General features: G+C 45.5%; 18 protein-coding genes and 4 long non-coding RNA genes across 47 annotated transcripts; 9 read left to right on the forward strand and 13 right to left on the reverse strand.

Annotated features, from left to right (window-relative positions):
* Window positions 1-7,246: 7,246 nt before the first annotated feature.
* Window positions 7,247-10,151, reverse strand: LOC310850894. The gene is made up of 3 exons (XR_014567446.1): window positions 9,919-10,151; window positions 8,114-8,147; window positions 7,247-7,520 (listed from the first exon to the last, which is right to left on the reverse strand). It is a non-coding gene; the product is annotated as an uncharacterized lncRNA (long non-coding RNA).
* A 26-nt stretch (window positions 10,152-10,177) lies between these two features.
* On the forward strand, window positions 10,178-450,718 carry PRDM16 (PR/SET domain 16). Of its 6 annotated transcripts, none has more exons than XM_083752460.1 (17): window positions 10,178-10,398; window positions 177,043-177,392; window positions 253,018-253,068; window positions 391,876-392,010; window positions 407,775-407,877; window positions 414,943-415,141; window positions 415,346-415,493; window positions 416,448-416,601; window positions 419,798-421,202; window positions 424,923-425,010; window positions 430,296-430,465; window positions 431,750-431,827; window positions 439,886-440,055; window positions 440,312-440,486; window positions 444,370-444,600; window positions 446,110-446,284; window positions 450,059-450,444. In XM_083752460.1, exons 1-17 carry the CDS (start codon window positions 10,362-10,364, stop codon window positions 450,191-450,193), a joined length of 3,804 nt encoding a protein of 1,267 aa, XP_083608586.1. In that variant the 5' UTR covers window positions 10,178-10,361; the 3' UTR covers window positions 450,194-450,444. The 6 variants fall into 6 exon arrangements, with proteins under 6 accessions (XP_083608586.1, XP_083608587.1, XP_083608589.1 ...); XM_083752461.1 differs by having other exon boundaries at window positions 424,926-425,010; XM_083752463.1 differs by lacking the exon at window positions 446,110-446,284 and having other exon boundaries at window positions 10,179-10,398; window positions 424,926-425,010; window positions 450,059-450,718.
* Window positions 450,719-458,003: 7,285 nt separating this feature from the next.
* On the forward strand, window positions 458,004-462,126 carry LOC310851029. The gene is made up of 2 exons (XR_014567546.1): window positions 458,004-458,774; window positions 459,044-462,126. It is a non-coding gene; the product is annotated as an uncharacterized lncRNA (long non-coding RNA).
* Window positions 462,127-467,492: 5,366 nt separating this feature from the next.
* ARHGEF16 (Rho guanine nucleotide exchange factor 16) lies at window positions 467,493-504,476 on the forward strand. Its single transcript, XM_083752608.1, has 15 exons — window positions 467,493-467,763; window positions 474,544-475,135; window positions 482,845-482,896; window positions 484,103-484,278; window positions 487,181-487,237; window positions 488,767-488,927; window positions 489,273-489,425; window positions 489,837-489,966; window positions 490,771-490,845; window positions 491,928-492,020; window positions 492,493-492,650; window positions 495,691-495,891; window positions 497,708-497,781; window positions 501,999-502,100; window positions 503,016-504,476. The coding sequence occupies exons 2-15, from the start codon at window positions 474,572-474,574 to the stop codon at window positions 503,153-503,155; spliced, it is 2,136 nt and encodes a 711-aa protein (XP_083608734.1). The 5' UTR covers window positions 467,493-467,763; window positions 474,544-474,571; the 3' UTR covers window positions 503,156-504,476.
* Window positions 504,477-506,834: 2,358 nt separating this feature from the next.
* On the reverse strand, window positions 506,835-718,439 carry MEGF6 (multiple EGF like domains 6). 5 transcript variants are annotated; one of them, XM_083752388.1, is made up of 39 exons: window positions 718,408-718,439; window positions 705,076-705,210; window positions 695,589-695,698; window positions 677,182-677,286; window positions 635,780-635,902; window positions 591,297-591,419; window positions 569,055-569,180; window positions 566,119-566,241; window positions 563,007-563,129; window positions 562,030-562,167; window positions 557,166-557,288; window positions 555,447-555,569; window positions 554,392-554,559; window positions 553,597-553,728; window positions 551,806-551,934; window positions 547,550-547,678; window positions 547,271-547,405; window positions 546,552-546,686; window positions 543,144-543,269; window positions 542,028-542,159; window positions 539,907-540,035; window positions 539,690-539,821; window positions 536,882-537,010; window positions 535,280-535,408; window positions 535,050-535,178; window positions 533,585-533,713; window positions 530,879-531,007; window positions 526,438-526,566; window positions 524,080-524,208; window positions 522,641-522,772; window positions 521,605-521,733; window positions 520,665-520,793; window positions 518,930-519,058; window positions 517,258-517,386; window positions 516,448-516,576; window positions 514,397-514,525; window positions 513,114-513,245; window positions 510,666-510,713; window positions 506,835-509,205 (listed from the first exon to the last, which is right to left on the reverse strand). In XM_083752388.1, the coding sequence occupies exons 1-39, from the start codon at window positions 718,422-718,424 to the stop codon at window positions 509,141-509,143; spliced, it is 4,770 nt and encodes a 1,589-aa protein (XP_083608514.1). In that variant the 5' UTR covers window positions 718,425-718,439; the 3' UTR covers window positions 506,835-509,140. The 5 variants fall into 5 exon arrangements, with proteins under 5 accessions (XP_083608514.1, XP_083608513.1, XP_083608515.1 ...); XM_083752387.1 differs by lacking the exon at window positions 718,408-718,439 and adding an exon at window positions 713,055-714,136; XM_083752389.1 differs by lacking the exons at window positions 677,182-677,286; window positions 718,408-718,439 and adding an exon at window positions 713,055-713,813.
* On the forward strand, window positions 664,862-899,065 carry MRPS16 (mitochondrial ribosomal protein S16). 3 transcript variants are annotated; one of them, XM_083752902.1, is made up of 4 exons: window positions 664,862-664,865; window positions 895,370-895,394; window positions 896,916-897,176; window positions 898,245-899,065. In XM_083752902.1, the coding sequence occupies exons 2-4, from the start codon at window positions 895,382-895,384 to the stop codon at window positions 898,367-898,369; spliced, it is 399 nt and encodes a 132-aa protein (XP_083609028.1). In that variant the 5' UTR covers window positions 664,862-664,865; window positions 895,370-895,381; the 3' UTR covers window positions 898,370-899,065. The 3 variants fall into 3 exon arrangements, with proteins under 3 accessions (XP_083609028.1, XP_083609027.1, XP_083609026.1); XM_083752901.1 differs by lacking the exon at window positions 664,862-664,865 and adding an exon at window positions 894,304-894,435; XM_083752900.1 differs by lacking the exon at window positions 664,862-664,865 and adding an exon at window positions 894,433-894,544.
* Window positions 725,787-730,749, forward strand: TPRG1L (tumor protein p63 regulated 1 like). Its single transcript, XM_083752836.1, has 5 exons — window positions 725,787-726,162; window positions 726,956-727,047; window positions 727,851-728,027; window positions 728,356-728,509; window positions 729,310-730,749. The coding sequence occupies exons 1-5, from the start codon at window positions 725,920-725,922 to the stop codon at window positions 729,502-729,504; spliced, it is 861 nt and encodes a 286-aa protein (XP_083608962.1). The 5' UTR covers window positions 725,787-725,919; the 3' UTR covers window positions 729,505-730,749.
* On the reverse strand, window positions 730,960-754,621 carry WRAP73 (WD repeat containing, antisense to TP73). 2 transcript variants are annotated; one of them, XM_083752711.1, is made up of 12 exons: window positions 753,346-754,621; window positions 751,527-751,679; window positions 750,080-750,196; window positions 741,820-741,892; window positions 739,930-740,033; window positions 738,602-738,688; window positions 737,905-738,039; window positions 737,716-737,793; window positions 736,841-736,946; window positions 735,448-735,573; window positions 733,466-733,716; window positions 730,960-731,035 (listed from the first exon to the last, which is right to left on the reverse strand). In XM_083752711.1, the coding sequence occupies exons 1-11, from the start codon at window positions 753,412-753,414 to the stop codon at window positions 733,505-733,507; spliced, it is 1,260 nt and encodes a 419-aa protein (XP_083608837.1). In that variant the 5' UTR covers window positions 753,415-754,621; the 3' UTR covers window positions 730,960-731,035; window positions 733,466-733,504. The 2 variants fall into 2 exon arrangements, with proteins under 2 accessions (XP_083608837.1, XP_083608836.1); XM_083752710.1 differs by lacking the exon at window positions 730,960-731,035 and adding an exon at window positions 731,382-732,318 and having other exon boundaries at window positions 733,525-733,716.
* TP73 (tumor protein p73) lies at window positions 777,661-858,820 on the forward strand. Of its 3 annotated transcripts, XM_083752642.1 has the most exons (14): window positions 777,661-777,756; window positions 785,329-785,424; window positions 787,349-787,472; window positions 807,972-808,217; window positions 841,234-841,420; window positions 841,961-842,076; window positions 844,868-844,977; window positions 846,232-846,374; window positions 847,133-847,221; window positions 847,668-847,792; window positions 848,185-848,339; window positions 849,964-850,096; window positions 850,931-851,024; window positions 854,369-858,820. In XM_083752642.1, the coding sequence occupies exons 2-14, from the start codon at window positions 785,366-785,368 to the stop codon at window positions 854,687-854,689; spliced, it is 1,902 nt and encodes a 633-aa protein (XP_083608768.1). In that variant the 5' UTR covers window positions 777,661-777,756; window positions 785,329-785,365; the 3' UTR covers window positions 854,690-858,820. The 3 variants fall into 3 exon arrangements, with proteins under 3 accessions (XP_083608768.1, XP_083608770.1, XP_083608769.1); XM_083752643.1 differs by lacking the exons at window positions 777,661-777,756; window positions 785,329-785,424; window positions 787,349-787,472 and adding an exon at window positions 797,806-798,098; XM_083752644.1 differs by lacking the exons at window positions 777,661-777,756; window positions 785,329-785,424; window positions 849,964-850,096; window positions 850,931-851,024.
* On the reverse strand, window positions 860,692-877,542 carry LOC310850750 (uncharacterized protein). Of its 2 annotated transcripts, none has more exons than XM_083752649.1 (13): window positions 877,244-877,542; window positions 876,374-876,511; window positions 873,908-874,094; window positions 872,080-872,327; window positions 870,489-870,663; window positions 868,427-868,527; window positions 867,369-867,440; window positions 866,606-866,734; window positions 865,450-865,572; window positions 864,291-864,455; window positions 862,712-862,879; window positions 861,819-861,979; window positions 860,692-861,284 (listed from the first exon to the last, which is right to left on the reverse strand). In XM_083752649.1, the coding sequence occupies exons 1-13, from the start codon at window positions 877,308-877,310 to the stop codon at window positions 861,219-861,221; spliced, it is 1,800 nt and encodes a 599-aa protein (XP_083608775.1). In that variant the 5' UTR covers window positions 877,311-877,542; the 3' UTR covers window positions 860,692-861,218. The 2 variants fall into 2 exon arrangements, with proteins under 2 accessions (XP_083608775.1, XP_083608774.1); XM_083752648.1 differs by having other exon boundaries at window positions 867,354-867,440; window positions 877,244-877,538.
* Window positions 879,570-894,240, reverse strand: CCDC27 (coiled-coil domain containing 27). 2 transcript variants are annotated; one of them, XM_083752622.1, is made up of 14 exons: window positions 894,126-894,240; window positions 893,452-893,552; window positions 892,446-892,667; window positions 892,145-892,274; window positions 890,777-890,908; window positions 890,197-890,342; window positions 888,750-888,929; window positions 887,248-887,478; window positions 885,851-886,046; window positions 885,199-885,329; window positions 883,435-883,512; window positions 882,189-882,401; window positions 879,931-880,035; window positions 879,570-879,810 (listed from the first exon to the last, which is right to left on the reverse strand). In XM_083752622.1, the coding sequence occupies exons 3-14, from the start codon at window positions 892,617-892,619 to the stop codon at window positions 879,682-879,684; spliced, it is 1,845 nt and encodes a 614-aa protein (XP_083608748.1). In that variant the 5' UTR covers window positions 892,620-892,667; window positions 893,452-893,552; window positions 894,126-894,240; the 3' UTR covers window positions 879,570-879,681. The 2 variants fall into 2 exon arrangements, with proteins under 2 accessions (XP_083608748.1, XP_083608747.1); XM_083752621.1 differs by having other exon boundaries at window positions 879,570-880,035; window positions 894,126-894,238.
* A 2,930-nt stretch (window positions 899,066-901,995) lies between the features above and the next one.
* LOC310850772 (putative oxidoreductase YteT) lies at window positions 901,996-920,603 on the reverse strand. 3 transcript variants are annotated; one of them, XM_083752694.1, is made up of 15 exons: window positions 920,499-920,599; window positions 917,956-918,105; window positions 916,886-916,996; window positions 915,897-915,981; window positions 914,510-914,583; window positions 913,154-913,213; window positions 911,155-911,262; window positions 909,360-909,416; window positions 907,784-907,914; window positions 907,119-907,173; window positions 906,295-906,387; window positions 905,033-905,167; window positions 903,231-903,332; window positions 902,748-902,912; window positions 901,996-902,264 (listed from the first exon to the last, which is right to left on the reverse strand). In XM_083752694.1, exons 2-15 carry the CDS (start codon window positions 918,049-918,051, stop codon window positions 902,148-902,150), a joined length of 1,389 nt encoding a protein of 462 aa, XP_083608820.1. In that variant the 5' UTR covers window positions 918,052-918,105; window positions 920,499-920,599; the 3' UTR covers window positions 901,996-902,147. The 3 variants fall into 3 exon arrangements, with proteins under 3 accessions (XP_083608820.1, XP_083608821.1, XP_083608822.1); XM_083752695.1 differs by lacking the exon at window positions 917,956-918,105 and having other exon boundaries at window positions 920,499-920,603; XM_083752696.1 differs by lacking the exon at window positions 911,155-911,262.
* A 3,779-nt stretch (window positions 920,604-924,382) lies between these two features.
* SLC45A1 (solute carrier family 45 member 1) lies at window positions 924,383-936,474 on the reverse strand. Of its 2 annotated transcripts, none has more exons than XM_083752584.1 (9): window positions 936,402-936,474; window positions 933,004-933,412; window positions 931,780-931,872; window positions 931,104-931,328; window positions 928,960-929,699; window positions 928,214-928,367; window positions 926,898-927,074; window positions 925,019-925,224; window positions 924,383-924,795 (listed from the first exon to the last, which is right to left on the reverse strand). In XM_083752584.1, exons 2-9 carry the CDS (start codon window positions 933,398-933,400, stop codon window positions 924,529-924,531), a joined length of 2,259 nt encoding a protein of 752 aa, XP_083608710.1. In that variant the 5' UTR covers window positions 933,401-933,412; window positions 936,402-936,474; the 3' UTR covers window positions 924,383-924,528. The 2 variants fall into 2 exon arrangements, with proteins under 2 accessions (XP_083608710.1, XP_083608709.1); XM_083752583.1 differs by having other exon boundaries at window positions 936,339-936,440.
* On the forward strand, window positions 925,911-948,541 carry LOC310850857 (claudin-16-like). 3 transcript variants are annotated; one of them, XM_083752871.1, is made up of 5 exons: window positions 925,911-926,000; window positions 941,973-942,108; window positions 942,775-942,939; window positions 946,730-946,794; window positions 947,986-948,540. In XM_083752871.1, exons 1-5 carry the CDS (start codon window positions 925,971-925,973, stop codon window positions 948,178-948,180), a joined length of 591 nt encoding a protein of 196 aa, XP_083608997.1. In that variant the 5' UTR covers window positions 925,911-925,970; the 3' UTR covers window positions 948,181-948,540. The 3 variants fall into 3 exon arrangements, with proteins under 3 accessions (XP_083608997.1, XP_083608995.1, XP_083608996.1); XM_083752869.1 differs by lacking the exon at window positions 925,911-926,000 and adding an exon at window positions 938,981-939,414 and having other exon boundaries at window positions 947,986-948,537; XM_083752870.1 differs by lacking the exon at window positions 925,911-926,000 and adding an exon at window positions 940,694-940,868 and having other exon boundaries at window positions 947,986-948,541.
* Window positions 948,542-949,727: 1,186 nt separating this feature from the next.
* LOC310850862 (claudin-16-like) lies at window positions 949,728-958,157 on the reverse strand. Its single transcript, XM_083752878.1, has 6 exons — window positions 958,031-958,157; window positions 955,349-955,480; window positions 953,745-953,847; window positions 951,732-951,896; window positions 951,046-951,240; window positions 949,728-949,866 (listed from the first exon to the last, which is right to left on the reverse strand). Exons 2-6 carry the CDS (start codon window positions 955,460-955,462, stop codon window positions 949,778-949,780), a joined length of 666 nt encoding a protein of 221 aa, XP_083609004.1. The 5' UTR covers window positions 955,463-955,480; window positions 958,031-958,157; the 3' UTR covers window positions 949,728-949,777.
* A 4,979-nt stretch (window positions 958,158-963,136) lies between these two features.
* CLDN19 (claudin 19) lies at window positions 963,137-973,372 on the reverse strand. Of its 2 annotated transcripts, none has more exons than XM_083752858.1 (5): window positions 972,990-973,372; window positions 968,090-968,254; window positions 966,140-966,224; window positions 963,903-964,049; window positions 963,137-963,723 (listed from the first exon to the last, which is right to left on the reverse strand). In XM_083752858.1, exons 1-5 carry the CDS (start codon window positions 973,210-973,212, stop codon window positions 963,645-963,647), a joined length of 699 nt encoding a protein of 232 aa, XP_083608984.1. In that variant the 5' UTR covers window positions 973,213-973,372; the 3' UTR covers window positions 963,137-963,644. The 2 variants fall into 2 exon arrangements, with proteins under 2 accessions (XP_083608984.1, XP_083608985.1); XM_083752859.1 differs by having other exon boundaries at window positions 963,137-963,538; window positions 972,990-973,370.
* A 7,543-nt stretch (window positions 973,373-980,915) lies between these two features.
* Window positions 980,916-1,009,600, reverse strand: P3H1 (prolyl 3-hydroxylase 1). Its single transcript, XM_083752562.1, has 15 exons — window positions 1,009,037-1,009,600; window positions 1,002,971-1,003,123; window positions 1,001,400-1,001,589; window positions 1,000,504-1,000,635; window positions 999,607-999,746; window positions 997,175-997,264; window positions 996,796-996,848; window positions 995,853-995,974; window positions 995,184-995,311; window positions 993,721-993,816; window positions 990,849-990,999; window positions 990,429-990,546; window positions 988,455-988,530; window positions 986,332-986,472; window positions 980,916-981,808 (listed from the first exon to the last, which is right to left on the reverse strand). Exons 1-15 carry the CDS (start codon window positions 1,009,526-1,009,528, stop codon window positions 981,494-981,496), a joined length of 2,397 nt encoding a protein of 798 aa, XP_083608688.1. The 5' UTR covers window positions 1,009,529-1,009,600; the 3' UTR covers window positions 980,916-981,493.
* Window positions 1,009,601-1,010,597: 997 nt separating this feature from the next.
* LOC310850869 (uncharacterized protein C1orf50 homolog) lies at window positions 1,010,598-1,015,536 on the forward strand. Its single transcript, XM_083752891.1, has 4 exons — window positions 1,010,598-1,010,793; window positions 1,011,989-1,012,075; window positions 1,012,931-1,013,062; window positions 1,014,257-1,015,536. Exons 1-4 carry the CDS (start codon window positions 1,010,629-1,010,631, stop codon window positions 1,014,440-1,014,442), a joined length of 570 nt encoding a protein of 189 aa, XP_083609017.1. The 5' UTR covers window positions 1,010,598-1,010,628; the 3' UTR covers window positions 1,014,443-1,015,536.
* Window positions 1,015,537-1,018,188: 2,652 nt separating this feature from the next.
* CDC42 (cell division cycle 42) lies at window positions 1,018,189-1,039,883 on the forward strand. 3 transcript variants are annotated; one of them, XM_083752885.1, is made up of 6 exons: window positions 1,018,189-1,018,314; window positions 1,028,263-1,028,404; window positions 1,031,971-1,032,043; window positions 1,033,412-1,033,521; window positions 1,033,634-1,033,831; window positions 1,036,986-1,039,883. In XM_083752885.1, exons 2-6 carry the CDS (start codon window positions 1,028,300-1,028,302, stop codon window positions 1,037,073-1,037,075), a joined length of 576 nt encoding a protein of 191 aa, XP_083609011.1. In that variant the 5' UTR covers window positions 1,018,189-1,018,314; window positions 1,028,263-1,028,299; the 3' UTR covers window positions 1,037,076-1,039,883. The 3 variants fall into 3 exon arrangements, with proteins under 3 accessions (XP_083609011.1, XP_083609009.1, XP_083609010.1); XM_083752883.1 differs by having other exon boundaries at window positions 1,038,487-1,039,883; XM_083752884.1 differs by having other exon boundaries at window positions 1,018,262-1,018,356; window positions 1,038,487-1,039,883.
* On the reverse strand, window positions 1,039,223-1,042,360 carry LOC310850901. The gene is made up of 2 exons (XR_014567453.1): window positions 1,041,623-1,042,360; window positions 1,039,223-1,041,554 (listed from the first exon to the last, which is right to left on the reverse strand). It is a non-coding gene; the product is annotated as an uncharacterized lncRNA (long non-coding RNA).
* Window positions 1,042,361-1,066,235: 23,875 nt separating this feature from the next.
* On the reverse strand, window positions 1,066,236-1,120,184 carry WNT4 (Wnt family member 4). 2 transcript variants are annotated; one of them, XM_083752787.1, is made up of 5 exons: window positions 1,119,903-1,120,184; window positions 1,078,264-1,078,499; window positions 1,071,263-1,071,394; window positions 1,069,690-1,069,832; window positions 1,066,236-1,067,308 (listed from the first exon to the last, which is right to left on the reverse strand). In XM_083752787.1, exons 1-5 carry the CDS (start codon window positions 1,119,977-1,119,979, stop codon window positions 1,066,841-1,066,843), a joined length of 1,056 nt encoding a protein of 351 aa, XP_083608913.1. In that variant the 5' UTR covers window positions 1,119,980-1,120,184; the 3' UTR covers window positions 1,066,236-1,066,840. The 2 variants fall into 2 exon arrangements, with proteins under 2 accessions (XP_083608913.1, XP_083608914.1); XM_083752788.1 differs by lacking the exon at window positions 1,119,903-1,120,184 and adding an exon at window positions 1,118,055-1,118,073.
* LOC310850941 lies at window positions 1,109,539-1,112,115 on the reverse strand. The gene is made up of 2 exons (XR_014567497.1): window positions 1,111,958-1,112,115; window positions 1,109,539-1,109,847 (listed from the first exon to the last, which is right to left on the reverse strand). It is a non-coding gene; the product is annotated as an uncharacterized lncRNA (long non-coding RNA).
* Window positions 1,120,185-1,153,433: the final 33,249 nt, after the last annotated feature.

Consider the following 1,153,433-nt stretch of genomic DNA (forward strand, 5'->3'; position numbering starts at 1 on the left):
CCAATTAAGTGTGCCTGGGATTGGAGTACTCCCAAAAGTGCAAGTTTACTCCGAAGTAAAATTAACTGAATTCAGTGGGACTTACTTCCAAGTAAATGGGCAGAGAGGCAGCCTTGGTTTCTTTGCTTGGTCCTTCCCGCTATTATAAGTAGCTGTAGGAACAGAAAGCTGGTGAGAAACATTGAAGGAAGCAAGCGTTGATATTTCAGCCGATTGGGAAGGCAAACATTTTACCCTGTGTATATATTTAATATATAATATTGATTGCCAACAAGTATTCTTTAGGCGCGACAGGAATAGGGATGGTCAGAATCGGGAGAACGAAATTTACGATATCAATTGTTGCTGCTCCAAAGCCTTATTGTTATCAGATGTAGTGCTGTTGATTTGCATCAGCGTGAGTCCTGCTCAGAGTAGACCTACTAAAATGAACGGGCACGACTAACTTAGACTCGTTTATGTCTATGGGCCTGTGCTGAGTAAAGTTAACAGGATAATTGTTCTAGTCAAAGTTAGACCCCTTGAAGTAAATAGACCTGATTGACTTGGGTCCACGAGTCTACACTGAGTAAAACTAAGTTGGATACTAAGTTGCTGCTATTACCACACTAATAACACGGTTGAGATTCATGGCATTGCACAGAGTACCATATACCTTTATTTACAATACTTATGTTTGCGATTTGTCTTTACAATGGGGTGGGGGAATAGGTGTCTGAGCCGGGAAACCCAAATACACCCCTCCATTAGGAGTAGGCGGCCAAAGGAGCTGGTTGCCTGCGCGATCCTTTTCGGGAGAGAGATGGAGGATCCAGCTTGCCATTTTCTCCTTCAGCCGGTGGCTGTGGGTGGTACTGCGATTTCCCACCCTCCTGTCTCTAGCTGCCCCCTTGCGCTTGCAAGATGAGCTTCGGGGAAACGAGGTGTGTGTGTGCGTGTGGACAAGCGTGCCTCCTATCTACACACACCATTGAAATCCCTTGGCAAGGAAGCGTTCCCACTTATAAAAAGAAGATAACATACGTTTCCTCCTTGGTCGATAATAATAATAATAATAATAATAATAATAATAATAATAATAATAATAATAGCAGCGACCAGTTCTCACAGTGCCCCCTCCCCAGGCGCCCATGTCGGGCAGCGCGCAAGCAAGCAAGACCTGAGTGCAAGAGCGTTCCCCCCCCCCCAGCCAGGAGTGGCACGTGGTGGGGGCAACCTGAATGGACACGCCCCCCCTTAAAAACGTAATTAAGCCCTTGCCTAATGCCCTCTCCCTGCAGAACTGGGTACGGTAAGAATCAAGCGCTTATGCCATCAAATCCTCCGGGGGCGGAGGGGGGGAGGAGATTTATTTATTTTTTAATCATGAACTCAGGGCCTCCTGATCTGTCCATAAAACCCCAAGTATTTTAAGCTGTGCTAATTCTACGGAACTCTGAGGCCAGAGGCAGCCGGAGACACACAGCGCCCCCGCCCGCTCCTCCCGCAATTATTTATTTTTATATAACTTCTTAACGTATACAGTAAGTGTTTCATTCCTTTGGTCCACCCAACATATATATTTCTCTCTCGGGTAAATCCCCATTTCCTAGGCTCCCCCGTCCCCCGACCCCGACAGCAGTCAGTAGCACTGATGGCATTTAATAGGCTTTACTTCCGAGTAAGTGCGAGCAACGGAATTGTAGCTGGTATAGATTTGGAGTCCGGTTTTTGGAGGACCCTGGAACAACCCGCTCTGAAAATCTGACTCGCGAGGAAGCCGGGGAGGGGGTCAAGAGTTTACGGTACTTCCTTGAAATGGGTCCCGCATTTGACACTGCTCAGGTGTATGTTGTTTTTAAGGCGGGGACACCTCCATCCAAATAAAAAATCCAGCCCGATCCTGTGTTTGTTTCCTGGGAAGTGATTTCCACATGATTCACTGGAAAAAGGCTACGTAGCCACCATGCCTTTAAGGCGTACATCGAAGCCTGGAAACCGTAGTTTACCCATAAATCCTAGCGCATACGAGCTACAGTTCCCATCGTTCTTTTTTTGGGGGGGGGAGGTGCTCCAAATGTAGGCGCAGACCCTATGCAGGTGTACATCAAGCCCCCTTGATCTCGTTGGGAGAGCTTTTCGCCCATTCACAGCCAAGACAAGTGCTTAAGAATTAAGATGCATATTGATGGAGCCACACATGCATTATTGTGGAGAGACGTGGAGTCCGAACCGACGCGCTGTCAAAGGTGAAACTCGACGCCCTCCACTGTGAGAGGCGATATTACTAGGCATCGCCTCTCTGCGAATTGTTATGAATTGCCCCCCTTTTTTGGGTAGTGGGAAGAATATCGATCGGGAAAAGCAGGCAGGGAGGAAGGTCGTCTGGGCAGCGTTAGCGCAGAAGAATCATTCTAGGGCTGGTAGACTTGTCTCCCTCGATGGAAAACCACTTCATCCGCGTTATGATCTCCACACACCCCAGCCCTGACTTTATTTTTATTTATTTACAAGAGTGGGGCAGAGTAAATACCCCCAAGGGGAGTGAGGCTAACCCCTTTCCCTTGCCTTCCATAAAAATCCAAGCTAACCTAAAGAAAACGGGAGGGTAGTAACATTTTAGTCTTCAAGACTAAATCGATAAAGGTTTCTAGTCCACAATATATATGTGCGTGCGTGCGTGTGTTGAGGGCTAGATATTTGAATATGGAGGGATTCTTAAGGAGAAGCAGATGCATGCACAGCGAAATCTAATTAATAATGGCATTCTCGACCTGAAAGGACAGAGGAGAACAAAACGGGTTGAAAGGGACACTCTAACCAAAGGTGTCCATCCAAGTGCAGTGTTTTTAAAACCTCCCTTTAGGTCACCCACATTCTGCCTCGTCTTGTGGTCAAAGGAGTAAAAAAAAAAAAAAATCTACCAAGCGCAAAAATCGGCGGAAATGGATATAAATCATTTGGGGGAGAAGGAAAGGACACCGTTACCTGTGAACAGGCCTTATTGAACATTGGGGGTGGGGGTGTTACTTTGGAGTAACCAAGCACAGACTCGAGTTCTGCAGACACCTTGGAAATAGAGAGCAGCGACCACATACAAGGAATCCCTTTGCTCCTCCAGGTTGATCTAAACTCCCTCTTCAGTTTCTGGAACAAGGAAGACCGAATTTTTTTTGGGGGGGGTCGTTGTATTTGTTTCCCCCCTAGTTTTGCCAGGACTGGTCTATCTGGTTTTCCATATTAAAAGGCAGCTAGGAACACCCCAGTGATAAATGTGTTTGTGTGCATTTTAGATGTAAACAGGGCGGTGGCAAGGGGCGGATTAAGAAGCGGCGCAGTTCCTCCCCAATCCGGTGATAGCTCTGATCCTGCTCCTAATTCGGTTCGCAATTCGTAATCCGAACCAGCCGCGCAGAATTAATTGCTTTCGCTTTGCTTTTTAGTGTGCGCGTTTCAAAGAACAAAAACCTAAAGTTTAAATTCGCGACTTCTGAGGAGTGCGGTTGTGCGCAAGAAACAAAAGCTTGCGGACAAGCGTCGCTCCTGTATGTGTGTGGCTTGGCCTTCAGCTGTGATCCGCAACGCAATTAAGTTTAGACCGAAACAATTCAAAGATGGAACGTCATGGCAATGCGCCGAGATGGGGTGACGGATGCCTCTGGCACCGAATTGACTTCGGTTTAAGAATCCGGTTGTGCAGCCTAAGGTACCTCGCAGGGTTGTTGTGAAGATTAAATGGGGAGGAGGAGAACTATGCAGTTATCTTGCAGGAAAGGTGGAATAATAATAATAATAATAACAGTAGTAGTAGTTAATTATATGAAAAACTGCGATTGTGTTTATTGGCATCATCGAGGTGACTACAGAGCTGCTTTGAGAATAAATTCCATTGGACTCATTAAAATCTTACTCCTGAGCAAACATGCCGGCCTGTGTATCCACGTGGGGGTACATTCGTCCGAACCCGGTTGGGACTGCGAGTTTATTATAATCTGATTAATGACCACAGGTGCTGTTTTTCAAAACGCTGCGTTTCATCCAATGCGCTGCCAGTCACCAACTTTTCATCTGGAGAAAGCCTATTCTTGTAAAATCCCTTCTTCTAGTAACGCCCCCCCCATCCCTCCCCCTTAAATAAGTACCCCCCTCCTTTGAACTGACAAAAAAGCCAACCCAAAATCCCGTGCCCTATTCTAAAATTGATTTCTAGATTATCGGGAAAGGACGTGACTGGACTTTGAGGGAGAGAAATTAATTCATCATGCAGATGAGGGATTTTCTAATTCCTCTACCATCTCCTGCCCGTTTCTTGACTGCTAATAAAGTAGATCATTGATTGTATAAAAATAATGTATGGGGGGGTGGGCAATCTGCAGGAAATATGGAGTTGAGATGATAGACAGGGGGAAGGGGATACACACACACACCGAGAGAGAGAGAGAATATAACTCACACACAACCGAAGAAATACTTCGATTAATCGCAATCTGCCATGTAGACACAAACACCTGCCTTTAAATTTGCTGTGTGACCTCTTTTAAATGGCTTCTCAGCAAATCTTTCAAAGCATCTCATTTCAGTGACGCGCACCTATTCTTCGAAGGCTCCCCCCTCTTCTCCACTGAATCCCCAATTAATCCTAATTATTTGGTGTCACTTTGGTTTGGTTTTGTTTTTTTTAAAAAAACCAAACCAGCCCTTGGAGGGTGGTCATCCAACACAATCCCCGCTTCCCGTTTCTCCCTGAATTTTCAAAACCTGTTTCTTTAACAAGCGCGATCCTCTGCCTCTGTATCGGAACGGGCCGCTTGAGGCTGCCAACCTTATCCGCACGCTGGCGGTAGTCAAAACTCGTTGAAGTTCACTCAAAGGGATTTACTTCTGACTTGGCGCGCGTAAGCACCGCGATTACGACACTTCCGGGACCACCATTCTGAACCTTTTCAAAAGGTTGGAGGGAGGGAGGGAGGGCACCAATCAAAGGGGGAACCTAGCAGAGGAAGTTCGGTTTATGTTTACCCCGAAGCGAACCTCCTAAATTTATTAAGTTCCATTTATTAAGTCGGTGTTAATTATTATCAATAAATGATAGTACATAATAAGAGTCATCCGTGTTCAAAAGAACTATACTTCCCATTATCCTGTTGCTATTCTTGCCACAGCCCTCTAAGAAAAAGCAGTAGGAATTGTCCCAACTTGGTTTATTCGGGAAGCAAGTCCCATTGGAGACCTGCCACGCAAGTCCATCATTGCAAGCTAGTCACCGCCGGATTGTCTCCCTAGTGAGTTTAGATGGCCAATGCGGATCCGAAGCGCAGGGCCTTTGATTCAGGACCCACCTTAGCCACTGGTCTCTGGGCTATAAATGTCGCTTTGTGAGCGAACTCCGGGAAAGGTGAAACTTAAAGCGACAGGGTGGTTTGCTTTGCGCGTTGCGCAATTGACTTCACTTTTGATACTCTTTTGAAAGGAATTAAAAGGGCGGATTTTGAGATGGCCCCAAAAAGCCAAATCGCTCCATTTCTGCCCTGGTCATCTCTTGGAAGCTGCCAGAGACGTTGCTGACTTCTCCTCCCTCCTAACCCTCACCGGGCCATGCTCGGTCGCTTTGCCAGACCCACACACCTGAGATCAACCTGCCCTATAAATATTAAGGGGAGGTAGTGGAAAGAGAGATTTTTGCAAATTGGAAACAAGCGGGGGTCAGGGACACAAGGAGCGTGATGTGGTTATTCTGCAAACAGTCACTTGACCTTTAAAGGGGGCAATAAGGCCTAGTGGCCAGAGCGCTGCAGCTTTGACACCCAAGTTCAATTCCGCTTCCCCACCCTCTTAGGCAGCTCCTTGGGGGGGGGGGGTCACTCCAGGCCAACCCCCAGCAGCCCTCAGCCCAAACTCGCCACAAGGGTAAAACTTTCAGATCATGTGCCAATCATTCCTCACACTTTTTAGCCCTGAAAAGTTCGGTTCGTAAACCGTAGGGTGCAATCTAGGGGGGGGGGAATCCGGGGGTGTTGTTGCTTTTAAATCTTACTGGTGGCGGGCGTGGGTGGGAAGGGAATTTCCTTCAGAGTGCAGCAACATCTACAGGATCGGGTTCCAACTTTCAAGGGACACCAACTGCGATCCTAAACAGTAGGACATCATACCGGATCCAGCCGGACGCACTCTCCCTGGCAGATGGGGGGGTAGAGAGTAATTGTCTATATGGATGGCGCCCCCGCCTCTCTTCCTGTTCACTAGACTTTTTGGATCTGCTGGTGTTCAATGGAAAAAATCGTTTAGGGCCTGCTTAAGAGACACACTTGGCACAGCCTACAGTTGTTGTTTACGCGGAAGTAAGTCCCATTTAGCGTTTCAGCCTTGCTGTCAATCCCCACGAGCGACGCCCCCCGCCTTGAAATATTTAATTCCAGTTGGGTTGGATACAGCTGAATATTTCTAAAACAATCTTGGGGAGTTTCCTAAAGCATTTCCTTCCTTTTTTTTTTTTTAAAAAAAACTCCTAGCTGGATTTTTCACCCCTCGAGTTCCTCACCCGGTATTGATCTTGGAGTGGATTGCGAATTCCGCGGGGCAGAGAACCTGTCTGCTGTTCTATGTTATGTTGTGGAGAAACAACCGCCACAAAAAAACCAAAAAACCGAGAAGGAAGTCATTCTCATTCAAGGGCCCGATGTATCCATGCTTGCTTTTACACGGAAGTAAATCCCATTGGGTACGGCGAGACTGACTCTTGAATTAACCTATTTGGGGTTAGGGGGCCCTCAAATCAATGTAGGGCAGCAATTAACTGAAGAAACAGCGTAGACTGCGTTTAGTAGGTTTACTCAGGAGTAAGCACACTCATGCAGAATATATATATATATATATATGCGCGAAAAACACGCGGAAAAAGAGTGCGAATTAAGAACACGTGTTCGTTTACACGCACAGGTGCAACGCAAGGATGTTTTCGCATTTGGAGAGAAAAAAAGTCAATCTGCTTTTAGCTGGGAAGGGGCAGCTATTGGTTTCCCCACTTTGAAAACATTGACTCGGAAGTTCTCTTCCATTCTTATTATTTTTAAAAAAATCCAATGTACTCTCACAATCCTTATCATCAGAATCCAGATTCAAACGCATTTATAAATAATTCTGGTTAAATAACTCTCCCACCCCCACCCAACGCCGTGCTTTGAGAGCCTACATTTAAAACCAATTCCATTTTATGAATTACTTGATAAATAAGCAACGCTTTTTAAAAAATAATAATAATTCGGCAGGCTTTGTTTTATTATTTGAATGGCTTTTAAAATTACCAGCTTTATTACAAGTTTGTGGAAACAGAACGCGGTGGGCGGACGGGCGGGGGAATCCCAGAACCTGATTGAGTTAAATCGCGAGGGGTTGGAGTAACTGAACCTCGAGCACAAAATGAAGAAAAGGAGACCAGGGGACTTGATTTGTTACCTTTCTCTTCCGTCCCCGTCCCACACTTGGAAATATAACAAATATTTTCAGACCTCCTTTTCCCTGACCACAACAGGATTAATATAAATCTAGATACAAAAAAGAGAAAATCTTCTATAATCTTAATAATAATAATTTATTCCATTGTACTTCGTTCTAGTAATAAAGTATGCAGTTTTCAACCTCAAACTTTATTCTCTCCTCATATCTCCCACCTGCCGGTCGGCTGCTAAGCTGCTTTTTTATTTTTCTGGGGGTGGGGTGTGAACGCCCCTTGTCCTGTTTCTTCTCTCCCCCCCTCCGACCCGCATTAAAAAAAAAAATCTGGTTTATTTTCTTGAAGGCTTCTTGACATTCCCTTTCCCTTTATATTAAACACGCCACGCAATGTATTCTTTCCAGTCAGCATCTCTCCCGGGCCCTTGAATTCCCAAAGGGAGTAATTAATTAATACTGATCCAGCCAGGCTATTTACTCGGGGGGGGGGGGGTAGTGTCCTCCACACACTTTCCCATTTCCGGGGATTCCTGAAAAATTCAGGAATCCAAAGATCCAGCTTCCTCCATTTCCATCCATTGCCCTGGAGAATAGGGTCGTTTCTATAAAGGACAACCAAGCATTTTAAATAGATAATGATTATAATATATATATATTAATTAAAGGACCTGAAAATGATACTTACCACCTTGATCCCTTCTAAAGCAACACCCCCGGACCTGTAAAAAGCAGAGTCCAACATTCAAGTGGAAAGGCTGTTATAATAAAAATTAGTTGGAAGAAAGGAGGAGGAAGAATAGAGAATAGCGTGTAAATACATATATATGTATGAACAGGAAGCGCCCTAGAGCAGGTGAACTTGCTTAGATCAGAACCCCATGTTTTTTTTTGTTTTTGAGCAGGACACATTCATCGCTGTGGCAAAATAGGTAAGTCAGAGATCAGAGAGAGAAAGAGCTGGTGCCCAGGCTGCCTGAGTGGCTGAGCTCTTCCATCCTGCCCATACTTACTTGTGAATTAGCAGCTTGCCACATTTGAGTTCATTGAGGGTTACTCCCAAGTAAGCTTGCATAGGAATGCGGCCCAATGGGTAAAAAACAAACAAATATGTAATGTCTTCCGTGTCAAGCTGCCCGTGGGATCGGCCAGCCTAACTCCATTTAACTAGGCGTTAAAGGAGCCCCTTACTCCTTACTTCCGAGTAAGGCCACAGCGATTCATTGGGAACGTTTCCTGGGGGCTGACAAGGTTCCTGGGAAGTCGTATTGCGAAGTTCTGGTCTGAAGTGATTCGACCCTGAAGGCTGCTTTGCAATGCTAGCCCGCTGGGGAGCCAAGACCCATTCAGCTTGGCGGAAGCTTACTTCAGAGTAAGCCCAGGCTTCAGCAGCGGGTCGCAGCCCAGATGCTTCCCTACACACACACATCTCGAGGACCCACGACCAGGTTTTAGCGTGTTTTAAACAAGCACCACGATGGAGACAGAATCGTTTAAACCGGCTGGTGGGGGGGGGGGCTGGGAGGAGAGAGAACCGAAAGCCCCCAACCCACCCAATTTTTTATTGTAAATGGATTGGGGACAGGGTGGGAAAGAATGCGCCGATCGTTAGGAAAACGAAAGTCGTTTGGGTGTGCAGGGGGAGTTTTCCTTTTGCCCGCCAGATTGGCTTAAATGCACTGGAGTGGAAGGGGATGCACGTTTTTCGGTAACGGCGCAAAACTGGGAGAAAGACATAGTAAAAGGTAGAAGAAGTCTGTGCACCTAAACATTGTCTGTGCACCCTGGTAATTCTATAAGCCCCCGCCGAGTAGGGAAACGGCCACAGCTTCTGCAGTCAACCTCAGCCGCGGCTGCGATCTTCCTCAACCTGCCTACCTGGAGGTAAATCCCGCTGTAATCAATAAAAGAAACTTCCGAGTAAACCTGGCCTTAGGGAAGGGTGGGAGAGATCAAACATCCAGATATTCACAATTGCCCGGAATGGGGGAGGGGGAGAAGAGTAAGCCCCTGTGGAAGAAGGTGGGACGTTTACTCGCGAGTAAGCATGCTGCGGATCATGCGAGAAGAAAGCGTGTGTGTGTGTGTGTATAGTCATAATATATCATGATATATCATATATATAATATATCAGGCGTGGGGGGAAAGAGCCCATCGCGACTGCCCCATTGATGAGAATAGTTCCTAATAGCCAAATAATAGCAAAATCATTAGATCTGTAAAGTGCAGCGTGCAGTTGGCTGGTTGAAAGAGACGGCTAACTAGTGACCAGAAAATAATAACAGATCTGCAAAAGGGCAGCGTGCAATTGACCAGCTGCAACGGACCGGTTGCTAGGAAAAGAATAATTAGACTTGTAAAGTACAGCATGCAATGGACTAGTTACGCCCCCCCCCAAAAAAACCCCAGCCACATACACCCCCCAACCCTCCCCGTCCCACCCCAGCATAGCATAGAAACCATCGTCCGAATAAAAAAAAAGGGCAAAGTCACCTCTTCCTGGATGTTACCTTCCATCTTTAAATATTGTCCACTGGGGAAGGGCAGCATGTAAAGGGTTAGGGAGAGAGAGAAAGGTCGCTTTTTCTTAAAGGGGCAGATCAGGGGAAGTGGCGGGGGGGGGAGGAGGAGGAAAGGCTGGGATGGTGCTGCGCTCCGAGGAGGTGGGGGCAGAGATAAGTGATCTGAAGAAGAGGATAGGACCACGGAAGAGAAGGGGGGAGGTTAAAAAAAAAAAAGCCACACACACATACACACACCAACCCCAACCCTGATGGTGATGAATACATTGGAAAGTTTTTTTGGCCCCGGAGAGGGTGTCAGATTGAATGCTCTGTGCGCATGTGCGAAGGTGTCCAAACTGACAATGCTTGGGAGATGAAGATAGCGCGGCAGAGCTGTTGCGGGTTCAAGGAGGGATCCGCTCCGCCGTCAAGATGAGATCCAAGGCGCGAGCGAGGAAACTGCCCAAAAGTAGGTCCCCTTTCTCCCGCGAGGGGGAGATCCCCGGCGAGATCTGGCGAGGGGGGTGAGAGAGAGAGGGAGAGAGAGGGGGGGTGCGCGCTGAGCAGGGGTGGGGGGGAGCCATGGGTGTCTGGCTGGTCGGCCCTGGGGTGAGGGGACGACAACGATGAAGACGAGCCGATCGCCTCCTCCTCGGCCGCCCTGGCCTCGCCGCGGCCGGATGCGCGCAGCTGGGCGAGCCGGGAGCGAGCTCCGCGCCGCCACAGCCGCCGTCGCCGGTCTCTGCGCGACGATCGGGGCAGCCTGGCCAAGGCTCCCCCCGCCTCTCCTTGCGCTCCGAGAGTTGTGCTTCGCACCCCGCGATTGGTGGGGTTCACCCGTCTGAGGATCTCGAGGCGATCAAGGATGGCAAGGAGGAGGAAGGAGGGGGGATCGGTTTTTTTTTAAATGAAAAGTAGGGGGGACACAGGGAGAGCTAACGAGAGCGAAGCGAAAGTTAGCTACAAAGTTGAAGCCTGCAACTTTTTTTCTCTCCCTTTCCCTCCTCCTCTCTCCTCTTCGCCGAGTCGTTTCCAAGTTCTTGTGAAATCTTTTTTTTTTTTTTTTTTTTGCTTAGTTCCCAGCTTTTGAAATATAGTGGGCGCTAGAGATTCGCGGCTGGGAAGGCAAAGCGAGGTTTCCCGAGTAGATGGGGAGCTAGAGAGAGAGAGAGAGAGAGAGAGAGCGAAGACCGTGAAAAAGAGAGAAGGGGAGGGAGAGAAAAAGGGAGGCAAGGGGGGAAGAGAGAGAGAGAGAAATATATATATTTATAAAACCAACCAGGCGAAGAGAGAGAGAGAGATTTTCATGGAAAGAGGCAGAGAAACTGGAACCCCAAATACAGCTTGGCGTTATAGATATATGTGTGTGTGTGTGTGTGTGTGTGTGTGTGTGTGTGTGTGTGTGTGTGTGTGTGTATCTATCTAGATATACGCAGTGAAACTGACACGAGGTGAAATGGACTAGTTTCTGGAGCTCTGGCGGTTGTCGTGTTTTGAAAGTGAGCGATGGTGGGGTTCCTGCATGCGCCCTGTTGCAGGAGCAGTTTCTGTCCCCGATTCTCGCGCGCACGCTTGGAAAGGGGAGGGGGATGTGGAAAGTTTGCAAATATATTCGTGTCTCCTTCCTCTCCCCCCCCCCCAATTTCTCGATCCCTCGTTGCCGGGGGGCGGGGAGGGGGGAGTGGAGGAGGAGAGAGAACCCTCATCCTTCTCCAACGCTTGTCATCGGTTACCAATGAAATATTAAAAGATGGCAATGAGAAAAGAGGGTGGGCGGATGAGAAAGAGGGGGGGGCAAGTTGTTTGCTGCGCGATCTAAGATACTTTAGCTGTCAAATGACGATAGATCTTCCCCCCGCCCCATCTCCCACTTTCAGGATTTTTGTAGCAAAAATAATATAAGTTGTTTCTGCGTTGTTCCTGCTCTTTTAAACTCCGAAGTTAACACCGCGTGCATTTCATTCTGGCAGATATTTTTTCATTGTTTTGTCTGGAAAGCGGGAGGGTCTATTTTGTGTTTTTACAATCGCTGTTGTCTGTCTTGATTTTTTTGTTTTAATCTTAATTATCATTTGGAAACGCTCTGTTTTGTTTTGTTTCCCGGCCTCTCGTTGAGTTCCATGCTGAAACCGGACGCGAGATTGTGGCTGGTTGAGGTGGAAGCGCGCGCGCGGGTGGCTGGAGGAGAGGGGGGGGGGGGGAGGAATGCCGTAAAGCTGTAAAAATAAAATACCTGTAAATATATTTGCAAATATAAGGTGACGGAAAGCTATCCAGGGGAAGTTGGGAGCTGGCGCTTTAATCCTGAATACGTTTAAATACTTTTAAAAAGGGGGAAGGGAGTCTGTCTCTCTACTCCGAAATACATTTACTCGGTAGTGAAAGTTCTAATGTATTTTCAAGCATGAACAGTTTGCGCCAGGAGATTTCGAAAGCTCACCTAAGTTTTGATTCTCGAGAGAGAGCGAGGATCTGAAACTCCTGCCTTTAAGTCTTTGTGCGTGCGTGTTAGCTGTGTTGCCGATCGTTACAAAACTCCAGCGGATTTCTACCGCCGTCCCCGAGACAAGTTAAGAACCCGCGGCTCTCTCCTGCCTTAACGATTCAAGTCCCGGATTCCGGACACCCCCTCCAGACTCAGTTCAAGGTCAAGGCCGTTCTGAATCCTTCCTCCTTCCAGTCCCCTGCATGCTCGTCTCCAGATCACCCCGAAGGAAACAAGTGGAGATAGAGATTTGCAACGCTGAATGTCTCACACTTAATGCAACTCCAATAAGTGAGATCGCAGCCCTAATGGACAGAAGCACGTTTCCTGCGGTTTTAATGGAGCGGTCCCCTCCTCTCCAGGCAGGATCTGTCCAACACCAACTTTCAAACTCCCTTGATTTAGTCTCTACTTTTTCGGAAGGGCGAGAGTTCAAAAAAGAGAGAGAGAGAGAGAAAAGAAAAGAAAAGGCAGCGGTCTTCCTCCTGCTGCTTTAACGTAATCAATAGTTGGATAATTTTTCAAGGCGCAAAAGGAACAAGCGCGCAGGGCGTGCAGGCAGCCGCTTGTCCTCCTTGACAGGCCCCGTAATTTTAACAGGAACAAATTCCTGTTTTCACAGCTCTCTCTCCCCGGACCGCTCCCCTCCCCCCCCAGCCCGCTTTTCCACTACTGGGTAGAATCTAGGAAGGGAAGAAAAATTGATCTCCAAGCAGGACCTCGTTCCGCCTCGTGTCTTTTTACCGCTGTATCAAACTTGGGAAACGGCTGGACTTTGGTACAGCAACTTCTTTGTAATTAATACTACAATTTTTCAATAAACAGAAATATCGGCTCCCTTCCATATATATCTGCCTCTGCTGCATTAAAAACAATCACATCCCGAATGCCTCAGGTGATATATGTAAATTCTCTCTCTCTCTCTCTCTCCCTCTCTCTCTCTCTCTCTCTCTCTCTCTCTCTCTCTCTCTGTGTGTCTTTTAAAATTAAAATTTGTCCATTTCATCAGGTCGGAGTGGAAATGTCGCTGTCATTTTCTCCTTATGAGGTGAAATGGACGAGACCTCAGGTGTGCTTGAATGCTTCCCTTGGATAATTTCAGTCTTAAAAGCAGCTGTTCTGCGCCCACTTACTCGGGAATAAGCCTCACTGAAATAAAAAGCGACTTGCTTCTGAGTAGACTTTCCCAACCTTGCGCTGCAAATGTGTGCTGGAGAGTTTAGTTCACCCCCCCCCCCCAGGAGGGCAGTTCCACTCTCTGTGTTTTGGGGTTCTGGATGTACATGGGGAGGGGGAGGTGATTTTTTAAAAAATGTAAATGGTTTTCAAAAACTTTTTTTTTTTTTTGAGCCGCGCAAGGAGAATTTCTTTCTGCCCCCGCCGTTTACCACTTGATCCAACCTGGAAGTGTCTGTTATGAAAGTCCTGATTAAATTCAGCTGTTTTGATACCAACCCCAGACTCAACAGTTTACAGCGCGTGGAAGGAGAAGGGGGGGCAAGCCCTTTGAAGCTGAGGATACTTTTAAGGTTCTCTCCCCCCCCCTCTAAATACAGTAGTCCGGGTTTCCAGATCCCTGGGGCTTTCTGCACGGAAAACGTTCGGTCCTGATTTGCAAGCGATCGTTGCTTTCGCATTTATCTCCGGATCAATCGCGCCCTCAAATAACCATTCCTCTCCAACACGGGCCTAATGCGTTCGCTTTCCTCCTCCTTGCCCTGAAATGCCTGTCAAGTTTTGTTTGTGTTTTGAAATGCTGATCGGGTATCTTAGACAAAATAAAAAATGAAAATCATCCCCGCTTCCTTGTGACTGATGCAGCCGAGGAGGTAAAGGCGAATCAACGTCTGCCTGAATGTGCTGTAGTAGGATTTGGTTTTCGGTGGGCAATATTTCCAGCAGATGGAAAGGGGCCTCTCCGGAGACTCCCGGTTCCACGACATGTTTTCACTACGAGGAATGTGATGTGTGAATGCGTGTGGGTTTCGTTTCTTGAATGGAGCCCTTCACCGCGGAACCTATGTGAAGATGAAATTTTAATTTCTCCAGACAGCTGTCCCTTGGCATGAACTGGGATGGCCTGTGTGTGTGTGTGTGTGTGAGCAAGTTAAATGACACCCCCCCCCCAAACACACACAGCTGAATAAATTCATCTTGGGCCCTGCAATCCTATTCTCGCTTAGCCCCATTGAACTCAGAACCCAGTCGACGCGTACAGAACTGCCGACCTACACGCGCGCTGAGCTGAGAGAGCAACTTGTGGCTTCTTCCTCCCGAGTAGGGCTGCATCTCTGGATTAAAGAACTCCAGAACAAATGCAATTATAAAATGTTGTGTTTTTTTTTTTAAATGAAAAAAAATATTATTTAAAGGCAGGCGCAATGAGACCAAGAGGGAGCAGAGGCTTGAGGCCGGGGAGGTGATACCTGATTTTTGTACCATGATCACTTCCCTGGATTCTGTTCTGCTTAAATAAATAAATAAATACACAAATAACAAAAACCGCTCCTGCAGTTGAGTCCCATTTACAGCAAAGGGTATGGGCTGCGTGCGTTGCAGGAGAAAACGTGGTGATATTTGGGAGATGCCTTTACACTGGAAGAGACAGGGAAATAAATAAATAAATTAAATAAAGTCTTAGATAGCGGTGCTAGCCTCTGCGTGTCTACTTGCAAGTAAAGCCCATAGAGCCCGGCTGCACTCATAAACCCACTTTACCCAGGAGCAAGCCCCATCGGATTAAATAGGGCTTGATTCTGAGGAAGCACGGCCAGGCCGGCAGCCATGATCCTGGCTTTAACTCTTAGCAAAAAAGAAAGAAAGACGTGTGTGTGTGTATACATACATACATATATATATACATATATACATGCATTCCTGTACCCGTGAAAATCTACGAAAGCAAATATCATATATATATATATATATATATATATATATATATATATAGGATTGCAGCCCGAGTGACTTCCTTAACCGTCGAGAGCCAGATTATGGAATAAAACCTTGAGGCAAGCCGTTTGAGGCTGTATGTGAAAAAGAAAGTAAGAGGAGAAGAAAGGGAGAAGTTAAGGAGCGAGGAAGGGAACGATTGAGACCGGCTTCCCCAGGAACCGAACCTGGAGCGGCTGGGCCCAGGCTGCGCCGTTTCAGATTCTCCAGTCCCGGGAAGGAAAGGCTGGGGAGATTATCCTCAGAGTGGCCCGCCCGATGTACGCGAAAAGCTCTTCGACCTTGCTCTTCCCCCTCTCGCCGTTTCTTAGCACCAGGTCCTTTGCAACGCAGTCTGAACCGCGTCTGCTCGGAAGCAAGTCCAATTGGATTCATCGGGGCTTGCTCCCGGGCAGGCGAGTTTAGGGTCGCAGCCTTAAACCGTCTTTGAAACGCAAAGGGGGGGGGGAACCTTTTTTTTTGGCGTTAGTTTTTTGAGGCAATGCCCTCTTTCGCTGGCTTGGCCTGGTGCTGCGGGCGGGTGTGTGTGTGTGTGTGTGCGGGCGACTAAAAGGGGTGCAATCTCCCACCTGGATCGGGGAGCTACGTCATTTTCTTGCAAAAAAATAAATAAATTAAAATTAAATTAAAATGCAGAGGAAACGCTCTGCCCTCATCAGATGGCTGATTTCAACAGGTTTGGAGAACTTTTTAAAACGCGAGCTTGCTTTTTAAAGGAGACGTTAAAGGCACCCCCCTCTACACAAATTAGGAATTCCGCTTTCACAGATGCAGTTCAAGCAAGAACACTTTGCTTCTATTCCCCCTTTGGGAGGGTGAAAAAAGCATTCATATATAGTTCAGATGTGTCCAAAATATATAAACAATTTTCTCTTTCTGCAGGGGTAGGGGGCACTGGATCGAGGCCTCTACAAGGCTGCGAATACATACACCCCCCCTTCCTAGTTATTCCCTTTAAACTAAGAACAGTATAGTATATATTCTTTCAACATCAACTCGGTGCTTTCCTTCAAACAGGCAGCTAGAGTTCTGTCTAGCAAGCTGAAGACAAGAGACGGTCCACGGGCTACTCATCTCTCTTCTCGGGTACCCCTCCCCCCAAAAAAACCCCTCCACCCTTCCTGCTTCTGGCTGGGATGGCGAGATTCTGAAGAGCTAGGGAGACTAAGTGGAGATGCTGTATGTGTGTGTAATAAGGCAGTTGTGGGATGGTGTCTAAGCTGGGCAGATCTGTAGGAGGAGCGATAGCTCTGAGAATTGTTCAGCCTCTGACCTGGCACTCCCCATAAGTCAGGATCGCCTGCCTGCCTGCCTGCCTGCCTGCCTGCCTGGGTAAAACGGAAGCCCATTTAGTGAGTCCTTCATTCTTCTCTCAGCAAATTCCTTCTCCCCACTCCCCCATCCTGAAGGACCGCCACTAGAGCTCAAAAACGACACATGGCCTTGCATACTGTCTCTGACTGTGGAAGGCAGCTTAGAAGTTCCCTCACTGCCGATAGCCCTGCCTTTCTGCACTAAAATGCTCCTGTTTCCTCCCTCTCACGTCATCTAAGGTTGCATGCAGTCCTAGGTTTCTGGACTCCAATGCCATACTTCCTCACCATGTGCTTCTCCAACCATCCTTTTTGTTGCACGTTCATGACAATTTGCGCTCAGGGTGCTATCAGGGCAGTTGCACCGTGATTATGCTTTCAGTACTGTTAGTGCCAGCAAAAGTTTTGGAGTGGACACATGGGGGGGGCAGGGAGGGACAGCTGCCCCCCAATCAATAAAATTCAATAAAAATACATTGCAAACTGAGGTTTTGCCCACCCTAGCAAAAGGCCTGCCCCCCCCAAATCCTGGCTATGCCCCGATTCGTTTCCAATCGGTGTCTATCCTGTCACTTTCTGCTGAAATTCTGTCACTTTCCATACCCCCAGTGTTCAGGGGTGTGTATGGGTTTTTTTGTTTTCTCTTTTGCTGCTCTTCCATTTTTGTTGTGCTGCAGCTCCTCTGGAAACCTATTATATGATAGCATTGGGAAAGTATCAAATAATAAACCAAAGAGGAATAAATCACTTTACTGTGAACATGTTTCAGAATAAATCCCAATAAAACATCAGTCTGGAGAGAAGCTGTGTGGAGAGAGAGAGAGAAAGAGAGAAAGAGAAAAAAATTGTCTTCCATAGCAATGACTTTACAGTCATGATGTTTCATTTCCATATTCAAAGTCATCTCTCCCCCCCCCCCAAGCCAAACAGCATCCCCCCACAGTTTTTCATTTTGGCTGCTGATTTCTCCACCCTTTTTTGGGGGGGGATAATAGAATTGTAGAGTTGGGACCCAAGTTTAAAATGCAATTGTTACTTAAGATTTGTTTGCATGTCACCACTGAGCACAAAATGTCTCTGCACGTGTGCAGGAGAAAACAAGCTTGCTCCATCTTCCGTGTGACAGCCCTTCAGGTATTTGAAGATGGCTCTCAGATAACCTCTCAGTCTTCTCTTCTCCAGGCTAAACATACCCTGCTCCCTCAACCATTCTTCATAAGACTTGGTTTCCAGACCTTTTATCCTCTTGGCTGCCCTCCTCTGCACACATTCCAGCTTGTCAATATCCTTCTTCATTCAACGTTCTTAGACCTTCCAGTTCTAGAGCAGCCTTTTCCAGATGGGGTGTCCAGAACTGCACACAGTCTTCCAAATGGAGCCGTGCCTCGATGTCTATAAGAATTTTCCCTTTTCTTTGTTCCCCAGGCTTACATTTAAAAAAATCATGCGCCAAAGGTTAATATATCACTCACCAGCTGCATGTATTTTTCACACGCCTAAAAAGTTCTTTCTTTTGCGTTAGTAACATGCAGGAACATTATCTGTGCTGGGAATCACAATCTGTCCCCTGTCATCTTTATAAGTTTGTTTTTCGCACACACTGCTTGTTTGCACCATGATACTGATGCAGGGCAAAATGCAAATGAAAAAGTGTTCTGAGTTTTACGCAGCTCAACACAGACCTGAGGACCACCTTTCTGTATATGCAAGAGCTGCTAGAGGGTGGTGACTTGAAGGTAGTTCGGGCAACAAGTGTGTTTGTTCCCCTCTTAAATTCTTGGTTTGGGGGTATGTCTATTTATGTTTGCGGTGATGATGGTGAATGCAGACGATAACGTGGAAAAGAGGATTTGTAGTGCAAATCAGCTTTCTAACCTTTTAAGAGTTTGTTTTGCTTTTTTTTTGCAAACTCTAATAAAATCAGGGACGTGGATGGCACTGTGGGTTAAACCACAGAGCCTAGGACTTGCCGATCAGAAGGTCAGCGGTTCAAATCCCTGCGACGGGGTGAGCTCCTGTTGCTCAGTCCCTGCTTCTGCCCACCTAGCAGTTTGAAAGCATGTCAAAGTGCAAGTAGATAAATAGGTACCACTCTGGCGGGAAGGTGAACGGCGTTTCCGTGCGCTGCTCTGGTTCGCCAGAAGCGGCTTAGTCATGCTGGCCACATGACCCGGAAGCTGTATGCCGGCTCCCTCGGCCAATAAAGCAAGATGAGCGCCACAACCCCAGAGTTGGCCATGACTGGTCCTAATGGTCAGGGATCCCTTTACCTTAATAATCTAAAAGAGACACATTTACAACGGGGGGGGGGGGAGCTCAGGCTCTGGGGGCCAAATCTCTCTCTCTAGGCCTCTCTTGTATGGCCCTCAAAACTCTCTGCAGCCAAATCCTGCCCTGTGCCCCCATTTCCCCAGTTTCTGGCTGGTTGGAATATGTGCTCAAGCTCTAGTATAGCCTCCTGCTAGAGGAAGGAGAGGTGTATCTCTGTGTGTCAAGAAGTTTGGCTGCTGGGGAAAGGCAAAATTTACATTCATTGCCCCATTCACTTTTGCTTTCGTAAAAGATTGCTTCGAGGGCACAAACTGAATTGGGGGATGTATCAGGTTAAAATCTCACCCAGGTTAATGATGCAGTTGGTGTACTTAGGCAAAACACTAATTTCTTCATTCCCGTGTACAGCACAGGGTGATGATATGGACCCACTTTGCAAGGCAAAACTCTCCCCCCACCCCTGAGTTACTGAGAGAAGGTATGATGAAATACTGTGAATTCTTTCTAGCCACCCATCTCTCTCCAGGCATCACCTGAGCAGGTAGAGGGTGTTCCATTGCCACTGATGCTCTCATAGCAACCAGTGCTAATTCAGGGAGCAACTGAACTTACAAAAGCATAGAGAGAAAAGGTTATTTGACTTGCCACCCCTAAATATATATTTTCCTCTCCTCCCGTTCTTGATAAGATGTATACATCAAAGTTCCATAAGTTAAATGAACAGGCTGGGATTCACCAGCCCTTCTAGGGCTAGACACAGTGGATATGTTCCACCACTGTTGGAGACAGTGTGCCTATGAATACCAATTGGCTGCTATGAGAACAGGATACTGGACTAGATGGGCATCTGGCTTGGTCTAGCAGAGCTCTTATGTCTGAGCAGAATTGATCTTGAGATTGTGAGGTTATTCCATTGCACCTTCCACCCATCAGTCATTGTGGTCAAGGAATATGATGTTGTTGTTGTGTTTAAGCACAAAAAATAGGCGGAGTTTCCCCAGCAGGTGTGAGTATCATGTCTAACTGAGATAGTGGAAGAGCTCCTGATATAAGCAAACTCCCATCTTCTCCCAGTCGTAAGGACTGGATAGCAAAAGTGGAGAGGAAATAACTTGTCATAGGAAGAACACAAATGTAGGAAACTGCCTTTATACTGAGTCAGATCACTGGTCCATCTAGCTCAGTATTGTCTTCTCTGATTGGCAGCTGATCTCCAGGGTTTCAGACCAGGACATTTTTACCTGGAGATGCCAGGAATCAAACCTGGGACCTTCTGCATGCAAGGTTGATGCTCTGCCACTGAGCTATAGTCCTTCATAAGCATATGTGTCTGGCTTGGGAGGCCAGGACTCTGAAGAGTTGACAGTCTTTTCACCAGGCCCAGTTCTCCCCCAAAGAAACAGAAAACACACTGAGATGCACAAGTATTTGTGAACCAAGTTTAAGAAGGTGTTCAGCTGCCATCTTGTTCTAACTTCAAAGCAGAAGAGAGAAGGAAGGTTGCATCCTTTGGCAGCCTCATGTGCCTGCAGTTGCTGAGGACAGTGTATGTGCTAAGGCTTCCCAGTCTGACTTCCTGCCAGAGGTGCCATTTCTAAGACCCCTAAGAATCCTATAGGGCTGGTGGAGATAATTGTTGGCCTGACCACCTTTTTCATATCATTCATGGTTCCATCAGACTGCATCCTGATGAACTTGGAAAGCTACAAGAGCTAAGAAGAAGGAGGAAGGAGTGGAACAAACTACAGCAGCCCTGAATCGCAGACACTACTTCCTCTGCAGATGCATGCCTTCCTCCATTCTAGGGAAGGGTTCTCTTCCATGCCCACCCTCCATGGGGACCAGTGTCCTGAAATAGATTCTCTGCTGCTTCCCAGCCACCACAGAGGATGTAGTTCAAGGTGGCAGCACTCTGGAGTCTTAAAATCTTATCAAGAGAAAGCAAACCATTGGTGGGTGGAATCTTTAGCCCTCCAGATGTTGTCGAACTACAATTCCCATTATCTGTAGTCATTGGTCATGCTTGATGAGGCTGATGGGAATCATATTTCAGCAGCTTTTGGAGTACCACAGCCCCCCCATTTGTTTTAGGATGTATCTTTCTGATTGGAGAAGCTTCTCCCATGCCATCAATGATTGTTTTCTCAAACTTACATTACATGCCAATAAACTGTAATTATTTTTTTTTTAAACCAAACATTTTTATACCCCAAGTCAGGGTTAGAGAACCTGTCTTTCTCCAGATATTTGCAGGTCTACAATTCCCATCATCCCTACTAATTGATCATGCTGGCTGGGGCTGATGGGAGTTGGAGTCCTGCAAATATCTGGAGGGTCGCAAGCCCTGCCATAGGTTTTACACCCGAGTTGCTTGTGATTTGAAATGTATATTTAATGAAACTGAATAAATAGAATAGGCTGTATCCAACTAAGACTTTCTCAAAGTAGACCACCTGGAATTAATGGAGTTAACTTAGCAATGCCCATTAACTTCAATGGGTCTCCTCTGTATGACTAGCATTGTTTACAACCCAATGCTTCTTTTAAAAAAGGGAGCGGGGAACGATGTCTGAACTTGCCTTGCAAATGGGAGGACCGGCTTATTTAGAAATGTGAAAAGAATGATAGCATTGATTTCGTACTTTGCACTGTTCAAAGTGCATCACATGTATGATCTTGGTGATCCTTACAAAGATCCCATAAGGTAGGCATGTAAGGCTAGCCTCCATTGTGCACACAAAACACATGAAGCTTGAGAGATAGTGAGTTTAAGGCTGAAATCACCTGTTTGCACCATGGGCTTCCTGGTTCAAAGTTCAGTCCTTTAACCGCTACGTGATATTAGCTCTGCTGGTGAGGAAATGGAACAGCATTACGTTTATCAAGAAAATAGTAATAACAATCAGAGGTAATATGAACCTGCACCAAATGATTTCATTCTGACTCTGGAAAAAATACCAGTGCTAGGGTTAGGGCTGTCTACACACCATACATTTAGGGCATATTTTAAGTCAGTCTGGTGCAGAGGTTAGAGTGCTGGACTAGGACCTGTGAGACCTGGATTCAATGCCCTGCTCAGCCATGAAGCTTACTGGGTGGACTTGGGCCAGTTGCTGTCTCTCAGTTTAGCCCTACCTCACAGGGTTGTTGTGAGGCTAAAATGGGGGAGAGGCTCCCCATATACAATGCCTTGAGCCCCTTGGAGGAAAGGTAGGCTATTAATACTACTATTACTACTAATAATAGAAATAATGCAGATTTAAGGCACATCCTCCCACCAAATAGGATGTTAAGGGTTTTGGTAAGTGGGCTGAAAATTTTATTTTTGTTCTTGGAATTCTTTGATGGAAGGTGAAATGGGCTTCAAATGTATGGTGTATTTGCAAAAGTTAAGCAGAATGCAAGTGATCAAAGCTACAGTTGGCTTAAGGGGCAGTGAGAAGCACACACCCCATCCCTCCACTAGAGATGGTTTCTTCAAACCAGGGTGTTTTTGTGGGAAGGGAGGCAAAGAGGGAAGTTGTGGTGACTTAAAAACAATTCTGGGATTTGATGAAGGGATGGTCCTATATGCATTATGCTACATTTGCAGTGACCTGGGTGGGTCTGCAGCAGAAGTGCAAGTTGTAAGTGGGTACTTGGTGGCCTAAAGCCCTGTTCATGTGATCATTTCCATGAATAGCAACCTGCAAAAGCAGGGACATGGCTCACCAGCCACATCTCTACACCTCCCTACATTGATGCTCATGAGAAGGTTGGGACAGAGCCTGCTCAGGCTGCAAGAAGAGCTTTTGGATGAACAAATCACATTTTCCTCCTGCTCAGATCAGTCTGCTTTATTTCAGCAGTTGCTTGATTGTCTTCAAAAGCCTGTATGATTTCATGGAATTTTCTTCTGAAATGCACATTTTGTTTTGCCTAATGTATTCATTTTTTTTGCCATCCAGCTCTCCCGGCATGTATTTGCACATTAGTGAAAATACACATTTCCACATGCACTTTCCTCTAATACATGTGCATACATAGGAAAATGTCTTTTGCCTTTTCCATCCAACTCAGCATTGCCTACACTGACTGGCAGCGGCTCTCCAGGATTTCAGGCAGGGTTTTCCAGCCCCACCTGGAAATGCAAAGGACTGTATTTGAGACCTTTTGCAGCCCTTCCTCCTGCTTTTCCTCTGGTTGGAGAACTGCATCACGAAATTCGGAGAAGTGCAAATTTTAATAAATAGCTGTGTTATGCATTGCTGTTTTAGGGTACTTTGGAAATATGTGTGTATTGGGCACAAATGTGGCCCCTGGGAAGAGGGACTGATTGTTGCCCCACTCTGGGCATCAGTGAGGTCTCCTAAAAACTCTCAGCATCCTTAAGAAAAGCTTGCTACCAGAATTTTCCCAGGGAAATCATGACTGTCAAATGGTATGATACGGCTTTAAATGTATATTGTAGATGTAACCTAAGATAGGCATTTGACTGGAGTGTATGTAGTGTCCCCCCCCCCCCGTTACGATATATTGGGAAGTATCAGTGCTCTGAAGAAGAAAGCAAAGACCAGCCAGGATCAGGATCATTCCCCAGGTTGTAAACTCTTCTGGGCATGCATTTGTAATGTTCCCCCTTCTTTTTCTTTTCTGCAAATGCCATTGAGGTCACCTTACTTCTGGCATAAAGAGCTCTTTGTCCCCTGGGCTTTCAGAGCGCTCTCTCTCTCTCCCTTCCAAAATGTACAGGGAGGCCTAGGAAATAGAGAAGGATGAAGGAAAACTCTTATTCTCTGTGGGTGGCTCCCCACCCAGAAAATAATCTCTCACCTCTTCTGCTAATCCACCCTAAAGTTCTTGGCAGCTTCAGAACAACCTCGACATAGCCAGCTAGTAGATGAACCTCTCTGGGGCACTTAACGTACCATTAGGGGCCTGTTCTCCCCACTCAGTGCCATGGATTGGCAATGGCATATAGGGCATAGCAAGCAAAGAGTGTCTCTGGGCATGCACAGAAAACCTCCCCCTTAAAGGTAAAGGGACCCCTGACCATTAGGTCCAGTTGTGGCCGACTCAGGGGTTGTGGCACTCATCTCGCTTTATTGGCCGAGGGAGCCGGCGTACAGCTTCTAGGTCATGTGGCCAGCATGACTAAACCGCTTCTGGTGAACCAGAGCAGTGCACAGAAATGCCAGAGTGGTACCTATTTATCTACTTGCACTTTGATGTTCTTTCGAACTGCTAGGTTGGCAGGAGCAGGGACCGAGCAATGGGAGCTCACCCCGTTGCGGGGATTCGAACCACCGACCTTCTGATCGGCAAGCCCTAGGCTCTGTAGTTTAGACCCATCTCATCCAGCCCTACATGCATCTCATGCAGCGCTGTTTCTGTTTTGCTGCAGTTTGTTCGCTAAAACTGTGTCTTTGGCCTCTCTGTCTGCTGTGGTGAAATTATATAATTTATGTAATTTACGTTGTTGTTGTGTTATTGCGTCCCTTTAATTTCGATGCAAAGGAAACACAATGTGAATGGAGAGGCCAGGAAACATAACTAATTACGGGTCGTTTGCAGACCGAAATCAACAACAACAGATTTCCTTTTTTTGGACATAGGAGGAATAAGAAAACGTGGGTTCCCATTTCGGTTTTTTCTCCCATTTCTGTTTGCACAGGAATTATCCAACAGGTTACCCCTTACTGCTCACAAGCATACCTAGAAGCAGAGCAGACCCTATTATATTTGGTGACCTTTAGCCGAGAGATTTAGGGCATCCTGACTTCTGATGGTTCCTGGGCCCGTTTGTTGCCACTAAGGAGAGCCTGAGAACTCCGGAATCCCATTGCTTGAATTTCAGGGAATTTAAGTGGGCGATGCACTGGCTCAGAGCCATGCATCTGGGTGACGTGAAACTGCTTCCCAGAGGGTGCCCTTTGCCTTCTCCAGCACAGACCACAGAGCCAGCAGAATTGAATGGGAGAGGCTGAAGGGTTCTGCAAAATGCCGACAAGATGAATCCTGGCTGAAGACCATTTAGTGAAGGAGTCACTATAAGAGACTGTGCACCAGTTCCTAGGGGTAATCTCTTCATGTGAGGCTGGGAAGTCACAGTGCAACCCTAACCATGCTTGCTCAGAAGTAAGTTGGAGGTAGCAATGCTTCTGAATATCAGTTTCTGGAAACCATAGGAGGCAAGAGTGGCCTTGTGCTTGGGTCCCGCTTGTGGGTTTCCTGCAGGCATCTGGTTGGCCACTGTGAGAACAGCATGCTGGGATTAGATGGGCTACTGGCTCTTCTCATGTTCCTATTTAATTCAGTGGCATTTACTACCAGGAAAGTGGGGTTAAGATTGTAGCCTTACTTGTGAGAGTTCCATGATCTCCAGAGTGCCCAAGTAAATTGTTGTGGGTTGTTCTGTCCTCTTACATCTGGGGTGGGTGGGGGACCTGTATTTCTCCAGATGTTGCTGGACTACAATGCCCATTTTCCTGACCATTAGCCATGCTGACCAGGGGTCAATGAGAGCTGGAGTCCCAACAACATCTGGAGGCCCACAGATCCTGTTGTTCTTCTCTGAGTGATGAGGGAAAGCAGGCAAATGGCCGTTCCCAAGGACGTAGAATCTGAGTTGAGCCACCTGCCCAGGCCTGAACATCAGCGTGGCAAGGGATGAAGTCAACTATATGTGTTAAGTAGGGACCTGGAAAACTATAGCTTTGTATTGAGCTGGGAAGATGCTGGACTAATTGACAAGGCAAATCTGTGTGCTTGCTTCTGAATCCCTCTTACCACCTGATCAAGCAGTACACATACAAATTGAAATGTTTTTGGAAGTCTTTAGGGATCTCTTCTCTGAGGGGAACCCACGCCAGAAAACGTCCCTGACATCTCCCATTATTTGGAGTCGTTTCTTTTCAGCAGGACTCTTGGGGATGTTAACATCACCTTGGACAAGGCTTAAAATCAAATTTCTCCTCAGGTCAGGTGTGGGGGACCTTTCGCAGCCTGCAGGCCACAATTCTCTCCTGGAAAGCCTTCCAGGGACCCCATGCCAGTGGGCAGAACAACAAACCTAGGTGTGTGTTTACTTCTGCACAGCAGGCTACACACTTCCTATGCTTGCAATGTTCCTTCCAGACAAGCAAGAGATATCAACAGAACCAGGCAAAAGCACCCGAGGACGGAGTGATGCAGTGCTGGTGAGGGGTGTGGCTCCGGAGGGGTTGTGGCCTGGGGAGGAAAGTACCAACAGAGGTGGAATTAGGGCAGCATGACTGGTTCTGCTGCACTGAGCACTGAGTCTAGGGGGCGCTGCAGGGCATGGCAGCTATGACATAGTAAATTGAGCAGAATGGAAGGCGAGAGATTGGGTGTGTGTGTGCTGAATTTTGGCCTTGCACAGGGCGCTGCTGAAATTTGAAAGACCAAAGTCTGCCCCCGGTCCCAAGAGCTAGATAGGGAGTCCTGGAGGACCATACTTGCCTCCTGAGACTCCCTATTCCTGGACTTATTAGATGCTCATATATGAATGCCCTTATTTTGTAGTCTGATTGCAGATTAGGCAGGTCTCTCTACAGGATTCATTCCCTGCAGGTCTTGCTCCCCGTGTAACTTACTTTAGTGCCACAGGAGATAACAAAAAATCAGGAGCTGACCATTCTCATTCCAGCCCTCCTGCCTGCCTACTTTCCTTCATGAAACACCCACCCACATCCAACTCCTATTCCCCCACATCACAATCAACTTCTTTGAAGGAAAGTTTGCTACTAGCTGTTCTCTCCCCCCCCCCCCACCAAAAAAACCACAATTTATTTCAATTAGGCAATTAGAAATACTTAGGGGGTTCTGATCTGGTAATTGAAGTGATGTATAATTACAGTCTGAATCCAAATTATCCAGGATTAAAAAATCTTTATTTTTAAATGAAGTGCTCCCCCCTCCCCAATTTCCCCTCGCACCCTGATGCTGAAATAGTCTTTGATGTGATTCATCAGGTGTCTCCAGGGGAGGAAATGGGGGGTGGGGGAGAGAGAATGAGAGAGTGGGGAGGCAAAGGCATTGGCAAACAAAGAATTAGCTTTCCTGAGAAACAAACACTTTGAAGGGGACTTTGGTTTGAACCCTGATAAGGTGGTTGGCGTTAGATCAGGCTTGACCTAGGGGTGGGGGGGAGCCTTTTGTTCAGCTCGGGGGCCACATTCCATTCGAACAGCCGTCTTGGGGCCAAAGAGAAAACTAGACAGAGCAAATAACATAGGGTCTCTCTCTGTGTGTACATTTTGTACATTAGGCTCCTTTCTGCATATCCTCCTTTCTGCCCTCCATCCCTGTGAGCGAGAGTTCAAGGACACATTCCAGCCGGGCTAAAAACATTCAAGGAGAGTGCTTAACACAGCCAGCAAGTGGTGTGTCACTGAGGAGAGGGGCCTGTCCGGAGGAGAGAGGGTGTTGCCTGGGGAGAGTCCCAAGGGAGGGTGAGAGAGGGCAGGAGAACCATTTAAATATAATTGGAAGTGAGGTAGGAGAAAATCTGTCTGCCAGCTCCCTGAGTGGAGTGTCCAGTTCTTTTTTGAAGTCAAAAGGCCGGATAAAAACAGACCTGTGAGTTTCTTTCCTCCCTATTTTGACAGACACACACTCATTCTTGTCAACTGTTTCACACAGACACTATGCCCTGGTAACGAGGATTAGAGACAATTTAGCCACCATTATTAGATAATGCATGGAAGGCTGGAGCAGGGGAATATTTGTCTAATAGTTAACTGTCTGCTATTTTTTCTTTTTAAAAAGTGTTGGGTGGGGGAGAGAAATGCCAGGATTGGTGCGGGTTTGGTGGGGGAGAGAGGTGTGCATGTCAGTCTCTGTTGAATGCTCTGCTTATTCTATCTCAATGCTAACTCTTTCTGTCCACGAAAATTGGCTTAATTATATCAATGGAATGTTTCTTTTTCAATTCTGCATGCAATTAGTCCATCTTTCTGGCTGCAATTTATTTTAATAAAAAAGTAAACCAGTGGCGTGTACGACTCTTCGTCCCCCGGGGACAAATGCGATTGGTGTGTTTAATTTCATTAACGACAATGCAGCCTACTGGAAAAAAAAAATGGATAAAAATCAGCTTTCTATGGCTTAAACACCAGCGTTTGAAACAAATCATTACTGCATTAGCTGTCACACCAGTAATTCTAGAATCCGAGACAAAAATATTATCGCTGTTTTTATAAGGCGGTTGCAAATGTACTGTTAAGATAATTTGTAATAATTTATTATTACTATTATTTTACTTTTTTATAAAAAAAATTATGCCTGGCTTGTTGCTTTTCAGTTAAATACATTTTTATCACCCCCCAAAGAAAGCTATTCATTTTCAGAATCCTGTTTTGTGGACTGATTCATAGTGGATTTCCTTTAGAGGTTTGAGTTTATCCTTCAGCCTCCAGAGGAGAGTATCAATTATTATTACCAGCCAAACAAATGTAATGCTTACAACTCCACCCTCTGGCTCACACGCTGTTGCCTCCTAATCCAAGACGTGTGGTGAAGAAAACGCACTCGGCACATGCTCAAAAGCCAATCTTATTACGCCACCTTTTCTGGAGCTGAGTCCTGTAAATGCATTCCAAGATGGAGCCCAACATTTCTGGGGGTAAATCTACAAATTCATATAGGGCAAGTATGTTGGTGCCACAGACCCCAGGTAGTTGTGGCAGCTATGGCAGGTATCACACACATTGCTCCTCCTCTACCACAAATCAGAGAATATACACTTTTCCTATGGTTAAGGATGAATGTAGTGCTGAGGTCTACTCCACAGTGTTAAGACAGATTGTGGAACGAATCAATTGGAGGTCTCTTTGTCTAGTATGACCTCTGCAAAAGAGGCCAGAATGCAGTGCTGGATTAAACCCTGTGGTGGCCCCTAGGCAATCAAAAAAAATTTTTTTTTGGGGGGGGGGTTGCCTTGCAAATAATCTCCTATTGCAATTTCCTTTCATGATCAAATCAATATAATTTTGATCTGTTGCCTCAGGGTCTCTAAAAGGCATGGGACCCATAGGCTGGTGCCTACTCCGTCTATTTGGTAATCCGGCACTGCCGGAATGGCTTCTGCACATGCACCGTGAGGTCTACCATGAGGTCTCTTAAACTTTGCCACTGAAATCCCAAACGCTTGTTTGGTTGGTGAGTTCCACCAATCCAAATTTCCGGGTGGACTAAAGCTTGTTGCAATGGCCAACAGCTAGAGAACCAAAGTCTCCCAGGCTTCTTGGATGTTCCTGCTGGGCTGGAATGTGTCCTTGAACTCTGATAATGCTCCTCACTTATCTGGATGGAGGACTGAGAGCGGTGGGTGAGCATGTGTAGAAACCAGCCTACTGTACAAAGTTAAAGTTTACATTGGTTGCTCTGCCCAGTTTTCTTTTGGCTCCACATGTGGCCTCTGGAGGTTTGCACAGAAGGGAATGTGGCCCCCAGGCTGTGACAGGCTTCTCATTCCTGCTCTAAGGCACACAGGTGCCCTCCTTTGTTGTCTTCTGCCTTCCCTCCATGTTATCATCACAACAATCGTGTTAGGTAGGTTAGGTGAGTTGCAGTGATAGTGGCTGGGAATTGTGGCTGCTCAGGGACTTGAATTTAGCTGTGATTCCTGCATTGCAGCCGGCTGAAATAGATGACCCTAGAGATCCCTTCCAACTCTACAGTTCTGTGATTCTATGAAACTGTTGGAATCTGGAACGTGTAACTAGATTGTCCATAGTCCAGGAATGATCAGCTGATGAAAGGTGGCCAAATCAGTCAGCTGCTAGCATTGCCAATCTAGAAATGCTGCTTTGCTTCTGGGTCATTTTGCCTCTACACTTCCTCCTCTGCCCCAGCCATTTTAAAACCTTTGTGTATAATCTGAACTCTTGTTTATACTACCTGATGAGGAAGCCATCAGGTCTCAGTAAAGTGTGTTCCATGCCAAGATGATACCTTCACAATTGCTGTGTTGTAGATGCTATGCCCATAAAGCATGAGCTCTCTCTCTCTCTCTCTCTCTCTCTCTCTCTCTCTCTCTCTCTCTCACACACACACACACACACACACGCACACCAAAGGTGGATCTAGGGGTGCACAACCAATTCAGTCACACCAGAGGTTGAACTTCTGAAGTGCTGCAACTATGACGTCCAATGGAAGGCGAAAGGTGGGTGGGAACTGGATTTTGGCGTTGCACAAGGCACCGCTGAAATTTGAGATGCCAAGATCCATCACTGCACTCACTCACTCACTCACTTCCTGTTTAGAGGTAAACACTACGTCCATGTTATGCTCCATAGCAGCATCCTGCACTAAGGAAACACACACATTAAGCAAATGATCAGAGCTCCCTGTGTTTGATCAAGTAGAAATAAAATGGACCTTTAAAGCTGAACATGGCAGAACTATCTTTTAAAATAGCTGGCTTTTAAAATAACTATCTTTTTATAGCGTAGATGATGAGTTGTGGAGAACTTTGCTAAGTCTGCTATGCAAAAAGTTTTGCCAAGGGAACGATAACCCTTTTCTGTGCGTTGGAGATGCATTCTTCCGCCTCTCTAGAGAGCAACCACTGGGCCGCATCCAACACTAGTTCCACTTGGAGCAGACTCACTGATGAGAATGGACATGCCAAACTTGGGTTTGTTAATTTTAATGGGCCTACTCTAAGTAGGACTGAGACTTTATGAGGCACAATTGAAGGAGTGGGTATGTTCAGCCTTGAAAAGAGAAGTCTGAGAGCCATCTTCAAATATCCGTAGGGCTGTCAGATGGAAGATGAAGCAAGCTTTTCCCCTCTTTTCCTCTGGAGGGTACAAACCAAACCAATGGATTCAAATTAAAAGGAAGGAAATTATGACTAAATATTAGTAAGACCTTTCTGACAGGAAGAGCTGGTTGGCAGTGGAATAGACTTCTTCAGAAGGTGGTGGACCTTCATTGGAGGTTTTCAGACAAAGGTTGGATGGCCATCCATCAGGGATGCTTTAGCTGAGTTGCATTGCAAGGAGCTGGACTACATGACCTTTGGGATTCCTTCCAACTCTACAATTCCACGGATCTATTAATATAACCCACTGCCAGCTGAGGGCAAAAGTGGGGTGAGCAAGAATAACTCTCCAGTTTTGCAATTTGAAGGGCTGCCTGGTCCAAATCCAATTTACAGATCACCCTGAGAAGGAGGATACTGGGGCAGGGTTTAAACGTCCCATCAAGAGTAAGAACCTGGACAGCAGCAGACTAAGCAGCTAGCTAAAAAAAATGTCACCTAAATATAGTCTTTCCTACTAGAGCAGCGGTTCTCAACCTGTGGGTCTCCAGATGTTGTTGGACTACAACTCCCATCATCCCTGAGCTCTGGCCTTGCTAGCTAGGGGTGATGGAAGTTGTAGTTCAACAACATCTGGGGACCCACAGGTTGAGAAAGGCTGTACTAGAGTGAGATGGACTGCATTTTTATTTGAATGAGTGTAATTATTTCCAAATCTGCATTTATGCATATAAATTATCCCATACATTTTTCTTCCCATCTGTGGCCATCTCTTGACATCTCTTTACAGTGATGCATCAGTGGTCAATTTAGATAGGGGTCTTACAAGCATATAGGTAGCGGCCTTATAATGAATCAGTTCATAGGTCCTGGGTTGCCATATTCTGAAGAGCAAAAAAGAGGACACATTTGCCGACTTATGCATTTAACCATGGATTGCTGTTATGATTCTCTCTGTGAAAAAGAGGACATGTCCTGGAAAAAGAGGGCACATGACTACTAGCCATCATAGTCTACACCAGGCATAGGCAAACGCAGCCCTCCAGATGTTTTGGGACTACAACTCCCATCACCCCTAGCTAACTGGACCAGTGGTCAGGGATGATGGGAGTTGCAGTCCCAAAACATCTGGAGGGCTGAGTTTGCCTATGCCTGGTCTACACTGACTGGCAGTGGTTCTGTAAGGCTCCCTCCCAGGCCTACCTGAGGATGCTGGGAATTTAAGCTGGAGCCTTTTGCATGGCATTCAGACCAGATGCTCTACCACTGAGCTACTGGCCTAATTATGGGTTGTATGCAATGCTTGCCTACTCTGAGCAGGACACCATCCCTAGATTTTATCACTGCCTTTCCTCCTGTCTCACTTCAAAATAGCGCCACGTAAAATTCTAAAACAATTCCCCTCCCCCAAATACTTCCATTAAATGAAATAATCAATTCATCCTTCTCCTCTAATCTGATTTCATGGAAAGGAAAAGAACCATCATCTTCATTGCTCTTTAGGGGAATGTGCTGTAGCCTTCAGAACGCTCATAAATAAACATGGGCTTTGCTATAATGTTTTCTTTTTTCCTTAAGTGCTATTAACACATCTAAAACCTATCAAAACAAATGTGGCAAGGGAATGAGTTTGCGTCCAATGGCAGGGCTTTGGCATCGGCAAAGTTAACGAAACCTGCTCGTTTTGACTTGAAAGGCATAATTAATGGCAAGTGGTAAACAGCACTTAGGAGCGGAGGGCGACGCTCCTCAGCCTTAACATTCGCCTGTCTTTTTGGAAACCTTGGACCACGGCAATGTCAAATATGAGGCTTACGCCACAGCCTCATTCCCAGATTTCCTTGCCTCACCTGCCCACCCTAATTCACTGAGGTCAGAATTCACTTCTGTCCCCATTCAGCACAAATTTCTTTGCCCTTGACTTAAATCAAGGGTGAGGAATTTTTATCAATCAGAGGGCCACATTCCCTTCTGGGAATCATCTTGGGGCCACATGGCATTGGTGGGTGGGGCCAGAGAAAATATGGGTAGAGCAATGAATGCAACTGTTACCTTTGTGCAGGATAAATCAGAGGTTTATACCAGGGCTTCCCAAACTTGGGTCTCCAGCTGTTGTTGGACCACAACTCCCATCATCCTTAGCTTGCAGGACCAGTGCTCAGGGATCATGGGAACTGTAGTCCAAAATCAACGGGAGACCCAAGTTTGGAAAATCCTGGATTACAAAAAGGTTGTGCATGGACTGACCTAACAGGGATCTCCTTGTGTTCGTATATTCTTATATGGATTCTAAAATGAAAAAGCTACTATGCAAGGATTCCTATTCTATAAATAAAAAGTTTGCAAAAAACCCAAAAGGCTGCTGGATTTCTCTCCAATAAAAGGGCAAAGGAAAAGGAAGTCTGTTTTGCTCACGCCTGTGTCTTGAAGCTCACATTAGGGTGGGTAGGGAATAGATGTTCTAGGGGGGAAATTACAAAATAATCCTTGCAGTGTCAGGTTCCAAGATAATGATGTGTCTCTGTGTGAAAATATTAAATTGCAATAATGTGTAGTGGCAGGATGTTTCTGAACGGGAGAGTCGGTTAACAGCTTGGACCTCACATCCATCTAGTGAGTGACAGGGTACGAATGGTGCCTTGGAATATCGGGGGAAGAATTTCGGATCTCTAGAGTTTTTGCTCTGTGCGATACCTCTCCACTCTCCTTCTCTCTTTCCCATCCATCTTCTTTTAATGAAACAGTTATACAAGTTTAATGATGGTGTATTAATTTCAGAGATCTGAAAACAGCATAGAGACAACTGCTTCGTCTGCTACTTCAGCACTTGCAACTTAGGATGCGAGGATATGTCCGTTTCAGTTTCTTTCAATTTGCAAAAATTGATTTCTTCATATTTCCGCATCAGTTTGTGTGTTGTTGTTGCTTTAAGGTGCTCATGAAAATTCACCCACATTTTAGTATGATTTTCTCCTAATGTTAACATTTTTGCATTTAGTATAATGCATTTTTTTGTATTTCTTTTCACTAATGTATGCATATAAATGCACACTTTGCTCTAATGTAGGCATTGCAAAATTCAGGAACTGCATTGCAGAATTCAGTGTGAATGTCAAAGGTTGACTGCATTTCAGTTTGCATATTGTTTCAGAAACGGTGAATTAGGTAAGTCCTGACTTTTCAACGTGAGCTGAATCAATTTCTCCCTTACCTTTATTTGCAAGTATGGACTAGCCCAACTAGATGGGAGAGAAATTAGGTTTGGTTTGCATTTCAATGCAAACTCGCCAAATTCAATAGAGTTGGAAGAGACCACAAGGGCCATCGAGTCCAACCCCCTGCCAAGCAGGAAACACCATTAGAGCACTCCTGACATATGGTTGTCAAGCCTCTGCTTAAAGACCTCCAAAGAAGGAGACTCCACCACACTCCTTGGCAGCAAATTCCATTGGCAGCAAGGCCATTCTCCAACCAAATAACACATTCAAAAATCCTTATCAAGAATCTATACACAGGCACTGCAATAAAAGTGATGGCAAAGATGGACAACTGTCAGGTGAAATGCAGTCAACAGATGGTGTAAAACAAGGCTCTTTTCTGTTTAATATTTATGCTAAGGATATTATTGCACAATTGTCTGATGAATCTATTTTTTCCAGTATACAAAAATGTGGATATTAGGGGAAAGTGTACATTAAAATGCATTCTGTTTTTTGGGGGGTGGAGTTATTTGCAAAATTGTGCATATTAGTGTAATTAAACTGGCAACTTTTATTTTGAACAGCAACCACCACCACAACCAAGAACAGTCTTTTAGCTTGTGTGGTGTAGTGGTTAGAGTATCAGACTAGGACTTGGGAGACCGGAGTTCACATCCCCACTTTGGCTATGAAACCCACTGGGGGACCTTGGACCAGTCACTACCTCTCAGCCAAACCAACCTCATGGGGTTGTGGTGAGAATTATTGAGGAGGGGGAGAACCACAGACGCTAGTTGCATTGCCTTCCTGCTGCTAATTCCCCTGCAAAGGTGCTGTTTACAAGGAAGAGCACTTTCTGAGGGTGAATATGAGTGGATGGAGGTAATTTTAGCAGGAAACTGGAACCAAGGGCCCAGATCTGTGTCTAATTTGGGAATAAAAGCAGCCAGTTGTTAAGTAGACATTTTTTAAAAAATAAAAATTGAGTGAATGATTCTGGAGTTCTGCCCTAAATCTGGGGAGGAGGCATGTCAGCAGCTGGGTGTATAAATGCACTTGGATGAACACTTAAGGCCACATGTAGCCTGTTGTTGCTCATAAAAAAAACTGTAATATTTTATTTTATTTTATTTATTGTCAACCAATTTGTATATCTAAGGCTAAAGTGGCAAATTTTGGGCCCGGTCATCCAATGTGACCCTCCAGGCCTCATGATCTGGCTGTGGGGACTCTCTCCAAAGCCACAGCTCCTTCTCTGACAATATCCTTTCTCCTGGTCACACCTCTCCCTGGCCTCCAAGTGTAAACTTCGATTTTGTGTATAGGATCAGAGGGGCAACATCTTCACAACTGTTAGCTTCACCTCCGTAAGATTCCAGAAAGGCCAAGCGAAATGATAGGGGTTGATTTAGGCCGGTGGTTCCCAAAGTGGGCTGTATTGCCCTCGGGGGGGGGGGGGTTACTGTGGGTGGGAAATCAAGGGGCAGCTGAGGGCACTGGGGTTGGAAAAGCTGGCATCAGGCATCACTGGACCAAGTCCATCTGTTTTGCTGAATTAATTAAACGAAATAGTTCAGGTTGGGTTTTGAATAATTGTGTTGATTAATTGCTACTGTTTTGAACGTCATTCTGTTATTATCTTCCACAGTGGGTCATGCAAGCTGCTATTCTGAATAATGCTTTTTGTAGGGTAAGGGCCACACAGGATGTGTTCCATTGAACCAAGGGGGGCGGGGCAGTACCTTGAAAAAGCTTGGAAACTACTGATTTAGATGAGCATTGATCAAGCTGTGACCATGAAGCAATGGGAAGCTCAGACCCTTCAAGTGTCCCAGTTTTCCAGGGAGGTCCCTGATTTAGAGAATCCATCCTAGTTTCTGATTTGATCCTATAATGTCCTGCTTTTGCTTAAAGGTAAAGGTAAAGAGACCCCTGACTGTTAGGTCATGGCCCACTCTGGGGTTGCGGCACTCATCTCACTTTATTGGCTGAGGGAGCCGGCATACAGCTCCCCGGACATGTGGCCAGCATGACTAAGCCGCTTCTGGAAAACCAAAGCAGCGCACGGAAACGCCGTTTACCTTCCTGCCGGAGCAGTACCTATTTATCTACTTGCACTTTGACGTGCTTTCGAACTGCTAGGTTGGCAGGAGCAGGGACCAAGCAACGGGAGCTCACCCCATTGTGGGGATTCGAACCGCTGACCTTCTGATTGGCAAGTCCTAGACTGTGGTTTAACCCACAGGGCCACCCGCGTCCCTTGCTTTTCCTTAGGATGCCTCTATTTTCATTGAAGAAATATTGGAGGGTATGGAGTTATCTGACCTACGAGCCATCTGAAGGCAGATCTGTATACATTTTTTAAAAATGTTTTATGTTTTATTATGTTTTTATATATGTTGGGAGCTGCCCAGAGTGCTAGGGCAACCCAATAAGATGTGTGGGGTATAAATAATCAACTTATCATTATGGAATGGGACATCCCTATTGTCATCAGAGAAATGTTGGAGGGTCTGGAATCTTTAGGGAATGTTAGCAGTGGTGACTGTTGCTCAGGGCAGACTGAGGTTGGTGGGGCCAGGGCCGGATTTAGGTTTGATGAGGCCCTAAGATATTGAAGGTAATGGGGCCCTTTATATGTCCAGCTGTCCTTTGTCAACAACAGATTGTCGCTGTTTTTTGTGTTGAATATATGCTATATGGTAATTTATGGACCTGATATTTTGAAAAATGTACATCCAGTCCCCCCCCCCCTTTAATTTTTTGGGGGCCCCCTAGAGAGTGGGGCCCTAAACTATAGCTTCTTTAGCTTATATGTAAATCCGGCACTGGGTGGGGCAGTGCCCCATTTGCCCTCCTGGACCAGTCTCTGCTGCTTTTTAGGAGCCACCCCATAGCCTATATGTCAGGCTGTGTTCCTTTTCCTTCTTATAGAGCGCTGAGACGCAAGATCTTCCTCCTCCAGGCCCAGCCTCCAGCCACTTGGTCCAGTCAACTGAAGCTGAGAACTCTCATGTTTCATTCCAAGGAATTCCAGGGTAGACGAGCCAAATGGAGTTCCCTTTCTCCCCTCCCTCCTAGGTGTTAATCTTCCCCCTTTAAGAAAAAGAAGTGGTCAGACTGATACTTTTTTTTTTAAAGGCCTTTGTTAGTTATAGAATATCATCTTCTAATAATGGGGTAAGTAAGGCATTGAAGGGCATCCTGACCGCACCAGTGGGGTCATCTCCATTGGCAGCCTTGATAACGGATCATTCTTCCCTCTTTACCTCACAGTCTCCCTTTACCAGGGGTTTTAAATTGCTTTTCCCCGACAGACTACCCTCGTTCAAAGGGAAACGGGAAAGAGGTTGACAGGAGCGTTGGGTATTAGGAATCCATTACCAAAGGCCTGGATTCTGCCGGGGTCTCGGGGGATGTGCCCCTCACCGGCCCACCAAACAGTGTATTACATTGTGAAGGGAAAGTGTGTGGTGGTGGTGGAAGACACAAGGATAAAGAAATTTGACTTCGCTTTCCCTCTCCCCTCTGTCAAAGAATTCTCACTGTGTTTATTCGGCCAAAAACAGAATTACTTCGAGATGCTTTAGCTAGTTCTCTGTCTTTTGGCTCGTTTTGCTTTTGCCTAAAGAAGCCCCCGTCCCTCCCACTTAAATGGCTCTTAAGCTAATGAGCCGAGATGCAAATAAAAGTTGGCATACTTTGTTATTTGGGTGAGGTGCCCACAGAGATGAGGAGCCTCATAGGGTTATGAGCTTCATGGAGACAGAAAATGCTTGCCATCCGCTGAACACTGGATTATTTCCCATTTGGCGCTGATCTGGTAGCAATGAACAACTGTCCCATTTCAGAGCCCAGAGTGGGGATCCTCAGGCCTGTGGTCTGAACAAGGGCCTTGGGTCTCTCTTACCTGGCCCTCAGAACTCTCATCAGGCCGCACCCCTCGCTGGTTCTGTTTTGCACCCCAATGGAACATGTCCTTAACCCTGACCACACATCTTGCTTGTTGGGGGCAGAAAGGGGCATGTTTAGAAACTTGTCTGCTGAACAAAAAGATAAGTTGTTTTCATTGCTCTACCCACTTTTGACTTCAGCCCCTGCTGGAATGTGGGAGGATAGGTATACACGACAGAATGTGCCTCTTGGGCTGAGATTGAGAAGTGTTTTTCTTTTCCGGTGTAAAGTCGAAATTTGCCAGGTGCCAGGCACGTTTTGCACCTGGCTATGAGCCACTTAGGGACGCAGGTGGCACTGTGGGTTAAACCACAGAGTCTAGGACTTGCTGATCAGAAGGTCGGCGGTTCAAATCCCCATGGTGGGGTGAGCTCCCGTTGCTCGGTCCCTGCTCCTGCCCACCTAGCAGTTCAAAAGCACGTCAAAGTGCAACTAGATAAATAGGTACCACTCTGGCGGGAAGGAAACAGAGTTTCCATGTGCTGCTCTGGTTCACCAGAAGCAGCTTAGTCATGCTGGCCACATGACCTGGAAGCTGTACGCCGGCTCCCTCAGCCAATAAAACTAGATGAGCGCCGCAACTCCAGGGTCGGCCACGACTGGACCTAATGGTCAGGGGTCCCTTTACCTTTATGAGCCACTTGCGACCAAACTCCACCATCAGGAGGTATATACCTGGAGATTGTTGGAGCTAGACTGTTTTCACATACTAACAACACATCCTGTAGAATTCTATCCATTATATCTTGACCTGCAAGAGAATGAATTTCAGGAACCCAAAAGTCATATTGAAAAATACAACTTTTGAACCGCCTGGCCCCCAAATGGCAGCTAGGCATTTCATTTTAGTGAAGGTAACCCTGGTTTAGGGAGCCCTTTGGTGCCTAACTTATATATCTGAGTTTCTGACACTGGTCAGAAGGACACCCTTCCTCTTTATCAGACCCCCACCAAATCAAAATTTGCCCATACTGCAAGGGGCAGGTGGGTGGGCGTTGCAAGAAAAAGAGGGAGGAGTGTGGGGTGGAGCTGAATTAAATCAGTGCTTTTTTCTGGGGGGACGCATACCCCTAAACATTTTGTGAATCTTTGTACTTTTGTCCATTTACTGTATTTATTTTTCCCAATTTGAACTATAAAATGGAGATTTTCTTGAGTCAAAATGAGAGTACCTCTAAACATTTTTTTTAGAAAAAAGCACTGGATTAAATAGCCTGGACTTCGCCTCTTCCTTATTGAGGTGGGGGAAGCCCACGTGGTAAGCCATGCCCCCCCTCCAAACCAACTCTTCTCTCCTTTTCAAGGGAGGATAGTGTTGCCATATTCCAAAAAGTTGTGTGTTGGGCTTTTTCCTTGCCAAAGTTGTTGAGGTTTTTATTTTGCAAAATCTCAAAAAAGAACAATGACCCGAGTTTTTAAGCTATTTTTCTTTTTAATGAAATTTGCCAAAAATTCACTTCTGACATGGGCTGCCATATGTCTGGATTATCCTGGATATTTAAGCAATTTCCACTTGGGCACTTCTTTTTGACGACCAAGTCCCAGCTATGTCCGGGAAATTCCGGACATATAGGAACCCTAGGGGAGGAGGTTGTGGCAAACTCCCCTCAGCTTTGTAATAGGGACAAACAGCCTTATGGAGGAATTTAAAGTTGGACAGAATGAGCCCCAGCAATGGGTCCCATGGTCTTAAGCTGTGGTTCACCTGGGGCTGGTACCAGAACTCTCCCAAGTAAATAAACCTGTTGCAGTGTCTGCTTTTACAGCCGGCATGTGGAAGTGTGTGGATTTTGTCATTGTCATTTCTGTAGGCCATTTTTCTTTCTCTTTTTTAATGATCCCAGAGCCATGGGTAGCCCCTTACCTGAAGCACATATCTTCTGAGGTTTACCCACTTTCATGCTGGGTGAGTTTCCAGTTTGATTAAACAACTGCTCTTCTGCTTAATTTGTCTACGCCAGCCGTTCATATGAAATATGCAGTTAATTAGGGTAGCGGAGTACAGAAACTTGTTTATCCCTGCGACTTAGGCAAGAGAGAGAGAGAGAGAGAGAGAGAGAGAGAGAGAGAGAGAGAGAGAAACCCCCCCTTGAAATTTCCAGTAGTGAAGCAATTAAGTAATGGAATTCGGCAGTATAAACATAGTATAATTCAGCTATAAAAATGATGCCTAAGTAATGTTAATGAGTTGACTGCAAGCCACAGCTGCAAGGAGAATCCAGTTCAGGCAGAGTCATGCTTAGGAGAAAGGAGAGGGGAGAGAGGAGAACTTACCCCTGATCTCCTATCACTGATCAGTTGCATGAAAAACTGCCCAAATTTCACTTGGGACTTTCCCCCCAAAACTGTCCACCTTGGCTTTTGTGCTGGAATCCAGAACTTCTCCCAGATTGGATACATAATGCACAACTGAGAACTACAAGCATGTAAGAAGAGTAGTAGAATCATAGAATCGTAAAGGTGGAGGAGACCTCAAGGACAATCTAGTCCAACCCTCTGCAATCCAGTCCTGCTGGATCAGGCCAAAGGCCTATCTGGTCCAGCATCTTGTTCTCAAAGAGGCCAACCAGATGTCTCTGGGAAGCTGGCAAGGAAGATCTGAGAACAATAGTGGCTCTCCCCACTACTGTTCCCAGGAACTCATATCAAGGTAGGAAAGGAGAGAATTGAGAAGGCTTTTTTGTTTTCTTAGGGAAAAAAAAGTTTATCTGTCCCAGTGGGCATGCTGCTAACAACTTATTATTTTAAATGCTTATTAAAGTATAATGTAAGTGTCACTTCCATATAGACATGCACATTCCATATGTTTTCAGTGCTTGGTTATCCCATAATTTCCCAGGGCTTGATTGCACAAAGGATGGTCCTTTTCTCACTTGAGGTAGAAAGACCCAATGGTTTGACTCAGTATAAGGTAGCTTCCCATATTAACTGGCAACAACAGCCATAGTTCTGGGGCAGAATATATGCTTTGGATGCAGAAGGTTCCAGGTTCAGTCTGTGGCATCTCCAGCCAGGGCTGGGAAGGGTCTGAAAGCCTGGAGAGCTGGTGGCAGTGTAGACAAGCTAGATGGACAAATACTCACCATTTTCTTCTGCAACTTGTTTGGCACAAAGACTTCCCCCTTGTCCTCTATCATCTCTCCTGAGGCTTCCATGATGCACAGTCCAGAAGCCCACTCAGGCATGGATAGATATTCTCCTCTGATGAACACAGAAGAATGGTCTGAATCAGAGCGAGCATCAACTGGGGAAGATTCATAGCTGAATGAAAGAATTGGAACAAGGCAGGTCCCCATGTTCCAATACTATGTGAAAATATGCGCTCAGCACAGGGGTACTGCATGTTCATCCTCAGTGCATTCAATCTTCTGAAACTTATCCCACTTCTGCCACACCTGGGGGCAAGGCTAGCTGTCCAGCTGTTGGAACAAGCCAAGTTTTATATGCCCCCCGTAATCTCTGCAGCAATGTAGTGATGTGTTCTTAGCTTATTTTAGTCTCTAGCTCAGAGGTCGGCAAGGCTTACTGGGCATGGGCCAGATCACTCCTGCAGAGATCCTCTGTGGGCCGGGGCAGTGCAGCGCGACACCAGAAATTGCGTCTGAGCATGTCCGTGGTGCTGGAAATCGCTTCTGTGCTTGCCTAGATGCTGAAAATTGCTTCTGCGCAGAAGCGATTTTCGGTGTCTGGGCATGCACAGAAATGATTTCCAGTGCTGCGGACATACACATATGTGATTTTCAGTGTCTGGGCATGTGCAGAAGCAATTTCTGGAGCCGTGGAAGAAAGTCTCCATGCCGTGCTGCACCAGTGTAGCTCAGCGCGTGGGGACTCGCCAAGTGGGTGGCTCGGTTTGGGGGCGGCTTATGGGCTGGTTAAATGGCCTCCGTGGGCTGCTTTCAGCCCATGGGCCTTAGGTTGCCAACCCCTGCTCTAGCTTAATTGTCTTATGAATGCGCGCATGCACACACACACTTTCTAGATGACCATGTGTATTTACTTTGGAAGGTGGTAAGTTGACCCTGCTCTGCTTGGGGGTTGCTTTAGGCTAAGCTATCAATTAGGCACCTGCAGGAACACATGGACCCGTAGACGCCTCCCCTGGCAGTCATAGATTCCCCTCCCACCACTGAAATTAGGCCTGAAATGAGCATTCTGCTGTAGCCAATGTAACCGGTTGTGGCACACACTTGTGGTGTGTGTGTGTGCGTGCTTGACTATGAATTGGCTGCAAGGGTTTAAAAGAGAACAAGATGTGGCCTTCTTCCTTATATACCCAGTAGGTCACTGGGATCTTTGGGGGAGCTTCTCCATCAGCCTGGATAGCTCAGTTGGTTAGAGTGTGGTGCTGATAATGCCAAGGTTGCAGGATCAATCCCCACATGGGATAGCTGCATATGGCAGGAAGTTGGACTAGATGTTCCGCAGGGTGCCTTCCAACTCTATGATTCTATGACCTTCTACTGCTTGAGCACCACATATACAGTGATACTTCGGGTTACATACGCTTCAGGTTACAGACTCTGCTAACCCAGAAATAGTACCTCGGGTTAAGAACTTTGCTTCAGCATGAGAACAGAAATCATGCTCTGGCGATGCGGCAGAAGCGGGAGGCCCCATTAGCTAAAGTGGTGCTTCAGGTTAAGAACAGTTTCAGGTTAAGAACGGACCTCCAGAATGAATTAAGTACTTAACCTGAGGTACCACTGTACAAGTGTGATGTTCGCAAAGATCTCAGACGCCTACTCCTTAAGTTTCTTAGTGTAGCTTCCCCTGTTCTGTGGAACAGCATGCTGTCCCTCCGTTTTCTGGAAACAACAGAAGACAGTTTTGCTCAGACTGGCTTTCCAAGCTGGGTAAATGGGTATTTGCTATGAATGTATATTTAGTAGCTCTTATTTTCTGTGTTGTTTTAAACCTTTAAAAGCTGTTTCTATTGAATTTTGTGCATTGCCTTGAGTTGTTGGTGAAAGGCAATGAAACAGCAGCAGCAACATTCTTATTCTTATTCTTATTATTCTTATTATTTATTTGGCTATTAAACCAGCTGGCCTTAGGCCTGACCCAGAAAGGAGAAAGCACGATTGAAATGAATGGAAGTCATTGAGAATGTCTGTATCGGGGAGAGCTTCTCAGACTTTCAGTAGAGTATATGCCACTTAATGGTCTCTCGTGGCAGAGCATCTACAAAGCATTTCAGGGTTTAAAACCTTGGATGTCAGCTTTGTACCAGTGCCTCAGGGTGAAGTTTCGAGCAGGATTTATTTTAAACGAGCCTCCCTTTTGCCTACCTGGTGCTTCTAATGGAAATGTTTTATAGACCCTTAACGAGAACTGAGAGCACCAGGCTTCCATCATAAAAGAACAAGTTTATAATATCCAGAATGTTAACTTTTTCTTTTTTGTTTTTAATTGAGCCCTGCCACTACCCCTTGGCTGTCACTGCTAATTCGGACTTTAAGAGTGTGTGTGTGTGTGTGTGTGTGTGTGTGTGTGTGTGTGTGTAAAAGCTTTGGAATGCTTCTCTCCAACATATTTAAAAACAGTATTGACTAAGCAATTTGCAAGTAAGGGGCAGGGCTGCCGACGACATCAAAACAAATAATTCTGTGAGCGGCAGCCAGGAGGAGAGTAATAGGACTTTTACAAGTTGCATTTCATTCAAGCCAGATCCTCTGGGATCTTTCTGCTTTCTGCCACTTTTGGTGTGCGCAAGGCATTTATTTTTACATCTCTCCCCTTCCACTTCACAATGTTGTCCCTGTCACTTAAGCAAACATGATAAACTCGTTGAAGCAGGGCATGAGGCAAGGTGAAGCGACTGCCTCAAGCAGCGTGATCCACTAGGACAGCAGATTCCAGTATGGACATTTCTTTCCCCCTTGTTCCCCATGTAGATCTTCCCTCACCTCTTCTTCCCTGGTGGGGAGGAGGGCATCATTTTGAGGTCCGCCTCAGGTGCTCAGATGTATTGGGCCATTCCTGCACTGGAGATTGTAAAGGTTGGGATGTGTTTATCTCATGATCTGGGGAAGGCCAGCCAGATGGGCGGGGTATAAATAATAAATAATAAATAATAAATAATAAATAATAAATAATAAATAATAAATAATAAATAATAAATAATAAATAATAAATAATAAATAATAAATAATAAATAATAAATAAATTATTATTATTATTATTATTATTATTATTATTATTATTATTATTATTATTATTATTATTGCAAGAAGTGAGGTTACAGGGAACCAGGCAGAGGGCCTTCTTGGTAGTGGCACCCACCTTGTTGAACGCCCTCCCATCAGACGTCAAGGAAATAAACAACTACAGTAGTACCTCTGGTTACGTACTTAATTCGTTCTGGAGGTCTGTTCTTAACATGAAACTGTTCTTAACCTGAAGCACCACTTTAGCTAATGGGGCCTCCCACTGCCGCCGCGCCACCTGAGCACGATTTCTGTTCTCATCCTGAAGCAAAGTTCTTAACCCGAGGTACTATTTCTGGGTTAGCAGAGTCTGTAACCTGAAGCGTCTGTTACCTTAAGCGTCTGTAACCCAAGGTACCACTGTAGATGTTTTGAACTGTCCCCCCCCAAATAATACTATTATTCTATTATTTTTAAAAACTGCTTTGTTTGTTTGTTTGTTTGTTTGTTTTACAATCAAGCCATGTATAGTTTTTTATGTAATGAATAAATAAACTAATGTAGTATCTCGCAAACTGATGTGAGAAAAATGTGGAGCACATTCCCAGCCCCCTTAAGAATCTACAGTTTCCAGGATCATTTGGTGTGTGTCTGTGCACTTTAGATGTATATATTGTGTACACTGCCTCAATTCTGCCTCAATAAATGCTCATTCAACAGAATTGTTTGAGACAGTTGCAACGGGCTGCTGGAGAGAGCAGATCTTGCAAAAAACAGCATGTCTGTTTCTATGCTTTTTTATTTTGTTTTTTTAAAGGTACCCACACGGCCCTGCACCCCCATAATTGCACACTAATTAAAAACCTAATAAAAGGAAACTTGAAATATGTCCGTTACTCCCCCCCCACTATGTTGCTAAGGTAAATTTAAAAAAAATGGAAAAAGAAACAAAAACGGCTCATACATTTTGGGGTCGTTAGAAGCGCATTGTTAAATTGGAGCACGCTGCAGAATTTCCAAATTAAAAAACTGCAGAGAGCCACATCTGGAACAGGACATGAGAGCTGATCGCTGTTAACTTCATCCGGGAGTCAGTCTATAGTTCATTTGTTGCTTCTGGTAAGTACTATGGCTGAGAAGCCCCAGCAATCCACAGCTCCTGGAACCATACCTTGCAAAATTTCCTTTTTACAACATCTCCCGTGGTCAACCATAACCCCTCACAGCTTTACCCTCAGGCTTTGGAGCTCTGAACTCCATATGCCGTCTGCTGCTTGAGCTATAATATGCCTTTTAATATGTCGAAAACAGAAACAGCTTGGAATATTAACTTAGCTCGACTTTTCCCGCTGCCACGGGTATAATGATGAAAAGTAGACAAGCTGTCAGGGTTGGCAATTAAGCAAACTAACCCTTTTCTGAATGTGTGTGTGCGCGTGTTTTTAAATGCCAAGTACAGTAGTGATTTCCTAACTGTTCAGACGTCTCAGGTCAAGATACCTCAAGGACAAACCCTGGTTGGGTTGGTTATTTTGGTGGACCATCTCAGTTAGTATTATTTTTTTTAATGAACAACCACATTTGATTTGAGTTGCACCATAATGGTTTCCAAGAGAAATGACTTTGCTTCCTGAATTGTTAATATGTCTACAGAGGGGGTCACTAGAGAGTAGAGTTATCAGGTGTTTGCCCACTAGGACCAACATGATGTTTTGAAACATTGTGGCATGTCCATTTTGACCTTCTGTGGTAGTTTTCTTCTTCCCTCTCTTCCTCCTCCTCTCCTCTCTCTCTCTCTTCCATCCCATCTCCATTTATGTTCCTGTGCTCCATAACAAGGAAATATTGGCCTTGATCGCTCTTCAGTCACCATGTTAGGTAGCCTTGGGCTTTCTATCTGTAAAATGGGGTCAAGGATAACATACTTCCCAAACTTCCCAAGAATAAAATACTTCCCAAACATACCTGAAGGAGTGTCTCCACCCCCATCGTTCTGCCCAGTCACTGAGGTCTAGCGCCAAGGACCTTCTGGCGGTTCCCTCACTGCGAGAAGCCAAGTTACAGGGAACCAGGCAGAGGGCCTTCTCGGTAGTGGCACCCGCCCTGTGGAACGCCCTCCCACCAGATGTCAAAGAGAAGAACAATTACCAGACTTTTAGAAGACATCTGAAGGCAGTCCTGTTTAGGGAAGCTTTTAATATTTAACAGACTACTGTATTTTAATACTTTGTTGGAAGCCACCCAGAGTGGCTGGGGAAACCCAGCCAGATGGGCGGGGTATAAATGATAAAATTGTTGTTGTTGTTGTTGTGAACTAACAATGCCTAGCAGATGATCATCATCATGGTCGTATCCAAACTAAACCCTACTCAGAGTACACCATTTGAAATCAAAGAACATAAGTTGGTAATGTCCATTGATTCCAAGGGGTCGACTCTGAGTAGGACTTTGCCAGCCATCTTCTCCCCCCCCTTTCCCTTTAATCTGAACTCCTTCACACTGGATAAAGCTGCTGTTGATAAACTGGGGACAGGAGGAGGCCTCCCTCTTGTACCACTTTCCCCCTTCTGAGAAATATATATATAACATCTGATTTAGGTTTACTGAAATAACAACAGATGTTTATCTTGTATTGTGTGGCACATGGTGCTGGAGCCCATAAACCCCTCCTGGAGATTGAACCGCTCGCCTTAGACACTTAGGGGCTTTGTTCCCTTTTTCTGATTCCTTCTCCCCCTCTCCCCTCCCAGCTTTCTCTTGGTGTTTTTATTTCTTAGCCATTTAATCTGCTACCAAAGAATGTATAAGCATCACATTATAGAGCGTGAAACAAGGGGATAGTGAGGGGATTTTCAATACTTCCTTCCACTGAGCTGGAGACTCTCGATGCGGTAACCTTACCTGCCGTTTTGGATCAGGAAATAATGACAGGGGCATTCCATAACTTCCTGAAAAGCTTTAGGCTGTGGTCCAATAGGAGTCCAATAGGAATGACCCCTGTGGAGATGAATAGAAGTTACTGTGGTACAGCTTCTGTTTGCTTTAGGCCAGCATGGAGGGTCTTAATGGATCGCGACCATGGTGATGGCTGGGAAGGGCTGTGGCTCAGGGCAACAGCTTCTGCCTGGCATGCAGAACGTCCCAGGTTCAATCCCCAGCACTGCCAGGTACGACTGGGAGGGATTCCCATCCTGGAGAGACGCTGCCAGTCAGTGTAGGCCACAGTGAGCTTAGATGGGGTCAGGGGGTCTGACTCTGTTTAAGGCTGCACTGCTCTATTAAACAATGTAGTCTGTGTTATGTACTGAGTTGAATAGGATGCAGCAGTCTGATTGGTCCTAGAACAATTGGATTCAGAATGCAACAGTCTGATTGGACCGCAGGAGCCACCCAATCCAACTCCAGGTGGAGGTGAATCCGCAATCTGATTGGCCTACAGGAGAATCCCAGAATTAGCCAATCACGTGGGGCCCATTGTGTAAATAATGTATATAAAGCAGACATTTTGGGGGAACTTCCATTCCTCACTACTATGAGCTGAATCAATCGGGTCAGAGCGGAGCTCTGGAAAAATGACAGAGAGGGTGGCTGCAGCCCTGTCTGCCAATCCTATTTACAGAACATGGCATCAGTTTCAGAAAACCTTATTCCTGACCCATTCTCATTTATGAAGACCTGCTTTAAAATCTCACTTGAGTTGGGATGGAATGGCCAGTCCGTTTTTGTTTTATTCCCACCCCTACATCTTCATTTCTGCACCACTTTGTCCAGGGGTCAGCAACCTTTTTCAGCCGTGGGCCAGTCCACTGTCCCTCAGACAATGTGGGGGGGCGGACTATATTTTTTGGGGGGGAATGAATGAATTCCTATACCCCACAAATAACCCAGAGATGCATTTTAAATAAAAGCACACATTCTACTCATGTAGAAACACCAGGCAGGCCCCACAAATAACCTAGAGATGCATTTTAAAGAAAAGGACACATTCTACTCATGTAAAAACATGCTGATTCCCAGACCATCCGCAGGCCGGATTAAGAAGGCAATTGGGCCGCATCCGGCCCATGAGCCTTGGGTTGCCTACTCCAGACTTCGTCATTTATGTATTTATTTTAATGCCCTGATGAAAGCTCATCAGGGCATTTTAAGTGCACATTTCATATTTTAAATATATGTATTTTGAATATATATATTTCGCATATTTCGTATTTTAAACACACACACACTTTTGTATACCATTTGGACTAATGGATGGATATTTGTAAGCAATTTATCCTAATAATAAGCATTTCTGTATGCCATTTTCAGTCATATAGGCATTTTGATGGAGATCATTGTATGCCTTCTTTAGTTGGAAACTGCATTTCAAAATTCAGAAAATGGTGAATTTGAAAAGGTAGTGGTGTTTCGGTTCCTGTATTGCACCAGGAGGTGTGGATTAGGGAATTTGACAGCAAACAATGAACCAAACCAAATTTATCCCTCATCCCTATTGGAGCTTCCAGCACTATCACCTCCGAGGACTCTCCTTCCACCTCCGGTATTTTGGTGGGGGCAGTGTTTGCAATAAATTAAATAAAACATACACTGCCAGTGTCTTATTGCACTTAGAATAATTTAGTAAGATGACCAGGAATGTTCCAGTCCACCGGGAAAAAGAACTAGGATTGAACAGTACACTTTAGAATCTACAACAAAATAATCTTCATTTCCTGCTTAAATTTCAGGAGGGTGTTGAGTTAAGTGGGATTTGCTTTTTTGGATAAACGTGTCTGGTGTGTTTTGGGTTGTTTTATTCCTGTTTTTGTGCTTCTGTTTTAATGTTTTTTGGAAGCACTTTGAGTATTTTTTCTGGATAAATGTTGTTGTTGTTGTTTGTTGTAATGCTGGAGGAGAATGCTCAGGTTGAAAGAGGACAGCCGAAAGCTCAGGTTGAAAGAGGACAACCAAAAGTTCCCAAATGGGATAGATGGTTCCTCATTGTTCCTTCCAATGGCTCTGTATGAAATTGGTGCCTTGACCAGATCTTTCGTACAATAATAAAAACCCATTGGGTTGTATCCAGCAATATTCCTATTCAGAGAAGACCCACTGAAATGAGCAGACTTGAATACCTCAAGTTCATGAATTTAAATAGGACTTCATTAGCTACAACGCTACATTAGCAGACACCTCTTCATTTTATTTTACTCTTCCTTGTGTTGTGTATTGTGTCGAACAATAGCGCTTCAGGGTAAGCACCCCTTCCCATTTTACATGTAAAGACCCAATGTGGACAGTGAATTGCTTTTGCTCAAAATCCAAACAAGGAACCCAATCTGCAGTTGTTTGTTTTTTTAATTACGCCCATTAATTTAATCCACAAAAATGTAACTTATTGATCTACTTAAGGTTAGCCAAGTGGCCAAATAGCCTTATATTCATTTTATATGCTTCATCACTTTCTGTGTGAGATAAATGCAGCAGTAGCTGGTGCTCTTTGGGGCTGGTAGAGTTAGGAACCCCAACTCCTCCCTAATCATTTGATTAGTTGTAAGTTAGCAGGCAGGCTGAGATCAGGCCGAGGCTGATGGGTCAGTGCCCCCTTTGCCTCGATGAACCAGCCAGGGCCAGATTAAGACCTTTAGAGGTCCTAAGCACTTAAAAGATTTGGATGTCCCCATATATATCTAATTCAAAATATAAACCATATTTCATAGGAGCCAACTCCTAGGGGCCAAGGGGTCTTTGGTTCCCCCAATAAAATATTTGAAGGGGTTGCCCCCCAAATTTGATGGGCATTCCCATTCAAATGGTGTACATGCACCACATCATGTGATCAATTATGTGGGGTGGGGCTTACCTCGCCCCCCAATATTTTATTCAAGTTGACACCCCTGATGACAGCATTACATTTTTATGTATATAGGAAGATAGAGAGATATTGCATCCTTACAGAACATTACAAAGGTTGATTATTTTCCCTTGAATTAGGTTTTGTTTAGTTTTCGTGTGTTCCTATATAATATGTGATCTTGCCATTCATAGCTGAATCCCATATCCTGAATAAAATGCAATCAGATGGAGCGGGGTGGGGGACAGGATTTTTTATTTTCTCACATGGAGCTACTGAGATAATTGTAGCTGAAGAAGTGTGCATGCACACGAAAGCTCATACCAAGAACTGACTTAGTTGGTCTTTAAGGTGCTACTGGAAGGAATTTTTTTTTGTTTTGACTGTAGCTGTGAATTCATTGATAACCACCTCACCATAAATTCTTTCTACACACCCCTTCAACTAATTCCAAAGGAGCTTTCAAAGCGTCCTCTGGAATCTTATATCCTGTGATTTGCTAGGGTGTAAAATAAAATAGAGAGAGGTGCCCCACATTGGTGCTGTTGAGTTTGTGGCTTTCCACCTGTTCAGCATTGACTGTGGCATTATGACAGAAAGAGGAAAATGATATCACTTAGAATTCAGGATAATCCATGAATCTAGTTTCAGGAATTAAGGGAAAGATACCCCTGGAAGGAGAAAAGAAACACAAATAATCTCATCCAGCCTTTTGTCAATTTCTGACAAGTTCCCCTCTTCTCTTCAGAATAACACAAAAGTGGGTGTGGTTTGGGCAGTTGGGGGCGGGGTAACCTCAAATCCTTTAATCTGTGTTTGGCATTTTGCAAAGCTGAGGTTGATTTGGATTGTGCTTGACAGGTAGTTCCCCTCCCTTCTTCTCCCTCAACTGTGAAAATTTAGCAGGGTTTCTCTCTTAAGGAAGTTTGTGTCACTGTGGACCAGGTTCCACACATCATACAGACAAAGGCAAACCCTTGTTTGGCACTGGACAAATGCTAATCAGGAAGTTCAGCAGTGTATCAAGGTGAGAGAGATCTGCTGCCAGATGTTGCTAGACTACAGCTCCCATCATCCCTGATATTGGCCATGCTAGCTGAGACTAATAGGTGAAGTCTAGCAACACACAGAGGGACCCAGATTCCCCATCCCTGTTCTACATAGTATCTGTCCTTTCTAGTTCTGTTTCCTTCATGGTGATAGGGGGCAGCTGCCCTACAGGATTTCCATGTGACTTTCAGATACAGTGGTACCTCAGGTTACAGATGCTTCAGGTTACAGACTCCGCTAACCCAGAAATAGTACCCCAGGTTAAGAACTTTGCTTCAGGATGAGAACAGAAATCATGCAGCGGTGGCAGCAGGAGGCCCCATTAGCTAAAGTGGTACCTCAGGTTAAGAACAGTTTCAGGTTAAGAACGGACCTCCAGAACGAATTAAGTTCTTAACCAGAGGTACCACTGTATAATATAGTAGAGCTGACAGGTTTTAGAATAGAGTTGTAGCCCACTGATATGTATGCACATGTCTAATGTAGGTCCATCAGTTTCAATAGGTCTACTCTAGGTTGGACGTAGTTGGGTGAAATCCATAATCTGATGGTATGGTTGCTCAGGGGCTTTGCAAGATTAGCAGGCAAGATACCATTGCAGACACTTCAAACTGGCCCATGCCTGCAGCCTAACACTGCACAGCACATTCAACTGGTAATGGAACAGAAAACTGGAGTGTTGTCATGTGACACAAGGTGATAGCAACTAGCAGATCCCCCCCCCTTCTTTTTTGGCATAATGCTACTTGAGCAACTATGGGAACTCTAAATTTCAGTGTGGTCCAACAGCTGTTCATTACACATGGAGATGTCAGAAGGGATGAATGATGAACTAACTGGGTGCCTTCCATAAGTGTGATATTGATTAGCTATGGCTGTGGCATCTGCCCATCAGGACAGCCCAGGATTCAATGCACCACATATCAAGAGTAAGGAACCTCTGGTCTGGGGATCAAAAACTGCCCTCCAGACCCCCCACACCTCACCCTTGAAAAGGCCACACCCTTCACCAGCCTCATTTGAACTTTAAGCATGTGGGGGGTTTTGTCAGGCTTGATTGCATTATTGAACTCTGGTCATATCACTTGCTTGCCTGGTTGGAAGACAGAGGGGTGTGTGTGTGTGTGTAGATACTTTGTATAGCACTGCACAGGTTAAAATTTGCTCTACCCCAGCAGATAGCTCTTGGAACATTGTCCAGAAGGGAGTAGGAATATAGGAATCTGTCTTATGCTGAATCAGACCATTGTTTCATGTTGCTTTGTATTGTCTACATTCAGTGGTGGCTGGTGGGGTGGAAGGCGGGGAGCCCAACAGTAGGTGGCGCCAGAGCCAATGACAGAAAGAGCTGCAGCCAATGACAGGCAGAGCCAGCTAATTCTAGTTTTGTCCCCATCCCTTTCCCTGTTGAGTTGTGCAATGGCAACACTGATACTAAGGCGGAGGAAGCTGACAGGTGGGGACACCCTCTGTACATGTTTTAAGTAAGTAAGTAAGTAAGTAGGCAGGGGACTGACTGAGGGCAGACCGAAGTTGGTGGGGCAGTGCCCCACTTGTTCTAATGAACCAGCCCCCTCTGTCTATACTGACCAGGAGCAGCAGTCCATGGGGTTCAGGTAGAGGTATCTCTCAGCCATACCTGGAGATGCTGGGGATTGAACCTTGAACCTTCTGCATGCAAAGCAGATGCTCTGTCACTGAGCTATGACTTTTTCTGCAAGACATGGGAATGTTCAGCCTTATGCAGGATGAAAAGGGTCCTCCACTTCTGCCGTAGATAGAAAGCATATAACGTCCTCAGTATGACTCACCTTCTACAGGTCAAGACCAAGTTGGGTTCTTGGAAGTCTCTCTTAGATGGGTCTGAATCTCCCCCTCCTCTTCCCTCTTTCTTCTCCTCTTCCTCCCACCTCCTGCCCTCCCTCCGTAGGCCTTGACAGAGCCGCAAACACTCTTAAATGAGAGATAGTGGCTTCCATCCAATGAAGTAGCTGCTTAATCACCGACCATCGTGGGAAAAGCACAAGATGAGGCCCGAGAAACAGCCCATTGTCTGGGCAAGATTAAAGCTGCAAAGGCCGTATTGTCTAGCCAGCGGATAAATCTTCCTACTGTCACTCAAACACTGAATTAAATTCCCCTTCATTTCTAAAGGGGCTTATCTGTCTTGAATGGGCTGTTACGCCACAAGCGTAAGGGAACATTTTTTTAAGTGAGCTCCTGTCTTGGGCACCTTCACAAATAAAAATGTCGGGGGGGGAGAGGAAGGGACGAGGAGTCCTTCTAGATGCCAGTGTGGTAGTCTCTGCATGCGCCTTTGGCATGGCTCGGAAGGAGGACAGAAAAGGCCCGGTGTGTGTCTGTGTGCATGGTGGATGCAGCATCCATTGCATGGGAAGCTATCTTATACTGAATCCGGCTATTGGTCCACCTGGTTCAGCATTGTCTCCAGTGACTGCCAGCAGTTCTCCTGTGTTTCAGGCAGGAGGCAATTCCCAGCGCTACATGGAAACGCCAACGATTGAGCCTTGGACCGTCTGCCTGCAAAACAAAAGCGCTGCTGCTGAGCTGTGGCTATTCGCCAATGATGCCAGCTCTGCTTCAGGCACATATCTCCATTCATCTGCCTTCATCAGAGGAGCATGACTGGGGTTCTAGATTGCACATGAAGGAAGCTGGGAATTGCAGCTGTGTGAGGAATAAGCCACTGTTCCCAGGATTCATTGGGGGAAGCAATGCACTTTAAATGGACGGGTGTGGAGGTGACCCGTGCCTTCATTTTTATTTTATTTTTTACTAGATATTTCTGTTGTGACTCATTTAGGCCAGCCTTTAACCCAGGAGCCAATGGGTCCTGACCAGGTGTGTGTATGTGTGTGTGTGTGTGCATGCACATGGGCCCTTGACCTCATTTTTGGCAGTCCTCAAATCCTCTTTAGCTCCCGATTCTTCCATCCCATCAGAATTCCTGTTCATTTCCTACTTATTTCCCCCGGCTTTCTAAAGTGCTTCCTTTTTCTTTCTATGTCGTTTCAGAACAATTGGAAGGGGGAGTATTCTCTTTGATCTTTAAAAATAGCAAAAAAAATTGCCTGTTTTAGGGTCACTGCTCTGCTCTGTAGAGTATGGAGCCCGAAATAAAAAATAAAAATACCCCAAATGACTTAAGTGATCTTACAGGTCTACGCAGGTCAATTCAGGTAACTGAAGGCATAAATAAAATAGGATATCAATACAGTCACTAAATTAAGGAAAGCCTGTTGGGTTAGACCGAATATCTACCCAGTCCAGCATCTTGTTCTCAGCGTGACCAACCAGATGCCAAGGGGAAGTGCACAAGCAAGACTAGAGTGCAACAGCCACTCTCATAAGAACATCAGAAGAACCTCCTGGATCTAGTCCAGCATCCCGTTCTCTCAGTGGCCAACCAGATGCCTGTCAGAAACCAGAAGCATAATTCAAGCACGAGAGCCTTCTCTCTTCCTGTGATTTCCAGCAATTTTTTTTTTGGAAGCACTGCTACCTCCCAACTGTGGAGGCACAGTGTAGCCATCATGGCTAGAAGCCATTGATAGCCTTCTCCTACAGGACTGTGTCTAGTCCTCTTACCCATCCAAGCTGGTGGCCACCACTGCCTCCCCACTTGGAACTCCCAGCAAATGATATTCAGAAGGATAAAGGTAAATGGATCCCTGACCATTAGGTCATCGCAGACGACTCTGGGGTTGCGGTGCTCATCTTGCTTTACTGGCCGAGGGAGCCAGCGTACAGCTTCCGGGTCATGTGGCCAGCATGACTAAGCCACTTCTGGCGAACCAGAGCAGCACACAGAAACACTGTTTACCTTTCCGCCGGAGTGGTGCCTATTTATCTACTTGCACTTTGATGTGCTTTCGAACTGCTAGGTTGGCAGGAGCTGGGACCGGGCAACGGGAGCTCACCCCGTCGCGGGGTTTCGAACCGCCGACCTTCTGATCGGCAAGTCCTAGGCTCTGTGGTTTAACCCACAGCTCCACCCGCATCCCTGTTCAGAAGGATATTGCCTTTTAAAGTGGAGGGAGAAGATAGCCATTGTGGCCAGTAGGTACTGAAAGTCTTCCCTTCCATTAATTTCTCCAATATTTACCCTCCAAAGTATGGAGGGTGGTGGGGCCAGGTGACAGCATGGTGGCAGAGGGTACAGGAAAATAACATCTGCAGAGGGGCTGAGTCTTAACCCAAAGTAATATCTAGACTACAAGTCTTTTGCATGTGTTTGTTGGGATGAGGAAGCAAATACTGCTACCATGCTAGCTAGTAAACAACATGGCCATCTGTGGAGATGTTCTGCTTGGAAAACCTCTAGAGTTATTGGCCTTCTTAAAACGATTGATTCCATTACCACAGTAGTGGAGAACCTCAGGCCTGGGGGCCAAATCTAGCCCTTTGGGCTTCTCTGCCTGGCCCATGGGTCAACTTCAACGTGGCTGGCTGCAACCCTATGTCTCCCTGTCTGTTTATTCTGAACTGAGAATTATGCAAAGGCAATATTCCTCACCAAATTCTACTTAACAGATATTCACACAAACTGAAGGCCGCTGTGCCCCATTGGTCAGTAAGGGTTCACATCACTCTTTATTAAGACCATTTTTATACCACTTAGTACATGAAATATATCTGAGTGATGTCCAGCAATTAACCCCCCCAACACAAATTGTTGTTGTTGTTGTTTAGTCATTTAGTCGTGTCTGACTCTTTGTGACCCCATGGACCACAGCACGCCAGGCACTCCTCTCTTCCACTGCCTCCCACAGTTTGGTCAAACTCATGCTGGTAGCTTTGAGAACACTGTCCAGCCATCTCATCCTCTGCCATCCCCTTCTCCTTGTGCCCTCCATCTTTCCCAGCATCAGGGTCTTTTCCAGGGAGTCTTCTCTTCTCATGAGGTGGCCAAAGTATTGGAGCCTCAGCTTCAGGATCTGTCCTTCCAGAGAGCACTCAGGGCTGATTTCCTTCAGAATGGATAGGTTTGATCTTCTTGCAGTCCATGGGACTCTCAAGAGTCTCCTCCAGCACCATAATTCAAAAGCATCAATACTGATATCTGCACTGTGCTGGAGTACTGATGGTAACCCCTTCATCTCACAGGGCTCAATACCTCTCAAGCTCCTGGCTGTCGCCCCAAGGACCTAAACCCAGCTCCCATGTCACTCTAAAATTTCTCACAACAAAGTGCACCCCCTCAACTTGCTGATCACATATGGGTCCCTTATTCTGCAGTTTGCTGGTAGGGACCTAGGTCTGATGAAGCTTCTTTAAGATGCCCACTTAAGATGTCCCATTTCACAATCAATCCACTGCACTCAGGGCCAGTCCTCCAATGAGGAAGGGTGAATCAGCCACCTTGGGTGGCAGAAACCCCCATGGGTGGTGCCTCCATGGGCTCCCAACTCCCCCCACTGCCTCTGGCACCAGCAGAGAAGTGTCACCAGCATTGCCACTAATTTCCAGAGAGATCTCTTGGGAACCTTCCACTGTGTTACCTAAGTAAGGGATGCTTCAGCGGAGCAGATGGGGGCAGCATGATGGGGCAGCACTTCCTGTTTCACCTCAAACGGTGAAATGGGACATGCTGGCGCAGGGTACAGTCCACACTCATGGGTTTTGTAGGAGCAATTGAAGTGCATTCTGGACCTTTTTGGTTTGAGGCAATTAACGTGCATTAAAGTGCTCTATCCACTTAAGAAAGAAAGAGACTGTCTTTTTGCAGTAAGGAAAGTAACAGGGAAATGCATTGAAACGTGCGGGATGATCAGACGATTAATGGGAAAGCAAACAAATGTCTTGCAAGAAAATGAGGATGTTTATTGTTGTATAAGAGCCCCCCACAGCTAACAAACAACTCAGAATAAATGCTCAATATGGACTGGATATAGTCCATCCTATTTGTAAAGAAATAAGGAGAAATACTCACTAAATACGGTAGGTCACTGGGAGTCATTGTTATTTTATATTTAAAGGTCTAATCCTTGCAAGATTTTGCTAATTGACGTTCAGGTTGGTGTTCAATATATGTTTCTCCACGGCACTGAATGTGGGCTTTTTGTGGGGAAATCCCCAATGAACAGGCTGAGTTTTTCAAATATTTTTTGAACAGCACCAAATGTCAACGGTGGTGCACCTGCAAATTCTGTTTAAGGCACCGAGAGCTTTCTATGCAGCCTTTGCTAAACACCATGCGGAAAATGGCACGGAAGGTATTGTTTAGGCAAGGACACACCTTGGGGTGTTAGCATTAGGAAACCTGCTGGTTATACTTTTCCTAGGGCTCGAGTGTATTGGATTAAGTGGACTCCATTTTTTAGGACTTGGTAGATTTTCCGAAGGGTGAAATAGGATTCTTTACATCCTGTAGGAGGGACCCCTTTGTCGTTGGGGTTTAAGGATCTCCTCCCCCCCCCCCCAAGATCAGCCTTTGTAAAGGTCTCTCCGCAACCAAAAACCATTGTTTTTAACAAGTGTGCTTACACCTGTTTAGCAGCTTGGTTTAATTATCTGGAAATAGACTGAAAAGAGCTGGCAGGAAAACAATAGCCAATTAAATAATACATTGGTTCTCCCCATCCTATTTCATTTTCTCCTCTGCAGTGATTGCCAATGTGAAGCCCTAGAGATGATGCTGGACCACAAGTCCCATCTTCCCTGCCCCCTGCTTGATGACACTGATGGGATATGTAGTTCAGCAACATCTGGAGGTCGCCAATTTGATGTTTCAGTGGAAACTGTCTAGAAAGAGGTTTATCTATCATTGTCATCCCCTAATTTGAGGCTGGGTTTTCATGCATCTAACCATGGGTGGATGAATCTATCCATTTCAGATTTTCTCATTTTTCCACTCTTAAGTACATTTCTCCAAATTTCTGCACCAGTTTGTGATTTTTTTTAAAAAAGGTCTCATGAGAATTTGCCATCATTTTACTGCACATTGAGTCAATTTTTGTATGTGATTTTGCCTGATACACACATATATTCCAGCAATTTCTCCTAATATATTGCATTTTACTACGTTATTTTCACTATTAACGTACATTTTATACTCACTGTCTCCCAATAAAGATATTTTTTTGGGGTACACATTATTTTGTCAGTTAACAGCATCACTAAATCCTTGAAAGTGCAGAATTTGAAGGACAGCTGGCTTTCAGGCTGAATATCGTTTTGGGAAATGAATTGGGAAGATTTGCATTGAAGCCACCAGTGCCTCGCCATTAGGATGGAAGTCAACAGAAGAATATGCATTAAATCAACACCAAACTTAGCCCTAGCAGGTTGTGGGCTCACACAGAACTGACTAAAAGGCAAGTAAGAGGTGACATGATTTAAGTTTGTAAAACGATACATTGCATGGATGGAGAGTGTGGATAGAGAATTTTTTTTATCCGCCTCTCATAACACTAGAATGCACCCAAGGAAACTGAATGTTGGAAGACTGAAGGCAGATGGAAAAAGTCTTCGTAATGCAGCACATAGCTGAAGTGTGGAACTCACTTGTACAAGAGACAGTGATGGCCACCAACTTGGATGGTTTTAAAGCAGGATTGGGCAAATTTTTAGAGGCAGCAATGCCTCTGAATACCAATTTGCTGGTATACCAGTTGCCCTTGTGCTTGGATCCTGTTTACAGATTTCCCACAGGGATCTGTTTGGCCGGTGTGAGAACAGGATGCTAGACTATCATAAGCCTTTGGCCTCATCCTTTTCTTATATTCTTAGGACTCACCCACCCCCCTTCCCGGTACAAAAATACAAGCAATATTCATGGCTGCAGTTGTTCACTTAAAATGAACTCAGCCAGGCTTGATTTTTCTTTTCTTTTTCCTTTTTCTTATCTCTTTTTCTTGATTTTTCATTTCACACAAACAAACAAAATACAGTAACATTCAACAGTCATCTACCCACATTCTTCCCCAACACTCTGCCGAGCACTGACTTCCCTCCCTCCCTTCAACAGGTTTTCTTACTTCAGTCTCCTTTCCGCAGTTTCTTATTATATTCAGTCCACGTCGTAAGATTTATTTCAGTCCTGCTAGAGTCTTCAAATTTCTACAGTTATTATTTATATAATCCATAATTTTACTCCAATCTCTTTGGAATTTTGTTTCCTCCTGGTTTAGGATCCTGCAGTTCAGTTTTGCTAATTCTGCAAAATCCACCATCTTTGTCTGCAACTGTTGGTAAATCTGGTACTTTCCATTTTGGGGCTAACAAAGTTCTAGCAGGAGTCTTAGCATATATAAATAACCTTTGATCTGCTTTTCCTATTTCCTCTCCCATCAAGCCTAACAGAAAAGCTTCCGGCTTTTTGGGGAAAGTATATTTGAACCAGGATTGCTTTTCATTGGGAATGTATAGGATTGCGCTGGAAATATGTTGTTAACGCCTCTGAGAACACACATGTTGTCTTTCAAATAAACCGCTATATATTGTGAACAGTAGTTTATCCCTCACAGAGTCACAATTCCAAGCACCCCTCACAAACTACAGCTCCCAGGATTTTTATTTTATATGAAGGGGGTGCATATTTAATGTATTGGGTGTGCACACATGAGGTGTAGATGGCATTGGATCTTTTTTTTATCTAGAAAAAGTACCCTTAAATCATCCTATCATTTCCAGACTGACTGGAAAACTTTCTTCCCTCAACTTGAAATAATAAGGTAGTTCCTTTCTATTCTTTTCCCATTCCAAGTAGCTGGGCGAGGCTTGCTTCTGGGTTAAAAATTTGAAATATCTTGGAAGAGGAACAGGAAAACACTTTGAAAAATAAAAAAAAAATCATGCCACGCTACTTTTAAAGTCAATTTTATTTAAAAATCAAATAAGAAGCAAACAACCTGGCAAGCCCACGGGACGTTTATGTCCTGCGGCTTAATGGCAAGAGTCTTTATACATCAAAATGCAGCAGCTTTCAATAACAAAGGATGAAATTCACCAAACAAATTGCCTCTCTCTCCTCATAAGTCGTGCACTCCTATGCCAGAAGGAAAGATGTGTTGATAACATTAAAATCATTTGGTCCTCAATGAACTGTTAATTCCCACCGAGTCTCTGACCTGCTGCGTCTGTAGTGAACAGCATGGTGCGGGTCGCAAAATGCTTTGTGATTGGTGTATTTTATTGCACTCCTTCTCTCCCTCTCTTTCCCTCCCTCTCTCTTTTTAAAAAAGGGGGTAACAAGCAAATGCCACTGTCAAATTTTTTGGTAGGCAGCTCCAAGAGCTGTGAGGAAATTATTCAGGGTGATTTAATGAACATCTTTTAAGAGCAGTAGCATCCCTTGGTGATGTCGGACAAGGCGGCGACATGATGTTGATGTTTAAATGGCTTGTGGGGAGGGGAAAGGTGGCTAAAGTTGCTGTAGTTCAAAACAGGGACAAGAGTTGTGCCTCAGTCGGTGCTGTGGAAACACCTTCGTCAAGAAGGCAAACACAGGTCTCGCGTAAAGTGCTTTCTGGGGCGTGATTCCTGTGATTGGTGGGTTAGTGGAAGCTTATCGATCAGGGAAGACTGGTGGTACCTGGATCTGGTGGGGAACCTGGGCGGAGCTAAGGAAGTCACATGGGCAGGGCTGCTTGTGAAGTCTCCAACCTCTTCCCTTGCAAATAGAGAGTGGACACTTCAGCAATGGCTTGGCATCTAAAAACATCTAATTTTGGTTCAGAAGGACATAAAGGTAAAGGTAAAGGGACCCCTGACCATTAGGTCCAGTCATGGCCGACCTTGGGGTTGCGGTGCTCATCTCGCTTTACTGGCCGAGGGAGCCGGCGTACAGCTTCCGGGTCATGTGGCCAGCATGACTAAGCTGCTTTTGGCGAACCAGAGCAGCGCATGGAAACGCCGTTTACCTCCCCCCCCAGAGCGGTACCTATTTATCTACTTGCACTTTGACGTGCTTTTGAACTGCTAGGTGGGCAGAAGCAGGGACTGAGCAACGGGAGCTCACCCTGTCATGGGGATTCTTACTGCCGACCTTCTGATCGGCAAGTCCTAGGCTCTGTAGTTTAACCCACATTTCTCTGATGAGAATAGGGGCGCCTTATTCCTTATGTGTTTGTTTGTTTGTACCCCACCCATCTGACTGGGTTGCCCTAGCCACTTTTGGCGGCTTCTAACGTATATGAAAACATAATAAAACATTAAACATTTTCAAACTTCCCTATACAGGGCTGCCCTCAGATGTTCTTCTAAAGGTTGTATCCTTGGCTTGGGGGGGGGGGCACATAACTCCATACCGTCCAACATTTCCCCAAAGAAAATAGGGATGTCCTAAGGAAAAGTGGGGACGTGGGTGGCGCTGTGGGTTAAACCACAGAGCCTAGGACTTGCTGATCCAAAGGTTGGCGGTTCGAATCCCTGCAGTGGGGTGGGCTCCCGTCGTTTGGTCCCTGCTCCTGCCCACCTAGCAGTTCGAAAGCACCCCTAAGTGCAAGTAGATAAATAGGGACCACTTTCTAGCAGGAAGGTAAACGGCATTTCCGTGTGTGGCGCTGGTGCTGGCTCGCCAGATGCAGCTTCGTCACGCTGGCCACGTGACCCGGAAGTGTCTTCGGACAGCGCCAGCTCCCGGCCTCTTGAGCGAGATGAGCGCGCAACCCTAGAGTCACGACTGGCCCTGACGGGCAGGGGTACCTTTACCTTTAAGGAAAAGTGAGACAGTCTGGGATCAAATGAGCTGGATGGAAGCAGCTTCCGATGATTCTTAACAATAGGGTTGTCAACAAGCTAGAACGGAGGCCCAGAACATACTGATCTCCTGCCCTTTTAACAGAGATTTGGCATGGAGACATCAGCAGGTGCAACTTTTCATGGTATGAAGCTAAATTGTTATCACCTGCTAATAGCTGCCGGATCAAAGTGCTCCTTTAAAGGTTGGCAAACTCTGCTTATCAGGGAGATGTATGGAGCAGAGATAGTTGCTGGAAAAAGGGCAAAGAGGAACACCACTTATAGCAAGGCCTTGGAAAGGTAAGTTTCTACCCTACAGAATATTCTGTTCCTTGTTTCCCCGATGAATTAATTGTAGAACAAACACACAGGTGCCAGTCTATTGCTGTTTGCTTACGACCAGGTCTGGGAGGTTTAAATTCACATTTGCAATGGTAGAAATGGTGCCATGCTAAAATCATTCTAGATTAATTAACCTGGAGTCTGTGGCTGCATATCTGAGTTCTTTTCACCTGCCTAGTCACAGAGCAAGGCTCCTGTTTATCAAGGAGAACTCCCCATTCCTTGATACTTATCTCTGGAGAGGGAGGAAATGTACTTTTTTGGTGACATAGTAGCAAATTTAAGGATTAGTTGCTGACCACTCTTCTGCTCCTTCGGCTGTACTTGGTGCATGGGTGGAGCTAGAAAGGTGAATGGCTAGTGTGCCCAACTTTTTGTTCTTTCCATTCATTCTGAGAAGCACTTCAGTAATGACCAAAGGGGAGAGAAAATTCTGGTGAAATCCATGTGTGTGAGTGTGAAATTCATGCTCCTGCTGCCAGTGCTATCTGGTGCCATCCAACTATTCCTGCTTTTCTAACATCATGGAGTTTATCTGATATAGCAGAGGGTAGGGACTCTCTTTTCCCTTTGGACCATATCCTTAGATCCTCCATGAGCATCAACTCCAATATCAGCTGATGCCACAATAGTGCCAGGTGATTGGCAGGCAGGTTGTCCCACCCACCTGTCAGCGTTGGCCTGTGTGGAAAGGAGACAGCTGGACCAAGCAAAAGCTTCAGCACTCCATCCCATAAGCTGATGGGTGGAGGGTTCAATCCTGCTTTGTGTAAGCACAGGGAACTCGTATGGCTGAGCCGAGCAGGACTGAACTCTTCACCTGATAGACAGGTGGGCGTGGTTTTGGAAAAATAATCTCCCAGGCCAAATTGGAACCTCTGGTGGGTCAGTGTTTTGGCTCGGAGGCTGATGGGGGGCATTGTAACATAGCATCCTATTTCCAAAGGAAAGACAGGTAGGTAGCTTTGGGAAACCTTCAGCATAGTATATATGGTGTAGTGGTTAGGGTGTTGGAACAGGACCTGAGAGACCAGGCTTCAAACCCCCACTAACTTGGTGACCTTGAGCCAGTCACTGTCTCCTAGCCTAGCTCACAGGGTTGTTGTGTGGATAAAACAGGGAAGGGAAATACCATGTATGCCACCTTGAGCTCCTTGGAAGAAAGGAGGGATAGAGCCCAGGTAGATCAACAAGGTAGATTAACTGTCCCATCGGTTTGTCCCCTCGGCAACTTCTTTCCAGGGTTATGCTGCTTTCCAACACGGAGGCACCTTTTAACTTTTTTTTTATTGCGGCTGCTAATTGTTCTCTCTTCCATGGGTGTGTCTTAACAGAGCAACCCTGTGTGTGTCTGCTTGGAAGTAAGTTCGGTGACACTTATTGCTGGGGACGTGGATAGATGATCACTGCTGAATCCACAATTGTGACTGTCACCTCAAACTTCCCTTTCAACTTCAAACTCGGAGGAGGAGGAGGAAAACCCCATCACCAAATCTAGATCCAAAGCTCTTTACTCAAGTTAGAGAATTTGAGTTGGACCCCCAAAGGATTAACAAACAAACTGCTTTTGAGCTGCTTTGTTCCCTGGTGATCTAATCAGATGTTAACCTGAAGTTTATATCCAAGCAATCCTTGCCTTATGATAGTGATTAGACTAACCCTCCGAATGAATAGACCACAAAAAGATCCCTATGGTAACCCTTCACATTGCATTCCTCAGGCGGGCTCTGCCTACTCTCTCTAATGACATTCTTAACTCGTCTAACAAACGGCATGCTAATTAGCTGCTTAACCAGCCACGGCTCCTTATTAGCAGGGTGGGGGAGCCTTGAATGGGGTGACCTGGGGAGAGGGGGAATATGCACATCGCTTTTCTTTTCTTCTTTTTTTGGAGTGGGGTGGGGAGCCCTGAAATAATATTCATAACAATAAAAAGGTTGATTTGCCCAAGATGGATGGTGTTTCGTAATTACACTTGACATTTCCTTCCACTTCTTCTTCGCTTTTGCATCCTTGTAGGATGCAAAACTGTCAGGGTTTTTGGAGGGGGCAGGCAAGAAAACTTGGCTCGACAGAAGTCAAGTCTGTTTCAGAGTGATGGGTTGTGCCCAGTGATAGTTATACTGGGAGTAGACCCATCCACATGAATAGCCAGGAGTTTGACTTGCTCAAGGCTGCCATTAAACCCAGCTATGTCATCTAAAAGCAAAGAAAGCATGTTGTCTTGCTTTGGTGCCATTGTTTTTTTTTTACCCCATGCAACTGTGTGCTTGTTTAACCAACCAATTAATCAACTAAAATCCATATACTTAATCAACTGAGATTTCTTTAATCAGGTGACTGGCCTGAGCCAAAATGACCATTAACTTTAAGGTAAAGGGACCCCTGACCACTGCGTTCAGTTGCGGACGACTCTGGGGTTGCAGCACTCATCTCACTTTATTGGCTGAGGGAGCCAGCGTACAGCTTCCGGGTCATGTGGCCAGCATGACTAAGCCGCTTCTGGCGAACCAGAGCAGCCATGTAAACGCAGTTTACCTTCCCGCCAGAGCAGTACCTATTTATCTACTTGCACTTTGATGTGCTTTTGAACTGCTAGGTTGGCAGGAGCAGGGACCGAGCAACGGGAGCTCACCCCGTCGCGGGGATTCGAACCACCAACCTTCTGATCGGCAAGTCCTAGGCTCTGTGGTTTTACCCACAGCGCCACCCGCGTCCCATAGGTGAGATATAAACATAACTAATAAACAAAGTTCATGGCACTATTACAATAGCAAAAGGGAACCAGCACGTACGACAAAAGGGGAATCTTTTTGTTGTTTGAGGGCAGCATGCTGGCTCTGGATAGGGACAAAGGTAGTGGGGAGCAGGGGGAAGACAGCTTTTCTCCCCCATTTCATTCTTCCCATCCAGTTGATATGTCAGCAGAGGGCAGGTCACTTGTGCCAGACATCTGAACTGAACGATAGCAGGTAGGAATTGCAAAGTTTGTCATTTTCAATTTCTCCTTGTTCCTCATTTTTCCAACTTTAACTCCAGTTCTCCATGTTTCTGCATGAGTTTGTTTTAAAAAGACCCCACAGAATTTGCCAGTAATCAGATGAATATGCCTGTTTTCGGGTATGCAATTTTGCCCACTCCTACCCACCTTTGCACACAATTTTGCTTTATAAAACATGTTTTTTTGGATTGTTGTTTTCACCAATGAATGCATTTTAAATATGTGATTATCTTGTATGCAAGCATTCTTTGTCTGGGGAACCATATCGCAAAATTCAGAGGACAGCTACATGTTGATTTGCTTCTTGTATTGGAAACTGCAGGTTAGGAAGGTTGGCATTAAGAACCAATGGAAATGTCTCCTGTCTCTCTACAGGCAGAGGACTTTTTGCAATGAGGCCTACCTGTGGTGTAGAGGCAGTTAACCTCTGAATATTTGGACAATCAAGGGAGAGCCGTTTGGGGAAAGGGATGTAGCTCGTTGTTAGAGACATGCATGCTGAAGGTCCCAGGTTCAATCCCCAGCATCTCCAGGTAGGGTTGGGAGACATTCCCTGACTGAAAACCTGGAGAACCTAGGCAGTACTGACCTAGATGGACCAGTGAGTCTGATTCAGTATAAGGCAGCTTCCTATATACCAAATTTTGTGCAGGTGAATTTTCCAGCAGCATCTGATTGGTTGTTTTGGAAACCAAATGCTGAGCTAGATAGACCTTTCTCTAATTTAGGAAAGTGAGTCTCATATATATATATATATATATATATATATATGGAAGTTAGGAGTTAGGAAGACACTGAAGATGTTGAAATGCTCTTATGCATTTGATAATACTATCTGAATTGTAGCTGCCGGCAAGTTTTCATAAGACTATTTTAAAATGGCAAATTGCTGCAAAACTGTGGAGAACAGAATTTAAGATCGGGAAAATGGGGTGTGGGGAAAAAACCCTGGAGAAACTGACAGATTCGTCCATCACTAGTAGAGCCTTGCATGCAGCAGGTCACAGATTCAATTCCAGACATCTCCAGATAGGCACTTGAAGCTGTTCTTTGCCTTAAACCCTGGAGAACTGCTGCCAGTCGGTGTGGACATTACTGAGCCTAGAAAGACCAGCAGTATCTTCCAACATAGTTACTGCCAGTCAGAAGATACTGTACTAGATGAGATGGACCACTGTCTGACCCAGCGCAGGTGGGGGGGAGCTTTATATGCATGGTGTGGTGTCTCTGGGAAGGTTAGGCCAGCCACTGGGTTGCAGTGAAAAAGAGCATCCAGTTTCAACTAGGAGACCATGTTGATGGGGGCATGAGGCTCTTCAAGGGCTTCCGCTCAAGGAGAAGCCTTGCTACCCCTCTTGGGTTGGGGAGGATGAAGATTCAGCAATGACTTTGCCCAATCTCTGCCTTCCCACCCTTAGAAAGCCTCACCTGGGGGCAGCCCCAAACAGGAAGTGCTGCTGTGCTCTGCCACTCTGCTCACCCATTCAGATCGGACTGAAATCTTGGGAGGTCTTGGTGGGAGTTGGTGTCAATCCTAGCACCGGTTCTCAGGTGCTGGTGGTGGTAAAGGTTGGGGGCAGGTGGGGCACCCAAAGGAATGCCACCTTCGGGGGCGTCCACCACATGAGGGGCAGCTGCCTCTACATCACTGCACCTGCTCTGCCTTGGAGGAAGGATAGGATAGGCATCTCAGAAATACAGTGGTACCTCGGGTTACATACACTTCAGGTTACATACACTTCAGGTTACAGACTCTGCTAACCAAGAAATAGTATCTCGGGTTAAGAACTTTGCTTCAGGATGAGAACAGAATTCATGCTCCAGTGGCGCGGTGGCAGCAGGAGGCCCCATTAGCTAAAATGGTGCTTCAGGTTAAGAACAGTTTCAGGTTAAGAACGGACCTCCGGAACGAATTAAGTTCTTAACCCGAGGTACCACTATATTACCTGGTGGTGGTCCCTCTCCAAAAAAACCCGCCAGTCTTTGGAAGAAGGAACACCACTCTCACTCACACAATGAAGGTCTCTGCAGAAGGTCCAAGAGTCAGTCCCAGGCGTCTCCGCATAGGGCTGGGAGTGTGCAAAACCCAGCAGAGCTGCTACCACCCAGTTTAAGTCAGACGGACCGATGTGTAAGACAGCATCCTGTGTTCCTTTGATTCCCCTTGGACATTTTTATCATCTGGTCAAGTTTAGGCTGCTCATCACAACCAAGGCCCTGCACAAGTGCCTCCACAAGGAGGTAACAGTTCTATCTGCGCTGCTGCTGCCGCCGACCCCCTGATTTGCTTACTGCTTGAATCAATAGAGAATGCTTTTGATTCATTCAGGTGCTAGGATGCTTTGGATTTAACTTCCCCCCACCTTTAGTTCGGAACAGGTCCCAGTTTTGAGGTCTCGGTTTTTAGTAAAATCAGGATTTTATTCATCACATCTGTTTCCCTCTCTTGAAGCACTGAGAGAAGTATATGTTGGGTAGTCATTTCTTTTTTAATTTCCCAAGAGCCTTGTAGATTTTCAAAAAAAAGGGGGGGAATACTTGTTGGGGCGGAGCCATCTAGGTCAGGGGGAGGAGCAAGGAGCCAGGTCAGAGTTCAGCAATTGTCAGGCTTTGGGACTGTTCGTGCTGTTCATGGTTGCTCTATAAGAAAAGTATTCTGTTTTATGTGGACTCTCCTTCACTGGAGGTTTTAAAACAGAGCTTGGATAGCCATCTCTCTGGGATTCTTTAGCTGTGATTCCTGCATTGCAGGGGGTTGGGCTAGATGACCCTTTGGGTCCCTTCCAACTCTACATTTCTATGGTTCTGTGTTGTACAGCAACAAAGGCAGAGCACATAACCATTATTACCTCTTGCTCTTTTGAGCCCTGGCCCCAAAAATCAAATCAAATTTAAATTTCCAGACCTTTTATTCCCCCCTGGCGGTTTGAAATACAGTAGTACCTCAGTTTATGAACTTAATCCGTTCCAGAAGTCCATTCTTAAACCGAAACCATTCTTAAACCAAGGCATGCTTTCCCTAATGAGGCCTCCTGTTCAGATTCCGTTCTTAGACCGAGGGAGAGTTCTCAAACCAGGACACTACTTCCGGTTTTGCGAGTTTGTAAACTGAATTGTTCTTATAACCGAGGTACCACTGTACTCTGCAGGGCAGGGTTGCCAACTAACCTGAGGAAAACCAGCCCATTCTGCTCTTCTGCATTTAACAACAGCTTAGTGGGCTATCACAGCAGCATGAAGACAAGCATTATTACTTTGCTAATGCCTGCATCTCACAGCTGCACTCATCAGTTAAGAAGTTTGGCTACAGTATAAATGTTTTTGTTTTTTAAAAATGACAACAGAATATTGGCTCATCTCCATTTTGCAGATGAAGTTTTTCCCATGAGGCCAGATGTGTGTGTGAGCTGCACAGGTTGTTGTTAAAGGCAGAGTAGCCAGACTCAAAGGAAGAAGGGACTCCTATATTTTAAACACTTCCATAGGAATCAAAATTTCAGCTGATACAGCTTCTAGCTTTAAAGCAGTTAATGTTTTACCTTTTTAAAAAGTCATTGGTCCTTTCACTGCCTTTACTACACCTTCTTCCTAAGTTAGTTGCATTCTCTCTTTTTTAAAAAAATGCAAGCTAAGATAATAGCGGATGTGTATGATATATTTCTCAGTCAGAGGGTTTTTTTTGGGGGGGGAATGCTCATCCCTAGTGAAACCAAATCTTCAGGACGCATGCCAAGCAACAGATATATTTAGCATGACATAAATCGGGGGGGAAAAAGAAAAGAGAAAAATAATACACTCTGTTCACTACCCAAATATGTACTCCTCATTTAATCACTCCTTGGCTAATTGTCTGGCAGGGACCCTGTACTAATAGTCTGTGGTTCACGAAGAGTTTTACCCCCAGGGAACAAAGAACACTGGCCACTTACAAGGTTATTAAAAGATGTTTGACTTCTTGAAACTTTGCAAAAGCAAAGCGTTTTAACATCTGTCAAGAGGGCTGTTGTGAGCTCAGCTTTGCCCCTCATGAAGGAGGGAATGAATATGCAATTGAAGAAAATGGTTTTTTTAAAAAACAAAAAATATGATTAAAGCATAGTTGTTCGTTGTTGGTTCTACAAATGGGGGGCAGGGGGGGCATAAGAACAGTTTGCAGGATCAGGCCTAAGGTCCCTCTAGTGGAATAAAGGTAAAGGTAAAGGGACCCCTGACCATTAGGTCCAGTCGTGACCGACTTTGGGGTTGCGGCACTCATCTCGCTTTACTGGCTGAGGGAGCCGGCGTACAGCTTCCGGGTCATGTGGCCAGCATCACTAAGCCACTTCTGGCGAACCAGAGCAGCGCACGGAAATGCCGTTTACCTTCCCACCAGAACGGTACCTATTTATCTACTTGCACTTGACATGCTTTCGAACTGCTAGGTTGGCAGGAGCAGGGACCGAGCAACGGGAGCTCACCCCGACCTTCTGATCGGCAAGTCCTAGACTCTGTGGTTTAACCCACAGTGCCACCTGCATCCCTTTTCTAGTGGAATACTCTCTTCCAATTGCAAGTGAAGTCTTGCTACCTCTGATTTCCCCCTTTCTAGCAACCCCACATGGGGAGAGCACTGCAGCGTCTGGGTCTTCCTTGTGGCAGAGACATCTGGCTGACCACAGTGAGGACTGCATGCTGGACTTATATGGCTCTTTGGCCAGATCCAAAAAGGCAATGCTTACGTTAATATAAGATGCCTTGGAGGCAGTGCAGGATTAAATTCCTGCATTTCAGGGGGTTGGACTAGATGACCCTCGGGTCCCTTACAACTCTACAATTCTATGATTCTAAACCTTGTGGAGGCCCCATGGCTGCCGCCCTCGCAAATAATCTCCGAATATGCTCTTGATTTTGCCGACCAACAATTTTAATAAACCAATTTTATTTCAAGATGAAATCAATATATATATTTTTTGATCCATTGTCGTGGGGCCCATAGACAATCTGGCACTGCTTGGAGGTGACCGCCACATGCTGACTAACCCACTAGGCATCGGCCTCTGCGAAATAAGTGAGATGATTTCCTGTTCAATTTCATTGGAGAATCCTATTCGGTCAGTCTCTGTTCCAAATAAAATGATGATGGTGACGAAGTGATGAAAGTTAAGAGTCATGTAGTCTGAGCTTAGAGCAACCTGCTTAGACCTCACACATTGAGCTTCTCAGGTAGACTGGAGAAAAAAGGCTTGATGACCTAGTTCCTCCCAAGGTGAGCTAAGCCTGGCAGGACAGCTTACTCTATGGTTTAACCCCTTCATGTATGAATTAGACCAGGCATAGGCAAACTTGGCCCTCCAGATGTTTTGGGACTACAAATCCCATGATCCCTAGCTAACAGGACCAGTGGTCAGGGATGATGGAAATTGTAATCCCAAAACATCTGGAGGGCTGAGTTTGCCTATGCCTGAATTAGACTTAACCATGTCAGGTATCTGAGGCTGGTTATCCCACATAGACCTCTCTATCTGGCCCACCAGACTCTTCCTCCCTAGCCCCGATTCACAATCTCCTTGAGTGTTTCTTGCCCAGTTTGAATGTGTCCTTGAACTCTGGTAATGTGTTTTGCTCTCCTGAATAGAGGATACAGAAGGGGTGTCAGTGTGTGGGTGTATGTGTGCAAAAACTGAAAAAAAGAGGTAAACCTGCCCAAGTCTTCCCACCCCTGATCTAGGTCCAGAGGAAGGGGTTAAGTGCTGGCCAACTGGCACCTCTAGTTAGGGGGCATATATTGAGAGCACATCTTCCCTGGTGAATCACTTCCTGGCTTGTGTTTCTCAAAGCCCAGCGTTCCTAAAACTTTGTCTTGTTGAAGCATCTTCCTGGCTTGCTCAGTTGTGTGAACCAGGTTGGTGGGGGGAGAGAGAGAAGGCAGGGAGAATGTGGAAAACGCAACTTGGGAGGCCCTCTGTGAAGGCATCTTATTATCCTACCCCAGATGGCACCAGCTGGACTCTTGGGCTAACACTCAGTGACTGGAGCTTGCGCCAAATATGTGTTGGAGTGGGCCGTGCCTGCAAGGCTCCTTAAATCTATATATTTAACAATTACAGCTTGAACATGAAACGATATGGAATGAACCTCATGGCAAAGCTAAACAGGAGCCTACATGGGTGCAAACAGGACAGCGACGGATATTAATATACACACACACACACACACATATTTTTGGGGCCCACACTTTGCGTGCAAACGGATTTCTGGCCTTTTTAATGTTTTGCCCGTTGCTAATTCTCAGTTATGCTAATGGGAAGGCGACACAGACAGGCCGGATTCTGAGGGGGTTAAAGGCTGCCCTACTGATATCATGTAAATGCGAGGGAAGGGGGTGGAGGTTAGGGTCAGTGGCTAGCCTTGTAAACACCACCTGATCTGGAAGGACATGGAGCTCGGCTCTATTCAGGTATTCGGGCCTTTGTCTGCTGATATAACACTTGCCTGTCAGCCCCGCGGTCAGAGGTTTAATCTTTTCTTCTTCGCGGGCTGAAAAGGTCCCAGCGCCACATCGGGACGACACACTGGCTTCTCATTCTCCTTCCCTCTGGAACGCAATCACCGGACAACTCTGCTATAATTCACTCCCTGGCCAGCCCTTTGAAAAGGTGGGCTGCCTCAGCACTGTTAGCCCAGCAAGATAAATCGTGTAGTCGAAATTAACTTCCATTGAAAGGAAGGGGTGGATAAAATGCCGGCTGGTCAGGCGGAGCTTGCTAAAGAAAAGATGACTAGAGTTGATAAATGTCACGGTGGATAATTTGGGGGCTGCGATTAAGATCTTATCTAGGTAGGAAGTAAATAGAAAAGACGTAATAATTATATATATATATATATATATATATATATATATATATATATATATATCCTGCCCAGGGAATCTGGGCTTTATGAACTTGTGATTTTTTTTCTCTTCCCCTCCTTCCAAAAAAAAATATAAAAAAAATTTGCCCCAAATATTTATTATTATTGTTATTATTGTTGATGGCTAATTTTTAAAAAAATGCCCCAAAGGTGTGTGTGAGAGAGGTGATGTGTGTGTGTGTGTTTTATATATATAAAAAACATGTATTCTGAATTTCACCTTGAAAAATAGCACACACAACCTCACATTTTGAGTAGCAAAGAGAATATTTTTTCTTCTTCTTCTTATTTCTTTTTAAAAAGGGATTATAGGTTGTATCCAATGCTGGACCAGCTGAAATTAATGAAGATGGCTCACTTACGTCCATTCACTTCAATGAATGTATTCTGAATCAAAGTTAGTTAGACACGACCCTTACTATCTGGCCCCCAAAATGGAATTCCATACCGATGTGGCAAATTGATTGATGAGAATTCCTGAGTTGCAGTCGTGTGTGTGTGTTTGTGTGTTTTAGAGAATTGGCTTTGCTGCCGCAAAGTTTTCTGCAAATAAAACGTAACCTTATCCCTTCTACATAAAGGAAAGAACATGGTGTCCTGTATGTCCATGAAGACTAACCATACTCATGGAAAAGGGATACACTCATTCCTCTTTCTTTCTCTCTTTATTGTTGCAAGCAAACTGCTTTTACTGTTGTTTAGGGTTAAGGAGATATTGCAACCCATTCCATCTTGCAAGAAACCCACAGAGCAGGCCAACTCGAAAACTTGGTTAACATCTGTGCGGTTGAAATGACCAAGATCTGGAGTCCGGTGTGAATTTTCCATTGCGAGTAACTCCCACCCACCCCCTTTTGTCTTCCCACTCTCCCCACTCACTCCTGATTTGCTGACGGAGCCCTGCATACGACACAAAATGAGTGCAGACAATCCTTAACAGCTGTACAGCTGTTTTCTGTGTATAGACTTCTGTTAGTTAATGAGAGTGTTTAAAATTTTATTGGGGAGTGTATCCTGTGATGTATTACCTCCCTAATCCAAACCTCTCTGTGATATTGAACAGCAAGAGGTCTTCGGCACCCCATCACGTTTGCCCTGAACGATCCGATTTCTTGGGTTTTCCTGCAACCACTTCTCACAGTAAACAGCAGGCCCTGCTGCGGCATCTCATAAGTGCATTTCTGTGACCCACAGGACCAGATTCCGAGTTCTTTTTGATAGTCTGTTCTAGGGAGGATGTTTGCTGTTAGGATGGGGGAAATTAGGCTTAACTGATTTATAATATTACTGTATTTGGACTTTGTATTCTGGTCCTCAAAATTGCCGGCCTTTCTGGGCCTCTGGGAACATTTGCAAACCAGAGAATCATAGAATTGTGCCGTTGGAAGGGAATTGTTCTCAATTCTGCAATTCCACACACACACACACACACACACACACACACACACACACACACTTTTATTGATTTTTTTAACATATCAGTTCCAACAGTCATACAACATGACTTCTCAGCTTATACAATATTTTAGACTTCCGTCAACACCTCTGATGATTTACTGTTCTTTATCACTTATTCTGCATTTCTCAATTTCTGTATTACATTTAATTATCCTTAACTAATAATTCTCTTCATACTCTTTCTTGCAAGATTTCAAATAATCCACCTTATAAAACTTCTTGCAGTCCTACTAGCGTAATCTGTTCATCACAATTACTTTTCAAATAGTTCATATATTTACTCCAGTCTTCTAAGAATCTCTGATCCCGCAGGTTTCGAATCCTTCCTGTTAATTTATCTAATTCTGCATAGTCCATCAACTTCATCCTCCATTCTTCTTTCGTTGGTAGTTCTTCCTCAATTCTGCAATTCCACCCATTTATTGAGAGGGGAAATTTGCTACACCCCTCCTCCCCTCCCCTCTCTCTGTAGAAGAACGTTATGGCACAAGGGTGATTTCGCCTAATGGGGACAGGCTACTTAAGCATGCTCTTCCCTGTACTCTCCCTGAGTAGTATTTTTTTTGGGGGGGGGGGTGAAGACTCTAATTTGCTGTGGGTCTTTTCTATCTCACCTATTCAACACTGTTGGGTGATGTTTGTCTGTTGGAGTAGCATTCCTTCAACACTGTGATTGGTGGGCAGTCTGGGCAGGTGAGATTTCAGAAATAGTGGCACACTTACCTGAGTCAGTGTTGGGTTGTGGACATCCCTTAGTCACTGTTTTCAGGTATGGCCTGTGGGTGCTGGGTGGGGAGGCGGTGCCCTTTGGTTTGACGGACACATCAGGGTGAATGTTGGCCAATGGGGAGAGAGGAATCTCATGAAACTTTGCTGCATGCACAACTGTGTGCAGCTGCATTTTGGACCTGTTGAAGGTTTCTGAATTATTGTGGAGGGCAGCCCCATTTTGGGGGGAGGGTGGCGCTACAATGTCCATTCCCATAGGATATGAAATTATCTTCAGTTTTCATAGCAAATTCTCATTTTATTTAACACAATGTTTTGAGTCTTAACAGTCTTCTTGCTTTTTGATGTGACCTTGGATGACGTGAGCAAACCACGAGCTCCAGTGGCTTTGGGTTGTATCTGGCGCAAAGCCAACTGAAATGAATGAACCTAACTTACATATCCTCATTTTCAGTGGGCCTACTCTGAGTAGCACCAGCACTTGGCTGCAAACAGGGCCATCTTTCTCTCCAGTTTCCAGTTTCCCATTGTCATGAGAGAATTTTGCCCCCGCTGCAGCTGAGCAGACAGCCACATCTAAAAATATCCAGATTCCTCTGGAATCCTATTGGCATATCATAATCTCTTTTTATTAATGACTTGGGCGAGGGGGGGACCTTGGCTCCAATAAACTCTGTATCGGGAGGGGAAGGGAAAAAAAAAAGATACAGCGAGAACTGGAAAGTGACAGATAAAGCGAATGTCTTGCTCCTAAACAAACACAGCAGGACAGGCCTGGGTGACAAATGATGAGATTGTGTCAGCTTGAAAACAGATTGGACTAATGGAACGCTGGACTTTGCTCGCCAGGAGATCAATACTCTTTCAGGCCAGAGAGCTGGAGACCTTGTGAATAGCGTTCGGTGAGACAAAAGGGAGATTTCTGCTGATAGGCCTGAGTGCAGCTTGCAAGAGTGTCATCTCCCCCACCACAATAAAACGGCGCCTTAATAAAGGCAGGCTGGGTGCGGGAAGAACTTTCGATTCCAGGCAACGCTCTCTGTTGCTGGTGTGTTTTGCTTTCTCTCTTTCAAACTTTCCTAACATCGGGAAACCCTTTCCAAGTTGCCAGGGTAAAAACAGATCTTCTGAAGAAGTTCTGCACACCACAGGGAGGTTTCTCAGGTGCAGGGCTGGTGCCGGGGGGTGGCAGAGATGGGCAAGTGTACAGCCCTGCAGGGGCCCCACTTAAGAGAAATTTTAGAGAGGCCATTTTGCACATTATGTGTCACACAGTGTTAGCGGTCCCAGGTTCAGTCTTGGCCACTGGGTAGGGCTGGGAGAGGCCCCTACATGGGAATCCTGGGAAACTCAGTATACACAGTACTGAACTAGATCATAAATGGACCAATAGCCATACTTGATATAAGGAAGCTTCCCATGTCCCTATTTTATAGATGGAGAAATTGTGTGGTGGGTGGACAGGGATTTGCCAAATGTTCCCTGAGCAGGGAAGGTCAATTCTTCAACCATTTTGGGCTGACCAGGAAATTAAAATCTAATTACAGTGGTACCTTGGGTTACAGATGCTTCAGGTTACAGACTCCGCTAACCCAGAAATAGTACCTCAGGTTAAGAACTTTGCTTCAGGATGAGAACAGAAATCGCGCGGCGGCAGCAGGAAGCCCCATTAGCTAAAGTGGTACCTCAGGTTAAGAACAGTTTCAGGTTAAGAATGGACCTCCAGAATGAATTAAGTTCTAAACCCCGAGGTACCACTGTATGTTTCCTTCTTTTAATACTGAATGAAACACATTGTGTCCCAGGTATTGTAGTTTAGTAAGTGTTCTGTACATGGTAGCTCTGTGATGGGAGGGAAACTACAGTTCCCAGGATTTTTTTGGGGGGTGGGTGGGAAGCCATGTGCTTTAAATATGTGTTGAATATTTTTTCAATGTATAGCGTGCCTTTATTGTTTTCCTCGCATTCTGTACACTAATATAATCTGAATATGGATCCATATGTAGTCAAAACAGCAGCTTCCATGCATAAGAGGAAAGTTTCAACAGCCTTTAGAAAAAATATGGCAACTTGAACAAAATATTGTTCCATATTCAGCTCTTCAGAGTGTACCTTCCTCTGCCACAGACAACTGGGTACAGCCCAGCCCTTCTCGAATGCCCTCTAGCCTCTCCTCCACCGTGTGCAAGAAGTTTCTGACTGCTCAAACAAAGGGATGGAGAGAGGCACCAACTTACAGAAAATATTGTGAGGGGCCTAAATATTTTATTGGGGGATGAAGGGACCCAGGCCTCATAGAGTTGGCTCCTGTGGGAGAAAGCCAGGTCTTGCGAAAGTTGAGAAATTTAGGCTAATGGCAAGAACCCCCAAAGAGAGATCAGGAGAAATTCAGATCAGTTTGCACATAATGATGACCCTCTCATTTGAGCTTCCTGAAACAATCTGTGAATCCTGTTATCTTTCAGTTTCTGCACTTCTCTGAATATTGAAAGGCAGTTCTCCAACCAAGTCATGGTTACAACAGCGCGAATATTCGGGAAAGTGTCTGTAACAATGTGTACGTTGTGGAACTTACAGACATTGCATTAGGTGAAACTGACTGCAAGAATGTGTGTGTAGGATGATTGCTGCTGAATTTTCACAAAGACCTGAAAAAGGAAAGAGAGGGGTTTTTTTTGGGTTTTTTTGCAAATTGATGAGGCAAAGTAGAGATTAAGATTCGGAAAACGAGACACTGGCATGGACAGATTTGCCCAACCCAAACAGCCCTGTGTGGACTAAATATGCTCCATAGGCACAGAATGTTGATTATCTCTTTGGCTGGCAGTGGGCTAGCGATGGGCTTGAATGGAGCGTCCTGGGGAAAAACCCCATGACTGGCTGGCTGAAACCTTGAAGAAGAGCATTCCGCCACACAATCATTTGTTGCAGGAACCACTTCCCCCCAATATTTCCTTGTGATCATTCTCATTTAACCCTATATGTTATTAACCGGTTTTAATAAGGAATGATTACAAACCGATTTAAAGTAATCATATCAACAAAGCAATTTCCAAGTGCACAGTTCACATCCATTGACTAGGAACACAATAAAGGATTTGTCAAGCTGCATACTTGGACAATGACTGTTTTTTTTCCCCTTTAATGGAATCAAATTCCAAGAAATGAAATATTGTTACACAATGCAATTCAGCTGGGGCTGATTGCTTTTACCAGGGAGTGTCTTATAGGCATGTGTGTAAATAAACTAACCAACCAGCCAACCAGCCAACCAGCCAACCAGCCAACCAACCAACCAACCAACCAACCAACCATAGGTTAGATTGAATCCTGCCTTGTTCTATTACTTTAACCACTCCTTATTTACAGTAAAGAATGTGATGTGTGCACCAGCAGTGGTTAAAGGAAAGGGTTCGCAAAGCCGTGCATGTTTTAAGGTGCTACTGCGGGTTAAACCACAGAGCCTAGGACTTGCCGATCAGAAGGTTGGCAGTTCGAATCCCCGCTACGGGGTGAGCTCCCATTGCTCGGTCCCTGTTCCTGCCAACCTAGCATGTCAAAGTGCAAGTAGATAAATAGGTACCGCTCCGGTGGGAAGGTAAACAGCGTTTCCATGTGCTGCTCTGGTTCGCCAGAAGCAGCTTAGTCATGTTGGTCACATGACCCAGAAGCTGTACGCCGGCTCCCTCGGCCAATAAAGCGAGATGAGTGCCGCAACCCCAGAGTCAGCCATGACTGGACCTAATGGTCAGGGGTCCCTTTACCTTTACCTTTAGTTGACACAGTATCCTCTAGATATTTTGGACTACAGTTCCCATCAGTCCTATTGAACATTGCCAGTGGTCAGCGATGATAGGAGCTGTAGTCCAGCAACATCCATAGGGTCTTAGGCTTCCTATCCTGGGAAGAGGGAGATGTGAGCAGATGTCTGGTCGCCAGGGCTCCCCTCCCCCTTAGGAGGAATTCGCTGGAACTCAGTTCCGGCGGCTCTCAAGTGGGCGCCGTTGTCATTCTAAGAGAATGAGGGAGGTGTTCATGGTGAGTTCTGGCACCTCTTTTTCTAGAAAAATAGCACTGCCGGTCACTCTCAACGGGGGGAAGTAGTAGGGCCAAGAGATGTCTGGGGCAGGCTTATCAGTGGATCCGCTGATGTGACGTGGGCCTCAGCAAGTGCCTGGCAATGCCAGCTGCTGGTGCTTTGCATGCTTCTAGCACGGAAGGCTGCAGCAACTGGTTCCCTTAGCAGTTGGTTGCTCATGCAGAAAGCTTGCATGGGTTGTGTCTGACAAGAAAAAATGCATTGAGTCTGCCACAGTCATTTGTCTTTATTGGTGGCCTAATTGGAAAGAAAGCAGCTGCTAATAGAGGTGTAAGGTGGTGGGTTACTGTGTGTGTGTGTGTGTGTGTGTGTGTGTGTGTGTGTGAGAGAGAGAGAGAGAGATTTCCCTGCGACATACTGATGTGCAATAATAATAATAAAGTTTATGTACTTCCACAAGAGTCAGAAAACTGAAACTTGGTACTTAAAACCCATTTTCTAGGAAAACATTACCTTACAGCTATAACAATAATAATACAGTTTTAAAATGTTATTTTAAATAATATTAAATACAGCTATTCTTTGAATAATTATTGTTTGTACACCGCTTGGAGAGCTTTTCAAGCAGTTGATACATCTAATTGAACAATATATAATTTCATATTGTACCATCAGTGTGCAATGGGACTTTGCAAAGTGTAGGAGGCCGGGAAGGAGAAGAAATTGGATTAGGCAAACCCACTTATTTTGTATTTTCCAAACCAAGTACGTGAACCGAAACACAGTCACCCTTTGACATTTGCAAACGTCTGGATCTTGCAATGCAGTTCTCCAGCCAAGTAATGTGTTTAAAAAAGTGCGTATGCTAGGGGAAAATCTTCATTTAATGGTAACAAGATACAAAAAAATGCTTTATATTCGAGGAATTGCTTTGCCAAAGCATGTATATTAGGCAAAATTGCATAGATAAATGCGCATGTTAAAGAAAAGTCTCTAGTAAAATGCTGGCAAATTATCAGGAGGACTTGAAGAGAACAATTCCAAACGGATATGGAAATGTGGAGAGCTGAACTTAATGCTAGAAAAATGAGTGAAAGTGAAATTACTTGCCCCCCCTTCCCATCTCTAATAAGAGTACAGGTAGCTATCCTGAGGGGATTTTAATCTAAAATTTGACACAGAAGAAGAAGTGGAGGCAGAGATAGACAAGAGAAGAACTAGTTTCTGTTAGTCACTTTGAGTTCACTTTTCTGGAGAAAAGGAAATCAATAAATATATTTAATAAATATATTCAATGAAAAGAATATTTTTCCCCCCAGTTGCTTTTGGGCTTCTTAGAGGCACTGTTGTCAAGAGGTTAACCCACAGCAGGATCTGTGAGGGGCATTTTGTGGAAGGATGTGCAAAACACAAGATTTTGTCCTTTTCACATGATTTTTAACAATGCTTAAATTGGGAAAGGGATGAAATCTCCTCACTTCTCTCACTCACTTGTTCACTCTCACACACAAACACACACACACCGCCAGTAGGGTGGCAGGGTATCCATAGACCTAACTCTCACTTCACAAACCAATACTCAGACTCTCCTTCAAACCTCCCACTTCTCCCAAACTTTGCAATTATTCTTCAGTTCATTACCCGCCTCTCACCAGCAGGTCCTAGGGCAGGTTAGAACAATTTAATTTTGCAAACAGTTAAGACAGATTACCGTCACAGGAATAGGGTAGGCCCTGGCAATGCATATCTCAGGTGTCAAATACCAGGGCAAAGAAGTGTGTCGTCAGCATTCTCTGGAAGAAGAAGAAGAAGAAGAAGAAGAAGAAGAAGAAGAAGAAGAAGAAGAAGAAGAAGTAGTTATTTTTACCCTCCCATTGGGCTGGGTTTCCCCAGCCACCCTGGGCGGCTCCCAACAGAATATTAAATACACATTAAAACATCAAACATTAAAAACTTCCCTAAACAGGGCAGCCTTCAGATGTCTTCTACAAGTCAGGTAGTTGTTTATCTCCCTAACATCTGATGGGAGGGTGTTCCACAGGGTGCTACCACCAAGAAGGCCCTCTGCCTGGTTCCCTGTAACCTTACTTCTCGCAGTGAGGGAACCACCAGAAGACCCTCGGAGCTGGACCTCAGCATTCGGGCTGAATGATGGGGGTGGAGACACAAGAATTAGCTCTGTGGGGAGAGAACAGAATCATTTTTAGGGAGGTACAACCAGTATGGTTGCACAGGGAGCCACACTGCAGGGGGTGCCCAAACAATGCTGTAGAACAGAGCGTGAGAGGCAGAGGGTGCTAGACTTTAGAGTCACATGGGGCGCCACTGAAATTTGAGAGCCCAGAGCCCACCACTGGAGGAAACTCCACATATTGGGGGCTTCCACAGAAAATGTCCTCTCCTGGGCCACGCTGCCCACAACCTTGAACTTCTGAGGGAGGTGGAACTACCAAGAGGTGCCCCTCTGATTATCTTAACCCCCAGGAGGGTTGGTTGGAAATGCAGCTCTCCAAGCAAAGTGCTTTCAGACATCTGTGCATGAGGCAAAATGGTGTGCAAAAAAAGAACACATTCAGAGTCATTTGCATGAAGACGTGTACCCGTTTTTGTGAGGACTTGAAAATTGCAAGCTGATGCAGAAGTGGGGCAAGCTGGGCTAGAGGTTGAGAAAATGCAAAAATGGGGGGAAGCTAAAATGGATAGAAATGCCATATGTTTTGTTTTTAATCACTACCCTCAGATTAGGGTGGGGTAGGGGGACTGAATTTTAAGTGGCAACCTGAACTGGTTTATGGCTGCACACTGCAATGTATATTTACATGTGTGTCTGTCAGCTTATATCTATTATCTGAAATTTACTCTATGATATGGACTTGCAGATGTTTTCCTAAATATCCATGGAATTTAACAGCCTCTTTTAGCGTCTCTACATTCTTGCCAGAGGAGGTTGTGCTCCTTCATCTCTCATCTCTCTGCAGTTCCTCTTTTGTGCTTGTGTGTGTGTGAGTGTGTGTGACTGCTGCTGTTCTTCCTCTCCTGCCCTCCCGAGCAAAAGTTCCTCCACGAATTCATCTAGAAATATATTGATTCCATGCTGCGCTGCAGTTGGACAGTGTGAAGGAGTTCTTGCTGTTTCCCTTTTCATGGAGCAGTCCCAGGCTGCGTCTGTCAGAGCTCCTCCGTGCCATAATAGGTCTTCCTTGCGATTTCGCAATATGAGCTGTACATCAAGGCAAGATAGACATTTTAAATAAAGTGCCATCAAGCCTTCTGGCCCTCACAGTGGTGGGCTATTGTGTTTGCCATACGGGAGAGCCAGTGATGGTCTGGTCCCCTCGGAATCCTTCTTAATTACCTTTAACATTCTCCCGACTTGATGTTTCAATTGCAAAAGAGAAGAGAGAGAGAAAGAGAAAAAGAAAAGGCATCCATGTACTTGTTTTTGGGAAACGTGTGTGTCTTTGTGTTGTTGTGTGCAGCAAATCAAAAATTGCCTGCTTGATCGGGGCAAGGAGGTTAAAATATACCATCAGCTGGCCTCTGGGAAGCATTAATGACAAGGGAAACCATGAACAGGGAAGGACCATAGTTTGGTGATGGAGAATCTGCTTTGCATGCAGAATTTCCCAGTTCAATCCATGGCATCTCCAGGTAGGGCTGGGAGAAAACCTTTCTGGAAATCCAAAGGCTGCTGCCATTCAGTGTAGATGATCCTGATCTTGATGAGTCAATGGTCTGACTTAGTGTGAGGCAGTTTCCTCGCTTATGCCCCAGAGCTGCAAAGAGGATAGCTAGCCACTTTCCCCAGAAGCTGATATCACCATGAGACTCTCCCCACCCCAAATATCAAGTCTCTAGTCCCTGGTGAGAAAACAATTATGCTGAACTTCCCCCCCCTCTTAGGAATATCTAGTCCTCAGTGAGGTAGGTGTGTGGGGGAGAACCCAACTATTATACCTGTTACCTGTCTGGCAAGAAGCCTTACTCCACCAGCACTTGAACAGGAGATGCTGACTTTCTGAAACCAGATATTTGAGCTCAGGTAGCATCATGCAGGATGAGCCAAGAGAGGAACTGAAGATGACTTATCCGTCTCTGAAACTGAGATTAACTGGGATGGGTCATGTGACCATCTTCCACCCCAAAAGGGTGGTTTGGGTTTCCCTTGGCTTTTTGGTCCAAGCTAGCAAAGATTTTCTCCATTTCCCATCCCTGTCGCTGCAAGTGCCATCGCCCTGCCCCTGCAGCCTATGTCCTCCTCCAGATATTTTGTAAGGAGGTCTTGTTTTTGGCCCATACAACACTGTTTCCATTCTGCTGCAGTTCACCTTCCACCCAAAACTGTGATGTCCCCCCTTCCCCCCACTGTCTGCTGTGGTGAGTTTACAAAATTTACGCAGTTAACTACGTAAATTACATTGGCAGTTCCCACTCCTGTTTCTCTTCTTTCTCAGAACACTCTGACTTCCCTTCTTCCAGATGGCCTATTTATCGGGCATTCATAGAACCATAGAATTGTAGAGTTGGAAGGGACACGCCGAGCATCATCTAGTCTAACCCTCTGCAATGCAGGAATCTCAACTAAAGGTTAGACTAATTCTGGGCTTCATTGAGCATTCATTCTGATTTACTTGCAGGGAGTTTTTATGACAATGAACTTGCAGATATAAAATTTGCTATTTAGAATTCTGGTTTAGAATTTGCTTGTGGTGGCATTCACACATCTTCCCGTTCTTCCTTACATTTTGCAATGCATTTGTCTCTCGTTTTTCCCAAACAGCAAAAATTACCTTTTTTGAAGCAAATGGATTTGTTTTCCCAGAGTACTGGAGCTCTGTACTCCTCTTTAGCTGCACAAACAAAAATTTCCAATATGTGCTTGAATGCGTATTCCATACAAAATAGCAGTATGGAGGCACATGAGAATCCTGTGTTGCACCTTCCAGTCTTAATAATAATTAATAATAATTTATTATTTATACCCCACCCATCTGGCTGGGTTTCCCCAGCCACTCTGGGCAGCTTCCAACAGAACACTAAAATACAACAACCTATTAAACATTAACCCGGAAGCTGTACGCCAGCTCCCTCGGCCAATAAAGCGAGATGAGCACCGCAACCCCAGAGTCGGTCACGACTGGACCTAATGGTCAGGGGTCCCTTTACCTTTAAACAATATATAACCAATATATCATCACATAGGGTTCCTTTATCACACATATCCAATGAAACGGACTCTCATCCACAAAAGCTCCTTTGAAGGTGTCATGAGATTTGTTGCTCTCATTGCTGTGGCAGACTTGGCACTGCTGTCCCTCTGGAAGGCCATGCTTGAGAAGGACTTGAGCCACCCATTAAAAAAAGCCCTGCTGGATGCAGACTTAAGGACCAATCTAGTTTAGCATTCTTTTCCCTCTTTGACTTGCCAACCAGATGCCTCTGGGAAGTCCACAAACAGGACTAGAGGGCAGTAGCCTTCTCCTATTGTTATTCCCCAGGATCTTGCAATTCAGAGGCAGGCTCTTTCTGGAGGATCAGAGAATGCTGTATAAATGTTAAGTATCGTAACCTGCACCCCCCACCCCCTCTGCCCGCAAAATACTTAATGTTCAAATTGCTATGAGCCTGTAAGAACAGAGCAGCAGCAGACTGTGCCAAATAATTTCGGTGATGGCTTCAGTCTGCCAGAGACGAGCGTGTCTTAGCCAATATTGTTCCATTTCATAGGGATCAAATTCCCCTCCCTCCTTAGCATCCTCAGTTCCCTCTCCCTCCACCCCACCCCGAGAAGCAAGCCTGCCACTGGGTGATGTATATTGCCGAAACCTCATTAATGTCACTGGTTGCTCACTTATGGGGCCTTAATTGCCAGAAAACAAGCCCAAAGTAAACAAATTCAAGCGGGTCTTTAAAATTCTGTAGCGTTGAAAACAGAGGTGGGGGACCAGCCTTACAGCCAACAAACTGTTTGGGGTAGATGGGAGGCTGCACACACAGGGTTTGGATGTGTTAAAAAAATTGATGGGGAGGAGATAGCTCTCTGGTTTAAGACACAGAGGGCTTGCTGCCAAGTCAAAACTGAGTACCTCTTTCCTGCCCTCTGGTATGCTGGCAAAGCCAAAATAGAACAATATTTTGAGAATATAATATTACAATAATGTACAAAAAAGTTGTGGGATGCTGGTGGTGGCTGAATAATATATGCATTTGCATTGACAGTTGACGGGTGGCCTGGCTTGGATGATGCTCTTACTTAGGGAAGTGGGGAATTGCTGATGGAAATGGGGATGAGAATTACTCTAGTGCAACTTCCTCAACCTCAGCCCTCCAGATGTTTTTGGCCTACAACTCCCATGATCCCTAGCTAGCAGGACCAGTGCTCAGGGATGATGGGAACTGCAGTCTCAAAACATCTGGAGGACCGAGGTTGAGGAAGCCTGCTCTAGTGGATGGGCTTGGTATTCACTGTTGTGAATTCACTATGTAATTGGTTAGGCTCTCCCACAGTGGAATTATATAAAAAGACAATTAATTATATAAGTTACATAAATTTACCACTGTGGGCAATGAACCTGAGTAATATAGTTTTTGACAAAGGATGAACTGCAGTGGAAGGGAAACAGTGTTGTGCACGTTGGATGGAGGGCAGGATGTCAAGTGAGGCTGCCTTGCACCCCTGTTTCTGCTTCCCTGCTGACCGAATGAGTGCACACAGATTCTCCTTTTCCAGAATGCTTGACTCTGCCATTCTTTCCCACACATATGGGGACCATGCAGTTGCAATCTATTGAGTAAAATAACAGAACAACCGTGTGATGTCTACACATGTAGGCTTGAATTGGATGGCCTATCCCTGTGTATAAAGATGGGGGAAGGAAGGCAGAGGCTGGGACAGCATGGTGAGGTGGAGAGGAGCTGTGATGATAGAAGTGTATAATATTATGCATAGTATGGAGAAACAAGACCGTGGGACCATTGGATGAAGCTGGAGGTTGGAAGAGTGTACTCCTTCACACACCACTATGAAATTTACTCCGATAAGATGCCGTGTTGGCCACAACTTGGATGGCTTTAAAAGAGGGTGAGAAAGATTCGTGGAGGATAAAGGCTATGTTCTACCTCCACCAGGGGCACCAACGTGCTCCCCACATTGAGGGGTGTGTGATCATGTGATGTGTCACATGATGTATCACGTGATGCCACCTGGAGGTCCAGAGGGTGATCTCCATGCTTGATTGTCCCAGCCACAGCCCAACTCCTGGGCAGAGGCTGGGACGAGCAAGCACAGTCATCTAATCCAGCTCTCAAAAGATGGTCATCTAGCCTCCAATGAAAGAGAACCTACCACCTGCCAAGGTAGACCATTCCACTGCTGAACAGCTCTTACTGTCAGAAAGTTCTTCCTAATGTTCAGTCAGAATTTCCTTCTTGTGATTTGAATCCATCAGTTTGCATCCTACCCTCTGGAGGAGCAGAAAACAAACTTGCTCCATCTTCCATCTGACAGCCCTTCAGATATTTGAAAATGCCTCTCATAGCACCTCTCAGTCTTCTCTTCCCCAGGCTAAACATACCCAACTCCCTCAACTGTTCCTCATAAGACCTTTTATCATCTTGATCACATTCCTCTCCACACGTTCCAGCTTTTTAATATCCCCCATAAAATGTGGTGCCCATAACTTTTCAGTTGGCTTTCTGTAAGACAGTGGGGCTGTAGCAATGTTTGCACTTATTTGGGTAAGTCCCACTAGCCCTGAAAGGAGAGCTAAAATAAAATGAAATTTACAAAAACTTGTCTGTCTCTTGATTTATTTATTTTTAAGTTCCAGATGAAAGGCAGGAATGTGAAAAAGCATTTTAGAAATAGAAGACCAGAAATCTTGAGTGCTTTAAGTCTATGTAAAGCCTGCTAAGACCCACTGGTTTGGACAGAATATACTTTGAAATAAGTGTGTTTGGTACTGAAAATGGTGCGTCCAATCCTTTATATTCTTACTGAATTCAATGGGAAGGGTTCAAATGACTGCAGTCCGGTTTAATAATATGGATATGGAGAATAATGTGGAAGCAATTTTTTTTATTGTATCTATAATTGTTGCAAATGGATTTGATGGTTTTGTTTTTTTTTAAAAAATGAAATTGCAGTATACAAATATATTTTATACATAAACACTTCTTGCTTCTGAGTGGTTTCTATCATTAGACCATCGCAAAGCAAAGTTTCACAGCATAAAAGTAACATGAAACAGAAGTTATACAAACCTGACTGAATAAGAGTTTGTAAAAACCAGCGGCAGCTTAAGCAGTGTCATTCTATAGGAAGGCATGCATAGGATTGCCGTGTTGTTTCTGTTTTCGTTTGCGGATTGCCGTAGGGGAGTCTTTGATCCACATATAGAGAAGGATTATGGTTGCGCTTATTGGTGCGGGACAAGTAAATGCACATAAAACCGATTGCTTCGCTGACGCTGTTCTGTGTGAGGAATTTTGTCCCATGTGCAATAAGCAGCGAGATCTCTGACCTGCTCCCTGCCGAAATGATCTTGGCTGGGGAGCAATGCAAAGCAGGGGTGATTCAGAAACCAGTAAGCTCGTAAGAATGAGCCTGTCGTCCGCCGAGTTCTTTTTAGATATAGCGGTTATAAAAGTACATGTTTTGTTGACTTTTATGTTCTTAGCCCTTTAAAATTAAGGTTGTAAAACAGAACAGAAATCCTGATGAAACACATGCAAGGAGGCCAGGCCTGCTCCAGACACTCGGAGATGATGAACATCAACTGTAGACACTTTTAAGTGCATTTTGAAGGACTCGTAGCAAGGGGGGCCGGATGGTGGTGGAGAGAGAAATAAGTTGCAAATAAGGAACAGCAACAAGCGGCGAGGGGAGAGAGAGAGAGAGAGAGAGAGAGAGAGAGAGAGAGAGAGAGAGAGAGAGACAAAACAATCTCCCAGCATAAACTTCCCCCAAACCTCTTAACTTTACATTATTTATGATGCTGGAACCGTATCAGGATGTCTGCCAACAAAATCGAATAAAATCACCCAGACTTTTTTTGACTCAGTGCGCAGCCAAACATAATGAACATGGCCGTGAGTTTATTTCTCTTTCTGAAGTTTTTAAGTCGTAGCAATCACTTTTAGGAGTTTTATTCCACTTTTCCGAAAGAGAGCCCGTCCTTTTAAAAGGGGGTTTTGTTTTTTAAGTCAGGAGCGGGGTATAATAAAGTTGTCGACATGTCAAAACCTTGCCTCGGGAAAATGCGCAAGGGGCTGTTGTTCTTTGCATCAGTCGCTGCTGTCGTGCTATTAAACACACACACACACACACAACACCACAGGGCAAAACCCTGCAATTATCATCTTGGGTATAACAGCAGAAATGCGTGGACACGGAGAGAGACCTCCGAGGTCCACGAAGGAACGTTGGAACAAGTGCAGCTTGCAAATTTGCAGGACCAAAGGCCAGCGAGGAAGTTGCCTTCCTTGGTTGTTCCTCTGCTCATGATAAGTCATGAGAAGACCTCCTTCTTTCTTTGTCCACCCACCATACCACCCACCTGATTCATCCACAAATGAATGGAACGCTCATGTAGGGCAATGGTGGGGAACCTTGGGTCCAAAATGGGCCCCTCCAGACCTCTTGAATTTTCCCTCCAGGGAATTTCCTTCCAGCCACAGGCTCTTACAGAAGGCTTCCAGCTGCTATGATCTAAAACACAGCTGGGGAACCTCAGGAGCCATGCGTGGCCCTCTGGGACTCTCTGTTTGGCCCCCAGGGCTCTTTCCTCATGCCACACCACCTCCCAGAAGCCGCACCCTTTTTGAATGCTTTTGCCTGGTTGGACGGCATCCCTGTAATGCCTCTTGCTTGCACATATAGAGAGGGTGTGTGTGTGTGAATGCATGGAGACGGATTTCACCTACTGTACTGCAGAGCAAGAAATGTGAGTAGGCTAGTTTCTTCACCCTCGTGCATCCATCTGGGGAATGAGAAGCATCATCAGAGTTCAAGGCCAGAAGGAAAACGCTGGAGGAAAGGGTGCCAAGCAGTGTTGGGGGGGTGTCTTGGGAGGGAGTGTGTTAAGAGGCAGGAGTTACTTTTCCATTGTTATTATTTAAATTGCTGAATTCTGGACTTTGTGGCACAGAATTCCAGATACAGTACTTTGAGTGTGCCGGGTTTCATGAAGTCTTCTTTTACATATCTATACAGTGGTACCTCGAGTTACAAACGCCTCAGGTTACAAACGCCTCAGGTTACAAACCCCGCTAACCTGGAAGAATTACCTCGAGTTGAGAACTATGCCCCAGGATGAGAACGGAAATTGTGTGCCAGCGGTGCAGCGGCAACAAGAGGCCCCATTAGCAAAAGCACGCTTCTAGTTAAGAACAGTTTTAGATTAAGAACAGACCTCCAGAATGAATTAAGTTTGTAACTAGAGGTACCACTGTATAACCATGAAGTCGGTAGTTGAGAACAATATTAACTTTTTTTTAGAAAACCCCAAAACGATGGCTATGTTATTGCATACGTTCTAATATTGGACTCTTGTGAAGAAGTTTTATTGCTTGCTTTTACTGACTGTTGACAAGCCAGAAGATGATATAAGAGGGAAATTTCCAAACGGGGCTGTTTCTTTGTTTTCATCTTTAAAAATATGGTCTAAAAATTCTGTATTGGGAAGATATGGGGTTCAAGCCTTCGGGGGAATCTTGAGTCAGATCCATAATGACAGAAAAGTTTCCTTGAAAAATAGTTTGCTTAACTACTCATGTATATGCGACATAAGTTGTTCTGGTTCTGCTCAGGGGTAGACCCATTAAAAATGATGGCTATGGCTGCTAGACTGCTAATTTGCATGGGTTGTATCTGATGCTAGTACTACTCAAAGTAAACTTGCTGAAGTTGATGGACAACTTCAGTGTGGTGTAGTGGTTAGGGTGCTTGAGGAAGACCTGGGAGGTAAAGGTAAAGGTAAAGGTACCCCTGCCCGTACGGGCCAGTCTTGACAGACTCTGGGGTTGTGCGCCCATCTCACTTAAGAGGCCAGGGGCCAGCGCTGTCCGGAGACACTTCCGGGTCACGTGGCCAGCGTGACATCGCTGCTCTGGCGAGCCAGAGCCGCACACGGAAATGCCGTTTACCTTCCCGCTGGTAAGCGGTCCCTATTTATCTACTTGCACCCGGAGGTGCTTTCGAACTGCTAGGTTGGCAGGCGCTGGGACCGAGCAGCGGGAGCGCACCCCGCCGCAGGGATTCGAACCGCCGACCTTTCGATCGGCAAGTCCTAGGCGCTGAGGCTTTAACCCACAGCGCGACCTGGGAGACCAGAGTTCAAATCCCCACATGGCTGCAAAGCTGTCTGGGTGACTTTGGGGACCAATCACACTGTCTTCCTCAGCCTAACATACCTCACAAGATTGGTCTGAGGATGTCAGGGACTGGACTGAAGAGGAACGGTGGAGACCGCCTCCTCCTCCTCCTCAACCTTCCAGAGAAGAGGAAAACAGTATAGATGTACAACAGTGGTTTGCAGAAGGTCACAACTCAGAGACAGAAGATGGGCAAAGCTGAGAGATAATGGGAGGAGAGGAGGGGGAAGAAGCAGAGCCCGAGCAGCTGGCTGACACATTATCACTAGAAAGCATTTCAGATCCCCTTCTCCCAGAACCTGGCGAGTAGTGAAAACAGGAGAGCAAAGAGCTAAGAGGCAATTGGCCTTAAGCAGCCACCGTAAGGGGTGGTGGTGCTGTTGACGACTGACAAGGGAAGGCAGGTAGAGCTTACTCGGAGCAACACCATTACTCCTAGAGGCAGCATTTCTAAGCCTCTCTCTGTGAATATTGAATAAACAACTTGGTAAGAGCTTCTTGTCTATAGTACTGGCAGCCTGCCGTGAGTGTGTGTAGGGGGGAGGATCAGGTTCCCTGAAGCCTGACAGAGGATAACACAGGGAGGCAGAGAACTATGTATGCCACCTTGAGCTCTTTGGAGAAAAGGTGGGGTATAAATGTAAAAATAAACATTAAAAAACAGACACCTTAGGTCCATTAATTTTAGTGGGTCTGTTCAGAGGACTTAGTTGGATTCAGTCCAATGTGTTTGGTTGCTACCACTAACCAGGTTGGCAGCTCCTCAACTGGTACAGCAGCAGCAGCCAAGTTGGTGCCCCTCAGATGCAACAATGTAGGTCTCCTGTGAGTCTAGCTTTTTGGATATTGCATAACTGCTGGCTTTTGTTTCTCCTGGTGGAACTCCAGCATCAGAAGCAAAGTTGACCTGGTGGTTAAAACAACAACAACAACAGGTGAAAACAGTGGTTTCAGGTCGAAATACATGGTTGGGCAAAAGGTTCTCTCCATCTGCAACTACCCCTTTTTATCTAGATTTGGTATGTCCCAATTTAGGTCTCCCACCGTCCCGCCTCATTGTCTCCATGGCTATTCAATTTCCCCACGAGTCCAGTAATCCAGCCTTCTAACTCAGATCATGCAATCCAGGGTTCCGCCACATGCATGTTTAATATAAAACTGACGTTTTGATATATGCACCTTTCACAATTTTCTGCTTTTTAAAAATAAAAACCCCCAAAAGTCTTTTGTTCTGTAGAGATTACGCTAGGATTTGGCTTTTCATTCGCCATAATATTTCACTCTATACATCACAACCGTCCGTGGAGCCTTAATGAGGGTCCACCTTTTGCTCCACACCAGCTCTTGGAACTTGAAAGCGTACCCAAGCCCTCCCTCCCCTCCCCTCCCCTGCCCAGTGCAATCTTCCACGAACAAAGTTTGAAAAGTGCTGTTAATATTACAAATATTAGATGCATATAAATATCCCCCAACCCCTTCAACTTTGGGGCAAGCAACTTTAAAATGAAGTCGGCAAAGTAACCTGTGGCTTAAATCCACACGTTGAGATGGGCTCTCTCCCTTCCTCTTCTGAAGACTCACATCTGTTTTTCTGCATTTTGAAACAGCGTTCATTTTTCACCACTGCCCGTTTGTCCCGCACATTCAAGCTCTCGGCAAGGGCTTTGTCTCACTTATTCAATAAGCAAGAAGCACAGCAGAGAGATTTCGGACAAAGCTCGGAACTTCCAGATGAACTGAAAACTTTTGTTTCTGCCTGCCTTATATGCTCGCTTCCTGCCAAGGGCCTTGTGCCAGCGTATCCAGAAAATGGAATAAATATTTTATTTCCATGATAATTGATCAATATATATACGTACAGTGTAATTCTACATATGTTTAAGGCCCACAGTGTCCACCTGGGATTTCAGAGAAGTCTGCATTGGGTCAGTCTTTGGCCACTGCCTTTCAAGGTGCCTCTTTTCATATTTAGACAGTGTGGCATAGCGGTTCTTGTGTTTGATTAGGACCTGGGATGCGAGAGCTCAAATCCCCATTCAGCCATGAAGCTCACTTGGGTGTCTTTGCCTAACCTACCTCACAGGGTTGTTGAGGGTGTATGATGTGAATGGGCGAGCAATATATGCCACCTTCGAGGACAAATGGGCTACAATTGCAAATATTATTATTCTTACCCTTATTACTGCTGTTGTTAACTAGTCTGCTATGAATCCCTTCCACATTGCAGAGATTTCTGGGACATATTTAATGGCAGGCAGTATATTTAAGGGCAGACTTGGGGGGGGGGGGCTGGCTAAGCTTAAGGTCTAATTGACACCTTATTTAAATACTAGGCTAGGGAGCCTGTAGACAGAGGTGTGTGAATCTGTTTATTTCAGTGTCTCTGTTTCCCCCAAGCTTAAGTTCACTTCTCCACATTTTCACATTACTTCACAATATTTTTAAAAGGTCCTCACGAGAATTCATCATCATTTTAGAGTTATTCTTCTGCTCATATATAAAGGTCTGTGTACAATTTCCCACAACATACAATAAATGCAAAAAGTTTTTTCTGCAACGTAATGCATCTAAGATGTGTGTTTAACCCCAGTATGTGCATTTTTGGGAACGTAATGTGGCTGGGGACGTGGGTGGCGCTGCGGATAAAACCTCAGTGCCTAGGACTTACCGATCGCATGGTCGGCGGTTCGAATCCCTGTGACAGGGTGAGCTCCCGTCTTTCAGTCCCAGCTCCTGCCCACCTAGCAGTTCGAAAGCACCCCTAAGTGCAAGTAGATAAATAGGTACCACTTTATAGCGGGAAGGTAAACGGCGTTTCCGTGTGCTGTGCTGGTGCTGGCTTGCCAGAGCAGCTTCGTCACGCTGGCCACGTCACCCGGAAGTGTCTCTGGACAGCGCTGGCTCCCGGCCTCTTAAGTGAGATGAGCGCACAACCCTAGAGTCGGACACGACTGGCCTGTACAGGCAGGGGTACCTTTACCTTTAATGTGGCTGGCAAATTGCATTGCACAGTTCAGAGAAGTGCAAATTAAGAAGAATGGCTATGTTTCAGTTCTCCTATTGTGCAAATTAGGTAGATGCACCCATCTACATGAAGCCACTGGGAGAGACGGTGAAGGTCCTAAGTGAGTGTCTAGAGGTGGTTGGCGGATGGATGGTGGCTAACAGATTGAGGTTGAATCCTGACAAGACAGAAGTACAGTGGTACCTCGGGTTACATACGCTTCAGGTTACAGATTCCGCTAACCCAGAAATAGTGCTTCAGGTTAAGAACTTTGCTTCAGGATGAGAACAGAAATCGTGTTCTGGCGGCGTGGCAGCAGCAGGAGACCCCATTAGCTAAAGTGGTGCTTCAGGTTAAGAACAGTTTCAGGTTAAGTACGGACCTCCGGAACAAATTAAGTACTTAACCCAAGGTACCACTGTACTGTTTTGGGGGGACAGGGGGCTGCCTGGTGTGGAGGACTCTCTGATCCTGAATGGGGTAATTGTACCCCTGAAGGACCAGGTGCGTAGTCTGGGAGTCATTTTGGACTCACCGCTGTCCATGGAGGTGCAGGTCAATTCTGTGTCCAGGGCAGCTATCTACCAGCTCCATCTGGTACGCAGGATGAGACGCTACCTGCCCGCAGACTGTCTCGCCAGAGTAGTACATGCGCTGGTTATCTCCCGCTTGGACTACTGCAATGTGCTCTACGTGGGGCTACCTTTGAAGGTGACTGGAAAGTATAACTAATCCAGAATGTGGCAGCTAGACTGGTGACTGGGAGTGGCTGCTGCGACCATATAACACCAGTCCTAAAGGATCTTCACTGACTCCCAGTACATTTCCGAGCACAATTCAAAGTGTTGGTTCTGACCTTTAAAGCCCTAAACGGCCTTGACCCAGTATACCTAATGGAGTGTCTCCACCCCCATCGCTCAGCCCAGAGGTCTTTCTCTGAGGTCTTTCTCTGAGGGCCTTCTGGCAGCTCCCTCACTGCAAGAGGCAAAGTTACAGGGAACAAAGCAGAGGGCCTTCTCGGTAGTGGCACCCTCCCTGTGGAATGCCCTCCCCTCAGATATCAAGGGGATAAAGGATTATACAACTTTTAGAAGACATCTGAAGACAGCCCTGTATTGGGAGGTTTTTAACGACTGATGTTTTCTTTTTATATATATGCTGTAAGCTGCCCAGAGTGGCTGGGGAAACCCAGCCAGATGGGCGGAATATAAATAATAAAATTGTTGTTGTTGTTGAACCGAAATTTCTTCCCCCTCTGTACCTGTGACCCTGTTTAACCCAGGGATGGGGAATCTGTGACGCTCCAGATGTTGGATTACAACTCCCATCATCCCTGACCTTTGGCCAATGCTGGCTGTGGCTGATGGGATTTGGAGTTGAACAACATCTGGAGGACCACTGGCTCCCCCCCCCCCATGGTGTAAAACATGGTTGGGGATGGGGGGAGTGCAGCTGCCCTCTTCCCTCCTGCCTGAATGGGTTTCCAGTCTTTGCTGATGGTGATGCATCTTAGGTCCCTTCTGATCTGTCACTACCTCCCTGAGCAACCTTTCTCTTGAGCTTGTCGCACCACATTTGCCTTCCAAGGAAGATGGACTGGGTGAAAAGGCAAAATGATTAGGACTGGCAGCCTCTGAAATTTCACCTCAGCTGAAATTTAAAACACATTTGGACATCCCTTCTCAGGAAACTGCTCGAGAGGGAAGCCAGGAGAATATATACACATATACAGCAAGGGAGATTTCTCAGAAAGGGCATAGCTCGGTGGTTAAGCATCTGTTTTGCATGCAGAAGGTCCCAGGTTCTATCCCCGGCATCTCCAGATAGGACTGGGCGAGGGTTCCTGCCTGAACTGATGGAGAGCCGCTGCTAGTCAGAGTAGACAATACTGACCTAAATGGACCAGTGCTCTGACTCAGGTTGCTCCCTATGCTTTATTGGGAGGTTCTGCAGGTCAGCAGTAGATCATCTACTTTGCATCTCCAAGTAGGGCTGGGAAAGACCCCTGCCTGGAACCCTGGAGAGCAACTTCTAGGCCAGAGCAAGATGGGCCAATGGGTTGACTTAGTATAAAGAAGATTAAGGTTTTGCCTATCACTCAGTAGAATTCCAATCTCTCCATGTAATGCCCTTTGGAATTCCTTAGTGGGTCCATGCTGTCATTTTAGACTTGGGGGATCTCATCCAAAGTATGATAAGATCTCCCACCATCCCTGATTGGGCATGCACCATTGGGGCTGATTGGAGCTGTAGGGTGCCATGTTGGGCAAAAGCCATTCTCAACATTCTGGGTCCAGGATACCCTAAAGATTGCCTTCCCCCATACATGTTCACTTAGGTCAACAGGACTTTCTCAGTGATAGTGCCTGAGCTGGGGAACATCCTTCCAAGTGAGACTTATCTCACTCATTCTACAATACATTTTATCTGGAAGTCCATTTGAAGCTACATATATTCTATAGGGAATTTGAGGTTATATACACACTACACAAATGGAAATCATCATCATCATCATCATCATCCTGTTGAAATATGGATTGCTCTTGATTAGGGTTCAAGTCAGCCAGCTGATGCCCTCTTACATAATACTCCATTATGCCCCCTGTTTTCTCCCTCTCCTCCCATTCCAATGCTTAGTCCCTACTGGACTGTTGGCTGGTTTTTTAAGAGGGTTGCCCACAGTGATTTTTTTCCTGGGGGGACTTAGGGGTACGCAGACCCCTAAACATTTTGTGAATCTAAGTTTGGCCTCAATGAGGGGAAGTATTACAATATGAGTAGGAATATGAGAGTACTTTTTTTTTTTAAAGCACTGGTTGCCCAACTCACTGGGGGTGAGGAATGTGTGATCCAAAGATTATCTTTTTGTTGTTGTTGGTACTTTTGCAAACTTTGGGATTCCCTTGATCCTGCTACTACCTCGCTGTTGTGTGTGTGGGTAATGTCATTTGGGTTAGATTAGTGGCAATACTCAGCCCCAAACCTTGAGAATTGAGGGAAGGATGTCTTATCTGGTTCTCTTTGTGCTATATACTGTGCTGTATGGTTTTTGAAGCATTGCTTTTCTTTTCTTTTTAACTGTATTGTTTCTACATGGTCATTAAACTGTGGATACCAAGGAATCCACAGGTTGCGGGAGACATAAATAAACAATGCCTGTATTTTGTTTTGGTTCTTGTGCCATCGTCGGTCACCTCTAGAAAATAACATCCCTTTTTAGGGTTGCTTGTTCGACCAATTTGACAAGCTGAATACCAGAGCTGGCAGTCGAAACGGTTAGAATACGCAGAATTAGCAAGGATGACAGAAAAATTAAGGGACCACACAGAACAAATGTTTATGAGAGAATGGGACATGTGTAGAAAATATCTCAGGGAGCGTTGTAAAAACCTGAACTCGTTGGCAGGTCTGGAGTGACCTCTGTAGGAAAGTAGAAAATTTGGGGAATTCAAGAGAATTGAGATTTGTTTTCACTGATAAAGATAAGTGTGATATGCTAAAACTACTTAGGACCCACAATGTGGGTGATTGGAAGTCCCTATAGAAGCTATGTATGATGAAAATATTTTATCTTTGGGTAATGTGTGTTGTTATTTTGTTGACTGTTTTCTTTTTGGGTTCAATAAAGCATTATTATTATTTTTTAAGGACAAGCTGAATATTAGTAGCTGAAAACTGTAGTAAGCGAGAGTTGCTCTTGTGCTTGGGTCCTGCTTGTGAAATTTTCACAGGCATGTGGTTGACCACTGTGAGATCAGGACGCTGGACTGGCTGAGTCACTGGCTCTTCTTAAGTTCTTAAATGTATATCCCACCTTTCATTTGAGTTCAGGAAGCTAGCAGTTTTAAGATACAAGAGCACAGCTATAAGAGCAATATTTTATTTTTATTTTTTTAAAAACAACCACACAAATATGACAACCATATTTATTTATTTTTTTAAAAAAACCTCCATAAATTGTAATAGAAATGTTAAAAGCCAGCATCAGGAGATTTAAAACTTTTTTAAAAAAACATTTAAATGAGCAAATAAACCCCAAACAAACCATCACACGGATTACATTTAACTTGCTCCCTTGTGAACCCATGTAGGAAGTTTGAGACAAGGAATAGACAAAACTGTCAGTTTCCCAGTTTCCCCTCTTAAATTCAGTTCTTTTTGCTTCCACATAAATGTTCAATTTTTTTAAAGTCCTCATACAAATTCGTTAGTATTTTTGTTCAAACTTCTCCCAGTCTACATGTTTTGGTATGTCGTTTTGACCAGTATAAGAATTCTCCCACACACACCATTTCTCCTGTTATTTGTTTATGTTACTTTCACTAATGTATGCATTTTTAAAATGCAGTCTCACTACTAATATCAGCACATTTCTGTATAGATTGCTTGGGTGGAGAACTGCATTGTGAAATTCTGAGAAGTGCAAATTTCAAAGGTTAAATGTGCTTCGCTTCACGATTTGATTCAAATTAGATAGTTTCCCATTAAAATGCAAACCAAAATCAAATTTCTTCCCCTTTGCTGCCCCTCTTGCATTTTTGCCACTGAGATATGCTCAATTAGTAGACCTTTTATTATTGTTATTATTATTATGGCACACAGATTATGGAACTTCTTTCCCTACTCGGGTTTGTCGTTTTCCATGGTTAAGCGAGCGATTAAGACTGTATTGTTTCAGTGGACTTTTAAAAAAAGTTACAAACTTTTAGAATTTGTTGTCTTTTGTCTACTCTTCATTGTTCTAAGAATAACAGTTTATTATATTGTTTTACTTAGCTGTAAAGCACCTTGTATCTACTCTGTAGAGAAAGGCAGGCTATATCAGAGACAAAAAAATAAAATTAAACTGTGAAAAATGTCTCTGGCTGACAAAAGAGGCCTCTTGTAAGAATCATACTGGGGACAGGTTTGAAGGCTGGGGTAGAAATCTATACAGTAAATAATAAGCAAATAATAAAAAATATGAGACCAGTAATCTCTACACAGCAGGACAGTTTGTTCTTTTCTTTTTAAAAATTAAAATTAAATCAGGCGTTCATGAAAAGCAGAAACGTTTGGGGCTCATCCTGTCTGGGTCTGAGATCCACCTCTTGGCAAGTCAGTGATTTCTGCCATTACTTCAGGGCTAAAACAGCATAAACAAAACTTGAGTGTCTGAAAGGAGAAGCAGATCATTATAGAAAGAGGGGAGCGGAGAAGGGAGAGATTTTTTTTTTCCTTTCTAAAAAATCCCATCCCGCAAATGGCAAAATCCTATCTTTTACCAGATGCTGTGTGCCTGGTGAGGAAAAGAAATCAGATTTAAGGGAAAGTGGGTGGCAGGGGGTGAGGGGGAGAGAGACGATTTTTCAGCTTCGTTTTGTAAAAATAATTTAATAAAGAACGTCTTCCCCACCTCCACCCCTTTCGGAGTTCCCCTGCTTTGATTTGTGCCTGAATCCTTCCTGTAAGTCGGTAGGAACATGGTTTTCCTCCTTTCAGTGCCGAAAGGCCAAATTCAAACCAGGGGCTTACACAAGTTAGACTGTGAAGAATTAGAGGCTGCCTTCCTTCAGTCCCCCCCCCCTCCTTAAGAGCCGACAAAGAGCTAGCATCCCAACGCAGGGAGCTGATGTCGAGATTAAGCATGACCGATTTGGACAGGAAGGAGTTTTCTATCAATCTTGCTAGCCATGCCGGTTCTTGTAAATCAACATATCTTAATTAATTACATTCTTTTCATACCGAGACTATTTAAATTGATGCGGGTGTGCTGTGGTGTATTTATTGCTCGTTAGCTCCTTGGACGCTGCTAAGGCCCTATAACACTTGTCCCAGACAACTGAATACACCTCGGCCCATTGTGGGTATCCAGTTATGCATTTGCCGCTGAAAGTTCTGGTTTGAAGCTGCTTGCTCAAGTTGTCGTCTGGGAAAGGGCTTACTGTCTCTTTTACAGTTGCTGTTACTTACGATGGACCAAAGCTATTTCTTAACGTAAGGCATCAATCCAGGTGACTCTAGCATGGGGTGGTTAGGATCTGTAAGTTGTAGTTCATTCTTTTTCCACATTTCTGCAACACTGCATTTTTGAAAAAATAAAAATGAAAATTCACCAGCATTGCAGTGCACATTTTTTAATTAATTTATACATTTAGGAGCAATTGCTTTCCCACAATTGAATGCATTTTCGCATGTTATTTTCTCGTGGCTTTCCCCATATGCATTATTGTTTTGTGTGCACGTGACTTAGTTGTCTATTTGCATTGCAAAGTTCGGAGAAGTGCAAATTTTGAAAGATAGCTGTATTTCTGTTCCTGTGCTGTTTCAGATGACGTGTGAATTAGTTGGTTTTGCTTTTAAAAAGCAAATCAAACTGAATTTCTCCTCATCCCTGTCCCAGCAAAGGGTCTCCACATTGCTTGTGACGCAGAGCTGACGAGTCCAAAACATTCTCTCGAATATTTGTGATGTACCGAAACAAATGCTTCAGGCAAAAGGTTACAGCAGAAAACATAAAGTACTTATTGTATAATAATTAAAACATAACAGGATGAAAACCAAATATAATAGGAAACAATTGCCATGGTCAAAGGACAGAAATTAAAGCTTTCAATCATGTCTCAGCAGTTTAGTTATTTTTTGTTTTTGACAACTGATCTGCTCAGCTTATCCTCTATAAATTATGAGTATGAATATTCTGTTTCCCAAATGCTCAGATATTTGCTGAATATTTTCCACTTATTTGGTATCTGTATTGAACATCCACTGACATTTGATTTTCATATTTCACAGCTAACCAATGCCCTTCAGATGTTTTGGTCTCCAAAGTCCCAACATACCCAGCCATTGGGCAGGGCTGATGGGAGTCATGGCCTACAACATATGGAGGGCACCACATTGGCCACCTCTGCAATATTTGATCTGTGACACTGCTGAATATATTACGCAATTTCATGCCAGCATATGACAGTTGGCATGCAATAATAGTTTTACAAACACAAAAGCTTGCTCACTATTTTGTACCACTTTTAGCTGGTCCTGATCAAACAGGGTGGCTTGAAAGTTCCTTTTCATAATGAACCAACACAGTTGCATACAATGTTTGACTGCATTTGACTCTTGGCATGCATACGGTGATATTTGGTATTTCGGCAAGTAACACAAGGTTTTGTATTGGCACTAACCAAAACTGAGATAGTGATAAGCATTTCCTTATTAAATGTTTACCCCGTCTTTTATGCAACCAGGCAAGCCAAACCAGCTAACAACACTAAAGATATCATCAGTACAATGTAAATATAATACAATTGTATTAAGGTCCTGTTTGGAGGACTGGATTGACCAGAGTTCAAATTGACTGGGAGACCAGGGTTCAAATCTCCACTCTCGACAATATGAAGGGGTGGGGAACACGTATGCTACCTTGAGCTCCTTGAAGGGAAAAGAGGGATATAAAAGAATGGTAAATAAATAAAGGGGGGGGGGTACCACAATTAAATCAACATAATTTTTTTAAAAAATTGAGAGATTTTATTTTTTATGAAAAAATACAACAGAGCAAATAAAAAGCCTCACCACAAAAATAGCAGCAGCAGTCGAAAGTTACCTGAGCAGGTCAAAGGCCTGTTGAAAGAGGAAGGACTTCAACCCAGCAATGGAAGGACAGCAGAAAAGGGGTAGCTAAGCTGGCCTGGAAGGCAAACTGCAGCATTTGGGCACTGCCTAAAGTGCTCGCTTGCACATTGCCAAGATTTGCATGAAAATTGCAGATCCTAATTTATACGAATAGATGCAGATTTAGAAAGAGATGCTATAACAGAATTTCCAGCACATCTCAGCATCAGCTACAGTTCCCAGTAGTACTTGGGGGATAAGAGGGTGACCAGTTTACCTGTGTGCCTGCTCAATCTGCTGTCCGGGTATTGATTGGCTTTCATCTATATAGGATTGTAGTCTCTAAAGTAGAGCACTTGGCCACCCCTACCCAACCCTGTAACATAGCACAGGAACATAATAAGGTGACTTATACCAAGGCAAACCACAGAGTCCATCTAGTTCAATACTATCTACAAGGAAGGGCAACAGCTCTCCATGGTTTCAGACAGGGAGATTCTCCCAGCCCTGCCTGGAGAAGTTGGGAACTGAACCTTATGGGACCTTATGGGTGCAAAGGATGTGCTGAGCTATAGTCCTTCCCCAGAGCAGGGGTTTGACCCAGTGCTCGTTCTATTCAGGGTAGGTTATTGCAATTAATGCCCATGAGTAACTTGGGTTGATGCAACCCCATAACTTGCTGTGCCCATTAGTTAAATTTATTGCTATGAATGAGGCTTAAGGCAGAACAAACTTGTGACATTGATTTTAATAGAACCTAAGTTCTAACAAAGCTCTCTGGATCCAACTTCTTTATACCCTCTGCACTGAATCAAGTGGAAGGAACGGCACAGGCTGAACAAGCTTCTGGGGTAGCTCAGTCGGTAGAGCATGAGACTCTTGATCTCAGGGTCATGGGTTCGAGCGTCACCTTGGGCAAAAAACTCCTGCATTGCAGGGGTTGGACTAGATGACCCACATGGTCCCTTCCAACTCTGCAGTTCTGTGATTCTGTGTGTGCCTGTTTAGCTGTTCCTAGATGAAGAAAAATAACATTGCATCAATTAATGCAATGAGACCTGTGGATATAGGGCAGTATAGTGGTACCTCGGGTTAAGTACTTATTTCGTTCCGGAGGTCCGTTCTTAACCTGAAACTGTTCTTAACCTGAAGCACCACTAATGGGGCCTGCTGCCGCCGCCGCACCACCGGAGCCCAATTTCTGTTCTTATCCTGAAGCAAAGTTCTTAACCTGAAGCACTATTTCTGGGTTAGTGGAGTGTGTAACCAGAAGCGTATGTAACCTGAAGCGTATGTAACCCAAGGTACCACTGTATGCAAATTTAATTCATCGGCATCATAGGAGGCAACTCCTAGGGGCCATGAGGGATTTAGCCCCCACAATAAAATATTTGAGGGGGCTGGGCCCCCACAAAGTTGACGGGCATTCCCATTCAAATGGTGTGTGTGCACTGTGTCCTGGGATTGTTTGTGCGGGGCAAGGCTTACCTGGGCCCCCACAATATTTTATTCAAGTTGGTACCCCCGATAAAGATAATAATTAATGGTCAGTCCCTTAACATGCTGCCCCCCAAATGTGGAGGAGATTAGAGGAGATAACATGAAGTAAATCCTATTAACAACCCCCCCCAGTGTTTTTACTGCAGGAAAAGCTTTACTGCTCTATTCTTCTGTACTGGGCATTTTTGTAGGAGTTGTGGTCTAATGTGTGGCTGTGCACGCTCACATGCACCACTTGGTCCTCCCCCCAAATGTGCCATGTCTCTGACACTACCTTCTTTCCTCCTTTCTTCTGTGAGACTAATCTATGACAGGCAGACAAGACTTCTCACTCATCAGTTTTGCCAGTGGGAATTTATTTTGGACTAATGGAGAGAGGAAGCTGGAGTGGTTCAACTTGAGCCACATGTTTTCTTACCGTCCTGCATCAGTGGAGGAGAGGTGAAAGGGGGGGGGGCGACACGCAAAAGGGGCACACAAACATTTTGTTTACTCTCCGCTTGGCCAGACTGCACACATGGATTTTCCAGTGTGTGTGATTTACCCTCAGACCTTGCGGAATATAGCTGCCGTTCCTCAGAGTGATAATATTCAGGAATGATATCTCCAGAAAACTACAATCTAGAAAACATATCAAAAAATTCCAAGAAGACTCAGGCCACATGCCCCCCTATAAAGCAGCATGATACCAGTTTAATTGTCACGGCTTTTCCTAAAGAATCCTGGGAATTGTAGTTTGTTAATGGTGCTGAGAGCAACTAGGAGGAACCCCCCAACATTCCCATCACAGAGTTACAATTTCCAGAGTTCCCTAGAAAGGAGGATGGATTGTTAAACCACTCTGGTATTTTTGTTTAGCTCTATAAAGGAAATAGAAGGTGCACGCCTTATTTCTATGATTGTAGATTGTTTTAAACTGTTCTTAGTGTTGTGTTTTAATTGTGGTAGCTCACCCTGAGACCTTATGGTGAAGGGCAGATTAAAAACAACAACAACCAATCAACTAGTGTACAGTTTGTGTGTCCAACATTTTGTCCTGCTTGAGTAGACCTGCCAAAATTTATGCACAAGATCCACTTAGGCCCTCTGATTTCAGTAGGCTCACTCTGAGTAAAACTTAGTTTGTGATGACCCTGTGTTTACAAATACTTGACATCTATTCATGGGTAGTATTCAACAGCTATACAACCTGTGTCCCAGTGTGCGCAATTGTTCAGCTGTACAAATCAACAAGTTTCACACGCACACACACAAATACTTGGACACGTGCAGAGGCACCTTGTGCTCAGTGGTGACATGCGAACAAGTCTTAGGTAACTTTTGTATAGCAAGTTTGTTTTCTGCTGTTCCAGAGGGTAGGACTTGAATCAATGGATTAAAATTACAGTGCTACCTCGGTTTATGAACTTAATCTGTTCCGGAAGTCCGTTCTTAAACTGAAACCGTTCTTAAACCAAGGTGTGCTTTCCCTAATGAGGCCTCCCGCTGCCAGTGCCATGTTCGGCTTCCGTTCTTAGACTGAGGCAAAGTTCGCAAACCAGGACACTACTTCTTGTTTTGCAGAGTTCGTAAAGCAAATAGTTCATAAACAGAGCTGTTCTTAATCCGAGGTACCACTGTACAAGAAAGGAGATTCCAACTAAACATTAGGAAGACCTGTTCAACATTGGAATGGACTATTTCGGAAGGTGGTGGACTCTCCTGAATTAGAGATTTTTAAAGAAAGGTTGGTTGGTTGGATGGCTGTCTGTCAGGGATTTTTTTTTTTAGCTGTGATTCCTTCATTGCAGGTGGCTGGACTGCATGACCCCTGAGGTCCCTTCCAGCTCTCCAGTTCTTTGGTTCCCAGTTAGCCCATTTCAAAGCCAGAGCAAACAGAGCTTCCTAACTTTATTCCATATTACAATGAAGACTTTTATTGCCTGTTCTGGCAGGTGCTTTTGCCTTGATAAATCATTTCCTCTCTCCCCCACCACCCTGTTGCATTATTATTATTATTATTATTATTATTATTATTATGCTGGAAATGGTGAGGAAATTTCGCTAACCCCCCACAAAAAAAAAGAAAGGGAAAAAAGGGGGGGGGAGAGATCCGTGCGTAAGGCAAGATGCCAGTGGCCAGTTAAAAGCACCAGCATTAACCTAATTTATTAAGTGTCAGATGCCCTCTTTGTTTGCATGTGCTTGAAACCCTATTGATGTCAAGCAGGCGGTTAAAAAGCATAATGACATGGCATTAGAGACCCTGAGAGCAATTAACAGGCTGCTTAATTAGCAAAAGGAATTAGAATTTGAGTGGCTGATCTTTGCTTAAAGACGTGTCTTGTGCTTGTGTGTGTGTGTGTGTAAGACAGAGCAGTTATCTGATTATGCATTGATCAAACAGGCTAACCCAGTCTGTAGGTAATTCTTTTCCCGCTTCCATCATTGTAATCTTTGAATATACAACTGTTTAAATATTCCAAACTGTCTCAATAAACAAGAAAAGAGAACGCTTTGTATTGCGAGGTGGGATGTGAGTGGAGGGGGATAGGAGAAGCCTTCTCCCCCTGGAAAAAGCTTTCTTTTCCTGTTTGTTGAGGGGGGTGGGGGTTGGTATTTGGTGCAAGGTTTGATGGAACAAGTACCAAAGATTCATTTGTTTGTGGGTAGCCTTCCTATTTAGAGGGGGAGGATGAAGGATTGGTTAGTGCAGGCATAGGCAAACTCCGGCCCTCCAGATGTTTGGGACTACAACTCCCATCATCTCTAGCTAACAGGACCAGTGGTCAGGGATGATGGGAATTGTAGTCCTGAGCATCTGGAGGGCCAGAGTTTGTCTAAGCCTGGGCTAGTTGATCTGGTGAGGGCATCCCAACGTCTAGCTTTTTTCAGAAGTTACACAACTTTGCTTGCATACAATCCTTCCTGCAATACATTAAAAAAAAAATGTGGATCGTTAAGGATGGTGGAGAATTTTTTTTCCAGTTTGTATTTAAAGACGAACTGGGCAAATTTGCACTTCCTGAAATGATACGAGAGCCAAAAATGTGTCTGTGAAATTAAGGAGTTGCTGGATGGTGGAACAGGCTACCTTGGAAAGTTGGCAGACTCTTCATCATTGGAGATGTCAGGTGGCCACCTGTTAGGAACTGTGTAGCCATTTGCATGGGGTTGGACTAAATGACCCTTCGGATCCCTTCCAACTTTGTGATTCTGTGAAACGCACGCGTCCTTTGAAACCGATACTTCTCTGAATTTTGCAGTGAAGTTCCTCAGCCAAGTAATGTGTACAAAAAAATTAACATACTTGGGCAAAGTGTGTTTAGAAAAATGTATATAATGTTTATTTATTTGTTTAATAAAATGTAAACACTGTTTGACTACATCTATATAGTCTATATATATAGAGAGAGAGAGAGAGAGAGAGGTAGTATATATATAGATATAGTCCCTCAAAGAGGTTTGTAAAGACGAAAGAACATAACATGCAAAAAAGGCACCACACATTGAAAAGATGCAGGCAAATGTACTATCCACAAGTGACACGACAGTGGATGGTACTTGGTTTTGACTGATAAACGTACACAACACTATAGAGCAATGCATGGAAAAACAAAACAAAACATATATACTTTTGATTCTGAATGGTTCATGTTTATTTCTTTTATTAAGTTTCACCCAGGACAACCTAGCCACCCCCTGTAATTCCTTAATCTTCTTGGCTTGGTTATTTAACATGAACATGCCGCTCTTGTTTTCTGCCTTATACACATCATGGTTACTTTGTACCTGGTGAGCAATACCCAGTATTCGTTTTTTGCATTGTTTCATGTTTTTCTTAATAAAAATTATATATTTTTATATTCTTAATAAAAATTAAATGCACCATGAGGGACCGAGCAATGGGAGCTCACCCCATCACGGGGATTCGAACAGCCGACCTTCTGATTGGCAAGTCCTAGGCTCTGTGGTTGAACCCACAGCGCCACCCGCATCCCACTTCCTCATGTAGTGCAGAGTTAAACTGTGGAACTCCCTCCCACAGGAGGTCACTGACTTAGACGACTGTAAAAGAGGACTGGACACATCTACAGAGGAGAGGTCAGAGGCAGTTATGCTTCTGAATACCATTTACTGGAAAACACAGGAGAGGAGAGTTTCTCTGGCGCTTGGGTCCTGCTCGCAGGTTTCCCACAGGCATCGGTTTGGCTACTGCGAGAACAGGATGCTGGGCTAGATGGATCTTTGGCCTGATCCAGCAGTGCTCTTGTGCTCTAACGGATGAGAGAGGCAGGCTCTTTCGTTCAGGCTTCCCATGTGGGCTTCTTGGAAGAATCTGTTTGGCGCATATGAGAATAGGATGCTGGACTATTTGGGCCATTGCTCTGATCCTGCAGGCTCTTTTAACATTCTTCAGTTCTTACATTTATTGCTACACACATTTTTGCCTCTGGCTGTGCCTAACACTGGCATGTGGCCATCTGAAGGTTGCCCAGAAGTGACTATGGTTCTCAATCTGAAAGTTCACCATCTCAAGCTTCCACAGTTATCTTCACCTACCTTTTCTTCAAACTCACATTCAATAGCTACCCCACTGCAATATCAGTGTTGGTATGGAGAGGTGGAGTTGCCCAATTTAGTAAATTCCCACCACTGGTATGTTTGTTTAGTGGGGGACATACCGCATACCCTCCAACACTTCTCTGATGAAAATAGGGGTGTCCTATTTCATCATCATCATCACCTTCTTCCTCCCCTTCTTTTTCCTCCCCTTCTATTTCCTCCCTGCTCATCTGATTGGGTTGCCCCAGCCACTCTGGGCAGCTTTCAACATATATAGGTAAAGGGCCCCCTGACCATTAGGTCCAGTCGTGGCCGACTCTGGGGTTGCGGCACTCATCTCACTTTATTGGCCAAGGGAGCCGGCATACAGCTTCTGGGTCATGTGGCCAGCATGACTAAGCCGCTTCTGGTGAACCAGAGCAGCACACGGAAACGGTGTCTACCTTCCCACTGGAGTGGTACCTATTTATCTACTTGCACTTTGACGTGTTTTCGAACTGCTAGGTTGGCAGGAGGAGGGACTGAGCAACGGGAGCCCACCCCGTGGAGGGGATTTGAACCGCTGACCTTCTGATCAGCAAGTCCTAGGCTCTGTGGTTTAACCCACAGCGCCACCTGCATCCCATTTCACATATATAAAAACATAAAAACACATTTAAAAAACCTTCCCTGTACAGGGCTGCCTTCGGATGTCTTCTAAAGGTTGCATAGTTACTTATCTTCTTGGCTCAGGGGTCGCTTAACTCCAAGTTCAACATTTCTCCAATGAAAATAGGGATGTCCTAAGGAAAAATGGGACATTCTGGGATCAAATCAGAAACTGGGACAGCTTTTGTAAATTTGGGACTGTCCCTGGAAAATAGGGATGCTTGGAGGGTCTTATACCAGTGTAAGCTTTTTATCCCGGAGGGCAATGCAAGCCTGCCATCTGACATAAGGAAGTCGACTAGGGAAAACCAGGATGTGGCACTGCTAGTTAGCCAAGGGAACAAGTGCTGACAGACCTCTGCCTGTCAACACTGCCTTTGATTAGTCAGCCAACCTTGAATGATTGGTTCACCCTTGGCCCCGATCCGTTTCTTGGGAGGAATTTCCACCTCTGTTTGCGAAGCAACGAAGTTGTGTTGGAAGGAGACCCGTTTGCGAGGAGTCAGTGCTGACCCTGGAAAGCAAGGGGGGGGGGAATGATGGAGGTGATTCAGATTTAGACATTTTCACTGGGCCAACTTGAGCTTTGCTGCTGCCCAGCTTCTCACCCTACCGGCTTCCTCCTGGTGATTTAGTTTAATTTAAAGGCAGCCGTGTTTACAGAGCTGCCGAGTAAACACTTTCATAACCTCAACCTCTAATCAACACAATGCTTCCACTCTGGAGATTCAGGAAATACAGCCTCCTTTACATATTGGCAAACTCTCTCCACCCCCAGTGCACTTAACTGTTTAAGGAGACTTGGAACCAAATCACCGAGAGTGAGATAACTTTGAAGGGGCATGAAGGCAGCACAGTATTCAGATGTTCTGTCTCCACTGCAAAGCTCTAGGGCAATATTAACCTTAAAGGTAACAGGACAGTCCTAGCCCCAGAGTTAAGATTAGCATTACTCATACCCTCCAACATTTCTCTGATGACAATAGGGACACCCTATTCAATAATAATAATAATAATAATAATAATAATAATAATAATAATAATAATTTTATTCATACCCTGCCCATCTGACTGGTTTGTCCTAGCCACTCTGGGCAGATTCCAACATATATAAAAACACAATAAAACATTTTTTAAAAAACTTCCCTATATAGGGCTGCCTTCAGAAGGTTGCATAGTTGCCTATCTCCTTGACTCATGGGTCGCATAGCTCCATACCCTCCAACATTTCTCCAATGAAAATTTGTTGTTGTTTAGTCATTTAGTCGTGTCCGACTCTTCGTGACCCCATGGACCAGAGCACGCCAGGCACTCCTGTCTTCCACTGCCTCCCACAGTTTGGTCAAACTCATGCTGGTAGCTTCGAGAACACTGTCCAACCATCTCGTCCTCTGTCGTCCCCTTCTCCTTGTTTCCTCCATCTTTCCCAACATCAGGGTCTTTTCCAGGGAGTCTTCTCTTCTCATGAGTTGGCCAAAGTATTGGAGCCTCAGCTTCACGATCTGTCCTTCCAGTGAGCACTCAGGGTTGATTTCCTTAAGAATGGATGGGTTTGATCTTCTTGAAGTCCATGGGACTCTCAAGAGTCTCCTCCAGCACCATAATTCAAAAGCATCAATTCTTCGGCGATCAGCCTTCTTTATGGTCCAGCTCTCACTTCCATACATCACTACTGGGAAAACCATAGCTTTAACTATATGGACCTTTGTTGGCAAGGTGATGTCTCTGCTTTTTAAGATGCTGAATGAATGAAAGGCTGAATGAATGAATCCCCCAATGAAAACAAGGAGATCCTAAGGAATCAAATCAGAACTAGGACGTTTTCTGTAAATGTGGGCCAGTGGAAAATAGGGGCACTTGGAGGGTCTACATTACTAAGAACTGTTGAGATCTCTGTTGATTTGCTTGTTAGCAATATTTTCCCACCCATCTGTGATCCTCTAGCTCAGTCCTTTCACCTTAGGGTTGCCATATTCCCAAAAGCAAAATTCCAGATAAAGTTATTGGGAGCTCCCCACCCCAAAGTCATTGAGCTTTATTTAGGAACATCTCTGCCCAAAAATTAAGTTTTGGGGCTTTTTTGGATTTTTTTGTGTATTTGTTTTTTTAATAAAAAAAAGTTACCCCCCTTGCCATATGCTTGGGTTTCCCCGGACATTTTCCCGATTTAGCGAAAATCCGCCTGGATATCATTCTACAGCCCAATTCCTGGACATGTCCAGGAAAATCCGGATGTATGTCAGTCCTGTTCCACCTACTGCTAACCAACCAAGCTATTCAAAGAAGGTTTTCACTGAAGCATGAGTGCTTAGCAGTTTTCCAGAGGGCACAATGATTTGAGTGAAATCAGTGGATTGAGGAGTGAGGAAGAACTGTTGTCAGGATTCGCTGCTCATAATGGATGTAGCAAAGGGCCTAGGAGCCATGAAACAAATCAGGATATCAGTGCAGACTCTCCTGGGTTCTTTCCGTACCTGTGCTGGAGAGAAGGAAGGAACCTATAGAAAATCAGAGGGTGGGGAAGATCACTTCCTATCAAAGAAGGGATCGAACAGCACTCATGTTGCTAAACTGGTTGTTGTTGTTGTTCAATTGAGATACTGCCCTTCATCAAAAGATTTCAGGGCGGTTCACAGAATAAAATACAAGGTTAAACACAAGTAAATAATTAAACCAAAACAACAAAACAATAACCTCTCTTGTTTCCTCCCTTGTTGTGCTGATCACCCCATTCCATCCCTGTTCCACCCTTTTAGTGACATTTCAGTAACATCTTTATGACATTTCCAGGTCACTTCTAGGTTTAGCATGATGCGCGGTCATGCACATAAATGGGGGTCTGCCTGTAATTGTGCATCCCTTTTGAGAGTTTAGTCTTACCGGCGTACCCTTTCTTGGGTGAAGATAGTTTGCAGTTCATCTCAATACAGTGGTACCTTGGTTCTCAAACTTAATCTGTTCCGGAAGTCCATTCCAAAACCAAAGCATTCCAAAACCAAGGCGCGCTTTCCCATAGATAGTAATTGCAAAACGGATTAATCTGTTCCAGACCTTTAAAAACAACCCCTAAAACAGCAATTTAACATGAATTTTACTATCTAACGAGACCACTGATCCATAAAATGAAAGCAATAAACAATGTACTGCAGTCACACAATCAATCAATCAGTACCTGAACTGGGTTCCACACAGTCACAAAAACAAAACAAAAAAAGAGCCGCAAAAACAAAAACGCTAAATAAATAACAAAAACAGACAGACCTCAGTGTAACACTCAAAACGGAGGACGTTCGTCTTCCAAAAAAAGTTTGCAAACTGGAACACTTACTTCCGGGTTTGCAGTGTTTGGGTTCCAGGTTGTTTGAGTACCAAAGTGTTTGAGAACCAAAGTACAAGTGTAATAATACTTTATAATGGAGCAAATACAATATATGACATTACTTTGTCGATACGTAATGAAAATTGTGCTGTAATCTGTGTAGCCTAATAATTTATGGACTTTGGCTCTTGTGGGTGGGTGGGGAATGCATATAAACTGTGTCTTTCCAGGGGGTGTGGTGGATCCAAAATATTTTTTTGTCATCTGGTGGGAATTTATTTCCCATGCTTCCTACTTAGACACTTGAACACTCACCATCCATGCCAGATAAGGAAATACGGAAGTACTGATTTATATTGGTGTGCCACGATTTCCTTTTCCTGCCTCTATTGTTTGTTTGCTTTGTATATGGTAGGATGCAATATCCTGCTACTGCACTTTGGGGTTGTTAATAAAGGTTAATATTGTGTGTGTGTGTGTGTGTGTATTCACAACACACATACTTCAACACACACACACACACACACACACACGCACACACATACTGTAACATAAAATTAATAATTCTGCCCTGAAAGCTTTGAAATGCTTCTGTGCGTTTTGTAAGCACTGGTCTACGCGGAGCAAAAGAATATTGACATGAGGCCCAGCGGTGATGGAGAAAAATAATAAAGGCGAAAGAGAAATCTGGGGCAGGCTTGAAAACTTTGAGGAAATCTTAACCTAATTCGTTTCATTAGTGAAACACGGACCCGTCCGGGGCATCTGTACCCAACTTTTTAATTTGTGTGTGTGTGTGTGTGTGTTGAAGGAAAGATTAAGTTTAAAGAGATTAGACAATCCCAGCCACCCCTGTTCCTGCAAGACATTAGCTGTTCAAAAATGACAAAAATGTCCTTAAGCCTCTCCAGAGGAAGGGCGACCAAATAGGCAGGCTTTTGTTTCACCCTAATTCTTGCCCGCAAAGACACTGAGAGGTGGTGTCCGGTCACCATGTGAGGGATGCTGGAACATGACTTATCTGTCGCCAAGAAAGCAAATCAGGCAGCAGCGTTTGCGGGAGGATTAGAAGTCAGAGTCCCTAGCAGAGAGGGAAATTGTCCGGCCACCCACAAGGTGCAGCAGAGCTCCAAGTCAGCAGAAGGTTCTTGCAACTGGCGGCAGAAATGATGCAGCTTTTCTTTCTCCATACAAGCAACCTTTCCCCCTGGAGGGACTCAAGACAGCTTGCAGATGAAGACAAGAAGCCCTGAAAGCATTGAAAAAATCGATGGTTTAAAATGCAGTTGAACAACAACAATAATATTTATATGCCACCCATCTGACTGTGTTGCCCTAGCCACTCTGGGCAGCTTCTAACAAATTAAGACGTCAGATTAATAGAATTAAACTATATACATAGAATAACTTGTAAAATTTGTTTAAGAAATAAAATCTGTTTATTATTAATAATAATACAGTGGTACCTCGGGTTACAGGTGCTTCAGGTTACAGACGCTTCAGGTTACAGACTCCGCTAACCCAGAAATAGTAGCTTGGGTTAAGAACTTTGCTTTGGGATGAGAACAGAAATTGCGTGGCAGCAGTGGGAGGCCCCATTAGCTAAAGTGGCACCTCAGGTTAAGAACAGTTTCAGGTTAAGAATGGACCTCCAGAACGAAGTAAGTTCTTAACCCGAGGTACAACTGTAATAATAATAATATTTACAATCGAGCTTAATGGTTTCTGCCATATTTTTATGAGTTGTTTGTGGAATATGGTGCTGTAAGTTGTGGTAATGGTAACTTACATCCTAAGACAGTTTTGTTTTATTGCATTTATATATCCAACCTTCTCTTCCAAGGAGCTCAAAGTGGCATACATGGTTCTCCCCCTCCTCATTTAATCCGCACAACTACCCAGTGAGGTAGGTTAGGCCAGGAGGCAGTGGCAGACCCAAGGTCACCCAGTGAGCTTCATCACCAAGCAGGGATTCAAACCCTGATCTCCCAGGTCTTAGTCCAACACTCTAACCACTACACTGTACCAGCTCTCATGGTGATAGCACTTTAAACAATGGGTAGGCAAACTAAGGCCCGGGGGCCGGATTTGGCCCAATCGCCTTCTAAATCCGGCCCACAGACGGTCCAGGAATCAGTGTGTTTTTACATGAGTAGAATATGTCTTTTTATTTAAAATGCATCTCTGGGTTATTTGTGGGGCATAAGAATTCATTCATATATTTTTTTCAAAATATAGTCCCCCCCCCAAGGTCTGAGGGACAGTGGACCAGCCCGCTGCTGAAGAAGTTTGCTGACCCCTGCTTTAAACAGTCATGACTTCCCCGCAAAGAATTTGGGGAACTGTAGCTTGTTAAGAGTGCTGAGAGCTGTTCAGAGACCTCCATTCTCCTTCCACAGTCGTCTGTTTGGCCACTGTGAGAACAAGATGCAGGACTAGATGGTTTGACCCAGTAGGCTAGTCTGTTGCTCTTATGTCTAATGCAATGAAGGGAATGTTTATTGACCGGTTGGAAAATGACGCCTCACCTAACTGGCTAGCTGAATGCTTTTTTAAATACCACGACTGAGGGCTGAGCTGATGAATTTGGTCTTTATGTATGCTTTAAGAAGCAAGTTGGAGTTGGCCCGGCCAACCCTCCAAGAGGTCTGGTGGTTTGAAGAGGTGGTAACAGAACACTTCCATGTTCCCGTGGATGGAGTTCAAAATGCAAGCGTGTTGGCTGCTAAGGTTTGCTCAAGTGGTGGATTAGTGGCTTGTGGTTTGGGGCGTGCTAATTCCCATCTAGGGGGTTCCCTTCAGATGCTGGCAGAGCAGTGGGATAGTGCTGTGAGGGAGGGACATTTCCAAATTTTATTTTTGAAAGAATGAGGAGGTTAGTAGGGAGAAAAGGATGGCATAATAACAAATTGAACATAGCTCTCCACTCACATTCCTTCCATCATCCCTAGAGGTGTTTTCCCCAAATGTACTCGTCATCAAGCGTGCAAAAACCTAGAAGTCTTGATGCCTTGTCCAAATATTTCCCTTCAGTGTAGAGATGGATGGATGGATGGATCAATCAATCAATCAATCAATCAATCAACCAACCAGTGGCTGGTTCATGTCACTGATACCCTGATTTATTCCTCAGTCTATTCCATTCCTTTTTTGGTTGGATTTTGCAAGTTTTTTAAAAATTTAATTTAAAAACAAACAAACAGTACCAGTAATGTTTTTCCTCCCCAAGTCCATTTACTATTTTCAAGATCCATTCCCATTTTATTTGGTATTGATCTATTAACGATTCCAAATTAGTTAGAGTTTCATACATAAAAGTTAAAAGTTCCCTTTGATTGTGCAAGATTAGTATTCCATACTTTGCAGAGCCCCTCAATAAACCAGGTATTGTGATCAGCAGAGTAATTTGGTTGAATCCAACCAGTGCTTTCCCCCCCTTAAAAAAATGTTTAGGGGTACTCTCATTTTGACTCAAGAAAACCACTATTTTATAGTTCATATCTAGAAAGATAAATACAGTAAATGGACAGAAGTACAAAGATTCACAAAATGTTTAGAGGTATGCATATCCCTGCGTCCCCCTAGAAAAAAAAGCACCGAATCCAACTAAATTTAACTCAGAGTAGACTCACTGGGTTGTATTCAATGCTAGAGAACTGCTTCCAGTCAGGGTAGACAATACTGAACTTAATGGGCCAATGATCTGAACTGGCATAAGGCATACATCCCCCTCTTCTTATATGTTCTTGTTTTCCTTCATCCTGAACTTCCAGTATATAACAGCTCCTTCATTTTCACAGCGCACAGGGGGTAAAAAACAGAAAAGCAAAGCAAAGCAAGAAAATATATGGACCTGTCTGTTTGCTTGTCAGGTAGGCCTGTCTGTCACACCCTCTGGGCAAATATAACTCTTATGATCATTTTCTGACAGGCGCAGCTCGGGAGGTCCTGACCTATGTCACTTGCCTGCCTATTCTTCCAGCAGGCCTTTTCACACCGGCCTGTTTTAATGCCACTCTCGGCTGACCTGCAACTTCTGTTTCTAATACCTGGGAAACCCAGACTAGTCAGCTGTGGGCTTCCTTCCCACACACCCCCCCTCAGACTCCGCTGTCGGGGCTCGTGGTCTGAACAGTGATTGTTACATTTCCACACACCCCGACCTTTTGAAATAAGATTGCATTGAAGAATGCCGAGTCTTCCAGGTATGCTGAAACAGAAGGTGCTGTACGGACAATAGAGGAGTGGTCTTACAGCAGCCCTGCACATTAAGACTGCAATTGTTATCCCCGAGCTCAGTGGCAGAGCATCATCTCTGGGGCTCCCCTTGAGGAAGCCATGTCTACTGTGCCCTTGCTGCAATGGTAGATTCCCGAAATGTTCAAACTGACTCTGGCGCAGGGTTGAGGGACATCAAGCCCTGGGGCTGGCTGTGCCCCTCCTGCAATCTTTACATGGCTGCCGGAACTCTCCTCAGCCACACCCCTCTCCTTGTTTTCCATGCCCTCCTCAAATGTTTTCTTGCCTCGCTCAGATATGGCCTTGAATTCTGATATCACTTCTTTGTTCCCTGGTTGGAGGCTATAGACTTTCAGGGCTCCCCCCCCCCAGCTACAACTCACCAGAACTCAGTTCCGGCACCTCTCAGGTGGGCGCCATCGCCATTCTAAGAGAACAAGGGGGTCGTTCATGGTGAGTTCTGGCACCTCTTTTTTAAAAGAAAAATAGCACTGGAAATGTGTGTGTGTGTGAAGGTGTAGAAACCAGCCTACTGTACAAAGGTAACATTCACATCTTTTGTATCCTCCATTTTAGCCTCTGGTTCACCTCACCACTGCCATGTGGCCCCCCGGGTAGTGGCTCAGATGGGAGTGTGGACCTCAGTCAGAAAAGGTTCCTTACTTTCCCCACATCATTTCAGACTACAAAGATAATATGTAGGGCTGGGATCACATTTGATGGATTTCTGTGCAAAGTCCCTGCTGATGGCTTTCTCCACACTTTCCTGGTGGGCCCCCAAAAGTTACCAGGGGCTGGATGGAGACAGGAAGCAGAAGTCAGCAGCAGGGACCAGTGGCGAAGCTGATAGCAGTGTGGCTCCAAGTGTCCAACGCTGTGGAAAAATGCTCGGTATGGCAGCTATGTCACCCTCCCTCCTTCCTGTCTTTCAGTGCCTCTGGGCCCATCGGGGCAGGACCCAGGGGCATTGGAGATAAGGAAGACCACATCTGGAATACTGTATCCAATTCTGGGACACCATGATGTAAGAAGGATGGCAATAAGCTGGAACGTGTACAGAGGAGGGCAACCAATAGTAATAATAATGATAATAGTATTTTATTTATATCCCGCTCTCCCCATCCGAAGCTCAGAGCGGCTAACAACAGTAAAAGTAACACAGTTTACATAAAATCACTATCAATAAATTAAAATACATTCTAAAATCAATTCATTCTAAAATCAATTCATTCTAAAATCAATTCAGAATCAAATTAATGGCAACCATTGGGCTAGAGTTCTATGAGGATTACCAAAGGAGGGGGGGTCAGACTGTGCCTTGGCCAAAGGCCTGGTGGAACAGCTCTGTCTTGCAGATGATCAAGGGTCTGGAACCCAAGCCTTATGAGGAACAGTTGAGGGAATTGGGTATGTTTAGCCTGGAAAAGAGGAGAATATATGAGCCGTGATAGCCACCTTTGAATAGCCCAAGGGTTGTCGCATGGAAGATGGAGCAAGTTTGTTTTCCCCTGCTCTGGAGGGTAGAACTTGAACCAGTGCCTTCGAGTTACAAGAAAGGAGATTTCGACTAAATGTCAGGAAGAACTTTCTGACAGGAAGAGCTGTTCGACAGTGGAACGGTCTCCCTCAGGAGGTTGTGGACTCTCCTTCTCTGGAGGTTTTTAAGCAGAGGTTGTGTGACCCTCTGTCATACATGCTTTAGCTGAGATTCCTACATTGCAGGGGGTTGGAGTAGATGACCTTTGAGGTTACTTCCAACTCTACGATTCTACTGGCAACAGTTGTAACTGCCTTGAGCCCAGAAGGCCTCTTTAAAAGCGATGGGTCTGCAGCAGCTTACAGCCACTGTCATCCTCTTCTCCAAAGCCTCTGAATTTAGAAAACAGTTTGACACCCTCTAATTGCTTCTCTGTATAAAGTTTGAGAGGGCTGAGTTGGGAAAGGCGAGCGGACAAGTGTAAGCAGCCAGAATCTCCCACCACCCAATCTCAAGTGATGGTTGTGGTCCTCTGACATCTCTGGGCACAGAGCAGGCAGGTTCTGCCCCCCCCCCCCCGCAAAGCATCTCTCTCCCCATTGGCGTTGACAGCTTCAACCTCCCGTGACCTCTGTGAGTGCATCGGGCAGACACCAGCCATGTGAGGTGGGTCATAAGAAACAGATTTAGATACAAACCCGTATCATCCTACTGGAGGAATGCAAAGTCGCTCCCGATCCCCTTCCACAAAGCCGCATCATGTGTATGAGATAAATCCCAGGGACACAGAGAGGTTTGCCAGCGAATTTGTAGAGGACAATAGCTTTTGCGATTGCGGCACAGACAGACAAAGGCTGCCCAGCGACACTGGACATTTTGATCTTAAAGGGCCAGTGGCCTCTGCCCACAACCCTGGAGACAAAGCAAGAGAACCACAAGGGCATCACCCTCAGGCACAGTGACAGAGGCCTTTTCCAGAGGTCCTTGCATTGTGTATTCTCGCTGACTTGTGCTCATGATGCTATTTGGGCAGTTACATGCAATGTTTCCCCCCTGACTTCCAGTGTATTAAGTCTCATGGCGATCCCAACCTATCAGGGACCAAAACAGCATTGCGCAGCTGAACCGATTTAGCAGGAGGCAATTAAGGGCAAGAGCAAGTGAGGGCCATAGCAAGTGAGGGCAAATACATTAGTAAGTGCTCAAGGAGTGCAAAAGAAAGAAATCATAGGGTTCTCCAAAGAGTTTTGATAAACCTGTAATTTTAAGCCATTAAACAATAGGATCAGTGTTTAATCCACTAAAAAAAGTGCCCCCTTTCTCCCTCTAAAAATATAAGCTTCTGAATTATGTCACATTTGTGCATTAAATGATATGAGAGCTTTCAACCAGTCTGACTTGTGCTGTATTTGAACATAGTGCCACAGGAATAGCCAATGTATTGTCCTCTGGATATTTTTGGACTGCAACTCCCATCATCCTGGACCCCTGGCAATGCTAGCTAGGCCTGATGGGAATTGTTGTCCAACAACATCTAGAGGGCACCATGTTGGCTAACCTGCCAGTACCAGTTGAGGAGGTGTGAGCCCCGTCAGTGGTAGCAGTCAGACAAACAGGAACCAAAAACTCACCCATCTTACAGTAAAGATACTATAGGTTGTACCCAATGCTAGTCCTCCTTAGAGTAGACCCATTAAGGTTAACGAACATAATTTAGGTTCGTTAATTCAAGTCGGTCTACTCTGAGTAGAATAGGACACAATATGCAAGGAGTGGAGAGGACAGGGAAGTCCCATTGCATGAGCAGAATGCTACTTACACAGGGTCGGATGCAACCCTCTTTATTAATCTATGTGCCACTGTTACTCAAAGTAGACCCACTGAAGTTAAGGGCCATGACTAACTTAGCTCCATTAATTTCAGAGGGTCTCCTCTGAGTAGGGTTTAGTTGGCGACAACCAAATGTTTTTGGAGGGTGTCTCCAAAGCTTTGGTAACATGCTACTGTTCCAGAGCCACAGAAGCAAAGGGGAAGAGGAGATGAACTGTATTTTTTTCCCCTTGCACAATTGAAACCTGATTAAATTGATGTGTTAAATAAAAGAAGGGTGTCTCCCCGCCTCCCCCCCCCACTCTTGGTTTCATTTCACTTCCTAATTGTCAGCTCTTTCTCGAGCGATCTTCCAACAGCTGGCTCCTGGTTCCTTAATATTTAGACTTATGGCCCAATTTCAGAAATATTTTCTTTCTTTGCTTTTGATTAATGCTCCCAAGAAACAATGTCATCGCAAGCCATCTACCTACCTTGTCAGCTGGGCATCCATCTGGCTGTGCAGTGCTGGTAATTTATGACCCTTTCTGACAATTTGCAAACCTAATGCAAGAATTCGAGGGAGGAAAGCGGAGGATGGAGGTGGTGTGTGTGTGTGTGTGTGTGTGTGTTGCAGGGTGTGTGTGTGTGTGTGTGTGTGTGTGTGTGTGTGTGGAATGCCAGGAGGTTGGGAGATCTTGACTGCCTCTCACTGACTCGGTACGTCGCCCCCATTAGTAAAACAAATGGCACGAGAGGTGGGGGGGTTGGACATCATCTCCGAGCCTCGATAAATATTTTATCAGCCATAATGGAAATTGTCAAATTGATCTAATTGTACAATACGTTATCAACAAAGATATCAAAGTAGGATGTGGCCTTTGGCCTCGTTGTCTCATTTCAAGGCCTCCCCCTCCTCCCCCCCTGCCTTCGATTGCTACTCCCTAGGAGAAAAGCAGAAAAGAGTGAGGTTCATTATCAAGTTGTGTAAATAATATGCCAAGAGGGTGGGGGGGGATATCCCTCCAGAAGATGAATTCCAGAGGAGTAATTAAGTCAGTCATCATAGCTTTGCTCTGGGGGTAAAGGAGGGCTCAAGGAAGGTCTAGCTATAAAACGCTGTACGTGTTGTTTAAGCCGAACCGGTGAAATTGCTAGCAGAAACTCATTTGTGAGTGGACAAATTCATGCAGCTGGAGTCAAGTTCATCCAAAGTTTTGATTTCGTTTAAGTGCATTTTAATTCTGCATTATTTGCTCTATTCCTTTGGTATTTTCCCCACAAAAATATCTCAAAGTGATGTGCAGTGGTACCTTGGTTTATGAACTTAATCCATTCTGGAAGTCCATTCTTAAACCAAAGTGTTCTTAAACCAAGGTGTGCCTTCCCATAGCAGCGGAGGATTCAATTCACAAATGGAACACACTCAACAGGAAGCGAAACATGTTCTGCTTCCAAGGCAAAGTTCACAAACCAAAACACCTACTTCTGGGTTTGCAGCGTTCTTAATCCAAGTTGTTCATAAACTAAGCTGTTCTTAAACCAAGGTACCACTGTACAATGTGCAAAACAAATTGAAATGAAACATCTTTGCATCATATGGGATGGGCAACAGACTTCCACTTGTGGGATGGTAGTTTCCCTTCCCTTCCTCGCCACTTCTCTATAGCCCCTCCCTGGACACCCTCAAAATCTGCTCCAGGAGGACCCTTCTGAGCACATTTGGAGGGTACACAGTGAAAGGAAGTCCCATTTCATGAGCAGAACTCTATGTGCACAGAGCTGGCTATAACCCATTAGAACTACTTTTAAGAGCAAGATTACTATAAGCACCAAATATGTCAATCTATAAATATGTATATTAGGTTGGGCAGTTCCAACCCAACTTTTCTCACTGTAACAAAGTGCACTAAAAGAGACCACAGCCATGCCTTAAATACCCTACAAATCAGGGTCGAAAACATGGGCAACAGGGCGGTTCATAAAATAGCTGTTTACTTAGCTGTTTTCCTATGTCGTAAAGGCTGAAATTTCAATTCAGTGGAGCAGGGTTAAGATATTAACTGATATGCATGAAATTTCAGATATAGCTATACTCTAGTGTAGTATGATAAGACCTTTGGAGCAGGCATTTTTTTAAAAAAAAAGTTTTTTTATGAACCGCCCTAGTGGGCAAGTGAAAATGTGAAATGGGGAGCCACCCCTGAGGAGGTCAGTTTCTTCTGTGGCCAACCTCTGCACCTTCCTTGGAGGGGGCATGCGGAAAAGGGCTTCAGATGAGCTGAGGGATTGCATTGGTTCACATTGAGAGAGGTGGTCCTTGAGGTACTGGGGTCTTCAGCTGCATGAGGCTTTATAGGTTGCTATCAAAAAATTTCCCTCATACTGAAATTCAAAACAAAGGTTCTATCTTGGTCAAAACATCTGAATGGAACTGAGTTTCCATAAGATTAATGAGTTCCACCCACAAGTCTCTGTCACCCCAGCCTCCTTATTTTAATTAGTGATGGGTGAAACTGACCCCATCATGATTCTTAACTTGCTGATGAACTGAGCCATATAAAATGTAATTTCATAATTTTGAAGCATCTTCACATTTATTTATTTTTAGCATGGCTGTCACCCAAGCAGGAATGTGCTATGCTTATAGATTCCTTAAATCTGAGGGAGCCAGAGGGGCGTAATGTAATGTAATGTTCTCTGAAGTACTTTAAGGGATGGGAAATAAATTAATTTTGGTTCTCATTTTAATGCAAACCTACCTAATTCACACTTTATGAAACGATCTGCAAATTAAAATGCAGCTCTTCTTCAAAATTTGCACTTCTGGAAATGTAGTTCTCCATTCAAATCATGTGTACAAAAATGCATGTATTAGGACAAAGAAGTGTCTGGAAATGCAGGCATCAGTGTTAGTAACAATAAAAATGCATTGCATTAAGGAAAACTATGTGTGTATATTAGGCAAAGTTGCACACATAGGAGAAATGCACACCATAAAATACAGATGAATTTACGCAGAACTTTTGTACTGTTGGAAAACGTACTATTGGAAAACTGAGGAACTAAGGGAAACCAAAACTGATAGATCCATCTGTTCCTGCTTTGATGTAGAAGCAATTGCATGGGGCGGACATACATCAAGCTATTTGTCATGCCAGTAACATCATAGCTCATGCCTGCTTTGTCCCTGGTAAGTAGCTTGAGAATACCAGTAGCGCTTTTCCAGTCAGAGAATCTTAAAACATTGTTTTGGACAGAGCCCTCAAGCAATGGTTTTCATTAGATCTTGCGGAGGTTTCGAACGAGAAGTCTGCATTCGGTGTTTTTGGTTTCCTGTCATTTCAAATCAAAATAAGAATAAGGGAATGTGGTATCTTAATAAGAACCTTGAGCTGAAGTGGCTTTAGGTAGTAGCATCGTTTCTAGAGGAAATAAAAGCGAACACGCTGCAAACTTTCTGCAACGATGCTTTGTCGTCCACTTGTCATCTCCAGTGGCAGATTTATGTATAAGCTAGACAAGCTATAGCTTAGGGCCCCACTCTTTTGGGGGCCCCAAAAAAAATTAAAGGAAGGAAAACAACTGGTTGTACATTTCCAAAATATAAGATAAAAAACACATAAAATAAAACCTACATGCAGCAAGTGTGTTTTGTGTTGTGTAGGCTCCTATGATGTAAGTAATGGGCCCCGCCTGCTAACCTGCTCCCTAAAATATCACTGGTTTGCTCATTTCTATATATATAGGGTGCCTACATTCTGCATGGACTGGTTGCATGGCAACATGTCCAAATGGTTTTAGATACCTATTAGGTCCATTAATTACCATATAGCATATATTCAACACAAAACAGCGACAATTTGTTGTTGACAAAGGACAGCATGACATATAAAGGGCCCCATTACCTTCAGTAGCTTAGGGCCTCATCAAACCCAAATACAGCCCTGGTCATTCCCCCCTCCCCCATTAAAACGTTTGCCACTTTGTCCCATGCTGCAAATGAGAAAGGAAAAGAAAAGTGCATGGCTTGTAACCAATTTACAGAAAGTAACTTGTGACTTCGAATCAGATCATAATAGCCTTTAATTTAACTAGAGGTGAACTGGTTCAATCCCCCACTTCTTTAAACCAGTTAAGTGAAATGAAGGAAAACTAGAGGCTGATGTTAAAGGTCCATGCAGTTCACAGCCTCAGGGCTAGTGATTTGGGAAAGGCTTTCAGACATAAGGAATATGCTGAAGTCCTCCTTAAAATGTTTGATCTTGCTTTCTTTATTGCTTGCTTGCTTCCTCCTTCCCCCAATCTCTCTAATGTACACATACTCACTTTGGTGCATCAGACTAAACTATACAAATTAAGCGATCATGTTTTTCAACACACACATACACACAAACTCTGGCACTGTCCATGAGGACATCAGAAGAACCTGGCTGCTGGATCAGATCAAAGGTCCATTAAAGCCCAGCACCCTATTCTTACAGTGGCCAAAGAGAAGCCCCTGGGAAGTATTCTTGCCACTTGTGCTTTCCAACAACTTGCATTCACAAAGTGAAGGTTGAAGATAGCCATCATGGCTAGAAGCCATGACTTCACAACCCTCAATTTAATTAATATAATTTAATAATTTATATCCATCTGACTGGGTTGCCCGAGCCACTCTGGGCTGCTTCCAACACATATAAAAACAAAATAAAACATCAAACATTAAAAACCTCCTGATACAGAGCTGTCTTCAGGTGTCTTCTAAAAGTTGTATAGGTATTCATTTCCTTGACATCTGATGGGAGAGCATTCCACAGGGGTGGCGTCATTGCTGAGAAGGTCCTCTTAATGGTTCCCTGTAACTTCTCTTCTTACAGTGAGGGAACCACCAGAAGGCCCTCAGAACTGGACCTCAGGAGTGGAGACACTCCTTCGTTTTTTATTTCCTAAAAATAAATATTTTAAAACTCAGAGTCTAGGAAAGCTTGGGCAAATATCTATATTTTAAAGAGAAATCCATGGGTCATTAATGTTTCTGCCTCCTGAATTACCTGAAGGAGACCATTCCAGAGGGTGGGTGATATCACCAAGAAGTCCCTTTTTCACATTGTCACCAAGTGTCAACTCTCTGACTGTGGCATGACCAGCAGGGTCTCGCTGGAATGTCTTTTTAAAAAATAAATAGCTTCGGTTGTACCAGGAGAGGCAGTCAGTCTGCTAGGTATCCTGGCCCGAATTGGTAAAGTCTTTAAATGTGAAGACCAGAAGGTCATACTTGGCTCTGTAACTAATAGAATACCAGTGAAGAGCACTGGTGTTATATCTGTGAAGCTGGGAGTCCTAGTAAGCTGGGAGTAGGAAACATCTGGTCCTCCAGATGTTGCAGAACTACATCATCTCCAGCAGTTGACCATGCTTGGTGGGGCTGATGGGGGTTGGAGTTCAGCAATGGTGGCATAACAAAAAGCTCCCATCCATGCACACAATAAGCACACGAGCAGTTGCATTTTGCACTAGCTGCAGCTTCTGAACTGCGCCCAAAGGTAGCCCCATATACAGTGCATTGCAGTAGTCTAATTGTGAGGTTAAGAACACATTGATCACAGTGTCCAGGAACGGAATAATCCCAGGCCCAACCTACATGCATTACATGAATTCCATGAATAGGCACTCCCATTTACTTTTAATTGAAAAGCAGCCTCAGGGGAATAATTTGTACTTAGTCAAAATAAGGAGCAGAGAACAGTCGGGGCAGAGCTTAGTTGCTTGCAGTGATTCTGTGAGTGGGGCTCAGCAGTTGAGGACAGGCCTGAGGAAGAGCTCCTTCCCAAACCGTCCTGTTCACCTAAAAAGGACAACTTGGGAGGCGAGTGTCACAGAATTTTGTTTTCTGGCAAGTGACCCAAAAGCAAACAAACAGATATTTCATGTTCTGCTCCAGAGTGGCGAACAGCAACAATTCCATTAATAACAAATATCAAAATAATATAACAATACAGGAGGCTGGTTTCAAACACTTGTGCCATTAGTGGAAACCAGAACAAAGACTCCGGTTGTAGCAACTAGGCGTTCCCCACTCTCTCCCCACTATGTGCCCCTGTCACTTCCCAAAATCTGTTCTGGAGGGTTGGGAATACCCCCAGAACATCATGCCTGAGGAGGAAAGGGGAGAGTGCTTCATTGGGCAAGGAGAAATGTTTTCATTGACCTAATGATCTCCTGAATGCTACCCTGAATTCTATCTGGAGCATATATCAAAACAGAGCAAATCAAAGATGCATTCGTGGAAAAACCATTCTGCAATAAATGTGTTAAATTTGTAAGAATTGTTTCAGTAACAGCCAATCCTCCTCCCAGCCCACGCTTATCTCCTCATACAGTAGTTCCCTTCATTGGCATGAAGATGGGAGCTGCCTCTCCATGAGATGATTTCGTGAAGATCCCACTATTAATTCAACCACACAATGAACTTCTGCATCTTCATACACATGTTAGCTGACACAGATGGAAGCTGACTGAGTTTGCTCACTAGGACACTCTAGAACAGGCCTATGGAACTTGGGTTCCTCCAGATGTTGGAGTCCAACTCCCATCAGACCCAGCCAGCACAGCCAATGGTCAAATATGGTGGCAGCTGGAGGTCCCCAACAACATTTAGAAACCCGCAGCCCCTGCCCCATACCTGTTGTACATTTGTACACAGGAGGCATTGAATAGCAAGGATGACCTGTCAATGAACCTTATGTTCAAACTGGGCTCCCATTGATTTCCAACAATGGTGGTAATCTGTGGTTCTCCAGATGTTGCTGGACTATAACTCCCATCAGCCCCTGCCAGCATGGCTGGCAGTCAGGGATGATGGGACATGGAGTCCTTCAATGTTTATTTTTTATTTCTTAATTCTGGTTGGTTCGCAAAAAATCTCTATGTAAGATGCCTTTCCCACTGAATGTGCTTCCCTCATCCCTGCATGGCTTTTGCGCACTCTGCCCACCCCCACCCCAATGATTTCAAACCTGATTTCCATCAGCAGATGCTTTTAGTAGCCCAGAGAAGGCCCTGGTGGTGATGATGGGGTGGGATGGGGGGAGCCAGGGGAATTCAACATCTCCCCCCACCACGAAAAGCTTCGTTTTTGAGGCCAAGAATAACCCTGGCCGAGACGAGCGACTCCTTTCTAGTTTCCTCGGGAGGCCGTAGCGTCTCGGGCTACACAGACAGTGAGGTCATTCCGAGCGCTATTGTTTCCTGATAACCCAATTAGGAAAGTGCAATTTATCTAGCCTGTTTCCATTTAATTATCTAATTTGTCTGACTGAGCCGGACTAGCTATCTCTATCCCTGGCACTTCAGGAACCGCTATCACACTGACGGCTTGTTCCTGCTTCAGGGGTCCCCAGGTGCTTTTCATTCATTTGACCCTTTAGTCATAAACACTTATAAATCAGGAAGGTGGGAGAAAGGAACGATTACACTGCATTCCCGTATTTTATCATCATCGGGGAAAATAGATCTAAGCTGGGCACTGAAGTACTATTCTCCTTTAGCTTGCCAGAAAATGGGGGTGGGGGGGAGAGAGAGGAGCTATATTCTTTCTTTTAAAAGAAAGGAAAAAGAGGTTTTGATTTTTATTTTTTGTTAAAACCAGCCCCTGCCCCATTATCTTTCAATCCTCCCTTTGAAATGTGCAGTGAAATCTTACCATTGTATTGTTGCTCTCCAGCTAGCTGACCTGTGTGTGTGTGTGTGTGTGTGTGTGTGTGTGTGTGTGGTCTCCTAAGGCTTAGGAGAGTCTATGTGGTGTGTGTTTGCATGTGTGATCTTTTCTGACTCATTGGAGAGGTCTTGGAGCCAGGGGTGGAGCCTAATACCATCTCTGTAAGCTGCTTTGAAACACTTCAAATTTGAATCAATTTATTCATCGAATAAATGCCAGCGCTGTTGAGGCCTGGCTTCGCCTGGGCTTGAGTCTGGACAAGGATCCAGAACCTTCTGATTTTGATTCCATTCATGATATCCAATCACGTAGCATTGTCAGGGTTTGGGTTACTGACATAGGCTCTGGGTTACAATTTGCATCTTGGGCGGTTCCGACAGCCAATCCCGTTGAGAGTGGGAGTGGCCCAGCCTTCAGAAATACATATAAACAGTTGCTTTGCCCCTGTTTGACTGTTCTGTTTTGTTAGCCATCGGCTCAATAAAGTCTCTTGCTGTTATCGCTGCGTCTCGCCTCGTAGAAAACCCACATACAACTTCAACTGCTGCCTGCTGACCATTATCATTATTAGCAATAATAATGTGACACAGACTGGCCACCTCTGGTGGCTTCCAAGCCTGAGATTCTCCACTTTTGCCCCACAGTCTATCAGTCCACCCACCCCAGTGTTCCTTGCTCTGACTGGCAACAGCTCTCCAAGATTTCCAGAAAAGTCCTTCCCAGGCCCACTCCCTGAGATCCTCCTCTTTCCCCTCCTCCCCAGAGTTGTCAGGACTGAACACAAGAACTTCCTGCATGCAAAATGCAGGCGAGCCCTGGACCCTCCCTCTTTTGAAGATCTGGGGTTTTTTTGTTAAAAAGGGGGGGCAAAGGGTAGGACACACCTACCCTCTTGAATAGCCCCTACAGAAGTACCTGTTTACCTTTGTTCAGGTGGCTTGCAGCCACAGAAATGTACATGACACAGCTTCAGAACTTCCCTGGCACGAAGTGTCAAGTTTTCACCTCTTCTCCGTCAACGAGTGCGTTGACTTTTTGAGCTGTGCATCCATTTATCTTGCTGACATTGTTTTCCTGGCAACTCTGGATACTTTGGTGTGCGTCCTGCCTTGCCTAAGGTGTCCTTTAGTAAACGTTTGCTTTTGATCTGTCAGGTCCCATTTCTGAAGAGTCTGCATTCATCCTCGGCGCACACAAACAGTGCTACCTGAAATTAACCGTGACTTTAGCTATCTGTTGATGGCTGTACTATTTTATTTGCTCAGCTACAGCCCTGGATGATGTGAGCAGGTGGACAAATATCAGTGAATGAGTGAATGGGTGGGGCTTGTTATCATCTCCTGTCTCGCATTGTCCCTCTCGCCTCGGTATTGCAGACAAATCTCTGTACTAGGACTTGTCACGCCAGATCATGTTTGTGTTTATTTGGGGGGAGCAGTTTCTCTAAAATCCCAGCAGCAAAAACAAATTTGAAGAAGAGGAAGAAAACACTGAATGCTTTAGAAGAACAATAATCTTTTATCTAAGCAAGCTAACTCAGACCCCCCAAGTGTCCCTATTTTCCAGGGACATTTCCGGATTTACAGAAGGCGTCCCGGTTTCTGATTTGATCCCAGGATGCCCCATTTCCCCTTAGGACATCCCTATTTTCATCAGAGAAATGTTGGAGGGTATGGAGTTATGCAACCCCTAAGCCAAGGAGATAAGTAGCTACACAATCTTTAGAAGACATTTGAAGGGAGCCCTGTATAGGGAAGTTTTTTAAAATATAATGTTTAATGTTTCATTATTATTTTATATATGTTGGAAGCTGTCCAGAGTGTCTGGGGCAACCCAGTCAGATAGGTGGGATACAAATAATAAAATTATATTAGTATTATTATGGAATAGGACGTCCCTGTTTTCATCGGAGAAATGTTGGAGGGCATGCCAACTTGTAATCTTTTGCAAGACGTGAGGTTCCAGTTCATCCATTTTTGCATTGCTGCTGCTGTTACCCTTCTTAAGAACTTCATTCCCTCTAATTCCAAACTTCAGTTGTTACCAGCAGTGGTGGACTTGCTCCCCCCGCCAACGTCCAAGGCACTGTCCCTGAATACCAGCTTTTGGGACTCCCAATTTGGGAAATCATGATTGCACTCTGGGTCTTCCTTTTGGGCTTCCCGGAGGCATCTGGTTGGCCACAGTGAGAATAGGGACTCTGGACTAGATGAGCCACTGGCCTGAACTAGCAGGAAGGCTCTTCCTATGTTCTTCTTTATCATAATCTCTTTTGATGACTTTAGAAGGGGAGTAGAGAAGTTCAACGCTATTAATGGCCACAAGCCCTGATGGCTATATTCCTCCTCCACTGTTGGAGGCAGTCCGTCTCTGACCACAGGAAGTCACAAGGGGGGAGAGAGTTGGTATTGTACTCAGGTCCTGTTTGCAGGCTTCTGTGAGAACAGAATGCTGGATTAGATGGGCTTTTGACCTAATCCAACATCTTCTTATGTTCAGGGTTGAGTGCAGATCTTTATGTAGCTGAAAGAGCAACATCTGTGCAGAAGAAGAGGTGAATCTGCAAAGATTTACAGAAGTACAAATATTTAAAATCCATCATTGCATATGTGAAAATTGTCTTTGGTGGGAGCCAGGTAAGTCCTGGCTGAAGTTTTAGCATCTGGCAAACCTGTAAGCAGAGGATATTTGTGGTTGTATCCAACTAAGTTATCCTTTATTATTACAGTCCAAAGACCTACAAAAAACTGTTTCAGAAGCAAAATACAGTAGAAATACAGGGAAAAGTTATCCTCCAGGTAAACTGCACTGGAATGAATGAAGCTAAGTTGATTGTGCCCATTAGATTCCATAGCTCTACTTTGAGTAAGGCTGGCATTAAATACAACAGTTATCTTTGAAAATTCCCAGTGGAACAGGCCCAACCGCAGTTCCTGGACTAACATGCAGTTCTGAGTTTATTTCACACTGTCACAGTTCTTATTAAAACAACAACACCTTATTTCAGAATTGTGCTTATGGTTTATTGCTAGTTATTCTGCACAAAGTCACAGGGCAAATTGGGTATTTTGAGAGAAAATACGTATATAAAAGCACATTTTTGAGCACTTCAGAAAATGATAATAATGGAAAATTCTGATGTATTGGACTTATGGTTTAACACTTGCAAAAGTGATACAGGTGACAACTAGCTCAATTCATCTGTCCCTACCTTGCTTCCCATTGCGGCATCTCATTGACTTCTGTGAGACCAGGATGTTGGACCTGATGGGTCTTGGCCTGATCCTGCTGGGCTCTTCCAATATCCTTATGTTCTACCTGTAAATGGCCCTTTCTCCCCCACAAAGCAAAATTGACATGTGACCTATGTGCCTTACCAATATAGGAACGTAGGAAGCCACCTTATACCAAATCAGACAGTTGGTCCATCTATCTCAGCCATGTCCATGGCAGCATCTCTCCAAGGTTTTGGACAGATGCATCTACCTGGAGATGCTGAAGATGGAACCTGGGGCCTTCTGCATGCAAAGCAATGCTATAGACTGCCCACACCATGACCCCATGGAGGAAAAAACACGGGCCACTTTATAGTTGTGAGTTACCAAAAGAAAAACCCTGCCAAGTATGTAGTGTGGACTCTGTGAGCCAAGTCTTACCTCTCTCCCACGCTTTTGGATGAGCGCCTGAAGCACTGGAAAAGCAGGAGAGAAATCTGACTGTCGCCTTGCCAGTGCTAATAGAAGCAACGTTCTTCATTTGCTTGTTCAGGATAATTTTTGACTCGTCAGGGAAAATGTAGCGATTCTGCTTTGCTCCTCAGGGGCAGAGGTAGCCTGTGGTCGAGGAACCTGGTACAACTGGTGGGACACGGTCTGTGATCTCTCGGTCGCAGGAGAACCACAGTTGCGTTCCATCAAATGGGGCAAAGCCCCAGAGGGAAACAAGGTTGGGCATTTGCCAGGGGCTCACAGAAGGACCACCACCCTAACAGCGCTAATGATACCAACTTCCTGCAGAGTATCCCAAGACTGAGGTTGTATCTCCTGCCTCTTCCAGGTTTTGGGGACCCATTGAGTATGCTAAGCTCAAGCTCATCTAGTCTCCCCCCCAAAAAATAATTCCAATACCAGCATTGCAGCTGATGCCAGCAGAAAGCCCTAGATGACCCACCTTGGGTATTCAATTTATACACAAAGTGAGACATATTTCTGATCCTCACTATCACAAAGCATGAGTGCTCCGCAGGGCAGTAGAATTTGTTTTTTCTGGGAAAACCACACGATGCAAGCCAAGAAGGCAGTTGCTTAATTTGTGCAGATCCGCTGTTACACTCCACATGCCGGTGGTGACTTTATTTTCTTTCTCTTCTTCTTCTTGCATAAACGCTGAGCAGTGTTTATTTTTTAAAGCCCCCGTTTTTCTTTCATATATATATATATATATATATATATATATATATATATATATGGAGTTGAAATGGTCTCTCTTTCCATCTGAGTAACATTTCTATTTTTAAAAGCTATCTAAATCTTACACGTATTCTTTTTTTAAAAAAAAAAAATATCTGTGATTTATTATTATCGTTTTTTTGTTGTATTGCAATAAGCAACCCTGGGAATACTTAGAAGTGTGGAATAGAAATCTTTAAAATAAATTAGTGAACCGAAGGCATATTTCATCTTCAGAACACATATCTAGAAAAGCAGACATGCAAGCTTTCTGAGGTCAGGATTTTCAATAACTGCATGTTGGTTGAGATCTCTTGTTCCTCATTCAGGGGCATAGAGACTGGTTAACTATTGTGCATCTTTTCCGGTTCAGCCAATCAATGCCCGTCAAAGTTTCCCATTTGATTGCTCTCCAAGCTTGCTGTTTCACATTCTTTCGCCATCCTGTGCAATAGGTTTTCTTGTACAATGGGTTTTTCTCTTGTCTCTCTGATTCTCCTCTGGAGCTGCAAGAAATCTTTGAAAACCTGCATTTGGGATACTTTTCTTTTTGCAGCATTGACGGTACATAGTTTTCATAACTAGAAATTAAAACGATTAATACAAGCAGGATCTGCAACAAAACGTTTCCGTCTGGAATGTTCCAGGCAGTCAGCCTTGCCCTTCTCCAATGTGCTTCATTCTATGTCCCCTCCCACCCACACCTCCATTTCCCCCAATGCTCAATCCACATTCCGTGCCAGCTGAACATGCTCAGTTCTCACCAGTTCCCACAGGAAGCTTCACACACAGGAAGTTTATGATATGGGTGAGCATTGTACTATGTACCAGTGATGCATTGTACTATGACAGTGGTGGCCAAACCTGGCCCTCCAGCTGTTTTGGGACTACAATTCCCATCATCCCTGACCACTGGTCCTGTTGGCTAGGGATGATGGGAGCTGTAGTCCAAAAACAGCTGGAGGGCCAAGTTTGGCCACCACTGTACTATGAGCTACTTTGCATGGAGAAAGTCCCAGGTTTGGTCCCCAACATCTCCAGGTAAGGCTAGGAGAAAACCTTGTCTCAAATGTTGGAGCATCACTCCTTGTCAGGGTAGACAATGCTGAGCTAGATGGATCAAGGATCTGATTCTATAAGGCAGATTTCCTGTTTGCCATCTTTGTCCTCTCAGTTTCATGTATGTTCATTCAAGTCCATTTGGTCCTTTATGACATGAATTTTGCGAATTTTTTTTATTTAAGGAAAGAAAGCCCACATAGAAAATTGCATTTAAATAGTATTGAAGTAATTTGCCCAGCTTGTAATTAATTTGTGGAGTTTGCTGTCACCAGACTGGATAATGCCCACTGATTGTGATGTCCTTGCCATGAATTTATTGATCTTTCCCACTCCTCAAATTTATTGGCAGCTGTTGAGAGACACTGGTAGCCAAATGGAGTCTCCAGATTAAGAGGCAGTCTATGTGTGTGTGTGGATTCACACATGTGTGTGCATGAGTACTGTGGCCTTTATGCTTTCCTTGTGGATTTCCCAGCACTATCTGATTGGACATTGCAGGAAATAGGATGTCAGATGTGATGAGCCTTTGGTGTGATCTGTGCAGTTGTGATGTTCTTAGATTGCAACTCTATACCAAGCTTAAGAGCTTGTTGAACCATGCCTGATCTGGCCTCCAAGGGCCTTTCTGGTAAATCAGACCCCTTTGCCCACACCCACCCCATTTTAGGACTTCGCAATTCGTAGAAACAAACCACTGGTGAGCCTGCAAAAAGAAAAAACCAAGGGCTGCATCCAAATAAGTTCTATTTAGAGTAGATGCATTCAGATGAATGAACCTACGCTCATCATTTCCATTCATTTTCATGGGTCTGCTCAGAGTGGGACTAGCATTAGGCACAACCCAAAGTGAGTGGCGAGATTATGTGTGTGTTTGGGTGGGCCGTGTTTTCTTGAGGCTGAGCCTAGCGAAATTTGCTAGACGAGGGTTTAGTTGTCTTCTCTAACACCCGAGCAATTGTTCTTTGACCTTTTCAGAGGGCATTTATGGTGATATGTGTATATACGAGAACTTTAATATAGCACACGAAGCCCTGAGATCCTGAATCCATTTCTGCCGCATAAAAGAAAGACAAAACAGCCAAATTAAATTGGAGGCAATCTCCTCTCTACACAAGGCCGCACATTCTGAGATTCTCAAAACAAGAGGAGAGGACAGAAGCCAATCGCTGTGATGGGAAGGAGCAGTTACTCTCCCTTAACTCAGAGGTGAAATATTTTAACTCTTCCGGTGCTGGCGAAATCTCCTGCTTGTATAGGTTGCGAACCTGGATGATTGGGAGAAACGGCTGGTGTTTTAGAAGGAAATGTATCTGTAAATCCTGCCCTCCTTAGGATGGCTGGGGAGGCTTTTCAGCCAAAGAATGAGGAATGGGAAGGGGGGGATGGGGATAATGAGTTTGCGACTTGGCAGGGTGGGAAAAGCAGAGGAAATCCAAAGCCTCTTCTAGCACTCAAGTTTTTAAACATCTTTGAAAGGCTAAGTTCGCATTTGTTATGGTTAAGTTGGCCATTGACCCGCTGGCATCAAGCACCGTCTTGCGCTCAGACTTGTTGTTCGATTTTTATTTTATTTTTATTGTGTGAAGGGGGGGGAGAGAGAGAGAGAATGGAGGAGCTGGAAAGCTAAACCGATCAGGTATCTTGCCTCATCCAATTTAATTATTTCAAGGGGTAACTGGAGGGGTTTTTTTTTGCAGGGGGAGGCGGAAAATGAAGGGGGGGGAGAGAAAAATGAGAATTCCTTGGATCCTGAGTCACAACATCATTGCGGCCAGTTCAAATTCCCTTGACCATTGGGAAAATGCCAATGCATCTGGGTAGAATCTGGTCTTCTGAAGCAGACATTCTACCTGATTCGGGGCCTGTGTAAGATTTTGGGTTGCTATCAGCTGCATGGGGGAGGAGAAGGAGGGACAAAATTCTGAGACATTGCATGAAGAAATAGCTTTGCTCTTATCTAGAGAAGAAAAGGGAGATTCTTTTGTAAGGCTCTCCCATGAAGGCATAGGACGTTGCCTTATACCAAGCCCATCTAGCTCAATATTGTCTGGCAACAACCGTCCAGGATTTTAGATGGGGGACATGCCAGGGACTGAAGCTAAGACCTTCTGCATGCAAGGTAGATGGTGTACCACAGAGCTACAGCCTCTCCATAAGCTGTTCAGGCCTTGTCAGAGTCAGCCAAATAGATTTTCCTGGCTGTGGTCAAGTGCAAGAAGGAGCCCTCCACTCCAAGTACAGAGGCTGACCCATTGGGGAAGCATCAAGATTGAGCAGCGACTCTTAACTGCTCAGACTGGAATCGGGGATACAATTTAGAAGCTGTTGTACGGTGTCATTGCTCTAGCCCAGTGTTCCCCAACCTTGGTCCTCCAGCTGTTTTTGGACTACAATTCCCATCATCCTTGACCACTGGTCTTGCTAGCAAGGGATGATGGGAGTTGTAGTCCAAAAACAGCTGGACGCCCAAGGTTGGGGAACACTGCTCTAGCCCATTGGGATAAGGAAGCTTACTTGGTTGGTCTAGCAGTTGGAACCCAGGCTTGAGTTGTCTCTCCAGTTACGAATTTGAGCTCCACCTTGGGCACAAGTCCAGACTAGGGATGGGGGAGACGTTTGGTTATATTTGCATTTCATGGCAAACCTCCTTAAGTTGCACCTTCCAAAGCAACGTGTAAACTGAAATACCGCCATCTGTCAAAATTCGCACTTCTGCGAATTTTGCAATGAAGTTTTGCAGCCAAGAAATGTGCGCAGAAATGCATATACAGTTGTACCTCGGGTTACATACACTTCAGGTTACATACGCTACAGGTTCAGACTCTGCTAACACAGAAATAGTACCTCGGGTTAAGAACTTTGCTTCAGGATGAGAACAGAAATTGTGCTCCGACGGCGTGGTGGCAGCAGCAGAAGGCCCCATTGGCTAAAGTGGTGCTTCAGGTTAAGAACAGTTTCAGGTTAAATATAGACCTCTGGAACAAATTAAGTACTTAACCCGAGGTAGCAATGTACTGGTGTCAAGTGTTTGTAAAAATGCATATGTAAGTGAAGATAACATAAAAATAAGAAGGTGCTTTGCAAAAATGAAAAGGAAAGAGTATGCATGAGGAGAAATTTGCACTAGAATGCAAAATTTTTAAAAAAGTGATTTGGGAGTGAGGGGAAAAACAACTACCAAGAGCCAGTGGGGTCCAGTTAAATTTACACAGAGTTCCCCTTCTTTCAAGCAAATGACCCTTTACTTGCACAATGTAATCACATCCATCAAACACAGCATTTGGGGCTCCTGATTGGAGGTCCCGATTTTTTGGAAAGATCATTTCTGCAGAATTCAGACTGAAAGCACAGCAGTTGTGTGTAGGGATGGAGCAATGGATTCCATCTTCCTCCACCCACATTCATCAGGTTATGTGTAAAAAAGAGGGGGAAACCTAAAGTTTCCTGGCTTACCTTGTTACAAGACAGACAAGGGGAACACTTGAAAATGCCAAGAGGGTTTGCTGGGTTCCTCTTCTTTTTATAATAGGCTCCCAATCCTTTTTTGTTTTTGATCATGCTCTCCTCCTGACTGATAAATTACACCTTTACTTAAATGTCAATGTACAAATGGGGAGATAATAGAGACAAAGGAGAGGGACCTTCTTGTGTTACATAAGTGGCTTCCCTCAGGTAAAGCGATTCAGTTGTTCATAAATTGACCTCTTGACCTTTCTTAATTGCCAGCAAATTATCCAGGCCTTTCATCTGCAATCTTCATTATGCACTGTTATGAAACAGACTAATTACCCTTTTTATTGGGGACAGCACTGCTGAAATGTTGCTGAGAACTCGGGGGGGGGGGAGGGAGGGAGGGAGAGAGAAGCTTTTATACCTTGCATTCAGCTATTCCCCTGTGTCCTATTCACCTGGCTATGAGGACCTGGATTACTCACATCCTGTGTCATTGTTTCCTTTTTTGTGGCATTTGGCAATTCCCTGTCTCTCAGCCTTTGTTCTCATCTGTAAAATGGGAACAGTAGTGACCTACCACAAAGTTCTGACCTGAGAGAAAACTCAATGGACGCAATCTAGCCTAGGTTGAGCACTTTTTAAACTACCGTTAATTTCCAACTAGAGGCTGCAGTGTTTGACATTGCGATCTCATATTCAGACATAGCATTTTTTATCTAGTCCTTCCTCCAATTAGCTCAAGGCAGCATACATGGCCCTTGCCCCTTTTATCTCCACAATAACCCTGAGAGGTAAGCTAGGCTGGTAGCAATGGCCACAAGATCACATATATAGCTTCGTGGCTGAGTTGGGACCTGGACCAGGAACTGCACAGTCTACATGATGTGCTACTGACTAAACCATAAACCTGCCTTACAGGATGTCTTGGGGAGAAGCAAAGAAATTGTGAGAAAGGGGAATTGTTCAATAGGCTTGTGAAGCATCATTGCTATCTAATTGGCACAGTAATCTTTCCAACCTGTAAGGTAGTATTAAACGTAAACTTGGAAAATTAGACCAGTTTGGAGCTGGAGCTGGGGCAGGGAGGAACCCAGCTAAAGGTCACCTAGCAAGATGAGACTTGAACTGGGGTCTTTTTACAGCTCACAATCCAACTCCAAAGTGAAGCCCGCCAAAGCTCATTGATTTCAGACATCAGCAGAGGTGGTCCTCCATGTTTGGGCCACACCATGACTAAATCTTTGTGACAGACAAGGCAGGGGAAAGCGCTGCCCCCTCTCCCATGACTTCCTGGCCTACAAAGAACGCAAGTGCCGTAGATTCAGTTTTAAGTCACTCAGAAGACAAGGGGGCAGGAAAAAGTCTATGCCTAAAACAACACTGATAAAGTCGTTGTGTCTTCCCTTTAGCAGCCCTTTGTGAGAAACTGTGCCAGCTCTGCTAACGGAATTGGCTGACTTGTTGTTGAAGCAATTGGGGAGGGGGGCAGGATTTTGAGGTTTGTGTTGGCAAATTCTGAGGGCATTTCCCCCCCATCTCTTCTCTGACATTGTTCAGATTCCTTCTCAGGAAAAGCTTACTCCTTTTACAGATCTATTGGAGGTGTGCAAACCAGGGTTGGTTTAGTTGATTGACTGGTTATAGTAATTGGTTTAAAACCTGTTTGGTTGGCAAATAGGGCAGCAGTGGTAGTTTGTGGGTTGCTTTTAAAAAAAACACTACTTATCTATAATATAAGAATTTGCAAACATCATAGCTGGCAGCTGCTGTCTTGGAAGACATAGAACAGCTTCTCTAAGATGGTACAAACAAATGCGCCTCTCCACCACAACACTCTTGTTTTATTCAAATGGAAATTCATGTAGATTTAACTGATGGATTGATCAAAACAGATGCAATTGATTTCTTTGCTCTGCAAACAAGCCTTCATGGGAATTTATGTTTGTCTGACATCTTTTGACTTTGCTTTGATTCCTCAGAGGTTCTGTCTGCAGAGAATCTTCTGACTCTGTGTTTGCTTGTTGCTTTATGCGAGATCCATCAACAATGTTGGGACATGTGCACGTGCATACACACCACACCACACCACACAACACAACACAACACAACAAAGTGTTGCAAGTCATCCTACAGTTCCACAAAAAATTTCCGAATACTGCAACACATTTCTCCAACCCAAAAATGCATTTTTCAGGAGAATGTTTTTTAAAACTGTATGTTACTCAATCTAGAATGGAAAAATGCATTATATTGCAGGAAGTTGCTTTCAAAAACTGCTTATTTAGCACACAAAAGTATGTATTTTGGGAGATATATGCATTAAAATGCTGTGCATTTTCACAAAGACATTTTTAAAAAGATATGTAAACTGATGAAGAAATGTAGCAAGCTGGACATTAGATTAGAGAAACTGAGAAAAAAGTTAAATTTATAGATTTGTCCACCTGATATAGCTTTCAGTAAATCAGGCATGTCCAAAATGTCCAAAGTCCATTTGGGGGGGCTAATCCAGCCTCCTGGCCTCCTAAAAAAATGTTCACTTCATCAAATCTGGCCCTCTTTGAAAAAAGGTTGGGCACCCCTGCATCTATCATATCTCTAGTCCATGAGCAAGACAGCTCATGACAGCCCCATGGAAAAAATAATAATCAAACTATGCTGATTTCCAGCCATGTTAGTTCATTATGAATCAATTATGCGAAAGTTGTGAGTCCAGATGCCTCGAGTTAATGCTTAGTTGTGATGTATGCATGTCAAGCATACAATGCTTAGTTGTGATGTATGCATGTCATGCATGTTCAATTTCTGCATTACTCTGCATATGCATGAAAAATTCACAGGCATGTAAATAGGTATTTTTGACTGTAGTTTTTCACAAAGTACACATTTCTAAACCCATTTTTCTCTTTGACTTTATTTACTTTTTTTTAGCTGAGAACTATTAATGTCTGGCAGCTTTAATCTTTTTAACTGTTTATATTGATTATTTTTAAATCCTTTTAATTGTTTTATTGATAACTTTAATATTTCTTGTAAACAACTTAGAGGTTTTACGACAATCAAGTGATCAATAATAATAATAATAATAATAATAATAATAATTGTGCTAAAATGTCAAGGAGCTGCAGTATTTGATGAATAGTTACCTTCCCGATCTGCACATTTGTTCTGGCCAATGTTAAAGTGTTTAGGTAAAAAAAGTCCCTGTGTGACATTTTTCTTACTCAAACAGATCAAGGAAAGCAGATGGATGCCCATTTTCTGACATAATGCTCATGGTTTCATTCTTACGGAATTTTTTACTATCCCAAAATCCCCCCCCCCCATTACTTCCCCCAAATTTCCAATGAATTGGTTTGGAGTACTAAAATTAACCCCACTACCCACCCAAAGTTCTCATGCTGTTCCTCCTCCAGACAAAATGTTTATTGACATTTCTGATTTGCTTACACAAATCTCACACAGTGGTTAGACTATGTCCGGCCTTTACTATTCTGATTCATTTGTGCAGAAGTTATAAGACAGTGAGCACTGATTCTGGCTTGTTTGTGTGGTGTTTATACATCTTCACCTTTTCCATTTGCTCATCCCACACTTTTCAGTGAATTTCCCCATTGCTTTATTAACTTCAAAAGGACATTTTCCTTTTTTAAAAGTGGATTTGTTGCCCCAGGGTGACAGAGGGCCTTATCCCCCTTTATTTGTGCAAACTTATATTTCCAATATTCTTTTGAATTGGGCGAACTCAGTGTCTTTGCTTGGCCACCATTTGATGCTAAATGCAACATACACAAACACAAGATAGAATAGCTTAGGTAGAATAGCTTTCACACACACACACACACACACCCCACACACACCCTCATCTAGTGTTTTAGGCAAATCGAATGTGAATAGTTGCCAGCAAATTAAATTAATCATATCGAACTGGCACATTGGACAGAGTACCTGCTGGCACTGGGCATTTTCAGCTCTGACTGAGCTCTTTTCCCTTCTTCTCCTGGTAGTGGATTTATAACAATAATTTTCAAAGGGGGACCAAGAGAGAGAGGGGGGAAAAAAACCCCAGCACACACCAACCCTTAGAGTCTTGGCTTTGCATCATGCGATCAATAGAAAGCACGACTGCCGATTACCATCTCTCCTTACAGAAAGTGGCTGTGCTCTGGGTTCACAGAATTATTTTGCTTTTCAGCTTTGTTGTCTGGGCTCGCATTGTGTACAGATTTTCGCAGGCGCTTTCTGTTGTTCCGAAGCCAAAGGAACCTGTTTTATTGTTGGCCAATGCACTTGTTCCAATTCTGTGCCCTTCCCATCTGTTTTCCTTTTTCCTTCCTCTCTCGATACAAGCCGCGTTTCCTCTCGGGGAGCGAGGTGCAGCACAAGCCCCGAGAAACAGCTCATTACGCTGGAGATCAGAGCACAAGATTTCTGAATAAAGAAAGGGGGGGGGGAAATCCAGTCTCTTCAAACCTTGGGGGAAAACAAACAGAACTGGAGCATTAAAAGGGGGCAAGCATGGGAGAGAGGAAGATGCAGTTTAGGAACATGAGAAGCAGGCTTACAGCAGGTCATCAGGCTACTTGTTCATCTAGCACTCGATAATGTCCTCTCCTTGATCTCAAGCAGAGAGAGGTCTTTCATGTTACTTGCTCTCTTGGATCGAACCAGGGACTCTCTGCATTTGGAAAACATAGCTGTACCCCTTAGCTGTGACGTGGGTGGCGCTGTGGTCTAAACCACTGAGCCTAGGACTTGCCGATCGGAAGGTCAGCGATTCCAATCCCTGCGACAGGATGAGCTCCTGTTGCTCAGCTCCTGCCCACCTAGCAGTTCGAAAGCACACCAGTGCAAGTAGATAAATAGGTACCACTGTGGTGGGAAGGTAAACGGCATTTCCGTGCACTGCTCTGGTTTCGCCAGAAGCGGCTAAATCAGGCTGGCCACATGATCTGGAGAAACTGTCTGTGGACAAACGCCAGCTCCCTTGGTCAGTAAAGCGACATGAGCGCTGCAACCCCAGAGTCGTTCGTGACTGGACTTAACTGTCAGGGGTCACTTTACCTTTACCCCTTAGCTATGCTTTCTTCCAAGATTTTAGCCTATTGTGGAACTTTGAGGGAGAGGGAATGAATAAGGCAGTTCATGCATTCCTGCACCTGCATCAGATCTTGCAGTCTCTGGGTCTCTCTGCTTTCAAATCCTTATCTGCACCCTGAATATCAGCCTGGAATTGTGTCTTAGATGAGATGCAACTGGCTAGATCAGTTGGCCTGCGCTAGAGGCAAAGCTTCTGCAAAGCAATCTGGAGTCATGATGAGGTTTTGAGCCAGAAACCTCTGAATCAGGACCTCTAGACACCTTTGAGGAGTTGACTCCCCACCCTCCATGCCAGGCCTCTGCATCCAAAATGACCTAACTGGGAGGGAGAGTGCTGGATTCCCATCAAGACACCATCCCCTTTCCGGACTTCCACTCTTCAAGAAAGGAGTGGATCTGGCATGAAAAGCTGCATGCCAATCTTAAACTTCATGGGAGCAGGCCATCTTTAGGCTAAGGTATTTGCATCCAGAGACATTCTGCCTCTGAGTCTGCAAATATCTTTGGGGGAACAGAGTAATAGGGCATCTGCTTTACATTCAGAAGGTCCCAGGTTCAATCCCTGGCATCTCCAGCTAGAGCTGGGAGAGACTCAGGTTTGAATTACTGGAGACCTGTTGCCGCCCATGTAGACAATATGGAGCTAGATGCATTGATGATCTAACTTTGTATAAGACTGCATCCTATGCTCCTAAGTAACATATAGATATCATGATTGGTAGTCACTGGTAACCTTATCCTCCATGATTCTTTTTTTCTAATTGGCTTTAACCAAGCTGGTACAATAATAATAATAATAATTTATTATTTATACCTCACCCATCTGGCTGGGCTTCCCCAGCCACTCTGGGTGGCTTCCAACAAAATATTAAAATACAGTAATACATCAAACATTAAAAGCTTCCCTAAACAGGGCTGCCTTCAGATGTCTTCTAAAAGTCTGGTAGTTGTTTTTCTCTTTGCCATCTGGTGGGAGGGCGTTCCACAGGGCGGGTGCCACTACCGAGAAGGCCCCCTGCCTGGTTCCCTGTAACTTGGCTTCTCGCAGCGAGGGAACCACCAGAAGGCCCTCGGAGCTGGAACTCAGTGTCTGGGTAGAACGATGGGGATGGAGATGCTCCTTCAGATATACTGGACCAAGGCCATTACTACACCTTGTCCCCACCCCGTTTATATTTTATTAAATTTCAAATATTTCACATACACACAGCAAAATATCACCACCAACACCATCATTCTGTTATTCAACTTATACACCACCCTATACCCGGAGGTCTCAGGACAGTTCACAACAAGACCACAACATATAAAATCAAACAAAAAGCAATAACCCAATAACCCCCCCCCCAAGCCATATTCTAAAAGGGTGTTGGATGTTGATAAGATCAACCAAAGGCCTGGTTAAAAAGGAATGTTTTTGCCTAGCACCGAAAGGTGTATAATGAAGGCGCCAGGCACACTTCCCTGGGAAGAGCAGTCCACAGACAGGGAGCCAGTGCAGAAAAGGCCCCGTTCTCATGTTGCCATGCTCCGGACCGCTTTCATTTTATCGACTTCTCCTCCTGTTTTCCATAGTGTTTGTTACTTCTCCCCCTTGCTGCACCCTGCCATCTCTCTCTTAAATTGTAGCCACCATACAATGATCTCTAATTCCTTCTGCTTCTCATAGTTCAAATCCTGCTTGCAAATTCATCGTATGATAATATTTCTTTAAATATTCCATTGCTACAGCTTGCAATGGTGTATTTCGTAGTTTAGCCACACACTCTGTGAAGAGTGCATGCTTCATGTTATCTGTTTTGAATTCCCCACCCTTTACATTCATTCGACGACTCTTAGGTTTGTGTATTGTGAAAGAGGGAGAAGTCCCTGTCCACTTTTTCAAGGCCATGTGTAATTTTATATGCCTCTGTCATGTCCTCCCCTTACTCAATCCCCACCCCATAACTAACTTATAAAGCTCCAAACATTGTACCCCTTTCTTCATTGGAGACGGGGGGAAATTCAGTTCACTTCTCAATTAAAGATGAATCTGCCAAACTTGCACCTCCTGAAACAATACACAAAGCTAAACACAAGCAGCTTTCAAAATCTGCGGTTCTCCGAATTTTGCAATGCAGGTCTTCAACCAAATAATGTGTAGGGGAGAGGGGAATTCATATACTAGGGAATGTGGGAAGGAAAGCGCATACATTAATACATCTTTATTAGTGGAAATTTCCCGCAAAAGTGTCTATGTTAGGAGCTATTTGCACTACAATGCTACTGACAAAGTTTCATGAGGATTTAAAAAGAAGAATTTGCAAACTGAGATGGAAATGTGGAGAACTAAAGGGAAGATTGGAAAAATGAGAAGCTGACAGTAACCCATCCATATTCCTCGTTAAGGAGCTGCCCCATCCCCTTGATCATTTTGGTTTTCCTTTTCTGGGCTGGAGCTAAAAGTGAATTAAATTGGTTCAGCTTCTTTTCTGTTCCATTGCTATTTCGAGTTTGGCAAAAACAAACAAGCAAGAGAAAACCATGTTTTAAGTTACTTTGCAGGGAAATGGCTGAGCAAAGACCTCCCTTCCCTCTTGGCATTTGCAGCAATTAAATTATCAGCAAAAGCAAATGGAACCACAACCGAGCACCCCTTGCTTACAGTGTATGTGTGTGTGTTTTTAGCTTCGCCCCTTTGCCAGAAGTCTGCCGAGATCCTGATGGAAGCTGTTCCAGCCTTGTCTTTTAAAAGCAATGGCTATTTCGAGGATCCACATTCTATCATAGCTCAAAGTGGGCTCTCAAAATAAATGGGAAAGGGAAAATCAATGAGATATATTAGCCGCGTGGCATATTTTTCACCTCCTTCTTTCCTACCTTCCCAAAGAATATTGGTGATGAATTTGCAAATGCCTCTGGATTATGACAGACTCCCCACTCCTGCCTCTTCATTATTTATCCCCAGGCTGAACACCTCTATTAGAGACTACAGTGACAAATGCATGAATAAAAGGCAAAAAAACCACAATATTTTAGCACGGCAGCGTAAATCTCCTTTTACGCATTATTAATTTAAAGAAATCCATTATGCCGGGCGGCATTGGGGAGGGAGACAAGGTTACATAAAGATGGTTATAGGCGCTTGAGGGTCACAGGAAGATGGAAAATCCAGGCCCATCACTTTCAGGTGCCTTATTTTTGGTAATACTTCTATAATTCTATTGCTCAAGTGCAGAATACTAGTTCATACCATTGTGTGTGTGTGTGTGTGTGTGTGTGTGTAGATACATAAATATGTGCATTGTTTGTCTGTAGCCTATGCATCTGAACCACCTAAGACATCATACCTAAATTTTACACGGTGGTTCCTGAGATCGAGGAGCAGGTTTTTGTCTTTTTGAATACAGTTGGGTGCCATTTTGAATGAAATGGCAGGTGGGACTTTTAAAAACTGCATTGATTCTCAGCACTCATTTCAAAATTGTGCTGATTTTTCTTTTTTTTTAGGAGGGGGTGTTCCCAAGAAGTGCTGTGTGTGTGTGTGTTTCTGTGTTTGTACACAACCCATTCAGTAACAGTGAAGTGAGAAATTCAAGGAACACACTATGGAAGCTGTAAGGGGGGCCCACAGAATGCAGACTCCACATGGAGCCTCTTCAGGCATGGACCACCTGATTTCTACACTATGGGAAAAGGCTGTTGCTCAGTGCTAGAACACATGGCTTGTATGCAGCAGGTCCCAGATACTGTCTACAGAATCAGGGGCACAGTGGGTGGGGGGTTACAGTTTTTGAAGGGGCACAAACAAGGCAACCCTACAAACAAGGTGACCCCAGTGTGGCCCAAACCCAATACTCCTCTCCTCTCCACTTGCTAAGGGCTGCATTGGCCAGCCGGGCTCCCCACCCTGTGTGTATTGGTGCTGACATTATGCTGCTGTGCAGAAACTCCAATCAGGAAATGATCAGGTAGCCCAGATGTGGGGAACCTTTTGGCCCTCCAGATATAGTTAGACTCCAACACCCATTGGTCCCAGCAAGCCTAGTCAGCTGTCAGAGGCGATGGGGGTTGCAGTCCAGCAGCATATGGAGGGCACCAGGTTGGGAACTAGTATATAGGGAGGCTGCATAACATCCGCAAAACAATTCGACAATTCCTTTACTCGTGGCATTTGCTTCAATTTATTTCCTGTCGGTTTTGATAGATGAATGCATGTCCCCAATGAGAACAGGAAACTGGTTTATACAGAGTCAAGGCTGTTGGTCCTTCTAACCCATTGATAAGGCTAGCAGCCATCATGACCGTGTTCTACTTTCGCTGTTGGAGGTGGTATGTTTCTCAACACCAGTTGCTGGCAATTGTAAGCGGGGAGAGCTTTTGCACTCATGTCCTGCTTGCAGGCATCCCACAGGCATCTGGTTGGCCACTGTGGGAACCAGATGCTGGACCAGATAGGCCTAAGCAAGCAAGCAAGCTTTTCTTACATTTTGTCTCTGTTGATTCACAGCAGAGGTGCCAACTTGAATAAAATACTGTGGGGGGGGGGAGAGCTAAGCCCCACCCCACATAATCGATCAAATTTTGTGGCACATGCACACCATTTGAAAGGAAATGTCCATCAATCTTGAAAGGGGGCAGCCCTCTCAAATATTTAATTTGGGGCCCCCCGAAGAGCCCTTGGCCCCAAGGATTTGGCTCCTATGATTCACAGTGGCTGCGCGTGATCTTGGGCAGAAGAGTCCTACAAACTTGAGGTTCCATAACTGGAAGGAATGAACCCACATCCATCAGGGATGTGGTCTACCAGTGAGTTACACTCAGGATCCTGGATATTTTTGTTTGGTTTGTGTTTTTTCCAGTGAGCCAACCTAACACAGCCACCTCATCTTCCTGATTTTTTGTTCTTTAATATTCTTCAGTGCAACTGAAATGCAAATTTTCATGCACTGTGTGTGTGTGTGTGTGTGTGTGAGAGAGAGAGAGAGAGAGAGAGAGAGAGAGAGAGTAATCAGAGTATAGGGATAAAACATATTACAACAACAACAACAACAACAACAACAATCTTTATTACGGTCCCAAACAAATTGTTACAAAGCAATGCACATAAAACATATTAAACTTTCATAGACTGGAAGTAGGCTTCTCTGTTCACCCTTACTACAATCTCTGTGTTTTGTTGCAAACAGGGGGTTCTCCTAGGGATGGGGGAGAAATTAAATCCAGTTTGCATTTAAATAAAAACTTCCCTAGTTTGCACTTTCCAAAACAAACTGAAGCATACTCTTACGTAGAAATTTGCAATTCTCTGAATTTTGCAATGCAGTTCTCCGACCGGATAACGTGTGCCAAGGTATACTGTGCAAAGTGACGCCCGTGTCTTTGAAAATAACATACAAAAGTACATTTTTATTTGGGGAAATTGCTTGCAAAAGAATTGTGTATATTAGGTTGAATTTGCACTTAAATGCTGTTGAATTTTCACAAGGGTTTTGTTTTTTTAAAAAAATGCAAACTGATGTGGAAACATGGAGAACTGGACTTCAGATGGGAAAAATAAGAAACCGGAACTGACCGATTTCCCCATCTCTTCAGTGCTTGGGGTTGGAGAGGACATCTCCTTGGTCACGTACAGTGCTGCAATGGCTTTTGTCCAGTAATATAGAAGATGGAAGTGTGGGCATGCTATTTGGCACCCCATAATTTTGGCAGGGCCTGCACAGTCTCCCAGGGGTATGGATTCCATTGTCCTGCTCTATATCACTTATGTGGCTGAGCTGGAGTAATATTGGAACCAGTAACTAGAGCAAAACCCCCAGAAAGAATGTAGTAGCACTCAGAGGAAAGGGCAGCAGGGAGGGAAGGGATGAAATATATCATAAGATAATAAGAAAATAAACCATTAAATGGCTCTGCTTTCTATTATCATGTGGTTTTATGTTAATGAAGTTGTTCCAGACCCGCTTAAGTTTAACTCAGGCAGGGGAATATCTGGTAATGTGAAAAATGTGTGGGGGACGGAGACCCTAAGTTGAAAAGTCTGTGTAACATTTTCATGTTTTCGTTTTACATGCACTGCTGGGCAAAAATACAAAGGGAGCCAGTAAGTGGTAAGGGGGAGGGGGAGGGGGGAGAATGATTGAAGGAAGTGGGGTGGAAGAAAAACATGTAGGACCCGATTTTCAGTGGCTCACAAATCAGTTTAAGTGGTAATCCTGTATCTCTGGGTGTGCAAACACACACCGGCAGATATGCGGGGGAGAAAAACAGGTTACTTGGCGAGCAATTTTAGAGTGCAAAGCTGTATGCGCAGGTGTTTCCCAGGGCCCAGAAAGACCTGTGGAACCCCAGTCTTATGAAGGCCGTGCAGGAACCTGCACCACTCCAAAGGCAACTGAGGAAACCCCATCTCAGATATGCTTTGTCCTCCACCCACCCACCACCACTTCTGAGCTGCACCCTAATCTCTATATTACTCCCCCCATCATTCTCCAGGTCTCAGGAGCAAAGGTGGCAGGTAACCAGAAAGGAAGCACCTATTTGGCTTCCAAACAGCACTATCAGCCCAGAAAGGGTATACAGTGGTACCTCGGGTAAAGAACTTCATTCTGGAGGTCCGTTCTTAACCTGAAACTCGTCTTAACATGAGGTACCACTTTAGCTAATGGGGCCTCCCACTGCCACCACGCAATTTTTGTTTTCATCCTGAAGCAAAGTTCTTAACCTGAGGTACTATTTTAGCGGCGTCTGTAACCTCAAGCATCTGTAACCCGAGGTACCACTGTATCCATTATGCAGACTTGTGTAAGGAACGTTCATGTTTGGAAACATCCCCCACAACTGTCCCTAATCACCAGGGACTTGTTACTGGCACAACACTGCCCTGATTCTGCCCAAGCTTGTGTGGGTGCTTTGGGGTGGGAGATGTGGAGGAGGGGAAGAGTGCATTAAAAAAAACAGTATGTGTATGTGTCTGCTCTTATTTCCTTGGGTTTTCCCCTCCTCTCTTGATTCCTTCATATTAAATCTCTGGGTTGTATCCGGTGTCAGTCCTGCTTAGAAGAGACCCGTTGAAATGAACGGACATGGCAAGCTCTGTGATTTCAGTGGGTCTACTCTAAGCAAGTTTAAATTGGCAACAACCTTCTGAAAGGGGCTGGATGTATCTTGAGTGCATTGCACACGGATGCAATGTTTACTATGTTTTATATGTTCTGTAAGCCGCCCAGAGTGGCTGGGGAAACCCAGCCAGGTGGACGATAAAATTATTAAATTATTATGATGGCACATGCCTGCTCCTTTGTCCTTTCCTTTCCCTTGCCTATCTAGATAAGAGTACAGACATAGTAGAATGTCTTTCTCCTGGCTCCCACCTTGGCTCTTTTGAATGCTATTGCACTTGGGGAACAGGCATGGGCTCAGCCAGCCCCATCTTGCAAGAGTGCCCAGGTTGCACACAAGACTTTGTGAACTTCCCATACGCAAACTGGGCTACTTCCAGTAGAGAAGTGCCCTGCCACTAACTGATGGCCCTGGAGGACCATGTGATTCCTTAAAAGGGCCACTTGTGTATGTGTCCCCTGTGCCACCATGGCAATATTCCTTCTCTCACCACCTGAGACAGTGAGGATGTGCAATGGGTGGGGTGCTGTTGAGCTGTGGTCAACTTGCTTCCATTTCCCAGCATGCGTCTGCACAGGAAGTCTGTGTTCAGGGTGCTGGCAGTGCGCCTGCAGGCCATGCCCCCAACCTTCCTCCCCTGCCTATTCAGTCCCATACTCCTCCCAAGCTGATAAGGGAATGTCTGAAGGAGGGTTCTGAATGGGTGCAAGCAAGCATGGGTGCAAGCTTCATTCAGGCCCTGCTCAGCACACAAAGGGATGGAACAGGGAGTGTGGGGTAAGGAGTGCTGGGAGGCACAGGGGGCGGAGCCAACGTACATGACCCTGTGTCTCCTCTATGTGGTGTCACACATGGAACATGGAGCAATCTTGTTTTCTGGACCTGCAGACAGCAGAATTCGAACCAGTTGCGAGAATGGGAATTCTGACTCAACATTAGGAGGGACTTTCTGATGGTAAAAGCAGCTCGGCAGTGGAATGGAGTACCTTGGGTGGTGGTGGACTCTTCTAATTTTTTTAAAGCAGAGGTTGGATCACCATCTATCAAGGATTATTTGGCTGTGATTCCTGCATTGCAGGGGGCTGGACTAGACATACCTTTGGGTCTCTTCCAACTCTACAATTCTGTGATTCTAACATTTCCCATTTGGACCCATAAGAGTGGAACATGAGGTTGTGCACCCATTAACAGGCTTCAGTTCATCACCCTCTAACTTCAATGGGTCTACCTTGAGTAATGTCGGAGACAACCCAGAGCCTCTAAGACAGCCTTTCTCAACCTGTGGGTCCCCAGATGTTGTTGAACTACAACTCCCATCACCCCTAGCTAGCACGGCCAGAGCTCAGGGATGATGGCAGTTGTAGTCCAACAACATATGGGGACCCACAGGTTGAGAACCGCTGCTCTAAGAAGTACTATTCTGAAATGAAGCATTCTATTAAATGCCCTTTGTTTACGTCTTCCTTTTTTAGAGCAAGCTACTATGGTCAGTTTAACGTACTGTGGGCAGAGAGCAGTACAGTGGTACCTCGGAAGTTGAATGGAATCTGTTCCGGAAGTCCATTCAACTTCCAAAGCATTTGGAAACCAAGGCGTGGCTTCCGATTGGCTGCAGGAAGCTCCTGCAGCCAATCAGAAGTGGCGGAAGCCTCGTTGGATGTTCAGGTTCCAAAGAACGTTCACAAACTGGACACTCACTTCTGGGTTTGCGGTGTCCGGGAGCCAAAATGTCCGAGTACCAAGGCGTTCATCAACCAAGGTACGACTGTAATGTTCAACTGGGAGAAGGGACAATCCTCCTGCAGGGAGAGAGTTGTAGCTTAGTGGTACAACACCAGGTTTGCCTGCAGAAAGTTTCAGGTTCAATCCCTGGCTTCTCCAAACAGAGCTGAGAATGTTCCCTGTCCGGAATTCTCGAGAGCTACTGCCAGTCAGTGCAGACAGTACTGCGCTACATAGACCAATGATCTGACTCTGCAGCTTCCTAAGTCCCAATGAATCCTTGGGTTTACGAGTCTACGAATCCTTGTGTGTTCTCTAAACACACAAGACATGTCCCTATTGAAATCTCTGAACGGTGGAAGGTATCAAGTGTTGCTGAGAATGCAAGCCTGGGGCAAATGTTTCAAGGTGGGCACATGCGGTGAACAGTCCCCCCCCCACTCTGCCAATTCATTTCAATGGGGTTTGCACAGCAACAGGTTCCCCAGTGGGGCTGTGTCCAAAACCTGCTTTAAACCCCTGCTTATTGCTATATATTAAGTAACAGCATTAAAGGAGAATATCACTTTGCCTCCTGTTTGGCTGATTCAAGTTAGCTGACAGGAAATCATGGATTTCCGAACCTAACTTCCCTTGCAGCGCCGGCTTTCTCCCCTCCCCTCCTTTTTCTTTCTTTTTTCCTTTTTTTTTAAAAAAAGGAGAATTAAACCGATAAAAGCAAGTAACTAGAAACAGATCAGAAAATTATTCTGTAGAGCAAAAGAAAATATGCTTGACCTGATCAAATCCTGTGGCGGAGTGCAAGAGGGTTGAAGAACTGCTGCTTTCCCTCCTAACAAAGTCTCCTTTAGCTGCATGGAAGGCAGAAGTTCAACGGGTGATGCCCTCCACCAACGTTGCACCTTCACCGAAAGTGAAGCTGTGGGTTTTTGGCTGCCTGCAGGTCTTAAAAATCAGGAGTTGCCAACGTGGTGCCCTCCTGATGACATGAGGGATATGTGAGCAGATAGATGCATGAATTTGTCAATTTCGGCTTCTCATCTTTATGCGATTTTGATCCAGTTCCCCACGTTTCGGCAGCAATTTGCAATCCTTATGAGAATTAGCCAGCATTTTGGCGCAAATATCCTCTTAGTACACACCCTTCTGTATGCAGTTTTGACTAATAGGCAGATTTTTTTTTGTAACAAAGTTTTCCCCAAAATATAACATGTTGTGGTGTGCATGTCTTGTTTGCTACCGTATGCATTTTTAAATGCACACTTTCCCTTAGGATGATGTGATTTATACATGTTGGTTGGTTGCAGAACTGCTGCATAAAATTCTGAGAAAAGCAGATTTCAAGGGCAATTGTGTTTCCATTCATGTATTCGCTCGGGAATTAAGTGCATTTTCTCCTTAGAATGCAAGCAAAATTGAATTCCTCCTCCCGGCTTGGCCTTTGTGTGCATAAAGTTATAGGTTCAGAATGCTTGGCAGATAAAAAGCTGCCTTATTTACTTGAGGTATTTTGGCTCCTATATCCCTACCTTTCCTCTCCAGGTTATCACAATGTCCCTGCAAGGTAGTTTAGGCAGAGAGATGGCAACTGGCTTGAGGTCGCCCAGTGAGCACAATTCAAAACATACCTTTTAAGTTCCATATGGAACTTCCTGCCTCTATTTGCCTATGTTCTGCATTTGGGGGACACTTCCCCTCCTAGCCCCCCACTTCTGGGACTGCCTACACCATCCGCCATCTGAGGCAAGGTGGTTGGCAGCCAAGATGCGCGGGTGGCACATCATATAAGGACCCGCCTGTCACCCAGTTTTGTTTTGCTTTTGTTTTGCTTCTTATCACCAGTCAAAGAGAGCCAGTGTGGTGCAGTGGTTAAGAGCAGTAGTCTCGTAATCTGGGGAACTGGGTTCGCGTCTCCGCTCCTCCACATGCAGCTGCTGGGTGACCTTGGGCCAGTCACACTTCTTTGAAGTCTCTCAGCCCCACTCATCTCACAGAGTGCTTGTTATGGGGGAGGAAGGGAAAGGAGAATGTTAGCCACTTTGAGACTCCTTAAAGGGAGTGAAAGGTGGGATATCAAATCCAAACTACTTTTCTTCTTCTTCTTCTTCTTCTTCTTCTTCTTCTTCTTCTTCTTCTTCTTCTTCTTCTTCTTCTTCTTCTTCTTCTTCCACCTGCTCTTCATTGCACCTTTCCAGTGGTGGTTTGATTTGATCTTCCACACAGACAATTTCATCGCTGCCTGCGTTTTGCCAAGAACCGTTTGGCTGAAAACATGTGAAATAAGCTGGGAACAGACAGACAAGAGGGCAAGCAAGCAAACAAAAAAACCTCATCTTTGCTAGGCCGTTAAAACAGGGAACTTTATTTATTTTTATTGAAAACTGTGATTCTGAGAAAGCCAAATCTTGCACCCAGTGCTGCTTCCTGTAGTCCCTTGGAAGTGAAGCAGGGACACAACCCTGTCTTGTGAGAGAGCAGCCTTTGCCAATCTTTCACCAAGGTTGCAGAGGTTCTGCATTGCAAAGGGACGAAGCCATAGGAATCCGCCCAACGCACTTTCTGTTATGACCTTTGTAGCAATCTCATGGCAGGTGCATCACTTCCGTTTGCTGCTTTCTTGCTGATTTTACTTTTTTTATAAAAAAAGCAAAACCAACTAAACGAATGAAATAAATTCCTTTGCCTCCATAATTTGGGGGGGGGAGAGAGGGGGGGAATCCCTTTCTTTCCTAGGCTTCTGCACACTCCCCTCTTACGGCTTGCGTCCCAGAGCTGCGCTCGGGTCAGCAGCCAGCTAACGCTTTTGTCAGCGTGATTAATAGTGCTGTGGATTGTCGTTAATTCACTAGCTAATGACTGCAACTCCGTCTGCTCTCAGAGTAATCGGGTGATGTATGGACGGAGCGCGCACCTCATGGCAGAGGTGAAAAATCATTTCGACAAGTCAAATATTGTCACAGGGAACAAATGGCTCTCCCTGTTAATAAAAATTAATGAATTTTTTTTCCTCCCCCCCCCCACCTTTAAACGCCGGCCTGCTAAATGAAGCCGTCGAACGGCCTGAGCGGATGGGGGGGGGGACAAGCTCTATGGAATTAAGCACTTTATTTGATGGTTAAAACTATAAACATCTTTATTACTGTTGCAATAGAATGTGGCATGTGCAAGGGAATTTGGTTTGAGCTATTTTCTCAAATGTGCTGGTGTTCTTTAAATGGGGGAAAGGAAAGCAGGGGGGAATCTAGAAAGCTGAAAAGGTTTGAAATATGAGAGAGGGAGAGGTGTGGGTTTGGGGGAAGGGGAAAGGGGAGGGAGAGAGAGAGAGCAATATCAGGCTGTTGCTTTCAAATGCCTCGCATCTCGCAGGTGCCATCGCACCCAACTTTGATGCAGTCCCTGCCCCAACTCTGTAAATAACCAGAGAGCAGTTCATTAGCTGGCTGAACTGATCCCGTTCAAAGAAGATCTTGAAGATTTGGATCATGCAAATTGACTCGAAAACATGCAGTTTAAGGGAATGGCAACAGTGCAGATTTAAAGCCAGGAACTGTTGTGGCTTCGCTGAAATAGTCCTGGGAATTACAGTTTTAATTCAGGCACAGGTATCTTGCTGCAGACCACTGTCCCCGTTGTAGAGCAGCCATTTCTAAAACTTCCACAATTTGAGGCCTGGCTATTAAATCAACCTGAAACATGTTTAGATTTGTAGCACAGACATATCCCAGGTTGCTTTCCCCACCACAAACAGCTTCTCTGTGTGTTGTACACGCAGAGGTGTGGATAGTTATTGAGATGGCAAGAGTTACGGAAGTGAGAAATGCAAACATTGTAAAATGACATATTTTAAAGTAGTTTTCTTTGGGGAGGAGTGTGGGAGTTTTGAGCATCGTCGACCCCCTTATCTGGTTCTCTTGTGCCACCAGAAGTTAATCCAGTGTTGGCCACTATACAATGATCCGTAGGTCTTCAACAAATGTTAGAAACTAAAAATACCTGTAGTCTGGTCTAAGGATGAGGGGCAGAGGCATGGAAACACACTTTCCAACCAATATAATAACAGAAACACAACTATCCTGCAAACTCACACTCTTTTGTGATGCTTCTCTCTTTCCAAAATTGTGTACAAAAGGGGAAAGTTCAGATAGCAATGTGTGTGTGTGTGTGCGTGTGTGTGTGTGTGCATGTGTGCGATTGTAAATCACTCCAAGGCACTATTGTGTGTAAAGCTACCAACCAAACAAAAAAATAATGCAAAATGCATCATTTTAGGCAAAACTGCTTGCAAAGCTGTACATTTTAAGTGGAATTATGTTCCCAAATGTGTATGCCAGGAGAAATGTGCATTTGAATATTTAAGTCAACTTTATTTATTTATTTAAAATGCAAATTGATGCAAGAAAGTGGGTGAAGTGAGCTGGAGATAGTAAATATGAGTGAGGAACTGATCTTGGCATATCTGTCTAGCCCTAGTTGGCCTTTTGCCTGATCCAGCAGGATTCATCTTATTTTCGCATGTATGGCTTGTACAAAATCTCCCGCTTTGTTTTTGTAAAGCGTGTTCTCACTAAAAGGAGAGCACGGGTTGCGGATGGGGCTATACAAGGCACCCCATGATTGCTAGGCAAGTTAAAGCCAGGGCTTGTTTAGATGGGAGGATCTGGTTATCTGGGGAAAGTTGATGTTGCAAACTTAGGGGTGGGGTCAGTGGCTATTTAAGCAAGGTCCACAGCTTTCTCTTTCTCTTTTGCTGTGGACATCGGATCTCCCGCCCGCCCTCCCTTGTTGGGCTTCGCTTGACCTTGCTATGCCTGTCATGGGGTCGTTCGCCTTGGTGCGGGGGCCCAGTAGGAATTTACCTCTTGGCTGATTAGTGTGTGCCAATTGGGTTTTGCCTACTGCGTAGCAAATCGTCACAACTTGTAAGGTTGGCGGTTAGGCATTGGTTAAAATTGGTTGGTGGAGGGGTATGGATAGGCTGGGCCTGCCCCTCCAATGCTGCACGGGTATTCCGTTAAAGGAATTCTGGAACTTACCATCCCCTTCGTCCAAACCCTTGGTGCAGGGTGCGGGCCGTGTAAGTTCCAAGGAGCATGCGGGGATTAGCTGAGGGTCTGTTTCGCAGCTCCAGTTGACCCTGATCTTGCTCTTCCGCACTGACTACGGAGTCAGGGCTGTCCCCAAGGCGGGGAGGACAGATAGTCTAACCAATGCCTAAGCAACCACTCACAATTTGTATTGATAATAAAGTTGTGGCCAAAATTATGCCAAAAAACCTTAAACAAAAATAATGTGTGAAGTTTGAGTTATTGGGTTTGGGGTGTCTTGGGGACCTCAGCACGCAAATATTGTCACCTCTCCAAACACTTGTGAGCATTTGAAACACTTGTTGCGCCTCATTGTGGTGAATCGCATGGAACCAGATTAATTGCAAATCGTTCCCCGCTCAGAACTATGTACCTGCTCTCCTGAACAACCTTCGACTAACATCCTATTCATGGGTAAAATCCCACAAGATCTGCCTGGGAATATCACTGCTTTCTCTCACTTTGACAGGATTAAACAAAGGGGGTGGGTCCTGTCTAAATAAGCCCCTCCCCTCAACCTCACAAGAAGCTTAATCACACCTCGGAGGCAGGAAAGGAATAGACTTGCACTAGATCATAGCAAAGGGACACATCTAAATAAGTAACTGCTCTATTACTTCCTACGCCAGAGCCAAAAATCCTTCTTTTCAAATATTACTTATATATTTTCCCCATTTTATTAGGAGGCATCTTCTTAACACAGCTAACTAAAATAGTCCTTGCTCTCTCTTGTGGCCCCATTCCCTTCTTGAAGCATAGCTTCTTCTTCTTCTTCTTCTTCTTCTTCTTCTTCTTCTTCTTCTTCTTCTTCTTCTTCTTCTTCTTCTTCTTCTTCTTCATTTCCTCTTCCATTCATGGAGCTCTGCAGTTCATTTGCCAGTCCTGGTTCTGCTTCTAAATATTAGGTTGTATCCAATGCTATGGGTGACTTAGAGCCATGAATTTAAACGGTCTACTCTGAATAAAACTGAGTTGGAGACGACCGACTGAAATGTACTAGGTGCTCCTTTTTGGGTATGTGTCAGATGAGGTGTACCACCAGACTTGACAAGGAGCTTGGACAAGTGACGCCACTAAGAGCTGATATTTGCTTTCTCAGTGGCTTCACTTACCTCGTGCGTTCCTGCCTTTTCTTCAACATTTCATATTCCACTTGCTCTTTCCATCTCAGTATTTTTACAATGGATTATTTTAGAGGGGGGGCAGACTTTAGTATCTATCAGACATGCCTCCCTGGGCAGCTTTGAAAAGAAGACTCTGTAGATTGTGTCCAGTTCTAGGGTACTCAGTGAGTGGAGAACCATTGGAATGAATGAAGCTGACTAACTTAGGTCCATTAATTTCAGTAGGTCTGTTCTGAGTACGGTCTAGCTGGATACAACTCTACACACCCTTTCCATGATAGGATCAACAAGGCAGACATTGCAGCCAGTCTGCTATTCTTTAGTCCAGGGTGCGGTGGGTGTCTACCAATTGCAGCGTCCCATAAAGGTATCTATTTTTCCACCTATTCCAGTTCTTCACATCCTCCATACTAGAGATCTGCAGCAACTTTGCCAGGTTATATTTGCAGCGGTTTGTGTTGGCTCCTTGGAGTGGCATATGCCCTCCTTTGAATGCTAGTCAGTTTCCCAGCCAGACCTTCACTTTCTAGTTTTCACAGGGTACGTTGCCTTCATCCCATCTTTACCAAAGAACTTGTCCAATTTGTTTTACTATTTATTAATTAAAGCAGTTATAACCTGCACTTCCATTTAAAGAAAAAGTATGACATGGTGGCATGCAATGTGCAGGGTTATAATGAAACATCGGCAAATACTGGTTGGTTCAAAAGAGAAAATTCATATTGCGAAGGCCTATGTTTCCTACTAAGTTTCTCAAAGACATCTGAAAGAAGGGGCACATGGTTTCTGCCAAACCTCTATTGTGATTTCTGCAGGACAGAGTCTGCTCAGTCCCTACTGAAGGCAAAATGGACCTTCAAGGGACTACCAGAAGTACTGAGGGTCTTGGCAATCAAGGTGGATGTTCTTTGCAGTACATTGAGCTCCAGTTGTTTAGGGCTTTGTGAATTAACACAAGTACCTTGAAAATGGCCCAGTGGCAAATCAGCAAGAGGCATGGCAATCTCAGACCCTCCAAGTGTCCCTATTTTCCAGGGACAGTCTCCGATTTACAGAAGCCATCCCAGTTTCTGATTTGATCCCAGAATGTCCCACTTTCCCTTAGGACGTCCCTATTTTCATCAGAGAAATGTTGAAGGGTATGGAGTTATGCGACCCCCAAGCCAAGGAGATAAGTAACTATACAACTTTTAGAAGACATCTGAAGGCAGCCTTATTTAGGGAAGTTCTTTTTAAAAAATGTTTTATGTTTTAATATATGTTGAATGCCACCTAGAGTGGCTGGGGCACCCCAGTCAGATGGGTGGGGTATAAATAATAAAAGTATTATTATTATTAGTAGTAGTAGTAGTAATTTTCATCAGATAAATGTTGGAGGGTACTCCCAGGTATTAGGCAGTTTCCTATGAGTTGTGTCCAGCTATGTCCTACTTATAAGAGACTCACTGAAATGAATGAACCTAAGTTAGTCATCCCCATTAATTTCAGTGGGTCTACTCTGAGTAAGGACTAGCATGGTTTTCTATCTTTGTGTGCTCACTTATTCCATTTGGAGCAGGGGAGGGGAGGGTAGTCCATTGTTGAAGAGTTAAAGGTGAAATCAAATCTCAAGTTCCTACTGTCAGCTTAGGTGGTGCTCAGCCATGAGTTGAGGAAAGAAGTCGGTTAAGATTTAGGGTGGTGGTGGTGGTGGGAGGAGTGTGTGTGTGTGTGTGTCAGGAAGGGTATGGGGGGGGGTGGAGCATAGAGATTTCAGCCATTCCATGGAATACCTTTCCTAGCCCCAGGGCGACTGGAAGTAGTATATTAACCAAGCAACAGAGGGAAAGAGGGAAAAGGCCAAATCACATTTCTTTGAAACAAAGAGCCTCTTTTCTCCCCCCACCCTCCCCCCACCCCAAGGAACATGCTCTGATCAAAATTACGGCGTCTTTGCTAGCCATTTCATCCCACCCAGCCCGAGGCAATATTAAAGCAATGAGGAAATAGGGGGATGCAGTAGGCCCTGAAGAGTCCCTGGAGCCTTTTGCATATAAATAATCCTTTTTAGAATAATGCACTAGTTTTAAACAGAGCCAGCTTCTCCGGGTACCTCCTAACAGTGGATGGCGATGGTATCGTTATCGCTATTATTATTGCTAGCGTTAGGCATGTTATTTATCATTTTTATTTATTTGAATATTTATGATCCACACTGTTGTACCAAGGTGGCTTACAAGATAACTTACAATTAAATAAATCAATTAATATATTTAAAACTTTTTTCTTCTACAAAATCAACAAAACAGCAAGGGGGAAAATGTAGGGGGAAATGAGCAATACGTACCAGTTGTTTACAAGCAAAAACAAAAAAAAGGATTGTGTCTAAAAAGTAGATTTTACGAGACATCTAAAAGAAGGCAGGGGTGGTTCTTGCCTAACGTCTACAGGCAGGGAGTTCCATAGATCACAGCCCATTACACTAAAGGTTTGCTGCCTAGTGAAGGTCAACCAAACATTGGATGAATGTCCTAACCTTGGCCACATACACCAGATGTGTCCCATCAGAAGATGTAGGTCATGGACTTAAAACTACTCTGCATTCCAGTTAAGATTGTGTGAAACCACCAGAGAACCTTTGCTAGACTTGTCAAATTGTGTGGTGGTGGGAGAGCTTAGATTTTCTCAAAAGTCATTCACACATGCTGTCTAGGAAAGGACCTCCAAACTTAGTTCAAGTGTCATTTTCAGTGCAGAATTTAAAATCCTCCCATGGCTCCCCCACCCACCCACCCAATGAGCTTCAAATTGATCTTGAATTTTCCATACTCAACTCTCAGATTCAATGCCTGGCTTCTCCTCCAGCACTACTGCCAGCCAGTGGCAGCTTTCTATGTCTGCTTTAGGCAGACTTGGTGACAAAAGCCAGTCTTTGGTTCTAAAGGCAAGAACATAGGGAGCCCTCTTCGAAAGACAACATCCATAGAGAAAACGTTTGGTGGCATTATCACTGAAATATACTCAGAGTCAAGAGTGGATTTCATGCTCTTTATTCAGCTCATAGTGGTGAGGAGGAATGGAAGTTCCACCAGAATGTCTGCTTTATATACATTATTTACACAATGAGCCGGGATTCTCCTGTAGGACAATCAGATTGCGGATTCACTTCCACCTGGAGCTGGATTGGGTGGCTCCTGTGGACGAATCGGACTGCTGCATTCTGGATCCTATTGTTCTAGGACCAATCAGACTGCCGCATTCTGAATCCTATTGTTCTAGGACCAATCAGACTGCTGCCTTTTGGATCCTATTCAACTCAGTATATAACAATCACATTTTCACTGTCCTCTCTGCCAGCCTTCCTCAACCTGGTCCTTTCTAAATGTTGCCGGACTCCATCTCCTACCACCCCACACTTCTGTTGGCCACCCTAGCTGGTCCAATGACATATTGGGGTGGGCAGCAGGTTGGAAAAGGCTGAACTATAAAACAAAACTTGGTGGGGGTGTTTCTAGGGTTTTCTGCACGCGAAGTATTGATGAGGATCTGGAAAAGAACTCTTAGAAACAGGTGGGTGCTTTGGTTTTCTTGGCCTCCACACTTCCCTTCCCCCGGGAAAGCTAATAAAAACTAAATTGATTCGAAATAGGAGGGAAGAGAATGTGCCCATGTCAGTTTACCCTGTGTACCCACTGGTCACCTTGCAATCACAGTTTCATGTGGCCCTGAGCCTGGTTTTTAGGCACAGCCTTCTCCGTTCAGAATAGGCTCCCAACCCTCAGTGGAGCATTTTGGTGGGAATTGAGGGAGGCTGCTGTAGGGACTGGGAAGTCAGTTTCCTAGAGCTCTCTATGGCCTTATCCAGTCTCGACATTGAAAGTGGTATCATACCACTTTGAAAGCGGTGTCATACCACTTTAAACAGACATGGCTTCTCCCAAAGGATTCTGGGAATTGCAGTTTGTTAGGGAACCCCTATTCACAGAGCTACCATTCTGAGTGGTGTAACAGGCAACTCCACTTTCCAGGGAATTATAGCTGGAAAGGGTCTTCCTAACAACTTTCAGCACCCTTAAACGGACTACAGTTCCCAAGATTCTCAGTTCCTTGGGGGAAACCGTGTCTGCGTAAAGTGGTATGATACTGGTTTAGATGCACAGTGCAGATGGGGCCTTAGATGTGCTTATCTCTAGATGCAGTCTACTGAATCAGGACAGAACGGGAGCCCATTGACTTGCCAGGGTATGACAAGAGGTCAGCTCATGCAGAGAGCCAGAAGGATGGATGGGGGAGATGGGCTGGCCCTTCATTTATAGCTCCGTCCAGACTCCATCTGTGTATATAGAGCTCCTGCTAAACAGAGCAGTCTTCTTAATTGATCCACTTCGCTGGAAGGGGCATTTCCAACATTTTGTTGTTGTTTAGTTGTTTAGTCATGTCCGACTTTTCGTGACCCCATGGACCAGAGCACACCAGGCCTTCCTGTTTTTCACTGCCTCCCGCAGTTTGGTCAAACTCATGCTGGTAGCTTCAAGAACACTATCCAACTACCTCGTCCTCTGCTGTCCCCTTCTCCTTGTGCCCTCCATCTTTCCCAACATCAGGGTCTTTTCCAGGGAGTCTTGTCTTCTCATGAGGTGGCCAAAGTATTGGAGTCTCAGCTTCAGGATCTGTCCTTCCAGTGAGCACTCAGGGCTGATTTCCTTAAGAATAGATATGTTTGATCTACTTGCAGTCCATGGGACTCTCAAGAGTCTCCTCCAGCACCATAATTCAAAAGCATCAGTTCTTTGGTGATCAGCCTTCTTTATGGTCCAGCTCTCACTTCCATACATCACTACTGGGAAAACCATAGCTTTAACTATATGGACCTTTGCTGGCAAGGTGATGTCTCTGCTTTTTAAGATTTCCAACATACCTCCCCCCATTTGCAAGTGCCCAGCTGCCCCTTGTATTGATACAGATAAGTCAAGCCTTGTGCATGGAAAAGGGAGTTTAGCATGGGCCCTGGAGTCTCTTCACCTATGAGAAATCAGCAGCAGCAGCAGCAGCAGTATTTACTGTATTAGTCATTCAACTATGAGAGAAAATAGTTTCAGTGCAACTTAGCAACACAATAAAACCATTTTAAAAGTTTAAAAAGACATGCATAGCTCAGTTGTTTGGAGCGTGATGCTGACAGTGCCAAGGTTGCAGGTTCAGTCCCCATAAGGGACAGCTGCATATTCCTGCATTGCAGAGGGTTAGACTAGCCGATCCTCAGGGTCCCTTCCAACTCTATGGCTCTATGAGATGAAATGCCCAAATTCTGATTCAGCAATACAGTGAAAAGGAGAAGCCCTGCCCCTCCCCATTAAAAGATGAGCGCCACAGCCTATGTTGACTAAACCACCAGAATAAAAGAAAGTCTCAGTCTGGCACCTAAACACAGTGTTGGCACCAGGCATGTTCCCCCTGGGAAGAGCAGATCATGCACATGGGGGCACCACTGGCAAAGCCCGCTCTCGTCCAGCTACCCTGCACATTTTAATTTCGGCCAAAATAAGACTGAATTAAGGGTCTGAACTCATTCCCAATTCATCCAGGACTAAGCGTTATTTTACGCGTACCGGCTTCCTTCTGAGTCAACCCGTGTAGCATTGTGTCAACTGATAAGGCTGCAATCCTGAGTCCATTTACCTAAGCCCCATTGGATGCAGTGGGACTTACTTCTGAGTAGACATGGCTAGGCTTGTTCTGTAAGATAACAGAGCTTGAAAATTCACCCGGATAGTTTCAGACATAATTTGGTTTTGTTTTTTTGTTAAGTCATGATCTGATCCTGACATCTGGGTTTCCCCTGTTTTTCTCAGTGGTGAACATCTGAAGGGCAGACATGGAACATAGAAGCCTGCTTTACACCAGGTCAGACTTTTTGTCCCACTAGCCTGCCATTCTCTATTCTGACTTGTGGCGGCTGCTCAGCATCTTGAGGCAGAGAGAATTCCTTTCCCATGCCCTGCCACCTACCAATGGTGGAGCTTGGTTTATTAGGGCAAATTGGGCCCTGCCCATCTCACCCTGTCCTAACCTGTGTTGCTTTCTTCCTTACAACCAGTCAAGGAATGGCACTGCCTGCCATCTTCCTCCCGCTTAGCCCCAGTCTTGCCTCTTGTAGAACTCCACAGGGAATTACTTGGCTATGCCTGCCATTGGCTATGGCGCCACCTACTGTTGACCTCCCTCCTTTCCATCGCACCAGTCCTAATGGACAAGGCAAGCAAAGATCAAAGTGGGTGTCTCTCCCACCGAGCTCTGATCCCTCCCCACATGGCACACGTCGCACAGTTAAAAATATAGAAAAAGTTAGAAATTCAGCGGCTTTGCATAATTTCTGAATTCCCTCCCCAAAAGAAATATATTGGTTTGGGGATTAGGTCACAAAGATGTTTTAAAAGAAAACCACCACTGCAACTCGGCTCTTGGCAATTCATTTTAGAGCAATCAACTTGCTACAGTCAATAAATGTCTTGCTTTTCTTCTTCTAAAACTCCCAAATCCAGCAATATCCCTAATTGAAAATGCTTTGTGGTAAGAGGTTTTATTTTGGGGTGGGGAGCGGCGGCAGAGTAGGTAGGAGATGAATTAGGAGAATATAAATGAGAATTTTTTGCAAATAACCGTGAGCTTTGAGAAATGCTTCCCTTGCGAACGCATTTTGGTGTCAAAGCTCTGTGATAATTTGGGCCCAGAAACTCCCACTGAAGCTAATGTCAGGGATGAAGCGAGTTAGCAGTGGGTGAAAGTATCAAACACTGTGTGTGTGTGTGTGTGTGTGTGTGAGAGAGAGAGAGAGAGAGAGAGAGAGAGAGAGAAGAAATGGCCTCAAATTTATTTTACACAGCCCTCTAAGACATGGTGTGTGTGTCTCTGTGTTTGTGTGTGTGTAATTGTAAAGTAGGAACAAGCAGGGGTGGGTGGTTGATCTGGGAAGGGAAAAAAAATCTGTCCCACATTGTTAGGTTAAAATGCATCCCTTCCCTCTTGTAAAAGAGTTCTGCTTTTGACATCCACCTCACGGCTCAGCCCTCTGTCCAGCATTTATCCTCCCAGCTCCCCTTTTATCCTGCACTGCCTCTGGCTGCTGGGGTCCGTTTTGATATCTCCGCTAACTCCCCTTCTCTCACCTAGTGCCAGGGGGTATGTTTGTGCAGGGCCCTCTAGGAGATATAAGTTGCTATCGATTATTTTTAATATTTAGCATGTTTGTGAACATGCCTTAGCCCCCTCTCCAGCCCACCCTATTAATCTACTATGTTAATAGCGCCAAGACTCCTGCTCTGGACCCCGGGGAACCACAAGTGAGGAGAATGACAATGAGGCAATGACAACAGAGGCGATGCCTGTGCTTGGCAGGGATGCGAATTCCCAATGCAGGCTTTCTTTGGGGAGAGTTTCAAATTCTTTATTCTTCTTTCTTTTTTCCTGGAGTTTTGAGGGCCAGGATTCAAAGGCATACTTTACACTATCTGCCATTTTCCTTCCTTTCTTCTTCCTTTCTTTGGAAGGCCAAAGGGGAGACAAATCTAATTTGCTCAGCATCTTTCATCTAATATTTCGAAAGCCTTCACATTCCATCCCTTTGGGAATATTTTCCAAATTTTAGCTAGGTTGCATCTTTTCTCTCCCTCCCCCTTTCCCGGCTCCATCCTCCCCTCCCCCGCCCTGTTTCTTTCTCTTTTCTTTCCCGTTTCTATTATTTTCGTACATTTCCACCTGAAAGAACTTCTCGCTGAACTGGAAACTTTGTCCATGCTTTTATCAAAGCTGACATGGCAGCGTTTCCAAAGAAAATAGCACAATTTCTCTGTGTCTTTTCTCCCTCTTCTTCTTCATATGTGTATGCTCACCCACCCCCAGTGCGTTTTCTGAAACTTTTTTTGTGCTTCCTCCAAATTGCTAATGAACGTTTCTATGAGAAAGCTCCAGAATTTATTACGTAGCATCCCTTTTCATCATGGTGTAAGGGTTGATTGAGGGTGAGTTCCCACTTCAGACATCTCTCTCTGCTTATCTGTCTTCAGCCACTGTTCAGAAGTCAGTCTTTTTGACAGTCCACTAGTGGCCCTTTGCTAGCAAGGCTATGTGAATTGTATGTTTGTGTATCGTTTGTGGGATGGTGAAATCGGACAATCTTTTAGTGTCTCATATCTCTAATCTTAAGTTCTCTACATTTCCACATCAGTTTGTTGTTGTTGTTGTTGTTTTAATTATGAAAATTCATCAGCATTTTAGTGTGAATCCCTCCTGATAGCTAGATTTTCGCAAAGCAATCTCCCCTAACATAATGCATTTTTGGTATGTTACTTTCAAGAACACATGCCTTGTTATGCAAGCTATACCCTGATATATGCATTTTTTTTGTACACAACATTTGCATAGCAGAATTCAGAAAAGTGCGAATTTTGAAGGATCGTTGTGTTTTAGTTCAAGTATTGTGTTGGAAAGCATGAATTAGGTAGGTTCATCTTTAAATGAGAAGCCAATCAACTTTCTTCCCCATTGTGGGCATCTATATCTGCCAATATATGTGCCTGTGTCCCTGTAGCAATTTTAACAAATACAGTAACATAGTTTTATATTTTCCTTCCTCAAAAAGAAGCAGGAGAAGGCATTCAGTCTTTAAAAGAAGGTGATATTCCGGGAGGGGGGGGGAATTTCCCCTACATTTATTTCAGACCTGCAATCTAGACCTGAGCTGCAATTTCCCAGGAAAAGAATTTTCTGGGGAACATCTCTAGACTTTCTCTGAACTAGTAACATTTTTTTCTTTCCATATGATCTGAGCTGAAATTTCTCTGAAGGGAGTTTTCTGACAGTTTTGTTTTGACACATATAATCCATGACGCTGCTTGAATTTATATAGGTATTATAATTCAATTTTCATTTTTGAAAAATCTGGTGAGGAGAAATTATAATATGCACTGCATCCGACTGTTCAACCTCCTTGCATGCAGTATTTGAACAGAAGAAGAGCCATGGGGCTGGATCAGGCCAAAGACACATCAAGTTCAGGATTCTCAAAGTAGCCACCCTCTGCTGAGAACAGGGATGGATTAATCTGCCAATTTTGGTTCCTCTCCGTTTCTCATTTTCCCAATCATTTATTTTTTATTTCAGGCATTTATATACTGCTTAACACCCAAATTTTCTAAGCAGTGTTATATTCAAATCTATACGTTTCCACATCAAATTGCAATATTTTTTAAAAAGGAATCCTCCTGAAAATTCACCAGCATTTTAGTACACAACATACAAATTTGCTTTTGCAAAGGAATTTTCTCTAATGCAATGCATTTTTTCGACATGTCGTTTTCATTAATATATGCATTTACATGCACACTAGGATATTCATCATACACACGCCTTGAAGTCCAGATTTCGATGGATAGCTGTGTTTTTGGTTTACACCGTTATTTCAGGAAGCACGAATTAAGTAGGTTTGCCTTTAAATGTGACAGGAAATGAAGTTTTCCCCCATCCCTGGTTAGGAAGCCCATGAGTAGGACTTGAGTGCAACAGCAGCTGATCTTCAGAGGCATATTGAGCATTACGGTGTCCAGGCGGGAAACTAGACAGGACTCCTGTGCTTGTAATAATTGTGCCAAAGACAATGGATTACCCACTGCTTAGGACATATCTCATGTAACTCCATGCACATGGTGTTCTAGAAGAAAGTTCTCCTGAGTCTGAATGCATTTACTCCCATGTAAGTATGCAGAGAATGGTGGCCTTGCCGTGCAGTCCTCTGCATGTCTGCTTGGAAGTCAGTCCCATTGAACACAGGGAGGTTTACTTCCAGGAAAGTAGTAGTAGTAGTAATAATAATAATAATAATAATAATAATAATAATAATAATAATTTATTATTTGTACCCGGCCCATCTGGCTGGGCCTCCCCAGCCACTCTGGGTGGCTTCCAACAAAGAATAAAAATACATTAAAATGTCACACCTTAAAAATTTCCCTGCGGTCCAAGAATAAAAATGCAAAATGATCTTTTAATAATCTCAGAGCCCTCAAAAAAAATTGCTCTGTACTCAAAGCATCCAAATTGGCTATATTTTAAAAAGCAACCCATCCATCTATCCAACAGAAGTCATGCATCCTAATTTATGTTGTTGCTGTTGCTGCTGTTTACTAATCAACTTGCAGTGCTCCTTAATTTCCCGCAGTAATAGTCACACACACGCTTTCCCTTCTTCTTGAGTTGTAAAGCAAATAGCTTGCAATTCCCTTCAGCTGAAATCCCAGCAGACTTCACCTGGAGGACTCCACCTGTCCGTGTTTACTCAGAATCAAAGCAAAAAATAAATAACAGAATGCTGTTGTGTCCTAACCATGCTTCCACCAAACTAAATTCCACTGCATTCAGTGGGACTCACATGCATGCCTGTGTGCGTACGGTTGCAGCATATTTGTCCTGTTAATAGTTTTGCCAAACTGCATTCAGATCCAAGGTTTTATCGGAGCCTGTTATCATGATTAAATGATCTAAATTAAGGGCACTTCTAGACAACCTATTTATTGAGCATTCATCCTGATCTGTTTGCAGGGCGATTAGACGACATTGGCTCTTTGATTAGCATTAATTCTGTTTGTTTTCCACACTCTCCCACCACTTTTCTTATTACAAAAAAAAAAGCCTCATCTCTTGGGGGAGTGGGTTTGCTGCACGGCACTATAATTGCACAAACTGAATTTGGCGGTAAGTGATTGAATCCTATCTGAAAATAGCAACAATCTGGAGTCACCCTAAATGTCCTCTGTTATTTTCCAGAATCAGGTGGGTGGGGAAAGAGAGTTATGCTGAATTTCCAATCCTATCGGGTTTTGACACATCTTGCATGTCTACGACCTGAATATCGAGAGAAGGTTAAGCAAGTGAAAAGGTAATGCTTAGCTCTGGACAGCAGCCTCTGGTTAATGATTCTAATAAGACTTCTGTGCGGAAATATATTTTATGCCTGGCTGAACTCAACTTTCACAAGAAATATAATACTGGCATTTAGAAGAGAAGTATTTGGACACTTTCCCTGCTGCTTTTACTAGGGGAAAATGTGCATTTAAAAACACTTTGAAATATTGTTACAGGCTTTAGTCTCCATTCCACCAGCAGAAATCCTTTTAATAAAAGAAAATACCTTAATTTAATCTTTAGAAAGCGAAGGCACGTGGAGCCTCCCCTCTCCTTGCTTCTCGAAGTCTCCCCCCCCCCCCGTCTCATTTAAATCCATACGACCCACTTTTACATAACATTGTGGAGAAATTTTATACTGTAAATGGATTTCAGAGTAAAAAAACTTTTCTTCTGCACTTATTTTCCTTGTGGTCTTGTGTGTCCAAAACCCTTTCTCAAGACAATTCTATTCTAAGCCAGGGGATGGTGGAATCTGAACAAAGTTTAGGAGTTTGTATTTTATTTTTATTTTATTTTTAAAATAATGTTTTTCAATTAAGTTTCTGATGCCATTCTGGTTTGAATTCACTTTCAATTCACTTGCCTTCCTTTGGATTTTATCTTCCTTCCACTATGGATTTCAATGGAGACCCTTCCTGCTTACTTCGGCGTGTAGCTCTGTCTGTTTCCATCCAATTGACATGAAATTGGTAGGCATTCTGTTACTTCAGCAGTGCATCAAACCAGCCAGATTCTCACATGCACTCCAGCTCTCGCCGTTGACCAACTCTCCACCACTGCTTTTGTTTTGCTGTTACACTCGGGTGCCTCTTGAGAGGAGTGGAAGTGAGACTGTTCAGTCAAATGGGGCATTTGCCCCACCAGCCTTAGTCTGCCCTGAGCCAGACCCTACCAGCCTGCCTTCCTGTTTATCATTAGGGTCCTAGAGCTGGCCTGGGCTGGCAGCTTTCTCCTTTTTAGCCTCAGTGTTGCCCTTGTGGATCACAGCATGGAAGAGAATGGGCACAAAACTACAAGGAGGGGGCTCTATCTGTCATTGGCTCTGGCGCCACCTACTGTTGGTCTCCCTGCCTTCCTATCAGTCCCAATAGGCACCACCCACAATCCCATGTTGGTTTCTAATAGTCATCTGGTTGGCCAATGTAAAAACAGGATGTTGGCAATTGATCTCATCCAGCAGGGTTCTTCTCCATCCTACAGAGCAGGACTGAGGAACCTGCAACCCCCTGGGTGCTTATGGATTCCCATCTCCTATAACCACCACTGCCAGCATGGTCAATGGTCAGAGACTATGTGAGTTGCTGTGGAGCAACATCTGGAGGACCACAGGTCCTCCACCCCTTGTGCAGGAGATGAAACTGACAATGGCTATAAGCCAGGCTTCCTCAACCTTCAGCCGTCCAGATGTTTTGAGACTACAACTCCCATCATCCCTGACCACTGGTCCTGCTAGCTAAGGATCATGGGAGTTGTGGGCCAAAAACATCTGGAGGGCCAAGGTTGAGGAAACCTGGCTATAAGCTATGATGTCTATGTTCTCCCTCCACTGATTAGGCAACATGCCTCTGAACATTTGTTCCTGGGAGGATACTAGTGCACTTGGGTCCTGCTTCTGGGCTTACCAATGGTGTCTGGTTCACCATTGTGAAAACTGGATGCTGGACTAGATGGACCTTTGACCTGATCCAAAGGTCCCCAGATTTGTCATTGGATTCGTCCTTTGTTTCTTTTCTTTTTCTTTTTTGCTAATGAATGCTGCTAGCATTTTTGTTCTTCAGGGTCCCAGTCCCTTTTCACAGGATATTTGAAGTTAAGTCTCCAAGCGTGCAAATGGGTACACACCATCCCTAGCAGACATCCATGTAAATGCAGACACATTACCGCTAAGTGATCACACAGTGCACACAGAGGAAGGTCTGTGGCTCAGTGGTCAAGTGGCTCAGTGGTCAAGTGTGTGTGTCACATTTTCATAATAACCTTCAAATCAAATACATTGTTTCATAACTTGACTTTCCACCCTCACCTGCACAGTGTTCTTATTCCAACATATATAAAAGTTTTTTTTAACGTATCTTTTTCAACAGTAATTAAACATACTTTTACATCTTATTCAAATTTTTGACTTCCGTCAATCCTGTCCAACATTTTCTACTGCGTTGTATGTTTACCTATTGCAGAAAAATAATTGCAATAATTTTATCCTTTTTCTTCCACTGCTTTTATCTCAAAACCTACCCGCAATTTCATTTGGCTGCAATTATAATAATAACAACAATAATAACATCAACAGTAATATAGTTCTTGAAAAGCCTCCATTCTTCCATAAAATATATCCGTCATTCTGATCTCATAACTTTGCTGTCAGTTTTGCCATTTCTGCATAGTCCATTGCTTTCAGAAGCCACTCTTTTTTTCACTGGCACCTTCTCTTCTTTCCATTTCTGTGCATTTAATGTTATACTTGCTGTTGTCACATACAGCCAAGCATCCTCATTTAATCCCCAGAACAACCCTACAAGGTAGGTGAGGCTCAGAGGCTGTGACTAGCCCAAGGTCACCCCATGGCATTCAAAAACAAGATACCCAAAGCTGTAAAAAAATAATCAGATAAATGATTCAGAGTCTGTGGAATCACACAGTTGTGTTTAATTCTGGCATAATGAGCATGGATTGCAGAATAAAGAATTTCTCATTGCAGAATTTTGGTTTCCTTTGTTCAGATTTTCTTACTTAAGCAGCATGCTCACAGCACTGCCTACAGCTGCATGTAGTTTCTTCTAGAGAGAAGGGGAAAGCAGTTTGGATGTTAATGCGATGCGACCTAATTTTCATTTTCCAAAGCTGTTCTTGAACTGAAACACAGCTATCCCTGGAAAGTCACGATTCTCTGGGCTTCACAGAGCAGTTTTCTGATCAAGCAATGTGTTCAAGAAGAAAATGCATGTGTATTAGTGGAAAGGGTGTGTAAACGTGCCAACGTGCATTCACGAAAATGCATACAAAAATGAATTATAGTAAGGAGAATTGCTTATGTGGGGGGAAAGTGTGCGTATTATGGAAAATATGGGCTAAAATGCTGGCAAATTTTCACAAGGACTTTGAACAACAATTAGATGCAGCAATGTCGAGAGCTGAACTTAATATTGGAAAAACGAGAAAGTGAAAACAAGCCTCGCTGAAATTGACAGATTTGAGCAAGTCTCTGCTCTTCCCTTAAGTCTATTCCCCAAATATGTTCTCTTTATGGTTTTGTGCGGCACTGAACCAGGTTTCCCTCCCTGCCTGGAAGCATTTTGGAGTGATTGCTTAGACAGAAGCAGCAGCCTGCTGCAACCCTCTGCCCCACTTGGAAACCAAGAACAGGACACAAGTCACTATTTCCCCCACTGTTTTGCAAAAGGTGTGAAATGTTCCGTGCTTTTTTCTTTCTTTTTTCTGGTGTGCTCAGCCCTCATCCAAAATGATTTGTGTCCAAGCGAGGGAGAAGTCTATGACCCCTGACTTTGGGTTTGTTCCATTAAGTTACAAAGGAAAGAATTTACATCCCTGAAAGCCGTAAAAAAATATCCAGTGCTTCTCCTAGATCAGCGGTCCACCTGAATATTGCTAAGGGTCTTGCTGGACCACTTACTGACTTTTGTAACAATTGTAATTTGCTTTGCTAAACACTGTCGTTTTTCTTTCTGCTGTGGCTTTCGTTTCCCTGCACTGACCTCTTTTACAGGATAAATGCCACGTCCAAAATTGTAAGGGTTAGACATAAAAGAAGAAGAAGAAGCTTTTTGAGATTTCTCAATCATGTGCAACTTCTCAGCTGCCTTCAGAAGCAACATTATTATTAATACTTGCATGGATAGATTAGATAGATGATAGATAGATGATAGATAGATAGATAGATAGATAGATAGATAGATAGATAGATGATAGATAGATATAGATGATAGATATAGATAGATAGATAGATAGATAGATAGATGATAGATAGATAGATAGATAGATAGATAGATAGATGATAGATAGATAGATAGGTAGATAGATGATAGATAGATTAGATAGATAGATAGATAGATAGATAGATAGATGATAGATAGATAGATAGATGATAGATGATAGATAGACAGATAGACAGATAGATAGATAGATGATAGACAGACAGATAGATAGATAGATGATAGATAGATAGATATAGATAGATAGATAGATATAGATAGATAGATAGATAGATAGATAGATGATAGATAGATAGATGATGATAGATAGATGATAGATGATAGATGATAGATGATAGATGATAGATGATAAGATATAGATATAGATAGATAGATGATACACAGATGATAGATATAGATAGATAGATATCAGTGTCATAGCTGTCAACTTTTCCCTTTTCTTGCGAGGAATCCTATTCGGAATAAAGGAATTTCCCTTAAAAAAAGGGAAACATTGACAGCTATGATCAGTGATCATGTTGATGTTGTTATCACAAATGTTGCTAGCAGCTGTCCATTTGGGCTGTAATCATTCAGTTCAAATATATGGAGCAGGGAGCGTGATGGGTAAAAGATGGCAACCCTTCAGCAATGTTGAGTTGAATTGTCTTTGGGTGGGTGCAGATGAGTGAAACTCACTGCTATGCCTCCCAGTCTTACCTGCCTCTATTATGTACTGTTTCTTTTCAGATGTTCACTTCCTTAGTCCAAAATGTTACACTTTGCCTTTCATAACCAAGAAACAGCAATCCTTCTCTCTGCCTCTACAGGCTGTCTGTACTCCCCACACCTTCTCTCTATCTCCCCACCTCCCTCCATACGATTCCTAAGCCAACAACCTCCCCCACCCCGGGGAATCCTCTTCCTGCCTGTCAGGGTTGTGCAGCCCAGAGAGTTGGTTGCTACTTTATGGCCAAGTAAAAATGACCCGTTTTCCCTTTCTCTTTCCCCCCCTGCTCCCCTTCTTTTCCTCTTTTTCTTTCTTTCTTGTGAACATCCAGTTCTCCAGCTGTCTGCCAAATCTGAGCCTTGGAGGGCTGCCATGTGTCAGGCAAAACACATAATGTGACGGAATTTCACAAAACTGCTACAGGCCAGATCCTAAGCTGTTGGTGGCATGACCCCAAAATGCAATCATCCGCAGTCATCATACTTAGCCTTTAGTGCAAAGCATCACCATTATTTAATTGATATGCCACTTAACATGCCGAAAATGGCTTATCGGTGTTTTATGAGTATAAAAATCAATGATTAAATATCCACACATAATTAAAATACATTGTGCCAAAGCATGGCATCAGGCTCCTACAGACTGCTGTTGCATTCTGCAACATGTCACGGTTGCAAGCAAAAGGGCATTTGTGGTGGATTTATACTGGACCGTCCACATATCAATATACTCTATGAGTTGTTTTGTGATGCTTCTCTAGTGTCCCTGCATTAATGCCATCTGGAGCAGCACTCTTGCACCATAAGTGGGATAAAAAGCAAACAAACACCAGAACATTTGCAGGATGAAAAGTTGCAGAATTTCAACAGGAAGTTATAGGACACCCACTGATAGACTTTTCTTGACACCATCAGTATTGAAAGTGGAATTGCATATAACTGTCCCCAAACCATCGTGAGCAAACTCATCGTGGATACAAAATGAAAACGATGTCTGGAGGGCCCTTTATTTAAGTGACCCATAATAAGAACATAATAAGAGTCTGCTAAATCAGGTCGATGGCCCATATAGTCCAACATCCTCTACTCATAGTGGCCAATGACTGCCACTCACGTCTCATTGTTACTGATACTGATACTGACTCTCTCTCTCAGCCAAATTTGCAATGCTATCCAGAGATCGAGAGCAAAGGAAAGATGGAGGGCAGATCTTCCATTAAGCAGAGTGAAATGATGGATGCTGGTGTGAAGTGAGGGCAATGGTTCCCCTCTGCTGGAGGACAGATCTGTGAGTGCCAAGCAGCCCTCTATTTGCACCTTTCAGATACCTTGCTGGTTTAAGAGCATCTAAAAATCCCTGTTGGATCAGGCCAGTGGCCCATCTAGTCCAGCATCCTGTCCTCACAGTGACCAACTATATGCCTTTGGGAAGCCCATGAGCAGGACCTGAGTGGAACAGCAACTCTCCCTACCTGCAATTCCAAGCAACCGGGATACTGCCTCCAACAGCAGAGGTAGACCGTAGGCAACATTATAACCATTGATAGCCTTATTCTCAGTGACTTTGCCTAATCTTCTTTTGAAGCCATCCAAGTTGGTGACCATCGCTACATTCGGTTGGAGGGAAATCCATATGTGAAGAAGTGCTTCCTTTTGTCTGCTCTTTGTCTCTTGCTATTCAGGTTCGTTGTATAGCCCCATTGGGTCCTAGTATTCTCCCTATCCAATATCTCTACACCATGCATCATTTTACACACCTCAACGAGAAGAGGCTTCAGGTGTGATGGAGGATGCCATCCTGTCACCAGTGTTTGGACCAGACTAGTCCTGCACATGCCATAGGAGTAGTGGTGCCCTCTCCTCAGGCCACAAAGTGTCTTGGGCTCACCTTGGAGGCAACAGAGAGAAGGAAGAGCAGGACCAAATGGCTTTGGAGGCTGGCAGTGGAAAAAGCCCATAGCTCAGTGGTAGAGAACCTCATTTGCATGCAGAAGGTCCCAAATTCAAGGTAGGGCTGGGACTATTCATGGCGTAAAACCCAGGAGCATCTAGGCAGTAGTGAGCTAGATAGACCAGTGGTCTGACTTGGTATAAGGTAAAAGGTAAAGGGACCCCTGACCGTTAGGTCCAGTCGTGGCCAACTCTGGGGTTCCAGCGCTCATCTCGCTTTATTGGCCGAGGGAGCTGGTGTACAGCTTCCGAGTCATGTGGCCAGCATGATTAAGCAGCTTCTGGCGAACCAGAGCAGCGCACGGAAATGCCGTTTACCTTCCCGCCGGAGCTGTACCTATTTAACTACTTGCACTTTGACATGCTTTCAAACTGCTAGGTTGGCAGGAGCAGGGACCGAGCAACGGGAGCTCACCCCGTCGTGGGGATTCGAACCGCCGACCTTCTGATCGGCAAGTCCTAAGCTCTGTGGTTTAACCCACAGCGCCACCCGCGTCCCTTGGTATAAGGTAGATACCTCTATTTCCCTGACAGGGTGTGGATGTCAGCAGACGGCCAATGATGCCAACCCCTGATTCCAACTCTGAAAGCAGATTACACTTGGGACAGAAGTTGACACCACGTGAAATGTTAAGGTCAGAGAAGCAGGTGGAGCTGTTGGCTTTTGTCATCGCTGTAGAGGTTTGGTTTTGAGAAGTGATATTTCTCAGGCAGGTTGCCGCACAACCCTCTAGGCGCCCTTAAGTACAGAGGGAACAGCGACAAAAAGAACCCTCGATACTGCTCAGGAGCTGGGCAGCTTGTCATGTCAAGTTCCCCTTCGATGGTCTCACTCTGCTCTTAAACTCAGCCTTCCCTCCTCAGCCTGGTTGGAATCCCTGTTTCATAAGTGCAAAGGGGGCTAATCATAGAGTGGAAAATAATTTGACTTGCTAATACCCAGAGGAGAAACATTTACTGCAACCACAAGTATTTTCGGGATTATGGTGTATAATGCTTCTGAAAGGCTTGTTTCTGGGGGCATGTTTGCGTAAGCAAGATTGCCCTCTCTCTCCCCCCCTCCCTCTCACTCTCTTTCTCTTTTTCTCTCTCGCTGAAGGAAATGTTCATAAGCGATAGATGCATTCGCCCCGGAATGCACGCAACAAAAAAATCCTCCTTCCTATCCCTTTAGTGATCCAAAGCAATGATTTTCAGAATAAGCGTTTATGAGGCCTCAAAAGAAAAGGAGGGGAATATTTCTCAGAGGCCAGAGGCCCCGTTTTGAGAATATAAAAGGGATGAAAGATTCATTCCTTAAAAGTCGAGCCCTGCTGTTATAACTGCTCTGCTCCTATTCGGCAGCACAAAAAATGCCTTTCCACGCTGAAGTGAAAACTGCAATTTCGGTCGGGTGCTATTTCCCTCCCTCCCCTTCCCCGATTACATCAGAGGTCAGCCATTAATATTCTCGCTAGGAGTCCCGCACATTGCTCCAGAGTCCACAATGAGGCAGTTGTTGGATTGTTATTCTGGGGAGGGGGGTGCGGGGAGCGAGGAGGGAAATATGGCCCAAAGAAAGCAGGGAGCCTGCAGCTGATGGCTGGGCTGGGGAAAGGTAAATTTGTTCTCCCCCCCACCCTCCCCACCCCCCCAAAAAAAAGTGAGAAAGGGGAGGGAAACAACCCAGCCGATTGCCACATATGAAAGGGTTTTATTTATTTATTTAAAAGCTTAACATATACTGTTGGTCCGGGTCTTGTAGCCCTACCTGTACCTTTCTACATTGCCAGGCTCTTAGAGAAACATGCTATCTCAGAGCCATAGCTCAGTGGTAGAGCATCCACTTTTTGCATACGAGGTTCAATCCCTGGTAACCTCTCCGCCTAGGACAGCTCTCAGAATGGTTTGAAAGCCAAGTCGTCTTCCCAGGGAATTCTAGGAGTTGTAGTGCTGTGAAGGAGAACAGGAGTCTCCTGATGTCTCTCAGCACCATTAACAAGCTACAGTTCCCAGGGTTCTTCTACCACCATTCAAAGTGGCACCAGAGTGCTTTAAAGGTATTGTGCAGTTTGGAGCCACTGTCTTGAGTAGCAGAAATGGCCTGTCTGTGTCAACAGGGGTAGAGGTAGGCGATGGAGTTCTAGCACTTTGTATCCAATGTTAGTCCTATAACAGACACAGGTCCATTAATTTCAGTGGGTTTGCTCTGTGTAAAACTTAGTTGCAGACAACCCAGCATCTTCGAGAATCCGACAGAACGCAGAAATCTAGCTAGAGACATTTAGCGGTTTCCACTGTATTGTTATTTTTAACTTTTCTTCAGAAGCTCATCGAACAGGTTGCTCCCCCCCCCCCTATGCATTTTAGCAAAACAAACAAACAAGCAAGCGAAAGAGCAGAAAGGGGATGTAACGGGTGACTGCGGAATTACAGCCTTCCTTTGCAACCCAGTTTTAAGTGTCGCAATTTGCAGCCTGCTAAAATAATCACACTAATTTCCTAATTGCTCTTGGGGTTGGGCGGAGGGAGAACGACTTTGCAAGATTAAGGGTATTTAGCCTGTGTGTGCGTGTGTTTAAAAGTAACAACAGAGGACACAGTGAACGGTTCATTCCTGTATGATGCTGAGCGTCTTCCATCTGTGCTACAGTTCCCTTGCAACCAAGGGTGCCGTGCTCCCTCCTGACCGGACGCATTGTTGGTTCCTTGATGTGGTCACTTACTCTGACTAATTCAGCTAATTGCTCTCCCTTGCAATTTTACGTTTGTTCTGCATATGTCCTATTTGAATGTTTTCTGGGGGTGTTTTCTCTCTCTCCCTCTGCTCCCAAACAACATAGAACTTTAGTGCATGAGGGAAACAGCTGCGGCTCTTTGCTGCTTTTGTGAGCGGAAGGCACAAATCAGTGGAAGAAGAAATAAAAGACACCCCTACCCACTTGTAGGCTCATAATTACTCTTCTGAATGCTCCTAAATTAAATAAGTGTTTTAGCCACATGACTTTTAAAGGTTTGGGTCTTTTTGTTTTCTCTGCAGAGAATAGATCTGAAATAGTTCCTGAAGGGCTCTGTTTGTAAGCGGATTATGAATCTATTTTTCTGCAGCCATTAAACCGAGAAGCACATTTCCACCACCCTGCCGTAACCCAGGATTCAATCACAGGCAAACCTTCTTCCTGATGTGAAGGGTTTTGTTTTTTTTAATCGAGTAATATGTACACTGCAGTGGAGAGACGAGTTTAACTTCAGTCGTATATCTAGCTAGCTAGCTCCCGGTTTCTTTTTGACAAATTCCTATCCATCAGCTTATTAACCCAACCTGCTGTATTGAATGAAATTAGATTCATGGTCAAAAAGCCAATTTTCATTGAACTCAGTACCTTTCCATGACAGTTCTGCAGCCCAGATCCTTTACCAACCCTTTGACTTACCTACTCAGTTTCTACGTTAGCAGTCGAACCGCCACATTCAGGACTAGTTGCAACTTCTGGGTTAGCTTCAAGGGCAGTCCCACATAGAGCACATTGCAGCAATGCTTGCAAAAATGCATATACCAGGGTAACGTGTGTACATAAATACATATGTTGGTGAAGATTACATACCAGAATGCATTATATTAGTGCAAATTGCTTTGTGAAACTGTGTATATTTGGCAAAATTGCTACCTACCTACCTACCTATCTGTGTTTTCACACTAAAATTCTGATGAATTTTCACAAGGACGTTTCATTAAAAAACACACACACACTGATGTGGAGATGTGGAGAAATGAGCTTATAATTAGAACAATAAGTAACTGAGATAAACTAAAACAGAAACGTTCACCTATCCCTACATCTGAGTACAGTTGTGCATATGCTGGTGATGCTGTTGTGTTCAAGGAGAAACTGTTCTCTATGGCTTGCCGAGCAGGGCATAAAAGCGAGAGGCATGGTTTCAAGGGCAGGTTGGCTGCTCACCTCCTTTTGAGTAACTCACTGAACCAGATCCAGACATGGATTTTGAATGGCGTCTGTGGCCAAGCCTGAACTGCGGGTGGCATGGTTATACTACAGGAACATGGTAGGACTATAACATTGTTGGGGGGGGGCGGAGAGAGAGAGAGAGGGAGGCATATTTTTTTTAACAACTTTCCTCAATAAAGGAATATGTACGGTACTTTTCCCAGTAAGTTTGCAAAGATGAGCTGCTTGTGACTCAGGAATTGCCCTTGCTTGCAAAAAATAAACATGGCTTTACATAGTTCATTCAGATGCACACATCTTGGCCTGCGAAGCTGATATATGCATGGCTTTTGCTTTGCTAAAATACATAGAAATATTAGAGAGAAATAGTAAATGTAGCACACTGTCCCCATGTGTTCCTTGCTCAAATTCATCCCTAGCCTTACCCTTATTCTCAGACCCTTGGTCTACACTGACTGGCAGAGGCTCTCCAGGGGTTCAGGAAGGGGACATTCTCATCCTTACTTGGAGATGATGGGACCTTCCACATGCAAAGCTTGGTCCTTTCCATCTCTTTAAACAATGTCAGTGGTTGATAGAGTCAACAGAATCTTCAACTAGCATTTTTAAAATCATTATTTAGTGAATTTATATACTGCCCTATACCCACAGGTCTCAGGGCAGTTCACAGGATAAAATATAAAAGCACAAAAAACATAACACAAGAGTTGCCATTTTTCAAAAAATAAAAAATCAGGACACCCCAAAATTTGTTGAGCTTTTTGTTTAGGAAGATCCCCAAGTTCTTTTTAACAAAAATGCCAAAAATACACAATTTTCCCATTGACTTGCCTAAGATTCAGGGCAAAGCGCCACCTTTTAGAAATCCCCCCCCCCAGTCAATTCCGCCTTTGGAATCCTGGTCATGTCCGGGGAAATACAGACGTATGGTGGCTCTAAAATAACAATAACACCCCCCAACACATATTAAAAGGGCATAAGAAGCAGTATTCTCTGCTGGGCAGCAGCAGTCCTTATGAAGCCTGTCAGGTCCTCCCCTGGTTCCAAAAAGGCCTGTTTCTGAGGCTAATCTCACTGCCTTGGTACCCAGGGAGTGCTTGACTATTCCCTTTGCCCAAGAGAAGAGGATCTCACCGCTTATCCCTTTCTGTTTGTGTGTGTGTTTTCAAGGTGACAACGAGATTGTGAACAACATGTATGAAACCGAGGCAGACCTCCTAGCAGGCGAGAGCGGGGAGGAGGAGACCGAGGACAGCATCATGTCCCCCATCCCCGTGGGGCCGCCATCCCCTTTCCCCGCCGGAGAGGACTTCAACCCCAAGGAAGGCTCTCCGTATGAAGCTCCCGTCTACATCCCCGATGACATTCCAATCCCGCCCGACTTTGAGCTGAGGGAGTCTTCCATTCCAGGGGCAGGGCTGGGCATCTGGACCAAAAAGAAGATTGAAATTGGGGAAAGATTCGGGCCTTACATGACCTTTCCAAGGACGACGTTGAAAGAAGCAAACTTTGGATGGGAGGTAAGAAGGCTTTTGACTAATACGATGGTGATTGGTTTGGCTTTGGAGGAAGGTGCAGCCTTTGTTTTTGGATGACCTCCAGGACCGGGAAGAAGAGTGGCTTTGTTGATTTCATGTCTTCGTGGATATTCTGATTTTTATTGTGCAATGATTATTTATTGTTATGAATGATTCGGTTTCAGTCCCACAAACATACTTTTTGGAAGTTCCACAGCCATTCTTTATAGGGTCCATGGCCTCATAAGATTGAATTCTTGAGAAATGGCTTTTTTTAAGGGCTTTGTGGGAAATTCAAAGTTCAGCACTGATGGGAATGCTGGTTTAAAAGGAGGGTAGTGGTCAGGGGTTGGGCTTGCTGGCATTTGGGGGTGGGGAAGCAAATGTCCACTTGCTAGCATCAGACCCTTGAGAACCTCCCCCTTTTAGTTGTTTGAGAGCCAGTGTGGTATAGTGGTTAAGAGCGGTAGACTCGTAATCTGGTGAACCGGGTTCGATTCCCTGCTCCTCCACATGCAGCTGCTGGGTGACCTTGGGCTAGTCACACTTCTCTGAAGTCTCTCAGCCCCACTCACCTCACAGAGTGTTTGTTATGGAGGAGGAAGGGAAAGGAGAATGTTAGCCACTTTGAGACTCCTTCAGGTAGTGATAAAGCAGGATATCAAATCCAAACTCTTCTTCTTCTTCTTTACTGTTTTGCATCTCTATCCCACCATTTCTCCTAGGTTGCTACGTGGTTCTGCCCCTCCCCATCACAACAACCCTGTGAGGTAGATTAAGCAGAGGGACTGTGGCTGGCCCATGGTCACCCCAGTGAGATTCATGGCTGAGCAGGGATTTGAACCCTAGTTCCCCAGGTCCTGTGCTGACATTCTAAGTACTCTGTACTGATGCATAGAATCTGAATATACTTGGAACAGAATTGTGTGGGTGTCTTAAGAACAGCAACACTGCATAGAATGCTCTGCCCGCAGACCTAGTTATATGTTCAGTTTCTGACAGCAAAGCTTTTAAAACCTGATTTTGTAAACAGTCTTCATATAGTTATTGAACTCACTGCTAAATATCTCTAGCGGTATGAGAAGTCCTGCCCCCCTCTCCTCACAAAATATAAACATGATGGACAATTTTCTCTTAACTTTGAGAGGAAAACTGGAACTAGAAAAGAAGCAGCTCACTTTCTAGGAACATATTTGAGAGCTCCTTTTTTGGGGGGGGGGGGTCAGGCAATAAATGGAACTGCTGGTGTTTTTGCTTCCTGTCCTGGGTGAGAGTCAAGGCAAACACGTGATGTAGCTGCTTGACAGGTTGCATTTGCTTCCCACTAAACCTGGCGGAAAGGCACTGCTAGTTTTAGGAACTTCTTCTCTCAACAGGCAGGGAAGCCGTCCAAAAGCAAAACTGACTGGGACCTGTGTTAACCTCAAAAAACACACAAAAAAACCAAAACTCACAGAGCAGGGCTTTCTTAAGCAGGGGACTCTTGTCACCATGCTGAGACCTCTGTATCCTGGCCATTCTGCATGGATAAGTACAGTGGTACCTTGGGTTACATACGCTTCAGGTTACAGACTCCGCTAATCCAGAAATAGTATCTCGGGTTAAGAACTTTGCTTCAGGATGAGAACAGAAATCGTGCTCCAGCAGTGCAGCGGCAGCAGGAGGCCCCATTAGCTAAAGTGGTGCTTCAGGTTAAGAACAATTTCAGGTTAAGAACGAATTAAGTACTTAACCCGAGGTACCACTGTAATCACCCTTAGCCCAATGACTGAGAGTAGACTAGCACTGTACCACTGTACATTCTTAGCTAGGTATGGGAATCTATGGGAAGCTACCACTTTCTCACCCCCCAAAAAAACTCTGTTGGGCTGCTTCATAGAAAACACTTTTTAAAGCAAAGGTAGGAAACCTGCCTGGGGACGCAGGTGGCGCTGTGGGTTAAACCACAGAGCCTAGGACTTGCCGATCAGAAGGTCAGCGGTTCGAATCCCTGCGACGGGGTGAGCTCCCGTTGCTCGGTCTCTGCTCCTGCCAACCTAGCAGTTCGAAAGCACGTCAGATAAATAGGTACCGCTACAGCAGGAAGGTAAACAGCGTTTCCGTGCGCTGCTCTGGTTCGCCAGAAGTGGCATAGTCATGTTGGCCACATGACCCGGAAGCTGTACGGTGGCTCCCTCGGCCAATAAAGTGAGATGAGTGCCGCAACACCAGAGTCAGTCACGACTGGACCTAATGGTCAGGGGCCCCTTTACTTTTACTTTAGGAAACCTGCAGCCAACTAGATGTTATTGGACTCTAACCCACATCAGCCCTGGCCAGCATGACCAGGGATGATGGGAATTGTAGGGCCACAGCTTCACCACCACCCCATTTTAAAGCATCGGCTGACGCACTCTTGCAGCCCAGTTCCTCCTGACCCCTTTTTCCCCAAGGGGGGTGTACTTCAGAGAGGGAGAGAAGGAAGAAGGAACAGAGCAGGCAGCACCATTCAGCTCCTGCATTTCCTGGGCTGAATGGAGCAGTCCTTTACAGGTGGGAGTTGTGAGGCTGGTAGACCCCTTGATAGAAGTGCAAGCTGTGGTTCGAGTCTCTGCAAGTTCAACAGGTGGTCTGTGCCTACCTTGGATGAGGCCACCTCTTCATCGAGCATGGATGCTCACATTTTTGAGCACCTCTGTTTTGAATAGTGATTCCATATATCCACAGGAAGCTGGTCCATTAGAGCACAGTGGCAACTGCCCCAGCAACGCCAGTCTGCTCTCATCTCAGCCAGGTCCTCTCATCTCATGCGAAAGGTTAGAATCCACATGATCTTCCATGGAGGGCTTGCAAACTTGCATGGGCTGGGAGGAAGCAATGGTTTTGTCCATCATTGGCTCTGGCTCCCCCTACTGTTGAGCTCCCTGCCTTCCAGCCTATCAGTCCCAGTGAGCACCAGCCACCATTGCATGTATCTACTGCTGACTGTCATTGGTGATGTCTTTGTATATAGTACTTGATCTGCAAGGATAGACATCTTCCCGCTTGGCCCTTGTGGTGGTCCTCTTCACCTGCGATGATAAATAATTTTCCTGGCAATCACCGGATGCTGCTCTTCTCCTAATCTGAGCATTGTTAAAAGAATCTGGCTAGAAACCAGATCATCTCCCAACCTTCCTTCCTCTTACATGTGTGACTTTCCGTGTTCTTAGGCTGGCATTCCTGTTGCCATTGTACATCTCCCCTCCCTCCTCCCTTGTACCCCAAAGGTGTTGGGAGGGTGGAGGATTTCCTCTGCACAAGGCAAAAGTGTGATGCTTTCCATGGGGACAGATTCCAGAAGAGCGGCCTTGTTAGCGAGGTGCCGGTGGAAAAGGCATTGAGAGCTGTGGCATGTAAAAGATCTGGCTGATTTATTGTCAAGCCAAGTGTCAGATGCATGAAGTGGCAAGGGTTTTTCACATCCTGAATGCGATGCATAAACAGTTTACTTTGGACACTTCCAGAGGCATCTGGCTGTGGCGTGGCCCCAGTCTCATGCCTGGAAAAAGGACGGGGCAGCCAAGTCTTAAGGCTCCTGTGCCACTGGCTGAGGAATTCATGGAGGGGAGAAAGAAGGCAGAGAAAAGCATTTCTCCCTGTTTGATATAACTCATGGGCATCCAGTGAAGCTGGGCATTGGAAGGTTCAGGACAAGCATAAAACGACAGAATTTTGCATGGTTAAGCTACTGTCACAAAAGGGAGTGACAGACACCAGCTTGGGTGGGTCTGAAAGCGTATTAGGCAAATTCCCAGAGGATAAAGCTATCAGTGGCTACTTTCCACGTTAGGTGTGTTAAACCACCACTATCAGAGGTAGCAGTCCTCTGAAGACCAGTTGCTGGGAATCGCAGGTGAGGGGAGAGCATTTCATTTATTTCGTATTTATTTCATAAAATTAATATACCACGAACACAAAACAACAACCGCAAGGTGGTTTGCAAAAAGGTTAAAACCACATATCAGTGAAAAAGAGTTTGGAACAGCAATTCAAAACATTTAAAACTGCTGCGCTCAAGTCCTGCTGTCAGGCTTTCCCATAATGGGCATCTGGTTGGCCACTGTGAGAAAAGGCTGCTGGACCAGATGGGCTTTTGACCTGATGCAGCTGCAGGGCTCTCCTTACGCTCTTATCTACTTGTGAATTGGAGTGGGTTTGTGATAATCCACCTGTGCTTTGGAATGCGAGACAGGACCCCAACAGGTGAGTTCCCCTAAGGCCAAGTCACCTGAAGGTTTAAGTACTTCCTGCTCTACTATACTTGCCCAGTGGCAAAGGGGGAGGTTAGGAGAAGTGCTTGGGTTGGGGAGCAGCCTTTAAGGCAGTGGTTCTCAACCTGTGGGTTCCCAGATGTTGTTGGACTACAACTCCCATCACTCCTAGCCAGCATGACCAGTGGTCAGGGATGATGGGAGTTGTAGTCCAACAACATCTGGGGACCCACAGGTTGAGAACCACTGCTTTAAGGGCTCACACTCTTCAGGTGGGTGGGAGGGCATGATAAAGCCTTTGTTGGAGCAAGTTGCTCACCTGGAGCTTTCCATAGTCCTGCAGCCCCTCACCCACTGCATCACTTGGCCCTTTGAGTGCCTGTTGTGGATGGATCAGGACATGGGATACTGAACTGGGTGAATGTTTGTTCAAGCAAAGCAAATGTCCCATCATTTCACGCTGAAGCCTGCCCACCCCAATATACAAAACCATGCATGTCTAATTCAACAACAAATCAGCTCCTTACCCATTCTCCACTACTACCACTTATGACTCCATCAAATACTCAACACAAATGGAAATCCATTCAGTGGTTGTTGCGCCTTCAGTTCCCACCATTTATGAGTATGGGCCATGCTGGCTGGGGCTGACGGGAGATGAAGTCTGAGAGGGCCACAGGCTTCCCATCAGTCATTTAATCAGATGAGAGGTTTAACTGGGTTCGTATCCAATATAATCCTACTCAGAGTGAGCCTGTTGAAATTAATAGGCATGGTTAACTTAGGTCCATTCATTCCAGCCAGTTTCCTCTAAGTAGAACTTAGATGGCTGCAATCTCTGGAATTTTACACACCATCCCTAACCTTCCCACCATCTGTCAATGAATCAGGACTTCTGCTCAGGTTGCCCAAGAAGAACCAATCACACGCAACACAATGGATTATTGAATGGAGGACTAAATATGATTAACCTATCAAAACTACCTCCTCCCACTCCCCCCCCCCAAAAAAAAAATGGTTGGGGGAAAAAAGGATCCTTTGCCAAATCTCTCAACAGCTTTCCACTGCATTTAACAAAGGTGCCTCAGAAGATCTTCCTGCCCTGGGATACTTCAACCGTGAATCTCATAACTTTCGGAATGTTTGATTAGCACCACCTTACGGAGTTGCTTGCAGAAACATCCTCCTTCCCACCTCCTCTTTTTTTTTTCAGCCTTGGAAATATCAGGCCATTCCAAGCAGGGTGTGGACATGAAGGCAGGCCTGGATTTGCACACATTAAAATATACATTTTATGAGCTAAACGGAAACACCTTGTGAATGAAGGAAAACATTCCTTAAGGAGCGCAGCACGTCAGTTGTATGTGTGTGGGGGGGAGAGTGTTGGTTGGCTGCTAAACAGAGGCAACTTCTGAAGGCCGCATATACAACCCCTTTAGAGACTTACTGTAGCTTTAGTCCAGCTTTCCCCTTTGGTAGACTAAATCACCCACCATTCCCAGCCAGCATTGGCAGTGGTCAGGGACCATAGCAGTAATAGTCCAACAACATCTAGGGATTCAAGGCTGGGAAAAGATATTCTAGGCTGCTCATTGTTCAGAGGGTTTCATGTGGAGTCAGATACCTGGTGCATATTTTTTTTTTAAAAAAGTTCTTCTCCCTAAAACTCCTGGCTGTCACTCAGTTTCGGATGGAGAATTTCATATATATATATATATATATATATATATAAACATATTAGTTATCATTCATACAACAGAACTTCACATCTTATACAATCTTTTTGGACTTCCATCAGCCCCTCTGATGGTTTTCCGTTCTTATCACTTATTCTGCATTTCTTAAATTCCTATTGCCTTTAATTATCTTAACTAACAGTCCCCCTCATTACCTTTTTTTTTTGCAATATTTCAAATAGCCCACCTTACAAAACTTCTCGCAAACCTACAAGCGTAATATGATCATCACAATTACTCTCCAAATAGTCCGTAAATTTATGCCAGTCTTCTGTGGATCTCTGGTCCTGCAGATTTCGAATTCTTCCTGTTAATTTTATCTAATTCTGCATAGTCCATCAGTTTCATCCTCCATTCTTCTTTTGTCAGTAATTCTTCTTGTTTCCAGAAACTTAAAATGGGATGGAGAATTTCTCAACCTCATGGTTCTAAAGCAGAGGTGGGTAGCCCGCCCACCCCCAGCCCTGGGGTAGAGGCTGACCTGTCTCCCCAAGCAATTTTTCTGCCCCCATCTTCATAAAACCCCACTGATTTTGGTGGTAGTAGATATAGATAGATAGATAGATAGATAGATAGATAGATAGATAGATAGATGATAGATAGATAGATAGATAGATAGATAGATAGATAGATAAGCAAGCATTGGTGTTGCCCTTCTAGAGCTGAAGAGTAGGTTGGGGACAAAAGAGAGGAGGTTGGGGACAAAATTAGAATGAGTGGCTCTGCCTGTCGTTGGCCCTGGCTCAACCTCTCTGTTGTTCTGCCCTGCCAGTCGCAGTGGGCACCAGCAGCTGCTGTGATAACCCCTCCCTCAACTGATCTGCATGGATCAGATGAGGAGGCAGGCACTGTTCACCTGTGGATACCTGTATGTGTGTGTACTGCGTTTCTGGCCTACTGTTCGATCTGGCCTCTTTTGCTCGTTCTCTGGTCCTGCCCAATTGCTCTCTAGTCCCGAATCCTAGTTCCCAGCCTTCTGACTTCGGCTCCAGACTGCTTCCCACGGCCCAGCCCTGGCAGATACTTCTAAAAATGTAAATCATTAAATTGTCCCTGATGGATGTTGAGGCAATAAATAGTATCCATTGTGTACATGCATTTCTGACATCCCTGGGTTGCATCCAGGCTAGGTTAGCCTGGTCTTCAAAACAAATGGAACTTCCGTCATGACTAATTTGTCCTCCTGGTTTCAGCGGGACCTAAATTAGTCCTTACTCTGCCCTCTAAATCCACCAGTAAACATTAAATTGTATATACACATAAACCTTTTTTAAAAATGCTTTTCAATGGAACATTCCAAAGTTCCAAGAAAATAACAGCAGCAATGTAGTGTTGTAGCCCACACTACTCCTACTCAGAGTAGACATATTAAAATTCACGGACATGTCTATTTAGGTCCATTTATTTCAATGGGTCTAGGCTGAGTAGGACTAACTTTGGATACAACATTTGAGGGTTGTTGTTTTTAATGGAAAGAGACCATAATTTATTAGGGTAACACATGTTTCGCATGTAGAAGGTCCCATGTTTGGGGCTTGGTACCTCTGGTTAAAAGGACGAGACAACAGGTGGTGTACAAGTCTCTTCTCCATCTGATACCCTGGAAAGCTGCTGCCAGTTAGAGCAGAGCAGGAATAGTTAATGTGGTGTCCTCCAGATGTTGCTGGACTCCAACTCCCATTGCTCCAAGCCTCCATCATCTGAAGGAAGCTATGTTGCCTATCCCTGGAACGGACAGCACTGGGCACTGTCTGACTGTTGTGCCTTCATTGCCAAGCTGGTGGGCTTCTGAAAGCATATGGCGGCCACTGTGGAAAACAAGTGGTTGGACTAGGTCAGGAGTGGGGAACTGCAAGCCCAGGACCAAATGCATCCCACAGGTCTATCTATATCAAGCATGGCCAAACTTGGCCCTCTGGCTGTTTTGGGACTACAATTCCCATCATCCCTAGCTAACAGGACCAGTGGATGATGGGAATTGTAGTCCCAAAACAGCTGGAGGGCCAGGTTTGGCCAGTCCTGATCTATATGGTCCTCAGGATTGTCACCAGGTCACACTCCTCACTGGTCCTCCTTTGCAGCCTGAGTGTTTTTCCTGAGTGGTGTACGTCCCTGGACTCGACTCACTTGCTTGCCTGGCTAAAGGATATAGAGGTGTGATTGCTGAAACTAGCCTACTATATAAAGGTCACATTTCTAGTTGTTTCTCTCTTCACTTTTGCCCCTGGCCACACCCACCATTGGCATGTGACCTTCTTCACTGCCTGCCACAAGGTAGACCAGAAAGGAATGTGGACTTTGGGTTGAAAAAGGATCTGTTGCAACTGGACAAGGCTGAGCTTCAGTCATAATTCAGCTGAGCTCTTTCTGGGCTCTTGGGCTGACTTAGCAGGTTGTCTGGAATAAGCATATATGGACAGGATTCAAGGAAGCACAGCTACTTCCCATTGATTTCAATGGAAAAAGTTAGTTACAATTATGTTTGCAAATGGGTAAGGTCATGTTGTATAAGGTTCTCAACCCATTCCCTCTTTGGGACATCTGCCATAGCAAATATATGTGGTTTTGTGTCAAGGTTGCAAAATCCTGGAAGTTTGAGATTCCCTAAATTGCTCTTAATTCTTGGAAGTTCCATACAAGCTAACAAGAGCCTATATTACTTCTCCATAACCTTGCAGCAAACTTTTGTCCTTTTCTTCTTCTGATAAAAGTCTTTGTTTATTTTCACATACTCGGTAATGCTTCATATCTCCTTTCTTTCCTGAACGCCAGACTCGGTACAAGCCCTTTCTATTATCTGTCATAAATGTTGTTGACTTTCCAATGCTATTAATTTTTATTTTTCGCAGTGGACGTGAGAGAACACACACTTTCCTAGGAGCACCTCACATTTCTTCAAAGCTCCTTTGTTTCTTCGGCTACTACAGAAAGCAACAAATCTTTGTCTCCTAACACAAACAATTCTCAGCTACCCAAAAAAACCCATTGGACTTCCATCTTCCGTTCTCCTCATTAGCAGTGATCATTACTGGGGCTCCACCAAACGTTCACCAAATTTTATTCGCTGTTTTAACAATATGTGTTGTTTGTTCACTAATGCTGCTGCTTGAATTAAGAATCACTTAGAACAGCACAACCTATCAGGGACCACATACTGAACAGGCTGATGTCATGACACTATACCTGGCATGACAACAGTAAATATAACCAAATGGGTTGACATAACCAAATCATAATTTGGCTACATGATGCTATCACTGAGGGTAGGTGAGGGCAGTGTTTTGAACAAATGTGCACATGTTCTTTGCACAGTATTGCACATGTTCATCCAGACATCCATTCCATCCATTTCTGAGAATCTGTGATTTATTTATTTTTTCATCTGAACAAAATCCACTTTCATATTTAAATACAATAAGATTAATGGTCATGGCTAAATCAGCACTGTTGATTTCAGGTGGACCTACTCAGAACAAGACATACAGTGGTACCTCAGGTTACAGACGCTTCAGGTTACAGACCCTTCAGGTTACAGACTCCGCTAACCCAGAAATAGTACCTCGGGATGAACTTTACCTCAGGATGAGAACAGAAATTGTGTGGTAGCGGCGCGGCGGTAGCGGGAGGCCCCATTAGCTAAAGTGGTACCTCAGGTTAAGAACAGTTTCAGGTTAAGAACGGACCTCCAGAACGAATTAAGTTCTTAACCCAAGGTACCACTGTAGTTGGTTACAACCCAGATTTTATATGGCATTTTATGTTAAAATACACCTTCTAAAACGTATGTCTATTTTTATTTTATTTTGTCGTCACTGAGGAATGTGTTGGGGAAAGTGTGAAAGCTGATAATTAACTCCACTTCCAGTCTGCATACTAGGAAGACTTGTGGAATTTGATTTTTGCAAATTCCATTAAACAAACATGATCTGCAACTCCTGGACTGGGGTAGACAATGCAATGTCCTTCCAATGATATTGAACTTCAGTCCCAGATGATGTGATCTGTGGTCCAATATCACCATGTTACCTACCCTTGTTCCAGGAGTGGCATGGTTTATACAGGTATTTGCAAACTGTCCCTACCTGTGAGTAATGCCTGATTTGGCTCAAAAAGCGGCATGCATTAATGTGAGCCGATTTGGATCCCTACATTGGCCTATCTTTTTCCTTGCGAAGAAAACTCAGTCCAAAATGTAGAATGCGCTCGGTTATGCTGCACAATGGGATTGCATTTTACACCCTCCTCCCTCAAGCTTATTATTCCCTTGCTTGCTGACACAGAACGTCCAAGTCACGGCACCCTGAAATAAATCACACTGTGTTTTCCCTTTATTACCCCTGGGTCCTTTGAAAACAAAACCTGGAGCAGAGGCGGCGGGGGGGGGGGGGACGACACATGCATGCACAATGATCTAGATCATTTATTGAGTAAATAATGACATTAATCACAGCATTGTTTATTTTGCTAATGAAGAGCAGGCTGAGAAGTGACATCCTGGAGAGTAATATTGGCCACAAAATCATGGAAGGCTTTGCATTACTAAAAGCCTGGAGGAAGCTGAGCATGTGATCCTCTTTGCAGAGAACATGGCTTTTGCCATCATAGAGATCAGCGGGATTCACCTACTTTTAATATGTGTGCAGGATTACACCACCAGAGTGTAACTGTCTTAGGAGTCTTGCTTCCTTGGATATATTTTTTTAAAAAATACAATAATTGGATCCTTTATGGGGGGGGTTTCCAAGTAACTTGATTTTCTTTTTTTTCTTTTATCTTTTTGTAAATCCATACATTTTTAAAATTGGGGTGAGGGTGGTGCTATGGTCTAAACCACAGAGCCTAGGGCTTGCTGATCGGAAGGTCGGCGGTTCAAATCCCCGCGACAGGGTGAGCTCCCATTGTTCGGTCCCAGCTCCTGCCAACCTAGCAGATCAAAAGCATGTCAAGTGCAAGTAGATAAATAGGTACCGCTGTGGCAGGAAGGTAAACGGCATTTCCGTGTGCTGCTCTGGTTTCGCCAGAAGCAGCTTAGTCATGCTGGCCACATGACCCGGAAAAACTGTCTGCGGACAAACACCGGTTTCCTTGGCCAGTACAGCGAGATGAGTGCCGCAACCCCAGAGTCATTCACAACTGGACAGGGTTCATTTACCTTTATGTTTTTACATTTTTAAAATGCAGGTGTTGTATAATGGAAAGTGCTGTTTATTATCTATGCTGCCTTAAATGGCACTGTCCACAGATACCCTTTGTTATCTCATTGCATGATCTGAGATCCACGTATGGGTGATGTTTAGTGAGTCAAGACTCAAAGAGAAGCACCACCTTTGACCTTTCAAAAGTGACATTGGTAGAGATCCTTAGCCAAGCGGCACTGTCTAGGGTTTATTTTAAGAGACCGGTCCTGCTTGTATCAACTCCTGATGTAATCTGTGGTTTGTCTCCCATTGCCCAAAGGAATGCTGGAAGCTGCCTTACACAGTCAGCATAGTATTGTCTGTTTTGCTTGGGACTGAACCCAGAGGAGATGCCCTACTGCACAGGAATGCAGGGCACTGCCTATTCCAGGTTGGATCATTTGTCCATCCATCTCACTATTGTCTCTAGTGGATGGCAGTGTTTCAGACTTAGAGATGCTGAGGCCTTCTGCATGCAAGGCAGATGCTGTACCACTAAGTTATGGCCCTTCCCGACTCATTTCAAGAGAACTAGGTCTTCATCCTAGAAATGGCTATGAAATGTCCAAACTGCTGAAAGCAAATGTCTTTCCAGCTGCCTCTGCCTCTCTCTCTCTCTCTCTCTCTCTCTCTCTCTCTCTCTCTCTCTCTCTCTGATGCTCAACCCGTGGATGACATCAGAAGCAGGCTAAGAGGTCACTCTCGGCCCCCGTGTGCCAAGAAATCCGGGACTGTGCTTGGAATGAGTTGGAAACATGGGTATATAAGGAATAAGAGGGGAAGCAAGAGACAGACAGACAGGGAGGGGGGAGGATGTGTGCACACCCAATGAAAGAATGACTAAGAATACCTCTGTGATATTTCTCCATTTATTTCCATAAGGGGTAATAACTCATCGGTAATCCGACAGAGGGCATTTTCCTTAAAATAGAACACTCTGATTCACAAGCAGAAATAGGAAATAAATGTTTTCTTTTCATCTTTGAGAGACATCTATGAATACCAGCCTCTGAACCTGGTATTTTATCATCTCTATTAAAAACAAAATTGAGAACGAGTGAGAGAACCAAGAATAGCCCATTTGTGACCATGGGGCTTGAAAAATAGCCTTTTTCCCTTGTCAGGGAAAGCTTGCAAGAATATAGGGCCCTGTTTTCTTTTCACTGGAATGTTATCCTTTCTACAAATGCAGTCTTCTGCACAATCTGGATTTCTTCCCCTTGGAAAGTCCGGTCAGGAAAGAACGTTGAAGTACAGAAGGGTATTTTGCCATCACGCCCTTAAAGAAGACTCAGGGCACAAACTTATGGAATAAAGGTTCTATTTATTGAAATCGAGCGTCTCAGAGGCTCTGCAAAATAAGTAATCCATTTTAACCAAGTTAAAATATAGTCTGGGCAGAGAAGCTGCCTAATGCAAGAGCTATAGAATCATAAAATTGTAGAGCTGGAAGGGACCTTGAGGATCATCTAGTTCAACATCCCGTAATGCAGGAATATGCAGCTGTCCCATATGGGGATCAAACCAGTGACCTTGGTGTTATCAGCACCACTATTTGTCATTTCTCAGTTCTCCTCATTTCCATATCACTTTGTGATTCTTCTTCTTATTATTATTAATCAGCATTTTAATGTGGATTTCTCACAACATACACATTTCTGTATGCATGTTTGTTTCATATGCACACTTTGGTAATAGAATGCATTTTTGTTCCCCTTGCCTAATTTACACCTTCTGAAACAGCACATGAACACAGCCATCTTTTGAAATTAGCCCTTCTCTGGATTTAGTAGTGCAACTTTCCAGCCAAGAAATGTATGCAAAAATGCATGCGACAGGATGCGTAAAATGCACATATGAATGAAAATGACCTGAAAAATGCATTTTATTGGAGAAATTTGTGTGTAAATTTGGCAAAATTGCAATCAAAAATTTGTATATTAGGATAAATTTGCATTAACGTGCCAATCAATTTACATGGCTTTTTTTAAAAGGAAAAGGAAAATTGCACGTAGATGTGTCAACGTCGGGAAATGAATTTAAGATTGGAAAAAATGAGAAACTGAAAGAAACTGATATGAAGACATAGTGGTGTTTGCACCATTTTGATGAGCTGAAGAGGTTGGCTCTCCCATTTACCAAAACATGGCAATTTTTTCCATCCTTGACAGGTTTTCCTCCCACCCCACCCCCACAGCCTCCATATCTAGTCTTTCCTGTAAGCTAAAAGCTTCCATGCTGTCCTAATTCTGGGATGGGATTCAGTCACATATTGGCAAATTCATGTCGTGCAACTTAATTTGATGGGGTGCTCTTGCACAATGCAATCTATTGTGGGGGTTTTTGTGATAAGGAAAGTGAGGGGGTCAGTACACTGAGAAGTGTACTGCTTGCTTCGTGCAATATCATGTAACTTAATCTGTCCAAAAAATCAGAATGAGCCCCAAATAAATAGCCAGATTCATCTCACTCCTTCCCTCCAAAGACATCAGGATGAATGCTCAAAAGGCAGGTCGTCTGGAAGCAACCTGTGTCAATGTTGCAGGTGTTCATTCATTCTATGCCATTTCCTCATCAACCAGTTTATCTCAAACAAAAACAACAACTCCTGTAGCTAAATTTTTATTTTATCATTCAGTGCACATGTATTTTTGATGTATGCATGTGTGAATTAATTTCATCATAAAATGTGTATTTTAATGCATTTGGTATATGCTTTGAGCAGAGAACTGTTATCACAATGCAAAATTCAATGCATGATTACATCCCGATTTGTCTATTAGTTCAGGGGGTGTGAATTAGGTTCTGCTGGTTTGAAAATCTGGGCAAAACAAAATTCTTCCTCATCCCAACTAAAAAACCCACAGATTCATTCGCGCAGCTCTTCGTTCTTTTTCTTCCCTTAAACCCTCTACAAAGCAAACAGATAAGAGGTTCCTGTTCAGACCATGAGGTTAGAAGTGGATGCTGGTTAGACTTAATTAAGATCCAGACTGATAACCATTAAATTGGTTCACAATGAGTGAGGAAATGCAGGTTCAAGTGGAAAGGGTAAAAAGCAAAAAAAAAAAAAGCAGGGGCACCTCTCTGAAGAGCCCATTCCCTCACAACTCATTTCCCCCCTCCCCAATCTGTCTGGACTATGTTACTTGCCCCAATGTTTTTGAAATTCAAAGTGTCTTTGGAGAAAGGAGAACATCTCTCTTCAAAAACGTCCCCTCATTCTCCTCCAGACCTGGAATTTGCTTGGCCTTGTGCCCGTGAGTTATTTCTAATTTGAAATTTGGAATGGCAGGACTCTCCTGTGAAATATTGCTAGGTTTATTGAAGCAGAGTTTTTTTTTGGGGGGGGGGGCTTACCACAATATTTATCTGGCATTTTACTTGAGCAGAAACCTCCAGATTCGCTTCAAAATTTCTCTCCTGCAGAATTGACGGGCAACTGATTTTGAAAATTCATCTGTGGCCCCTTCCTGCTTTGTGAAAGAGCACAGATTTATGATGAATGACAACGGTGTTTGTAAGTACTTGAGAGAAGGCCTTTGTGCTGCCTGCGGTTCTTATGTCCTGCCTCGCAATAAGCTTATACGGAGGGCAGCTCATTCTGTGAAGAGAGGGAGGTTGGATTTCTTCCTACCTTTCTTTATCTGATTAGCCAGCGGTATATTTCTTCCCTTTGAGATAATGCCCAGGAAAAAAGAAATCTTTGGTTTAATTGCACATCTTATTGTGTCATCCCTGTTCAATCATGTTAGAAAAATACCGGCCTTTCCCCCCCAAACTCACACCCACCTCCCCTTTTTCCCATTTAGATCTTACTAAAGTCCATTCTACCTTATCAGCACAGTAATTTCGCGAGCAGAGCTTAAGTTTTCTGCCATTTAGGTCTTGCCCATTGTCTGTCGCAGCTGCAGTCAAGATAAACCCTCACCCAGAACAAAGTTGGAATGACCTTTTACAAGCTGAATCTGCCTTGTTTCCCTCTAGACTAATTTATCAGCCTTCATTTCAAGCCTAGATTCTCAGCAGAGGCCTGAAAGAACATTACGGAGAGCATGAATGAACAGGGGGATTAAGATGCTTGGCGTCTCCCCCTCTCTTTTCTTTTTCTTCTTCTCCTTCTTGCCCCTTTCCATCAGACACCTTCTGGATTTACTGAGATGGATGTAAGCTGTAAACGACCATAAGTTGTGAACTGCCTTAAACTTGGGATAACAGCCACTGATGACATAAGAAACACTAGACACATGTTTCGGGACAAATGTGTAAAGGAGAAGCTAACCCTCTTCTCCCCACAGCTCGGTCACCTATGCACCAAAGCATTTGAAAGAGCCAAGTTTCTCCTTATCTCATAGCGGCTCCTGACTGTTAGGCCTGAGGCAGGCTTGCACATCGTAACAAACTGCAATGGCAGGTGCATCTCTTGCAAGAGGCATAGCACATTTTTATAGCATGCAAACCCTGAAACAGATACCTGTTTGCCATTTCCCTTACAGACACATGCAACACCTCCCCATACTAAAGCCAGCTCACTCTTGCATCGTTCACACAATTGGCTATCTACTATGGCCACTCTTTTACAGATTGCCGTGCTTCCCTGGTTTGGGTGGCGTTACGGCTGAATGTTGTGTGCAGTCTGTCGAGCCTGGAAGGTGATGTATATTCTGAACTCTGATCTCCCAGGTGAAGGTCCAGCGTGCTGTCAATTCAGCCTAGAGACTACAGGGCAAAGCACAGAGTGTGGGACTGAGCAGGGGTGCCAACTTGAACAAAATATTGGGGGGTCTAGGTAAACCCCACCCCACCGAATCAAATGAATGATGTGGTGCATGCACACCTATTGAATGGCAATGCCCATCAACTTGGGGGGCTGGGGGCTGGCTCGCTCAAATATTTTATTGGGGGGAAAGAAGACCCCTCATCCCCTAGGAGTTGGCTTCTATGGTACGGAGTTGTATAAAATTTAGGTTCTCAAGGATCTCAGCTTGCCATATGTGTGTGTGTGTGTGTGTGTGTGTGTGTGTGTGTGTGTGTGTGTATGTATAGTGGTACCTCAGGTTAAGTACTTAATTCGTTCTGGAGGTCTGTTCTTAACCTGAAACTCTTCTTAACCTGAAGCACCACTTTAGCTAATGGAGCCACCTGCTGCCACCGTGCTGCAGGAGTACGATTTCTGTTCCCATCCTGAAGCAAAGTTCTTAACTTGAAGCACTTTTTCTGGGTTAGCGGAGTCTGTAACCTGAAGCGTATGTAACCTGAAGCGTATGTAACCCGAGGTACCACTGTAAAAGCAATTTCTAGAACTTAAGGTGGAAAAGTTAGGGTTCAAAGTGTGTAGGCAATGCTAGCTGAACTCTCAGAAGCCAATGAGGTGGTTGACTAAGATCTCCATTGGCTGGAGGAAAGGCTTCAGTCCACAAGCAGTCGTGGATAAAAGAAAGATAAATGAGGGAGATTTGCTGCACTTGCATAATGCCTTACAAGGCTCAGAGTTCAGCTGCTCACCATGGTTTGTCAGAATTGAAACAAGCAATGAGCTTAAGCATTTTTTTCTTCCCTACTCCCCTTCTCATTTGCCCAGCTTCAGAAGAGTCCTTGCAGTTTGTTTGAACTACAGTTACCTCTGATGTCCCAACTGGGAAACTGTGGCTTAAGCACTCCCTATAAACCAGGCTGGCAAATGGTGATTCCAGAACTCATCATCCCTCACTCCTGCAAACCATGGTTGTTGAGCAGGGAGTGTTACAGCTGAGCCAAGCCTCCTCTCTCCAAGGTCATTGCAATTGAAAAGCTGGTAGGGTTGGCATCTTACACACAAGGAGAAAAGTTTGTAATTGATGCATCAGTGGGATAAATGCGAGTGTGATAATTGTGTGGAAGGGAAATGTTAAAAGGAAGGCCATTCCTTTGATAGGCTTCTTTTTCCAAGGTTTCTGCAGCTAGCTTTTTCCTCCTTTCATAAAACAACTCACAGAACCAAAATGTTCTGCCCCAAGGAGCTTGCAGAGTATCTAGAATCTCTGGGACCCTCGATGCTGTTTTTTTTCGTTAAAATCCTGTGTGCTCATTAAAATCTATGCACAGCTGCAGTGCCCTCGAAAGCTAAGCTCCTCTCTGTTTGTTTCCCAGGAAACTGGACCCCAGCCAAAGATAACCTGTCCTTTTTAGTGTATCTGTCTTTTGCCCAAAATCTTTTCTGTGACAGCCCTCTCTTTCCCCTCCTCCCCTCCCCTCTGGATTTGGATTCAGCTTTTTTTTGGGGGGGGGAGACCTGTCAGGAGCAGAAATTCTTGGATGGCGTAGAAATAGTGTTTCTTCTTTTCTTTTTAACGGATTATGGTCTTTCCTTCTCTATAATACTCTGGACAAATGGGGCACTGCCCCACCAACTTCAGCCTGCTCTCAGCCAGACCTCACCTGCCTATCTTCTTACAACCAATTCAGGAGGTAGAGCTGTCTGTCAGTTTTCTCTTCTTCAGTATGGAGGACAATGGGGAAAACATTAGACTGAGTTGACTCTGTCTTTCTTTGGCTTTGGTTCCAATGGGCGCCAGCCACCACTTCCATAATATTTCCAGTACTGTAGAAATCCCTCCCCTTTGAAGATGCACCTCTTTTCCTTGCCCTCTGAAAGGTGTACTATGTACTGTACCCCTACATACCATTTGTTTGTTGATGTATAAATTTTGTATAGTATTTTGGACTGGGGTTGTGTTGTTTGGTTGTTGTTGGAAGTCTGGGTGCAATTATGCAGAACAGGGGTTTGCACGGGTTTAAGACGGAGTGAGGAGTAACCATATTCTCAGACTATCCCTGTACCTTTGAGCTGTCAGCTTACTTCTCTACCTCCTTCTTGTTTTGACCAATGCATCTTAGCTTGCATCCTGTTTACAACCTCCTCCTCCTCTTCCTCTTCCTGCCATTTCTCCCTTGGACCTCAAGATGAGAGGCCATCTTTAACTATTCCTTGGAGGCCCTTGTGGATTCTGCCTCCTGAAGCAATTACCTCACCTTACCTCATGTGTGGGCCGGCCCTGTGTCCGAGTTCTGCATTTCCTACAGTAACCAATTGTATTATTTTCTAACCTACAAGCATTTCTCTGTTGTGTGTGATCGCATAGATCTCTGCATTTCCAGTCCCTGTTTCTTATGGTATATGTTAACTCATATTAAGTCCATCACATTCCATTTCTGGATTAACTTGTGGTTGTTTTAAAAAGTTGCGTGAAACTTTGCATTTCAACACACGTTTTGTTTGTTTGTTTTAAAGAGTGTTCAAACTGCTTAATAAATAATCTCTAAGCAGTATACAAAAGTAACACAAAGACTAGAAATAAGGGCACTTGCAGAAATGCATTTTTGGGTCATTGAGTTGTGATTTTTTAAGGGTAAGTGTGTCACAGGTAAAAAAATAATAATCCTGAAATGATCTAAGTGATCTTACAGGTCTTCACAGGGGCAGGTGGTTCTTCAGACAACCTGGCCACAAGTTGTTTGTAGTTTTATACATTATTAAGAAGGCCTTGAGCATAGCCTGGTGAATTATGTGTTTTTATGTTTGCTTTGCCTTAAAACACATTTCCAAATGCATTTTCTCTCCAAATAGGCATTTTGAAATATATTTTGATTTTTTTCTCAATGAGCTGAGAACTGCATCAGAACACTTGAGAAGTACAAACTTTGGTTAAGAACAAGGTTATGACCCACAGATTAGATGTGGAGGTGTTGATCAAGTCAATTTGTCTTGGGATTCACAAACACTTTCCAATATGCCTTCTAATGATAGCTCTGGCCTTTGACTCTGGGGCTGCCAGGTTCCACCAACTTTCCCCTGACACACGTTTATAAGCTCCTTGATTATATATATATATATATATATATATATATATATATATATATATGCAAGTTTTTATTCTTTTCATTTTTAATGATTTAATTTTGAAACTACATGTGAATTTTCTCTCCAATGACGCAACATCTGAAAAGGTAACTTGTCAATTCAAGAATATTCACCTCTCCTTCTCCTTTAGATCCATTGGTCTGAGCAGATGAATTTAATCCCATGCAGAGCCCTGCAGATTTTCATTTTATATTGGTTCATTTCATTTTGGTCTTGTTTATAACAATGGATATGTTCTTAATTTATAATCAGTAAAACTGCAGATGGAGTTCAGGGGATAATGTGCCTTTTAGTTTATTACCTGTATTATCACTGTTACATTTTCCACCCTGTTCCTTTATCCTTCATGATTTGTGTTTTCTCTAGACCGACATTTTCCTCCTCTGATGAATTAACTGTCAATTGAAGTTAGCGAGATAAATCAAAACAAATGGATACTATGCACCATATTGACTTTCTTACTGACTGATTTTGAAAAACCACTTTCGGAAAACTACACCAATATTATGTTCACTTGGTCCTGAGCCAATTTGCACATGAGGGCTGGGGGTTGGGGTTTTGAGGGGCGGGCAGGCTGTCCTTTATATATTTCTGCCATCCTGTTCGACTTTTGTTCTTATTATGTCTGGGGAGAGATTTGGCTTGAATGTAGGGATTTCAAGACAATAAAATGCATGCTTAATGTTGGTTACAAGAGGTTAATTTAATGGTGTGCTGCTGTACTGGCTTATTTTCCCCTTTTTTATTTAAACAATTTATATTCCACTTAACTACAATTATCTCTAAGCAGTGCATGAGAAATACAATACAGAAAAGGTAAGACAAAATGGATTAAAATTGTAAAACCAGCGTTCAATTAAAATTCTGCTATGGGTGGGAGGGGAGTACTCTTCAATAGGTGCCAGTGGTTCAACAGGGAGGGGGCTCATCAAATCTGAACTGGAAGGGAGTTTCACAAAATCGGGCCCACGGTACTGATCATATGAGGATATAGCCAATAAAGGCTGTGCATTGAAGCCATAGGGGACCACTAACAGTGACTCCCTGCCCTCCAGACCTCAGGAATCAAGGAGGGATATAAGGAATTAGACAGTACTTGAGGTATCCTGGACCCAAATTTTTTAGAGCCCTGTAAATTAATTTTAAAAAACTGAGTCGGGCCTAGCAGTGTATGGGCACCCAATACAAGCTGCTGAGCACAGGAGTTGTATAGGCTACTTAGGATGTGAATGCGGCTCAAAGCACACCCTGCTTCTAATTTTGTATGGGGATTTTTAAAAACAGCAACAGCAAAGATTTGGGTTTCTGCATGCCATCATTGCACATTTTTATGGACTGGCTGGATGCAGAGGAGTGGCAGGAGGTACCAGCTGGGCAACCCCCAAGGGGAGAAGGCTAGAGCCAGGGGATTTGTGGTGGGATGACGATGAGTGGTCAGAGGGAGAAGAGGGGGGAAACTGGGAGAAGGAGGTGTCGGAAGCTGGAGAGGTAATAGGGTTTGGCGAACAGGAAAAGTCTGTGGCAGAGAGCAGTCCAGAAGCAGAGGCTGGAGAGGAGGGGGCCAAGATCAGGCAGGCTGCTGACGAATCCAGGGGGAGTCCCCATTCTGCTGTGACCAGCTTCCCCTCCCCCCTTGGTCTCCCAGAACCTGAAGAGGTATGGAAACGGTGGAGCAAAGATTGGCATGATGCAGAAGTCTCAGATTGCTTCAGAAGGTCCCAGGAGAGGAGGAGACTTAAGCAACAGTGGGAAGGCGGGGACCTTCAGTCCCCACAGCTGCCTCATACAAGATCTACCAGGATGAGTGGCTGTGCTCACTAGGTCACCTGGTTAAATTCACTGAGGCCATGTGTCAGGGATGCAGCGGGAGCGCAGGGAGGGGAGGAGATGGAGAGCGAGGGGGAGCAATCCGAGGGGAGCGTAGGAGAAGAGGACAGTAGCCCGAGAGATTCCATGAGCCTCTCCAGCGAATCGGAAGATTCACAGAAGGGGGCGCCGATGGCCAGGGCAAGGGGGGCCCCAAGGGGGACACCCCAGAAGCAAGGGGCCAGCGGGGACTCCCAGAGCAGCAGTTGGAAATCAGGACCAGCTTCCCCACCAGAGCGTAGTGGGGGGGAAGAGTCCCAGGTATCAGGGCCAGCGTATTCTCCACCAGCGAGAGATGATGAGTCAGGGTTGACCACGCCTCCATCGGAGAGCAAGGGAACAGTCGAGAGGAAGGTTACCGGCTACGCGCGCGCGCCAAGTTCAAATGTACAGGCGAGCGGCACAGCAGGTAGCCCGGATAGGGAACCAGGTCCTAAAGCCCGCCGGAAGGAGAGGCAAGAATCAGGGGGGTCAGCGTCAGAAGAGTCCAGAAAGGATGAAACCCCAGCGGGCAGGAGGGCCCAGAGGAGGAAGGAGCTAAGGAAGAGGTGGAGCAAGGCTAGGGTCTTAAACTGGTGTCAGGGGGGAGGAGACTCAGACGGAACTTCGCCGGTCTAGACTTTAAGACGTAGAGCAGCACGCTCCGGCTTTGAAATGGAAACTGAACTTCAGTAAAGACTTTTGTAAATAACTACAGCCGGGCGTTGGTCCTTTGTGAGCTGGGACCTAGGGGCGGCTCTGACACCATGCAATTTATCTCTGACCTGCTCCTGACTCCCACTCCTGACACAGATTGACTGCTTGTGCATCTTCTGTTTTGGCCAAGCTGGACCCCCACAAAGGCTCAAAGCCTGGAAGGTACTTGGGGCTCAACAGAAATTGCCCAGGGCTAGATGCAGGAAGCCAGTTCCAGGTAGTCTGTAAAACAGGGGCAGCTAACCTGTAGGCTTGAAGATGTTGTTGGACTACAGCACCCACCATCCCTGACCATGGAACATTATGACTGGGGCTGGTGGGAGTTGGAGTGCCAGCAACATCAAGTTAGCTACCCCAGCTGTAAAAGGAGGAGTAGGACCAGGCTTTTCAGAACCTGGGAGAGCTCCCATACAGGACTGATATTGATGTGATGGAGTTGGAAGCACAGGTGTGCCTTTCTGTCTCCGGGCAGGGCCTGTTAACCAAGGAGTGAGCCCCAGCTCCACCCCTGGAGCAATAGGTTGTCCTGGCAACTTGTTGCACAACAAGTTGGCTAGGTAGGCTCAGGTCCTGTCTCCAAAGATGTACTGTTGGGTAAGCAGACCTAACCCACTTCTGGGAGTGCCTGCTTGCTTGTCCAACACATGGGATGAAAACCACCCAAATGTCTGTGCCCACCTTGCTCTTCAAAAAGGGAGGCCAGGGGGTAAATCTGGTATCATGTACCATAGAGTCCTGCTTCTGAATTTCTGAGCCATGCAACCTGTAGCCTAATCTATGTTTAAACTATGCAGAAACTTCTGGAATAAAGCCTAGGGGAAATAGTCGAGTTGAGAGTCTGAGTACTGTGTCTGAGAGTGGGAGCCGGGATGCAAGGAGGCAGAGTTCAACTAAAGATTAGGAGAAATGTCTTAATGGCATGGATGGTTTGATGGTGGAATGGGCTGCCTTGGGTGATGGCTGGACTGCCATCTGTCAAGGATGCTATGGTTGCTGTGTCGGGGTTGACTAGATGCTCTCCCAACTCTGTGATTCTGTGAATTGCCTGAACTGAATAAACTTTGTTCTGGAAGTGATGTGGAATAACGAGAACATTATCTGTGTTAGGTGAGCGGTGTCTTATTCATGCATGTAAGCCCTCGCGCCTGAGTGTGACACAGAGAGAGCCACATGCAAGCTGCCCCAAGCATCTCGAAGCAAGAGCTAGGCAAAAGTTGAATGAACAAATTGAAACGCACAGTTTCACACCATTAGGAGTGCTGTTGGGAATCCTTTAACCAAGCCGCTGGCTGATGGGCACTCCCATTATTTTGGGAGGTTGGGACTACAGAGCAAAATGTGTCTAAAAATAGTTCAGCACTCGTCTCTGTCTTGATCTGTTCTTTCAAAGTTACTTTGCTTTCCTGACTTGATTTTACATAAGACAGTGGTGGTTTTCAGAGCATTGCTTGTTTTGGAAACTATGGAACATTTTGTGATCATGACTCCAACAACTGTTTTATGCTGAGGTTTCCACTAAGGACTGGGAGTTCAGCTGGCACCATAAATTGACAGAACAAGCTCCCCATGAGAAAGAGAAATTTCCATTATTTCTCAAGGAAGAGTTTTTAGACCTTTGTGCCATGATCTGTTTTCTGGCATTGTTTCAGAATTAGTTTCTTCAGAATTATTCTGAAAACATTTTTTTAGTGGTGCGTTATCCATAAGTTGGGGAGTGGGCATGTTTATTTCAGAAAAAAGAGAATCTTGTAGCCTGTTTTTTGTTAAAAAAATAAAAATTAATAAAATGAGTTATTGGTACCTATACTTTGCTAAAATATAAAATGTCTCTCCCACCCCACTCCTCTACTGAATTTTGGCTTACAATTTGGTTTGAAAAAAAATCCAAGCTGGCTGCAACTTTCCATAAGGAAGCTTCTCCTCCCCAGGTCTTCAAACATCCTCTCGCCCTGCCCCACACACCTTTAGAGTGGCTGTAATGCGGTGGCCTAACTGTTCCAAGCAACATGGGAGAGGGTGATTTTTTTAAAAGAAGGATGCTGTCATAGTTTGGGCAAGAGGTCTATGCTGGCAAGCAAAACATTGTTGTTAAGAGTTAAAAGCTGGTGAGGACCCTCCCAATGCCTCTGGGGTGAAAGAAGTCTAAAGCAGGGCTTCCTCACTGCAGACTTGCCAAGTTGTGATGCTCTCTCTGTGTGTCTATGTGTATAAAATGAGATGTTGGTGCTCTGTACCAACACAAAATAATCAGATGGAAAGCAGAGCTTGTAGCAACCCAAAGACTAAGAAATGTATTGGCATAACTTTTTGTGGGCATTTCTCAGATGTGTGAAGTGGCATCCTAGGTGGTTAGGGAAGAGGACATGGGGGGGGGGTTGTGTGGAGAGAGTCTCCTCCTTTAAATTCCTGGGAGTTTACCTTAGTGAAGACCTCACTTGGAAAAACAATGTAACTCAGGTGCTTAGGAAGGCCCAACAGAGACTCCGTTTCCTCAGGGTCTTGCGAAAGAACAATGTTAAACAACAATTGATGACCTCCTTCTACCTGTCCACAATAGAAAGTGTCCTCTCATATTGTATCACAGTGTGGTACGCTGGCTTGACAGCTATGGACAGAAAGTCTTTACAGAGGATGGTGAACATAGCACATGATATCATGGGCTGTCCCCTGAGCCCGCTAGATGACATCGCAAGGGATCGATGCCTTAGGAGAGAGAGCAAGAAAAATTATTAGGGATGATTCACACCCCAGCCAGCACCTCTTTAATCTTCTACCCTCAGGCAGGAGATACAGAAGTATAATAAGTAGTACTAACAGGCTAAAAAACAGTTTCTATCCATACGCTGTTAGGCTGCTGAACGGAAAATAATATAGTGCAACTTACTTTCGGGGATGGTGTGTTGTGCGACAAGCACACAGAGTGCAATGAGATTGAGTGGTTTTTTTGGGGGGGGGGAGGCTCGGTTAATTTCATTGTACACAGGTTGTACATTGACAATAAAGGTATTATTATTAAAGGGGAGTAGATAGTGTGATTGGGGTTTTGTTTTGTTTTTAAGCCAAGCAATACAAGAGGTAGATGTGCCACACTCTTAGGCAGAACTCAAATAGCTACCAGAATCAATCAAAATAGATTAATCCAGTGTTGCCAGCATAGGGTTGTATCCAATGATGCCCCACTCAGAGTAGACCCATTGAAATTAATGGACCAAAGTTAATGATACTCATTAATTACAGTGGGTCTACTCTGAGTAGGACTAGCATTACATACATCCATAGAATTTATTTATTATCCCGTTCTTCCTCCCAAAGTAGCCCAGGACAATCTGTATCAACCAATCTATATGTTCTAGCTCAAGTAGTAAGCAGTTGGACAAAATGCATAAAGGCTTAGGACCTGAGTGTATGTTAAGCACAGGTCAAGTCTTCCAAGATTAAGTATGCTGGACAGTTCTCTTTACAGCATTCAGGCCTTTGTGGCCAACAGGTAGTCAAGGACCTGCGGAAGAGGATGCATGCACTAGAGCTCAGAGGAAATGGAAATTCGACAACGCCTCACACCTACGACTGCATGCAATGCTAGCCCTACTCAGAGCAGCCCCCAAGAAATTAATTGACATGGCTATCGTAGACCAAATAATTCCAGCGGGGATCCTCTGAGTTGGCTGCAACCCCATTCTCTCACCTGGAAAGATGAGCAAAATGCTTAATCAAAGCGATCTCTAATTATTGTACAACTAAATTGGTAAACAAAACACAGCTAAAATCCATACCTTTATTTTTAGAAAAAGAAACTAATACAGTTGAAATAATAATTATTAAAGCAGGAAAAAACAAATCAGTAAAACTTTGCAAATGACTATAGGTAACTGAGTAGGCTTGCTGAAATAGATATGTTAAGGTTTCAGCAGGTGTTTAAAAGAACATAGTGTTGGCATCAGTAGCATATGGGAGCCAATGTGGTGTAGTGGTTAAGAGCTGTGGACTCGTAATCTGGCGAACCGGGTTCGATTCCCCACTCCTCCACATGCAGCTGCTGGGTGACCTTGGGCTAGTCACACTTCTCTGAAGTCTCTCAGCCTCACTCACCTCACAGAGCGTTTATTGTGGGGGAGGAAGGGGGAATGTTAGCTGCTTTGAGACTCCTTCAGGTAGTGATAAAGTGGGATATCAAATCCAAACTCTTCTTCTTCATTGTTGGGCAGCAACCAATCACTCAACCTCCTTTTGGCTGAGCTGCTGCTGTGTGCCAGGATGGGGTGGAGGGGGAGGCAGTGGCAAATGCAAACGTGCTGTCAGAAGCACCAGATGGGCTTTGCCAGTGCATTTGCAGCATGCCCACCATGCCAGTCACCTCACCTCTCCGCCTCTCCATTCTAGTATGCACCAGGGACTCAGATGGTGGGAGTACAGTTGAGCGGCTCACTACTGGAGGGTTCCTGCCTGGTATGAGTAGGCAAGGAGCAGAAAAGCACAGGTGCTGGCACACTAAAAAAACCCCCAAAACCCAACTCCTTGCTAATGCAGTGCAAACATCACATAGCACTTGTAAACGCGTACGTTCCACAGATCCAAGTAGCCAAACAGTATTTTATTCATGGAGAAGAGGGATATCAGCCATGATGGCTCACCTTTTCATCCACAGTTGAGGCAGTGATGCTTCTGAATACCAGTTGCTGGAAACCACAGGAGGAGAGAACGCTCTGGTGCTCGAATCCTGCTTGCTGGTCTCTGATTGGCCCCTGGAGAGGACAGGGTTGCTGGGCTAGGTGGGCCTTTGGCCTGATCCAGCAGGCTCTCCTGCTGTTCTTATGAGACAAAACTACCCCTCAAGTCCCAGTTCACACTCAGTGCATTGCAATATCTGGTGCATTGCTGTAAATTTGTGCCGGCCTGTGGGAACAAGTGTCTGTCTTGGCGTGCGATTTAGCCGTTGCTCATCTTCATATATGTGCCCGTGTCAGGGGGTTGTGCCAGGGGTGAAGGGAATGGGAAGGGATCTTGTAGAGTTGAAAAGGTTTTTTTAAAAAGAGGAAGGGGGTGGGGAGAAGAGTGCGCTGGAATGGGCAAAGGAGAGAGAGGTAAAGCCGTCTCAGCAGTAGGTTAATTGGAGAGCGGAATAGGAGCACAGATAGGAGCATGCAGCTCCCACGGACAATGCGCTAAAGAAGCTGGAGCTGAGAAGAACCAGCCGGGATTGTTAGTGAATTAACTGAAGTCAGAAACCCCTGAATGGAGCAGAGACGTAAAGGGGAAATGAAGGTTAGGGTATAATTCAGTCTAAATTAGGTGGGCCATTCACAATGCATAAAGGGGACGCTGAGCTTCCTTTCTTGGGGGAAAATGGGCAGGGAAGCTTACTTTGTTTGAATTTGGAGCTAGTGGCTGATTTAAAGGATGTACTTACCTACAGCCAGGAGCGCTGAAAGCGCATTATCCCAGATGGATTTCGAAGAAGCATTGACAGCAATCTCCCTCCGTGTCATGAACTTGCACAGCAGACTTTAGAAGGCAGAAATTAATTCTGTGGTGCAATGAAAGTCTGTAATTCCCTCCCCTTTGCAACCCAGTATAAAATTATTTGGCAACAAGCCTCTTCCTCTGCATTTAGAACTACTCAGATGCATGTCAGGGGCTCTGGAGTTTGAAAGGGGAAATTTTGTGCTCTCAGGCTGCGTTCCTGCATTGCAATTTACTTGAGACTAAGGGGTGCTTGAGGAATTCAATCTGTGTGCATTTTAATGGGGGAGAGATTTGATTCAGTTCACACTTGAAGGCGAACCTGCATAGTTCACCCTTTCAGAAACAAAAATGCAAATCGAAATGTAGCTGTCCTTCAAAATTAGCACTTCTTGGAGTTTTGCAGGGCAGTTCTCCAGTAAACTAATACTTACAAAAATGCACATATTTGTGAAAATTACATACAAAATGCATTGCATTAAAGAAAATTGCTTTGTAAAAATGTGGACGTTAGACAAAATTGCATGCAAGTATGTGTATATTAGAACTTGGCTACTTGTTCGTGAGGAGTTTTTCTTTTTCTTTAAAGGGGTTCACAAACCCATGTTGAAATGTGGAGAACTAATATGGGGGGGGGGGGAATGAGAAATAGAGAGAAACCAAAATTGACAGATTCACTCATTCCTAATTCATGTATGGCTTAAATTATTGGATTCTAAGGGATGAAAGCAGGGATTGTTGTCAAAACAATGCAACAAGGCGTTTGTTGCAGGTAGGGTCTCTGCTTTGGGAAACAAAATGCCTCATTGGCCTCCACTTTGGAGTGTTTTCCAGACTTTTGGGGTGGAGATCTGTCCTGCAGAAATGCTGATACTTATAAGCAGTGCAAACTTTTGTTGTTGTTCAGTCAGTTGACAAAACTGGCTCTAGGAAATGACTCCAGTTGCCACTATCAAGATTTGCTAAGAACTGGCATGGGGAGCCTCTGGCTCACAGGCCCAGTTGGCTTTGCTAGGCTTCCCGTGAGACCATCTTGGCCAAACCATGCTCACCTGCCCTACACCTGATGTCAGGTGGAGGGCAGGCGAAGGCATGTCTGGACCAAAAGGGGTTATTCAAGACATTGGTGGTCAGTAGGTTGGTAGGTTGCCAGCAAAGCCCTGTGTTAAGACCCTGCAAAGTGCTTTAAAAAACCCAACGATCAGCTGATGGTTGGATCTCACAAAGCACAAGGCTATGTGTCTATGTTGACACGGTTTGGTTTCAAGCCATATGGGTAAAAATCGAGTCCTCTGACATCATTGCAATGACGGGTCTTGACAAGTGTCTTGCCCACCTTTCCAGTATTGCCCATGGGTGTGGGAGGATCGGGAAACATAGAATCTGATTCATGAGTTTCACTGCCACGGTTTTTGGCATCTGCTACTGTATTAACTGACATGGGCCTCTTCCCACGGGACTTGCTTGGGGGTTTCGTTCAACTCATAAATGCGGACTGCACATGATGCATTCACACACACAGAGAGAGAGACACACACAACTCAAATCTTTATCCATTTCAAAGGGTTGCGTTAGAGCTGTTCATTTGCAACAAGGTTCAGAGAAGTAAGGAGTCGCTCGGTGACATTGTTTGAGAAATCGCTCAGAGCAGCCTTGCAGGTTGCAAAGTCTGTAAATGTAAGTTCTGCTTTCATTTCAAGCTAGCAAATGTGACAGGAGTGAGAGACGGGGAAAGTCAAAACAGCAGGAAGGGGAGGAAGGAGGAGGCAGATCCTTTGATGAGATTAAAATGCCAGCAGTTTGAAGTGGTGAGCAGGTAGAAGCTTCTGGATGCCTCCCAGTACTCAGAGAGTACTTGAAAGTTTACAAAAGCAAATATACAGAGCAGCTTGATCAGGCATTCTTTTTTCTTCAAAAAAAGTTGCTGCATGCAGGATCTTTGCAGGGTCTAAATTGGAATCGCACAAGAACAGCTCCTTCTGTGTCTGATGACACTGGAAATGACAGTAAAGAAAAAATGATGCACTCTCCCTCATTCATTATCAGGAATGATTGGGAAGAATTAGCACAGGGAGGCAGAACTTCAGACTTAGGGGCCAAATGCAGCCCTCCGGGTCTCTCCGTGTGACCCACATCCCTCACCAGCCCTGTGAGGGCTGCATCCTCCTGAAGTGGTTTTGCCTGGCTGGAATAGGTCCTTGAATTCTGATCATTGCCTGGTTAGAACAGAGAGAGAGGTGCGTCTCAGCCTGGGTAGAAACTAGCCTAGCACACAAGTTTTCCTCTGGCCTTGCCCATCACAGGCATGTGGCCCTAAGAAGGTTGCGCAGCAGGGATTGGGCTACTCCTGTGTTAAGGGAAATAGACTTAGAGGGAGATGGAGAGTTATTTTCTAACATACCAGGGGGGAAAGGGTCGGCCTGGAGATGGGACAGCTGGTCCTTGGAACCTTCTGCAAGCAATGGATGTGCTGTGACACTAAGACACAGATGCTCTCCAGATGCTGAGACAGAGTAATGAATGCAAATGCATAGATGAACGATAGATAGCTAGAGATAGATGATAGATAGATGATAGATAGATAGATGATAGATAGATAGATTAGATAGATTAGATAGATAGATAGATGATAGATAGATAGATAGATAGATAGATAGATAGATAGATGATAGATAGATAGATGATAGATAGATAGATAGAGAGATAGATTAGATAGATTAGATAGATAGATGATAGATAGATAGATAGATAGATAGATAGATAGATAGATAGATAGATAGATAGATGATAGATAGATAGATAGATAGATGATAGATAGATAGATAGATAGAGTGATAGATAGATAGATAGATAGATAGATAGATAGATAGATGATAGATAGATAGATGATAGACAGATAGATGATAGACAGATATAGATAGATGAGAGAGAGAGAGAGAGAGAGAGAGATGATAGATAGATAGATAGATAGATAGATAGATAGATAGATAGATAGATATAGATAGATAGATAGATAGATAGATAGATAGATAGATAGATGATAGATGATAGATAGATAGATAGATAGATAGATAGATAGATAGATGATAGATAGATAGATAGATAGATAGATAGATAGATAGATGATAGATAGATAGATAGATGATAGATAGATATAGATAGATAGATGATAGATAGATGATAGATAGATAGATAGATAGATAGACAGACAGATAGATAGATAGATGATAGATAGATAGATGATAGATAGATAGATAGATAGATAGATAGATAGATAGATAGATAGATGATAGATAGATATAGATGATAGATGATGATAGGTAGATAGATAGATAGATAGATAGATGATAGATAGATAGATGATAGATAGATAGATAGATAGATAGATAGATAGATAGATAGATAGATGATAGATAGATAGATAGATAGATAGATAGATGATAGATAGATAGATATAGAGATACATGAGTTACAGTCTGGAATGAAAAATCACTACCCATTTTTGTTCTGAGGAAAGGAAACCTATATTAATGTTACATTAACAAAAATTGTTGATTTAATATATATTAGCATATGATCTATCCCCACTCTTTCAGTCCCAAATTCTCTTTTAATATATAGCAATCCCAGATTCCAGCTTTTCAATCTTTCTTTATAATGTCCACATTTTAAAAAGTTATTGTCAGTAGAAAAATTGCCATCCATTACCATAAGTTTCTAACTACATCTATGGTTTCCAGCTACTTTCCCAGGTTTTTTGAGCACATGATTCTTGTGAAGGTTAGGATATGCAGCACCTGAAAATGATAACTTATTTGGAAACTTAGATCTTTCGCATTGCTCAGTATGCACAACAATCAGTCTGAAAGCAGATATTTCATGTATGATTTATGTTACCATATTCCACAAGTTTCTAGCCTCCCAGCATTTCCACCATACATGTATACAGCCCCCTTCCTTTCTTCACAAAACCAACATTTGCCATTGTCTTTCCTTCTTACCAGTTCAGAAATGGGCAACAAAAATCATCAATGGGATGGAGTGACTCCTCTATAAGGAAATGTTGCAAAGTTTGGGACTGCTTAGTTTAGAGGAATGGGGGAGTAATAGGTGACATGATTGGCACATAAAACGATGCATGGCATGGAGAGAAAAATAATATCTCTCTCTCTCTCTCTCTCTCTCTCTCTCTCTCTCTCTCTCATGACACTAGGACTTGGGGTCCTCCAATGCAAAGTATTTCTTCACACTGTGCATAGTTAAAACTGTGGAATTCACTCTCCCAAGAGGCAGTGAAGAAAAGCAACTTGGATATCTTTGAAAGGGAGTTAGACAGGTTCATGGAAGAGAATTCCTACCAGGGTCTGCTAACCTACAGGTGAAACTCGGAAAATTAGAATATTGTGGAAAAGTCAGCATCCCCATAAAGCTTGTCTGCAGAAGGAAGCATGAAGTGCTCCAAAATCTCCTGGTAGATAGCTGTGTTGACCCTGGACTTAATGAAGCAGAGTGGACCAACACCAGCTGATGACATGGCTCCCCAAATCTCTTTTCTGATGAGAGCAGCTTTTCCATCTCATTTGGAAACCAAGGACCCAGAGTCTGGAGGAAGAATGGGGAGGCACACAATGCCAGATGCTTGAAGTCCAGTGTGAAGTTTCCACAGTCTGTGTTGATTTGGGGATTTCATTTAAAATCTTGACATATCTCGCTTTGCATGTCATGAGTCTATCTCATATATTAGTTTCACCTTTTAAGTTGAATTACTAAAATAAATTAACTTTTCCACGATATTCTATTTTTCCGAGTTTCACCTGTAGATGGTTACATTCTGCCTCCACTGTCAGAGGCAGGGTTCTGAATTCCAGTTGCTTGACAATGCAAGTTAAGAAAGCACATTTGCACTCAGCTTCCCCACAAACATCTGGCTGGCCTCTGTGAGAAAAGGATGCTGGACTAAATTGGCCTTTAGCCTGATCCAGAAGGCACTTTTTATGCTCTTCTTATGACCTCTGTCAATGGATTCAACCATTTTCACATCCCTTCTCCTGTGTCCTGTGTATATATGGCAGCTCCTCTCATGCAGGGTACAAATTTTTCACCGGAAAAGCCCTTTGCTTTGTCTTTGCCTCCTTTGAGACCCATTCCACATCCTACCCCACTGCATTCCATAAGTTGAAGACATTCTACATATTTAGTGACTGTCTTTTTTGACTGTCCAAAGCCTACTGCTATTCCATCTGATTGAGGGATACCAACGTTCAGAGTTAGGCAAGATGGTAATATGAAGGGACCTGCGTTTCCCCTTCTTTCGTAGACAAAGCAAACGTTGTTGCCTGTGAGAGGGCCATAGCCCAGTGGGAGAGTACATGCTTTGGAAAGTCCAAGGTTCAGCTGCTGCCATTGTGACAAACACCATCACTTAGAATGGGTGCTGGGTAACGTGTCTGCTGGATAGGGTGTGTTATTTGTTAACTCCTCCCTACATTGTCACAACGTAGGTTCTGGTATTAACTGGTTGTGGTAGCGTTCTTATTTACCAGCAACAAGGTATGACCACTACTCCTGAGTGAGGATGAGGCACTTGCAAAACAGAACAGGAACTTTATTTGTTTACACTCAAAGAAACTGTAGCTTAGTGACTATTTTTGCGAGGCACAATACAAAGGGTGCCAACTTGAATAAAATAGGGGGGGCAGGTAAGCTATGTTTCACATAAATGATCAAATGATGTGGTGCATACACACCATTTGAATGGCAATGTCCATCAACTTTGGGGGTGGGGAGTGGCCAAAAGATTGGGGGGGCCTCCTAGGCATTAGACAATTTTAACAGTGTTGTTTAATAACTGTCTTAACCAGGGCTTTTTTTTTCTTCAACTGGAACTTGCTAAAACTCAGTTCCGACACCTCTCAGGTGGGCACCATTGCCATTATAAGAGAACAAGGGAGGCGTTCTTTTTCTAGAAAAATAGCACTGGTCTTAACTCAATACTTTCAAGCTGTCCCTATTCCAGGATGGCTATTGTTTAACCCTATCTGTAAAACACTTCCAGCTGCTCTCCTAGCCTTTCCGTCAGGTAGATGGTACCTTACCTGGCTACAAACAATTGCCAGTACTGATGGAGAGCCACTTCACAATCTATTTTCCCTAACAGATTAATACCTAAGTCTGCTAAGATATGCAGAGACTCCTTCTGCCCACCCAGAGAGCAAGTCCTTAAATCTAAAACCCAGGTCCCTGTCCAACACACAGGCAATTCTTGCCTGCTCTGTCAGACAGTCCCAGGCCCTGTCTCACTGTTAACTGTCAGGTTCCAACTCTCCCTCTCTCCTGATTGGTTGATCTACATGCCAGTCCCTGCTGTTTGTTGGTCACAAAGTGGCAAAGACCAAGTCCTGTTGGGAAATACTGCTGCCGGAAACCTTGGAGGGTCACCACCTCTTAACATATACCAGAGATGGAGGACCTATGCTCCTTCAATGGTGGACAGACTATAAGTCCCATCACTCCCAGCTGGCTGGGACGAATGAAAGCCAGAGTCCACCAGTATCCGGATGTCCACAGGTTCTCCATCCCTGGAGTAGGAAGACAAACAAATGCTCCTTCCTGCCTTTGTTGTGCTTGCCATTAGACAGGTATGAAATGATACACCCTGGGTGGGGTAATTTCCCGAGGGAAATTGAATTATATAGCACAGACAATAATTATGCAGATGAGGATCCCTTCCGTCCGTGGTTGGAGTCTTGTAGGCACGGGTAGCTAAGGGGGTACTTGTGTGGCGCATGTAAGCTCCTCATCCACCGATCCATTCTTCACTAAAAGCTTCCCTGCAGTGGGCAAAATGCATGGAATATTGTAGGAAAAGGAGAAGAGAAGGGGGGTGGAGGGAAAGACATACAATAGTGTGTGTTTTTTATAAAAAAGGGAAAGAAAAAAAGAAAGAAACCTTTGCTCAGCTAAAGGAAAGAGGAAAGTCCGTTAGGTTTTTTATTAATCCTTATTTCCCTTTTTGGACTGTCAGGTCTGGAGTGACAGTGAAAAAGCTCGTCACGACGTTGGCTAATTTGCGCTCCATTCAGTTTCTCCTCAAAACCCATCAGGAGGACTGAAGGGTTGCTCGGCAGTTGACCTTATTGAATGGCAGAGTGATATACTGGGAAACAAGCCAGTTTCCACAATGCCCAAAAGAGCAAATTGGACGGAATCTTTGTTCTAATCTTACACACACACACACACACACACACACACACACACACACACACGTCCCTTCCCTTCTTTCTATGCCAGGCCGTGCTGTAGTTAAGCTCCAGCGTTTGTTCCCTCAATCGCGTTGGGGCTCAGATCCTCCCTGGGGTGCCATTGCAAGAGGATAGCTGGAGGCCTGGCATTGGAAACAGAAGGTGGCTGCCTCAGAAGGACCCAATTGGGGAGAGAATGGGACTTAAGGGGGTTTGAAGACTTTGTCACGATGAGAAAGGACTGCCATCAAGCCATCACAGAGGTTCCAAACAACCAATGGGGAAGAGTCCTTGGGGACAAAAGATTTACAGAAGTAGAAGGGGGAGAAAAGCCTTGCTCCGATAGTCCTGATGAGGCAAGGCCATAATTGCAAGCCGCAGCACCCACATCCAGACCTGGCGTCTTTGCTCTCCTCCGCAGTCCTTAAGGTTCTTTGGGTCAAGCTTGCTTCATGGGGATGGGGGAAAGTTTTCAGCACTGGGGCCACATTCCCTTCTGGGCAACTTTCCAGGGGCCACAAGCCTGGGGCCACACACACACACACACACTCCAACATTTCTCTGATGAAAATAGGGACATTATTATTATTATTATTATTATTATTATTATTATTATTATATCCTGCCCATCTGACTGGGTTGCCCCAGCCACCCTGATTGACTTCCAACATATATAAAAACATAATACAGCATTAAACATTAAACAAACCTTCCAATGCAGGGCTGCCTTCAGATGTCTTCTAAAGGTTGTATAGTTATTTATGTCCTTGGCTCGGTGGGTCACATAACTCCCTACCCTCCAGCATATCTACAATGAAAATAGGGACATCCTAAGGAAAAGCGGGACATTCTGGGATCAAATCAGAAATCGGGATGGCTTCTGTAAATCCAAGACCCTTGGAGGCTCTGCACATACCCACACACCCCTCTCTATTTTCCACTCAGGCAAACGTAAAGCATTATCAGAACTCAAGGACAAATCCTAGCCAGGCAAAATCTTGTCATAGGATGGGGGAATGGGTCAGTGAGGGGTGTGGCCTGGGAAGAGGAGACGTGACCTCAGAAGAGTTCCAAGTCTCAGAGGATCTCTAGCAAGAGAACACAATGCACATGCCTAAGAGCTTGGAGGACTGTAGCCTGAGGCCTGTTGTTAGTCTGGGTTAAGCCAGTGTCAGAGTTCAGGAAATAAACCCTGATGCATTAGTTGTCTTGTCTCAGCTGCTGCTTTCTGACCCTTTTTGTTGCATTTATATCTCACTTTTGCATTATTATTTTTTAAAATAAAATTTTAACGCCACACAAATGCACCTTAATTGCTCTTCTCCCCCTGCCCAAGTTAATACATGATGTTGCAAGCGGCCACAGACTCCCACATGCCACACCAAGATGCTCTTGGCGCACAGTGAGTACTGGGGAAGTTAAAAAGCTGATTCTGGGGGAGGAGATAGTGTTACCTCATCCACACCCTCATCTCCACTGGGATATCTCTCAGACAACTGAAGGAAGTGAGGACACGTTTAAAAAGAGAGATTTCTATCCCTGCTCTTAGAAACAATACAAAACAATACAAAAATGCTATTTCAACTTTTCAAAATAGTCCCTTTAAACAGGGTAGGACAGAAACCACAGTCATCATAGCATGGTCAGAAAATGTTATATAAACAAATTTTAGAAGATCAGTTAAGAGCTGTCCATAATCATGATCCTGAGATTAAGCGTCTCATCCTCAACCGACTGAGCTATCCAGTGTTACGTAGTTATGGAAATGTGTGGGGATACAAGTAAATGAATTTAGCATACAGAAGCATTAATCTCTCATTCAGTTCAATTCAAGCTCTGCTATAGCAGTGTGGATTGGTCAAAGTATGCAGCGGGGGGGGGGGGGAGCAATGAGGGTGCATTTGTGTGGCATTAAAATTTGTGAATCAAATGAAGGAACTTTTTGCCTTAGCTGGAATTTAGAAGGCCTCATCCTTCAGAAATGTCGTGCCTCTTGGATGGCAAACACAGAAGGTAGCAGCAGTTGTAGAGCAGCTGTGCCTCTCTTTGAACTCTAAGGGGAACACTTATGGGATGTGTGTGGAATTGCCTATAAAATGGGGGCCTTTCCGACAACCTGTTGGCAATCTGACAGGTCCGATACCTTGAATGGGCATGTAATCATCTGAAAATCACATGCCACTTGGTCGTAGATTACAGAAGTTACAGGCAGCAGAATTCTGCTTCGGTTTCCCATCGAAAGCAGAGGGAAGCAAAACAGTGCGGGAATAATGAAAACAAATGAACTGGTTTTGATTCAGTTATGAAAGCAAATGAAAAATAAGCGAATGAGCCATGAAACAACTGACACTTTCAATAATGAAAACAAATGAAGTCACTAAATTGCTATTGTTACTATTATTCTGGCACGTGTCTATTGCACATCCCTGAGCTTAAATAAAGCATCAAAGTATGCACAGAGGCAACCCCTGTTAGCTTACCAAACAAAGTCCTAGCCTTGGCCTGTGCAGGTCCCAATTCAGTCTTTACTGGGCTGTAATGCATACCCTGAGCTCCGCACAAACAGGGGCTCTAACTTCAGTTTCAGTACGGAGCTTCATCTGCATCTCAACTGTAAGCAAGAAGCTTCTCTTTCGAATGAATGAATGAATGAATGAATGAATGAATGAATGAAGTCCTCAGTACGATAGAGCTCTATGTGTGCATTAGAGCTGATGGATGGATATTTTTTGAGTCATTGCTATGTCTGATTTATCTTCTAAAGAAGCAAGAGAGATGGCAGGCTATGGGCTTGATCTGCCCATAGAGCAGTTTTTCTTGCTAGAAATTGAGGTTGTGGGATAAATTTTGAAGGCGAATTTGCCTAGTTTGCACCGACCAAAACAACCAAACACAGCTGTCCTTCAAAATTCAAAGTTCTCTGAATTTTCCGGTGTAGTTCTCCACCCCCATAAATGCATTTATTATGGGGAAATGTGCAACGCAATGTACATATATTTGTGAAAAGTGCCTTCTATTAGGCAGAATTGCAAGCAAACATGCGCATATTAAGGAAGATGCACATTAAGTGCATTTCTGCGAGTTCTTTCTTGTGTAGTAGTAGTGATCACAATTAATAATAACAAGTAACTAATGGAGAAATGTGGAGAAGTGAACTTGAGTGGGGAAATGAGAATCGTGAGAGGAAACAAAGTGAAGAGATTGTACATCGCTGCCTACAATTGTTTTGTCAAGCTTTGATCAAGGTGTGGTGTGGAAGTCCGTTTCCAAAGGGTGTTTGTGCATAACAGAGAGATCCCTCACCTTGATGTTCTGTGCTTCTCCTAGTTCTGCCTATTGTGTCCCTGTGACACCAAAGCACAGGTGCTCCAGAAGTAAACAGGTAATGCCCCCCCCAAAAAAATGAAGGGAAAAACAACAACAACACAACAGCTTCTCCTCAAACGAAAAGGACCAAATAAATTTTGGAGAACTAAAGACTTGTGCCATTAGCTAAGCTTTCTCTCACATTTAGTAAGCTGGCCACCAGTTTTCACATAAAGTGAAATCCTAGCCAGATTTTGAACCCGCCTGACAGAATTATCAAGATTTTGGGTCTGTGGGGCATAGATTATTGTATTTTGTAAGGGGAAATTTATATAGTCCCATTTCTATAGTCCTTGCTGCTATGATTCCCCGGGTGTATTGCAGCTATTTCCATGGGCGAGTGAATATCTCTATTTTGTCTGCTTTCACATTTCAAAGAATCATAGGGTCTTATGTTCACCAGTAAGTCGATTCCATTTCTTCATTAATTGATGGTTTGCATGTTTGTTTGTTTTAAAAAAATCTTCACAGACATTTATATTTATTTTCCAGTGTTCTCTCCAATTACACATTGCTATTTTAACACCATATTTCTTGAGCCAGGAGCTGTGTCAAAATATTCAAGAAGTGGGAAAACCAAAGGATAACTTAAGTTACAACTGTCTATTAGTCTGGGAAGTGCAGGCAAAAACATGTGCGCATGCCCTGCTTGTGGACTTCCCCTCGGCATCTTAGGTGGGAAGAGAATTCAGGACTCTTTATATGTTCTTAGATCGGCTTCCTCAAGAATCGTTAGCTAATTCTGTTTTCCCAGATGCTCATCCCATATTTTCAGCTTACTTATCAGCAAAAGATTATATAGGCAGTCCTTTCAATGACATATTCTTAGCCTCTCTTTTTTTGCAATTGCTGTTGTGCCTCATGATGCACATCAGAGGCATGTTTGGCTCAATCACCCATGATTCCCCTGCCTTCAGAAATGTGGACCTGGCTTTATTTTGTTGTGTTCCTCATTCAAAAGCCCAGATGAATGCCAGCCTAAATGGTGGCTGCACAACTGCCTAGATTGTGCATCATCTAATGCAGACATGTCCAACAGGTAGATCGTGATCTACCGGTAGATCACTGGACATCTGTGGTAGATCACTGGTAGATCACTGGCTCCCCCCGAAGAAGCTCAGTGACATAGGCTCCCCTAAAAAAAGCTCAAGAACTTTGACCTGAACCCCTAAAAAAGTTTTGAATCACTGTCATTTTTTAACTCTGTGAGTAGATTGCAATCTCTTGGGAGTTGGCCGCCCTTGATTACAGTGGTACCTCGGGTTAAGTACTTAATTCATTCTGGAGGTCCGTTCTTTACCTGAAACTGTTCTTAACCTGAAGCACATTAGCTAATGGGGCCTCCTGCTGCTGCCGCGCCGCCAGAGCACGATTTCTGTTCTCATCCTGAAGCAAAGTTCTTAACCTGAGGTACTATTTCTGGGTTAGCAGAGTCTGTAACCTGAAGTGTCTGTAACCTGAAGCATCTGTAACCCGAGGTACCACTGTATTCTAATGCATGGAATCACCACTTCCCCTTTGCCCCAGATCTCAGCAGGGATGGGGACGACAACACACAGACACCAAACCCTTGCTAGCTTGCAGTGTGGTTGGTAGGCTTACCTATAAAATCAAGTACAGTGGTACCTCATGTTACAAACACTTCAGGTTACATACTCCACTAATCCAGAAATAGTACCTCAGCTTAAGAACTTTGCTTCAAGATGAGAACAGAAATCACACGGCGGCGGCAGTGGGAGGCCCCATTAGCTAAAGTGGTACCTCAGGTTAGGAACAGTTTCAGGTTAAGAGCGGACCTCCGGAACGAATTAAGTTCTTAACCCGAGGTACCACTGTACACGGTTTTCATTTTGGGAGCAGATATTTACAACATCTCTCTTCTGAACCCTGGAATACTAAATGGAGAGAGCAGTGACCTCTCAGGGATAAATACCACTCCTGCTGCGAAGTAACATCTTCAGGGCTGTGGCAACCTTGTAGGGTGGAAGACAGAGCTGGGTGACCCTCGCTTCCCCCCCTTTTTGCCGTGCCTTTGCAATGAAGCTGGCACAGTTCTGGCACCCCGCTGTCACCTCCTTGTCTTCCTCCTTCTGGTGCCCCCAGGTCCTCTTAATTTCCCCCTTCCCTCTCTCACATTCTGCCCATGTCCGCACCCTCATTAATCAACGTCAACTAGCAGAGAGGACAACAAGGGCGGTATTCTTCAGCTGCCCCCTCAGTCTTCATACATCCCATTGTTCCGGAGGGCGGAGAAGAAGGGGGAAAAAACCTGATTCAAATGCCCCAAAACAGCCAATGCAGCACTTAAAAGGGATGAGACAAAAATGGAAAGAATTGAAAGTGTGTGTGTGCGCACGCGGGGAGAATTATAAAATAAATAACTAAAATTAAAAAGAGAGCAGGCATTTCCCCACCCCGATCTCTCGAATAAATAACTCTGGCAATGATAATTTAAATTATTCATACATTTCTGAAAACATCCATTGAAACGGGAAGTCTATGATGCTCTTTGTCTTTCCCCTCTCTTGTCTCTTGTTTGCGATTAACCTTTACTGTAACTTGGGCAGGCTGTGGCGTTTTCACAAAGGCCGGCCTTTTCCTTCCATGGGAAAATATGTTTTGTCGGATTGAAATGAAAGAAGGGAGGGGAGCAACCGTTTTGAGTGGAGGTATTTTGTGCTGATGCGGCTGATTCTTAGAGATGAGCCTTTGATTGGTCTGTTGCCAAAGGCCAAGATCTGCCTGTACGAGGCCGGCCAGAGGCGTACAAAGCACGCTTGCAAGCTCTTCACGTTGTCCATGCTTGGCACAAGGAATGACTCAGGCGCCAAGAGCCTTGACAGCACTTGCTAGCCAGCTGGGGTTTGCTCTGCTTAAGTGAGAATAGATTCATATGCTTAGTGAAGAGCGCATGTGGGCTCACATGGAGGAGAGGGAGTTAAACTCAGCATCTTTTAAACCAGGGCCTCCCAAACTTGAGCCTCTAGCTCAGCGGTTCTCAACCTGTGGGTCCCCAGATGTTATTGGACTACAACTCCCATCATCCCTAGGCCAGAGCTCAAGGATGATGGGAGTTGTAGTCCAACAACACCTGGGGACCCACAGGTTGAGAACCGCTGCTCCAGCTGGTGTTTTGGGACTACAATTCCCATCACCACTGGTCCTGCTAGCTAGGAATGATGGGAGTTGTAGTCCAAATCCAATCCAAATTTGGGAAACCCTGGTTTAAACTCAGCATCTTCTACCTTTTGGACTGCTTTTCTCTTTAGTCTTTGTGTTCTTCTGTCCGCCTTGCATTTTTTCCCCAAAGGAGGTCTAAGGCCAGACAGGGAGGGCCACAGTTCAGCCACAAAAACATCTGTTTTGCCTAGGTTCAGTAATAAAAAATCTGAAAAGAGTCTGCTGGATCAGGCCAATGGTCCATCTATCCCTGCATCCTGTTCCCACAATGGCCTGTGGGAAATCTACAAGCAGGATTCAAGCATAATAATAATTATTATTATTTCATTTGTATGCCACACATCAGAATGGGTTGCCCAAGCCACTCTTCTCTCCTGTGGCCTCAGCAACTAGTATTCAGAAGCATTGCTACCTCCTACTGCTGAGGCAGAACATCCATTGACAAGCCTTCTCCATGAATTCATCTAGTCCTCTTTTAAAGCCTAGGTTTGTGTCCCTCCCTGCCTCCTGTAGGAGTGATTTCCATAGTTTAACTATGTGGTGCATGAAGAAGTACTTTCTGAAGAAGACCCCTGGCATCTCCAGGTGGTCCAAAGCCCAGGAGATCCACTGCCAGTCAGTGTGGGCAACAATGAGCTGCCCACTAATCTAGTTTTGGACCCTGCCCATACAGTGTGCTTCACAGCCCTAAATGCCTGATCCTCCCAGTCCATTCAGTGGGGTCATTTGGAGAAGTCCTTTACTTTTCCACTCCCCCTTGCAGTGAAGGATGGTCCATTAGGGTGAACAGGGCCCTGCCAACCTCAGCCTGCTCTCCACCAGCTCCCACCTGCCTGCCTGCCTTCTTATATACCACTGGTCCAGGGAGGGGCACGGCCTGCCAGCTTCCTCCTTGTCAGCCCCAGAGTTGCCTCTTGTAGAACTCAGCAGAGAGAAGGATGGGGGCAACACTATAGCTGTCTCCTCTTGTTATTGGCTGTAATGGCACTTTCTCTTGGCATCTACCACCATTGCTCACCTCCATCCAAGGCATTCTCAATGCCTGCACCTCTGAAACTCTTTGCCCTAGGAAATCCATTCTGGCTCCTCCTTGATGACATCCCATCACCACTGGAAAATCTTTCTTTCTTTCTTTCTTTCTTTCTTTCTTTCTTTCTTTCTTTCTCTCTCTCTCTCTCTCTCTCTCTCTCTCTCTCTCTCATCTATCTTTATCTGTCTATCATCTATCTGTCTATCATCTATATCTATCTATATCTATCTATCTATCTATCTATCTATCTATCTATCTATCTATCATCTATCTATCTATCTATCTATCATCTATCTATCATCTCTCATCTATCTATCTATATCTATCTATCTATCTATCTATCTAATCTATCATCTATCATCTATCATCTATCATCTATCATCTATCTATCTATCTATCTATATCTATCTATCTATCATCTATCATGTGTATCTATCATCTATCTAGGCACTTAGCATACCAATTGTTTAATTACACCCTTTCATTGTAAAAGAATGAATCTCCCTGCCCCCAAATCCTCATTTGTTCTCAAAACCTACATAGCATACCAATGACAAAAACAACAACAAAAGCGTACTACTTTAGTCTTCATTACACCCTACTAACTCCTGTGGACATCAACACCAATGGGAAAGACAGTTTCCTAGAAGCGCTGGGAAATGTAGTTTCCTTGGTCACCTACGCGCCATGCCTTCCAAGCCACCTTATCCTACTCCAGCAACCATTGATTCCTCCAAAAGGCCTGGGAAGCATAGTTTGCTAAGGGTGCTGAGAGCTGATAGGAGACTCCACACAGAGGGACAGTTTCCAGCACCTTTAACAAGCTGCAGTCCCCATAATTCTTTGCAGGAAGCAGGGCTTTTTTCTAGCCAGAGTTCACCAGAGCTCAGCTCCAGCACCTCTCAGGTTGGCACTATTGCCATCCTAAGTGAACAAGGGAGAAGTTTGTGGTGACCTCAGGGACCTATTTTTAGAAAAACAGCACTGGGGAAGCCACAACAACTAAAGTGGGATGAGAGCCCTTTAAATGCATGGTGTAGATATGACAATGACAAAGGTCTGTATCGTTAAAGCTATGGTTTTCCCAGTAGTGATGTATGGAAGTGAGAGATGGACCATAAAGAAGGCTGATGCCGAAGAATTGATGCTATTGAATTATGGTGCTGGAGGAGACTCTTGAAAGTCCCATGGACTGCAAGAAGATCAAACCTCTCCATTCTGAAGGAAATCAGCCCTGAGTGCTCACTGGAAGGACAGATCCTGAAGCTGAGACTCTAATACTTTGACCACCTCATGAGAAGAGAAGACTCCCTGGAAAAGACCCTAATGTTGGGAAAGATGGAGGGCACAAGGAGAAGAGGATGACAGAAGATGAGATGGTTGGACGGTGTTCTCGAGGCTACCAACATGAGTTTGACCAAGCTGTGGGAGGCGGTGGAGGACAGGGGTACCTGGCGTGCTCTGGTCCATGGGGTCACGAAGAGTCGGACATGACTAAACAACTAAACAACAACAACAAAGATAGGAAGAACCAAGGTGCCCTAGAGAACTTTGTTTCTGGATAGTCTTGGTGCCCTCAAAGAATGCAGCAGCAACCCTCCCCCCTTTTTTTACAAAGAAATGGAAAGGGGGCCAATTTCAGGCAGACCCCAAATTTTGGATAGGATTGGGTTCAGCTTGAAATGAGCACAGTAGTTGCGAACAGAAAAAGTGCATACTCCAATTTCTCACTTCAGCTGCTTCGCTCTGTGAAACAGATTGGCATCAGGCACCCACCCACCCAAACACACACTGTGGTGTTCTGCCACCTTGTGAATCTGAACTCACGTTTTGTTATCATGGAGCTGTTTGTTCATAATTCAGCTTTTTTTTCAGTTGAACCTACATTGCAGGCAACAGTGTTTATTTAACCAAATGTGCTTCAGGCAAGCTGGAAGAGCATATGTTGAAAAATGGAAAGGGCAGTAAATATCCCTAAATCATATTCCTGGCAATATGATATTTGGCTGCATGTTACTACTATTTTTTTTATTTAAAAATTGGCTGTGAACACAAACTCTCTCTCTCTCTCTCTCTCTCTCTCACACACACACACACACACACACACACACACTTAGAAGTTTTCTGGATCTTCCCTTGGCTCACGGTTTCGGATTAGTGGTAATCCAGGCTAATTTTATGTATAGTTTATATGAAGTAATGGGCAGACTTCAGAAGGCTTGGGGGATTAATTTGAGTGCATATTAATATCCTGATTTTCTGAGGTTGTTTGCGTAAGATGCTTGCCAGGCTACTGCTTTCTGTGCTTCCTATTGGTTTGGCACAGAGAGGTTTCGTGCATGTTTACCATATTATGCTGAGAATGTTTACCCATAAGTAACTTTAAGTAAGTCTCACTCCATACTATTATTCTCACCGGGGAAGTTTGAAGCATTTGATCTTTTCCTTCATTGCAATCTTTTCATTGCATCTTTTCCTGCAGTGCAAATCCACACCTCCTGAACTAAGGTGTATCAGAACTGCAGTTTTTTTTTAAAAAAAAACTCAGTGGGTCTTACATCTGAGTAGATATGCATAAGATTATAGAATTGTAGAGTTGGAAGGGACCAAAGGGGTCCTCTAGTCCACCCCCTGCAATTGCACAGTTAATTACTCAGCAGCTTTCACACTTCCCAAATCTTACAGTGCAGTAAAGGTAAAGGACCCCTGACAGTTAAGTCCAGTCGCAAACGACTCTGGGGTTGTGGCGCTCATCTCGCTTTACTGGCCGAGGGAGCCAATGTTTGTCCGCAGACCGTTTTTCCAGGTCATGTGGCCAGCATGACTAAGCCGCTTCTGGTGAAACCGGAGCAGCACACGGAAACGCCATTTACCTTACCGCCGCAGCAGTACCTATTCATCTACTTGCACTTTGATGTGCTTTCAAACTGCTAGGTTGGCAGGAGCAGGGACCGAGCAACGGGAGCTCACCCCGTCGCAGGGATTCGAACCGCCGACCTTCTGATTGGCAAGCCCTAGGCTCAGTGGTTTAGACCACAGCGCCACCATACATTATTTGGAAAGGAAACACATTTAGAAACTTTCAAGAGAAATTTTGAGAGAAGAATAGCCTTAGAAAAATGTGTTCAAGTATGATTTCCTTTCTTGTTGCTGCTGTTTTGATGCAGGATAAAACAAACTTGAGAGTAGGGATATCAAAGAATTCAGACAAAAGTGGTAATAATAGCAGAAATCACTGCTGTTCACTTATTTGTACATTTCCGGAAAGGAAATCAAGCTCTTTTTCTTGTTTGTCAACCAGCAAACAATCGACCCATTTAAATTGTGTTTCCTTTCCATTGAAATAATTTTGTCATTAATTACATTTAATTAATCAATTGTGCAATTGATAACATAAATTATGTTAAATAGTGGACAGTGAGACAAATAATATAGTGCTTGGTGGAAACTGAACTGCAGCAGAACAGAAACAGTGCTAATTGTGAAGAAGGCAGGGCAGAGCAGGCCAATGGCCCATCTAGTCCAACCTGCTGTTTTCACAGAAGCCAACCAGATGCCTATGAAAAACCAGGCAGTGGGACTTGACACCACTCTCCCCACTTGTGATTCCCAGCAACTGGGTACGGCCATTGATTTCTGAGTAAATTTTTTCCAGTTTTGCCAGTCTTCAGTTCAGCTATCTATCCACATTTCTGCATCAGTTTGCTTTTTAAAAACAACCCTCATGAAAATTTACCAGCATTTTAGTGCAAGTTTATTCTAAAGTGCACATTTCCCCCCATAATAAAACTTTGCATGTTATTTTAATCAATAGATGCATTCGAATGCACACTTTACGCTAATGCATACATGTTTGTGCATGTTATAGAACAACACTGCAAAATTCAGAAGAATTGCAGAAGATGACACGGATTTCATTTGCGTGCTTCAGAAAATTCAGATTAGGTTGTTTTGCCATTCGGTGCAAACTAGGGGATCATAAGGAGCAACAGTTGGAACAGGGTGGAAGCGAAAAATATTCGCAAACTGGAACACTTACTTCCAGGTTTGCAGTATTTGGGTTCCAAGTTGTTTGAGTACCAAGGCGTTTGAGAACCAAGGTACCACTGTACTTTAACCAAACGCTGCATTGGTGATGAACTCAAGCATGTCCCAACATGGCCGGAACGTCCAGGCACTTTTCTGAACGTAACACCAAGATGGCAACATGCGAAGGAAACATATTGCGCCATCTGCTGGCTGGAGGTGCTCCGTAGAGACCCAAACGTTCCGTTTGAAGGCTCCAGATAAAACCAGAACATTAGCTATTTCTTTTTAGGTACTTAGTTTTTGTTGTGGTTCATGATGCCATCTGGGCCGGTCTGAGTGTCCTTCCGGCATCTCTGGGATGTCTCTGAGTCATCAGAGCAGTGCTGCTACTGCTGCTTTTTTACTCCGCTGCCCTTTCTTCTCCCCCTTCTCCCCACCCACCATCCCTTCAGTTTGCCCATACAAGGTAAATATCAAGATTGCTTCAGTTATGGAGTCGCCTCTGCCCACTGCTCTCCCTCCTACCCAGAGCCACCAAAGCGAAGGTCTGGGATGGCAGCCAAATGCCACAGAGGACACTGGACTCATAAATCATCCCTTTTCCAACATCTGCAGGCCCCCAAAGGCCTACCCTGATCTTCCCCTCCTCTCTCTCTCTCTCTCGCACACAACCCATTGCCCACTTTCTGGCTTTTTTTTATTCTATCCCTCTCAGACAAAACACCTATTGTCGCAAGTCTCAGTGAAGAAGACTCCCTTTCCTCCCTACCCCCCTCACAAAGCGACCTTCTGAAGCCGCCATCAAAGATGCCTGCATCACGGCAGGGAGCCTGTATCTCACTCTTTATTTTCTTCCTCCCTCTCGTACGTAGTTTTTTTAATTTTTTCTTTCCTTTCCCCCTCGCTCGTGGGGGTGAGGCCAGGGCTTTTCATTCCAGCTTCATATTCGCATAAAGACATCAAGTTTAAAAAAGGGGAGGGGGAGAGAAGGGGAACTCACCAGAAAGAATTATTAGGCATGGCTGTCAAATGCTTTTATCGGAAGGTGGGGGTGGGTGGGTGGGGGGGTGGGTTGTGGGGGATTCAGTGCACTCCATGTCCTTGCATTGTTTCCAGAGCCAATGTACTTTTGCCTCGGCCCGGTGTGCCAGCCCTCCTTAACGAATTCCGGAAGGAGGGAAATTAAATAAAATAAGAATAAAAAACCCCTTCATGTTGATTGTCCGAAATGACTTGTCCGGTTTGCAAGTATGTTATTGTATGGGATGTTTACTGAAGAAGGGGACTTTATTTAAAGGAAAAAATTGTGTGCCAGTGCTCAATGGTGCTGAGCAATTTATGGAGCAGGTTAGTCAGTAGCGCACAAGGATCTTAATCTCAGAATTATGGGTTCAAGCCTTGCATTGGGGAAAAGATTCCTGCATTGCAGTGGGTTGGACTAGATGGCCCTTGTGGTGCCTTCCTAGTCTAGTCTAGTCTAGTCTATGAAACAAAAATATTCCCAGCTAACTATTGTTTTGTCCCCTCCTTTGTGGGGAAAACAGTACATGAATTGCCACTGAAACATCATCAAATATTATATTTGAAGCGAATGTGAGGCTATCTCACTCCATAGCTGAAACGTCTGACATATTTCGAGGAGGGACTGCATTTCTTCACCTCTCACCGCTCAAATAAAGCCCAGCTCAGTGCAGTGGCATAGCGTGGGGGGTGCAGGGGGGGGCCAGCCGCACCGGGCACAACATCTGGGGGTTAGGGTTAAGGGGCGCAAATCCACGGGTTAGGAGGCGCAAATCCATGGGTTAGGGGGCGCAAATTACTTGCCTTGCCCCGGGTGCTGACAACCCACGCTACGCCACTGGCTCAGTGGCAAATCCAGGTTTGCATCCAGTGTTTGGACAGCAAGTATTGTAGCTCAGTAGCAGAGTATCTGCTTTGCATGCAGAAGGTTCTGGCTTTAACCACCAGCATCTCTGGGTAGGTTTGGCAATGTCCCCTGCCTGAAATCTTGGAGAGCTACCGCCGGTCAGCATCTCCAGGTAGGCTGGGGAGAGAACTCTGCCTGAAACTCTCAAGAGCCTCTGCCAGTCAGTGCAGACAACAGGGAACTAGATGGGCCTAGTTACCTAACTTAAAATATTTTGCAGTTGGCCTGAAAATCTAAATCAGGATCTATGTTAGTTTGTAAGCTTTAGTAGGCCTCAAAGCTGTGGCTTGGAATGACAGCTGAACTAAGACCCAGAGTTCTACCTTTTGCTCAGATGTTTTCCCCCCTCCCCTGAGGAAAAAGAAACCTATTGAAGAATTTCACCTCCCTCCCCCAAGGAAATTTGACAAAATGACTCCTCTCCCAATTTCCCACCAATAATAATCGTAGTAATAATTGAGTTTATCAATCTGTTTCCAAGCACATGCGTCAGGGTGATGTATAAAATGCAACACGGCACCTAAAACAGTTAAAAACAGCACAGAAAATAACAACAGATTTAAAAATGCAAAAATAAATAAATAAGCGCACCGATGGCAGAGACGCATTTCTCGAGCTGAAAAGGGCTGTCAAAACAAAAAGGGCTGTCTCCAATTGGTTCTTGGAAAGTGTAGGTAAGTGGTGCCCGTCGTACCTTGACCGGTGTGCTATTCCACAGTACAGGGGCAGTCACCACAAAGGTCCTGTCCCTAGCCACTGTGGGCGGCTTCCAACACAATATTAAAATACAGCAATACATCAAACAATAAAAGCTTCCCTAAACAGGGCTGCCTTCAGATGTCTTCTAAAAGTCTGGTAGTTGTTGTTCTCTTTGACATCTGGTGGGAGGGTGTTCCACAGGGTGGGCGCCACCACCGAGAAGGCCCTCTGCCTGGTTCTCTGTAACTTGGCTTCTTGCAGTGAGGGAACCACCAGAAGGCCCCCAGGGCTGGACCTCAGTGCCCGGGTATAACAATGGGGGTGGAGACGCTCCCCCTAAATGTAAAGGTAAAGGACCCCTGGATGGTTAAGTCCAGTCAAAGGCGACTATGGGGGTTGCGACACTCATCTCGCTTTCAGGCCAAGGGAGCTGCCATTTGTCCACAGACAGCTTTCCAGGTCATGTGGCCAGCATGACTAAGCCGCCTCTAGCGCACCGTGACGGAAGCCAGAGCGCACAGAAACTCTGTTTACCTTCCCGCCGCAGCAGTACCTATTTATCTACTTGCACTGGCGTGCTTTCGAACTGCTAGGTTGGCAGGAGCTGAGACAGAGCAAAGGGAGCTCACCCCGTCATGGGGATTCGAACTGCCAGCCTTCTGATCGGCAAGCCCAAGAGGCTCAGTGGTTTAGACCACAGCACCACCTGTATCCCTACTCTGGAGACCTGCTGCCAGTCATCACACATAATGCTAGGTTAGATGGCCCCACAGTCTGACTCAGCAAAAGTAGCTTTCCATGTTCCCAATTGAAAGGGAAACAGTGATGCTAGGTGAGATTTTCAAAGTGGGATTTCCCCGCAATCTATCCGCTTGGGGAAGGTGGAACTTTGATCACGCTGTAAGTGCCAGTTTCTATCCAGAAACCAAAGCATAAGAATGTTCAGCGCCATAGCAAGCTTTCTCCTTGGATAATCTTGTTGTGTTTTTAAAAAATAATATTTATTAAATTTCCATTTCATATTATTAAGATATAACCACATTTACCCACAATATTTGTTCTAATAAAATATCGACCTCCTTCCCTCTCATCTCACAGTTACCTTAGTTCTTTTTTATATCATAGCATTTGTACATCTTCCTCCTTACATTATATCCCATCATATATCAAAGCTATAACCAATATGCAAAAAGGTGTGTGTGTGTGTGTGTGTGTGTGTATATATATAAATTATAAGTCTTATTAATTGAGCCCTGCCAATGTTGTCAGTTGCTTGCAATTGTCCTTCAAATTTTGTATAAATTTACTCCAGTCTTTCTGGAACGTTTGATCACACTGATTACTGAGTTTCCCTGTCAGCTTTGCCAGTTCAGCATATTCTATCATCTTCATCTGCCATTCTTGTATCATTGTTATCTCCTGATGCTTCCATTTTTGAGCTAGTAAAATCCTTGCTGCAGTTGTTGCATACTTAAACAGCTTTTGGTCTTTTTTTTGGGGGGGGGGGATTTCTTCGTCTATTATTCCTAGTAAAAATGCTTCTGGTTTTTTAACAAACATACTTTTGTACATTTTCTTTAACTCGTTATATATCATATCCCAGTAAGCACCATGGAGAATCTTGTGGTCTTGTTAGTTTATGCCAATACCATATGTGCAGATCCCCAGCAGTCCTCCCTAAAGTGATCAGCGCTCTCCCATTCCTGCTTCTGCAGACTGTTCACAGCAAAGTGTGTGTGCATGTGAGGGGGGGAAATCAATAGAAATTTTAAGAAGCCCCCAGTGGCTTTTAGAAGCTAGAGATAAATGAAGAACTATAGCTAATAGGAACTGGAGATAAATGAAGAACTATAGCTAATCTTTTGGGAGGCTGATGCCGTGAACGTTTTAACAGTACGCTGTTAAAATGTGTGTCTCAGGGAATAAACACATGACTCTGGAAAACAATAGCATGTTAAAAAAATTAATATAATATAATCTCAAACCAAAGTGCAAAGCCATTGACCTCCTCCTGCATTTCCCCCCTCCTTTTCCAAATTCACCCCTTTGCAAAACATTTTTATTTCCAATTAGGAAAAGAAAAATTGCTAATTTGCTGCAGTTGGACAGGGCTGATGTCTCAATCTGCAAAGTGTCAGCGCTGTGAAAGGAAATGTTTCACACTGTGCTGGAGAGACAGAGCCGTTCTAAAGAGGGTCAGGGCACCGGGCCCAGAAACCACATTGACTGGCCACAGCGCTAAATTACTCACACAAGACATACATTGTCTGCGGTGCCAGCGATGATGGTGGACTCACTTTCGCATTCTCCCTCTGTGCTTCCTCGGTGTGTGTCGGCGAGGGGGGAGGCGAGGAGGAGGAGGAGGAGGAGGAAGGGACAGTCCGAGTGAAAGGGTGAGCAGGGGACAAAAAAAGCTCCAGAACCCCTTTCATGCAATTCTTACTGTAGTTTGAATTTTAAGAAAACAAAACAGCAAAACCTAAGCTGCCTGGTTAAAGGTTATCAGAGATAAGGTGTGAAATGGCCAGACGAGAGGCACATCTTAGAAGAACAAAGCACCCAGCCCAATTTGCACAGCAGTCTTTGGGCTCAAAAGTGCGTGTGTGTGTCCGTGTGTGTTTTAATTTGGCTCTGAGTTTTTGAATCTTAGCATTCTGGTCACATTTCGAACTCTTCACTGACAAGCCCATGGATTTTATTTTTTAAAAAAGAAGCTATCCCCGCCCCCTCCTGAAATCATGGGCATCATTTTAGAGTTGGCCACATGGAGAAGCACAATAAGATTCCTTGCTCTTGGACATAACCATAGGAAAAATGCATTAAAAAAACCTCCAGCTCCCCCCCCCCCATTTTGTTTGCATAACAGCATCTTCAGCTGGTGAGTGTTAACAGGGTTGTTGTCAACATGGGACCAGTGAGGAACAAGAGAGAAGCATGAGTGGGGTTGGGGGAGACCCAAGATTTTCAGAAGGCAAAAAAAACCTTTATTTTGAGCAGGGGGACGAAATCTAAAAGGGCAGAAAAAAAACCAAACATCCCAATGAGAACTATGCATGCCTAGTGGGCACAGAATGTCGAGTGTCTATTGGCTGGGAACATAGAAAGCTAACTTTTATTGGTCTATCTTGCTTAGCATTGTCTACACTGACTGGCAGCAGCCCTCCCAGGTTGCAGACAGGAGCTTGCTCCCTGCCCTGCCTGGAGGTGTGGGAATTGAATCTGAAACAGTCTACCTGCAGAGCAAATGCTCTGGCACTGAGCTATGGGCCTTCCAGGTGTGGGGAGGGTAATTTCGAGTCTCAAGCAGAGAAAGGTCTTTCCCATCTCTTGGGTCACAAACACGGTGCCCGTGGGCACTGATGTTTCCTCAGAGGTTCTCCTTGGCAGCCCCAGGGTCTCATCAGTCACCCTTGCCTCCCTGCACTTAGACTTTGGGAAGCTGAGTCTTGCTTCCCCAACTGATGGAAGATCAGACTCCCAATAAGCTTGAGAAAAGTGGTGATGCTTTTTCAGGAGTAAGTGTGGATGGATGTGCATAGTCAGGGGGCATACATGTGCAGCTGAAGCATCAGTTTTTCCAGTTTACCCAACAACTCAATGATCCAGGTGCTACCTAATCGTTTTAACTGGATATGACATAACAGTAGCGATAGACAAATCTACTGTGGGTTTTTTTATTTCTACCAGTTTCTCATTTTTCCATTCTTAAGTTCTGTTTTCCACATTTTCAAATCAGCTGGGTCCCCCCCCCCAAGTTCTCATTAAAATTCATTATTTGCATTTATGTGCAATTTTCTCCTAACGTGCGCATTTTCTATGCAGTTTTCCCCTAGTGCGCACTTTTCCTGCAAATCAATTGGCCTTAATATTTGTTATTCTTCGCACATAATGTAAATTCTTTTTGTGCACGCTTTACTTTGGTTTGTGCATTTTTGTACACAAAACTTGGCCAGAGAGCTGCATTGCAAAATTCAGATAAGTGGCGTGTTGCAAAGGATGGCTGCGCTTTAGTATGCATATTGCTTCGGAAAGTGAGAATTACATAAACAGGCCTTTAAATGTGAACTGAATTGGATTTCTACCCCATCCCTAGCCTAGGAATTGAAACTCTCATCTTTACAGCTGAACTATATAGTCTCTCCATAAGGGCCGAATTGGGGGGAGGGGGAGGCTTTCGGAGAAATTTATTGTACTTAATGCCAGCTGCTGCCTATATCTCTCTTTAAAGAGAGATGGATTGCAAATGTTCAGCTATCTTTTTCTTTTCTTTTTCTTTTAAGCTGTGTCTAGATAGCAGTCCTGCCATATGAGAGGGTTGAAGTGTTCCATTCCATTGGAGAGAGAACAAGGATAGGTATCTGTTCTGTTTAATGCACAGGAAGCTATGAGCCATCTGAAAAGAACTCAGCTGAGGGCTGAGGGTGTAAGGGAGACCTTAATGTGTTTGGATTGTGCAGAAGGAATTCAAGATTATCAGGAAAACAAGAGGTCCTGAGGGGACTATCAGTGGAAAGTAACCCAGAACTCTGCCATGCAAGAAGGTGGAGGGGGTGGAGGGAAAGGTTTCTCAATAGACGTACAAAATTATTCCATATCCAGGTGGCAATCTCAAGTAATTGCTGTAGACAGTGAAATGGCTTTGCTCCCCCCCCCTTTATAAAAACACAATATAGTTTCCGTGTCGCCATAGCTGTTTTACCAACAAGGTTATTTGTTAGTTACTACATTGTTACACCCATCCCATCGCTGACATCCAGTGAGCAATGGATAAATAAAATACAATTTTAAAGTATAGTGGTACCTCAGGTTACAGACGCTTCAGGTTACAGACTCCACTAACCCAGAAATAGTACCTCGAGTTAAGGACTTTGCTTCAGGATGAGAACAGAAATCATGCAGCTGTGGTGCAGCGGCAGCAGTGGGAGGTCCCATTAGCTAAAGTGGTGCTTCAGGTTAAGAACAGTTTCAGGCTAAGAACGGACCTCCGGAACGAATTAAGTTCTTAACCCGAGGTACCACTGTATGTTGAATTATTTTAATCAACGTATGCCTGTCCCACCTCCACAAAACAGTGCATCAAGTGAAGATAAGCATTGTGGTACTAAAGAAATAAAAAAATTCAAAACATCCAATACATAATATGCTTTTAAAAAAGTAATTAAATGAATAAGCAAGCAGGCAAGCTCCTGGTCATCCTCTCTTAATTTGGTTGTACACAACTTCCAATGTTTTTTTTTTTTGCGCCTTTTAAAAAAACAAAGCATCATCTAATTAACGGAATTGCACACAAAAACACAAAGATGGTTTCTGAGCATAAATAAAAATAATAAAGCATGCAGAAAAGCCAGCACAAAAACCCTCCCAGCATTAATGGAAAGCCTGAACTGCAAATAGACATGGAGTCATCAGAGGATGAACCAAACACCACAAAAGGTTCAGGACCTTGAGGAACTGGCAGGGTCCAACCTAGAACCAGCATGGAGGAGACTTGCTGAAGAAGCCATGGAGATGTCAGAAGAGGTGGTGGAGCCACTTCTCTATCTTCATGAAGGCCAGAAAGAAAAGGTCCCAAGGGTGACATAGCATGCCTCTACTGAGCCACAGTCATCGTGTGGCTTGGGAAAAAGCAATCCCTGAAATTCGTTCCCTACCAGTCGGGGTGGTCTAGGAGGCCAGAGTAGATTCCTCTTAAAGCTGTGCTGTTGCTGGAAGTGAAATAGGTTTCTGGCTCCTTGTTCTGGTTCCTCCTCCCTGCAGTGCTGCACATTGCCTGAACATCCTGTAATATTGAACTCTGGGCTGCTTCCTGACCTTTTCTTTGAATCATGTTTTGGACCTAAGTAGTTCCCTGTGACTGACCTTGCTGCACCTGCAATGTTTTGCTAAGGGGCTTACACCTCCTGAGACTGGGCCTTTGAGGGCACCCAGTCAGGAGCGCGGTGGGTAGAACAGGTCGGTGTAAGGAGGAACTTCACCTCCTCACCTCCTGTGGCATCGAGTGGCTTCCATGTCGCTGCCGCAGTTCTTTAGCTTTGATTTCTGTCGCGTCATGTTCAGCAGATTCGTGATCAGCTGAATCGTTTTCACCGTTGTGTGGCTCACGGTTGCATTGTGTTGCTGACAAAGAGGCTGTTGGCTTTGTCCGTTTTGCAGTCAATTGTTCTGCAGTCCATGAACTCCTTTGTCTGAAATTAAGAAAACGACAGCGCAGTGTTGAGTCAGAGCTCACTACAGCTCAATATTTATGTTACGGTGAACTTGTCGGGGGAAGCCTGGGATGTTCTGCTGCCTGAGGCCAAATGCAAGATGGTGTTCCCATCTTCAAAAATCAGAAGGGCTATCATATGGAAGCAAGCTTGCTTTCCACTGTTCCAAAGTGGAGGACCTGATCAAATGGATTCAAACTACAAGAAATGAGCTTTTGACTAAACGTTAGGAAGAACTTTCTGCAGGTACCAGCTGTTCAACACTGAAAAGAACTAGCTTAAAAGGTGGTAGACTCTCCTTTATTGGAGGTTTTCAAACAGAGGTTGGATGGCCACGTGCCAGGCATTCTTTAGCCTGCATTGAAGGCAGTGGACTAGGTGGCCCTTGTGGTCCTTTCCATCTCTACAATGGTATGGTTTTATGATTCAATCTTAGCAGGTGTACAAAGCTCTTTTCAGGTGGCACACACTACCACTGGCCCCCACCCAAACCACATTAACCACTACCAGAGGTGACTGTTTCACTTTGCCTAATGGTGGGGCCGGCCCTATGCTCACTGAGGCAGAGAAACTATGCTTGGGCTGCACACTCACAGGCTTGCAGATTGGGAAACGTGAGGCTGAATGCTCCTCTATCCAGACAAAACAATCCCTTGACCGTAGAAAAATCATCCATGACAGGGATCCTAACCCACCCTGCTCTGTGATCTGATGGCTTGCACCGATGAATGATACTCTTTCTTCCTCCCTGCGCAAAGGAGCCAACTCCTAAGGGCTGAGGTTACTTCAGCTCCCCCCCTAAAATATTTGAGGGGGCTGGGCCCCCCAAAGTCTATGGGCATTGCCATTCAAATGGGGTGAGTGTGCCATGTCTTGTGATGGATTATGCGGGGTGGGGCTTATCTGCCTCCCCCATATTTTATTCAAGTTGCCCCCCCCGCGTCCTTGCTCCAGAAGGTACAAGGTCACAATATGCCTTGCATACCTTTCCCTGGTGTAGCTTTCTATGTTCTGCACCCAACCACCGAGACTTGCAGGTCACCCTATGAAATTGATAAATGCCAACACAAACTCTGAGAGGATTCTGTTTGGATCTTTTTTAACAAGCTCACAAAACTGCATACATTAAGGAGAAAAAGATGCCTTAGACATTAAGACCTCTAAAAGCATTGTAGGCTGGGCGGCTACATTGTCAAATAGTTGCCCACCTCTTTACGCTTAACAATATGCATGCACACAACACCAGAAACAGAGACAATTTTATTATTTCCTAAGATATGGGCCATACGATGCTGGAATCCCTTTTGTAAAATAACATAATAATAAAAAAAGACCCTGAATTAATAGAAAAATCTAATCAAAGCCTCTTTATCTTTCCAAGGAGCTGGTGTGAATTCAGAGGGGCAGCTGTATATTATGGGCCTGTGTCTCTCAAATAGATAATCAATTTCCATGAAGGCATCAATAATCATAGCCTGACGTTTATGACCCTCTGGATGGTTTATCTTTGGGGCTAAGAGGGACAGCAGGGGCAATGACAAATGCCAAGGCTGTCACGGAAGACAATTAAATGGCACAGGGGTAAAGGATTTAATATTATAGAAATATATATGAAGCAATCCAGTCCATTCATAATTGAACAAGATAGTATAAAGTATATAGGGATATAAATATGACATTTGCCTGCTTGAATAAACGCTGTCGGTTTAGCCAGGGGGATAGGCGGAGGGGAGGCGGGCCTGGAAATCTGCTCTGTGCTTGCCTTTCAGACTTGGAGTGAACTTCAGCTATCATGGTTATGGAGAAATGCTTGAACACGCATGAGTAGCGTCTGCCAGAGATTCAGGACTCGGCACACTCGAGCCGGCGCACAAGTGGAAATGGATTTAGGGCTGTGGAATTGAAAGCATATGCAGGCTGGAGCTGAAAGAAAAATGAGAGTGGGGGATTTTCATGCTCTTGGCCAGAATGAGCTTGTTTTAAAGTTTGATTTTATCAGTCGTATCTTATGCATAGTTTGTCTAGTTTTATGTGCACTCTTGGAGGTTTTTGCTAGTTAAGTAGTAATCCGGGCAGGTAGGATTGTATCCAACTGAGTTAATACTCTGAGCCGCATCCATTGACGCAATCGAAGCCGAGTTAGCCATGCCCATTCATCTCAATGGTGTCTACGCCGAGTAGGGCTAGCATACAACCCAGTGGAATTGAGGGATCCAAGTTGGCCATGCCTGTCATTTTCAAGGAGTCTTCTCTGAGGAGCACTAACGCCATAAGCTTTGCTTTTTTAAAAAAAAAACAACTAACATTCTAAAGCATTTTTCTTTCCTTCCAATATTCCCAATTAATTGGCGAGTTTATAGTTAAGGATTTGGCAACAGAGCACAGGAAGTGGAGAATCACTGTACATAGCTAGTTACTACTTCACATCATTGACTCTCGTTCATCCTTAAGAATTTTTTTAAGTATCCCCTGGACTCTGGTTACAAAAATGTCCTTTAAAAATTGTGATTCCAAAGGGTTTTTTTTTTGTGTGTGTGTGTGTGTGTGTGTTCATGAATTCTGGAATTTTTTTTCTGCGGTGCACATGGTAGCAGCATTTCATCCCAGCTCCAAAGCAAGTTACGTAGAGAGAGAAGAGAGAAGGCAGTGGCACTTCTGGTAGAAGGTGACTTGGTCTGCATCTCCTGGACTATGTGCAGGAGACTTAGTTGTCCGCAGCCTTTCCCATTCCCCTAATGATCTAATGCAGTTTTCAGCTCAAGCAGCATATCATATTATCTGTACTGTTGTTGGGTGGATGAGATCTGGATGAGCAAAAAGGTCGCAGGCAGGGGGAATGTGTCAGAAAATGAGCAGAGAAAGACCTAAAAAGAAACAAGGTCATGGGAAGCTTTTGAAGGTGAAGGCAAGAAGCTAAGGCAGGTGCGGAGGACAGAACTGGCAGCTTCTGGGAACTACAGGCAAGGAGAGTTGCTGTTGCATTGACCTATGTGAAAGCATCACAGGTTGGCACAGGCTTGGTTGTTCTCTGTAGCTGTAAGCCGCCTTGGGTACACACACACACACACACACACACACATATATATATATATATATATATATATATATATAATATACAAGTGGAACACAAACCTAGACAGCATCTTAAAAAGCAGAGACATCACTTTCCGAACAAAGGTCCGTATAGTTAAAGCTATGGTTTTCCCGTAGTGATGTATGTAAGTGAGAGCTGGACCATAAAGAAGGCTGATCGCCAAAGATTTGATGCTTTTGAATTATGTTGCTGGAGGAGACTCTTGAGAGTCCCATGGACTGAAAGAAGATCAAACCTATCCATTCTTAAGGAAATCAGCCCTCAGTGCTCACTGGAAGGACAGATCCTGAAGCTGAGGCTCCAATATTTTGGCCACCTAATGAGAAGAGAAGACTCCCTGGAAAAGACCCTGATGTTGGGAAAGATGGAGGGCACAAGGAGAAGGGGACGACAGAGGACGAGATGGTTGGACGGTGTTCTCGAAGCTACCAGCATGAGTTTGAACAAACTGTGGGAGGCAATGGAAGACAGGAGTGCCTGGCGTGCTCTGGTCCATGGGGTCATGAAGAGTCGGACACGACTAAACAACTAAACAACAACAACAGATTGTCATTTTTCAGAGGTCCCCCTGGGCTTAAATTTGGAATGGTGGTCTTTAGAAGTCTAAGTATGCCCACATTAAAGTTGTTGTATTTCTCTTTTTGACACCCCCTTTCTCTCTGTCTTTCAATCCCTTCTCCCCTTTTATCTCATTATGTCACACCTGATTGCTCTCTCTCTCCCTCTCCCTCTTTGACACCCCTTTTCTTTCTGACACCTCCTTCTCTCTCCCAAATGGCTCACTCGCAGAGAGCTCTTGATATTAGGCTGAAGGTCACACACAGATCTCTGGCAGCAGGTTGCCCATCTCTGCATTAGGATGTCAAACACAGAGATCGAATATTCAGGAGACATGCAGCAAATGTAATATTGGACCCAAAGCTGTCCATGTGCTCTTGGAAAAGTTATCCAACGTAGAGGGAAAGCTTTGTGGGATAAAGGCAAGCTCATTGGTAGGGCACACGACTTTGTATGTTCTTGGGCTTCCAAAGGCATCTTAGTTGGTGCCAGTTGGAAACAAAAGTTCTGGATTATGAGGATGTTGGTCTCTTCTAGCAAGACACACATTAAATCCTTATTACTTTATGTTCATTGTGGAACATCTTCTACTTGGACACATGCCAGTGTTCAGATCCAAGCATACTATTGTTGTTTTCCTGTTGGATGCAACTCTTTCCAGATGAAAATTAACCTCCAGTACAATGGCTGAAAATCTCGATCAAGGGCTACAAGGTCTTCCCAGTTTGTTTGCACATTCATTCAGAGGTGCCCATCTTTCAGCGCCTTGATTAAGGCTATTCACAATCCTGGAAAAGTAGCTGAATGTCTGTGGTTCTGCTATGTTCCTTGAATGCAGCTTTGCAGAAAATTCAACGCTGAGTTTTTATTTCAGTGCCTTTCTGACTTTGCTTCCTTCTATTATGCCAAAAGGAACATTGATGGTAAGAGATGCATCTCTCTTTCTGTCTGCGCAGCGTTGCCAAAAGGCACTTCTGTTTATGTCTTATAACTATGACCAATATTTCATGGACACCACAAATGTTCATAATGCAGCCAGACGCTAGAGAGGAAATTTCTTTACGCTGTTGAAGAGGGTTTATTAAAGTACATTTTTTTGGATTGAGGCATCCAAAATAAATAATCATTTATCTGAAGGCAGCCAAATTCTATGAATGGCCAAAAACTTTGGACGCACCACCAAGGAAATTCTTGCTAATATAGAGCTCAAAGCATAATAAAGTACTTGTGAATTTGGCAGTCTCCCAGCCCCACAGCCAAAATCTTTGCCGGCGGCAACAGCGGAAAGCAAATCCATATAAAGGAAAACCTTCTCCAAGTCTTTTCAGTAGTGCTGAACCTAAAATGGGGGGGGGAGAGATTTTATGGAAATATGTGCCAAAATCTAACCATCTTCTTTTTGAGCTGCACATACACTCCAGTTTCATCTAGAAGCAATGGAGGCTAAATACTTGTTTTTTTCTACCATAGTTATACGCAGTCTAGATGTATTACTTTTTTTGCTCTGAAAACGCTTCCTAGAATTAGAGAAAATTGTAGAGCTTGAAGGAACCCCAAGGGCCATCTGGTCCCACCTCCTGCAATGCTGGCATTGCAGTTCTTGAGAAACCCGTTTCGTTGCAAAAATAAAAGCACACTGTAGAGGAGTCTGCATCACCCGGCAGCGGGTCCATTTGAAAACAGATGTAAGCAGTCCCAGCAATAGGGGCTGTATCCACACCTGCCCATTGACATATCCCTTGAGGTTAGCAAGATCTACAATCAATCTAGCTTGAAAGCACTATGTTGAGGACAAGTACTAGGAATTCTGGATTGGGGCAGGTGTGCCATTGCATTTTGCACTACAGACAGGTTGGTGTGCATGCAGCCTTTTGGTCACTTTTCAGAGATAATTGCAAAATAACTTTAAAAACAGAGTGCTAGAATAATCCCTGGCTGACTAGGATCACTCATGTAGTGAGCTTCATTCATCACCTGGTGCCTTTATGCAGTCTTGCAGATTCCTAGGTGGTATTAATCACACCAACATGATCGCAGTTTCTCCACTGTATCTTGACGCTGCATTCAGGGCTTCCCCCAAAAAATGTGCCCTAGCAAACCCACCAATGTGTAAAACTGACCTATGGCTGGTTAAAATAACCACCACAAGGACATCAAACTTCAGGAACCTGCATCTCATAAGCAGAGATGCAGATTGATGATGGAATTGGCACAATGCATACGAGCAAATGTTCAGAATCTTCTACGCGGTTCCTAGCATAGGGCAAACAGCGTCTTGTTTTTATTTTGTGACTTTGGCTCGGTCTGGGTCAGCGGATCTTCATTATGCCTCACTTAGCTCAGCAGGGAAAGCAGGTTAAAAGAATGTGGCATCATGTGCTGAAGCTCACTCTCTGAACAGAGACATTCTTCAAGGAAAAGTGAAGGGGGGAAAGGGAGATTGAAACATGGGCATGCTCGTTACTACATTAATCGGTCTTCCCTTCCAGTCCTATGATCTATCACCATCTTTGGGCTGTTGCATCAAAACCCGGCCAGGGACACCTTGACCACAGTAGTCCATAACAGACAATCTCAAGGCTGGATTACTGCAATGTGCTCTATGTGCGGACTTGAGCCTGGTTAGCACGTTCGGCTAGTATAGTGGGCCCTCTGGAAATGAATTTAATTCATTCTGGGGGTCCGTGCACACCCCAAATAATTCGTACCCAGGGGCGCCCTTCTATGCATGCGCGCAGCACGATTGAGCGCTTTTCTGCATGCGCACGCGGCAAAACCCAGAAGTACACACTTCTGGGTTTGCCACGTTTGCAACTCGAGGATTATGTTACTCGAAGTTAACGTAACCCAAGGGTCCACTGTACAGAATACTGTGGCTAGATTGGTGGTGTGGGCAGAGTAACATCTACATGTGACACCAGAGAGAGAAAACCTAGACTGCCTTTCCATCTGGTACTGGGCTGGATGAAAGATTTTTGCGCCAGTGTGCAGAGCCCTGAATGACTTGGGCTGACCTTACCCAGGTATGGACCACCTTACTCAGTATGTCCCAACCTGATATCTGAGGAAGCACTACTGGTGGTCCCCCATAGTCTCGGGTTAACAATGCCTTCATTGTATTGGGCCCAACTCAATCCAGTTCCCTTCTACTGGGAATCAGGCAGGCACAGTCCCTACTAAGTTTCAGAGACCGTGGTGGGTGCCTAGACATTGCATTGTGGTGACTGTAACCTGGTCTTAAGGCTCCATGTGGCACCTAGTTTATATATCTGAGTTCCTAGCACTGGATATATCCAGGATTACCATATTTTTCCATGTATAAGACTCCCCCATGTATAAGACGATCCCTATTTTTTTTTAACCCAACATTAAGAAATTAAGTTGTTTAGCTTTTTTGGGCGGTGGGGGAGGTCATTTCTGCCAATTGCTCATCCGCCTGCCCGCCACTGCCAATCGTTTGCCACAGCCACTGCCAATCGCACACCTTGCCGCAGCCGCCAATTGTCTGCCCACTTGCCACAGCCACCAATCACCCGCCCAATTGCCGCAGCCACAGCCAATCATCAGTAGACCATGTCACAGCACCAATCACCCGCCCAATTGCCGCTGCCAATCTCCTGCTTGCTGCTGTCATTTATCACACATCCCCCCCCCTCTGCATTCACTATCCATGTATAAGACGACCCCCAATTTTTGCCTATTTTTAATAGCAAAAAGCATCGTCTTATACACGGAAAAATACGGTAGTCCTCCTCAGATTAGATCCACTGAAATTCATGAATCTAAGGTAGCTATGTCCATTAATTCCACTCTTACTCTGAGTAAGATAGCATTGGATACAACCCATGTCCTTAGTGGTTAGTCACACTTAACTTTCCGCTGCAGTTTTGAGACATGGTCCATGCTTTAAAGCTTTGTTTCTAAACGTTTGTGGGGGGGTTTGCCCTGGAACTTTCCCTGCAAAAATGTATTCCTTACTACTTAATCAGAACAAATGGCAATGCACAGAAAATGCAAATTGTCATCTGTTGTGCTTCAGCCTTAAACAGTGGGTTTTCATGGGGAAAGTTCTGGGACAAAAATGAGAGAGCTCAGATGCAGAGCTTTAAGGCGTTCATCTGTGCATAGGATGTGTGGGGCAAAAGGTAAGGGTGGATATGCTCTTATTTTGAACTGCAATACCTTAACAAAACAGAGTTCTGGAGAGGGGTATTCCACAATGAGCACAGATTGTATGTAACATTTTAATGGCTCCAGAACACATTAATTCCCACCCATGGAAGGCATTGTCATCCCTTACAGAACTGGTCTCCCGGAATTCCTGTCTCAAGAAAAAGCGACGAAATTACCACCCACTCTCCGTCGTCTGGCGGATGAAATAAAATATTGGGTCTTTCCAAACATAATATTATCATTCCAAGCATAATATTATCAAATTGTGCCCAAGATTGTTTCAACAGCTCTTAAAAGTGAACTCACCTGGTACCCCCATCTGTTCAGATAAAACAACATTGTGCACTTTCTTAAAAATAGGAAAGCGATTATATGCTTATGACGAAAGTTAATCCACGGAATTGCTGTGTTAACCTTTCTCTGGAGTGAATATCAATGGCCCACTATTAGTTCAGAAGAAAGGAAGAAATGGGGCTCTGTTTAATTCCCTCTATTGTTTCTTTCCCCTGTTCAAAACGATTACTGCCAGCAGTCATTCTCTCCCAAGTTAACATGTGTTTATATATATATCCTGTTTTTGAGCAGCAGAAGTCTTTACGATGTTGTGGCAAAACAATACCACAATTTGCCTCTAGAAAAAAAAAATGGCACTGAACATTAGCTTATGCAGGAATGCTGCATATATTTTCACGTACCTCTTAATAATTTGAGTTTTCCATGGGATTAAGCCTGAAGCCCTAAGCATGCAGCAGCCTAGTTCTCTGCAAATTCATCCAGAAAAGAAGTATTCTCTCCTCCTCTCATAATATTAAAACCTGAAAGTCGTCCAGTGAAGCTAAATGTGGGAAGATTAAAAACAGATACCACGATGCACCTAGTTAAACCATAGGCCAAACTGCACCACATATTTAAAACAGTATCATGACACTATAAACAGTCATGCTTTCTCCCTAAAAAGTCCTGGGTATCACAGAATCATAGAGTTGGAAGAGACCATGAGGGTCATCTAGTGCGGCCCCCTAGGCAGGCATCCCCAACCTTTGGCCCTCCAGATGTTTTGGCCTACAATTCCCATGATCCCTAGCTAACAGGACCAGTGGTCAGGGATGATGGGAATTGTAGTCCAAAACATCTGGAGGGCCAAAAGTTGGGGATGCCTGCCCCTGGGGCTTGAAACCCACAACTCTGAGAGCAAGAGTCTCATGGTTTCCTAACTGAATTTGTTAAGAGTTCTGGGAGTTGTTAGGAGACTCTTATTCCCACCATGGAGCTACGATTCAATGGAGCTTTCAATGGAAGTCTAGAAATCATAGCTCTCTAAGACAAAGCTTTTTAAGTCTCAGCTTTTTTAAACAAGCTACAGCTCCCAGAATTCTTTGGGGGAAGCCATGACTTCTTAGAGTGGTCTAATACTGCGTGAAATGTACATTGCACAATATGCTCTCTCAAGATAGAATGATGTTTTATAGATGGTACTTAACACCTGCCAAAATAGCGAAAATATATAAAACAAAAGCAAACCTGTGTTGGAGGTGCAGTAAAGCACAAGGGACACTTGTACATATCTGGTGGACCTGTGAAAAAAATCAAAAGCTTCTGGGATATAGTATATGATGAACTTTAAAAAATGTTTAAATATAACTTTGTGAAAAATACAGAAGCTCTCCTATTAGGAATAACAGACACAGGTATAACAAAAGAAGATTGGAAAATATTCCTTTATGCCACAGGTGCGGCGAGGACCCTTAATTGCCAGAAATTGGAAAAAAGGATTTGTGCCAACAAAAACAGAATGGCAGAGACAATTAGGGGTCAACCCAGACAAGAATTTCGAAAAGAATGGGGAAAATGCAGAGAATACTTTACCAAACAGTGCCCCAATATATATACCTGGACTTGTTTCGATTAATTTCTACAGGAGACTTTGTGGTTTTTTTAAGTCATAACTAGGAAAAATTGTAATAATCACATATAAAAGAAACAGTATACAAGAAGTAAATAAGGAGGCCATTTACAGGATAAAGGAAGTCTTTTATTTTTATGTTTGTTTTCTTTATGTAAGGGGATAGGAGTTTAATTTCAATAATTAAATTGTCAATGGTGGTGGGTTTGTTTGTATGTATATATGAGTTGTTGTGGACTATGCTGTAAATAAATTATTAATTTTTTAAAAAAGATAGAGTGGTGGTCATCACATTGGACAGGTTTAGGACGGGATTAGACAAATTCATGAATGGTAAGGCAATCACTGGTTACTCCTGTATCAGAGGCAATATGTCTCTGAATTCTATTTGCCAGAAAACACGAGTAGGTCTGTGCTACTGCATTCATGCTTGTGGGTTTCCCATACACATCTAGTTGGCCCCGTGAGGCAAAAATTCAAGTCTACACCAGGACTTTTAAGTTCTTAAGGAAGTTCTGCTTTATTGAAAACCCTCCCCACCCCTTAGCCTTAGTCGGAAGCAAACCCCATTCCACTCAATGGGCTTTGCTTCTGTTTGGCCATTTCCCCCCACCACTGTGTTTGAAACTGTAAGAGACACTCTCCGTTAATATACCAGGTACAGATCTTCATTTTCACCTTGCTGGGATGTCTCAACATGACAGATGCTGAGTACCTGTCACCCTGTTCCAATTCAGCGTGGGGTTTGTGGGTGGTTTTTTTTTTTTCTACTTCACCTTTCAGGATGCAACTTTATTTTCTTCCACGGCACTAATGGGGGTCATTTTTCTCCATCTAACAGGCAGACTGACTAAGACCCTGTCATGTTAAAGTGACATTTGGCTCGGTGGCTGGTGGGTCTCAAACTGACATATCCCATCCTTTCTGTCAGGGTACCAGGAAGGGTTATGTTCCCAGACAGTGTAGGAAAAATAACCAGCTTTCCCCCTGGACTCTAGCAGTGTTTAAAAAGGCGGATGTTTCATGTGTCTTTTCACCACATAGGTGGCTGACTTAAGTGGCGAGATTGGGGGGGGCGGGCGTGGAATACCTTCTCCATAGCATTAGCACAAAGCAAAGTAGCATAGCAATCCTGCACACATTTTACTTATGAGTTACTCAACACAGCAGGACTAATGTCTCAGGAAAATTGCATAGGATTGGGCTGTAAAGTGCTAGCATTACTACACTCCGTAAGAAGAGAGAAGGTTTAGCCACCATAGAAACTTAGAAAATGTCCTTTGGCTAGGGAGGCTTCCCCTGTGAATCTGTTACTGGCTTTATCAAAAACCACCTTTATCGGGCGCTGGGTCCCCCACCCTTCACTTTGAGTTGAATTAAAGGTAAGACCCAGTATCAAAGCATCCCCCCCCCTTTCAGAAATTTTGCTAGCCATCTCAGCTCCTCACAAAATTCTGACATCTTGTGTAAGACTCATGGAGAGCCTTTCAGGTCTACCAGTGTCCTAAAGAAATAAACAAGCTAAGTGGGTCAGTTGAATTATTATTCCAGCCACAATACAAATTGGGCCCACACTGACAGGGGAGCATTTTCAAGGTCCCTTTGGAAACCCCCAGTTTTGAGAGTAAAGTGTACATATCTCATTTGAAGAAATAACTGCCAAACCCAGCCAAATGGGCGGGGTATAAATAAATTATTGTTGTTGTTATTGTTATTGTTATTGTTGTTGTTGTTGTTATTATTATTATTATTATTATTATTATTATTATTATTATTAACATTTCATTAACTTCAGGGCAGTGAAGCCCCTCTTCCCCATTCAACACTCCTTGTGAGTGAAGAATGAAAGCTGAACGCTACCTTTTAGCAAGATATATCTAACCTGGATTTGCCAATTATCGCTGTCTCCCTCACTCCCTGCGCATTACCATTACAGAAGATATATGGGCAGCCCTTATTTACTTATGATTATTACAGATCATCTTAACAAACAGCTTATCAATAACCAAAGCACTGGACAAATTCATTCCCTTTTATCACTTTGTCAATAACGAGGTCAGTTCTATAACGAAAAAGGATTGCATGAAATGAAGAGATGGATCATATGTGCACAGGCAAAACCTACCCATGATTTATTGTGCCTACTTTGTTTTCTTGAAGTGAGGCTTTGAACCCCTCCCCCCAATATTAAAGAGGGACCCCCTCCAAAGAACAAAAAATAATGTTAGTTTCTTCTGAAAATTGTACAGTACAACTTTGTTATATTTGTTTGGATTGGGGGGGGGTGAGTTTAAAAATATGAGAATGCCGTGAATAAGTCTATAGAGATCTGGGTATTCCAAAATGTGATGCTTCATGAGTCAAGGCAAAGCTGACCTGCTGCTGTCACTGAGCCTGATTTGAGTCCAATCGGTTGATGGCAATCCAACATTTCTCCGATGAAAATAGCCATCCTATTTAATAATAATAATAATAGATGTTGTTACCGTATTGACCTGATTATAAACTGCACTTTCCCCCCCAAATTCCGACAGTGAAAAGTTAAAGTGCATCTTAAATGTGCAACCTTACAAAAATTGGCTTATTTGTGGGTGTGGCTTATATTTGGGGCAATACGGTATGATTATTATTACAGTTGTACCTTGGTTTTTGAACAGCTTAGTTCTCAAACGTTCTGGCTCCCGAAGGCCGCAAATCCAGAAGTGATTGTTCTGGTTTGCAAACTATTTTTGGAAGCTGAACGTCTGATGGGGCTTCTGCAGTCAATTAGTAGCCTTGCTTTGGTTTTCAAATGTTTTGGAAGTCGAACGGACTTGCAGAACGGATTTAGTTCAACTTCCAAGGTACTACTGTATCGTTATTCTATTTAAACCACATCCATTTGACTGGGTTGCCTCAGCCACTTTAGCATATATAAAAACATAATAAAACATCAAACATTTTAAAACTTCCCTATAGAGAGCTGCTTTCAGATGGCTCGGGGGTCGCTTAACTCCATACCCTCCAACAGAATATCTGATGGAAATAGGGATGTCCTAAGGAAAAGCGGGACTTTCATGGATCAAAACAGAAACTGAGGCAGCTTCTGTAAATCCGGGACTGTCCCTGGAAAATAGGGACACTTGGAGGGCCTGACATAATAAATAAATGAAATGTCCAAGAAGAGGGAGATTGCTACATGAAAGGAAAAGAATACACCTCATAATTAGATTTCTATTTCTTCTACACACAGAAACACATGTAATGAGCTTACAGTATTTATTTCCCCCCTTTTCTCCTTGAGGGGGGGAAACCTTGCCAAAGCTTGAAGTACATTTCATCAGCTCACAAACACTGGACTTTTAAAGCCTGATAAGGACGCCATATAAAAACCAAATAGGCCCTGAAGACTGTGGGATTGTACTTAACATCCTCCTATCACCATCCTCCAATTACTTGGCAAAGGGAAAGGTGCCATTCTGCAATCTCTACCTTGACTTCTGTTTGTCTTGGCCAAAAGTATTAAGTCCTCTGCATACTGAACTTCTTACAAATCATCCCCATTAGACGGTGTGTTTAACTTCCTGATATTTATCGTGGGATATGATCACACCAAAGCCGACGGGGGGAGGTTATTACTTCTTGCTGTGTGTGTGTGTGTGTGTGTGTGTGTGTGTGTTTAAGCCAGGAGTTTTGATATATTTTTCAGTTTCATCTTGGTTTCATCTCTCAACAAAGTCAACAATTGCTTTTAATATGTGCCGTTCATAGAGAAAGAACAAATCTAAAGCTTCAATGGTAAAGGTGAACCTGGTTGTGAAGCTGCACAAAACTTTCGAACTTTCAACTTTTCCCCTTTCAGTTGCATTTCACTGGTGTTGCCCATTCCTTATGGAACAACCTTGCAAAAACAGTTGTCTAATGGGATATGCATGTTACTTGCATATCTTTGACCCTTTCCCCATTAAATACTGTCTGTGTTTAAGAGAACAGCTTACCTAATTGCCCTGTGCTGCTCTGAAACATAGATTTTTATTTTTTGTATTTTAATTTCATTTGTGATATTGCTAGGATATCAGAGGCTTCTTTAAAGTATGAAATTGTATATAAATGACCAAAATGATGATCTATCTATCTATCTATCTATCGACTCACCCTATGCTCTTGATTGTAATTGTTTTAACTGATTTTAATATTTTTTTTATAAGTTGTTGTAACCTGCCCTGGAATCTCACGTTGAAGGTTGGGTAGGAAATCTAATAAACAGATAAAGGATGATAATTATTGATCGAACATTGGTCATTGATCAAGGCTGGTTCTGTGGAGTCAGGTGCTATGGAGTCAGACATCTCTACTCGCCCTGCCATTAGTTCATTTTAACCATGTTATCATCATTATATATGAACTTTCCCACACCTGGGAGTTATCACAGCTGGGCTCTTGGGTGTGGCCTCTCTCCACAGTATCTGCCTGGTGCCATAGCCCAGAGTGACAAAATGATTAATCATGGCTGTGTTTGAGGACCGTCTGGAGGGATTAGGGTGAAGAGTGCAACTCTGCATACTGGGGAGACAACAGACACTCAGCTTGGAGGTGAATGCTAGTGCAGAAAAGCATCTGATCTGCGGTTAAATATTAAGCCAGCTCCCCACCACCACCCTCTCTGTTTCATATTCAAATAACATCAAACACATCCTGATCAAACGCCTCATCTTCAGCCCATCAAAGGCCCTCGCCGGGTCTTTGAGAGCTGGCATAGTGCAAAGTGCTGAGACCATGCACACATGCCATGAAGCTTGCTGAGTGATCTTGCGGCAGCTGCCTGATAGTTGTCTATCGGGGGTGTTGTGGGGATATACAATCTGTGGTGGTTTTCTTTTGTGGGGGATGTATATCTCCCTTGGCTCCTTGGAGTACAAAACTGTTTAACCATTCCAGGACAACTTGCGCAGATTTGGCAAGCCCTTATGGTCACCCCAAGACCATCAGCCTAGAACAGGCATAGGCAAACTCGGCCCTCCAGATGTTTTTTGAGACTACAATTCCCATCATCCCTGACCACTGGTCCTGTTAGCTAGGGATGATGGGAGTTGTAGTCCCAAAACATCTGGAGGGCTGAGTTTGCCTATGCCTGGCCTAGAAGGATAAACACCTGCTGTCCATTGTGCAGTCGTCTGAGGACCTAATCATCCTTGCGGCAATTGAACGTGCTTCTTATGCATGGCAACTTCACATTGGATTCATGTGCCTAAATTAAAAATGGGTGCATGGGTGGTTATTGCATCTTAATGTGAGCTTATGGTTGGGTTCTACCCCTTCCTTCCTTCCTTCCTTCCTTCCTTCCTTCCTTCCTTCCTTCCTTCCTTTTTTTAAAGAGTGGGGGGGTATGTATCTGTCTATGCATTCCAAGGACCAATACAGGATTTTTAATTAGAGAGGAATAAGTCCCTTGACTTATTGACTCATCCTTTGCCAACCTGGTGCCATACAGATGTATTGGACTACAACTCTCATCAACCCTAGCCAACACAGAGAGATCACCCATATATTTCTGGACCAGTGGGGACCAAGACCCCATTGGCCAATGTCAGGGACGCACCCAGCAGAGAGGAGTCTCCAGAAGAAAAGGAATTTGCTGAACCTGAGTCTCCACCTCCAGAGGAAATCAACAGACCTGGGTTTCTCATGTTTGTTGACTTCAGTAGGTCTACTCTGAGTAGGCCTAGCACTTGGTGCAACCCATTATCTGTCTTCAGGCTTAATTCTATTGGAAAGATTTTGGAAAAGGAAAGAAAAACTCTCGATGCCATATGCAATCTTGAGCACAGCAAAACAGCAGTTTGGCCAAATAGATTCCGTAACTATATATCCAATATATTCATCCATATATCCATCCATTTTGCATGCCTGTGTGCTTTAATTTCACACACACACACATGAACGCGCACGCACACACACACACACACTCACACACGAAATAACCATTTATCCAAGCACATGGGATGAATGGATAATATTACTATTTACATAAGCTCATTGTGATCCGTCCGGGGAATGTAATCAAATTAGGGCTAAGCACAGATGGCGCATGCCAACTTGTAAACTGTTTTTGAAAAAGATTCACATGGCGTCTCCTGACATGTTTGGTTGTAGAAAGTGGGGAGGAGTTGCACAAACCCCAATGCGCCAGCAACAAAACCTCTCCCATCTCCCAACTCCAGGAAGGAAAATCTAGGGACAGGATTCCTTCCCCACCGCTGCCAGCCCTAGAGCAACTGCTAATGCAAAGCTGTCCTTCAGCAGTGGCTGCTGAAATGTTGTTATGCTTGTATGATAGAGCGCATGTGTGTGTGTGTGTGTGTGTGTGTGTGTGTGTGTGTTCAAACTCCTTTGGAAATTTTTATTTGTCTCTATGTTCATCCAGGAACAAGGAGTGGATTTTTGCGGGAGTTGTCAATGCTGGGATAAAGGGTAGCATTCTGCTCAGTCCTGCTCAGAGGAAACACACTTAAATTAATGAACCTAAATTAGCCATGTCCACTAACACCATTGGGTCTGTTCTATGTAGGACTGTGCTGAATACCACTCAGAATTTTTCAAATTTGATATTTCACATCTTGGGGACTTTCTCTTCAGTTCTTCATTGGCAGTTCCATTGTGGTCTTGGTCTCTCTATCAGCAAATGTTGCATTGTTTGGAGCTTCTAAGTTTAGAGAAAAGGGGAGTAATAGGTGATATGATTGGTACATATAAAATGACACATGGCATGGAGACAGAAATAATCTCTCTCTCTCTCTCTCTGAAATTCAGTCTGGTGGTTCACATTTTAATGCAAAACTACCTAATTAGTACTACCTGAAATGATTTGCAAGCTGAAACACAGCCATCCTTCAAAATGTCATGGGGCATTTACCTAACCAAGTAACTGGATATATCAGGGGGGAAGTGTGTATGAAAATGCATTTGATTGCAAAAATAACACACCAAAAATGCATTGCATTGGGGAAATTTGCTTGCAAACTTGTGCATACGGTGGTACCTCGGGTTACAGACACTTCAGGTTACAGAAGCTTCAGGTTACAGACTCTGCTAACCCAGAAATAGTACCCCGGGTTAAGAACTTTGCTTCAGGATGAGAACAGAAATCGTGCAATGGCAGCAGTGGGAGGCCCCATTAGCTAAAGTGGCACCTCAGATTAAGAACAGTTTCAGGTTAAGAATGGACCTGCAGAATGAATTAAGTTCTTAACCCGAGGTACCACTGTATTAGGAAGTAGAATGCTAATGAATTTCCAGGAGGAGTTTTTCTGCAATGCAAATGTATGCAGAAAAGTGGAGAACTGAATTAAGATTGGGGGAGCGGGTGAGAAACTGATATTGACAGTTTCGTACATTCCTGGTTCTCAGACAATATGGATGCTTGCCCCTTCAGCCTAGTGGGAACTCCAAAGAGAGACTCATTCAGGATCAAAATTGGCTTTGTTATCTTAGTGTATATTGCGCTAGGTAGCTAAATCCTCCTTTAGACTGTAAATTTCCGTATATCCTGATTGGGCTGACAAGCTGAGTGTGGGCTGCTGGCCTTGCCCAGAAGGACTGTCCTTTCCCTTTAAAACCCCAGCTCGGTTCTGCTCCATCGAACCAGCCCCGTCTGCTCGCATTGGGGCATGCAAAACTATTTAGCATGCAGCCTGGAGTGCTGATTTTCCCCCGACAAACTTTGCTTTGTTCCTCCGGCGCTCACCTTTCGCTCCTGTTTGCTTTTCGCAGCTTTCCAAAACCACAATTTTTGGTGTCTATTAAAAGAAACGTAAAACATCGGAGGGGTTAGAAAACCCTTCATATTTAAAATCTGACACTTTGTTGTCACAGCTGAGCTCGGGGAAAAGCCCTGCCAACATATTTGAACTTAGGAAATTGGGTGGCCTTACCCAGGCCGGGTCATGCAAACACAGAGATGGAGCCAGACCCACTCAGCTGGCACATTTATTGGGCAGAACGTGTAGGACTTCTGTAGCTCACAGTTCCACCCTGGAAAACGGGGGTGGGAGAGAGAGACAGAGAGAGAGAGAGAGAGAGAGAGAGAGAGAGAGAGAGAGAAGAAATAGCTGGAGTAGTCTGTGAGTTCCAAATTAGCTACTACGACTCCAGAAAGACATCTTGGAACCATTGCAGGAGCTTCCCAGAAAACAGCTGTGCAAATGTGTCCAAAAGGAAAGAGAATATTGAGGGTTATTAGGGAAGGAACAGAAAGAAAGAAAAATACAGCGAATATATTTAGGTCTGAAATCCTGACGATGATAATGAGTGATTACTGTTAATATTAAGAAACCAGGGAAATGTCTACACGTGGGCCCTGTGTATGGCAATGATCTATAGGATAGGAGGGGCACAGGGATCCGTGTTGGTGGAGGCTGGACCACCCATGATTAGGTGTAGGGAGTAGATTTGCTCCACCACAACTTTTCCGTTGATTGAAGACCTTTATCGGCCCCATGGAAATAAATGGCAGACATTTATGTGCAAGAGAGTAAGTAAATAGATGTCTGAAGGGCGCTGTGAAAGCATGAAAGGGTTGTAGCCATTGCTAGTCCAATTCAGAGTAGACCCTTTTGAGTTAATAGACACGGCTAACTTAGGTTCATTAATTTACATGGGTTTGTTCTGAGGAGAACTTAGTTGGATGCAACCCGAGTTCTGCTGGATCAGGCCAGTGTGCCATCTAAACTAACATACTTTTTTGGGTTTCCCACAAACATCTGCTTGGCCACTGTGAGAACAGGATACTCAACTAATTGTTCCTGGTCCAAAGGGCTCTTATGTTCTTGTCGGGTTCTCACATTACCCAGCCAGAGGCTGATGGGAAGTCTGTAAGGAGGGTCTGAGGAGAGCAGCACTGTCCCTACCTGTGATTCCCTGAAACTGGTATTCAGAGGCATGATTCCTCCAGGTAGGACACAGCCATCATAATTGGCAGCCATTGATAGCCTCAACGAACTTGTCTAATTCTCCTTCAACGCCAGCCAAGTTGGGACCCAACACTACTTCTCTTAGATATGTGCTGCTGTGTGCAGAAGCATTTTCTTTTGTCTGCCATAAATCTCTAGGCATTCAGCTTCACAGAATGTCCTGAGTTCTAGTATAGGGAGGAGAGGTAAACTTTCTCCACAATCACAGCACCGTGTATAATTTTGCCCACCTCCGCCAGGCCTTCTCTTACTCACCTTTCCCTACACTAAAAACAGACAAACAACCAGCAAACCCCCAATGTTGTGACCTATCTTCATAAGAGAGTTGCTCCAACCTCTTGATCATTTTTGGCTATCCCTTTCTGAACCTTTCCCCAGCTCTTCAATATCCCTTTTAGAGGCAAAGCAACTAGAATGGACACATTATTCCAAGTGCACCATCCCCAGTGAAGGGAGTTTAAATAGCACCACAGTTAGTGGGCAAAGAACAGGTTTTGCCTCAAATGGCTGTTGCCTGTTTCTTTTCTCCAGTTGTGACAATCAAATCTGCTCCTAACTGCATGGGTTCAGTATGTGGCAGTGAGGGTGCGTGTGGAACTGTTGGCTCTGTACAGATTCCCCATGTCACCAAACTGTAGGTGGCTGCTTTTCAGTGAAGAACCATGAGACTCTGGACCGACTTCACCCATCCATATTCACCATTGGATCCACCTGGACCAATGAAGTACAGTGGTATCTTGGGTTAAGAACTTAATTCGTTCTGGAGGTCCGTTTCCATTCTTAACCTGAAACTGTTCTTAACCTGAGGTACTACTTTAGCCACTGCCACCGTGCCGCCGCCGCACAATTTCTGTTCTCATCCTGAAGCAAAGTTCTTAACCCAAGGTAGTATTTTTGGGTTAGTGGAGTCTGTAACCTGAAGTGTCTGTAACCTAAAGCGTCTGTAACCCGAGGTACCACTGTAGTATAAAGGGCTTCCTGTTCTTTCCTGAAGCAACATGGGTTTGTCTCTGACAAAACTCTCCTGAGAGTGGACCTGTGGAAAGCAGTGAATCTAAGTTAGTCATGTCCATTAACGTCGGTCGGTCTCCTCTGAGTAGGAATAGCATTGGATATGATCCATAGTCATACTGAGCTCTGCCATGATTCTGCATGCTTGCAGCACATCTCTGGTGCCCTGACCTTTTTTGCAAGCAATCAATTGGGATAGTTCATATTTGCCCATCACCTGTTTAGTTTATCACAACATCCCTGTTGTGCTTATAAACAAATAATCCTTCCCGCAATCCCCCAAGTTCCAAGCATATTGTCATTCCTGTGTTGATAGGAAAGAGTATGAGAATGAGGGGCTTTCTGAAGACCACTTGGTAGGTCATGGCAGAGGTGAAAATCAAGCTTGGGACAGGAGTCTTTAAGCAACAAACTGCATGCATGTATATACCATGAGAGAGATAACACGCTAGTTGACATGTTCATATTGTTCTGCTTATCCCCTTAACGAGGGTGCTTTTGAGTGGAGTGATTTATTTATTTTTTAGTGTGCATTTTAGATTGATGTAGAAATTGAATGGAATGGACTGCAGTGGGAGGGGAACATATGTCAAATGAGAATTAGATTGATTCCCCCATCCCTGGAATTCTCTATTCAGTTTGAATGCCTGGTTTTACCCTCCTTGCATTCCATCTAGAGACTGGGGAGGAATCCAATTCGGTTTGCATTTAAAAGTGAAGCGCTATGCAAACTGAAACACAGCCATCTTTGAACTTGGCCCTTCTCTGAATTTTGTAATGCGGTTCTCTAGCCAAGCAATGGCTGCAGAAACACACACACATATATATGTTATGGTAAAGCGTGCAAATGAATGCCTATATTAATGAAGATAATATACAAAACAGTGTTGCATGTTAGGAGAAATGGTTTTGCCAAAAAAAAAAACCCCATTTACACCAGGCAAAACTTCACACAATGAAAATGCGTATATTAAGAGAAAATGTGGAAATGTGGAAAACAGAACTTAAGTTATGAAAAACAAGATACCCAAACTGACAGATTCACCCATTCCTAGTGCCATCGCTGTATGCAAATCATTGTATGCTTGTTTCCCAGTCTAAAATCATACTTTTACTTGTATTATTTCAATATGATTTGCATTGTCTCACTGCTCCCCAGATCTGCCAAGTGACCTTTGTTTTTGTTTTGCTTTCAGCAAATGCTTACGGATCCTGAGACAGCTTTGCAAGCTGGCTGCATTAAAAAGGTAGGAGAGAGAAAAAATGCCTTTTGATCTTGTCCAAGTTGTGCAACTTCTGTATTTGGTTATGACGGGACCTAGACTGCTTCCTTGTTCCAGGGGTGAGGAAGTGGGTGTGATATATGTCTCCTGAATATCCACCTAAATTTGTTGATTTGCATATTGTCGTTTGCATATTGGAACAGGAATGCCCTTCTTATTGTGCGGGGGGTTCCGTTTATGTCTAGTTTGTGGGCTCAGCATGATTTTCAGGTAGGATGTAGGCTTCAGTTCTGGGTCAAGCAGGACAAAAGTTCAGAAATCCTCTGTGGCACTGAAAATAAAATTGTTTGTTATAAATAGGTTTTGAGTCCACTCTGTGGAAGCGAATGCGTTGCCTAAAATTTTCATCTCTCGGAACTCTTAGAAACCATGTGGTCAGCTATACATGCTGGAAGGGGACTGTTGTGATGTTAACATATGAGAGTGCTGGAGGTGAAACAGTTAAACAGGTTACCCAATCAGAACCCAGGAGGTGGAGTCAGAGGGACTATAAAACCAGCTCTGGGAGGGGCAAAGGGAGAATTTCGTTGGGAGTTGGGTGGTTGGTTGGAGTGGGAGTGAATGGGGATAGAGTCTGTGGGTAGGTTGAGTTAGTGTGGCGAAATAAGCTGAGTCAGGAACAGTTAGGAGCTAGGAAGACAAGTAAATATCTGAGAGGTGGTTTAGTGAGAGCGAGCAGGTAGCGGAAGTTATAGGTCTGGATAGGCACCCCATGATTGTAATTGACTGATACCGTTTATGAAACCACACGTTTGTTAAACTGCAATAAACAAACAGAAGTTTATGTTCCAATTTAACCCTGACTGGACTAAGAATTTTACCAGGTAGGGCCTGGGTGGTGGCAGCGAGAAATAAAGTGGTGGCACAGGGATCAATAGACGGTGAAACGTCCAGGGACCCTGTGTGATCGCCACAACCGTATCCATGACCTGGTATCAGTGAAAACCTTCTCCACCCAAGGCCCAAACAACTGAAAATCAGCTGCAAAGCCCCTTCCAAAGGCTACTTTGCTGGTAACACAGTCACTGCAGTAATCCAGGAGGATGGAAATCTGGATGCAGAGCTCCATCCCAGAACATCCCTCTTGACAAATGTCCGGGTAGCAGTGAGTCTGCATTTTCACTGTGGTAGCTTTTGAAATTGAGGGAGTTGGGGCCAGGGCACTTCCTTGTAGGCTAGATTTTCAAACCATGGGCAGGGCCTGGCAGATTCCGCTGTATCATGTGTGGAGCTTTGCAGATGTTGATGATTCATGGGCAGAACCTGGAATATGCTACTGAACCAGTGGTGGGAATATTGTGGCTTTGGGTGATCTGCAGATGGGCACTGGCAGATTCTGATGAGTCAGGCATCACGCCGGGCAGATTTTGGTGACAGAGAATCCTGATTCTTACTGTCTTTCTAGCCCTTAGTACTGTGTTGTTGTTGTTTTTAATTGGACATGAGTTTTAGAGGTCACACTACAGCCACATTCACACCATGCATTTACAGCACTACAATACTTGTTGTTGTTGCTTAGTCATTTAGTCATGTCCGACTCTTTGTGACCCCATGGACCAGAGCACGCCAGGCATTCCTGTCTTCCACTGCCTCCCGCAGTTTGGTCAAACTCATGCTGGTAGCTTCAAGAACACTGTCCAACCATCTCGTCCTCTGTCGTCCCTTTCTCCTTGTGCCCTCCATCTTTCCCAGCATCAGGGTCTCTTCTAGGGAGTCTTCTCTTCTCATGAGTTGGCCAAAGTATTGGAGCCTCAGCTTCAGGATCTGTCCTTCCAGTGAGCACTCAGGGCTGATTTCCTTAAGAATGGATAGGTTTGATCTTCTTGCAGACCATGGGATTCTCAAGAGTCTCCTCCAGCACCATAATTCAAAAGCATCAAATCAATACTTAGCAAACCACAGCTCCCCAGACTCTTTGGGGGAAGCCATGACTTTTTAAAGCAGTATGAATGTGCCCAAAATATATTCTAATCTGACAATGCTTGCAGGGTTATATGGGATCTCAAAGCAGCCCTGCTTATCATTGCCTATTTATTGAATTAGGCCAAATCGTTACATTTATCCCAGCCAAAGTCTATCCAGTTTGCTGTTTTAGTGGATTCATTGCATCACCTATCTAGGCAATGGCAACATGTGTTTGCCTAAAGGTGTTCTTTCTGTGCTTCATTTTGGCTTATTTTCTTTTTTTATGAGATTTCATATTTTCGGTAGCATACCTCCAGAGACTTCCTTTTAAGAAACCATTGCTGTTTCAGATTGAAAACTAGAGCAACTGTTTCCCTGCCCCCTTTGTATGGCTGTCTTGTTAATGACACTTTCTGAGCTCTGAAAGTTAAAACGAAACACCCGGGCAGCTTCTGCCAAACATTGTGAAACTCTAGATCTGGCTGGCTCCAGAGGCAGTTTGAAAAGAGATACATAGACATATCTATACGCAACACAGTCTATTCCAATTCTCTCCAGGATGAGATGAGGCAAATAATCTTTTCCTTTAGAAGCTCAACTTGAGGGCTGGGGGGTGGGATGTCCCACATGAAATGCCCTCTGTTGACCACCCTGTGACCTTGCAGTAGTGCTGAACTTTTTACCTTGTTCATCTCATAACTCATCGGCCATTTGTCTGGACCTCAGAGGGCTCTTATTATCCCAAGCCATGTGGGGACAGTCCTTATTATCATAACCTCATTTATCACCCCCCAAAAATGGAATCCCATCCTCCTTGTTTTAGAAGACACTTTGCAGTTTTCCTGGACTTTCTCATGATGTGTTAGCAATAAATCCCATTCACTTTGTACCCAGTCAATGTGAGCTCATCACTAAATGCTTGTTATTGCAATGAGGCACACATACAATTTTTTATTTTGATTTTTTTTTTGGGGGGGGAGAAACATCCTCCTTAAATGTCTCACAATTTTAAAAATGTGAACCTACCTAATTTGCATTTCTCAAAGTGATGGTTCATTTGACATGAAACTGAGCTGCTGCTGCTGTTAAATTTATGACCTACCCTTGATCAGCAGGTCTGAGGGCAGGTTATAACAATTAAAAATTAAAAATGATTGATTGATTTGATTTACTCCGTTTCTATGCTGCTTTTCATTCAAATGAACCCCAAAGCAGCTTACAAACAATAAATAAGAATAGCATGATAGAACATAATAGAACATTACAAATACAACACAAATCATATAGAATAATCAACAATTCCTCATATTGAATTAACAAATCACCAGATGGCATTTGTAGGAATAGGGTGGGGCTGTCAAAGCACACATCTTAGGTGTCAAAGGTCATGGTAAATATACATTTCTTCACCATTCAGCAAAAGTTATATGGCAAAGTTTCCACATGTACCTCTGTGGGGAGGGGATTCCATGACCTAGGGGGCTGCCACAGAGAAGGCCCTCCTCCAGGAAACCCCTAGAAACTTCTGAGGGAGGTGGAACTATCAAGAAGGCCCCCTTTCCTGTCATTGGTCCAGGCATCTTCCAGTAAAGATTCAGCAGGTGTCTTCTACATTGGCCTTTAAACATTTTCTGAAAACTTATTTTCTTTGCCATTGGGATTATGGAGGCAGTTTAGATAAACTAGTCAGTGATCTATAACCATGTGGCTTTTATTGTGTGTGTACAATTGTTGTAAACCGCTTTGATTTTTTTAAAAAATGTAATTGCCACATACAAGTTATTCATTTATTTTGCTATAAATAAATAAATGGAGCTATCCAACAAGATTTGCAGTGTTCCCGATGTTGCAGTGCTCTTCTCCAACAGTAGCAGCAGAAATGCACACTATAACACTTTTTTTTTTAAGGAGAAATTTGCACAGAAATGCATGCAAATATTCATGTAGACTTTGCCATGATGCCCGTAAAAAAGACTCGAGCAACATGAATGTGGTGAAACAGGTTATGTCTGTTAAAATATAGCAACTTAGAGGATCTGCAAAAACCAATTAAACCAATTAGTGAAATAAAAGTACAGGGTACAGCAAATTCACATTGGATGCTCATGAGTTCTAGTGTCATGAAAGAGGGAGGAAAATATTTCCCTACCTACTTCTTGCATGACATCCATAATATTGTACACTTCTATCATGTCATCTCTTGCACACCTTTTCTCTCAACTCAAAACTCCCAAATGCTCCAACCTTTCTTCGTTTAGGGATGTTGTTTCATTGCCTTGATAAGTTTGGTTGCCTTTTTCTGGGCAGGTGTGCAGAAGGATGCAGAACTGAACAGAAATGAACAGTGAGGTGGCAGGGAGGAGAGAAGGCCAACTGGACATTCACTATCCACAGTTGGGTTGGTTCCTCATTTTCCTGCCTTAATTCACACCCACCCACCCCACCAACTGCAAACATAAACTATGACAATTATAATATTTGACATAGGCTCTAGCCTAAACACATTGTAAAGAAGCACTACCGGCGGTTTATGAGGTGATAAATTTTCTGAAGGCCAGTCGGATTTTGAAGCCAGGCCAACAGAGGTCAAAGCAGTAGGGTAAAGAGTTCAAGTCTAAGCTTAATGGCTTGTGAAGGAACCTGGTGCTAAACAGAAGGAACTACCGCCAGACAGTGGAGAGGAGTAAAGAATGAAAAATCACCCTGTGCCAGTGCCTTTCTCTGCCCTACAGGTGTGAGCAGAATCCGTCATGTTTGATTTCTGCAAGGGATGCCACAAAGCGGTGCTTAGATTCTAGAGATGATGACTTAATGAAATGTCTACTAGCCATGATGGCTATGTTTACTACCTCCACTGTTGGACACAGTTTGTCTCTGAATACCAGCCTCTGGAAATTGGAGGAGGGGAGAGGTGGCATTGCCCTCAGGTCTTGCATATGGACTTCCCATAGGTTGGCCACTGCGATAACAGGATGCCTGATCCAGCACAGCTCTTCTTGCATCCTTAAATCCTCTTCGCTGGCTTCAGTGGGTCTGTTCTGAGTAAGGTTACTATTGTATTTCACCCATTTTGTATGGATTTTTTTTTATCAAGGTGTGCTCCTTGCAGAGCAATGCTGGGAAAAGCAAAGGGTCCATCCCTCCAGTGAATGACATAAATCAGAGTTTCCCAAACTTGGGTCTCTGGGTGTTTCTTTAGACTCCAATTCCCATCATTCCTGACCTCTGGTCCTGCTAGCTAGGGATGAGGGGAGTTGTAGTCCAACAATGACTGGGAAACCCTGGTGTAGATCAAATTGGGGAGGGAGGAAATAAACCTAAAGGCAGCTTTGTATCCTCTCTGTTTCTAAGGCCAGAAAGGGTACCACACTCCCTACTTTTCTAGTGCATGATAAGCCATTTCCAAGGCAAGACCTCTTTCCCCTGGGGGGAAAAATGGTTGAAAATTGCAGAGAAGATGGAAGAAAGAAGCATCCATACAGGCCAGTCTAGTGTGGGCTGTTTAATTTTATTTTTCCCAAGCATGATGACTAAAGAACCTTGGAAGACATCTTTCTCCAGTATGCTCTCTCCCCCCCCCCCCTTTAGCCTCTGTTTACTTAGAGGGAATCGCCTAAGGGGGCTACTGGAGGGAAAACAGCTGTGGGAGATAATCTATAGAGTTATCTATCTATCACTCTTTGTCAACCCCGTCTCCCCAGAGACCATGCGGAGAGACTTGTAATAAAAAGGCATTGCTTGAAGAGGCTTTAGGGACAAATAAAGAGACATGTTAAGGGCCAGCTGAAATGGATAGGCAACATTATTAAAGCTCAATAGCCGTCTTATCAAAATCAAATAGGATAGACATTTGCCCAAGAAGGTTGTGGGGGTGGGGGGAGGCTCTGAATTTATTCTGTGACTTTCTGGCGAGTCCAGATTTATCCATTAACAAGGAGAAACTCTGTGGGGAGACCGAGAGATAACATTGTCTTTTAAAAAAATAATACAGAGAGAGAGCCAATCTTTAAGATGATAGACCTTTCCTTTCTGCTCGAGTTTGCATTATGAATACTTTTTTAAAGTAATAAATGTGATTAAGGCTATGCAAAATGCAGTGAACACGTTGGCGGGGAAAGCCCCTTTTGATATATGCTGACCTTGTTTTCCTGAAGAGCGCTAGAGACTGTTGAAGACTGTATTGCAAATAAATAAAAGGGGGCACATCTTTATAGAAATTTGGAACATTTGCTGTTGTTACTTTTATTCTTTTGATGAGCTGAATCCTTTAGCTCTGAGAAACTGCATCCCATATCTAAGCCTGGCAGTTATCGGGGCAGATTTATTCCCAAATTCACTAAATCTCATTGCAGAGAAGCATTAGCAGCCATGGAACCAATAAATCTCTCTCTGTTTATGTTGCGCAACCACACACACACACACACACACACACAAACTCTACAGGTCACCCAAGCCATCTGATACTTGCAGAAGGCATTGTTCAAAAGAAGATGATTGATTGATAATTATGATAATTTGTGAAATCATTATTTGGATATTATAAACATAGCTCACCCCACTGGGAGAGAGTGGAGACATTTTATAGAGGACAGGGCCATCAAAAAAAAGGAAAGCCCTCGGGTTATAAGGGAGAGAGAAAAGGTCTGCTGGGCCTTCCCCAGTGGGATCTGAGGGGCTGATGAATGATGACCTCAAGGAGTGGGAAATTAGGCTTCAATGGGAAGTCAGGAAGGTAGTTAGAGAAGAGCAGGGGAACTGTTAACTGTCTTTTGTGGAGCAATTATGACTTGGGCCAATTTGCCGAAGGCCTTTGCCACGTTTATAATAACAGTACTAAACACACACACACACACACACACACATGTTTGGTCTGGAGATTTTAACTTGAGTTGCTCAAAGTTCACAGATTCCCTGCAGTTCCAAGGCAGTGCGAAGCAAACCATGATGTTTATTTTGTATTCTCTGAAAAACTCCTTGCACTTATTGGCATCAAATGTTCTCAGTTCTTCTCCTGTTTTTTGGTTTTTGGTTTTTTGTTTAAGCATGCATTCAAAGCTATGGTGCTTGTGAACATATTCATTTGGGGAAGGGTGTGTTATTCAAAATATCAGTCGGGCAGATTTTATGTGTTTGCAGCCAATGGCTATTGCCATATAAATCACACACAAAACAAGGCAGTCAAAGGGTGAGTTTAAACATATCCGTTTTCAGAAGCTGTCAAAACCTGAAATGTTCCTCAAATGAATTAGTGTGTTTTTTTGTTTTGGCTTTTTGTTTAAAGCACCTCGATTTGGAGAAATCTGAATGAACAAGAGCGGAAATTGCACATGTCTACTTCCGCATCCCACGTCCAGAATGGAAATGTATTTAGCAAATATCATTCACATTGACTGTTATTGTAGTTTTCATTCCACAGACAATACATAGTTACATTGCATTTCCTTTGCTTTGAAATGAATAGGGTGCAATAGTGTAACGGCAATGCAATTTGCGTAATTACATACATTACACAAATTGCGCGATTTCGTCACAGCAGACAGTGAGACAAGCAATGTAGATTTTGGTGGGAGATGAACTGCAATGGAACTGAAACAGTGCTGCAGATGGTGAAGGCGGCAAAACAGAAACCTTATTCCATCGTTACCTATAGGTAACAAGCCTGTCTGCATTGGCCAGCAAACCCTCTGACTTAACTGGCATGCTAAAAAATTCTTGAATAAATAGCAGAATCTGTCCCTGAGGAGGATTAAAATAACGTTATAGGTTTGTGGGGTGCAAGACTCCTCTAAACTCCTGGATCCAGTAAGTGTTATAATTTAGTCTAGGTATGGGGTGTTAGACTGGGTGCCAGACACTTAACCCCCTGGAGCCAGCAAGTGTTAAAAGAGAACAAAGGGAAAGGTGACAGGCCCTTTTAAGAAAGCAAAAAAAGGGGGGTGCTTTCGGCCAGACGACAAATGAGTGGGGCACTTCCTCCAGCTCTGAGATAGTTAGAAGGACAAAGCCTGAGTTTTGAGGGCAGGGTTTGAGGTGATGTGTGACCTAGAGGTAAAGCTGCATACTGGAAAAGCAGAGAGAGAGAGGAGATAGAGCTGATTTCTGCATACTGGAAAAGCAGAGAGAGAGAGAGAGAGAGAGAGAGAGAGAGAGAGAGAGAGAGGAGAGAGAGCTGATTTCTGCTTGCATACAAGGCTGCAGCTATGAGTTAAACAAGACCTTTTTGGGTCTCCCCTCAGTCCTAAGTGGAGATGTTGGGGATTGAACTCCTGCATGCAAAGCAGTTGCTCCGACAACGAAGCCTGGCCGTTCCCCAAAAGCATAACTGTGAAATGTTGAAGAGCTATGTGTTATGCAGGCCTGACCATGCACTAATTCACATGCACTGCTCCATCACATTTTTGGATTTTTAAAATAAAAAATGCTCTGAAATGCATTTATTTGTCATGCCTTTTCCTTATTAAGCATTTTGTAAATAATCGATCTATCCTCTATCTATCTATCTATCTATCTATCTATCTATCTATCATCTATCTATCTATATCTATCTATCATCTATCATCTATCTCTCTATCTATCTAATTTACATCCCCCCCCCAAAAAAAAGATGCATTGTGATACATTTTCCCCATACCATACACATCGCCTATTGTATCGAAACTGCTGAGAAGTACACATTCCACCTGATAACTGCATTCTAGTCCAGGAGCTAAAAATCAAGTGGTTTCACTTTAAAATGTGGGCAGTACGGGGTTTTCCTCTTCCCTAATGGTGTCCCACAGTTATGTTATCTCACTCCCAAGTCTATTTACATTTCTTACATCGGTCTTGTGTTCAAAAATAAAAACTAAAAAATGGAGGAATGAGTGAAGGTCCAGTTGTGGTTTAAGAAACAAATTGAGCAATAGCGGCTAAGAATCACAGCCTTCTGTATAACAATATCTATCTGTTATATCTCAAATCCACTTTCAACACACTCTGCTGTGGTATTTCAGGTTCGTTCAGCACTTCAATTTGCTTGTTTTATAGTTTCTGACTCTATGAAATAAAAGTGTGTTTAGCTGCCACAACAGAGGCAGCTTTGAGTTGATTTTTATAATCTCTCTCTCCCCCCCCCCCTTTAAATAGACTCACTTCATTGCAATAAGCCCTTCAACAAAAGACTGGACAGTTGTCTGAGGGAGAGAGAGAGAGTGTGTGTCTTTATTTTTTAAAAAAAAACAAAACAAAACAGCATTTCTCTCTCCCTCTCTTTTTTTCATTGTTAGGCCACCGTTAGTAAAAGAATGAGGAGTCCATTAATTCAGTGAATGAACATATAGTAAAGTCAGTTCCCCTCTTGAGAACAATAATGTTGAGGTCAGCTTAGGTTACCATGGAAACTAAGTACCTCTAAGAAGTTTGCATCCTTGATTTTCCTGAAATGAAGCATGGAACGCAGAGGCAGGAGCAAAACAGCCGCTGGACGCCTTGCAGAACAAAGTTTAACGGACAAACAACAATTGCCATCTTGATCTTTACATGTCTGGCAATTCCCAAGCAAATGTCCTACACTGGGGCTGAAGGTGGGATTGAACCAAAATCTCTCTCCACCCCACTCCAAAAAACCACAACACTTTTTGTAACCCTATTTCCTAAAAGGGAAATAAAGAGTCCGTTTTCATAATTCTGGTGGGGGGTATGGGAGGGGAGGTAAAGGGCAACCCCTCCAATACATTTGGGGGTTTTGTTTTAAACTCTCCTCCTTAACATTCCCCATATTTGGGGAATTCAGAAAAAGAACGACATGGTAGCCACTAGGGATGTTGGAGACTTTTGACACAAACAGGAACATAAATTGTTGATGTTCGCTTATTCATCCCTTGTCTGGAATGGAAATCATAGAGTTGGAAGGGAACCCCATGGTCATCTAGTCCAACCCCCAGCAATGCAGGAATCACAACTAAATCAACCCTAATCAATGGCCACCCAACCTCTATTTAAAAACTTCCAGAGGAGGAGAGTCCACCACCTTCCGAATGGTACATGATGTTGTTGCTTTCAGATGTTTTGAGACTACAATTCCCAGAATCCCTGACCGCTGGTCCTGCTAGCTAGGGATCATGGGAGTTATAGGCCAAAAACTTCGGGAGGGCTGTGGTTGAGGAAGCCTGTTCTACTCCATTCATTTCAATGTAATCTTCATAATTTGTCACGTATATTACATAAGTTGCATAGTTTCACCACAACAAGCTGCAAGATGAATAATGTAGTTTTTGGTGGAAGCTGAGCTGCAGCAGAAAAGAAACAGTGCTGCATGCGGCAAAACAGAAAACTGTGTCTTCCTACATCATTAGCAACCACTCCATGTGGGTACTAGCATTTCCAAACACACTGAACGTCCCAGAATGACACAGCACTTGTTGTGGGTAGGATATGGCAGCCAGAAGGTGACCACCAAGAATATCCAACCCTGCTGACATCTGTTTGACATCTGTACTTTTTTTACTCAGTCATGGCAGCTGATGCTGTTTGGGGGCAAAAAATTAGTTTGTAATTTTACCACTGCTTGAAAGCTACCTGACAGATAACAAACTTCACTACATTGGCCAGGAACCATCTAATTTCCATCTAATCTGATTGACCTTTTAGAAGATTCTGAATGAATAGAGGATTCCATCCCTAGAGGAGTTATATCAAGGGCAAAACATAATATAATGTCCCATGTCGTAGCTCTGGTCTGATCCACAGACACCAAGATGGCTAGTTGATGGCCTGTTAAAAGAAATTACTGGTCAAATATTCTGTGAGCATTGTTTGAAAGCTGAGCTGAGCAGTGCATGTCTTAACAGGAAGGGAGGTAACTCCTGCCCCCCAGAAGAAATTGTAGGTTGAGCCAGTATTATATCTTTTTTACAGTTCCAGTTCTCTTGTTTCCATTAAGAATATGACTTCTGGTGCAGCTATGACACCCACACCTCCAGCAGGGAGTGTTGCTATAAAAGAATCTGGTGGTAGATCTCTGGGTGATTTGCAGTAGATCTGCAAGGCTTTCTGACTCTTAACAAGAGTCTATTATCCCTCCCTCCCTCTCAAATTGCTGGACATTAGGCAGGAGAACACAGGGTGAATTTTTGTGTGAATGGATTGCCAACTCAGATCTAGTATTGAAAGCAGTGCTAGAATCCCTGGTTCCTAAGAAGACATTGGTAGATGCTTGCTTGTATACAGAGGCTATCCCTGTGTGACTCATGGAGCACAGTAGGTCAATTGGCTCCACCTCCAAGTCACCATTTTGAATCTGGTTCGGTCACCACAAATGCCTCATGCACCAGTCAATTCTAGCAACAAAATGTGACACATTAGATACCGCAAACTTGAATTCTGCTCACCCCTCTGGTATGCCACAAGAAAGTAATGTTGTATTTGTGTTCCTTTAGCTTGTTCATTTCAGTTATCTCACTCGCATGGTGTTGACACCCATCCTTCCTTCCCTTGGCATCACAAGCCTTACATAAATCTGCAGATATAAACTGGGTTCTAAGCTAATGAAGAATTGATTTAGCTTCACATCTCTCTGCCAACCCAGGCAATTTAAAGGGGGGGGGGTCAACAAGAGTGTCCGAGGGCTTTGGAAAAGAGGTAGCAGGCAAGATCAACTTGATTTTACAAAAAGGTTGCCATGCTAATGATCTAAAGGGTGCTCTGCCCTCATCCATTTATTTGCATTAACCGAGAGGGGAAAGGGCTTTGCCAATGGACGGTTAATCACCTACATCATTATGGTATTGACAATATTGAAAACCCAAGCTGTTACCAAGGACTCAAGCCACCAACTGCTTCTGCTCAATTCAGTGGAGTTTCTCAGAGATAAAGATGGGAGAAAACTCTTGTGGAGAAGTGTTAATCTCCTTACCACGGCCTGATTAATTGGCACGTGCACTAAGAAGCTATTGATTCTTAATTACTGGATATTTGGCCTTGTCATTCCAAATGGGAGCACGGAAGCTGGTCAAGGAAAGTTCATGGACCTGGACTGCCCAGGTTGAGCAGAATTGAACCTTCCACCCTTGTTCCTGAACACACCGATGCATTTTGTGTTGTTCCCTGGTGCTCAATGTTATATGTTGCCTGTTGAGGGTGCCCCAAGCACTCAAAGGAAAACAAATATGAGCACAAATAGCTGGAGAAGGGAAAGAAATTCAGACCTGTTTGCATTTCAATGCAGCCTTCCCTAATCTGCACTTCTAGAAACAATATGCAAATCAAAACAGTGCTCTCTTTTGAAATGCACACTTCTCTGAATTTTGTGGTGCAGTTCTCTGACCAAAACAAATGTGTGCGAGAAATGCATTTTAGGGGAAAGTGTGCTTTAAGCTTGCAAAAAATATGTATGCTAGGAAAAATTGCATGGATATATATTTATAGTGGAATTGAAAAGGAGTCTGTGATGGCACTAGGTGGACCTCACTGGGGAGAGCATTCCATAAATAGGGAGCCACAACTGAAAAGGCCCTCTGGCTTGTCATCACTCTCTTGAGTCCCCTTCAGATGGGTGGGCAGAAGAATCCCACAGTATTGGGGACTAAGTACTAGGATTTAAAAAATAAGTATTTGTATGCTACTGGCTTGGCTTTTTTTATTTATGTTGGGCGATGCCCACTTGGTGTTTGCTCCCTCTGTCACAAGAACTCAAGCACTCTATTTCTATATACTTTCTTCCTTTCTCCTTTGCACACATGTGCCCAGATCGTCTGGCTCACTTTACTGAAAGAAAACGAAGACTCAAAAATAGTGTGTTTCAGAATGGTGGTTGAACTGAGCATTTGCCTGCTGAAATGCAAATGAATGCTCACATAACTGGAATGGTTCATACAAAAATTCATTCATAAATGTGTAACATACCTGCATTTGTATACAGTTTTGCCTAGCAACTCCATCTGTCCAAGCAAATTTCCCCAAATAGAATGCATTTTTGGTAAAAGCGGGGGGGGGGGGGGACGACGGATGGACCAAAAGAAGTATTTTTAAATTTTTTTGCCTAGTTTGAGAAATGCACTGCAAAATTTGTAAAAGGTGTGAGTTGCAAAAGAGAGCTGTGTTTCAGTTTGCATATTAGTTTGGGACATGCAGATTCACTAAAAGGCAAACAAAACGAATTCCTTCCCCCATGCCAGTCACAAAACGAAATGAACAGCAAAATGGTTGGCATTAACATGGATGCATCTCTCTCTTATCCCACTTACTCAGATGATTGCTTGTGAAATAATAATCTGGATGCCTAAGAGGCACACAGCCCCCACCCCCAAGCCTCTTCATTTAAGAATGCTAGAAAGCCCCCAGAGAGCTTTCAGGAGTCTGTTGCCAGCCGGCCCCTGTCAAAGCTGAAGGCCGCGCTGTCTGGGGCCCGAAATCAACTTCAGGAAGGTCATGTGAAAGAAAATCCTCCATCATCAGGAAGCCCTCGGCCTCCTGGCCTTTCTGACATTCTCTGACAAACCTTAAATCACCAGCCCCAGCGGCAGACAAAACACCACAAATTTTGGACCGCTGCCCCTCCTGGGATTCCAAAACTGCATTTCTAACTTAGGCAGCAGGGCAAAGACTGGCGGGTGACGTAACGGTCTCTATATTGGCATGGCAGTGAAAGGATTTGGGGGGGTGAACTCTGAGAGTTTCTGCCAATGTTGATCAGATCCTGGCCCCTTGAGCTGAATGAAAAGAAGCTTGGATCACTGTCTTGCAAAAATGAGAGCAAATGTGTTTTTGAGAGGGGCATAATATTTTCTAACAGAGTTTTAGCCAATATTAGTCCTACTCAGAGTAGACCCATTGGATTCAGTGCCCATGGATAAGTTGGGTTGCTGAATTTCAGTGGGTCTGCTCAGGGTAGAGACCTCTGGGTATAGGGCGGTATATAAACCCATTATTTAATAATAATAATAATAATAATTTTAAAACACCTTCATGAATACAGTGGTACCTCAGGTTAAGTACTTAATTCGTTCCGAAGGTCCGTTCTTAACCTGAAACTGTTCTTAACCTGAAGCACTACTTTAGCTAATGGGGCCTCCTACTGCCACCGCGCCGCCAGAGCACGATTCCTGTTCTCATCCTGAAACAAAGTTCTTAACCTGAGGTACTATTTCTGGGTTAGCGGAGTCTGTAACCTGAAGTGTATGTAACCTGAAGCGTATGTTACCCGAGTTACCAATCTATAGAAAACTCACGGGAAACAACAACAAAAATTGGATAGATTCAGCCATCCATAATGGCCTAGCAAAAGGTTTTCCCATTCTCTGTGGTTCCTGGAATGGTGCATTATCATTCAAAATGGAGAATCTGTAAATATACTGGAAATAGATGAAGACGCCTAAAATTAATAACTGAGCACATGCCTAGTCTAAACCTTTAGAGTCTAAGGGGGCAATGCGTTCTTAATCTTGGGGCAATGCTGCCTAAGGGGGGGGAGTGTAATATTATAGCATGCTCCTGTCCCCCCACGCCAGTGATTGGGACAGTGTTCGTGAATGCCTTCAGGCTTTCAAGAGGGTGGGTGGAGGAAGGTCACCCTCTGGTGACCTGCCCGACTTCTGTGAAGACTGGATAATTAGAAAGGCTTGCCCATACTGAAAGTTTACCATGTTTGTGCTCTATCAAATAGAGCCATGGCTCCCCCCCTCCCACCTCCCCATAGCCAGCTCCAGGTCTTCCTTCCATGGGGTGCTTTTGAGTAGAGGCATAAGTTGAATATGCCTAATGAGCAGACTTTTCTAGAAAGCAGCATGGGAACGACTGTCTCTTGCATAATGCGAAACCTATTTAGATGCTCTGAGATTAGGCTACGGAGCAGAGCAACATTTATTTGTTTTTTCCTGGCCAGTATAGCATTTGGAAGAAGGGTTGTTTTAGTGTACATATTTTATACGTGCATTATCCAAGCCAGATGGTGACATCAATAATGTCACTTATCATCCGATGTGCCTGATATTGAGTTAATTGAATTGTGCTGCACCATTTGGAGGGAAATATATATCATCAGAAAGGCCTATTAAGATCTCTTAAACCAGAGTTTTGCAGCAGGAGAAATCGGTGTGGGGAGATGTTGAGACTTCCCCCCCCTCCTCCAGGAAAATGAGTGCTAAAAACTGACCCAATTAGATTCTTCTAGTAATATTCCTGCCACTGCTTTTCAGAGTAAGAAGGGAGAATTTCTTTTGGCCCTTGTTTTTAAGTGATCCTAACCTAAGTTGAACCACCCAGATCAAAAGATGTAGAATTTGCACTTTTCTGAATTTTGTGATACAGGTCATTGCTCAAAAATAAGCAAACAGGTACATTAAAATAATATTTTAGAGATGTGCATACCTTGAGATAATCACATACTTAAATGCTGCTTTGCAATATGTAAATAGAAATGTTTGTATGCAGTCTTTCCTTTAATTCCTAGATTCATGCAGCAATGCGATGGGATGGCCTTAAATGTCTGAAATTGACACAGTGCAGAAATAGACTGATGTGCCTATCCTTTTTTAGATCTAATGAAATGTCTTTGTATTGAGATGAACTGTCAATGGTGATCAAAAAGTATGTTTCTAGAATGCTGGGATAGAGGAGCCAGTCTTTGGAAAACTCTGAGGTGGGCTGAGCTTGGTGTTGATCTGGTTAGAATGGGTTAAAAGTCTTGTTTCAAATCAATAAAGCAAGTTAGCTGTAAGTAAAGTTCTATTGATTTCAGTGGAAAGTAAATTTGTCCAACTTATTCTGGATCCAGTCCAATGTGTATCCAAGGACATAGTGGTCTGTTGGTCAAATTTGATCCACTGATCCATTGGGATCCATTGGCCAACTGTTAACCACAGTAAGTCATGGCAGCATCATGTACACGTTTACACTGAACACAAAGAATTCCACAAACTGGGAGCAGCCACAGAAAATGCACTTTCATGTCACCATCAACCCTGCCTCCGATGTTGATGGGACCGAGAAAGGGTGCTCACCCAAGGCTCCTGACACCAGGGAAGGTTCATAAAGGAAGATAAAATCAGTGGTGGAGACAAATCAGCTACAAATCCACTATTAAAGATTTTTGATCAGACGGCCGCTCTACCACTATAGAAAAGTAAGTGGGAAAGGGCCCGCAATGTGTGAACACACCTATAAATATTGTGTAGAAAAGGGCAAGGACAGAGGGGGAAGTAAGAGAGAAAGAGGAGTAGACAAATAACCGGTCCACATTCATCAACTGGATGAGGTGTTAGACCAATATAAGCAGGATGTGAAGTCAGAGTGTGGATCCAGAAGATTTGTCTGGTGGGAAAGTTCTCAGTACTGGCAAGAAGGACAATAGAGGAAAAGAGCCTTGTGAAAGCAAGAAATTTCTAAGTACATAAAGTGTTGCTTTCTACTAAGCCAAACCATTGGTTCATCTAGCTCCCATTTATCCACACTGGTGGGCAGCTGCTCTCCAGGGCTTCTGGCAGGGGCCTATCTGGGTGTTGAAATTGTGATCTTCTTCATGCATAGCAGTTGCTCTGGAACAGAGCTAGTGCCCTTTCCGTTGCCTTCTCAAACTCATTTGTTTTTCCCCAAAAAATTATCCAATGTTTCAATCAAGCAGGGACCCCTAACTGAATGACACTTACATGCCTAACTTCAGCTGTAGCATTTAATGAAGGCAAAGAAAGGGGTTGGCAGAAGCCTCAGCCAAGAGCTCAATAGTGACCCAGAAGGCTTTGGAGGTGATGCCAGGGCAAATGAAACAGTTGAGGATGGTGCCACATCAAAGCCATTTATTTTATATTGTCTGTTGCGCACCTTTCCTCCAAGGAGATCACGCTCCAACTACCCATTTTATCCTCACAACAACACTGTGAGGTAGGTAAGGCTGAGACACAGTGATTGGCCCAAGGTCATCCAATGAGAGCTTCAAGAACAAGTCGGGATTCAAACCCTGCTCTCCCAGGTTCTATCTAGTCCAACACTCTAACCACTCTAACCACTACACCACAGTGGCTCCTACATTTCTGTGACTTGTCAGTGGAAGGTGAGATTGGGCAACCGAGGAGCCAGGCTACGTCCATGCCATGCAGCCCTTATCAGTGGCTCTCAAAAAGTCAGAGGTTTGCAGAAAATAGAAAGCTAAGTCTTTATTTAGTCTTCCCCTCCCTCAATATATAGCTCTTTTCCGGTTAACAAGATATTCTTTTCCCCACCCAGAACAGCGACAGTGTTGATGAATTAGGTCATAAGAGCAAGACGTATTATTCAGTGCTGGAATTGTGCCTGGGCTGTTCCTGAGTTACAGCCAAGTCTGCAAGCATCTGTTTCGCGAATGTTTGTGTTCCTCAGAATGCTAAAATTATGCCATCAAAAAAGAAACAATAGCTAGCATGGGTATTTGGTCGAGGGGTGGTGGTGGTATAAACCTGCCCTTCTCTTTGTACCACCTGCCTGCGCAACAAATCAATGCATGAACTCAAAAGTATTCATATAGCATCTTTCTGCAATAAGTTTGATGCTTGAGACAAACGGTAAACTAAATATCGGTAGACATTTAGCTTTTCTAATAAGAGACTGAAAAATGAAAAGCAATGCAACGCAACAATTTGAGCTTCCAAAGCAAGGGGCAGGGGAACCTATTTAGCTCAAGGTTCACATTTTCTTCTGTAAAACCTTCCAGGGACCTAATAATAATAATAATAATAAATTTATTATTTATATCCCGCCCATCTGGCTGGGTTTCCCAGCCACTCTGGGCGGCTTCCAACAAAACACTAAAATATAATAACCTATTAAACATTAAAAGCTTCCCTAAACAGGGCTGCCTTTAGATGTCTTCTAAAAGTTTGGTGGTTATTTCTCTCTTTGACATCTGGTGGTTCCACAGGGTGGGTGCCACTACCGAGAAGGCCCTCTGCCTGGTTCCCTGTAACTTGGCTTCTCGCAGCGAGTGAACCGCCAGAAGGCCCTCAGCACTGGACCTCAGTGTCCAGGCAGAATGATAGAGGTGGAGATGTTCCTTCAGGTATACTGCTCCAAGGTCATTTAGGGCTTTATGCCAGCCAAATGCCAGCGGTAGGAAGAGTCGTAGGCAAAATGGGATGAAGCAACGAATGCACAGTAGGCTACTTTTTACACCCAGCCCCCAAGCACATCCTTCTCTATTCTCCACTCAGGCAAGGAAGAAGCATCAGAGTCCAAGGACACATTTCAGCTGGGCAAAAGCATTCAAGGAGGGTGCATAGCAGGGCCATTGAGAGGTGTGGCCTGGGGAGAGGGCATTGGCATGGGAGGAATTCTAAAGGCCAGATACAGAGACAGGACTTGTATTGCTTAGTTGCTTAAGTTGCTTACATAGCCTAGCAATACTTAAGTTCTGAAAATGAGAGAAAGGTCATCCTCTGAAAAAACAAACAAACTCATGTATATAAAAGTGTGGAGACCTGATGTGGCTATCATTAATAAAGAACAAATTGGGTTCAGACTTAGAGTGGACCCATTAAAATAAATGAGCCTTATGTTCTGACTAACTTAAATCTCGTTTATTTTAATGTGTCTGATGTAAGGCGACTAAGTTTGAGTCCAGATTCTGGTGGCCACCAATAATGGGGGACTTTCCATCGAACACTTGTGAAACTCAACTCATGTATGCACCTTCCAAACTCGGTTCAAGACCTTTCAGTTGACATAGCTTTCAATAGACTTTTCTTTAACTTTTCATTTAGAACAGGCACTTTTTAGATAAACCATTGTGATATAGTCAGATAGAAAAATGGAAACGAGTAAAAGATGGGAAGTATGACTTTTTAAATAAAAAACCCACTAATCAAATAATATCAGGGGGTGGAAATCTTTATCCATCCAAAGCTCTGAAGCTATTTGTCCTTGCGACTGACATTACTCAGTTTCTATGCAGTGACGCGATGGGTGGAAACATCCTTTAACTGCCAGACAGCACTTTACCGATAAGCTGGCCAATTAATAATACTGATTTGAAAAGCCCAAGAGTAGGTGAGAAAGCAAAGTCCTCTGGCAAGTCATATTTGCACAGCATTTAAGAGTCCCTTTTTTTACCTGGCCTGGTAAACAGAGTATTTGTGGAACTCTGCGGCTATTGAGAAAGTTCGAGGGACTACAGCGATACGTCGGCCTGATAATTGGCCACTCCCAGCCATTCGGCTCCACTTATCATGCCTTTTGTACATACATACCTTTAGAAAGAGACATCTCGCCGCTCATGTTTGCCACCTCCTCTTGAATGCTGGGAGTCCGGCCTCCACCATTCCTGCTTTATCAAGGCGGTGGAGGGGGCAGAGGGAAGCGTGAAGAGAGAAGAAGTAGGATTGGTGTTTCCACTTCTGAGGCAGTTGCAAGTGACAGGCTGAGACTTAGCTTTGCTCTAGAGCAGGGATGGTGAACCCCTTTTTTCAACCTTCATTTCAATCTGTGCAACCTTGTGGGGGCCGAGGGCCAGCAGTTGGCAAGCTCAGAGGCAAAAGTGGGCACAACAAGAGATGTGAATTTTCCCTTTGTCCTGTAGGATTGTTTCCACACATGTCCTCCATCCAGACAAGCAAGGGCACATTGGAGTTCAAGGGCACATTCCAGCCAGGCAGTAACATACTGAGGAGGTTGCAGAGCAGGGCTGGTGATGGGTATGGTCTTGGGGACGGGGGGGTGTCCTATAGAAAGTCACAAGGGCCAGTTAGAAAGGCATGGAGGGCCACATAGGGTTCCCAGGCCTGAGGCTCCCCATCCCTTCTTTATAGAGAACCCCAATCCTAAAGCCCAAGATTAGCAGCTAGCTGAGTGGAAGGATTCAAGTTTCTTCAGCACCCCTGAATTGATGGTAAGCATCAGAAAGGGACAGCTATTGGCTTCCTGCCCAGCTTGTGGGCTACCTGAAAGCATCTGATGGGCTACTGTAGGAGAGTGCTGTTGCTTAGCTATAGGTGGACCACTGGTCTGATCCAGCAGGCCCTTCTTACGCTCTTAACATTTGCATGCTGATAAATCCCTTTCCAGCTTCTATTCTGCATACAGGTTTGGGTGTGCCAGTTGTCTAGTCCTGCAAGAAAGTAGAAAGAAGGAAATAATGTGGCCTAGTGAGTGAAAATGCAGGACACAGGTGGGTTTTTTTCTGATAGAAGCAAGTTACTAGTCCCTATGCCTTAGACAAGCGGCGGGGACCTTTTTTTCAATTTGAGGGCCATATTCTTTCTTGGCAACCTTCTGGGGGCCACATCCCCCCATGGGTGGTTGGGTTGAGCCAAATGTGGGTGGGTCAATGGAAGTGATTTGTACATTTTCTACAGTTGGCTACATCTTAAAACAATAGAGTTGCACATGTACACACTTATCTCTCCAGACTGTGTTTGCAATGTTACAGTTCAAGGACACCTTCAAGACAAGCAGCAGCAGTCAAGGAAGGTGTTGGGCCAGCAAGGGGCGTATCCTGTGAAGAATGGGTGTGGCTAAGAAGTGGGTGTGGCTTAGAACAGGTTTGGAATGCCAGATAGAGAGGCCTGGAGGGCTACATTTGGCCCATGCTGCAATAGACTTCCCATGCTTACCTTAGCCTACCAGGCAGGTATATGGGAATGGCCCTTTCTGTGCACCTTCCTCTCCCATTGCACTCATGCTCCTCTGAGCCGTTGAGCAGCAAAATTCAGAGGTGGCGGCGGCAGCAGCAGCAGCAGCAGCAGCAGCAGTGACTTCAGTGCAAAGGTACAGCTTTGCACATCCATGGCGCTTTCCTGGGAAGGCCTATGGAGGCTGCATGTGCGCCACGAATCACCCCAATGTTCACTTATAGTTGTGGGAAACATGGTTGAGAAAGTGTGTAGGCAGGCTTGATAAAAGCCCATGACACTGGAAAGATGCTGATGAAAGATCTCCAATAACCTGTGAACTACAGTGGTACCTTAAGAACTTAATTTGTTCTGGAGGTCTGTTCTTAACCTGGAACTGTTCTTAACCTGAAGAACCACTTCAGTTAATGGGGCCTCCTGCTGCCGCTGCACCACTGCTGCACGATTTCTGCTCTCATCCTGAAGCAATGTTCTTATCCCAAGGTACTATTTCTGGGTTAGCGGAGTCTGTAACCTGAAGCGTATGTAACCTGAGGTACCACTGTATCAGTGTCCTCAATGCCCTTATCCAAAACAGTAGAAAGCAGGGGTGGGGGGGAAGCTATGGGGCCTCCAGATGTTGTTAGACTCCGATCAGCCCCTACAATCATATTCAGCAGTGAGGAATTATGGGAGGAGTAGTCCAGCAACCTCTGGAGAGCTACTGGTTCCCCATCCCTGGTACAAAGCTTCAGGATATGTAATTACAGCAATTCTGCAAATATGATTAACAGAATTCAGATTTCTTGGCACACGTTTTTGTTTCTTATGGTGCCGAAAGCAGCCACAGAGTTGGAAAAGTTGTCCCCAAATGTGTAATCTTGTGAAGGCAGCCCCACTGAAGCCAACAGGGGAAATGTCGGCGTCAATGGCTAGCTGTTTTGTCTCCTCCAAAACACACATTACCTAGTCATGCTCCCACTGCAAGGGGATATTTTAGTACTAGCAAGGATGGTGGCAAGAAGGGGGCGGGCAGAAAATGCCCTTCATATTTCAAGCTGATAATGAGAAGTTAATAAACTTGGGATTTTGTTCAGTGCAGGGCCCTTTGACATCTTAATCTTTATTAAAGAGTCTTTAACTACCAAGGAGCCACTGGTGCGGACTGGCACCGCCACAATCGACAAAACACGTGGACAGGCTGGTCAAACAAACTCTTAAACACTCATCCGTAATCCGTCAGAGAAACAAAAAAAATGTGGGGGGGGGGGACGGGACACACATCTATTTTTCCATGCATCAATCATGCTCCCCCTAAGTGGCTTCTAATTAATTTATATTACTTTTAGATTAGACAGCTCCCCAAGATAGCTAATCTGAACGAAGCCTTTGCTTTATTAAAATTGGGGGGGGGGGGGAGAGCCACCCAAGGAATCGCCTTTTGTCTGCATGTCAAATATTGTCCTATATGATGTTGGGGGGCAGGAATTCTTTCTCTGCACGCAGTTCCTCCCTCCCACTTAACAATTAAATTTCTACTTGGTGCCCCACACCTTCTCTTCAATTTCAGAAAACCCTTTTATGAATCCTTCAAATAAGCTTGAAAATTTTGTTTGGCTCCTTTTTTGCAAAGGAGGTGAGAAGCTATTAAACCCGACTGGTGGTTCTGAACAGAAGACTGCACTGTATCATCAGAATTGAATGATGATTCCAAATACAATTTCCCCCCAACACATTTATTTTTGTTTCCTGTCCCCCTCTGCAAAAGGACAGTATAAATGACATCCTTAATTAATTATCTACTAATAAAGCATGAGGCAAACCTCTTGAAGTTTTCTGGGTTTCCGTCTCCCACACCCAGAATAAAAAGCCCTTTTATATTGATTCTTGAGCCATAAGACATGGCAAGGGTAGACGTCCCTATACATTTAACAAACCCATTCTTGTAAGCTTCACCCCCCCCCCTCCCCAAATGCTGTTTGCTAATCCAATGAAGGAGAAAGGGAGGAGGGGAGGACAGAGTCTTTGTCATTATCCAAGCAATTAAGATAATTAAAAAAGAAAGCTTATTGGGTAAACATGCTCTTAAATTGTGACCTCTTAATTAATGGACTACAGGGAGAAATTACAGCAGTGGCAAGATAATTAACACATGCATTTAAAAGGAGCTGTAAAACAAGGGCATTCCGGGATAGTAAAGAGAGACTGAATCACTGGAAGGCCAAGGGGGTGAACCAACAGAGTCAAACAGGAGGAGGATGAGATTTGTCTTCACATGTCTCTGCACACCCAAGGAATCCAAATCTGATTTCAGGGAACTTTGTCAGCGTGGGAAGGGAATCCTCTCCCCCTTCTTCCTGCATAATTCATTTCAAAAGTTGGTCCATGGAGAGAAGTAGAAACGGGCAAAATCTGCCAGTTTTGGCTTCTTTCGGTTTTCTGGTTGCAAGTTCACCTCTTGAAAATCTGTCAGCATTTTTGTGCATATTGCACATTTTTGTGTGTGTGCAGTTTTCCCTAACATAATGCATTTTTATATGATATATTTGCTTAGATAAATGATAGATAGATGATAGATAGATAGATGATAGATAGATAGATAGATAGATAGATAGATAGATAGATAGATAGATAATAGATAGATAGATGATAGATGATAGATAGATAGATAGATAGATGATATAGATAGATAGATAGATAGATAGATAGATAGATAGATAGATAGATAGATGATAGATGATAGATAGATAGATAGATAGATAGATAGATAGATGATAGATAGATAGATATAGATATAGATGATAGATAGATAGATAGATAGATAGATATAGATAGATGATAGATAGATATAGATAGATAGATCGATAGATAGATAGATGATAGATAGATAGATAGATAGATAGATAGATAGATAGATGATAGATAGATAGATAGATAGATAGATAGATAGATATAGATGATAGATGATAGATAGATGCACACTTTACACAGTGAACACATTTTTATTATTATTATTTTTTAGAGAACTGCATTGCAAAATTTTGAGGAGTGTGAATTCCAAAGGGCGATGATTGTGCTTCAGTTCACATATTTTTTTGGAAAGTGCAAATCAGCTCAAATTGCTTTTAAGTGTGAACCAAATCATATCTGCTCTCTATTCCCGGGAGGGAGAAAGTAGTTTGTGTCGATGTCCTTTGACTCTTTGTTTCGCAGTAGCATCGCATTTTCCTAGCCAACCTCTGTAAAAGACTCATGTGGAATCTTGATTATTATGGCTTAAATCAGTGTTTCTCAACCTTTTTCTGACCATGGCCCCCCTTCCGACTTTGTTTCCTTCCTGTGGCCCCCCTGCCCTACCGGTAGAAATGTAGCTATTTAAATGTTTTGCTGGCAAATAGGACATGTTTTATTTATATTTTTTATTTATATATTTTTTTATTTATAATTTTTATAAATCCAGTCAGAGGCACGGTCACTTCTCTGTTCACTCTACTTCTCTGTTTTCTATTTTCTTCACTTGTCTGTTTTCTTTCTTCTTTTCTGTTTTCTTTTCTTGGTAACTTCTCTGTTTTTGCCATTTCTCACTTCCCTTTGTGGCCCCCAAATTTTGTGTTGTGGCCCCTCATTTATACGATTTTCACCTGTGGCCCCCTTGGAATATCCTGGGGCCATATGGCCCCCCATTGAAAAACACTGGCTTAAATGACTTGGCTTTCGTTTTGTGTTTTCCTACTATATTTTTTGTAAATCACTCTGGATTTTATTTTATTTTATCTGGTAGTAAGTGGTCTAAAACAGAAATAATAAATGTCGAAGAAGAAAACAGATCTGAAGTTAAACTTCATGTTGTGAATTCATTTGCAGGTATATAGGATTTTGGTGTTTGTTTGTTTTCCACTTCCAGTTATAGTGCTGTTAAATTCAGGTACTTTAGAAAGAAAGGAAAATAAAGTGTAAAGTGCTGAATGAGCCAAGTTAATAAGTTCTAAGGAAAACTATACCAGCAGGAATGTTTAGTTTTAAGAGCATCCCTTGAAATTGGAATACAGGCATTTGGGGGGGGGGGAATGATACACATTCTGTTTTTTGGGTGTTTTGCTGCAAAACCTTGATGCAACTTGGGGTATGTGTCTTAAGGCTGATGTTTCTAGCTAAAGTAAATATTTAAGTCTCCTTCTAACTTTTTGTTGGTGTGTTTTGGTTTTATGATCTATTAGCTGCTTTGAGAGCCTACACTAAAGAACAGCATGCAAATTCAATATTGCTATTATTGGTCAGGTGCATCCATAGCTCAATGGCAGAACAAGTTCGCATGCAGGTTCAATCCCCGGGGTGTTGTGAGAATAAAATGTGGGCAAGAAGAACCATGTGTATTATCTTGAGCTTCATGGTGAAAAGTGTACAATAAATGTGGTTAATAAAAATGAATAAATATGCTCCATGGGGCAATCAGTCAGGCTCTACCAAGAGGCAAATTGTACACTTGAGCTCTTACCCAACTGCCGATTGCCATCTTTCCCTTACCAGTAGGCATTGCATTCTACTCTTGCTTGTGTTTGCTGTAAGCAGCACTGTTTCTGAACTGCTGCAGTTCGGCCTCCGCCAAAAACGATATTATTTGTGCAACTGTGGTGGAATTTTACACAATTAATTACATTGTGCCACACCATTTATTTCAATGCAAAGGATATACAATGCAAACAAGGTGGGGTGGGAAGCCTGTCATCAATTATGTTTTGTTTGAAGACTAAAAACTACAGCAAAGACTGGTTTATTTTCATTATGGACAAGGGGCACATGAAACATGCTGGCAATTTCCACTACCATTTCCTGATCTGCCAAAACTTTGGTTCTTTAGCTCTACTCCCTGGATCTCAAGATTTCAGCATCAGGACACCTAGGTGGGCTTTGAATAAAGACTGCTGGGTGAACTTTCAGGTGGCCAGCTAGCCATGAATTAGATTGGGGTAACTGGTAAAAAGAAAAGAAAAGAAAGGCCTGTGTAGGATTGGGAAATCAGACCATGTGCCTGTGTCGCTTTTGCATTAGTTCACCATAAATCTCTTCAGTCCTGTTTCTGTATGAACCTGCAAGTAAAATAAATAAAATTTGCAAAGACAAATGGTGCACTTCTAGACACATACTTCAAAACGTTCTTTTCTCTGAGAATGTGTATTTCTATGTGCATTTTCTCTCAAATGTATGCCCTTTTAAAATTGCCATTTAATGCCTTTTGAGCAAAGAGCTACTTTGGAACATTTGGAAAGTGCAGAAGCCCATGGATAACTTAAGTTCCGATCCACACATCCATTCAAGAGGCGCAGCTAAGGTTAGTTCATCTCATAATTTGCAAAGATCAGCTCTCCGATTCTGTTAGGTAACTATTACTGGGCTCCAGAGAACCAATGAGTTTCAGATTCTGTCTGCATTACACCAGTTCTGCACTGCCACCAGCCCTTAGCCCACTATATTTACGTCAAAAATTCACACCCCTAGCCATATGCCACTGTCTCCAATACCTTATGGGGAAAGTAGGATCCATTTCCCCCAACTATTGGACCATGTTTCTCAAAACAGACTCCTTGCTTAGAGTAGATCAGGGGTGCTCAAGGTTCTTCCAGATGTTGGATCGCCCTGTGTTCTGCATCAGGGACGAGCAGCCTGTCCTTCCAGGTGTTGCTGGACTACAACTCCCATCAACCCTTGAGACCATGGGGCATGCTGGCTGTTGCTGATGAGAGCTGGTGTCCAACAACACTTGGAGGACCAGTTTCCCCCCTCCTTGTTGTCCATGCTTATGCCGAAGCAGATAGATGGAAATGCACTCAATGGCTTTGTGCATTGTTCATCAGTGACCCAAATATCCCTCTCTTTCTCGTTTTATTTTTTTTAACTAATTGAGTACATTAAATAATACATCCCCGAGAAGACTGCCTAATTCAAGACACTTTTCAAAGCTTCTTTAATAATAATAAAAAAAATCTATTTGGGATTTCAACCATAATGGCTATCCTTACTTGCCAAAACATGACTTCCTAGCAGGTGACTTTCATCAAGTACATCTGAAATAGTACCTAAATGAATTAGCAATAAAATGGACTTAGGCCCACCAGTGGGAGCCTCCATTAATCTTGGTTTAATCACTAAAGAGATGCCATTCACTTTTCTTAAGAAGTCACATTTTTCTCCCCTTGCTGGCGAACAGATTTCATAAAGTAACATATTTCTAATGAAATGACTCTGCTTGAATTAAAAAACCCCGAAGGTTTATGCAGATTTCAGTTTTGATTACTGCTGGCATGGGCTCTTAGCTGACTCCGGAAGGTAGGTCCGTACTGAAAGGGTCCCAGCATGGAGTTTATAATATTCTTTGAAATAAAATACTGCGCTTGTACTTAGTGGCTTTAATCAGCTCTGACTTTTGATAACCCAACAATAGCTAATTAGAATAACACCTGCCTTCTGAGTCATGTCATGTAGGTTACTGCCAACAAGGAACCTTGTATCTTAGCTGCATGATTATTATAGAGTTGAAAATCTATCTGTAGAAAACACTAGAACTGACACTCTGCAAGTCTGGTAGCCATTAGGCAGAGCTTTTTTCCTCCTCCTTCCCCTGATACATTTTGCGTGCGTCGTCCCCCCCCCCCGCCCACCCGCCACACACACGCACCAGTGCACAGCTCTTCACTGGCATATGCAAAGGGGAAAACATTTGCCGCTGAAGCAAGGATGCAACACCCCATGGCAAACCTACATTTTATTTTGTCATCCCATCCATTGCATATTGACATTGGAGATATTGCAGAGATTGGGTAGGGTGTTGGTGGGATGAGTGGTTTTGGATGTTTAGTGGAGGCTACTTAATTTGGGTTTCTGGATCAGGGAAATTCTGAGTAGGTGTAAAATATGTCCTTTGGGGGTCTGTTATTGCTTTATTTGGCATTTTAGGGTTGATTGTTCATTGTGAGATTTAGCTGTAGCATATAGATAGATACAGATACAGATACCGTTTAGATTGCCCTGGTATAAATATATGAAACAATATTGTATCTATCCATTTCTCTGAATGGCACGCACAGTCCTAATCCAAGTTGCGATGCACAAACAATTAGCAAATTATTTTGGCTATCCTGTTTTCCATTTCTGGGGTGCCATGTAGCTGCAGAATTGAATTTTGCATGTTTTTAAATTTATAATGGTGGTGGTGGTGATGGCGATAATAATAATAATAATAATAATAATAATAATAATAATAATAATAATGCAATTTTAATGTAAACTTTTGAGGGGTTTTCAGGCTTTATTTAAAATAAGACTTGGTGCCCAAGTGTCATGTTCTGAATGTTAAGTAAACCAACGTTTTCAGTCTTTCTAGAAAAAGAACCCTTCTTCGCCCGTCCTTTTTTCTCAATTGAAATATATTATCCAATGAGTTCCACTGTCAAAACCTGCCAATTCCAGAAGTAATAAATTATTGTCTCATTGAGGACCTTCTTTTGCTCGTTAATTTTGCTCGCAAACAAGCTCGCCCTCCCTCTCCCCCCCCCCCAATGAAGCCACTCAACCAAAAGAGAAAAGAGAAAAGCATCAGTTCTTAGCTACAGGCACAAAAAAGACTCCTCTAACAAGTGTCGGAGAGTTAACAACCGAGATACATCCAATGATAAAGTGATGAATGTGTCCTCCTCCAGGCGTAAAGAAGATAACGGACATCACTCCCCCCTGCTCCTCCGCTGTTGTTAAACAGGAGATTACACTCCCAATGAAGTCCAAACAGGGAACTCTCCCGGCAAATTGACTCTGCTTCCCTTCTCAGCCCTGTGATTTTACAATTCCGTGAAATGGATCCTGCCATTTAAAAGCACCAGAAAAAAACCAACAATGCAGGTCGACAGAGCTTGTCTGGCATTGTTGCACTGCGGTGTCCGCACTTTCCACGCCCTTGAGAGTTGGAATTTGGGCCCATTATACCTGCTCACCTGCAGCTTGACAATTTAGATCTCTTAACTTTGAATGCATACACACACACAAGCATGTGCACACACGTACATGTGTATTTAGATGTACTTAGTAAATACATCGAGTGAAGTGCAACTCAGCAGAGCTCCTCTTAAATACCTTGTCGTTTCATAACAAGCAATGCCGCTGCTTATTAATCACAAGGAAATCGAGATTCTAGCAGGGCCCATACCACAATTGCCCAAATATTTAGGAAGCCACATAGAGATCCAGTGTAGATGGACTGTTGGGTTTGCATCTTGAAGACCTAGGTCACCTAAGATCCCCATCCCCTCCTCTTCCAAAGTCTACAGTTAGAAGTGCGGTGTATGAATGAGTCAAATCTGGGTTTGGGATGTTGGTGCATTAAGGAGTGCATGCTCCCACACAAGCCTGATATTATTTGGAAAGGTCCAGAATGTTTGGAGAATGTGGCGTCTGTGGAGGTGTTCCAGTCTGGAATGCCCTCCACAGGGGTGTTCACCCGGCACTTACCTTTATGAGTTTCAGGCACCAGGTGATGACATTGTATTTTAGACTACGCTGTTTGACACCTGCAGATGGCTTCGCTCTTATGACTGCTCTCTGCTGTTCTATTGTTTTGCTTTTTGCATTGGATTGTTTGGTTTTATTTTTCTTTTATCAATCTCACATGTCACCTTGGAAATGCTTAATGGGATGGCAGGATGGGAAATGTGTCGGAATGAATACATCTAAATATAGCAGAGAGCTGGGTTTGGCTCAGCTCCCTGTCAAGTGTAAACGTGGTGGCAAACCCAGATTTTCTATCGTTGGTATAGATGGCCAGTGTGGCACTTGTAGGATGCACTTGAGGTCTTCCCCTAGTGCTCACAAGCTTCTGAGCCCTCCCACCCATGTACTTATAGCCTCCTTATTCATGAAGTGATTATAAGTAGTTACCTTTTTCTCCCTTGAAGGAAACATAGGGTTGAAGGAGGAAGTTGGAAAAGTGACACTCTTGCCCACTTCCTCTTTCAGCTCTAGGTACTTTTCAAGGCTCAGGTTAATTTTACTAGATATGACTTGTGTGTGCATATGTATATTCTGTCTTTCTGTTTCTTGGGGGTAGACTGATCCATTGGGGGTACAGGATGGGAGGGAGGGAGGGGGAGAGAGAGAGAAGCACCGGATGGCACTCATTCAAAAATCCAAATCTACTCAGGGGTCTATAAAGACTGGCAACCTCTGAATTTTGTAATATGTGAAATGGCTGATAAACCGAGCTTTGGACTTCATTTTTACAACGTAAGAACTTCAGCAAGAGAATTTGCTTGGTTTGTTTGGTGTACAAGGAATATTCGGATTGCAGAATGGAGGGACACTGGTTCGGTAACAGACAGCTGCTATGCCTGCCGAATGCCCTGGGTTCAACTCTTTGCATCTCCATCTGAAAGGATCAGGAAGCGGGTGTCATGAGCCCCATGGAGACTTCTTGGCAGGGCTGGCCAGAGTGGGAGGAGGAATGGGATGAGAGACTGGAGACCAATCCAGAGGTGGGGCCCAATGCTTTGGGAGGGGCCAGGAGGGTTGTGAAGAGAAAGTTCCACCTCAGCAAAAAGCAAAAAGTTGTGCTTTTTAGGATTTTGCTTTGTTTGGGGTATTATAAGTGATGTTAATGTTTCAATTATTTGGGACACTTTTGTGAAAAATGGAACAAACAAGGAGGAGGAGTCTGAAGTCTGCAAGTATAGAGCAGTATACATATATAATGTGCAAATTAAGTCAAATGGCTTAAAAATATGGGCCAGATGAAATTGCCCAGCATCCCTAGTCAAAGCAAGCCTACGTGCAAATCTCTCCACTCCACCACACTGCAACCACTGCTCAGTCTATATTCTGGCCAGGTCCAGACCTGCTTAGCTTCAATCTGTGTAAGAAATCCTGCCCTGCCACTGGGAAGGGGTTTTTTTTTGTTGTTGTTTTGCTATTCTGCACCCTCTACTGCAACTGCCAGGCAATGTAAATAGCACCGAGCAAAATGGCCTGACTTGGTCTAAGGTAGATAATGATAATGATAATGATAATGATAATGATAATGATAATGATAATGATAATGATTATTATTATTATTATTATTATTATTATTATTTATTATTTCTACCGTGGCCATCTGGCTGGGTTTCCCCAGCCAATCTGGGCGGCTTCCAACAAAAGATCAAAAATACATTAAAACATCAGTCATTAAAAACTTCCCTAAACAGGACTGCCTTCAGGTGTTCTGATGTTGTGGAATGACCTCGGTGAGTCCTGGAACAACTGCTCCCTGCCTTGCAGGCCTTTTCCCACCTGGTCTAGGAAGGTAGGGCCCTGACTGACTCCAGCTACAAAAGCTGAGGATTCTGAACAGAATTTTGGATTTGGGCATTTGGGGTTTTATTGTGAGGGGCGGTTATTGCTGTCCCTCCCCCACCATTTTTATTTTAAATCTTGAGATTTTTGTGGAAATGATTCGGTTTGGTTGTGTATTTTTAATATTTTTGATATTTTTAATGTATTTTTATTTTTTGTGACTACTTTTGTTATGTTGTAGTTATGTATTTTTTTATTTTGTAAGCCACCTTGAACATGGTTTCAACTGTGGAAATGTGGCCTACAAAGAAAATCAAGTGTATATGTATATAGTAAGGCTTGCAGCACAGCCGTCCTTTGAAATTCACGCTTGCCTGAATTTTGCAGTGCCTTTCTCCAGCCCAAATACTGTGTACAGCAGTGCATAAATGAGGGGGGAAATTTGCATGAAAATGCATGTTAGTGGAAGCAAGAAACAAAACGTGTTATTGTGAGGGAAAAAATTGTTTAAAAAAGCATATTAGGCAAAACTGAATGTGAAATTGTCTATATTAGGAGAAATTTGCACTGAAAGGCTGATGAATTTTCCATGCAGACTTAAAAAGAAGAAGAGCAACCTGATGTGGAGAACTGAATTTAGGGCTGGGAAAATGAGAAGCTGAGAGAAACAAAAAATGACAGATTAATCGATCCCTTTCCTCATCTCTGGTTCTGCCCCCCCCCTTTGTTAAAACTCTCTGGAGTTTCCTTAAATGTTTTCCAGAAGCAAAAGCGTGCAAATTCACTCAGCTCACTTGGATTAGATGGAATTGTTGGTCAGCAATGGTGGTGGGCCTGGGTGGTGGGGAGGTTATCAAGTTCAGCAATGAAATTATGTCATCTCAAAAATACACATATGAAATCAAGGTCCAAGGGCTACCCACAGTTTTTGTTTTGTTTTGTTGTGGTGTTGTGCACACCTGCTGAATTGTTCATAGTGAATACTTTGTAGGTTGTTTTGATAGAAGCAAAGCAAGAAATTTTTGTGCATGGGGGCTGGGGGCTGAGGCGTTGCTGTTAGCTCGTGGTGTCATTGCTCTACAATGGTTTGCCAGTGAGCACACTCTTGGGCTCCACTCCAGCCTGACCTCCCTCCAGCCCCCCTCCCAAACGCACACACTTTAGTTATTCTTGCTCCCCGCTATCATTTGTCATGTTAACCTCAAGCCAAAGCAGCCGGGCATCTTCTTTGTATCAGTTGCTATGTTTGCCATATCTGATCAGCGTGATTGATCATTGCCTTGGCCACAGGTTGGTAATAAGCTGTTTTGAGAGACTCCCGCATTTCCCAGAGGGCAAAAGTGGCATGACAGCCTTATAAACTGGCCATTCATCAATGTGTTCCCTGGTGGTGGCCTGTCTGAAGGCTGCGAGGCAGGCCGGCCGGCCTGTCCGTTCTGCCTGAGCCAAGAGCCTTGCTCGTGGGAACAGTTTCAAGGCTCCGCAAGGCGCTTAGGCAAGAAGCACAGTAATTAACTGACTCCTTGGCTGAATCAAAACTCCCAAGCACAAATGCTGTATTTTAAATTCTGATAAAATGGATTTAAGATGTGACCCAGCTCAAGGGATGCCTGACTTGACCACGTTGTGGAAGTCTGCTACCCTTGACGAAATTCTTTGGGCTTCATGTGACATTCCTCAAATATTTTGACTGAGGAGGAACTTCGCTTTAGGTGGCTCCAAAATCCATCGTAGGACAATGCTTTCATTGGGACTGACTCAAAATGTATGTGCATCTGAATTCCACAGAATCCTCCATCATGCTAGATCAGGGTTTCCCAAACATGTGTCTCCAGCTGGTCCTGCTACCCAGAGATGAGGGAGTTGTAGTCCAACAGCAGCTAGAGACCTAAGTTTGGGAAACTCTGTACAGTCATACCTCGGGTTGAATATGCTTCATGTTGAGCACATTCGAGTTGTGCTCTGCAACAACCTGGAAGTAACGGAGTGTGTTACTTCCGGGTTTCACCGCACATGCATGTGCCGACACTCAAAATGACATCATGCGCATGCGCAGCAGCTGTGAAAAGTGACGCACGCATGCACAGACGTGCCATCACTAGTTACATTTGCTTCTGGATGCAAACGGGGCTCTGGAATGGATCCCGTTTGCATCCCGAGGTACTACTATATGTAGCAAATGTGAGGGGACAGGAATATTAATGTTAGGTGATGTTGAAGCCACAGAGTCTGCAGTTAGTAGGAGGAGTTGGCAGACACTGGATTAGGTTCTGCTGCAGGAGTAGGGAACCTGTGGACTCCTAGATGCGGTTAGATGTCAATTACTACCAACCTCAGGCAGGCTGGCCAGTGGTCAAGGATGATAGGAGTTATAGCTGAACAACATCTGTAGGGCCAAAGGTTTCATAGTCCTGTTTTACTAGGTTCTATTCTGGTTTCAGCCTACATCTAGGTAGCAATGACAGCCTTCTGGGAGGACATTATTGTGATGGTCTCTTCAACACAGCCCCATTAGCATCATCAGATGTCAGGTGACGTTTATATAGGAAGGAGCCTCCTGATCTGCTTGAGAAAGCACCACTGTTGCCAGTATTGGTATTGTTGGTGACTGTTGTCCATTGGGACTGGTGGGCCAGAAAACAGTGAGCCCCACAGTAGGTAGAGCCAGAGCCACTAACAAGCAGAGCCAAATAATCCTGGTTTTGGCCTCACACTCCTGCCTGTTGAGTTCTACAAGGGCAAGATCCAGACTTAAGGTGGAGGCTGATGGAGGGCCACACCCTGGACTGGATATGAGTAAGAAAGCAAAGTCTTTTGCCTAGTTTTGGCATGATTTGCTTCTCGTTTTGTGGATAACTGAGACTGAGATTTTGAGGTGGACCATGACTTTACTATATTATACAAACTCCATCTTTTGGGTGGGGGTGGCTGTTGATATTTTGGTTCTGTAATACATAAAAATAATAACTGAGGTTGGTGGGGCAGTGCCCCACTTGCCCCAATGTCCCAGCCGCCACTGGTAGATAGCTCAGTCAGTAGAGCATGAGACTATCCATCTCAGGGTTGTGAGTTTGAGCTCTACATTGGGCAAAATATTCCTGCATTGCAGGGGGCTGGACCAGATAACCCTTGTGGTCCTTTCAAACTCTACAATTCTAAGACGCTGTGGTTCTATTCTTGAAATCTTTTAGGTGTCAATGTTGGGAACGGAACCTGCAAATGCTTAAATACAAAGCATAGGCTATAGAGGATCGCAGGACACCTCCTTACACCAGGTCAGATCATTTGTCCATCTAGACCAGCACTGTCTGCTCTGACTGGCAGCAGCTCTCCAGAACCTCAAGCAGACCTGCTACCCGATCCTCTTTAACTGGAGTTGCCAATGATGTTATGCGAGTTTATTCCAGGCTAGAGATTAGGGATGACAGACACAATCTAACAACCATTGACAAAAGCTCTTGAATAACATAATTGAAAACCACTGTCTCAGTTTCCTCCTTCTTTTTTTGTCCTGAGTTTTTCTCCCCTTTCCATTGGATCTTGGGTGAAACAACTTTCCCTTCCAATAACTGCAAAGTGATTTCTTTCTTGTAGGAAGTACAGTTTTAATCTTAACGAAAGATTTAATGCCCACTGAAGTGTAAAATAAACCACTGTGTTGCACACATGGCCTAATCAATCAAATCTACATAGTTCACAGGGAAAGTACCTGTATGAGGTTTTTATATCAAAATGCCTGTAATAATAAGAGACATTTATTAGCACCCATAAAGCTGTTTGAATTTAATCCCTCTCTAAATAACACCAACAGCATTAAAACAAATCTCTAAAGCAAGCACAAGTGTGTCATAAACAGCCTGCAACACAAGGCTTAAAAGCCATTATGGAAAACTCATAGATTGTAGTAGTGGCTCAAGACTCCATGGAATGAGTAAGGGAAATCCCACAATTATGATGAATCAGCTGTGTATTTTCATTGCACAAGCCATTAGAGGCCTGGCTGTGTCCATTCAGCAGATGGAAAATGATTCTAAGAACTTTGAATTCGCTGCCCTTGTGTTTCCCAATTGCTTTGCTGGATAAGACCACTGAATCCAGCTCAGGGCTTTCCACATCAGGTAGCTTCTGGGAAGCCAGAAGAACATAAGCAGACCTGCAGCTGGATCAGGCCAATGGCTCACCTAGTCCAGCATCCTGTTCGCACAGGAGCCAAGTTGATGGCTATGGGAAGCCACCAAGCAGGACATGGAAGCAGTCTCCCCACTGTTGCTCCCTAGCAAGTAGTCTATAGCCATCATGACTAGTAGCCACTGATATTCTTTTTTTCCCAATCTCTTCTGAAAGCCATCCAGATTGGCAGCCGTCACTTTATATTGTGCTCACAAATTCCACACGTTAACTACAGGATGTGTGAAGAAGTACTTCCTTTCGTCTGTCCAAAAATGTTCTCTTTGTTTGTTTGTTTAATTTCAACAACAACAACAACAACAACAATAATAAATTTTATTTATACCCCGCCCTCCCTGGCCAGAGCCAGGCTCAGGGCGGCTAACACCAATAAATATATACCACCCTTCATCAAAAGATCTTAGGGTGGTTCACAGAATAAAATACAAGATAAAACACAAGTAAATAATTAAACCCAACCCACAAAACAATACACACACACACACACTTTCCACAGATATGTTTTAAAAGCTGTAGGATATTAATCAGCCAAAGGCCTGATTGAAGAAGAACATTTTAGCCTGGCCCTAAAAATATATAATGAAGGCGCCAGGTGAACCTCCCTGGGGAGAGCATTCCACAAATGGGGGGGCCACTACAGAAAAGGCCCGTTCTCGTGTTGCCACCCTCCAGACCTTTTCTCTTGCGTCTCCTCATCCCCCACCTAACTTAGGGACATAATACTGATTCGCCTTGCCCAGATGTAGTAAGAACCACCGAGATTCTGTATGTGAAACGCCCTGAGCACTTGGAATCACTGTGCAAAAGTGATTGTCCCCGGAGATACTGACATATCCCTGAGTTTGGGCTCCCTTGAGGAGCATGGAGTAGGGTTTGTTTGAGCAGGGTGGTTGTGTGGATTGGGGTGTGTTGGCCAATGTGGCTGGATCAAAGCTCTGAGTGAACAGGATGTTCAGAGGACAGGAGGCCACGGGATGCGTGGCAGAATAAAGGCTGGCAGTGTTTTAGGCCTGCAGCTGTGCTTAAGGGATGGGAGTCTGCAAGGTAGTTTTCTCACTGGAGGTTAGCGGACGCTGCTTCAGAGAGAGAGAGAATAAGTGGGGCAGCCCTTTTGCGGGAGAAGACAACATTGGGTGGCTCTGTGCTTTCAACCCTGTCCACCCAAAGTGAGCATGAATGCCCAGATTCACGGCTGAGTTTCTTTCTCCCACTTCAGAGGGCAGCCTGTCCTCTCTGTATCACTGTCTGTGCTGAACGACTCAGGAGGAGGGAATCCCTTACTTTGGGGTGGGGGTGGGGAGGGTGTTTCTGCTTAAAACAGAGCGAGCTTTTAAAAATAAGAGCAAGCTTTCATTCAGAGCCAAGGTTATCCAAAGAACCTCACAGCCAAGCTTTCAAGTTCTTGATGCTGGAAAAATAAAATAAAGCCATACGTTTTCTTTCCTCTCCAGAAGAGTTCAAATACTCCTTTAAAAGGTGTCTGTCTTATCCATGTGCATAAATGGAACAGATATCCAACAACAAAAACATTTAGGGCACTAATATCCAATAAACTGCATCTCCTCTTTTTGTATATCCCATTTGCATCTCCTTTTGACAGAGACGCCTTGAGATAAATTAGCCCTGAGTTGTGTGGCAAGGCTTTAGCAATGGTGACTTAGGTGTCCTCTATTTGAAGGAGGTCTCTATTTGGTTTAAAGTTAAAGATCTTTAAGAAGGGGGAGCAGGCATTAGACATTCAGATATAGTCTGAAAATAACATACAGAAATTGCTTGCAAATGTGTGGTTATAGAATGTAATGTGTATCAAAATGGAATTTTGAATTTATAAATTTGATGCAGAAATTGGCTGAAAGAGACTGAGGACCTGTTGCAAGTGTCTGTAGATGTTGTTTAGCAAATAAAGATTAGGTATCTGTGCACCGACACCACCGTGACAATTTTTTCGTTTAAAACTGGACACATTGTGTGTTCATTTTGTACAGATTCCTCCTAAAAACATGCATCTTTGTCTCTTTCTCAAGTGCATTTTACCATAAAATGTGCATTTCTTTTGTACATTAAAAAGAAAAGTACCAAACTGCACATTTTAATGTGTGCGATTTTGAGGGGGACTGAAACTTCACTGTAAAATCTGGAGGTGTGCATAATCTGATTGACAGTTCCATTCAAAACCAGCAGGTTAAGCCCAGCATTGATTATTCTGATTGTTGTGCTATAAAAAGTGGACCGGGTGAATTTATCCTCCAACCCTAGCTATGCCTGACAAGGAGAAGACCTGGGGAGGATATGAGTGTACTCATCAAATTCCTGAAAAGCTGCCAGATAGAAGAGGGCAGAGCCGATGGAAGATGTGAGACTGTATTTTATGGGCTTAGGCTTGAGGAGGACAGGTTTTCACTGAACATTCAGGAAAAACGTCTTGATGCCAAGGGCAGTTTGACAACAGTTTGTGCATCCCCTAGAGGGGTAGTGGGCTGTCCCTCACTTGAGGTCTTCAAACAGAGGCTGGACATCCACCCCCAATGAACTTAAACTAGGCTTGGAGAGCCCCTTCCACAATGTTGTTGAACTCCCATCAGCCCCAGCCAGCGTGCCCAGTGTTCAGGGAGAACGGGAGTTGTAATCCAAGAATATCTGGTGGTTCATAGGGTTGCAGACAAGACTGAGCTAGACAGAGCAATGGTCTGACTCACTGTTGAGCAGTTTCCTATGTTCTGAGTATTGGGAGATGTGAGAGGAATAGATTAGGTGAAGGGGAAATAGCATCTGGCTCCCAGGCAAGCAAGCAAGAAGAAAGGTGTGTGGGTGTGTGTGTGTGTGTGTGTGTGTGTGTGTGTGTCCCCAAAAATCACTAGGCAAACAAGGGAACCAGCTGAAATCTCCTGCCTTCAGTTGAGGATAATAATAGCAAGGAACTGGCTTGGGCAAAGAAACAATTCCAGGAGACAGCTAATGAGCTGCTTGCATGTGATACCAAGCCATGATTGCACCTCGGGAACCAGAAGAATAGTAATGCACTTGGTGGCCTCTGGAGTCTCCTTTTCCCTTTGAGGGGAAAACAAAAACAAAACCATGCAGAAACACAAATGCACCAAAGAGGAAGACTTCAGGAACTGGTTCCTGGATGTCTTCAGAGAGGTGGAGTTGCCAGGTCCTAAGCTTGAAGGGGGCCCTTTTGTAGTACAGTGGTAGCTTGGGTTAAGAACTTAATTCATTCTGGAAGTCCGTTCTTAACCTGAAATTGTTATTAACCTGAGGTACCACTTTAGCTAACGGGGCCTCCTGCTGCCCCCGCGAGATTTCTGTTCTCATCCTGAAGCAAAGTCCTTAACCTGAGGTACTACTTCCGGGTTAGCTGAGTCTGTAACCTGAAGCGTTTGTAACCCGAGGTACCACTGTACCTACTTAGCAATAGATGTTTCTCCCATCACTGGAGGAGCTTGGCAGCAAAAGCTGTCCATCTGTGAAGGAGAACCTTTTGTAGCCTGAGGGCTGCATTCCCTCACGGGCAACTTTCCGGAGGCCACGCACCAGTGGCGGGTGGGGCCAGAAGCCAAAGGTTTACAGATCCGTAATTCATTGCATACCCTCCAACATTTCTGTGATGAAAATAGAGACGTCCCATTCCATAATGATAATTTTGCTATTCGTACCCCACACATCTTATTGGGTTTCCCCAGCCACTCTGGGCAGCTTTCAACATATATAAAAACATAATAAAACTTTAGACATTTAAAAAAATACTTCCCTATACAGGATTGCCTTCAGATGGCTTGGGGGTTGGATAACTCAATAATAATAATAATAATAATAATAATAATAATAATAATAATAATATTTATTTATTTATTTATTTATTTATTTATTTATTTATTTATACATACATACATACATACATACATACATACCCCACCCATCTGGCTGGACTTCCCCAGCTACTCTGGGCAGCTTCCAACAAAATATTAAAATACAGTAATACATTAAAAGCTTCCCTAAACAAGGCTGCCTTCAGATGTCTTCTAAAAGTCTGGTAGTTGTTCTCTTTGACATCTCCATACCCTCTAACATTTCCGCAACTAAAATGGGAACATCCTAAGGAAAAGTGGGACCTTCCAGGATCAAATCAGAAACTGGGATGGTTGCTCTAAATCAGGAATGTTCCTGGAAAATAGGGTCTGTCATTGCTCTCACCAAATGTATTTTCACCAAGTGTCATGATCCTGGCAACGGCTTATTGTTTATTTGTTACTTAAGCCTTTAAAAAACCCCAACAACTTTATTTTAAGATAAAAGGCCAATCTCAGGCACTGGTTAAACCAGACTCCCTGGCTTCCCATTCCTCATTTAAAAACCAGGGAAAGGCATAATCTTGGTTATATATTTACACCATTTCTATGCTGCTTTATATATATAAACCACCACCACCACAAATATTACAAATAAACACAATAATACCCAGAATGCAAATTACTAAGAAATAAATACTGACATATATTCCTTCTTCCACTTGACATCTCTCAGCCTCCTGACTCCTCCAAAGACCCAAACAAACTCACATACCATCCCTGAAACCTTACAGCAAAGAGATTATGAGGTTCCTAGAACCTGCTGACAGAATCTTAGTCTCCCTTTCTAGGCTTGCTTTCCTAGGCAGGCATCAAGGTTGATGGGGCATCCTCTGGCTGCCCACTATTGCAATCCCACTTTGTCCCATGTCAGCTGCACTGCCCACACTCAACTCCAGGCTACGGCAGGGTTGGTTTGGTGAGGCAGCTTCTCTGGTTGGCCCTTTTCAGATCAGGAAGTGTAGGGAGGATGCAGAGTGCTGAGGAAAAAAATAATGTTTAGTGGCATGTCACCCTCAGCCAGCTCACAGCAAGTAGGAAGGCTCAACCACACACCCACTAAAACCATTGAGATATTTTCAATTTGTATTATGAATTAGACAGAAGAGGAGAAGCCTCTTTTGCATGGGAGGAGAACTTTCTATAATTTGGAGGAGCTCTGAGCTGAACAGGGCAATCTTATGTTTGTCTACTCAGAAATGTGTCCATTGAGTTACTTCCATGAAACCAGCTATAGGACTGTCTACAGGCCTGCTTTTCATTTACGTATGGAACGGCATTTCAAAGTGTGTTTAGATATGATCCATGGGGTTCATTTTTCATTTTTCAGCAATTATTAGTCCCCTATCGCCCTGAAATCACACAAGAACTGCAGTAGTACCTCGGGTTACAGATGCTTTAGGTTACAGACTCCGCTAACCCAGAAATAGTACCTCGGGTTAAGAACTTTGCTTCAGGATAAGAACAGAAATTGCGTGGTGGCAGCAGGAGGCCCCATTAGCTAAAGTGGTACCTCAGGTTAAGAACAGTTTCAGGTTAAGAACAGACCTCCAGAATGAATTAAGCTTTTAACCTGAGGTACCACTGTATGGTTTAGTATCAGGAATCCCATCCACCCCTCATTTTTCTCTTTCAAATGGTTTCTGTGTTCAAGCTGACAAGGAAAGGGGGAAAGTCTCCGCTCTTCTCAAATAGAACTTGTCCGGGCATTTGATGTGATGGAATGACTGTCATTTTCACACCTGTACAAACTCCTCATGAATGAAGGTTATTCTGAACGCTTCTCTTTAGAAAAGCCCTCCGTGTGTGTACATTGTCCCATCCAATCCAATGCAAACAGTCGTGGGGGCTGAAGGTTTTGTAGAGTAGCATACCGGAAGACCACCATTGGTTCATTCTGGGCTTTCAGGAAACCCATTCTTCAGAATAAACCATGTTGGTAGTCCACATACAAACGCTACAAAAAGAATGATAGAGAACATGATTCAGTGAGGCAGTTGGGCTTAGCTGGAGGGTTAGCTTAGCGGACTAACATGCATGTAGTATGAGGGATGGAGAAGTTGTGTGTTTGTGTGTGCGCGCACACACACGTATGTGCACACACATCTTAATTAGGGATGGGGAGAGAATTGATGCACTTCATATTTTAGGGCAAATCTTCCAAATCTGTGTGATTTGTGTGGTGCGAAACACTACACAAACTGAAACACAGCAGCTCTTTGAAAATTGCAATCTTCCAAATTCTGCAGTGCCAAGGAAAGCGAATGCAGGAGCTGAAAAGGAAATTAGATTGGCTTGAAATGCATAGTCACGGCAGATGAGGCGTTGCATTCAAATGCCCTCTGTTTAAAAAATAATGATGATAATGATTTTCCATATCATCATAATTTCGAGGTAGCAAGGGGAAAGGCCGAGAAAACAGTGAACGAACTTTCATTGAGAATGGTATCCATCAAATCCTGACTTGGGGAGTCCTGAACAGCCAGATGTGGCAGTATTGGAAAGTCACATTAGTTGTTGCTTTAGAATCGCAAGTGCAGAAACAGATTTGTTCGAGGAAGGTATACCAATTGGGGGTGGTATTTGGGTAGGATATTTTATGCCCTTTATTCTGCATGTTTGATTTAAAGATGGCATTTCCTACATAAGATAGTCCCTTATAGATCAAGGAAACAGAAAGCAAGTTCTCCAGAATTGAATCTGTATGTAAATATCTTTCCCCTGCCCTTAAAATCAGTGTTTAATTCTTCATCGACAGGTTTTTATTTTAAGCCAACTTTTCTTTAAAAAATCAACTCTAAAAAATCTTCCAAACAATAAAACCTATAGCATACTCATATTATAATCAGAGAACGAGTTTTAAAAACAGGATTTTTAAAAACAGGATCTGAAGAAGTGTGCATGCACACGAAAGCTCATACCAAGAACTAACTTAGTTGGTCTTTAAGGTGCTACTGGAAGGAAAAAAAATTTTGTTTTGACTATGGCAGACCAACACGGCTACCTATCTGTAACAGGATTTTTAAAAAGGGCTTCGTTGATGGTCGAGAACATGTTTTGATTATCATGTATCTTTTAAGTATAGTCATTTGAAATGTAACATAACTACTGTATAAAGGTGCCCTCTGTTGTTAAAAGTTGGTTCTGCAGCCTCTAATAGAGATGGCCTTCTGGATTAAATCTGTGTGGTTGAGATGATGGTTCTGCCTCCCCCATGCTCCTCTGTTGAAAAACGATACTTGAAAGATGCCAAATATTTGCTGAATCTCAAAAAAGAAAAGAAAAGAAAGTCAAACACTTGTGATTTCTGGCTGGCTAGTCAGCATTAAGCAGCAGAAATATATAAGATTCTTCTGGGAAAGTTAATAAAGATGGTTTAAAAGAACCAGAAAATGTACCCATCAAGAAAATACAGGGGAAACTAGATAAAAGAACATAGCATTTTATTTATTTATTTTTGAATAAGCTGTAAAATATGCATTCAAGTCATTCTAATATTCAACATTGCTGACATAGAGTTGTGCAATTTGGACAAAAGGCTGTACAGTAGCTAAAGAAATATGCATATTGATGATTTCTCATTTTCAGTGTCTTCCCTTCCACACCCTAGCTATTTCTGTTCTGTTCTTTGAAAAATGTAAAAGGAAGGGGAAATGAAAGCTTTAAATAACCCCATGCAGTTCTGCTATCCCTGTTCAGTCCCTGGATTGTATCAAACTAAGTTCTGCTTGAAGCAGACCCATTTAAATTAATGGACCTCAATCACGTCCATTAATTTCAGCGTAGGACTAATGTTGGATGCAATCCTTCACTTATTTAAATCATTGTTGGATGCGTGAGGGATAACATCTTAGATCCTCGGGATAAGATAAGGAAGCCAATGAAAGTTTCACATCCTCTGGGACCATCTGTACCTCCCACACCCAAATGCCTCTTTGAACAGTTGAAGGTCTCTCCTGAACAATGGGGGCTGGTTCAGAGTGGAGGGGGACAGGAAGCTTTCCTTCCATGAACTTCCCTTCCATATGAACTGACCTGGCCCTTCTCTGTGTGCCCCTCTCCTCTATTGGAGGCCTGGTAACATGGGAATAGGCCTTTTCAGTGGTGGCTCCCAGCTTGTGCAATGCTCGGCCACAGGGAGGTTTGCCTGGCACCATCTTTGTCTCGTTTGGGGCACCAGGCATTAACTTTTGTTTTCACGCAGGTTTTTGTCCCTTAGTTCAAAGGGTTTTACATATTCATGGCCTCTTTTGATGGAGTAGTAGACTTGCCTTTTGTTTGTATGCATTTGTGCTTGTAAGGGTTTTACTGATTACATTTATTGTAATGGATTTTGACATTTCTGTTGCATTTGTAAATTGCTTTCAGTTATTCTTGTGAGTAAAATGACAAATTATTATTATTATTATTATTATTATTATTATTATTATTATTACCTTAACTTACATGAGGATCTAAGACTATCTATCTATCTATCTATCTATCTATCTATCTATCTATCTATCTATCTATCTACTATCTATCTATCATCTCCAAAAGGAAAACAAAATGAAACATGATCTTGTGCAACATTGCAGCCTGGCATCAAGTTTTCAGCCGGCCATGCACATTTCCAGAATACTCCATTCCATTTCCCCTCCCCAGTGTTCCATTGCCCCCTCCCTGCAACAATCATTCAGCATTCTGACTTCACTGAACATGCTCAGCAATAATTGAGCTGTTTAGTCCTCCCCTTGCTTTAGGATTCCCCCCTCCCCAAGAAATTCCATACTTCTGAAAATGTATTGTGTGTCCCACAAGTGTGCCAGTATCTTCCCACTCGTGTGTGAATGATGCTGTTTTAACTATGCACGGATCAGAATCCAGAGAATGTGTTCCCTACTAGTATATAGGCCTGAGGATTGGCTGTTGCAGAATAACTGGCTGTTGCAGAATAAATAAAATCCTAGGACAGGCTGAGCGTGGGCAGTGATCCCTGGTATGAGAATATAAGGCTGTTATGCGCATGTCCCTTTTCCCAGCTGCGAACTTTTTCAAGGGCATGCAATTCGCAAGGGTGTGTGAGTGCGTGCACACTATATTTTGGCTACATTTTGCTCAGATGACCAAGTTTATTAAGTGCTACTGAGTGCTCCTCTTGCGGGCGTGTCTCCCCCTTTCTGGGGAAATGCCGAGAAAAGCCTTCACAAAATCTGCCGGCTTGGATCGTTGACATAGCTTTATATGATAGCAAGTCCCTTGTATAGTGTAATTGGCTGCTAATGAACCTTCCTTGAACAGAGGGGAGGATACACTTTGAGTTAATTTTTGGCACGGTCCCTGGGCCTCTGCTAACATGAGCCGAAGCTGGAAAGATTTGCTGGCAGAGGAGGCTGCAGTAAGGACGAGAAAACATCAGGCTCATAAAAAATTGCTGGCACTTCTGGTAGCGACAAATGTTTCAGAAGTTTGAGATGGATTCCTTGCGATATTAAGAGCTTCTCCAATTCAGGAAACAGTCCAGAGGTTGTTGTTGCTTCATTATTATTATTTTTAAGAAAGTTGAGATGGGTTCTAATTTTGTGGTTAAGGCAGAACGTCGTTTACCTTGTTTACAGGCCGTGTGAATCTCTCTTAACTCCCAAGTGACAAAAGATGAATGCTCCAAACCAGTTTAGGAGTGGCTTTAAAAACAAAACAAAAGACTTAGACGTTTGGGGTGTGACATATTGTTGGGACTTTTCTTTAAACGGAATTGGCCCCACATTTGAAAGCCGGGCAGGAACGTAGTGGGCAAAGCACAGTCTCATCCAGCGATTTATGAGACATAAGCCTTTTAAAATTTTAAACTCCAAAGGAAACTTTACCTCGGTGGAAACCTAGCCATGTTTACCCAGAAGTAAGTCCTATTGAATTCAGTGAGGCTTACTGCCAGGTAAGCACTTAGAGGATTGCAAACTAAATACCTAACTCTGGATTATCCAGTTGAGAAACACCATTTCTGGTTTGCTTTGCAAGATGGGGCACTTCGTGATTGTTGGGAATAAATATTTTAATATGTGCCCTGTCTTGCTTTCCCTTAAAATTATGCATTTTTTTAAAAAAAAATATCATTTTTTTAAAAATGTGACCTAAGTTGGATTTCAAACGAACCATTTTTTTTAAAGCATTTGAATGCATGTGCGACATTCTGGAATAAGGAGTGTGCCTCCTGTTTCATTTTCTTTAGTGCAATTCTAGCCTTACCAAATAAAGAAATTCGTACCTTTGCAAATTTATCAGCCACACAAACATACGCAATGTACCTATTTAGTTTTGCTTTTCCATTGGGCCAAATTTGCTTTTTTAAAAAAATCTCCCTTTTCAGAAAAATTCTGCATAGAACTATAACTGGTGATTATTGATCTAGTATGCAATTTCTAGGACTGTGCAGAGCAACCCTAACTGCTGTTCCATGCTGCTGAAAAGGGTGAGGATGAGCTGGAAGGGACAGGCTCTACTTATGCAGGGCTCCTGTTGCCATATGTCCTCTTTTGGGGGGCCAAAATGCCAATCCAGGGGGGTTTCCACATTTTAAAGGAAATGTCTGGGGTTTGGGGGGGCGAGGGGCACAGGCAGCTCTGCACACCGCGGCTGCTGCCAGTCCACGCCGGTGGCCCTGCATGCCCGTGCCCTTCTTTTGCAGGCTCGGGTTGGCAGTGGCTCAGGCTGTCCTCTTTTTTTGCTCTTCAAGATACAGCAACCCTACAATCACTGAAAATACAGGGGAGTGTGTGCTATCTTCATTGGCAGCTATCAGAGGAGCACTGGGGAGGGAGAGCAGGTCCAGCACAAATCTGCTGGATCCCAAGCTAGGCTTGCCATACGTCATGAAAATTCCTGACATGTCCTGGTTTTCTGGTGCAAAAATGGCACGGGGGTGGAGTTTGTCATAAGAAAGCTGCAGAGATACTGCAGGATAGTGCGCACCCCGGAAATGATCTCTTTCAGTTTCTGCCTTCTGGAAGAAGGTACAGCGTTATAAAGACTAGGACTAGCCGCCTGAGAAACAGTTTCTACCCAAATGCAATTTTGGTTTTAAACGCAGTGTAAGGTAGTGTCTATGAGAGTATATTGTATTTAATTATGGGGTATCAGAGTTTTTAGGGGGTTAACCAGGCTGGGATAGCTGGGATAGCAGGCTTGCTGGTTTTTGAATGTCTGATGTAGATTTTTTTCAATTTCGTTGTTCTGTATAGACAATGACAACAAAGATTATCATATCGTAAAAAAATAATAATAATGTCAGGGAAAACCCAGATGTATGGCGATGTGAAGGAAGAAAACAGCGGAAAAAGCTCCAAAAGCTTAAAATCACTATTTTATCAACAATTTGGGTTGTTTCCTTAAAAAAACAAAACAAAAAACAAAAAAGCTCAACAACAACTTTGTGGGTGTCAGGAATTTTACTTCTTGAAATATGGCAACCCTATCCAAAGCTGGACCATGTCCCATGGAGAGCCAGGATCCTAACCCCTGTTCTGCACCAGCCTGGAGATGGTCCCATAGAAAAATGTTGGACAGTTTTAAGCCTTCCATTGCAGGGGGCACAAGGCATGGGATTTTAGTTCTTCTGCTTAATTCCGATCCACCATTCCTGGCTGGAGTTTTTGCTCAGTGAGACGATTTTGTTTTATTGAAAGGGTTGATTCTTGCCCATTTCTCCGAGGGAAAAAAACCAGATACATACTGAGGCATTCTTTGTTCAGTGAACTTCACAGGGCTTTGAATTCGGGTCTCCCCAGCCTTAGTCCACATTCCGACCACTGCACCACGCTTCTTCTCATGTGATGCTGTCCATAAAGTCGGAAAGGGTGTTGAGATTAGTCCAGCTGGTCAAGACCATGAATTGTGGAAAACTCAGGTTCTAGTCTCTTGTTATAATTGCTGATTCATTTTGATGGGATTGCTTTTTTTTTTTTGACATATCCTAATAATGCATGTTTATATGTTATTGTTCTTAGGCAATTGCTTTATTGTGCATTTTTATCATGGGTCTTTATATTTGGATGTTTATGCCATTCGTTTTTTATACTTGTACATGGCTCAGAAGCCAATTTGACATCATTTAAGCAGGACATAAAATATAATAATAAGCAATGCAACTGCATTCTCATGTCAAATATTTCCAATGCTCAGTTCAAAAAAACACAATTGCATACTAGTAAGTGTATACGAATATGCTTGTATAATTGCATACTAATAATTCTCATGGCAGTGGATCAATGGGGGATAAACTTCCCCACATTTTTGCAAATAGATCAGCTCTGGGTGTTGGTTTTTTTTATAATCACGGGACTAGCTTTGAAGGAAATGAAGCTTTGGAAGGAGGGTGAGAAATTGAAGGGTAAAATTCTTACTTGTCTCCACCTAGCAGCTGCCGACTCAAGAGTGCTACTTGATGCTATAGACTTTTTTCCTGACATAACACCAAATAAAACCCCAGCAGCGTGAAAAGCTGTCTCTGTGTGCGTATCGCAGGCACGCACACACACTCAAAGGGAACATTTGCAAATTTCAATAAATTGATCATATTCTGCTGAACCTTCACCTTTATAATGCTGTTACCATTTAAATGCTAATGCCATTTTTTTAAAAAAACAAAGAAACCCAACAAAGTCAATTACTGGAGTTTTAAAATAACTGAGTCAGCAGTCTTGGATGTAGATCTGGCATATGTGTGCTGATGCTTTGATGCACTGCTTGCAAGTAAGAAGAGCCCTCCTGGATAAGGACCTAGTCCAGCATCCTGTTTCATACCCGCCAACATTTCTCAGATGAAAATAGGAATGTCCTATTCAATAATAATAATAATAATAATAATTCAGTATGCTATTCACCACGGGTGAGAAACCTTTGGCCTTCCAGGTGCTGTCGGACTCCAACTCCCATCACCCCTTGCCAGAATGGCCTATGGCCAAGGATGATGGGAGTTGTAGTTCAGCAACACCTGAAGGGCTATGAGTTCCTCAGACCTTCTATACAGATTCCTTTAAACAAAACCCCTGCTGGGCTTGTTATCTTTTTTTTTTTTTTACTTAATTGATTGCTTCTGGGGGCAATTATGTTTTAATTGTTGCTTTCATTATGCACCTGCTTTACAATTTTGTTAGCCGCCCCAGGGAGCCTTTGGCAAGTTACAATATTCTAATGTACACACGACATAAATTGGTTTGTTTATTATTTATGGTGTTATCATATAGTAATTCATCACAGTTAAGCATCATTAAGGTTTCTAGTTCAGGTGCTCCAGCACAAACCTGGCTGAATATTGAGATTGCGTGCAGCCGATTTCTCTAAGCCATCCTGTCTTCGGAGGCGACTGTGGCTGGCTGGGCTGAAATTTCTCAAAAGAGATGTTCAGATTGATTTCCTGAGAATTTTCTTTGTAAAGAGTTGGAGAGTTCTACGCGCACACCACAGAGAGAATTGAGCAAAATGTCACAACCGTAGGAGCCAACACCTAGGGCTGAGGTCCTTTCACCTCTCCCCAATAACATATTTGAGGGGACCGGGGCCCCCAAAGTTGATGGGCATTACCATTCAAATGGTGTGTGCGTGTTGCGTCTTGTGATGGATGGTGTGGGGCAAGGCTTACCTGCCCCCCCACCAATATTTTACTTATGTTGGCACCCTTGGTCACAACTGCAATGTGGTCACTTGTAAATGGGGGGGGGGGAGAGAGAGCACTCTCACCAAAAATTCACTGGCCCTGTTTTTACCCCTTCCCCACAATCCTTCTAAAAATGCAAAAATCCATATATAATGGGAAGATGTACATTTAAACAAATGTGTATATTAGGTGAAATTTCTTGCAGAAATATTGTTTGTATCCAACTAACTTCAACTCAGATTAGACCCATTGAAATTAGGGTACCTTTCTTAGCCACCCCCATTAACTTCAATGGATCTATTCTGAGTAGGGCTAGCACTGGCTGCAGCTCTCTAAATCGAGCATCGCACAAAGCTGGCTTCTATCAAAGCATCAATACTAGAGGTTCTAAGTTTAAGATGGTTCGTATTGCAATTGAGGGCGGATCGTCTCCAATGAGGAACCCAAACTGAAATGTTCGCGGTCATTAAGGGACTTAAAGGTTTGTCGTACATGTCCTACCCTCTCCTCCCATGGTAATGACCCAGCTCAGTCCTTCTGCCAGATCTCTCTCTCTCTCTCTCTCTCTCTCTCTCTCTCTCGCTCTCGCTCTCTGACCTCCACTGCTTCAGGATGCTGTTGAACTTGCTCTAATTACATTCCAGTCTGACAGGGGTTTGAACACTGTTTGAAGTTCCAGGTGTCCTTTGCTTCCAGACAGATCGCTCTCAGGGCTACACAGGAGGTGTGTGTCTTCGGAATGAAGCCAACCAAGTCCTACTCAGAGTAGATCCATCAACATTAGTGGTCATAAGTTGCCCACATCTATTGATTTCCGAGGGTCTGCTCTGAGTAAGGCTAATGGTGAACCTGTCAGTGTAGGTTTCTCTCGTGTGTTTTTTTCCTTCTTCCAGTCTTCAGTTCCGTTCTCCATGTTTCCACATTGGTTTCCCTTTTTCTCCCCCCACCCCCAGAATGAAAATTCACCAGCATTTTAGTGTTATGTTTCTCCTAATATACACCACTTCTTCTTGCAAAGCAATTTCCCTTTGGTGTGTTATTTTTACCAAGCTGGGTGGCCATCTGTCAGGGATCTATGCCTTGCAGAGAATTGAACTAGCTGCCCCTTGGGATCAGGGGTGCCATCTTGAATAAAATATTTGGGGGGCAGGCAAACCCCACCCCACATAATGGATCACATGACATGGCACACACCCACACCCCATTTGAATGGCAGTTCCCATCAACTTTGGGGGCCCCTGGCCCCTTCAAATATTTTATTGGGGGGAAGACTCCCTTGGCCCCTAGGGGTAGGTTGTTATGCTTGGGATCCCTTCCAATCTACAGTTCTATGAGTCTTTGTATTTTGAACACAATGCTTGATTGCATTGCAAGATTGAGAAATGTGATTTTTCAAGGATGGGTGTGAGGTCCAGCGCCGAGGGCCTTCTGGTGGTTCCCTTATTGTGAGAAGTGAAGTTACAGGGAAACAGGCAGAGGGCCTTCTCAGTAGTGGCACCCACCCTGTTGAACGCCTTCACATCAGATGTCAAAGAAATAAACAACTATCTGACGCTTAGAAGACATCTGAAGGCAGCCCTGTTTAGGGAAGCTTTAAATATTTGATTAATTATTGTATTTAAATATTTTGCTGGAAGCTGCCCAGAGTGGCTGGGGAAACCCAATAAATTATTATTATTATTATTATTATTATTATTATTATTATTATTATTATTATTTCGGTTTACATGTTTCAGGGACTGTGAATCTGGTAGATTCATCTTTAATATGGCAACTCTGGAGGTACTGCAGATCCCTGGACCTCTGGTTGGCCAGTGTGAGAGCAGAATGTTGGACTTCTGCTCTTAATGGCTGGAATCTCATTCAATGGGGACTCAAGATGTAAAAAGGGGACTCAATATGTTAATGGAGGAGAAGGTTTTCAGTGGCCAGTAACCACAATGGCTGCATTCTCCATCCACTTTCAAAGGCATAATTCTTCTGACGACAAGTCACTGAGAATCACAAGGGTGATGCTGTTGCCCAGGGGTGTCTGGCTGGCTAATGTAAGAGCAAAATGCTGAACTACAATGGGCCTATGGACTATCATCTCAGTTGGTTAGAGCATGGTGCTGATAATGCCAAGGTTGCAAGTTTGATCCCTGTTTGGGACAGCTGTGTATTCCTACATTGCAGGGGGTTGGACTAGATGATCCTCAGGGTCCCTTCCAACTCTACAGTTCTATGATTTCTATGATCCAGCCGGGCTCATCTTATGTCCAGAGTGAGGCATCACATCAGGTGCCTCGTTCAGTCGGGAAGCAGAGTCCCCGAGGGCCTGTCACGAAGCGGGAGGCATCAGCGAGGCAGTTGCACATTTCAAAATATTGTATCATTTTAAAATGCAGCCCACATTAGGCCACTGAAACCGGACACGCCGATTTGAGCTCTGTCAAATAATGCAGCCCTCTGTTTTCAGGGACAAGAGGCAAACCCCGCACCCGAAAATCCCTTGAGCTGTCTTTCAGAGAGTGATAGTTACGGAAATTAGCAGTGCAGAAATTCATACTAATCATTCATCGGGAGCCTTATTAGCTGTCTTAGTGATGTTATGAGGAGTGGGCCCAGCCTAGTGACATGGGCAGCTGCAAAAGGGCTTCTTCAGACCCACAGATGTAGAAAAAGTGATGCTTCGGGGATCTTCGGCATGGCTGTTAAGGTGGAACTTCGTTCTAGTGGCTGAAGTTTAGTACATTGATTATTGGGACTTAGCTCGTGTTTTGAGCACCACTCCTGGAGAGAGCACGTATTTTCAATAGACATACCCCAAGGACATATTGCTAAGAGCTCTCCAGCAACATTACCAAATCAGTCCAAACAGGAACTGAGCCAGGAAGGGCAAAGAGTCCATCATGCATCATGGATTTTTGAAGGGAGATTTATGGAGACCTTCTGTTGCCCCAGGAGTGCCAACTTGAATTAAATATTGGAGAGGGGGGCAGGTATGCCCTACCCCACATAATCACATGGCACAGTGCATGCACACCATTTAAATGGCAATGCCCATCAACTTGGGGGGGCTCGCCCCCTGAAATATTTTATGGGGGGCAAAGACCCCTCACCCCCTGGGAGTTGGCTCCTATGTTGTGCCCTGCCAGAGGTTCTGGTGGGCAGACTGCTTCCCATTCAGACCCTCCAAGTGTCCCTACTTTCCAGGGTCAGTCCTGGATTTCCAGAAGCCGCCCTGGTTTCTGATTTGATCTCGAAATGTCCTCTTTTTCCTTAATACGTCCCTATTTTGATTGGAGAAATTTCGGAAGGTATCGAGTTATGCGACCGCCCTCCCCCCCCCCGAGCCAAGGAGATAAATAACTATGCAACCTTAAGAAGACACCTGAAGGCAGTTTTTTATGTTTAATATTTTTTATGTTTTTATATGAGTTGTAAGCTGCCCAGAGTTGGCAGGATAATAATAATAATGATAGGACAACCCTAGTTTCATTAGAGAAATGTTGGAGGATATGTCCAAGTGTTGTAAACCTCTGGGGTAAGGGCTGCAGTAACCTTACCTGGTACTGTAGCCCTCAATACTGCCTCCATGCTTGTTTTGTGGAAGTCCTGTGGAGCCTTGCAGTGTAAACTGCCCCCAGTGATCCAGAAAATGATAAACTTTGGGGTGGGATGGGGGCAGATAGGTTTTTCTAGTTATTGTTTATAAAAAATACTGCTGCATTTGAGATTTCCATCTTCTTACAAGGCTGGTGTCTTAAATCTGAACTTGAAAAATGCATTTTTTAAATTATTATTTCCCATTCTGGAACAGCCACTTTTATTTCTGTGAATTACCATCAGAATGAAAGCCATTCAATTCTGAGCACAACCATTTCCACTAGCTTTCAAAGCTAGCTAGCTCTGCCTGGCCTCTCCACCTTAAGAGGGAGTGAAGAGATAATTCGTGGAAAAAGAAAAGGGACATTTCTGGCTGTTTCCTTATCTCTCCAGTTGAACTGTGTTCCTCGTGTGTTGAAAGGGGTACTTCTTTAACAAGCATGACATAAATAACCTTCACTCTTGACTGCACTGTCTGTAGATAGTTTAATGCCTAGATGAAAATAGGAGACCTTTTTGTATTAGATTATCTTATAATGACACGGAGAAAGGCAAGGAATGTTCCTTGTTGCGCTGGCCTTGAAGGAGTTGAAGAATGCAACTTGAGACCTGGTGGAGAGCATGGAAGAGCATCGTTTCCAAGAGTGGCTGCCTCAAGCGCTCAGCTCTCAATGAGATAGTGAAGCTGTGTCTGGCCTGTAGGAATGACAGAAAAAGTCCCTGCCTACAGAAGGCTACTATGTCAGGGAGAAGGGTTTTCACCCTAGCTTTCTATGTGCTGGGATTTGTTTATTTTACAGAGGACCGTTGAATCACATGAGCTCCAGCCTGAGTCCAGAAATTAGCACAACCAGGATACAGGGTAACCATCTCAGTAAGAACTAGGTTATGGTCTACACTGGGTATTGCTTTCTTTCTTGTTTTCTAAATGCATCTTGTGGCAAAGGAGCTATAAATATGGCTTAGGCCTATGAAGCTGAGGGTGGTGGCAGTCTTCAGCAGATCTCCTTGTTCATACTTTCCAACGTTTCTCCCATGAAAATAGGGACGTCCTATTCCATAATAATGATGATAATAATACTCTGGGCGGCTTCCAGCACATATAAAAATGTAATAAAACTATATAGGGCTGCCTTCAGATGTCTTCTCAAGGTGGTATAGGACTTATTTCCTTGGCTCTGGGGGTCACATAACTCCAACCTTCCAATATTTCTCCAATGGGAATAAGGACATCCTAAGGAAAAGTGTGTTATCTTTGTCCATGGAGTTTTCTTGGCAGGGATACTGGAGTGGCTTGCCGGTTCTTCCTCCAGGTGGATCACATTTGGTGAAAACTCTCCACTATGACCTGTTCATCTAGGGTGCCCTGCTCGGCATAGTTCATAGCTTCTCTGAGTTATTCAAGCCCCATCGCCACGACAAGGCAGTGATCCATGAAGGGGATGGGTGCTTTTGATTGATGCTTTTGAATTATGGTGCTGGAGGAGACTCTTGAGAGTACCATGGCCTGCAAGAAGATCAAACCTATCCATTCTTAAGGAAATCAGCCCTGAGTGCTCACTGGAAGGACAGATCGTGAAGCTGAGGCTCCAATACTTTGGCCACCTCATAAGAAGAGAAGACTCCCTGGAAAAGACCCTGATGTTGGGAAAGATGGAGGGCACAAGGAGAAGGGGACGACAGAGGACGAGATGGTTGGACAGTGTTCTTGAAGCTACCAGCATGAGTTTGACCAAACTACGGGAGGCAGTGGAAGACAGGAGTGCCTGGCGTGCTCTGGTCCATGGGGTCACGAAGAGTCGGACACGACTAAATGACTAAACAACAACAACAAAGGAAAAGCGGGACCTTCTAAGATCAAATAAAAAACTGGAACAGCTTCTGTAAATTTGGGGTGTCCCTGGAAAATAGGGACACTTGGAGGGTCTGCTTGTTCAGCCTTCCCAAACTGGTGCTCTCCTGATGTTGTTGGACTACAACTCCCATGAGCCATGGCCAATGGTCATGAATGATGGGAGTTGTACACCAGGCCCATCTGGTAGGCATCAGGTTCTCCATCCCAGGTGGGGATGGATGGACCTGTCCATTTCCTGTCTGAATAATTTTGGGACAAACAAGGGGGCTGCACCGCTGCCTTCATGCTGGGCTTCTCAGATGCCTCAAGCTGAAGATTGTGGCTACCTTCACACCACACATTTAAGGCACTATGATATCCCTTTGAATAGCCATGGCTCCCCCCAAAGAATTATGGGAGTTGCAGTTTGTTAATAGTGTTGAGAGTTATTAGGAGACCCCTAGTTTCCTCATAGGGCTGCAGTTCCCTATGTGGTTTAACAACGAATCCTTTTTCATGGGGAACTCTGAGAACTATAGCTCTGCAAATAGAGGATCTCTTAACAACTTTCAGCACCCTTAACAAACTACAGACCCCAGATTTTTTGGGGGGAGGGGGGACCAAATTATGACTTAAAGTGGATTCATATTGTTTTAAAACAGTGTTTCCCAAACACAAGTCTCCAATTGTTTTTGGACTACTGTTCTCAACATCCCTGACCACTGGTCCTGCTAGCTAAGGATGATGGGAGTTGTGGTCCAAAAACAGCTAGAGACCCAAGTTTGGGAAACACTGCTTTAAAGTCATAGTGTGAATATGGTTTAGAATATGGCTTAGGTAATGGAATAGATGGACCTTTGGTCAAGTCTAGCTGAGCTCCTCTGATGTCCTTAGAAAACCTAAGTGGACATGGGAACAGACAAGATTGGAACATGTGGTGTTCGCCTGCCTGCCTGCATTAAGGATAGACAAATCCGTCACTTTTTGTTTCTCCTCTTCACATGTTTGCCCCATTTCTGCATCAGTTTGCTATTCTTTTTTAAAAAGACCTCATGAAAACTTGCCAGCATTTTCACACACATTTCTCATTGCATGCACAGTTTTGTATACAGATTTGTCATATATGCCAAGGGTGTATATGCTAATCCTACTCACTGAAGTCAGTGACATTTGGTCTATTAATTTAAATGAGCCTTATTGAAAATAATAGATTCCCCCCCCCCCCTAAATTTTGATAGTAAATGTGGATATTTTCCAACAAAGTTTCTGTCCTCCATGTTAGGATGGCAGTTAAAATAAAATATAATAAATTGGGACTGTTTTATTCTGGGCTCTCGGCTACGAAATTATTGTAATCAGTGCCTGAAAGATTTGCATCTCTGCAGTGTGCTTGCCCACGGAGGTGTAATGAAACCTTCTAAAATCGCCATGGATGCTGATTTTGATAATAGTCTGTGGCTAAAGGTTGTATTGATATCCATGTAGTGATTCATCCATCTATGAACCAGGACAAAGTATTAATAAAAGGGATTGCATTGCCCTGGGGCGAAGCTGTAGTGGAAACTTATCAGAAGCACTGAACTTTGATGTGAGGCGGTTAAAATATAATTTCATTATTCTTCCATAAATAAAAGGTTTCGGGTTGCCAAGCCACAAAGTGCTGATCGCAGGGTAATAAGTGTGCACTAAATCTTACGGGTTCTATTGGCTGTGGGACAATGGGAGGGTCTCAGCTGATAAGATGCCTCCGAACTTTTGTGTTTGCCTTTGCAGAATTTAATTGAGGAGCTCTGCCCATATTGCCTTATTTTTAAATGTCTGCTTTAACCACCATTCTTTGATCTACCCACTCACAGAATCGGCCAGGGGCACTTTTGTGGGTAAAGGCAGCCAGTAATATATTAAGCGAAATGGCAGTCCAGCAGTGGAGCAGGCTGACATTGCTCTGATGTGGACTCAGTCTCCAGTTTGGCTTGCGGATGCAGTGGCTGATGAAGCTAAGAAACTGAGGTCTAAGACAGGGAAAGATGTTCATGGGAACATGGGATGCTTCCATTGGCCCATCTAGCTCATTATTGCCTACACTGACTGGCAGTAGCTCCAGCTGGTCTTGGGCCAGAATCTTACCCAGGCCTACTTGGAGACAGGGATGGAACCTGGGGGCTTCTGAGTGTAAGGAACTGAACTGTGACCCTTTCCTTGAAGGAGGAGGAGGAAATGGCAGAAGACCAAAGGGGAAGGACCAGTATATTTATATTATGGCTCAGGAACTCATACCTTCCAACATTTCTCCAATGAAAATAGGGACATCCTATTCCATTATTGACTGAGTTGCCCCAGCCACTCTGGACGTCTTCCAACATACATAAAAACATAATGAAACTTTAAACATTTTTTAAAACTTCCCTATATAGGGTTGCCTTCAGATGTCTTCTAAAGATTGTATAGTTACATATCTCCTTGGCTTGGCGGGGTCACATAACTCCATACCCTCCAACATTTCTCCGATGAAAATAGGGAAATCCTACCACACCCTCCAATATTTCTCTGGTGAAAATATGGATGCCCTAAGGAAAAGTGGGACATTTCAGGATCGAATCAAAAACCGGAGTGCCTGTCTGCTTGTTTGTGTAAATGGATGAGTTTATGGGGAATGTTCACCTTGAAAGAAAGAGAGAGAGAGACACAGAGAGAGAGAGAGAGAGAGAGAGAGAGAGAGAGAGAGAGAGAGAGAGAGAAAGAAAGAAAGAAAGAAAGAAAGAAAGAAAGAAAGAAAGAAAGAAAGAAAATATTTCAAATGATCTTTGGGAGGTTGTGCATCCAGCTCTGTTTAACACGATCATCAACATGCCTCTTCTGTTGCTAATGCACATGTCATAAAAGAGGGTGTCTGGGGTTTGTTTGTTTTTTGCCTTCAAACATTGGTTCTTATGAAAGGACACCAGATCTTTGCTCTTGAGCATCCTCAGTCAATTTCAGTTGGATATGCGAAGGATACATAGGAACCAACTCCTTGGGGCTGAGGTCCTTTCCCCCCCCCCCAATAAAATATTTGAGGTAGCCAGGTCCCCTGAAATTTGGTGGGCATTGCCATTCAAACAGCATGCCTGCACCACGACTTGTGATCAATTATGTAGGATGGGACTTACCTCCCCCAATATTTCATTAAAATTGGCACCCCCAGATATGTTTGATGATTCTGTGGGAGGCAGCCTGGGCTGTATCCAGCAGAGTAGACCCATTAGAAGTAATGAACATGGATCTACTCAGAGTAGATCCATTAGAAGTAATGAACATGACAAACTTGGATCCAGTCATCTCAATCAGTCTACTCTAAGCAGAACTCAGTTGGATGCCACCTACTGTTTCAGATCAGAGGAGCGTGCTGTGTGTGTATTTTGTTTCAACGAGTGTGTGTGTGTGAGAGAGAGAGAGTGGGAATGTATGTCAGTCGAAAAATGTTTGAACTCACAAATTCTCAACACAGTCATACTGTGTAGGAACAGGCTAAATTCTTTCCAGGACATACTGTACACAATAGATGGTACATTAGCACATTTGGAATTCATCAGACTTGACTCACAAAACCATTTACTGTGTTTTCAGTAGCCAAATTCTATGCATTATGGAAATGAGCCTCTATTATAGGTAGCAAAACACAGTTTGGGGAGAGATAATGTGGCTCGCATTAGTGCTTCCTAGCACAGGATTCTGGGTAACATCTAAAGTTCCAGTTTCAGGGATAACGTAGTAGAAACCTCTGTGCTAAAGGATGTTGGATTCGTCTAGTCTTCTCCAACTCGATGCCTTCCAGATTTGTTGGACTCCAGTTCCCAACAGCCTCAGAAAACGATGGGAAATGTAGTCCAGTAACATCCAGAGGGAAGGAGATTGGAGAAGAATGCTCTGGGATGTCTTCAAATTGAAAACCTGAAGCTCACATTTCAGTCTTTCACCAATTCCGGACAGACAAAACTGTTGCAACATATCAAGTTACATTTGACAGTTCCAGATATTGAAATGCTTTTTCAAATGCGCGAAAACCACAGAGGGATGTAGAAACTGGACAGGATGGGATTGGTGGTAGAACATCTGCTTTGCATGCAGAAGGTCCCAGGTTCAATTCCTACCAGCATTTCCAGGTAGGACTGGGAAAGATTCCTCTCTGAGAGTTGCTGCCAGTCAGTGTAGTCGGCAATATGGAGTTAAAGGGATTAAAGTCCTTCCTAACAGGCTTCATAGAATCATAGAATTGTAGACCCTAAGGAAGGGACCCTAAGGGTCGTCTAGTGAAGCCCCCTACAATACAGGAATCTCAACACATGGTCTCCCATCCAATTTGAAACCATACTGGACCCTGCTTAGCTTTGCAAATGTGTCAGCAGTTTTATTGCTGAATAGACTCATTTATCCATGCCTGGAGTCATCTCATTGTCTACTGACAGAGCAGGAACCTGGGCTAGATGGACACTTGGTCTGTCTCAGGAGGGCTCTTCTAACTTTCTTCCATTACCAAAATTACCAAATCCACAACAGCATCAACACAGGTTGTGTTACAGCTCTGTTGTAACTAGGCAGAAGAGTCAAGGAAGTGAAGAACCTGAATCTGAACCTGTGTTGGTGCTTCCACAAGACCTGTTTCCACCTTTCCAAACCCTGACCATCACTGCTGGTTGCAAGAAGCATTCATTTGGCAGGAATTCTAAATAATTATTTAGCGCTTGTGACAGTGAGTCCTGTTGCTCTGAAAGGACTATGCCAAGCATTTTTAAACCAGCAAAGGAAAAAGTATTTAACAGATGCCCACTACCATTTGTTTAGAGAAGTATTAGGAGTGCTGCAGTCTGCTGCCATGACCCCGCCTCCCTCCTTACCTTCCACTCCATCACCAGAACATAAAACAGGGTTTCAAAACCCTTCTAAGCTGGGCACACGGGGTACATGCACATTTCCATGAGTACACAGGCAACCGTGTGCCTGTTAGCCCAGGAAGAGTGTCTCATAACAGTGGGACGATTGTTGAACAGCAATCTGGCTTTCATTAGAGACCAGCAATGGGCTGAATTTCAGCACTGGACTGTGTGCTCACATCTCTCTCTCTCTCTCTCTCTCTCTCTGTGTGTGTGTGTGTGTGTGTGTGTTGGTCATTAATCCCTTAACTGCTGGACACAGTGGACCATCCACATCCCTCCCACCTGTTAGGCTTCTGAGTATCTCTTAAGCTGCACATGATCTTGTCTGTGGAAAGGGAGAGAGAGAGTGAGAGTGAGAGAGAACCACATCTCAAAACACCCATCAAATCTCCTCCTGTTTATCTGTCATGCTTAGTTGATGGGAAAGCTCCCTTATCCCAGTTTAAACATTTGCCTATGCCCTGGGAACCTCCTTTCTGCACAATGGTCATGCCCAGTGTGACCTATTTGCTCAAGAGACTTGTGGCCCTTGGATGGTAGTCTAAAAGAAAATGCAGGCCTTGGGATGAAAAAGGAGAGTTAGGAGGTTATTTCAGGATAGAGTCTGTGCAAGTAAACCCTTAGACATGAACACCAGTGCATGTTCCTTGCAAATCACCGAAACTCAACTTTTTCTCTTTCTTTTTCCCTTTGGCTGTGCCTGAAATTTCTGGTCTGCTTTTGTTTTCATGGCAAATATTTTTGAGATGCGTTACAAGCAGGGCTTGATGGCTCATGTTTAATGTATGGGTGTTCAGTGAGGTTTTCATTAAATTGGATCAAGCAACTGTAAAGAATTTATCTGGAGCGCGATTACAATCACACAGCCTCCCTAAGGAAGGCGAGTCCATTCCCAGCATTTCCCGAGAGAGCTTCTTATATAAAGCTTCTCCTCTCTTGCAACATTACACCGAGCCATCAACACGTCGTCGGCATATGGTGCCAAATGTGCAACAACAAACAATTTGAAATCACACTAGCCTTGCATGCACAACGCAAACATTTGACACACTAACACCGCCTTCAGAATTGTTGCAAATATTTTTGGCTGCGTGCCTCAGTCCTAGACGTAAGTGCAGCTAAGTCATTGGGAGTTGTGATGCACTCCCGGTCTGTCCATAATAGTTTCCTAGGTAAGTCATGCCACCTGTCAAATTAGTTATTTCTATCCCACCTCCTTTACAGGGAGCTCAAGGTGGTATACACGGTTCTACCCCCAGCTCCATTTAACTTCACAACAACCCTGCGAGGTTGGTTAGGCTGAAAAAAAGTGTTCCGCACCTGGTTATGGCAGATGCTTCTGACACAGAGTGTGCCGATAGAGGGGTTCAGAAAAGGGCAACCACAAAGATCTTTTTAAAAAAATATATAATTTTTATTAACAGGCCAATCAAATCCCATTAATTCCAAATCACATTAAATCCAAATTATACAGCCAGATTTTTAAAATTTTTGTTGGGGGTACCCATACTTCAAGTTCCGAAAGGGGTCAAAACATCACTCTTGCTGCTGCCTTGATCAAACAGTTCTATCCAGTTCTGTCCAGATAGTCTTTTTGTTATTTTCTTCATCTTCTTGTTGTTATCATATATTCCTTTCTTTGTGATCTCTGATAATCTTTACAAGCGGGTGAAAGACAAACATCTCCTGTGTGGGTTTTACACTCTCCAAAAATCATATCACATAAAGGACAGACGCCATTTCCACACCTCCGTTAAAAACATTCCCACTATCTGTCTGTTGATTCACAGGCTTGCGAATCTATATCTCAGAGGGCTCTGCCAGGTCAAGATAATGTTCCAATAACCATACATTCACATTCCAATGACCCTGGTCCTCCTCTCTCTCGTCCACCTTAGGCAAACCTGTCTTCACGAAACTCCATTTTTAACTGCGTCATAAAACTTTCCTTTCATTCCCCGGTATTTCCACCAGTCCTCTCTTCAATCAATAATCCACTCCCACACAGTTCTTAGTCTCCTGCTTCTGATTAAGAATAGCAACGATTCTTCTCTCTGTCTGGAGGGGAGCATTATTGGTACTCACAAAAGGCAAAAAAAGAAAAGTTTTTTCCTCCCCTCCCTTTCCGTTTCACTCCAACATACCAGTCTCTTGATGTTGATTCTTCACTTGATTTATTTTCACGCCCGTCACTCCGCTCACAGAGATCCCATTAATCAGCAGTCTTTACTCCCGATCTTCACTTGATGTATGTGCATAAGCTTCTTTCCAATTATATATTTCCAATTAAATATTTCGAGCTAATGCGAACCAGTGCACTAATTGGAGACCGCGTCAGGAAGAACCGACTTCACTCAAGGGCTTCGTGCCAAGTGTCCACACCCCCTTCTTTCGAATCTGGGGGTGCATTATGGACACCGCCGGCAAGGCAGTCCCCCCCATCCCCTTGGAGGGGGCAAGGAAGGCTGCATACTTCCCATAGAAGCCTCTTAATTACCTCGTGTGGGTTGGAGAGATGTTATTGTCGGCCATCTTCCAATGAGCCCCCTGGTGGCCCGGGCAACCACAATTATCAAGGGAGTGAAGAGAAGTTGCAGGACTTGGGACATTTTGGTTTGAGAAGAGGCAAGGGAGAGACTACATGAGGCAAGTACCATATTTTTCACTCTATAAGATGCACTTTTCCCCTTCTAAAAAGTAAGGGAAAATGTTTGTGCATCTTATGGAGTGAATGCAGGCTGTGCGGCTATCCCTGAAGCCAGGAGAGCAAGAGGGATCGGTACGCAGTGAAAGCAGCGGTCCCTCTTGCTGTTCTGGCTTCCAGGATAGCCGTGCGAAGCCTCTTCAGGGGCTTTCACTGCACAGTGATCCCTTTTGCTGTTCTGACTTCGCTTCGCTGGAGAGGCGCTGCACAGAGAGGGAGAGAATTTTTTTTTCTTGTTCTCCTCTAAAACTAGGTGTGTCTTATGGTCAGGTGCGTCTTATAGAGCGAGAAATGCGGTGTATTAAACCGAGCACAGCACAGAGAAAGTGGATAGAGAAAATGCACTCATAGCACGCACCCGATGAGGCTGAATGTTGAGAGATCCAGGACAGGTAAAGGATGCTCACACAGAGCATCACTTGCTCCCGTAAGAGGCAGCGATGGCCACCAACTTGGAGGGCTTTAAAAGAGGATTGAGCAGAATCATGGAGAGCAAGGCTGTAAATAGCTACTAGCCAAATGGCTATGATCTGCCAACACTGTCAGATGCTTCTGAATCCCAGCCCTGCTTGCAGGCCTCCTGCTGTCATCTTCTTGGTCACTCTGAGAACCTGGTGTTGGACTAGGTTGACCATTGGCCTGATCCTGCAAGATCATCTTATGTTCGTGTGTGTGTGTGTGTGTGTGTGTGTGTGTGTGTGTGGTGGAGATCGGAACTTCTTTCACATATCTGATCCTTGTAGTTCAGACATGCAGGTATTACACACAGTTGTTGTCCAACAAAATGTATAGCTGCTTTATACTAGGTTAGACTATTGGTTCATCTAACCCATAATAGTAGGGCTCTCCGGGGTTTTCCACATCACCTGCTTCTAGGGATGGAGGATTCTTTCTGTTTTAGTTCTCTCAGCTCCTCAATCTTAAGTTCAGTTCTCCACATGCCCACATAAGTTTGCAAATTTTCAAAAGTATGTATGGAAATTCATCAGCCTTTTAGGGCAAATTTCTGTAGGCATTTTTTAATTTTATTTTTTGCTCAGTATAGTACAATTGTGTATTACATGAAAGTTATGTTCAGGAGATGGCATGTATATGCAAAAATGGGTATACTCCTGACCTTTCCGGAGCAGGTGCCTCAAGCAGCCCTGGCAACCTCTCCCAAAGTAAGGCAGAAAACTTTTAAGTTCTCTGCCTTGCTTACTGGACTATGGGATGCCCTTGCAAGTTTTTGCAGGGCTGTCCAAGTTCCTACAAGATCTTTCAAGGGTATCCCAAAGTCTTGTGTGAGAGTATCCCAGAGTCTGGTAAGCAAGACGGAGAGCTTAAAAGCTCTTTACATGCTGGGAAAGCCCCATGCAAAAAGAGCTTTAAAATTCTCTGCCTTAAATTGTGTGGTTTCAACTGGTCAGCCTTCAGCCGCGTAAAGTTGAAATTGTGCATGTTAAACGTGTGCAAATTGCAACTGTACTGTATTGTTATGAGTTTGTGGGTGCCAGGCACTTAATCCCTGGACCCAGTCAGCTAATCAAGCCTTCAAATTTTGGGAAATAGCCAGACTAGCCTCCCGGTGAGGTGCAAGGAGAGTAAAGGAAGGGGCTCTGTGGGAAACGGCAAATGGATGGGGCCCCTCTCTCAATTCACAGATATAGTGAAGAGGAATAAAGCCAAAGTTGAGAGTTAGATGTTATGTGAGCGAGAAGCTGCAGGCTAAAAAGACAGAGAGAGGCACAGCACAAGGTTTCATTTCTTGTTTGAATCCAAGGCTGTGGCTGTGGGAGAAACAACCCTTTTAGACTGTTAATGCTGTGCACCCCTCCAACCCCTCCACAGGCTCGGGTTGTATGTATGTGCAAATAAATCATATATCCTAAAGACAATGCGCCTCATTCCCAAAAGGAAACACAAACCCTGAGTAAGTGCTTGCAACCCCTGGAATCTTGCACGGCTCAGAGATTGGGGTGGCATGTAACAGTAGGCATATTTTTGCAAGCAGATCCCCTTACTAAAATCCATTTTTTAATGTTATTGTCAGGGAACTGCCATCAGCTCAGAGGCGAGAGGTGGAAGGGCAGTTGTGTTATAGGGAACCTCAGAAAATCTTGCAAAGCAGTTTCTCCTCTGGCAAGGAGGGAAGCCCCACCTCCAGTGGAGAGGAAGTGGTGGGAGCAGGGGATGGTAGGGAGAGCCTCAACACTGAGCCTGAGCAAACAGGAGGGGAGGGAAGTACCCCTTTGCCTGCGCCCATGCTGCGCAGTAGGTTTAGGTGCAGGGAAGGGAAGAGAAGGTTGGGGTTCACGCGACTGTTATGCTGGAGGAGGTATAAGGACCGTCCACTCCCATATTCTGCTAGCGAGTGAGCCAGACATGAACTTGTGACACTCTTCACTGTAAATAGTTTGCACTAATAATAAAGCCTGGAAAAGACAGGTCAGAGTCTTGCCTGTTTGCTCTCGAGCAACCACACCAGCACCTGACAGTTATATATTTTTTAATTTGCGCATTTATGCACACTATCCCCTAGTATATGCATCTTTGTTCACATCATTTGATGGAAGGACTTGACTGCAAAAGTTTGTAAAAGTGTGCATTCTGAAGTGGGGTGTGTGTGTGTTGTGTTGTGTTTCAGTTTGTGTACTGTTTTGGGAAATGTAGACGTGAACTGAATCCAATTTCTGCCACATCCTTAGCTCTGAATTTTTAGAGCTCTGAAATGTCCGTATATCTTTAGGGGATGCACACATGCCATCAGTGCCTTTGGCATTTATGAGAAATTAATACAGGCAAAGAATACCGTAAGGCTCGACCGAAGCCTCTTATTCATCTCCCTTCCTCGCTATCGTATGGTGAATCCTTTACTCATCTGACAATGAAACTGGCAAGTGTGTCCTTTTCTGCTGTCAAATGCTGGAGGGAAGGAGGGAGCCACCAGCTGGCAGATGAGCAAGATCGGTGGCATCCGTTACCAGTCCACTGCTGGTGAGCCCATGTCTGTGGGTTAAGTGAGTCAGGTTTCAAAGAGGCAGTTCAGGAGTAGGGCAAGAAGCAACAGAGAACAGAAGCCGGAACTAAGGGAAATGGATAGGAAGAGTCACACCATGCAGGCTATGATTGTCAGATAAGTATGCAGATTTGAATACCAGCCAAGCAGAAGCCTTGGCTACAGATAATCAGGGACACCCAAAAGAAAAAATGTGGTAAGACCAAAAGGGGAAGGGTCGTGACCTGCTTTGCATTACCAGGTTCAAAGCCTGGCATCTCCAGAATTGTGCCCCACCTGAAACCCGGGAGAGCTCCTGTCAGTTAGTGCAGACAATACTGAACTCGATGGACCAATTCGGACTTGGCCTAAGGTAGCTTCCTGTGTCCATCTACAGTGCAGTCCTAAGTCCACAACAAGTGGTTTAATGTTAGCCTCTGGTAATATTAGGAAAGGACACAGTCTAGCGCTGTAGCTTGTACAGGAATATTGTTGTATAATGGTTGGGGAATCAGAGGGCATGTGGCAACCTCTTTGCTGCAGCAGAGACCGGAGTGTCTCCCAGTCAGGTAGGAAGTTATTGCTGAAAGCAGCCTAGAGAGAAAAAAACGCCGAATAAGCTTTTTCAGAAAAAAATAAAAAAAAATTGGATCCAAAGTTCTGTGGTTCCCCCAAAGGCCCCAGTCATTGGGCAACTCAGCCACAGAGCTCTGGAGTCATGATTCAGGAGTTCAGAAAGAAGTTCAGAACCCAACGGAAGTGGTGAAGATGCCCCAACAAGTTTCCATGCCCCTACCTGCCAAGCTTTGAGAGACAAGGTGTGGTAAGCTCACCTGCAGCACTCTCTCACCTTGTGGGAACATCAGGATTGCAGAAACACAGTCCCTCGGGGTGGGTGGGTCTGCTCCATTCATGAAGGCCACACGGATGGAGAGTCCTGTGGGTACATTTGTTTTTCTGGGAGCTGTGTGGCTGCTAGCTAGGGAACAACCAAACCTGGGCAACATATCCGCACCAGCAAATAACTTTAGCTGAATTCATTCATTCATTCATTCATTTTTTATTATTCAGATTGAGTTAGATTTCATGTCCCGAAAAGTCAAAAGCTGAGCATTTCAAAGTTCAAAAATTGTACATTTAATTTATTCTCCCCCCCCTCCAAAAAGAGAAGCATCTTAGTGTGTCATGATGTGTGCTGCATACAAGTCTAATAAGCCCTGCAGTGCAAGAATACAACACTTAACTTAAAAAAAGAAAATCAGAAAAGCGAAGGGTGAGGGGAGAGTAGTGAATAGAGAGGATCTTATAGTGAATGAAGGAGGTGGGGGCAGGCGGAGAGGGAGAGAGAGAGATGAGCCAAGGGACTGACGCGTCCCTCTGCTTGTCGGACGTATCTGTGGACTTAAATGACATCTCAGGGGACGGGATCAAACTTCCAGATTCAATTCATCCATCAGATGGGAGAACAAGACCTGGCTTTCAGTCAGAGAGGAGCTGAAGGTTCCTATTGGAGTAAATGAGCTCAGACCACACAGATAAACAGCGTTTTCTGTTCCATTTGAAAACATTTTCAGGGGAGAATCATCTGTCACTCGGCTCCAGGCCGGAGGCCTTTCAGCTCTGATTAAAGTAGAGAGTTCAACACAACACTGGCGCTTTTGAAAGCCTCTCTCCAATCCTTCTCTTCATCTCAACTTCACAGCTTCCCAGAATTTGAAGCAAACTGCCTGGCATTCATATATTACTGATAGCATTCTCATTCCCAAGAAAGGATGAACCGTGCTTCGCAAGCATTAGTTGTGCTCCGGCCCTTTCTTTACTGACTCATTGTCTAGTGCCTGTGTTTTCTGGCTTTTAATGTTGGGGATCAGATGCTCAGACAGAAGGGCCAAAATGTATTTAAGCATCTTTGGGAGTGGGGAAAATCAGAACTCTTGATTATAACTTGCTTGCAGAAAAAAATGGATTTCTCTTCTCTTTATTCTATATTACCAAGGAAGGTGTGTGCTATACCCTTTGCCCCACCCCACTCAATTAAAAACACCCCTCTTTCTCATTAGACAGAATAGCTCAGTGGTTAGCACATTCCTTTTCCGCAAAAAATAAAAAATCCAAGCTCAGACTCCGACATCTACACTGGGGGCTAGGAAGGATTCCTGTCTGAAATTCTGACCAGACCATTGGCCTCATACTGAGTCAAGCCATTGGCCCATTTAGCTCAGCATTGTCCACACTGACTGGCAGCAGCTGGCCAGGGTTCAAAGGCAGGGAACATTCCCAGTCCTACCCGGAGAAGCTGGGGATCGAACTTTGGATGTTCTGCACGCAAAGCGGATGCTATCCCCCCTGTGCTACAGCCCCTTCCCTAATTCTGGAGAGCCACCATTCAGTTGGTATGGACAGGACTGAACAAGATGGGCCAGTTGCCTGGCTCAGTGAAAGGCAGCTTCTTAGGTTCCTAAGTCTTAAAGTAAGAACTGTATCTCAGCGGTAGAGCCATGCGGCATGCAGGCAAATGGTCCCTGGTTCAATTCCCAGCATCACTAAGTAGGGCTAGGAAAATTTCCGGTCTGAAACCCAGGAAAGCTTCCACCAGCAATACTGAGCCGGATAGACTAATGGGCTGACTCTGCGAAAGGCAACCTTCTCTTTTTCTGTGACCTTGCTGTCATCCTTTGCTGAAGCACCAAAAATCCCGCATTTCTCCTCTTCCTGCTGCATCACAACCTGCTACCCAAACCCAAGTCTTGTTGCAAATGGTCAGCCTCCTGATTCCTACTCATCTCACATCTTATCTGGGGTTGGCACAGCACCGCACTGACAAAATTCATGCAGGATTGCCAATGACTTGAAAGTATTCAGCGTATTCCATCAAGGGTTATTCCCACGCAACTTTCCATTGAAATAAAGAGAAGCTGTACTTGATAGATTGCATCCATTGTTGCCATTACAACTGGCCGTTGTAAGCATTTTTTTTTAAAGCCCCAAATCACTCATATGCACAGGGGGAGGGAAATTTTCTCCACCAAACACACACACACACACACACAAGTTCAATGTCGAAAATATAGGCATATGCATTTGGTGTGCATTTTTAAGCAAACCAACCTAATTTGCAGTTCCTGGACTAATCCGTGGATCAGCACACTGTTATCATTTGCATGGTGCATTTCTCTAAATTTTACAACGCAGTTTTGCTTCCAAAAAGTACATTTATGGGGGAAATCCATACAAAAATGCCAACTTTAGGGTAAAATGCAAACACATTCAGCAATGTGCAATTGGGGAGTTGAATGTGTACTGAGATGTGTTTTAAGGGAAATTGCATACCAACACCCCCCCAAAAAAAACCCCAAATTTAGGAGGAAATGCATATCAGTATATGTTGTTTTTTTTCTGTATTAAAAAAGAAAGACAGAAGACTGGATAGGTTGTACTGATGATTTGGCACATGAGAAGTTGACATGGAACAGAAATAGACTCTCCATCCCTAAAAACAAAAACAAGCACGGTGATTGGGGGGTGGGGTCTATTCTACTTCGTGTATGTTTTTTGTGTCAACTGTAGAAAATGTAACTTGGGGGAAAAAAAGAGACATTGCACATAGAAATCTTTAATAAAAATATGTTTTAAAAAAATAAAATAAAACAAGCACACAAATATACAGTGGTACCTTAGTTCTCAAACTTAATCCGTTCTGGAAATCCATTCTAAAACCCAAGCATTCCAAAACCAAGGCGCACTTTCCCATAGAAAGTTATGCAAAATGGATTAATCCGTGCCAGACTTTTAAAAACAACCCCTAAAACAGCAATTTAACATGAACTTTACTATCTGAAGAGACTACTGATCCATAAAATGAAAGCAATAAACAATGTACTGCAGTCACACAGTCAATCAATCAGTAGCTGAACTGGGTTCCACACAGTCACAAAAACAAAAAAAGGCACAAAAACGCAAAATAAATAGCAAAAACAGACAGACCTCAGCGTAACACTCAAAACAGAAGCATAACACTCAAAGCAGAGCACATTCGGCTTCCGAAAAGCGTTCGTAAACCGGAACACTTACTTCCGGGTTTGCAGTGTTTGGGTTCCAAGTTGTTTGAGTACCAAGGCATTGGAGAACCAAGGTACCACTGTAATAAGAAATAAGGACTAACGAACCTTGTCCTGGGGCAACCGTATAGTGTAGGCAGAAATGCCTCCTTTAATTGCTGAGCAGTCTGTTAATCATATAGGTCCTAGCTGGCCTAGATGAATCCAACTAGTTTTACACTGTAAAGTAAACTAAAGAGGACTGACCAAGGAGTTGTGTGTGCATATACAGCCCCTGGCACCAGGCACCATGCCGCTGTCAATGCCACATGCAGATAAATTCTCCACGCAGCCTGCAGAGCATTCACCGAGGCCACTTCTGCTCAGAGGCTGCATTCACACTGTGAATTTCATCCTGGGAACTGTGGCTTACCCCTTGCAGGGCTACAGCCCCCAGTATCCTTAACTGACTGCATTGCTGAAGAGTCTTTGGGTGCAAGCGGGTGCTTTCAATGTGCTGTTTCTATCCAGACAATAAGTGTGGCAAATTGAGGAGTGTGGTTATTATTTTATTACTACAATTTATTGCCAAGGTCCCAGGGTGGGTTGCAGCATTAAAATGCGACATTAATAGCAGTAATCAAACAACCGCCGATCATAAAAAAATAAGGTGGGTTCTAAAAATAGATACCTCAGGTGTCAAAGGCAGGGTAAAGAGATGTGTATTTAGCTGTCCTCCAGAGGAGGCATAATGAAGATGCCAGGCACATTTCCATGGGGAGGGAGTTCCACAGCTTATGGGCAGCCACAGAGAAGGCCCTCTCCGGGGCTGCCTCCCCCACCTGAGCCTTTGAGGGCAAGGGAACTACTGGGAGATGCCCCTCTGCCAATCACAGCAGCTGAGAGGGTAAGCACAGAAGGAGGTGGTCTCTCAGGTATTTGGGACCTGACTTGTTTAGGGCTTTCAGCACTTAACATGAGCACCTTCAATTAGGCCTGGAAACAAACTGGCAACTGGGCCAGACCCTCCAAGTGTCCCTATTTTCCAGAAACGGTCCTGGATTTACAATCTATCCCGGTTTCTGATTTGATCTCGGAATGTCCCACTTTTCCTTTCTTGTTGTTGTTTAGATGATTAGTCATGTCCAACTCTTCATGACCCCATGGACCATTCATGCTGGTTGCTTCTATAACACTGTCCAGCCATCTTGTCCTCTGTCATCTCCTTCTCCTTGGGCCCTCAATCTCACCCAACATATGAGGTTTTTCTCCAGAGAGTCTTCTCTTCTCATGAGGTGGCCAAAGTATTTGAGCCTCAGTTTCGGGATCTGTCCCTATTTTCATTGGAGAAATGTTGGAGGGTATGGAGTTATTGCAACCCCCGAGCCAAAGAGATAAGTAAATATGCAACTTTTAGAAGACATGTGAAGGCAGCCATGTACAGTGGTACCCCGGGTTACATACGCTTCAGGTTACAGACTCGGCTAACCCAGAAATAGTACCTCAGGTTAAGAACTTTGCTTCAGGATGAGAACAAAAATCATGCAGCGGCGGCGCAGTGGCAGCAGGAGGCCCCACTAGCTAAAGTGGTGCTTCAGGTTAAGAACAGTTTCAGGTTAAGAACGGACCTCCAGAACGAATTAAATTCTTAACCTGAGGTACCACTGTATAGGGAAGGGGTTTTTTCTTAATGTTTAGTTTTTACTATGTTTTTATATATATTGGAAGCTGCCCAGTCAGATGGGCAGGGCATAATAATAATAATAATAATAATAATAATAATAATAATAATATGATGTCCCTATTTTCATTGGAGAAATGTTCGAGGGCATGCCAGCCTGCTTTATGTGAGATCAGAAAGGAAACTCAGCCCAGTAATCAGACCATTGCATTTTGGACCAATCGAAGTTTCTTAGTCGCCTTCAAGGGCAGCCCCACATGGAGGTCATTGCAATAATCCAATCTGGAAATTACCAGAGCATGGAGTACAGTGGCCAAGTCATGTTAGGGGGGAGACGTAAATGACTTAAATGCTGCACATTTTCTGCAGAAAATGGGATGGAAAGCTATTCATGGCTGAACATGTGATAAGAAAAGGGACTAGGCTCATCTGTCCTTTCTTAACAACACACACGCACACATGCGAACGCCTATGCAGAGTCCTGAAAGGACAGGTTGGTTAACTTTTGTCTCCCTAACTATGGTAAAGATGCGTTTTTCATCCTGCAAGGCAAGGCCCCTAGTTAGTGGTTCCTGGCCCGTTACATTAACTAATTTGAGATTGAATTATCAAATTTGCTCATTGCTGCTAGCACTAATTTGAAACCATACAATAAAGAACAGTTTGAGAAGCCAGATGAAAGGGAGCCACCCACTGAGGCTCCAAGACCTGTCCCTCGCATATCACAGCAAGGTTCGGAAAGATTTTGGATAATTGCAGTCATGAGCTGCAGTTGATTGAAGAAAATTATACCCTTGGCTTTTTCTTTCCTTTTTTTTTTTTCAACTGCAAGGGTTGAATTTTGGGTTGTTGCTTTTTTTGCATGGGGGGGGGTTTAGTATTGGTGGCGATGGTGGTGATTCCAGCCACACTGCGCACTAGGAGAAAAAAAATCAATGGCTAGGAAGAATAAGTCATTTTATCAGAATCATTTTTTTAAAAAAAAATGGGTGGGGAGGGGGAGAAACCTTTCACTGGCAGTCCAAATGGCAGATGGAGAAATGGATGGGACACTGTCAATAATACAGAGATTGATTCATTTGCACTTTGAACATTTAATCCACCAGTTCTGGGTAGAATATCAGTATAAACGGCAATAGAGGTATATACAACAATAGAGGTGTACACAGCAATCCTTAAATTACTCTCTTCAGCTTTCATTCAAGAAAGGCCTACTCAGAGTAGACCAGTTGAAATTAATGGACCTATGTTCACCAGGTCCATTCAGTTCAACGGGTCTTCTTCAAATAGGGCTAACATTGGCTACAACTCTCAGAGAGTTGGTTGTTAAACCACTTGGGGAATTGTAGCTCTGTGAGGAGAATAGAGGTTTCATTACAGCACTCAAAGTTTCCATAATTCTTGGAGGAGGAGTCATGATTGTTTAAAGCGGTATGATCCGGCTTTAAATGGATAGTGCAGATGGGGCTTTTGTCCTCATTCCCTGCCCCTCCTCTTCTAATCTTGCCTTCCCTCAGGGAAGAGATAGGGGGATTTCAGACTTGCGGGATCTACAGTGGTACCTCGGGTTAAGTACTTAATTCGTTCCGGAGGTTCATTCTTAACCTGAAACTGTTCTTAACCTGAAGCACCACTTTAGCTAATGGGGCCTCCTGCTGCTGCCGCGCCGCAGGAGCACGATTTCTGTTCTCATCCTGAAGCAAAGTTCTTAACCTGAAGCACTATTTCTGGGTTAGCAGAGTCTGTAACCTGAAGCATATGTAACCTGAGGCACCACTGTATTTGGGGTTTTACCTGGGACTGACTAACCAGATTCAAACACATTAATGCAAAACTCAAAGCTATTGGGGGGGGGTCAGATGTGTCACCCTCAGGGAGCGATTGGGTACAGGCCTGCCCCCTCATGTATTCAAAGTGTGTGCATAGGCAGGGAAAGGGAAAATCTCTCTCCCCCCCCCCCATTGCCTAAGGCTACTCTCCCATGCACGCTGACCTGGAAGTAAACACTACTAAACTCAGTGGAATTTGCTTCCTAGTAAACATGCAGAGAATTACAAATTGCAAATGCCTTAAAGCCTGATCGCCGGTGCATTTTCTTGGAGCAAGTCCTACTAATTTAAACGGATCTTTTACTTCTGCAAAGCAGCTGTAGTATTGCAGATTTAACTTCTCATTTTAGAATCGCTACCAGTCTGGGTTTTTTTTTTTTTTTTAAATTGGTCTGAGGTTATTGTTTTAACTTTTGAATGCCTTCCAACTGCAAAAAGAAAGATGTTAATGTGCTACTGTACTCAAAAGAAATTATGTAAGACCATTTACATTCTAAGTTAAGGGGGAAGCTTTACTGTTCCGTCTGAGATTTTTAAGTTGTGCAAGGTTTCTACACACAGACCCCTTTGATTTTGGCAAAAGAGGAAGGTTTGCATTTTAATAGCTATTCTCTCTCTCTCTCTCTCTCTCTCTCTCTCTCTCTCTCTCTCTCTCGTGTGTGTGTGTGTGTGTGTGTGTTGTATAAATATATCCCTCTGTCATATCCTCACTAAATTTGGCTGGCAATTGCAGACATGGAATCCCTGAAATGAATGAAACCACCATTGAATTAAGATAAATGTCAAGCTAAAGGATTTCCCCACCAGCCCTGACCTTCTTGGGCATAAACAGTAATGGCAGAATCTTTATATCAATATCGAAAGGTGAGAGGTCAAAGCTTCTCACTCCCCGAAATCTTCAAAAATGCCTCATTTCCTGCATTGGTTTTCTTTTGACTCAATGGCTGCAAGATGTCAGCACAATTGCTGTTATACCTTCTGCATTTGAATTCTTGGGGGGGGGGGGGCGGAGTATGAAGAACGGACTCTGCTTGGAGCGCATTTCAATCCAAATTATGTTTGTAAAAATCTCTCTCCTCCGAACAGAGATTTTAGGGCCAGGTTCAATGCTGACAACAAGTCCTGCGGTTTAGTTAGGGCAAAGGTTAAAACGCTCTCCTAATTTGCAGCCCCTTTTGGCACTCCCTCTCCTTGAGAGCTGGTTTTTTGTTTTTTTCCTAAAAAAAAAAAAATCTGGGGGAAGAGGCAGAGAAACATCAGAGCCGGCTGAGCTTGGAGAGAATAGCAAGTGTTTTGAACTTCTTCTTTTTTTGTGGAAGAGAATGCAAAGAACATTGATGCCCCAACAGAGTGGCACCTCACATACAGATTTAGGCTTCCACAATGCAGGCAACATGGTATCTATCAGCTGCAGCTAAGAACCAGTGGGAGCTAGCTGTGCACCCTTTTGAAAAAAAGTCCCTGGGTCCAGGAGTTGCTGTTTTAATTCCCTGCAACACCTTGGAACATGGGTCATCAACGTGACACCCGTTGGTAGCGCTGTGGCCGCCAGAATCTCATTGGACACCAAAGACCTCAGTAAATATTCCATCATAACTCCACTGCGCTCCCTGCTCATTCCCTGTTTATGCTAGCTCTGCTTCTCCTACTTTGGCCATGCCTCCTTAAATGTGTCCCTACGTCCAATTTTGCATCCATTCGGAACAGAGGAGAGGTGCAAAGAGTGTCCCTCTGATTGTGCTGATGGGTGGTGTACATGTTTCACCCCACCTCAGATGGGGGATGGAGGGGACATGCAAACACCATTTTGTGGCCCTGATGCCACACACCGAAACATTCACAGCGCCCATTATGTCACTGGTTCCTATGGCAGAGAGACAAATGACTGGGTCTGCACAATCAGATTCAGATCAGAATTTGGTCCATTTAGACGTTGTTTCTGTTGCTGAACTGTTGGTTCTGGCAAAGGCCCACGTGACTTGCAGGGCTTCATCTTGGTCCCTGCTTTGCGGGGGGGGGCATGGCGGGGGGCAGAGAAGCCATACCTTCAATTATCTCTGCAAGATGTCTGCGGCTGTGTGTGTGTGTGTGTGTGTTTTAAAAGACAGAGTACTGGGGGCTAATTCGAGAACTTTAGTGACAGAGAGGAAACAGGGCCAGGAATAAATGGCCTGTTGATTTACTCAGGTTACATCATTTTCTTCCCCTCAAGAGCCTATAAATCTCCATCTCCTTGTAAAAACAGAATTTAAAAACAATTGAGAGCTTCTGAGGGGGACCCCTCAGCTTCCAGGCCCAGCAGACTCCCAGCACAGAGTCTCCTTTCACGACGACGGACGGGCTCGGTTCGCCTCAGATAGTCGGGGAGCCCCCCGCCCTCCAGCCAAGCGGCCAAAAACTGTTAAGATATTTTATAGTCATCCTAGCGGTTGAGATAACACTCCCCGCGTACATATCACAGGGCTTTAACTTAAATAGCTGGCTTCCTGGCTTGGCTGTCAACTTGTAGAGCCATTTATTCACACATTCGCAGCCATTCTCCTTCCCAGTCAACCCCCCACCCAGCACCGTCACCTCCTCCCCTTCAGTAATATTTCTGATCAAAGACACACAGGCCGAAGCTATTATTTATTTTATTTTATTTAAAATGAAGCCCAAGGAAAGGGCAGCTTCTCTGGGCTTATTGTAAAATTTATAGCCTCTCTTGACTCCAAGGGTTTAATTTTTTTTTTAAGGGGAGGGGGTGAGGATAAAAGAAAACAGCTTGATTGTTCAGCAGCTTGAGGCAGTGCTCATTAATTTCATTTTAAAGTCTCCCATCTGAGGGGAATGGGGAATTAAATTTGATTTCTTTCCTCGGCCGTATTTGAATAGCAGGATAATACAATGCATGTCAGCAATCCCAGAGGTGGCCCGGCCTATTAGGGGCTCCTTAAATCTGCAAGAAGGGGGGCAGGAGAGACACACAACCCTACCCAATGGTCATGGTGGACATAGGACATGATAACAGCAGGGCTTACCCCCCCCCCCCTGCCAATTCTGGCACGTCTCAGGTGGGCACCATTGTCATTATAAGAGAACAAGGGAGGAGTTCATGGTAAGTTCCAGCACCTCTTTTTCTAGAAAAATGACACTGGGTAACAGGACTATACTCTTCCGCCTTTCCTTGGATGTGTGTGGGGTCAGCCACAACACCAGCGAGATATAGGAGGACCGGAACCAATTCAAAGTGACCACATTAGTTCATCAAGCCCTAAACATGGTAGGCCCCCAAAATCTGAAAGCTCCTCCTCTTCCTTTGGTACAGACCCTCTTGGATGTTAAAATCAATAGAGGGGGAGGCTCTTGGGAGCTCCACCACCTTAGAAGTTTGGTGGGGTCTTCTCTGTGGCAACCCCCTAAACTGTGGAATTCTCTCTTCACAGTGGCAGGTTGGCCACCTTCATTTTGTACATCTCTTACATAGCCTGGTCACAAGCCTCTTGATCCTGGCCTTTGACAGCTGATCTATAGATAGAGATATTGATGACCCACCCTATCCTTCTGCTTGTATATTGGTTTAACTGATTGCTATATTGTTGCAAACTGCCCTGGGAGCTTATAATGAACGGCAGGTCAGAAATCCTATAAATGAATATTCGGAGCAGGAAGGCAGCGAAGTTTTATCAGTTCAGATTCTGGACTGGAAAATGAATTAAGCAAACTCCTAACATCTGGGACAGGGTAGAGCTTGGGAAGCATGTTTTTGTGTGTGTGTGTGTTTGCCACCAGATCCCCAGGGCAGGTTGTCAAAGTCAGAATGGTGGTGAAATTCCAGAATGAGTGGCCCAAGATCATCCAATGAGCTTCATGGTTGAATAGAGATTGGTTTCCCTGGGTACCGAACCTTTTCCTGCACGAGGGCTACATCCCCTTCTGGTCAGCCTTCCAAGGGCCACATGCCAGGAAGTGGGAGAGGCCAGAGCCAAAGATGGGTGGAGCAACAAGTATACATTTTATCCTGCTACAGAAGGAGAGTTTCCACACATACTCAAGCACCCATCTTGTATCTGCCTTCCATACAAGCAAGAGACATTATTAGCTTTCTAGGACACATGTGAGGGATGCGGGTGACGCTGTGAGTTAAATCACAGAGCCTAGGACTTGCCGATCAGAAGGTCGGCAGTTCGAATCCCCGCGACGGGGTGAGCTCCCATTGCTTGGCCAACCTAGCAGTTTGAAAGCACTTCAAAGTGCAAGTAGATAAATAGGTACCGCTCCAGCGGAAAGGTAAACGGCGTTTCCGTGTGCTGCTCTGGTTCGCCAGAAGTGGCTTAGTCATGCTGGCCACATGACCCGGAAGCTGTACGCCGGCTCCCTTGGCCAATAAAGCGAGATGAGTGCCGCAGCCCCAGAGTCGGTCACAACTGGACCTAATGGTCAGGGGTCCCTTTACCTTTAGGACACATGCCACCCAGGCAAAAACAAAAAAGGAGAAGATTGAATTGTGAAACAGGGCCAGTGAGGGGGGTTGTCTGGAGAGAGTTCAGAGGGGCAGAAAGAGAGGTCTGGAGGGCCACATTGGCCCCTGGGCGTGAAGTTCACCACCCCTGTCCTCATCCACCATTCCAGCTGTTACACCTCACTGACTCTCTTCAAATTTCCTGCCCCTGTGCTTAGAGAGCACTTTGCATCATAGCAAAGCAGAGCTTTGATCTGCAATGTAGCATTGATGGTTGGTCGCATGAAGGCTGCTTCCAGCGACTGCTACTCCTGGGCAGTCAGGTCCTTGTTAGCATCCTGCAGGCTCTCAGGGACTTCCTTCTGCTCAGAGGTTGTTCTTGGATCAGGGCCACTGTCTGTTGAATTGCTTTCAAATTGCACTCGCTGAGTCCTTGGAAAGGGGCATAGCAGGAAGAGGGCCCATGCAGGCACGAGGCATATAAATTATGTAGATTTATGGCCTATTCCCATAAATGACTTCAGTGAAGCAGAAAGATGGAGAAGGGGAAGGGGGAAGCTCCAGGAAAGTCTTCAGATGTGGAAGTGTAGGGAAAGCCTTTTATTGGGGGAAATCCAGGGGTTTGCATCCAATGCTAGTCCTACGCAGAGTAGACCCCTTGAAGTTAATAGACATGTCTAACTTGGGCACATTAGGTGGGTCTGCTCTAAATAGGACTTCCACTGGAGACAACACCAAGACTCTAAAACCAAGGTGAGAGATTTATTTTTATTTGTCACTGTTGGGGTTGGAAAGATGAGTTTTAGGACTTTACAGCTCTATGGTTCCCTTCCCTCACAAGAGCTCTCTGTAGATGGGACAAAATGAAACATAAGAATTTTATACTAAGTCAGACCACTGGTTCATCTGGCTCTGTATTTTCTCTACAGTGACTGGTACTTTCAGATGTTGGAGTTGGTGGGCTTTTGATCTGACCCAACAGCAGTTACCATTGTGGTTTCTTTTACAGTAGGGTCCTTCCATGCGGCAGAGACACAGCCATCTCAGGTGGTGGCTTTGGGGTCTGTTGAGGCTGCACCTAACCTATGGATTTCGATCCAATGGGCATTTAGGAACACAGGATTTTTCCAAGTCAGACCATTGGAGCCATCCAGCTCTGTACTGTTATCAGGCAAGGGTCATTCACAAGTATGCGTAATAGTTTCCTGTTGACTACCTAGTTGCTGGAGTTGGGGAACTTCAGGCCGAGGGACAAATGTGGCTTTCAAAGGCAGGTCCATCCTCTGGCCTGACTGGCTGGTGATTGAGGAATTGGGCACAAATCCATTGTGCGTTGACACTCTAGTAGGGATGTCAGAAGGCATCGTTTTTTGTTCTGCACTCTGTTCATCACATGCAGCACTGCTTCCATTCTGCTGCAGTTCACCTTCTGCTAAAAAAAGACCCCATTCATCTCACTATCTGTTATGGTGAAATTACGTAATGTACATTTATGTGCTTTGCATAGCTAGTTACGTAAATCACATTGTTGTCATGCTATTCCACCGCATTCATTTTGTTGCAAATGAAACAGTACAAATGTGGGGGCATGGATGTAATAAGTATATACCATTTTCAGACTGAAAGTAACAACAGTGGATATCAACCATATTTGCTAACATTGGCAATTTCTCCTCCCGTTTCTGTTTTCATCAGAAGCCTCCAGCACTCCCTACATGGCATGTTTCTGAGTTTCCCTCCTTTTGCTTCTACTCTGTCTTGCTTTAAAGATAAAAATTAAACACAAACACACACAAAACAGGGTTAGTTCATGTATTCTCCCTGCTCTAAAAATAAAAAATAAAAACCCAGGCCCACTTCCCTTGCCCTCAAATGAGTCAGTTGGCCTCCTCTCTCACACATGGCTTGGAAACACATGAGTTCCATTGATACCGCCCACCATTTTCTTTTATAGCAGTACTAAGGAATTGACTTTCAAAGAAATTTAAAATTAAAATAAAAGCAGGACCTCACAGATGCCGAAGAGTGTTTGGCCTCACGCTACAATTTTGCTGGTGCCCCAGTTCCTCTTGCTGAGAAGATAGGCATGGCTTTTCATGCCGTTTGACAGTTATCTCCTCAGCTGCGCTACTGGGTTTATACACCTCCTTTCAACAGCTCTCGGTAGGACTGACAGCCGGGGTGGGTGTGGGTTTGGGGGGGGCGGGTTGTTTCTGTTTTGTCTCAGGGAAGGAAGGGGGAGGAAAGGTGGTCTTTTGGCAGTAGCCAAGGCCACACTCGAGCACCGAGGGGGTTACAATGTCTCCTCTGTCTCCCAGAGAAAATAGCTCTTGACAGGAATCGGGTTTCAGTCAAGCCACCAGGGCTTCTCCCATTCTGGGAGGCCTGGTCTGCAGGCTGTTCTGCAGATAACCTACCTGTTATCATTGAGGAGATGGGAGAATTGGGCAGTGGTGGTGGTGGTGGTGGCTGTCGCCCTCTCCATGTGGAAACCGTCAAATAAATTAGCCCCTTGCACGTGGCATTGCAAGATCTCTAAAGAGAGTAAGGATGGATGAATCTGTTAGTTTGTGCTTCTCTCCATTTCTCTGTCTCATTGTTTCAGCCTTATGTTTAGTCTGCAGCCCCTATTTTCATAGCCATTTGCATTTCTTTGTTTTTTAAAAAATAAATAGTGCTTTTGTTTGCGTTTGCCATATAATATAGGTTCGAGACCAATGAAATTTTGCTCAGAGTAGACCGAAATGGGCGAAAATGTATTAGTTCAGTTAGTACAGGGGTCAGCAAACTTTTTCGGGGGGGGGAGCGGTCCACTGTCCCTCAGACCTTGTGAGGGGCCGGACTATATTTTGGAGGGGGGGAAAATATGAACAAATTCCTATGCCCCACAAATAACCCTGAGATGCATTTTAAATAAAAGGGCACATTCTACTCATGTAAAAACACCAGACAGGCCCCACAAATAACCCAGAGATGCATTTTAAATAGATGCACGTTCTACTCATGTAAAAATGCGCTGATTCCCGAACCATCTGCGGGCTGGATTTAGAAGGTGATTGCGTTGGATCCAGCCTTAGTTTGCCTACCCAAGAATTAGTAGAGCACTGATTTCAATACTGTTATAAATATTATTAGTTGCTCAACATATAACGAATCTCCAGGTGACTTACAGAATTTTTAAAAAGCATAAAGTATGGCATTAGATCAGTTAGAAAAAATAAAATGTGTTAAAGGTATCTGGTTGGCCACTGTGAAAACACAACATTGGAGTAGGCAGGCCATTGGCCTGATCCAGCTGGCTCCTCTTACATGGATTGCATCCAATGTTAGTACTATGCAGCGTAGACCCATTGGAACTAATGAACATAACTAACTTATTTTTAATGGGTCTGCCCTGACTGAAACTTAGTTGAATGTGACAGCAGCAAAAACACCAATAGCCACCAAAAGTCTGGGAGAAGAAGTTCTGTACATGGTTTTTGTGTGTACTTTCCCCAGTCCATACATTTTGGGGCTGGAGATCTATCACAAGACTGGATCTATCACAGTACAGGCAGCTTTGCATTAAAATGTGAATTGGGCAAATTTCTGGCCCCACCACCCCTGCAATCCCTGAACTGGGTGGTATGTACAAATGTGTCTTGCATGGATAGGCCAACCTTTCTGTTTCCTTTCTAATGAGCTATGTTTCAAGCCAAGCATGAAATTCAGTTCAGGCTATTGATTAACTGGACAGAGCTGTAGGCCGGTGCATGTGCTGAGATGCTGTAGGAACGCTGGGAATTGCCTTACATTGAGTCAAACCCTTGGTATGTCTAGCTCAGTATTGCCTCCACTGGCTGGCAGTCATTCTCCAAGGTTTCAGATGGCAATTTCTCAGGCCCCACCTGGAGAAACCAGAGATTGAATATGGGACCTTCTGCATGCAAAACAGAGGCTCTACTGCTAAGCCAGGATCCTTCCCGATAGTATATACAGTGGCACCTCAGGTTAAGTACTTAATTTGTTATGGAGGTCCGTTCTTAACTTGAAACTTTTCTTAACCTGAAGCACCACTTTAGCTAATGGGGCCTCCTGCTGCCGCCGCTCCGCTGGTGCACGATTTCTGTTCTCATCCTGAAGCAAAGTTCTTAACCCAAAGCACTATTTCTTTTCTTTTCTATATAATAATTTTTATTGATTTTAACATATAAATTATAAAGTGTACCACGAAACTTATCACTTATACAATCTTTTTAGACTTCCATCAGCACCCCTGATAATCCACCATTTTATCCACTTCTTATACATTTCTTAACTTTATATTGCCTTTAAGTCTCTTAACAAATTATCCTCCCCCTTATCTGTTTTTGCAATATTTCCAACAATACTCCTCACAGAACTTCTTGCAAACCTACAAACGTTGTCTGATCTTTACAAATACTTTTCAAATAGTCCGTAAATTTACTCCAGTCTTCCGTGAATTTCTGGTCCCGCTGGTTTCAAATTCTTCCTGTTAGTTTATCCAGTTCTGCATAGTCCATTAACTTCATTCTCCATTCTTCAATTGTCAGTAATTCTTCCCAAAGCACTATTTCTGGGTTAGCGGAGTCTGTAACCTGAAGCGTATGTAACCCGAGGTACCACTGTACAGAGCATGGAGGAGAGCAGAGTGTGGTCTTCTGTGTGAATACAACTGCTCAAGAGCTTTATGTTTGATTTTTTAAAAAACGAACACAGTCAGTTGAACACCAGTAACAGGAGAAATGCAGGAGCCCAGGATGATGAGGGGGCCATTATTATTATCTTTAAAAAATATCTAAGGACATAAGGAGATCCTTGCTGCAGGGTCAGGCCAAAGGTCCATCTAGTCCAGCATTGTCTTCTCCCGTTGGCCAACTGGATGCCTCTGAGAAGCCCACAAGCAGGATCTGAGTACAACAGTAACTCTCCACCTGCAACCCCCAGGAAGGGACACTGTGTCTCAGCTGTCTTAACCAGCGAGACAAACCATCAAAGTGTTTGAGTGAAACAATGGGAAATCCTGAACGATAATGCAGTGAGGAGTCTCCTTGAGGGGAGAGTTCCATCACCAGGGATCCACAAATGTGAAAGCCCTCTCTGCCTGAGCTAAAGTGGTCTTAATATTGCATTGAGCAAGTTTCATCAGGGCTTTTTCCAGCCCGAACTCTCCAGAACTCAGTTCTGGCACCTCTCAGGTGGGTGCCATTGCATTGTTCATGGTGAGTTCCGGCTCCTCTTTTGCTAGAAAAATAGCGCTGTGTATCATCAGCTAACTTTCTTTACCTGCCCATTTCCTACTTATGGAGAATTAGCTTCCCGTCCACCTCTCTGCCTTTGCTCCTGCCGTACAAATAATGATGCTTAGACTTTTCCATTGAGGCTCTGCGCAGATAGGGATAGGCAGTGTACTTAGAGATAGGCCTATTATAGTAATAGTCTGTTTAGCCTGACTTTAAGTTATTTGACCTCCAAGCTGATCATGTTACTGATAGCTGGCATATCAGATCTCTGAAATCCTGGCTTATCACCTGAGCACTGATGCTGTCAGGTGGGGAAGAAGCCAGAAAGGATAGGTTCTTGGTAGAGCAAGAGAGGATGGAAAGTAAGGCATAAAGTTACAGAGAAGAGCTTTATCCAAAGCAAATCCGTGGAGTTAACCCCACCCTGGGGGAAACAGAAATGTGCATACACACATCTATATCGTGCAAAATGGCCTCTCAACGTCCACAGGTTGCTTAGAACTGCCCTATCATTCAAATGGAAATGGACCTCACCAGTGTGGAGGAGAAGGTGCTGAGATGACCTTTGTGCCACTGGTGCTAAATGGACACCCTTAAGGCCTCTGCAGGTCCAGCCACCAGCTCAGATGGATTTAAAGAATCATGGAATTGTAGTAGTAGTAGTAATAATAATAATAATAATAATAATAATAATAATAATAATAATTTATTTATTATTTATACCTCACCCATCTGGCTGAGTCTCCCCAGCCATTCTAGGCGGCTCCCAATCAAGTATTAAAAACAATACAGCGCTAAATAATATTAAAAACTTCCCTGAAGAGGATTGCCTACAGATGTCTTTTAAAGATAGGATAGTTACTTATTTCCTTCACATCTGAAGGGAGGGTGTTCCACCGAGAAGGCCCTCTGTCTGGTTCCCTGTAACCTTACTTCTCGCAATGAGGGAACCACCAGAAGGCCCTCGGCGCTGGATCTCAGTGTCCGGGCTGAACGATGGGGGTGGAGACGCTCCTTTAGGTATACAGGACTGAGGCTGTTTAGGGCTTTAAAGGTCAGCACCAACACTTTGAATTGTGCTTGGAAACGTACTGTAGAGTTGGAAGGGAGCCCAAGGTTCATCTAGTCCAACCCCCTGCAATGCAGGAATCTCAACTAAAGCATCCATGACAGATGGTCATCAAAAGAGGATTAGATAAATTCATGGAGGACAAAGGTGTTCTGCCTCCCCCATCAAAGGCGTCACATCTCTGACCAGCAGTTTCCGGGTATTGCATGTGGGCAGAGTGCTGTTGCACTCATGTCAAGCTTTCAGGGTTTCCACGTACATCCGGTCAACCACTGGGAGAACAGTGTGCTGAACAAGATGGGTCTGCAGGCTGATACAGCTGCTGTGCTTTCCTTGCGTTCAACATGAAGATCTTCTCTGCTGGTTTCCTTCAAAGGTGAAGCAAAGGGTGGAAGCCAGAGTTAGCTGGTAGAACCTGAGACTCTTAATCGAGCCCCATGTTGGGCAAAAGATTCCTGCTTTGCAGGGGATCGGACTAGATGATCCTTGTGGTCCCTTCCAGCTCCACAATTCTATGACTCCAAATGTCTACCTTTCCCTCTTACCCACTTCTGATGTGAGCCTTTACACGTGCGCTCACACATACACACACACACAGCCTTCCCCTGATAGTCGGATCAGCGGTGAGGGGAAAACAAAGACGGGAACATGCATGCGAAGCTGCCTCGGAAGTTCAAAGGCCCACCAAATGCGAAATGCGTGCCTGCCGTGCCTCTGTTGCAAATGAGGTACCTCCCAGGACAATCCAGTGATGACTGTGCCCTGTCAGCTCTTTGCTTCCTGCCCTCCCGCCCACCCGCTCAATTCAGAAGGCAGAAGGAAGGAGAAAAGCTTTCATGTCATGCAGCAAAGCTGGAGCGAGATGCCTAATCGTTCCAAAGAGGTCAAGAAGCAATCGGCAGGCCCACACAGTTGCCGTTCCGACTCATCTTAGAACCACCTTTACAGTCTGTCTGTCGCCCGGGCTCTCCAGTGTAGAACGGGATGGATAGGATTTACGTAGGCGCTTCATAGTCTTAATTACCGTTAGTTGTTGCTGGGGTTGCATTATTGTGATTTGCAGCCCACACTGGCTGTAGGGAACACAGTGCAGACATTTTTAAATGTGACACAGTGGTGCTTTAGAGTGGACACAGTTAACGATGGGCGAATCTTTGAATCTTCCAAATTGAATCCCCCTCGTTTTTCCTATCTTAAGTTCGGTTTTCTGCATTTCCACATCAGTCTGCAAATATCTTTTCACACACACACACACACACAGTTCACATGAAAATTGATCAGCATTTTAGTGTAGATCTAATAATATACACATGTTCAAATGCAATTTTGTGCAACGCATACTTTTTTTGCAAAACAATTTTGCCTTATAGAGTGCATTTTCACATATTAATTTTACAAATGTATCCGTTTTTATGCACACTTTACCCCAGTATATGCATCTTCGTAGACATTACTTGGCTGCAGAACTTCACTGCAAAATTCAGAGAAGTGCAACTTTCCAAAGATTGATGTTTTTCAGTTCTTGTGTTGTTTTGGACTGTTTGAATCACATAGGTATGCCCTTGCATGCCAAATGAATGGGATTTCTCCCCACCCGCCACACATCCCTAGCTATAGATCAGTGGTCGAGCATTTGCTTAGCATGCAAACAATCTCAGGTTCAATCCATAGTATTAAAAGCTGAAAGGATCAGAAAACAGTGGGGAGAGGACTTGCTGAGGACTTGCTCTGCTTGAGATTCTTAGAAGAACCTTTGGACAACGTAGTCATAGAATCTGTCTTGTTTAAGGCAACTTCCTATGTTACTGTAGCTTGGCAAACTTTACAACCTTGTAAGGTACGCCAGAATCACTATCCCCGTATTGCAGACGTTGAAGCTGAAAGGGTAGCAGAAGGCCTTTGAGTAAGTTTATGGAAAGCATGAGTGGTCAACCAAAAACACACCAGTTCCAATCTTGCTTCAACCAATGTTAATTTTGTAATGTTCTTCCACCTCCCCCTTTACAAAAAAAGAAAGGTTCTGGGATTGAACTATGAACATTATTGGCTATTAACTCAAGCAAATCCCTGCACAGGATTTTGTGTTCGCCTGGCACCTTCTTTATAAATTTTTAGGCGCCAGGCAAAAACATTCCTGTTCAGCCAGACCTTCAGCTGATTAATTTTCTACAGCCTTTTAAATGTGTCTGTGGGAAGGGGGCGGTTATTGTTTTGCTGTGTTGTTTTAATTATTTACTTGTGTTTTTATCTTGCATTTTATTCTGTGAACCGCCCTGACATCTCATGATGAAGGGTGATACATAAATAATAATAATGTGTGCATGTGCAACATCAGCCCTTAAATCGAGGCTTACAAGAAGATATTAAGAACACTCAGTTTTTCAGGAATTAGGAAAGCACCGTATGTTATTGACAGAGCATCTGCTTTGCAAGAAAAATGTTCCAAATTCCACCACAAATGCATTGATTGTACACTCATGTCTTTTAACCAGTGAACACCCTTGTACAGTGCGCCTTCCTGTATTGTCAGACCACTGCCACACCTTCCTCAGTATTATCCACATTGGCTGCAGAGGATCTCAAGGGATTTTTGGAGGCATCATCTCCCAGGCTTACCTAGAGATGCTGGAGTTTGGACCCTGGGACTTTTGGCATGCAAACCTCTGAGCGGCAGCCCTCACTCCTGGGCCTTTATCAGAAGCCTGGTGCTATACTGGTGAATCTTTCCAGTTTCAGCAGAAGGGGAATGCGGGGCAGAAGAATATGGAAGCACTGTTTCTTCCTTCCTTTATTTCTTTCTCTCCTTGGATGAAAGAGTCTGCCTGAAGCGGCTGTCTCTTTAAGAAGGAAAGCTTTGGCCGGCTCCAGCCGCCTCATTCTGATTCCTATCACCAAGTGATGATGTGCGGGTTCAGCAGAAAGAACAAGAGCCTGGATTCTCAGCCAAAAGGGGTTAAGGGTGCCTTTCAGACTTCGCTGACCACCCACTTCACCTTGTACTTGTCAAGCGCGGCAGGGTTTCTTAACCCTCGCCTTGGCGGAGCAAACTAGCTAGTTAGGAGTGCTTTGTTTAAGTCAAACTACTTCTTCTTAAAATAAAGAGTCGCACACACAAACAGCTCGTGCACACCCAGATAATGCGCAAGCAAATGATCGTCACTCTAGCAAGTGCTTTGCTTGAAAGGTTGCAATTTGTTGCACCAAAAGCCCCAGAAGAATGTGTGGATATTGATATTAAAGAGGTTGCATTCCCCCTCCCTTTTCTCCCCCCTTTTCTCTTCCTTTAAATGAATGCTGGCACTCCTCACGTGGCCGTTGCTTAAAGTATGTGTCAGAATCTCAACCCACCAGACATTTCTTCACTCAAGTGGCCTGGCTGTGAAACCTGATAAAAAAAAAGAGAGAGTTCTTGCAAAGTTTCAGCCAAGTTTTTTTTAGAATAATAATACGAAAAATAAAACAAAGAGCTGGTGCAGTGTATACTGAACTCAACACCCTGAACGGCCACAAGACAGCTCTTTGTCATTTGCACACTTTTGCATTTGTGAAATTGTTTGCACCATTGTCATTATTATTATTTTTACTGCAAACAACGATTTTTACCCAAACAACAATCTTTTTTACCCAAACAACAATCTTTCAGATCCCTCCTCTAATTTTTACCCAATTTTTACCCAAACAACAATCTTTCAGATCCCTCCTCGCAATTCTAATAATGTCTGTTTCTCCATCCTTTACAGGCCATGCAATTTGAGTGTCTTCCCCTGAACCCCTGAGCCACTGGCTCGACACTCATACCCCAAAACATCACTTGTCTGTCAAGGTGACCTTGGTATCTCCCAGCATAACCTGCATGCAGAGTTCCTAGAATTACAGAATTGAAGAGTTGGTAGGGACCTCAAAGGCCCTCTAGCCACATCCCCTATGACCCAAGAGCCAATATCTTAAAAACAAACAACATATATGCATTATCGCTGCAGATTCCCCACCTCCTTCTGAGTTCAGTAAGGCTGTCTTAAGTTTGCGGGCTACAAATGAAACTGTGACCAGTCATGGGGTGTTGGACCAGGACTTGGGGGGACCAGGGTTCAAATCTCCACAGCGCCGAAGCTCACTGAGTGGTCTCAGGCCAGTCACCACTCCTCAGCCTAACCTACCTTGCAGGATTGTTGTGGGAGTTACTGTATTGGCCCGAATATAAGCTGCACCGGAATATATGCCTTTCCACTTCTTCGCTCTCTCCCTTCCCGGCCTTGGCAGAGAGGACAGGAGACTACGTGCAAGACAGGCCCTGCTGTTTGCCCCACATTCCTGGCTGCATACCGTACGGTCGCGAATATAAGCCACATTTTAACTTTTCATGATTGGAATTGTGTGTGTGTTGGGGGGTGTGCAGGTTATATTCGGGCCAATACGGTAAACGAGGAGGAGGAGAACATTGTATGCAGCTTTGAGCAGCTCGGGGGAAAGGGTGGGATATAAATGCAACAAATGAATGAAATGAAATGAAAGATGGGGAGCTGGTGTGCAGGTTTAAACATTCCCTAGCCCTCCTGGAGGCTACTCACACCACTCAAATAAAATAGATGTGGCAGCTTCATCTGGATGTGAATGTCAGGTTTCCCTCCCTCCCTCCTCTCTCTCTCTCTCTTTCTTTCTTTCTTTCTTTCTTTCTTTCTTTCTTTCTTTCTTAACAGCATTCAAAGATGCTGCAGGGGCCTTCCAGCCTCATCGCCGTCCTCTACCCCAGGGGAAAAAAAGACATTTCTTCCTCCTTTCAAGGCACTGCAACCAAGGACTTTGTCACCTGTTAGGTCCCTGGCAAGAAATTAAACCCTCCCCCCCTCCTTGCAGCCATGATTCAGGGTCAAGAGGTAAGGAGATAAGGCCCCCCTGGCTCTTTGTGAATGGGAGCTTGACTTTCAGCGAACAGGAAGTAGGAATGAATGAGAGGAGAATGGCAGGAATCAGAACAGTGAAACTCCAACCTGCTTTGATCTGATAAGGGATAGACATTAAACTTAACACTGACAGGGAGACTCCATTCAGCAGCCAAGCAGAAAAGGAAGCTCTGAGCCCACATAGTTTTGAGCAGAGAGAGCCTGTGGTGTGCATTTTATTACTCTTGTCTATAAACTAAAGCCCAAACCTTGCTGTCCTCCCATTAATATCCGGGGCAGAGCATCCATTCCTTAGGTTCCCAGGGCTGCACAGTAAGCCCCATTGAACTCAATGGAACTTACTTCTGAGTAGATATGGGTTGTGCAGTAAGTAGGGATGAATAAATTTGCCAGTTTCAGTTATGCACTTTTCTAATCTTCAGGTCAGCTCTCCACATTTCTGCACCAGGATGGAATTCTTCCTTTTTTAAAGTCCTCAGCAAAATTTGTCAGAGTTTTAGTCTATGCATACTCCTCTAAAATACACATATTTGTATGCGATTTTCCCTAAACCGATGCATAGTTTTGATAAATTTGCCCTAATCTAATGCAGTTTTGTTTGTTATCTTCCCCCATATAAAGGTTTTATGCAAACTTCCCCCTACTCCCCCCCCCCTTTTGTAAACACTGCTTTTTTGGTATTAATGTTTTATTGAAAAGCTTTCAATTATAAAGAAATAAAGTGATACAAGGGGGAGGGGAGATAAAAAGAAGAAAAAAGCACAAAAATGTGTAGAAAGAAACAATATACAAGAATATACAATATATGGAAAAATACCCTAAACCATACATTCTTATATACATTTTATATTATTGTCCTAATATATGTGTAAATATTGATAGCCTGCTATATTTTGTATAAACTCATTCTAAATATTGTCATATTTATCTACATCTGTAAGCAGTCCGTTCATAAGTTGTGATTGTTACCATACTGTCAATCCTTTATTAAAGGGGATCATATCTTTATTCTTCCAGTTCATCAGTTTCATACTTTTTTGTAAACACTGCTTGATGAGAGAACTGCATTGCAAATTTCAAAGAAGTAAGAATTTGGGAGGATGGTTCTGTTTGAGGGGCTCCCACGTGGATTCACGAAGTGTGACTTTAGATAGATTTGTCTTTAAATAGGAACCTGATTGAATTTTTCCCATGTTATTGACAGTGAGTCTCCTCCAAAGACTCACCAAGTTATTAGCCTGCAATTTATTTATTTATTTTTGCTATTCATCTACTAAGAGGCAAGTAGACTGCATTCCCATGCCAGTCAGGGAGGAATAGATTTTCTTTGGCAAGAGGCTAGCATTGAAACCATGTGGGCTGCCAGAATAGGGATGCTGTGATCTGTTCCTTTGCCACATACAGGTGATTCCTGACGAATTGTGAAATATATTTCTTCAGAACCCAAGAGTGGTGCATCTATATGCATCTATCTAAACCACTGAGCCTAGGGCTTGCCGATAGGAAGGTCGGCGGTTTGAATCCCCGCGACAGGGAGAGCTCCCGTTGCTCGGTCCCTGCTCCTGCCAACCTAGCAGTTCGAAAACACATCAAAGTGCAAGTAGATAAATAGGTACCGCTCTGGCGGGAAGGTAAATGGCGTTTCCGTGCGCTGCTCTGGTTCGCCAGAAGCGGCTTAGTCATGCTGGCCACATGACCCGGAAGCTGTACGCTGGCTCCCTTGGCCAATAAAGCGAGATGAGTGCCACAACCCCAGAGTCGGCCACGGCTGGACCTAATGGTCAGGGATCCCTTTGCCTTTACCTTTATCGGTGGTTGCTAGACACGATGGCTATATTCTGCCTCCAGTGTTGGAGGGGCTGCATGCCTTTGAATACCATCAGCAGGAACTGCAAGTGGGGAGGTCTCTGTTGCATGCAGAGTCCTGCTTGTGTGTTTCCCAGAGACATCTTGTTGTCTGCAAGAATAGGAGACTGAGCTAGGTGGGCCTCCAGCCCAATCAGCAGCCAGGCTTTTTTTTTCTTTTTAAAAATGTAATATTTATTTCCATTTTATAAATGTACATTCATATTTTTCCACATTATTTATTCAAATAAACTATCGACCTCTCTCCCTCCCACCTCATGGTTACCTTAATTCTTTTTTTTTAATAATAAAAATAATAATAATAATAATAATAATAATAATAATAATAATAATAATAATAATAATTTTACTTATATCCCGCCCTCCCCAGTCGAAGCCGGGCTCAGAGTGGCTAACGATAGTAAAATAATATAGCATTCTAAAATCAATTCATCATAGCATTTGTACTTCTTCCTCTTTGCATGATGTCCCTTCAACTGTCAAAAATTTAAGCAATATGTAAAAAGGTATATATCGTCAACATAAGAAGTCTTCTTAACTACCGTATTTTTCACCCTATAGGACACACTTTTTCCCCTCCAAAAATGAAGGGGAAATGTGTGTGCGTCCTATGGGGCGAATGCAGGCTTTCGCTGAAGCCTGGAGAGCGAGAGGGGTCGGGGCGCACCGACCACTCTTGCTCTCCAGGCTTCAGGAAGCTATCCGAAAGCCATGGGAGAGCTGCACGACTTTGTGCAGCTCTCCCACGGCTTGTGGAGAGCTGCCTGTTATGTGGGCTGGGGTCGGGGGGAGCTTGGGCTTCCCCCACCCCAGCCCCGCACCTGGGGGGGGAAATTTTTTTTCCTTTATTTCCCCCCAAAAAAACTAGGTGCACTCTATGGGCCGGTGCGCCCTATGGGCCGAAAAATACAGTAAGTCCTGCCAGTGTTGTTAATTGCTTGCAATTGTCCTTCAAGTATTGTATGAATTTACTCCAATCTTTTTGGAATGTTTGATCATGCTGGTTTCAGAGTTTCCCTGTCAGCTTTGCCAGTTCTGCATATTCAGTCATTTTCATCTGCCACTCTTGTATCGTTGGTAATAATAATAATAATAATAATAATAATAATGGCAACCAAAAAACCAAACCTAGTTAAAACACATTACCTATTAAGTGCTTATGGCAAAGCAACATAGTTTGTTTCAGATAAATCTCCTGGATGGTGGTGGTGGGATCCAGAAACAGAAATGCACACATAGAAAGCTGTATCAGAAAGTTGTTACCACGGGCATCCACAGGAATTGTTTCTGGAGAGAGACAAATACTCCAAATCAATAAACAAGAATACATGCAAAATTGAAAAGTGGGAGCAGGCTAGCGTCTGGACAAATGCGGAGACTAGTGCCCATGCATTTTGCTTCATTTCTCAGGTTCTGCAGTGTGGCCCTCGCATGCTAAAGAAGGTTGCCCATTCCGAATAAGTGAATAAAATAAAGAAGTGTAGTAGAATAAAGTTAAAATGATAGAAATACCCAAGGAAAACAATCGTAATAATTTCCTATGCTAAATGTTCTCAGTTCCTCACAGGGACTGTCCACAGACTCAGCTGTCTAGTGGCTGCTGGTGTTTACTCAGTGAGGACATGGCTTTTCTCTTAAAAAAGAAAAAAAAAGAACAGAATATGCATTATTTTCTTCCTGACAGCAACGTACAGATAGCCTCCTAGATAGCTTCCACTTGCAAAATCACAAAAAATGGCTGTTTTGGAACTGGTCCAGAGATGCTAGTACCTTGGTTATAGTGAAATTGCAACATCTTTTTTAATATATATGCTCTTTCCTTTTTGCTGTTGTTGAAGCAACTCTTTTAATGAGGCAATAAAACACATTTGGCATGGAGTCTTTTTCTTTTCTTTCTCCCTTCCCCTTTTCCTTTTCCACCAGTCTTTGGAGGAGCAGCTGTCAAATCTTGCACATAAAGTTTGTCTCATAACTTGCTCCTACGTTTCATTCCTGCTCCCCCTCGGCTTTCCCCTCCTTTTTTTACAGCTTTTAAGCTACTCCTTGATATACCACCAGCAAGCAAGATGGGGATTTATTGCGAGCAAATCTCTCATAAAATGGTCAGCTTGGGCCAGCCCAAGATCGCGGCGGGGGGACGAGTTCCACACTGCTGGGATGTGCTGGGCTCCAAGCACATGTGGGGCTGTTAAATGTAATTGGAGACGGGAGGAAATGTTTGCGCTGCTGAACTTCCTTAATTACATAGCAGTAGGGCCGGCTACTGGTCTATCTCTACGGCTTTCTGAGCCTCTGGAGAAAGAGGAAAGAATCTTCAAAATAGCAGTCTGCAGCTTTACAATGTTATGCCTCCTTTGAACAGGGCCGCTGCGACGGCATTCATGCTGAGGCTGCTGCAACAGACTCGGGAGAGTAGGATCGGGTGGTGTCCAAAGCATTCTGAGAACCTCAGCTTTTTTTTGGGGGGGGGAGGATGTGTGCACACAAAATCATGTGCACATACTGTAAGGTAAAGGTAAAGGGACTGCTGACCATTAGGTCCAGTCGTGGCCGACTCTGTGGTTGCGGCACTCATCTTGCTTTATTAGCCGAGGGAGATGGAGTACAGCTTCCGGGTCATGTGGCCAGCATGACTAAGCCGCTTCTGGTGAACCAGAGCAGTGCACGGAAACGCTGTTTACCTTCCCGCTGGAGTGGTACCTATTTATCTACTCGCACTTTGACGTGCTTTCGAACTGCTAGCTTGGCAGGAGCAGGGACCGAGCAACGGGAGCTCACCCCATCGCAGGATTCGAACCACCGACCTTCTGATTGGCAAGTCCTAGGCTCTGTGGTTTAACCCACAGCGCCACCCGCATCTGCACATACTGTACTCCCCCCCTCAAAAAAAGAGAGGAAACCCCCATACGTGGATACAGACACCAGTTTAGGTTGCTTCCTCTATTTTACAGAGTCTGTTGTTAATCTGGTTTTGTCCAATATTGCTTCAAATGCAACAGATCTCTCAAATGCCATCCCTACTTGCTGGTCCAGGGTTCCTCAAACATGGTTCTCCAGCTGTTTTTGTACTACACCTCCCATCATCCCTGATCACTGGGACTTCTAGCTAGGAATGATGGAAGTTGTAGTCCCAAAAAACAACTGGAGAACCAAATATTGAGATCTACCAGCCGATCCCAGTCAACCTTTTGATGAGGCCTGCATAGCCCACCAAGTGGTGGCAGGACTATGAAGCAACCTGACCGTCACATATCCATTCCGAGTATTCATTCCGACTTTATCCTTCAGATGCAACAAATCTCTGAGGCCAGCACAACTCATTCAGAAAATGCCACCACTGGTGTTTTGAACAGAGACAGAGAACCTCTGTCACATGGCAAGTATTAATTAGCTCACTGATGTCATGATACCTGTGCTCTCCATGATGGTTTCTTTGCAAATGGTTTCCTGCCCAACTGTGGGTGTTAATGCAATGACCTCAGCAATTATCACACCAATCTGCTACTGTGAAAAGTTTGTGGTTGTGGCAATTTAAGGTATTCAGGGAGAGCTCGTCCATGAGGCAAGGTGAGTCAACTTCCATCATCACCAGTAAGCATGGCCAATGGTCAAGGATGATGGGGGTTATAATCTGGCAACGTCCGGAGAGCCACGGATTCCCTAACTGCAATCTACTGCCTGGAAAGGTTGGTCAGTTGCCCTAGACTGAAAACAGGGCACTTAAAAGGCAAACATGAGCCACAGAACAGCATAACTGATAATTTCTATTAATGTGTTCTATGGGGTAGCAGGAAAGAATGTGTAGTCATAATGCGACGGTTCAGTAAATTTTGAAAGTGTTTTCCCCAAAGCTGGAATCTCCAATTTCTCCTTGGTATTTCATGGAAGGAGTTGCTGACAACACAACACAACTCCCCAGGAAAACGCAAAGCTGCAACAGAGAATAAGCTGAGAAGATCCCACCTCCCACCTCCCTTATCTGAATGCTTGTTTTGATTACCTCCGGAAGCCACCAGATACAATGGGGGGTGGGTAGGTGGGGGGGTAGGTGGGGGGGGTTACAGGTATTCACCTGCACGAAACGGCCAAGCCAAATCTTCCGCGGCTCTCATTACGGCATCTGTCCTTTCAATGGTACGAAACCTTAGGAGTTGTCTTTAGACAATGTGCTCGCTGGAGGCCCAATCTCATGAACTCTTCGCGAGCACACCTCCCATTCATTGGGGTGGACTCAAATTCACATTCCTTTCTTACAGTGCCGGGTGGGGGGGAATCCTTGTTCCCACAGCTCGGTAGCATGGATAAGGGTGTGTGTGTTGTGGGGAAATGGGTTCACTTGCTTTTAAAATCTGGTTTTATCAATACTTTTAATGTATATCTTATGTAAATTTCTTATAGGGACGGCAGACAAATTTGCTTCCATTCTCACTAAAGTGGTTCCTCGGGTTAAGAACTTAATTCATTCCGGAGGTCCATTCTTAACCTGAAACTGTTCTTAACCTGAGATACCACTTTAGCTAATGGGGCCTCCTGCTGCTGCTGTGCCACCGCCGCTGCACGATTTCTATTCTCATCCTGAAGCAAAGTTCTTAACCCGAGGTACTATTTCTGGGTTAGCGGAGTCTGTTACCTGAACCGTCTGTAACCTGAAGCGTATGTAACCCGAGGTACCACTGTACCTTATTTGCACTTTCTGAAGCGATGCACGAACAAAAAGACAGCCATCTTTTGGAATTTGCACTTTTCTGATTTTTTCAGTGCGGTTCTCCAGTCAAGCTATGTGTACAAAAATGCACGTACCTGAACGACATGTGCATACGAATGCATATATTAGTGAAAACAGGGTGCATAAATTTTTAATATGGGTGGGGGAATTGCTCTGCTGAAATGGGCATGTTAGCCCAAATTGTATGCAAATACGTGTATACTGCATTAGGAGAAATTTGTTTTAGAATGCTGAGGGGTTTTCATGGGGGCTTTTCTGCTGTTTTGCTTTAATGTAAACTGATAGGGGAATACATAGAGCTGAATTTAGGATTGGATACACAGAACAGGGAGAAAAACTGAAATTTGCAGAAATGCTCATTCTCAAATGATTTTGATGATTGCATACCCTCCAATATTTCTCAGATGAAAATAGGGACGTCCCATTCCATAATGATAATTTTACTGTTTATACCCCAGCCACTCCGGGCAGCTTCCAACATATAGGAAAACATAATGAAACATTAAAGATTAAAAAAATCCTTCCTCATACAGGATTGCCTTCAGACGGCTCAGGGGTTGCAATAACTCCATAAACCTCCAACATTTCTCAAATGAAAATAGGGACATCCTAAGGAAAAGTGGACATTCCGGGATCAAATCCGAAACCAGAATGGCTTCTCCAAATTAGGGATGTCCCTGGGCTGCCCCCCTTTGAGGGCAGGGGAACTACTAGGAGGTGCCCCTCTGCCGATCTCAGCAGCCGAGTGGGGCAACACAGAAGGAGGTCATCTCTCAGATATTTGGGGCCTGGGCTGTTTAGGGCTTTCAACACTTAACACGAGCACCTTCAGTGAGGCCTGTAAACAAAATGGCAACTGGCCCAGACCCTCCAAATGCCCCTTTTTTCCAGCCTGTCTGTCTGCCTGCTTTTCTATCTACCTACCTCAAAACAATCCACCAAATTACTGCCGCTCAGCCCTCTTATATATCCATCCCACTTCAGTAGGGCTAGCTCAGACAAGGCATTCAACAAGCTCAGAATCATAATGTTGGAAATAAGAGAAGGAAAGAGCCAAAGGTAGTCATTGCTTTTGTAACCCATCCTTCCATCAGGTCCATATATGGAGTTAATACTTCATCATCACTGACTGCAATCCTAGGTGTTTTTACTAGGCACAAGCCCCATTGATTTTTTTTTGTGGGGGGCAGGTTTTCTTCTGAGTACATGTGCTTTGGATTAAGCAGCCCTGTGGAGTAGGTAGGTTTGTGAAGGGTCATGGCCTTGCTTGCAAAAGTTCTGAAGCACCAGCATCTCTGTGTACAGCTAGGAAAGATTTTTTGTGAATTGCTTCCAGTCAGTGCTGAACATGGTGGACCAATGGTCTGGCTCAACATCAGGCAACCTCTTAGGGATTCAAGTGATGTGGCCAACACCAGCCAGTGTATTTCATGGCTATGTGCAGATCTGAGCCAGGGATGTTCAACATCTCCCATATTTTAACGCGGATACTGCAGTTTTAATGTACTGGGTATGTTTAGTGGAGTTAAACTCAAAATGCCTGCTTTGCTTCTGAAGGTGCATTTCTGGAATTTTGCATCTTCAGTGTAAGAGATTCAGTGCTTCCTTTTCTGCTTCTGGGCAGCAAAGGCAGACTAAATGTAATTTTGATCTGTTTTTAAATTTTGTATGTTTTAAAGTATGGTTGTGGATTTGCCTCGATTTTATTGTGTGCGGTTTTTTACAATCAAGCAGTGTATAGGTTTTATGAAATAAATAAATGTGCATTAAAAAATGAACTCCCCTCCACTAAAGGCAGAACAATGCAAACATGCAAATTGAGTGTCGATATCTAGATATGGGGGATAAATTTGATTGCATTTAAATCCAACTCTATCAAATTTGGACTTTCTGAACAATACGAGAAACAAAATACAGCTATCCTTCAAAATCCGCACTTATCCAGCTTTTGTGATGCAGTTCTCCAACTAACACTTACACAAATATATAGTTTGGGGCATAAAACTGAATATATTGGTGATAATAACATGACTGAATGCTCTCAATGCCAAGGGGACAGCAGTACATACTCCCTGCATATAGAAGGCTACAATGTCAGGAAGAAGATTCCATTTTTTTCTGCAAGTGGTGTGTGTGTGTGTGTGTGTGTGTGTGTGTGTGTGTGTGTGTGAAAGAGCTTTCACTCCATTGAGATATCATAATATAAAGTGGTACAGCCCACCTCAGCAAGGACTGAGCCATGCAGCTGGGCCTTTTCTGAGGTTCATTTCTTTCCTTATAGATCCTATCTGGTCTTATCTGGCTGCCTTCAAACAATGTTGAATGAAAATGCTTTAAAAAAATAACAATCTGCAGGCTTTAAGTGAACGTATTGAGTGGTGTTTTATTTTGTGTGTGTGTGTGTTTTAAAAAGGAAATGCTTTTTTAGTCTCCTAGCTTCATGTCAAAGTGATAATGTAAGCTGCTTTGAGCTTTGTAAGGAGAACCAAGGTTGCTCCCCCCCCGCCACACACACACCCCGAATTAAGTAAATAAATCCTTGATCCCGCTGCTTTCAGTGGGGCTGACTGCTCCGTGGACCACGGCCAAAGAATCCCTAATACAGACCATTAATGCAGTCTCTGGTTTTAGACCCCCATATACCTGAGGGATGTATCATAACCAAATATCCTTTTTGTTTTTGGTGAGAGTTTATTATTATTTCTGCGAGGAGCGCGGCTATGTTACATTATATCGCTGGCAGCCGGGAAGCCAAGCCAAAAGTATATAAAAAGGCCCTTATACCGGCCATCAGGTTCACCTTCTGTGGGTCATTTGCTTCGCTGCTGGCTCAGACCGCCGACGCACACTGAAGCCTCTCTCAGTTTTTGCCTTGGAAACGGAGCCCAAACAGGCTTTCATGTGGCTGCCCCTTGTTTTCCTTTTTGCATAAATGAACCCCTTGAACGTTCAGCGTTCCCTTCCCCAGCGAGAAAGGCAGCTCTCGCACATCGAGATAGTCAAAGTTGGCAGCCTCCGCTTCCTGAGCGCACTGTCCTTTGCTGGTCGGGGGATGCAAATACGCCTTACATTAAAGCTACCTTTAAAGCACATGGATTCCACCCCCCCCCCCAAAATAAAATAATAATCCTAGGAACTGTAGTTTAACTCTCCCCCCCAACACATACACACACAGCTGCAATTCCCAGCACCCTTAACAAACTACATATCCCAGCATTCTTTGGGGATGTCATGTGCTTTAAATGTGTGTTGTATATGCAGCCTATATGGGGTAAGGGTTGTACTCTTCTCACCTAGAGATGCTTCCTAAACTTTGAGGAATGGGGCAGACGGGGATGTAGGGAAGCATGATGATTGTGATGATGATGATTTATTTATTCATTCATTTATACTCCGCTCATCTGGCTGGGTTTCCCCAGCCACTCTGGGCAGCTCCCAACAGAATACTAATAAGAAGAAGAATGTGACAAAACATCAAACATTAAAAGCTTCCCTAAAGAGGGCTGCCTTCAGATGTCTTCTAAAAGTCAGGTAGTTGCTTATTTCCTTGAAATCTGGTGGTAGGGTGTTCCACAGGGCGGGCACCACTACCGAGAAGGCCCTCTGCCTGGTTCCCTGTAACCTCACTTCTTTCAGTGAGGGAACCGCCAGAAGGCCCTCGGCGCTGGACCTCAGTGTCCAGGCAGAACGGTGGGGGTGGAGACACTCCTTCAGATATACTGGACTGAGGCTGTTTAGAGCTTTAAAGGTCAGCCCCAGCACCATTGGTTCGGTCTCACTGGGTACGAAGCCATGGGGGTGCCTGCAGGGGACGCCACAACTATGATTTAGAATGAAGCATGAGAGGCACTGAACACCTTCCATGGTGTTCTTTTCTTGCCATATAAAGCTGCTATATGACTTACATTTTTACCCATTAGATATATGAATTGATAGTTTAAGAAGGCCCTGTGTTTCATACAGATTGGGCCCTGCCTTGCTGGGGTTATTTCCAGGTAGCGCAATGCATGTTGATTTTGGCACTCTTGATCTATGAAGCTGCTTTTGCAAACAGTTTTCTAGAAAGTGTGAGACAACACTTGCTTAATGCCACGTCATCTAACGTCCCTGAAAACGGGTCAGTGTGGGTGCTCAATGAATAGTCAACATCATCTGATATCCCCATAAACAAAGTAGGATGAAAGCTTGATGAACAGCTTGTCTGAAAGTGACATTTAATTGTGCAAAAAGAATAAGGGAGAAGGGGAAAGTCCCTCGATATCACAACCAGCAAATTCTGGCTATTTTCAGAGACTTGGGTGTATATTGAGGGTGGGAGCATACAGTGGTACCTCGCAAGACGAATGCCTCGTAAGACGAAAAACTCGCAAGACGAAAGAGTTTTTCGTTTTTTGAGTTGCTTCGCAAGACAAATTTCCCTACGGGCTTGCTTCGCAAGACGAAAACGTCTTGCAAGTTTGATTTTCAATGCATTCCTATGGGAATCCGTGCTTCACAAGATGAAAAATTCGCAAGATGAAAAAACTCGCAGAATGAATTAATTTCGTCTTGCAAGGTACCACTGTAATTCAATATATATTTCTGGAAATTGGAGAGCAGTTTGTGTATATTGTCTCTCTGTCTCTCTCTGTCTGTCTGCCTATCCTTGAATACCATTCCTTTCTCTGAGGCCTTTTAAACACCTCTGCTTTCCGTACCCTGAACATATTGAATTCTTAGGAACTCCCCAACCCTGCTTATCACTGGCACCAGCTGTGCTTAAAAACAGAAAGGTAGTGGTTCGAGTGCTGCAGTTGTTAGTGTGTCGGACATGGATGTGGGAGACCTGGGTTCAAATCCACACCTGATCAGTCAGTCTCTCATCCTCACCTACCTCACAGGGTTTTTGAGGAGATGGGCACTGGGCAAGCAAGGAACCATGCCCCCTATTTTATGCTCCCTGGGCAAAAGTTCGAATACAAATGCAACAACAGGAAAAAGCTAGATTGTCTGCACATCTTTTTCTCTTTCCTCCCCCCTCCCTTTGAAACGAAACATTGGGCCTTAAGGTGCTTAACTCTAGCTGGATTGTACCCTGCATAAATAAACACTAAGGTTGCAACGGCAACACCATTAATAAATTTCAGTCCGCAGCTCAGGCAATTAAATTATTCAGAGGCTGCGACGCATCAGAAAATGTGCTGCGGTGCTTTGGCTGAATGTTATCAGGTGTGTAACGCAATGCCTCAATCATTAATGCAGCAGGCTGGCCAGGATCGGTGGAATTAAAGAAGTTGTCTTTAAAAAAGAGCAATAGCAAGAGGTTGTTGTGCTTGGGATGCCGTGTGTGTGTGTGTTTCTCTGTGTTTCTGTGTGTGTGCATGTGCGTGTGCGCACACACCAGTGTGGTTTGTGTCAGGTTGAGTGGTGCTGCTCAAAAAAGCAGGAGAAAGAAAATGATGCAGCAAATCGACACTCAGAGTGAGACTATGCCACAATCAGAACGGAGGATTTGTTTATTTATTTATTTATTATTTTTAAATTATTTTTTTGAAATAGACTTTGGGGGGGGGGGAAGCAATATGAGAGTGAAGTGTCATATTCTATTACGTTCTGAAGTTCGTTTCATATGTTTATCATACAAGACAGTTTAGGAGGGCTTTAGCTCTTAAAGGTAGCCTAACTAGTGGTATCGCTGGTGCCCACGGGCAATGCGTTGGCGACCCCTGCTCTAGAAGAACAATTTTTTTTAGTGGGGGGAGGGGGTGTTAATGCATGCATGTGTGGAATGTGGATGTCGGTTCTTAATCTAGGCTTCATACCAGCCTCGGGAAAACCTCCATTAAATGGATGTTTTATTAAATGGATCCCTCCATTAAAGGGATTCTTTAGCTGTGATTCCTGCATTGTAAGGGGGTCAGACTAGATGACCCTGGGGTTCATCACCAACTCTGCAATTCCATTATTCTAAATCTCCTGCAAGTATATTATTCTAAATCTCCTGCAAGTATAAAGCTGATAAGGCATGGAAATAGAGTTGCTCCTGAATTTTGATGTTTTTGAAGGGAGTCCCTAGTCAAGGTAAAAACAATCTCCAAGGAATTAGAAAGTGTACTGGATTTGGGAGGCAGGTTCCACACATACCTAGTAAGGTAAAAGTGATCAGAAGGTTGGTGGTTCAAATCCCCATGATGGAGTGAGCTCCCGTTGCTCTGTCCCAGCTCCTGCCAACCTAGCAGTTTTGAAAGCATGCCAATGCAAGTGGATAAATAGGTACCACTGTGGCGGGAAGGTAAACGTGTTTCCGTGCACTCTGGTTTCCATCACGGTGTCCCGTTGTGCCAGAAGCAGTTTAGTCCTGCTGGCCCCATGACCCAGAAAGCTGTCTGGGGACAAATGCCAGCTCCCTCGGCCTGAAAGTAGGATGAGCACCACAATTCCATAGTCACCTTTGACTGGACTTAAGTGTCCAATAATGGGCCCTAAATGACCAATGTGCATTTTAAAAAAGTAGACCAATGGCAAGGAGTTAGTGGTCCTCCAGATGTTGTTGAACCTCCAGCTCTCAACAGGCCAACTAGCAAAGCCAACAAAGAACTGTTTGGAGTTATAACTCAGTAATATCTGAAAGGCCACAGGTTTCCCAACTTTGGTCTAAGCACTTTGATGCCTTCCCAGAACATTGCAGGAGGAACTTCCCTAGGAACTTTGGCAACCTCTTTTCCCACTTGTCTAGTTTCCTGTCGCAGACCATCAGACTTGGCTCAGACATGGATGCTAAATAAGCCACTTAGGGGTCCAGGCTGCAGATCAGTGGTAGGGCATCTGCTTTGCATGCAGAAGGTCCAAGGTTCAATCCCCGACATCTCCAGGTAGGACAGGGGAAAGCTCACACCTGAAACTCTGGACAGCTCCTGCAGCCAATCCGAAGCTCTGGATGCCTCTGGGCAGGTGGGGATGTCGGCGTGGCTTCCTGCAGCTAATCCGAAGCCGTGCCAGCGTTATGGAAGTCAGTCCCCGTGCGGCGAGGCATCCGCGGCTTCTTTTCAAGGAAACGCCACAGCACACCAGTTTAGCTCATTGCGGGGATTGACTAAGCGGGTGGCAGGGTTCACAGGCCAGATTTACGAGCCTGGTGGGCCGCATCTGGTCCCTGGGCCGTAGTTTGCCGACCCCTGTCTTAAGGGAAGGAGCATGGCTGAGTGGTAGAGGACCTGCTTTGAATGGAGAAGGTCCCAGGTTCAATCCCCAGCACCTCTAGGAAGGGCTGGGAAGAGAGATGCTATCGGCCGGAATAGAAATTACTGAGCCAGATGGTCCAAAGACCTGACTATTTTCTCGAAGACCGCTTTGTACATTTCTAAGCAGCCACATTGCGGCAGGTTAATTGAATAGTCCCCTTGCTCTGTAGATTAGAGTCAGGATAAAAATGGTTGGTTATTGTGACTGTTGAGCTCTCAGTGTGATTTAAATGAATTTAAGTGTTGTTGCAGGTTTTTTTGAAAAAGTATGTTCAGATTTTATAGTAGATTTTTAAAATTGCATTATTATTATTTTAGATGTTTGCCATTTGTTTTAAACTTCTGTTGCACATCAGTCAGAGAACCATGTTATGTGTAGTAGTAGTAGTAGTATTAGTATTAGTATTAGTAGTAGTAGTAGTAATGGTAATACCAGTAATACTTATTTATGTCCCAACATTTTCTCAGAATTGGGACTCAAGGTGATCCACAAAAATTAAAACAATGAGTTTGGTCTCATTAAGGAGCAATATTTCAATATGAGTAGGAAAATGAGAGTACCCCTAAATATTTCTTTATAGAAAAAAGCTGTGTTTGTGTGTGTGTGAAGTAATTAAACTACGATGGCATGAAAACAGCTAATAAATGCAGGACTGTTAAAAGCCCTTTCCTTAAAAGCAGTCAGTTCTCCAAAGCCTATAATAATATTGTTATTAGAAAATAAACAGATAGATGATAGAGAGAAAGAAGGATAGACAAGATAGATAGATAGATGATAGATAGAGATGATAGATAGCTAGATAGCTAGATAACTAGATAGATGATAGAGATAGATGATGATGATGATAGATAGATAGATAGATATAGATAGATAGATGATAGATAGATAGATAGATAGATAGATAGATAGATAGATAGATGATAGATAGATAGATAGATAGATGATAGATAGATAGATAGATAGATAGATAGATAGATAGATAGATGATAGATAGATATAGATAGATGATAGATAGATAGATAGTTAGATGATAGATGATAGATAGATGATAGATAGATGATAGATAGATGATAGATGATAGATAGATAGATGATAGAGATAGATAGATAGATAGATAGATAGATAGATGATAGATAGATAGATAGATAGATAGATAGATAGATAGATGATAGATAGATGATAGATAGATAGATAGATAGATAGATAGATAGATAGATAGATAGATGATAGATAGATAGATATAGATAGATAGATAGATGATAGATAGAGATAGATGATAGATGATATAGATAGATGATAGATAGATATAGATAGATAGATAGATGATAGATGATAGATAGATAGATGATAGATAGATAGATGATAGATAGATAGATAGATGATAGATGATAGATGATAGATGATAGATAGATAGATGATATAGATAGATGAGAGAGAGAGAGAGAGAGAGAGAATGAGAGAGTATCCTGTGTCTTGCTGAGAGTAGAACCATTGAACTTAATGGGCATGACTAACTTAGGTTAAGAGGTGTGCAAATGTTATGAAATTCAATTAATTAATTAATTTTCTGCCCAGAGTGTAACTTAGCTTGTCATTAGTGGTAGAGCGAGACCTCCTGGTGCTTCCCAGGGCAGCTGGACCTCTCCCATCAGTCCATAGAGTTTTCTGGGGTTCATTGTTAATTCTGTAGAGATGGCCAACCTTTTCCCAGCAATCATCTACAAATAATATAGAAGTTTTAAAATGGAATCATGAGCTATAAGCATTTCACTTGCAAACAGCATTAAAAGAAAGAAGAAAAACCCCTCAGAGGTTGGAAACGAAGTGTCAATAAATGCCGAGCTGTTCCCCATACTCTTCAGAAACCAGTGTTATGGGTCATCGCATCTGATAGTGTCTTGAACGTTCCCTTAGAAAATAAAACAATTATTTTTGGCAACTTGCATTGATTTATGTGCGTGTATGTATGTATGTGTATGTATATATTTTCCAAGAGCAGTTATCCTTTTTACATTCTCTTTTGGTGTCTTTGGGAAAATAAAAAAAGCCTGCGGGAGATTCAATAAACCAATTGTTTGCCTCATCGATCGCATTTTGGGTTGGGTGTGTGTGGAAGGAGGAGAGCGAGAGAGACAGAAAATCTGCAGATAGCGTAGTGTTAAATTATTAACTAAATGTTTCCGTCCTCCAGGGACATGTTTCTGTAAAGATCATCTGGAAGAACAATGATCTTTTTATGAAATTAATAGCCTGAGGGATGTCATCAGATAAAGAAGCCGAAACTCCCCAAGCAGCTGGAAGAACAAATGCAAGTGTGGCTAGCAAACAGGAACCTAATATTATTATTACTGTTATTCTTATTAGAGGTAAAGATTCACACATGCTCATCTCACTGCATGGAGAGAAAGAAATGCTCACTTTAAGGGTTGTAGCTCAGAGGTGGACAGCTGCTTTGCATGCAGAAGGTCCCAATTCAATTACTGGCATCTCCAGGTAGGGCTGCCTGAAACCCCAGAGAACTGCTGCCAGTCAGTGTGGACAATGCTGAGCTAGATGAACTGATGGTGCGACTCAGATTAAGGCAGCTTCCTATGCTTGATCCTGGGCAATGATGTCCCCTTCATTCATCCTGAACTTACAGATTTTAATTGTGCAGAATGGGGTCATGCTGACTGGCCCCAGCCCCAGAACTGTGTCTCCTGATGCCTCCACCATCTATGCTTGGAGCCAAAGCATTGAAGTGAGGTGTCTGCTCTATATATGTACTCTCCCTCATAGTTTAGAACTCTTCAGGATCACCTTCCCATTTTCTGTTTGTGTGATTTTGATCACGGGGACAGATACAGCCAAAAAGGACTGGAGTCTTTGCTGAGAAGCTCGGCTGACTTCCAGCAGTGTTGAGTCTGTGGTGGCTGGTGCCCATTGCGACTGGTGGAGCAGCAGGCAGGGAGGCCAACAGTAGGTGGCGCCAGAGCCAATGACAAGCAGAGTCAACTCGTTCTGTCCACGTACTGCTCCCGTCTGAGTTCTTCCGGTGCAACACTGAGGCTAAGGAGGAGGAAACTGATAGGCAGTGCTACCCCCTGAGTTTGTTGGAATTAAGAAGGCAGGCAGGTAACTGGTAGACAGGCTGAGGTTGAGAGGGCAGTGCCTCTCTTGCCCTAATTGACACTCCTCCACTGCTTATGGTGCTTCCAGACTGGGGGATATTGATGCGGCCTCGGTCCAGTATATCTGAAGGAGCGTCTCCACCCCCATCGTTCTACTGAGGTTCAGCACCAAGGGCCTTCTGGCAGTTCCCTCACTGCCAGAAGCCAAGTCACAGGGATCCAGGCAGAGGGCCTTCTCAGTAGTGGCACCTGCACTGTGGAACACCCTCCCACCAGATGTCAAAGAGAACAACAACTACCAGACTTTTAGAAGACATCTGAAGTCAGCCCTGTTTAGGGAAGCTTTTAATGTTTGATGCATTACTGTATTTTAATATTTTGTTGGAACCACCCAGAGTGGCTGGGGAAGCCCAGCCAGATGGGTGAGGTATAAATAATAAATTGTTGTTGTTGTTGTTGTTGTTGTTGTTGTTGTTGTTACAATGGAACATGCAGGATTGCACCAGATTCCTCACAATTCAGGATGCATATTTTTGTGCGTATATCTGTGAACAGTGCTCCAAAGCAGCTCATTTTATAATAGTGCCTTCATTATTATACCACCCAAAAAAAAGTTGGGTTGTACTTCAGCTGAGGCAGCAGTACCCTGGACAGCTCCATTCAGGGCTCAGGCTGAATACTTAAGGAGAGCAGGGCTCAGATGTTGCTTCAGCAGCAGCCATCCTCAAGACGGACCCCTAAATGGGAGCTCCATCTCAGTAGCCAGCTCCACACTTCCTGAGATGAGCCTCTTCATTTAAAAGGGCCCTAGCCAGCTTTAGCAATCATATATTTTGGCAGAGTGAGGGAGACTCTGATTGCAGTTGGGCTTCCGATCTGGAGCTTTCTGAGCCAGAGGAAGGCAATGCCAAATCTGAAAACTAAAAATAAAATGCTTATGGTTGGTTAGGAGTTTCTGGGGCTTTTCCCTCAGGCCAACTCCATCTTCCACTCTGCATCCCTAATCTTGTCCCCAGGTGAATAGGAACCTGACTCCAGCGTTGTGACACTGTGATTCACAGAGAGGTCCAAGACCCCTTCCTGTTCCTGGAAAGTGAACTTGAGAGGACAAAGGGGTAGAAAAGAGATGGAAGGGAAATGGGAATGATATTCTCTGCCCCACGCAAACTGCCTTGGAGGGCCTGTCAAACTGATGGTGGGCATTCTGTGTGCCTCCACACACCTAGAGCTGCCCCTGTACTGATGCTGTACCTCCTTCTCCAAAGGTAGAGTTTTCTGAGCTCTCCAGAGAAGCAGAGGAATAGCAGTTTGATGACAGCCTCATGTAGGTGCCTTCCAAAAAGTGAGTGGACAAAATGCCTGGGAGTGCCCTTCATACTGTAATATCGAGGGATGACTTGTATCTGTCATGAGTCATCAGAGATGAAGCCATACCATGGGCAGTAGGACTTGTTGTGTGTATTGATGGGCCATGCCCCCTCAAACTCTGAGAGCAAGGATTCAATGTTGGGATATTGCCTCTTGTAAAAGAAACACAAAATGTCTTGCATGTCGAAAACTAGCATTTCAGGAAGAGTGTTGGGCTAGCTCTAAGGGTGGAAGGAGAGGGAGGGTAAACCCATCCTCCCCTCTATTATTTTGCATTTTTGTAGAGCTATTATAGCTCTGAACAGCTGGAGGACAACATTTTATTTTCCCCAGTATCATGATGAATCTTGAAAGGGTGGGTAGGAAATACATAACACATACGACAATTCAAGAAGATTGTAAATTGCCCTGAGGTTTATGTGAAAAGGGATTCATTAAACAACAGCAGCAATACTATTGAGGAAGGTCTTAGAGATAATATTGAAACATGGTATTGTAGTTTTCTTGTTGACGTCCAAAACCTATGCAGCTCCTGCACTCATTTAAGTCTCACTCCTTGTGTGCACATGGACAAAGCAAACAAACAAGCTAAAATAAAATAAACAAAAATAAAATTGAATGAGAATGAGAATCAGAATCAGAATGCATGTTCAGGAAAGCAAGACAAGTGGGGAACAAACAGATGTCTACCCTCTCTTAGTAGGGAATGCCTGATCCTCATCTCCTAGATCTTAGGCTTCTCACTATTATTTGCAACCCCTAGATGTTCTGTTGCAATTCCTGGTTCAACAAGTGTATCTCCATACATTTGGAGCTACATTTAAGATAGTATAGAATTGTGGATTTTTTTATGGAATTGCAGCTTAGTGTGCGAGTGGGGTTGAAGGGATCTACGAGTGACCATGTGTGAATGTGACCTAGACTGAGTGGGGCATCTGTTCCCATAAATTGCACACCATGTTTAAAACCTACATGTGGAGAGAGTCTGAGTGATGACAATGTGTCTGTGTGTAAACCCCACAGGTTTAACCGAAAAACGAGGAACTAATTCAGTATCTGCTCTCTGATGTGCTCTTTTAGATTATGGTGCCCCTGCTGAATGCAAAGGAGCCATGCATCTTCAAAACAATATGTCCTTGTACAGAATGCATGAACTAAAATGCTTTAAATCGTGGTTTTCAACCAGCTAAAGAATCACCTGCCTTTTCATGGATTAAATGTCCATAAACTGGCATTCAGAATCATAGAATTGTAGAGTTGGAAGGGGCAGTGAGGGTCATCTTGTCCAGCCCCCTGAAGTGCAGGAATCTCAACTAAGGCATCCCTGACAGGTGGTCGTCCAACCTCCGCTTAAAAACTTCAGATGAAGGAGAGTCCACCACCTTCCAAAGGAGTCCATTCCGCTGTCAGAACAGCTCTTACCACCATGAAATTCTTCCTGGTGTTTAGTCAGAATCTCCTTTCTTGTAACTTGAATCCATTGGTTCGAGTCCTACCCTCCGGAGCAGGCCTGTGACAGGCCTGTGAATATTGGAAGATGGCTATCATAGCTCCTCTCGGTTTCCTCTTATCCAGTCGAAACATATGTACTGGAACCATGCACACCCTTGTGAGTGGTTGGATGAAAGAAAAAGCATTGATGGTTGCGTTTGGTGAATTATATACATATGGGCAGGCAAGCTGAAATTAAAAACAAAAGCAAGCTTTCAGCAGGCATCTATAGAAACACAGGCGGTACCTGCCTGAGATCAATAAGCAAGGAGTTCCAAACATCACTCGTGTTTATATTCCAGTTTTCAATCACCATTGACTCCCATTGCAGCTTACAGGGATGAAAATCCATCAGGATGATTGCAATTTAAGTTGATAGAGACACATAGCAATTTGGAGAGAGGGTGATGTTTGCAAGGGTGAATCAATTAATTTTGCTGATTATCAGTTAAGTCTGGGAACTCTGTGTTTGTGTGTGTGATCTCTGCAAGGCTGGAAGAGGTAGAGTGTCATTTGGGGTTCTGTTTATAACATAGATGAGAACGTCACCAGGAAGATGTCTCTGAGCGGTTTCATCCTGTTTTCTTACCAAAGCATGTCAAAGCTAATGTGTTTATGCCTTCAGTTCCATGGTGTGTGTTGAAGAGAGGAAGAGTCAACTTCTGCCAATTACAGCAAGATCCCGGGTTGTTTCTGGCAGTTTCTGTTTCAACATGGCATTGCCCAGCAGGGGAGACGTAAAGGGGAGGATGTTTGGGTTATTGTGGTTTAATAAAAATATCAGGTTTATCAGGTCTGAAGAAAGAGCTAGAGAAGGCCCTTTTTTTGTAAATCACAGCAAGGGTCGGAAAAGGGTTGGGGAGGAAGGCAAGGGAAAATCCTCATTCTCGTCATCAACTATGAAGGTGAATGTGTTAGGGGAATGCCCTATGTCCAAATCAACCTGAGCTCTTTGCAGTGAGGGAGGGGCAGCCTTCTTAGGTTTAACAAATTTCTCTGTAGGTAGCCGCAACTGTAAGTCTGAAGACAATGTAGTAATAATAGGTAAAGGTAAAGGGACCCCTGACCATTAGGTCCAGTCGTGGCCAACTCTGGGGTTGTGGCCCTCATCTTGCTTTATTAGCCAAGGGAGCTGGCGTACAACTTCCGGGTCATGTGGCCAGCATGACTAAGCCGCTTCTGGCGAACCAGAGCAGCGCACGGAAACGCCATTTACCTTCCTGCTGGAACGGTACCTATTTATCTACTTGCACTTTGATGTGCTTTCAAACTGCTAGGTTGGCAGGAGCAGGGACTGAGCAACGGGAGCTCACCGCGTTGCGGGGATTCGAACCACCGACCTTCTGATCAGCAAGTCCTAGGCTCTGTGGTTTAACCCACAGCACCACCCACGTCCCTTTCAATCTAAAAACTCAGTAAGCGAGGCTAGAAACGTTTGGGGGGGAGAGGCAGATTCCTGAGAGGGGAGGTCTGAACCTCATGTCCTTGAACATCAGAAAAATCTAAAAACTCAGGTTCATATTCAGATGAGGTGTCAACCTGAGAGTGACCATGCAGCATCTTTCATTTTTGATACTCACTTTAAAAAAAAAATCCCTCTCCAATTGGGGTGGGGGAATGCACTTAGCAAAATGTTAAGGCCACACAAATTTTCATGAAGCATATCCAGCAAAGCTTCTCAGATTAAATGAAACACGCTCATCTCATTTTGCAGTTTGTTATAGCAAAGACATTGTGCTTACATCATTACATTACATCAGAGCAAAAGAAAGAGGCCTTCTGAATCAGGCCAGTGGCTCATCTGGTCCAGCATCCTGTTCTCTCATTGGCCAATCAGATGCTTAGATCTGAGCACAAGGGCAACTGTCCCCACCTGTGATTTTCCAGCAACTGGGATTTGGGGGATTACTGCCTCTGAGCAGAGGCAGAACATAGGCACCAATTATGAATCACTTCCCGTTAAACATTTCATGATAAATGCACATGGAAAACAAGTTTGCATATAAAGAAACATTGAAACAAATTCAGATATGAAAGTAATTAAAACCGTTTCACATATAAAAAAAATTTCAAGTCCAGCACAGAAACGAACTGGAATGGGAAAAAATCTTCATGGGAAAGACTTGTTGGAAACAGAAGGTCTTTGGTGAGTCCCAGAAAGGCCATAGAGACTAAAGAGGATTGGCAGCTTAAGTGCACAGAACATGCAGAACTTGCAGATCTAAAACACAGAATAAGAGAGCAAGAAGAACATATATTTAGAGTAGAAAACATTTATTGAGTATGTGGAAAATAACTGTACACAGCTGAAAATGCTGGCAGCATTAAAACAAATTCAACAGTGTAAATAATATTTGATTGATGTGAAAGTGACAAACTGATTTGAATGGTTGCAGTAAAATATGCAGGAATGTATGGTATGTGAAATGAACCATGGAAGGAGAAGAAGGGAAGTTACTGGATATTTTAAAGTTTGCAAAATGTTTATTTTGAAATGTAAAATTGAAAACTTTATAAGAAATATTATGCAGAAAGACCATGGAGGTACCCCGAGATTCATCTATTCCAACCCCTGCAATCCAGGAATCTTTCACCCAATGTCAGGATCAAACCCATGACCCTGAGATCAAGAGTCTCATGCTCTACCGACTGAGCTATCATGGAATGCCATGGGAGAGAGCTCCAGAGGCTCGGTGCCACTACACTGAAGGCCCATTTCCTATATCATATGGACTGGACCTTCTGATGAGATGGCATCAGTGCAAAGATTGCTAAAACTAATAAAAAAATTGGGGGGGGGATTGCTTGGGCATACAGTGGTACCTTGGGTTAAGAACTTAATTCGTTCTGGAGGTCTGTTCTTAACCTGAAACTGTTCTTAACCTGAGGTACCACTTTAGCTAATGGGGCCTCCCTCTGCCACCACTGCACGATTTCTATTCTCATCCTGAAGCAAAGTTCTTAACCCAAAGTACTATTTCTGGGTTAGCGGAGTCTGTAACCTGAAGCATCTGTAACCCGAGGTACTACTGTATTAGATTGCCTCTTAGGCATCCTGGCCCCAAGCTGTGTAGGGTTCTCTACACCAGACCAGTGTTGCCCTTGTTGGACTCAGTAGGGTGGAAGGGTTGGATCTACCTGTCGTTGGCTCTGGCGCCACCTACTGTCAGGCTCCTGCCCTTCTGCCCCACCAGTCCCACCAGGCACCAACTACCCCGATTAGTGGAGAGAGTCATGCAGCAATGCGTTAGTGGGGAAGCAGGTGCTCGGACAGAGCATGGGGGGCTGCCACACAAGCAGGAGCATCTTGTTCTCATCTGTGAAACACTGGAGGGTATGTCCTCTGCAATATTGCAAAGGAGCTGGATGGGGGTTCTCCCCCATTTGAACATTGCCTCTAAAAATGTTGCCGCCTAGGCCAATTGCTAGGGGTGCTTATGCTGTCAGGTTAGCCCCATGTCTCTTCCTGGACATTGTGTTCTGTATGATTCTGAGTGATTGCATTTATGCTTTTGACAAAAAAAGGGGGGGAGCTAGCATAAAGCAGCTGAACTGAAGTTAATATTTATGCCCAGTGCCTGTTTGTGATAGGAAAAAGGAGGAGGGTGGGGAGGGTTATGACTGGTGAAGGGGGCTCATTGTTCCCCATTCCTCTCCGAAAAATATATGTGGCAGTGACATAAAGCCAGCCTTACCCCAATGCGTGACTCAGTGCCACGCTGAGCCCTCTTTTGTTTCCGCAGAAGAGAATGCACAGCTTCTGCCACTTAAATGGGCCATTTTTCTTGCAAAACATAGCTTTCACAAAAAAAGAGAGCACTTTTTGGAACAAGATCCTCACTAAGGTAAGAAGGCCTGGCATCGTTTCACGCGGCACTCCAGCTGTTTGAGAGCGGCCTTTTCTTTACAGTGTCCAACCTATAATAGGTGCAAATGAGCAATATTTTTTTTTTGGTTGTTGTTCCATGCTCAAAAAAAGGAAGGGGAAAGGAAAAAAAGGACCTTTGGGGAGTGCCTTGTCATCCCACCCCAACCCTGAGAGAATAAAGACTGTATTTTGGGCAAATTAAACAGATTCAACTTTGCTCGCGTCACATTGCCTGAGAGGAGGGTTAAAAAGAGCCCCTGCTTGGGGTGTGTGTCGGGAGGGGAACTTGCGAGGTTTTGTTTGAAATTATAGGAATGATTCCCGAATTATAGCAGCTGTAAGTAAATGTGTTGTCAGGAGGTGTGGGGCGGGGGCACCCATTTATAATTTCCCTCACTTTCACAGACTGTTAGCTTAATCTTCTCCGGTCAACTGGTGTCGCTGAACTTGTCTCTGAACTGCATTCCGAGACACCAAGCTCCTCTTTTTCCCAGTTAGGGACCTCTCTCCACGGGAGATAAGAAGAGACAAATCTCCTTGGCCGAGAAGGTGTCAATGGGAAGACTCCCTCTGCCCAGCACTGCCCTGACACATGATGAGTGCTCCAGCCTCTGGAAAGGTGCTGACGTGGCCACGCCAACTTAATGAGGTCATCGCTGAAGTCACGGCCCCCTGCTGATAACCTTGCAAATCCAAAGTTATGCGAAGATAGCACAGGAGGGTGTTCAGAAAATCCTGTCCTTCATCATTCTCTCGCTTGTCAGCCCCAGTTCAAGAAGGAGAGCAGCTACCCCTCACGATCCGAAACAAAACAAATGTTCCCATTGCATTGCGCTCATTCCCCACACAGCTTTCGGGAGCTGCTTTCTTAGACGATGAGAAAGCAACGCCTTTGCGATGAGGTCCGTAACAATCGCTGTCCAAAGAAGCCAAACATTCCGGTCGGACATAATGCAGCCTTTGTTGCCATATGCGTTGGCAACCGGTAAAATGGTTGTCAAAAGAGGGTGACTTGCGTCGCTGAGGGCTGCGGCTGGGGAATTTCACTTTCACAGTGAAATTCTGCCTTGAGTTTTGAGGTTTCTGCCCAGGGATGAAAATGTCCCATGCATTTCAAAGGAAGCGGAAAGAGTTTGTATAAAATTGCATATGGGCGTTTCTGTGCTTCCTGCCTGGGACCCAGGGAGCACATCAATGCAAGTGGTTATTATTCATATATATATATATATATATATATATATATATATTTGCTTTCGTAGATTTTCACGGGTACAGGAATGCAGGTTTTGGTGTCCTCGGGTGTCTTCCCGTGTAAAAGTTGGGGTGTCTAGGTATGTATATGCCACTGCTTCATAGAAAAATATTAAAGCTGCCTTATGGGTGTTCACCAGCAGTGGCTGGGTTGTTTGTTAAGATTACAGAAGAAACTTTCCAAGCAATGAGACCTTATGACCCAAATCTAGGATTGCCACCAAATTTCAGTCACCGTAAAAATTCAAAGTGAATCTTAGGGCTATTTGAGGGGAATAACCCTAGCCACTAAGGAAAGCAAATGTTATCTTAACAATATAAGCGGGGATGGGGAAGGAATTTACTTTTGTATGCATTTCAATCAGGAATTACCTAATTTGCAGTTCTCAACCCAGCACACAGAACTCAAGCCCAATTCTCCTTCGTAATCAGCCCTTTTCCAGTCGTGTAACGTGTACAGAAATGCCTCTGTTATGCTACCATTTAGTGTACTTCTCTCCTCATAAACAGCTCCCTGCCTGCCCATACTTCATCGTGGCCAGTTGTGAATTTTCTGTCCTTTCCTTCTTAGCAGCTCAGGTTTAATTTACTTAATCAGTGCAGCAAAATCTCCAGGGCACCTCTGTCTTATTCCCAGAGGATCAGAGCTATTTTTAGTCCTTGTTTCTGATCCAAGTGTGTTCGGCAGAGAAGAATTAATTTGTGTTTTGTGCTCCCTTGCTCTTTGGACCTTTTATATTTATGGGGGGGGGGGGGGAGACATCAAAGGCTTCGAAAACCGGAAGAATATCATCATCATCATCAGTTTGCATTCTGCAGTAGGACTTTTTCTTTTCTTTTCTTTTCAGCATACTGAATGAACTTCTGATTTAAATAGGAAACTGTTTATATTGAATCAGGTCGCTGGTCCATAAAGCTCAGTATTATCTACACTGGCCAGCAGCAGCTGTCCACAGTTTCAGGTGGAAGTCTATCTGCAAGCCTACTGGGAGATATCAAGGATTTGCACCTGGGACCTTCTACCTGCAAAGCAAATGCTCTGCTCCTGAGTTACGGCCATTTTCTACCCATTTTCTATGATTTTAAATGAGTGTGCAGTGGGGAGGACCTCTGTTCTGAAGCCCTGATGTGTCCCATACCTCATGCCATCTGCTCCACAAACTCTTCTTACTCAGGAGGCAACTCAGCACCAGCCAAGAAACTCCCTGGTTCAGTACCCAGGATCTCCTGGTCATTCCAGAAGAAAGCCCTCTCTGAAATCTGGAGAACCACTGCCAGTCAGTCCTGAGTTAGGTGGACCAAATAAATAGATGCAGGGGAAGGGCTGTGGCTGCAGTATCCACTTTGTGTTCAAAAAAGGGTCCCAGGTTCAGATCTTTGGCATCTCCGGGTAGGGCTGAGAATGACCCCTTTCTGAAATCCTGAACAACTGCTGCAGGCAGGGTTGACAGTACTGCGCTAGATGGGCCCATAATCTGAATTGGTATGAGACATCTTCCTAGGCTCCTTTGTTCCCCCATTGATCTTTATCCATCCGCCAGTGACCCGTTCTTGGCATCTATCTGTCTCAAGAGACAATGGAGTGTGCCACTGCGGGTGAAATCAAACTGCTGCATTAGCAGCATCAAAGTGATCTCCCCAAGGTGCAAGCCAGGGCAGTGTGTCTGAAGGTCCTGGGCTGCCCAGATGACAAGTCCCTCCTCTTGACATCACTAATGTGGTCCAAAGAAAAGCAGAGCAACATGGTTGGCACCAGCTTGGCTGCAGGAGTGGCCAGAAGGAGTCGCCATCCAACTGTCTTAGGGTCTGCACTCCTGATTTGTGTAGGGTTTACTCCTTAGCCTTTTCTTCTCCCGAATATATCCCACAAGGCAGTGGAGGTTTAGGACTACCTTCCCAAGTTGACGAGCCCCATTTGCCGCTCACTTCCCTCAGCATGTACAGAAATCTCCTTCTTGACCATTGGACCATTGGACCATTGGACCATTCTCGGCCGCTCAATCCACCAGAGCCTATCTTCTCATGTAGGGGAAGCACTGCAGTGATTATCTTCCAGAGTTCTCCCAAGCCTTCTGGTTTTAATGTCTTTGTTATTTTAGTTTATTGCTTTTTCGGTCTCTTTGTGACACCTTAATGCGAATTAACAATGAAACCTTTGCACTGACGATGGAGAAATTCTAAACTTTCAACACCTCTCCCTTCCAGGTTTGGTTAAACTGTCTTCATTCATGTTCTCCAAAGCACTTCACACCTGCATGTCAGGCAGTAATTCAGCAGGTAGGGAGAGGGAATGGAGCTCTCAGCTCAAGGTGTATTCCAGGTGTGTCTGGCTGCTGCTTACTTACCCTCAGCAAGTAGAATTTGTCAGGATCCTGAAGTCACAACCAAATTTTGCACTGAGACCCCAGCAATTATGGAAGTAGTGAGACTTCCCAGATATATTTTTCCACCCTGCTACATCATAGATATCCCCAGGTTTTGAATTGTTCCCATCCCAGCCTTTTGATTGGCCGGCATGCCTACAGACATCCTTCCAAACTCATGTCAGGACTAGTCTTGAGCATTTTGTCTAGCCGTGGGGGCTGGTGACCATTGGAACTGATAGGACAGAAGGTGGAACAGCCAACAGTAGGTGGCGCCAGAGCCAATGACAAAACCAATAGTTTGCTCCCCACCCTCCTTCCTGCTGAGTCCTAGAAGGGCAACAATGAGACTAAGGAGAAGAAAGCTGGGCTATAAGTGATGGGGCAGCCCTTGTTATCCCAGGCCAGCCCAACCTCTGGGGAAGTGAATTAGTCACTTTCTGGTTCATATCATGTTTCCAGGTGTTATGCCATCTTTCTGAACCATTCCGTTACAGTATAAACTATGATCTGTAATCTATCTATATCTACCTATCTATCTCTATCTATCTATCTATCTATCTATCATCTATCTATCTATCTATCTATCTATCTATCTATCTATCATCTATCTATCTATATCTATCTATCTATCTATCTATCTATCTCTATCTATCTATCTATCTATCTATCATCTATCTATCTATCTATCTATCTATCTATCTATCTATCTATCTATCATCTATCTAATCTATCATCTATCATTTCTAATTGTACTTTTATTTCTCTTAAGTTTGAGCAGAGATCTGTGTCAAAAAATTTGGGAAGTACAAGAGCAAACGGATAACTTAAGTTCCTATCTACACATTAGACCAGGGCTGGTGGTGGTTTGGATCACAATTCACAGTGACCAAATTACCCCTTCCTCTGGCCCATTTCCCACCACCACCAGGGGACAGTGGTGGTATGTGTGCCATTTTGATTTTCCTCCTGGGGAAACCAGAACATGTTCACCTCTCTCTGTTGACCTTCAACCTCTGTTCAAATCCCACACCTGCTCGGGTCATGCTGCACAGTCTTGGACTTGTTACAGCCTTCCATTTTCAGTTGCCCATTTGTAAAAATGGGAAGCCTACTTCACAAGGCTGAGGTTTTTTTTGGGGGGGGGGTGACAGATGTATTCATGATTAGAATGCAGTTCTGTAGAAAAATCTCCGCAACTTTTAGAAAGGTAATGAAACAAGCACAAGTCAAATGTGATTGAATTGTGTTTTTTAAATGTACTTGACTTTACACACACAAACACACACACACACACACACACACACACACACAGTGCAGGTGTAAAATGAGAAATCCAGAAAAGGAATAGTGGCTGAAATGACAGTGGTAATAGTTTAGAACCACTCTGGGCGGCTTCCAACAGAATATTAAAATACAATAGTCTAGTAAACATTAAAAGCTTCCCTAAACAGGGCTGCCTTCAGATGTCTTCTAAAAGTCTGGTAGTTGTTTTTCTCTTTGACATCTGTTGGGAGGGCGTTCCACAGGGTGGGAGCTATTACTGAGAAGGCCCTCTGCCTGGTTCCCTGTAACTTGGCTTCTCGCAGCGAGGGAACTGCTAGAAGGCCCTCAGCACTGGACCTCAGTGTCCGGGCAGAATGATGGAGGTGGAGACGCTCCGTCAGGTATACTGGGCCAAGGCAGTTTAGGGCTTTAAAGATCAGCACCAACACTTCAAATTGTGCTTGGAAACGTACTGGGAGAAGTACAGTATGAGGAATTTGTTATTTTTGAAGTCTGATATGAACTGGACCAGGGTTGGTACTGTCAGCTCCAGGGCCAAATGTGGCCCCCCAAGGCCCTCCATCTGGCCTCTTGGACTCTACGCAGCCACACCTCTCACCAGCCTTGCTTCACACACCCCTTTAGTGTTTTTGCTTGGGTGTCTGGATGGAGGATAGAGAGAGGTTTGTGAATTTTACCATGCATTGTTCCTCCTACTTTTGCACCTGGCCCTGCCCTCCACTAGCATGTGGCCTCCAGAATGCTGCCCAGAAGGGGGTGTGGCCCTTGGGCTGGAATACATTCCCTACTCATGAACTAGCCTGCCCTGCAACTCCTAGGCAATTGTGTGTATTTGAATTTAGCTACCTGCCTGTTTTCTCACTCCTCGGGATATGTTCTTGGCTCAACCACTGTCTCCAGAAAACGTGTTCGAAATGCTACATTTTCAGAGAAACACACATTGCAAAAGAAAATACATTTAGCGATGCTCAATTTGGGAGACTGCATGCAGATTGAAATGTGGATTTCTGGGCTAATTTAAAACACATACAGACCGGTGCCGAAGTAGGATCCTCAAACGGAAATGCGGAACACCTGCAGGAGTGACAGAGCCTGGAATTAGACTCCTTCAGCCACCCCTGTTTGGGCACACGGGCCCAGTAAAGGGCAATCTAATGCTTTTTGCTTTTTGCTTTTGCCTGCTTTGCTCCCCCGCAGGCGCCACCAACATCTCGCCCTCCTTTTCTGAGCCTGTGCCTGTTTTATGGCCTGCTTGGACGGTGCAAAGATTGAATTTCCCAGCATCTACACACGATTAGGAAGCTGCGCTTGAAACCTGAGCGCGGTGGCAGGAGGATCTCCAGCTGGGCTGAGTCTTCTGCAGGCTACTGCCCCTGCAGTTCGCCAACAGCTGTCCTCGCTAGCAAGGAAATGTCCCTTGACTGACAGTCAGAGCAGATGTTGGTTGGGGGGGGGAGAGAAAGAGAGAGAGAGAGAGAGAGAGAGAGAGAGAGAGAGAGAGAGAGAGAGAGATGGCTCTCGCTTTCCACACAGGAGGGAACTCCCTAGGTAGCGCTGGGCAAGGCTGGGACCCTGGAGATCTGCTGCTGCAAATACGTGACCCTTGACAATTCCCATTTTTCTGTTTCCATTGGAATTCTCTGGCATCCAGGAATGTGGTCTGGGGCAACATCTCAAGGGGCCAAACGTGGCCCCCATGCCTGGTTTAGTCTATTAAAAAGGAATGGGCTCAGTTCCATATGACTGACTGCCAGCATGATTTAGACCAATGGAGGCAGGTGAAGAATGCCAGAAAGTAAAGCTGCCAATGTCCTTTTCTACCTGCCATTTTTGCAATGTTAAAGGGTTCTTATTTTGTTAGTACAATTTATACTGAATATATATTGGTTACTGTAATGGATCCCATCACAAGATCATGTTTTAATTATGCTTTGAGTGGGCTCTCCCACTTTTTTTTATTCTATTACCAGCATCTCTATGTGTTTTATTCTATTACCAGCATCTCTATGTGTTTCAAAATGGATCATTTTAATCTTGCAGGATTCTGACATGGGATTGTAGCCAGCACTAGTCCTACTCAGAGCAGACCCATTAAAAAAACAATAGGCGTGTCTTCGGCCCATTAATTTCAAAGGATCTACTCTGAGTATAGCTTAGCTGGATACAACCCTTGGTTGTTGTCGTTTTGTCATTTTTATTTTATTTTTATTGAACAGAGAGGCAGGACATGCGTATTTTCAGTGAATCAAATAATTATAATTTCATTTCTTTGCATGAGACCCAGTACCTGGCAGTAGCCCCTATTAGGATTGCCCCAGACCTAATCTCTCCATTCAGGTTGCAATGTGTTTATTTTTATTTCATTTTAGCCCAGAGGGCTTCACAGTTCAATGAGCCCTGGGTCACGATTCCTAATTAATAATGTTAAGAATCATACTCAAAGCCCACAGCCAAGGAGCTGGCTGGTTTCTTCCAATCAATGGGAGAATTTCAAGCCCCTCCTCTCCCTATTTCTTAACCCTCTCTGGTGCATGATGCTCCAGTGACAGCCAAAGCCATAGTTGGCAGGATGCTCTTTTTGAGAGAGAGAGAGAGAGAGAGAGAGAGAGAGAGAGGAACCTAAAACTCAAAACTTGGCCATTCCTGGATCCCATGGTAGCCCAGTTCCCAAGCCAACCTCAAAATGTCCCTAAGCCTATGTATCCTTCCATCCATCCATCCATCCCATTTCTATTCCACCTTTCCTCCAAGGAGCTCAATGTGACATGCATACTCCTTCACCCCATATTATTCCTCCCAACAACCCTATGAGATGGATTAGGTGGCGAGCAAGTGCCTGGCCCAAGGGTCACCCAGTGACCTTCATGGCCAAGTGGGGATTCGAACCCTGGTCTACCCAGGTCCTAGACCAGCTCTCTAACCAGTACGCCATATTGGCTTTCATTGCTTGAAGCTTTCCCCAAGTCCCATTTCCAAGGCTCCAGGTTTGAGGGAGCCCTCATCAAAAACATCATCTGGTGTACAAAGCAACACAGCGAGATTAGATGGTCATCTGCCAGGGATTCTTTAGCTGTGGTCCCTCCTTTGCCAGGGGTTGACCCAGATGGCACTTAGGGTCCCTTCCAGTTCTGCAATTCTATGATTCTCCAGTTCAAGCCCAGCTGGAACCATCCCACTGCAGGAGGTTTAGATTCTTCTCTGTCTACTTCGGCTGTCCAGCAGATCAAGGGAAGCCTGCAATTGTCCCTCTGCTCATTTGGCTTAGATTTACCCCTGAAACAATACCCGTGCATACCTTCCCTTCTTTTAAGGGGAGAACAAGGAGACCATCCTAAATGGAGGTGGACCATAGCTCCATGCTGGAGGATCTGCCTTGCACGCAGAAGGTCCAAAGTTGGTGTCTCCAGGTTGGGCTGCGATTGCCCTGAAAAGCTGGACAGCTGCTGCCTGTCAGTGTAGGGAATGCTGAACTAATGGACCAATGGTCTGAGCCACCTTGCTCTGCTCCTATTTAAAACCACTCTTTATATAGGACCATGAAGACTAGAATATTACTTTAGAGGGGTGACCACAGCTCAGTGGGGAGAGCATCTCCTTGGCATGCAGAGAGTCCCAGATTCAATTGCTGGCAGGGCAAGGGATGTCTCCTGTCTGAGCCACTACCAGTCATGGTAGACAATGCTGGGCTAGGTGGACCATGCTCTGAGTCGGTACCAGGCAGCTTCCCATGTTCCTATGCCCAATGCCCTGTGTTAATTGGAAGCGGGAGGGAGAGAGGGAAGGGAGTGACATTTAGACACCAAATGTCTTGGGCCAGCTCCATCATCTTTTTGGCTTGTCTGTGTGTCATCTCCCCTCCGTGGGCACAGCCTCTGTGATTAAGTCTGCAGTTCCCCTGCTGTTTTTAATAGGCCTGTAGACCCGACCAGCTGATGAGAACTAAACTACACAGCTTGATCCCGAATATTTTCACTGGAATCTCCTAATACACTATATTAATCATTACTGTCAAACCATTCGGGAGCCAAATATGTCCACCCAGAAGGGCAGGAGGGGGTTGGGGCTGCAAGGGGGGGGGGGAGAGAGAGAAAGATTGGCTGGCTCCGTATTAAAACCAGACTCAGGATGGCCCCATGCGCCTGTCTTTGTAAGGCTCTAGCATTCTGGGCCTTTACACAAGCAAAATGGACATCAGCATGGAATAGCCTGCTGGCTTTCCTATCTCAGTGCATTGCAAGCAATTCATATGTTCTGATGACTTGAATAGGGAATAAAAAGCAACGAGAGATATTTATTAGTCCAGCAGGTTTCAGCTTCTACTGGTCCTTTGTCAGGGAAATCTTTTTTTAAAAAAAAAGTTGTTAAAATAACCATGTGTCAGGACTGCCGCTAGGTCCCAGCTCACAGAGGACCAACGCCCAGTGGATGTTATATACAAAAGTCTTTATTAAAGTTTAGTTTTCATTTCCAAGCTCTGGGCGCGCAGACCCACGTCTCGACGCTAGACCGGCTAAGTCCCCTCTGACTCACTGCTCCACCCACACCAGTTTAAGATTCTAGCCCGGCTCCACCTCTTGCGCTGCTCTTTCCTGCGCTGGGTCCTTCTGCCCTCTGGGGTTCCCTCCTTCCTGGACTCCTCTGACGCTGAGCCTCCTGAGTCTTGCCCCTCCCTCCGGCGGGCTTTAGGACCTGGCTCCCTTCCCGGGCTCCCCGCTGTGCCGCGCTCCTGTACATTTGAACTTGGCGCGCGCGCCCAGCCGGTGACTTTCCTTCTGACCGTTTCCCCGCTTCCTGATGTGGGTGTAGCCAAACCTGACTCCTCTCCTCCCTCTGGTGGTGAGGACACTGGTCCCGACTCCTGGGACTCCCCCTCCCCACTGCGCTCTGGTGGAGACACTGGTCCTGATCTCCAGCTGCTGCTCAGGGACTCCCCGCTGGCCTCTTCCTCCTGGGGCTTCCCCCCTGGAACCCCCTTCGCTCTGGCCACCGGCGCTCCCTTCTGTGAGTCCTCCGATTCGCTAGAGAGGCTTGTGGAATAACTCTGGCCACTGTCACTGCCTGCGCCCCCCTCGTACTCCTCCTCCTCACTCTCCATTTGCTCCCCCTCCTGTGTCTCTCCTTCTGAACCCCTGACACCATGTTATTTACTTCATTAAAAATATACACTGCTTGATTGGTTAGGTTTTTTAAAACACAAGCAACAACAGCAACAAATTGGTTTACAAAGAGAATGAAAGAATAAAATCATTGGTTAAATACAGCTATTTAAAACATTCCAAAAAATAAAATAAAATTGGCAATAAACTGAAATTGGATTGAAGCACATATTGGCATTCTAGGTATCTGAGTCATTCTTTTTGCCTAAACAAAATTGTTTTGAGCAGGTGCCTGGAAGAGTACAGTGAAAAGTTCCTGCCTGGTTTCAATAGGCAGGGAGTTCCACAGCGGGCACTTCCACATGAAGAGATTGATTTCTTACAAATGCCAAATGGATATTATGTAGCCCCTGTAATAGTGTCCCTTCCACACAGAACTGAATAGTGTATTATATACAGTGGTACCTCAGGTTACATATGCTTCAGGTTACATACACTTCAGGTTACAGACTCTGCTAACCCAGAAATGGTGCTTCAGGTTAAGAACTTTGCTTTAGGATGAGAACAGAAATTGTGTGGCGGCAGCTTCAGGTTAAGAACAGTTGCTGGTGCTTCAGGTGAAGAACAGTTTCAGGTTAAGAAAGGACCTCCGGAATGAATTAAGTACTTAACCCGAGGTACCACTGTACATGATTTCTCAATAAACAATATGTATAACCATCACAACGGAATTTTAAAAGGACAGAAATTAATACCCCACATTTAAAAAGAAAAAGTTTTAGGAAGTGCAATATACATCTTTGAAGTTAAAGTATTCCAATGGAGCAGTGAAAGTTGTGAGTATTATATATTTATACCAAGTTTTATGAGAACAGTACACATGCTTGCGTGCAGAATGCCATTTTTTGGCAGTACCTTATCACCAATAAACGTAAATAAATGAAATTATCTGGGACTAAGTCTCATTGAGCTCAGTAGGATTTATGTCTGAGTAGACATGGAGGCTCACGCAGGAGGTCTGCAATTCCAAATGCATTTACCTAGCAGTAACCTCTCTTGTACTCAAGGGGCTGTGCAAGTAGGAAGTCACCTTACAGCAGACCAGCCAACAGGTGGTCTGCCTGGGGTGGCGTCCATTATATAAGCAGAAAGGCCAGTAGGTGGGCTTGTGCAGCAAAGTTGGACAGTGCAAGTAGAAAAGTTAGGTATGTTTTGCCTCTCCCACCATGGTGTCCTGGGTTGGTGTGTGTGTGTGTGTGTGTGTGTGTGTGTGAAACCTTGGATGTTGCTCATGCAAAGATGCTTAGGAAATGCATGGTAACTCCTTTAGGAATACTCAGAGAGCTTTCAGAAGTGTCCCACCTGAACACCAACAGATAGCACAGAGAGATAGGTTGTGTGAGGTTCTCCTTCCCCACTGCTCCCGGAAGGGACACCCTCACCTGTTGCAACCTGGAAAAGTAAGTTCAGCATACATGGAGAGCTCGGTCGTGTTGGGAAGCCATGGATCTGGGTGTCTCCTTGCTTCTCCAGTACCCCTGTGAGTGCTGAAGCCAGCCTGCTCATTTGTAAATATTATATTAATACGCTTTTTCCTTTCCTCGGAGACTGGTCTACCTTTATTGGAGTGCTTTCTTCATGTGCATCTGCTTTAGGGCAACGTGTTTCCATAACTATATGATTAGCTTTGTGTCCTGCTTATAATAATAGTGCGCGCACACGCACGCACACACACGATACTCTAGATGGTGTTGTAGTGTTATGTTATATCAAAACCATGTGTAGCAAATCCTTATTTGCAGCAACTTCTGAGTTTGAGTTTCAGCTCCTGCTCCACCTATCAACACTGATTCTCATAAACCTTGCTGGTTTATTTTCTCTTTCACCTTCATGCCAACTTTTATTTTCACTCCCTTCTACTCCCAGCATCCCCTCCCCTTCCTGGCAGCCTCTTTCTCCTCCCAAAACATGGTCCCAAAACATCTGGATGGGGGGAAGGCCGTTCTAGGCTTCCTTATTTCCCCCTCCCCCATCAAATTTTCCATTTTTAGGAGGAAACAGGCTGTGGTTCAGGGCAGAGCCCAGGTTCCAGGTTCATTTTCCAATGACATATCCAGGTAGGGCTGGGAATGTCCCCAGCTTGAACCACGGAGAGCCACTGCAGATGGATGTGGACAGCACTGAGCTGGCTGGACTGGTTCTGGTTCTGTCTAAGTCAGCTTCCTATGAGCCTGAACAATCCTGCTTTCTTCATGAAGAGGGCAGAGCAATGTCTCTTGCTGTGCTGGGGATGCAATGTTGCATCGGCGTGCGGCATGCAAAATGGTGGTCCTTCCACCCAAGCCACTGCCACTGCCATTGACTCAGACCTTCTCAAAAGCAGTGTGGCAAAATGAGAATGGAGAAGTGGGCCCTTCTGAGCCCTGCATTTCTGAATGGGCTAAATCCTAAATTCATAGGAACCCAGAAAGTTGCCTTATACTGAGTCAGTCCATCTAGCTTGGAATTGTCTACTCTGAAGGGCTATAACTCTCTGGGGTTTCAGACAACAGCTTTTTCCAGATGCCAAGGAATGAACCTGGGACTTTCAGGACAGATATTCTGCCAATGAGCTGCAGTCTTTCCCCTGTCCTGCAGTCCTTGAAAATAGGCTTGCAAATGGAAAAAGATATGAAACGATTAACATTTCTTGCACTGTTCTGCATACTTTCTGTTTTGGTTGCAGACCGTGTTTCTCCCCCTGCTCATGAATGGCTACTTAAAGAGAATGTTGACAAATTAATAAAGGTTAGCCCATTAACCGCTGTCTTGGCAGGCCGTTTTGCAGAGTTTAAGAATCCCGGTTTTTCCAACTAAGTGCCGCTGCCAGTTGAATGAAGCGAGCACGTCTAATTAGAAATGTTAGCGATTCAGTGGGCAACAAGGAGGCTGCCCCATAATTGCATTGAGAACGCAGCAATGAAAATATTTTCGTCAGTTTTGAGTGCATGGTCCAATTTATCATGTTCCTGTCCGCTTTCATCTCCGAGCGAGTATAATAACGAGGACCACATGTGGGAATTTTGCCTCTGCCTTCAGCAACGATGTTGCTAATCTATTACGCTACAGAGATAACTTTGTTTTGTACCTACGGTGGTTGCCAACTGCCATGGGCCCCTTGGCTCCACCAGTTGGAGGAGGTTGGGAGTTGGGCACCCAGGGATTTAGGCCCACCCCTTGTGACTGACTACGCTAGGGAGGAGGAAGTAGATCATCTGCTTTCTCTCCTGGCCTTCCTGTGGAGTGCAAAGCCCCATCAGAGAGTGAGAAGGACATCCGCCAGCCAGAAAGAGGGACCACAAGAGGTGGTGGTGCTGGAGCTGGAGACAAAGGGACAAGGCACAGTCTTGCTGCCAAGAACCAGGCACCGCCTTGGCACATGGGATCAGATGCACCCACCCAGATGGAGCGCATGTGTGCACAACCCGAGAGAGACTGGATCTTGTGAATGAGCTCACGCCACCTCATCTTTAAAAGCTTGGCAAGCAGGGCATGCCAATTGTTGGGGCATCTTCCTACCTTCTGTTCAGTTATGAACCATTTGCCTTGCTCATGGACCTTGGAATGTTGGCTTCTGGTCCTTGCACATTTAGCCTAAAAAAGATCTCTTCCATACTTTCAAATAAGAGCTTCTGTCATCGTGTTCGGGGAAGGGTGACTGATACCAACTATACAGAGGAACTTTGGAAGCTGTCCTATACAGAGTCAGGCTGTTGGTCTGTCTAACTTAGTATTGTCTGCTCAGACTGGCAGCATCCCTTCGGGCTTTCAGACACAAGTCTTTCCCCTCAGCCCTGCCTAGACATGGTGGAGATGGTTCCCGGGACCTTCTGCCCTGCCTCTGAGGGCGCAGTGTGAAAGTGGTACCCACAATGGTTTCTTCAGTTTGCAAATGGGCCCACCTGAGGGTGAAACATTGGTGACCCCTGACATAAATTAATGGTGCAAAAATGACGGGAAAGTAGAGTGGAGTTTATCAAGTGTGGGATTGCACTCTTTCTTTGTGCATATCTTATTCCCCATTCAACACCACTGTCTGGTCACATCCTTAGACGTGCATTGACAGCCGCTGTTGCCATTATTCTTGAACTTCTACACAGAAGCCCTCAGTTCTCTGTTTTCCATCCACCCCGGAGGTGTTCCTGCCTTTTTCCAAAGTGGAACATCTTCAGAAAGTCCTAAAATGATACCAGATGTGCCGTTGATGTTCCCATTAGGGTAAAAGAAAAAAAGGGGGGGAAGCAAAGTACTGTCCGCTTGGGATTTTCCATATGCTCATTTTCTCCCAGTCAAAGAAGAAGAAGAGGAAAGGCGGGGGACCTTTTTCTGTTTGACTTAGTGAAGACACGGCTCCAACAATCCCGACACTGTCTTGTCACACAGTGTTGCCATTCAGGAGCACAGATAGCCTTTCATGATGTGAGATAGCTGCGTGGGACAATCAGGCAAGGCATTGTGTTGTACAATCTCGTTTTGTAGTCAGCAAGTAGGCAGCACGGGTTGGGGATTTTTACCCTCCAAAGACATCGGGTTGACCTTATAGAAAGAAGCTCTGTGGAGAAAAAACAAACAAAAACAAAAGCCAGCCGTGCACCACTCTGGCTTTTTTGCTTTGTGTTGGATCTCCTGCTTTATTTTCAATGCATTTCACAATTCTCCTCTCCTCAACTTCACAAGGTATTCTTATTTTTAATGCCCCGCCTTTTCCCCACACCAGGACTCAAAGCACCTTACACAAATTAAAGCAATAAAAATGAAATACAGAAAAGTTAAAAACATGCAAAAGATGGTAACTGAAGGCAAATCTGCAAATTATAAAGCTAGAAAAATGCCACAATTAAAATCAAAACAACAGTTACACACAAATGCCTTTATCTTTTCAAGGAGAGATGGCATCAGAAGATGACTTGATTCCTTAATGATAGGCCATTATTTATTAATTCAGGTACCCCGAAGGACAATGCAACACCTCTTAAGTCCCTAAACCACATGCACAAAACCATACAAACACACACACACATACCTTTTAGCAAACAGTTTCAAACAATTATCGCCCGCCCCACAGATTGAAATCTAACTTTTTCATTAATGGACCTTCTAGTGTCAAACTTATAAAGCACATGGCGTAACCTCTCCTGCCCTCCCTGCTGCTTCGCAACGTCCATTAACGATCTTTGGTGCTCTGTAAGTTTATGCTACACGCCCCAAGCCTCCGGCTTTAGAGACAAAATGAAAGCCCAGTAAATGGCAAAAAACACACACACACACACACACCAAAAAAACCCTCACACCACCCCAACAACAGTTCTTTGCTGCCCCGGCAATTACATTTGCTTCATCTTCGAAAGCCAGATGGGCGACATTATAGAAACCAGACCCTTGCCACAGTTTTAATTATCAGGGCCCTGACAGAAACGAGTGAAATTTTGAATGACCAGCCATGGAGCAGACCGAAATGCTTTACACATGGATTTTTTCCTCCATAAAACTTTATAGCTTCTTAAAGAAACACTATTCATATATTTTACGAGGCCTAATCATTGACTAATGCCTCGATGGCTGCACCTGTGGCCCACGGTCCCAGGGATATCCCTGCGCCGTTGCCAACAACTCATGCTGTTGACCGACCCTGACAGGCAGCACACGTACCGGAGGAGAGGCCGGCCTGGTTCCAGTTACCTAGCAACCATTCTAATAAGGCAGAGGCAGGGAGATTTATGGGTATTTACCTGCTGACGCATAGATTTGGTATGAAGCAGGTTCAATTTCTTCTTGAAAAGAAAAGCCATTTGCCATATTTCTTAAGAAGAACAGAAAGGTTTCGACATTGGTGCGTTTAGGGGTTTTTTTGTTTGCAGGGGAACGGGAGTAAGGTAAAGGTAAAAAAAAGGTAAAGGACCCCTGGATGGTTAAGTCAAAGGCGACTATGGGGTTGCAGTGCTCATCTCGCATTCAGGCCGTCCACAGACAGCTTTTCGGGTCAAGTGGCCAGCATGACTAAACCACTTCTGGTGCAACGGAACACCGTGATGGAAACCCAAGTGCACAGAAATGCTGTTTACCTTCCTGCTGCAGTGGTATCTATTGATTTACTTGCACTAGTGTGCTTTCGAATTGCTAGGTTGGCAGCAGCTGAGACAGAACTCACTGCATCATGGGCATTTGAACTGCCAACCTTCTGATCAACAAGTCCAAGAGGCTCAGTGATTTAGACCACAGCACCACCTGCATCCCTGGAATGGGAGTAGGAGGACACGGTAGAAGTATATGAAATTATGTGTGGTGTGTGGAACATGGACAGAGAGCATGCTCTCCAACATTTCACAGATGGAAATAGGGACGTCCTATTCAATAATAATAATAATAATAATAATAATAATAATAATAATTTTATTTATACTTCACCCATCTAAATGGGTTGCCCCAGCCACTCAGGGTAGCTTCCAACATACATAAAAACATAATAAAATATTAAACATTTTTTTAAAAAAGACTTCCCTATACAGGGCTGCCTTCAGATGTCTTCTAAAGGTTGTTTAGTTATTTACCTCCTTGGCTCAGAAGTCGCGTAACTCCATACCCTCCAACAGTTCTCCAATGAAAATAGGGACATCCTAAGAAAAAGCTGGACATTCTGGGATCAAATCAGAAACTGGGACAGCTTTTATAAATCCAGGACTGCGCCTAGAAAATAGGGACACTTGGAAGGTCTGAGAGAGAAGTTTTTCCCCCTCTCTCACAATACTAGAATCTGGGGGCATACAATGGAGCTGAAGACTGGGAGATTTAGAATGGAGAAAAAGAAATATTTCTGCACCCAACACATAGGTAAATTGTGGAATTCACTCCACACACACACCCAGAAGGTCGTGGTGGCCACCAGCTTGGTTAGGTTTTAAGAGAGGATTTGACAAATTCATGGAGGATAAGGCTATCAATGGCTACTTGTAATTGATGATTATATCCTTTCTCCTGTATCGGAAGGACCAGTTGCTGGGAACTACATGAAAGGAGAGAGCGGTTGCCCTTATGTCCTTTTTACAGGCTTCCCATAGTCATCTGGTTGGCTACTGGTTGGCTGCTAGTCTAGGCAGGACTGCCTTGGGGTTCTGAGACTGGTGGAGTGACTCTCCATGCTTGGGAGAAAGCTGGGGAGAAATACTGAGTTGCTTTTGCTTCCCTACAGCAAAATGACTCAAGTTCCTGCTTGGGGGAAGCATCTGAAGAACTTCCAGGGAAGCCAAGTGTGCAAAAAGATTTCTCAGGTCTCCAAATTTTGCAATGCAGTTCTCCAAAGACTGCGTACAAAACATGTGTACAGTACTATTGTATCTTACATGGGCATTCTGTTCCAAGGGTTCCATGTATACATGAAAATTGTGAGTACCCAAACCCTCAGAGGCACCTTCACGGCTAATGGGTGAGGGGGAGAGAGAGAGAAACCCACATACTCCCAGTGCTCAAGTAGCAAGTAGGCCTTGCCCAGCAAGCAGGGCAAAAAGCTTACACTTGTTTGCACACTGGGTAACCCAAGGGGACCTCTCTGCCTTGAGCTTGGGGTAAGGCCTGCTCAGGACTCTGGCTCTGAGATGCTCGCGTGAGATCTCACAGGGCTCTGGGACGCTCGTGTGAGTGGACTCAGTGCACAAAGAGCTTTTAAGCTGTCAGCCTGGCTTGGGTTTAGTGCGCACAGATTCAACCAGCCCGCCTTCAACTACGTGTGGTTGAAACCGCACAAGTTAACTGCACATAGCATGCGCTTGTACTGTATATTAGGAGAAAGTGAGCCTAAAAAATGGGCACGTCCGTGGAAATCACATGCAAAAATGCTTTTCTTTGGGGGAAGAGGAGTGCTTGCAAGAACGGGTATGTTCGGCATACAAAAACATGTAGCTTAGGAGAAATGTGCACTAAAATTGATGATCAATTTTGATTAGGACTTCAAAAGAAAAACCTGATGCACAGAAGCGCAGAACTAAAGTTAGGACTGGAACAATGAGAAACTGAAACTAATACATTTGTACGTCTCTAAGTGGAAGGCAGGGCTAGAATTCTCATCCCAGAATATATATACAGTGGTACCTTGGGTTACGAACTTAATTCGTTCCAGAGGACCGTTCTTAACCTGAAACCGTTCTTAACCTGAGGCGCGCTTTCGCTAATGGGGCCTCCTGCTGCCGCCATGCTGCCAGCACGCGATTTCCGTTCCCATCCTCGGGCAAAGTTCTCAACCTGAGGTAGTACTTCTGAGTTAGTGGAGTTTGTAACCCAAAGTGTTTGTAACCCAAGGTACCACTGTATATATTTGACACTTAATGGACACACCTGCAGTGTGCCAACCTGAAAGGCGAAAGGGAGTTTTGTTGGGAGGGGAACTGTTGATTATACCATTTGCTCCTCCTGTGGGTTACCCAAGTAGTTTGAAAAGCGGAATAGACTAGTGGTTATACCCCAGTTCTGTCCGTCTGACACCATCCTTTGGTTTAAGCACATTCCTCACCCCCTACCAACTGCCCTTTGCTGGTCTCCCTCGTATGGTTTGGTGTTTTTTTTAAAGGTACAAAGTGTCCTTTTACTGAGCTGATCAATTCAGAAAGGGGCTAGTACTAAGCCGAGAATATTTGGATAAACTTGTCAGCCCTTGAAGACAAGAAAAGGTCTTTTGTCCGTAAAATTGGGGGGGTTGGGGAGGAGAGAGAGAGACCCATTACAGTACTGTAGGATCAGTTGAGTGTATCCAATAAAAACTTAGTTTGGCATAGGGTTAAAAATAAAATAAAATAAGAAGGTGATTGGGGTGTCTAACGGGTCTTAAGTGTGTTTGATTTATTTATTGGAACGTAAGCCTGACATCCTATTGCACGCTCAGATTCAGCAAAGGCCTTCTTAAGACGACTGTCCATTGACAATGGGGACTTTGTATGAAGTTGAGAGGAGAGTCTGTAAGGCAGGGGACAAGCGACCCAATAGGCAAAGGAAGGGAAACCCAGAAGGCGAATTTATTTTGCCTGGATTTAGCAACACTTTATGGGGTTTATTATTAGTGTTGTGAAGGACCACCAAGGGCTTCCCCACTGTCGTCGTCCCCACAGTATGGTTGCCTCCTGCATGCTTGCAGGATCAGTGCCCCAGTCACAGCAGGGTTTGCTGGGTGGTGGGAATGTTTGCAGCTAGACAAGACACAGGGCAAGACCCTGGCAGTCCTTCTCAATAAGAGAGCCAGTGCGGTGTAGTGGTTAGGGTGCTGGACTTTGACCTGGGAGACCAGGGTTCAAATCCCCACTCGCCGGGGTGACCTTGGACCAGTCAGTGGCATAGTGGGGGGCGGCACTGGGGGTCTGTGGCCCCAGGTGCATTTTTTTGAGGGGGCACGTGGCAAGACGCCCCAGCGATAGGCTCTCTCATTGGAGCCTGGCTCCAGTGAGCGAGGGAGTTATGGAGACAGCTTCCTTGCGTGATGGCCCAACACCGCTAGCCGGCTGCAGCTCCACTCCTGGGTCAGGTCTGACCTGGGGTCGTAGAGGAGAAGGAGAAAAATGAGGACCAAAGGGAACCCAAAATTGACTAATAATAATAATAATAATAATAATAATAATAATTTATTTATACCTCGCCCCCCGCCCATCTGGCTGGATTTCCCAACAAAACACTAATATACAATAACCTAACTAAAATACAATAACAATATTCATCCATTTGTAGCTGGAGCTGATGGGAGCTGGCATCCAACAATATCTGGAGGGCCACAGGTTCTCCAACTTGTGGTGCAAATAATATTCAGAAGCTTTCTTTCTTTGCACCTTCTGAAAAAAGCAGAAGATGTGTTTGCTGGCAGGAAAAAAAAGGAGGCGATGGCAATAATCTTGCAAAATAACAATAATCATTAAAGGTTATGAGGACACGGCTTCTTTCCACAATTGTAGCACTCTTGTTGCCTCGCTGAACATAATTTCCTGCTTTACTAAAACCCCACTCTCCTTGCTGCTCTCAGTAGCTGCTCTGGGAGGGCGCAGTTTATTCCTCTCCCTCTGCTGGCAATTTCAAAACACAGAACTCTCTGCTTCAAACGTGTAAAGTTGTGGTCAGCTCTGTGGTTCGCTCTGCAACCCTTTGCCCTGTGAACTCCTGCAGTTTAATGGTAGCACATTTAAAAAGTGAAAACCCACACCGGATCTCAGACCAATGTTTTCTCATTTCAACTGCCAGAGCACTTGTGAGGTTTGCTGACATGGGACTATAAACCGGCAAGGAGGACCCGGCAAGCTTTTTTGGGTGGGTGGAGAGGGCTGCCGCTTTGTGCCGCTGCTCAAATCCACACCCATTTCCAGGGCTGGCCTTAGATCAAAGGGTCCGCCCCCCCCCCCCCCAGGTGAGCAATGTCATCAGTGGTGCATCATGTACACACACCCTATGTCTCCATTTTATTCAGCTGTTGGATACTTAAATTTTGTTCCTGTATTTATGGATTGCTTTCCTTTATTCTCAAGGAAATGGAACTTAATGGATTGCTTTCCTTTATTCTGAAGGGACGCAGGTGGCGCTGTGGGTTAAAGCCTCAGCGCCTAGGACTTGCCGATCGAAAGGTTGGCCGGTCCCGCTGCTCGGTCCCAGCGCCTGCCAACCTAGCAGTTCGAAAGCACCTCCGGGTGCAAGTAGATAAATAGGGACTGCTTACCAGCGGGAAGGTAAACGGCGTTTCCGTGTGCGGCTCTGGCTCGCCAGATGCAGCTTTGTCACGCTGGCCACGTGACCCGGAAGTGTCTCCGGACAGCGCTGGCCCCTGGCCTCTTAAGTGAGATGGGCGCACAACCCCAGAGTCTGTCAAGACTGGCCCGTATGGGCAGGGGTACCTTTACCTTTACCTTTACCTTTACCTTCCTTTATTCTGATGCACATGATTTAGTCCTATAATAACATTTGATGTGGGACACTAGCAAGCAGGCCTTGAGTGCAACCGTGCTCTCCCTACTTGGCTCAGTTGGTCAGAACATGGTGCTGACAACGCCAAGGTTGCCGGTTTGATCCCCATATGGGACAGCTGCATATTCCTGCATTGCAAGGGGGGGTTTGGACTAGATGCTACAATTCTATTATTCTACTTATTCCTGGTGTGGTGACTGGTATCCGTAGTGCCTCCCACAGCAGGACAGATAACAGAAAGTACTTTTTCATGCAAAGCACACTTCAGCTATGGAACTTGATCCTACAAGAGGCAATGATGGCTACCGACTTGAATGGCGATTAGACAAATTCATGGAGGGAAAGGCTATTGATGGCTACTAGCTACAGTGGTACCTCGGGTTACAAACGCTTTGGGTTACAGACTTCGCTAACCCAGAAGTAGTACCTCGAGTTAAGAACTTTACCTCAGATGATCAGAACCCTCCGAACTTGAAGCATGGGAAGTCCTATTAAAAAAAAATTATAATTTGGCAGAATATTTGGGTTATTTGATATGTATATACATATAATTTGGAATATTTAATGTGATTTGATTGGATTGTTAAAGTAAAAATTTAATAAAAATGATATTTATTTTTTTAAAAAAAGAACTTTACCTCAGGATGAGAACAGAAATCGTGCGCCGACAGTGCAGCAGCAGCAGGAGGCCCCATTAGCTAAAGTGGTACCTCAGGTTAAGAACGGTTTCAGGTTAAGAATGGACCTCCGGAACGAATTAAGTACGTAACCAGAGGTACCACTGTACTATGACTTTGCTGTCCCTCCATGATCAGAGGCAGCAATGCTTCTCAATGCCCATTGCTGGAAACCAGAGGAGGGGGAGGTGCTCTTGTGCTCAGATCCTGCTTCCAGGCTCTCCAAATGCATATGGTTGGCCACTGTAAGAACAGGATGTTGCAGTAGATGGGTCATTGGCCTGATCCAGCAGGTTCTTCTTATGTTCTCAACACAGCCATTGTAGCGAGGAGCTATTGATAGGCTTACCGTCCATCAGTTTGCCCCATCCTCTTTTAAAGCAACCCAAGGCTTTGAACTAAGAACGTAAGAAGGGCCCTGCATCATCTAATGAACCAAGGCTCCATCTAATCTTGACTCCCTCAGTGGTGAACCTTTGGGAAGCCCACATGCAGTGCATGAAGGAACCAGCCCCAACCATTTCACTGTCACGGTTGAAGAACCTATTCCACCACAACGCCCCCTTTCCCTTTAAAAGAGACTGGCTGTATCCAGGTCCTACTCAAAGTAGACCCACTGAAGTTAATGGACGCACGTGAGCCATAGCCGTTAATTCGAATCTATTTCTTTCTTTATTACATTTACATCCTGCCAAATTCTGTGTGCCTGTGGGTTGCCAAATTCTGTGCGACTGCCATAAAACTTTGGGAACAAGTTGTAGTACCAAATTGATTAAGGTTTTAAATGATAATTTTAGGTTATATTTTAGTGATCAAGATTTAATATGTTTTTTTAACTGCCGCTATATCTGAATTGTCTCTGTTATATCCAATTGTAATACAATGTATTCCTTTTGTGTTTTATGATTTTCCTGATATTGTAAGTGACCCGGAACTGATCTGTGACCGTAATAATAAAATTCTATTCTATTTATTTACATCCCGCCTTTCCTCCAGGGAGCTTAAGGGGGCATACCTAGTTCTTCTCCTGCTCCTCATTTTTATCCTCACAACAACACCTGTGAGGTAATTCTGCTGAGAGGCAGTGACTGGCCAGGGCCACCCCATGAGCTTCAAGTCCTGGTCTGCTAGGTCCTAGGGATTTGATTCCTGGTCTCCTAGGTCCTCATATACCACACTGGGCCTTCCGCAAGTAGGACTAGCATTGGCTACAACCCTATGTAAACCAAAGGCCATCTCTACGTCCCATGCCAGCGAATTCCACGCCTCAGTCCCATAAGATAACTGAACATGAGAAAGCAGAAATGGCCAGCCTAAGGAATGATGCAGAAGAGTGAGGCAATCAAAACAACATGCCTGGAGGTGGGGGCTGGGGGGGGGCCTGAGGTGGACAGAGTTGAGCCCAGACAAAAGTGATGAGTGAAGAAATGCAGAGACAGCCAGCAAAGCATTGCATTGTCACCTCTTGTCAAGGAGTAGAATCCTTTCCCTCCCCCAGCTCCACACAGACAGCTGCCTTCCCTTTCATCACCTCCCCAGTTTCCCTATCTGGGTCCACACAGGAGGCTTTGATAATACAGAAATAACCCAAGCGGAAGATGTGTTGTTGTTTTTTGAAAACACCGTGGTTAGTATCAAGGTAGACTCAGAGGAGACCCATTGGGTTGTACCCAATATCAATCCTACCCTGAGTAGTCACACTGAAATGAACGAACGTGATGAACTAGGGTCTTTCCATTTCTACAAATCAATTCTGGGTAAGACTTAAGGAAAGGTAAAGGGACCCCTGACCATTCGGTCCAGTCGTGGCAGACTCTGGGGTTGCGGCGCTCATCTTGCTTTATTGGCCGAGGGAGCCGGCGTACAGCTTCTGGGTCATGTGACCAACACGACTATGCCGCTTCTGGCGAACCAGAGCAGCACACGGAAACGCCATTTACCTTCCCACCAGAGTGGTACCTATTTATCTACTTGCACTTTGACATGCTTTTGAACTGCTAGGTTGGCAAGAGCAGGGACTGAGCAACGGGAGCTCACCCCATTGCGGGGATTCAAATTGCCGACCTTCTGATCGGCAAGTCCTAGGCTCTGTGGTTTAACCCACAGCACCACCCGTGTCCCTTGGGTAAGACTTAGCCATCTTCAAATATTTGAAGGGCTGTCACATGGAAGATGGAGCAAGTTTGCTTTCTGCTGCTCCAGGGGGTGGAGCCCAAGCTGATGGGTTCCCATTGCAAGGAAGGCGATTCTGACTGAACGTTAGGAAGAACTTTTTGACTGTAAGAGCTCTTCGAAAGTGGGAACGACTCCTTCGGCAGGTGGTGGCCTCTCCTTCATTGGAGACTTTTAAACAGAAGTGGGGTGACCATCTTGTCCGAGATTCTTCTGGACACCCCTGTCCCCTGCCCTCCCCCTTTCCCATTCACTAGCTTTGCGGGTTTGGGAGATACTTATCTGCAAAAGCAGAGATGTCATTTTCTGCTTGCCAAAGGTCCAAATCGTTCTTGCAAGGTACGCAAATCATTGTTGCACGCACTGGGTTTTTCCACATTCAGCTAATTGTACATTGTATTCATCATCCATAAAAAAACCCCAGACATCTCTCAAAGCAGGAGGCTTTGAAGGTTAACACTTCCACACCTTGAATGGAGCCCAGAACATCCCAGGAACTTAGTCCAAGTTAGTACTGTTAAGCCTGCTCTGCTTCTTAGAGTAGTGAAAAGTTTTGAAGGCCCAACACTTTCAAAACTTTGATTTCCGTAGGAAGGAGATCCCTGGCATTTTGTAGTAGTTGTGTTTATTTACAAATATACAGGTGGGGTGTGGAGCAACAGGCTGCCTTTTGGAGCACTTAAGTTGTGTGCCTACACAATAAGTACTCCAAAAGGCATAGTTGCTGCTATGTCAGGTCTCTAGGGCAATGGCTGCTACCCTAAAATGCATTCAGAGCTCAATGTTTAGTTCTCTGTGTTACTCACCTCCTCCTTAAAACTGCAACCGGCCTGGATTACATCATCTTTATCCCCCCCCCCCCCAAAAACCCCAATACACTCATACCTCAGGTTACAGATCCTTCAGGTTGCATTTTTTCAGGTTGCGTACCGCCAAACCCCGTAAGTACCGGAACGGGTTACCTCCAGGTTTGGGCGGTCTCACACGCACAGAAATGCTAAATCACACTTTGCACATGCACAGAAGCGCCGAATTGCAACCCGTGTGTGTGCAGATGTGCCGTTGCGGATGTGGCGGGTTGCGGACGTGCATCCCACACAGATCACGTTCGCAACCCGAGCGTCCACTGTAGAAGCAATTGTGGCTATATATTTAGCACCCCAGGCAATACATCACCTGTGTTTGTCTAACAAAGGGATCCAGGCCAGACCTGTCTGGGTCCCAATTTCAAGCATTCCTGCTCTTGCACAAACTCCCAGGTTTACAACAGTGATACCCTAACCACCATGCACCAAACCCCAGCCAATAGCCTGGGAGTCATGTCTTATCCCAGCTGCAGTTCCTTAACCGTACTCACAACTCTGAACCACATTGCAGTAATCACACTGGGGAAGTACCCAAGCTCTTGAGAACACTCACTTGCCTCTGCAAAAAAGAAAGAAAGAAGAGGGTGTGTGTGAAAAATCTTTGCTACCTGTCTGCAGATACTCTCACATAACTTGCTAGCTTTCCTGTGTGAAGAAAGTAGAGGCTCTTTGAGAAGAGAAAGAGAGAGAAACAGAAAACAACCGCGATTTTTTAAAAGGTCACCGCCATCATTTTATTTCCCACACTTGCACATTTGTATCTTCTAAGTATCTGTGAGCATGTCTGTCATCAGGGCTTCTGTTAATCGCAACTGGGCTTCTGTTCTTAGGCTTCAGCTGAGATAACTTGCCTTTGCCCAGTCTTCTGCAACCTGGTGCCCTCCAAATGTTGCTGGACTCCATCTCCCACAATCCCAGGCGATTGGCTCTGTCAGCATGGGCCAGTGGAGTTTAATATTATCTGGAGGGCACCAGGTTGGGGAAGGTTGCTTAGATTGACAATGAAGCATGCTGCCTTTTAATCAACCCCATTCTCTCTTTCAGTGTACTTTAAAAAGGGGAAGAGGAATCTGGATCCATCTCTGCCCAAAAGCCACACCCTTTGACCTCAAACTCAAACGTGTAGTGACTGATTGTAATTGTAGCGAGGTTAAAGGCACTCTGTGTATGCCCAGAAATACTATTTGTAGCAATCACACACAGGGCCCCCGAACGTTTGACGGTCTATTGAGCCTGTGCCACCACTGTGATTGCTTTTTCCACTGCCAGCACCCCATATCTCACAGGGACACTCGGAGTCCAGTCAGTTGTTGACATAAACAAATAATCAAGTTTATTTTTAAATGCAGGAACAAGCTTATGGTTTCAGTTAATTTTTCTCTTGTCAGTTTCTTATTCTTAGTTTCTAACAACTCCAAACTGATTATTCCAACTAACTATCTGACTCCACTTAACAATTCCTCTCACTGCCTCACAATACAACTCTACCAACCCACTGCCTATTCCTCCCTCTTCCTTCTTCAACTCCCAAACCTCAACTTTTATTCCCCCCTTGCATTCTCACTGGCCAATCACACCACACCTATTTTAACCCTTTCCTTATGACCCATCCTAGGAAGCAAACACCACACTTTGTTCAAGGGGCTGGTTTTCATAAGCAACCCAGCTACAGTGGTACCTCGGGTTAAGTTCTTAATTTGTTCCGGAGGTCTGTTCTTAACCTGAAGCTGTTCTTAACCTGAAGCACCACTTTAGCTAATGGGGCCTCCTGCTGCCGCCGCGCCACCAGAGCAGTATTTCGGTTCTCCTCCTGAAGCAAAGTTCTTAACCTGAGGTACTATTTCTGGGTTAGCGGAGTCTGTAACCTGAAGCGTATGTAACCTGAAGCGTATGTAACCCGAGGTACCACTGTACTGGCTTATCCATTTTTTTCCACATAAGCCCTTCTGTGTGAAGGATTTCAGGGTAAAACTCGGGCATAAATTGCTTGATTCAGGGATGCAGCCCACAGTATAAAAACATGTCGTCGGTCCATCTGGCTCAGTATTGTCTATCCTGGCTGGCAGCAGCTCTCCAGGGTTTCCAGGGAGAGAGGCCTCTCTGAGCCCTACCTGGAGATGCCAGGGATTGAACTCTGGAGCCATTACATTCAAGGCAGATGCTCTACCATGGAGCTATGGCCTTTGGTATGGTTATGGCAGCATAGCTCCTTTGCCAGAGGAATCAAAATTGTGGATGTCACCGTAGGCAGGAACTATGCACTTTCTCAGTTTGCACAAAGGAAGCAAGGCCAAGAGAGGTTGTGAGTTCCAAGACGCAACTGATTTTTCCAGAACAATTTGACCTGGCCAATAAATGTTGGACTGCTTTTCTCCCTCCCACCCTGCTTATGTCTTTACTTAAAGACTTACAGCAGGGGTAGGGAGCCTCCGGCTCTGGGGCCCAATGCAGCCCTCAACCCCCTCCATTTGGCCCTCAGAACTCTCCCCAGTCCACAGCCCTCACTAGGACTGCTTCAGATTCTGCTTGAGCATTTGAATGTGTCCCTGAACTCTTGATAATGCCCCATGCTTACATGGATGGAGAATAGAGAGGGGATCCATGTGTGGGTATGTGTATAAAGCAAACTGCTGCACAAAGGTAAATTTTTGCCACGGTTGTTCTTCCCACTTCTGCCCTTGGTACCATGTGGCCCTCTGGAGATTGCTTTGAAAGGAATGCGGCCCTCCAGCTGAAAAGCTGTTCCCAACCCCTGGCTTATGGTCTTCCAATTTGGTTATTTAACACTGCTTTCTCTTTCAGATTGGCGATGACCTGGGCACTGAGAAATTCTGCGTCGATGCCAACCAGACAGGAAACGGGAACTGGCTGAAGTACATCCGGGTGGCTTGCTCCAGCGAAGAACAAAACCTAGCCGTGTGTCCTGTGAATGACCAGGTATGATCTGGCTCCATTGAATCCACTTCTCTTCCCCATGTCATCTTGTGTCTCTGCTGCTGTGATGAATCTTTGGGAGCCAGTTGGGCAGTGAGAGTGGAGTTAAGTGTATCACAGGAGAAAGTTCTGATGATTTATCATTTGAATTGATAAATGGTTGCATTTAAAAAGAAGAACCAGAACACTACAGCAAAGTACCCCAAGTATAACACGCAACAATATTCTCGAAAATCTGCTGATCGGTTACCACGCCAGATTCAAGGCGGGACCAGATTACCCACTTGAGTGCATTGACCTGAGGAACTGGCACTTTTAGAAGTGGTTCCATGCTGGCGAGTAATCAAACTTTCCTTGTTATCTTGGGATGTAATAATGATGCCAACTTGCAGCTGTTGTAAAGGTTGCGAACGCATTGTGCATTAGGGGAATAGGGTTCCCAGGCCTCCAGGTCTTACCTGACAATAATTCATAATGATAATTTTTATACCCTGCCCGCATGGCTGGGTTGCCCCAGCAACTCTGGGTAGCTAATAGCATATATGAAACATATAGTGAAACGCCAGACATTTAAAACTTCCCTAAACAGGACTGCCTTCAGATGTCTTCTCAAAGTTATGTAATTCTTTATCTCATTGACATCTGATGGGAGGGCATTCCACAGGGAGGGTGTCACTACCAAGAAGGCCTTCTGCCTGGTTCCCTGTAATTTTGCTTCTCGCAGTGAGGGAACCACCAGAAGGCCCTCGGAGGAGAACCTCAGTGTCTGGGCTGAGTGATGGGGGTGGAGATACTTCTTCAAGTATACTGGGCCAAGGCCATTTAGGGCTTTAAAGGTCAGCACCAACACTTTGAATTGTGCTCGTCGCCATTTCAACAGTACAGTCATTTGCCAAAGCGAAGAAGAGGCGAACAATCTATTTCATCTCTGTGGGTCTCCAGCAAGGGCAGGATCCTGTAGCGTACTTCGGCGACAAAAAAAATCAAATAGAGGAACTTAGCTACTGTCTTGGTGATCTCCTGGTCTCTCCCCTGTAATAAGAAGCGTATAACCTCTGTCTCTGCTTTCCATATTGGAATACATAGATGGTCTAGAAATTGTTGGCGGAGATCATCATACATTTTACATTTAAGGGCCATGTGAGCTAGAGTTTCCACCAGGTGGGCATCCCATGGGCAAATCCTTAGAAGGGTTAGAATTGAACCTAGCCAGCGAAAAACAGGCGAAACAGTTTGTGGGCAGGTAGGGTCTCAGCCGGCGTACCAGATGGAGCTGGTAGACAGCTACTTTGGACACAGAATTGACATGCACAGTTCTGAGTCCAAAATGACTCCCAGACTGCACACCTGGTCCTTCAGGGGCACAGCTACCTGAAGTCTCCAGGTTTGCTTTGACCCTTCCAGGTGGCTGGTGGAAGGCCTGAATTTTCAGGTGGGCAAGAGTATCTAATAAGCAAGAGTATCTAATAACAATTTTAAAAATCACTAAGAAGACTTTGCATGCAGCTTGTAGGCTTCAGCCTGGCAGGAGCTGGCTGCACTCTGAGGAGGTTGCCCTCCTCTGCTCCCCTCTTCCAATTAACCTCCATCTCCAGGACCTGCCCCCATGACATCACCAAGGGCCATTCCTAGGTCTCAGGTTTGGGCCCTGGAATTTCAGGGTCCAGGTTGCTCCTGATCTGGCAACCCCAGAGAGGAGCAGGAGCCTCCTGACAACTCTCAGCACCCTTAACAAACTATAGTTCCCAGGATTCTTTAGGGAAAGCCATGACTGTCAAAGTGGTCTCACAGTGCTTTAGATGTGCAGTGCAAATGGCACCTAGCCCATCCAAGCACAAAGGCTGCGCTAGTTAATTGTTGATTTCAAATGATGATCCTGAGTGAAATGCAGAGATAAGACTTCCACCTATCAAATTAAAATCCTGGCCCTTTCACCCCGGATATCTGCTTATTGCCATTCTTGCAAATCGAGCATGGCGAACTACCTACCCCTTGCTTTCAGCTTGCAAGAAAAAATACCTGCCATCACACTGTATGGCTTTTAAAGAAGCTTGTGGTGTGTTTTGGATGGGGGCAAGAGGCAGGTCCAACTTTCTGGATCATTTGGCGCAGTGGTTTTTCATTCCTGTAGGGCGCCTATGGAGGGAAGGCGGCCAAAAGGCAGGGAAACCCTCCTGCAACCTGTTGACTCTGCTCTTTCTAGAACACACAATCTTCTTGGATAATGGGCAGGGGAGCAGCCCAAATGGTATAGAGAGCCAATGTGGTGTAGTGGTTAAGAACAGTAGATGCATAATCTGGTGAACCGGGTTTGCTTCCCCGCTCCTCCACATGCAGCTGCTGGGTGATCTTGGGCCAGTCACACTTGTCTGAAGTCTCTCAGCCCCACTCACTTCACAGAGTGTTTGTTATGGGGGAGGAAGGGAAAGAAGAATGTTAGCCACTTTGAGACTCCTTCAGGTAGCGATAAAGCGGGGTATCAAATCCAAACCCTTCTTCTTCTCTTCTATAATAGCTCCTTCCACGTGTTTTTTCTCTGGCTGGAAACAAGAGCTAATGGGAGCTGGAGTGGCTTGCAGTGTGAGCACCCATGCCGCTGTAGACTCTGGGGGGACAGGTTTGGCAGGTTTCTTGGAGTGCCGCAAAAACCAAAAGCGCCTTTTGAGTAGTGGCAATTGTGGCACTTTGGCTCATTTCAGATGTAACAGCAAAATGCTAAGTCATAAAAAAAACAAAAAAACGCTGATCGGTTCTTGAGCTTCAGCAGTCAAAGTCATAACAGAAGTCACTGCTGCTGTGGATGTTTGAAACTGCAGTTTTAGTTTCGGAGCATTAAATAGCTTTTAGTTTGACTGAAGCCTGAGCTTTCCATCTCCCTCACCCCAATATCTTATTAAGCTGTTTACGCTTCAGGGTTTTTTTTCTGGTTTTGTTTCCGGCACTTGGCAAAACATAGCTATTGTCGATATATGCATATGTATATATTATATAGATACGCAGTTTCTGATATCGAGTACTTTTTAAATGTATGTTGAAAACTGAAAGCTAGCATTCTTGAATCAGCAGGAAGCACTTCCACTATGACCAGTGCTGAGTTGTTTTGTGACATGACCAGGTTTTTTGGGGGGAGGGGTGGGAATCTCCAGTAAATAGATGATTAAAATATGATTTCAGGGTTTTATTATTTATTTATTTATTTATTTATTTATTTATTTATTTATTTATTTATTTATTTATTTTAGCTGAAATGAGGCTCCCAAAGTGAGCATTCAGATAGAAATTCTGTTCAATATGATCAGCTCGTTTGAATGGTCAGCTAGCAAAGGTAGGAAAATAAAGAGCACTTTTTAAAAGGTACAGCCCTAGAGTAGGGTGAGTGGCTTTCTTAATTCTGAAACATCAGTGACCGTGTTGGCAAGAGAGGAAAGTCATTGATTCTAGAGGAAGAAGAGGAGGAGGATATGCTAGGTGTGCTATTTAGCTGAAACCCATTTCAACAAAACAATTTCTGTATTTCTTCTTCCTTTCCTCTTCCCCCTGCAAAAAAATGAAATGAAATGACATCACAACGTTCTTTACCACTTGGTTCCAAAAGGTATTTTTCTGCCTAAACTACTTAATTCCTTTTGGAAATCATTTTGGAAGTGAACCGACAGCGAGGCTCTTGTCGTTTCCCCTCCTCAGATCTCTTCAGTTTCAGAACTTTGGGAGGGCTCCTGTAACAATGAATACTGGGGGAGAAATAACCTCTGAATACTTCATACATGTGTCTGCCTATCTAATCCAGCCTTCCCTAGCCTGGTGCCCTCAAGAATCCAGGCGTTTGGGACTACAAATCCCATCATCCCCCAGCTAGTGCAGCCAGCTGGGTACAGGATCCCAGCCTGGAGCAATAACATTTGCACAGAACATCATACCGTGTCTATATTTACCTAAGGGGCTGTAGTGGATAGTGGAAGCTGTGGCGTTGCTTGGGTGGTGTAGTGGTTAGAGTGTTGGACTAGGACCTGGGAGACCAGGGTTCAAATCCCCACTCAGTCATAAAGCTCCTTGTCACCAAGCTCCTTGAAAAAGTTGGGCTAGAAATACAGTAACTTAATTAATTAATATGGGATGTTTGTATCTGCCCATTACAGTGCAATCTTAGCTATGTCTACTCAGAATCAAGGATGGAGGGGGGGCAGGAGTGCCAGGTTGTGCCCACGGCTGTGCATGCTGCATGGCCCTGGCACCAAAATTTGTGTGTGACCGGCCCCTTCATGGGGAATTTTGTGGGCACCTAGGGCCCCAGGGAGTTGGCACCTGTGGGGGGAGAGATTCACTTTGCATTTAAAGGGGAACCTACCTGATTCATGCGTTCTGATACAATGCACGAACCAAAACACAGCCGTTTGCTGTTATCTGAATTTTGCAATGCAGTTCTCTAGCCAAGTAAAGTGTCCGAAAATGGATACATTAGGGCAAAGTGTCCAGAAAAATGCATATGTTGCTGAAAATAGCATGCAAGACTACAGTATATTTGGACAATTGTGTGGGAAATGTGCATCTTAGGAGAAGTGCACACTAACTTTCTGATCATTTTTCATGAGGATCGAGAGAGAGAGAGAGAGAGAGAGAGAGAGAGAGAGAATTCACAAACTTGGTGTGGGAATGTGGAGAAGGGAACTTCTGGGGAATTCTGGTTCCCCAGAATTATGTCTGGTCTCTGGCAATCTGTTGTTTCTATTGATGGATTGTGACAGCGTCCACCACACCCTTCAGACAATTTCACTGAGGTAGCTTATATTAGCAAAATTGTAATTTTTTAAAAATGCAACAAAATTGTTGAAACAAACCTAATAGATAAAAGCAGCATAGATTAAAAGCCTAGTAATTAAATAATAATAATAATTGCCTGGAGCCAAAATGACTTAAAAGGTGATACCAGGCAGGCTTTCCTATGAAAATTATTCTATATTTGGGGTGCCACTACAAAACATGTCCTCTTTTTGTCACTGCACTGCAGATGACAGAGTCACAAGAAGAAAGGCCCTGTTGTCTGCTTCTTAGTCCAGGCTTATTCCACTACGAGCTGAAACTATTCTTTTTCTTCATTTTCTTACTCATTTCCCTTACCTGCCTAACTTCAGCAAAGTTACTATAGCCTTTGTCTTTGGATCATAACTCTGGGACCAGTTCTTATACCCAAAATCTTGTTCAGAACTATATGTGCAAAGAGTCTTTTAATTCACATTTACATTTTGAATTGTAAGAGTATGCACACATCTAGACTCAAGATTAAAGTACCTTCAAAATAATATTTCCAAATAGTTCAGAAAATTTACAAACATATTCCCAGTAACCAAACGGTACTTACATTTATTACTTCTCCTTAACAAAGCATTTCAGATTATTGGCATTTCCAAGAGAACATTCTGATCGAATTCCCTATTCCAGTAAACTACCGGGAGATTTTCATGAAGCAAACAATACCTGTCTTTATTCATTATGATTAGCAATGTATTTGAGAGTACTGATATTATGCATTAATAATATCTGCATTTATCACCTTCCCAAGTGACTACAGTTTCACCATAAACACATCATTCAACGTTCTGTTTAACTCATCTTTCATAGTTTCATCTCTTGCTATTATCATATGCACAATGGATTTTCTGGCAACCTCTCAATTGTAAAATATTTTACGTAGCCAAACATGGCTCAAAAGACAAACAAACCACCTAGCCAAACAGACACCATTTTGGGGAGATATACGTATGAGATATTATGTTCCATTTCTAAGCATTCTGATAAATCCCTTTGCTCGCTTCTAGAATTTCTGAATCTCCATTCATCCCCACCAAATAGTGATATCACCCACCCACAGTCTCGTCCATCTCCAAAATGTGTATCTCAAATGCCGTAAAGGGGAGGTTCAGAACTAATTAGTGGATACTGCATACTTACTTGGCAGTGAATGGTTTTTGAAACCTGACTATGTCTGGCAAGCTGTTCTGCATCGGGTAAGACAAGGTACTCCTCTGTTACATGTTGTATTCCCCCCTCCTGCCCCCATTCACCCTTGAATTTTCTTTAAGTTGCTGCATCTGAGAGCTTTGTTATATATTTCCAATAGTCACTGGTAGGCATTATTCAGCAAAGATGCATATTTCCCACGTGCTTCTGAGACATTTCATTCATTCATTTTTCTACACTTTAATCATTTCTGGTCCAGTTCTTAGACTGGTTGTGTGTTTCTTATATTGACACTAGCTAAAATAATTACACTCTGGGGTTTAAAAAGTCTTTTTATCAGTTTCAACTGCAAACTCGGGAAATCAGACGTCCTGAGGTTGTTCTGGCATTCTGACCCCCCAGTTTTTGCTAAATGCGTATATTTCTGTACTTTTCTTCTTTCAGATCTTGGGGTGAGGCTTTTTGCGGCATTCTGAACTTGGTATGAGCATCCAAGAGAACGTATCATACTTCAGAAATGCTGTTTTTATTTTTCACGACAAGAGCAAACATTTGTAACACCTACAGTGGAATTAGCAAATTATCCAAATGATAAAAATCTTTGTAGTTAAAAAGAGAAGGCAACACATACTTATCCTCAATAATTTCCAATGCCTTTTTTAAAAATTCAAGTTCGCTAGTTGCCGAAGAAGACAGAATATTGATGGCTCATCCACATTGTCAGAAATGAAACGTTCTCGTAGCTGCAGTAAGGTGACATTAATTTGTGAAAACTACAAAGAGACCCCAGCTTCCTTAAAAGCCTAGTGCACTGAGCCTAGCATGTGCTTTCTTTTACAAGAACCTAGTCTTTCAGATTCACATAGCAGGGAACAGATTTCAGCCATGAATTGCTTGTGTAGCACAAAACTATAGATGCTGACTTGAAACAAGTTTTAGGATGGGACTTGCTCCCAGGTAAGTGTGTCACAGATGGCATCCTGAAGGCCACCTTAGAAATCTTGTCTCTCTTTCTCTCTTTTTTCAAACGGTGAGGAGGAGGATGTTGAAATGGCAGAAAACAGAGTGAAACCAGTAAAATGTAAGCACCTTGACCAGGCAGTTCACAAACCAACAGAATGTTATGCCTAGAAATAATAATAGCAGCAATAGAAATTGCATCAAACTAAGTTCTACTCAGAGCAGACCCACTGAAATCAGTTGAGCCAAGTTAGCCGTGTTCATTAATTTTAGTGAGTCTACTTTGAGTAGGACTAGCATTGGAGTCAAAATATTAATGGTACTACTAGTAGCATTAATCTCTGATATATTTATCTCTGTTGAATATGTTCTAATCCCAGGAATTATAATGAAGAGGGAACTGGGTTCTTGTTGGTTGCTGAGTTTAAAGTTTTGTGGGTTTTTTTAATCTGTTTTCTTTTTGTTTTCTCCACCTCTCAAAAAAAAAAAAACCTGAGGAAGTTTTCAGGCAGTTTCGAAACTCTGGACGCCTGACTCCCATAACCCAAACATCCTTTTCCTTCAAATTGCAAGGGGGCTGCAATCTCTCTCTTACATTCTTAGGGTAAGGAGGCTGGTTTGATAAGAGCTGTGGGTGTGTCTCAGATGTGAAGATTTTAGGTAACCGAGAGAGGATGAAGTGAAAGGAAGACTTTTGCAAGAGAGGGATAATCTGAACTGAGGATGCTGTGTTGCAGATAGATGTATCCCCCACACTCTGCACACACACGCCCTCTCAGCTTCCTGAGGCCCATAATATCTGCTGTTTCCCTCTAATCGCGTACAGAATGGTTTTTGTGGTCAGCTCTCTTGATTCCGGATTAAAGCACCGGGACCCTCTAAATTTAACCTGGGTCTGTCCGATGGGGGATCTTGCACAGCAGAAGCAGGTCAGCGATTTCATTGTTGTTTTCTCTCTCTCTCCCTCTCCCTCTCCTCAGCCCAGCTTTTGTCACCTTGTGTTTGTCAATATGCCTGCATTCTGTGGAACCTTTAAACCTCTGCTTTGCAATGCAGTGTAGATGGAGAGGGGCTGCTAGGGGCTTCTTAACTTTGAATCGTGTCTGGGCCAGGATCTAAAGGACAGCGGACCTAATTCCAATGAAGCTTGAAATCAGTACAACTGCCAACTCATCATGACCCAGCATCATGCCCCTTTCCTCCACCTCACTCGGGAAACTTAATGAAGTTTTACATGCAGGAACAAAAGGCCATCGTAAGCTGATTTCTACAGAATGAAATGATTGGTTCATCTAGTGCAGTATTGTCTACCTTGACAGGTAGTTGCTCTCCAGGGTTTCAGTTAGGAAATATCCCTAGAGAGATGGCAGGGATTGACCCTAGGATCTTCCACACGAAAAGCAGATGCTATCCTTCTGAGCTACAGACCTTCCCCATGTTCTTTGTAGGGATGGGGGAAGAGATTAAATTTGCTTCTAATTGCAATTCCAACCCACCCGATTTCCACTGTTCGAAAGGTGCTCTTTCTCTGATTTTATTTTTATTTTATTTTTGCAATGCACTTCCCCAGCCAAGTAATGTGTACATGCGATGATGAAAAATTCAATGAGGATTGGAAACTTTTCATTAAGTATTTAAAGAACTACTGCAGCAAGATGAAAATGCAAGCAGGATTTGAAATATGAGCAGCAACAGCAGCATGTATTACTAAGATAAACAGGTTAAATTGAATGAATGGAATAGTATAGGCAAAATATGCAGCATTTAAGGAAACCATGGAAGGGGAGGGCGGGAAGCCAATTGACAGAGTAACTTATGGTTTAGGTTAAAATTTGTAAAGTGTTTTTTTTCTCTGTGAAAAATTACTAAATAATAGTTTTTTTAAAAAGAAAATTTACATGCTAAGGTTAAGTCTGCATTGAAATGCACATATTAGTAAAAATAGCATACAAAAATGCATTATATCAGGGAATGTTGCTTTGCAAAAAAGAAAGAAAGAGAAAGGTGTGTATTATTAGAAATGCTAACTAATTTTCTTGAGGAATTGAGGACTGATGCGGGGTTGTTGAGAAGTGGACTTAAGCTTAGGAAAATGAGAAGGTGGAGGAAACCAAAACCGACAGTCTCACTAGACATGTGTCCCCCTAACAAAATGTTGCATCTGTTCAGAGTAGGCCCATTTAAATTAATGGACATAGCTAACTTAGGTCCCATGAATTTCACTGGATTTATTCCCGAGTAAAACGTAGCTGGAGATAACCCATCCGCTCTGAAATTCAACCTTCATGACATTAGATTACCGGACTGATCAACTTCCCCCTGCTCCCAAAAGAAAGCTGGAGATGAACTTTGCAGAATTCCCCTTCAATCTCAGCTCTCTTTAAAAGTCGACCTGTCCACACATTCTCCCACAGTGTGCGAGGAAGGATTCAACCTCGCCTGCCATGAGGTTGTGATCGTTCTTATCTGACTGAGTGGGTGGCGCCTTCTGGAATAAATTTCTATTCATTCTTTTTTGCTGCATTAAAAGATGCTTACAAGGGATTTTGCTGTTGTTTTAGCTTCGGTTTAGCACTTAGGTTTATTTGAGGAATAAGGTCCTTCCTTTATGTATCTACCTTCAAGGAAGCTTTCGAGAGATGGCTCTAACTCTTGCTAGGTGGAAGGAAGGAAGGAAGGAAGGAAGGAAGGAAGGAAGGAAGGAAGGAAGGAAGGAAGCGGTAGGATATACAGTATACCAGTTTTGGGGAAGTGATTCCCTTGCCGCTCAACATCCTTTTCATTGGTAAACGGTGCCCTCTAGCGGGCGAACGAAAAGCACGGATGCACCCCCTCAGAGAACGTGAGAATGCCTTTCAAAATAAAGGTCCATAAATCCAACAAGTTAAAAAGCAGCAGTTCGTGATCCAGCCTTATCCATTTATTAAAATTATATCTGACAGGCTATTTGGGTAAATCTGGGTGAGATGTGTCAGAAATGGGTTCACTTTGAAAAGCAGAGGGTAAACCAAAGCAGAGGAGAAACAATAGTTGTTTTGTGCCTATAAGGCCAACAAGGAATGAAATACTGCTCCTTCTGTCTTGCACGGGGTGGTATATATCACACACTGAATGAATCATTCTTTGAGCACAACGGAATTTCAGCATTTCCTTAGGAGCTGCTTAGAGGCATCACCAAATATCGGCTAAAACCAAATTCAGAGTGAATTCAAAGCTTCTGAAACAGCTGTGTGATTTTCCAGGGAACATTTGGTGGTGGTGATGGGGGAAAAGATTATAGATTATCCCCAGGACCGCTGCATGCCACCAAAGTCATTTTGCTTCTGAGGAACAATAAGATTAGTAGTAACGATATATGTGCAGCCTATGTTGTCACATAGACTTTATTCGGTCTTCTGCTGTGTTGTGTTTTAATTGTCGGTGTGGATTGCACACCGTCATTTTAATCTTTGTTTTGTAATATTTTATAACATATGCGTGTTGTTAAGCATTCCAGGAAAAAGGACAGGATAAAAGAATGAGAAATCAATAATATTGCAGGTTGCTTTAGGTTCTTAATGCAAGTTTCTTTCTTTCTCTCCCTTTATCTACACCTTTATAGCTACCTGTTTCTAAGAGTGCCACTTTGCAGAGCAAAAATTAAAAGCAGATCCCTCACATGGGATTCTAATATTAAGAAACTTAAACTAGTCTTCCCTGGCATGCTGCCCTCCAAATGCCCTTGCGGGTACTTATTAATTATGTACCACTTAATGGCAATATTGGCTTCTAAGTGGTTTACAAGTATGAAAGCCAACAACACAGATATTAAAATATAAACATGCATAATTAAGAGACACACTGAAACAATCCCATTAAAGCATTAAAATATAAGCACCCATAATTAAAATTGGGGGGGGGGGACAATTCCATTAAAACAGTACACCAATTAAAACAAGAGATGAGAGGTCAAAGGTGGAGAGATCATAGGAATGCCTGTGTAAATAGGTGCATCTTCCAAAGCCGGCGGAATGCCAGTGTAGATGGAACTTCTCTCATTGGGCTCTAGCTCCCATCCTCCCTGGCCATTGGCTGTTCTGGCTGGGGTTGATGGGAATTGGAGTCCAGAAACATCTGGAGGGCCTCAGGTTGGGGATGGGTGTTTTAGGGGAGGGAAAGGGGAGGAAACCACTGTTGGCTCCTGGTTTTCCAGGACAGGTGGGCATTGTGCTCTCAGCAGGCTCTCGTTCCCTGAATGTGTTCTCCACCTCCTCCTTATCACTGTCATTGCTGCCCACTCCTATCTTTCTCTCCACCCATTCCACACCAACTCCCAAAGCAGGCAAAGGCTGTTGCTCCATTCCCCAGCTACTCATATGCAGAGAGCAGAGGTGAGCAAGCAGCACATTGAGGAAAGTGTGGACCAGGAAGCTCCAGGGATTGGCAATGGGCCCTTACTGGTGTGGGGGCCTTGGCTGGTGCCCAGTGATGTCAGGCCCTGCTGCCAGGCCCGGAGGGAGCACTAGGGGTGAATGGGAACCAATGCAGTGTCAAGAACTTTGGACTGTGTCCAATGTTTACGGTTGTTGTTGTTTAGTCGTTTAGTCATGTCTGACTCTTCGTGACCCCATGGACCAGAGCACGCCATGCACTCCTGTCTTCCACTGCCTCCCGCAGTTTGGTCAAACTCATGTTGGTAGCTTCGAGAACACTGTCCAACCATCTCGTCCTCTGTCATCCCCTTCTCCTTGTGCCTTCCATCTTTCCCAACTTCGGGGTCTTTTCCAGGGAGTCTTCTCTTCTCATGAGGTGGCCAAAGTATTAGAGCCTCAGCTTCAGGATCTGTCCTTCCAGTGAGCACTCAGGGCTGATTTCCTTCAGAATGGAGAGGTTTGATCTTCTTGCAGTCCATGGAACTCTCAAGAGTCTCCTCCAGCACCATAATTCAAAAGCATCAATTCTTTATGGTCCAGCTCTCACTTCCATACATCACTACTGGGAAAACCATAGCTTCCTATTGAAATGACTAGACCTGACTAACTTAGTTCTATTAATTCAGCAGGTCTACTGTGAGTCAGGCTTAGTTGGGTGCAACCCTTTATTTTGGTGAGCAAAGGTTTGCTTGCTTGTTTGGAGTATTGGTCATTAATTTGCAAGATAGCATGGATATCTAGCTATATAAGTTCTCAGGGGAAATTTCCCCATCTCTGAGGACGTTGCCATTTTCCACCATGTCATAGGCCGCAGGTTAGGCTCAGCTATATCTCCCAGCTCCCCACTCTAGTGAAGATTTCTGTTTAGAAAGAGACTCGCAAGTATTGAAAGACCAATGCAGCTGCTGCCTCTAGTTGCAGTCACCAGGCTGTGAAACATCACACTGTGGGATGTGTCAAGCCACCTGCCCCTTCCTCTCTGTGGAAAGGTCCCCTCCACTGCAGGTGCTGACAATGCAGCCTTAGGACACTTGCGTCAAAAGCTAATACTGTATGCTGTTTTTGCAAGGCTGGTTGCACAAAACACATGAGCTTATTTTTTTGAAGTCAGGACAGATATTTACAAGCAGCAAAAGAACGAGAGGGGAAAGGAATGCATCAAATATAAACCAGGGGCATGGTCTTAGAGGGTTCAGTTGTTGTTGTTGTTGTTGTTGTTGTTATTATTATTATTATTATTATTATTATTATTATTATTATTATTATATTTGCAAACATTTTCATACTGCCAATGTTAAGGAAAAGTATCCCCCCAGTGAACAGCATAAGGGGTTGTAGATAATGCTAGACCTACTCAGCCCAGTATACCTGAAGTAGTGTCTCCACCCCCATCGTATGGCCCAGACATGGAGGTCCAGCGCCGAGGGCCTTCGGGCGGTTCCCTCGCTGCAAGAAGCCAAGTTACAGGGAACCAGGCAGAAGGCCTTCTCAGTAGTGGCACCCTCCCTGTGGAATGCCCTCCCACCAGATGTCAAAGAGAAGAACAAGTACCAACTTTTAGAAGAACAACTTTTGGAAGACATCTGAAGGCAGCCCTGTTTAGGGAAGCTTTTAATGTTTAACAGACCACTGTATTTTAATACTTTGTTGGAAGCCGCCCAGGGTGGCTGGGGAGACCCAGCCAGATGGGCAGGGTATAAATAAATTATTATTATTATTATTATTATTATTATTATTATTATTATTATTATTATTATTATTATTAGCACTGCAACCCCATAGTTGCCTTTGAATGGACTTAACTGTCCAGGGGTCCTTTACCTTTATGTTTACCTGAGCAGCCTAAGCAAAGCCCTGCTACACCTTCGGTTTCTTTGGGGCTTCCTCTGCCCTCACCTACATCCGCTTCAGGCTCCTCCAATCTCAGGAAGGGTCTCTTCACAAGCCACGAGGGCTCTCCAGCTCTCTCCTGCCATTTCCTGCTTTGAATCTATTTCTATCCTGGCACTATGCATATACATGGTTGCGTACGAGGGAAGAGTGCATAAGTGAGGGGGACGCCTGTATTTTAAACCCCCCCCCCCGGGGTTATAAATTGAGCAATAATAACAAAATCTCTCCCATAACTACTAGCATTGTTATGAATTTAAATTTTCAGTTATAATGCAGGGGGAAAGCAGTGGTGTAGCGTGGGGGGTGCAGGGGGGGCCTGCCGCACCGGGCGCAACATCTGAGGGTTAGGGGGCGAAAATCCACGGGTTAGGGGGCGCAAATCTATGGGTTAGGGGGTGCAAATTACTTGCCTTGCCCCGGGTGCTGACAACCCACGCTACGCCACTGGGGGAAAGGGCATAAGTTTGGATATATTTCTGGGACTCAGTCATGCTCCAACAGTTGGCAGCAGTAATGAAAGAGGGGAAATTGCAGGAGGGGAGAAGGATCTTGTCCTCAGGTCCTAATTGTGGTTCTTCCACAGGCATCTGGTTAGCTACTCTGGGGATAGGATACTGGGCTAGATGGGCCATTGGTCCAATCCAGCAAGTTCTTCTTGTGTTCTTATGTGATTCATTTTCAACACTGAGTGACACACATTTCTGCCGCATTTATAAGCTGTGGGTCTTCTGATTGGATTTCTTCTTTTGGGAAACAAAGTAAAGGGACACTGACAGTACTGTTGTTGTTTTTTTGTGGTGGAGTTACTTGACAACTGGTGTCCTGTGATTTGTTGAATTGTGGTCAAGATTAATTTCCCTCTCCCCCTCAAAGACAAAAAATAATAATACATGGACAACATGAATTCATATTGTTATCTATGATGGCCTCAAATGTTTTCGAAGCAGAAAATCAGTAGTACAACACAGACCTGTATCATGGCTGCACATTGGTTGCGCAACTGTCTACTTTGGGAATAGTTTTCATTACAAATCTTGGGCCTGTTCTGGAAGCCCTAGCTGGTACAGGATGAGGCTGCTAGACAAGGGGGTGGGCAGATGGTCAACTAGATATGACCCTCTTGCTAAAACATCTGCATCGTCTGCCAATGTGCCACTGGACGAGTTTCAAGGTTCTTGAAAAACCCTTGAAAAACAAACAAACATGGGTATACTTTTAGGATTGCTCGACCCTTTCCATCCCAGCTCAATTTCTGAGATCATCCACTCCCACCCCACCCCAGGCAATGGCTAAATGTAAGATGTAATTAATAAATTCAAGTAGACAATTATCTAGATTAGAAATGGCCACAACTTTGTTGATTACAGGTATAGGTGGGGTTTTGGCTCAGGCATTGGGTGTAGATCCGTTCCAGCCCCCACCCCCGACAATAACAAAAATTCTTTAATTTAAAAAAGGTTAGGGAATTCAGCTCCCCCAAGTTCCTACTCAAAAACAACCCTGTTGTTAATGGTATTTTATGTTTTATCACTATACAGCACCCTGATATTTTACGATACAGCAGAATAGAGGTGGGGTGTGTGGTTGGTTGTTGTTTTTTTTACAAATAAATAAACCCAGTGCTAGCTAACATTCTTGAACCAGCTGCCTGTTCCATGTACTTCTCTATTACCAGGAATGTGTGACTTTGGAGATGGTGGTTGATGCAGAAGTGGGGGATTGTTGATATTCATGACTGCTTGGGCTCTGCCACGACTGTATAGCTCCTGCATATGGGCAAATGGGTTTTCCATCATTCACTTTGTGGCTGACCCACAGATCACTATTGCACGCTCATAGTTTGGCTTTCAGCTGAAGTGGATGAGACTGGTTGAGTGAGGAGCATTGCATGTACCCATGAGGGATGTTGCTCCATGCATCAGAGAGGAAGATTTCAAGCATAACAAAAACCAGAAGAGTACAAGAAGCATGATAGAGACCAATATTAGGGGTTGCATCTAATTCTTCTCAGAGTAGAGCCATCCATCAGTGCTGAATGGAATTAGGAGTTCCTTCTCACCTGAAGCTCTGTGAAGACATCAAAGCTATGCAGACCTTTGGATAATTCCACATATAGGGGTGTGTTGAAAACCCCTTCCTTGCAGGCAACACCCTTTGGGCACTGTGCTATCTTGCAAATTAATGTAACTTGTGAAGTGGGAAGACTTTTGCAAGGCCACTGACCAACTCCCCCCTCCAAACAATGCAAGTTTGTGTTGGAAGGTGTATTTGCCAATCAGGGGGGAAAAGACATGTGCTTTGAGCTATATTGAATTGTGACTTTCCCCCCTCTGAGTCCATGAAAATCTGGCAAACTTAGCATATGACTAATAGCCAGGAGCAGGGATGGGGGGTGGGGTAAAAACTGAAAAGAGCCAAGATCAAACAGATCAAGGGGCAATTTTCTTTTTCCCTCTGGGGAAAAAAAGGCCTTTAAGTCATACGAAAGTGACTGTGCAGATTTAATATTTTCTCTTCTCTTCTCTCTCTTTCATTGCAAATGTCTAGATTTATTATAAAGTTATTAAAGAAATTGAACCCGGAGAAGAGCTGCTGATGTATATGAAAGAAGGTACTTATCCGACTGGGAACATCCCACCCAGTTTGGAAGGTAAGAATTCTTACACGAACGCACTCTGCAACCTTGCCCCATTTCCTTCAAGACATGAAGCTCCCTGAACAAGCACACAATGAACAAAAAATGATGAAGTACTTAGAATAACTCACCTGTGAGAAAAGGTTCCAACATGTGGGGTGTTTTAGTTTTAGGAGTGAATAAGGGATTGGGGACATGACAGAGGTAATTAAAATCATGCATGGTTTGGTAAAAGTGGGCAATGCTATAAAACGCTGGGGTGATCCAATGTAGCTGAATGCTGGACAATTCAGGCAGAAAACAGGACTGGACTCTTACATACCTTCCATCGTTGGAATTTTCTCCCCCAATATATAATGATGGCCGCCAACTTGGATGGCTTTGAAGAAGGCAAAGTCAAGGACGACAAGGCTATCAGTGTTACTAGCCACAATAGCTGTGTCCTCCCTCCACTGCCAGAGGCAATATGCTTCTGAATGCTGGTTTTTGGGAATCACAAGTGGGAAGAGGAGATGTTGTACTCGCCTCCTGCTTGTAGGCTTTTCATAATGTGCATCTGGTTGGCCACTGTGAGAACAGGATGCTGGACTAGACACTGCCTTGGCCCAGCGTGGCTCATGAAATGTATCATAAAGAGGAGGCCGCAGAGGGGATGCAAAGCATCGACACCTTTTTTTATCAAGCGGTTTGTGGAGGGAACAAATTATGCAGCTTGCAATGCAGAAATGAAACGAAACTGAGAGCCAGCACCACAGTTCTTCATATGGCAAGCCAAGAGGGTCAGTGCACTAGAGTGTTTCTTTTCGGCTTGTTATTCTGCCCCATTGTCTGATTGCAGCATTTCCATCATAAGAGTGACGAGCTCTGCCAAGAAGTGGACTACAGTATCTGCATCCGCAAAGGGTGACAAGTTGGCAGCTATTTAATTTGTTTTCTTCATCCTCATTGCAGGAGAGCTATGCTGAGGAACTGACCTTTGGCATGTACACTACTCTCTGTTCTGTAAAATGGAATGCTTTTTGGTAGGGAGGGCTGGGAGATTCTGCAGGCATGGTGGCTGCATCAGCAGCCTTGGGTGTGGACCTTTCTGCTTCTAATGTTGCCCTGTGGGCATGGGAAGGGCTGTAGCTCAAAAGCAGAGCATCTGTCTTGCATGCAGAAGGCTACAGGTTCTGTCCCCAGCACCCCCAGTCAGTGTAGGTAGACCAGTGGGTTTGACTCAGTATAAGGCACTTTCCTATTTCCCCATGTCTTAAGAGAAGTTCCATAGCTCAGTGGTAGAGCACCCGCTTTGCATGCAGCAGTTCCCAGGTTTGATCCCCATCATCTCCAGGCAGGGCTGCCAGTCAGTGTAGATGATACTGAACTAGATGGAACAGCGGGTCTGACAAAGGAAAGGACATCTTCCTCTGGGTTGAAGCCACGGTGTTACAGCTTCCATGCCACTGACCCATGCTCAGAATTGGGCTCTTAAGCCAAACTGCATGCTCCCAGCAACCACGTGGTATGGTCCTTCCTGGACTGTAAGTGTGATGATACTGAGGGAGGCTATGAAACAAATGGGAGAAGAAGACTCCTTAGTTCTGGAAGATCTGTTGAGCATCATACATTTCATTTCATTCCAAAATGACACATTTCTGAATCTACCAGAACCCCCCCCCCAAAAAAAACCCATTTACCTTGCTTCCAACAATGTTCCATTTTTGACATGCCACAGTATTTATCTACCACCTCCTAATAGCGTATCAAGTAGCAGGCAGTTGCCGGCTAATTGCTTCCCAAACATAATAACCTATCATCATCAAACATTTGACTTTTAAAATACTTTGTCTTTCTTCTTTTCCTCTTTTTTATCCCCCCCTTTTTTTTGCCTTCGACAAGGCTCGGTCTCTCCCCCCACCTTGCTTTTCCAGTGCAACTCTGAATTGCACAAGAAAGAAAATGTTAAAATGTTCCACACAAAGATAATTAAAATCTTTTTCTCCAAGCCGCAGCCAAATGTGGCAGACCCCCTTATCACTGCAGGAATTTTGAGCAGGGCTCTTGAATTCCTTTGAGATACGGTTCTGGTAGATTAGCATGTAGATCCTACAATTATGTTCCCCTTGGTCTCTTTGAAAGCTATTACGGCCTGATGTAATTTTTTCTCTCCCCTTCCTCTTCTCCCCCGGTTACTTTCTCACTATGTCCTAAGTGTTCCTGATGGAACATAAGGCAGAAGCGTGTAACACAAATTTGACAAAGAGGGCAGGAAAGAATGACGGAAAAGAATTGCTTGGAGAGATTCAACCCCTCCCTTAATGCCATGAGTCCTAATCTAACCCCAAGGAACATAGGAAGCCATCTTATAACAAGTGTGGCCATTGGTCCATCTAGTGTTCTGTCTACACTGATGGGCAGCCTCTCTCAAGGATTTCAGCCATTATGATTTCAGGCAAAAGCCAGTGTTGTGCAGAGGTTAGAGCAGAGCTTTCCAAACTGTGTGTCGCGACACGTTAGTGTGTCGGCTGCAGGGCTGGAAAGGCATTAGCTTAATCTCTGGTTTGCTAGTAAAACTGAATTACCGTGTCACGAAATGATACATGTCTATAAAGTGTGTCACCAGCAAGAAAAGTTTGGTAAGCTCTGGGTTAGAGTGTTGCACTTAGGGAGACTAGGATTCAAATCCCCTTGAAGCTCACTGGGTAACTTTGGGCCAGTAATTCACTCTTGGCCGAACCTACCTCACAGGGTTATTGTGGGGATTGATTGGGGAGGGGGAGAACCTTACATGCCACTTTGAGCTCCATGGAGAATAAGATGGATGGATGGATGGATAGATAGATAGATAGATAGATAGATAGATAGATAGATAGATAGATATAGATAGATATAGATATAGATAGATAGATAGATAGATAGATAGATAGATAGATAGATAGATAGATAGAGATAGATAGATAGATAGATAGATAGATAGATAGATAGATAGATAGATAGATAGATAGATGATAGAGATAGATAGATAGATAGATAGATAGATAGATAGATAGATAGATGATAGATAGATAGATAGATAGATAGATGATAGATAGATAGATGATAGATAGATGATAGATAGATAGATAGATAGATAGATAGATAGATAGATAGATAGATAGATGATAGATAGATGATAGATGATAGATAGATAGATAGATGATAGATAGATGATAGATAGATAGATAGATGATAGATAGATAGATAGATAGATAGATAGATAGAGATAGATAGATAGATAGATAGATAGATAGATAGATATAGATAGATAGATAGATAGATGATAGATAGATGATAGATGATAGATAGATAGATAGATAGATAGATAGATGATAGATAGATAGATAGATAGATAGATGATAGATGATAGATGATAGATAGATAGATGATAGATAGATAGATAGATGATAGATAGATGATAGATAGATAGATAGATAGATAGATAGATAGATAGATAGATAGATATAGATGATAGATAGATAGATAGATGATATAGATAGATAATAGATAGATAGAAGTATCTCTCTGAGCCCGATACCTGGAGATTTTGAGGATTAAATTTGGGACCTTTTCATGCAAGGCAGATGCTCTACCACTGATCTATGTCTCTCCACAGAACCGTTGCACTTGTGCCTTCACACTAAACTCTGGTTTGGCTTGGCGTTATGTGTGAACCAGCTCTACTAACATGCTTTAGGGCAGTGGTGAGGAAGCTTTTCCAGACCAGGGGGCCCCATTTCCTCAGCTGTGGGTGTGGCAAAAGTACAGGCATGGCCAGACAACACAATGCTTTCTGGGTAAAATCACTAGGGGGAGATGTAGAACAGGGCCAATGAGGGGCGCAGCCCAGTGTGTGTGACCTGTGGAGACTCCCAAGGTCTGGAGGGTCAGCCCACAAACCTGAGGCTGCACAGACCTGCTTTGAGGATCCTGCGCTCCTTTCCCCATAAAGTCCGAGAGAGATTTGGAGCTCTATATGGGTTGGTTATTTCCCACTGAGCAGGGTGAATTGTAGCATATCTGACTGCAGTAGGTTTTGCAACCAACACAGACTCCTAATGGATATCTTCATTCAGCAGACATAGAGTTCAAGCATGACAATGCAGAAAACAGACAAGATGTTCAGAACTGGGGGGGGGGGCACTGAAGAGTTCCCACACCCTGCCACCAAATTTTTAAGTATGAGGTGTGATGCACTCGACCACGAGGCTCGCTCCCTTCCATGTGAGGATTGCAAGCGCCCATTCATCCAGGGTGGGTGGGTTCTGGGCAGCAAGACTACGCCCTCTCATTCACGCTCCTGATCGTTTTCTGCTGCCTTCAGAGTTTCCTCCCACCTTGGCTGCCCAAAGCCACACACCCCTGGCCTCCATTTAGAACCTCTGCTCTTCCTGCAGACCATGGGGAGGAGCCAGCACCCAGGAACTCCCTTCTGAAGTGGCTGAAGTCAAAGCACTCCCATCCTCTGACCCCACTTCCCAGCAACCAGCCTCTCTAATAGGGCGACCACATGCCCCAGTTTAGAGAGAACGGTCTTCTCAGTCCAGTTTCAAGATAAGAAACCATAAAAAGAGAGTGCAGTGTTCAACCTGCCCATCAACCCTTTAAGACCTAGACCCCTGTAAGACCTGGAACCCTTCAAGATCTGGAACACAAACTGAGCAGACACACCAGTCACCTGAGCCCTGTCATCCCCACTAGAGTGAGATATCTTGTATTCCTGTTTAAAGGATTATAGTTCTGTCTAAGTTTGCATTTGTACATGTGACTTAGAACATTATGGGTTGTATCCAGGGCTGGTCCTACCTAACATTGATGGACATCACTAACTTAGGTCATTAATTTCAATGCGTCTACTCTGCACAGGACCTAGCTGCATACAGCCCTGTTGAAATCACTGTCATCTTTCGCCTTCTGTTTTCAAGATCCCTGTCTCTCTTTTTGGGCAATGCAAAAGTGGCTGTATGTAAGGGTTGTATCCAATGTAGTCCTCTGCAACATGGACCCATGGGGAGCAATAGATGTGACTAACTTAGCTCCATTCATTTCAGTGGTCTACTCTGTGAAGGACTGGTGTTGGATACAACCCCCCCTCTCCTTTACGCCTCTGTTTATTTGCTCATCTTTTTAAATTGAATGTTATGGTTTGTTCTGTAAATATGAATAAGAACAGTTTTAAAAGTAGTGACAGTTACAGGCTTTATATTAGCAGTAAAACTGTTAGAGGAAGCGAGTGAGCAAGAGGCTTTAATTACAAAGCAAGCTTCTGAAACGGAGGATTTCAGTGCTGAGGAAGGTGGGAAACCGTAAAGCAAAAGCAGGAAAAAAGAAGAAGAAGAAATTTACCAAAGCTTCTGTTTCAAGCAAGGAGGAAGAAATCCTGCTCTGTCCCGACTCTCCTCCCAGAAACTGCTCTGTGGAAAATTTACAGCGCTAAGCCGATTGTTTGGTTTGGCACTCTGGTCAGGATGCTGTCTTGTAAACTTAATAATAGCTGCCCTCCTTTTAATTTGTTTGACCTTGACTACAATAATTTATTATGTGCGTTAGAAGGTTTCTCTCTCTCCCTCCTCCCCCCGTCACTTTTCTTTAAAACAAAGAATTTGGCTTCTTCCCCTTGACTGTGCGGAGAGAGCTGTGCCTTGGAATTCCCTTTGGCTTCAGTTGCTCATGTGGCGGCTGGTTAGCAATCGACTTCGTATTTAAACAGAGGACAGAGTTTTATTTTTTATTTTCCCCCCTTTACATGTATATTTGAATCCCTGGAAAACCTAAAAGGCTGGTTTTTCCTCATTGGAAAGACATAATTAATCTTGGTCTTAGTGAATGGTTAGTTCAGCATCTCTCTGCATTTTGTCAGTGCTGCTGACAATGTCTGCCTTTTCGTTCACCCTCTGCCTCACCCCCACCTTAAGTCTGCCTTCAGATTAAACTCTCTGGGCTAGGGAGGTAAGAAGGTTTTCCATTCTGCATTCTCATGCAGCGCTGTCTCCATCCTGCTGCAGTTTGCCTTCTGCCAAGACCGTCGTTACTTCTCTCACTGGCCATTGCAACAGAATTGTGCAGCCTGGATAATCTGCAGAACAAATTACGCAATTGATTGCGTAAATAATGCAAGATACATTGTCTTTCCATCATTCCACCCCATTCATTTCAACACAAATAAAAAAGGGGTGTGTGTAATCAATTGCATATTGTTTGCATATCGTTTTGGCTCTGGTCCCACTTGCATGACATAAAAAGGTTCCTCGCTTCTATGATACAGGAAGAACCATAAGAAGAGCCTGCTGGATCAGACAAATGGCCCCTCTTGTCCAGCGTCCTGTTTCCCCAGAGACCAGCCAGATGGCTTGGGGAGGCCTCAAGGCAAATCCATTCCTTTTGGGTTCTCATTCTTCCAGCCTCAAGTTCCGTTCTCCACATTTCCACATCAGTTGGCAATGCAGGAGGCGGGGAAGTCCTCATGAAAATTAATCAGCATTTTATATAAGAAGAGCCTTGCTGGATCAGGCCAATGTCCCATCTAGTCCAGCATCCTGTTCTCACAGGAACCAACCAGATGCTTGTTGGGAAGCCAGCAATCAGGATTCAAGCACAGGAGTGATCTCCCTTCCTGTGGTTTCCAGCAATCAGGGTTCAGAACCATTGCTGTCTCCAAATGTGGGGGCAGAGCATAGTCATCACAGCTAGTAGCCAGCCCTCTGCTCTGTGAGTTTTAATCCATGTAGGTTGGTGACCCCAGCCCTGTCTCCTTCAGCATCTGGTTGGCCATTGGGAAAACAAGATGCTGGGCTGAACAGCCCTGATCCAGCAGGGCTCTTCTGATGTTGTCCTGTTCTCCGCTCCAGCCAGTGTGGTGTAGTGGTTAAGAGTGGTAGACTTGTAATCTGGTGAACCGGGTGACCTTGGGCTAGTCACACTTCTTTGAAGTCTCTCAGCCCCACTCACCTCACAGAGTGTTTATTGTGAGGGAAAGGAGAATGTTAGCTGCTTTGAGACTCCTTCGGGTAGTGATAAAGCGGGATATCAAATCCAAACTCTTCTTCTTCCTTCTTTCCTTAGAACTGCACACGTACCGCTGCGAGGACTGCGATGAACTCTTCCAGTCAAAGATGGACATGAGGCGGCACAAGAAATACTCTTGCAATGCCGTCAGCTCCCTCTACGAGACCCTCAGTGAGGAGATCAAGCAGGAAGGGGCTTCCGATGGGCAGGTCCACGAGTGCAAGGATTGTGAGAGGATGTTCCCAAACAAATACAGGTAATGCACCTGGGAACCAGTGAGATGGTGAGCATCCTGGCTGGGGCTGGTTGGAATTGGTCCAGGACACCTGGGGGGCACCAGGTTTACTCTGTAGCCCTCTTACCCTGTTAGACCTCTTTCAAAATTAGGCTTGCTAGGGTTAGTAGTGATGGGAAGACCTGTAGTATCTGTGCAACATGTCCGCCCATTTCTCTCTTTCAGCTTGGAACAGCACATGATCATCCACACTGAGGAACGGGAGTACAAATGTGACCAGTGTCCGAAGGCCTTCAACTGGAAATCAAACCTGATTCGTCACCAGATGTCGCACGATAGCGGCAAGCGATTTGAATGTGAAAACTGTGTAAAGGTATGGCTGTGATGGGCGCCATTGATTGACCCTGGTTGTGGTCCCAACCACTCAAGAGGATCAACCCTACCTTCCGTTGAAGATGGGGAAATAAAGGGACAGAGGAAGACTATTTTGAAATAAAACAAATGCCATGGATTGGCTGGACACAGAGGAATGGTGGGAGGCACTGGGGAACTCCCAAGGGAAGAAGGCTCAGAGCCCTGGGAGAGGTGGTAGGATGAAGATGAGTGGTCGGAGGGAGAAGACTGGGAGTAAGTGGAGGGGTTGGCAGCTAAGGAGGCAACGGCTTAGTGAGCTGGGAGAGTCTGTGGCAGAGAGAAGTGCAGAAGGCAGAGAGGAGGGAGGCCAAGAGGCAGAGATGAGTCAGGCTGGTGAAGAAGCCAGGGTTTCTCTCCCTCCTGCTACAACAGGCTCTCCTCACCACTGGAGTTGCAGTACTAGGAGAGGCATGAAGAGGGAGGAACAGAGACAGCCATGCAGGCATTGTCTCAGATTGCTTGGGAAGGACCTAGGAGAGGAGGAGACTTGCTGGGAAGGCAGGGACCTTCAGTCCCCACAACTGCTTCTTAGGCGCAAGACCTACTGAGAAGAGTTGATGTGTCATTAGGCCTGGTGCTCTTGAGCTGACCTTATACTTCAAATAAAGCGTTAACTTCACTTACTCCATATGATTTATTGCTGACTTGCTCTTGGCAACAGTTCTGCAAAAAAGCGAAAAAGACACTTTAATCTCAGAAATAAACCCTACCTCACAGGGCTGTTGTAGGAAATAAAGGAGGTGGGGCAGTACCACATTATGTTGCCCTAGGCTCCTTGGAGGGGGGGGAGGGGGGATATAAATGAAATGAAATAAATAAGTCGCCAGTAAACAAAACTTCACGGTGAGATGAATTTATGTGGCTTTGTTCCTCAAAAAAGTTCTCTCTCTTTTTCTGCGCTCCCCATTTCCAGGTGTTTACTGACCCCAGCAACCTCCAGAGGCACATCCGTTCTCAGCACGTCGGCGCACGGGCGCACGCTTGCCCTGACTGTGGGAAAACCTTTGCCACTTCTTCCGGCTTAAAGCAGCACAAGCACATTCACAGCACTGTCAAACCTTTCATATGTAAGTTGTCATGGCTGCCTCCGAGAGCGGGCCAGCCACTATAATTGCACATATCCTGAGCTGCAGCCTCCACCGCCACCCCCTCTGGCCTCTGCCAGCAGCAGCCACTGTAATTTTATAGGTCAGAGCACCAGATTAAATTCTGCCGCAATTCCCACCCCCCACTTCACGCACGGCTCCTGTTTTTTCAGTAAACATTTGAGGCAGGTTTTTTTTGTTTTTGACAGGTTAAAAGCTGAACTCCGCAGTCAGTCGGGCCAATTTGGCTGTGCGTGTTTCGTTGCAGCAAGCGCACACCCACACGCCATCCCCCCCCCCCGAATCCTAGGAACATAGGAAACTGCCTTATACAGAGTCAGACCATTGATCTCTCCAGCTCAGAATTGCCTCCAATGACTGGCAGGGACTCTCCAGGCTGTCAATCTGGGGGAGTCTCCCCCAACCCTACCTGGAGATGCCGGTCTTTGAACCTGGGACCTTCTGCATGTAATGCAGATGTTGCAGGCTATGGGGACCTTTTGGTCTGATCCACGAGGCTCTTCCTGTGTCTGTGCAAAGAGCTCTTCCCCACTTCATCCCTGCCCCCTTTCTTGGGCAGAAATAACCAACTCTGGGCAGCTTCCAACACACATAAAAACATAATAAAACGTTAAACGTTAAAAACTTCCCTATGCAGGGCTGCCTTCAGATGACTTCTAAAAGTTGTGTAGTTCGCCATCTCCTTGACATCTGATGGGAAGGTGTTGCACAGGGAGGGTGCCACTACCAAGAAGGCCTTCTGCCTGGTTCCCTGTAATTTTGCTTCTCACAGTGAGGGAACCACCAGAAGGCCCTCGGAGGAGAACCTCAGTATCTGGGCTGAGCGATGGGGGTGGAGACACTTCTTCAGGTATGCTGGGCCAAGGCCATTTAGGGTTTTAAAGGTCAGCACCAACACTTTGAATTGTGCTCGGAAACATACTGGGAGCCAGTGAAGATCCTTTAGGACCAGTGTTATATGGACCGGTGTTATATTCTTTAGAGAAGGCCGAGAGGGCCCTCTGCCTGGTTCCCTGTAACTTTATTGTGCCAGAAGGCCCTCAGAGCTGGACTTCAATGTCCGGGCTGGACGATGGAGGTGGAGACGCTCCTTCAGGTATTCAGGGCTGAGTAGTTTGTTAACTGTGCTGGGTATTGTAGCTCTGTAATGGGTAAGCTACAGCCCCCAGGGTTCTCTGGGACAAGCCCCATGCTTTTTAAATGTGCAGTGGATGCTCTGGTTATCTCCCGCTTGGACTACTGCAATGCACTCTATGTGGGGCTACCTTTGAAGGTGACCCGGAAACTACAACTAATCCAGAATGCGGCAGCTAGACTGGTGACTGGGAGCGGCCGCCGAGACCATATAACACCGGTCTTGAAAGACCTACATTGGCTCCCAGTACGTTTCCGAGCACAGTTCAAAGTGTTGGTGCTGACCTTTAAAGCCCTAAACAGCCTCGGTCCAGTATATCTGAAGGAGTGTCTCCTCCCCCATCGTTCTGCTCGGACACTGAGGTCCAGCTCCGAGGGCCTTCTGGCGGTTCCCTCACTGCGAGAGGCCAAGTTACAGGGAACCAGGCAGAGGGCCTTCTCGGTAGTGGCGCCCGCCCTGTGAAACGCCCTCCCATCAGATGTCAAAGCGATAAACATCTACCTGACATTCAGAAGACATCTGAAGGCAGTTCAGGGAAGTTTTTAATATGTGACATTTTAGTGTATCTTTCATCTTTGTTGGAAGCCGCCCAGAGTGGCTGGGGAAACCCAGCCAGATGGGCGGGGTACAAATAAATTATTATTATTGTTGTTGTTGTTGTTATTATTATTATTATTATTATTATTATTAACATATGGTGTGGATGTGACCGTCATCTTCTACACAAGGAATTGTCTCAGCCAATATTTCCAGTGAGGTAATAGGCTTGGTAGGACGCAGGTGGCGCTGTGGGTTAAAGCCTCAGCACCTAGGACTTGCTGATCGAAAGGTCGGCGGTTCGAATCCCTGCGGCGGGGTGCGCTCCCGCTGCTCGGTCCCAGCGCCTGCCAACCTAGCAGTTCGAAAGCACCTCCGGGTGCAAGTAGATAAATAGGGACCGCTTACCAGCGGGAAGGTAAACGGCGTTTCCGTGTGCGGCTCTGGCTCGCCAGAGCAGCGATGTCACGCTGGCCACGTGACCCGGAAGTGTCTCCGGACAGCGCTGGCCCCTGGCCTCTTAAGTGAGATGGGCGCACAACCCCAGAGTCTGTCAAGACTGGCCCGTACGGGCAGGGGTACCTTTACCTTTACCTTTTAATAGGCTTGGTAAGCCAAAGTACTACTTCAGGTTCACATGAGGGGCAGCAATCAAACTGCTAGCACATTTGCAAAGCTAAGCAGGGTCCGGTGTGGTTTCAAATTGGATGGGGAACCCCATGTTGAGATTCCTGCATTGCAGGAGGTTGGACTAGATGACACTTAGGGTCCCATCCAACTCTACAATTCTAGGATGCAGCATTTCTGCAAATTTGCTTGCTGCGAAATCCTTTGCTGCTGGGAACTGGGGAAGTTGCTGGCTCACCAGGGCAAGGCAGCACTGGGCTACATGGGCTAAGGGGTTATGTTAGAAATTTATATGTAAAATGATGTTACTCCTCCCTCCCCCCCATGCTCCGCTTCAACAAGGTGGCACTCAAAACCAGTAAAAAATAACAACAAACAATCATGATTTCAGGTTGATAGTTTTAAAAAAACTATCAATTCTTTATTGATTAAAAGATTCACATGTCTATACAAACATTATGTACTATCTCTTTAACAAGAAAAAAGAAAATTATATAAAATAGAATATTTATAAAGAAATAAAGAAGTAACAAAGATAAGAAACAAAGAAATATTTTTTAAAAAAAGAAACAAAGTTATTTACATAGTAAAAGTACTCATCCACACAATGCTTCCCATCCTTCTCATTATACTGTTTGATATAACATTCTTTTTTACACGGGTTTACATTGTATAATATCATTTCTTTCTGCTTTATATACGTTCCTTTGATCTTTTTCTTTACAAATATCACTCAATCACTCATCCAACTAAGTCCTGTTCATTACTTTATTATGAAACACCACCTGCTTTCCAACCAGTTCTTTCATATTAATTTCATATTGGGTTTTGGTGTTTTGGTTTCTGTTGATGCTTTAGGTGAGGTCTGCCACAAGTCCTACACGCAGTTCTCCAACCTGTGCCGCCACAAGCGCATGCATGCCGACTGCCGAACCCAGATCAAGTGCAAGGACTGCGGCCAGATGTTCAGCACCACCTCCTCACTCAACAAGCACCGTCGCTTCTGCGAGGGGAAGAACCATTACAACCCCGGGGGGATATTTGGGCCAGGCTTGCCTCTCACTCCCAGCTCAATGATGGACAAATCCAAGCCATCTCCTGCCCTTAACCATGCCAGCCTGGGGTTCAGCGATTACTTCCCATCCCGGCAGCACCCTGGAGGGCTCCCCTTCTCCCCCGCTCCCCCAGCGTTCCCATCCCTCGCCCCTGGGTTCCCGGGCATCTTCCCTCCTTCACTGTACCCCAGGCCCCCTTTATTACCTCCAACGCCGCTGCTGAAAAGCCCCCTCAACCACACTCAAGATGCCAAACTTCCCAGCCCCCTGGGCAACCCAGCCCTCCCTCTGATCTCCGCCGTAAGCAACAGTGGCCACCCCGCCTCCGGGGAGGAGCGTTACAACAGCAGCAACCTGGGGAACTCCTACCTGGAGAAGCTCAAGGCCAGGACCAGCGACATGTCAGACGCGAGTGACTTTGAGGACGTCAACACCACCACAGGAACGGACCTGGATACCACCACTGGGACAGGGTCTGACCTGGAGAGCGACGCGGAGAGTGACCGGGACAAAATGAAGGAGAAGAGCAAGCCGTCCGAGAGCAAGCCGGATTTCGGCAGCGGCGCAGTGCCCACCAGTTCTGCCAACAACATGAACGACCTCCCCCTCTTCTACTCGCAGCATTCCTTCTTCCCTCCCCCCGAAGAGCAGCTCCTCCCCATGGCGGGAGCAGCCAATGACTCCATCAAGGCCATCGCCTCCATCGCGGAGAAGTACTTTGGGCCCGGCTTCATGGGGATGCAGGAAAAGAAGATGGGCTCCCTCCCGTACCATTCCATGTTCCCCTTCCAGTTCCTCCCCAACTTCCCCCATTCGCTGTACCCTTTTACGGACCGCACCCTCAACCACAGCTTGCTGGTCAAGGCAGAACCAAAGTCGCCCAGGGACCTTCACAAACTGGGCAGCACCAGCTCTGAGTCGCCCTTCGACCTTACCACAAAGCCAAAAGAAATCAAGCCAGCCTTGCCGCCCCCCAAAGTCCCACCCGCTCACCCATCTGGGGAGGAGCAGCCGCTGGATCTCAGCATCGGCAACCGTATCCGGGCCAGTCAGAATGGGAGCCGGGACTCCCGGAGGAACCACGTGTACGGAGAAAGGAAGTTGTTGGCCAGTGAAGTATTACCCAAGATCTCTCAGGCTCAGATGCCGCCACAGCCATCACTGCATTATGCCAAGCCGTCTCCTTTTTTCATGGACCCCATATACAGGTATTAACATAGCCTGCCTTAATTGCACGCGTTTGCAACTGAGGCCAACTGAGCCCCAGCGACAACAGTGGTGGCAAGCAGTGGTTGGGGTTGCCACCGCTACTGAGTTACCCCAACCCTGGTGTGTGAAGCAATCACTCGGGTCTGGTCTACTTGCCAGCAAAGTTCTCAGGGACTGAGCAGAGGAGGAATGGTGGAGACCACCTCCCTATCCTAACTTAAGGAAGAGGAATACAGTAGATTTGCTACAGGGGTTTGAGGGAGGTCAGAGCTCAGAGGCAGATGAGGGGGGGAATTGGGAAATCATGGGAGAGCTAGAGCAACACCCAGCTGACACGTTGTCATTAGAAAGCATTTCAGAGCCTCCATCTCCCAGAACCCGGAGAGGCTTGAAAGTAGGAGAGCAAAGAGCTCAAAAACAAAGGGCCCGTAGCAGCACTGGTAGAGGAGACGATGAGAGTGACAAGGATGTGGGAGAGATGGGGGGGTGGAGATTCACTTGGGACAACACCATTTTCCAAGAGGCTGGGTTCTATAGCCTCTCTCTGTACAGATTGAAATAAAAAAGCATGGTAAGAAACTTTATACTTTCCTGGGCAACCAGCCGGGAGCTGCTGACAGCATCCTGACAAAAGTTGACCGTTAGCTGTGGCTGCAACATGGTTATGTTGTTTGCATGTCGAGACCCCGCAGCCACCCCCTCGTTGGAAATAACTCACACAAGGGCACGGATATTAGGTTTATGTTATTGGGCAAATTTTGGCCACAACTTTATTGAAATTACAGAATGTGAGTGGTATTGGCTTAGGCATTGACTGGACCTGACTATATCTGACTCCTGCCCATTGTGCAGGAAGTCCCCAGTAAGGGTAAGCCACCAGTAGGGGGAGCCCTGTCGATGCGGACCAACTCAAGCTCCCTCTGGTGTTCCCGTCGGGGTCGTGTCAAGGCCTTAGCCTCCCAGCCGGGCTTCAGACTAGAACAACACCCCCGGATTCCTTCAACGGAATACCCTTAAGCATGGAGGGGCAGGTGATGGCCACACCTCCCCTCCCCCACACTAGGTCAAACAATGCCTAACTGTCACAACTGGCCACGCCCCCCCGGCCAGCGGGTTGGCTGGCCGCTCTCTGACATGGCCGGGATCCCCTAGGCAACGGGGGACAAGGTCCCCCACTCCCGGTGGGGAGTGGGTGGCCATGCAGTCCACCGCAACTCCTCCCCACTGGGAAGTGGAGCGGATATATCACGTTGTATCCAATGAAACTCTGTGCAGAGTAGACCCACTTTAATTAATGGACATGACTGAACTAGGCCCATTAATTTCCATTTTATTCATTGAAATGAACGGCGCTAGGTCCTTAACATTGAAGCGATAACTTTAGTTAAAAACAACAACTCAGTTCCTCAGCCCAGTGGCCAATAAATTCACCTCCATTTCCAATGCCATTGACAAACAGAATACATGTGGATCAATTAAAATGAAATAAAATGTGCAGTTACATGAAGCAAATATTTTCCAAAGCCAGTATCTGTGGCCAGACATGCTCTGATGAATAGGGTTTCTTCCGTGGCAGGTAAACAAAACAGAACACCAACTTGAGCTTGACTCTGAAAGTGTCATTGCTTTTTTTATGATCTGCTGCAGCAAACATTTCTTTCCAAATTGAAAAAAGAAGACATTTTAGTCTTCTGCCAACACCGGCCATCCCCACCACCAGAAGATAGAGTCAGGGGTGCCAGCTTGAATAAAATATTTGGAGTGGGGCAGGTAAGCCCCGCCCCGCATAATCGGTCACATGACATGGTGCACACACACTATTTGAATAGTAATGCCCATTAACTTTGGGGGGCCCTGGCCCCCTCAAACATTTTATGGGGGGGGCGCGAAGACCCTAGGAGTTGGCTAGGATAGAGTCATTTGAAAACAAGCTGACTGTTGGGCTAGGAGATTGTTTTCATCAAGTTATCATCTTAAAGCTTTTTTGCCTATGTAATAGGTGTATCTGTAACTCATAGGCTACCTTAACGTCTATTGTAGCAAATTAATGAGCACGACTAACTTAGGTCCCCCCATTTAAATGGATCTATTCCGATCAAACATACAGCACATGCACTCCTGATCGTTCTTGGTCTGATACAGTCGTACCTTGGTTTTCGAACAGAATGCGTTCCGGAAGTCTGTTCGACTTCCAAAGCATTCAGAAACCAAGGTGTGGCTTCCTATTGGTTGCAGGAGCATCCTGCAGTCAATCTGAAACTGTGGAAGCCGCACTGGATGTTCAGCTTCCAAGGCAAAGTTCGCAAACCGGAACAGCTATTTCCAGGTTTGCGACATTTGAGTTCTGAGTTGTTCGTGAATAAACTGTTCGAAATGGCTGCCCAGATGACAAACTTCCACTCTGGGGCTCGCTGATATGATCCAAAGGAAAGCAGAGCAGTACCTTTGGCATCAGCTTGGCTGCAGGAGTTGCCAGAAAGAGGTGTACAAGACGCCATCCAACTGTTTGAGGGAATTGTGTCGGGTTTAAGTATATAGGCTTGTATAGGACAAGTGGGTCCAAAATTAGGAAACCAGAAACCGTGATCTGCAAATCATGCATGGTGGAGAAGTTTGGGAAACCATGAAGTCAATATGGGAAGATGCCAAGGAACTGTCAGCCAATGTGATGTTGGCCGGGCATGTTGAGAAACCGGGAGGGGGTGGGTAAGGAAGAGGAAGTCGAGTTTTCTCAAGATCCCTTTTGAGATTGGTACTCCATGAGAGTACCTTCCTTGTTCTCACTCTTGAGATCCTAAGGACTTTGCTCAAAGCTTTATGTTGCCTCTCCCAATCATGCTCGTCTAGGAATGCCATTCCAGGTATGAAAAATGGCCCTGACCATTTTCGGCTTTGTTCCTTGGGAAATAGCGACGGTAATGGTAGAGATGGAAGTTATTCCAGTGGGATTCCAGCACCTCTGCGTAAGGGCTGGAAAACGTGCCAAAATAACAGAGGTTGGAGGAAGCTTTGCCAGTCAAAACAGAAAGGCAGGAAACTGCACAGGAGTAGAAGACAGATGAATGAGATGGATCAGGGAATGGGGGAGACATGCTCAGTGAGTTCCTGGGAGATGTGAAGGATTAGTAGCGGGTTCTTTTGTGGGGGGGGGGTAGATTTCAAAGTTAGAAACAAGTCAAAGGTTGTAAATCCAACTGAGGATGCCATGAGTTAGCAGTCTGGCAAGCTCAGAAAATAGAGAAATGCAAGCTGGACCCATAACATATTATTGCTGCTCAAGGACACATTCCAGCAAGGTGGAAACACTTTGGCAGGACCAGTGAGAGGTGTGGCCTTGGGAAAGTTGTGAGGGCCAGATAGAGAGCCCTGGGTTGGAGGTCCTTCACTCACGCGCTTAAACCATGAATGGGCCTGCTCTGAGTTGGATTAATGTTTGTTTCAGCCCATTGTTATCATCCTGGCACAACAGTAAGGGATCCCTTGGCAGAAACCAGGAAGGGTAGATTATATATACATATATTCTTAGTTCAGTTGGTAGAGCATAGGACTCTTAATCCCAGGTTTGTGAGTTCGAGTCTCATGTTGGGCAAAAGATTCCTTCATTGCAGAGGGTTGGACTAGATGGTCCTCGTGGTCTCTTCCAACTCTACAATTCTATTATTCTTCTGGTTTTCCCTGGAGGCCCTGTGAGGTATGTAACCCTCTGTATTGCTGTCCAGCAGGGTGGAGAAGCGGAAGGTGGTAGATTCAGTGGGCGCATTGAAGGAGAAGTATCTGAGACCATCCCCGCTGCTTTTTCATCCCCAGGTAAGACCAATTTTTTAAAAAATATATATATATGTTATATTTGACTTTGAGGAGAACCGACTTTGTCTGGAACCTCCCGGACAGATGTGTGGATCAGAGCAGCGGACTGTATCCAGCTAAGACCTACTTTGAGTAGACCCATTGAAATGATTGGGCCTAAGTTAATCACGTTCCTTAACTTCTACTCTTAGTAGGACTGGCAGAGACTACAGCTCATCATTTTGCAATTCCCTGGATTTTTCAGTAGTTTCCAACTCAGAAAATCGGCCCAAAAAAGGCATTGCAAAAATAAAAAAAAGTTCATTTGTGGAGATAAAATAATTTTTTTTTAATTTTTTTAATAAATTTTATTGGTGTGTGTGCCCCCCCCCCAGGTACAAACCTAGCACACCAGAGATAAATTTTCTACCCCAGCCAAGTACTTGTTTCTAGCCTGACATCAGCAACATCAGCAGCAACATTATTATTATTATTATTATTATTATTATTATTATTATTATTAGCCTTATTTGAACACCAGGGCTTTTCAGAGCACCCAAAGCTATGAAATACTTTGCAAGTTCTCATGAGGCTCTTGATCTCAAGGTCGTGGATTCAAGCCCAACGCTGGGGGGGGGGAATTCCTCCATTGCAAGGGGTTGGACTTGATGACCCTCATGGTGCCTTCCAACTCTACAATTCTATGACTCTATTATTCTAGGGCCCCTCATAACTGAGCACACAAAAATGACGTTTCATTGAATGAGACCATTGGCCTAGTGCTATCAAGAGCAGATTGGCAGGGTCTTGTGCTTCTGCAGGGTCTTGTGTGTTTCCATGACTTTGCTAAAAGATCTATAAGGCCCCTGCACAGGGGTCCCACCATATTAGGGGCCCCTTACTTCACTCTCAGCTTTAAGCACCTTTGCTATCCCTTAAGCAGAGGGGCTAGCGATAAAGCACAAGCCATCAGTGTCACATCTCAGTTTCCCTTCTGTTGGAAACAGTAAGAGTCTACCCTGTGGTTTCATTTACAGGGTACTCAACAACCATTGTTTTGCGGCTGGAGCTTTTCCCGCCCGATATGGTTTTGCTTTCACAGCTAAACTTAGTTCCTTCATTGTTTTGTCTCAGCCTGAGAGTTTGGTTAATAACTTCCCCCGATTTTCCATTTGAGGAGGTCCTACAATGGTGACAGGCTGGCCAGGGACATCCTGTGTTTGTGTGGGTTAGAATAGCAGGAGAGAAATGAACTGATAGCTGTCCCAGAAAGTCTGGTGAGAAAGCTATGCGCTCCGAGAAAGACTGTGTGCTGGGGGCACAGAAGGGTCTAAAAGTCAATCTCATAAAATTTGGACCGTGGAAAACATCTGTCACATTGGTTGTCTGTCAAGTTAGTATCTGTCAACAGAATATATACAGTGATGGTGGTCGTTCTCACCATCACAATTATCAACAAGTTCTTTATTTTTTTTCCCAAACCACCTTTCCTCCAAATAGCCCAGGGCAGCATGTATAAATCCCTCATTCACACTCACCCACCCATTCGATTCTCACAACAGCCCTGTGAAGTAGGGTAAGCTAAAATATAGTGTGTATCTCATGGTCATTCAACAAGCTTCTTGACTGAGTGATGCTGTGAACCTCTTGAATGGCGGGCTAGGTTGTAGGCCTGGGTGGGGAAGAAACTAGATTTAGCTTGCATACAAAGGTGAACCCACCTAATTCACACTTTCTGAAACAATACGTGAAATGAAACAAAGCCATTCATTGAAATTGGCACTCCTCTGAATTTTGCACTGTCGTTCCCGAGCCAAGTAAGTCATATACTGGGACAAAGTGTCCATAAAGAGGCAGATATCTGTGATTATAACATTAAGAGTGCCTTGTATTAGGGGAAATTGCTTTGCAAAAATGTGCAAAATTGTACATTTTGGTGAATTTTCATGAAGACCTAATCATCATCATCATCATCATCATCATCATCATCATCATCACACAAACTGGTGTGGAAATGTGGAGTACTGAACTTAAAGTTGGAACAAATTAGAAATTGAGAGAAACAAAAATGGACAGACTTGCCCATCCCTAACTGTGAGAAGCAGAGTAGAGGGTGCTGGTAGCCAGAAGAGCGGCTAGTTGTCAGGACCAGAAAGCAAGTAAAAAAACAAACCAAGGAGGCAAGAGCAAAGAGCAAACCAAGTCGAGACTAAAGCATAACCAGACACAGGGACACAGCAGAGTTCAGGAAGACTGTTGTTCCATCAAGGATCAACAAGAACAGGAAGTCTTCTTAAACTACTCCCTGTCCAGGAAGGTCCAATATACCCCTTCAGTGAGAACAGTCAATGGCGGAAGCTATTTCACCGGGTAGCTTCTATACGCATCTCAAAGCTTCACCACATCGGCGTGCTGCACACAGACCCAGCTGTTCCTGACACCATTTCCTGGCTGCAATTTGCAGTGCAATGTAGATTAATTGCTTAAATTGTGTGCCCATAGTTCAAGGTGTAGGGACCATTTCAGCCTGAGCTGGACAGGTTCCAGCTAGGCAAAAGCACTTGAGGAGAGTATGAATCAGGGCCAGGGAGGGGTGTGGCCTGAGGAGAAGTGCAGGGGCCACAGAAAGAGGTTTGGAAGGCCACATTTTTCCCCTGGGACCAAGGTTCCCCACTCCTGGAACATTCCTAGAAGGGGACAAGTCTATCTGTCTAAAACCCTTGAAATCCATGCTGTGGCATGGATAGTCAACATGGGGCTGCTTTGCAGACATTGTTGGACTCCTCCTTCCATCAGCACCCCCACCAGCATGGCCAAATGTTGGGGATGATGGAAGTTGTAGTCTAACAACCTCTGGAGGACCACAGCTTACCTAACCAGGTTTTGATACCCAGCTCCTAATGCTTTGTCATTTAGTTTTACTGGGCCGTGGCAGGGTTTTTGAAACTGAAATGCTGATTTGTACAACATCTGGCATTTCGGAGAACACTAGCCTTTGGAAACCAAGGACAATAACATAAAAAAAATAAATATATGCTGGATTCCCATGCTGGAATTTCTAAAAACATGACATGTACCTCTCTTTTGTTTTGCAAGGGGCAGGAAGGGGTATAAACAAAAGAAGGCTTTCCCCCCTGCACTGATTTTTGTATGACTCCAGCATGATCTGTTTCGAATGAACTTCTGCCTGCACAAATCATTGGCAAGCCTTTCTGATTGCTTAATGGCAAGCCCCCCCACCCCCGCCCGCCCCGATGACTGTCTTTCCTTCTTCCTCTTCTCTGATTTTCTTTTCTTCCTCATCTTTATTTGTCATTTCGAACTGGTTGCTCCTGCCTTAAATAGCAAATGCTCCTGCCAAACGGAGAGGCCAGGGCCTGCCTTTAGAATTGTCGAACGAGCCCACGACATCTCACACTGGCAAACCCTCTGTGATTAAGTGCCAAAAGAGCGGGGAGCGACAATAGCCGACACCAGGTACTCCGGTGAAGGGCTGAGTGAAAAGAACCCTCGACGAGATCCACCAAGTGTTTTGCAACCCGCTCGGTTTTGTTACATGACTGGCAGCGGGGGCTGGCCCTCTGTTCCCTTGCGCTATTATCATACAGGCCTAGGATCTGTTCTATTAAATAACACAAAATGGCTTTTATGGGACTCCTTTTATTTTCTTTTTTAAGGTTTATGATTGGTTGACAACCTTCTGCAATTTATTCCTCAATGATCAGGACAGCACTCTCTATCTATCTTCCTTCCTTAATGTTGTCCCTTGTTTTCTTTCCTTCTCTCTCTCTCTCCCCTTCCCCTTCCTTTCCTTTTTTTTCTTACTCATTCTCTCTGTCTCTGCCTCTCCCACCTTCCCTTCTCTCCTATTTTCTTAGTCATTCTCTCTCTCTCTCTCTCTCTCTCTCTCTCTCTTTCACACACACACACACAGAGAGAGAGAGAGAGAGAGAGAGAGAGAGAAAGAGAGAGAGAGGTAGGAGGGAATCGGGGGGGGGGACTGTACATGTTCCACATTTTAATGTAAAGCCACTGACTTCACACTTCGGAGAAACTGAATTTGGCACATCCGTCTGTCATTAGAAGTGGTATGCATTCTTAGGCATTATCTCCAGTCCCATTTCAACAGAGCAGGAACATGGCAAATGCCAGCTCTCCCAGGTACCCAACAGAGCACTTCGTTTTGTGACTGAAAGATCCCTCCTACCATCAAAAGTGTGACCTCCCGTCCACAACACTGGATTCTTAATTCTGAGCCTTTCACCCTGCTCAGCCTCCGTTGCTCTTTCCTTCCCGCATAACGATACCATTAAGACAGTTTTTAATTGCCTAGCTCTTGGCATAACACAGCAAAGATTTATCTTACAGGGCAACCATTTCGCTTTACTTTATTGGGCTGTTTCCCTTGCAGAACAATGTTAACCAGCTATAAGGAAGAGATGTTTAGCACAGACTCCAGTGTGCTAGTTATTGCAGGTTTCTACATGGGGGGGGGGGGACATTTGGAAGAAAAAACAAGTTGGGAGTAAGGACGGGATGGTTCTCACTGAAAGGCCAACTTACCTAAATTGCAGAGTCTGAAAGCATGTGTGCACTGAAACACACCTCTCTGAATTTTGCAATGCAGTTCTGCAGCCAAGTAACATGTTTTTAAATATGCATGTACTAAGAGAAAGTGTGCACATAAATGCGTACATTGGCAAAACTAGTATAATAAAAATACATTATATTAAGATAAATAGCTAAAATGCTGGTGAATTTTCATGAGGATATAATAATCATCATCAACATCGCACACTAATGTGGAAATGTGGAGAGCTGAAAGGTAGAAAGGGGGTGTTATTTTTATTTTGAGTTGATCTTTTCTGTGAACTGCCCTGAGACTTTCAGGTATAGGGCGGTATATAAATTCAATAAATACCCGGTACTACTACTACTAATAGTGATAGTAGTAGTAGTAGTAGTAGTAGTAGTAATAGGAAAATGAGAGAAACTGAAACATATTCACCCACCCCTAGGTGAGGATAAAGCAGCAGACAGGCTGCTGCAGCCTGGCCTGATCTAAATGTTTGCACCTTGCGTCATATAATGTGCAGAAGAACTCCAGAGCAATATCTCATTAAAATCAAGGAAGCGGAGTGGCTAGGCCCCACTCAGAATTATCTCTGTCTGGAAAGAGGTTGGATGCTTATAGGCCTGCCTGATTGGTAGAATCTAGAATCCTGCCGCCACCCTGCTTGTTCAAAATCTATAAAGAAATTGTGTTGGCCACTACGGGTGACAAACCTTCCCCCTTCTCTGAACAGATGTCGGCAATAGAAACCATGACGGAGAAACTGGAGAGCTTTGCAGCCATGAAGGCGGACGCCGGCGCTTCCTTGCAGCCCCTCCCGCACCATCCCTTCAACTTCCAGTCGCCGCCCCCAACGCTGTCCGACCCCATTTTGCGCAAGGGCAAAGAACGTTATACCTGCAGGTAAGAAGCGAAGGACCGTCAGTGTTATGTACTGAAGTTCTCACCCTGGGCCAGCAGGGGGATAGTGTAGATAGTTCAGGTCCACATATGCAAATAAGGGATTGAAAGTGACATTCAGTGATTGGATAGTTACAGAAAACGGTTACTGTTGCGTTCTAGTGGAGCTCTATATAAGCAGGCTGGCTGAACCCTTCAGTTCAGTTCTGTTCTGGCCTATGAATAAACAAGAGTTGTCTGAAGAATCGCTGTGTCGTCTGATATGTTCACCCACAACTTAACAGTCAGAGAGTTGAAAATATATATATATACACAACTAAAGCTGTATTTAACGGGCGAAAGGATATATGATTTTTGACATGACTGAGAATCGTAGAGCCAGGGACGGAGAACTTTAAAGATCGGGAAGTGGGAAATACAAAAACAATGAGAGGAGGCAGGACTGAAGATTTGGAGATATGCTTCAGAGGTCCAGACTATGGGGAGCCCGGAAAAATTAATAATTAAAATTTGGATTACAATTTGGTCCTTTTTTATTTTAGTTTTTTGTTTTTAATTAGATTATGATGTGGACATGTTGATTGGCTGTCTTTATTGGAAAATAAATAAAAATGTTTTTCTTAAAAAAAGAAGAAGCTAAGGGCCGTCAGCAACTGCTGCAAAGAACAAAAGGCTCGGCTTGAGGTGGGATTCAAGATCTGGGACAGGGATTGCCATCCTTCTAGTGGGCACATTTGAGATTTTTGATCCTGTGTCGCTGGTCCTACTCTCTCTGTTCACTTCTCTCCTCACCAGAGAGAGGTAGCAAGAGTGTCCCCACACTCTGCTCTTTTGCAAGAGCTCCATTAGCATTGATATGAGCCTTGAAAAGCCCATAGAGTTGAAAGAGGAAGAGGGAAAGAGCATCACTTTCCCGACTTCCTCCTTCAGCTCTATGGACTTATTGAGGGGGAAGAAGGTAAGCCGCCTCACCAACTTGTAGACAAGGGGGCATGGTGCGGTGGTGTCAGGGGGCTCAGACACTTCATGGGCACCAGGAGGAAGCCTCAAGGATGCCATTGCACAATGGGCACTCTATTGGTGACCCTTGATCCAAGAAAATGAAATAAACAGCCTCTTCCTCTTTCTGATTTCTTTGCTTGAGATTCCCTCTACGCTCTTCATGCCAGTTCGTAATCTCTGGATCACACCATTATAGGAAGAAGGCTGTCGTTCAGTGGTAGAGCATCTGTTCCTGTGATAGCCATAAGAATAGGGTCTGAACTTCACTGTCTTCTCGCCTCCTAGGTACTGTGGTAAAATATTCCCGCGTTCAGCAAATCTGACGAGACATCTGCGGACACACACAGGAGAGCAACCGTACAGGTAAGGGAGAACGTCACTTTAAATCTCAGGACAAACAGCGGGAAACAGTTGATATAGACCTTTTTTCTGAAGAGAATTATGAGCAAGAAAGGTTTGGGGCAAATATAAAGGAGCCTGATTTATCTGTGGAACTGATTGCCACAGGATCATGGGATGGCGACTCAGCGTAGATGAGCCTAGCAGACTCACAGCAGATAAGCATTAGCTGCGATCCCTCAGAATGGAGCCTCCATGTTCAGGGCCTCTCTACCACAGGTGCCCTTTTAGAGTTTGGTGTGGAGCAGAAGATAAACCGCAAAATATCTGCTGTTGCTGGTGGGGGGGCGGGCTCCACAAACCATTGAAATTATCCATTGAAATTAATGAGCATGACTGATGTAGGCCCATTAATTTCAATGGGTTTACTCTTGAGTTAAACTTATTAGGATAATGGCAGTTTTTTATAATGGCGCTGGGTAAAGAGAAATTTCAGCCCAATTTTGGGGGGAGGCGGAGGTTGGATTTCAACCATTTATCGAGACGATTTGCGGGTGGGGGTGGGGGTGAAAGAGAGTTGGCATAAAAGTAGCTTTAGCAGGAAGAAATAGGTGGTCTGAAGCAAAGGAAGGATAAAAGAAGTGGTAGAGGAGAAGGAAAGAGCTTGTGGAGGACCACTCTAATATAGTGTTATAGATTAGGGGGAGCGAGACCCTAGAAATTAATAAATGGTAAAGGTAAAGAGACCCCTAACCATTAGGTCCAGTCATGACTGACTCTGGGGTTGCGGTGCTCATCTTGCTTTACTGGCTGAGGGAGCCTAGCGTACAGCTTCCGGGTCATGTGGCCAGCATGACTAAGCCACTTCTGGCGAACCAGAGCAGCACACGGAAACACCGTTTACCTTCCCGCCAGAGTGGTACCTATTTATCTACATGCACTTTGACGTGCTTTCAAACTGCTAGGTTGGCAGGAGCAGGGACCGAGCAACGGGAGCTCACCCCGTCGCGGGGATTCGAACTGCCGACCTTCTGATCGGCAAGCCCTAGGCTCTGTGGTTTAACCCATAGCGCCACCTGCATCCCTAATAAATAGTAGGATTTTTATTATTTGGGGAGAAATATAGGCTGCAGAAGAATTCCCAAACTAGCCTATGCAAAATGACCTGGCCAAGCTAGGGCCATTAAGAAACAATACAGGGCCGTTGAGAGCCATTGGCAATTGGCCGTTGAGAGTCATGCTGGTGAACCAGAGCAGCGCACGGAAACACCGTTTACCTTCCCGCCAGAAGGTATTTATCTACTTGCACTTTGACGTGCTTTTGAACTGCTAGGTTGGCAGGAGCAGGGACCGAGCAATGGGAGCTCACCCTGTTGCAGGGATTCAAATCACCGATGTTCTGATCGGCAAGCCCTAGGCTCTGTGGTTTAACCCACAGTGCCACCCGCATCCCAATGCTCATAGTATGGGACTCACAAAAGAGTGTCTGGGTTTCAGGCACACCTTGGGGCCTCTGAGAATCCTGGGGACCTTGGTCAGGGATACTTGACATGTGTCAATTACTTTAAAATATTTTCAGCTGGCCCTGTTGCATTTGGAGGAGCCTCCTTCTCCATCAGCAGAGCGAGGTCTCCAATTTTCACCCCAAAGCCCTGCCCCTGTCTTCATGGGAGCTTTCAGCTCTGTGCTAGGGTTTTTAGTTTTATTTTTCAGTTTGGTCAAGAGCTGCTTCCATGGCCACTGCCTCGCCCCCATGCGCATTCTGCAGTTGCTTCCCTGCTCCCCGCTCTTCCAATCTGTCTGTTGGGCTGTTTTGCTGTTTGAAGGAGATGAATGCTGCCGTGTTCCCTTGTCCGGAGCCCAAAGCACACATCAGATCATTCACAGCTTGTTCAGTCCATTTTTCTTCCAAAAAAGGAGACTTTGATACTTAGCATAAGTTAGCAAAATAAAGTTGTATTTGGTCTGGTCCTCTCCCAGAAACGGGGTTGGGGAAAGTCTGTGCATTTTTATTATTTTTTAGCAATCAAGGTTTGACTTCTGGGCAATCCTGCATAGTAATGGCACTCCGGAGAGGGAAGGTGGCGTTTTGCAAAGAGCAAGGGCCACTGTTGGGTTTTTTTTTTTCTTTTTGCAATGTTGGCTTCTAATTTTAGCAAAACAAATGGCTCCTTGGAAAACGTTCTGGCTTAGCCTGGGCAGGAAGAAGCCCATTGCTAGGTTCTAGCTCATATATTTGGACCATCCCCCCCCCACCCTTCAGCTACTTAAGTAGTTCCTTTGTTGACCAATTTAATCTGAAGAGATTAATTAAGCACCTGACTGTGAGTGAGCGTGAACTTCAGGGCAAGCAAAGCAGAGCTGAGTTGACGAATTTTGCTCCAATCCCAATTCCCAGGGCAATCCTGGGCATGTCTACTGCCATGGATTCTTCAGCTATGGCTCCTGAGTTGCAGGGAGTTGGTGAACCCTGTGTTCCCTTCCAACTCTGATGATTCTACTCTGATCTAAACATCAATGATGTCTCTGGAGGTTTTTGAGCAGCGGTTGGTTCTGAAAGACCTGCATTGACTCCCAGTACGTTTCCGAGCACAATTCAAAGTGTTGGTGCTGACCTTGAAAGCCCTAAACGGCCTCGGCCCAGTATATCCAAAAGAGTTTCTCCACCCCCATCGTTCAGCTCAAACACTGAGGTCCAGCACCGAGGGCCTTCTGGCACTTCCCTCACTCTGAGAAGCAAAGTTACAGGGAATCAGGGAGAGGGCCTTCTCGGTAGTGGCTCCCGCCCTGTGGAATGCCCTCCTAACAGATGTCAAAGGAATAAACAACAAATAAATAAACTTTTAGAAGACATCTGAAGGCAGCCCTGTTTAGGGAAGTTGTTAATGTTTGATGCCTGTATTGTGTTTTTAATATTCTGTTGGAAGCCTCCCAGAGTGGCTGGGGAGTAAATAATAATAATAATAATAATAATAATAATAATAATAATAATAATAATAATATTAACCTTCTGCCATGGATGCTTTAGCTGAGATTCCTGCATTGCAGGGGGTTGGACTGGATAACCCTTGGGGTCCCTTCCAATTGTACAGTTCTACAATTTTTTGACTTCACTGCGGTGTACTCCCTGGCAAATGTGTATAGGCAAAGTTGGGGGAAACTACGACCCTCCAGATGTTACTGGCAAGGTTTGCAGGAGTATCCCCTCTCTGAAAGAGAAGCAAATCTCAAAAAGTCAATGGTGTGTGAGCATGCCCAATGGCCATGCAATGTTCTGTATCAGTTGGAGAGAGAGAAAATCAATTAAAGCAAGTGAATAAAGAGAAAGACGGGGAGATTCCCGACAGTGGCATTCTGCAAGCTGGTGTTCTCCAGAGTCTACAACTCAACATCAACCCCAGCTAATACATTGGTCGGGGTGGAGAAAGCCATAGCTCAGTGGTACAGCATCTGTTCTGCAGTGGTAGAGCATCTGTTCTCCAGGTAGAGTTCAGCTCCCATATTAAACTCTGGAAAGCCACTGCCAGTCAGAATGGTCAGTCCTGAGCTAGATTGACCGATACACAGTAGCTTCCTATTTTCCTATGTCTATTGGTCTAGGTAAGGGAAAGTAGGGGCTAAGCCCCATTCCTCCCTGCAATAAGATTAAGATAATATCAAACTCTGTTGAAACTGGGTCCACAGTTGCCTCACGAATTCATGGGTGGCAAATCTGGGGTAGACCCTATCTCCACATCCTCTCCAGGGGAGGACTGGAAATTCTCCCCCAACAGTTCAGGAAGAACTTGAGAATGGGAAAGATTTCCAAAACTGTTCATGAAATTGTGAAGTTTCAGTTCAGGCCTCCTGCGTCTCTGAATGCAAAGCCAGCCCCTCTCTTTGTCTAGGTCAGTGATTAAAAGCAGCACAGTGACCCCTCTGAGAACTCATATAACCCAATAACTGTTTCCCCCCACTCCTCATATGCTCAGCTGTGAGATATAGCCTTCTTAACATCTTCCTCTGGTTTTGATTTTTTTAAGCAAGGTAATTATCTAAACTCTATATCCTAACTTCTGTGCCCATCACTCACAGCTCAAGCAAGGGGCTGTCCAGAGTAACTTTTCAAAGACTTCCGGAACAGATAGGCAATGGGTGCTTTTTCTTAATTTGCACAAGGCTCTTTGAAGTCATCAATTATTATTATTTTTAACAAAAGGAACAGGAAAATACGCTTTAAATGGCACACGGTGCCAGCAAATAATATAGGTGACGGACATGGGGATCCTGACCTGCGTACCTTTTTTTGTCTCTTAAAGAAGCTAGAACGTCTTTTCATTTTTTCTGTTCTGTTTTAAACCCATCCCAGGAATGAAGGAGGCTCCTCACTCCTGTTGTTGGGAACAGAGGTGTGACTCAAATGTTTCCCAAAGTCCTTACAGTTCCAGGAATTTGGTAGCCCAGAAAGGAAAGAGACGTAGATCTCAGCAACAGATATGATGAAAATATATTTCATAGAATTGTAAAATGTTAGGATTGGAAGGGACCATAAGGGTCACAAGTAGCCAAATCTTTTGCCCAATGTGGGGCTTGAACCAGCGACCCTGAGATTAAGAGCCTCATGTCCCAGCTTTTCTCCCAAGGAGCTCAAGGTGGCAGACATGCTTCTCCCCATCCTCATTTAATCCCCACAACAACCCTGTGAGGCAGGTTAGGATGAGAGGCAGTGATTAGCCCAAGGTTATTAGCCCAGTGAGCTTCATGGCAGAGTAGGGATGGGACCAGGACAATTGATTGACTAGAAGCTTTGGGGTATAGGGCATGTGGTTTGTAGCCACTGTGGTGGAATCTAGACACATATTAAAAACACTGTGAAAATGCTTTTTTAAAAAAAGCGTTTTTAAAAATATATTGAAATTGCCACAAGTTCACCGTCGCCATCTAGTGTCACATCTGTATAATGCACTTAAAACACACTTGAAACATTATATTTGCATGGCCAAGTTCTAAGTCTTACTCCAAGCAGACCAACTGAAATTAATTGGCTTAAGTTAGCCACGTTCACCCATTTCACTCTGAGTAGGACTGGATACACACCTGTTGGAGGGCGATAGCAATGGCTTTCCCTGTGTTGCCGACCACATGCTTTGAGAGTCCCTGTCCACTGTAGCCTAGTTCAGATGTAATAGGAAACCATGATTTCTCACTATGTTAACAATCTTATATGTGCCTCAGGTTCACGTGTTCTCCTGCTGCACCTCATGGTTGCGAAGTGTCATGGTCAGAAGCTTCCATTTCCACTTTTAAACAAACCACAGTTTCCCATGATGTCTAAAGCCCAGAAACCGTGGCTTACTTAGACTATGGCTCAGTGAGGCCAAGCCAGGGTTAAGCTGTGTTTTCAGAACCTGACTTGTTCTGAAATTGTGATTTCCTATTATGCCCCTAAAAGTTGCCAACACCACCTCCAGAAATATTTGAAATGACTCTGCTTTTCAGCAAGCCTGCCTTCCCCTCAGAATGGAGGATTTAATGACAGTGTTTTGTGACATGTAACACCTTGAGTCCAGCTCGTTTTTCAAAGCCGGCAAATCGCAAGCTGAATGCGGGGTCCAAAAAAACAAAACAAAAAGGAGAGTGTTTCATAAATGTATATCCGCTGTTTCCAAAAATAATAGGGGAGATATTTTTAGTCTCAGTCCCAGCTGTAGCGCATTTGGAAAGTATGTGCTGTCTGCATAATGTAGAATTGTGACAATTGCTCCCCTCCTTTGAAAGTTTATTTTTAAGAAAACAAACTCTGTGTACTCTGCATCAATAGGCTGAAGGATACAAGTGCTAGCAAATCTAATAAGCAGTCCTGTTGGCGGAGAGGGGGGAAGCCTCCAAAGAAGGAACAAAGCTTGACTTCAACAGGCACTGAAATCCCAATTCCGTTTTTGGCTGCCCCAATGCTGCCCTCTTCAGGAAAACTGGAGATCTCGCACATCAGTTTTTTACAAGCCTCACAAACCTGTCTAAAATCCCTGCTAGAGGACAAGGATTCTGAGATCACGTTAAGCGTAGCCAAAATCGGTGTGATTGCCATAAAACTTAGGGAACAAGCTGTGCTATCATAATGATTAAGGTTTTAAATGATAGTTTTACATTGTATGTTAGTGACTAAGTTTTTAATTTGTATATTTTTCAACTGTTGCTATATCTGTATTGTCCCTGTTATACCTAATTGGAAATTCAAATGTATCCTTATCGTGTTTTATGACTTCCTTGATATTGTATGTGGGCTGGAACTGGTCTGTGACCGAAATAATAAAATTCAGTTCAATTCAATTCAGCCTCACAAACCTTCCTGGGCCAAGATTGGTACCACTGCTTATTACAGCTGCCATCATTAACCGCCTCAACTCCAATATTAGCAGCTACAGTAGCCGTAACAAACTCAGTTCTTCCCGACACTAGTGTGATTTTCAAATTCCTTCTTGATCATGAAGCTTGCTGGGTGACCTTCAGCTGCTCACCAACTCTAAGCCTAATCTACTTCGTAGGGTTGTTTTGAGGAGGGGGAGAGCAATGTACAGTGGTACCTCTGCTTACATACGTAATTCGTTCCGGAGGTCCGTTCTTAACCTGAAACTGTTCTTAACCTGAAGCACCACTTTAGCTAATGGGGCCTCCCACTGCTGCCACACCACCGCCACACCATTTCTGTTCTCATCCTGAAGCAAAGTTCTTAACCCAAGGTAATATTTCTGGGTTAGAGGAGTCTGTAACCTGAAGTGTCTGTAACCCGAGGTACCACTGTACACCAACTTGAGCTCCTAGGAGAAAGGGGTAGGTCATCACCATCATCAAAATCAATCAGATTTTGGGTCCCTGTTTAGCCAAACCTCAAGGTTTAAAGAAGCACTAAAATCTTTAGAGAGAGAAAGAAAAAACCCAAAGTGGGAGGAAACCCCCAAAAAGCCCAATAAGGGCCGAGTGTTAGAAGGGAAAGGAAACCCCAGAAAACTGAGAAAAGGGTGGAATGGAGTATCCGGAAACAAGGCGTGGTTGGATGGAACCTTGTACAGGAGCACTCCATTTTGTGCAGGAACCTCTTGTAATTATTACAATAGTAAATTAATCAGGTGCCAACCTAGGTAGTTGGTAGTTTATTGTTCCCTTTTATTGTGTGGTTTGGTCTTATTTTTATTTGTTGAGCTATTTTTGTCAGCTTCTCTACTTATACTTCCGCACAACCCAAAGTGGCCAACTGTAAAATAATTGTAATATCAATAAGGCCTCCCCCCTTTCGCCCCCCACAACCAAAACAAACAAATATCACAGCACGTAATAATCGTAAAAGCAACAGTCAGCAAATGAAAGGAGATTGCCTCCCACTGGGGTCCTAGCAGCAAGTGTGGTTGCTTGTTTATTTAGTTCTATGCAGCCATTGCCCAGCATTGAGATTCCAGGGAGGGTTATGTATAGCTAAAACAAAATGAATTGGGGTAATACCGTTCACCTTCAAAAGCTTGGGCAAAAAGGCGCAACTGACGTCAAAATGTATGTAGTAGTGAGTTCAGATGAACTGTGGAGGGGAGTGTGTTCCAGAGTCTGAGGGCCACCACATTTGAGGCCCTCTCAAGCACCACCACCCCAGGAATTCATAGAATTGTAGAGTTGGAAGGGAGCCCTTAAGGCAGGGGTCAGCAAACTTTTTCAGCAGGGGGCCGGTCCACTGTCCCTCAGACCTTGTGGGGGGCCAGACTATATTTTGGGGGGAGGAAATGAACGAATTCCTATGCCCCACAAATAACCCAGAGATGCATTTTAAATAAAAGGACACATTCTACTCATGTAAAAACATGCTGATTCCTGGACTGTCTGCGGGCCAGATTTAGAAGGTGATTGGGCCAGATCCAGCCCCTAGGCCTTAGTTTGCCTACCCATGCCTTACGGGTTATCCAATTCAAGTCCCTGCAATGCAGGAACCACAGCTAATGAACTGTTTGCACAAGCTTCCTTTTGCCTCCCCCGAAAACCAACCATTGCAGACAACTTCTTTTATTCCTGTGTTATTGGGGTTTTTTTCCACATTGTCTTTCTTCTTTCTCTCGCCAGATGTAAATATTGCGACCGGTCCTTCAGCATTTCATCCAACCTCCAGCGCCACGTCCGAAACATCCACAACAAGGAGAAGCCATTCAAGTGCCACCTGTGTAATCGTTGCTTCGGCCAGCAGACCAATCTCGACCGACACCTGAAAAAGCACGAACACGAGAGTGTGCCAGGTAATGGGGAACGGTGCAGGCCCAGAATTGTACGAGTGAAAGGCAAGCCTTGATTTTCCCTCCACCGACCGCTTTTTAAACACTTTATCAGAGGCAGAGAACCCAATGAGGCGATCTTTGGATAAGTGTTGTTCCCAGGTCAATTTGGCTTGTTTTCATTCATTAGATTGGTCGTGTGTCCTTCTTTACAGAGGACATTCCTCTGCTTGAAGGAGTCCTCTATTTAATGTGCACCTGTTCTCTTCCGGCACCACAGTGAGCCAGCACACGGGCGTCATCACGAACCACCTGGGGACCAACGCCTCTTCGCCGACCTCAGAATCAGACAACCATGCACTTTTAGATGAGAAGGAAGACTCGTATTTCTCCGAAATCAGAAACTTTATTGCAAATAGCGAGATGAACCAATCGTCGGGCTTAGCAGATAAAAGGTGAGTTGAGTTTCAACATGTTTTTAGTGATGGAGCTGGGAGAGTATGAATTGTGAGCTTCCGGATCAGGATCAGAGCCTACCCTCACAATGGGGAAGGGGCCATTTGGTTAGACATTAATTTTGGGAAGTGGGGTGTCTAGCCTAGCTCAGAGGTAGAGCACATTTATTGCTGTTTTTGGACTCCAATTCCCATCATCCCTAGCTAGCAAGACCACTGGTCAGGGATGATGGGAACTGTAGTTCAAAAACAGCTGGAGATCCAAGTTTGGGAAAACCCAATCTAAGACAACTTTGTACATTCACTATGGTGACAGTAACAACCTCAGCAGACATCTGCAAGGATTTTTGGGGAAGAGCTTAAAGGAATTAGGAAACAGCCTTATGGAAATGGTTTGCTTGCCTTATAATTATAGTGCACTTTTGACTTAGTTTGGTATTTACAACCCAGTTCTACAGTGCGGTGACAGAGCATGTCCGAGCTGCTTCACTACAGACTGCAGGTGGGGGCTCACATAAGTGCTCCTTCATACAAAAAAGGGAGTAAAATATCCTCACACATAGAAAATAATGTTTCAGGGAAAAGGTTGACATGCTAGATTTCTGAATACAGTGGTACCTTAGGTTAAGAACTTAATTCATTCTTAACCTGAAACTGTTCTTAACCTGAGGTACCACTTTAGCTAATGGGGCCTCCCACTGCCGACGCGCGATTTCTGTTCTCATCCTGAAGCAAAGTTCTTAACCCAAGGTACTATTTCTGGGTTAGCTGAGTCTGTAACCTGAAGCATCTGTAACCCATGGTACCACTGTACAAGGATTTATTTGTGAGTGTTGGGAATCAGATTCCATGACCTATAAGAAAATGGTTTCCTGAGGCTCACCTTGTATAAACATTACTGCTAATTTGACTTTTAGATTTTAGCATGTATGGACCTCCCTACCACAGTAACTCAGGGCTGCTGAATGTGATCTTTTTCCACTGCCCCTATTCCCTTAGAATGGATTTGGAGCATCTTAGTAGCTTGATACAACAGTCTTAGGCAGGAGATGGCTTTGATCTCCTTGCAGCCAAAACAAAACAAAACAAAAACCCTGTGAAATAGTTTGCTTTTAAAACTTCGTGCTTTAGATCTAACTGAGAAAAGGAAACCCTGAAAAGTCAAGGATGGAGTTTTGGTGGAAAATCAGGAATCTTTCCACGTTAGTTGCAAACACACACAAATTGATACCAAATTAGAGGTGGAATCCTCAGCAGACTGGCATAATTGATCTCTAGGGAGAATGAAATTGGGGGGACCTGGTTTCGTATGTGTGGGTTTTTGTTGTTGTTGTTTTAATTACAAGCAGCTTCTGAACTTGTTTAGACTATGTGATGAGATGCAAGGCTCACAGGAAGCTTGTGTGCTCCCTACCCTTAATTTTTTAAAACCTCACATTGACTGGGGGGGGGGGATATTTAATCAGCTTACAGACCAAGAGAAGAAATAAATAGGGTCCTTTTTGTACCCTGCACACAAATACTCTCTCTCTCTCTCCATCCTTCTAGGCAGTGCCAGTTGCAATTACGATCAGGCTATTCTGATCTTTCCAAATGCCATGTAATGTGAACATGGACATTTAAGAAAGAAAGAAAAAATACTTAATTTGTGTGGGGGGTTTTGCATCGAGAATTCCATGTTTGGAGTGGGGCCCCCAAGTCAGACACTAATCACGGCATTTCTGATGGCTCTTGAGGGTCGATGCTTATTTTCTGTCTGGGACAATGTTGTTCCTGGATCCTGGTGGGCCTGTGGCAAAGATATCATCTGAATTAAGCATGGCAAGCTGTCAGCGCCGGGTTTATAGTCAGCCAAGCATACAGAACTTTGAAATGAGTGATGTCATTCAAGTTCCTTATTTACCTGGCATGGGCTGTGAACTTCTCCAGCTCAGCTGTGTTATATCGATTGAGTGTCATTTCCATCCAGCTTAGAATACAGGCAGTTTCAGAGCATCAGCGAAGATCCCTGGGAAATAAAAGTTTTCCATAGTGCCTTAAGTATACTATGGCAATCTCAAACACCGTGCAAATTGTTGTTGTTGTTGCTGCTGCTGCTTTTCTCACCAAGGGACTGGAAGCAACTTAACATTAAAGTCAATTTAACTTTGTTAAACTTTCTATTTTTCCTCCATCTTTTTTCTTGTTTTTCTTTTTTGTGTAAATTCTTTTTCTTTCATAAGAGAACAATGTATTTGATTACGTGTAAATTTTTAATGTGGGAATCAAGATTATTTTTAAAAACCCATTAAAGACAATTAAGAGCAGCCAAGTTAAAATCTAAAACAAAAACAGACCCAGCTATACAGATAAAAGGCAGGGCTTAGTTATCCTACCCACTCAAAGAAGCCACAATTCCAATCCTTTCAAATTAAGGGCCAAAAGCCCAGGTAAAGAGAAGAGCCTTAAAAGCAGGGGTGTACCTACGGACTGGTCAAGTCGGCCCACCAAGTGCACAGACCCAAAGGGGTGCAAAAAGTGTGTCTCTTCACTCTTGGTCCGAGTGACTAGGAGCCTGCCTGCTATGAGCTCTCCCAGCAGTTTTCCACTGCTCAGGGCGGCTGGGCAAGGTGTGCAGGCTGTTCTGGGCTCCTTGGCAGAGAAATTTGGTCACCAGCAGGGGCCACTGCAGCTGCCCCTTTTCCCAGTGGCGCTGTTAGATGTGTAAGTGGAGTGCCCAGTGGGGTTTGGGGGGAAGAAAGAATGAGAGTGGGTGAGGAGTGGGAGGAGGGAATGGAAGAAGAAGAAGAAGAGTTTGGATTTGATATCCCACTTTATCACTACCCAAAGGAATCTCAAAGCGGCTAACATTCTCCTTTCCCTTCCTCCCCCACAACAAACACTCTGTGAGGTGAGTGGGGCTGAGAGACTTCAGAGAAGTGTGACTGGCCCAAGGTCACCCAGCAGCTGCATGTGGAGGAGCGGAGACGCGAACCCGGTTCACCAGATTACAAGTCTACCGCTCTTAACCACTACACCACACTGGAATGAGGGAGGCAGAAAGGAAAGCAGCAAACTGAGGGAGGAGGGAAGAAGGCAGACTGGACCAAGGTGGAGGAGGGGAGGCAGAACAGAGCAGACCTGACCCTGATGGTCACGAGGGGAAGTCACTGGTGAATGCGGAAAGTGACAAAAAGCAAACTTTTTGAGTTTCTGGTCCATGGTCTCTCCTGACTTCAGAGGCACAAGAGAGCCTAGGTATGCCTCTCCCTAAAAGTAAATCCATTAGTACCTGGAATGCTGTAAGGAGTGAAGCTATAGGCCATGGGATGTGTACTTTCCAGGTAAAAAGCAAGGGATGTGGGTGGCGCTGTGGTCTAAACCACTAAGCCTCTTGGACTTGCCAGTTGGAAGGTTGGCTGTTGCAATCCGCGTGACGGGGTGAGCTCCTGTTGCTCAGTCCCAGCTCCTGCCAACCTAGCAGTTTGAAAGCACACCAGTCCAAGTAGATAAATAGTTACCACTGTGGTGGGAAGGTAAACAGTGTTTCTGTGTGCTCTGGTTTCTGTCACAGTGTTCTGTGGTTTAGTCATGCTGGCCACATGACCTGGAAAGGTGTCTGTGGACAATCTCCAGCTCCCTTGGCCTGAAAGCGAGATGAGCGACACAACCCCAGAGTCACCTTTTACTGGACTTAACTGTCCAGGGGTCCTTTACCTTTTTACTTTCCTGGGCATAAGACATTCTCAAAGGAGCAGAGGTTAGGAAGGCATGTGGATGAGAAAATTTCCTAGCATATTTCTTATAACCCAACAGCCGAAAATCACCTTTACAAACTGAAAGTCATATTTGCTCTCTGTTTACCACAACCCCACTCCAAAACCTTTGCACTTGCAACCCACAGGCCTGAAATCCAGAATGCTGATGGCAACTCCCAGTGCCATGGCCTCCCAAATGACAAAACGGAGGATGTTGACGAGGAGGAGGAAGAACTGGAAGAGGAAGACGATGATAGCTTGACGGGGAAGTCACAGGATGAGACGGCGTCGCCGACGACAGAGCCGCAAGGAGGGTATGAGGATGAGGAAGATGAAGAGGCCACGTCCCTTACCATGAGTTTTGACCGCACCCGAAGGTGGGTGGGACAGGACTTTCAGTGTGTGGTGGGGGGAACGCCTGCTTTTCCCACCCCTCATTGGCAAGTCGTGGGGGGGGATCGTGAACCATCCATTCGGCGTGGCTATAGCATCCACCCTAGAGGTGCATCGGTACCTCTGCAATGAAGGGAGTCTAGCTCAGCTCTCAGCATTGGCCTTGAGCTGCTGTGACAGGCAAAGCCACAGAATGTCATCAGCATCCCATGCAAGCTTCCGTGGGCTGCAAAGAGAGCCTTTGGGCTTCATCACACCTGTCCGCTTTATCCAAGGCATCCGGGGATCATGGGAAGTGCAGTTCCCATGGATCCCTGTATGCCCTGGCAGGCACGTCTAAGTTCCCCTCTAGCTTGTGTCCTTCCCAGCATGGATGAGAACTCTCAACCTCACGCAGACACACACTCGGCTGGGAAATAAGGCATAGTCAAGTGTAGTATGGATCACCCAGCATTTTTCAGGAAAGACTGTGAGGCTCAATCCACTCATCAAGAGCATGGCAGTATCTGAAACCCTCTATGCTCGCCATATTTCACCTGCAGTTGGTGAGGCCCTTGCTGTTTTAGCTCCTCACCATGGCATTACCCTGAGGGAACTAGGTGCTCCAGAGCCTAGAGGGGGCCTTTTGGACTCTTTTGTCTCCATTATGAAGTCCATAACTTTCAGCTACACACACACACACATGCAAGCAGACGCCCGCAGCTTCCTCCTCCTTGGTTTCAGTGCTGCCCTTTGTAAAACTCGGCAGGGAGGAGGCTGGGAACAACTCTAGAACTGTTTGGCTTGGCCTGTCATTGGCTCTGGCGCCACCTGCTGTTGACCTCCCTTCCTTCCACCCTACCAGTCTGGATGGGCACCACCTGGTGCTGACACACCCCCATACAGGCAAGCAAGAGGCATTATCAGAGTGCAAGGACACAATCCCACCAAGCAGAAGCACTTGGTGGGAGGGGGGCATAGCAGGAGCAATGGGGTCTGGGGAGAATCCCAAGGGTTGCATTGTATAGCAGGGCCAGGGCAGGCACTTCTGGCCTCTGGGCCTGAGGTTCCTCACCCCTGGTGCAAGAGGGCACTGAGAACTCCTTTGAGGCATCTCCAGGGAGAGCTCCCCAGCTGGGCAGTGAGCATCAAACGGCGCATGCAGCACCACACACCAGTGAGACGGCGTGCGATCCAAGCTCACACGGCCATGCCCATGCCATGCTTTGCTTGTTCCTCGGTGTCACTTGCAAGCCCCTCGTCTGTCCATCCATGTGCCTCTCTCTCTCTCTCTCTCTGTGTGTGTGTGTGTGTGTGTGTCTGTGTGTGTGTGTTGTGTGTGCCCCCCCTCCCTTTAACACGTCCTGCATGTAGCTTCCGGGCAGCTCCTCCACGGTCCGTGCATGTTGTCAGCCCCTGCCCAAGTTTGGCGACGCTCACCTTGGCCCCGTTTGTGAACAGTCAGATGCGCTAACAGGTCCACCCCTCCCCTCCCCTCCTGGTCATTGGTACAGGTGTGTTGAGGAGGACGAAGCCGGCCTGTTAGATTTGGAGCAGTTACCGCAGTTTGGGAAGGGGCTGGATCTACGCAAGGCGTCCGAGGAAGCTTTTGAAGTTAAAGATGTGTATAACCCCACCTTAGACTCTGAGGCAATAAAACATACTCTGTACAGGCAGGCTAAAAATCAGGTAGGTGTACCCTTGGGATATTTTCCACAGTTTTCCCTCTCATGGTGATGAAGGGGGTTCAGCCCGTTTGGTTTCCTTTCCTCGCTGAAGGTCCCCATGAGCAATGGCCAACACTGGGAACTTGCAGCCAAGCAGTGGCAGGTCCCGCAAAACATTATAGGGGCATGTTTTCATCAGGATTTATGGGTTGGGTTGCCTACCACTCTAACCTCAGAGGCGATGGTGGGAAGGACGAATGGGTCAACCTGCACGGCCAATTTCTCTCGGGTTTTATAGGCTGAGTCAGTGTTTTGTAGATTTGCTCTGGGGAGCGGTACCAAGAAAATGCATCAAACATGGACATGAGTTGCTAGAAATGTTGAGGGTCTTTTTCTTGGTGGTGGGGTAGGTTGCATACCTTACTTACAGGAGAGGTAGCCTTGGGTAGATGGTTTGGTGGTGGGGTTTTTTATTTCACTTTTTTAATAAGTCCGAGAACTTGCCAAGTGCAATTGGCAGCCAGCAAACCTCCCTGTCTTACCGCATCCTTCAAAATTCCTTCCAGCCGCATGGCTGTTTCTGCACTAGATCGCCATGAACTGCTAGCGGCTAGAAGGAATACAGAAGGCTGTGGAGCAGGACCAGCCAATGTGGTTCCCTCCAGATGTTTTTGGATACCAGCCTCCATCACCCCTGTTGATTAAGGATGAAGGGAGTCGTAGCCCAAGCAAACCAGGAGGTCACTACCTTGCCAACTCCTGCTGTAGGTCATGGGTGGAGAATCTGTGGTCCTCCAGATGTTGCTCCTATCATCCCTTGACATTGCCCATGCTTGCTGAGGCCTATGGGTGTCCAACCACTTCTGGAGGACCATAGGTTCCCCAGCCCTGCTTTAGATAGACCAAGATACTCGCTGGCCATTGAATTATGGAGAAATAGGTTCAACCCAGTACTTGTTTCATACTGCCATAGCATGCTCCTCCTCACCTTGAAAAAGGAAGAAGCAAGAATCCTTGGCAGGAGCATTGGTAAAGTGGCAGAGATCCTTTCAACTGCCTCTCAGATCACCACTGTTTTCTTAAACTCAAGAAACATTGCTTTGCAAAGTGCAAAGTCCTGTTGAGAGCCCAGCTGCCCACCTTCTCAACTTGTTTGAAGACCACCCTCTGCATCGATACATGTACAAATTTGGGTGGTGGTCTTGCGGGTTGCAGCCAGCTGAGTTCTGCTCAGAGAAGACCCATTGAAATGAACAAGTCTACGTTCTTCATTGCAATGGGTTTACTTTGAAGATGGTCCTTATGCAACACAACCCCAGTATTCATGCATCCTGTCACAGCATTCCTGATCCTGGGGAGATTTGAGGTCCGTGAAAATTCTCTCTCATAGCTCCCCCTAGCCTTTCTTCCGAGAACTGCAGTTATTAAGGTTTTTACCTGGGAAGATAGAATTGCTGTTTAAACCATTTTAAGTCTGTAGGAAAGACCCTCCCTGATGCAAGCTGCAGAGAACCTTAAGCTCCCCTACTTTTGTTTTGTGTGGGAAACTCATGTTCTTGTTTGTTGAGAAAGAAAGGGAGGTCTCATTTCCTGTTTCCATGCATGTCTCTTTGTCTTTGTCTTTTTAATACTAATATGCTGAAACCTACTAATTTTTTATGGACTTTGTGTTCTCTGTTCCTGTTTCCCTGCAATTTCAGTCTTGGTTTTTACAGAGGGCTCCTGTTGTTGCTTTGCTACAATGGTATATACACCAACACAGAATTGTGATTTGGCCAAAGGCAGTAGAGCTGAGAAGGAGGGAGAACACAGGATTTCATTTCCCAAACCTAAACCTTTTTACTGTTCACTCTGAAGTCCATCCTCCTCTTTTCCTAGTGAGGAACCCTGCCCTCATCTCCCTGGATTCCATGGTCAACATTTGCTGTTGGATCTCAGTAGGATGGGGATCACAGGACATTGTTTTCCCTGACCACACTTTTCTGATACTGATTCAGATCAATCAGTCCAGTGGAAACACTATCCTCTGGTTGGATGGCCATGTGTCAGGGATTATTTAACTGTGATTCCTTCATTGCAGGGGGGGTGGACTAGATGGCCCTTGGCGGTATCTTCCAACTCTACAGTTTCTATGAAAAAGAACCCTCTCCCCCTGGATTCCAGAGCAAGGACAATCTAAGAACTCATCCAGATCAAGCAGTGGGGCCATCAGGGGGCAGAGGTCCAGGGATGCCCCACTCAGCAGAAATGAGTAGGGTGCCTCCCCCCTTCCCATTGCAGCAGTGCTCACTTACCACATTTGGAAGCAAGTGGTGACATTGCCATCTCAAGGAGGGGGGTCTAGCTTTCTCAGGCTCAAGGACAACATTGCCACCTTCCAAGCCCCCAGATTCTGCATGCCAGAGGTGGCGAGTGTGGCTTAAAAATGGGCATGGCCACCCCATGGTTGGCATGCATAGACACACCAGAGCAGGTGGGAGCCAGGTCACCCCCTTCCCCATCCATCCAATCAATTATTTGGTGTGGGGCAAGGGGGCAACCTCAGTCAGGAAGTGAGGGAACTGAAACATAAGGAGAGTGCGCACATGCCAGAGGATGAGATGTGTAAACTGAGCCATTCTGATTTCCCATCTCACCCCCAAAAGCAAGGGTAGCCAACGTGGCACATTCAAGAGGCTACTGAACTGCAACTCCCATCATCTCTTGGCCATATGGGCTGGAGTTCATGGAAGACAACCTTGGCCGCCAATGAGATTTAATCAGAGTGGATGCATAAAAATTAAAAGACCTTGGCCGGTCATGCCCAGTCCCTTTGCTGGGTTGCATTCAGCGCTAGCCCTGCTCAAAAGAAACCCACCCAAAAGAAACCCACTGCTCAAAAGAAACCCACTGACGGGCATGACCCAATTAGGTCTATTGATTCCAGTGGGTCTACGCTGAGTAGGACTTGGTTGGCTACAAGCCAGCGGGGGTATATTCTGAGCGTGAAGAACGCCAGACACAACTCTTGAAGTCCAGCAACACCTGGAGAGCACAGTGCTTGCTAAAGGGACCCCTGACCATTAGGTCCAGTTGTGACCGACTCTGGGGTTGCGGCGCTCATCTCGCTTTATTGGCCTAGGGAGCCGGCATACAGCTTCCGGGTCATGTGGCCAGCATGACTAAGCCGCTTCTTGGTGAACCAGAGCAGCGCATGGGAACGCCGTTTACCTTCCCACCGAAGTGGTACCTATTTATCTACTTGCACTTTGACGTTCTTTTGAACTGCTAGGTTGGCAGAAGCAGGGACTGAGCAACGGGAGCTCACCCCATCGCGGGGATTCGAACTGCTGACCTTCTGATCGGCAGGTCCTAGGCTCTGTGGTTTAACCCACAGCTCCACCCGCGTCCCTAGTCCCATGCAAAAACACACCACACCACCAGGAAAGTGCTCTTGCACCAAAGTCCCTTGAAGTGAATAGGGGTGACATTTGTTTATCATGACTACATTTATGCCCCGCCTTTCCTTTAAGGAGCTTAAGGTGGTCACGTCATTCCTCTTCTCCTATTTTGTCCTCACAACAACCCTGTGAGGTAGGCCAGGCTGAGAGACTGTGCCCCCTTAGTAGCCTCACAGCTGAGTGAGAGATTTCAAACCTGGGCTTCCGGGTCTCTAACCACTACACTGCACTGCCTTTCTTAGAATCCTGACACACACACACACACACACACACTCTTCTTTGCTGACAAAGATCTGACCAGCATGTATTGATGCCCTCTTTCCCTCGCTGTGTTTTTCTTCTCTTCCCCCCCTTAGGCTTATGCAATGATGTTGTCCCTTTCTGAGAACACTCCCCTCCATCCTTCTTCCCAGAACTCTCTGGATGCTTGGTTGAACATGGCAGGTGCTGCTTCTGAGCCAGGAGGCTTCAGCGCCGTCGGTCATCTCTGAGAGGCTGGAGGAGAAGGCGCCCGGCCCGAGATCCCAAGCAAGGAGGCCGAGGTGCCACACGTCTCCCTTCTCAGACCTTCTGGTCAGCAGCGGAGGACTGGACAGGAAGCCCTCGGGGCTCACCCACCCACCACCGGGAGAAGGAACCCACCACAGACAGCTCGCTCCCTGTTTCGTCAGACCTAGGAAACCACCACCGCAGCAGACCTGGGGGCCTGCCATCTCTCTGATGCACAGTACATCCCAGGAGCGAAACTGGGGGGGGGGGGAGACCAGGTGCATTTGTCGTTAGCAAATCCAGTCGTGCCCCACCCTCTCACGTTACAGACCGTGTTGCTGAGCCAGCAAAAACCTCCTTGTAAACAACCCCACCCTATCCCTTGACCCTCGTATCCAGTTCTGCTAAAAAGAAGAAAACGACGTTCTAGGCCAGGTCCCATTCCAATGAAGTCACTGGAGTTCTGCTGAGATTAGAACTTCCGTTGAGTTTTGTTTGCTTCCTTCCCCCTCTTAAAAAAAAGAAAATAAGGTGTCAAATTCCTTTCCCTCATCTTAGGTGCACTCTTCTTCAGATGGCCTCACTGTGGTTAATAACCTCTCTTGTCCCCCAGTGGTTGCCTTTTGGAAAGCTTGTTGGCACACTTTTTTCAAGGAAAAAAACCCCTCTGTAACTCCGGTTTACAGCCACCCATTGCCACTTCTCTTGAGGGGTTTTCACACGTTACGTTCAACGATGAGTGCATAGTCTTTCTGGCCCAGGGTGCACATCTACTGAGCTGTACGCTTGTACGGTTATTCACATGTAACAATCAAGGAGTGTACAGTCTGTGTGTGCAAGTCACAATTTTCCACACACACGCTGATCGCTGTGTTCAGCATAATGTGTGGAACAAGCCACACATGTGAAGTTCTGGTGCTGAGCTGAGGAGCAGCTGAGGCTGTGGAAGGAAACTTTGTGCATGGCCTTCACTATCCCACCTGCCCAGATGGTGCATATATGATGGGAAACAGCCTGTAAAAGTTTGAAATGGGCAAGAGAGGTGCTATCTAATTTCCCTCTCCTGTTGCACAGCCAGAGAACAGAATTACTCCCCTATAGCTTGAAGTAGTTAAGGTTCTGGACTTTGTGGTGGTGGGGAGAACAAAATCAGCTCCTCTGATAAATGGGGCGTACAGACCATCCTTCCCTCTGACCCGAGAAGCATCACAAGTCTTACAGAAATTCCCTTTGCTTCCCTTTGAAGTCCTCTGTTTGCTTGTTTTGGTCTGCTAGATTGCCAAATCTGCCTCGCAGTTGCACCTTTGGTGGAACTTTGACAGCAGCTTCAACACAGGTGTGGATCAGGGCCACTCCTGGGGGACCTGGGGGCATCAATCAAAGCATCTTACTAGGGTCCAGCTCCACAATTTTTGTTTCCCCCCCAGGGATGGGCTGGCAACCTCTCTTGCAGACTGTGGCAGCAGAGTTTTGCACAGAGACCTAGCAGAGGTCAAACCGTGAGTCTTGTGCCAACAGGTGGGACGCCTCCAGTCTCTGGCCAGGTCAGCTCCCATGCAGAACACCAGACTTTGCCAATCAGGTGCCATCCAGATGTTGTGGTCACAACTCCCACCCGCCCCAGCCAGCACAGTGGGATTTGTAGTCCAAAACATCTGAAAGGCACCCAGTTGGCCAGAGGCTGTTGGCAAGAAGACAAGGTCCCAAGGCAACACCATCCAAAGCCAGCCTTATTCCTCTCTCCCCAAACTTCTTCAGTATAAATCGGCAACCTTTCCCACCATATTCCAGAACCACTATTTAAACTCATTCCTAAAACAAGGACAAATAGTATTACAAGGGTGTCTGATTGGTTTTTGTTTATTTTTGTTTGCAGATTTTCAGTCCTGATTCCCTCCCGTCCAGTGCCAATGTTTTCAAATCATCTCTAGATCAAGTTCCAGGACACAGAAATAGTATTGAGACCTTAATGCTGAATTGTTGTGAGTCCAGCATTCGCTTTGCTTAGGGTTCATCCAGGTTTAGGGGTTTTTAGAGTACAGGGATGGTTTTTAGAGTAAGTTTGGGCAAGAGGGGTAATTATCAGGTGCTCAGGTCTTCCTCTAGTTGCTGCCAAGGCAGGAACACACATCTGCCCACAGAGGTCCTTCCTGCTACCCATGTGATTCCCCTCTCCAGTTTCAAGTTCAGCTTGGAAGCAGCATTCTGTGGTAACCAAGAGCATGCTATGTTGTGTCTGCTGGCTTGTGGGGTGTGCAGCACCTGTGAGTTATCTCTGGCTTGCAAATGGGCCCCACGGCTCCCCAAAGCTTCGTGACACCTGCATTGTGGCAGGCCGGAAGTGATTGTACTGGAGGAAACATTAAGACGGGTGTTTCTCCCTTTCTCTCTCTCTCTCCCCCCCCCCATCCCAGTATTATCTAATGGGTGGGGGAGAATGTGAAACAACATAAGCAACATCCTGCATTTATTTCTGTCCCTGTTGTACTTCACTGGCTTTGTGGCACCATGACAGTGCCACATTCCAAATTTTTGTTTTACACGGCATTACAGGGAGAGAGGGAAGCAGACAGCCAGGGTTACCGATTGCCGTCAAAGGCACCACCTTGTAGATAACATCAAGCTCTGACTTCAGAAACCACCTCATCTTCCCATCTCTGTGTTACTGTACAGTCGTACCTTGCTTCTCGAACTCTTTGCGAGTCGTACGTTTTGGCTCCCGAACGCCACAAACCCAGAAGTGAGTGTTCCAGTTTGCGAACGTTCTTTGGAACCCGAACGTCCAACTCAGCTTCCGCAACTTCCGATTGAGTGCAGGAAGCTCCCGCAGCCATTCAGAAGGTGCGCCTTGGTTTTCAAACTTTTTCGGAAGTCGAACGGACATCCGGAATGGATTACGTTCGGGTGCCAAGGTACGATTGCACTGGAGACTTTGCATTCTCAAATAGCTGGCTCTCCCATCTCTTTCTTTTCCCATTGATCACTCTGCACCAGGCCCTTCCTTACATAATTGCCCGTAAAAAGGAGTTTCTCACAACGGCATAAACTTAGATCAGCTTTATTATTCCAGTTTACCTATCCTGGCTCCCCACCTCCCACCACAAGGATATTGGGAACTGTGGTTTAGTCAAGGTGATACTCTGTTGAAGAGATTGTTAGGTCTCCTGGCAGCACTATGTTCCCCTGGGAGAAAGGAAATATGGCTAGATTTTACATTTTACAGGCCTGCACAAATACCCGGAAGTCATTTCCAAGTCTTGAAGCTAAGTGTCTATCTGGTGCCTTAAGGACTGTATGTAATCAAGTCCTACTCAGAATTGGATCCAAGTTAGTCATTAATTTCAGCCAGTGTTGTCTGAATAAGATTAGCATTGGTTGGATAAAAGTTTCAGGTGCCAGGGTACCTTCTCACATGCATTATCATTCATATATTTTCAAGTTTTGCTTTTAAAAGCCAGCTTTTTGGGGAGGGGGGAGTGAAGCTTACAACTTTAAGTCTTGTCAATAAATTGGAAGGCAGCCATTATTTTTTTTTTAAAAAAGTACTTCTACCTACACCCTCCCGCAAAACCCTAAATCTCCTAAAACCTAATGACTCCAGTAATAGGGTTGCCACAGGTCCTCTATTTCCAGGACAGGTCCTCTTTTTCATGGGTATGTAAAATGAGAGTCATCATAGACATCCATAGTTAAAAATAGAAGTCAGCAAATGTGTCCTCTTTTTTGCTCTTCAAAATATGGCAACCCTAAATTAGTTGGGACTTTGCAGAGAGGGGTGGCAAAGGGCACACCTGAACTGAACTGAAAATTTTCAGAGGACATTTGTCAGAAATCATATTTTGAGATTTTTCATTTTCTCACCTCCCGGGGGGGGGGGAGAGACTAAATATTCTCCATCGTTATTGATTTGCAGGTCTGTTTTTTTTGTTTAAGTTTTAGTACCTTGCTGGTGGTGACCACTGTTTGTATCACCTAATGTCCAGAATAATGTATTTTGGAATGTACAAAGTGGTGGTTATGCTGACAGCACAGATCTTACATTTCAATGGTAAAAAAAAATCCCCAAATCCTTAAGAAGAAGAAAAAAGACATTTTCGAATTTCTGCTCTCCCTGGATAATTCTGGCAAAATGGACCCCCCAACTTCTTTCTTTCTTTCTTTCTTTCTTTCTTTCTTTCTTTCTTTCTTTCTTTCTTTCTTTCTTCCTTCCTTCCTTCCTTCCTTCCTTCCTTCCTTCCTTCCTTCCTTCCTTCCTTCCTTTAAATGCTTTATTAACTCACTAATGCATTGAGATAAATCAAAAGTTGTTTTACAAATAAAATGCAATTAGGGTTTCCTAAAGTACAATAACATTGTAAGAAACTCAGAGCAGCGTAAAAGTTTGATGTTGTCATTAAACTTATTCCAGAACATTGCAAACAAAACCCATTTTGCCCCAAAGTGCATAATGGTTGACTTATGCAAATTCTTTTTTTGAATATGTTAACTTGATCCATATTGATACAGACCCAATCATTTCTATCTACTCGGCTTCTGTAGGGAATCGACTTTTCTTCCATTTCTTAGCAATCGCTACTCTTGCAGCTGTTAAAAGATTAACTGCTATTTCTAGGTCGTTTTCCAAGATAATGCCTTTCCAATAACCAAGCAAGAAAATTTCAGATTCTGACGGTATGAATGTTGGGTCTCTCCAACTTCTTCATCTGCAAAGAAAGTCAAAAATGTGAAAAAGTCATATGCACATTGCTCTTTAAAAAAGAAGGATAGATTCACATTTTAGCAAACGTGCTTCATTAGCTGCTGTTGCTTTAGACAGCACCGCCACCAAATAAGTCTCACCTGTATTTCAGGAATAAAATCATAGAATTGTAGAGTTGGGAGGGACAATAAGGGTAACTTCAAGCCTTACTCAGGCAGTGCTTACTCACTTCTAACTTCAAGCCTTACTCAGGCAGTGCTATTTCTGAGCATCAACATTGTGATTTCAGTTCTTCTGCTTAGCTAAGATGCTCTGAGATGTTTCACCCCACATAACAAAGCTACCTTAGATCAGATTTGATCTTCTTGTCCAGTATTGTCTCTTTTGGATGGGCAGAAACTTTCCACAGTCTCAGGAACGGGGTCTTTCCAATCACTTGTCACCTGAGAGCCGTTTTTGAAACTGGAGATGTCAGGGTTTGAACCTGTGACCAGCTGCATGTAAATGCAAATTCTCTCCTTTTGTGCTGAGCTTTGAAGGAAAGCTGGAAGGACTTTTCAGGTGCTGATAGCTTGGCCAGGCTTCTGGTTACCAGTACTTTTGGTCAACCTGGCTGACATCTGGTGTCAGCCGTACTGCAAAAAATAAACAGATTCTTGTGCATCTTCTCTGCCCACTTTTGGGGAATTTGAGTGCCACCAACCTTAGTGCACCTCCCTACAGGTGAGAGTCACAGCCAGTTTCATGTAGTGGTTAAGAACAGTGGACTCGTAATCTGGTGAACCGGGTTCACTTCCCTGCTCCTCCACATGCAGCTGCTGGGTGACCTTGGGCTAGTCACACTTCTCTGAAGTCTCTCAGCCTCACTCACCTCACAGAGTGTTTGTTGTGGGGGAGGGAGGGAAAGGAGATTATTAGCCGCTTTGAGACTCCTTAAGAGGAGTGAAAGGGGGATATCAAGTCCAAACTCCTCCTCCTCCTCCTCCTCCTCCTCCTCCTCCTCCTCCTCTTCTTCTTCTTCTTCTTCTTCTTCTTCTTCTTCTTCTTCATAGAAGACACAGAGCCATTTAGAGTGGATGCCTAGCTTCCTCTTCTGCCACACTGCCAAGCAGTGTTGAGCGTAAACAATGGAGGCTGCTTTCACTTAGGCAAAGAGGCCACTGGCCCACCAACCTCAGTCTGATCATAGCCAGCCCGCACCTACCTGCCTCCTTACTTAACAACCAGCCCAGGGGACAACACTGCCTGTGCCTTCTAAACCCACCTGTCCCAATTAGCCACCACTGAGTATAGCGGTGTTGGGGGGTTGCAAACCTTCCCCTGGGACGCATCTGGCATTCCTACTTTTGCATGGCCAGGAAGTCTGGGAGAGAGCACCCTTATCTGGGAATCATCCATGAACAGGTTGCGAGAAGCCACTCTTAACATTCCATTCCTTGGCACTTATGTTTCTACAAAGCAAATCATCCCATTCACGTGGGCTGTGTGTTCAAACAGGGGCCAAATTTTTATATATAGAAAAATAAAAGACTATTGGGGTATTCTATGAGATGGTGGATTTTTCTTTAATCTGTATATAACTTGTAATTTTTTTAAAAAAAGAAGAGAGGAAAACACACACACACACACACATTTATTTTATTTCTTCCTTAACAGTATTTTATTATTATATTATATATACATATATATATATATTTGGCGTTAGATATCATTATTGTGGAAAAAATAATAATGTTAATATAAGTAACTAGTGAAGGACCAAAATGGTGTATAATTAAAGGCTATTATGCCATATGACCAATAAGTAGGACGTAGAAGGGTGAATTGTTTTCCATTATTAATTAATTGTTTTTATCATTGTCAATGTGCCAAATGACCCATAAGTAATGAAAGCGCTAATCTGGCAGCCAGCTTCCCAGACAATCACATGCTGCATCTAATTTGGTTTCTTAAAAATAATCATCATAATATTTCTATCATATTTGCATTTAGAATTAAGTGTTCTATTTATTTTCTAGGGTAGTTTGGTTTGGCAAAACAAGGCGGGAGGCAGAAGAAAATTGCAATTATAAATATCTATATTTTTTTTAAAAAAAACCCACACAATCACACATGTGTGAGTTCTGCGTCAGAGAATGCCACCTGAAACAGAAATCACGCCAGCAATTATGAGCAGTATTTACTAGCAGGGCTTTTCTTTTCTCCACAAACCTTAGTTAAATAATTACGTTCTTTTCTGCATTTGTTTGTTTGTTTGTTTCCCTTTTACCGAAATGCATTGAAATTAATTGTGTGAATAATCATGTATGTTTTGGCCATAGCGAGATGAATAATGTAGGACTTAGTGGAAGCCAGACTGCAGCAGAACAGAGATAGCGACGATTGCAGTTAGATGGAAACCATGGCCTCCTCTTGACACACCGACTCCTAAGCACCCAAACCGCAAATGCTTAAGAACAGTCCTTGAGGTGTTCTGTATTCAAGTCAGATGGCATTTATTTCAAGTGTGCCACTTATATTAGAAGATACCAATAATTATTATTGTTTTAGGAAGTCCTCCCTCTCCTCCCCTCCCCACCACCAAAGTCCTGCTTGTATTTTTGGTCTGATCTGAGCAGTTTTCAGCTGTCCTCCAAAGTTCCCCACATGTTGTGCTGTGCTGTGTGCAGGAGGTGATGTTTCCCATGGGTCTCTTGACATGCTGGCCACTACTGCTTGGGCGGGTGCACTGAGTGCAGAATTCTAGCAGACGAGCCTTTGCTGTTGCCATGAGCTTTCTGAACTTTGACACCAGTATTCAAACCCCGTGAAACGTCAAAGATTCTTTTGTTAAGTTTTTACAGTGGTACCTCGGTTTTCTAGCATCTCAGAAGCCGAACGTTTCGGTTTCCGAATGCCAAAAAGTCAGAAGTAATCGCTTCCATTTTCAAACACGCCTTGGAATTCGAACGGCTTCCACTGCGTGTTTTCCATTAATTTTTTTCCCAATTGAACTTGCAGCCCAGCCTTTTGCGCCTCGGTTTTCGAACGTTTCAGAAGTTGAACGGTCTTCCGGAACAGATTACATTCGAGAACCAAAGTACCACTGTAAGTTTAAATTTGACAGATAATTGCCCTATGTTTCTTCCCTCCCACCCTGCAATGCTGTTACAGACATGCTTCCATGGAAAGGTGTGAACTGGGTGTTGTGGTGTCTAGACCGGGCTCCTTAGATGCTGATGTATCCTGCCCAGCTCCACCTGTGCTGTTTGAATATAGGAGAGAGAGGGCAGGTGCTAAGTTTGTAACTCTGGAAGACCAGATTGACCTTGCTAATGGGATATCTAAGGAGGAAACCCCCCCTCCCTTCAACTCATGTTTACTGGCACTTTTCACGCATCCTGAGTGTGAATTTGGGCAATCCTAGAGAGCAGAGAATTCTGGATGGAGTGAAGTGCCTGCTCTGTCCAATGCCCCATTCCCCAGGCTCAATATCCTGGTGTCTGTATGCGTAATAATACTGATCTCCATCTCCTGTTCATTCCACCATTGTTGCCTCTCTGTCAGTGTGCCCCTCAAAAAACCTGGTTGGCTATTTTTCTGGATTGTTTCACAAACGTGTGCTTCAAGAGCATATATCTCAAACTGCAAACAGCTTGGTGATTTCCCTAAGGTGCCCAAAATGTCAGGTTGGGTCAAGGAATAGGAAGCAGCAATCAACACCTGCTAAAAGATACTGTCTATAATATGTCAATGATTTGGTGGAGGGATGCAGGGGAATGTCCCTGAAGTGAGTCAGTGGAACCTGAAAATGTAGTTGAGATGGGGTGAAAGTGTGGGTCAAGGCATTTGCATTCCTTTGTAACCAAAATTAGACCCCTTGCTCTTTCAAGAGAGCCAGTGTGGTGTAGTGGTTAAGAGCAGTAGACTCGTAATCTGGTGAACCGTGTTCGCTTCCCCGCTCCTCCACATGCAGCTGCTGGGTGACCTTGGGCTAGTCACACTTCTCTGAAGTCTCTCAGCCCCACTCACCTCACAGAGTGTTTGTTGTGGGGGAGGAAGGGAAAGGAGAATGTTAGCCACTTTGAGACTCCTTCAGGTAGTGATAAAGCGGGATATCAAATCCAAAATTGTCGTCTTCTTCTTCAAGCCAGTAAAAGGGCCAGCAAACAAGGCAGGAAAGTTGAAACAGAATTAGATGGTTATGTTGCGAAGCTTGGCAGCAAGGAAGCACTGTGATTGCCAAGGTGCATTTTATGTTGCAAACACAACCCTTCCCCCCCTCCCCTGCCGCCTATATAAAACCAGCACTTAAGGAGAGGCTGTGACTCAATGGGCTCAATGTGGCTCAAGCACACCTGCTTGGAATGCAGAAGATCCCAAGTTAAATCCCTGATATCTCCAGGTAGGGCTAGGAAAGGCTCCTGCCTGGTGAAATCCTGGAAAGTTGGCATCCCTGAGGTAGATGGACCAACGGTCTGACTCAGTATGAGGCAGCATCATGTTAGAATTTCGCAAGATTATTTTCTCTGTGTGTGGAGAAGCCTTCAAGTTCCCCCAATCCTGTGTTTAGGGTGACGAATTATGAAAAGCACTTGCTCAGTGGGAAGAAACCCCCATCCCTTGACTCCCCAAAGAGGGTCTCTTGCCCAAAGTCTCATGGCAAATGAACTACAGCTGCACCACATGGCAACTTCTGCAAGGGACGTTTCTGATGGACTGTACCCATGTACAAATTTAGGCACCAATAAATACTATAATGAACCACAGAAAAAGCACTGGATTGAGTTTCTCTCCGTCGTACTGCAAGCTACTGACTTAAAACATTCATTATTTTAATATGCTGTAATTTTTTTGTGTGTGTCGTGGTCTGAGGGAGCGGGGAGGGAGGGAAGGGAGGGGGATAATGCATCATGGTGTAGAAACTCACAAAAAAGAAACGAATGAAGGAATGGCGCGATCTACTTGCGCCGCTTTGCCAATGAGAATGTGGGCTCGAAACATTTCCTTCTATAATGGTCAGTAGGTGTCCTTCACAAACCCGTCAAACTGTTTCCCTGTATATTTAACAGATACTGTGATTAAAAGGTTTTGTTTCGCCTTAATCGAAGTGTATTTTCTTTTCTTTTTCGACTTTTCCCCCTCGCTGTCTCTGATTCCTCAGTCGTTGATACCACTTTCAGAACGATGTATGATTTATTATTATTTTTTTGTAAGGAAAAATAAAAAACAAACGGCAGCTTTGCTTCTTCCTCCCTAACAGGCAATTCACAGAAGATCAAAAGATTCTAAAGCCATTTCTTAGAGGGCAATATCTACACCAGAGACTGAAGCTGCAGTTCTGAAACCCACTTACCTGGGAGTAAGCCCCATTAAACACAGTGGAACGTATCTCCAAGTAAACATGCCTCAGATTGCACTGGAAGGCTGCAATCCTATACACCAGTGGCGGGCAGGTGGTAAATCAGTGTTAACACAGGAAAAGTAACAACACACAAGTTGCTTTTAATTTGCTGAGATGAACTAATTTTGTTGTTGTTGAGAAAACTAGTAGTGCATTTGTGTATGAAAAGATTCCTGCATGACTGTTGGGGTCCCTTTCAACATTACAGAACTATGACTCTTATGGACAGCCCTAGCTAGTCCTGGAAATATATCCTCAGACTGAGCCTGTGACAAGAGCCCTCCAAGTCCTCAATAGCACCGCCATTTTGCAACTGGCCCTGGCTAATGGATCTCAGGAGCAGCACTATGGTGCAATGGTTAAAGATTGTTGGACTAGGACCTGGGAGAACAGGGTAAAAAATCCCTAGTCAGCCATGAAGCTCCTCACTTGAGGCCAGTCACTCTCTCTTAGCCAAACCTCCCTCACAGGTTTGTTGTGAGGTAAAATATGGAGGAGAACCACGTATGCCGTCTGGAGCTCCTTGAAGGAAAGGTGCCGTGTGAATGCAACAAAGAAATAAAAAGTGCTAGGAAAAGAAAATGGATTCATTGGACCTGAAATCTGCCCGCCTCTGCTGTATATGGTTTACCTGGGAGTAACTCTGGTTGAAATCAATGGGGCTTATGACTGAATTGGACAGAATTGCACTTTCAGTGGCTTAACACTAGCCGTTCCATCTCCCCAGGGTTCCTTGGGAACTGTAGTTTGCTAAGGCTGAGAGTCTCTAACCAGAAAGTCTCAGCATTCACAGTAAACTAGCATTTCCAAGATTTTGGGGAGGCAGCCAATGCAATTAAAAACTGACATGTTTCTAGTGTAGATATGCCTCGGTGTCTTAGCTTGTCTTTCTCTGCGTCTTCAGAATGCAAGCTTTTTTTTCCAAAAAAAAAAAAAAGCCCACTGCCTACCTACAAAAAGATGTAATTTTTTCATGTTTTTTAAAAAGAACCTTATATATATAAATGGTAGCAAGGAATATGATTTGTGTATCTGTCCTCATCTTCCTGTTCTTATCCCATCCTCCTGCCGTTGTTACAGTATACACGTTTGATCTAGGATATTTTATTTCTTTTAGAACTGTATAGTCTCTCTCTCCCCCCTCTCTCTCTTGCTTTTTTTTTTTAATCAATTGTAAATGTCTGGTTTTTTCAAATAATGTTTTTAAAACACTGCGAAAGAGGAAGGTGCTAGTTCCTTAGCATTCTGGAGTGTATATTGCTTCTATTCTGTTTATAAGTAAAAAAAACAAAACAAAACTGTGCATGACTTGTGTTTAGCAGTCATTATTGTGTCCGTTTGTGAAATTTTTATTAAAAAGGAAAAAAAAATTCAGTAGATGCACTTATGTATATGTGATTAGGGGTTTTGTTTCATTTTTTCCCCCTCCGTTGTTGTTTCGTTTGGGGATTATTATTATTATTATTATTTGTTCTTTTTTTTGAGTTGGGGCTAGAAGCCTTGAACTGCCAAGGAAAATTTTAAATAAGTGGCAGTTATTAATTAATACGAAATCGCTTTGTTGGGAGAATAAATAAAGTAAAAAAAATAAAAAAGAGGTGATGTGTAGAATATAATTAAAATAAAAGGCGATTTTTTTTTGCAAAAAATTCACTTTGATGCTTGTGATAAAAAGATGAAAAACCAACAATGTACTTGTGTAGAGAAATTCCTTTAAAAAAATAATGACTAGAAAGCGCTGATTTTGAGGTTAATGCTGTAGAATAGGAATGTATACCAAATGTAATCTTTCCAATGCTACAACGGATTTATACATGAGATTGATATGCAATAAACCTGTGTGCTTTTTTAAAGGATGCTCCTCTGCATTTTCTTGGGATGCGTACAAAGCGGTGAACATAAGTTGAATACATAATGAATACAATTTACAGTCACACCTCATGTTACGTTCACTTCATGTTATGTTCTTTAAGGTTGTGTACTGTGGCAACCCGGAAGCACCGGAAAGGGTTACTTCCAGGTTTTGCCACTCACACATGCGCAGAAGCGCAAAATGATGTCACGCGCATGTGCAGAAGGGGTGAATCGCAACCTGCATGTGTGCAGACGTGCTGCTGCAGGTTTCGTTCTTTTCATGTTGCGAATGGGCCTCCGGAAAGGATCCCATTCGAAACCAGAGGTACCACTGTACTGGGCACTGAGTCTGGGTCCTGGGTTTTTGCATTGGGGGGGGATTTGTTCTCTGTACAGTTGGAACAACAGTCAAGCAACCTTTCTTTTTGCCACCATTGTATATTGTTTGGGATGTGGGTGGTGCTGTGGGTTAAACCACAGAGCCTAGGACTTGCCAATCGGAATGTCAGCAGTTCGAATCCCCGTGACGAAGTGAGCTCCCGTTGTTCGGTCCCTGCTCCTGCCAACCTAGCAGTTTGAAAGCACATCAAAGTGCAAGTAGATAAATAGGTACTGCTCCAGCAGGAAGGTAAACGGTGTTTCCATGCGCTGCTCTGGTTCGCCAGAAGCGGCTTAGTCATGCTGACCACATGACCCGGAAGCTGTACGCCAGCTCCCTCGGCCAGTAAAGGAAGATGAGCACCGCAACCCCGGAGTTGGTCACGACTGGATCTAATGGTCAGGGGTCCCTTTACCTATATATTGTTTAATACTCTATGAGTGTGAAAGAAGCCATGGTTATATCATACGTACAATGGCAGTGGGTACCAAAATGCTCTGTGAATGGGTATCTGAAGGGAAGCAGTTCTAGGATTTGGAATCTCTCCTCATCGCTGGACTCCTCTGTCTAGATTTCTTTTCTGTACAGCTTTCCCTATCCCTTGCTATTTTTGATAGGATAAATGTTTGCTTCTGCCCACCCACGCTGTTCTCTATTGTGACACACGACATCCTATGTTTGCGTTTGCTACACTTATATAAAAGCTTTGTGCCTCCTTTGTTTGAGGTTTGGTTCTTTTGGAGAGATCCAAACTAAGACTCACTTGTTGCAGCTTTGAATATACTATATTTTTTGCTCTATAAGACTCACTTTTCCCCTCCTAAAAAGTAAGGGGAAATGTGTGTGTGTCTTATGGAGTGAATGAAGGCTGCGCAGCTATCCCAGAAGCCAGAACAGCAAGAGGGATCGCTGCTTTCGCTGCGCAGCGATCCCTCTTGCTGTTCTGGCTTCTGAGATTCAGAATATTTTTTTTCTTGTTTTCCTCCTCCTAAAACTAGGTGCATCTTATGGTCTGGTGCATCTTATAGAGCGAAAAATATTGTACCTTTTTTTACTTTTCCACCCATTATCCCTTGCCATTGGCCAAGGAGGGACAGCGTTTTGAGCTTTGGTTCTGGTAACAAAAATGAATGCAGCTGTTATGGACAGCACTCAAGGCATCTGCCCAACTCAGAAGGCCTGTAAAGAAAAGGTTTGTTGTTGGGAGGATGAGAATGCCCACATGTAGTTCATTTCCATACCCTAAATCAGTCATGTGACCAGACAGAGCCTTGTAGCCAAGGCTTATCCCCCTCTACACAAAAAGTCCTCCCCTTGTTGATGACACATAAGAGGAAATGAATTTGGAGGCAGTGGGTGAAAATTTGCCTGCATGTTCTGCAACTCAGTGGTATGAGCCAGGTATGATAAGCCTGTCCCTGCACCCCAGAAGTTGCTGGACTTACATAATCCTTGGCCATACTAGTTGGGAGTCCAGTGGCAGTTTGTGGGCCCCAGCTTACCCATCCCTGGTGAAGGCAATATGCAGGGATGTTGTTTTCTATACTTTGTTTTAGAAGTAGGCATGAGGAAGAAGAAGAAGAAGAAGAGGAGGAGGAGGAGTTTGGATTTGATATCCCAATTTATCACTACCCTAAGGAGTCTCAAAGTGGCTAACATTCTCCTTTCCCTTCCTCCCCCACAACAAACACTCTGTGAGGTGAGTGAGGCTGAGAGACTTCAGAGAAGTGTGACTAGCCCAAGGTCATCCAGTAGCTCAGTGGCGTAGCATGGGGGGTGCAGGGGGGCCAGCTGCACCGGGCGCAACATCTGGGGGTTAGGGTTAGGGGGCGCAAATCCACAGGTTAGGGAGTCAAATTACTTGCCTTGCCCCGGGTGCTGACAACCCACGCTACGCCACTGCAGCAGCTGCATGTGGAGGAGCAGGGAAGCAAACCCGGTTCACCAGATTACGAGACTACCACTCTTAACCACTACACCACACTGACATGGTTCTCTGACACAGGGAAAACCATGCTTGGGAGCACATAAGTCTCCTTTGCATGCTAGCTGCCTACCTTTCAGAGTTTTATCCTACTTTTCCTACAAGGAACTGGGGGTGGCTTCTAAGAGAATGCCTTCCCTACCACTTAATCCTCATAACAACCCTGTGAGGTAGGTTAGCTTGAGAGACAGTAACTGGCACAAGGTCGCTCAATATGTTTTGTGGCTGAAGACTGACCTTAAGCACTACACTGCACTGTTAGCAGGGATCCCAGGAAACAGTTGGCATGCACCCTGGGGAAACTGCATTTTCCGGGGGCACTTGTACTTAGATTGCTGCAGTAAGTTCCATATTTAACTCCCACTTGGAAAAACAAACATTTTTGCAGAACTTTGTAGCTCTTGAAAAACTGAAACAGGAGAGGATGAGGATGGACACCTTTATATGCATAAGCACTAGCTGTGTGTCCGGGTGCCAAAGCACCACTTAGGCAGCAATTGCATTTGCAGCGTGCTGCTAATTGTGACTGCAAATGTTTGCAGGCTCTCCCACCACCCGAATTGCTGCATCTCAATACAGTACAGTATGCCTGCAATTTACGCAGGAGTTCTGTTCCAGGGATCATGTCTAAAACCAAAACTGAGTACAGTGGTACCTCGGGTTAAGAACTTAATTCGTTCCAGAGGTCCGTTTTTAACCTGAAACGGATCTTAACCTGAAGTACCACTTTAGCTAATGGGGCCTCCCGCTGCTGCCGTGCCACTGGAGCACAATTTCTGTTCTCATCCTGAAGCAAAGTTCTTAACCCGAGGTACTATTTCTGGGTTAGCAGAGTCTGTAACCTGAAGCGTATGTAACCCGAGGTACCACTATATAGTCAAAACACATTGGGCGCAATGGCGAGTGGGATCGGCATAGTTCTCTCCCACCCCCCACCCCCAGACAGCTCCCCGCCCCTTTCTGTACCCTTTCAATTTATTTATTTTAATTGCCAAGTTTGTAAAGATGAATGCCCACAAGTTAAATGCATGTAAGTTGTATTCAAGGCAATGAGCAGCATCACCCAGCAGAGGGCGAGCTGCAGCTGCAGAATCTGGGCTTTGCAGCAGCGTTTCCAAGCTACTGTATCTAATTCCCAAATTCCATGCAATGTTAAGAGTTCTGCGATTTGAACTCCCAGTGGCATTTTCCTTTCCATAAGAGTGTAAGAAGAGCTCTGCTGAATCAGGCCAAGGGACCATTGGGTGCAACATCCTGTTCTCCCAGTGACCAACTAGATGCCCCTGGCAATCAGGACCTGATGCCAACAGCATTATCACTCCACCTGCAATTCCCCAAAACTGGTATCAGAAGCCTTAGATACCCTAAGTTACTCTGTTTTATTTCTACTTTTAAATTCTGGTTGGTTTTTAAAATCTTCGCTCTTGTTGGGTTTTTAATGTTTTCTAACTAATTAATGATCAGAATAATAAATCTAATTTAATTCTTGCCGTGCACTTTTTATGCTGGTGTATTGCTTAGTTGCACTCTTCTTGTCAGGCAGAGTTTAGTTGCTTTTAACTACACTGCTTTGGGAAGGAAGTTCTTCAAAGAGAGGGGTAATGCATTGTTCAAATAAATAAAGGGCACTACTAACTTAGGTCCATTAATTGCAGTGGGTTTACTCTGAGCAGCAGTGCTGGATTTATGTACAGTATAGGCTAAGCAGGCTGAAGCCTAGGGCCTCTAAATCTAGGGGCCTCGCCAGCCCTCCCGCTCCCCAATGGGCAGTCTCCCCTCTCCCAAAATTGCAAACCCAAGACTTCATGTAAGAGCAGGGCACCTCAGGCCCAGCAACTATTAGACTCAGGGCTAGCCAGTGGGGCCCAATTTGAAGCAGTGGGGCACAACTTGATTTTTTTTATAGGGCCCCAGTTCACAGCCAAAGTCTGCAAAATCTTATAGATATAAATAAAATCCATCTAGACTGCCCTGGTGCAGGGGCCCCCTTAGGAGCGGCCCAGGGGGCCCAATTTGGCCCAATTGTCTTAATGTCAGCCCTGATGAGAATGTGCAGGGGTTGGACTGACAAGCCCTGCACCTTCTAGGTCCCTGGTGTCACCATTCAGAGTACAGACTCAAGGACTTGTTATGGAAATAAAGAGGGTGGCACTTATTGGAAATCAGTTTTGTCACCTCTCCCCCCCCCCCAAACCCCAAGACAATGAGCCCAGCCCCCTTTTATTCACAGTCGCATAAGCACTACATTATAGCATGGCCATAAACTTGTACATTCAACCGCTGAAATATACACCCAATATGTAGCAATGGAGATTTATGTTACTGCTTTATGAATGAACACTGTGTTTTATGAATGGACTCTGTTTTATGAATGGCGTAGCTGTGGATCATGAAGTTCTGGGTTTGAATCTCGCCTCTGCCATAAACTCAAATAACCATCTGGCTTATTCACTATGCAGCTTTTCGTGAACGCTGAAGACACACCTCTTTACCTTTGCGTTTTGACCCTTGTGGTGTGTGTTTTTCAGGACCCACCCTATTCCTAGGATGGGTAACCTGATTTAACTCTTTTTAATTCTGAATTTTAAATGGTTGCAACCCACCATGGGGCCTGCTGGTGAAGGATGAAAAATAAATAAATAATATGTGAAAGATGGCATGGGGCTCTGAAATCTTGGAGAGCTGCTGCTAGTCGGTGAGGACATTACTGAGCTAGACAGACTCGGTATAAGGCAAACGTCCGGAGGCGAAGCTATGCAGGTTAGGACACTGTAAGAAACACAAGAATTAACATTGATTTGAAAACATTTTAAGCCCATTAAAACCCTTTGCAACAGTATCAGGAGAGTCTAGACCCACGAAAGCCCACGCCATTACAATTTTTTATTTTTTCAATTGCAACTCCCGGCGTTGCGTTTTGCTGGTTAACCAGCCCAGGGGGTTGAAACTTTTGTAACTTGACGCCCGCGTGGGAATCTGCCCGGCCTGGAAGAGTTAAAGGAAGTTCAGAGGACGTCTTTGGGACGCCCAAGCTGCAAATGGCAAGGCAGGCTGGCTGCAAGAGAGACCGGTCGGCTCTTGCGCCCCAGCTGGAGAAAGAGAGCCAAGTGGGAGGGCTTGCCCAGGTGCACTTCGATCTCAGGCTCCTCCTCGGAGGGTGGAGCCCCCCTTCTCAGGCGACACCTGTGCTTTTCTTTTCTTTCTTGTCCCAGGCCGAGGACGATGGCGCTCCGTTGACGCTGGAGACTGAGCCCCGATGGAGACGTAAAGAAGGTGAGCGCGTTTGGAGAAAAGGGCGCACGGGTTTGTTTTGGGTGTGTGTGTGAGTGAGCGCGTGGGAAAGTTAGCTCGCTGGTCAAAGGAGGACAAGGCATAGTTTTCCCAATTGCTTCCTTACCGGGAGGGAGGCTCCTCGTATCTCTCCCCCCACCCCGCGCGCCTTGATTATGGGGAGCTGTGATTTGGAGTTGCGTGGCTCGGTTTCAAATCGTGGGCGTTCAGGCAGTCACCTCCGCGGGTCGGATGTATCCCGGTTAGAAAAGGGCGTCCCAGCAGTTAATAAAGCAAAGCTGCTTCGCTTGCTGCATTCTGCACTAAGGGAACAAATCAGTGAATTGTAGAGTTGGGACGCACCAGAGGGTCATCGAGTCCGACCCCTTGCAAATCCTGGAGGGCCGAAATCTAGGCTAGCAGGGGTCCTATCCTTTTCCAGGCCTGGATCTTCTAATTTCAGCGGGTCTACTCTGAGCAGGGATCCCGCAGGATACAGGCCCCTGTTGTTGATAAGAGGACTTCCTTTTGCGGAAGGCGGCCCGAGGATCGCATGCGTGGCGCGCGGTGTACAAAGGGTTAAAAGGAGATTGGCTGGAAAATTGCAACAGGCACCTTTTGCTCTGACGTAAGCGGTGCATCGTCGAAGTGGAACTTACTCCTGAGTCTGAGTCCCCACTGGATTGTGGCTCGCGTCTAGCGTGGAGGTGGCGGGCTTCTTGTGCGTGATGACCCAGCTGAATGCGTACTCGAGTAAGCATAATAGAGGATTGTAATAATTTATTTTCTTTTTAATAAATGATGAGTGTAGCCTTCCTGCGTGTAATCCATGTGTATCCACCGCACTGTGGGTGGGGGGGGGGGGCGCAACTGTGCCCCTTGCCCCTTCCTCCTTCCCCCCCCCCGCCATCCCCTATATCCCAAATAGAAACCAAGAGTAAGTTTGTAGAATCTGTGAAATGAAGCAAAATATGTAGCTACTCTCTGTGTGTGTGTGTGTGTGTAATTATGCCCCCTCACTTTAGGTGTTGTTTCTCTCCCTGCCCCCGCCCCCAAAGGATTGCAGGTGCCCATGGTGCAATCCTGTGCAGGCCCAGTGAGTATGGTGGCACTTAAAGGTAAAGGGGCCCCCGACCATTAGGTCCAGTCGTGGCCAACTCTGGGGTTGCGGAGCTCATCTTGCTTTATTGGCCGAGGGAGCCGGCGTACAGCTTCCGGGTCATGTGGCCAGCATGACTAAGTGGCTTCTGGCGAACCAGAGCAGCACATGGAAACACTGTTTACCTTCCCACCAGAGCGGTACCTATTTATCTACTTGCACTTTGACATGCTTTCGAACTGCTAAGTTGGCAGGAGCAGGGACTGAGCAACGGGAGCTCACCCCGTCATGGGGATTCGAACTGCCAACCTTCTGATCAGCAAGTCCTAGGCTCTGTGGTTTAACCCACAGCACCATGTCTAGCACCATGCTGCCTCTCTGTCACCTTGGCATATTTGGGAGTAAATTAAGTCAGACTGATTTAAGAGTGAACCTGGATAGGGTCAGCTTTCAGAGAATAGTTTGGGGAAACCAAGGTCTCAAACAAAGGAATCTGATTGAAATCCATGGCCACTGCTGGGGGGAGGGCACTGCTGGGGGTGGGCACTGTTAGGATCAAGCTTTTCAATATTTAAAGTGCTTTGGCTGGGAACGGGTTGACTAATGAAAAGCTTACAAGCTGTTTAGGCTTGCTGGCATTCTCCCGGGTTCACAGAAGGGCTTGAAAGTGAAACTAGTCATATCTGGTTGTGTTCAAGGTTGGTCCTACTTGGAGCAGACTCACTGAAATCAATGGACCTAAGTTGCTATGTCAATTAATTGCAATGGATCTACAGTGAGTAGGGCTAACATTGGATAGGAGCTATAACCCTAAAGTTTACCTCCTTCCTGAAAACGGATTATTTCCAGGTGACCTATTTAATGAGCATCCATCCCGATTCCTTTGCACAAAATTTGTGGGGAGCTTAGATAGCAGTGGCTATTTGTTGAGTACTCGTTCTGTTTCTTTTGCAAGGAGGTTATATGACATTGAGTCAAGCCCGGTGCTATTTCACACTTTCTGGTGCATTTCCACCTTGCTTCTCTTACCGAGAAAAGTCCAAATTTTGCAGGGAAGCAGGTTTATTGAGAGAGCCAAATTAACTTGAATGGTGCAGTCCTAATTTGCTGGCACATGATGGAATCACACCCGGAAATGGTGAATCTGAAAGTGTCCTGGGAGAGAACGATAGGCCTTATCCTGAGTCACTCAGACCATTGATCCAGCTAGCTCAGTATTGTCTACACTAACTGGCAGCAGCTCTCCAGGGTTTCAGAAAGGGAACATTTTCAGTCCTGTCTGGAGATGGTGGGAATTGGACCTGTTACTCTCTTCATCCAAAGCAGATGCACTACCCATAGAACCAGGCTTTAATTTTCATCTGAAAGTGGTTATTGAATCACACCTGACTGCTAGTCCTGTATGGCTAGTTGTGATTCCTGCATTGCAGGGAGTTGGGCTAGATGGCCTTTTGGATCCCTTCCATCTCAACATTTTTATGATTCTCTGATTCCCTTTTTATTTATTACATCCTGCCTCAGGAATTGATGCTAGCCAGTTTTGCCTGCATGTTATTTTCCGAACCTGGCTCCTGTGCTTTCGACTGCAGCCTAGTACTTGGAAATCCAACAAGACAAATTGTTACAATCAGCACAGTGTAGCACTTAGAATGTTGAAAGCCCTTTGTATACATGACGCAAGTAATTTTTTAATGACAGCCCTGCAGGAGGAGGAGTCAACAGTATGATCCTCGGGGGAAAATAATAATACCAACAGAACTGCCAGCAGGTTCATAGCAAATGAGAAATTTGAACCAGGAACATTCCCGTTTGTGTGTTCTGCCAGCACGTGGAACTGGCTCTCATTGAGGAAACTAATTGTGCCAGCATCGCTCTGTGTGTCCCCACCACCATGGTTGAAGTTATGTGCAACTAGGGTCAGATGGGACATGGGTGGCGCTGTGGGTTAAATCACAGAGCCTAGGGCTTGCCGATCAGAAGGTCGGCAGTTCAAATCCCCACGATGGGGTGAGCTCCCGTTGTTTGGTCCCTGCTCCTGCCAACCTAGCAGTTCAAAAGCACATCAAAGTGCAAGTAGACAAATAGGTACTGCTCTGACGGGGAGATAAATGGTGTTTCCATGCGCTGCTCTGGTTCGCCAGAAGCAGCTTAGTCATGCTGGCCACATGACCCGGAAGCTGTACGCCGGCTCCCTCGGCAAATAAAGCGAGATGAGCGCTGCAACCCCAGAGTCATCCGCGACTGGACCTAACGTTCAGTGGTCCCTTTTTTACCTTTAGGGTCAGATAGGAAATGTAGAGGACAGAGCCTCTTGCGTCTTTAATAGTTGGGCAGAAGATAGAGTTTCTGCAGGTGTACCTTGTTACCTAGAGCTGATTTGTTCTTCTACATAACTATTAGATGCAGGGGCCCACCCCACCCTGATCCTCTTTTTTTGCATTTGCCCACCTTATCCATATCCTGATCTTGGCCTTGACATCATAGAATCATGGAGTTGGAAGAGACCCTGAGGATCATCTAGTCCAGGGTTTCCCGAATTTGAGTCTTGCTGCTTTTTGTTTTCTTAACTTGTGTGTTCTCTGTCGCTGCCTGCTCCGGCCGTGCCCCAACCTGCCAACCGAGAAATCAAAGGGTGTTCCTGCTCCTTCAGGGTTGGAAGGAATGCTGGTGGAGTAAATAATGCAATCTACCTTGCACCCTAGATAACATGTCTCAACAGGTGCGGGTTGTAAATAAAGAAATTTCCAGGCATTGCACCAAATAGCTGCAGTTCATAGCTTCTTCCTCCTCCTCCTCCTCCTCCTCCTCATCATCATCATTCCTCCTAGGAGTTAAAGGTAGCATACTTTGTTTTATCTATAGAGCCCTTAAGAATTCAACCTCTGCTAACCCTGGTGCCTGCTTTCCCGAACTCACCTGCCTGTGGGCATGGAAAGGTGGATCAGCCTGATTAAAATCTGTGCTATGATATGTGTGAAAATCCAATTGTGGCTATTCTTGGAGAACAGTTTTCAATGGCGCATTTCAGGAACAGCGATGAGTGAGATTTGTGAATTAGGCGCAAAAGCAGCTCCTACATTTCTTGCATCCATTATTTCCTCCTTTTCATGCCCTCATTCATATTAAAAAATCAGGGGTCTGTGGTTTCTAGGTGTAGCAACTAGAGCATCAGACCATGGAGACCAGGGTTCAAATTGCCCACTCAGCTGTTAAGAAGAGCCTGGCTGCTTGATCAAGCCAGTGACCAATCAAGCCCAGCATCTTGTCCCCACATAGGCTGCCCAGATTCCGCCCAGGGAAGGCTACAAGCAGAATTGAAGCACAGCTGCTCTCTTTTTACTTGATGCACAGCAGCTGCCATTCAGAGACATTCTGCCTCCAGCAGTGGAGGCAGGACACAGCCTTTGTGCCTAGTAGTCATGAATTTCCCTGGTTATCTTGTGCCAGTCAACATCTCTCAGCCTCACCTACCTCACAGGGTTGTTGTGAGGATAACGTGGGGGCAGGGAGAACCATGCACTGCATCTTGATCTCCTTAAAGGTAAAGGGACCCCTGACCATTAGGTCCAGTCGTGGCCGACTCTGCGGTCGCGGCGCTCATCTTGCTTTACTGGCCAAGGGAGCCGGGGTACAGCTTCCGGGTCATGTGCCCAGCATGACTAGCCACTTCTGGCGAACACAGAAACACCGTTTACCTTCCTGCTGGAGTGGTACCTATTTATCTACTTGTACTTTGATGTGCTTTTGAACTGCTAGGTTGGCAGGAGCAGGGACCGAGCAACGGGAGTTCACCCCGTCGCGGGGATTCGAACAGCTGACCTTCTGATCGGCAAGTCCTAGGCCCTGTGGTTTAACCCACAGCGCCACCCGCGTCCTCTTGGAGGGATATAAATAGTGTTGTTGTAGCATGCCTGTACATTTCTAGAATCCTTCCAAAGGAAGAAGGAACGAAGGGGGAAACTTACTGCATCCTAGCCAGCATGAAAACAATGCTGTCCTGGGATCCTCAAATATCTTTAAACTAGGAGTTGCATGCAAGGTATCTGGAAGAGGAGCTCCCCGCCCTTTTACAGGGACAGTTGAATTAAGAATACCTTTTTGTGCCCCAACCCGCTATAGAAAACTGGAAGAGAATACTACTTGGAAATCAGTTTGAAAACTAATCCAACAGGTTGGACAGCCTTTTTTCTCCCCTAGTCTTTGCAAGCTGAAAGAGTTCTGCGGCCTCTATGTTTAACTTTTTAAAAAACAGTCTTGTTATGAAATTGACCGCTTCGATGGGAATGAATAAGCAACAAGGTGCCTATGAAATCATTCTCAGCAAAGGTTTAATATTATGCTTTGCTAATATTGATGGGGCACTATGCACAGGTGATTTTATGACCTATTCACCAGCCAAATGATGGTGCTGTTTAAAAAAGAAAAACACCCCATAAAGGTACATATTTCCACTTATTGAAGGAATGTCACTCAGCGGCAGCTTTGGGGGAGATGTTGTTCCTAGAAATTAATTTAAGAAGAAAGCAAGAATTTATGCAGGTTCCTCTCTTGGTGATGTGGGGTGCGCCAAATGGAAGATGGCTTGGAAAGAATTGAGTATATTTATTTATAGAAACATACAACTGTAGACTTGGAAGTGACCCCAAGGGTCATCTAGTTCAGTCTCCTGCAATGCAGACATCTCAACTAGATCGTATGTGACAGATGGCCTTCTTATGGTTGTCACAAGAAAAGGAAACATTTAGACAAATTAAATAAGGATTTCTGGCATAATTAAGTCTGGAGCGTAGTTATTGTTGAAAAATTAACTCACACATGATGTTAGATTACAGAAGAAACAAACAAAAATACAGTGGTACCTCGGGTTAAGTACTTAATTTGTTCCGGAGGTCCGTTCTTAACCTGAAACTGTTCTTAACCTGAAGCACCACTTTAGCTAATGGGCCTGTTTCCGCCACACCACCGGAGCACGATTTCTGTTCTCATCCTGAAGCAAAGCTCTTAACCTGAAGCACTATTTCTGGGTGGAGTCTGTAACCTGAAGCGTATGTAGCCTGAAGTGTATGTAACCCGAGGTACAACTGTATTCATTTTCAACTGCAGGGCAAAAAATTGCCGCCTGTGGAATAATGTTACTATTTGGAATGCTTAGTAACTTTAGCTCCAACTGAGAATATCATAAGACTTTAGCTCCAACTGAGAATATCCTGGTACAGTCAAACCTCAGTTTTTGATCATCTCCGTTGCTGAACATTTCGGCTCCCGATTGTTGAAAACCCAGAAGTAAGAGATCCGGTTTCCGAACGTTTTTTGGAAGCCAAATATCTGATACGGCAGACAAGTGGCTTCCGATTGGCTCTTCTGCTTTTCAAGAGCCAATCAGAAGCCACGACTCAGAAATGGAACATTTTGGAAGTCGAACATCCTTCCGGAACGGATAACGTTTGACATCCGAGGTACCACTGTATTTTAAAACATTTTTTTTCATCTAAGTGTTACTACCTACTCCAAAATGAGTAAGAAATATATTTTCCTCAGGGATTCTGAATGAAAGCACCCAAATGGTCTCCACATGTTTATTATGTCATGGCTTTGGCAGATTCAGATCCCTAGAGACTCACATATTTTGTTTGCTTCCTGTGCTGGAAAACTGCATCCCTGATCCTCTTTCTTCCTTTCTCCAGGCAACACAAATCTGCAGACACCGGCGCCATGTCTCAGCGCCATTCAACCGGCTCCTTGGGAGACAAGGCCATTCTGCTGGAGCACCAGGTCAGCTCGGAATTGCGCCTCAGCTCCAACAATGTGTCCCCACACAGCAAGCGCAGCTCTCTGGGCCCGCTGGACAGCTCTGCGTTCTTGGCCGAGCACTCCCCATCGCCCACTGGGCCCCGCCGGATCGTCCTCAGCACCCAAAGCCCAGTCGCCCTCAAGGTGGGCACCCAGCAGCTCATCCCCAAGGGCCTGGCGGAGGGCCCCAAGCCCAAGGTCCCCTCTCGGCACCAGAGCTTCTCGGCGGCCATCTTGAGCAAGGAAGCTGCCCGAATGGACCCCAAGCGCATGTCGGCCCCCAGCATTTCGTTCGACGACCTGGAGGAAGCGGAGCTGGACGGAGGGATGCTCAAGCGCAACCTCCGCAGCATGTCGTACCGGGCCGCCATGAAGGGCCTGGGGAACGGGGAGCCCGCAGAGCCCTCCAAGTTCATTGGGGGCGGCCTGAAGCCACTGTGTGAAGAAAGCAATGGCCAAGGAGCCCGGAGCCCTGGAAGGCAGAAGGTAGGGCCTTTGTACTGCCACTGGCCCTCTAGAATAGCCTAGAATTATAGGCTATTCTAGAGGGCACAGTGGTATATAATCCACTGTTGTTATTATTTATTGCATGTCTATTCCACCTTTTTTCTCCATGGATGGATCTCAAGGTGGCCCGCTCTTTATGCGTAATAATTTTTTATTAGTTTTCAGTTACAATGATCCAATAATAGCCTCATTGTCACAATACCAAATTATAATACAACCAACAATGCCAATTGTTCATATGCCAAACTGTTGTCACAATACCACATTATAATACAACCAATAATGCCAATTGTTCATATGCCAGACTATGTTAGAATTGATGGCTTGGTAATTTACTTTAACTCTGCATTCCAAAAACTTACAAATCCCAATTACACACCAGTCAGAATAACAAACCCTTATACCGCAGCTGCAATTTTAACGACTTCCATTCGCATTAACACATCAAATAATTTACAGTCTTACAGGTGAAGCATTCAGACTCTCTCTTTGTTGTTCTTTGTGTGTGGCTATTATTCTGTCCATGATGTTTCTTCCTGTCCTTGTACTGTATTATGTCCACCTTTTGTTGGTTGTTGCTGTTCTCCACCATACCTTAGGCGGAGCTAGTATGACATTGCTGTTTCATATGTTCTCCATTGCACCGTTCCACCGTGGCCTGCTCTTTTAATCTCCACCACAACCCTGTGAGGTGGGTTAGGCCAAGAGGCAGCGACTGGCCCAGGGTCACCCAGTGAGCTTCATGGCTGAGGGGGTCAGGATTTGAACCCTGGTCTCTCCCTGTCTGATACTCTAATCACTCCACCCTGCTGGCTCTCATTTAGCAGGGAAGCCAGCAATGTGTCTTCAGTTGTTGTTGCACTCTTAATTTCCATCAGTCCCTAGCCAGCATGGCACACAGTCAGGGTGGCAGAAGTCGTAGCCTGCTGTTGCTTCCTTCTTGGGCATGGCTACCCTTGTTTAATGGGGTTACAAGCATTTCAGCAGCTGATTTGTCCCAGTCCGAAACTGGAGTAGAGTTGGGTGGATTCCTTCCATTCACCCAGAAGATGCTTGAGACTTCAGGGGTGTTTCAGGTGGACATGCCAAAAGCCCCATAGTGCCTTCCACCCTCCCTCAGGAAAGGAGCAAGCTGACAGTGCCACCTTCCCCAACCTGGTGCCCTCCAGATGTTGAGGGACTCCAAACCATGGCTTGCCGGTGCAATTGGTCACTCAGACCACAGTTTGGATTCTGAAGCCTGAGAAGTACTCAGGATTCGCTGAGATCCCTGCATTGCAGGCGGTTGGAAGATAAGACCCTTAGGGAAGGGAGGTCTCTTCCAACTCTAGGAACCCACGCAATGAAATTGCATTGTGAGCTGCTGAAGCAATGGTGTGTATGTTTCCAAAGTGTTAAAGCTTTCATCCTCGTCCCAAATGCTTTTATTCTGGATTGGACAAATGTATACAGAGCTCCAGTTTGGCCGCAGCTGGCCCGGATTACTGCCCTGATTAGCTGAGGCCTGGCCAGCGGAGGGTCAGAGCTCAAACTTGGATTTTAAAACAAAACAAGTTAACTCTGTCCACTCCAGAAGTGAGCAAAGCAGCCTGCCATCTGGATGCAGGATATGGTCTGCCTTTGATAGATCCTTGGGAACTGGGGAGTTAATCACGCTCTCTATTTGAAGATGACTTTGGGGTTTCTATCAACTTTTCAGGGAGATTTGGAATGAATTGGAAAGGGGAGGGTGAAGGGGCGGACGTTTTCAGCACAAGAGTCCATGTAACTGGGCTTTTCTCTCCTGGAAACTTGGAAGGAGAGGGGAACCTTGCCATGGATATATGGCAGAGTTCATGCACTCCACTTAGATTTTTGAATACACTCCGCTTAGATTTTTGAAGGACCACAAGCTGCAGATGTGGCTTGAATCAGAAAATGGATGCAAGGGTGGCCAATTTGTGATTTTTTCCCCGATTGAAAGTGCTGACTTCAGTGCAATTCACAGTGTTGGTTATGACCCTGTATGCACCTACCTCCTTATATGAGCCTGCCCAGGTTTTGAAATCTTCCGGGGAGGCATGAGACAAGGACTTCTTGGTGGCTGCTCCCAGATAGTGAAACTCCCATCTACAGGGGTCTAGTCAAGTCTCCTCTCTGCTTTCCTTTCAGTAGAAAGCAAACACTTTCTTTGTTCAGACAGGTCTTTGGCCAGTAACTGACTGTTGTGGCAGGGTCTTCTGAAGGGAGGGTTGTACATTTTTGTTTTTGTTTTGGATATGTGTGTTGTGCTTTTAAATGGTTTTCAGTGCTGGCTGTTGTTTAAATAGGGTCACTTATTTAACTGTTAATTACTATTTAAATGTATTGTGCATTTGTAGCTGAATCTGTTTTGATGTATGCTGTGAATCACTTTGGGTCCTGCACTTGGGGAAAGGGTATATAAATACAGTCATACCTCAGGTTAGATGTGCTTCAGGTTGAGCATTTTCAAGTTATGCTCCGTGGTGACCCGGAAGTAACGGAGTGCGTTACTTCTGGGTTTCGCCGCTTGCGCATATGCAGATGCGGCAAAACGCGACCCGCAGATGCACAGTTGCATCTTATATTTTACTCAGGATGCGAACACGGCTCCGGAACGGATCCTATTCGCATCCAGAGGTACCACTGTACTTGAAACAAACAAACAGATGTAGGAGGAGCTTTTAAGAGCCAGGAGTCCCAACGACCTCTGGAGGGCATCATGTTAGAAACCCTTGCTCTATGTTTGGTAAACTGGGTCCCCCAGTACGGCATACCCTCCAACCATCTCTGTTTGCCTGGGATATTCCCAGAATTACAGAAGTCATCCTGGCTTCTGAAATGATCCTGGAATGACCTGAGGATGAGCTGGTGCTTGCAATGGTGTCATGCTCACATGCAAGTCAGCAACACCAAAAGATGCTTATACACTGCCTGGCCCTTTCTGCTCCCTTGAGATTTACCTCTTGTACCCAGCCAGGAATGTCCATGATGTGGAAGAGGTGGTGGTGCTCCATCTGAGGGTGCAAAGTAGGGCTTGGAAGGTGAGTCCTGAGGGTACTCCCGAAGATCAGAGAGAGGGGGGGCGGGCGCTTGGAGGACCACTTTCACCCCTGGGCCTGATGTTCATCACCTCTGGTCTAGGTAGGTAGGTAGGTGCTGCAGCTGCAGTTCTGTCTCTCACCACAAGAGGCAGCAGCAAGTAGACCAAGGTTTGAGTCCCGACGGCTCTTGACCTGAGGGTTGTTCATCGGCTATGTGTTGCAACAAAGACCCTAGGTGGGTGGGAGTCTAGTATGGGGAAGTGCTGCAGTGATAATGTTAGGGCTGTTGTTGGGCAAAGGTCCCTGGAAAACTAAACAAAAGCTTGAGTCACTTTGGAACTTGGATTCCCCCACCCCCATCCCACATGTTGAGAAAGTGAAACTGAAATAAGGCAAAGAAGATCACACACCAAAGTTACAAGGTGTGTGTGAAAGACACACATGGACCAAGAGGTTATGGCCCTGTGGGAAAGGCTTTGGTTGTGTCGCTTCTTCTTAAGGCTTAAGAAGCAAGGCAAGGGATCCTTTCTTGCATACTATGCAACATTTCTCTGATGAAAATAGGGACATCCTATTCCATTGTTGTTGTTGTTGTTGTTGTTGTTGTATTTATGCCCCACTCATCTGACTGGGTTGCCCCTGCCACTCTGGGCGGCTTCAAACATATAGAAAAGCACAATAAAACATTAACCATTTAAAAACCTTCCGGATACGGGGCTGCCTTCAAATGGCTTGGGGTTTGGATAACTCCATACCCTCCAGCATTTCTCCTATGAAAATAGGGACATCCTACCGTACTCGCCAACATTTTTCTGATGAAAATAGGCATGTCCTAAGAAAAAAGTGTCATCAAATCAGAAACTTCTGATGGCTTCTGTAAATCCAGGACTGTCGCTGGAAAATAGGGACACTTAGGGAGTGTGCTTTTGGCATTTTGCTTCACACAGCTATGTAGAAAACAAACAGGATTTTGTGCCCAGGTGTTCAGCACACCTGTATGCAATGGCACAAAGCTTCATGAATTGGTTTTCTGTTTGGGTTTGGGGAGGAGAGAGGGAAGGAAACCTAATCACACTCCCCCCCTTTTTTTTGAATAACAAGAATTTTACAGTAGGCCCGCAACTTACATGGATGTTACATTCAGGGGGCAAGGTGTCTACACACAAAGGCAAGATCTTATAAAACAGGAAGACCCCCGTGGAACTGCCACTCCTCCCCAAAACATGACCATCCCTACCTGCCCAGAGTGAGTGTTGCTTCCTGGCCTCTGGGAGGGTTGCACGAGGGTTGTGGAGACTCTTGTGAGATCTTGCATAGACATTTCTTATTGCCCCCCCCCACCTTCTCTCACCCTCTTTGTATTGATGGATGGATGAAGTGTGCAAGGCTGCGACCGCGCAAGTGAATTGCATGTACGTTCTGGGCCTGCTGCATTTGACCACTCCAGTGTCTTCTGAAAATTAAGAACATAAGAAGAGTTTGCTGCGTCAAGCCAGCGGCCCATCTCATTTGACAGCGGCCAACCAGATAACCCATGATGGGAATCCCACAAGCAGTGGTCTCATCTCCTACAGTTCCCAGCACCTGGTATTCGGAGGCACAAAGCTATCAGGATTAGCTGCCATTGATATAACCTTTGTCCTCCATGCATTTGTCTAATTCAGCTTTGGGTGGCCAAATGGTCTACTTTAAAGGGGACCGCCCTCTTTCTGTCTTTAAACTAGTCACCTCTTTGGACAAAAGAACCCCAAGAAGGGAGAGCAGGAGGGGCCTCAGTTCTGCCTATCTACAGTTAGCACCCAGGTTGATCAGGCTCTGGGGTCAGCCTCTTCTTTCCCACTCGGGTGAGATGTATTGTATTTCTATTTCAGTTATAGGAACTATCTCTGTACGTGCATATACGTTGCATCTATAACTGTACAATTTCATGCACACACATATTAGCATGTGCAAATGAGTGTCATGTCTTAGGGCCCTCGTATTTACGGGACATACCGCCTCTCCTGGCATGCCCCACAGAGGACCTTAAGGTCCATGAATAATCATAGTTTAGAGGTCCCAGGCCCTAAGGAGGTCACCAGGGCCAGGGCCTTCTCAGTAATGGCTCTGACTTGTCCCATGAGACCAGGGCCCTGCAGGATTTAACTTCCTTCCTTCTGCAGGGCCTGTAAGACAGAGCTATTCTGCCTGCCTTTCAATTTGAACTTAGCCTGATCTTTTATTCCCCTTCCTTCCCTTCCCTCCCCTTCCCCTTTTTATGAAGATTACCTGCTCTGGGATCCCACAGCTAATTCTCCCCTGGTCTCCTCGCTGGCCCAAATAGGACTAATTTAGCCAGCTAGCCCTGGTGATCATCTAATGTTTATTGGTTGGATTTCCCCCTAAATTGATTTTTGAATTCTGAATTTATTGTTATTCACATTTTATACTGTATTTTATGCTGGCTTTTGTTGCATCAATTAAATGTTTTAAATTTGTTGTTAGCTACCTTGAGCCCAGTTTTCTGAACCGGGAAGGGCGGGGTATAAATAAAAATGTATTATTTATTATTATTATGTTTCCCCGCCCCTTTTGGGAGCGGGGCTGATGCATTAACGGTAGATTGCCTGCTTTGCATGCAGAAGATCTCTAGTTCAATCCCTGGCATCCCTAAGTAGGATTTGGAGAGAGTCTTGGCTGAAATCTTGGGGAGCTGTTTCCGGTCAGTGTACACCAGTCTCTACCAAAGTTGGGTCTCCAGCTGTTTTTGGACTACAACTCCTATCATCCCCAGGTAGCAGAACCAGTGGTTAGGGGTGATGGGAATTGTAGTCCAAATCCAGCTGGAGATCCAGCTTTGGGAAACACTGGTGTTCACAAACCAGACCTAGATGGGACCAAAGATAGGACTCTATATAATGTGGCTTCCTGTATATTTAGGGAAGGGGCTGTATTGCGGTGGTAGAGCATGTTTCTTGCATGCAGAATATCCCAAATTCAGTCCCCAGCATCTCTAGAAAGGGCTGGGAAAGGCTCCCTTTCTGAAATACTGGACAGCTGCTGTCAGGCAGGGCTGGCAGAACTGGGCCAGTGGTCTGACTCTGCCTACAGCAGCTTCCTATGTTCCACCTCTATTAGGCTGCAAGCCTAGGCTAGAAACTCCTCAATGTTGAACCCAAACCTTTGTGATGTTAATTTTCACAGGCCCCTTTCCACTCTGGACTCTGCGCCTTCTTCTTGCATTGTAAAACGCCGCCCGGTATTTATCCAGAGAAACGCCTCGTTTTCTGGGTTGTTTTTGTTTTCAAACTGGGGCTGCAAATTTGACCGTGTATATAACTGCCATTGCAACATAACTCTCTGGCTGGCAATTGTTTTCCTCGGCTCAAATCCGGATGATCCTCTTAGGACGTTGTTTGTACATAGGTCTGAGCCAGCCGTGGGGCGGAGAAACACGTGGGGGGAATTCAGCAACAACTGAATCTACAAAGGAGTTTGGCTCTCAGTTGCTTGCTCAGACTTCTGGGAGTCCTGAACAAGCAAGAGTTGTTCAAACAAACGGAGCAAGATCACAGAACTGTGGAGTTGGGACCAAGGGTCACCTAGTCCAACCCCGTGCAATGCAGGAATCTCAACGAGATCATACGTGGCTGGTGGATTTCCACCCTCTGCTCAATAACGTTGAATGATGATTGGCAAGGTTCAATCATTGCTAATGTCTAGTATTTCATAGTGCTTCAGGGCAGAAAACATTTTTTCCAGATTGAGGGCCGCATTCCCTCCCAGGTAGCCTTCTGGGGGCCGTATGGAAATGGTGGGTGGGGTGAGAGTAGACTTTACCTTTGTACTGTGGAGCGCTCTCCCCAGAGAGTCTCATCTGGCACCATCATTGCATGTCTTTAGGCACCAGGCAAAAACATTCCTCTTTACCCTGGGATCTTTTGATAAAGGGTGGTATATAAATTGAATAAGGGATGTGGGTGGCGCTGTGGGTTAAACCACTGAGCCTAGGACTTGCCGATCAGAAGGTCGTGGTTCGAATCCCTGCGATGGGGTGAGCTCCCGTTGCTCGGTCCCAGCTCCTGCCAACCTAGCAGTTCGAAAGCACGTCAAAGTGCAAGTAGATAAATAGGTACCACTCCAGTGGGAAGGTAAACAGCGTTTCCGTGCGCTGCTCTGGTTCGCCAGAAGCGGCTTAGTCATGCTGGCCACGTGACCCGGAAGCTGTACGCCAGCTCCCTCAGCCAATAAAGCGAGATGAGCTCCGCAACCCCAGAGTCGGTCACGACTGGACCTAATGGTCAGGGGTTCCTTTACCTTTACCTATAAATTGAATAAACCAATAATAATAATAATATTACAGTAGGCTTGTTTCCTCTCTCTCTCTCTCTCTCTCTCTCTCTCTCTCTCTTACTCTCTCTTAGGAGGGAGGAAGAGGATGGGAACAAAACTAGAATTAGTTGGCTCCGCATGTCATTTGCTCTGGGTCTGCCTGTTATTGGCTCTAGCGCCACCTACTGTTAGTCTCCCTGCCTTCCAGCCCACCAGTACAAATGGGCACCAGCCACCACTGTCTGCAATATGATATATTTTTTTAAAAGAAATGGAGTGTCTGTATAGCTGCTTATGATCGCCTCCCTCTCATTTTCTCTCTCTGTTTGACAGAGAACCTTTGGTCGGAAGCGCATGAATCGGCATGGAGGTTCCTTCAAAGATGGTGAGTAGATGGACCAGGATATTCCAGGTCAACCCTAGTCAGACTTTGGATTGATCCTGGGAATCTTCCCTTTGCATCCATTCCACAACAGGATGTCTTAAAATAAGACTTTGTTCCTATGGGAGCAGTTTCACACAGGCGGTCAACCCAAGGTGCCCAAATTTTTGGCGACAGGGAGTAGCAACCTGGCTACTCTTACATCAGTTCAGCTAGGGATCCTCAGGGCTGTGTCTTGTGCTAGCCCCCTACTCAGAGTAAACTCATTGAAATGAATGGACTGCTGAAATGAATTGCTAACTTGGGTCCATTAATTCAACAGGTCTACCCTGAGTAAAACTTAGTTGTCTGCAACTCCCTTGCTTGTTTTCTGCTGCTAAGGACTCACGATGCCTTGGAATATGTGAGTTCTTGATGGGAATTACAAGTGGAAGCTGCAACAAAATGTTGCAGTGTGGAGTGATTGTGTTGAGGGTGCCAGGCAGTTGAACCCTCTTCCAGGATACTCCATTCCATCTCCCCTTTCAGTCAGGCAGCATTCTGGGGTCCATTCTCAAGTGTCGTTTGGGCTATTTTTGCGCGCTCTCTCTCTCTCTCTCTCTTTCTCTCTCTCTTACACACACCTTTAGCTTCTTAACATGGGCAGCTGCATTTTCCTGAGTCAGACCCCTGTTCCATCCAGCTCAGGATTAGTTACATTGACTCGCAGCAGCTCTTTGGGGTTTTAGGCAAGGGACATCTCCAGACCTACCCAGAGATGCTGGGGATGGAACCTGGGACCTTCTGCCTACATAGCTGAGTCTTGGATTCCCCTTGAAAGTTTTCTTCCCCCTAAAATATATTGTTTTAATATACTTGAGCAAACCTTGTTTTCTCCAAATCCTTCTGATGCTTGCTTCATAAAAGATATCAATGGAGAAGAACGTGTTCACCATTACTGCATAGCAGGGGCAGCCAGTGTACTGTGACACCCACAGATATTTTGGGACTCCCAGATCCCATCTGCCCCAGATGGTCAGAGATGGTGGGAAATGTTGTTGAGGAACATCTAGAGAGCCCCACATCATCCACTCCTGGTATATAAGAGTCATATTGGTAATGTGCTTCCATAGCGTTAGCACATAGGTTGGGAAAATGTGTGTCTCTGGGGAGCAAAGAGTTACCTGAGGTTTCTCAGCATCGCTGATCCGCCCCACTTCTCTATCCCAGATCCCCGCCTGTATCAAGAGATTCGCGAGAAAGGTCTCAACTCCATCAGCCACGAGTCAGATGACGACCTCCTAGAGGTGGAAACCATCCCTGAGGAACCCCCTGCCACAGATTCCTCCACCATTGTGGTGAAGAACTACCGGCCTGCTCACATGACCTGGAGCCAGCTGCCAGAGGTAGGAGTGGGAGATCGCTAGAGGGTGAGGGATCCCGTCTTTTAGAACAGCAGCTGGGAACCTCCTTGAATCAGGCCCAGTAGGCCTTCCCAGTTGCTCCATTTTGGCCAGAACATGCCCACCTGCCCTGCACATGATGCCACGTATGATGATGACAGCTGTGGAGCAGGTAAAGGGACAGCAAGGATGAAATGCGCTAGCTGGTCATTGACGATTTTGTACATGGGCACATGATATACCAGTGACATCAGGTGATGGAAAGGCCGCTGGCCCCACCCATCTGTGGTCTATGGCACACAAGAGGGGTCCTTCTGTTTTTGAAGGACAGTCATTTTCTTCCATTTCATTTTGGGTACCTATGGGGCTACCTTATAGAAATACTTTTCGCGCCACTGGTCGGTGAAGCTCGGGGCTCATTTGCATTTATTAGCCTCCAACTTTCCTAGTTTCCGCAGAGCTGTTTTGCAACATTGTTGTTGTTTAGTTGTTTAGCCATGTCCGACTCTTCGTGACCCCATGGATCAGAGCATGCCAGGCATTCCTGTCTTCCACTGCCTCCCGCAGTTTGGTCAGACTCATGCTGGTAGCTTCGAGAACACTGTCCAACCACCTCGTCCTCTGTCGTCCCCTTCTCCTTGTGCCCTCCATCTTTCCCAACATCAGGGTCTTTTCCAAGGAGTCTTCTCTTCTCATGAGGTGGCCAGAGTATTGGAGCCTCAGCTTCACAATCTGTCCTTCCAGTGAGCACTCAGGGCTGATTTCCTTAAGAATGGATAGGTTTGATCTTCTTGCAGTCCGTGGGACTCTCAAGAGTCTCCTCCAGCACCATAATTCAAAAGCATCAATTCTTCGGCGATCAGCCTTCTTTATGGTTCAGCTCTCACTTCCATACAGCACTGCTGGGAAAACCATGGCTTTAAGTATATGACCTTTGCAACATAGCCCACTGAATATAAATGTGGTGCAAATGATGTACGGGGATGAGGCAGGTTCATAAATGAGTTGCCTCTCCCTCAAATGAGTTCTTTCTGACAGTGGTTCTCTGGGATCTTTCCCTAATACTGAAAATATAAGTGTGGATGCCAGGCAAGACTTGTTGAGGAGAGAGTACTACAACTGGGAAAGACCCTCTTGCTGGTTTGCCCCCTTCCTTGACTTGGCACATGGACTTCCCACATGATGTGGGAACTATATGTGCTCAAGCGGCAGACTGCTATACTGGTACACACCGACACTGAATTCTCAGAAGTGGAGCAGCAGGAGTCATAACTTAGTGGTATGCAGAAGGTCCTGGGTTCAGTCCCCATCATCTCCAGGTCAGGTTGGGTGAGATCCCTGTCTGAAATCCTGAAGAGCCACTGCAGTGTTCAAACTCTGGATTAGGGAGCGTCCTGTGTTCCAGGAATGTACTTCAGGTGGATTTCTTCTGCCTCAGTCAATATTTGCACACCTGTCTCCCGCACCCTTCCCAACATGTGTGTTTTGGCTACTGTGGAAGTTCCCCTGCAGCAGACAGAGAAATGGATGGTGCAACATTCAGTTGGGATGATGTGACCTGAAGGAGTGGCTTTGCCCCTGAGGCTCACCTGCCTTTTCTTATCTGACCTGGTATTGTCCTCCTCCACTTTTTTTAAAAAAACAACAACTAAACATTTCCTCCTGAGATGGTTCCAAAGTTCATCTGCTTCACCTGGCAGGATTAATGGAGTTTGCTGAAACACAGCTCTGATGTTTTTTCCCTTTTCTTTTCCATTTCTGGGGGTGTTGCAGGTGAGAGTGGAAACTCCCCGAGCAAGGAGCTCCCTAGTAACTCTACAAGCGCCACGTAATGTTTGTTCTGCATTTGCAAGGAATCGACCCATTAGTGTGGCCCCAGGACTCCCTGCCCATTGTTATTAGGCTGTATTGTTTTCTGCACCTGCCAAACCCTTTCTAGCCCCCCCCCCAGGCATGTATTTCGCTAACATGTACTTTGATTACATATATTTTATCTTTTATGATTTTATTTGTATTTTGATTATATTCTATGTTGGCTTGTTTTTAACATTTGATATAATTGGCATTTTGGAAGGAATACGTTGCATTGTTTTATGTAAATGAGTAAAAGTAGGGGAAGCTTTTTCAGCCTGAGGGCAACATAGCCTTCTGAACAATGTCCTGAGGGCCATATGGTGGGTGGGGCCAGAGGCTAAAGTGGGAGGAGCAACTGATGCAAATTTTACCTTTGTACAATAGGCTGATTTCTACACATAACCAGCCTCCCTCCTCCATCCAGATAAGGAAGAGGCATGATCAGAGTTCAAGGGCGCATTCCAGCCAGGCACAAACACCTAAGGAGAGGGTGAAGCAAGGCCAACTAGGGGTGTGGCCTGGGGAGTTCCAAGGGCCAGACGGAGCTGCCTAGAGGGCCACATTCAGCCCCTAAGCCTCAGCCCCTCGGTTAGAGATTTTTGATTGTTATATAAATAAATTACAAAAATAATGGAGAAATCAATCTGGCTTGTTCAGTGACTTAGCTCTGGGATAATATGTAGTAGTGGTGAAGAGGGGCAGATTTGTTTCGTCTTCATGGAAAATACTTCGTAGTTTCATTCCTGTAATTTCTTTTCCATGGTCTAAAACAAAAGATGGATTCATCTTCATCATCAACATCATCATCATCATCATCATCATCATCAAATGAGTTCTTAACATAAAAATGGGCACTATGTAATCCTATAACCACTTACCAGGGAGGAAACCCCATTGAATTCTATGTGACTTCCTTTTTTATTATTATTAAAGTGTCCTTCTTGCACCCCCATGGCTACCTGTGTGGGGTCCTTGGTCACGTGGTTCCACAGACGGGATGTTTGAAAACTATCAATGAGTCTGCAAGTCACTCAGAATTTGTCTTCTGCAGGTGCAGGAAGCCGGAATCCTAGAGCAGATATCCCCGGAAGAGCGGAAACGGCAGGAGGTAAGGGAAGCCAGGAGGCTCAAACAAGGTTCCTGCTTGGCGCTAGAAGAGTACCGTATTTTTCCATGTATAAGACACCCCCTATTTTTGGGGACTCCAAATTAATAAAATGGGAGATTGCCCAGGGTTGTTGACCTTTTTTTTGGGGGGGGGGGAATTGTCAAAATTAACTCACCTGCCTGACCTACACTGCGACTTGCACATGTTGCAAAATCCCTGGCCGCAGCAACAACACATAACATGCCAAATAGCCACTGACTATCTCCGGCTCACAGCAGCAACCAATCACACGTCCCCACAATGCACTATCCAGGTATAACATGTCCCCCAATTTTTAATACAATTTTTAAGGAAGAAAAGCTCGTCTTATACATGGAAAAGTACAGTATGTTGCGCAAAATGCTGTGGAAATTGGAGAAGTGGCATGGTTTTGAATGTCTTGTGAATTCTCCCCAAACAATGAGTTCCTTTCAAGCTGCTGTGTCTCTCTTTATTCCCTGCTTAAGATTGCTTCGCTTAATAGTCTTATAGAGGACTTCTCTTCTTTTCCCTTTCTCTTTTATTTGTTAGTCACTTTTCTCAAGGAGGGACCATAAGCAGCTGACATTAAAACCAATAAGAACACGCTATGGAGATTTAAAAATACAAAACAGATCAGGACTTGCAGACCCCACCCCACTAGTGTCATGTAAAGAGAAGAGTCTTTGCTTAGCACCTGAAAATTGACCAGAAATGGCTCCAGGTGTGCCGCCCCTGGGTGGGAGGGAGAGGATTCCACAAGTGGAGGGGGCCACCACTGAAAAGTCCCAATCTTGTGTTACCACCCTCTGAACCTCCCGTAGAGGAGGGGCACTTGAGAAGAAGAGCCTCAGATTATGATCACTGGGTCTGGCTCAATTCAGGTGGCAGCAAGCAGTCCTTGAGTTCCTGAGCCACATCAGGCTTTATAGGTCAAAACTATGATTTTTGAATGGAGCCAGGAAACAAATGCAGTCATGCCAAAATCAGTGTTATGTGTTCTGACCATGCTGCCTAGTCAACAATTTGGCTGCTGAATCGTGTATTAACTGTGGTTTCCAAATCATCTTCAAAGGCAGCCTGATATAGAATGCATTGCCAGAACATAAACAATAAATGTCAGATTGCTAAAGTGGGTTTCTGGATCTCTCATTCTGGAGATTGGAGCCCCAGACTTTTTTGCCCACAGATCTATCCAGATGGCACCATTAATGGTGCCAATGTTGGTGGCTACAGACCAACATTTCACTTGCCAGCATCTGAAAACGCACCCCCGCCACATAGCTGGATGAACATCTCAGTTGGAAGAGCATGAGACTCTTAACCTCAGTGTTGTGGGTCTGACTTACACATTGGGCAAAAGATTCCTGCATTGTAGGGGGTTGGACTAGATGACCCTGGGGGTCCCTTCCACCTCTACAGATCCATGATCTGCTATGATGAATGATCAGCTTAAAAGGGCTGTCCACTCACGTTCACCTTTCTGTCTCTCCATCCTTTCCCCCCTGCAGGCGATCTTTGAGATCATTACCTCTGAGTATTCCTACATGCGCAGCCTGGAGATCCTGGTGAGCCACTTCATGAAGTCGGAGGCACTGAAGGACACCATGAATCAGACGGATCACCACCACCTCTTCTCCAACATTGGGGATATCCTGGCTGCCAGCAAGAGGTAAATCTCAAGCCTCAGGCAGCTGCCTGTGTAGTGTAACAGTTATAATAGGCTCCCCATCCCTGAGTTAAGAGTGTTGGACTTGGTGACAACCAAATTCATATCCCTGCTCAGCTGGAAAGCAACACTGGGGGACCTTGAGCTGGCCACTGACCTTTTTTGACCTACCTGGCAAAGTGGTTGTGAGGATTCCTCCTGAGATCCTTGGACTGTTCACCTTTGGATTTGCTTAACTGTTCTGGGCACCACAATTTAAGGAGGATATTGACAAGCTGAAACATGTGCAGAGGAGGCTGACCATGAAATTCAGTTTCTCAACCTCCCTCTTATTTATTGTACCTCTAGCTTTTTTGAGGACTTGGAGAAAAGGCATCAGGAGAACGTCCTGATCCCGGACATCAGCGACATCGTAGAGACTCACGCAACTAATAATTTTAATCCATACGTCATCTATTGTTCGAATGAAGTCTACCAACAGAGGACCCTTCAGAAGCTGTTGTAAGTGACTGCTATGAACCCAAGTGGCCTTAGTCTTCAGTCTCCCCCATCTGCGATATGGGAATAATAACACAAACATGCCTGGCAGCTCTATAATTGTATGATTCTAAGAAAGTGCTACTGATTGCCAACTTAATCCTACTTGGATTAGCCCACTGAAATTAATTACCCTAAGTTAGTCATGCCCATTGACTTCAATAGGTCTGCTCTGAGCAGGACTAATTTGGATTCAATCCTTAATCCAAGGTAGGTAGTAGATGAATTCATTGAAACTCCCAGTTTGATACTCTACTCTTACTTGCAAAGGAGGTAACTTGGTGTGTGTGTATTCAGGTTATCCATTTAAAGTGTAAAAAACATGCATTGCATTGGTCACAAGAAGCTAAAGTGGTGTTTTCTGTTCTGTTGCAGAACCACGAATCCTGCCTTTAAAGAGACCCTGAAACACATTGAGCAGAAACCAGAGTGTGGCAGCCTTCCCTTGATCTCTTTCCTTATCAATCCCATGCAGAGAGTTACTCGCCTGCCTCTTTTGATGGATGTAAGAGGAAGCAGAGGGGCACATGGAAATATATATGCCCATCTGTTGTTGTTTACCTGCCTGTCATCCCGGGGGGAGCGGGGGGCGGGTTGCAGCATTAAAATACAATATTAATGTCTACCATTCATCAGGCTGAAAGCTGGGGTTCTTTCCTCTGATCTTGGAACCTTATTAACAGGCCATGCTGCTAGAGTCTGGTGAGGAAGCTGTTTATGCTTCTCATTCATTCATTTATACCTGACCCTTAGCCCCAGATTTACTGGGCCCCTCACTGATCTGCATGTTTTTTAAGATTGCTACATGTTCCTGAAGAGAAGACTGAATGATGTACCTAAAATCCTGCAATTCTAATAGTAATGTTCTGTGTGTTCTGATCAGACCTATTCTACTTGGTTTAGGCATTTTCCAAAACTATACACGAACTGAAACACAGTCATCCTTCAAAATTTGCAGTTCTCCATCCAAGCAATATGTCCAAAAATTCATATGTGTGCATCATGATACATTTATTCATGAAAACAACATATAAGAAAATACTTTCTGTTAGGCAAAAAATGCATTGCAAAAAAGTGTATATTAGAGGAAGTAAGGCGGAATAATTCATGAGAATTATTTTTAAAATTGCATATTGATGTGGAATTGTGGCAAACTGAGCTCAAGATTGGGGGGGGACCCCGAGACTAAAATTGGCAGACATGCCCCTCCCTTAGCTGAGTGGACTGTCAAGAACAGGTTGCAGGTTGGGGCAGCCAATAGTTTTGGAAGGGGGAAATGAAATGGTGTGGATGTTCTGTTCCATTTCAGACTGTCTGCCAGAAAACCCAGATGCATAGTAGAGCTTACGAAGCAGCGACTCAGGCTTTGAAGGCCATCAGTAAGGTAAGAGACTATCTCCAGCTCTCTTTGTGTGATCACATTTTTTGAAGAATGAAACGGGCTGTTCTGCAGTTAGGAAAGTGATGGGAGGCAAATTGGTTGAGAATTGTGTGGTGGATAGATGGTTAATGGGAAGACATGTAAACACCTTACAAGCAAATCAGGATGAATGCTTATTGCCATATAACCCTCCTGAAAATGGGAACAAATGCTCCATAGAGCAAATTGGAATAGATAGATGCTCAATAAGAACTGGACATAGTCTAACCTCCACTTAAGCTTCCCACAAGAATATGAGGATGAATGCTCCATAAACTGGTTGTTTGGGGGAGACCCAGTATTGGTCGCTCAGTGTTTAATCTAATGAAGGAAAAAACAAGGAGATGCTTTCTTGGACAGCTGGGGCTCTCTCGTGTGGTCTAGAACCAATCAAAACAAATCAATAAATTCTGATAGAAAATTTCATATTGTCAAGGCCACAATAGTTTTCAAGAGGCGTCTGAAATTAGGGAGGGGCTGATCCTGTCAAACCTCTAACAGGAGATTGCAGCAAGACACACTTTAGCAACCCATTCCTCTAATTCAGTGGTGTCTAAACTTTTTTCAAAGAGGGCCAGATTTGATGAAGTGAAGGGCTGTGAGGGCCGACCAGAGTTGTTGACCTTTTTTAGGATTGGAGGAATGTAGCTAAAACTGAATTATACATGTGCAAAAAGTGGAAGGATCAGCAGACTCTGGGGAACCCCAACTTTTCCAGATGTACCCAACCCATACCTGTCCCCCCAAAAAGGGAGGAGGGAAGCAGCCCAGTGAGGACTAAGCATGTTCAGTGAGCATGGAATGCTGACTGATAGACTGGAGGGGGGAGGCCCAGAAAACCAGGTGGGATGGGAAATAGAATGGAGCCAAAGGCATGGAATGGAGTGTCACCGAGGAGGGTTAGAACTGGCAGGCTGGAGAGGTGCACAGGAGCACCCCCGTGTTGCACCATTATTTTTCCTGCAGCTCCCACTTGTGCAGGAGATGACGATAGAGACGATGTTGCATTTACAAAAGTATGTTTCTGCCTCTCCTTTACGCCCCAGCTCGTGAAGAGGTGCAACGAGGGTGCCCACACCATGGAGAGAACCGAGCAGATGTACACGTTGCAGAAGCAGCTGGAGTTTGGAAAGATCAAGGTGTGAGATTTGGAAGGTCTCAATCTTTTTTTCCAGTGTGGCTTTGCCCCTTAGCTTTGATGGCAAGTTGTGGCATACTGGTTGGACTTAGGGGCCTGCAAATCCCCGCTCAGCCTTCCTTGGTGACCTTGGGCCAACTGCTGTCCTTCTACCTAACCTACCTCGCAGGGTTGTTGTGTCTAACTCCCTTTTAAAAACATCCAAGTTGTTGGCTGTTGCTAGAACTTCACCTTTACACCCAGAGAGCCCACCTTGTTGCTAGGCCTTGTGTTCACCTGGGCCTTTTGGAGACAAAAGAAAGGGAGTATTTTGAGGAGGGGCTGTTTCTCAAGTTGGGAGCGGTCTGAGGGACAGTGCCATTTTGAATTTGCCCCTGGCTAACTCTGAATGTGTCTGGTTCCATGATGTACTTGTTATAACCCTTTGGTTGAATTTGCTATATTGACCAATGTCACCCTGGGTCTTTCCCCAGAACTTCCCACTGATTTCTGCTTCACGGTGGCTGCTGAAAAGGGGGGAACTCTCCATGCCTCTGGCGGAAGAAGGTGGAATTTTCCGGAAGGGCTCTGGACGTGGGAACTGCTATCTCTTTGTGTTCAACGATGTCCTGATCATCACCAAGAAAAAGAGGTGTGAGAGAGGCCATTTTTAGTGGAACAAACTTCACCTTGCATAGGGGGAATTTTATTTTGTGCATGATTTATTTATTTTTACCTCACGAAGTCGCTCGCAATGCGCATCAACAAGGCTCTGCTTTATTCATCTGGCAAACACCATCTCAGTCCCTGTTGATGCCGCTTTTTAAATTAATATTTATAGCAAATTTAACACAGAAATGGGAAAATGGGAAATTTTAAAAACCCTTATCATCTCACGCTGAAAATACAATAGCCACTGACACATCCATATTAATTTAAAATATGCAAATCTGTATTAGCCATCCAAATATCCAGATAGCTGTCCACATGAACACATGATATTTTAAAGAAATATGTTTAAATGTAGCAAATCCTCAAACCATTGCATTAATAGGCGCTGGGTGCTTATCCTTCCAGGACTTAAGTGATCGTGCCAGGTGTGCTTTCCTGGGGAGAACATCCCACAAACCTGGGAGCCACCGCTAAAAAGACCTGTTCTTACATTTCCACCCTCCACAGCTACGGGGCACATGAAAAAGGGCTGAAGAGGGATTTGAACCCAAGTCAACCTGGTTTAATTCTCTCTTAGTCTCACTCTTGATATCCTTCTGTGATACAAAAGAAAATTATGTAGATTCCTTTAAGAGGGGTTGAGTCTATGGGTGCTTTTAAGGCCTGCTTCCCAGCAACCAAGGTAAAACCCAAGAAAAGTCTGTGTAGATTTCCTGCCTAATGTGTGAGGGTTTCTGGTTAATGCCTAGAGGCATCAGCAGTAGGAAAAAACCCTGATGGAAAGAGGCTTTGCAGACTTTCTTGAGGGCTGCTCAGAACTGCAAATGGAAAAAAAAAACCATCAATCGCATCACGAAGGTCTGCTGGATGGAGGGAAATGGCTGCTTCTTCAGAGGAGTGTGTTCTGGTGTCAGTGGGATGCATTTTACTCTCTTCTCTCCCCCCCCCCCAACATTGGGTTTTGGTGCTCTTTAGACACAAAGGTGGAGTTCCTGTGGCCCTTTCATTATGGGAAGCCTGCAAGCACAATGTGGTGTGTGTGTGTGTGTGGTCATGTGATGCCCATGACAAGTTACCTCAGATTTGCAAATGTGCCCATGAACCCAAAGATTACCAATTTCCATTTATAACCATTGACCCTTCAGTGGGTTAACCTTTGATGTTTTGAAGTTTCGGGATGTTTTTTGGTCACTTGGGGTCGGGTGGCGAGGATGTTTCTGGCCAGGCGCTGGTGTGCAGAAACACTTGAGAACCGTCTTTTGTGATAAGGAAGGAGCTGAGGAATTCCTTGTGGAATGTGAAGTCATCATAAGCTGCACATTGGTTTTTTGTTTCGTTTTTTTCTCTTTGCAAGATTGCGGGACTGTGGCCCTGTCCCTACATTCCTTCTCTGAGATTCGCCGTCCTGGCCAAGACTCTATTTCACTAGTTTTTTTTTCCTTCCCTCATTCTTTATTTATGTCATTTGGGGGGAAATCTTCCCCCACCCTGCTTGGAATGCCTCTTGCCTGCTTGTTGTGGAATGGTGAGCGGCTGATTTATGTGGGAAGTGCCTGCCGAGAGGGACGTGGTTTGTGGCCTGCCCATTCCCAAATGATTCTTTAATGGGAATTTTGGCACAGAGAGGAGCCAGGCTTCTGTCTGTCATGGGAAAACTCTTCCTCTCTCACACATCAGGCTTCAGTCACTCTCTCTGGAATTGACTGCGGAATGCCAGAACGGCTGATTTTTCATTTCATTTTATAAATCATTCTATAGCAGGGCTGTGAGGCCTGCAGTCTTCCAGATGTTGCTGGACTCCAACTCTCATTACCCCTGACCATTGATTGTTCTGGCTGGGGCTGATGGGAGTTGGAGTCCATCCAGGCTTGGAGGTCCCACAGGTTCTCCAGTCCTGTCCTACAGCAAGCAAAGAGCCTTGAACAATGAATTTCCCCAAGGAAGGACTATCTTGCTCTTCAATGTGAATCCTTCAAGACCAGCTCCCTTCCTTGCTGGCCTCTTTCTGCCTGCTTGGGTGGGAGGGGCACTGACTGACTGACTCCAGCTACAAAAGTTGAGGCTGGCGAAGAGGCCAATACCATCTTGGTTGAGAGTCTTTCACAACCTGCTTCTTGGGATGCTCACAGACTCTTGATGTGGGGTATTGATTAGGGGCATTCTTTGGGGTCAAGATTTAATTTTGGAGTTGCTAATTTTGATGTTCTTTGTGATTTTCTTTTGGTATATTTGTAGATCTTATTATGACTTGTGTGGGGATTGTTTAACTTTGTGGTGCACATTTTGATATGTTTTTATTTATTGCTCGCAACTGCTTTTGTTATATTGTTGTAATCCTGTAAATCTTTCCAAGTTGTAAGCCGCCTTGAGAATAGAATAATGTTATGGTATAATAATAACAATTTTATTATTTATACCCTGCCCCTCTGGCTGGGTTGCCCCAGCCACTCTGGGCAGCTCCCAACAGAATATTAAAAATATGATAAAATATCAAACATTGAAAACTTCCCGATGCAGGGCTGCCTTCAGATGTTTTCTAAAAGTTGTGTAGTTCTTTATCTCCTTGACATCTGATGGGAGGGTGTTCCACAGGGAGGGTGCAACAGCCAAGGCAGAATACAAACAAATGATGATGATGAGAAGGGAACTTTGGAGGGAACTGTGGGATATTTTAGAATGCTTTGTCCCAAGCTGTCGAAAACAACACAGCCAGTAGATTAATCCATTTATGGCCTTCCCCGGCCTCATGCCTTCCAGAATATGCTGGACTCCAAATCCCATCAGCCCCACCCAGCATGCCCAGATGTTGGGAGATTATGGGAGTTGTGGTCCAGCAACATCTGGAGGTTCTACTGCCACCATTATAGAAGGAAGTTAATGATCACAGTTGAGGACACTTTCATTGTTTGCAAACCATTTTGTAGCAAGCAAAACGTTAGTGCAATTCCGCTGTACACAATTCTTCCTGGCTCTTGTCTCGTGCCTGGTCCCTTTCACCGGCTCTCTTTTATTTCTTGCAGCGAGGAGAGCTACATGGTTCTCAACTACGCTATGCTTGACCAGCTTTCGGTGGACAAAATTGAAAACCCGGATGCTCCCTCTTCTCCCCCCGGCAAGCCGGGTTCGAGTGGTGCATTCCGCTTTGGCCACTTGTTCCGTGTGACCATGAACAAGGACAGCGAAGGCAAGCGGGAGGCGATAGTCCTGGCCGCGGAATCCCTGTGAGTATTGGTTTGATTGGTGCAGAGGGTTGGCGTCACTGGATACCTTCCGGGGCAGTTGTGCCCAGTGGGTAGAGGGCATGTGATCAAGCAGAGGTGAAGGGAAGGGTGGGCACTGGAGAGATTACTGTGCTTGCTGTTGGGGGGGTGGCTGTTTGCTCCTGACTTTCCCTACCCTTCAGCCCTCTGTGCCTTCATGGGATGAAGCCTTGTGTCCATCCAGCTCACTATCATCAACACGGACTGGCAGTGGTTCTCCAGGGTTTTGGACGGGGGACATTCTCAGCCCCTACCTGCAGTCATTAAGGATTGAACCTCAGACCTTCTGCACGCAAAGCAGATGCTCCACCACCAATTCAGCCAGACTTTGCAGGAATTGTGTAACTAAGAGCTAGTGCAGGGGTGGAGAAGTTGTTGGATGTTGTTGGACTACAACTCCCATCGTTCCCTGCCAGCATGACCAATGGCCAGGCAGTATGGGCATTGTCCAACAACATCTGGGGGACGCAGGTTCCTCATTCCTGATCTTGAGTTTGCTTTCTTCCTCTTCGCTTAGATCCTTCATTCCTCTATATTTGTCTAAGCCTGAAGGTAGCGGGGTTTATATTTGCAAGGCGTCTTGGGAACCTATTCCCAGTGGGATAAAATGCATTAAATATATAGGGTTGTAGTCCACCTTAGTCCTCCTAAGGATGTTTTACTGCACTTGATGTTTTAATCTGTTGGAAGCCGCCCAGAGTGGCTCAGGCAAACCAGTCAGAAGGGCAACAAACAAACAAATATTCAGAATAGACCCACTGAAATTAACGACCATGCCTAACTTGGGTCCGTTGCTTTTGGTGGGTCTGCTTTGGGTAGGACTAACACAGAATACAGCCCATATATTGTTACATGCCACCCCAGTCTCTGAGGAGTGAGAGACTCCAGGGGTCCTAAGGGCTTTTTCCAGGGTTCACTTTCCTTGGAATGAAGGTCACCAGAGATGGTGATGCATTTAGAAGATACTATTTTATTTGCATATCTATACAACCTGGGGACACGGGTGGCACTGTGGGTTAAACCACAGAGCCTAGGACTTGCCGATCATAAGATCGGCAGTTCGAATCCCCGCGATGGGGTGAGCTCCTGTTGCTCAGTCCCTGCTCCTGCCAACCTAGCAGTTCAAAAGCACGTCAAAGTGCAAGTAGATAAATAGGTACCGCTCCGGCGGGAAGGTAAACAGTGTTTCTGTGCGCTGCTCTGTTTTGCCAGAAGCGGCTTAGTCATGCTGGCCACATGACCCGGAAGCTGAACGCCAGCTCCCTTGGCCAGTAAAGCTAGATGAGCGCCGCAACCCCAGAGTAGGTCACGACTGGACCTAATGGTCAGGAGTCCCTTTACCTTTACCTTTACAACCTGAACATTGGATGGAAGGGCTCACAGCATTAACTTTCCAACAGATTTTACTTCTTCATGAGGTTTCCTTTGGGAAGCCGCGAAGTCCAGCATGGAGCAAGTAAGTCTCTGTGTCTCCAGCTTCCAGACTGCTTTATGTTCCTTCACCACAACTCTGGCCTATAGTTCTCCAATGTGCCCACCCATTTTTCCTCTATGGTAAAATAGCAACTTATTTTGTCACGCTAAATCACGGTACTTAACAGCCAAAGCCCATTGACTTGATGAAGGAACTGGTTTGGCAAGCTTGCTCTTCTGCATTTTACCCCGACAGATACAGGTTCTCAAGAATTGGAAGGGACTTTGGGGTATCATCCAGACTCCCCAAACTCATAACAATATATTTGCTTTGTAAATGCTCTGAATTATGTGCTTTTGGCAGGAGCGACCGTGCCCGATGGATCAGGGCATTGATGCACAGGGAAGACAAGGAGAAGGACACTGCCAACAAAGGAGGTACGATTTATTATTGTTGTTGTTTGAAAATCTTGCGCTTATGGAGAGCTGAATTGAGTCTTGAATAGTGGCTCTAAAACAGGGCTGGAGCTCCTTCCCTCCACCCCCTTGTTGTTGTACTCTAAAGTTGTCATTGTCCCCCTCCAGGGCTGGATTAAGTGGTTGCATCCAGTGCTGTGCTTATAGAATCATAGAACTGTAGAGTTGGAAGGGACCCTGGGAGTCATCTAGTCCAACCCCCTGCAATGCAGGAATCTCAACCAAAGAGTCCCAAACAGATGACCATCCAACCTCTGTTTAAAAACCTCCAGTGAAGCAGAGTCCACCACTTTCCCAGGGCGTCCGTTCTATTTAATGGTACACTGGTTCCACTGGCAAAATCCTTTGCAACTGTGGAATGTTGTTGCCCAAGAGAACATTTAAGCAGGTTTCTAGAGTGCACAACAAGCTCCTGTGCCTTCCTTTGGATTCTTCTCTTGTGCAGTATTAAAACTTGCCTTATCTGTGACTGCAAAAGCCCTTGTTCTAGTGGATGGAGATCACTGGGTATAGCCCATCCTGAGGCCCCAAGCCCAGTGGTAGCCAACTTGCTGCCCTCTGGATGTTTTTGCTGGACTACAACTCCCATCATCCCTGACCAATGACCATGCTGGCAGGGGCTGGTGGGAGATGTAGTCTCATGATGTCTGGAGGGCAGCACCTTGGCCGTGCCTGTCGCAAGCTATTAGCATCATCATCATCATCATTATTATTATTAAGGATGTTCTTGTTGGCAGTGTTAGCATTTATCGGTTGCTTTTTCCACAAGAGGTGACCCAAAGCAGCTTACAAAATTGTGCAAATGTTAGGCCCGATGTATAAAAACCAGAACCAAATGAAAACCTAAAGCCACCTGTCCATTTTATATATAAAAGGCAGGTCAGACACAGAGCTCCCCACCCCACTGGAAGATTAAAAAAGAATGGAGCCACAAGTAATACCTATTGTCCTCCAGATGAAGGGCCTAAATCATGGATTAAAATAAAAGGCTTTTGCCTGGCACCTAAACATAGATGATGTCTCAAGTTACAGTTTTAGAACCAGCGCTGTCTGGATGTTCCCACCTGCTTCCTCAAAGAGCAGGTGAATGTTCTGGGGTAGTTTTGAAGCCAGCCTGAAGGTGCAAAGGATCAAAAGAATCTGGGAATATTCCAACCCCTTACCTGGAAGAGGGGAGTCATTCAGGCAGGTCCGGTTCTCTGCAAGGGAGGGTGTTGGTCTTGGCTCTGCCCCTTTAAGAGATGCCTTGCTCTCTGTTCTCCCTGATCTGAGGGGAAGGGGGGAGGACAGTGCTAAACAAGGAATGTGGCTTTTTCCACCCTTGAGTGCAGAGAGCAAAAATCCAGAAAGGAACTGAGATTAGTGCTCCCTCTGGTGGTTCATGCGGAGTTTGGCTGTCTAGGGAAGAGCTCAGTTCGAGAGAATATAGCAAGTTGAATTTCTGTTGTTGCGAATGTTCAGTGTTTGCAGGAAATGGGGCACTTTCATGTTTTCATTCCGCCACCCCCAGGACGCTGCCTTATGCTGAGTCTGCCCTTTGGTCCATCTAACTCATAGCTCAGCTGCTGGAACATGAGACTTTTAATCTTGGGGTCATGGGTTCGAGCCTCACTTGGGCAGAAGGTTCCTGTGTTGCAGGGGGTTGGACTAGATGACCCTCAGAGTGCCTTCCAACTCCACAGTTCTATGATTCTGTTATGTGCAGTGTGGCTCTTCAGAGTTACAAGCCTGCCTGGACTTGCTTAGGGATTGAACCTGGGACCTTCTGCATGCAAAGCATCTGCTCTGCCACTGAGATGCAGCCCCTCCCTTTGTTGGCAGCAGGCTAGGCAGGAAGCCAACAGGTTATACAGACCGGCATTTTTTTCATTTTAATATGCTGGTTTGCTTTCCAAGGGAAACCCAAAGTGCTTGATGAGCAAACCAGGAAACAGTTCAGTTAATGGAAAGTATCAGAATGGAAAGTCAATACAGTGGTGCCTCGGGTTACATACACTTCAAGTTACATACGCTTCAGGTTTCAGACTCCGCTAACCCAGAAATAGTACCTCAGGTTAAGAACTTTGCTTCAGGATGAGAACAGAAATTGTGCTTTGGCAGCAGCTGGAGGCCCCATTAGCTAAAGTGATGCTTCAGGTTAAGAACAGTTTCATGTTAAGAACGGACCTCTGGAATGAATTAAGTTCTTAACCCGAGGTACCACTGTATAACGAAACCTTAGCATAGTCTCAAAACAGAAAACAAAACCATGGCATCAAAATAGAAAGCTAGTTGCATCTAAATTCATGTCAATGCAATCTATGGATCTAAACTCAAAAGCAGTGTTCTCCCTCCACTATTTAAGGTAGTATCTTCTGAATACCAGTCGCTGTGACTCGCAGGCAAGGAGAGTTGCTGTTTCACTCAGGTCCTGCTTGTGGGCTTCCCATAATGAGCATCTGTTTGGCCACTGTGGGAACAGGATGCTGGACTAATTGAGCCATTGGCCTGATTCAGCAGCCGGAGTCTCCTTATGTAATTGATTCACTAATGTCTCAAAGTCTCCCTGCTTGACCAGCTTCCCCAAATCTCTTCCCAGAGAGCTGCCTGCTCCCCAGAAGTCAGCCAGAATCTGAATGTTAATGCAGTGTGGGAATAACTATCGCTCTCTAAAGTCTTTTGCCTGCCATACTGAAAATTGTGCGGTTGGAAAGGAAGAGAGGGAGAGGGGAACTTTGACAGAAGCAGTCCCTATATCTTTGCCCAATATTTCCCACGTTTCTTTGGTCCAATGCATTTCAACCGGATGAAGGAGGGCCCCCACAACTCGAGATCTGGGGACCTGGCTTGCAGGCATCAATCCTCAGGTTCAATCCCCACACTTTTGATGCTCTAATAAAAAGCGCAGGTGGGCCATGCCAGCAAAAATGGAGCCACTGAGAGATGCGAGGGGAGGTATTGACAGAGCTTGGAATAATCTCAAGGTTTGCACACACTCTTAAAAGAAAGGTCCAATGAGGATTGAGCATTGTGAATAGCCGCTGAATGTTGCCTGTTGAGCGGAGAAAGGAAAATAGGAAGTTGATGTGGTGGGTTTTGCCCTACTTCAGCTCCTTAGACTAGGAGTGGGGAATCTCGGGTCCATGGGTCAAGGCTCTCAAGTCCCACCTGTCCTGCACCTGACGTCAGGTAAGTGCAGGCCTCCGAAGGAACAACCAGGAGCTTATAATGAGCTCTCTTGATTGCTCCTTTGCTGGAGAATGGCACATTCCCAACCACCCAATGTCTGATTTTCATTTCACTTTTAATTTGTATACCATATTTCTTTTTTACAATACCCAAGGCGGTTTACAAGCTGAAGAAACAAAGAATGTACACCTTATAACAATCAATTCCAATACAAAAATATGATAAGAGAACATAACTTTAAAATAAGCAACTTATATCAAATAAAGTAATTTTAAACAATCCATTAGAATGATATAGAATCATATTAAATATCAGCATATTAACAATTATAATAAATAATTTCTAAACTCTAATCAATAAAACAACGGCAAGTCACAGTGCATAAAATAATAATATTTTAATAATATCGGCAGTGGGAGTATGCCTTACTCCAGGAAAGGGAAGCAGTTTCCACTGAACGAAGACCGCTTCTCCCTCCCAGAGTCGCTCCTTGAACCTCCGCTTCTCAGAGGTTCAAAAAGCAGCACAAGGTTGTTTGCACTGTGCTTTGAAGTCCTGACTATCGGGGCTTCAAAGCAAAGCATCACCTGATGTCATCACATTGTTGGGTGAGTGACAGGTAGGCAGTCCCACCCATCTCCCACTAAATGACACTGTGACATCAGGTGATGGTGTGCTTTGGCCTGGCAGGCGTGGGGAAAATTCTGCTAGCCAGATAAAGGTTATCCACCTGTGCCTTGTAGTATCTTTGGGAAGGGCATGACTGGCAAGAACCTAGAACAAGAGAAATTCTACTAGGACATGAGTTCATGCTGCAGCATTTATTTTTCTTTGCAGCTCCCACTTATATTCTTATCATTGAACTGATTTTGAACTTCATGCTTTTAAAGGTTTTTCTAAAAGAATAGGAGGGAGAAAGGAATGCTTGCATTGCTCTTTTTCTTCTTCTCTCTCTCTTTTTGCCCCTTTTGTCTCCACACTGCCACTCTGAGTCCCTCTGTTTCTCCAAGATCTCAAGCAGGTGGAGATTGTACGGGCTTACTTGGCCAAGCAGACGGATGAGATTTCCCTCCAGCAAGGCGATGTTGTCTTAGTCCTGACCAGGGAGGAAGGTAAGTGTGCTCTGAAAAGAGATTGGTTTCCAGAGATAGATTTATGGGCCCAGTTTGAGAGGAACCAGAGTAGGATCTGCCAGGGCTTTACACCCAGTTTGTAGGTGTGATTGTGGGGTGTGTATGTGAGGAACCTCTCCAGACCCTACTCCACACTCTTCTCAAGTGTCTTTGCTCAGCTGAAACATGTCCTTCAACTGTTTGCCTCAATGGGTGTAGAGATCTCTGGCTTTTTTATGGCTAGAATCTAAGCTCCATCTGTTGACTCTGGCCCTGCCAGCTGCTGGCCCCTGAAAGATTACTAATGAGGGAATGTGGCCCTCGGGACTTGAAAAGAGAGAGAAATTGCCACCACCTGTGCAGTGAATATTATAAACAGAATAAAAGTTCTTTTCTCTTAACAAAATGCCACTTCAGAAACACTCAGTTTAGGAAACCATGAATGATAGCCTCCGTATCCTATATACAGCACAATAGACTTTTGAAAATTGCAAGTGTGTACAGTTACGCTGCTGTATGGCTTCTTAATGATTTTTTAAAATAATCATGTTTGTACTACAAGAGATATAAATATATTGTGTTGGGAAGTCTTAGAACTACTCCAGTTATGATGTTCTTTTTATACCAAGGCCTAGGATTGCAAATGTTTGGCTGCCGAAATGTTGAAACGCACCTGTCCAGCTCATCTAATAAGCACTCTTAATTGTAGTTTGACCTTTTAGTAGCATATAGGGATGATTTTTTAAAAAAGTTTTGTAGCCTATATGGAAAATTAAAAGCTTGTGTTTATGTTTGCAGAAGCTGCCACTGAATGTTTTAGCTTAACTTTGCTCTTTTTGAAGTGGAGACAATAATGAATGCAGTGCCCAAGCTAGGAGCAGTGGATCAAATGCCCCTACTCTCTCATCCTTCCAGGTTGGTACTTAGGTGAGCGTCTGCGTGATGGCGAGAAGGGCTGGTTCCCGCAAGCCTGTGCTCAGGAGATCACCAACCGCAGCGCCGTGGAGCGCAATGTTCAGCGCATGGAACGGTTGCGCATAGAGACAGATGTGTGAATGCTGGAGCATGTTGAACATTAGTCTGCTGGAGCACTTGGGACACAAAGCCAGCTGTAGGGCCTGGGAAGACAGACCTCAGTTGCTGACTGCCTCTCAATGTCCCTCCTGGGTCAGAAGTGAGCTCTTGCCTTACCTTGTAAGGTAGCCGCCGTCCAAAGAGATGAATGACCTTCCAGCCGTGCCGCACAATGGACGCACCTTTGTTGGGGGACCACCTGGGTTGAGGCATCTCCCCACTTCCCTCCCCCTCCACAAAAGGACACAGTTGTTCACCTGGTTGTCTGAAGATGGTGTTTCGCTGGCGTCCTTCGCCCCTGCCCTAAAGGTCCTCCTTGGGTGTTATCTTCTGTGGTCTGTTGTTGGTTGTTAAGATGATGTACAGATAATGGTCTGTCCAGATTCATGTCAGCATCTCATCATGGTGTGTGTGTATTGTGGAAGCTGCAATGCTCAGGGAAAACGGGGTTATGTGACCCACCAATTGTAGAAGCTGGCTTTTAATTTTGAAATTTCCTGCCCCCACCCCCAAACCCGCAGCCACGAGGACACATTCCTGTGCAATCAGTTCGATGTTTGCAGAGCCTTACAACGCCCTCCACCCTCCTTTGCCAATTTGCACAGACGTGGCGAATCCAATACATGTTCATGAGCCATTAAGCCATTGCACCTCAGTAGTGCTGTGCGATGCTTATAGTTGGAAGCACAATGCCTTTGAAAACTTTTGAATGGACTCCTCCTAGTCCGAATACATTGCGCTGGGACCATTTTCTTCTTTTTAGCATGGTGGTTTCCAGCTTGACCTTTACGGTGCAACCCTAAACATGTCTTGCACAAAAGTAAGCTCCGCTGAGTCCAGTGGGGCTTACTTTTAGGTAAGTGTGCATGGGCTTGCAGCCTTATTTATCTTGGCTGCCTTTTGACGTATGTCTAGCTTATGGGCTACAATGAATTTGGGTTTAATGTCTAATGCTGACTCTTGGGTGTACTAGTTTTAAAATCATTTTTGTTCAGGGCATTTTAATAAGTGCACCTGCCTTTTATACAGTATGTGTAACTCTGTTTTTAGACTTCATCGTTAACATACACCCCCTCCAAGTAGCTTGTTTTCCTGTGTCTGACCACGGTAATTATCCTGCGCATTCTGGATCTGCATGAGTCTAGCAAGTGGACCAGAGTGGTTTTGATTGGGACAAATTGCATTGCTATAGTAACCCTGTTTCCTGCAGTTCCTGTGAGCTTGGAGGGTAGTTTTAAAAAATGAGTGGTGCGTCTTGCTGTATATCTATTTAAGCTGATTAAACTCTTGTATGATTTGGAACGAGGTGCAGAGGGTTTGTTATTTATACAAAGGAAGACCATTCGACCATCTACCTCTGTATTGTCTACCCTGACTGGCAGCAGCTCTCTGCAGTTTCAGGAAGGTATCTCTCTCCTAGCCCTGCCCGGAGATGTTGGGGATTGAACCTGGGACCTTCTGCAAGCCAAGCAGGTGCTTTCACCACTGAGCCTTCCTACTTCAACCCAGGATCTGAAGCTTTTGCTTTAAGGGGTAGGGTACCCAAGGAGTTGTTCAGACCTGGGGTGCATTGAGATGTGGTGTGGATTGTATTGGTGATAACAACAACATTTCTGTCTCAGTTTCTAATATTCCTTTTCTACTGCAGGAAATTACAGCGCAAAAAACTCTTGCCATTTTCCAGGTCGACAGAGTTGCAAACGGATATTTTGTGGGAGCAAATAACGCAGAAGTGAGCGCTAAACTTCCACTAGATTTCCAAAAGTGGCCTTTATGCCACGTGAAAGAACACACAAGATGTGAAGAGGCTCAGGTAAGGAAATGGAACAAAATGCTGTTTGTGTGCCGCCTTGGTTAGATTTCACATGCAACATATTTGGAACTAAAGTGGTGTTTCTTACGTAGTTTGTCCTGCAGTTTTTGTTTCAAGGAGGCTTTCCCTAAAGTGTGGCTCAGTCACTGTGGGAAAATACTACCATAATTATAGAGTTGAAAGGGATTCCAAGGGTCATCGAGTCCAAACCAGTGCAATTATCGTAGCTAAATAACCCCTGACAGGTGGCCATCCAACCTCTATTGAAAAACCTCTAGCAAAGAAGAGATCCTCACCTTGAGACAGCCCATTCCACTGTATGGTACAGTTGTAGAAATGGGCTTTGCTAACTTGAGTTTGTAATCGTTAACATTTTATCTTTCTCGCATCTTATTTGTAATTAGCTGTCGGAACGTACGGTTTGGAAGCGGTTCATAAATCTGCAAACAATCTGTGTGTGTGTGTGTGCTATGGGGAAATGCACTAAAGCTCCTAAATTTAGGCACCAGGACAGAACTTTATTTTTGCAAGCTTCTAAAATGTGTTTTTAAAAACCTTGCAGACTGTTTTCTTAAAATGATCTAACATAGTTGTTTCTTTTTAAAAATATTATTACTTGAAACATCTGTATAGCACTGTCAAGTATTCAGAGCAGTTCATATGCAGGCCCCGAATGCAGTCTTCCCAAGCACCCTGTAAGGTAAGTCAATATTACCATGATCCCCCTCCCCCCATATTGCAGATTATTGCAGGGTGGGGAGCAGATTGAAGCTGAGAGAACAGCTTCCTTAATGCTACCCAGCAAACTTGCGGCACATGCAGGATTTGTAACAGGGACATCATGCTGTGCAAGCTCAGTTTCTTAGGCTGCATTCCTATTCCCTGCAGCTGGGAAGTAAGGTCCACTGAATTCTGCAGGGCTGCCGTCTGAGTATACCTGAACACTGTATACCCGGGCACTGAGGTCCAGTGCCGAGGGCCTTCTGGCGGTTCCCTCACTGTGAGAAGTGAAGTTACAGGGAAGCAGGCAGACAGCCTTCTCGGTAGTAGCGCCCGTCCTGTGGAACGCCCTCCCATCAGATGTCAAAGAAATAAACAACTATGACATTTAGAAGACATCTGAAGGCAGTCCTGTTTAGGGAAGTTTTTTATGACTGATGTTTTAATGCATTTTAAAGCTTTTGTTGGAAGCCGCCCAGAGTGGCTGGGGAAATAATAATTGGCTACAGAGTGGCTGCAAAAATAATAATAAATTATTATTATTATTATTATTATTATTATTATTATTATTATTATTGAGTAGATGTACATAAGATTGTGTGTTAGTCACTTTGCACTTGATGATTTTTAATGATAAAAGCAGCTCAAGGCCAAATGTGGTGATGGGAAGGAGGTATGTCAAAATTATCCTGATAAAGATGTTGGCAATGACATGAGAACATAAGAGACTGCAGGATCAGGCCGATGGCCCATCCAGTCCAGATTCTTGTTCTCACAGTGGCCGACCCAGATCCCTGTGGGAAGTTTGCAAGTGCAACCTCCCCTTCTGCGGTTTCCAGCAACAGCTGATATGCAGAAGTATTCACTGCCCCTGACCACAGCTTAGTAGCCATCAGTCACCTTGCCTTTAGTGAATTTGTCTCATCCTCTTTTAGAGCCATTCAGGTTGGTGGTATTCAATATTATAGAACTGGGGAGGGCAGAGAGGCCATCTATGTTTCTGCAACGTGATTATTGTTATTTGGGGGGGGGGAACCCCAAATTAATTTTTATTTTTGTGTTGGACATAATACCGTGTGCCAAAAATCTGCCACCTTCACGGAGGATAGCATAAAGTGTATACAGTTTATAAATATATATTTTAATAGAAGCAAGTGACAACATTACAATTTTGTCAGACGTATGGCAAGATGTTCTGCAGTATCGCAGCTGGAAAAAACCAAAGATCTGTAAACTGATGGCAGGAGTAAGTCAGAGGTCATGGATTGTTTCCAGTCTTAGTCCAACACAAAGTAAATGTAACAGGCATGACTGACTTAAGTCCATTAATTTCTACGGATCTGCTTGGGGGTAAAATACAACTTTGAGGGGACAGCCAAGAGGGTAGATAGCAGGTAGGTGGTGCTTTTGAAAACAGGCTAGGGCATTATGGACAAAGGAGCACTAATCTTGCAAATAAAAGCTTCCATTTAGCTGAAAAGGCAAAACTCTGCTCTATTAAACTTTAGCTGGGGAAGTTTCTGATGCGTTGTCCCCAAGCACAAGTATGAAAGCTAAAACTTTCACATATAAAACACTGTACAGCACCACAGTTTCTGATTACTTTCTAAAGCCAGGTTCAAGTTCTTAAGCATGACACATGATAAAATCTCAGTTGTGATGGTGAGTTTTCTCTCTCTTTGCTACAGTAGCCCAGCTTTTAACTGACTCTCTTTTTATTTTCCAAGACTTAGCCCTTGTAAAAAGGAGCTTCGGCAGTGAGTGTTTCCCATATCTTCTGGCTCAGTGGAGTTCTTCTCAGTGGGAACTTCTGTTTTCCAGATTGGCAGTGGATGTTCAAGGTAAGATGATGCCTTTGCTGCAAACCTACCTCACCTTTCGCAAGATAAAGATTGAGGGAAAGGGTGAAGATGTGTGTTTGGGGGTGAAATTCCTGAATTGTTTGGTTGTTGCTGTCCCGTAGTTAACCAATTTCTGTGCCATCGCTACTTTTAAAAAGGAAGACTTCTCTAGGTGTTCAGTCTTCAGGATCTGACTCCTCCTTGTGCCATGCAGGCTGATAAAATCCTGTCCTTTTCATCCTGTCTTGGTTCCCAAATTATTTTTAAGCAGAGTCTTCACAAAAGTTTGTGGGCCACCAAGCACGTTTCAGAACCGGCAGAGTTCCAAGTTTCTGTTTAAAAACAGCAAGTGGCTTTCCCTCATGGCTGTATAGGGAAAGGCCAGGCAAAAAGCTTATAAAAGACTCTAAAACAAGGAGGAAAAAGCACGCTTAAAAAACCCCAACAACCATAGGGCTCATGCATGAATTAATCTAACAAGCTTTTTAGCTCTTGCTCAGAACAAGTTCCACGGTCTTTTCCCTCTTCCATGATGGGAAAACAAGGATCGTAGCAGAAGAGATGTCCCTATAGCATTTCACAAGCCCCTGCTTCTTGCAATCTCTCTCTGATGATATATTGGTGGGGGATGATGGGTTTTGTAGTCCAAAATGGCAGGAGAGCACCAGATTGACGAAAGGTGGAGCAATGGGCATCAATTCATCTTATGCAAAGCCAGGCAGTTAAAACATCTGTCCCCAAGTCTGATGGCTTTAGATTGCAGGCTTAATGGCTCCTTTGTATATGCAAACGGCAACCTAAAGTAAGCAACCCAACAGACTTTTTATGTGAAATAATCTCAGGCTGGCTGGTGCATCTGTGGTGCCAGGCTACGATTCTTCTACAAATCGCTTAGGCCAGATCATGGAAAGGCAGCAAAACAGTCTGCACCTTTATAGTGCCATGTTTTTGCACCTGGGGCCTTCTGGGAGTTAAAAGGAGCTATCCTCTTCTCTCCCCCACCTCCCAGCCGCTTGCCACTCTCAAGCTGTTGGCTGGCTAGTATGGGGACTGTTGAGATCATTCTATCTCAAGCGCCAGGGATGTTGTGTTTCAAACAAACACACTGCTACCCTCTGTCTCCCACACTTTTTAGGGCTACACAGACCCATAGGGCCTTTTGCGTAGCAAGTACAAAGATGCAGCTTTTGATACACCTGCCCATAAATAATACCTTTACATAAATACAGAATCCTGCTATTAATAATTCCAGGCAAACAAGAATAACTCATAATTACAAGCTTTTGCTCTTTTTAAGTCCAGAAGCTCAGACAAAATGGCTATGCTTAAAAATGGTTTCCAGATTTTGTGAGTGGATGAGATGGGGCGGGGAGGTTTTCCACACTGCCTTATTGGTTCGAAGTGGATATGTGCTTGTTTTGAGTTGTTTTCACTCAGACTGTGCAGGACGACAGCTCCTAGGATTTGTTGCACTCTTGAGGGGTCAGATCTGCAAGCTGGCGTGTCGCGAGTCAGGTGAGCTAGTTCCATACTTGGCAGCCAACCCTTGCAGCTTCTTCCCAAGTCTTTGCTGGAAGTGATGAGTCCAGAAACTAGTGCTTCACAGATGGGGCAACCACCCTGGAGGAAGCCCGGTAAAAAGTCCGAGACTGTGCAGCTGTAAGAGGAAAATTATAATGTGTTAGAGGCATGGCCTCAGCAACAGGGCTATATAGTTCAGTGGTGGAGCCCCTGCCATGCATGCAGAGAGGATCCCGGGTTCAATCCCCGACATCTCCAGGTACTAGGGCTGGGCGGTGTTTGGTTTTCAGCATTGTGATATATCAGCAGCTAAATACTGCAGTATTTCAGACATCACGATATCTGAAATGTATCTGGCTACTTCTTCTTTCCCACCTTAGGGGAGGAAGCAGCAGCCAGATACAGCGCCCAGCCCTTTGGCTGAGGAAGCCCCTTTATCGTATTGCTGTGGCTCACACAAGCCAGATGGTATAGTTGCGGGCAGGAAGGTGTAGCTGGTCTTTTTCCTCCCAGTTGGGCACTTTGAAGGAGACTGGTCACTCCCTTCACTTGCTTGTGGGAGGCCAGGGCTGATGCAGCTTGTTCCCAGCAGTGGCGTAGCGTGGGTTGTCAGCACCCGGGGCAAGGCAAGTAATTTGTGTGGATTTGCGCCCCCTAACCCTAACCCCCAGATGTTGTGCCTGGTGCGGCCGGGCCCCCCTGCACCCCCCACGCTACGCCACTGGTTCCCAGCACCCAGCGTGTGGAGGGAATGAGCTACTGTAGTGAGGCGAGCCGGAGGGAGGCTACCTCAAAGACACGCGCCGAAGCGGGTGCGCTGCATCTTTACTCCCAGGGGAGGAAAGACGCAGTCTGCCCAAGGTGACCAAGCCCATGGAACCTGCTGAGCTCCATTCACAGGGTTCCTTCCGCCTTCACACAGGTGGGCAGCCTTTTTCTCCTGAGAGAAGGTGGCAGAGTGTAAGCTGTGTGAACACTCTGTTTGCACAGTGGCCTCAGACACTGTACAGGTGGGTGGCATCTTTATACTGCTCTGCTGAGGGGTGTGCAGCTGCCCCTGCCCCTCAGCAAGCAGATGAATGAAGCCCCCACCTGGTCTGTGGAGATTTAAAGAAGCTGCCTGCTGGCACAATGAGGACCAGACTGCTTCACCCGGCAGTCTTGCCCTCATAATGGTCCTGGGGTAGTGTATCAATACATCACCCAGGCCTTTCTTGGGGTCTTCAGATGCTGCTGGACCGCAACTCCCATTATCCCTCAGCACTGGCCCTGCTAGCCAGGGATGGTGGGTGTTGTAGTCTAACATCATCTAGGAACCCAAGGTTGATGTAGACCAGTGATGGCTAAACTTGGCCCTCCAGCTGTTTTTTGGGCTACAGCTCCCATGATCCCTAGCTAACAGGACCAGCGGTCAGGGATGATGGGAATTGTAGTCCCAAAACAGCTGGAGGGCTGAGTTTGGCCATCACTGAATTGTAGACCCTATGGAGCTAGGTGAGCCCATGGTCTAATTTGGTCCAAGGCTGCATCCTACGTTCTGATGCCCCTTGCTCCCCACACCAGCCAGATTATATATCTATATATAAAACAACTCACATTGTTCTGGTTGTCGTCTCGTGTGGGTTAGCAGCTGTGGTAGGCCACCTGAAAGTGAAGATGTGTTAGTTTTGCTCTGTCTCTTCATCTATCTGTCAAATTTATTTCATCACAATTCTATTTCACCTTTCTTTTTGCAAGGAGTTCAGGGTGGTCCTGTGGCCTAGTGGGGATTTAAGCCCCAGGTCCTAGTCCAACACTCATAAGTGTGGACATGACCTAGGTCCAAAATCACACTGGGATGAAGCCTGAGTACTCCCAGTTGGCTCCTTCCTTCCATGACCATGGTAAGAAAGCACAAAGTATTACATCTGAACCGGCAATTCTGATTTCCACCCACCCAAACAAAACCAGGAAAAGCTGAGTCTGTAGACACTAGACCAGGGGTTGTCAGCCTGGTCCCTACCACCCACTAGTGGGCATTTCAGGATTCTAGGTGGGCGGTAGTGGGTTCTACAGCACAAGCTGGATCCTCCTTCCATCAAGCACTGGTGGGCGGTAGGTATAAAAAGGTTGACTACCCCTGCACTCTACAGTGCTTTTCTTCTAGAAAAAAAGGGTGCTGATACTTTGTACAGTGGTGCCTCGCAAGACGAAATTAATTCGTTCCGCATTAATTTTTTCTTCTTGCGAGTTTTTTGTCTTGTGAAGCACGGTTTCCCATAGGAATGCATTGAAAATCAATTAATGCGTTCCTATGGAGACTGCTTGCCAGGCTGGCGGTGTGGAGAAGGGCTTTTCTCCCCACCGCAAGCCTTCAGGACAGGTACGGGAACAGAGGGGAAGGCGCGCAGCGCTTCTCCTCTGTTCCCGGGGCTTGCGGTGGGAGGGGGGTTTTTCCTCCCCACCGCCAACATTCAGAACAGCATTCTGAATGTTGGCGGTGGGAAGGAAAACCCTCCTCCCACCGCAAGTCTTCAAGGACAGCCATCCGAAGGCTGGCCCGGGGAGAAGGTCTCTCCGCCCCACCGCCAGCCTTCGGAGGAGGTCCGAGGACAGTGGGGAAGTCGCGCTGCGCTTCCCCGCTGTCCCGGAGATTTCCCTATGGGCGTTCGTCTTGCGGGGCACCACTGTATCCTTGAGTACCCCCAGAAAAAAAAGCACTGGGTTAAGATGGACTAATGATCACAGGTTATTTGGGAGAAACCAACAATGCTCTCCCTTGGTTCACTGCCTTGATTCATCACTTGTCTTGCCTGAAAAGCATCCCTGATGGAAGGTGGCTCTCAGTGGGGGTGTTTTCCTCTCCTCTCCTCAGCAGTGTCACCCCTATGTATGGGGCACACAAACACCCCCATCTCCCTGCTTCAGCTTCCCTCCCATAGCTTCCCATGAAAAGAACAATGGGAGGGAGGGACTTTGGTGATATGGCACCCTGAGCGATGACAACATTTGGTGTCCTCTCCAGAAATTTTTTTCCCTTACTTTTACACAGAGAGATGCCGGAACTGAGTTCCCCCTGGGAAAAAAGCCCTTCTTCCTTCTCTCTCTCTCTCTCTCTCTCTCTCTCACTCACACACACACACACACACACACACAACTCACCAATTTTTCTTTCTATCTCTGGTACCAAGAGAAGCCTTTTCCAGTAGGTGAGCAAGAGAGAAATTGAGGGAGGGCAAGCCTCGTAGCATATTATGGCAGCACTTCCCTCTCCCATTTGGGGTCTGGGGTGGCTTCCTACAGGGGCTGGCTTTCAAAACTCGGCTCAGTATGTGTGTTTTGCACTCCCTAGGTGCTCAGACAACCATTACAGTGTAACGACAGACCAATACAATTATTAAAGAGAGAGAGATACCTACACAAACTTTTCTCAGTCTCTCTGTATGTATACACACGATGGATTTGTATAACGTACAAGTGCTGCAGCCTTTTTTGGACTTGACTACTTTATTCTGCAGGTGCTGGTGGGGAAATGATCTCCTTGAATATGACCACCTAACATAGGTATTTACGTGTGTGAGAGAGATTTTATATATCTCTCCTATATATTTTGGAAAGTTGTTTGTTCACTATGATTTTGGACACCTCTTAAGTTATTGTAACCAAGTATTGCATGATGGTTCCTGAGATCAAGAAACACATTTTCACCTATGTTTGGATATAATTGGATGTCATTTTGTATTTGCCAGACTTAAACCTTTCAAAACCTCAATACTTTTAGTATCTTCCAACCAACACCAGCCATTTTCCCCTAGTATGCGCTTATATATATTACCACACACACCCCACACTGAAAGTAAAAAACAAACAAACCCACATTGTCAGCTGTAAAGATTCTCAATCATTTTCCTCACCTGGTTGAGGAACAGTATTATGGAAGCAGGCCATTTCCCTCCTAGCAGCTGAACAGTGGAATGATGGAGGCCAAAGCAGGCTGCTGCACATAGATAAACTCAAAGAAATCCAGGATTTCTTAAGACTGCAGCCAATTTGGGCCCCCCTTACCTTCTCGACACATCGCCCCTATGTAACCGTTGAGGCAAACGCAGCGGCCGTTCTGGGCATTGCAGTAAGCGTTGGACATGGAGCACTCGCACGTCAGAGCACAATCGGGGCCGAATTTCTTCAGTGGGCAATCTGGGTTAGCAAGAAGAACAAGTCAAATCACAGATGGTGCAATGCTAGGAAGGAATCTCACCCCGGGGGCGGGGGGGGAGCAAAGATTCTGCCACACACATTTAAAGTATAAAAATGTCCTGAGACCGGGAGGCCTTGACTTAGCAGAGGCAGTAATCCCATAGCAACAGGGTCTGCCCTGTATAGCAGAGGTGAGGAACCCAGGACCCTGTTGGGTTTGACCCACTTTCCAAAGCTGGCTCCTACCCCCTTAGCATAAGATTGGCAGGTTTCCATCAGTCCACGGCAAGACACTTAAGGGGGCAGAACCTGATTGTTAACCTTGGGTGTGGCGGGGAATCCTGGATAGCTCAGTTGGTTAGAGCATGATACTGGTAACGCCAAGGTTGCAGGTTCCGTTCCCTTATGGGACAGCTGCATCATGCTGCATTGCAAGGGGTTGGACCAGATGATCCTTTCCATGATCCCAGCTGATGCAGACTAAACCTGGGAGCATCTAGTGGTAAAGAGGAAGTGCTAAAGCTGTGCAGTCCCAAAGAAATGGAAGAAATTTTAGGGGGTGGGGCAGGCACTGCCTCTCTGAGAACCTCATGAATGATGAACAAGACATTTATTTAAAGCAACCGAAAGGGCCATAGCTCAGTGGTAGAGCATCTGCTTTGCATACAGAAAAGGTCCCATGTTCAATCCCTGGTGGCTCCAGGTAGATGCAGGGAAAGCTCCTGCCTGGAATTCTGGAGTGCCACTGCCAATCAGTGCAGACATTACTGAGCTAGATAGACCCAGTACTCTGAGTCAGGTGGCTTCCTAAGTTCCCTACCTTCACACTCTTCCTAGTGCAAAAAAGTGAGCACTGCTGCAACAGCCAAAGCAGCCCGTAACTTCGGGGCTGCAGGGGCAATTTCCAGGTACACTTCCATGTACAAAAAGCTCCTAGAGGCCAGCAGGTATCTGATTGCCTAGTGCACCTGCGTACCTGCAGGCTGCGAAGTATTCAGGTGTGAAGGACTAACAGACAGCTTAAAATTTCCGACTTGCTGCAACTGAAAAGGGCCTATTTGCATTGCTGGCCCAGCCATATGGAAGCCAGCCCACTCCTGCCCTCGACAAGGTGTGACTTGTTTCTTTGTAAAGATGATACATGCACTCACCCACGTCACACTTGGCACCCGTTTTCCCAGGAGGACAGAGGCAGCGGCCACTGGTCGCCTCACACGGAGCGTTCCCCTCACAGTCACACCGATGTTGACACTTGTCTCCGTACGTCCCCATGTCGCACACTGTGGCCACGAAAGAGATATCCATTGTTACTAAGGGTAAGCAAATTAATCTGTTTCATTTCTCGCCCCCCCCCCAGTTTCTCATTTTTCCAGTACAGTGGTACCCTCAGGTTAAGTACTTAATTCGTTCCGGAGGTCCGTTCTTAACCTGAAACTGTTCTTAACCTGAAGCACCACTTTAGCTAATGGGGCCTCCTGCTGCTGCCACACCGCTGGAGCCCAATTTCTGTTCTCATCCTGAAGCAAAGTTCTTAACCTGAAGCACTATTTCTGGGTTAGCGGAGTCTGTAACCTGAAGTGTATGTAACCTGAAGCGTATGTAACCTGAGGTACCACTGTATGCTCAGTTCTCCATATATCTGCAGCAGTTTGCAATTATTTATTTTTTAAAAATCCTTCTGCTCCCTTCCCCCCGGCCCCCAGATGTTTTAAATAGAGCAGACAACATACACATTTTTTGGAGTTGCTTTCAAAAGCAAACTATTTGGAAATCTGTACAGGCCCATGTTTCTGACATGTAAGGATATTATACACCCTTAGACCGTAAATTACTGCTGCTATGCTATCTGAAGGATGTTATCCCGGAAGATGAACAAGACATAAGTAATCAACCATTTAACTGCTGTAAAGATTATTGTAGCTAAAAACTGGGGCAGGGGGTGTATGTATCTCCTACTAAATGTGAATGGTTCAAAAAAATCTGGTCTACAGTAATCAAATTATCTTAATACACATAAACCAACCTAATAGGTTCTTGGGAAAATAGGTTTCCTTCATAATGTTTCTGAATAGTGATTTTAATGATACTGTTCAACCTTGTGCTGCTTTCAATTTGTTCTAATGTTATGGTGTTATGGGTGTATGTTTAATTTACTGGCTCTGATGTAATCTCACAAAAATGAATTCAAATTTCAGCCTACATTTCCTCAAACATACCCATCTTTGCAAGCAGCTTCCCCTAATATAATGTCATTTTCACTAATGCACGCATTTCATTACAAACTTTCTCCTAACGCAGAGTTTTATACACCTTGCTTAGTTGAAGAAGAGCATCATAAAATTCAGAGGCATGCAAATTTCGAAGGACAGCCCAAGTTTCAGTTTGAATACTGCTTCAGGCAAGTGTGCTAAAGTGCGGACCAAACCAAATCTCTGCCACAGCACTGTTACAGCCATAGGGCAAGAGAAAGATATCCTTTCAACCAGAGCACTCCTTCAAGCCAAGGAAATCAAAATTAAAACGAGAGTACCACCCCATTGGGGGACGCAGGTGGCGCTGTGGGTTAAAGCCTCAGCGCCTAGGACTTGCCGATCGAAAGGTCGGCGGTTCGAATCCCTGCGGCGGGGTGCGCTCCCGCTGCTCGGTCCCAGCGCCTGCCAACCTAGCAGTTCGAAAGCACCTCCGGGTGCAAGTAGATAAATAGGGACCGCTTACCAGCGGGAAGGTAAACGGCATTTCCGTGTGCGGCTCTGGCTCGCCAGAGCAGCGATGTCACGCTGGCCACGTGACCCGGAAGTGTCTCCGGACAGCGCTGGCCCCTGGCCTCTTGAGTGAGATGGGCGCACAACCCCAGAGTCTGTCAAGACTGGCCCGTACGGGCAGGGGTACCTTTACCTTTACCTTTTTATCACCCCATTGACAGTTAAAGAAACAGATAGAATGGCTCAGACCTGGGTGGAATGGCCCACCCTCCTCCTAAATAGCATATATAGCAGGTGTTGAGAACCTTTTTGGCCAAGTGGGCCAGATATTTCTCTCTCCCACAGCCCAGCTTTGGCAGGTGGGTTTTCCCCAACATCCTGTCAAAGTTGCCCCATGCAGGTGGGCAGAGACGCTGCCCAAACAGGTCCACAATCCCCCCTCAACATTGGCTGACTTTCTGCTTTCTGCAGCCACTTTTCCTTTCCGGAAAGTTCCATACCTTTCTGACACTGGTTACCATAGAAACCCGGGGGGCACACACATTCCCCTGTCGTCGGGTCACACGTGGCTCCGTTCTGACAGTCGCACAGCTCCTGGCAACCAACTCCATGAAAACCAGCTGGACAAGCTAAGGGAAATGGAAAGCCATTGGGAAGCAAATTAAAAACATCCACGTGTAAAGAGGACCAAGAGATATTTGGGGACAGGGGATTCTATTTGACTTGTTGCAGCTGGCAACCCATTTAACCTAAGAGCACTAAACAGCCCTTGGATTTAGATTCATTGTATTGCCCTTCGCCAACTCAGCAACGTTCAGGTCCATCAATTTCACGTGTTCAGCTTGCCGTTATCAAAATGAACAAAGGTTGGGGTTGTTTTGCCGCCCCAGCTCCCAAATGCCACCATTTTGCCACCACAGTTTTGGGCAGTGAACCTGAGGTCCTACACAGGATGATTTTTAAGGGAGTGGGTGAAATTTAAGGGTGGGATTCTTCCTCCTCAAAACCCCTATGTGATGATGTGATGATGCAACATTGCTCTGATCGACTTCAGGGGGCATTGATATCCACAAATATTTTCCAGGGCAACATCACCAACCCCTTTCTCCCCAGTGCTTCTAAGTTCAAGTTGAAATTTCTCCCGTAGTGTGGTTTGAGATCACGACTAGCTTTTCTGACTTGGCTGAAACTTCAGATGTAGAGGCCAATGATACAATGCACCAGGCCTTAGGCTTGGCTTAGACCCACCTGGTCAGATCGTTACCAAACCTGCAATAAATTTCCGGAGCAACAGGAGTGACCACACTTACTGTGTTGGCAAAGGTCTCCATAGTGCCCTTTCCCACAGCGGCAGGCTCCCGACACGGGGTCACAGGTCATGTTATTTTGGCAGGTGCAGCTCAGCTGACAGTTGGCTCCGTATCTCCCTGGCGGACATCCTGCGGGGGAAGACCACGTCTCAGTTTATCACACTGCTCGTAAAGAGGTGGTCTCGCTCAAGCTCAAGCAGGCCAAAATCGAGGAGATTTATTATCAAGCTGGTTCCCAGAGATCCTGCCTTGTTTCAAACATAAACATTTTTTTCCTCGGGGGAAATTACGCAAGATCTCAATTAAGAAAACAGTATGCCAATTGGAGAACATCTGTGGCTGACATCATACATATCTAATGGTAGGAGAAAAACAGTCATGTGCTTTCTCCCCCCCCCCTTTTTTTTTTTTACTCTCATAAAAAAGAAAGCTGGCTAATGCAGACTTTGAAGCCATCTAGCTCAGTACTGTCTACACTGACTGGCAGCAGCTCTCCATGATACCTGGCAATGTGGAGGAGAGACTCCTAGACCTTCTGCATGCAAGGCAGACCGGAATGGATTCTCTCTAGAATACCCTTTCGGAATTGTTACAAAGCATTCTTTTAAAAGAGCAGCTCTGCTGGATCAGACCCACCACCACGCATTTTAGTACAGCATCTTGTTCTCACAGTGTCCAACCCGAACCCCACAAGCAAGTCCTGAGTGCAACATCTCTTTCCCCGTTTGCAATCTCAAGCAACTGGCATTCAGGAACATGCTACCTCCGACAATGAAGGTGGAACGTAGTCATTGTGGCTAGTTAGGCCCCAAGAGCCATATCCTCAATGAGTTTGCCCAGCTATCTTTTAAAGCCCATTCAAGGCAGGTGGCCATAAGCTGGTACTATTCCCTTTTGAACGTAAGAAGAGCACCGGCTAGATCAGGTCAAAGGCCCATCTAGTCCAGCATCTTGTTCTCACAGTGGCCAAGCAAATACCCTAAAGTAGTGCTTTATGCCCAGTCAAATTATTGTTATTATTATTATTATTATTATTATTCAAACTTTTTGTTAGACTACAGCCCCCATCATCCCTGACCACTGGTCCTGTTAGCTAGGGATGATGGGAGTCGTAGTCCAACAACAACTGGGGACCCAGTTTGAGATACGCTGTCCTAGTGGGAAACCTGAAAGCAGGGCCTGAGTGTAACAGCCTTCTCCCCACTCACAGTATTCAGAAGCATGCAGCCTCAGACTTTGGAGATCAAGCATAGCCATCGTGACTAGTAGCCAATGGTAGCCCTGTCCTCCATTAATTTGTCTAATGCACTTTAAAATCACCCAAGGAGATTACGATAAATAAAAACAGTTTGGTCTACAGGCGCATTTAACAGAGCCAACCAGATGCCTAAAGCAGGACCTAAACCAAACTAAATTGTCAGGAGACATGACCAGTGAGTTTTTAAACTTCCACGCATCAAAACTCACTCTCTCAAACATCTGAAACCCCCACCTCCACGTTCATGACCTGCAAATGTGGCTGGAAAACGAAGGTGGGTTTTGTTTTGTTTTTAGCACAGCGGCTCTAGTGAAATTCCAGCAGTCTGGACCGTGGCCAAGTTGCGGGGGAAGGCAGACGGATCAATTGCACCTTTGTAGCAAGAGGGAATAGGAGCCGCACATGCAGAATTACCCAATTCGCAAAACTTCCCCGTCCACCCGAGCCCACACAGGCAGGAGCCGTCGGTCGCCAGGCAGATCCCCCCATTCCGGCAGGCGCACGTCTGCTTGCAGCCGGCTCCGTGGCGGTTTCCTGGACAGCCTGGTGGCAAAGAAGAGAGTGAGACATGGTGGTTGGGGGTAGCCAAGGACAGACACCTATTTCTGTTAACGGAGCACTGTGACGACAGGACACGAAGAGAGCCCTGTTGGGACTGGGCCAAAGGACAAAGTTCAGCATCCTGCTTTCCACAGTGGCCAATCAGATGGCTCCAGGAAGTCCATAGGCAGAACATGGAGGGCGACAGCCCTCCGCAAATGGTTGGATTAGGCTAAGAGTCCATTCTAGTCTACAGTCCTTTTGCAGTGGCTAAAATCAGATGCCGCTGAGTGCGCAACAGTACTCTCCCCAACTTCAATGTGCAATTCTATTATTACTACTACTGCCACCACCTATCCTTCACCCCAAGGTCACAGGGTGGGTTACAGCTATTAAAACACAAAATTAAAAACCAGTTTAAAGCAACTTAGAATTACAGAAGAAAGATGGGGTCCTAAAAATATGCATCTCAAGTGTCGAAAAATGGGGTAATGAAGTATCCCTATTTTCACTGAAGTGTCCCTATTTTCCAGGAACAGTCCTGGATTTACAGAAGCCATCCCACTTTCTGATTTGATCCCAGAATGTCCTACTTTTCCTTAGGATGTCCCTATTGTCATCAGAGAAATGTTGGAGAGTACAGTATGTTATGACTGAGCCCGAAACACCTCTGTTGGATGGGAGATTCACAGCTTAGAGACTGTCACAGAGAAGGCCATAATCCGGAGAATTATGCTCATCAGGCTCTATTGGACAAAATGACACTTTACATTAATGGCAGGCAGTGGGGGGGAAGTTCAGGCTTAGGACCAAATATGGTCCTTCAGTCCTCTAACTGGCTCTCAAAACTCTCTTCAACCCACACCACACCCATCACGGGCCCTGCACTGCACCCCTAGAGTTTTTGCTTGGCTAGAATGCACCCCTGAACTCCGATGGTGCTTCTTCCTTGCCTGGGTGGAGGACAGCAAGGTGCGTGTGAATATGTGTAGAAACTGTCAGGAGTTCAGCCTACACTCGAGTAGGACCCTGGCAGAGACACATGCCCAACTGGCATGTTCTCTCCCTCCTGGTCAATCGTTCGGGAGCTTCAAAAGCTTCCTTCTACTCGAACATCACAGTGACCAATGCCAACCGACACCGGCACACTTAGAGATCTGCACACTTTGTGCATCATGCACATGACAGACCTCAGTAGCTCAGCATTTTGGCTAATCTACTTTATTTACATATAAAGACATACGGAGCACTGTAAAATGGCTCCCTCCCTCTCTAGCATCAGACAGCAAAGAGAAAAAGAACAAAGGACAATAGTCCCACTTCACGGAACACAGTAGCACAAACATCCTGTTTCTGTCACTTCCCACTCTGTGGAGTCAAAACATACACTGTCATGTGATAGACAAAAATCCCATGACTGCAATCATAGATCAGGAATTCTAACAGAAACTAGTGTACAAAAGGTAAAATTCTCCTCCATCGTCCCCACACACTTCTGGCCCCACCCAGCATAGGCATGCAGCCTCCAGGGCGTTGTCTAGAAGGGAGCGTGGCCCTGGGATGAAAACTGTCCGCCCCACCCCACCCCACCCCCGCTGCAAACGCTTACCGTGCTCACAGTTGGGGCCAGTTTTTCCTGGTGGGCAAAGGCAGAGGCCTGTTGCATGATGGCAGGTGGCGGTGTTGCCACAGGAACACACTAGAGCACAGTCCACACTGTAGCGACCGGCTGGGCATGCTATGGAGCGGGGGGGGGGGGGAGAGAGATAAAGAGCAACAAAGAAAGGTCTTCATTTACAGCAGAGTCTTCTTAGTGTTTGCTCCCAAAAGCACATCTCCGTAATCAAGGCTGCAACCCTACAGTAAGGAACAGCAACCCCATTTCACAGATTGGAAGGTAGGGAGGGAAAGTTATTTTCCACCAATGATGTTTTCTGATACAGAGAAGGTTCTGGAATGGAGAAACTGACTCCTGAGGCCTTCATAGAAAAGAAAAGAAAAAATGACACAGGTTGGGTTCATTCCAACAACCCTTAGTATGTGACCAGCTTTCAGTCTGCACTTAAAAACTGGATTGTCTCCAATAAAGAGTGAATTCTCATGACAGGTTTATTGTATTTTCCTGACAGTTCCCTAACTGTTAACTTCTGTATGTATTACATTTGAGCTTGCACATGATGCAAAGGCCACTTTGAGAAATGTGGCAGAACAGAGTGCACATTTAGTACTGTACTCCTTTCCATATTATTGTCAAATGGATTTTTTTTAGGGGGGAAGCAAATAACACATAAATGAGTGCTTAACTTGTCCTATATTCTGGTCCTTTATAAAACAAGATCTCCCCTCTTTACCAGCTTCTGTAATTTTTATGACAAAAAAATTAAATATATGATATTTTGGTTCAGAGTTACATCACCTTAAAAAAACCAAACCCAGCCTGTGTAAATTTCATGATGAAATTTCAAATATTTCATCTTTCAGCCTAGCCTTTTGCCACTCAATATATAAGAAGCCGCTGCATTACATACAACCCGTCCCAATCCACTCACCAGTACCGCAGTCGGCACCAATATAACCAGCTGGGCATTGGCATGTTCCTGTGGTGGTCACACATTGCCCCCCGTTCTTGCACTTGCACTGCCTCTCACAATTCGGACCATAACGCCCAGAGGGGCATCCTGGGTAAAGAAACCAAAAAAAAAAGCCATTAAAAGTTGAAAAGATTCAAAATAAGCCTGGGTTTGCACTGCCAAAGCAGAACGTTTTGCTTGTGTCAAACCAAATTCCATTGCCACAGGAGGGGGACTGACATGCTTTTGCCATCGTGCGTTGATTCTCCCAACAGCATCTGGAGATTCCAACCAGGAGGGGTTGCAAGCAGCGTTGCAAAGCACCTGTTGTTTTGCATGCCGATTTCCCCTAGGTTCAATTCCAGCATCCTCCAGGTAGGGGGTGGGAAACCTGCTTGAAACCCCACAGATCTGACACAAGTATACTACTGACTTAGTCTAAGGCAGCTTCCTAAGTTCCTATGCTCTTGTGGAGACAGCTATTCAGAGATCAGCTGTGCACACATCACCCTAAATCTTTTGAGCTGAACTGTCCTGCTGCTCCCTTCTGCATCCTCTATACATTCTTTGTGTGTGTGTGTGTGTGTGTGTGTGTGTGTGTGTAAACATGTACTGGAGAGCAAGTGTGGTATAGAGGTTAGGGTGTCAGACTAGGACCTGGGAGTCCTGAGTTCAAATCCCTCGCTCAGCCATAAAGCTCGCTGGGTGACTGAGCTAGTCAATCTCTCTCAGCCTAGCCTGCCTCACAGGGGTGTTATGAAGATTAAATGGGGAATGGTGGTATATACCACCTTGGGCTCCTTGGGGCAGAGGCGAGATACAAACACAATACATCCTACCTCGCAGAATGTGGAGACGTCCAAAATCCAAAAGGCAGTAACATTCTAATCTATATGAAGTCACCCGGATGGTGCGAATTCCATCAGCTCACTTAAAACCACAGACCAAACAACGTTATCTCCCATTCCTTGCTATGCAAGCAAATCCCGTTGCAAATAATTCAGAGCAAACTCACTTTGTCGGCAGTTGCTGCCGTGGTAACCGGGTGCGCAGATGCAGTCTCCAGTCACTGGGTGGCAGTCATGGTTCACTCCGGGACACTGGCAAATCCGAGCGCAGTTCATTCCGAAGGTCCCAGGGAGACAGGCTGAAGGGCAGGGGGCATGGAGGAAGAAAGGGGGACAATGAGCTGGGATGGTGAAGGTTAGGTCCGGATCTCTTTCGGCACCCAACAAATTGGTGGTGCAGAGATTCCATAGCAAGGTTTTCCATGAGGCGGCTGATTCCTGTTTTCTGTTCTTCCGTAACGGAATTGAAAGCTGAGCAGATGCTGTATCTTATTTTTTGACATGCGAAGGCACTGAATCGCAACTTTCACAGAAGGATTTGTGAACATTTGCTTTTAATGCTCTGGCTCTGCCCTCCACACATGTGTCCCCACCACCACCACTCTTCTGAAGATTCCCTAGGAGGAAATGTAACCCTCAGACTGAAAACAGTTTCTCCACCCTGGCTTAGGCCCAGATTAGTCTGCCCTCAACCTGGGTGAGGTCTGCAAACTCCTTTCACCTGGTCCTCCCCCTGAGCCTTTTGGGGCATTTGACGGTCTCTTCTCTGTGCTGTGACCAACTCCACTTTTCTGCAGAACATGTTGATATCAAAGGAGGCTGAGGAGCAGGCCAGGTCAGGGTCCTCCAGGCCCTGTTCGATCAGTTGGCATCTTCTCTTAGAAAGAGAGAATGCTTGTCGTCCTGTGAAAAGTCAGCTAGCAGTTTCTCAAACTGGCACAGGAGCAGCCAGGCAGGGTTTCTTTTCCCGGTCAGTTGGCAGGAACCCTTCGAAGCATGGAAGGAGAGCCTCAAAACACACAAGTGCACAAATTGTGGCGGCGAGCCACAGCACTCTGCGCCAAGCCTTGGCTTCCACTTGAGGCTTTATTAATCTAATCCTCTTTGGACAGAGGATGCTGATCCCATTTCCCACTTGGCTCTCCCTCCGCTGTGTTTGGATTACAAGAGCATGAGGCACCTGCCAGGATGCAATCTGGGATTTGGCTGAGCACCCGTTTTATTTACTCCATTTATATATATATCAGGCATGTCCAACCAGTAGATCACGATCTACTGGTAGAGCCCCGGCTGATCCTGGTAGATCGTGGGACTCTTATCAATTGTAGGATTAAATGAGGTTTACTGAAAGTTAACAAATAAAAGCTGAAGAATTCTGGGCAATCCTACCCCCCAAAATGCTCAAGAACTCTGGGCAATCCACCCGCCCCACGCACACTCCTCCCTCCAATGACAATGGGTAGATCACTGCCAGTTTTTTTTATACTGGGAGTAGATCACAGTCTCTTGGGAGTTGGACATGCCTGATATATATTATCCAAAGCTGAATGGACACCAACACTCTGGCCCAAGCTGCAAGCCCCACTGGGGAACTTGGGGAACATACATTGCTCGCATCCATGGCCCGTAACTCCTGGGGGGCAGCTGCACTCGCCCGTGATGTGGTTGCAAGGCGTTCCTGGAGGGCAGTCACAGCTGGCAGCACAGTCTTTCCCAAATGACCCAGGCAGGCAGGCTGTGATGGGGACAGATAAGAGCGTTAAGGCAAAGCCCTGTCAGATCAGGCCAAAGGGCCCATCGGGTCCAGTTCTTACAGTGGCCAACCAGATGCTCACTATGGGAAAGCCCACAAGCTGGACCTGTGGGCAACAGCGACTCTCCTCCTTTGTGGTACCCAGAGCTATACCACCTCCAACGAACACTGGCAACAGGATACCGTCATCGTGGCAAGCAGCCATGGATAGCTTCACCCTCCCTGAAATCATCTAACCCTCCTAAGAGAACACAAAGAATAAAAATATAACAGTCCAGTGGCTGGATTAGACAAAAGACCACTCTGGACCAGCACCTTGTTCTCAGAGCGGCCAACCAAGATGCCTCTGGGAAGCTCAAAAGCAGGACCTGAGAGCAACAGCAGTCTCTCTACTTGTGACGCCAGCAACTGGTGTTCGGAAGCATGGCAGCGACAGTGTAGCAGAGCCATTGTGGCTACATGAACTTCTCCAGCCTTCTTTTAAAGCCATCAAAGTTGGTGGCCATCACCTGGTATTCCACAGAAGCAGGAGAAGCGCCAGGCTGCCAGATCAAGCCACAGGCCCATCTAGTCTGGTATCCTTCCCGCACGGGTGGCCAACCAGACGCCCCCCTGTGGGAAGCCCCCAAGCAAGGCCTTGAGTGCAACAGCTGCTCTCCCCATTTGTGGTTCCCAGCAGCTGGTGGGACCCAAAGCAGTAGGCTCCATACCAGGGGTGGTGGAAACTGAGCCAGCCTTTTTCATGCCATGCAGGTAGGAAACTGAGCAGAGCAGCAGAGGGTTGAGAGAGAGGGGTTATTGTTGGAGCCTCTGGGGGGAAAGGGCTTCAGTTTTCTGTGGAATCAGCTTGTTTTCCAGAACATGCTTGTTTTCCCAACTGGGTGGTCTCCTAAATGAAAAGATGTTAGCAAGCCAACGTCTTTTCATGGAAAGCCCATACCCTCTTAAACTTGGCGGTTCTCCCACATCATATTATTCCCCCAATGTAACATTTTTTGATGGTGCCATTCAATCCTCGCATCCTAACCAGGATTCAGAAATACCATAGCAGCAGGTTAGTCAGTTGTGCTGGAAAGAGGAAGAAACGGGGAGTAGATTGATGGCAGGTAAGTGGGGAAACAGAGGGGACAGCCATGTGTCAATTCCTGATTATCAGGTGCATGGCTTGAAATTGAACCCATGCAGGCACAGTGCTGGATGCTAGAGCTTGCAAAATGCTGTGGCTGAGGTTGTGTGCAGGATTGTTGTAGGTGCTGGCCATCAGTGGTGCCTGCAAGCCCTCCCCCCTTTTAGCCCAGCCACATTCTCATTTGCCCCAAAACTTAATGTCCTATATGATGTCAGGCAATCAGGAGTGGCTTGGCCCCAAACAGCATTGTAGGCCAGAAGGGGAGGGCTGGAGGGCCGCATTAGGTCTGTGGGCTGGAGGTTCCTTGCCACAACAGGGGCTCAAGAGGCCTTATGCACTGTGCCGCCAGAGCAGTTTGCCAAAGGAGGCATCCACTAGCCCAGTGTTTCCCAACCTTTGGCCTCTAGCTGTTTTTGGACTACAACTCCCATCATCCCTAGCTAGCAAGACCCAGTGGTCAGGGATGATGGGAACTGTAGTCCATAAACAGCTGGAGACCAAAGATTGGGAAACACTGCACTAGCCTACTCTTGTGGAGTAGCCTACTGGAGAGCCAGCGTGGTGTAGTGGTTAAGAGCAGTGGACTCATAATCTGGTGAACCAGATTTGCTTCCCTGCTCCTCCACATGCAGCTGCTGGGTGACCTTGGGCTAGTCACACTTCTTTGAAGTCTCTCAGCCCCACTCACCTCACAGGGTGTTTGTGGTGGGGGAGGAAGGGAAAGGAGATTGTTAGCCGCTTTGAGACTCCTTCGGGTAGTGATAAAGCGGGATATCAAATCCAAACTCTTCTTCTTCTACTACTCTCTGCAGCACACCAGCGCCCCCACAGGGTGGAGGTATTATTGCACCTACCCTGCAATACAACCTCCAGCCAGTGGGGGCAGTGAAGGGCTGCAGATACAAGGGAAAACGAGAGTTCCGGCTGGCCCTATAAAATCACTGACTCCAGCCCATCTCTCAAGTTTGAGCAAATGGTCACTCACCAGGCAGCAACGGAGCACAACCTCCTTGTTTACCTGCTTGGCCACCTGCATACGGGCTCGCCTACCTGGCCACCAGAATAGCTGGCAGCTCCCTCACCTTTATCACAGTGATGTCCTCTCCACCCTGGTGGGCAATCGCAGGCCCCTGTAATGTGGTGGCAGGAGACCCCATGCTCGCAGTCGCACCGCTGCTTGCACTGTTCCCCATAGGTGCCCTCGGGGCAAGCTGAAAAAGAGAAGAAACAGCTGCGGTACTTCATTCATGAATGCATTCCGATCTAGAATCTGATCAAAACAAACAGACTCAGGTTAACCGGACACAGCAATCAGCCCCCCTCTTTCAAGAAGCTGTTAAACCATCCCTCCACGCCAAATTCGTAACGTAGAATTATAGAATTGTAGTGTTTCGAAGGGACTCCAAGGGTGAAGGGCAGAGCCAAGATGGAATCTGGCAAGTATGAAATGCAGCGGATGAGTCCACAGGTGTGATTGACAGCGAATGAATGCTTATCAGAGCCGTTCCAAAGGTTATCAGCTTCTCAAACTTCGGTACTGACTGGGTGCATACCACAATGTGGCTTGACAGGTCAGATCAGGAGCGGGAACCCAGGGCGCTCCAGACATTGGATGCTCAACTACCATCAGCCCCAGCCAGCATAGTCAATGGTCCAAGGTGAAGGGAGAGCTACAGGTTCCCATCTCTCACAATAGGGGTAGCCAGTGTGGTGAGCTCCAGATGCTGCTAGACTCCCACTTCCATCTTCCTTGACCATTGGGCATGCTGGTTGAGGGTGGTAGGAGCCACCGGCCAACACTATCCATAGGGCACCACTTTGGCTACCCCTGGCTTACAGCATCCTTGAAGAGCAACGTTGGCTGGCAAGGATGCCGAAACAGGAGCCACACTTGCTACGCTGCAACTTTTCGTCGCGGCGGCTGCTGCTGTGTTTGTGCAACTCCTAACTTCAAAATTCAGTTTCCAATTTCTCCCTGCCTGTGCCCCTCAAGAGCTGTGTTTGTGTGTGTGTGTGTGTGTGTGTGTGTGTGTGATTTAAAAAGAACCCTCTTCTTTAAAGTTCTGCGTTAAACTTCCGATGACAGATAAAACAGCAAATTCCAACTACTGGAGCCATTCTTGCTAAATACCCTGGATCATGATGAGATTGTCCTGGCATCCGAGCGCTGCTGGCTCAAGCCAGAAATAACACTTCCAATCTTATTTGGCACTGTTTGGGGAGAGCTTTTCACACCCGGATAAGAAGGAGGGGGGGGGAGTGTTTTGATTTCTGATTTCTGCAGCTTCTTCACTTTCTGCCCAAGTCAGCACCCCCCTCCGGTTGCCAAGATTCCCAGCGAAATTCTTTTGCAGAGAACATTCTGCTCCAAAGCTCCCAAATAGGGGAAAGAGAAGTATCTCATGTCAGCCGCATGGGCTTGCTGGCTATAAGTAAGTGATAGTCTCCAGTTCAGGAGGTTGGACTAGATGGCCCTTGGGGTCCCTTCCAACTCAACAATTCTAAGATTTTATAACTCCCTTTCCTGCTTGAGCTCCCAAAAGGAAGCATGTCCCCCCTCCCCCTGGAACAAATGACAAATTGAACTGAATGATGGGCCCATAACAGAGGGTTGGCAAAACTTTTTTTCAACAACTACCAGACTTTCAGAAGACATCTGAAGGCAGCCCTGTTTAGGAAAGCTTTTAATCTTTGATGCATTGATTACTGTATTTTAATATTTTGTTGGAAGCTGCCCAGAGTGGCTGGGGAAGCCCAACCAGATGGGCAGGGTATAAATAAATTATTATTATTATTATTATTATTATTATTATTATTATTATTATTATTATTATTATTATTATTTCAGCCCATAGGCCATGTTCCTTTCTGGGCAACCTATGAGGGACCACATGCCAGCCATGGGTGGGACCAATGGCAAAAGTGGGCGGAGCAACGGATGTAAATTTTACTTTTGTAAAGCAGGCAGGTTTCTACACACAATCACAGACAGCCCCATCTCTTTCTCCCCATCCAGACAATCAAAGAGGCATTACAGTGGTACCTCGGGTTACATACGCTTCAGGTTACAAACGGTTCAGGTTACAGACTCCACTAACCCAGAAATAGTACCTCAGGTTAAGAACTTTGCTTCAGGATGAGAACAGAAATCACACGGTGGCAGCGGGAGGCCCCATTAGCTAAAGTGGTGCTTCAGGTTAAGAACGGACCTTTGGAACGAATTAAGTACTTAACCTGAGGTACCACTGTATAAGAGTTCAAGGACCCATTCCAGCCAGGCAGAAACACTCAGAGAACATGCAAAGCTGGGCCAGTGAGGAATGTGGCCTGGGGAGAGTCTCAAGGGCCAGGCAGAGAGATCCAGAGGGCCACAGTTGGACCTCAGACCTGAATTACCCCACCCCTTGGTGTCAGGATTTGGAAATTATATGAACGAAAGGAAGACTGGAAGACAAGTGGACGGAGGGGATGAGGTAATCAAAATAGATTCTGGTATTCACCATTTCAAGCAGCAAAAATTTGCCAGGCGAAAGGACAGTTTCCTTGCCCTGGGCACAGAGCGGCTTGGAAGCCGTCCTAACGCCTCCATCACGGAACTGAAACGCAGCAAAATCAACACTGGGGCACTGGCTCAGGAGCTTGGCTGCGCTCCCGGTGCTTGCCAGTTCCCGAGCTGGGCAGCCAGTAACCCGGGGCGGGCGGCTCGCCTTACAACACACATGAGGTTGCCCCGAGGGCACGCCAACTCCACTCAAACCTCCTGAGCTGGCTCTCGCCTCAGACAGAAGGCAAAAATGGCTACGGTCCAAGGCAAACACAGAAAGGGTAAAATGCAAGGTAGGCCGGCTAGGGAACGGCGCCGAGCTGGCCGTTTGGAATGGCACCTTCCACAGCCTCATTCCCAGTTGCTTTCACGGCGGCCGGGGAAGGCGGGTGAGTAATTGAAACCAGATTCGGGCAATGCCAGTTGCAATTTGCACCGGGAAATTCCAAATGGATGTGAAGAGGAACTCCAGGCTTGGTTCAGAAGAAGCCTTTCAAGCATTTTACATGGATATTTTTCTAAAAATAAATAAATCACAGTCTACATTTGAAATTTGCTTGTTTTGATCAGTGTAGTAAATTGTCTTATGTTGTTATTGTTGTTTAGTCATTTAGTCATGTCCAACACTTTGTGACCCCATGGACCAGAACACCCCAGGCTCTCCTGTCTTCCACTGCCTCCCGCAGTTTAGTCAAACTCATGCTGGTAGCTTCGAGAACACTGTCTGACCATCTGGTCCTCTGTCGTCCCCTTCTCCTTGTGCCCTCAGTCTTTCCCAACATCAGGGTCTTTTCCAGGGAGTCTTCTCTTCTCATGATGTGGCCAAAGTATTGGAGCCTCAGCTTCAGGATCTGTCCTTCCAGTGAGCACTCAGGGCTGATTTCCTTCAGAATGGATAGGTTTGATCTTCTTGCAGTCCATGGGACTCTCAAGAGTCTCCTCCAGCACCATAATTCAAAAGCATCAATTCTTTGGCAATCAGCCTTTATGGTCCAGCTCTCACTTCCATACATCACTACTGGGAAAACCATAGCTTTAACTATACAGACCTTTGTCAGCAAGGTGATGTCTGCTTTAAGATGCTGTCTTTGCTTTTTGTCATTGCTTTTCTCCCAAGAAGCAGGAGTCTTTTAATTTCGTGACTGCTGTCACAAATTGTTTTATACCTGCTTTTAAAATTGCTTATTTGCTGTTAAACCACTTTGCTGAAAATAGTTATGGAGGCAGCCCTGTATGCATGAATGTGGGCAGAGGAGGGCAAACAGAATGACACAAGGGTCTGAGAACCAAGCCTTGTGAGGAACGGAAGAGGGAGATGTTTCCTTTAGCCAGGAGAAGAGACAGAGAGGATAGGACAGCCAAGACAGAGCAAGCTTGTTTTCTGCTCTTGCTCCAGTATCGGGAGGACCTTAACCAACCGATTCAAATTAGAAGAAACAAGATTCCAAGCAAACATTAGGACGAACTTTCCGATGCTAAGAGCTGTTCAATAGTGGAATGGGCTCCCTCAGAAGATGGTGGCCTCTACTTCCTCGGAGGTTGTTAAGCAGAGGTTGGATGGCTATCTGACATGGATTCTTCAGCTGTGCTTGGGTTGGGCTAAATGACCCTCAGGTGTTCTGCAATTCCATGAAACAATTTAATTGGCATATCCACCATGGCACACTATGCCCCGTTGTTTTTTTTTTAAAGTTATTTTGCCATCATTCTGCAGAGGCTAAATTAATGAATAGCAATAATCAAATGATGTTAAAAGGCCTCAAATCAATAAAAGTGTTGTTTCAGTCCACTTATTTATCGAAGGTTGCTTTACTGCTTGTTTCAGAGGGCGCAATGTGGATTTTAAACTCGGTTTCTTACATATTGCTAGGTTTGTTGTGTCATTACTTTGCACCATGCCTCGTGAAGGAGATGCCCATTGTAAGGATGTTCATAAGTTTTGATATAAAAAAAAAAACCCCACAAAATATTCTACTTACGGCTTTGGCACTTCTCTCCTGTCCAGCCGCTGCGGCAAAGGCAGCGCCCAGCCTGCCGGTCACACAAGCCCTCGTTCAGGCAATCACAGCTCTCCTGGCAATTGACCCCATATTTTCCTTGGGTGCACTCTAAGGGAAAGAGACCTTTTCAGATGAGCCTTCCACAGACTACCCGTCAAAACGCAGGTGTGCAGGGTGGGAACGTGAGCTGAATGCCTCCCCCCTCCAATGCAAAACACACGATAAATATCCATGTCAGTAGAAAAGTAGCAGATCAAGGTTATGTAGCTCAACCTCCCTTAGAGATCTATTTTCTACATGCAGGGAGGCTTACTGTAGCTACATTCTCTGGTGAGACTAGGGATGGCTGAAGAGTTTGCATCACATCGCTTCTGATTCTGTTTACCCATAAATCCATCCCATGAGGGAATGCAGCCACCATACTTGAAAAGGTTCCCCATCCCCGGCTTAAATTATTGTGCCAGAGAGTTCCACAGATGGGGTGCCGATGGATGGGAGCGTCAGGTTATGGGGGTATGGCTAATGACAGGTGGCACCATCATTAAAGCATCTGTTCTGGCTGCCCATCTACTACCAAGCCAGATTCAAGGTTCTTGCGTTAATCTGCAAAGCTCTGAACAACTTAGGTCCAGGGTACCTTATCCTCAAGGGACGCAGGTGGTGCTGTGGGTTAGCCTAGGACTTGCCGATCAGAAGGTTGGCAGTTCGAATCCCTGAGAGGGGGTGAGCTCCCGTTGCTTGGTCCCTGCTCCTGCCAACCTAGCAGTTCGAAAGCACGTCAAAGTGCAAGTAGATAAATAGGTACCGCTCCGACGGGAAGGTAAATGGTGTTTCCATGTGCTGCTCTGGTTTGCCAGAAGCGGCTTAGTCATGCTGGCCACATGACCCGGAAGCTGTACGCCGGCTCCCTTGGCCAATAAAGCGAGATGAGCGCTGCAACCCCAGAGTTGGCCATGACTGGACCTAATGGTCAGGGCTCCCTTTACCTTTACCTCATCCCCAATCGCCAGAATCTACTTCAGGAGCTTTCCCCTAAACTCTACCCTTAAAAAATCTAAAGAATTAATTTCCTTCCTATTCACAGCAGCTAGACTTTGCCCAACAAGGGAAGGAAACCTGTTATATACCAATAGAAGTTTGGGTTAATAAGATCTGGAGCAGCTTTTCTCAACCTTGGGTCCTCAGATGTTTTTGGCCTACATGATCTCTAGCTCACAGGACCAGTGGTCAGGGATGATGGAAGTTGTAGGCCAAAAACATCTGGGGACCCAAGGTTGAGAAAGGCTGATTCTGGAGCATTGCACAGACCATCGGCAACTAATCAAGACCATCTCCAAAAAAGGTATCTTTCACACGATCTGGTCTCCCTTTTTCTCTCTTATTGAAGAAGAACAGGAGGTTTTAATGCCATCATCATCCCAGAGGTGTCTGTGGAGGGGATATATTGATTGAAAATGTCTAGCCAACCAGATTGATAGTTGGATTTCCAAACAATAATAAAAAAGGAGCGTTCCTCAAATTTGGGAGGCTCGTTTGACAACAGCAAGAAGAAATCGAGCCTATAGTATAATGAGCAAGGCCTTGTGTCATACTCCGCCAGCAAAAGTTCAGAAGGCACCTTCTGTTTCAAATTATAGATGCCCAATTGTTATTTTTCTTTTTCCTTCAGGCTGGTTCCAATTCATATGGTCCTCTTCATATGGGAGGAGCAAGAGGATGGCCGGTGAACAGTTCCTTTGAGCTGCTCCTCTGATAAGTTTTTAACTTATTCTATTTTTATTTTATTACTTTTTTGGCCCATTGATTTGTATCGCTTTTCAAAAAAAATTTTACAGATCAACATCAAATTAATTCTAATTTAATACAAATCTAAAAGCTGACTTACCACCCCGCTTCCATTATGTTTTTCTTCCCTCCCTTACCCAGTGTAACATATATTTCATAATTCTGTTTCAATACTTGAAATATTTTAGCGTTTTATCACTTTATCACTTCTTCATTTCCCCTTGGCTGTACATATTTCAATCCCCACATAGCATTTTATTCAACTACAACATATTCCCAAAATGTCAAGCAGGGTTACTCTTCGCTTTGCCAGCCCACAAAAAAAAAAAAAAAAAAACATTGGTTATATAGCAATATTCCACAAATGCAACTTATCCCTCCTGCTATTTTATGTATGGAAAAGTCTGACTGGTAAATAAGAAATCCCCTTCAGCCACAACATTCCATTCCTGCTCCTTTATTTTATTACTTTTAACATTTTAACACATTCCTCATATCTAAGCAACAAGGTAAGAATTCCCATAGTGGAATAGTGCTTTTTTATTGTGTGGTTTTACGTATAATTGTTTTAAGTAGTTTTGTTACTTATAGTCATACCTTGGTTTTTGAACAGCTTCGTTCTCGAACATTTTGGCTCCCGAACACCGCAAACCCGGAAGTGACTGTTCCGGTTTGCGAACTATTTTTGGAAGCTGAACATCTGACGCGGCTTACGCGGCTTCCGATTGGCTGCAGGAGCTTCCTGCAGCCAATCAGAAGTCGCGCTTTGGTTTCTGGGTGTTTTGGAAGTCAAACAGACTTCCGGTACTGATTCCGTTCGATTTCAAAGGTATGACTGTATTTATGAATAATGAGAGAGAAATTTATTATTATTATTATTGCAAAAAAGAAACAGATTACCCTGTTCGCAGGCCAGTCCTGTCCAGCCTTCGGGACACACGCAGCTCCCAGTGACTGGATCACACGTCCCGCCATTTTGACAAAGACACTGCTGCTGGCAGCTTGCTCCAAAGGAGCCATCGGGACACACTGAGGGCAGGGGAGGAAAAAAGGGAACAGCAACCAGATCAGAACACAGCTGAAATAAATTTCCAGTGGGAACAAAAAGGGACTCAGAATCTCAATTGTTTAAGCCACAGGCTTGGCGCCCATAGACAACGAATTCGCACACCAGTAGCTCCTACGAAGCCCACAAAAGGTAAAGGCCCCTTTGGAAATCTACAATGCACAAGAAGCTGCTTGTTCTCCATGCTCAGTTCCTGCTTGCACTCATTCAGCCTCTCCATTGAACACTCGCACCCTTTAAGCATGGACATGTTTCATTGGATGCCAGGATTGGACCCGCACAGCCACTCACCCTTTCATTCAGAACAGGGGAGAGGTGAGAATAACATTTTTCTGTGAGCATGGCAGGTCTCTTTCCCCCATGGATTGCGAGCTGGGAAATGCCCACATCATTTTCAGGTCCTGCCTCTTCGCCCCAGCACATACAGAATTATATTTGTACGCAGCCGTTCCACAGTTCAAACCTTGCTCTAAGCGGCTTGCAACATGAAAGCAATACATAACTACAGCATAACAAACGTGTTATTTGACTACATTTCGAAAAACACAACCAAACTGTTTATGCATTGACAAGGTCTAAAAATAATGATACAAAAAAAAGCAACAGTAACACACAGACACACACAACAAAACCCTTCAGATAACAGCCCAGCTGAAGAGTCTCCGTTCAGCAGCCTCAGCTTTTGTAGCTGGAGTCAGTCCGGGGCTCACCCTCCCAGACCAGGTGGAAAAAAGGCCTCCAAGGCATGGAGCAGGTCTTCCTTCCAGGACTCACAGCCCAAATGGTCTGCAAGTGATGCTAATGTCACAAAATACTTCAGTTGGGTTTAATCTTTCCAAAAGTGCCTTTCCCTTTCTTGGATCAATACTTATAGTTTGAACTCCCCCTTATCTTCTGTAAACTTCAGGATCTCTCTCTCACACACACATTCCCAGTCTACTTTGTTACAAACTGTAGTGCCCTAAAGTGGGCAGTCTTCGTTAGGTAGTTTAGGAATGTGTCTATGCGCTTGTGTGCTCCCTAAATCTCCACCACAGATGGAATTTTTGCTGGTCATTGCTTAGAAGCAACCCACTAGCAGGAGAGAAGTGAAATAGAGAAAAACTTCCTGCATGCTAACAAGAGCAGAAAAGGAAAGGAAAGGTGAAGTCAAGCTCTACAGCCAACCAGAAACCGGAGAACAGCAGCACTCACCTGACTTGTGATTCGAGAACACTGCCTCCAACAGAGGAAGCCGAACACAGCTATCATGGCTAGTAGCTATAGAAAGGCTCCTTACTTATTATTAGCGAGCGATACCTTGCTGGCAGGTCTCTCCCATCCATCCAGGTGCGCAGAGGCACCGGCCGCTCATGTGGTCACAGGTGGCCCCATTGGAGCAGCTGCATTCCTGGCTGCAGTTCTCCCCATAGCGGTGAGCCTGGCAAGCTGTAGCAGAAGGGAAACAGACAATGAGGGCCGCCACTTTCACGCATGTCCACGGCCAGCTGGGGAGGCTGAGAGGCTGGCACCCAGCACAGGGCACCTACTTTGATTGCAGGTGGGACCGATCCAGCCAGCGGGGCAGGTGCAGCGTCCAGTCACGTGATCACAGCGGGCTCCGTTCAGGCACCGACAGGCCTTGTGACACTCCGTCCCGTAAAAGCCATCAGGGCAAGCTGGGAAAAGAAAAACCTGCACGATAAGTCTTGGCACCAATTTGTATGAGATGGTGATAGAGCAAAGCCACCTTTCTTTTTCTTTCTTTTTAAATTCACTTAATCTAGATTTTCAAGACAGCCTACAAAAGAGAACCATAAAACAAATACAAAACAGATGAAAAAGCTTAGAGACAAAAGCAGCTATTGCAGCAACAGTAAAGATACAAAAAAGCCCTAAACGGCCTTGGTCCAGTATAACTGAAGGAGCGTTTCTACCTCCATCATTCTACCCGGACCCTGAGGTCCAGCGCTGAGGGCCTTCTGGCGGTTCCCTCACTACGAGAAGCCAAGTTACAGGGAACCAGAAAGAGGGCCTTCTTAGTAGTGGCACCCGTCCTGTGGAACGCCCTCCCACCAGATGCCAAGAGAAAAATAACTACCAAACTTTTAGAAGACATCTGAAGGCAGCCCTGTTTAAAGGTAAAGGGACCCCTGACCATTAGGTCCTGTCGTGGCCCACTCTGGGGTTGAGGCGCTCATCTCGCTTTACTAGCCGAGGGAGCCGGTGTACAGCTTCCGGGTCATGTGGCCAGCATGACTAAGCCGCCTCTGGCGAAACAGAGCAGCACACAGAAACACCATTTACCTTCTTGCTGGAGTGGTACCTATTTATCTACTTGCACTTTGACGTGCTTTTGAACTGCTAGGTTGGCAGGAGCAGGGACTGAACAACGGGAGCTCACCTCGTCACGGGGATTCAAACTGCCAACCTTCTGAGCGGCAAGTCCTAGGCTCAGTGGTTTAACCCACAGTGCCACCCGCATCCCTTAGCCCTGTTTAGGGAAGCTTTTAATGTTTAATAGGTTATTGTATTTTAGTGTTCTACTGGAAGCCGCCCAGAGTGGCTGGGGAAACCCAGCCAGATGGGCGGGGTATAGATAAATTGTTGTTGTTGTTGTTGTTATAAAAGCAGTTAAAATCCTGGGCAAACTTCTTCTTTTTTTTGAAAATGTCTAAAACAGGGCTCTCTTGGCAACTCAGTCATGTGGTGACTTATAAACAACAACAACAGTAGCAGTAATAAAGAAAGCCTACTGAGTGGCAGGGATATTTAGAGAAGGACCTCTGGTGCCAGTCTTAACAAACAGGTAGCCTTTTCTCTTTTCTTTTTAAAGAAAAGAACCTAACATTTTCAGTGAATGTATCCCCTCCTAGACCAGGCGATTATGAAGAGTCTGCTGTCGTTTGGCAAATGGAGAGGCAGAGAAATGAGTAAGATGGAGTTTAAATGGACACCCCCCCCCCTCCAGGGACAATACCTTCCTGCTGAAAACGTTTCTGGGAGAACAATTGGCACAGCCCTCATTTGAAGAGCGACTGGCAGCCTAGCAAGGTGAGCAGATCGAAAGGGCCTTCTGTGAATAGGGGCGGGGAGGATATTATTAGTAGTAGCAGTATGAGTAATGAAAGTCTTGGGTTTGGGTTACTTACAGCGTTCACAGAAGGTCCCTCTCCAGCCCGGGGTGCAGGTGCAAGCCCCACTGACATGGTCGCATCCAGCCCCGTTGTCACACTGGCACCTGTGGCGGCAGCTTGGACCAAACCAGCCTTCGGGGCACTCTTGGGAAAAACAGAACACATAAAAACAATGGTGGGGAGAAGGAGAGAGAAGGGTTTTTAAGAGGATGCAGAGCTGGTGTGTAAAACCAGATGCTGCTAAAAGGACCATCTTCTTTCAGGAAAGCACTGCCTCCCACCCAGATGTTCAGGAGGGGAAAGGAGTTTGGTGGGGCCACAGTCTTGGATGTTTGATTCCCCTGCTTTGGGAGATGAGGACTCCAAAGCAGAAGGGCATGCAGGGCCAGCCCCAGAACCACTTTCACTGGCCACGTCTCTGGCGGCACTGCTGCTACCCTTGGATGACTCCATTGCACTGGCCCCAGGGAGACTGTTGGAATCCCTTTAACTAAAAAATGGCACCTTCCAGCAGGGTGGGGTTAGTTGGGTGCAACTGCTATATAAGGCTCAGTCTTGGTTTGATAGCTGCTGAGGCAACGTCAGAGGTCTGCTCTCCCCAAACACAGTCTGAATGCCTCCTTGCCTTTCCTGAAATCCACGCCTTCCTCACAACAAGCTGCTCCAGTCATGTTCATTCTTAAAAGTTTTGCTTTTCACTCAGAACCATAGCTGTCAGTGTTTCCCTTTTTTAAGGGAAATTCCCTTATTCCGAATAGGATTCCTCACAAGAAAAGGGAAAAGTTGACAGCTGTGCTCAGAACTAGCTTATTTGTTTTACTTATTCCCCAGCTTCTTTTGGTTTTATATTGCTTTCAGTGGAAGACTCAGGTGGTCTTTCTGCTGCCTGTAATGTTGGTGTTTTCCCCATCCATGTGGCATGAAATGTTCAGGCTTCTTACTACTTCAAAGCATCAGATCTGCCTGGTTTCAGACAGGTAATGTTCACTGCTTTAGATGCAGTTAAAGGAGGTGCACATCCTATAAACTACCTGTTGCTTTCCATGACAGAACTACCAGCTCTTCTCCTGCTTATTACTTCCATGTTTTTGAGGAGATTTCACCCCTCCCATATCCAAGAATCTGCTGATGTTCTCTGCTGATTCTCCAGAGAGGAGGGGGCGGTTTCTGCTCTCTACTTATTCCGCTCCAGCCTCACATCAAAGAGAGAGAGAGACTGAGTGTTAGAGAGAGATCGTGTGTATAGATAAGGTTGCTACTAAGAGCAGCTGCAGACACTCAGTGCAGTTCAGCATTTTCGCTTAGACCTCATTTAGCTCTGTACATAGTTGTGTATTATAGTTGTAGATAGAACAAAAGAAGATATTCTACAGAGCTGCTCTCTGAGTCTTTTATACTCTGCTATACTCTGCTGTGCGACGACTGTCTTCTTGTTGGAGTGAATCCGGTGCTCACAACTCTAAGCTATGAGTCCACAGCACTTTGACCTGTTCCTGTGCAGAAGGTGGTCTCTGGAAGTTCTACCCAGCTCACCTAGCCCAGTCGGGGCTGAAGTGGATGAGTCCAGTTGGTGGCACTGGCTCAAGGGCGATGCTGACAGTTTTCTGCCCGAATTGGCATGAACTTCTCAGACATTCTACTACCCCTTCAAACGGACAGACTGGCCAAATCTATAACAGAGCACAGGGTCTCTATCTTATAGGCCTTTAAAAAAAAATCAGAAATACAACCTAATTTCTCTCCTTCCCCTCTCTGTGATCTTCCTGTGACCAGTACAGACTGTTCCAGGTTATATTAATACTTCATCCCAATACCAAAAATATGAGAAACAAATAAAATAAATGAGAAAAGAATTGTGTTTTTTAATGGAACATTCCTTTGAATAAGTGGGAAAACTCACATTTTGAATTTTCCATTTAATTTGGAAATAAAGATTGTCAGTAATGGCAATAAATGATTTTTAAATCCAATTTAGAACCGCCTAGTGTTCAAGTCATATGGCTGAGATTCTCTGATACAGGTGGGTTTCAAGGAGCACAGAAAAGCTCAAGATACACATTGATCTACCCACACGTAGTTCTTATCTCTGAGAAACGTAGAAAATAACAGGATATATTTATATGAATTCTTCACAACCCTTTAAAAATTAGCTAATGAAGGTGAATACATCAAAACAGGGCCCTGTCCTGTTTCTGATCCGTAATTGACTTCTGCTTAATGATTGAAACTAAGACCTTCACGACGAATCTGACTATGGACTAACATGAACTTACTGGTTTGTGATTCATAATTGGATATACATATCCTTATGAGTTTGAGTTTGTAATCTCTGTTTGAGTTTGTAATCTCTATTTGAGTTTGTAATTCTTGTCAGAATACATACTTTTGAATGGATTAGTTTTTGTTACTATTGACTATTGATTTGCGAGTAGGACCACTCCCACTATTGAAACCTTTATTGGCCTGAGTTCTTGGTGTGCTCTTTTCTCTTGGTATATTTAATAACAAGAACTCCAACTTACTTAACGTGGGTTTCAGGAGCTCAGCACATTTCTTCAGGAAACTGGGCATTCTCCATTGTGGGGCCCTCATCCCAGAATTACCATGTGAGGTAATTAAATATTAAATATACCAAGAGAAAAGAGCACTTCCCAGTCAGTTGGCCTCTCTCTCTCTCTCTCTCTCTCTGTGTGTGTGTGTGTGTGTGTGTGTGTGTTTCTCACACTCACACATAATCACTCTGCTGGCTGGACATTAACAACACCTTCGCACATGCACAAAGAGTGAGCAGGAGGCTTGAAAACACCAGACGGCGGCACTCACTCTGATCGCAACGGGTCCCGGTGTAGCCGGCTTCACAGAGACACTGTCCCGTCATAGCGTTGCAGCTCCCATCACTGTTGCTGCAGTTGCAAGTGTTGGTGCAATCGGGACCCCAGCGGCCAGCATTGCAGGCTGAAGAGGAGGAAGGGGAAGACTCATTATCATCGTGACTTCGACACTGGGTTGCACTTAAGTCCTACTCGGAGTAGACCTATACCTCTTCGGCAATTGTGGCCCGTCCATCCGGGCAGGCAGCTACACCTCCCCGTCTCAGGGTGGCAGTATCCTTCGTTCCCACAGTTGCAGCGCATCTGGCAATCTTGCCCAAACCATCCAGGTGGACATACTACAAAAGGGGGGGGGGGGAATCCAATAAACAGTTATTGCTTGTAGCCAGAGTCCATTGCAAACACAGTCAAATGCCTATTTGCACAGATTTATTTATTTTTAATGCATTTTCCAATGTCTAATTTATACATCCTGTTATTCCATCACACGGTATTTACAGACTTCCCAACCCAGCATTCCAAGACATTCTAGATATACCTTGTTTTGCTACGTATCAGATACTTTATCCACCCATTCCCCCCTTCTTTTACCTCTTTGTTATAATTCACCACTGCTCATAAAGTTACCCCGACTTGAAAATTGATTTTTGTATCACATCATTTTAAATCCTCCCCAAAGCTTTCCCACTCGGACCTTATCCGTTTGTCATCCCAATTCCTTAATTTTGGCTGTCAAATTGGCTAATTCTGCAAATTCTATAAGCTTAGGCAGTCATTGTTATTTGTTGGGATTCCTTGCTCTTTCCTTTATTTTTTTTTAACACAGACAAGATTGCATTTTCTTTCTCGACTAGAGCCAGGGCCTTTTCGGCCATGGCCCCAGCCTGGTGGAACACTCTCTCATAAGAGACCAGGGTCTTGCGAGATTTGACATCTTTCCACAGGGCCTGCAAGACAGTGCTGTTCCGCCCGGCCTTTGGTCAGGGTTCAGTGTGACTCATTTTCTCTTTGTATAAGAACAAGCATGAAGGAGGTTTCCCAGCCCGCTCACAGGTTCTTATAATATCAGTGGAAATAGCTGGTCCTGGCGAGTAACCGCTTTCAATTTTATTCTGAGGATTGCCATTTCTCCAGTCAAATCTTAATTTCAATTTATTTGAATTAATTTTAGGATGCATTTTAATAGTTTGATTGTTTTTATGTATATTGTATTATTTATATGATGTTAGCCGCTCTGAGCCCAGCTTTGGCAGGGGAGGGCAGGATACAAATAAAATTATTATTATTATTATTATTATTATTATTATTATTATTATTATTATTTCTAGGGCAGGCATTATGGTTGGGCAGTGCAATAAAACATTTTACTAAATCCTCCATACAACCGTTTCCACAAACACACAATCAAAGGTAACTGATGCTCCAGATCGGTACATCAAATCACCTCTGGGGAGGGATGGGAGGAGGAGCAATGCAAAGGCAGTAGGGCCCATAAGCATTTGGGGGGTGCCATTGAGAATGGCAGAGTCAAGGGAGCCCAGCTGGCACTGCGCTCTCACACAACACCCATTCATTTCACTGGCACTTACTTGGAAGAATCCACACTGGGTGTTGCTTCCGTTGACCACACATGTCAAATTCAACTATTTTATTATTATTATTATTTATTCAAGTTATACACCGCCCTATACCCGGAGGTCTCAGGGCAGTTCGCAACAAGACCACAACATATAAAATCAAACCAAAAGCAATAACCCAATAACACCCCCAAGCTACATTCTAAAAGGGCCAAAAGCCTGGTTAAAAAGGAATGTTTTTGCCTGGCACCTAAAGGTGTATAATGAAGGTGCCAGGCAAACTTCCCTGGAGAGAGCAGTCCACAGACGGGTAGCCACTGCAGAGAAGGCCCCGTTCTCATGTTGCCACCCTCCGGACCTCTCAAGGAGGAGGCACACAAAGGAGGGCCTCAGAAGATGATCTCAGGGACTGGGTAAGTTCATATGGGACAAGGCAGTCCTTGAAGTACTGCAGTCCTGAGCCGCACTTCTATCTTCACTGCAGGTATTTAAACAGAGGTTGGATGGCCATCTGCCATGGATGTTTTAATTGAGATTATGGCATTGCAGGGGTTTGGACTGGATGACCCTTGGGGGTCCCTTCCAGCTCTGCAGTTCTATGATTCTATGTCTATACTTCTCTATGGGGATCCAGGCCAAGAGTCTCTCCTGGCCCTACCTGGAGATGTCAGGCATTGACCTTGGGACCTTTGGCATGCAGAGCAGGTATCCTTGCCGTTGCTTCTAACCCTGCTAAAGACAATAGCTGCTTACCGTCTTGACAATGGCTGCCTGTATATCCAGGAAGGCACAAGCAAACGCCAGTGGCAGGATCACAGCGGGCACCGTTCTTGCACTCTGGGCAGAGCTCCTGGCAGCCTCTACCCCAGTGGCCTTCAGGGCAATCTGTATCAAGAGAAAGAGAGAGAGAGAGAGAGAGAGAGAGAGAGAGAATGAATGTTGAAGACCTGGATTGGCAATGGACTCTAGGTTCTCCTCTAGGCAGCGCTAGGCTCCCCTGCACCCACAGCGGCTTCCCCATGAGGTAGTCCTGAGCACCCGTGGCACACATGGGGACACCAGAGCCATTTGGGTGGGCCTTTCCTAAACAAGCAGCAGGCAGGAGGAAGTAGCCACACAATCACACATTGTCAAGGTTTCACCGAAGGAAGAATCAAGTGGCTGGAGTGATGTGGTTGTTGCAAGGACATGGTTGAGTGATGGTGAGTGTGAGGGTGTGCAAGGGCATTTGTGAGCTCCTTGGAGGAAAAGGTGGGATGCAAACATAATGACTGAATGAGTTAATTGTGCCCATTAACTTTAATGGGTCTACTCTGAATAGGACTAGCCCTCAATACTACCTATAATGCTGAATGTGTCCATCCCCCAACAACATAACAAGGGCAGGGGGGAAACCACAGGGTTGTGTCCAGCTTAGTCCTACTCAGAGTAGACCCACCAAAGTTAATGGGCATGATTAACTTATTCTTTTATTGTGTTTACATCCCACCTTTTTCTCCAAGGAGCTCGCTGTGGCATATGTGGTTCTCCTCCTCCTCATTTAATCCCCACAACAACCTTGTGAGGTAGGTTAGGCTGAGAGGCAAGATGAGCTTCATGGCCCTAGTCTCTCCCAGGTCCTAGTTTGACACACTAAACATTATGCCACGTTGGCTCCATAAACCTCAGTTGCATTAACCTCGGTGGGTCTACTCTGCCTATAACTAAGCTGAATTAGTTAAATTAAAATGCCATAGGGCACTGTGTGAAATCAATGGGCACGATGTTTCCCTACATCTTCAAGCTGTGAGAAGTTCTAGCTCTTCCTTCCTGCAACGCGGGGAGCGTTCAAGGGTTCAGAGGTGGAGACATGGGACTTCCCTTACTCACCTTGGCTGCAATCCAAACCAGTCTTCCCGGCCACACAGTGGCACTGCCCAGTGAAGCGGCTACACTGTGAACCACCGCAGGAACAGGTCTGTAAACAGTTCATGCCAAACTTGCCTTCTGGGCATTCTGAAAAGCAAAGGACATGAAGTGATTAAGAGAACGCACATGTCCCTAGGGATGGGATTTTTTTCTGAAACTCTCGACGCCAAGATTATCTGCCCAGATTGGTTTTCCATCCAATTCTCATCTTTGCCTTCACTGTCCTCGGCAATGTTTAATCCGATCAGTTAGAGTGGCCATGTGGCATTTGCCTGTTATGTTGTGGACACCCAGTAGCAAAAGGACATGGGGTCACCATGGTCAATCTGACTAAACACGAATGTGGTTGTTTGAGGACAGTGGCAGCCAAAAAGAAGAAGCAAAACGCCCCCTTCCAGCAAAAGGGCCTTTTTAGTGGTGGCTCCTCATACACGGAACTGCTTCTTTGCAGAGGCATGCCCAGCCCATATCTTAATAATTTTAGGTGGCTATTTAAGATACATCAGCAGGCATTTGGATGAAGAGAGACCGGATTGCTCCTGCTATTAGCAACTATTCTTTAGTTTATTTATTTCCCTGGATTTATCTACCACTTTATTGTAATAAAAACTCAACACCAACATGCAAAAAATTATGAGACTCAAAAAACTGTAGAGCTGCAAGGGACCCCAACCCTCTGCAATGCAGGAATACATTGCGAGTGGCCATCTAAACTCTGCCTAAAAGCCTCCAAGGAAACTAAAATCTGGATTAAGACACATGTCAATAGTACACATGTCACAATCATAAAAAGTAACCTAAAACAAATAGCACATGTCAGCATAAATGAATAGATTGGGATGTATCCAGTACTATTCCTCCTCGGAGCAGACCCAGTGAAATTAATCACAGAATTATAGACAGATCCAATCACCCGGCAACACAGGAATCACAGACTAACTTAGGCCCGTTAATATCAATTAATGGTTAATTGATATTAATTAACCAGGCCAGATTCAATTAAGTTGTTGTGCTAGCAGAACGGGACTTCTCTCCAAATCTGCCTTGGAGGGTCATCCGCTGCAGAACAGTGCATGGGAGAGGAAGACGAGAGTGGACACTGTTCTGTCAGGCAAGCAGAAAGGTTTATGCAGACAGAACTATTGCCTTATGCCGAATCCCATCCAGCGGACCCCCCCTTGAGTAGGCCTTGGTTGGACGCAGCCCAAAACATTTTAAATAACCAATGAATAAATACAATGATCTAAACTACAGAAGCAGCCTGGTGGATGTGCAAAGGCAAAGTGCTCGTTTATGCTGAGGCAGGTCTTGCACAGATGCAAGCCCTGAGCTGCAAACACACAATCAAAAAAGTCCATTGGGGGCAGGAACTGGTGGACACACACACACACACACACACAAAGTGATTTAAGGATCTAAAGCAACAACAGCATCACTTTTGTGCATTCTTTCCTCTAAGCTAATAGGTGACAGATGTTCCTCTTCCCTTTTAATAGCTTCCAGATTTTGTATCGAAGTCCAGAGCTCAATATTGCCATTAAAAAAATTTACGTTATTTCCTGTCCCTCCTTCCTTGGGAGCCTGAAATTTCCACCAAGATGCTTGTGTTGCTTTCAAGCCACCCGGTCCATCATTATATACCACTGCCTACTCCCCTACCCCAATCAGCCCAAATTGCTGCAACATAGCACTTGTGATCCAGACAGATCTTAGCAAGGATTCCTGCTTTCTCTGTGACTGGAAAGTGAGATTCTTCCTGGGGGACTAAGACATATTCTCTGCAAAAAAAACCCCTCAAACCTTTGATCAGGCATAGGCTAAGATCCAAAAGGAGAAGGAAATGAAATGAATGCTCAGATATCGATGTTGCCCAATTAAAAGAACACGCACTATTTATTTATTTATTTATTCCATAAAATGCAAATACTTTAAATAAATCAGCTTGATGAATCATAGATTTGTACAGTTGCAAGGGATCCCCAAGGGTCATCCAGTCTAACCCCCTGAAATGCAGGAATCACAGCGCTCTCTTTTTATTTAAACTCTGGAAAGGTAAATGAACCCACTCAGAGTCTATAACTAGAGACACACCCTGAAGAAAAAGAAGTCTAGTAAAGGAGTAGGGAGGTTTTTCATGCTAATGGACAGAGGAATTAATGCAAATTTTGTCTGTGTACAACAGGCTGATTTCCAAGCACACTCACACAGCCCATGCTACCCTCCCTCCAGGGAAGTAAAAGACATTTTTAAAAAGGTAAAAGGTAAAGGACCCCTGGATGGTTAAGTCCAGTCAAAGGCGACTAAGGGGTTGCTGCGCTCATCTCGCTTTCAGGCCGAGGGAGCCGGCGTTTATCCACAGACAGTTTTCCGGGTCATGTGGCAAGCATGACTAAAACAGCTTCTGGAGCAACAAGACACTGTGATGGAAACCAGAGCGCACGGAAACACCGTTTACCTTCCCGCCACAGTGGTACCTATTTATCTACTTGCAGTGGTGTGCTTTTGAACTGCTAGGTTGGCAGGAGCTGGGACAGAGCAATGGGAGCTCACCCCATCATGGGGATTTGAACTGCCAAACTTTTGACCAACAATCCCAAGAGGCTCAGTGATTTAGACCACAGTTCCACCTGCTAATAATAATAATAATAATAATAGTAATAAATTTTATTTATACCCTGCCCTCCCCAGCCAAGACTGGACTCAGGGCGGCTAACAACAGATATAAAAACAATTGATGGAAATACAACTTAAAAAAACAAGATTAAAATACAACATTAAAGCATTAAAATGCAGCCTCATTTCAGTGGAAACTCAAATCAAAAACTTTTTTGGGGATGAAAATGTCAAGTCTTCACCAAGGCTAACTATCCAGACTGGTCCTACATGGGCCAGAAAAAAGCCAGGGAAGTCCCCAAATAGGAGTTCCATCACAGAAGGAGAAAGGAAAAAAGAAAGAGGGGGAGGAAATCAAGTTGATTCCAAGCCAAAGGCCAGGTGGAACAACTCTGTCTTACAGGCCCTGCATTATTGGATGGTCATTAAACATTCCAGTCAGAAACACACTCAAGGCAGTGCTGTGGAGGAGTGTGAACTAAGAAGAAGGGGTATGGCCTGGGGAGAGGGCCAAAGGCCAATGAGAAAGTTATGGAGGGCCGCATCTGGGCTTCAGGTTCCCCACCTGTGCAACAAAGCTGTTGCCTGCCTACAGGCAACGATGGCACCTGGGAAACACAAGAGGAGAGCTCTCTCATGCTCAAATCCCGCTTGCTGGTCCACCACAGGCCACTGTGAGAACTGGGTGCTGGATGAGATGGGCCATTGGCCTGATCCAGCAGGTTCTTCCTATGTACACCCCAAAGCAGATCTTACCCTGGCTGCAGTTCTCCCCGTGGTAGCCCGCTGCACACTGCTTCTGACACTCTCCGCTGACATGGTCACAGGGCGAACCAGAGGGGCAATCACACTTGCTTCTGCACCTGGCGCCGTAATAGCCTGGATCACATTCTGAGAAGGGCGATAGCAACATCAAGCATTTAATGCAAGGCTGGACAGGGAGGAGAGAGGGGGCAGCTGACAGGTGGGCAACAACAGCCTTGGCATGCAAAAAGTTCCTGGGTTTAATCCACAAGATGCCCCACTAAAACAGTTCTCCCCAACCTTGGATCCTGTTGAGGCTGGGGCTGATGGGAGCTGGAGTACAATATTGGGGGACCCCCCCCCCCAGGTTAGGAAGGCTGCACTGAAAGAAAAATACAGATCCAACTCCGGTCAGAATAGACAGCCAGTATCCTTCATCCCTGGGCCCCTAGATGTGGATGGACTACAATGCCCATCATCCATGACCATTGGCTAAGCTGCCATGGATAATGGGTGGAAGGGTCATAGCAGAGTGGTGTAGAGCCTGCAAATGGTCTCCACAAGTTGAGCTGGGACAGATGCCTTGTCTGAAACCCAGGAGAGCGGCTGCCGGTCAGTGTGGACAACACTGAGCTAGGTGCACCAATATTCTGACTTCGCAGAAGGCAGCTTCCTAAGTGTCCCCTACAAGAACCTGAGTACCTGAAACCCACCGCACAAAAGCAACTCACTTTTCTGGCATCTGTCACCGGAGTAGCCGGGTTTGCACACGCAAGTGCCGTCCTTTTTGTCGCACTCCAGGCTGTTTGCTTGTGTGCACCGGCATTCTTCGGAGCAACCTGTGCCGTAGGCCCACTTTGGACAAGCTAACATAGAACAGGAGTGAAGGGCAGGGGGGAGAGAATCAAGAAAAAAAAGTAAATGGACTTGGGGAGGGGAAATACACTTATTGGGGGGACCCCAAGAGCCCTCTCAATGTCCCCAGACGAACAAGGTGCCCAGCTGATTACCTAAATGACAATATCGCCCATAAAGGCCTGGGTCGCACAGGCAGGCCCCATAGATTCGGTGGCAGCGCCCTCTGTTGGCACAGTTGCATTTCTTCCTGCAATGCTTCCCGAAAAATCCTTTGGGGCAGCCTGGAAACAAGCAAACAAATGAAGATGGTCAAAGCAGAATGATAGGCTGATGTAGGCTACCCTCTTTCCCAAACTCGGGTCCCCAGGTGTGGTTGGACTACAACTCCCATAATTCCTGGCCAGTGCTCATGGATGATGGGATATGTAGTTCAAGAACATCTGGGGACCCAAGGCTAAGAGAGGCTGGGCTAAATCCTTGATGCTTTAGTATCGCAGTCACTAAAGGCAGCTCAAACCAAGTCCTTTTCCATTTCCTGCTGATATCAGAGGACCCTCTGGGACATCAGACCGATTTTGAATTTTGTTTATACCTTCTTGCTTAGTCTTATCTTATTACCCTCAAGGCCAAAAATGGCTGCACATCTTTCTTGCATGGAGCGAGGGAAATTAATGCAGTATCAGGTGCCTCTTGGACTCATTCCTGCTCTTCTTGAGTTGCCTTTCCTAGCAAATTGCTTCCATATGTTCCTAACTATTGCTGTGAGGTCATGTTAATGGATTTCATTTTTGTTTTCTTAGCTTTGGACAAAACATCCGTCTCCCCCCCCCTTAAATAACCTCCAGGGTGGGGGGAAATACAGTATGTGGCATTGTGTGACAAAAGTGGGGGATCAGGATCGAAGAGACCTGGGTGACAATTGTTACTCAGCCATGAAAATGCATTTGGTGGCCTTAGGAACATTGTAGTCCCTATGCCTCTCAATCTCTGTTCTCTCCATTGAAAGCAGCATTTGTATTTTATTTCACAATCATGCAGAGGTGCCATTCCCATACATTCAACAAGGAAGTATCTATGCACACCTATCTAGGAGCCCTGATGAATGGTCACAGCTGCTTAAGGACGTGTGCTTGTTGACGCTATGTGTTTGCTGAAGAAAACGCAAGGTACCCATATTGTGAAAATGAGGGACAATCAGAGACAAAGGGCCTGGAAATGCGAGTTACAATGTGAAACTGTTTGTTGTTGTTGTTTAGTCGTGTGCGACTCTTTGTGACCCCATGGACCAGAGCATGCCAGGCACTTCTGTCTTCCACTGCCTCCCGCAGTTTGGTCAAACTCATGCTGGTAGCTTCGAGAACACTATCCAACCATCTCGTCCTCTGTCGTCCCCTTCTCCTTGTGCCCTCAGTCTTTCCCAACATCAGGGTCTTTTCCAGGGAGTCTTCTCTTCTCATGAGGTGGCCAAAGTATTGGAGCCTCAGCTTCACGATCTGTCCTTCCAGTGAGCACTCAGGGCTGATCTCCTTAAGAATGGATAGGTTTGACCATAGCTTTTACTATACGGACCTTTGTTGGCAAGGTGATGTCTCTGCTTTTTAAGATGCTGTCTAGGTTTGTCATTGCTTTTCTCCCAAGAAGCAGGCTTCTTTTAATTTCGTGGCTGCTGTCACCATCTGCAGTGATCATGTAGTTGATGGTAATCGCTATATCGTCCTGATAATGGATGCCCCAAAATATTATAGTGCATTCTCACCTCTTAACAGGATGGACAGAACATTCGATCAACCTCCTGACGACCCTTAACCAATCATGGCTGCAGTGGGAAACGTCAAATCAGGAGGGAGAGAGGATGGGAAAAGTTGGTTTTGACAATTTAGGGAAGTCGCTAAGGGGATTAAGAGTTTGTTTAGTACAATAAACCTGGTAAATTCATCAGGTAGAGGAAAAAGTCCTAGAAAATAGCTAAAGTGTTTTTACTGGCATTGTAAGGCAGATTCTACGGAGCAACAGAAATAGTTTTGTGGAACAGACTCATCAGTAAAGTTTTCATTTAAACCTGTGACAGCATTTACAACTGATTAGTATTGTGTTTTTACTAATGAAACCATTAAGCATCATTTCTCACTAAGTGTTTGATTAAATAAAGTCCAGTTTTGTTTCCAATGTGCCTCAGCTTAAATTGATATCCAGAACTGGGAATAAGTTGCCTTAGGAGTCTCAACATTAAGAGTCCTTGTTGCCGATCAATAGTGTAGGCCACCACTTATAGAGAACCCCTGAATTCTTATCTGATTTATACAGGAAGGGCCCAAGTTTACTGTATATCTCCTTAGTTTCAGCCACATTGCCTCACCTCCCATCTTCACTTAGGGAGTTTGTCGCACCCTGTTTTGAATTTTCATTAATCAACAAAATATGGCTATAGCATTCTGCTGTTTACAAGATTTATAGACTGCTTTTTAGTTTTAGAAATTCCCAAAGCAACTATGAGCACATCAAAGCATCTGCCACATGCAGGGAATGGGAATGAAATATGATTTGGATTTTTAATGTTGGAAGTTCGGGTGCAACTCAGCTTGCTGAAAGGGGTTTAGACCAATAGAGTTGCAGACCTCCAGATTCCTAGACTATCTCTGTACCTTTAACTCTGTATCCTTGATGTTTAGACTGATAAGTCTTGGGTTGCATCCTGTTTACAACTGCCTCCTCCTCCTTACACACTGTTTCTGGACCTCAAGGCAAGAGGTAGTCTTGGATCTATCTTTTGAGAACAAAGGTGCAAGCACGGCTGATTTGTTTCTCTAACTAGGTAGTTAGCTAGGGCTATAGAACTCTGTCTTACAAAGAATGCACTTTCTTTAATAGACATTAGCATTTTTATTTTATACCAAGTCTCAGCCTGAATACTTTGTAGACCCAGCGAGGAAGGACTCTATATGCTAACTCCTAGTCCATATTTTCTGAAACGAGATGCAAAGCATAACTGAACTAGCCTTCAAAAATTCAGACTTTTCTGAATTTTGCAATTCAGTTCCCCAAGCAAAACATGGATGCAAAATGTGCCTATTAGGGAAAATGTGCTTGAAGCTGCATACGTGAATGAAAATAAATGTGCATTACAATAGGGAATGACAAAAATGCAGCTGGAGGCCTGCCGAAGTCCTTCCTTTTCAACAAGCCTTTTGAAACAAAGGCCTTTATCCCAGTCTGTACCCGGACCTGATTTGAAATTGTTCTCTCCTTGTGAAAACTGTTTTTAATTGTTGGTTTTAATTGTTCTTATAAATGAAGTTGTGTAATATTTTCATTACTGGCATGAAATCATTTTCAGATGTTTTACGGGAGGCGATACATAAGTGGAACCAGAGGGGGTGCATTGCATTGAATTGCACTAAAATGTTCATGAGGACTTTAAAAATGTATATCAGAAACTCATGCAGAAATGTGGAGAGCTCAACTTAAGACCAGGGGGGGAAATGAGAAACAGAGGGAAATAGCAACTGGCAGATATATCCATCCCAATTCGTATGGTTCCAAGCCTTTCCTGCTAGAGGAGGCTGAGGCCAGATTCATATCATGCATTGAAAGAACTTTGATAACTCTTTAAACAGCCAGGGCTTTCCCCCAAAATTCATGGGGATGTAGTTTGTTAAGGGTGCTGAGAGTTGTTAGGAGACCCCTATTTCCCTCCCAGAGCTACAGTTCCCAGAGCGATTTAACCATCAATCCCTTTTCACAGGAAACTCTGGGAATTGTAGCTCTGTGAGGACCTGTAACAACTCTCAGAAGCCTTCACAAATCACACCAGCAGATTACCAAAACCAGATATTTTAAAAACTCTCAGCACCTCTATCCAATCGCAGCTCCCATAATTCGGGGGGGGGGGCTGACTGTTTAAAGGGGTATCCTAGCACTTGGGAGGGTTATTGGGTTTTTGTTTTTATTATTTTGTGGTACTATATCTTGATTTTATTTTGTGAACTGCCCTGAGACCTCTGGGTATAGGGAGGTATATAAATTCAATAAATGATAACAATACAGTGGTACCTCGTTGGTTGAACAGAATCCGTTCTGGAAGTCCGTTTGACTTCCAAAATGTTCAGAAACCAAGGTGCGGCTTCGGATTGGCTGCAGGAAGCTCCTACAGCCAATCAGAAGCTGCGTAAGCCGCTTTGGACCTTCAGGTTCCAAATAACGTTTGCAAACTGGAACGCTCATTTCCAAGTTTGCGGCATTTGGGGGCCAAAACATTCGACTCGCAAGGCGTTCAGGATCCAAGGTATAATAATAATAATAATAATAATAATAATAATAATAATAATAAACGTGCAGTGTGAATGTGACCTTAAGTGGAACCCTCTTTCCAACTTCTAGCAGGAGAGCAGAAAAGAGGTTTGAGCCTTACCGTCTTCACACAGTTCCCCACTGACTCCAGGCGGGCAGCGGCAGGCTCCCGTCACCGGGTTGCAGGTGCCTCCGTTTTGGCAGAGGCAGGTAGAGCTGCAGTTCCTTCCAAAGGTACCTTCTGGGCAGGCTGTGAGAGGGAGACAGGCACAGAGGGCCCATGAGATGCTAGAAGCAGATGGGCCAGGCCAGTGGAAACAGCGGAGGACTTCAAAACCTTTAAAGCTCTATGCGGCCTAGGACCCACGTACCTACGGGACTGCCTCTCCTGGTATGCCCCGCAGAGGACCTTAAGGGCCACAAATGACAACATTTTGGAGGTCCCAAGTCACAAGGTGGTTAGGTTGGTCTCAACTACGACCAGGGCCTTTTCAGTACTGGCCCCAACTTGGTGGAACGCTTCGTCGCAAGAGACTAGGGCCCTGTGGGACTTGACATCTTTCTGCAGGACCTGCAAGATGGAGCTGTTCCACCTGGCCTTTGGTTTGGACTCAGTCTGACCCTTTTGTTTCCCTCCCCTTATGGTTTTGACTTTTAAAATGAGGCTGCATTTTAAATTGAATTTTAACCTGTATTTTAAATTGTTTTTTCTTTTTTTCTTTTCTTATTATGTTTTTACTGAAATTTTATTGGTATTAGCCGCCCTGAGCCTGGCTCTGGTCGAGGAGGGTGGGGTATAAATTATTATTATTAAGAATTAGATTTGTGAAAGGTAAGTCTGTTGCTGGCTACCAGCCACAATGGCTATGTTTCAGGGATATGCTTCAATCAAATGCTGAATCAGATTGATTTGGGTCCAACCCAGTATTTAGACAAAACCGGTTGAGGCTTGGAATCGAGTTCACCAGGAATGATCCAAGGCTGTTAAAAGGACGGGCAAAGGAGAGGCACCTCCCTTCCTGACCACATAGACCCATGAACTTGTAGAGTTGCAAGGGACATCAAGGGACATCTGGCCCAACCCCCTGCAATGCAATCCTGGGTCGCAATGGAGCTGCTCCAAAGCACCAGCCTGGCTCCCAAAATCAGATCAAGGGGAGGCATATAAAAGCCTTATGCTTTCCCTCCACCAACAGAGGTATGTATGCCTCCCAGTTTCTGGGAATCACAAGTGGCAAGAGTGCTGCCGCACTCAGGTCCTGCTTGCAAATTTTCTCTAGGCATGTGGTTAACTGCTGGATGGGCCTTTGGCTTTCTCATGAAAGCCAAATGTAAAAAAAGAAGACCTTCTTCTAAGACAGGCATCAGTTCATTTGGTGGCAGGTGACTGGGCAGGGAAGGTGCAGGCATGACTCAATTCTGCCTACAGGCTCAATTGGCCCCTTGAGGGAGGTGGCGGTAGTGGGGAGTGGTGGTCTCTGTTTTTCCAGAGTGGCCAGACACTGTGCTGGGAGACAGAATCCCCAAAGGTTCCCACTGGTGTCATATAAAAAGAGTTCATTAGCCTTTCAAAAGCCAGCAGTGCTTCTAATTCACCGCCGATAGGTTTATAGCTGCTGTCTGAGTGCAAACACTCAGATCCAAGGCACACAAAAATGCCTGGACTGCAGACGGGGATCTCAAGGGGCAGATAGTGGCAACGGCCTCCGCACAACTTTACGGAGCGCTTTTGCCGGGTAACTCTAGTCCAAGGTAAACATGATAAAATGCAGGCCTTTGGTGCTATTCCAAACCAGCTGGCTCACCACTGCCCTGACGCTCTTCACGTTTAATGGCCTCTAGGAAGGAAACACTTTGACAGGTCATAAAAGGCGGCCCCATCGTTTGCCGGGGCATCGCCTTTCCGACTCACTTTGGTTGCAGAGGATCCCGCTCCAGCCAGCAGGGCAGTTGCAGCCTGTCCGGTCCTCATTGCACACCCCTCCATTTTGGCAATCGTCACACGTCAGGCTGCAGTCGTGGCCAAAAGTGTCATCCAAGCAGACTGCAAGAAAGGTAAACTGTTATGGAGCTCAACCTTGAACCAAGAGGCAACAGTAGCTCAATACTTTTATGAGGGCTAACTGGGGGAGGCTCCTAGCTCCGTGCTTAACATGCCAAAGGTCCCAGGTTCAATCCCTAGGACCTCCAGTAGGACTGGGGGGAAAGTCCCATCTACAACCCTGGAGAACCACTGCCAGTCTGTGTAAACAACATCAAGCTAGATGGGCCAATGCTCTTGTCTGGAATAATGATGCAAATCGATCGTTTGATTCATTTAAACAGCTGCACCGTAAGATTCAGCAATGCACAGAAGCTGGTGTGGATAGCTAAGTTCCAAACCACAGTTTAGCAAATCAGGTTATTTTGTGCTGGAAATTACAAAGACTGAATTCACATCTCCCAGTACTGGAGTGGAATATGTTCAGAATAAATAAAATATATTTGAATGTCAGAAACAAAAGGTACGTATGTTCAGTGGAATAGTGATTGTTGCTGGTGTGTGTTTTGATGGAGGAAGAGAAAACCAGGAAAATTAATGATGGAATGGAATACCTGGGAAAAGGGCATGCCTAGCTGGCCGGCGGCTGCAACCCTGGACAGGAGCACTCATTTTAGGAAGGAAGACACAGTGCAATGTTTTGCTGTGGGTCCCATGTGTGCTTACTGAATTTCTCAGACAGTGTGTGCTCTCCTCTTGCTTCCGCCTCCTCCTCCTCATCAAGGTAGTCTTCATCAAATAGCTGGGTGAGCTCATCTCGCAGGACCGCCACATGGGGGAGCGGGCGGAAGATGGGACGCCGGCTATCCAGGGCCTCCACGGGTTCATCAAGCACTGCGGAGAATAAGCAAACCACGCCAAGGACATTTAAGGAATGCCAAGGACCCAGAAAAATGGTCTGATCATTCACCAAAAGAAATAAATTCAATATGGGGGCTGACCAGTGTACAATGGTCTACATTGTTTTATGTTGTAAAGACTCTAAATGCCCTTTTCCAAAATGATGCACACCTTCTGCATGTGGACCCTTCTTCACGCATTACATTTTTAGGTATAGCTTGAGAAGGGTCGCTAATCATAGAGCATGTGCTTTGGATCAGGGCAGAGGACCTCTTTATTTGGCCCTTTGGATAATGCCTGGATGGAGGACAGAGTTTGGGGGAGTGCAAGTAAGCATAGGAACTATCCTGCCGTCCGAAGGTAAAATTGGTATTCAGCGCTCCACACACTTTTGCCTCTGGCCCTGGCTCACTTCGGGAATACGGCCCCCAGAAAGTTGCCTAGAAGGGAATGTTGCCCTTAGGTTGAAAAGGGCTCCCATGCAGATGCAGAATGTTCTCAATTCAGCTCCTATCATCTCCTCCAAGGAGGAGGATAAAATTGGGAACTAAATGAGAAGGGGACAGAACTGGGTATATCACCTTGAGTTTCTTAGAGGAAGGTAGCATGGAAATAAAATGTAATAAATAAACAAATATAAGTAGGTATAACGAAGAGCCACTGTGCTGTCTTGGCTTTTAATTTCTTTGTTGATTTGCTCCAAGGAGCTGTTTTGTTTTGTTTTGTTTTGGGGGTTGCTGATGTTTCCTGTACCATGTGCACAAAGCTTTTCAGATCAAGTGGGCTCTCAATCTAAAGAAGTAAAATGCCTCCAGTGTTGTTGAGAAGAAGAAGAAGAAGAAGAAGAATGAAACGGGTGGAAAGATGAAGAAGTCACTTACAGAGACAGCTCCTTCGGTCCTCATCGAGCTTGTAGCCAATCTGACAGCTGCAGTGGAAAGACCCCACCAGGTTCTGGCAGAGATGTTCACATCCGCCGTTATTTGAAGAGCACTCATCCACATCTTAAAAATTAAAGGAGGCATATATTTTTTTTAGTTTTAATTTTGAGCTACAAATCTTCAGAATGTAAGAATCTAACAACATGGCTGGACCAGGCCAATGGCCCATCTAGTCCAGCTTTCTGTTCTCACAATGACCAACCCAAAGGGAAGCCCAAAAGCTGGACCCGGGCACAAGAGCCCTCTCTCCTCCTGTGCTTTCCAACAACTGAGATTCAGAAGCATAACTGTCTCAGACTATGGAGGCAGAGCACAGCCTTCATGGCTAGTAGCTATCAATAGCCTCCATGAATTTGTCTAACCCTCATTTAAAGCCATCCATTCTGGTGGCCATCATTGCCTCCTGTGCGAGCAAGCTCCATAGTTTTAACTGTGCACTATATGGATTATTTTATTTTATCCATCCTGAAACTTTCAACACTCGGCTTCATTGGATGCCCACGAGTTCTTGTGATATGAGAGAGGGGGAGGAAAACTTTTCTTTATAGCCACTTTTGAGCTGGAGAGGAGGTGGGGTTGCGGGCTTTATGCCCTCCCCCCACGTGCAAGGGGGCTGGCTTGCAGCCCCCACGAGAGCAGGGAATCCTCGGGCGTGTCATCTCCCTTGCCAGACACTTGGCTGGCCCGGGAGGCATGGCCCGCGCTATTCAGGGCCGGCGCACCTGAGGATTTCCCTCTTTCTCTGCTCCAGCACCCCAGCTGCTTCAACATCCAGTTTAGCATGGAGGCCCTCTACAGAGATGATGGAGTGCATCTTTCGGATGCTGGAAATGATATCTGGTTGAACGACATATCTTCAGGGATTAGGGATTGGTTACAGGTTTGAGGGTATTGGCGGTGAGCTATTGCTCGAGTGGCGGTTAGGCATTGGTAAGGGCATTGTTATGCAGATGAGTGGGGGGGAGGAAGCGCCATCACCTTCCCCCATATCGAGGGGTAGTCTGGTAAATGATTCCGGGGGGCGTTGCCCTGCCCGAAGCCTATGGAGGTGTGGGCCTAAGGCACGCCCCCGAGCGGTGACTCCGGGGGAGCTCCTAGTTGATGTACATCAGCAGGACTCCCCCTACTGGTGGCTAACCCTTGCTGGTCTTCTAGCAATCAGGCTGAAGCCGGTTAGTTGATAGGACCAATGCCTAAGCCAATACCGCTCAATTCCTGTAATCAATAAAGTTGTGGCCTAATTTTGCCCATTAACCTAAAATACTGGTGTCCTGTGTCTTTATTTCCGTGGGGGAGGCGGGAACTCACCACGCAACCACTTTCTCCATGCGTACATTCTATAAGCCTTCTGACCTGTCGCCTTGCTCACTCTCCCTTTCCTCTAAGCTGCAAATTCCCAAGCACTGCCACCTTTCGCTCCACCCCCTTGATCATTTGTGTTTCCCCTTCTCTGAACTGCAGGTCAATAAGATGAACCAGACTTAAGTAAGACTGGGAAACTGACAGATGCCTCCATCCCTAGATGCACACACACACACACACACACACACACACACACACAAAAAGCATGTGGACCTTTGAGCAGGAGCTGAAAACGAATGGAAGGGCGCAACGCCAAACTATTTTTTGAGTCCCGCTGAGCGCATAGCACCTCCCTACCATCGCAGCTGCAGCCGTCAGCGTTCAGCCTGTATCCAGCAAAGCAAACACACTCGTAACCCCCTGGGTAGTTGTAGCAGTCCTGGTGGCAGCAATGAGAATGAGCGCCGCACTCGTCTGTATCTGGTCGAAAGAGAAACGGTTGTCAGTCCGCATCAACCCTGCGAAGGGCAGTGTGAAGGAGGAGCAGGTTTACCTGGCCCTCCCCCTAAGACAGAAACGGGGGAGGCATTGGGCTCTGCTGGCATTTCAACGGGAATCTTCCCAGTTCCTACCTCTCAAACTGAGAGCCAGCTGCCCTGCAGTTCTCTGACCGATGTGTACAAAAATGCATGTATTGTGGGGGAAGGGGGCATCTGGCTTAGTAGTGTCTACACTGACTGGCAGTAGCTCTCCAGGGTTTTAGGTGGGGGGCAATCCCAGCCCCATCTGGAGAGGCTGGGGATTGGAGACCTTCTGCATGCAAGACAGATTTTCTCTTGGGGAGCTACAGCACTTCCCAAAATTAGGGAGGGGAAAGTGGGGGGGGGGAGATGCAAGTGAGAATCTCTACTTGGACCTCCTCTCCCGGCTACCTTTGCCCTGATTGCATGTTTAATTGGGGTTTTAAACCCTAATTAAGTTTAGGGCTGTGCATGGCCCGCCCCCATTCAGTTCAGGGCCTGGATTGCTCCAGGGCTGGGTTATCCCATGTCAGATCTGGCCCAATCCAACATGCTGAATCAGGTCTCAAACCAGATTGGCGCAGTATACCTGAAGGAGCATCTCCACCCCCATCGTTCAGCCTGGACACCGAGGTCCAGCTCCGAGGGCCTTCTGGCGGTTCCCTCCCTGCAAGAAGTGAGGTTATAGAGAACCAGGCCGAGGGCCTTCTCGGTAGTGGCACGTGCCCCGTGGAACGCCCTCCCTTTCAGATGTCAAGGAAATAGACAACTATCTGACTTTTAGAAGACATCTGAAAGCAGCCCTGTTTAGGGAAGTTTTGAATGTTTTATGCTTTATCGTGTTTTTAATATTCTGTTGTGAGCCGCCCAGAGTGGATGGGGAAACCCATTATTATACATAATAAATTATTATTATACAAGTCTGGGGTTGCCCATAGATACTGTCTACCAATTACACTGGCTTGAAATGAAAGTGCAAACAGTACTCCAGGCCCTACTAAACCTTCCTTGCCCGTCACACACCCTCAGCACTAAGAAATTTAATAGAATCATCCAGAGTAATTGCCCCTGGACATGGGAAAGCTGAGAAAATCCCTGTGGAGGGCAGGGGGACAGCAACTACAACCTCAATGCAGAAAGGATGCAGGCAAAATTACACTTAATGGTCCTCTGAAGATCCCCCTGGATGCTCCGGGCACTGACCCAGACAGACCTACGCTCCACACGCGCAGCTCAGATGCATCCGGTGCACAAACATTTAAACACAGGCGGAGCCAGTTCCCTATTCAGGAAATGCCTGGCTGGTAAGATCTGCGGAGAGTTTCTGATTAGGTTAATTGCCAGACTGGGACTCAGCACAGTGTGATATAAAATGAAATGCAGACATTTGAGATCATGGCATTCACACACACACACAAACACCTACGCACACGCCTTTGTCCAGCAGGCAACCTACAACTTGACGGAGAGCTGAGTTTTTGGCAGCTTGCTTGGAGATGGAGACCTTGTTATTGTCAGTAATTCTTCTAGTGTTGTTGATGGAGGGGAAGGCAAAGGAAGCCAGGTCTCCCTGGGCATGTGGTATTAGCACCTGCCGAGCACGCAGAAGGTCTCAGGTTTGATCCCTGGCGTTTCCAAGCAGGGCTAGAAAAGTCTCTTCTCTGAAAACATGGAGTCTGTGTTGACAATGCCTAGCTAGATGGCCTGACTCAGTCTAAGAGAGCTTCAGATGTTCATTGGGAGTGAGGGAGCAGAAGTTCAACTGCTGGCACCTCCCGTTAAAAGAATCTCCGGAAGTTGGGTTTGGAAAGATCCCTGCCTAAAATCTTGGAGAAGTGTTGGCGGGTAGTATTGGGCCAGATGGACCAGTGGCCAATTTGGCTAACTATCACCCAGTCTCAAATTTACCATTCTTGGGCAAGGTGATTGAGCGGGTGGTTGCCGAACAACTCCAAGCACGCCTGGAGGATGCAGACCATTTGGATCCCTTCCAATCAGGATTCAGGCCTCACCATGGGACTGAAACTGCCTTGGTCGCGCTGGTTGATGATCTCCAGCGGGCTAGGGACAAAGGTGAGAGCTGTTTCCTAGTTCTGCTGGATCTCTCAGCGGCCTTTGACACCATCGACCATAACATCCTTCTGGACCGTCTTGAGGGGCTGGGAGCTGGGGGCACTGTTATATGGTGGTTCCACTTCTTTCTCCTAGGCCGTGTCCAGAAAGTGGTGTTGGGGGATGAGTGTTCAGACCCCTAGGCTCTCACGTGTGGGGTGCCTCAGGGTTCTGTCCTCTCCCCCATGCTTTTTAATATCTTTATGAAGCCGCTGGGAGAGATCATCAGGGGGTTTGGGCTGGGTGTTCATCAGTATGCAGATGACACCCAGCTCTACCTCTCCTTTAAATCAGAACCAGTGAAGGCAGTGAAGGTCCTGTGTGAGTGTCTGGAGGCGGTTGGAGGATGGATGGCAGCTAACAGATTGAGGTTGAATCCTGACAAGACAGAAGTACTGTTTTGGGGGGACAGGGGGCGGGTGGGTGTGGGGGATTCCCTGGTCCTGAATGGGGTAACTGTGCCCCTGAAGGACCAGGTGCGTAGCCTGGGAGTCAGTTTGGACTCACAGTTGTCCATGGAGGCACAGGTTAATTCTGTGTCCAGGGCAGCTGTCTACCAGCTCCACCTGGTACGCAGGCTAAGACCCTACCTGCCCGCGGACTGTCTCACCAGAGTGGTGCATGCTCTGGTTATCTCCCGCTTGGACTACTGCAATGCACTCTACGTGGGGCTACCTTTGAAGGTGACCCAGAAACTGCAATTAATCCAGAATGCGGCAGCTAGACTGGTGACTGGGAGCGGCTGCCGGGACCACATAACACCGGTTCTGAGAGATCTGCATTGGCTCCCAGTACATTTCCGAGCACAATTCAAAGTGTTGGTGCTGACCTTTAAAGGCCTAAACGGCCTCGGTCCTGTATACCTGAAGGAGCGTCTCCACCCCCATCGTTCAGCCCGGACACTGAGATCCAGTGCCGAGGGCCTTCTGGCAGTTCCCTCATTGTGAGAAGTAAGGTTACAGGGAACCAGGCAGAGGGCCTTCTCGGTAGTGGCGCCTGCCCTGTGGAACGCCCTCCAAGCAGATGTCAAGGCAATAAACAACTATTTTACTTTTAAAAGACAACTGAAGGCAGCCCTCTTTAGGGAGGTTTTTAATGTCTAATGCTGTATTGTTTTTAATATTCAGTTGGAAGCCGCCCAGAGTGGCTGAGGAAACCCAGCCAGATGGGCGGGGTATAAATAATAAATGATGATGATGATGATGATGATGATAAAGTGCAATATATATGCTTCTCACTTGTCTGGATGGATAGAGAAGGGTGAACACGCATGTGTAGAAACTGGCTTCATTAAGGTAACATTTAGATGCATTGCCCCACCTACATTTGCCTCTGGCCATACCTGTCCCTGGCATGTGGCCCTCAGAAGGTTGCAAAGAAGGAAATGTGGACCCTGGGCTGAAAAATGTTCCCTAACCCTACCTTGCAAGCTTCCAGGTATACCAAGAAGGCATTCCTTGGGGTCCTGGTCAGGTGGGGTAGTTCAGGGAGAGACATCCCTGATGGGCCAAAGATCCACCCTGGGTTCCATTGGGCAGGTGACCCATGCTTTCTCCACATGTGTGTTTTGCTTGCTCAGGGCCATACCCCTAAAATGGAGGGTATCATGCAGGGGTCCACAGTTTATTTGGCTGCCTCCATACCCTGGTTGGTTTGTGTGCTCTGGATACCTAGACCAACCAATGGCCAAAGAGCCCTTTCCCAAACAGGAGTACAGGGACCAGAGGCTTGTTGTTGTTTTTTGCAGAAACTTGGGGGAACTGAGTTCCCTTACCACATTATTATTGTTATTGTTGTTATTACTGTTATTACTGTTATTATTATGGTCAGGTGGCAAGGGGCGGGGAGGGAGGCTGGAACGGATATACACCCAATGCCTGAGCCAAAACCCCACCTATATCTGTAATCAATAAAGTTGTGGCTATTTCTAATCCTGAACATTGTCTGCTTAATCACATCTTACATTTAGTCACTGCCCAGTGTGTGTTTGTGTGTCACTGTGACTGAGCCCGCAATAAACAAACAACTTTGTTTGAATGATCCCCCAACGTCCTCTGCAACTCAAGGGTTGGGAGGAAGCCTGGGGCTCAGCAGTCTTCTGAGAAAGGTGATCTCAGCGAGTGAAAAATGTGGAAGCCTGGAAGTAGGTTACCAGTCATCTCTGTCAACAGCAACGGGGAGCCCCTTAGATGCTTTTCAAGGCAAACCTCCAAACAGCATAGCCAGTGGTCAAGGATGATGAGTATTGTAGTCTGGCAACATCTGGAGGGTCATAGGTTCCTCACCCATGCTTTAAGTAACAGCATTGCTTACTGCATATGAGAGATGGAGGGATGTCTCTATTTCGAAGAGGCGTTACCACCTGAGAGTGAGGGGTGCCTCTTAGATCAGAGATGGGGAAGCCTGTGGCCCTGAAGACGGTGTTGGATGCCAACTCCCATCAGCTCCAGCCAGCATGGCCACTGGTCAGGGATGATGGGAGCTGTAGGTCAGCAGAGACTGGAAGGCACCCAGTTCCTTGCCTCTCATATGCTCACCATAGTTTTCTTCTTCACTTAACAAATTACCAGCTCAGGTTATTGGATTACCAATGCAAGTCTTCTTGTCTTCATCCAGCTGGTATCCTGAGTTGCAGCTGCAGACGGGGCCACTGCTGGTGTGGTGGCAAAGGTGGGAACAGCCCCCATTGCTGGTCTCGCAGCTGTTCACAATTTCCATTTCTATACCTAGAAAAGCAAGAAGAAGAAGAGGAGGATGAAGAGATAGACTATTGACTGGTTTCCTACAGAGTCATCTATTGACCCATGGCCAAGCAGAAGCAGACATTTGCATGAAATCAATGTTTCAGTAAAAGAGTTTGCATGCATTCAAAATTTAAGAGGTTTTTTTTAAAAAAAAAAGAAGAAGAAAGAAATATGAATTCTGAAATTTGCAGGCCTACACTGCCCCTTGATATTTCAATCTTATTGTTATTCTGATTTATTTACGAATCACTTCCTATGAAGCATTTTGATTCTTGAAGCAATTCCACAACACAATAAAAACACATATGAAACAACTGGATATCTAAATACAGGTTTAAACAAGGGTTATTTACCTGGACTAAAATCCAGAGGTGGAAGTCAAAACATGTACCAAGAGAATTTATATCTCTTGTTTTATTAATCATGGTACTGTATATATTATTTCAGGGATTAAAAGAATCCCAAAAGGGATCTGGACAGGGCTTTTCCCCCCAACTCACTGGAATTCAGTTCCCACGCCTCTCAGGTGGGCACCATTGCCATTATAAGAGAACAAGGGAGGCGTTTGTGGCAAGTTCCAGCCCCTCTTTTTCTAGAAAAACAGCACTGGATCTGGAATAAGCTTGTGTGAAGTGATGTTTGATGTGGGCTGACTACGTGGCCCCACCAAAAGACTCCGTAACTCGCCCAAGGAAAGCCTTATCTCAGCATCTTCCGCTCTTGCATTTTCATCAGAGGGAAGAACATGGGGTTGCACTCGATGACCCTTGGGGTCCCTTCCAAATCTATGGTTCTGTGATTCTATGGAGATGGATACTTACGGTAACACTGCTTGCCGTCAGCCCCCAGCTCATAGCCTGGATTGCAAGTGCATTTAAAGGAGCCGCGGGTGTTCAGACAACCATGCACACACATGGCTATCCCTGCTACGCATTCATCGATATCTGGACGAAAGAAAGCAGAAGCAAGCTATTTTATGCAGACGAGCTATTTAGATCCCCGTACAAAATTGCCAGCTTGCAGGGGGTGGGACTAGACCAGCCTTTCTCAACCTGTGGGTCCCCAGATGTTGTTGAACTACAACTCCCATCACCCCTAGCTAGCAAGGCCAGAGCTCAGGGATGATGGGAGTTGTAGTCCAACAACATCTGGGGACCCACAGGCTGAGAACCGCTGGACTGGACGAACTTTTGGGCCCCTTCCATCTCTACAGTCCTGTGGTTGCGTGAAATTGGAGCAGAACTGCAGAGAATGTGAGCAGAACAGCTGATGGTGAAGACTGCCATCGAGCCAGAGAGCTTGAATGTTGAGAAACTCATGGCGGTCAAAAGAAACTGCTTCTTCACACAGTACATAGTTAAACTACGTTTAAAGTACGTTTCCGAGCACAATTCAAAGTGTTGGTGCTGACCTTTAAAGCCCTAAACGGCCTCGGTCCAGTATATCTGAAGGAGCGTCTCCACCCCCATCATTCTACCCGGACACTGAGGTCCAGCACCGAGGGCCTTCTGGCGGTTCCCTCACTGCGAGAAGCCAAGTTACAGGGAACCAGGGAGAGGGCCTTCTCGGTAGTGGCACCCACCCTGTGGAACGCCCTCCCAGCAGATGTCAAAGAGAACAACAACTACCAGACTTTTAGAAGACATCTGAAGGCAGCCCTGTTTAGGGAAGCTTTTAATGTTTGATATATCCCAGTATTTTAATATTCTTTTGGAAGCCGCCCAGAGTGGCTGGGGAAGCCCAGCCAGATGGGCGGGGTATAAATAAATTATTATTATTATTATTATTATTATTATTATTATTATTATTATTACTACTACTACTACTACTACAGAACTGGCTATGGACACCAACTTGGATGGTTTTAAAAGAGGATTAGATAAATTCATGGAGGATAAAGGCTATCTGTGGCTACTAGCCATGTTGGATATGATTTGCCTTCACTGTCAGATGAAGCGATGCTTCTGGATATTCAGAGTGGTCCCATTGAAATTAATGGACCTGAGTTAGTTCATTTGTTCTAATTGCTGTTCTCTATCCAGATCTAAAACCCTGTTGTTCCCAGTGCTGGTGGAAAGTTTGCCCATTGCTACCCTCTCTCTCCCCTTCATGGATCACTGCCTTGTCGTGGCGAAGGGGCTTGAATAACTTAGAGAAGCTATGAGCTATGCCATGCAGGACCACCCAAGACGGACAGGTCATAGCCGAGAGTTTAGACTAAATGTGATCCACCTGGAAAAGGAACTGGCAAACCACTCCAGTATTTTGCCAAGAAAACTCCATGGACATAAAAAAGGAGAAGCTTTGAGAAGAAAGTGAGAGTTTCCAATGCATGCTCCGGTTCATGGGGTCACAGAGAATCCAACTTGACTAAGACGACTAAACAACAACAACCCTCTCTCTGACTGCAAAGCTCTTACAATGCAGAGCATGCCTTACCATACCACGGGATCTCCCATCACACTCTTCAGTTTTCTAGTGGGCAATGTGGTGTCCTCCAATAGTCACTGGACTCCCAACACCTGAAGGGCCCAGCCAGCCTGGCTAATAGTCAAGGTTGAGGGGAGCTGTAGTCCATCCAACAACTTATGAAGGGCCCCACATGGACTCCCCAGCTCTAAATGTAGCTGGACACCAGCTCCCATCAGCCCCAGCCAGCCTGGAGAATGGTCAGGGATGATGGGTGTCGTACAAATTATGGAAATAATTAAATTAAAGGTTGAAATGTGTCAGAGAAGGGCTGAGCAAGTAAAGACTGGAAGGTGGTGTTTGCAAGAGAAGCACAGAATGACATGAACACATGAGTTACTGCTGTAACTGTTAAGGATGAAGGAAGGGAGGAAAGTTAAGATGTTATGCCTCCTGACTGAACCAATAGAAGATAGAAGAAGAGGAGGAGGAGTCTTGATTTGATATCCCGCCTTTCACTCCCTTTAAGGAGTCTCAAAACGGCTAACATTCTCCTTTCCCTTCCTCCCCCACAACAAACACTGTGAGGTGAGTGGGGCTGAGAGACTTCAAAGAAGTGTGACTGGCCCAAGGTCACCCAGCAACTGCATGTGGAGGAGCGGAGATGCAAACCCGGTTCCCCAGATTACGAGACTACCTCTCTTAACCACTACACCACACTGGCTCTCCCGAAGTACTGCCATATATGGACATAACTGCCCCTTTCCTTCTCTTTGTTTATAAATGTATAAATGCTTGTGGTTTGTTTTTTTCATATTTGGGGTGCCATCCCTCAACTACTTGCTAGCTGAGGTTGTGTTGCACTGGCTTTGAAACACCTAAATAAACGTCCTCTTTGACTGACAACTGGAGCCTGTATTTTATTGGCTGTCCAGGCTGAACCCACAGGGTGTTGGTTATTTAACCCGTGTATTTCCCCAACAATGGGAGTCATAGTGCAGTTGTACGAGGTTAGTATGGCCCATGTACAAGGATGACGCACAAAGCTGTTATCCAGGAACACCAGGAGAACACCACATCGCCCCCCCCAATATGTTGCTGAACACCAACTCCAATCATCCCTGACCATTGGGTCAACAGTTAGGGATGATAGGAGTTGTAGTCTACAATCAGCAGGGCACCCCATTGGCTACCCCTGTCCCAGGAGTCTCTCTCCCATGCATGGAGCATATTGGACAAGCATAGAATTGGTGGCTGAGGGTTTTTTGGTTGCTGTCTCCCCACCCCCATGAACACTAGAAAGATCTGTATTAATTGCAAGAAGTAAATGGGATTTTTGTTTTTGCAAGCACTTATCTTCTAGGGCAGCTGAAGGCTCATTTATCATCCTCCCAGACCAGACGGAGCAACTAATTATAGCATCTATGGAGATTAGCAAGGCATTTTGCATGGGGGGAACAGGAGGGAAGAGAAAAAGGACAGCTCTGCAAAACTTGTGCAAGAGCCTCATGAGACACCCCGTACCTTCGCAAGCTTTGTTGTCAGCCGCCAGCCTGTATCCAGGGTGGCACTCGCAATGTGCCACCCCACGCCGGCTCTGACACCGGTGCATGCAGCCTCCATTCCTGTCGGCACATGGGTTTCTCACTGGGAAGAGAAGGGAGGCAGCGAGTCATTTGGAAATGGTCCAAAAGGAAGCAGTCCAAGGCAGAGCCTTGGTGTCATGTGCAGAAGATCACAGGAGCATCTCCAGGTAGGACAGGGAAGAGACTCCCCCTGGACAGCCACTGCCAGCCAGTGCAGTCAATACTGAGCTGGATGGAGTCTATCCGCAATAAATAGGTCATCTGCAGAAACCCACAGGCTGTTGCCCAAAATAGTTCTGCTTATGAGAGAGGAACAGTGGGGTGCAACTGCTTTGGATGGAGGCTTCCTCGCATCTTGTGCAGAAGAGAAGTTACGCCGTGCGGGTTCTTAGAACGGCCAAACACCCTTTCCAAAGAACACTGGCAATGGCTTATTCTGCATGCAGTTGTTCAGGAAAGGAAGCCAGGGGCCAAGTCCTTTCTAGTACATTTTGAAGAGGGATCAGCCAGCACTCAGATGCCATAAGAGCTGCAGCTTCAGCTTTCCACCAGTGAGCTCCTGTTCTAGGTTAATCTGCACCCCAGCATCCTCCCCTTTCTGTCTCTTATCTGAGTCCTTCCAGCTGAGATTATCCAGCTGGTTCTCTCACCATCGTTGGCTTTCTCCCCTCCTCTGCTGGAACCAGAGATGACTAAGGGGGAGGGACAGGCGCTTCCTCAGAGATAATTCTGTCTCTTCCCTGGTATGGGAGACTCCCGGGCTTGATTCTATTTCATTTCGCTCCGCTTCCCTCCCTTCTCCTCTTCCTCCAAAGACAAAGCAATCCCTCAAAAGGTGTCTGAAAGAACACCATTACGCACTCCCTTCTAAACACAAACTGGCCATGCAATCAGGGCAGTGCCGGATTTAGGTAAAGGTAAAGGTACCCCTGCCCGTACGGGCCAGTCTTGACAAACTCTGGGGTTGTGCGCCCATCTCACTCAAGAGGCCAGGGGCCAGCGCTGTCCGGAGACACTTCCGGGTCACGTGGCCAGCGTGACAAAGCTGCATCTGGCGAGCCAGAGCCGCACACGGAAACGCCGTTTACCTTCCCGCTGGTAAGCGGTCCCTATTTATCTACTTGCACCCGGAGGTGCTTTCGAACTGCAAGGTTGGCAGGCGCTGGGACCGAGCAGCGGGAGTGCACCCCGCCGCAGGGATTTGAACCGCCGACCTTTCGATCGGCAAGTCCTAGGTGCTGAGGCTTTAACCCACAGCGCCACCTGCATCCCAGTGCCGGATTTACGTATAAGCTAAACAAGCTATAGCTTAGGGCCCCACTCTCTTGGTGGCTCCCCAAAAAATTAAAGGGGGAAAAAGCTTAATAATTATTTCACTATCAATATACTACTTTTTAATTGTATTTCAGTTCAACAATTACTTTGATAAAAATACATATTTTGTTACATGCAAATGGCTTTAGATACCTTTTAGGTCCATAAATTACTATATAACATATATTCAACACAAAAAACAGCAGCAATTTGTTGTTGACAAAGACAGCTGGACATATAAAGGCCCCCATTACCTTCAGTAGCTTAAGGCCTCATCAAATGTAAATCCGGCCCTGAATCAGGGAGCCTCAGTCCAGGCCAGCCTTTCTCAACCCGTGAGACCCCAGATGTTGTTGAATTACAACTCCCATCACCCCTAGCTAGCAGGGCCAGAGCTCAAGGATGATGGGAGTTCTAGTCCAACAACATCTGGGGACCCACAGGTTGAGAACCGCTGGTCCAGGTGATCATTATGAATGAGCAACCATTTCCCGACCACCTGATCTCACTTGGAACACCTGTGCAAGCCCAGGGGGTGGCACACCTAACGGCACTCACAACTGTCTCCTGTTTTCATCAGGACCACCCCCAGGTTTCAGGCAGCCCCTGCCCTACCTGGTGTTCCTGGAGCTTGGACCCAGGGCTGACTGCATGTAAAGTGGGTGCTGTATCATGGAGCGACTGAACCCAACCCTACCGGGAGATGCTGGTTATTGAACCTGGGACCTTCTGTATGCAAATCAGAAGCTCTTACCACTGAGCTACTGCCAGGGATGGGTGAATCTGCTGTCAGTTTGGGTTGCTCTTGATTTCTCTTCTCCCCCCCCCACCCCCACTGTAATTGTGTTAAATTAATCACCAAATGTGAAAACGCACACCAACTTAATTCCAAACAATTCATCCATTTTTTTAAAAAAAACCTGAATTAAAATATAGATACTGGAGACTGCATTTCCACTGTACAAATTTGACTCTGACAATAATATTTTTTTAGGGTGGTGGTGGTGGAATTCCTTATATTTATTAAATATACACAATTCCATGCAAGTAGTCTGCAGAGGCATAACTGTCTCTGATCCTAGAGACAATATATAGCCCTCAGGACCATTTGGGAAGAGGGCAGTAGCCCAGTGGCTAGAGCACCTGCTTTGCAAGCAGAAGGTCCTAGGTTCCATCATTGGCATCTCCAGGTACAGCTGGGAATGTCCCCTGCTGGAAACCTTGAACAGTCCCTGCATGCAAGTAGAGACACTGTTGTGCTACATGGACTAGTGTTCTGATCCATATAAGACATGTTCCTTTGTTCTTATTAAACCAGGTCTTCAATTATAATCATGAGGACTAGGAACTTACTAGGGGAAGGTCCATAGCTCAGTGGCAGAGCAGAAGGTCAAAGGTTCAAACCTTGGCATCTCCTGATAGGGATGCGAATGTCTCCTGTCCAAAATGCTGTGTGAACAATACGGAACTAGATGGACCAAGGGTCCAGGACTTAGTATAAGACAGGCCTGTCATGTTCCTCTGCTTGATCCGAGCCCTCAAAGGGCAGGGGAGACTCACCAATGCAATGCTTCCCATCCTCCTTCAGCTGGTAATTTGGCCGGCATTGGCACTGATGCTGTGAGAGGGTGAGCTGCACACAGTCATGTTCACATCCACCGTTGTTGATAGCACAGGTGTTTATGGCTGGTAAATGAAAGAACAGAGGCAAGATTATGTCAAACTGCAACAGATGAGCGATTGGCCTGATCCAGAGGGCCTTTCTTACATTCTCAGTAATCTGACTGCAGTCATGAATCAACTTCACATAGAAATCTTGAACCAATTGCACAGTAAAATGATAATGACCAACAACATGCAAAACACATAAAAACAATTCCACATATACAGAGAATTAAAGACAATTCCACTTTTCAACTTCAATACAGATACCGACTGCTTGTTGAAAAATGGCTTGCTGAAAAAGGAAGGTGTTCAATAGGTGTTGAAAAGACAACAAAGACAGCGCCCACCTAATATCTAATGCCGATTTAAGGACTCCAACCCTCATCAGTCCCAGCCAGCATAGTCAGTCATCAGGGAGGATGGGAGTTGTAGCCCAAGAACATCTGGAGGGCCAAAGGCTCCTTCCTGGTGCTTCAATGGGAGGGAGTTGCTGACACACTAAAAGCCAATTCTGGAACAAACCTTCTGATAAGACAGTATCTGCAGGAAGCCCTCGTCTGAACAGTTCAGTGATCAACTGAGTATATAATGGGGGACATGATTTTATTCTAGGCATCCTGGTTCCAAGCATCCTGGGCTTTGAGCACCAGAGCCAACACATTGTTGGTTAATTGGGAGCCAATCAAATTCTTTCAGCAGCAGTGCAAAGCTGCTGCATTTTGCACTAGCTACGTGATGTGTGAACAGATGCTTTCTTCAGTCATGTTCTTGTCCACAGCTCATAGCTAGCAAAGAGGAAACTTAACCCAGAGCCCTGGTTTCAGTGATGATACTCCAAGCCAAACTTTGGCTGAACTCAGTGCGGCACTGAAAAAGGACTGGGATGGAGCAAAGCAGTTGCAAGATCCTCTCTGGGAGTCCACACATTCACAAAGTCCAAGGAAGGCAGAGTTGGGGCAGTCCCTTTTCAGACCAAAGGGCCCCATTATCTCCTGGGCAGCCTTTTGAGGGCCACATGGCAGTAGTGGGTGGATCCAAAGGCAAAAGTGTGCAGAGCAACACCTTTGTGCAGACAATTATTTTCTGAACACAACCCTCTCCATCCAGGCAAGAAAGAAGCATGATCTGCTTTGCAGGACACACTGCAGTCAGGCACAAATATCTGAGGGGCAAAGCAAAGCTGGTGAAGGGAGTGGGCTGGGGAGAAATTAACAGGCCGCACAGAATTGCCTGAAGGGCTTTACTTGACCCCTAGTCCTAAGGTTGCCCAGCCGAGGTAAGCCACAGTAGTGGACTTGCCATTTGTGAACCAGACCAGTGTGTCACTGAGTGTGTCACTCCATGTATGGGACTCGTCTGCAGAAAAATGCACTGGTGATATAAAACAGGCCATTCTTTTTGGATCTGCTATCTTGTTTCGTTTTTAAAAGAATGAAAGGAGGGATGTTCTCCTTGGATCGAAATGTCAGCCACACGGTTTCAGTGACATAATCCAAGGCTGCAAACTGGGGGTGGTTCAAGGGACGGAATCCAATTGACAATTTTGTCTGCACGTGGCAAACCCTCTGCCCCACGCTGCCACCTGCCCGGCAGGTGCTGAGGTTGAAGGACAAGTTTTGATGAGGGTTTGTTTAAGGAAGGAAACGGCCAACATGGGGTGTTGATGGCAGGAGGGGCGGCTCCAAGTGCCCCCAGCAGTTCAGACCAATCCAGAAAGAGAGCAAACAGTCAACGGCAATTGAAGCTGCATTCAAATAACTTTCAGTGAGACAAGAAGGATGTGGGAAGCTCGTTTTCTGGCTGCACGCCATGCAGTAAACAAAGAAAGAAAGAAACATTTTATGCAACCAGTCATGCTTCAAAACACCCCAAAGGTACACGCAAAAATCTGCCTTGCTTTTCTGGACTTTCAAAGACTTGTTTCACGTATGGAACTTGAGAAGCTACTTTGTACAGAGTTCAGAACTTTAGTCCATTTACACGCGGGGGTCAAATGCAGCCCCCTAGCCCTCTCCTTCTGGCCTTAGGCACTCTCCCAAGCCATGCCCCCTTACTCAGGCCACACCCCTACCTGACCCTGCTTTGCATCCTCCTTGAATATTTTTGCCAGGCTGGATCACACCTTTTGCTTCTCTGGGTGGAGGACAGAGAGTGGTGTGTAGCCAACTGTACAATGGTAAAATATGCATTTGTTGCTCCGCTCACTTTTGCCTCTGGCCCCGCCCATGTCCAGAATATGTTCCCCAGAAAGGAATGTAGCTCCTGGGTTTCCCCCAACTCTAATTTATGCTGATTGGAAGGGGGAGGGTCTCTACACTGTCTTTCCCAGCTCTTCCTTCCTGGGTGCCCGGGCTGGAATCAGATGCAGGTCAGTATGAAGAAGCAGTCAGTTGTCAGTAAAGTTAACTCTTTATTCAAGGAAACAGCATGCAACTCAGCCACACTTCTGAGTAGGTCTTGCCCCTGTGGAACTGTCCCTGCCTTCCACCCCTTCTAAGGCGCCTTCTCTCCTAGCTGTTTCCCAAGCAGTCTCAAACTGCATCTGCCTGCCTCTGACCTCTGTTCTGCTCTCCTCATTATTCTGTGTGTTCTTGCAGACCAGGGTGGAGGGGAGCTTCTCGCATCAGGAGAGGGAGACTCCCAGGATCCTTCAGCAGTAACTTAACCCCCGCCTCTGCTGCAGCCTCGGAGTCTGAACTGCTCCCTGTCACAGGTTCCTCCTGATCATTAAACCCTGTTGTCCCTTCTGTATCCATCACCTTTGTCCAATCTTCCCTCTCTGACGTCTCCTCAGTGTCCCACCACCAATCCCCTGGCTCCGAGCCTTCATCCTCTGGGATTACCCATGGGGTTACCCCCCCTCCTCTTCACCCAGCGGCTTCCACTGCATTAGGTGGGCTCCTCACATGGCCTCCTCAGGCCCGGTGGTACAGTCCAGGAAAGGCTTTGCCACTTGACTTTAGTGAACGTGTACATTAGCCTTTAAATTCTCTGGAGACATTTATATTTCATGGCCCACAGCCTGCTTCTTCACGCAAGAGACTGGCTGACAATATTATCTTAGAAAGGAAACCATTCAGTGGGTTTCCATAAACAACTTCTGGCAAGCGACAATTATTTGGAAGACAGTTATCTCGAACCCTCTGGGAGACGTCTCCCGCCTCCCTCCCCACAAATAAAAGAGAGGTGCTTTTGGAGAAGGTAATGCCACGTCTCTTGAGTCGGAGGTGGGGAACTTTTTACAACCCAAGGGCCACATTCCCTTCCAGGCAACATTTCAGGGGCCACATGCCAGTAGTGGGCGGGGCCAGAGGCAGAAATGGATGGAGCAACAAATGTGGATTTTGCATTTTAACAGCAGGCTAGTTTTATTCAAAGGTCTGTATAGTTAAAGCTGTGGTTTTCCCAGTAGTGATGTATGGAAGTGAGAGCTGGACCATAAAGAAGGCTGACGGCCAAAGAATTGATGCTTTTGAATTATGGTGCTGGAGGAGATTCTTGAGAGTCCCATGGACTGCAAGAAGATCAAACCTCTCCGACATAAGGGAAGGGAATAAGGGCAAAATCCTGCTTTTGCTACGGCATTCCACCATAGTTAATTGGTAGAGCCTCTGCTTTGTGTAGAGAAGGTCCTTGGTTCAACCACTGGCATCTCTGTGAAGGACTGGAAGAGACCCCTGGAGAGCTGCTGCCAGCCAGGGTAGACACTACTAATCCAGATGGAGTCAGTGGTCTGACTTGGTATATACAAGGCAGTTTCCCACGTTCCTGTGTCCATGGCAGAACATCTACATTGCATGGGGAAGGTCCAGGTTCTCTCCTCAGCATCTTTAGGTAGGGCTATGAGAGCCTCCTGCCTGAAACCCTGGAGAGCTGCTGCCAGTCAGTGTTGGCAGTTCTGGTCCAGATGGGCCTATGGTGCGATTTAGCGAAAAGCAGTTAATGTTCCTGTGGCAGGTGGGGTGATGGCATGATCTCTCTATATGGATACTGTCCTTTCAGAGCTGTTTGGGGAGGACTGTGTTGCTTTGAGCTATATGCTCAATGGGCCATCCCATTATCCCAGCATTCCTTTTGAACAAGAAACATCCAGTTTTGTAAGCTTAGCTTTCATATGTGTGCTTGCTTGCTTGTGTGTTGGTATAACAGCCTGTTTAATTCTGAAATACAAAAACAAGTCCTCTTTAATAGCAAGAACTGGTTTAAGTTTTATAAGGTTTCATACCGGGAGAGGTTATTTTAGATTTAAGATGATCGCTTATTAAACCTTTCTAGTCTTGTTTATCTCCCAGGCGGGCAAAAGTGAAGCCTGCTTTTACCATCATATATATATTTTTTTAAAAAGGAAGGAAAGAGAGAACCTCAACAGCATTCTTTATGAAAGCTTTGAATGTTTTTATTAGCTTTGTTTAAATATATGTGATTTGATTTGATTTTTTTAAGTAGCTACCACCAGGCTCTGTAATATCCAGCTCCTCATTGCCTCAGTCCAAGATGATTGTGCATGTGTGTGTTTTTGTTTTCGTTGCAAAAGAACCGTAAACCACTTTTCCAGCTCCTGTTCCAACAGCCCTTATGCATTGCTCAACAAACATTTTGACCCGACTCAGTGGCTTTGGGTCCCCAAATGAGTTGCCTGGTTAATCAGGGGCTTGTGTGTCTATGCCTGAATGCAAAAGACCAATTCAAATTGTTCTCTGTATCAGGAAAGGTCACACATTACTATTTCGGGCCGTGTTTTGTTTTTTTGCTGGGGGAATCGTTTACAGTAAAATTAGGACATATTTGTGGCTTTTCCCTCTTGCACGCTAAGCCAAGTTTTCTTCTGCAGCTCCTGGAGGCTATTTGGGGATCACAGATGATCCTGGAAGAGCAGCGCACTGGAAAGCAGACACCTTTTGAGATGTTATATTGGGGATGAGGAACCTCAGGCCCTGGCGGGGAGGGGAGGTGAGGAAATGCAACCCTCCACTCCATCAGGCCCTTGGGGTGCTCCCTCCCCAGCCCTGATGCTAGCCCTCCTTGGATTTTTTTTCCCTGTCTGGAATGTATTCTTGAACTCAGAGTACATCCTTTTCCCTAGATGGAGAGTGGTGGGGTTTTTTTTGGGGGGGGGGGCTGTATAAAACTTGTCGTTTAGTCGTGTCCAGCTCTTCGTGACCCCCTGGACCACAGCACGCCAGGCACTCCTGTCTTCCACTGCCTCCCGCAGTTTGGTCAAACTCATGCTGGTAGCTTCGAGAACACTGTCCAACCATCTTGTCCTCTGTTGTCCCCTTCTCCTTGTGCCCTCAGTCTTTCCCAACATCAAGGTCTTTTCCAGGGAGTCTTCTCTTCTCATGAGGTGGCCAAAGTACTGGAGCCTCAGCTTCACGATCTGTCCTTCCAGTGAGCACTCAGGGCTGATTTCCTTAAGAATGGAGAGGTTTGATCTTCTTGCAGTCCATGGGACTCTCAAGAGTCTCCTCCAGCACCATAATTCAAAAGCATCAATTCTTTGGCGATCAGCCTTCTTTATGGTCCAGCTCTCACTTCCATACATCACTACTGGGGAAACCATAGCTTTAACTATACAGATCTTTGTCGGCAAGGTTCTAGCTATCTATCCAGCAGCTGACAGTCCAGTTTGATCAACCCAGGAGCAACTTATGAATGGTTTGATTCCACTACACTCTCCTCCTCCTCCTCCTCATTCACATTTCAGGCTCCACTCTGCTCAACCCAGAAGGAGCACTTACAGATTTGATGTTGGTAGACAGAGAGCTCACAGGCTCAAAAGAGCTGAAGCAGAGGGAGAACACAGCCATCGTGCTTAGTAACCAGTGTCAGAAACTCAGTCTATAAGCTAGGCACCAAATGGTTCCTTAAACCAGTTGCCATTTTGGGGCTAGATGGTTTGAAATTCCTATTTTTCTCCAACACGACTTTTTGGTTCCTGAAATTCGTTCTGACTGTGCAGTGAAAATATAATAGAGAGAATTCGACAGGATGTGTTGATAGGGTGCGAAAGCAGCCAAGAGCTAAATATCGCCAGGCCTACAGATGGTGCCATCCTGGCACCCGGGCATCTTCACTTGGTTGCAAGTGGCCGAAAGCCAGGTGCAAAATCCACCTGGCGATTTTCGAATGCTGTTAGTAACCACCAGAAATCTTCTCCTCCATGAATTGGTCTTTTAAAGCCATTCATCTGAGGAAAGTATCATGGATAAGAACAATAAAAGAGCCAGGCTGCTGCATCGTGGCAAAGGCCCATCTAGTCCAGCCCCCTGTTTTCACAGTGGTCAGGCAGATGCCTATCAGGTTTAAGGTGCTGGTTTTAACCTTCAAAACCCTATACGGCCGAGGACCCTCGTACCTACGGGACTGCCTCTCCTGGTATGTCCCACGGAGGACCTTACAGTCTTCAAACAAAAACATCTTGGAGATCCCAGGCCACAGGGAGGTTAGGCTGGCCTCAACCAGAGCCAGGGCTTTTTCGGCTGTGGCCTCGATCTGGTGGAACGCTCTGTCACAAGAGACTAGGATCCTGTGGGACCTGACATCTTTCCTCAGGGCCTGCAAGACAGAGCTGTTCCGCCTGGCCTTTGGTCAAGGCACAGTCTGACCCCCTCCTTTGGTAATCCTCACAGAACTCTAGCCCAATGGTTGCCATTAATTTGATTTTGAACTGATTTTAAAATGAATTGATTTTATAATGTTGTGTTACTTTTATTGTTGTTATCTGCTCTGAGCCCGGCTTTGGCTGGGGATGGCAGGATATAAATACAATATTTATTATTATTATTATTATTATTATTGGAAACCCACAAGCAGGATCCAAGCACAAGAGCATTCTGCTCTCCTGTGGTTTCCAGCAACTGGTACCCGGAGGCATACTGCCTCTGACAGTGGAGAAAGAAGACTGCCATCACCGGCAGCCTCACCTCCGTGAATTTGTGCAGCCTTCTAAAGCTCTCCAGGCTGGTTGCCATCATGGCATCTTGTGGGAGTGAGTTCCAGTTTTACTAGGCCCTGGATGAAGAAGTACATCCTTTTGTCTGTCTTCAATCTCCCAACAATCAGATTTGTTGGATTTCCACAAGTTCAATATTATGATAGAAGAAGGAAAAAACATCTCCCTATCAGCTTTCATACCCAAGATATATACAGCTTTATAATGCTCCTTCATAAATTATAGCAAGGCCAACTTCTCTGTATGTAAACAGGATTTGTCATAGCTCATTTGGGTGAAGGGGATTTCCTGTTCCCTCTACATCATTTTTGTTCTGAAGGGCTCCTACAGTTCCCCAACAGTTCCCAGTAATCTTGAAAATCACTCTTTGGAAAATCGGGGCAGATTTCTGAGCTGCAATTGCCCAGCTTTGGGTAAACAAGACCACCTTCTTCAGCTCAAAGGGCATTCTGTGTCTCTGCAGAATTTCATTTTAAATCCTAAACTGGAGGAGGACTACTCTAGGGTACAGTGCCCAGTTCTCAATACCTCAGAGTGTTACAACCTGAGCAAATCCATATTTTGACCAAAAAAATTATTCATTTTGGCAACTTTGCTAAATTATATTCTGCCCCACTCAGGAAACTGGTTGAGGGTTTTATAGAACTGTTTCCAGTAGCGCTCTGCCAAAAATTACCTTCACATATTTTCCCCCTGACGCGTTTTCCATCAGTTAATGAGAAAAGAAATTACATTCAAAAAAATATCAAGGGAGGAGGAAATTTCAGGGAGATTTTCATGTATGGGATGTGGTTTTTTTGTTCTGCTTACTTACTTACAAGGTGGCCAGGGGGAGGGGAAATCTTGAATGTCCCTTCATTCTACAAAAATCATTTTCTCTGGCATTCTGCAGGCTTGAACATTAATCCCACTTCCCGAAATCCAAATGAGGTGGGCTACCCTTTAAGTGGGGGGAGGTGGAGAGGCTGCCTACTTTGTGCCTGATAGTTGCTCCCCCCCCCCTTTTTATTAATGCAGAGCATTGGAATGCCAAAAGGGAAGGGAAAGCAAAAAAGCAGAAGTAAACAAACTGAACTCAGGAACTCCCAGGTAAGTTCCGCCCACTATTGTGTGGGCAGGTCGATCCCTCCCCTTACCTGGCCAACTCTATCCTGGCAACGCTTCCCCAGCTGGGATTAGGTAACTGGCAGAGGTAGGCGGCCACCTCCAGGTGGTCAGCCTGGGGGGGGGGGCGAATCCAGGCTGTACTGCCGGGAGCCGCATGGGATTGTGGGGGCTGCACGTGACCACACAAAAGGCGCTCCCCATATGATGTGGGGAGCGGTCATTAACACAGCACTTGTTTTAAATGCTAGAGAGAGCAGCATTTGGCCATCATGCCCCTTACTTACAATGAGTAGGCCTAATGTTGAGTATAACACACTGCTTAGGTCAGGCATGGGGAACTTAAGAGTCAAGAGAATTGTAGGGTTGGAAGGCACCCAGAAGATCAACTAGTCCTGCAATGTAGGAATAGACAACTGTCCCACAGGGGGATCAAACCTGCGACCCTGGGGTTATCAGCACTATGCTCTTGCCAACTGAGCTATTCAGCTGTGACTCTTCTCTTCTCTTCTCATTTCATTTATTATATTTCTATGCCGCTTCTCCCTCACACAAATTGGCACACAAACAATAAACAATGATAACATAATAAAACCTCAAGATTTCAACATAAATCACGAAGAACAATTAACAAATAATCAGCAAAACAAATCGCCAGTAAAACAACCACCTTCTATAAAACGCTATTGACAAGATTAAAACATAAGCTAAACAGCGCAACCACAACAAAAAGTCATATTCTAAGACTCACAAAACACTACAGGATTTGTAATCCACAAAAGACTATTAACAGCATTAGCAAACTAACAACCAAAAACAATAAGCAACTATTTTACTTTTAAAAGACAACTGAAGGGGGCCCTGTTTAGGGAAGTTTTTAAAGTTTGATGCTGTATTGTTTTTAATATTTGGTTGGAAGCCGCCCAGAGTGGCTGGGGAAACCCAGCCAGATGAGGGGGGGGTATAAATAATAAATTGTATATTATTATTATTATTATTATTATTATTATTATTATTATTATTAGCACTGCTGAATGCACACACTCTCTCTTCCAACCCCCATGACTCATAATCTTCCACTCAACTCATCTGAAGACACATACACATAATGCCCATGACAGTAACTCCATTTTGAAGGCTTCAGAAACTTCTATGGCTGGAGGTTGGGGCAGGGCAGGTGGGGAAACGGAAACAACAACAACAACAACAACAACAAACCAGGTGAGGGAAGCTCATCAGGTCTCAAACCCTCGGTGAGTTAGGGACTTCCACGGTGTTATGTACTGAGTTGAACAGGATCCAAAATGCAGCAGTCTGATTAGTCCTAGAACAATAGGATTCAGAATGCAGCAGTCTGATTGGTCCTAGAACAATAGAATTCAGAATGCAGCAGTCTGATTGGTCCGCAGGAGCCACCCATTCCAACTCCAGGTGGAAGTGAATCCGCAACCTGATTGGCCTACAGGAGAATCCCGGAATTAGCCAATCACATGGGGCCCATTGTGTAAATAATGTATATAAAGCAGACATTTCAGGGGAACTGGCATTCCTCACTACTATGAGCTGAATAAAGAGCATGAAATCCACACTGAGTATATTTCACACTGCATGAGAAGACAGTCTCAGGCAGACTGAGCAGATGAGACCAAAGATGGGCCCAATGACTAAGAAGGCAGTTTCTGCATGTGCTGTAGCAATGAGGAGCAGGTGGAGCTCATGAACCTGGAAAGCCAGCTTGTCTAGGAGAAGGAAAACCTCCACTGCTCTGTGGGATATCTTTGGGAGAAGGAAAAGTTAAGGATCAAACGCTACACAAATCTGGAGTGGGGTTGATGGTTGAATTGCACCTGGTACGCCTCTTTCTGGCAACTCCTGCAGCCAAGCTGGTGCCAAAGGTATTGCTCTGCTTTCCTTTGGACCACATCAAGAGGGAGGTCTTGTCGTCTGGGCAGCCCAGGACCTCCACACATATTGCCCAGGTTTGCGCCCCGGGGAGGTCACTTCAGTGCTGCTAACACAGTGGCTTGATTTCACCTCCAGAGGCACACTCCACTGTCCCTCAAGACCGATGGATGCCAACAACCAAAAACTCTCTCTCCACACACAAACCCTGTACCCAATTCAAAACCCTGCACTACCAAAATGTGACTGCTGGACTCTGAGGAATGTGTGCAAATTAATTACCCGTGTGCTGGGCTTGCTTTCCCTCCCCTAAATAATTTTGCTTTCAGCTCCCACCATTCAATCCTTCAAATACATTGGAATATATATAATGCAGCAGCAACAGTTGTTGTTTAGTCGTTTAGTCGTGTCCGACTCTTCGTGACCCCATGGACCAGAGCATGCCAGGCACTCCTGTCTTCCACTGCCTCCCGCAGTTTGGTCAGACTCATGTTTGTAGCTTCGAAGACACTATCCAACCATCTCGTCCTCTGTCGTCCCGTTCTGATTGTGCCCTCCATCTTTCCCAACATCAGGGTCTTTTCCAGGGAGTCTTCTCTTCTCATGAGGTGGCCAAAATATTGGAGCCTCAGCTTCACGATCTGTCCTTCCAGTGAGCACTCAGGGCTGATTTCCTTCAGAATGGATCGGTTTGTTCTTCTTGCAGTCCATGGGACTCTCAAGAGTCTCCTCCAGCACCATAATTCAAAAGCATCAATTCTTCGGCGATCAGCCTTCTTTATGGTCCAGCTCTCACTTCCATACATCACTACTGGGAAAACCATAGCTTTTACTATACGGACCTTTGTTGGCAAGGTGATGTCCTCTACTCCATGGACAAAGCAGCAACAGAGGCGAATGCAATTCTAGGCTGTCTCAACAGAAGTAAATAATTAATGTCATAGGCAATTGTCAGTTACACTGAACTACCCTGGGGCTCAGTTTCACTCAAAGTAGACTTGTTTAAATTAATGGCCCCGAGCTAGTCATATCCATTAATTTCAACGATCTGAGTAGGACTAACATTGAGTGCAAACTTTGTGAAAAATAATTTATTAAAATGAAAGAAATACAAGTATGACTGACAATCAAAATGATTAAAAAGGTAAGCTGGATAAAAGTATATATATAAAACTGGCAGGAAGTTGTTCTCCGCACTCATGAGGAAAAGAAGCTTGTAAAATGATGTTAAATTCTTCACTGCATACATGCCTTGTGTTTTGCTTTTTAATCAGCCTGAGGACAATGGGAGGGTTAGGGTAAAGGTAAAGGTAAAGGGACCCCTGACCATTAGGTCCAGTCGTGATCAACTGTGGGGTTGTGGCGCTCATCTCACTTTATTGGCCGAGGGAGCCGGCATACAGTTTCCGGGTCATGTGGCCAGCATGACTAAGCCGCTTCTGGCAAACCAGAGCAGAGCACGGAAACACCGTTTACCTTCCTGCTGGAGCAGTACCTATTTATCTACTTGTACTTCATGCTTTTGAACTGCTAGGTTGGCAGGAGCTGGGACCGAGCAATGGGAGCTCACCCCGTCGCAGGGATTCGAACCACCGACCTTCTGATCGGCAAGCCTGAGGCTCTGTGGTTTAACCCACAGTGCCACCCGCATCCCTGTTAATGTATCTTCTCTCAACTAACTCGTCCACTCAATTCTCTTTGAGCGTCCCAAAATACAGGTTGCATGTAAGAAGAGGAATACCCTTCCCCGCCCCCACAAGCTAATAACCCCATTTGAACCTTATAGCTTTTCCAACTGTACATGTCGACTGCAAAGCGCTCTGTTTGCATTTGCCATACGGCGTACATTCCAGCTCGGGACAAGTAATAAGAAGCAGAAGTCATTCTCTGGCAAGGCACGCAGCAGGCCATATGCACATGTGAAACAAGACGGGGGGTTGGCAGCCCCGTCGATACAGGATGGGGAATTATACATGGCACATGTCAAGGAGGAAGAATCAAACCAATAACACAGAATTGCATTTTAATACATACCACCCACCTCAGTTGCTAGAAGCCAGGGCTAAAGTTACACTGGTGGGGGGGAGGGGGGAGGAAGACCGGGAGCCCCAGCTTGATTTCATTGTGGCACCAACTTAGTCAAGAAACAGCTTCCGTCTGACTACGCAAGTCTCTTTTTCAAGGTGGACCTTGTCAGCACACAAAAAAGCTCACCGCCCCCATCCCCGCCTATCAAACATAAAATAAAGGCAAAAGAATTGATTCCAGTCCTGCTAAGTTCCCTCTAGAGACAAATGCACAGAATGTTTGTGAGTCCAGGCACTCTTTCAAAGCAGCAACTTGGATTGTAAAAAAATAAATAAACCCAGAGCTGTGAACCGCACAGATTCCAAAAAAAACCCAAACTATGGGACCCATCCAAACAAGCTCCTCATCAGAGCAGACCCACTGAAATTAACAGAACTAAGTCAGACTGCATTTAAAGGCAGTTTGTTCTGTTTTCATGACTTTCCCCTCACTGTCGAGTTCCACGTTATATCTGAGTTTTCAGACAACGTTAAAAGGCACTCCTGGAACTATAGTGGGAAACGGTGGAAGTTCAGCACTCAGTTTTGTGTTACATGAATCCAGAAATAATCTCTTTGCAAATAATATGGGAATGAGTGCTAAGCTTTTTATTTTATTTCATTAAAAAATCATATACCGCTTGATTGTATTAAAAAACAACAACCCTCACAGTGGTTTACAGAAGGAATAAAACAATAACATTTTGGGGGGAAACAGATAAAACAACCGTTTAAAACATTACAAAACAAAACCAAAAAGCCAGCAATAAGCCAAAAAACCACACCAACATTCTAGGTATCTGGGAAGGTTTACCTAAACATAAATGTTTGGGGGAGGTACCAAAAAGAGTGCAGTGGTATCTCGGGTTACATACGCTTCAGGTTACAGACTCCGCTAACCCAGAAATAGTACCTTGGGTAAGAACTTTGCTTCAGGATGAGAACAGAAATTGTGCTCCGGTGGCGTGGCAGCAGTGGGAGGCCCCAATAGCTAAAGTGGTGTTTCAGGTTAAGAACAGTTTCAGGTTAAGAAAGGACCTCTGGAACAAAATAAGTACTTAACCTGAGGTACCACTGTACAGTGAAGCGCCTGCCTTTTAGCAATAGGTAGGGAGTTCCAAAGTTTAGGTGCTGCTATACTAACAGATCAATTTATTGCAAATGAAGAACAGGCATTACTTGTCACCTGTAACTGTGCCAGTTCTGCAGATTTAAGCAGACATATGGGCAAACATGGGCAAGGCACCATATGCCCCTGAGCCACGAAGGCTGGTGTGGTTGGGGAGGAGCATATTACTCAGGCCTCTGTCGGGAACCCAGTGGCAAAGAGGCTTTGGATTGGGGAGATCCAAATCTGCCTCTGCCCCTACTGAAACTCTGCTGGTGGTCGACTGATGCCGATGGAGGTTTCCACAGCTGTAACTGTAGCCTCCGATCCTGCCAGCAAGAGCTCCTCTCTAATGGTGGAAAAATGTCTCCACCCAGCCCTAAAACCCCTGCAGGCAGCAGATCTGTGGGTTAGGATTTAGCTGGGTGTCTGTTGTGTATAAGAAAGACAAAACCTCTCTGTCCCTTTCTCCTCCTCCAATTACACACTGGTTTTGTTCGGTTTCCTCCAGTGAAGTGTTATTCATTTTATTTTCTCTGTGGAGTTAATTAGGTAGCTTTGCTAAGAGGACGAGCCCAAGATGACCTCTGGGTTCTTTTTTGTACCCATCAGCAGCCAGGAACACTCGCCCCTTCAGAATAAACGCACAGTGACCGTGCAGATTCTGGGTGGGTGGGTGGAAAATCTAACCAGCTTCTCTCGAGTTCTGTGGTCATGCCTTTGTGCCCATTGGGACAACAGCAAACCTCAATTCCTAAAGCACAATTCTGGAGACACTGTGCTTTAGTCAGCGTTTGCTGATGAGCCTGAAAGCTTTTGTGGGTTTTTTTATGGCAGCCCAGACACATTTGGATTGGTGGCTCGTTGCCAACTTTAAACTGGAATCTTTTGTACAGTCTTTTTTCTATTATTAAGAATAAAACAAAGGCACCCCCCCTTTCTCTCAAAAATATTCCTGGCACTGCATTTGTTTACTTATTTTGCTCATTAGTTCTGCCAACTGCTTCCTAAAAATGAATTTGCACAACTGACGGTGTCTCAGGACCGAACTGCTCAGGACCGAACTGCTGCATACCCAACCTATGAACTCTAAATTTTCCACTTCCAAAGAATGGGTGGCCTGGGAAATGGGTGGGTGGGAGAAAATAAGAACCCCATACCTTTGAGTTGTGATCATCACACTGAATTGGAAGTACTTCTGAATCAATGATGGCCAATTGATCGAGCAACTAATAGTTACTTCTGGTAACTGAGATCCGTAAGGGGTGGAATTCCCAGGCTGCATCTTCCAACAGCAACAACAATGACTGCATCACAACACACTTTGGGCTGCAATCATCGCATTGGACTGGAAGTACAGACGACTCCCCGCTTATGTGGGGTTTATGTTCTGGGCCCCCAGACACCTAAATGAAATCGCATTAAGTGAGAAGTACCCTTTAAACACCTTCTAAATGCCCTCTCTGCGGCCTTCTCTTCAATCCATACCAAAACATTTGTTGTTGTTGTTTAGTTGTTTAGTTGTGTCCGACTCTTCATGACTCCATGGACCAGAGCACGCCAGGCGCTCCTATCTCCCACTGCCTCCCGCAAAAATATCTACAACCAGAATTGAAGCCCTGGGGCCATATTTGTGTGCATTTCCCCCAATATACTCATTTTTGCAAGCTAATACAATGTATATTGGTAGGTCACTTACACATCTGTAGGAACACTTTCCCCTAATACATTATTTTTGGTACGTGTTGCTTGATTGAAGAACCACATTGCAAAATTCGAACACCCACAAAATTTCAAAAGAGAGTCTTCCTTTGGTTCACATATTGTTTCGAAGAGAGCGAATAAGGTAGTCCCATGTTAAAAATGTGAACCTGAGTGGTTGTTTCTCCCCCATCCTTTCCCTCTGCTGCCCTTCCTCTAGGCAGGCTCCAGACTCAGAAGACCTGTCAAGAATGTTGCTTTTTTTAAAAAAAAAATAATAATTAAAGCCACGTGATTTCAAAGATCAAGTCAGAGCAAATTCACCGTTTCCCTCAGTGTAAATATTTACACAGGCAGAGAGCTGGCTGAATAAGCCCCTTTCATGCCTGTGCAGAAGCACAAGAGAAAGGAGGTAGGGGTTCCTAGGCCCTGGGCGATTTGTATGGTGAGCCCTCCCTTCCCCAAAATCAAGCATTGCTGCTCCAATTAAGTCAAAGCTCCTAGCTTCTAGAGCTCAGTGACAGAGCATCTCCCTTGCATGCAGAAGGTCACAGATTCAATCGTGGGCAACTCCAGTTAGAGCTGGAAGAACTTCCTGCCTGAAACTCTGGAAAAGCTTTGCCATTCGGTGTAGACAAAATTTGGCTAGATGGGACTGACTCAGTTTAAGGCAGCACTCTTGTGTCCCCATTTAAGCAGCTCTTAATTCTGAACCATGAGGACTGAAATCTTACTTTAAGGGAAGATTCTGCAAATCCGGGGCTGACCCTGGAAAACAGGCACACTTGAAGACTCTGATCTAGTCCAACCCCCTGCAATGCAGGAATCTCAAGTACAGGACAGATGGCCATCCAACCTCTGCTTCCAAACCTCCAAAGGATGGAGAGTCCATCACCTCTCCCTGGAGTCCATTCCGCTGCCAAACAGGCCACTGTGAGAAACATGAAGGTGGACTACATGGGCCCTTTGGTTCGATCCAACAGGACTCCTGTTGCCTTTTAGCTGTCTCGGGGGCTGTATATGTGTACACACATGTGCCAGAAGTAGGTTTCAATGTGGCCTAAGGGACTGCTAATACTTTGGAAAAATATGAAAGCTAGCCACAGTGTCTTTGGATCAGAGAGAGCAAGCTCTTTCCCCATCTGAACTTAATTCATCTCCTCTTAAAACGCGTCTGCTTCAAGCGGGTGTATAATGTCCCCATAGAACTACAGTGCACACATTGCATCTGACCCTGCCCCTAAAAGGTGTGAATGGACACAAGTCACTTTCCAGACACGGAAAAGTTACATATTTTTTGGTTTACTGCCAAGTTGCTACAAGGTTTAGAAGCCCCTCTGCTCTCTATTTTTCTAGAAACCCCACACTGCACATACCGGCTCGCCACAATGTTTTCATTCAAATGGGACGCTGTGGGGTTTTGCACCGTTCCGTCCGTCTCAAAGAGAGAAGGCAAGCATAATCCTGGAGGAAGGAATTGGCACAGCTGGAACTATCACAGGCTCCACTAGAGCAAAGACCCTCATGTCTAGTGGCAGGCAGAGAGGGGAGGCCAACAGCATCCTCTGGGATGGGAAGGCCAGCCCAAGACATTTTGCTGACCGAATGAGGAAATCCAAAGATGGTACCCACCTCCATGTGTTCACGATCCACTGAGAATTTCTCCCTCACAGAGGTCCTTGCAATGCCTCAACAGAGCAGGAAGATCCTGCAATCTTTGTAAACTGGCAGTGGCGTAGCTTGGGGGTGCAGGGGGGGCCGGCCGCACCGGGTGCAACATCTGGGGGGGCGCACTCGCACTTGCAGCTCTCTGCCCCTACCTGGCTCCATGGGTTAGGGGGCGCAAATTACTTGCCTTGCCCCGGGTGCTGACAACCCATGCTACGCCACTGTAAACTGGGAGTCTTTGGATTTGTTTGAGGCTTCCTCCAGTATGACTATGAACACTGGTGCTGAGAATCATGGGCAGAGAGAGTCCTCTTGTGCTCTGGTCCTCCCTGTGTGCTTCCTACAGACATTTGGTTGGCTACTGTGAGAACAGGATGCTGGACTAGATGGGCCATTGGCCTGATCCAGGAAGGATCTACTTATGTTCTTATATATGGTGAACCACAGAACAGCAGGCTGATGGGGTTTTTTATCTAGACCAAGAAACTTTTCTGCTACAAAAGCTACATTTTCTATCCCATGTCACTGGTACCATCCAAATTAGGACTCATCCACTTTCCCCTTGCCAGTAAATGGTTTGAGATCACATCATACATTTAAAGCACTATAATTGCACTTTAAGCAGTCATGCCCCCCCCCCCCCGTCGCCAAGAACTCTGGGAGCTGCAGTTTTTATTAAGGGTGCCAAGAGTTGTTAACAAAGCTCTATTCCCCTCTCAGAGCTACAGTTCTGAGTGGCTTAACAGCCAGCCCCTTTTCCCAAGGAATTCAGGGAACTCTGGGCCTAATGTGCATATTTGAAAACTGAAGAAACTGTTGTAGGCACCACAGAGACCACAACCTCTTCCATTGCTCACAACAGAATGCATCAAAACATAATTTCAGCAGAAATTTCATTGGTGACCTGTGCTTTAACTGATAAGTGTCCCTCAGCCATTTCCTGGCTACCCTCTGCTCCACAAATATCTTCAAAACCTGGAGAATCGAATGGCCTTTGTAGTAGAAGGAATCTCTTGGAATCGGAAACGAAAGCAGAGTACAGCTCATCGCTGTGGCTTGAAAACGTCTCACTGGGGCGGAAAGCATTGCTCCATTTGCTTCAAAACAAACCATTAAGAACAAAGTGAGGGTGCAGTGAAACAAATCATCCCAGAGGGGATCACTTTGTCTGAAAAAGCCTCGATATTCCCCGTGCTTTGCCGGCCTCCCACGCGAAGTGAGCTCAAGCTGAGCCCTCGGACCACGGCTTTCCTTTCTCAAATTTCAGAGGGATGAAAGCTGATCTTGCTCAGGAGGAACCAGCCCAAAGCCAGGTGCTTGGACAAAGTCAGGGTCAACTGGGACATCCCAAAACATCGCACTTGCACGTTACAACCATGGAGAAGAAAAAGCAGCGTAGCTTCTTGTTTTTACAAATCCATTACTGCTTCCCTCCTCTGTCTTGTGGTGAGGTAAGGAAACAGGGAGAGGTTTTCCTGTCAAGAAGATAGACACCCCTGTGGACACCATGCACGGGTGTGAAAACTCTGTGGTAAATTTACAGCTCCAGGTGTTTTGTGTGTTTGTTTTTGTGTTTGTGTGTTTGTGGACTCTCCTTCCTTGGAGGCTTCTAAGCAGAGGTTGGATGACCCTCAAGGTCCCTTCCAACTCTACAATTCTATAATTCTATTATTCTCTCTCTCTCTCTCTCTCTCTCTCTCTCTCTCTCTCACACACACACACACACACACGGGGGGGGAGGGCAAGGGGGGAGATTGAATAGACTGTTTCAGAGCTTTTCTACTCCAAAGGTCTGATAAGCTGATTGGTAGCGGTTGACAGAGACTTTTAGTTCCAGAACTATGCAGTTTTCTCATGCAAAGCACCACTCACTGCCCTCTAATAGCAAACCCAAGTGATAAGTGCCAATGATACTTAACCCAAACAGGACCACCAAAAAACTGGGGAGGAGGAGGTGGTCAGCATGTGTGGCAGCAAGCCAAGATTTGCAGAATTATAAAATGCATATGCAGTGGAACCTCTGGTTACGAACTTAATTCGTTCCGGAGGTCCGTTCTTAACCTGAAACTCTTCTTAAACTGAGGTACCATTTTAGCTAATGGGGCCTCCCACCACTCCCGTGCCACCGCCGCACAATTTCTGCTCCCATCCTGAGGTAAAGTTCTTAACCCAAGGTACTACTTCCAGCTTAGTGGAGTCTGTAACCCGAGGTGTTTGTAGCCCGAGGTACCACTGTATATTGTTTCAAAACCGAAGGGAGCCAACATGCAACATTCAAATAATAATAATCCAATTAGCTGCTGGACACACCACCTGATTGACATGTGGAGGAAAACGTTTCGGTAGTTGGACTAGTTTGTAACACAGAGGAATTATTACCTGCCCACATGAGGGGAACATGGTCAATTATGTGTTGTTTATGGACTAAAAACAACAATAATGAATACCGGTCCATATTCCAGTCATGGGATAAATCAGCAAATATTGGCAATTTCTGCTCCCATTTCTGTCAGAAATAATGAGCATCACTTCTAGCCACAAAAAAGCCTGAGGTTTCACCCTCTCTCCATCCCAGAAAGGGAGAGGCAATATCACAGTTCAATGAAACATAGGCAGAAGCACTTGTAAAAGGTGCAGAGTGGGGGTGCTAAGAGCCATGGCCTGAGGGACAGTCCTGGGGGCCAGACAGAGAAGCCTTGAGGGCCACATTTGGCTTGTGGTCCAGAGTTCAGTTAAAAAAAGGTAAAGGACCCCTGGATTGTGAAGTCCAGTTAAAGGTGACTGTGGGGTTGCCATAGGGGACTATGGGGTAGTTCTGTTGAAAGCCGCCCAGAGCAGCTGGGGAAACCCAGCCAGATGGGTGGGGTAGAAATAATAAATTTATTTATTTATTTATTTATTATTATTATTATTATTATTATTATTATTATTATTATATCTTGCTTTCAGGCCAAGGGAGCCGGCATTTGTCCATAGACAGCTTTCTGGGTCATGTGGCCAGCATGACTAAACAGCTTCTGGTGCAAGTGAACACCATGACAGAAACCAGAGTGCACGGAAATGCCATTTAACTTCCCACCGCAGCGGTACCTCTTTTTCTACTTGCACTGGTATGCTTTCGAACCGCTAGGTAGGCAGGAGCTGGGACAGAGCAACGGGAGCTCACCCCGTCACGGGGATTCGAACCACTGACCTTCTAATCGGCAAGCCCAAGAGGCTCAGTGGTTTAGGCCACAGCAGACACACACCCCACTGTGCCCCACTGTCGTATTCAAAGCAAAACTTTACAGTCTTCAACAACAACAGAGCAAGAAATGATCATTTGGAGACTTCCCTGAAGTTTTTCCCTTGGCACACCTCACAGACTTTCCATCCAAGAATATGTTTCTCTCCACAAGACCTCTAACTGGTGTTTACTTAAAAGAAGCAGGCCAAGGCGTGGAGCAATCAGACACACCTATTTCCCCACTAATTCTTAATTTGATGTAAGCAGGAGAGAAAACAATTAAATCACCAACTCTAAACCATGGTTTGCCTCTCTTTTGCTGTTAATTTCAATTAATTTCAATTTATTTTTATGGATATTGTGAATATTTTTTTCTTGTGAACTGCTAAGAGGCTTTGCTACAATCAAATGATATATAACCTTTCTTTTAAAAAAGGAAGAAGGAAACACTATTTGGATTCTAAGCTATGGTTAGCACAAACCATGTTGTCTCCTTCTTATTGGCAGCCCTTGGTCCTAGTGCAAGCCAAATCTATAGCCATAAGCAGAATACCTGCTCTGCCTCTAACAAATGCCTATCATATCTATATTTTCTAACAATAGCCTGCAAAGAATAAGGATCTCAATGGCTATATTCTCCCTCCACTGTCAGAGGCAGCGTACTTCTGAATACCAGCTTCTGTGGGGAGAGGGACTTCTCAGGTTAGAGAAAAGGCAAGAGATGATATGAAGGTGAGAGATGACCGGTAGAAATTTATAGAATTATGCATGGCATGGAGGAAGTGGTTAGATGTAAGTTTTTCTCCCACTCATGGAAATCCGATGAAGTTCCAGAACGGATAACCGTACATAATTAAAGTAAAAAAGGTAAAAGGAAAAGGACCCCTGGACGCTTAAGTCCAGTCAAAGGAGACTGTGGGGTATGGCGCTCATCTTGCTTTCAGGCCGAGGGAGTCGAAGTTTGTCCATAGACAGATTTCCAGACCATGTGGTCAGCATGACTAAACGACTTCTGGCACAACAGAACACCGTGATGGAAGCCAGAGCACATGGAAACGCCATTTGCCTTCCCACCACGATATACCTATTTATCTACTTGCCTATTTATCTACTTGCACTGGTGTGCTTTTGAACTGCTAGGTTGGCAGGAACTGGGACAGAGCAACAGGAGCTCACCCCTTCGCGGGGATTCGAACCGCCGACCTTCCGATCAGCAAGCCCAAGAGGCTCAGTGGTTTAGACCCAGCACCACCCACTTCCCATTTAAAAGTATGGGACTTGCTCCCACAGGAGGCAGAGATGGGCAGCAACCTAGATGGCTTTAAAAGAGGATTGGACAATTCCATGGAGGAGAGGGCTATCCCAAACTACCAGCTATGATGCCTCCATGGGCAGAGCCAGTAATGCTTCTGAATACCAGTTTCTGGAAACCACAGGAGGGGAGAGGGCTCTCATTCTTGGATCCCACTTACGGGCTTCCCACAAGCATCTGGGTGGCAACTGTGAAGACAGGAGGCTATTGGTCTGATACAACAGGGTATTCGCATGGTCTTATGAGAGCGCTGTTGTGCTCAGATCTTGCTCATGTGCTTCCCGCTGGGGTGATTGTAAGAACAGGAAGGTGGAGCATGGCCTCCCATTGGCCTGATCCAGCAGATTCTGCTTATGATCTTACAGGCAACTGAGCTGTGAAACTGCAGTCACATGTCCAGTTACAGCGGTACCTCAGTTTAAGAACAGCCCTGTTTATGAACTATTCGGTTTAGGAAAGCCACTTCCGCCCTGCAGAGGAGGTGGGGTTGCGGGCTTCATGGTCCCAGCCCCTGCGCGATTGGGGGAATCCCTGGCTGTGTCACCCCCTGGTCAGCCAATCGGCTAGCTCTGGGGGCGTGGCCTGCCCTATTTAACACAGGCGCGGCCGGGAGTCTCCCTCTTTTGCCGCCTACCAGCTGTTCCTGTTTTTTGCTCTGCAAAACTGGAAGTAGTGTCTCGGTTTGCGAACTTTACCTCGGTCTAAGAACGGAAGCCGAATGGTGGAAGGTCACTGGTGATGAGAGGCCTCATTAGGGAAAGTGTGCCCCAGTTCAAGAATGGTTTCGGTTTAATAACAGACTTCTGGAATAGATTAAGTTCGTAAACTGAGGTACCACTGTATTTGGAAGCAGGGCCATTAAACATGGTGGGACTTACTCATGAGTAAAAACCCCTAGGCTGGCTGCACCATTCTTAACAACTAAGCAAACCTGGTGAATCAAAGGCAGTCAATGTGATTACGTAGCATTGTTCTGCAGAGATGATTCATTACAAGAGAGCCAGATCCCTTTGGCTGACATTGTCTTCCCAGCGTGTGCTGGGCTGGACACTGGAAGTAATCAGAGGGGCTGAGATGCCGCTGAAATCCACGTCTTACCAAGACAGGTCCTGCCGTCTGTGTGCAGACGAAAGCCTGGCTTGCATTCGCAGTAATAGGACCCCAGAGTGTTCACACATCTGTGCTGGCAGCCCCCATTGTGAACTTGGCACTCGTCAACATCTGGAAAGGAAGCAAAAATGGAAACAGTCAGAGCAGCGGGCACGGTGCAAGCTAAACTCAGCATTTGTGCCAGCCTGAAGCAGGAGTCCAGAGGAGCAGCCAGCCAGGCCAACGGACCAGGCTTAGGAAGATGTTGTCGCTATTCTGGGGTGGGATTCAATCACGTATCAACAATTCAGGTTGCACAGTTAAAGTTTACTTGGTGGTCTTGCACAATGAGCCCAGTTCCTGCAAAACTGCAGTCAGGAAAGTGATGGGGAAATGCATTGGAGTCTTGTGACACTTGCTTGACACAACACTGTCTAACCTCCCCATAAACAAACCAGAACAAATGCTTAATAAACAAGGTGTCTGGAAGCACCCCATGCAGCTATGTGCTCCATCATGAAGCTATAGATGTGCCTAATGAACATAGGAAGGTGCTTTATGCCAAGTCAGACCATTGGTCCATATGGCTCCATACTGGCTACACTGACTGGCAGCAGCTCTGATCCAATTTGTACCTCATCAGCTTATGTGTGGATTGTAACCAAGGTCCCCACCCCTGAAGCAGCTTTTCAGCTAGCTTCCACAGGAAGGACAAAAGCCCTGTACAGGCACACACTGTCACACATTCAGACAATGCATGAAGAGAGGCACAGGGCCTATGCTTGATGGTCTTGCCTCAGTGTCCCCCTCCCTGCTAGCACCAACCCCAGCCTTCAGACCTTTCCTAAGGACCAGGTGGTTCTTGGAAAGTTGTCCCAAAGGAAATGGAGTGCTTCAGCTCAGAAAAAAAGTTCTTAGGGTATAAAACAGAAGAAGGAGGGGAGAGAGTTAGAAGACTGCTGGACTGGCTAAGTGAGAGATGGATATTGCTGGAAATTATTCTCTGGCTTGGATTTTAATCTAAGCCAGGAAAGAATTCAGGACCCCTAAATGCTCACATTTCTTTTATAACCCCTCAAAACTCCTATCCAAACCCTGGACAAGCAGGTTTTGCTAGCGACTCTACCCAGGGTTAACCATTCAGTTTCTTCTAACCAGCAGTCTAAACAATGTAATGCAATATGCATGCAAAATTTGGAAACTGCAGATCCAAAAGTTCCCTCCACATGTGCACACGCACGCACACACACACAAACTTTGGGCTTGATTTTGTTTCAGCTCTGTGGTGTGGAAAGGGGAGACCATGAGTCTCGAGCACATTCAAGCCCATGATGCTTATCTTCTGTTCTGGTTTTGGAGCATGGCTTTCCCCCTTTTTTCCTTTTGCAGTGGGGCGGGGAGAAGAGGCTTCCTCACAAATGTCCTCCTTCCATTTGGCCTTCTGCCCAGAAAGAAACGCACCAAGGCAAACACAGAAGATGCAGACAAAAGGCGTTTCCTGCCAGCAGAGAAATGGTGATGGACAATGTCTTTATATTTATTTTATTGCCCCTGTAGGGGTCAGTGGAGCCACCACAGAGAGAAGCTATCTCACCTCCCCCAAATGGTTCTTGCGGTTAATGAGAAGGGGCGCTTCTAGGACACGGTCCAAATCCGGTTGCCCTCAATTGACAAGGACCCGGCCTTGCGGTCCAAAATGCTCTCAACTGGGCACAGAGAAACTTCAAAAGCACGGCCAAGAAAGGTTGGCACTCGCTCTTTTCCCAGCGTCCTGCTGTGAAATGATCAGATCCTCCTGCTTCAACTTCTGCACTGAAAAGGTTCAGAATCATCTGTCATGTTTCAAGGGAAACCGGGGGAATGCATTGAGACATTTCACAAGCTTTCGTTTGGTTGAGTGTTCAAAGGCAGAAAGAGAAGGAACGCAAAGATAAATTGTGTTGCAAACAGATTGTTGGCGGCAGGGCAGGAATCAAGAGTCAGAATCAAGGTGTGCTTGTCCTCAGTTCAACTTTGCGTTCTTCTTTTCAACAGGACTACGGAGGCCATTTGTTTTCAAAATGTTCCCCACTTTTCTTTATTAAAAACAAAACAAATTCAACGCAGCTTATGGACAATGATGAAGACAGAGCAATCCTAGCATGGTCTTACAAAATGGCAAACTACATCTCTTCCTCCCTGTGTACCTATGTATGATGTGTGAGGAACTTCCTTTTTTATAATATTTTTTATTAGTTTTATGAAATACAGAAAAAAGAATAAAGAACATATTATGAAAGTGGAAAAGAAAAGTTACAAATTTTTCTTACTCTTTTTTCCAAATCTGTTGGACTTCCCCACATCCTCCCAACCCTGCATTCTCTGTGATGCATAATGTCTGCAATTTGTTAACTTATTTCAATACTTATTGTATCTTCCTTTTTATCATGTTACCCAATTTCAAATAAATTATGACCCAAGTCATGTACGTTTTCATTTTAACACAATAAAGTTGTTTCATTATTCTATCTCTGACTCCTTGTACCTTAATTTCCATTTCTTTAATTTAACATTACTGAAGCTAGAATTTCCTAAAGGGTGCGTTTTTTAACATTCATACAACTTATAATGTTTTTCCAAATAGTCTTTAAATTTTCTCCAATCCTCCTCGAATGTTTCTTCTCCCAAGTCTCGGATTCTGCCAGTCATTTCGGCCAGTTCCATATAGTCCATCAACTGCGTGTGCCATTCCTCCAGTGTGGGTAAATCTTGTGTCTTCCAATATTTTGCAATCAGGATCCTTGCTGCTGTAGTAGCATACATAAAAAAGGTTCTGTCCTTCTTAAGCACTCTCTGGTCCACCATGCACAGGAGGAAGGCCTCTGGTTTCTTAGGTAAGGTAAATCTCAGTACCTTTTTTAGTTCATTATGAATCATTTCCCAGAAGGCCTTCACTTTCAGGCAGGTCCACCAGAGGTGAAAGAATGTCCCTTCCGCCTCTTTACATTTCCAGCATTTATTATCAGACAGGTGATATATCTTAGCAAGCTTGACTGGGGTCATGTACCACCGGTATATCATTTTCATAATGTTTTCCTTCAAGGCACTACATGCCATAAATTTCATTCCGGTGTTCCATAACCTTTCCCAGTCTTCAAACATAATGTTATGCCCCAAATCCTGCGCCCACTTTATCATGGCGGATTTGACTGTCTCATCCTGAGTATTCCATTTAAGCAGCAGGTTATACATTCTCGAAAGTAGTTTACTTTTTGGTTCTAACAATTCTGTCTCTAGTTTCGATTTTTCCACCTGGAATCCAACCTTCTTGTCTACTTTAAAGACCTCTTGAATTTGTGCATAATGCAACCAATCTCGCACCTTGTTTTTTAGTTTTTCCAAGCTCTGCAACCTCCAATTGTCTCCAATCTTTTCAATAATTTCCTCATATTTAGGCCAATTGGCTTCCATATTAGGTCTCTTACGTGCCTTGGCCTCCACCGGTGAGAGCCACCTCGGAGTCTTACTCTCCAATAAGTCTTTATATTTTGTCCAGACCATTAAAATTGCTCTCCTGACAATGTGGTTTTTAAACAGTTTGTGCACTTTGACCTTGTCATACCACAAATATGCATGCCACCCAAAGGCGTTGTCAAACCCTTCCAGATCTAGGACATCAGTGTTTTCCAGCAAAATCCAATCTTTCAACCAGCAGAAGGCTGCAGATTCGTAATATAACCTCAAGTCTGGCAGGGCAAATCCCCCTCTTTCTTTCGCATCAGTTAATATCTTAAACTTTATTCGGGGCTTTTTGCCCTGCCAAACAAACTTAGAGATATCCTTCTGCCACTTTCCAAAGCATTCCACCTTGTCCACAACCTGTAGGGTCTGAAACAAAAATAGCATTTTTGGCAATACATTCATCTTTATAGCTGCTATTCGGCCCAACAAGGAAAGTTTCAATCTTGACCATGTTTCCAAGTCTCTTTTGATTTCTAACCAACATTTATCGTAGTTGTCCTTAAACAGATTCAAATTTTTGGAGGTCAGATACACCCCTAGATATTTTACTTTTTTAACCACATTTAATTCTGTTTCTTTCACAAACTCATCTGTTTCTGTACTTGTCAAATTTTTTGCTATAACCTTAGTTTTTTGCTTGTTCAGCTTAAATCCCGCCACCCGACCAAAGTCCGAAATTAATTCTAACACTCTTTTAGTACTAGAGACAGGCTCCTGCAATGTTAATACCAGGTCATCTGCAAATGCTTTCAATTTATATTGTTTCACTCCGACCTCAATTCCCTGTACCAACCGGTCCTTTCTAATCATGTTCAATAGCACCTCCAGAACTTCCAATGTGATCTTGCATAGCTCACTGTTCAAACCTCAGAACTCTCCCCAGGCCCTGCTTTGCATCCTTCTTGGGTGTTTTTGCCTGGCTGGAATGTGTCCTTGAACCCCAAGAGTATGCCTTGCTTGTCCGGATGGAGGCAAGCGAGGAGGATGCAAGGGTGTTTACATGAACTAGCCTAATGTAGAGACATCACCTTGACAACAAAGGTCCGTATAGTTAAAGCTATGGTTTTCCCAGTAGTGATGTATGGAAGTGAGAGCTGGACCATAAAGAAGGCTGATCGCCGAAGAATTGATGCTTCTGAATTATGGTGCTGGAGGAGACTCTTGAGAGTCCCATGGACTGCAAGAAGATCAAACCTATCCATTCTTAAGGAAATCAGCCCTGAGTGCTCACTGGAAGGACAGATCCTGAAGCTGAGGCTCCAATACTTTGGCCACCTCATGAGAAGAGAAGACTCCCTGGAAAAGACCCTGATGTTGGGAAAGATGGAGGGCACAAGGAGAAGAGGGCGAGATGGTTGGACAGTGTTGTCCAAGCTACCAGCATGAGTTTGACCAAACTGCGGGAGGCAATGGAAGACAGGAGCGCCTGGCGTGCTCTGGCCCATGGGGTCACGAAGAGTCAGACACAACTAAACGACTAAACAACAACAGCCTAATGTAGAAAGACAAAATTTGCACTCAATGCTTTGTCCACTTTTCCCCAATGCTAGTATATGGCCCCAAGATGGTTGTATGTGAGGGAAAGCGGCCCTCAGGCTGAAAAAAGGTTTCCCCACCCCTAGCTTGGAATACCTCGACAACTCCAGGTAGCAATGGGAGAGGCCTCCATCCGAAACCCTGGAGAGCTGCTGCCAGTCAGTGTGGACAATACTGAGCTAACTGAACCAGCCAGCTGGCTCAATACAAGGTAGCTTCCAATGCTTCTACTCTTGGCTACTTTCAAGAGCAGACTACCCTCCCTCTCTATCTTCTTGTCAGATCAGAGGGCACAGGGAAGAGGGAGAGAATAGACCTCCTACCTCTCTCCACCAGTTTATTCTCCTGAAAGGGCAGCCTTCAGGTCTCTCCTTGGCCTCTTCCCTCCCTTCAGGTTGCTCAGGCTGCTAAACCACCAAAGGCAGTAAAAGGCTTGCAGCCTCTAATCAGCCCCAACCCTACCCACCTGCAGCCCATACTGGCTTAATGCTGTTGGGGTCAATTGCCAGCAAGCAGGTGGTCTAGCAGCTACAAATGTAGGAAGCTGTCTTTACAGAATCAGACCATTAAGTCCATGTGGCTCAATAGTGTATTTGTCAACACTGGGTCCCCATTTTCCCCAGCCAGCATAGCCAGGGGTCAGGGGATGATGGCACTAGTTGTCCGAATGGCATCAGGGGACCCAAGTTTGAAGAACACTAGTCTACAATGAGTAGCTGTGTTTCTCCAAGGTCTCATGAAGGGATTTCACTGAGATGAAAGTGGAGTTGTCAGGGATCGAACCAGGAACTTCCTGCATGTAAAGCTGATGCTTTACCACTAAGCTGCAGCCCTTCCCAGCAATGTCTCATTGACCAGAGGGAACGTCACCCCTTTTTCAGATCCTGAAGGAGAGGCTCCCAGCAGAGAAAAGATGCTTTTGGGACCCCTGGGGTGAGTGCAGAGCAGGCTGCTGGTCTCACCCTCCCACCTCTTAATTTTCATAACCGAATCTTCATTAGCATAATTGGCCAGTCTTGCATACGTTGGGATTTTTCCTCGGCAGCATATTCTGACAACGGTGAGTGCGAGAGAGATGTTTAAAATGCGCAGCACATGGATAGCACACAGGGATAATTAGTGAGGGCAGATGAGGCAGAAGTAAAACGGTTACAATAGAATAGAATGCCATTGCCCTTGTGGCTGAAAGGCGTTTGGTGTGAACGAGTTTCTAAGATTAGCCCATCGAAAGGGCTCGGATGATTACTGGGCCAACAAGAGGGTTGAGTATTATTAGTATTAGTATTAGTATTAGTATTAGTATTAGTATTAGTATTGATCCACCCCTCCAACCAAACAGATAATGGCTACCGGTTTGGATTAAGGTAGGAATGGGACCCCCTTACGTACTGAAGGGGAGCGCCACCCATCAGCCATGACCCTGCTAGAAGGGCAGGCAAAGGAGCCCCACAAAGTCCCTCCACACAAGAGAGGTTTGTAATCAGCACATGGCTGGTGAGGGGCATTGGTGATGGGTGTGGCAGCAGGATGTGGCTGATGGGTACTAGGTAAAGGTAAAGGTACCCCTGCCCATACGGGCCAGTCGTGTCCGACTCTGGGGTTGCGTGCTCATCTCGCTCTAGAGGCCATGAGCCAGCGCCTTCCGAAGACACTTTCCAGGTCACGTGGCCAGCGTGACGAAGCTGCAGCTGGTGAGCCAACACCAGCGCAGCACACGGAAACGCCGTTTACCTTCCCGCTATAAAGTGGTCCCTATTTATCTACTTGCACTTAAGAGTGCTTTCGAACTGCTAGGTGGGCAGGAGCTGGGACCGAACGACAGGAGCTCACGCCACCACGGGGATTCGAACCGTCGACCATACGATCGGCAAGTCCTAGGCACTGAGGTTTTACCCACAGCGCCACCCGTGTCCCTGCTGATGGGTACTACTGTCCCTCAATATATGCAGGACCTCTATGCCAAGCAGGGTTGCATGGTCAGTGGGTGTGGCTGGGCTAGCCCACACTGCTTCCGTTCTCTTTTAATGCCTGGACTCCCCTCCTGTTGCATGATAAGCACATGCTCCAGTTTGTGTATACGTCTGACCACCCTTTGAAATTCGTACTTCTCTGAATCTTGCAGACACGTAATCATATGTACAAAAATGCATATACTGGGGTGAAGTGTGTAAAAAAACAACTCTTGGCTAACAACTCTTTGATGCGAATATCTTAGATCCAGGGTTGGGGGCACTATGCAGATGTGGCCCTCCAGATGTCTCCATCTGGCCCTCTGGACTCTCCATGGGACACACACACACCCCCACCACCGCTGACTCTGCTCTGCACCCATGTGTTTTTGCCTGCCAGGAACGTATCTTTAAACTCAGGTGATGCACCTTGGTTACCTGCTGTACAAATATATAATTTGCATCTACAGATAGGGCTGGAATGCTCCCCATCTGAAACCACGGAAAGCTGCTGCCTTTCGTCGTAGACAATGTTAAGTTAGATGGATACTATCTCAGTATCAGGCAGCTTCTAATGTTTCCGTGTCTTAAGGGAAGGGCCATAGCTCAGTGGTGGAGCAACTGTTTGGCATGTAGAAGGTCCCAGTTTTGACCCTCAGCATCTCCAGGTAGGACTGGGAATGGCCTGAAACCCTGGAGAGCTGCTGCCAGTCAGTGTAGACAATGCCCAGCTAGATGGACTAATAGTCTGGCTCGGTATGAGGCAGGTGCCCCGATCCTGTTTCTTCTCTTGTGTTGCTAACTTAACAAATGACTGGATAGTACATAATCTGGTATATTCATAGACTAATGCCCAGTTGTCCTTTAAACCTACTATGGTCTACTCTGACTGGCAGCAGCTCTCTCTGTGTTCACTGACTGAGAAGGGTCTTTCCCATACCTGCTACCTAACCCTTTCAGCTAGCGCTGCCAGGGTCTGAACAGACGTAAGTGTTCCACAAATGAGCTGTGCTCCCTCCCCATACAGGGAACGGAATACACAACCACACGTCAACCTTCATAAGTGTTATGTATTCAGTGGTCTGTGTTTGCCTGAGCTTGAGTCTGGACTAATGACTCTGAGCTCCCGTGTTCTGATTCGATACATGATGTCCAATCACAGAACATTTCAGGATTTGGGCCTCTGCCATTGGCCCTTGAACTCTGAGTCATGATTCGCAGCTAGGAACTTTGGACAGCCAATCACGTTGGGAGTGGGAGTGGCCCAGGCTTTCAGGAATGTATATAGGCAGTTGCTTTGCCCCTGTTTCCTAGTTATGTAGTTCAATAAAGCTACTTGCTGTTATCACTGTGTCTTGCCTCGTGGGAAACCACCAACACTTCAATAAGCATCTGCTACCACCTATGGACTCCTGCCAACCTAGCAGTTCGAAAGCACATCAAAGTGCAAGTAGATAAATAGGTACCGCTCCGGCAGGAAGGTAAACAGCATTTCCATGCGCTGCTCTGGTTCGCCAGAAGCGGCTTAGTCATGCTGGCCACATGCTCGGCCAATAAAGCGAGATAAGCACCGCAACCCCAGAGTTGGCCACAACTGGATCTAATGGTCAGGGGTCCCATTACCTTTACCTTACCACCTATGGACACAGCTGTACCCTACCTGAAGCTGATGATTCACTTCCCCAGTGCAGTAAAGGTTCGGGATTAGGTGCAGAAAAATGGTGAGGACAAGGGAAGAGGCGGAAATTCAATTCAATTTTCATTTAAAGGCAAACCTATCTGCTCTGCACTTTCCGAAATATGCCATGAACCAAAACACAACCATGCTTTGAAATTCGTACTCCTCTGAATCTTGCAGGCATGTAATCATATGTACAAAAATGCATATACTGGGGTGAAATGTGTAAAAAAAAATGTGTATATTTGTGAAAATAACATTCCAAAATGCATTGTGTTTGGGAGGGGAATCACTTTGCAAACATGCACAAATTCATGTATATGAAAAATGTATATATTAGGAGAAATTTGCACTAAAATGCCGCTGGGTTTTCACAGGGACATTTGTTTTAACAAGGAGTTTTTCAAAATGATGGGGAAATGTAGACAGATGAGCTGCAGGCTGGGCTGGAAAAATGAGAGAATGAAAAAATGAGACTGAAACCACAATTGACAGACTGGCCCATCCCTGGCGAGGACGGGCGTCCTCAGCTCACCTGCTCCGATTACAAACTTGAAGCAACAGAAACCTTTGCTTGAAGTTATGAATGAAGGAAATGGGAAGGAGCTGGGGCAGGAATGACGTGCCAGTTGATAATTAAAGTGATTCCCCCGCCCCTCAAAGGCATGGGCACAAAAACACCCTTAAACCAGATTAATCATGTTGATCAACTTCTTTGACTAGGCTCTGTGCAAATTCTTTGGCTCCGGCAGAACCCAAGGAAACGTGGCAAAAGTGCCAGGCAGAGCCAGACATCAGCACAGACTGCCATGGCCCAGGGGCACCACTGCAGCCAAGGGGTGCGCAGACCTCTCTGGCACTGGAGCTGTGAGCCGCTCCTCAAATGAGAACCGATATAGCTCGCAGGGCTTATGCAGAGCTGCAAAACCTAAACCTTGCTGGGAGATTTCAGTTTGTGCAATTAAAGTGGATTCAAGGACAATGTTGGGACGTGGGTGGCGCTGTGGGTTAAACCACAGAGCCTAGGGCTTGCCAATCAGAAGGTTGTCGGTTTGAATCCCCGCGACGGGGTGAGCTCCCGTTGCTCTGTCCCAGCTCCTGCCCACCTAGCAGTTTGAAAGCACGTCAGAGTGCAAGTAGATAAATAGGTACCACTGTGGGAGGAAGGTAAACGGTGTTTCCGTGTGCTGCTCTGGTTCGCCAAAAGTGGCTTAGTCATGCTGGCCACATGACCCGGAAGCTGTACGCCGGCTCCCTCAACCAATAAAGCGAGATGAGCGCCGCAACCCCAGTGTCGTTCACGACTGGACCAAATGGTCAGAGGTCCCTTTATCTTTAAGGACAATGTTGCCTAAGAGCCACAAATCTATGAAAATAAAAGAAACAGGCTTGAAGAATGATGGGGAGATGCATTCTGTTTTTTATTTATCTGTTGCACCCTGGAGCTCTTGGTGGTTTACATGCTTCTCTTCCTCCTTATTTAATACTCACAGCAACCCCATGAGGTAGGTCAGGCTCAGTGTGAGTGACTGGCCACCAAGGTCACCTAGTGAGCTTCATGGTCAAGAAGAGGTGATGACATCTTCAGAGGATATGGAGGGGAGCATGATGTCGCATATGTGATGTCACAGGGAGCCAGGGGGTGGAGCCAAACACCCTCTGAAAATTGAGGGAGCCCAGTCCCTTTAAAAAATACATGAGGGGAACTGCCTTGGCCCATAGGAATTGGGGGCTATGAGGCCAAGGAGAGATTTGAACCCTGGTCTCTCCCAGGTCCTAGTCTGACACACTTCCAATGCAGTTTTCAAATGCATTGAAAACTGTAGGATGAACCAATGCAAGCACACCCATACAGATATAGAATGAATGCTCATTGTTATATAATGTTCCTGCTCCTATACAGTGGTACCTCTGGTTGCGAACGGGATCCGTTCCGGAGGCCCGTTCACAACATGAAAAGCCTGCAACCTGAAGTGCCGTATCTGTGCAGGTGTGTGGCGCAATTTGGTGCTTGTGCACATGCACAAAGGGCGAAACCCGAAAGTAACCCTTTCCAGTACTTCCGGGTCATCACGGGATGCAACCTGAAAAAACGTAACTTGAAGCAAATGTAACATGAGGTATGACTGTACTACGGAATTCCCTCCCAAGGGAGGCCAGACTGGCTCCCTCCTCATTCTCTTTCTGCCTGCCTTCCTTGTTACCTTCCTGTTCAGACAGGCCTTTGGAAACTAAGGTGCAGGCTATGCTGATCATTGAACAGCTGTCGGGACAAACACCATTTTAATTGCTGGTTTTAGATGCATTGCACTGTGTTTTCATCGATGCTTTTAACTTGTTGGTTTTAGCCTTCTTTATTTTATAATTGATTTTATTTTTTAATGTTACAAGCTGGCTTGTATTCCAGCTTGGGAGAAAGGTGAGACGGAAGTACGTTACTTAAATAAACAGTAAGTAAATAAATTACAACAAATGCTCAATAGAGACCAGAAATGATCTAAATGCTGCATAATCCTTGTGCAAGCATATCAGGAGGAATGCTCAGTAAATAGGTCAACTGGAGGAGCCCTAAGTCACCTTTGAAACATAGAAGTGCACGCACATGCATGTGTGCACTATAAAGGCCGAAACCTTTTAGCTTGCTCTTGCAGGAAATGTGCTCCAAGCTATTAACAGGGTGGCGGAGACGGGGGAACTTTACTTTTACATTGCAAATCCTCTGGTTCTTTTCTTTCCATGTGAACAGGGGCCATTTATGCCTCAGAAGATGATTTGTTGTTGCCTTTTATTCCGCTCTACCACTCTGCAGAGGAAGCTTGCTGGTTGGCACACTTGGCACAGTGCCCCCCTCTGCAATAGCTGCCAGTGCTCCTTTAGCACTTTTCAGAACAGAAAACAAAAATGGGATGTTCCAGAGCTGCAGCCATGAACAATTTTGCCTGGCTTTCTCAGTTACAGCTGCTCAGAAGCTGCCACTACACAGTCAGGCACGAAAGCACACTCCAATGGGGCTGCATGATGACATCCTTACATTTTTATTATATAGAGAGAAATATTGCAGATCAATGAAGATATGAGACGGATGAGACTATACATGCAGAAATGACACAGATATAGTGTAGGCAACACTGCACTAAATGGACCAATAGTCTGACAGTACAAGGCAGATTCAAATGCTTCTATATCTTAAGGGCTGTAGGTCCATGATAGAGCATCTGCTTTACACACAGAAAGTTTGAGGTTCAATCTCCAAATTCTGCAGTTTGAAAAAAGGAACATGCAGCAGAAAATATCTCTATCTGAGACTCCAGAGAGCCTCTGCCTGTCAGCACAGATAATAGTTGGCTTTCTGAACCAATGGGTTGGCTGAATAAGCTTGTTCACACATTACACCGAACACAGGCACAAGCTGTCTCCAAACACACCTAAGACTTTGTGTGGAAGAGCACATGTGGTTGAGCTGTACTGCTAAACTATAGCGTAGACAATACCCTATTTAGATGTTGCGTGTGAATGCCCACATGGGTGTACAGCTTAACTAATTAATTTACAAAGCCCTGAACAACTTAGGTCCTAGGTACCTTAGGGATCACCTGAACCCTCATATTTCAACTCAGTCATGGAGATCATCTACCAGCGCGTTGCTGGTCATTGCCAGAGTTGGCGAGGCTTATTTGACAACAAAAGGGAACCCAGCCTTTAGTCTTATTGGCCTGGTCCTGTGAAACACTCTGCCAATAGAGATTCAGAAGGCGCCTTCTGCATCAGCTTTCCAACACCTGGTGAAAACTTTTTCTGTGCTGTCAGGCTTACACAGGCAATTAAGAATAGTTTCCTGATTTCTGATTTTAACTTTTTATATCTGGTTTATATTGTACAGTTTTAGGTAGCATTGCTGTGAACTGTTTCAATGATTTATGAATTAACGATCTATAAATAGTTTTCTTAACTAACGACTGTGTATACACACTGTATACTCCCTGAATGTAACAGGTGAACCCTCCCAGGATAATGTGACTTTATACCATGGAAAACACCGCAGCTTGGTAAGATTGGAAAGGGACCCCAAGGGTCATCAAGTCCAACTCTCTGAAAATGCAAGAATCACGGCTAACATATCCCTGACAGATGGCCATCCAATCTCTGTTTTAAAATCTGCCATGAAGGAGAGTCCACCACCTTCTGTGGGAGCCCATTCCACTCTCAGACCGCTCTTCCCATCCAAAAGTCACCTGTCGTCATATATATATGTGCCAATAGCAAACTATCAATCAAGTTGATTAGTGAAATGCAGTTAAGGATTAAAGGGCCCATCCCTGCCAGTCAAGGAAGGCCAATCATACCTGCTGTCATTTGGAAACAAAATAATAAGAATCAGCCGGGATCCTGTGATACCTGTCCCGAGGCAGGGGAGAGAGAAAAAGATTCATGCATTTAAAAAGCTATGCTGTTGTACAGGCAGCCAACAGCGCCCCTGGAGTTGTGAACAAAACAAGCTGTACCTTACCTGGCCTCCGCTCAGAGTGGCCCACGCTGCCGTATCCTGTCTGCCCCAAATAGCATGGGTAACAGTTTCTCCAGAGGTAGCGGTAGTGCAGGGCGGTAGCTTGGGGGATGCTGTGCAAAACGGCTGCACAGCAGAATAGCAGCATCCAAAACTCTGCCGGCTGCTTATGTCCCATAGCACAAAACCTAATCCGATTTTAATTAATTAATTTTTTTTAAAAAAAAAGTGCAGGGGTGGTGGTGGAGAGGTTTAAGAAAAGCCAGACCACAGCGCAGCAGAAGGAAAACGGTTAAGCTGCAAGGTTTCCATGTGCATGCATGGGAAATGCTTTTAAAAGAGAGAGAGAGAGAGAGAGAGAGAGAGAGAGAGAGAGTTAGTTGCAAAGCAAATCCCTCTCCTCTTTGCTCAAACGTTGCTATTGTTTGCAGCTTGGAGACAAATTCCTTCTTCGGTGAAGATGCCCTGATGTACACACCATGTCCCTGTGAAACAGCCACCCGCTTGCTTACAGGCACACATGTTGTTGGGGAGGAGGCTTTTCAGAGCAAACCCTCCCACACGGACTCCTCTATAAAAAAAAAAAAGTGAATGTTCTCAACTTTCGATCCGCCCCCTGCAGGTAAAAATGACCAAACCCACAGTGGCTTTTCTGCCCCCTTCTTCTCTCTCACAACACAAATTATCTTTCTCTCCCCTGTTCTATCCGGGCTACTCTAAGGAAAGAAAAGAAAAAAAGTGTGACACTGCATCACACACACACACACACAAAATTATGCCTGAGAAGCAAAGGAATTCTGGCTGATGGGCTCTGGGGCATTATTGAGTTCCTGGCTTGGGGCCAATCTGGATTCTAAAATTGGCCATGTAAACAAGAAAAGAAACCAGGAGAGTCAGGGGGGAAAGGGGAGGGCGGTCTTTAAATCAACACCACATTTTGGAAAGTCCTGCTTAGAATCAGTGAAATATTCCAAAGTTCGTTCTCTCTCTCTCTCTCTCTCTCTCTCTCTCTCTCTCTCTCCACACACACACACACACACACACACACACTCCGGGAAGGAGTTTTGCTTTTTGAGACAATGAAATATTCCCCAACTGAATATTTCAAAGCCAAATGGGAGAAAGTCACACCAAATTGAAAGGGTTGTATTAATCCTATGCAAGGTAGACAAATTGAAAATAATGGACACGACAAACAGGCTCACCACTTTGACTAAGGTTGGCTACAACCCATTCTTATCGGGTTAGCCCTACTCAGGGTAGACCCATTGAAATCAATGTAATGATTTCAATAATGATTTCAATGCCATGTCCAGTAATTTCCATTGATCTATTCGGGGGGGGGGGGGGCTAACATTAGATACAACCTATTTTTGTTGTTTTGTTTTTGTTGTTTTGTTGTTCTGTTTTTCTGGACAAATTGGTCTGCATATTTTAATCACGCTTTATATAAAATAAGACTTGTACACCATTTGGAGGTTTGTTTGGCGTGTGTTTTTTTAGGTTTGTACATTTTCTAAATAAATACATGCCCACCCAAAACAGCTTGCAATCAGTAATGACACAAGGATTAAAACAGTAATACGAAATTGAAAAACTTGAAACTACAACTCAGCAACACACACAGACAGACACAGAGAGAAAAAGAGTGTCAGAAAAAAAATAATTCAGTCAGACTCATCGCCCAGCTAATCTGCATAATGACCAGAAGACCAAGTTGGGGGGGGGGGGAGATAGTTCTTCAGGTATGTCTGAAAAGCTAGAAATGTAGAGATTTGAGATTTGACATGGGTCTAATGGAAGGGAATCCCACAGCCCTGGGGCTCTCTCCCTCGTGGAACACCTACCCAATCAACCTATGGGAAGAACCTTTGAAGCAAATCTTAAATTGTGGGCAGGGATGTTGTGGGGACGAGCAGTCCAATAAGTAGCTTGGGGTTTCAAATCCAAAATGCAACACTTTCAACTGAGTTTGGAAACACAAAGGTTTGGGAGTGTAGCTTATTAGGATTTAAAATAAAATAAAAATATGGACTAATAAATATCCCATTTCATTTGCAGCCTTATAAACACAGTCGGGTTATTTTATATGTTTTTTCCATATTTTCTCAAAGTTGCATAGTTAAATTTAGGGTCTTGGAATGTAAAGACCCTTTGTTGACTGGTATTGAATTGGTATTCTTTGGGATACAAAAGGCATTGTGTAGACAAGGTGCAAATATCATTTATCCGGCGCAGTATTTGACAGACTGGGCCACTTCAAAGCCTGTTCATGGGAGGCATTGAGTTGTATCCAGTGCAAGTCTTACTCACAGTAGACCCATTCAGTAACTTAAGACCTATGACTAATTTAGGCTTATTAATTTCAATAGGTCTGTTTTGAGTAGGATTCAGCAGGATACAACTCACATAAGAAGAGCTTGCTGGATCATGCCAATGGCCAACATCCTGTTCTCATAGTGGCCAACTGGATGCCTTTGGGAAACCCACAAACAGGACTTGAGCACAACAGCACTCTCCCCTCCTGTGGTTTCCAGCAGCTGGTCCTTGGAAGCACCCTGCCTCTGACGGTGGAAAGAGAACATAGCCATCCCAGCTAGTAGCCATTGGAAGCCTTATCCGCCATGAATTTGTCAACCTTCTGAAGATCTCCAAGTTGGTTGCCATCACGGAATCTTGTGGGAGTGAGTTCCGTAGTCTAACTATGAGCTGCATGAAGAAGTCCTTTCTTCTATCTGCCTTGAATCTTCCAACTTTCAGCGCCACTGGCTGTCCACAAGTCCTAGTGCTAGCGAGGATTCCCCACTGGCTCCTCAAAAGTTCTTTTCATCTTACCTTGACAACAAGAACTGGCCTGCCCCACTAAGACCCAACTATCTGCACTAATCCATGCGTGAACAGCAATCCACACATATTTCTGAACAGGGGTGGGCGGTGGGGGCACTCAGTGAGTCATCCAGCTTCACAGCCTTGAATCGTACACATCTGACCACATGCTCACTCATGGTTGGGTGAGGCCGTGCGGAAAGGGTACGCTGCCAAGACGAGCGGCTTTTGTGTGCTCCGTGCACACACTCGGCTGAGCACACCCCCTGCTCCGCTCATGTTATGCAGGAAGGAATTTGTCAAACCTTTCAGGGCGTGACTACCTGCGTCACACCCACCCAACGTTATTTGGATGGGCACCCTGGTGCAAGCCGGCAAAGAACAGAGGGTTCTCTTGGGAAATATGAAGCCATGCAGCAACCTGCCTCTGGAATGAACATGGCAACAGAACAGTGAACACACAGAGCTTTTTTGAATAACATAAAGGCAGAACTTGCTCTTGGAACAATTATATACAGTGGTACCTCGGGTTACAGATGCTTCAGGTTACAGACTCCGCTAACCCAGAAATAGTACCTCAGGTTAAGAACTTTGCTTCAGAATGAGAACAGAAATTGCTCGGCGGCAGCGGGAGGCCCCATTAGCTAAAGGGGTACCTCAAGGTTAAGAACAGTTTCAGGTTAAGAACGGACCTCCAGAACAAATTAAGTTCTTAACCCGAGGTACCACTGTATATGTAAAATAGTTACACTTCCAGGTAACAGCCTGAAGCAGAGAAGCCTACATGGATTTGACTGCACAAATTAATCAGCCCTGGGCTTCTTCCAGATACTTGCACAATTCCTTCCTTTTCTGTCTGCATTGATTTAATTTACCCAAAACACTACAAGGCATGATTCTGAAGATCAGGGGTGGGGAACCTCCAGCCCAGGGGCAAAAGGTGGCCTTGCATGCTCCTTGTTAAATTCTCAGGTAATAGAAGACAAGGTTACTCACTTCATAGGCTCAGAACAAGAGGCTGTTTCTTGGAGAACACAGCAGCATCCATTGCCTTGCATCGATCTGCACAGTAGTGTTACAGGTGCCACACAACACTCGTTTTTAATTTGTAAGAAATTGATATTTTATTCCTCGGGGGCACAATGGGTCAGTAGGTGGTTTGAGCCCGCCCAGGTCAGAATTCCTGCATTGCAGGGGGTTGGACTAGATGAGCTTTGGGGTCCCTTCCAACTCTACAATTGTTTGGTTCTGTAATTCTAATCTGGTAGCTCCTTCGCCGGAATTCCCTGTACCCTTCTCCCTGTGTTTCAGGCTCTCTCCCCTGTGCTCTTCTTGGCGTCTGCTGTAAACTGTTTTTGTTTAGACAAGCCGACCCAGACATGCAGAATGCTTGATCTGTTTTGAGTTTATTGCTGATTTTATCATCTGAATGTTTCAAAAGAGTTGTCTTTACTGCTCTTACTGGTAATTTTATTGTTTTCCTCTCTTTGTAAACTACTTTCTTTTTTTTTACCATCAAGCTGTGCATGAATTTTATGAAATAATTTCATACTTATTAAGTAAGTAAATAAAGACTGCGTAGGAAAAAGGAGGGAGATGCAGGGACAAGCCAAAAGGCTTTAACCTAGTCTCAAGCCATGACTATGGCGATGTGGGTTAAACCACAGAGCCTAGGACTTGACGATCAGAAGGTCGGCGGTTCGAATCCCCGCGACGGGGTGAGCTCCCATTGCTCAGTCCCAGCTCCTGCCAACCTAGCAGTTCAAAAGCATGCCAAAGTGCAAGTAGATAAATAAGTACCTCTCCAGCGGGAAGGTAAACGGCGTTTCCGTGCGCTGCTCTGGTTCGCCAGAAGCGGCTTAGTCATGCTGGCCACATGACCGGGAAGCTGTATGCCGGCTCCCTCGGCCAATAAAGCGAGATGAGCGCCGCAACCCCAGAGTCGGCCACGACTGGACCTAATGGTCAGGGGTCCCTTTACCTTTACCAAGCCATGACTATACCTCTCTCTAACAGGTTGTTTAGACTGCCCAGGCCAATGCAACCCTCCCTAGGCCACGCATCTCATTGGCCCTGTACAAAGATAAGAAGCATGACTTCTGCCCCACCCACTTTGGCCCCTGTCCCCACCCACCACCAACATGCAGCCCCTAATAGCTTGCCAATGAAATAATGTGGTCCTCAGGACAGAAAAGTTTCCCTGTCCCTGTTATAAATGCAGGCTATAAAACAACTGCCCTCCGCACATGGGTTTGCATCTCATGCAAAGATTATTTGCATTCATCGCTCCACCCACTTTTTCTTCTGGCCCTGCCCACCACTCGACCGTGGTCCCCAGAAGGTAGCCCAGAATGAAATGTGGCCCTCAGGGTAGAAAAAATTGCACATTCTTGGTTTGGTTAAAAATTTAAAAACTTAAAAGCAGGGATAAGGAATCGGCTGGCTCCTTGAGCTTTCTTAATGACATTGCAATGGTCAGGATATTTTAAATCAAGACACTGCTTATTCATATGAGAAGGCCCTTAAACCTTGCTAAGAATCTTAAAACATCCCTCTCCCTGCCCCATAGGCTCCTGCCCCCCAACACAGCAATCTCTTTGGATGGAGCCAGATTTCCTTAGGCATTTTTTATTTTCATTCTTTTTTCACCATGAATTCTTTCCTCGGGAGCTTGAGCCAGAGCTGGGAACCCAGCAAGTATCCTCGCTGCACTTTCTTGCGTGTTCTTGCGAGAACAATTAAATGCAAATGTTACTCCGCTGAGACGTATACTCTCCCTCTCCCCCCACCCCTGCCGCTGCCCATTAATCAGTCACAGAAGCTCTCTTTGGCGGCTGAAGAAATCGAAACCCACCCACATGCCCGAGCGGCAGATACACAAGCAAACCTTCCTTGGTTTTTTTTTATTAATACAACCTGTTGAAAGACAAGATTATCGGGCAAATTGCTCTGTTATGATGGCGGGGGCGATGGTTTTCCCAGTCCTTTCAGTGCTGGTGATGGAGACGATGGGGTAAAGGAATGGGGAAGCGGGAAGCATGGATAAAGATCAAGGCAAAGCACCGTCCCCCTTAGCAGGGCTCAGTTCTCTATGAAGAGGAGAGGTTTAGCCTCATTGACTCCTTGATTCATGGGTGGGCAGGCCTTCCCTGTGGAGGTTGTTACCTGAGCATCCACAGGCTTTTACAAAAGCATCAATGCTTTTATTCACACAGCGAGCTAGAGACAAACCATTCCTGTGTGGCAGGAAAAGGATGCCTATGGTACAGTCAGTTTATTTCCCTGCAACTCATTTTCATTCATTGTTCCAATCCGGCCCATTTTCACAATGAGGGCATTTAAAACACACACACATGCAAGTGCACATTTAGATATGTAAAGAGAGAGAGTCGCTCTTGCACTCCGGTTCCGCTTGCAGGCTTCCCCTTCGCATGTATTTCATAGAATCATAGAAGTGAAGAACTGGAAGGGACATCCAAGCGCCATCTAGTCCAGCCCTCTGAAGTGCCACTGTGAGAACAGAGTGCTGGACCAGGTGGGCCTTTGGCCTGATCCAGCATGTATTAGTGAAAATGACATGCCAAAAAGAAAAGAAAAATGCATTACATTGGGGAAAACTGCATTGTAAAAAAAAAAAAAAATCTGTAGATTAGGTTGCGTTGCATAGAAAAATGTGCACTATTAGATGGAATCCACATCTCATTGCTGATTAATTTTCATGGGGACTTTAAAAAAATGATTGTAAGCTGATGTGGAAATGTGGAGAACTAGCCAAATAAGAGACCAAGAAAAACTGAAATGGACAGGTTAGCCCTGCCATGACAGGCAGTGCCTGAGTCCAGGTGCATTGCAAAAAATTAAAATTAGTGTTGTGCACCAGATCCGGGCCAGATCCTGGGTTGACCTGGGATTCAGCTGGATTGTTGAGGCAGCCTCTGTTCAGACCTACCTGGAACAATCCAGGGTGCTCAAAAGGGGGGTGGGTTGGCAGTGAGAAGGAGGGGAGGAGAAGGAGATGTCCAGGCAGCCTGTGTGCATGTTCTTCTCCCCTCCCACCATGTTTGATCAGGGTTAAAAACCCAAATTAAATACTGTGCACCCAGTTCAGGTTGGATTGAGATTGCTCCAAAACTCTGGATGAAGCCCCAACAATCAGGCGACCTGTACACAATCCTAATTTAAACAGCATTTTCAGTGTTGACACCCATAGCAGAAGAATAGGCAGCCCTATCACAACCAAGGTAAGGGCTAAAGGGCCTTGTAAATGGGAGTGGGGGACCCTGGCAAGTGCCCCCTCAAACCTGGAGCCAGCCCCCCCAGTAGGTGTTTTGGGGGGCACAGGCAGCTGAGGGGTACTCTGTGTGCCCAACGATTTCCCTTCCTTTTCAGCAGCAAAGCTCATAAAAGCAGAAATTGCCTTTCTGGAATGCTTTGTCGCATTGTGCCGCCGAGGAAAGGAAAGCTTCTCTTTCAGAATCACAGACATTTCCGCGGTATCGATTTGGCTGCGGAAAAATTCCAAATTAAAACGTGTGGTTTTGGAGCGCAATGAATACCATTTTGAAATGGTACACTGGGCTGGCCTGTGCCAGGAGCCAGAGAACACTTTTATGCTCAAGAAATAAACCCACCCTCGAGTCATTTTTAGCAAGGCTGAATCAAATGAGAACCAAATTCTTAAGCACCCGTGGCCTCTGCCTTCTGAATCGCAAAGCTAACTGACTGCCACATCGAGCCTGCTTCTGATTCAAAACTGTATTTCCCCAAGCCAAAGTGATTTCCTAGAAGACACAGAACTGTTTCAGAAAAAAACGAGCAAGTTGTACAGTCAGCAGACAGTTTTTTTCTCCATGGGCAGTTTGACAAGCTCATCATCCCTTCTTCCTTCCACTGTCTCCCAGCTGGAAGCACGAATAGACTTCACTGGGAAGTCTTGTGCCTGGTATGATACAAGGGGATGTGATGGTTTTCTTGCTAGTGTTGAATCTGAGTTCACTCGTTTTGCGAAAGGGGACATAGCTCAGTGGTTGGAGGATATGCTCTGAATGCAGAAGGTCCCAAGGTCCTTTTGGGAATTATAGGGACAGAACTACCCAAACTGTATAGAAATTTATTCATCTATGTGACTACAGCAGCAAGAATGTTACTTGCCCAAAAATGAAAAGAAGTCCCAGCAAAAGAAGAATGGGTACAAAAAATTATGGAATATGCAGAAATGGCAAAACTGACCAGAAAAAATAAGAAATCAAGATAAACTTTTTTAAATAAAAGAATGGAAATTGTTTACTGAAGATTTACAAATAAACTGTATACAGAGAAGAACATTGAGAGGATTATTGCAATAACCTGCAGTTTTAGAAGAGTGTATCTTTAAACTAGATGAATAAATGAGCAAATTAGGTTAATCTGGATAGGCAGAAAATGTTAAAAACAAATTTAAGGAACCACAGAAAGGGGGGGTAAGGAAGTCAAGTTTGGAAATGTTAAAATGATTATAGAATTATTGAAATGTGTAAAATTGAAAATCATAAATAAAGTAATAATAAAGAAGGTCCCAAAGTCAGTCCCCTGCAATTCCAGGTAAGGGGACTCAGAAAGACCCCTGCCCGAGACTCTGAAGAGCCCCCACCAATCATGGCAGACAATACTGATCAAGTTGGACCAATGGTATGACTCAGTACAAGGAAGCGTCCTGTGTTCCCATTCACACGTGCAGCTTAATACGAGCACCCTGCTCCACTTATCTCTCTCACCACCATTGCTGTCCTCTGGAATTAAGACTGGAAAAATGATAGGCTGAAATTGACTGGTTTCAGAAACTGAAATTGACCCTAGCTGTGTAACTTTAAAGCCCTAAATGGCCTCGGCCCAGTGTACCTGAAGGAGCATCTCCACCTCCATTGTTCTGCCCAGACACTGAGGTCCAGCAACGAGGGCCTTCTGGCGGTTACCTCACTGAGAGAAGCAAAGCTACAGGGAACCAGGCAGAGGGCCTTCTCGGTAGTGGCACCCGCCCTGTGGAATGGCCTCCCATTAGAAGATTTATGAAGGCAGCCCTGTTCAGGGAAGTTTTTAATGTGTGACATTTTAATGTATTTTTAATCTTTGTTGGAAGCCGCCCAGAGTGGCTGGGGAAACCCAGCCATATGGGCGGGGTACAAATAATAAATTATTATTATTATTATTATTATTATTATCATCATTATTTCCCAGTGAAGGTCCAACCAATAATACCTCAAACTGTTGCTGGGCTAGGGAGATGGCACTGTGAAATAGCTTGGGGAACGGAGCAGATGGTATAGATGACCCAAAACAGCAGTGAAAATTCACCACTGGAAAAGAGAAACTGGAATGAGGGGGAGAAAGAAATGTATGGCAAACTTAAGACTAATGGCAGGGAAGTTTGCTGCTTCCTTAATGGGGGATATTTTGCAGAAGAAAACCAGTAAGCAGAGGAAGAAAGGAGGCACCCAGGAATAAAGATCACAGTGAGTGGAAGGTGCTTGACTGCCTCTGCGGGCCCTTTTCTGTAGCAGATGGAGCAAAACTCTCACCCAGCCAGCCCTCACGTGAAAAACACAAGAAGAGCCCTGATGGATCAGCCCAGAGGCCCACCTCACCTAGCAGCCTGTTTTCACAGTGGCCAACAATGGGCTGTACTCGATGCAGATGTGGAAAATGTTCCATCGGCAAAAGGAGTTCTCTGTGTGCAATGGAATGTCTGCCTCTTCTTCTCCCTCTCTGACCCCTTAAATCTGTTCTGGGGTTTCCCCCAACCCTCCAGAGCAGATATAGGGGTGGCTTGGGGAATATACAGGGGGAGGAGATGGGGGAAATCCCATTGGACACACAGTAATCTTTGGGCTAGTGCTACTATTTGGTTGACTACCACCCAACGTATCTATAGGAAATGTGCCAGCAGGACATGTACACAGCAGCACTCGCCCCACATGAGATTCCCAAAAACTGGTGCTCAGAGGCATACAGCCTCCGACTGTGGAGATTGAACATAACCACCATGGCTAGCAGCTGTGGATAGCCTCATCCTCCAAGAGTTTTTCTAATCCTCTTTAAAAAGCCCTCCGAGGAGAGTATGATTAATAAGAACCTAAGAGCCCTTGCTGGATCAGACCAAAGGCCCATCTAGTCGAGCATCTTGTTTTTGGCCCCAATGGGAAACTCAAACCAAGAGCTGAGTGCAACAGTGCTCTCCTCACTTGCGACTCCCAGCAAAGGATATTCAGAGCCATCCTGCCTTTGACAGTGGAAATAAAACATAGCCATTAATAGCTTAATCATCCGTGAATTTGTCCAGCCCTCTTTTAAAGCCATCCAAGTTGGTGGCCATTGCTGCCATCTTGTAGGAGTGATTTGGATGTCCCCAAATTCTAATATTAGAAGAGAAGGAGGGGGGGGAACTTTCCCCTGCCCACATTCTCTACAACATGCATCACCTTCCCACCTCTATCAAGATTCTACCTTGCTTTGCCAAAACAAAAAGACACCACTTCTCTCAAATGAGAGCTGCTCCAAGCCCTTGATCACCCTTCAGTTGTCAGGCTGATGCTGGAAGGTTCTCCCTACAGCTTCAAAGAACATCTGAAGATCTAACCAACTGGAAGAAAGTTCGTTTTCTGGAAAGGAGGCTCACAGTAGAATGAAGCACTTTCTGGAATTAAGTGGAACATTATCGGCGCAAGGTTATTGACGTTGGCCCAACTGTATGCTTGCTTGTCACCTGATTTCATTTAGCTGACAAAGCTCTGGAAGGAGTTGGTTTAGATTTGGCAACCTCTTTGTATGATTCCCAAGGAACCATTATATCTTCGCTTCGATTTGGTTGCCAGGCTATTCATCACCTCTTTCGGAGCCTGCTGACATCCATGTGGACCGAGCTTGTAAGGCTAAAGGAATTTCACCGGGGTTATCCCTGCCCACAAACCTGTCCTGATGTGTTAATATGTTCTTTCAAGGTCCCCCGGTGTGTGAATGATAATCGCCAAAAAAAATCTTTATAAATTAAGAGAGAAAAGTTTGACAAGATTTGTTCGGAGCTGAAAATTAGCTCTCTGGCTCAGGAGGTAGGAACCGAATTCTCCAGTTCAGTGGGGGCATTGGGAACTTTTCCCATAGACAAGTTTCTACGTTCGATCAGACAGCAGGAACTTGGGCAGATTTCCTAGCACACCCCCCACCATATATATCATAGAATCATAGACTATATGAGTTGGAAGGGACCATGAGGATCATTGTGCTGGTCCCGTGGGTTACCCGAGAGGCGAGGTCCAAGTTCCGTGGTCAAAGGTGGAACATGGAGGCAGTCCGTAGTAGCGGAAGCTGGGTGCAGGGCAGGGAGTCGGGTGAAGTCAGGAACAGGCTTGCAAGCAGGGAGCCAGGGCGGGTCAGGAGCTGAGGCAGGAACTAGCAACCAACAATGTTGCTCCCGCAACTTGGGACTGGAGCTGGCCGGCTTTTATCTGCCCCGAGCCATAGGGCAGCCCCGATCCTCTGGTGACTTGCCTCTCCTGGCCTGGAGGCGAGCACTCTTCCTGCGGGAACTTAGTTCCCTCCGCTTCTCTGCCCTGAGCCTCTGCAGCTCAGGAGAGGCTGGAGGGTTAGCAGACCCAGAGGCAACCTCAGCTTCCTCTGACAGGGCTGAGAGTGGAGCACCTGCAGGCAATGGGTCCTCCATCACCTCAGGAGCCAGAGCAGACTCAGCTGGTGCCTGCGCCTGAGGATCCAGCACAGGTGAGGACCCTTCAGGCTCATGCCCCGGCCCCGGCTCAGCTAGTTCTGGAGGCGGGGAATCCTGTGCAGGCTGGGATCCCTCAGGTTCAGCATCTGAGTCCGAATCCCAGGCCATCACAATCATCTAGTCCAACCCTCTGCAATGCAGGAATATGCAGCTTTCCCATACGGGGATCGAACCTGCAACCTTGGTGTTTTCAGCACTATGCTCTGAGCTGTGTGTGTGTGTGTGTGTGTGTGTGTATGGATGTGTGTCTGTGTACACTCTAAATATAAACCCATTGGGAGGCAGTTTAACAGCCTTCCCCAATGAAGATACAAGGGGAATCATAGAGCTGCAGAGTTGGAAGGGACCCCAAGGGTCATCTAACTCAACTCTCTGCAATGCAGTTATCCTCTGCCCAACGTGGGGCTCAAACCCACACCCCTGAGATTAAGAGTCTCATGCTCTACCAACTGAGCTATCTCAGCAAGGTGGGCCCTAAATATATAGAGATATAGAGTGAGTGGAGCAATGGATGCAAATTTCACCTCTGTACAAAGGGCCCGTTTTCACACACATTTGCCAACTCCCTCCACGATCTGTCCAGGCAAACAAGAGGCATTGTCGGAATTCAATGACACATTGAATTCATAGCACTGTAGGGGCAAAGTGGTCAGTGAAGGGTGTGGCTCGAGGCAGCGGGTGGTGGCCTGGGGATAGTTCCAAGGGCCAGACAGATTGGCCTGGAGGGCCACATCTGACCCCCTGAGCTGGAAGTCCCCCTCCTGTCTCCTCGAGTTTTCCTCTTCCATTTCCCCTTCTTTTAAAAAAATAAAATCATTTTAAAAAGGTACAAATTACAAACCCACTTCAACTAGCTAGAAGCGTGACTCACATAGCATGCTTTGAAAACAGAGCTAGAAATTTCACTTGTTGTAAAGTAAAACTGTTTCCAGGATCACTGAGTTTCGGGTGGGTGGTTTGGGAAAGCTGCCCAGCCTGCTTGCACAAATCTATTAAGTTTTGTTGTTTTGATCCCTCGGGGTTGTATCCAGCTTCAGTCCTCCTCAAGAAATTCCCATTGTGCTTAGGCCCATTGATTTCAGTAGGCCTACTCTGAGTAAGGCACAGAGAGCTACCAGCCTTGGATTCTTCCCTTTCCCTTCTGCCAATAAGTGACATTACTTCAGCATGTTTATATAAGATACATCACAAACTCCTCGGAGGAATTTCATTTTGCAATTCTGTCTCAAAGTAGATGTGGATAGATTAGATTAAAAATCAGATTGTAAACCTGCAGGCAGTGCCCTGTTGATGATTCACTGCTGTAAGTATTGTAAAACACAATATTATGCGTACTATGTAAATACTAAATGATGGTGAGATTTTTGTGAGAACAAAAAAAGAAAAAGAGCGCTTCCATTGTACATTTCAGTGAGACCCATGGGCATGTGGTTCTGTATTATTAATTTAAAAAACGACAGAGGTTCCACACTGCAACCCCATGCATATTTGCTTGGAGCAAGTCTCACTCTGAATTTTGCATTGGAGCTCTCCAACTAAACAACTGTACAAAAATGTGTATACTGGAGGAACACTTGCATGGGGGGGGGGGGAGAGAATGCAGCTATTAGAGGAACATGCTTGCAAAAATGTACATCCATCAAAATTGCATATGAAAATATATATTTTAAGAGAAAATTGCACTAAGATGATGACGCATTCTCATGGGGATTTTCGCTGTAGAAATGTAGAGAACTGAATTTAAGATTGAGGAAAAGTGAAACTGAAAATGGTAAGATTCATTCATCCCTAGTCAGAACTGTCGCATTACATCTCAGCCGGAAGTAACTTTCCTATAGGAAGTTCAGAGGCCTACAGCAACAATATCGCCACATGGGTGTCCCCTTTTTCAGGCTGCTGGGAAGGAACAGCTGACAAGCAGGAAAGCACCTTTCATTGTTGTATTTGAGAAAGCCTTGTAGAAGGAAGAATGAAAGAAACTGGAGTCGGGGATTCTGTGTGCGTAGGTGTGCTTTTCAAGTTTCTGTCTTGCTGGGTAATGCTCTTAAAACATCAGGAAAACTCTGACAAGGCAGTTCTTCGAGATCTGAGCAATGAGTGGTTTCCCTCTCCCAGAGTAGTGAGATAGGGGTTGCAGAACGCAAAGAGGCAAAGTGACTTAATGATAGAGCATCTGCTTTGCATGTAGAATGCTTCAAGTCCAATCCCTGGAATCCCCGAGCAGAGCTGGGAATACTCTCAGTCTGAAACCCTGGAAGTTAGTACAGATGTCACTGAGCTTGAGTCTGACTCAATATAAAGCAGTTTCCTGGATTAATGATACAACTTTTCACTTTTAACGGTACTGTGAACCTTTGGAGCAATCGGGCTGCAACTGTTTCTTGATCAGAGCCAGTATAGCAAAGGTGTGCTATTCAGAGAGGATGACTGATTCTTCTGATTGTTAGATATGTCTCCCATCCCCATTCCTCTGATTGCTTGGGTGGGACAGTGTTCCTCATTCTTTAAGCCCATCCATCTCCAACTTGTTAGCAGACCTAATTTTCCTCGATAAATCTATCAACAAGTGATTGAGACACATGTCCCTGAATAGTTGAAGCCAACCACAGAGAAGTGATCCAACTTGCAGAAGATCACACCCTTTTGCTTTTGTATTCTTCTTCCTATCTGCAGGCATTTGGCTGGCAAGGAAGACTCCAGGGACATATGCAGGGTCTGTTCTAGCTTCCTCCCAAGAACAAGTTCTGCACATTGGATGGCCCACAAGTGAACACACAGGAGAATTCTGGCTCCCTGATAGGGCTGCCCATTTTTGAAATGGAACCTCCAGCAATATTTTTAGCAGTCGCTCTAGATGTAGCAGTTAGCAGAAAATTATGCTTCATTTTGCACTCTGAAATGCTTCGCTCAAATACAGAATAACTTTGTTCAAAAGGCACAGCAGGATCAGGCCAGACTGGTAATTTTCTTCTTCTGATTTCTGGCAACTATGCTTTCTTGGATTCATGTGTTTGCAAACATTTGGGACTTGCTGCATCCACAAGTTGTGTTTCAGAGAGAGTGTGTAAAAGCCTTGAGCGTACACCTAAACATAAAGATGCATGCAAAATAGCTCTTAGAAGCTGGTGCACACAATCACTCCGTGTATCGCTGGTGCCTTTTTCCTGTGCACCCTGAAGCTGGTCTCCATTGGTGGCATGTCCAAACAACGGGTTCCGTGGAGCTCAGATTCTGAGATTCAGAGGGCAGAGCCTAGCAAAGAAAAGATGGTGACCAGAGCCTGGTTGAATGGGGTGGCATCTAGGACAGGTGGGAAGTGGCATCTGACCAGGTATGAAGAAGAGTCTGGCTGTGCTTAGTGGATAGGAGGTAAAGGAAAGGAGCAAAACCTCCAAAACCTAAGCAGATCTTCTGTCCTTATATGCTGAGATTGCAGTCAATCACCAGAACATTGCTACTTAATGAATTACAGTGGTACCTTGGGTTACAGACGCTTCAGGTTACAGATGCTTCAGGTTACAGATTCCGCTAACCCAGAAATAGTACCTTGGGTTAAGAACTTTGCTTCAGGATGAGAACAGAAATTGTGTGGCTGCGGCACAGCAGCAGCAGCAGGAGGTCCCATTAGCTAAAGTGGTGCTTCAGGTTAAGAACAGTTTCAGGTTAAGAACGGACCTCCAGAACGAATTAAGTTCTTAACCCGAGGTACCACTGCAATTACTTCCTCCCCCTCCCCAAGAAAATCTAGGCCAAGAGTTGCCAAACTGGCTTCCCATAGTAATTGTTTGGTTCCCCAACCAAGATGAACCATAATTCCCAGATTCCCAGCTTTCCTGTTTTCAAAAACAAAAAGTTTCAAGCATTTTTAGAACCTGAAATACGAGGCAAAACACACAGACACATTTCCTCCCCTCCAACCCCCCCCCCCCGTCTTCATTTTTCCTTTTTGTGCAAAATGAGCCTGCTCCACCCTTTCAGTGTCTTCCTTTGCTCCCCTGGGGAAACTGCCTCCCTCCCTGGAAAAAATTCCTGTGGATGCCCAGGCATGCTAGAGAGGAAGGAACGCACTCGAGGAGAGATGCACATGTGGTGTGGATGTGGGGGGCAGATGTGTGGTCTTGCGGGGGAGGTGTGTGTGAGAAATTATGAATATGTGGCCATATGTGTGGTCTGAGATGCACTTGGGCAGAGAGAGAGATGAGTGGGTGCGTGCAGTGTGTGTATATATTCATGTGCAAGTGAGAGACAGCATCTTAAAAAGTAGAGACATCACCTTGCCAACAAAGGTACGCATAGTTAAAGCTATGTTTTTCCCAGTAGTGATGTATGGAAGTGAGAGCTGGACCATAAAGAAGGCCGATTGCCGAAGAATTGATGCTTTTGAATTATGGTGCTGGAGGAGACTCTTGAGAGTCCCATGGACTGCAAGAAGATCAAACCTATCCATTATTAAGGAAATCAACCCTGAGTGCTCACTGGAAGGACAGATCCTGAAGCTGAGGCTCCAATACTTTGGCCACCTCATGAGAAGAGAAGACTCCCTGGAAAAGACCCTGATGTTGGGAAAGATTGAGGGCACAAGGAGAAGGGGACGACAGAGGACAAGATGGTTGGACAGTGTTCTTGAAGCTACCAGCATGAGTTTGACCAAACTGCGGGAGGCAGTGGAAGAAAGGAGTGCCTGGAGTGCTCTGGTCAGGAAGCGTTGGACACGACTAAATGACTAAACAACAACAACAGAGAGAGGTGAATGTAGGCAGTTTGTGAGAGAGAGCATGCTATGGGCACCTTACAAATATTCCTGGTACTAGAGAAGTTTCCCTGTTGGTATTAAACAGTAACAGCATCATTGCACATGAGAAATCAATATATTGTGCGTTCTCCCCAATCAGGACCAGCAGGACAAATCAGGGCAAAGCCTGATGTTGCCCAGGATGCAGCTGATGCAGCAATGAATGCTCTCTCTAATTTTTGTGTCGGGCTCGGCCTCCACTGCTGCCATTTTGTGATACCATGTCCCTGAGCGCTTTCACAAAATTCAAAATGTGCCTGCTGCTCCAAAAAGATCAGCAACCCCTGGCCTACACTGACTGGCAGCTGCTACCCAGGGTTTCAGATGGGGCTGTTTCTCAGCTCCACCTTGAGATGCCAGGGATTGACTGGTAATATCCGCATGCCTTACCACAGTGCCACACCCCTTCCCAAAATTAATTAGGTTACTGCTCAAGCATGTGGCAGTTCTCTCACCTCTTAATAGTGAACCTTTTCATAACTTTCCCCCCAAAAAATCTTATTTTTGGCTTCCTCTGAAATCCCTCTGAGGTTTCAGCCACACAGGAACATCAACATTTGCTTTGAAATTTTGCTTTAGGCCAAATCTCGCAGCAACTGCCTCTCCTGACCAAGCCCGACACAATTTTCACTGGATGCCAGCAAAATCTCAGATGTAAGAAGCTAGATTTGGTGACCTGGCCCTTCTTTCAGAGAATTCTCAAAGGAAAGGGGGGGGCTACCTGTTAGGAAAATCAGCAAATGGAATTGCTCGCCGTTTCTTGAAAAGAAAAACACGCATCGTCTAACCAAGGAAATTGGTGGCCTTGAGGTGTGTTTAGTGTCTATGCTAAGAGGAAGAAGCTGTTCCAGTCTGTTTGGCAGCAAGAGCTTGATTCTAGAGATTAGCAAATTGGCTCTCCTCTCACAGTGCCATGCTAAAGGCTTTGGAGGTTTCGGATAAACAAAGAGGACAGGAAATTTCATACATGCCACTGGCAAGCTATGTGCTACACAATGGCTTCCAGAAAGATCTCCAATCCTCCCCACCACCTTCCCTTCAAAACATTCAAGAGGAAGATATTAGCTGATAATTGAATAAACAGAATCCATGTGTCTTCCCAAGCATGAAACATTTTCTCTCCCTCTTTCCTGAAATGCAGTTAAAACCTGAGGTTTCAGTTTGGGGTCAGGATGGCCTCATTTTTATGGGCAAGTGGTTCTCGAAGGGTGTGGCAGGAAGATTCATGGATAATCAAGGAATCACTTAAACATTTCAGCATAGTATAGCATAATATAGTATAATAATAATAACAATAATTGCAGAATATGCCTAGATATCTTTTCAAAATAAGAGCAAGAGCATTACAGGGAATGCTCTGCACCACGGAGAAGGGTCGAAGCAGCCGGTGGTGCCACCAGGAGGAGCTGGAGGAGGAGCCACTGGCTATTGAGACATGCGGCCGCTGTGTTCGCTTCCGTCCATGGCTCCTCCCAACGTCCTGACATCATGCTTGGGGCATCAGGATGTTGCCCACCCCCATTGATCTCGCAAGCTGGTGCCTCTGCTGAGGACAATCCTAGCTGTGATCCAGAATCACTGTTTGAACAGAGTTATGAACAGGGACACATTGTTGTGAACAGAGATTTTCAACTCTGACAAAATACAGAAGATGAGAAAGGGGAAAGGCTTCTTTGTGTTGATGAGCAGATGAGAGTTCGTTTGTCTCAAATTAGGCCTAATATAAGTGAGATTACCTGGCAAAAGCAAGCTCACATCTCTCATTGAGTTGGTGTGCATATTTAAGGTACATATGTAAGATGCTTGTTTGTAATTCTATTTTGAGAAATGATTCCTGTTCTATGTAGCTGCATTCTTTTATACTTTCTGGATGTCCCGTGATCATATTACAAAGTGGTTGTGTTCTGTGTTTTAAATCAAGCATTGCTATGAATTGCTCCTTTTTGTTTTCCGATATATTTATTATCAATAGCAAATGTGGTGTGGCCCGTGCAAATTTTTGTTCTGAAAGTGTGGCCCAGAGAAGAAAGTTTGAGAACTACTGGCTTAAAAACAGAAGAGAGAGACAGAGTTTGGAACATCCTATGTGGTATGTTATTGGAACTACAACACAATGCCAACCATGTCTACTCAGAAGTAAGTTGTATTGAATTCCTAGGTAAGTAGGGTTGGGACTGCAGCTGGTTGGGCTGTCAAGCTATACTTTCTGAATTTAAAATGTGCACATTGCATTTATATCTATATATGTAGGTCAGCTTTATGTTAATGAATTTAAACACCAGTACCAGACTAAGTTCAATGTGCTGGTACAGGGATACAAAGCTCTAAACATCTTGGGTCCAGAATACCCCTAATACACCCAACCTACTACTAAGCTCTTCCTGAAAATATCATGTTATCTGGAGGTCCATTCCATGCAATCCAGGAACTGTGCCTCCCATTATATACCAGACAGGCAGCATCTCTATTGTATTGTAGGCACCATTAAAAATGGTGGTCTTTCCTTCAATGGAGGTTTTTAAGCAGGTTGCATGGCCATCAGTCAGGGAGCCTTTAGCATTTGATTCCGGCTCTGACTAGATGGCCTTTGGGGGGGGGTCCCTCCCAACTCTACAAGGGATGTGGGTGGTACTGTGGTCTAAATCACAGAGCCTAGGACTTGCTGATCAGAAGGTTGGCAGTTCAAATCCCTGTGACAGGGTGAGCTCCCATTGCTCAGTCCCAGCTCCTGCCAACCTAGCAGTTTGAAAGCACGTCAAAGTGCAAGTAGATAAATAGGTACCACTCCAGTGGGAAGGTAAATGGCATTTCCGTGCGCTGCTCTGGTTCGCCAGAAGTGGCTTAGTCATGCTGACCACAAGACCTGGAAGCTATACGCCGGCTCCCTTGGCCAATAAAGCGAGATGAGCGCCGCAACCCCAGAGTCACCCGCGACTGGACCTAACGGTCAGGGGTCCCTGTACCTTTACCCAACTCTACATTTCCTACAATTCTACGGTTCCTATTTCAACAAGGTTCTCCAGTAGAGATTGTTATCCCAAGCAGTATCTGTATTGAATTTGAATTGCGTTTATTGCTGATGTGTTTTTGCTAATTGCTTTGAGATGTTTTCGTGTGTGTGTGTGTGTGTGCGCGCGCGCGTATAAATAATTCCAGGAATCAGAAGTTGACAACTGAAAGCAGATTCAGTTTGGATCTAAACAGGAGACAGTGCCTCCCTTTCCTGCTGCAGATGTTAATTAATTTAGCATTGCCAAGCTGATGTTTCATCACTTATCGCTGCTGTTGTAAAGGGTAATGAATAAATGTGTATTTATATACACACATTGCATTTTGAAAGTTTTGGCTTAGATCAGACATAATGACAAGTCAAGCAGTGAGGCTCCCCCAGTCCACCCCTTGCAACCTCACACAATTCCTTCTTCCTTTGTGTTCGCACGTTTCCCCCTCCACTTCCTCATTTTCACTAACCATTATGTGCCATGGGATCCCAACTGGCAAATGATGGTTATTTAACCCCAGCTCAAATGCTGGCTTCATATTGCGGGTTTGCAAGCAGGGAACAAAGCATAGTTCCCACTTTGGACATCACAGAAAACTATGTTTGGGGTGAACTAGGAAGTGAAGGAGGGAAGCTAGGGAGGAGGGTCGGAGGTGGACTCTCAGATATTTGGGGCCTAAGCCATTAACCAGGCACAAGGCCTTCTTGGTGGTGGCGCCCTCCCTGTGGAACACCCTCCCTTCGGCTGTCAAGGAAATAAACAACCATCTGGCTTTTAGAAGACATCTGAAGGTAGCCCTGTTTAGGGAAGTTTGATGTTTTACTATTCTGTTGGGAGCTGCCTAGGGTGGTGTAGATTGTGTGACCATTGGTCAGGGATGGTTCAGCTGTGGTCCCTGCCTTGCAGGGGGTTAGACTAATGGCCCTTGGGGCAGCTTCCAAGTTTACAATTCTATGATTCCAGCTGGGCAAAATGGAGGATGCAAAGCAGACCTGGCAAGGGGTGTGGCCTGGAGAGGAGGGGTGTGGAGCGAGAAGAGTCCTGAGAGCCTGGTAGGGGGATGCAGAGGGCCACATGTGGTTCCCCAACCTCGCTTTAACCAGAGAGGCTGGGCGGTGAGCTCGGAGCCTTGTACCTGAAAAGCATGAGCTCTACCACTAAGCGATGGCCCCTTGCCCTTACCTAGGGTTGCAGCCTGGCCTCCCTTCATCCATTCAAACACTCTCAAGTTGGCAAGAATGACCTTCAGTGGGGAAGCCGGCCAAGTCCCAGTTCACGGGAGAACGGGGAACAAAGACTTCTGAGAAATTCCCCAATGATTTGAAAACAGAAAACTGGAAGCCTTTCTGAGCTTGTGACTAAAGATCACTGCCGCCCAGCCAAGACTGCCTGGCTCTCACCCGGGATCTGTCTACACTCCCTGGAAGCAGACACCCAGCAGCAGCAGCAGCAGCAGCGGGCAGGAGCTGTGGAAAAGATTCCTGGCAGCAGATTCGGATGAGCGATCAGAGAGCAAAAGGGTGGAAAGCATTAAAACGGACATCGGCGAAGCTGTCGTTCTTGCAGCCTTAATGGGAATCAGATTTAATTTCTTCTTTGAGTCTTTTTTTTTTTAACAGTCAAATACAAACAAGCTCTTGGGTCCATTCCAATCTTAAAACTACATGCTATTGGAAAGATGAACACTAAGCTCTTTGCTGTCTCTAGGCCATAATTTGGACAGAGCGGTCCATCGAGCGATCTCTACAATGGATGAAAAAGACCGTCTTGTAAGTTGGGAAAACTTGGCTGGGGGCTCGGTTTAGCTATGTCTGCGGTGCTTTTTTTTCTGGGGGTCACAAGGGTACGCATACCCCTAAACATTTTGTGAATCTTTGTACTTTTGTCCATTTACTGTATTTTCCCCCTCCAATTTGAACTATAAAATGGTGATTTTCTTGAGTCAAAATGAGAGTACCCCGAAATTTAAAAAAAGAGAAAAAGAAAAAAAGCACTGGGTGTTCGTCTTGCCTTATTCCAGAAATATCTGCCCAGCCACCATGGAGAGGTAGTTTTGACCACCACATCTTATGCCTCTAAACACTGCTCAAAAACCATCCAGAGCTGAGATTTCAGCATTTAGGAATGCGGGAGAGATTCGATTTTGTTTGTATTTTAATGAGGAACTCCCTAATATGCATTTTCTGAAACATCGCACATTAAAGCTCAATCGGAGCAAATGGCAATCTGTAGAAAACCTGAAATGACATTTGCTCCGATTGAGCACTAAAGAGCAGGTTTTTACAGGGAAAGTTTAGGGCAAAAAAACACAACATTCAGACAAAGAAGTTTTAAGTGCAGCCCTTTGCTTGGATAGAGTGGGGCAAAAGGCAAACAACAACAACAACAACGATGACGATGATTTATTTGTTCCCTGCCCATCTGACTGGGTTGCCCCAGCCACTCTGGGCACCTTCCAGCATATATAAAAACATAATAAAGCCTTAAACCTTAAAAAGCTTCCCTTTATAGAGCAGCCTTCAGATGTTTTCAGATGTAAGTGTGGATAAACCCTGAGCCTAAATTAATTGTACCTATTTGGGGGGGGGGGGAGAGGGAGAGAGAGAGAGAAAGAGAGGACATATAGATTTTTGAGATCAAAGCATTCTTTCGTACAACATTTGGAAAACAAACAGGACACCCCAGTGGGGTTGGCTGATGCTCCCTAGCACCCTGCGGCTGTCACTATGCAGCTGTTTGTTTAAGAAGAACTTCAAACATGAGGTCTCCTGCAATCCAGTGTCATTGAATGCCTGACAGAGACCATCCATCAAGCCAAAGTGCCGAGAGTGAGCAAAGTCGCGATCTTTGAGCCCAAGACATGCAGCCTACATATTCCCAACAAAGCCATGAATCCCATCCACAGTCTGAAAGCTCCACACACAGACCCCCATCTGTCCCATGACCCCACCACCCACACAGAGTCCTAAAGCTTCATAAGTCATACACCTTCACTTCACACTTTCTGGAAAAGGCCAGACAGTCTTGATTCAAGGTCCAGTGTGATTCCTGCTTTAGCATAATGCAGAGGAATGAGAATGTATGTTCCCAAAGACTTGTGCTTCCCCCTGTGTGCATCCTGGTGCATAGAATGTGGGGACCATTATTCAAGGATGAGTGAATCTATCTGTTTTGTTTATTTCTCAGCTTCCCATTTTTGAAATCTGGTTCTCCACTTCATGAAAATTCATCAACACAGCAACACTAATTTCTCCTAACAGACACATGAATGGTATTACAATTTTGCATACACATTTTCGCAACACAATGTTTCCTAACATAATGCATTTATTTGGGTTACTTTCACCAAACAACCTAATTTAGTGGCAATACCACCTGATTTCCATGAATGTGATATGTTTAAACTGTTTTTAATACTGAGTTTTAAACTAATTGTTGTAGCCCACCCACAAATCTGCTGGGGAGGGGCACGTTAATAATAATGATAATCATCATCATTTTAAGCAGTTTCTCCTAACAGATGCATGTCTGTAAAGATTACTTGGTACTTGGCTGGAGAATTGTGTTGCAAAATCCAGAAAGGTGCAACTTTCAAATGATTGATATTTCTCGGTCTGTGTATTGTTTCAGAAAGTGAGAATCAGGTAGGTTTGCATTAAAAAATGCGAAGTGGATCAAATGTCTTCCTGCACCCCTAGTGGTAGAACATCTGCTTTGCATCAGGAGGTCTGAGGTTTCATCCCTGGCCTTTCCAATTAAATAGAATCAGGTAGCAAGCAATGACCCCAGTCAGAAAGCCTCAAAAACCACTGCTGGCTAAACAGTCTGACCGAGTACAACAAGACAGCTTCCTTTGCTCCTAAATAATCCTGTTGGGTCGCAGGGGAATTGTCACAGTTGTGGTGATCCATTGCAGTGTTTTTGGCAGAGGCATCTTAAAGTAGGGTCTTTCTCAGCCTGGAAGCTACATCAGTCCAAAATTCAGCACCTTGATTACTGACTAGGGTCCCTTTCCTGACTAGGGTCCCCCTAGCCCCGGGGGGGGGGGGAATGGGACATCCCGGTTTTATCATACAAGATCATGGCGGCCATTTTGGATGCCACAATCTCGCCTCATAAAAACCGTTCATTTTTTCAGGGCAAGAATGAGGTGCGGGTCACATGACTTGCCTGAAAGTGCATCCTGAAAGACACACGTCGTAGTTTGGGGTCTGAAAAAGTTGGACAGTGTGTCATGCTAATATTTAAAGCCCTTAATAACTTGGGCCCCAAATATCCTTCCCTACAGACAATCTCAGATGCTGAGATTGGTAGATGGGGCCCTCTTGGTAGTTCCTCTGCCCTCAGAGGCTTGCAGGGTGAGTAGTGGCCTGGGAGAGGGCCTTCTCTGTGGTGGCCCCTAACCTGTGGATCACCCTCTCCACAGAGGTGTGTCTGGCACCTCTTTTGCCACTTGAGATGTATAGTTTTCAGACCCACCTTATTTTGTGATTGTAGATTGCTTGAAACAGTTTTAACTATTGCATTTTAGTGCTGCAACTTGCTCTGGGACCTTAGGCTGAAGGGCAAGTGAATAGTAATAATAATAATAATAATAATAATAATAATAATAATAATAATAATAATTCCTTTTTGCAAAACTTTCCAGGGGCCACAGACCAGCAGTGGGTGGACCCAGATTCAGAAATGGGCAGAGCAAAAAATGTGAAGCCCAGCTCTCATCTGCCCAAGTCATCCTGATGGGTCAAGGATGATGGGAGTTATAGTCCGACTACTTGTGGGCGGCACCACTTTAGCTAACTCAGATGTTGCCCTTACATGTGGAAGTAAAAGGAAGGAAGATGGGAAGGATCTGCTAATGGCCCAGGGACAAGAAAGGGCTGGGAAAGGTTTGGAATGACTCCAACTTCCATCAGCTGCAGCCAGCATGGTCCATGGCTAGAATGATGGAACTTGGAGCCCAGTAACATCTAGAGATACACAGCATCCTCATCCCTGGGGAGAACCACATGCCCTCCAACACGTTGAGTCTCAAAACTGAGTCATGCAACTTTTTTTTCTTCAGGGCTATGCTTTTGCACAAGAGCATGAGACCCAAAAACACATGTTCTGGCGAGCTGTGTGAGTTCGCAACCCCCCAAAAAGTGCTTTTTCAGGGCGAAATCTTGGTGCAAACTTGCGTGAGATCACAGTGCACAAAATGGCTGCTGTGCTCTCGCAGGGAAAAACGGGATGTCCAGGTTTTTCTGGGACACTTGGGTATGAAACCAGCGATTGGACACTATGGGCATTGTTAGGCATCTTCTAAGGCTCATGCCCAGTCAGCTCTTGACCTTGTGGTTCTGCCTTCTCCTTGTCGTTCTAGTCTATGCTTTCCAGACTTAGTTCTGCTTTGCCTGCTTCCTTTCCAGGAAAGCCTTTACAAGTGGTATCAGTAACCATGCCGGTTACGGATCACACAGCCTTTATGTAACCAAATCACTTGCAAAAGTTACTTTTTAAAGCTATTAAGAGTTGTAAGCAACTTTTACAGATTTGCTAATGGGCTCCAGTTGTTTTTTAATGTTGTTTTTTTCTTTAAAAGAAAATAAAAATCCATTTAAATGTTTTAATTGCCCTGTTAATATGCCCTTACTGGTGTATATTTCAGGTCCCACTCCATGTATGGAATCAAATCTCTCTCTCTCTCTCTCTCTCTCTCTCTCTCTCTCTCTCTCTCTCTGTGTGTGTGTGTGTGTGTGTGTGTGTGTGTGTGTTAATTTGAAGGTCTGTGGGCTATTAAGAAATATGAATTGAACTGAACAGTAATAAAAGCAGGGGTCCTATTTTACAGAGGACAGTCCTTTGTTTGGTAGCCAAGTTTGATTCCCACCTCTTCTCTTTTCTCCCTGCCCCTTTCCCCTTGTGTGCCCTTTTCGCTTTAGATTGCAAGCCTGCAGGTAGAGACTCCCACTCTGGGAGGGATGCATACAATCTACATAAAAAAATAAAATTTGAAGGAATCCTCAATTTCAGTGATAGGGGGACCATTTTCCCCTTCAGGTCAACCTTCTGGGGAACCACATCACAATAGTTGCAGGGGCCAGAGGGAAAACTGGGCAGATGGGGTCTTTATAAATGGTCTAGGCAGCCTTCCTGGTCCTGTGGGAAGTGTTGGCTGGTGTCCATTGGGGCTGGAAGGCAGGGAGGTTGACAGTAGGAGGCGCTAGAGCCAATGGTTTGTTTGTTTGTTTGTTTGTTTGTTTGTTTGTTTGTTTGTTTGTTTGTTTGTAAGTAAGTAAGTAAGTAAGTAGGAAGGCAGGCATGCGGAGGCTGAGGCTGGTGGGCCAGTGCCCCATTTGCTGTAATGGACCAGATTCCATGTCTCTTCCCTGTATAAAAGCATTTAATGAGATGGAAATGATTTCACAAGCTATGAAAGACCTTCTATTGCCCCCTTCCCCCAGCCGAGTCACAACTGAAAGCATCAAAAGAGCTATATCCCCTCGTGGAACATCTAATCTTTCCAAGCCCAGCTGTTTGAGAAGGATGGGGGGGGGGAGTGAGGTGATCGCAAGTTTGGATCAAAGGTATAGGTCAGTTTGAGGCTAACACGCGGGTCAGATATAATGCTAGCCAAGGCTGCTGGCCAATCTTTATTGCAAAACAGCGATGCATGGCTTGGATCGCCAAAGCGTCGGCAAGAGATGGTTCATTTCCCCCGATGGCTGAGAAACCTTTAATCATTCAACAGGCTAATCCCTGTCCAGGGAATTCTGGGGAAATTAAAAATGGCTTAGCTTGACTCAGATACGGGCAACAGTGTTCGTTTCACACATATTGATAGTGCAAGGAGCCTGGAAATATTTAAATCTCCCCACCCCCCAATAAAATATACTCTAATAGATTGCTTTAAATGAACATTCATAAGCAAAGGTGCCATTTTATCCCTGTAACCAAATCCATCCAGACGTAGCTCTGATCAAACACTGGTTTCTAGAGAAGTATGAAGAACTCAGTCTTTGAAGTGTTTGCTCTGATCTGATCTGTACTTGACTAGCATGAGGATCAGAACATAGATATCCATCAGTTTGCTTGCTTGCTTTGTATTTTGAAAGAATATGTTGGTTCACTCCACTCAGCATTGTCTACAAACTGACCACTAACAGCTTTCCAGGGTCTGGGAGGAGCATTCTATCTCAGTCCCTTCCTAGAGATGCCAGGATTTGAACCTGGGACCTTCTGCAAGCAAAGCAGATGCTCTACCACTGAGCTAGGTTTGATCTGTGTTTGGAATGGGTGCTTATATGTGAATTTCCGTATGGGTTGAAAAACTGCAAGTTAATGTGGAAACGCGAAAGATTAGATGCAAGGGTGAAAGCACATGAATGAGACATGGATCACAAATACACTGAAAATGTCATTCCTTCTGGGGATTCTCTCTGTCACCTAACGGGGAGGTGACACAAGGAAATTTGCTGGTCTAATATGCTTCAGAGCCAATTGATTTTTCTATGGTGAAGTCAATGCACATTGGCCGTGAAGTTCACCAAAACCAGACGGTTGAACCCTCCGACACATCTCCAGACTGTGACTCACCATGTCATGGCACAACTCACTTGCATGGTTTCTTTTTCAGGATGTGGTTGATGAGTTGTGATCTGGACAGATGCTGAAGTTTCCCCAGACCAGACCAGTTTTCGCAGGCCTCGGTTCAGACACCAACTTAAACATGGGCCTGTGAAATATGGGCTTCCATGAAGAATTGGCTCATGCAATGGAATAGAACCTTTTGGAGTCTGAAGGCAATGTGCTCTTCTACACAACCTTCAGGGGCCATGCATCAGTGGTGGGCAGGGACAGAAGCAAAAGATGGGAGGACCAACGAGTGCTAATTTTGATTTTGTCCAGTGGGGTTGCTTCTACACACATTCACAGAGTCATAGCCAATTACATTTTACGCAGAGCAGACCCCCTGAAATTAATAAGCCTAAGTGAGTCCTGGCCATTCATTTTGATGGGTCTACCCTGAGTAGGACTAGCATGGAATGAAACCCAATTATCCCTCTTTATCCTCCATCCAAGCACTCTCAGATTTCAAGGACCCACTCCAGCCAAGCAAAAGCAACAAGGGGTGTGTCCTGGGGAGAGTGGGAGTCACCTAGGGTGAGTCCCAAAGGACTTGGAGTCTAGCAACATCTAGAGATCTACAAATTCCCTATCCATGTGGAGAGACTTTCACCAGCCAGCAATTGGGCAATGCGCATCCATTGTTGGATAGCCTCCAAGCCCCATGCCTAGTCAGGGCCCACTGCCAATTTTTGAACCTATTGACCTTGTGGCTCCACCTTCTCCATGTTGTTTCAGCGTGTACTTTCCAAACTTAGTTCTGCTTTGATTTTTCCCTTTCCAAGAAAGCCTTTAGAAATGGTGTGTGTTATGGATCACACATTCTTTATGTAACTGAATCACCTGAAAAAAAGTTTCTGTTTCAAACTATTAAGAGTCGTGAGCAACTTTACAGATTTGTTAATGGGCACTGGGTTTTTTAATGTCTTTTAAAAAATAACAAATAATCTATTTAAAGGTTTTACTTTTCCTGCTAATATACCTTTTTTGTGTATTTGAGGTCCCACTCCTTGCATGAAATCAAAGATCTGGGAGAGTGTGTGTGTGTGTTTTAATTTGAAGGTCTGTGGGCTAGTAAGAAATATGACTTGAATGGTAATAAGAGCAGGTGACCTATTTTACACAAGACAGTCCTATATTTGAAGGGATCTGCTATTTTAGGAATAGGGAATCTTTCCAGTACAAGGGCATATTTCCTCCTGGGGGCCACATGCTAGAAATTGGTGGGACAAGGGGCAAAGGTGAACAGAGAAAGTCTTTAGAAATGGTATACACAGCCTTCCTGGTTGAGGAACACACAATCCTTATGTAACTGAGTCAGTTGCAAATGTTTCTATTTTGTAAGCGACGTTCGCAGAATTGTTAAATCCTGCACGGGTGCTTTAAAAAAAAAGTTGTTCCCTTTAATGATTGCATTGAAGATACAGTGGACCCTCCGGATACAAATTAAATTTGTTCCGGGGGTCTGTCCCCAACCTGAAAAGTCCGTAGCCAGAGGTGCCTCTTCTGCACATGCGGCGAAACCCAGAAATATACACTTCCGGGTTTGTCGTGTTCTTAACCCGAAAGTTACGTATCCAGAGCGGTACGTAACTAGAGGGTCGACTGTATGTACAAACATGTACACATGAACAAGTTGTGAAGAAACAAAGAGTTGCCATGGATAAATTTAACGATATTTGGAATTCATTTTCATAAAGACCATATTAGATTAAGGTATGGTTAACTACAATAACATTCCCCCCCCCCATTTTTTTCTAATGTACACAATATAATTTTACTGTTGATATTGCTCTGCCTTGTTTTCTACATGGGTACTATTTCTTGTTTCTTCTTTTTTGTGTCTTACCCTACACTTATAATTTTTTATTTTTTATTTTTTCAATAAAGACTATAAATATATATATGAAAAATGTACTTAAATGTTTTATGTGTCCTGTTAATATACGTTTCTGTTTATTTGCACTCACACTCCTTGTATGGAACCATTCATTTATTTATGTATTTATTTATTTATTTGATTCCATTTTTATGAATCACTTTCCATAAAACATCTTGAAACAATTTCACATCTGGGGTGTGTGGGTGTGTTTTTATGAATATGAACTGAATGTGCCCCCCCTTTTTTTGCAGACGACAGTTTTCTCTGTAGAGGAATCCTATTTCAGGGATAGGGAATCTTTTTCCAGCTCAGGAGTCTCATTTCCTTCCAGGGGTCATGTGGCAGTGGTGGGCGTGGCCAGAGGCAAAAGTGGGTGGAGTTACAAGTGTTAATTCATGGCTAGTTTCTACACACACACCCCTTCTCTGTCCTCCATCCAGGTAAGCAAAGAGGCTTTATCAGAATTCAAGGACACATTCCAGCCAGGCAAAAGACACTCAAACAGGATCAGTATCAGGTCATGGACTGTTTGGATGCAGAGGAATGGTAGGAGGAACCAGCTGGGGAAGCTCAGAAGAAGAAGGCTCAGAGCCCGGGGACTGGTGGTAGGATGACGATGAGTGGTTAGAGGGAGCAGACTGGGGGAAAGTGGTGTTGGAAGCTGAGGAGGCAACAGGGCTTAGTGAGCTGGGAGAGCCTGTGGCAGACAGCAGTGCAGAATCAAAGGCAGACGCTGAAGTGGATGAGTGGGAGGATGGAGGCCAAGAGGCAGAGAGGAGTCAGGCTGGTGAAAAGTCATAGTGTCTCCCCCCTCCTGCTGCAACAAGGTCTCCTCCCCCCCGGGTCTCCCAGAACCCAGAGAGGCATGAAGTGTGAGGAGCAAAGGTAGATATTTAGGCGTGGTCTCAGATTAATTGGGGAAACTATAGAAGAGGGTAAAGGTAAAAAAGGTAAAGGACCCCTGGATGGGGTCAAAGGTTGCGGTGCTCATCTCACTTTCAGGCCAAGGAAGCTGACGTTTGTCCACAGACAGCTTTCCAGGTCATGTGGCCAGCATGACTAAACTGCTTCTGGCGCAACAGAACACGGAAACCAGAGCACCCAGAAACGCCGTTCACCTTCCCGCCACAGTGGTACCTATTTATCTACTTTGATGTAGATACTACATCGAACTGGTTGGCAGGAGCAGGGACCAAATAACAGGAGCTCACCCCGTAGCAGGGATTCGAACTGCCAACCTTCTGATCAGCAAGCCCTAGGCTCTGTGGTTTAGACCACATCACAACCCGCGTCTTCCAAAGAATCTTGGGAAATATAGTTTGTTATGAGTGATGGGAATTGAAGCTCTGGCAGAGGGTTGGCTAACAGTTCTCAGCACCCTTAACCAACTAACTACAGCTACTGGGATTCTTTAAGGAAGACCACGACTGTTTAAAGTGGTATGATGCTGATTTAGACATACACTGCAGATGGGATTTAAGCAGATCCACAGCACACCTGGTTGCCATCTGCCCCGCTATGGTGAAATGTGTTCTGTTTTTTACAAGATTATAGTTTAGAAGACTGCATCTATTCACAAAGAAGGCCAACAGCAATTAAAAAGGCAACCTATGTTATTGTTTTAAAAGCCGCAGATCACACACCATAAAGACCAGGAGCCTTGTATCTGCCTGCTTCTCTTTGGTAAAATATTGCAACCCAAGCCATGCGCCGCATTTGGCATGAAAAGTTGGTCGTGGGCACTCGAAATCATAGAACTCACTTCCTTCAAGTCAAACTCTCTGCCTTTGGAAAGAGAAACCATCACCCCTCTCTCAAACAGACAGCACAGACTAATCCACTTAAATCCAGCTTAGCAATTAAACACACATAAACACACTTTTCCAAAACATTGTTAGAGCAGAGGTGGGGGAAAACCTTTTTGAAGGCCCAAGCTCAATTGCCTCCCAGATGAAACGGAGCTTTGAACGGGGCACACCGGGATAAAACCCTCCAGCAACAGCTAGTGACCACTGGAACTGGTGGAGTGGAAGGCAAGGAGGCTAGCAGTAGGTGGAGCCAAAGCCAGTGACTGACAGAGTCAGAGCCAATGACAGGCAGAGCCAACTCATTCTGGTTTTGTTCCCATTCTCTCCTCCCTGCTGAACTCAAGAAGGACTACACTAGGTCTCAGTACACATCACTGGGTTAAAACACAGCACGGTCATTCTTTTCTCAATTTGAATCAAAGCCAATTTGGGTGAAAAATGCATCAAAATGCAACATTTCATAAGGGTTGTCTCATAGAAGATCTGGATGTAGAGTATACAATGGTGCAACCTAATACTTAAGAGGAGGGAGCTGACAGGCAGTACAACTTCTGGACTGTTTGCAAGTAAGAAGGCAGACAGGGACCAGCATCTAGAGAAGCCCAAACCACCTCCAATGATACAGTGATTGGTTGAATGGGCTGTCATTACCTTCACAGGCCTTTCCATCATCTTTAAGCTTGGATCCTTCGGGACACTTGCAGTAGAAACTCCCAATTGTGTTACAGCACTGGGATTCGCAGCCTGCGTTCCCGGTTTCGCATTCATTCACATCTGCAAGCAAAGGAAGAAGAAGAGGAAACTCAGTGTTCTAACTGGTGCTTAATGCCGATTTCCAGTGAGAGCTATTGGCCGTGTTCATGTTCACAGGTTCTCAGAGGGTGTGGAGGAAGGATTGGGCCATGCATGCTAATCCACTCCCCAAGTTCCATACCTGACCTTTATGCATAGGAACACAGAAAAGTTAGCTAACTGTTGGTCCATCTAGCTCAGCATTGTCTACACTGCCATTCAGTAGCTCTCTGGGGCTTCGGATGAGCCCATCTCTAACTGGAGACAGGGAGGATCAAGCCCCATTCTACATGCAAAGCAGATATAAACTCTCTGAGCTATGCCCCTTCTCCAAAAGGCAGCATCGCAGTATACTTTGTGTCAGTATACACCCTTTGCCTGTCTAGACTACTGTTGTCCAGTCTTGATGGGCAGCATTTCTCCAGGGTGTCAGGCCCAAGGACCTGACCTACCACCGGATCCTTTTAATTGGAAATGCTAGCCAAGGAACCTGCATGCAGATCTGGTGCTCTCCCACCAAGGTATGGCCCCACTGATCTGCACTGTCCCACTGGAGCTTGCAAACAATAGTGTTGCACCATGGAACCCCCAGTTGCATGGAAGCAAGGAGGACTTGGCAGTCCCATTTTCCTTGCCCACTTTGAATACTGAACATTTATTTATGGCTTTGGCTCCAGAAGTGCAAATTAATGCAAATCTGGTGGGTGGGTGTGTTCCACAACATATCCTGGTATGGCAGAGAAGTAGAAAAAATGTATGGTTGTTCTTAAGTCATCTTCAAATATCAAATGAAGATCAACCTTCTGGGTCAAATGTGAGAGGTGGGTGGAGCCTCCCACCTGTCCAAGGCATATTGTCATGGCACCACATAATCAGTTTGCAATTAAAAAAAAATTGGTAGCATTTTGATACACATTTATCCTAATACACACACCTTTGTAAGGCAGTTTGCCTAATGTACCAATTTTTGCACAGCTATTTGGGGTTTGGACTAGACGGCCCTTGGGACCTTTTCCATCCCCTCGATCCTATGATTCTAATTTCCACCAAAGAAATAATTTTGACATCTCCATTTTCACTAAGGGGTATATTTTTATGGACACTTGATCCCAGTGCAGCCTGCTTCTTCTTCTTCTTTTTGGTGCGCCTTCCTTGGCGCGAGAAATGCATTTCAAATTCAGGAAAGTGCAAATTTCGAAGGATGGCTCTGTTTCAGTTAGTGTACTGTTCCAGAAAGTGCAAATTAAAGCCTTCTGGGATACAACCTTCCAAGAAATCGGATCTTTGGTTAAGTATCATCTTTTACCCTCACACTACAACTAGCCCTCCTCGATCTTTTTTTTTTAATGGAAGATGATGCTATTGTTTATAGTAGGGAGCTGGTTGCACATTTATTGACTGCTGCACAACTCAGGATTGCAAGGTTTTTGGAGAGATAAGTCTGGAGCTGATTGGAACTACTGGTGCAGGAAGGTCTGATATACTGCACTGTTGGAAAAGCTAACATTTAAATTAAAAGTGTGCAGAAGTCAATGTAGAACAGGTAAGTTCACTACGGTTTAGTTTATTTGTTGTTGTTGTTTAGTCGTTTAGTCGTGTCCGACTCTTCGTGCCCCCATGGACCAGAGCACGCCAGGCACTCCTGTCTTCCACTGCCTCCCGCAGTTTGGTCAGACTCATGTTTGTAGCTTCAAGAATGCTGTCCAACCATCTTGTCCTCTGTCGTCCCCTTCTTCTTGTGCCCTCCATCTTTCCCAAAATCAGGGTCTTTTCCAGGGAGTCTTCTCTTCTCATGAGGTGGCCAAAGTATTGGAGCCTCAGCTTCAGGATCTGTCCTTCCAGTGAGCACTCAGGGCTAATTGCCTTAAGAATGGAGAGGTTTGATCTTCTTGCAGTCCATGGGACTCTCAAGAGTCTCCTCCAGCACCATAATTCAAAAGCATCAATTCTTCGGCGATCAGCCTTTTTTATGGTCCAGCTCTCACTTCCATACATCACTACTGGGAAAACCATGGCTTTAACTATACAGACCTTTGTTGGTAAGGTTTAGTTTATGAGTTGTGTCAATACTGTTACATACCACCACAATCTCTGAGCAGCGCAAGACTCCAGAAACTTACCCCGGGTTCCGTTTCCTTGGAATGAAGGTCAGCAGAGATTATGGTGTCTTTGAGATGTATGTTTTTGTTTTTATTTACACATATATACAACCTGAGGATAAGATTGAGGAGCTCCCAGCATTAACACCCAAACAGATCTTCTTCTTGTGGTTAATTTAATTTCTATACTGCTTTATATTTTTAAGAAAGCAAAAACCTCTCAAAGAGGTTTACAGCCTACATTAGAAGCTCAAATAGAACAATCCAGAATCAAGTCAAATATAGACTGAAGAAAGTATACTGAAGAAAGCAAAATATAAAGTATACGTACATTCAAAGCAACGTAATTTACAGGGAACTGAACTATTATCTTAAAGATTTCAAAATAAAACATTACCAAGGAGGTCAACTACAGAAGGCACCTTTAATGCAGCAATGTTAACCCCAAATGATTATTATCTTAAACATTTCAAATGAAAACATTACTAAAGGAAGTCAGATATAAAATGAACATTTCAAACAGCACAATTAGCAAGAGAATGAAAGTTCTTAATATAGGTTAGCCATAATTTCAAGCTTAAGTCTGAGAAGAATCAGTACTGTTTGCTTCTCCATTAGTCACAGCTTTGGATCCAGCAGAGATCAAGCATGTCTCTGTGTCCCCAGCTTCTAGCCTGCTTTCTGCTCAGTACTCTCCAACTCTCACTACGTCTACTGTTCTCCTTCCTAGCAGATAGTGAGGGGGTAGAGGAAAGGCCTGCCCATTTGTTCTATGGCAGGGAGCAACTTCTTTGGTTATGCTAACCATGGCGCTTAAGTGAATCAGCCAAAACCATGAGCTAGACAAAAGGACAGGTTGGGCAAGCTTGCTCTCATACATTTGACATCCACAGATACAGAATCCCAAGAATTGGATGGGACTCGGAGAATCATCCAGACTGACCCCACCCCACCCCCAAATCCACAATATCCAAGTACATGGTCGGTTTCCACTATTGGTGTTTAAATGGATCTGGTTAAAGCTGAAGTTCATCAATATATTATTTTTGTTTCTTTGTGTGTCTTCTCCCTCTTTTGTACACCCATTTCCTGAATTTGCAAAATAAAAGAGATACTTTTTGGTGTTATACTTACAGGATATGATCCTTAAAGACTACTACAGATGACTTCTTTAATCCCTGCCCAATATTTGCTCTTTGTTTATATTGTTTTCATCCCTTATTATGGTAAGATTTATTTTTTACTAGGTTATGTCAATTATTGTTATTATTTTTAAAAAAGAAACATTTTATTGAGTTGTTGTTTTTTTAAAAGTGCAGGCGTTAACAAAAAGAAAGAAAATCAAGACTCAGAAGTGTAAAAGAATAAGGCATCACAGTCTAGAAGGAAAAAATCATAGAATCACAGTTGGAAGATACCCAAATAGTCATCTAGGCCAACCCCTTGCGATGCAGGAATCACAGCTAAGTACAAAGCAAGCTCCAAAGGGGTAATAAAGTATTAACCAATACAAATATCCCCTTTACAAATAATAAAGACATGCAAAAATAAATGTATTCTCCACCTGTGAGTCCCATCGTTATTGAGAATAAAGGTTCTTAGATGAGCCAGACGTTTGCATATACTGGTGGGCTGAGCAACCATGTGCCTTGATATCTGTGTAAGAAATAAAACCACGTTCTCTATCCCAAAAATGATTATTTGAGCTCTGCCATTTAGATACTTTTGGCTTATCAGATTTCTTTCCAAGGAGGGCAATTTGCCGAGTGCAAAAATACCTGCGATTCAAATGATTAACGGTCAGTTATTGTTATTTAAGAAACTGATCTGATGTTTAGGATGTTAAGAGTTATCAAAACTCAATAAAAAAATTATACGAAAATGTGTGTGTGTGTGCAAATTCAGCGGGTTACCTTTAAATGCAACCCAGATAAAATTTCTTCCTCATCCCCAGAACCTGTCTCACATGATTACAGGGAACTTTGCTGGGGCACCAGAAGAAGGTAGCATGTGCTTTGTTGTCTGGACCCATCCTGTTACTGTTCAGTGACCAGGGCTTTAACAGGAAGACACTGCAGTTAAGGGACTTCAGGGAAACACTGGCAGAGATCCGACTTGGGTGAAAAGCCTTTGACGCAGAAAGCTTTAAGACCGGGCTCGGGTGGCTCTTAAGTCTGGGCTGCCAGGCGGCTTCAGAAGGAAGCTCAGAAACGGTTGACCTGGGAGTCCAGCCAAGGGAGAGTGAGTTCCAGGCGACTTCAGCTGTCACAACATGCTCAAGGAGACGGGGGATGGATGCATGTGCCAGGGAACTCTTGAAAAACTTATGGGCCCTGACTGCTGGAATGCATTTCCAGGGGGAGTGGCATCCACAAACCTATCCATTTCAGTTTCACTCACTTTCTCAATTCCCCACACCTTAAATTCAGGACCTGGGAGACCAGGGTTCAAATCCTCACTTGGCCATGAAGCTCACTGGATGTGACTTACAGCTAGTCACTGCCTCTGGGCCTAACCTCCCTTTTGGGGTGGAGGAGTAGGGAAAACCACATAGGGCACTTTGAGCTCCTTGGAGAAAAAGAAGGGATGTAAATAAATAATATTTTTGTAGATTTAGGGCTGTACTCAGTGGGAGTCCCACTCAGAGATGACCCAGTGAAATGAATGACCTCCAAGGAACTAAAATCATCTTGATGACACCTGAATGTGGTGCCCACCATAAAAACAGTAGCATTCATTATCCATCCAGTGCCCCAAACAAATTTGTCCAAAAACAGTGTCTCTCTTATAAGCACCTTTTCATCTCTTTCCACCCCACAATGCCTCTTGTTTTTGGAAGGATCCTGCCCCCTGGTGGCAGATCTTTTTTTTAAAAAAAAACCAGCTACACACCTATCGTTGCCATTCATGTTGAAATTGACAATTTTGGCTCTTTCGGAATTTGATTGGTGTTCATCTTAGACAGATGGCTGCATCCGGCAGTAGTCAAACTAAGAGTATAGCCTCTAAAATAAACAGCTTGGTCCCATTAAATTGCAATGGGTCTACCCTGAGTAAAGCTCCTCTGAATGCAACCCAGATGACAGTTATAATTAAGGACACTTCCAGACTGTCAGCATTTTGAGGGAGGGATTTGGTTTCCTAGCAGAAATGTAGGTTTGTGCAGTTAAGGTGGATTAAAGCGCTTGGTGATAAAATAAGAAACAGACTTCTTGCAGTTAGGAAAGTGACAGGAAAATGCATTGAAAAGTGTGGGAGGATCAAATGATGGGTGAGGAAATCAGGATGAACACAATACAAAGGTATGTTCTTGTATAACCTCCCCGCAAATGAATTAAAATGGATGCTCAATTGCAGAAAGAGGCAGCAAAACCTTTAGGCTGGAGGACAGCAAAAGCCATTCTAACCTTTGGGAGGTTTAAAGGAGGCTCCTTTGAAGCCCTCAGCTTGAATATTTATGCTGCTAAAATATCCCCCCAACATTTGTATGGGACTCAGACACCAGGACGGGGATATGTTCCAACAGATGCAACCAACCATTCAGAGTAAGTTTCTGAAGGAACTGCTGGGATTTCCCCCACAGGTACTTTATTATTAGTATTAGTATCTAAATTTGTATACCCCCCTATACCCGTGGGTCTCTGGGCAGTTCACAGCATAAATTCACAATATAAAAACACAAAATACATAATAAAAACAAGAGCAACCCAATTAACCCTCCCTCCCCAACACATTTTAAAAGGGCATCAGATGTCAATCAGCCAAAAACCTTGTTAAAGAGGAATGCTTTCCCCTGGCATCTAATGGTGTATTATGAAGTCACCAGGTGAACTTCCCTGGGGAGAGCATTCCACAGACAGGTAGCCACTGCAGGAAAGGCCCGTTCTCATGTTGCCGCCCTCCAGATCTCTCGTGGAGGAGGCACATGAAGAAAGGCCTCAGAAGACGACCTTAGGGTCTGGGTAGGTTCATATGGAAAGAGGCGGTCCTTGAGGTATAGTGGTACATCGGGTTAAGAACTTAATCCATTCTGGAGGTCCGTTCTTAACCTGTGCTTAACCTGAGGTACCACTTTAGCTAATGGGGCTTCCCGCTGCTGCCACGTGATTTCTGTTCTCATCCTGAAGCAAAGTTCCTAACCCGAGGTATTATTTCTGGGTTAGCGGAGTCTGTAACCTGAAGCGTCTGTAACCCGAGGTACCACTGTATTGCAGTCCTAAGTCGCTTAAGGTACCTTCTTAGTCATACTCTCCCTGGATGAGTAGACAAATTCATGGAGGATAAAGCTATCAGTGACTATCCACCATGATTTGTGTTCTCCCTCTGCTGTGAGAGGCAAATGCCTATGAATACCAATTGCAAGCGGGAAGAGCTGTAGACATCTGGTTGGCCACTGTGAGAACAGAGTGCTGGTGTAGGTGGGGCCCCCTTTGGCCTGATCCAGCAGGGCTTTTATTCTCTTCTTATTGTGCTTCTAAAACTCTTGCTCTCTCACTCACCAACCCTCACACACCACCCACGGCCCTAGATGCCAATCACACACAAAAAGAATCCTTCGCTCCAAACCTCTACAGTTATTCAGAGAGCCATAAAACACACAGTTGTTATTCAATCCAGACACCAGACCCCAAGATTTATTTGTGTATGTGGGGAATGTAAAGAAAAGGACACTCTGGGGTGTGTGGGGGGGGGGGTACTCTAAGATCCTGGAGGTGCGGGTGGAGAGCAGGAAGAAAGTGAAGAAATCCGATCCGTTGAGTGTTTGCCCCCTCCCCAGAAAGCTTTGAAAACCTTCTGCGTTTGAAAACCTAGATGTTTTAGGAGTTCATGAAGAGAACCACACAGTGAAAGAACCAGGCAAGAGAGTTGAATGGCGGGGGGGGGGGTCAGATTTAAAGGGATCGCTTTTCCAAATCCTGTATTTGAGCACAAAGCAGGGAGGGTACCGTCTTTGGCTTTTAAAACATGTTTTAAGGTGTTGCAAAGGATTCTCTCTCTCTCCTTTGCCCCTCCATTTTGTGAGGAAGTTATACAATGTCCACTGTTTATGGAGTGGGGAAGTCTTAGGATGTTGGGCTGTTCATGGTGTGTGTGTGTGTGTGTGTGTGTGTGAGAGAGAGAGAGAGAGAGAGAGAGAGAGAGAGAGAGAGAGAGAGAGACTGAGACTTTAGTGGCACAATGGCCAAGTATGAGGACTAACAACAATGGAACAGCAACAGTGGAAACATTGTGTTATTGGTGAGGAAAAGGGAGAAATTTTATTAACTTTACAGTGGTACCTCGGTTTTTGAACGTAATCCATTCCGCAAGACTATTTGACTTCCAAAACATTCAAAAACTGAGGCACAATGGGCGGTCTGTAGAAAATTGAGAAATATACAGTTGTACACTTAGCGGACGCTGTTCGACTTCCAAGGCACATTCGAAAACAGAAGCATTTACTTCTGGGTTTTCGGCATTTGGGTTCTGAAACGTTCGGTGATGGAGACATCTGAAAACCGAGGTACCACTGTCCACTGAAGGTGAACCTTTCTAATTTGCACTTTCCGAAATAATGCACAAACTGAAACTTAGCCATCCTTCGAAATTTGCACTTCTCCAGGGCTTGCAATGCAAAAGCTGCTGTATTATCGAGATAGGTTGTTGGTCCATTACTAGCTTAGTACTGTCTGCACTGACTGGCAGCAGCTGTCCAGAGTTTTGGACACAGAGTTCTTTCCAGTCTCTATGTGGAGATGCTGGGGATTGAACCTAGGACCTTCTGCCATGCAAAACATCTGCACTACCCACTGAGTTATGGCCCTCTCCTGATGAGTCCAGACAATGTGACCATGCCAGCCATGGAAGCGAGATCTGGCAGAGCTCTTAGGTTCTTTGAAAAGGTAACAGAACAAAACATCATGGGAGGCAGGTTTGCCAACAGCTGCTAGTTGTGACTCTTAAATGGGAGCTGCATATTCAAAGACACAATATATATGGATTAGATCCAGGCGGGATAGTGGATAAAAACAATGAGACAGATCCTCCCCTCCCCTTGCAGGTCAAGATTGAAAGGTGGACAGAGCCAGCCACCTGTCAATCACCTGACATCACAATGATGTCAGAGCTCCCACTTTTGCTCATGTAAAAGTCCCCATGACATCTGGTACACCATTTTGTGCCTGTGTGTTTCAAAATCAAATCGTGTGGGTAGTGGCACAGCGTTTTACATTGCCTGATGATCAGCTGGTCATGGGCACTTCAAAAGTCCTATGTTTTGCAAGCTGCAGCAATCAGCTGCGCTGGCAAGTGTTAAACTCCTTTTCCATGACAATGCTGGCTGGGACCAATTGGATCATAGGATCATAGAATTGTAGAGTTGGAAGGGACACCAAAGGTCATCTAGTCCAACCCCCTGCAATGCAAGAATCTCAGCTAAAGCATCCATGACAGATGCCCATCCAACCTCTGCTTAAAAACCTCCAAGGAAGGAGAGTCCACAACTCCCCAAGGGAGACCGTTCCATAGTCAGAATCTCCTTTCTTGTCACTCGAAGCCATTGGTTCGAGTCCTACCCTCCAGAGCAGGAGAAAACAAACTTGTTCCCTCTTCCACGTGACAGCCCTTGAGATATTTGAAGATGGCTATCTCCTCAATCTCTTTTCTGAGCTAAACATAGCCAGCTCCTTCAACCATTCCTCATAAGGCTTGGGTTCCAGACCCACGATCAGCACATGTTGCAGAAAAGGAGGATCAAATGTTCTCCACTCCTGACTTATTATATCTGGTAGCAGCTCTTCACACTCTGAGAGACTGAGAAAGAGAGACAAAGTGTGTGTGTGTGTGTGTGTGTGTGTGTGTGTGTGTGTTTCTTCCCATTGCTTGTTCCCCTACCCTTTTTAAAAAAACTGAAAAGAAATTCACCATTCACTCTCCACCAAAACCCTTCCACCATTTGCAACTGCCCCATCCACTTTAACCAAGCTGAATCCAAGATCCACAATCCTTGAAATACGAAATAAAAGCACACAGAGCATTCCACCTAGGAGAACCTCAGGTTTCTGTTTTGAAAACCTGCTCAGGTTCAGCGAAAGGTCTGGATTCCAAAACCTTCCTAAGCAAACCACGCTGAGCCCATCCTGACCATTCCAAAATAAAGCTCCAAACTGGTTGAGATGGGTTGCTCTTTAAAGCAACGTTTCACTCCATTCTTGAACCATTGCCATGGTTTGACATCACACGCAAGCACCAAAGAAGTTCAGAGAGTTCTTCATCCAGACTCGAACAGCGGGGGCACCTCTTGCGAGGAACTCTCCGCGAGGGAGTGCAGAGTTTGGGATGACAGGGTGATTAATGATGTGTGCTCAAACGCCGAAGAGGCCGGCGAGGACAGACCACCGCAAGACGCAAAAGGGTCAAGGCCACAATCCTAGATGAACAGAGCACCACTGGGCTTGAAGTGCGCTTGCTGCCAGAGGTGTTTGGAAAGCTGGCGCTGCAGCCGACCACCCTGGTGAATCAGCAGGCCAGTTAGAAACGAAAAAGAGGATTTGCCCATCAACGTCTGGCTGTTTTTAATTCGCAGGAGCTTGTGAAGTAATGTCTGCCTTTTTGCAAGCTGGGGGAGAAGACTGTCGACATCCCCTGCTGACCTGTGAAACCAAGAGTGGGTCGCCTACTCTTACATCCACAGGTCCCACCTGCTCTTGATTTCCAAGGTGAAACAGCAGGCAGAAATTCTTCAGGGGAAGAGGATCATTAGGTGTGCGTGCAGAAGAAGACCTTGTGTTGGTACTGACCTTTAAAGCCCTAAACGGCCTCGGCCCAATATACCTGAAGGAGCGTCTCCACCCCCATCGTTCTGCCTGGATGCTGAGGTCTAGTGCCGAGGGCCTTCTGGTGGTTCCCTCACTGTAAGAAGCAAAGCTACAGGGAACCAGGCAGAGGGCCTTCTCGGTAGTGGTGCCCGCCCTGTGGAACACCCTCCCATCAGATGTCAAAGAGATAAACAAATACCTGGCATTTAGAAGACATCTAAAGGCAGCCTTGTTCAGGGAAGTTTTTAATGTGTGATGTTTTGATGTATTTTTAATCTTTGTTGGAAGCCACCCAGAGTGGCTGGGGAAACCCAGCCTGATGGACGGGGTACAAATAATAAATTATTATTATTATTATTATTATTATTATTATTATTATTATTATTTACTATGCCACAGTCTGTGCAAGGCCATTTGACACCCTCCCCCCAGCCCTCGTGGCACCAGCTTAAGCCAGGCTTTGGCAGGGACCTAGAGATCTCCTACCTCCTTCCCAAAGCCCGGTAATCACTTGCTCAGCTTTGGGAAGGAGGAAGGAGGCCACTAGTACCATGTCAGAGCCCTCGCACCTCCTCTCTGAAGCCAGGCATGTGCTTACTGGGCTTTGGGAAGGCACCCTACTCGGTTGCACCCCCAGTGCAACTGCACTGCTCTCACTGCCCTAAATGGGCCCCTTGTGGGTGAGTAGTGGGGGAGGCAGAGGTGTGTAAAATCATGCACAGCGAGGAGACAGCAAAAAAAGGAGAAGTTGTCCTCCCTCTCAGGGTCACCCAATGAAGCTGAATGTTAGGGGTATGTAGGACAGGCAGAAGCAGTGGCGTAGCATGCGTTTCCAGTGCCCGGGGCCGCATGGAGTAGAATGGGAGGGAAGGAGGGAAACAGTCAGAGTACGCATGCACATTCACTGCATCCACAGCACCCAGGAGATCACAGCTACAGAGATAAGAAAAGAAGAGTCATTCCATTGCCGGGAGAGGTCAATTCCTGGTTCACATGGAGAACCCATTTTCAACCGCAACAGAAGTGTACAGCTATATTGAGGCAGCACCAGGTGTTGAAATTTTGCAGCCATAACAATTTCGCACCCAGAGCAACTGCCCCTGTGCCCCCAAGCTGGCATGCTAGGCCACTGTGCTTGGTTAAATGATGGAATTCACTTCCATGAGAGCTGGTGGTGAGACACCATCTTGGATGACTTTCTCAGAGGGTGAGACAAATGGCTGTTAGCCATGGTGACTAGGTTCCACCTCCATTGTCTGCTGCTGAGTATTACAGGTGAAGAGAGTACTGCTGGAATTGTGGGCTTCCCAGAGGCATCAACGAAAACAGGATGCAGGACGAGATGGGCCTAGCAGGGCTGTTTGTATGTTATAGAGACAGATCCAAACCATGGAGACATCCAGTTCAGCATCATCTGCACAGGAAGGGGCTCTTGGGCAAAAATCTTTCCCTGCTCTTTGTCCTCTTTTACCGGTGATGCAAGGGACTGAACTTCTGCATGCGAAGGGTGTGCTCCGGCGCATCCAAGACAAATACTGGGGAAATCCAAGCCGCATACCAGACTAACAGCTTGCTTGTATAACCCCAGTGCAGAGGGCGTCCCCTCAAAAGCTGTTATCACAAGGGTTAGCCGATGGGTGGTTTGTGGGCCATAAACTACCATGCGGTTCTTGCCAATGGAGGTCATGCACACAGTTTCTCACGGTGACAAATCACAAAATGCAGATATTCTAGTGCCTCAGCGGTTGCGCTTCTCCTGCTCTGCACTCTGCCTCCCCCTTCATCTTTGACCTCTCTCCTTTCATCACAACTCTTGATGCCATTAGCCGATCTGAAGTCACACTGGGGCTGACCAAGCAGAAAACGTCCGATGGCTTATCTTCCGCTACTATTGGCTTGCCTGCTCTGATGTCAGAGGTGGGGCATACCTCCATTTGCCCTGCCTCTTTACCCTGGGGAAACCCAATCTTTAGCGCTGAATTGGAACAAATGGCTATTGGGTTTTCTGCAGGCTGCTGTACTAATTTAGCACTAAAGAGTGAGTTTTCCAGGGGAAAGGGTGAGGCAAAGGCAAACTCAATCAGACCTCATGCCTAGAAAGTGCTGGACAAGCAGAAAACTGCTTTCTAGGCACAGCACAAATGGAAGTGTGAACAAGCCCAGAGCAAGGAGGGTGGACTCCTTCCAACAATCGATTCATTGAGCTTATATTCATCCACAAAGCTTATGCGGAGCTTAGACTATGTCCAGTCATTATTTTTGTTGTAATTGTTTTTGTTTTTTCCCTTTGTAATATGCAAGGAGCAATAATGGCAACAATAAAGAGAAAGGGAAAAGATCAAAGCAGGAAAAGAAGTGAAGGCTGTGAGGAGAGGGGAGTGGAAGTATTCCAAAAACAGCATTATAATTCCAGACAATTGCCCTTGATAATAAGTGTGTTATCCAAGAATGTTTCCATAGGAATCTATGAGAAGAGGGCAGCTGCCAAGAATACTATGTCCAGTCATTACTGAGCACTCCTGTTTTTCTTCTTTTCTTTTTTTGCAGGGGAATGGACAACCATGAACACTTACCCTGAATTACAGGTGCTTAGACATCTCCCCATAGGACGTGGGTGGCGCTGTGGGTTAAACCACAGAGCCTAGGACTTGCCGATCAGAAGGTCGGCAGTTCGAATCCCCACGATGGGGTGAGCTCCCGTTGCTCAGTCCCTGCTCCTGCCAACCTAGCAGTTCAAAAGCACATCAAAGTGCAAGTAGATAAATAGGTACCACTCCGGCGGGAAGGTAAACGGCGTTTCCGTGCGCTGCTCTGGCTCGCCAGAAGCGGCTTAGCCATGCTGGTCACATGACCTGGAAGCTGTACGCTGGCTCCCTTGGCCAATAAAGCGAGATGAGCGCCGCAACCCCAGAGTTGGCCACGACTGGACCTAATGGTCAGGGGTCCCTTTTCCCGAGGTTTTTTTTAATAGTGCTTCATCAATGGGGGTGTGTCATCCATGCACACATGTGCACTGGCAATGTACCAGGCCGTGAGATTGGGATGCTGCATATAAATGGAACTGAAACCTGAAGCACCGGTTCTGCAATTCATTTGATGAAAATTCCTAAGTAAAAGCAGATCCTATGAGAAGAGAAGCATGAGGCAGAAGAAGGCAGAAGACAGACAAAGAATTGGGATGGGGAAAATCTTCACATTCTTTACTTTCAAGATATACATTTCTTGGGTTATTCTCCTTTATCTTCTGGATGGGTTTGTTGGTTTGACAGACGATCAGGGTCTTCTAGACCAGTGTTTCCCAACCTTGTGCCTCCAGCTGTTTTTGAACTACAACTCCCATCATCCCTGACTAGCAAGACCAGTGGCAAGGGATGATGGGAATTGTAGTCCAGAAACAGCTGGAGGCACAAGGGTGGGAAACACTGTTCTAGACACTGGAGGAGCCACTGTTTTGTTTTGTTTGTTTTGAACTTACATATATGTATTTATTCACTGACGTATTTCAAAATGGCCCTGTTGACCTTGGAACATGCAGTAGAATTAGATAAGCTTAAGAACATATGAAGTGGCATTATCCTGTATCAGACTCCTCAGTCCACCTAGCTTAGTAATGTCTATACTGACTGGTAGCATCTCTCCAGGGTTTCAGGCAGAGAGTCTTCCCGAGCCCTCCCTGGAGATGCTAGGATTGAACCCGGGACCTTCTGCATGCAATGCAGAGACTGTGCCACTGAGCCAGAGAGAGCCTTTCCCCTGCTCAAAAGGAAGTGGCTTCAGGTTATATGTCTGTTGAGACTAGCACTGTCAACTCTGACAGGCAGCAGCTCTCCAGCAGAGGTCCCCTCCCTCACCTGCTATCTTTTACTGGGCATCGAACCTGGGAACTTCTATATGGAAGGAATCCATTCTATGCCTAAGCTGCGGTTCCTGCCATTTGCCTCCTTCCCGCCAAACTCAGTGATTGTTATTTTTACATTTCTATATGAGCTTTTCCTCCAAGGAGCGCCCGCGGTTCTCCTCCTCCCCAATTTATTTTCACAACAACCCTGTGAGGCAGGTTAGGCTGAGAGACAGTGATTCACCCACCTCCTCCCAGTGAGCTTTGTGCCTGAATGCGGATTTGTGCCTGAATGCACTCTAACCATTACACCACAGTAACCCTGAGACCCGTGAAGTTGCATTGGAATCCTTCTCCAGGGCAAGGGGAACATGGTTGGTCTGGTTAGGGCTTTAAACCCTGGTCTCTCAGGCCCTAGACCGACACTCTAACCCAGGCATCCCCAAACTTGGCCCTCCAGCTGTTTGGGGACTACAACTCCCACCATCCCTAGCTAACAGGACCAGTTACCAGGGATGATGGGAATTGTACAGTGGTGCCTCAGGTTAAGAACTTAATTCGTTCTGGAGGTCCCTTCTTAACCTGAAACTGTTCTTAACCTAAGATACCACTTTAGCTAATGGGGCCTCCCACTGCCCCTGTGCTGTCGCCGTGCAATTTCTGTTCTCATCCTGAAGCAAAGTTCTTAACCTGAGATACTATTTCTGGGTTAACAGAGTCTGTAACCTGAAGTGTCTGTAACCCAAGGTATCACTGTAGTCCCAAAACAGCTGGAGGGCCGAGTTTGGGGGCTGCCTGCTCTAACCACTACAGAGCACCACCTTTTGTGGCACTTGCTAATCCTGGCCCTGCCTGTTGAATTTGTACTTAGGGAACGTAGTCTTTAAGGACCCCCCCCCCAAAAAAAAATCTCTGTCTTTTGTCACTTTATCGCAGGAGTGAATGGCCAGCATCTGCAACTGGTTCTACAGCTCAAGAAGTACAATTGAATTTCAAGGGAGGAGGGAAGGATTCAGGGCACATCTGGTCCTTTATTTACAGAGGTTCTGACATCCCCACATGAAAGTAGTTTGCCGACTTAAAACCGATAACGACCCCCCTCCCCTTTCCTCTCTTCCATCTGTCTTTGGGCACAAAAAAAACCCTCACCAAACAGACAAGCTTATTGTGTAGGAATTTATAGCATCTCAAGGAGAGAGGGAGGAAAGGGAGGAAGCTTCCAGAAGTACAAGAGGCTCCTCTGGGCTGCCAGCATCTGTCCGGCTTCCTGAACAATTACCGTCCCTTATCATCCTCCCCTGCAGAGGCACCGTAAACAGACCCACCAATCAGATTCACTGGCAACCAAAATCTACAGATGGGACACATTCCTGTTGGCAAAGAGAGAAAGAGAGAAAGAGAGAAAGAGAGAAAGAAAGAAAGGGAGGGAGGGAGGGAGGGAGGAAGGAAGGAAGGAGGGAGGGAAGGAGGGAAGGAGGGAAGGAGGGAAGGAAGGAAGGAAGGAAGGAAGGAAGGAAGGAAGGAAGGAAGGAAGGAAGGAAGGAAGAGATGAAGACGCAGGAATCAGGCAGCCCAAGTTTCCAAGGAGGCAATAATGTATTTGTAGGAAACTTAGAAAGCTGTCTTTATAATGAGTCAGAAACTTAGAAAGCTGTCTTTATAATGAGTCAGGGTGTTGGTGCACCTATCTGGTCATTGCAAAGACTTAGCATGTGACTAGGAGTGTGTATGTGGATTTGCTGCTTCTTTTTCCTTCCTCCCTTCCAGTCCCTTTCCTTATGTGTTGCAACACGTCCACTGTAAACCTTATTTGGACTGCAGAGCAGGGTGATAATGCTTCAAATGAATGAATGCATAAAAAGTGCCTGCAAAAGAATAGTTAATTCTGCATCCATTTCATTTGCCAACACACTCATTTCAGAATAAACCTTTTTTAAAATAAAAAAAAATTCAGGTGAGCTCCATTTAATTCATCTTCCAACCCCAACCCCACATACAATGACTTCTGCATCAGATTAGGTGTCCTCATCCCCTCTCCCTAACATGATCGGTAACTGTTGTGCTTGAATCAAGATTTCACTTCTTGTGTACCAAAAAAAGAGAGGAAAAACTGACATTTTAAGACCCTCAGTTTTTCAGTTCCCTGCATCAGTTTGTGAATTCTTCTTTCAGTTCTTCGTGAAAATTTGTCAGGTGTTTAGTGTAAATTTATCCCCAAATAAACTTATTTGCAATAATTCCTCCCCCCCCCCCACCGCCCCAGTATAATGTATTATCCTAGCTTATGCTTTTTGCCACATATTACTTGGGTGGAAATCTGCACTGCAAAATTCAGAGAAGTGCAAATTTCAAAGGCTGGCTGTGTTTCGGTATACAGTGGTACCTCGGGTTGCATACGTTTCAGGTTACATACGCTTCGGGTTACAGACTTCACTAACCCAGAAATAGTATGCGGGATGAGAAAAGAAATCATGCTCCGGTGGTGCAGCAGCAGCGGGAGGCCCCATTAGCTAAAGTGGTGCTTCAGGTTAAGAACAGTTTCAGGTTAAGAACGGACCTCCAGAACAAATTAAGTACTTAACCCAAGGTACCACTGTACGTACTGCCTCAGAAAGTGTGAATTAGGTACATTCACCAGTATATGCAAACTGAATCAAATTTCTCTATCTCCGCTAGTAGCGAGGCTAGTATTCATTCATAAACTAGAACCTTGACTCCCGTCATGATTTATTTCCACAATTTGCAGTTTTACGCAAAAGCCACCAGGCGGAGCCCCTTCCATCCTTTTGTTCTCTGAACTGTAGAGTCTATTGGCAGGCTTAATCATGCATTTCTGTTTAATAATTTTACACACACACACACCCCACATTGAGAAAATGTAAATGCACGCAAGATGTAACTGCTACCCTAAGATGTCCTACAAAACCACAAATGAATACGCAGACATGAAGCTTCAGTGGAGAAAGAATTCCAAGTACCTACATCATAAAAGCCATTATTAGGAGCAACTACATATTTAAAAGCAGCAAGCTAGCTATTGAGTTCCACAAATTTCTTCCTCTGGATTGTTGGGTTTTTTTAAAGGGACAAAGAGGAAGAATACCGTGCCTTGTTTTAAGAGGCTAGTATGTTTGGATGTAGAACACCACAACAGCCTGCAAAGATGTCTCATTCAACACCACTGATCTCCCCTGAAGCATGCTAACCTCAGGGCACTTACAGACAACCTGTTTATTCAGCATTCATCCCAATTTCGTTGTAGGGAGATTAGAGAATGCTGGTTGTGTAACAAACATTCATTTAAAGAAAAATCAAATTTTATTAAGAATTTTCAACATAAAACACAATAAAAGTGTGGGGGGGTGGAAACAGAAGAAGTACCAACACTGAAAGATTGGCAACATAATTTTTTTTCAAGTGACTGAATTAGCAAAAATGACGGCGACAATTAGAATGCAATCTAATCAAAATCTCAAACAGGAATGGAAATGTGTAGAAGAATACATGACCAAAAGATGCTCCAACGAGAATTTATTGATATGTATAGACTGTATAAGTATATACAGTATAAGATTGAATGTTTAATTATTAAGATGTTTTATTATTAAAACACAATCTCAATAATGAAGTTACAAAATAATGACAAGTCATGCATGGGTAGAGGGAAGACACAGGGCAAGAAATAAGAAATAGATAAATGTTGGTACATAATGAAATGTGAAAATGTGAATTTACGAATATAATGTATATGTATCATTATGTAAAGATTTCATAGATGTATTGCAATATTAATAATAAATAAATAAATAAATAAATAAATAAATAAATAAATAAATAAATGAAACGCAAAAAAGTGAAACTAATCTAAAGAAGATTAATAGGAAAGAAGCAAAAATAAGCAAAAGAAGAGAATAAAGAAAGGAAGGAGAAGAGAAGAGAAGAGAAGAGAAGAGAAGAGAAGAGAAGAGAAGAGAAGAGAAGAGAAGAGAAGAGAAGAGAAGGCAGAATAAACACCAGGCCCTCTATCACAATTATATCTTAATCATTTTCCCATACATAGAAAAGTGAACCCTCCAAGCTCTCACCTGGGAACTTCAAACATTCATTCTGGTCTGCTTATGGGGAAGTTAGATGGTGTTGCATCTAATGCATTCACCCATTGCCTTCCTCAGCATAAAAAAGTCTGATCTTTTGGGAAAGAGGGTTTGTTGCACAAAACCTCCCAATCAACTGGGCCAATGACAGCAGAGCCAATTAATTCTACTTTTGTCCACATCCTCCTTTCTGCAGAGTTCAGAGGAGGAGAAAACTGCTTGCCAGTGCTACACCCTGGGCTGGCTGTCAGAAAAATGTCAGAGAGCTGGATAAGTACAGAATAAGGTTGCTGGGGCAGTGCCTCATTCATCCTAATGGACCAGCCTCCACTGTATATTGTCCATTCTAGAAACAGGGAGCTTGTGGCCCTCCATATGTTGTTGAACTCCTATCATCTTTGACTCCTGGCTGGCAGGGGTCCATGGAAGCTGGACACCAACAACATCTGGGATGTCAAAGGCTCTGCACCCCTGACCTAGTCTAAGCGGCGGCAGCTCTTCACAATGCGAGAGGTTGAGAGAGCCTTCCCATTGCTTGCTACCCTATCCTTTTTAAAGCTGGAAAGAAATCCATCCGCAGAAACTCGGCCAGAGTTTGCCATCCTCCCCTTCACCCAGCCCTCTTGCTCCCCCGATGCTGCTGACTTGCTGGGTCTGAAGCTCCCATAAGGACATTAACCAGTTGAAACACCATCACTGGGGAACTGCTAACAAGCTTCGACAGGCAGTCGCAGACCATCATTCTGGGGAGAGAAGCATGATGGCATTGGGCATTGAACTTCTGCATTAGCAGAAGATGAACTTAGCACTGGATCACTGTCAAAGGCACACACTTTGCCCTGGATATAATCCCATTGAGATTCTGAGTTTAGGGGAAACAAGAAAGCTATGGTTTGTTTTTGTTTCTGTAGGAATTGCGTGCCTGATGAGAAAGATCTGAGTTCTAATTAAGGAGAAGAGGCAACAAGTCAAGCTTGCTCCTGCCGCTTGGATGGAAAGACATCCCAAATTGACACCTCCTCTCCCAAGGTGGGGCATGGAGAAGAAGGGAGTCGGAAATGAGGTTGGTAACCCTACAAGGAAGGGAGGTCAGCACAGGGGGAAAGGACAGTCTAGGAAGCTTGGAGGTTCCTCTTCTCTCTTTCTCTCTCTCCATTTTCCATGCTGACACATCAGCCGCCAGGACAAGCCAAGTTGCATCCCAACACTTCCAACAAAGCCATGGCGGGTTTGTAAAGTGAAAAGACAGGTTCAACTGGTCTTGAAGTGGAGTTGGCATCTTCCTGTGCCCACTGGCACTGCTTTCCATTTCTATTCATGTTCCTCTCCTAGCTGCTCTTATGAGAGTTCTCCAAGTGCATCAATGCACAAATGAACCAAACCCAGGCTGACAGCTGGCAACTGGCAGCACACCAGTTACTGTGGGAGATTTGCAGTCAAATCTAACAAGGCATATTCTTGTGAGTTAGCATGTGAGGGGGTAAGACCACACGGCCACATTGCTGGTAGGCAGACTCAAACCATAGAAACGTAATTGGTAGAGAAGGCTCTGTGTGATGTCATTTCCCTTCCTCTCTTGGGAAGGAAGAATCAAATAAATATTTCCCCTTCCTTCCTTCCTTCCTTCCTTCCTTCCTTCCTTCCTTCCTTCCTCCCTTCCTTCCTTCCCTCCTTCCATCTCTTTCGTTTTGACCAGTGATGGATACAACTGTTCCAGCACAGTTACATGCCTGAGGATGTTTATACTGTAAATATAAGCATTTTGCCTGCATTTATTTTACTGCTGTTGCTGCTGAGAACGAATGCATGATTATGAGTAAGTAAAACTTACTTCTCAGCCTGAGAAACATGGTGAGAAAGTGGGAGCCAGCTTGCTTCACAGCTGGACTTAATTAAAAGAAGCTTTCACAGCCTATTCCTATGATTTCCATATTTCTGCTAAGGATGGGACTTGCAACTCTGCTCTGCCCCACATTTTAAATAAAACGGTAAGCTCTTTGTATACTCAGCCCTCACACATGGGCACCTGGAGGGATAAATTGCAATTAATACATCCTCTCCTACCTATTAAAATCCACCCCACAATTACTGAAGCAGGAATGGGCAAGTGGTGACCCTAAAACCTTTTTTTTTTGCTCTCAGGGCTGCATTGCCTTTCAAGTAATTTTCTGGGGCCACGTGCCGGTGGTGGGTGAGACCAGAAGCAAAAATGGGTGAAGTAATTGAGGCCAATTTTACCTTTCTACAGCAGCTTAGTAAATACACATAAACACCTCTATCCTCCATCCAGGCGAGAGTTCAAGAACCCATTCCAGCCAGGGAAAAACAGTCAGGGAGGATATGATGTAGGGCTGGTGAGGGGAGTGGCTTTTGGAGAAGGGGTGTAGTCAAGGAAGCGGTGTGACCTTGGAAGAGTCCCAAGAGGCAGATATAGAGGCCTGTGGGGGCTGAGGCTTTCCCCCACCCCATCCTTATGACACATGCGACTCCTTGCCTAATCTGAAAAGCCTTCTGCAAGCGACTGGTTCAGACATCTGGCAGGTGTGGTCCGTTCTCCCCCAAGAAGAAGAAGAAGAAGAAGAAGAAGAAGAAGAAGAAGAAGAAGAAGAAGAAGAAGAATTTGGATTTGATATCCCGCTTTATCACTACCCTAAGGAGTCTTAAAGCGGCTAACATTCTCCTTTCCCTTCCTCCCCCACAACCAACACTCTGTGAGGTGAGTGGGGCTGAGAGACTTCAGAGAAGTGTGACTGGCCCAAGGTCGCCCAGCAGCTGCATGTGGAGGAGCGGGGAAGCGAACCCAGTTCCCCAGATTACGAGTCTATTCCTCTTAACCACTACACCACACTGGCTCTCATCAAAGAAGTGTGACTAGAAGCCCTCTGGCCAGGGAGGGAGTGGGAGAGGAAAGTGTTTTTTAGAAGGAGAGAGGCGGAAAAGGGATGGCACCACCCACATACAGCTCTGGACCCTCCCACTGTCAGCAAGCAGCCCCCAACAGGATAGGAGTCAGTGTGGCACAGTGTTTAGAGAGTTAGACTAGGACCTCAGCAGCCAGGGTTCAAATTCCATACTTGGCCATGAAGCTCACTGGCTGACTTTGGGCCAGTCCCCGCCTCTCAGCCTAACCTACCTCACAGGGTTGTTGTGATGATGACATGGGGAGAATAAGGAGGAATATGTACACCACCATGAGCGCCTTGGAGGGAAGGTGGGATATAAATGCAATAAAGAATAAATTAATGATCAATTAAGCAGAACAAACCTAGACAGCATCTTAAAAAGCAGAGACATCACCTTGCTAACAAAGGTCTGTATAGTTAAAGCTATAGTTTTCCAAGTAGTGATGTATGGAAGTGAGAGCTGGACTATAAAGAAGACTGATCGCCAAAGAATTGTTGCTTTTGAATTATGGTGCTGGAGGAGACTCTTGAGAGTCCCATGGACTGCAAGAAGATCAAACCCATCCATTCTTAAGGAAATCAGCCCTGAGTACTCACTGGAAGGACAGATCCTGAAGCTGAGGCTCCAATACTTTGGCCTCCTCATGAGAAGAGAAGACTCCCTGGAAAAGACCCTGATGTTGGGAAAGATGGAGGGTACAAGGAGAAGGGGATGACAGAGGATGAGATTGTTGGACAGTGTTCTCAAAGCTACCAGCATGAGTTTGAACAAACTGTGGGAGGCAGTGGAAGACAGGAATCCCTGGCGTGCTCTGGTCCATGGGGTCACGAAGAGTCGGACACGACTAAACGACTAAACAACAACAACAATCAGAACAAATGCTCAATAAAGACCAGGTATAAACTAAGCACCAAGTAAGCTCTGTGCAAGTAAATCAGGAAGGATGCTCATCTGCCCTTGGGCTGGCAGGGCAAACCACACTCTTTATTTGCAACATGCAAATGCACTCTGTCAGCAACAGGTCTCCTCTTGCACACCTAATGTTTCAATCCATCGAACTATAAAAACCTCCACATATAACCTTATCCTTAATCCCTCGGCTGTGTTACAAAGAGGAAAAGGCACAGCCACACATTGGAAACTGGCAGGAAATTGAATGGCTCCCAATGGGATGATAACAAAATAATTAGGCAGCTATAGACTCCCCCCTCCCTTCTCTCATAATGTTGGGAAAAAGTAATAATACTCATTCTCACTAGACAGCAGGCGGCCAGCAATTATGAGCTGTGTGTAAAGTTCAAAAGTGTTTTCTGAGCCAAGAGATGTTCTTGCAGAAATGCTAGCTAACGGCTCTCCGAGGTACATGGGCTGAGATTGCAGAGGGGATGGCTGGCTGGTGGAAAAATAGCAGGACAGGAATTTGTTCGCAGACGGCTCTCTCTGGGAAAGAGAAGGCACTTTGGCTAGCTCTGGAGCCACCAGTGCAAAGGAGAGGGAGCTACAAACATGGACATTTTGCAAAATCAGGGGGAGGGGGTCAGAACAAAAATACAGATGTTGTTGCACTGGTCCTTGTGCCTATGCATACTTATTCTGAAAAGTCTGATCAAGGAAGCAAATGAGAGCTTTTAAGGTAGAACAATACAGGCATGGTTGTTTGTGGATTGAACCCATGGATAGATGGCTGCTGCACATCAAAAATCCACCAGGACCAAATTCAGCCCCCTCTGTCCACAGTGACAGAGGCTCTTCCTTGTAAGAAAGAGATCTTTATTGGGGGTACTAACCAATACTGGCGCAGCAGCAAACATGGGGACCAGAAGTCACGATTCCGAAGTATACAAAATGAAGCAAGAGGTTCAGGACTGAAGAGAAGCAACCAAGATGTCCCAATGGTTATCGCACCCTTCCTGCCCAGCTTTGAAAGAGACTTGCTTGCTTTGCGGGAATGCCAGTTGTGCCAAGACGCACACTTCGTCTGGGCATGTGTGCCTTATCCCATCTGCAGAAGTGACACCTGGCTCTTGGTGACAATGCGGCATCCTGCCCCTCTGGCTCTGCTGCCACTGCCTCTTGCTCAGCCCCACCCCCAGGCTGGCTGCTTCTGCACTCCCCAATGGGGTTCTGAACGAAGGGCAATGGAGAGAGCCGGCAGATTGGCTTGTCCATCTCTGATACTTGGTATTGAAAGTGGAGAACCCCTATTTTCCATCCCTGGATGCCAACCTTAACACAAACACACCCTGCTACGTATCTCTCCTAATCCACATCCACATCCACCTGGGGCTGCCAAACCATGCCAGATCCCAACACAGCTCATGCTGAGATTTCAGAGTCCTCCAGAAGTTCCATCCTAAATACCCATCTCGTCCAGCATTCCCCTTTGGAGGAGGGACTTAGCTCAGCAGTAGAGTATCTGCTTTGTAAGCGGAAAGTCCCAGGTTCAATTCCTGGCATCTCCAGGTAGGGCTGGGTGAGAATCCTGCCTGAAAGCCTTTCAGTCAGCATGAGTAATACTGAGCTGGATGACCTACTCACTGGTCTGACTTGATGTAAGACAGCTTCCTGTGTCCTTATCTGTAAACTTCAGTTTTTTAAAGAGAGAAGAGAGGGAGGTTCTAATTTCAGCCCCCAAAAACCCCCTGGGGTGAGTGTGTCAGGGTGGGAGACTTGGGATTTCATTAATGGCCCCTTCTTCTCCCCATGGTTTGAAGAAGGGAGGTCAGGATATCAAATTCTTTGGCCTGCATGAAGCCAGATGAAATGGCAATGGGAGATTCAGCAGCAGCTGACAACTGTAACTATTATTACTGGCGGTCTTCCGAATGTGCAGAAAATCTATCCTGCACCAGATCATATTCCATCCAAGAAATAATGGAGGCTGCAAACTCATCACACCAGCTTCTTGTCACAGGAAAGGAATATTGTATACATGGACTTGGGAGTGGCCAGCCAGTTGCTGGTAAGAATCCCATAAAACAAACCTGAGCAGCAGCAGCAGCAGCATCATCATCATCATTATTATTATTATTATTATTATTATTATTATTATTATTATTATTTCTATACCACCCTTCATCTGAGGATCACACGGCAGTTTACAATATAACAACACAAAAATACATATCATAGTAACAAATGAAAACAGTAACTCGCCCCACCCCAGTTTAAAAAGTCATGGATCGTTTAATTAGCCAAAGGCCTGGGAGAAAAGGATATGTAAAGAAGGGGCTAGGTGAGCCTCTCTGGAGAGAGCATTCCACAATGGGGAGCCACCACAGAAAAGGCCCGTTCTGATGTTGCTGCCCTCCAGACCTCTCACGGAGGAGGCACACGAAGAAGGGCCTCACATGATGATTGCAGGGTCTGGGTCGGTTCCACTGGGGAGAGGCAGTCCTTGAGGTATTGCAGTCCTGAGCCATTTATGGCTTTATAGGTCAATACCAGCACTTCGAATTGTGCCTGGAAATTAATCAGCAGCCAGTGCATTGCTGAGCCAGGATTGGCGTTATTGACTTACCCTGGTGAGCAACCTGGCGGTTGAATCCTGCAGCAGCTGAAGTTTCCGAACCATCATCGGGGCAGCCCCACATATAATGTGTTGCAGTAATCTAACCAAGAGCACTCTCCACTCCTGTGGTTTCTAACTACTGGTATTCAGGCACCCACTGCCTCCAACAGCAGAGCATAGTCTTAGCCCTCCATGAATTTGTCTAAACCTCTTTTAAAGTTGGTAGCCACCTCTTGCGGGAATATTTCAACTCTGGGCTATGTGATGAAGTACTTCCTTTTGCCTGCCCTGAATCTTCCAGAATTCAGCTTCATTGCATGCCCCCAAATTCTAGTATTAACTTTTCTCTATGCACTTCCTCCATGCCATGCATAATTGTATTCTATCTTGATACCCAACATTGAAGAATCAACTCGAAACTTCATTTACCCCAGCAGAATCTTATTTACTAACGCCCAGGAGTGAGTGAAGTCATGGATTATGGCTAGAGGTACACATTTCTCCTACACCAGTGTGGTGTAGTGGTTAAGAGCAGTAGTCTCGTAATCTGGGGAACCGGGTTTGCGTCTCCGCTCCTCCACATGCAGCTGCTGGGTGACCTTGGGCCAGTCACACTTCTTTGAAGTGTCTCAGCCCCACTCACCTCACAGAGTGTTTGTTGTGGGGGAGGAAGGGAAAGGAGAATGTTAGCCGCTTTGAGACTCCTTAAAGGGAGTGAAAGGCGGGATATCAAATCCAAACTACTACTCCTCCTCTTCTTCTTCTTCTTCTTCTTCTTCTTCTTCTTCTTCTTCTTCTTCTTCTTCTTCTTCTTCTTTAACAGCCAGCAACATATGGATTTTCATTCTGGATAAGCAGAAGGTGGTGGCTGGTAGGCTCTGTGCTTTGGTGCTGGAATGCGTGCAAATACCTGCCATATTAGCATGACTTAGTAAGCTCAGGTTTTCACAGTAGCCTAAAAGGAGGCCCATCTGCCAAGCATATAGCAGTGAGTTGGAGCATGGAAACGTTTACACATAGAGGAGGTTTCTGATATTGTCAACAGACCCCGGGAGAAACAAATAAAATGATCAAGGAGCAAGAGAAGATACCACGATGTCAAGATTTACTCTTTTCTTTAGTCCTGTTCTAGGGGTGCAGAATCTCAATTTTAGCCCTCCAGCCTTCTCCATCTAGCCCCCAGGAATCTCCCCAGGCCCAAACCATCACCAGCCCTATCTCATATCATGGTTTTGCCCAATTGGAACCTGTCCTTGATCTCTGAATGTGTCTTGCTTAGAGAGGCGAGTAGAAACTAAGGGTAATATCCAACGAACCCTTACTCAAAGTATAGCAACTGAAATTCATGAACCTAAGTTAGGCGCGCACGCACGCACACACAGTGTTACCTCTAGATGCGAACGGGGGCCGTTCTGGAGCTCCATTCAAATCTAGAAGCAAATGTAACCCGCGGCTGCACGTGCGCAGGTCACGTTTAGGTGCTTTTGCGCATGACGTCATTTTGAGAGTCTGTGCATGCGCAAGCAGCAAAACCTGGAAGTAATGTGCTCGTTACTTCTGGGTTGCTGTGGAGCGCAACTTGAACACGCTCATCCCGAAGCACATTCAACCCAAGGTATGACTGTACACACACACACACACACACACACATATATATATACAGGTAACTCCTGTTTCAGGCGTGACTGATATGTAGAATTATAGATTCACAGAGTTGGAAGGGACCCTGAGTATCATTTAGTCCAACCCCTGCAATGCTGGAATATGCAGCTGTCCCTTATGGGGATCAAACCTGCAACCCTGGCATTACCAGCACCACGCTCTAATCAACTGAGCTATCTGCCTGATGTACAGTGGTACCTTGGTTCTCGAACTTAATCCATTCCAGGAGTCCATTCGACTCCTGAAACCATTCAAAAAGCAAGGTGTGGCTTCCAATTGGCTGCGGGAGCTTCCAGCACTCAAGTGGAAGTCACATTGGACGTTTGGCTTCCAAAAATTGTTTGCAAACCAGAACACTTACTTCTGGGTTTGTAGCATTCAGGAGCTGATTTGTTCAGGAGCCAAGCCATTCGAGTACCAAGGTACCACTGTACGCTTTCCTTTGGACCACATCAGCGAGGCCAAGAGGGGGCCTTGTTGTCTAGGCAGCTCAGGACCTCCATACCCACCACCCAGGCTTGTGCCCCAGGGGGGTCACTTTGGTACTGCTAATGCAGTGGTTTGACTTCACCCCCGGAAGTGCACTCCATTGTCTCTTGAGGCAGATGGATGCCAACAGCAACTCCAGAGTCAATGAGCCCTGATCTGTGCTTCCCTAACTCCAGCTGGACCTCTATGCAACAAATATCAAGGCCTGCTTTGGCTCCTGCTTTCTCAACATGGGCATTCATCATCTGCATCTGACAAGCAAAATCAGTCAACGTTCAAACATTTCTGGAGACCAGGGCCCGCCTGCGTAGCTCCTGCCAGCTGATGCAACCGTTTACACTGCTTGTCAGCAAAAGCTTCTCCTCCGAAAGCAGACAAAGTGCCGCTATCAAGGAGCCCTGTTTCAGCTTGACGTTGTGCAGAGTAAGTACAGTTCAAGAACCGCAAGGAAGAATGCAGGGGTGGCTGGAATGCACACAGCTTCCAAAGCATCTGAAGGGGACCCACGGATGGAGGGCAGGGGGGGAAGGGGCCTCCCTTTCTGCCATGCCCCTCATTAGTTATACCACCAAAGCTTGCTGTGTTGTTGGGTATTCTCAGAACACACATAATCACTAATTAGCACATTCTCAACATTGCTTGGCTTCTTGAATTGTTGCATAAGCCACTCTGAGCTGCGGGGAAGGGGTGTTGTTGAAAATTAGAGGCTACATTTAAAAGGGTTCCTGGAGGAAGGAAGGAAGGAAGGAAGGAAGGAAGGAAGGAAGGAAGGAAGGAAGGAAGGAAGGAAGGAACTACTAGAGAAATTGACTGAAGGGTTGCTAAAGAGTTGTAAAACAAGGATGCAGTGAAAGGGAGGTATGGGGAAGTCATGTTTTAAATGTTTTTATATGTTTTTGTTTTGTGTTTTGTTTGTCTTTTTGTTAAAAAACCAATAAAAATTATTATAAAAAAAAAGGAAGGAAGGAAGGAAGGAAGGAAGGAAGGAAGGAAGGAAGGAAGGAAGGAAGTCAAGACTGGAAGAAAAACAATGCCCCATCTAGTCCAATAGCCTATTCTCACAGTGACCAACAAGATGCCCATTCTTGGATGTCTACAAGCACGACCTGAGCACAACAGCATTCTCCCCTTCTGTGGTTTCCAACAACTAGAGTTAAGAAGCATACGAACAGCCGCCTCCTCCTCCATGAATTTCTAATCCTATCTCATGGTTACCCATGTTGGTTGCCATCACTGCCACTTGTGAGAGTCTGTTCCATAGTTTAGCCATAGAGATCACACCAAAACTTACTGTGGAATCGCAGAAGAAGGAATGAATCTTTGAGATCACCTAGTCCAAACCCCTTTTGTTTTTGATGTTCCCCTTCCACTGAAATGAATTGGAATCAATTATTGAAATAATCAGAGTAGTTTCAGCCACAGTGGATAGCAGGATTTAGGTTTCAGCAGAAGCTGAACTGTAGCAGAACGGAAACAGTGCTGGTTGCACGGAATGCAAGATGGGATGGTAATTACTATCTGCTTACATCCCTACTTGAGGCAAACTCCTGGGCTCTGAATTCTTTCATTCTAAGGGCATGCATTTTTTACTTTAGTTGGCAGATATGAGGGTTCAATGGGGGGTGGAATAAAGAGGGAGATCCCGCATTGTGATTCCTGCAATTATAGAGGCTGGACCAGATGACCCTTTGGATTCCTTCCAATGCTACAATTCTATGATCCTGTGACCTATGCTTGCTGATCAAATATGTAGATCTGCTCAAAAAGTGTGTGTTGGAATGGAGAGGTGAAGAATCAACAGGATTCCTGCTCGCCCACCAGCTCCTCTGTTTCTCACCTTCTCCAAAGCTCAGTGTGAGTGAGATAAGATACTCTCCCCACTGCTTGTTTCTCAAGCCCTCTAGCACTAGCACACACACACACACACACACAGAGGGCTGAAGGGAGATATATTTTTATGTGCTTTGGACAAGAAACAGCAGGAGGCTCTCCCACCCACTCCCCTCCTGTAAACTCAGAGGAGAGAGATCTCACCTCTCTCCCACTGCCTCTACACCTGCCAGGGGACTTAGAGAGAGAGCGGTTGTGTTAGTGAACACAGCTTGTGGCTAGCTAGAGGTTAGCCAAGCTACTATTAGGAGATCCAAGGCTATGGGCTCCACCTATGACTGTCCTCAGGGTCATCCCAGTGGTGACAGATGCTCATTGTGGCTGATAGGATGGAAGGCAGGGAGACGAACAGTAGGGGGAGCCAGAGCTGGTGACAGACGGAACACCCTCTCAGTGGTTGTAAGGAAGAAGGCAGGCAGGCCTGGCTGAGGGCAAACTGGGGTTGGTGGGGCAACACCCTATTTACCCTACTAGACTATCCTCTTCAACTGCCTAATCCTGAGACTGATAAGGCTGAGCTAAGCACCCCTGGTGTGGACAGGATTTGTCAACTCCCACCTGATTTCAACCTCCCACTCACCCTGTAAACATGACTCACCAGAGCTCCAGAGGAAAGCAAAAGAAAAGACCAGTTGGCTTCAACAAACGAAAAGCAGGACCTTAAAATAACAGATTTTTCAGCTGCCTGAACTTTTAGCTCCAGGTGTATAAATCAAGTTAATGAGCTGAGAACTTGGAGGGCTTCTTGGCTTTCCTCTTCTTAACATAACAAATTGATGATGGTGGTGATGATGGGTGAGATATATATATATGTAACTCTTGTAAGAAGTGAAACTATTCCAGGTAAAGCTTGTTGTATGCAGCCGAAAAAAATATTTAAAACCTGATTTCAATTGCACTCATCCTCTGAGACAATGGTCTTCTGCCATCCCAGATGAGATTCGTCCTCTGCCATCACTTCTTCGCTACAAATCTCTAACCCTGCATGCTTTTGCACATGTTCAGTGGAATCATTAATTTGTGATCATTAACTAGCATCATTATGTTTATTTCCCACCTTGCCTTTAAGGAACTCAAGGCAGCCCAAACAGTTCTCTCCCCTGCTTCTCCATGTATCCACACAACAACCCTGAGAGATAGGTCTGGCTGAGAGGCAGGAACTTGTCCCAAGGTGAGCTTCATGCCTGAGTGGGAGTCTGAGCCCTCGTCTCTCATAATCTAGTCCAACGTTCTAACCATTGCACCATGCTGGCTCTTAGAAACTCTGGTTCTCCACCACCCCTTGCTTCTGCAGCCAAATACATAGAACCGTCCAGTCCAAGCCTATACAATGCAGGAATCACAGCTCAAGAATCCTTGGCAGATTTGTTCTGCCCTTAGATCAGGGGTTTGGGAGCCCTTGGTCCTCCAGATGTTGCTCAACTACAGCTCCCATCATCCCTGACCATCAACCATGCTGATGGGAGCTGGAGTCCACCAACATCTGGAAGACCCCATCCCCAATCCCCATTTTAAAAAGTAAAAATAAATTTTAAAAGGGAATCTCCAAACACTCCTTTTGTCCTGAGTGCATTCCACTCCCCCCCCCCATTTAAATGCATTTACCAAACTTCCTTGCACAACTCAATAAGCTCCTCTAATATGTTGGCTTGCTTCCCTTCCCAGCCTCTCCATCAAAGTGTCTGGTGCTATCTGCTTGCCAACTATTAAATACCTAGTACTTGGCCGATGGACAAGCAGATAACTCAGGGCAAAGCGGAGCCTTGCTTTCCTCTCTCCTCCTGCTCCCCCACCCCACTTTACCTGTCAGAGCCGGGAAATCACCAAACAAAAAAAGAGGGGATGAACAAAGAGGGAAATCAACAATAACAAAACCGGAGGCATGAGCCAATTTTACTCCCCCACCGCCACCTAATATGCTATGAAGGTAATGACCAAAATGGAAAAACCAGAAATACTGCAATGTAACTAATGGGGTGAGGGACACAGGCGGTGCTGTGTGTTAAATCACAGAGCCTAGAATTTGCTGATCAGGTCAGCAGTTCGAATCCCCGCAACGGGGTGAGCTCCCATTGCTCAGTCCCTTCCTCTGTCCACCTAGCAGTTCGAAAGCACTTCAAAGTGAAAGTAGATAAATAGGTACCGCTCCAGCGGGAAGGTAAATGGCGTTTCCGTGTGCTGCTCTGGTTCGCCAGAAGTGGCTTAGTCATGCTGGCCACATGACCCAGAAGCTGTACGCCGGCTCCCTCAGCCAATAAAGTGAGATGAGCGCCACAACCCCAGAGTCGGCCACAACTGGACCTAATGGTCAGGGGTCCCTTTACCTTTACCTTTAACTAATGGGATGGATATTAAGGTTGACTCAAGATTGTCCCAGTATGGAGAAGTAGAAAGGTGTCTAGAATCATAGAATTGTAGAGTTGGTAGGGAGCACAAGGGTCATCTAGTCCAACCCCTGCAATGCAAGGAATCTTTTTCTCCAATGTGAGACTTGAACCAGTGACCCTTGAGATTACGAGTCTTGTGCTCTACCGACTGAGCTATCCCAGCTCTCTTACTTTTCTCCCAAAGGGCTCCAAGTTATTCACATGACGTTGTTTCTTCTACCTTCTCCTTGGATCTTGTCTATTTCTGGAGATAAGTACCCTGGAGATAAGTACCCTGCTTCGTTTTCACACGCAAACACACTCCACCTCTTCATCCAGAAAAAAATTAATATGGCAGCTATTCTATGGAATCAGACAATCCATTGTGAGGATACGTTTGTCTCAAAGAAAAGGGAACTGCTAAGGTCTAGTTTTTCTTTAGTACGGGTGCCTAAGGAACTTGAACTTGGTGAATTCTGATTCATACCAACCAAACTAATACGATCGCCAGCTTTCACACTTCAGTTACCGCCAGACAGTCTGCATTTTGCAGAGGGTGTGAGCTCGTGTCAGAAATTTAGGCTTGCAATTAAAAGCAGATTGAAGCATTCTATCACCCTGGAACAAGCATTCCTCTTGGGGGGGTGCAGAGGATTTTTGCAGTTACAAACGTTGGAGGGGAAAGACATTGGAAAGCATGGAATGGTGATCAAATGATGGGAGGATGAGTAACCTCTGCTCACACAAATCAGGGCAGGGCACAGGCATGCATGCAGAATGTAAAGGTAAAGGGACCCCTGACCATTAGGTCCAGTCGTGACCAACTCTGGGGTTGCAGCGCTCATCTCAGTTTATTGGCTGAGGGAGCCGGCGTACAGCTTCCGGGTCATGTGGCCAGCATGACTAAGCCACTTCTGGCGAACCAGAGCATCGAACGGAAACACCGTTTACCTTCCTGCCAGAGTGGTGCCTATTTATCTACTTGCACTTTGAAGTGCTTTCGAACTGCTAGGTTGGCAGGAGCAAGGACCGAGCAACGGGAGCTCACCCCATTGCGGGGATTTGAACCACTGACCTTCTGATCAGCAAGCCCTAGGTTCTGTGGTGTAACCCACAGCGCCACCTGCATCTGGGCACAAAAAGTGCCCTGACCTTTCACCATGGTAGCCCAGGCTGCTGCTCCACATCTTCCAATGAGCTGCACCCTGGTACCTGGAACATCTCACCTTGGGTGAGCAACAAGTGGGATCTGTGGCCGAGTTCAAGATCCAGAGGTCAAAAACGTCTGTATTTTCGAGAAGAAAAACAATACAGGAGTATACTCCACTGCTTTCTTCCCCTTGGCAAAAAAAAGGTTCAAAGTTGATGCTCTTATGTTTGGAAAGGTCAGTCTCCAAAGTACCAGAAACGTATCCCCAACTCCTTTATTTCCACACAAAGCTCTCTGCAGAAGCTTCAGGGAGCCAGATGGATCAGACATTGAAGACTTGCTTTGCTCCCCCACTCAGCGCACCACATGCTGTTGGTCATTGGAAAATCTGGCTCAGGAACTGGGATACTATCTGTTCTGGAAGGGGTTGCACTCCCAATGGAAGATTATGCTCGTAGCTGAAGTGTGTATGTTTGACCCTCTGGTACTCCTTGACTCCCCAGTGGGGGAAGCAACAAGAAGCATGTTTGCAGGAATACATTCAGGATTGTATCCAACAGCTGTTGCACCCGAGAGTTGTTGCCCTCTGAAATTAATGGGCATGACTAACTTGGGTCCATTAATTTCACTGGGTCTACTCTGAGTAAAACTTGGTTGGCTGCAATCCTTAGGGTGCAAGCTACACCATTTCACCTGATGGTAATGGTTATTAATTTTTTTGTCTGCAAATTTAACATGTAAAAATATGAAAAGATGAAAGATTTCCTACATTTCAGATAGGAATTCTGTTAATGTTTCATTGTTTTTTAATGGTTGCTTGTTTGTTTGCTTCCTATGTTTTTAGCTGCTCCTGTAAGCTGCCTTAGGTTCCTCTCAGGGAAACAGGTAGTGTATAAAGTAATTAATAATGATAACAATAATAATAATAATCTGTTACTATTTGTAGGTGGGCTCCAATCACATCCCAGAAAATTCAGGTTGCACAATTCAAGTTGGCTTGAAACTCTTGTTCTCCCAACCTAACTGACTTTTCCAGATAAGGAGCTTGATGTGAAAATGCACTGGGAAAGTGCAACATCATTTTGCCTCCCTGCCAACAAATCAGGATGAAGGCTCAACAGACAGGTCTCTATAAAAGGTCTTAGCCATATCACATACAGGTCACTTCAAAATAGTCAGCATTCAGACTTGCACAATTAAAGTGAATTCAAGCACTCCATTGACTGAGCACAAGAAGCTCACTTTTAAAAAGAAATCAATTTTTTGTAGTTAGAAAGGTGACGGCAAAATGCTCTGAAAATTGGGGGAACTGAACAAATATTGGGGGCATAAATATTGTGCAAGCAAATCGGAATGAATGTTCGTAGTCATATAATGTCCCTGCAAACCAATAAGAACTGGTGCTCAGTAAAGTCAGGGCATAATCTCACTTTTCCCTAAGCTTTGTGCCAGCCAATCAGGATATATGCTCAATGCATTGGTGATCTGGAGCTCTATGTGTGGCTAGCTTTGAAGAGCATCTGGTAGCTGCAGTTGCTGCAAAGTCAGCAGCTAGGCTGCTTACAAGACCATAGGATCAGGAACCCATCACTTGATCTTTCCATACACCCCTGGTTACTGAATGTTATCCACCTGGGCTACATTTGTTTTAACTCTTGGAGCCCCAAAAGGCTTGAGGCCAGGCTATTTGAAGGACCTTCTGTCTCATTACAAAGCTGTCCAGGTATTAAAATCTGCAGGGGAGGCCCTGCTGAGTATTTTACAGAGGCTTGCTTGATGTGCACAGGTGAGAGGGCTTTATCCTGTATACAGTGGTACCTCGGGTTAAGTACTTAATTCGTTCCGGAGGTCCGTTCTTAACCTGAAACTGTTCTTAACCTGAAGCACCACTTTAGCTAATGGGACCTCCTGCTGCCGCTGCGCTGCCGGAGCATGATTTCTGTTCTCATCCTGAAGCAAATTTCTTAACCCAAGTTACTATTTCTGGGTTAGCAGAGTCTGTAACCTGAAGTTTCTGTAACCTGAAGCGTCTGTAACCCGAGGTACCACTGTATATTAGAAAAATTCACCGATGAATTTTCACGCAGGTTTTTTTTTAAAAAAGTACAAATCAATGCAGAAATGTGGATAACCAAATTGAAGATTGGAAGAATGACAAACGGAGAGAAACTAAAACTGTCAGATCCACCCAACCCTGCTTTATATTTGTGGATAACATTTCATGCACCTGGCAGAATGGGCTCAAGTCTAAAAAACCTAACATGCCATCATGTTAGCCTTCAAGGTGCCACACGATCCCGGGTTGGGTTTTGCTGCAACGGACCAACCCAGCTTGCTCTCTAGGACTTCTTCCAAGCAGGGATTCTTTACCTGTGATTCCTGCATTTCAGGGATTTGGACTAGATGCCCCTTCCAACTCTGCAATTCTAGGATTCCATGAACCGCACGTGACTATGGATGAAGTCCCTGCAAACCAGCACAGGATGATCTCTGGCTAGATGCAACCAGCAAACTAAACAGGTCAGGCTGCCTGCCTCATCTCCACGCTGAGCCCAGCATCTGTAGCTTATCTGCTGCATCACATGTCTCCACGTGCGGCGGCTCGGGTCTTCTTTTACACAAAGGGCTATGAAGATTAGTTTGCCAGGAAGCCCCCAAGCGAGTCAGAAGGGCTTTCATCTCTCCCCCCACCCCACCCCTCGGGGGGGGGCGCACGGGAAGATTGCTTTCCTGTCCACATTCTCCCCTTGGCCCAGGGGGATATCCGCGGAGCCAACTCAAAGCCACCTTGAGCACATAATGGAATTCAGGAAGATGTATCTGCGCTCGGGACCAAATTCCAGCAGCAAAGCCCATAAGCTTGTTACAGCTCTACGGGGACCTCACCATCAAACAGAACAGAAGGGCTGGCCTCCGACTAAAGGAGCTCTTTGTTTCAAGGGGAGGGAGAGCGCAAGCAGGGGGAATACATTTGGGGAAGGAAATTTCAACCTGGCAGCCTCGCCGAGAAGGAGAAAAACGGCTTGTTTTGGGGGCCTCTCCAGATGGTTCTCTCGGTGCAATAGCCGCACAAGCTCATTACTCAGCTGTTTGGAGAAATCCAACCTCCACCCGCTTCCCCAATCAATGTTGGGGGGAAGGAAGGAAAGGAAGGCCCCCTTTGCAAGAAGGTGGAATTTTCCCCAATGCAAAAAGAGGGGCCTTTTGCGGCCGAGAAAGTCCTTGCCATCCTGATACTACATCGCAACAGTGCCCGCTGCAAGGAAATGCAAGAAGAATAAGAGAAGGAGGAGGAGGAGGAGTTTGGATTTGATATCCCGCTTTATCACTACCCGAAGGAGTCTCAAAGCGGCTAACATTCTCCTTTCCCTTCCTCCCCCACAACAAACACTCTGTGAGGTGAGTGGGGCTGAGAGACTTCAGAGAAGTGTGACTAGCCCAAGGTCACCCAGCAGCTGCATGCGGAGGAGCAGGGAAGTGAACCCGGTTCCCCAGATTACGAGTCTATTCCTCTTAACCACTACACCACACTGGCTCACTACACCACACTGGCATTTGTATCCAAGGTACAGATGGAACAGGTAGCTGCAAAATACTGCACTTATGATAGAGGAACCTCAGGCCCACATACAAATGTGGCCTTCAGAACTCTCCCCAGGTTACACTCTTCCCTGTTCTTGCTTCACATACACTTTGAGTGTTTTAGCCTGGCTGGAATGTGTCCTTGATCTGATCGTGATCCTTGCTTGCTTGGATAGAGGCATGGAAATGTGCATGGAAACTAGCCTACGGTACAAAGGTAAACATTTACAGTTGTTGCTCCACCCACTTTGACCTCAGACTCCACCCACCATTGGCATACAGCCCCTGAAAGTGTGCCCAGAAGGGGCTGCGGCCCTTGGACTAAAAAGGTAAGGTTTTGTAAGCTTGCAGACCACTTCCAGCTCCAAGAACCTTCATAAAGGAGCTTCTTCAGGAAGAAGAACCTGGAGAGGCGAGAGACTCGGCACTTGCTATCAAGGGATGGCTGCTTCTGCCTGCCTACTGTATAAAAGAAATATCTGCATTTGCTGCCCCTCCCATTTTTGCCTCTGGCCCCGCCCACTGCGGGCATGTCACCCACAGAAGAGAACTGGCCTTGGGGCTGAAGGACAGACACCCCACTTCCTCTGATCCATGGATGGCCATCTGTTATGGCCCCTTTAGTGAAGATTCCTGCATTGCAGGGGTTTGGATTAGATGACCTTTGGGGTCCCTTACAACTCTATGATTACACTCCCCATCACTTCCCCCACTCCTGAGCTACATAATGAAGAAACAGAATGAAAAAAACCAGTATTTGAAAGGAGCTAGAACATGGATTTTAATAGGAGGGGGAGAAATAGCCTTCTGTAAAATCGTCTGGAACAAACCATCTACACCTGGACCGATGTAACTCCCGTTTTAATAGCAAGGGAAATCCATTATTTCTGTCTGTGAGTTTTAGGCAGGTCATTAACGGGACGTACAAGAGCCAGGGCCAGAAAAGCATATTGCTATTTGGCTCGGCCTGAAACTGCTGTTTTGCACGCCATCTGATACCAGAATTTAGGAGGGGAGGCAATGACTATCTTGGCGTCAGCCCTAAGGGCAAAGTGTGCACCCAGGAAAATAAATCCTGCATATACCTCTCTATGGTAGGAAATTTGTTTTTATTTTATTTATTGCATTTGTATCTCGTTTTTTTCTCCAAGGTGCTCACATGGTTGTCCTCATTTAGTCCCCACAACAACCCTGTGAGGTAGGTCCGGCTGAGCGGCATTGGCTCAGTGAGCTTCATGGCTGAGTGGGGATTTGAACCCTGGTCTCCCAGGTCCTAGTCCGACGGGTTAACCACTACACCACATTGGCTCTAGAAATCCAAGGGTCCTTCCTTAGGGGAAGATCAAGGTGGTAGGGGAACTCTGCTATGAGGAAAGGTTGCAGCATTCAGAACATTTGAGTTTAGAGAAAAGGTGAACAAGTTTCTTTGAAAGCTACTCCCAGGAAGGAGTCCCTAAGTTTATAGTATTATGCATGGTATGGAAATAGTGGATGGACAAAATTCCCCACCCCCACCCTCATAACACTAGAAACTGTGGACATCCAACAAAGCTGAGTGCTGAAAGAGTCAGGACAGATAAAAGAAAGTCCTTCTTCATGTAGAGCCAGTGTGGTGTAGTGGTTAAGAGCAGTGGACTCGTAATCTGGTGAACCGGGTTCAATTCCCCGCTCCTCCACATGCAGCTGCTGTGTGACCTTGGGCTAGTCACACTTCTGTGAAGTCTCCCAGCCCCACTCACCTCACAGAGTGTTTGTTGTGGGGGAGGAAGGGAAAGGAGAATGTTAGCCGCTTTGAGATTCCTGAAGGGGAGTGAAAGGCGGGATATCAAATCCAAACTCTTCTTCTTCTTCTTCTTTCAGCCCCACTCACCTCACAGAGTGTTTGTTGTTGGGGGGGGGGAGGGAAAGGAGAATGTTAGCCGCTTTGAGACTCCTTAGGGTAGTGATAAAGTGGGATATCAAATCCAAACTCCTCCTAGTGCATAGCTAAACTTTGGATCTCACTTCCACAGGAGGCAGTGATGACCACCAACTTGGGTGGTTTTGAAAAAGGATTAGACAAATCCACGGAGAGGGCTTTTGATGGAAACTAACAATGATGGCTATGCCCTGCCTCCGTTGTCAGAGTGCTTCTGAATACTAGTTGCTGGAAATGGCAAAAGAGGAGAGTGTTCTTGTGCTTGTGTCTTGCTTAAGGTTTCTCATAAGGGGCACCTGTGAGATGCTGGACTAGATCCAGCTGGGTCTTCTTATGTTCCTCAGACTTTCTGCATCAGCTCAGCAGCCAAGGAGCCATTTGGAGTCACTGCCAACTAGATTCTACTCAGAGCCGGCCCCCTGGAATTAATGAGTCCCAAGCTTAGGTCCATTAACTTCACTGGGTCTACTCTTGAGTAGCACTGGACGTAAGCCTTGATCTGGGATGTGCACTCATGACAACCTGCATTTGTTCTCATTCACTGGAATGAAGTCTGAAGGAGAGCTATAGAGCTATTTGCATTCGTTCCAAGTTTTTGTATGTGGAGATCGTACAACGTTGAGTGAAGCATGTCTTATCCTACACTTTCTAATGGGTTTTCCCCTCACTTTCCTTGTTGCAGAAACTATAATCTATTTTAGGGGAGAGGGGAGTCATTGATAGCCTCTATGCATTCTTCACTAGAAGCCATCCAAATCAGAGGCAATCACTGCCTTTTGTGGGATACACGGTTGTAGTAACTAGTCAGTAATAAATCTCACAGAACAGCATGGCATTTATCTCTGAGGAAATGTGCATTATAAAGAGCTCTCCTGGTGGGCAACCCAGTACACCAACTTTCCCCAACCCGGTGCCCCCAGATGCTTTGGGCTACAACTCCCATCAGTCCTGACCACCAACCCTTCTAGGCCTGGGACTCAAAGAGAGTTGGGAGTCCACTGACAGCTCAAGGGGGCCCAACTAGGGCAGGCTGCCATCCACGCTGACCAGAAAACAAGTCCCACTGAAGCAAATGGAACTTACTTTTGAGTTGCGATGCAGTTGGCATTTACTTCCAAAAACGTGCAGTGGAAAAGATAGAAAAATTGGGATATTCTTTCAGTTTGGAACGGAGCATGCAGTGGAAGTGCAGAGAGAAAGGGAGAATATATTTTGCAGGAGAGGATCATGAGGCCTGCTGAACACACCACACCCATAGATAACAAAAGGTCTCTTGCAACAGCATGATATTTGTGCTCTCTCTTGCGCACACTCGTGTGTGTGTGTGTATGTGTGTGTGTGTGTAGATAATTGCATCTGCTTTCAACAGATTATCTGAAAGAGACTTCAAATGCCTTGATAGTGCTTCTATATTGTCACCTGTAATGATAATTACAGTTCATGAAAACAGATGTACCATGAAAGAAAGGGGAAGGAGGGAGAAAGCATGCTGAATCAGCAGCTAAAACCCACCTAACCAGATGAGTTCATGATTCTCCTGTAATCAGGACTCCCCAAAGCATGAAATGGATGTGTGCACTCAGCAACGGAGGTTCTTGAGGCCCATCGCCGCTCTGCATACTCCCGCAAGACTTAACATCGGAGGAAGCGAGATAGCTTAGTGGCAGAGCAGTTCCTTCACACACAGAAGGTTCCAGGTTCAATCTCTGACATTGTCCCAGTAGGATGTTTTACAGTGGTAACTTGGTTCTCATACTTAATCCATTCCGGAAGTCCGTTCCAAAACCAAAGCGTTCCAAAACCAAGGCACGCTTTCCCATAGAAAGTAATGCAAAATGGATTAATCTGTTACAGACTTTTAAAAACAACCCCTAAAACAGCAATTTAACATGAATTTTACTATCTGACAAGACCATTGATCCATAAAATGAAAGCAGTAAACAATGTACTGCAGTCACACAAGCGATCAATCAGTAGCTGAACTGGGTTCCACACAGTCACAAAAGCAACAAAAAAGAGCCGCAAAAACAAAATAAAAAAATAAATAGCAAAAACTGACAGATCTCAGCGTAACACTCAAAACGGAAGTGTGGCACTCAAATCGGAAGAGCAACACTCAAAACAGAGTATGTTTGGCTTCCGAAAAAGGTTTGCGAACCAGAACACATGCTTCCAGGTTTGCAGTGTTTGGGATCCAAGTTGTTTGAGAACCAAGGTACCACTGTATTATGTTTTGATATATGTTGGAAGCCACCAACATATTGTCATCGTTGTTGTTGTTGTTGTTTAAAGATAAAGGGACCCCTGACCATTAGGTCCAGACGTGACCGACTCTGGGGTTGCGGCGCTCATCTCGCTTTATTGGCCGAGGGAGCCGGCGTACAGCTTCTGGGTCACGTGGCCAGCATGACTAAGCCGCTTCTGGCGAACCAGAGCAGCGCACGGAAATGCCGTTTACCTTCCCGTCGGAGCGGTACCTATTTATCTACTTGCACTTTGACATGCTTTTGAACTGCTAGGTTGGCAGGAGCAGGGACCGAGCAATGGGAGCTCACCCCATTGCGGGGATTCGAACCACCGACCTTGTGATTGGCAAGCCCTAGGCTCTGTGGTTTAACCCACAGCCACCCACATCCCATATTTTCATTGGAGAAATGTTAGCAGATATGTGGTATGTAGGGAATTAAGCTGTCCCCTCCCCTTCCAGACCATTTCCCTAAATCCTGATTCACCTCAGTCTCTCCCCCCACCCCTCAACTCACTGTGCAGCTGTTTGGCTGGGGCAGGGGGGGGTTAAAGAGAGAGAGGCATTCACACGCCTCCTTTGTAACATGCTGTCTGAGCCATAAAACATACCTGCTCAGAAATGTGCCCCATTGAATGTATTGACCCCGAGTTCCCAAGCAAGCATGCCTAAGGTCAGGTTACTTAAAAAGAAAATTGTGTGATCCAGCTGTGGGTTTGTGTATGCGTGTATCATGGGTGTGTGTGTGTGATCCCTGAAGTTTGTTGCTGGAGTTAGGGAGAGACACATGTATCGTGCCAACTGGAAGATCTCTCCGAATTACGGGATGTAAGGAGCACTTAGCGGGGTCTTTCCCAGAGAGAACCTCTCTTGCTATGATGACCTAACTGCTCCCTCTTCTCAGCTGTTATGAATCAATGGAAACTGGCAAAAAGGCAGAGGAGACTACGTCTCGCTTCCAAATACAGGATTGCAATCGGCGGCGCTCAGACATCACGCACACGTGCAAACATAAGAGGGAGACCTCGTTAGAGACTTGGGATGTAAAAAAGAGATGGTGACACAGCAAGGGCAGCAGTAAGAATTATTCCAAATCAGCAGGTCAGCACCAAGATGTTTATATAGTTCGGCTTGGCATGTTGCACAAGCCAGGTTGGAGATAGACAAATATGTAAGAGACATGTTTATACTGGCCACTAGCAACTGCCATTTGTACAAGCATATATGAACACAACTATATATTAAATTATTTCAGGCACTGGAAAATTGGGCAGACAGTCCCTCAAGGTCCAAAGCGCTAATCCATTGTGCTTTGCACGTGTGGGTTCGAATCCCACCTTCGTCACCAGTAGTAAGTTGTGGGTGGACATAGCAGTCGACACAGAGATTTCTCCAAGTGGTTCTTTATAGTAAGCTGGAACTGAACTGAACTGAACAGCTCAGCCGGCCTGCTTTCCGCATGGCTGTCAACATTGTAACAGCACCACCCCAGGGTTTCCCACCTAAATTAACTTATGTGGACCTGAGTGAAAACTATATACACAATATCCCTGGTGGCCAGGGTGAAAACCTCAATACATAACAGTTATCATCCACTTAGGAGTCGACTCCCAACAGCCTGCTGTGTGTGCCAAGCCAGGTCTCCAACTCAGGTGGAGAGGCGGCTCCACCTTAAGACTGACATGGGCGCAAGGGTCAGTTTGAAGCAGCTACTCACCATATTGGCAGCTGGGGCCCTGGAAGCCTGCAGGGCAGTGGCAGACCTGAGAGGAGCCTTCCGCACACTTGCCTCCATTGAAACACATGCCGTAACTGCAGACAGCTTAAATAGAAAAAGACAGATGACCATATGAGATATGGATGCACTGGATAACTCAGTCAGTAGAGTAGGAGACTCTTAATCTCAGGGTTGTGGGTTTGAGCCCCACAGAGGGTGAAAGATTTCTGCATTGCTGGGGGCTGATTCTTGTGGCCCCGTTCAGCTCTATGATTCGATGAGACCATTGACTGACACTCTAGAATATGAATTGGAGGCCATTCTCAGCACAAGAGCAAAAAATCCTTTCTGGACGAGCTTCCAGAGAACGCCTGCTGGCAGTGGGCAGAAAGGCAAAAGTGGGGCAGATCAAGAAATGCAACTTTCACCTAGTTTTTACAGACGTTCTCACACACCTCTCTGGCCTCCATTTGGGCAAGCAGGAAGCCATCATCAGAGTTCAAGGATACCTGCTCTCGGGTTATTCTGGAGAAAGTATGGGAAGAGCGCCAAGGAGTTGCTCTTTTGTACACCTCACAGCTAAGCGTTTAAAAAAAAAATGGCGTGGAAGTTCCGCCATGTGCAATGGAACTTCTAGGGGCAACACAGCTTAAGTCACCACAAAAGAAGGTCTCGGAGCACTCCAAATCATTTGCTATGTATGTCCACAGATCTAGCTGAAAGGCAATGCATGATATCCGCCTTGATCATTGTAATGTGTCCCTAGTTATTATTATTATTGTATAATTATAAGGAAATTGCATAATCTTAGAAGGGAGTGTAGCTGTGACTATCCTGAAGGGACCTCGCACTTCTGAATTTGCCACTACCCTCCTGCAGCCAGCCCGCTATACTATAAAAGGTAAAGGTACCCCTGCCCGTACGGGCCAGTCTTGACAGACTCTGGGGTTGTGCGCCCATCTCACTCAAGAGGCCAGGGGCCAGCGCTGTCCGGAGACACTTCCGGGTCACATGGCCAGCGTGACATCGCTGCTCTGGCGAGCCAGAACTGCACACGGAAACGCCGTTTACCTTCCCGCTAGTAAGCGGTCCCTATTTATCTACTTGCACCCGAGGGTGCTTTCGAACTGCTAGGTTGGCAGGCGCTGGGACCGAGCAACGGGAGCGCACCCCGCCACGGGGATTCGAACCGCCGACCTTTTGATTGGCAAGCCCTAGGCGCTGAGGCTTTTACCCACAGCACCACCCGCGTCTATGCAGCAGAACGAAAAAGCTCAACAACTTTTGTGTCCGGATTTGTACTTTTCGAAATAGGGCAACCCTACCGTATTGTGTCATACCACTAGAACAGGGGTCAGCAACCATTTTCAGCCATGGGCCGGTCCACCATCCCTCAGACCATGTGGTGGGCTGGACTATATCTTGGAGGGAAAAAATGAACCAATTCCTTTGCCCCACAAATAACCCAGAGATGCATTTTAAATAAAAGCACACATTCTACTCATGTAAAAACATGATGATTCTTGAACTGTCTGCGGGCTGGATTGAGAAGGCAATTGGGCCGCATCCGGCCCACGGGCTTTAGGTTGCCTACCCCTGCACTAGAAGGACCTTTTTCATTGTTGGAAGAAGGAGGAGGAGGAGGAGGAGGATCTCTTCAGCAGTAGCAAAAGCCAAAAATCACGAGCAACTTTGGTACAATGGGGTACAACAGAATTACATAAAGGTAAAGATAAAGGGACCCCTGACCATTAGGTCCAGTCGTGACTGACTCTGGGGTTGCGGCACTCATCTCGCTTTATTGGTCGAGGGAGCCGCCATACAGCTTCCGGGTCATGTGGCCAGCATGACTAAGCCACTTCTGGTGAACCACTTTGGTACAATGGGGAACAACAGAATTACATAAAATATTCAATTAGCTTTGCATTTAAAAAGCCCAAAGTACAATGCTATATTTTCAAATATGCCTACCATGAATATGACTTAATCTCTCAAGGCTGCCTTATTTAATAACAACAACAACAACAACAACAACAACAACCCGCCCATCTGGCTGTGTTTCCCCAGCCACTCTAAACCTGCCTCCCTCATTAAAGGTATATAATGCTTTATCAAATAAATCAAGTTCAGTTTCCCCTTGAATTACATGGCAGTGTTAAATTAGATGTTCCGAGAGTGGTATATTCCATACGTTGCTAAGCCACATCTCTTAGGGCATTAGCTCTCAAGATTTCTAACGGGATGCTAATCTTGCAGAGGCTAATAGCTGGAATGCAAAAATCTTACGTGATACTACAGGATTAGAGTCACTTTCTGTGGACAATAGAGCCAGGGCTGGCTCTGCAATTAGCTTCTGATGGGTACTGCATGCTATCTCTGAAAAGAGCTCCAAATTTTTGCACTTTCCCACATTCCCACCCCAGGCAAAAATGTGCCTGTTACTCCACACTGTCTCCAACAATGCAGGGGCATAGATCATGTAATACGAGAGAGTGCCATTGGTGTCTGATGCCAGGTTAAGACAATTTAAGAACCACAGTCCAAAAACGGTGAAGTGATTAGCTCCGAAGACTGTGTAGCTCATACAGCGTGATGGCGATTAAAATGCCACAGATCTTGTCTGGCGCTCTGACAAGGGGTCTGTTCCAGTGGATGATGTCCAGAGCAGAAGTCTTTGGACTAGATCCCACTATGACAGAGAAATGCTCTGCTCAGCTTGGAAGTCAAGGGAAACAGAAACAGTGCGATGTTTCTGAATTCCATACAAAACGGCAGGGCAGCAGATCTCCCCACCGCATGGATGAACTCCATCCACAAACACAGAGCTGTATCCAATACTAGCCCAACTCAAAGTAGACCTACTATAGTTAATGGAGATGGTGATTCATAGAAGTCTAGGGGTTTAAGAGGGACCCCAAGCGTGGTCCAACTTCCAACAATGAAAGAATCAGAACTGAAAATAACTGACAGATGGCCAACCAACCTCCCCAAGAAACCTCCACCACCTTTTGGAGCAGCCCATTCCACTGTCAGAAAGTTCTTCCTAATGTTTAGTCAGATTCAGCTTTCTTGTAGTTTGAATCTATTTGTTTGGTTCTTGAGTCTATTGGTTTGGCCCTGTTTAGGGAAGTTTTTAATGACTGATGTTTTAATGTATTTTAACCTTTTGTTGGGAGCCGCCCAGAGTGGCTGGGGGAACCCAGCCAGATGGCTGGGGTATGAATAAATTATTATTATTACTACTACTACTACTACTACTACTACTACTACTACTACTACCACCATTATTATTCCCCTCTGGAGCAACAGAAAACAAGGGGCCCCATTTTCCATCTGACTCACATTTTAAAAACACATACAGAAGATGCATTATGTTAGAGCAAGCTGTCTGTTAGAATGTGCATACAGTTGCGAACAGGATCCGTTCTGGAGGCCCGTTCACAATGTGAAAAGCCCGCAACCTGAAGCACCGTATCTGCACAGGTGTGCACTGCAATTTGGTGCTTGTGCGCATGTGCAAAGCGCGATTTAGCGCTACTGCACATGCACAAGCAGTGAAACCCAGAAGTAACCCTTTCTGGTACTTCCAGGTTGCCTCATGATGCAACCTGAAAAAACGTAACATGAGGTATGACTGTATTAGTCCAAACAGCATACCAAAAAAGGTTTGTATTAAAAGAAATCCCCCCTAAAAGACTGGTGAATTTTCATACATTTTCATTCCTGAAATATTGCGGGGGGCTGAATTAAGTTTGGGGGGGTATAAGACCCTGGGGGGATGGAATTCACATATTCATCTGTTCCTGGGGACATATATCAGCATGTGTGTGGAATTCCCTTCACATGGCTTCCAGCCACCTTGCCAGAGGAGATCATGGCCAGTAATCATTGGTTGCATTCAATGCTAGTCCTACTCAGAGTAGACTCAATGAAGCTGATAGACATGACTAATTCAGCTTCATTAAGGGTCAACTTTGGCAGCAGCAACTGATTTCTGCAACTCCCTCAAACATTCTTCTGCTCATTTCTGAACAGGCGTAAACAGGGTTGTACCACAATCTACCCAGATACACCTGCAGCCCTCGAGATTAAATGGGCAATCCATCATTTGCCTCTCCTGTATTCTTACCTCTAAAATTCCAAAAGAATCTCTTTTTGTAACGCTCAAAGTGGTGTTTTTGGCCAACTAACCCCAAACGTTTATTTCAAAGTGGGAAAGAAAAACACCTCTTTGCAAAAGAGATAAAGAGTTGTTCCTCAGCTGGGTAAAACAACATGCTCAGAACACCCACAGAGGCTGGAAATCTGAACAATGGGAATTAGCAGGAGGAGGATTAGCAGAATTGTTTTCCTGCAAATTTCAGGAACTTTTGTAAGAAATTCAAGTGGATAGGAGAAGTAATCTGGCCGTAATCCACTATTTGCTCATTCCTGAGCATTTATACAGGATTAATAAAATCCCTCTGGAATAAATGAGCCTTGAGTTGAAGCCTATACAATGATTTTTGGGCTGAAGCAGATTCCAATGCAATTGTGCATGGTCCAGAAAAAGTGGACAGAGGGAAGTTTTACTCCCTCTCTCATAATGCTGGACTTTAGGAACATCCACTGAAGCTGAGTGCTGGAAGATCATAGTTAAACTCCTGCAAAGGACCAGTAATGGCCACCAACTTGAACTGCTTTAAAAGAGGACTGGACAACTTCATGAAAGATAAGCCTATCAAAGACTACTAGCCACAGTCACTAGGTTCTACCTCCCCTGTCGGAGGCAGTTGAACGCTAGTTGCCAGAAATTGCAGGTGGGGATTTGCTGCTGCACTCAGGGCAGTCTGGTTGGCCACTGTGAGAACAGGATTCTGGGAAAGATGGGCCATTGGTTTGACCCAGCAGCTAGTCTCTTCTTGTGTTGCTCCTTTGCATGAGTCATATGCAGAGAGGTCTGTCTGCAAAGGCTCAGCTGTACCTTTTCATTTACAGTCGACCCCTTTCAGCTCTTGCAAGAAGGAAAACATCCCTGTGAGGCCCAGTGACCTAGCAGGTGTGATCCTGCGATCTCAAGTGGGTGTTAATTTACAGGAGCAATAAAACTAATGGGGAGAGGCCAGACATAACACAAGACAGACCAGCTGGATAGGGGATTTCCTTGCAGTGAGTTGAAGGCGGTTGCTGTACAACAAACAGCGTCCTGCTCTCACAGTGGCCAACCAGATGCCCATCGTGAGAATTGGGGAAAATTACAGAGCCTAAGACTTGCTGATCAGAACGTCGGCGGTTCGAATCCCCACGACGGGGTGAGCTCCCATTGCTCGGTCCCTGCTCCTGCCAACCTAGCAGTTCAAAAGCATGTCAAATTTCAAGTAGATATATAGGTACTGCTCTGGCGAGAAGGTAAACAGTGTTTTCGTGCACTGTTCTGGTTTGCCAGAAGCGTCTCAGTCATGCTGGCCACATGACCCGGAAGCTCTATGCCGGCTCCCTCGGCCAATAAAGGGAGATGAGCACCGCAACCCCAGAGTCGGTCACAACAGGACCTAATGGTCAGAGCATTACCTTTACCTTTACCTTTATCTTTACCTTTATTGAGGGGGGATGCAATGCATATACTAGGCAAAATTCTGTCTGAAATGCATAGATGTGCATTAATTTTTGCGTATTTTAAAAAACAAAGCAATTCACAAAGAAATGTGGAAATGGGGTCAACCAAACCAAAATGGACAGATTCATCAAACCCTACACCTCCATCTATGCAGATTTGCCTAAATCCAAGAAATAGCTCTCAGAGCCTTTTAGCTTGCTGGCAAAATAGTGACGGAGATTTTTTTTTTTTTTTTTAAGAGCATTTAAGGGAAAAATCAACAGCACAGAGGAGATCAAAGCATTTTTGTGAGCCAACTCAGTCGCCAAAGAGGAGCTTGGGAAAGAACCCCACCCCCGCCGCCAGTCCGGAGAGAAGATAAATTCCTGCAGAGAGAAGGAGAAAACTGAGAAGAGAGCACCTTGGTGTCAGATAAGGGCCTGGGCTCAAAATGCATTCTGCATTCACCTGCAGAATCTCTTGGATCTAGGGAAACAAAACAAAACACCAGCCACAAAAGGAGGAGAGTAAATATATTCCCAGGGACACATTGGGCGCCTCAAGACCGTGGGTATTTTCTAGGAGTGGTCCAGGCACACGCTGGGAAACTTTAGGATTCTTCCATTAATTCAAGCGCTCCATTTGCTCTAGTCTAGTGCAAGAAATCCACTTTTAAAAACTAGCAAATATGTTCTGGTTCAGAAAGTGATGGTAAAACACATTGAAAGGTATGAGTGGCATGCAGATCAGTGGGAATATGTGTGAACACCACACAAGAAACTCCACTCATCGTTGAACCTCTCTGCAAAGAAAACTGAACAAATGCTCAACGAAGACTGGACATTGTCTAACCTCTGTTAGGATTCATTCTGTTAGGATGGATGCTCTTTGTCGTATAACCTCCCCGGAAATAAATCAGAAAGAAAGCTCAGTGAAGACCGGACACTGGCTGCGAGAAATGTTGTGTTAGATTTCTTGGTTAAAATGCTGCCATTTCTGTCCCGTTTTCTAATGTTCCTTTTAGTGCCTATTGCATTATTGCAGTGCCTGCTGCATTAGTGAACAATACTTTTGGACAGATATACTAGCGTGTCATGCTAAATTTCTTTCACACCAGTGGGCATGAAGTGGCAAAACAACGGATGTCATTGGACAATGTCATTCTCCTCCATACATGCTTCTGTTTCCCCATAAAAACAGCAGGGTAGAGCTATATGTTGGTTGTTGTTGTTGTTTAGTTGTTTAGTCGTGTCTTCATGACCCCATGGACCAGAGCACGTCCAACCATCTCGTCCTCTGTCATCCCCTTCTCCTTGTGCCCTCCATCTTTCCCAACATCAGGGTCTTTTCCAGGGAGTCTTCTCTTCTCACGAGGTGGCCAAAGTATTGGAGGCTCAGCTTTAGGATCTGTCCTTCCAGTGAGCACTCAGGGCTGATTTCCTTCAGAACTCTCGAGTCTCCTCCAGCACCATAATTCAAAAGCATCAGTTCTTTGGCGATCAGCCTTCTCTGTGGTCCAGCTCTCACTTCCATACATCACTGCTGGGAAAACCATAGCTTTAACTATATGGACCTTTGTCAGCAATGTGATATCTCTGCTTTTAAGATGCTGTCACCCCAAACCATGCAATTTTCTGGATCCACAGGGTTGCAAGCAGTTTTTTTTCCTTGAAGCAAGTGACACAGAAATGAATGTTAAGCTTCCACTAGATTTCCAGAAGCTGCTTTTGTGTCATGTGTGTTGGAAATCCCAGATGCAAAGAACCAAACTTGGGGCAATTGTTCTTTGGTGAGAGAACCCTAGCTGAGATTTGATGTGGCAAAATATGCAGCAAAGAAAGCGTGGGAATATAGGCTGTAAAAACTTTTACATGTGCCCTTTCCATATAGCAGTCAGAAATAGTTGCGCAGGCAGTAAAATGTTGCTTGATTATAAAATGGTAAAAGTTCCTAAGCTATAGGTATAGGAAAACATTAGTTTCATATTTTATTCTTGTCTGAAACAAAAGAGGTTGCTTAAAGCCATGCAGCTGGAGGGAGCAGCTCAGACATCCTCACACATGTAGACTAAGTAGGCTTTGTTGCACGTTTCCTCCCAAGGTGAGGGGAAGTGGCATAGGAAAAACCTGGCAGGACAGCTTACTCTATGGCATTAACCCCTTCATGCATTAATTAGACTCAAACATGCTGGTGATATGAGGCTGGTTCCCCTACAATGTGAAAGCTCAAATAAAAAACAGTGCTTTAACCAACAATCCCTCTTTCCAGGGAACTCTGGGAATTGTAGCTCTGTGAGGGCAATAGGAGTCTCCTAACAACTCTCAGCACCCTTCACAAACTACAGTTCCCTGTGTTATTTGGGGGAAGGTGTGATTGCTTAAAGTGACAGTGCTTTAAATGTATAGTGCAGATGAGGCCTTAGACTCGTTTCCAAAGCTTTCTTCATACTCACAAAGGACTTGGGCAGTTCTTTTAGCACTGAGTCAGACCACTGGTCCAGCTCAGTACTGTCTACACTGACTGGCAGCAGCTTTCCAGGATTTCAGACAGTGGGGCTTCCCCAGCCCCAACTAGATGTGCCAGGTTTTGAACCTGCAACCTTCTGCATGCAAAGCAGATACTTTACTACTGAGCCATGACTCTTCCCACAACAGCTGAAGGATTTGCAGTTGTGTTAATACATTTGGGGCGTGCACAGGGGAAGCAGCTCTTTTGCACCACTCTTTAGATTACTGACGATAATATTCATAAACACTTCTTTTGTTGGGTTTTATCACGGTGCCATCAATTATGACCCCGGTAATACAGAACAAGTTACACTCTGACAACATTTCCTGCTATTCTTGTTTCTGCCATGGGAAATTAAAGGCATTAAAATTTCAGCTCTCAGGAAGAATAAGGGAGGGACCTCAGTGAAGTGGTAGCGCTCGTTCTTTCCATACATAATAAAGGAGCCAGTTTCACCTCTTGGCATCTCCAGGAAAAGACCTATATTTGAGGTCACCTCCAGGCTGTCAGCATTTTGTGGGAGAGATTCAAGCGCATACCAGGAATTTAGTTTTGCTGCATTAAGCGGATTAAAGAACTCTGTCGTCCTGGCGCAACAAACCCACTTTTTAAAAAACTGACTTTTTGCAGTTGGGAGAGTTAACAGGGAAAGCATGGGGCAAATGAACGATTAATGGAAAGATGTATAAGCACCACACAAGCAAATCAGGACGAATTTAGGAAGAATGCTGCCCACAAACAAATGAGAACAATGCTCAATATAGGCCAGCTGTAGCCTACTGTCTGCATAAGCTTTCTGCAAGCAAATAAGGATGGATGTTCAATTAAAGTTGGGCATAGTCTAGCCTCCGCATGAGCTTCACATAAGCAAATCAAATGAATGCTAAATAAATAGGTCACCTAATGGAGCCCAGAGACTTTGGATAAACATTACCAATATAAAGTACTGGCCCTTTGCCCTGATCCAGCCAACTTGGTATCCAAAACCAGACCCTCCAAGTGTCCCTATTTTCTAGGGAAGTTCTGGATTTACAGAAGCCATCCCAATTTCTCATTTGATCCTGGAATGTCCCACTTTTCCTTAGGACGTCCATATTTTCAACTGAGAGATGTTGGAGGCTATGGAGTTATTGCAACCCCCAAGCCAATGAGTTAAGTAACTATACAGCCTTTAGAAGACATCTGAAGGCAGCCCTGCATTGGAAAGTATGTTTAATGTTTTATTATGCTTTTATATATGTTGTAAGCCACCTAGAGTGGCTGTGGCAAACCAGTCCAATAGGCGGGGTATGATGATGGTGATGATGATGATGATGATGATGATGATGGATGTCCTTATTTTCATAGGAGAAATATTGAAGGGTATGTGCATTTTTAATGGCACGTTTAGCATCATATTGATTTTGGCCCCTAGAAAACAATGTGATAGCACCAACATCTGTTGTCATCCAAAAAAAGGCCATGGCTCAGTGGCTGAGCATCTGCTATGCATGTAAAAAGTCCCATGTTCAATCCCCAGCATCTCCAGGTCACAGTGGGAAAATCGCTGTCCGAAATTCAGGAAAGCCATCACCAGTCAGCATGGGCAATACTGAACTAGGCAGAAGAATGGTTTGACTCTGGACCAGGCGGATTCCTCGGTTCTCCATCCTGCCAATGCACATAGCACCAGAGTCTCTTTTTCCTCTTGGCTTACATCTCAGCTTGACCAACACCTGAACCCCGCCACTACTTTGGCTGCATCAGAGGAGCCACGCCTGAACTTTGGAACCTGCTTGAATTGAATAGCGAGTCACAAGTCTCTTCAGAAGCATCCCCATCAATGGACGCTTATCCAGACAAAAGGCAATGCTCAAGCCATGCCTCCTGTATCCCCAAGGTAATGAAACGGTGTTGAAAAGTCTCTGCCAAAATTCTACTTAAGGTGTCAAAGAGGAGGAGGAGGAGGAGTCCATAACCTGCTTGGTTCGACATCAGACACCCGTAGCTAAATCTGCATATTTCATTTGTGCTCATTGATTGCTTAACCATTCTGGAAACTCTAGCTCTGTGAGGGGAACAGGGGTCTCCTAAAACCTGCCGGCACCCCTTAACAAACTACAGCTCCCAGAATTCTTTGAGGAAAGCTATGACTGTTTAAAGTGGTACCATGCTGCTTTAAACGCATCATGCGGATGTACCCCATGTCTCAACTATGCTTGAGGAACATTCTGGTGTTTCTTTTGAACCTTTAAGCAAACCTTGGCCAGCCAAACAGCCCAAAGCAAAAGACAAGGGGGTTTAAAGAAAAAAAGATAAACATGAAACCGAGAGAGAGAGAGAGAGAGAGAGAGAGAGAGACCATTTATGAGGTGCGATCTGACAGCATGAGAGGACCTTATGAATCCAGCAGACCTAATCACACACACACGATGGAAAGAAGCCGCTAGGAAGCCCGATATTTCACAAGGCATTTTACAGAACCCCTTGGAGCTGTTTAAAGTATACAGGCCTCTTCTTGCGGTGTTTTGTTCACCATCTGTTTTCCGTGAAAAGTTTTCCATCCATCTCCCAGCTTTCCTTTCACGGGGATGAAGAAATTCTGAACTCAGCGGCGGGGTTGTTAAAAGGGGGGGTGGGCGTTGACCTGATAGCCCATATGGAGTTCCTTCAGTCAAACAGGAATGAATTTGTAAGGGGAAGGGTACTCCTGGGCAAATTTCACACAGTTTGCATTGACATTTTCAAGGTCTGAGTTTGCAAGGAATAAAAAGGCGGCTCAAAGTGGGTCAAATCATGAGAAGGTCCTGAGGAATAGGGGTGGGGTTGGGGGGAGAGAGATCATGACGCACTTTACAGAGGACAGCCCTCGATATCAAAGGTGATCAGATGAAAGAATGGCTTTAATAAAATTATATTTACTCATATCAATTTTATCAAAAGGTCTGAAATATTTTAAAGTGGTTTTTAACAGCATAGTGATGCATGCTATTTAATGCATACAAAGTGGTATAATGTGAATTATTGCACACAATTTTAGATTTAGCCTCTAATAAACAAACATGTGTAGATCTCAAGGTACATGAAGGGCGGTATTCAAGTAAATTTTATGCAGAGTAGAAAACTATACGCCTAAGTTAACCATGTTCATTCATTTCAATGCGTGTACTCTGTGTAAACATAAAACCACCCTATGCACAGAGGGAGAGAGCTTGGAAAGTTCATTTTCAAAAGAAACTAGTTCTAGTGGAATACGCCCTAAAAGAAACTAATTCTATTTCACATTCATCCCCCCCCCCCCCGCTTTTTTATAGAAAATTTGCGGACAAGTTCAGTTCACAGCTCAATTCAAGTTCATCCAAATGATCTTCAAAAAAATAAAAAATAAAAACCAGCATTCAGAATGTAACAAACTTTGCCAAACTACAAAATACAGGGGTATCTTGGGTTAAGAATTTAATTCGTTCTAGAGGTTCGTTCTTAACCTGAAACTGTTCTTAACCTGAGGTACCACTTTAGCTAATGGGGACTCCCGCTGCCGCTGCGCAATTTCTGTTCTCATTCTGAAGCAAAGTTCTTAACCCGAGGTACTATTTCTGGATTAGCGGAGTCTGTAACCTGAAGCATCTGTAACCCAAGGTACCACTGTATACTTAAGTAAACATCAAAACACACACACATATACATATACATACTGGAATCTGAATGGTTTAATTTATACCCCCTCCCCAAATATTTATGATATCTAGGCTTTAAGGGTTTAAAGGGGGAAAGGTCAAAGAATAAACTTGAAGATAAATTTTTAAAAAAAGTTTTACCTGAAAATGAACTTAATTCATATTCAGTTCACCTGGCACTTACAGAAACTACTTTCAAGTGTAGTTCAGAGATTCTTGAACTAATATAATGAGCTTCATGAAACTGAACTAGTTTATTTCAAGCATGGTAGTGCATGCGCACACACATGTGTATAACTCACATAGCATGGTGGAAGAATGTATATTTATTAGTTTCTATCATGTCATCTTTAACTCCCTTTTTACTTAAACAAAAAAGCCCCAAACACTGCAACTTTTTCCCATAGGGGAGTCGCTCCATCCCCTTGATTGTTTCTATTACCCATTTGCTGAATCTTCTCCAGCTCCTTTTTGAGGTGAGACAAGCAGAACCATACCCTGTACAGTAAGCCCATGACTTACATTATGTTCCAAGGATCGTGCCTAAAGCCAAAATCGTGTATAGTCAAGACCCATTGGGCTCAATGGCGGTTTGCAATGCCAAAGACATTTTCCCTGGAATACACTTTTTTTTTAATTGCCCTGCATGTAAGCTGAATGCACACAAGTTAAACACATTGCATGTAGGCTTACTGTATTCCAAACGTGGTCACACCATAGATTTGTACAATGGCATTATGACAGGAGCAGTTTTATTTTCAATTCCCTTCCTAATGGTCCCTAGCATGGAATTTGCATTTTTCACAGCTGGTGGGTCGACATCTTCAGAGCTTCACTAGACGGTTCCTGGGTTGTAGTGTGGGGTGGGGTGGGGTGGGGTGTGGGGGTGTGGGGGTGTGGGGGTGTGTTTCCCCTCTCCCCTTTCTCCACAGCATGCCAGTTGTTGCTCCAACTGCAGCCATACAAAAACTCGTGACAATTGCTAGCTGGCAACAACACAAAGACCGGCAAACGCAGAAGCTCATTAGCTTTTAAGGCCGTTCCCGTTAGCAGGCAGTTAAAAAAAAAAAGCACAAACACAAACATTCCTAACTTTGGGTTCCTCCAACAAATTACACACCAGTTCATAAACAGACACAGACTATTATTATCATTTTTCTTCTGCACAGACGCTCTTCCTCTTCGTGTCTGCCCCCATTATCTCTCGCGCGCCTTTCCAGTTACAAATGAGAGATTTCCTTCTCCCTTCTCCGTGCCAGCAGTTCAAATGGCAAGCTAAGATGCTGCTCTAGGCGTCTCTCTTTCCTATACTGGACTTCTGCTTTCCTGAATGGAATTATTCACTTCCTCTGCAGGAAACCTTTATGAAAGTTCTTTTCCCTCCTGAGTTGAGCTAATTGGCCGATTGCCAATTTGGGTGTACTTTTTTCTTCTTCTTCTTTTTGCCGAGTTCAGATAAGGCCATTATCTGGTCCTTCTCCAAAGTTTCCTTTCAATCCTTGTTATTTATTTTATTTTATTTTATTTTTTACTCTCTTCATCACCCTTCCACAGCAGGCAAACTGGCTGCATCTTGAGTTAAGTATTATGGTGGTGGTTGTTACAAATTCACTGTTTATTAATTTGTAGACTACTTCGTGGGAAGACAGGTTTCTAAGCAGTATTAACCTATTTACCCAACCACTGAACTATAAAATATCCATCGTGAATCAGAGATTTGTAGCATTGGAAGGGACCCCAAGGGCTATCTAGACCAACCCCCTGTAATGCAAGAATCGCAGCCGACCACTGTTTAAAAACCACCAGTGTAGGAGACTCCCAACACCTTCTGAGTTAGTCCATTCCACAGTCAGCCAGATCTTCATGTCAGAAAGTCCTTCCTAATGTTGAGTTGGAATCTCCTTTCTTGCAGTTTAAAAATACACAATAAATCAAAGCAATCCTGCTTTAAAGGGAATTACTGTGCAATGTTTTGTTTATCTTCAACATGATTTTATAATGCTAGGGGTGCTGTCTACCAGTGTTGGCTGGTACAGCCAATTTCTGGGCCTGGAATTAGAATATATAGTTTTATTAAGACACCTGCTTCTTGGGAGAAAAGCAATGGCCAACCTAGACAGCATCTTAAAAAGCAGAGACATCACCTTGCCAACAAAGGTCCGTATAATAAAAGCTATGGTTTCCCCAGTAGTGATGTATGGAAGTGAGAGCTGGACCATAAAGAAGGCTGATCGCCAAAGAATTGATGCTTTTGAATTATGGTGCTGGAGGAGACTCTTGAGAGTCCCATGGACTGCAAGAAGATCAAACCGATCCATTCTTAAGGAAATCAGCCCAGAGTGCTCACTGGAAGGACAGATCCTGAAGCTGAGGCTCCAATACTTTGGCCACCTCATGAGAAGAGAAGACTCCCTGGAAAAGACCCTGATGTTGGGAAAGGAGGGCACAAGGAGAAGGGGGCGACAGAGGATGAGATGGTTGGACAGTGTTCTCGAAGCTACCAGCATGAGTTTGACCAAACTGTGGGAGGCAGTGGAAGACAGGAATGCCTGGTGTGCTCTGATCCATGGGGTCATGAAGAGTCGGACACGACTAAATGACTAAACAACAACATGCATAAACACAACCTGGGAGGTAGGGGCTCACAGCATTAACACTCCAACAGAGGCTGCTTTCCCATTAGGTTTCCAAAATCCAGAACAGAGGAAGACCTGTCTCACTTCCTCCAGTCTTTAGCATCCGACCAACTCTCACACACTGCTCTGGCTATTGAGGGGGTAGGGAAAGCCCCACCCATTTGCTTCTATGGCAACCTTCTGGACTTTTAAATTGCAGTAATTAGCTGGCCAGCCAAAGCCATTGCCTTGATCATGGGTAGGCAAACTAAGGCCCAGAGGCCTGATCCGGCCCAATCACCTTCTAAATCTGGCCCACGGACGGTCCATTAACCAGCATGTTCTTACTTGAGTAGAATGTGTCCTTTTATTTAAAATGCATCTCTGAGTTATTTGTGGGGCACAGGAATTCATTCACACCCCCCCCCCAAGTTCTGAGGGACAGTGGACCAGCCCCCTGCTGAAAAAGTTTGCTGAACCCTGGCCTTAACAAAGGAACTTGGGTTGGCAAAGCTTGCTCGTATGCATTCCGCCCTCAGAGATACAGGATTGCGGGCTGGGGAAAGAAACCCAGGGTTTCATCTAGACCAGTGTTTCCCAACCTTGTGCCTCCAGATGTTTTTGGCCTACAACTCCCATCATCCCTAGCTAGCAAGACCAGTGGTCAGGGATGATGGGAGTTGTAGGCCAAAAACATCTGGAGGCACAAGGTTGGGAAACACTGATCTAGACAAACTCGCCAAATTCATAATAATCGTCACCACCACTGCATCTCTCTAAACTTTGGGAATGGAATGCTGGACTATAATGGGCCTGCGGTCTGATCCAGCCATGAGCAACAATGCCTGGCTCCTTTCCCCACATAATTAATCAGCGTACATAGAGTGATTCCCAATTTACCTTCTTCAGCCCAAGCTATTAGAAAAAACTCCAGAACGCATCGCACTAGCAGAGTGCAAAGGCATATCAGGCAACTCCCGGGGGCCTGATCATTTCTACAAACATTCTGAAAAATGAGGAGGATGGATCTTGAAAACAGTCCAGAGTTTAATCTTCTCTGTGCAGGTCTTTGCTTTAAATAGGGACGGACCTCGATCCAACTAGCATTTCCATGATGTAAACTTAGAACACCTTCCATGCTAAGAAGAAGTAAGAACCAACTAAGAACAATGGAAAGGGTAGAAAACAAAGACAAGGTTCTTCAGAATATTTCTCTTGCTTTGCTACACACTTGTGGGGAAACAAAAGCCCCAACTTTTGAGGTCCTATGTAGGAATAAGCATCACCACCAGGCCACAATGTCTTTGCAAACTAGAATAGAGTTGATTCTTCTTCTCCCCACACCCCTTTAGGCCAAGAGTGGAGAACTTCTTTGAGCCTTCTGGGCAACCCCTGATGAGGGCACATGCCACTCGGGCCATAAGATCACCTTCGCCAAGTTTCATTGTACTAATGAACTGGAAGAATAGAGATACGATTCCCCCTTAATCAATGGCGTGACAACATTGGCAACATACGAACAGACAGCTTATAGACGCAGACTTTGGATAAATACAGCAATATATGGAATGAGTTTACAAAGAATCTATTGGGTTACTGACAATTATATGTGTATTAGGATAATAAGAATATGCACATCTGTACAGTGGTACCTCGGATTAAGTACTTAATTCGTTCTGGAGGTCCATTCTTAACCTGAAACTGTTCTTAACCTAAAGCACCACTTTAGCTAATGGGGCCTCCCGCTGCTGCCATGCCGCCGGAGTACGATTTCTGTTCTCATCCTGAAGCAAAGTTCTTAACCCAAGGTACTATTTCTGGGTTAGTGTAACCTGAAGCGTCTGTAACCTGAAGCATATGTAACCTGAGGTACCACTGTATATTAATGTATGAAAATGTAATAGTACTTTTCTTTTTTCTTCTTTCTTTCTTTCTTTCTTTCTTTCTTTCCTCTATCTTTTCACACATGAAATTCTTGTTTTAAAAAAAGTTTAATTTCAAGTTGTTTCAGAGGTTATAGCTCAGGACTTGAAATACCTCCATTTAGTTGTTGTTTTCTCCACAAATGAGGAAGACAGATGGGTATAGAAGTCAGGTTATGCCAGCTGGTTATTTTTCTGAGGTTGTCTCCTTGATGCTGGAACCAAAACAGAGACTTGCCCAATGATATCCATGCTGCCTGTGACCAAAATTCCAGGGAGGGGGTTGGGGGGGAGTGGAGTGGGTGGGGTAGAAAGAGCACTGTTCATCCTAGGAGGTGGGTGGGGGATCTTTTTCAGCCCAAAACCATCATCCCTTCTGAGCAACCTTTTCAGGGCCACACGGCAGCAGAGCCAGAGGCAAGAGTAGGCAGAGCAATGAATGCAAATTTTCTGTATAGTCACCTTATTTCTATGGTACATCACATCAAAGCACACTCCTCTATATTCTACACCCTGACAAGCAAGAGGCATTAGTGGAGTTCAAAGATGCACTCCAGCCAGGCAAAAAACACTTGAGGAGGGTGCAAAATATGGCTGCCAAGGGGTGTGGCTTGTGGAGAGAGGATGTGGCCTAAGAGAGACTTATGAAGATCACATTTGGCCCCCAGGCCAGAGCTTCCTAGCCTTGTATGGCCAGGGAAGAGGCTTATATACAGTACAGTGTCCGCTTCCATCTGGGAAAGATGCCCTCATGCGGCGTCCACCCTCTCTAAGAAGGCCTCTTTGGTCCTCCACACTATCACCACCTCTCATTCATTTGCTCTGTGTTCCTTTGAGCGCATACAACTGCTCAGAGATTCAGCAAATGTTTGGTCCCTCTGCTCTGCCACACACAGAGAGAATTTGTATTTGCTACCCCATTGTTAAGAAGCACGACACGCTTTGCATTGGGCCAGCAGGGGTGTTCGCACACTGCACAATCTGCATACGCAAACGTTGCGATTGCTCACCTACACTGTCCTATGAGGGTGCACTCTGCACGCCTGGGTCGCCGAGGTATGCAAATCAACAAATGTACATCCAAGAGGACAGAATCACACTTCAAAACGACCTTGACAGATTAGAGAACTGGACCAAAACAAACAAGATGAACTTTAACAGGGAGAAATGTAAAGTATTGCACTTGGGCAAAAAAAATGAGAGGCACAAATACAAGATGGGTGACACCTGGCTTGAGAGCAGTACATGTGAAAAGGATCTAGGAGTCTTGGTTGACCACAAACTTGACATGAGCCAACAGTGTGATGCGGCAGCTAAAAAAGCCAATGCAATTCTGGGCTGCATCAATAGGAGTATAGCATCTAGATCAAGGGAAGTAATAGTGCCACTGGATTCTGCTCTGGTCAGACCTCACTTGGAGTACTGTGTCCAGTTCTGGGCACCACAGTTCAAGAAGGACACTGAAACTGGAACGTGTCCAGAGGAGGGCAACCAAAATGGTCAAAGGCCTGGAAACGATGCCTTATGAGGAACGGCTAAGGGAGCTGGGCATGTTTAGCCTGGAGAAGAGGAGGTTAAGGGGTGATATGATAGCCATGTTCAAATATATAAAAGGATGTCACATAGAGGAGGGAGAAAGGTTGTTTTCTGCTGCTCCAGAGAAGCGGACATGGAGCAATGGATCCAAACTACAAGAAAGAAGATTCCACCTAAACATTAGGAAGAACTTCCTGACAGTAAGAGCTGTTCAACAGTAAGAGCTGTTCGAAGCAGTCATCTGAGTCGGGAGCTGCCACGTCCAGCCTCTGCCTCTTCCCCGCTGGAGGAGTTGCCCTCCAGCCACTGCCCACCTCCTCCAGCCCCTCAAAGCTGGGCGCGTCGCTGGCAGCGCCATCCTCCCTAAAAAAGGTTGGCACTCTGGGAAACAGGGAGGGTGCCAGAGGGATCTTTGCACCACAGCATCGGATATGCTTAAGACGTCCCTGGTCTGGTCCAACCCACCTGCAGTGCAGGAAATCTTTTGCCCAGCGTGGAGCTTGAACCCACAGCCCTGAGGTTAAGAGTCCCATGCTCTACCGACTGAGCTATCCCAGGTGGCAAAACACGGCAGGATGAAGGAGGGCCCACTTACGATAAAGGCAGCCTGCGTCCTCTCCAAACTGAGACCATCCCGGGCAGCACCTGTACACCGTCTGATACTGCATGCTGTAGAGCTGCCTGTTGTCCATGTAATACACCATCCTGAGAAAAGAAAACATCAAAACAAGCAGTGTTATATGTTACTGCAGCTGGAGGCTACAGCCGCATATCAGCAGAAATCAGATGCAGAAAGTTGCATCCAGTGTTAGTCCTACTCTGAGTAGACCTGTCGAACTTTAATGGACGTAAATTAGCTCTGTCTATTAATTTCAGTAGGGGACGCAGGTGGCGCTGTGGGTTAAAGCCTCAGCGCCTAGGACTTGCCGATCGAAAGGTCGGCGGTTCGAATCCCTGCGGCGGGGTGCGCTCCCGCTGCTCGGTCCCAGCGCCTGCCAACCTAGCAGTTCGAAAGCACCTCCGGGTGCAAGTAGATAAATAGGGACCGCTTACCAGCGGGAAGGTAAATGGCGTTTCCGTGTGCAGCTCTGGCTCGCCAGATGCAGCTTTGTCACGCTGGCCACGTGACCCAGAAGTGTCTTCAGACAGCGCTGGCCCCTGGCCTCTTGAGTCAGATGCGCGCACAACCCCAGAGTCTGTCAAGACTGGCCCGTACGGGCAGGGGTACCTTTACCTTTATTAATTTCAGTGGGTCCGCTCTAACATGCAACCCAGAGCAATCAAGCCATTGCAAATAGGAAGCAACATAGGAATCTGCCTTATCAGACCAAAGGTTCATCTGGGCCAATAATGTCTACACTGACTGGCAGCGGATCTCCAGGTTTTTCAGACAGGAATCTTCCCCAGCCTTACCAGGATCAACTTTCACTGTGCAACCAGAATTTCTCAGTATGTGATTGACTCCCACCCAAAAAAAACCCCAGTGGAAGTCTGTAAGCGACCAAAATTACAGGTGAAAAAAATACTTTCACATCACATATAGTTAAGACTCCAGTTGAGTTAGTCTAACTTCATTGTTTGACCATTGTGGTGGTTTTAACATATGTTTTCAACACATCCCATTGGCAAGAGATGAAACACAACTAACTGTAAAAGCCCATAGAATGACTGCATGTATTCGAGTGTTGCACTCACACACACTTTCCTGCATAGCAGAAAATGCCAGGTGTATCCATTACAAAGAAATTTTTTTAAGTGTCCAGACAAATCCTGGTTACTTAGTGCTTTTAATTCACAAAGAAACTGAATCATAAAAAAAAGATTTGTACAACTGTTGCCCCAAAGGTGACCCAGCCCAACCCCTTGCAAATGCAGGGCAAATGATCAGGGTTGTATCCAACTCAGTTCCACTCAATGTAGACTTGAGCCCAAGTTAGCCACGCCCATTAACTTCAAAAAGTCTACTCTGAGTAGGGCTAGCATGGGGCACAAGCCTTAAGGCATAACCCTGCTTCATCCGAATGCACAACATCTCCAGCCCGGTTTTGCAAGGAGGAAAAGAGAAATAAAACGGGGTGGTGGAAAACATGAAAATATTTTACCCATTTCAGCCAAGCATGGAGAAAGCAATCAGGGCCCAGATGTGTCTGGGAAAGCAATATCCAGTCATTAGACAGCAAAACAGCTCGCAAACTGGCAAAAAGCCCAACTGGGTTGCATGCTGCCAAAAAGACTCCCTTCTCCATTGTGCTCAAAACAGATATTGTTTTCAACGTCACGCAATCCTCTTTTTAAAAAATCTGCAGCTTTAATATAAGTGATGGAGCAGATGGCCTGCAAGGAAAGCATGCCGAGGTTTGAAAAAAATGAATGAAAACTCGTTGTTACATTCCCTCCACGGTTAACAGTTCGCATCAAGAGGGGTGTGCAGGTTGTTTAGAACCAGGAGAAATTATTTTGGCTTCGAGAAACTCTCTTAGGTGACAAGAGACTTCTTCCCAAGCTGCTTACACACAGGAGCTAGGAGGACCTAACAAGACCTCTGCTGGATCATGCCAGTGCCATTCTAGCCCAGCATCCTGTTCTTATAGGGCCCAACCAAATGCCCCTGGGAAGCCTGCAAGCAGGACTTGGGCACAACAGCACATATCCCCACTTGGAATTTCCAGGACCTAATATTCATACACCGTCTAACAGTGGAGGTAGAACATAGCCAGCATAGCTAGTCGCCATTGATAGCCTTGCCCTCCATGAATCATTACTTGAAAAACCATAGCTTTAACTATACGGACCTTTGTTGGCAAGGTGAGGTCTCTGCTTTCACTACCCTAAGGAGTCTCAAAGCAGCTAAGAATCTCCTTTTCCCCTCCTCCCCGACAACAAACACTCTGTGAGGTGAGTGAGAGACTTCAAAGAAGTGTGACTAGCCTAAGGTCACCCAGCAGCTGCGTGTGGAAGAGCAGGGAAGTGAACCCGGTTCACCAAATTACTAGTCCACTGTTCTTAACGACTATACCACACTGGATTTGGGAGGGAACACCCCCCAAAAAAACCTAGAAATGGATAAATGGTAGGATTTTGATTAGTTGAGATATGGATGAAAAGTATAAGCTGCAGAACTGTGCCAGGCAAGGAATCTGTGGCAAAAGGGGCTGGTGGGCTTCTGGTCCCTCAGAGAGGAATCCTTTGGCCTGGGGAGACAGATGTAACCCAGGTGATGGTGTGTGTGTTTGAGGTGACAGGAAAAAGAGCTTTGGAGCAAGGGGTTCTGGGAAGAAGGTGGCAGAAGAAAGACTGGGGTCCATCTTGGGCAGGTTGGCTGAAGGCTGCCTGCACTGCTGTGGGGGACAAACCCCTCTTGATATGGCCATGCTGTAAGATCTGGACGCCCTCCATGCAGACTGAAGGTGTAAATAGGCAAATAAACCATATTTCTTATGGGTATGACAGTCTCCACTGTGTCTCAGTCTTCCAAAGATACACAGACCCGGGGGGAGGGGTCTGGAACCCCATGGACTCTTGCCACCACTCAGAAGAGAGAGGAGGATGCACCCAACTTTTGTAACCCTCCATCTTCCACACCACAGCCCTTCAGATATTTGACAACGGCTATCAGATCACCTCTCAGGCTCCTCTTCTCCAACTGGAACTTTGGTTAGACTCTGCATATGGCAGCACCCAACATTTCTATACGTGCAACAGGAAGGCCAAGGTGCCCTGCTGCAATCTGACAGGTTTGGTTTCTGACCCGGGTAGTACTAGTACAGCTAGAGGCACAGTGTGGGAGCGGCCAGTTGGCAGAAGAATCCACCTAGGAAGGATTCCCCGCAAGGAGGAGAACTATCAGGCAATGCGGTTTCAAAGAGGGATGCCAATAAAAGCTCATGTTGTCGAGCCCAATAAAAATTAATATGGCTCCTTATTGCATTGAGAACTAAGATGGAGAAAAATAGCCCTACTTAACAAGACCCAGAGGAGGGGGGAGAGGAAGGGCAGGTGGAACCACTCCGGCCGTCTTGCTCTGGGCTTGGCAGAAAACACTGCTCTTGTCTCCAGAGCCCGCCGCTGCTCCAGGATGGAGGAGGTCAAGAATTCTACCTTCCAGATATGTGTTGCTCACAGGAAAGAGAGGGAGAGAATGTGGGTACACCGTTCCTTAAAAGCATTGAGGCCAGCTTGAGCCCTTTGACAAAAGACCTTTGTCTTTTGACCCAGGGTCAGCTACTGGTTTTGAGGTCCTTGGGACAAGAGACCCCCAGCTCCCCCTAGCCCTGAGCAGCTCCCCCATCCAGGGGTGTAGGAAGGCAGCCCGCCCCAGGTGTCATTCTTAAGGGGGTGAAAAAATCCCATGGCGGATCACTACGCCACCCCCCTGGGCAGTGATCACCATTCCAATTGCCCCCAATGGGCACCAATTGCCTCCCTGGGTGCCGATCACTGCGCCGATCGCCCCCCTGGGCGGCTCGCCCCGCCCCCTGTGTGCACGGGATGTGCGCCGCTCTGGGTGCCCGAGCGGCTAGCTCCACCGCTGCTCCCATCCTCTGTGGCTCAGCAGCAAAGAGTCCCAAAATCAATCCATTTTGTCTCCTCGTAAGGCTGGAAGAAATCTGTCTCTCCCCCCCCCTTTCTTTCTCCCTCTCCGTATACAATGGTACCTCGAGTTAAGTACTTAATTCGTTCTGGAGGTCCGTTCTTAACCTGAAAATGTTCTTAACTCGAAGCACCACTTTAGCTAATGGGGCCTCCTGCTGCTGCTGTGAGATTTCTGTTCTCATCCTGAAGCAAAGTTCTTAACCCGAGGTACTATTTTTGGGTTAGCAGAGTCTGTAACCTGAAGCATCTTTAGCCTGAAGCGTCTGTAACCCAAAGTATCACTGTGTATATATTTAATGGGTATAATAATAATAATAATTTATTATTTATACCCCGCCCATCTGGCTGAGTTTCCCCAGCCACTCTGGGCGGCTCCCAATCAGTGTTAAAAACAGTACAGCATTACATATTAAAAACTTCCCTGAACAGGGCTGCCTTAAGATGTCTTCTGAATGTCAGGTAATTCTTTATCTCTTTGACATCTGATGGGAGGGCGTTCCACAGGGCGGGCGCCACTACCGAGAAGGCCCTCTGTCTGGTTCCCTGTAGCCTCACTTCTCGCAATGAGGGAACCGCCAGAAGGCCCTCGGCGCTGGATCTCAGTGTCCGGGCTGAACGATGGGGGTGGAGACGCTCCTTCAGGTATACAGTACCGAGGCCGTTTATGTTTTGAACACTGTATTGGGCTTCATTCATAAATTTGATGCACATCAGAGAAAGGGCTATTAATAAATTTATTGTTGTTCCTAATGTTAAAGCCTACAGTGGTACCTCGGGTTACATACGCTTCAGGTTACATACGCTTCAGGTTACAGACTCTGCTAACCCAGAAATAGAACCTCGGGTTAAGAACTTTGCTTCAAGATAAGAACAGAAATTGGGTGGTGGCGGCGCGGCGGCGGCAGGAGGCCCCATTAGCTAAAGTGGTGCTTCAGGTTAAGAACAGTTTCAGGTTAAGAACAGACCTCCAGAATGAATTAAGTACTTAACCCGAGGTACCACTGTACTGTGATCATCTGGCATCTAAGGAAGTCCAGCTCTCTCAAAATGCTAAGAACCTCCTCTTGCTATCCTAGTTCATTTCACTGAAGGCTGGATGGCCCTCTGTTGGGTGCCTTCCTATAATTTTACGACAGAGGGGTCTGGAGGGGCACATTTGGCCCCTGGACCTGAAGCTCCCCACATTTGGTCTAAAGTTACATAACTGCATACTCCTGGAATGACAAGGCAAAATTGGTCATGATAGTTGCCTGCCAAAAATTAAAACATTAAATAATGTGTGACTTCTTCCAGAACTGCCAACGTGGTCCGTGCCCTTTGCCTGCCATTTTGCAACCCCTGCTTGGGCCATGCCCATGGCTAAGTGCCCCTGTTGTCCAATCTTCGTCACACAACTGCTTATAACAAAAAAAAAGTGGAGCAGCTGCTGTGCCTCCCTGGTCCCATCAAGGAAATCCGCAATGCTGCAGCCAAGCTCCTGATTCATCTGCTTCCACAGCCCAGTGTTGGCCAATTGAAAGAGCTCCAGAAGCCAACACAGAGGCCAGGAAACATACTTTGCATGATATGAACCATACACAACGGAGCTAGGAGCTTTCACTCCCAAGGATTATGGATAGATGGGCTGCAACCTTTGACTGGTTAAACTGGTAGATCAGCCAACTAATATTTTAGGTTGATTAACAAGGGGCAGCAAGTCACCATCATACCTGCTGATTAGTAACACCCACACTCGTTTATTAGTAGTAGTAGTAGTAGTAGTAGTAGTAGTAGTAGTAGTTTGGATTTGATATCCCGCCTTTCACTCCCTTTAAGGAGTCTCAAAGCGGCTAACATTCTCCTTTCCCTTCCTCCCCCACAACAAACACTCTGTGAGGTGAGTGGGGCTGAGAGACTTCAGAGAAGTGTGACTGGCCCAAGGTCACCCAGCATATGCATGTGGGGGAGCGGAGAAGCGAACCCGGTTCCCCAGATTATGAGACTACCGCTCTTAACCACTACACCACACTGGCTCTGTTTGGTTGTAGTAAGTTCTGAAGGATTATCATGAACCTGGCTGCAAACTCTGACTGCTTTAACTGGTAGATCAGCCAACTATTATTTTAAGGTTGATTAACATGGGTAATGCAAGTTAAATACATACTTGTTGATTAATATTTTCAAAAGCTGTTGTGGTTCTGGTGTGTTATAAGCAATAGGAAGGATAAATAGGTGCTGCCTTTCGTTTATTAAACTGAGAGTTATCTGAAGACAACTTCAGATATAGAGATATGCTAGTTGGCACATGCATTTAAGCTTATACATATTATTAACAACTTGCACTAAAAAGAAAATATAGCCTCCTGATGTTCAGCTGAAATCTAGCCCAACTCAAGCTCAATAGTAACACAAGGAAGTTCACAGAATTGTTGAGCTGGAAGGCAGTGGCGAAGCTGCATGCTTCGGCACTGGGAGTGGAGAGCAAGAGGGGGCATGGCATGCGTCCTGGGGGCGTGACAGCCATTTGTGGGGGCATGGCACCCGGCGCGATGGGGGGTGCGTGACGCATGTCCCGGGGGTGCCAGGGATGGTACCTCCCTCCCCAGTGGTGCCGGGGTGGTGCGCTCCCCCCGTTCCTCTGCCAGTTCTGGAAGGGACCATGAGGGTCATCTAGTCCAACCCCCGGCAATACAGGAATCTTTTACCCAACGTGGGGCTCAAACCCACAACCCTGAGATTGTGACTGAGCCAGCTCTTGAGTTGCCTTATATCGTCAGACCGTAAGCCCATCTAGCTCAGCACAGTGGAAGTTGGTCCATTTCGGCAAAGGGGGCACTGCCACACCAACCTCACACTGCTCTTAGTCAGCCCCTACCAGCCTGCCTTCTTCTCTTAGTCCAAGAGGCCGCACGATCTCTCAGCTTACACTTCCTCATATCAAAGTTGCCCCTTGTAGAACTCAGCAGGGAGAAGGATAGGGATCAAAACTGGAATTAATTGGCTCTGGTGCCACCTACTGTTGGGCTCCCTGCTTGCCACCCTACCAGTCTCAATGGGCCCCAGCCACTGCTGATCATCTACATAGACCCGCAGCGGCTCTCCAGGATTTCACGCACAGAACACGCCCTGGGTTGAATATGGGACCCTTCTGCATGTGAAGTAGATGCCCTACCACCAAGTTATAGCCCTTTGCTATACACTAGTACCTCAGGTTACATACACTTCAGGTTACATACGTTTCAGGTTACATACGCTTCAGGTTACATACGTTTCAAGTTACATACGCTTCAGGTTACAGACTCCGCTAACCCAGAAATAGTACCTCAAGTTAAGAACTTTGCTTTAGGATGAGAACAGAAATTGTGCTCCGGTTGTGCGGCAGTAGCAGGAGGCCCCATTAGCTAAAGTTGTGCTTCAGGTTAAGAACAGTTTCAGGTTAAGAACAGAGCTCCGGAACAAATTAAGTACTTAACCCAAGGTACCACTGTACCGAGTCAGTCCATTGGTCCACAACTAGCTCAGTATTGCCAGCAGTGATTGGCTCTCCAGGGTTTCAGGCAAACCCTACTGGAGATGCCAGGATTCTCCCATAGGCTTCCAGGAGAGAGAAAAAGTGACCGAGAAGGAACTGTTGAGATGGGCCGTGAGCTCCCCCACCCCCAAATTTCCAGAACAAAATGGGGGGGTTAATGTTTCAGCCACACAAACACAGTTAAAACATTGATAGCACAGTCTCTTGCAGGGCAAGACCCCTGCCTATTTCCTTATGTAACTCTTGCAAAATAATATACACAGCAATGGTATAACCTGGGATTTACTACCACTTTACCAAGTTGCCGTGCTCTGACTTGACAGTAAGCACAAACCCCTCTGACTTTGCATTCCAAAAACGTGCATGTTTTTCAAGCCAGGAAGAGAGCAGCTAGAGTCTCACGGAGAAGAGAAGAGAGATTGTGTTTATGCTTCCTGATTTACAATGTTAAAAAGAGGGGATGGAGGGAGATTCATCGCATGAGAGCGAGCCGAACATTTGCAAGACGGAGGATTCTGAGCCTTTGAAGTGCTGTAGCAGCAGACAAAGCCCCTCACATTTCAAAGTGTCCTCTCCGCACCAGACAAAGACACAGACTTTGAGACCAAAAGAAGAAATAAATCAGTAAGTTCAGCCTTACTGGTGGACAGCTCTCCATCAGCAAGGTAATTGCTGACAATTACAGGCTGCAAGGGATTCCTTAAATACAAGACAGGACTTTCTTTAAAAAAGAAAGAAGGAAAGAAGCTGTCTTCATTTCTTTCAGGGACACAGGGTTGCACCCAACGTTAGTCCTCTTTAGAGTGAACCCACTGAAACTGATAGACATGAATCTACTCTGAGTAGAGATGCAAGAAGCCATCATTTTCTGTTTCTGTATTTGTTGCATGCAGCACTGTCTCCATTCCACTGCAGTTCATCTGCTGTCCAAAACTGCATTATTCATCTTGCTGCCCACTGCGGTAAAATTAAATAATCCAGAACTAGATGGACCAATGGTTTGATTTTTGTGTACAGCAGGGGTGGGGAGCCCCTCCAGATGTTACTGAACTCCAGCTCCCATCAGAACCAGCCTGCATGGCCAATGGTCAGGGATGAAGATGAGAGTTGTGGTCCCAAAACATCTGCAGGCACCCAGGTTAGTCAGCCAAGCTGTAAGCAACTTCACATATTTATACTGTGTTGTGTCCAAGGTTGGTCCTACTCAGGCCGCATCTGCACCATACATTTAACACAGTATGACACCACTTTAAGGGCATCTTCCCTCCCAAAAAATAATAATCTGGAAGCTGTAGTTTCAGAGTACTGTGAGTTGTTAAAAGACCCCCTCTTTCTCTCACAGAGCTACAATTCCCAGAGTGATTTAACCATCTATCTTCCCCAAAAACTTTGGGAATTGTAGCTCTGTTAGGGAAATAGGGATCTCCTAACAATTCTCAATGCCCGGGCTTTTTTTCCAGCTGGAACTCAGTTCTGGCACCTCTCAGGTGGGCGCCATTGCCATTATAAGAGAACAAGGGAGGCGTTCATGGTGAGTTCTGGCACCTCTTTTTTCTAGGGAAAGAAAAAAAGCACTGCTCAGCACCCTTAACAAACTTCAGCTCCCAGGATTCCTTAGGGAAAGCTATTAAAGCTGTGCCATTTAAAGCACTGGTATAATAGTGCTTTAATTGAAGGTGTGGGTGCAGCCTCAGAGATGGCCCTATGAAATCAGTGAGCATGACTGCAATAGGCCTATTCCCTTCAACGGCAGTACGCACCCCCAACCAAGTCCTACTCGCTGAAATCAGTGGGCCTAAGTTAGTCGTGTCTGCTAACTTCAATGGTTCCACTCTGAATGTAACCGACCCTGAACACATCCCATTATGGTCCAGGGGTGGAGAGGCTGCTCCAGCAAGCTTTCAAGATGCGGGCAACATAGCAATTGGAAAGAGCAACAAAACAAATACAGGAGACCCAGCGCAGTGACGGCACATACCTCCGTTCATAGCCCAAGCACCATGGATGCCCTCGACAACTTGGATTCCACACTTTAACCAACCGAGAGAAGGAGCTGATGCGTGGCTGTCGGTGACTGACCATTGCGAGTTGTTGCTCTGCACAGACGTTTGGCCTGGAGGGAAAAGAAAGATGTTATTTCTTTGCATGGCTGAACAGTGGGACGTTCTTTTCAGGCACAGGGGACAAACCTGGCCCTCTAGGCTTTTTTTCACCGGCCCTCAGACTATGCTTCCTCTCCCTGGACCGCACCTGTAACTCACCCTCCTTGATTGCTTTTGCCCGGTTGGAATACGTCCTTGATCTCTGGCCATGCTTTCCTCTTGCCTGGACAGATGATGCCAAAAAGTGTGTGTAGGAACTAGCCTACCATAGAAAGGCAAAATTTACATGTATCGCTCCTGCTACGTTTCCCTCTGGCATCTGCCCCTCAGGAAAGAAGGCAGCCCTCTGGCTGAAAACAGGTGGTGCACCCCTACTTTTCAAGGTAGGCATCACAGCTGCCTTCTTTCAAAATAATTTAGGGATTGGCACACAGAGGATATGGATCGCCTAGTGATTATGATATGAATCCCTCCCCACCACCACCACCCCCACACTATTTTGGGTGGGGGGAGGAAATAACCTTTCAGGAATGCATAATTACTTAGAATTAGCTAGCAGCATAATGCAAGAAAACACAATTCAAGTGAAATTGAGGGATGGAAATGGATCCAATATCAGTCCTATCTGAAAATAATTTGTTGTATCCACCTAATTCCTCCTGCAGTTTTTGTCCATGGAGTTTTCTTGGCAGGGATACTGGAATGGCTTGCCGGTTCCTGCTGCAGGTGGTAAGATTGCCGGAAGAAATATCAACAACCTCAGATATGCAGATGACACAACTATGATGGCAGAAAGTGAGGAGGAATTAAAGAACCTTTTAATGAGGGTGAAAGAGGAGAGCGCAAAATATGGTCTGAAGCTCAACATCAAAAAAACTAAGATCATGGCCACTGGTCCCATCACCTCCTGGCAAATAGAAGGGGAGGAAATGGAGGCAGTGAGAGATTTTACTTTCTTGTACTTTCTGCAGATGGTGACAGCAGTCACAAAATTAAAAGACACCTGCTTCTTGGGAGAAAAGCAATGACAAACCTAGACAGCATCTTAAAAAACAGAGACATCACCTTGCCAACAAAGGTCCGTATAGTCAAAGCTATGGTTTCCCCAGTGGTGATGTATGGAAGTGAGAGCTGGACCATAAAGAAGACTGATCGCCGAAGAATTGATGCTTTTGAATTATGGTGCTGGAGGAGACTCTTGAGAGTCCCATGGACTGCAAGAAGATCAAACCTATCCATTCTTAAGGAAATCAGCCCTGAGTGTCCACTGGAAGGAGAGATCGTGAAGCTGAGACTCCAATACTTTGGCCACCTCATGAGAAGAGAAGACTCCCTGGAAAAGACCCTGATTTTGGGAAAGATGGAGGGCATAAGGAGAAGGGGACGACAGAGGACGAGATGGTTGGACAGTGTTCTCAAAGCTACCAGCATGAGTTTGACCAAACTGCGGGAGGCAGTGGAAGACAGGCGTGCCTGGCGTGCTCTGGTCCATGGGGTCACGAAGAGTCAGACACGACTAAACAACAACAATTCCTCCTGAATGGTCCTATGTTAGTTGCTCCCATTCATTTTGGTGCATCTGCTCTAATTAATGCTGGATTCGACCCAGATTCCACCACCACCCCCACCCCCTGCCTCTCAATATAAAGACTGCCCACTCTCTCCTTGTTCCTATTTCCCACCTGCTTTTTGCTGGCTTGAAAACTGCAAAGTTAAGAGTCACTTTGCCTCTGGCCCTGCCAGCCACTGACGTGTGTGTCCGTCCGTCCCCTTGTTGTCCACTAGGCAATGTGGCCCTCGGGATCCAAGAAAGTCACTCTAGGTGAGGAAACGCCAATCCTACAGACATTGCACGAGTCACGTTTGGCTCTCCAGGATTCCATAACCCCCAAACAGAAATGTTTGTTTACAGCCAGGCTAATTTTGTTCTTCATTCAGCTAAAACCGTGTCCTGAGAGTGAAATCTATTGTCTCCAGGGAAGCTGGAACGGAGAGGCAGGATGTGCTAAGCTAAATCAAGAGCTCATCAAAAGAAGTGCTCCAGTCAGTGATGATGAGTTAAGCTAACAGGGCTAGATTAAAGGCTGCAAGGGAGCCTCAGGATAAAACCTATGTGTGTGGGGAGGGGGGAATCCTCCCCCACCTGTCTCTACTTTACCAGGACGTGCAGAGATAAACGCTGTCCTGGGCTGGGCTGCAGAACTGCCAACTTTTGCTTTCAGAGCTTTTGGCAGGTGAAGTTGAAAGGCTTTGGGTCACAGCCAACGCTAGCCCTACTCAGAGCAGACCTGTCGACATTAATGGATCTAAAGTTGTCGTGTCCATTAATTTCAAAGGGATTATTCCAAGTAGGTCCAGCATTGGATATAACCCTTTTAAGTATATCCAAAATGGAGCAGAGCTTTGCTTCCTTTAAAACAAGAACAAATCTAAGGACGAAAGGGTGTTCCTGAGAGTACTCAGAGTGCTTTTACTCCCATTCTGAGCACATCAAACATTTGATGGAGTGCACCCATTTGGCAATTGGATTGCTGGGGACCCAAACATGCAAGCTCCCTTTGTACTGAGCCAGAGCGTCCATGCAGTATTATCTATGCTGACTGCCAGGGTTTGAGGCAGGGGTCTTCCCCAGAATTACCTGGAGATGCCGGGGATTGAACCGGGACCTCCTGCATGCAAAGCAGATGCTGTTACCATGAGCTACGGCTCCTTCCTCAATGGAACACACAGCTTCAAGTTAGACCACTGGCCCATTGAGCCAATATTATCCATTCTGTGTAGCAGCAACTCTCCAAGACCCTGGGAGAGAGAAGACTGTCTCCCATTATCTGCTCTCCCAGCTCCTTTAATTGAACCACACCACATCTTCCTTGAGCCACACACATGGTTGACCAAAGAGTACAAATCCAAATTTCCATCTATCAGGGATTCCAACTGCACAATCTATGGATGTCTAATCAGAAGTACCACTGAGTTCAATGGGCCAGGTAAGGGTGTTTAGGCAGAAGGGCAGGTATGTTTTGTTGCTGCTGTTGTTGTTAGACAACAGGGAAACCTTCCACAGCAAATCATCCTGCCGCACCCAATTTATCTTCTCCCTACAATGGACTAGAATACTCAGACCAGCCTTTGCCAGCCAGGTGTCCTCCAGATGTTTTATACTACAACTCCCATCAACCCCAGCCAATCTGATAAACCTCCAGATGTTGTGGAAAACATCTGGAGGGCACCAAGTTGACAAAGGCCGGTGGAGATTTGTGGTGAGCCACTCCAAAGGGCAATAAATCCACTTGAATCCAAGCCTTCTGGGGTTTGATTGGGTTGTAATTCAGGCTACAATGGCTTTCTCAAAATGCATTTGCACTCAACCAGCCTAGGTTATCCCTGCCTCAAGCTGCTCAGCTTATAAACTTAACGAGTTTTCCAGAAATACAGAAAATGTCATCATGGCGGAGTTTTTCAAAGCGCATCGATGACATGATACTGTCCCCCCGCCCTCAACCCCAACGCCTAACACACACATCCCATCACAGGGCAAACAACATATGGAGAAGATGGTCTGGATTTACTATGTTGTTCAATCCTGGTTCGGTTTACAAAGGAAAACAAAGATTTCGCTGAGTTGAGAATGGCGCTCTTGGCCAGAGCTCAAGCTTGTAAGGAAACTTTCCAAAGATTCACGCAGTCGTATGCTGAGTGCCAGAGCTATAAGCTTTAATTGCAAGGAGAGGAAGACAGGAGGCAAATACTGTGCTCGTAAAAATGAGCAATCCTTTCAACTGAGCAGCGTGAACAACTTTCTCCTGGTTGAGCTCTTAAGATGGCAACCTTAGAACACACACTTCCTCGGGGTGGGAGTGGGACAATTGAAAGCCCTTCCAGAAATCCATTTTATTCTGCATTTGCGATGATTTGAGCTCATGATGGTATCAGGGCAGTTATACACAGTCCCACTTCCAATACTTTTTCAGCCTGCAAGAGTTCCGGGACAGATGTCCTGTACAGTGGTACCTCAGGTTAAGTACTTAATTCGTTCCGGAGGTCCGTTCTTAACCTGAAACTGTACTTAACCTGAAGCACCACTTTAACTAATGGGGCCTCCTGCTGCTGCCGTGCCGCCGGAGCACGATTTCTGTTCTCATCCTGAAGCAAAGTTCTTAACCCGAAATAATATTTATGGGTTAGCGGAGTCTGTAACCTGAAGCGTATGTAACCCGAGGTACCACTATAGCTTCTTGATGAAATCCTGCAACTTCTCATAGCATAAATGTTCAGGGTTGTTTGGGGGGTGGGCAGAGAGTGTTGCTCTTTTGTTACACTATAGGACGGTTAAGTCCAGTCGAATTCGACTATGGAGTATCACGCTCATTTCCACTTTCAAGCCAAGGGAGCTGGCATTTGTCTGCAGACAGCTTTTCTGGGTCATGTGGCCAGCATGACTAAACTGCTTCTGGTGCACGGAACACCATGATGGAGGCCAGAGCACACAGAAACATAATTTACCTTCCTGCTGCAGTGGTACCTATTTATCTACTTGGGCTGGTATGCTTTAGAACTTCTAGGTTGGCAGGAGCTGGGACCGAGCAACAGGAGCTCATCCTGTCGCGCGGATTCGAACTGCCGACCTTGTGATCAGCAAGCCCAAGAGGCTCAGTGGTTTGGACCACAGCATCACCCGCGTCCGATGCTGCAAGAGTGCCCCTCTACGCAGCAACAATGCAGTAACATCGGGGAGGCCTTCCAGAACAACCGAGTGAATTGATGTGCGGATGGTCCAACAGAAATCCACCACTATTGCTGCATAAATGGCATGTAGCAGAAGACACACACAAAAATGAAAACCAGTCCAAGGAGTCTGGTGGCATGTTTAAAGACTAATAACTTTACTACAGCGGAAGCTTTCGTGGACTATAGTTCACATCTGTCGGAGGTGGAGCTTTACTGCAGCCCATAAAAGTTTCTAAATTTGTCTTTCAGGGGCCACAACATTAAGTGTTGACTTTGCTACAAGAGACTAACATGACTGCCCTATGACTATGGAACTTTCTCGGGTGGGGTGAGGGATGCTTTTACAGTTTAAGGACCACATTCCCTTCTGCACCATCTTCTAAGGGCCATGTGCCAGTGGTGGGTAGAACTAGGGGCAAAAGTGAACAGAGCAATCCATGTGAATTTTGCCTTTGTACAGTAGTTTACACACACACACACACACACACACACACACACACACAAATAGCCTCTGTCCTCTATCCAAGCAAGCAGGAACTATTAATGGAGTTCAAGGGCATATTGCAGCCAGGCAAAAACACTTGGAGTCTGCAAAGCAGGGCAAGTGAGAGGCATGCAGCCTGGGAAGATTTCCAGGGGCCAGACAGAAAGCCCTGGAGGGCCACATTTGGACCCCAGTCCCAAGGCCCTGCACCTCTGCTCTAGTGAACAGGTCCCATTGCACAGCGTGGCAATTACTTTCTGCATGCATGTGTTCTGTGAGTCTTTCAACAGCTGCATAATACACAGATACTCAACTGGTAGAGCTTTTCCCATGAGGGCCAGGGGAAAAGGTAAGAAAAATGCTTCCCCTACTGAACTGCTGCTTGGCACTAAAGTGTTCAGTGCACAGGGAGAAATGCTGGCTGCCTCCTACACTTAAAATTCCTTTGCTGGCTTGCAACGAGAGCAAGAAAAGATTGTTTAAACTACCTGGGATGTCTTTTTTTTTTTTTTTTTTTTTGCAAATGGAGTAGATTAGATCTCATTCTCCTGGTGTCTTCCAGATGCACCAGCTTGGCAAAGGCTGGGAGTAGACTGTCAAAATGCATTTATTATTTTATGGTGTTGCTTTCATATCCCAGCTCTTTCTCCAAGGAGCTCAAAGTGGCGCACAAAGTTATCCCCTCCCCAATTAATCTACAGCAACCCTGCGAGGTGGGTTAGGCTCAAGGTCACCCAGTGAGCTTCATGGCCGAGTGGGGAGATTTGAACCCTGGACTCCCAGGTTCCAGGCAGAAACTCTAACCACTAACTCCACACTGTCTCTTTATTCATCTAACCCAACACTGTGTTTAATTGGTTGCAGCTCTGAGCACTATGCACTATCCAGGTTAGGCTGGCTAACCTGTGGTACTCCAGATGTTGTTCAGATCTCATCAGACCTCCCCAATAACCAGGCTGGCTGGGACGAATGGGAATTGGGAAGTCCAACAACATCTGGAGGACCCCACATGGACTACCTCCGATTTACAGTGGTACCTCGGGTTACATACTCTTCAGGTTACAGACGCTTCAGGTTACATACGCTTCAGGTTACAGACTCCGCTAACCCAAAAATAGTACCTCGGGTTAAGAATTTTGCTTCAAGATGAGAACAGAAATCGTGCTCTGGCAGCGCGGCAGCAGCAGGAGGCCCCATTAGCTAAAGTGGTGCTTCAGGTTAAGAACAGTTTCAGGTTAAGAACGGACCTCCGGAACGAATTAAGTACTTAACCCGAGGTACCACTATAAACTAATCCCCTTCCTCAGGGGGGGTGTTATTATTTTTATTTTAAAAAAACAACCTTATTTAACACATTTTAAGCCAGAGCAACTTAAACTAAACTTTGCAAAGGAACATGGCTGAGTATACAAAGTGTTATCGGCAAGCATTGGGTGAACTGGTAACAGAACAACCCTATGCAGGTTTACTTGGGAGGAAATGTTCCCCTAGTGCCCAAGGGAGCTTACTCCCAAGTAAGTTGGTTGGGAATCGCAGCATTGCTCTCATCAAGTCTCAGCGTCACCACCTGTTAAATGGCAACAATGATAGTAACTGCTGTGCACAGATAAGCATTCCTCAAAAATATTGGGGAAAGTTCATAATGACCCTTGGTGATCATCCAAAAATTAAAACCATCTGCTTTTTCCATTGCCTGCAGCAACAAGGACTCTTGCTCCTTAAAAAAACCCACAGTAAACCAAGCAGAAATCAAACAGGTGAAGCATTTTCCTTTCTCCAGCCTAGAAAAAGCTACACCGTCTGAATAATAATAATTTATTATTTATACCCCGCCCATCTGGCTGGGTTTCCCCAGCCACTCTGGGCAGCTTCCAACAAAATAGTAAAATACAATAGTCTGTTAAACATAAAAAAATTCCCTAAACAGGGCTCCCTTCAGATGCCTTCTAAAAGTCAGGTAGTTGTTGTTCTCTTTGACATCTGCTGGGAGGGCGTTCCACAGGGCTGGTGCCACTACTGAGAAGGCCCTCTGCCTGGTTCCCTGTAACTTGGCTTCTTGAAGTGAGGGAACCGCCAGAAGGCCCTCTGCGCTGGACCTCAGTGTCCGGGCAGAACAATAGGGGTGGAGACGCTCCTTCAGGAATATCTTTGCCCCACGAATGATAAAAGTACAGGAGTCCAACAGGAGAAAAGAAATACAGAATCTTGCCAACTCTCATACTTAGCATTCACCATAGCACCTTAGAGTAATCATAGCAATTCATAACTATCATTAACTCAGGAATTCTTACACCAACTTTCCCAGGTAGGGCGGTATTATAACCCCCCTCCAATACTGCAGATTTGAAGTAGGGGGGTGGCATGGGCAGCTGCACCTCCTAGATCAAGTAAAACAATAGAAATACTTAACTGACCAATCACGTTGGTTCTGCCCCCCCCTCCCAAAAAATCCTGGCTACGCCCATGGGTAGAGGGGGTGGATGGACATGGAGGAACAGCTGCAGAGAGCAGAATCTGAATCCAGGACTTCCCACTTCACAGTCCAGTTTCTCAGCCACCATTATCCTTTTTCACACAGCACCCATATATAAAAGTTTTCCGCCCGGCTTTGGCCCCAATCCAAAGACAAGTTTGAATACCTACATGTTGGGCAGCAGCTTGTTCCCGTAGGCAGGGAAAAGCAGCTTGAGGACAAAGATGTACCGGGCGAGGGCATGAATCGCCATCGCTGCCATCCTCGGCCCCACACCTCCCCCAGGATGGAGGTGCCTCCAGCAAGTTGCAGCGAAGTCACAGTTCTGGCAGGTCCCCGATTTTCGGAGGAAGAAAGTTCATTGCTACCATTTGACCCAGCCGGGTCTGTCTGTCGCTGTTCCTCCTGCTGCTGTTGTTCCTTTACAAAAGAGCACTTTTGGAACTCTCTGTCCCCCTTGCCGGGAGATAGATAGATCTGTCACCGGGTGACATTCCCTCTGGGGAGCAACCGAGCTCTCCTCTCCCTCCTCACACATCCACGGGAAAGCAGGGAGACTTAAAGGCAGAAGGCGCAACAAACAGCTGCCCTCTCCGGTGTGCTGCAGCCCAGCCTTAAAGGGCTTTGCTGCGACGGTGGCATTCGGGAGAAGCCCATGGATGGCAGGATCCGTCCAGACAAAGGGAGCTGCATTCGCGAGCTCGATCCACGCTTCTTAAGGTATAGTCTTTTTGTAGCAAAATCCAGGCACGGTGAAAGAGAGGGAGAAGGAAAAAAAGCGCGCGCGCACCTTTGCTCCTTCCAAACAGGATACAATGCGCATTCCAGGGCGCCTTCACGCACAATGGGGAGAAACTCCCATTAATTCTCTCTGTGTCTCTCTTTCTTTGCAGAATGCGAGCTATCCCGTTGCAGGAGAAGCTGTTCTTTCCCCTCCCTCCCTCCCCTTTAAACAAGCCGCTGAATTTTGGAGACTCAAGTTAAACAGAAAGCCATCCCACCCCACTTTTTCAGGTTCGGAGAAGGAGGAGGGGAGCCAGCTGGAAAGAGGAAGAGGATTTGGCTAGGGCGATTAATATATGTGTTTTCTTTTTGCTCGTGTTGCAAGGATCTGCGTACCAAGGTGGGAGCTTGCATCCGTGCCTCTTTCTCTCCCCCTCTTAAAATACCCAAAGAAAAGCTGGATTTAGACAAAAACCTCCCCCTCTCCACCAACTTTGTAGCCTGATCTGATTGCACGTTTACCCTTAATGAAGCTGGCAAGAGCTTGTTCCTCAGTCAGAATTGCAGAGATGGAAGAGACCCCGTGGGTCAAATAGTCCAACTGCCTGCAATGCTGGAATCTCAACCACATGCTGCCCACTATCCAATTTGAAACCACACCAGATCCTGCTCAGCTTTGCAAATGTGCTAGCAGTTTTATGGCTGGTGTAGTGGTTAGAGTGCCGGAATAGGACCTGGGAGACCAGGGTTTGAATCCTCACTGGGCTGTGAAGCTCTCTGGGTGGCTTTAGGCCAGTCACTCGCTCTCAGACTAACCTACCTGCAAGGATTGTTGTGCGGGAGAACCACATAAGCCATCTTGAGTTCCAGGGGGGGAAGGGGGGGTTATATATTCAGGCACTAAATAACAAATTCTAACCCTGCTTACCCAAAAGCAACTTGTGCTGGCTTCTGTAGGACTTACTTCTGAGTAGGGCGTGGCTAGGATTGAACTGTTATAGACTGCAAACTTAACTTGGGATGAGGTGCCGCTGAACTTGGGAGACTTGCTTTTGAGTAGACAGGCTCTATAAGCAAAGGGGCCAATTTAGGATTGTACCCCTGCCAGTGCAAGCTTATCAAAGCCTGCTCAAGGGGTAAGTCAATTTAGTCTACTCATAAAATCCATTGAGTTCAGTGGGATTTAATTCCAGGTAAGTGTAACCTCCTTAACGGGGGAAAAGGTTCAAGGAGGAATTTGGATATGTACACCTGAGAGAGCCCATAACCCACACAAAGAGAACGTAAGAGGCTGCCTTGTCCTAAGTCAAGACTATTGATCCATCTAGCTTAGTACTGCCTACACTGACTGGCAGCAGCTCCCCAGGGTTTCAGACACAGGTGTCTTTCTGCCCTACCTCAAGATGCCAGGGACCTTCTGCATGCCAAGCAGATGCTCTTGTGTGGAGCCACATCTTTTCCCTAGTTGTAGAAGGAAGGTGTTGCGAGCAGGGAAAGGACATCTATGCCTGTGCTCATTTCTCCTCTTAAAGCTCATCTTACAAAGTTCACACAGCTGTGTTCATCAAGGGCCAGGCTGGAACCTGATACCATTCATGCAATCAGCAATTTTGTGATTTTTAAAAAAAATAAAAGTAAACAGCAGGTGTGTGCCCCACCCACCCCTTTCCTGACTTGGACCCTGGCAGGGGGAGGTAAGGGGGCTTTAATCCTTATTCTCCATGCCACACATACACACACACTGCAGTCCTGATCTGGATCAGAGCCCAAATGGCTCTATGCTTGGGAAGGGAAGGCTCCCTGGGCAAAAAAATAATAATGATTATAACTTTCAGGTGTGGCTGGTTCAGGCCTCCCAGATCAGCTGCAGCTAGATCTTCACTCACCTCCTCTTAAGGGTTTTCTCAATCCATTTCATTGGCACCTTTGGCCACCACAAACTAAGTGACCTACTGCAGAGATGGAAGACCTGTTTTTTTTTTCCAGCAGAAGGCCTCCTTCTTTCATTGACAGCCTACCAAGGTTCCAGTGGTGGGTGGGGCCAGAAAGAAGAGTGGGCAGAGCCATGGGTGTGCCTTCTAGCTGTGATTCCTGTACTGCAAGAGTCTTGCCTCTGTGCAACAGAGTGCAACCCTACTAGGCATAAACCAGAGGTGCACACCCTGCGTACAGACAGCTCTCCCTCCACCTGAGCTAGCAGGAGGCAATCGAGGGCATGTTCCAGCCATGCAAAGGCAATCAAGGAAGACGCAGAGCAGGAACGGTGAAGGGTGTGGCCTGGGGAGAGGGGGCGTGGCTTAGGGAGAGCAGCTTTGATCCCTGGCCTGAGGTTCCCCCACCATTATCAAATACGAACTACTCAGGGATGAGGGACCCTATGGCCTTTCAGATGTAGTCAGCCCCCATTGTCCCTGACCATGCTGGTGATGGGAGCTGGAGTCCCACAACATCTGGAGGGCAGCAGGTTCCCCACCATGGGATTTCAAGAGCTGTAAGGGATCCTGGATGCTGTCTAGAGTCTAGACCAACCAGCCAGGCAGTAGTCCAGGATCTTGCAGCTTGAGCGTCCTTTGCAGGTGACCACCGTCTGCTTAAATACCTCCCGCGGCCACCAGCTCCTGGGGCAGATCGTTCTCCTGCCAGAACAGCTCTTACCATCCGGAAGCCCATGGAGCAGGCATCCCCAACCTTCGGCTCTCAAGAAATTTTGGACTACAATTCTCATCATCCCTGACCACTGGTCCTGTTAGATAGGGATCATGGGAGTTGTAGGCCAAAACATCTGGAGGGCCACAGGTTGGGGTTGCTTGCCATTGAGCAACAGAGGTTGAGAGTGGCAGCAAAGTGCTGGAAGGCAGAGCTGAGTATGGCATACAGCCTGCCCTTCTGCCTTCAGTTGTGATGGAGGATCCTGTCCTGCTATCAGTGTCGAGTTAGCTCCAGCTGGAAGTCTGGTTGTCCCTGGGAACAAAATATTTTTTTTGGGGGGGAGGATCATTTACTTCTTCATCCGAGGTGGCCGTGATGGACTTGCAAGATTCTACATTTTCCAGTCTTAAGGTCAGTTCTCCACATTTCCACATCAGTTTGCATGTTTTAAAAAAGCAACCATTTTAGCTTGAATTTCTCTGAATATAAAAATGTTTGTGTGCAGTTTTGCCTTGGGTTAAACCACAGAGCCTAGGACTTGCCGATCAGAAGGTCGGCAGTTCGAATCCCCATGACGGGGTGAGCTCCCGTTGCTCGGTCCCTGCTTCTGCCAACCTAGCAGTTTGAAAGCACGTCAAAGTGCAAGTAGATAAATAGGTACCGCTCCAGCGGGAAGGTAAACGGCGTTTCCGTGTGCTGCTCTGGTTCTCCAGAAGCAGCTTAGTCATGCTGGCCACATGACCCAGAAGCTGTATGCCAGCTCCCTCGGCCAATAAAGCGAGATGAGCGCCGCAACCCCAGAGTTGGTCACGGCTGGACCTAATGGTCAGGGGTCCCTTTACTAGTTTTGCCTTACATGCACATTATTGCAAAGCAATATCCCATGACATAATGTATTTGTTGGTTATTTTCATTTTTATGTACATGTTGCCTTAATATATGCCCCCCCTTTTTACACATTACTCTGTTGTAGAACCTCATTTCAAAATTCAGAGAAGCATGAATTTTGATGAAGCACTACGTTTCAGTTTGTGTATTGTTTGGGAAAGTACAAAATAGGCAGAGTCACCTTTCAGTGTGAACTGAATTGAAGTTCTGCACCACCTCTCTTCTGAAGTAAGCCCTGCCAAAGGACAAAGATGCAAAAGTGCTTATAAAGTTGCATCTGTCGGCTTTCTTTTTCTTAAAATAATAATTTTGTAAATACAGAAAAGGAAAGAGAGAAATCAAACAGGCCCACCTCCAACCTTCCTGGTCAACCTGGTTGGTTCAATACAAATTATCCCAAAGTGCTGTTCCACATTATGTCCATGTCTGCTAGGCGGGTGAAAGCTCTGTTCCTTTGCTACTGCATACAAAATAAAACTTCTCCAGATGGTGTAAAACTTATGAGGAGCATGTTCATTGCTTGGGGCTCGAAGTTTATGAGTCAGTTGTTCCATCAGTGCCAAAGTCCCCATCTGAATAGTTCATTCTTTTGACAAGTTCTGCAAAGCTCAGCTATAGCCTAGCTGCTTCAATAAGGCGTGTGATTAAATATTGCCGCCGTAACAATGTTTCAGAATCAAAGAAAGAAAGGAAAGTGTGTCTAGGACTGGGCGGTGGAAGCTTTGGGTTAGTTATATGTTTCATTCCCAACAATGCTTTCCACCAGAATAAGGTGACTTTGGGCAGGACCACAACATGGGATAAGAAGAACCAGGGGCCCAGCACTTTCTCCGGCATTTATTGTCTGCAGACTTCAAGTTACCAATGGTGATTGAGTTTAAAAGTGTTTTCCCTAACTCTGGCAGAAACTGACCTGGCATAAATCCAGCCCAGATTTCTCGCCAGTCTTTATCAGTTATGGGTTCCCCAGTGTCATGCTTCTGCCTCTTTCTCAATCAATTGTCTAATGGGGTTTAAGTAAGGATTTAATAGAGTCTCCGCCCCCTGCTGCAAAAGTAATAGTTTTATTATGGGAAAGGAGACCAGCATTCACCCCTGGGGGTCTGACCAGAGAAGATATACAATCATGCACAAATAGTTAAACATACACAGCACATGATTTTCACACACCCCAAGAGACCCTCTAATGTCCTAATACAGAAAACAAAACAATAAACCACATTTTAAAAAAAACCAGTGAATCTGAAATCCATGTACACTTACCAAGAACTGAACCCCATTGGCCGCCTATCATAATCTGGAAGACCTGGCACAATTTTGCCTGCTTCCACAGTCAGATAATTGAAATATGTGGATGTCTTCTTTTATGCATATCTTAAAGAAAAAAGGGAAGCCATCAAGAGCGGTGGAAAATGAGACATGAACCATTACTATCTATTGTGACTTATAAATTACCGTTATGTATTAGATTTGGTTTTTATATTTAAAAAAAACAACATTTTTTTAAAAACCCAACAAATTACCAGTCCGAAGGCTTGTTTGTTTCTTTGCAAACCACAATTAAAGCTGCTGTGGTCTAAACCACAGAGCCTAGGGTTTGCCGATCAGAAGGTTCAAATCCCCGCAATGGGGTGAGCTCCCATTGCTCAGTCTCAGCTCCTGCCAACCTAGCAGTTCGAAGGCATGTCAAAGTGCAAGTAGATAAATAGGCGTTTCCGTGCGCTGCTCTGGTTCGCCAGAAGTGGCTTGGTCATGCTGGCCACATGACCCAGAAGATGTATGCCGGCTCCCTCAGCCAATAAAGCGAGATGAGCGCCGCAACCCCAGAGCGGTCTGCGATTGGACCTAACGGTCAGGCGTCCCTTAGCCCTTTACCTTTAAGTTCTTTGAAGGAGGAACAGGGTAGAAATATAATAGATATTGAAGCTGACATCTGCCATATTAGTTGTAAACCCTTTGAAATAAATTAATTAGTGCTTATGTGAAAAGATCTATACTGGCCACATTTGACTCCTGAATAATAATAATAATAATAATAATAATAATAATAATAATTTATTTTTTATACCCCGCCCATCTGGCTGGGTCTCCCCAGCCACTTTGGGCAGCTTCCAACAAAGTATTAAAATACAATGGTCTGTTAAACTTTAAAAGCTTTCCTAAAGAGGGCTGCCTTCAGATGTCTTCTTCTGAATGCGAAGTTCCCCTAAATGCAAGGCTCCCTGATATACAGCAAAGTTAAATGCAGGAGTGCCCTTTTCCTCTAAACAATCCAGCTTTTGCTAACACTCCCCCACCCCTGTAAACATGCTTTGTAAAGCCAAACCGTTCTACAGAACTATTTGGTTGTCTTTTTAAATCTGACTCAGAAAGCAGAAAATACTCCCTCCACCTGCAACAGACATTAAGGTTTTGGCTAAGGAGAAAAATCGCAGGCAAAGCCACAAGCACTTCTTCTTTATTGACTTTGGAATCGTGTTGCAAGTAAAGAGTGCCTAGTTCAGGAAGTGAAATACACAGGGATTTTCGTTTCTTGGTCCAAGCCCACAGGGGAACAAAAACATGCTGTTAAGTGGGCAAACGTGAAGGGGGCGGGGGCTGAGCTATTTCTGAACAGCAATGAATGCCTTAAATGAAATGGACAGATCGATATATCGGTCATTTTCAGGCTGTCGCTGCTAGGGAAGATCGAGGGAATCTCCTCCTTCCATCTTATCAGTCAAGGCAGAAGAGGCCGATGGCCGATTAAAGCCGACTCATGAGAATCAAGGAATTAAGCTTTTTCCACATTGCAATGGTCAGTCGTTCCATTCAAGGTCGCCTCCAGGCTGTCAGCATTTTGTTGGAGGGATTCGTTTAGTCGCATACAGGAAATTTAAGTTTCTGCAATCAAAGTGGATTAAAATGGTCTGGCACAACAAACCCACTTTTTTTTAAGGCTTTGTATAGTTCAAAAGCACATCAAAGTGCAAGTAGATAAATAGGTACTGCTCTGGCAGGAAGGTAAACGGCGTTTCCGTGCGCTGCTCTGGTTTGCCAGAAGCGGCTTAGTCATGCTTGCCACAAGACCCGGAAGCTGTACGCCGGCTCCCTCGGCCAATAAAGCGAGATGAGCACCGCAACCCCAGAGTCGGCCACGACTGGACCTAATGGTCAGGGGTCCTTTACCTTTATAGTTAGGAAAGTGATGGTGGGTACACTACAAAGTGTGGAATGAGCAGATTATTAATAGGAATATGTATAACGACATATCGGTCACTCAATAAAGAAGAGGCGTTGTCTAATCTCTGCATTAGCTTTGTGCCAACCTTCAGGATGAATGCTCCACAAACAGGCCACCTGGAGAAGAACCACATCTTCTGATGGCTCAGAGAAACCATGGGGAACCTGTATGTGCTCACAGGATCAGTAACATCCTCTTGGGGACTGATTGCCAAGCCGCTCTAGCTGACAGAGATCCAGGCCAGCTGTGAGGAGCACCAAAGCCGAAATCATCAGAAATAGAACACAGCATCAGGAAAGTCTGTTTACAATGCTTTGAAAATAAGCCCCTGCAAAGGCCCGGATTTGTGCATCCATGTCGATGATGTTCATTCCAGATGCTTCCAGCTAAGGTCCCTTGCGGGGCTGGAAGAAATGCAGTTGTGTCTTTGTGACAGGGCTTAAATGAATTACAAATATTTTTTGCAGTGGAAGAAGAACCAATGCAGATGCAAAATAAAGTTAACAACAGGGAAAGAGAAATAACTTGCAAACCCGTTCTGGAATAAAGGCATTTCCTGTTAAAACTGTTTAGCGATTGGCTCCCCCTTGTGTGCCTGGAATAGAGGAGCAACTAGGAAAAGGTGCTTCACGTAAGACAAATTCCCTACGGGGGAAGTCGATATCCCACAAAGGAATGGGTATGACTCACGTCTGCTTAGTGGTGGGTGTAGGACATCAGCATTCAATGGGAGGAAGAGGGAGAAGGGGCCCGAATTTGGAGGAATGTGGCACAGGATCCGACCTTCTTCGGCAACTGCTCCCCAGAGTTGGGGAAGTCATACCTGTTTTGTTCACTTTCACTCATGTTGTTTATTGACAGGAGTGAGCCAGCAGTCAATCACATGAAGCAAGTGGATTTAACTCTTCATTAGAGAATACAGGGTCTGAACAGGAGTGCCAGGCCTAATGAGCACCGCAAAGCATCTCTGGTAGGTCTTGCCCCCATGAAGCAGAGCCAGGAGGGGGCATGGCTTGGGAGGGTACCACGATAGGGAGCTGTGGAGAGCTGCCTTTACCCACCCATTCCTGACCTGACACTCTCCAGACCTGCTTTAGAGTGAATAAATGGTTATGTTGCGATAAATCAGTTACCCTTTTTAAGTTACTGCAAGGCTTAAATGGGTATGCCTCTGGAATTTGCCTCTCGCACAGCTGCATACTTATTGCATTTCAGCGCACATTTAAAACTCTCCTGCAATTGTTTTTCCCAAACTTGGGGGGTCCAACACAACATGCAGTGATCTCCTCCCCCTATTGCAATGCAATTGGCAGGCCAGCCCTCCACGTTTACTCAGGAGTAATTCTCGCTGAGTTCAAAGGGACTTACTTCCTAATCAGTAACCTCAAGGGTCGCTGCTTTGTTTTAAAGCTATGTCAACTTCCTCCTGTTTCTGTATGTTGCAATACAGACAGGCAGCATTGCCATTTTGGAACAGGTAGCTGGGTAGACATTTAGAAGAATTTCATTCAGTTAAGATATAGCTATCCTGTTTCTCCATCCCCCAGAGGATGCCTAAAGCATATTTTTTAATAACTAAATAAAAAAACCATGATGAAAACACAAATAAAACAGAAGGAATGTTATCAATAGGCTTAAAACCCAGTGACTGTTTGCTGTTCATGCTCTCCTTAGATAGAGCTCTCAGGGGCTGAATTTTTCGAAATCATGTCACTAGATGGCAGCACTTACCTGTAACCACATCAGGGCAGGTGAGACAGGACATATTAAACTGCAGAGTTGTCACCTGAAGAACTCCCAAATAAGGAACACATTGTGAGATCCTAAGAAAACAACAGATTGCCTGTGTCACAACATTACGAGTCGTCAAAGTCAGACCCCGCCTGGAGACCTGTGTCCAGTTCTGGGCACCACCGTTTAATTCTTCTTCTTCTTCTTCTTCTTCTTCTTCTTCTTCTTCTTCTGATCACTCGTAGCCGAGTAAGATTGTCTTCCATGAAAAGGGTCTCAACAGTGAGTCTATAAGTGACTGTGGAGGCCAGTTCTGGATCCACACTTTCTTCCACAGTGGGAACATAGGTTTCTGGGTGGGAGTTGATCACGGTAAGGGTTTGCTAAGCATGCCTTCCTCTTAGCACCTTTCTTCCTTGCGTCCTGAGTTCAAGTATCTTCAAAGCCCATGACACCTTTGGTAAAGGCTGTTCTCCAACTGGAGCGCTTGCAGGCCAGTGTTTTCCAGTTATCAGTGGAATTTTTTAAGATTTGCCTTGAGAGCATCTTTCAACCTCTTTTGTTGTCCACTGGTATTTCACTTTCCATTACTGAGTTGGGAATATAATAGTTGCTTTGGAAGACGATAATCAGGCATCTGAACAACATGACCAGTCCAACAAAGCTGATGTTGAAGAAACATTGCTTCATCACTGGTGATCTTTGCTTCTTCCTGTACACTGAAATTAGTTTGCTTGTTTTCCCAAGTGATGTGTAAAAATTTTTGGAGACACCATTAATGGAATCTTTCAAGGAGTTGGGAGATGGTGTTTATAAGTGGCATATGGTTCACAAGTGTACAGTAAAGTTGGTAGTACAGTAGCTTTGTTAATAAGCATTTTGGTTTCCCTGTGAATGTCCCATTCCTCAAACACTCTGTGTTTCAATCAGCAGAAAGCTGCACTCACAGAGCTCTCAGGCAAGGCTGGATTTCATCATTGATGTTGGTCCTTGTGGAAAGATAACTGCCCAGGTAGGAAAAGTGATCAACACTTTCCAATGTTACACCATTAAGTTGGGTTTGTGGCAGTGAAGAGAGGTTGTTTTGTGCTTGTTGGTGTAGCACTTTTGTTTTTTGGATATTGACCAATGGGTCAAGTTTTCCGTAAGCTTCTGTAAAGATATTTAGGATGTTTAAGTTTAAGGATATGGACAAGCTGGAACGTGTGCATAGGAGGGCAACCAAGATGATCAAGGGTCTGGAAAGGTTGAAAAAGCTGGGTATGTTTAGCCTGGAAAACAGGAGACTGAGAGGAAATATAATAGCCATCTCAAATATCTCAAGGGCTGTCACATGGAAGGTGGAGCAAGCTTGTTTTCTGCTGCTTCTGATGGCACAATCCAAACCAATGGATTCAAATTGCAAGAAAGGAAATTCCAACTAAACTGTAGGAATAGACATAGCTTTCTGAGGGTAAGAGCTGTTCAACAGTGAAATGGACTACCTCGGAAGGTGGTAAAAAGGTAAAGGAACCCCTGACCATTAAGTCCAGTCGCGGACAACTCTGGCGTTGCGGTGCTCATCTCGCTTTACTGGCCAAGGGAGCCGGCGTTTGTCTGCAGACAGCTTCCGGGTCATGTGGTCAGCATGACGAAGCCACTTCTGGAGAAAAAGAGCTGCACACAGAAACGCCTTTTACCTTCCCGCCGGAGCAGTACCTATTTATATACTTGCACTTTGATGTGCTTTCGAACTGCTAGGTTGGCAGGAGCAGGGACCGAGCAACGGGAGCTCACCCCGTTGCGGGGATTCGAACAGCCGACCTTAGACTCCTTCATTGCAGGTTTTTAAGAAGTTGGATGCCTGTCAGGGATTCTTTAGCCAAAACCATAGCTATGGGACTAGCCACTGTCCCAGGTGAAGCCCCCAGAGGGGTCCCATTGCGGCTCTCAGGCTGTGTGTGTGTGTGTGTGTGTATGGAAATGCATGTGGGGTTTGTGTGCCAAACTAGGCATTTGACCCGGGTGGAACAACACCTAGTTTCATCCCTTTGTTAGCTAAATGATTTGTGTATTGCAGGGGGTTGGACTAGGTGTGCCATATTTATTTATTTATTGGAAGTGTTTATAGCCTACTCTTTATTGAACATTTTCAATCCCAGAAAAGGGAACAACATAATATAAATAAAGAGAGAAAAGTGATATACATGTATTTCAATTGTTTTTAAAAGCACTTGATCTATCTATCTACTGGATGAACGTTGCCTCAGGAGAGTGAGGAAAATTCTCAGGGATGATTCACACCCTGGCCAGCACTTTCTTGATCTCCTGCCCTTGGGCAGAAGATATAGAAACATGATTAGTCACACCAACAGGGTAAAGAACAGCTTCTATCCGTGGGCTGTTAGGCTGCTGAATGAAAAGATAACAACAGGGCAACTGACTTTTGGGTTTGGTGTGTGTGGTGTGTGTCAGTAAACAAGGGGAATTAAGATAAGGTTTCCAGATTTTTTTTCAATGAATCTGGGGGCACTTTTCAACTTCAATGGATTTTGTATGGGGACTAATTTGTAAATCCGGGGACCATCCCTGGGAAACAGGGATGTCTGGTAACCTTAAATTAAGACTAAGAGAGCTGAGTGGGGGTGCTCGTGTAATCTCACTGTATACAAGTTGTACAAGTGACAATAAAAACAAAAAAAATTCCTTCCAGTAGCACCTTAAAGACCAACTAAGTCAGTTCTTGGTATGAGCTTTCGTGTGCATGCACACTTCTTCAGATACACACGTGCATGCACACGAAAGCTCATACCAAGAACTGACTTAGTTGGTCTTTAAGGTGCTACTGGAAGGAATTTTTTTTGTTTTGACTATGGCAGACCAACACGGCTACCTATCTGTAAGTGACAATAAAGTATTTCAATCTACGTGGTGTACAAGGTAAAAATAACAGTGAACGTTCTCACTAAAACAAAAACACGAGACGCAAACAATACAACAGTAGTATAAGGAGAGGATGTTAAAAACCAATAAAAACAGGAGCTCTGGGTATTCAGACAAATCAAAACCTGGGCATTGGTTTTAGTGAAGCGTAGATATAGATGGTGAAATCAGAAGGGAGCTGAATGCCTGCAGCACTTAACACTGGCTGTTGCAAGGGCATTTCATAGCAAGCATAGACTGCAATATCCTCTGTTGTTCCTTTCCAGGTGCTATGCTGTGAGCAATGCTTAAACATTATCGTGCTTACTGACATCACAGCGGTTCACCCCTAAGTCCCAGGTCTGGTCCCTGACATCTCAGGGTCTGGGATGCTCCTAGAGCTGAAAGGGTCATCTCGTCCAACCCCCAGCAATGCAGGAATCTCAACGAAGGCATTCGTGACAGGTGGCCACCATAGCTTGGCAACCCCAATCGCGAACAACAAAAACAGCCCTCCTGGATCAGGGCAAAGGTTGCCCACCTAAGTCCAGCAACCTGCTTCTCACAGCGGCCAACCAGCTGCCCGTTACGGGAAGCCAGCAAGCAGGTGCTGAGCGCAGCAGCAGCAGCAGCAACTCGCCTAGCACTGAGCATCCCCAGCAGCTGATACACGTGGAACGTATGGAGGAAGCCGACCCGGAAGCTGCTCCTTCGTCCTCCACGGCTGATGAGTCTAAATTTTCCCCTCCGCGTGAGTCTACGGGCTGCCGAGTCCCCGCCCTCTCAGGACGGCCGTTGGGCGGCGCGCGGGGGGCAAGAGGAGAGAGGTTGCCGTTGCCGCCGCCGCCGCGCAGGCGCAGAAGGCGCTGCTGTGAGGCGGCCGCCAGAGAGGCCTGGCGCGCTAGGCGCCGGTGTGGGCGATGCTGCAGATGCGGGACTCGGTGGAAGGCGTCGGACCGGGCTCCTGCGAGGGCTCCGGGGGGGCGGCGCTGCTGGTGCCCGCGGCCGAGGCCGACGTGCCCTTCACGCCGACGGGGGAGCTGCCGCCCAGCTCGCCCTCCGCCTCGCTGCTGGCGCAGGCGCCGCCCAGGCAGACCCTGCGGCCCCTCAGCGTCCGAAACCCCACCCGGGGGGGCCGCCTCAAGGAGTACTTCGTCTTCCGGGTGAGGAGGGGGGAGGGAGCGGCGGACGCCACGCCCACCTCTCTGGCGCCCGGGAGCGCCTCTGCGGGTAGACTGCCCCTGTGGCTGGAGGCTCTCTTTGGAGAGGAGAGAGAAACGGTCACGCGATTCTGGGCGCGGTTAGGGGGATATTCTAGTGGGAAACCCTGGCTTGGAGGCTCTGGAATGGAAGAGGAGCGCCGAATCGTAGAGTTGGAAGGGACCCTGAGGGTCATCCAGTCCAACCCCCTTGCAATGCAGAAATACGCAGCTGCCCCACACGGGGATCGAACCTGCCCCCTTGGTATCGTCAGCAGCTGAGCTATCCAAGGACACATAATTTTGGGTGGTGGCGTGGGGATATTTGTTGGGGTTGAGACTGCCGTTATATGGAGAAGATGACAGAGAGAAATTCACTTTTGAAATGAAAATATATTTGGGCAGGCCGCCCCTGTGGCTGGAGGTTCTTGTTTGGGAGGGCAGAAGAGAGGAGACCAAAGGACATATAATTTGGGGCGGTGAGGAATATTTAGCAGGGAGTACATTGCAACTGTGGTGAGAAGACAGACAAGAGAAGGAAATCAATTTCCAAGAGAAAGAATGTCATTCTAGGGGTAGACTGCCCCTGTGGTTGGAAGCTCTGGGAAGCAGACAGGAGAAAGGGGCATGTAATTTTTTGGGTGGGGGGAATATCCTGGGGTAGACTGCAATTGTGTATGGGGGCTCTGTTAGGGGTGAAAAGATGTCAATATTATTCTAACTGGGGGAAATTTATTTCCATTTTGTTTTAATTTAGCCAGGAACAATAGAGCAGGCAGTGAACGAGATACGAGTGGTGGTGATGCCCACTGAAGATGGAGAAGTGCAGAGTGTATGGCTGCTGACTGAGTAAGTAGCAGATCTGATATGCAGTTTCAGTGCAGTTTCCCTCCTTTCATTCTTTACAACAAAACAGCTGAAACTTAGGAGTGGTGGTTCAATTAACATCAGAAAAGCAAGCCAAACTGCATTCAGAAGATCTTGTGATCTGGCAGGAGAAGTCTTTATAAAATTATTGACTGCAACCACTTTAAAAGAAGCACTTGACCATGCCACCCCCAGGCCTCCCAAAAGCAGGGTGAGATGTAAACAGAATGACCAGGCGCAGGAACCAGACTGACTTGTTTTGATCCAGGCAGTAAGGCAGGGGTGGGAAACCACAAGCCCAGAGGCCAAAGGTGACTCTGCAGGCCTCTCCATTTGACCCTCAGGACTCTCACAAGCCCCACTCCTTGCATGTTCTTGCCTGGCTAGAATTTTTATTGAACTAAGATCTGGACAGGGGTAGAGTACACAGACCTATTCACTTTTGCAGAGCTGGAATGTATGGTTCAAAGATAAGGATCATATCCATTGCTCTGCCCACTTTTGCCTCTGCCTTAGAAGGTGCAAGGGTGGCCCACAAGCAATGCTGTAGAAGAGGTACTGGTGAATTATCACTCCATACTTCTTGATTACAGGATTAGCTAACCATGCCACAAACCTTTTAGTGTGTATCTAACTGCAGTAAAAATAGACTTTCAATTTAAACTGGGATGGTCATGCGTACGAATAATTTATTTCTTAAAAGCCCTCCTTACTTTATCATCTGTGTTTAGTTTAGGGAGATAAACCATGCTAACTCATCTTTATTTATTTCCCCCCCTTTCCAGAATTGATCACTGGAACAATGAGAAGGAGCGCTTGGTTCTCATTACTGATTGGTCCCTTTTGATCTGTAAATATGACTTCATCAGCCTGCAGTGCCAGCAAGTGACCAGAATATCACTTAATGCCGTTGATACAATTTCCATTGGAGAATTTGAGTTTCCTCCTAAATCACTGAACAAGTGGGTTCTGGTTCTGTTTCCTGTTCTTTGTTTTGTCTGTCTTGTAAATCCCACAGCATTATAGAAGACTTGCAGTTGTTAGCTCCTGTCTTTTGTAGATATGGACTTTAGAAGCTTTTTGCTTAAGCTTCTAGCTTCCATATCTTCATTTAAGCTCCTCATGCATCTTTAATTACTACAAAAGCTATCAGGTTTCACAGTGTAACATATTTTTATATAGGCTGTGTGTCATTGCTTTCCCATAAAAGTTTAAATGGTTGCAGGGTTCACAGAAACTGCATGGCTGAAGGGGGAGCTTGAGTGAGCATACAATCTTTCCCTTTTTCAGACGAGAAGGCTTTGGAATCAGAGTCCAGTGGGATAAACAAAGCCGTGCCTCCTTCATAAATAGATGGAACCCATGGTCCACAAATGTGCCATATGCCACCTTCACGGAACATCCGATGGCTGATGCTGATGAAAAGATTGCATCTCTTTGTCAAGTAAGGTGTTGCCATATGTACATTCTTTGGGTGACTTTAGTCAAGGTCAAGTTCTTTATGTAGAAATCATAACAGAACTTTAGTAAGGTACCACTGTACATAAGACAGACCAGCATCCTACACTTTGTCCTTTCTGAGGGTTTGATGGAAGTGTAAAGGCTTGATTTGGAGGAGAAGGAGCTGGGATTGATTTTAGCTGCCTTGATATTATTCTCCATTGCTACTGACCCCTTCTCCACTGGCCTTTAGAAAAAATAATGTGTGTCTTTGGTTTTCTTAGCACAAAATCCACACATCTAAGCATACAGGCAAAGGACAGTTGTTTGGTTTACTTCCAAAAAAGGTTGACAAGAGTTTGCAGTAGACAACTTGATGCCAACTGAAAGGTCTTGAGACTTTCAAATATATAAATTTGTAGGTACATCTAAGGTTCTGGACCTATCCTGTGAGGGTCATTCTTTTATACTGCAGATACTCTTGCTATGCCAACAAACTGCTCTTGAGTGTCCTCATGGTTTCAAAAGTAACTTGCCATATGGCACAGAGGGATGCTGTTTGAGAAACAAGCCCTATTCCAAAGTCCCATTGGCTGTGCTAATTGTATGGCTTCTTCCATCCTTCTGTTATGGAGTTAGAATGAAACCTGTTATTTCATGGCACACTTCTGGTGAGGGGTTTAAAAAAGCACTTGAGCCATTTGCAGTTAGTTGTTCACAGATACAGAAGTTCTGCAGTGTTGGTTTACTGACTATCGTGATTTTAGTCTAATTAACAGGTATGGTTTGTGTTTGTTTTTTAAGTTGGAGAACTTCAAAACTCAACTGATCCAAGCTGTGAAGAAGGCCCACAAGGAGTGCCCTCTGCCTGGGAGGGCAAATGGAGTTCTGCTGCTGGAGCGCCCTCTTCTCATTGAGACCTATGTGGGATTAATGTCTTTCATCAATAATGAGGCCAAGTTGGGCTATTCAATGACAAGAGGCAAAATTGGATTTTAAAAGTCTGCTTCCAAAAAAAGGGTGGAGAGATCACTGCCTATCAACTCCCTGGAAGAAAGAGAGAGAGAAGAACATATAGAGGAGTTTCCAGCTCATCTAACAAGTCTTGCTTGTCATAAAATTCATTTGGTGAGTCAAATAAATATTCCAATGAAAAGTTCTTTCCCTCCGTCAGTGTGTCTCAAGTAAGCCACCTGTATATTTTGAAGCATGGTTTCATTTTTAACTCTTATCAGTAAACATATTACTTTTGCAAGTGTCATATTTACGTATGCTTGAGGTTCTGTTTTGCAGGGATAAAAGTTCTCTCTCCATTTAAAGAGAGCACCTGTCGATTTGACAGGTTGTGAACTGTTTTGCTAATGTGATTATTTTGTCAGAACCCAAGTTATTTTCTGTTAATCTTTGGAGACTGCACATTTGAGTGGAAATGTGGTTGAGTGATGGTAGTTGCCTTTAATAACCTTCTATAGTCAGATGCAAATGCATCTAGCTACAGCTTCTCGATGCAGTCAGATATCCAAAGAAGTCTCACTGTGAACACACAAGCAGCAGTGTCTGATTTTTATATTAACTTTTGCCACATGGGATCAAGTTTTTTTTTTATCTTACAAGAAAAGGGAATTTTTGATTAGCTTTCTACTTTGTTTTAATCTAAACTAGATGAATAGCACCAAAGTACCTCTCTAATAAGAGGGCTAGGAGAAAAGCCTATGGACATTTCCTTAAAACTCGACAAACCTGTATCTCTTAAAAGTCAAGTATATAGAGACTTTCTGCTCTATTGCATGAATAATGTTCTGTGGCTGGGATCCAAAGGGCCATGTGAGGTTTGTGCATAAGGATTTATCGGAAACTCCTCATATCCTTCCTCCAAAAAGGTACCCCCAAAGGTCACGGATTTTTCCAGGTGGCATTCAATGAGATAAGATGCTGCCAGAAGGGAGGAAATAGCAACCATGCCAGCCCTCCCAGTGCCTGTACATGAGCTTTGGCTCCCAGCCTGTGTCACCTTTGCTGGTTGAATCTTTCTATGCTTACTGAAAGTTTGTCACTAATATGCAAGAAATTCTGCTTTGGTACTGGTAATCCAATGTTTTATAGTGCTTATTTCTCTGAACCATTTTTTTCTCTCTCTGAAATTTTGTGTCAAAATATATGGTGCTGGAATGGAACCGAATGCATGACCTTTTTTTGTCTTAAGCAAGGTATATTTAAGCTTAATAAACTTAAAGTAAATGTGAATCTTAACTGTTATTTATTCCTTGTGGCTGGGTCAAAGGTCGGGCAGGGAGGAGCAAACAATTGTTTAATTGAGAGCCAGTGTGGTATAGTGGTTAAGAGCAGTAGTCTTGTAATCTGGGGAACCGGGTTCCCGTCTCCGCTCCTCCACATGCAGCTGCTGGGTGACCTTGGGCTAGTCACACTTCTCTGAAGTCTCTCAGCCCCACTTACTCACAGAGTGTTTGTTGTGAGGGAGGAAGGGAAAGGAGAATGTTAGCCGTTTTGAGACTCCTTTTTACATTGGGTGCTGCCAGTGGCCTTGTTACACTATTTTTTATACCAAAGAAAAGCATTTTTAACCTAAAGCCCTTATCATAATTTATTAGACCAGCTAACATAATTACAAAATGGTGTGCAGGGTTGCATTGACAGACCTCTTTGTCCAACTATATTATAAAAATGGGGGGGGGGGCAGAATTGGCTGGTACTGTTCCCATCTGTGTCTGCATCTGGTAACAGCCTTAAGGTAGAGAGTGGGAGGGGGTAGCAGGCATTCAAATGAGGTTTTGTTAAGAGTAGTTCGTGTAGTACCAAGACATACTGGGAAGAACAAACTGTCTGGAGATTTTAGGCTGTACGCTAAGTATTAAAAAAAAAAATCAAAACTAATTGCGTAGCTTGACTTAACAAACAGGTAGATGTTGGCAGCTGCTAATATACAGACTGCCTAGCTGTTCTTCATTTCTGTTTCCACTTACCAAGGAACTGCAGCGGAGGCATGGGGTGGAATCAAATGAGAACTGTCCTCCTTGCTCTTGATCCAAGCAGTTCTATGTTTTCTAAGTCAACCAACAGGACAACAAGCAGCTCTTCTATCCAAATTGTTGCCTTGGTTATCATTGACTGCATCCGTAACAGTGAGTGGAAACCTCAGTAAAGGACTGTAGAGGCAGGTGCCAGGGCCCTTGAAAACTGGCCAAATCCTGCTTCAGGCAGACCGCTTCTGGGAACATTTCAGGTGCTGAGTTTAACCTGAGAGCTTTCCCTTTATAAGTCAGCACTGCACACCTTCATTCAATTTTTTGTTTTCATAGGCGACAGCACATACTGTTCATACTCTGAAGAATGAAAAAAATGGCAGCCTTGTAGCCATGTTTTAATAATGCATTATGTAACAAAAATGTTTTATTTTATTTTCAAAACAAACTAAGTAGTTTACACACTAAGATACACAATATGTTGTAAATGGATCTAGAAGTTTAAAGATAAAACACCTGTTTCCTCACTATTTCATAACATTTTATACTGCTCAGCTGTTTAAAGTGCATCAAGGGCAAATACAAGCTTCCACACATCTATATACAGACTAAGCCCAGCAGCAGTTTCTCTCCACCCTCCCCCTCCACTTGCAATGCTGGAGAACCAGTACACAAAACCAGGCTTCCGTTTTAACCCAGCTTAGCTTTGGGTGTAGCTATTTCTCATCTTCCTCTTCTTTTTCTAAATAACACATACAAAAATTGTCCTTACTCAGGAGAGCCAGAGAGTCCCCACTGGAGTGCCAGCACAGAGAAGTTACCTGGAAGTCACCTGTGGACAAGGATCAAAAATTTTTACTCTCAAATACCCTTTAAGCACAAAATTTTGCTAGGCGATCATTACAATGCCTACCCCTTCAGATAAATGATAGTTGTAGGCATACGTTAGCTCCAATTTGCAGAATTGCACTGTACACGTAAATATTTAAGGATTACTTTCTAAAATGTATTCAAACACGTTACTGCCTGGAGCATTCCTGTTCATGGTCTCAACTACTCCATCTTGTTTTCGAGTCTTATTCCCTACCCTGACCTACAACAGTCAACATCCTGTGGCCTCTTAAGCAGGCTCAAAACTCGTTGGGCTGTTTTGAGGTTCTTCAAATACATAGACCTTCTAATATCTCCCCGTTTGGGTGTGGGTGATGCTAATTTGGTCATGCAGAATTTGAAAGGATGATTAAGAGAATAATAATCCTAAAAGATTTTAGGATTCCTTTGTGTGTTTTTTCAGTATCTTAAAAGTGCAGAAAGCACTCTAAAATGTGTGCCGTAGCAGCTGATGTAGGAAGATGACTCAGATCAAATCAGATTGACCATCTAGCCTAGTGTTGTTTACTCTGACTAGCAGTGACTTTCTAGAGTCTCCATCAGACAGTTTCATTCATCACCTGTTACTACTCCTTTTTACTGGAGATGTGAAGGATTGAACCTTGACATGGGCTGTATTCCACTGTTAGTCCTACTCTGAGAAGGTTGACCAATTTTAATGGGCCTACTCAGAGTAGAATATACATACACACACACACACACCCCTTGTGCTTCATGACAGCAATGCAAGTATGATCTATATGATTTTGGAGATTAGCACAGAGTTAATCTCCACTTGTGACTGCCTCAGTTTTTTCACAGTCACGTGCAATGCATTTAATCAGCACCGCATATTTAACAACCAAAGAGGGCCAACCAGCACACTGCTTTCAGTTCATTTCTGATGTGGTAACATCAATCCAAGCATTGACCTAGAGTTGTTGAAATGATCACACACCTAGAGAATGTGAGCTGTCTATTAAAGACATGTTGAAAATGATCAGCCAGTTTAGAAAAAGGCTTCACAGTTTAAGAAAATGTTAACGAAACCTGTTGTTGCTAATTGCCCAGTAGGTAACAGTAACCCATTCAAGGATACCCTTCCCCACTGTAGCAAAATTGCCCCTAGGCCTGACTTGTCTGCAGTATCAGTTTGGAGCTTCCTTACCTTCCACTGGTACCTGTACAGACACGCATCCTGCTGGGGACCAGAGGTACACTCTGCTGTTCCCAGTACAAATGGCAAGCCGGGACTGACGGGGATCCCACTGGAAAAGCTGGATGGGACACAGCTGCTCCAGGATCACAAACAGCTTCATCTTTTGGACATCCCAGATCCAAACAGCGTTAGGAATATTATCTGTTAGACGTGAAACAGCAATTAAAGGTACAATACAGGCACACAATGCAATCAGTCCCTGGTTCACAATTGTACTAATAATTGGTTAATCTGGATAAAGATATACAACCAAATACTAGAGAACCAAGCACAGAGTTTAGAATACCTCCTGGAACCAAGGTTATTTCTAGATGCCCAAGTTGCATCTGCAGCCAGGAATGCATTCTACTAGCTTTGGCTAGGTTTACCGGCTGCAACCTAGAGAAAGCCCATTGGGCCTCAGTTAACCATCTGCTTGCTACAGCCATACTAAATTACTTGCAATGCATTTATAATTGAGCTGTCTTTAAAGCCAAGCCAGAAGCTGCAGTTGATTCAGAATGTGGCAGGAGCAAGGTGGTGCAGACACATTACTACTCTGCCCAAATTGGTCACGCTGCTGCCAATTAAAAACAAAACGGGGGATGACCAAGTCCCTCAAGTCCCGGGTTATTGCTTGAACCACCTGTGCCAGGGGTGAGGAAGCTGTAGCCTCCCAAGTGTTCTTAGGAACCATCAGCCCCAGCCAGCATGGCCAGTGTTCAAGAATGAGGGCATCTGTAGTCCAGCAACATCTTGAGGGCCACAAGTTCCCCACCTATGTCTGCATGAACCTATCAAAGTCTCAGGATCCGCATCCAAGGCCTGGCTTTTGGCCCTGCCACTGACTGAGGATCAATCTGCAGGGAATAGCAGCTCCATGGTGGCAGCTCTGTAGTGGCTCTGTGATTATGGAACTCAGTCCTGAAGGAGATTCACCAAGCCTGCTGCCTGCATGCTTTTTGATGGGTGCCTTCAAAAGATCTTTTAACTAACATGTTCCATTTGGAATCCTATTTTAAACAGCTGTTTTCATTATACTGATCACTATTTGAATTTTTACTATCTGAAATAGTATTTATAGCAGCTTAATACTGTTAAGTGGCTTTCTGATTGCTGTTTTGCAAAATGGGGTGGAAGTACCTAAATAAAATTATGCAGCCCCCTGGGCATGAATTAAAAGAACCAATAAGGTGGCAGATTGTGCAACCAAATTGTCTTCAAGTGATTTTTGGGGAAACCAGTCTGCAGGGCAAGACCTCACAAAGTTTAGGGTGGAATGTTATGGGCATGCTCCCAGAGCAAGAGTTTCATAATCACAGTGTTATCAGTGCAAGGCATGAGAGAGAGAGAAACATGTTTCATTTTTCTCTTAAGATCCATCTTCAAAAGCATATAATAACAATAACAACAACAATAATTTATTATTTATACCCCGCCTATCTGGCTGGATTTCCCCAGCACTCTGGGCGGCTTTCAACAAAATATTAAAAATATAGCGTCAACATAAATTTATATTCGAAGCTAGTCAAGATGTTTATAAAACAAGATAAGAACACACAGCTTTACAGAAGTTACTAGCTGATGTCATGATGAAAACATAAAGTGCTGAATATTAACAGCTGACAGGTCCCTGTGCTCAATGTAATAGCATTTTCACGCACTAACCACTGAGCACACCACTCAGTCTGAACTGGAGAAACCTCCACAATGGGTCACTCCTATTAAGGAGACCCTTGCCATGTAAGATGGGGCAGTTACTTTCCAAACTATAACATGGGAAGTGAGTCATATACACAAAGCCATACAATGAGTACATTCTAGAGGCAGGACTTGAACCCGAAGTCACTAGGACACACATTGGTCCTCATTCACCCCTCTTGAGATACTAACCATTTCTGGTCGCCAGGAAGCAGTTATCTGAGCTAAAAGCTAACATTCCAACTCCAATTCTAGGATTTGCTCGGTCTACCGCAGGTTTGACATGATGCAAAGAAACTGGGACCTGGGCAATTTCATCTGGAAGGAGAGGAAAAATTAAAAGTCATAATGACACTTAAACCATAGATTGTTCTATTTTATGGATCCTGGAATAAACTTCCTTTTAATATTATGATGCACACAGAGTACTAGGGCTGCACACCCTCCTACTGCTTCAATTCAGGGCCCAATCAGGCGCCCCAATGGGGGCCTTGCAAAGTGTTTAATTAGCACTTAAAAACCAAATTAAGCATGTATCAGCAGAGGGGAAACACCTGCAGGCTGCCTGCCTAGATCTCCTCCTCCCCACTCCCCAACCTTCACTACAAGACTGCTCTGCACCGCCACCCTTGACAGCCCTAGATCACTGTGGGTAGATCCGAGCCAACCTGAGGCTACCTCAACCCATTCTGGCGGAATTATGGGTTGACCTGAATTGGCCAGATTCAGTTCGGGATTCCACCAGGACTGGTACACAGCCCTACTGAAGTGAAGGAGCCCAGGCCAGGAAGAACACATACTACCAGCTCCCAAATGGCATTGAGAAGACTCTATAATATATATGTTTTAGTATTTTAAAACTGTAAATCACCTTGAGTGGCTTGACAGAAAGGCAGTGTATAAATCCAATAAATCAACAGATACTGAGTACTTAGTCCAAACTTCTTTTAAGTGCCCAGTCTCACAAAAATGAGATATATCTCACCATACACAACTCCAGTATCTCACGATGTGGTTCAGCTGACTCATATAGACACATGCTGAATGGAAGCAGCCAGGACAGGAGATTTGTGGTGCGGTGGGGGTGGGGGGCTAGGAAAACTGAGCAACTACCTATTAGTATCTTTTGGTATCTGTTGACACGAATTAGAGAATCCAGTCCACAGCAGTTGCTCAACAACTGCAAAGTCAAGCAAGTATGCTGCTAAGACCTTACAGTTAATGGTCTCAAAAGCAGTCAAGATCTCACAAGAACCATATGGTATCACTCTGGGTATCATGTATTTGAACCTTTTTCTGTGGCAAAACCAAATCCTTTTGGCACCTCCTTTCTCTAACCTGCTTCCACCCCAGCTGGCTGTTATAAGAAATACGGCTTGATATTTGTTTTTTCCCTTCTCCCCTTCTCTTTTTCCTTTATGTCTTGCCTTTTACACAGTGCATCTAAGGGCACAGTACGTCTTGTATTTCACCATGGGGTCTTTTGAGCAGCAGAAGAGAGTAAAAGTTATTTCAAATACTTTTAAGTAAGTAAACAAACAAGTGATAACGCAGCTTTGTACACACGGTCCCTGCTTTGACTTACATTTGCTCTTCGTGCTGAAGAGAGAGCTTGCCATTTTCTTGGTAGGGGGGAAGGCAAGTTTCTCCACTTCAACTGCTGGCGATTTCTCCACCTCCTTATAGACAATCTGAAGAGAAAGGCAAGTCAGCCCTGCACCTCTTTATAGGAAACACGTTGCTAGATCATCCACGCTCGGGCTGGAAAGCATGGCAGTAAGCAAGGTCTGAGTGGTGCGGGTGTCATCAGGTGAAAACAGAAACTTAAGAATAAACAAGGTGTGGGGTTTGGGTGAGAAGACTCTTTAATCCTTCTCAACTATTGTTCTAACACAAATCAGAACATAGATATCCAGACTGTGTGATGTAAAGAGAAATAGAAATGCAAGAGAATTTGCAGAATAGAAGCCGCAACATGGGTATCCATGTTTTAAAAGCCCATTTCATGGGGGAGGAAGAGCAGGAAGAAGAACACATGAACCAAGGCAGTGCCTCACATTTCTCCTAATCTCCAATCACAAAGCAATGCTCCAATCCCCTTGAATCTGCATATGTTTTTGGTTCAAACAAACAAAAAGGAAATAATTATCAAAGCTGTCCATACTAACCAGCACTTGGCTGATTTACATCAAGTGACTAAAAGGCTGAGATGTGAACAGGAAGTCCCGTGTTCAAATCTCACCTCAGCTGAATGCTTACTGAATGACCTTAAGTAAGCCACACAGCCTGAACACCCTCATTGCTGGGGACAATGATACTGACAGAGTTTTTGTAAGGACTGCTGAAAACATTTTGAAGGATTCTACAAATACCAAGTATTATCATTATAAGAGGTCTCAATGCCCCCCCCCCCGTGTGTTTCCTGCAGCATGAGCCGACCACTCTTCTTTTTCTACTTACTATCTTTGGGCTAGCAATGTTTGCAGGATGCTCAAATTCTGTAATTTTCTTCCAAGTCACATGGTTCAGAACGCGCACCTGATTAAGAGAGGAGAAAGCCCAGGGTGAACATACACACACACACATACAGAGAGAGAGAGAACAAACTGTGGCACAAACTCAACTTTGGCAGGGATTCAGAAGCCTTACCTTTTCATCATAACTGCCGATTGCCAAGAACTGGCTGCTGGGGCTCCAGGCGATAGATTTAATGCCTAGTGACCATTCATAAGCACAGTATGTGGACAGCAGACGCCCGTCGAGGGAGTACAGCAAAACTTTATACTGAAATGAAAGGTTTACATCTTTAAGACTGGCAATGGCGTAAGAGTTTTAGTCTGTCCCATCTGAAGGTCTTGAAGCAAGCAACCTCCGCCCCAGTCCAAAAATGCATATGCACAGCCTGTCAATTATCCATACTCAAGTGCTGAGTGCTAAGCACTAAAAAAAGAGAATCTTCTCTGCATTTTGCAAAATCTCGAAGTGTTTTTGCATTCAGATTCCAGCAACAGATTGCATACACTCAACAAGTTGATGCAAAGGCCATCTCTTGAGACAGGAAGGGGCAACCTGTGACCCTCCAGATGTTTGGGACTCCAGATCCCATCAGGCAGCATAGCTGATGGTCAGAGGTGGTGGGCATTGCAGTCCAGCAACATCTGGAGGGCCACAGACTACCCATGCCTGTTCTCAAGAGGCCATTACCTAGATAATGCTCTCATTAAAGCCACCTCTCAGCCACATTTCTATGTGGGCTATTGAGTCAATATGGATGCAGCTGCTCTGACACGCTGCAATGGGTTTGGCAAAAGATCCCTCAACTGAGGCACTGGCAGTTTCCCCTCACCTCCAGGCAGCTGTCCCACACCGCCAACACGCAGCCGTTCGGCGCCCATTCTGTCCCAGCCAGGTCCTGTGTTTCAGTATCAAAATGCTTCCAAACAGAAACAAAGGAAATAATTTCAGTGTGAGCTTAAGGTGGGGAAACAGCAGAAGTGAGAGAAGCAGCTGCTTCCTATGCTTCTATAGTTGGTTGATGGGGGCTGGTTGTCTCTGCTGTACTGCTACATCTTGAATCTGCCCATAGGTATGGTCCCCATTATGACAGCTGTTTCCATTTCTACTAATGTTTAAGAAGGCAACTTACATAATTGTTATATGAGGTACTGTAAAAAAAAACAATATTATTTTGACTTGGCTATTTGTGATATTTCAGGATGTGGAAAACAGCTTAGAAAATTTCTCTGAAATATGAAGAGGTAAATGACTCTCCTTCATTTGCTGTTTTTAAACAGAGGCTGGATGGCCATCTGTCAGGGATTCTTTAGCTGCGATTCCTGCAATGCAGAAGATTGCACTAAATGACCCTTGCGGTCCCTGTAATTATGTGATTCTAAATACATTACCAATTAAATAAATAGTTTATTTTCTTTTATGAATATTGGACCACATTTTGAGAAGAATGATCGTGGGCACCCACAGGGTGTCCTCCTGCCCCATACCTGAACTATAATCCCAATTCCCAGCTTTCATTTTAAAGTGTGTGTGTGTGTGTGTGTGTGTGTGTGTGTGTGTGTGTACATGAGCAACTTGTATCCATTAATAAATACAATCCTAACAGTGGAATTAAATATCTCGCTCTTCCAATTGTTCTATCTGTGCAAGCATACACACCCTTGCTTGCTCTTCTGGGGATATTTTCCTGACACTCCCTGAGCCAATTTCAGAGGGCGGGAAACCCCATTGTGCATGAGGAAGTGTTTGTACAGGCCTTAGGGTTAATGAAACTGGCTAGGTAAATCTAGCTCTGAGGTTCTAGCATTTGTAGAGCCTGAGACATGAAGCAAAAATATTCAAGCACTATTCTTCTCACTTTTTGCAAGAAACTAGCCTGCTCCCCACCCCTACAATTCACTATCTTACTTTGCCTTCTCCCCTGGAATAAGTCCTCTGGATTCCCAGGAGGATTAGCATTAACCACAGTTAAAGACAGCACCAGCTCTAGCCTATCGAAGAGAATTTGCAAATTGAATGAGGTGGAAGGAAAAGGCACAAACTGGTGGTCAACTCCTTATTGCTAAAGGGATTTGGAACATTACATCTGCACAGGCTCTATAAGGTTACAAGGCACACGGGAGCCTACAAGGGGAAGGTGAATAATGGGGGGAGGGTTACCCTCAGAAGCTGCCAATCACTGCATACAAAGAGGCTGATGTAGTCTTTGCAGTCCCTCCTCTCTGCCAAGGCCATGTACCGGCCATCCTTTGTGAATGCTATTCCTGCCAAACACACACACAAAAATGGCAGCACTTAAGAGAGAGGGAAATTGAGCAATTAATACCAGCCAAGGAATGGGGCCAAACCCAAAGAACAACAAAACCTGGACAGAAGAGGCTTTTTTTTGAGGATGGATGAGTATGTCTTAAGGCATATTTGTTGCTGCTTAGTTCCTGTTCTCTTGAGAGGCCTTGCATAACACACACGCTATACTTGCTCTGAAGTGGAGGTCTATTGCTTTCATTCGACTCTTCAAGGCCCTGAAGTACCACCATTGTAAACTCCGCTACTGTGGGAAAGCCTGTCTCCGTGTGAAAGGAAAACAGAACCCTGACCCAGGACCCTTGACTCTCAGCTGTCCTCATCTTATTTGGTAAGAAGAAATGCTTTCTGAAAGGCCACACAAAACCACAAATGTTTAATTCAAAATACTGGTATGAACCACGTAAGGGGAGGAGTGGAAGTTAGTATTCTCACCTCTAGTTTAGACAAGAGATATTAGAATACTTCCCTATTTCTTTAGGCACATGATTTGAGTAACATTGATTGGACAAACTGGTGCTTATAAGTACAAAGAATCCATATCTTGTGGAGTGGGGAGAGCCAGTCTAACAGCAGATTCACGAGACTGGTTATGCAATTACTATTATAATAATCAAAAACAACTGTGTACATGTAACCTAAGATCAAATATCAGGGTGATACTGTTTATGCAAGATAAAGCTACTTCTCAGTGCGTTCTTTAACCCTTCCACTTTTCTTGAACATTTCCACACATGCCATTCAAAGCATCTTCAGCCTTTCCTATGGTATTCATATTCATGTGTGTGCGAGAACATGGTAAATACAGAGAAGAAAGAGAAAAGAGCCATGTTTAATTAAATTGCATGGGCTGCCCAATGGAATATGAACCTAAAATTAGCGCTGTTCAGTTGGGCCAAAGGGTCCAGCTTCCTGTTCTCAAAGTGGCCAACCAAATGCCCCCAGGAAGTACACAAGCAAGACTCAAGTGCAACAGCAGCTCTCCCCTCCTGCGATTCCCAGCTACCAGTATTCAGAGGCACACTGCCTCCAACAGTGGAGATAGAACATAATCATCAAGGGCTGTAGAAATGAACAGCCACATTTTCCAAGTTGACACACATATCCTCCATGTTGGCATTGTTCTTCTACCCAAACACGTTTGTTGTTTTTTATGTATGACAAGGCCTTCCCCACTTGTACCAGGGGGGAAAACCATTCTCTCTTCAGTGCTATATCCCCAAAGCACCAATTCATAGTGACATGTATGTTAGCTGAACTGGTTGTGGTGATTCAGTGGTAACAGAAAGATATGCTACACATCCTCAGATATTCTGTCCTCCAGTCAGCCTGCACATGCTGGCTTAGCAATATCAGGCTGCTGTTCACAAGAACCACACCTGACTTCCTCCCTGCTTCAAAACTTTACCCACACAGAAATCAGGAGTGTACTTTTAAGCTCATCCCCCCATGCCCTACTAATTTGATTTTGTACTCTGGATTTTTATTCCACAGATCTCCACCAGTCGGACAGTTGCCTGCATCTGACAGAATACAGCTTGGGAACAAGAGGGTTTTGCTCACTTGTGAACACCAACATCCACTGGGACAAACATATACTGCAGTTACCCCACCATATGAGTACCCTTCCTGCGGGTAGATAAATATCAGTTGAAGGGGATATAGGATATCCCCAGATCATGGCAATCTTCGCTATAATAATATTTTTTTAAAAAACCTTTCCTGTTTTAGGTTAACTCCACTTACCCTGCTGACAGGCCTTGGGATACTTGATATAAGACACAGATTTTGTACATAAGGACCAGACAGTTATCCGCAGCTGTTGGAAACAGAGAAAGAGACAGAGGAAGTATTTGTTTATCTTTGCAGATGAAATGCATGCAGGGGGAGTGTTTTTTATACAGAACCCACTGAGCTTCATCTCCACACTCGACAACGGTGTGGTTTTCATTCTGCAGAAAGAATGGGAAACCAAACTAGGGGACAAAACATGAAGACATACGGCAGTTTTGCTTCAGATACCTTCTTCCCAGCACACAAGCAAAAGCAAACTTATATCCCTCAGGCATTTTAACTGGTGCTTCCCTAAAGTTCTAAAAAAGTGGTCTTCAACTGGTACACACCTGTAACCCCAATCTCCAACTCCCAAGCTGCATCATGGGGTGCACTTTTGTGTTTTCACTTTTGATTTATACTTAGTTATGGTAATAATGCATGTTGTTAATCCTAAAATGGCAATTCACAGAACAACACATGCAGTGTTAACTTAGCATTACTACTAAAGGAAAACCAGTGCTGCCATGTGGCAGGAGAAAGTGCTCGATCAGAAATACGTATCTTATTTAAAAAAACAACTGGTGCCTTTCTCCTGCCACACTGCGGGACTTGTGGAAATGGATAAAATGAGTGCCTTATTAAAATGCGTCCTGGTCTAGACACACATGTAGTTAACTCTCCTTAGACCAAGCTGGAAACCCACATGGCGGCAACAGCTTTGTTGTGACCCACTTGGTGTGACCTCACAACCCACCTGTGGGTCTGAAAGTGTGGAACACACATACAGCTGGGCTTTAGTTTACTACAGGGTTTCCCAAACTCAGGTCCTCAGCTGTTTTCGGACTACAGTTCCCATCATCCCTGACTACTGGTCTTGCTGGCTAGGGATGATGGGAGTTGTAGTCTAAAATCAGCTGGAGACCAAAGTTTGGGAAATATTGGTTTACTATCTTGTGGCCCTAATATCCCAGCTGTAAATGGGGGGATGAATAATGATACTCTAAAGTGTCTGGGTGGAGAAGTAGCAGGAGTGGTGAAGATGCTGCCCCAATTTCAGTGGTGGTTAGAGTGAGGTACAGTCAGAGTGGAGGAGCTGCTTACCATCAAGGGCAAGGGCCTAGGTGTTTGGTTTCTTTTCCTTGTTTCAGCCCTCTCACTAGAAGGAATCGGTAGCATATACATTTTTATTTACTTTATTTTTTTTACAATCAAGCAGTGTACACATTTTATGAGATAAATAAATAAATTATTAGCGTTGAAGGGCACATTCAAGCCAGGCAAAAATACTCAACTGGCAGGTCCAGTGAAGGGTGTGGTGTGGGAAAAATTAGGTGTGGCTCAGAAAGAGGTGGGGCATAGTTAGAGTCCCAAGGGCCAGATAGAGTGGCTTGGAGGGCCATATTTGGCCTTTGCACCTTAGGCTCCTTATCCCTACTCTAGTCTTTCAATCCGCATACTTCCAGTTGAGTTTTAAGTTTCCCTCAGCAATACAACATTAATCACAAGGTAGCAAGCAATAATTTTCCATGTCCATTAAAAAAAAAAAAGATTAATTCTGGGTCTGAGCCAGTGAAAGGCTTTTTAGACCATCGTCTCATCAGCTTGTTTGCAGTCATGCCAAAATATAAATTTCAGACTACACTCCTGACACTGAATATTTCTTTCGAAACAGCAACACAGTGCCTATCTCAGCAGAAGAGAGATTGCAGTGCACTGCCCAGTAAAATCTAGGGATGATCAGGGAGCTACAGAGGTGATTTCAAATCTAGGCTGGAAAGAGGCCTTCACCCATTTTGTGCACTCAAGAATGTTGTTCGCCTACAACTCACATCATCCCCGGTTGTCAATGGGAGTTGTAGTCCAACATCTGCAGGGCAACAGGTTGGTGAAGACTGCCCTATCTGCAAGCAAGTGCACGATGATAAAGGGAAATTCGTAGGCAAGTAGTGATAAGGGATGGCCCCCTGCTACTTATTTGATACCCTTAGATCCATTTATAAACCATTCAGAAAATTACAGAGCAGTTTCCAAAATATATGCTCCAGATTTTGCAGGACAACAGAACCATAAACATTGACCTTAGCATTCCAGCAAGATAAAGCACACCCATAGACTGTTCTACGAACTGAATGTTCCCCGTACCTAATTAAACAGCAACCTCAACAAGACCCAGAGGTCTGAGTGAAGATGTATACCATTGGGACCTGACAGAACTGGAGTATGGGCAATGACTAATGGTCTTCCAGAGACATGAAGCTCTACCAACATCCAGTGGTGGCCGATGCCCACTGGAATAAGTCGGGGAGGGAGGCGGACAGATCAACAGAAAATGGAGCCCGAGCCGATGAGAGGCAGAGCCAAGTAATTCTGGTTTTGCCCCCATCCTCCTCTCCGTTGAGTTCTGCAAGGCGCAACACTTTGGCTAAGGAGGAGGAAGGTGCTGGCAGTGCCACCCTCTGGACTGTAAGTGAAGTGGCAGCTGCATTAGGAAAGGCTGAGGTTGGTGGGGCTGTGCCACCTTCACCCTAACATGCCGGGCTCCAGTGCCAACACCGCTTCCCTGAATGTTTACTTTAAAAGAAAAGCATTTAGCCCTTCTGCTTACAGTGATAAGGAACAACAAGCGGGCAGATCATCCGCAATTCGTGAGTCAACCTGCTCCCACCTTCCAGCATTACAGGCAATTAATGCCAAGGCACTTAGGCACCCAACACCTACCAGCACGAGATTCTCGCTAGTCACCCCTCTTTTTATGTACGAGATCGAGAAAGTAAGAAATTTAACAACAGAGTGTAATGTTGGGGCGTGTGTGTGCAAATTCCAGCAAATGCCACTACAGGGGCTTTTAGCCAGCTTTTCCCTAACAGATTTTCCTTCCCGCCCACCCCCACCCCCAAATGTGGGGGTTACAGACTTAATTAAAATTTCCAAACTCACATCCTACTGCTAAGGTGCCTGAGGAGCATACAGCTGTTGTTTTGCAGCACAGGGCAGGGAAGGGTGGGAGGAGAAGCAGAAGCAGAAGCAGCATTTTTCAAATAGCCTAAAAACAGCTGAGAAACAAGAGGTATTTAGACAGTAACGCGATAAAACAGTCTGAAGAGCTGGGCTAAGGAGCTGCACCCAAGCTTTGACAACCCCAGGCAGGTGGCAAGACTGGCAATTTTCATTACACAAAACCCACGCTTAACAACCTTGCGTTCTCAAGTGACTGTCAACTTTTGTCCCAGACTTGACTAGGTCACTGGGCCTCCTTACATAGCTGTGTCTGTCAGCACAGGATTTCAGGGGATTACGCAGCACACATTCCTCGACAGAAAGTATTTTTCAACCAATATAGCCATTTACAGTTACTAAGGATTACAGCGACAGGGCACCCAAGTATTCGCCGAAAGAGGGAAAATTGCCGCTAGCAGCTCCTCCGGCCATTCAGACCACAAACATTGCTCCAAATGGTAATGAGTCAAGCAGCGACCCTGGAGCATTTTTAGTGTGCAAACACAAGCATCATACAACTGTAAGTGCACACTCGTCCTGCAAAATAACAGAGGGGGGGTGTAGCTGGAGAATTACAATGCTGGACTGAAACGGGGTCTGGGCTCAGCATGAAACTTACTAAATGGCCTTGGCCAATACCACCTTCTCAGCCCAACCTACCTTACAAGGTTGATGTGAGGATAAAATGGGTTAGATAACCCATTGTATATTGGCTTCAGCTTCTTAGAGAAAGGATAGGAAACAAAACATGATAAATAAATAGGAGCAGCTGACTCCTCAGCTCTACATGGTGTCTAGCAGATGCATGGGAGTAAATATATGTCTTATAACAGTAACACGGATCTTTTGGTCCGCAAACAGCTTCTCAATAATTTGGTTCTCGGTGGCTGCCCAACCAGTGTGTAATATGCTTCCCAAATCTCTTAAAGCTCATGGCAAAATACCATCCAGATGTTTTCTAAGACTATTCTTCTCTGAGCTGGCATTCAACGGCTAGAAGTTAAGTGGGCATGGGAATTTAATGTTTAAGTCAAGGGTAACCCATGCTTTCCCTAGAGATGTTGTTGGACTACAACTCATGGTATGCTTGACCGTTAGCCATGCTGACTGAGGATGATGGGAGATGCAACCCAACAACATCTGGAGGACTTCAGACAAATTTTAATGCCTCAGCCTTATAAAAGAAAAGTTAACCCTTCTCACCCCCATCAATCTGCTACAACTATTTGAATAATACTCACAGCTTTATAACTATATCACTGTAAGAAATAAGGGGCCTCTCTTTAAAATCAGCACCACATAGGAATATAAACTCTCCTCAATGCTATCACTTGCCTTCTTAAAATAGCTAGCATTACCAGAAATCATCCAAGAGTCACATAAAAGGAACTTGTTAACACACTCTTCACTTCTTTACAGTCCTATTAGCTTACCAGGAGACAAATCAGAAAATGATCTTTCAGATACAATTTATTGCCGCAGGTTAAGACTTGCCGTTGTGAACCCAGTTATAGAAGCGGGTGACTGAACAGCCAAGTGAATACAATTGCATGCAACTGTTTCATAATGAATAGCTTATCTATCTATTGGACTTAAAGCCCACCCCATTTAGAGAACTCACATTAGGCAACAGTGTTTGCAAGCTTCATCTACACTGTCCCTGGCCACTGGGGGCCAGTCTGGAAAAGAAAGAAAAAATCTTACAATATTTCCAGAAGGCAAATCTGCAAAGAAACAGAATTTCCCTGCCAATAATATCTCCTTGCTGTAGGCCCTTACAGACTGATCTGGCACATTTAGGGAGCATTCCCAGCCAATCTTAAACATCATCCTAGTCAAGCTCATGCCACTGGGCTCCTTGAATGGCACTTGGAAATAAAAGGGAGCCAATACCAACATTTGAATCCTGGTGCAAGTTATTCTCAATAATCCTCTCCCATCAGAAGACAGTGGATCTGTGTCTTTTGCATCACCTGGAGCCTGTGAATGGTAGTCCTGCAAAATGTTTAATACAGTGGGCTAGTCTCAAATCTATGAAGGTACAACATGACAGTCACTAGGTGTGCACCACTATGCAAAAGCAAGTCTTCTATCCATGAAGCTTCTATCCACTTCTGGCAAAACCGGGAGGAGGACTGTAGCTCAGTGGTTAAGAGCGCCTAATCTACATGCAGCAGGTACCAGGTTCAAGCCCCGGCATCTCCAAGTAGGACTTGGGAAAACTTCTGCATGAAAGCCCGGTGCACCACTGCCAGTCAGTGTAGACAATACTGAGTTAGATGAACCAGGGGTATGACTCATTACAAGGCAGCTTCCCATGTTCCAGCACCAACACCTGGAACCCAGGCACCTCCCAAGGCTACAAAACTGAGTGAACAGAAGGGACAAACCCAGCAGCAATGGGAATTCCAGTCCCCTCCCAGTTGCAATGCCTGCCAGTCATTACCGTGGCCACCGACTCTGACAGCTTTAAAATAGGACTAGACAAATATATGCAGGAGGTGGCTATCAATGGCTACTGGGTCATGATCCTCCCTCAACTGTCATCAGGCTGCAGGGGAGAAAGAGAGAGAGAGAGAGAGATGGGACCACAGAGCCTCTCCATTGTCAGGATGCATTAAATAAGTAAAATACATGGAAACATGATCAGAGCCAACTATGTTTATACTCCGAAACTATGTCCATTAACTTCAATGGGTTGACTCTGAGCAGAACTAGTGTCGGACACAACCCGGCCTTCTGAACGTGAGCAGCGGCGGCTGAGGAATAACTTGCAAAACCTTCTAAGCGATCCCTGAAATGGGCAATGTGCACAATGCAAGGATATTATGTATCCTTAAAGTGCTCATCTCAAAACACTAGTCCACAGTCTGCTCCGGCAGACGATGGATTTAGAGGACCTGAGAGAGTAAACAGTGCAGACACCAACATATCCCAGCCAGCTGTCTGCCACAAGTTAATTTAGCAACCTGTTTACAGCTGGGAAGAAAGTCTATCCCAAACACACATGCCAACTTGGCAAGGGCTTAATGAAAATCCTGCAGGGTCAAATGGAGTTCTGATGGCGGGTAATAAATAACTTGTCAGCCCGCCCCCACGTACATGTGCCATTTGGAAGCTGTGAGAGGTATGCAGAGGGAGCCCACCATCTTCGATTCCTCGGGATGCTGTTAGCCAGGCATCTGACTAACAAAATGAAGCTGGATAATTGGAATAGTTTTCACCCTATTAAAACTATCCAATACAGTGAAGTCTCGTGCCTGCTTTTTTGCCACATGGCCCCGGAAGAGCCATGGATCGAACGGATGAACTGGCAAAGATGCAGGGAGAGGATAAGCCCGCACCATGAGGATAATATTCACCTGTACTATGGGAGATTACTAGTAGCCTTGCCACATAAAAACCTAGAAGGTATTATTGCTGAGAAATGTGAGTGAAGCACTGCAAGCACGTGAGGAGCACTGGCAGCAGGAGACCAAAATAAGCAAGGGAATGCAGCGACTTCCCTTTGAGGAAAGGATGTAGCATTCGGGACTTCTTGGTTTGCAAAAAGGAAAATTAAGAGGTGGCATGACGGAAGTTTATAAAATTATGCATGGCCTGGGAAAAGTGGAAAGAGAAATGTTTTTCTCACTTACATCACACTAGAACCCATGGATAACTGAAGTTGCTAAAAGATTCAGGACAGATAAAAGAAAATACTTCTTCATGCAGTGCATAGTTAAACTATGGAATTCACCCCCCACAGGGAGGGCCACCAACTTGGATGGCTTTAAAGGAGAATTAAACCAATTCATGGAGGCTATGCTCTGCTTACTGAATACAGTAAGCCCCCAACTTACGGACATTTAACTTGTGCACACTGAGCTTTATACACATGACAAAGGGGGTGGAAAGGTGGCTGGGTTCTGGGGGAAATAACTTGGGCAATCCAATCACCCATTGAACCCAGTGGGGTTTGACTATACATGATTTTGACTTTAGACTTGATCCCACGCAAGTTGTGAGCTTACTGTACCAGTTGCAGGAAACCACAGGAGTGCACTTGCACTTAGGTCCAGCTTGCAATTTCCTACAGGTATCTGGTTGAGCTGTGAGAACAGGATGCTGGATAAGATGGGCCATTGATCTGATCCAGCAGGCTCTTCTTATGCTCTTAGGAGGGCCACTGATCTCATATCCTGCTTGTGGGATTGTCATGCACATAGGACTGACCATGGTGGGGACTGGCATGCTGGGATAGATGGGCCTTTGATCTGATCCAGCAGAGCTCTTATGTTCTAGGGAGAGTGGCTCTATGCATTCCAACATCTATGATTCTATTATTCTTTTATTTACTGAACCAGCAACAGTTATTTCCACACCTGGGCAGTTATTACAGTTGAGGAAAAACATCTGACGGGCTCTAATGCAATACGGGAGGAAAATATCCTTCACAAACTAGCCCTTCAATTCGCTCAGTAAGAAAAACAGAAAGGTGTTCTCTCTCTCTTCCTTTGATTTTGGAACATTTCCAAATTTGGGGAATCAGGGACAGTCGAGAGCAGAGACTCCACAACAGACCTTCACTTCACACATCTGTCTAACTGACTGCATATTTGGAGATGGAAATAAGCTTTACCTGAGATTAGGTAAGGAAGTGACCCTGTATTTTCTGACATGTGTTAAGGGGGGGGGCGAGGTTCACCATGTGCATGGTGACCTTCACAAAGCCATCTCAAGCTACTGTGCCATATTAAAAATATCAGTGGGAGAATAATTCCAATTCTAATTTGTATATTGCTTTGAAGTGTCCATATGCATCAATCACCTCAATAGTCCTTTGCATAAATGCAAAAAAAGTAAAAAAAAATGTGGCTGAGATAGTGGTTTAATTAAACTAGTGGTAGTGAACAAGGAAACAAAGACTTCATGGCTTACTAATCCTGTTCTTGGCTACTGGACAACGCATCAGTCCTCAGGAGAGCTGGAGATAATGTTTATGATTCCTTATATACCCAAGATTATGTGACTAAAATCTGAGACTTGTTACCTTTCTTTGTTGTATTCTCCTGCAAAGAATATTAAAGGAGCCTTTCCTTAATCATGCAGCCTCACTTTTTTTAAAAAAAAGGTCCCACAAGTACAACTTAGCAGCACACTGCAGCTTTAAGAGCTTCAGGCTATTTTAGGGGCTAGGATGTAGACAGTAACATTTGATATCTTACAAGAGCAGCCTCAATTTCACACTTACGTGGAACTCTGTAGTATTGAGAATGTGACGGCCATCCGGACTCCAGCAAGAAGCCACGAGTCCCGCTGAGCCTTCATCGATCTTGCAGTGCCAATCAGGCTGCTCCAAGGACCAGACCTAAGCCAAGGGAGGAAGAACAGTCAAGTCAGGGCTGACTTGAACAAGGCACCCAAAGCCCTACCAGCTTCCTCTCAAGGATCACTCTTCAACAGAAAAAGACAATCCCACCAGCAAAAGACCATGAAAGACTGGCGCTGGATCCCACTACAGAGGTAAGCCTTTTCTTCTTCTTTACATCCAGTCAGATCCACAAAACTATTCCAAAAGAGCGTTTGTAAAGATCAAGAGGTTTGTTGTAGCACAGGATTGTATAGGCCTCCAGTAAAGATGGTGGCTGTCTTTAAGAGATCTGGACCACAATATATTTGTTTGACTTTAAAGATATCACAGAGCTCTGATATTATTAAAGACCCACCACACATTAAAATTTCAAAAAACTGAAAGGGTTTGCTTAAATTATTTTTTGCTTATGAAATTTACATACTGCCCTATTTATATGGTGCTTTTCAGATGCAAAGTGCTTCACAACAGGCTCACACTTACCAAGTTGCCAGTGGCAAACATGAATCACCTCCAGGTGACCAGGGAGGGAAATTTTATAACTGGTCTTTCATTAAGCATGATGTTGTCTCAATAAGTCCATGTGAGCCATTAAAATAAAATGTATGAGCTAGGAAGTTTGGTGAAATTACTTTCAAGTCTGCTTTGCTAAGCATCACGTTGATGGTCCACCACTGCTATTCCCAGTTTGTAAATGGTACTAAGCAAGGCTAGAAATCAGCTGGGTCCTTAACCCAGCTGCCCAGCTCAGTCATTGTCCACAGGACTGACAGCAGCTTTGCTTCTTTCAGAAACTAGCAAAACCCTAAAGCTACTTTTTTGCATCAGGGGACGTAGTTCTGCGGTTTGTTTGTTCCTGGAAAAGACATGCTCTTTTCAACCTAGCTCAGTACTGTCTATAGTGACTGGGAGCAGCAATACAGGATTTCAGGGAGAAGTCTCTCTCAGCCCTACCTGGAGATGTCAGTGGTTGGACTTGGGATCTTCTGCATGCAAAACAGAGATGCTCTGCCACTGAGATATGGTCCTTCCCCTAAACATTAAAAATTCTAGTCCTCATGTTTCTGAATAAAGACCTGATATTAATAGGAAGCCGCTTTAAACAAGGTCAGGCCAATGGTACAACCAAACTAGCTGGTAGAGGCTTTCCATGGTTTCAAGAAGACTCTCCCATCCCTATCTAAAGATGCCAGTTTGAACTTGGGGGCATTCTGTAGGTAAAGTGCATTTGTTTCCCCAGCACCTATATTAAATACTTGCTGCTTAACACCATCAGTTTAGAAACTGGCAAGTTCCAGAAAAGAAAGCATACTGCATAGGTGCCCACCTGCACAATTCCACGCTTGTACATTGCACATAATATAAAAAGAGAATCTGAAGACCACTCAATGTGCTGGATTTGGTCTAGGCAGGTGAAGAGCTGCAGAATTTGGAGAGTGTTTACATCACGAACCACCAAACGATACTGGACACCGGAGGCCTGAATAGAATAAAAAATGAATAACTTAGCTGTGGCATTTTAGCTCAGTGACAGGGGGCAAAATTATTTCAGATGTGATTCCTAAATCCTCTAGTATTAGAGACAGGAGAAACCATAAGAAAACCTGTAGAATAAAATGAAAGCTCTACAAAATATAGACTGATGACATACCGCAGGCCTGTCATGCAGTAAAAATAACTGATTTGTCAATTGCCAATTAGTATATTAAAGGTACCTGTTTTACAAATTAATATAGGTGCTTAAAGGTAAAGGTAAAGGGACCCCTGACCATTAGGTCCAGCCATGACCGACTCTGGGGTTGCGCGCTCACCTCGCTCTATAGGCCGAGGGAGCCGGCGTTTGTCCGCAGACAGCTTTCGGGTCATGTGGCCAGCATGACTAAGCCGCTTATAGGTGCACCAACAGATTTTCTGATGAGCTTCAGTAACTACAAGCCCTGAAATTTAGAGTCCACTCCCAAACCTTTGTAGGGTTTTGTAGTCGTTTAGCAGGGTTTTGTAGGGTGAATCACACATTTTGTAAGTCCTCTCAAACCAGGGGACATAGGTATCCCCCAGAAAGCCAACTTGGTCTGGTTCGTAGTTAATGACGCTCTCCTGATGGCTTCAGTGGAAGTCTCTACCCCCATACACATAGCTTGGTTCACACGTAACTTCAGCCAATGACACAGAAACTATCCTTAGGCCTATGCAGGACAACCAATGAAATAAATGCGGTGGCTTCTCCAACTTTAACTGATCACACAAGCTTCAGTTGCTGAAGCTCCCTTTTCTATGTAACTATTACATGTGCAGAAGCCCCCTCCCCTTTTATATCTGAAAACCTTTGGTTTATGCACTCCTCCTCCTCTTGAACTTCCTCGTCCTTGGCAAACCATTGTTTGTCATTTCATCTGAACAGGGCAAACCATGGTTTGCTACAAAAGAAGAAGTGCAGGTGGGGGAGAGAGGAACCCAAAATTGTTCATTTAAACCAAACTGGGGGCACTGGAATAGATCAGTGGGGTTGACACTCGAAGAAGCAATGCACAGGACTGCAGCTCTAAACAGCTACACCAGTTCTGCATACTAATGTTGCAGTAATTGTGCACTTCTGCAGATATACTACAAGGCAAAGATTTCACATCATCATAATCCAGGTTGTTAGAACTACGAACCAAACATAGTAATAAAAGCTTATAAATTAAAAGACAAGACACATTAAGTAGGAAAGAGAAGAGGGCTCAGAAGTGGCGCTGATTAAAATGATTGTTATTTAAAATCACAGCCAATTTATAATTTGATATTACTATGCACATCTTCTTGGAAGAGATTTCCTGGTGTCATTTAAAAACAGTTAAGAATTTAATGGGCAAATGTCATGCAAGTTTGCTAACTAGGTGGAAAGGCTCATTTTATGGATGCTGCTCTCCTCAGCAGAAATCAGATACTGTTTGGCTAAGGCTGTCCCAACATAAAACTGAGTTAGAACAAGGAAATCATGTGTATTATCATCAAATATCAAAACCACCCCTGGTCCCCACATCTCCCATTCCTTCCCTGAATCCACATTCAACCCCCCTGTCCGCCCACTCTTCGTCCTTGCCCCCCACCAACCCATTATCTATAAAATAGATACACACGGCACACCAAAAGGCTAAGCTCACCAAGCATTTTCCATCCGGAGAGAACCTGCACAACTGACTGGAGAGTTTAAATACCTCGGAGAAATTCATGTTGACCAAATAACAAGGGAGAAGAGGAGCCTAGCGAATGAGCAGGACCAAATTTAGTCTCCCAAGGGCAAAAGGCCTGTTTGTCTACCTTGTTGTAGAGGCTAAGGAACAGGGAGTTTTCACATTACAGTTTTGCTCCAAGCAGAGAGCAACAGTTCAGTGTAAGGGCTGTCCTAGGAAACAGAGTGGAGGAGATATCCAGCGGATACTGGGAAAGATGCCATTTCCCATAAAGAAATGTGTATGTGTGTGGGTGAAGGGGTGATATGAACTAGCCCAGCCTTGGGAAATATATAATATAGAGGTATCCAGAATAGTAGAGACTTGCCCACAGGATGCTGTATTTTGAGAAGTCTCAGAAAGTAGGGGAGGGGGACACATACAGAGGGAAATAAATTTTCAAAATAAAAACACAGCCTCAAAGGAGAAGGTGCTACCCATCAATGTCTAGGAGACGGAGGGGATGAGAATTTGAGTAAGAGGAGGGAGGACCCCAAGGAAGGAGTGGATTACTCCCCCACCAAAAACCAAAAACACAACCTGGCAGATATATATCATTATCCCTAATAAAAGAAAACAGGGGAGAGGTCCTCCTCAAAGCTGTTGAATGCCAAAGAACTGTCCCCTGAAGTAAAGGAAGGAGGTACAAACGACCCTTAACCCACGCAAAAAAAGGATTTTAGAAAAACGGGGTAGGGCGGGAATACACCTCAGAAGGAAAGATGCCGCCCCTTAAAAATTTCAAGGGAATAATTTGCCCCCCTGAAAGAAAAGAGGGGAGGAAGAGAGAAAGGGACCCCCAGCCTCAAAACACAAGTGGGGTGTGTGACCCACACACTTAGGAAATTATCCACAATTTTAAAAAGGGGAGGGGAGGGAGATTTGGTCTTTGAAGTGAGGAAGAAACTGGGACACCCCCCCCCCAAAAAAGAGAGAATAATAAAGGGAGAGAGGTGACCCACCCACCCAGCCACCCTTCTGAGCAAAGAGAGCTGATTTGTAGGGCGCCCCCGCTGCCCCCTCACTGACAGAGCGGGTAAGACCACCACCACCCAAAAAACCGAGCCCCCTCCCTCTCTCTCTCTCGGTGGGGTGGGCGGTGAAATGGGGTGGGGGAGGGGAAGGCGCAGCTGCCGAGGCGAAGAGGCGGCCTCGCGCCCGCTTCAAAGCCGCCCGCCAATCAACCGGCTCTTCCCGGGCCGGAAACAGTTATCCGCTCCCTTCCGGAAAAGGTATTGGGTGGGGAGGAGGCCGCGAGGCACGCTGGGAGGTGTAGTTCTGCAGGGTGCGGTGACTCTCGAGCTAGGAAGCTAGCTAGGAAGGTCGGCCAAGGAGTTGTCAGCTGGCCGGCTTGCGGAGAAGGGGACGCTGCTTTTATTGTTGATAAAGTAGGGGATAGATAGATAGATAGATAGATAGATAGATAGATAGATAGATAGATAGATAGATAGATAGATAGATAGATAGATATGTTTGTGTGTGTGTATGAATATTATATATATATGTATAACTATATCTAGCTATACTATATAATACTATATCTAGATATAGATATATATCTCTGTGTTCAAGCAAATAAAACAAAAGTCATGTAGAAAGCAGTATACTGGGGGTCAGCAATCTTTTTCAGCAGGGGGCCGGTCCACTGTCCCTCAGACCTTGTGGAGGGCTGAACTATATTTTTTTTGGGGGGGGAATGAACGAATTCCTATGCCCCACAAATAACCCAGAGATGCATTTTAAATCAAAGCACACATTCTACTCATGTAAAAACACCAGGCAGGCCCCACAAATAACCCAGAGGTGCATTTTAAATAAAAGGACACATTCCACTCATGTAAAAACACACTTATCGCCAGACCGTCCGCGGGCCAGATTTTGAAGGTGATTGTGCCGGATCCGGCCCCTGGGCCTTAGTTTGCTTAAAGGTAAAGGTAAAGGTACCCCTGCCCGTACGGGCCAGTCTTGACAGACTCTGGGGTTGTGCGCCCATCTCACTTAAGAGGCCAGGGGCCAGCGCTGTCCGGAGACACTTCCGGGTCACGTGGCCAGCGTGACAAAGCTGCATCTGGCGAGCCAGAGCCGCACACGGAAACGCCGTTTACCTTCCCGCTGGTAAGCGGTCCCTATTTATCTACTTGCACCCGGAGGTGCTTTCGAACTGCTAGGTTGGCAGGCGCTGGGACCGAGTAGCGGGAGCGCACTCCACCGCAGGGATTCGAACCGCCGACCTTTCGATCGGCAAGTCCTAGGCACTGAGGCTTTAACCCACAGCGCCACCTGCGTCCCTTAGTTTGCTTACCCATGGGTTAAAGAATCAGATCCGGGAGAGAGACCAGGGTTCAAATCACCCCACCCGGGCATGAAGCTTCCTGGGTGATCTTGGGGGGGGGGGGCAGTCTCTGCTTCTTAGCCTAGCTCATTTTGCAAAGTTTTATGACTAAACCACAAAATCATAGTCCATGGCCTACGACAATGGTAAGAGTTGGAAGGGACCTCAAGGGTCATCTAATCCTCTGCAGTGCAGGAATTGCACCTAAAGGTGGCCACCCAAGAAGGATCATGGGTTCGAGTCCCACATTGGGTAAAATATTCCTACATTGCAGGGGCTTGGACGAGGTGACCTGGGTGGTCCCTTCCAACACTACTCCCTTTTTAGGGAAGCTTTTAATGTTTGATGTATTACAGTATTTTAATATTTTTTGGAAGCCGCCCAGAGTGGCTGGGGAAGCCCAGCCAGATGGGCAGGGTATAAATAAATTATTATTATTATTATTATTATTATTATTATTATTATTATTACAATGCTGTGATTCTATGATTCTGACCTCTGTTTAAAAAGCTCAAATGAAGGAGAGTGCCCCACCTTCCAAGGAAGTCCTTCCCACTGCCAAACAGCTCTTAACATCAGGACATTCTTCCTAATGTTTAGTCAGGATCTCCTTCTTTCTTGTCCTTTGAATCCATTGGTTTGGGCCCCACACTCTGTAGCAGTAGCAAACAAGCTTGTTCCATCTTCCATGGGCAGCCCTTCAGATATTTGGGGGACAAATGATGTATCCCACCTTGAGCTGTATGGAGAAAAGGGTAAGGTAGAAATGCAATAAATAAATGAAATGAATAATATGACATTTCAGCCATAAACAGATAAAATCCACTCAATGGCAATTCATTTTTTTTTTTAAAAAAAGATATTTATTAAAGTTTTCAAGAAATTATATAGAGTAAAAACAAAAAAGAGGGGAAAAAACAGAAAAAGCAATAAGACAAACATACATACAAAACGAATACAATAACAAGTATAATTTCAATCCCTTATATTCATATAACTTACTTTCCCGACCTCCTCATACCTCCCCTCTCTGTATTCCAATCTCTAATTAAGTCAATTCAGCAAATCCTTCCCCTAATTTCTGTTAATTTTTTATCTTTCTTATCTTAATTACATAATCATTACAGCTAAAAACCCCTTAATTTCTAAATCAACATTGTTCTAACATTCAATAATCTTGCAATGTTTCTTAAGATAATCCTTAAATTTCTTCCAATCTTCTTCCGCCGTCTCTTTTCCCTGGTCTCGGATTCTGCCGGTCATTTCTGCCAGTCCCATATAGTCTATAACCTTCATCTGCCATTCTTCCACGGTGGGTAAATCTTGTGTCTTCCAATACTTTGCGATAAGTATTCTTGCTGCTGTTGTAGCATACATAAAAAATGTTCTATCCTTCTTTAACACCAGTTGGCCTACCATACCCAGGAGAAAGGCCTCTGGTTTCTTCAAAAAGGTATATTTAAATACCTTTTTCATTTCATTATAAATCATTTCCCAGAAAGCCTTAATCCTTGGGCATGTCCACCAAAGGTGAAAGAATGTACCTTCATTCTCTTTACATTTCCAACACTTATTATCAGGCAAGTGGTAAATTTTTGCAAGCTTGACTGGGGTCATGTACCACCTATAAATCATTTTCATAATATTTTCTTTTAGGGCACTGCATGCCGTAAATTTAATACCGGTGGTCCACAACCGTTCCCAGTCCTCAAACATAATGTTATGACCAATATCTTGCGCCCACTTGATCATAGCTGATTTAACTGTTTCATCCTGTGTATTCCATTCCAACAGCAAGTTATACATTTTTGACAAATTCTTAGTTTTGGGTTCTAACAGTTCTGTTTCCAATTTTGATTTTTCCACCTGGAAACTAATTTTCCTGTCTAATTTATAAATCTCCGTTATTTGATAATAATGAAGCCAGTCTCGCACTTTATCTTTCAATTTCTCATAACTCTGCAATTTCAATTTATCCCCTTCTTGTTCCAAAATCTCCCAGTATTTCGGCCATTTAGATTCCATATTAAGTTTTTTTACAGCCTTTGTCTCCATTGGGGACAACCACCTTGGAGTTTTGTTTTCCAACAAATCTATATATTTGACCCAGACATTGTACAATGCTTTCCTGACAATATGGTTTTAAAAAGCTTTATGAGCTTTAACCATGTCGTACCACAAATATGCATGCCACCCAAAAGTGTTGTTAAAACCTTCTAGATCCAAAATATCTGTATTCTCCAGAGGTAGCCAGTCTTTCAGCCAGCAGAAAGCTGCTGCTTCATAATATAATTTAAAGTCAATGGCAATTCAAACAAGGGCTGTAGCTTTGTGGTAGAGCATTTGTTTTGCATGCAAAACTTCCCAGGTTCAATCCCGGACAATTCCAGAAAGGGCTGGAGGACTCTTTCCTGAAAACCCAGAAAGCTGCTTCCAGTCATTGTAGGAAATATAGAGCTAGCTGGACCCCTGCTATGATCCGGCAGCTTCCTCTGTTCCTGTTTAAACTGCATTTCATCAAGAACCACAGCATCAACTTTGCAGGTAGAAGCTCCCGATGTCTCTGAACAGAGCTGGGAACAGTGGCGTAGCGTGGGTTGTCAGCACCCAGGGCAAGGCAAGTAATTTGCGCCCCCTAACCCGTGGATTTGCGCCCCCTAACCCTAACCCCCAGATGTTGCGCCCGGTGCGGCCGCCCCCCCTGCACCCCCCACGCTACGCCACTGGCTGGGAATGTCTCCTGTCTGAAACCCTGCAAAGCTGCTGCCAGTCAGTGTAGACACTACCAAGCTAGATGGACCAAAATTCTGACTCAATATCAAGCAGTTTTCTGGGTTCCTAATTAGGTTTTCAGGGGAGAGCCATAGCTCAGTGGTAAAGCATCTATTTTTCGTGCAACAGATCGCAGGTTCGATCCCTGGTATATCCAGACAGGGCTGGGAATGTCTATAGTCTGAAACCTGCCAGTCAGTGTAGTACACAATACTGAGCTTAATGGACCCAGCCTTCTAGTTCTATGTGGTACGTTGCATGCAGAAGAAGGTCTCAGATGCAGTCTCCAGGCAGGGATTGGAATGCCCCCTCCCCGTTAAACCGCTGCCAGTTATTTTCCTAATGGAGAAACGCTGCCCTGCTTTCCCGCTCAGCAAACAGAAAAAAACACAAGCAATTCCCGGGAAAGAGCGCGCCACCTTCTTAACGATCATCTGGGCAAACAGAGCTGCTCCGCCCCCAGCTATTTCTTTCTCTCTCTCTCTCTCTCTCTCTCTCACACACACACACACACACACACACACACCAGTCCATTCGTCGCCCTTTAATTCCCAAATACAATTTAAAACCCAGACAAAAATTTCCTTCTCCCTTCCTCCCACCCTCTCTCCTCTCCTCTCTCCGTCCGATTTGCTCCGGTCATGCATCCACAATCTGGATCTGATTCTTAGGGTAAACTCGCTTTTCAGTCCTGTGTATGTTTTCTTGGAAGTCCTACATTCAGGGAGGTTTACTCCCAGGGAAATGGGCGCGTAGGATTGCAACCAGACTGAGGCTGAGCCAGTTTTGCATGCATGCAAAAGATTTATTTATTTATGCATGCATAAATAAATAAATAAATAAATAAAGCGTTCGCAAAAATGAGAGAGGCTTCTCTCTCTTTTTTTTAATCGAAAGAGGTAGGCTATAAATATTTATTAGAGAAAAGAAAGGAAGCCGATGGGGTTTGTACCTTCCTTCTTCCCATTACTCGGAAGTAAGTCCCGCCGAAATCAATGGCACTTCCTCCCAGGTAATGCGTGCAAAGCCGACAAGGGCGTAGCCAATATTTTTTTTGTTAGGGGGTGCAGGCCTTTTGGTTTTGGGGGGTGCGGTGGAGAACCTCAGTTAGCAATGAATTTTTATTTATTTATATTGATGGGGGCATCTGCCCCCCCCATGCCCATGATAGCCGGTACTGTATTCTGCTGTGCTGCAGGTATGTGAACTCACATCTTCCTGACGCCACGTGTGTGTGTATTTCTTCCTTTGGGGTTAGGTCGGTGTGCCTATGCATTGGTGTCCAAACTTTTTTCAAAGAGGGCCAGATTTGATGAAGTGAAGGGCCCTGAGGGCCGACCAAAGGGCCGATCAAAGTTGCTTTTTTTAGGGTTGGAGTTGTTGAGAGTTTTTTTTAAAGGATTTTACCCCAGGAAATAAACTGCCACAGGGGCCGGATTAAAACGACCGGCGGGCCGGATTAGGCCCCCGAAACGGATTTTGGACATGCCTGGCCTATTGAGTTCTAGTCTATGACGAGCTTCAGTCCATTAATTTCAATGGTTCTACTCTGAGTAGGACCGGACCAGGGCATTATACAAGGCACGTCATGACATCATCAAGTGATAAAAGTCCCAGAGTTTATGTTACATACATTAAAGCCTCTAAATGTCCATATTATTCCCTTTGTGTGTGTTTTTTAAGTTTTTGCTGAGTGCATATGTAATAAAGTTATGCCTATATTGATTGATCTGCTTTTCATTCAAATGAAGTCTAAAGCGGCTTACAAATAATAAATAACAACGGAGTGAATCGTATAACATAATCATACAAAATAACAAATCAACAGTAAAACAACACAGCAGCAACTAAAAAAAAAAGCTAAGCAGCCCAATCACAGCAGAAGACGTATTATATGATTTATGATCTATGCAACAATATTAACAACGTTAAATAAACAGCAGCTAATAAATAAGCTAAGAATTGCATGGCAGTCATAATGATATCTAAAAATTTATCTAGAAAAATGGAAAACTACTCAGATGAATTAAGTGATATGCCGCAAACATATCTCCTAAAGTGCCTTATTAATAGCTCTGCAGCGAAACCGCATCCTTGACCATTCACAGGGACGCCTCGCTTGTACTCTACTCTCCCTCTTAGATAGTGATGGAGGGAACTGAGGGGCAGTCAAGTCAAGTGACGGTCCAAATCGGAGCTGGGGAACCTGCTTCTCCCCATATGTTTTTGGACTTAACTCCCATCAATCCCAGCCAGCATGATCAGTGGTTAGGGGCTATGGATGTTGGAGTCACGGGGAAATCTGAGGGTGGGACACCAACCAGGCTGGTTGTAGCTTTAGCCAGGCACTTCCACGATAGCATCCCAACTGCAGGGCCAGAAGCCAGCGATCTCTATAAACACGGAAAGAAGTCTCGTTGAACTCAATGGGGCTTCGTTTTGAACAGACATGTATAGGGCTCCATTGAATCAAATGGGAGAGCTCACCTTCTGCTGAAATGGCACGGCTGTGACTGCATCGTAGCCCTTCTAGTCAGGGTTTCGACCTGATTTCGCAGGTGTCAAACTTGCCTTCAAATCCAGACTCTTTTTTTTTTTTTTTGCTCGAAAGCTGATTCTCCACATCTGTGGGTAGGAGGGGCTATTTAGCGGAGAGGGGCCCTTTGCGTATGGTCAGAGATCCTGTTTGTTGCTTTCTCGTTGTTCCGGGGCGCCTGACTTACCGTTGAAAGTAGGTTCTGAATGATGAGCTTCAACGTTAGTGGTGATACTTTACTATTTATTTCGTGTTATTACTATTGTTGCTGCTATTCTTTCGAAAGGTCAGTTTGAGAAATAATGAAATCCCATTACAGGAAGTTCAACCGTGAAATCACGACTCAGAACTAAGTCCATCGAGTTCAATGGCTTTTACTCCCAAGGAAAAATGGGTTGGATGGCTTTGAGTTGTTCACTTTCTTTCTTTGTCCGGGAGAAAATTGGGTTCTACCACCCTCCTGCAAATTTTTATAGAGCACTTCTCGCCTGCAAATCCCGCAGAGTTAAGTGGGTCAGATTTATTTCTGAATTAAAGCTGCATTCTGAAAAATGCGTTCCCATTCAAAATTGTTGTTGTTCTATTCGTTTTGCTATCTGTTCCGGGATTTCTGCTCCTCTTTGGCCACATCAGGGCCCCGAGGGAGGCTCAGGTGCATTAAAACAGCCTTGCCAACCTGGTGCCCTCCAGATGCCATTTGAACTACAACTCCCACCAGCCCCCTGCCAGACCTGCTCATGGGAATTGTAGTCCGCAACATTTGGAGAGCACCAGGTTGAAGAAGCTGCATAAAAACAAGAGCATCTAAATATGGATAAAATATTGACAGGGCCAGAGTCTCACCTTTTCATCAAGCGTTCTACCAGGGGCCTGACATTATTACTAGTTATGGCTTACTAAATAACCATAACCAGTGATTTTTAATGGGCTGTCGTTTTGTTTTTGTTTGTAAAAATAGATTTCGTGTATTACTGCAAACCGCCTTGCGGCCTGTGCAAAGGTATATAAGTCACCTGAAGGAGTGGATAAAATATAACAACTTTAAAAGCAGCATCTTAATGCGGATAATACGATTTAATACAGATCGAACGGCAATCCATGCGTTGCACCCGATGCTAGTCCTCCTCAGAGCAGACCGTTTGGACATGAGCAACAGCTTCATTAATTTTAGTGGGTCTACTCTAAGCAGGACTTAGCTAGCCACACACGAACTTGGAGGCCTGAGCCGCCACCGACCTACGGATCGGATTCGCTCCGCCGTCTTAAGGACGCTTGCCCCGTTTACACCTGGTGTGGGAAACACTTTGATTCGGATTGATCCTTGCAGCAGGGTCCAGGAATCCCCTTTAGCAGAATACGTCGCTAGCTTGGAACATTTCTGCGTGCCATTTCGGCCCTGCTTGCGCTGTTGCTGCTTTCAAAAGGAAATAAACCCCTGGCGCACAGGTTCCCCTCGCGTTGCTGTTTTTGTTGATGTCTCGAATCTCACTTGGCCGCCCCTCCCAATTTATTTATTTTTGCATCCACACGGGGCTCTGCGCTCTCCGGCTGCGGGTTCATTCGGCGCACAGGCTAATTTGACACACGAGCAGCGCTGGCAGAGTTAGGCAACTGCCGCCCTCCCCCTCCACCCGCCTCTATAATAAGCTCAAATAAACAACAAATGAACACCCAGGAAGAAGGGGGGGAACACCCTCAAAAACACCCACAAAGGAAGGGATCCACCAGGAATCTGCAGCAAGCTGCAAAACCGCCTGCCATCCCGGAGCAATTTCCGAAAAGGTACATTCACATCTATATCTATATTTATATATGGCCTGATTGGTGAGGGGTCCCCATTAACAGTGGCGTGTTTTGTTATATATATAATCATATATCACATATATAACAATATATATGATCCGTTTGTTTAAAAACAAACAAATCTGTGTGCATTTTCGTTTCTTCTGTGCTTTAAAAAATAAAATAAAAAATCACAACCCTCGACTGCTATTCAACCATTGGGGAAATGTTTAAAAGAAAATTCCCAGGAGGAGGAATGGGGTGGTGTGTCTCTCTCTCTCTGCGTGTGTTAGTTTGCAAGAGGGCGAGCCGAGCGTCGTAATAAATTGCCATGATAAAAGATGGACCTCCATGCCTTTTTTAAAGAGTTGGAACTGGGGAAGGGTAAGGCAACTTTTTTTTTATAATTTATAATGATGAAAACTGGAGGGGAGAATCTTTTGCGATTTGAGAAGCAAGCACGGGTAGGTGCTGCAGGAAAGTCCATGATGTGTACGCGCGCGCGTGTGTAAAGAAATGAGATGGGATCAGGAACAGGAGGATGGCATGATCGCAGAGATCAATGGAAACAGATCCCTTTGGCCATATATATATATATATATATAAACATCGGGTGTCGTTCAACCTACACGATAGCATTTTTTCCCCTGGAGTGCAATGCAAACAGTGCCTACTCAGAAGTAAGCCGTATTGTATCCAATGGGGAAGTGGGGTTAGGATTGCAGCCTCGATTTGTCAATACGATGTCTAAAATCCTGCTCCCCCTAAAAAACAAAACAAAAAACCGCCACTACCACCACCCGGTTATGTGGGGTGCAGTCAGACGCTTCGGATTCTGTTGTTCCTGAGACGCCTTCAAATTTGAAACAAGCGTGAGGTATAAATGGCGCGGAAAGGAAGGTCTCCAGTTCATGAATTCGCAAACAGAAACCCCAAAAGAGGAGACCATTTCCTCCTTTTGCTGCTGTCCTGCTTGGCACATGTGTGTGTGTGTGTGTGTGTGTGTGTGTGTGTGTGTGTGAGGTATCTGGCCATGGGCGTCCACGGGGTGCAAGGAAGGCAGCCTCGCTACCCACCCATGAACCATAATTTCCAGATCCGCCCCCCCATCTTAAAAAAAAAAGTTTTTAGCATTTGTAGAATGCAAAATATGCAAGCACGATTCTTCTCAACAAAAAATAAAAAATAAAAAATGGGGTGTGTGAGAGAAATTAACCTGCCCCCCTCCACACAACGAAGAAAAAATTCTTGCGGATACTCAAGTGCCCACTTTGTGTGACAGTTGTCAAACTGAATTACCTATATTCCTATTTGACATAGAGTGAAATGCAACCTCACCCATAGTTCAAAAGTAAGTCCCACTGAGATGTATCTAGCTAAGTCCTACAGAGAGTTAAACCTATTAAGGGGCCTTAGTTACCACGGCTGTCATTTTACATGGCTGCACTCAATGTGTAAGACTAACATTGTCTAAAACCCGCTGAATGCAACCAACGGGATATTTAACAAGGTGAAGCCAGCATTAGACGGGAGATTCTAACCACATCTGCGCAGAAGTAAACCGCATTTCATTCAATCAGGTTTATTCCCAGGAATGTGTGGGGTTCGGATTGCAGCAGCCCTATGGTTGCATCCAACCAATTTCCAGTCAGAGCAGACCCACTGGAATTAATGGGTCTAAATTAAGCATGCCCATTAACTTCAATGGGTTTACTCTGAGCAGGATTCGTAAGAGCTGCAACGGTCCTCATTCACAGGACTAACTTCTGAAGAGACCAGAGCTGGGATCGTGCCTGTTTGCCAATGAACATGGGAATGGAGAAGTTAGTTTCTCTGCAACAATGAAAAGATGCTTGCCGTAGGTTAGTTTGAGTGTGGGCGATGTAGGTGGGAGGGTTGCCTTGAGGACCTCTTGTGAGTCTCCTCCCCATCTTTCCCCCTCTGCCTCTCTTTCTCTGCCTTCCCGCCTGCTCAGAGCGAAAAGGCGCCTTTCCTCCTGGCCATCCCCTTCCAAGAATGCCAGGGAAGGGTTAAAAAGGCAACGCATTGGGGGAAACACCCCCCTCCCATCAACCTGGAATCAAAGAGGGAGGGGAAGGAGGGGAGGAAAGCTCCATCTCATCCCTCCCAGCCCAGGCCCAAGTGGGGAAACAAAAAAAGACTAGATGAGCAAGCTTGGCTCTGTTGAACGAAGGTGCCAACCTCTGCTGCGTCCCCCCTTGGCAGAGCTGAGCCCACACCCCAGTCAGCCAGGTAGGGAATGGGGGAATTGGGTTAGGCGGGTAGAGGGGCAAATGGCCCTACGGATGGCCAGTTGTTAGACTAGGGTGTTTTGCTTTCTCTAATTCCTAAAATTCCAGTTATTTATTTAATCTGCAAATAAAGCAGGGGGAGGAGCCATAGCTCAGTGGCAGAGCATCTCTTTGATGCAGAAGGTCCCAGGTTCAATCTTTGGCTTCTCCACGTAGGGTTGGGAGAGACTCCTGAAGAGCCACTGCCAGTCAGTGTCAGCAATACTGAGCTAGATGGACCCAGAGTTTGATTTTGCATAATGTGGCTTCCAATGTACCTACGTCTTCAGGGGAGGGTCATAGTTTGGTGGTTAGAACACCTTGCACCTGAGTTTTGGTCCCTGGCATCTGCATGTACGGCTAGGAGTCTCCCCTGCCTGAATCCCTGGAGAGCTGCTGCCAGTCAGTGTAGGCAATACTGAGCTAGATGGACTAATGGTTTGACTTGGGAAAAGGCACCTTTCCACCGTCCTTATTGATTTTCTTTATTTACTACATTTCTACCCCTCCATTTCCCCAAAGGAGTTCAAGGCGGTAAACACTCTTTTCATTTCATCTTTGTAACAACCTTGCAAGGTAGGCAAGGCTGAGAGAGAACAACTGGTCCAATGAGCTTCTTTGCTGAGTGGGGATTTGAACCTGGGTCTCTGGTCCTAGCCCAACATTCTCAACTCCTATACTTCCCTGACTCTCTTATTTGCTTCATCCTATTTTTTTCCATAAAGGACAATCCTCCCCCCTCCCCCCCTGTCCATTATATGGAGCAACCTCCTCCCCAATGCCAGTTTAACAGGGGACAAAGGACCCAAGGAAATGAAATTTTACTTTGTAGAGGGATAACTTAGCCAGAGTTGGATCATTGGCCTACCTAGCTTCATAGTGTCTACACTGTCTGACAGCAGCCCTCTGGGATTTTTACAGGGTCCTATCCCAGCATACCTGGAGATGCCAGGGACTGAACCAGGGACCTTCTGCATACCAAGCAGATGTTCAGCCGCTGACACCAGTTCTAGACCACACATTTAAAGCATGTGGCTTCCAGAGAATCCTGGGAACTGTAGCTCTGTGAGCAGGAAGCTACGGTTCCCAGGATTCTCTGGGGGAAATCATGTGCTTTGAGTGTGTGTTGAATGTATGATGTGGATATGATTTGAGTTGCAAACCTTCCTGAGGAACAGGTGGGTCAACCCTCTGCTCCAACAAACGAAAAAGAAAAGAGCCTTTGATGGTACCTTAAAGATGGATGATAGCACCAACTAGCATAAGCTCTAGTCCAAAAAAGGGGAAGAAAAACAAAACCCTATGCCACAATCAAAGCTGTTAGCCTTTATGTGACTTTGATACTCTGGTTGTTCGATAGTGAGATTTGATTCTTCATGGTATGCTGTTTAGGACTGGAAAAACAGTGTTGGTTGCTTCCCATTGAGACTGGTAGGGCAGAAGGCAGGGAGCCCAACAGTAGGTGGCGCCATAGTCAATTATAGGCAGAGCCAACAATTTCTAGCTTTGTTCCCACCCTCTTCCTGCCTGCTGAGTTCTATACTGGCAACACTGAGACTAAGGAGGAGGAGGAAGCTGGAGGGCAGTGTCACCCCTTGGGCTGGATATAAGTAAGAAGGCAGGTTGGTGGGAGTTGGGTGAAGACAGATTGGGCTTGGTGGGGCAGTGCTTTATTCACCCTAGTGGACTAGCCTCCAGTACTGAAAAAGGAAGAGAAGTGTTGGTCCACCAAGCCTGGTCCTGTGCTGAGGAGCAGCTCCACAAAGCCCTAACACAAGATGAGGGAACCTCAAGTCCAGGGGCTGAATAAATCACCCTCCAGGTCTTTCCATCCCATCCATTCTCCAGTCCACAGTCCATAACTATCTGGTGAGTTTTTGCTTGGCTGGAATGTGTCCTTGGGCTCAATGATTCCTCTTCCTTGCCTGGCAGGAGAATAGAAGGGTGTGTGTGTGTGTGTGTGTGTGTGTGTGTGTGTGTGTGTGTAGACACTAGCCTCCCACCCCACAAATAAGCCAGTCAAAATATAAGCCAGGGTAGCCACTCATGCAGGGATACTGCAGGGAGCCTCCTTTCTGGATCGTGGTCTCAGTCAGCCCCCAGGAGCCTTTAGTCCAGGAATAGGAGCCCTCCAGCCTTCCAGAAGTCACTGGACTCCAGTTCCCATCACCCCAACCTATTAGCCATGCCGTCTGGGGCTGATGGGACTTGTAGTTTAACAACACCTGGAATACACCTTAGCTACCTCTGGTCTAAGTTATCACAGGACGTCTCCTCTCTTTGAGCAAAGCTTTGCCTGCTGTTAATTTACTGGAGTAATGTGCTCTTTCGCGGATAGCAGCTGTGGCAAGAAAAAATTCGGGTCCAGGACTTGGTGAGAGCAAAAGGATGCACCCAGCTTTCCCTCCCAAAAGCTCAGGTTAACACAGATGGGTTTCTGTCCAACAACAACCTTGTTGGGTAGGCCAGAGGATTAGAAAACATGATTTGCCAAGAGCAGCAACCTTGCAGTCAGAGTGAGTAATTAGCAGAGTTGGGCTTTTCCCCTCAACAACCATCCTGCTAGAGTAAGTTAAAACGAATGAATATCATACATGGGTTTTCTGCCAAACAACAATCTTGTGGATCAGATCAGGGTGAGATTCACTGTTGGGCAAGGATTTGAGCAAATATCCACTATGCAGTCTAATATAATAAATTATTTTGCAAATCAGGAGAAATAATAGGGGGGGATAGGTGACAGACAGCTATAATTGATGGAACTATTCAGTTTAAATATTCATTTCTTCTTCCCCAGTACCCTTAAATTGTTTGATGGAACTGCTGATCTATTTGATCCCCTGATTCCTTCCTTTTTTCCAACATCTGGAGAGGTAGCCATGCTACCAATATACCGGCTGCTTGGGGTTGCCAACGTGGTGCTCGTGGGCATGATAGTGCCCGTGAGGACTTCCCTTGGTGACTGTGCAGTCTTTGAGTCCTACCCTGCTCACATCACATGGTGTTCAGAGTGGTTAGCTCCTTCCCCTGCAATAGAGGAAATGAGAAGAGTGTTGCTCTTTCAAACTTCCTCTTTCAGCTCTATGGGCTTTTGGAGGCTCTGATCAGTCGGGGAGGCACTGAATGGAATGCAGGGTGGGAGAGAGAAAGGGAACGTTCTGGGAGACTGTGAGAAGAATGGGGAGAAAGTGGGATGCTACAAGAGGGGGGGAGGGAGGGAGGGAGAGAGACAGAGGGAGTGAAAGAACGAAAACACACACAAAGAGACACTAGGGTCCAGTAAAATGAGTCCTCTTGGTTAATTTATTCATGAGTTTGTCTCTCCCGCAACCATCACCACATCTGCATCTACTGACTAAACTGAGAAAATCATCTATCTCCTTGCTTTCCAAACCTATTATGGCTCAAAAACACGTATCCAAAGTACAGGTCCTCTCCCCGAGGAAGCCTGGCTGGTTGTTGTAGTTTACTCTTCACAGAGATATAGTTCTCAGCACTCTTAGCAAGCTAAGGTTCCCAGGATTCATTGGAGGAGAAAGAAAGGGGCCTTAAATGCATGAAATGCGTGAAAACAAATCTGGACGAATACCCAAACAATAAGGCTGTCTGGATGCACCCAAAGTGATCTGTTCCAATTAGCGCAAAGCAGCAAAGGACCCGAGTCAGGAGCCCCCCCCCCCCACTTTTCAGACAATGAGCCAAGTTTTTACCTGCAAGAGAGCGGGGCCCTCTGGGTTATCCCACACGCCCAGCCCAGCCGGCAAAAGCTTGGTGGCCCTGCCTTTGCATTGTGCAATTGTGTTACTATGGCGGTTGCCATAGAGGCTAGTGTAACAACCAACAAGGGGATATTGCAATGAACAGGTACAAAATGTAACAGAACTAGTCTAAAGAGCTTGTCCCTGGTGAAATCAGAGAAAACAAGAGCCTTCCAGAGGAGGGACAATAGCGCTGCATCTGTTTCGGGCTGTGATCTGGGGCGGAGGATCCTCCCACCTGTCACGCCTCTTCTCCCCGAGCTTGAGAAGGAGGCTCATTAAAACCACGCTTGAAAATTCCTGGCTGACTGGTCCAGAATATCTTCCCTGAGCTTCCCATTGTGGTGCCTTAAGACGAGTTAAAAATAAAACCACTGCAGCAAAAAAAAAAACACACAGAGAGAAGAAGCAGAGCGGAGGAGCTGGTGGCTTCGATTTGAAGCCCTGTGGACATAACTGAAGTTGGCTTTGTATAGAGTTGTCACCCAAGACTGAGAACCTGCTTTTGAAGGTTCTCGAGTGACGAGGGAGACAGCGACACCAGAACCCGGGACCTTCTGCGTGCAAAGCGGGTGTTTTGCCACTGAGCTACGAATCCTTGACCGGCTAAGTGCATGAGCTGGAGGGGGTGTGGGGAGGTGTAACCCACACTTCTGCCATGAATCACAGCAGCCCTGCTTCACGGTGGATACTTAACAGCAGTGTAACGTCAGCAGGATGTAGCTGGCATCATACGCCCTGTCATCATTGTGTACAGGGCTGACGCCAGGTGACCCTTGGCAGCCCACCACCATTGCCCCTCCACACATGGTTTTATGGGTTCAAATCTCCTCTCAGGCATAATGCTCACAGGGTAACCTTGGGCCAGCCGCTATCTCTCTCTCAGCCCAGCCTACATCACAGGGCTGTTGTAGAGGCGAAAGCTGGGAGGGGGGGGAGCAGTGTATATGCCACCTTTGAGCTCCTTGGAGAAAAAGGTGGAATATCAATGTATTATTATTATTATTATTATTAATAATAATAATAATAAACCAACACATTATTATCATCAACATTATTATTATTGCATCTATATCTTTTAAAAAAATATTTATGATTTTAATTTATATACATTTCAGTAGTAATTTAACACTAATATATCACATCTATATCAATATTATTATATTATAAATATTAACAACAACAAACAATCTTAATGAAAAAGGTGATGGTGATGAATAAAAGGTTTGATATTACAGTGGTTCCTTGGGTTACATACCCTTCAGTTTACATACGCTTCAGGTTACAGACTTCACTAACCCAGAAATTTTACCTCGGGTTAAGAACTTTGCTTCTGGATGAGAACAGAAATCGTGCTCCAGCAGCCCGGCGGCAGCAGGAGACCCCATTAGGTAAAGTGGTGCTTCAGGTTAAGAACAGTTTCAGGTTAAGAACGGACCTCCGGAACAAATTAAGTACTTAACCCGAGGTACCACTGTATATTACACCTGTATCGTTTTTTCCTTCTTTGCCATCATTACTGAATTATTATTATTAATAAATTCATAGCAAACCTTTCATCACAATCATTATTTAACAACAACAACAACATTTTAAAAGTATATATTAAGTTGGCCTATACATCACTTTTACACACAGATTCTATCAGCAAAGAAACTCTCATTCCGTGTAAACTGCACCTTAGGTAAAGGTAAAGGTACCCCTGCCCGTACGGGCCAGTCTTGACAGACTCTGGGGTTGTGCGCCCATCTCACTCAAGAGGCCAGGGGCCGGCGCTGTCCGGAGACACTTCCGGGTCACGTGGCCAGCGTGACATCGCTGCTCTGGCGAGCCAGAGCCGCACACGGAAACGCCGTTTACCTTCCCGCTGGTAAGCGGTCCCTATTTATCTACTTGCACCCGGAGGTGCTTTCGAACTGCTAGGTTGGCAGGCGCTGGGACCGAGCAGCGGGAGCGCACCCCGCCGCAGGGATTCGAACCGCCGACCTTTCAATTGGCAAGTCCTAGGCGCTGAGGCTTTAACCCACAGCGCCACCTTAGAAAGCATCAAATAGGAAACAGAAAGACATTGTTGTTACAACAACATCAACAATCACAATATAGTAGCAGCAGCAACAACAACACCACATGGAGGGCTCCAGGTTCCTCACCTGTAGGAGCATACAACCTAATTTTCAACACTGGGAGAATAAGCCCTAACAAGCAGCAGGGAAAGTCTCCTGCTTTGCGGCCCGTTCAGCTCCCTGAGTTGCCACAGAACAACATGCTCCCTGCAAGGTACCAGCTGGAGAATCAATTCACCTCTCATTGCCTTTGCCAGTTGTGCAGGCCTTTAATTGCCTGCCTGCTGCTCCTTGCAGTTCTGCTGCTCTCCAAGGAGCGCCTCTCCAGGGCTGGGTGGGGACCTTCCTGCGTAATTGGGCAGGTGTGAGTACATTTTGAACTGCCGCCACTGTTTCAGTCGCCTCGGATGTCCCCAGCTCCAGCTTATGGCTCCACACCCAAACCAAGAGTTTGGTTTAACAGCCAAATTTCTAAATTCTGGACTTGGAATTTTGCAGTAGATTATGTCGGAACACCCCTGGGGGGCACATGCAGCCCCTGGAATGAGACAAACCTCTCCTCTTCCGGATGAAGTGCAGCCCAGGATGTTCACAAATCAGTCCCGGTGTGCACCAGCGGGCACATATCAAAATACATGTGCATGCTCACTCAACAGAGTATAGCAGAAATGATCGTGGAGCGTGAGTGTAGCATTCTAAGTGATTGCATTCTAAGCAATATAGACAGGATGCGGGTGGCACTGTGGGTTACACCACAGAGCCTAGGACTTGCCGATCAGAAGGTCGGCGGTTCAAATCCCTGTGATGGGGTGAGCTCCCGTTGCTTGGTCCCTGCTCCTGCCAACCTAGCAGTTCAAAAGCACGTCAAAGTGCAAGTAGATAAATAGGTACCGCTCCAGCGGGAAGGTAAACGGTGTTTCTGTGCGCTGCTCTGGTTCGCCAGAAGTGGCTTAGTCATACTGGCCACATGACCCAGAAGCTGTGTGCAGACAAACGCCAGCTCCCTCAGCCAATAAAACGAGATGAGCGGCGCAACCCCAGAGTCGGCCATGACTGGACCTAATGGTATGGGGTCCCTTTACCATTACCTTTACCTTTATATACAGGACAAAGCAACCATGGTGTCCTCTCACTTCTTCTCCAAGAGAGAGAGAGAGAGGGAAAAAAAGAAAGCACAAAAGTACAGTACAGCGGAAGAGAGATAAAACTGACTTCCGTTCTCACACTTTCCAAGCCTAGAAAGTAAACACTGACATGTGATGTAACAACCACACATCCAGCAACAGAGGAGTGAAATGCTAACAGATCAAAGGCAAGGAGCTTCCCCCACCCCAAGGGCCACATCACCAGGGGTGGGTGGAAGCTGAGGCAAGAGTGGGTGGAGCAATGAACGCAAATTTCACCTTTGTGAAAATGGCTAGAGCAATTAAATTAAATTTTCGTTTTTGTCCATAGGCCAGTTGTTCCACGCATTGTCCTCCACCCAGTCAGGCAAGCGGCATTATCTGAATTCAGTCCACTGTCATTATCTCAGTGATACTATTCACTAGTCCTACCCATTGTAGTAGCCTGAAAGTGGTTTTGTGGTTGTGGTAGGTAAGAGAGATGCCCTTCACCAAGTGATGCTGAGAGTTCATTTCCTGAGTTCAGACGAAGTTACAATAGGTGAAGTTTCTGCAAATACTCCTCTCTGTCCTCCCTCCAGACAGGCAAGCAAGCAGCATTATAGATCATAGAATCATAGAGTTGGAAGGGACCCTGAGGATCCTGAGTCCAAACCTCTGCAAGGCAGGAATATGCAACTGTCCCATATGGGGATCGAACCTGCAACCTTGGCATCATCAGCACTATGCTCTAACCAACTGAGCTATCCAGGGGCTGCCACTCATTATCTGAGTTCATTTTACCTTGCACAGCAGGCTAATTTCTACACCAACACCCTTCTCGCTCCTCCATCCAGGCAAGCAAGAGGTATGATCAGAGCTCAAGGGCACATTCCAGCCAGGCAAAAACACTCAAGGAAGGCAAGACCCATGAGAGGTCAAGGCAAGACCCCTGAGAAGAGAGAGAGAGAGCAGCCAGGGGAAAATCCGAAGAGGCAGATAGAAAAAGGGCCCCTGGTTATGGGGCTCCCCTGCTGCATTGTAATGCCGACTAACATCCTTAACCATTAATAACGGCAAACGATGCTGAATATTATTATATCGGAGAGGAATCTGTACCACACTTAATTACATGCAACACACTTCACCAGGCAATTAAACCTCCATTTCCCCCATCCCGTCACTCATTCCCCAAAGCCTAGAAATGTCAACAGAACTCTGTTGTAATTAGAAGAGTCTCCTATAATATTTACCCCCCTTTTTTGTACATAAAGCATGTTCCAACTTGTCCCCCGATTCTTAATTTCTGATCACGGCCAGCGTCTCTGCTAATTATGGGACGTAATGAGAGAAAATCGATAACAACAGCTTGTGGAAGTTGCCCTCAGCTTTTAGGGAAAGGCTGCAAATTGCAAAAGGAGAGGTAGGTAAACAAGTCACTAATTGGGTTAAAAGGGGAAATTATAGAGACTCCGGGGCTGCTTTTACATATATGGACTTTGTATAGCTTTTATATACTATACCCATAACAACACAATACACAACAGTAAAATCCAATGCAATATGTCATCACATTTTAAAAAATGTTATGGGTGCATTTGCAATTCATATTACAGGTAGTATAAAACCAAACCATTTTAAAATTCAATCTGCTCAGAGAAATGTGTATATTAAATTGATGAAGATTCATACTTTCCTTATTCTCCATAAATGTCATACCTAAATGGACACAACTCTATTCCAGTATGCTGAGAGCTTGAATCCACCTTCCCTGCCAGAAAGAAAGCTTGTGCCTGAGTTTGCTTTTCACCTCTTCCCTCCCAGTCAATTTTCCTTTTGTGTTGTGTCACGATAGTAAGTGCAAGGGCAGGGATTGCCTTATTGATAATTGCAATCTGCTTGGGAGCTTTCTTTGGCTAAAGAGTGGGGTAAAAATACCTTAAATAAAATATCCGTTTCCTCCCCCTAATAGAAGTCACAGGACTAGATCATAGACTGAGGCACTCATTTTGGAGTAAAGCCCATTGCATTCCAGTGGACTTTCTTCTGAGCATACATGCTTAGAATTGCATGGTGGTTTAGTTAACTGAAAGGTAAAGGGACCCCTGACCAGTATGTTCAGTTGTAGATGATTCTGGGGTTGTGGCGCTCATCTCGCTTTATTGGCTGAGGGAGCCGGCATAGAGCTTCCGGGTCATGTGGCCAGCATGACTAAGCCACTTCTGGTGAACCAGAGCAGTGCACGGAAATGTTGTTTACCTTCCTGCTGGAGCGGTACCTATTTATCTAGTTGCACTTTGACGTGCTTTCGAACTGCTAGGTTGGCAGGAGCTGTGACTGAGCAACGGGAGCTCACCCCGTTGCGGGCATTCGAACAGGCAACCTTCTGATCGGCAAGCCCTAGGCTTTGTGGTTTAAACCAAAGCACCACCCACGTCCCTTGGTAAAGGGACCCCTGACCATTAGGTCCAGTCACAGACGACTCTGGGGTTGTGGCTCCAATCAAATTAATTTTGCTCCAATCAAAATTGGCATGGTGCAAGTTAGGTGATGAGAAGGGATGAGGGATAAATTCACACAACAACATACATTATATTAGGATAAAAATGTCCTTACAAGGCAAAATCACATTAAAAAATGAGTATGTTGGGAGAAATATGCTGTAGAATGCTGATGGGATTTTGTATGTAATAGCAAGCAGATCTGGAAATGTGGTATACTTAAGACAAAATGAGAATCAAAGAGAATTGGAAAATGACAGCATTGTCCATCCTTTGTCATTGATTTCAGTGGGGTCTATGTTCAATTCACTTGTTCTGAATTTGACCCAGGCACAGAGCCGTAACTAGGTGATCTTGCGCCCCTGGCAGAACCGTCCAGATTGCACCCCCTATTTAAAGAAAAATGAATAGGGGAAAAACAGGGCCCCCACATATCATATAAAGACCCTCTATTTAAAACCTTTTCTTATGAGGCAATAGTCAATATTTATCACATATTTTAAAGCCTACACCTCTGGTGGGGGCCTTCCTCACCACCCCCAAGCTATGGCCCTGCCCAGGCATTTCTTTAGGATTAAGATGGCCTCTTCCTGAGACAAATGGGAGAGAGAATTACCGTATTTTTTGCTCTATAAGACTCACTTTTTCCCTCCTAAAAAGTAAGGGGAAATGTGTGTGCATCTTATGGAGCAAATGCAGGCTGCGCAGCTATCCCAGAAGCCAGAACAGCAAGAGGGATCGCTGCTTCTGCTGCGCAGCGATCCCTTTTGCTGTTCTGGCTTCTGGGATTCAGAATATTTTTTTTCTTGTTTTCCTCCTCCAAAAACTAGGTGCGTCTTATGGCCTGGTGTGTCTTATAGAGAAAAAAAAATACGGTAATTTACAGATGGAGTGATGGTGACTGGCAACCCAGTCTGGCTCCAGCATAGTTCCTGATTCTGAAGATATCTCTCCCAATTAATAAAGCCTTGCATTTGTTTATCGGGTTGGGAGAAAACAGAAAAACGCTTTAGCAGTCCTCTTTTCCAGAACAGCCACAAAATGTTCAAGGGACTGGTTGTGAAATGACCTATCTGAACCAGACACACACACACACACACACACACACACACACACACACAGCTTGTTGCCTTTTGAAGAACAGACACATTTTTTGCCTTGAATAGCTGCATGACACAGGCAGAAACCCAACAGGTATGTCAATGCTCATTATTGCATTACCTTACTGGTGATGGAGAAGCTTTACCAGCTAAGTTCCGCCTGTTATGTAGCTGCCACAGTCTTAGATAGCAATTTGTATCATATTGTTTATCCAGTTCCCCATTTTTTGCAGACAATTTAAGTGTGTGTGTGTATGTGTGTGTGTGTTTAAAACTCCCCAGTAAAAAATGGGATGGAATAAATTTATGGCTCAGTACATATGACACCTACACAGACCAGAAGCAGAGGGTTGCCTCGAGCTATGTTTTACTCACCCTGAAATTAATGGATCTAAGTTAGACATGGCCACTAACTTCAGTGGGTCTACTGTGAGCAGGACTAGCATTGGACATGAGTAGAGAAATAAAACTGGCTAAGCATCAGTGCAGGGATACCTTTGATCTGCATGCTGGTTCATGGATCTAGTGCCAATATAAGGAGAAGGTTGCAGAATTAAGGAAAGCAGTCTGGAAAAAGAAGCACGATGCATGTCTGTGCATTGCAAGATCGTGTGTGCAGCCTCCAAAGAGTTTACTTTATGCGGAAGTTTTAACAGGCCTTAGCCCCAGCTTGACCCAAAGCCTCATGTTTGTCAGATTGCTACGCCTGATGATAAGGAAGCAAAGTTGTTTGCTGCGGCTGCACAGGTCACTCTTATGCAAATAATCAGATCAGGTGTGCTTCAATAAAACAATACAGGGCTGTTGGCATGAAATGGAAGGTCCAATGTCAGGTGTTCAATTAACGCAGCCTTCGCCAACCTGGTGCCTTCCAATTAGAAACATAGAATTGTAGAGTTGGACCCTGAGATTCATCTAGTCCACTTAAAAATCTCCAATGAAGAAGAGTCCACCACCCTCCAAAGCAGTCTGTTCCACCAGAACAGCTCTTCACACCAGAAAGTTCTTCCCACAGCCCTTCAGATGCTTTTCGGCACTAGTTCCTGGTAGCCCCAGACAGGGAACTGGAGTGCTCTGATTCCTGCATTTCAGGGGGTTGGACTAGATGACCTTTGGTGATCCCTTCCATCTCTACAGTTCTGTGATTCTAGGTTCCTCTTTCCTGGCTAAGATGGTGCCTGGTGTCAGAATTTTGCCTACACTATTTAACCAACAAAGACAACCACTTAATCGGATAACAATGTGATTTGAAGCACCTTTAAATTGGGCTGTGTTTGAACGGGCTGACTCCTAAGTATGTACATACAGGATGTCAGCTGAAACGTAACAGTCAGTGGCCTCTTCCAGAACAACTATATATTGAGCATTCATCCCACATTGCTTCTACAAAGCTTATGCAGAAGTTAGATGGCATTCAGGTCTGCTCATTCAGATGTTATCCGACAATAAGCATTCATCACAATTTGCTCGCACAACCTGTCATTCCATTAATCATTTGCTCATCTCGAGCTTGTCGGTGCACTTTCTCCTAACAGTTTCCTAACTGCAAAACAAGGAGGTCTGTTTCTTTTCCAAAGAGGCTTTGGCGACAGAGTGCTTTAATCCACTTTGATTGCTGCGTAAACATGAATTTCCCCGGTATGCCTTTTTAAATCCCTTCTGCAAAAATACGGATAGCCTGGGAGAGGCACCCCGAGTTACAACGCCAGATGTAAGCAGGGTCATATATACCTATGCAGAATTTGCAAAAGGTTTTGGATGCTTTCAGGAGAGTTTGCAGGAAAAGGGAAAAAACGGAATCGGATGACCAGGTGAGGCAAGTTGTCTTGGGTTTCTGCTTCAGGGCCTGCTCTCTAATTCCTCAAGGCAGGGACACAGTTGGGGGAGTGAACAGCCCCTCCCCGCCACACTTGGCGTTCCAGGAAGGAGTGCGCGGGCCTTTGCCACACATTTCGCATAGCTTTCGACAGCTCCAATGTCATCACCTAGGCGACCGGGACGCTACTTTGTCAGCGGGTGCAGTTAAATAACTCAGAACCTCAACCCTTTAGGCCTCTCTCTGTCTCTTTGAGGGAAAGCCAAACTTACTGGGGGCTGCGAACAGGTAAGAGGAACACATTCCCCTTCCCCTCCTTCGCTCTGCTCTAGAAGCATTTTTTTTTTCCTTTTAAAAGAAGGTGTGATTTGCACACATTTGATGGTCACAATCAGATCCTGGTGTTGCAGGCTGCGATGTAAGGGAGAGGGGGTAGGATTTGCTTCCCTGGCTAATCCCCCTCTGGCAGGAAAGATAGGTCTGCATTTTTGGATGGGCCATTAGCGCTACAGCAGACACATGACCCGTTGGCAAAAGTTGTGTGTGGATGACTTGGCTCTAGAGAGTGATGCTTGCCGGCGTTTGCGTTCAACTGTTTCTATAATTTCAATAGGAATGGAAGGGTCTGTTCAGTTCTGGTTCTCTGGGGTTCTTATTTCGCCCAGTCTTGAATTCAGTTATCCACGTTTTTGCAGCAATTTGCAGTTAAAAACAACAACTCCTCATCAGCATTTTAGCGCAAATTTCTTCTAAAAAGCATATTTCAGCAAAGCAATTTCCACTAATACATGCATTTACATGCACACTTTACCCCAGTATGCGCCAATTTTTTTGTACACATTACCTGGATGGAAACCTGCATTGCAAAATCAGGACACATGTGAATTTCGGATGGTGGTTGCGTATTGGTTCGCAAATACGTTCGCATGTACGGGTTGTGCAGGCTCACCTTTAAATGTGAACTGAATCGCCCCCAAACATATATGTGTTCTGAATCACAGCCTCAGTCTCCCACTGAAACCATCAACAATTTCCAATACTGAAGTTTGACCAGATTGAGCCAATGCTCTCACGAAGTTTTTGTTTATGTGGCAAATGGTTATTGTTGCAGCACCACCTATGAAAATGCATTACAAAGTTACATAAATAGAGAAGTATTGCTTCAATCTAAAATGGACAATGCAGGTGAGAAACAGTCACAGGAGGGAGGGGTCAAATCACCTACAACCCCTCCCCCCGATTCCACAAATATTATTGAAATGCATTGAAAATTTTCTGAGGTTTTGTCCCCTCGCATGCAGAAGCTTGCCCACCGCAATGTCCTACTGATACGGTATTTTTATTTTTACCTGTGATTTCCCAAGAAAGGCTCAACAACTTTGAGCACCTAAAAAAAGCTCAACAATGGGGGCTGCCCAAAAAGAGTTGTTTTAACTGTAAGAATATAAATACACCCATACTTCGGGTTACAGATGCTTCGGGTTGCACACCACACCGAACCTGGAAGTACTGGAATGGGTTGCTTCCAGGTTTCGGTGCATGCGCATGCGCAGAAGTGCCAAATTGCGACATGCGCGTGCGCAGATGCGGCGCTGTGGGTTGCAAATGCTGTGGGTTGCAAACGTGCCTCCCCCATGGATCACGTTCGCTACCCGAGCGTCCACTGTACCATAAATGCATCTTCAGTAGCTGGTCATGGAGAAAGGCAAACTGCAGCCTTTCCTTGAACAAAAATGGAAGAACAAAATGGAAGTAGGGGGCACAGAGGGTGACAGCACCCAGCAAAACATCACCACATGGATTTTTTTCCCCCTCAGTCAAAACTCACAGAAACTCAGTTCCAGCACCTCTCAGGTGGGCACCATTGCCATTGTAAGAGAACAAGGGGAGGTGTTTGTGGTGATTTCTGACACATCCTTTTCTAGAGAAATAGCACTGGTCACAGGTACACACCCACACACCCACACCCCACCCACGAGCAGGCAATACCCCAATCAAACAGGTCTTCCTCTTCCCCAAACTCCACATTTCACAAGTTAGGAGTACTGTGAGTGGAGGCTGGGCGAACCACATTGGAGACCCCAGGCCTAGTAGTAGGGGCAATCTCATCCTTTATTTGCACACTGTGGCTCCAGTCCAAATCATCTGTCAGGAGAGCTATTCCCAGGATGCAGGCAGGAGGCACCCATGAGGGTCCTGCCTGGGGGGGGGGGAAGGGTTTCTGTTGCCTCAGGCAGCTACTTCACGCCACTTCATGGGTGGGCTGGCCTTGCCTGAGGTCATTATGGGCATGCACACTGGTATCTGTTTACCTGTAAGCACAAACCATTGTTTGTTTGTTTTTTAAATACAAATTTCTCAGTCTACTGATTTGCACAAAACAGCAGCCATCTCTCTCTCTCTCTCTCTCTCTCTCTCTCTCTCTCTCTCTCTCTGTGTGTGTGTGTGTGTGTGTGTGTGTGTGTGTTCCTCCAAGCCAAGAAACCTGAGATCCATGGGTATTTCTCTACATGTGCTCATACACCTTTTGTAATTTACCATGCTTGCACAAAATAGCAATCCAAAACTAAAAATAAGTGATAAGGATTTGGAATGAGGCATATTGAAAAGCATGTACTCAATTATCTGAGGTTCTGCCCTCCCACTCAGAATCCTGTCCCCCGCAATGTCTTACTTTACAGGGCATATTTATCTGTGATTTTGATTTGGCCCATGGGTCAAATCAATGACATGTACTTAGAATTTGGAAGGAGTACTGAATGGATGAACCAAAGACCATACAGTGGTACCTCTGGTTACATACTTAATTTGTTCCGGAGGTCCATTCTTAACCTGAAACTGTTCTTAATCTGAAGCACCACTTTAGCTAATGGGGCCTCCTGCTGCTGCCGCACGATTTCTGTTCTCACCCTGAAGCAAAGTTCTTAACCTGGGGTACTATTTCTGGGTTAGTGGAGTTTGTAACCTGAAGCATATGTAACCTGAAGCGTATGTAACCCGAGGTACCACTGTATTTAAAAGCAGGGGGTTTGTGGGAAAGAAAGAGCGATGGAAGGGCTGTAGCTCAGTGGCAGAGTTTCTGCTTTGCATGCAGAAGGTCATTGGTTCAATTACCAGCATTTTCAGATAGGATTGGGATAGACCCCTGCCTGCATCTCCAGATAGGACTGCCTGAATTTTTGGAGAGCCACTGCCTGTCAGAGCAGACAATAATACTTGGTATGGGGGTAGCTTTCTATTTAAACAACTATTCATTTAGAACTATTCATGATAACTGGAATCTTATTATCGTTGAGAAAGGGGTTGCAGCACAGTGAGAGAGCAGCTTCCTGTGTGTGGCAGCAAGAGTTTGTCTAGAAAGAGCAGGGCTGGTGTCTGGTTTGCAGGGGCCCTGAGCAGTTCTTATCAGAGGGCAGCAGCACTGGGACAACTGAGCAGGCAGTGGAGCACAACAGCAGCAAACAGCCCAGAACTCTGAAAGTGCTGGGCAAGGTGGCTGAAGACTGCCACCTTAATTTCTCGAGAATGCCTCTGAACACGAGAAAAGTCTTGCCAGAGCAAGCCAGTTGCTGGGGAATTGCAAGAGGTGAAAGCGTGGCTGCTCTCTGGTTCTGCAATTGGATTTCCCAGAGGTTGCTGGTTGGCTGTGGTTGAGAACCAGATTCTTATGATAACCTCAGGAGAAAAACCCTATCCAGTTTCCCTACAAGTCACCAAAGTTTCATATATGCAGGTCCACTGTTACTCATCCACTGTGACACCTCTATGAGGAAAGGTTGCAGCCTTTGGGACTTTTTAGTTTGGAGAATGGAGAAAACTTGTCCTCTCTCTCTCTTGTAATGTTAGAACTCATGGACATCCCATGAAGCTGCAAGGCTCAGCACAGATAAAAGGAAGTGCTTTTTTATGCAACACACTTTTCAACTTTGGAACTCCCTCCCACAGGAGACAGTAATGGCCACCAGTTAGGATGGCTTTAAAAGAGCACTGGACAAAATCAAGGAAGAGAAGACTGGTGACTGGGAGCAGACACCAGGACCATATAACACCAGTTCTAAAGGATCTTTATTGGCTCCCAGTGCATTTCTGAGCACAATTCGAAGTGTTGGTGCTGACCTTTAAAGCCCTAAATGACCTCAGCCCTGTATACCTGAAGGAGCATCTCTTCCCCCATTGTTCAACCAGACACTGAGGTCCTCCTCTGAGGGTCTCCTGCTGATTCCCTCCCTGAGAGAAGTGAGGTTACAGGGAACCAGGCAGAGGGCCTTTTCGGTGGTGGCACCCTCCCTGTGGAACACCCTCCCATCAGATGTCAAGACCACCACCCACCTGACTTTTAGAAGACATCTGAAGGCTGAAGGCAGCCCTGTATTAGGAAGTTCTTAATGTTTGATGTTTTAGTATGTTCTGAAATATGCTGTGAGCTGCCCAGAGTGGCTGGGGAAACCCAGCCAGATGGGCAGGGTATAAATAAAATCATCATCATCAATAACCATGACAGTTATGTTCTGCCTCCATGTTCAGAGCCAGTAATGCTTCTGAATACCAGTAGCTGGAAACCAAAGGAGGGGAGAGCGCTCTTGCACTCGTATCCTGCTTGCAGGTTTCCCACAGGCATCTGTGTGGCCACTGTGGGAACAGGATGCTGGAGTAGGCAGGCCATGGGCCTAATCCAGCAGGCTCTTCTTATGTTTGTTTTCTAAACTAAAAATCCCCATACACCACAACTTTTTCTTGCAGGTGTGTTGCTCCAGCCCTTTGGTCACTTTCAGGGTCCAGAAGCATTCTGGAAACTTCAGATGGTGGCTGCAGCTGCCTCACCAAATGCTTATTTATAGAGGGTCCCAAGGAGGCTGATGTCACCAGCATGGCTGTCCATGTCAAGGCTACCACCAGCAGTCAGCCAGGCTGATCCCTTGCCAAGGGCCCAGGACTTGGCCCAACTTATGGCCTGTTACTGGCTTTTCCCCCTTGACCTTACCTTGCCACGTCTGGGCTCAGAGAAATTGCTAAGTGGGACCTTCACAGAGCCTGGCTTTCTGGGAGAGGTGGCCAGTCACTGTCTGCCCTTCCCCATAGGATTCAGAATCCACCTAAAACCTGCTGGAAGTGCAAGGAAAAAGATGGCGATTTCTATCACATGTGGTGGTCTTGCAATAAAATAAAAGAGTTTTGGGATGTGGTTTACAACGAGTTAAAAAAGATGTTTAAGTATAGTTTTCCCAAAAAGCCGGAAGAATTTTTGCTAGGTTTGGTGGGAGAAGGGATTAAAAAGATAGATCAAAGATTATATTTATATGCAACAACTGCAGCCAGAGTTCTGATAGCTCTAAAGTGGAAGCAACAGGAGATGCCGACGATAAGAGAATGGCAGATAAAGTTGGTTGAGTATGCTGAGATGGCTAAATTGACACACAGAATTCGCAATCAGAAGGAGACAAAGTACCAAAAAGAATGGAGTAAATTTATGGTTTATATGAGAATTATACAAATATGAAAACGTTGGCAGGATTGAAATAATTCTCATGTCATGGCATAATTTATAATTAAAGAATCTGTAAACTACAGAATGGAATAGGAAAACTGGTGGAAGGGAAGGACGGAAGCTAATGGATCTATGAAACACAAAGTAGGATACATGTAACAAGATGTGATGTTTTGGTGGTGGGTGGTGGGGGTTGGTTGGTGATTGTAAATTTCAATAAAAATCATATTAAAAAAAAAGAATCCACCTGAAGAAGGGGAACATCACCCAGGCGCATGGCGATTAGGAACAAAAAGCAAGGGGACAAAAGAGATATTTATTAATCCAAAGTGGTAGTAGCTCTAAATGTTGTATCTTTCCCCAAATTTCAACAAAGAAGAACCACTAGAACTTGAAATGTGGTGGATTAATACCTTCCTGGCTCCCCCCCCCCCTTTGCTCCTACTTCCAGTTCATTTGGGGTTTTCCATTTTTGTTGCATCATGGCAATTATGGCTTCTCTTAACAGTTTTGCTCAATAAGTTGTTCAGTAGATGTAAGAGTCCTCAGAAATGGATAACAGGGAAGGGGCACAGATTAGGGGGAAAGCATCTATTTTGCATGTAGAACCTGCTTTCCCAGGAATCTGTTTCCCCAGGTTTGAATGCCTGACATCTCCAGGTAGAGCTGGGAACATTCACTGTCTGAAACCCAGAAGAGCTGCTGTCTGTTAGTGTAGGAGGTGATACTGAGCTAGATGGACCAATAGGACCATGGCAGCACAAGGCAGCTTTCTTGTTTCTTGCAGAAGGGCCATACCACCTGCTTTGCATGCAAGAAGGTCCCAGGTTCAATCTCCAGCACCCCCAGGTAGGACTGGGAGAGACTCCCTGCTGCTGCCAGTCAGTGTAGACAGTACAGAGCTCGATGGACCAATGCTTCTGACTCGCTTTAAGGCAGCTTGCTATGTTCCTAACAAGGTTTAGAAAACACAACTGATAGGTCAAGAGCCACAAGCTTAAGAAACCCAGAAAACAACCAGCAGCCCCTCTGGGGTAGGAGCCAGAGTGAACTAGCTGCCCACCCCAATCCATTGAGATGAGATGGGGATACTTGCATATGCCTGCATTGCAGGGTGTTGGACTAGATGACCCTTGGGGTCCCGCCAATTCTGCAATTCTATGATTCTAAATAAATAGGCAATTAATTATAGGCCTGATGCCTTTTTTTTTTTTTAAGAATGCCAAAAGCTGTTTACCTTTGACAGCCAAATAAGAGGCTGAAATGGGGAGGGCAAAGCTTTCCTAGCAAAGACATGATGGTGTGAGGGGGAGACTCTATACCTGCTGAATTTCTACCTATGACCCCAATGTGGAAAGCGAAAAGAGCATCTATCCATAAAGCTAGTGGCAGGGCTAATTAATTATGTTTTATTTTTATATAGAGGAACACCAGGGCCTCCAACCTCACTGGTGTGCAGGTTGCTTCCTTCCTTAATCCCTTGGCTGGTCCCCTGGTTCCAAGAGCTTGGGGATCTAGCACTCATCTCCTCTGCGGCCTTCTGCTTGGAAACAAAAGCCCTGTAGAACTCATTACATTGAATTGTTGCCATTTCAGCTCTAGGCAGAACTGGAACCTGGCCTCAGATGTAGTAGCAAAGCATTGTAGCGCAGTCTGGGGCAGAGGGAGGCGGCAAGCCAGATTGTTATTCTCCCCACCCCTGCATGCAAACCAAATTTGACAGCTGAGTGGTGTATCACAGTGACCCTTTTTGCCTACATGGTTTAACACCAAACCATGTAGGCAAATGCACTCCACAGGATTCAGCAATCAGCTTATTGGGGAGGAGGTCTTGCAAAGGATTTTACAGGTGCCAATCAGTTGATTGGTGGTGCTTGTCCTACCAGTTTTGGCTCAACCAGGACTTTTACCTGTACATAGGAAGAGAGAAAGCTGCAGAGCCAGTCCATCTAGTTCAGCATTGTCTACACTGTCTGGCAGTGGGACATTCCTAGCCCTGAGATGCTCTGCCACTGAACTATGGCTCCTCCCCTGCACGATACCTAACTTCTTCTATGACATATCAGGTGTTGGGCAGATGGCTGTGGCTTGGCTGAAATGGCCTTGAGAGCCAAATGCCGAGGCTTGGTAGACCTAATCTGGTTTGAAGGCTGGAAATTTCCCAACCTCGATCTAGCTTCACAGTCAAACATCTATGGCTGTTCAAAATCCCCTTATAATTATCTGCACTTCTATTTTATTTTATTTTTAAGGAACTTTGTGTTTTAACATGGTATGCCACCTTATTTTATGACGCAGCAGTATATGAACACTTCTTTAAATAACAAACCTCAGAGCTTGCTAAGCTGATTTCCTACTCCCTTTCTCCCCTTTAGGGCCATCTATCCTTCATCAGAGACCCCTGCTGTGAAGATGTCTGAGTCTTCCCCAGCAGACGAAGGCACCACATTCGAGCACCTTTGGAGCACCCTGTAAGTATCATCTGTATGCCACCGTCTAGGTGAACGAAGCTTTGCATTGATGAGTCCCTGCCTCAAAGAGCTTACAGTAATGTCTTTGTTGCCCAGACTTTCCATGCACAATTTTGGCTAATTTTCTCTCCCACTGCAGGCAAGCAGGAGACCCCACATGTATTGTTTGTTGATGCTATGGCTGGATTTAGGAACTTCACCTAGCTGATGCAGATAGTAGAAAGGCTTATCCCCCCCCCCCCATTGTCAAGCAGGTAACATCAACCTGCACAGACACCAGCATTACAGTAACCTGTGCTTTTGGCCAGGACCCCACAGAGGAGCTGGCATGACTCTGTAACAGGACAGGCGTTCAGGACCCTGGCCAGCTCCTTGAAGCACAGATACCACCAGCTAAGGATGCAGCTGCAGCAAAGGTGCAGAGCCACCTGGGGGGTTTAAATAATATTGCAGCCATCTAGCTCCACCCTCTCTGGGGGGAACTGCTGCACTTAAAGAGGTCATGCCCTATTTAGGCCAGAGGTTGCCAACCTTTCTGAGGGCCATGGGCCCATCTGCAAATAGTAGAAACTGTTGAGGGCAACAGGTGCTCAGATTCTGTTCAACTGGCTGCAGCAAAGTGCTGCCTTCAAGTCTAATTTTAGCAGAAGGAAAGGAACTGTGGGCTCTTACGGAGACAACTCCTATCTGAAGCATTAGCACCAGCAGGGCTGGGGAACCACCATTGCTGCTCCAGGCTGCAGAGTGGTAATAGCAAAGTGCCCTCCCTCCACTGTGGACAGTTCCAAAGGGGACTTGTCCTCAGAGTCAGAGCCCTGTCCAGTGGGAGTTGACAGTGCAGGGTTTGTGTTTTCAGGGCTCTTACGAAGCCTGGCTCTGTCTGAACAGTTTCCCCCATCATCTCTTCACCAATATATCAGCCTTCACCAATCTGGAGTGCTCTAGACTGGTGGAGGTTGATCTATGCCGTCAGGATTCTGCAACCATAATGAATGGCTTTCTAATCATCAACATCAACATCAACATCAACATCCATGGAGTAATTTACAACTTCAATAACAGCCATGCAACAACCAACATGCATGCATTTGTATTCCAGATGAAATTAGTTTGCAGAGATGCACAGTTTTGAAAGGCAATTTTAAAATGCATGAATTCAAAATGATGTATATCACAGGGACATAGGAAGCAGCCTTCTTCGGAGTCAGGCTATTGGTCTTACAAGCTTAATATTGTCTGAACTGCCTATATGGACCGGCATCAGCTCTCCAGAGTTGCAGGCAGGGATCTATCTCCCAGCCCTACCTAGAGATTCCAGGGATTGGATCTTCTGCAGGCAAAGAGCACCACATAATGCCTGCTCTATGCTTGCAAGGAATCAGTCCTTCAGTGTGGCCTTTGGAACACACTGCCCATTGATATTAAGTAAGTGCCTTCATTGTACTGTTTTCTGTGCCCCAGACATGCTATTAATTTTGCAAATTTATTTCATTATGTATATATTTAAACTGCTGGCTGTATTTTGCAAAAAGCAGCCCAGCTAACACCTGATTTTATTGGTAATATTAACGAGTGCCTTATATTGCATGCCTGCCATGTACCAAGCAATCCTAAGTTTTGCCAGACGACCCCCCCCCCACCAGCAGGCAGGATGTGGGACTTACTGACTGAGCTAAGGGTGGGGGATTTACTCTAGTGTAGCTCCAAATCAGTTGTGAAAAAGCAAGATCCTCTAAACTCATACTGTCTCATCCCAGGGAATCTTGAATTTTGATTGCACCATTGAAGATTTTGGGGATTAAGCTGGTATATATACCTTGCTAAATATGAATGAATGAATGAATGAGTAGAAGTGCAAGGTGAGGCTGCATTCAGTGGACACCAGACCAGATGCACTGAAGCCTTCTTGTTTCCTTTCCACCAGGGAACCTGACAGCACTTATTTTGACCTTCCCCAGTCGGGGCATGCAGGGAGCAGTGAAGCTTCTAACCGCACAGAGGTCACCATGGATGTCTTCCAGATGAGAAGCATGAATGACTCCGTAATGGTAAGAGATGGCAAGAAAGTGGAAGGCTTTGTTGACTCAGTTGAGGCTGTAGAGGAATGACATGGTGATGGGTTGGTTCAAGGGACACGTCAGACTTCAAGCACTGGTGTCTGGACTGGTAGGGCAGAAGGTAGGGAGATGAACAGTAGGTGGCGCCAGAGCCAAGGGTAGCCAGGGCCAACTGATCCCAGTTTTGTCTCCATCTTCCTCTCTACTGAGTTCTGTATGAGGCAACACTGAGACTAAGGAAGTGGAAACTGATAGGCAGTGCCACCTCCTGGACTGTAAGTAAGAAGGCAATACAGCTGGAAACTAGCGGAGTTCATAGGGCCCCTTTGGCCCTAATGGAACAGCCTCCTTCTGCTACTACTACTACTACTACACACACACACACACACACACACAGAGAGAGAGAGAGAGAGAGAGAGAGAGAGATTTCCCACTCCTAGTCTGAAATGGTACTCTCTGTCCTATCATTTCAAAACTCTAACAACTTGTCCTGCAGAGATTAGGCCTCAGGAAGCATTTGCACCAGCTAAATTCTCCAGCAAAGGAGGAGGTGAGCTTTTCCAAAGTTGCCCCAATCCAGTAGATTGCTGCTTTAACACTACATCCTTTGATGAAAATTTTGAATTTTGTGTGATGTGATTTCCTCACAATAAACCTTATTTTTGTTAATCACACTCTTAAACTACCTATGAGATATATATATATATATATATATAGAGAGAGAGAGAGAGAGAGAGAGAGAGAGAGAGAGAGTGAAGGAAACAATTTGGGGGACCAGTTTTGTCATCATGGCATCACAGCAGGGGAGCAAAAGAGCAGCCAGTTCTTCTTCTTCTTCTTCTTCTTCTTCTTCTTCTTCTTCTTCTTCTTCTTCTTCTCCTTCTCCTTCTCCTTCTCCTTCTCCTCCTCCTCCTCCTCCTCCCCCCTTTGGTGGTCCACATCCATCCCATGACCCCCTCCAGACACTGGTTCGCTGTCTGTACTCTCTCTCCTGATCCAGATAACACAGAGAGAGATAGATATTGATGATGCTTTGCTTCAGATCTCTTGAGGACTGGTCCCAATGGATCTGTGAGGTTGTTAAATAGAATGGGAGAGAAGGTTCAACTTTATGGGGAGGTGGTGCTCACAGATCAGTTCCCATGAGGCTGAGCCATGAGGTTTCCCAATGCTATTCTCTGAAACGCCCTTGGAGGTCTTGTCTACTCTAACTGATCCTTTTACTGGAGATTCTAGGGCTTGACCTAAGACCTTCTGGATACAAAGCGGATGCTCTACCATTGAGCTATGCTCCATCTTCCAGAGTTGCTTTTGCTTAAATCAGACCATTGGGCCACCTTTTGTCTCCTCTAATTGGCAGCAGCTCTCCAGAATCACAGGCAGATGTCTTTCCCATCAGATAGTGAACTCAAGCCCCTTGACTTTACCCACACAACAGCCTTGTGAAGTAGGTCAGGCCGGGAGACTGATCCAAGGTCCTCCAGTAAACTTCACAAGTGAGCAGAGATTTGAACCTGCCCCCCTGACACACTCTCTCTTTTTTTATAATAATTTTTATTAAATTTTCAATACAATTGTACAAATATCACCATATCAAACAGTTTTCACAAATTTCGTCTTTTGGACTTCCTTCAGCTTCTCTGCCAATCATCCGTATTTAAATTTTTTGTTATGCATTCCCTAAATTTAATATTGCCTTTTAATATACCCTTCCTATCTTATTTTCTTTTTTACAATACTCCTCAAACTTTCACAGAGCTTCTTTAAATCCCACTAGCGTTGTTTGTTCATCACATATACTTTTCAGATATTCTGTAAATTTTCCCCAGTCCTTTATGAACTTGTGGTCTCATTGATATCTGATCTTCCCAGTTAGTTTGTCCAGTTCTGCATAATCCATGAGTTTCATTCTCCATTCTTCAGCAGCCTTGTGAAGTAGGTCAGGCTGGGAGACTGATCCAAGGTCCTCCAGTAAACTTCACAAGTGAGCAGAGATTTGAACCTGCGTCCCCCCCCCCCGACACTCTCAGTACACTAGCAGTGTGCTGAAATGTGTCCTCCGATTTCTCAAAAGCTTGCATTCCTCGCAAATGAAGCTTCAGATTTTCTGCCTCATTCTCAAGGCATATTAGAATTTCTGTAGGATTTCTCTCAATGCAAGGGTTGGAGCTCACTTTATTGCTGCAAGGGGGTCACAGGTGGTTGATGTTACTTTCTTCCCCGGTAAACATTTCTCCAGGGCTCTGCAGCCTCCTGCCCAGTTCCCCCCTGCTTCCGATTTGAGAAAGAGCTATGGGATGAGTCACTCACAATGGCTTTCCCTGGGCTTTGATTGGAACGTGGGCACCCAGGAAGGCTGCAGACCACTGATGAGATGATGTGTTGAATAAAAGCAAGGACATTCACAGACCACCCCCTTGGCCCCATCAAAAGGTATGCACGGCAAACAAACAAGCAAACAAACAACCCGAGAATTTCGCTGAAATTTTCATCTCCCTTTTCAAATTTTACAAATGCAATTTCCTTTCATGTTATTGGATGGGAAAATTGGGGGGGGGGGGAGATGCAGGAGAAGATTTTGGCACAGCACTCCTTTACATGCTGGATCAAATCAGGGACCCTCTGCATTCAAAAAGGAGTGATTTACCATGGAGTTGTGTGCCATCCTCTTCACACATCCTCTGGTAACTTTCCATGGATCCCTCAAGGCTTCTCTCTGGGAGACAGTGGTGGAGGCTACGCCATTAGGGCCAATGTGGCACACTGCCCCACCAATATCAGTGCGCCCTTTGCCTGCCACGTTGCTTACACCCAGCCAAGGGAGTAGCACTGCCCGCCGCTTCCTTTTCCTTCGTCTCTCTGTTACCCTTGTAGAACTTCAGCAAGGAGGAGTGGAAGGGACCAACCCAGAATCAGCTGGCTCTGCCTGTCATAATACTGGCTGTCAGCATCGCCCCTGAGCCAGTGCCACCAACTGGACTCATCCACTTCAGCCCCAACTGGGCTAGGCGAGCTGGGTAGCACTTCCAGAGACCACCTTCTGCACAGGAACAGGTCAAAGTGCTGTGGACTCACAGCTTAGAGTTGTGAGCACCGGATTCACTTCCACAAGAAGACAGTCGTCGCACAGCAGAGTCTAGCAGAGCATAAACGACTTGGAGAGCAGCTCTGTAGAATATCTTCTTTATTCTATCTACAACTATAATACAACTATATACAGAGCTAAATGAGGTCTAAGCATAAATGAATGCTGAACTGCACTGAGTGTCTGCAGCTGCTCTTAGCAGCAACCTTATCTATACACATAATCTCTAACACTCAGTCTCTCTCTCTCCGACACACTGACTGACTGACTGATGTTAGGCTGGAGCAGAATAAGTAGAGAGCAGAACACCGCCCCTTCTCTCTGGAAAATCACCAGACTCATCAGCAGATTCTTGGATATGGGAGGGGTGAAATCTCCTCACTGGCGCCACCTACTGCTGGGCTCCTGCCTCCTGCCCCACTAGCCCCAGCGGGCACCAGTTGCCAGAGTTTCAAACCCAAAGCTGAAGCCATTGCATCTAGTTTCTCTTAGTTGCTTCCCTCTCCTTCCCCTCCCCATTCTCTTATCATGGTTGGGCCCATGGCTGCTGGGGTGAAGGAGGATATGAAGCAAGAGTCCCAAGAGGGAAGACCAGCTTCCTTCCTTCCTTCCTTCCTTCCTTCCTTCCTTCCTTCCTTCCTTCCTTCCTTCCTTCCTTCCTCCCTCCCTCCCTCCCTCCCTCCCTCCCTCCCTCCCTCCTCCTTTTTTTTCTTTTTTAGGTCATAGACCTCAGCTGAACAGCCAAACATCTCTCAGGTGTAGGAATGTGAATCATAGAATTGTAAACTTGGAAGGGACCCTGAGGATCATCTGCTTCAACCCCCTGCAAAGCAGGAATATGCAGCCAGGGATTGAACCTGCAACCTTGGTGTTTATCAGCACCATGCTCTAACCAACTGTGCTATCCAGGTTTAAAGCTTCTGTTGCTTGACTGGACAAGCGGAAGGCAAACATTCTTGCAGTAGGTGGAGCACGTCAACAGCACAAAAGCAGAGGCTCTAATTCGTGCTGGTATAGAGTTATGCCGCAAGGAACCATGAAAATGTTTTCCTGCAGTGATACTGATGCTGCAGTTCTAGGAATACAGGAAGGAGCCTTATACTGACTCAGACCGTTGGTCCACCTGGCTCAGTACTGTCTGCACAGAAGCTTCATCCACACTTCTGCTTGTTCCATGCCTAGGAAGCAGGGTCTGACCAGATTCCTGCTTGCCTCATGCTTTTTACGCATGAGTCTGAGTGGTTGTGCCTTTGCCCCAGAAAACCTACTCTTTGGCCCTAAATTGGAGCAAAACTGCATTCTGCAGGGAACCCGGTTGCTGTTTGTTCTGACTAGGCACTAAACCGCAGGTTTTCCCTGGAGAAAGCAGGGGACAAACAGAGGAGATGATAAACCCCGAGTCGCAAGTTTTCAGGCAGGGCTTTCTCACCAGCCCTACCTATAGATGCTGTGGACTAGACCTTCCACACAAAATGCAGGTGCTCTAGTGCTGAGCTACAAACGTTCCCTGAAGACACAGGTGAGTCAGACCATCAGTCCATTTCACTATTGCCTACACTGGCTGGCAACAACTCTTCAGGGTTTCATACAGGATCTCTCCCAGCTCTGCCTGGAGGTGCTGGGGATTGGATCCAGAACCTTTTGCATGCAAAGCAGATGTTCTACCACTTAGTTATGGCCCTACCCCCTATGCACACTTGCTTAGGGGGTCAGCCCCTCTGAACTCATTGCTGAGTAGACATGCCTAGGTGGAGTAGCATTGTCTACAGAGACTGGCAGGAGTTCTCCAGGGATTCAGTTAGAGGTCTTTCTATTGGGGTCCTATTACCTACTGAAGCCCTTTCATATGCATATTGAGCAGTGTTTGTCTACTGAAGCTTGGTTAAAGAATAGACTTTGTCTGTTGAAACACCAAGAGAGATGCAAGAGAATAATAAAGTTGTTTGTTGTAGGAAATACACCACAAGGATTTTAGGAAATATATAGCAGCTGGAAAGGTTTCTAGTTCTAGTCTAACTAGCCCAGAGAAGAACAAGGCAGCCATGCTTGCTCCTTCGATCTCTCAGAGGCTAGTTCAAAGAGGACCTGTCATCTTGAGGTCTAAGAAAGAAGTAGGAGGAGGAGGAGGAGGAAGTTGTAAACACGGCACCTAAGATTTATCAGCCTAAACAGACAGAAGACAGAGAAAGAAGCTGATAGGTTAAATGCGCAGGGATCATCTGTGGATATGGATGCCCTTCACTCTATCTGTCTTAACCCCTAGCAGAGTTGCACCCAAGCTTCCAACAGTTTCATCACCTAGCTGAAGACCCTGGGAATTGAACCTGGGGCCAGCTGGTTGTGGGAAAAGGGGCAAGACACTCTAACAAGAGATCTGAACTGATAGTTTCAGAGGGGTTTTGAAAGTTGGGTGCATGCAGCCCCAGAGGCAGTGGAGACTGGTCCATTAGAGCAAATGGGGCACTGCCCCACCAACCTTGATTCCTCTGGATGTGCTTGGATAGCTCAGTTGGCTAGAGTATGGTGCTGATAATGCCAAGGCTGCAGGTTCGATCCCCGTATGGGACAACTGCATATTTCTGCATTGCAGGGGGTTGCACTAGATGATCTGCAGAGTGCCTTCCAACTCTAATATTCTATGTCCACCTGCTTTCTTACTTACCACTTGCCTACAGGGTGGCCCCAGCTGTCTTTTCATACTCCTTTGTCTCAGTCCTTGCCCTTATAGAATTTAGCAGATATGAAGAGTAGGATGGGGAGTAAAACTAGAATCAGTTGGCTCTGTCATTGCTTCTGGTGCCACCTGCAGTTGATTTCCCTGCTTTCTGCCCTATCAGTCCCACTAGGCATCAGCTACCATTGCCTAGGGCAGGGATAGCCAATGCGGTGCTCTCTGTGCTGTTGGACTACAGTTCCCATCGGCCCCAATGACAAATGATTTGGGATGATGGGAGTTGGAAGCCAACATCTGGAAAGCACAACACGGCCAGGGCCACAGGTTTCCCAGCCCTCTTGGAAGCAAGGATCCTCTGTAATATTTTATTGCAGGATCTGCTTGTGGAGTGCTAATATGCCAAGCCGTGTCAATAATATCTGAGCTGAATCACTGTAACCCCACAATAACAGCCCCTTACGCAGGAGCCCAGAGGATGTGGTTGCATCCAGGTGAGTCCTGCTCAGAGAAGACCCGCTGAAATCACTGGACCTAAGTTAGTCATGTTGAGGACCTTCAGTGGGTAAACTCTGAGTAGGATCCAATCCGTGGTTTACAGAAGAACTGATCTTGCCCAAAGTTGTAAAGTTCTGCACCAGGATCTATATCTGGGTTTCTCAAACTTCAGTCTCGAGCCGTTTTTGGAATACAATTCCCTTCATCCCTGACTAGCTCTTGCTAGCTAGGGACGATGGGAGTTGTAGTCCAAAAACAGCTGGAGACCCAATTTTGGGAAACCCTGGTCTAAAGCCTAAGATACTGTGGGCAACAGGGCAGTGTTTAGGTCACTTGACCCAACACAAACCATGTCATGTACCCTACTTTATAGAGGACAGCCTCTCTGTTGAGAGACCTGGGAGATGCTCAGCCACAGTTTCCACCTGGACAGTAGCTCAACCTGACCAAGCATGGTCATCCTCACTATGCTGAGAAGTTCCAATTAAATTCTTCCAATTAAATTGCTGTATTTATCTCTAAATCTGCCCCTGCACATATAAATCAGCATTATGCAAATGTGATGTAGATATCTGTCCTCTTTTGCCCTCTTTTCTGGAGAAGTGAGAGTGGTCGTTTTCGCTGCCCCTCAGACTCTTTCAAGTCTGCTGGGAAAATGGAGCTCCGTTGCTCAAAGGGATGGGGGATGAATGCAAGAGGGATGGACAGGAGGCAGTGAATGATAAAAGGAGGCTTCATTCCAATATCTCCAACGGTCCTGAGAGTGTGAATGTGGAGCCAGATGAGCCTGCTGGTTGATATGCATGCACTTGTTAGAATGTGAAGTTCTTTTCCTATGGTTGGTAATTACTGGGCTAAGTTCAAAGTGCTGGTTTTGGTGTACAAAGCTCTCTATGCAGCATGGGACCAGGACACCTGGAAGATCATCTCACCCCTTATATACCCAGTCGATCACTGCGCCCTGCAGGTGAGGGCCTCCTGCAAATGCCATCTTACCAGGAGGTCCTTTGCTCACAACATAAAAACAGGGCTTTCAGTGTGGTGGCTCCTGCCCTCTGGAATGCCCTCTCCTTGAATATTCAACAGCTGCTGTCTCTGTCGTATTTTCAGTGCCTACCCTCCTCCTTTCCCAACAAGCCTTTTAAGTTGAGATCTCTCCCAGTCTGCATCTGTATTAGAATTGTTTTCAAGATGGTCTTTATCGTTTTATCACTTGTTGCTTGCTTGCCCTGGGCTCCTTTGAGAAGGAAGCGCAGGACAGAAACAATTCCTTTGGAAGGAGAGGCGACTTGGCGTCCTGCTTTTGGCAGGCAAAAGCTCCTAGGTTTGGTTCTTGATAGAACTGGAAATGGGCCCTGTCAGAAAGGGTGGAGAGTCACTGTGGTTCAGCATAGGCCAGGGGTTAGGAACCTCAGGCCCAGAGCTGAATGTGGTCCTCCAAACCTCACTTTTGGGCCCTTGGAACTCTTCCCAAGCCACAACTCTCAACTATATCCAGAGGCCCTGGGGAACAAGGTGGACACTGAAGAATCACCATGCTGTCAGGGTTGGTTCTTGCTCAGATCTGGAACCAGGGGTCTCATTGGAGGAAGAGCAGGGGGAGCACAGCCTCTCAAGTGCTTCTGCCCAGCTGGACCATTCCTCTAGCTTGCCTGGTGAAGGACAGAGATGAGTGTCTGCAAGTGTGAGTAGAAACCAATCTACTGCACAAAGCTGAAGCTTACATTTATTGCTCCACCTGCTCTTGCCTCTCGTACCACCCACCACTGGCATGTGGCCCTTGGAATATTGCCCAGAAGGCAATGTGGCCCTCAAGCTGGAAAAAATTCTGCATCTTTGCTGTTGATGATTCTGAGCTGGATGGACCAGTGATCTGTTGCAGTAAATAAGGCAGCTGCCTATCACCCTCCATGCTTCCTGATCCTCTCTTTGCCAGTCCTTGAGACTCTCTCTCTCTCTCTCTCTCTCTCACACACACACACAATCAAAAGACAAACTATTCAGATCCACACCATACATTCAAAGCACGTTCAGCACTCATGACTTCCCCCAATCCTGGGAACTGTAGTATGTTAAAGGCATGGAGGATTGTTGCTCCATGAGGGGTAAACTACATTTTCCAGGGTACTTTGGGTGAAAGCCATGTACTTTAAATGTGCGATGGAGATACTTTAAATGTATAATGTGCAGGGTTGCCATATTTCAGAAAGTGGAAATCCAGACACAAAAGTTGTTGAGCTACTTTTGAAAAATCTCTTGCAAAAAACATGGGTTGCCATACGCCCGGGTTTTCTTTTCTTATATAATAATTTTTATTAATTTTTTTTCTTTACCAATTCATCATCACAACCATGTTCACAAATTTCCAGTTTTTGTACTTCCACCAGCTCCTCCACCAATCATCCATATTTTCTATTTTTACGCATTTTCTATATTTAATATTGCCAATTAATATTATCCTTTCAATTCTGTTTCTTTTTTACAATACCTCTTTAACTATCACAAAGCCTCTTTAAATCCCACTAGTGTTGTCTGTTCATCACATATGCTTTTCAGATACTCCGTGAACCTTCCCCAGTCCTCGATGAACTTGTGATCCCGTTGATATCTAATTTTCCCAGTCATTTTGTCCAATTCTGCATAATCCATAAGTTTCATTCTCCACTCTTCAAGGGTCGGTAACTTCTCTTGTTTCCATTTTTGGGCCATTAATATTCTTGCCGCTGTTACTGCATATTGAAAAAGTTTATAGTCCCTTCTATTTATCTCTCTTCCTGTTATTCCTAACAAAAAGGCTTCTGGTTTCTTTACAAATGTATATTTAAATATCTTTTTCAACTCATTGTATATCATTTCCCAGAAACCCTTTACCTTCTTACATTCCCACCTCATATGGAAAAACGATCCTTCTTTTTCTTTACATTTCCAACACTTATTACATGTTTTAAACATTTTTGCTAACTTAACCGGTGTAATGTACCATCTATATACCATTTTCATAATATTCTCCTTTAACACCGTACATGCAGTAAATTTCATATTTTCATTCCATACTTTTCCCCAATCAGCCGATTGTATATTATAACCAAAGTCTCTGGCCCAATGTATCATAACTGACTGGGTTTTCACATACATTTTGATCAATTTTCATAAATTCTGCCCAGTCACTATTTTTGGCGGACGAATCCCGGCTATGTCCAAGAAATTCCGGATGTATGGCAGCCCTAATGGTGTGGACTGAAGCCTTATAGGACAACAGAGAGAAGCTTTCATGCAGCTTGCCAGTTTGCAGACTCAATGATATTAAAATCCATTCATGCCAGTGGTATGGAAGCAGCACAATCAGTACCCCACTTTACGCTCTTGCATATACAGTGGTATCTCAGGTTAAGTATTTAATTCGTTATGGAGGTCCGTTCTTAACCTGAAACTGTTCTTAACCCGAAGCACCACTTTAGCTAATGAGGCCTCCTGCTGCCGCCGGGCCGCCAGAGCACGATTTCTGTTCTCATCCTGAAACAAAGTTCTTAACCCGAGGTACTATTTATGGGTTAGCGGAGTCTGTAACCTGAAGCATATGTAACCCGATGCACCACTGTATCTGCATCTATTGATTGATGGATTGATACATGTTTTTGTTGCAGAAAGAAGGCTTTCTCTTTAAAGCACAGACTTGAATAATCTATTACTATCTGTCTTGGGAACAGACCTTTTTTTTCAAGCGTCACAAATACACACACACACACACACACACCTGGGGACAATTTCCAAATCGTTCCGTTTGCCCATGCTGAGAAGTCTTACTCTGTCCATGACAAAGCAACGTACCACCAAAATCTGTTTCATCCAGCTAAAAAAATATTTTGGACATGGGAATTAAGTCTGGCTCAGTTTTATTCTGCAGAAAGGACACCCACCTCACACTCCAACCCCCCCCCCCTTTCCACTGAGAACCAGTGGTACTGTCCAATACATCACCGGGCAAGTCTAGGCCTGCCTATTTCTTTAATGAATAGTCATGAGAGAGGGAAAGGGGTGGGTATGAGTTTTGTTGTTAGATGCAGCTAGATGACAGAACCAAGGTGTGGGGAGGGTGCTGGGGGGTGGGGGTAGAGAAGCAAGCAAAATAGCCAGCCACCAAAGTAGCCAGCCCCATATCTTTCCACTGCCCTTTCCCCATTGGCACACCACAGGCACTTCACCGCCCTCCCCCACCTTTGCATGCCGTTTAAATGCCCCCCGCGGCTCCACCGTCCACCCCTTGACTCCATGACTCCGGCGACAGGGATTTCCCCTGTTACTTTTAAACCCCAAGAAGACTAAAATGCTGTACGCTAGCAACCCAATGCAGCACTACACCACGGTAGGTGTCGACTTTTCTTCTGCCGAGGGCTCGGTTCCCGTGACGCGGTGGCGCTTGGCTAGACCTAAACAGGGCACCTGTGGATTCTTGCGGAATGCCAGCCTGGGCTGGCTCAGGATGGGTTGAATCAGGGTAATGTTTGCTTTGCCTGTTAGCAAATGGTTCAGTGGCACAGGACATCTGCTTTGCATGCAGAAGGTCCTGGGTTTTAATCCCTGGCATCCCCAGGTAGGACAGAGAGAGTCTGAAAACCTGGAGGGACGCTGCCAGCCACCGTCTTTGCACTTCTGAGCATGTGGGGAGACGCATTGATCTCACTCTAGCAGGCTTGCATTGAAGATGGAGTTGGGTCCTACAGCACAGGATGCTTGTTTGGCAAGGCATCTGGTACGGTGGCTCAGTGGTGTATTTTGACCTTTGTCTCCAGTTGAGATAAAGGTTGGGCTCCGACTTGACTCCCACATGTTAATTTTTTTAATGCTTCTCTTGCTGGTCTGGGGGTGGTATTTCCCCATTCACCCATAACTTTGTAAGGGAGGCTGCTTAGGAAGCTGCTCAAGAGAACTGGGGACAAAAAGGGATCTGTAAAACCAAAGACCCAGTACATTTAGGATATGGCAGTCAACAAAGACCACAGGGGAATCCACACTGTCCTTTTTAGGAATGGGATCATGCAATGTAGCCTACTCTGTGACAGTTCAGCTCTTTGCAGGGGTTCCAGCGAAATGCAACACAATGTTTTGGTCCTCAGCATGGTCTTCAAAGAGTGACAGAGGAGGGTTTGTCACCATGCCCACAGAATTTGGCTCCTTACCACAGTGCATCGGAAACGAGCTTCCTTAGAATAAAAGAAAGGCACTCACTGGCAATTACTGATGAATGTGCTTGGCTCTTATTTCAAATATTATAAGTAGATTAATGCCTTTAATTAATAGTATGTGTAAGTTAAGTAGTCCATTAAGTGTTCCATTAAGTAGTCAGTTAGATTTTGCTCAGAGTAGACCCATTAGGCTTTATCTAACATTAGTCCTAGAGTAGACCAATTCATTCCAATGAGTCTATTTTAGGTTAAACTTAGTTGGATACAACCCATTGAAATTAATGGGACTAATGTTTGATAAACCCAGACTCTTGTGTTGGTGCCCTAGCCTTTGAAATTAGCGGATTATTGTTTGGTTACAGATATGAAGGCTTGTTTCTTTATGGGTTTTCTGTGTTTCACTGATGGCATTCATACATTACTGTATGTGCTTTTAAGGCAAGTATATTAAGCACTCTTAACAAGCGAGAAAAGAAGGCTGAGTTCAATGAGACTTCTGCTTGAACATGTTACGTTCGGGTGGTGTGCTTCTTAGCTTTTCTGACATTATTTATCCTTGACAATCTCAAACAGTAAATACCTTTTTATATAGAAAAATACCATGTTATACTCTTAAAGCTATCTTGCAAAGAAAGCAATTTCACAGTAATTATTTCCATTTCTCTTTTGCTTTGATCCATGAAATTGCTGAACAATTAGCAACCCGCAAGAACATCTCCTATGGCACAGAAATTTCCATGAAGTTTACAATGACAAACAATCTCTCTCTCTCTCTCCCTCTCCTATATGAACAATGGCAATGTTAATTCATGCTCAAACCCTTTGCTGTAACTTTAAAAGTCGCTCCAGAGCCTTATTAAATCCTGGCCATTTCATTGGGATCCTGCTTCCAAGCTTGGACCCTAAATGTATTACCTAGAAGTGAATTGCACTAAAATCAAAGGGATTTATAATCTGATTCTTCACAGTTAGAAGTTATCTGTCAATTTATCACTCAGCATTTAAGGTGATCTGCCTTAGACCTTGTTGTCTACCAAACAGTGTAACACACCCATGGTGTGTGCTCAGTGGGGTCTGACTCTTAACTTGCGCTAATTGGCGTGAGTCACTCACGGTAGCTGCCTCCGATCCTGTGTAATGCTCACAGGCCATGTGTTTTCTGTAACCTTAGGAGATAATTGCCAGAGTCAGGGTGACTGTGTCTCTTTAATTTACTTCACCAGTAATCGCCACCGTTGTGGTTTTGTTTCTTCTTCTTCTTTTAAAACAAGCCATTTATTATCTGTATATCTTGCGCTCCCGGTAATCTCTCGTCTAGATTTCTGATCTGATCCATGCTGGATTACATTTAGTAATTCTGTCATAGTACCACATACTAAAGCTCTTGAGGGTGTAGCGTGATAAAAATGCTGACCAAGTTCATGGCATTTTCTCGTAACAGTACGCACAATTTAAATACCATACATACACCTACTCGCAAGGAGTCTTCCCTAACATGATGCATTTTCACTAATATATGCATCTCACTAGCATTTCTATGCACACTGCCAACCACTCCAGTGTATTCACAGCTTTGTACACATTATTTGGTTACTGAACTGCCACCAAATTTGATGGCCTTCAAAAGAGGATTGGACAAATTCATAGAGGAGAGAGCTACCAATGGCTACTAGTCGTGATGGCTATTCTCTGTCTCCATAGTTGGAGACAGCCACGCTTCTGAATACCAGTTGCTGAAAATCAATGGAGGGGAGAGTGATCTTGTACTCAGATTCTGCTTGCGGGTTTCCCATTGAGGCATCTGGTAGGCTTCCATGAGAACAGGATCCCGGGCTAGATGAGCCATTGTGCTGATCTCACAGGCTGTTACTGTGTTCTTTTATCTTTTCAGAAAGCGCCAGTTAAGCAGAGGTCCACAATAGCATCCTAACCAAAGCAAATCCATACCCTCTGCCCCCATTGCAACACTTCTATAGAAATCTATGGTGCAGTCACATGTGGAATGCTGTGCCCAGTCTCAGAAGAGGTTGCAAATCAGAAATAAAAGGAGTAGAAAAGGGCAACTAAAATGATCACCAAGGTGCAGCAACACCCCTATAATTTTCTTTTTTTGAACTAAAAAGCTCCTATCCCTGCAGCCTTTTTTGTTCAAAAGAAAAGAAAGTTCAGATTCTCCAAGTGCCCCTATTTTCCAGGGACAGTCCCAGATTTAAAGAAGTCATCCAGGTTTCTGAACTGATCCAGGAATGTGCTGCTTTTCCTTAGGACGTCCCTATTTTCATCTGAGAAATATTGGGGGGTATGGAATGGGACATCCCTATTTTGACCCGAGAAATGTTTAGTTTGAGTAAAGGTGGGTGTGGGACTTGACAGAGGTTTTTTTAGAAAGTTAGGCATTGTGTGGAGAGAGTGGATGGAGAGGGTGGGGGTTTTTTACCCTCTCTAATGAGACAAGGACACAGGATCAGTTGAAGAAATGGATTGGTAGGAGATTCCAGCCCAGAGGAAGGACTGCACACAGGGCATAGATAAACTATGGAAGCTGCTACTGCAAAATTAGGTGATGGCTTAAAAATGGGGGTTAGACACATTCTTGGTGGTGGAGGAGGAAGCTATCAGTGGCATCTAGTCATGATGGCTGCATATTATGCCCCTGATGACCAGTTGTTGGGGAATAACGGTGAGATGGGCTTCTTGCAGCCATATCCTTGTGGTGGGCTTCCCATGTGCATCTGGTTGACCAGCTGGGGAAACTGAATGCTGTACCTTTAGTCAGATCCAGAAAGACACCTCTGATGTTCTTCTTGTTGTTGTTTAGTCATTTAGTCGTGTCTGACTCTTCGTGACCCCATGGACCAGAGCACGCCAGGCACTCCTGTCTTCCACTGCCTCCCGCAGTTTGGTCAAACACATGTTGGTAGCTTCGAGAACACTACCCAACCATCTCGTCCTCTGTCGTCCCCTTCTCCTTGTGCCCTCAATCTTTCCCAACATCAGGGTCTTTTCCAGGGAGTCTTCTCTTCTCATAAGGTGGCCGAAGTATTTTCTTATGCCTATTCAATTCCCCATCGTTGGCAATGGAAGGATCTGTTAGTTTGTGGCATCTCAGTGTCTCATTTTTCCAATCTTAAATTCAGTTCTATCTCTTTCTACAGCAATTTGCAATTCAATCATCATCATCATCATCATGAAAATTCTTCAGCATTTTAGTGTGAATTTCCTCCTGATAAACACATTTTTGTATTTTCATGTGTTTTTCAGCCAGAAGTCTGTCCTGTCCTGTTTTTTAATAGTTTTAAATATATATATATATTTAAAAATGAAAATGTTGTGCTTAAATTATACACATCCTTATAAACACTTTCCCCTGAAATATGTATTTTTTGCACATACGTTTTATGCATTTCTATTATAAAGTTCACACTTTATATGCCTTACACCTTTGTACACATTAGATGGTATCCAGTGCTAGTCCTACTCAGAGTAGATCTTCTGAAATTAATGGGCATGACTACCTTCGTTTCGGTAATTTCAATGGGTCTGGTCTCATTAAGCCTAGCATTGGCCATAACCCATTATCCTCATAAAATACAGATTTCAGTATATGTCTTTTGAACCAAAACTGCATTTAAAAAAAACGGACTCTGCTTACTCTGTTCAAGCTGCATATTAGCTGGAGAACTGCGAATTTGGTTGATTTGCTTTAAAATGCAGACAAAACAAAATTCTCCTCAATTCCGATTCTTGGGGATCTGTCTGAGGAGGCACCTCAAGATCCATAGTGCAGAGGGCGAAAGCATCCTGGAACTGTATTATCAAAGAGGACAAAGGAGTTTTGCATGCATATTTTCGGGGAGAAAAGAGGTGTTCTCCACCAGTGCAAGTTCAGTCTTGCTCCGAATTCCAACTGTTACTCACTGAACACTGATGATATTGTAGGAGTTGCAACGCGCTGGAGGTCTTGCTTGACATGGATGTCTCATGTTGGTACTTTTTTAAAAGAAAAAGAAAAAGAAAAAAGAGAAAGAAAGGAAGCTATTAGAGTGCAACATCAGAAAGTTATCCGTGGGTGAGGTTCGAGAATCCCAAGTTATAACTTGTCCCTTGATTCCAAAGTCTGGTTAGTTTTAAAAATCTTAAGATTGATGGCATGTTGGTAAGGAGGGGAGGGTAACTAAGTTCCATTGCTGTGTTGAACCGGGGATCTGCAAAAATGAAATCCATCCAGCTTCTATTGCTTTGCAGACAGATCTTCAGAGTTTTGCTTTATTTGGTGTAGAGTCAGGTCGTTGAGTGGGATCCAGTGCTAGAGTAGACCCATTGATGTTGATGGGTGTGGCCAAAGAATGTATATGACAGGGTTGCCATACGTCCAGATTTCCCCAGAGATGTCTGGGATTGCAACGGTGGAATTAGCATCTAGAGGGGGGAGGATTTTGGGAAATCGGCAAAATGTCCGGGTTTTTGAAACTCCCCCCCCCCAAATGTCCAGATTTTTAGTTCTTGAAATATGGCAACCCTAATACATGCCAACCAGATGACCTTCGGGGTCCATTACAAGTCTACAGTCCTATGATTCTATGGCTATACTACCCTCTCACCAGCAGAGCCATCTTTCCCATTGGGCTCACTGGTGTGTTGCGCCAGGCCGCTGGCCTCTTCAGGAGCCCCAGTGAATGGGGGAGCTGCGCGGCTTTACCAGTGGCCTCCCCTTTCCCTCCTGCATGCCCGCCAGCTGTGCCCCATCAAGCATACGGCTGGTGGGCGTGCAGCTTGCCTCTCAAGCCTCTGTGGGAGGAGAGTGATCCCCGCAGAGGCTTGGGAAAAGGTCAACAACTCTGAGAAATGGGGGGTGGGGTGCTGGAGGGATCTTTGCACCACGGCGCCGGATATGCCTAAGACGACCCTGCTCACCAGCAAGGTAAGGTTAGCTCCAACAGTTTCCGGCGTATGCTGAAAACAAACAAACCCATGCACTTATTTGCCCAAGCATTTTTCTGGACACAGATATTGTGCTGATAATTGCTGCTGGGTGTTGTAGGTGCTGTTGCTCTGGCGTTTCAGTGTCGGCTTAATGCATTTTTATAGTACATCATCATTATCATCATCATCAGCAGCAGCATTATAGTTTGACTGTAAACTGCCCTTAAATCTTCTGAATAGAAGCAGAGGTGGAGCATATGCCCAATCTGCCCAGGGCAGGCGCACCCCAGGAGGGCAGAGGAGCTCCGGGGGGGGGGGAGCACACTCCCGAGGGAGGCAGGGCGTGGAGGGTGCCCTCCTAGGCACGGGATAGCCACTTGGGTGCATGGAGCGGCAAACGCACCTGCAGCCGGGGGTGGAGTGAGCCGCTGATGGGGGACATTCAGCGCACTGCCCGCCCATGACTCCCAAGCCTCCCTGAGCTGTCAAAACGAAAGGGGGAAGGGGGGAATGGCACTAGCATAGCGGCACAGCTCCCGCCTTCCGCCGACGGCTTGGGGTAGGCTTGGAAGTCGTGGGCGGGCAGTGTACCGAATGTCACCCCTCTCAGTGAAGACACCCGGGGCGGTCCGCCCCCACTGCCCCCTTCCTCTGCCCCTGAATAGAAGGTGGCATATAAGTTTGTTTTTAAAAAATATATATTTATAAATTATTTTAACTCATATGAGTAGATGATGATGATATTATACTGATGTTTGATTCTTATGTACACTGCTCAAACATTCATGTTCTGGGTGAAGGTGAAGTTTAGGAATTTCACAAAGAAATAAATGGCTATATTTTTCATGCCAGTAGTGAGGAAGGTCAGTTACAGGGCCTGAATATGCCTCTCCAAGCCTCTCTGTTTGATCTTCAGTGCTATCCCCATCCTCACACCTTCCTGGGCTGGTTTCACACCTTCCTTAAACCATCATAACCCCTCCTTCTTGGACCACTTTGGGTATCTCCTCTCTTCCACATTCGGTTCAGATCTCTTAAGGGCTTAACCAATCAGTTGTTGTGCTCTCTGTTTTTTCCCTTGCATGCCATGGTGGCTGCTGGATGTTTGGACTGGTGGGGCGGAAAGCAGGGAGCCCAACAGCAGGTGGCGCCAGAGCCAATGACAGGCACAGCTAACTGGTTCTAGCTTTGTCACCCTTCCTTCCCCCAACTGTGTTCTGTAATGGCAACCAGGAAGCGTACTTTATTTTGTGAGCCTGAGACCTAGAGTGTGGATATAGGTAATGACCTGAGACCTAGAGTGTGGATATAGGTAATGACCTCAGCTTTCTTTTGAATGCACCGGAGCAGACTTTCCTGTTGTTGGACCACAGCTCCCAATCATCCTTGGCAGCTAAGGATGATGGGAGTTGTAGTGCAACAACTTCTGGGGACCCAAGGTTGAGAAAGGCTGCATTAGAGCCTTGAAGAACTCAGCAGAGAGGAGAATGGCAGCAGAAACTAGTTAGTTAGAATCATAGAAGCTTATAATTGTGGAGTTGGAAGGGATCCCAAGGGTCATCTAGTCCAACCTGCTGCAATGCAGGGATCACAGCTAAGTGGTAGTTGGCCCTGCCTGTCATGTGTTCAGTGTTCTGGGCAGGGGATATTCCCAGCTGTACCGGGAGATGCCAGCAATTCAACCTGGGGCCTTCTTTGTGCAAAGCAGGAGTTCTAACCATTGAGTTTATGGTCCCTCCCCAGCAAGTGATGCTAGAAAGCTATTGAAGCCCTGGCATGGGTCTTTAGCATGGACACCAAGCACAGGGCAAGGGAATCTGTGTGCCTGTTCTGGGGTGGAAGACCTACGTACGTGTGCAGGCTTGCCTCTGCAAAGACCAAAAATATACTTTGTTCAAACACGCTCAAGAACTGCCTCGAAGACCTCAAAAAGGTGGGAGATGCATACGTTGAAATAGGGAAAGTGGATCAGAAGGAGGCTTTGTAACTCAGCAAGAGGGCATTTGCTTTCTGCGCAGCATCCTCAGGTATGGCATTGTGGTGGCTATTGGGAGTGGTGGGGCCAAAGGGAGGAGGCCCAACAGCAGGTGGCGCCAGAGGCAGAGCCGACTCATTCTAGCTGTGCCCCCATCTGCCTCCTTCTCCCTGCTGAGTTATACAAGGGGCAACACTCAGGCTAAGGTGGAGGAAGCTGATGGACAGTGCCCACCCCCTGTTGACTAGTGGAAAGTAAGAAGGCTGGCAGGTGGGGGTTGGCTAAAGGTAGCTGGCAAGCCAGGACCCCATTTGCCCCCAGGGGAGATTCTTTGCAAAGTCTTCAAGATTCATTTGCCCATCCAGGGAGAAATCAGTGGGGTAGCCTCATGGGTGCCATGCCCAAAGTCCATGGGCCACATCCACTGCAGGGGACCCACCAGCCCCCAGCAAAATCAACACCCTCTTTTCTCCATCTCAGCGCTGAGCTGAGCGGCTTAAAGCCCCTCTGCACAGCTCAGCACCGCAACGGTGAAATGGCCCAGTCAAAGCATGGAGAGGTTTACGCCACTCAGTGGCAATGAGGGTGGCATGACCTGTGTGAGTGGCTTTATATCTGCTGTGTGTGTGTGGCATACAACCCTTGGACCTTCAGCACACAGTCCTCATACTGAAAAAGGGTAGATGGGTTTTATCACCTGCTTCCACTTCCTTGGAGAAGTTTACCAGCACAAGGAAGTAGAGAACTGCTTTATTCTGAGCCAGACCCTTTGGTCTATCTAGTTCAGTATTGTTTACACTGACTGGCTGTGGCTCTCCTGGGTTTTGGACAGAGGAAATCCCTAGCTCTGCCTGGAGATGTCACAGTTTGAAGCTCTACTCTGCATGCAAAGTTGATGCTCTTTTAATTGAGCCACGGCTGCAGTTCTCTTAATAGTTGTATGCTCCTCCACAGATGACTGCTGTGCTCATTTATTACATCTGTGGATGAGAATGCACTGCGGCCCATTGCAAGTAAACTTACTCATAGACTTATAAAGCTGGAAGGATTCTTGGACATCACCTCCAGGTGTGGGGAAGCTATGGGCCATCCAGAGGTTGCTAAACTGTAGCTCCCATCATCACTTTTGGCTCAGGGATGGAGGGGGAATTCATGTGGTCTGCATTTTAATACAAACTTCTCAAATATGCCCCCCCAAACCGCTATGTGAACCAAAACACAGTTCTCCTTTGAAACGAGCACTTCTCCAAGAGAAGATTTTCAACAAAATAGTCCAAGCAAAGACTGCATACAAGCAAGCATGCACATATTAGTGAAAATAACAGTCAAACTTGCATCCTATTGGAAGGTGGGGGAAACAGCTTGCAAAAATGCTCACAGAAGGGGAAAATGTGTTGCAAAAATGCACAAATAAGGGGGAACGTGTGTAAAAATGCGCGTGCGCACACACACACCTTTTCATGCTGTCTTATGTAAAAGGGGAAAAAATGCAATGTGCAATCTAGATTTAAGACTGGAAAAAGGAGAGGAACTGAAATTGACATCTCTTTCTATCTCTACCCACAGCTACACCTCGAGATAGTTCATGAGGGTCAGTCACTTATGCAAATGCCTTTAGTCTCACTTTCAGAATGGACAGCGCCCAAATCACAAAACCTTTAGCTCTTCCCAAGGGCAAAATGCAAGGGTTCCATTTTGCTAAATTTGTTATATGTATTATATATGTATGTATGTATGTATGTATGCATGTATGTATATATCCTGGGTTGTGTTGTTGTTTTTTGGAGGGGCAGGGTTGCACACGTGTCATCTCCATCTTGGATCAAGGTCAGTCTTGTTAGAAAAAAATGCAAAAGGCAAAAAAGAGAGTATCCTTCTCTTTTTCTAACAAGTGGTGGCTTGTTTGGAATTGGGGGTGGTGTAGTGGCTAAAGATAAGAAGCTGAGCCATGAATGGCCCACGCTGGTTTTCTCTGGAGTGAGGCTACCCCTTTAAAGGTGCCTGTAACAAGACACCTGGAAAACTTTTTCTTTTGCAAAAAAAGGAGTGTGTTGAGATTTCCATGTGTTTAAACTGGCAGTGTTATTTCTCTCCATCCCTTCCTTCCTCCTCCCCCCCTTTCCATCCTCCTCCCCCTCCGTTTCCTTTCCTCCAGTCTCAGTTTAATTTGCTAAACAACAGCATGGATCAGAGCACTGACAGCAGGGCCGCCTCCTCTAGCCCTTATAGCTCCGAGCACGCCTCCAATGTCCCGACGCTCTCGCCTTACTCGCAGCCCAGCTCCACCTTCGACACCATGTCCCCAGCGCCTGTCATCCCGTCCAACACTGACTACCCGGGGCCGCATCACTTCGAGGTCACCTTCCAGCAATCCAGCACGGCTAAATCTGCGACCTGGACAGTAAGTTGCATGGCTTGGGTTTTTGGGCTCTTTTGGAAGGCAAGGCCACAGCTCAGTGGAGGAACAGCTTCCCTTTGCATGCAGAAAGTCCCAGGTTTGATTCCTGGTGTCTCCAGGTAAATCTCATGCCTGAAGGTTTAGGCTGGAGAAGGGGAGACTGAGAGGTGAAAGCCATCTTCAAATACCTGAAGGGCTGCTGCATAGAATATGGAGAGAGCTTGTTTTTCTCCAGCGGTTAGGACCCAAACCAATAGATTCAAATTCCAAGAAAGGAGATTCTAACCTAAATATTGTGAAGAACTTCCTGACAGTAAGAGCTGGTTTGATAATGAGATGGGCCACCTCGGAAAGTGGTGGACTCTCCTTCCTTGGAGGTTTCTAAGCAGAGGTTGGATGACCATCTGCCATGGATACTTGAGTTGAGATTCCTGCATTGCAGGGGGTTGGACTAGATGGCCCTTGAGGTCCCCTCCAATGCTACAATTCTGTGATTCAGTGAAGCCCTGGAACACCACTGCAAAGCAGAGACGACAATACTAGGGTAGATTGACCAATTGTCCTACTCAGTGCTTTTTTTCAAGGGGTACTCAAGTGCAGCACCTTTTTTCGTTGTTGTTAAAAAGTGTGGCACTTACTATAACAACTTCATGGTGAGTACCAGTACCTATTTTTCTAGGGGGGGAAGCACTGGTCCTACTCCGTATAAGGCAGCTTCTAATGTCCTTCAACTGGGGATTCACCAGCCAGGAATGCACTCTCAATAGGTTGCCATCTTATTTATTTATTTTAGAACCTAAGCAACTGCCTTGTGCAGACTCAGGCCACTGATCCATCTAACTCAGTGCTGCCTACACTGACGGGCAGAAGCTCTCCAGGGTTTCTCAAGGACCTGGAGATGCCAAGGATTGAATCTGAGCCCCTTTCCATGCTCAACATGTGCTCAACCCACTGAGTTATGGCCTTTCCTCAAATGCTGGTGCATGACAATAGGCGTTCTTTTAAATATGCATTTGCGCATATTGGGCAAGCAGACTTTTCAGATGTGTCAATGCACCTTACAACCATCTTGCCTTTTTCGCTCTTCAGTCCAACTTTGAGAGCTAGGTCGCCGGTATGTCCATTATATGGGACCTCTTTCTCAACAAGCCAGTTCCAAAATCCCATCACACCTGGTGCAATGCATGCAAAAGGGTGCAGGGCATAGCTGAACAGATGTGGCATTTACTATTCACTTATTACACATATATCTGATCATACAACTTAGTGCAGCATAGGCGGGGTTTCCCATGTAGCAATGCATCCATGTGCTGACCAGACCTGATAGCCACAACAACAACAACAACAACAACAATTTAATTGTACCCCGCCTATCTGACTTGGTTGCCCCAGCCACTCTGGGTGGCTCCAGCCACTCTGTTTAAGTATGGCAAGTTGGCTGTGTCATATCCCTTTAGACTGGCAGTAGCCAAAAGTGTTGCCTTCCAGATTTTGTTGGACTACAATGCCCATCAACCCTGGCCTTGCTGGTTTGGGCTGATGGGAGTTGTAGTCCAACAACACCTGGGGAGAGCACGCTGTTGGCTGTAACTCTTAGACCGTGACTTCAGAACTGGCTTCATTCAAAGTCTCATCCACTGAGCTCTATCAGACAAAGCAAACTAGCCACTTTCTGCATCAAGGTTGAGAGGAGTCTGAACCCACTTCTCCAGTATCACTCAGGTTAAGTGGCAGGTTTAGCCAGTTCCCTTCCTCAGCAGTCTCCAAATGGTCACCACACATGTGGTACATGGTACATAGACAGGCATCCTTCTATGCTGCTCCTGTGACACACACAGACCCTCCCTTCCCACATGGTTCCTGTCAGTAGGGATGGAGGAGAAACTCGATTCACTACACAGTTAAAGGCGAGTCTACCTGTTCCACGCTTTCCGAAAGAATATGCAAACGGAAACATGGCCATCCTTTGAAATTTGCGCTTCTTTGAATTTTTCAAGGCAGCCAAGTTACGGACAGCAAAAGCGCATTGGCTGAGGTGAAGAAGCATGCATGACATTAAGTGAAAACAACATGCAAAACTGTATTCTGTTTGGCGAAACTGCTTTGCAAAAATGTGTATATTAGGCAGACTTGCAGATAAGCATGCGTATATCAGGAGATCGTCACATTAAAATCATGGCGAATTTTCACGAGCACTTTATTGGGGGTTTTTTGAGAGGGAAAAAATAATAATAATCAGGAAATTGATGTGGAAATGTGGAGAACTGAACTTAAGACTAAGAAAAGAAACTGAGAAGCTGAAGATGACAGATTCACTCATCCTTATCAGTCAGGATAATGCAGCTTGAGTGGTGAGGAGAATGCCAAGGGCACCACAGCACCTTTCTCCTCCTAAGTAAACTGTTTATTTGGGTACAAGGGCATTCTTGTTGGCAGGCATGTGGCTTTGGAATTCATTGCCAGACCACAAATGCTGCAGGCTTTCCTGAGATATCGGGGACTCAGCCCCAACCCTCTGCAGGCTGTCCTTCGAAGGGTTGTTACTGGGTTTCCCTTTGCTTCAGGCCTTTCATAATATTGTAGTAATTTTGAGTGGGTCAGCCTGCCTTATCCATTACTGTTCTCCCAGTATTCTATTCGCTAACTGTTGTCATTGCATTTCTGAGTTTTATTGCAAGCTGTCATGAAGGAGGCCGCATATAGCTGCTTCAAACCCATAACATGGTGCTGTTAAGGGCACCATCTCTGGGCAAAGCCTAGCCTCCATCACAGAATATAAGAAGCCACCTTAGACTGAATCAGACCACTGGTCCATCTAACTCAGTACTGCCTTCACTGGCTGGCAGTGGCTCTCCAGGAAATTCATACAGGAGTCTCAACATCTCACCTTGGAGATGCTGGGGATTGAACCTGGGACCTTCTGTATTCAACACAGGTGCTCCACCACTGAGCTACAGCCCTTTCCTTAAAACACAGGAACATAGTCAGCTGCTGTATACCGAGCCAGACCATTGGTCCATCTAGCTCTTTCTTGACACTGGCTGGCAGCAACTTTCCAGGGCTTCAGGCAGAGTACATTCCCAGCCTCCCCTGGCGATTCTGCAGGGTTGCAGGACCTGCGGTCTTCTGCATGAAAAGCAGGTGGTCTACCACCAGGCTTCCCTTCCCTAAACTGAACTCCCTTAGCTGAGTGGCCCAGCCCAGAGTGCCCAGGATCCCACAGGAAGGCAGAATTTCTTTTCATGCCACAGACCTTAACGTGATTAGTAATAGCTCAACAGGTTAAGAGCATGGCTGCTAATGCCAATATTGCAGGTTCAATCCCCGTATGCGACGGCTGCATATTGCAGGGGGTTGATACTCAGGGTCCCTTCCAACTTTACAATTCTATGATCACTGACTAGTGGTTGTTAAAAGGAGAGCTGGCACTCAGGCATTAAAGCCCATTATCTGCACACGAATGCAAATATTGTAGCAAGTGTTCCGCTAGCTGTTAAATCATCGTGGTAATATTTATAAACCAGCCCAAGTTAAATGGCACGCACAAAACTCTTCTCATACTGGAAGGTGTTAGGATGAGCTCATCACCAGTCTTACATGCTACTGTCTAGCATTAAGATTTCAACTGATTTTTCACCACAAGCTTAAGCACACTTACAGTACCTGGGAGCCAGGTATGATGGGGAAAGAAATATGATTCAGTTTGCATTTAAAGGTGAACCTAATTTGTACTTTCTGCAACAAGACACAGTCATCCTTCGGAATTTGGATGTCTCCGAATCTTGCTGTGTCTTTCTCCAGTGTATCAGAATGCATATATTGAGGGTAAAGATATCATTTAAGGGTGCATATATTGGTGTAAATGATGTACCAAAATGTGCTGCGCTGTGGAGAAACTAATTGCAAAAATTGTGCACGTTAGGAAGACTTCATACCAAAAACTAGCAGGAATTCACAAATGCGGGTGAATTTTCCTGAGAAGTATATAAAAAATTGGAATTCAGGACTGATGTGGAGAAAACATGGGCTTGAGACAGGAAAAACAAGAAACTGAAACAGACAGGTTTTGCCCATTCGCACTTGGGGGTAGCCCCGTTGAATTCAATTGAGCCCAACTCCTGAGGAAACACACGCGGACTCTGGATGCACATCTCCTCAACTATAGTCCTGCAGACAGTTAGACATCTGCAATCTCAATGTGAAGATGCCTAGACAAACTCACCCGGGAGTAAGCCCCACCAAACATACTTCCAAATAAACAGGCATAGAACATGATTGCAATTGTGTTCAGAATCTGAGATGTTGCCTGCTCTGTGCAATGGTGGCTTGCTTATCTATCTATCTATCATCTATCTATATCTATCTATATCTATCTATCTACGGTATATCTATCATCTATATCATCTATATCATCTATCATCGATCATCGATCATCTATTGATCATCTATATCTATCTATCTATCTATCTATCTATCTATCTATCTATCATCTATCTATCTATCTATCTATCATCTATCTATCTATCATCTATCTATGCTTTAATCTTCCACCTTTCCTTCAAGGAGCTGAAGGTGACATACATGGCGCTCTTCCTCTCCATTTTATGTTCACAACCCTGTGAGGTAGGTTAGGCTGAGATGATGACTGCCCCAAGAAGATCTGCTTGGAATGTAAACTGTTTTGCCATCAGTGGGGATACTTTTGAGTAAGTGTTGTTAGGGACAGAGTGTCCATTGATCAGTTTTTCTGGGATTGCACATTATTTATTTATTATTTAGCATAATGTGTATACCATTTGAATGCAATAAACCTCTAAGTAGTGGTTTTCAAGAAATAGGAAAATGATCATTTTTAAAAAAGTAATGCTAAACACATTTAAAAGAGAATTAACATTGGTAATTAAAATGAGATCAAAACACTTGTCAGCATGTTGCATTTTAATATTTTGCTGGAAGCCGCCCAGAGTGGCTGGGGAAACCCAGCCAAATGGGTGGGGTATAAATAATAATAACAACAACAATTTATTATTATTATTCTGCATGTCTGGATAGGCTTGCCAAAACAAAAATATTTCAAGCAGGTGACAAAAAGAGGCCTCTCTGCCTTGTATCAATAGGCAGGGAGTTCCAAAGTGTAGGTGCTCCCACACTAAATGATTGATTTCTTACAATTGTAGAACGAGTATTATGTGGCGTCTGTAACAGGGCCAGTTCTGCTAATTGAAGTGGTCAACTGGGCACACATGGGCTAAGGCTATTCCGCAAGTAAACTTTCCCCCAGCCGTTAAGGGCTTTATATACCAATTGTGATACCCTGAACTTGACGCAGTAATGAACAGGCAAACACTCCAGATCTCTGAGCAGAGGTGTTGCATGCTGACAGGGCCTCACTCCTGTCTGCTCTATCTGCAGTTCCCGGGTCAAGCACAAGGGAAACCCCACATAGAGTGCATTGCAGTTATCCAGTACGGAGGTCACCACCCCCTGATGTACTATAGTTAAGCTGGCACATCTGGTTAAAGGAGCTTCTAGCCACTGTAAGTTCATGGGCTTCTGGTGGTAAAGCTGAGTTGAGATAACAGCTTGTCCAGGGCAACCCAGTAATGTCACAAGAGTTTGGACATAGATTCTCCAAGTCAATCCTATGGACCAAAGCAGATCTTTCTCCATTTCTCAATGTGCAGTTTGGGATAATCAGCCTCCTGCTGGTTTGAGAGAGGTTGTGCTTCCAGAAGAGAAAACCACCCCTACTACCACCCAGAGTTGCTTTCAAGTATGCTATACTCAGAGTAGACCCACTGAAATGGATGAATGCTGTAGGGGCCTCCCATTCTAGGGCAGAGATACCTCTACAGTGGTACCTCAGGTTACAGAAGCTTCAGGTTACAGACGCTTCAGGTTACAGACTCCACTAACCCAGAAACAGTACCTCGGGTTAAGAATTTTGCTTCAGGATGAGAACAGAAATCGCACAGTGGTGGCACGGCAGCAGCGGGAGGCTCCATTAGCTAAAGTGGTACCTCAGGTTAAGAACAGTTCCAGGTTAAGAACGGACCTCCAGAATGAATTGATTATTGAAAGTCCCTAGGGGAGAGTAGAGATCTTCCAAAGGCCACTGTTTCCCTTGCTTATACTCCGAAGAGAAATATACTTAAGGAGGATATTGACAAGCTGGAACATGTGCAGAAGAGGGTGACCATGACGACAAAGGGCCTGGAAGCCAAGCCTTATTAGGAACGGTTGAGGGAGTTGGGCATGTTTAGCCTGGCGAATACAAGACTGAGAGGTGATATGATAGGCATCTTCAAATATCTGAAGGATGCCCCATGGAAGATGAAGCAAGCTTGTTTTCTGCTGCTCCAGAGGAGAGGACACCATCCAATTGATTCAAACGACAATAAAGGAGATTCCGGCCTAATATTAGGCAGAACTTTCTGGTGGTAAGAGTTGATTGATGGTGGAGCAAACTACCTTGGAAGGTGGTGAACTCTCATTCATTGGATGTTTCTATGCAGAGGTTGGGTGGCCATTTGTCAGAGATTCTTTAGCTGTGATTCCTGCATTGCAGGGGATTGGATTAGATGACCCTTGAGGTTCTTTCCAACTCTGTAGTTCTATGATTCTATACATATTGCCCAGGGCTTTTTTTATCAGCTGGAACTTACGGGACAGCTATCTGATAGGGAGATGCGGGCTCTGAATTTCTATAACTCAATAGGGGTTTAACTAGGATCACCTTTAGATGAACTATTTATTCTGCATTCATTATGATTTGTTTGCAGGGAGGCTATAAGATGTTGCATTAAGCAATTATTATCCCACACTTTCCATTTCATTTTCTGGTCACTTTCCTTATTCCATAATTTTTTATTGGGGGTGGTGGGGTGGGTGGTTTGCTGTGCAAATCAACTTTAATTGCACAACCTGGATTTGCTAGTGTGTGATTGAATCCCACCTGAAAATATAGGCAGTCTTGAAGCACCCCAGATGCCCCATCAGCAGAGTGTTGCAGAGAGGCAAAATGTAATGCAAAATTTTGCTACTAAGCGCTCTCTCTCTCTCTCTCTCACTCACACACACACACACAATGTTTAGGGGTATGTGTACCCCTGCATCCCCCCAGAAGAAAAATATATATATATATATATATATATATATATATATATATATATATGAATGAATATATGAGACTGTGTCCTGCAAAAATCTATATATGCTACTCAAGATATTCCAAATTTAATTTAATAAATTTAATTAATTTAATACATTTAATAAATCCTGTCTTTATTTATCTTCTCCTCAAAGTACTGAAATAATCCTGTAATGAAAAAGCTAGCATGTATGAAGGAGTCAATAAAATTGTTTTAGTATTAGTATTACTTCCGTGATGGAATGTTTTTGAATGATAGTGGCTCACTGTTGTTGTTTAGCATTTAAAATATCATTCGGCGCCTGGGTGTTCCCTTCTGTTATTCTGGTTCATCTTGGTACTCTTCCCCACACTTTTTTGTTTTGTTTTTAAGCTTTGTGTTCTTGGGGGCTTCATCACATTTGCTGAGGGGGTGAATTCCCTGGAACTCTTCAGCAAAGATTGGGAGGAACTCAGGTTCCTAGAGAGCACCTGCTAGAACAAGGCTGTGCCTTCTGAGGACAATAGGATGGGCTTGGGCGATTGACAAATCTGGCTTCCTTGGAAAACAGCAGAGCAGTTCCAAAAGGAGTTCATGACAGAGGCATGTACAATTATGCATGGCGTAGACAGGAAGAAGTGCTTCCTCCTCTTAGAGTATTAGATCTTTGGGACCATCCAATGAATCTGAATGCTGGAAAATTCAGGACAGACAAAATAAAATACCTCTCCACACAGACCATAGTTAAACTATGGAATTTGCTCCCATGAGAGATAATGATGGCCACCAACTTGGATGGCTTTCAGATAAATTTATGTTGGAGAGAGAGGTTTGGAAGAGAGTTCCAAGTTTGCTTCAGCATACAAGACACCATCTTTAACTCCATGGCATTTGTTCTTATCAGCGTGCCCTGCAAACCCTTTCTTGTCTAATGCAGAGACATTTAGCATGTTGCAGCTCAGACTTGGAGCATACGAAAACATCAACCACATTGTTGGCCTCTTGGATTGTCATTTACTCTGCTTCTTAATGATCTGGATCCCTTGTTTTGGATCTCCATTACATCACTGTTAGAAATCAGAATGTTCCTGCTCTTGGGTTCTAGACTCTTAAAGAAATTCCTGTTATGGGAACGGTGGGAAGAACACCAATTGTTGATAATCCTGCGAGAGGGATCCTGTAGGACCATATTGCTCATGTTGCTCTGTCTCCTTCTATTTGTTCACATTCCACTGGGGCTTCCCCCATTGTTGTCTAGAATGTGTTGCCTCGTGGGTAGGGTTGCTGCTCCAGCACACATTGGCCTTGTGCCCCTCTTACCCACATCTGAAGCAAGTAAGAGGCTTTCTCTTGGCCAGGGCATTCTCCCTGGAATGGGAGAAGTCATTTGAGTCAGAAGGCTCGCTTTGTGACGGAAGGAACACTTCATCCTTTGGGGAGCAGAGTTCTTTCAGAAATGCCATGGCTCTGTCCAGGACATCTCATCATTCCAACACTTTTGCAAAAGCATCAAAATTATCTCCTAGTGAGCTGATCAGAACGGAGACCTTTTGCTCGCCATTAAAAAAGCCTGTCAGTTGGTGTTAGCACACTTGCCACAGTCTCTTTCAGAATTCAGCCTTAGCCTGAATAGTTCCTTCACCCATTTTGCCTGATGTCTCTTGCTAACAAATCCAAATGGAAATTCTAGCTTTCTTAAAGCTTCAGCTGCAGTTTCACAATGCTCAAGATGGATCAGCTGGCAATTCTCTAGGCTTTGCATAATGATCCCCATGGCAGAATTGCTTTCTGTGTCCCATTGGCATGCTTCCTTATCATTGGCTTTGGGTCTGGGAATCTCAATGCGATTTAATATGCCTTTTGCCTTTACAAAAGGATCTCCAATCTCATTTTGCAATGGACAGTTGTGGAGTTTGTAAGCTTTGCAAGGGTGGAATTATGACAGATCATTGGATCCAGGGCTGTCATGGTTAAAAAACAAGTTTCCCCAAAATGCTGGAAACGCACACATACCCCACTAAAATTGCAAAAAATAAAATAAAAAATTGCTTGATAATAAGAATAAAACCTTTCTGGAGATTTGAACACAAACCTGGTGGATGGGGAAGAAAAAAATGGTGGTTGATACCTATCCCCCTCAGTAAAAACAAATGGACAAAAAGAAGTCTCAAAAACCCTTTCATGCACACAAGTGTGAGTCAGTAACTGCATATTACAACAGTTTCAACCCATACATGGAGGATAAGCCTATCAATGGCTACTAGTTGCTGGGAACTGCAGGAAGGGAGAGTTGAAATTACACTCAGGTCCAACTTGTGGGCTTTCCATTGAGGTATCTGCTTGGCCAGTAGTAAAACAGGATGATGCACCAGGTAGGCTATTGGCCTGATTTTGTAGGGCTCTTTCAATGATGAGGAAGTTCTTTGACATAAACCTCACTAAAATAAATGGAAGATACACAAAGGAGAGGTGGACAGTGCTAACCCAAGACATTTTGCTTCATGAGGCAAAGGATAAGATGCCCTTCCCCCATTTACATTCACAAAATCAGGCCAGGTGGACAGTTGATTCTTATTTCAGCTATGGTGATGGGACAGCAGACTAGTTTGGAGGATAATAATAATAATAATTTATTTATGCCCCGCCCATCTGGTGGGCTTCCCCAGACACTCTGGGCGGCTTCCAACAGAATATTAAAATACAATAGTCTATTAAACATTAAAAGCTTCCTCAAACAGGGCTGCCTTGAGATGTCTTCTAAAAGTCTGGTAGTTGTTTTTCTCTTTGACATCTGGTGGGAGGGTGTTCCACAGGGCGGGTGCCATTATCGAGAAGGCCCTCTGCCTGATTCCCTGTAACTTGGCTTCTCGCAGCGAGGGAACCACCAGAAGGCCCTCGGCACTGGACCTCAGTGTCTGGGCAGAATGATAGAGGTGGAGACTCTCCTTTGGGTATACTGGACCAAGGCCGTTTAGGGCTTTAAAGGATGGAGGTCAGACTGTGGGTGGCATCTACAGGACTTCTTTCCAACGTGCTGCCACCATTTTCTGCTTCTCTTCATTTGTCACCAGAGGCAGCCACCTCACTGAACCTTGGCTGCAGGCAGCTGTCCAAGATGAGAGTGAAGAGGACCAGGAGGGTGTAGCCAATGAATTAACCAGAGAGTCAGAAACAGAGAACCAATCAGTAGGGATGGAGAAAAAAGCCACTTCTGTTCGCATCTAAAAGCGAGCTTATTTACTCCCTGAAACAAACGGGTGAACCGAAACAACAGCCATCTTTCAAAATATGCACTTCTCTAAATTTTGTAGTGCAGTTCTCCAGCAGAGTAAAATATGCAAATAAAATAAATAAATAAATAAATAAATAAATAAATAAATAAATAAAGCAAGCATCTAAACGGGTAATGTGTGCAAAAGTGAGAAACCAAAACAGACAGATTTGCCTGTCTCTGGCTGTAGCTCCCAGAGAAAAGGATCAATACTGTGGAAACTGTAGGTCTGTGAAGGGCGTAGGGCTCTCCTAACAACTCTTGGAATCTTTAGCAAACTAATGTTCCCCTGGATTCTTTGCCATTTAAAGTGGCACCATAGGGCTTTAACTGCATGGTGCAGATGAGGCCTTAAAGTTGAACAGCTGCTGGAATGCCACAGCTTCCCCATCCCTGACTTCTGGAAGTGTTCAAACCTGCAGTTCTCTGGCTCACCAGAAGTGTCCCAGTTTGATCCCTAGCATCTTCCTACAGACACCTTCACAACTGCCATGCAAGCTACTGGTATTTATAGAAGCCCAATCCAGAGGCTTCCCCTCTGCCAGCCAATCAAAGTTCTGGCATTACAAACCACTGTTCCCTTTTGTGCTCTGAGCATACTCAGGTCTTGGGTAGCTTATCATGGCTAGCCCTCAGCCTCAAGGCATGGTGACTGCTGCAGCAAAAGATTACTTGGGTCTCTCTTTAGCAGCTTCTGCTGCATCTCCATAATCATCCTCCTTCTCCTCCTCCTCATCCACCCCTGAACAAGGACCTCGTAGGGTAAATGTATTTATTTAGAGTAGGGGTGGTGAAGCTCAGGCCTATGCACAGAATATGGCCATCCAGATTTCTCTGCCTGGTCCTCAAGGCTTGCCCCAGGCTACACCCCTTCCCCACCTATATCCCCTTCCGCAAGGTCACATCTGTCACCAGCCCCACTTAGCACCTTCCTCGGGTGTTTTAGCCTGGGTGGAATGTGTCCTTGACCATCACTGTTGCTGACCTGGATGGAGAATAGAGAGAGGGGTGTTTGTGTGTGCTTGTAGAAACTGGTCCATTTTACAATGGCAAAACTTTACATTTCTTGATCTGGCCCCTTTTGTCTCTGGCTGAACCCACCACCAGTGTGGGGCCTCTGGAAGGTTGCCCAGATGAGAATGTGGCCCCTCAAGCAGGAAAAATTTCCCCACCCTTGATTAAGGAGATTTACACCAACCTTTTAATCAAAGTGTCTCGTGATAGATTGCAACAGCATGCCCTAAATCCACACAACCATGTACTCTCTTAGTCCTCTGGCTGGTGGATGGTGCCTGGCTGGTTGCCCCCCAAACTATGATGTTCCTCCTGAGAGGCAGAGGGTGAAATTTCTCATTAGCTTTGGTATTGCAGCTGTTAAGATCACAGAATCATAGAACTAGAGTTGGAAGGGATCCTGAGGATCATCTAGCCCAGGCACAGGCAAATTCGGCCCTCCAGATGTTTTCGGACTATAACTCCCATCATCCCTAGCTAACAGGACCAGTGGTCAGGCATGATGGGAATTGTAGTCTCAAAACATAGGCCGAGTTTGCCTATGCCTGATCTAGCTCAACCCTCAGCAATGCAGAAATATGCAGCTGTCCCATACGGGGATCGAACCTGCAACCTTGGTACTACCAACACCATGCTCTAACTAACTATAAATAATAGTACCAGAGTGTGCCTCTGTTCAGCTTTATTTTTTTAACAAAATTATATACCCCTTGATTGTAGGGAAAGCGGTATCCAAAAAAATAAAAAACAAACTTATCAGTAAAAAGTAAATAAATACAGCCATGATTTAAAACATACAGAAAGTTAAAACCGCAATAGAATAGACGAAAGACAAATGGAAACTCCTACGAACTTCCTAAACATCTGGGTAGGCAGGTCTAAATAAGAAGGCAGGCACCTGGGCAACTGACAGATGGGACAGAGAGGGAGAAGTCCACTTCCTACATCTGCTCCTTCTCTGGCTGATGGAGGGGGGCTGGCTAGTCTTGCCCCCATTGCTACAGGCAGCAGGTGCACCCTCCTAGTGTCCTTTGACCTCCTGACTAATGGACCAGTGGGTGCTCCCCTTCAGCTCTGAGGTCCTGGGTCAACTCGTAGAAACCCCATATCCTGGCAGCAACCCCCCCCCCCCCGCACACTGCCACTCTCCTGTTTGTGATTCATTTTCATAGTGGGTGGGAGGCCAGAGAAGTTGGCTCTCTGATCCATGGGCATGATGGAGCATGTCAGTAGCCCGACAGCATGTGCAAAGCTATCAGGCTGTCTGCCTGCAGGAGCTGCCTGGACGTGTCAAAACCGGGAGCTGATCGCAGCTGCCATATCTGCCCCATGCCCCCCCTCCCCTCCCCTTGCCACGCCAGCCAGCTGGTAACTGATAGATAATTAGTATTTTTCTCAAGTCCAATTGCTGCAGTAGCAATGGCAGCTGTGGGACACACTGCCTCCCTTCTTTAGCACTCCCCCCAAAAGCATGGGGGATGCTTGAAGTGAGAAAAGCACCTTTGGCCCTCCATGCCTTGTATGCTGCTGTGGAGACTTGCAAGAAGGTGAGGACCTAAGCACACAGAAGAAGAGGAGGCCTGATGGACACCTAGCCCAGCGTCCTGCTCTCAGGGTCACCAGCCAAATGCTTGTGGGAAGCCCACAAGTAAGAGCCGGATGCAGCAGGGAATACAAACTTCACTGGAGGCTTCTAAGTAGAGGTTGACGGTGGCCATATGGACAAAGTGATTCTTTAGCTGTGATTCTGGCATTGCAGGGGGTTGGACTAGATGGCTCATGGGGTCCCTTCCAACTCTCCAATTCCATGATCCTGTGATCCCCTGCCATTCCCAGCAACTGGTATCCAAAGGCACACATTGTCTCCATCTGTGGAGGCAGCACATAGCCATAGCAGAGAGTAGCCACTGATGGGTATCCTCCATGAATTTGTCTAACCCTTGTTTAAAAATTATTCAAGTTGGTGGTCATCACTGCTCCTTGTGGGAGTGAGTTACATTGTTTAACTATGCACTGTGTGAAGAGGTACTTTTGCCCGTCCTGAATCTTTCAGCATTCCGCTCCATCGGATGGTCCTAGTATTACAAGAGGAAGAGGGCGAACTTCATCCCATCCTCTTTCTCCACATAACTGCACACAACTCTATCATGATCTCCCATTAGGAGCTGCCTTGATGTTCTGCAAGGAAGTGGCCTTGTATAGTCCAGAACCCAAACTGTCTCCTGCTTCAGGCAAAAGAAGGGGTAATGAACATGTCTAGCTTGCATTGTTTATATTCTGCCGTCAGCGTAAACTACACTTAATAAATGTAACTCTCTGCTTGAGATGCTTCAAGTCTAAATTCAGACCAAAGAGTTGGAGTAGGGTTGCCATGTGTCTGGAATTTCCTGGATGTAGCTGGCAATCGGAAACATTGTCTGGGCAGAAATAGCTGAAACTATGGCAAGCCACGTTGGCAGTGTGCCCCCCCCAAAAGCTCAAAAATGTCAATATTTTCGAGCTCAACAACTTTTCCGTCCAGATTTGAAATATGGAAACCCTAGTTTGGAGTGAGGAAGTGGGCAAAAGAGGAGGAGAGATAATGAATGGAGAGGAAAAGGAAAGGGGGATTATTTCCAGCAATCCAGCAATCGCAATCATGCACACGCATTGGTTTCTTCCAGTTTAAAAGTGCTCATGTGAAGCAGCCTTATAGCTCAGACTCTTTGTTAGTCTCACCTAGGCTGCATTCACATAACACTTTGTCACAACTTTCCCCTTACTGTAACATTCCACATTAAATTTTAGCTTTCATCCAACATCAAAGCCACTTCTGGAACTATAGAGGAATGTATAGTGCAACTTTAGTGCTCATTTTCGTGTTATTTGCTTCCAGGAAAAAAAACTCATTTGCAGATAATATGGAAACGAGTGCTAAACTTGCACTATATTCTCTATAGTTCTGGAAGTGACTTCTACATTGTGTGAAATTTCAAGAGTTAGCAGGGCCATAGTATGATGAATTCACTCGCAGGATTTGTTCTATGAGCAACAGAAGGAATTAGAGATTATTGAATCATTGTTATGATATAAAAGATAGAAGATAGGGTGCTGCAAGGGGGAGAAATAAAAAAACACAATGGAAAAGGGATTGTGAAGTTGACAAAGCAAAAGAAAAAATCGTGATATATTAGAGTGTATATGTTACATTGTCATGTATCGGAATGTTTATGTGAAATTGCTGGAAATTTATTAAAATATATTGGAAGAAAAAAAGAGTTAGCAGGACCAGCCCACCCATTAGACAGGGCGAAGCAGCTGCCTCAGGCAGTGGAAGCTCTGTGGGTGCCAGCAGAGAAGTGGCACCAGCAGTGGTGCCAATTTCTGGGAAGATCTTACTGGAAATTGGCACCAATGCCAATGGCAGAGGCAGCATTGTGTAGGTGGCACGGCAGGCGGCTCAATGGGTGGAGCTGCACCTCAAGCATCATGCGCTGCCCCTGACAGTTGAGGAAATTTCATGCAAAATGGAATAAACTGCCCTGTGAATGCAACCCCAGTTTTTATCCAGCAAACAGAGTCTTTGGGCCCCTCCAGGTAACCCTCTTTACTGGGCCTTCATCCAGATTTGCTTGCACAGACAAGGGAGAGATTTGACTGGGTTGTCTCCCGCGTTAGTCCTACTCATTGCAGACAAACAGGAATTAATTGATGTGACTAACCTCAGTCCATTCATTTCAGTGGGCCTACTCTGAGTATGACTTCCTTGGCTGCAACCCTTTGTTGTTGTTTAGTCGTTTAGTCATGCCCGACTCTTCGTGACCCCATGGACCAGAGCACGCCAGGCACTCCTATCTTCCACTGCCTCCCGCAGTTTGGTCAAACTCATGTTTGTAGCTTCGAGAACACTGTCCAACCATCTCGTCCTCTGTCATCCCCTTCTCCTTGTGCCCTCAATATTTCCCAGCATCAGGGTCTTTTCCAGAGAGTCTTCTCTTCTCATGAGGTGGCCAAAGTATTGGTGCCTCAGCTTCAGGATCTGTCCTTCCAGTGAGCACTCAGGGCTGATTTCCTTCAGAATGAATAGGTTGGATTTTCTTGCAGTCCATGGGACTCTCAGAAGTCTCCTCCAGTACCATAATTAAAAAGCATCCATTCTTTTGTGACCAGCCTTCTTTATGGTCCAGCTCTCACTTCCAAACATCACTACTGGGAAAACCATAGCTTTAACTATATGGACCTTTGTTGACAAGGTGATGTCTCTGCTTTTTAAGATGCTGTCTAGGTTTGTCACTGCTGCTGCCCAGCCTTTATTGAGTGTTTGTTATATGACATCAAGCATTTCTGCTGATTTGCTTGCACGGTGTTTACACATCTTTGTGTTGGTCGTTTGTTCATCCCATGCCTTTCGATCCCATTTCCTTGTCACTTTCCTAATTGCCAAATGCCGTTTTTTTAAAGTGCATTTGTTGTGCTAGGGGTGACTCCAATTTAACCGTGCAAACCCCAATTAACAGGTATGTGCTTGAAGCCCCCCTGACTATCTGAAGATGCCCTAAATGAGATACTGACTATCTGAAGATGCCCTAAAGGAGAAACAATGATAAATTGCAGGTGATCAATGGCTACTTGTCAAGATGGCTGTGTATTACCTCCCATTTCAGAGGCAGCAGGACGCTGAATACTGGTTCCTGCAAATCACAAGTAGGGAGAGTGTTGTTTTACTCAGGCCCTGCTAGTGAGCTTCGCAGAGGCATCTGGTTTGCCAGTGTAGGGATAAGATAGCCCCTTGGTCCAATTCAGCAAGGAACCTCACTGACTGCTAGAAATCCAAGTGCAACGGTTGCTTTTCTTGTTGTTGAGTTCACCTGGGAGGCATTCCTGCCTTTTCCCCTCCCCCTTTAGCTTGTTGAGGCTCTCCAGTTGCATGGGCAGGATCAAAGATGATCCCTTGTTGCATTAAGGCCAGATTAAGAGCATTAACCATAAACTCCCACAAATACTCATGCCAGATTTCGACAAGAGTCTCGCATATTTGAATGCAACACTAATTTTAATTGCTTTGTTTTCCTCGCATTGGAGTGATTCTGTGAATTCAACACAGGCTCCCTCTGGGACCCATCCCCATACCTCAGTTTCACAATCTGTAAAATCAGTAGGCAGGGGAAATAGTTGTTCACCTTCTTGCGCTCTAAACCTGGGTTTGTTGACATCAGTGCCATAGCAGGCAGATAGAAAGTTTTGTCCATATAAAGCAGGGGTGGGGAATCTCTTTCGACCTGGGGGCCACATTTCCTTCCAGACAACCTTCCAAGGGCCACATGCTAATAATGGGTTGCTCCAGTGGCTATACTGGGTGGCGCAATGAATGTAAATTTCAACTTTGTACAGTAGACTAGTTTCTGCATACACACACAACTCTCTATCTTCCATCCAGACAAGCAAGAAGCACAGTCAGAGCTCAATGACACATTCCAGAAAGGCAAAAACATGCAAGGAAGGTGCAAAATAGGGCACGGCCATTCTGGCTGGGGATGATGGAAGTTGTAGTCCAAAACATTTGCAGGGTATTAGGTTGGTGAAGTCTGTTCTGAAAGTAGTCAGGGCTGTTATCTTGGTAACCTAGCAATATCGATCAAGTTTCTTCCTTTATAGGCAAAGTGGTTTTGATTTCACAGGGCCATTCATGTTTGTTATCAAAGGGCTCGTTTCTTTTATTACTCATTAATTGAAATGATACTGGGTTGGTCACTCAGGGTGACAATCAACAGCGTCCTACTCAGCATCCATTGAAATTAATGGAACTAAATTTGGCATGTTCATTATTTTCAATGGGTCTGCTTTGTATAGGACTAACGTTGAATGCAACTCACATTCATAAATGTCACATTCATTTTGTTCCTCGCATATTTATTAATTTACGCATTCTTAAAATATACTGCTTAATGCAATATTGAAGTGTGTTATGAAAAGACATTAAAATTAAAATTTAGCAAAAAAATTTAGGACCTAGATAAAAACATGACAAAACTTCATATCACGAATAAAACTGAGCATTATACAGAGCAGAGTTAAAAAGGAAACTTGGGGGAAAACCTTTAAGTTTTAAAGATGTCTTTAAAAATCATTATGGCCTCTGCCTCACAGATTCAATTGGACTTGCTCCCAATTAAGTGGAGTTAGGGTTTCAGCCTAATTTGATGTTGTTTTTCCTTCCACTGGGGCAATTGAGAAAATAAATCAAAAGCTACTAGGACCAGTTAACATCAGCTCCACTGTGGACAGAGATGGTTAAGCACTCTCACCCAGCACAGATCGAGTCAGGAAAACAAAGTCGATTCATTTCCACTAGTATTTGGAAAATGAAATGGCTCGTTCTTTTTATTCATTACAAAATGCACCCACCACTACCCTACACTGCAAAAGTGCATGTTAGCTGTGTTGTTCCATTGGCTATTGCATAGTTGGAGATTGTAGAGCACGGAAAATTTTCAGAAAAGGACAGCAAAAATAATCATGCAGATGGAGCAACTCCCTTATGATGAAAGGTTGCAACATTTGGTCTTGGGTTTTCCTCTCTCTTTTTTTAGTTTAGATAAAAGGCAAATAAGAGAAGACATAGTTGTTGTTGCTTTTGTTATCTGACTGTTTGAGAGACAATGGATAGGAGTATATAAAATCCGACATGGTGTGAAAGTAGTGGGGAAATATATGAGGTGGGGAGTAATTCTTCATGCAGTGAATAAACTGTGGAATCAGTGATGACCACCAACCCAGATGGCTTTAAAAAGGGAGTTAAATACATTTGTGGAGAATAAGGCTATCATTAGCAACTAGCCGATATGAGCTACATTTTACCTGCATTGTTAGAGGCAGGATCAGTGGCGTAGCGTGGGGGGTGCAGGGGGGCCGGCCACACCAGGTGCAACATCTGGGGGTTAGGGTTAGGGGGCGCAAATCCACGGGTTAGGGGGCACAAATTACTTGCCTTGCCCCGGGTGCTAACAACCCACGCTACGCCACTGGGCAGGATCCCTCTAAATACCAGTTGCTAGGAATCACAAGTGGGGAGATAGCCCTGTTGCCCTCTTTGCAGGCTTCTCATAAAGTAACAGGCAACTGGTCGGCCACTGTGAAAACCAGCAAGCCCATCACTGTCCGTGTCAGGGGTAGCAAGATCTACAAAACCTACTGCTCATTGTGTAAAGATTCCGCCAGCTCTGGACCACAATACCTTCCAAGAATGTTTCCTTCCCGCCCCCACCCTCTGAGCCCCGATTTTGGGTGGGTGGGTGAGTCTTGCTCTTATCCATAATAATGAAAAAATAAAATAAAATAAGGAGCCAAGCTTTGCGGTAGGCATGTGCTCTCATCTCCCAGGATCCGTCCTAACAGATTTGGCCAAGCTGGTTAACGGTATTTGCGGTTTGCAAGATCCTACATGTCGAAGGGAAATGACAGACGCATTATTATCACCTCTCCGCTGCTATCTGCCCAAACCTGCCCAAACCAGGGAAGGGGGTCCTTGCAGCTGCTTGCTCAGGGAACGCAGAGAAATTAGCAGCCTGGGGCGCAATTTTTTTTCCTTTTCCCCCCACCCCCCTTGCCTTGCTCCCTCTTTCCAGGGTAGCAGTTTCCTTAGGATCCATTGACTGCTGCATCCCCAAACACATCTGGAGGAAAAACTCTAATGAGGAGAATGGAATGCAAAAAATAAAATAAAAAATCATCCTAACAAAAGAAAAATTAAGGGTGTGGCTTTTTAGGGGGGGATGAGGATAGGAATGAGTAGGAAACAACAGTAATGGTTTGGATCATTTCCTTTAAGAAAGAAGGAGGACAAACCCCTCCCTGTGCTTTTCAAGTCTAGACACTTCTGTGTCAAAAGCTGATGATAAACGGGATCTTATCAGTTGGGATTCTGTTGAGACACATCCACCTAGCGGTTCCGGACACAGAGATATTTCTCTGAAGGAATATTTCTGGGCAAGGCAAGGCTAGCCTTCAGCTCTCCAAATACTAAAGGGGGGGGGGGAGGAGAGACATTCATTGCCTTGTCTCTGCCTTGTCTCCCTCTTTTATTTTCTACAATGTATAAGGAGAGTTGGATCTTGCTATGAGGCAGCCAGAAGAGACTTTGAGGGTCGCAGAGTGGGAGGTGGAGAGATCCGATCTGGCAACTGGGTATGGGCTGCAGCTGTAGTGTGTGCGTGTGGGGGGGGGGGGAGCTCAACGCCTTGCATGCAGAAGGTCCCAGGTTCAATCCCCAACATCTTCAGGTAGGGCTCAGAGAAACACCTTCCATAGCCTTGGAGAGTTGCTACCAGTCATTGTGGACAATCCTGAGCTAGATGGAGCAATGGCCAGGCAGTTTTGCTCTGCAAGTGTTTCTCCCCAAGTCAACTGAGAGAGAGTATGATGCCCTAGCACAATAAGCAAATGTTGTTAATCTATTTTTGATGGCCAGGCAGGCTTAGGACATGAGAGTCTAGGAAAAACAGTGAAGGGTCTACTATGACATATTGATTTGCATCCAACTGACTTCGTGCAAGACACCACTTTGGGGCAGGGATGTATCCAATATATAGACATAGGCACTGCAGGAATAACAAAACGATATCCAAAAGAAATCTGTGGAATCCCCTGTCTCTCAAGAATCGTCCAAAGAAGAACGCGGGTAGCGTTGTGGTCTAAACCACTGAGACTCTTGGGCTTGCCAATCAGAAGGTCGCGGTTCGAATCTGCGTGATGGGGTGAGCTCCTGTTGCTCTGTCCCAGATTCTGCCAACCTAGCAGTTTGAAAGCATGCCAGTGCAAGTAGATAAATAGGTACCACTGCGGCGGGAAGGTAAAAAGCATTTCCGTGCACTCTGGTTTCCGACACGGTGTTCCAATGCACCAAAAGCGGATTAATCATGCTGCCCACATGACCCAGAAAGCTGTCTGTGGACAAACACTGGCTCCCTCGGCCTGAAGCAAGATGAACACCCCATAGTTGCCTTTAACTGGTTGTAATGCACAGGACTCCTATAAAATGCAGTGATGGTCATTGACTTGGAAATCTTTAAAGGGGGAATTAGACAAATTCATGAAGGATAAGGCTGTCAGTGGCTACTGGCTGTGATGGCTATGTTCCGCCTGCATGTCTCAGAAGCAATTGTTGGGATACCAGGTTTCTGGAGCTCGCAAGAGGGGAGAATGCTGTTCCATTCAGCTCCTGCTTGTGGGCTTCCCATTGGGGCATCTGGTAGGCCACTGTGAGAAAAGGGTGCTGGTCCTGATGGGCTAACAGGACTATTGTGAACATTTCATACACATAATGCATTCAAAGGAAAGAGAAAAGAAAATTCCCCATATTTGAAGAATCCAAACCAAGTGCCTAATTGCATGGGACATCCATTTGCATAAAAAATAGCAAAGCCATCACCTGTCCCTGTCACCCCAAAAGTGTGTCTTACACCTGGTTTTCGTTTTACACCTAGACCAGGGTTTGGCATATTTCAGGCTAGTCAGTTCTACTCTGCTTTTTAACTAGAACCCCCAAGATTTTTCCAACCAGATACAGAATAGGTGTTGTCAGCCATGATACAATACTTCACAGTATGAGAATGATTATTTATTGCCTCTCATTCACCCTCTTCTCAGCCACAATGTCCACCGTATCAGCTGCTGCTGTTGTTTTCAGTTCACTCCATATAGGACAAATACCAGGGACAGCTCCTTTGAAAAATTGCCAAATCAAAAGGCCAAACAACAAAGAACACCAGTCAGCTGTAATGATCCTGAAATGATCTGGTCTTTTCTCCTTGCAATAAAGGAAGAGGGAAATGGAAACAATGAGCGTGGTTTTCTTTTTATAACTAGACCAGGGTTTGGCACATTTCAGGCTAGTCAGTTCTACTCTGTCTTTAGCTAGAACCCCCCAAGATCTCACAACCAGATGCATATTTGGTATTCTTGGCCACATAATGAGCCTAGTTGGTGCCCCCTAGGGCTGGTAGGGTGGGAGGCAGGGAGGCAGGGAGTCCAACAGTAGGCGGAGCCAGAGCCGATGACAGGCAGAGCCAACACATTCCAGTTTTGCACCAAACCTCCTCCCTGCTGGGTTCTATAAGAACAACACTGAGATTAAAGAGGAAGAGGAAGCTGATGGGCCATGCTGCCCCTCGAACTGAAATAAACACAGGGTGTTAGAGATCAGCTAGGAGACCCAGCTTAGTGCAGTGGTTAGAGTGTTGGACTAGAAACTGGGAGACCAGGGTTCAAATTCCCACTTAGACATGAATTTTACTGGGCGGCTATGGGTCCCTCACTGCCTCTCAGCTTAACCTGCCTCACAGGGCTGTTGCGGGGATTAAATGAGGAAGAGGGGAGAGCTATGTAACCCACCTTGAACTCCTTAGAGAAAAGGTGGCATATAAATGCAAAAAATAAACAAAAATAAGAATTGTTGAGGTGTTTGTCCAAATGGACCAGCCTCCACAGTCTGAGCATAAGAGTTTCCAGTTAAGTCACTTGGTTGTTAATTTATTTATTGGATGTATAACCCACACTTCATCTTGAAGGAGACCAGGATGGCATCCTTTGTTTAGCAGCTGGGAGCCGGAAAGCACTTGTTGATCTGCTTCAAATCACCCAGAGATCCAGCAGAATAACCCAGTCTACTTTCTGCTCAGCCTAGAGTGCAACATAGGAGAAATCTGCTCCACTGCCCAGTGGGGAGGAGTTGCGGTGGACCGCGTGGCCACCCACTCCCCACCGGGGCTGGGGGACTTCATCCCCCATTGCCTGGGGGATCCCGGCCACGCCAGAGCCCGGCCAGCCAATCCACTGGCCGGGGGGCGTGGCCGGTCCATTTAAACTGAGGAGCAAGCCAGAGGATTTCCTCTTTGGCTTGCTTCCTCAGTCGCCCTCCCTCCCTCCCTATTATGCAGGTTAGGCAATGGCCTTGCTATGGACTTCGGTTGGTCGCCTTGGTTGTCCGAGGGGCCTGGTAGGAATTTTTTCACTTGGCAAATTGGCACTGGCCACTTGTTTTTTGCCTACCTCATGGCAATCGTCACAACTTTGTTAGGGTTGCGGGAGTCAGATATAGTCAGGTCCAATCAATGCCTAAGCCAATACCACTCACATTCTGTAATTCAATAAAGTTGTGGCCAAAATTTGCCCAATAACATAAACCTAATATCTGTGTTCTTGTGTGAGTTATTTCCAATGAGGGGGTGGCTGCGGGGTCTCGACACGCAACCTCTTCCTCTGATTTCAGCCCACTAACCACTCATTAATTGGGCCCCATCATTAGTGTTTGCAAATGACGATATAAATCGCAGCCTAAGGCCCTCCTTGCCTGGAACTTGTTTTGTTACAGGGTTTCTCGCCCTGGGCAGGTTGCAACAAAGCAAGGGAAACGTTTTTAAAGCAAAAATGGAACCACTAACCCAAAACAGTCTTACAATATTGTAGCGATGGGGGACGTCAGGCTCGAGGGCCAAATGCAGCCCTCAGGCCCTCTCTAGCCAGCCCTCAAAAAATCTCCCAGAGCCACACCCTTCACCAGCTCTGCTCTGCATCCTCCTTGAGTGACTTGGTCTGGCTGGAATGTGCCCTTGAAATCTGGCAATGCCTTTTGCTTACCAGGCTGATGGAGGACAGAGCGGGGTGCCTGGATGTCTGTGCAGAAACTAGACCACTGTACAATCCACCTCTATTGCTTTGATCCCTTTTACCTCTGGCCCCGCCTTCCCCTGGCATGTGGCCCCATGGAGAATAGGTGGCCCTTGAGCTGAAAAAAGGTTCTTGCAATATTGCCTTGTCATAATTAGGGATATGTTATTGTCAACATCATGGGCTCTGAGAGGGTTAATGGGATCTGGAAAAGCAGGAATCAGCTCCCCATCTGCTCCCAGTAATTTTGAAACTGACTTGCATTGCTATACTTCCCACCCCTCTCTTTTTCTCTCTCCAAGGGGCTTAGAGTGGTCTGTGTTGTCTCTCCCCCATGGCCAACATGTAGTTGGTGAAAGGGCCACGGCTCAGTGGAGGAGCCTCTGCCTTGCAACCAGAAAGCCACAGGTTCAATCCCTGGCATCTCCAGATCGGACTGGGAGAGACTCCTGTTTGAAATCCTGGAGAGCTGCTGCCAGTCAGTGTGGACAGTTCTAAGCTAGGTAGAGTAATGGCCTGACTCAGTATAAGGCAGCTTCCTGTGGTCCTATGCTTCCATTGGGGCAAGGAGTGGGAGGGTCTAGAAGCCAAAGTGGGTGGAGCAATGTCACAAACCATTGGTTGTTTTCTCTATCCTACATCCAGAGAAGAAAGTTCAAGGATGCATTTGGCCCAGGCAAACAAACAAAAAAACATTCAGGATGCAAAGCAGGAATAGTGACAAATAAGGGCTGGGAAGAGGATGTGTGACCTAGGGAGATTGAAGAGTGATTCCCTGGGGAATCAGGAGGTGCCTTAAATGTGTACATCTGTATCCAGCCTTCAAATCCCTGCTTGGCCATAAAGTTCACTGTGATTTGGGTGTGATCCCTGCATTGCAGGGGGTTTGAGTAGATGACCCTTGGGGGGAGAGTCCTTCCAACTCTGCAATTCTATGATTCACAAGATTACCTTGGTCCAAGAACTTTCTCTCAGTGTAATCTATCTCACAGGGTTTTTGGGTGGATAATGGCCTCATTTGGTTAATTTTTTTTATTTGTTCCTAAACGATCCTTTTGTACACGATTGTAGCTAAGTGGTAGAGCAGCTGCTATGCAAAAGATCCAAATGCTGATGACCCCGGCATCAGAGTGATTTTTTAATAGCACCTGCACACACATTTTGGATGACCTAGAAGGTGCCCTGATTTAGTTGGGCGTCAGACTCAAGTACTTCTAAATACGGGCTTCTAAAATTATGTCTGGTAATCTAAAACAGAAATAGAATTGTTTTTTTGCTCCAGAGCAGTTGTTTTTTATTGCCAGCCAAATGTATGCAAATGCGATACTAATCTATTAGTTGGTTGCAGGTAAGACTTCTTTAATAAGATAATAGCTGCAATTATTACGCATGTCTGATGAAGCATGGGTGGGCAGATCAGTCTGTTCCTGTTCATTCAGAAACCCAGTATGTCCTGATTTTCCATTAATTTGCAATTACTTAAATATGCATTTTAAACATATTTGATAGTTGAGAACCGCACCACAAAATTCAGAGAGAGAGAAACCAGAGGCACAAAATCTGGGGAATAACTGTGTTCTGGTTGTGCATATTACTCTAGAACAAGGGAGGTAAAAGTTTTTGTGTTTTTTTAACCTTCAGATAACATTGCCATCCCCTGGTCTACCCACTTTTGCCTCTGGCCCCACAGACCACTGGCATTTGGGATTGACTGCTCCTGTTTCTTCAGAGATGGTCTCTTGCTACTCTCTCTTTGCTTGCTTCCTCCCTCTAGAAGCAAAGTGCATGGCTTGACTAGTCCTTACATGGCAGGGCATGTTTTTGCTGTCAAAAACATTCCTCCCATCTCCCTGCAAAATGCAACCCGAGCACCAAAACAACACACACCACCAAAAAGTCCCTTAAAAACACCAGCTCACATCAAAAGCTCCCAAGGAATGTTCATCACCTGCCCAAACATGCCCTTCCAGGTAATATCCCAGGATTTAGAATGTGGTACCTAAGAGAGAAAAGGCAGGTAAAACCTCAAGTTTTGCTTTGCTTACATCTCCATAGTCACTTGGTGGAACCCCATAAGCCTACAAGGAGAGCCCTGCTGGATCAGAACAAAGGCTGGTTTAGTCCAGCATCCTCACAGAAACTAACCAGATTCCTCTGGGAAGTGTGCAAGTAGGACTCTCCCTATGCCAGAAAAACAAGGTTTCCTTCTCTGTGCAATAGTCCTTGCTGAGATGGCAAGGTGCTGTGTCGAAAGTTTTTTGAAAGTCCAGGTAAATACACTATGTCGACCAGATCACCACTATCTATGTTCTCGTTGGCTCTCTCAAAGAATTGTGCATTTGTCCTTGCTGAGATGGGTACCAATTCTGTAAATAATTTTTTAAAAAACCAACTCAATTTGAAACCCTGTTCTTTTGACTGTTCACTTCAGATGTGAAATAGTCTAGAGTCAGCACTGCCTTTGGGGGTTATTGCCTTCACTTCACTTGGTTGTGAATTACAACCAAGACATACACACCCCAACAATGACTTGGGGGTGGGAATCTTACATTCCTTTCATCCTTAGACATGGAATCCTAACAATTATCTTCCTCTTTTTTATATATACCATAAATGCTATTCTGTCACCACCATGGTGGGTTCCAACTAGCCACAGGTAAGAGGAACGCAAGGAGAGAGAAGAAGGGGGGGAGATACCCCACAAGCCAGGAAATCATTAATTTGAACCAGGCTAGCCAACATAAATATCATATTTTCTTTGTGCAAAATTATGTTGTACATGTTTTGCCTCTCACGGTGGCCCACAAATTGCTGCTGCAGATTGAACATGATAAGAGAAGCATTTAGGAAACTGGATTTTTATGATGTTTTAAGGTATCGTTTAAGAAGTTTGATGCAATTAAATCTTTTTTAAAAAAAATAAATGGAATGTTGGGTATTTTATCATTGCAGCATCTCGTACATTAAACAATTGTTAGCTGCCCAGAATTTGCAAATAAGGAAGAAGGGATATACAGCTTGGACACCACCAACAGACAACAGAGGACTGCCATAAAATGTTGCAGTGTGAAGTGCTTCTGTCCAGGTTCCAACCAACCCGCCAGCCCATTGCTTTTACACTCAAATGTGTTAGGAAGCCAGGATGTAGCCCAACATAAACGTATGAGAATAAAGAGAATTATACATTATACATAACCGCCCTGAGATCTACAGGTAAAGGACAGCATAATCAATCAATCAGTCAATCAATGCCTTATGCTGTAATCTGCATACTTCTAGACCTGGGGTATGAAAGTGGTTTTTTTTTTTTTAATGCAAGGGCTGCATTCCTTTCAAGAGACGCATCCCAGTGTCAGATGGGGCAGAAGACAAAGTGGGTGATTCCCCCACCCCTCCTAATTTAATCCCCACAATAACCCTGTGAGGTAGGTTGGTTTGAGAGGCAGTGTCTGGCCCATGGTTACCCAGTGAGCTTCATGGCCAGGTGGGATTTTGAACCCTGGTTTCTCCCAGGCGCCAGTCTGCTACTCTAACCAGTGCATGGCTTTATTATACCAATTTGCCAAAAAAGGCTCCTTCTGTATATTTCCCGCATCCCTACTGATGTCAACTAAAGTCTCAAACTCTGGCCCTGCCTGTGAAACTGCCTTAATGTCTCCCCTGACCCATTTATGTGAAAAAGGACCATTCCTTGGTTTCCAACCTCTCCCCAGTTTCCCTGCCAGCTTCACTGTCCATTTGTGAGGAGCCCAATAATCCCTCCGGGGTTCCCCTTTGGGGAAGAGTTGGGGATTATGGGGGGGGATTTCCCCCTCCCCTGGCCAGGTGTTAAACACATGGATGACTCCTGTCAAAGGATCCCTTTCATGGCCGACATTCCCAGGCACGTCCCCAGCATGTCTGGGAAACGAAAAAGTTCTGGGACAGCGGAGGTGCTTTACGCTAAGCCGCTCAGTACAAATTATCTCGTTATGCCATGTTATGACACGGAGAAGAAACCTTTTCTTGAGCAGCAGCAGCTCAGAGCCTGGAGGGGGGTTGGATGGGAGGCTGTCATAACCCCACACAGACAAGCCTCCTCTGATAACCCCGTCAAGTCCCAACAGCTCCTGTGAGGCCTCCAGAGATTCTTCGAAAACAACAATCCCCTTTCGGTGGCACGTGCAAAGCGTTGCCGCGTTCGGAGGGAACCTGGATGGGCCACTGGCTGTTGAAGGTGCTTTGGGGTTGATTTATGTGGCTGGTTATTCCTATTGTTTTGCTCGGTGGAGCACGGAAAGGGAACCTCAGGTCCTTTGTGCATAGAGAGGGAGCGCATTGACAGGCATTGATGGGTGCAAGTGGCCCTCCCAAGTAGAGACTTAACAAACAGCTAGGAAGGGTCATGCCCGCTGTGCATGTTGGGTAGGGGGGCAGGGATGGCCCACCCAAGAGGCAAGGTGAGGTGACCACCTCATGTGACGGGATCTGTAGGGGCAGGAGATCCAGCCTCCAAGGAATGCATTGGCCGCTGCTACTGCTTCTGGAAAAAACAGGTGCAACGCGCTCCTTGGAGACCAGATCTGTGATTTCCTTGGCAGGACACCCCCATGTTGTCTCTACAATGGACACTTGGTGACTAGGAGGCACTGTCGGTCTCCTCCCACCCGTAGGGAGGAAATGGTGGGGGCTGTCCTCTGGACTCTGCACTCACCTGGTGTGATTAAAAGTGCCCCCCTCCACTGCAACAGCCTTTGGTTCCCACTTCAACCACCGAGTATGGTTGATTTGATTCCACTCCCCTTGATCCAGATGTAGATTTTTACTCTATCATCTATATTTATATCATCTATCTATCTATCTATCTATCTATCTATCTATCTATATCTATCTATCTATCATCTATCATCTATCATCTATCATCTATCTATCTATCTATCTATCTATCTATCTATCTATCTACTATCTATCATCTATCATCTATCTATCTTTCTATTTCTCTCTCTCTCCCCCACCCCATTGTTCCCAATGTAGATCTTAATTTTTCATCCTTTCCCCCGATGCAGATCTTTATTCCACCACAACCCTTGGTGTAGCTCTTCATTCACCCCATTCTTCCCTGGCTGGGGGGCATTTTGTGGTTCGCCTCAGGTGCCAAAATGTATTGGGTCAGCCCTGTGGGGAAGGAATAACCAGCAAAACCCTGTGACAGCCCTCACCTCCCTCACACACTGAAAGAACAATCACCTTATCTCAGCATGTTCAGTAAATACAAGGGATGTAGAGCCCATCAGAAACTGCCCCTCAAACAGGGGTGCCAACATGAATAAAATACTGTGGGGGCCAGGTAAGCCTCGCCCCACAAAATCGATCACATGAAACAGCAGATGCACATGATTTGAATGACAATACCCATCAACTTGGGGGGCAGCCCCCTCAAGTATTTTATTGGGGGGCAGAAGGGACCTCGGCCCCTAGGAGTTCACTCCTATGTCCTCAAATGACTCCACTTTGAACTCCATACAGAATGCTTTTTCTTTGGCACAAAAGGAGTGGGGGGGGGGAGAATTATTAGTTTTCATGATAGCAATTATTCAAAATTTACTGCTCTTGTGCAACTTTTGGACTGATGGGCTTGGAATGTGACAAAAATTAATCAGGCAACAAGCAGGCAAACTGTATAAATTAGGAGGAGTGTCAGTATAAGTTGGGCCAGAAGATTAACTACCATACCCCTTAAGCATTGCATTTCAAAACTGGAGTCTTTCCGCTAGGAAAATGGCATTTGCACTTCCACTGTGTACTCTGTTGGGTGGGTGTGTTGAGGGTTTAGAAACTATGGACTAGAAGCTTGAAGTTGACAAAGCATGCAGATGCACAATGGGATGAGGAGGAAAGGGAAGGGAGTGGAGGAGGAAAGTATTCTGCATCATGGGGATCTCCCTTCAGCTGAGTCAGACCATTGCTCCATCCAGCTCAGTATTGCCAACACGGACTTGCAGTGGCTTTCCTGGGTTTCAGGCAGGGATCTTTCCCAGCCCTACCTGAAGATGTCAGGGACTGAACCTGGGGGCTTCTACATGCAAAGCATGTGCTCTACAACTGACCCATGCCTCTTTCCAGATCAATGCAGAGGGGAGATTTGGTACTACACCAATATCCCACCAGATGTCCAAACATTAACAAGGAGGGTTGCCAATTTTTTTTGGTGTGCTCCAGAGGCTCTAATAGCAATGTGGCAGGGGGTAAGTGATGGGCTGTGCAATCACTTGCTAAATTTTCAGTGTCAGGTTGCCATTGTCTTTACCTGTTCAAAGCTCTTTTTCTTTTTTTTTTTGGAGCTGGGTATTCTAGATTTTTCAACAGTGAGGTCTTGTTATTCACGGCTTCCACCTCAAGCCAACTTGTCCCAGCAGATCCATGCAAGGAGCAAACTCATGGTGAATTTTTGGGATCTCTGAGCAAAGGTGCTTGCTCTGGCATGTTGGAGAAACCCCTCCCATTCTCAGTCCTTGCCATGAAAGAGAGAGAGAAAGAGAGAGGCCAACCCAATAATCAGGATACCACTGGTGGATGCAGAGGGGTGTGCCTAATAGAGGCTGGTCCACAATGGGTGGCAAAGTGGGCCTGTGGTCTTTGCTAGGGATGTTTGCATTCAAACAAGAAGCTACCGAATTTGCACTTCTTGGACCACTACATGAACAGAAATGCAGCTGTCATTCAGAATTTGCATTTTGCAAGGCTGTTCTCCTGCCAATGTTTGCAACAGCAACAAAAAAAATGCATATATGGGGGGGGGGATGTGCACTAAAAATGAACATGTTAGAGAAAAATGACATACACAAATGCATTGTATATGGGAAAATTGCTAGCAAAAGTGTGTACCTGAGTCAAAAGCATTAATTACAATAGGTCTACTGGGAGCAGGATTTAACTGGATACAACCATGTGCATTTGCACTTTGTCTTATGTCATCTGGTGGTACCTGCTCAGATAGCTTTCTCTGTAGACAGAGAGACAGGTAGATAATTAGCATGAGCTGTGCCTGGTGGTGATGTATCTATTGACTGAACTCGACATAGGTCAGCTTCTCGCTCCTGATCATACACCTGCATGTGGCTATTGAAAACAAAAAGGAGTTCAGCAAGTAGAATTTATTATTTCAAATTTGAATTAGTTATACTTACCGGTAGTTATACCGCGTTGTTTATACAAAAGTTCAAAGTAGCTTACATTTAAAACTAGCTAACTACCCATCAAACTATGGAAATGGTTTAAGCTGACTTGGGCAGCATACACACTATGCAACACAAAAATGAAGTTTTTCTCAATCTTGAGTCATTCAAGCTCATCTTCAACATGCTGTTGAGTCTAGATCCTGCTGCCCACAAGGGTTGGTGCAGTTACTTGATATACATCTGAAAACCCTCCCCTTGATTAGTTTAGCCATGCCTTTTCCTCCTTGCACTTGCCTGAGGTGAATGAAGGAGGAAGTGGCGATTGTGATCTTGGTATATGCCCACACCTGCACAGTGTCATCGGACAGGTGTGGATGCATCTTCCCTCTATTGCCGGCCCTGCCTACACCTGTATTCTAATGGACATGCTGTGGAGTCATGCAAGATCAATCTGCAATGAGCTTTTATTTTCAGTATGAAACCGATTTCTCAAGAAACATTTGCCCATCCAAGGCAAAAGAAAAAAAGAAGAAAGAAGACGTACTAAATCTAGATTGTGCGTGGACAATGTCAATGAAACGAGTACTCAGTCCCCATTGATTCCAGAATAAAATGGCATGTGTATGCAGCCTTTGAGTACTTGTCAATCAATTTCTCCCTGTTAAGCATAACCTATTAGCTGATTGGGATCAAGTGGAACTATAATTGGATGGGTGGATCAAAAGAGCAGTACATAGATTGAACTGCTTTGTATCAGAAATCTGCAATACTTTTTCTTCTATTTCATTATCACTTTTGGAGGGGGGGTTTCCGGATCCTAATTTGTTCCATTATAACTTAACTTAACTTAACTTAACTTTAGTATTATATTTACATTCCCAGCTTTCTTCTAAGGTGCTCAAGGTAGCATATAGTGTTCCCCCTTCTTCCCCATCTTGATCCTCACAACAACCCTGGGAGGTAGTTTGTGACCAGTCCAAGGTTGCTCAACAAGTGGAGGATTTGAATCCAGGTCTCCCAGATCCTAGCTTAGACCTCTAACCACTACACCATACTGGTATTAATTTAGTTGTTTGTTTATCTGTATTTTGTATTCATTTCGTCGATCATTTCCTCTTTTGTTCTTTTTAAAACAGTTTTTTTTAATAAAAATAGTTTTATTTTGGAATCCAGCAGCAAAGCTGGATTCTGGAACCATTCCAAAAGACACCCCCCTTTCAGACCCCTCCCCAATTCAGCATTTCTGAAGGGGGGAAATGGTGGCCCCCACTAGTAGTTGTCATTCCCCTCTAAAAGAACTATGCAACATCCAGGGCATTCTGGGAGGCACTAAATGATGGCCACTAGATACAGGACTCAGCTACATTTGTAAAGATAAAGCGCTTTACAGTGGTACCTCGGGTTACAAACACCTCGGGTTACAAACACTTTGGGTTACAGTGCTTCCCTCACGCCTCTGATAGGAGAACAAATGGGCTTGAGCTGCAGTTCCACATCTGACTCGATAATTCATTCCTCTCTGCATTAATTTCAGAACATATCTGAAAACTGTACTAAGAGGTACACACTCAGCCAAATTTTCCATTTGTTCTGAAATGAATTTTGTAAAGGGCTCTAACTCATCTGCTTTGCATGCAAGAGGTCTCAGGTTCATTCGCTGCCATCCCAGGTAGGGCTAGAAAAAACCTCTACCAGAAGTCCTGGAGCGTTGCTGTTGGCCCATGTAGACAGTACTGAGTTAGACAGACCCATGGTCTAGCTTGGAAGCTTCCTATACAGTTGTACCTTAGAAGTTGAACAGAATTCATTCCAGACGTCTGTTCAACTTCTGAAATGTTCGACTTCCAAAGCGCGGCTCCTGCAGCCAATCAGAAGCCGTGGAAGCCCCATCAGGCGTTCAGCTTCCCAAAGAACATTTGAAAACTGGAACACTCACTTCTGGTTTTGATCATTCGGGAGCCAGAACGTTCGACTCCCAAGATGTTTGGGAGCTGAGGTATGCCTGTATTTCTTTGAATGCCTATCCCTACTTATGAATGCATACACCTGATTTAGGCATGCTACATAGAATCATACAATTGTAGAGTTGGAAGGGATGCTGAGGATCATCTAGTCCAACCCCCTGCAAGGCAGGAATATGCAGCTGTCCCATACGGGGATCAAACCTGCCACCTTGGCATGATCAGCATCACACTCTAACCAACTGAGCTATCCAATGCCTGTCGAAAACCCACAAGCAGGACTCTGGCACAAGAGTGCTCTTCCCTCCTGTGGTTTTAAGCAACTGGTATTCAGAAGCATTATGGCCTCTGAGCATGGAGGAAGGCTACTGTTGATAGCATTATTCTCTAGTAACCATTGATAGCATTATTCTCTATGAATTTGCCCAATCCTCTTTTAAAGTGGTCCAAGAGGGTGGCCATTGCTGCTTCCTGAAGGAGTAAGTTTCATAATACTTTCTTTTTACCTGTTCTGAATCTTCCAGCCTTCAGCTTCATTGGATGTCCACAAGTTTTAATGTTGGCTAAACTTTTTATGAACACTTTCTAATGCTACAATATCCCCTTTGGAGGTGAAGTGATCAGTATTCCAAAAGTGGTTGCACCATAGGTTTGTAGAATGACATCACAATTGATTCTGCCACTTGGCAAATGCAAAGGTCAGTGCTGGTTAGGAGGGGAACAGGTTTTCCAAATCCACCTTCCAGGTGAATGGGTTGTCCCCTCTTGCTGGCCATCCATGGAGAACAAATGAGAAGTGCTAGCACACCCCCATTCACATTTGTACCTTGTTCCTCTTTCCAGTATTCCCCATTGCTCAAGAAGCTCTACTGTCAGATTGCGAAGACGTGCCCCATCCAGATCAAAGTGTCAACGCCTCCTCCTCCAGGGACTGTCATCCGAGCCATGCCAGTCTACAAGAAGGCGGAGCATGTGACAGAAGTGGTGAAGCGGTGTCCAAACCATGAGCTCGGGCGCGACTTCAATGACGGTGAGATCAGGTTCAACAGGAAGTGTGTGCCGTTGGTTCTCAAGAAGTTCTGGAATGCATTGGGTTGCCTCCAGCTATGATTTACTCAGAACAGACCCACTGAAATCAGTGGACCTTAGTTATCCATAGGACAATAAAACTCTAGAGTTGAAAGGGACCCAACAGGCCATCTGGTCAATCTTCATGTCTATTAATTTCAATGTGGCCTCTGCCCCCTTATAATGGGTTGTCCATTGCGATTGGTTCAGTGAGAGCAACACTAGGTGGCACCAGAGCCAATGAGAGGCAAAATTAATCCCTTATTGATGGCAAGACAGCAAGCACATCAAGGCACACTGAGGTTAGTAAGATGGATTGCTTCCCCCCAGCAGCCAGTCAGAAGGACAATCTTGTTGGCTTACATTACGATGCGTCTTGGCCTCACAGGAATTTATGCTGTTGATGTTGACATTCCGCTGAGTGGCATTTCTGGCTTCTTCATCCAAAAAGGCAACTAAAGGAGCAAATACTTGCAGTTAAGCCTGCTTTTTGTCTTCACAGGTCTCTCGGCTCCTGCAAGCCACTTAATCCGCGTGGAAGGCAACAACCTATCTCAGTACGTGGATGACCCTGTAACTGGGAGGCAGAGCGTGATGGTTCCTTATGAACCTCCCCAGGTAATCTGACGTGCTAATGGGGGGGGGGAGCAACATTTGAAGCAATAGGCATAATTTCTCTCTCTCTCTTTTGTGGGTGGTGGGTGGAGGTTGCTAGACCTCTTGAGGCTCAGAGCCAGAGGGAGGAGCCTGGGAATTCACAATGTTGATTGGATAACAGGGTGGAGCTTTCAGGAAAAGCATGCTTTTCATGTAGAGGCAGCTGCTGGCAGACTGAAGTTTTAAATTCACTATTCTCACCACTATATGGTAACAGCCAGAGGTTTCACATACACACAAGCCCTGCACTCATCTCTCCATCCAGGCACACAAGAGGCAGTATATCACAGTCACCTAGAATAAAATATTGGAGGGGCCCAGGGAAGCTCCATTCTGCATAATCGATCACATGATGTGGTGCAGTGCACTATTTGAATGGCAATGCCCATCAACTTGGGGGGGGGGGCTCAAATGTTTTATTGAGGGGACCGAAGACCCCTTGGCCCCTAGGAGTTGGCTCCTACGATCACAGTCAAGAAGGAGGGCATAACAGGGCCATTGAGAGCTATTGTGTGAGGATAGGGGAAAGGGCATTGCCTGAGAAGAGTCTCAAGGGCCATATAGAAAGACCCTTGAGGGCCACATCCAGCTCTTGGGCCTGATGTTCCCCACTCCTGCTGCACAGTGCAGCCTCCCACTATGTGGGAAAGGAAGAGGACACCGGTGCAAATCAGGTTTCTCCACTTCTAAGGCCAAGCATGTTAAATATGCCTTAAAAGGTAGCAGGGAGGGAGTAGTATTTAAGCTGGCCGGTTTTTATTCTGAAGGAAAAGCAGCTATGCATGAGCATTACCCAGTCTTAATCCACCACAGAGGTAGTAGCTCAGTGGCAGAGCATTTATTTTGCATTCAGATGGTCTCAGGTTCAATCCCCAGCATTGCCAGGTAGGACTGGGAATGTCCCCCTTTCATGAAAGATAAGCTAGTTGGACCGATGGTCTGACTAGATACAATGCAGCTTCTTTAACAGCTCCTCATCTGGAACCATGAGGACTAGAATCTTACTTTCACTTTAAGGGCTGGAAATGTCCCCTGCCTGAAACCATCAAGACCTGCTGCCAGCCAGTGGAAACAGTACTGAGCTAGATGGATCAATAGCCTGTCTTAGTATCATGAAGGGCTGCAGCTACATTGCAGAGCATCTGTTGTGCACGCAGAAGGTCTCAGGTATCTCCACAGGGAATGTCCCTGTGTCTGAAAGCCACTGGCAGTCAGCATAGGCAATCCTGATCTAGCTGGACCACTGGTTTCACTCGGTGCAAAGCAGCCTCCTAACTTTCACCTTACCTTCCTTCTGCATTTATTGAACTAGGGATCTGGGGGGCATGTACCGCCAATGTTTGCAAACCCCAGGAAGAAAAACCAAATGTTGGCTGCATAGGAAGAAAAACCAAATGTTGGCTGCATCTGCATTCAGGATGGGAACACCTACCAGGTGTGCTCTGCATCCTCGCCTGTCAAGAAGCACACCTGTAGCTCCTCGCTCTTTAAAGGATATGCCCACCTTCTACTGCTCTTAACTCACTTACACTGCAGCATCTCGAAGGAGGAGAAATGCAGGAGAGTTTTAGGGGAAGCCCAGAAGGAAAAATGAAGACTGCTTATAGGAAGGCTTGGATCTCCCCCTACTGTTGGGCAGAATTATTGCAACTCTGATTCTGCACAACAGTATGTAATATGCTTCAATTTTGGGCATCATTACTGCAATTTTGATTCCACGCTCAGCTTGCAATGCTTCGTGCCTTTCTATGCCAAAGAGCTCAAAGTGGCATGTGTAGTTTTCCCCATCTTATACTTACAACAACCCTGTGAGGTACGTCAGGCTGAGAAATAGTGACTAGCCCAGGGAAATCCAGCAAGCTTCATGGCTGAGTGAGACTTGAACCTGGGTCTCCAGAGTCCTTGTCTGCCAGTCTAACCACTACACCACACTAAGCCTCTGCTTTCCACTTCTGGAAAAGGTCCGAGACCTCAAAAGGTCACCTGCATTGGGGTGGGCAGAAGATTTACTAGTGGAGTTCTGAATGATCTTCCATAGATCAGCAAGGATTCTGACTCCTGTTTGTTGAACGATAGATGCAGCAACAACGAAGGTTTACCCCTTATAAATTTCACCCTCTAAACTGTTTTTGTTTTTGTTTTTTTTTGGTGGAGGAAGGAGGCTTGCTTATGGGGTCACTTAAACTTATTATTATTATTATTATTATTATTATTATTAATTACCCTGCCTTTTTCCCTGGCAGGACTCAAGGCAGCTTACAGATAAAAATGAGAACTGCTAAAAACATAGACGAAAATCAACATTTAAAATGGTCTTAAACCATGCCAGCATATTGGACATCCACACAAATAATTTTGAGAGACTTGGAACTTAAAGAAGAATAAGAATTGGCTGTTTGGTTTGTGAAATTGTGGACTGAATTTGGGATCCTGCCCTTGCACAGACCTTCTTTTAGATTAGTACTGTCTACAATTATTGGCAGTGCCTCTCCAAGGTTCATACTGCCTTACCTGGAACTGCCAGAGATTGAACCCGGGGCCATCTGCATGCATAGCACATGCTGTACTGCTGAGCCATGCCTTTTCCTCAAACCCATTCCCATCCAGCCGATCCCTTCTACTCTTCACCTTTTTCCCGTCCTCTTCCAGCAAATGGGCCAGATCCCCACCCACCTCCAGCTATAATAATAATGTTATGCACATCCCAAACATGGCTCACCACACCTTCTTCCCCCTCTTTCTCCCTCGTCAGGTGGGTACTGAATTCACCACTATCCTCTACAACTTCATGTGCAACAGCAGCTGTGTGGGTGGAATGAACAGGAGACCCATCCTCATCATCATCACCTTGGAGACCAGAGAGTGAGTCAGTCATGTGAACACCAGCTCTGCTAGAGGACATGCAACTCCCCAATGGACAGTCAGATGAGTGGGGTTGATTTGGGTTGGGTTGGGAAGGTAGATGAAGATTGGAGCCGTGCCTCTATAGGGGGTATTCCCTTGAAGACAGTTTGGAAATGCATGTGAAGTGCAGCCAACAGGTTGCTTACTGGCACATACTTTTAGACTGGCCTTATGTCAAGTGCACTGGGTTCCGATCTGTTTCCATGCCAAACCCAAGGTGATGGTTCTTACTTCTGATGTGCTAAACCACGGGTAGGAAGCCAGTGAGTTCCTGACCATTGGCCATGCTGGGTGTGTGTTGGCAGAATTTGAATTAGGGGCAAGAGGGAAAAGGTTGGATCCCATCCCCCACTACCCACACCAAGTCATCCCTCCCTCTAATTGCTATTAACTGAAGAAATAACAGCAGGAGATGGATTCACTAACTCCTGTGTTATATCTAGTTTGGCCCTAACACACCCAGAGTCAGGCTTTGGACCTTCCTCGTTTATTATCATTCATCTGCTTCCCACTGCTACCACCACACAGCAGCTCAGGAAAGTATGCAAAGTTATCCCCTTCCCATTTGACAACTAGTACAGTGGTTTAGTGTATCAGCTTAGCATGTAGGAGACCTCAGTATCTCCTGATCTGAACCCACCCAGACCCTTAGATCTCTTCTGAGGTCCTCCACTGGGTTCCTTCTTTGAGGGAGGCTTGGTGGAGGATGGCGAGGTAGAGGGCCTTTTCAGTTGTGGCTCCCAGACTGCAGAACACTCTCCCCAGTGACACCTGACACCTTCATTGACATATGTTGATGCCAAGTAAAAATGTATCTTTGCCCACTTCCAGCTTTTGATAAACTAGGAAGATTATGGTTTTTGCTGCTAAAGCTTTCCGTGGCCGTTATTTTAGGGAGGGATTGTTTTGCATATTTTGGTGATTTGCACTTTTTTTAAAAAAAATGAATGTGTTAACATTACATTACACTGTATTTATGTTTTTATGTTACTGCTAATCACAGTAACAAGTCTAATAATAATTATAAACAAGGTCACTGGGTTGCATCCAACTATGTTCTGCTCAGAGCAGACCCCCTGAAATTAATGGACTCAAGGTAGTCATGTCCATAGGTTTCAGTGGGTCTTCTCTGGGTAGGACTAACATTAGATACAGCCCACTGTTGGTATAGAGGTTTATATCTGCTGAATTGACATTGTTTTTCCTTCTCAGCGGACAGGTCTTGGGGAGGAGGTCATTCGAAGGCCGAATCTGCGCTTGTCCAGGCAGAGACCGGAAAGCGGATGAGGACCATTACCGAGAGCAGCAGGCCCTGAATGAAAGCGTGGCGAAAAACGGCAACCCAAATAAGCGGAGTAAGTCTTTGGGTTGTGGATCATGAGCAGCATTCAAGAAAGGACAGCTTCCCCCAATCTGCTGCTTGTTACTGAAGTCAATACTGAGCGAGCTGGGCCTATGGACTGGTCTGGGATAAGGCAGCTTCCTATATGCCAAAACTTAAAATGACCCAAATGACTGAAGCTAATTGGCCGTAGGATCCTAGGTACAAACAGGGCTTTCAGGACCATGGACAGGTCACTGGAAGCTGCCTATCTATTGCTACATGAGATAAAAGAAAGTACAGTGGTACCTCGAGTTACATACGCTTCAGCTTACAGACTCTGCTAACCCAGAAATATTACCTTGGGTTAAGAACTTTGCTTCAGGATGAGAACAGAAATCGTGCAGCAGTGGCGCAGCGGCGGCAGGAAACCCCATTAGCTAAAGTGGTGCTTCAGGTTAAGAACAGTTTCAGGTTAAGAACAGAACTCCAGAACAAATTAAGTTCTTAACCCGAGGTACCACTGTACTTCTTCATGGTGCAAATGGTTAAACGGTGGAACTCGCAACCACAGGAGGCAGCAATGGCCACCAGCTTGGACGGCTTTAAAAGCAGGTTAGACAAATTTATGGAGAAGTCTTCTCTATAGCCATGATGGACCGTTGAGGCAGCAATGCATTACGCCACCTTGAGCTGCAGGTTCTTTGCATTCTCCCCAAGATGCCTTTGTGCTGTCACAACCTTGGCTCAAGTTAAGCCCTGAGAGCAGTTTCCTTCTCTCCCCTCACCCAGCTTTCAAGCAAAGTCCTCAAGGTATTCCAGTACTGGGAGCTGGAGTGAAGAAAAGGAGGCATGGGGAAGAAGAGACATATTATGTACCTGTAAGTAGCACCAGAGATGGTTTGTGTTTGTGTGCATGTGCAATGCTGTACAAGTGTCAAGCCACTCTAGCACGTTTTAAGATAAAGTAGACCACTGCTTTCCAACGTGGCATGCACAGTCACCAGTGAACTCACCACTGCCTCCTATGATGCCTGCAAAAGGTTCCAATGAACGTTCCCCCCCCCCAAAAAAAAACACCATAGCACATTTCAACTGAGATCATAGAACCATAGAACTGTTGAGTTGCAAGGGACCCTCAAGTGTCATCTAGTACAAGAGTCATCTTGAGAGGTGGTGGGCTCTCCTACGCTGGAGATCCCTCCAGCAGATGCAGCGCTGCAGATCCTGCACTGAACAGGGGGAGGGTTAGATCGGATGAACCCCCCCTCCCGGGGTCCCTTCCGACGCTTTCGATTCTAACTCACATCTGTTCTCCTTGATTCAGGTACGTGGCAGAGAGAACTTTGAGATCCTAATGAAGATCAAGGAGAGCCTGGAGCTGGTGGAGCTGGTTCCGCAACAGCTGGTCGACTCCTATCGCCAGCAACAGCAGCAGCTCTTGCAACGCCAGTAAGTCCCCAATTGTCTTTCCCCCTCTCTTCCCCCAAAACAACTTGCAGCACTATTAGGGTGAACAGGGTGCTGGAGGAGGATGGGGACAAAACAAGATTTAGTTGGGTCTGCCTCTAATTCGCTCTGGCACCACCTGTTGTGTTCTCTGCGTTGCAAGCTGCTTTGTTTATATTTTTTACAGAAGAGAGGATTCTGTGTTTTCAAAAACCATTCAGCAAATTTCAAATATTTCAAGGATGGTCCATCAGCTATTGCAGGATAGCAGTTCTCATGAGAGCGCAAGTTTAAATAAGCTGATTAAATAAATAAATAAATGTGAACTGGAGCAAACTTCTCCTACCCTCCCACTCATCCCTGCCGCTGACCACCAAACTCCATTCCCCATGCAGGACTCACCTTCAGCCTCCTTCTTCCTATGGCCCAGTTCTCTCGCCAATCAACAAGCATCACACGGGAGGGATCAATAAGCTGCCGTCCGTCAACCAGCTCGTGGGGCAGCCCCCACAGCACAGCTCCGGTGCTGGGACCACCCTTGGGCCGATGGGTAAGGCAAGGCACCTAATGCAAAAGGCCAAGAATGTTTTCTTATTGTCTGTGCAGCACCCTTTCTCTGAATCTCCCTGGTTCCCTACAGACACCCTGTCATTTCATTTCCTGTAGTCAATATTTCAATGTTCCTGTATTTTGGGCTTCTTGCATGCTTCCTGAGCCAGCCTCTCAGGGCTGTATGGGGTGGGATATATAGTTTTCCAAATAAAACGGAAAGCCCCGCTCTTCCTTTTGGAACCAAAATGGGGCGATTTGGGAATATGGAAGTGTAAACAGCTGCTTTGTGCTGAGTCAAAGCATTGGATCATCTAGCTTACTGTTGTCCACACTGACTGGCAGCAGCTCTCCTGAGTTTCATACTCAGGGGGTATTCCCAGCTCTACCTGGAGAAGCCAGGGATTGATCTTGGGGTGGGGTTCTTCATGCAAAGCAGACACTCTACCACTGAGCTACAGCCCTTCCCCAAACTTGTGAGAGCTACTTTGTGGTTCCTTTTTCTTTTTTTTACAAAACTCCCAAGGTTCTAGCAAACTGGATTCAAGTGTAAAATAATGGCTATCATGTGTGGGTGGGAAGCCCCTCCAACAGCCAAGAAGAGGCGATGCCATCTGGACTTGGCTGCCCATTTTTTGACCACCCTAAGTCTCTGTTTTAAAAACAAATAAAATTTAAAATTGCTTTCCTTTCCCACAATGTATTCTTGACTTGTAACTGACCAGCTAAACTGTCTCTGTCTGATGCCTGAGTGAGGAAAATGGAATTGGACCTCAAGCTTACACTTAGCTGCAAAATCAACCCCAGTTACCTGGCGGCAACCCCACTAAATTCAGCGGGGCTTACTTCTGAGTGAACATAGATAAGTTTGGAGCCATAGATGGCTTTGAATGGGCTAGTGGCCCATCACAAAGCCATTTTTGGCTCTTTGTTGTTTTGGCTGCAAAAATTCTAAGAGGGAAATTTATTAACTTTGGAAGGGAACATGCAAGGAAGGATTGTGAATATCTGTTGATGACTGGGGTTTTTGTGTCTGTTATGTGCTACACACACACACACACCACACACACACCATTTAAAAATACATACTTGTTGCATCAGAGGATGACTAGATGGAACACAGACATGTGCAAAAGGACCCAACAGCAGCAGAACAAAAATTGCCAGGTGAAAGGGCAAATGAATATTGGAATGGATTGAGGCATGTTCAAACATCCCTACCTGGGTGTAAACCCAAGTGAACTCAATGGGATTTACTTCTGAGTACACACATGCACCATTGTATTGTGAGACTGTCCTTCTAAGCCCAGCATGTGCCTGTGGAACAGTGATACTTACACATGGTGCCAATCGATACCTGTGTGCCCACCTTTACCCACTTTAGAGCCAACACAATGTCCCCACTAAATACATATCTTTTGCATGGGGCAGCCATTTTTTTTATCATACCCCACCCCAAGGCATCCATTTTGTGCTACGTTGCAGCCATTTTGCGGCATTTTCTCAACATTCCCTATGATCCCATTGGACCCAAAGGGTTGGCAGCCCCTGAGTTGTGTAAGGTTGTACCTGGAATGTATTTTGCAAACTCACCAGGCTGGTTTGCTGCCATTTCTTGAACCCAGGGCCGGGAATGCTGAACAGCCACACCATGCAGTCCAATGGAGAAATGAACGGCGGGCACCCCTCGCAGTCCATGGTCTCAGGGTCGCATTGCACGCCCCCTCCGCCCTACAACCCAGACCCAAACCTTGTCAGGTAGGAAGGAGGTGGCTCAGCAAGGGTCAACTCAGCAACGCCTGGTTTTGTTTTTGTTTAACTACACACTAACCTCTGTAGCAACTGGTTTGCTTAGGCCAGAGCTTTCCAAACTTTTCATGTTGGTGGCACACTTTTTAGATGTGCATCGTTTAGCAAAACAGTAATTCAGTTTTGCTAGCAAACCAGAGGTTAAACTAACCCGTTATAAGAGATACGGGCAGTTATCGCGCGATGACACTTCAGCCGACACACTAACATGTTGTGACACACAGTTTGGAAAGCTCTGGCTTAGGCAATGCTCTGTTGGGAGGAGGGTGGGAGAGAAAGGCAAGCACTCCGTTCACAACTTGTTTTCTTTAGCTAAGGGATAACAAGATGTTTAAAGTGGCATCACAGAGTTTTAAATGTTTGGTATGGATGTGGCCTAGATGTTGCTGCCCTCTAGCTCCGGCCAGCAGGTCCAAAGGTCATGGATGATGGAAGTTGTAGTCCAGCAACATCTGAAGGGCGCCACGTTGGCTACCCCTGCCTTAAGCCACATTTCCTACTACAGCTGCCCCTATTAACCCATCATATTCTTAAAAATTGATTTCTGTCAGCATTAAATGGGAACCGGGGCAGGGGGAAGAGGACGCGTTATGGGAACCATTTCCCCTCAATATTACAAAATATCTTATCAGTTATTGGAGCCATCCTAGGATATGAGAATCTTGTCCATTATTTTACCATTCCTAGATTACCTTACTGATAAGAGTTTAATGTACCTGAGGACATTATTCTATTCCCCCCCATATATATATCTATATATTTTTTCTTTTTCTTCTTCTGCAGTTTTTTAACAGGTTTGGGGTGCTCAAACTGCATTGACTATTTCACTTCACAAGGGTTACAGACTCTTTACCACCTGCAGAACTTAACTCTAGAGGTAAATACCGAGAAAATCTGTCACTCTGTTTCTCTTGGGGCTGTCACTCTCAAAACAACGTTTTTGGGGATGGGATTGCGGGGGGGGGGGACTGGGGATCTCAAGCAGCTGAAATGCATGCTTGTCACAGGAGAAATATCTTGACAATAATATTAGTTCAACAATAAAGACAATTACCTAGAGCACCCTTCCCCACAACCTTGGGTACTCGGGTATGGTTGAAAAGGCCAAAAACTCAGTGGTAGAACATCTGCTTTGCATGCAGAATAATAATAATAATAATAATAATAATAATAATAATAATAATAATAATAATAATGTGACTTTCCCACACAATCATCGGTTGCATTTTTGTTCTAAAAATATGAAGAGCACATAGCAGGAAATGGTGAAATAATGTGGTCAGTTCTGTCAAGCACTGAACAGTCAATGCAAAACTTCATGCCACTTTCAAAATAATCCAGATTTACTCTGTAAACCACATGGAGTCTCTTTTAGGGAAAAAGGTGGTATACAAATAATAATAATAATAATAATAATAATAATAATAATAATAATAATATTTATATGCCATCTAACTGGGTTGCCCCAGCCACTCTGGGTGGCTCCCAACAAAATATTAAAAACACAATCAAAAGTTAACCATTAAAAACTTCTCTAAACAGGGCTGCCTTCAGATGTCTTCTAAAAGTCAAATATTTATTTGTTTGACATCTGATGAGAAGGTCCCTAGTTCAATCTCCAGGTATCTCCAGGTAGGAAATATCCCCCACCTGAAACCCATCACTGTAGACAATAGGAAGCTTGCAGGATGATACTGAGCTAGATACATATACTGAGCTAGATACATATTCTGAGGGAAAGCACACATTTAAATATGTATCTTGAGAGAAAAATATATTCTGAGAATGAATATGTGTTAGAATCCGTAATCGGAAAGAAAAATATATTCTGAGAGAAAATACGCCTTTGAATATGTGTTCTGAGGAAAAAACTCATTGTGAGAGAGAATACAATGTATTCTGAGAGAAAATTCACAACTGAATATGTATTCTGAGGAAAAAACTCATTGTGAGGAAGAACACACCTTCAAGCACCTTCTGAGAAAAATGAACATTCCAATACATATTCTGAGAGAAAATGAACATTTAAATATTAATTCTGTGAGAAAAACATATTCTGAGAGAAAATACAAAGTATTCTGAGGGAAAACGCACAACTGAATATGTATTCTGAGCAAAAAATACATTGTGAGGAAGAACACACCTTCAAGCACCTTCTGAGAAAAATGCACATTTAAATATGCATTCTGCGAGAAAAAAATATTCTGAGAGAGAATACAATGTATTCTGAGGTAAAACGCACATTTAAACACATGAGGGGGGGGGAGGCCTATTTCGATATGTGCTCTGAGAGAAAATGGACATTTAGATATGTGTTGTGAGAGAAAATACCTTAAATGTGTATTCTGTGATGAAAACATATTCTGAGAGGATACACATTTAAACACATATTCTGAGAAAAGCACACATTTAAACGCATGTTCTGAAAGAAAATATGCAGTTAAGCATGGGTTTTGTGAGGGTTTTTTTTTAAAAAAAATGGCAGATGCAAGGGAATTATAGGTAAAAACATATGAAAGTGGTATGGATCAGAAATTAGGCAGAGTTCTGTATCCCTACCCACTGTCCCCTGAGCAAACTTTCCCAAACCTTCTGCCCTCCTATCATCCTTGCTGATTAGCCATGCTGGGATGGGAGTTCGGATTTTGGTGCCATACATTGTATGTCATTTTCCGCTCCGGGCTTCAAGCACTGAACAAAAAACCCTCAGAATAAACCTTCCACAAACACCTGGGGCCAGTTGCACAGTCTTAGACTGGAATAAAAAGCTGCTTGCTGCTTAACCCCATACAGTTTAGCGTCGTGTGTTCGCTTATTTTTTTAAAAAAGGAAAGATCCCATTTTTGCATGAAGACTTTCTGTGTTTCCTGAGTTATGCCCATACCTAACTCCCAACAGAGAAGCCTTTCATAACTTGATGCTCTCCTGACGTTTTGGGTATCCAACTCTTTATGTTGTCATTGTTTTTTTTTTAAAAAACCATGAGGTGCTGATACTCGTTTCTTCATAAAAGTTATCTGAGTGCCAGTACAAAATGGCTGGCATCATCAGCAAGAAAAGAGAAACAATGGTATTCCAACTGCCTGCAAAATAAATCCAAAACATCTGTAGGGCACAAAGTTAGGGAAAGCTGTAATAGAGTATTACAGTGCTTACTGTTTTAACTAAATTAACACTTGCGCATGAATCCATGGTTGTTTTCATGAGTGGGACTTAAAACTGGCTGTGTTGTAAATCAGTCCTCTGAGAAGAACGTGAGGCTTGTTTGGGCCTCTGAGTCTCCGCATTTCCTCACCCAAATTCTCTCCTGCATGAATCACACATGGAGGGCCAGAGCACTTGCTATGTTAAACTTGTAGTACTTGGGCCTTCCATGTTTGTTTGTTATTTATTTAGCTTGAAATAGTAGCCGTGAGGTAGAGAGATCAGGACTGGATGAGGCAAATCCCTAGAGAGGGATATCGATGGCTATGAGCCACAGTGGCTATGTGGAGGGTGGCAGCAATGCTTCTGAATGCGAATTATTGGAAAACTCTGGCGGGAAGAGTGCTCTTGGTGGGCTTTCCAAAGACATCTGGTTGACCTCTGTGAGAACAGGATGCTGGGCGAGATGGACTGTCGGCCTGATCCAGCAGGCTTTTCTTATATTAAGGTTACCAGACGTCCCCATTTCCTGGGGACAGTCCCCATATTTACATATCAGTCCCCATACAAAGTTGGGACACGGGTGGCGCTGTGGGTTAAACCACAGAGCCTAGGACTTGCTGATCAGAAGGTCGGTGGTTTGAATCCCTGCGACGGGGTGAACTCCCGTTGCTCGGTCCCTGCTCCTGCCAACCTAGCAGTTCAAAAGCACATCAAAGTGCAAGTAGATAAATAGGTACCGCTCCGGCGGGAAGGTAAACGGCGTTTCCATGCGCTACTCTGGTTCTCCAGAAGCGGCTTAGTCATGCTGGCCACATGACCCAGAAGCTGTACGCCAGCTCCCTCAGCCAATAAAGCGAGATGAGTGCCTCAACCCCAGAGTCGACCATGACTGGACCTAATGGTCAGGGGTCCATTTTTACCCCATACAAAATCCACTGAAGTTGAAAAGTGTCCCCGGATTCATTGAAAAGTGTCCCCAGATTCATTGAAAAAAATCTGGCAACCTGATCTTATATTCTTACAGTTCACCCAGTCCTTTTGTCAACCCAATCTCCCAAACACCTTTCTCTGCAGGATCTTGGAGCACTGAAGATCCCGGAGCAGTACCGGATGATTATCTGGAGGGGCCTCCAGGAACTGAAGCAGGGCCACGACTATGGAGCCCAGCAGCTCATCCGCTCCAGCAGCAATGCCTCCACCATCTCCATCGGCACATCCGGCGAGCTGCAGAGGCAACGTGTCATGGAAGCCGTTCACTTCCGCGTCCGCCACACCATCACCATCCCGAACCGCAGTGGGGCCGATGAGTGGGCGGACTTCGGCTTTGACCTCCCGGACTGCAAGTCCCGCAAACAGTCCATCAAAGAGGAATTCACAGAGGGAGAAATCAACTGAGTGTCTCTAGAGAGGCACATGGAAGCCGGCGAATTAAGGGCAAGGAACTGAACAATTGGACCTGAAAGGTATTTGGCACAACAGCCAGGCGGAACGAGCCTTTCGGGTAGCCACCGAAAAGTATTCTTTTTCAGAGCTTGGGGCAGGACGTGACGGTTGCGCTCTGGAGCTTAAATGCAGTCCTTTGCGATGTACCTTTTCACGAAGGGTAGCTAATCTGGCAGTTGCATTTAGCAGCAGGACATGCACTGGGTTAAAAAACCCCTGTGTTGTGTTGCACTTGGTTGTGTAGCAAACCTGGGTCAAATATGTATCACAGCATCAAGTACCTTAAGGATATCATGTATCTCATTTTATCTATTCTCTTCCACCTCGTCAGAAAAGTCTCCAAGCCTTTAAGTGAGAACGGGTCTGACCTGTCGCACATCGTGGGAGGTCTCCATGGCCAACTGGAACCAAACCACTTAAGGACTTCTTTTCTTTACCAGACTGCCAAAAAAAAAGTGTTTGTTTTTCTACAGTACTTTGCAGAACAGAAAAGCGGCTCTTTATGATTTGATTAACCTGAGGGATATCTGTGTTAGCTGGGGGAAGGCTTTGCCTACCAAGACAACTTTGTACACACACGTTGTATATACAGTATACTCGCCATGATGTTGTAAGGTTTATTTTCTATGTAAGCTATTGTGAAGAGTTCAAAGATGGACAAGGTTTCCCCCCTTTCTGAGGGGGTGCAAAGATGGCATTGTTCTTCCCCTACCCAAGAAAGGAAAACAATTCCACAACTGTTTCCAGAGTCAAAGGTTTATTGCTTGATCAAATCCAAATCATTATTTGGTCTTTGTAATGGATTCCTAAGCAAAACATCAAAAAAGCTATAGTTTTCATCTTTGGGAGAAATGGGCTCTCTGTCATTACACTTCTCCACACACAAAAACACACACAATGATATATAGTTTGGTGCTAGCTGTTTCTTGCTTAGAAGCCCTATAGATGGGTTATGTTCCCTAGATTTCAGAACAAATTCATGCTTAGGTGATAAGGAGTAGCATTCAGCAATGTGTGTGTTTTATTGGCTCCAGTGCAAAATTTTGCTTTGTAAGAAACTTGCTCTCTTTTTCTTTAAATTTTCTTCTTCTTCTTTTGTCACAGCACATTTCAATAGGCTCCAGAAAGGTAAGAGGTTTTGGAGGGAGCTTCCAAATGCTATTGGACTCCAACTCTCACCAGCTCCAGGCAGAATGGCCAAAGGTTGGGGATAATGGTAGTCGTAGTCCAACAACATCTGGAAGGACAACTGGTTAGTTACCCTTGCTTTAAAGCAACTCATTCCATCAGGTTGGCCACTTTGGGAACAGGATATAGCTAGCTACAAACATGGGGTATATAAATTTTGTTAAATAAATCATCTGGATAGCTCAGTTGGTTAGAGCATGTTGTTGATGACACCAAGATTGCAGGTTTGATCCTGATAAGGGACAGCTACATATTCCTGCACTGCAGAGAGCTGGACTAGATGAACTTGGTTACCAGATTATTGATTCCCTTGATTGCCCTCCTCTACCCTCCAGCTTGGGTGCCTAGAATTAGACACAGTACTCTTATAAACCGTCCAGATGTTGTTATCGATTCCAATTCCCATCAGCCCCAACCAACATGGCTAAGTGGCAGGGACGATGCAAGCTGTAGCCTAGCAATACCTGGAAGGCCAGAGGTTCCCCATTCTATCCCAGGTACACATAATCGGTACCTCTGGAAATTTCCTCCTGATTCAGACCAGGATTTTCGACATTGACTTTCCTTGTTTCACATGCTTCTGCTATTGTATGTTTCTGTTTTCTTGTCTTTGCTAAGAAGAGTTTGCAATTCACCCATCCTGTTGCAGCATCCAGGTAGAATTTTAGAGCCCCCTTTTGTGACACTGTGTGATTTTGTTTGTTTGTTTAAAAGCCCCTTGCAGGGCAAGGGGAAACACTTTGATTTGGGTTGGGGTTTCTTGATTTTTCAATAGGCTTCTTCTGGACTTCCATCCCATAAAGAGAGGACTCTTTCAGAGGACTGCCCACTGTAAAGCAGGACACATACATCAGCTGCCCCTGCCACTGAACTAGCACAGCCAAAATGCCACAGATCTGTCACTCATTACGCAGCAAAAAAATCCTTCTCCTTTTCTCTCTCACTCACTTTACATCACTACTCAGTGATTATCTCTAGGGAGCACCCAGATTTGCACCTTGTTAAAGATCCTGTCTGAAAACTGTGCATGTGTTTTTGTCCTGCAGGGGCTGAGACTTTGGGAACAGCCAAGATGCAATAGTGCTTGTGAAGTAGCAGCGAGTTAAAGCACTTTATGTTGTTCTTTTCCCCACTCTCTCACATCTTCAGTGGTCACAAAAATGCTTTCCCGGAGCAGTATTACTATATATAATTACTCTGTGTGTGAGTGAGTGTGCGTGTGCATCTGCATGCTTATGTTACTAGCAAATTTCAAAATGTTGGGCACACGTCATGAGCAGCTTGAGCAAAAATCCAGAAGCTCTGGAAGCATCCTGGAGTCAGCAGCAAGGATGGGAGAGTACATTTGTTTAGTATGCATGCAAAGGTGAGCCTTCATTCGCACTATCTGGAAAAATACGAGGACTGAAGCACAGCACAGTAATGTGTACAAGCATACATGTAAAGTGTACTTGTACCTAGAGGTATACAAGGTTCACAGTTTGCAGGAGAAAGGCCTATCATATTTTGTTGATTCATAGCCATACTGGAGAGTGGAGACCCACAGGATGCACAGAGAGAGTGCATGTTGTTGACCTACCTGGGCTTCAGCTAGAGTTAGGCCTATATATACCTGCCAAAACCACAGCTTACTCTGGTAGATTCAAAACCATGAAAAGGGAAATAAAGGTGCTGACACTCTAGATAACTGTAGGGAACTCTGGAGTGGCATCTCTCTTTCCCTCCCCTTCTCTTTCTTTCCCTCCCTTCCTCCCAGTCCCATGTTGAGAAAAAACATATGAGGAAGGAAGCCAGCACTTACAGGCTTCCACACAGTCTGAAAACCCAGGCTGTCCACAGTGATGGTCTTGTGCCTGTTAGGACTGTGAAGCAGGTGGCTCTGGAACCAATGACAGGCAGAACCAACTATAGTGGTACCTCGGGTTACATACGCTTCAGGTTACATACGCTTCAGGTTACAGACTCTGCTAACCCAAAAATATTACCTCAGATTAAGAACTTTGCTTCAGGATGAGAACAGAAATTGTGCTCTGGCGGCGTGGCAGCAGCAGGAGGCCCCATTAGCTAAAGTGGTGCTTCAGGTTAAGAACAGTTTCAGGTTAAGAATGGACCTCCGAAACGAATTAAATACTTAACCCGAGGTACCACTATAATTACTTTTGTCCTCCTCCTCTTTCTCTGTGCCGAGTTCTACAAGGGCAGAGCTAAGAGTGAGAAGGCAGGTGAACTTGGAGGAATCAAGGCTGAAGTTGGTGAGGCAGTGCCCTAATGGACAGGTGTGTGGGGCCCAGCTCCCTATGCCCATAGACATCTATGATGCCTCATTATTATTTTGACTCTGTTTTCCCTGCTGTAACAAGTGGTGCTGAACTAGAGTCCCTTTTGGAATAACCGGGGGCAAAGGTAGATATCCGCTGGCTAATGCTCAGAGGTCCACACTCAGTGCATGGACAACAAGGTATGGGTTCCATACCTTGTGCATGAGTGCAAACCAGTACCATGACCCCATTGTCCCTTCTATGGGTGGGGATTCCTTCTCTTTCATGCACAGGTCTTTCATGCAGTTGTATTTCCCAGATGAAGCAGGGCAAAGAACAATCCATCTACATTGGTTTGTTCTGGAAATGGCCAGTAAACTTTCTGATGTCTGATACGGCAACCTCTGCATCTCATCCTCCTGGTGGCTGCCTGACCCCTCTCAGGTGTGCGTGCCCGAGCTTTTTGGGATTCACCTTAACATGGGCTTAAGAAACACAAGTGGAGTTTAAACTTTGTCATGAATTGTGAGGTTTCGTTTCGTTTTTATTGTAATGATATCTTTGAAGGGGAGGGGCGGGGAAATGTGTTATTTTTATAGCTTTCCTGGGGTAACACAATAAATGGATTTCAAACGTCGTTTGACTCAAAAGGGAGAGATGCATCGCTGTTGCACACACATGCATAAATGTGCACCCTTCCTTTCATGCTCCTAGTGTGGGGCAAGGGAATTGTTTTAAGCCAAAGGGTTGCATTCACTGGCCACGTGCCAGTGTGTGTGTGTGGGGGGGGTGCCTTTTCACAGAAGGCTAGTTTCTACACACATTTTCTCTCCTCCATCTTGGCAAGCAAGAAGCATTCTCAAGAGTGCAAGGGCACATTCCAGCCAGGCAAAAACACTTGGGTGCAAACCAGAGAGGGGAGGGAGTGTGGCTGGGTAGGAGTGTGCCCTGGGGAGAGTCCTGAGTGCCAGATAAAGAGGCACGGAGAGTCTCCTTCAGTCTCTAGCCCGAAGGGGAGTGACAAAGCATAGCAACCTTTTAAGCACAGCTTAGGCACACTACTGTGAATCACATCATGCTTCCCTCTTTTTTCACTTTAGAAAAGCTGTCTGGTTTCTGAATTCGATGGCAGCAGCATTAGCGCTGGGGGCAAGAATGCTTGATCCTTCCCACTCATTACAGGTAGAAGAACAGATGGTGCAGGAGAAGCGTTGCAGGTGCCTGGTCTTTTCCTGGACTTGCTAACATTTCTGCTGCAGGAATTGCTGTTGATCTGCAGGCACATTCCGTGATGTGACCCATCCCATCAGCAGCTTGAAATGATACAGCCTCTGACACAGGCTGCTGAATCAGGAGTGGCCCTACCAATAGGCAGGGTGAGATAGCACCTCAGTGGACACAGCACTAGGGGAGATGCTGGAGCTGTGAGAGCCACATAGAATCGTAGAGTTGGAAGAGTCCCCAAGGGTCATCCAGTCCCACCCCCTGCGGTGCAGGCATTTTTTTTGCCCAACACAGGACTTGAACCCACAACCTTGAGATTAAGAGTTTCATGCTCAACCGACTGAGCTATCCCCTGCCCTTTACCCTCTAAACTAGTCTGCTCCCCTCACATGCTTTGAAGAATGCTATCCCATCTAAACGACTAAACAACAACAACAACATCCCATCAACACTGCAGGAGTAAGATCTATTACCAGTCCAGTTGAGTGCTGTATTGCCATAATAAGAAGTACCCTGCAGGATCAGGCCAAAGGCCCTTCTAGTCTAGTTCTCTCAGCACACAGCCAAAGATGCCTTTGGGAGGCTCACAAGCCGGGACCTGAAAACCTCTGATATTGCAGGGTAAACATGGACAATCTGGCTAGGAGCTGCCAATTGCCTTATCCCCCTTCAAAGCCATCAAAGATGGGTATGCAGGATAGGACTAATCCCTGCTGGACCATGCCAGAGGCTCTTCTCGTCCAGCATTCTGCAGCCAAATGGATGCCAACGGGAAGTCTGCAGGCAGGACTCTCCCCACTTGCCACCTTCTTCAACTGGTTTTCCGTCAAGGATAGCCTTACCCTTCAGGATCTGCCTATGACCCGGCTGTCTGCGGACAAACGCCGGCTCCCTCGGCCAATAAAGTGAGATGAGCGCTGCAACCCCAGAGTCGGTCACAACTGGACCTAATGGTCAGGGGTCCCTTTACCTTTTTTTTTAAGTTGGCTGCCACCATTAATTCTTGTGGGAGCAAATTCCATAGTTCAAAGACATGCTGTGCTCTTTCATCTGTCCTGAATTTTCCTCCATTTCATGCAGCAAAATGTCTTCTAGGAGAAGGTAGGTCGTTTATGATGGATGCATGAAACCTATGCCACCCTGAACACCCCTGGAAGTAGAAGTCCTTTCTGTTTCACAGAGTAATAATGACACTGCAGAAGCCTTTCAAAACTAAGAGTAGAATAATAATAATAATAATAATAATAATAATAATAATAATAATAATAATAATTTGATCCAGTATAAAAGCTGGGGGAACTTTAATCACATTCATCATTGACCAGTCTCTGCCCTTTGCTGCCTGGGACCAGAAACTCCTCCCATCATCTGCTTTACTGTGGTCTGGGTTCCTCAAATGACCACAGTGCACAGGCCGCTCTGCAAACACGACATCTGTGTTCATTTCCAAAGACTCTTGTGCACCCATGCAAATTCCAGTTGTGCATGATATTTCACAGGATGCTTCATTCCAGAGAAGATACTCAACTCCAGGTGTTTCTCAGTGCAATTAATACGGTTCCAAAGTTTTCTTCCCAAACTGTTCTTTGCTAAAGTTGTCCATTGGTACAATTCTTTTCCTTTCCTCCCCCCCCCCCCCTTAGCTTCTGGGCACCTGAGAATGGTTCTGTCTGCACTGGTCCCAATTCTCACTAAGCAGTGGCTGGATTGTCCTTCACAACACCATGAAGTTTGGCCCACAAACTGAGAGAACCATACTTGGCCGGTTGCTGGTATTCTTCCCACTGCCGCATTGACCAACGTTTGGGTACTCATTGAATCAGTTTCCCTGTTATTATAGATTCAGATGGTTTGGGCAGGTATTTGCAGTAAGCCTCCTGCATGCAATAAATAAATAAAAGAGAGAGAGAGAGAGATGAGACAGAAGAGTGTGTCAATATCCAGACTGACAACATATTGAAAGATTGTGCTGGGGCAGGCACAATCTGCAGGTTGGAGATGCTGAATTTCCTGTGCATTGCTCATACCTCACCACTGCAATTTTCAGAACAGAAAGCACAGGACATGCTTGCCTTTTAAAAACAGCAACAAGAGCAACAACAACCATGTGGGACAGAATGCTTTTGGAAAGTAGTTTGCTAGTGGCGAAATCCCTTAGCCCTTTCCCTTTGGCCTGCTATCTAAATTAAAACCCTTCCTCCAAAACTGCTACTTGTCCTGGGAGGGGACATGCTAAAACAATTAAATCCCCCTCCACTGGTGCAATGATCCTGATCTGGGTACTCCCCTCCCGGAATCTGAGTCAAGGATGGCCAAGGGTGATGCGAGTTGTAGTCACAGGTTCCCCAGCCCTGTCTGAAAACGTTCTCTTGTCCTTTGTAGCCACGATTTAAAAAACCTGCTTCTCTCACCGGAAATCCGCAAGAGCCTTCCTCATACCCATGCCCACTGCAGTTATTCCCTCCCTGCTGTGGGGCAGGGTTGTTGCACTGTCGAGATCGGCTCACGACTCCTAGTCCGCAGGTGACGGGGCAGGGAGTCCAGGATGCCCAGGGAGACCACATTCCGTCAACTGAGGCAGAGAGAAAGCAAAGGGTTCAGTTTGGGCTTCCCACCAGCCGGGTCAGTCCATGATATTCCGCTGCCTCCAGACGGTCAGTATTTTCTATGAAATATTCAAGTGCATACTTCAGGATTGCACAATTTAAGGGAAGCAGGTGAAAGAATCATGCTGAAGAAGCAAGACTTTTGCAGTTAGGAAAGTGATGGGGAAGTGCATTGAAAAGTGTGGAAGGAACAAGCGATTCGTGGGATGGTCACTGTGAGAACAGCATGTTGGACTGGTGGGGCCTCATCCAGCAGGGCTCTCCTTATGTTCTTGTCTTGGGGAAAGGGAATGTGAGAATGTAAGATGAGCCCTGCTGAATCAAACCAAAGACCCGTCCAGCAGCCTGTTCTTGGATGCTTTCAGACAGGGCCGGCCCTAGTATTAGGCAGAAAGAGGCAGCGGCAGCCTCAGGCGGCAGACACAGGGATGGACGAGGGATTGGAAGTGAAGTGCCCTTTATGTTTGTCTGCTGCCTTCAGATGTAAGAGAGGACCCTGTCCTGTTGCTGGTGTGTTGACGTAAGTGTCACCTGCCAGTCCAACCCATCACCCTCGCCTTTTGGGAAGAGCTTCACAGCTGGGGAACTCCCTCAAGGTTTCTAAGGATTCAGCATTCAAGCCCAAAGGGTGCCTTATGCTTCTCCCAGCAAGGTCCCCTTCATGATCGCCCAATCCCTCTGCAAGATGATGGCTGCACCTGGACACTGGCTGTCGTTGCACATTGCAAGCTCCTCCTTCTCCCCTTCACAAGGCAGGCCCCCTCCAGAAGGAGCAGGGCTGTCGCAGATTCGAATCCTTTTCTTCATCCCAGAACACTTCTCCGAACACATGGACCAGGGTGACCACTCTGACCAATGGCCGTTGTCTAAAGGAAAGAAAGGAGAAAATTGTTTACCAATTCTCGACATCAGTTTTGGACAAGCAGGTTCCTCCTCCTCCTCCTCCTCCTCCTGTGGACATGACTGGTGTTGCACAATAGCCAGTGGCTAAGTGCATGTGTTTTGAGTGCTAGGATCTTCCCAGTTCTACTCTTTGCTATTTCCTCGGGTTTTTCTCCACCCTGGCTTTATTTATTCACAGCATTGATTCCATACCTTTTAGCAAAAAGGGGGAAAGAGAGAGAGTGTCTAAGAGAAGCTTAGCAGCTCTAAGATTCGCAATCTAGAAATACTTGACACACAAGGAAATAGGAATGGGAGGGTGGGAGGAGAATGGTTCCACTTCCTCTGGACTTGAGTTGAACAATAGGGAAGAGGGGATAAAAAGCGGTCAAGTGACGAAGGACATAAGAGGTGCTGTGAGAGCAGCGAGAGATGTGTGATCCTCTGACAAAGGGGGAGCAGGGGAGGGGAGAGGGAGAGGCATCTCAGAATAGGTACAGGGCAGAATTCTGTTTTTGTTTGCATTTAAATGAGAAACTGCCTAATTCACCCTTCCTAAATCAATATGCAGAATAACGGCATAGATGCAATATGAAGAACAACTGCCCTTCAGAATTTGCACTCCTCTGAATTTTGTGGTGCAGTTCTCCAACAAAACAATATACACTTAAATGCATTTGTTAGGGGAAAGTGCAAACAGAAATGTGTGTATGAGCATATATTTGCACTGAAACAATGACACATTTTCATGGGGATTTTTTTTTAAAAAAAGATAGAGAAAAGAAATGCAAAGTGCTTGGGAAAGTAGAGAACTGAGTGTCAAGATTGGAAAAATGAGAAACTGAGGGAAACCAGAACTGGCGGATTCATCCATCCCTACTTGCAAGAACAAACCAGGATTCTTTGGAAGAAACCATGGGCCTCTCCAGACTGGTGTTTTATTGCAAGCATGCTCTGGAACCTGTTTTTGATACAAGAAGAGTGGTGCCACATTAGAGGTGGAATTATTCTGCTTTATTAATTGTTCTGGGATGCTTCCCCAAGGCTTCCACATGATTGCGGCCCAGAGAGGCTGCAGAACAGCAAAAGTGGAACAAATATAAACCAGAACATTTCCGGCATAGAAATTTGTGAGATTGCTCAGGAGGAGGTTATGGAATATGCACTAACTGGAAATGAAAGTGTCACCCCCACCTACCCACCCAATGCTTACAAGCACAAATGGCACTGAAATCTGGAATTGCATATGACCACCCTCTTAGCGGCGTGAGCACAACTGGAGGTTGTCTGGTGGGCTCCCATGAAGTTATAAAAGAAACGTGCTTTTGCAGTGGAGATGTGCCTTTTGCAAGGGAGGTCTGTCTGCCCCAGCTTAAGAAGTGAAGGCCAGCTTACATGGGCAGGGTTGCGTCTTAGGACAGAGCTTGAGATCAGCGGAAGGGCCCACACATCGCATGCCGCTCTCCGGGTGAGTGCACTGCCGGATGCGCATTTGGTTCTGGAGGCCGCAGGTGGCGGAACAGACGGACCACGGAGACCATGGGGACCAGTTGCTTTTTGCTGTAACAGCAGAAGAGAGAGGTGAACACCGGCAAAAAGACACACATGCACACCATGTGGGAGGATGTGGAACCCAAATCTCAAATGCACAATTGGCAGGCAGTCACAAGCAGGGGCAATGGCACCGTGGAGTTTCAGAACCAGTACAGAGGGGACTCTATGATGTCATACCCCCAAACCTGGTCACAGGAAAAAGACAATGGGTTAATCCCTGCCTCTTCTGTTGGGTCACACACTCATTTTTTCCCTGCCTGCGATGGGGGAGGATGTTTCTTTGCTCTCCTCCAGGTAGCAATCTCCATTTTGAACTATGGATATATGTAACGTTTAAAGATTATTGCCTGCCTGATTGTCATCCCTGTAACATACTGGATCCTGATAAGACTTTTGATGTGAGTTAAATTTGTCTTTTTCTTGTTTACTAAGCAGTCTGAGAGTGATTTCTTTGTTCAGAGGGAAACAAAGCAAAACAAAAATGGGAAAAGGCAATCCAAGTCTGCCGAAAGCATCCTTGGATATAATAATTGTTCTAAAAGGTTATTCAACCTTGTCATAATAGCTTATAGAGATAAGATGTGCATGGATGGTGGTTTTTAACTCTGCTGAAATACATATTTGCATTCTCACACAAGTGAGTAAGAGGAGGTATAATTACTAATTAAACTATCCTCTCCTGCTCATTTATAACCATCCAACACACACTTCTCCCATAAATAATCAACATGTTTCCAGAACAATATCATATGACTAGGAAAGGGTAACAAAGATGGTCAAGGGACAGGACATTTCCCTGCCCAGGAAGACTTTTCAGTTTAGGGATAAAGCCCACAATTATAGGAAGACATAAAAGTCTTAATAATGTGGTGTAGAGAAAGCGGGATGGCAGGAGGTAGTTTCATTTTCTCTCATAGTAGTTTGGAGCCATTCTACAAATCTGATTGGTTATAGAGCGTAGGGATGGAGGGGGGAATTCAATTCAGTCTGTGCAACTTACCTTCGCAGTGAACACCATCACCGATAAATCCGCTTTGGCAAACGCAGAAGTAGGATCCCAGGGTGTTCAGGCACGTCGCGTCCTGGTCGCAGGCATAGGAATCCCTGGTGCATTCGTCTATGTCTAAAAGGTGGGGGTGAGAGAGAAGCTGCACAATGTCTCAGACCTGTTTTTTTCCTTGTCTGCTGGGGCTGCCAGGGATTGAGCCTGGAACTTCTGAATGCAAAGTCAGGTCTACTACACCTGAGCTACAGGCCACCCATTACGGACCAGAAATGGGGGGCCTGTAAGTGGTGAGCTGATAACACCCCAGATATTTTTGGAACCCTCCCACAATGCCCATGAGCTCCAGCTGGCACAGTCAAGGTTCAGAGATAATCTGTTAGCCGGACTGGGTTACTGCAATCCACACTGCATGGGACTGCCCTTGAAGACGTGTATACTTCAATGGCTCCAAAATGCTGTGGTCAGGTTACTGGGGCTACATTTGGGACTTACATAGCCACAATGTTTGTCAGTTCCAGGCCCAATTTTAGCTGCTTACTCGAGTGCTTAAAGCCCTAAGGCCCCAAGCATCTGAAAGACTGCCTGCCTTCCTACAGGCCCCCATTGGGTGCGAGGACTGGCAGAGGGTAATTGGTAATTCCACCACCCTCAGAAGCAAAGGCGGTGGCAGCCCAGGAGAGGGCCTTCTCTGCGGCAGCCCCCAGGTAGTCAAACTCCTCTCCACAGGTATGTGTCTGGCACCTTCACTGTGCAGTTGACATTGTATGCTAAAGCTGCACCTCTTTACCTTAGCCTTGGGCACTCAAGTTGTATATCCCTGGGACCCACCCTGTTATTACTGTGATTGCATTATATATATATATATATATATATATATGCAGGTTTTGGTGTCCTCGGGTGTCTTTTACACGGGAAGACACCCGAGGACACCAAAACCTGCATTCCTGTACCCGTGAAAATCTACGAAAGCATATATATATATATATATATATATCAAACAAACCTGTTTTTAATGTTGTATTTTAAATTGAGCTAGGACCTTGGGGTGAATAGTCAGTGATGGACCCTGCAGCACTACCCAGAGGCGACACAGTTTCCCCAGCCCAGCCCAACTATTCTTCACAACCAGAGACGCTGACGTTCCCTCTACCTATGCAGCTGAGCACACCGTCTCCTTCCAAGCCTTTCGGACAGCGACAAAAATATGATCCGTATGTGTTGATGCAGGTTGCTTCAGCCAGGCAATGCACGGGCATCTCCTTTTTGCACTCATCTATGTCTTTGCAGAAAAGAAGAAAACGAGACTATATAGGAGCATGCTCTACATACATTGTGCACATCAAGCCCAGCATTGTCTACACTGACTGGCAGCAGCTCTCCAGCCCTTCCCCTGCCACCTGAATCCTTTTAAATGGAGCTGGATGATAGCCCTTCCTTTAAAAATAAAGCAGGGTCCCAGTCCTCATGGTTCTGAAAACAGTGGTGATTTAAACAGGGATTTAAGAAGCTGCATTTCACTCAATATTGTCTTCACTGACTGGCAGCAGCACTGCAGGGTTTCCAACAAGGTTCCACCCCAGCCCTGCCTGGGACCTTCTGCATGCAGGGCATGTGCGCTACCACTGAGCTTTAGGTATTCTAAACACAGGTTTTGCCAACCTTTTTGCAGCCTACAGACACAATAGGAATTTTAAGGTACTGGTGTGGGGCCGCACACACAAAATGGATGCTTTAGGGTGTGTGGCACCACACAAAATGGCTCTGTTTGTGTGTATGTCACAATAATTCATGCATCAACGCTATATGTGGGAAATAAATGGATGTTTATAGCAGCATTATGATCATTATGTACTATGCTAAAATAAAGACTAGAAGAAGCAAAGCTCACAATTATTTACCAACACAGTGTATACCATTTCCCTCAAATCCTGGATTGCATTTGCAGTTTTCTTCATCCCGGCCTCCACTGCAGGTTTTGCTGATATCTGATAGGAAACACGTGAATAGCAGAAACTTGAATTCAGACACAAAATACCACAACAGGGTCTTCAGATTAAAAAGAGTACCAAGCACGGCCTTACTGACACAGTATTTAGGAATATAGAGGCTGTATGTTTATGATTCCAAAATGTTTCAATGATCACATTTCCACTGTGTCATTTGCTTCATCTTCTTTTCCTTATGCTTCTGTGTTATATTTTATTAGCAGGGAGTGTTGCCCATATATTTTTAGAAATAAAAAAGGATGGGGTTTTTTTTTTAATGGCTACAATTTGTGAGTTTGGACGCGTCACACAAAAAATTGGGTGAAGCCAGTCCAAAGTCATGCTTTGGCCCACCATCTTGATTCAAAATGGTGCCTGGAATTCAAACACTAATGAAGTCTGCCAGCCCCACCTCAAGAACCCTTGTGCCAAGTCTGGTGACGATACCTCGAGAGCTGTCCAAACGTATAGAGAACAAACGAACAAACAGGCAGGCAGACAGACAAACAAACCACTTTCCAAAATATCTAGCAGATGAAGTGAATGGATTGAGAAAGGACACTGGGCTGTATTTTAAACTGGCTGAAATTGTTGTTGCAGGTACTGTTTTGCCACACCATCATAAGCTGCTCTGAGCATACTTTGGTGCAGAATAGTTAATACCTATAATATTAGAGTCAAAGAATTGTAGAGTTGGAAGGGACCCTGAGGATCATCTAGTCCAACCCCCTTCAATGCAGGAATATGCAGCTGTCCCATACGGGGATCAAACCTGCCACCTTGGCATTACCAGCACTGCGCTCTAACCAACTGAGCTATTCAGGCATTGTTTGTTCATTTGTGTAGCCAACGCTATTGCAGAGCGAAACCTGGGATGGTTGGGCATAAACTGACAATCAAGAAAATAATTGTTGTGTATCGCTTTAACAACCATTAACCACAACAGGATTTTTTAAAAAGAGGGGAAGGAGGGTGAGATTCCATACCCCTATTTATTAAGAAGAGTCTCTGAGCGTTTAACACCCTTCCGGGGACATCAGGGCTAAAATCGTAGACAAGTGCTCGGAAATAGCCAAAGTCAGTGTCCCTAAGAGACGAGGAAAGGGATAACAATGGTGAGATATGCTTCACGAAATCTTGAAACCCAAAGAGCAAAAATATCTAGAAATGCTCAGTTCTAGACACCCTCATGCACACACATTCTCTCTCCCATATATGCATACTCTAATCTAGTTAAAACTTTATAAAATTATGTATGGCATGGAGACAGTATGTGGAGAATTGCTTCTTCCCTCCTCCTGTAAGACTAGAACTCGTGGACCTGCAGTGAAGTTGAATGCTGGAATATTTGGGACAGATTTTTTAAATGTACCATATTTTTTGCTCTATAAGACTCACTTTTTCCCTCCTAAAAAGTAAGGGGAAATGTGTGTGTGTCTTATGGAGCGAATGCAGGGTGTGCAGCTATCACAGAAGCCAGAACAGCAAGAGGGATTGCTGCTTTCACTGCGCAGCGATCCCTCTTGCTGTTCTGGCTTCTGAGATTCAGAGTTTTTTTTTATTGTTTTCCTCCTCCAAAACTAGGTGCATCTTGTGGTCTGGTGCGACTTATAGAGCGAAAAATACGGTACTTTTTCATGCAGTGCATGAACTGTGAATCTTGATCCCACAGGAGAGACAGTGATGGCCACCAACTTTAAAGGAGGATTAGAGGAATTCATGGAGGATATCGGAGACTGCTAGCCATGATGGCTATGCCCCGTCTCCCCTGACAAAGGCAGGTTGTTTCTGAATACCAGTTGCAAGAAGGCATAGGAGGGGAGAGTGCTGCTGAGCACGGGTCTTGCGTTTGGGCTTCCCATGGGGTCGTCTGGGTGTCCACAGGGATGCTGGACTAGGTGAGCCATTGGGCGTGATCCAGGAGGCTCTTGTTATGTTCTTATGATACACAACACCCTTCCTTCCCAGAATGTAGGGGCTACTGCGTTAGAAGATCAGGTCCTTACACGTGCAGAACAAAGATCCGTGAGCAAAGGCTTGTGAATGCTTGTGAATCCCACTTGCTGGAAACCACAGGAGGGGAAGAGTGCTCTCGCACTCGGACCCTGCATCTGGTTGGCCACTGTGAGAACAGGATGCTGGGCCAGACGGGCTGTTCATCTGATCCAGCAGGCTTTTCTTATGTTCTTGTGTCAGGAGCAGCTGGAACCTGTTCTCCCCAGTGAAGAACCTTTGAATTGCAATGTATCAGGCTTCTCAGTGAGGATATTGTTGGACTACAACTCCCATCCTCCCTGTTGGCTATCCTGGATGGTGCTGATAGAAACTGGAATTTGACAACATCTGGAGAGCCACACGTTTCCCCACCCCTGACGCATACAATTTATTACGAAGATTATTATAAATATATATACTTCTTGATAACCAAAGGTAAAGGTAAAGGTAAAGGTACCCCTGCCCGTACGGGCCAGTCTTGACAGACTCTGGGGTTGTGCGCCCATCTCACTTAAGAGGCCAGGGGCCAGCGCTGTCCGGAGACACTTCCGGGTCACGTGGCCAGCGTGACATCGCTGCTCTGGCGAGCCAGAGCCGCACACGGAAACGCCGTTTACCTTCCCGCTGGTAAGCGGTCCCTATTTATCTACTTGCACCCGGAGGTGCTTTCGAACTGCTAGGTTGGCAGGCGCTGGGACCGAGCAGCGGGAGCGCACCCCGCCGCAGGGATTCGAACCGCTGACCTTTCGATCGGCAAGTCCTAGGCGCTGAGGCTTTAACCCACAGCGCCACCTGCGTCCCTTGATAACCAAAGAGGCCTCCTTAAAAGCCTAGGATGCAAAAATTAAAATATAAACATTCAGCATTACAATACACCAAGAAGCGATCCCACCCCCCTTTACATTAAACTGTGGGGTTTTTTCATAGTTCCCACAAGATTCTCATGGCAGACACCGTCGAAATAAATAAGCCCTCCCCCTAAAGTGGGAAGTTGGAGGACACCTTTCTGTTTATAGGCTGAGCCTGAAAGCACCCGGATGATGGCAAGCGTACATTAATCCTCTGATCTCAATCTCATCCAGGCCGTTGGCCAACACCACTGCATGGCTGTCCAGCAGCGTCATGGGGCGGGGCTCCTTGATCCACCGGACGAAGCTGGACGGAGGAAGCTGGAGGTATTTCGGCAAGTGGATGGCAACGTTGTCCCCTTCCAAGAACTCTCCGACCTCTAAAAATAAAAGCAGCAGAAGAAAACAGAGAGACCTCTCGATGCACTGGGTCGTGAGCTGCCATGTAAAGAGTGTTGACTTGTGGCTACGGGGCAGAGGAAGTAAACCTGCAAAGCTCTAGATCAGGCTTCCCCAAGCTTGGGTCTCTGGCTGTTTTGGGACTACAACTCCCATCATCCCTAGCCAGCAGGACCAGTGGTCAGGGGTGATGGGGATTGTAGTCCAAAAACAGCCAGACACCCAGGTTTGGGGGACCCTGCTCTAGATGAAGTTGGGCTACAGTTCCCATCACTACCCCTGGCTGTCGGCTACGCTAGCAGGGGCTGATGGGAGCTGGAGTCTCATGACATCTGGAGGGGCACCATATTGGCTACTCCTGGCTTAAGGAGCAGGTACACCTCCTCAGTGAATAGGCTAGTGCAACGCTGTATTTATTGCCTTTGCTGAAATTAACCCCCCGCAACTACAACTCCCATCATCCCAGACCATTTGGTCATGCCGGGCGGCACTGATGGGAGTTGGGAGTCCGACAAGATCCGGCTCCCCACCTCTGCTGCAGGTAGGGCGGAAGGCCTCTAGAAAGGTGGATCCAGGAGGTGGATCCACAGCCAATGACAGATGGAGCCAGAGCTAACGGCAGCTCAATGGCAAAGCCAAACAATTCCAGTTTTGTCCCTGTCATCCTCCCTGCTTAGTTTTGCAAGGACTAAGGAAGAGGAAGCTGCCACACTCTAGACCAGCTTTAAATAGGAAGGCAGGTTGGTGGGAGAGTGCCCCATTTGCACCGAGAGTATCTCCTTCCACCTGCTGTCCTGTTACATTCTGAGCTCCTCCAGCTACTTGCCTCGTGTTTACAGTGCTCTCAAAGACCATTTTAAAAATAATAACATCCAACCAAAAAAAGGGCTGAACTGCTCAGTCTGCTTTAATTTCCATAACTTGTGCAACAGTTACATGAATTTGGGGTTTTCATCGCTCACCCAACAGTCCAACTTTTGGCAAAATTCAGTCAAAATGACAATTGTTCCTTCTAACAGCGAATCTGGGTGCTAATTTGGAATGAAATGAAGCTGGTCAGAAACAAGGTTGTGGTTTCTACACACTCAGTGTGTGTACGGGAAGGGGACCTCCTTTGGTATGTAGAAATATAGAAGTGTGTGTGTGTGTGTGTGTGTGTGTGTGTGTGTATTCATTCTCATCTCATTGTATGGAGAGGAACTGACCAGGTTTGAAACTTATGTCTGCTGCTATTTTAAGGCAGGACTGACAAGAGGAGTAGGGCCTGTTAATGTTATACTATTCTTATATAGGATGAGCATTGGCCTTCCTTCCTTCCTTCCTTCCTTCCTTCCGCATATCTGCTGTTTTGCGTCAAGTTGCAACAAATCTAGGGGAGAATTTAAAAGTTGCCTTACCTATAGGCATGCTATCCAGAGCAAAATAGTATCTCAGATTGGAAGGATTTAACAGCTGGAAGCCTGTCAGGTCATAGGCCTCAACCACAGCCACCTTGGCGGGTGCTGTGCTCGGTTTCACTTCTGCCCAGAAAAGATTTGGGTAAAAATCATCCTCTTTGATTGAAAGTAGTGTCAGCGCCTGCCCACGTTCATGCACAGCAATCCTCAGAGGCCTGTTCTTCCCAAGTGCCAGTCTTCTCCGATAGCTGCAAAGCAACGTCCATGGGGTAAGTGACAGCTGAGAATGTACCAAATAAGCCATTTAATTTCATCTCCCAAGATACACTCTCAAGCTTTCAGACCACCATTTGAAACCATTTCAGCCTTGCCTGCATTCAGTTTCTCAGTGCTTCTCTCTATCTCTCTCTCTTTCCAATTACATTTCATTAAGTTTCAACATGTTCAACATATACAGTCAAAGCACAATTTAGTCTTTTCCCTTCTTTCTGTCAACTTCTCACACCTTTCCCCATGGAGTTGTTGTTTCTCCCCTTCTGCTGCACCCCTATCTTCTGTCTATCAAATCACAATATTATAATAATCCCTTCTGCTGCTTGTAGCTCAAATCCTGCTTGTGAGTTCATCATACTATAATATTTCTTTAAATAGTCTGAAAAAGGCATCCATTCTTCCATAAAAGACTTATCATTAGATTCTCTTAATTTTGCTGTTAATTTTGCCAGTTCAGCATAGTTCCTTATCTTAGTTATCCATTCTTCTTTGGTTGGAGCTTCTTCTTCCTTCCATTTCTGCACATCTGGAATCCTAGCTGCTGTTGTTACATACATAAACAACTTTAGCATTTTGGCGGGGTGGGGTGGAGACTTCTGCCTCTATAATCCCTAACAAAAATGCTTTGGGCTTTTCGGACATACTCGTTTTAAACATCTTTTTTTATCTTATCATGTATCATTTCCCAAAATATCCTCGTTTTCTTGCATGTCCACCACATATGGAATATCGATCTATCGATCTCCATCTACCTGTTTACACTTCCAGCAATTATTAGGAACCTTCCTATACATTTCAGATAATTTATTAGGTGTAAAGTATCATCTATGAATCATTTTCATATTTTACAGTGCTTCTCAACTCCTTATATGCTCCTTCCTCAGGCTTGAAATCCATCTAGGAACAGGACTTGGGGAAGGAAATTGAGAGAGTTATAGCTGAAATAGGATCTGGTCTACAAAACCTTCTTCCTCTGTCTCAGCCGCTATTATGGGCAAACTGCATGAAAACAACCCACAAGTAGTTTTTACACTCTGGTCAGATTGGCACATATTCATGGAACGGGCAATAAGCTTTGGGGGTGGAATTACACCTTGGGTTTTCCTGCCCAATAGCATTTGGGGCTGAAATAATTTCTGAAATCAGTGTCATTGTTGGCGACATTGTACATGCAGTGCCTGCCTTGTGTTCATTGTCTCGTTTCGAAGGGAGCAACTCATTGGCTCTTTTAAAGCCTCTTGTTATTGTTGGAAGCTTCTGTAATGGCTCAGAACTAGAAAGACATCTCAAATGCCATAGTGGTAGACTTGGGGCTTTCAAATTTTAGCGGCAACTGGAGTGATGCCAAAATCCAGCCCCTCCCTGCCTCTTGCCTTCTAAGTCACTGCTGCACTGCCCCCCAGTCACCCTCTCAGCTCGGTGCCCATTGCAGTCAAACCAGTCGTGTTCCCCGAAATCAACCTCTGGTGAACAGCTGCCTTGAAAAGGACTACAGATAGGGCTACGTCTTAAGAGATGCACACCAGATTGTATTCTGCACTCCACACATGCATACCTGTAGAATTGTGGGCTTTGGCCGGAGTAGAATTTGTACCACCACACTTCGTGCTGGCTGCGTCTGCCGAAGATGGAGACCGTGATGTTGAAGGTGACTTTCCTCTCTCTTGCCTTGAGGAGACAGACCTGCTCTCCGAACCCATCGCAAACAGATGCGTTGGAAATGGTGATGCGGAACCCAGGGTCTGCAAGCAGACAAAGAGTGAGGTCAGTTTAGGTGGGTTTTTCCATGAGGCTATATTAAACCCAAGGAAAGCACTTTGAGCTCTTGCTAAGTTAATGATTAACTGATCATTGTTTCTCTGGTAGCTAACTTGTGAGTGTTGTGACCTTAATTATGTGAGAGGTATTGGGTTGCAAATCTCCATTTTGAATTGAGTTGCCTTTGAGTCTTTTCTCCCAAACTCAATGGAGTGAGCATGTAAATGAAGTTCTGAAGGGAGAATAAACAGCTGGAGGCTGGAATGCAGAGTGTGGAGAGAGAGAGAGAGACAGAGAGAGAGAGAGAGAGAGAGACCTTTGTTTTTAGGTCTGTTTGGATTATTTCATATTTTATAAAATGTGACTCTTTTTGCTGGACAGCACAATGCATTGCGTGGCTATTCCCTCCCCCCCACAGGTGGAATGAATGAAGACACCGGACACAAGTATTTAGGTTAATGGGCGAAAATGGCCACAACTTTATTGATTACAGGTAGGAGAGGTATTGGCTTTAGGCATTGGCCCCTAACCGACTATCCGGTCTAACCGGGAAGGGTTAAACACCAACAGGGGGAGCTACCCGAGATGCATATCCCTAGGCGCTCCCTGAGGGGTTACCGCTCGGGGGCGCGCTTTAGGCCCTAGCCTCCGTAGGTTTCGGACGAGGCGTCGCCCCTCGGAGTGCTTTAACAAACTACCCTTCAGGCATTGGGGGAGGTGATGGCGCTCCTCCCCCCCGATCTCATTTGCATGACAATACCCCGGCCAATGCCTACCGCCAAAACCGAGGAAGTTGTGACAATTTGCTACGAGGTAGGCGAAAAAACCAAGTGGCTCCAAACCAGCCAATTAGCCAAATGGAAAAATTCCTACCCGGCCCCTTGCGGCAACCAGCCGAAGCCCATAGCAATGTCGATGGCTAACCTAAAGGGCGGGTGGGTGGGAAACCGCGTCAACAGCAAGGGAGAAAAGGGGCGAGCCAAGGGCTGCCCCGACCTTAAGTGGCCTCTAGAAGGCCCGCCCCTGCCGCCAGCCGATTGGCTGGCGCACGGGGATGCAAAAACAAAGGGAATCCCTGCTTCCCGCGAGGCTGACACCAGCCCCGCGGGAGTGTGGGCGGGGTCGAGAGCCCGCAACCCCACCTCCTCCTGAAGCTCGGTAGTGGCATTGTATGGATATTTTCGAGATGTGATTTGATATATCTTTATTTTAAAAGAGTTCTGTCAGTAAAAGTTTGAATAATATTTTTGAGAGTCTGAACAATGATTTATTCCAACAGGAGTTGGTTCTTATGCTTCCAATTGCTTCAAACTGGTCAATATTAGTATCTGCAAAACTTGATATTAATAATATAGGCAGCAATTCTCAGTCTACAAATTCATCTTTCAGTCTCTGTCTTTATCTCTTTCTTCCACAGAAGAGCTTTGTGAAGGAAGCATTTAATCATATCCCTATTTTACAGATTGGGTAAATGGAGGCTGGGAAAGGGAGGGGGAGTGATAAACCAAAACCAGACAATATTACATAGGTGAGTTTATTATTCACTTATTTCATTTATGAATTATATCCCACAAAACATCATGAAGCAATTAAACAATAATTAATCTCTCTCTCTCTCTCTCTCTCTCTCTCTCTCACACACACACACACACACACACACACACAAACACAACATTGAACCCAGGTCTTTCCAGTTCCAAGATATTTACGCACTAGGGATACCAGAGAAATTTGTATTCAATTCTCATTTAATTCACATGTAATTCCCACAATATGTGGACCAAAGCACAACCTTTCTTTGAAATTTGCATTTTTCTAAAACCTGCAGTGCAGTTCTGCAGCCAAGTGCAAAAATACATATACCGGGGCAAAGTGTGCATAAAATGAATGCATTAGTGAATATGACGTACAAAAATCCATATTGAAAAGTTGCTCTGTAAAAATGTGTATATGAGGCACAATTGCGTAGAAGTTTGTGTATATTAGGACAAATCTGCACTAAAATTCTGATTAATGATTAATGCAATGAGATGTGGAAATGTGGAGAACCAAACTTAGGATTGGGAAAATGAGAAACAAAAATCGACAGATTTGACCATCCCCATCATACACACACTGCACTAAGGCATTTTTAGGGTTCCTTGGGCTATCTGTGTGCAGGAGAGGGAATGTTTTTAACGTGATATAGAAAACTGAATTCTAGCCACTGCGGGTCTCTGCTGCCCCCCATAAGAGGCAGATGTGCACACAGGTATTAACTTACCTTGGCAATTGTTTATTCCATCCCCCTTGTAGCCTGGCAGACACCGGCAATAGTAATCAGATGTCAGCTTGTCAAGTTGACAAATGGCCTTCGGATGACAGAGAATCCTCCTGGTGACACATTCCTGTTTATGTGGATCTGGAGAGAGGCCGGGAAGAGATGCAAAAATGTTGATCACTGCTACCACCCTTAAAATGGAGGTGCATGGCTTCAGTATTCAGAAAGGGCACAAATAAATGTTAAATCACCACTTCCTGGAGTAGGACGTACTGGGACTTACCCAGTTCAGAGTAAAGTTCATTGAAAGTTGCAGACCCAAAAGAGAATGTTGCCCTTGAGGTGAAAAGCCTCAGCACCCTTGAGTTTGTGTGTGTAGGAGAGACAGAATGAATGGATGGGTGCAGAGAGAGGGGGGGGGGATGAATATTCACAAGGGAATATAGCCCTCAGCCCCCATAATGTTGCTCCCTCTTTTCTAACGGGCACAAATTATCCCTAAATGAAGAGAGGCAACTAACACAAAAGCTGGATATTCCTGCGCTAGCTGATTTGAAGTCTCCTGGCGATTTCATCAGGACGCTGAACACCTGAGATACACACTTTTGGGACCCACCCTCGATCATGCGTTTCTTTTAACAGATTTTAATATTTTACCTTTGACATTGCAATAATGCAATCCTGTGACCTTACGGGCAGGCATGAAATGTTAGTTGTACTTCCTGCATTGATGGTGATTGGCTTAAGTGATCCTTCCAACTCTGAAATTCTTTGGTTCTATGAAATCTAAGAACCATTTTTATTTTTACAAAGGCAGTCACAGAAGGGGTTCTAGGTTTCGTTTGTCCCCCACCCATCACATAAGGGTCTTACCATGGATCTTGCTTAGGACCTGTGTGGTGATGAGGCAGAGGAGAGAAGCCAGGCGGCTCACTAGCATTTTCAGTTAAACCCCTCCTTTGTGGTTAGCTCGCATCTTGCTGGCTGCAGACAGGATTAGGAGGACGGTGTTGGGGGCATGTCTGTGGGTCTGCAGGCAGGTATTGTTATGTCTCTGGGATCTGCAGGAAGGAGGCACCAGGCCCAGCGTCCAGGAACAGAGAAGGTCCGTTTCAGTTCAAATTATCTCGAAGGTTCTGCTTCCGGGATTCCAGGGGGCTTCCGATTGTGGGCCAGAGTTCCTCGTTCCGTCCTGCAGAGCGGCAGTTTTCAAGCAATGTTCTAGGAGATCCTGCAGGACAGGCTCCCGGTTCCGGTCTGCCTTAATGGAGGCAGCTCCCACGACAGCGGGAGATCGTTAGCGATCCTACTGACGCAGATCAAAATAACTCAAGGAAATCAGATCCGGCCTTGCGTTGCAACAAATCCATGCTTTATTTATTTTAAAATTTCATTTCACAGTTTAATGTTGTTGATATCTTGAACTCCAGTTGTGGGTGTGGGTGTGCACCATAATCTTTTCAGGCCTCGGGGCCACTTCATTTAGCCCTGGTGTATCGTCTATTCATATAAATTAGCCTATGAAAAGTATATGCAAATCTGTGCCCTCCCTTTCCTGGCAAATCCCTTTCCTCCTTTTGGGTGATGTGCAAGTGATCCGCTTAGCAGGGCACCCTGTTCACGTGGGGCAAAGGAGAAGCCCCAGGAAGGCTTGAGCTGATCGTGGACGCTAAAACAGGTGCAGGAAGACTTCCGGCTAACTGGATCTATTCCAGGGATGGGTAATCTCAGACCCAAGACACAGCACTCCTTCCCCAGGCCTCTCTGTATGGCCCTTGGGACTCTCTCTAGGCCATACCCAGGCACACCAAATTCGCATCTGCCCCCAAATCCCAGGAGAAATTAAAACATCACTCATTTCCTAGGACCCAGCTGTGCTAAACGTTTAAAGCAGTATTATATCATTTAAAACAATCACAGTTTCTCTCCCAAAGAATCCAGGGAAATGCAGTTTTTTTAAAAAGACATTTATTAAAATTTATTAATAATTTTATTATTTAATATAATTTATTTTCAAAGCAACAAAGGAAATGTAGTTTGTTCAGAGGTAGGGACAGCCATCTACATTAATGCTTGGATGCCGCGCGCCATTTTGAATCAAGGTGGCAGACCGAAACATCACTTTGGCGTGACTTTTCCCATTTTCTGGGATAGGTTTGGCCACCTCTCGAGATACCACTGCCAACCTTGGGACGAAGCTTTCTAAGATGAGGCGTGCATTGATGTTTGAACTCCAGGTGCCATTTTGAATTACCATAGCGTACTGAAACATTTTGGGTGTGACTTCACCCACTTTTTGGCATGAGTTCATACCGCCTCCTGAGATACTGTCACCAAACTTTGCATGAGGGTTCTCAAGGGGCATGGCAGTGGTTTTTGTTGATGTTTGGGTGCTGGGCACCAATTAAGAATCAGGAAGGCAGACTGAATTGTGTTTTTCTTGTCACGGAGCAGAGCAAATGTGCATTTATTTGTGCCTTACTGAACACAGATAATGAATGACCTGGCCTCCCATCAATATTTATTCCATCAATATCAAGGGTGGGACCCAACGTTAGTCCTACTCAATAGCAGACTCACTGAAATTAATGGATGTGACTAACAGATCCATTTGTTTCAGTGGGTCTGCTCTGATTAGGATTTAACTGGATACAACCCTATAAATATATCTCATCTGAAGGGTTACTCCTGAGCAATTTTTACACTTGTGTCAGATTGATGCACAGTTAAAACTTACAGAATTTCTTGCCACAAGGCCATAAATGCAGACTGCTATATATTTTGGAAAGTTGCTTGTCTGTTCATTTTGCCACAAATTTTGTCAGAAATTTGGCACAATGGTTCCTGAGATCAAGGAGAAAGTTTTCTTCCATGTCTGGATACAGCCATTTGGAATCACAATGGAGAACTAAACCCTGCACTGATTTCAACCACTGATTTAAAAACTGCACTGATTTGTGTGTGTGTCTTTTAGAATTCCTGCGCAACACCAGGTACGAGGCCCCTAGCAATAAAATTAAAATGAGTAACATGTTTTTGGAAGTAGCTGCTACTGTTGAGTCTTCAAGCTAAATTGTGACGATATGACATGACTGCTTCAGTGGTAATGCAAATTATTAGCATCTTACACCACTGGTAGGAGCAGGTTTCTTGAAGAATAAGAGGAAGTGGCAAATGGGTCAGAGAGAAAAACTAAACATTAAGTGCAATCATTTAATTGGAGTCAGGAAAAGAAATTATAAAAGATGACCAAGAATGGATCAAGCCCCAGTTAGGAAAGAATGTGAAGAGAGACTTTAGCTTTCAAATCTCTATCTGCTGGAACTCTTTTTCTTAGAGGTAGTGATTGGAGGGGGTGGTTCGGAGGCGCCCAGAGCCGGGACTTTCACCCCTTTCTGTTTCAGCAACTGGTAAAAGTCTAGACGGTCTGTTATGATTTTCTGGAAGACAGATCCACAGAGGAGCTTTCTGTTAGAAATGGAGGCAGCTATTCCATTCCCCCATCCCGCTTCTGCACTGCAGCCACAGTGACAATCTGACTTCCACATGGTTGCCTTTACCTGCAACGACTCTAAAACTTCGTCGTCTGTGATTTCGGCCTGGGGAGATTTGGTGCCAGGGGTGCTGTAAGTTGCCTGGATGATTCTGCTCCGAAACCTTTCAAACTTTCAGCGAAAAGAAGGGCGGGGGAATGAAGTGGACAGTGCCTTAGTTCAAAAATTAGAGAATGTCATTCCTTAGAATCAAAGCTAATGCAATGAGACAAGGTCACTCCCAGACAACCTGTTTACATTCGTCCTGATACATGTGCACAAAGATTCCGAGTAGGACCACTGCTTATTCTGATTTATTTGGGAGAAGGTTGAACAACATCGCACCAAGCAGTCCTTATCCCTCATTTTCCAGGGGATATCCCTGTCACTTTGCTTACAGCAAAAGGTCTGGTTTTCTCGGAAGTGGGTTTATTGCACAAGAACACCAAATCCACCTAAATTGCACAATCTGGATTTCCCAGCACATGACTGAATTGCCCCCCTGAAACCGGGACACTCCGGAAGCGGCCAGGATCCTCGGTTACTGATTTGCAAGAGCCATGTTTCATGCCATTTTCAAATTTTCATGCCATTTTCAAATTTTTCCGTCTCTCAAAGAGCACTAGAAACTGAAATTCAGATTTTTATCCATTTAAAATAGCATGGCTTACCCCAAGGAACTCTGGGAAGCGGGGCAAATGGGGTACAGCCACACAATAAGCAGCTCACCCCCCCCCCACCTGCCTGCCTTCTTGCTTACATCCAGCCCTATGGATGGCCCTGGCTGTCCAATTCCTTCTCCTTAGCCCTGGTGTTGTCCTTGTGGAACTCAGCAGGAAGGAGGATGCCGTCAAAACTAGATCTGGCTCTGCTTGTCATTGGCAGTGGCTGCAGCTGTCACTGGCTCTGGTGCCACAAACTGCCTCCCTGCCAGCCCCAATGGGCACCAACCACCAGACTCTGGGAGCTGCCGTTTTTCAGACCGACAGAATTCAATTCTGTTCCTGAGATACTAGTGAAAATACTTTGGGCCTGAGTATAGTCATAAACGTATGTTCATAACATTACATGCACATATGCATGTAAGCATGCAAGTATGCATTAAACACAGACGGTCTTGGGTTCAATCCCTGGCAGGTTGCACTGGGCACAAAACTCCTGGAGAGCCTCTGCCAGTCGACGTAGACCAGGGTTTCCCAAACTTGGGTCTCCAGCTGTTTTTGCACTATAGCTCCCATCATCCCTAGCTACCAGGACCAGTGGTCAGAGATGATGCGGACTGTAGTTCAAAAACAGCTGGAGACCCAAATTCGGGAAGCCCTGGTGTAGACAATACTCAGCCAGATGGACCAATAGCCCTGCCTTTGTTTTAACTGAGTTTAGTAGCGTATTTTTGCACTGCTGTGGTGAAGGGTCGATAAGAAATGCAAATGTTAACAACGGTAATGTCAGGGGTTCAGAAGGAGAGACACAGGAGGGGGAGCAAATGGAGAGTGAGGAGGAGGAGTACGAGGGGGGCGCAGGCAGTGACAGTGGCCAGAGTTATTCCACAAGCCTCTCTAGCGAATCGGAGGACTCACAGAAGGGAGCGCCGGTGGCCAGAGCGAGGGGGGTTCCAGGGGGGAAGCCCCAGGAGGAAGGGGCCAGCAGGGAGTCCCTGAGCAGCAGTTGGAAATCAGGACCAGCTTCTCCACCAGAGCGCAGTGGGGAGGGGGAGTCCCAGGAGTCGGGACCAGTGTCCTCACCACCAGAGGGAGGAGAGGAGTCAGGTTTGGCAACGCCCACATCAGGAAGCGGGGAAACGGTCAGAAGGAAAGTCACCGGCTGGGCGCGCGCGCCAAGTTCAAATGTACAGGAGCGCGGCACAGCGGGGAGCCCGGGAAGGGAGCCAGGTCCTAAAGCCCGCCGGAGGGAGGGGCAAGACTCAGGAGGCTCAGCGTCAGAGGAGTCCAGGAAGGAGGAAACCCCAGAGGGCAGAAGGACCCAGCGAAGGAAAGAACAGCGTAGGAGGTGGAGCCGGGCTAGAATCTTAAACTGGTGTGGGTGGAGCAGTGAGTCAGAGGGGACTTAGCCGGTCTAGCGTCGAGACGTGGGTCTGCGCGCCCAGAGCTTGGAAATGGAAACTAAACTTTAATAAAGACTTTTGTATATAACATCCACTGGGCGTTGGTCCTCTGTGAGCTGGGACCTAGCGGCAGTCCTGACAGGTAATAACAAGGACCTAATGCAGTAACAGTTGTGGTAGTAGTGGTTGAAGAAGCCCTGCGATCTGTGGAGAAGATTACCCTGGCACTGATGCTCTCCAGAGTGACTCTGGTTTGCTGCTCTGCCCGCTGCAAAATCTCCAGCTGCCTCTGCAGATCGTTCTGCCGGCTCAGCTGGTTCCCAACATGGTGCTGATTCAGTAACAGCTCGGCCTGGAGCCGGTTGACGTTGCTCTGCAAGTCGTCGATCATCTGGCTCTTGTCAGTTAGTTTGGATTCCAGATCAGCAAGGTCCTGCGTGGCAGGAGAGGATAAAGATAGAACTGTTAACTAAGAGTAAGGATGGAGGTTTCAATTTTGTTTGCTTTCTGACGGGAAACTACCTAATTTGCAGTTCCCGGACAAATAAACAAACCGAAACGCAGCTATCCTTTGAAAATTCACACTGTGCTGAATTTTTCTCCAGCCAAAGACTGTGCGCAGCAATAGTTGAAATGTGAGGGGAGAGTGCAAAATGGCTGCTGTGGGGGCACGGCATATCAGAAGATGGCTGCTGTCAGGGGACAGCTTGGGCCCATCATTATCTCTCAGTCTAACCTACCTCAAAGGGCTGTTGTGAGGATAAAAGTGGAGAGAGGGAGACACGTATTCAGCACCTTGGGCTGCTTGGAGGACAAGTGGGATAGAAATATAGTAATAAATAAAGCAAAAGACAAAACAGAATAATGGCTTGAATGTAAGAGAGGCTGAGGCTGTAGAAACAGGAATGGCACACGAAAAGCTCGGTTTCTTTCGCAGGTGCCTTAGGAGGTACTGGCAAGCACACTGGTGCCCATGGGCACCACATTGGAGACCCACAATTAGAACTTAGGAACCTGCTTTGTGGATTCAGTTTGCATTTAGTGGCAAAGCCACCTGATTTACACTTTCTGCAACAAGAAATGAACTGAAGCACAGTCCATCCACTAAAATTCACACTTCCCCAAATTTTCCAGAGCAGTTCCCCCGACAGGTAAGGTGTGTGGGGAAATGCATAGGCTGGGGTGCAGCGCACCTGCAATTGCATATATATGGGGAAATATAATTTTAAAATGCATTAAATAATGGGCATGGGGAAATAATGGGGAAATGCATGCAATAATGGGCGTATTAGGAGAAATTCAAACAGAAATGCTGAGGAATTTCCTGAGGACTCCCCCCCCCCAACACACACAAAAAATGCAAACTGATGTGGAAATGTGGAGAATCGAAGTTTAAGACCGGAAAAAATGAGAGAAACCAAAACTGAGATATTCGCCCTCGCTACTGGCAGGGAGCAGCAACTCACCTGCCTGAGATTGTAATTCTCTCTCTCGATGGAGCCCATCATTTCTTCGTGCTTCCTCTCCTCTCTCAAGTTGCTAAACTAAAATAAAAAGGCAAGCATGATAAAGGTACAACCCCATTTAGTATGTTTGTTGCCCGGCGGAAATCCCAGCTGGAAGGTACAGCCCATAATAATACAGGAAGCTTCCTTAGACTGAGCCAGAGCACAGCTGCACCTAACTCAGTATTGCCTCAATTACTTAAACTGCAGAATTTGCTCCCACAGGAGGTACTGATGGCTGCCAACCAATCGTTTAGGATTAGATTCATGGAGAAGGCTGTCAATGGATTCTAGCCACAATGGCTGTGCGCTGCCTCCATAGTTGGGAGACAGTAATGCTACTGGAACACCAGTTGCTGGAAACCACAGGAGGGAACAAGTACTCTTGTGCTTTTGGCCACTGTGAGAACAGGATGCTGGACAAAATGGGCCACCGGCCTGATCCAAGAGCAGGACCCTTGGTACGTCCTTATGTCTACTTCCAACCGCCAGCAGCTCTGCAGGATCTTGGGCTGGGGACCTTTCCAGCACTGCCTGGAGATGTTGGGGATTGAACCCAGGACAATTCTGCTTGCAAAGCGGATGCTCTACCACTAAGCCATAGCAACTTCCTCCAAGTGCCACGTGGACCTCCAGCCAGCCACAGACCTGCCATCTCACCATAAGGCAATTAGGATCTTAGGAGCAAACCTGCTAGAAACATGTGGAGGGGGCAATCCATTCTCTCAGCCCTCTCAGGGACCTAAGAAGCTATCTTATGCTGAGTCAGACTACTGGTCCAACTAGCTCAGTATTGGCTGCATGAATGCCAGTGGCTGTCCAAGGTTTCAGAGAGGAGGCTGTTCCAAATCCTTATCTGGAGATAGTGGGGATTGAACTGGATACCTTTCCCCCCCTCCAATTAAAAGTTGTTAATCCATAATGAATTAAACAACTTTAATATAGTGGTACCTCGGGTTACAGACGCTTCAGGTTACAGACGCTTCAGGTTACAGACTCCACCAACCCAGAAATAGTACCTTGGTTTAAGAACTTTACCTCAGGATGAGAACAGAAATCGCACAGCTGTGGCACGGCAGCATCAGGAGGCCCCATTAGCTAAAGTGGCATCTCAGGTTAAGAATAGTTTCAGGTTAAGAACTGATCTCCAGAACGAATTAAGTTCTTAACCCAAGGTACCACTGTACAACATTAATTTTTTTTAAAAAAATGGCTTCCCAGATGTGGCAATAATTAACCCCCTACTGCTGCTTATATTTCATAATTATCTCTAATTCACAATTTCCCCTTTTGTCCTTGTCCATCCATTTGTCAATTCCTGCTTGTGCATTAGTTAACATTTCCAATGTTATCAGTGAGGATTGTTCATCCGTTTATCAATCCACATTAACCCATTAATTATTATTTCTGAAACAAAACCTTCATTTCCCTCCATCTGTGTATATAAAAAACCTAATCATTCCCACTCTGTAGTTGTTTTCCATTCAATTCTTAATTTGTAACAAATTCACATCAAATTAATTTGAATTCCCTACATCTTTAAAAGTGTCCTGAAGTGGAGACCTTCCTCACAGAATGCAGGTGCTCAACCACTGAGAAACAGCCCCCTCCTCACCATCTCATGCATTCAGCTGTTTCAGAGCACGCCTTAAAAAATTAAAAGAATTCTCAGCCTTCCCCACAATCCAAACCCAGCAGAACTGTGTAACCCCCCAATCAACATACTTTATTAGACATGGCTTCCAGCTGAGCTCCCCGCTCCCTCAGCTCCTTCTGCAATGATTCTCGCTCTGCGTGAGCTTTCCTGAGCTGGGATGCCTCAAAGGATAGCTGCCTTTGCAAGGAAGATATCGCGCCTAGGGAATCAAGAGAAAAGACCGTGAATGTGATCGAGGCCACCCAGTATGGATCGCCAGAAACTCTCCACTAGCATGAACCCTCTGAATTAACAAGAGAGGGACCTGCAAACCAATGTTGCTGTTTTGTTTTCGCTTTCTTGCAGGCATGCTCTCGTCCAATGGACAACCAATCCCACTCCCAGAAAACTCCATTCCGTTCCCTGTGCCCTGGTTTTCTTTTCTTTTTCCAACCGACACTCAGCAATCCATGGTTGCTGGGCACGCTCAACTCTCATTGGGCTCTTGTGGAGGTTACCCGCTTAGGATTCCAAAATGATTGTTTTGCATTTCAACTAACCGCAGGGTTCCACTGAGCATGCTCACAACTCCCTCTTGTTTCTCAGTGGCCTCACCTTAGTTCCATTTAAATCAGCGCCTACAATGTGAGGTTGCCTCCAGAAGGGGTGACTCTTTGTTCCCCAAGGAAAATATTAGCCAATCCGTTTCCATATATAACTATCTCAGCTTTCCAAAGGTACCTGTGGCCATGTCATAATCGCATTTCACTTTCTCCAGCTCGTCGTACAGCTCATCGTTCATCCTCTGGAACTCGAGAAGCTTGATAAAAAGGAGCTCCTCTTCCGATTCTTCCATATGCACTTCTTCGTAAGACCTACTTTCCACACGCATCTCTTCCTCGCCCTCCGAGCGTACCTTTTCCTGTATTTCAGAGTACTGCGCAGAGAGAGCGCAAAGAAAGACTGGGATGCCAAAGTAAGGGCATGGGAGAAAGCCAATTTCGTTCGCGTTTTAACAGGAAACTATCCAATTTGTACTTCTCAAAGCAACACGTGAGCTGGAACACAATTAGCCTTTGAAATCTGCACTTCTCCAAATTTTGTGCTGTGGCTCTCCAAGCAAGAAAGGTATGCAAAATATGCATACCCTAAGGAGAAGATTTGCACAGAAATGCATGCCTTACTGAAAACAGCATTCAAAAATTCATTATAGTAGGGGAAACTGCATCCCCCCCCCCAAAAAAAAAGGGTATGTTAGGAGAAATCCACCCTAAAATACTGGTGAATTCTCATGAGAATTTAGGGGTTGTTGGGGGGTTTTTTTCCTTCAAAAGTGCAAATTGCTGTAGAAATGTGCAGAACCAAATTTACAACTGGAAAATGGGGAAATTGGCCTCTGCTAGGTTCCTCTACTCAAACGTTTCCCCTTCTTCCTCCATTTTCCCTGCCTGGATTAGACCTTTTACTCACCAACGAGGCAGAACTTTAGGGTACAGGTCCTGGGACCCCACAGAGTGAGCAGGTGGGCCCCCGTTAAACGCAGCAGCAGGATGGACCACATTTGGAAGTAAGCGAAGTGATGAGGATGACTTAGGCACATAAAAGCTTTCTTAAACCAAGCCAGAAGCTTGCTCCACTTTGTTCAGCATTGTCTACACGGACTGGCAGCACCTCAACAGGGTGACCTGGAGACACTGGGGATTGAACCTTCTAAAGGAGTAGGGTCCTTAAGACCAGAGTCTAAAACGACCTAACTTCACCACCGCTGACTCTGACCCTGATAAGGAGGGTGCCAGTGAGGTCAGTTTGGACACCGGAGACTGAGGTCTTGCTGTGGCCTGGGGGAAAGGCAGGATAGCAAGGGAAAGGGACTCCCAAGGGCCAGGTAGGCAATCCTGGGGGCCACAATTGAACCACAGGTCAAAGGGTGCCCATCTCTAGCTTGGGGAGGGGGCAGGGTTCTGCCCAGCCCCGTAGACATTCTGTACTTCTACAAATCTTTGTGTGTTCCCCATGCCTGCAAAAACTTTCCTCTTTTGTGTGGACAGTGCTGTTTCGGCTCTAAGGACACCAGAGCTTGAGAAACGAATTTGCTTTGAGTATAGAAAAAATTCTCCCCAACTAGCCTTCAGGCTCACCTCTTTCTCCAGCTGCTCCAGTTCATTCTGATCCTTCAGCAGCGTCTTGCTAAGGAGCGCCATCTTGGAGTCCACCTGTCTGTCTGTCTGGGCCAGCTCCAATTTCAACCGCTCCAATTCCTGCCGAAATTCTTCCGGGATGCTCTTCTGCTGCATAAGGACCGGCAGAGAGACACCTCGCCTGCGCAGGTTTGGGTCACTCACTTGCATCGTAAGTTTTTCTTCCGGTTCCTTTTAAGGAGAGGGATAAAAGATTCAGAAGGCGCTGAAGCTGGAAACTGAGGGCGCAGCCCTCCAGTAACTTGGGAAAATGCTGCTAGAACTTGGAAGGTTATCTCAGAACTGTTGTAGGAAATACTGGGCACAGAGGATACAAAGCATAGGAAGCATAGGGACTCTGCCTGCCATTGGCTCTGGCTGTGCCTGCCACTGGCTTTGGCGCCACCTACTGTTGGCCTCCAGGCCTTCCGCCCTACCAATCGCTATAGGCACCAGCCACCACTGAGGGCGAATCCACCAAACATATCCCCAAGCATTTGCCATTAGCACAGAGGATGCATTCACTTTCCCTGCTCTCCCTTTAGTTAGATTGCAAAGTAAGAGCCCCTGGCACATATAGAGGCTTACAGAATTACACACAGACAGCCAATGTGGTGTTGTGTGGTTCAGGATCCTTCTTTTCATAAAACTGCAGAGTTGCAAGAGACCTCGTGAGTCATCTAGTCAAACCCTCTGCAATGCAGGAATCAGAGAATCAGAGAATTATAGAGTTGGAAGGGACCATGGGGATTATCCAGTCCAACACCCTGCAATGAGGTAGCTGCCAGTGGTCCCCTATGGCTCGTATCCACTAGGAGCCTTTTTGTGTTCAGTGCCTTGGATCCAATTTTTGTGGCACTCCCAGTTGAGTTCAGGCCGGCCAAAGAAGATCTCAGCAGGTTGTCCAAGTGAATGCTGATTTCATAGTTTTAACTCACATTTAATCTTACCGTATAGTGCAAATTGTTGAAATGAAAATTTAAAAAACAGTGGTTCACGTGTCGAACTAGGACCCAGGAGACCCGGGTTCGGATCCCCAATTGGGTGTGAAGCCTGCTGGTTAACCTTGGGCTAGCCTCAACCTCTCAGCTTAACCTACCACACAGGGTTGTTTGGTCAGGGCACAGCCTTTGGTCAGGGCACAGCCTGACTCCCTCCCTTGGCAATCTTCACAGAACTTTAACCTAATGGTTGCCATCAATTTGAGTTGAATTAATTTTAATGAAATGATTTTAGAATGTTGTATTATTTTATTGTTGTTAGCTGCCCTGAGCCCGGCTTCAGCTGGGGAGGGCGGGATATAAATAAATTTTATTATTATTATTATTATTATTATTATTATTATTATGAGAGTAAAATGTGGAGCAGGGGAGAACCACGTATACGCCAATCTCAGCTCCTTGGAGGAAAAGCAGGACAGAAAGGCAGTAAATGAATAAACAAATAAGAAGGACTGGGTCAACCTTCTGGACGGGTCTCTCCAGTGGGGCGAGCTCACCCCCCTGCTGGGCCTGGTCCAGCTGCATCTGCATCACTTCCAGCTCCTCCCGGAGGACTGAGATCACGTCGTCCTTCCGGACGCTCTCCGCTTCGCAGTTGGCAAGGCGGACGAGTTCCGCTTCCATCTTTTGCAAAGTTGTTTCCTTGGGGGCGGGGGGGGGGAGAGATGAGAACCGCCAGGTTGAGACCTCAAAGACACTTCCTACAGTTGCATGACATGGGTGCCCCAGCAGGCAAGGCTGGTTCTACAATAAACACTTTGTCCACTTACATGGCAAGGGTGGGGAACCTCAGGCCACAGGCCAAATGCAGCCGCCCAGGCCGCTCTTCCTGGCCCTTGTAGCACTCCTCGGCCATTCCCCCTTACTGGCCCTACTCTATGCCCTCCTTGAGAGTTTCTGCCTGGCTGGAAGGTGTCCCAGAGCTCGGTTCCTGCCTCTTACTTGCCTCGGCAGAGTATGGAGAAATGGATGCTTCTGTATAGAAGCCCTGCTGGAATGTAGGCTGCTGTGCAAAGGGAAAGAGCTGCCCCTGCTGACCCACCTACTTTTCGCTTCTGGCCATGCCCCCTGCTGGCATGCGGGCCCCACAGAAGGCTCCCCACAAGGGAATGTGGCCTCGAGCTGAAAACAGGTGCCCTTGACTGTTGTATGGGGTAGGGAGGGAAGACAGCCACGCTCAGATACAAGGAAGACTGCTGATGTAGCCCAATATTTTTTACTCTGACAGGCAGACGATCTCCAGGAGCCAGAGATCTTTCCATCAGCTGTATGTTCCCAAGTCCCAATTCATCATGCTGACTTGGATCTATAAAGGCCCATGTAGTTCAGGACCCCTGTATCTTTCAGAGCGCTTCTCCTGGTGTTGAACCCTACTCAGATCCATTGACCTGCACCGGAAGGCCCACTTTCGGGTGTCTCCCTGGAAGGGCACGTACTGGAAATTGTAGAACTGTATATGCTTTGATAAATAGCCTACACATGATATAAAAACCTGTAACTGCAGAAGGATAGCTCTATTGCTCTGGCTGCATTAATGTTTGTCTGATGGAGAACAGGTTCCAATATGGCAGGCATGCTTAATGCCTGAGAACGGGACTTAGTTTCCATGCACCTGCAAAACTAAGGTGAGGGCATGGCTCTATATAAGCCTGAGTAATTCATAGGCTTGCAGTTTCCACTTTTGCATTCTCCCTAGAGGCCACTGCTGTGACCAAGTAAAGTTGCCTTAAACATCACAACAGTGTGGTTATACTGAAGAACTCCGCTACAGGCATGAGTCCCCCCCATGCTCGGCATCCAGGGTACCAGGATGGGCCTGGCCAGTGCCAGTGCTTTCCAGTAAGCCTTGCACGGCCCAGTTCCCTGCTCCCTTTCCTCTGCCAAGCTGCTTTGACAGTTACATCCTTACCTTTTCCTGCAGCAGACTGACGTACCATGGGATTCTGCTTCCTTTGCGGGTTTGGCTTTTCGGGTAGACGCCGCCTGTGAAGCCCTCGGTGAAACTTTTCCACTTAGGCAACCCAGACGTGCTCTGAGTAGATGAGGCCGGACAATCTGTGTGCGCAATGGCAACGGAGTGGAGGAGAGAAAGGCACCGTCAAGGTAGTGCTATGGATCATCTCCGACGCTAGTCCTGAATCTGCTGGAATGCGACTGAAACCCACACGGGTCTAGCAATCGTCTGGAAGCACCCAGGGTGCCATGGGCAATAATGGAGCCCTTTAACGATACATTTAATACATTGCCATTATAAAAAGAAGGCTGTCCTGGGATGTACCGCATCGGAAGGCTAGAAATCGTCCAGCTCAGTTGCCTGAAAAGAGGCGAGTTATAGCAGCTGAAACGAAAGCACTGCAGTTTAAACATAGCAAAAGCTGCCTGCCCCACACCCCTTTCTGCATAGTCCTGAGATGTAAACTCCAGTTTGCAGCAAGAAGGAGAGGGGAGGGATTTGTGTGGGAACCAGCGAGTCAGACAAAGGCACTCACATCTGAGGCAGCTCTTTGACTCAAAGATATCTGGTCTCTGAAGTATCAAGTTCCATTCTTCCAAGGAGAGCTGGGAGGACAGACTTATGGTGCTGATGTTGCAAGGCAGGTGGCCTTTGGTTATCTCATTCCCTGCAAGGAGAAGGAGGAGGAGGAGGAGGAAGGAGATGGTTACATGGGTTTTTCACACACACAATGCATGGAAATCGCCAACAATGGAAGCACCACTTTTTCAGTTTAGACAGCATGCAGCAAATCGCAAAACAAAACCTTCAGCTCTCAGCAGATTGCTGGATGATCACAACTCCCCTCTTCCCTGACCACTGGCCATGATGGTTGAGGCTGGTGGGAACTGAAGTCCAGCAACATCCTGGAGGACCACTGGTTCTCATGCCTACTCAAAGAGACATTTTGGAAGCGAGAAGATTATGGAAGAGGGGCAGGTTAGGGTTACAACAGCACTTAGCAAGCTCAGGAGTTGGTTATCTGGAATGTACGTCAACATCCTGACAGTTCAAGTAAGATTTTCTTGAGTTCAGTTAGGATGCCTTCTTGATTGATAATGATGGATGGAAAGGTGCTCATTAAAGTACTTTGATGACTGCTTGCTCCTAGCTACTGCACACATCTCACCTGCTTGAGTGCAGCCCCCAGAGCAGGGTGGGGAACCTTTCTCATCCCAAGGGCCACATTTCCTTTTCAGCAACCTTCTGGGGGGCCACATGCTAGTGGTGGGTGGGGCCAGAGGCAAAACTGGGTGGAGCAATAAATTTAAACTTTACTTTTGCAGTAGACTAGTCTCTATAGGCACCCCCACACCTATCTCTATCCTTCCTGTGTGTTGACAAGGGTGGAGTGCAGGACTAGGACAGAGTTTCCCAAACTTGGGCCTCCAACTGTTTTGGACTACAATTCCCATCATCCTTGACCTGGTCTTGCTAGCTAGGGAAAGGAAAGGAGATGTTAGCAGAGTACAATGATGCATCTCAGCCAGGCAAAAGCACACATGCAGGTACACAGCAGGGGTGTGGACTGTGAACAGGATGTGGCCTGGAGAGAGTCCCAAGGGCCCAAAAGAGAGGCATGAAGGGCCATCTTTGGTGCTGGGCTGAGGTTCCCCATCTCTGCGCTACAGAAAAACACTTCAGCCCATTGCTCCTCCTAGCTCAGGGATGGGGAACCTGCTGCCTTCCGTAAGTTGTTGTACTCCCAGTTCCCACCACTACTTACCATTGGCCATGCTGGCTGGGGGCTGATGGGAGCACAGCAGTGCCTGGATGGAGAACCATAGGTTGGGGAAAGCTGTCCTCCAGCCCACTACACCACCCTGGCCTCCCACAGAGACTGCTTCTTCCTCTTGAGCCTTACCAAGGTGAGATGTTGAAGTAGCTCTGTGGCTGTACCTGGGGCACCCAGGGCGCATGAGGAAGGATTTCCGCAGTTCCTCCACCTCGGGCGTGTAGGGAGACCTTGTAGGGCTCGCCAGCTGTTCCTTAGCCTGGGGAAGGAGAGGAATTGAGGGTGCAAAGGAGATGAGAAAGGAGGCACCGCGTCGGCAACCTCTGCCGTTAACGGCATCATGCACTGAGCAGGCAGGGCTGGACTAACTGACATCCAGGGCCCTTTCAAATTCGTGCTAGGATTCTGCTCGTATCAAGGCATTGCCTACCTGCTTCTCATAGTACTCCCTCACTGCTTGGCCTGCTTTGCTGGAGATGGTTTTGCCGCTCGATGGAGGAGTCCACACTGGATTGTTCTGCTGCGACTGCTGCCGCTGCTTCCGGTTGCTCATTTCCTGCAGCACAGTGAAGCTCTTCCTCATCAAGGTGTCGCGTTTCGCCATGAGGGCAGCGGCTCAGTTGCTCTCGTTGCAACAAAGGGGTAAAGAGCCCTGCAATGTTTAAAAGCCCGTTATGAGAAAAAGAGACCTTCTTATTGTCAGATGGGGTATATAGGACTGAACAAAGACTGTGAGCCTATGCACACTGTGTCTGTGAATAGACATCCCCCCGCCCCCATGCCTACTGAACATGAGTGGGAAATACCTCCGACTGAGAAGAACCTGGCTGCTGGATCAGGCCAAAGGTTGATCCAACCCGGACTATGCGCTTGTCATCTGAGGCCCTTCTCTACATCCCCCACCCCAGAGAATTTCGGAGGGTGACAGCAAGAGCCGGGCCTTTTCTGTGGTGGCTCCCTGATTGTGGAACGCTCTCCCCAGAGCCATCATTACATGTCTTTAGGCACCAGGCAAAAACATTATTCTTTACCCAGGCCTTTAGCCATTAAATAAGCTATAGCCTGTGGAAAGTGTGTGGGAGAGGACTGTGAGGATGACTATTGCCTTATTAGGCTGTCTGTAAGTATGCTTTTTATGCTTTTATCATGCTTGTTCTGTAATGTGTTTTTAATGTCGGACATAGCCCTGGGACCTTTTGATAGCTGGCGATATAAAAATTGAATTCATAAAAATAGAAGTCCAAAGTCCTGTCTTCGGAGTGGCCAACCAGAAGCCCCTGGGAAGCCTGTCAGCAGGACCTGAGTGAAGATATACTCTCTCCCAGCGAAAGGTATTCAAGAGTTCTACTGTCTTCGACAGCAGAGCACAGCTGTCTAGTAGCCACAGGTAAACCTTATCCTCCACAAATAACATCACTTTCACTATTAAAACTTACCTTCGAGTAAATGCAGTTAGGAACGTGGCATAAAGCGATCTATTTCAGGGCCGCAAGGTTTAGTGGCTAGATGAACCAATCAAACGTTTTTGTCGATCCGTCTGGAAAGACAAATTATAAAATGGTGAGGCTGAGTGAACAAGGAGAGACCCACATTTATTTCCTTTTCCAGCTGTTTTCAATGTGCTGGTATGTTCTAACAACAGGAAAAGAAAGGGGGGGGGGGGAGAGACAAGATTAGAGACAGCCTGTCCTAACACGCGACAGCACACAATTTTAAGTGTGGGTGGTTAAATTTTAAGTTCAGCGTATATACCAAACTATCTCTATACTTTTTTTAAAAAAAGCACCTATATCAAGGTTTGATGACGTGCATAGTTATTTAAATTGATCAATTAATCCATTAAAAGGAAGCCAATTTAATATGTTTGGGTGCTTTAAACCTTGCAGTGGGTTGGACTAGACGACCCTGGGAATACCTTCCAACTACGATTCCATGTAGGCTACCAGCACACGCATGCGCATCGGAACCCGGCAAGCGCAACAAAGGCGTGGCCAAAGGGGCGTGGCCAAAGACAGAGGCGGGGCCTGTTCTCTTATTCTCTCTCTGGGCCGTTGTACTGAAGCTTCTCTCGGCCTTTCGCTCCGTTCTCCTCCTCCGCCTTCCCCCTCACCTGCCAAAGGGCCACGGCCCGCGCCCTCCCCCGGCTCTCCGGCCGCGCGAGCCGGAGCCCGGCCAAGGAACGCGCTGGCTGGTTCCCCACCTTCGCGGCCTAATGCGGTTGCTTAGCAACGCGGAAGCGGAACTACAGCTCCCGTCGTCCTCTGGCGCATGCGCTTCGCCGTCATTTTTTTAAATACACCGTGTTCTGATTGGTCGCCTCTCCCACGCTTGTTCCGCCGCTCGCACATCCCATCCCATCCGGGCACGCATGCGCGGGGCCGACTCGAGCTCCTCACGTGGTTTCCGACCTCCAGGACCTTGTAAGTAGCATCTATGTGGTTGTCGCTTGGAGGGGAATTGTGCTCGTGTGAACGCGCCGAGTTGCCTTGCGCGGGTTTGGGGAATGGCAACTAAGGGCTCAGGCAGCAGGTACAGCTCGCCACGCGGGGGAGAAGCCGGCTGCTTCAATCAGCCCCTTTCCTCGGAACCATGTGGACTAGCGCCTTACTTTATTTTGAGGGGAAGGCGCGTAGATCAGTGGTTGAGCATCTGCTTTGCATCTGGAAGGTCCCAAGGTCGGGGGTGTCCGCTATGTGAGACCTTGCAGAGCCGCTGCGGATGGATGATAATTGAGTTAAATTCAGGGTCGCCATCTGTCCTGTATAATACAGGATTCCCACGTATTTCAGTGTAAAATGCGCTCTCTCTCTGTCTCTCTGACACACTCGGCCAAGTTAGGTATCCTCTCCAAATGCATGTGTTTGAAAGGGTGTGAGAAAGGTCGTGTATTTAAGCTGTGGGTAGCCAAGCACAGACAAATTTACAAATTCGTGGATGTGTGTGTGTGTCAAATTTCAGAGGCACCAATAGATTATAATAGATTGCTTTGAATTCACTTCAGCACCAGCTGGGAAAAAATAATAATCCCCCCCCCAACTGCTCTGCCCCATCCTGTCCTATATTTTGCCAGAAGAAAGGTGGCAGTCGTAAATGGACTGGTGGGTCTGACTGTATAAAAGGAGCTTTCTACGTTTCCAGGTTAGGAATGGACCACAAGGATTCTGTGTTCTCATTCCCTGGGCCTAGTTTCTATTCCACATCCCCCTCTCTCATTCATTTTAGAATTGCAGAAATTTAGGTAGCATGGTTCCTCATTCATAACTAAGCTGATGGCGCTTTTTTGTTTGTTTTAAAATGAGACTGCTACTAAGTGTTGGGATCTGATTTGTTACCTCTGTTTCCTCTTCTCCGCAGGAACCAGACATCATGGTTCAGCTGGGTAAGTGGGATTAATAATACTTTGTCCTTGTGTAGTGATGGAGCAACATTGGAACCAGTAAGAAAGCCCTGCTGGATCAGGCCAAAGACCTATCAATTCTGGCATCCTGTTCACACAGTAGCCAACCAGGTGCCCTTTATAGGAAGATCACAGGAAGCCCCGAGCGCAACAGTGCTGTCCTTACTTGTGATTCCTAGAGTCCTACCACCTCCAGCAGTGGAGTTGCGTGACTTCCTCCATCTTTATTAACTTTTGGGAGGAGTTTGAAAACCTTCCCATTTACTCAGGCATTTGGTGGCTAAAGAATACTATTCTGGGCAGCCTCTAGATCACTGGGGGAAAGAATGCTTTTAACTTTGATCAGTTTTAGGTGTTGTTAATTGTAATGGCTTTTAGAATGTGTTAACTGTACAAGATTTGTTTTTTAAACTCTGCCTCTGTTTACCACCCTGGGCTCCTTGGGAAAGGAGGGTCAGGTATAAATTCAGTAAATAGCAATAACAGTAAATAATAACAAGATAGACATTGTGACCAGTAGCCTTCTCATCCAGGAATTTGCCGAATCTTCTTTTAAAGTTGTCCAAATGGACTGCTGTGTGGTTTTTAAGGCATTGGAAGACTCTAAAAGCAGACATGTTTGAGATCTGGATCTCACAACTCTGCGGCTTGATATTAATGGACAAACTGGCAGCCCTTGTCCGAGACAGTCGAGCAGAGAAGCAAGCCACAACTCTTCAATCAACAGGGCATAGTTTTATTACGCGTGCAACATCGATAGAACCCGTTTATAGACCTCCCAAGAACACATGGTGATTTGTGGAATGGTACCATTGTTTAAGGAACGCGGGTAGCGCTGCGGTCTAAACCACTGAGCCTCTTGGGCCTGCCTATCAGAAGGTTGGCGGTTCAAATCCCCGTGACAGGGTGAACTCCCGTTGCTCAGTTCCAGCTCCTGCCAAGCTAGCAGTTCGAAAGCACGCCAAAAAGTGCAAGTAGATAAATAGGTACCACTCCGGCAGGAAGGTAAACGGCATTTCTGTGCGCTGCTCTGGTTTCAGTGTTCCGTTGCACCAGAAGCGGCTTAGTCATGCTGGCCACATGACCTGGAAAAACTGTCTGCGACAAACGCTGGCTGTCTCAGACTGTAAAGTGAGATGAGTGCCGCAACCCCAGAGTCGTCTGCAAGTGGACTTAACTGTCAGGGGTCCTTTACCTTTTTTTTGCCATTGTTTAAAGACTGAAAGGACTTAAAAATTAACTGTAACTAAACAGATATTTGGTACTTCTAGGTGGGGTGGGGTGTAAAAACAAAAATCAGCATTTATGAGTGATATATATTGCAGATGAAGAAAAGCACTATGGAGTTGGTGGGCATCACTGTCTCCATTGGGAGTGAGTTCTACAGCTTAACTATGCTCTGTGTAAAGAAGTATTTCCTTGAGCTTATTTAACCACTGGAGAGAAATCTTCAATAAATGCAGGGTTTCTGTTGACGTTGCCTTTGCACGGTCTCCCTTCCAGGGCACTGCCTCCTGAAAAAGTACTACAATGCGCATACCGTCATCCGCTTTGCTATGGGTGGCTGCGCCAACAGGCCTTACTTTCGGATCGTGGCCGCACAGAACAAGCGAGCCCGGGACGGGAAGCACTTGGAGCAGATTGGGTGCTACGACCCGCTTCCCAACGACCACAACGAGAGGATCGTTGGTGTGAATTTCGAACGGCTGAAATACTGGATTGCCAATGGCGCCCACCTCACCAAGCCCGTCGAGAAACTTCTGGGTAATGCCACCCGGTTTCCTTCTTTTGGGGAAAAAAAATGTTGCTCCTATTTTGTTTTCACTTTCTGCATTCCCTTACTTAGATTGACATTTTGCTTGTTGAACAAAGTATACAAAAATTAAATGTGGTTTATGCTACTAATGGTTTCCCCACCATGCCAAACTCCTGCATTATTATAACCTATCCCCATGGGGTTTTTTTGCTGAATAAAATTTTGTTTATTGTACAGTTATCCATTGAACCTAGGCAGTTCCTGATGATGATGATTCGTAAAATCATAGAGGGTATAAGGGGCCCCAGGGCTCCTCCAATTCAACTACCTTCAATACAGGAATTTTTTTTCTTAATCCTCCCATTTATTTTTAAGCTGAAAATTTGTCCAGGGGAACAAGTGGAACGGAAAGCACAGTGTGCTTCCTGATGTCACGGACAACCAGGCAATCAGTTCTTTAACAGCTTTGCGCTTAAGCCTAGGGTTGGGGAAGCTTTATCTTTTTGGACTCCCAACTCCCAGTGTCCCTAACTATTGGCTTGGGTCAGATGAGAGTTGTAGTCTTAACAGCAGCACGCACCCCTGACATATGACTGCGAAATAGTCAGTACATTTTCTGAAGGCAATGAACTTCAGATTTTGTGTGTCCTGACTCTCCCCACCGTGCTTGCTTTAGACAGTTGACCTCGAGAGATAATGCAGGGAAGGAGAGCTTCAGAACCAGGGACCAAATGTGGCCCTCCAGCTCTCTATATCTGGCCCTCAGAATTCTGCCTAAGCCACATCCCCTCACTGCTCCTGCTTCACTCTCTCAGGTGTCTGGCTTGAACTCTGATAATGCCTCTTTGCTTAGCTTCCAGGATGGAGGATAGGGAAAACAGCCTATTGTGCAAAGGTAATAACTACACAAATTGCTCCAGCTGCTTTTGCATCTGGCCTCATGCACCATTTATACATGCCCCCTGGAAGGTTGACCGGAAGCGAATGTGACCCATCAGGCTGAGAGAAGTTCCCCCACGCCTGCCGTGAAGAGTATAGACAGTAACAACAAAGTGCTTTTTCTTTCCCCCGCCCAGGGCTTTCTGGATTCCTCCCCCTGCATCCGATGACCATCACAAACGCCGAAAGACTGAGAAAAGCACAAGCCCAGCAGGCTGAGAGGGCTGCTCAGGAAGAAGCAAGTTCAGCTCGGAATGAATGAAGAGCAATGTGTGGGGCTCTCGCTACCAGCTCAGAAGGCAGTGCCAGGATGAAGGACCGCCTGTTGTGCAGGAGAAGCGAGCAGACACAGGCTCTGTCTCAGCTTGCAACATGATAGAGCCACAGCCTTCTTCAGGTTTGGTGACGTGTGACTCGCCAGATGCTCTTGGACCCTCCTCAACCCCTGCCAGAATGACCAGTGGGCAGGGATGATGGGAGCTGGAGCCCACTTCCACCAGGAGGGCTGCAGCTTACCCACCCCATGGCCTAGCTCATAGCCTGACTCGACCTAAGCGTTGTAACGCCTGCTAGGAGAGGTACTTCCAGCAACATGGGATGGGAGCCTTTGCAGGACTGCAACTCCCATGATCCCTGTCCACTGCCTTTGCTGCCAGTTGGGCATTTATCATCATCCAACCATCCACAGGTTTCCTGCTCCCATCTTTAAAAATTCACTTCATTCTCCATCCCTTGGCCAGATTTAACGCTTCTCTGGTGTCTGTACAGTCACTGCCTTGTGAGATACTTTATTGGGGGAAAGGTTTTCCTCCTGGACCACTTTGGCAGAGGAATGTTAATGGACTGGTGGGAGGGAAGGGAAGTTTTCCATCTACGCACCTGCCTGCTGATCTACCTCCTCCCACTAAAAAGGTGCAGAATTCAGCTTTCTGGTAAATAAAAAAAAAAAAAGTTTCTAGGTCTTGGTATGTTGTATATATGAATGTCTGAGGATGCCTAAGCAGAGGTGTGTCTGGCAAAACAACAAAATCATTTGCAGGGGTTAGTGGATGAGATTTGAGGGCCCTGGCCACCTCTTGGCCGTGACAGGCAGACTAAACAGTACTAAAGAATAATAGAATTATAGACTTGGAAGGGACCCTGAGGATCATCTAGTCCTGCAATGTATAAGCTGATGTCCCATATGGGGCTCAAACCTGCAACCGTGGCACTATCAGCTCCATGATCTAAATAGTCTTGCTTTGTGGATTTCCTCCTCAGTGGTAGAGCACATGCTCTTTTTCTTTTCTTTTTGCATTTGGCATATCCCAAAGGCAGATCAGTCTGCAAAACAGCTTTTATTATTTATTTTGTGAAATTTATACATAGCTTGAATGATTTATTTTTTTAAAGACCTCAAAGCGGTTTGCAAAAAGATAGAACAAAATCAATAAAAATTTACAGCTTCGCTTTAAAACACAAAGGTTAAAATAGTAAAACAGTTTAAAGTTACCTCAACTTTCTAAGCATCTGGGTAGGCAGGTCTAAACAAGAATATTTTTATCAGACGTTGAATAAAGTGAAGGCTCAATCTCAGAAGGCAGAGAGTCCCAAAGTGTAGGTGCTGCCATAATGAGCAACCGAATTCTTATAAATGCAGAGTCAGACCATTGGGCCCATTCTCTTTACACAAGTATTTCCCAAACTTGGGTCTCCAGCTGTTGTTGGGCTGCAACTCCCATCATCGCTAGCTAGTGGGCAGAGATGATGGGAGTTGTAGTCCAACTACATCTGGGGACCCAAAGTTGAGAAATACTGCACACTGACTGGCAGCACCTCTGCAAGGTTCTCTCCCAGCCCTACTGGGAGATGCCAGGAATTCATAGCACCACAGAACTGTATAATTATACCTTCTGTGTGCAAAGCAGATGTTCTGCTAGCAGCCAGCAAAGGAGGGGTAGAACACTCCGTTAGAATGTAAGAACTTTGCTGATGCAAATCAAAAGGGCCCATCTAGTCCAGGGTCCAGTTCAGTCTCCCCCTTCCCACCCCCCCCAAGAGGCCAGCTAGATGCCGACAAGGAGGGGATGAATGAAACCATTATCACACAATATTGCTTCCAGGCAACTAGGTATTCGGACACATACTGCCTCCATTACTGGACCTCCGGGTATAGGGCAATATATAAATTAAATTAATAATTAATAACAGTATATAGCCAACGTGGCTACTAGCCACTAATTGCTTTATCCTTTGTAAATTTGTCTGAAGGGAAGTTCAGTAGTAGAGAATCTGCTTTGCATACAGAATATTACCGCCAGTGATTTGTTAATCACCTTCTGAAGTGTCTCAATGTGATGTACATGAATGGCCATTCAAAACCAGAAAGTACATTTAAAACAAAACTCAAACCATACTTAAGGCTGATACCTGTGGCAAAGACCCATTCACCCTGCTGGGAAAACCAGCCAGAACAAAAAGGTCTTTGTTTCAGAAAACGCAGATGTTGGGCACCTGTTGTAACTCAATGTGAGCACTACTCCAGATAATGGGTGGCTGTTGTGATGGAATAACAGTTCTATTGGGGCATTAAATTCAAGTAGGTAGCCGTCTTGATCTGACAGAGTAGAAATATATATATATAGAGAGAGAGAATAGAATAGAATTAAAAAATTGTCCAGTAGCACCTTAGAGACCAACTAAGTTTGTTCTTGGTATGAGCTTTCGTGTGTATGAACTCTTCTTCAGATACACTGAAACAGAAGTCACCAGTGAGAGGTTGGAGAGGGGTAGGTTTACCACACCTATCAGCCAATCACCCATTCCCACCATCCTTCTGAGTAATACCCCTCCCCACCCTCCCAGTATATATAAAGGTCTGGTGACTTCTGTTTCAGTGTATCTGAAGAAGTGTGCATGCACATGAAAGCTCATACCAAGAACAAATTTAGTTGGTCTCTAAGGTGCTACGGGAAGGAATTTTTCATTTTGTTTCGACTACGGCAGACCAACACGGCTACCTACCTGTAACTAAGAACAAACTTAGTTGGTCTCTAAGGTGCTACTGGACAATTTTTATATATATTTCTATTGGGGCATTAAAACATCCTTAATTAAAATATCTCGTTCTCTGGCATCTTCAGGTAGGAAGGGGAAACAGGCAGCTGTCTGAAACTCTGGAGGGGAGCTCCTCAAATACAAGACTGATCCATGGGTAAATTGTTTTATGAAGCGCCTTTCCTGTGAGGCGATTTGCAAACATACAGTAAAATCAACAAAAACAGGTTTTAAGAACAGTGCAAGCACCGGCTTGAAAACAATAGTAAAAGTAAAGGGACCATTCGGTCCAGTCGCGGATGACTCTGGGATTCCGGCACTCATCTCGCTTTACTGGCCGAGGGAGCTGGTGTACAATTTCCGGGTCATGGGGCCAGCATGACTAAGCCGCTTCTGGCGAACCAGAGCAGCACACGGAAATGCCGTTTACCTTCCCGCCAGAGTGGTACCTATTTATCTACTTGTACTTTGTGCTTTCGAACTGCTAGGTTGGCAGGAGCAACTGCTAGGTTGGCAGGAGCATTGAAAACAATATGAAACACCTAAAACAGACCTTTTCACGCAGCTGGGAAGAATGATAAATACCAAAACGTCCTGGAGTGTTTCCAAAAAGTGCAAAGAATTCACACTGCCATACCTCAGCAGGGATGCTGTTCCTTAAAATATTGGAAGCCCCACTGAAAGCCCTCCCTCCCTGGTTACTGTTGGGGGCTTCTTAGGGACTTCCAGGGAGAGAAACTCCTGCAGAATCAAGAGTGGGGAGGGCGTGTCTTCCTTGAATGCAAACTTAGAAAATTGAAATACGTTCCTGTAGTTCTTGTGCTATACAGGAATGATAAGGATGCCCTTAAGATCTTTGGAATGCAAGCTGTTAACTGCTTCATTTTAAGTATGCAAGCAAGCTGCTCCCTACATCATAAGTGATTCAGCTGCATAGAGTAGCGTTAATCATAAACCAGCATAGCAATTGACCATGAGATACAACATCACCTCCCCTATCTTTTTCACGGTTCTAGAAGCACAACCCGATTCTGTTTTCTGGATCTCTCTGCTTCAAATACAAGGAGATGAGAGTTTAAGGTGTCTTCTGGACCGGTTCGAATCAGAGATGGGTTATTCTCCTGTTTTTTTCAGAGAAAAACAAAAGATGTTTTATCAAGGCCTGGAGATGAATAATAAACGCCTAGCATTTGTAGAGCCCTTCAGAGTGTTTGAATTCACATTTATTCTTGGGAATCCTTAAGGCAAGCCTATAAGGTAGGTCCTGTTATTAGGTGTACCCATTGTACAGAAGATGGAACTGAGGCTGATAGAAGCCTTACCCAAGGCCAATTCAGAATGTTCCATGTCTACAAATCTGCATTTGCGAGCAGGAAAATAAGTTCTCAGCAATGTTCCAACACACACGAAGTCTTGAAAGCACTGCAGGCTGTGCCCTGTAGCTATCAGAAACCAGTGTACACACAGTACAGTCTTTATGACTCTGAAGATGGGTTTGAAAGCATAGTGGGCAATCTCAGACGCAGAGGTGTGTGTGTGTGTGACAATACAATTCTATACTCATTGGGGAATTAAAGCGGGGTGCATGCACATAATAAACTCACCGCTACAGCTGAAATGAAACTCTCCATGAGGTAGTAGTCAGCACCACTATGAGCACTTAAGCACATTGGGACACAGGCTGCTTTATCTGGAGAAAAGCTGCTTTTCTTCCTTTCCAGGAAATCATAAATCTCCACTGGTCCTGAACCCTCGCAGGAAAGTTCTCCCTAAAAATAAAAAACGCAGGAAGGTAAAACTGTTTTATGAAGACCACCAGTGTTTAATATGACCAAAGGTGAAACTGACTGAAGGATTTTAATTTTATTCAGTATTGCATGTACCTTTTCTCCAAAGATCTCAAGGTAATGGATGTTCTCCCTCCCCCCCACTCTCCAGTCTATCCTTACAACAACCCTGTGAGGTAGGTAAGGCTGAGAGACAGTGACTGGCCCAGGTACCTTGGAGATCAGATTGCAGAATTGGGAATTCCCTGGGTGCGGCCTGTGGGTGCAATTTCATGCACAGAGCCCTGCAGTTAAGTTTACCTTTGTCCCATAGATGGTTGTTTTCCTCACGCCTAGTTTGTGTGTGAAGCCAACCATTGTGAAGGCAACAGTGGCTCCACCTTCAAACTCCATATTGACAACCTGAGGAGGGACATGAAACAACAGGTGAAGACCAGTGTACAGAACATGGTAGGGAGCTGGAAGCAGGTTTCAATTTCCATTATTTAAACAGATGCTCCTAGTTCTCAAGACTGGTTTCAAAGCATGCCTTCTGTAAGCACCAACTTGGGCTGATGGAAGTTATAGAACAAACTATCTGAGAACTGCGAGTTGGCAAACTTGGAATAGAAAGACAGAAAAAAACAGACAGACAGAGAGAGAGAGAGATAGATATTATACGCATACACAAATATATTTAACCTTGAAATCTTAAATCAGGGTTTCCCAAAGTTGTGTCTCCAGCTGTTTTTGGACTACAATCCCTGTTAGGTTGTGGGCGAACATAGCAGGCGACACAGTGATTTCTCCAGAGCAGCTCTTTATTTGTAAGCTGGACAGAACTGAACAGCAAACAGCTCAGCCGGCCTGCTTTTATAGGCAGCCGGCTGTCAACATTGTAGCAACAACAACCCAGGGTTTCCCGCCTAAAATAACTGACGTGGACCTGAGTGAAAACTATCTACAGTACCCCCCTGCTGGCCCAGGGTGAGAACTTCAGTACATAACAATCCCCATCATTTTTGACCACTGGTCCTGCTAGCTAGGGATGATGGGAGTTGTAGTCCAACAATGGCTGGAGAAACCCTGTCTTAAATTAGCAAACTAGAGGCGTAACAAACCTTCCCACCCCCAAAATTGACAATGAAAAATGTCACCATTCAGAAGTTTTATGTTGAGCATTGACATTTGGGTTTCAAATTCAAAAGCAAGGCCAGCTTTCATTGGTTTGGAGTCATTACTGTTTTCACCAATCTGAAGGGACGTTTCTGATTGGTTAAATGAAATGATATAAGGAACTGTCCCCTTGCTATTTTGTGTCAGTTGTCAGGAGGCCATCAGAGGTGCATGTCAGATACTGCCACATAGCTGACTGCCCCTGCAGACTCACTGGGAGCCAGCTGCTCTTAAACTATCAACTCCCTGAGAGTTTATGCCAGACTGGACTTTGCCCTTGAACTCTGATTGTGCCTCTTGCTTTCCCAAACGGAAGACAGAGATGTATGTGTGTAGAAAACTGCACAAAGGTCAAATTTGCACTGTTCTGCCTCCTTTTTGCCACCCCGAACATTACCCAGGAGAGAATGTAGCCCTCAGCTTGTGAAAAAAGGTTCCCCAGTCCTGTACTATATTAAAGTCAAGCAATTCATACTTCTAGAAAATATTCACTGCAAAGGTGCAGAGGATAATTGGAGGGTGGGGAGCATAGGCTAGGAGATTAACCCCACCCAATGGACTAGAATGTGGTCTAAACCTCCCTTTAAATGGAAAGGAAAGAACTCATTCTGAAACTCACTTACAGATGGTACCTAACACCACGGAAACTAGCGCTAATATGCCCAGGAACCTCACAAAAATGCTGGCGAACCTCACCAAAATCCACAGGCACGTATCTCCACATGTGGTGAGAATGCCCCAAAATCCAACTCTTCTGGACAGCAATCATATAAGAAATATGCAAAATAACTAATCAAGTTTTAGAAGTCAACCCAGAACTTGCCCTACTAAACATCTTCCAAGACAATAATGCTGACATTTCTGTGACTTGTCAATTTGGTTAAGAAATAACCGGAGGAGGGCGGCTGGGGAGAAGAGGAAGGAAGGTTTAGTGCAAGGCTGCATACCTGGTGATTAACAACATCATTGTCACACTCGTAAACGCACCTTCCGTAGGGGCCGTGGCGCAAGGCGTCGGTCAGCGATTCTATATCGTACTCACCGCTATGGCAGACCACAGACACTGGCCACCCAAAGTATCCCTGGGATGAAACAAAAGGAAGACTGTGTCAACAGCAGCGTCCCAGCAGGATCCAGCCCATCCTCAACAAGTTTGGATCTTAGGAACGCAAGAAGAACTCCGCTGGATCCAGAGTCTGAAGACTGGATCTCCCCAGCCAGCCCACTAACCACTACACCACACTGCTGCAGCCCAACTAGCCCCACCAAGTTCTGTGGCCATTTACCATATACACCCAATATTGTGGGATTCTCTCCCAAGGGAAGTTAAACTGGCTCCTTCTATCATGCCCTTCCACCAGAAGGCTGAGACCTTCCTGTTAAGAGAGGCCTTTGGAAACTAAGGTGTGGACAATGCTGACCTCTGGGCTGCTGACCACGGGGCAAACTGTATTTTAGCTTCCGGTTCCCAATATGTCCTGATGTACTTTAATTATCGCGTTTAACTTGTTTCTTTTTATTACTTTGTATTTTAGAATGGTGTTTTTAAATGTCGAAAGCTACCTTGAATCCCAAGTTGGGAGAACGGCGAGATATATGGCTCTGTCACAAGAGACTAGGGCCCTGCGGGACTTGACATCTTTCTGCAGGGCCTGCAAGACAGAGCTGTTCCACCTGGCCTTTGGTTTGGACTCAGTCAGACCCTTATGTTTCCCTCCCCTAATGTTTTTTGATCTATGAGCTACTTTTAAAATGAGGCTGCATTTTAACCTGTATTTTAAATTGGTTTCCCCCTTCCCCTATTATGTTTCTACTGTGATTTGGCGTTAGCCGCCCTGAGCCCGGCTCTGGCCAGGGAAGGCGGGGTATAAATAAAATTTATTATTATTATTATTATTATTATTATTATTATTATTATTATTATTACTACTACTACTATTATTATACACTAAATTACATAGATATAGAAACACACATTTTTGTGTGTGAAATTTTCTTGTTGCAAACTGAAATCATTTTCATAACTTTTTCTAAACTGCCAGGCACTTGCAAATTGATCAATGCACACCTCTATAGCCAGAAAAAAAGAGAAAAAAGATCAAGTGGTTGGTTTTGTTTTGTTTTTCCTTACTGAGTAACTTGTTAACCTGTGGTGGGGGAATAAATAAATCATCCTATCTCCAAGGTTAGAACCCCTCTCAGTACCTACCCTCTCGGCCTGTGCCAGATAAATCTTCTTTGCTGAATACGGGCAGGTTTCTTCAACCGAACAGTCTAGACAGCGATCTGCGGCACCTTCTGGCTAAGGGAAAGTTGGAGAGAAGTCATTGCTGAGAAACAATGGCGCACTATAACTAATCCAGAATGCGGCAGCTAGACTGGTGACTGGGATTGGCCGCCGGGACCATATATCACCGGTCCTGAAGGATCTACACTGGCTTCCCAGTACATTCCCAGACACAATCCAAAGTGTTGGTGCTGAACTTTAAAGCCTCGGCCCCATATACCAGAAGGAGTGCCTCCACCCCCATCATTCAGCCCGGACACTGATTTCCAGCTCCAAAGGCCTTCTGGCAGTTCCATCATTGTGAGAAGTGAAGTTACAGGGAAGCAGGCAGAGGGCCTTCTCGGTAGTGGCACCCACCTTGTGGAATGCCCTCCCATCAGATGTCAAACAGATAAACAACTGTATGAATTTTAGAAGACATCTGAAGGCAGTCCTGTAAAGGGAAGTTTTTAATTGTTTGATTGTTTTGTGTTTTTTTGTTGGAAGCTGCCCAGAGTGGCTGGGGGCAACCCAGTCAGATGGACGGGGTATAAGAAATAAACTATTATTACTATTAAATTCACAGACTGCATCTCAGAACATCATTGTTTCCACAGTATGGATTAGAGGCTTGATTTTATTTCAGGGGCAAAGTTGAAAGCTGGCAGGAGGCTGCTCAAATTCTACACTCACCCAGTGCGGCAAAATGCACAAAAGACTCTTCCTTTAAAAACATAAAAAAGTACTCATTGGAAAGTTTGACCAACCTTGTGCTCTTTCGTGAAATGGGACAGGTTGCCAAAAGACGACACTTTCAAACATCTGAAAGAAGAATCAGGGAGGGAAGGGGAAGAGGCATTTTGAGGTTTATTTATTTATAACAATATTTATAAAACACCAGCACATATTTTTTTTAAGTATCAAGACTTTGTACAATAAAAACATAATAAAATCCAGACCAAAGGGCCAACGTGGAACAAGATCCATTCTCTTTAAAACACTTGCAACTTGAAACAAATGCATTTTTGGCATCTTTCAGGGCTGCAGGGGCCTGTCTGATTTCCGTAAGAGCAACGTCCCAAACACACACACACACACACACACACACACACACCCCTGCATATTTTACAAAAACTATTCCAATCATTTTCCCAGTATTACACCCATCAAAGATTATTTACACTGTTGAATTTATCTTAATGCTGCCAGCGTTTTTAGCTGTGCAGAGTTATTTTCCATATACTCAATAAACATTTGGCAATCTTCTTTAAACGTATATTCTTCTTGCTCTCTTATTCTATATGTTAAGCCTGCAAGTTGTGCATATTCTGTCAACGTAAGTTGCCAGTCTTCTTTAGTTGGGACCTCGCTCCCTTTCCACCTCTGCAAACAATAGCAGCCTCTTAAGAGAGAAGGGTTCTTCCTTGCGTACCTTCTGCTGCCCATCCAGTAATTGATGAGGTCAACATCGTGGCACGATTTAGCGAGCAGCGAAAAGGTGCTCTCGGCTTCGTTCCGCCAGTTTCCTCGTACAAAGGAGTGGGCAAAATGCCAGAATCCAACCTGGGTGGGGGGCGGGGTCAGGGAGAGAAAAACAGTCCGTGGTTAGTCTCGAGACAAGGAGCAAGAGCTGCTGGAATGGAAAGCATGAAGCGCTAAAACTCAGGTGGGGAACTTGCCTCCCCACAAGCTGCTGGACCCTAACTCCCATTAGCTCTATCAGCCAGGGATGACAATAAAACCTTTTTAGTTTAAACAGACTTTTCCCCAAAGGTGGCCCAACTCTGTACCACGAATAATGTGAACTTTTAATAAATAATAATAATAATAATAAGTATTAGATTTGTTGGTCACTTGTTAGAGGCCCATGAGAGACTTACAACTTACTTAAATGCATAAGCAAATTATAACGTTTACATGTTCATGCAATGGAAATCATAAACTAGTATAGGCACACGTAAACAAACACAGCTTTTCTGATGTTTTGTGTGTGTGTTTTAAGACATTCTTTTTTCTTTCTTTTTAAAAAATGTATACTGTCCAACAGACTTTCATATTTGCACACAAATCTGTGCAAATAAATAAATGCGAGAAATTATTATGAGAGCTTCCCCACCCGCTCAGAAACTTAGCTAAACACTTTTACAAGTAGGCTGGAATAGCTCGATAATGTACCATTTGTCTTTTATTGCAGCATCCACACACATGGTCCTTGACCAAGAATTTGGGGACAGGTACACTGCCCAAAAGGATGACTGGTAGGGTGGAAAACAGGGAGCCCAACAGTAGGTGGCGCTAGAGCCAGTGGCAGGTGGAGTTAATGGATTCCAGTTTCATCCCTATCCTCCTCTCTGCTGAGTCTTACAAGGGGCAACACTGAGACTAAGCAGGAGAAAGCTGACAAACTGTGCCACTCCCCAGAACTGATATAATTACAAAGGCATGCAGGCAAGTGGCTGAATAAGGGCAGCATGGGGCTAGTGGGGCAAAGGGAAAAGAGAAACAGGCAGGAGAAAACGGGGAGGCATGCTATTACATCATGAGTGCAAGGAAGCGTGTTTCATAGGATTCAGTGTAACTTGGGCATGTAATACTGAAAACGAAGCCTTATGAAAAGTACTTGAAGGAGCTGGGTATGTTTGGCGTGGAAAATAGGAGACTGAAAGGAGATATGATAGGCATCTTCAAATATCTGAAGGGCTGTCACATGGAAGATGGAGCAAGCTTGTTTCCTCCTGCTCTGGAGGGTAGGACTCGAACCCGGGGCTTCACGTTACAAGAAAGGAGATTCCAACTAAACACAAGGAAGAACTTTCTGACAGGAAGAGCTGTTTGACAGTGGAACGGTCCCTCTTGACAGGTTGTGGACTCTCCTTCCTTGGAGGTTTTTTAAGCAGAGGCTGGAGGGCCCTCTGTCATGGATGCTTTAGCTGAGATGCCTGCATTGCAGGGGGTTTGGACTAGATGACCCCATGAGGTCCCTTCCGACTCTATGATTCTATACTTACAGGTTCCAGATGCTGAATGTGGCAGATGTCTCCAATCAGTCCAGCGTCTAGGAGTTCCTAAACAAAAATACAGTGGTACCTTGGGTTAAGTATTTTCGTTCCGGAGGTCCATTCTTAACCTGAAACTGTTCTTAACCTGAAGCACCACTTTAGCTAATGGGGCCTCCCGCTGCCACTGCGCCGCTGGAGCATGATTTCTGTTCTTATCCTGAAGCAAAGTTCTTAACCTGAAGCACTATTTCTGGGTTAGCAGAGTCTGTAACCTGAAGCGTATGTAAACTGAAGCCTATGTAACCCGAGGTACCACTGTAAACAGATAGGGCAGAGAGTTGTCAGAGAAAAAGAAAACGGGAGCAGAAACCGAGGGCGTCTACTCATTCACCCCCTGCCTGGAACAGAAACCAATCCAGCAAATGCAGTTGGTTTCCTCTGTTTATTTGAGGTTTGTGTTCGGTACAGGGTCAGGAGACAACTGCACCCAATGAGGAGGCTGGGCAAGAACTCACAGAGGAACCTCTCAGCCACCTTCCCCTGTGAAAGAAGTGAATGTAATAAAGGTCAAGCTTCTGAGTCACTGTTCAGTGCCTTTTGACCCTCATTAACCATCTCCTTTAAAAAGGAAAACTTTGTGCACGCCAGCAGAGGTGTAGAGTAGGGGTCTGAGAAGAGAACATGAAGGAGACATAGAAAATAGAATAGTGTGAAGGAAAGCATTTTGTCAAGGGCATACAGGAGGATCCCTTCTGTGGGAGCCGGCTGGGTGAATTACCGCAGCGTTGAACTTTCTACCAGGAGAATAAAGGGCAGGCAAGCCACCTTTGACTCCTGTAAGAACTGCACTGTTTCCTTGCACTTAAAAGGACTGCACCCTCTCGTGAATGAGAGAGAGGCTTAGTATTGAAGCCTTGCGTTAGACAGGTTGCCTGTTGGCTCCTCTAAACGCTACCTCTCAGTTAAAAACTCCCGGTCCTCAGTCTCTGTGAGAAGTGGTTCCTTCAGGTGGAAGAAGATTGGAAGAAATTTTAAGTTTATCTACAGAAACATTGTAGAATTAAGGAATGTTAGAAGGATGTTGGAATGAAGTAATGTGGTTTTAGCAGAAATGATATAAAGGATTAAGTAAAAATGGATTGTTAATTGGTGAAAGAACAGAATGTAAAATTATAGTATATTAAGATAAATCATTAGGATAAAAATAAAGATGGAAAGGATTTGCTGAAATAACTAATTGAATTAGAATACAAAAAAGGGAGGTGTGAGGAGGTCAAGGAAATAAGCAAAGGAAAGAAAGTTATGTAAAGGTTGGATTTGTGTTTTTTTTGTTTTTTTGTTTTTGTGCTTTGTTTGTTTAACTTTTTCTATTTTTCTTTCTGTAACCTTCAAACTTTAATAAAATTTATTATATATATAAAAAAGGAGAAGTGGTTCCTTCAACACTGGGTTTGGAGGGGGGAACCCGCTGTGCGGCAGAAACAACCAGCACACCTTCCTTCAGGCCAGAGGGTTTGGCCCTTTATAAGCTCTGAGGTTCTCTGCAAGGAGGTGGGGCCGCCTGATTTGCACGCAGAAGGTCCCAAGTGCAACTCTTGGCATCTCCAGCTAAAAGGAACAAGTATCAGGCAAAGAAAGAGGCCTCTCCCCAAGTCCCTAATCCCCCACACCTCCTTCTCTAGCTTCTCAGTAGCCATCTCTCTCACATCCAGTCCAGTCGACACTCACCGGTAGAGTTTGGAATTAGAAGGGCTGATATTTTTAAGAGTACGTCCTCCCCTCACTGTCTGCCTAGCTGGCATACCTTTATTTTCAAGGACACTGGATGGTAGCGCAGGACGTGACAGACTGCGAGGATGACGTCGTTGGTTTTACAGGCCAGAACTATTTCTTTACAGTCCTCTAGTGTTACCTGATCAATCAAATGGGGGGGAAAATAAACAATCAGTTTCAGCCAAGGCAACACTGGTCACCTCACCTAGGGTACGCCAGGTGCGCCCCCCCCCGGACTACAACTCTCAACATCCCTGGCAATGCCAGCTGGGGCTCTTGGGATCTGTAGTTCAAGAGCATCCCAAGGGCACAGCTTCCCTGGCTTTGTTTCCATTGATAAAAGCCAGATCAGCCATTTATGCAGAGACACAGCAGGGAGACTCCTTTCTGGATGAGCCTTTAGGCCAGGGATGGGGAACCCAATGCACTCCAGGTATTACTGGACTACAACTCCCATCATCCCTGATTACTGACCATGGCTGATGGGAGTTGTAGTTCAACATCTGGAGGCCGCCACCTTGGCTACCCCCTGCTCTTACCTATTTTAAGAGCATAGGGCATTTCCTATCCCTCCAGGGCAGGGGTTAGGCCTTCCAGAGACAGTGTTGGGCTCCAAGTCCCATCAGCCCCAGCCAAGCACAGTCAATGGGTAAGGGATGATGGGAGTTGTAGTTCAAAAACAGCCCCAAGATGTGGACATATGGAAACGTTCAATGGAAGAAGAGCAACAACCAGCTAGAGTCACACTTGAAGGCATTTGGGTCTTCTCAGCAGTGGTTAGAATTTCAGAATGAGCAGGAGGGCTTCTGAAGACAGCGAGGTCGGCTGGCTGACCACGCGAGACCATTAAGCCCAGAGACTTACAAAAGAAATGCTCGACTGCTCACAAGGAATTCAGTCAGGGATTCTGGCCTGACCAAAGAAATTATAGCTGACATGCACACTTTTGGGCTCAGCTGAGTGCACATTTTTCGATCTCAGCCAAGTGCTACAAAGGCAGAGGAAGTGCGTCGAAGAGCCAACAGGCAGCAGAAGAACAAACCAAGGAAGAATTCTTGGGAGCCCAGAAAACAGACCCAGGAAGGAAAGACCTCGCTTGGCATGCTCTGAGACAGCTTCTCCTTTCCACTTGAAAGCCTGTCCTTATGGTCCAGCATGCAGCCATTATACCTCTGAGTTAACCCTGGACTTGCTACTGTGGTCTCAACAATTTCCTCCAGCAAGAGGTCCTGCCAGCACACAGCATTCGAAATTCTCCAGGGGAAATTTTGTGCCTGGCCTTCAGCCAAGTGAAGATGCACTTGGAGGTGCATGCCTAGGGATCCTTGGATCTCGACTATTTTCACACACTAGCATCACATATAACGAATTCTATCTGTTATATTTTACTGGAATTTCAGGAACCAAAAAGTCATATTGAAAAATACAACTTTCGAATTGTCTGGCCCCCAAAAGGCAACTAGCTGTAACTCTGGTTTAAGGAGCCATTTAATGCCTAATATATACCGTATTTTTCGTCCTATAGGACACACTTTTCCCCCTCCAAAAATGAAGGGGAAACGGGAGTTCCCGTCGGGCTCCCAAGGCTTGCGGATAGCAGCCTCCAAACCTGACCTGGTTTGGAGGCTGGCAGTGGGGAAAGCAGCGCTTCTCCCCACCGCCAGCCCCACAAGCTCGGGGGACATCGGGGAGGCAGAGCGCCGCTTTCCCGTTGTTCCCTGACCTGGTTTGGAGGCTGGCGGTGGGAGCTGCCTGCATCCTGAAGCCTGGGGCGCGCTGAGCCACGCGCCACGGGCTTCGGGAAGATATCCACAAGCCTGGGGAGACCAGTGCGACTTCCCGCTGGGCTCCCTAGGCTTGCGGATAGCAGCCTGTTCTGGGGGCTGGGTTCGGGGGAAATAATTTCCCTGCGCCTGGGGGGGAAATAATTTTTTTTCTTTATTCCCCCCCCAAAAAAAACAACAACACCGGTGCACCCTATGGGGCGAAAAATACGGTATATGAGTGTTTCTAACACAGGCAACACTTACTGCCATGGGCTTCTCCAGCAAGATGTGGTATCCTTTGTGGGCAAAAGCCACTGCCGGCGCCTGGTGGGGAAGAGACCACCACAAATTACCATCAAGCAGCTGACATTTCAATGCATCCTTAGTGTCTTGGGAAAGGATTTTTCTAAATACATAGTTCTCTTTTTTATATATAGCAACTTAAAGGCAGACATCCTATTCAGTGGTCCCTCTCCTCTGGAACCGCAAAGACTCCATTTTGGCTGTGTTTGGATGGTGGTCTTCTGGCTTTCAGCAGAAGATGGAATTGCACAGCAACAATTGGCCAGTTCCTGTATCATTCACAATCAGTGGGGGCTGGCCCATCAGGTTGCATGAGGCAACCTCAGCCTGCCCCCACCTTCCTTCCTTCCTACTTACAGCTTAGCCCAGGTGTGGCACAGACCGCCAGCATCCTACTACACAGTCTCGGTGTTGCCCCTGGTAGAACTCAGCAGGGAGGATGATGGGGACAAAACTAGATTTCCTTGGCTCTACCAGCCACTGGCTCTGGCGCCACCTGCTGGTGGGCTCCCTGCCTTCCACCCTACCTGTCTCCATGGGCACCAGCCACCGCTAAGCAGAATCTCATAACCCCATCCCTTTCCTGAAGCAAGGTTTTGGGAAGTGGCAACTGGCTGGCCCTTGGATCACTCCAACAGCCTCCTCCTTCAGAACAGTTTTTAATGCGTAAAACAAACTTTGCAAAAACCATACTAAAATGCATGGATAAGCACACATGGTGTTTCAGGGGGAAAGGGGTGCGTGTGATATGGCAAAGCGGATATCAGGGAAACTAGGCAGCAACCTTTTCTGTTCTGCCTTGCGCTCGTCACATGCAGCGCCGTTTCTATGCCTCTGCAGTTTGCTTTCTGCCAAAATGGATGCTATTCATCCTGCTGTCAGAAAACAACGTGGCTTAGGTAATTTGCAGAGTTAATTCATTGTGCACAATAAATTGCCGTCGAGTTACTCCACCCCACTCGTATAAACATAAAAGGAAATGGGGGAGGCGGAATGTAACCAAAAGCAACAGCAGTGAATACTGATTGTATTTCTCGACTTGGAAGGAACAAACTGACACTGGCAATTTCCTCTCTGCTTTCCATTCTCCAACATCCTTGGTGGGCATACCCATGGCTGTATGGGGGACACTGTTAGATTCAGAGGCTGTGTGTGCTCAAGCTAAACTCCTTCCTGTTTCAAATTATATCCCTAAACTACTTCTACTTTTATTTCTCACGCAGGGCTAAGCTGAGCACTACCACCAAAACTGTTTGCACGCAAGCAGAGTCGAGATGACTCACTTAAAAGAAGCCTTGAGTGGGAGGTTAACAGTACCTTGTGAAGGCTGTCGGGCGTTGCTATGATAACAGCATCCGCAAACCTCTCTTTCTCAGCCGCTGTTGTCCAGTCTTAAAAGAATAAGATTGAACAGTGAAAGGATGAACCGCAAGAGCAGAAAATTACACATATTATGCTGCTGGGTTCTCTTCCCCTCCATTTCCTGTTATTTAGCATAACCTTTAAATGATTATTAGGAAGAAAATTCTAAAAAATATTTATCTATCTTGGAATCGCCGTACCCACAAACAGGCATTTATCACAAATGTCCATTCTCATATCTTGGGGGGCGGGGACCATAATGGGGTGTATACAATTAATTTCTGCACAGACAAAACTCACTGAAATGAATCAACCTACCTTAGTTCAATGGGTCTACTCTGAGTAGCACTAGCATTGGATACAACTCAGCGTGTGAAACGAAGCAAAATAAGATCTCAGCCAATGTTTCCAGAGGCAGGAGGAGAGAGAAAAAACCAAGCCCCAAAACAGTCAGAGAGCTGTATTAATTTTTGTTCAGCCTCGCCTTCCTGACAGAGTTGTTGTGAGGATAAAACTGGCGGGGGGGAGCAGGGGAGAAATAGCAGTGTGCATGTTGCAGTAAGCTCTTTGGAGATGGGGAGCATATTTACTGGAGAAACTTCTAGCTTCTGTGCAATGTCACAGGGATGTAAGAAGGCACCGTTTTTCCATTCTGCCCTGAATGAAGCGCCGTTTCTGTTCCTCTGCAGTTCACCTCTGGCCAAAAACTACATTATTTGTCTCATGGTCCGCTGTGCCGAAATTGAGTTTACATTATTTCCATAAAGAATCACCCAAATTACATTGTCAATGGGTTATCCAGACCCCCCCTTTCAATGCAAAGAAAACACAAGGTATATTGAAATCAGCAGCAACAATTGGTATTTGCTGGGTTGGTTTACTTTTCCAGACATAGGACGAATAAGCAAACATTGAAAGAGAAGAAGAAGAGTTTGGATTTGATATCCTGCTTTATCACTACCCGAAGGAGTCTCAAAGCGGCTAACATTCTCCTTTCCCTTCCTCCCCCACAACAAACACTCTGTGGGGTGAGTGGGGCTGAGAGACTTCAGAGAAGTGTGACTAGCCCAAGGTCACCCAGCAGCTGCATGTGGAGGAGCGGAGACGCAAACCCGGTTCCCCAGATTACGAGTCTATCGCTCTTAACCACTATACCACACTAGCAATTGCCTCTTTCATTTTCACCAGAATTCTGACACCCAGAGGCTACATCCTGATAGTGGTCAATTTTCTCAATTCCCCCCCTCTCCACACCTACATGAATTATGCTGAAGACCACAGATGGGACCCTCTCTGTTTTGGAGCAAAGGCAGGGCAGAGATATAGAGTAATAATTGCATACCATCAAACACATTGTCCTCATCAATGCCATGAGCTTCCTGGAGCCTCTTTCTCGCAAATGGATGTGGGTCTGCCACACCAATCACCTAACGAAGGGAGAAAGCTGTCAGCATCTTGCAAGCAGATAGCTGGACTATGGCGGTCCAGTGCAGGCTATTTCAATACAGCTTAGTTCTCGAACATTTTGGCTCCCGAACACCCCAAACCCGGAAGCAAGTTTTCCCGTTTGTAAACAATTTTTGGAAGCCGAATGTCCGACGGGGCTTCTGCAGCTTCAGATTGGCTGTAGGAGCTTCCTGCAGCCAATCAGAAGCCACACTTTGGTTTCCAAACGTTTTGGAAGCCGAACAGATTCCGTTCGACTTCCGACGTACGACTGTACCATGGAAAGCATAGTGGTCCATTTAGTTCTATGCTCACAGCAGCCAATCAGATGCCCACGGGAAGCCTGAGTGAAAGCAATACTCTCCGCACCTGTGAATAGGACTGGTTGATATATTGATATACAGTGGTACCTCAGGTTAAGTACTTAATTCGTTCCGGAGGTCCGTTCTTAAGCTGAAACTGTTCTTAACCTGAAGCACCACTTTAGCTAATGGGGCCTCCTGCTGCTGCCGGAGCACTATTTCTGTTCTCATCCTGAAGCAAAGTTCTTATCCTGAGGTACTATTTCTGGGTTAGTGGTGTCTGTAACCTGAAGCATATGTAACCCGAGGTACCACTGTATTGTCCAAAACCAGTCTGAAGTCCATATTGTGATAGTGGTTTCATAATTTTTGACCTGGCAAAATCATGAATTGCATGAATTGCAAATCATTGGTCTGTGTGTTTGTGCTATGCAAAAATCACAGTGCAGAAAAATGGGGCATTTGCTGGGGGGGGGGGGTGAGTATCAAGTGCTTGGTTTGAAGTCCACTGCACCTGGAGCTATTTTGACATCAGTAGAAGGGTGTGTTCACAAGCCCCAGAAGATCCCTGAGCTGCTCTTACCTTCATGCGTGCAGGAAACTGCTGAGCAAATGAGGAATAATTCCTTCCCCGACTTCCAGCTCCAATCACGAGAACAGTGACTTGGCGAGACATCTCGGTGTTGCTTTCCATCTGCGTTAAGGAAACAAAAACTTAGGACAAGCTTACGGCTGGGAAGTTCCTGCAAAGTTATGGCTTTATCTGGATTTGACTGCATCCCAGAATTTATTGCTGACAGCTTCAATGTACTTCCAGGGAATCATCATCATATTATTTATAGCTTTCTTTTTATCTCCCCGCAATAACCATGTTTCTGCTCTGCAACATTCTCCTCCTTAAATTGTGAGCCACAAGATGTCAAACATGCAAGGCCATTGTTTGTTTCTGCACCTCTGAAACATTTGTACTGTTATATGTAATGAAACGACCTATTTTTTAAAAGAAAGAAAGAAAATGAAAAGAACTTTTGCAGAGAGAATTCAGGAAATGAAACTATCTGCAAACCACAATTTACTTACCGTACATGCCTGCTTTGTTTGCATTTCCTGGCTTCTTTTCCTAATCTTGGCAGCGATACAGGGAAATGTCAAGAGGTTGTGAAGCCTCAGGCCTTAATCATCAGCTTCTAAAATGTCCTACAATGTCCTTACAATTTCAAGCCTACTTCTCAGTCATAAGGTCTAGAAACTTGATATATATATTTAAAAAGAAGAAGAGGAGGGGAGTCTCACAAAGTAGAATTCTATACTCAATATCAAATTCCAAATTACCCTAAACTAATCAATAAAAACATTTATTTTATTTTTCTTAGATTTAAAACGGGCATGTATAGAAGAGGCAAATCATGATGTAGAAATGAGTAGTCAACGCTTGCAGGGAGAAGCTCAGAACAAGCTTGCAAGAGAGGTTAAAAATAATAAAAAATGGTTTTCTGCAGCTATGTTTGAAGCAAGAGGAAGAACAAGCAAATAGTAGGTCCTCTGCATGGAGAAGATGAAGAAATGCTATTGGGTGTCAGAGAGAAGGTAGAACTGTTCAACACCTATCCACGGCCTGCTGAGCTGCGTTCAAGGATTACCAAAGGAACTCACATTTGGAATCTCAGAGCTTCCTCCTCTAACATTTGAGAATTCTTGGGGAACAGGTGAAGTCCCTGTGGGCTGGAAGCAGGAAGGTTTTGCTCCCATCTTCAAAAAGGCAACTACCAACTGGTCAGCTTGCTGTAGATACCAGGAAAGGTCCTAGAACAGAATTAAACAGCCGGTCTGTGAGCACTTTGAAAAAGATGCTTTGATTACCAAGACCAACCATGGGTTTCTGAAAAACAAGTCATGCCAGACTAATCTTATTTCTTTTCTCTCTTTTCTCTTTTTTGAGTTACAAGTTTGCTGGATCAGGGGAATACTGTGGATGTAGTGTCTCTTGATTTCAGTAGACCTTCCTGGTAAAATGTAGACTAGCTAGACAATATTAGTTAGGTGGATTTGAAACTGGCTGACTGACCAAACCCAAACAGTGCTCACCAATAGTTCCTCGTCATTCCATAAAAAAAGTGAGAAGTGGGGTGCCGCAGGGTTCTGTCCTGGGTCCGGTGTTGTTCAACTGCAGCAGCTCGTATACTTGTGGCCAAGGGATGGAAAGATCACGAGGGTCCAAAATAACAGACTGGCAAACCAAATTACACGAATTGGTGGAGACGGCTCAATTGACTAGTAAACTCAGAGGAAACCCAAAGGAAAAATTTGTGGGAAAATGGGATGGTTATGGAAGATATGTGCAAAAATAAAATAATAATTTTGACTCCGTGCTAGCATTCGAGTGATAAATTAACTAAAAGAAGGTGAACAACAATTAAGGATGTATTATGTTTTCAGAATGTATTGGAAAATTTATATAGAAAGGTTTATTGTTTTGTGTACATTCGATTGTAAGATAAAATATATGCAAAGGGACTTGACAGGAAGTCAAAGTTGAAGAAAAGATTTTGGAAGATAAAAGGGGGGAAATATTTACTTTCATTATTATCATTTTGTGTGCGGGGGTGTGGGTGGGTGTGGGTGTCTGCACATATGTGTGTTTTTGTATGGAATGTTTGGGAGGAAATAAGACGGTAAATAAACTAAATATTGATGTATGTAATTTTTCTTAATTATATTTAGTGGTAGTATGGTTGTATTTTTTTGTAACATAAAATCATTAAATAAAAATGATTATTTTTTTAAAAAAGTGAGAAGTGGGGTGCTGCAGGGTTCTGTCCTGGGCCCGGTTTTGTTCAACATCTTTATAAATGACTTGGTTGAAGGAACTGGGCCGGGTGCTTGTCAAACTTGCAGATGACACCAAATTAGGAAATGTAGCTAATACCACATAAGACAGAGTCAAGATTCAAGGATTTAACATCACCTTAGCAGATGGGAGAACTAGGCCAAAATTAACAAAATGAATTCCAATAGGGACAAATATAGGATGGGGGACATCTGGGTTGACAGCAGCTCAGTACATATAAGAAAGTTCTAGGGGTCTTAGTAGACCACAAGCTTAACAAGAGTCAGGAGTGTGATGCAGCAGGAAAAAAAAGCTAACACTGTTCTAGGCTGGATCAACAGAAGTATAGTGTCCAGGTCAATGGGAGTAACAGGTCTACTCTTATTCTGCCTTAGTCAGATCCTGTATCCAGTTCTGGGCAACACAGTTTAAGAAGGATATTGACAAGCAGGAAAGTGTGCAAGGGAGAGCAACCAAGATGATCATGGGTCTGGAAACCAAGCCCTATGAGGAACAGCTGAAGGAGTTGGGTATGTTTAGACTGGAGAAAAGAAGACCGAGAGGTGATTTGAGAGCCATCTTCTATGCTTCTGTGAATAACGTGTGTCCAATTTGTTTTTAAAACTGTTAGTTTGGGGTGGCATCCAACATTAGTCCTGCTCAGAGCGGACCCATTGAAATTAATAACCAAAGTTATTAATAACCCATTAACTTCAACGAGTCTACTTTGATTTGAACGTCGGCTACAACACGTTACCTGTATTTTAATAACTTTTGTCTCATTTTATTTTATTTGTTGATACTTATTCAAAGATATACATACATACCCATTACAAAGTATATTTTTATGATATGCCGAAATAAAACTGCTCTTTTTTAGATTAAATAGCTAAGTCAGAAGGAGGAAAATACAAGAAAAGGATAAATCGAAAGAAGGAGAAGGAAGAGAGATGGAAAATAAAGAAAAAGCTATTTTTTTAATGAACGTTTTATATTATTTTATGTAAACCGCTTACAGGTGGTATTACCATTACTATTATTAGGCAAAATACAAATCCTGGTAAATATTTAATATTTATTTAAATATTTAAGCCCCACCACCTTTCCACCTTGAGCTCCTTGGAGGAAACGTGGGGTGTAAAAGCATTTAATACAGCTTAAAAATGCAAGCCTGCCACATTCCACATAGCGCTGGCTAAACAGCAAGAGGAGGGAACTATCTTAAACCTGAAACTAACGTCGGGGAAGCTTTGCAGCGATACTTTGAGACCATCACCCTGGTTTGTTTGTTTGTTTTAAAGTGATTTCCTCCCGCTAACAGCCTCCCTTCGTGTTATCAGTTTTATAGTTTGCATTGAGAGAGACTCACCGGACAATAGCAGAGCTTGTTCTGATCTGATCGCTGAGCACGATTAACACCGACCTCAGAACAGAGCGCTCAGCTGGGCAGGGAGCCACGCCCACTTCCAGATTCCCCATTCACGCGGGGCTCTCCGAACTCAAGCCAATCAATGGGCGCGGATGACATCGCAGGAGAGGAATTTTATTGGCCGACAAGAAAAGTTGGGGCGGGGAAATAAGGATGCCAGCTGTTGATTGGTTCTGCGTTTAGACCGGTTAACTTTGGACTCCAACCCCAATTAGTTAACAGTGAGGAATTATGGGGATTGTAGGCAAGAACATCTGGAGCTCACCAGGCTATCGCTGAGCTAAGGAGATGCCCACACAGTGCCTACTCAGAGGTAAGCATCATTGAGACCAGCGGAGCTTACTCACAGGTAAGTATGTGCAACATACTTGTGTAGATTGCAGCCTCAGCTATCCTTTAAAATAATAATAATAATAATAATAATAATAATAATAATAATAATATAGAATCATAGAATTGTAGAGCTGGAAGAGACGACGAGGGTCATCTAGTTCAGCTCCTTGCAATGCAGGAATCGAACTGACAACCCAGAGATTAAGAGTCCATATTCTACCGACTGAGCTATGTAGCAATCTCCTTTCAGTGGATATGTACATGTTGCTTATATCTAAAAAAATTCCTTCCAGAAGCAACTTAGAGACCAACTAAGTTTGTTCTTGGTATGAGCTTTCGTGTGCATGCACACTTCTTCAGATACACTGAAACAGAAGTCACCAGACCCTTATATATATTGAGAGGGTGGGGAGGGGTATTACTCAGAAGGGTGGTGGGAATGGGTGATTGGCTGATAGGTGTAGTAAACCTGTTGACGGACTGTTAACGACTGCAATTGGTCTTACAGGAAAAAGCAAGGGGTGAGATGGTTAAAAATAGCTTTATCATGTATAATTTTTTTATTTTGTTTTGGCTACGGCAGACCAACACGGCTACCTACCTGTAACTACTGCTTATATCTATTTATTCTTAATTATGCAAGTGCATATTGATAATTTTATTTTTAAAGTGTGTGGTTATTTAATTGTATCCGCCTGCCACCTTCCAAGGGAGCTCTTCCTGCTATCAAAGAGTTCTTGGCGTCAGAAAATTCTTCCTAATGTTTAGTCGGAATCTCCTTTCTTGTAACATGAATCCCATCTGCTGTATGGAGATAATAATACAGACCCCTACCTTCCAGGGCTGCTGTAAAGACTGCATGCATGTGAAATGTTTAGAATGATGTGCTAGGCATGTATTGTTACCCTTATTACAAGTGAAGGGACGCAGCTGGCGCTGTGGTCTAAACCACTGAGCCTAGGGCTTGCTGATCGGAAGGTCGAAGGTTCGAATCCCCGCGACGGGGTGAGCTCCCGTTGCTCGGTCCCAGCTCCTGCCAACCTAGCACATCAAAGTGCAAGTAGATAAATAGGTACCATTCTGGCAGGAAGGTAAACGGCATTTCCATGCACTGCTCTGGTTTCGCCAGAAGCGGCTTAGTCATGCTGGCCACATGACGCCGAAAAACTGTCTGTGGACAAACGTCGGCTCCCTCGGCCAGTAAAGCAGGATGAGCGCCAAAACCCCAGTCGTTCACGACTGGACTTAACTGTAAGGGGTCCTTTACCTTTATTACAAGTGAGAACCCACAACAAAATGTTGTAGTGTGGAGTGTGCCAACCAGCTAGCCATTCCTTCTCCAGGATATTCCATGACAACCACAACTTTTCAGCTTTTTCTTTCCCAAGAAGCACCATAGTCCTCATTGTGCTGTTCCCTGCCCTGTGCCGCAATAGTGCTTTTCCCCTAAAAAATTTTTGTTGGATCTTCAGGACTCCCTTGAGTATGCTGACAGCCTCCTTGTTTCTGAGTGGACCATTTCATTCACCAACAGAGTTCACTAGAGGAAGCTGTTATGTGTTTATTGCTTTTTTAATATTAATATTAATTTTGAGATTGATGTGGCATTTATTGGATTTGACGCTGAGCTCCCCTCCCCCCCCCCCCGGCTAATGCTTTTTAAAGTTATTTAGCTCCCCTGTGGATTTCTGTAAACTGCTTTGAGCACTGCTGTGATGCTCCAACAGATCACTTCCAGAGGCATATGGCTCTTGGGAAGGAAGGTTCCTTACCCCTGGGCTGCTTGTTTGAAATGACGGGTTACATTTTTCAAACAAACAAACCAGCCTACTAACTGAGAAAACTGCAGGAGTAAAGTGGCAAAATCTGAAGCGGTATACGGTATATTTGCATTAAGTGCCGGATTTATGTATAAGCTAAACAAGCTATAGCCTAGCGCCCCACTCTCTTGGGCCCCCCAAAAAAATGTAAAGGGAAAAAACCTGGATGTACGTTTCCAAAATACAGTGGTACCTCGGATTACAGACGCTTCAGGTTACAGACTCCGCTAACCCAGAAATTGTACCTCGGGTTAAGAACTTTGCTTCAGGATGAGAACAGAAATCACACAGAAGCGGCGTGGTGGCAGCAGGAGGCCCCATTAGCTAAAGTGGTGTTTCAGGTTAAGAACAGTTTCAGGTTAAAAATGGACCTCCGGAACGAATTAAGTTCTTAACCCGAGGTACCACTGTATAAGATAAAAAACAAATAAAATAAAACCTACATACAGCAACAGTGTTTTGTGTTGTATAGGCTCCTATGATGTAAGTAATGGGCCTCTCCTGCTAGCCTGCTCCCTAAAATAGCACTGGTTTGCTCATGTCTATATATAAGGTGCCTACATTCTGCATGGACTGGTTCACGGCAACATGTGCAAATGGCTTTAGATACCTATTAGGTCCATAAATTACCATATATGCAACACAAAAAACCAGTAACAATTTGTTGTGGACAAAGGACAGCTGGACATATAAAGGGCCCCATTACCTTCAGTAGCTTAGGGCATCATCAAACCTAAATCTGGCCCTGCTTGCATTCAGTTATCCCTATTCACATGTGAGAACAGAACCATGCATGTGCGGAAAAGGTGGAGTAGGCGCAACTTTGTCCAACGACATTCGTCGTTGTGTCCGACCGCACCCACTGTTGTGAATGAAATTTAGCTGGTGACAAGCTGGTATGTTGATCACAAAGCCACATTTCCATAACACAACAGGTCCCTGCAGTGGGAAAGGAACATTGGAACACAGGACAGAGGCGCCAGCATTACAACTGTGAAAACCAGGACAACACAGCCCATGTCTGAATGTGCCCGGTGTTGCCGCATTATTGCCGCCTGGAGCAGTAGCGCAACAAAATCAGGACAGCCACACCACCTGGGACATTTGTGATATGAAGAGTCCCAGGATTTCAGCAGCAAGCGAAAGGAAATGCCCAGATTGGAAACAAAGCTGTATGCCCGTCCTAAAACGTTTGCACATGCAAACGGTATTGAAAGCAGGTTTGCTCAGGTATAATCATGAGCACAAATCGCAGGTAGCGCAATGGGTCAGTGTGCCTAGCTGTTAAGCAGAAGGCTGGTGGTTCAAGCCCACTCAGGGATGGCTGTGGGCAGGATTCGTGCGTTGCCGGGGGTTGAACTGGATGACCCTTGGGAGTCCATTCCAATTCTACAATTGAATACAGAATAAGAAAGATGCCTGGAGGGAGCTGCTCCCTTTTGCTTAATAATTTCTTCACCCCACACTTTCCAACCTACAAAAAAGCTCCCTTAACTTCAGTGGATTTGTCAAGTACTTGAACCCTCTCACATGCTTGATTCCCTCTCACAGAGCATTGACAACCTAGGAGCATCCTTGGACTTCAACCCTAGACCTATTTACTTGGGAATGAACTCAGCAGGACTTGCTTCTAAGCAGACATGAGCAGGATTGCATTTCTGAGGTTGCCACTCCTCTCCTTCACTTAAAGACATCAAAAGGAGTCATGTGTGGTTTGTGTGTGGTTTTTGTTTATTAAGGGCACAGCTCCGTGGTCCCCCCCTTCCACTGTCTCTCGCACAGCACCGCAACGCGTGATCCCCCTCCCTGCGCCAGCTTCACGCGCTCAGAATCAGCGGCTGTTGCTCCTCAGCCATTTCCTCGCCTGGCGAGATCTCGTAGACGACGCAGAGGGACGAATACAGGCAGCCGACAAAGGAGACCACGCTGGAAAAGTACATCACCCCGTTGGCGCTGCCCACAGCAGCTGTCAAAGGCCCCATCACTATGGAGACGAGGATCTGCGCCAGGAAATACTGGCAGCTCAGGAGGGAAATGTCCACCCCCATGCCTCTTTTGGTGCCGTCTTCATTCGATCCCGCGAACTGTTCAGGGGACAGGGGAAAAAGCCTCTGGTTGGAAAACGGTTTCTGGCACCCCTTGGGAGTGGTGGGACGGAAGGCAGGGAGGACAGCCATTTTGGAGGGCCGCAGGTTCCCCTTCCTTCCTCTACGTCCCTCGACCCACAGTGCCAAGTATATTTTTTATACCCGATGGAAACCCCCCCCCCCAAGCGATACATTGGGGGCCGCCAAACCCAAAGCTCACCTTTTTACTCTGGTAGTAGTCACACAGCAGCGAGTACGGAAGCGTGCAGAGTGTCGAAAACAAAATCCCGTAAGTGACGCACAGCGATAAAATGACGTAGACGTTCCGCGACAGCGTCGCCAGTCCTGTGCCAAGCCCGAAGGTGAGGTAGGCTATAAAATACAGCGTGCGGATGCTGAAATATTCCTCCAGTTTTTCCAGGGAGGCTGTGGAATGAAAAGGAAGGACACTGACTATTCTCTCGAGCAGATCCGGTACGTTTTGCTGTGGCCTGAGGGGCAACTCAGGTGATTGTATTTTAGTGTTCTGTTGGAAGCCGCCCAGAGTGGCTGGGGAAACCCAGGCAGATGGGTGGGGTATAAATAATAAGTTGTTGTTATTGTTGTTGTTGTTGTTGTTATATAACTTCAATGCGGGGGGGGGGGGCAGGGGGAGATGGGAGACCCTCTAGAAGTTGTGAGGCTCCAACTTCCTTCACCCTCAGCCAGTAATACCAACGTTCAGTAATGATGGGCGTCACCTCTCCTTTAAACATTCATGAGAGCCAGTGTGGTGTAGTGGTTAAGAGCGATAGACTTGTAATCTGGTGAACCGGGTTCGAGTCCGCTCCTCCACATGCAGCTGCTGGTTGACCTTGGGCTAGTCACACTTCTCTGAAGTCTCTCAGCCCCACTTACCTCACAGAGTGTTTGTTGTGGGGGAGGAAGGGAAAGGAGAATGTTAGCCGCTTTGAGACTCCTTCAGGTAGTGATAAAGCGGGATATCAAATCAAACTCTTCTTCTTCATCATCATCATCTGTTTTGGCACTTTCTCTACAGTGCTCTTAAGACAGAGGTTGGATGGCCATCTCGTATATGATTGAGATTCCTCCACTGCAGGGGGTTAGCCTACGTGACCCTCTGGGTCCCTTCCAACTCTACAACCCTATGATTCAAAACTGCTGCTATTTACATGCGTGTTGGACTGCAGCCTGCCATAACAGTGAGTGGAGAATCCAGATGTTGCTTTCAAACGTGGGGTGAAGGGAGCTGGAGCCCAGCAATGTCTGGGGGGCCACAGTTCCCCCAGCCCTGCCATCGTGTGTAAGAAATTGTTGTTTTGTTGTGGCAGCACCCACCCTTTGGAACTCCCTGCCTATTGACAGAAGTGGAGAGTGGCGAAGCTGGGCTTGCAGCAGCAGGGTGGGGAGAGAGAGAGAGAGGGTGTCGGGGTGGCATGGGCAAGCTTCAAAGGTTTGTCAAGAAGAAAGGGGGATGCTTGCAGAATACTCTCCCCAGGAAGGCACGCCTGGGGCCATCTTTCATTCTAGGCTCAGCAGAGTATCTCTGGCGAGGAGTAAGGGGAGGGGGAGGGACGCGGGTGGCACTGTGGGTTAAACAACTGAGCCTAGGGCTTGCCGATCAGAAGGTTGGCAGTTCGAATCCCCACAACGGGGTGAGCTCCCGTTGCTCAGTCCCTGCTCCGGCCAACTTAGCAGTTCGAAAGCACGTCAAAGTGCAAGTAGATAAATAGGCACCACTCCAGTGTTTCGTGTGCTGCTCTGGTTCTCCAGAAGTGACTTAGTCATGCTGGCCACATGACCTGGAAGCTGTACGCCGGCTCCCTCGGCCAGTAAAGCGAAATGAGTGGTGCAACCCCAGAGTCGGTCATGACTGGACCTAATGGTCAGGGGTCCCTTTACCTTTACCTTAAGGGGAGGTGGGGTTCAGGGGTAGGTGGGAAGGGCAAACTGAGTAGGAGCATCAGCCCCGTGTGTTTATGCATTCACATACATGAATGTGCGCAGATGTTACACAAAGCCACAGCGATGTCCAAAACCAGACAGCATGTGCCTTGCAAAAAAAGGTCTCCATGGCGAAGGCCGGAGAGGTTTTATACCTGAATAGAAGGCGGCGCTGAACGCATAGATACACATGCCCCAGCAGCCCATGGTGACTCCGGCGTTGTACTTCTGATACTCTGCAGAATCGTGAGGGGCTTTGGGGTCCCCTTGGAAGACCACCTCCCCCATAAAGTCAGTATAGAACAAGAGCATCCCTTCGAAGGAGAGCCAGCCTAGGGGAGGAATTGGAAGACAGTGAAGGAGGCGGCACAGTTTGGAAGGCGAGAAAATCAAGCAGCGGTTATGCAAGGCAGCCTGCTTCCAAGGACTTGGCAACCCCGGGGCTATATAGAGAAGCAGTGATTTGTATTAAAAAAAAAAATGGAAATTGATTAACCCTTGCAGAAATCCAGTCCCTCCTTGCATGGGGCTCTTTGACATCTGCCCTGAAGTTTTTCTGATGGCACCACTACCGTTTAACTTGCAGTCTCACCCATTCCACAATGCTGGCACTGTTGTTAACATTTGCTAATTGATAATATAGACTCTACTATGAATTAGGTACCAGGTTGCATCCCTAAGGTTCTCCCCACTAGTTTGAAATTGTAAGGCCAAAAAGGCTGTAGATTCTTTTAACCCTCAGCTCTTTCGTGTGTTCCTCTCTCTTCCATGCTATCCGGGAAATGGCTTTTCCAGAACAATCAAGACAGCATGCTTAAACTAAATCAGCCAGTGTCACACATCCAACAAATAACTGTGAAAGTGGCAAATAATAATTTGAATGGGATGCAAATAAAAACCAACAAAAGGATAAAGGAGAAACTCAGCTCACTACACATTTGAAGATGAATCTGCCAAATTTTCACTTTCTTAAATAATATGTGAGCCAAAACACAACTATCCTTCACAATTCATACTTATCCACATTCTGCATTGCAGTTCTCACAACAATATATACAGACATGCACGTATTATGGGAAAGTGTGCATTTAAAGATGTGTCCATTTTTAAAAATCATTATTTGAATGCAAATAGCTGCAAAAATTGGAGAACTGAATTTAAGATTGGAAAAAAATAAGGAACTGAGAGAATCAAAATGGACAGAGCCTCCCATCCCTGTGCTGACAGTTTCAGGTGCCCAGAAACTGTATTTTGTCCACTACGGGTAATAGGTTTAAAAACACAGTCAGACAGACACATTTTATCCAGTAGCTCTGTTTGGCAGCAGTCAGCCAAAATCGGGGCCTCATCTTGGGCAAACGTTGAAGACCAGCAAGTGGTCCTACATAACCACTGCTTTGGAGGCATTGTGAAGTCTTGGGACCACAAATGTGCAAATATAGCCAAAAGCAGGAGCAACTCACAGGTTTACCTAGGAAGTGATTGATGCAGAGGTTCCTCAAGGGTTTGGGCATTCGGCAGATGGTCGAGCAAAGGAGCTTCATTGAAAGTGGCTGCTCAGACAGTTCGCTCGATCCGTTCAATTCGCTCTCGTACTTGACCCCGTTCAGCAAAATGTTTGCTACCTGCACCGCAAAGAGGATGCCCTGGTCGGCATACAAAAACGTACAAGGAACATGGAACGGGAGCTGAGCAGGAAGAGCAAAACGTCTCTGGCATAGCTCCGGAGTAAGATATTCCTCCTCCTCTGCTCATCTTTTTTTCCAGTCTTGATTTACAGCGATGTTTCCCCAGTAAAATGCACTTGTGCGCCCCCAGCATGTCTGTGTGGAAAGTGCTGTTGAGCTTTTCAGGGATACTGTACCCTTAATTAGAAACTTCCTCCACCCGCCTTTGGCTTTCAATGGCTTTCTGTGCAGTTCAGCCCAGCGTAAACTGATGAATTGCCCCTTTATTACCCCATAATTAAGTAAGTCCCTGTTCCCCACAAGGACAAAACATTTCATTGCAGGAGAACAGGAATAATGGGAGAGAATCAGCGGCCAAAGCTCCACCCTATGGAGCAGGATTTAACCTAATAAGGATAAGAGAGGAGGTTGATTAAACAGCTGAACCAATCTGGAAACCATTATAGACAGAATCAGCAAGAAGGAAGCTTCTAACAAGTTGCAGGGGCCTTTTGCTGAACTTTACTAAATAACCATTTTCACCACTCACCTGTTGGCTGAAGGTTACGTTCCTTCTCCTACTGCTCTCGGGGAGATTCCCTGTGATAATATCCGGGATGGCTAAAGTCTGCGGTCTTTTCAAGATTCCCGACGACCGTGGTTTTATTGCGTCCAGGGAACCCACCCTCAGGCAGTCTCCCTCTGGCCCAAGCACCCCCACATTCTCTCCTGCTTCCAAGGCGGCACTTTCGTGGCAGTGGAATCCTTCGGGGGCCCTAGGGAGGCTGACGCTTATGCCCTGCCGGGGCAAGCTAGCCGGGATGCTCAAGTAGCCATCGTGCCCTGCCGTGAAGCAGTCGATGAGCACGCTGTCGATATTTGAGGTCCCGAAAGATGAGGCGAACTCGCTCAGCCCTGTCAAGGAGTTGTCCCGGCTGATGAGGCTGCCGTACTTGGGCGTGAGGGGGCTGAGTGGGGAAATGGGGCTCGTGAAACTGGCGTACAAACGGACGGGGTTCTGGGCCGCAAGGTTTTCGTTCCCGCAGTCCTCAAAGAGAAGGGGCGGCGAAGGAGGAAGAGGGAAGTTGGGGCTCTTCATCACCTTCTTCAGCTTGCTGAAAGACTGCAAGGGCCTTTCGGGAATACTGACCAAAGTCAAGGCAGTCGCTAGCGTCAACGTGATTGAGGTAAAAATGTAAATGACCCGGAGCTGGCCCCCTACCGCCCTGCCGAAGCCAGTGTGGTCCCAGTTGATTCCTCCCACAACGTAGCCAAAGCCACCTCCGAGACCTGCCAAGGGGGGAAGAGAACAAAGCTGAAATCGCCTCTCACAGGCACTTACGAAGCTGCCTTATGACAGTTCAGGCCATTGGTCCATTTAGCTCAGTATTGCCTACACTGTCAGGCAGCAGCTCTCCAGGCTTTCAAACAGGGGGTGGACTGGATGACCTGTTGGGTCACTTCCAATGCTACGATTCCATGATTGTAGAGTTCTCTCACAGCCCTATCTGGAGATGCACGCGGAGAGGCAGTGTGGTTTAGTGGTTAGTGTGTCGGACTAGGACCCGGAGACTGGGCCATGCAGTCTCTTAGCCTAACCCCCTTCACAGGGTTAGGATAATATGGATGGGGGAGAACCACGGACACCACCTTTAGATCCTTGGAGGAGAGGTACGGTATAAATGTAATACATAAATGCCCAGAGACTTAAGAGGCTGAGCTACGATGAATCATAAAATTGCCCAGCTCAAGTCTCACCTCTGCCATGAATATGCCTAGATGTCCTTAGACCCACATTTTCTTCCTCTCAGCTTTATCTGCCCATCTGATAATGCATAATAATGCAGACCTATCTTTCAGTGTTGCTGTAAGCAGTGCTTTTTTCCTTTTCTGGGGGTACGCATACCCCTAAACATTTTGAGAATCTAAGTCTGGCCTCATTGTGGGGCAGTATTTCAATATGAGTAGGAAAATGAGAGTACCCCTAAACATTTGTTTAGGAAAAAAAGCACTGGCTATAAGGATTATTTAAATGACTTCAATTTAGTTAAGCTCAAGGCAGCATACATGGTTCTGCACACACCCAGCCACCCTGTGAAGTAGGCTGAGCTCAGAGATACCAGCAGACCCAAGGGTGCCAAGCGAAGTGTGGATTTGAACCCAGATCTCCCATACGCTATACTGGCTCACACTTTACAGCAAAATAATATGTGTTATGTCATCAGAACACTAAAAAATCACCAACTACAGTGGTACCTCGGGTTACATACACTTCAGGTTACATACACTTCAGGTTACAGACTCCGCTAACCCAGAAATAGTACCTCGGGTTAAGAACTTTGCTTCAGGATAAGAACAGAAATTGGGCAGCAGCGGCACGGCTGCAGCAGGAGGCCCCATTAGCTAAAGTGGTATCTCAGGTTAAAAACAGTTTCAGGTTAAGAACGGACCTCTGGAACGAATTAAGTATGTAACCAGAGGTACCACTGTACATTTAAGATCTTATCCTCCAGTTTGCTTTTTCCTCCTCCCTCCCGTTCCCTTTTTCCTTGCTTGTCGTGACATTTCAGTTTGTGAGGGGCAGAACTGTCTCAGCAGCCGCTCTGGGCGTCTTTTCAGCTAGAGGGCCATGTCTAAATGCTGAAAATAAGCAAATGCCCAGCACTGCCACTGCCGATATGCCGAAAACCTCACCAGCTAGCAGTGCGTGCATGTTGAGTCCTCGGTCCTGATCCGACGGGCTGCACACGTCCATCATGTAGGCGTGGCTGGGGTTGTCCGCAGAGTCAGCACAGAAGTCCATCAGAATGACTCCGCAGATGGTGAACGCAATTCCCCACTTGTGGTCACTCACAGTGTCGGTCAAGGCCGTGCCCATATCCCTGCCGTTCAGCATCAGCGAAAGGCCCAACAATGCCCCTGCGGAGGAGGAGGAGGAACCAAATCAAGGCAGTCAGAAAACAGCAAAGAAGGCTCGTGTTCAAGTTGGTACTTTTTCATGAGCCACAGATTGGTTGCATTCCCTTCTGGGCAACTTTCCAGGGGTCACATGGCCAGTGGCAGATGGAACAACAGTTGTAAATGTTTCCTTGGATCTGGAAACCAAGCCTTATGAAGAACGGTCGGGGGAGTTGGGTCAAACAAAGCATCTACAGTGGATGCTCGGGTTGCGAACGTGATCCGTGCGGGATGCACATTCACAACCCACAGTATTCGCAACCCACATCTGTGCACGCGCAGTTTACGATTCGGCGCTTATGTGCATGTGCAAAGCACAATTTAGCTCTTCTGCTCATGCACGACCGCCAAAACCCAGAACAGGTTACTTCCGGGTTTTGGCGGCTGAAACCCAAGGTATGACTGTATTTACCAATTGCGAGGACCAGGATGAAGGGTCTCCTCCGTCCAAAAGGTGAAGTGCACCTGTCGCTCCAGGCTCCCAGCAGGGGCTGCAGCAGGAAACCTGGAAGAGAGAAGAAGGGAGATGGGTCATTTCCCCAAATGTGGGGCAAAAAAAAGCTAAAGGCTTTTGGGAAATGATATATAATGAAATGAAGAAAATGTTTAAATGGGTTATTCCCAAAAGACCGGAAGCTTTCCTTGCAGGTATAATAGGGACAGAAGTTCCAAAGAAGATGACTAAACTATTTATGTATGTGAAAACAGCAGCTAGAATATTATAATCACAGAGATGAAAAGAAGAGAAGGTTCCAACAAAAAAGGAATGGCTTCTAAAATAATTTCATTTACTTATTTATTTAATATTATTTATACCCCACCCATCTGGCTGGGTTTCCCCAGTCACTCCGGGTGGCTTCCAACAAAAGATTAAAATACAATAATTCATCAAATATTAAAAACTTCCCTAAGCAGGGCTGCCTTCAGATGCAGAAATGGCAAATATGACAGCAAAATTTAAAGATAAAAATGACAAACTTTTCACAAAAGAATGGAGGCCTTTTGGGAACAATTTTTTTAAAAATAAACCACCATAGTCAAATGAAATCATCAGCAGGATTCGAGATAAAAGCAACAGAAGGAAAACGCCAAGATAACAGTAAGTGGTGAAACTTTTAGTAATAGATAAAGATATAATACAGTAGAAAATGTTTCAGTGGAAACACTGGGGGGGGGGGATTTATGAAACAATTTACCGGTAATCATTGGATATGGAATTTACTGTGAAAATGTTTGAAAATTTCAATAAAAAATTTTATTGCCAAAAAGAGAGAGAGGGAGGGAGGGAGAGTTGGAAAGAAGAGGGTCATTCAGCACTTTCTGACCAGGGAGAGCAAGACAGAGGTCTCAGCTAAACGCCAATCTGTGTTGGGCGGCACCAGTTCAGCCTGTGACTGGGGACCAGCAGGAGGGGATTGCCCTTAGGAACATCGCAAGTCCATGCAACCAAGCCCTTCTCAGAGCAGACCCATCAGAATGAATGACACTGAGCTGGCTGCCCCCATTGACCTCAATGGACTGTTGACTAAGTAGAACTAGCATTGGACACAACCCAGCCACGGTTCGCTTTGCCAAGTCCCACCAGTTCCCAGAGCAGTTAACCTCTCTTCCTGAGGATCGGGGCCACAGCACTCACCCAATATTGGGCTGATGAACCAGACCATTCCATACAGCTGATCCGGCAAGCCCATCTGGAGCAAGACAGGTGTCACGTAGGCGGTCTCCATGGCGTAGCTGAACTCGATCCCGAAGAGAATGCACCCATTGAACAACAGTTCCCAGAAGGACCTCTCTGGGTGGATCTCGCTAAAGTGGACCTGGTCGATGGGGCAAGGGGTGTTGGGCGGCGGGGGAGGGGAAGGCCGGATGTGTTTCCTCCTCTTTGGGTGCCGCTTGAAGTTGTTGGCCCGGTGGCTGATGTGGCGGGTGATGGATCCGGCATACCCTGCCACCTGGGACCTCCACAGTTCCTGAGATGACAACGTGGGGAAGAGGGCGTCGCTGGAAGGGCTCGCCGTGGTGGGAGGAATCATCGTGGATTTTGCCTACGAAGAAAAGCTGGCGCTTTATCTTTACTTATTATTGGCAACATTTTCCAGCTGCCCTAAATCAGACAGGCTTGCAATACGGAGTGGAAGTTTCAGCTGCACAGATCTGCCTTCCTACAGAGCAAGGGGTTGGACTAGATGACAAGTGGACATCCATCCCAAGTCTACAGGTGGGGTTTGGGGTTTTGTTTTGGGCAGGGGTATTCTGCAACGTGGCATCGTTCGCATCCAAACCATACTTTTAAAGCACGTTGGGTCACAGTCAACAAAACAGCTGTGCTAGCTTTGAGCCAGCACAATGAGTTCCTCTAGTGCAAAGTTACCCAAACTTGGGTCTCCAGCTCGTTTTGGACTACAGTTCCCATCATTCCTGTGGGAATGTTGAGGATAGTAGGAGAGGATATATTGATTAGTATCAACCTTCCTCACTCTCACTAGTGAGCTAGTAGCAGGGCACATTCCCTTGTAAATAGCAGGAAGCTAATTGATAGATCCGTTAGAACCTTTTGAGTTAAGCAATCCAGTCTGGCTTGTCCAGATTGGAATGTTCCTGGTAAATTCCCTCTGTTCCCTCGTAAAAACAATACAATTGTACCTCTGGTTACAGGTTCAGGTTACAGACTCCGCTAACCCAGAAATATTACCTCGGGTTAAGAACTTTGCTTCAGGATGAGAACAGAAATCACACAGCGGCAGCGAGAGGCCCCATTAGCTAAAGTGGTGCTTCAGGTTAAGAACAGTTTCAGGTTAAGAATGGACCTCTGGAACGAATTAAGTTCTTAACCCGAGGTACCACTGTAATGGCACAACAGTGGCACAACTCTTTTCTAAAGTACAGTGGTACCTCGGGTTACAGGCGCTTCAGGTTACAGACTGCGCTAACCCAGAAATAGTACCTCAGGTTAAGAACTTTGCTTCAGGATGAGAACAGAAATCACGTGGTAGCGGCACGGCAACAGCGGGAGGCCCCATTAACTAAAGTGGTACCTCAGGCTAAGAACATTTTCAGGTTAAGAACAGACCTCTAGAAAGAATTAAGTTCTTAACCCGAGGTACCACTGTAATGATAAGGTTTACTTACATTCAGTTCACAGTATGATACTGAAGGGAGGCTTTAGCTTTTAGTTACAGGTAACAGAGAAAGGTGTGGGTTCATCCTCTTGTGAGGGATGAGCCCGTTTGCTGCTGACTGAGAGCCAGCACACAGCAAAAGAGCATATCAAGAGAGAAGGGTGAAAAGGGGAAGATGGCTACGTGACCAGCCCTTTTATGAGGTCCGCCAGGGTCATGCCCATCTACCTGGTCACACACGCAGGGGGAGAGGATGCTCCAGACCAGATGTGACAGGAAGTCCTCCTGGCTGGAGCAACATTCCCCTGTGTGTCCACTCTGGGACAACAGGAAATGTTGTATTTGGCTGCTTTTGTGATCTTACATCCCACGCATCCCTGACCACAGGTGCTGCTAGCTAGGGATGATGGGAGTTGTAGTCCAAAAAGAGCTGGAGACACAACTTGGGGAAACCCTGCTCCACTGAAATGGAGCTTTCTCCTGCTCTCCTTTGCCTGTATATCCCCCCACATCCCTGCCCTAATTCAGTTCTGAACTCAGGGGGAGTAGAGAGGGAAATGCTTGCACTGACAGAGTGCTGTTGAATTCTGCCCATCGCTTCTGCCAAGGAATTCTGGGAACTGTCGGGAGCGGTAAACTGCAAACCCCAGGATCCTTTGGGGGAAGCCAAGCACTCAACTTTATGGTGCAGATGTGACCTACGAAGCAACGGATCATGGTGGCTTTTTTACCAGTTCGCCCACACATCATTAAACTTTGTTCATCGTTCTGCAGTGCTTCCCCCATAGTTTTATGACATAACTTCATCAAATGATTCCGGGGCTGTGTGCAAAAAGTGTGAATGGAGTTAATTCACAGAGATACAACCGCATGTTGTCAGGTAAGCATGATAAAAATACACAACACCTTTTTATCAAGCCCTTCCCCCAAATACCTCAAGGCAGCTTCCGTTTTATGCCCACAACAGCCCTGTGAGGTAGGCCAGTCTGAGAGATAAGTTCCTGGCCCCAAGTCACCCAGTGGCTGAGTGCGAATTTGACCCTGGGTCTTCCCAGTCCTAGTCTCATAAACTCATCATTGTACTCCACTTATGCTCAGTCTCTCCTCTTTACAAAACATTACCTGGAATAAATTCTTAACGGTAACATATATTATAATAATAATAATAATAATAATAATAATAATAATAATAATAATTGCACTCTTACATTCATCAATTTGTTATCCCAACACCTTTTCACTCATTGATTAGAAGACTGGAAAATGGGCAGATTTGCTGGGCAACAAGCTAGAATACAGCCCATATATTTCTTTTTAAATTTTTTTTGCCTTATACCTCTGCAACCAAAGGGACCAGAAGCTTAACAAAAATAAAACTGAAAATTCATCTTCACTGATATATCTGGGACCAAAAGGACTAGAAACTTAACAGGGGGTGGGGAAATAAACCTGAAAATCCATTTGTCCTTCTATCTCCGGATCCAAAAGAGTAGAAACTTAAGAAAAGAAAAAAGCTTAAGATTCACGAAAAGAGCCCTGAGTATAAATATGTAGTCTAGACACCCTCATAGGCTAAGGCTACGTCTAGTGGATTATTCTAATCTGTGGGATAAAACCCTCAGTCACTGCCGTTCACTCTCTGTGAAGGCAAAAGTCCACAGCACACCTTAAAATTCCACCACATTTCCCTCTCTTAACCACCATCATTCAAACACCCCCCCTCCCTCCATCCCTCTTGGAGCTAAAACAGGCAGGTAAGGCGGCGCCCACCCCATCTCTTTTAGCAAGGAGGGCCTGGTCTCAAAGATCTTAGGAAGCAGGCTGGCAATGATTCAGTAGGAAATGGATTTACCTGTATTAGGATAGATGGTGGAGCATCCTTCCAATAATAATAAGAATTAAAAATAATATTTACAATAATGCCTGCAATTTTCCCCGGGATCCTTGGATTGGCGGCGGCAGGCTCGCTCTCCGTCCTCTCTCTCTCCCTCTCTTCCCGCCCCGCTGCACTAGGATCCTGCGTTTCTGGCTGGGGAGGAGGCTGGGTGATGTCACTGTGTCTCCTGCCCTGCCTTTCCCCCAGCCCTGCAGAAACGCATCCGCCTTCTCTCCACCTCGTCCACCCCGTGCCTTAAAGAGGCAGGAGCCAGGGATGCGATTCAGCATCCTGCTGCACGGGTACCCAACGGCGGAGGGCAGGAAATGGATTGGTTGAAAGACGGGAGGGGAGGCGCGCGCGCACACACACACGGAAAAGTCTCTGCTGAGGGAGGATCCAGATTCAGGTATGCTTTGGACAGCACGGGAGGTGTTTGCTGAGAACTGGGTACCGAGGCAATCGCTGGATTGTATCCCTACAAAACCCTTTTTCTAAAAAAAAGAAAAGGAAAGTTTGGATTCTGTTGACTCCAGAATCAGTGCCGGATTTACGCATAAGCTAAACAAGCTATAGCTTAGGGCCCCATTCTCTTGGGGGCCCCCAAAAAAAATTAAAGGGAAAAAACCCCTAGAGGTACATTTTCAAAATATAAGATTAAAAAAAGAAATAAAATAAAACCTACATACAGCAACAGTGTTTTGTTTTGTGTAGACTCTTGAGAGTCCCATGGACTGCAAGAAGATCAAACTTAACCATTCTTAGGGAAATCAGCCCTGAGTGCTCACTGGAAGGACAAACCGTGAAGCTGAAGGCTCCAGTACTTTGGCCAGCTCATGAGAAGAGAAGACTCCCTGGAAAAGACCCTGATGTTGGGAAAGATGGAGGGTACAAGGAAAAGGGGACGACAGAAAACGAGATGTTTAGACAGTGTTCTCGAAGCTACGAAGAGTCGGACATGACTAAACAACAGGCCTCCTTTGTTTTTAATATAACTTTATTAATTTAAAATAAATACATTTATGAAAAACAGACGTACATACAAGTAAACAAACATACAATCAATCAAACAAACAAACAAATAACAGAAAAATCAAACAAACCATCACACTATAAGATATAAGAAGATTAATATAATACAGTGAGATTAATTGGAAGTCAGTTTTAAATTTCTTCTCTATAAATTTTATAATTGTTTTCAATACCAGGAGTATATATGATGATAATTATAATTATAATTATACAACAACAAGGCTCCTATGATGTAAGTAATAGGCCCTGCCTGCTAGCCTGCTCCCTAAAATATCGCTATTAATATACTTCTTAATTGTATTTCAGTTCAACAATTACTTTGATAAAATACACATTTTGTTACGTGCAAATGGCTTTAGATACCTATTAGGTCCATAAATTACCATATAGCATATATTCAACATAAAAAACAGTGACAATTTGTTGTTGACAAAGGACAGCTGGACATATAAAGGGCCCCATTACCTTCAGTAGCTCAGGGCCTCATCAAACCTAAATCCAGGCCTGTCCAGAATGATGATGAGGAAGAGCTGTAGCCCAGTGGCAGAGCATCATCCAAAGGTCCCAGGTTCAATTCCCTTCTGGCTTCTCCAGGTAAGCCCAGGAGAGGCCCCTGCCTGAAATCCTGGGCAATTGCTGCCAAGTCCGTGTTGGCAATACTGAGCTAGATGAATCAATGATCTGACTCAGTGTGATGCAGCTTCATGTGTTCCTATTATACAGCCCCCCATCCATATGGAGGTTTTACCAGGTGATTCGGAATGTATGCTCCTTTTCCATAACAAACTGTGCCAAAAAAGAGTCTCACAAATAAATTTTTAAAACCCTTTCCTATCAAAATGCATAGCATAGCTGGGGAGGGAAGCTGCATGCCCATAAGACAAAATCAACAATTGAATAACTCTAGAACAAATTCTACATCACCTTGCCAACAAAGGTCCGTATAGTTAAAGCTATGGTTTTCCCATAGCTTTCCCATGCCTGTATTAGTGAGCATACAGAAATACATTGCATTAGGAGGAACTGCTTCCTGGGGAAAAAGCAATGACAAACCTAGACAGCATCTTAAAAAGCAGAAACATCACCTTGCCGACAAAGGTCCGAGTAGTTGAAGCTATGGTTTCCCCAGTACTGTAGTGATGTATGGAAGTGAGAGCTGGACCATTAAGAAGGCTGATCGCCGAAGAATTGGTGCTTTTGAATTATGGTGCTGGAGGAGACTCTTGAGAGTCCCATGGACTGCAAGAAGATCAAACCTATCCAGTCTGAAGGAAATCAGCCCTGAGTGCTCGCTGGAAGGACAGATCCTGAAGCTGAGGCTCCAATACTTTGGCCACCTCATGAGAAGAGAAGACTCCCTGGAAAAGACCCTGATGCTGGGAAAGAATTGAGGGCACAAGAAGAGGACAACAGAGGACAAGATGGTTGGACAGTGTTCTCGAAGCTACCGGCATGAGTTTGACCAAACTGCGGGAGGCAGTGAAAGACAGGAGTGCCTGGTGTGCTCTGGTCCATGGGGTCACAAAGAGTTGGACACGACAAAACGACTAAAGAACAACAACAACAACAAAACAAATTCAGTAGGATAGTGAAGTAATCCAGATTAAGCACGTAGGTGGCGAATGTGACATGGAGCCTGGCAACCTGAACCCCGGTGTAACCACTTGCAGATGATCTCAAAGTACCTGGAGACAGTCTGATCGTGCAGCTAACACAGCAGTTTGACTTCGCCAACCAAAATGCATGTTCTTTCCATTTCCACAAGGGGGAACATGCTGGCTTTTACCAGCTTCCCTCTCAAAGTCCTTTCCACTTAGATCTGCTGGTCACCTTCTGGTCTACCGGTTCCAAGAAGAAAAGTGTGGTATGTGCGTGTGTGTGATGTTGCGAAGGAAAATTCCCAGTTGAGCCTGGAATGGAGATCCCGGGCATGGCAGTGGCAACAGACATCCTGGCGATGGGACTGGGAGGGCTGGGCTTTTTGCTTCTCGTTCTGGGCGCCGGAGCAGATTGCTGGAGGGTAAGAAACAAATTAAGAGGACTTTAAAGCTGGGAAGGGGGTGGGGGTGGGGAATCAAAATCTGTGTTGTGCCAAATACCTGCCCTTTGGTTTCCTTGGTTCTTTTCATTTTTTCCTGCTTCATCTGTGGGTAGGGATGCACAAACCTGTCTGATTTCAATTTCCAAAGGCAAACTTTAAGTTCCAAAACGAGATGTTAAGTGCAATGTAGCCAACCTTTGCGCTTCTTCGGATTTTGCAGGGCTATTCTCCTCCACGCAAGGTGTAGATAGCGTACACTAGATCGCAGAAGTCCCAAGCACTGACAAGATTATGGTGCCTCCCCCCGCCATGTGCAATGAAAAATAAAAACGATACTGAAACATAGAATAAAATTGTACTACAGTGGTACCTCGGATTAAGTACTTAATTCATTCTGGAGGTCCATTCTTAACCTGAAACTGTTTTTAACCTGAAGCATCACTTTAGCTAATGGGGCCTCCCGCTGCTGCTGCACCGCCAGAGCATGATTTCTGTTCTCATCCTGAAGCAAAGTTCTTAACCCGAGGTACTATTTCTGGGTTAGCGGAGTCTGTAACCTGAAGCATATGTAACCCGAGGTACCACTGTATTTGTAATGTCACAGAACTCGTATGTATGCCGAAATGCACATGCATGTATGTCATTTGTGACACGCAACAGGATCTGATTTCCTCGCATTAGTTTGATCTGTGTTAGGAGGAACACTCCCTGGCTTAGGAGGAGATAAGTAATAAAAAGAGAAGAGGAATAATGAGGGAAGTATTTGTAGTGGAGAATAAGGAAGCCCAACAAAGGTCTGATTTTCCCCATGATGATTACTTAGAAGCTTTTTAATTTTTGGAAATCTCAAATGTTAAATTACTTCCCAAAAGAAATACATTTGTGTGTGTGTGTGTGTATGTGTGTGTGTGTGTGTGTGTGTGTGTGCACCCCTGCTTTGCTGGTACCTGAAACATGTGCTTAATCAGTCCATTGGGCAATCTAGCACTGTGTTCTACAAGACGAAGACACAAAGTCCTTCTGGGAAATTCTTCACCTTGGATCAGCTTCAGAGCCATTCCCTCATCCCAGCATACAAAATTTTCTTGGTCCCCCTTTCCCTCTCTGAAGAAATTGAAAACTTGCTTGATAGAAGAACTGGAGGGGTGCTTGGCTTGTGCTGTTGTCAAACCCAAGGCCTGGTTGCCATAGGAACGTTAAGCTCTGGGGAAAATATACCGCAGCGGCGAGGGCCGGTGTACTCCTGGAAAGGTCAAACCTGCTTCTGGTGACTTTGATAAAGAGGGGCCAGTGCCCCCAGCTTTGCCCTTGCTGGGTAAACACTGGCCACGGGAGCCGTCGCCGCTTCTTCCTTTCTTCGTTGCTGAACCCTCTCTGGATGTTGGATGCACAGGAGCCTACTCTGTCAAACGTATTTACTAATATTTATAAAAGTGAGCTGCCTGTGTGTGAGAAAGATACAGACAGACAGACAGACAGACAGACAGACAGACAAAAGAGAGAGAGTGGGCTGTGAGGATGAGAGTGCCTGAGACACAGGACAGTCAGAACATGATAACATAAGAGCCTACTGGATCTGACAAATAGCCCATCTGGCCCAGCCTCCTGTTCTCACAGTGGTCAGCCAGATTCCTCAAATGGGAAACCTGCCCTGCAGGACCTGCGCACAAGAACCCTCTCCCCCTTCCTGTGGTTTCCAGCCACTGGTATTCAGAAGCATTGATTCCTCTGACCATGGTAGCAGAACGCAGCCACCATGGATAGCAGCCATTGATCGTCTTCTCCTCCAGGAGGTTCTCCAATCCTCGTTGAAAGCTATCCAAGTATGGTGGCCACCACTGCCTCCTGCAGGAGCAAGTTCCACAGATTACGCACTGTGTGAAGAAGTTATTCTTAACTGTCCTGGTCTGTGGACCAGCTGAATGCGGTTCATGAACAGTCCGTGGTCTGCAGGCCACTGCTTAAGAACCTCTAATTAAAAAATTAGTTCTCAAAGTCTCTCTCCACCCAACTTCTGATGATTCCACCCTGCTCACCTTCCTTCTTTCTTACAACGAGTCCAGAGTGTAGTCCTGGGTGTATTCATCTTCCTCCTTGGTCTCAGCGTTGAACTCAAGGGGGGGAATGGGGACAAAACTAGAATGAGTTGGCTCTGCCTGCCATGTCCTCTGGCGCCACCTACTGTTGGCCTCCCTGCCTTCTGTCCTACCAGACCTCATAGGCACCAGCCTCCAATGACTACAATTCCCACCACCCCAGTTCATTAGCCATGCTTGGGGCTGAAGGGTGCTTCAGGGAGTCCAACCACATCTGGAGAGCCTCAGGTTCTTTCCATCCTCAAATAGGGGACAGATTCCCTCCTGCCACAATCCTGAGGCTCCAACCAATTGGAGGGGTGGGCAGACTGGGTACAACTGAGTTAGTCCACCAACACCTTTCTACTCAACTCCATCTCACTTCACCTCACCTGTCTGTACAAAAACCCTGGCGGTGCCTCATTCCTGCACAGAACATTTCTTCTCTCTTCCCTTCTCTAGCAAGATGCCAAGGACCCCCTGTCTTCAGTGGGGCTGAGTGCCCGGTGCCGGGGGTTGTGGAGTGAGTGTGTGTTTGATAACGTCGCCGACCTCTGGACCTGTGACATCCCGATCTCCTATCTCAGCGAGCATCCAGGTGAGGAAAATAAATCAGGTCCACCTAGTTGGAGCAGGTTGCAAAGGTGGACAGGACACACCGGAAGCTGCCCTGTACCATTAGTCCATCTAGCTCAGTAATACCAGCACTGGCTGGCACTGGTTCTCCAAAGTTTCAGACAGCAGTTTCCCCCCAGCCTCACCTGGAGTTTTTCGGGAATTGAACCTGGGATCGGAGGCTCCCAGTCAAAGATGCAGTTCTAAGACTCTCAGCTCAGTTATTGCCAGTGGGTTTATTCCATAAGTCACAACAATGGCCAAACAGTGGTCAGGTTACAAGGTGTGCAGGTCACCAGTCTCCAGGCGGAAATTGCTAAATGTCCTGGAAAATCCAGCCATATGGCAACCCATGTTGGGAGTGAAGTTTCCCATGTTGGGCAAAAGATTCCTACATTGCAGGGGGTTGGACTAGATGGTCCTAGTGGTCCCTTCCAACTCAGCAGTTCTATTATTCTAACCTAGAGGAGGTTTTTGAGAGAAGGGGGAGAGATTTTGTTGTTGTTGCTGTCATTATTAAATAAGTGAGCATCAGAAACCCCACAGCAAAATTTGCCTGCAGTCTACCATTAAACTCTGATCTCCTTTCAAGGTGCCTTCCATGTTCTAAAGTTTTGTTCCCTCTCAATTCTTCACCCTATCCCACCAGCTGTTCTCGTGGTCACTCGGGTCTTGGTGATCCTCTCTGCCTTTCTGACTCTTTCTGCCATACCTCCCTTCATTGCTGGCATGAAATGTACCAAGCTAATGCACAGCAGAGTCCTTCAGAAACAGAAGTTCTCCCTGGCTGCTGGGATCCTGTTTCTCTTAGGAGGTAAGCACAGCCTTGCCTTCTTTCAGGTTGGGGCAGAATAGTACTCGATCTAGACCTTGCCTTCCACAATCTTGTTTGTAGGTTGCCTCCTTCCTCTTCCTTTTTACATTAGTCCCGCATTAAAGCCTTTAACAGCAACCAAAAAACAGAGGAACCCTCCAGATGCCCTTTTATTCCACATTCATGATGATTTGTGCTCACAATGGTATTGGGGTGGTTAAACCCGATCCCGCATTTATGGCTCTCTGCACCTGCAACTTCTTACAGTGCAGGTGCAGAAGCAGTGCAGATTGCTCAAAATAAGTAAATGTAAGTTGAAAGAGAGTAATATGTGGAAGTATAGGGTTATCTCCAACTAAGTCCTACTCAGAGCAGACCCAGGGCCGGATTTAGGTTTGATGAGGCCCTAAGCTACTGAAGGTAATGGGGCCCTTTATATGTCCAGCTGTCCTTTGTCAACAACAAATTGTCACTGTTTTTTGTGTTGAATATATTCTATATGGTAGTTCATGGACCTTTAAATTTGGGGGGGGGGCAAGAGAGTGGGGCCCTAAGCTATAGCTTGGTTAGCTTATACGTAAATCTGGCACTGAGCAGACCCATTGAACTAAGTTGGTCATGCTGTTATTCAGAGTAGGACTAGCACTGAATATGACCCTGATTCATAGGATGATGTTCTAGAATATGACGAAGAGATCTCGCCCTTCCAGAATTCAGTGTGACACCAAGGATGGGCACATCTGCCAATTTCGGTTTTTCACAGGCTCTCATTCGCCCTTCCCCCAATTGTAGTGCACATTTCTCCTACTATTCACATTTTTTTTTTACCATTTCCAATTTTGCCTAATCCGCACCTTTTTTTTGCAGAGCAATTTCCCCCCAATATAATGCATTTGTAGGTTTCTCCTCCTTCCCAATATCAAATACACTTTTGTAAACATTACTTGCCTCAAGAAATACATTGCAAGATCCAGTGAAACACGAATTTTTTTTTTTTATAATAATTTTTATTAAGGTTTTCCAAATTAAAACAAATCAAAACAAATTAAATCCAATCTATAAACTTTTTGCCAATAACTAGGACTTCCCCTCCCTACCCCCTCTTGTGTTCCAAATCTTCCAAATAAGCAATTAAATTCAACAAGTTCTTATCCCCAAGTTACACTCTTCATCAATAACCCAATTTATCCAAATTCTCATCCCCTAAGATCGGTCTATACCCTTCCACAAGTTTCCCCCTTTCAAACATAGTACAGATGGAAATAAGATAAATATGAATAATAATTTTACAGCCTTTGGATTCCAATTTTCCCTCCCCTCTTTCCCCTTTGCGTTTCACCTATCCCTCCACTTCTAATATCTTCCTGGAGTTCCCACATTACACTATGTCCCTCCGGTTCTTTGCCAGTCTTTAATTACGGATGTCCAATCGTAGAAGGAGTCTATCAAACAAGGGCCCATTTCTTCTATCCAGGTTTTTATATCCAGGAGTAAAAACTCCAATTTTGTATCCATAAGCTTGTCAAACCTGAATATCCCAAATGTTCCCCCAGTTCTGTCCAGTTCTTGTTATTTCCTTGTTCTTATCAATCATTCTCCTCCTTTTTATTTCTCTGTTCTCCCACAGAAATGTTCTTTTTCCAAAAGTTTCTAGTGTCTCTGCAGAGGTTTGTTATTCATGGAGCAAAGCATTGCATCATGTTCCTTTCATTTTCCAACAAATAGTTCCATTGTTTCCTGTAGTGTGTAGACCTCTGTAGACAAAATAATGTTCCATTCCTGCAGTTTCCCAGGAGATTAAAAGTTCCATTCAACTGTTCAGATTTCCTGTGAAAAACACATGCAATATCCCTCGGCTCCTCTAGGTGGATTGCAGTAACAAAGTTCCCTTCCAGAATCACATCCACCAGACCAAGTAGCTTGTTGACCGATATTTAAAACAGTTTGTATTCAATTTGTAACAAATATAACCGGCAAAGTCCTCATAACAAAGTCTCTATTTTAATCTTCCTTTTTGACAGCTCTTTGACAGCTGTCAAAACCTCCATCACTTTTCTCCAGGCAGTTTCACGAATCGCTCCAGGGATTCCGGGGGGGTTGCTTTTTTAAAAACAATTCCACTTTTCTCCTCCAGCTCAATCTTATAATTTTCCCTCGCGAAGTTGCTGATTCGGCAAGATAAGGTTACACTCGATCTTAGTTGTCCAGTCCTTTGTTTTGGCTCTTCTACAATTTAGGGGTGGGCTGACTTCCTTTTTTCCACCTCCCCCGTTCGCTCCAAATTTTAAAAATTTATCCCCTTTTTTTTTAGTCCATATTCCAATTACTCACAGGTTCTTCTTTAGAGCCGAATTTTCAATAGAAGAAGTCAGCGCTCTCCGCCGGATAGCATGCGGCTGCGCTCGGCAGGGATAGCAGAGAACTCAAAGCACCACGCTTCTCCCCGGCACCCGATCCGTAGCCTTTAAAAAGGCTCCTTCACGAGTCGGGAGAGCGCTAACGGTGCCAGCCGAGTCTCCATGTCCACGGCCTCAATCTGGCCGTGGTTTTTAAGGGTCTCCGCATCGCCGGTGCGGTAGGACCCAGCCCCTGCCAAGCCGGCTCCCTCCGGAGCTCGGAGGGAGCCCGCCATTCGGCGATGGCGCCGACCCGGAAGTCCCAGTGAAACACGAATTTTTAAGGATGGCTGTATTCTTGAATTGTTTTAGAAAGCCAATGTGGTTAAGAGCGTAATGGTTAGAAATGTTGGACTAAGACCTGGGAGACCTGGGTTTGAATCCCTCAGCTCACTGCATAACCTTGGGCCATCCACTGTCCTTTAGCCTAAACTACCTCACAGGGTTGTTCTGAGGATATAATTGGCAGCTGGAGAACAATGAATGCCACCTTAAGCTCCATTGAGGAAAGGTGGGATAGAAATTTAAAAATAAAAGTGGGTAGGTTCACCTTTCAATGCAGATGAAATAAAAACCCACCCTGATCCCTGTAGGAAGTGGAGGTCAATCTAGTGTTGATCCTACTCAGAATAGACCCATTGAAAATCATGGGCCCAAGTTGGCGTTGTCCATTTATTGCAGTGGTAATAAAAGTTAGCTAGGTGGATACACATCAGCCGGAGGTGTGCACAGCTATTTTTCAAAAAAAGAGAAAGCTTAAAATTCTATTTATCCTTAGAGGAGATCTTAGAGGACATCTGAAGGCAGCCCTGTTTAGGGAAGCTTTTAATGTTTAATAGACTATAGTATTTTAATATTCTGTTAGAAGCCGCTCACAGTGGCTGGGGAAACCCAGCCAGATGGGCGGGGTATAAGTAAATTATTATTATTATTACAGTGGTACCTCGGGTTACAGACGCTTCAGGTTACAGAGGCTTCTGGTTACAGACTCCGCTAACCCAGAAATATTACCTTGCGTTAAGAACTTTGCTTCAGGATGAGAACAGAAATTGTGCTCCGGCGGCGCGGTTATTTCTGTTTTCTGTTTTTTTCTTTTTTGGTTGTTTTTATGTTATATATTTTTTTTTTTTTGAAAACTTCAATAAATATTCTTTATAAAAAAAAGAACTTTGCTTCAGGATGAGAACAGAAATTGTGCTCCGGCGGCAGGGCGGCAGCGGGAGACCCCATTAGCTAAAGTGGTGCTTCAGGTTAAGAACAGTTTCAGGTTAAGAACGGACCTCTGGAAAGAATTAAGTACTTAACCCAAAGTACCACTGTATTATTATTATTATTATTATTAAGGAAGCCACGGCAGCTGGAAACTCTAATGTGGAATGGTCTCCCTTTCACAGGGCTCTCTGGAGTGGTTGCTTCACTGTGGTATGGCATCGACACCATTCAAAAGTATAAGCTTGAGGTAAGTAAGGTAGCCTAAAAGAACATATGAACAGAAGAATCATAGAACTGTAGAGTTGCAAGGGACCACATGAGGGTCGTCTAGTCCAACCCTCTGCCTTGTGGTAATCTTCTGCCCTACATGGGGCTCAAACCCACCACCCTGAGATTAAGAGTCTTGAGCTCTACCGACTGAGCTATATGGCAGAAGCTGCCTTATGCCAGAGTCTGCTAGCTGACTGACACCAGCTCTCAATGAAGGGAGTCTTTCCCTGCCCAGCTTGGCGATGGCTAGATTTGAACCTGGGACCTTCCTGCATGCAAAGTAGGTGCTCTACCCACACAGTTGTGGCCATTCCCCAATGGGAATGGAGTTTAGTATAGAACGTCTTGGAAGCTACATGGATTCTTTAGGGCATTCCCCATCCACCTCGTGCCTTGACTGGCTGCAGTTCCCTGGGCTCTCAGGCCTTTCCCAGAAGTACCTGAGATGTCAGGATTTGAACCTGGGACTTTCTACCCGCAAAGCCCTACAAGTGAGAATTTTTTTATGGTAATCAACACATGCTTTTAAAATGTGCTGCTCCCACCCGGTTCAATGCCCGCAGAGTGTCCAGGATCGCTCACCATCTCTTTTTTTGTAATATTTTTATTGCTTTTCCATTTTCAAAATTGAAACATAATCTTATTATCCACATTGGTTTTTGCTCTTCTGAGCCGAATCAACTTCCCTCCCTCCCGTCTCATGGCTTTCAAAGTTCACCCTTATATCTTATCATTCATACATCTTCCATTTTACATATTTCTCATTCAGCTTATCTCCATGTTCAAGTAAATAAAAAAGGTAATAACCATTATCATTACAAGATTTCTTACAACCCTACTAGTGTTGGTAAATGTTTACAACGATCCTTCAAATGTTGTGCAAATTTACTCCATCCTTTTAGGAAAGCTTGATCACGCTGCTTTCGGATTTTCCCGGTCAGCTTTGCCAATTCCACATAGTCCACCATTTTCATCTGCCACTCTTCAATCGTTGGTACTTCTTGTTGCTTCCATTTTGGGGCTAAAGGAGTCCTTGCTGCAGTAGTAGCATACATGAACAATTTATGATCACCCTTTGGTATTTCTTCACCTACTATACCTAATAAAAATGCTTCCTGGTTGTTGTTTTTAAGAAAAGGGATCGCTCACCATCTCAGTTCTCTTTCAGGTCAGCTTGGGCATCCCTGGCGTGACTTACGAGCTTGGCTACTCCTATTGGATGGCTGCCGCGGGTGCCGCTTGTGCCACTTCCGGCGGTGCCTTACTGATCGCTGCCGACTGCCTCGATGCCCAGGCGCCGAAGAGAAAGCAGAACCTTCTCTGCAGCCCACTGACCTCCAAAGGGCCACAAACCTATCTATGAAGAAGGAGTCCAGCCCTCTCTCCACTGACAAAACAACCATTGGCTTTCTAGCAAATGTTGATTGTAAAGGCTGCTGGGGATTATAGCTCTGCGAGGGGGGAACTACGGTTCCTGGGCTTCTCTGGTGGAAGCCATATGCTTTAAATGCCACGTGCTTTAAAAGCTATATGGTTTATGAAGCGGGTGCGACCATAAAGCAAGATTCCAATTAAACCAGAAGCAGCTGGCTGGTTGGATTGCATTGTGTCTTTTCTGCATCATCAAACTGGTCCTCGCACTTGCTTGCCGATTGGTAGCAGGGCCAACCGGGGAGCAGCCAGAAGGACCACATGGCCTTGGTCTCAAGCTCAAAAGGGGGCTCAGATTTAGCCATGCATTCGTTCCATTTCTGTCGCATTTGAGAAGTTTTGCAAATTTGTTTTTAGGTGCTGAAAGGTGACACATTATCCTCCCATGGAGCTGCAAATATATAAAAAAGGGAGTTGTGATTTGGCAAAAGACATCCAGTATTTAATGATGGGTGAAGCTGTCCATTTTGGTTCTCTCCGTTTCTCATATTTCCAACCTTAAGTTCAGTCCTCTTTGTTCCCACATCAGTTTCCAATGCTTTTTGAAAGTCCTCGTGAAAAATTGTCAGTGTTGTGGTGCAATTTCTCCTAATATGCACAGGTTCCTATTGAATTTCCCCTAAGAAACACACTTTGGCAAAGCAATCTCCCCCTATAGAATACAGTTTTGAACTTCATTTTCCCCACTAACAGGTGTTATTTTTTTGACACCCTTTCCCCCTTTAAATGTGAGATGAATTGAATCCCCCTGCCCCCATCCAGCCCTTGTTGCAATATGACAACCCCACATCTCATCTAGGGGTGCTATAAATATACAGTATGTAGCATCAGGATTCTCTGCAAAGAGCTTGGGCCGCACGGCAACCACATAGTGATTCCTTCTGGTTTCCCAACATGTCCCTAGCTGTTAATTTCCACATCACATTTGAGCTTCCACATGACAAAGAACTATAGTAGGATGTAGTGCAAGTTTCATACTCGTTTCCATGCTATTTGCAAAGGATTTTCTTCTTTTTCTGGAGGCAAGTAGCACATGAATGAGTCCTCAGCTTACACCATATTCTGCTGCATTTCTGGAAGGGGCTTTTACATTATGCGGAAGCACAAATATAATGTGGAAATTCACAGATAGGGAAAGATCAGGAAAATGGAATAAACTGCCATGTGAATGCAGCCCAGGTGTGCAGAAGCTGTGTTGTGATCAATAGCATTTCCATGCTCTAGGCCTGTAGGGCTTCCTTTGCAAACAGCTGTGCTCAATGTACAAGCATCAGAGAGTGGATCTGAGTCAGAGTCACAATATCAGGGGTGGGGCAAGGTGTGGCTCCCTATTCCTGCTTCACCAGCAGTCATCTAAGCCACACAAGGGTAGGACTGTTGTTTTTTAGGGGGGGGGGAGAAGGCACGCGCCGTGCGGGCAAGGCCCCAAAGTGGTCTTCTGCCTTCCCTCCGAAGCCAGCATGGAGAGAAAAAGCTCGTGAGTAGCTGTTCCAGAGGCAGTTCGCTCACTAGGACCGCTTGCTTCCGTGTCACACGCGGGAAGCCATGGCATACATCTTGCAAGTGACTATGGGCGAATGGTGTGTTGGGCGCTGAGGTCTCCTGCGGGGGGCAGCACCTGCATTGGAAAGAAGAATTGAAGTCACAATATTTAGAAATCGACGTGCCCCTCTCTAGTGCCCTTGGAGAGTTGTGCATACAGAGTGGCGTATCGTGGGTTGCCTCTGCCCGGGGCAAGGAACATATTGCACCCCCTAAGCGGAATTTCCATGTGGTGCTGATGTCGCTACCAGACAGAGCTTCAGTGCAGTGGCTGGACATGTGCGTGCACCTCCTTCGGCTGGGGCACCACCACCACCGCAGCAAGTCTCACTGTCCGCCCACCTCCTCTGCTGGTGGGGGGGGCACCGCACAGCCAAGGTATGCAAGGGCCCATCCTCTCCCAGCTCCTGCCTGGTGTGCTGTTCAGGTGAGGCAGGCAGGCAGGTCAGGGAGCACCTCTGGTTGGGGCAAAAGCTGCAGAGGCACACTCCTAAAAAAAATTGCGCTTGGAGCAATCACCCCGCTAGTCCCACCACCATGCTACACCATTGAGCATACATTATCTTGTGACAGCCCTGCTAGGTTATCTTCTCCCATGCAGGAGAGGGGGCACTGTGACCAGGGTTTCCTGACATCACCTCTAAATTGCCACTGTTGGGTGGGAGGAATTCAGCTAGGGCCCATCATCCCTAGGCAGCATGGCTAGTAGCTAGTAGGGCGGTTGGAACCTGTAGCCCAAGAATATATAGAGAATGTAAGAACATAAGGAGAGCCCTGCAGAATCAGGCCAAAGGCCCATCTAGTCCAGCATCCTGTGGCCAACCAGATGCCCATTAGGGGAAGCCCCCAAGCAGGATCTGAGCATGACAGCAACCCTGCCCGCTTGTGGTTCCCGGCAACTGGTATTTCAACGCATAATGTCTCCAACAGTGGAGGCAGAACATAGTTATAACTGGCTAGTAGCCATCGAGAGTCCTCCTGTAAAGGTATCCAAGTTGGTGGCTCACACTACCTCCTAGTACAGTGAGTTCCATAATTTAACCATGACTTGTGTGAAGAAGTACTTTTCTCTGTCCTGAGTCCTCCTACATTTGGTTTTCTTGGATGGCCCCAGGTCCTAGCATTATAGGGAGGCACAAGTTTCCTACCCCTCCCTTAGGACAATTGGGGATAGCCACAGTCAGTGATAACTACTATGGTTTTTCCTCTTACACCACCTTTGCTGCTGTCTCTGAACTCTTAACTTCGTACTGACCTCCTGTGGTGGCAGAAAGGCAGCAAGTCAACACAATGGCCGCCACGAAACATCCTGAGGACCCCACCATTCCCAGCCAGCAAGACCATCCAAAGTCATAATGGACTCCCAAGAACACACTGTGCAAGACCAGAGTGGTCCTCTCCATATAGATGTCAACGGCATACCAGACAGAGCCCACCAGTCCGAGGACACCTGGTGGGCCAAGAAAACACAATTATCTCAAGAAAGGCATAGGCGTTAGTCCATATGCTGGGCTAATACCCAAATCCCTCCATATATGTTCATATATGTGGCAAACTTGCTCCATATCAACTGGCCAGGGGTCGCAAACCATTTTGGGCCAGTGGGCATATTTGGGCCAGTCACAAAATGGCTGCCCTGAGGTGTGCAACATAACACAAAATGGCTGCTGGCTGTAGGCATGGGGGCATAACACAAAATGGCTTCTATTGTGAGTCATGGCACAACACAGGATGGCTGTCTTATCTAAAGGAGCAGAAAAGGAGACCTGGATGGAAAACAGTGTGGTCCTGTCCTGGAATCAGGGGCAATGCATCCCGTTGTGTAATTATGAGGGATGAGAGAGGTGGTACAGGAGACTCCACTTTCCACCTCAAGGCTTGCCTCGATAGCTGTCCTGGTCGATAACAACAAAGCCAGACCCCAATGGAAAAGGCTCTTACTTCCGACTCCCAGGACTAATCCTGATGAATAGCGCATCTTCAGCTTAACATGCGGCTCGTCCTTGAGAAACTTGATGCAGTCGAGGCCCAGCGCCAGCAAGACTAACGCGAATCCTGAGAGGATGTCAGCTGTGATCAGCAATGCTCGAGTCACCACAATCTTCACTGAGAAGGGAGAGCAAAATACAAGGTAGTTGAAGGTCAGTCAGAGAAGCATCCCACTGGCCTGGCGTCCCCTGGCTGACTCTATTGGGAGGAACCCTGAAGGTCTGTCTAATACTGAGCCAGGTCATTTGTCCACTTAGACCATCAATGTCTACACCAGTGGGCAGTAGCTCTCCAGGATTTCTCACAGCAGTCCCTCCCATTTCTCTACCCGGATTAAAATGGGACCTTCTGCATGCATATCAGGAGCTATAACCACTGAGCTAGGTCCCTTTCCTAAAATTAAAGCAAGGTGCCAGATAGAGTTGATTTAAATAGAAGCATAAGAAGCTAACATACTGAGTCATTGGTGCATCCAGCTCATGATGGTCTACACTGACTGGAAGCAGCTATACAAGAGTTCAGGCAGGGGGTCTCTCCTAGGATAGTTGGAGATGCCAGGGATTGAACCTGCAACCTTCTGCATGCAGAGCAGATGTTTTACCACTAAGCTATGGCTCTTCCCCCCTGGTTCTTCCCTGCTCTACCTGGCACCTGACCTGTCTTCTGACGACCTCTCTGCCTCTTCCTCTAGCTCCCACTTCCTTATTTACCTGATTTGGTGCCTCTGACCTCCAGCCCATCTAAGATTGTGCTTCCTGCCCCTGCCCCATTTTGCAGACCAGACCCTTCAAGAGTCACCGTTTTCCAGGAACAGTTCCAGTTTACAGAAGCTGTCCCGGTTTCTGATTAGATCCCAGAATGGACACTTTCCCTTAGGAAATGTCTACAGTGGTACCTCGGGTTAAGAACTTAATTCATTCTGGAGGTCTGTTCTTTACCTGAAACTGTTTTTAACTTGAGGTACCAGGTTTAGCTAATGGGGCCTCCCACCGCCGCCACCGTGCAATTTCTGTTCTCATCCAGAAGCAAAGTTCTTAACCTGAAGCATTATTTCTGGGTTAGTGGAGTCTGTAACCTGAAGCGTCTGTAACCTGAGGTACCACTGTATTTTCATTGGATAAATGTTGGAGGGTCTGGAGTTACATAACCCCTGAGCCAAGGAGATAAGTAACTGTACAACTTTTAGAAGACATCTGTATAGGGAGGTTTTTTAAAAAAACTTTTAATGTTTTATTATGTTTTTATATATGTTGGGAAGCCGTCCAGAGTGGCTATTGCAACCCACTCAAATGGGCAGGGTATAAATAATAATAATATTGTTGTTGTTGTTGTTATATAGGACATCCCTATTTTTATTGGAAATTGGAGCACTACACCCGTCCAACTCTAAAAATGTAGGGCAGTGTTATTACAGCTTGCCAAAGACTATTTGCATTGCCACAGATCACGGGCACATTATTATCATCACTATAGGCCACTGGTGGAGAACTGTGCTGGGGCTCCCAATTTGGCCCTTGAGGTCATGCCTTCTGCAGTGCAAGCCCCAATGATCAGACAATGGTCGGGGCCTCAGTGCGCAGCTCTATTTAAAGAAAAGCTCCCCTGATGTCATTGTGATGTCAGATGATTGACAGGTCAAACTTGGCCCATGGAGGGCGGCAGGAGATAAAGATTTGGCCCACCAGTTCCGAATCCAGTTCTCCACCCACTGACGTAAGCCTATCCAACCTTACTGCTGAAAGGACTCTCCACTGGTCAACCCTCATCTCTGCATTTTTACTCCACTCCTGGAGGCCTGATCACCAGTTCCAGCCCTTTCAGCAATCTTAACATGCTTGGAAACACCTCCCAGCACCCCCAACAATTGGGGTGAACTGTAGTAGGGGAGGGTTGCAATCGTGTAAAGGCTGAGAAAGCTTGAATGCACCCGAAGATGCTTCAGCCCATCAGCTGTTGGAGACTTACAAGGATGCTCTGCTAAAATGGAGTCATACTGGTCGCAGGTCCTGATGCCGTCTTGCATGTTGGTGACACACTCCCTCCACAGTCCTCGGCATTTGTGGCTGACCTGCGAAGAACATCATCGGAAGTTTTGGGTGCAAAAAGGAGGGTTGCTTGGGGCTGAGACAGATAGAGAAAGGGACCACCACATTTCCAAGCTATCGCTGTACCTACCGGTATAAGCTTACTGTTTTATCTCATTGTTAATAATAATAATAATAATAATAATAATATTTATTTATACCCCGCCCTCCCCAGCCAAGACCGGGTTCAAGGCAGCTAACACCAAATATAAATACAATGAAAACATTTTAAAACAAGCAAACAAACAAAAACCAAACATACAGTTGATTAAAATATAAGTTAGAATACAGTTTAAAATGCAGGCCCTGTGAAAAGATGTAAAATCCCGCAGGGCCCTAGTCTCTTGTGACAGAGCGTTCCACCAGGCTAGGGCCAGAGCTGAAAAGGACTGGATGTTTTAGACTGAAACATCTTACAACTTCCTCCACCTCCTCTGACTTCTCCTTTGGACCTCAAGATGAGAGAGCACTTTGGGTCTATCCTCTAAGAACAAAGGAGCAAGCATGGCTGCCTTTGTATTGCCCAGATTAATTGGTTAGGATAGAACGAAAAAACTTCCCTATCCAAGTTATGTACTACCTATAATAAACTACTTTTCTTACTCCACAAGCATCTCTGCATGTTGGATTGCAACAGGTAGAGTCGACTCTGCAAGTGCATTCTCAAGCCATATGCTACTCACTTTGCACAGCAAAGAGCTCCAATAGGTAATTGGGCTCAGTTCCTGTTATGATTAGGGATACGGGTGGCGCTATGGTCCAAACCACCGAGCCTCTTGGGCTTGCTGATCAGAAGGTTGGCGGTTTGTATCTGTGTGATGGTGTGAGCTCCTGTTGTCCCAGCTTCTGCCAACGTAGCAGTTCAAAAGCATACTAGTACCTTTTCCTCACCTATTATTTATTATAGTACTACTATCACTACTACTACTACTACTACTACTACTACTACTATAACTAGCTGGTTGCCTAACACAGGGCTGGCCTACAATCAAATTTCATCAAGTACCCCAGGAGAGTCGAACACTTTAGCTGCCAACACTTTTGCAGGCAGGGAGCCTGACAGTAGGTGGCGCCAGAGCTAATGACAGAAAGTGAAAAGTGATTCCAGTTTCGCCCCCATCCTCCTCCCTGTTGAGTTCTGCAAGGGGCAACACTGAGACTAAGGAGCGGGAAGCCAACAGGCAGCGCCACCCTCTGAACTTGTTGTAAGCAGGCAGAGAGGTGGGAGAGCCTGGCTGAGGGCAGATTGAACTGCCTCCACTGGATGTGAAGGTTGGCCCCAGGTGGGCATGGCCACGGAAAGCACTCTACAAGCAGAGAAGGGTGACCGCAACCTTTCTCATTATGGAGGGGCCCTAAGGGAAGGGGGATGCAATTATAGATCTGGAGAATAGGAATGGTTGCATATATAGGCACCAAGGTGGCTACCCCAGCGTAGTAGAACATGCTGGATCTCAGCTACCTGTTCCTGTTCCTCGCCCTCACCTCCAAGCTGTCGTCAGCATTAACCATCCAGCAGTCGGTCCATGTGGCCGCGACTAGGAAGAGGGTTGAAATGAGAGCAACGCAGAAGGACATCAGTTGCAAAGCCACCGCCATTGGGAGAACTACGAAGGGCTAGAAGGAGACACATGTAAGGCTCTGGGTATCTCTCCACCCTCACCCTGCCCAAAATTGCCATGGCTTCCCCCAAAATTGCAGTAACCTTTGAGCTTTGCTCCCAACAAGGGATTCCGGCTTGTCCCCTGTTTTCTTTGGGTGGGGAGATGGGTGTCGTTTTGGGGGAAAAAACTTACAGAATGAAGACACACAAACATTGCAGGAGGTTGGACTAGATACCCCTTTGAGCCCCTTCCTACACTACAATTCTATAATTCTATGAAACGCACCTGTGCTCAGAGTCCACATATATGCACTCTGCTCCCAAGAGACTATCAGAATCATATACAGTGGTACCTCGAGTTAAGTATTTAATTCGTTCCGGAGGTCCGTTCTTAACCTGAAACTGTTCTTAACCTAAAGCACCACTTTAGCTAATGGGGCCTCCTGCTGCCGCTGCACCGCCAGAGCATGATTTCTGTTCTCATCCTGAAGCAAAGTTCTTAACCCAAGGTAGTATTTCTGGGTTAGCAGAGTCTGTAACCTGAAGTGTCTGTAACCTAAAGCGTCTGTAACCCGAGGTACCACTGTATATTTTTTGTTTCATGCTGATTTCCTTGACCAATGGCTTGAGGAAAATCGAGTTAGGCAAGCAGGAAAAGACTTTGACCCTTAGAAAAATAAAAATAAATAAAAATAAAGGGTGAGGGGGATTGCGCAATAATGCCAATTCCGAGCACCTGAATTGTGCTCTCTGCTGCCAGCTTTGCCACATAAAAAAGGGTTCCCCAAGGAATAAGGTAAGCTAGAAAAAAATTTAAAAACGGCATACTAATGTAGCAAAATTAATGTTTGAGGCTGAAGGAAATCTCCACGCAGTGGTTAGAAAACAAAGGGTGTTTATTGCTAGCAATAATGGCTCAGTGGGATCAATCTCCAAAAGGTGAGCAAAGCCCAAAAGGGTGAGGCCTGCTTTATATATATAGCTGTTATCTGTTAAAGCAATACAGTGGTACCTCGGGTTAAGTACTTAATTCGTTCCGGAGGTCCGTTCTTAACCTGAAACTGTTCTAAACCTGAAGCACCACTTTAGCTAATGGGGTCTCCCGTTGCCGCCACGTGATTTCTGTTCACATCCTGAAGCAAAGTTCTTAACCCAAAGTACTATTTCTGGGTTAGCGGAGTCTGTAACCTGAAGCGTCTGTAACCCGAGGTACCACTGTACATATGCATAAACTTCCTCCAATCTAAAGTTACAACACAATACTAATTATACCATGTATAATTTCCTTCATTACCTGTTCATTAGGCAAGGAAACAAAGGACTCTCTCTTGTCAAATGTAGATACTTAGGAATGTTGTTTACAACCTTGGGACTAAAGCTGCTCTTAACACGAGATAAGGCACAAGGCCTCTAGCCTGGCTAGTTAGCTGAGCTTATAGGTCTCTATGTGCATCGCTAAGACCTAGGAAGAAGCACAAAGAACATTGCTCAAGGGCCCTGGCTTCTTTGGTCCACAGGAATTTGGGTGGGTTTTCTTTTTAAAAGCTCAGTTCTCTCTACACTGACTGGCAGCATTTCTCCAGGTCTTGCCCAGACATACCTGGACATGTCAGGAACTGAACCTGGGACTTTCTGCATGCAGGTCAGATGCTCTGCCTCTGAGCTATGAATGATTTTAAGTTTTCACCTGCGCAGTCTGGTCGTGTTCGGGGGGAAAGGAAGGAAAGCGACTGACTCAGCTCGGGGCACCAGGGGAAGGAGGCATGATGGAAGGGAGCTGGCCATGTGTTGATGAAAAGGGTGACAAAGGATGTCCCAAGATTCTCGGTGTTTTGCAAGAGGGATCTTAGCGCATGCCATAATTGTAGGCTTGTGCAATGAAAACAGATCAAAACACTCTGTCACCCTTTTGGAACAAATCCACTTTTGAAAAATAAATAAAAGGGAAGCGGACTTCTGTGGAGGAAAGCAGCAAAAAGTCCTGCAAGCACACCAGAACAAATTGCTCACTGACTGCTCATTGTTGTATAACAGCCCCGCAAACGAATCACAACAAACATTCAGTCAAGACTTAACTAAAGCCCCATCTGCACTGCAGTAGCATATCACTTTCAACAGTGATGGTTTTCCCCCAAGGAATCCCAAGAACTGTACTTTGTTAAGGGTGCAGAGAGTTGTTAGGAGACCCTTATTCCTCCCACAGAGCTAAAGCTCCCAGAGTGGTTTAACAATTGACCCCTATTCCTAGGGAACTCTGGGATCTGTTAGCTCTGTGAAGAAATTATCTGTGTTTTGATTCAGTGATTGTTTCGGAGAAAGGGACTTTGTTATGTTTTCCTTTAAATGTGAACTTAATCTGATTCCTCCGCCATTTCTAGAAAAACCCTCCCATCTTTCCAGAAAGAAAATAAGACTGTAATAATTATTAGTATTATTATCCTCCTGCCCCCATCCTATTGGAGGTGGAAACAGGAGACCGAAGGGAAGGCCCTTAACTCAGTGACAGAGCCTCTCTCAAAGACCACAACGCCCTCCCAAGGAAGATCACAACATTAGGAGTTTACCTTTAAGTCGGGTGCACAAGAGCCTCTGCTTCGGTCATCCTTGCGAAGGAGATCCCACAGAACATCTGAAGAGAAGCCAGAAATTCAGGTTAAGTCTTTTCCAGGAGTTTTAAAACGTCAATAAGGTGACATGAGTTTGCACCACCAAGCCCAGGAACCGTCACCTGGCAGTACAGGGGGCAGAATTGAACCCCACCTGCCAGCCTGTTCAGTAGCAATAGGAACTGTCTCTGGATCAGATTCCTTAAAAAAATAAAAATAAAATCCAAGCCATGTCAGCTGTGCTTTGGGCTTTAACAGCGTGATGGGCTTCCTTGCAATTAAAATGGCTATGGGTCAGAAAGCATAAACAGGTATTGGCATCTTTGGGAGCTTGGCAGGCGATCCTGGCACGCAGCGGTGTGCCCTCCCTCCAGAACTAAATCCATCACTTCTTCACTGAGGATCAAGGCTACATCAATTATTTCCGGAATTAGAGGTTCCAGTCAACCTCTCCAAAAGAAAGGCTGGGCGCCTTTCCTGCAGATCCCTGGGTTCCTGGTAGAGGGTTTGTTCAGAGGTCAAGAATGCAATGATTTTGCTAAATCGGACCAAAATCCATCTTAGTCTGGTATTCGGTTGCCAACAGTAGCCAGCGGGATCAGGGGTGGCTGGTGCCCATTGGACAGAAGGGAGGGAGCCCAACAGTAGGTGGCGCTAGAGCCAATGACAGGCAAAGCCAAGCAATGCTAGCTTTCTCCCCATCCTCTTCCCTGCTGAGTTCTACAAGGGGTAACCCAGAAACTAAAGAGGAAGAGCGAGAGAGAGAGAGAGAGAGAGAGAGAGAGAGAGAGAGAGAGAGAGATGTCAGGATATCTCAGTTGGTAGAGCAGGCAACTCTTAGTCTCAGGGCTGTGCGTTCGAGATTCCTGCATTGCAGTGGGGTTGGAGAATTGATGCAAACAGCCCCTTCTATGGCCTGTGATTAAGACCGCAGCTTTGGTGCAGAAAAGGCCAAAAACCTCTCCCTCTCTTCCTGTTTCCCAAGTCTGCAGCTGGAATTGTCACACGTGCTTGTTCCCAGTGCCTGCAAAGTGTGGGTGCCTCCTCTTGATGCTGAGCGTTAAGATAACAGGTTGGAGCTGCCATTGTTGCCATGAACAGTTAAATCATTCTCACGGCTGCTTCATTTGCCTTGAGCATCAGACAAGAGGCTGCTTGCTGGGCCCTTCCAAACAGAAGTGTCTGTTAAAGCGGAAGAAAGGGCTTCTGTGTTTTGGTATGAAACATTCTGGAGCTCTGCCAGACAGCTCAAAGTCTTGAGGCCGGTTCAGGAGGGCCACGTAGATTGCTTTGTTGCCTTGGTTCCGAAAAGGTTCAGAGAATATCATTTATCGGACTTTTCAACCAGGTCCACCCTCCCCCTCCTCTTATCTGGATCAAGGATGGATAAGTCCAAAACCTCCTGCAAGATGAGCTTTGATGCTCAAAGACAGCACAGTGCACACCAGCTATTTGGAGATGTAAATCTTAAATTGGGAACTCTGGCCTGACTCAAATCTGATTTTTCTTTTCATTGCCATGAACTCGCTAGGCGAAGGTTGGCAGGCCCCCATTTTCTCAGCCCTGACTTCTTTTGTTTGTGACACGGGGAGTAAGAGCACTTGTAAGTTTGTAAGCCGTTCCGTCCTTTGCCCCACAGGTTTAAAACACATGCCTTCCCACAAAGATTCCTGGAAATGGTTGCTTATTGTATGTGCTGGCTGCTTTGTGTGGGGGAAAAGACAGTTCCCAGGTGTCCTTTACATGTATGGTGGGTGTGCAGCAGAGTTCACTTTGGGTATCCTTTGGAGGAGAGCATGCTGCCATTTTTAATACAGTGGTACCTTGGGTTAAGTATTTAATTCGTTCCAGAGGTCCGTTCTTAACCTGAAACTGTTCTTAACCTGAAGCACCACTTTAGCTAATGGGGCCTCCTGCTGCTGCCGCGCCACCAGAGCATGATTTCTGTTCTCAACCTGAAGCAAAGTTCTTAACCCGATATAATATTTCTGGGTTAGCAGAGTCTGTAACCTGAAGCACATGTAACCCGAGGTACCACTGTATACTGTATGTAATACTGGCTTACATGCCACAGGTGGAAGTGCGATTTTCAGAGTCCTGGGCCAGGTATCAGTGTGTGCCATGTACAGTGGTACCTTGGGCTACAGATGCTCTAGGTTACAGACGCTTCAGGTTACAGACTCCGCTAACCCAGAAATAGTACCTCGGGTTAAGAACTTTGCTGCAAGATGAGAACATAAATCGCACAGCAGCGGTGCAGAGCAGCAGCAGGAGGCCCCATTAGCTAAAGTGGTGCTTCAGGTTAAGGACAGTTTCAGGTTAAGAACGGACCTCCGGAATGAATTAAGTTCTTAACCTGAGATACCACTGTATTTGTTGTTTTGCATGCCATTTTCAGAGGGGAAATGGTGAAGGATGCACATCATTCTAGCCTTCCATTTGAAAAGTGGTGCAAGTCTGGTTTAAAGACAGAGAACCATAAGAAAGGAGATAAGCTAGTTCAGTGGTTTTCAACCAGTGTGCAGTGGCACCCTGGGGTGCCTTGAATAATGGTCAGGGTGCTGCAGGCAACGCTGGTATCTATCCCTCCTTCCCTCCCTTCTCTGATGCCCTATCTTGTCTTCCTCCCAAAGGCTTGCACAGCTGTTTGTTGCAGTAGCCCTGGCTACAAGCTCCCCAGGCAAATGGTGCCTCTAGGGCTGACCAGGGGGTGCTTCCCAGATCCCTGTGGGGCAGTGGGAGGAGACACCTCTCTATGGGGCAGGGAGGGCAGCTCAGAGACCAAGGGCGGCGGCAGCGGCTGCCTGGAGGACTCCCAAGGAGAGGGGAGAGGAGGCTGAAGGAACACTCCAAAGGGAGGATGTTCAAAAAAGGGTGAGAGGCTGCCAGCTCTGCAAGGGGGGGACATAACTGGGCTCCTGAGCCCCATAGGGTTGCCGCAGAAAGAATGCAGTTGGTCAAGGGAGCCGTGGACTCAAAAAGGTTGAAAACCTCTGAGCTAGGTAGACTGCAGTCTTCAGCTGTATCCAACAGCAACCTGCTCCGCTACTGGATCGACACCCCTGTTTAGATGGCTTAAAGAAGAACTGAGCCCAAACCAGTTCCAGGCTGGCTTGACACCTGAACACACACACACACACACACACACACACACTGCTTTTGGCAGCTCGTGATATCTTGGGCCCAGCTGGTTTTTGCAGAGGCTTCTGAAGCTGCCTAGAACTTCAGAAAAGCAGCCCCAATTAGCCAACAGTAGGCACAAAAGCCACAGGGGAGAAGATTACCTCTCCTTTGCCCCCCCCCCTTTCCATGGCATCCTGCGTGTGCAGACGGATTAGGTTAATTAGCGTTTCCTGCATTCACCAGCCCAAAAAATGAGAGGAAAGGTGGGGGGGGGGAGAGAGGAATGAACGATTTGGCTCAAGTGGCTAGTTACAGGCAGCAGCAAAGCTGAGGCTCCCCAGTAGCAACTGGACAACTAGCAAGTGGGGTGGGGGCAAAGCAGGATGCTGGCACACCAGACACATCATGGGGTCAAGAAGGCCAAGCTGGCTGGTGGTGGGAAAGCCAGGAGTTAATTTTGCCACCAGGGATCTGCAGCTACGGTCTTGGGTTTGCTGACTTTATTGGTCTTCCCAATACAGTGGTACCTCGGGTTAAATACTTAATTCGTTCTGGAGGTCCGTTCTTAACCTGAAACTGTTCTTAACCTAAAGCACCACTTTAGCAAATGGGGCCTCCCGCTGCTGCTATGCCACCGGAGCATGATTTCTGAAAGTTCTTAACCCAAGGTAATATTTCTGGGTTAGCGGAGTCTGTAACCTGAATCGTCTGTAACCTGAATCGTCTGTAACCTGAATCGTCTGTAACCCGAGGTACTACTGTATGGGTTTCCCCTCAAGCTATAGGGATGGGCAAAGTATCCACTTTGCATGCAGAAGCTCCTAAATCCAGTCCCTGGCATTTCCAGACCGGGCTAGGAAAGGGCCGCTGTCCAGAACCCTGTTTTGCCACTGCCGGCTAAGCTAGATGTACGGGTGATCTGACTCAATGTAAAGCCACTCCTATGTTTATATGGCTGTGTACGCACCATGCATTGAAAGGACATTTCTCTCTCTCCCCACCCCCACCCGGTTCCAAAGAATCCTGGAAATTGCGGTTCGTTAAAGGTGCTGGGAATTGTAGTTTTCTGAGGTGCCAACTGCAATTCCCAGGTTCTTGGGATATGCCCATGCTAAAGTACATTCAAAGCACCTTCCTCCCCTGAATGCATTTTGGCCGCTGTAGTTCAACCCTCAGGAACGCGGGTGGCGCTGTGGATTAAACCACAGAGCCTAGGACTTGCCGATCAGAAGGTTGGCAGTTCGAATCCCCGCAACGGGGTGAGCTCCCATTGCTCGGTCCCTGCTCCTGCCAACCTAGCAGTTCAAAAGCACGTCAAAGTGCAAGTAGATAAATAGGTGCCACTCCGGCAGGAAGGTAAATGGTGTTTGCGTGCGCTGCTCTGGTTCACCAGAAGCGGCTTAGTCATGCTGGCCCCATGGCTTGGAAGCTGTACGCTGGCTCCCTCGGCCAGTAAAGCGAGATGAGTGCCGCAACCCCAGAGTCGGCCATGACTGGACCTAATGGTCAGGGGTCCCTTTACCTTTACCTTTAACTGAAAACCAGTACAAGTCTATGTAGTAAGTAAACCATATTCTAAACTTGCTTTCCAGTCTGTTCTCTTATATCTTTGTTAAGCAGAGTAAGAGGGGGAAAGCTAGCCTAATTCCTCTGCTTCACTTTTGCTGCTATGGATGGGACTTTTAAATCTCTGTTCAGTCCACACCTGCTTTGCATGCAGAAGGTCCTGTGTTCAATCCCCAGCAACTCCAGGTAGGTCTGGGAAGGTTCCCTACATGAAGCCCTCAATGCAGAGAATATTGAGCTAGCCTGGCTGAGTATATAAATTTCTCTACTACCCCCCTCCCCTCAAAATGTGATGGGTAGTGAACTTGCTGGACCATTCAGTTCAGCACTTATAAGGCACCCCAGAATCTGGGGAGGGATACAACAAACTTTAGAAAGCTGGCAATAAAAATATTTTAATAAGACAAATGTTTAGTACAAACCATTAGAAACATTTATATATTTTGCTGTTGTCGTTGTTGAAAAGGTAGAACCATATTGTCAAGCAGTATAAACGGTACCATGGGGAAAAGTTAATGCAACCTTTTTACATTTCGAAAACGAGCAGCTTTCATTTTCAAAGATGCATTTCTGGTTTTTCATTTTTCTCTCTCCCAATAAGGAAAAGGGGTCTTGGGGAAACACAGTGGGGTGTCTGCTTTGTGTGTTTTTTTTTTTTTAAATGTCCTTGCTATAGTCACTTTGGTCTCTTGGAATGAAAAGCTCAGGCCCAGAACCATGTCTCTCTCTTCCCCCCGAAGGCATTACACGGACTGATCTCCCCTTTTTACAGGGGGCCTGAAAATGAAGGGGAAATAAAAAGAGGGCTGTTAGTTTCAAGCCCACAGATACACAACAGGTGGGTGGAAAACATATCACGAGGTTGGGACTCCCTTCCCACCGCTCACACGGGCCCATCTGTGATGCCATTTTGCAGAGCTGTGGGTGGGGAAGACGTTCCAAATCCCTTCTTGTGCATGAATCTGAGAAGGAACCAAAAATAACAATAATAATAACAACAACCCCTGAGATACTGTGCCTCTGGACTTTCTAGCCTGCTTGGAGCTGCAAGAGGCAACTTGGCCCTCTCCATTCCACAGACACGTAAAGGAACCACCCGTCACTTGTCTCCACTCTTTCTTCCCTTGGGATTCAGACGTACTCTCTAGCTGTGGAAGGCTGGGACTGCCGGTAGTACTGCTGCCCTCTCTCTTCCGGTTTGGGGCAGGAGCAGGACAGGAAGGCTCCGCCCAGCATGGTCAGGCTGCCTGCTGACCACCCCACAAAGAGAGCAGGTCCAAATTCATACCTAAGGCCAAAAAAGAAGAAGAAAAAGTGTAGATTATAACAGCAGACATGTTGAGGTGTACATCCTGATTAATCGGCTCCACCTCTTTGTGGGGACGCGTTGCGGGCAAGCCGCCAAGCCTCCCCTCCTACAGGGAACCAGGCAGAGGGCCTTCTCGGTAGTGGCACCCGCCCTGTGGAACGCCCTCCCACCACATGGCAAAGAGAAAAACAACTACCAGACTTGTAGAAGACATCTGAAGGCAGCCCTGTTTAGGGAAGCTTTTAATGTTGAATAGGTTATTGTATTTTAGTGTTCTGTTGGAAGCTGCCCAGAGCGGCTGGGAAAACCCAGCCAGATGGGCGGGGTATTATTATTATTATTATTATTATTTATTACATTATTATGGGGGGCAGGACTGTGTCCCGCCTTACACTGGGGAGGCCCGGCCACGCCAGTTAGCCAAGTGGCCAGTCAGGCGGCTTGGGGGGCATGTCTGGGGTCAATTTAAACCACAGCACAACGCTGAATCGCCCCTTTTCAGCCTCACACCGCAGATCTCCTGCCCTGCCACCCTTTGTTCAGGTTGCGTCATTGGCCTTGCCATGGACTTTGGTTGGTCGCTGTTGAGGGGCCTGGTAGGACTTTTTCCACCTGACAAATTGGCACTGGCCACTTGGTTTTTGCCTACCTCGTAGCAATCGTCACAACTTTGTAAGGTTAGGTGGTTAGACACTGGAATAGCAATGTGGGGGGGAGCGGAGGTGCGGCCATCATCTGCCCCTCCGTGCTCAAGAGTATTTCCTTAAAGCATGGGTAGACAAACTAAGGCCTGGGGGTCGGATCCAGTCCAATTGCCTTCTAAATCCGGCCTGTGGACGGTCCGGGAATCAGCATGTTTTTACATGGGTAGAATGTGTCCTTTTATATAAAATGCATCTCTGGATTATTTGTGGGGCCTGCCTGGTGTTTTTGCATGAGTAGAATATGTGCTTTTATTTAACATGCATCTCTGGATTGTTTGTGGGGCATAGGAATTTGTTGATTATTTCTTTTCAAAATATAGTCCGGCTCCCCACAAGGTCTGAGGGACAGTGGACCGGCCCCCTGCTGAAAAAGTTTGCTGACCCCTGTGTTAAACGAATCCAGGGGTGTGGATCTCGTCCGAAGCCCGGGGAGAGGCTAGGGCCATGCCACAACCCCAGCAGGAACCCAGGGGACGCTTGAGTCGATCCACATTGGCGGGGCTCCCCCTACTGGTGGTTTACCCTTACCAGACTCCCTGCAAGGTGGGCAGGAGTCAGATATAGTCTGTTGATGCCAATGCCTAAGCCAATACCGCTCACATTCTGTAATCAATGAAGCTGTGGCCTGAATTTTGCCCAGTAACATTAACCTAAATTCTGTGTCCTTGTGTCTTCATTCTCCTGGGGGTGGCTTGGGGCTTTGACATGCAAACTCAGTTGCCTCAAGATGGCAAAAAATAAAGGGCCACAGTGGAGTGGCAGAAGAACAGAACACCTGCTTTGCATGCAGGAGGGGCTGGGGAACATCCATTGGCATCCCCCAGGTAGGGTTAGGCGACAACCCTAGTCTGGAACCCTAGGCTGCTAACAGTCACTGTAGACAATACTGAGCTACATGGTGTGACAATCAGCTTCCTGTTTCAGGAATTTATGGGAGGGATTGAAGTGCATATCAGAACTTGTGTTTGCACCATTATGGTGGGTTAACGTGCTGTGTTGCTCTGGTGCATTAAATCAGTGCTGATTTCCAGCGAGATCTCAGACAGCGAAGGCATGTTGCTGGCCCCGTAGAGATGGGTTTGTGAGTGTGTATTGAAATTAGCCTGGTGTGCAAAGGTAAAATTTACATTCATCCCTTTCCTCTACGGTCTCCCACAGCTGGCATGTGGCCCTCAGAAGGTTGCCCAGAAGGCAATGTGGCCCTTGGACTGAAAAACGTTCCCCACCTGTGATCGAGGGGGGATGCTGTACACAACTGGGACAATCTCTCTGGGTTTTGAAAGGCACACATCTGCTGCTGTGATTTCTGGTTTGACAAGAGGTGTAAGAAAGCACACTCTGGGTTGGCGCAGGCCTTGCTCTCACCTGGCGTTAACCGGCGTGCTGGGATTGAAAAACTCGTACGTCACCCGTGCCGCGTACCATGAAACAGCCGTCATAGTGCACAGACCTGGGAACAGAGAAGACAACACAAATGATCCAGTTAATAGGAATTGGGGGCCAAACTACACATTACACTCATGTTCCAGGATTGGGAGTCATCATGAGAACATTCTGCTGAATCAGATGAGGAACCCACCTAGTCCAGCATTCTCTCAGTCTCTGATCGCATGCCTGTGGGAAGCTCACAAGCTAGACATGAGTGCAACGGCACTCTCCCCACCTGTGATTCCCAGGAGCTGGTATTTGGAAGCATAATATCTCTGACGGTGGAGGTAGAGCATAGATGATGTGGCAAGTAGCCACACTGAGAGCCCTCTCTTCCCTTGAATTTGTCCAGTCCTCTTTTAAAGCCATTTGAGTTGGTGGCTTTCACTATCTCCTGCAGGAGTGAGTTCTATAGTTCAACTAGGGGCTGCGTGAAGAAGGACTTCCTTTTATCTGTCTTGAATCTCCCAACAATCAGCTTTATGGGATGTTCTAATGTTGTGAGAGAGGGAGAAGAGCTTTTCCATGCTTTCTCCATGCCATGCATTGTGTTATAAACAAAAGGGTGGGGGGAAGAAATACAAGCAAGCCCAGGAACCCATTCTTAAAAGTAGTAAATGAACAGCTTGAATGGAAAATGTTTGAGCGGAGGAGCAGCCAAACAGAGATGGTCTCTTAGCAGAGCCAATGAGAATGGGCCCTGTAGTCCTATATCTCCTATGGCTGCTGCTGTCTTGTAACACATGTCTCCAATTCCCCCATCCCCGAAAGCAATATTCAGTGGTTGATGTACTTTATAAGGCTTATCTGCAGGCATAGGACCAAGGAGAAACTGCTATGTTGCCTGACCTACTGCCCTTACTAAGCCTCGGAGCAAGCTGATATATCTAGCTTTTTCCTTTACTATCTTGAACACATGCTTGTGTTCCCCAAATCATCATTTAAGCACCAGTATAACAAGAACTTTGATATGCATTTCATGCTCCAAGCCAGGATGTGCCCAGAACAGGTGCACCCGATAACCCTCTTATTGAGGAATAATCCACCTCATTAACTTGTTTCCACAAAGTTGTATTTGTTATGAGCCACTTTGAGTCCACCAAATAAAGCAAGGTTGGAGTGTATTTTTCAACCACATTATCTTCTGGCAACTTTCTGGGGGCTACGTGCCAGTGGTGGGCAGCAGACCTGAAGCAAAAGTGGGTGGAGCAATAAATATTACTCTCGTCTTACTGTATAATAGCAATGTAAGACTGTCGTCAGGCTGCAGTTCCCTTGGCCACCAACAGATGTCACTGTCCACTTCAGTGTAGTGAGTGGTGGCAGATAGGCAGACAGGGAATCCGTGGGGTGACAGCAAGAGCACGATGCAGCAGCCACCCAGCTCCACTGGCTCCCCCACCTGCCAGCCTCAAGGGCCTTGCCCCCAGGATTCAGATAACCAGGCTGACCATTGGACTGCTGGTCACCCCTCTGCATCCCGCCTTGGAATCTGTTGCTATTGATTAACAAGAAGAATGACAGGAGGAGCAGAGCAGAGAGGTGGAAGATGCCCAGAAACATAGTCTGGCCTTGAATACTGCAGGAGCAGCAGCATGGAGAAGGCACTCAGCAGTGGCAGTCAACCAGCCTCCAGATCTGTAGCACAATCCAGTTTCCACGTGTTGTCATACACACACGTCTGTCCTCCATCCAGGCAAGCAAGAGGGATGCTCAGAGTTTGAGGACACAACCCAGCCAGGCAACAACACCCAAGGAGAGTACAAATAGAGCAGGCAAGGGACCAGGGAGAGTCCCTAGGTTAGAGGGAGATGCACAGAGGGCCCCATTTGGCACCCAGGCTGGGACAAGGCCCACAGGGTATATATTAGCCTTCGGCTTACTTACCTGCTAGTAGGAAGAAGACACCCCCCAAAACAGCGATCCAGCTTTTCACCACGGGATTCTCGTCTCCGACTTTGGTGCATTTCATTCCGATCACGCTGACAACAGCCCCCACGAAGCCCAGGAGGATGGAGACCACCATGAGTGCCCGGGAAGTCTGGATATGAACTGGAAAACAAGAAAGTGCCTGTCTTTGGGGTGTCCAAGGGGGGAAAGAGGCAGCTGCAATTGCAGGGTTAAGTTGCTTAAAATGGCCCATAAAGGTAAAGGGACCCCTGACCATTAGGTCCAGTCGTGGCCAACTCTGGGGTTGCGGCGCTCATCTTGCTTTATTGGCCGAGGGAGCCGGCGTACAGCTTCCGGGTCATGTGGCCAGCAGGTCTAAGCCGCTTCTGGCAAACCAGAGCAGCGCACGGAAATGCTGTTTACCTTCCCACCGGAGCGGTACCTATTTATCTACTTGCACTTTGACGTGCTTTCGAACTGCTAGGTTGGCAGGAGCAGGGACTGAGCAACGGGAGCTCACCCCATCGCGGGGCTTCGAACCGCCTACCTTCTGATCAGCAAGTCCTAGGCTCTGTGGTTTAACCCACAGCGCCACCCGCATCCCTTCAAAAATGTCCCATAGGGTTGCCATATTTTGAAGAGCAAAAGACAGGTCACATTTGCCGACTTCTACTTTTACTATAGGGACGTGGGTCAGTCACAACTGGACCTAATGGTCAGGGGTCCCTTTACCTTTACTTTTAACTATAGATCACTATGATGAATCTAAACAGCGGGTGGCGCTGTGGTCTAAACCACTGAGCCTCTTGGGCTTGCTGATCAGAAGGTTGGCAGTTCGAATCCCCACAACCAAGTGAGCTCCTGTTGCTCAGTTCCAGCTCCTGCCAACTTAGCAGTTTGAAAGTGCACCAGTACAAGTAGATAAATAGGTACTGCTGTGGCGGAAAGGTAAATGGCATTTCTGTGCACTCTGGCTACTGTCATGGTGTTCAGTTGTGCCAGAAGCGGTTTAGTTGTGCTGGCCACATGACCCGGAAAGGTGTCTGGCCTGAAAGCAAGATGAGCACCACACTCCATAGTTGCCTTTGACCTTCCAGGAGTCCTTTACCTTTAACTTTTTACCTCTACCCATGAAAAAGAGGATGTGACCTGGAAAAAGAGGACACACAGCAACCCTTCCAGGAACTAATTTTTAACAAAGGCATTTCATTTCATTTCACTTCATTCCCAATTAAGAGTGCCTTGTTCCAACCTCTGATGTATGGGCAAAGGGCTCCCTTACCTGTTAAAGGCCTCTTTGACACATTGGCTAAAGGCTCTTTACAGCTCTACCCAATGACTCTCGCCCATTGACACATAGGCAAAGGGCTCCTTTAACAGTTATATGCAACACTTATGAAAAAGCTCTGACACAGAGGGAAAAGCTATTTAACCCGGGCTCTACACCTTGAATCAGATCCACTGGCACACAGGCCAAAGGCTCCATCTGCTCTGAAAGGGGTCTCCAATGCAGAGGCTAACAGACTCTCACTCACTGACACATGGGCGCCATTTTGAATCCATCTGTCAGGCCCAAACTCTGCCAATTTGATTGCCTCTGAAGATTTCCTATTTCCAGTTTGGCGTGATGGGCTCCCGATAGTGAGGAGTGGGTTTTGGTCTCTGTTTCTTAGATTCCTGGGTCAACACCGGGTGTACTGCCAGCTAATAAATAATAGTTAATCCTCAGCAAGCAGTTGCACCCATGCAAGAACATCACACACACACAGTTACTGTTTTAGATCTTCGCTCTGTTCACGCTTGCTTTGCCCATGCAAAGCACTTAGAGGAGAGCTGGTAGCAGAGCGATCTGTTGAAGAATCAGCATCCCTACTGACTGGTAGCTTTCCCCCTCCGGGGGGTCTTCCACAATCAAATTGCATTAGTCAAAGCTGGCCCATCCATGAGGCGAAGCGAGGCCGTTGCCTCAAGGCGGCAGGCTCCAGACAGCCACAAGGAGTGGCAGATCCAGCTGCCAGGGAATGTGCACCATGACTGTCAGGCTCCTTTTCCACTGCATGCCCACCTGGCAGGCTGGCACACAACAGCGGGCACACAGCAGTGGAGAAAGCATTTTCCACTTTGTCTCTAGCAGCAAAATGTCCCAGCCTGGCCCTGGCATTAGTGCAGTGGTGCCTCGCAAGACGAAAATAATCCGTTCCGCGATTCTCTTCGTCTAGCGGTTTTTTCGTCTTGCGAAGCAAGCCCATTGACAGCTTAGTGGATTAGCGCTACAGCTGTCAAGCGGCTTCCAGTGATCAGCTGTTAAGCGGCTTATCAGCGGAACAGCTGATAAGCGGCTTAGCAGCTTAAGAAAAGGGCGAAAAAAGCGAAAAAACCCGCGGGGGGATGCAAGATTTTTTTCGTCTTGCGAAGCATCCCCATAAGGAAATTTGTTTTGCGAAGCGCCTCCAAAACGGAAAACCCTTTCGTCTAGCGGGTTTTTCGTCTTGCAAGGCGTTCGTCTTGCGGGGCACCACTGTGTTGGGTTTATTCTGGAAAGTCCACACACCACTCCTCTTTACAGTGGTACCTCGGGTTACATATGCTTCAGGTTACAGACTCCGCTAACCCAGAAATAGTACCTCGGGATAAGAACTTTGCTTCAGGATGAGAACAGAAATCGTGCTCCGGCGCCACGGCAGCAGCCGGAGGCCCCATTAGCTAAAGTAGTGCTTCAGGTTAAGAACAGTTTCAGGTTAAGAACAGACCTCCAGAACGAATTAAGTACTTAACCCTAGGTACCACTGTATTGTTTTTCTTCTTCAATGCATCTCCAACATTACTGCATGGAGGGGTGCTCTTGCAGAACAATGACAGTGGGACTCACCCTCCCACCGTGGATACTGAATACTGCAAAATAATAATTATCAATAGTAATAGTTTGTATCCAGAGTTAGTCCAACTCAGAGTAAACCCGCTGAAGTTAGTAGGCATGGCTAATCTAGGTTCATTACCGCATTGGCCCGAATGTAAGCCTCACTTTCCCCCCGTATTCTGACTGTGGAAAGTCAAAGTGTGGTTTATATTCACGACATTACGGTATGCAGCCAGGAGCAGCGAGGAATGAAGAGGCTTATATTTGGGTATTTTCCCTTCTTTTCTTTCCCCCTCTGCAATTTTAAAGGTCTGGCTTATATTCGGATGCGACTTATATTCGGGCCAATATGGTAATTGCAATGGGTAGCACTTACTTGGAGGCAGCCCCCAAATAGTAAACAGCTACCACTGTCACCCCGAGGCTTCCTTTGAGGCAAGGTTCACCAGGGGTCACTTCCAGCACCTTTACATGATGCCAAGGCTCAACGTGGATACGAAATAGCACTAAATGTTAAACAATAATAAATATCACCTTGAGTCTTCCCTTGAGACAAGGCTCACCAGAGGTCACTCGCAATGCCTTTATATGATGCCAAGGTTTGGCTTGGATATGAAAGAATATGAAAGCTAATACTGTAATAAAAATAAAAGCAAAAGAGGAGGAGGAGGAGATATCAACTGTGTGGCATTTTCACATTAACAACAACCAAGGAGCCCCGACAATTATGGACTGGCATGCCAAGCTACAAGAATTTGCTGAAATGGCACAGCTGACAAATAGCCTGAGAGGCAACTCAAAACAAAAATTTATGGAAAAGCGGGATAGATATAAGATATATGTTCAAAAATACAGTAAAGGTTCACTATCTATGCAAGCATTCGATTGTTGGGGAGAGACTGAGTTGAGGAACAAGACCAAGGGTGCATATTGATATAGGAATGTATTAGGTAAAATGTAAAGAAATATACAATAATAAGAGTACATTCATTTGTAAAGAAAAAAAAAAGTAATATACAACGGGATAGACAGGAAGTCCAAAGTGTTGATAGATATATGATTTTGGAATAAGTTTGGATAGCTTTTTCTTTTTGGTTTTTTTTTCCCTTTCCCTTTAATCTTTATGCATATAAAGTATACGTACAGGTTGAAAATTACAGTATAATAAGTTTTGTGATGTAATATGACAATGCCTGACAATGTAACGTAAGAACAAATAAATAAATAAATAAATAAATCAACAACAACACAGGTCGCTGCCCCTAAATTCAATTCAATGCACTGGAGTCAATCGAAGGCAATTGTGAGGTGGGGGGAGCTTTTCTTTTCTATGTTAGGAGAAGAGAGAAGCAGAGCTCTCAGCCGCCACCACTGCGTAGCTAAAACCCACCACATACAAACACGCAGCACATTTGAGTGGCAAGGGGTTCCAGATCCGTGGATGCTGCCATGGGCGTAGCCAGGATTTATGGGGGGCGGCGGCAGGACACCCACCTGTCATCAACCTCTTCTTAGCAGATTCGGAATCAAGTGTCTCAACAACAGTAGTTTTAAATTTCTCTTGACCTCCTCCAACTGCTCAGAAAAAAAATCTGTCCAAATCTTTCTACAGTGTCCACTTTTAGTAAATTGCTTTTATTCATTTACAGTGGTAACTCGGGTTAAGAACTTAATTCGTTCCGGAGGTCCGTTCTTAACCTGAATCTGTTCTTAACCTGAAGCACCACTTTAGCTAATGGAGCCTCCCTCTGCCACCGCCACGCGATTTCTGTTCTCATCCTGAAGCAAAGTTCTTAACCCGAGGTACTATTTCTGGGTTAGCAGAGTCTGTAACCTGAAGCGTCTGTAACCCGAAGTACCACTGTACTTGATTTAGAGGGGGTACCTCGGGTTACCGACGCTTGGAGGCTGCGCTACATCCCGTCAGGCGAGAGCCCCGCTTCCCGTACCCACCCGCAGGCTGTCTGCTGGACGCCAGCGAGGCGCAACCGCAGCCCCGGCTCTCCCTGTGCGCCCCCCCCCCGCACCCGTGGGACGCACCGTCGAGCGAGAGCAACGACTCGTGGAGCTTGCACTGGACCTGCCCGGTGCTCTGCGAGGCGCAGCTCATCCAGAGGCCCTCGTACAGCCCGACGGCCGTGATGATGGCGTCCCCGGCGTAGGAGCTCTGCTTCCACTGGGGCAGCGCCGACGAGCAGATGGAGCCCACCAAGCCGGCCAGGGCCATGAAGTAGCCCACCAGCTGCAGCCCCGCGCTGGCCATGGAGAGAGGGAGAGGACCACGGGGAGCGACGGCAGGAGGAGGAGGAGGAGAGGGCTCGCCTCTTCCGACGGGGCGATCTGCGGCAGCGACTGCAGCGGCGGCCGACGATGCCAGGGGCCGCCCCCGCGAGGGAACACGCTCTGGCAGCGGACGAGCTTGCCCGCCCGCGCTCCCTTGCTCTCGTCCTCTCTCTACCCCCACCCCATAGCAAGGCTGGCCCCGGAGCGGGAGGAGCCAGCCCTCGAGTCCAGGCAGCCTGAGCTCCGCTGGGCCCTTCGCAGCGATGAGCAAAAGGCATCACACAGAACCTCAGAATGGTACAGTGGTACCTCAGGTTACAGACGCTTCAGGGTACAGACTCCGCTAACCCAGAAATAGTACCTCGGGTTGAGAACTTTGCTTCAGGGTGAGAACAGAAATCGTACGATGGCAGTGGGAGGCCCCATTAGCTAAAGTGGTGCTTCAGGTTAAGAATAGTTTCAGATTAAGTACAGACCTCCAGAATGAATTAAGTTCTTAACCCGAGGTACCACTGTAGTTGGAAGGGACCCCCAACCCCAAGCCAGCAGGTTCTAAGTGCCAGGGGATGTGAGTTAATTTGTAGAGGATCAGGCTGTAAGGAACATTCTCATGCACACAATAGAATGATGCCCAAGGACTCCACCCCCCCACAGATGTGCAGCGAAAACTGGTGCATGCCAGGGGTATCTATTTGAATAAAATATTTGGGGGCAGGCAGGTATGGGCATAGCCAGGAATTAGGGAGGGGGCAGGACACCCACCTGTCATCATCCTCTGTCTTGCTCTGCCTAGCAGATTTGGAATGATATTTCTCAACATCTGTTGTTTTAAATGACTTTATTTTGCCCCTAAGTGTTCAGAAAAATCTATCTGAACCTTTCTACAATTTCTACTTTTAGCTAAGGCTTTTTAAAAATTTATTTATTTTTACTTGATTTAGGTAGGGGGCAGCTGCCCTTCCTGCTTCCCTGGCTACACCCATGGGGATCACATATTTAATCAGAAGTTGCAGCACACACACACATACACCCCATTTGAATGTGGCACTGTGGTCTAAACCACTGAGCCTAGAGCTTGCCGATCAGAAGGTTGGCAGTTCGAATCCCTGCAACGGGGTGAGCTCCCGTTGTTTGGTCCCAGCTCCTGCCAACCTAGCAGTTCGAAAGCACGTCAAGTGCAAGTAGATAAATAGGTACTGCTCCGGCGGGAAGGCAAACGGCGTTTCCATGCGCTGCTCTGGTTCGCCAGAAGTGGCTTAGTCATGCTGGACACATGACCCGGAAAAACTGTCTGCAGACAAACACCAGCTCCATCGGCCTATAGAGCGAGATGAGTGCTGCAACCCCAGAGTCATCCACGACTGGACCTAGCGGTCAGGGGTACCTTTACCTTTTTACCCATCAACTGGGGAGGGTGAGGGACAGTGCCAGATTATCAAATTGGAAGAGTAGGCACCGTCCTATGGACCCCACACTTTTGAGGGGCCCCACAACAAGAAATCGAAATAGCGTTGATTTGATCTTGAAAGAAAATTACAGTCAAACCGAGTAGAAGCTTTGAGATAACTTGCAAGGGGCCCCCTGAGATTTTGACTGCCATGGGGCCTCCATAGGGTTTAACCCAGCACTGGGGGGGGGGGCTCTCAAATATTTTATTGGGGGGGCAAAGGGAGCTGGCTCCTGTGGTACATGGGCACCATTGCAGTCAGCGTCAGGTGCCTCATTTAGCAGGATCAGGGCCTCCGAAAACAATGGCATTTGGAAAGTTTGACCTGCCCCCCTCTCCTTTCTTCAACTCCTGCCCTTTGTCTAGTAAAGTAGCCCTGAGCTGCATGCTAATGAGCATAACCTTTCCCTCTCCTTGTCCAAAGGCTCGCTTTGTGCCTAGGCCCCATACGTGGGGGGCGCTTGGCATTTGGGCTAGGAATCCGGGTGGGCTCTGTCCGTAAACAAAAAACCTTATTGACACGAGACCGTTGGGAGTGTTTGGCTTCCTGCTGATTACATTGACTCTCCCCACCCTGCAAGTATGTGTGTAAAAGAAAGAATGCTTAAAAGAAATAAAAATAATCCTGGTGAAAAAAACAAAAACCACAGTCACAAACAGACTATATCTTGCAGTTCACTGCACGCAGCCTCTGCTGCCCCCAGCGTGAATCCTGGCCCGAGGCCAGAACTCAATTCGCGCCCTGCGCATTCCTGCCTAAAGCAGTTTGGAAAATTGCTCTGCAGGCTTGCCTTTGAGAGAATTGCTGGTGCGCTCCACCAAGACACATGATTTTCAGAAGTCGGTATGCATGGAGTAGAGAAAGCAAAGAGCAAAACGTTTCCTTCCCTCTTCATTAACACCAGAACTCCAATAGGCACCGGATGAAGTGGAAGGTTCGGGGAGGGATAAAGGAAAGCACTTTGTTGTGCAACGCTCGGTTAATCTGTGGAACTCCCTCCCACAAGGAGGCAGCGATGGCCAGCAACATGGGTGGCTGTAAAAGAGGACCAGACAAATTAATAGGAAAAGGTTATTAATGGCGACTCTCCTACAGTGGCGTAGCGTGGGGGTGCAGGAGGGGCCGGCCGCACCGGGCGCAACATCTGGGGGGGGGGCGCTCGCACTCGCAGCTCTCTGCCCCTACTAAAATCCACGGGTTAGGGGGCGCAAATTACTTGCCTTGCCCCGGGTGCTGATACTCCACGCTACGCCACTGCTCTCCTGCCAACCTAGCAGTTTGAAAGCACGTCAAAGTGCAAGTAGATAAATAGGTACCACTCTAGCAGGAAGGTAAACGGCGTTTCCGTGCACTGTTCTGGTTCGCCAGAAGCAGCTTAGTCATGCTGGCCACATGACCCGGAAGCTGTACGCCAGCTCCCTCGGCCAATAAAGCGAGATGAGCGCCGCAACCCCAGAGTCGGCCACGACTGGACCTAATGGTCAAGGGTCCCCCTTTACCTATTAATGGCGACTAGCCATGATGGCCACAATCTGCCTCCATGGTTGGAGGCAATAGTGCTTCTGAAACCACAGGTGGAGAGGGCTCTTGTGCTCAGGTCCTGCTGCATCTGGTGGCTACTGAGAGAACAGGATGCTGGGTATAGGAGCCATTTGCCTGATCTAGTAGGCTCTTCTTAATGTTCTTATGCACAAGAGGAAGGCCTTTTGGAGAAGCCTCAACGTGGGCCTACCCTCTAAAATCACAAAATCATAGAGTTGGAAGAGACCACGTGGGTCATCTAGTCCAACCCGTCAATGCAGGATTTTCTGCCCAAGGTCAGACTCGAACTCGTGACCTTGAGATTAAGAGTCTTATGCTGTACTGACTGAGCTGTTGCAGATGGCCTGGAAACTTCAGCTGACACAGAATATATTCATAGGCTAATAGGTGTGGAGAGGCAGGTTTTCTGAGGGCCCGTTTCACATTGACTGTTCTGTCATGCATTCTTCCTGACCTGCTTGCACACAGCTTACACAGAGGTTAGTTTATATCCAGCCTTTATTGAGCATTCGTTCAGATAGGTGTGTGGGGCAGTTATGCAACCATGAGCACTTGCATTCATGTTCTGATTCGCTTGTGGGGTGCTTACACGTTCAGTCGTTGGTTCGTTCCAAAGTTTTCACTGCATTCCCACCCCCACCCACCCATTTCATTCAGGGCGATTTGCAAAGGAAGGGCTATAGAGCAGTGGTGGAGAACTGCCTTGCATACAGAAGGTGAAATCCCCAGAATCTCCGCCGAAAGAGGATGGCACGTTAGCAGACCTGGGGAAGAATCTGGAGAAGCAGTAGACAAAAGTGGGCGAGATATCATCGGAGTTGATATAATGCACCAGTCTTGCATCCTTCCTTGAGGGAGGGGCATAGTTGAGGAGCAGGAAACCCACTTCACATTCAGAAGGTTGAAGGTTCCCCCCCCCCCCCCGGCATTGCCACGTCCTTTACCTGAAGCCCTGGAGAGCTACTGCCAAACAGCACTCAGCTAAGGGGACCTGGGCTCTAACATGGTATAAGGCAATGTCCTTAGGAGCATACATGGCTGAAAGGAAGAGCACCTGCACTGAGTGCAGAAGGTCCCATGCTGCAACAGCTTGAGGCAGCTATGTTCCTATGAGGGAGAGGGTTGTGTGGAACTATGTGTGACAATTGTGCAGCTGGAATACAGTCTGTTGCCACATTTAGAGAGGTAAGACTACCGCTTGGACTACTGCAATGCGCTCTGCAAGGGGCTACCTTTGAAGGTGACTCGGAAACTGCAATTAATCCAGAATGCGGCAGCTAGACTGGTGACTGGGAGTGGCTGCCGAGACCATATAACACCGGTCCTGAAAGATCTTCATTGGCTCCCAGTATGTTTCTGAGCACAATTCAAAGTGTTGGTGCTGACCTTTAAAGCCCTAAACGGCCTCAGCCCAGTATACCTGAAGGAGCATCTCCACCCGCATCGTTCTGCCCGGACACTGAGGTCCAGCACCGAGGGCCTTCTGGTGGTTCCCACCCTGCGAGAAGTGAGGTTACAGGGAACCAGGCAGAGGGCCTTCTTGGTAGTGGTGCCTGCCCTGTGGAACGCCCTCGCAGCAGATGTCAAGGCAATGAACAACTATTTTACTTTTAAAAGACAACTGAAGGCAGCCCTGTTTAGGGAAGTTTCTAATGTCTGATGCTGTATTGTTTTTGGTATTCGGTTGGAAGCCACCCAGAATGGGGTGGGGTATAAATAAAGTATTATTATTATTATTATTATTATTATTATTATTATTATTAATCATATCAACTGACCTGCCCACCTTTAACACCCAGCCCTTGTCCACCCCTGGAATGTGGCCCCCGGACCGTTCTCCATAAGGGAATATGGCCCCCGGGCTGCAAAAGCTTCCCACTTCCTTAGAGCACTTGGATTCTTCTCCTTTTCTTTTTTGCAACGTTCCCGGCCATGAGATAATTACTTTTGGGGGCCCACCAAAACATCATGCACCCAAAAAGCTGTTGAGGAGACTCGAACCACAATCTGATTCCCCTTCCCCACAGCTGAGAAATGGCCCCTGGCCGAGAGTTGCCCTCTGGGCCTGGTCCTCGCCTGCCTTCCTCTCTCTCCTCCACCTCCAAGCTGCAAATATTTAACTCTCCCCGCTCATTAGCAATCTGCTCACGCTTTGCAACCTGGCTTTCACCTTCTTTCTTCACAAGGAGAGCGTGGCGGATTCTCATGTGCTGTGAGGAGGCAGCGTAGACATGATATGAGGTTTATAGAACAATGTCTGGCTTGGAGGAACCAGAGAGATATTCTCCCCATACCCTTATTCAGTTCTAATGCCCAAAAGCAGACAGAGGACAGTCAGAAAGGCAGAGGGGCTGTTACTCTATATTTGAAGTGCGGTGAGGTCCAAATCCAGCTTAAAGGTAAAGATAAAGGGACCCCTGACCATTAGGTTCAGTCGTGGCTGACTCTGGGGTTGCGGCGCTCATCTCGCTTTATTGGCTGAGGGAGCCAGCGTACAGCTTCCGGGTCATGTGGCCAGCATGACAAAGTTGCTTCTGGTGAACCAGAGCAGCGCACAGAAACACCGTTTACTTTCCCGCCAGAGCAGTACCTATTTATCTACTTGCACTTTGACGTGCTTTCGAACTGCTAGGTTGGCAGGAGCAGGGACCGAGCAACGGGAGCTCACCCCGTCGCGGGGATTTGAACTGCTGACCTTCTGATTGGCAAGTCCTAGGCTCTGTGGTTTAACCCACAGCGCCACCCGCATCCCTTAGCTTAAAGGTAGAGAACCTCAAAAAGGAATAGGAGTGAGCCTCACAGGTACTCTCCATAGCTGGCACCTGGTCAGCACACAGAGGATGCCTGGACACAGTTTTCCCCTATGTGGTACACAAGAATCTGTCTTATGGAGTCGGATGGCTGGTTCATTTAGTTTATTATTGTCTGCACTGACTGGCAGGAGCTGTCCAGGATTTCAGGCAGGGGACATTCCCAACCCTACCTGGAATGCCAGGTGCATCTGAGAGCAGATGCACTAGCCCTGACCTCTTGTCCTTCCCTTAAACATAAAGATTTTTGTCCTCCTGTTTCTGGATAAAGGGCTGATTTATACAGGAAGATGCTTTCTGCTAAACAAGACCACTGGTCTGTGTTTAGCTCAGTGTTGTCTATGTTGTTTGGCAGTGACTCTCCTGAGTTTACTCTCCCAGCCTTACCTGGGAGATCGAACCCAGGATCTTTTGCACGTGAACCACTTGCTTTGCTGCAATAGCCCCTTTGTAACTGAAAGACAAGGAACGCGGGTGGCGCTGTGGATTAAACCACAGAGCCTAGGGCTTGCCGATCAGAAGGTCGGCGGTTCGAATCCCCGCGACGGCGTGAGCTCCCGTTGCTCAGTCCCTGCTCCTGCCAACCTAGCAGTTCGAAAGCACAAAAGTGCAAGTAGATAAATAGCTCCAGCGGGAAGGTAAACAGCATTTCCGTGTGCTGCTCTGGTTCGCCAGAAGCGGCTTAGTCATGCTGACCACATGACCTGGAAGCTGTACGCTGGCTTCCTCAGCCAATAAAGTGAGATGAGCGCCGCAACCCCAGAGTCGGCCATGACTGGACCTAATGGTCAGGGGTCCCTTCACCTTTAACTGAAAGACATCGCATTCCTCCTCTCCAGGCTCCCTTTGCTCTCTTCGCTGTCACTGTGTTTATTGTCCTTTCTTCTCTTCACTAGAAACATCCTTTTTCTCCTTAAAAAAGCGCTTCTCTCCCCTTCATCTGCTTCTACAGTCCCTTTGTGTGTCTCTAATCTTGCAGACCTCCTCCCGTTTCGTATAACTGCTTATTTTCTGCTGCAGCGCCTTAATTACGAAATGACATTCCTTCAAATATCTGCTCCACCTAAAAACTACTTTTGAAGAAACCTCCTAGAACAGGGCAGTCCAGCTTTTCATACCAAGTGGACAGCAAGAGTATTTTGGCACGGAACCTATGGGCTACGTGCCGAATTAAATTGTCCCTATTGTAAATTGAAGGGTTTGCAATATATTTAAACTCATTTAATATACACCATGTATTTAATTAAATACATATAGAAATACAAAACTAATAAGATTTAATTGTTAAATAAATTTAATATGCAGATTGCATGCGCTTTTGTTAATGGTGCATGACATAAAAAATAAAATTTTAAGGCTTTAAGATTATTTTTTTCTTGAATGTTGCCAAGGGCTGCCAAAAAGGCTGCAGATTGAACTACCCTGTCCTAGGACATACATTTTCCTTCATCTCACTGAACATTCCCCTTTTTTGAACTCCTTTCCCCCATTTCATGTCAGCCCATCATCTCATTTCCTTCTCCCCCCCCCCCATTTAGTTTCCTCTTGTGTCGTGTCTGCTTTAGCCTATAGGCAGAATCTTTTGTCTACTTTGTTTTACATATAGTGCTCAAGCCACTGGGTGACACTCAGAATCATAGAATTTTAGAGCTGGAAAGGGCTTTGGCGGTCATTCCGGAATAAAACCCCTTTGCTCAACGGAGGACTCAACTGCAGCGCCCCTGACGGATGGCCATCCAGCCTCTACTTCAAGGTAGGGGCCACATGTTCATGGTGGGCAGGGCAAGAGGCAAAAGAGGGCGGGGAACTAATGCAAATTTTACCTCTGTATGAAGACTGGTTTCCACCTACACGAGACACTTACTTGTTCTGGAGCAGGAAAGTGGTATCCATCTTATTTTATTTGGTACATTTGCATCCCACTCTTCCTCCACAGATCTCAGGACAGGGCCTGTTGGGCTGCCCCTGCTTTTATCCTCACAACAACCCTGTGAGGTAGGTTAGATTTGGAGATGGCGACCGGCCCACAAGTCGCCTGCTAAGTTTCGCAGCTGAGTGGGGATTTGAATTCATGTCTCTGGGCAGCAGAGCTATCCCTGCCACCACAAAACTGGCTACCCCTCCGGACCCTTAAAAAAAGAAGAGGAAAAAGAAAACACAGTTGGTGGTGTGGCCCCCTTTGGAGAAACAGAACATCAGGGGAGGGGGAGAGGGAGGGAGAGGCAGACAGAAACAGGAAGCTTCCCCCTTCTCCCCCCAAAGAAATCCTCCTGGGCCACAGCAACCGTATGTAAGGCACTTGGGAGGTGGTCATGTTCAGTCTTGTTTGTGTGCCGGACGAGGGTCCCAATCCACAGGCTGGCGGTCCACTATGCTTCTCAGTGTCCCAAAAGTTCTGCCTGTTGGTGCCTCTCGTTGGGCTCTCTTGGTTGTGTACATTTGTGTGTTGGCGTGCGGGAGATTACAGCTCGTCTTTCCCTAAAGTGGCGTCTTGCTCAGGGTCTTCTGCTGGGGCTGGCGTGGAACTCTTTGCCACGATCTCTTTCTCTGCCACGATCTCCTTCTCCGTCACAATCTCTTTCTCCGCCATGATCTCCTTCTCCGCCACGATTTCCTTCCCTGCCACGATCTCCTTCTCCGCCACGATCTCCTTCTCTGCCACGATTTCCTTCTCTGCCACGATCTTTTTCTCCGCCACGGTCTCCTTCTCTGGAGGCAACTCTGTTTCCTCCGTGTTGAACAGCATCCGCACCAGGTCGTCGGCCTGGACTCTCTCCTGCGGCGGATGAGGAAGGAGACTTTGTTACAGGGGGTGGGGTGGGATGGGGTTCAGCTCTCATTATTATCTGTCAGGGTACTGCCATCGGAACAGGGTAGGGAAGCAGAGGGGCAGCTGGGTTACAGGGAACCTCTGAAAATCTTGCGAAGTAGTTCCTCTTCCTGTGGTGAGGAAAGCCACACCTCCAGTGGGGAAGAGGGGAAAGGACCAGAGGATGCTGCTGGGAGCCTCAGCACCGCTCCTGGCCAAGCTGGCCAGGAGGGAAGCACGCCCCTTCCGTCACCCACCCTGCACAGAGGTGTAAAACGCAAAGAAGGAAGGAAGAGGCTGGGGGTGACAAAGCTCTTGGATTCTGCTAGCGATTGAGGCAGACATGAACTTGTGGCTCTGCACTGTAACTAGTTTTGCACCAAAATAAAACCTGCAAAAGACAGGTCAGAGTCCTGACTGGTTACTCACAAGCAACCACCATTGCCATCTGACATTACCGTTTCTACAACAGGGGCTCCCAAAATGCGCTCCGCCTGGGACCTTCTGCATGCAAAGCAGGTGCTATGACCGCAAAACTGCAGCCGCACCTAAAGCAGCTGCCCATTGTGCAGGATATTTAACCAACGACTCATGTTTTGCCAGAAGGCGCATGAAGGGGCTGAGGGTCACAAAGTGTTCCTGCAAAACTGCTAGAGAGAACTCGGTGGTCCTGGCAGGAAGAAGGCATAGCTGTATATCCTCTTCCTTGCCTGGGCTCATCCTCTTTCCACCCTTCTCAGCCGCGAGAACACCTGCAAGTTCAGACTCCATCTTAAGCTAGACTTTAGCATGTTTTAGTAACTGAATTGCTACTTTAAGCCTGTCTGAACAAACCGGCTGAATCTGTTATTCTTCAGGAGGCAAACTGAGTGATTTTTACCCTTTACAAGACTGTGTGGTTGCTATTTTAAGGGGGAGAAAAGGGGGGTAAATAACAGGAAAATCCACTCTGCCTTACAGCATCCGGGATTGCAAACACTAAAAGGCGAACACTAGCCCATTTAAGCTTCCCTTTTAAGCACTCTGCTGAATGCACAAATGTGAGGAAGGAGGGGTAATATCTAATAAATATATCCTCCCTTAGCATCTAATTACATCCCAACACATTTCTCCACAGGGCTGCCTGGGAAATTATGAAAGGTATGAGAGGAGAACAAGGTGAGCAAACTAGCAAGCCTTTTGTAGAACTGTACCCTAAGAGGTCATCCATTCTAGCCCCCCGTTCATTGTGGGGTGCAGCTTCAGCCACCCAACTAGGTTTAAACACCTGCAGGCAAGGAGAACACACCATCTTCCTAGGCAGCTTGGCCAACAATCAAACAGCTCTTGAATATTTCAGTCACTGACCAGAGTGTAACATATACAACAGCAGAGAGCATACAAACATAAATCGATTAAAATTAAGCTCTGCGAGCTAGTACACAATAAATAATTCAGATATAAAACAGCTAAAACATATAAGCTAAAACCTTAATTGCTAATTTAAAACATAATTTTAAACCACCGGCCTGGTGGAACGCTCTCTCACAAGAGACCAGGGCCCTCTGAGATTTGACATCTTTCCACAGGGCCTGCAAGATGGAGCTGTTCCGCCAGACCTTTGGTTTGGTTTCAGTCTGACTCATTTCTCTCTGTATAAGAACAAGCATGAAGGAGGTTTCCCAGCCCATTCACGGGTCCTTATAATATCAGCGGAAACAGTTGGTCCTTGCGAGTATTAACCTCTTTCAATTTTAACCTGAGGATTGTCATTTGTCCGGTTTGAACTTTTTAATTACGATTACGAAAATTACAATTACGATATCTTTATTGTCATTGTCCCTTGCGGAACAATGAAATTGGAAAAACTACATAAAACTACATAAAAATACCACAAAACTACATAAAACTATATAAAAATACCACAAAACTCATAAAACTACATAATAACTACATAAAACATTCAAAAACCCCTAAGAACTCTAAAACCCCATTTTAAAATACACTATACTACAGAGACCCCTTATGCTGCGTTTAGAACCAGAATTGCATTTGTGTAGAAACTGTTTCTCAGGCGGCTAGTCCTGGCCTTTAATACCTTCTTCCACAAGGCAGAAGCTGAAAGAGATCATTTCCTGGGTGCGTACTATCATGTGCTATCTCTGCCGCTTTCTTATGGCACCTGGCAGCATAGATTTGATCTAAGGTGGGAAGAGTGCACCCAGTTATTCTCTCTACAGTCTTTACAACCCTGGATAGCATTGTTTTTTCCCTGGCTGTGCAGCTCCCAAACCACACACAGAGACCATAAGTTAATACGCTCTCCACAGTGCAATGGTAAAATGCCATCAACAGGTCCTTTGAGAGATTGTTTTTCTGGAGGATTCTCAGAAAATATAACCTCTGCTGTGCTCTCTTCATCAGGTCTTTGCTGTTTTCTCCCCAGGTTAGGTCATCTCTCAACTCCATTCCCAGAAATCGAAACACCGAGACCTGTTCCATGCACTTCCCCTCAATAAGAAGTGGCTGAATATTCAATTTACATTTCCTAAAGTCCACAATGATCTCTTTTGTTTTCTTTAAGTTAAGGAGTAAGTTGTTTTTCCTGCACCACTCCCCCAACTGCTCAACTTCCTTCCTATAGGCCGCCTCCCCCTCTCCAGCAGTAATTAAACCAACCACCGTTGTATCATCTGCAAACTTAATGATCTTATTACTGGGGTATTTGGGGGCACAGTCAGCTGTATAGAGCGTATATAAAAGCGGGCTCAACACGCACCCCTGCGGCGTCCCCGTATTCGTGATGAGATCCGCAGAGACGTGGGAACCCAACCTGACCCTTTGGGAACGGTTTGATAGAAAGTCTAATATCCACCTGCACAAACATGATGGAAGTCCCAGGTCTAATAATTTGGGCACCAATCTATGCGGAAGAATGGTATTAAATGCAGAACTAAAGTCTACAAATAACAGTCTCGCGTAGTTCCCTTGCTTCTCCAAATGAGTCAGGACAGCATGTAAAGCCATTGCCACAGCATCCTCTGTGGATCTCTTTGCCTTGTACACAAACTGGTAAGGGTCAAGTCCCACTGGCAGACAAGATAAGATTTGCTTCCTCGCCAGTTTTTCAAAACATTTCATTATAATGGGTGTCAATGCCACAGGGCGAAAATCATTCAGACTGTCTATCTTTGATGTTTTGGGCAGGGGTATAATGGTAGCGGATTTCAGACAGGGAGGAACAGAGACTGGTTAAAAATCTTCATAAAGATTCCTGCCAGTTGGTCCGAACAATCTCTTAGCACCCTGCCAGCCACCCCATCCGGGCCCATAGCCTTCCTCGTGTTTACCTCCTTTAATATTCGCCTCACTTCTCCCTCTTCCACTCTTATTTAAATTAATGGGATGCATTTTAATCGATTGATTTCTTGTTTTTATGCATATTGTATTATTTATATGATGTTAGCCGCTCTGAGTCCGGCTCTGGCCGGTGAGGGTGGGGTACAAATAAAATTTTATTATTATTATTGTTATACTTAGACATTGGCTGTTAGATTCATTAAGAGCTTGTCTCCTTCATTTTATAGAAGCAGCACAGAATTTAGCCACTTTGAAAGTAGTGTCTGGTTCCCTGTTCTCTATTAAGTATTTTAAGTAATAATCATCAGTTCTGCTTGGGGGTTTGCTGCGTGACTGGAGTGACAAATATAGAATGTATAACCTTGTAGTAATGACAGCGCAGTAGGGCTTGAGTAGCAGTTTCAACTTCCTTCAAACCACAGAGGCATGTTCGCTCTGAATACGGTTTGCCTTCAAATTTGCCCTGCTGGTGGAAGGACATTAAACCCGGCAAACGTAAAAAGCTCTTCTAAATTTGGGTATTTCTATTTTGGATAAATACCTCGCTTTGGATAAACCCCCTCCCATTATCTTTAATTTCTGGATACCTTGTCCTTTCAACTCATGAGGTATTGCAGCTCAACATTCCCCTATTCACTGCTTAATTGTGGATTCAGCTTTTTCATATCCACAGATAAGCCTGCAGTGTGAAACCTACATTTCTCTTGGTTCCTCTTGCAGTGATGATTTCCCCATTTTTGTTTCGCATGTGTCTGTTAATGTTAAGGGTGCTAGACCCTACCGGGAAGAAAAAATAGTTTTAGCCAATAATGGATCTTCAGAATCCATATCCGGGACCTAAACAGCTCTTGTCATTTAGCAAGCACCATTTAGCCAAAAGATCTCCTTCGATGCGGCGCCTACCCACTAGGCTTCCTTCCTCTGCCCTCTGCATAACAACCAGGTGTTTTAGAAAGCAATTTCTTGGGAGAAAGGGCAGAAGCAGAAAACTTGAGGCCGAGTCGCCTGCAATGCAGAAGTGAAACCCAGCAAAACCCTCTTTTTTTTGCCGAATTTTATACACAGGCCTGGATATGGGGGAGGGAGAAAAAGAAGGGCATGGTGGGGTTGAGAAAGGAGGAGTGAGGCAAAGCGACAGCCATTCTACATACCCGTTCGCTGTGACGGGGGTCCAGGGTGAACCACAAGGCAATGGCGCAGCGCTGGCCCTTTGTCACGGCTTTCACGCCGTGCGGGTTTTCAGAGCCTGATGAGAAACCCACAGCCCGGCCACACTGGGGCTGAACCTCTGCCTGGAAACCAACAAAGGGGATAATAATAATAATAATAATAATAATAATAATAATAATAATAATATTTATACCCCGCCCTGCCCAGCCAAGACCGGGCTCAGGGCAGCTAACACCAGGTATAAAAACAATTGATTAAAATACAACTTAAAAACAAGATTAAAATATAACGTTAAAAAAATGATCAGAGGACCATTTTCATTTGGACAGCACACCCCAAACTGAATTGCTCCCCGCCGGGATAGGATGGGAGTTGTAGTCCCAAACACCTGGAAGGCAAATGGCCTTTCTAGGCCAGTGGGCACATTAGGATTCATGAACAAATACTGGTTGTATTTGACTCCTAGTAAGTTAGCAACAATGTATAGAACAGGTACAAATACCTACTGGAAATGTAAAGAAAAAGAAGTTACCTTTTATCATATGTGGTGGGCAGGTAAGAAAATAAAAGCTTTCTGGGAGATGATATATAATGAAATGAAAAAAAAAAGTTTAAAATAACTTTTGTGAAAAAATCAGAAGCTTTATTATTAGGAGTTATAGGTACTGACATCCCAAAGGAGCAGAAAATACTTTTTATGTACAGCCGCTCGCATGTTACTAGCCCAGAGATAGAAGGAAGACCAGAGAGGAATGGCAAACTAAGCTGAAATGGCAAAGCTGACTGGGAAACTCAGGAACCAAGAGGACAAAAACTTTAAAAAAGAAGGGGGAAAATTTATAACTGATCTAGGAGACCACGACAGGCAGATGGAAACATTAGCAGGATTTTAATCTCACTTGTAATGTAAGAGACACCATGGATTTTGGTCTCCGACAGTAATAAATTATCTATTTATCTACCATGAATAATTTGGACTGATATGAAATATAGAGTATGGAATAATATGCAGCTGTAAATGTTAATAATAGGACCCATGGAGGGTGAGGGGGGGAAGTCGTGAGATTCAGAGTAATATCTACATGTGGATATGCATTTGGAATGTTATAGTTTTATTTTTGTAAAATCATATAAAAAGGATTTAAAAAAGAAAAGAAAAAAGTATTTACCCCCACCCTTCTTGCCACTCCCAGAAAAAGACACAGATCTGAAGGAAGTGGGAAAGAGTGTGACTTTTCCAACTTCCTCCTTCTTCCAACTTCCTCCTTCTAGGAAGGAAGTTTCAGGGGAGACAAAACAAACCACTCTCACCACGTGGCAACTGAGGGCCACTAAGTGAGTGGGAAGGAGGCTCAGAGACCTCATGGGCACTCAGGGGGGCACCGGTGCATCTGTTGGTGAGCCCTGGAATAACCGCTAACATTAAGCGGAAGAGAGAACTACGACTCAGCTACATTGGCAAAGAGAATTCACTTTATATGCGTTGGTTTGTGCATTTTAACACCGTGACACCAGATGGCGCTGTGGAGTTCCGTTTTTGCTAACCCGATTTCTTATACAGTGGTACCTCGGGTTACATACGCTTCAGGTTACAGACTCCCCTAACCCAGAAATAGTACCTCAGGTTAAGAAATTTCCTTCAGGATGAGAACAGAAATCACACAGCAGTGGTGCGGCGGCAGTGGGAGGCCCCATTAGCTAAAGTGGTGCTTGAGGTTAAGAACAGTTTCAGGTTAAGAACGGACCTCCGGAACGAATTAAGTACTTAACCAGAGGTACCACTGTACAAAGCTTGCAATGCATTTAACTGAAACGCTTCTTTGATGTGTCCAGATCCAATTATGCTTCTTTGTGCAATGTATGAAAGACGTCGGAATCCAGCACAGAAGGGGTGTAGCTCCGCTGAAACGAATGAAATCCACTAACTTCAATGGGTCTACTCTGAGCAGGGCGAATATTGGAGGCAATACAGGGCTGGCTCGTTTGCACCAAGGGTCACACACAGACTGTGGAGTCTAGCAAAGATGACCTGGGGGGGGAGGGATTCCCTTTGCCCAAAGACACCCGTAAGAGCACAGAACACAAAGAGAAAGGACCGACTCACAGTCACCGTCGTGGCATCCAGCTCCGTGAAGTAAAAAGCTCCTCCTTCAAAGTCACCGTTTAGGTAGAGAATAGCACTAGAATTAGCAGAGGAGAGGGGGGAGATATTATGTCAATGCCTTTCCTTCTGGTGGAGCGGAGAAACACACAAACTTTCACCTGGTTCGTTTGGAAAGTGTCCTTAAAGGACCCTCTTCTCAGGGGCTGCCTACGTTTTTTGACCACGGGGCTCATTTGCCTTTTTAAGAGAGCGTCGTGGGCACATCCACAGATCTGAGACTTGAAAAAGGGCACAGAGCTGGAGGAGGAAGAGAGAAAGAGCGTCACACTTCCCCTTTCAGCTCTATGTTCTTCTCAGGGGAGAAAAAAGATAATCGGTCTTTTGCTACCACGTGACCATGGGGAGGGGCCCTCAGAGGCTCTACAAACACCAGGGGAAGAACACAGGGGCACCATCGCACCCATGGGGACCATAATGGCAACTGCTGCTCCAGACTCTAATTTGCAGTGCATTACGGAGCAAAGGCAGACTCTGTTATAGTGCAGGGAATATGCATCAAAACTGCCTACCCTTTTCCTTCCTTCCTTCCTTTTTTTTTTTTTTTAAAAAAAGAGGGATTCTAGTCCTCATTGTTCACAATGGAAATTGGAAACCCCGCCAACTCCTTCTGAGCAGAAGGGGCTGAGCAAAATGTATGCAGATAGGTGAACCAAACATGTTCCCTTGGGTGCCAGCGTTGCAGCCCACAGAACAGAAAACAAGGTTGTTATATCTCATTTGAGACAGCCTATTTGAAGATGGCTCTATCCTATCAACTTCTCAGTCTCCTCTTCTCCAGGTTAAACGTACTCAACGGCCTCAACCGCTCCTCATAAGGTTTGTCTTGCAGACCCTTTAATCCTCTTGGTCGCCCTCCTCCACACATGCTACAGCTTGTCGATATCCTTCTAAAACTGGGGTGCCCAGAACCGGACACGGGACTCCGGCAAGTTGCTATTTCAAGAATAACCTGGCAGAGGTTGGCCACCTGTGCCCGACATGTCTTCCCTATGCTGGTCTTTTGATAGGCTGCTCTTACATTATTTTAAATAGGTATTTTAATCGCTTTACTCTCATGCTGGGTGACATGAGCCTTTGGAGTGGCTCTGAGGCCCCCTGGTGGAAAAACCTGGGATACACAGGTTTTAAAGAAAATAAACAAGGCAGATGTCATGACATGAGCCCAGTGTGTGTTTGTTTGTGTGAAGTCTTCCAGGGATAGAGGGAGTGAACTATGCAATCCTGTAACACACATATCCCTGCTGACTGACCTGGCCCACCACCAGAAAAAAGGGTTCCCCACCACTGTCCTAAAAGGGCTGGTCTTCAGGCAGGTAGACCTTGCCAACTATCTTAAGAACAAGGTGAGAGACTTTTGACTTTCCAGAGGTTGCTGAGCTACAACTCCCACCTCACCCCTGGCTGCTGGCCATGCTGGCTGGGGCTGGTAGCTCCTGCAGTAGCCCAACAACATCTAGAGATCCTCAGGTTCCCCATCTGCAGAGCAGCTACTCATGCAGGGACACAACACACAGCCTCCTTTCTGGATGGTGCTCCCAGGAGCCTTTAGCCCAGGGATGAGGAAGCTGTGGCACTCCAGATGTTATAGACTATAACTCCCATCTTCCGTGACCAGCGGGTACACTGGCTGGGGTTGATGGGAGTCGTAGTCCAACTACATCTAGAGCAACGGTGCTCAACCTGTGGGTCCCCAGATGTTGTTGGACTACAACTCCCATCATCCCTGAGCTCTGGCCTTGCTAGCTAGGGGTGATGGGGACCCACAGGTTGAGAAAGGCTGATCTAGAGGGGCACAGGGTCTGTGCCGTTCCTTAAGAGGTCAAAAAGCTGCTTAGGAGCACAACCACCGCAGTGCCTTGCTGTTGTCAGTGGAGAAGGAATTTTTCATTTTCTCCACTTCCTCACAGCCATTACCTGTAGTCCCGAAATGTGTAGGCTGGCGGCTCTTTGACACACACTAAAGCCTCTGCGTTAAGGATGCAGTTGTCCACGTGTACAGGGTGGCTTGGATCTGCCCGGTCTTCCTGTTTATCTGCATGGGAGACAGGCAGCGCTGAAAGTTTGCACCACTGCGGCCAGCCTGCCATGCTTCGCAGCGAAGATTCCATTACCCCAAGGATCCGGCTTTCGAAAGAAAGTCCTCATGGTGCGTTTGGAAAGGCAAACTCCAGGCAGGCAAGAGGCCTGGGGAGAGTTGGAGGACACATTACAGCCAGGCCAGAAACACCCAGAGAAGGTGTGAGGCAGGGCTGGTGAGGAGGTGTGGCCTGGTGAGGGGGTGTGGCCTGAGGCAGGGTGTTTTGCGCTAGAGGATGTGCAGAATGCCCTACTTGCCTTCAATAGCAGTGCGGCACACCAGGTGGGAGTAAGAGAAATGCAGGGGGGTGTCGAGGCGAAAATAGGACTCCATCACCAGCCGGACCTTCTCGGTCACATTGTAGTAGAGGTAAGCACTTTGCATGGGCACTTTGCCTTCCTGTCCCAGCTGCGGAGGCATAATAATAATAATAATAATAATAATAATAATATTTTATTTATACCCCGCCCTTCCCGGTTCAAAAACCGGGCTCAGGGCAGCTAACAACAAATTTAAAACACTTTAAAACACTTAATTATAAAAGCAACATAAAATATAGTATAAAAACATGAATAACAATAATATTCAAAAATCAATTAGATAATCCCCAGGGCTAGCTGGCTGAATTGGTCCTACTTGGGCCAGCGAGGAGGCCAGAGGAGAATTAGCTGTGGGGTCTCAGAGCAGGTGATCTTCATAAAAGGGGAGGGGGAAGGAAGAGAAGGGAAATAAAAGATCAGGCTGAATTCAAATTAAAGGCCAGGTGGAATGGCTCTGTCTTACAGGCCCAACAGAAGGAGGTTAAATCCTAAAGGGCCCTAGTCACATGGGACAGAGCATTCCACTAGGTCAGAGCCATCACTGAAAAGGCCCTGGTGGAGGATAGTCTGACTTCCTTAGGGCCTGGGACTGCTAAACTATGGTTATTCATGGACCTTAAGGTCCTCTGCAAGGCATACCAGGAGAGGCGGTCCCATAGATACAAGGGCCCTATGAGGCACACAGAGGAGGTTCAAGTTCCAGATAACAACAACAACAACAACTTATTATTTATACCCCACCCATCTGGCTGTGTTTCCCCAGACACTCTGGGCAGCTCCCAACAGAATACTAAAAACACTATAAACGGTCAAACATTAAAAACTTCCCTAAACAGGGCTGCCTTCAGATATCTTCTAAACGTTTACCAGTATTTCCTTGACATCTGATGGGAGGGCGTTCCACAGTGCAGGTGCCACCACCATAAAGGACCTCTGCAAGGTTCCCTGTAACCTCACTTCTCTCAGGGAGGGAACTGCCAGAAGGCCCTTGGAGCTAGACCTCAGGCTAAATGATGGGGGTGGAGACGCTCCTTCAGGTATACTGGGCTGAGGCCATTTAGGGCTTTAAAGGTCAACACCAACACTTTTAATTGTGATCAGAAACATACTGGGAGCCAATGTAGGTCTTTCAGGACCGGTGTTATATGGACTCGGCGGCCACTCGCAGTCACCAGTCTAGCTGCCGCATTCTGGATTAGTTGTAGTTTCAAAGGTAGCCCCACATAGAGCACATTGCAATAGTCCAAGCGGGAGATAATCAGAGCAGGCATGACTCTAGTGAGACAGTCTGCCAGCAGGTAGGGTCTCAGCCTGCGTACCAGACCCTGGACACAGAATTGACCTGCGCCTCCAAGGACAGCTGTGAGTCCAGAATGCCTCCCAGGCTGCGCACCTGGTCCTTTAGGGGCACAGCTACCCCATTCAGGACCAGGGAGTCCCCATACACCTCCTGCCCCCTGTCCCCCCAAAACAGTACTTCTCTCTTGTCAGGATTCAATCTCAATCTGTAGGCCGCCATCTACCCGCCAACTGCCTCCAGACACTCACACAGGACCTTCACCGCCTTCACTGGTTCCGATTTGAAAGAGAGGTAGAGCTGGGTATCATCTGCATACTGATGAACACCCAGCCCAACTCCCCTGATGATCTCTTCCAGCGGCCTGTCCCTGGTCCCTCACCGGCTTTAAAAATGGACTACTGCCCCAAAGACAACAAGTTCTGTGCTCCATCTTCCCTGACCCAGGCACCTGGTTCATTTGTTTATTTCATGACATTTCGCAGAATCATAGAACGGCAGAGCTGGATGGGTCTCCGAGGGTCATCTAGTCCAACCCCCTGCAATGCAGGAATCTTTTGCCCAACTTGGAGCTTGAACTCACAACCCTGAGATTAAGATTCCTGCGCTCTACCGGCTGAGCTATCCTAGGCCTGCCGCTTGATGGTACACACACAGCAAAAACAACCACCTCAATAGCTGTTTACAAAAAAGACAAACGGGGAAGATCTGGAATCGGCGCGGCGAACTGTTTCAAAAGGACTGGAGCAAATTTATATTTTATATGAAAGAAAATTGCAAACATTTGAAAACGTTTTAGGTTTGAGTTGGAATGTTTTGTAATGTGAATAGAAGGAGCTTATTTACATATCATGAGGTGAAATTTTAAAGGAAGGTAGAAAGTAAAAAGGGGGATATAGACATGCTAAGAATTTAGTAAAGATGTCAGAAAGAGGGAGGGAAGGAGGTTGGTGCTCAGTCGAGCAATGTTTAAGGTTATTGATATATGTGACAAAATGTGATTATGAGAAATATGGAAAACTCAGTAAAAATTATTATAAGAAAAACAAAACAAAAAAGACAAACGTTTATCGGTAAGAAAAATTAACAATGACAATTCAAAAACTCCCCAAAAGTTGAGGGAACAAACGGCCATGGCTTTTTATTCCGCAGTAAGGTTGGGATCTAGCTGAGGAGGCTGCAAGGCTTTCTGTGTTTGTTACAGCCCAAACATCACTGAAAGCAACTTCCGTCTGCGTCTTTGATGACAAAGACAGAGATTTACACAGGAAACAGGCCCATCCAAGCAATTCGTGTCTACAAAACTGCACCGTTGGAGGCAGCGATGCTTCTGAATACCAGCTGCTGGGAACCACAGGAGGGGAGATGGCTCTTGTGTTCAAATCCTGCTTGTGGGTTTCCCACGGTGCGAAGAGGATGCTGGATTAGGGGTGCCATCGGCCTGATCCATCAGGGCCCCCCCTCTTACGTTCAGAAGGCTGAGCCTGGATTTCTGCTCTGTCAGAGGCTTACCTTGAGTGCTTTATAGACAGTGACACCATAGAAAGTCTCGCTGGGGGTGTGTGGAGAGGTCTTCCCGCGGTAGCCGTCGCCGGCAGAGGCAGCTGCCTGCGTTGGGAGAGGGTAGAGAAGGTATATATAAAAAACTGAACATTTATTTATTTATATTTTTTTTGTGTTACAGATTGTGCTTTACAATTTAGAATATTCATTTATACAACCTTTAAAACAGCAATGACTTCCCTTCTGTTTCCATGGTTCAGTTTACATAGCATAAATCCCTGCATATTTTATATAAACTAAATCATTCCGTATTCCATTATTACTTCCATCGATACTTATTTACATTGTTGGATTTATCTTAATGCTGCCAATGTTTTCAGGTGTACACAATTCCCCTCCCCCCATGTATTCAATAAACATTTTCCAATCTTCTTTAAACGAATGTTCTTCTTGTTCTCTTATTCTATACGTTAGATCCACAAGATGCATGTATTCCATCAGTTTAAGTTGCCATTCTTCTTTGGTTGGGACCTCGCTAGATTTCCATTTTGGGGCTAACAAAACACAAGCCGCCGTAGTGGCATATAAATAACCTTTTTTGACACCTGGGAATTTCCATCTGAATTATCCCCAACAAAAAGGACTCTGGTTTTTCTTTTTTCTTTTTGGAAAGGTTGCTTTTAAACTTTTTTTTTCAATTCATTATAAATTATTTCCCAATACTCTTTTACAGATCCACCACACATGAAAGAACGTACCCTTGACCTCATTGCATCTCCAACACTTATCTGATTCAGTCTTACACATCTTAGCAAGTCTACTCCAAGTAAAACTGAACATTTCAGTCCTCTTTTTCTTCTGGGGTTGTGGTGAAAACCCCAGGTAAAAAAAGAGAGTAAAAGACCCCTGGACGTTTAAGTCCAGTCAAAGGCGACTATGGAATGCAGTGCTCATCTCGCTTTTCAGGATGAAAGAGCCAGCATTTGTCCACGGACAGCCTTCTGGGTTATGTGTCCAGCATGACTAAACTTATTCTGGCGCAATGAAACACCATGGTGAAAACCGGAGCGCATGGAAACGCCATTTACCTTCCCGCCAGAGCGGTACCTATTTATCTACTTGCAGTGGCGTGCTTTCGAACTGCTGGGAAGGCAGGAGCTGGAACAGAGCAATGGGAGCTCACCCCATTGTGTGGATTCGAAGAGCCAACCTTCTGATCGGCAAGTCCAAGAGGCTCAGTGGTTTAGACCACAGCGCCACCCGCGTCCCTCAAGCAGGACTCATCTCAGGCCAAATGGCAGAGCTTGAGAACAGGCCCCTCGTGGTTCAATCCCTGTGCATCTCCAGGGTCAGACAAACAGCTAAGGCAGCTGAGCTGAGAAAGAGCCACCCTGGACCAAGATTCTAGAGTGAGCTGCTGCCTCCCTGAGCATCCACAGTGCTGTGCTGGGACCTGAGGGGCAGCTACTCACATTGGTCAGCCTCTGCAGCGCCCGACACTCCTCTTCGGACAGAAAACCGTCCACCACCACACGCTGGGAGCCATTGAGCAGCTTGGAGTTCATGGTGATGCCAAGCCCATCGTACACCAAGGGACCTCCTGTGTGAGGCAACAGGAAGCAGTCAAGGCATTATGGAACCTAGAGGCCCTTCAAGATGCTGCTGGACTCCACCTCCCATCAACCCTCAACCCATAGGGATGCTGGGAGCTGTAGTCCACCATTCTCTGGGGGAGCAAATTGGCTGCTGGGTGCAGCTGGAGCTGGGACTAAGCCTCGTCCTTCCAGTCAACAATCTCAAGCTCTGTCCTAACTTCAGTTTAGGAGCTGTCTTCAAGGGCAGCCCCATGCATAAGTCACTGCAGCAGTCTAACCAGAGAGGAGGCGGCAGAAGCTAGGTTAGAGGCATGTCAGGGGTGTGGCCCCCCTGGATGTTGCTGAAACCTGCATCATCTCCAGTCAACATAGCCAGGTCAAGGATAAAGGGAGTTGGGAGTCTTTATGGAGGGCCGCAGGTTCCCCACGCCAGAGAAAAGGGATTAGACCCTGCAGTTGGGACACAAGAGCTGGAGACACAGCAGGAGCCATGGGAAGAGACCCCTTTCCCTTGGTCACCGAAAAACACCCAGGCTGCCCTGTCACCTTCTCGCACGAGCTTGTTCATGTCCGTGGACTCCTTCGTCTTCTCCTCCACCAGGTTCTCAATCTCCTTCATGAGGTTGCCTATCTCTTCCGAGATGCGGGCTGCTGTCTCGCGCTCCACCCTGCAGAGAATGCAGAGACAGGGCGGTGTCATTGGCTGGAAGGTCAAAAGGTAGATCTTGGAATGGAGCCAATTGAAGTTGGGGGAAAGAGTTCCCATGCAGATGTGGGAAGGAGAGCCAGCTTCAAAAGTCTAACTTTGAGCTATAGTTAGGCTTTTGAAGCCAGAGAGAACAAGCAAGGCAGAGACATAAGCAGAGAGCCAACATGGTGTAGTGGTTAGAGTATTGGACTAGGACCTGAGAGACCAGAGTTCAAATCCCCACTTTGCCAATAAGCTCTCAATGGGTGACCTAGGAGCCAGTCCCTGCCTCTCAGCCTTGGATAATAATAATAATAATAATTTATTATTTATACCTCACCCATCTGGCTGAGTTTCCCCAGCCACGCTGGGCGGCTTCCAATCAAGTGTTAAAAACAATACAGCGTTAAATATTAAAAACTTCCCTAAACAGGGCTGTCTCTTAAACATAAGATAGCTGTTTATTTCCTTCACATCTGAAGGGAGGGCGTTCCACAGGGCGGGCGCCACTACCAAGAAGGCCCTCTGTCTCGTTCCCTGTAACCTCACTTCTCGCAATGAGGGAACCACCAGAAGGCCCTCAACGCTGGATCTCAGTGTCCGGGCTGAACGATGGGGGTGGAGATGCTCCTTCAGGTATACAGGGCCGAGGCCGTTTACCTCAGAGGGTTGTTCTGGGGATTAAATGAGGAGGGGAGCCATGGGGGCCACCTGGGGCTCCTTGAAGGAAAAAGTGGCATATAAAAGCATTTTTAAAAATGGGGGGGGGGGGAGAGAAAGTTTATTGAAAAAGGTGCTCACTTCTGCTTCTCTTGCAGCCTCTTAGGTATCACCTCTTCCGGTGTCCAAGTGTCCTTAAAAACAGGGGGAGAGAAAAAGAACTTAGCGCAAGGAATTCACCAAAAACATACAACCAGGGGTGGTGGAATTCTGGGCCTGCTGAGCTTTCTGGACTCAGCGGCTCAGTCACTGTGTTCAGAAACTGGGGATGATGGGAACTGTAGTCCAATAACATGTAGCTATCCACAGATCCCTTCCTCCTTGACTCACACAGCGCCAGCTCTGTCACTTCCCCACCTCAAAGCCCTAGGCCCCATACTTTGCACTTTCCCCTAATCCGCCTTTCCTTAAAAAAAGGGCAAAACAGAACGGGTGTCAGGCCGAAGGAGCCGCCTCTTACCGGGTCCACGAAGGGGATCCCAAAGACGTCGTAGGCGAAGAAAAGCTGCTCTTTCTCCAGAAGGCTGCGTCTCCAATAGAGCTCAACATCCTGAGGGGCAGGGGGAGAAAAGGAGGACAGAAAAGTCAGAAGCGGGCAAATCAAACAGATTCCTCGATTAGCCAGCACAGGGGTGGGGAACCTTGTGGCGTGGTTCAGCTGAAGGACCAGATCTCCCTCAGCCTGGGGTCTGAGATCTCCTAGGGAAGTCTTTCTCTCAATCCTGCCACCCTCCCAGGCATGTTTGGTGAGAGAGAGGGGCTTAGTAGCTGCTCCCAGATTGTGGAACGTCTTTCCACGGGGAGCCCAGGCCAGTAGGGGTGTGTTGAATTGTTTCAACTTTTGAATTCCAAAAAAAAAGGGGGGGCGCTAAAAAGTTCCCATATTACGACTTGGGAATCTGAAACATATTTTGGTTTAATTGGTATAATCTAGTTTTGCCTGGTAAGTGAATTTGTGTAAAACTGCATAGAAATAATCAAAAATGACTGCCAAGCACTTTCAATTATATTTATGGTTACCTGACATTTACAGGAGGTAAAATTAAAATTCTTTGGTTTCCCGAAAGCAGTTTATGTGCCTCTTCATCAAATATAGACTTATCAAGCTAAATGTTGTCCGATCACAAAAAGAATAGTAGGTTTGAATTCCTCACACCCCAAAGCATCTTTTTAAGACCCCACTCACTGAAGAAATTTACAAAAAGTAAGTTTCACTCCATACTAGGATGGTCCCCTCTCTGCTTTCCTCTTGCTGGTAGGCAAAGACTTCCTTTCCTTTTCTAATATAAATGGGATAGGCAGTAATAAAAAGATATAAATAAGTAACTGCAGAAAGTGAGGCATCTAATCATAGCCTGCATTTTTATCAAGGCTTATATTTTGATCAGGGCCTGTATTTTAAAATGAGCTTAAAGATTTTCAAATGTTTCATGCCAGGCAGAAGACCAGCTGCCTAAGTACTTTGGCAAGATGTTTATCCTCCTGGACAAGGGGGCCCCCTGATTTATAGCAGAAAACAATTCTCAAAGTCTTAAAAAGGGCTGAGAGCGAGGTCACTGACCTTGCATGTTGCAGAGTACAACTAAGCTGTAAAAGCGATTAAATTAAGTTGATAAATAGTAAAATAAAACCATGTGCCTCCCATTAAACTTGAGCCATATTTTCCTAAGGTTAAAAGGCCAAGAGCAAATGGAAAAGCAACTGGCTGGAGAAGGGGAGTGTAAACAGAAGAAGAGGCTTCTTCCTATTTTATTTTGAGGCTGTAAACTATTCCTTTTTACTTTGAGAAGGTTTATTCTTCTAAAAAGCTACCTATGATAATGTATGAAATATATTGGCTTAAATGTAATTATGCAAAGGATTTAGAAACTAAGAAATGTTAAATCCTTATGCTAGATTCTTATTTCATATAGTTGTAAGAGTTGTAACTATCCTGAAATTAAGTCAGCCACCAGCCCAGCCCCCCTGAGAAGCAGGAAACATCATTAGAGCACACATATGGTTGTCAGGCCTTTGTTTAAAGACCTCCAAAAGAAGGAGATCTTTCAATGATGATGTGAGCTCAAGATCCTTGACATCTGTTTAAGATAAAAATTTAAAACTATTAACCATCTGTTTTGGAGGGCAATAGGGCAAGGAGGGCAAGAGGTGAGCTGGTAATTAAGGTTCCTTGTTGAGACAAATGTAAGATAAATGACTACTTATTTGTCATTTATAGATAGAAGAATATATAGCTTTTTGTTTCCCATAAAAGGCAAAAGGAAATGGGTGTATCTTTTGTGATTGGTTCTAGCAAACAGCCAATAGGAATTTCAAACAGGCTGATTGGACAGAGGCAGCCACAGGAGGAGCAAGGGGGCTGGGTTAAGGAAATATAAGTGCTGGCCATAATGGCAGGAGGCCAGGCCAGAGCTTGGTAACCATATACCACTGTGCCTCTCATTTATTTGTCTGACAAATAAATTATTATTTTAATTTCTCTATTGCTGCGTTGAATATTTCATTCCAGCTAAGCGTTAACCACAAGCAGGGTGCTACAAAAGGAGGAGAGGTACATTGAAGAAAACGCAGAATATGGATTGATGTAAAAAAAATCAGCAAATATATGTAAAATGGAAAAAAATAACATTTATCTAAGAATCCCTCTTGGGGGAAAAGACTTTCTTTTCTTGTTCAGACAGGTCTTTGGCCACTAACTGGTCGTTGTGTTGTGGCAGGCCTTCTGTGTGTGTATGTGTGTTATGCATCCCCTCCGCATTGTTGTTTTCAAAACGATTTTGTTTTGATTCAGTGCTGTTTTTTATAATATGCTCACTTATTTAGTCTTGATATTTATTCTGTGCTTTTCGTTGTACCCGTGAGCCCCTGTACCCCACCTGCTGGGACACCCACCTTTCTGGGGCCTATGGGCGTGGCCAGGTTGTCCCCCAGCACAGCTGTGTAGTAGGCCAGGTTCTGTTTCATCACTTCGTCATTAGGGAAGAAGAGCAAATAGGTTTTGGCACACTCAATGGCCTTCTCGTAGTCGCCGCCTGGAAAAGGGGAGAGAACCTGCATAAGGACGTAAAAAAAAGAAGACCTGCATCTGGATCAGGCCAGGCACCCACTTGGTCCAGAGGGGCGGATTATCAGATCCACCAAGGGGAATCTTGCAAGCAGGACCTGGGAGCAACAGCAACTGCTATTCAGAGGCATAGCAGTGGAGGGAGAATGTACCGTATTTTTCGCTCTATAGGACGCACCCGACCATAAGACGCACCTAGTTTTAGAGGGGGAGAACAAGAAAAAAAAAATCTCTCCCTCTCTGCGCAGTGCTCCTTCAGCAAAGCAGCAGGAGAAACGGAGCCCCTTCCATTTCTCCTCCTGCTTCACTGAAGGGGTGTTACTTTTGGGTTTCGCCGCTTGCGCATGCGCAGACGGTCAAAATGAAGTCACACGCATGCGCGGAAGCAGCGAAGCACGACCTGCGCGGGTTACATTCCCTTCAGGATGCGAATGGAGATCCGGAACGGATCCCATTTGTATCCAGAGGTACTACTGTACTTGCAAACCGCTTAGAAGCCTCTTTGGGTGTTACGAAGTGTATATATTAACACATTATCCAGACAAACACATTTATTGTATAGTGTACAATGTGTGGTGCATTTTAGGTATGTGATATCATGAGGGTCCAAAGGATACTTTTTCCTGCAAATGGGGCACAGAGTAAAACAACTGAAAGGGGAAGCAGGCCAGTTTCTTACCACAAAAATAAGAACCATTGTGCCTGGACCTTTTCTCTCAACTTACTGTTGTAGTAGGCAAACTGAAGGTAGTTGAAATGAGATGGGAGGAAGTCCTCAATGGGCTTCTCAGTTCCGGTTTGAGATGCAAGTTCTGTGACGCAGCCTTGCTTGCAGCTCAACACTTGTGTGTAGTGATCTGGCAAAACAACAAACGACGACAAACCAGGTTTCTTCTTAAGAACAGGACCAGAGAGTTAGAGGGGGTTTTGAGGCCAGAGGCAGTAACCTACATGCTGTATGCCATATCAGACCCAGGACAGACCAAACCCTGGCTTCCTACGCCACACCTAATGTTATATGTGACGTCAGGTGTGGGGCAGGAAAGGGTGTGGATACAAGGAACAACCCTGTTCCTTGTCGTTCAATGCAGACAGCTTTGCCCCTTTGCAGCTGTGGTTTGGATTTAATTTTCCCAGACTGCATTGGCAAACCAACTCCCAGCCCTCTTCACTTCGTATGCTCCTGAGTGGTTAAAAAGAAAAGGGAAAAAAAGGTAAAGGACCCCTGGACAGTTAAGTCCAGTCAAAGGCGACTATGGGGTGCAGTGCTCATCTTGCTTTCAGGCCGAGGGAGCTGGCGTTTGTCCGCAGACAGCTTTCCGGGTCATGTGGCCAGCATGACTAAACCACTACTTGCACTGGCGTGCTTTGGAACGGCTAGGTTGGCAGGAGCTGGGACAGAGCAACGGGAGCTCACCCTGCTGCGGGGATTTGAACCGCTGACCTTCTGATCAGCAAGCCCAAGAGGCTCAGTGGTTTAGACCACAGCGCCACCCATGTCCCCTGCTCCTGAGTGGTGCAGTCCAGCCACAAACTGAATGGGGTGCTTCAGCATTTAGAGAAAAGAATTCATGGAGATTCGTTCGCTTGTCCATGACACGCGACGCTGGGTGGGGCTCACCAATGATAGCTTGGAAAAGGTCCGCGTTGTACTCGAGGTAGTTGTAGCCTTCGTAAACGTACGGCCCCTCGCAAAGGGCTCGACACTCTGTGTCGGCGACCCAGTAGGCTTCTAGTGCCTTCTCCAGGTGCAAGATGGCCGCCTGGGGCTTCTCCTCCGTGTAGTAACTCACGCCCAGGCGGAATTCTTCCTACAAAAAAAAGGGGAAAGCATGTGAAGCAGTCAGAACTTGTGCGAGAGATGGGAAGCACGGATTGGAAGCTAGTCCACCAACCTCAATCTTAGCTAGGCTGCACATAGCATATGCTTGGAGGAATCTTGATTTCTCAGACTTTATTAAGGCTCATGGCAAAAACCCTTTTTATCTAGCTGGCAAAGCCTGTCAGAACAAAAATTCCTTCAGTTATTTCTGGAAAGCACAGAGGGTGGGTGCCTGTCGGATTCCCCAGAATGGGGCACCCACCTTGGAGGCCCTGCTGCAGGTCAATGAGGAGAGGCTTTCTGGGATCTTTGAAACTGGGAGGAGATACATAAGGGAGCAGGCCGTCTCTCAGGTGTACAGTAAGAAACACCGTGCCTTATACGGCAGCACCTCAAACTTGGCCCAGTTGCAGTTTGGCCACCAGTGCGAATCCCACAAGCAAGGTGTTATATACTGGCAGTAGTTTGGCTCAACAAGCAATGTAGCTGCTCTGGTCTGGACCAGCTCACCCCATTTTTCCTGCCACTGTCAGCAAGAATGAGGTGTTCCAGCATGTGGTGTTGCCACTCATCTTACCTGTCCCTGAGCCGAGAACTTGAGTTGCCTTCAATGCTTTGGGGAGAACCCTGGCTCTTGCAAGAACTGGGAGCTTCCGGCAATAGAAGGGGAGCGGGCCGGCAGCAATTGCTGTTTCGCCTCAGGCGGTGAAACAGGATTGGCCACCTCTAGGCCCTGTGGTGGGAATTTTCCATTCAGGAACCCAAGCAGCTGCTGTGGAAACCTCCATTCTTATGGCTGGAATGACCGTGTTTGAATGTTGAGGGATGCTGGAATGTTTTGTGGGTTTTTTTTTTTTTGGTGGTGAGGGGGAGGGTTCTGCCTCCCCTCCTCCTCACAGGTGTCCCCAGGTTTCAGGCCTGGGCAGGATTGAACCCTGACACCTACTTGCTAAGTCTCCTCTGCAACGCCACACGGTTCACAGAAAGACCAATTTGGAGACCACATTTGTGGCTCAAAATGTGGAATTTATGTAGCCCAGGATAGATTCTGGACCAGCTTAGGTAATAATTCATAGACAGAATCAGAGGCACCATTTTGAATAAAATATTGGGGAGGGGGGAGGTAAGCCCCGCCCCTCATAATCGATCATATGATGTGGTGCACGCACACCATTTGAATGGCAATGCCCATCAACTTGAGGGGGACGGGACAATCCCCTCAAATATTTTATTTGGGGGGCTGGAGATCCCTCAGGGCCTAGGAGTTGGCTCCTGTGGGCAGAATATGGACTCTCTGTGCATATGTGTGTATGTGTGTTGGGGGGAGAATCTGGGCATGGGTGAGGTACAGTGGCCAATGGCGTTCTTACCATGTGTGGCTTGGCCTCCAAGTCGACAAAGTCAGAGTCTTTGACGCCAGCCATCATCTGGTAGTAGTCCAAGTTCTGCCGCATCTCCATGTGGTCAGGGTTGGCCACAAAGAACGTGTGGGCTGCGGCCACGGCTTTGTCGAGCTTGTTGATCTGAGGGAGGGAGGAATAAAGACAGTGTTGAGTGCATGAGATGAAACTTGGTGGACCAAAGTTGGGGAGCCTTTCACAGCCTAGGAGTCCTCTACTGTTTGAGCCAAACCTCTGTGGGGTGGGGTGAGGATTAATAATAATAACTTATTATTTATACCCCGGCCATCCGGCTGAGTTTCCCCAGCCACTCTGGGTGGCTCCCAATCGAGTGTTAAAAACAATACAGCATTAAATATTAAAAACTTCCCTATGCTATTATAGGGTATGCTAGTAAAGAGTAGTACAGTGGTACCTCGGGTTACAGATGCTTCAGGTTACAGACGTTTCAGGTTAGACTCCACTAACCCAGAAATAGTACCTTGGGTTAAGAACTTTGCTTCAGGATGAGAACAGAAATTGCGCGGCAGCAGCAGGCCCCGTTAGCTAAAGTGGTACCTCAGGTTAAGAACAGTTTCAGGTTAAGAACGGACCTCCGGAACAAATTAAGTCTTAACCTGAGGTACCACTGTATCAGAGGCTGAAGCGAGCAAAGCTTTGAAAATAATAATAATGATGATGATGATGATGATGATTACCATGTCTCAAAGTGCACAACAAAAACAGACCTAACAGACATTAAGATCAGATGCAAACAAATAGTTCTTTTAAAATATATATCCTGCACATGTTCTACCTACCCCACTATAAAAAATGAGCATGAAAACAGCCAAGTTACATCCATGTGACCCTCCCAATCAAAAACCAAAAGCCTGGGCAGATAAAATGTTTTACTTTTGTATAACAGTCCAGTTTCTACACATGCAGAGGTGCTGAACCTGAGATTACCAAAATTGCAACAACAAGCCCTGCTGTTTGAGAGTTTCAGGGCCAGCCAAAGACATTTTGCTGCCCGAGGCAGAAAAGGCTGCCCCTCCCTCACCCCCTTCTACCACCATTCAAAGCCCCCTCCAAATTGCTTGTATGAATTCTGCAACAGTCCACACACATCATTCTACTTTAATCACGGTTCTGTGATGCTTCCCTAGGGTTAGCCCATTATTGCCATCTGGAGGGGCAATTCTGGAGCTACAGAACATCAAAGCAGAAAAAAATGAATGAGATTTCTTATGGCCACTCCATTCAAGTTTGCTGACAGATATAGACAATGAAATGCTTCCAACGTTTGTGCTTTGGAAGTCATCTTAAAGAAGCTGGTCAGATCCCTCTTAAAGGACATCCCCTATTTCTTAGAATTTTTTTGCTGTTGCTGGGTTTTTAATTGGTTTTATTATTTGGAAAATGACCTCAGGTTACATATGCTTCAGGTTACACACTCCACTAAGCCACTAAGCCAGAAAGTTCAGGTTAAGAACTTTGCTTCAGGATAAGAACAGAATTCGGGCTCCGGCGGCACGGCAACAGCAGGAGGCCCCATTAGCTAAAGTGGTGCTTCAGGTTAAGAACAGTTTCAGGTTAAGTACGGATCTCCAGAACGAATTAAGTACTTAACCCGAGGTACCACTGAATTTTAATTTTTAAAAGATATACATATACATATATATATATATATATATATATATATATATATATATATATATTAAAGGGCTTTTGGAGGAAAAACCTGATTGCTGCTGTTATTAATGCCTGCGTAGTGATTTGTTGCTGTTTTAATGGATTGTGTTTTCTAAAAACAATAAGCATGATTGAAAGTAAAAAAAAAAGAACCTGAACATTTGCAAAAAGATTCCAGCAGGAAGTTTTGGAACAGGCATCAATCGGAAAAGAAGGCGTGTGTCTGTGCAACGCGTCTAACGGTCCTGATACCATCATGAGCACAGCTTTGCACAAACACACAATGAAAAGGATTTCTAGAGAGGGCCCCCCAAAACTAACAGGAAGGCATGCAAACACCCCACAAGCAGTTCACTGCGAAGGCAGGGCAGCCAACTGGAGGACATAAATCACCCTATCCGATAGATAGGAAAAGCAGGAGGGTTAAACTGCGGGTTTTTGCCTTTTAAGAATGGAGAGAGCTTAGGAATCAGCCACAGAGAAGCCAACGGGGTTTTGGTGGGGGAGAAAGAGAGCCTGGCTATTTCCATATTTGCTTTCTCAACTCCAGTTGTTGAATTGGCTCTGAAACCTGAGACCATGGGGGAGGGCCCCGCTCTGTTTTTCGTCTTCCTGCGCAGCCCCTCTATGGACGTGGCACATTGCCCCTCCTAAGGAAGTAGGGAGGAGAGAGAGAGAGAGAGAGAGAGGCGAGAGAGGAAGGGCTGAACTTCTGGCCGCAGGGGAAGGAGCAGGAAAAACGCTTTCTAAGTGGCTGGAGTGAACATGTGGCAGACAAATGGATGGAGACTATAAGAGAGACAGGCCGGGTCAACTCTTCAGAACTGGAAAAGTGATTAAAGGCAAAACCCTTTCTGCAATAACTGTCCCTGAATCCAGGCAGCTCAAACTCATCAGCTCCTCCATCTCTGCTTTGTTCTGTTCAGACATTGCAACCAAGACCCAGGGCTTTCTACAAGGCTGCTTCCTATATAAGGACAAAGTATTCCTTCGTTTTCCAATTGTGCCACAGGAAATCAGGAATGACCAATTCAGTTCTCCAACTTTTCCCAGACTTCCAACAAAGGGGAGATACTTCCAGGACTCGGGCAAAGTCCAGGCATTGGTCAATGGCATTGCAACCGACCCAGCCACTGGTGCATGAGGCAAAAGAGAAAGCCCATAGGTTCATTCATGGGGGCAGCGGCAGCAGGATTGGGGCTGAAATGCAGTGGCAGGTCCAGTCCTAAGCATGGATGTGAGACAGATCTGATGCACGCTGGACCAAAGCTAGTGGCCCACCTGGTCCAGCATCCTCCTGTCACAGTGACTAATCGGAAGTCTCAATGGGAAGCCTGCATGCTAGACTGGAGGGCAACAGTGCCCTCCTTGTTGCGATTGCCAGCAACGGCAAAACCATTTCTCTGATAATGGATGCGTTTCGAGATGCAGATGGTGCTGTTTTTTTGCTTTCTCCCAGTGTGATTATTTTTGCCCACAGCTGCAGTTTATTACACAGATACGATTAATAATATGTTCAACCTCTGTATGGCACTTTAAAGCACTTGGCGTATTTTACATGCATTTATCTAGCTGCAATCCTTACGAGCTTGCACGATAAACCGTTATTATTATACCCCATTTTGCAGGTGGAGATGCGAAAGATTGTGCAGATTTTCAGCTCTGTCTCTTAGCGGCTTTGCAATTTCTGTTTTCTTTCTCTCTCCTTCCTCCAGTCTCTGTACCTGTAGCCTAGTTTCTCTGTTTCTTTCCATATTAACGTTTCTTCGACCTCAACCTACACGATGTCAGATGGCAGGGAAGCGTTTTCCCTACTGCCAGGACTGCCTAGTGGAGGGACGGGGACTCTTCTTCAGCCAGGGGGACGCATTCCCTTCTGGGAAATCTTCTGAGGGCCATGTGCTAGTGATGGGGAAGTATCTGGAGTACAAAGCAGAGTCGTCAAAAGGCCTGGGGAGATTTCCAAGGGCCAGATAAATGGGCCTGGAGGGCCATACTTGACCTCCTGCCCTAGCCACTAACAGCTGCCTCTTTTAGATCATGGCATGGATCAGCTCTGCTGGATCAGACCAAACTTCAGCATCCTGTTTCTCCAGAGTGTGTGTGGGGGGGGACCTCTGGGAAGCCCACCAGCAGGGCATGGAAAAAATGTGTTTTGTGCTAAACTGCCTCTGAACCTGGAGGTTCAACTTAGGCATTTTGACTAGTGGCCACTGACCTTTTCCTTTCAAAAGCCTACTAAGTGGCAGTGAGGCCCATAGGCACAAGTCCTTTCTCTCAAGCTTTTTTCCCTATTCTCTTTGTTTCTCTTGTTTCTCAGTTCCATCTCTCCTAAATTATCCCATTGCTGTATCTTCAAAATAAAAAACTTTGAGGGCTCCTCTTCAAAGGAGATACCTTGCCGAATCAGATTAAAAGTCCATGTTGCCCAATAATCTGTCTCCAGAAATACTGCATGGAAGCTCACAAGTGTGGGGGGAGAGACTGCCATCGCTATTTAAGTCCCACCATAAGAGAAGGTATACTGCTCTGAACTGGGGAGGCTTTGCTTTAGCTACCACAAATGCTTGTGGCATTTGTATTGACTTTAAGTTGTGTCCTGAACTTGCTATCGTTTTAAATCACTGAAAGGCCACACAGCTTACTGTTCAAGAAGGAAAATAATTTCTCGCCCTGCATGCCTACTCAGAAGTAAGCACCACCATGTTCAGTGAGGCTTAAAGTGGCACTGGTGTGGAGACAGCACAATTTGGGACATGAATATTAAAATCAAAGTGAACGTTGGAAGATCAGGGATCGACAAAAGAAAGTATTTCTTCAGACAGTGCATGAACTCGCAGGTACGTCCAACAGGTAGATCGTGATCTACCGGTAGATCAGTGGACGTCTGGACTAGATCACCAGTAGATCACTGGATTCCCCAAAGAAGTCTTGCTCCCCTAAAAAAGCTCAGCCTTTTTGCCCTGCGCCTCCTCCATCAAAAAAGCTCAATAACTTTGACCTGAACCCCTCAAAAGGGGGTAGATCACTGCTAGTCTTTAACTATGAGTAGATCGCAGTCTCTTGGGAATTGTTGTTACAGATAGGTAGCCGTGTTGGTCTGTCATAGTCAAAACAAAAAAATTCCTTCCAGTAGCACCTTAAAGACCAACTAAGTCAGTTCTTGGTATGAGCTTTCGTGTGCATGCACACTTCTTCAGATACACACTTGTATACACACAGTGTATCTGAAGAAGTGTGCATGCACACAAAAGCTCATACCAAGAACTGACTTAGTTGGTCTTTAAGGTGCTACTGGAAGGAATTTTTTTTGTCTTGGGAATTGGCCAGCCCTGGGGAATTCAGAGGAAGTGATGGCCATCAACGTGGTCTACTTTAAAAGAGGATTAGCCAAACTAAGGCTATCAATGGCTACTAGCCCTGATGGCTATGTTTCTACCTCCACTGTTGGAGGAAGCAATGCTTCTGAATATCAGTTGCTGAAAACTACAGGAGAGGAGAGTGGACTCGGACGACGCAGGGCCTGCTTGCCAGTTTCCATGGTACGGAATTATAGAATTGTAAGAGTTGGAAGGGGCACGTGGGTGGCGCTGTGGGTTAAACCACAGAGCCTAGGAATTGCCGATCAGAAGGTCGGCGGTTCAAATCCCTGCGACGGGGTGAGCTCCCATTGCTCTGTCTCTGCTCCTGCCAACCTAGCAGTTCGAAAGCACAAAAGTGCAAGTAGATAAATAGGTACCAGCGGGAAGGTAAACAGCGTTTCCGTGTGCTGCTCTGGTTCGCCAGAAGCGGCTTAGTCATGCTGACTACATGACCAATAAAACGAGATGAGCGCCGCAACCCCAGAGTCGGCCACGACTGGACCTAATGGTCAGGGGTCCCTTTACCTTTAAGAGTTGGAAGGGACCCGATGGTCATCTAGACCACCCTCCTGCAACGCAGGAATCTTCTGTCCAATGTGGGGCTCGAACCCACGACCCTGAGATTAAGAGCCTCCAGATCTGCTGACAAAGCTGTCCCAGTAGGCATCTGGTTGGCCACTGTGAGAATAGGATGCTAGACTAGATTTGAGCTCTTCTCACATTCTTAAGGGATCATTAAAATCAGTTAGGGCTCCAACCAGCAGCATCAAATCATCTCTTCCAATCCCCTCTAACTTTTGCTAAAACTGAATCCAACCGAACTCGACGGGGCCTACTTCCCCGGTAAATACGCAGAGAGGATTGGGAGGAATCCAAACCAAGCTGGATCGATCCCCCAGAGGGGCTCCCGTGACTCCTTTCCTCCCTGAGAAGGTCCCGATCCATTTGAACCCCCCCCCATCCTATCGCCATCAGTCCCCGATCCAAGTGATCAAGCTACCTTGAAATAAGCCACTTGGAGATAGTTGTACGGACTGCGCTTGCGGAACTCCAGCTCCGTCTCCTCGCCGAGCTGGTAGCGGGAGGCGCCGTCGGGGAGGCACTTGCGGAGGCAGCCGGCGCGGCGGAGGAGCTGCCCGAAGAAGCGGAGGTCGTCCAGCGGGCGCCGCTCTCCGACGGCGGGAGGTGCCGGGTGCTGCTGTTCGTCCTCCGCCGGGCGAGACGGGGCTCCGTCGGTGCTGTTGGCAGCGCAGCGCAAGCGGCACTGGATCAGGCGCGCCCGGTGCGCCTCCCGCGCCCGCAGCGCCCTCTCCATATGCAGGATGACGGCGTTCCAGTCCCCGCGGGCGTAAGCCTCCGTGCCCGCCGCCAGCAGCATATCCGCGGGAAGCGAGGAAAGGTCCGTCTCGGCCTCGACGGCAGGGACGGAGAGCTGCGCCGCCAGCAACAGGAGCCCAAAGAGGGGCCGCGCAAGCAGATCCCGGGGCGCCATCGTGGCTCGCTCGCCGGCTGCGAAGGGGCGCGCAGGGAGGCTGGCCACGCCCACCCCGACGGGGAAGAGGCCCCGCCCCCAGTAGCAAATAGCCCCGCCCCTTTCCCAGAGGCTCCGCCCCCGGCATCTCTTCTTCCAGAGACTCCGCCCTCCCTTGTAAGGTTGAGCGTACTCCCAGTTTTGTGCATAAGCACGCCGATTTTTTTAATGGGTGCTCTTTATTTTTAATGCTCGGTTTAAATTGTGTGTGTGTGTTCTACTTTCCTGCAATCCTTATTTAGTTATTTTTATTTGTTCATTGCAAATCTTGATGCGCTGCTTTGAACCTCGAAGTGGTTTATAAAAAAAGAAGAAGACTCAAGAAATAAAAAAGAAACTATCAGAAGCAGCTGTTTAAAACATTCAAGATTCACACATCAAAAGCTAAAAATCAAAACACACGTCCGTGTTCCGTTGGATGGAATTGACTAAACAAAAATGTTCTTGGCAGGTGCAATGCTAAGTCCACTTACATGGGAGTAAATCCCCTTGAATTCAATAGCCGCTTCTGAGTAGACACGGGTAGGGCTGCACAGCTACACCGAAGGCAGTGAGATTTCTTTCCGATTGCACTTCTTAAATGTCACAAGCGAAACAAGACCAGGATCAGAAAAAGGAGGGACTTTCTCTCCCTTGGCACTTTCCGCCCTGACTTTGTTAAGTCACAGCTAACCTTAAAACTTTGGATTTCCCCTTGGGGGGAAAGAGTGGGGGAAGGTTCGGCTGATACCCGCAATACCACTTCAGAAGCCTAGGGGTAGTCTAAAATTTTAGCAAGTCTATGCACCGCTCCCAGAAGCTCCGCCCATTTCCTGCCTTCTTTCTCAAGAGGGGCTCTGAGTGGCCACGCCTACAAAAGGGAACCGCACCTCAAATCTCCTGAGGCTCCGCCCCTCCGCGACTCGTACGTCCACCCCGTTCCCCGTTCGTGGCCTCCCTATTGGCGGAAAGGCTGGCTCCGCCTACTCCGTTCTGTCCCCTGGGTGCCCCGCCTTCTTTCTGACGTAAGGCGATCGGAGGCCAATGGGAGGTCGAAGGGGGAGGGGCTTGTGCCACGAGGAATGGCGGCCAGGGCGGAAGCGGAGTCCGAAGCCGGTGTCGCTGCTGAGTCTCCGGCCTCCTTGTCTCAGGGGGCGGCGTTGGTGGAGTCCAACTTCCAGCTGGCGCCGTCTGCGCGGAAGGCTCGGCCTTCGGACTTGGTGGCTCTAGCAGAGCAGGTGCAGAAGGTGAGCGAGGAGGGTGCCTCTGAGAGCGTGCAGAGCGCCTGTGTTTGACGAGCCTCCGGGCACGTGCAGAGTGGAGTTTTTTGTTTGTTTATTAATGCCTGATAGAATGTTCGGTTGTTGTTTCGTGGGCCTTGACAATGGTGGCCTCTGGATGACAGCTAGGGTGAGCATGTCAGCGTGTCCCCCAAATTGCATTTGCCGGTTTCGTGTAGTGTTTAGAATGCTGGACTTGGACCTGGGACACCGGGGTTCACATCCCCATTTGGCCACGAAGCCCTCACAGGGTGACCTTAGGGCAGTCACTGCCTCTCAGCCTAACCTACCTCACAAGGTTCTTGTGGGGATTAACTAGGAGGGGGAGAACCATGTACTCTGCAGCAGCCATGAAATTAAAAGACTCCAGCTTCTTGGGAGAAAAGCAATGACTAACCTAGACAGCATCTTAAAAAGCAGAGACATCACCTTGCCAACAAAGGTCCGTATAGTTAAAGCTATGGTTTTTCCAGTAGTGATGTATGGAAGTGAGAGCTGGACCATAAAGAAGGCTGATCACCAAAGAATTGATGCTTTTGAATTATGGTGCTGGAGGAGACTCAAGAGTCCCATTCTGAAGGAAATCAGCACTGAGTGCTCACTGGAAGGACAGATCCTGAACCTGAGGCTCCAATACTTTGGCCACCTCATGAGAAGACTCCCTGAAAAAGACCCTGATGTTGGGAAAGATGGAGGGCACAAGGAGAAGGGGACGTCAGAGGACGAGATGGTTGGACAGGGTTCTCAAAGCTACCAGCATGAGTTTGACCAAACTGTGGGAGGCAGTGGAAGACAGGAGTGCCAGGCGTGCTCTGGTCCATGGGCTCACGAAGAGTCGGACACGACTAAATGACTAAACAACAACAACAAATAGGGTCATTACTGCTACTCACATATGTCAAAATGTTTGAGCACACTAATGTTGGTTACACCCCTCAGTACACACCTTGAAATTAATGGCCATGACTTAACTTATTTCCATTAATTTCAATAGGTTTTCACTGATTTAAAATGCATTATTATTGTTCATTTATGAATGCCCTTCCGCGCAAATGTCTCAAAGTGCTGTACAAAAACCACCCTTGAACTTTTGTTGCTTATATGGAGACCCAGATTTCCAGTCTTCTTTAAAAAATATTCCTGTTTCCGTTCTTTTCTACAGGCTGATGATTTCACCCGAGCAAATGCCTGCAACAGACTGACCGTCATAGCAGAACAAATCCGGTACTTGCAGGAACAAGCCAGAAAGGTAAATGTGGGGAAGGGAAGAACTCCATTATAAAAGGCTTGCAAAGTTCTAAAATAACGCACCCTAGAGAGGTTTTTCCTCTACTTCCCTGTTTTATCCTCACAGCAACCCCATCTCTAACCACTACAGCACACTAGCCAATTGGCTGGTTTGCTGGTGCCTTCAATGCCAAATGCAAAGAGGTCCACAAGATCTCTGCAGGCAAAAAAAGTCCCCTGAGGTGATTGCCTGGGTGATGGGCCCTTAAGGGGGAACAAAGGAAAAGGACTCTGTGTGAGATGGCAAATGGGTGGGCCCCCTTCCCCAGCACAGGCTAGTTAGAAGGACAAAGCCAGAGTTTAGAGTTGAAAGTTTCAGTGATGTGATTTGGGAGGAAAGCAGCAAGCTTGAGAGAAAGAGCAATATTTCATAGAATCAAAGAACTGTAGAGTTGGAAGGGACTTTGAAGAGTAGGATATGCTGGGACCAGTGTACTTGGAGAAGGCTGCTTTAGGGGTCGTCCAACATGCTTGTCATAGCATAGTGCAGGGTTCTTCAGGCTTGCACCCCAGATGTTTGTGGGCTCCCAGCTCACAATCATCCCCAGCCAGTTTTCAGGGGTGATGGGAGCTGTGGTCCAACACCAGCTAAGGACCCAAGCCTGAAGGACACTGGCCTACTCGTAGAGAGCATCTGTTTTGCATGCCAGTTTTCAGTGATTTGGTGCTCCATCAGGAATATGCAGGTGTCCCATATGGGGATCGAACCTGTAACCTTGGCGTTATCAGCGCCACATTCTAGCCAACTGTTTGTATCGAAGACTCTTGTGGGGTGTTAATGCGCGCTCTCTCTCTCTCTCTCTCTCTGGTGTTCTAGGTTTTGGAAGAGGCTAACAGAGATGCTGATCTGCACCACGTTGCCTGCAACTTTGTGAAAAAGCCGGGCAATGTCTATTACCTGTACAGGCGGGAGAGTGGCCAGCGCTACTTCTCCATGCTTTCTCCTAAGGTACTGACCCCTTCTTTTAAAAGGGTTTTGAGTTTAGAGAAAAGGCAACTAAGAGGTAACATTATAGAGGCTTATAAAAATAATGCCTGATGTGGAGAAAATGAACAGAGGAAAGCTCCCCCCCCCACACACCCATAAGACTGATGAAAATCCAATGAAGCTAAGTGTTGGAATACAGATAAACTACTTATTCACAATGAGTCTATAGCTAATCTATGGAACTCATTTCCACAGGAGGCAGCAATAGCCATCTGCTTTGATCACTTTAAACATGGGTTAGACAAATTCATGGAGGGCAGTAGTTTCTAACCCTGATGACTATGTTCTACTTCCACTGTTGGAGACAGTATGCTTCTGAGTGCCATTTGCTGGAAACTGCAGGAGGGGAGGGTTGCAATTGCGCCCAGCTCACGCTTACCTGCTTCATAAGAGACATTTGCTTGGCCACTGTGAGAACAGGGTGCTGGATTAGATGGACCACTGGCCTGACTCTCTTTGTGGATTGTGTCGGAATAAGAAAAAAAGTATCTTGTTTGTATTGTACTAGCAAAATGCTTAGCATCACTTTGTGGCAAGGAAGATCTGTCTGCTTACAGAACGTCCCAATTCCAGCCCCTGGCTTCTCCAGGTGATGGAGAAAAGCTTCTTGCCTGAGGCTCTGGAGATCATGGCCTGTAGCCCTCTAGGTTTTCCTGTACTTTTGCTTCCATCATCCCTGACCCCTGGGCATGGTGGCTTAGGGCTGGTGGGATTTGGAAGTCCAGCAATGTCTGCAGGAACTCAGGTTCCCAATCCCAGCTGGAGACCTTAGACCCCGGAGAACTGCTATCATTCAGAGTAGGATATGCTGGGACCAGTGTACTTGGAGAAGGCTGCTTTAGGGGTCGGCCAATATGCTTGTCATAGCATAGTGCAGGGTTCTTCAGGCTTGCACCCCAGATGTTTGTGGGCTCCCATTTCCCAACCATCCCCAGCCAGGTCAGCCAGTGTTCAGGGGTGATGGGAACTGTGGTCCAACAAGAAGCTAAAGACCCAAGCCTGAAGGACACAGGCCTAGCAGTAGAGAGCATCGGTTGTGCATGCCGATTTTGAGTGATTTGGTGTAGCATGGTGTAGACACTTTCTGCTGGCATTCTGGGGACTTGATAAGTGTTTCTTTCCTTCTCTCTCTCCCCCCCCCCCACACTTTCATAGGAATGGGGGGCTAGCTGCCCAAGCGAGTTCCTTGGTGCCTACAAACTGCAGCATGACATGTCCTGGACTCCTTCGGATGACATCAAGAAGCGCGACGCTGAGCTCAACGTTCTCGAGAAGCTGCTAAACCAGCAAGCGGCGCTACCCCCTTGCAGCGAGCCCAACTTCCGAGGCCTTACTATGTAATGGTGGACCTAGACCAACTCCTCCTTCCACACACTTTGGACCATAACTCCCATCAGTTCCAGCGTTGCTATTGTTTTTTTTGGACTACAACTCCCATCAGTCCCAGCCAGTTCTACTTTCTGGTGCTGATGGAAGTTGTAGTCCAATATATCTGCAGTGCCCCAAGTTAAAGGAGCACATGGAAGGCTGTAGCTGCATACCAGGTCAATCTTACTGCTGAACAAGGAGGCTCCACCCCAATATCATCATGACTAATTAAAACAAAACCAAGAAACCACACAAGAATTATCCTGCTATATCAGGGATGGACAGAAGACAGATCAGGATCTGCTGGGAGATCTGCAATAGCTCAAGAGGTTCTGACTCCTTAATTTATTTACGGTGCATCCAAATAAGCTATCCACTGAACAAATCTGATGAAATTAATAGTAAATCTATTGAAAATAATATGCCAGTATTATCAAGAGAACTCTTGGGTTGTATCCAACTAAATCCTATTCAGAGCTATGTTCATCTTCTTCCGTGGGTCTGCTCTGAGTAGGACTAGCATTGGCTATAACTCTATGACTCCAAGGTCTTTTTCCTAGTCAGTTGCTTCTAGTTTGGTCCCTGTCAGGGTCTGACTTTAGAGGCAATGATCTGAACTGGAGGGCAATCTTGCAGCACAGGGTTAAAATGGGAGAATTCATTCCCATGGGAGGCAGTGATAGTCACAACTTGGATGGCTTTAAAAGAGGATTGGACAAATTCATGGAGGGAGAAGGCTATCGGTCGCAACTACCTATGATTGCTATGCTCTGCTGCCACAATTGGAGGCAGCAATACTAGTTGCTGGAAACCGCAGGAGAGGAGAGTGCACCTATTCTCCATTCTGGAATCTGGGTGGTACCTGTGAGGACAGGACTCTGGACTAGCTGGGACATTGGTCTGATCCAGCAAGGCTGTTAGCTCTATACATAAGGCTGCTGTAGTGAGTGATTCTTCCTACAGAACATTTGGCTGTTGTTCAAAGAGAGAACACAATTATGTTGTTCTTTTTGAACTAAGTTGATGCTTGGTGTTTTTTCCTCAATTAAAAACAAATGCTTGCAAAAGAGGACCGACTCCAGCACATGCATTAGGAAGTGGGTTTTTGACTCCTCCCTGCAACTTGCCTACAAAGGATATGCAACTCTTTCTCCGGAAGAGTGCTGGTACTTTCCAGGCATAGCTGCCCCGAAGCTGAGCGACTGACTTGGGTTTCTTTTCTATCACACACCTTGGTCATAAAAGTGTCCTGTGGTTAGGAGGCTTGACTCCCAATGCGGATATGATGTTTTACCATTGCAAATATTACAGCAGGGTAGAGAGCCTCAGGCTTGGGGGCCAAATGTGGCCCCTTCAGGACTCCCAAGGCCCCACCCCTGCTTCACAACTTCTTTGCCAAGCTGGAATGTGTCCTTAAAGTCTGCTTACTTGTATTGAAAGGCAGATGTGTATGTGTTTGTAAGTGAATGCAGAAACTTTTTGTGGATGAGATGCAGAAACTTAATAATAATAATAATAATAATAATAATAATAATAAAAAATAATTTAATATTTATACCCCCCCATCTAGCTGGATTTCTCCAGCCACTCTGGACGGCTTCCAACAACACACTAAAATACAATAACCTATTAAATATTAAAAGCTTCCCTAAACAGGGCTGCCTTCAGATGTCTTCTAAAAGTTTGGTAGTTATTTTTCTCTTTGACATCTGGTGGGAGGGCGTTCCACAGGGTGGGTGCCACTACGGAGAAGGCTTTCTGCCTGGTTCCCTGTAACTTGGCTAATAATAATAATTTACCCCTCCTGCTCTGCACGCCACTGGCCTACTGCCTCCCTCAAACTGAAAATGATTCCCCATTCCTGTCTTAAGGTACTGGGGAGCGAATCATAGCGGCAGCAGTTCTAAAGCTTGCATGCTGGGAACTAAGTCTCATAGACCCAGTGCTGTTTCTTAATGAATTAGAAAAAGAGATGTTGGCACTCATATCTTGATAAAATTGCTGAGGGTGGCTGCAAAAAATGGCTGCCAAGGGTAGCAAAATTAAAAAAAGAGGTGACAGGACTCCATACCAGTGAATACAGTCATAAAAAGCATTGCAAAGAGTTAAATTTTTTAACTGTTATCAATAAAAATGGACACATATTGATCAACTGAGATTTGACAACAATGATAATGCAGCATAAGGAAGCAAACTATTGGCTTGTTCCACTGACGTTTGAGGAAGGAAGAAAAGGGCACCATGGGCATAGTGCCACGACATGTAAGAGCCTCAACCAGGACAACCTCTCCAGTACCTGGGAGACAAAGCTGGATTAATGTAACTTAATTTCTTCCATAATTGATTTTTTTAATTAAAAAACCCCTTTAATCAATCCATATCTTAAGTATTGGGAGGCCTAAGTGGAAAACATAGTAGTAATATCAACAAACATGCTCAAAAGTTGTTTAGTGACCGCTAAAGTTCTATCTAGTTAAGGAGATGCTTACTGTGAAGAGTGTTGCCAAGTGGTTCCAAGGAATAGGGTGAAATAGGGCAATAATACCACTTGGCATGGGGACCAGGAGGGGGTAAGAGAAGGGCACCTGGTGGGTAAATGGACAGACCCTGGTGGCACTTGGTTCTACAGAATGGAGGACTGGGGAAGCTGATCTACTGGGAAGCCCAATTTACTCTTACCGTGCTGGTGCTGTTTTTATTGTAATTATCTCTATGTTTTTAACAGATAATATATAGAGAGTTTTAATTCTATCACTGTTTATTTTTAATTATTTCCCCTGCTATATTTCTAGCTCTTCTTAACTTTATCCGAAACAACCTTTAGTCCACAACAGGGAAAAAGGCAGGGTATGAATAAATGTAGTAATAATACCGTATTTTTTGCTCCATAAGACACACTTTTTTCTTCCTAAAAAGTAAGGGAAATGTCTGTGCATCTTATGGAGTGAATGCGTGGTCCCTGGAGCCGAATTGCCCAGGAGCAAAAAGCAGATCATGGGTTTTTTTTTAAATAGGGCGCAAAAACGTGGTTACAAAGCATGGATCCACATGGATTCTCAGGATTTTTGCATTGGGCTACCCCAAACTCACCATCAAATCACAAGTTTGTGGCTACAGCATAAACCACAAAAATCATACATCCATTGTTCAGAATATTTTTTTTCTTGTTTTCCTCCTCTAAAAACTAGGTATGTCTTATGGTCAGGTGCGTCTTATGGAGCGAAAAATACGGTATTTTATTTCGTAATAATAAATACAATTCGCTCAGACTTCTTATGCCAGAGATGCTGAGGAGGCTAAATCCTGAGAGTCATGGTCAAACTGTCTAGATCTGCCTACTTCCTATGTCCAAGGCCAAAATAAATAATAGCCAGGAATCTGCTTGCTGTAGACAGGCAGGCTAAACTACAGTTCCTGGGAAATGCCTGGTATTTGACCGTAATAAAGATGGATTCGTTGGTTGCAGTTCCCAGGACTGGAACCTGGGAGAGAGAGCTGAGTTCAGATCCCACCCCTTCAGCCATGAAGGCTCTCACCGGGTGTGACCTTGGAGTCAGTCTCGGCCGACCTCACAGGGCTGTTGTTGTGGGGGGGTATTGTATTGAGGAGTGGGGGAGAGAACCGCCATAAATAAATAGAATTAGGCTCCGCTCATCCGCTCCCCCTCCCACCCGAAACGACGAAGCCTCTGTTCCGTTCCCGGAGCCCCGCCTCCTGCGGAGCGCGGTGACGTCAGCGCACACGCCCCGGCCCTCCTCCCCCTCCCGCCCTTGCTGCCCAGGCGAGGAGACCCCGCAGCGAGCTGCCAACGCCCGGCGGAGGAGAGCGAGAGCGCCCTGCGTGAGGTAAGGCGCTGGTGCCGCCGAGGCGAAGGCGGACGGGCCCGGGTGTGTACGGAGAGGGGTCGCGGGTGGAGGGGTGGGGAACGTTTTCTTCTTGGCGGTGGGGCGGAGGCGGCGAGATGGGGGGAGACGCCGCCGCTGTCGCCCTGGTTTTTTTTTATCCTTTTCCGCTTGATTGACGGGGGGGAGGGGAAACGGTTTCCCGAGCGAGGTGGGGGAGGGGCGACCGGAAGCTCCGTGAGGAGGAGGAAGAAGAAAGGAAGAAAGAGGGGGAGGGGGCTACTGGCGGAGGATGGGGGGGGGGCGTCCGTTAGGCTCTTTATCCGCGCGCCCCGTTTATGAGGAGACAGTTCCTCTTCTCCCCACCAGCACCATCCTGAGGGCGGACACCGGGCCGCCTTTCCGCCGGCTTCCCTTATCTACCGGCTGGCCTCCGCGCTCGGTCTTTTTCCCCCTTTCTTCCTGTCTCGGTTCCCCCCTCCCCCACATTCCTCCGTGTATATCCCCGCCGCAATCTCCCCCCCCCCCCAAGCTGGGCGTGGACGGGGCCCTCGCCAATGCAGAGGAAGGGGAAGAGAGAGAACAGGGAGGGGGCCTCCCGGGGACAGGTCTCTCTCCCCACCCCCATCCAGGCCTATATGGAGCAGGCCTTTTTAGTATGCTTCAGACCCGCTTTAAAGAAAGGGCTCCCCCAAATGCACGTTTGGGTTAAAACGTGCGTTTCTAATGTATAAAAACATTTTGCTATATATATGTTTGAGTGGCGGGCGGTGCTCCTGTTGGATCAGGCCCCCGACCCAGCACCTGGAGACCATTCGTGGCCGGATCTAAGGGGGGCTGCTACAGGAGCCCCTGCTGCCTCACAAATATATATGTGTGTGTGTGTGTGTATAGTGAAAAGAAATCGGTCCCAAAATGCATGTTTGGGTGAAAAGAGTGTCCTGGGCCTGAAAAAGGCAGAAGAGACCCGGTCTCTGGCCCACCAGAATACAGGGCAGGGTGGGAGGATCTTGCTTGAGGTGGTGGGGATGTCCCTTTGCCTCCCCGCTGGGAGCAGCACCCTCCCCCATGACAGGCCCTCTTAATGCAGGAAACTGGCAAGAAAGAGGCAGGAGGAGGGGGAGAGAAAAGGGGGATTCCATTGAATATCACCCTGCCCTCCCAATCTTGTGAGGGGCTTGCAGAGCAGATGGGAGGACAGGTTCCTTACCCCTGGGAGGGTCTTGGGAGGAGAAGACCGACCCCTGCTTCCAGTGGGCTTCCAGAGAGGCTGGAGGAGGAAAGGGGATCTCTGTTGGCATGCCCCTGCCTCTCACCCTTGCCTTCAGGGGGTGTTACAGAGAGTGAGAGAAGAGGTCTCTGCTCCAGAAGGGATTACAGAGAATAGGATGGTAGGCCCCTGTCTCTTGACAGGTCTGTAATGTAGGACACTGCCAAGACAGAGATGTCAGTGAAGGGGGTCCCTGTGGAAGAGGTCTCTTCTTCTGATGGCCTTGCAAAGGGTGACAGGGCAGGTCCCTGTATTGCAGTACAGAAGGAGATACGGTACAGAAGGAGATACGGTGAAGGGGGAAAATGGAGTTTTGTAGACAGGTTGTTGTCACTGAGAATCTAGGAAACGGAAAGGAGGGTGACAACAGGGAGAGGAAAATGGAGGATGGAGGGAAAACATACTGTATAGTTATTTTGTATTCAGGCTTAGCTAAAATAGGGGATGATAATAATGCTGATCTCTTAATTAGGATTGCAGCCAGTTTATTTGTGAAGTGCTGTGAGTTCTAAACGCTTTTGAGTACAGTAGTTGCATTGAAATCCATAGGACGTTAGTCATGATTTGCCTCAAGTCCTGTCGATTTCATTGTGAGCTACATGCAGCAAACGTAGTCTGAACCCAAAACTGGTGTAATATATTTCCCTTCTCTGCAGTATGAAAACCATAATCACTCCCTACCCACCCCACCCCCACTCCAAATCTGGTGAATCAGTAGAGAGGTTTAGCTACTATTCAGGAAGTATTTCTCTCCTCTTCCTTGTCCTCTGATGCCAGAAACTCCATAGGTGGGCTTAGATAAGGCATGGGGAACCTTTGGCCCTCCAGATGTCACTGATCTACAACTCATCAGCCATAGCAAGTATGGGCAATTACTAGGGTTGATGGGTCTTAGATGAAGCTGCTCCAACCTAAGACTTTCCCCATCTGTGATATTTGGAAGAGGATGCTAATACTTCTGGCCTATTTCATAAGACTGTTGTCAGGGTTGATGTAAGCTAATGTATATTGAGTACCTTGAACATTTTTATTGGTATTCTCTGTCCTGCCACCTGCCGTATTTGAATTAAAATGCCAGTAATTCAGTGGCTAGGAGACTGTAATTTGCTAGGTGACACATAGACAAGCCAACCTTTCTGTCTTAGCCTCGCAGTCAGATATACATTGCTATCCATGTATATAGATGTTTATGAAAGATCAAGGAGACAGATTGCTGATCTGTAGTGGTATTATATCACTGCCTTGTGTTAAGAAGATCCTCTAATTTGAGACAAGTGTTTCTCAACCTGTGGGTCCCCAGATGTTGTTGGACTACAACTACCATCATTCCTAGCCAGCATGATCAGTGGTCAGGGATGATGGGAGTTGTAGTCCAACAACATCTGGGGACCCACAAGTTGAGACCCGCTGCTTTAGACAGAAAGGGAACCCATGCATCTGGGTGAATAAGTGGGAGAGGACGGACTCCCCCTGCCAGTCTCTTTCATTTTCATGTTGGCCACGAAGAAGGGGAAGCCTCCTTGTTTGTGGCCAGCCTGGAAACTAAGCAGGCATTTTTAATTTTATAGCCTGCTATAAGGGCCACTAGCTTACATTTTTATGTTGGCTGAGGAGAATCACAGCCCACTAGCCCACTTAGTAGGCAAGTTTAAGTAAGGCTAGAAACCTTAGTGACTTATTTATGAGGCTGTTGTTTCATGACAATAATAAGAGCAGAATTGAGGTTCTTAATGCTCCCCTTGAATCTATAACTTCACTGTGCCTGGGTGTTCACATTTTTTAAACGAATCTTAAAATTTACCACACAGAACAGAATATATTACAGTACTTTCACAGAATAAATTGCACGTTGCAAACAATTGGCATATGGAGCTGCCTTGTACTGAGTCAGTCCACTGTTCTACGTACAGCTGGTGTTGCAGAATGGCAGAGAGCTATCACTTGAGAAAACCCTGATTCACATTTCAGCTCTGCACAAGTGGGCCTTAGGAAGGGTACTCTCTCCCAGCATCAGTCCTCTTCTTTCGCCTGCCCCCAAATCTGCAACAAGGGGATAATATAGCTGCCTTAGAGCAGCTGTGGTCAACTTCTGACCTATATGTTGTTGGACTTCAAAACTCTTCATCCCTGACAGTGTGCCATGTAAGCTGGACTGATGGGAGTTGTAGTCCAGCAACTTCTGGAAGGCTTCAGTTTGCACACCGTTGCTTTAGAGAATGGTTGTAAGGATTTGAAGCACTTTGAATACACTATAAATTCTCAGATTTTATTATTATCTGTCCAGATTGGGGTCCCTGGATTGTAAGAAGGAATTGGCCATCAAAGATGGTGTTAAGTGGAATGAGATTTTGTTGTGATTTTTTTCGCTTGCAAGTTTATTAAAGGGGAAAACAAAAAGACAGTTTACTTTCACAATACAATAAACATCCATCTTAATTTACACACACAGTTTGATACATGTTTTCTTAGTAGGTACCAAAATGAAGTTGGTGTTTATAGAAAGTGCACTGAAATGTAGCAAGGTTTTGAGATCTTCAGACTATTGCCTAGTAGTCACCTACACATCTGTGTATGTGGCTGCCAGAAATAATTGAGCCTTCTGCACAACTAATTTGAGGCCTTCTAAATGCAGATTTGTTTTGTTGGTTTCATTGCAAAGTGAGGTGGTAATTCCTCCCCACTAGCTAATACTTGATGGCTAGAACATTGGCTTATGAGAACATAAGAAGCTGCCTTAGACCATTGGTCCAGCTAGCTTTGTACTGCCAGCACTTAACTGGCAGTGAGTGGTCTGCCAGGGTTTCTTGCAGGGATCTTTCCCAGCCCTGGAGATGGCGGGAATTGAATCTTGGACCTACTATATGGAAGGCAGATGTTCTGCCACAGCTACAGCCCTTATTATCAGTCTTACTGCTGTGTGTTAAAGTACAGTGAGTTATTGGGTGTCCACGTATTGAGACCACCAGAATCATGCTTTCTGTTAACAAATATTGTACTGGAAGAATGTTCACAGAAATCTTGTGATGGAAACTTCTTAGGTTGTTTGGGCCTGTATGCGTGCAATGAGATGTATGCAATACGAGGATAAGTTATTTATTTCAAGCATGGACACTAAAAGGACAGCCATAAAAGCCATTTTACTTTGTAATTGAACTCTCTGCATATGGCTGCAAACTTGTCTTTTCTCATAGTGTGCTTGTGCATGTGCTAATAATTAGATATTGATACATGTTGACTAGCATCCAGCATAGACTGAATCATGTAATAGTACTTTTTGGTGTAGAAAGCTCCCTATAAAGCTCCCTTTATGATAAGAAAGAAGCAAATGGTAACGTGGTACTTTCTGTAGTGGCTCTCTGTTTGTAGTCTTCTTTGGCTAGGAATTGATGCACTTAATCTGACCTTGAAGCTATGTACTGCCTGTTAGCTATAAATCAAATCCCCTAATGTATGTGTCCAGAGAAGTTAACCCAGATATTTCTTGTGCATTTATGCAGACAGATGATAGATGGTGTTAGAAAAAATGTCAGCCATGTTCACCCAGAATAATTCTCATTGATTACTGTAGGGCATTTGGAGGACTTTACTGTGGGTTAGTAGCCACCTAGGGAGTATGTGGGCAAATCTCAGTTTACAGAGAGAGTAGCGCCTCTTTACAATACAATTGGTTTTAGAGGACAATGTTTCTAGAAAGATGGGACAAATTATATACTGCTTTAACTATTGTAACACTTTAGTCTAGTTGAATTGTTTCTGCAAAAATCGTTGTTTACTTGTTTGCTTAGCAAAGCAATCAGCAAGCTGTTCTTTTATTTATTTTTAGTGCTTGTTAATCTAACAGTTTCCTTTTCCTATTGCTTTTTATCTCCATTGCATAAACTTGAGGTTTCTATCTGAGGATGGGGTGTGTGTGTGTGTGTGTGTCATTGACATGAATCTTTCGAAATTGTGTTTGTAAGAGTTCTACTTCATATTACTTTTCCCATGCAATTGTTTTCAGGTTTCCCAACCTTTCTGGGTCCTGGGAGCATTTGGAAATCTAAGAAACTGTGGTGGGCACCACAGGATACAATTTTCAGAGAAGAAAACTGGCAGTGCACAGACTCTGCCTTCAGCAGGCAGAGCATGTACATCCCCACAAACCAATAAAACACAGACAAAAGAAAAAGACTCTTGCTATGCATACGAAGGACAGGCAACCCCCTCCCCATTACAACCCCAAAGCTTAAAAATAAACCCTCATTATTATTTTAAAAACCATAAAATAGAGATAGGCAGAGGGCCTTGGCAAGCATCAGTGATGTGTCTGAGAACACTGTTGTGCCCATGGGTGTTACATTCATCAATCATTTTTCAAGGAAAGGTTAAAAGTCATGTCCATTATGCATATGTGAATTTTTAATTCATATCTTATCAAAGCAATGCATTCAGTTGTATAAATACTGACATATTGTTGTTGAGGTCTTTTATTTTAATGGAACTTGGATCCAAGGGCTCATTGAGACATTCCTAAATTAACCTGTTATATTGGACTGGTAGTATCATACTTGCCTACTTTAAAGATCTTGACTATACTTTATATTTGTCGTTTTAAATCAGGGTTTCTTACACTTGTGAGTCATGTCCCATGTGAATACTAACATGTTCCTGTGTGGGTCACACAAGGAATAGCTATTTTCATTTTGGGGGCTTCCCTCCCCTTTTTTTGCTAGACTGATTGCTATCTGTTTATTATTTATTTGTTGCATTTATATCTCACCTTCTCTAAAGGAGCTCAAGGTGGTGTCCATTGTTCTGCCCCTCTTACAACAAATCTGTTGAGGTAGGTTGGCTGAGAGGCAGTGACTGACTCAAGGTCACCTAGTGAGCTTCATAACTGAGCAGGGATTTGAACCCTGCTCCTCCCAGGTTTTTGTTTTGACACTCTAAACCAGGCATCCCCAACCTCCGGCCCTCCAGATGTTCCCATCATCTGTGATCAATGTCCTGTTAGCTAGGGATCATGGGAGTTGTAGGCCAAAACATCTGGAGGGCCGCAGGTTGGGGATGCCTTCTCTAAACACTACACCACACTGACTCTCTTACTATTATGTGATTCCTTTAAGACCTAGGCTTGCTTTCCCTTGCCTCTGTCATGCTTAAAGTCTACTCAAATATATTTAAAGATGAAAAATGAAAAATGTAAAAAAAAATCAGTGTTAACTACTGATGAGGTAGTCTTAGCTTAGAAATGTTCATGAAGAACTTCTTTAAACCAAGCTATAACAATGCTCTCTCTTTTCTGTCAGTTTGTTTCAGAAGAAATTAGCATAGTGAGTTTAGGAAGAGTGCAGCTGGTTATTATTTGTGTGGAATTCAGGTACCTTCTTAGATTTCAGGGCACCAGTAATTCTTTTCATCAATAATCCAGGGGTCTGTTGACTCTATTGCTAGGAGCTTCTGTGAAGCAAAGCATCTGCTCAGTGCTCTCCATCTCCTTGTTTCTAGTGTGTTTTCTTCTATTTGGAATATGTAATCTGAACAGGGTGATGATGTGTGTAGGAACATGTTTTTCATTTCACCTCAAAATTAGGAAAGCAAATACCAGGGTGAATACTAAAAAAAGGCAGGATTGTATTTTTTTGCTTTCTTTAAAAGGTATCATCCAGTGCTTTCAGGTTTAAAACAACAGTTGAAACTAATATATACCTAGTGTTAATCTCTAGAAACTCACTCCATACTTTCTAAAATATTTTTCTCATACTTTTACATGTAATGAGATTAGAGAAAAATCTACCTTTGGGCATCAAAGCATTATAAGTATGGCACAGTGTTTGTCATCTGTGTATTGTGGGCTTGATACTGGGATCTAACAGTAGCCCCACTCAGAAAAGAATTTATTACTGGTGTTCAGATTCCATCTCTGTTCACAAAAATAATCCACTGAGCCTACCTATATGAGCTCATATTCTTGTTTAAAGCCCTTTAACTATCTAAATTTTGCAGGTATGACCACTTTCAGTTAATGTTTGTGGTTGTGCTAGTCCTTGTTCTGGAAAGGTAGTTATCAGAGGCAACAAATTTTGGCTTATTTGGCCAGCTAAAATGTATTATCGTGGCCCTGCCCCACCCCTTCCAGGAAGGGGCAGGGTCTTCTAACATTATGTTGAGTGTTGTTCACCACAGCTGAGGAGAGGAATGGAGCCATGTCCCCATTCCATTAAACTTCAGAAAGCAGCAAGATGTCTTGTGTCTCAGGCTCAGCACAGGATCAGGAACAGCCCTTCCCATTTTCCAATGCTGCTGAAGTCAGACCTTCATGTTTTTCCAAGCATTGAAGAATACTGGAGTCTTGCTTGACCATGGGCTCTCTCCAGAGCAAAATACGTATTTTCAGGTCAGGGTAGTTGTGGATATGGACTGTGTTAGTAAAGCTTCTTATTTACTCTTATAGGTTAGTATAAAGGTTGTACCTGTGTTTGACCACTTATGGCAGATTGTTAGTCTACACTTTGCTTTACAAAATGGAAACTTCATTTAAATTAGTCATAGCTGCATAATTGTTTGAACCAGGCCACCCTGAAAATGATCAGTGGATTTTCCTTTTAGTTTGCTCTTCCGATCTGAAGGGTAGTATATGTAAGATTAGAAGAGCTACCTATCTTCCTTTGGTGGCTGGTATGGTGAAGTCTAAGAATGGGTAACATTCCTGTTGGTTGACTTTTGTAGGAACACTTTGTGAACTAGGTAAAATGTGACACTTGTGAGAGAAGGAAAGTTAAGAAAGCTCTACTGAGATTACATCTCACAGTAAGGTGTGGCTTGTGTTCAAAGTGGGTGGGCGTGCATCAGAAGGCCCTGTTAAGTATTTGTGCTGCCATAGCTGAGCATCAGCATAAGGACTTTACTGAGTGAGGTATGCTTTGATGAGAGGGTGTTAACAAGTGTTAGCAAAGCTTTCTAAATAATGCTTCTTAACTGCTAAAGGCAAGCTAGATGTATGCCCTCCCACCTTATCCAATATTCCTCAGTACTTTTCCAGTCCTACTTCCGTGTTGGTGTGTCTCTGCAAAAGAGATAGTAAAGCACACAGAGGAAAGGAACAAGGCAAAGTACAGTGACTCAAAGGAGAACACACCCAACAGTAGGAGGGAGCTGTGACCTCATCGATCAGTGTGTATCTATGCTGTTAGAAGTAAGAACAATACTTATCTAGATGAAGGAAACACAGTGATACCTTGGTTTATGAACTTAATCCGTTCTGGAAATCTGTTCTTAAACCAAAGCGTTCTTAAACCAAGGTGTGTTTTCCCATAGCAGCGGGGGACTCAGTTTACAAATGGAACACAGTGAAACATGTTCTTATTCCAAGGAAAGTTCACAAACCAAAACACCTACTTCTGGGTTTGCAGCGTTCTTAATCCCAAATTGTTCATAAACTAAGCAGTTCTTAAACCAAGGTACTTTTGTAGCTAGCTTAGCATTTCAAACAGTGAAAATCTGGACAGGAAAGTCTTCAAGCTACTTTTAAGGAAAATTGCAAAAAAACAACACTGCCAACAAGGCTTGCCATACGCCTGGATTTCCCCAGACACTTATTTTTTTGCAATTTCTACCCGGACTTCTTCCGACTGCAGTATTCTGGGAAATTCTGGACACATGGCAACCCTAAGGTAGCTGTACTAAATGGGGCTTTTTAAAGGAAGTGGGCAGCATGCATATGTATGCATATGTAACTTTCTGAAATGTTTCATCTTCAGAAAAGCGCATTAACCTCTCACTTCAGTAATAGCAAAAAGAGCTGCATCTGATTTGTATTTCCTTTAATAACTGGAAACTGATTTAGAGCACCAAAGGGCGGAATTAGATGCCATGTCAAGCCATATTTTGAAGGGTTCATTTTAATGTTATTGATCTCAAACAGGCCAAAAGGTGTGGTGCGAAAGATAGTAATTTTCCTATGTAGTAGAAATTGTTTCTGAAATTAAAATATCAATTGTTTAGTGTGTGTGTTTGGTTGGCTAGGATGTCATTGTTACTTCTGGGTGTCTGCTTGCAAAACAGGAAGGAAAGGGCTTGTGGTTAGAAGGCAGATTCCAGCTGTGGTACCGGATATGTAGGCTGGAGGTCCCCAGCTTGGCAAGAGCAAGACATTTAAAGCTTGTTATTAGCTTTGAAATTCAGATTAGATAGAAATTGAAGTGGGTTGAGATGTATGTATATATCACATTTCTTCATAGACAAAATCATACAAAATGCACATAGATCATACATAAATACTTGCTTCTTTCTTGTTCCTAACCTTACAGTATTTGAAAGTAGGGGAGCATTAATGGTGATTACCTTTAAAATAACGTGTCAGTAACTTTAGCAATGTTTTCTCCATCATGTAGGCCCTTTGAGCTTCCATGAAGGTTTATTGGGTTTCCAAGTGATGAGGAAATAAAACTAGAGCCCAACTTGAAATTATTCTTTAATCAATTGTGGTTCCTTATCAGATGTTGAGAAGGAAAATAGATTCCTCCTGAAAGTCTCTTGCCTCTGAATTTTTTGTTTCAACTTTTTAGCTGCTTCAACTGTCATAGACCTGTTTGACTAAAGTTTTTGGGGTGCTAATACAGAAGCTGTAATAGTGATAAAAAAATATTTCCCATTGTACAAAATTATAAAAATATGCAATTGTTTTCTTTTGCTCTTTCTAGATTAATCTTGGACCTGATAAAGTAGCAGACTTCAGCTATGCAGACGATTAAGTGTGTAGTTGTGGGTGATGGTGCTGTTGGTAAAACATGTCTTCTAATTTCTTACACAACAAATAAATTCCCCTCTGAATATGTACCAACGGTGAGTAAAGAGTAACATTTCCATATTTTTCTTTTCTGTGCAACGTGGGGAATAGGGAAACTTAACCTTGTCAGTTAAATTACTTATTGGTACATGTATATCATTAGTTGATTCCTGTATTTTATGTGTTTTCGCTTTTAGCGATATTGTGCATACATGATGTGGCTGTGGCATTGTATTTTTGTATGTTTTACCATGTTTCTGAATCCATATTCTGTTTGAGGGATCAGTATTTCTCCTAGCATGTAGATATGGTAATTTGCAGCCTCCTTTGTTGGGGCCATTGGTTCTCAGTTCATATAAGTAATTATAAAAGTCTCTAGTTTACTCTGTCAACTATCTATTTGATCACTACACAGGTGTAAAATTTCTGGATTTTTTAAAATAAAATTTGAAATGTATGTAGTACTTAAATCGGACTTTAAAAACCATAAAAAGTATATAGCACATAAATTGTTCTGTTTGGTAACAGGTGCATTTATGACTCTTTAAATGACAGAAGGCTTAGTTTTATTCAAACTGTAATTACAGATGTATCCAGCATTTGAGATGGAGTAGCAAGCTGATGGGGTTGGGGGGACAGAAAATCTGCAACACCAGAGGGATAAGCATACTCATAAACTATAATCCCGCTTTCAGAGAGATTCCAGTTTATTTGCAACAGAAAAAGCAGAACTAGAGACTGACTCTAACTTAAAAGGTCATGGTATTGATGATGATGATGATGATAATTTATTATTTGTACCCTGCCCATCTGGCTGGGTTTCCCCAGCCACTCTGGGCAGCTTCCAACAAAAATTAAAATACATTAAAATGTCACACAGGGCTGCCTTCAGATGTCTTCTAAATGTCAGGTAGTTGTTTATCTCTTAGAGATCTGATGGGAGGGCATTCCACAGGGTGGGTGCCACTACCGAAAAGGCCCTCTGCCTGGTTCCCTGTAACTTTGCTTCTTGTAGTGAGGGAACCGCCAGAAGGCCCTCGGTGCTGGACCTCAGTGTTTGGGCAGAACGATGGGGGTGGAGACGCTTCTTCAGGTATACTGGGCCGAGGCCGTTTAGGGCTTTAAAGGTCAGCACCAACACTTTGAATTGTGCTCGTAAACGTACTGGGAGCCAATGTAGGTCTTTCAGAACTGGTGTTACATGGTCTCGGTGGCTGCTCCCAGTCACCAGTCTAACTGCCACATTCTGGATTAGTTGTAGTTTGCGGATTACCTTCAAAGGTAGCCCCACAAAGAGCGCATTGCAGTAGTCTAAGCGGGAGATAACTAGAGCATGCACCACTCTGGTGAGACAGTCCATGGGCAGGTAGGGTCTCAGCCTGCGTACCAGATGGAGCTGGTATACATCTGCCCTGCATACAGAACTGAACTGTGCCTCCATGGACATCTGTGAGTCCAGAATGACTCCCAGGCTGCGCACCTGGTCCTTCAGGGGTACAGTTACCCCATTCAGGACCAGGGAGTCCTCCACACATAATTAAATATGGATGTTGAGTTTTGCTTTTTTAGTTTCAGAAAAAAATGATCAGCTTGAATGTTGAGTTAAATTACTAAGTAGAACAGTGTTATAAATTTCTAATCACAGCACAAAGTAAGTGTAGTAGTAATTGTGGTCAAAATTAACCACATGAAAGCCACATGCCACTTTAAAAAATGTTTACCTATAAATCAGGCATAGCCAAACTTGGGCCTCCAGATGATTTGGGACTACAGTTCCCATCATCCCTGACCACTGGTCCTGTTAACTAGGCATGATGGGAGTTGTAGTCCCAAATCATCTGGAAGGCCAAGTTTGGCCATGACTGCTATAAATACTAGCATCACAAGCTTTTATTTATTCAGTAACAATGTCTGAAAGACACTGAAATTCAATTCTGAATTCTTATTTTACTTCAATAAATTTCAGAAACTGAAGATTTCAACTGATTGAAACAAGCCTTTCTACTCTTTCTTAATCTCGGTGTTCGTAAATATAGACAATGTTTTCACTTGATGGAGAATCAGGGAATTTGAGAGATCTCCATGTTTACAGTATGCTAAAAGTGGAATTACTTATCACTTACCTTAAAGAATAATTACATGATGATTGGAAAGCATTTTGATAGTGTAAAGATAAAATAGTATTTTAAAACCTTGCCTTAAACCTTAAGGCTTAAAAGTATTTCCTTCATTCTGAAAAAGACATTAGTTCAGAAGAGGGTCCCCCCCCCCCCCCCGTGTTTTCCCCTATGTCTCTAATTTTTCCATTGGAAAACTTAAAGACTTTGGCAGATTATTTTTCCCCCAGTTGTCTTCCATACCTTCACATCTCTAACCCCTACACCTTAGCAGTTAATGGATCTTATGTGCTGTACTGTAAATCCTTGTATTGTGTTATTTTGTTCTCACTTACCATATCAAATCTTAAGGATGTGAGCAGCTATGCTTTGAACTGTTTTCTTTTGGCATTCCTTTGATCTTCCCTTCAGGCTATCACACCTTGGTCCTCATAATAGCATGATAAAGCAAACCAGGGCTTTCTGGTGTAAGACAAGTTCCTCTAGTTTTGATAAGAGCATAGACTCCTTATAAGTTGCTGTGGACTTCTGCCTAACTAAAGGCTTATCTTTAGATCAATATAGTATCCCTTTAGGGCATTCCCCCCTCTGCCACTGAATTGGTTTTCATTTAGCAAGCATGTATCTTTATAGCTAAATAAAACATAAAAGTGGGTTGCTACAAAGTCATAATCTGAAGATTCTCACTTATCTCATTTGATAAAGGAAATTCTGTTGCAAGTTGGGGTCTGCAGAATAGACTGCCCAGACACCCTATTTCATACTGAATATCATTGAAATTACAATTCTTTATTTCAATTAGCATCTGAGAGAGGCTGCTGCTATACTGCTTCAGCAGTGAGACCAAGAAACAATGGCATGATACAAAGCATTATTGTATGGTTACTAAGCATGGGAAGCTTGCAATTAAGATGTTCTGTTGGAAAGGATTGTGTTCTGTGGATGTTTGCTTGCTCATGCGTGTAGTGTAGTAGGTAAAATGTTCAGCTTTGACTATTCTGCTACACCATAATCAGAGCCCTGAATCCATTTTTCACTAGTTGACCAATGTGCTACCTGCATTAAGATATAAATGTTAACATAAACTGTTGTCTATAACTTGAACCTTTTTAAGATTTCAGTCTTAATAAAACTAGCAAATCTGCTTGTTCAGCTTTAAAAAAGAGAGAAAAAGAAACAATTGTGCGATTTATTTTTTCATTTGATTTTCAGTAGACAAGAGTGGGCTATAGTTTTACTGTGTTGCTTACTTTATGCTTTGTACTTCATAACAGAGGCAACTGCAAATTTTGAAGAATATAATAAGGTTTTTGTAAGTTTCTTTTTATTGGCAGGTATGCCAACTTCAATGTCGTTGTGTCTAGTGGTGATAATTGAACTCAGCCCTCTGATAGGTCATGAACACAAAGCCACACATCTCTTTTGACTCTTGGTTTACCTGCCTGCGGATGGCTCATGTTTGGAAGGTGATGTTTTCACTCTGCCTCTTGTCTCTTATTCCCCAGGTGTTTGATAACTATGCTGTAACAGTGATGATCGGTGGAGAGCCATATACCTTAGGCCTCTTTGATACAGCAGGTAAGCTCTCTTTTGAAATTAAACCCATAGAGAAAGCAGGTGAATTTGTTTCCTAGCTGCTTACCTAAATTTTCAAGACTGGCTTTCGATATTTGAAAAAAAAGTTTCAACCATCAAGTATACACAGAATTGCAGGATATGACTGTATTATGTGGTCAAAGCAGTGTTTTTCAGTTGGCCCCAGGCGATGAAGCTCAGTCTCTTGTTATCCTGCATCCGTAACGTCTTAGGCAGCCTTTAAGCTCAGACCATTTTGTGAGGGTGTGAAAGGGATTTAAAATATAGTGGAGAGACTCTTACTCTTCTAGTAAAAGTGGCTGTTTCAGCTAGAATTGAGAACTAATCTGGTAGGCACTTCTCTTGGGGGACTAGAGAAGGAACAGAATGAAGATGAACAGGACAGTAAAGGGAAAGAAGTAAAGAGGAAGAAGCCATTGTAACAGGAAGAGTAGAAGGGAGGATGTAGCATAGTTTGTGAGAATGGGGGAAGATTTATTGTATTAGTTCATCTGAGGTGTATGAAATAGCATAGTTTACACTTTGTGGCTATGTTATGCAGTATGTTGTCTTAAGGATTGTGTGTGCACACTTCTGTTTCCAATCCAGGAATGCTACTTTGGCAGCACTCTATCCCTTCTTGCCTTTAGGCAGGGTGGACATTGCCATTCATACAGCTTTCATGATGTTTCACAGTATTTCTAGGTTGTGAAATTAAGCACAGAGGGTGACTAAGGCTTCCAGTTCTTGCCTGGCTGGGATGGGCACTTATGCATAGATGGTGTAGATCATGTGAGTAAGCGCTGTGGCAGATCAGCAGGGAGGAAGGATGGTTCCAGTGGAGTTGTTGCTTGCCAAATTCTGGTCAGTGGAGAGCAGTGTCTACTTCTCACAGGGTGATTTGGCAATTTGCAATGTGCATGGCAGTAATAGGCTGCTTTTTCTCTGGATGAAGTGAAGAATTGCTGCTGCTTATCTGCCTGACATCAGAGTAAGTCAGACTCATGGCACCTGTGGTATTGGTATCAAAGAATTCTTCCTACATGGAACTGAAAATCTCAGGCTGAATTTCTTAGGGTATTTATACCACCATTCTATAAAATAATCAAGGTGGCTGCTTGATCTGGTTTCTGGTTGATAAATTGATATACTAGATGAAAATTGTCCGTTTTCTGTTGTCTGCCCATAATCTTGAGAGCATAGATAGGTGCAAGGAAGATAAGTTGTTTGGGGTGTAAGAAGTTATTAATCTACGGTAGTATTCTCCCCGCCTCCCCCCGTATGCCTGCATAGTTATCCGAAAAAAATGACACATTTATAAGGCCTTCCCCCTCAATATATGCTTCTGATGTCATTTTTTAATTTTAATAGGACAGGAAGATTATGACAGATTACGGCCCCTCAGCTATCCACAGACAGATGTGTTTCTGGTCTGTTTCTCAGTGGTCTCGCCATCTTCATTTGAAAATGTGAAAGAAAAGGTGAGTATGCTTTGACCCCCAAACTAGTTTTTGTCAGGCTTTGTAAAAAGTGTCCTGTGTTGTTGGATCCTGATATTTGCATTATGACCATCACATTTTATCTTTTCTTCAGTGGGTACCTGAAATCACTCACCATTGTCCAAAGACTCCCTTTTTGCTTGTTGGGACCCAAATTGATCTCAGAGATGACCCTTCAACAATTGAGAAACTTGCCAAGAATAAGCAGAAGCCTATCACTCCTGAGACTGCTGAAAAGCTGGCACGGGACTTGAAGGCTGTCAAATATGTGGAATGCTCTGCACTCACACAGGTAAGGCTTCTCATTTGTGGTGTTCTGGACTATTTCTTTCATAGTAGAGTGGAAGAGCTAAACATGCTCTTTGGTGAAGTGAGTTTTTAATGGTTCATTCTAGCTGCATGAGAAGAATTTAAATGTTTTTCACCTGAAGATACTAGAACTAGCTTCAAAAATTTATCAAGTATTTTGCACTTACTTTCTTGAGCATTTTTACTGCAAACAAATTATTTTCCTTACACGTGTTTATCATTGAGCATATAATAGAACAAACACACATTTTGTCAGAATGGTTAATTGTTATGAAAAAAGGCTAAATTATAGTCAGATAAAGCTGTGTATCTCATCACCATGGGTTCTGATATTCTGTAAGGGTTCTAGGTGATAGTGTGAGTGATTCTAATGCAAGAACACTAATTAAAACAAGTGAACCGGTATGATTGACAATTCAAAACCAGTCTTATCTAACACATACAGAATTGAATGAGTTTTTCACCTACCTTTGATGCACAGGGAACACCTATTAATAAAAATAAACTGATATGTGAGATAGCATACTTTACAGCTAAATTTAATGCATGTATGTTGGTGAAACATTAGTGGTGTTACGGAACTGCAATAGTAATTATACCTAATCAGTTGATTTTATGCATGAGAATCATGATGAACTTCCACAAATAGTAAATGGCTTAAGGTTTTGAGTTACTTTTTCCTGCATATTACTGGCACTGCAGCAAAACTACGACACCTTTTCAGAAATTAGGCTTTTTCAGGGAATTGTGACTTCCCACAAATCCCTTTCCCAAATCCCAACCAACACATAGTTGGACATGGAACTGTATTATCATCAAGCGTAGGGCTGGAAATATTTCTGCTTATAATTCTGTGAATAGCATTAGGGCTTTACCTAAGTTCTCATTATCACTTGGTGGTATACGCAAGTGGTGAAACACACTGTAGTTTTGAGCTGTGACCACCAGGCGCTCTCACCCATTGCTGCAGCAGGCCCTTCTTTCTGAGATTTCATAGATTCTAACTAGAAATTCCAGCTAAAATCTTCCACATAATTCTTCCAAGTTAAGGCAACCTTTGCCAACCTGGTGCTCACCAGTTGTTTTGGACTACAACTCCCATTCGGTTGGTGGGAGTTGTAGTCCAGACATCCAGAGGGCTGCATATTGGTGATAGCTAAAGTAGGTAATCTCATTACTGTATGCTGTAGCCTGTAGTTGTCTCAAATGATAATATCGCTTTTGGTCTTTTGAATGTTCCTAAACCCATTTTAGGCAAGAATTTATAGAAAACATAGTGAATTAAAAAAACAACCTGTTTTTGTGAAATGGCTTTTCAAAGGCTAGCCTGTCACAAATCTAAAACAAAGTTAACATGCATGTTAAGCTTGAGATTGTATTTAGAACAGTTGCTTTCACACTCATAATCCAGGATCAGCTAAATTGCTTTTCGGTATAAAGAACAAAGCAAGGGAGAAACTGCTGCTTTATGGTGTAACAGATTATGCCATTACACTACTTTATTATTATTACTCTGATACTTGTGTAATGGAGCTGGCAAATGTTTACAGCAGGCACTGGGATGCAGTCCCTGGTTGCAGGAAATCCCTTCTGTGGCTCTCCAGAGGATATTCAGCTGAGCTTACTACATGCTTGGATGATCTTGTAGGCCTATTCCATGACGTCAAATCACTTACATCATTTTTTCCCACGAAACCTCTGTTCAGTGCAAGATTGTTTATCTAAAGCAGACAGATAAATGAAAAATGGTCTGTTTGGGGGTGGGGTGTTTGTGCTGGTAAGATGCATATTTGCAGGACCTATTTCTTTCACTCTCTGGGCTATTGGTTGCGTATAGCGCAGTAGATTTAGGCGAGTCCAGTGTCTTCAGTTTCAGTTGCAAATATTTATCTGTCAATTTGTGACAGTGGCAAATCTGTTACAGAGTTGCTGTTCCTTTTCTTAGAAATCCTGTTGCTGCAGGTTTGTGCATTGATGTGTCTGTTGTAGACAGAAACGTTTGTTCACTTGGTGTTCAGAACACACAGTTGTCTAGAGCTCCCATTTCTGATTTCTTTTACCTGTCTTAGTGACCTCAGGGGTCATAGTTGCTGTTGTTGACACAGTAACTGGAGCATACCATTTTATAAGCTGGTGTGTGTTCATGCCGAAACCAGTGTTCTTGAGGTGCAATAATCCTTGCTTCCCTGGACTTTATGGCAACCCCAGAGAGGTGGTGTGGAATTGTCTTAACTCTTAACATGGTCGAGACAGTACGGATTTTTCCCATTCATTGAGAATTGCTGAAAGATTTGTTGATAGCCAGTCCTCCCAACTGCTTGTGAACAGCACTTGAGCCTACATTTACATCCATTAGGTTCTTCTACAGTTGGCAGAGCATGCTGTTAAACCATGAAAGTAGGTGGTGAGTATTTTGCTACTCATGAGTAGCAATATAAAATTGGAGAGCAGCAAATGAATTCCCGGGACATGCCACCCTATGAGGGTTCTAACCTCACCCATCCTTTGCTGTAATATCAGTAAGTTTTGAAATAACTAGAGGTTACATTTGGCCAAAAGTATTGCCTGTGGTGCTCTCCCTTTGTAAAGATCTGTGTAGGTAGGTGTTGCTGCTGAAATGAACTTGACAGCAGCAGATGGCCACCCAGAGCAAGTGCCATCAGGATGTGAAATGGGAGGGACTGCAGCTGAGCAGGGCGTACCCTTAGATAAGCAACTACCTTGTGATTTTCTTGGTAGTGGTGGTGGCAGTGCCAGGAATGAGCCTTCCTGAGTAGATTTTGTTTCATTTTGAGAGGGACATGCAACTTTGAGGTGTTCACTAACACAACTACTTTTCAGCTCTTCCTTTTAACTTACAAAGCTTCTTTTGGAAAGAGATACGTTACAATATTTCACTCATAGGGTAAGAAAACATCTACAAGTATCCAGGTAGCATTCTTGCTAAGCCTCTGCTGTGCTTGTCTTGTTTCCTCTTTCCCTCAAAGATCTACTTTGTTACAAAGTAAATCTGCTTTGCTGACCACCTTTATCCTGAATGCTCTTTGTATCTGCTTGTGTGAGTGTGTGTGTGTTTGTGTCTCTCTCTAATCCTCTAACCTGGCTACTATTTTTTTCTCCTTCCCTCTGTCTTATAGAGAGGTCTGAAGAATGTGTTTGATGAGGCTATCCTAGCTGCCCTCGAGCCTCCGGAAACTCAACCCAAACGGAAATGCTGTATATTCTAAAACAGTTTCCTCTTTTTTTCCTTTCTTGTTGCTGCTTCCTCTGTCCTGCTGCTGTAGAAAGTTGGTTGAAAAACAAATAAAACCATCCTGATTGAAAGAAGCTGTGTCTTTACTTAACGTCTTAGAGCAAACTCTGTATTAGCTTTTGGATTGGAAACTGCTTATACAATTCGTTATGGCTATGGAACATGAACTGGACTCGCTTAAACCTTTTGCTTCTTGGGTTGCTGGATCTTTAATAGCTTTATAAGTTAGGTTGCTAAGGGACTGAAGGTCTATTTCAAATGTTAAACTTGAGAGGAATAAGTGAAAACCTGGTTAAGAGTTTTTATATCCAAATGAGAAGTGATGTGCAATTCATTTTCTCTCTTGTGGCTCTGTTAACTGTATTTGCATGATGATTGTACCTGACATAGTGACCTGCAAGTGATGCTGAAATGGTGAAGGATTTTCTGGTTTTCCTCTGTGCAGTGGGGCTTGCTGTTGCTTTGGCTGTTTGTGCTGTAGTGGAGTATTTGTTGGTCCTCTAAGTGGGAGGGGAAGGAGGTTTGGTGTACCTGCTACTGCTTGACAGACGTCTTAACTTCTGTTTTCAGTGACACAGTATCACTTATTTTTACTCATTCTCAAAACTTGCAACTGTAAAATGTAAAGCTTCTTTAAAACAAAGTCATACCATTTGGCTTCTGTTGTCTGAAGGAAGGAAAATACATACAATTGTAGTTCTTTACATTTCAAAATTAAAATTAGTTGTTTGTATAAATGCCTGATGAAGCATTATTCATGTCTGCATTCATTTGCTTCAGTTTAACATTTATACACTATAGTACCTACCTGTTCATTTTCCCATTATTGAAGTCTACTACCATTCCTTGCTTCCAAGTCTACTTCTGCTGCTTCAGTAACACATGGTACGTCACACGGCTTGGCTGATTTGTGCCAAAGGATTCTCCATTCTTGCTTGCTTGCTAATCTAACCTGGGTGTCACTTGCCCCCTTTCCTTGGATCATTACTTCTTTTTCAACACAGGGGATAATGCATTGTCATTAGCATGTGAGTTGTAATATTACTTTCTCTCTCTCTCTCTCTCTCTCTCTCTCTCTCTCTCTCTCTCCATGGGAATTGCTTTAGTACATATACTTCATTTCTTGAAATATTGAGACTTGCTGTAAATGTCCTCAGGCTGTTTTATGGGCTTAATTAAATGTTGGGTGTTCTGTATTATTATTATTATCATCATTTTAAAAAACTGATAAACAAGGTTCAAACACTCGGAAAGGAATATTGCTTCACTGCAGGATCTTCATCTCTACTCGATCTTTAACTTTGTCTTTGTGGGCTTTTTAAAACACGGTTTGCTTTTAATAACCCAGAAAATGAGACAGCCCCTTTCTCTTTGCCCCTTTTCAGAAAGGCCTAAAGAATGTATTTGACGAGGCGATATTGGCTGCCCTGGAGCCTCCGGAGCCGAAGAAGAGCCGCAGATGTGTGCTGCTATGAACATCCCTTCACGGCCCCCTTCTGCAAAGCTGGTGTTGATGTCATACTAAAAGCAATGTTGAAATCAAACTAAAGATTCAGATTTTCCCATTTGTTCATGCAATAATGACAAATGTCGTGCACCCTCTTCCCATTCACTCCCTGTGTGAGATGCAAATGTTAGTGCTCTTCCTCCAGTGCCCTTCAGTTAGTTGAATTTTTTAAAAAAATAATAATAATATTGTATTTCAGCAAACACTGATCAGTACTAGGGTTTTTTTTTGTTTGTTTACTGTTTAATTTCTTTGTTTTTAAAATTCAGGCATGCTTGTGGTGATTTTTCTCTGTAACAGACTAACTTTTAGGCTCTGGCCTCCAAGCCTTTCCCCATCATGCTAGGCTGGCGCTGCTTCGATTCTTTGATCTTCTGTGGCCAGCTTGCAGTCTAGGGGGAGCAGGTTTCAGTCCTTAGAACGTATTCTGGAAATGAGAATGTCCCAAAACTGGTGCTCCATTGAAGAGGGGTGTAGTTCATCCTGCACCTCCTCTGAAGTTGCCTTCGATCTGTTTCCCTTTCTTTTCTCCAAGCAGGTCAGAAATTCCCATCCTGCCCTTTAAAACCTGAAATGTGTAAACAAGTCTTTTGTTTATATATTACGCCAAAAGCTTTGTTTTTTTGGGTGTGTAACGCACACACACATCTACACAAACCCCACCTAACTTTGCCAATTACTAATTCTTTTGTAGTTAGTTTTCAAAACTTGACATTATTAGGCATTAATTGAAAGGGGAGAACTGCATCTTTTTAAAGTTAGTGCAGTCCATTGGATTTGCTAAACAACCAGCCTCTCTCTTGGCAAGCAGAGGCTTCTGATCAGCCACATGAGTGAGATTTTGAAACCCACTCACATGGCCTTTGCCTGCTGTAATGGAGGGTTGAAGCTAACCAGCTGACTATGCCGCAAAACGGTTTAGCATTCTCTTTGAAGAGGGGGAAGGAGATACGCCTCCATCAGGAGAAAATATGGATGGGAAAGATGTTCAATACGGCACCTTGGGGACCAGTAGAGGAATTACCTTAAAAGTGCATTGTGTGTCAGCAGCTCTTGCCTCCCCAGGTTGTTGCTTAGTATAACACACCATGTGAAGGTCTTTGACTCCAGTGTTAATAGGGATCTTACTAGAACTATACTCTGGCTTAATATTTCTCAGTCTTCCCAAATTCTAATTCTTATAGTCTCGTTAGTGTTGAACTGATGCTTTTTTCCATGTCTAAGTTCTTTGTATATGCATTTTTCAGATGTATTAAACATAAAGTATCTTCACAAGCCCGACTGAGAATACTTTTATTTATGATTTATGTCTAAAGAGTTGAATCCAGTTAAATATTACTCACTATAGACCCATTAGAATTAATGAATCTTAGCTCATCATGTCTATTAACTTCAATGGGTCTACTCTGAGTAGGACTGAGATTGGAGACAACTTATAGTCTGTGTGTCTTTTTAAAGAAATAAGCACACTTTCCCTCTCTGAACCTCTTCTTTAGCTATGAGTTCAGGACACACACCCCTTATATAATTTTTTTCAGGACTCACTTTTCAGCAACTGGTTTAAAACTTCCCTCCATTCTCTGCTGACTGGAGGCTTCTTGGCCAGTTTTGAGATTTATTTTGCCTTGTAGGGAGGATTTTGGAGATTTTGTTTTTACTTTGTGCATTCCAGAACCCTGTAGCGTAGAAGAAAATGTCCATTGATTACTTTATGCTTGTGGTTTGGATTTAGTATCCAAATGTGGTGCCTTTCCTCAAAAGAGAAGTTTGTTCTCTTGTTGTAAAATAACGGCAAACAAATAAACTTTTTGGGATGTCCATGAATAACTTCTTGCGCTGTGAGCTTCTAGCTATTAAAGCACATCTCAAAGTCTAGTTGAAGTAAAACAACTTCAAGAAATTCCTAGAGTAGTAGCACCCTGAGAATGGGTCACAAATGAAATGTGAGTGTTGGCTTCTAGCGCCTACTATGTATTTTGTGGGTAGGTTTTTTTTAGTGATCAATTATTATGATGTACTTGGCTTACAGCAGTGTTCTTTATATTTTGGACAAGTCTTGGCACCTGTTCATTCAACCTGTGAGTTGATCATCCTCTGATACAGCAATTTCAATTCTGGATTTTTCATCTAAGTGTGCTCTGGTAGGGGCCCTTGCTAGACCTGATGCTTTAGTCTAGGGGTGTATAACATTTGGCCTTCCAGATGTTACTGGACCGGACTACATCTCCTACCCTTCCTGTCCATTAGTCCTGTTGGTAAGGGCTGATGGAAGTTGGCGTCCACCATCGTTGGTAGGGCGCATAGGCTAGTCATCTGTGTCCTGCTTGGCCTTACTATAGTAGTTTAGTTTAAAGTATGTAACGTTTAGCACTGCAAGATCCATACTTCATTTAGAGGCTGTTTTGCCAACAGGAATTGTTATTCAATGAGCAGAATGGAAAAGAGAGGCCGCTAAATGTTGCTTTTTTTGATTGGTGGATTTCCTGCCCTCACTCCTGATTTTTGAGCCTTCACTGGGCATTGTCTGCATGGTTTTTTTAAAAGTGATTTGAGACTTCATGGTTAAAAGGGAGCTGGAAAGGGCAATGTGCCATATTCCCTATTATACAGTTCTGGATGACAAAGTGATTACCCTTTTTTTGTGGGGGGCAAGCCTCTCCAACAACAAGTATAGCTAGTGTGTACAAAATTGAACTATATACTCTGCAGATCTGAATGAATTGCCAAAGGGAAGGGTGTACTTACCTGGGCTTTCGTGAGTTTCTTGCCTTCAGTCCAGGCTGAAGAAAAACAAGAGTTTTTCCTCAACCACCAATCAGCAAGGTGAAAAAAGAGCTGGTGTTCTCTTTTGTGTGCATATATGCAACATCAGAATATTGCTAGGCATTCTTTCTTCTGTCATGACACTCTGTATTAGTACAGTTGTGTTTTGTCTTTCAGCTTGGGCTAGAGAGGCTTTGGGGGGGGGGGTCCAGAAACTTTTAACTGCATTTAATTGCTGTCTGTCAGTGCACTTAAGGTAGCCTGCAGTTTAAAATACTGAAATAGGACAGAACAAATAAAACAGAAGTTTCTCAGGACACTAGCAATCTCTTCAGCAGCTGATAATTAGTTCCTTGGCCTGTTTCTTCATCTGCAGCTCCCAGGAATTATTTGTGGGGCCCGTACTGAATGAAAAATTAACAGAAGGCAGCTGTGGTTTTTATATGCATACTCTGCTCTTCCCCCTCCTCCCTCTTGTAATATGTATTAGAATACTTATTCCTGTGATACTGTATTCTGATCTTTGGAATCCTTTGGTCCCAACTTGGGGAATAGGACCTGTGAGAAAGCCAGGTTTTCTGAGCTGGTGTTTTTTTACAGTGGTACCTCCGGTTACAAACTTAATTCGTTCCGGAGGTCCGTTCTTAATCTGAAACCGTTCTTAACATGAGGCGTGCTTTCGCTGATGGGGCCTCCTGCTGGCGCACGACTTCTGCTCGCATCCCAGGGCAAAGTTTGCAACCAGGAGCATCTACTTCCGGGTTAGCGGAGCTTGATACCCGAAGCGTTCGTAAGGAGGATGGTACGTAACCCAAGCTTCCACTGTAGTTGTTGCTAGACTGCAACTCCTATCATCCATAACTATTGACCATGCTGGCTTGTGCTGATAAGAGTCCCAATAACATTTTGTATTAAGTAGGTAGTACAAGAAGTTTTCATTTAGAAAATGGAAGAGTTAACTCAATCTAAATAACAAAAAGAAGCACAAACTTGGATGGCCCTGCAAGAGCCCCTGCCTTGCTTGGTAGGTAAGAGTAGTTGCGGCATTCCTGGACTATAACCCCTGCACAAGATGTGATTGTATTGTACTAGTTGTTGGAAACTGTAGGAGAAGACAGTGCTGATGTGCTCAAGTTCTGTGGGCATCCAGATGTTTCTGGGCTACAGCTCATAATTTCTGACCATTGATTGTGCTGGTTGGGACTGATGAGAGTATTAACAGCAGCTGGAGAATCACAGGTTCCTATCTCCAGGAGTAATGAAGGGCTTGCGGTATGAAATAATATTAACCCCTAGCCACTGAAACAGTTTCTGGAGAATACTGTGCACCCTTTAATATAAAACTCATTCCCAGCATACAGCCTTTGTTGTGTACCAACCCATATCATATTCTGAGCTGCAGGACCCTTCAGAGCCAGATTGGTATACTTTCTGCAGGAATTTAGGATGGAACCAACCTCTGCGCATTTCTGAGGGGGGCCACTAGATGGTGAAAGTGGACTGCCTTTGCCAGCAATGCTGCTCTGTTGCTTCCCCGCCCCTCCCCAGAAAGAGGGAAGGCTTCTGTTACAAGATGTCCACGGGAGGCGTGACATATCCTAGCAATCTCCGGCTGGGGTTTGCATGCAGTCATTCATGTTTCCAGTGTCTCCGCGTTAAACTCAGTGCTGGCTGCATGGAGCGGACAAGCTGCGGAGCTGTTTACAAATGTGCTCCAAAGAGATCAACAGAGATTTCACTCGAAGAGCTGAGCAGCTGGGCCCAGGCGTGTTGAGGACCAGATTCTGCTCCAGAAAGTCTGCATGGTACAACTCATGTCCATATCCTACTGGTTCGTGCAAAAGTGTTGTCTCCTCTCTGACGGGCAAATGACTTTTTATTAAAGAGACAACGGTGTCTCCAAGGTTGCAGGCTGCTCCATGGGCAGTTTGAGAATATCTGGAGAGCTACCTTGGACAGCTGCCCACACCGCAGTTCAGCATTCCAAGTTTCACCTCATCCTTCCTGTTTCTAGAGCTAGCGTCACCCGAACTTTCCCATTCGTCTTCCTTGAACGTGCATTTTGCCACTAGGAAAAGTAAACTAAGTCGAAGAGCAGGCTGTGGTGGTTTTTAATTTTCTCTTTTATAACCTGGGCTTTTAAACATCCTCTTGTCTAGCTGTCTCTGTTGAGTAAGATTGGTTTCCACGAGACACGGCGGGGGTGTGGGGGAGGGGCAGCTCTTTAAAACAATGGAAAAAGAGAAAGACTTGGAGAGCCTAAAGTCTTCCTCTGAAACGTGAAGTGTGTGACGCTGTATGCACACCATACATTTAAAGCACGCACACTGGAATCCTGGGAACTGTAGTTTGTTAAGGGTCTGGGAATTGTAGCTGTTTGCGAGTTAAGATTCAGTTCCCAGGATTCCTTGTGGGGAGCTGTGCTTTAAATGGATGATGTGTATGCAGTCTGTTGCCACCCCCAAAGTATTTAGGTGTGTGGGCTGCCTTTCAGACCACCATGCAGTTATTGTAAAGTCTGTAAAGGTTTATAAATTGCATTTGGTTGATCTCTGATAAGACAGGATTTTATTACTCTGTGGGAGGGGGAACCTTTCTATGTAGCCCCACATTCCCTCCTCAGTGATCTGCCAGGGGACACCTACAAGCAGTGGGTCAGGTGGGAGCCAAAAGCAAATGGATCACATCCATCTCTGTTTTTCTCTTTGTGCCTTTCTCTTTCTCCCTCTCCCTTTTTCACCCCATTTTTCTTCTTTACCACCTATATGATTTTAGGCTGAGGGCCACAGGTTTCCCTCTCCTGTCCTTGCAGTAGGCATGGGTAACCTTTGGCCCTTCAGATGTTACTGATCTACATCAGCCATAGGAAACATAGCCAGGGACGATGGCAGTTTTAGCTCCCCATACTTCTATTACTGCCTTGAACGTGTTATTGTTTCTTTTACAATTTACGTTGCAAGTTCTGCGGCGTAATCCACTGGGCTGTCATACCACCGAGGCACTTTGAGGGGAAGAGCAAGGCCAGCTAACTAAGATCTTGATGTTTCCATCCTATAAATCTGCCTGCGAGAGCCTTGTGGCTATAAACCCTGAGTCATGTGATCAAAACTATTTCCAGCAGGTGGAGTCCAACTCTTTAGAACTGCTTCTTTGTTCTACACAGCCAGCCAAGGTCCTCATCTTTGGTGAGGAAACCTGTGCGGCAACTTTCCTTGATAGATCTCAATGCGCCGGCCACTCACCCACCCCGTGGCTTGAGCAAGTAGATGAGCGGTCACCAACTCAGCACTTGTGGGGGCAGTGGGGCCCTTCTGCTGTTCTCATGAGGCCTGTGAAGTTTCTTCACTTCTTCATCCATCACTGCCCTCTTAGCCATGAAGTGGTGGTGGGTGGTTGCCTTTTTCTCCCTTGAAAAGCCCATAAAGGCGAAGTTGGAAGGTTGACTCTCATTCCCACTTCTTCTTTCAGCTCTGTGCTTTCCAAGGCTTGGGTTAATTCTACTAGACTTTTCCCCATATCTCTTGGGGAAATGTGTGCGCGCACATTTTTACTCTTTCTGTCTCGGACTGATCTGAAGGTGTGAAATGACCAGAGGAAGTGGTGCCCACAGCATATCCAAATGTGCCCACGGGCCTAAAAAGTTGGCAACCCCTGAAGCACAGCCTTTATGGAACTCATGGGAAGCCCATACCACCTAAGTATGCATAGTTAGGAGAGGGGGAAAGAAATTTGTGTAGAAAGCAGTTCTGGCGAGTCACAACTCTGCTTATGAAACACTCCTGAGCAGGACACCTTGCTTTGCTTGAGCAGCTCAGAGAGAGCTGGTGCTTTCCCACTCCCCAGGAGCTTCCTGGCCCTGGGTCCTCACGTTGCTGTGCTCTACTGCTCCTTCCTTGTCTGGAAGTTGGAAACGCCCATGGAGCTCCCTCCCTTCTTCTCTCCCCCCCCCCCCACTGTTGTTGTTTCAGCTGTAAGTGTTGAAGCAGTGTTGGCCAGCACGCCTGGGTCTCTTGCCCACACAGGTGCTGTTTGCAGAGTATTTATATCATCTCAATGGAGCTCTTCGAAAGCCGGAGCTGTTTTGAAACCACAGCCACGGCCTTGCATCGCCCGTCCTTCCCTTCCACCTTTAGTCGTGACGGGGGGTGTATGTATCTGGGGCAGGGGAAGAGTTCTGCATAGACAGGGCCTTGTTTCCTCCTCCGTCCTCTTCTTCCTTGACCCCAGGCCCTTGGAACACAGGCTGCCTTTCTGCCGGTTGCTGAGTGGACTCGTGTGTATGTTTTTGTGTGTGTGTGTGAGAGAGTATGACTTGCTGGCCAGGCCGCTCTGCCCCTCCAAGGCCGCCTCTTAACCTGAAGAAGCCCTGAGTTATTTGTGTTGTTCTTGGCAACACTGGCCTGGCCCTTTTCAAACACAGAGGTGTGTGTGCACAGAGGTGCCGAGTGGGAGCCAGCGCGTGCTGTTTGTGTTGGAGCTGCGGCGCAGGGAATTAGTTCAACTCCGCTGCTAATTGCTCCTGAAGTGCAAGGCTCTGTGAAAACACACACAATAAGCGTGCGAGAGAAGGCGGGGGGCATTAGCGGTGTGCTTTGTAAGCTATAGCAATTGCCGGGTTTCAAGTTGGGATGGTGGACTGTCGAAGCACTCTGGCCGCAGCCAGAAAACCCTCTTATAGGGGTCCCAGAGTTCAGTTTGGGGGTCTATGGCCTTGCCCACTTCATTGCTGCTTGGTTCACATGCAGCTGTTACCCTATGGCAGGTGCCATAGATTTGGAAGGGTCCCCAAGGATCGTCCAGTCCAACCCCCTACAATGCAGGAATGCCAGCTACAGAATCCCCGAGAGATGTCCATTTAATATCTGTTTAAAAACCTCTGGTGAAGGAGAGTCTGCCGCCTTCCATCTTGCCCTTCTGTTAGCTGGGGGCTGGAGAAACCTAATCCCAGAGGGCAAATGTGCCCCCCTGAGACTTTGTTTGACCCTCAGGAATCAGCCCAGGCTACACCCTCCCCATGCCCCACTCCTCCAGTCTCCCCCTACCCTCCTTGAAGCTGGGATGTTTCCTTGAACTGCAACTCTTACTTACCTGGATGGATAGATTTTGATGCAGAAGAAACCTCTGACCATTACATAGCTGTAGTACAATGATAAGAGGCACAGTCGTTGCACCACCATCTGCTGCCATGTGGCCCTTGAGAGGTTGCACACTAGCAAACTTGGCTCGGGGAAAAGTTCCCTACCCCTGTTTTAGTGTATATCAGTTAGATGTTAGGTTGGCTATTCCAAGAGGCTTAAAGCCATTCTTACTGAATTTCTGTGGCTGTGAGTGATGGTATAGACTTGGGTGAACATCACCAGGACAGGGAGGTGTGCAAGACGAAGGGGGCATTTTAGATTGAACACTGTGAGCATGCTAGATTGTCTTCTGCTGGTGCCTTGTAGGTTGAAGGGTGCCAAGACGGGACCATTTTAATCTGGCTGTCAAAGGCATCAGCTACAGAGTCCTTAAAATATATGTGCTTTTTTAAAAAAAATCCTTTTTGCAAATCGTAAAAGAAAGAGGAAGAAAACAATACAAAGAGAATGACACGCATACCCTTCCTGGTCAGCTCACATTCACAATACATTTCAACGTCAGTACATTGGTCTCAGTTTACACATGCAGATCAATATAGATGGCATCCAAATATATGAAGCTGGTATTTATATGAAGTGCAGTCAAATTTAGCAAGGGTGTTGAGGTCACCAAGCCATTGCATTATTGACGGTGGATATTTATCCTTCCAGGTTTGAAGCAGAAGTGTCTTGGTGACCGTTAGGGCACATAAAATCCATTCCTCTTTTCCTGCTGTTAATCCCTGTACAGCAGGAATATGCTTTAAAATTACACAAAGATCTGCAAATATCAAGGATATTCACCAGCTGCAAATTCGTGATGGACCTACATATTTATATCCCACCTTTTCCTTCAAGGAGTTCAAGGTGGTGCACATCGTTCTCCCTGCACCAATTTGCCCTCACAATAACCCTGTCAGGTAGGCTAGGCTTAGAGACAGTGACTGGCCCAAAGTCACCCAGTAAGCTTCATGGCTGTGTGGGGATTCAAACCCTGGTCTCCCAGGTCATAGTGCAGCACTCTGTCCATTATACCACACTGGCTTTCTCCCAAGAGTGCCCATGCATAGAATTTCAAGCAGGGGTGGCATGCAGATCAGTATTGTCTGTACAAATGTTTCTCAACCTTGGGCCTCCACAACTCCCATCATCCATGACCACTGGAGGCCCAAAGTTGAGAAACACTGGTCTATACATAGGGTTGCCATATTTTAAAAAGTAAAAACCATGACACCCCCCCCCAAGTTGTTGAGCCTTTTGGAAACTCCCTCCAGATGACAATTCCGCCTCTGAAATACCGGTAATGTCTGGGAAAATCTGGTCATATGGCAGCCCTGCTATACCATTGGTCATCAACCGGTGGACCGGGACCTTCAACCAAGTCATGGCCTGATCTAAGGTATATCACAGCAGCAGCAATACCACCATATCAAATGGGGTAGGTGGGTGGGAGCTTTTCAAGCGCAAGGGCCACATTTCCTTTTGGGCCACTTTCCAGGGGCAACATGCCCATGGTGGATGGGGCCGGAGGCGAAAGCTGGTGAAGCAGATAACTGAAGTCTTTACCTTTGTACTGTAAGCTAGTTGCTACCCACACACCTCTCTACCCTCCACCTAGGCAAGAGAGAGATACCGTCAGAGTTTGAGGACATGTTCCAGCAAGTGAAAACACTCAAGGGGTGTGTGAAGCATGGCTGGTGAGATTTCAGCCTGGAGAGAGCCCCAGGGGCCAGAGAGAGAGAGAGAGAGAGAGAGAGAGAGAGAGAGAGAGAGAGTTGGTTCCTGGCCCTGAAGTTCCCCAGCCTTGATATATATATGTATAATTAAAAAATGATCCATAAGAGTTGAAAGGGATCATGTGGGGCATCTAGTCCAACCTCCTGCAATGCAGGAATCTTCTGCCCAGGAGGTCAGCAATGAAATTATGGAGGGAAAGAAGGCGCCTGAATCGTGGAAGGAAGCTTTCATCACATTGATACCAAAATCAGAAACTGAAAAGACACAACTTAAGAACTACCGTCCCATCTCCCTTTTAAATGTGGATTATAAAATATTTGCTGACGTTTTGGCAGGAAGACTCAAAAGAGTTTTAAATGAGATAATTCATAAAGACCAGGCAGGCTTTCTCCCAGGAAGACACTTGTTTGCTAATACAAGGAACATTATTGACATTTTGGAACTTCTGCAAACAAATATTAACACTAAAGCAGCTTTAATTTTTATAGACGCGGAGAAGGCCTTCGATAACATCTCTTGGAAATTTATGAAGGGGAATTTAAAAGAAATGGGAGTGGGGCGGGGTTTTGAAAATGGGATTGACGCCATTTACTCAGAACAAAAGGCAAAACTGATAGTCAACAATGTGGTTACAGAAGAGTTTAAGATTGAAAAAGGGACACGACAGGGCTGCCCGATTTCCCCCTTGCTGTTTATTTCTGTCCTGGAGGTGCTCTTGAACTTGATTAGAGGGGACCGGTTGGTGCAAGGGATTCAGATCGGAGCGAAACAATATAAACTTAAAGCTTTTGCAGATGACCTTGTTTTGACATTGCAAGAGCCAGAATCTAGCACAAAAAGAGTGTTACAATTGATTCAGGACTTTGGTCGGGTAGCGGGCTTTAAACTAAATAAACAGAAAACTAAGGTGTTGGGAAAAAATTTGACAGATGCAGAGTCAGAACGGTTTCAGAGAGAAACAGAACTAACTGTGGTTAAAAAAGTAAAGTACCTAGGGGTAAACATAACAGCAAAAATCTGAGTCTTTTTAAGGATAATTATGAAAAATGTTGGTCTGAAATTAAGAGAGACTTGGACAGTTGGTCAAAATTGAAGCTTTCTTTGTTAGGCCGAATTGCTGCTATTAAGATGAATGTATTGCCTAAGATGTTGTTTTTGTTTCAAACATTGCAAATTGTGGACAAGACGGAGTGTTTCAGGAAGTGGCAGAGAGATATTTCTAAATTTGTCTGGCAGGGCAAAAAGCCCAGAATTAAGTTTAAGATATTAACTGATGCGAAAGAAAGAGGGGGCTTTGCCCTGCCAGACCTAAGGTTGCACTATGAAGCCGCAGCTTTCTGCTGGCTAAAAGACTGGCTACTTCTAGAGGACACCGATGTGTTAGATTTAGAAGGTTTTAACAATGCATTTGGTTGGCATGCATACTTATGGTATGACAAAGTTAAGATCAATAAGGCCTTTAAGAACCATATTGTCAGGAAAGCAGTGTTTAATGTCTGGACAAAATACAAAGACCTATTGGAAAATAAAACTCCAAGATGGCTATCACCTCTGGAGGCTAAGGCCCGAAAAAGACCCAATATGGAGGCCAAATGGCCGAAATATTGGGAAATAATAGAGAAAGAGGGAAATAATTGGAAATTGCAGAGTTTGGAAAAAATGAAAGACAAAGTGCGAGACTGGTTACATTACGCTCAGATTCAAGAAATTTTTAAAAAGGATAAAAAGTTAGGATTCCAGGTGGAGAAATCGAAGTTGGAAACAGAATTGTTAGAACCTAAGACTAAAGTACTCTCAAGAATGTATAACTTGCTGTTGAAATGGAACACACAAGATGAAATGGTTAAGTCGGCCATGATAAAGTGGGCACAGGATATTGGGCATAATATTATGTTTGAGGATTGGGAAAGGTTGTGGACCACGGGGATGAACTTCACGGCATGTAATGCTCTGAAGGAAAATGTAATGAAAATGATATATAGGTGGTACATGACCCCAGTTAAACTTGCCAAAATATGCCATGTGCCAGACAATAAATGTTGGAAATGTAAGGAAAATGAAGGAACATTCTTTCACCTCTGGTGGACTTGTCCCAGGGTGAAGGTCTTCTGGGAAATGATATATAATGAGCTGAAAAAGGTATTTAAGTATACCTTCCTTAAGAAACCAGAGGCCTTCCTCCTGGGCATTGTCGGCCAGATGGTGCCAAAGAAGGATCGAACACTCTTTTTGTACGCAACAGCAGCAGCAAGGATACTTATCGCCAAGAAGTGGAAAACTCAAGATCTACCCACTCTGGAAGAATGGCAGATGCAGCTGATGGACTATATGCAACTGGCTGAGATGACTGGCAGAATTCGAGACCTGGGAGAAGAGAGGGCTGAAGAAGATTGGAGGAAATTTAAGATTTATTTACAAAAATATTGTGATTTGGTGGAAGTTAAGTAGGATGTTTGATCATAAATAATTGGCCACCACAAAATCGGATCGGAATGGGATGTAAAGTGAGATTAAGAGAAATTAATTTGCAGAGGATTATATTTAAATAAGTGGTTATAAAATTTGCAAATTAGATGATAAATTGCATGAAAAAAAAAATCTATGAAGATGAAAATGGTAGCGGGAGATGTGAGGAAGTCCAAAGAAGTTATGAAACTCTGTTAAAAGCAAGGTTGTTTATTGTTTTTGTACTTTATTCTGTAAAAACCCCTAATAAAAATTATATTAAAAAAAAAAAAAAAAGGAATCTTCTGCCCAACATAATCTCAGGGTCATGGGTTTGAGCCCTAAGAGTCTCATGCTCTTCTAAGTGAGCTGTCCACCCAATCCAATTCTTAAGAGAGAAATAAATGGGTCCCTAAACACAGGTTTGGATTAGAGGTGGGCCCAGGGGTCTGTATAAGCAAACCGTGACTGGCAGTGGCACCTCTAGAGTTTTGAGCAGGGGACATTTCCATCCACGCGGAGGACTGAACTTAGGACCTTCTGCTCACAAAGCAGATGCTCTCCCTCTGAGCTATGGCCCTGAGCTACAGAAGAATGATGCCTGTGTAAACAAGCACAGCCCGTGCTCCTCCTCTTCTGTCGGAGCCTTGGAAATCAAGCTATAACTGATTGCCGTTTGGAAAAAGGAACAGGGAGAAAGCAGCCTTGACATGATCTTGGTCCCGAAATCAGGAGCGTAGCTGACAAAACGCTCGTTTTTTGGTCTTTATTAGCACCTCCTCAGCCATGGAGGGGTAGTTTGAACAGACCTTTTCTGCTTCTCTGTCTGTCTGTCTGTCTGTCTGTCTGTCTGTCTGTCTGTCTCTCCCTCCTCTGGTGTCTGTCTGTAATCCTTTCTAGCAGATGGCAACCTGAGGTTGTGCGCTCTATGCATGCATGCGCTGTAGGTGTCTGTGCCTTGCATTGACATAACCAGGCAACAGCTATGTTGCAAGGCTGGACAGGAGGATAATCTCAGCAGAGAGGGAGAGTTGGAGCAGGAAATCAGGTAGACTTAGAGTAACAATACACACTTGTCAGGGCATTGCTGATTAAGATAGCTTTACACGCGTTAAGTCCGTCGGAGCTGGGTGATTATAATGCTCTTTGAGGTGGAGAAATTTATTAAGGCAGCACTCGAGTAAAACGATCTGAGGCCTTTGCCACCAAGAAAGGAGAAAGAAAGAGAGAATAGGCTTTCCGTGCTTCGCCGTGGTGAAAAGCAGAGTTGAAATGCCAGATAAAAGTGTTTTATCTGAAAACCGAGAGGCAGGTGAAAGGGATAAAAATGACATAATTCTTGGAGCAACGCAATATGTTGGAATTACCAAAGGATCAGAGATGTAATTTGGAAGGTAATATAAGAGAGAAAGAAATGGTTGATGTTAGATGAATGGAATAGGGGGAATAAGTAGCTTTCAGTGACTGCTTTTAATTTTTATGGAGGCAATCAAGATTCATAGGCAAACCTTTGCTGGGTTAGCCTGAGGAAGGGTCATAGCTTAGTGGTTGAGCCTCTGCTTTGTATGCAGAAGGTCTCAGGTTCAATCCCCACCATTTCCAGGTAGGGCTGAGATAGAACCCTGCCTGAAGCTCTGGTGAGCTGCTGCCAGTCAGTGTAGACAATGCTGAGCTTAGAGGGACCAATAGTTTGACTTGGTTTAAAGCAGCAGCTTATGTTCCTATGAAAGAGATGGGGACTTCCTTAATGCTTGTAGAGGTGACTACTGGTTGCATCTTTCTCAACCACAGATACAGGAAGCAAGCAGTTTCTGCAAGGCAGCACAGTTTTTCAACCACAGTTCGGAGGCAAAACTCCTAGCAGCTTTTACTTCCTGCAGAAGCATTTTCCTTTTGTAACACGCAGGCTTTCCTGGGGCCAAACTGCTTTGCAAGTCCCAGGTAGTATGCTATTGGGAGAATAGAACACAAACACACCTTCACTCCTGCAGAAATTCATAATGCTTCAATATGAGTTTGTAATTCATTGAAAGGGTTGGAGACAATGAGCTGGCAGCCCATTTTAAACCCTCGGTTGCGACAACAAAGTTGTCCGCAAAGCTTGCAACATCCTGCCCTCTCTCCCCACCCCCACCCCAAAGACGATGATGATAATTTGCCTGTGGGCCAAGATAGATGGGGAAATTGAGCAATGAGCAAGAAGACCTTGAACAGCTGTCAGAACGTACGTAAGATATTTGGGTAACTTTGAACTGACCACATGTTCCTTTGGAATAAAATACCTTTTTAGCTGCCCTTGTTGCACATGGATATTCAAGTGGGAAGCACTTTCCTGAAATCCTTGTGGAATTTCTGCTAGTTTTAGATAACGGTCCTTTTACAGATGTTCTCATCTTATACCCCCGAGCTTATAATTAATGTGGCTCTGGCGTAATTCAAACTCTGGACAGTAAATATCTTTACATAGTCCTCCAGCAACACCTAATTTCTATTTAGAAAGAATTGTCCTCCTTGCAGAATAGCATTGCTGGCAATACCTGTTATACTTAAGCTGGAAGGCCTGTCTGTGTTGCAAATCACAACATGCACATCTGTTCCTGTGGCAGGTGGATAAGCACTTGCCTTTGCATCCCACAAATCTCTTAAGGTTGACTGCTTGGGGATGGCAGCATTGGGGGCAAAGAACTGGCTGACGAGGAAATCTGGAAAAGGAAAGAGATGAAGCGAGAGACATGGTATTTCTCAGTTATCTGAAGGGGATGGAGCAGGCTTGTTCTCTGTGGCTCCAGAAAACAGGATTAGAACCACTGATGGGAACTACAGGGAGTTATATCTCAGTTAAATGTTTGGAGAAGCGTCCTAGTGGCAAGTTCTGTCTGACAATGAGACAGGCTGCATCAGGAGGTTGGAAGGTTTCTCCTTCGCTGGAGATGTTTAAGCAGAGACTTGATGGCTATTTGTCAGGCATGTCTTACTTGCTTCCTGCCTTGAGCCCATGGTTGTGCAGGATGACCTCTTAAGGTCCCAGCCAGTTATGTGATTCTCTGAGCACACTGCTTTTAAACAGATCAAAGGGTCTATAAAGTGACTCGATCTTTTAAATCCAAGCTGAAGGCTCAGGGGCAAGAGCTGTGGGAAGGCCGAACCAACAGTAAGCTTCTAAAATTGAGCTCAGCATTTCAGTTGTGGTCAAATGCATCCCTTAAAGAGCTAAGGATTATGCCCAACAAAGATCTATTCAGAGCAGACTTGTCGAAATAGATAGATCTAAGTTAATGCCGTTAATTCCGTTTTGTTTACTCTCGAGTAGGACTAGCACCGGATAAACAGAGCGAGTGCTCTTCCCCTGAACAGCCGCCCTTCCTTTTAACCCTGGTGGTAGCAGTTAAAAATGCAAATAGACCCTACAAGCACTGGCAAGGAGCAGGAGACTTGTTGAATATACTCCCTGCTAGGCCACCAGGTGGCATTATTCTAAGTCGAGAAACAGCGTAACTAGAGCATTGCCTTGCTGGATCAGACTAGAGGCCTGTCACTGGACACTCAAAGAGCAGATGTTTGCACAGTGCAAGGGGGGGTCTACCTAGGGTCACACAAACAACTGCCAGGACGGGGCAAGCATCTTCCTGACTGTTCTCAAGTACATGTCATGTTCGGGATAAACAGTGGAGTGTCCTCACGGCTGTGCCCTGCCCTTTCCCTTGTTTGGTCCATGCTGGAAAGGAATCTTCTCTTCCCACTGCCCCAGGTTTTGCTCTGCTTTCTGCTGGTTGTTTTCCCTGCACACTTAGAACATGCTGGGTGCCCCATGCGTCTTTGTTCCTTTTCCTTTCCCCTTTTGTTTATTCCTCGGCTGAGGACAACTCTGCGGAGGGGTAAATGAGAAGTGTGTTTCTGTTTCTGTTTTGTTTTATTGCTCCGCCAGCAACTTAACTTATCTTGCATTGAGAACATCCTTCTTGTCAGTCCTGCGGGGCTTCCTGCCAGGCTCTCTCCCTTTCTTTTCAGGAGAGCTCGTCTCATTCTTGCTGTGATCGCTGACACTTTTGACGAGGCACCATGTGTGTAGAGACCCTCCTGGTGCCGGCAGTGACCCTGTCTGTTCCCATGGCGGGCTTTGAAAGAGGGTTGGACAGATTGATGGAGGATAAGGCTACTAGCCACAATGGCTATGTTGTACAGTTCCTACACTGCCAGAGGCAAGTCCAGCATCTAGTTTCTCATGGTCACTAACCACTGTATTGTAGGGCCAGAGGTCTGATTTTAGTATAAGTCAGCTGCTTGTTTGTTTACCCTTACATAGCGTATTTTTCGTTCCATAAGACGCACTTTCTTCCTCCTAAAAAGTAAGGGGAAATGTCCGTGTGTCTTATGGAGCGAATGCGTGGCCCCTGGAGCTGAATTGCCCAGGGGCAAAAAGCAGATCGTGCTTTTTTAGAAAGAGGGAAGGGGGTGTTGAAACAAAGCCACTGAGCAGCTGATTGGCAAGCGATCGGAAGGGAGATGAGGGACACTAGCGATAAAGGGGGCTGCCTGGGAGGGAGGAGGTAAAAGCACATGGATCCTCAGGATTTTTGTATTGGGTCACCCCAAATTCACCATCAGATCACATAACATGTCCGTGGCTACAGCCTGCACCCAAAAACACACCCACCCACTGTTTCGTGGGGCCGCAGTGGCGCAAAAACTTGGTTACAAAGCCTGGATCCTCAGGATTTTTGCATTGGGCTATCCCAAACTCACCGGCAAATCACATATCACAACATGAACTACAAAAAAATCATACATCCACTGTTTTGTTCAGAATATTTTTTTTTCTTGTTTTCCTCCTCTAAAAACTAGGTGTGTCTTATGGTCAGGTGCGTCTTATGGAGCGAAAAATATGGTACATTGAAAAGCACTTGCCACTTCCCTGCCCGTTCACCCAGTTTAGAGAACCCTTTTTTTGAGTTTGCTCACTTTCTCTCTCTCTGGCTTGGCTGTTTCCCTCTGCCCTCTCTCCTTCCCAGCTGCTGGGAAAAGCAGCCAAGCTCAATCATCAGGAAATGACGGCATTCGGGCAGGGATGCGCTCCCTGCTTTCTCGAGGCAGCCATGCAGCCCTTGGATCTGCTACCATTGAGGGACGAGGGATTTTTCGGGACCTCCAAATGAGGTTGGACTTCAGTGCCCATCAGCATGGCCAATGGTCAGGGATGATGGGAGTTGTAGTGTAACAAACATCCAAAGTGTGCTGCATCGGCTGCCCCTGACATAAGCTGATTTGGGGTCCCTCCTGGACCACACCTAGGTGAAAAATGCAGCATTAACATTGCCATTTCGAACAACGGTCAGCCTTGTACTCTAGATGGGCGACTGGGAGACCAGTGGGGTTCCAGATATTGCTGAACTACAACTCCCATCATCCTTGATTTGGTTATTCTGGCTGAGACTCATGGGAGCTATAGTCCAACATAATCTGGAAGGCCACAGCTTCCGCCACTACCTGGAGCAGAGGTGCTGCTTTTCCCACTGGTGGAATAGGAGAATCTCAGACCAGGCCCTTAGTCCTCTCTACCTGGCTGTCGGGGCTCTTCTCAGTCCACACCCTCTGTTCTCAGGCTGTGCCTCTCAGCGACCCTGTTCCCTCCTTCAGTTCTTTTGCCTGGCTGGAATGTTTTCATGAACTGTGATAATCCCTCTTGTTTTCCAGGATGGAGAGATGTTTGTGTGTTATGTAGCAACCTCTGACTTTCACTATGCAAAGGCAAAAGTCATGCCTGATCCCTCACCCACTTTTGCATTTGATGCCACCCACCATGGTTCTGCAGCCCCCACAGATTGCCCATGGGGGAACATGGCCTCTGGTTGCAAAAAGTTGCCTGCCCCTAGGCTACAACCACAGGGACTAGCCCCATGCTTCTAGTGAAAAGCTCAGATTTGGCAAATGGATATTCCAGCCTTTACTGAGCCTTGCTAAATGCTGAACATCTCCCTGTCCTTTCTGTTCCTGGCACAAGAGAAGCAGAAGAGTTCTGCATTTAGCAAGGAATATAAGCTCAAATGAGCGGAACACATAATTGCCAGAATTACAGAAAAATCTCTCTCTCTAATGGGAAAGAACCACTAAAAAATGTGAGTCAGGCTACATGATGGAAATATTGCAGCCAATCATACGGTATAAAAACAAGGGAGACCAAGGTTCAAAAAACAAGAGTCAAAAGCACCATGTGGTTTGGAATAGTAGCATCCGAAGTCTCGCACCAGCCCAGCTTCCAAGCAAAAATTTTGTGCCGCAGGGGGAAACGTACGAGGGAAGTGGTCAGCCTTGGCCTTCCCCTCTCCTGAGCTGCCAACGGAGAGCAGAGCGCTGTGACAGCCAAAATGATTCAGAGAAGAGCAGACCCAAAATTGTCTGCGGCAAATTGACTTTGTTTCCCCCTTGGATGGGGGGGGGGGGAGAGAAACGCCATCAAGGAGAGTCACAAAGGGGTTTGCGTTGAAACCCCTGCTAAAACAAAGGTTTCTTTCCTCCATTTTACCAGCGCCTTCCTGCCAACGAGGTGCTTTGAAGCCCTGATAGCAGGTGATTGACAGGCAGACGGCCCTGCCCACCTGCCCAATGTGACCCGCAATACCTATTCCGATAAGGATCGGGTCCGTAGAACCAAAATGGTTCTCCACCCTGGATTAGGGGATGATTGGCCTACTGGATTTGCCACTACTGCAGTGATGAGGAACCCCAGACCTGGGGAGTCAAATGTCCCGTCCCCTCCCCATGCCTCTTTACCTGGCCTGTGGGACTCTCCCAAGGCCCCATACCAACTAGAGCTGAGCCCCTCATGAGTTGTCCTTCTGGTGTATTTTTGACTGGCTGGAATGTGTTCTTGAGCTCTTATAATGCTTCTTCCTTACCTCGATGGGAGTGTAGAGATATGTACCGTATTTTTCGCCCTATAAGACGCACCCAACCATAAGACGCACCTAGTTTTAGAGGAGAACAAGAAAAAAAATATACTCTTCCTCTCTGTACAGCGCCCCTTCAGTGAAGTGGCAGGAGAAGCAGAGCCCCTTCCATTTCTCCTGCTTCACTGAAGGGGCGCTGCGCAGAGAGGGAAAGCTGCGCAGCGCCTCTCCAGCGAAGCGAAGCCAGGAGAGCAAGAGGGATCAGAGCGGACCAATCCCTCTTGCTCTCCTGGCTTCAGGGATAGCCGCCCGAAGCCTCTGGAGCGCAGCTCCCACTGTGCTACGGAGGCTTCGCATTGCTTTCACTGAAGCCATGGAGCCTGCATTTGCTCCATAAGACGCACACACATTCCCCCTTACTTTTTAGGAGGGGAAAAGTGAGTCTTAGAGAGCGAAAAATACGGTATGTGTAGAAACTAGCCTACCGTACAGAGGTAAAAGTCACCTTCATTTTTGCCCTTGGACCCTCCCACCATGGGTATGTGTGCTGGTCCCAGGGGGAGGTTACCGTGGGGCGAGGTCCAGGACCTGAGTCGAGGGTCGGCAGACAGTCCTCCACAGGCGAAGCGGGGTCCAAAGCGAGGACAGGAATTCTGGAGGAACAGGACTGGGTGCTGGCTGAAACAGCTCTTCAACGACGTTGCTCCCGCAACCTGGGACTGGGCTGACTGGCTTTTATCTTCTCTGAGGCCAGGGGCGGTCCTGGCCCCCAGGAGACCCGCCTCTCCTGGCCTTAAGGCGAGCACACCTCCTGGGAGAAACCAGTTCCCTCCGCCTCTCTGCCCTGAGCCTCTGCAGCTCAGGAGAGGCTGGAGGGTTACTGGACCCAGGGGGAGACTCACCTGTAGGCACTGAGTCCTCAACCACCTCCGGAGCCAGAGTGGATTCACCTGGTGCCTGCTCCTGAGGATCCGGCACAGGTGCAGGCGCTTCAGGAACAAGGCCCTGCCCCAGTTCAGCCGGCCCTGGAGGTGGGGACTCCTGTGCAGGCTGGGATTCCTCCGGATCAGCCTCTGAATCGGATTCCCAGGCCATCACAGTATGTGGTCCAAGAAGGTTGCCCAGAAGAGAATGCGGCCGTCCAGCTTAAAAGCTCCCACCCCCCTGCTCTGCTGTGTAGTTATGGCTGGAAGTGAACCTTGACAAAACTGCAACCTCCATGAAAAGTAAAGTTTGGCCTCTGTGGGTATCAAACGCTTGCTGTTGCAAAGGCCACCTGGACCAAATGAAGAAAAGAAGTTCCTTTTGGAAGATGTCCCTAGCTGGAGGATTGAACATGAATATCATAAACATTTATTAAGAATTTTTTTTGGGGGGGGGGGAGTAGGATGTCTGCAGGTTCTATTAATGGGAGCAAGAAAATGAAATTGAAGCATTTAATTTACTTTGCATCACTTAGGTTGCTTCTTCCCACCCCCTGCTTTTTGCTTTCCTTCCAGAGAGGATTGACAAGAGTCGTATAGGAAGCTGCGACCTATTTTTCTGTCCCTGCATTGTCTATGCCCTGCATCAGGGAGCCATCTATGGTTCTATGTGGCCCATCTTCAGATGTTGATGAACTACAGCATCTGTCACCTTTCTCCATTGGCCATAGTTGCTGAGGGCTGATGGGAGTTGGAGTCCAGCAATACCTGGAGGGCCACAGGTTCCCCAGCCTTGGCCCACACTGATTGGCGGCAGCTGTCCATGGTCTTTCCACTACCTACGTGATCATTTATTACTGGAGCAGTGGAGGATTGAACTTGGGGCGTGTATTCTGCTCCTGAACCATGACCCCTCCCCAACTGGGGGGACCGTTGCTTGACAAATCAATCTGGTAATGTCCACGTGTCCAATCCTGCACTCAGCAAACCCACAGCAGTGGAGAATAGCCCTGCCATTATGCTCTTCCTGTCTGAGTTCCTGAAGGAGGAATATTCTTGGTAGTGAGGGACTTCTTGGTAGTGGCACCCGCCCTGTGGAACGCCCTCCCACCAGATGTCAAAGAGAAAAGCAATTACCAGACATCTGAAGGCAGTCCTGTTTAGGGAAGCTTTTAATGTTTAATAGACTATTAAACATAATATTCTGTTGGAAGCTGCCCAGAGTGGCTGGAGAAACCCAGCCAAATGGGTGGGGTATAAATAATAAATTATACAGTGGTACCTCTGGTTATTTACTTAATTTGTTCCGGAGGTCTGTTCTTAACCTGAAACTGTTCTTAACCTGAGGTACCACTTTGGCTAATGGGGCCTCCCGCTGCCGTTGCGCTGCCGGAGCACGATTTCTGTTCTCATCCTGAAGCAAAGTTCTTAACCCGAGGTACTATTTCTGGGTTAGCAGAGTCTGTAACCTGAAGCGTATGTAACCCCTAGGTACCACTGTAATTATTATTGTTATTATTATTATTATCCCTCCCACCAGATGTCAAGGAGCTAAATACAACTTTTAGAAGACATCTGAAGGCAGCCCTGTATAGGCAAGCTCTGAATGTTTGAATGCTTTATTACGCTTTTATGTTTGTTGGAAGCCGCTCAGGGTGGCTGGGGCAACCCAGGCAGATGAGCGGGGTACAAATAATAAAATGTTTATTATTATCAAGCTAAACTTCCTGAATTGCTCAAGGCTCAGCCTGCATCTGGGTCCTTTGTGAACCTTTGGCTGGAATGGCTTTGTGTCAGCTGGACTCCGACATTTTGCTGTGTTTGTATCTGAACTGGAATCTGGAGGAAAGGAACTACACTTGATTCTGAATCAACAGCCTGTCCCTCAGCGATCCCTATAGCTCCAGGGAATCGGGATGGTTCTTTTTGTTTTGGGAACATAGGAAGCTTCCTTATACTGACTCAGATAATTGACCCAGGCCTAGCTCAGTGTTGTTAATGCCAGGGATTGAATTTGGGACCTTCTGCATACGAAGCCTGTGTTCTGCTTCCGAGCTATGGCACACTTTGCTTCGCACGCAAAGGAAGACAGGTCTGCTGTTCTGCAGCTGCCTTGAGAGCCGCTGGAACTCCAAGGCCGGAGTTAACCTCCTACCAGGGTTAAGGAGGCTGCTAGTGATGGATGGCTTCGTTTATTCATAAGCAGGGCCAGCCTTGGTCTAGAGCAGTAGATTGGGAAACTGAAACCCAGCTCATCACTCCCTGTTCCAGGCAGGCTACAGCACTCCGCAGACACTTCCAATTATCGCCAGCCAGCTGGAGTATCCGGAGAGGAGCCAGGGCCACCCAGAGCTTCCCAGCTGCCCCCTTATGTTGTGAGGCTGGTGCCTCAGCTCTGTTCTGTGTGGTTGCTACCTCTTGCATTGCAGAACAATGCCAAGAGCTGACGGGGGAGCCCATCCCACAATGTCGTCTCTGGCCGTGCATTCCCAGGAAACCACTCCACTGCCCTGCTTTCTGCTACCACCCGTCACCGTGAAAAATTCTTCAGCGAAGACCACGGGTGGCTCAAGCCTTATCCTTGTAGCCATCTTCTTTTTAAGTGGCTATGGTGTGCAAAGGCACCCATAAAATGGCATTTGGAGCGATGACACCAAACCAAACCGGCCTCAAAGTTGATAGGACAAGAGACAAGGAGACCAACAGTAGAGGGAGCTAGCGCCAATGACAGGTGGAGCCGACTGATTCCAGTTTTGTCCCCATCCTTCTCATTAAGCCACACAAAGGCAGTGAGGAGGAGGGAGCTAACAGCCAGGGCCACCCCTTAAATTGGTTGTAAGAAAGCAGATAGGTCTGTTTTGATGAAGTACAATCCACCTTGGCATGAATGAACGTCAGAAGCTGCTTTAGTCAGACCATTAGTACATCTAGCTCAGTATTGCTGACACTGTCCGACAGCAGCCCTTGTAGGTTTCAGGTGCAAATTTATCCCATTCTTTCAGTATATTGCGTGAGAGTATCCATCTATCCATCTAGTTCATTTAGTCTGCACTGACTGGCAGAGGCTTTCTGGGGTTTGAGGTAGGAATCTCTCCCAGCCATTCCCAGAGACTGAACCCGGGACCTTCTGCATGCAAAGTAGCTGCTCTACAGGTAAGCTACGACTCTTCCCCAAATTTCCCTTTCAGATTGTTGAGAAAAGCAAGTTACGTTTTTGACTAGGGGGAGCTTTAGCAGCCTTCAGACCCATTGTGCAGGTTTTTAATCCTGCTGCTGTTGTTTTTAAGGAAGTCATTTGTAGTAGAGGCCACTGTGACATCTTTTTCAGTGAGTACTGTGAAGCCTGTTAGGTTTTTAAGAGGATGAAGGAAGAGGGAATAAGGGATCTTTGATGCAGGCTCTGTCGAGGCTGAGGGGAGCCTCTTCTGCTTGTGACTGAGGGAGTGGGGCTGCTGGTCTGAGTCAGGATGATGCTGCAGAGCCGAAAACATGAGGAGCAGGAGGGCCAGTGGCAACGCTGTTTCATGTCAAGAAAAACAAATCCCTCAGCTAATTTCACTTGGAACTCTTTTTTTTAACAGTCAACATAAATAAAAGAAAAAACAAATCCTGGAGCAGGCTGACATTTACAAGGGTCACTCTTCAAGCGATGTGTCCAGGAACGCTAATCATACATGCTGATCTCGGTTGCCTTTCTTGGCTGTTGTCCTAGCTGGATCCATGCAGGAAGCCTGACAAGTGTCCTGCTGGCAGCCACATCGCCGGACTCATCCCGAAAAGCGGGAGAGAGCGCCTCAACTTGAGGAGCTGCATTCTCATACCCAGCCTGGCGGCAAGGTTTTGTGAGCAGGAAACGGAGCACGGGACTTCCCAAAAAAATGCCATTCTGTTGAATGGGGAAAGGGGTGGCACCCCGTTGAAAACACCACTATTCCTAAAGTTAGAAGCTGACTTCTACCCAGGCCAATGGTTCCCGAACTTGGGTCTCCAGCTGTTTTTGGACTACAATTCCCATCGTCCCTGGCCACTGCTCTTGCTAGCTAGGGATGATGGGAGTTGTAGTCCAGCTGGAGAACCACGGTGACTTAGCTCAATAAATACGCCAGCCTTCCCCAACCTGGTGTTCTCCAGATTTTGTTCTGACTCCAACTCTCACAAGCCCCATGCTGATGGCAACTGGGTGTCCAAAAACATCTGGAGAACATCAGGCTTTGGAAAGGCTGGCCTGTGATGACCGGCAGTGGCTCTCCACGGTTTCCAGGAGTCTTTCCTAGCTCTTAACCGGAGAGTCCAGGGATTGATCCTGGAGATGTTGTTTATGCCGAGCACATGCTTTGCATGAGGCAGTGATGGCCGCCAACTTGGATGGCTTTAAAGGAGGATTAGACAAATTGATGGAGGAGAATAAGGTTATCAGTGGTGTTCTACCTCCACTGCCAGAGGCAATATGCCTCTGAATGCCAGTTGCTCGGGAGAGTTGCTGTGGAACTCAGGTCCTCCTTGGGACCTTCCCACTGGGGCATCTGATTGGCCACTGTGAGAACAGGAGTATGATAAGCCTTTGACCTGATCCGTCAGCGGCTTCCCCACTGCTAGGGTGAATGAAGGGACATAAACCTTGTGGCTGTCCCTGACTTCAAGAGCATGACTATTAAGGATGCGTCGTTCTCATAGGAGCATTCAGCCATGCATTTGGATTGGCGCTTAAACTGGAGATGTTCAGAATGTGGATTTTTTTTTTTAAGGAGGGCTAGCTTCTCCTTAGGGACGCGGGTGGCGCTGTGGGTTAAACCACAGAGCCTAGGACTTGCTGATCAGAAGGTTGGCGGTTCGAATCCCAGTGACGGGGTGAGCTCCCGTTGCTCGGTTCCAGCTCCTGGCCACCTAGCAGTTCGAAAGCACGTCAAAGTGCAAGTAGATAAATAGGTACCACTCTGGTGGGAAGCTAAACAGCGTTTCTGTGCGCTGCTCTGGTTCGCCAGACACGGCTTAGTCATGCTGGCCACATGACCCAGAAGCTGTACGCCGGCTCCCTCGGCCAGTAAAGCAAGATGAGCACCGCAATCCCAGAGTCGTCCGCAAAAGGACCTAACGGACAGGGGTCCCTTTACCTTTACCTTCTCCTTCCGTGCCATGAATCACACAGGGCAAATTCCACAACATCTATCGCTCACCTAGTGGCGAGTCTGCTGGAGGCCGAACGTCGGATGTATCCAATGGGTATCCAGACTTTTTTAAAAAGTGCAGTAAGAAAGCATCATTTGCTAAAAGGCTGGCGATAATAGGGCAGGCATGCTTTTCAGCCCCCTTCTTTGCACACCCGCAGAATTGGCTTCTGCCACAAGGCAAGAGAGTCTACAGGGAAGACTGCGGATAGGGCAGGATGTTGGGTCCAAAGCAAGCTTCTGCCTCCTTCTCCCTCCTGGCAGAGAGAGAGAGAGAGAGAGAGAGAGCAAAGGGGCCCATTCCGGGCAATCGGCTCGGTTCCCAACAACTGAATTTGCTGCTGTGTCGTTCAGCGGCCAAAATATTCCAGCCGGACCTCATCTGGAGCTTGTTCCAGTGACCACAGCACTCCCCCGCCACATCACTGCCACAGCAGAGACAGCCTTGAATGTGTGCCTGCATCCCCCCCTCCCTAACCTTTCCCCTCACTCTGTTAGGAAGAAGAAAAACGCGAGGCCCATAGAGCAAAAGAAAAAAGTGCTCTGCTCATCCACCAATCCTACAGACTGTCCCAGAATCAAGCAGGAGGTTGGGGGGTGGTGCTTTTCATGGGACTTTGGCTGCCTTATTAAGCAAATGTCCCCGAGACAAATGGGCATAGAGGTCCCCTATTGTATAGCAGTGGCAGGTAGGAGACTTACTGTATGTCTCATCTCAGAAACAAGGCCCATCCACTCCAGTGGGATTGACTCCTATGTACATATAGACCCAAAGAATTGCAGAGTTGGAAGGGACCATGAGGGTCATCTACCTCAACCCCCTGCAATGCAGAAATCTTTTGCCCACCATGGGGCTCGAACCCGTGACCGTCAGGTTAAGAGTCTTGTGCTCTACCAGCTGAGCTGTCTAAGCTTGCCCTCTGTCATGTACTGCCATCAGGTGGCTTGCGGAGAGTTACGGTTGTATCCAATGCTAGCCCTGCTCGGAGTGGAGCCATTGAAGTGAATGACCTGACTAGGGTTTAGGCTGTTCAGCAAAGATGGGAAAGCAGTGGCCCTTAAGATCTTGCTAGACTCCAACTCCCATCACCCTTGACTTTTGGCCATATTGGCTGGTGCCAATGGGAGTTGGGAGTCCAAAAACATCTGGAGGGGCCACAGATTCCCCCAGCCCTGCTTTAGATTTTCTGCTTCCACATGGATGCATTTTCAAGGTGGACCCTGATTTCTTCATCTACAACCGGATCTTCAATCTGGTAAGATTGGTCCTTACTGGTTCTTCTCTCTCTTTTCCACCAGAATCTCACTCCTACCTATTCATTTGTCCCATGTGGGTAGCAAATACCTCCTGCTGATCACTACCTGGTCTGTCTGTGGCATCTTTGTTTGCCTTTAATATGTACAGGGAAAGAAAGCAACGAGCCTAGTTCCATAGTTCTGCTGTGGAAAGAACACTTTTGATCGATTGTGTGGGGCAGGGCTTACCTGCCCCCCCCATATTTTATTCACGTTGGCACCCCTGACTGTAACTGTAAGTGGGGTCAGGTGGCGCCTCTGTGCATGTGCAAAGTACCCTTCCCACACTCTGCCCAGGCCCCACCCCACACTGGCTCTGTTCTATAACCTCAAGAAAGGCAGTGTGTCCTTGAACTGTGATAAAACCTCTCTCTTGCCTGGATAGAGGGCAGAGAGGGCATCCAATCACACTTGCTTTTGCCACTCTCACCACTAGCACGAGACCCTGGAAGGCTGTCCACAAGGAGAATATAGCCCCAGGCTGAAAAAGGTCCCTCACCCCTGGTCTAGGATCTACAACAGGTAAAGGGAAACCTTTGGCCACACAGGTGTTTTGGATGAACTACAACTCCCATCACCCCTGGCCATAGCCCATGCTTGCTTGGGCTGATGGGAGTTGTAGTTCAGCAACATCTGCATGGCCAAAGGATCCCCTCATGTGGTCTGAATACAGAGTCCTGGCTTAGATTAACCCCCACTTCCCCCAGCAAGTATTACAAATAGCCTTGGGGGTCGGGGTGGTGTGGGGGAGATAAGGAAGCTTATCTACACGGCAGTGTTAGAAACTGAGATATCAAAGCTAGGAGCTTAATGGCACCTTGCACCTAGGTTATGGGCGCAACAATGTCTAGGTGCACTTTTTTATAGCAAGAATACAAAGCTGAAAATGAATGAACTGCAGCTAAAATATTAGGTTCATTTTTCACATGGTCTGGTCCTTCCCCTGCCCACCCCCCTAATATTCTTAAGAGGGTCTCTTCAGAGAATAGCTGGAAGTGGGGAGGCAGAAAAAGGTCCTCTTTTCCTTCCGCTCTGCAGTTTTATTCTGAAATCTTAGGCACAGTACAGCGCCCAGCGCTCAGAAACTGCTTGCGCTAATGAAATTCTCTGTCACAAAATGCGCCTAGAACAATGGGAGTTTTGAACACTGCTACAAGGGCTTGCGATTTTTTGGGAAATTACTTTGGCAGAGAGAGAGAGAGAGACTCACAGGTTGCAAACCTCATTCTGCACAAACCCCATAGAACAGACCCACAATGATGCAAGAGTTCATTTTGACGAGACATGTTCTGTAAGATGTCTTGGCAGATTGCACCCCGCGTTTATTATGTGGGGAGATGCAGGAAGGAAGGGGGACGTTGCCCTTTAGATGATCTGCCTCAGACGCCCCCCCCAACCCAACCCCAATGTCTTCCTGGTGGAAAAGCAGTTGCATCCAAAATCGTTCCATTACACCACATTTTCTTTCTTTTTTTAATTGCCCCCCCCCCTTCCAGGATCAGCCACTAGTCTCAAACATGCATCGTTGCAAAGGGCGATTTGTTCCAGGCAAGACCTTTCCTTTCCATTTTAGGTCTGTAGGCGGAGGCAGGAGGGTTTCGGGGTGATGCAGGTGGGGGGCACACTTTTCCCCTCAGCACCATGGAGCAGAGCAAACCCCTGTCCTTCACCCCCGCCCCCCCAAAGCCAGGAAGAAAGGTTTCTGGTTCTGGGCAATAAATACAGCAGGCCAAAGAGGACAATGACAACGTTGAAAAATAAAAAAGACAATCCCTATTGGAACTTTTAAATATTTTTCCTTAAAAAAAAATCTGTTTCCCTTTGAAGCGTCTCCCAAGCGGGGCAACCCCGAAGAAGCGGTCTCTGGGCCCTGCTCTGGCCACGGAGTCTGCTCTGCCCACGTCACCGGCAGGTGTGCATCTCTGCCACGCGGTGGCACTGTTTACACTTGACAAAGCAACACCAGTGGAACTTGCAGCTGCACCGCTCCACCACCTCCACCTCGTCCGTGTGGAAGCCTCGGCCGCAGCACATCAGCTCGCAGCCGTCGATGGCCTTGGAAGTCTTGTTGCAGTGCCTGCCGCTGGTGCCCAGGACGCCGTTCCTCAAGTCGTGCTCGCAGAAGTCGGGGCTGGAGTCCAGGTAGACCAGGTCCTCGTCCGTGTGGGGCTTGAACTGGGAGTTCTTGGGGACTAGCACCTTGGTGGAGCCCACCTTCCGCTGCTCGACCTCCGTGGCCCCGTCAAACTTCTCCTTCAGCACGTTGCCCACCTTGCGGAAGGGGGGCATGGCCTTCCAGCAGGTCTTCACCTCGCACGAGCCGGACACGCCGTGGCACTTGCACTCCACCCGCATGTGGTTCAGGATGGCCTGGGTGGAGAAGGAGCAGAAATTCATTTCCAGTCATACCTCTTGTTACATCCGCTTCATGTTACTTTCTTTCAGGATACGTCCCACGGCGACACGGAAGTACCAGAAAGGGTTACTTCCGGGTTTCGCCGCTCGCACATGCACGCAAAATGACATCACACACATGCACAGAAGTGATGAATCGTGACCCGTGCATGCGCAGATGCAGGTTGCATTCTGTTCATGTTGCGAACGGGGCTCCGGAACGGACCCTGTTCACAACCAGAGGTACCGCGGTACTTACAAACATGTTCCTTTCTTCCTTTCGTTCTTTAACCCCCCCCCCAAAAAAATAGAACAAGACATGAACAACAAAGCAGCAAACGATGACAATGAGGACATGCCTGACATTTGTGACTTCTTATGTCAAGGCGGCATGGCCAGCCAGGGAAGCTGAATGTTGGGAGATTCAGGGCAGGTTCATTCAGCGAATGGTTCAACAGCAGAACCTGCTCCTGCAGGTGGCAGTGATGACCACCAGTTTGGATCAAGAGAGGATTAGACAAATTCATGAAGGGCAAGGCTAGCAGTGGCTGCTAGTCACAATGTGCTGCAAGCCGCCCAGAGTCTCTAGGGAAACCCAGCCAGATGGGCGGGTTATATATATATAAATTATTATTATTATTATTATTATTATTATTAAATCGGCTGAATACCAGTTGCTGGGAATTGCAGTTGGGCAGAGTGCTGTTGTGCTCAGATCCTGCTTGCGGGATTTCTATCAAGGGCACCTGGTTGGCCACTTTGAGAATAGGATGCCTGACTAGTTGGGCCTTTGGCCAGATCCAACAGGCTCATCTTATGTTCTCAACTGTCTTTAATTGTTGTTGTTTTAAATTATATATGAAACTGCTTTTATTGCTAATGGGTGCAGTGGGTGCAGAATGCCGCGGCGAGACTCCTTACGGGGTCCTTGCTGCGAGATCACATTCACCCGGTGCTATACCAGCTGCACTGGCTCCCAGCGGAGTACAGGATCAGGTTTAAGGTGCTGGTTTTAACCTTTAAAGCCCTATACGGCCGAGGACCCTCGTACCTATGGGTCCGCCTCTCCTGGTATGTCCCACAGAGGAACTTAGTCTGCAAATAAAAACATCTTGAAGGTCCCAGGCCACAGAGAGGTTAGGCTGGCCTCAACCAGAGCCAGGGCTTTTTTGGCTGTGGCTCCGATCTGGTGGAACGCTCTGTCACAAGAGACTAGGGCCCTGCGGGACTTGACATGTTTCCGCAGGGCCTGCAAGACAGAGCTGTTCCCCCAGGCCTTTGGCCAGGGCACAGCCTGACCCCCTCTCTCCTCCTGTAATCCTCATAGAACTCTAGCCTGATGGTTGCCATCAATTTGATTTGAATTAATTTTATAATGAAATGATTTTAGAATGTTGTATTATTTTGTTGTTGTTAGCCGCCCTGAGCCCGGCTTCGGCTGGGGAGGGCGGAATATAAATAAAATTTATTATTATTATTTTGTGTTTGTGTGAAATGGATTCAAGATATTTCATGTAAAGAGATTCGTAAACTGCAAACACTTTAGGATTTTGAGGCAGGTGACACCCACTACCCATATGTCAGTGGGAGTGGGATGGGGGAAGTACTGGGGGGGAAAGTGGGGGAACTCAACATGAAGCTTGTTTGTTTATTGAGGCCCAATTGCAGTGGCATACCCCCCCCACACCGGTAGTGTCTGATTAATAAATTCAAGCAGACAATGTTCTGGATTAGAAAGGGCCACAACTTTATTGATTACAGATATCGGTGGATTTTTGGCTCAGGCATTGGGTGTATATCTGTTCCAGTCCCCCAGACACCCCAAGTTCCTGCTTAAAAAAACAAAATAACCATTGATGGTGGAGAAATGAACTATACCAAATGTACTGAGAGTAAAAGTTAGTCCACATCTGGTAATGCTTCTCCACGGAAAGACAGAAGACACCCCCAAAACATGGCAGCTATTTTCGTTTCTTGCCAGTTCTGCAAGCTTTTTTAAACATTGCATTGTTCATTTTGCCATGAGTGACATGGTAGGGCAACGCAGTCTTAACCGACCTGATGCCCTGCCTATGTGTTGGACTACAATTCCCATCAGCCATTGCTGGCTGGCTGGAAAGCTTTGGGGCCCAGAAAGAGAAGAGATGATTCAAACGCACAGAGGAGGGCAACACAGAGTGTTCATTCCTCCTCTGGCATTTGAAAAGGTTGACCAGCTGTTCCCCATGCATTCAAGTTTCTCTCTGCAGATTTAAGGGTTAGAAACTTGTTCTCTTCCAAAAGACAGCAAGCACAGGAAGCCGTGTGTGGCAGCCCCACTCCCCAGGAAGCAAGATGTACAACCCTTCTGTTCTTACCTTCCTCCCAGCTTCGTTGTTATGAAGGTTCATGAGCGCCCTGCTGGAGGAAGCCCCTTTGCTCCTCTCCCTGACGTCAACGAAGGACTGAGAGAAGGCCACTCCGTAGGCAATGTTGTCGGAACAGCCGGACCACTGGAAGCCTAGAGCAAGGAGGCAAAGGAAAACAAAGGGCAGCACTTAAGTGGGGAGGACAGCATGACTCATTCCACAGCGCTTCAGCCCAATTGGAAGACAGGGACTCCCTCCCTCTTTCTCCTCTGGGAAGCTACAGGGCAAGGGTGGGGGAACTGAAATGGGCCCCCCAGGCCTCTATCTGGCCCTCAGGACTCCCCCAGGCAACACCTCCTGTCTTCAGGAGACGCCCCATAGAGGCCTTGCTCTGTGCACACCTTGATGCTTTTACCTGTCTTAAATGTGTCCTTGAATTGTGACACTGCCCCTTGCATGCCTAGGCATGATGGAAGTTGCAGTCCACCAACAGCAGGGGAACCAAGTTTGAGAAAAGCTCATCTACGCTAACAGTGGCCTTCCAGATGACAATAATAATTTTATCATATATATGCTGCCCATCTGACTGTGTTGCCCCAGCCACTCTGGATGGTTTCCAGCAAAATAGAAAAACACAATAAAACATCAAACATTAAAAACTTCCATATTCAGGCTTGCCTTCAGATGTCTTCTAAAAAGTCATATAGTTTTTTATCTCTTTGACATCTGACAGGAAGGCGTTCCCCACATAGCAGGCACCACTACCGAGAAGGCCCTCTACTTGGTTCGCTGTAACCTCACAGTGAGGGAACAGCCAGAAGGCCCTCGGAGCTGGACCTCCATGTCTGGGCTGAATGATTTGGATGGAGATGCTCCTTCAGGTATACTGGGCTAAGGCCATTTAGGGCTTTAAAGGTCAGCACCAACACTTTGAATTGTGCTTGGAAACGTATTGGGAGCCAATGTAGGTCTGTTAGGACCAGTGTTATAGGGTCCTAGCTGCCGCATTGTGGATTATTTGTAGTTTCCAAGTCACCTTCAAAGGTAGCCCCATGTAGAGCGCATTGCAGATATCCTGGAATACCAACTCCCACCAGGTCTAGCCAGCATAGTCAGTGGTGAGGGCCGATGGGAGTTGTAGTCCAGTGACATCTGGAGCAGGGAAGTTGGAGAATTCCAACGGAGGTGGCAATGAGGGCAGAAATTGCCAGTGTTTGCTTCTTTTGTCCCATATCCAGAAAGGAAATAAGTTGGAGTGAACAATAGCCCGCATCTGCTGTTGCTGTCGCTTTCAGTCTGCAAAACAACACATAATTGCTGTTCCTTTGCACATGCAGGGATTGGGGTGGAGTAGCACAACAGCAACACCATTTACATAAGCAGTTACATAAAATACGCTATTTGGGCACAGCAGACAGCACAGCAAACAACGCAACTTTGGGTGGAATGGAAACAGTGCTGCATGCAACAAACTTGGCGCAGAGCGGGAAACGTCCTGACGTACCTGCTCTGGAGGGCTGTCGAGTGCCCACCCCTTCAGTGGTCCTTCCTCCACCCCCTGAACTCCCACTCATGTACTTACCCTGAGGGCTGACCCCATGGACCGTGCGGTCGCACCCGCATTTGTCGAGTTCCCCGCTGCTGCATGCCCTCGTCACGGCAAAGGCAACACCAGCGGAGGAAATTGCATACACAAAGGCGGCCTCCCGCGTCCCTGGTGGAGAAAGCAGAGAAGAAGAATAGAATTGTGGCATTGAAAAGGGACCCAAGTTATCATCTAGTCCAGGCTTCCTCAAACTCGGCCCTCCAGATGTTTTGAGACTACAATTCCCATCATCCCTGACCACTGGTCCTGCTAGCTAGGGATCATGGGAGCTGTAGGCCAGAAACATCTGGAGGGCTGAGTTTGAGGAAGCCTGATCTAGCCCAACCCCCAAAAGAGGCACGAGTTAGCGCATAACCTGTGCTTGGGTGAGTGGAACTCAGCAGTGTTTTAGGGGACAAACCTACACATTACACAGATCTGGCCAAATGGCTCGTTGCTCTGCACAAGCCCTTCACCAACCTGGTGCCCTTCAGATGTGTCGTACTGATAGGAGCTGTAGACCAGAACATCTGGAGGACAGCAAGCTGGCGAAAGCTGTTCTGCACAAAACCTGCTTGTTTATCTGCTTCTCTCTCTGCTTGCTGTTCATCTTTGCATTGCTGTTGTTGGGAGAAAGATCCACAGCCCCCTTCTGAAAACAAAACAAAGCATGGCGGGCAATGGTCTTCCTTGCACAAAGATGCAGTTCATGGGTAAAACTGAGGTTTATTTATTTACTTAACCTCAGTTTTACCCATGGACTGCATCTCTGTGCAAGGAAGACCATTATCAGGTGAATTGCTCCTAAAAGGCACTAGAACTTCAGTCTACTCAAAAAGACAACACTACCCAAACCTCTGAGTTCATTGGCTCCTTAATGAGCAAACAAAGAAACCAACAACAACAACAACCACCACCACCACAACAACAAATTTATACCCTGCCCATCCGGCTGGGTTTTCCCAGCCACTCTGGATGGCTCCTAACAGAATATTAAAAACACGATAAAACATCAAACATTAAAAACTTCCATAAACAGGGCTTACCATGGGCCCCAGATTCTTAAAGGTAAAGGTAAAGGGACCCCTGACCATTAGGTCCAGTGGTGACCGACTCTGGGGTTGCGGTGCTTTATTGCGGGTCTCGCTTTATTGGCCAAGGAAGCCGGCGTACAGCTTCTGGGTCATGTGGCCAGCATGACTAAGCCACTTCTGGCGAACCAGAGCAGCACACGGAAACACCGTTTACCTTCCCACCGGAGCAGTACCTATTTATCTATTTGCACTTTGACGTGCTTTCGAACTGCTAGGTTGGCAGGAGCAGGGACCAAGCAATGGGAGCTCACCCCGTTGCGGGGATTCGAACCACCAACCTTCTGATCGGCAAGTCTTAGGCTCTGTGGTTTAACCCACAGTGACACCCGCGTCCCTATGATTAGGAAGTCAAATAAAACAAAGTCAACAAATGACCATTCTATTAATTATCAAATCACTTTGCTTTTATATCTTCGAAGGATGGAAATGGTGGTGGTAGAATTTTTTCTTCCGACACTATAAAAAAAGTGAAACTCTGCACCTGCACACAAATTATTTAGCAATGAAACAGCAGCCTCAAAATGCAGTTGTATTGTGGAATATTCGTATACAGAGGTTCCGCAATGGCAAAGGAAGTGAACTCTTTATTTCTGAGGCTCCTAGTTCATTCATTAGTATTGCAGCATCCCTTGTGAACTAGGGGCAGCTGGGGCTCATCAGCCTAGGAAGGTAGCTCATCTAGGAGAAGGGAAACTCTGATCTGAACCGCCGCTGCCTCGCCTGATATCTTCGGGAGAAGAAAAGGCTACGGAATAAACCCGACACAAATCGGGAGTGGACTCCCTAAGACGGTTGGATGGCACCTTGTACGCCTCCTTCCGGCAACTCCTGCAGCCAAGCTGGTGCCAAACATATTGCACTGCTTTCCTTGGGACCACATTAGTGAGACCGAGAGTGGGTTCCCGAGAGTGGAAGCCCAGGACCTCCACGCTTGCACCCTGGGGAGGTCACTTCGACGTTGCTAACATGGCAGTTTGACTTCACCCAAAGAGGCGCACTCCATCGTCTCTACACCACAAGTCAGTGTGGTGTAGTGGTTAAGAGAGGTAGTCTCGTAATCTGGTGAACTGGGTTCGCTTCCCCGCTCCTCCACATGCAGCTGCTGGGCGACCTTGGGCTAGTCACACTTCTCTGAAGTCTCTCAGCCCCACTCACCTCACAGAGTGTTTGTTGTGGGGGAGGAAGGGAAAGGAGAATGTTAGCCGCTTTGAGACTCCTGAAGGGGAGTGAAAGGCGGGATATCAAATCTAAATTCTTCTTCTTTCAAGACAGATGGATGTCAACAACAATACCTTGTGAGCTGCTTTTTCAGGCCAGCCCCTTTTCGAACCTTAGGTCTGCTTTCACTCCCGGCACATTCCCATTGACACGAGGTGGGGGTGGGCAATGCCGACCGCTTTGGGAAACCAGTGTTCTGACAGTTCCTAACTCTGTTAATTGCTAACTCTTAAACCAGGGGCCAGCAAACTTTTTCAGCCAGGGGCTGGTCCACTGTCCCTCAGACCTTGTGGTGGGCTAGACAATTTTTTTTTTTGGGGGGGGGGGGGAATGAACAAATTCCTATGCCCCACAAATAACCCAGAGATGCATTTTAAAGCGCACATTCTACTCATGTACAGTGGTACCTCGGGTTACATACCCTTCAGGTTACATATTCCACTAACCCAGAAATAGTACCTCAGGTTAAGAACTTTGTTTCAGGGTGAGAACAGAAATCATGCTCTGGCAGCGCAGCGACAGCAGGAGGCCCCACTGGCTAAAGTGGTCTCAGGTTAAGAACAGTTTCAGGTTAAGAACAGACCTCCGGAACGAATTAAGTACTTAACCCGAGGTACCACTGTAAAAACACGCTGATTCCTGGACCGTCCACGGGCTGGATTGAGAAGGCGAATGGGCCGCATCCAGTCCCTGGGCCTTAGTTTACCTACCTGTGTCTTAAACCTTTCCTTTCTACCATGGTTCCAGACCCAGCCTGTATGCTTACTTGCTGCGTCAGTATTTGAACCCGTGCGGTTCCAATTAAAGCCTAGCAAGGAAAATTAAACACACACACCCCTGTCCAAAACTCCTCTCAGTAGAGTCCAAACTCCTCTCTAATACTCTTTCTGCTCTGCTCCCAGGCTGGGAACTTCTACCAAGCCAGGCTGAGAACTCCTCTTATTGCTTTCTCTCTGCAACTTTGCAAAAGCAGGGGGTGGAGGAAGAGAAGAAGAAGAAGAAGAAGAGGTGAAGCTATGTTGGTGGCTGTGTGTGTTCTTCTTTCTACCTCCCCCCCCCAGTCACCCTCATGTGGGTAGGTGCATGCGGGTGGAATTAACGAAAGAGGAATATTGGTTTAGCAGTTCTCAATTATGTCTTGCAACACTCCGTCCCTGCCAAGGGGTGGTTAGACTGGAACAGACCCTTCTGTCTTGGAAGATCCTGGCACAGGCTCCACCAAGAGGCCTTTGCTCCATTCTCACAGCCCCAAACAGCCAGCAGGGAAGGACACAAATGCCCTTTAACACACACACACACACACACACACACACACACACACACACACACACACCAATCCCAGAGCCTCAACAGGAGAGAGGGGTGTTTGAGAAGGGGGGTGGGCGCAGAGAAATAAAACGTCCCGGCGGTCAGGACGGCTCAGGCACCAGAGACTCAAAGCAACCGAGCGACCTCTGAGTTAATCGAGGTTAATAGCAGGCCTAGCGTCCGTGGGTTTCGCTCTGTGGCCGCCCGAGAGGGAGACGACTTCACTCGCTGGTATTTCTGGCATTTCCAGGGCGAAACCTTTGCAAGCACAAATCTGCAGCCCTGCTCTGAAGACGGCCAGAGGAAAGTTACCATATTTTTCGCCTCATAGGGCGCACCTAGTTTTTTTTTTGGGGGGGGGGGGAAATAAATATTTTTTTTTATTTCCCCCCCCCAGGTGCGGGGCTGGGGCAGGGAAAGCCCAAGCTTCCCCCGACCCCAGCCCCCAGAACAGGCTGCTATCCGGAAGCCTAGGGAGACCGGAGCGACTTCCCGCCGGTCTCCTCAGGCTTGCGGATATCTGCCCGAAGCCCAGGGCGTGCTCTGCTATGCTCCCTGTGTTTCGGGCTGCAGGCTGGGTTGTTGTTTTGTGTGTGTGTGGTGTGTGTATGCAACTGAGCACCTGAAGGATGCCCCCAAACCAATCCCAGACCTTAATCCTGGGCCTTTGAATCCTTGTACAAATTCATGGGAGGATGAAGGGTGTGATTTGGTAGCTATCAGCTGTGCCGGTGAAATAGAACCTCCAAATCCAGGTGCAGTCTACCTTGGAATCCAGAGTGCTGCAAACAAGCAACCGGAGGAGTCTGCTGCCTTCATGCCCCACTTGTGAGCCCCTTTCCCAGAGGACCCTGCTTGGCTGCTGTATCTAGCGCACCTGAACTACGAGACTCCTGAGCGGGGGTGGGGTGGGGTGCTATCTTGTGGCCCCGCATGTGTTGCTGGACTCCAATTCCCACCAGCCTCATTCAAGAGGGACAATGGCCGGAGATGCTTGGATATTAACCCTGCCTATCTTCAACTTTTTAATGCATAGGACTCCAGCAAAACTTTGCCAGAAGGAAATAACAAATTCAGACAACTGCTGGAAATGTGGAAGTAAAAATGCAAACTTAGTACATATCATGATTAACTGCCCGATGATAAGATCATTTTGGTGCGAGGTGAGGATATATATAGCAAGAGTAATAAAAAGAAATTGTTATTTAGGGGATTTGAATTTAATTCTAAATTATATACCGAAAACGTGGGAGATTACAAGGGGTAAAATAAAAATAAAAATGGATGTACCGTGCCATATTAGAAGCAAAGAAACTTGTTTTTATGAATTAGGAGAGCCGCAAAAAGATCCCATTGAGCACATGGATTGACAATATGGACAGACTAGTTACATACAAACGAATTGCATATCAAGATTGCAAGTTAAGAATGGATAAATATGAAGAAATCTGGAAGGAATACCTAAGCGATAAGGCAGAAAGTGGTGGGAAGTAGGGGGAGGAGAAGTGGGGAAATATTGTCAAAAAGGTGTAGTTATAGGTATATCAGTACTGAAATCTGAATTGTTAAATTGTGTTATTAGTGTTATTGTGGTTTTTGTTGTATGTGTTTTTTGTGGTTGCTGTTTGTACTGAAAAAATGATTAAATAAATTTTAAAAAACACACCTTTGTAATGCATAATGCTGGGATGGTTGGTCAGTTACGTATCCTATGCATTGAATTGCATTATTTATTTTTTTAAAAAATGATTTTAACTGTGTATCACCACCTTGAAGGCCAGGGTGGGGAGTGCGGCGCTTTGGCCCGAAAGCCTTTATAGAAGTATGCCTCCCCCCTAATACATATAAACTTTCCCCCCAATCTTCCTATGCCCCAGATGCCTGCATCTCTCCTAATCAACCTGCTTCTTTAAAGTAGGATAGCTGTTGCCTGAGTCAGACCATTGCTTAGAGCTGGGCGATATCAGCTTTTCAACATTGCGGTGCATCGCCAGCCAAACATCACAGATATACCGCAATGCTGAAAAAACAAGATACATGGACCTCTGCCTTAGTGACACCGGATGAAACTGCCCTAGTTCTCACCTCAAGGCAATTTTACCCAGGCTTGCAGGCTGGGATAATGCAGTTTGCTCGCACTGCTCAGCTGGAGGGTGGGAAGGCCCCGTCCCCCAGCTGAGACAGCCCCAGAGCTCTCCTTGCTTATGTGTGAATGGCAAGAACATCAGGGCTCCTTTAACTACTCACTGTGAGGTGCAGCAACCACACTCTCCCTAGCTTAGCAGTTTCACAGAGCTCCCACCCTGCTGCCAGCTTGTGGGAGCCAGCACTGGGCTGGGGACTCCTGTAACTGCTTGACTGAGGCAAGGGCAGCTGCACACTCCTCAGCTGAGCAGTTTAAAGATACAGAGGGAGGAACAAGCTATGTCAGCAGCTCGCCGATACAGCTTGTTTCTCCCTTTCCGTCGTATGAGGGCAGAGTGTGATGGCGGTTTCACTCAGCGATATATCACTGCTGAAACCGCCGCCGCTTCTGAGTCCCTCTGCTAGCAGCGCTGCTGGAGGAAGGAACTCTCGCAGACACTGTTCGCACAGGGAATCGGGAGAGGTGGCGAATTCCCCAGCGATATACAGTGGTACCTCGGGTTACATACGCTTCAGGTTACAGATGCTACAGACTCCGGTAACCCAGAAATAGTACCCCGGGTTAAGAACTTTGCTTCAGGATGAGAACAGAAATCATGCTCCGGTGGCGCAGCAGCAGCAGGAGGCCCCATTAGCTAATGTGGTGCTTCAGGTTAAGAACAGTTTCAGGTTAAGAACAGACCTCCGGAACAAATTAAGTACTTAACCCGAGGTACCACTGTACTGCTGAGTGAAACCGACATCGTGGTCTGCTCCTCATACTGGTCCTGGGCGATATATTGATGTATCACCCAGGCCTACCATTCGTCCAGCTATTTCGTATTTTCCACACTGACCGACTGCCACTCTCCAAGGTTTCTGGCAGGGGACATTTCCAGCTCTACCTGGAAACAACAGGGATTGGCCTGGGAGCCACTGCAAGCAAAGCAGATGCTTTTACAACTGTGCCATGGCCCTTCTATTAAAAAAGCAAGACACCGATCCTCATGATTCTGAGAAAAGCTTGCTTAAATAGGGAGACGCCTCGCACCAAGGAAGACCATCAGGCCCATCTAGCTCACCGACTTGTGACAACTCTCCAGGGTTGTTGAACAGGGGTATCTCCCAGCCTGGGGATTGAACCCATAACTTTTTGCATGCAAAGGGGAAGCTCTGTCACTGAGCTATGTCCCTCCCACTACCCAGGGAACTTTCTGCATGTGGCCCAATGCACCCAAAGGGGGGAAACCTCACCTTGTGTCACCACTTTCCCAAAGACTGGCAGGCTGTCCAGCATGGAGCAGTTCCAACGGCGGTTGCGGAACTGGAACTGGCACTCCTCAATGGCCAGCTGTGCCCCCCGGCGCACCGAGTCCATGACCTCCAAGTTCCTCTTGCACATCTGCACCTGCCGCTGGATCAGACCCTTCAGCTTCTCGCAGGTCTCTTCCTCAGAGATACTTCCCACAGAAGACAGCTTTGCCAAATATCTGCTAGGACGATATGGGGGTGGGGAGAGAAGGGAGGAGGAACAAGGACAACAATGAAGTGAGCAGTGGATACCAGCCACCTGACAGCAAAACCAGTAGCCAAAGGCCAAACTGCAGGTTCATTGCATTTTTTTATTTTTTTTGCACTGAGCATGCAGGTTTAAGAAATGCAAATAGCAGTAGGGGTGTAAAGATCATTTAACCCTTTCCTCCATTGCTGTGGCCCAACGGCTTTGCCTACAGAAGGTCTCAGGTCTGATCCCTGGAATCACAGAATCACAGAACTGGAAGGGCACCCCAGGGGTCATCTAGCACAAACCCCAGTAATCTTCATGGAGGAGTGGGATATATATACTCTGAAGTGGGGGCAGAGAACCTTTTCAGCTCCACGGGCCAGGAGCATATCAGGATCGGCCTCCAGAGGCCAAATTTGACAAGTGGGTGAGGCTGCTCAGCTGTCAATCAACTGATGTCCCAAATGACATCAGGTGCAAGGTGCTCTGAAGTCCTCAAGTTTTTTTTTGGTTTTTATTTTTGCATGGAATCTTGCAAAACTGAGCAGGATTCAAACCCTGGCCCATCAGGTGTTGAGCAAAAAAGAGGTTAAATCCTGATGTGTTGGCTGCGTGCCCCATCTGTTCCCTAAGGGGAAAAGGTGCACACATCCAATGCAGGGTTTAACCTTGCCCTCCTGCCCATCAGATGGCATCACAAACCAAGTGAACTGATAAGCAGGCGAGGTTTGTGGTTTCTGACAAGTGGCCTCAGGGCTTTCCAAGATGGGCCCATGGGATGGAGGTACCCCATCCTGCCAAAGGGAGTTATAGCAATAATGATCAGAATTGCAACAGACAGGAAGGGTTCATAATCGTTGCTGCAATCCTGATGAAAATCCCTTATCTTGCTTGCTTTGTGGGGAGAACCCCTCCCTTCCCCCCTTCCATATCTGTTGTGATTCTGATACTTATCAGTATAGCCCCTGCCTCATCTGATGCTCTTTTGCATCCCCCCCCCAACTTGCACATTAAATGCAAAGGCGCCATAACGTCACGTCTGCTTTGGCCCCCAACTCTTGTCCATACAACTTCATTCTCTTTCATATACAACCCATATTTTGCTCAAAGAGCTCCCCATGGTAGCTAGCCACATAAGATCATTCAAAACTCTAGTAAAATACATTGGAAATAACCATGAAAAGAAAAGAAAAATCCACAAAAATGAAACAGCAGCCGTGGCTACTCCATCTCTGACCCTGTCTCCAAACGCTTAGTGAAAAGAAGCTGCCTCCACCAGCTTTGAAAAGGTTAAAATAAAAGTGAGTCACATACATCACGTTGCCTAAAGAATCCTGGGAACTGTAGTTTAACCCACACAGAGCTACAACCCCCAGCACTCTGATCAAACTACAGTTCCCAGGGTTCTTGAGGGGAAATGATGCGCTCTAAGTGTGCTTGAAATATATGGGGGGTGTGCAGCCATCTCACATTTTGCTGCTTAGCATGAAAGAACATAGGGAGCTGCCTTAGATGGAGTCATCCTGTTAGTCCATCTAGTCCACTAATGCCTACACTGACTGGCAGTGGCACTCCAAGGTTTTGGGCAGGGGCCTCACCCAGCCCAGCTAGAGATGCCGAGGATTGAACCTGGGGCTCTTTTGCTTGCAAAGCGGGGCCCTGCCACTGAGAAACAGCCTTTCTGCACTGCAAATACATGCACAGTGGTACCTTGGTTCTCAAACGCCTTGGTTCTCAAATGCTGAAAACTCGGAAGTAAGCGTTCCAGTTTTCAAATGTTTCTCGGAAACTGAATGTCTGATGCGGCTGTCGGCTATTGTTTCCGGAGCACCTGCACCAATCAGAAGCTGCGCCTTGGTTTTCAAACATTTCAAAAGTCAAATGGACTTCCAGAACGGATTAAGTTTTGCACTTTTGCTATTTATTTTGCATTTTTGGTTTCGAGGCTTTTTCGGTTAATTTGTTTTTGTGACTGTGTGGAACCCAGTTGAGCTACTGATTGATTGACTGTGTGACTGCGGAAATGGATAAAAGCCCCCCATCCAAACAATGACTATCATCAGCGCAGGTAAGAAAAAAAAATATTTTAATTTTTATCATCTACAATATTGTCTTATCTATTTTATAGTACAGTACATTGATTATTGCTTTCATTTTATGGATCAATGGTCTCATTAGATAGTAAAATTCATGTTAAATTGCTATTTTAGGGGTTGTTTTTTAAAAAGTCTGGAACTGATTACAGTGGTGCCTCGCAAGACGAAATTAATTCGTTCCGCAAGTTTTTTCGTCTTGCGAGTTTTTCGTCTTGCGAAGCACGGTTTCCCATAGGAATGCATTGAAAATCAATCAATGCGTTCCTATGGAAACCGCCTTCAGACCAGGTCCGGGGACAGTCTGTCCCCCGACCTCTTTTGAAGGCTGGGGGGGGGGGGGACAAGGGCTTTTCTTCCCACCCCCAGCATTTTAAAAAACCCCGGGACAGCGGAGGACTTCTCCGCTGTCCGGGGCGATCTTAAAATACTGGCGGGCGGCAGCGAAGCCTTCGCTGCCGCCTGCCAGCATTTTAAAAAACCCCGGGACCTCTTCTGAAGGCCGGCGGGGGGCGAAAGTCTTTGCTCCCCCCTGCCTGCCTTCCCGGGACAGCGGAGACTTCTCCGCTGTCCCGGGCGATCTTAAAATGCTGGCGGGCGGCAGCACCCAGTGCTTGCAGTTGCCTAACAGCAGGGCCGGCTCTGCAAAGAGTTCTCCATGGGGATGGGCACCTGACCAGTCACCCCAAAAAGATTTCATCAGCTCCCCACTCTTAAACCATTACTGTCACAAGAACGAAAGAGAAGTTCTAAAAGCAAAGATTACGATAACCACCCACCAAGGAAGTGGATCACTGTGAAACCACGACAATTTCTTTTTGACAAATAAACAGTTGCAAATTGTTTTATTGCATTTTCATTCTGCCGTTCCCCCGCACGCCACTGAAAAAGCTCAAGCTGACATACACAGTTCCTCCCATTTCGCCCTCGCAACAATTCTGAGAGGTAAAGCGAAGCCCTAAATGTATGACTGGCCCAGCATCACCTTGGATGGGCAAGCACTTGAACCCAGATCTCCCTGATGCTAGGATGACCTTTTGCTGCTTACCGCTTAGCGGTAATGATTTATTGGGCCAGAGATTTAGGATATAGCATAGATTTGGAAGATTGGCAAAAAATATGGAATGAAAATTTAAAGTTTACAGCATGTATTACGTTAAAAGAAAATGTGATGAAAATGGTTTATAGATGGTATATGACACCAGTTAAATTGGCAAAAATGTACAAAACCAGTAACAAATGTTGGAAATGTAAAGAGAAAGAGGGTACATTTATTCATATGTGGTGGGAGTGCAAGAAAGTGAAGGGGTTCTGGGAAATGATATATAACGAGTTAAAGAAAATGCTGAAATATAGCTTTGTAAAGAAACCAGAAGCCTTCTTACTGGGAATAACCAAAAATCAAATAAATAAGAGAGACTGTAAACTTTTTCAGTATGCAATAACAGCAGCGAGAATATTGTTGGCCCAAAAATGGAAACAAGAAGAATTAGGAGAATCAGGAAGATTGGAGAACAAAACTAATAGTCTATGCAGAACTGGACAAATTAACTGGGAAAATCAGACTTCAAAGAGACCATAAGTTTTTGGAGGACTGGGGAAAATTTAGAGAATATTTGAAAACTGTATGTGAGGAACACACAGTGCTAGTGTGCTTTAAAGAAGCTTTGTAAAAAATAAGGAATATTGCAAGAATGTAAATGAGGATAATTTTTTTTTTTTAAATTTAAAGGCGATATTACAATTAAGGAATGCGAGGATAGAAAATTAATTATGGATGATTGTCAGAGGAGTTGAGGGAAGTTCAATAAGCTAAAATATGTGATGTGATCTGTGGTATGAACAGAGATATTATGGAAAAATTCAATAAAAATCTATTTAAAAAAAAAGGATGACCTTTTAGGTCACCCTTGCCTTTCCCCCCTGTGTAACTGTTTCAACGTACTGCCTGGAGAGGTCTGCCAGAATCCTGCACCCTGCTTGCGTGGAAGTAAACCCCACTGAACTCAATGGGACTTACTTCTGAAGAGCTGTGAACAGGATTGCACCATGAGCCAGGAAGCGCTTTGTGGATGCCAGGAATCTCCCCAGCAAATTGCCCTCGCTGCTCTGCTTCCTAACAAATGACTGTCATGAAATAAAAAAGGAAGACTAACACCAACACCATGGCACTCTTTTAATCCAGGGATGGGGAACCTCACACCCAGGAGCCAAATGTGGCCCTCCAAACCTCTGTCTGGCCCTTGAGAGTCTCAGCAGGCCACACCTTCTTGCAACCCTGCATTTCATTCTTCTGGAGTGTTTTCTGCCTAGTTGGAAGGTGTCCTTCAACTCTCATAATGAAAATATCATTCCCCACCAACCTTCTCCATCCCTCTTTCTCCCCCCTCTCTTTGCCCCCAACGTCTAGGACAATAGTGTCTCATACTGAATGTATACAAACTGAAAAAAAAGACTCTATGGCTTGAAAGTGGAGACGCAATACAGTGGTACCTCGGGTTAAGTACTTAATTCGTTCCGGAGGTCCGTTCTTAACCTGAAACTGTTCTTAACGTGAAGCACCACTTTAGCTAATGGGGCCTCCTGCTGCTGCTGCGCCGCCAGAGCATGATTTCTGTTCTTATCCTGAAGCAAAGTTCTTAACCCGAGGTAGTATTTCTAAGTTAGCGGAGTCTGTAACTTGAAGCGTATGTAACCTGAAGCGTATGTAACCCGAGGTACCACTGTATGTACTTTCTCTTGTTTATTTGTTTGTTTTGTACCACAAATCTTTAATAAAAAATAATGCTTATTGCTTCCCTCGATAAAGAGAAGGAGTGTGTGTAGAAACTAGCTTAGGTAAAGGTAAAGGGACCCCTGACCGTTAGGTCCAGTCACGGACGACTCTGGGGTTGTGGCGCTCATCTCGCTCTATAGGCCAAGGGAGCCGGAGTACAGCTTCCAGGTCATGTGGCCAGCATGACTAAGCCACTTCTGGCGAACCAGAGCAGCGCACGGAAACGCCGTTTACCTTCCCGCCGGAGCCGTTCCTATTTATCTACTTGCACTTTGACGTTCTTTTGAACTGCTAGGTTGGCAGGAGCAGGGACCGAGCACTGGGAGCTCACCCCGTTGCGGGGATTCGAACTGCCAACCTTCTGATCGGCAAGTCCTAGGCTCTGTGGTTTAACCCATAGCGCCACCGCGTCCCTTAGAAACCAGCTTAGTGTACAGAATAATATTTGCATCCATTGCTCCACCCACTTTGGGCCTCTGCTGCTGTCTACCACTGGCATGTGGCCCTTGAAAGGTTGCACAGAAAGGGATGTGGCCCCCGGGCTGAAAAGGCACCTCAGCCCTTGGCTAGTCAACTCATTTCATGGGCTTCATTTTACAAAGCAGAAATAGACCCAAGCTTCCTACTTCCTCTTGCCACGGGATAGTGGCCTGACTCAACTCGAGTTCAAATAGCTGTTGCAAGAGCTAGATGCTTTTGCAAACACATCACCCAGCTTTGAGCACTGGTCCATCGCTGTTCAAGAGCTTCTTTTGCTGGTCTTGCCAGTTCCCCTTGTACTTCACCACTTTGGGTGCTAGAGGGCGCCAGGATCCCTTCCCCCGACATCCCACAGGCCCCAGAAGTCAAGTGGTGTAGCATTTACGTTCCACCCCGAAGCATGCAAAAGAAAGTGTATCTGCACGACACACTCCTGTCCTAGAATGCCACTCCTTAGCATCGTGCACTATTCCACACTGCGCCGCTTTCAGCGCTCTGCTGGTTAGGAAGAAATTCAACTCCGTCCACATTTAAAAGCAAAGCTACTGAATTTACACTTTCTGAAACAACACACAAAGAGAAATGCACACTTCTAAATGCACACACCTCCAGACTTTGCAGTGCAGTTCTCCAGCCAGGTAATGCATGCAAAAATATATAGGCAACAGTCAAGTGTGTGTAAAAATGCATATATTAGTGAAAACGGCATTGGAAAATGCATTGGGGCACATTCAGCTAAACTGGTGCACTAGTAGAAGCCACAGCAAGGGCTCTTGCTAGTGTGGTGGGGATTTTCCCTCTCCTCCCCTCTCCTCCCCCCCCCCAAATCTGCTCTGGAGAGTCAGGAGAAGCCCCAGAACCGCACACAAGGGATTGTTCTGCCTGGCAAGCACAAATTCTTCTGCTAATGGAACAACCAGAGGACTATGACACTCAAATCCTCCCATTACATTAGGGAAAATTGCTTTGCAAAACACGTGTATAATTACTCAAGCTTGCATGCAAACATGTGTCCGTTAGGAGGAATCCGAACCAAGTTGCTGACGAATATTTTGTGAGGACCTTATCCCTCGCCCCCTGGTCTTTTAAGCGCAATCCAGTGTGGAAACATAAAGAATGGAACTTAACAGCGGAGAATTGAACCTGAAACGGAGAGATTTCACTTATCCCTAGCTGCTACTGTACGCAAGATGTACACATGGGCTTCGAGGTATTCCCTCCTCTCCCTGCCTCTTCTCCCTCTCTCCTCCCCGCCCCCCCCCCCGGCCTGGGAGCCTGCTGCTCTCCGGAGCTCAACAGCTGTCCTTTGTCTCTCCAGAATGGAGAGGGATAGGACTTGCCCAGTCAGGGCTGAGGAGTCACAGTGTATCCAAGGGCTATTAGGAGAAGCCAAAGTGGTGGAGAGCCGGCCAAAGTCAGCAGAGCGAAGGACACTGGCTGCCAGCGCTGGCTGCCACAACCCTCCCTCAGCACGGGCAGCGTTCTGATCACCAGAGGCTCCCTCAAAACCACTTCCCTCCTGAAGGCCAGGCTGAGCTTTTCCTGGCTCCCTGCTCTCTTCACAGAGTCAGGCCTTTCAACCACTGGGCAAGCCAGGCTGCGCCGCCAGGAGAAGCTCAAGATTTGGGCAGAAAAATAGAAGGCCCCATATAGTGTGAGGCCCAAGTTACTCGAGAGGCTGCCTTGCTCCTTACAGACCCAGGAAGTGACAGGGGAGAGTCCCTCCTTTGTCCCCTCTGCCACCCCCCCAAGACTGGAAGCCCGCCCAAATTAACTCGGTGCAGGGCTTTCATCGTGGCTGCCCCCGTATCTCTGCTGTGGTTTGTGCTGATTTTTTAACCAGCCTTTCAATTGGGGTTTTTTTCCCGGGGGGGGGGCAATGTTTTCGTAAGCATTTGCAGATGATTTCCTGGTGTTTGTGTGGAGGTTGCTTTGAGACTCATGTAGAAGACTCCTTAAGCTAGTTGATTACAGTGGTACCTCGGGTTAAGTACTTAATTCGTTCCAGCAACCTGAAGCACCACTTTAGCTAATGGGGCCTCCTGCTGCCGCCGCGCTGCCAAAGCACAATTTCTGTTCTCAAGCTGAAGCAAAGTTCTTAACCTGAAGCACTATTTATGGGTTAGCGGAGTCTGTAACCTGAAGCGTATGTAACCTGAAGCATATGTAACCCGAGGTACCACTGTAATGAGAAGAAAGCTGATTGGCAACAATGCTTGCATCCATCTGACACCATGAGGTTGGCACAGACTGGCAGTAGTCCTCTGGTATTTCAAGCAAGCAAAGGACATTCCCAGCCCTGCCTAGAGATGGCCATTGGGGATTGACCCGAGCTCCTTATTCCTGCTAAGCAGATGCCCTTGACCACGGGGTCCCAGCCCCAATTGAAGCCTTTTGCAGACTAACCCACTGGGGACTGGGCACATCCTGTGGGGTCCCTGAGGCCCCAACCACCTCCAAGTCTCTCTCTCCTCTCTTCCAAGCCAAGCTGGGTGGTGGGGGAAGCAGCCTAAGGAAAGGCCTCTTCCATGTTTGGTTGTGAGTAGAAGCAACTTTGGATGGAATGGGACCAAGCCAGAAGAAGCCTTCAAACGACAGGGAGCTTAGTCCATCCACCCATCGACACCTTCTGTCTGCCTGACTTGTTTGCTTTAAAAATAAAAATAAAAGTAACTCTTGGGAACCGTTGCTCTTGCTCTTGCAGCCAAACATGGAACAGAGGAATCTGGCTTATACTGAGCCAGACCCTTGGTCCACCTAGCTCTCAGTATCACTCACTGGTTGTGTCTCTCCAGAATTCCAGACTGGGATTTCTCCCAGTCCTACCTGCAGATGTTGGGGATTGAAGTTGGGACCTTCTAGACCTGTAGAGTTGGAAGGGATCCTGAGGATCATCTGGTTCAATCCCCTGCAATCCAGGAATATGCAGGTGTCACTGGGATCGAACCTGCAACCTTGGCATTATCAGCACCACACACTAACCAGCCAAGCCATCCGGATGCTGTATCCACAGCTCTTCCTCAAACATGCTATGGATTCTCCCCATTCCAAAGCCCGCCACCAAACAGTAGCCGTTCTCTGCTGGCTCCAACTATACTCTGAACTGTGCATGGCCCACCCTAGAAATATCTCCATTCCTCGCTCTTGATGGTGGCTTTCCTGACTGTTCTGTAGCCGTAATGCCCACCAGAAGCTGAAGAGGCAGCAGCATTCTGTGCACCCCTGACTTCCCTTTCCACAGGGTCCATATTGATCTTCCTGGCTGTCGGAGGCGTCAGAAATTTGTCAATTTCACATAAGAATCTGGTGGCCTCTTTTAAGGTGGACATACGGACCGGCCATGCTGAGTCGTTGCGCACTGTCAAGTTCATCATTACTTACTCTAACTGGTAGCAGTTCTCCATGGTCTCAGGTCACCTGCTGCTTGGCCCTTTTAAACAGCAGATGCTGAAAACTGAGCCTGGAAGACCTTCCTTCTCCAAGTTACAGCGACTCCAAATGGAGCAGCTTGGATGCAGGAATGCTTTTCAGAGATATAACTCATTTTTTCTGGCAAAGGGGTTTGTTTCTCTTTTTGCTGGATATTAGGGGTGAAGGAGAAATTCAATTTAGTTTGTATTTTTTTAATATATATATATATATTGGCTTTTGAATTCCAGTCATACCTTGGAAGTCGAATGGAATCCTTTCCGGAAGTCCGTTGGACTGCCAAAACATTCGAAAACCAAAGTGCAGCTTCTGATTGGCTGCAAGAAGCTCCTGCAGCCAATCGGAAGCCCTGTCGGACATTCAGCTTCCATAAATAGTTTGCAAACAGGAATAGTTACTTCCAGGTTTGCGGTGTTCGGGAGCCAAAACACTTGGGAACTAAGCTGTTCAAAAACCAAGGTACGACTGTATTATTGATCCACATAGACCAATAAGCAAAAGCAAAAATTCAATAATATGCCCAACTAAAGGCAGGTGTGGGAATCAAAAACGTATCAAATAATAATACCCGATCTAAAATCATGACAACTGTATTTCTCTAGATGACACAGGAAGGGAATTCAGTTTGCATTTAAAGGCAAACACTCTAATTTGCACTTTCTGAAACGACATGCAAAGCGTCCCTTGAAACCCACACTTCTTGGAATTTTGTAAGGCAGCTCTCCAGCCCCAAGCAGCATGTACACAAAAACACCTACTATGGTAAAGTGTGCCTATAGAGGCCTATATTCATGGGGGGAAACACATCGCATTAGGAGAAATTGCTTTGAAATGATGTGAACATTAGGCAAAATTGCACACAAAAAATTGTGTTTCTCAGCAGAAATTCACACTGTAATGCCGGTGGTGTCTCACAATTTTTAAAAAATGCAAACTGAGATAGAAATGTGGAGAAATGACCTTAAGAGTGGAGGAAATGAGAAAGAGAAAGAAGTCAAAGGGGACAGTTTTGCCCATCTGTACTGTATATGCACCATCAGCAAGCAGTCACAAGACTGGACCTTCGGAATGCCAAAATCTGGCTCACGGCTCTTTTGGCAGTCCTCTTCTGCCCATGAGCAACCTGCCGGAAATCCCAGATGCCCCCTATTGCCCAGATGGGGAACTTCAGCCTTCTAGACATAGTTGGACTAGCCAGCATGGCCAATGTATGACCAAAGATGCTGGAAATTGTAGGCCAAGTGACACCTAGTGTGCCACAGATTCCCCCCCACACTAGCTGTGTCCTACAGCCTCTGCAGTCCCTTTCCCAAGACCATGTTGCAAGCAGCATAAGATATCCCCAGCGGCAGCAGTAAGAGGTGCCAGGGAAGCATGGGAGAATTCCACTTGGCAATGGACAAGAGCGCCCGTTCAAAGGCCCAAGATATTTCCTAGATCTTTCCAGATGATGGGAGCATCCGAAACTCAAGCGGAGGAGGAGCCCTTTCAAACGTTTCCAAAACAGATTCTCCCGATAAGAGCCTTCCCAAACAAACACTTATTGCGGCTCCAGAGGATGAAAATGAAGATAAGGCGTGTGGTTTCAGCGATAGAGTGGAGCGTCATGGCATCAGCTCTAGAAATACAGCTGCCAGATGTTGCTCCTTGCAGCTCACACCAGTCCCAGGTGCCCCAGAGACTCTAAATAGGTGCCCCAGAGACTCTAAATGCATCCCAGCCACGGACCCAAATAGCCTTACATTTAACTCATCTGGTCACCATAGATGACCAAGGATTCTCTGAAGGCATAGTGTATATTGAGCATGGAAACCAGCCTTGTAAATTAAACCTGCAAAAGTTACTAGCCCATAACCCACCCACCCCTTTTATTGATATATTAACAAGTGCAAAAATAACAAAGATAAATAACAATTTAAACTACAAAGCACCGTCGCCTGGAAGGATGAAAGTACAAAGATCCAGCACAGCTCCTATGGGATAATAAACTCATACAAAGATTCCCTTTACAAATATAAAAAATAAAAGTATTATCCATTATTATTGCGAATAAAGGTTCTTTGTAGTTAGAGAAGGTTCTGTATAGCCTTAGAAGAGTCAGACATCTAAGCCATATTCATTAGCATCAGTGGGACTACTCTGAGTAAGACTAGCAGTTCCTGCAACCCTTAAAACCCATTGCACAAACCTTTAAATATAAATATCCATGCTGCTGACATGATCTATGAGTTTTATGACATTTATATGCCCTCGTCTTAGCCAAAAAGGCTCTCAGAGCAGTTTGCAGAAATCAGTTCTCTCAGGCTGACAATTTAAAAAGACATAACACACGAGGAAAAAGGAATGGAAGGGAGGAGGAAGCAAGGAAGCGCAACCCAAGTTCTTAAAGTTACAGTTCTTACAACACAAGACTTCATACTGCAAGTACTTATTTATATAATTTAAATGGGCTCCATTGTTTTTTTCAGCTATTCCCATATAAATATAAAGCAAATGTTATGTGAATGGTCCAGTATAATTTTTACTGTTTTGATGACATGTTGCAGAATGCACCTGCAAAAACAAAGCCCAGTATGAAGAGACTCACAAATCAACCCAGCCCCTGAAGTATTTCCCCTTTGAATAAAAAACAAGCAGTGCAGCGAGAATTACAGCTGACTTAAGTCTTACTCAGGGTAGACCCATTGAAATTAATGAAGCTAAGTTAGAACCACAGAACAGTAGAGTTGGGTCCATGCAATGCAGGTTAGTCATGACCACTGATTTCAGCGGGTCTACTCTGGGTTAAAAAAAGGGGGCGCGGGTGGCACTGTGATCTAAACCACAGAGCCTAGGGCTTGCCGATCAGAAGGTTGGCAGTTCGAATCCCCATGATGGGGTGAGCTCCCGTTGCTCGGTCGCTGCTCCTGCCAACATAGCAGTTCGAAAGCACGTCAAAGTGCAAGTAGATAAATAGGTACCACTGCGGGAGGAAGGTAAACAGTGTTTCTGTGCGCTGCTCTGGTTCACCAGAAGCGGATTAATCATGCCGGCCACATGACCTGGAAGCTGTACGCCGGCTCCCTTGGCCAATAAAGCGAGATGAGCGCCACAACCCCAGAGTCATCCGCGACTGGACCTAATGGTCAGGGATCCCTTTACCATTACCTTTATTCTGGGTAACTAACTCTAGCACCAGATGCAACTCTGAGTTCCTTGCATGTTCTAGAAACAAGCTTAACCTGTAGTGAGCTTTCAGCCGTGTGGCAAAAGTAATGTAAGGGGGTGGAGAATAGCTTTTGCAGGTCAGTTAAGATCTGGTGCTTATGCAGGTAGGAGCAGGTAAAAGTAGGATTGTGGGGTGGGGAGGGAGAGGAGAAATAAATTGCAGTGAAAAGGAGAGAGATTTTCAGGGGAACGTTGTTTTGAGAGTAAAGTCGGTTAGTTCCCTCTAGGCCGAATTCGCTCACGCCAATTGGGGGGGGGGGGAATGCGAGCAGCGACACGTCCCATGAGCTTTTCGCTGTCTGACAGCTTGACAGGTTCTCCTCCCTTTCTTTACGGACAACAAACAAAATAAATGTTCTGCGGCTTCTCAGGTTTAGGAGAGTCCAAACAGAGAGAGGGAGGGGGGGGGGGAGAGAAAGCATCCTTTTCTCCTTTGGAAGCCAACTTCTGGGGCACGTGTCTTGGCACAGAACTGAATGGGAGCGTTCGCATTCAGGTTTCTGTCTCACTCAGGTTTCCATCTGTGAAGAGCAGGCCTGGCACCAGCACCCAGCACCTTCAAGCACTTGCTGGGACCCCAAGCCAGTCCCCCAGCACGAATTGCCAGCACTGGCGCCTATTCTAGGCATCTTACTCGGCAGTGGTAACAGCGGCAGCCAGCCATTTAAATTCCCCACAATGGCCTAGAGCAACAACAATGCATCAGGCACACCAGGGCATTGTGGGAAATTAAAATGGCGGCTCTCAGGGGCCAAGAGCTCCCTCAAACCTGGAGCAAGCCCTAGCAGCCATTTAATTTCCCCACAATGGCCTAGAGCAACAACAATGCATCAGGCACACCAGGGCATTGTGGGAAATTAAAATGGCGGCCCTCGGGGGCCAAGGGCTCCCTCAAACCTGGAGCCAGCTCTAGCAAATGCCCAAGTCTCCTCTAGACTCTGCTGCCTTTAACACTAATCTCCTGAGTCACCCTCTCTTGGCTCGAAGCTGGTTATCTCACTCATTCCTTCTATCCCAACCTTCCTCCAAGGAAATGGTGTATGTGGCTCTCCTTGCTTTTATCCTCACATCAACCCTGTGGGGATCAAGCCCAAGCAACTGGCTCACGTTCTGCCAATGAGCTATGTGGAGGAGTGGGGATTTGAACCTAGTTCTCTCCAGTTATAGTCCCACACTCTTAACCACTCTGCCAATCTTTCCACCCAGTCTGGTGCCCTCCTTCAGATGCTTTGGACTGTGGTTCCCAGCATCTCTGACCATGGGCCATACTGGCTGGAGCTGATGGAAGTTGCAGCTCAAAACATCTGAAGGACATCAAGCCAGAGAAGGTTCCACTATGCCATAATGCCTCGTTCAGGGTTATTGTAAGGTATATGAGATCATCAGAGGGCAGGACCCAAAAACCAAAGGATTCAAATGACAAGAAAGGAGATTCTGGCTAAACATTAGGAAGAACCTTCTGACCATATGAGCTGCTTGATAGTGGAATAGACTTCCTTGGAAGGTGGTGGACTCTCCTTCCATGGAGTTTTTAAAACCAAGGTTGGTTGACCATCTGCCAGGGACTCTTTAGCCATGATTCCTGCATTGCAGGGGTTGGACTAAGACAGCCCTTGGGTTCCCTTCCAACCTCACAGTTCCACGATTCTGTTTGTCAAGAACAGGCATAGGCAAACTCGCCCCCCAGATGTTTTGGGACCACTGGCTAGGGATGATGGGAGCTGTAGTCCCTAAACATCTGGAGGGCCGAGTTTACCTATGCCTGGTCAAGAAACTATGGGATCGATATGGATTGTGGCTAACATGGTGTGCACGAGGCTTCAAAAGCTAGCAAATTGAGCACACCGGATATGGAGTATGTGGTTCGTGGACAAGACCTGATTCTGCCACCACCATTTGCACCTTTGCACAGCACAGTGGGGGGCACAGCCGTAAGAAGCCTCAACACAGGATCTGGTCATGTGGCACAACAAATCTATTGATTTATTGGTTTGCTTGTTGCTTGTGCTTGTTACAGGGAACCGGGCAGAGGGCCTCCTCAGTAGTGGCGCCCGCCCTGTGGAACGCTCTCCCACCAGATGTCAAGGAAATAAACAACTATCTGACTTTTTGAAGACATCTGAAGGCAGCCCTGTTTAGGGAAGTTTTTTTAATGTTTTATGTTTTATCGTGTTTTTCATATTCTGTTGGGAGCCACCCAGAGTGGCTGGGGAAACCCAGCCAGAAGAGTGGGATATAAATTTTAAAAATATTTATTATATTATTATGTGACACAAGACTCCATGGGCATGCTTTTGAATCAAGAAGCTTGGCTGGTGAACGAGGTCTTCATCCGCCATGAAAGGTTTACTCTGCGCAAACCATCTTAAGACACTGTTCAGCCACTGCTATTCCAAAGAACGACCCCGACATGCTTGGGTTACTCATTATCAGACCAGAAAAACACCAAGAGGCTCCCCCACAGACAGAAACATCTCATCAGTTTAAACAGAAACCCAGAATCCCATTTAAGTTCACAACTCCGAGCTTCTCTTTGCAACCATCGTAATTTAATACCTAAAAGGTAATCTCAGTCCCTTATATATTAGGCACTGCATTCTAGGAGACAACTTCTGCAGATACATTTTTATCAGGAAGACCGTTCCATATGATATAGGAACAGGGCCTTCAGTGTGGTGGCCCCCATCTCTTGGAACACCTGTTAAACATTAGATGGATGATGTCTCTATTCTCTTTTCGGCACCTGCTAAAGAACTTCCTCTTTCAAGAAGACTTTCAAGAAGATATTTTGATCCTAATCCACATCTGTACTGGAACTGTTTTAAATTGTATTTATATGTGGGATTTTTAATTCCCTTTATTTTTTCTTTCTTTCTTTTAGTTGTTTGATTGTATTGTTTTATTAGTGATGTGTATGCCACCCTGGGCTCCTTTGGGAGGAAGGGAGAGATATAAATTTAATGAAGAAGCAAACAAACTCTAAAGCGCTCTCAAAATCAAGGGTGGTTGGGTGACCACAGGCAGTTCCTAATCATAATTATAAATCCAAAATATAGGTAAACAGTTGTTATTAAGCTGCTTCAGTAGGAGCTTCCACATGCAAGTGTGCACTAGGATCTGGGACAGACTCCCCACTCAGCCATGAATCTCACTGGGTGGTGTTGGGTCAGTCGCTGGCCTCTCAGCCTAACCTATCTTACAGGGTTGTTGTGGGAATCAATCGAGGAGTGGGACAACCCTAAACGCCACCTTGAGCTCCTTAGAGAAGAAGGTGGGGTATAAATGCAATGAATGAAAATGAAATATACACTGGGGAAGAAGACAGATTGGGAGCTCCTGCTTCGTGACTCGCCACAGAATGGTGGTTTCTTCTTCTTCTCCCCAAACCTTCGCATAAGACAAACATTACGTAAACATGTCAGAGGAGGTTCACATCATAACGTACAGGACTGTGTTATTTTGCAAACAAGAAAGAAAGTGCTGCCTTTCAGTACAGGTTGTGTGAAATGCAGGGATCACAAAAGTCTAAAAATGTATAAAGGACATAAAACCCCTTTTGAATTCCAACTATTTGCTCAAGGTGATAAAACGAATGACAAATATGAAATTGGTCTCTTTAAATGAAATGGGTGTAAAAGGGCTGGGAGTTCAGGTCAATTCTGGTACCGAAACAACTTCTGAGGCTCAGAATGTGCTCCAACGAAGCACTCAGCTCTTTAATTCTAACTACATGTCTTTTGCACATGGCTCCAACTGGTTCTGGTAAAATAAAAAATTCCGAACCAAACTATTTCCCACAACTCTGAAATCTACCCGCCTCTGCTTAAAGGACTGACACGGTCACGAGTCAGGTCTAAGCCCCGAGGTGCTTACATATAGATCTGGGGCTGGACAGAGAGAGTACTAAACCCATTAGAATTAAATGGCATCAAATGCAGCTTTCAGAACTGCATTTTTTAAACAATTGCCTAGCAGCCCTTAGCGCAGGGAGGCAACCTGTAAACCTCAAAATATCAAGGGGGAAAACAAAAAATATCAGGGGTGTTTCCTTTGACTCAGTTGCACATGCCAAGCTGTGTGTTCCTGGAAAGCCGCCAAAGTCCAGGTTGCAGATTTGCTAGGTGAGTCGTTGGCGGGGGGTGCTGCCTGCCAGCTAACCTCTGATCGTCGAGCGAGACCTCTTCTCCGCTTGGAGGTACTGCCAAGCCAGGGCTGCAGAGAAGTTGCTGCCAGCTCCGAAGAGGAGCCCTGCCTACTCCCGGCTAAGCCCAAGAGCTTCTGCTGGGAGGAGAAAAGGATCCCTTAAACCCACTCTTGTTTTTCTTGCAACACTAAAATTAGCTGCTTGCAGGACTCGACAGAGGGGGGAAATTCCTGTAGAGTTAAGTGGTAGCTTTTCTCTGGCTTTACCCTGCTGGAGCCTGCCTCCCCCTGCTCCCCGGGTCATTCGCCCTACCAGTACAACCAGACTATTGTCTACATAGGGGAGGGGGAATCATTTTTTCCCCCAAAAAAAGCCTCTTCGTCACCTATGGGTGCTGAAAAGACAGTGCATCAGAGAACAGCTACAAAGATATTGCAAGCCCAGGCTATTCAAACAACAACAGCCCGCAGTGCAGTGTTAGGGCATCTGCTTTGCATGCAGAAGGTCCTAAATTCAATCCCTGGCATCTACAGGTAAGGATTGTCCCATGCCTGAGAGGTGAGATAGAGTCAGTGTAAAGGTAAAGGGAGCCCTGACTGTTAGGTCCAGTCGCGGACGACTCTGGGGTTGCGGCGCTCATCTCGCTTTATTGGTCGAGGGAGCCAGCGTACAGTTCATTGGTCATGTGGCCAGCATGGCTAAGCCGCTTCTGGCGAACCAGAGCAGCCCACGGAAATGCCATTTACCTTCCCGCTGGAGTGGTACCTATGTATCTACTTGCATTTTGACGTGTTTTCAAACTGCTAGGTTGGCAGGAGCAGGGAGCAAGCAACGGGAGCTCACCCCATTGCGGAGATTTGAACCGCTGACCTTCTGACTGGCAAGCCCTAGGCTCTGTGGTTTAACCCACAATGCCACCCGCGTCCCTAGAGTCAGTGTAGACAGTGCTAAACTAGATGGGTGTTTGTCTGAGGCAGTACAAGACAGCTTACTTTGTTCTTATGTCTTAACCCCAGTTCTAAGCAGAACCACATGGCTCTACGCTTAAATAAAATTACAATCCCACACCAAGAGAAGCTGAATTGCGACCCTGTTCTTAATGGTAAGTGTGGTGGTTAAAGTTGGTAGAGCATGAGACTCTTAATCTCAGGGTTGTGGGTTTGAGCCCCACATTGGGCCAAAGATCGTTGGGGGTTGGACTAGATGACACTTGTGGTACCTTCCAGCTATACGATTCAAACTGGGCAGACCTGGGTCCAAACCCCTACTCAGCTGTGAAGCAAGCTCTCTGCTGTTTCAGACAGGCACTATTTCTGTAGTCTCTTGGACACCTGTTGAAGACTTTGTTCAACAAGCCTTCTGAAGGGGAGGTTTTAAAAATAGATCCCAATGTATATGCATCCCACTGTTGAACAGCTCTTACTTTCAGAAAGTTCTTCCTGATGTTTAGTCGGAATTTCATTTTTTTTGTTACTCGAAGCCATTGGTTCAAGCCTACCCTCCAGAGCAGGAGAAAACAAGCTTGCTCCATCTTCCATGAGACAGCCCTTCAGATATTTGGAGATGGCTATCATATCTCCCTCTTTTCCAGGCTAAACATACCCAACTCCCTCAACTGGGTTTCCAGACCCTTGGTCATCTTGGTCGCTCTCCTCTGTACAAGTTCCAGCTTCTCAATCCCCTTCTTAAATTGTGGTACCCAGAACTGGACACAGTATTCCAGGTGTGGTCTGAGCAAGGCAGAACAGAGTGGGACTGTTGCTTCCCTTGATCTGGACAATAGATGGATGAAAATTAAATCAGAAATGGAACTGTAAGAACAGCCTGGGTGCTGGATTGTCCCATTGACCTATCTCACTGCAGCCTATCAGGTGCCACGACAGGGAGCCAGAAGCCCATTCTATTCCCCTTGCAGTCCTACGAGGGGAGCTGGCTGCCCAGGTAACAATGTTTTCCGAGCATGCCCAGGCCAGAAAAACATTGCACAAACCTGCTGTCCCTCCTCTGCAGACACTGTATCTCCCGTACAGACAGTCCTCGGGCCATCTGCGTAAGAAAAACATTTACACAAAAACATCCAATCCACTTAGCAACCGAAGCGCCGCTGCCTGGGCTCTTCTCTAAGTCAAGTCTTCGCCCTCAGGGCTCCTTCGCCACACACACACTCTCGTAAAAAATAAGAGACGAGGTGGTGGCGCCACGCCCTCGACCCAGCCCAAGGTGCCACAAACCCCTGTCCTGCGGTGCCCTTTCCAAGGCCAGGGAGGAACCAAGCACCTCTCCGGAATAAGACAGTAACAGCCCTGCAGGATTGGGCCAGTGGCCCATCTAAGTCCAGCATCCTTCTGGCACAGTGGCCAACCAGATGCCTCAAGCCAGACCCAAGGGCAGCAGCAGCAACTCTCCCCACCTGCAATTCCCAGAAGCTCATATTCAGAAGCACCCTACCCTGCCTCTGGCAACAGGAAACAGCCATTGTGGGTAGTAGCCATTGATAATCTTACCCTTCAGGATCCAGTTTGGTGGCCATCCCTGCCTCTTGTGGGAGCCTAGATTTTTGGCTGAGCATCTTCTTGACTGTACAAATCAATTGCCCAGAACAGGGGGCGGGGAATCATTTTTGCTCCACCGAGCAAGCCAACTGCGACAGATGGTACGACCCACCTGTCAATCATATGTCATTATTCACATGTCCTGCCCCAACCCGGTCAAACTCTGTTGCTGGATTTCTGCCATCAAGCAGGCTGTTTAACTTACAAGACTGCTCTCCCCCACAAAACAACAACAACAACAAAAGCCTCTATATTGGTGGGGGAAGGTTCAAGACGTCTTTAAGCAAGCCAGTCTCTCTGCCCACCCTCTGCTGCCCATTTGCAACAGGGCGAGAACAAAACTGGTCCACCTTACAAAGTCGTCGTTGGAACTGGAGCAAGAAAACAGACACAAAGTGCTGTAAGCTTTTGAAACTGCTATTCAGAATGTTATGCATTAAAAAATTATTAGCAATAACCCACAAGGTGGGAAGGGGTGTGTGGGTGTGCTGTTACATTCATACATATATATATCTCCAAGGAAATTCTGGTGCAAAGGATTAATAAAGGCACAGAAGAAATATTCAGTTCAACCTCACTGGTTTTTAATGATGCTTGACCTCTCTGCTGCTCTTATCTGGGTTTCTCTTTAACTTTGCTTGGCTCCTACCGTCTTTATATTTACCGGCATTTTTATCTGATGTTGTGGGTGCATGTGTGTGTGTTTGTGTGTGCGTGCATGCGTACCCCTTGCTTTCATTTTGCATGGCTTATTGTATTTTTGCAATTCCGGCGGCAAAGCTGCCTCAAAGCAATTTTGCAAAACAAGCAAGCAAGCAAGCAAGCAAACAAACAAAAAGGTGGGGTCCATTTATGTATTCAGTTGTCAGATTTCTCTGCAGCCCCCTTCACCGTAAGGTCCCAGGTGTGGGTTTCAGCAACACAATCATACAATCAAAAACATTTTCTGAAAAAGGAAAACACAGCTTATTTACAATTACAGTACAGAAAAATGTTTTAATGACGATTCCATGCAACAGCAGCATAGTATAGAACTAGCCAAAATGGAAGCAGCTGAGTCTCGTAACAGTAACCTAACTACCAAGACCATAGTAAAGAATTTGGTTATAATTAGAGAAGGGTGAATATTAATTTTGTAAAGGTTTTGCTAACGCTGAACTTGTCTGGGGAGGGCTTTTCTCTCATTCCCGCCACCCTCAAAGGCACGTTTGGTGAGGACACGAGAAAGGACTGTGCCTGCATTAAAAACCAAGATTTATGATGGCAGCTATCTGGAGCATATGTCCTCATATGCAATGCTATCCCCAGTTGGCATGCATATATGCATGCAGGTAAAGAGATAAAAATTGAGCTGAAAGCATTCTTCTTCTTCATTATTATTATTCTACGAAGAAGAAGGTGGCATGCACCTCATTTCCACCCGGTTCCACAGCTTACCATTTCCTCCTTACATGCCCATTCTCTACACCTGAAAACTGAGGCAAGCACGACATCTTTCTCATTATCGGACTGTAGCTCACAAAAGTTCTGAGCATCATAAATTTGTTGGGTTTAAGGTACCGCCAAGTCCCTGTGTTGCATTTATGAACGAGCAGAGGATGCAGTTTCAGAGTATTCCGTTTGCCTAATTATTCTGCCTCAGTTTCATCCCAAATTAGAGTTTAGTGTATATTGCAAACTGTGTCAATTTGGTAAGAGAACCAAATTCTCTTATTTCAAGGTTTGAGCAGCATATAATGCACGCTTTCAGAAGATATTAGGTGGGGGATAATGATTGTTGAAGAGAATTTCTTAAAGTCAAATCTGTTTAGAAAATGAGTTTGATATAAATAGGTGCTGAGTACAAGCCCCTCTACACCTGAGTCAGGATTTACCAATATAAAGGATGGATACAAGTAAAAACTTTAAAATATGGATATATATATATATATATATATATATATATATATATATATATGTTTCAGGATGTAATATTTCAGAGGAATATAGTCTCTTACTAAGAGATTGAAAGGGATTCTTTCCCTTTGGTGTGAACACTTCTATGCTCTCTATTGTGTTCAGGAATATCTCAGCATACCTGAGCAATTAAGAGAAGCAAGAGAATTTGAGAAGTTAATAATGAAATCAACAAACATGGATTTGCAAAGACGTTATCGGCTGCTTGTCAAACATGATACAGAGCCAGAACGAATTAGGGAATATAGGGTGAACTGGGCTTAGGGTTCCCACAAAGGGGTTTTTTTTGGGGGGGGTGCGGGTAGATGAAAAAAAAATGCACTTCCCTAGAATGTGGCAATTACAGAGAACTGTTACAAGCTAATGAGACTATATTACTTCTGCACTAATACATAAAGGACAGATCGTGAAGCTGAGGCTCCAATACTTTGGCCATCTCATGAGAAGAGAAGACTCCCTGGAAAAGACCCTGATGTTGGGAAAGATGGAGGGCACAAGGAGAAGGGGACGACAGAGGACGAGATGGCTGGACAGTGTTCTTGAAGCTACCAGCATGAGTTTGACCAAACGGCGGGAGGCAGTGGAAGACAGGAGTGCCTGGCGTGCTCTGGTCCATGGGGTCACGAAGAGTTGGACATGACTAAACGACTAAACAACAACAACAAGGCATAAAATAATTAAGAATTACTCCCACCACAAAAATAAGAAGGGGGGGGGGATATATGTATTTTTCTATGTGTGGTTGGAGTATGAGGGTTTTTTTTTAAAAAAAGAGAAAAATAAAATATTTGCAGATTGTGCCCAACTAAGCTGTACTCAGAGTAGACCCATAGAAATTGCTGCGTTGTATCCCACGCTAGTCCTACTCAGAGTAGATCCATTAAAGTACATGAACATGACTAAAGTTGTCGTTTTCAGTGGCTCTCCTCCAAGTAGGACTAGAGTGGGATACAACCCTAAAGTTTTTAAGATGAGAAATAGCCCCAAATGTAGTGCTATACTTACTCCCAATACTTATTGTTGGGAGCTGCCCAGAGTGGCTGGGGCAACCCAGTCAGATGGACAGCAAACAAACAAACAAACAAACAAACAAACAAACAAACAAACAGGGAATGTGATCTGACAGGGGTTCAAATATGGCCTGTGAAGCTCCAAGCACATCTGCCTGCCCCACACCCTAAATACTACTACTACTACTACTACTACTACTACTACTACTACTACTAATTAATGGGCATGACTAACTTAGGTCCATTCATTCCAATGGTTTGTCTCCGAGCAGGACTCAGTCAGACACAACCCAAAACCAGGATAATTTCATGGCTAATTGAATTATATTCCTTAAATATCACAAGAAATGTTGGTTACTGCCAAACGTACAACATGGGTTTGCAATGTTCAATTAGATCAGTTCAGGATATGCATGATGTATTAAAATTAATTGGGGTTCTTGGATAATACAATGACATATATTGAAATACCATATCAATATACAATTGTCACCTGGAACTATTTATTTTTTTCAACAGCACATTGGATATTAATCCAGACCATTGTATGAATAGCTTCGTGAATTTTTCATTACAGTATAAGCTTTTTGTAATACTGGTAGAATTACCTTTTTTGCACTTCTTTTCTTATACTCTTAATATTTCCAGAATGTTACATATAACATGCTAATTTTTATTTTTTGCTTTTAAAAAAAGTAACTATTGATCAGGTAGAGAGTCTGTCCTTGGCTATCACTGAGTTCCTAGACTTGCTGAAAGCAGTTTCCAAGTAGTAGTAGTAGTTGTAGTAGTTGTAGTAGGAGTAATAATAATATTATTCATTCATTCATTCATTCATTCATTCATTCATTCATTCATTCATACATACATACCCCTGCCCATCTGGCTGGGTTTCCTCAGCCACTCTGGGCGGCTTCCAACAAAATACTAAAATACAATAATTCATCAAATATTAAAAACTTCCCTAAAGAGGGCTGCCTTCAGATGTCTTCTAAAAGTCTGATAGTTGTTTATTTCTTGACATCTGCCACCACCGAGAAGGCCCTCTTCCTGGTTCCCTGTAACTTCACTTCTCACAGTGAGGGAACTGCCAGAAGGACCTCGGAGCTGGACGTCAGCATCTGGGCAGAATGACGAGGGTGGAGACGCTCCTTCAAGTATACTGGGCTGAGGCCATTTAGGGCTTTAAAGGTCAGCACCAACACTTTGAATTGTGCCCGGAAACGTACTGGGAGCCAATGTAGGTCTTTCAGGACCGGTGGTATGTGGTCTTGGGGGGCCACTCCCAGTCACCAGTCTAGCTGCCGCATTCTGGATTAGTTGTAGTTTCCAGGTCACCTTCAAAGGTTGGCCCACGTTGAGTGCATTGCAGTAGTCCAAGCGAACGATAACCAGAGCATGCACCACTCTGGTGAGACAGTCTGTGGGCAGGTGGGGTCTCAGCCTGTGTACCAGATGGAGCTGGTAGACAGCTGCCCTGGCCACAGAATTGACCTGCGCCTCCATGGACAGCTGTGAGTCCAAAATGACTCTGGTTGATAGTAATCAAGGTAGCCACTTATGCATTGCCCCCTCCATCCCAAGGAAAGAGATTTGCACAAAATGTGCATGTGCTGATGTTAGGTGTGCAATTTAGAAACAATTGCTACCATTAAAATAGAAATGCAACACACGTTCCCACACTGAGGAAGACTGGGATGGTGTGTCTGGCGTGTCTGACTGCAACCGCTACTATGCTATAAGATCCACTATCCTGTAATATTACATATGAGCCTGTTCTACTGATGAAGCCTAATCCTTGTCTTAGACTCTGTGAAAGGATTCTGTAGAACTGTAACAACCCTTCATGTGGATTATTGGACTCTTTGAACGGACAGATGGAACAGATACTTTTACATGTATGGACCTTATGCATAAACTGACTAAAGAACTAACTGATCCACTGGGTCTTCTGCTTTTTTCATTGAACTTTATGAGACTTCCATTGAAATCTACAATTTGATACAATGAATAGTATACCTTGATACAATGAATAGTATACCTTCCAAAGTACAGGCGGTTATGTCTTGTGTGTTTATTGAGTCTGCTCTCCAGGCACTAACTATGGATGGGCGGCCTCAAGGCCCTTCCCATTCTCCCATAAGGTGAAGTACGGAACTCACTGCCACAAGAGGCAGCAAAAGTGGCAACCGAGTTTAGAAGAGGATTAAAATTCTTGGAGGAGAAGGCCATACCCATGGCTATGAACTAAGATGGCGATGCTATACCATCCCTGTCAGAGGTAGTCTCCTTTGAATACCAATTGCTGGAAACTGCAGGAGAGGAATGTGCTGTTGTGCTCAGGTCCTGGCTTGTGGGCTTCCTATGGGCACCTGGTTGGCCACTGTGGGAATAGGACGCTGGACTAGATGGGCCATTGGCCTAATACTGTAGTCAACCTCTTTTTACATTATTAACTATGATCTCCTTTGATGGCTTTAAAAGGGGATTTGACAAACAGCCATCTTGAAATATCTAATGGACTGTCACATGGGGGATGGAGGAAACTTGTATTCTCCTGCTTCAGAGGGTCGGGCTGAATCAACGGCTTCCAGTTACAGGAAAGGAGATTACAGTGGTACCTCAGGTTACATACACTTCAGGTTACATACGCTTCAGGTTACAGACTCCGCTAACCCAGAAATAGTACCTCGGGTTAAGAACTTTGTTTCAGGATGAGAACAGAAATCGTGCTCTGGCGGAGCGGCAGCAGCAGGAGGCCCCATTAGCTAAAGTGGTGCTTCAGGTTAAGAACAGTTTCAGGTTAAGAACAGACCTCCAAAACGAATTAAGTTCTTAACCCAAGGTACCACTGTATTAGGAAAGCTTTTTAAGGTTTAATGCTTTATAATGTTTTTGTATGTGCTGGACGCCACCCAGAGTGGCTGGGGCAACACAGTCAGATGGGTCGAGTACAAATAATAATAATAATAATAATAATAATAATAATAATAATAATAATTTATTACAGTTGTTGTTGTTATTCCTACTAAGCATTAGGAACAACTTTATGACACAAAGACCTGCTTGACAGTGGAATGGACTCCTTTTTAAGCAAAGGTTGAGTAGTCATGGACGTTTTAGCCGAGATAGTGTTGTAGGGGGTTGGCTTAGATCAGTGTTTTTTGACCTTTTTTGGGCAAAGGCACACTTGTTTCATGGAAAAAATCACGAGGCACACCACCATTAGAAAATGTTAAAAAAAATAACTCTGTGCCTATATTGACTATATATAAAGTAATTCTCTTGAATAGGAATCAAATAAACACAAAGAAAGTATTTTATAATTACTTTATTATGAAATAGTAAGTAAACAGAAATATTAAAAATTATAAAATACTTTATTTTTAAATCTTTCGAATTTTTCAATTTTTCCCACGGCACACCAGTCAACATCTTGCGGCACACTAGTGTGCCGCGGAACAGTGGTTGAAAAACACTGGCTTGGATGACCCTTGGAGTCCCCTCTGACCCTACAATTCTATGATTTCTATGGAAATCATGGAGACAAAGGCTTGCAGTGGCTATTAGCCGTGATGGCCAAGATCTACCTCCGCTTTCAGAGGTATTATTCCTCTGGTGACCAGTTGCTGGCAATCAGAGGTGGGCAGAGTCCCGCTGGACTTAGGGCCTGCTGCTGGACTTCCCAGGGACACCTGGAAGAACAGGATCCACTGGCCTGATCCAGGAGGCCTCTTCTTATGTCTCTAGGGTAAAGGTAAAGAGACCCCTGACCATTAGGTCCAGTCGCGGACGACTCTGGGGTTGCAGCGCTCATCTCGCTTTATTGGCTGAGGGAGCCGGCGTACAGCTTCTGGGTCATGTGGCCAGCATGACTAAGCCGCTTCTGGCGAACCAGAGCAGCGCACAGAAATGCCGTTTACCTTCCCGCCGGAGCGGTACCTATTTATCTACTTGCACTTTGACGTGCTTTCAAACTGCTAGGTTGGCAGGAGCAGGGACCGAGCAACGGGAGCTCACCCCGTCACGGGGTTTCAAACCACAGACCTTCTGATCGGCAAGTCCTAAGCTCTGTGGTTTAACCCATAGCGCCTCCCGCATCCCTTCTTATGTCTCTAGCACTGAGGAAAAACGAAACGCACGGCTGCGCATAACGTGCCATTGGCACCGAGAATCTGACAGAACGTTCCCTTCTATATTTGATTTCTCCAAAATGCCGCGGAGTGCGAGTTCCTACAGGCTTTATTTTTACTTTATTTTTTTTTAAAGGGCTTGTGGGACATGGGGAGAGGGAAGGTGGGAGGGGGGGAGGTAGAGAAAGAAAAACCAAAGAAACACCCTCTTGTCTTGTGAAACGCTCTCCGAGCTTAACCACTAATCCGGCAGGTTTTCTGAAAAAGGGAGACTCCACCAAGCTGCCTGGGGAGACAGCAAACACCTCCCCCGCCATGCTAAAGCAACAGAGAATGCCACACACACCTGGGCATGCAGCAGGCAGGATCTGGGCCAAGCGCAGGCCCCACCCCACCATTGGGGGGACCCCAGGTGACCCACACAGGCCTATCACAGCTCAGGATGGGGCAGCAGTGGGGGAAGCGAGAGGGGAAAAATGCTGCAAGACCAGATTCATTCCAGCACGGAAGCCGTCCAAGCGTTTGATATCTCCTGAATGTTGTCTAACTCTATGTTCGCTGGCCCTCTGGCAGTCTCTCAAGTCCTCCTAGATATGGTGGGGGGGGGGGGGAGCTCTCCATCCCATAAGCCAAAAATGTAATAAAAGCTGCCACCTGTGGTCTTCTCATCTTGCAGCCTTCAAGACCCCTACTTGACCAGAAAGGTCTGATGTTTCCATCCCTTGCCTCTCGAGGTGAAAGGACTATAGGTAGGTAGGACATTGGGGAACAACTGGATTGGAGAGTCTCTGTCAATCAGAGAAGAGGGTGGGGACAAAACCAGAATTAGTTGTCTCTCCCTGACTCTGGCGCCACCTACTGTTGGCCTCCTTGCCCTTTGCCACAGCAGCCTCAATGGGCACCAGCTGCCACTGAGCGGTCAAGATGCCTGCCAGCTTGGAGGAGACAGGTCTGAATTTCAGCTCATTTTTAGATGAACCATTCCTAGCAAAGTTGAAGGGAGGCCCATCAGGAGTGCCTCACAGGGACTAGCACCTTAATACCACGTGGAAGAACAGAGCAAGAGGCTCCCAGCTGAAATGAGAGAGGGTTCCTTTTTAGTATTAAAGGGTGTGCCATTTAGTTTCAGACAGAGGCATAGCTCTCAACGTTTCCCTTTTTAAAAGGGAAATTCCCTTATTCCGAATAGGATTTCTCGCAAGAAAAGGGAAAAGTTGACAGCTATGGAGAGAGGTGCCTCCTTTCCAAGGAGGCCATTCAGAGGAAATCTCATTCCCTTCTATTTCAAGACAAACCTATTTGCGCTTTCGGAAACATAGCCTACCTTTGAAATCCCTGCTTCTCCGAATTTTGCAAGGCAATTCTCCAGCCCAGCAATGAGTACCCAAAAAAGGCATGTAACAGTGTAAAGTGTGCACAAAGGCACACATAACAGAATATTAGAACTGTAGGGTTGGAAGGGACCCCAGGGATAATCTAGTCTATCCCCTGCAATGCAAGAATATCTTCCTGAAAAGGACATACTAAAAGTGCATTCTCTATTAGGGCGGGATTTCTTTGCAAACACGAGTACAGTGGAAGCTTGGTTCTCAAACAGCTTAGTTGACGAACAAATTGGCTCCCGAACACCAAAAAAGCCAAAAAAGTAAGTGTTCCGGTTTTTGAACGTTTTTCAGAAGCCGAATGTCCGACGCAGTGTCCGCTTGAGTGCAGGAAGCTTCTGCAGCCAATCGGAAGCCGCACCTTGGTTTTCAAACGGTTTCAGGAGTCGAACGGACTTCCAGAATGGATTAAGTTCAAGAACCAAGGTTCCACTGTACATTAGGCAAAATTGCTCACCCCAAAATGTGCGTTAGGAGAAATTCGTACTCTAATGCTGACAATTTTTCACGAGGCCTTGTTTTTCAGTTGCACACCGATGCAGAAAACTCTGCTTAAGATGGGGTTTGGGGGTGGGGAAGAAATGAGGAAATTAAACAGACAGAAATGCCCATCCCTGGAGCACAGACAGCAGGCCACGAGAAGAAAAACCCAAGGCAGGCTTAACACCCTCCGTCGCTACCTGCTGACACAGATCTGCCACACTCAGGAGCGAGAGACAGAAGCCCTCTGGCGCATTTTCCTCCAGCTCGCACCCAGAACGAGTCGCAACAGTTTCACGCTCGTCTCCAGTAATGCATATGGTATGTGGTCTCCCCCATCTCCCTTTGCCCTGAGGCTAGAGTTTATCTCCAGGTTAGGCAGTGGAAGTCTAATGGCAAGGAGAAGGCAGTCCATTTAATCGTATCCCACCCAGTTGGCTAAACTCTCTCTCTCTGCTTATATCCCAAGGATAAAAAGGTAAGAAGACCCAGGCTGTTGGATCAGACCAAAGGCCCATCTATCCCAACACCCTGTTCTCAGAAAGACTAATCAGGCGCCTCTGGGAATCCTATCAAAAAGGATATTGTAGAGTTGGAAGACGTTCGGAAAAGGGCAAGCAAGATGACCAAGGGAGTGGGGAGTGACACCCCCATCAAGAAGAAAGGTTGCAGCTTTTGTGACTTTTTAGGCTGGAGAAAGGGGGAGTAAGAGCATGGTGCTGATAATGCCAAGGTTGAAGGTTCAATCCCAGTATGGGACAGCTGCATATTCCTTGGACTAAATCTGGGTTTCCCAAACTTGGGTCTCCAGCTGTTTTTGGACTACAGCTCCCAGCATCCCAAGGGAGCAGCAGCAGCGCTCAGGGATGATGGGAATTGTAGTCCAAAAACAGCTGGAGACCGCAAGTTTGGGAAACCCTGGACTAGATAATCCTCAGAGTTGCTCCAGCTTTACAATTCTATGATTCAAAGAGGCAGCGGATAGAAGTTTATAAAATTACATGTGGCATGGAGAAAGTGGACAGAGAAAAGTTCCTTCTTCCACACAGGCAATGCTAGAACTTGTGGCCCTCCGACGAAGCTGAATGTTGGACAATTCCAGACATATAAAATTAGGTCCTTCATGTAGTGCAACTATGGAACTCCCTGCAAGGAGGTCTCAAGGACAACTGAACTCTCACCTCTTGCAACTCCCAGCAAGTGGAATTCAGTTTTTGAAAATGACTGGCTGGTAGCCACTGATAGCCCTATCCTCCATGACTTTGAGTGATCTCCTTTTAAGGCCATCCAATTTTGCCATCATCACTACTACTGGGGGAACTCAGCAGATGGGTGTGGTAAAAGTAAAATCAACATCACCATCATCTTACAGGAGTCTGGTGCAGTTAAAGTAAGAGAACAAGAAGAGCCCTGCTAGATCTGGATTCTCTTCCAACTTCCTCCTATTTCATTAGTGTAGTGTAAACACTGACAACTGGGAAACACTGGCCTGCGAGCGCTCCAGTTGGAGAACAGCCTTTACCAAAGGTGTCATGGGCTTTGAAGACACTCAAACTCAGGACGCAAGGGAGAAATGTGCTAGGAGGAAGGCACGCTTGGCAAATTCACACCGTGATCAGCTCCCGCCCAGAAACCAATGTCCCCACTGTGGAAGGACGTGTGGATCCAGAATTGGCCTCCACAGCCACTTATGGACTCATTGTTAAAACCGTGTTTATGGAAGACAATCTTACTCGGCTACGAGTGATCGCCAAAGAAGATGATTTCATTGGCCAACCAGAGCTCTATGGGAAGCTCACAAGCAACAGCTCCCTCTCTCCACTTGCGATTCCCAGCCACTAGTATTCATGTGAGGACAGGAAGCTTTCTCATACGGAGTCAGATTATTGGGCTGCCTAGTTCAGTATTGTCTGCTCTGACTGGCAGTGCTTCTCCAGGGTCTCAGACAGGGGACCCAGCCAGCCCTGCCTGGAGATGTCAGCCACCAAACCTGGGACCCTCCTTGTAGCTCAGTCGGTAAAGCACAAGACTCTTAATCTCAGGGCTGTGGGTTTGAGTCCCAGGTTGGGCAAAAGATTCTTGCATTGGACTAGATGAGCCTTGTGGTCCCTCTTCCAGCTCTACGATTCTGCATTCGAAGGAAGATGCTCTACCAAGGAACTATAGCCCTTCTCCAAAAGTTACACAAACCTCCCGCTTGCCACAGCCCTGGCATCTCATCTACAGCCTGCTTTAAATATGTAGGGATGCCAATCCCTAAACAGTCTTGGCCCAGTATACCTGAAGGAGCATCTCCACCCCCATCATTCTGCCCGGACACTGAGATCCAGTGCTGAGGGCCTTCTGGTGGTTCCCTCACTGTGAGAAGCAAAGCTACAGGGAACCAGGCAGAGGGCCTTCTCGGTAGTGGCACCCGCCCTGTGGAACGCCCTTCCATTAGATGTCAAAGAGATAAACAACTACCTGACATTTAGAAGACATCTGAAGGCAGCCCTGTTTAGGGAAGCTTTTAATGTGTGATGTTTTGATGTATTTTTAATCAAGCCCCCCAGAGTGGCTGGGGAAACCCAGCCAGATGGGCGGAGTACAAATAATAAATTATTATTATTATTATATAGTTATTGTTATTATTATTATTATAGCCCTTCTCAGGGATCTCGGAGGCTGTCTTCCACTGAGTCAGCTCTAAGCTCGGTACTGTCCGTACTTCCTGGCAGTGGTTCCCCGGGATTTCGGAAAGGGGTGCTGGAGGTGTCACAGCAGATGTGCCATCTCCATGGAGCGAGCTCCTATCTTGCCTCTTCCTGGCAGGCAGCACTGCTCCGCTCCCTCCACGCACAGCTGTAGCCCCCACGCGGCCAGCTGGATTTAAAAGGAACAGGCTCGGCAGGAACTTTGGATGCTGATAAATAAGCAAGCCCCCCCCCTCCATTCCCACCCCTTCTGAAGGACAAGCTCAAAGAACTGTGCCTGGTGAGTCAGTCAGTCCCTTTCTCTCTCTCTCTCTCTCTCTCTCTCTCTCTCACACACACACACACACACACACACACTCTTCGGGGACTCCCAGTTGAGGGTCACCATCAGAACGACATCAAAAGGACAGCTGTGCCGGGAAGCCCAGACTTAAGAGAGGCCATCCTCACCTCCAAAAACTGGCCCCGGAGACACCTTTCAATGAGGGCTCGTAGGATAGTTTGTCCTGCTTTATTCATTTAATTTTATTTACTTATTTATTAGTTTTAGGTACCCCCCCCCCATCATAAGATCGCAGGGCAGCTCATAGAATAAAATAACACAGGATAAAAACAAGTAAATAACTAAAGGCACAACAGCAAAACCTCCCCTTCCAGAAGATACATTTAAAAGGCCTGGCTAGTGAAGCCTTTTAATGTGTAATCTTTTATTATGTTTTTATATGTGTTAGAAGCTGCCCAGAGTGGCTGGGGCAAGCCGGTCAGATAGGCAAGGTACAGATAATAAAATCTATCTATCTATCCAGTTCCGTTTTTTTCAAAAAATGTTTAGGGGTACTCCCATTTTGACTCAAGAAAAATCACCATTTTACAGTTCAAATCGGGAAAAATAAATACAGTAAATGGACAAAAGTACAAATATTCCCAAAAAGTTTAGGGGTATGCGTACCCCTGAGTCTCCCCAGAAAAAGCTATCTATCTATCTATCTATCTATCTATCTATCTATCTATCTATCTATCATCTATCATCTATCTATATCTATCTATCATTTGCCTGCTAAAGGCCTTGCTGAAGAGGAAATGTTTTTGCCTGGCACCTAAATATATAAAATGAAGGCTACCGGTGAACCTCCCTGGGAAGAGCATTCCACAAATGGGGAGCCACTAAAGAAAAGGCTCGTTCTCGTGTTGCCACCCTCTGGACCTCACGTGGAGAAGGCGCACAAAGAAGGGCCTCAGAGGATGAACAGAGAGTCCAGGATGGTTTCTATGGGGAGAGGTGTTCCTTCGGGTTTTGAGGTCCTGAGCCATTTAAATCATTGCTTTGACTTTGCAATTGCTTTGACTTTGCAATAATAATAATAATAATAATAATAATAATAATAATAATAATAATAATAATTTATTTGTACCCCGCCCATCTGGTTGGGTTTCCCCAGCCACTCTGGGCAGCTTCCAACAAAGATTAAAAATACATTAAAATGTCACACATTAAAAACTTCCCTTCAGATGTCTTCTAAATGTCAGGTAGTTGTTTTTCTCTTTGACATCTGGTGGGAGGGCGTTCCACAGGGTGGGTGCCACTACTGAAAAGGCCCTCTGCACTGCTTCTCGCAGTGAGGGAACTGCCAGAAGGCTCTTGGGGTCCCTTTCCAACACTACAGTTGTAGGATTATATTATATTTTATACCCCACTTTCCCCCACAGATGAAAGGCTCTTCCAGACTGGTGGGGCAGGAGCTGCAGGTGCATTCTGGAGCATGCCATTGATGCAACAATAGTGCACGATGGGGATTCACGATGGACTGTCCACAGATCCTTTCCCTTTGTTAACTGCTCTGCGTTGCTCCCTCTGCCCCCGTGCTGTCTGGAGCACAGCACAACAAAAGCGGGCCAAAAACAAAAATCAAATGAACCAGAAAGTTTTATGGCATGAAAATGGACAGGATCTCAGCAGGGCACACGCATGCTGGAAAATGAAGCAATACATCTGCCCCACAAACCTCTTGCAGGTGCAAAAACAGTATTGACAGCAGGATCGTGAAAAACAGCCCTGACACCATCATTACAAATTCTCATGGCTGTGTGATGAAAAGGATGTCTGGAGGGGCCCAAAATCTGTCTCCCCCCAAAGCAGCCCAGGTTCATTTAAAACAATAAAATAAAAATAAGGGAGGGAAAGAGAAATCGTCGGGATCCCAGAATACAGTGGTGACCTGTAAAATGGTCTTTACATCCTGCTGGACCCAAAGTGCGGTTGTCCTGTATAGAAGTTGCACAGAATTAATGTTTAATTTGTGCACTATTTAAAAGCTTTTTTTGCTTGCGGGGGAGCGGAGATCTCAAAGTCTCGTACATTAAAACAGGGGTGGAGAACCACAGTCCAGAAGTTAAATGCGGCCCTCCAGGCCTCTCTATCTGGCCCTGGGGGCTCTCTCCAGAGCACACCCCTCACTAGTCGTTCTTCATCTCCTCCCAGAGTGTTTTTGCCTGGCTGGAATGTGTCCCTGAGCTCTGATAACATCTCTCACTGGCCTGGATGGAGCGTAGAGAGGGGTGTGTCAGTGTGTGGAGAAACTAGCCTTTTGCACAAAGGTCACATTTGCATTGATCGCTCTGCCCACGTTTGCATCTCTCCCCCCCCCCCCCCCGGGAAGGTTGCCCCAAAGGGACTGCAGCCCTTGAAGTGAAAAACAAATACTTAAAATTCCTCTCCCTTAAACATCTGGAAGGTGGCAGAGAGGCCACAGACAGGCACCCACTCACTCATCCCCTCACATAGAGGGAACCTGGAATATGCCCTGAAGCAGGTGAGCAAGGTTTCAGAGCAGACCACCTAGCAGATGCTGTAGCTGCAGATTTCCTGCACTGGCAGGGGGTCGGACTAGATGGCCTCTGGGGTATTCCCCAGCTCTCTGATTCTACAGTCCCAGGGCAGATAAAATGATCACAAGGAGATCTATATGGTTTACGGTGCGGGCCTGTACAAAGCAAGCCCCACACAGTTCTGGGCACCAGGTTGGCAATGGGCACATCTACTGACCAAGGCTGGGCCCGACCCACTACTTATCAGCTGTCTTTCTGCTTGACTAATTGCTCAAGCCTATACAGTGGTACCTCGGGTTAAGAACTTAATTCGTTCTGGAGGTCCGTTCTTAACCTGAAACTGTTCTTAACCTGAGGTACCATGTTAGCTAATGGGGCCTCCCACTGCTGCCGTGTGATTTCTGTTCTCATCCTGAAGCAAAGTTCTTAACCTGAGGTACTATTTCTGGGTTAGCGAAGTTTGTAACCAGAAACATCTGTAACCTGAGGTACCACTGTATGTGCTACCTCAGAAATAAACACTGTGCTCGATAGGACTTACTCCCAAGTAAGCTTGGAGTGGCAACTACAGCTTAGGCTGCCTTTCATTAGAAGGCAGCCCCATTGATAAAGGCGGTACCTATAGATCAGATTAGAAGTGAATCACGCATATTATCTTAGAAATTCCTGAACAACAACCCTGTATGGCAAGGTTGATATTTTTATACCTATATTATAGACAAAAGAATGAGACTGAGAGGGTGGCTTTCCTTAGAACCTTCCCCCAATGTCAGTGAATTCACCAAAAGGCAAATCCCTTTGTGGATGCGGGAGTGGGGGGGGGGAGAGAAAAAAATCACGCAATCTGATATAAATAAAAGGGGCAGTATTCAGAATCTGGTAGAAAATTTCAATGTAATTCAGGATCAAAAGGAGCCATATTTGGACAAGAGATTTTGAAAGGTAGACTCTCGCATGAAAACTACTGAATTATAACTCATCAAGAAGCTCAGCACTATTCATTTGGGTCTGAATAAAGATAATGTTTCCCTGTATCATTGAAGATCTTAACGCAATTATCTTAGCCGTGCTGAGTGAATCATCCCTGGTTTGCTGCTGCAAAGGGTAACTGCGCATATTTCACATACATTTAAGCCCCAGCTCAATTATCACCAACTGCACTTTTTTGTTTGTTGGTTTTGCATCTCATTGCCTTTCAGCTATCACCTAATTCAATTATCACCAACTGTACTTGTCTGGATCTCATTGCCAATCATCTCCCACCTTACATTCCTCTCCTTTCTTTCTGGCCTGTCCTACCTCCAGCTGCCAGCTGAGATTTTGCTTCATCCACCTGACAACATGGACTTCTTAAAGTCCACAAAAGCTTCTGCCACAATACACACATTGCATAGGAGCGAATTCCTAGGGACTGAGGTCCCTTCAACACCCCCCCAATTATTTTTGAGAGGGGTGGGCTCCCCCAAAGGTGATGGGCATTGCCATTCAAATGGTGAGTGTGCACCATGTCTTGTGATTGATTATGTGCTTACCTGCCTCTCCTGATATTTTATTCAAGTCAGCACCCTGTAAATTTGTTAGTCTGTAAAGTGTCTGTAAAGTGGTGCTGTGGTTTAAACCACTGAGCCTAGGGCTTGCCAATCAGAAGGTCGGCGGTTTGAATCCCTGCGACGAGGTGAGCTCCCATTGCTCGGTCCCTGCTTCTGCCAACCTAGCAGGCCAAAAGCACGTCAAAGTGCAAGTAGATAAATAGGTACCACTCTGGCGGGAAGGTAAACGGTGTTTCCGTGCGCTGCTCTGGCTTCGCCACAAGCGGCTTAGTCATGCTGGCCACATGACCCGGAAAGTCTGTCTGGGGACAAACGTTGGCTCCCTCAGCCTGTAAAGCAAGATGAGCGCCGCAACGCCAGAGTCATTTGCAAGTGGACTTAACTGTCAGGGGTCCTTTACCTTTTTAAAGTGTCACAGGGCTCCTTGATGTTTTACCTGCAGCAGACTATCGCAGCTACCCCTCTAGAAATACAGTGGTACCTCGGGTTACATACGCTTCAGGTTACTTACGCTTCAGGTTACAGACTCCGCTAACCCAGAAATAGTACCTCGGGTTAAGAACTTTGCTTCAGGACGAGAACAGAAATTGTGCTCTGGCGGAGCAGTGGCAGTGGGAATCCCCATTAGCTAAAGTGGTGCTTCAGGTTACGAACATTTGCTGGGTGCAACAGCAGGAGAGAGCCAGGGCACTCATGTGCTGCCCAGAAGCATCTGGTTGGCAACTGTGGGAAGAGAAGATGAGCCAAGCTGGATCAGGCCAGAGGCTGGCCATAGCCCAGAGTTCTCACAGGAGCCAGCCTATGGGAAATCCCCTGCAAGCAGATCCTAATGCAACAGAATTCAGTACAGATGTGTTCTGCCTCTGACAGTGGAGGAAGACCGTAGTCATAGCTAGTAGCTAGTGATAGCCATCTCCTCTGTGAACTTGTCAAATCCTCTTTTAAGGAGGATAGTTACCTTTTGTGGGAGCGACTTTATGTGCTGAGAAACTGGTACAGACAGGCCTTTGGTCTCATACAGCGGGACGGTTCTGGTTCTTCTTATCTTTTTTTACTGAATAGGAGATGCTCTGTTCATTCCTCCACCGCCTAGCAGCTTTGATACACCAGTCAAATTGCATTTAGTTCATCCAAATGGAGGTCAAATCCCTGCCACAAGTGCTACCATGGAGAATGCCAACTTTGCCCATACATGGGAACAGGAAGCTGCCTTATACCCACTTGGACCGCGGTCCAATATTCTCTCCATAGGTCACCAGCAGTTTTCCAGAGTTTCAGATGGGGGAGAGTTCCAGTCATAGCAGGAGATGCTGGGGATCGAACCTGGGACCTTCTGCATGCAAAGCAGATGCTCTAATTGCTGAGCTACAGCCCTGTGCTTGTACAGATCACAACAACTGTGACTGTGGAAGGGTGATGGAGGAGAAATAGGGGGCCTTGGTTAATCCCTGCTCAGAAAATTTCAGCACAACACCACTGCCCTCAAGACATATCCACTCAAACTGTTTGTAGCTCTGCTCCAAAGGACACGGAGGAGTCCTTGAACTTGACTACTCATGCCTTGCTCTCAACCACATAGGTGTAATCACTGTTATTTGAGACTCTAAGGGGCTAACATGAGGGAAGTGCTTTAGCCTGCAACAAATAATCCATGCACACATGTCACACAGAATGCACATATTAAGCATGCACAGTAAACACACCTGGCTGGCGCCTGTTGGGACTGATAGGATGGAAAGGAGGGAGCCCAACAGTAGGTGGCGCCAGAGCCAACAGCAGGCAAAATGAATTCATTCTAGTTTTGTCCCTATCCTTTTCCTCTGCTGAGTTCTGCAAGGGCAACACTGAGATTAAGGAGGAGAGGGAAGCTGACAGTCAGGTCCCCCTCTTGGACTGCTTGTAGGTCAGGTGGCAGGCAGGCAGAGTCCTGTGAAATCACAGCGCTTCAACTCTCAGGGCTACCCCCATCCCCATGCAGCCTTGCAGCAGGCATGTGCACAACAACAACAAATGAAGACTGGATTGTTTGCTTTAAAAGCCATGGGTTGGTGTTGGTAAGAAAAAACAGCTGCAGGGGGTTAGGGCTTGGGGAGGAGGGAGGAGGTATCTAGGACTAGTTGCAACACCCATCACCCCAAAAACTCCTGCAACAAATGCAAAAATGGCACTTGCGAACTGGCAGCAGTTGCACAAAAAGCCACCTTCCTGCAGGTGCCTTATTTAGCACCGCAAGGAAATTCAGCCAAGGCTCCTTGTGCAAAATGTATTGCAATGAAATGGCTTATTGAGCAGCTGTGGTGGGGAGAGGGGTGCTTTAACCCTTTCTCACCCCCTTCTTCATTTGCTCTGAATTGCTCACAAACAGTCCTCCACGTAGATGGCAAAGGCACTTTCTTGGGCGGGGGGGCTCTGTAGGAAGGCAAGAGCTTTGGGGAGGCGGTTTGGAAAAGACATGAAGCAGGCAGCAAGTGAGGAAAAGGGTTAACCACACACGTACACTGCCTTTGCATTCTAGATTCACACCCCCCTCTTTTTTTCTTAGAAAAAGCAGCCTCCAGGCATCTCTTAGATGTGTAGCTCCACCCTAAGCTGGTCACAAATCTACAAGTCAAAGAAGCCATGCATTATCATCACTATTTGGAGAAGGACCACGGCTCAGTGGTAGACAGAGCATCTGCTTTGCATGCACAGTCCACTCCCTAACATCTCCAGGTAGGGCTGGGGGTGTCCCCTGCCTGAAACCCTGGAGAGCTGCTGCCAGTCAGTGTAGACAGCACTGGCTAGATGGACCAATGGCTCTGACTCAAGATAAGGCAGATCCCAAGGTTTCTATGTCTGAAGGGAAGGGTGGTGGAGCATCTGCTTTGCATACAGAAGGTCCCAGTTCAATTCCTGGCATCTTCAAGTAGGGCTGGGGATGTCCCCTGCCTGAAACTCCAGAGAGCTGCTGCCAGTCAGTGTCGACAACATTGGCTAGATGGACCAACAGTCTGGCTCTGCATAAAACAGCTCCCTACATTTCCATTATGAAGGAGATTTGACATCTCTACTCCACCTTTTTCCTGCGCTGGAAATCAAACATAAGGCGTCTTGAAAATAAATAAGACAAAATACAGTAAGACAAAATACGCAGCATTCCCCCCCCCCAACCCCACAGCAGTCTAAAAATGTCACCACAAAGGCTCAAATTAAAAGAAAGTAAAGCTTTGACAAGCATTTTAAGAGCTGGCAAAGAGATGGTGAGACATAACTCTCCTGGGTTGGAGAAGGGCTCTTCTGCTGTGTACCATATAGCTGAGATAGCTCACCTGGTAGAGCATCAGACTCTTAATCTCAGGGTTGTGGGTTTGAGCCCCACATTGGGCAAAAGATTGGGCATTGCATGGGGTTGGACTACATATGACCCTCATGGGCCCTTCCAACTCTACCATTCTATGTCCTGTATATTACACCCCAGAATAAAAAAATAAGCAAAAGCAGCAAGATCCAACTTACAACTTTAGAAAGAGGAAAAGATTATTTCTTCCACTTGTGTAGGTTACAACCAAGTTTAGAACAAGCATGGCTGCTGGATCAGGCCAATGGCTATCTAAGTCCATCATTCTGTTCTCCCAGTGGCCCACCTGGCCAGGACAGCAACTCACCCCACCTGCAATTCCCAGAAACTGGAATTCAGCAGAATACTGCCTCTGGCTGTGGAGGTACAGCCTACCCATTGTGTCTAGGAGCCATCAATAGCTTTATCCTCCACGCATTTGTCTTTGAAAGCCACCCAAGTTATTTGCCATCTTGGATTCTTCAAGTTAATCATCAACCCAAATCAGCAATCTATGGTTAATTATGCATGGTAAACCACAAGCTGGATAAAGCATTCAAGCCAAACATTTTTGACGCTATTGCATCTACTACGAATAGATTCACCCTGCCTCTGCCCATGTCGGGGAGAAAACCGGAAGCCTTAACAGGTGCCCCCCCAAATAGAACTCCCCCCCCCATAAATGTATTTTGTCCATTTCTGTGGCTTCTGGGATTTCACCCTTCTTCTGTGCCCACCCACTCTTAAAGCATGAGGTCTACAACTTGACTGATGCTTTTTAAACGAAAAGCTGAATTGTAATATTTGAGCCGTGTGAATGGGGTGCAGAACCATCACATTCCTACAGCTCTACAAAACAGATAGGAGAGTGCAGTTTAAAGTCCCGCAATGGCTTGCCTCAAAACAGGCACCAACCCCCAAAGAAATCAGACTTGCTCACAGCTTTAAATCAGACCATTGCTAAAGCAGCTTTGAATGTCGCAGGTAGCCAAGAGTTTTTAACTAGGTAGGAAAACCCTTCCATCTGGAGAACACCAGAGATTGGTAGTGACAGGCGACAATCCCATTCTTCAGTTATCTACTGCAATGCCACAAGGAGGTTAGCAAAGAGTGGCATTGGGAGACAGGAGACTTTCACAGCTCCCTCTCTTAAGATCTGTTGCAAAGACACACTATGAGTCCAGCTACTTTTGGATGGGATAGCAGATGCTGTTGCAAGCAGCCCAAGAACAGAAAACTTCAAGCCAATGAACTGAGCCAAGTTGACTCAAAGGGCCAAATAGGGTCTCCCTCAAAGGACATACAACAGGGCTCTTAGACATTGCCCTTGCAAACTACCAGATGCCACATTTTCTTGCTTGGCTTCTCTTGAACGCTACAGAGTGCGCCAGCACATAAAAAGAGCCTTGCTGCTGGAACAAGCTGGTGGCTCGTCTAGTCCCTCAATGTGCTATCACAGAAGCCAGTCAGCCAATCACAGAAACACGACCCGACCACAACAGCACTCTCCTCACCTGTGACTCCTAGGCAACACTGCTTCTGGCAGTGGCAACAGAATATTTTTCTTAGACTACATTTTGCTGGATGTGCAAGCACAACAAGGCACCCTTCTGGAACCCAGACGTATGAATCAAGCTGCACAGAACCTCCGAATTCTTCAGTGTTACATCAGCACTGGCTTCCAAGTGGGATTTGCTTCTATCGACAGGGCGGAGCGACTTTAGCAAAACTTGAGCATCGTGGGTGTTCGACGGGAAAATGCTAACAGGCTAAGTGGGGAGTTAACTGCAAAGACTCTGAAAGCTTGAGAGATGTAGATTTGTGCGAACAAACAGCACAACCCTTGCAGTATACACAAGCCCCAGGAACTGTCTGCTATTCCTCTCTCCGGCACCCAATTTTCTGCAATCCTGGAACCACATCAAGGTCTTTCCCCCTTCCACAAAAAGTGGTATTGTCCACAATAAAGTGAACAAGAGTCAACACACTCTGAACAGCATTTAGAAAGACCCAGAGGACAGAACGGGTAGCAGAATTCACGTTTGGGTTAAGCAAAGTTGGAAGTACAACAGGTGGCCATCAAATTCACAATCTTATCAGCCTTGGTGCCCAACTATTAAACCAACTGAAAACAAAATAAAACCTTATTTTGTAAAACTTTAAAACTCAATCGGCTTTAAAGCAGAGGTCTTCACTTCCAGTCCTTGCTCATTTTTACTTAAAAAATAAAAGTTACAATGGATCTTATTGCATTTAGAGATTATAAAGTTCACTCAGAGAGATTGCAGAGCAATCACTGTTTTATCAAGGCTAATAATATTAACTTAATTTCGCAGGGTGTGTGTGTCAGATTTTCCCATGAAGCCACACCCTCTGTTCCGAAAACTGCTCTACAATAAGTTCTCATTTTTGTTCATGAGAGCCTTTCGCCAAGGCACTCTGGCTAACATACATCAGGTTATTTCATGTCACAGCGATCCCACAAGGTAGGCCAACCTGAAAAAATCACACCACTCTTCAAGTCAGGCCTGCTGTCTGCTGCCCATGTTCTAGGAGTCAAAGACCATCAATAAAATAAAATAACACAAATCAGCTTCTGGGGCTAATGAGCTCACAGCACACTAAGCCCCATTGAATTCAGTGGGAATTCTTCTGTCCCATTGAATTCAATGGGGCTTACTCCCAGGGAAGTGAGCATAGGATTCTAGCCTGGGAGACCTACAGCCTTGACATGCCTTGGAGCTTCAGTGAAGGGGTTCTGACGGGCAAGAACCCCGATGCTGGAATAGGGAACATCACAGCAAGGGGGGAAAAACAACTACAGAAAGACTGCCCTTGAGCGCGTGCAGAAGGCGCCCTCGCAGCCTCTCGGTGGAGGTCTAGGATTGGATCTCTAGGCTGCTTCGAGTCCCGAAATACTATTGCCTACAGAAGGACGACTTTTTAAACAAAACGTGCGTTTGCAGCTAAGAGCAGAGCAGCGCGCCTCGCTCGCCAACCCTGGCTCCTCGAAGGGACCGAGCGCGCGCCAGATAATTCCCAGAAAGAGACCCTGTCCAGGCAGCGGGATCTGATGAAGTGGGCAAATGGGACCTGCTCGGGGTTCCAATCCCCCTTCCCGAGCAGGGTGAAGCCAGGCGACACGACCAGGGAGGAAGAGTGAACCTCGACAGCTCCGTCTCCGCCGCTGCCCGCAGACTGGCTGGCTCGGCGAGGCTGGCGCTTGCTCCGGCTGCCGGCACCTGCTGCAAGCGAGGGCGGCGTCGGCAGCTCCCGGCGGCCCCTAGCTCTCCTCGGCCGGCGGGCCGGGCTCGGCTTCTCCTCCGCCTTCCCTCCCACCCCGTCGCGGCGCCCGCACTCACAGCCAGTTGCTGGCGTTGGCCGAGAAGGCGGCGAGGATCAGCAGCAGCAGCGAGCGCAGGAAGTAGCGCGGGCTCATCCTGGACGGCGCGGCCGGGCGGGCGAGCGCGGGGCAGCGGGAGGCAGGGCCGGCGTGGGGCCGGCGGCGTCGGGCCGCAGCGCAGCCGGACCCGCGGCCGCCCGGGCTCAGGTGCTGCTGCTGCCGCGGCCGCCCGGCGCTCCGACCCGACGGCTCGAGCAGCAGGGCGCAGCCGGGGCTGATGCGCCGGCGGCAGCTGCGGAGCCGGACTGTCAGCTCGGCCAGGAGCTCCCGGGATGGAGCGGCGGGCGGGCGGGGCGCGGCCCCAGGAGGCGGCTCTCGGGGCGGGACCGGGACACCCCTGAGGCGGAGCGCGCGGCGCCCGGGAGCCGCCTCGCCTGTTGCCGTCCGCGTCCCGGGCCGGCCCAGCGCGGCCCGAGGGGGCTTACTCGGGAGTAAAGCGAAGCGGAGCCCACGCGCAGGCTACTCCCGAGTAAGAGAGCGGGCGTCCGGGGAGGCAATCTTCCCCAAGCAAGTCTGAACTATGCCTATTTCCAAAGCACATTTCTCTTCTTTCTCGTTCTCTCTCCCTGCAACTAGAGCTCTTCTGGGTTATTCTGGAAATGCGCTAAGCATTCTGCACTAGCTCGGAGAAGCCCTCTTCCTTTTATTTTCACCGCATGTGTTTTCTCGAAGGGGAAGTGCTTGCCTGAAGCCTCTCCCATCTCTCTGCCTTGGAAGTCCAAACTTCCTGCATGTAGTTCCTGGATGCAGGGACTTCTTAGCCTGAGGAATAGGGCACTCTGTGCATGATCAGAGGTGCCTGGGTGTTCTTGCTTTTGTTTGCTTTGTATGAAAGCTGACAGCTCTGGCAGTGAACACAGCTTTAAAGGATGAGCTAGGGGGATGGCTAAAGAGCAATGGTCTGCGTGCTATGTTAGCTCATTTATGAAATGCTGTGGGTTAAACCACAGAGCCTAGGACTTGCCGATCAGAAGGTCAGCAGTTCGAATCCCCATGACGGGGTGAGCTCCCGTTGCTCAGTCCCTGCTCCTGCCAACCTAGCAGTTCGAAAGCAAGTCAAAGTGCAAGTAGATAAATAGGTACCACTCCAGCGGGAAGGTAAATGGCGTTTCTGTGTGCTGCTCTGGTTTGCCAGAAACGGCTCAGTCATGCTGGCCACATGACCCGGAAGCTGTACGCTGGCTCCCTCAGCCAATAAAGCGAGATGAGCGCCGCTACCCCAGAGTCGGTCACGACTGGACCTAATGGTCAGGGGTCCCTTTACCTTTACCTAACTGTTTCTTAAGGGATTGAGACATAAACTGTACTGTACTACCTTCTCAGCTGTTAAATGTGTTTGGTGTAGAGCTCTGCCCACACAACCCCCCTCCTTCCTTTTAAAGGTCAAGTTTCCAGCCCTCAAGGCCACAGAGAGAGAAGGTTGAAAGTCTGCAGGCCCTATTGCCAGGGGAAACCTCAGCTGCACAGGGGTGGGGCTGAGCAGGTGAGAGTTCAGGGACAGCTGCAGCTCTCCCCTTCCCTTGGATTAGCAGAACCAGCAATTTATGCAAAATAAGCAGAATTCCGCTAAACTGGGTATATAGCCGAAGGTAGAACAAGGAAAACTGGCATGGGCTGAAACGACAGGCAGGCCTTGACCTGTCCTACAGTGGTGGTTCTTTCTGCTTTTCAGACTTTTAAAAATCCATGTAGAGAAGGCCTGCATTCCTTCCATTGTCTCCTTGCCCAGAGAGAGTAGCTGCAGTAGATCAGTAAAAGAGAGAGGGAGAGAGGGAGAGGCTTCCAATACCTGTTTTAAAGCCCATTGCCTTTCCCCAAAAGCCTCAGCTTGGGCTTGCACTGGTAATAGGTTGGGGAACCGCTGGATGTCCACGGATTCCAGCTGCAATCTTGCCTGACCCTTGGCCATGCTGGCTGGGGCTGATGGGAGCTGTAGTCCGGCAACACCTGCAGGGACACAGGCTCCCCCCCCCCACGGTGTTATTTTGGTAGAAGAAGGGTCATCGGAAAAGATGTACCATATAAGCTGCTTTGCGTTGAGTGAGAACATTCGTCTATCTAGTTCAGCATCGTCTGCACCAGGAATCACCAATGTGGTGCCCATGGGCACAATAGCACCCATAAAGACTTTCATTGGTCTCCCTGGGCAGGTTCCCCAGATGCTGAGCTCCTCCTCCTCCTCCTCCTCCTCCCTTTTCTTCTTCTTAAAAAGTCTGTAGACCACTTAGAATCATCGAATGGTAGAGCTGGAAGGGACCCTAAGAGCCATCTAGTCCAACCCCCTTCAATGCAGGAGTCGCAGCTAAATAATCCTTGACAGATGCCCCCACTCCCCAAACTCTGCTTCAAAACTTTCCAGTGAAGAAGAGGCCACCACCTTCCGAGGGAGCCCATTATCATCTCAAGCAGCTCTTTCTTAGAAACAATGTAGTGGTTTCCTTGAAATGATGATGTGATGTGGGCTCGTTGTATATTTTTTCTGGTGCTGTTGTTATTAGGCAGCAGAAGCATCAGTACTCTCTCTGTATGTAATCAATAAGAAGAGCCTGGCTGCTCAAACAGCCATTGGCTCTGGCGCCACCTACAGTCAGGCTCCCTGTCTTCCACCCTACCAACTCTGTTTTCCTTGGAGTTCTTTGTGTGTGTGTGTGTGTGTGTGTGTGTGTGTGTGTGTGCGCTTTTGGAGTGGCTTTTGCTGCTCCCCTCCTCCCTGGAAGGCCAGACATGGGCAGGTGGGCACCCCTCTCAATCGGCAATATTATTGTTATTGTTGTTATCTTTATTATTGGGGCTTTTAAAAAAAACTTCTTCCTCCAATGAGCCAGCAGTTGTGGTATATGTGGAGTCCTCACATTTCACCCTCACAACAACCCTGTAAAGTAGGTGAGATTAGGAGGCAGTGGGTTGTATCCAACAGCAGTCCTATTTGGAGTAGATCCATTGAAATTAATTGACCTAGACAACTTATTCCTGTTAATTTCAATGACTCGCTTTGGAGCTAAGAAAAGAATCCACACATGTGATCCACACACCCACATTTCCCCCCTTAGCTCTCTGGTCAAAGTCCAGCGCCTTTTACATACTGACCCCTAAGAAATCCATGTTCGTTAGCTGAGATGTAGCTGACTACTATTTCCAAGGGAAGACTTGGAATAGACTGCCAGTGAAGCGCAGACTTGGAATAGACTGCCAGTGATTTTGAGGTCTTAGGCTCTTAGCAGTTGCTCGACTAGCCACTAGAGGGAGACATGATCACATATAATTTAAGACTTGAGCACCATCCCCCTTTGGGGCTGGGCCTGAATATCTCCCACCCCCCATACCAAGGTTAGAGTGTTGGACTCTCACAACCATCATTTCTGGAACAGGCTGACGTTTAAGTCGGCCAGTGCTGCAGCAACTCATGATTTCTCATCTTGTTCTGGAGATATGGAAGGCTGGTCTCACTGGTCTGGAGATGTGGAAACCTTCTTGCTATGTCTGGATAGGGTTCTGAAGGCCTCTGAGGAAAGGTGGTCTTCCCCCTTCTGACTGATGGCAATGGGTGGGGGCAGACTACCATGCTTTGACATGACTAGATCTGGAAACTGGTAAGTATCCCAAGTCCATGTTAAAAAGAAGAAGTGGGTCCACCTGGATGGTCCTCCTGCCACATTTAAACTGTTTCCAGAATCTAAGACAGGCTTCCTCAACCTCGGCCCTCCGGATGTTTTGAGACTACAATTCCCACCATCCCTGACCACTGGTCCTGCTAGCTAGGAATCATGGGAGTTGTAGGCCAAAAACATCTGGTTGAGGAAGCCTAATCTAAGACCACCTTCAGCTTGATCTCCCTTGGTCCAATCTTCCCAGCTGCCTGCATCCTAACCAACAAGCACATCGGCCTAGAGTGGCAGAGGAATGACGCTCTACATACCATGCTCTGTGGTTGCATCCTGCAACCACAGTGTGGTGTAGTGGTTAAGAGTGGTAGACTTGTAATCTGGTGAACCGGATTTGATTCCCTGCTCCTCCACATGCAGCTGCTGGGTGACCTTGGCCTAGTCACACTTCTTCAAAGTCTCTCAGCCTCACTCACCTCACAGAGTGTTTGTTGTGGGTGAGGAAGGGAAAGGTTAGCCGCTTTGAGACTCCTTCGGGTAGTGATAAAGCGGGATATCAAATCCAAACTCTTCTTCTTCTCCTCCCTGCTGGATCATCTATTTTTCACTGCGGTGCGGGCATTGGCATAGAGGTACCAAGGGGCTGGACACAGGGAGGCTGAGGGCCAACGTGTGCCTTGTAAGGAAGATGCCACAGTGTGAGTTTGGATGGTCATCTGACAGGGATTCTTTAGCTGTGATTCTTGCATTGATGGCCCTTGGGGTCCTTGTCAAATAATGACTGGTCCCCATGAAATGGGAGGTGGCTATGCGGAACTGAACACAGAGAGCGCTTCCAGACTCTCACTGTTTTTGAGCGGGATTCAATCACATCCAGGCAAATTCAATCAAAGCACAATCAACGCTGATTGGGGGCTCTTTTGAAACAAAGCCGCTTCCTTTGTAATATGGAAAATGCTGGGATCATCTATTCTCCCCAGAAACAAATGAGGACGAATACTCATTAAGCAAGTTGCCTGGATCCGGAAACATTTATTATGTTATTGTTTTACCATTCTCCTTGGCTCTGTTACCAGAGTCTATTTATTTATTTATTATTCAAGGAGAAGCAATGCATATAGCTGTGGGCAGGGGACTGTGAGAGGGTGAATTGAAAGAGGAGTCACTGTATATTAAAAAGAATTTAGCAGGGTGGTGGTAGTGGAATCAAATAAACTATTGGTACCAAAACTGGCATTGACCTACCTTAAAGGGTTTTTGCAAGGAATACTCAAGTGAACACAAGTTAGGGTTGGGTGCTGTGCTGTGTAGCCGGTTACCACATTTAAAAACAGAAGCAATCTCTGCTTATCCTCAGGCCTTTGTGGTGGGTTGAGAGTCACTCAAGTCTGGTTCGCTTGAGGCTGATCCAGAATTTATGATTAACCCAATAGCCAAACTTTGTGCAAGGCTCTGGGATCAGGGGAGATCAGAGCAGAGATACATTTCAGTATATAGCAATAATAATAATAATAATAATAATAATAATAATAATAATAATAATAGCAACAATGATGATGATGGGCTGGGGTTCAAAGCGCCACATTTATGCTGATGGCATTTTTCTTATTATTTGCTTCTTCCTGTTGTTACTCATGTCCAACCTGTTTTGGACATTGTGACACAATTGTGAACCAAAACGGAATATAAGAACATAAGAAGTGTCCAGCTGGATCAGGTTAGAGGCTCATCTTGTCCCAGTAGGACACCTGCAAGCAGGACCCGAAAATAGATACCATTTTGGGCCTTTCTCTCCCTCCTGCATTGCAGTTACACTGACTGTTGCTCATGGTCCCTTTTCAGGTTTGTGTGTGTGTGTGTGTGTGTGTGTGCACGCGCTAGGGCTTATTCCCCTGTCAGCAGTTTTCAAGTGTTATCAGACTGCAATCTATCCTTTCATCTCCACTCTAACTCTGTTGTGAGGGCTTCCGAGTTGTTCACCTTGGAGAAAATAACACCCATTTCTTCCTTTGATGTTGCGAAGGCTCTGCATCGTGTTTAGGCTATTGCTCATCTCCATGATGCCCATATTCCTTTTATCGACTGGCAGAGGGCCTTGTAGGTAGTGGCACCTTTCCTATGGAACACCCTCCAATCAGGTGTCAAGGAGATAGGTTACTATACAACTTTAAAAAGACATCTGAAGGCAGCCCTGTATTGGGAAGTTTTTAATGTTTGGTGTTTTCTTATGCTTTTACAGTACAGTGGTACCTTGGTTTATGGACTTAATCCTTTCTGGAAGTCCGTTCTTCAACCAAAGTGTTCTTAAACCAAGGCGTGCTTTCCCTTAGCAGCGGGGGACTCAATTTACAAATGGAACACATTCAACAGGAAGCGAAACATGTTCTGCTTCCAAGGCAAAGTTCATAAACCAAAATACCTACTTCTGGCTCTGCAGCGTACTTAATCCAAGTTGTTCATAAACTAAGCTATTCATAAACCAAGGCACCACTGTATATGTGTTGGGTGGGGTACAAATAAAAATAAAAATTGGCTACAGCTGGGGCAGGATGCTGCAGCCCAGGCAGTGATTTGCACTAAGGAATATGCCATGGCAGCCTATTAACCACTGAGCCAGTTTTCTTCCATTGCCAGATATGGGCTTTAGATCAGCAAATGGAACCTGCTTAGTTTTACTGCAGCCTGATTATTATTGGCTTGTGGTAACCTGGAAGTAGGCTTCTTCACTAGTGGCCCCCGGTGTTGAAGAATGCTCTTCCTGCTGATATAAGGGGTTGCCCCATCTGTATTGGCATCCTGCCGGCTACTGATGACACAATGGTTTAGACAAGTATTTTCCCCATCTCCAGACTTGATTCAGCAGCTTTGATTTACTGTTTCGTTACGCTGTTTTAATGAGCTAAGAGAGGTTCCCTTCCTGAGACCCCCAGGAGATGCTGTCCGTCAGAGCAGGGAGTACTGAGATAGATGGACAAATAGCCTGAGGGGAGGAGCCATAGCTCAGGGGAAGAGACCTGCTTTGCATGTGGAAGGTCTCAGGTTCAGTCCCTGGCATCTCCAGGTAGGGCTGGGAGGGACTCCTGCAGAGCTGCTGCCAGCCCGTGTAGGCAAAATTGAGCTAGATGGATCGCACAGTGTAAAGCGGCTTTCTGTGTGAAGGATTGTGCTGCAGAACTCTGAAACGTCGGGCCAAACCTTGAGATGTGGCAACAGCCAGCACAGCCTACAAGCCTTGTGCGTTCTTGCCGTGTGATGAGGCCTTCACAGGAGAGAGTGAGAGCCCAGAAAGCTGACGAGAGTGATTCTGTTTCCTCCTCCTCCTCTTTCACCCCCTTTTTGCTTCAACCCAGGCTATTTCTGGAGCCTTTTATAGCTGCAATTTGTTTATGAATACAGTAAACAGACAGTGCGGCCCAGGCAGATGCAAACACACCCGCGGCCCAGGCAGAGAGGCGAGTTGGGCCTGGGCCACTCGGAGAGGAGAGCACAGCTGGCAGACGGTCAGAGGGTGCCCTTTCCAGAGGTTACAGATGTGCACTGGACATTTGTGGGGATTTATTGTTTCTAACAAGAGGCACTGGTTTATTCCTGAGGTAAGCTGTATAAATAGGAGGAGGGGGAGACGATGTTTCCTGTTCCAGCGCAAATGGGAAAGTGGCCTATGAGCATCACTGCATTGGCTATAAAGCAGCAGTGGCTGGTGCCCATTAGGACCGGAGAGCAGGGAGGTCCAACAGTAGATGGCGCCAGAGCCAACGACAGGTGGAGGCGTGGCACTGTAGTATTTATTTTACTGTATTAATTTATTGGATTTATATCTCAGTTTTCCTCCCCCTCCAAGGAGGTCAAAGGAGGCATCTGTGGTTCTACCCTTCCTCATTTAATCCCCAGAACAACCCTATGAGGTAGGTTAGGCTGAGAGGCAGTAACTGGCCCAAGGCCACACTCCCAGTGTGCTTCCTGGCTGTGTGGTAATTCAAACCCTGATCTCCTAGGTCCTCATTTGACTCTCTATAACCCCCTACACCACACTGGCTCTCTTGTGTCATAAAATGTGAATTGGGTAGGTTTGCATCAGCAGTGCCATCTTGAATAAAATGGGGGGGGGGGAGAGTTAGTAAGCCCCGCCCTTCATAATCCATCACAAGATTGATTTGAATGGCAATGCCTATCAACTCTGGGCCCTCTCAAATATTTTATTGTGGCGGGGGGAGGGGAGGGACCTAGGAGTTGGCTCCTATGGTTTGCATTGACACTTTATCCCACAGTTCCCCTGCTCCCCTCCAGTTCCTACTAGCTACGAGTCTCTGAGCCAAATGTGAATTTTTGCCCTGACTAGATCCTCAGATTTGGGCTGGTGCATTGTGTGTGCACTGGGTGCATAAGGGCATAAGGGTGGCTGGAGCAAGGATAACAACAACAACAACAACAACAACAACAACAACTTATTTATACCCCGCCCATCTGGCTGGGCCTCCCCAGCCACTCTGGGCAGCTTCCAACAAAATATTAAAATACCGTAATGCATCAAACATTAAAAGCTTCCCTAAACAGGGCTGCCTTCAGATGTCTTCTAAAAGTCTGCTAGTTGTTCTCTTTGACATCTGGTGGGAGGGCGTTCCACAGGGCGGGCGCCACTATCGAGAAGGCCCTCTGCCTGGTTCCCTGTAACTTGGCTTCTCGCAGTGAGGGAACCACCAGAAGGCCCTCGGCACTGGACCTCAGTGTCCAGGTAGAACGATGGGGGTGGAGACGCTCCTTCAGATATACTGGACCAAGGCATAAGAAGAAACTGGCTTTTCACAATGGCCAGCCAGAACCCCCAGTTTGGAAACCCACCAGCAGGACCCCAGATCTCTGCCCACCTGCAATTCCCAGCCACAGGTATTCAGAGTCCTAAAACCTCTGAGAGCGGAGATATAACTTAGCCACCGCGGCTGGCAGCCAAAGATTGCCTTCCCCTTCATGAATTTACCTAATCCCCATCAAAGAAAACTGCAGTTGTTAACCTAAGAAGAGCTGGCTTGATAAGGCCAATGGCCCATTGAGTTCAGCATCCTGTTTCTACAGTGGCCAACCAGATGCTTGTGGGAAGCCCTTGAGCGGGACGCGAGCACAATGGTAACACTTCGATACTGAAAGCGGAGTGGAGGCATTTGCGTGTTTGTGTGTGACGTCTTCCCCTCCGGCCGTCCTTTCCCTTCATCTTCTCTCCTCTTGTTTTGCAACCAACATCCACGGAATAACAGCAGCAGCAGCAGGATGCTGGAGAGCCAATTTCCTTTCCCCCGCTGGGGTCCGTTATCATTCATTTGCACTCTGAAAGCGAAGGAGAGAGAAAGGGAGAAAGAGAGCAAACACCCCACAGAGTATTTCAAGTCCAGCACAATATATGGCTTTGTTTTGGAAGGGTTTCTTCGCATAAACCATCTCCTGTGAGGCTTCCTAAGAACAAACAAAAGAGCAGAGAAAGAGAGGGAGAGACCCCTTTAGCTGAGTTGTTGGAATGATTGAGGGTCTGGTCCAGAGCAATTCAAGAGCTCTCTTGAGAGGGCAAGGTGCCAAGAGGGGGTGGGATGGCGGATCTCCCACCCTTTGCCAAGGGTAAAGGACACAGACGGGTGTCTCTGGATAAAGGGAGGACCACCATTCATTGGTGGAGCTGCTCATTGGGGATGGGCTGCAAGGACTGATTGACTGGAAGCCAAGCGAATGCTGAAATGGAAGTCTAAGGAGGGGCAAAGTGAGCATGGGGGAATCCTATGTTGAAAGCGGGAGGCTGATCATTGGGCAGGTCCACCTAAGACAAGGCAAGGAGGCATGGTTTTTAACCAGGTGGCGGCTGAATGTGGCCCTCCACACCTTTCAATCTGGCCCCCAGAATTCCGCCTGGGCTGCAACCCACCCACAGTAGTCCTCCTTTGCACCCTCCTTGAGCTCCAAGGAGATTCTTCATTGTGCCATCGCAGACCCGAAGGAAATAAAATGAACCACAGAGCAAGTAGAACCTTGTGTAATACATAAATGGTATAAAATACCAGGAATGTCGGAAGCATGTCTAAAATAAGATATGCAACATGATATAGAAATTAAGAGCTGGTCAGTTGCAAATAAAAAAAATAGAACCAAATTAAAAATATCAATGTATGAGAACAGCAGCTGGGCAGGGCAGATTTAATCAAGCAGCGATTTCCTCTCGAAAGAGGAATCTAGCCACGCTCTCTGTTAATAATTTGTTTGAATTTGCGGAAAGGTAGGCCAGGTGTCATTCAGAAGTCCTACCTGGAAATTCTGAGAGAATAGGAGTTGCCAGTCCAATTCGGTTTCTTCGTGAAGCGAAAAGCACATGAGCCAAAGATTCTATAACCCCCTCTGCATGGGGAGGCAGGTTTTAAGTGGTACCCTACAACTGGGCATCCGATACACCAGAGGGCAAGCAATTAAACCTAGTTTCAGTGAAAATCCAATTGCATTCAGGAATAACTGGATTCTCCAAGTATCTCACATGGCTTACTGGCAGATGCGGGGTGCGGGGGGAGAGGAAAAACGCAGCGCCGGGAACAAACATTCCAGTACAAGGATATGCAATACTGAATATCAGTGTTCTTAATCTGACAAGCGAGAGCGGATTTCTCCTGGAGATAAGCCAGAGTAAGGAAAGAGTTTATGGATAAACCTAGAAATTGCAGTTTGTTGATAAGGGGCTTCTACCACCCCCTGCCATACTGAGGAGCTACAGTAGAATAATAGAATTGTAGAGTTGGAAGGGATCACCAGGGTCATCTAGTCCAACCCCCTGCAATGCAGGGATCTTTGTACCCAATGTGGGGCTTGAACCCACAGCCTTGGGATTAAGAGTCTCATGCTCTACCATGTTTTTGCCTGGCTGCCAAGGAGCCCTTGAACTCTGACAATGCCTCTTGCTTGCCTGGATGGAGAAGGGATGTGGGTAGAATCTTGCCTACTGAACAAAGGTCAGTCTAGTTCAGTAGTATTGTCTGCACTGACTGGCAGCAGCGCTCCAGGTTTCCAGATGGGCGGCATTCCCAAACCTATCTGGAGATGCTGGAGATGGAACTTTGGGATGTGAGCTGATGCTTTTCCATTGGACATGAGAAAGTGTTCTCTTTCCCAGGAACTCTGACAAAATATGGCAGAGCAGAGGAGGTGGTTGTGGTACTCCAAACATAACCAGACATGGTGTTCAGAGAACTTCCAGCTCAGTCCTAGTTAGTGCTCACTGCTTAAGCCTAGAAAGGTCCCCAACATTTCCAAGCAGGGAACTGGTTTCTGTCTCCACTGTCAGAGGATACCAGTTGTTGGGAATCATGGCTGGAGAGAGTTGCTGTTGCACTCAAGTCTTTCTTAGAATCATAGAGCTTTAGAGTTAGGGTCCTGTGGGTCATCTAGTCCAACCCCCCTGCAATGCAGGCTTCCCAGAGGCACCTTGTTGACTACTGGGAGAACAGGGATGCTGGGCCAGATGCGGGTGGCGCTGTGGTCTAACTCACTGAGCCTCTTGGCCTTGCCGATCGGAAGGTCGGCGGTTCAAATCCCTGTGACAAGGTGAGCTCCTGTTGCTCTGTCCCAGCTCCTGCCAACCTAGCAGTTCCAAAGCACACTAGTGCAAGTAGATAAATAGGTACCACTGTGGCGGGAGGGTAAATGGTGTTTCCGTGTGCTCTGGTTTCCGTCACAGTGTTCCATTGCACCAGAAGCGGTTTAGTCATGCTGGCCACATGATCCTGAAAGCTGTCTGTGGACAAACGCTGGCTCCCTCAGCCTGAAAGCAAGATGAGTGCCCCAACCCCATAGTCGCCTTTGACTGGACTTAACTGTCCAGGGGTCCTTTACCTGCCTCTGATCTGATCTGGTATGGTTCTTCTCAGGTAACTAAGCCCTGTTCTCAGGCTTACAATCTGAAAGGCGCAACAGAAAATTAAGGAACGCGGCTCGTAGCAGGACACAAAAGGAAAAGCGATTGGGAGGCAGGAGGGAATGCCTCGGCATTAGCTCTGTCTCGCTGATCTACTGTGGGAGCCTTTTTTTTTTTTTTGGCTGAAAAAAGTCATTCAAATAAATAAGCAAATGGGAGAGGATGCCCCATGCCCCCCCCCCCAATTCATTCATTTTAGCTGGATCTGGCAGCAACAGACCAGTTAACCGAGAATCATTGGGATCCTCACGAAACTTATCCATTCAGAGTTCATCCTGGTGAAATCATGGCCATTAAACTGGTTTCAAAACAGCTCGGGTTTGTGGATGGTGTGGACACACCTAGAAAGCTTGTTTTTTTGTTTTTGTTTCTGTCAGGGTCTTCAGTAGCCGGCAAGAAGCGAGAGGAGGCAAGGGACCAAAGACATAGGAGATCATCCCTAAACATGTCGAGGATCATTAAAGAACAACAACAACCACAGGGTAGATTTGGACGCCCTGCAGCTTCAGACAGTCTATTGCTTTCCTTGGTCCCCTGGACAAGCGTGCAAGAGAGGAATGCCTTTCGAGTTGGCATTGCCACCCGGAGCCTGGCACTCTGATCCACCCCCCTTGTTGTTTTAGAAGCCACCTGGAATTCTACCCCCTGCCCCCCAAATATATTTAATCAACCCCTGCTCCACGCCTCCTGAAAGCATCTTCCAAGGCGGTTATGAATCTGAAATCCTGTTAGTCTTGAATTAATTGCCTTTTCTCGCAGGGCAGTGGCCTGGAACTGTCTGCCGAGGCCAGTAATCATTAACCGGAGGGGGTGAGCCCTGCTAAAAAGGCTCGTGCTGTGCTTGGCTTCGGAAAACTAGTGTCTCTGCTCCCCACAGCTCCCCCCACCCCACACCTCCCTGGGCTTTCTCTGCGCTGACTTTCTTCCCCCATACATCAGCCAACCTTTTATCTACGAAGGGTCAGAGGGCTACTCAACTAGATTTATTTATTTTTAACCACAAAGAAAGGATAACAAAATTGGGATCATCACGCTCATTCAGAACAAATGCGACTGCCCCAGTCCTCTCTTTCTGGCCCTCAGAACTCTCTCCACAAGTCCTGCTTCACACCTGAAGTATTTTTAGCTTGGCTGGGATGTTTCCTCGAACTCTGAACTCCACTCGCCTGGGCAGAGAGGGGAGTATGTGTCAGCATGTATAGAAGCTTTCGTACTGTACATGTGTAACATTTGTGGCTCCGACCATTTTTATTTATGATTTTTACTTCAAGAAATCAATGTACCACGTGATTGGGGGGGGAGCCTCAAAGCGGTTTACAAATTAATAATAATAATAATAATAATAATAATAATAATAATAATAATACAATAAGATAATCACAGCCCTTAATCTAAGAGGTGCAGAAAGTCAAACCACAGCGGAATAGGCTAAAATAACTTATAACTCCTACAAACCTTTTAAGCATTTGAAAAGTGTAAAGTGAAGAATGCAGCCTGCCTGATATCAATTGGCAGGGAGTTCCAAAGGGCCCAGAGCTGCCACACTTAAATGGCCCACCAAAATGGCAGCAAAACTGCACCATCAATAGGCAGCAAAATTCTCAGTGTCGATCAAGTGCCTGGCAGAAGATACCAGTTTTTGCTTGGCACTGAAAGGATGTTAATGACAGAGCCAGGCAGACCTCACTGAGGAGAGCATTCCACAAATAGGGAGCCACCACTGAAAAAGATCTTCTCTCCTTTGTTGCTACCTCTGAACCTCCCGGGGTGGGGGACCTAGAGGACACCCTTAGATTAATTCATAACTGTCAGAGTGGCAGACCAGAACCTGGGAGACCAAGGGTGAAATATTCAGCAATGAAGCTCGACTTGGGCCTGACCTCTCGCCCTAACCTACCTCACAGGGTTGTTGTGGGGATTAAACAATGAGAGGGTGAACCATGTACATCACCTTGAGCTCCTTGGAGAAAAAGGATGGGATAAAAATGCAACAAATAAATAAATAACTTTTAAATAAATGATTATTTTTTTAAAAAGTATGAATTTAAACAACCCTGGAAAATGGCAGAGTGCAAGAACATTCTCTCTGTGCCCCTGCCCATGCTTCTGTCTAGCTGGTGAGAACCTAGTAGGGCTTTGGGCAGTGGTGGCTGGTGCCCATGGGACTGGTGGTGCAGAAGGTGAGGAGGCCAACAGTAGGTGGCGCCAGAGCCAATGACAGACAGAGCCGATTGATTCTAGTTTTGCCTCTCCACCCCCACTCCCAAGTTCTACAAGGTGCATCACTGAGTCTAAGGAGGAGGAAGCTGATTGGCAGTGCCATCCCATGGACTGGTTGTAAGGGGGCAGGCAGGAGAGGCCAGGCTGAGGTTGGCATGGGGCTTTAATGTGATTGTAAGTCTCTCTCTCTCTCTCTCTCTCTCTCTCTCTCTCTCTCTCTCTGTGTGTCTGTGTGTGTATGTGGTTTTTCATCTATGCATAGGTCTCCAATTGAGCATCATTTACAAATCATCCTAGCAGAACCTGGATGCAATCTGTCTGTTCGAGATTTTTGTTTGTTTGTGCCCTGCTTTACACAGAGACAGAGATCTAAACAACTTGCAGGTGGTGAAAGCAGAGATCGGCAGGCCAGCTTCTAAATGAACGGAAGCTAGATAAATGCTTTTAAATGCCTCTACCTTTGCCAACCTGATCCTTGAAGCTGGGGAGTGCTGGTCTTGCAACAACCCCCCACCCCTGACAGGAATGCTCAAGTGCAAGTCCAGGGTTGTAAAGATTGCAGAGAAAATAATTGGGTGCACTCTTGGATCAAATCTATGTTTCCAGGTGCCATAAGAAAGTTGCAGAGATAGTGCAGGATAGTGCGCACCCCGGAAATTATCTCTTTCAGCTTCTGCCTTCTGGAAGAAGGTACAGGGTTATAAAGACTAGGACTAGCCGCCTGAGAAACAGTTTCTACCCAAATGCAATTTTGGTTTTAAACGCAGTTTAAGGAGTTTCTGTGGGAGTATATTATATTTAATAATGGGGTATCAGAGTTTTTAGGGGGCTAACCAGGTTGGGATAGCTGGAATAGCAGGCTTGTTGGTTTTTTAATGTCTTATGTAGATTTTTCAGTTACGTTGTTCTGTATGGGACAATGACAATAAAGATGATTGTATCGTCTGTTTCTAGATGATCTGGACATCAGCTGCCATCATCACTGACTGTTGGCCTTTGATCTAGGTGTCTCTCTGCCCAAAGCCATTCAGCATTGCAGTTAAGAAAGTGATCTGTGCACCGGTGACACTGTTTGACTTTTGCCTTGCCCAGGACATTGTTAGAAGGCCTTTAGCTGGGATTCCTGCAAGGGAGAGGGTTGGACTAGATGACCCATGGGGGCCCTTCCAACTCTGCAGTTCTGTAATTTTAACATGAATGTCCCTGCAGTCCCTCCAAGTGTCCCTATTTTCCAGGGACAGTCCTGGATTTACAGAAGCCTTCACGGTTTCTGATCTCACCCCAAAATGTCCTTGTTTTCCTTTGGACGTCCCTATTTTCACTGGAGGGTATGGCAGGATGTGACCCCTGAGCCAGGGAGATAAGTAACTACACAACTTTTAGAAGACATCTGAAGGCAGCCCTGTATAGGGAAGTTTTAAAATGTTTAATGTTTTATTATGTTTCCATGTACATTGGAAGCTGTCCAGGGTGGCTGGAGCAAGGACAACAACAACAACAACAACAACAACAACAACAACTTATTTATACTCCGCCCATCTGGCTAGGTTTCCCCAGCCACTCTGGGCAGCTCCCAACAGAATATGAAAAACACGATAAAACATCAAACATTAAAAGCTTCCCTAAACAGGGCTGCCTTCAGATGTCTTCTGATAGTAACATAGTTATTTATTTCCTTGACATCTGGTGGGAGGGCATTCCACAGGGTGGGCGCCACCACCGAGAAGGCCCTCTGCCTGGTTCCCTGTAACCTGACTTCTCGCAGTGAGGGAACCACCAAAAGGCCCTCGGCGCTGGACCTCAGTGTCCAGGCTGAACGATGGGGGTAGAGACGCTCCTTAAGGTATAGTGGGCGGAGGATAGAATAATAATAATAATAATAATAATAATAATAATAATAATAATAATAGAACAGAAGTCCCTATTTTCATCAGATAAATGTTGGAGGGTATGGACATGGCTGGACTTTGGCTCCTGTCCCCCCAGACCATTGGCCCTGCTTGCTGGTATGGACAGTAGCAGCAATCCAACATCATTCTCTCATGTTCCCGGACTTTGCCTTTGGGGGTTAACTTAAGGTTACCAGATGTCCCTGTTTCCCGGGCACAGTCCCCGGATTTATAAATCAGTTCCCTGACAAAATCCATCTATTTAGTAGGGAGTTGAAAAGCATCCCCGGATTCATTGGAAAAAAAAATCTGGTAACCTTAGGTTAACTGTGATTACAGTCATACCTCGGGTTAAATGTGCTTCAGGTTGAGCGTTTTCAAGTTACGTTCCGCGGTGACCCGGAAGTAACAGAGCAGGCTACTTCTGGGTTTCACCGCTCACACATGCGCAGGCGCTCAAAATGACGTCATGCACATGCGTGGAAGTGGCAAAACATGACCTGCGCATATGCAGATGCACAGTCGCATCTTACGTTTTACTCAGGATGCGAATGGGGCTCCGGAACGGATCCCGTTCGCATCCAGAGGTACCACTGTATTTAAAAGAGTTAGGGAGATTGATGGGGGACAGGGGGTTCAATGCTGCAACCAGGTAAAATCCGAGGATCATGCTGCGGGGGGGGGGGGGGTGAGGAAGGCGCTGAATTAAAATGCTGCTTGTGGCTTCAGCTTTTGTTGTTGTTGTTAAAACAACAACAACACCCATTAATAAATCTTGTTTCAGATCTGTGTGTGACAGAAAGGCCCCATGGCCTGTATGAGCTCCATGACTGGGGAAGGGTGGAGGGGGAGGATGGACCCTTGGGCGACGCACGCCAGTTTGCCCAGCCTCTCTGGCGGGATTAAGCGGGATCCCTCCTCACAACTGTGGCTCGGTGGGCAGCATGAAACAGGAACTTCGACTTCCCAGACAAAAAGTTATTTTGGTAGCGCTGCGTAAACCTTTCCTCCTTTGGAAAATGTGACACGCTCTGATCCCCGCTTTTGTATTTGCTCACCAAACACTAATTAAGGCATGTAATGAAGACAGGGGCGTCCATTAATAAAGAATAATTATGGAGTGGGATTAGGCAGCTTATCGGAAACAGGTGGCGGCGAGGAGCCCGTCTGCTTGTTGGGCAGGGGAGGCATGAGCTAACCTTCTCCCACTTGTCCAGGGACCAGGGGGCTAATCCTGGGAACAAGGCCCCACCTTTCGCCGGTCCCCAGAACAGCCTTCCCTTTTGTCAGCTGTTCCTTTCCTTTGATACTTGACTTGGTGCAGTCGCAGCAACGCTGAGAGCCCTGCTAATGAATTGCCCGGGAACCAGCCAGCCAACAATTGCCTTTCTCCCCTCCCTCTCGCCTCTGTCTATTCTCCGGTCGTAATCCCACAGGCGAAAAGCCTTGTGTGCATTTTCCCTTTTCCTATATATATATATATAGAGAGAGAGAGAGAGAGAGAGAGATTTGTTAAACAACAACCAAAAAGCGCAAACGTAACAAAAAGAGAAAAACACACACACTAAAGAAATCAAAGATGGAATCCGTAAGGGTCGCAACCTGAAAAGGACAAAAGTACAAAGATCTGGCACAGCCCAAGGGATAATGAAGTGTTAACTCATACAAAGATCCGCTTTACAAATAAGAAAGATTTATAAAAGTATTCTCCACCTGTGGGTTTCATTATTATTGAGAATAAAGGTTCTGTATTTGCATATATACCAATGGCAGTGAGTGAAGAAATAAAATCATGCCTGAGATGTGTTAAGGTTGCTGTATTTCAAAACTGTTTCAGACTGCTGTATTCCAGCTATATCCAGGAAATTCCAGATGTATGGCAACCCTAAATATGTATGTATATGTGTATGTGTGTGTGTATTGTTCAAGCTCTGCTCTTTCAATCCTTTTAGTTCATGAGATAATCTTTTTCAAGAAGAGCAATCTGCCAAACCCTTTCAAACCCTGCTCTAGTTATCTCCCACTTGGACTACTGCAATGCACTCTACGTGGGGCTAACTTTGAAGGTGACCCGGAAACTGCAATTAATCCAGAATGGGGCAGCTAGACTAGTGACTGGGAGTGGCCGCCGGGACCACATAACACCAGTCCTACTTAGTAATTTAACTCAACATTCAAGCTGATCATTTTTTTCTGAAACTAAAAAAGCAAAACTCAACATCCATATTTAATTATGTGTTGAAGACTCCCTGGTCCTGAATGGGGTAACTGTGCCCCTGAAGGACCAGGTGTGCAGCCTGGGAGTCATTCTGGACTCACAGATGTCCATGCAGACGCAGGTCAGTTCTGTATCCAGGGCAGCTGTCTATCAGCTCCATCTGGTACGCAGGCTGAGACCCTACCTGCCCACAGACTGTCTCGCCAGAGTGGTGCATGCTCTTGTTATCGTGCTTGGACTACTGCAACACGCTCTTCGTGGGGCTACCTTTGAAGGTGACCCGGGAACTACAACTAATACAGAATACGGCAGCTAGACTGGTGACTGGGAGTGGCCGCCGGGACCACATAACACCAGTCCTGAGAGATCTGCATTGGCTCCCAGTATGTTTCTGAGCACAATTGAAAGTGTTGGTGCTAACCTTTAAAGCCCTAAACGGCCTAGGTCCTGTATACCTGAAGGAGCCCCCATCGTTCAGCCCAGACACTGAGATCCAGTGCCAAGGGCCTTCTGGTGGTTCCCTCATTGCGAGAAGTGAGGTTACAGGGAATCAGACAGAGGGCCTTCTCGGTAGTGGCGCCCACCCTGTGGAGCACCCTCCCTTCAGATGTGAAGAAAATAAGCAGCTATCTTATCTTTAAAAGACATCTGAAGGCAGCCCTGTTTAGGGAAGTTTTTAATATTTAATGCTGTATTATTTTTTACACTCGAATGGGAGCCGCCCAGAGTGGCTGGGGAAACTCAGCCAGATGGGCGGGGTATAAATAATATATAATATATAATTTATATAATATATAAATTATTATTGTTGTTGTTATTATTATTATTATTATTATTATTATTATTATTATTATTAAATGCCCCATGCAGCATTTTCAACTTGTTAATTGCAAATGATGGAAACAGCAGAAGCTGAAAGGATGGGATCGTCTTCCTTATGGGAGTCATACAGGCCTTTGCAAAAAATATTCATTCTTTGGCCCCAACCTATGTTTGCAATGGTGTCAAGTGAATTTTGGGTTGACACACCCTGAGTTTTCCCTAGAATCCCATGCACCTGGGAATGTCAAATTGGACTTACCTCTGGGAAGGGATGGTGGGAGGGATACAATTTGGTTTGCACTTTAAAGCAAACTGACGGAATTCACTCTTCCTGAAACAATAGAGTAACCTAAACACAGCCATCCATTGAAACCTGTGCTTCTGCAAATTTTGCAGTGTGCTTCACCAGCCAAGTAATGCCTGCATCAAAGTTTACAGTTAAGCGGTATACAATTCTGTTTGGCAATTTTAAAAATACAATAAATAATGGACGAATACGTAGGGCTGGGTATGAAACCTGGAGGAACCGAGCCTCTGAAATGACCGTTGCCCTGATTTTCATCCATCCATAAGTTTTGCAGGAGGGCGATTTGTGACAACACGGAGAAAATTGCTTGATCCAAGTGGTAAATTGCTGCATGCTAACAGATTGTCACAAGGAGACAGACACACTGCAGAGGCATTTAAAACACCCCTGTGCCTGACCCTAAGCCCTTGTCGAACAGTTGCACCCCACACAGTGCCGGATTATCAAATAGGCAGAGGAGGCATCAGCCTATGGACCCCACACCTTTTAGGGGCCCCACGACAACAGATCAAAATAATATTGATTTGCTCTTGAGAGAAAATGACAATCAAGCTTTCTTAGTTTGATGCTATCCCACTAAAGCACACACACAGATTTTGACTGCCGAAGAAGAAGAAGAAGAAGAAGAAGAAGAAGAAGAAGAAGAGTTTGGATTTGATATCCCGCTTTATCACTACCTGAAGGAGTCTCAAAGTGGCTAACATTATCCTTTCCCTTCCTCCCCCACAACAAACACTCTGTGAGGTGAGTGGGGCTGAGAGACTTCAGAGAAGTGTGACCAGCCCAAGGTCACCCAGCAGCTGCATGTGGAGGAGCGAGGAAGCGAACCTGGTTCACCAGATTACGAGTCTACCGTTCTTAACCACTACACCACACTGGCTCTCCACAGGGCTGAATCCAGCAATGGCCACACACCCCGGCCACTTGTATTAAGCAATTCATACTCCTTTTGCCTCTAATACACATGAAGATCCAGGATCCACCTTTAAGAAAGGTCAGCCTTCTTACATGGAAAGATGATTGGAGACTTCATTGCATTGCATCCCATTGTGAGCTAGTGTGGTCACAGAATCATAGAACTGTAGAGTCGGTAGGGACCACTTGAGTTATCTAGTCCAACCCCTCTGCAATTCAGGATTTTTTTGCCCTTCCTTCCTTCCTTCCTTCCTTCCTTCCTTCCTTCCTTCCTTCCTTCCTTCCTTCCTCTCTCTTTTATTTCATTTCTTCTAGATATAATAGTATTGTTTTGTGAAAGCTTTAATAAAAATTCTGCGGACAGGGAGGGGAAGGAATAGTTTGCCCGATGTGGGGCTCGAACCCACAACACAAAGATTAAGAGTCTCGTGCTCTACTGACTGAGCTATCACTTTGTTGTAGTGGTGTAATGCTTAGGATGCTTAGAGGACCTGTGGGAGACCAGGGTTCAAATCCCCACTGGGTGACCTTGGGACAGTCACTGTCTCTTAGCCTAACCTACCTCACAGAGTTGTTGTGGGGATTAAATAAGGAAGGGGAGGAGCCATGGAGGCCACCTTGAGCTCCTTGGAGGAAAAGGTGGGACAGAAATGCAATGAATCAATAATGCTTTGGTGAGACCTGTTTGCAAACAGAGAAGCTGAGCCCCCATCAATTTAAAGTCCCATGAATTCCCCCAAAGCAGCGACATACCTTTGGGACCTTTCAAAGGCTCCTCCTTGCGAGTATCAGCTGTGAATCCCAGGCTCCCACCCTCTGTTTCGACTCTCAGACTGTTTCTCTGCAGAGCCATGAGCCTTTAAATCTGCCAACAGTCTTGGAGATGGCACTTGCTCAGTACCTGTTAAAGCCGGGAAACCCGTGGCCCTTTAGATGCTGTTGGACTCCAACTCCCATTACTCCCAGCCAACGTGGCCAGTTCTCTGGGCGCCTGGGAGTTGTAGTACAGTAATGTCTGGGTCGTTACAGGTTCCCTAAAGGTAAAGGGACCCCTGACCGTTAGGTCCAGTCATGGACGACTCTGGGGTTGCGGTGCTCATCTCGCTTTATTGGCCAAGGGAGCCGGTGTACAGCTTCCGGGTCAAGTAGCCAGCATGACTAAGCCGCTTCTGGTGAACCAGAGCAGCGCACGGAAACGCTGTTTACCTTCCCACCGGAGCAGTACCTATTTATCTACTTGCATTTTGATGTGCTTTCAAACTGCTAGGTTGGCAGGAGCAGGGACCGAGCAACGGGGGCTCACCCCGTCACAGGGATTCGAACCGGCGACCTTCTGATTGGCAAGCCCTAGGCTCTGAGGTTTAACCCACAGCACTACCCGTGTCCCTACATGTTCTCTACCTCTGTGTAAAAGAGACATATCTTATGCTTAGCCGTGCAAAAGCCTGGAGTTCAGAGTGCACTCTTTCCCTTAGCTATAATAACAAGCATAATACATTAAATCAGCCATTGCCAACCTGATATTCTGGACTACAACTCCCAGTAGGGCTGCTGGGAATTGTAGTCCAAAACATCTGGAGGGCATCAGCTTGGCAAAGCCTGTACTGAGTGATTATTTCCTTCCTTTCCATGGGAAAGGGGAGCACACAGCCCCCAAGGATGACAGCTAACACAGCTTCTCACTGTTCTGCAGATGAAACTGAATTATGGCACAACTGAGTCCAGGTCCCACTTTGGATCCCACCACCTAAGTTTCCTTGGAGCCAAAATCTTTCTCCTCTGTTTTCTTCCTCCCACAAAGTGCCTTGATCTTGCTGCCAAGAGATGCAGGGTGAACAGCTGTCTGACAACAGTCAGCGGAGGGTTGTGGTCATGAGCTGAACGCTGTTCTCAAGACCTGAAAGGCTTTGTCTGAGGGGGTGGAGGAGGCATGCCTGCCCCACCTTGTTGCAAGAAGTGGGGTGTTAGATCCCCCTCACTTGTCCATTCCACCAGCACCCCCCTGCCAAAATGGGATGCAGAGTTGCATAACTTGCATGCATTGATGTAAAGGCATAGCTGTGGGTTGTGAAATAATGACTCTCATTTAAATCAAGAGTGGGGGACTTTTTCTGGCTGGCAGTTCTTATCCTTGTTGTTCTACACCTGCAGGGCCAATCTTGACAGGTGGAGGAGGCTGCCCAACATTTTGAGGTGGGGGTTCCTCCCATTCTTTGCCTAGAGGTGAGAGACTGGACCTGGGACCTCCCATATTCAGAGCAGATATTCTTTCTAATACCCAGATGTCCTTCAGCTTTTGCACTTCCCCAGATCTTGTGATCTTGATCTCTCTCTCTCTCTCTCTCTCTCTCTCTCTCTCTATCTATCTATCATCTATCTATCTATCTATCTATCTATCTATCTATCATCATCTATATCTATCATCTATCTATCTATCTATCTATCTATCTATCTATCTATCTATCATCTATCTATCTATCTATCTATCTATCTATCTATCTATCATCTATATCTATCATCTATCTATCTAATCTATCATCTATCTATCATCTATCTATATCTATCTATCATCTATCTATCTATCATCTATCATCTATCTATCTATCTATCTATATCTATCTATCTATCTATCATCTATCTATCATCTATCTATCTATCATCTATCTATCATCTATCATCTATCTATCTATCTATCTATCTATCTATCTATCTATCTATCTCTATCTATCTATCTATCTATATCTATCTATCATCTATCTATCTATCTATCTATCTATCTATCTATCTATCTATCTATCATCTATCTATCTATCTATCTATCTATCATCTATCTATCTATTCTCTCTCTCTCTCTCTATCATCTATCTATCTATCTATCTATCTATCTATCTATCTATCTATCATCTATCTATCTATCTATCATCTATCTATCTATCTATCATCTATCTATCTATCTATCTATCTATCTATCTATCTATCTATCTATCTATCATCTATCTATCTATCTATCATCTATCATCTATCTATCTATCATCTATCTATCTATCTATCTATCTATCTATCTAATCAATCATCTATCTATCTATCTATCTATCTATCTATCTATCTATCTATCATCTATCTATCTATCTATCTATCATCTATCTATCTATCTATCTATCTATCTATCTATCTATCTATCTATCATCTATCTATCTATCTATCTATCATCTATCTATCTATCTATCTATCTATCTATCTATCTATCTATATCTATCTCTATCTATCTATCTATCTATCTATCTATCTATCTATCTGTATCTATCTCTATCTATCTATCTATCTATCTATCTATCTATCTATCTATCTATCATCTATCTATCATCTATCTATCATCTATCTATCTATCTATCTATATCTATCATCTACCTACCTACCTACCTACCTACCTATCATCTACCTATCTATCATCTATCTATCTATATCTATCTATCTATCTATCTATCTATCTATCTATCTATCTATCTATCTATCTATCATCATCATCATTATTATTATCTATCTATCTATCTATCTATCTATCTATCTATCTATCTATCTATCTATATCATCTATCTATCTATCTATCTATCTATCTATCTATCTAATCTATCTATCTATCTATCTATCTATCTATCTATCATCTATCTATCTATCTATCTATCTATCTATCTATCTATCTATCTATCATCTATCTATCTTCTATCTATCTATCTATCTATCTTATCTATCTATCTATCTATCTATCTATCTATCTATCTATCTATCTATCATCTATCTATCTATCTATCTATCTATCTATCTATCTATCTATATCTATCTATCATCTATCTATCTATCTATCTATCTATCTATCTATCTATCTATCTATCATCTATCTATCTATCTATCTATCTATCTATCTATCTATCTATCATCTATCTATCTATCATCTATCTATCTATCTATCTATCTATCTATCTATCTATCTATCTATCTATCATCTATCTATCTTCTATCTATCATCTATCTATCTATCTATCTATCTATCTATCTATCTATCTATCTATATCTATCTATCTATCTATCTATCTATCTATCTATCTATCTATCTATCATCTATCTATCTTCTATCTATCATCTATCTATCTATCTATCTATCTATCTATCTATCTATCTATCTATATCTATCTATCTATCTATCTATCATCTATCTATCTATCTATCTATCCATCTATGAAATCCATCTATCTATCTATCCATCTATCTATGAAAAAACCCAAAATGCATATAAAAATGCATATTTTAGCATAAAGTATATACAAAACCACAATCTTTTTACACACTTAAGACTGAAAGAACATGGACTAGAAAGAGACTAACTAATTCATCCATAACTCATGCCCATATCACAGAATCATAGAATTGTAGAGATGGAAGAGATTTTGAGGGTCATTTAGTCCAACCCTCTGAAATACAGGAATCTCAGCTCAAGCATCCAATACAGATGGCCATCCAACCTCTGCTTAAAAATCTTCAGTGTGACGAGTTCACCACCTTCCAAGGGAGTCCAATGTTGTTGTTGTTTAGTCGTTTAGTTGTGTCCGACTCTTCGTGACCCCATGGACCAGAGCACGCCAGTCACTCCTGTCTTCCACTGCCTCCCGCAGCTTGGTCAAACTCATGTTCGTAGCTTCGAGAACACTGTCCAACGATCTCGTCCTCTGTCATCCCCTTCTCCTTGTGCCCTCCATCTTTCCCAACATCAGGGTCTTTTCCAGGGAGTCTTCTCTTCTCATGAGGTGGCCAAAGTATTGGACCCTCAGCTTCAGGATCTGTCCTTCCAGTGAGCACTCACTCACAGGGAGTCCAATAGCTTTTACCATCAGAAAGTTATTCCTGATGTTTAGTTAGAATCTTCTTTCTGGTAATGTGAAGCCATTGGTAATGTGAAGCCATTGGAGCAGGAGAAAACATGTTTGCTTCATCTTCCATGTGGCAACTGTGCTTTCCATGCACCAGGACATGGATCTCTTCTCAAGTGTACATATAATGCTACTCCTCCCCACTTTCTATTTGATTTATTCCCTTTGAACAGCTTATATCCCTGAATTTCTACATTGCAATCATGAGTCTTAACTCACCAAGTTTCAGTGATGCCTACTATGTCATATTTGCCACCCTGTATTAAGAGCTCAGATTCATCTTGCTTGTTTCTCATTCTCTGTGCATTTGTATAGAGACAACTGAAGCCATGAGCCATTCCTTCCAGCTGCTTCCTTCTTGTAGTTTCCTTCCCTTCAGAGGGTTTCTGTAACACCACCTCAGTTTCCTGTGCATTGATGAAGCTATTCTCCTCAGTACCATGTGCTCCCTGTCATCTGGATTTAGTTTAAAATACTCCTGATCAGGTTCGCAAAACTCTTAGCAAATACATTTGTGCCAACCACTGTGACTACATGGTGTCAAAAGCAGTGAAGATAGTGTCATTACACAGTTTAGTCAATAGGTGGCTGTGGACTATATCTGGGTGGAGTCAGGAGTTGCCTGTTCCGTTCCGGTTGGTGAGATCCAGACTCCTGAGTGCTATATCATCTTCCATGACAAAATCACCCATCGCTGAGGGTCTGGGCAACAAACTCTGCATTAGCAGCAAAGGCTAGAGCATTTCAGTTTTCCTATATCTGCAGATCCCATTTCCAGGGAGAATTCCAGAGCCCTCAGCCCACCCTCTGTGATTCCTTGGAGAAAGAAAAAGCAAAATTTGGAGAAGTGCAAATTTTGTAGGATGGCTGTGTTTCAGTTCACACAAAGTTTCAGAAAGTGTGAATTGGGAGAATTCTCCTTTAAATGTAAACTGAGGGTTCACCCACATTGACCTGTAGCCCTGAGCTTTTTAGGTACAGGTGTGCACTTTCCTGGTCCATGTCCAAGCACCCCCCTTTTTAGCCCTACCACTTTCTCCAGGAAAACCTACTCCTTAATGTTGAATAAGAAACAAAGGCAATTTGGTCTCCCCCCCCCATGGATTGCCATTTGCTCCAGTTGAGCAGTAATGAGTGGGTTTTTGCGGGGAAAGTGCCAGGACACATACACACACACACACACACACACACACACACACACACAAGCACTTGGACACAGAGCTTTAAAGTGAGGACCTGTGCCTAGACATTCAGCACAAAATAAAGTCTGGATGAGCCCTGAATCTAATTCCCTCTGCCCCATCTCATGTAGAAATAAATGCACACACATATACATTTCTCAGGAAACTTTCCCTTCTGCATCCTTTCTGAAATCTTTCCTAAATGAGCCCTGGAATAAATTTAGCAAGGCCACTTAAGCTCTTGCCTTCTGGATCCGAATTTGGATAATTATTTCGCATTGGATGAATGGCATTTGTGCAGAGTGCTTCCAGCGTCCCTCTGCTCCCTTGCCTGGTCTCCTACCCCCTTCCGATATCTCTTCTAGAGGGAGAGCATTGACAATGGCAGCTGGGGAACATTCCCCTTTGATCTGCCCTATGCCCCCTACTACCCTGCCTAGAAGCGGCAGAGGACAAGGGAGCTTGATCTGCCCTCTGTTTAATGGATCAGGGGATCTGCGGCATCCTTGGGTGGGTGGGCTGGATGTGCCGTATCCATGTGTTCACAGTGGGTTGGGTGGGGGAAGGCGATGCTCAGGTTTTGATTCAGCCTAACAGGATTACCTGCTAATCTGGCACTTTGCTTTCGCTGCACCAATGATATTGTTGAGAAAAGGCTTCTCTAAAACCACTCCTAATCCAACCCACCCAGCAGGGACCCTCATCCTCCTTTCAGGCCCTGTCCTTTGGAATGCAAAAGGCTTGCAAATGCTTTTGATGCTCACCCAGGAGCTACATGACACAGAATGGAGCTGAGTTCCTCCGAGGTCAGCCAGGGCAGAGTCATCTGGGAGCAATGCGGCTTCATGGTGATATCCCTACTAGCCCGACGGCCACAATGGCTTGCAGGGAACCCCCACTGGAGCAGGATGTTGCCTTGAAGCAAGAACATTTGATAGCAAGTGGTGGGCTAAGTATCAGTCGCTTTTGTTTCACGGAAATGGCTGGTGAGTGAGGATATTCTTCCAACCCTAAATTCATCCATCTCTCCTCTTTTTATGCCACTTGGTTTTCAGGGACAACCAGCTTTGGGGTCATTGTTGTTGTTGTTTAATTAAAGAAATCATCATTTCTTTACCTGGAATCATTCCCTCTGAGTGTGATGTTCAGATTGTAAGTGCCAATCCAAAATCATTTTTATTTGATTTTACAAATATGAATTTATAACCTTACCAAATGCACATCCATGTAATGAGATTACTCGGAATCTCAGGACTCCCCCCTCCCCCTCCCCTCCCCGGGTTATATTGTCAACATTTTCAACTGCATATTACTTCGTAATCTACATTTTATGTCTATCCATATTGTCCATAGTATTTCTTACACTGCAAGTGAGATGAAAACCCTGCCACTGTTTTCATCTGCTTACAGTGGTCTTCTAAATAAATTATAAACTTTTCCCATTCTTTCTTAAATTTCTTGTCTCCCTGGTCCCTGAGCTTTCTGGTCAGTTTTGCCATTTCAGCATAATCTAATGGCTTATTTTGCCATTTCTCTGTGGTAGGGATGCTTCTTTCCATCTCTGGGCTTTTCCATCTCTGAGTTTTTTCTGTTCCTTTGGAATGTCGTAAGTGCCAATCCATATGTAGCTAAAACAAGAAGGTGGTGTCAGGAGCTTTGGATAGGTGTGAGGAAATCCATGGTTTGTTTGTTTGTTTGTTTAAAATATATTGAGAAAACAAATCCCAAAGGGTGGAAGACCTTCAAAATAGCCCCTGTGATTATGGCCATGGAATGCAGATGGACTGTTGTGTGGTGGTAATGAGAAATGGTGGGAAGGGGGAACCTCATGGAGTGATGGAATCCTGAACCCTATGCTGCAACTTCTTATTGCATGGCCAACGTGTTCCTCATGTATCTTTATTTCATATCCAGTTCACATTTAAAGGCAGGCTCTGTCAAATTTGCACTTTCTGACATGATACGAGAACCGAAATGCAGCCATCCTTCAAAATGACACTTTCCTGAATTTCTCTAACCGGTGTATGCATGCATATATTAGGGAAAAGTTTGCATAAAAATGAAATGAGAAGAAATGGGTCTCAAAGATGTACACACCCATCAAATCTGCATACAAAATTTTCCACGAATATGCTGAGCAGGATTTTTTCTTTTTTTAATTGCTACCAAAATGTGGGGGACTGAATTTAAGACTAGAAAAATGAGAAACGGAGAGAACTGAGAGTGACAAATCCTTACATCCCTACTTGGGAGTCTTGCACAGCTGGGAAAGCCTTCCCCAACCTGGTGCCCTCCAGATGTCATTCCACAATCATAAACCAGCATGATCATTGGTCAGGGGTGCCAACTTAAGTAAAATATGGGGAGGAGGAAACCCAGGGAAGCCCCATCCCACATAATCGATCACATTTGAACGACAATGCCCATCAACTTTGGGGGCGTCCTGGCCCCCTCAAATATTTTTTATGGGGGAGTGAACAGAACTCAGCCCCTAGTAGCTGGCTCTTATGATCAATGGTCAAGGATGGGGTCCTGTGTAGTTTTCCACATTTGCAGAAGGCTACTACACGGGATTGCAAATAAACTGACAAATGAAGAAGAAGAAGAAGAAGAAGAAGAAGAAGAAGAAGAAGAAGAAGAAGAAGAAGAAGAAGAGTTTAGATTTGATATCCCGCTTTATCACTACCTGAAGGAGTCTCAAAGCGGCTAACATTCTCCTTTCCCTTCCTCCCCCACAACCAACACTCTGCGAGGTGAGTGGGGCTGAGAGACTTCAAAGAAGTGTGACTAGCCCAAGGTCACCGAGTAGCTGCATGTGGAGGAGCGGAGACTCGAACCCGGTTCCCCAGATTACGTGACTACCGCTCTTAACCACTACACCACACTGGCTCTCAAAGGTTGGAAGTAAGGCTAAAATCATTCCTACTAAAGGTGGATAGGGTATGTTAAGATGGTGCTTAGGCAACTATTATATATGATTATATACATTTATAACTATGCAGGTGGTGCTTCCAGACAACCTGTTTATTGAGCATTCATCCTTATTTATTTATTTTGGTGGAGGTTAGATGACATTGTGTTGATTAATGGGCATGACTAAATAGGGTATATTAGTTTCAATGGGCCTACTCTGGGTAAATCTCAGTTGGGGACTTCTCATTGTCTTAATGTAGGATATTATTTTTTGCAATAATCTTCCACTTAATGTATTTATCTATTTTGAAAGAGAGCTGGGGCAACAGCCAAGAAAGGGAAAAATCTATTCATTTAGATTCCCTCTCAGTTGCTCATTTTTTCCAACCTTACATTCCAATCTCCACATCGGTTTGCATTTCTTTTCCTTTCTTTTTTAATGTCCTCATGAAAATCCATCCCTGTATTTGTGGGAATTTCTCCTAGCACATACAATTTTGCAAATCAATTTCCCCTAATAGGATGCATCTTTGTATTCACTTACGGCGTGCATTTGGAACACACATTTCACTCCAGAATGTGTAACTTTATATGCATTTTACCTGGCTGGATAGAGGCCTTGCAAAATTCAGAAAGCTGCAAATTTCGAAGGACTGCTTTGGTACACCTATTTCTTGGGGAAGTCTGAATCAGAGAGGTTTGCCTTTAAATGCAAAGTGAATTGAACCTATCTCCCCCCATCCCTAGCTAGGATCCATGGGCTATCTCCAACACACATACTACTCAGAGTAGACCTACTGAAGTGCATGGACACAACTAACTCGGGTCCATTAATTTCAGTGGGTCTGCTCTGAGCTGGAGACAACCCTAGATTCTTAATGTATGAAACGAAAATCCTTTTAGGAAAAAAATAGGTGTGTGGGGTGTGTGTGTTTGACAGCGTCTAAGCAAACACAGACACACATTCACACTACAGCTCCCTCCGGTGTTTTCCTGGGGACGTTCATTCTGGTACATTCAATGCCGGTCTTCTCCTTGAGAGAACTTCCTCCCACCCTCTGAACCAGGCCCTTTCTGCCTCCAGATTTATGAGGGGATGAGGCTGCTCATCCTGTTATGGTTGCCGCTGCCAGAGTCGGCCGAAGCGAGAGGAATTCTGCTCCCACACAGAAATGTTTTCGAAACCTGGTTCTTGGCTCCCTGCAGAGAGTCTGGCAGGGAGATGGTTCGCCTCTGTTGTCACAGGAAATGCTGATCAAAGCTGTCGCTTGTTTTTCAACATCCTCTGTTATCTCTCGGCTGGCTTCTTTGCTGTGGAAGACACTTCGAGGGAGCTGTTTTCGAAGAAGAAGCCTGGAGAGATACAAAAGGCAATGTGGCCACTCTCACCTGGGGATGGGAAGAGATGTCCGATGCGGTTCATGTTTTAAAAGCGGACCTTCCTCATTCACACTTTCCGGGGGGTGGGGAAGAGACCTCCAGGGAATGACAAACAGCCATCTTTCACAATCCTGCAAAAGTTGCAAGGCATTTCTCCTGCCAAGCCACATGTACAAAGTTGCATCTGCTGGAGTGAAATGTGCACACAAATGCAAATAGTAAAGGCAGGATACAAAATTGCATGACAGTCATACCTCGGGTTACGAACACTGCGGGTTGCAGACCACGCCGAACCCGGAAGTACTGGAGTGGGTTACTTCTGGGTTTTGACGCTCGCGCATGTGCAGAAACACAAAATGACGTCAGACGCATGCGCAGAAGTGCCGAATTGTATCACGCGTTTGTGCAGATGCGACACTTCAGGCTGTGAATGTTGCAGGTTGCGAACGTGCCTCCCGCATGGATCACGCTCGCAACCAGAGGTATGACTGTATACCATGGGAAATTGCTTTGCAAGGAAGCGCAAATGAGGCAAACTTGCATACAAAGCTGTGTTTATTTGCACAGCTTGTCAAATTGCTACCAGGCCAAGTTCAAGGTTCTACTATTAGTATATAGAGCCCTTAACATCTTCGGGGCAGTTTACCTGTGAGACCACCTGACCTCATAGAGGCCCACTCAATTGCTTGGATCCACAAAACCGCACTGTTACAGGTGCTACATAATACATTGTTCTGCATTAATAAAAAATCAATCTTTTAGTGTGGCAGCACCTACACTTTGGAACTCCCTGCCTATTGATGTCATGCAAGCACCTTTACTGTACTCTTTTTGGTGCCCTTGTTTAGATAAGCCTACCCAGATTCCTAATAATGCTGTGTGCATTTTAATCTGGCTTTTTTTTTTGTTCATTGCTAATTTAATATATATATATATATATATAAACATTTTAAATAGTTGTTTTGAACTGTTTTTAACCCATAAACTGATTTTGAGGTTTTTCCCCCCATTCAAGTAGTGTATGAATTGTATGAAATATATAAACATGTTTGGAGAAAATCACACTAAAATAGTGATGAATTCATGGGGGTTTATTTTCTTTTCTTTCAATATCACTGACTAATTTAATATCATTTCACTAATGTGAAAATGTGGAGAACTGAACTGAAGATTGGAAAAATGCGAAACTGAGAGAAACTGCAACTGATGCACAAACCCCTCCTTAGTCACAAGTGGGCAAAAGTGGACAATGCCACAAATTATTTAGCTTTTCCCAACCGTTTATAAACTGCTTAATATCATAGTTTTGAAGCAGAAAATTATTTCCTCCCCCCCTTTTTTAAGAAAAGAAAGTTTCTAGTTCTCAAGACACCCACACAATCTGTGATGAGGCAACTATCTCGTGGTGTATGGTGAGCTATTAGGAGATTGCTATATCTCTTGGTTTGCTTCTCTTGTTCTTTCTCACTGGCCAGAGAGTGTAGCTATATTCACCTAGGACTTAGAAGATGCTTCTTCTTCTTCCTATCCTTCTTCCTCTGTTGCAATGGTCCTGTTACCACCACCTACTGGCAACAGCATGAGCACACTGTACTCACCCTGAGGTAATTTTCTAACTGCTTTAATATTTTAACTTTTGTATGTTTTAAAGCAGGCTTGCAATTTTCCCTCAGTTTTGCAAAAGATAAAAATCTTTTACAAACCGCCTTGAGGTTTCTTACAATCAAGCCATGCATAATTTTTAACAAACAAACAAACAAACAAACAAACAAACAAACAAACAAACAAACATACTACCCCACACCAAACCTCTTGCCTTAAGCCACTTGAACCTGCATTTCTTTAGGGCCAGAGAGGCCCTTATTGGTTCCTTGTGTCACCTGACACCGATGGGCCTGAAACTGCGGTACACCTGCTGGTCATCTTTGGGATGGTGCTGGAGTCCAGCAGAGGTCAGGTTGCTGGTCTGCTCGGCCTGAGGAGTCAAATGTGTGGCATCTGTGGGCAACAGATGCTGGTTCAGTTGCAAAGCCTCTCCCTCAAAGGAGAGATAGGCCGAAAAGGCAGCATAGGGCTTCGGGGACAGGTTCTCCAGAAGGAAAGACCCACCTGTTGGAAGGACTCCCCCATGCACCATGATCCAATTCACAGCAGCCCTGTCCTTCTTTGCATCTGGCCAGCTTGAACCACATCGACCCAGGACTGGCCCTACTGTTAGGTAGAATGGGCCGAAAGCCTTAGGTGGCAGATGATGAGAGGCAAGGAGCAATACAGTGGTACCTCGGGTTAAGAACTTAATTGGTTCTGGAGGTCCGTTCTTAACCTGAAACAGTTCTTAACCTGAGGTACCACTTTAGCTAATGGGGCCTTCTGCTGCTGCCATGCAATTTCTGTTCTACTCCTGAAGCAAAGTTCTTAAACCGAGCTACTATTTCTGGGTTAGCGGAGTCTGTAACCTGAAGCGTCTGTAACCAAAAGCATCTGTAACCCGAGGTACCACTGTAGTTTGTTTGTTTCTTTATTTACAGTGGTACCTCAGCTTGCATACGCTTCAGGTTACAGACTCCGCTAACCCAGAAATAGTACCTCGGCTTAAGAACTTTGCTGCAGGATGAGAACAGAAATCATGCTCGGGCAGCGCAGCGGCAGTGAGAGGCCCCATTAGCTAAAGTGGTGCTTCAGGTTAAGAACAGTTTCAGGTTAAGAACAGACCTCCAGAACAAATTAAGTACTTAACCCGAGGTACCACTGTATTGCATTTATACACCGCTCAAGGTCTCTTCCTCCCCAGTTCATTCTGACAAACAACCCTGTGAGGTTGGCTTGGCTGAGAGATGGTGGTTGGCCCAAGGTCATAGCCCCTAACCCTTAAGCCATGATGTTGGGAGAGCCAGCTGTCATCTGGCACAGGGGGAACGTAATCCCCAATGGTATTCTCCAGGTAGGGCTGGGGGGAGACGCCCTGCTTGAAACCCTGGAAGGCCTCTGCCGGTCAGTGCCGGCAGTACTGAGGGAGATGGCCCAGTGGCCTGACTCATTCCAAGGCACTCCTTGATTCTGCCAGCCCCGTGTTCCATCTCTTTGAGCTCCAAATGGAAACAGCTGCAGGCGGGGCCCTCCCCACCGCTTTCCTCGTCCCCACGCCCTGCGCCTCACCCTTTCTATTCCTGGGCCTCCTTTGCTGC

Source organism: Podarcis gaigeae, assembly GCF_964106915.1.
Source record: "Podarcis gaigeae genome assembly, chromosome: 8".
Taxonomy (NCBI): Eukaryota; Metazoa; Chordata; class Lepidosauria; order Squamata; family Lacertidae; genus Podarcis; species Podarcis gaigeae.

Coding starts and splice junctions, on each gene's coding strand:
- PRDM16 (XM_083752460.1), top strand. CDS start 10,362: ATGAGATCCAAGGCGCGAGCGAGGAAACTGCCCAAAA. Junction 415,494..416,447: donor AATGTGAAAACTGTGTAAAG/GTATGGCTGTGA, acceptor CCCCATTTCCAG/GTGTTTACTGACCCCAGCAA. Junction 431,828..439,885: donor ACAGGAGAGCAACCGTACAG/GTAAGGGAGAAC, acceptor TTCTCTCGCCAG/ATGTAAATATTGCGACCGGT.
- ARHGEF16 (XM_083752608.1), top strand. CDS start 474,572: ATGTCTCAGCGCCATTCAACCGGCTCCTTGGGAGACAAGGCCATTCTG. Junction 487,238..488,766: donor AAGAGCGGAAACGGCAGGAG/GTAAGGGAAGCC, acceptor TCCCCCCTGCAG/GCGATCTTTGAGATCATTAC. Junction 502,101..503,015: donor AGTCCTGACCAGGGAGGAAG/GTAAGTGTGCTC, acceptor TCATCCTTCCAG/GTTGGTACTTAGGTGAGCGT.
- MEGF6 (XM_083752387.1), bottom strand. CDS start 713,146: ATGGCAGCGATGGCGATTCATGCCCTCGCCCGGTACATCTTTGTCCTC. Junction 546,687..547,270: donor CGGTGACAGATGCCAGAAAA/GTGAGTTGCTTT, acceptor CGCCCTTCTCAG/AATGTGATCCAGGCTATTAC. Junction 517,387..518,929: donor GGGGAAGTTTTGCGAATTGG/GTAATTCTGCAT, acceptor CTTCCCCCGCAG/GATGTCCGCCAGGGAGATAC.
- TPRG1L (XM_083752836.1), top strand. CDS start 725,920: ATGCTGCAGATGCGGGACTCGGTGGAAGGCGTCGGACCGGGCTCCTGC. Junction 726,163..726,955: donor AGGAGTACTTCGTCTTCCGG/GTGAGGAGGGGG, acceptor GTTTTAATTTAG/CCAGGAACAATAGAGCAGGC. Junction 727,048..727,850: donor AGTGTATGGCTGCTGACTGA/GTAAGTAGCAGA, acceptor CCCCCTTTCCAG/AATTGATCACTGGAACAATG.
- WRAP73 (XM_083752710.1), bottom strand. CDS start 753,414: ATGAATTTCTCCGAGGTATTTAAACTCTCCAGTCAGTTGTGCAGGTTC. Junction 737,794..737,904: donor TCGGCAGTTATGATGAAAAG/GTAAGGCTTCTG, acceptor TCTCTTAATCAG/GTGCGCGTTCTGAACCATGT. Junction 736,947..737,715: donor ACATTGCTAGCCCAAAGATA/GTAAGTAGAAAA, acceptor CTTTCTCTTCAG/ATTGTCTATAAGGAGGTGGA.
- TP73 (XM_083752642.1), top strand. CDS start 785,366: ATGTCTGAGTCTTCCCCAGCAGACGAAGGCACCACATTCGAGCACCTT. Junction 787,473..807,971: donor GCATGAATGACTCCGTAATG/GTAAGAGATGGC, acceptor CCTTTCCTCCAG/TCTCAGTTTAATTTGCTAAA. Junction 851,025..854,368: donor TGCAGAACTTAACTCTAGAG/GTAAATACCGAG, acceptor CTTTCTCTGCAG/GATCTTGGAGCACTGAAGAT.
- LOC310850750 (XM_083752648.1), bottom strand. CDS start 877,310: ATGCTAGTGAGCCGCCTGGCTTCTCTCCTCTGCCTCATCACCACACAG. Junction 874,095..876,373: donor TGGAATAAACAATTGCCAAG/GTAAGTTAATAC, acceptor GTCTGCTTGCAG/ACCCTGGGTTCCGCATCACC. Junction 868,528..870,488: donor ATTGAGATCAGAGGATTAAT/GTACGCTTGCCA, acceptor CTCGTCTCTTAG/GGACACTGACTTTGGCTATT.
- CCDC27 (XM_083752621.1), bottom strand. CDS start 892,619: ATGGCGAAACGCGACACCTTGATGAGGAAGAGCTTCACTGTGCTGCAG. Junction 890,909..892,144: donor TACTTCAACATCTCACCTTG/GTAAGGCTCAAG, acceptor TTCTCCTTGCAG/GGAATGAGATAACCAAAGGC. Junction 890,343..890,776: donor GTCAAAGAGCTGCCTCAGAT/GTGAGTGCCTTT, acceptor TTGCGCACACAG/ATTGTCCGGCCTCATCTACT.
- MRPS16 (XM_083752902.1), top strand. Junction 897,177..898,244: donor GCCCGTCGAGAAACTTCTGG/GTAATGCCACCC, acceptor TCCCCCGCCCAG/GGCTTTCTGGATTCCTCCCC.
- LOC310850772 (XM_083752694.1), bottom strand. CDS start 918,051: ATGGGAGCAAAACCTTCCTGCTTCCAGCCCACAGGGACTTCACCTGTT. Junction 914,584..915,896: donor TGAGGACAATGTGTTTGATG/GTATGCAATTAT, acceptor TATTCTTTTAAG/ACTGGACAACAGCGGCTGAG. Junction 909,417..911,154: donor CAGTGTCCTTGAAAATAAAG/GTATGCCAGCTA, acceptor ATTTTTGTTTAG/GAACTCCTAGACGCTGGACT.
- SLC45A1 (XM_083752584.1), bottom strand. CDS start 933,400: ATGATTCCTCCCACCACGGCGAGCCCTTCCAGCGACGCCCTCTTCCCC. Junction 931,329..931,779: donor CATCCTGGTCCTCGCAATTG/GTAAATACAGTC, acceptor CCTCCTCCGCAG/GGGCATTGTTGGGCCTTTCG. Junction 924,796..925,018: donor ACTACTACCAGAGTAAAAAG/GTGAGCTTTGGG, acceptor TCCCCTGAACAG/TTCGCGGGATCGAATGAAGA.
- LOC310850857 (XM_083752869.1), top strand. CDS start 939,310: ATGGAGATCCCGGGCATGGCAGTGGCAACAGACATCCTGGCGATGGGA. Junction 939,415..941,972: donor CCGGAGCAGATTGCTGGAGG/GTAAGAAACAAA, acceptor TCCCTTCTCTAG/CAAGATGCCAAGGACCCCCT. Junction 946,795..947,985: donor TTCAAAAGTATAAGCTTGAG/GTAAGTAAGGTA, acceptor GTTCTCTTTCAG/GTCAGCTTGGGCATCCCTGG.
- LOC310850862 (XM_083752878.1), bottom strand. CDS start 955,462: ATGGCGGTGGCTTTGCAACTGATGTCCTTCTGCGTTGCTCTCATTTCA. Junction 951,897..953,744: donor CATTTTAGCAGAGCATCCTT/GTAAGTCTCCAA, acceptor CTCCCTTCTCAG/TGAAGATTGTGGTGACTCGA. Junction 951,241..951,731: donor ATTAGTCCTGGGAGTCGGAA/GTAAGAGCCTTT, acceptor TTGGCCCACCAG/GTGTCCTCGGACTGGTGGGC.
- CLDN19 (XM_083752858.1), bottom strand. CDS start 973,212: ATGGCCAGCGCGGGGCTGCAGCTGGTGGGCTACTTCATGGCCCTGGCC. Junction 966,225..968,089: donor TGTCTTCTTCCTACTAGCAG/GTAAGTAAGCCG, acceptor CTCTGTTCCCAG/GTCTGTGCACTATGACGGCT. Junction 964,050..966,139: donor AGCACGCCGGTTAACGCCAG/GTGAGAGCAAGG, acceptor TTTTGGCCTTAG/GTATGAATTTGGACCTGCTC.
- P3H1 (XM_083752562.1), bottom strand. CDS start 1,009,528: ATGGCGCCCCGGGATCTGCTTGCGCGGCCCCTCTTTGGGCTCCTGTTG. Junction 1,003,124..1,009,036: donor TCCAAGTGGCTTATTTCAAG/GTAGCTTGATCA, acceptor TCCCTCCCTCAG/ATCAACAAGCTCGACAAAGC. Junction 991,000..993,720: donor CTGTCTATAAAGCACTCAAG/GTAAGCCTCTGA, acceptor ATGCCTCCGCAG/CTGGGACAGGAAGGCAAAGT.
- LOC310850869 (XM_083752891.1), top strand. CDS start 1,010,629: ATGGCGGCCAGGGCGGAAGCGGAGTCCGAAGCCGGTGTCGCTGCTGAG. Junction 1,010,794..1,011,988: donor TAGCAGAGCAGGTGCAGAAG/GTGAGCGAGGAG, acceptor TCTTTTCTACAG/GCTGATGATTTCACCCGAGC. Junction 1,012,076..1,012,930: donor TGCAGGAACAAGCCAGAAAG/GTAAATGTGGGG, acceptor CTGGTGTTCTAG/GTTTTGGAAGAGGCTAACAG.
- CDC42 (XM_083752885.1), top strand. CDS start 1,028,300: ATGCAGACGATTAAGTGTGTAGTTGTGGGTGATGGTGCTGTTGGTAAA. Junction 1,032,044..1,033,411: donor AGGCCTCTTTGATACAGCAG/GTAAGCTCTCTT, acceptor TAATTTTAATAG/GACAGGAAGATTATGACAGA. Junction 1,033,522..1,033,633: donor TTGAAAATGTGAAAGAAAAG/GTGAGTATGCTT, acceptor TCTTTTCTTCAG/TGGGTACCTGAAATCACTCA.
- WNT4 (XM_083752787.1), bottom strand. CDS start 1,119,979: ATGAGCCCGCGCTACTTCCTGCGCTCGCTGCTGCTGCTGATCCTCGCC. Junction 1,078,500..1,119,902: donor GCCAACGCCAGCAACTGGCT/GTGAGTGCGGGC, acceptor TCGTCCTAGCAG/ATATTTGGCAAAGCTGTCTT. Junction 1,069,833..1,071,262: donor CCATGGGGTCAGCCCTCAGG/GTAAGTACATGA, acceptor TCCTTGCTCTAG/GCTTCCAGTGGTCCGGCTGT.